General features: G+C 41.5%; 12 protein-coding genes and 3 long non-coding RNA genes across 59 annotated transcripts; 8 read left to right on the top strand and 7 right to left on the bottom strand.

Annotated features, from left to right (window-relative positions):
• Positions 1-23,834: 23,834 nt before the first annotated feature.
• On the bottom strand, positions 23,835-59,656 carry PIK3CG (phosphatidylinositol-4,5-bisphosphate 3-kinase catalytic subunit gamma). The gene is given in 15 exon segments (XM_075741864.1): positions 23,835-25,879; positions 30,849-31,006; positions 32,933-33,044; positions 33,663-33,793; positions 37,419-37,509; positions 38,745-38,891; positions 41,190-41,293; positions 45,527-45,605; positions 45,607-45,630; positions 45,632-45,729; positions 45,732-45,753; positions 45,860-45,883; positions 45,885-45,926; positions 50,180-52,195; positions 59,259-59,656. Coding segments are annotated over 14 exon segments (3,318 nt in total). The 5' UTR covers positions 52,184-52,195; positions 59,259-59,656; the 3' UTR covers positions 23,835-25,597.
• Positions 59,657-87,310: 27,654 nt separating this feature from the next.
• CCDC71L (coiled-coil domain containing 71 like) lies at positions 87,311-89,683 on the top strand. Its single transcript, XM_075741761.1, has one exon. It carries the CDS (start codon positions 87,498-87,500, stop codon positions 88,338-88,340), a length of 843 nt encoding a protein of 280 aa, XP_075597876.1. The 5' UTR covers positions 87,311-87,497; the 3' UTR covers positions 88,341-89,683.
• A 141,241-nt stretch (positions 89,684-230,924) lies between these two features.
• On the top strand, positions 230,925-262,185 carry NAMPT (nicotinamide phosphoribosyltransferase). Of its 2 annotated transcripts, XM_075741740.1 has the most exons (12): positions 230,943-231,096; positions 243,585-243,741; positions 245,048-245,151; positions 247,315-247,443; positions 247,948-248,106; positions 248,454-248,590; positions 250,577-250,802; positions 252,554-252,673; positions 255,183-255,200; positions 257,917-258,057; positions 258,214-258,348; positions 260,102-262,185. In XM_075741740.1, exons 1-12 carry the CDS (start codon positions 231,037-231,039, stop codon positions 260,213-260,215), a joined length of 1,500 nt encoding a protein of 499 aa, XP_075597855.1. In that variant the 5' UTR covers positions 230,943-231,036; the 3' UTR covers positions 260,216-262,185. The 2 variants fall into 2 exon arrangements, with proteins under 2 accessions (XP_075597862.1, XP_075597855.1); XM_075741747.1 differs by lacking the exon at positions 255,183-255,200 and having other exon boundaries at positions 230,925-231,096.
• Positions 262,186-299,611: 37,426 nt separating this feature from the next.
• On the top strand, positions 299,612-304,393 carry SYPL1 (synaptophysin like 1). Its single transcript, XM_010307586.2, has 5 exons — positions 299,612-299,680; positions 300,406-300,524; positions 301,702-301,906; positions 302,748-302,936; positions 304,262-304,393. Exons 1-5 carry the CDS (start codon positions 299,612-299,614, stop codon positions 304,391-304,393), a joined length of 714 nt encoding a protein of 237 aa, XP_010305888.2.
• Positions 304,394-311,644: 7,251 nt separating this feature from the next.
• On the top strand, positions 311,645-344,967 carry LOC142599879 (uncharacterized). The gene is made up of 4 exons (XR_012833284.1): positions 311,645-312,271; positions 318,872-319,099; positions 335,734-335,990; positions 344,540-344,967. It is a non-coding gene; the product is annotated as an uncharacterized LOC142599879 (long non-coding RNA).
• On the bottom strand, positions 315,861-359,291 carry CDHR3 (cadherin related family member 3). Of its 4 annotated transcripts, XR_012833278.1 has the most exons (20): positions 359,147-359,211; positions 355,266-355,468; positions 350,529-350,697; positions 347,792-347,877; positions 345,779-345,873; positions 345,569-345,673; positions 341,761-341,909; positions 340,238-340,427; positions 338,452-338,620; positions 336,856-336,955; positions 336,612-336,710; positions 332,928-333,154; positions 331,050-331,221; positions 328,962-329,206; positions 326,377-326,558; positions 324,960-324,973; positions 323,420-323,451; positions 322,454-322,502; positions 322,017-322,354; positions 319,490-319,613 (listed from the first exon to the last, which is right to left on the bottom strand). XR_012833278.1 is itself a non-coding variant. In XM_075741591.1 (19 exons), exons 1-19 carry the CDS (start codon positions 359,214-359,216, stop codon positions 319,297-319,299), a joined length of 2,673 nt encoding a protein of 890 aa, XP_075597706.1. In that variant the 3' UTR covers positions 315,966-319,296. The 4 variants fall into 4 exon arrangements, 2 of the variants coding, with proteins under 2 accessions (XP_075597706.1, XP_075597749.1); XM_075741591.1 differs by lacking the exon at positions 322,017-322,354 and having other exon boundaries at positions 315,966-319,613; positions 359,147-359,216; XR_012833279.1 differs by lacking the exons at positions 322,017-322,354; positions 324,960-324,973 and having other exon boundaries at positions 315,861-319,613; positions 326,361-326,558; positions 359,147-359,291.
• Positions 359,292-383,195: 23,904 nt separating this feature from the next.
• ATXN7L1 (ataxin 7 like 1) lies at positions 383,196-502,857 on the top strand. Of its 8 annotated transcripts, none has more exons than XM_075741663.1 (12): positions 383,196-383,495; positions 384,020-384,088; positions 423,262-423,366; positions 466,155-466,377; positions 475,174-475,457; positions 480,973-481,055; positions 481,904-482,160; positions 484,403-484,595; positions 487,037-487,158; positions 490,307-491,255; positions 495,463-495,537; positions 502,399-502,857. In XM_075741663.1, exons 1-12 carry the CDS (start codon positions 383,381-383,383, stop codon positions 502,429-502,431), a joined length of 2,508 nt encoding a protein of 835 aa, XP_075597778.1. In that variant the 5' UTR covers positions 383,196-383,380; the 3' UTR covers positions 502,432-502,857. The 8 variants fall into 8 exon arrangements, with proteins under 8 accessions (XP_075597778.1, XP_075597770.1, XP_075597789.1 ...); XM_075741655.1 differs by lacking the exon at positions 502,399-502,857 and adding an exon at positions 498,798-501,458; XM_075741674.1 differs by lacking the exon at positions 502,399-502,857 and adding an exon at positions 498,345-501,458.
• Positions 502,858-510,434: 7,577 nt separating this feature from the next.
• Positions 510,435-512,942, top strand: EFCAB10 (EF-hand calcium binding domain 10). Its single transcript, XM_075741523.1, has 4 exons — positions 510,435-511,344; positions 511,532-511,696; positions 511,935-512,019; positions 512,538-512,942. The coding sequence occupies exons 1-4, from the start codon at positions 511,245-511,247 to the stop codon at positions 512,572-512,574; spliced, it is 387 nt and encodes a 128-aa protein (XP_075597638.1). The 5' UTR covers positions 510,435-511,244; the 3' UTR covers positions 512,575-512,942.
• Positions 512,943-513,618: 676 nt separating this feature from the next.
• Positions 513,619-525,618, bottom strand: RINT1 (RAD50 interactor 1). 4 transcript variants are annotated; one of them, XM_075741424.1, is made up of 15 exons: positions 525,135-525,546; positions 524,459-524,564; positions 523,865-524,050; positions 523,474-523,715; positions 523,132-523,305; positions 522,905-523,054; positions 521,610-521,766; positions 519,687-519,797; positions 519,265-519,490; positions 518,529-518,666; positions 517,588-517,787; positions 516,127-516,341; positions 515,285-515,465; positions 515,077-515,195; positions 513,619-513,850 (listed from the first exon to the last, which is right to left on the bottom strand). In XM_075741424.1, exons 3-15 carry the CDS (start codon positions 524,039-524,041, stop codon positions 513,637-513,639), a joined length of 2,304 nt encoding a protein of 767 aa, XP_075597539.1. In that variant the 5' UTR covers positions 524,042-524,050; positions 524,459-524,564; positions 525,135-525,546; the 3' UTR covers positions 513,619-513,636. The 4 variants fall into 4 exon arrangements, with proteins under 4 accessions (XP_075597539.1, XP_075597315.1, XP_075597467.1 ...); XM_075741200.1 differs by lacking the exon at positions 524,459-524,564 and having other exon boundaries at positions 523,865-524,052; positions 525,135-525,618; XM_075741352.1 differs by lacking the exon at positions 524,459-524,564 and having other exon boundaries at positions 523,865-524,052; positions 525,131-525,546.
• Positions 525,619-526,109: 491 nt separating this feature from the next.
• PUS7 (pseudouridine synthase 7) lies at positions 526,110-550,662 on the bottom strand. 9 transcript variants are annotated; one of them, XM_075740417.1, is made up of 18 exons: positions 550,537-550,662; positions 549,022-549,279; positions 547,436-547,514; positions 546,050-546,443; positions 544,070-544,166; positions 543,859-543,960; positions 542,813-542,957; positions 538,347-538,458; positions 536,967-537,044; positions 535,125-535,253; positions 534,766-534,891; positions 534,407-534,468; positions 533,842-534,002; positions 532,829-532,955; positions 531,987-532,088; positions 528,742-528,871; positions 527,577-527,668; positions 526,110-526,859 (listed from the first exon to the last, which is right to left on the bottom strand). In XM_075740417.1, the coding sequence occupies exons 4-18, from the start codon at positions 546,412-546,414 to the stop codon at positions 526,723-526,725; spliced, it is 1,965 nt and encodes a 654-aa protein (XP_075596532.1). In that variant the 5' UTR covers positions 546,415-546,443; positions 547,436-547,514; positions 549,022-549,279; positions 550,537-550,662; the 3' UTR covers positions 526,110-526,722. The 9 variants fall into 9 exon arrangements, with proteins under 9 accessions (XP_075596532.1, XP_075597017.1, XP_075596765.1 ...); XM_075740902.1 differs by having other exon boundaries at positions 544,082-544,166; XM_075740650.1 differs by lacking the exon at positions 549,022-549,279 and having other exon boundaries at positions 546,050-546,528; positions 550,537-550,659.
• Positions 550,663-574,997: 24,335 nt separating this feature from the next.
• Positions 574,998-726,475, top strand: SRPK2 (SRSF protein kinase 2). Of its 10 annotated transcripts, XM_075739303.1 has the most exons (18): positions 575,022-575,147; positions 575,238-575,322; positions 627,851-627,979; positions 628,698-628,761; positions 677,341-677,492; positions 684,167-684,275; positions 684,825-684,912; positions 685,158-685,245; positions 690,739-690,845; positions 696,583-696,748; positions 698,814-698,839; positions 700,311-700,557; positions 701,524-702,012; positions 706,455-706,555; positions 706,658-706,765; positions 717,174-717,243; positions 718,491-718,583; positions 724,816-726,475. In XM_075739303.1, the coding sequence occupies exons 4-18, from the start codon at positions 628,724-628,726 to the stop codon at positions 724,998-725,000; spliced, it is 2,067 nt and encodes a 688-aa protein (XP_075595418.1). In that variant the 5' UTR covers positions 575,022-575,147; positions 575,238-575,322; positions 627,851-627,979; positions 628,698-628,723; the 3' UTR covers positions 725,001-726,475. The 10 variants fall into 10 exon arrangements, with proteins under 10 accessions (XP_075595674.1, XP_075595027.1, XP_075595123.1 ...); XM_075739559.1 differs by lacking the exons at positions 627,851-627,979; positions 628,698-628,761 and adding an exon at positions 717,957-718,049 and having other exon boundaries at positions 574,998-575,147; XM_075739222.1 differs by lacking the exon at positions 627,851-627,979 and having other exon boundaries at positions 575,006-575,147.
• Positions 717,611-727,671, bottom strand: LOC142599451 (uncharacterized). 3 transcript variants are annotated; one of them, XR_012833037.1, is made up of 4 exons: positions 727,544-727,671; positions 726,737-726,972; positions 723,822-724,719; positions 717,611-718,140 (listed from the first exon to the last, which is right to left on the bottom strand). It is a non-coding gene; the product is annotated as an uncharacterized LOC142599451 (long non-coding RNA). The 3 variants fall into 3 exon arrangements; XR_012833044.1 differs by lacking the exon at positions 723,822-724,719; XR_012833020.1 differs by lacking the exon at positions 717,611-718,140 and having other exon boundaries at positions 719,248-724,719.
• A 686-nt stretch (positions 727,672-728,357) lies between these two features.
• KMT2E (lysine methyltransferase 2E (inactive)) lies at positions 728,358-790,612 on the bottom strand. Of its 7 annotated transcripts, none has more exons than XM_075738315.1 (27): positions 790,260-790,611; positions 782,622-782,681; positions 772,669-772,853; positions 763,819-763,930; positions 763,244-763,473; positions 761,429-761,509; positions 760,309-760,367; positions 755,841-756,004; positions 754,567-754,605; positions 752,719-752,931; positions 751,102-751,232; positions 749,923-750,040; positions 749,652-749,761; positions 747,749-748,007; positions 745,696-745,794; positions 743,700-743,864; positions 742,398-742,706; positions 740,250-740,504; positions 739,930-740,074; positions 738,918-739,171; positions 738,734-738,790; positions 736,607-737,170; positions 734,060-734,358; positions 732,008-732,096; positions 731,787-731,906; positions 731,531-731,622; positions 728,358-730,646 (listed from the first exon to the last, which is right to left on the bottom strand). In XM_075738315.1, exons 3-27 carry the CDS (start codon positions 772,737-772,739, stop codon positions 729,132-729,134), a joined length of 5,550 nt encoding a protein of 1,849 aa, XP_075594430.1. In that variant the 5' UTR covers positions 772,740-772,853; positions 782,622-782,681; positions 790,260-790,611; the 3' UTR covers positions 728,358-729,131. The 7 variants fall into 7 exon arrangements, with proteins under 7 accessions (XP_075594430.1, XP_075594598.1, XP_075594654.1 ...); XM_075738483.1 differs by having other exon boundaries at positions 790,514-790,595; XM_075738539.1 differs by lacking the exon at positions 790,260-790,611 and adding an exon at positions 784,422-784,440.
• An 889-nt stretch (positions 790,613-791,501) lies between these two features.
• On the top strand, positions 791,502-852,234 carry LOC142599428 (uncharacterized). 4 transcript variants are annotated; one of them, XR_012832993.1, is made up of 4 exons: positions 791,502-791,943; positions 792,122-792,188; positions 845,508-845,647; positions 851,560-852,234. It is a non-coding gene; the product is annotated as an uncharacterized LOC142599428 (long non-coding RNA). The 4 variants fall into 4 exon arrangements; XR_012832999.1 differs by having other exon boundaries at positions 845,445-845,647; XR_012833001.1 differs by lacking the exon at positions 845,508-845,647.
• On the bottom strand, positions 847,744-1,107,251 carry LHFPL3 (LHFPL tetraspan subfamily member 3). Of its 3 annotated transcripts, none has more exons than XM_075739767.1 (4): positions 1,105,814-1,107,251; positions 926,817-927,053; positions 882,591-882,638; positions 849,685-850,442 (listed from the first exon to the last, which is right to left on the bottom strand). In XM_075739767.1, exons 1-3 carry the CDS (start codon positions 1,106,280-1,106,282, stop codon positions 882,622-882,624), a joined length of 723 nt encoding a protein of 240 aa, XP_075595882.1. In that variant the 5' UTR covers positions 1,106,283-1,107,251; the 3' UTR covers positions 849,685-850,442; positions 882,591-882,621. The 3 variants fall into 3 exon arrangements, with proteins under 3 accessions (XP_075595793.1, XP_075595882.1, XP_075595966.1); XM_075739851.1 differs by having other exon boundaries at positions 882,611-882,638; XM_075739678.1 differs by lacking the exon at positions 882,591-882,638 and having other exon boundaries at positions 847,744-850,442.
• Between the last annotated feature and the right edge of the window lie 207 nt (positions 1,107,252-1,107,458).

Here is a 1,107,458-nt window from a genome sequence, read left to right as displayed (position 1 = left end):
CGCCCCCTTCCCCTGCCGGGGCGCTGCGCTGCCGGGCCGCCGCCACCGGGCACCGCGGCCTCCCGTTTCCCCGGCTCCCCGTGGCTCCCGGGGCCCCCAGGCTTTGGGTGCCTTTCCCCTGGGGATCCAGGTATCCGCGCTGGTGATCGGCAGGGATTCCTAATCAGCGGACATGTCCCCGCTCAGTGAAGGACCACAGTGGATATAGTATTTCATAGCTAATTACTGCTGTGCTTTTTCACGGCCATGTATCACCCACAGCATTCATATACATAGATATGCTATCCATTTGTATTCATCTATATTATTTAGGATAAGAGGGGTGATGTGGTGCTAAAAATGCATCCTGTTTGTCAGCTGGTTGTCTAAGGTCCATGAAAAATTTAGCTGGAGAAAGAAACAATTGCTAAAAAAAGTGAAGTCCAATTTAAACATTGCTGAGTGCCAATGCTCAGCATAGACACTCTTCCAAGTCATGCTGCAGAGACTGCTTAGCACAGTGGTAAGTAGGCGCTGCTTGTCATCACCAGGAAGCTTAAATGTTTTCAGTAAGTAGCAATTATGGGTGCCATGTTTTTCATAGGGCTTTACTTAATGTTTCTTGAACGTGAGATCCTTGAAATGCATGAAAACTGCATCACCCCCAATTTGTAATTGCCAACATTTTGGGGCTCCAGAAATATCTGTTAGAGTCTTCATTTTATGCACCAAGCAACTTAACTGCTAAAAAGTCTAAGGTTGGGACTGCTTGGCTATTTGATAATTGATTTCAACCAAACATTCAGGAGTACTCAAATTGCATTGAAATATACTTCACAAAGGCTTAGGATAAGATAAACAGTCAAAATTTGCATTTGTAGTAGCAAGATACTGAAAGACCTGACTTGAAGAAAGTAATGTGACAACAAAGTACAGCAATCCCTCTGATGCTTTTCATGCAGATTTGGATCTCAAAGCCATTTTAAATTGAATTAGTTTCCAAGCGGAACCCAATGCTCCCCGTGTATGCATTATCAAATGGAGCTGGGTTCACAGGCTGGATCTTCAAAGTGTTATAGACCAGGCAAATTAGTGAAGTGAGTGAGCCATGCACACGTGGGTGATATTGCTGCCCTGTAGCACGCAAGAGGCACCTGTGCTAATGGAGTTGTGGAATACCTTTAAGAAGCATATTGTGGCTTCATTTCTCTCTGCAGCTATCTGTTGTGAACTACTTACTTGAAGTGAAATTCACTGATGTTCAGCACTGTCCAGCCTGAGGAACATTTTCAAGGTCAAGGTAAGTCCTCTGGGAGCAGACCATGAGTGCTCTCTGGGCTGCAGAAGATTGTTCCACCAGCGGGCTCTAAAAATTCCTGCATTGTCCTGGGGGGGGCTAACAGCCTCGCCAGCACACCCACACTTCATGCCATGCCCCAGTGCTGGCATGTCCTGACCATAGCCGCATTTAAAAAGCACTGCTGGTGTAGCATGTAGACACATACGTTACAGTGGCCAAGAATCAAGTGCAGCAGGAGAGCTGACATCTGTACGTTATGGACAGATGCATACCTTAGTCATTCTAGAGGGTGATTTAACTAGAAATGCCAGATTGGCTAATTTACAAGTTTAGGAGTTTAAAAACCCTCTGACACCACTGAGAGGGCTGATCTGTTTGTGACTAGGTTGAGAGATACCTAAGCTCTGAGGAAACCTCCAGGAAAGGAAGTGTTGGTAATTGGTGCCTTCCAGGCACTGTAGGTGTTCTGTAAGCGTACAATATTTCATTTACTGGAGTCTTCCAGGGCTAAAGGGATTATCATCCCTGAGGTTTTCTCTTAGCCAGACAAGGCACTCTATTACTCTAGTAATTTACCAGCAGCATAGTGTCCTTTGCCATCTAATCAAGGAATTCCCTAGCTTGCCAGAGCCTCCTATCCACCCAGATGTGAAAGGAGGTTGCTTCTTTGAGCACATCCTCAAGAGCCAGTCTTTGATGTTTGTATGCAAAACTGGGATAATTTGAATAAGAGATTCCTAAGTGGTGGCACTCTAAAGAATGATTCTTTTTAAAAAAATTCAAAATAGCCCAAAATGTTTGCATCTAGTGAGACTTATCTTGAGTTTTGGTGTATCTCAAAGGATGGCAGTAAACTTTGTAGTTCAAGTTGGTGTCATCTAGTTTCCTTAGGTACTTTCTGTTCCAAGAGATTGCATTGACATTTAAATTGCTTTTAAATCCTCTTAAGGAGGACAGCTGTCCCAAAATATGTTATGTCTAGCAGAGTGAACAGTTAGGTAATGAAAGTATCAGTTCACACCTCTCCAATGAGTTTTATTAGTTGCTACTAATTTTTGTGTGTCATTCTAGTTCAGCTGTGAACATTATCTTGAAATGAAAGAGAATATAAACCCCTGAAAATTACTTATGTACTGAAAAGGGATTGGGCAGAACATTACCTTCACAATTACCAAGAAAATGATGTAAAGACTTGTGTTGTCTCCTTTCCACCTAGCAAACAGATGCACTCTTCATAACACACTGCTTACCAGCTTTGCATGTCAATCTGTCCCTTCACCTGGTTTGAGGCTGTGAAAAACTAGGAGATTACAGCTAGCAGCTGAGAAATAGCAAGCACTGTGTCTCCCACGTGACAATTCCAGACAGCATACTTCAGCCAGTGGTTGGGACTGCTTCTGCCAGAGATCCGAGAATGAGATCTTTTCTGATCACGTAGAGGACAACAGACAGAGTGCAGAAGGAAGGAGCAACAGACTTTCAAGCCTTGTCTTTACCAGGTTAAATGCAAATTTAGTAAATTTAGCAAACTCGAGCTAACAAAGTCCATCCATCAGCCAACTACAAGCCTTTTTTCTGCCAGCTTTCAACTTTTTGCTTGATAGGAACATCCTTCTCCAGTCCTTCCAAAGACATTCTCTCAAACAACCATCTTCTGATTAACTCTCGCTAAGCTCTGCAATGCCATATATGACATATGGAGGGGGCAGAGGTGTGCACTACCATTGTGAGTGTAAGACTGGGTAAAGCCTTTTCTCTTGAGTGGAAAGTAACTTAGCAAACACACTAGTGGAGTACAGGCTTTTCAAAACCCCTCTTAGTTACATTCTTGGAGGCAAGAGAGACTACTATTACCATCTGCTTGGACTAGCTGCACAGCTAGCCCAGAAAGAAGAGACCCTGATTTCTTCATTTGTAGTAGTCTGTCTCCCAAGCTGGCAATCTAGCAACTCCCAGCAGTGGCTCTCAATGGAAAGAGAATTCATATTGTACTGGAGAAAACACAGGATAAAACCTGACCCTATACCTGTTGCAGTGTAGTAGGAGAAGACTGACGTTTGGGTGTGGGAGATGTTACTCTGAATTTCCTGTGTTTTAAAGGTTTTTGGTTTGTGTTATCTTAAATCTTTTGTCCTGGCTTTTGAAATTTAAAATGCAGACACACTTTGCATACTGCATGATTAAAAGCTGCTGCTGACAAGCAACCTGCAAATCCCTTCATGTTTTATTTTTACTTCAAAATCTCTTTAGCTATATGGCAATGTTTTCTCTTACTGGCTCTTGATCAGGCAATAGCTGGCTTGTACGTTTTGAGCAACCACAGTTAGTTCGTAGGAATAATCATGTACCAATTTCTTATCTTCCAAAATACCTTTAAAATGTCACATATATTGACTTTTTTTTCCCCTCAGCTCACTCTGGCTTACTGGGCAAATCTTGCTCACAGATTTATCTTACTAACAGTTTTTAATGGCAGTCATTCAGCCAAAGATTTTTTTCAGCAATAACAAAAGTTGCAGCTGTGCAGACCCATAGTTTCCTGCTTTTCTATTCTTCTTATTAGAAAGATATGTCACTATTATTATTTTACCAAATCTATTACCAAACCCAAATTTAGAAATAAATCTACTGAATTTAGAAATAAATATTTCTATTTATCAGAAAAATGTTCAATTCTGTCAACAATATAGGAAACTAGTGCCTGTAATTCATGGATTCAATTTTAACATATTCCTCGTGACTCTTCCTTTACTTGAGTCTCCTGTTCTCAATCTCATACCCTTTGCTCTGCCTGTGCTTATTGTTCTGTGGATTCAAAAGAGTTAACTCTTCCCCTGCCTAATGTAAATCTGGAATGGCAAGAACCAAGTAGCCATTTATATACTCAAGTAAAATTCTTATTTATACCAAAGAAGGTTTTCCCTGAGCAAGCAGAAAGGCCAAGGTCAAATCTTGTGATGGAAGGAATCCACCTCAGGAAACAGCATAGTGGTGAAGCATTGTAAATGAAATAGGTCCTGCCATTTTCAGTACCGATTCACAATCATTTTAACCTGATATAAGGTTTGAGGAATATCCTCACACCGAAATGGCACCCTGCTAACCCTTGAACAAGTGTTTCTTTCCTCTCCCTTGTATCACCTTTTTAGCACTTGTAGGGCTATGTAGTCAGGCAAATTAAACGTCTGACAGAGCTGAGATGAATCATCGTGCTGACAGAGAAAGGAGAGCAGAAATCACAGCTCAGGAGGAGTAGTATCAGACTGTCCTTTCAGCAGCAATTCAAATTTAGGTTGGCTTACCTTGGTCATGAAACCAAGTCTTCAACCAACCTCATCTACTGAGATAATCTGATTGGAAGAATTGCAGAGTATCACGTCTTCTGACCTCAAGTTCCCTACTTTTCTACTCACCCTGGTCCTTCTTAACCCCAAACTGGACTTTCCAGGAAGTATGAGCTTTGTGACTTATTGCAAACTCTGCATACAAGTGTTGTTATTCAGTGAATGAACAGCTGTTGATTTCCATTGAAATCTATTGTTTGTGGTCCTTGATATTCAGAAACTACTGGATACTCTTTCTTAGAAAATCAGTCCTCTCTATGTGCCTCAATTTGGGCACTCACAATCACCTGTAATTTCAGAAAAATTTGACTAGAATTTGTAAAATCAATATAGTGAGTGCTGAATTTGCCATTATAAGTAAACCACCTCATTTTAAAAGTGATGAGATAAAATGGCAGTGTAGATGTAGTAGACTTCAGCTATTTTGAGGAACTTATTTCATACGATGTCCTACTCTGTTTATAAAAATGGTATTGTACACTGTCAACACAACCTGTTAAATGGCTAACGGAGACATATCTCCAAGCAGTTGACAACAGAAAATCATCATCAGATGGAGAAGTTCCCCAGGAATTTACAGTATTCAACACCTTCTATTCAACACCTCCTCCAATCACTTGGGAGCAAGTATAAATGTTGCTGATATAATTTACAGATGACACAAACCCCAGTCAGAACAGTGATATCAGTGAGCTCAGGAAAGCGTGGAGTGGTCTGGATAACTTGTCCATTCAAATAAAATCTTTCTTTACACAGCTACATGTTGTCATTGTCTTCAGAAGAAAGAGTGCAAGATGTTTCTATAGAATGAGAGGACTTTACCTTGGAAAGCAGTGCTTCTGAAAGGGTTTAGAGATCAAAATGGAGAAACTACTCGACTTGAATTCCCATTATAATTCTGTAGAGAAAGAGGCTAATGAGATTCTTGGTTGCTGCAAGAGGGAGACCGAAAATAGGAATGGGGGATCTTCCCTTTGTGAAACACTCTTGAGACCAGTAAGAGTGTATGGCCCACAGTTTTGGTGTTCATATGTTCAAAGGAATATGGAAAAATAGCAGATAAGAAAAATGCAGAAAAGAGACAGAGGAATTATTCATAAGCTGAAGGAAATGCCTCGAGGTGAAAAGACTGGGAGAGTTCACAGCCATTATCTAAGTAGTTGTTGTTATGCTCAGTAGAAGAGGCTTATACTGAATGATCTAAGTGATGAAGGATATCAGTTCAGTTGCTCCTTTTATCCCCTTTAAGGCGAAGAATAGTATTGGTCTTTATCAGAAATGACTCAACATCTTCTCTTGGAAAGTCAAACTCTTTCATGTCTCTTGAGGAACACACAAATATCCCAAAAGATGCAGTAGTTCTTAGGTCTTATGAAATATGAAGCAATACTGAGAAAATTATAGTACAAATATGCTTTAAAAAACCTACAGTCACCACTGTGGATGCTTGGGTATTATTTAAATGCAAAAAAGCTGTGGTGAATGGATTATTTTGCTTTTCATTTTCCTTGAAGGAGCTGGCAAATCAGATGATTTTTTTAAAAATGAGATTTCTCCCTGCAAACACTCTGCTCCTCTTACTAGTCCTGAGCTTAGATCTGAAATCTTCAGATCATCTACTGTGTGGCAAAAACAGGGAGCAAGGGAGTAGAAACAGCTGTTGGATGGAGAACAACCCTACAATTCCATGCCTTGCATTGTTCATTAACTGCCAATGTTCCTCCCAAAAAATCTATTATGAGAATTATCTTAGGTTTCTTGGGAGCTGATTTCCCAAAGGAGAGGCTCAGGTCTGTGGAGTCTGTGGTTCTAGGTGATGTCTTCTCCTAGTGAAGAGGCAACTTTTTCAGTAGACATCAACTGTTGGGTTTTTGGTTTGGGGTTTTTTTTCCCTCTGATAGATTTAATTGTTACTCATTATTTTCTTGAAGAAATTAGTATTTATTCTTGGCAGGAGGAATAAAGCATCTGCATAAGTATTGGTTAAAGAGGACGTACAAGCACCAGCTGAAATATTTTCTTGGGTTTGAACCTTAATGCAGTGGTAATGTTCCTGCAGACTTTCATCCTGGTGAAAACTGAGAATAGCATTAGTGAGTAAAAGCGCCATTCTGACCCTAATGAAGGATGTGTTTCTTTCTCAATTTGAGTGTCTCTGCACACAGCTTGGGTTGGGTAGGTAGATACACTGGGCTGTATGACAGACACTTTTGTATGTTAAAGGCATCAGACGAGATGGGTTCAGGTATTGCCTAGTCTGTGAGGGAAGACATGTGCGTGTAGTTGGAAGAGCTACGTTTGAGAGAAGAACCTTAATTCAAACCAGCAGACCTTAAAGGACAAATGTGGATGCTTCAGAGCTGTGCACTGGAGTGCCAAGTCTCCAGTTTGTCTCAGGATGGTTTGTTTATAAGAATTTGTAAATGTGTATTTGATTAAAAAATAATCTGAGTGTAATGACCTTTACAGATTCTGGAACGGAAAGACTGTCTTTCTATCTCTCTCTCATATAAGTATATGTGTGTGCATGTATAAATACACATACATATATGTCTTTATATGACATTACTGTTTCTATTTTGGCAGAACCCAAAGACCCCATCATATTAATCACTCTACAAATGCAATATAAATATCTTAACTTAGTTGACTTGCAGTGAGTTAAGATTGGCTATTTAATGTAGACTTATGGATCATCAAAGAAAGTATGTGATTATGTTTTATACTTTTAGAAGAAACAGAAATATTTACATTTTTAAAGTAAAATTCATAACTGCACCACCCTTTCAATATTCCAACTTTAGCCCCAGGAGTGGAATATAAACAGTGCCAGATATGCATTCCCATGAGTTTTTAATCGCTGTTTTTGGCACAATCTATTTTTATTCAATTCTATGGGAAATGCACACACTTTGTGTAGTTGCCAGAATATGATTTCCCAATGCCCCCTATTTATTTCCAAGTGTGCTTTTTTCAGATTCAAGTACTTTTGCAACAGCACTTTTTCATGTTTTATCATGTAAGTAATCCTTACTCATACTGAACCCATTTGCTGAGGACGACGGTTATGTATGTGGAGCTGGAAGGGCGGCCATGTAAGTTAGTAAAAGTCTCCCACACTCGCGGTAACAGTCAGTTTGTCTTTGTTTTTCAGGGTCTGCCGTTATTCACGCTCACTCCACCTAAAGGCTGTGTGCACATAACTGCGTCTGGAGCCACCGGGGCAGAATCTCTGCTTTGTTCAGATTCTGCTGAGCGTAACAGAATCCAGCAGTTGTTGGGGAGATATTGATGTTCTGCTGAAATCCCTCTCTCTGGGCCTACATTGCAAGACAATTTGGAGGCTGTCCAAATTCATCTGTAGGAGCCATCCATGAGCTGGGGCTAGCCAGAGCACATCAGGTTTCAGACTGATTTACAACGTAACAGTTGCATAAGGAGCTATGGAGAGGTTCAAGCTGATAATGCATCTGTTGTACAAGAGAGCAAATTTGGCTGTGGAACCTGTCCCAGAAGGACAACTTACCTGAAGAAAGATATGGTCCTTAGTCAACATATCCACTCAAATTTGCATGGTGCTTTCCAGGTCAGCATCATTTTCTGCCCTAAGATCACTTTTAGTTGATGGACTTTTTTTCTCTCATTTACTTTAAGGGTTTGTTTGTGTGTTAAAATCATTCTGACAATGTCCTTACATCCATACAAACCATCCAGTTGCAGTTCCAACACAGTCCTTTACAAAGTACCCTAGAGATGCTCAGTCTGCATATAAACGGCACACCACTGGAGACCTCTCGCAAACTCCTTGCAATGTGCTTTGTAAAAGACATTTTAATACTTGCCCCAGCACTGACTCATCTGCAGTATGTGGACCATGGAACCTGCACCATGACATCCTGCATAAATGCCCTACCCTTTTCTCACAGTATTATCCAGCAAAGCCTTCAAACAAATAGGAAAAGGAAGAAAAGTTGTCTTGAGGCCAGATATTTAGGTCAGTAGTTCTTCCTACTTCTTCTGCCTTGATTTATACCTGGTAGCTCAAACGTGAGCTTGCCCTGGAGGTTTGGCCTGAATGCTTGCAAAGAGGGTTATACCCTTCCTCTCATAACACATATAGCAAGGATCCAGGGCCAGGGTACTCCCCTTGCTCTGTGGATTTCTCCATCATCCTTCTGCCATCTAGATGATGGCACAGCTTCCTTGTCCCATAGGGACTTGGACCAGAAGGAGATGGGTTTGGTAGCAGCTGGCAAGGCACGTGGACTACCAAGATGCGGGGAGGCAAGAAGGTTCTCCTTGGGTCTGAGCTAATGACTACATCTCAAAACTGGTCCATTGCTGTGGCAATGAGTCAGAAGCAACACCATAAGGTTACACTCTTTTTCCTTAGCAAGTCTCCTCAACTGATGCTATTGTCTAGGTCTTTTAACTCACACAGGCACCAGGCAAAAAGTAGCCCTCTCAAGGTCTGACAACCTCGCAGTCTTCCAAAGCCATATACCTCATGAAGGAAAGAGAAGAAGTATTTTGAAATCTGGCCCATATGAGGAACTGGATCTCCATGAAGTGTCATGGGAGTGGAGCCTCCCAGGCCAGGTTCTTCCACAGAATTCATTACACCAAAAAGTATCTTTCCCTGAAAAGCCAAGAACTCCCACCAAGGAAACGTACATTGCTGTCCTTCCAGTCAACCTTCAGAATATCTATTTTCATAGATGGTCTACCAAGTCAATTGACCAAGAGAAATCTACATTAGGCATGCCTTGCAGAATGCTTCCTTCCTCCCAAATAAAAAGCAAAAGGAAAGGAAACAAAACAAAACAAAAATCAGTATAATCGAGAGCTGCAAGGGCTGTAGGCTTGTCCCTGTTAACATCAGATATTTCTATGTTTTGGGCTCTGAACACCTCAAAGGATGGTGCCTATTAAGAAACTTGGTTCTGAGAATAAGACAGGTCTTTTTTCACACAGTTTGTATAGATTGTCATGAGCAATCGCCTAAGGCATTCTAGGACCTCTGAACTCAAATGGGTCTGTGCAGACAGCACAGCTTCTAAAGTCCATATGGATCTGCATTCTTCAAAATCCTTCTCCTGAGTACATGTGTTTGAAAAGATCCAAATCTCTCCTGGTAGCCCCACTCTAAAGGGTCCAAGGACAGGCCACTGGGGTGGAAATACTAGCAGAGACTTCAAAACATAGTCTGTCTGCCTTTTCCTTAAGAAAGAAAGGGAAGTGAAATTGCCCCAGCATAGTCACTTTGAAAGGTAAGAATCACTCATGGAGCATCTCTCTGTCTTTGGTGGTCTGCAATAATTAGATGCTTGTTTTGATGGTCTTTTTCTGAAGGTGATGAAGAAGGAATGCAGCAGGAATGCAGGCACAGAAGTGTGGGGATCTTTGGGTGAGAAAATTCCCCTTGACCAACCATAGCCCTGGCAGGACCAGTCATTTTTCAAAGTCCTCAGCTTTTTATTCTTCTCAAAAATGTCAAGGTGGAAAGACTGCAACATGGATGCTTCGCAGATTCCTTGAACAGGAATAGAAGAGGAAGGTGCAGGAGGAAGATCCTGTTTTACTAACATTAGGCAGCCAGGTTGTGCTGTGGGAGCTGGAAGCAAGGTCCAACTGGTCTTATCCTTATTGTAGAATAGCATAATGCTTATGGAGAGCACAGAGAGACTCTCAGTGTGTGATCAGCGCCACACTGCTGCCTTGGCCAGTTTCCAATGTGATACTCACCAGGCTGAGATCTTTTCCTTCGTCCAGAAAGTGCTAACCTAGTTCTATGGTCTTCCCATGGAATCAATTTCACATAGATTAAAATACATGGAGAAGCCCAGTCAGACTGCAGCTGGGGTGGGAGGGAAGGAGCATGGGCTGGGATTGCACTGGTCTCCTCACCTGTCCTGTGAAGGTTCAGATCAGGCACATCTGCGAATCTGGTGTGTGCTCCCAGAAGTGAGACAGCTCTCTGTGAGTCTCCACCATTTCTTGCCCCTCTTTCTTGCCCTTTCAACACCTGCAGAGAGAAGGGAGTACCACAACAGACCAGGAGGAAGGGCTGACTCCTTGCAGACCTTTTCTCCGCCTGCACCTCTGTGTGTTGTTATATATCTGGTGTGGGCAGCACTGCTCCCTGCTTGACGTCAGCCCAGCTGGATGACAAGACAGGAGGAAAGGAATGGGGAGGGAGGGCAGACCAGGACAGGCAGACAGCAGCGTACTGGCTCTCGTGGGACTAAAAGGCATTATATCCTGGCAGGGGCTCTCCTGGAGGACTGCAACTGATCATGTCCTGGGCTCTAATGTGCCCAGTTGCCAAGTAAATTTGCATTTCTTAGCAACTGAGATTTTCAGTGTTGGATCACCAAAGTAAGAGCAGTGAACTTTGGGCAGTGGAGATGCTCTCAGTGAAATCTGGCAAGCGAGGGGAGTGGAGCATTGCAGGCTTCTGCCTCCCCAGGCAGCCCTCCCTTTGTGAAAGGAAGCTTTGGTACAGAGCTGGGCATGCTGCTTTCTGCCATGGAAAAAGCATGACACTCCTAAATGATGGAGGGCAGTGCAGACCTAGTATTGACTGTATCATAGTAAAACTGATTTGCATTCACAGAAAAGAGCGGGTTTTGATTATGGCTACATTTCACAAGCGGTGAAAACCTTTCATGTCCTGTCAGCGTTTCAGTGCATCATGTGCAGAACCAATACAGAGCTCACTGAAGTTGCTTGAAAGCTGCTGCCCACTACAGAAGATGTTGCGGTCAGGTCCTACCAGATTCATATTATTTTCTCCTGTGAGATGGTAACTTAATTAGAGGTGAAAGAGAAGTAAGAACAATGTTTCATGATCTTTAAAGTACAGAGAAAAATCACAGACTCACGGAGCAGCTGAGGCTGGCAGGGCCCTCTAGAGATTGTCTAGATGATGTATTTCAGGTCCTGCCTGTTGCCTCTTGCCCTGTGACTGGGTATTGCTGAGCAGTCTGGCACCATCTCCAGGCTGAGTAGCCCCTGCTCTCTCAGCCTCTCCTTGTACGCCAGATGCTACAAGCCCTTAATCAATGGCAGTGGCCCTTGGCTGGACTCACTGTGGTGTCTCCATGTCTCTCTTGTACTGGGGAGCCCCAGTACAAGTGTTGGAGAGCCTTCATCCTGTTGAGCTCCCACTGAATGGCAGCACAGCCATCTGGTATATCAACCACTTCTCCCAGTTTTATATTTTCTGCAGCCTTGCTGAGAGTGGACTCTGTCCCACCGTCCAGGCCATTAACATAGATGCACCCTAGTACAGGGTGACCCTGAGGTATGTCACTAGTGACTGGCCTCCATATTTTCATTATAGGTAAGTACAGATTAACATCTACCCAAGTTGTTTTAAGGAGCAGGTAAGGAGTTTGTCCCTGCAAGCATTTAATTTCTGCTTGTAAATATATGGAAATGTAAGAAGAGTTCTTCTAAATGCTTATGCATAAGCATATTTTATTGGAGACAGACTAATAAGTGCTAGAATTTATTTTGAAATATCTACTACTAAAATATCTACTATTTTAAAATATCTGCTACTTAGTAAAGCATTAAACATTATTTTTTATTAAACGTGCAGTAATTAAGATTTTAGCTTTTAAAACATGTGGATATTTAAAAATTACTCCATTGTGTAAACAAACCCTTGCTTAAAAGTACAATGTCTTGAAAAAATCAACATTATTTAATTAATGGCTTTTATTTTCTTTTTATGTCTCAACCATTGGCATTCCTCGGTTTAGATGTCAACATTTCTATGCCTGGAAGCTGGAGAATAAAAATAGTTGCACTCTAAAAAGGGGCTGTGCTGAGGTGAAAGGTCCTGATCTTGCAAGTTCTTGCTCAAATGGAAACTCATTGGGACTACTTGGGTGAGGAGGGATTACTCACCCTGCAGAAATTACAAAATGAGGCTGAGCTCCTCTACTAAAATGGTAATAACTCAAACATGGAAAAGATTATTCACTCTCTGATGAAACAGGACAAGCAGGAGGGTACAAATCTGATTTTTAAAGAAGTGACCACAGCTGAAACCCACTGGAAATCTGTTTTGAAAACAGACGAGAACCTCCTGCTAAGTGGTTAGACTGCAGTGATGTCCTAACAATTGGGGGTTTATTAGAGTTTTTATATTTAATATAGATGAGCATCAGTGATTGCAGGCCTGTTTGGAAGCCAAGTATGTATTCATGTCAATATTAACAATGCCTTGAGCTAGACAGAAACCTTGAAAACTATGTATTAACATAAATAAATCCCAGTGCATTTTTGGCATTACTTCATTCTGTGGCCTTAAAAAGAGTTTCTTTGGCACAGTAAGATGACCTTATCCTTGAAAAAAAAAAGTATTATATGGCAGAAATATCTTTATTTTTTATTTAAAAGCCACTTATATTCCAAGCAATTCAGCTTGTACATACGAAACCTAAAGAGAATGCACACATCACGACACCACTATACTGATTGTCTGACTTTTGAGATAAAGGTGAGTGCCTAATAGCTGTTTTCCAGACAAAGAGCACTCAGCTAAGAACCAGGATACCTGTCAAGGAGGTTTTAGAGGGGAACATTACTCACAGCTCAACAGTGATTAAAGAATATTGAAATAGGCTGCAGAACTCTATCTCTTCTTTCATTGCTCCAAGTGAAGGGGGGAAAAAAAGTCCTCCAAATCATGTATCTTCTCTTCTCTGGCCCTTTTCTACCTGGAGCACCACCTTCTCTGGTTCTGAGCTTATCTTCAACTTAAGTTTGCTAGAAGAGGCAGCACCTCACTTCTAGGATTCAAAGACAGTCCAGTTGGTGTGAGCAGACCCTGCATGAGGACTCTGCCACACCTGGCCAGTTTCAAAGCCATTTGTAGCAAAAGGCATTTACCACAGAGGAAGGTCCATAGTTCCAAATCCTTCAAAACATCACAGCTGATGTAATTGCAACTAGTAGTTCTCAGCCTGCAAAAGGGCATCTAAACTTTTGAATTGCTGGTCCCATTGCCCTTTGCTCCTTTTGTGATATTTCTGAATTCCCTTCTGAAAGATTACGATTCCATGAATAATTAACTAACTTCCTAACTTTTTTCTTATCTGTTCATTGTGGCAGATACTCCCTAGCTGTAGGTTGGAAAAGAAAAACATTCTCCAGCACAAAGTTCTTTGTGTAGTGCATCTTGGTGGTTCCCTCATGGAGAAGTTAATGGGCAATACAAAAACCCTTTCTATTGTTCCAGTGCACTTGATTCTCCTTCTTCTCAATCTTTTCAATTGGAAAAAATGGTTCTTTGAACATATCTAGTATAGTACCTTACATGGGAAACTCTCTATAGAGTGTTCCCCTTATGTATGTATAGCCCTACTTTTAGTTAATGCTGATTTCCTTCCTTACTTCTGGTTGTCTCTGAACATATTTGTTGTATTTGGCATACCACAGCAATTATCTTCTCAGTGGTTTCCTCTGTTGTTCTAGGTCATGATCTTGTAAGTAGATGTGTCCCTATGGACCTTTGTGCCTGACCAGCTTTCACTGTTGGATGAAAGGCTAACATTTTATTTTTCAGAAGTATTTTTGTAAATAATAAATTTCCAGTGTAAGACTGCAACTGACTAGTTTTCTTGGGGGAAAGATCAGGGGTCCTGAAAAAATTGAAGTGTTATGTTTTTGCGTTAAAGTCGTGGACCTTGTTGATAACTAAGCTACTAAAAACTGGACCGATCTGTCTGAGTTTACGAGGATATATCCATCAGAAGAGATTCACAAAGAAGTTGGGTTTTGGTTTTTTGTGGTTTTTTTTTTTTTTTTGCCAGGATTAGCTCATTTTCTGATCAAAGTAAACCCATGTATTACATTAAATGAGTCTTCCACAGTTTATTGTTTATTTGCAGGCCTGTTCTTTAAAGAATAAGCCAATTCCCTCTCAAATGCAGCTCATTTCTCTGTGATCCACTGTGACAGTTGTGACAATCTGTTTGTCACAGAGCTCAGCACATACCAATTTATATGTTAAAAGTAGCTGGAGGTGGAGCGGTCTCATTTGTGGGTTTAGGACCTTAAAACATGGTGTGAAGATTCACTAGATTACTCCCTATTTTTTTAAATGATGACATTACTTTTTAACTTTGCACTTCAGTGAGTTCTCTTACAAGAGTCACTCTTACCTCAAAAAAGAATACTGCCCCGAAATGTCCTAATTATCCTCCATGTTACAGGTATGATAACATGGCAGTGTGGGAATACATCAGGCTGAGGCCGATAGTGGGCTCTTTGCCATTCTGGGGCGAATTGTTTCTGGCTCGATACCATATGCCTGATGGTGGCATGTGTCTTCTCAGGAAGGACAAATTGCTCTCCTTCATGTTTGGCAAGCTCCTACTGGCATGCCAAAGAGGCCTATATTTAGTACTGGTACTGTTTAGCCAACAAGCTGGGAAAATTGTCATGATAATGCGATTAGAGATTTACCAAGGCTGTTTTCCAAGAGCTGAAGAAGGCATAGTTGAAGTGGGCTTTGAATTTCCAGCTCTGAATCTTCTTGTTCCTATTTTCTCTGGGTACAGTACATCCTGCTTCCAAGCTCAGACCTGCGGTGCTGCAGCTTGAACTAGAACTCATTTACTGTGATTTGGCATTGGTGATATTCCTACAAATATACAGCTTGGTACCCAAAACTTTGATCTCCTTGTTCTGTTGAACCCTGGCTGCCGCTGCCTCCTTTCCTGCTAGCCTGGTGACATGTGCTGTCCTGGCTACCTAAAGCACATATACTCCCAGATGTGCTGAGAACAGAGATCCAGAGAGCAGCAGCAGCTGTTCTCATCAAAACCCTCTTTGCCTGTCATCTGCAATGGGCACGTGGCCTACGTATAATTCAAAAAGCTCCTGAGATCGAGGGCAATATAAGCCCTGACGCTCACTGTGGGAATTTCACCTCCTCTGTTTTTTCCCCTTGTGAAACAGCAACATCCAGCACCTCCCAAAGAAGTGGAGTAATACCATGGGGTTATCTTATTTCTTATGTATCTTATTTCCACCCAAATAGGCCACAAAGCATCCGAGGTTCCTTCTCCCAGAAGGCCATGCCTATGGGAATGCTGGTCTTGATGATCTACTGTTTGTATGTAAGTTACATATTCAACTGGACATTTACTCTGTACTTAAGCTTTGCATATATAGCAGTGTTAGCAAGAGTGTGAAAGAAATTACCTCTTGAGGAAAAAAATGGCAAATCTAAACATGATTTCATTGCCTTATTTAAGCTGTGTGAAGGAATGGAGATCCATATGGGATGAGCTAAACTAAACAGGCTTTTTATTAACAAAACTTTTCAAACACATGCTCTGCTCACAATAACTCAGCTCAAGGCACATGAAAAAAAGATTAAGGAGGACTCTAATTTCCTCTTCCTTGCTTAAAAAAATCCATACATTTGCTTGTGTCTTGCCACACTAAGCAAAGGAATTATGGAGGTATTCTTAAAACCTGTCAAAATGTACCATAATCCTTCGCTTGGGCATTTAAATCTTCTCCTCCATCTGAAGCAAGTGTTGCTTTTGGTTCTTGTGGCTATAGCCAAAATATGAAAAATCAGCTCTGCTTGGGCTAGCTGTATTGGAGTTTTCTCTTCTACGTGCTAAGCAGGAGGTGCCCAGGGCTTGCTAATATTGCATGTGTTTTCTCTTCATTTGCAGTTTCAATATTGCTGGCAGCATATTGCACAACTAAGAGCAAGGCATTTCCGTTTTCCTTGTATGTCCCTTCTGTGTGCATAAAAATTAGGTTGTTCTGCTGATTTAGTTACTGTGAGGACAGATCATCTTCTTAGGTTTTTTTGTCACAATACTGACATTTCTTGTGCAAGTTTTAAGTTATTTGACACTTTTTATCATAGTACAATTTCTAGCTCATCTTCCAATGAACAAATGTTGATTAATAACTCTTGGCATTAGAAACAACTCACAGCTTTTGCTTATTTCAGTAGTTCAGGAAACTGAGAGAAGGTCTTGACAACCTTCATTTGCTTTGACTAGTAGCTGATTGACTATTTTTGTATCTTTCTCAGCTTTCTGGCCATTGAGCCAAGAATAATATGGAGAGTGGGTTGCGCATGGCTGAAACATCCATCCTGTACAGATCCCTCAGATGTTTGTTGTTGGCTATTACTTGAATAAATTCACTGCAGATCCCTTATCTAGCAAACACTGCCACATGGTAACTCATGGGTATGAACATTATCCAAGTCATAAGCCATCTCTAGTCCACTTATCTGCCAGGAAGGTATTTGCTTGCATCTTCCAACGGAGTCCTTTTTCCCTGAATAAGGTAGCATTAAGAAAAGTGCAAGCCACAAACCAGTTGTTGGAGGGTGGGCACTCAAGAGTAAGCTAATGCACACTCGTACTTTTACAGAAAGAGTTCTGATGTTTTCCTTACAGACTTCTTGGTCAGCGTTAACAAAAAGATGCTTTTATTTGCGCAAAACAGTCAAACTAAGTTACAGCAAGGGAGACCCCACCTGGACTACTGTGTTCAGCTCTGGGATCCTCAACATAATGAAGACATGGACCTGTTGGAGTGAGTTCAGAGGAGGGCCATGAAGATGATCAGAGGGCTGGAGCACCTCTCCTGTGAAGACAGGCTGAGAGAGCTGGGGTTGTTCAGCCTGGAGAAGAGAAGGCTCTAGGAAGACCTTATAGCAGCCTTCCAGTACCCGAAGGGGCCTACAAGAAATCTGGAGAGGGACTGTTTACAAGGGCATGGAGTGATAGGACAAGGGGGGAATGGCCTTGAGCTGAAGGAGGGTAGATTTAGATTAGATTTTAGGAAGAAATTCTTCTCTATGAGTGTGGTGAGGCACTGGAACAGGTTGCCCAGAGAAATTGTGGATGCCCCCTCCCTGGAAGTGTTCAAGGCCAGGTTGGATGGGGCTTTGGGCAACCTGGTCTAGTGGAAGGTGTCCCTGCCCATGGCAGGGGGGTTGGAACTAGATGGTCTTTAAGGTCCCTTCCTTAAAGGGACCCAAACCATTCTATGATTCTGTGACTTTCGGCCCAGTTCTGTTTTCAAGGCCTTGCTGTCACGTGGACTGAAAACAGACTCTAGCAAGAACTTGTCCTATTGCTTCTCCACTGCCAGCTGTCCCTTCTTCACAGGCCTTTTTAATCAAGAAAACCAGATGAATTCCTGGACTAGATTCTGCTGCAAAATTTTGAGGCTAGTGGCAGATAGCACCTTCCTTTTATTTCTTGCACTTACTCATAGTCAGTTCAACAAGTCCCTGTGTGTTAATGATGTTAGGTGTTGGTAAAAGTGCCAGAAAAGCATTTTGCAAGTTGATTTCTTGATCAAGCAGCCGAGTGACACCAATACAACCCGTGTGCAGAAGCTGGATTCTTCCACTGGGCTTCCTATACTCACCCATTTTATGCCAGATGGTCTTTTGCTGTTAGATTCCTTTCCTAAAGAGATTCTCAGTCAGGAGAATTTTTAGCAAGTTTCTCCCGGCACAGGTGTTGACAGCATCTCTAGGTGCCTGTGGTTTTGACACTTGTCTCTTTTGCTAACATTCAGCTGTGCATTTCCTGGCTGTAAGAACTGGACAGTCTATCCTGGTTTTAGATTTTGAGGTCTGAGCAACAGCAACAAGAGAATAGAACTGAGGAACTGGGGTGCAGATCCTGAGCAGCAGCGGGAAATAAGCATTCACATTATGGCTTTACCTACTGATAAAAAAAAAAGGCAAGTTTATATTTTACAAACTGTATTTATTCTCATTGAATAGTCCTGATAACACCAGAACTTAAGGACTGTGAGGATACATTCTGCATTAGCTAAAGACTACTCTGCATAGGTTTGGGATTTCCCAGCATTTATATGGGTGGCTGATGTCATAAAAGTATTCCTCCACATACAGATCTCTGCAGCTTACGTAAATCCTTATTGGGAAACATGAGGTAGAAGAAGAACATGCTATTTTTCTTGGATGTTCATTGTTCTTTTTCCAGATGCACTTTGTAGGCATCTCATATAGAAAAGGAATATGGGGCCCTGTGGGGAAGGAGTCCAACAGAGGGTTAAGAGAGAGCAGGGAAGGAATGGTGGTAGGTTTCTCGAAGGGATGATAGAGGGTTGAGGAGACACCATCAGAGCAGCCATGGAGAGGGGTGTATTTATGTGCTCATCCACAGCTGGCTTTTCAGAATAAGATGATGGTGTGTACACACGCGGACAGAGGAAGAGAAGGGAGTTAAAAAAGTCAACACTTCAACAATATACTTGATGAGTTAGGGTATTTTTTTTATCTCAAATTTGGGGTGAGGGTCTTGTGTTTCAGCTGCCTTGAAGACAGTTGGCTCCTTTCTTCTTGTACTAACAACATTGTGAAAACAGTCCTCTTGCTCTTTTTTAAAATCCTAATGCTATATGTTGTTGTCTGTGCTTAGATTGCTTGTGGGAATATGGAACGCCAGACGACAGGGTAAACTACAAAAGCTTTTATATAAGGATAAATAAAGATTTTTAAGCACACCTAATCTCTGAAGAGCTCATGTTAGCATTTACAGAAGGCGGCAGTGGGAGAATAAGAAAAGGAGAATAGAGGGAACAAATGAGACTTTAGGAAAAAGTCTTCCAAGAGATGCATTCCTCAGATCCTTTAGAGGGACACTTAACTAACATTGAGTTAACGAACTACAGTTGTGCACAGCAGTTGTGTGAATCCCGTGAAAGGGTCCTCTCAGTAACGTACTTATGTGCTGAGGTCTAAACCCTGCTGGTGGTGCTGGCTGTGTACCCAGAGCCCTCAAGAGGGGTGAGCGGTGCCGTTCCCTCCTCAGACGGAGGGTCAGGGTCTGCCTTTCCTCTTACAGAAAAGCTGAGTGACAGGGCAGAATCTGTCAGCAAATGGCTTTTGGTCTGGCCTTCAGTGCAACATGCTTATCCTGGCCAGAGCACACAGCTCATCCTGGCACTTCAACCCTGACTTCGACACCCATTTTTGCCAGGGCTGCTGCCACTGGGTCCCCGTTGCCCTGGGAAAGATGCAACTGCACCCAATTGCCACCTACTCCTCATGAAGCTGGTGTCAGTCTCCACAGGACCTTCAAGTCTCCGGTCTTATTAGAAGCCACTCTTCACCCTTGCTTTGGTGTCCTGTTGCAATGACAGATTCCCAAAGATGATCCTCTGAAAAGTGAATGTTTAGCTAATTAGCATCTCCGTAGAACGCAATTCTGTGGTGGTATGTAGAATAATTGCCTGCCTTTGCATGAGGCATCATCTTGAATCAAAAGGTCCCTGCCTAGAGTGTTTTGGTTTCAGATTGTTTTAAAGTTACTGAGATCTCTGGGTATTTTTCACTCCAGGCAGGCAGACTTACTGTTTTATAAGATTTGGAAAGAAGCAGGTTTGTAAAACAGAGATGCTGTCATGAACTTCATCAAAATGAAGGATAACTTTGGCTGGAGGGAGAGCATTTCCTGAGGAGACCTGTTTATCTCACTGAGATTCTTTTGTGCAGAGACATTTGACAGCTGAGCAGAAGAGCTGCCATCCTGCATCAGAGCCAGAGTCTGTCCAGGCCGGTATCCTCTCCCTGACATGGGGCAGCTCCAAATGCTTCAGAGAAAAATGCATTTCCATCATGATGGGAAATAACTTCCCCAAGTGATGAGTTTAATGCCAATCGCAGACACTTGTTGGTTGATTTGAGGAAGAAGCACAAGACGAATTGTTTGTGTGTTTGATTTCTTTAATCTCAGGTAATTTGACAGTAAATATTCTGAGCAAAATTCAGCTCTGGCCGTATCTTGAATTGTTAATGAACGCTTTATCATGGAACTGCATTGTGCCAGCAGATTTCTTGGGTTATTAAACAGTCACAGCCTTCATAGCCTTTTGCAGGATAATTAGTCAGTCTTGGTAAAGGAAGATATATACAAAGGAGGATCTGGTACAAAGTCTGAACTGTAATTTTAAAACTGTTTTGTACTGTGGACCATTAACATTTCTTTTTTCTTTCTCTTTCTCCTTTCAGCCTGGTTATCCTTCATTACATTAGATTTGACCTTTCTTTGTGTATCTACTCAATGTTTATCTTTTCAAGAAATGCTGCTGTCTACAGATTATTATTTTCCATTTGTTTCTTCATGCACTTAATGAATGGATCAGTGGTAAGCTTTGACCATAGACACTACAGCTTTGAGAGCGTGACCAGCACTTGCAAACCGTGACTCCTACTGCTGAACACCAGAAGAGATTTGCACCGAAGCGTGGGATGTGCTCGTACTTACTAGATATAGCACTTCTGCCATACGCAGGTCTCTTTTGTTAGCTAAAATTAACTGGGATGTGTTTCTGGCACCTCGCTGCTGCTGTTTCCAAAGTGACAGCCTCCTCTTTTGCATCCCCAGGAGATCACCTGAGAAATGGTACATCTTTTTCTAAACACTGCCGGCTTGCCTTCCCCAGCCAGTGGAGGGCTCCCACCATGTCAGGTGCTGCCGTGCACCCTCTGAAATGACAACCCCCGTTCCCGGGGGTAGGAAGGAAAGAGCTTTTCCTGTCACATGCCTGCTTGCAGGACACCAGCCTCTCCCTTGCTGGGTATGAGAGACCCACTGACGCTCCGAAAGCCAGCAACAGCCATGTCCTTCTGACTGTCTCACTGTATCGCACCAGACCCAGTCACCAATGTGTTGTTTCTTTAATGACATAACGATGTACAACCTCACATGGTTATAACCATGTCATTTGTATCTTTGATTAGTCCTTACTAGTAATGGTGTAACTGCAAACTGCTTTCTCTTCTCCAGCATGAATCTTATTTTCTGTAAACGTGCCACAAAGTTTAAAAATATATTGCTACTTTTTCTGGCCAATTCTGCCTCCAAACTGCAGAGTGGGGTGAGCATGGCAGGAACCTCTTTCTGCAGACTTCTGTCCAGGAGAATAGGTGATTTCTGGGGTGCTGTTTCCAACATACATGGTGTAAGTTGCAATTAGAAGATTCATGAAAGCACATCAGTGTTTTTCAGATACTTCAGTGTTACTGGGATACTCAAAGGGCCCACCAGACACTGCAGACAGTTTGGTATCCCAGATTTTAACTTTAATATAATTTCTTATTTTCAAGACTACTTTACACAAACTGTGTTAGAAATCATCAGCACAGAGTTTCTAATCTATGTAATCCTTTGGACTACTCATGCAGAAGGCTGCTAGTAGACAGTAAAAAAGGTTTATAATGAAAAACACCCTAAAAGAGTTATCAATATTTTTCTCAAGTCAGTTCTTCATATCTGTATTTCCGTATCATCTGTCACATTTTAGTGGAAAAACTGCTAAATATGTGTTAAATAAGGCTAAATATTCTGCTAATGATAGATTAAATACCTCTAACAAGGGCAACCAGTGTATTCAGTTAAGATCTAAATATAATCACACTGTACACCTTAGCTCTCTTTCAACTTCTCTTCCTGTCCTGGAATATAATTAGGCTGGAGCCTTGGGGACTCACTCATTGCTAACCAACATCTCGATGATCTTGCTGGAGCCAAAGTATATGTCAAGTAAAAACCACTGCCTCTAAGAATAGATTCACATTTCCATTGTTAGGTGCAGTAGTAACATGGTGAAGGGTCTAGAGGGGAAGATGTATGAGGAGAGGCTGAAGTGCCTTGGTTTGTTCAGCCTAGAGAAGAGGGGACTGAGGGGAGACATTACAGCCTACAGCTTCCTCACGAGGGGGAGCAAAGGGGCAAGCACTGATCTCCTCCCTCTAGTGACCAGTGATAGAACCTGTGGGAATGGAATGAAGCTGCGACGGGGGAGGTTCAGGTTGGATATCAGGAAAAGGTTCTTCACTCAGAGGGTGGTCAGGCACTGGAACAGGATCCCCAGGGAAGTGGTCACAGCACCGAGCTTGACTGAGTTCAAGAAACACCTGGACAACACTCTCAGTCATATGCTCTGATTCGGCTGGTCCTGTGTGGAGCCAGGAGTTGGACTCGATGATCCTCATGGGTCTCTTCCAACTCAGGATATCCTATGATCCTATGAATTTAGACTACCAAGAAAATATAATACATCTTAAAGAAAACGTAGCCCTTAAAAACAATGCTCCGGCAGTGCCAGCTGTGCTAGAGCTCCAGCTTTCGAGGCCTTGGGTATGCAGCCACTGCTGCAGCAAGCAATGGCCGTCTTCTGCACTGGGATGGGCAGACGTGTACTCGTGCCCACCTCCTCACCTGAAAAGCAGCTCCACTCCACCTTGAAGATGGACTGCCTCAAACTGCATCTCTGCATTGTTTTTCCTTGGGTCAGGGCTTGCCAGGAAACAAAGTCTGCTGTGGGTGGAGGTTTTCCAGAGGCACGCAAAAGCCAACAGATAATCAGCCGTATGAACGCACAGCTATTTATAAATGAAGTGCCGGTAAGCTGCCTAACAGCTTGTTCTGTAGGTAAAAAGAAGATTTGGCAGCTACTTTTGATCTCCCAGAAGCCAGGCTGGCAAACACCCAACGCCCGCTGCAGAGGGGGTGTTCAAAGGAAGACACAAGGCAGCTTAGTGCCGACCCGGCAGCCCAACCGTAGGCTTCACGGGCAAGGAAAGCAATGAAAAACTCTGCTAATGAGCTCAGCGCAGTGGTGTTTCAGATGTCCGTAACAAACACTGCGTACAATTCAATATGGCACATTGTAAACTGCTGATAAAAATCATCAGTGTAAGTTCAGTGCAGGACTAAACTGCTTTCCTCTGGGTGCGGATCTCTCGTAGACCTTTTTTGGCGAATGGAGGCTGCTTCAGGAGGGCCGTTTCCCTTGAAGCTGTGATTAGCATTTATTTCCCTGTGTTGGCATTAAATTTAGCAGTAGATGTACTTACTTTTTAAAACTAGGAACTCAGTAAAATCTTCAGATTTTTCTTTATAGAACAAACTAGGGATGAATAAAGTGCTCTCAAAGTGCTAATATTCTATTCTCATTTTACAATTATAATTGCAATTCTAATACTGTAGACTTAAAATGCAAGATATCTGACATCGTACAGAGTTATTAATATGGAACTAACCAATTCCTCTGAGTGGAACTTTGAATATGATTTCTTACTGAGATTACAGAGTCTTTAAGTAACTGGATAAAAAATATTTATGTGTATTTTGGGCTAAGCTGCTTATTCATGAATGATAATCAAATGCATAGAACATGTCAATTTATTTCAGATCTATAAAATACAAATCTAAAAATATCATTTTACAGACAATATTCAACATTTAGTTTATATTTTAGTATGGTCTTAAGCCTATCTCGCACAGAATAATAATGTAACAGAACAACAAAATATTCTACATTTTAACTTTTTAGATTTCCTTAACTGGCATCTACCATATACATCAAAAATAATTGTGCACAGTAACTGATTAAACATCTACATTTCAAGAATAGATTTGCTATATCTCATAACTGAGACACCAATTACAGTACATTTATGAAAAATCCTTCAAGAATACACTCAGTAGTAACAGTGGCAGCAGTAGTTAAAATCTTAACAGTTCTGTGAAATGATCAAAGCAAATGATAACAGAATTGAAAAATTCAGTTAACCATTTATATGTAACGTAAACCCCGTGTAACACTACAATGGAAGAAGAAATTACACGGGCACAAGTGCAAAAAAGCAATATTGTAAGCCATCTTCTCTCTTTGGTAAAAATCAATTAGCAGGACGTATACCATAATAATTCAAGTCAAAGACTAATTCATGCTATATATATTTTTTTCCTTTCCTACCATAGGCAGACTTGATGATTTGCAGGCATCCTACAGTAGAGAAGTTAAAATTCTACTTAACACTGCCCATTTTTTCCTCTTTTAAGTTTAAATATTGAAATTAAAGATAAGGCTTTTTTTTTCTTTCATAAATAGCTTTTCAGTAGTATAGTCTCTTAAGGAATTTAAAAATAAATAGCAAAATATACACAATTTTAAAGATTACATTTATTTCCTTGTAGGTATATCCTGAAAATATATCACCAAAGAATAAATAACTTTGGATTTCTCAAATATTTGGTAAAATGTCAATTATTCTTACCTAAGGAGTTCTCTCTGAGGAATAAGGAAGTACCATTGTTTTTTCTACAAAGCTTTTACTATACAGGTGGAATTTTAGTAACTTTACAGTAAGAATAGAATCTGTTATATAATATGGATGTTACCCATTAAAAAGTACAGTAAAAAAACCCTTCAAAATTAAACTTTCAGAATTTCAGGTTCAAACCTGACGAACTTCCAGGTAACTCTGAAGTTCTCCTGACAGGACAGTCAAGCTCAGTTGTCTATGTCAGGAGGCTACATTAACAGTTAAGATAAATTCCTCTAGTGGCAGAGCCAAAGCTGTTTTCTACTGACAACATATTAAAAATCCAAAAAGGACAACATGTTAAGGAAGGGACAAAAGAGAAGGATGTGGGCAAAGAACACTTGAGTGTAAGCCATCCCAAGAAAGAAGTCAATTGCCTACAGGGATTTCAATATAACCATAGATTTTAAATAGATTCTTCTGCTTTTGAAGGGCATCACCCTCATGAACAATTAAGGTAATGTCATAGGGGATTTCTATTTGAATTTGCAGGTTATCATCTTACTCAAGCTACTCCTTCATATTTATCTGAAATTATTACTAAAGATAACAAAAAAAATGCTGGCCACATCAGCAAAGCAACTAGTTATAAGAATCCAGCAACTCGAAGTTGTCATTAGACATTAAAAAAAATAATAAATCTTAACTGCAGGAAGATCTTCTGGAGGGGCAGAGCAAGTGTCCTTGCCTTTTCAGAAGATCCATTTAAGCTGCCAGCAAAGAAAAGGCAATTTTGACTGCTCATTTATTCAGAATTCATAAATAACATGTAGATTCACTAACCTCCTATTCACACCCACAGTTAATTTACATAAAATATTAAGCAGAATGCTTTTCTACTCCTTGTTTGATTCCAAGCACAAGATGTAAAAACCAGTTAAATTGCACAGTCCAGCCCTTATCTCTGCAAACCTCTATCTGATCAAGAAAATACTTTTTGGCATCTTCTTCGCTTTTCCCTACTGTCAGTGCATCCCGGATATATTCAATATCCTCTTTGCTGGTTAATTGGGGCATTCCAGTCATTAGCATCATGGAGAATAGGATGATCAGCAGGTTTGTGTGATGTCGAAGAGCTAAATAAGCCTTCACACATACGTCCTACAAGAGAAGAATTTTTTGTTAATTGATGAGGTTAACTGAGAGGGATGGTGTAGGAATTTCGCGGGACTCTCATTAACCAACGCTATTCAATCACTTGAGTTTGTCAGACAGGGGAGATCCAACAGAGCTGTTCACCTGAGCAGGAACGTAAAGCAAACTTCTGCGTCCGTCGCTCGGTATTACTTCATTCATCACCATACCTTGGGACAGCAAGTACTGTTTTGGTGTACAAACTAAAGGCTCTTTTTAAAAATATTACATTAATTGTTAAAGCATAAAACCTTAGCTCCACCAAAATTTCAAATTAATTTCCCTGTCATCTAATCTCTTTCTGTGGCTGTTCAAAGAGACAGCAATAATTCACTGTCTTCCTTTCCAATTGGTATGTTCCCGTTTAAAGACCGTGGCTGGCAAGCGATACTGAATAAAGCAGCACCCCCAGGGGACTGCTCGGAATCCTGTATATCTGTATCTATATCCTTCCATCTATATCTATTATCTGTGCAGAGGTGATGCCTTATTTAATGGAAAAGAGTTTTCAGGCTTAGTGTTCTGAGGAATTTTTCCAGCTGATAGCGCTAGTTTTCAGGCACACTGCCTTGCTGTAGGACTTCTATATTTACATGCTGTCATACTGGATTCCATAGATTTATTTTTTTAACAGCTTTTTCACTTCCATGTGTAAGTAATTTGTGTTTAACAACATAACCTTTAGAACAATGAAATTTCTGCAGCTTGGAAAAACACACAATGCTTTTTAAAATAATATTTAATGCTAAGTGACTAATACATAAACTGGAATGATTATTTCTTATATTAAATTTATTACTCATTTACTTTTAGAAATAACATCTTAAGGAAGACAATGCAGTGAAGAAATCAATCATCTGTTAGAAAGTTAAATTGGGCCTGCAATGCAGTAATGTAAAAAGATGAAAAATATTTCCAAGAAGGTTGTTGCTATTAAAACCAAAGCTGAAGCAATGCTAGGTTTTACCTAATTAAATATTCAATTTAACCCTTCCACATATATATATATATGAATGTATCAAAGAACTCTTAAGAAATCCAAATATTTTCATGTAAAGTTCTGCCAAATCTCATCAGCACTCTAGAACACTATTTTTGACAAGGTGTATGGTATTTTTCTTCCTTAGAAACAGTAAGAAGTGCACAAATCATTTTAACATGAATCTCTGTTCACATCGGCCAGAAAACCGACCAGACAGGTTCGGAAGATATGAAGGAAGGAAGATGTTATGTCTAAGATCTGTCTGTAAGGTTTCTTTTTTCCTATTGCCTGGGCCCTTAAATCTTTCACTTTGTTTCCAAATAAATTCTGTCCTGAAATAAGATCATACTTATGAACTCTAATGTTAGTTTACCTCTAGCAAAGCAGAAGATAAATTGCAATGGTCAGAGCACAATTTACAACAGAAAACATCACCATTTTATTGCAGGGATTAGTTTCTCTCCATGACACCAGGGAAAATATAAAAAATGAAAAAAAAAAAAATTCTACTTATGTATTATCAACTTCAAACAGGGAAATCTTGTCACAAGAGTTAGCGTGTGTTTTGTTCCCCTCAAAAGAGATGAAAGCTCTTTATAGTTATATCAAAGAAGGTTTTGCATTTCTCTATGGATGATGCATCTCACTATGGCGGGTGTCTGAGACAGACAAACAATTATGCAGTCAAGAACCTGGCATCACTGCATCTCTGAGGCAGTCTTTCCAGGAATTCAAAAGATTTTAAAAAATCTGTATCTGCCTGTTACAGTTATTTATTCAGACAGGAACTGAATGGAATTTTGAATTAACATCTTCCAAGAAAGCTAATTTTTACACCTCTGAGACAGGCAGAGAGAACCAAAAATAACACATACGTACGTGTGAAGGATATGTAGATGTTTAATGTGGGATTAAGAAGAAAGCTGCTAACTCTAAAGCCATACGCAAAATGAGAAGAGCTGAGGAGAAACCAAAATTCCATTGTCCAACAGACAATAAAGAATAATTATTTTGAGAGCTTGAGACTGTCCTAAATATTAGTATCCTAAAGGTCAGGCATTTTTATAATATCAAGTGTCCAAATTCTGTTATACAGGCCCTTTCCTGTACACTATACTACAAATAAGTATTTTTTCAATGATGAATTGTCCACCCTTCTGCTTTCTGTCACCTTTACTTGACAATCAAATACATGAGATTCTGTAAACAAATGGTACAGAAGAATTTGATTAGTACTTAAAATACAGATCTCTGTATTATCAAGTCAGCAGTGTAATGAAAAAATAATGAATTAAATAAATTAAATATAATGAATAAAAACACATTCAAAATTTAATGCAAAAACTAGCAAAGACAATTTTAGGCAAACTAAGAATAGGTAGGTGGACAAGCTCAAAAGACTATGAGAGCGCCCCTTAGATAAGGCTCTCTCAGGGGTTTCTACAAGTAAGAAGTGAAAAAGTTGTGCGTACACAGGAGTAAGGGAGTTGCATGGGTTTCAGCCAAAGGCTGGAAAGGAAATGCTACCGCACATGACACTTACAGCAAGAGAAATCTGGAGAACACTAAGGCAGCTGAAAAAATCATAGATGGAATAGAAAAATACTTTTCTTCTCAGATGAAGTCATGCTTAAATACATTTTTGTGATTAGGACAAAAGACCATCAAATCCTGCTTCCTACTAAGCATTTCTGTGATGTCATTAATAACCCTGGCCTCTAATTTTCATTAAACCATCATAAGGAATGCAAACAAAAAGGGAAGCAAATTTTAGATTAAGAGCTAATAGGAATGAGCTTTATTGCTAGTTCCAGAAAAGTTGCCAGGGCCCTGACAGCTTTAGAAGTTCATCAACAACAAACTATACTCTGTTACAGTGAACTTCGGTCAAAATTACTGTCTAATTAACCTCCTCTGACACCTGCAATATGAGCTATGGCTAACACATCTGTATGGACTGTATTCAATAAGTGATAGAGAAATAAAATTGAAAAAAAAGTGGATATTTTAAAATATTATAACCACCAGAGCCTGTAATAAACAAAGGATTCCTCTAAAATATAAACTATTTTAATGTAGTTGAAGTACAAATTAATGAGAGATGCTCTTAAAAATTAATGAGGGATAAATGCTGAGCCTTTTCCATTAATACATGAATGAGTCAGCAGGCACACTGAATGAGTCCCTCGTATTAGGAAACGTGATGAAACCAGCCAGTTGAAAAGTGAAGCTATAATTTTGTTTATTTTTGTACTCTGACCATATCATTAAAACATATATTTTTTAGAGTAAAATATGTGATACGGATCTTGCTCTGTGTTACTATTTTACTTGTATGGAAGTATTTTAACTTTTTATTGGTCTTTGAGACAGAAAAGTCTGGAGAGTCTTTGAGACAGAAAAGTTTATAAACTGGAATAGCAGTTTATAAACAGTATCTAATGCAGCAGAACTGTACATGAACTTACATTTTTGGGTCAGTATTGTTGTCTGTGCCTAAATCATCCCACTTAAAATGACCAGGTCACATATCACAATCACAGTTCACAAAGGTAAAACACCTTTCACCTGGTTAATGACACTAGTGGAAATGACACTGGCATTACCCCACTGCAGACCCTAACAGGCTGCTAGTCTTCCAATTCTCCATTAGCACACTTTCAACTATTTTCTGCTTCCAGAACTGAGGTCTTTAATGACATACCTGAGTGCAGCGTTCCAGCCCCACATTTGCACATGGCTTACAGCTGCGGGAACAGCATCTTTCCTGTACGCAGCACAGCTCTCAGGCTTCTCTGAGAGCACAGGCTCCACATCCCCCTCCCACAGCAAAACCAACCCTGCTCTTAAATCTTTTGAGCTACAAGCCCCCTTCAAAACACCTGCACTGTGATAAAGCTAGTCCTTGTGCAAAACAAAGACTCCAAAATCACACCTGGTTCTTTAGTTATTTTCAGAAGTCTGGGCTCACAGATGCCAATTGCCTCGTTATTTGCTGTACAATCAGGTATATGTTCAAAAGGACATATTCAGTATCCAACAGTAAGAACCTTAATTAGGCACTCAGGTTAGAAAACCAGACTCCTTACCAGGACAGAGAGGCTGGTTCATCCACAGGGAATCTAGAACATCTAAGTTAGGCTTTTGCTTTGGCTCACACTCTGGAAGAGACTTTTTCCTTTGATATAGGGAACCTGCTTTCTAAATCAGGCACTTATTTAAAAATCCTAAAGATGCACAGAAGAATAACACCCCAGACATCTATTTACTTTGCTAACACAGGCTCAGCCATTTCATTAAACATACTAAACAGCATTTTGCTTTGCTCCCTCCTCGCTCAGGTCCTACACAAAGCTTGAAAAATCAGAACTGTTTCAGAGGAGCTCAATTTTAAACAGAAGCTGCAAGAGAACAGTTTTTTAATACCATTCTTTTCTTTCAGAGTGTTAAGCCCATCCACTTCACAAACCCACAAATCTGACACAGCTTACGGTCACTGCAGATTTCTATTCAGATGCAGCAGCCCCAGAACCCCAGGGCAGAACCAGGAGGGAATAACTCTGGCAAAGGCAGCTGAAGAATGCCTCACACCTGCTCGTCCTGCACAGAAGGCTCTGCTTAGTGCTGAGTCTCCTCTAATTGCACAAATACTGAAGCCCTCTACCAAGTATTTTCAGCCAAGACAAGAAACAAAGAAAGGACTGCCTATCTGGTCTGCTAACTGAAGCTTTTCAATGTGGCTTTGTGGATGTTTGAATTCCAGTTCCCATAATCCTAAAGATAATTTTTGCTCTTAGTTGGGCCTAAAATATCCCAGAATTGTATTATGATTCAGTAAATTTTATTAACGTAATACTCAGGAGCCTAGACCTTTGAAAACTAAGGCACTAATGTTCATTTCAGAGGGTAAAAAACATTGCTTAATTGATTTGCAGGTAGATATTCACTCTTTACCTGAAATTTATGGAAATGGAGACTTGTCTTCTTTCCGGAAGTCCCCATGACAAACAGAAAATCCGGAGTCAGCACAAAAGGAACTCTTTCCTTATTAATTCCAAGGAAGCTTTTATAATTCCCAAGAATATGGCCAAAATCAATATGGAAAAGGTTACCTTCGTAAAGAGAAGAAGACATCACAGTTAGCCTCAAATACAATAAACTGCCAAGAATGCTTACTTGTATTCACAATAATTTCAAAACCTCTTTTTTTGGGTATATATAAACACTCTTTAGTTCAGCAGAAAAGACTATTTTCTCTCTCTTTTTTTTTTTTTTTGGTAAATATATAATTCTGTCCTCTTGGCAAAGTTGGTTTTTATTTATCTTTGGCAGTTGTTAAAAACCTGGCAGAACTGTTGTATTTTCTAAACATACACTCACAGCTTTTCAAAAATCAACCAAGGAAAGCTGGTGCCTCAGATCCGTAACAATCAGCTCCCGGCATATCATTACATGGAAAAGGCTTGTGGATTATGTTTCCAATACCCATGGGATTCTGGCGCTATCCAGCTCCCTGGCTAATGTCATTCACCAGAACATGCTTCTTCCTCACAGACCTGCATTACCAATGTCTAAACCACCCTGTACTGCACAGAGTAAGTTTGCATTATCACCCTTTGGATTTCACCCCAGGAAAGCAATGAAAAACTCCCTTTTAAGGATCGCTCCACCTACAGGACTGGAGTGTGCTGCTGCTCTTCAGATTGCTTTATTACTTTTACTGGCAGACAAGATGTCAGGATAAAAGAGCATGGTTACTTAAAAACATACATTTGCAATAGTGGTACATGTATAAAAAAGATAAAACATCAAATGATGTAAGATGCTACTCAACAGTGATCTGTAGGTGGGACACTCTTAGATGTCCCAGCATTTCAACCAGTTGCTGAGTCCTCCCAACCTCCCAAATCCAACACTCTATGCAGACCTTATGACATCCTTCTGGCTTCTGTTCCTCAAGACAGCTCCTGTTAAAGATTCCAAGGCAAACCTGCTCCTGACCACCACAGAATAACCTGTCTTTCTCTGTCTCCCTTTCTACTGACCTCATTTTCTGCCAATGGGAGCTAACATTGCATTATACTATATCTAATGTTGAAATTAAAGCATTTCTTTGTCTTCTTTTCCTCAAGGACTTCTGGTGAACTTTTTTACTGTAGTCTTCAATTAGCTCATTTCTGCCTTCAGGGTGGTACTTCTTTCTAGCCTTCAACTGGTAAAACTTTAACTATAATATGATTAATATTAAATATACAGCCTTCTAACTAAGCTCAAAAGTATTTTCTGTCTCTTAGCATTATGTAAAGACTAATTATGAAGCAAGAGGATTGTGAAACTGGAAATGAATTTCTTAGACCAAATAAAACTCCTCCACATGTACTGCTCGTTCTGGGGTCCTTTCTGGGGCTTCCATAGGTAAATAAAATTACCTATGGAATCAATGTGCAGCTACAGAAATAATTCCCAGAGTTTGTAATACAAAGAAATTGTGTTTCTTTCAGGAGGATTGCAACCATCCCACAGACTTTAGTAGCAAACCAAATACACTCCACCTACACTTATTTTCCAGGATTTTCTACAAAAGTACATAAAGCAATTATATTCCTCAGAAGTGAAAATAGTCCAGTAAGACCTCAATTCTCACACAGATACAGTTCCACTGAACACTGTCAGAACCACATCCACGCTTCAGACCCGTGAATGGCTGTCTGCTTTTTAATTTTTTTTTGTATAGATCTTAGATCTAGACACTAAAAAAAAATAGTTTTACATTCCTCATGACTTAGTTTGTTATAAACTTGTCCTTAGAATAGAATGGCATTATTAATGATAAATATATAGAGCCTATATGAAGGCCAAAAGGGGTGACAATACATTTCGATGTCACAGGAGGATCTGAACTTGTAAGCAATGCTGACAGAACTGGATTCTGTCTCTTCACTCATTATTAAATGCATTATTTATTAAAATGAAAGATAAATCTAGTGAAATATAGACAGTCCCCACTTCTTCTATGAAATTCTCAAAAAACAACTCACCTGTTTCTGTAATCATAATGTTGTCATTGTGCCTGTCTCCTATTCCAAGTACAAAGGTTGCCACACAGTATCCAGCACAAGAATAAACAAATCTTTCCACAGCTGCCTGAAACTAAACATAAATCTCAGAGATGTTAAATGCTTCAATGCTAGAAACTAAATTCAGTCATTCTCAAAGTCATATGCCTTTCTGTCGACACGTATCTAGCAACAGTTAGACAAACTGTGTTATAAAACACACCGTTGCACAGCAGCGATTAAGATCACAGCCCTGCATTGCCCTCACTGTACTGTGAAAGCAGGCTCTATCCCTTCACACAAATAAAATAAGCATAAAGCTGTCCACGCTTTTTGAGAAAAAAAGCTCGCAGAATGCTCTAGCAGGTCAGTGGACCTACCTAAGCAAAGGAGTTGTGAGTACCCAAACCTGTATTTAAATCCTCTGAAACCACACTGCCTTTCAGTGTTCTTTGATGCCCTTTCAATCTGCTCCTCGTGTATCACTTCTAAATACCACTGACAAAGGAGTAATTTCTAAAGCATCTTGTTTCTCAGGAGTCTGGCTGCCAGCTGGATGCTAAAGGCTCTTTCACAGACATCCACAGCTGCGTACAGGGAAAATGAATGGATTTCTCAAACTCACGTAACACAATCACAACCATATGGGCTCTACGCTCCTAAATTAGTAGGGTGCATTTGAAATTCCTACTTAAAAATCCAAAGAACTCACCTTCTCTTCAATCATGCATCTTTCCTTGAGCCACTGGTTTAGTATTTCATCCTTAAATGCACCAGTGTTGCCAACTGTACTCTGTTGAATTTTGGCAATTGTTGTAGCATCTTTCACAATTTCGATCATTCCTAGAGAAAACAAGGATGAAGTTAGAAGTTATTAAATTTATATCGAAGCATATTAAAAATATGTAAAATTAAATTTTAAACTGTAGTTTTTAAATCAACTGCAGAACTTCATAGGTCATAAGCAGAAATTTATTTTACAAGCAACAGTGGTTCTTGTTCATTCCCAGCTGAAACCAGCCAGAGCTTGTAACTAGTCTGGCATCCTAAACTCCTCCATGAGAATGTAAAACCTTTTAAAAAGGAAAGAATCACATGATGAGTGGGGACCCTCTGCATAAGGCTTTTCCCAAGGAAAAGAACTACCTCCTATCCTAACCTCCTGCAGAAGCCCAGGTACCAATCACATTCCCACCAGCTTCTCTCCAACTTCACAAATTTGAGGAGCTGGAGAGAAGCTGCAGCGTTGCAGGAGCCTAGGGATGCAAGTGTTGCCAGACCTGCGGCAGAGGAACAGAGCTGGCCCTCCTGCAGTAAATCCAATTTAAGCTTAAGTGTGCAAATGTGCAGAAAGCATCAGAAATACCAGTACACAGTGAGGCACAGCAATGGGATTGCTGGTGGAAAGCTCTGGCTGTTGAGGTCCAGAGGTCAGTCCCAAAAGTGAACAGATCCTCCCAAAGGCAAATCAGCACATCACAGCAACATGGTGCAGAAACAAGGACTTGTGCTGTTCGCACCAACACGGCATGTGATGAAGGGGAAGCCAGAGAGAAAAGCAGAAACAGAGGCTGCAACACAACTCTGCACTGTAGCCAAGACTAGCAAATGCACTCTGCCCTCATACTGGGCATGCCTGTATGGGGGAAGGTCAGACTTTAGTGGAACTTATTTGGTAACTGGAAATATTATACTTTCTTTCTCTGGTTCAAGTTCAACAGTGTCTTCTAGATAAAAGCCTGGCTTCAGTTCCAGCTCCAAGATAAGCAAGCAAACAAAAATATCCCTTTCTCCCCAAAGTGATTCAAAGCAGTTTCTCATTCGGTTTCAGTTTGATTTTCTCTGTGAAACAGATGAATCTCTATCTACTCACAGTCCTACCCTTTTGCAATTACTGAATTATGTGCAAATTTTTCAGTAACTGAGTAAAAATGCAGTCATCTCTTCCTGCCTCTGCCTTCCACGCATGGCTGGATTCATGGCTGAATACCTCCTGGAGGTATTCTGTCTTGACATTGGCCTTGATTTGTTTGTAATAAAACTACTGTGGAAATATGACCTCCAAAACCCACCACCAACACCACCAAATTAAAAAGCTCTGCATTTTGGTCTGTGCTTGTCAAGCTGTTGTTTCCCTCCTGGGAGTGAGCTCCAGATCACATTCCAGCTGTTGAGAAGGCTTCCCCTGCCTGTGCTCACAAATCTCCCTCTACTGGACAACAAACTGCTGCAGGAGGCATCTTCTGCTTCCCTTTGCATTTAAAACTTGCCCCAGCATAGCTATGATGATTAGCAACGTGAAAAGTCCCCAGATTTTAAAGCAGCTGCTAATGAAAACCCTTTACTGATCATTCTCCACTGCACCGCCAAAAAAGTGGTATAAAACCTACACAGAATGTTGTGCAGTTTATTCTGCCCAAGTAAATACTTTAAAGGTATCATGATAAAAAAAGTTATCTGATGGAATAGTATAGCTCTACTGGCAAATCCTTCTAAACGCAGACTTGCCTCTTAGTAGGTACGGTTAGTCCTAGAGAAGGCTTCAGTAACTGGGATAGAGAATCTCAGCTGGGCTATATTCAACCGGGAAGAAACGCAGCAGTAAACGCAGGATGCTATAGTGTTTCTGGGGATCTGCGCTACTGAAGCAGGTGACTTAAAAATTAAGTGCCAGCTTGAACTTCTTAAATTTGGCAGTGATGCAGCATAGTAAGTAGTGATAATTGCCTTGCAGAGCCAGGAACATATGGCCATGTCAAAGGGAGAGAGAATACGGTACGACCTTTTACCACTGATGCATACAAGAAAAAGTTCCTCCTACAGAGGTCTATTTGGCAGCAGCAGTGGAGAGGATGGATGTTTCCAAAATTGTAAACTGCATCGAATGCAGATGTCTTCAACAGACTGAGAAAGTTCTAGCCAGGAGGGGATGCCAGCCCCAGGTGTAAGACACCTCGCTGTTTCCCTGTGCTCAGTGTAGAATGGGGTACTGTCCTTGTGTCGATACACAGAAACTGCCCCAAGTTCCATGGAAATACTAAGAGGGAGGGAAGAAGACCACATATGAATTTTGGGACAGGACATTTGCATGCCACTTCTCTTTGGTTTTGTTCCAAACAAGCATAAGCTCTACATGAAAGTGTCCCACACTGGGTGTTACTAATTTAGGCTGCGGGTATTCTCAGCAAACTGAACAGGAGTCTTCGTGTGATGAACCAAGCCCCTACTGTGGTGCTGAAAGGATGCTAAATTCTTACATATTCCCCATGCATATAGGAAAATAAACAATTATTTCCTTGAGATAAAAGAATGGGGAGTCAATTAAGAATTCAGGAAAGAATAATGAAGTCTGTAGCTTAAGAATGCAAGGATCACTGGCAGAATTCCTCCACCTTCCTCCATTATTTCAATACATTACATTGTCTTAAGATGATTTTAAACAAAAGTATATTAAATCCTAAAAATGCCTCTAAAAATTAGGGGGTTTTATAACACACCTAAAGGAGAGGGAAAAAACCAACCATCCTTATATTTACAGTTAGTATTTTGATATATAATGTTTTGTTTCCTTTATTATTATTCTATCAATACAATTTATTTAATTTTTAAATACTTATATTAGGAGAGAGGAAACTCTTTTGTGTCATACTACCAAGTATTTTATCAGTGAGTTTGGGTTTTCTGCATTGCTGAGATATCTTGAAGTCAAAAGTAACGATGATAAAATATTTATGTGGCAATGGATTTTAGAGAGGAAGTAATTACAGAAATATATTTAGAAGAGTTCTTAATTTTCCTGGATACCAGGAAATTGTGCAATGTGGATATGCTAGGGTACATAATATATGCAAATCCAACCACAAACAGCCAGTTTGGGGCCATCAGGATGTCTAAATTATACATCAGTTTGGCATTTCTGGATGTAATTGAACTCTTCCAGAGCTGATCAGCTTGCTCTACACATCATCACACAGTTCTCCAGAAGCTTTGTAAGCAACTACTTGATTTCTCCCACCATGAATTCTGGAAAATAGATCATCTGTGCTGCAGAAACTAATGCCCACTGAGAAATATTGCCTGAGCATCCTGGTCAGTAATGCTGTTGCTTGTGTGTAGTATAGGGTGTGAAGCTTTAGGTCAGGAAAAAAACATAAATGTTTTGCTATTTTAACTCTTTTCTCTGTTTGATTCCTATCAACATGTTAAAACACATCTTGAATAAGTCACTTTCACTGCTTTTTCATACCAAATATTGTTATTAAGAGAAACTTGCAGCAGGGCCTAAACAGCTGGACTTGCACAGGAATCACAGTCAGTTAAGCTAGTGCAGCAGGTGAAAGATACCCATCAGAAGCACAGAAATCTCAGGATCTCAGGATCATAGTGCATACCAGAATAGTTGTCCTATGCCCGACTTCTCTACCCATGGCATTTTGAATTTCTAACCACAGTAAGCGTGATCACATACCTATTTTGTTCCCTGTAGAAATACAACCATACGGTAACAAACAGAGGTCCAAAGATTCTGCTTCCCAAATGGATTCCATAATTCGAAGAATCTAATAAAAACAAAAGTATATGCTAATTTATTTCAAATTATTTGGACATTACTTATTACTCACACAACTAACACTACTCAGACTTCTGAGATGGGGCTAAACTTACTTGTCTATTTTACAAATTAAGACAAAAATACAGAAAGTGCACAGCCATTTAAGATTATCAGTTACAGAACCAGGGTTTGTATTTCCTCATCTGTCCTGTGCTCAGGCAATTTCTACTGTTCTAAAAAGTATTAATGTTTCTACATGAGCTGAAACCAAATACATTAGCGAGTATGTCCATTTTTTCCCATAAATATCCCCAAAAGTGCTAACAAACCAGTTTGTCAGAACAATCACTGAAATATTACTACAGCAATGCCATCTACTCATTTCTTTTTAATTTGTAACGTCACCCATTGTATAACTAAATGATAAAAATGCTTCATTAGAAAAAGAGGCCATCTTGCACTAAATAAGATTCCTTCTCTAGAACACCAAAGTGTGAAGTATGTATGGCACGTAGCAGAGGACAACTGGGTAACAGTATGTACTAGGTCTGGCTGGGATGAAGTTAATTTTCTTCAGAGCAGCTCATATGGTGCCATGGTTTAGGCTGGTGATGAAAGCAATACTGGTAACACATCGATGTTCCAGCTGTTGCTGAACAGTGTTTGCAGAGTATCAAGGCTGCCTCTGTTCTCATTCTGCCCCACTGTGAATAGACCGGGGGGTGCACAAAAGGTTAGGAGTGGACACAGCCAGGCAGATGACCCAAACCAACCAAAGAAATATTCCATGCTAAATAGTGTCATGCTCAGCAATAAAACAGAGAGGAAGGAGGTGAGGTAGGTTAACCATCTTTTGCACAGGAACTGGTTGGGCATTGGTCTACCCATGGGATGTGGTGAGTGCCTGCCTTTGCGTCACTTGTTTTGTTTTCTTTCTCTCTTCTTCCACTTCTCCTTTGCTTATTAAACAATTTTTATCTCAACCCACAAGTTCTCTTGCTTTTATTCTTCCTTTCCTCTTTCCCCTTCCCACCAGGGTTAACCCTCAACATGGTAACATAGAAACCTGTAGTACAAGATAGTTTTGACGTCAGCCTTGCCATACACAGTTAAAAAACAAAAGACAACCTCCTATCTCATATGGACAGTAAAGATAAGGTATACACACTTCTGAAAAGTAAAATGATTTGAAAATATTTGAAAATATTCATGTTTTCATTTTATACATTTTAGCTATCATACCTGTAAAATAAGCATGTCCTGACGGAGGTCATCTCCATGTTTGAAGATTATGCCTATGGTTTCATTTGATAGAGCTGTTGGATCTGCACATTTGAACTCGAGCCAGAGGGGCTTCTTCTTAGATGCCATTACTTTACATTTTTCTATCTGTGAAAGACACAATTATTGCTAGCCATTGTACTCCAACATCAACACAACTAACCTTTTTACACACCACCAACTTCCGATCAGTTATACCCCAAGAAACACACTGAGAGCACATGTAAGGAATGGTACTCAATTGCCACATAAAGCCTCACTCGACTTGCACAACTTTTAACACTGTCCATGATAAATGAAAAAGCATGCCCGAAACTGGATTTAGCTTGTAAATCTGCTTCAGACAGGAAAAAAACCCTTTTAAACCAGGAATACAAGACTCTGACAAAACCAGGAAATAATGGACCCTCACAACAAGCACTCTGACAGGTGCTTTGCAAAACCAGAACATTATCCAATACAATTTACTACAACATCCACCCTTATGACTTCTAGCAACTTCAGTTATTCCAGATTGCTTGATACAATTCCCTTAGCAAATCATTCAAATTCATGGGGAAAACAGCATTTGTGAAACTAATTTAACATAATCATTCATAAAATAAGAAAATAAATTCCCTATTTAGTTTTATTACATTTTTAATCTGGAGAAATTCAGCATTGAAACTACTGAAATGGCATTATTTCAAATGTTTTCTCAACTAATTACGTCTAATGCAACTGTGGTATGTAATACTTTCTGTTCTGGAATTCCTGGTTCATTGTTGAACATTACTATGTACCATAAAGCCATCTAAAATAATAAAAGCAATTGCATATTAGTGTTTGAGACCTGACAGAATCGATGACATCAGAGAAGAGTATTTTGGAATATTCATGTTTCATAGACGGAGATTCTGAGCTAGTAGTTTAAAACAAAACAGTTTTTACCATACTTTTTTTTAAAGGAAAGATGTTAAATCTTTGAACTTACTAGAAACACTGATTTGCTTCTACTATTTAGAGTAGGTTTAGACTACTCAAACTTTGGAGTTTGAAGATTATGGACAAGTAGACTTGCTAGAATGAAGATCAAATGAAAGCTTACCAATACAGTTTGTTATATCAGATGGTTTTTTTCATATAGTTTGGGGAAAAAAGAAAAAGGCTTTAATCCATCTATTTTTGGACATAGTTACCTTCCCTTGTAAATCTATTGCTGCCTTCATCTAGGAAGGTCCTGGTAGGGCTATATACTTTCCAACTGAAGGAAAACTAGAAAATCCAGAAACATCTTTTATTTTATTTTGAAATCCACTTTTTGTCATGCATTTGGTGATTTTTGTACACAAAAGAATAGAGAGAGGAAATATAATCAAGAAAAGAATATTTAAGAAGCTACAAATTCTGTATTTCTGAGTAAACAATGTTTGAATTGACTTCTGTACTGATAGTACCTCAGCTGTGCCCAACTGGGAGGTGTTTAACTCTCAGCTTGAAGACAGACTAGTTTATAGCCTGTCTGTCAAGGCACAGGTTTATCTAACAGAAACATGGCCAGATGTAGACAACTAATACCAGTTACCCAAATGAGTACCCTACTATTTGGCAATTCCTTAGGTTGGATGGTTTGTCTGTCCTTAGCTAAGAGAAAAATCAAGGGATTCTTTTCTTGTAGGCTCCTTGCTGCACATCAAGTGAATCCAATGATCTTCACTGACCCAAACCTCACACTGCATAGTAGATGCATGAGCCAATTCCCTCTCACTACACATCTGCTGATTTATTAATTTTGTTTTTAACTCTGAGTCGACAGAAGCCACTGTGATCTCACAACAAAACTGGAGGCAGCAACACAGAAAAAAGTGTTTCTTAATGTATCTCCAACAAAATCTTAATGTATTTTCTAATAAAAACAACACAGAGATATTGAAAAATCAGAAATAGCTAAAGGTAGGCATTTTTGTTAGTAAGATGAAGGTCTGGACCAAACTTAATGATAGATATGAATCAGGGTAGGACAGAGAAAGCACCTGGAAGAACAAAACCTGAATATCCCAAAGCCCCTGAAGTCAGATAAAACAGTTTTATACAGGTATTTAATGTAAAAAAAAAAAAAAAAAAAAAAAAAAAGTCAGTTACCTGGTTAAATCCTGGATTAAACTAATGGAAAAATCATAATTGCTATTTAATGATTAGGATTTTATGGGTTGTTGCATTCTTTTAGTGCATGGTGGCATGTCATTACATTTAGAAAAATGCTAGTAGCTTTGGGAACAAAAACTTACTGAGTCCATGAAATGTCATCGTATTCACAGTGAAATAAGACCTTTAGGCATATTAGCAAAAATTTTTACCAAATGACACATATTTGCAAATAGGAGATTTTTTTCAGAAAGGATTTGTAGAAACTCAGAATATACTTACCACTAGGGCTCCTGCTCTTAGCCCAGGATCATACGGAACTCTAAAACTTTCTGGAAGTTTGCTGCTCTGTAGTTTTTCAAGCTTTTGCCTCAGCTGTGCAATAACTGCAATTACAAGTGAGAAAACACAAAGAAATCAAAACTTGGAAAGCAAAGAAGTTATAGGTAATCAAACTTGTTAAGCATCATGATTTAGCTAAAAACCTCCTCCATTTAGCTACTTTTAAAATGCTTTCCTCAAGGATCTCCTGATTTGAGGAATGGAGAAAGACTCTTTAACTTGCACTGTTAACAGTCGGGCTGTTTCAGATATCTAAGGTGAAAGTCTACAAGCACCTCAAAAGTTATGTGCCCTTTACACAGTCTTAAGAAGCACTTGCACAGTGCTTTGTGTTCTGAAGACTCAGGAGATTACACTAAACTGTTACCTGTCATTTAAAAAACAAACACCGCATAACACATCAAAGAATATTTTGCTCTTATAACTGCCAAGGAAACATTGAACTATCTACCCCAAAGGCTCAGAAGAAGGAGGCAATTAAAAGCACCTCACATTTTCCAGTATTATTTTGACCTACCTCATGCTCTTGCAGACAGACTCATGGCTTTTGAATTCTTGGAGTCAATTATACCACAATCCTTATGATCTCTATAGAGATACTGGATTTCCTATCCTCCTATAACTGGTTTCATAGTGCAGCCCTGTTAATCTCATGTTCCAGTAAGAAGAAGATTTGCTGTACATTTATATGAACAAGAATTTTGATGTTCGTATCTAAACTGAATCTTTTCATTCATAAAACCTCAAGCTTTTGAATCTTCAGCTTAGAACAGCAAGCATTATACTACATATGACACACTTTGTTCATCTCAGCTAGCAGGTGTTAGCAGCATAAGCAATACACTGGGTATTACCCTTCATTAGGACAAAGACCTGAAACTCTGTTCTAAAGAAATTGCAGCTACACAGCAGAGGCTAAATATATGTGGTCAAGTAATTTTGGAGATAAAAATTAAAGAGCAAAAAAAATTGTAATAAGAAAGGTAGACATGGACCTGGATTCTTAATATACAAAATCATAAAAATCATACAATCATAGAATGGTTTGGGTTGGAAGGGACCTTTAAAGGTCATCTAGTCCCAACCTCCCTGCCATGGGCAGGGACAACCTTCCACTAGACTAGGTTGCTGAGAACCCCGTACAATCTGGCCTTGAAAGTTTCCAGGGATGGGGCATCTACCACCTCTCTGGACAACCTGTTCCAGTGCCTCACCATCCTAATCACAAAAAATGTCTTCCTTATGTCTAATCTAAAACCTATTCTCCTTCAACTTAAAGGCCATTAACCCTTGTACTATCACTCCATGCCCTTGTAAGCACTCCCTCCCCAGATTTCTTGTAGGCCCCTTTAGGTACTGGAAGGCTGCAATAAGGTCTCCCTGGAGTGTTCTCTTCTCCAGGCTGAACAAACCCCAACTCTCTGAGCCTGTCTTCATAGGAGAGGTGCTCCAGCCCTCTGATCATCTTCATGGTCCTCCGCTAGGACTTGCTCCAGCAGCTCCATGTCTTTCTTGTACTGAGGATCCCAGAGCTGGATGCAGTACTCCAGGTGGGGTCTCACAAGAGTGGAGGGGCAGAATCTGGAGAACCTGCTGGTCAAGGGTTCTTTTGATGCAGCCCAGGATACGTTGGATTTCTGGGCTGCAAGCACACATTGCTGGCTCATGTCCAGAAAATTAAGACATTTCAAAAGTTGCTATCAAATAAAGAAAGTCAAGCCAAAAGAATTACCTGAGAACTCATGGAACACAAACGTTACACTTATGCTAAAGGCTTTTAGAAAAAAAACTACCTAGCAATGCCACGTGACAATGTTGTATCTCCTCTGGTAAAAAATAAACAAATCTGACAGCAAGATACAGGAGCTAATAAGTGGACTTTATAATTAGACAACTTTCAAAACAAAACAAATCCTTCAACCCTAGGTTGTAGTAACTTGGGTCATGAAACAGCTTTCTAAAAATGTAATTATTGATTTCCTAGACAAATCTAGCTTGATTTCAGTAAGTCTCCTCATTGTACTGTAATGTGATTTGAAAATTGTATGCCAATCAATTGAAGCTAGTAAAGATTAGGAATTAGCTGATTTACAATGCAAGTGAAGGTGCTTGCTGAAACAATTTCAAGTTGATCTGGCTTAAGAACAAAGTGCTGTGCATTTTAAGAAGAAGAAACAGCTGCATTGACACATTCTTGGTAGGCAAATCATCTAATAGAGTCGTGATGAAAGCAGATAATCCTATGCATGCTGTAATATTATGATCTTAAGAATTTATTTCATACAGAATCATAGAATGGTTTGGGTTGCAAAGGACCTCAGAGATCATCTACTTCCAACCCCCTGCCATGGGCAGGGACACCCTTCACTAGACCACCGTTGCCCAAAAGCCCCATCCAACCTGGCCTTGAACACTTCCAGGGAGGGGGCATCCACAACCTCTCTGGGCAACCTGTTCCAGTGCCTCACTACCCTCATAGTAAAGAATTTCTTCCTAATATCTAATCTAAATCTACCCTCCTTCAGCTTAAGGAAATTAAGCTTATTAAATAAATAATAAGCTTATGAAATAATTATTTATTTATTATTACTTGCTATGTTCATATATAAGCAAAGAGATTACATGAAAAGTAAAAAGAAACAGTCTGACAGCTTGATCGCTACTGGACTAGTATGGGCCTAACCGGAAGGAATTTATTCTTTAAAAAATTCCACAAATATGAGGAAAAAAAATACATACAAGAATTAGATGAGGCTGCATGACAGAATGAAATGAAACAGTCCAAAACATTTAGACTGAAAATATAAACAACTACGAACATTAGAAATGATGAGGCAAAAAAGAAGCAATAAACTAAAGAAGAAATTTTAGGATATACATTTTTAGAAATGTAAGAAGTAAGAGGGGTGCCTGTAGGAAAAATTATATCCTCAATAATCTGAGAATAAATTAAATTAGATTCAGCATTAGCAGGACACTCTACAGTTTCAGGAAGCCTTATTCAGTGAAAATGTCAATTATATAAGTCATCTTTCAATGTTCTGCTGTACATTACATACAAAGATTCTTTAACTTCAAAACCTGGTGGGTGTTAATGTGATTGCTTTCTCTTGAAACTTTTCTTCTTTGCCCACATATCATTCAAAGATAATGTATTATGGAGGCCACTGCTGTTAAAAGACATGTACATCCCAAGGCTGTAAAGTTTCTTTCCAAAGCATGGGATTCTGACCAAATATATTTAGATTATGGAGCATTTTAAGAAAGTTGATTAGAAAGAATATTCTATATAGGGGTTCAGTAAGTCCCCTACTGAACTAAGTAATGTAACTGATGCTACATTAAATATTGGATAATATTTGCACATTTCCTTCAAATTTCTTTTGAAGAAGCCACTACAGCCACTTCTGCACATCCAGAGTGGAACGGCTTTCTGAACTAAGGACTTCCTGGCCTGGAACACACGAGGCTGAACATGCAGGAAGAGCTGGTCTCTCTATAGCTTTTAGAATTTGAGTATTGTCTTATGCCTTCTCACACTCACTCCCAACACCAAGCCACTAATAGGAATGATACAAACAAGCTTTTAAGGAAGTCGAGGCAGGGAAAAAAAGGCAGGCAAAACCCAGAGGTAAACAGGCATTGCGTGACCCTACTGCAGCTTCCAAAGCAGTGCTTACAGGAACTAGAAATAACAATACCACATCTGTGTCTCACAGGACACCTCTTCAGCACATCACAAAGCCCCAAAGATGTGCTCTGCATATTCACTGCTGATTCCACCAGCTACCTTCATGGCATAGCAGAGGCTGTACTGGACCCTCCCTGGTCTTCTTGCCAAGAGTCTTTTAGTGACTGCTTAGCGTAAGGCTGTGTTTCTTGGCAAGCATCACTTTTTATTTCCAGTTAATATTTCTGTCCTGGGTTGTTTCTTTCTTCAGTGCTCGCATTCAGCTAAGGATTACGTACAAGAACTTAGCTGTTTCCCAGTTGCATGGCATGAAGTTCAAGAAGATAAGCCACAGCACGGGAATATACTGGGTGTCTATAACATTGATATTCTTCCCCTTTTGGGGTGGAACAAGCAAACAACTGTATTATTGGTTCAGTCACTATTATCTTACACTAGCATTTTAAAAGAAATAATAATGATGCCTTTTGACAGTAATTTATCCATGAATTTTCAAAATAAAGAGTACAATTTGCTGCCTAGATTTTCACACCCAAAGAAAAAATACAATATTATTACAAATGAAGAAATGTCTGTTAGCAAATACCTTGAGAAGTGACATCATACTTTTCTGCAGAAACTGATTTTATCTCCATTGTGACTTTATGCAGCAATTCAATTACTTGAAACCTGCTTCATGAAATCGTGTAGGCATTGCTTTTCCACAGCCTCTAAGATATGCTTCTAGGATGACCGCAAACCTCTGCTGGTAATGCATGGACTGGGCAATCTCGCTTCTTAAGAACCAAACAAGAAGTGACCAATTCTTTTGTTCTAGAGATGAAAAAAAAATACTACAATCAGCATGCATTTCTTGACAAAGGGTTTGTAATAATGTAAGTAACTTTAGCATAAGTTGGCTGTATTTTGAAATACTTACTCTCAAACCCCGTTTTAGCAGAAAATCTGGCCAATGCACTGTCATGATATGGCTCAAATTTCACAGCCTGAGGAATACAAACATAGAAGACATGTTACTGACATATTTAAGATCCGTTGCACTTACACTTTACTGATGACATCTAGACAGAGCATTGCTGCAAGAGGAGAAAATGTATAACAAAACAGGTCGTTTGAGGAAACAAAGCTGAAAAAAAACAAAGCAAGGCTTCTCTGTGTTTGACTGAAGAAGCACTTTTTATTTGCAACAGTTTCTTTTCAAGTATATTATTAATGTGACAAATAAAGCAATGCAGGGAGTAGCTAACCAGCAAGACCGATCTGAGCTCACGAAGGCACGCGAATAAAGCAACATCGTTCTCAGGCCATAGCAAAAACCCAGCAAAGATCAGAAAACAGTCTGCAGTCTGAATGACCCAGAGAAGGCTTGAAAAGATTATTGCCAAATGAAATGATGTATTTGTAATCATTCTTTAATTAAAGTTTTTCAGTAATAAAGCACTGTTTTTTTGACAACATCCACCACTTTGGGGACTGGGGTAGCAGGGTTCACCACTGGGCTCCCCAGCAAGCATGGGATACAGGAGCAGCTTTTCGGAGCACCTAATCTCAGGCACTCTGGCCTTTAGCCCCTAAATGAACCACAAAATAGAATAAAGGCTCTGATGCACATCCTATAGTAATGGAGTACAATTAAGAGGAAGACTTCAGCAGAGCTTTTTTTTTTTAAATGACTCTGTGAGCACAGATGTATTTTTTCTCTTCCAACAGCTGCTCCCTCCACCCAAGCCCACAGATAATCCAAAACTACTGCCAAAAAAGGGTGGAAACAAAAAGTCAACAACTTTTTTGAAGTGTCAGGATTGCAATTTTTTAGCTGTTATTCTCCCTCCTATCCCAATAACCAAGTGTATTGGTCTAGCAGAAGACTATCACACTTCCAGTACTGGGCTGTGCCAGGAAATTTGTCCACTTCAAGTGGTTTTTCCAGCAGCTTCTTTCCCATTGTTTGAAGGACTCAAGTTTATAGGACGTTTGTACTAAGATCAATGGGGAAAAAAAGATATGCATGTATATCCCATGGCAATAAAAAAGAAATAAGCAGCATACAATCTCTGGAAGAGTCACAAAATCCCTGTCGTGGACCAAGGGGGTTGGTGAATGGCTTCAGGTTCTGGGAATAGAGAGCCAGGAAGTGGCACGTAGGGAGATTAAAAGAAAACAAAGGGATGTGCAGAGAGCTGGGTGCCTGTAGTACGCTCAGCTTTCAGAAGCAACAAAGTATGCAAACCTCTAACGATAGTTATTCAACAGAATATAATGGCTCTTTCAAGATCACTGTGGTCTGCAGCTTGCAAAGAAGCAACCAAGCCATCAGCAGAGGTCTACTAAATTCATCAAACAAATCACAGGGTTTTATAAACTCTTAAAAGTACTGCGGCACACAGTTGTATTTTTTATTATTAAAATATCAATACTATTTCTGAAATGTAAATTGTCCTGTGGGTTTATCCAACAGGGAAAAAATAAGAAAAAAATAATTGAGCTTTTTCAGTCAACCTTCTAGAACAAACCAACTTATAAAAATGCTACAAAGACTTGTTCTTTCCAGCTGCTGGCTAAGAGACAGACAAGAAAGTCAAGCACCAGACTTGCCCTTCTACAGTATCATAATTCTGCAAGAACTGTCTTGACCATCTCTGCAATACTGTTTTATTTCCCCAAGCAACACCATCTTATTTTGGAAAGATAATGAGAACTCACAAACATAAACTGATTTAAAAATACATAGATCCTATTACTTTGTCTGTGAGATTATGAGGTATGAGGCTTTTTTAATAAAAATTAATTTGTACTGAAATAAGGCACCCAAAAGCAATAATTATTACATAAATTCAAATGGATTTGCTTACAGTTCTAAGAAAGCCTATTAAAAACCTCATTCTGGTATACGCTTTGCTGAATGTTCTCAGTGCATATCCTTTAAAAACAATTTAAGAATGAAAGCCAAACAACTGTCCATTGCTTCAAAACAAAACCTCTTTATATTAAGGTTGCAAATGTGTTTTATAATAAAAGACTATTAGAAAAATGTATTATGAGTATCCTTATTATGCTTATGGTTTAGAATTAATTACTTTTAAAAGTCAACCTCATTTTTCTTTTTTCTTCACAAAGTCATGTATCAACATTTGAATACCAACAATAAAAGGTAGTCATTAACAACCGACGTCTGCTGCAATTTCATCAGGTCCCTCTGCCTTGTCAGTTCAGCACAAGAGCTTTACTCACTGCCGTACACAAGCAGTACAGTTGTTGGTGTTTGTTTTACAATGAATTTTGTTGTATGTTAACTATCCTATCCATGTTTTATCAAGTGCACAGGGAACAACAGACCTTCTATTTGGCTGCTTCTATTTGTGATAAACTTGGGGGAAAATAAAATGTTTGTTTGATTTCTAACTCTACCAGAAGGTAAAATGGGAATATCCTCTGCAGAGTGAAATAAGCCATAAAACTTTCATAAAGGCACGCATGTGAAAAGTGATGACCGTTTGCAGAAAAGATATCATGGATGTGTCCATCAGAGCAGAGGAATGGCTGACATCCATCCTCTGAAAAATGTGGATTTTCAAATGCACGGCGGTACCAATACTTTGCTGCAGGATGCTGACAGCCTATGCTCTGTTGTTAGCCAAGGAAGGAAAGACAAGAAAGCAGCAGAGAGGTAAAACTTGGGATCTAGTATTTTTTTCCTTTTGGGAGATGGCAACCTTTTAATTTCTTACTACATCTCCTACTAAAAATGACACAGTGAAGTTAAGCTACTATAATTTTATGCTACAGTAATTTAATTTACTGTTAAGAAAGATTTATTCTTTTTAAAACTCTCCAGATTTGTACTTCCTGAAAACAAATAATTTCAAAAACAAATCCCAGTATTTCCCCCATTCTCTCAGGCACTTTGATATCAACCAATCACCATCCCAAATCCCTAATTTGGATACAGAAGCAAATAAAATTGCTGAGCCACATGTAGACAGAAAAGCTCACAAGCCAAGCATATATATAGCAGCAGCTACGTGGGTGGCCCAATGAGGTAACCGTTGCGACTCCTTTGGTTAATGCAGAAGTGCATAATTCTGCCTGGGGAGTCTAATCTTCAGACAAGCAAAGACAAGGCTAAAAAGGCCTTGTTTAAAGCACTACTGATGCGCAGCAAAATCTGAAATACTAACTTCACTTTTCTGGGAACCTGGGCTCTCTCTGAACTTGCAGAAATTAAAAACCCCATCCCGCAGCTTCCCTGGCTGCAGCAGTTCCTTTTTTTTTTTTTTTTTCAAATTTTAATTTTGTCCTCTGATTCTTTGAAAAAAGTATTTCCTGCTCTGCAGGGTGACAGCCTTTCCACATGAACCAGAGCCCTGTCTGGTGTGGGAAGCCTGTGGAGTAGCCCTGCTTCAGGGGACACGTTTAGTAGGAAGAACTGCAGGGTTACACCTTTCATCAGGCATCAGACATGACTTTGCCACTGACAGCCTGCCCAGCTCCGGCACCGCATTGCAAAAAAGCAAAGAAACCAATCTTCCTGTATAACTGATATAAACCTTCCCGACGTTTCATCTGGCAGATCCACACACAAAGCACTTCAACTTGATACAGTGGTGATTCACTGCCATTAAAAACACAATTTTTCACCCAGTTTCCCAGATTGATTTATTATGGAGTCCTAGCAACCCTTTATTTACTTTTTAAAAATTTTTGGAAGCTTCTAGATAAATTTGGTCCCTTTAACAGTACAGGACTGAAGTCATCGCAGCATACTATGTAAATACACTGTTGTTGTTGACCTAAAACCCAACCCCAGATTTTTCTTCAGGCCTTGCCCATGTCAACATCTGCCTTTACTTTCTTTCTGTCTACACTCTTTCTAAACTATTGGTAGAACAGTCAACAATTCTTCAGTGCTGTGTGATTCAGACCTGATAGGAACAGAATTAGAGACAGCACAGTAAGGATTTGCTCCCATCATAGCTGTGCTAGTGTTGACAATTTCCAGAAAAACATACTACTCTAAACACAAGACACAAGGCAATGGTAACCCAAAAATAACAACATTGGTAAAAGGCAAAACGTAGAAAGTGTGTTTTGGGTTAATTTAGTTACTACCGCTGCTTTGACTAAATACTGAAGACTTAAAACCTAGGGATTATTAACTAGACCTACTAAGATGGGAACAATGATGGGGTAATGCAAATATTCACGGAAGGCTGAGTTCAAGAATGCAAATACACCTTACCTGCACAAGCTGTAAAAGATAATGAAGAACATCATCATCTTCTAAACTTTCCAGTTTTTGAACTGCCATTGCTCGGACATTTTCATCTGAAAAGTTACAGTCCAGAAGTTGCATTGTGAGTCCAACATCTAAAGTGCTTTGATCCCAAACCTCCTTTTTAGCTAGCAACTGGTATGTTTTGGCCACTATTTCTTGTTGTCCCCATTTCACAGAGCTAAGCAGCTTAGGATATGCCTTGGGGTGCTTTATGCTTTCATATCTAAAGTGCCACAACAGTTCTTTGTCCTCAGGAGAAAGTGGATTAAGTGGGTCAGTTGCTATGATCTCTTCAAGTTGCTTGCGAAGCTGGTTGGGCATTTCAGCTCGTGTCCTATCCCCTTGGGGGTCTGATGTTATCCTGTGCTTGGGCAAGGCAATTGGGTGACAATATTTGTCCAGCACAATAGAGATAGCCATTGAGTTTTCTTTATCCGGGTTAGTTGCTGATGTGAGTTTGTCTGCATTGATACTTCCTTGTTCTTCCCCCTTCCCTGGAATTTTCCACATGTGGAGCACATACTCCCCACTTCGTAGCAAGAAACGGTGATCTATCAACAAGAGATTTACATAATAGAGAAGCTGAGTTTTGCATTTTGAATCAGAGTTGGGGGATTCATGTGACTGAAGGTTTGTCTTTGTGGACAGTCCCTGTGTTTTGCCGCAGTATATCTGAAGATTCAGGAGGGCTCCTTTAGGCAAGTCCTTGATTTTGATATCAAACTCCAACCAAATATTCCACAAAACCTCCTCAGTGAAAGGCTTCGATGAAGTCCTCCTTTGTGAAAGGAGCTGCTGCCCATGTTGAATGTTAGCCTCCACAAACACAGTAAGATCAGTATTTCTCGGTAAAACTGGGATATCAATGCCAATTATTTTCACCCTGAATTTCCTATTACAATCCCACAAAGAGATAGTGAAGACTCTCTCATGATCTTTTCCGTCTATTGTCAATTGTTCGTGATACCCTGTAACTCCTGTACAGTCATCCACCAAGGGCCACTCTTCCTTCTGAACCTCATCCTCATTTGGGTCAGGGGGATTGTCTAAGACAAGGTGGATTTCTTCCCCATTCTTAAGGCACTGTCTTATCCAGTGAAAATCTTTGATCGGTGTCTCTCCAGTAATGTACTCATCTCTGCCACAAATCCTGAGAACAAAATCCAGTTCACTATGATCTTCAGGAATGTCCATCAAAGACTTTTTCTTCGCCATTTTTGTGAAAAAGCTGTGGAGAATCATATCTGGAGTGTCATCTATTGACACTTTAATTTTTTGGCTAGTTGTTCCTCTATGTATAATTATGAAAATGTTATTATTAGTGATCTTTTTAAATAAATATTCTGGGAGTGGCTTAGATGTTGTCCATGGGTGCATTGCATACAATTTAGGATCTCTACAGGCTACCTCTATCATTCGTGGAGTGACTAATCTGCGACGGGTAAATTCTAGTTCATCATCATGCACGTTGCTTACATCAGTGACATCATAACCGATTAAGTTGTTAAGCTGTCGCTGAAATTCCTGAACTTCTTCTGATGGTTTTTGTTTCTGGACAACATAGATCTTGCCTACCTTTTTCTGTAACACTTTCCAGTACAGTATGCAGTCCAATGTCTGTAATACTTGATGTTTATCATAAATTTCATACCATTGCCCTTTCTTCTGATACTGCAGAATAAATTGATCCGGGGTGAATGTGTGGTAGAAGTCTGCGGTTTGACTCATCTCTATTGCACGCATCCAAATCTGTGCTTTCATTTGCTCAACTGTACAGTTGCCAGCTATTTCAAGTAACATCATTTCCGGTACTTTAGTATGTTTATTGCTTGTAGGTAAAATGAACTCAATGGATATCAGTTCCATTGACGACAAATTACTAGATGTACAATGAGGTTTCATTCTTCTTCTCCTTCGTTTGTTTTCTTCTCTCATAACAACAGGTTGTTCATAATCGCCCAGCTCCATGCCAGAAGAAATCTAGCAAAACATACAAATACTTGATTACTTTCTCATTTACAATTTTCTTTACTCTTATCTTTTAACTCTTCTTAACTAAAATCACAGGCCAGTCAGAATCCTGCTACATATACACTTTTTATACCTCCCCTTCCCCTTAATTTCTGGTCATAAATACTTGATTTACATAAACCTCTTCAGACATAATCTATTCAATTCAATGCCAAATATAAAAAATAAAAATTAAAAAAATCCTCCAATGATTAAATAATTAAAATAGAGCATTTAAACAGCCTTCCTAGATTTCACTGAGGATAAGCAGTCTGACTATATATTTCCTCCATACTGATTTGTTGTTGCTTCTATTTGATCAAGCAGTGATTTTTCTGCTGCCTCATCTGTTTTGATGCTGCTGATATTAACACAAGTGGATTTTCATAGAAATCAAAAGACATGCTATTACTGTGCATGAGCAGAACGCAATCCCACCGAGCTCCAGGAATGACAGAAAGTAACAAAACAAGCAATTTATTTGCAGACTGGACAGGGGTGAGCCTATTCCCATTTTCCTCTGCCTCTCTTTTAGTGATGAGGAATAAGGATTTACACCAAAAAAAACGCCGTCAGGATTCAAAAGGCAGGGACTGCTTCTGAAGACAGATATTTAACGTGCATCTAAATTCAAGCCTGGTATCACTAGATATGCTTCTTTTAAATAAATCAATTCACTGATAACATCAATTCATTTTAAAAGTAAACACTTCCAGTATAAACTATTAGTTCGTTACAGAAGAAAATAACCCCAAGCTGATGCCGATTTATTACCCTATACATCAAATCACACCTAAAACACCTGCAAAACAACTTCGAACAAGAGTAGCCTATCTTATTAGCTTTCAGTAAACAAAAAAAATATTGTTGCTTACAGTTAATCTCCATTGAACAATATTAAAGTGGAAATTATTCACCGAGAGCTTGGAAGAGGAAGGCAGTGCCGACTGAATGTGCTCACACAAGCTAAGTTACAGCAACATACGGAACTTCCTTTCCAGACAACACTTTTTACACATAAAATCTTTCTCCAACTGCTGGAAAAACCAAACCTAATGTAATGATGCCTTAGCATATGACAAAACAAGAAGATAAAAATATAAAAGGTTAAACTGAAACAACATAGCATGCTAATTAAAATTTTTGTCAAGTTCCGGAAAGCAACAACTGTGGACACACCACCTCTATAATTGACAAAGCACAAGGAAATATTACCTGGTTATAAAATAAAGGCTGAATTGCTGAAGTCGATTCATTTGTTTAATTTCTGAAGTTCCTATTTTTTTAAAGGAAGATCATTCACACAAAAAATTTCTTTGTTTAAGCTGTTCTGCTTTTCTTGCTCGCCCTCATATCCAGATGCAAAGGAAGTGCTGCACTACCAGGAAGGAAGTTTTAACCAAGTTGATTATACATATGATTGCTCATTTTAAAAAAAGTCAGAATGCTTTTCCTGTTACAACAGTAAAAATACACTAACAGTACACCAGTGTAATTTTAACACACATGCATAGAAGACATGCTTAAAGCCTTTTAAAAATAGCTAAGAATAATCCAGGCAATAAATCTAATATATCCAAATAAAACATTTTAAAAATGAGAGCCTAACTACTTTATAAAAGAGTTAAATAAAAATAGTATATAAAACACAACTAAATCTGCAATGTTTCCTCATTTTTATTTTCATGGTAACAGCCCTTTGAGGACTCCCAACTTAAAATCATTAGAGTTTTTTAAGCCAGTCTCCATACAGGCGTCACATGGAGATGGTATCTGCCAAGGATAACCTCAGCAATAGAACTGCTGGGCAGTCTTCCTCCTAGTATTTTTAACTCATCCATTTATGATCACAAACACACAGTGAAATCCACTAGAAATGATGACTTAAGATTTGTGAAGAATTTAAAAAATGGACTTTCAACCCTAATTCTTGTGGTTAGCTACAACCTGAAGTGCTGTTCCTTTCCTAAAAAAGAAAATCCCCACAGGAAAAGATTTGGGAAAACACATACAAATCAGAACGAAAAGACAGAAAAACCTCTCATCAAATCCTTTTTCCTTATGCCTTTTCCAGCAAAAACCTGAGCATTTTCAAGAGCAATAAGCAGTGCACATCCCTCAGCACTAGATATCCTACAAAAATGATGACTATTGAGAAGAAGAAAAAAATATGAAACAACTGAGAGGTCTTTTAGCAACAGTGAAATGGTGGTGTTTTGTGGTTTTTTAAATATATGTATGCCTCCTGTCTCGTAAGACATCTTTCTTATTAAAAAGAAAAAAAAAAAAGGTCCCTCTGTACTGGCAAAAAAATCTGATAGTTTCTTACCTGCCTCCAATGTGCCACTCACAACCTCTGAAATAAACGTTTTGCCAAGGATAAAAAAAAGAAAATAGCCTCCACCATAGACATAGCTGTTCTTTCTCAGAGCATCATTTTGCTTGGCAGCTAAGACTGATTTCTTTTTAGAGGTTATGTTTCTCAGGAAGTGAGTTTGTGGAAAACAGAGTCTGTTCTAGCTCCCTCCACCTTTTAGAGCCAATATTTGAAATTTCTTAAAGAAGTGGCAAAGTTGCCCTGAACATTTTATCGCTGCCATGGAATCTACCCGTCTTGGCCAAGACATCTCTGACTCTAATCCTCTGCGCGTGTGCAGCCCGTCAGCATTCATCAGCCACAACTCTATGGCAGCTCAGCACTACTGTGTTGGTTTTGCGTGGCAAGGTCTTGGTAGCGGGGGGGCTACAGGGGTGGCTTCTGTGAGAAGCTGCTAGAAGCTTCCCCTGTGTCTGACAGAGCCAATGCCAGCCGGCTCCAAGACGGACCCGCCGCTGGCCAAGGCCAAGCCAATCAGCGCCTCTGTGATAACATATTTAAGAAAGACAAAAACAGTTAGAGAGCGCTTTTGCAGCCAGAGAGAGGAGTGAGAAGATGTAAGAACATCTGCAGACACCAAGGTCAGTGCAGAAGGAGGGGGAGGAGGTGCTCCAGGCGCCGGAGCAAGATTCCCCTGCAGCCCGTGGTGAAGACCATGGTGAAGCAGGCTGTCCCCCTGCAGCCCATGGAGGGAGGATGAGGGGGTGTAGCGATTCCACCTGCAGCCCGTGGAGGACCCCACACCGGAGCAGGTGGAGACACCTGAAGGAGGCTGTGGCCCCGTGGGAAGCCCGCGCTGGAGCAAGCTCCTGGCAGGACCTGTGGATCCGTGGAGAGAGGAGCCCACGCCAGAGCAGGTTTGCTGACAGGACTTGTGACCCCGTGGGGGACCCACGCTGGAGCAGTTTGCTCCTGAAGGTCTGCACCCCGTGGAGGAGACTCACGTTGGAGAAGGCCGTGAAGGACTGTCTCCCGTGAGAGGGACCCCACGCTGGAGCGGGGGAACAATGAGTCCTCCCCCTGAGGATGAAGAAGCGGCAGAAACACCGCGTGATGAACTGACCGTAACCCCCACTCCCCGTCCCCCTGTGCCGCTGGGGGGGGCGGAGGTTGAAGCCGGGAGTGAAGTTGAGCCCGGGAAGATGGGAGGGGTGGGGGGAGGTGTTTTAAGATTTTGGTTTTATTTCTCATTCCTCTGCTCTGTTTTGCTTAGTAATAAATAAGATGAATTCCCTCTCTAAGTTCGGTCTGGTTTGCTCGTGATGATAATTAGAGAATGATCTCTCCCTGTCCTTATCTCGACCCGTAAGTTTTACCTTTTCTCCCCTGTCTAATGAAAGAGGGGAGTGATAGAGCGGCTCTGGTGGGCACCTGGCCCTCGGCCAGGGTCAACCCACCACAACACCGCTTTCCTCTCTGGTACTCCTGTCTGAAAAAAGCACTCAGTTGCCAGAATTTTCATGCCAACAGGCTACGTATGTTTTTTGCAAATACCCCTCATTCTAAAAGTCATTGTGCTGACCCTATTAAGTAAACCTGGACTCATCACAGTTTCATTGGATTTTGCCAGACCTAAGAAAGCACGCTGGTTTAAAATGTCCTCGTCTTGCTGCCGTATGCTATGCACTTAAAGATTAATTTTTCAAACACATATACACACAAATATTCCATCTCCTGCTAAGCTATTCTAGTACTACTCCATTGATCAAGACCATCAAAATCAAACCAAAGGCAGCATCTCTGCCTCGTGCAGCAGAGAACTACCCTGTACACTGATGAATGAATGGAATTGTTTGACACTTTGATCCACTTAAAAAGACTGTGAAAGGTTCAAATATTCCCCCCCAAACTACATCAGATACAATGCAAAATGTGTGGCACTTGTGTAACTGCCCATACAAGACTGTCTCTTCTCCCACATTCATTTGGGCTGTGACCTGCCATGCCACTTCAGATGTCCAACTCCATCTCCAGTTCAGCTCTGACTTCTCTTCATCAGCTTCAGAAGCCAGCTCTTGGAGTGATGACTGTCTCTAATCTGTCTCTGCAATGACAGACAGAAAACTGTCCCCATTCTTAGAGTGACACCAAATTGTATCTACTTCCTGCTAATCCATGTGTAGGCATGGCAAAGTCATATTTCCTCATGCATATGCATCAGAAAACTTGGATGTTTATAACTGAAAATCATTCAAAAAAACTTTCTAAAACCTTTGTCAAGCCCAAGTATTCATGTTTCTATATTACTGTAATACCACCAACAAAAAAGGTAAGTCTCACTCTTTTTTATTTCTAATTCTAATTAGCCTCATCAATTCCAAATTTCCCTGTATCAGAACTGTCCTACCACTGGTCCACGAATCCTGATGGGGTGCAATGGCATGGGAGGTGGTGGGCCTGTAAAAGGTAACTAAGAAAAGCAAACAGGCTCGCCTTTGTTTCCAGTTGTGTTCCTATCTCATCACTCAGGTCAGCAAACTGATCATAACAACAACAACAAAAAAATTTGGTTAATTTTCAGCTGGATCAGTTCCTTAATCTGACTCACCACTTGCAGGAGTGGCAGGGCAGGGAAGGGAAAAGAAGGGAAGGAAGGGAATGGAGCCAGCGCAGTTTAGGGTAACTGAGACTGAAATATAATTCACAGCAGGCTTAGGAGATAAATTGTTGAGTAAACTTGTTAAATGATTTGAGAACACTGGTTGAAAGGTGCTTTAAAGAGACAATGTGGTATTATCATGAATTACTTCATATATTCTGTGACAAAAAATTCAAGATATCTCAAACTTCACTGCTTTGTTAGGACTGTGTTAGCGTTTTACCAGTTACTCATTCTTCACCAGGTTTTTTTATGCTTATTCTATTCCTGCTTCATGTGAAAACCTTATTTTTAAATTATTCTTTTCACTTTAGTGTGAACTCCTTCCCAGACAACATAACCTGCCAGAAAATAGGTACTATCAGAGTAAGAATTACCTGGTGCACACATTATGCAAATATAATAATAATCCATTTACATTCACAGTTTCGGATAATGTTAACTTTAAAGATAAATTAAAAAACAAAACTACCACAACATGACCAAAAGTTTTCCAAGCAGCATACTACATCTACTTGCCAGCAATGTCCTGTAGCAGGAGGTCGCTTTGCATTTGCTGGATAGGAGTACAGTATATCTTCCCTGCATCTACGATGATCCAGTGCTGAACTATACAGGCACAATACAGCACTAACATGTTAAGCACAAACACAACAACAAAACCCACTTTTCTCAGTTCTTTTGTCAAATCCTCTAGCAACTCCTAGCTCTCACGGGAATTAAATCCACGCAGCTTCCCATTAGCAAGTCAACTTCACAGATAATATAGTCACATTCTTCATCAAAAAGTATACTAATCAGCAGATAAAGCTGAACATCTCCGTCAGGAGGTTGCACAGTGAATCGGACTGCTATTCTGGCTGTAATGTTTTCAGGAACCCCTGCCTTCCCTACTGACCTTTGGGCATTTTGGTTCCTACACTAGGTGTCTCTTTGAGGGTGCTTCTGGAACAAACTAACTTCTAGCTGGTTCCAAAAATTTAGATAAGAGTTTTGGCGAAGTTCTAGTTAACCAGAGTTATACAAGTGATGGGTGATCTACCTTCAAAGCACCACTTCACGGAGTTTGAAAACACAAAGATTGCAGCTATGGCTCCTGCACAGACACGCTATTTGGATACTGCCCGTCCTTTCAACTTGTGCCCAGTTTTCAAATAATCATTAATGGTGTGATCTAATCCACACCGACAACCAACTCCTGAATGCCCTCAGTTATTATTTCAAACGATTTGTGGTGGGGGAAGGTTTTATGGTCTACATGTACTGGATAGACACAAGAGGTTATTATTTGTTAGATGAGGAAATACAGTTATTTATTGTTTAAAAGCTGTGTTGTAGCACAGCTGACTCATAGATCTTAAGACCAGAGGGAACCGCTACCACTGCCTAGCGTGATCCTTCACTTTGCATTGTTTTATTCAACACACAAATAGTTTCCTCAGCAGGTTTTGCATCAAAACTGTAACTCGTGTTTGGGCCAGGATGCGAGCCGGGGCCCAGGGCCGCAAGGAACGAAGGACCGGGCAGCGTTCGGGGGGCTCAGCCTTGCCTTGGCCACGGCAGCGCTGGCTCGGGTCAGTCGCACATGCCCCGCTGCTGGAAGGGGGCTCTGGGCGAACCGCTTCGCCTGCGCTAGCCCCGGGAAGCTCGACGCCGCGGGGCGCTGCGGGCCGGGACTGCCTCCCTCAGCCGGCCCACCGGCCGGGCCCTGAGGCCGCGCCCGCCCTGCCGGCCCGCCGCCCCGAGATGGCGGCCGGGGCCGCGCCGCCCCGCAGCGCCCGCGGGAGCGGCAGCGGAGTGGTGGCCGCACGGGGGCAAAACCTCGCCGCGTCCAGCCCGGCCAGGCAGCCTCGGACCGCTGCCACCCTGCCGCGGGCGCGCCCACCGGGCGGGTCTGCCCACCGCCACCGCGGGGAGCCGGGCCGCGCCGCCCCGGCCCTGCGCCCCCCCCCCCCGCCTCCACCTGCGAGCCCGGGCCTCGGGCAGGGCCGGGCAGCGCCAGCCTGGGGCAGGGTGCGCCGGCGACCCCCGCCGGTCCACGGGACGGAGCTACTCACCGCAGCGCCGCGGCCGCGGCCCCGGCTCCGGACAGGTGTTTTCCTCAGCAGGAAACGGAGCGGGCCGGGGGCCGGAGGGGAGGCTCCATGGCCGGCGGTAGGCAGCTCCGGAGCCGCCGCCAATCACACGCCGGGCAAAGAGGGAACCGGCTGTGGGGCCTCCCCGCCCCGCTCGGCCGCCGCCGCCCGGCCCCGCCGCGGCCCCGGGGCAACCGGCCCCGGCCCCCTTCGCTGCGACCGGCCCCCGCCGCGGCCCGTCGTGCCGGGCGCCCGGACCGGGACCCTTCCCCCAGGCGAGGCGGGGGCCCGGGGAAGAGGCCGGCGCTGGGCCGGGACGCCCCGCACGTCTGCGGAGCGCGGTGCCCGGCCCGGCCGCCTGGAGGCAGTGGGCAGCCCAGCCGCGGTCCGGGACCGGCTGGTCCGGTACGGCCGCATCAGCCGGAGTGGGGATATATCCGCTGTTAGGGTACAGCACCACAGCCTTAGTGTGGTTTAATCACCAGCACAAGGCACGCAGGACCAGTCCGGGTGTCAGTACAGGCAGCAGAACCTCTGGGGAAGCAGCTTCAAGAGGTGTTCATGGCCCAGGGCTCCCCTCAGGCTGCTGCTGAGTGGCCACCACCTCTGGCTGCTGGTTGCCAGAGCCCACGGTTGCCCAGCCGGGCCTGTGCTGGGCCCCGCTGACCACCAGTCCAGCCCCACACGGTAAGGCAAGGACAAAGTGACTTTGTCTAAGCTGTCCTCAAAAACCCCCGGTGCTGGCAGTCTGCTCTGGCGTGCAGTGCCCTTCTCCTTCAGAAAGATTTTCATGCTGATTAAATGTCTACTTGTACACATTTAGCCTCTTACTTGTTCTTACTTGTCTTATTCTTTTTTTTTTTTCCCAGCTCCTTTTTTGTTCGAAGGTGCTGTATTCTTGTTTTCCTACAATTTTCCCATCTCCAGACTGGGCAGTCCTGGCTCTCTCCTTTTAGGTCATGTTCCTTAGACCTCTTGTGAGCAATTCCTGTAGCTCTCCTCCAGGCTCTTGCCAAATGGGCCACGTTGTTTTTGGAAGGCGCTGCTCAAAACTGGACATAGTAGTACTCCAGCTAAGGCCTTGCCAAGGCTGCCCACAGCAGGAGGATTAATTCATCAGCCTTATGGTGCCAGGACTGCAAATGCAGCTCAGGCATAGCCATTCACATCCAATTCCAACAAACAAACAACTCCCCCTCACCACTCTTTCCCCACCCTGGCTGCTGGCTGTTTGGCTCTGAACAGAGCTGAGTGTTTGTATCTCCACAGCTCTTTTTTTGGAATGAACAGCAAAACTCTTCCCGTGATTATACTGAGACCTTTTTTAACCCTGATCTTGCAAGGAGCTTGACAGGTGAACCACGTACGGCACGGAGCCCGCACACCCACCCTGAAAGCCATGCTGCCATAAGATTACCTCTTCAGGGAGTGCTTTGCAAGACCATAGGTTGCCACAAAGACTATAAAAATGAATTTGATTTTTCTAGGTACACCTCATTAACTTCCGTAGAAAGAAAATATCAGAAGGAAATAACTAGTATGTTACGTATACAGATGCTATTATACAAAGTTGGGTAATTGTCATAGCAGTAAGGTTCTTTTGACTTAAAAAAATCATTTGCATGACAACGTGAAGAATCATACCAGTCTGAAGCAGAAAGTAATTGAGAAACTATTGTATAAACACAAAGTTTCAAAAGGAATATACGTTACACTGAACTGTGGCTGTAAGAAATTGTGACTCTGTACTGGCCTCAGGTTCCCCTTTTTACAAAGATGAAAGCAAAGTAAAAACCTTTAACAGCCCTCACGTGATGTGTGTGCAGCATAGGGGAAACACAGTGAAGGCTCATTCACTTTGTGCTTGGTTTTGCCTGAAATAATGGGTAATATCAGTCATGGAAGTTCATTTTTGCACAGCACGTGCACCAGTGAATGCTTTAAAAGAGATTAAAAAACCTTATCAAAATGGGAAACCTTTTGTTGTTGTTGTTGGCTGGATCCCCAGATGGATCATTCCAGGAACGCAAGTGTACCCAGTTTGGCAACTAATCCTGTTAAAATCCGTGGACTTTATTTGGGGATGCACAAACATGCGGAGATTTGAGCAGCTGAATGAAAAAGACTGTCATTTGTCAAAAGACAATTACAGAGGGAATAATTTACAGCCGAAGCGAATGACACTTTTCATGTTGACTTCAGCCAGAATTGTATAATTATTTTTTTTAAATAGCTATCAGTCAGTATAATGTTATTTGCAATGCAAGAATAAATTATTTTATATTTGAGAAAAGGAGATAAACTGAAAATCTTTGTCTTTTCAGTATTTAGTAAGTTAATAAAATATTAAAATTTTGCAGTTAATCTTCAGCTCCTCTATATACAGCACAATTTTCTTTATTGCCTTTTGTGGCAAGTCAAGTAATACAAACTTTCCTATTGGCAAGGATACTTTCCTTATAGGTTGTATATTCTTTGACAATACACATTTTAACATTATTTTATTACTGTTGATTTCCAAATGTGACTTAAACCCTTTCCCATAAATTATCTGTTGGTCTTTTTTTTTTTCAGTCAAGAACAGCCTGTACACTGAATTGAAATGCACATTTTACCATATAAAACATGGAACTTTAAAACAGTCAGGAATACCATGGCTTAATGAAGGAAGGTGAAGAACACAATTTGGTATTTAAATGAAGCTGATTTAGTCAAAATTAGTCATGCAAAGAAGCAATCATTTCGCTAATATAATCTTGTGGGGTGCAGTCAAAATGCAGTTATTTCCTTTCTCTTTCAGCTGTAATAAAAATATGACAAGGAATTGCTGTCATGATCTTAAATGGGAGTTTTGGAGGTTGGGAAAATGTAAGATGGTATCTTTTGTGTCCTCTGCACACTCAAACATCAGTTTTTATGTTGTTTCTTGGAGAACTGCGATGAAGAGTAACAACCACATTAAATGCTCAGCAACAACATTATATACTGACAGATGTTGCAACTGGATGTAAATGTTCTGTTGTCATTGACAGACTGGGTTCGTTGCAATTTAGGAAATATTATCTAATAGTTTGGGTTGATTATTTTCTATATTGCCAGCAGAGAAAAAAAAATTACATGCAGAAGCTTTGCAGGTCGTGTACCAACAAAGCCAGAGCCTATTAGCCTAATCCCAGCAATAGCTACATTCAGGTTTGTAATTGCTTCCTTATGTAAAGAAAATTGAAAACAACCATTGTGGGATACATTGTGCTTCCTGATGGAATGGTATGTAGCTTTCTCCTTTCTTGCAAAATTTGTAAGCTGGAATTTTCTAACTGGGTTGTATGCACTTTATGATGCATTGAGTGCAGGATTTAAAATAAATCGACAGAATCCCTTTATTTTACAGCTCTGCTCTGAAAACTGATCGTGTAAATATGCGATCAGTTGTGTTAACATCACTGCAGTTGCTTTGTCCATATGCACGATGATATGGTAGCTTTGGTATCAAAAATAAGTTGTTTTTTTCTTTGCCAACAAGCAGAGGAGGAGCAAGCTGGATTTTAGTTTGGCTTTTGTATCATGTTCTAAGTACATTGTGTAATGGATATAACTGATAGGCAAGCATTGCCTGCAGGTCTGTCCTCTGTTCACAGCTTTATTTCATGGCAAAGGCAGCCCATCTCTTTTTATGCTGGTTCTGGGTCATTGCTTGGGGAAGCACTCGAAGGCCCTGGGGCAGGGGGGTTGGATCCAGAAGAAGAGCAAATTAAGGCTGGGCTCCTGCTGCATCTCTCTGAAGGGATGCCAGTGGACAGCTAAATCCTCTGTAAGATGTCTCCTATGTGAGCTTGTGTTCCCAGGGAGAGGCATCCAGGGGAATGTTTTAAGATCTGGTGGGCATGAAAGTAGTCTTGTGGCCTGATGCAGAATGATCTCTGAACCTCTGAGTTCAGACTCAGAGCAGAGCCAGGAAAACTCTAAGGAGGAAAAGAGGAGTCTTGCCTATCTTTGGTCCCTTCTCCTCCAAGAAATACCCGCTCTTTCCTTTTCTCCCGCTAGGTTGGTGTTCCTGGTGATCAAAATTCTGCACAAAATATGTCACTTCAAACATCTAAAGGTTTCAAAACAGGAAACAGCAGGTGTTCAGAAGCCTTCTGAGATACATCTGTTGGAGGCTTTGTCTCCCATTTTACTGATTTAGGCTCTTATACTTCAGAATAGGTATTTAAAGCACAGGGGTGGGAGTGCAAGCTGTTTCCTCCATACCGCATACGTACACACATCAGCTGAGATGTAAAACTCATGTAATACCTCTTACTGGCTTGAGTACCTATTTTTGTCTGTTCATATGTGAATGAATTTGTCCTCATGGTAGCAGACTGTGTGTAAACAGAACTTTAAGACCACTGGTTATTCATAAGGGGTGAGGAAACTCATGAGTTTTTGTGGCTGCTGTCAGAGGTCTCAGTATTAGATGGTGATGCAATATTGCATCATCTTGTGGTGTTGGGACTTGACAGAGGAAATGAAACAGGTCAGAAATAGAAATGTAAAGAAAAGGAGTTCACACTTCCCACAAGACCTCTAGTCTAATAGCATTATATTAAGTACTCCTAAATATAAGATACAGATAAGATTTCCTCAGTCTCTGAAAGTTTCTGACACCAAAAATAATGTCTAATTAGCTGCCCAGAGACTACATTACGAGGTTTCTCTAGACAAGCTCTCTGAACTGTGTTGCTGTGCTGTCTTCCTGTCCTGATATTTATTCCTCTTAATCTTTGAAAATTTGCTCAGCTGTATGCTTGTTTGTTGGTGCATCTTCTTGTCTGTGAGGAGGTACATATATTTGCATTGCATAAGAGTTATATAAGGGCAGACTTTTTATCAGAGGATTTCTGTATTTTTGTCGTTGTAAATGAGTAATGTAAAATGCTTTCCCTTTGAACTACCTCATTGCCTCTCTCTGTATATATTGAAGTAACATATCCTTTACACACAAAAGTGTTTCTTACCAGAGTTCCAGGCACCCTGCAGGCTAATTGATCTGCTATCATAATACATGCAGTATTAAAAAGACATTCAAGTAGGAACATATTTGCTCCACAGCATTTAGTTGAATACAAAGAAAGCTCTTTTCCAGCCTGATCTTTTCTGGAAACATACCCTTAACCTTCTCCAACAGCTTTAACAGGTGGCTTTAGCAGAGTGCCCAGAAGATCACCACATTTGGGTTTTTTTGGACTGAGTGAGAGGATTTTGTTCCAAAGTGCTAGATCCCTTGTACGGGGAGCCTGTGGGCAGGTCTCTTTCTTTCAGGAAGGAGGCTGGGGATCCTGTCTGGGTGCTGGGGATCCTGTCTGGGTGCTGGGGATCCCATTGGAGTGCTGGGGTCACATATGTGACAGCATTTCGTACGCAGGAGACGGTACAAAGACAGCATTATGCTGCGGATATTAGTGCTTCATCGTGGCACAGGCTGGTCTGTATAGACGGTCCTCCATTGTCTATGTCTGCTAGGGATGGTTAAAGGCAAACATGGGAGCATTGCCCGGATAGAACAGCTGGTTTTGCCAGACATCCCATGTATTTTAGGATTCCCAAATATTACATTACCTATACAAGGCATGTCCCTATACTTTCCTGCCTGCAGTGGAAAGACAGGGCTTTCTGGCAAACTTTTGTGAAGCCTCTTTAGTCTTTTCCGTTTTACAGCACGAAGCCTGAGCTGTTGAGCTATCCCGGTCCCTCATGGAAGGCAGTAACTGCTGCAAAGTGCTGGTCAGAACCTGCTCTTCACACGCTCCCTGTGCCCAGGAAAGTAAGCTATGCCTTTTTCTCCCTTGATCTGCAGTTCTGCACCCCAAAGCCCAAAGGGAATGTAGCAAGGTCTGTCTCTGTACTGTGACTCAGCCGGAGTCACACCACCTCAGGTATCAGCTAGACAGGTGTGATATAAACTTTTAATGTCTCTTATTTTTGCAGTTAAAATGTGGCATATGGCCAGATCATGCTTTCCAGAGTGTGGAGGACACAGTGATCCCAAGTACATTGGTCAGACTGATGTACCTCCAGCCTTTGTTAGGCCAGCTTGCCTGCATGCAGCTATGTGGCTGAAAACAGGCAGGGCATGGATTTGGATCTCTTTATAGTTGTTTGTCTCATTGTCTATCAGCTACTGAACAGACATAGCCCACAATATTAATCTCTTGAACAACATTCAGAGTCTTTTTGATGCATTTCAGAAGCTACGGGAAGTCTTCCTAAATTCACATAATGAGGCAGACATGCAGGAGCCTTGTGTTTCATGCCAGCAGGGAGCAATTGTTCTTCTCTGGGAAGCTGATGTTCTTTCCCAGTATTTTCCCCATGTGCCTCCAATAACAAAATGCTTTGGCTGAGATGATGTGATTTTCCTCCTCGAAGATGGTGACCTAGTGCTGGATAGACCAGATGGTGGAGTCTTTCCCAAGTACAACAGTAGCCCAAAAGTGTCTGGTATGTTGACAAGAATAAGGATATGGAGATGAGGGACAATGGGAGGATACTAGGAAGGTATTCCCTCTCTGGTCTCAGATGATCTAAAATACTCCAGATTGTCTTTGTACTCTTCCTGGATTTCATTAAAGAGAAGAAAATAGATGTGTGGAAGCTGAATCCCTGCTATGTCCAGAGGAGGAGGACAGGAGGACACCATGGAGGAATCATTGATATTAGGGATGTGTAACAAACCCAAATGAATAAGTGACTTTGAAGGCAGCATTTTGAAAATCCCTCAAGAAGAGGTGATTCTCCTGACAGGCCACAGAAGGCAACATGGCAGAGCTTGTTTTAGGCACAGAAGTGTGGTACTGGGATAGCAGGCGCTGCAGGGCCTGCCCCTGAGGAGCACCTGCAGATGTGGTAGGAAGCTGGTCCTTATGAACGAGGATGGTGAGTACTGGATCAGTGCTGCGGAGCTGGCCCTGAGGAAGGGCAATCTGCCGGCACAAGGTAATTTAGGTAATGCACGGTCAATGCACAGGGAAAAAAAAAAGTATTATTTTAGGGTTCCATGTAGTTAAGGGATGAAAAGTGTAGAGCCAAGAACACTGGAGGTCCAGAAAGGACTGGATTTTGTGCACACAGGGTGCATGTGCAATGATGGAAGTGTTTGTGTTGGCAGTCATTTCAAAGGGACTTGGCATTACCCCCTCATCCAGCCTTAATTCCATGAAAGGAGGAGTACAAAAAGCAAGGATTCTCTTTGCTAGTGATTAGGAAAAAACCCCAGCTGTTTGAATCTGAGTTAGTCTGATAATCCCATTTAAACAAATTATGTATGTTGAAACACTGTGGATTTCTGAGATAAGCAGTATCTGTCACAGGTCCTGCGGTCAGGGAGAAGGGAAGGTCTTGTGTTTGATGTGCTTGGGGAGATACATGTGCAATTTCTGGCACTGTAACTTCCAGGAAATTGAACAGAAGTCTGGATTCAGCCCATGGAGGAGAATTTAAATCAGCCTTTGGAGGTGCAGATCTATCTGTGATGACATTAGCTGGCATGAACCTAGGCCTTTCAGCTGTGCTGTTGATCACAAACACTCTGTGACTTCTCTGTGCATAAGTTTTGGTACCTAACCTCTCTGACTTGCCATCCCATCAAAAGACATGCCCCTCACCCCCAATTTTCTGCCAAGGCAATTTAGAGGGTAACCTGTCCCAGGCATGTACCTTGTGTTCACCCACTGCAGCAGGGCCCTGACCCTTCCCCAGGCATCAGTACGCTACTATGACACCATAAATAATTGCAACAGTTGCCTGGGCAAAGGTCACAAAATGAAGTCGCTCCTACAAACTTTTGCTGTCCAGAGGCGTCCTTTCCATTTACCATCTCGCTACGGCTGCCGCCGCCCGCCTGCGTCACCGGCCGCGGGTGTGACGTCACCATCCGCCAGTCCCGCGCCGGCATTGCGTCATGCCGCCGGGACAGAGACGACCCTGGTGCTGTGGTGACACCTGCTGGGCCGGCAGGAACATCACCGCGGCTGCGGCCCCGGCTCGGCGGCGCGTCCCTGCCGCCCCGCGGGCTCCCGGCCGGGGGGACGGGGCGCTCCTGTCGTCCTGGTCCGGGACCGGGACACGCGGGGTTTTATCCATGTCCCGCCACACGGACCTGTGCGCGGTGGGGCAGGGCCTGGGTGCGACCGAGCGGGGTGACAGCGCATCCCTGATGCGACAAGGAAGGCCCCTGCCTCAAGGAGCCTGAGCTGCTGTGGTGATGGGGCTGAGGAAAATACGCTGAGAGGAAAACTATGGCTTCTATCCAGGAGGTTTAAAGAGTGCGTCCTCTTCCTTCTTATTTTCATGTCCCTTAGAAATAAAAACTGGGAGACAAAGAGTTTTTATGAGGAGCCCTTGGAGCCGATGGATCTGGGTCTTCTTCACACTTCCAGTGTGATTGCAAGGAAGGTCTTTGGCTTTCTGTTTCCTCCATGTTCGTCCATGGGATGTGGAGAATAATATTACCAAAGTTACCCATGGGGCTCTTCTGTGTTTTCATTCATTAACATCTGAAGTAATTTAAGATCCTTAGGGTATGGATATGCAGGCGCACATGGCACTGCCCATGCTTTTGTCGAACCTTTCCATCAGCCCTGCACTCTCCCTTCGCTCAGCTGTGCATTGGCTAGATTTGAGGAACTTACATACTTTATTTCTCCTGCTATCAGAACCAGATAACCACCCCAAGCACGATGAGCTGCATGCGTGATAGCAGGAATACTGCGCCTGCCATACGTGACGCCAGACATCAGCTTGAAGGTGTTAAAATCCTCTCCCTTGCGTCCAGCCTAGCCTTTTTCCTCAAACCCTCTGCTTTTGTGCAGCCACCTTCTCAGGTAAAAATCTTTGAAAACTCCTAAATGAAAGCCACTGTCACTCCAGTTATTAGACACAATGGGATAATTATGACAGAATATTCTCTGTTCAGAATATCACCATGGAGGATGGCAAAACTCTGCACCCTCACAGCACCAGCGGATCTGATGAGGAGCTGATGAGCCAGCTTCTATTCAAGCTCATAATAGTTATCCCTAACACAGGAAAGCAGAGTAAAAGACAAAGTTGTTATTAAATTCAGGTATAAAGATCCTAGTCAAGATATTAGCAAAAGGGATACAGCAAATATTATCAAGATCAGTAAAAGAAGCCAATGGTTATAAAGCATAAATACTTCTCCAGTAACATGAGAAGGGGATCAAGTTATACTGTATTTAAAAAAAGAGTAAGAAAAGCATACCGGTAGAACTGCATGCTGACTTATAAGAAATGGTATTTAAAAAAGGAGAAGTCACAGTTTCTGGAGAACAATATGAAGTTGAATGGTATGCAGTCAGCAATACTAATGAGTTTCAACAGTAGGCTTTTCTGGAGAAAATTGAATGTTTTAAGAAACCTCTAGCTTTAAGTTGAAAGATGAAAATTAAAAAAGTTAGACCTCTGTCCTGGTTTCGACAAGGATAGAGTTAGTTTTCTTCCTAGCAGCTGGTGTAGTGCTGTGTTTTGAATTTAGGATGAGAATAATGCTGATAACACACTGATGTTTTTAGTTGTTGCCAAGCAGTCAAGGGTTTTTCAGCTTCTCTTGTTGCTCTGCCAATGAGAAGGCAGAGGGCACCCAAGAAGCTGGGAGGGGACAAAGCCAGGACAGCTGACCCAAACTGGCCTAAGGGATATTCCATACCATATGATGTCATGCTCAGTATATAACTGGGGGGTGGGCTGGGAGGCAGGGCAGCTCTGAGTCTTGCAGAGCATCGACTTCGAATCGTGAGAAATTGTGCTATCCATCACTTGTTTTGTATAGTCTATTATTATTATTATTATTATCTTCCTTTTCTGTCCTATTAAACTCTATTTATCTCAACCCACAAGTTTGTGGGGTTTTTTTTCTTTTCCATTTTCAATTCTCTCCCCCATCCCACTGTGTGGGGAAAGTGAGTGAACGGCTGTGTGGTTGTTTTAGCTGCCTGCTGGGTTAAACTGCAACAACCTCCATTAATAAGTTTTAAATACATTTAGAATAATAACAAAACTGGAAAAAAAACCCTCCTTGGATTAAAATGTTTTCCAGAAAATCTGTATGGCGAGGTAGAAGCACGACCTGACCATTTGGAGGTGGTGGTGGCACTGCCCTCCCTGTCCTCAGTTACTGGCCACAGGAGAGGGACTATATTTGCTAAGTGGTCTTGACCTTTCACTGCTTAGAAAGAAACCCCAAATACCAGTGAGGGCACAGCAACTTACTTCCAACAGAGAGAGCTGGGGCTCACTGGGAGCCTCAGTGCAAGGGACAGCTGGGAGATGTGGCTCTTTGGCACTCACTTGATGGGCTTAAGCTGAAGAAAAGCCTGCTGTAAAGTTTGTTTTCTCCCAGAGAAAAGAAAAAGAGAGAGGAAAGCAGACAAGCTGGTTGTTTCCCTCTAGAAAGAGAAAATATCTGCCATTTGGCTTGGTTTGGTTGGAGTGGGTGTAGCTTGCTGACATCTTCAGCCAAGGTCTTTTCACATGGCTCCTGCCCTCAGTCCATTCCTGCCAGACACGGGGGCAGCACAGGTGATGAGCTGTCCTGCGTGGGGGAACAGGTCTTACTGTGCTCAGCCACTCTGCCGTGACAGGAGAGCATATGGCTGGGCTGAAGGCAGGATGGTTCTGCCTACACTAGTGAAGCCAATGTCATCTGTATTGCTGCTGCATGCAGTGATCTCCAAAGTACCTATCAGGAGAAGGAAGAAATTTATGCACAGAGGCGAGGTTAAGGGATCAGTGACGTACAACAGGCATGTAGGAGGTGACTCACACAGGCTGGGCAGGGATGGTACACAAACAGGGAATGTCTTGTGCTCACAGCCTTGTGGTGATGAGTGGTAAGAATTCAGATGAGGATGTTTCAGACTGCTGTGGAGGAACGAATATAGCGCCGTGCAATGAAGAGGGCATATTCCCATTCCTTTTCAGTCAGTTGTCTTATTACTGTTTATCTGTTGTTGGTTTATGATACTTCAAGATAGGTTGCTATTTTATGGTTTGGATTCAATGTCTTACAGTTTCTATAAGTGCTCATACAGCCACATGTCACATAACTAAATCCATTTGGTAAGAAATTCAGTGTTAATAAAATAACCTTGATATGATTGGAATCTTAGCAGGCAGAGAGCTAGCCAGTTGCAAACAGCTAGCTACAAATGTGTATGCTGAACTCAAAACTGGATTACAGCTGATTGGCATTAACTGAAGCACGGTATCGCAAGGGTGGCTTTACTTTCAGAGCACCACTCAATGTCGAGAGGTTTACTGTGCATAGGCGGATGGCCCAAGACACATCTGCCTGTCCTGGCACACAGGATGCCCTATTCCAGGATTTTCCAGTGTTTCCTACAGGTAACTAGAGCGAGTATCTGTACAGCACCTGGCCCTGGTTGGCCCCCATTCTGTCCAAAAATCTTTAGGGAAGTGACTGGCATCTGTTCAGGGAGATATCTCTCTTGTTCTGCCTTTGCTTTGTGCTGATCCTGATGTCCATTCATCCTGGGTGAAGTGTGATGACTGTCTCATTAGTGGCCTTTAATATTTTTCCTGCTTGTAGTGGATCCAGAAGAATTCCCTTGTGACACCTCAGTACAGCTAATGCGTAGAAAATGGAAGAGTACATTGTACATGAGTGCCTGGAAAAATACAAGAATGCCTTCCTGGTGCACGCACGCTACATACCTTAGCCTATTTTAAACACAAATTCAGGGCATCTGAAACTAGAAGGCCACATTTTTTTCTTTAATTGAAGAGTTATGCATTTTCCATGGGCATTTCAGCATCTAACTTAAAAGCCTAAAATAAGTATGCGATTACATCCTTCATTTGCTGCATTAGGACAAGACAAGTTGGGTATTTTTATCAGCCTTCTAGGTTTCTATTTCCTCTTGTTAAACTACTTTGTTCAGCAGGTACTACCTTGTATTACCATGTTCCCAGTTGAAACTGGTTATGGTAAGAATCTCCTTTTATTCTTTTTCCCCCCCTTCTAATTATAGTCTTTGAGGCCTACTTAGGGGTTACAGCAATCATGACAGATGCCTTTTACCAATATTTATTCCTTTTTAAATTAGTAAGTGCAAAGTTTGCAAACAAAAATCACAAGTTTCCTGGTAGGGTTTGTTTTTCACATGCTAGAGGGGAACCCTGGGCCCTGTCTCTGCCATGGTTCCCACCCTCAAATTAGGTCCACCCTGTTACAGAATCCTTCAGAACTATAATTTTATCTAGCCCTGTAATGTTAATTATTATTTTCATCATCATCAGTACAGCAACTGCCACTTATGTACCTGGAGGAGGATCAGCATCTCCAGGCTATCCTCTGAGCTTAATCCCGGGGAGACAACCAGGCTTCTCACTAGTACATCCAGACCAAGGCCTCATCCTGTGGTATGATTTCATTTAATAGTGCTTGGTAGATTATTTTCAGCCATGAACTTGTCTAATTGTTCTTTGAATCATGTAAGCTTTTGAAGCCCATGGCATCTTGCAATTAGTTCCACAGCTTAATTATGCACTGCATAGAAAAGTGTCTCTTTTGTTTGCCACCTGAGAATCTGATTTTATGCCTTCTAGGTCTCATATTACGAGAGGCAGCACATAACCATTCCCCATTTGTCTTTCCCATGCACTTGTGATTTTCTTTCTCTGACATAAACCTATTTTTCTCAGGCTAAAAGTCCAAGCACTCATTCCATCCTATGAGTCCATCCTATGGCTTCTTCACCATGTTAAATTTCCTCCTCATAACTTTCCTAGGTCTGCTATACCAAAGCTATTGCTAAGACCTGCACATCGTATTCAAAGGGGTGCACCACAGATTTATAGCCTCATACTAATATTTTCTATTTTGGTCTCCTGTCTTTACTAACAATGCCTTTTCACTTGAATAATGTATCACCTGGAGTCGTTTGCCCGTTAGAGAGAGCAGGATGTTTGATCCGCAGCTTTCTAAGTCTCATGCTACCCAAAAATTTAGGACGAGTTGTGACAACAGATGCTGGGCAAGAGGTAGCCTCAACACGCAGTCCGGTGCTACACCAAAGCCAATGAATTCAAACACAAGCGCAGAAGGGATTTGCCCCTCACTGGCTGGCTATGGCTTATCTTCTTTCAGGAACTTGGCTTGCACGCTATGCAAATACATACTTAGCAAAGGGATGGTTGTAGTGCATACTGCCGCCTACCCAAAACTACTGGCATGGTGCTTTCCAAGCAGTTGCCACTGTAGTGCAAGGAAGGCCATGGCCATTTAGAGGCATCACATCTTTTGTACAATGTTTGTGAAGCTAAGGAGAATGTTTTCACCAACAGCAACTGCAAATGTTCCTTCCAAAAATGAATGATTGAACGGCATATTTCTGGTTAACCCACTGCGGCACATCCGGTTTCACTCTTGATCTCCTCCTCTTTATAATGCCTTTGGCCCTGTGCTGTGCACTGGATACATTTAGGCCATGAGTTTGTGGTACTACTATTGTGGTCTATTTCTTCATAAAATTAGGTTCTTCTGGACTATTGCCCTTAGCCTCTCTGTAGGTCTCCTTAACACACTTTACATTCTCCTTGCAATTCTTTCCAGAGTAAACTAAACCCCAGCTGCTGGTTTCCAGACCATGTTCATCACACAGGAGACCCACACCGCTCCTGTGCAGGAGATGTTTGTGAATGCTAAAAATTCACATGGGTTAGGGGAAGCCTGAGCACAGCCATGGAGGAGAACTCTGTGGCCTCTCAGTCGGTCCAGAGCAGCAGCACTCCACCTAATGTGGATGCTAGCGCAGCTGCTGGCTGCCACTTGCCACCACCTGTGATTAGAGGATCCTATCATCTCCCTCAGCATCCAGCACAAACAAACAGAGGAAAATGGAGGCATGTACGAGTAGACTGGAGCTTTTTTCTTGCACCCTCACCACCCTTGCACAGGGAAAGAAAAGAGGGCACCACCACAGCACTCCACAATTTCCACCTTGCAGCTGAATTTGCAGGACTTCTGTTATCACTGCTGGCTGAACCTCCACCAGTACCACCACCTACCCATGTCAAGAGGTGCACTCTGATACAATGCAACTCACTCTTTGCCTGTAGACAAGTGGAAAGGAATGGCATGGTTTGTTGACAGGTGAAAGAAAAATGAAAAAAAGGGACAAAGAAGAAAATTAAAACAGATCGAGAGCAGGAGGAACTGTATGCAAAAGAAACATTATAGAGAGAGGGAATGAAAGGTGAATGGGTTTTGTTTGTGCTAAAAAAGGAGGCAATAAGTGGAGAAGCGGTAGCTGAGAATGGTAGTGGTGCACATAAGAAAACAAGGCTGCCCTTGATAGCCCTTGGGGGCACAGAAGAAATTTTGGGAATGCTGGGAGCTATTTCTTCAGGTGATGATTGTGGGTTATGCTGTGTTAAGGTATTGGGTGCAGCAGTAGTCACAGTCTCCTCAACTCTTCCCAAACATAATGGGAGATGAAATTTCAGAAGATGCCATTCTATAGTCTCTGCCTTGGTGATGTATTTCATGCAAATACAGATTGTAGCTGGCAACCATTTTCAGCAAGGGTTCAACTCTTCATTACTGATAATTTTTACATCAGTCCTGGCGTCTCAGCTTTTCAGTTTTCTCTGTTGTTTCTTTCCTGATTTGTTTTTCCTTTGCTATTTTCATCTGCATGGCATGCACATATCAAGATCTGCTTATTATCATATTCACTTTGTAGCTAAATTGTTTAGTTCTATAACCATTGTGGGACAAACCAGGACACGCGGCAAGCAAAGCAAACCTGTATTGTAAGATATTAGTCACTGGGAGGAAGCAGTGCTTTTGGAAATACTGGCTCATTTTGGCAGGAAGCAAATAAGCAGGAATTTCAGTGATTCAGCTTTCAGTCAGGGAGGGACAATCAGGAAGAAGCTAGAAAAGGAATGGAGAGTATGAGGAATGTGGAAGGAAAAATAGTTCTGGTACATGTAATATGTAATAGTGAGGATAGATGTAGTATGTCTCTGTTAGGAGAGGTCTAACCCATTGCTACAATCCAGACATTAAAGACACGGTCTTTGTTTCAGACAGGACTTGAGTTTAGGCTCTTTTAGCATCTTCATTTGCACTTCTAAATAATGACCACTTTTTCCAAAGTGATGGGACATTTGCAGTTCTCCTTACCTGCAAGAGAATAATGAATGGCTCAGGCCATGAATTGCACATGCTAAGCACTGAGCAGCTCCCTCCGGACAACGCACTGGGACTTTAACTTTAGGCTCCTGGTGTCAAAAACTTACAACTCAAAATGCAGATGTAAGAGAATGCTAATGGCCAGTGAAAATTCTGGCTTAATTAGATGTCTTTAATTAAACCAGTGCTAACCCTTATGTGGGTCCTTTTAAACGTGAATAACAATGGCTCATTGAGCTTAAATGGAACAGGAGCCAGTATAAAATAAACTGAAATATGCCACACACAAACTGGAGCGAGTGACCGCACTAGGGCTTAGCATGGGTGTAATTAAATTAGTAAAAGATTAAACCACTACCATTTCTTTGGAGGAGCCTTCCAAAGGTAGCTGAGGGGATCGAATGTGACTGATTTGTTAACTTTGACGACTTTTTCACTTTATAATGAAAATTTGGGGCATTTGTATGTTTTGGAAAATATTTAATGCAATTGCTGCTTGATAGCGTTCATAATATGTATATGCCCCTGTGAGAATAAACACATCAAGTAATTCACTGCATTTCTGAAAGATGATTTTACAATACCGGTAAATGAGCTACTCATCCACCTGGAGCCATTGCAGGTTCACCGAGGATGAGGTTGCCTGGAATATTACTGTCTTTTGAGGAGACACTTTATAATAATGCAGACCATGTACAGGGTCGGAACCTCAGCTAGCATCAGTCACTATCAGTATTGAAACGGAGAGTATCTACAGCTACAGGGTATCTCTTCTTTCAATTTAAAACGTGTTATCTAAAAGCTCAGTTCTCAAGGTATTATCTTTCTATTTGTTTTCTTTACAACAATATTCTCAAAATCGGTTAAAATAATTAATGTTATATATATAAAAATATCCAGTTTAGGTATTTGTTTTGTGCTGATGTGAATTCACGATAATTTCAAATGGATTATAAGGAATACTATCAGCCAAGTGTTACCAAACTATAAATTATTAGAATATTTTGGGAAATTTTATATATTTGTTTATATTTATTACATATTTTTGTTTATTTATTATATATTTATTTATTACATTTATTTTATATATATAAAACACAATTCAGGCGTTTTGAACTAGAATTGTGTTGAATAACCTTTGAAATACACTCAAGGAATAGAAAATGATACGACCACAAGTAATATGGGCAGACTTCTAGCAAGTTTTAAGTCGGGGCAGGATCTCAGTTTAGTAAAGAAATAGCTCGTCTTAAGTGAGATCTCAGTTTAGTGAAGAAACTCAGCTCATCTTAAGCGAGCCGGCAGCTCCACGGGTGCCGCAGCCAGGGCTCCTGTGCGGGGTGCCCGCGCTGAGCGTGCCCAGGGGCCACCCCAACCCCACCGCCCGCCTGCCCGGGGGCACGGGTCCCTTAGCAGGAGGAACCCAGAAGTGCAGAGATAAGCTTTCCAGGCTTTTGAAGCCCATGCCTAACTCAACAAAATACAGATTCAAAAGGAGGTGTTAATGCTAACAGCCAACATCTACATAATAATTGAGTGCTTACAACATTCACTGAACGGAGAGATCAAGACCCCTTTCCACCTAAGGCGACTGAAGCTCACAGTCCTCTGTCCTGTGAAAGTGCCAGAGGCGACCTGAAAAAGGACCTGAAAAACTACCACTTTCCATTAAAACGAACACAGCGGGCACTAAGGTTTGCAAGATGCATGTGGACAAAGAGAACAAATAAGAGCGAGTCTAAGACGCCGTCCAGTGACATAGTAAAGCTGCTGTAAGTATCCATTGAATAAAGCCACATCCATATGACATACAAAGCCGAGCTGCTATCAGTTCCCTCGCTCTAATTCATTCAAAGCATTTTGAAGGGCAACTTTCTCTCCGTGGACTTTATGCTGGATCACGTATTGTGTCCTCCCTAGGCCAGCCTAAACCATAAAGCCAATATAAATATTGCATTGTATCCTGTGGCAAATTCAACAAAAAAATCAATTGCGTGCTCCCACTGTTCTGGAGTGAATTTGTACTGTCAGCTCATCTGGTAATGTGCAAATCTGGTAGGAAGGAAAATGGAAGCACAGGCTGGAGTGTATCATGAAAAGAATTCTTGCATTGTTTTTCATTTGCATCACTTGTTTTTCTTGGGTTTTATGTCTCTCTCTTTTTGTTATTTTAATAATAATAATAACAATAATAATAATAATAATTCAATTATTAAACCGTTCTTATCTCAGCCCATGAGTTTTCTCACTTTTACTCTTCTCTCTCCCCATCCCACTGGGAGGGGAAGAAGCGAGCAGCCACGTGGTGCCTAGTTGTGAGCTAGAGTTAAACCACGACAGTCCTTTTTGGCTCCCAGCGTGGGGCATGAAGGGTTGAGATAATGATAGATCCGACCAGAGCGTGTTAAAATAAATTTGTTATAAGCATTCATTATATTAGTTTAATCATTGCTGGTCACAATGTTGTTTTCTTTGTTCTCAGGGTTGTGTTATATCATACCTCACTTGCAGTATATACTCCTGCGGTGCTGTTTATCACCTCTGAAAGATGGATCAAGGTTACTGTTTTGTTGTACTGTGTAACAATGTCTTATGATTTGATAAAATTACTGGTTATGAGACTAATCTGGTATTTGTACTCAGCATTGTTATCATCTCTGTACTTCAGGAGCCATCTCACGGAAACTATTAATAATCACACATTATCTTTTCCCCTCAGAGAGCCAATCTATGGAGGAGACAAGGCGGGGGGGGGGGGGGGGCATTTTCCCCCGCTCTCTCACTTTCCCCTTTTTCATACTTGTTATGATAGCTCTTGAGAATTTTGAATATCCTTGGGATGTTCAAGCCAGCATGCTTGTCTTGCTACGTCTCCTGAATGTGTTTCTGGCCTTGTTTAGGGTTAAACAACTATTTAAAAATACCACCCAGAGATCTGCCCTGAGGCTGTATAGTTATGAGTGGCAGGGTGTGTGGGATAGCATGGGCAAGTACCTAGGACTGTGGGCACCTCTAGTGTTTTGGAACTTCACCCCTGAACAAGTGCATAATCTTGAAAAAATAGTAAAATATTTGGAAAAAGTATGTTGTCACCCTGGCAGTTCCAGAGACACACAAATCACTGCAATGTGCCCATGCCTACCGAGCCCTGTTCAACAATATTCAGTACCTTCAAGAGGAAAAGAAGGTCTCTGGGTCTGACAACAAAACAACAGGCAATGCGGCCACTCCAACCCCAGTGACAGGCACTGCAGCTGAACCAGAGAGCCAACCCGTGCAGGTATCAGTCGCCCCTATACGCAAGAAGAAATGGACACAAAAGTCAGCTTGTTTAGTAAAGGATGATGAAGCAGAGCCATCACAAAAGCAGGAGGAGGAAGAGGCAGAACCAGAGGTAACCACCCGATCCCTATCCCTGAGTGAGATGCAAGATATACGAAAAGATGTCAGCCGCCATCCAGGCGAGCACATTGTCACCTGGCTGCTCCGATGCTGGGATAATGGGGCCTGTAGCCTGGAATTAGACGGTAGGGAGGCCAAGCAGCTGGGATCCCTGTCCAGGGAAAGACAAGGCGATTGGGAAAAAGACAGAAGCCCTCAGCCTCCAGAGGCGACTTCTGTCAGGCATGAAGGAAAGGTATCCCTTCAGTGAAGATGTTGTATGTCGGCCAGGCAAGTGGAGAGAGGTATCCAGTACCTGGGGGAATTAGCTGTGTGGGAGATGGTTTATTATGACCTGGACAATCTGCAGTTACCCACAGATCCAGATGAAAAAGAGACATTGGCAGCATATGAAGGGGTTTTAGTCGCTTTGGAAGTGGTTGGCACTGAAGCACAACTCCTCCTGGCACCATGACTGTTGGTGCTGGGCTGGATGTTCAAAGAGAGGGCCTCCTCTACGCACCATGCAACTGATGCCATGTGGAGTAAGTGGGTCGCACTGATCACACAGTGGGCCCAAATAGGAAACCCCAATCGCCCTGGTATTCTGGAAATGATCATGGCCAGAAGGCAAAGATTTTGGAATGTTGGCAGAGGAGGAGGTGACACGCGCTGAAGAGGCCCCACTGTATAATAAACTAACAATGAGAAGCAATATGCCCTGTTCACTGATGAGTCCTGTTGCATTGTGGGAAAGCATCAGAAGAGGAAGGCTGCTGTATGGAGTCCTACATGATGAGTCGGAGAAGCTGCTGAAGGAGAAGGTGAATTGAGTCACTTTGCAGAAGTGGAAGCCATCCAGCAGGTTTTAGACATTGCTCATTGAGAAAAATGGCCAGTGCTCTATCTCTATACTGACTCATGGATGGTGGCCAATGCCCTGTGGGGGTGGTTACAGCAGTGGAAGAGGAGCAACTGGCAACGCAGAGGCAAACCCATCTGGGCTGCCCTGTTGTGGCAAGATATTGCTGTCTGGTTAGAGAAGCTGGTTGTAGAAGTACGTCATGTAGATGCCCACGTACCCAAGAGTCGGGCTACTGAAGAACGTCTGAACAACCAGCAGGTGGATCAGGCTGCTAAGATTGAAGTGGCTCAGGTGGATTTGGACTAGTGACATAAGGGTGAATTACTTACAGCTCGATGGAGCCATGACACCTCAGGCCATAAAGGAAGAGATGCAATATATAGATGGGCTTGTGATCAAGGGGTGGACTTGACCAAGTCCCACAGGTTATCCATGAATTTGAAACATGCACTGCAGTCAAGCAAGCCAAGTGGTTAAAGCCTCTGTGGTATGGAAGACGATAGCTGAAATATAAATATGGGGAGCCCTGGTGATATCCACCAGATGTGTGGGATCACACTCCCACGAACCTGCCAAGGCAAGCGCCATGTGCTTACAATGGTGGAAGCAACTACCAGGTGGCTGGAAACACGTCCCATGCCCCATGCCACCGCCTGGAACACTATCCTGGGCCTTGAAAAGCAAGTCTTGTGGTGACGTGGCACCCCAGAAAGAATTGAGTCAGACGGTGTGACTCATTTCCGACACAACCTCGTAGACAGCTGGGCCAAAGAGCATGGCATTGAGTGGGTGCGTCACATCCCGTCATGCACCAGCCTCCGGGAAAATGGAACGATACAATGGGCTGCTAAAGACTACACTGAGAGCAACGGGTGGTGGGACCCTCACACATTGGGATACACATTTAGCAAAGGCTGCCTGGTTAGGTAACACTAGGAGATCTACCAATCGAGCTGGCCCTGCCCAATCAAAACTTCCATGTACTGTAGAAGGGGATAAAGTCCGTGTAGTGCACATAAAAGATATGCTGGGGAATACAGCCTGGGTTTCTCCTGACTCAGGCAAAGGCAAACACATCTGTGGGATTGCTTTTGCTCAAGGACCTGGGTGCACTTGGTGTGTGATGCAGAAGGATGGGGAAGTCCGATGTGTACCTCAAGGGGATTTGATTTTGGGTGAGAATAGCCAATAAATTAAATTGTATGATGTTAATTGCTATATAATACTGTATATCATCATTCTATGGTGACTATATGCCATATCAATGGTATTACAGTAAGAATCACCCAAATTAATGAAGGATGAACTTTGATGAAACCAAGCAAAATGCAGCGATGATAGAACCAGACAAGCACAACAATAATGAAACCAGAACTAGCTTCAGCACGCAACAATCCAACAGCACACACCATCTCTCCTGCCCTGAACAGCTGTTGATGACAGATGGAGCTCAAAGTCATGGACTAAATGAACTCAATGAACATTTCATAGGGATGGCCCATAGACTAAGAGAATGATATCTGTGTGAATACATCAAAAGACAGGAAAAGTGGTGGTGATTAATTGGAATGTACTGGAAAGTGTGGAACCTGGGCATGACGTAGAAGGTATAGAATAAAGGGTGGATAATGTCCTGGGTTTTGGCTAGGATAGAGTTAATTTTCTTCCTAGTAGCTGGTTTAGGACTTAGGATGAGAATAATGTTGATAAAACACTGATGTTCTAGTTGTTGCTAAGCAATGCTTACACTAAGTCGAGGACTTTTCAGCTTCTCATGCCACGCCAGTGAGAAGGCTGGAGGTGCACAAGAAGCTGGGAGAGGACACAGCTGGGACAGTTGACCCAAACTGTCCAAAAGGATATTCCATACCATATGACATCATGCTCAGCATATAAACTGGGACAGTTTGCCGGGGAGGATGGGCAGCAACTGCTCAGGGACTGGCTGGGCATCCGTCAGCGGGTGGTGAGCAATTGTTTTTCATGTGCACCACTTGTTTTTCTTGGGTTTTATTTCTCTCTCTTTTTGTTATTTTCCTTCTCATTACTATTTTTATTATTTCCCTCCTCCTCCTCCTCCTCCTCCTTCTTCCTATTACTATTGTTGTTGTTGTTGTTATTATTATTATTATTCTTATAATATTTTATTTTATTTCAGTTATTAAACTATTCTTATCTCAACGCACGAGTTTTCTCACTTTTACCATTCCAATTGTCTCCTCCATCCCACCGGAGGAGTGAGTGAGCAGCTGTGTGGTGCTTAGTCGCCGGCTGGGGTTAAATCACAACAAATATATTCTTTCAGCTGTTGCCAGCTGTTGCAACTGTAAAGTTATGGGAAAGAAACACTCCATTTTATTGTTGTGGTTGTCCTGTCTTCTAACAGGTCTGTAGAGTAGAATGAGCCATGATGGCCAGCTGCAGGGTCCATCTAGTCCAGTGTCCTTGTCTGTTAGAGGCCAGAAGAGGACATTTATGGAAAGAGTGTGAGAACGGTGCAAACATTGAGGGTTACCTCCCCTGATATATTCTTCCTTCCTTCCCAAGCCCTTGGCTTACGGACTTTCTGAGCCCAAGGTGCTAGACTTGGTTTTCATGTACAACAGCCCTTGGTGGATTTTTGTCTTCCATTCATGCCTAATCATTTTGAATGGTGTGCCCTGTAATGCCTACAACCCCTTCTCAATGAGCTCACCTTTATGCTCGGTACTGGGGTACATTTTTCCATTTTGGGACCCACAGCTTTGCTGGAAAATGAACTCCACAGAGTAATTATGTGTCATCTGAAAAAAAAGTATGTCTTTTTGGTGATTTAAAAATGTCTGCTTTATAGCTTCATGTGCTTCCCTGTCATTCTTGGATTATGAAAAATAAGACATAATAATTTCTTATCTGTATTCTTTGCACTATCACAGTTTTATAAACCTGTACCAAATTCTTCCTCAGCCATCTGTTTTTTCAAGCTGAAGAGTCTTAGTCTATTTAATCTCTTTTCATAGAGAAGCTGTTCCATATTTCTGCTCATCCTAGTTGCCCTTCTTTGTATTGTTGCTATATCCTTTTAGAGATGGTAAAACTAGAAATGCACAGTATTCAAGATTTGTGGAGGCACAGTGGACTTGTTGTCAGCAGAATGCTGTCTTCAGTTTTGCTTTCTATCTCTTCCATAGTGATTCCTAACATTTCCCTTTTCAACTGCAACTGTGATGCCTACACACAGCTATTCCACTTCCCCCTCCCCCCCCCCCCCAACTGATTGAGAGACTATTCTTACAAATTATTTGCTTTTGTCTCTCTTTGAAAGTATTTTCAGGAATTTTGCCAATGCTTGTCTGGTGGCAGACCCAGGAACTTGATGACTATTGGGTAACATCTGAAGTTTAGTTGCAAATAGATGTGGAGTCATGCTTGCACTGTTACACAAACTTTCAGTAGTATGCTAAAGGCATTTAGGAAGCAAACTAGCTGAAGCAGGCTGCCAGTTAAAGCAACCTCTCAACAGCAGAGGTAAAGATATTAGAAACGAGTGGTTATCTTTAAGGGCGTTGGACAGTAAGACTGTCCTTGCTAATCTGGGTAGAAGAGCATGAGTATGCTGGAGGAAAAGCTGCAGCAGCAAAGGTGGTGTGACTTAATATACAGGATTTTAGGGTTCATCACCAGGACAAAAAACTCGATGTGGTCATACGTACAGATAACATTGTTAGCAGTTAAAATAATCAGCAGTTACCAGTGGTTTTGTGGTACTAGATGGAACTTATTTAAGAAAATAAAGTGTCCCCGCTGTAATTTGTCAATTGGTACTTTGCCCCCCCCCCCCCAAGAATTCTATAAGGAAAATAAATTCTAACAAATAATTGGAAACAAAGATTACAGATTTTTTTCTCTTCTCTGTTACAACGTAGACATTCACTATATTTTTAGAATAACAATTGCTAGAAATAAATATCTACAGAAAATTAAGTCAAGTTTATACATCTTAGTCAAGCCATTTTAATCCACTTCATTTTATTCATCTGTTAAAGAAAGGCAATATTTACTTACATAACTCAGGAGTACTATGAGTGATAATTAATGCTTATAAGCAGTAGTATGATTGAAATGAAGAATGAAATGAATCCAAAAGATTATTAGTTTTATTATCATCGTTATTACTGTACTGAGCTATTGTAAATTACTAAAAGATAGCCAATTACAATGGATTTTCTTGAGATGACTTTGTAAGGTATTAAAAGGAGAGTGTTACACTGCAGAAAACTCATAATGAAGTTGTAAAAGTGAGATTACATCCTATGCCTTAAAATGGTATCGTCAATCCTGGAAGCAAAAAAAGGCAAAATAATTAAATGCTGAATAACACAAAAATGTACTAATCTGTCTTTTCACTTGTAGCTACAGTGACTTATGTACCACTTGCTGAAAATTCCCCATCTCTGTCTCAATGATTTTCAAGTCATATGCCAGAAATGTCTGTAATTTCAGGAAAAAGGTTATGGCCGATGATTACAAGCAACTGGGTTTCTGCAGTTTAATGACGGCCCACTTGTCAGCTGAGCTGCTGAATCTGATAGCGTGGGAGCTCTTGCCACTGAGAACGTGAGCACAGGCCAGCTCCTCTGGCCCAGCAGGTGATGAGCCTCTTGCTAAGCTGTGGTCACCTCATGGTTGCCACCAGGCACTCGTACACCCAAGCGTGTCTCACTGCGCCATGGCTGGATCAAGAGATGCCTGGTCCTCACACTTCCAGCTCCGGGCTCTTACCCTCCACATTATAGGATACCTCCCTCGGTTAAATCAATCTGCCCACACGACTGTGCTCTAAAGTGTGCTGTGAAATGAATCCAATTAAAAATGGCACTGTCACCATGGGTTTGGGAAAGGTTTTGTGTTTGTTGTTTTTTTTTTAAATGGGTCATTTATAAAGCTGATTTAGATATGACTGCACCTGAAGACTGTCCCCATAAAAATTTAAAATAGTTTTGTTAATGCCCACTTTAACTGGTTATTTGGATTAATATTCTTGAGTTTCCCTTGAACAGAAGCTGAATTATACTGTGAAGAAAATTAATTTATTTCCACTGGCAGTAAGGAATAATTTCTCACGCATAATTCCTGCCTCTTATTTGACTGAATTTCTAGACATTCCAATTTAGGTTCTTGATGAGTTGAGAATGAAAGATTTCCCTATTCTAAACTGAAAGATTAATTACAGAACAAAGACTGTCTATGAAGAAAAATGTTATTCCTCGCCTTTTACCGATGCTGAGAGAAAGTAATTAGTTAGGAGTCTAATCAAACCCCGAGTAGGATTTGTAGAGAAGGTTGAACCACCTCTGCTGTTGCTGACACCTTGCTGTTCTGGGTGCTGGAAAGAGCTCTGGTTTAATTGAAACAATCCAGGAACCTGACAAGACACTCTCCCTGTGACAGCAATCTCTGAAGTATCGGAAAGCATGGTCTAGAGGGACGTGGGATTGCACAACGGCTGACGGCTGACAAAATTGTGCTATAAAGCTGCAAGTGTAGCAGTGCCGTGCAGGACTCAGCAAGTCTCTTTGGTGACTCTCACAAAGGGCCCAACCAACGCAAAGACTGAGTTTTTTCCACTTCATTTGGTTATGCTTTGTTGGGATACAAAGCCAATCCCAATGACGCTGTGAATATTTCAGTGTTGACAGGCCGCAGAAACGGGCTGACAAGAGCCTCATGAAGTTCAACAAGAAGTGCAAAGTCCTGCATCTGGGGAGGACCAGCCCCAGGCACTGATACATGCTGGGGGCCACCCAGATGGAAAGCAGCTTGGCAGAAAAGGACCTGGGGGTCTTGGTGGACACCAGGTTGAACACGAGCCAGCAACGTGCCCTTGATGCAAAGAATCCTGGGCTGCATTAGGCAAAGTATTGCCAACAGATTGAGGGAGGTGGTCCTTCCCTTTATTCACTGCTGGTGATGCCACGGCTGGAGTGCTGGGTTCAGTTCTGGGATCCCCAGTACAAGAGAGACATGGACATGCTGGAGAGAATCCAACTAAGGGTCACAAAGATGATGAAGGGACTGGAACATCTCTCCTATGAGGAAAGGCTGAGAGAGCTGGGTCTGTTCAGCCTGGAGAAGAGAAGGCTCAGGGGGAGGGATCTCATCAATGTACATAAATACCTGAAGGGAGGGTGCAAAGAGGACGGAGCCAGGCTCTTCTCAGTGGTGCCCAGTGACAGGACCAGAGGCAATGGGCACAGACTGAAACATGGGAGGTTCCTTCTGAACATCAGGAAACATCTTTTCACTGTGAGAGTGACTGAGCATTGGCACAGGTTGCCTAGAAAGGTTGCGTAATCATAGAATCATAGAATCTCTTCATTTGGAAGGGACCCATAAGGATCATCAAGTCCAACTCCCTGCTCCTCACAGGATTATCTAAACCACATAACTAAGCGTCATTGAGATGGTCCTTGAACTCTGACAAGCTTCATGCTGTGACCACTTCCCTGGGGAGCCTGTTCCTGCGACCAACCACCCTCTCAGTGAAGAACCTTTTCCTTATGTCCAGTCTGAACTTCCCCTAATGCAGCTTCATACCATTTCCTCATGTCCTATCACTGGTCGCCAGAGAGAGGAGTCTCCATCTGTGGAGATACTAAAAAACCATCCAGACATGGTTGTGGGCAACCTGGTCTAGGTGGCCTTGCTTGAGCAGGGAAGCTGGACAAGATGACCTCCAGAGGTTCCTTCCAACTTCAACTGTTCTGTGATTCAGTGACTTATGAGATCATAAGTTGAATGTTGAATGACTGGCCTACAGGTTAGTGTTAAAAAACCACTCTACAACAGGATGGATGCATTTAGGTATTGGGGTTTTGTGGCAAGGTTTTGGTAGCAGGGGGGCTACAGGGGTGGCTTCTGTGAGAAGCTGCTAGAAGCTTCCCCCATGTCCAAAAGAGCCAATGCCAGCCAGCTCCAAGACAGACCCACTGCTGGCCAAGGCCGAGCCCATCAGCGGTACAGTGGTACTCTGGGATAACAGAGTTAAGAAGGGGAAGAAACTGCTGTGCAACACCAGCAGCAGTCAGAAGAGAGAATATGTGAGAGGAACAACTCTGCAGACACCAAGGTCAATGAAGAAGGAGGGGCAGGAGGTGCTCCAGGCACCTGAGTAGAGATTCCCTTGCAGCCTGTGGAGAAGACCATGGTGAGGCAGGCTGTCCCCCTGCAGCCCATGGAGGCTGATGGTGGAGCAGATACCCACCTGCAGCCCATGGAGGACTCCACACCAGAGCAGGTGGAGGCACCTGAAGGAGGCTGTGACCCTGTGGGAAGCCCGTGCTGGAGCAAGCTCCTGGGACCTGTGACCCCGTGGAGAGAGGAGCCCACGCCAGAGCAGGTTTGCTGGCAGGGCTTGTGACCCCGTGGGGGACCCACACTGGAGCAGTCTGTTCCTGAAGGACTGCACCCCGTGGAAGGGACCCACGCTGGAGCAGTTGGTGAACTGCAGCCCATGGGAAGGATCCATGTTAAAGTTTGTGGAGGACTGTCTCCCGTGGGAGGAGGTGTCTCCCAGGCTGGAGCAGGGGCAGAGTGTGAGGAGTCCTCCCCCTGAGGAGGAAGGAGCGGCAGAGACAAGGTGTGATGAACTGACCACAACCCCCATTCCCCGTCCCCCTGGTGGGGAGGAGGCAGAGAAATGGGGAGTGAAGTTGAGCCCAGGAAGAAGGGGGGTGGGGGGAAGGTGTCTTTAAGATTTGGTTTTGTTTCTCATTAGTCTAGTCTGATTTGATTGGTAATCAATTAAATTAATTTTTTTGTCAAGCCTGTTTTGCCTGTGATGGTAATTGGTGAGTGATCTGTTCCTGTCCTTATCTTGACCCATGAGCCTTTCGTTCTATTTCCTCTCCCCTGTCCAGCTGAGGAGGGCAGTGATGGAGCAGCTTTGGTGGGCACCTGGCCTCCAGTCAATGTCAACCCACCACAATTTAATATTGTATGTTGGACTTCTCCATATCATGTCTGTTTACCCATTTTTGTCTTTTCACTCAGCCTTTGCTCTTCCTCTGGGGGAGCTTGCCCATTGAAGCATCCAACCAAATCCTTACTCAAGCACATTTCACAGAAGAAACCATCTTGGCCCATCATTGCATGAAGAACCTTGTCCATCCAGCGAGGTACAACGCCAGGACGTGGCACAGCGGTCGCGCCAGGCCTGCCGGCACCCTGCCACGGGAGAGCTCTGTGCCGTGCCCTGAGGGAAGGGCCCACCAACTGGGATGTCCTACTGGTGGTGGGGGAAACGGGACTCACCGGCCCCGTTCTAGCGTTCCCCATTGGCGTCCCCTGGTCGCGCAGAACACCGCGGGCCGCCCCTCCCGCCCCGCCGCCCCGGGGCAGGAAGCTCCGGGCAACCCCCTCCCCGCCCCACGGCGGCCCCCCGCGGGGTGCCCCCCGCCCTCCAATGGCCGCTCCACCGCGCGGGGGCGGGGCTTGGCCTGCCCAACGTGTTTCAAATGGGCCAACCGCCAGGCGCGGAGGGAGGGCGGGTCCGCTCGCAGTCCCCGCCTGGGAGTTTAAAGCGCCATTTTGTGCGGGGCGGCAGGCTATCGATCGTCGCTCCCGACCCGGCGCGCCGGCGGCGGGGTGCGGTGAGGCGGCGGGCGCCCGGCGGTGGCCGAGCCGCGGCCGGCGCCTCTCCCGGACTCTCCCTTCTCGGCGTCTCTTTTCCTCCCCCCCCCCCTCCCGCCCCCATCCCCGTCCCTCTGCCTCCATGACCCGCAATAGGAAGCAGGCGGCGCTGGAGAGAGGAGCCGGGAAGATGAACCAAGAGGCGGGGAGCGCCGCGGCCGCGGGAGCCCAGGCGGTGGTGGGGGCAGCCGGCGGCGAAGCGGCGCCCGCCGCCTGGGGGCTGGAAGGGGAGGCGGAGAAAGTTGTGTACTCGCGCTCGCAGGTCTCCTTCGCCGGCACCAAGGCGCTGGGCGACGCCCTCAAGCTCTTCATGCCCAAGTCCACGGAGTTCATGAGCTCCGACTCGGAGCTGTGGAACTTCCTCTGCAGCCTCAAGCACGAGTTCTCCCCGGTCATTCTCCGCAGCAAGGACGTCTACGGATACGCCTCCTGCCGCGCCGTCGTCCCCGACCCGCCGCCGCCCTCGGCGGAGCGGCCCCGTCGCCGCGCCGGCAAGCGGCGCCTCCCGGCCGCCGACGCCAAGCGCCGGGCCGCGGCGGCGGGTGGCAGCGCCAAGCGGCGGAGGCGGCGGCGGCGCCGCAGGAGGGGACGGGAGAGGCAGCGGCAAGCGACCGCGGCACCGGCGGCCGACGGCCCCCGCGTTGGGGGGGAGGCGGCGGCGTTGGAGCCGCCGGGCGAGGAGGCGGACAGCGAGCGGGGCAGCCCGGCGGAGGGGGCCGCCTGGGAGCCCTTCGACGGCAAGTCGCTGGAGGAGATCTGGAAGGCGGCCACCCCCCGTCTCACCACCTTCCCCACCATCCGGGTGCGGGGCAGCGTCTGGAGCCGACGGAGCCTGACGGCGGCGCGGCGCAGAGCGCAGCGGATCCTCGGCGTGGACCTGTCTCCCGTGGTGCGGCTGCGCCGCTTCCCCGTGGCGCCGTCCTGAGGCCGCCGGGGGCCCCTCTCCCCGCGCCGGGAGGGGGGGAAGGCCGGCGCCTCACCTTCGCCGCGGTGCGGACAAAGATATCAGTCACCTGTTTACATTGCTTTTGTCTGGATCGTGTTCTGCTGTTGCACTTTATGGCTCGCTCGGGCGGGGGCCGAGCCCCCCAGCCGCACGGGGGGGCGGCCTGCCGGGCCGCCGCGCAGCCAGGGCCCCGGCCTCGCCCTGGCTGGGCCGCGGCGCGTCCCGTCCCGTCCCTTCCCCGCCGGGGCGCGGGGAGGCGCGAGGGACCGTCCGGCAGGTATCACGCGTGGGGACCAAGTTCCACTTCCACTCTTTCTCTCCCATTGGGCTACCTCACTGGTCCAGAAGTCCACCCAAGAAGTTATTTTCCAAAGGAACTTACTTTCATGCTTGTATAATAAAGCGCCATCTGATTCTTGCTTTTTTTTTTCCTTACCCCCTTTTCCGATGGATTATGTATGCTTTGTGGTGTTGCACTAGTATGTGCTCAGGGTATTTTGAATCCCAAGCATTCCCAAGTTTCAGTTTACTCTGATCAAGGATGCATAAAGAATGGAGGTTCAGGACTTGTGGCTGTTCTTGATGGTGCAAAAACTTTTTAAAAAAAAAAAAAATCATGGGCTTAGTGATATATAAAGATGTATCGCGCAGTATAATTGTTACACTTTTGTATCTAAAGTCATTTTTAAAGTTTTCTAGTTGAACTGAGTATTTGTTTCTATTGAGCACCTGAAGATAGAATCATCCTGGTATTTTATAATCCTGTTTACTTTAGGGAAGCTCATTTGGTCAACCTAAGTGAACTTAATAAAAGTCAAAGAACAAGTGATGTTTCAGTTCAATGAAACTGCACAGGGATGGGTTCCTTTGTGAATTACACCATCTAGGCACTTAATGTAGATAAGCTTAGAGTTTGTGAAGAATGTAACTGCTCATCAAAGCAATATATAGGTGTCTGAAGGTGAACTATGATACAATATTGGTACTGACAGCCTAAAGTCAGTAGCTCGCATGACCCAAAAATCACACTGAAGTGCCTCTTTCTGCAAAAGGAGCAAGACTTGATACCTGATTGCTTCATAACAAAATAGTGCTGGTTGTCATCCTGGGGTTGTGAGATGATTAATGATGGATAATCATATGTAACATAATTACTTGCATGTAATTATTTTTATAATCCTCTCCTGGGTTTCACAGTAGACTCTGATACAAAATTCATGATGTAGCTTGACTATTTTGACTAAAAAAATACCATGTTGTCATTCTATGTGATAGGCAGCCTCTCTTTAAACTGATCTATTAAAGGCTTTCTTTAGGTCTTATGCCTTGCAGTTGGTGTGTGAGGAGCAAAGGTGTGTGTGTGCGCATGAGAATGTGACATGGGTTTTTTTTGTTGTTGTTTTGATGGTTGGGAGAGAAATAAGAACTGCTTGGTAATAGACAGTTATCCCTAGTATTCCAGCAAATGAGATTAACTTGCCAATTTCCACGGTGGAATGAATAACTTCACAACTTGTTTATGGAATGGTTTGGTGACTCTTAAAACTTCTTTTCTGATGGCTATCGACTCCTTGTTGCCTGGTGTTGACAGAGGCAGTAAGATGTCTTGATGTGTAGAGGCTGCTTGTAAAAACTTGCTAGCGCTAACTTAAACCAGCTTCTTCTAAAACCTGTTGATATTTTGTAGTTCTTTCTTAGTGAAGCTGCAAAGTTCTTATTCTTCCAAACTAACACTTACTCTACCCTATATCTATCAGGCTTTTGCAATTGTTTACATAATGTTAGACTGCCTGCTGATCGCTGCAGCAGTGCCACGTCATGTTTCAGAAGTGAATTAGGAAATGAAAGTTCAAGGGTATGTATTGTGCTGTTTCTCTGGATATAATACCCGCTTAAATGTAAAGGTAAAATTGTGTTGATTTAAAACTCAGTAAGATAAGCTGCAGTGTGACCAAATACCAAGGCTCCAAATATTTCAGTTTTGACGTTCCACTTAAGAAACACAAGAGTATCGTTATTAGTTCTTGAAATGTCTGGTTGACTTTAGTGCTCCTACTGTTAGGTTGAGGGGTTTTTTTTCAGCATTCTTTTGAAAGATATGTGTAGAAAGATGATAAAATGTAAGCAGTTGTCTTATGCAGATTCTTCCCTTAACTCGTAAACAGACGTAGGACAGACTAGATCAAATTTCAAGGGTAGAGTTAAGGCTGCCAGAGGTCTGATATGGGAGACGCAGTTAAATTTGTCCTGCCTCATTTGGGGGCTTATCCTGAAACGTTCCATGTAGGTACAAAATGTAGTGAAGTAACTTGAACACTGTTGTGTGGGCTGTATGCCTAAGGCTTGCTTGTTTTTCTCTTGATTGTGCTTTGACTTCTTGAAGTGGCGACTTTATTGAGGGTATAGTATGCTTTGCTGATACCCTGTTAGCAGGTTGGATTGAAGTTTCACTGTTGTCTAAACTCCTCTGGCAGCTGCATTTACAGATTCTTAACTGAGCTATTTCAGTCTGTGAAGTCAGTTAAGGTGGAGGGGGAATCTTTGATCAGGTTTTCTGGCAAATTAATGTGCTGAAATAGCTCAGCAAAGGGTCTGAATACAGGACAGGTGTGAAAGCTAACAGCTTGCAGGAAGCTAAGACAGCTAATTTCATGATTGTGTTCATGGCAGTTTGTGGCCATCCAAAACAGGGTTACCTGTGGTTCAGCTTTCCTTTGCCTTTTCCCTTTCAAAACTGCAACTCCTACCTACCTGTCTGTCTTTGTGCTCATCTGAGGAAGCTAAGCAATCAGAAAACTATTCAATTTTAGGTTTGGGCGGGTTGATACCTGTTGGCTTTTGTTCGACTTTCTAGCTGTAGACCAGAGCTGAAGAAATTTGGAAAGGGGTATGCAAAACTGCTGCAATATTGAGTTAGATAATTTTAAGCATGGAAGCCTTAGGTTTTATTTTATGTAAAGGGCTAATAATGTTACTGTACTCTATATACCTATACACTATATGTATGCTGTTGGAGAGAGTGTAATGGATTAGATGGACTTCTGGTCTGACTCTCTGTGGTGTTCCTACGCACACACTGAGTGGTGTGAGAGGTGTGATTTGCCTGATTTAACTTGGTGCTTTCAGCATCCTGTCATATGGATCTGCGTCTGAGACCGACAAAATGCAGGCCCAGAATAAATCCAGTATACAATGCCCAGTCTAGTTCAGTCAGCACGGACGGTTTTGTACTAAACAGGAATCTTGTGGTAGCCTCTGTTGCCAGATTTCTCTTGCAGTAGCTGGTTTCCTCCCATGTGTGCTCCCTTCATACAATGACGTTGTGCACTAGAACTTGTGCTATTTCATTTACCAAATCTGAATTTTCATCCAGTCAATCAAAGGTTATTGAACTTCAAAATGCCAGAATGCCAAAAAGAGTTGCGTGATGGCCCCAGACATCAAGGAGTGAGTTGAGACAACCATTGTGTCTAACGTGTTGCCTAGTGTAGGGTAGGGTTTACATTCAAGAGGCAGTGCCTTCCTCTGAGTCATTGTACAAATATATTGTTCAGGACTGAAGCTCATAAAAGGAGAAAGCAGTGCCTTGCAAAAATTTTCCTGTACTGTCATGTTGCATAGAGGTTTTCACATCAACAGGATCAAAGTGTACAACTGGTCCTTGAAACCATCCATAGCTAACCTGTAAACCACAAACTCCCTATATGCCCAAACCTCATGCAGAGCATCGTTGTATATATTTGCCGAAGGCAAGACTTGCGGTACTTGGATTTTTCTCTGAATGGGTAGGGGATGTTGTGTGTATCTATATTTCCTTGCCTGTCAGAAGCAAAAGGCAGAGTGAATCCAGTTTGTAGATTGAAACTTTGATCCCAAGTAATTTTTCACTTGCTGCTTCTTCAGCAAAGCAGTCCTGGGCTCTTGCTATTTAAAATTGTTGACTTAGGCTAATTTATGATGGATCAATGATGTAGTTTCAGTCCAAGGTTTGCATGCACATGAAACCAGTAGTGCTGAAAGCATCTCTATTTCCTTTTGGCCCACTGGACTGAAACAAAAAAATTCTGATTTGTATGTATGAGTTGAACACACTGATTTTGGGTTGAACAGAACATTTTTGTTTGACTTAAAATTCTCTGGTTTTGCTTGTGTCTACAAGTACAGGAAATGAGGAAGCAAAGGACTAGATTCGCAAGAGTGAATTGCCTCACAGAAAGGAGGCAATTTTTATCAAGTAGGGTAGTAGGTCAGAAATCCAGAACTTCTAGAGACCCAAATTCCTGTCTGACTTGGAGGAGGAACTTTGAAGTTCAGTGTCCTGAGGACTAGGTCATAACAGCTTGAGCCATTTCACTCTGTATAATAAATAATAACTAAGCTAGAGAAGATTCCTGGATATCAGGTTTTTTAGGGAACACCTTGGTTCTTCAGCCAGTATTTATTTTAGGTGAGCAGAACTGCCTTAACTGAGGAAAGGCTGAGGCAGACCCATTCCGGAGTGTTCTGTGGTAGGGGACTTGCTCAGGCAGTGGCTCCAAATGTGTGCTGCTCATGATGGTTTATTCCTGAACTGTCATGAAGCATCCAGTATGTATGTCGTAGGACTATGTAGGAGAATTTTGGAACACTTCTTATCCCTAATCCAGGAAAATCCATTTTCCCACACTGTTAAAATAAAGCATATTTCTTCAACATTAGTGCCTAAATATAGAATTACCAGAAAAGTTCTTTTACTACTTCTGTTGTTGCTGCCGTCATTTTCTTATGTAAAAAGACCTGAAAATATTTTCCAGGGTTGATACCAAGAATAAAGAGTCTCGTTTATCCATTTATTTACTGTGAAACTTCTCAGAAAACTGCTGGCTAAGTAGGGCTTGACATGATAGGAGATGGAAGAAGTGAGACTTTGTTCATACAGTTCATTTTTACTCAAACAGGTGTGCAAGACACCCAGCCAAACAGAACAACGTGGTTCCCTGTACTCTCCGCTGACCTTTAAGAAAGCTTCCATTACAGTTCTCTTTCAAACTCCTTATTTCAGATTACAGAAGATGAGTCTCGATAGTGTTGAAGTTAAAACGTCGCCAACAGGAAAGCCCTATCCCTTGAGCTGCTCTGCTCTTTCTGGGTCTTTTTCCCTGCTGCTGCTCCAGGAACACACTCAGTCTGTACCTGCCCTCTTCTTCTAGGCTGGTTTTGAGGAGACAGAGTCAATGGTCTAGAGTAGATGGGACATGAAATACTTGCTCTGAAAGACAGCTTTTTATTTTCTGGCATGTCTTGTGTGTAGTTGGCTGCTGCTTTGCACCTCCTCAGAGGGTCTTCACTCTCTTTACTCTGCCTTCAGCCATCTCTGCCTGTTACTTTGCTTGTGCAACTGGGCAGCCTATTTATCAGCTTATGTTGCTGTCGTGGTTTAGCCCTGGCCGGCAGCTAAGCCCCATACAGCTGCTCACTCACTCCCACCTGGTGAGATTGGGGAGAGAATCAGGAGAGTGAAAGTGAGAAAACTGGTGGGTTGGGATAAAGACAGTTTAACAGGTAAAGCAAAAGCCGCACACACAAGCAAAGCAGAACAAGGAATTCGTTCCCCACTTCCCATGGGCAGGCAGGTGTTCAGCCATCTCCAGGAAAGCAGGGCTCCATCACGTGTAACGGTGACTTGGGAAGACAAACACCATCACTCCAAATGTCCCCTTCTTCCTTCTTCTTCCCCCAGCTTTATGTGCTAAGCATAATGTCATATGGTATGGATATTCCTTTGGTCAGTTGGGGTCAGCTGTCCCGGCTGTGTCCCCTCCCAACTCCTTGTGCACCCCCAGCCTCCTTGCTGGTGGGGTGGTGTGAGAGGCAGAAAAGGTCTTGACTCTGCATAAGCACTGCTTGACAACAACAAAAACATCTCTATGTTACCAATTCTGTTTTCAGATTTTCACAAATCCAAAACATGGCCCCATACTAGCTACTATGAAGAAAAAATTAATTCTATCTCAGCTGAAATCAGGACAGTTGCCCGTGCCAAATCAACTTGCTATAGGGTGATCTGTGAAGATGGAGAGGACGTGTTCACAGGTACATGTGCTTGTCATCTGCATTGTCCTAACCTCACATTTGGGCAGCAGTGGACTTTACTCAAAATACCAGATGTTGTTTCCAAATGGATGGTATTTCCTGGATGAGAGGTGAGAAACCAAACTGAAAGAACCTGGTGTGATGATTCCTTGTGACTGAGTGTGCATAATCCAAGACACCTTTTCAAAGAATTTTTGAAATGGAAGGAAAGTTTCTTTCCATCTCCCCATGAATCCATACACTTAAATTGTAAAATGAAGGTGCTATGTTATTGTAGGCTTTTTCTTTTCCAGTTGAGCAGTTGCAATAACAACCACCCACTTTGCACATCCCAGGATTGTTAAAATAATTTATAACTGAACTTGTCCCATGGCTCCATAAGATAACTGGTGAATACTGAGCGTGTACTTCTGAATTAACTGTGCAGTGTCAGGTTGTGTAGGAAGCTGACACAACACATTTAGCCCCCTCTTAGGATATGTGTCTGCTCAGCTGCTGGGAGTTAGTGGCACAGGTTGGGACCAGCGATGCAAGTTTTCTTGAAACAGAACAGAAAGAGTGGGTTAGGGCATGGGCTGAGCTGCTCTTGTGCTTCACTCTACCCAAGCTCCAGTATCAATAATTTCCCAATTATACAAAGTGATTATGTATAGCAAAGACTAAATTTTATAGATAGTACATGTAATAATTTATGGAAGCTTGTAGTTAGTATATATATATACACACACACATGCACTCACACCCCAAAGCAGTTCTCTTAAGAGACTTTTGTTCTAGTTTTTATTTGTCCAATGCCATTGTATCCAGCATATATTGTAAAAATGCCCCCCATGCTATATGGGATGAGCAAAACTGTTCCAAGGCCACAACAATTCTTCCTGGAACCTACCTCGCATACTTTCTAATGGTTATCCCTTCCAGAAACCACTGGAAGGGTGGAAGATTTCTGTGGACTTCTGCCTTATGTCAAATGCACAAATATAAAAAGTTGTGGCATAATCTCCACTTAGCACCTGCAGCCTTGGGAGGTTGTGAGGGGAAGAAGAATGAGTATCTGATTTTTCTTTCACTCTTCCAGAGATAGTTTGATGAAGGAAGCAACCAGAGACAGAAAATCTTAAAACCAATCTTTTGTCTTAGCTGGAAGACTGAAGTGCTGTTCCTGCTGCTGGTGAGTTGCCTTCAGCACGCAGGGTCAAACAGCTCAGGCACAAAATGTCTTCCACTTAAATGCTTTTTCCAGGAAGAAACAGAGAGCCCCTCTTCCTGTGAAGGCACAGAAATAGTGGTGTGCCGATTCTGAGTGGGCTTTGATGTGGCTGTAAATGTCAGGTGTGATTTTTTGCATATAAATTCTCAGTACTTTGTACCTTAGCTAAAGAATAGACAGTTTTTCTTTTCTTTCTTTCTTTTAAGGAACTCAATGTTTAATTTTTTAAGTGCTGCCCACACTATTTTTCTTCCAAAAGATGCATCCATTTCTCAGGAAGTTGCACGTGTGGAACATAGAATAATTCAGATTGAGAAGGGACTTACAGAGGTTAACCTGGTCAACAGCATCCTCCACAAGCAAGCACAGATGAAAGATGTCTTGAAAAGTGGTCCTTTGGAGACGTCCTAAGTACTCTTCTTAAAAAGACAGAGAAGAAATAGAGAGGGAATTAGAAGCGAGAATTGGAGGAAAATATCCTGGGTTGAAATCCACAATGAAAAAATAAGGTGCCAATCTTTGATATTGTAAAATCTGTACATTGTGACCATAATGTCATTTGGAGCTTTTTTTATGGTTAAATTAATGCTGTGTTGTTGTTTAACCCCAACTGACAGCTAAGCCCCACACAGCTGCTTGCTCACTCCCTCCCCCCTGGTGGGATGGAGGAGAGAATCCAAAGAGTAACAGTGAGAAAACTCGTGGGTTGAGATAAAGACAGTTTAATAAGTAAAGCAAAAGCCACGCACACAAGCAAAGCAAGACAAGGAATTCATTCCCCACTTCCCATGGGCAGGCAGGTGTTCAGCCATCTCCAGGACAGCAGGGCTCCATCACGTGTAACGGTGACTTGGGAAGACAAACACCATCACTCCAAATGTCCCCTTCTTCCTTCTTCTTCCCCCAGTTTTATGTGCTAAGCATGATGTCATATGGTATGGATATTCCTTTGGTCAGTTGGGGTCAGCTGTCCCGGCTGTGTCCCCTCCCAACTCCTTGTGCACCCCCAGCCTCCTCGCTGGTGGGGTGGTGTGAGAGGCAGAAAAGGCCTTGGCTCTGTGTCAGCACTGCTCAGCAGTAACGAAACCATCCCTGTGTTACCAGCACTGTTTCCAGCACAAACCCAAACCACAGCCCCACACTAGCTACTGTGAAGAAAATTAACCCAATCCCAGCCAAAACCAGCAGATGCTGTCAAACATAAACTTCCCAATAGCTGTTTCTGGACAAGTGGGAAGAGGTAGAGGAGAAAGAGGAGGAAATTTTTGTTAATTTTTATTTTTTGAAATTGTTTCATCTACTGCTCTTGTTTCATATTCCAGCCTTTCACTGCAGCTCTATGTAATTTGACAAAATTCCTGAGTGCAATGAGTTGTGCTACAGAAAATATACCCTAGCTGCTCTTAAAACACATTAAGTATTTGAATACTGATTAGATCCATCAAATGTGCTCATTTATTAGCAATAAATAAAGATCCTTTGTGTAACAACTGTGCATAAATTACTTCCATCTGCACATAAATTTCACCTCATTGTCCAGTATCTAATGGAAGCTGTTTCATCCATCTTTCCAGCAGACCAGGTGTCTTTAATAATCCCCTGATGTTTGTATTCTTCTGAATTGGCTTAACATTTTTGTCATTGTCCATTTCCTCACGTCCAGCTTCCTCTTCCATATTTCCAAAGTATGTAAGAATCCCCCTCCTATTAAAATAAAAAATAAAAAAATCACCGTTATCATGTTCTATTTGGAACAATTTGAATGAAACAAAACCTCAAGGATTTTGAGGGCTGCCTGAAATGATCTTGAAAAATAGAAGTTCAACTTCATGAATAATGTCCTATTTAAAAGAAAAGGAAAGCACAAAGCAGCCAGTTGTTTTTGCATGATTTATTTTGTTGACATTTTTATCAAAACATCTTTTATTTTTGCAAAAAGTCTTTCATTAAACTAAATGTTTGGAAACTTCAAGTTTTGTCAAAAGTAGAAAAGATAAAGGTGGAAGCTGCTTAGACTTTTTTTTTTTCATTATCTGAGTAACTTCAATGTTTATAAATGCAGAACAATGTATCAATGAGCACTGGGAACTCATTTATTTTCAGTGATTTTCATTGTGGTTTTCTTGCCAGTAGTGCCTAGTCTGGGGTTTTGTAGGTACCTACCGAAAGGCGTCATTAAACAGATGAGCTGCTCAGCTGGGCGCTGGCTGGGCAAGAGGGTCCTTGTGTAGGGCACAGCTCTCGCATGGACAGTAGGATATTAGGATCACCGTGTCCTTCCTGCTGATGCTTAGCATCCCCCTTCTCAGAAGGCACTCCTTCCCTGAAGGAAGGCAGTCTGAAACCTGGGTCTGAAAGGCTGTTGCCCTCCTATATCACATAGGATTTTCTCTTGGGCACAGAGTGTAAAATACCACCATTTCAGAATTGCAGCTCTCCATCTTGCCTCGCTGGAGTGCTACATAATATCAGGACCGCTAGACAAGGAAATAATATTTCATGTCAGCAGTGTTGCTAATTAACGTGTAAATCATTTTGCTCACTTTTCCCCACCACATGATTGGCTTAAAAAAATCAAAAGATTTAAAAATGATATATATATATGCCTGCAACTTTTGTGAGGCACTAAATTTCATGCTTTTCAAGATTTTCTTTGCCTCCAAGAAGAACAGAATTTCATTTTAATTTTGAATGATAAATAAGTTTTCTCAGTCTAGGAATGGGGACAGTAAGAAAAACATCAAATACGATGATCCTGGCAATAAAATCCCAAAGAGTTGGCAGTCGTGGGTCAGAGAAGACAAGGCTTGGGAGGGAGCCAGAGCCTGCCTGTGAACAGGAGCAGCAGGCTGGAGACAGCTGTCTGGAATCTGTCTGGGCAGCAGGCACCCCAGGAGATGAGAGAGTCATGCAGGGAAGCAGCTTTTTGCTGCTATGGGAGCCGTAACATCAGAGCTTGTTTCCACTTAAAGGGGTTTCCTGTCTGAACTGCAACTGGCAAACCCTGCCCATGAAGATGAAAGTTAGACAGCTTCCCAGAATGGAGTTACATGAGCAGAAGGGAGTTGCTGCATGTATAAAAGTGTCTATATTAGAGGTTTTGTTGGCATGGTTATAGGGTTTGAGAATGGGTGTTTGGTGGTTGTTTTTTGTTTGGGTTTTTTTTTGAAGTTGATGGAGAGCAAGGCTATAGGAAAGGGAGAGGACACAGGTACCAATGTAGCGAGCCACAAGTTGTCTGTCTCTAGGCACAATTTTGAACAATTGCAATGAGGTCAGACCATGATTCCCCACGTTTTCACCAGCCACTTAATCATTTTTACTATCTTCCCTGGTACCTGTCAGAAGGATCCACACCATTCAATTCATAGATATGTAAATGGATAGTATCTCCTCCAGTAGGTCTTGAAAAGCATCAGCCGCCCTTCCCTAACTTTGCAGAGAATGTGGGCATTTGCTTTCACATGCTCACTAACATTGAGGCATGAATTAAATGCCTAAGGCTGTGTCTGCGTAAATGTCTTCTTCAAAGCTATAGTACTGTTTTGAAGTGAACTCCCTGATTACCCCCACTTACCGTATGTGGATTTGGTATGCAAAACAGTTTTGGTGTCAGTGAGCTAGCTTCCTTTAAGAGGAGACTTAATCAGAAGCTCAACTGCAAGCCCGAATGTGCTCTAACCCCTGATGAAGATACTAAGATCTGAACCAATGAGCAGGCTGCACAACCGCAACGTCCTCCAGCATGTACTGAACGTGCACAAACTACTAGAAATCTCCCCAAACCACTAAATGGTCCTGCAACATCCTGAATGTGTCTCCTGCTGTACAAAGGACTTGCTGTATTTTCAGATTTCCTTGTAACTGCCAGCCCTCAACTCCTTGTGACTCTTGTCTTCCTTCTCAGTCACTTACCTCATCTTCTTTCTTGGAAATCTTGACCTTCTTTACCCTGACTTCTGGTGCCTTCCTCTCGTGGCTTAGCCCCAGCTGGCAGCTAAGCACCATGCTCACCCCTCCCTCTTGGTGGGACGGGGAGGAGAATTGGAAGAAAAAGGTAAAACTTAAGGGTTGGGCTAAGGACAGTTTACTAGGACAGCAAAGGGAGAGAAAACTAACAACAACAATACTTATAAAAAAATATAAAAAGCAGGTGATACACAATGCAATTTGCTCACCACCCCAAAACTCAATGGCCAACCCATCCCTGAGCAGTGACTCCTCCTCCCTTTCCAGCTTCCCCCATATATGCTGAGCATGTTGTCATAGTATTGAATATACCTTTGGGTCAGCTGGCCTGCCTGTGTGCCTCCCAGCTTCTTGAGAAAATTAACTCTATCCCAGCCAAAACCTAGGACATTATCCACCCCTTATGCTATAGCATCTATGTCATGCCCAGACACTTTCCAATTAATCACCACCACTTTTCCTGTCTTTGATATATATACATATATATATATATGCAGATATCATTCCCTTAGTCTATGGGCCATCCCTCTAAACAATCTGTTGAGTTAATTTGGTCCATGACTTTGGGCTCCATCTGTCATAGCAATCTTTCAGGGCAGGAGAGATGGTGTGTGCTGTTGGATTGTTGCATGCTGCATCCAGAGCTCACGGCTGGTGTATCTGGCATGGCCCATGCCCACGGTCTGCGAGTTGAAGATGTCGATTGCGAGGAAGTTGCTGGACTTTAGTTGCTGCAGTCAGTTCTGGTTCCATCATCGCTGCACTTTGCTTGGTTTCATCAAAGTTCATCCTTCATTAATTTGGGTGATTCTTACTGTAATACCATTGATACAGCATAAAGCAATTGTAGTAGTGATGACATACAATGGCAGGGTTATTTAGCAATTAACATAATACAATTTAATTTATTGGCTATTCTCACCCAAAATCAAATCCCCTTGAGGTACACATCGGACTTCCCCATCCTTCTGCATCACACACCAAGTGCACCCAGGTCCTTGAGCAAAAGCAATCCCACAGATGTGTTTGCCTTTGCCTGAGTCAGGAGTAACCCAGGCTGTATTCCCCAGCATATCTTTTATGTGCACTACACGGACTTTATCCCCTTCTACAGTACATGGAAGTTTTGATTGGGCAGGGCCAGCTCGATTGGTGTTACCTAACCAGGCAGCCTTTGCTAAATGTGTATCCCAATGTGTGAGGGTCCCACCACCCGTTGCTCTCAGTGTAGTCTTTAGCAGCCCATTGTATCGTTCCATTTTCCCGGAGGCTGGTGCATGACGGGATGTGACGCACCCACTCAATGCCATGCTCTTTGGCCCAGCTGTCTACGAGGTTGTGTCGGAAATGAGTCACACCGTCTGACTCAATTCTTTCTGGGGTGCCACGTCACCACAAGACTTGCTTTTCAAGGCCCAGGATAGTGTTCCAGGCGGTGGCATGGGGCATGGGACGTGTTTCAAGCCACCTGGTAGTTGCTTCCACCATTGTAAGCACATGGTGCTTGCCTTGGCAGGTTCATGGGAGTGTGATATAATCAGTCTGCCATGGCTCCCCATATCTATATTTCAGCCATTGTCTGCTAGAGCCTGATGGAGCCTGATGGATCCTAATGCCCAGCTGGTCCCCAAGCAGCGACTTCTCCTCCCTGGCCAGCTCCCTGCTTATATGCTGAGCATGATGTCATGGTATCAAATACCCCTTTAGCTAGTTTGGGTCAGCTGTCCTGGCTGTGTCCCCTCCCAGCTTCTTGTGAAGATTAACTCTATCCTAGCCGAAAACCGGGACATTTCCCCAGTCTTTGCTGTTCTTCTCTATTATTTTCCCTTTCCTACTGTTGTCTTCTGCAATGGTAACATCCGTGCCATGAGCACCCAGTAATCCAGTGGGTGTGCAACTGGAGGCCCTGAGAAACCGATGCAACTCATTAACTTTGGGAGATCTGGAGGTGTACCTAGCAGCAACATAACCCAGTGGCAGTACCAGGAGGCTGCTAGCTGCTGAGTAGTGCTTCATAGAATTGGGAAGATGATGGCCTCGCTCTTGACGACCCAGACAAATGCCTGGGGTTGGCCTGGCCAACGTGTCTTCAATGCAGAGAGCTCAAATCAGTGTTTGGGTGGGAGGAGACTGCCCAGTCTGCTCAGCACCAGGAGTAGAGTTTGGAGGGGCATGCTTCTTCTGGCACTGCTTTGGGGCCCCTGGACTGCACCAAAGAGCCATGCAAAGACACATCAAGGGACATGTCTTTGGTCCTCTCCCCAGCCTGGCTGGAATCAGGGGAACAGCACCAAGGGACCAGCCTCCAGCCCCAGGTATATGCTGGGTGACCAGTTCCAGTGCTGCACATCTCTGTCTAGCTCCTGGAATCACCCCTTCCCAGTTTCTGCAGGGTGACCCCATCACTCATAAAATAACTATTTCCTCTAGGTCTGTGTATCAGAGCTCATCTTCTGGATGTGTGAACACATCAGGATCTCAGTACAAGATCAGGCAAAGTAAATCCCACAGCTGCAGCTAAAAGGAATCTCAAATTGTACAAGGGTGTATTAACAGACCGTACATAGCTATGGGGCCCAGCAGACCACAGAACCATGCAGAAACAAGACAAAATAGTTTGAGGGAAGCTACTGAGAGACAGGGGTAAAGACAAGAAACCTGGCTGTACCCTCTGGCTTGCCTTCTTTATAAGGACTGAAATATTTCCTGAGTGCATGACTGCTTTTTGGCACAGATGCCTGGGAAGAGCTTTTTGAAAATGGGTTTGAATTTGGCCCTGGGGATGAGGGAGGGCCTGGCCCCGGCATCCTGGGCAGCCATAAGGGAGGGAATGGGCAGGAACCAGCTCATGGTCTCGTCCCCAGAAGGAGGAACACTTGGCTGCTCCCTCCAGCGAAAGGCAGGCTGACACCTTTCATACCGCCAGGAAGGACATTCCTGAGTTTTCCAGTCCTTGCCCTGTTGGCTTTGCTGGAGTGACCACAGCACCATTCCTCCACCCATCCACCCCTTGCTGTTTCAGCCTCCTCTTCCCTCCTTCACACTTCCCCTTTCTGGTGAGGTGGAGCTCAAAATGGGGGAGGAGGTGATAAATGCAAATTTTCTCTACAAAGCGGCTGAAGGCAGGAGCTTTCCCTTCACCTTTCCAAATCCCACAGAACTGACACCAGGGCTGTGGCTGCCTCCCAGACAGAATATACGTCCCCATAAAACTGTGCTCACCAGCTCTCACTACTATTGAAACCATCAGCATGTTAAAACACCTTGTTACTAGTGGCAACCATTTTCTGTTAGTCTAATTTTTGTCCTTTCAAAGAGTGGGAGAGGATAAAGTAGTATTTCTTGTTTGCTTAGGAAGCTCCAGTGTCCTTTACATTCCTGCACAGGTCAGTCCCCACTCCGCCACTTTTGCAGACCACAGATGTGGCCAGTGATTTTTCAGCTTGGCTGGCCCTGGTGCAGAGGGTTTTCCAGACACCTGCCATAACCCAGTCCTTCCCCACGCTGGTACCTGCGAGCGTATGGTGTGAGCCCCATCTCTCCTGCCTTCTGTTAACCAGCTGCTCAGCCATCCTCATTTTCCCTCAGCAGAATTATTTTGTCTAGCTCAGAGATAAAAATAACTCACTGGTTTCTAGGGATGGATCCTAGAGAGATGTTCTCAAGAAAAAAGCACTGAGCAGCGGAACAAATAAACCAAAAGAGTACAATTCTATGATAAACTGATTATCTTTGAATGTATCTATATGGTCTGAGAATAAAATTACCAGAAATAGAGAGTAACAATTTTTGGTTTTCCAATCTGTCTATTTTTTTGGTTGTTGTTTCACCTCTTGCAGAATAGGCAAATGTTGCCCCAGGACTCATATCCCGCAGAGCTTGCATCCATAAAGTACTGGCTGCAGTGTGTCTTGTGAGAAAGTTTTGGCCAGTTTATAGGTCACAGACCAAAAAGACCAAAACTCACTGTCTAATGTGATGAGAGAGCTGCTGGAAGGCTGCGTTACGAGGAGATTGTGTTGCTCGTGTGTGGCTTTCCCAGGAACTTTTTAGTTCTTGCCTCCCGTAGTCTGCTTCTACAAGAAAACCAGAGCCCTGTTGCTTAGGCATAGTTTCTAATAATTCAAAGGATTTAAAGATAGCTGTTGGAACACACTGGGTTTCTGAGCACTGCTGGAGACCCTTATAACTAAAGTAGGACTTAAAATATTGAAGTGACATAACTCCCATTTCAGGTTGATATGTATTAAAACCAAGCGTGAAAACTGAGGCACACTGACAGATCAACGTTTTAAAGTTTGAGTTTATAACATGGGAACTATGGATACGCTAAGTTAAATTGTCAACCTTCTACTCTCATACGTGAACATTTTGATCTCTGCAAGTTAACCTGTGCCCATCTCGGTGTTGTGCAGAAGGTGTGAAGCCTAGGTACAGAAATCCTGGGACATCCCAGAGGCAGACGGGTGAGGCGCTCGGAGGTTTGACTGGCTCCTTCTCCACTGCCATGTGCCTCTGCTGCCTGCCCCTAGCTGGAGGGATGCTGGTTGCAGCGTTACCTCTGAACTTGGCCAAAACTTCTCCCACTCTAGTCCTGGCAAGATGACATGAGGCACCCCACAGCATGGGTGCATGGCTTTGTAGGACATATTGCTTCCTAACACAGAGTATACTTATATGTTTTTCATCTTCCCTGACCTCACTTCCAGCATCAGCCGAGGTCTTGGCATCTAATTTCAAACTGGAAGCAAACTTTTTGAGTAAATGCAAGTCTAAGCATCAAACCTGCATATCCTAAATGTCCAGGGACATTTTTAGTGGCTTAATATCTCTCATCTGGGATCCCTTCTCCTGTCCTAGCTGGAGGCTCCATTTCAAGCATTGCAGAGCTGGGTTTAAGGTTGGACTAATGGGTTGGCACTCAGCACCCTTGTCCCTCCCCCCAAGTCGTTCTGTGATGGTGGCCACTCCAAAGCCTCTCTCTGTTGAAACTGCCAATTCCAGTCTCCTTTGGTTTTACCTTAAATCTGATCCTTTGCTTATTACCCAAACCCAACATGTTTATACTGGGGTCACGAAGCATCCCCAGACAAACAGCTTTTCCTCCTATCCTGCAGACTTTTTCCAATCTGTTGTTTTATCTGGGATTTTAGAAACAGCAATTTGGATATATATTTTCTTCTTGTCTGCCCCTCTCAGAACACGGTCATGGGAATCACCCGCTGCCCACCAGCCAGACAGTGGTAGACAGGGTGCAGAATACAACAGAGACAGCACATTCCACGTCCTCTTCCTTTTCTTCCAAAAGTCTGCCCCTTAACGTATAGCAATTTTGGCCTTGTCCATGTCATTCCATGCAAATGCAGTTTTGATGAGCCCTATCTCCATAGGTTCAGAAAGAGAAAAACAAAAGTAGCCTGTGGGACTGTCCTCTTTCTTGGTTTGGCGCTTGTGTGCATATGTCTCTTGAGTCCCTCAGTTGCCAGACTCCTTCCAGCCAAGGCAGCACTGTGATTTGTTCAGGAGGTTTTCTGGGTGTTACCACCCTCCTAAAGACTGTTCTTCAAAAGATGTATCACTGAATCATTCATTGCTCTTGCATCCTCCTTAGCTGTCAGTCTGTAGTTACCCAGCTTTCTACAGGCTTACGTTGTGCTTTTTTTATGCCTTTTCCTTTTTCACACTTGTGATGAATTTAGGGGCTCTCAGTGTGATGCGTTGCCTTCTGTCTGCAGAGAAATGCCAGCATGACATCCACGGGTGGCACTGGCTCAGGAAGGAGGCATGACATGTTCACCTGATCTAAGTGCTTATCGTATCTTTCTGAGCTAAACATGGGGAAGCCACTGTGGTCACCACACAAGCTCTGGGGCTTGGGGGCATTGCAAGGAGATGGAGAGGAAGGGTTCGTGGTTACGACAGTGCTTTCCCATAATTTATTATCAAAAGACTTGACTACACATCTCAGCCAATTTAAACAAAATAGCGACATGATGGATTTGTGCACTGGTGACATCAAACAGCACCATTGTTCTTTTCTGTCTTGATTTCCAGTCCTTGCCCTTCCCCATGGTTTGACCCCCGCTGCCTGCTAATGTACATCATCTCCCTCTGTCCAAGGCCAAGTTCCTCAGCACCGGAGACAAGGTGTCCTTGGTCGCTGGCCCTCACCTATGTAATGCCTTACCAGGAAGCCATTACTAGATATGACAGAGCCAAATCTGCCCTTCAAGAATATGGTTTTGGATGCAATAACCTGGAACAAAGAAAATAAAACCACAGGAAAAGAACCACAACAGTAGAGTATCTGCCAGTGCTCAGGGCGGTGAAAGGCAGGCTGCAGTGATGATAATCCTATGAGACAGTATTGTATTTGGCACTCAGACATTTGTGTGATCTGTGTTTCGGGAATCCCTTAGCAAGATGAGGAAAGAGTTTCTAATCTAAAAGAAAAAAAATATGGCAGAAACTGGGAGAGAAAACTCACCTTGTTTAATTTATGGTGTGTCCATGTTTATATCCTCCATAAATCTTGGAGAAGAAGGGGCCAGTCATCGCTCTCCCACTCACTTTTAATCCACAGCGTTCCTTCCCTGCAAACTCAAAGTTCCAGAGAAATATAATTTATCTTCAGAATTTATGTTTGGTTTTTTTGGTGGGAGAATTCTTCTGTTTTCTTAACTTCAGGGAAGATGAATCATTGTGCAGTGGGAGGCTTGGACACAAGATTGAACAAGAATGAATTTCTTGGTTTTGTGAACTAGAGAGTAGAAACCCCAATACCTTTTAGTAAATATTTGTTCACAAAGCTTTTCACAGTCTTTTGCTATAGTTGAAACACTAACAGTCCACATTGCCTAAAAGTATTTTAGGAGCTTGTCAATATTTTATTTTGTAAGTATACAATCATCTCAAATCTAACCATGTGTCTTCTTCCATTTGCTGTTTTGAGATTTTGAAATTTTAATTATAAAGCATTCAAAATTGGATAAAATGCCCCTCTAAATTTTTTTTTTAAATTGAAAAGGTTAAAATTGAAATTTTTTCATATACTCAAAGCCTAAAAAACTTCAGTATATATTTCACATATCGGCACACACACAAAACACATTGTAGAACTGTTATTATGTGAGAAATGTTTTGACTCAAATGGTTGGTGAAGAATAGTGATAGATATATATGTATTTGATATGTGGTGACTGTAGCACCTCCTTAATCGAGTATCATTCAATTACAAGTCATGGTGCTTCTTTTCTTTGAAAATAACATACTGTTTTAAGAAATTAATGCTACAAATGGGTAAAAAAAAATTAACTTTTGGATTTTTTACACATTTGACAAGATGTTATGCATTGTCATTTTCAGTCTTTCTTCTCTATTAGAAAGTAGTGAATTAATCTCTTATTTTCTTATGTAATCAGAGAAACATTTTTACATACAGAAAATGACTGTGAAATTCCCAGAGTTTTCAAGGAATCCAGAAGGCAGACACAGGACGTGTAAACATGCTGAAGTGACTTTAAAAGCTGATAAATTTCAATTTGTGTGCGCCCATTGAAATCCATGTATAACCTTGCTATGGCAACAGCTTTGCTGGGGAGAATTAACATAGAGATAAACTTCGTATTACTTTATGTCTTGTTTCAGACTGCTCAAATAACAATAGCAACAGAATGGAAGTGCCCTCTGTGCCAAGAACAATAAAGTGGATGCACAGAGTCTGAGGATTCTTGGCAACAAATACCTCACACAAATTAGGCTCTAATGGGAAGTATTTTTAGATTTGGATTCCTTTCATTGGATGTGCAAAGGATAAGACTCCTTGGAGCAAGTCCCTAGTGATCTTTTCCCCTTTCTGGAAAAAAGTGCAGTTCTTGGAAGTAGGGTCTGTGTTTCATTCCAGGAGAAATTTTTATTCATTTTAGAAAAAAAATATTGGTTTGGGTTTTTTTGTTTCAGCACAGAAACTCAAAACTCAAATTGTTATATACCAACAAACTCCAAGATGTGGTGAGGGACTGGTGAGAGAGAAGACTTTCTTGAAATCTCACTAGGAACTCCAATTATCCAAGGAAATCATGGCGTTCAGTGTTTTTGATGAACCACAGAGCACCTAATGAGCAGGTCTGTGTGGGTGGTCATCATGTTGCTACCTCTGGTAATACCATCTTGCACCTCAAAGTATTTTTTCACATTGTAGCACCAAGAGTTCTATTATTATGTGAGACAAAAATTTCATTAAAAGAGGGAAAAAAGTGCATGCATAACCTTTAGAACTGTGGACCATATGAATTCCAACCTCTTAAAAAAGAAGACAATTCTAATGTTTATTTGGTTTAAAGTCTTCTGGTTAGATAAAGCACAAGATTTTCGGGATCTGGAGGTTTTTTTGCCTGGCATATTGTGCTTCTCCTCCTTAAGAAAAATGTCTGCTTCTAGAGACAAGAGCTAGACTTGAGCATGCTTTTGCAAGGATTTAATTGTCTTCATTTTCTAACTGTTATCTTAACCACAACACAGCCATGGTTCCTGGGTATGAAGGAGGACAATTTTGATTCCACTCTGCACAGAACTCTGTTCTTCTACCAAAATCAGTGACGAAAATCCCTCTGAATTCAGTGTAAGCAGGGTTGAACCAGCAACTCGTAACAAAGGCGGCATTGTTCAGCATTGCAGGGGTCTGGGATGCTGGTGATGCCTTTCGTCTTTGTGCTCACTTCCTCTGGCTCATTAGGGATGTGGCTTTTGGTTTTTCAGCTCCGGGGTGTATGTTTGCTATTGGGCGGTAGCAATGTTTTGTGGGCTCCGATGCCTACTGTGCTACAAGGCAGATGTTCCAGCGATCCTTTCAAATGCCACATCTATTGCAGGGGAGTGGGGTTTCTCCTCCTAATTTAAATGCATGAAATCTAAGATTGGGTTTGCATTTCACTCTAGATCAGATTTGCATGATTTGTTGATTAATTTTGCCTGGTTTTTTTTTTTAACGCCAGCAATAAAAGGTAACTTAAACCCCAAGAGGCTGCCTTAAGTACCTGTGTTGCTCTGTCTTTCTTGATGTGTTGATCAGCAGTGCGTTTCCTTCACACAGGATGTCAGCAGGCTTGAGTTTCTGTGCTGAAGTGGTAGTAAAATAGCATAAAGAGAGGTTGGGAAACTGAGAATTAGGAGCGCTATCAAGACCTCAGTATTGTAAGAGATCCCTGGAGGAGAACTGATCTGTCATTCCAGAGACCGTATAAAAGCACTAACACCTTGGTTAAGTAGGTGCAAGCAAGTCACAGAGAGTATTCAGGCAACTGCAGTGGAGAGAGGGGACAGTCAGTGTCAAGAGGATAGTGGGTATTTTTTGTAAGCCTATGCATAAGGTTTCAAAATGCATATTTTTAAATTTTGAAATGTAATGATGCTGATTTTGTATGCTAAACTATTAAAATTAATTACCATCTATTTTCATTCTTTACAATTACTGTAAAGGTTAGAGAGATATATTTGTTCCAAATTAGATTTTATTCTCATGCTCAAGTATGCGGTTAGATTAATTCTACCTGAAGTGGATGAACTAATTTGGTTTTATGGAGCAATCTGGTCAAATTTCCCAACTGGGCATTTTAAAAAGAGGAATCTGAAACATCAAATGTGCTAGTCATCCCTTGATAAAGAGACTTTTTCCCTGCAGGGAAATCTGCATTTATTGTTGTTCATTCCACATTTCAAAAGCACTTCAGCTATAAATTGCAAAGATATAGTTCAAATACATTTTTAATTACTACTAGTATTTCCAAAGCTCTCAGAGGTGGCAGCTAGTTTGTTGAAGCGTCGTCGTATCTGGGCGCATCTGCTACTAGTGGAAGATAAAAAAAAAAGTCTGCCTTGATATTTCCAGGTTAGAAATTAATTTCTATATTTCATTCCCAATTTCTCCTGTCTTCTCTTTGCGAGACTGTATGTCAGCTAAGGAGGTGTTGTCTCCAGCTGTCCTCAGCTGCCCCCAGAGCCCCCGGGGAGCCATGGCTGTGGACTGCGTTGGCTCGCTCTCCCTGACGGGTCCAGGTGCTGTGGCTGCACAAGACCAGCCCTTCCTTTGCACCCCGACCGGTGGTCCCCAAGGATGCAGCACGAGGCTGGAGCATCTCCACAGCTTGGGAAGGAGCCCTCCCCGAAGCGGTGCAGGTACCGCTGCCCGTGCCCTGCCTCTTCTGCAGCAAGTCTGACTCCGGTATCCAAGGTCAACAACAACCACACTCTCCTTTTAAGCTGCCAGTGTTACGGAGCCTGTGTATTGTATCCTGCCTTGGGATAGTTGGAGGAAGCAGTGTGAAAACCGTGTTTATAAAAGGATGTGAGATATAAACTAACACTCCCTTTCTGATATCTGGAGATTTATCTCTCAGTAAAATTCCTCAAGGGAAAGCTGCAAACATTCAACCTCAGTGTTAATTAAGAACCCATAAACTCCATTTATCTAAATTTACATATGGAAGAGAAGGTGATATGATAAAAGAGAGATTTGACTATACATCCCTCTCTGCAAATATAAACAGAGTTTTCCCTGTGTTTATGCTAGACTGTCTACAAATGCATTGTAACACAGAAAAGGGATGCCTGGACCCCTGAGCACAGCTCTGTGCCAGGGCTGAGCACTCTGGCAAGCGCAGTGGCTGTAGCATACAGAGTAATGGGGACTGCTCTGCAGATGAGGGCAGGAGCTATGATCATGACATGGAAGGTAAATCCAGAGCAGGATTTTGAGTGGGAAGAGCTGTGGTCAAAGACAGGAGATGAGCAGTCAGGCAGGAGGATGTACAATTATTCTGAACGAGAAGGAAACACTGCCTGAGCAGCAAGGATGAGTAAACAGGATAATTACCAGGAATTTACAGAAGTATTAGTGCAATCATGGAATGGCCTTTGTTTGAGCAGAGAGAGGGTGGTGGAGGAGACAGAAATAAGCTCCAGGTTAAAAGCTGTAATGACGGAGATTTTACTGGAGTTTTAAGAGCCATGGAGAAAGGGGGAAGGAGGAAAAATATTATTCAGTTTTGAGATATCAGGAGACCTTGCAGGAGAGGGGAGCAAGGAAAAGATGTGGGTCTGGCTGCTCACTCACAGTTGTTGGTGCAGATGAGATAGTAATAACTGGGGAAAAGGATTTAAATAAACGGCTATGAAAGAAAAGCAGAATAGCACCTCCATCAAAGATAACCCTGAAGGAGAAGACAAAAGAAAAAACAGGAAGAAAATCTCAATGAGCAAAGGACACACCTGGCTGTTGAAGGCGAGGGAGAAGTAAGGACAAATGAAAAAGCAACTCTTGTTCTTAAGAAAGAGGTGAAGGGGCTGCTTCAATGCCCCAGGGAGGGAGAAGCTGGTAAGAGGAAGAAAAGGAAATCAAAATACTGGAAGCAGAAGCCTTGAGGTTTTGAGAAGCCTGGAGATGAGGGGGAGGAGGGAGAGCAAGCAGCAAGCAGAAAAGGAGGTGGAGCTGGGCAGGCAGCTAAAGCCTTCTAGGCTCCCAGGGAGAAGGAAAGAAACCCGGGGAAAAAATGGTTAGTGAGAGGCTGAGAAAAAGGGCAAGGGGGGAGTGCAGACACCGAGCTACAGAATTACAGCTGGGAGTGGTGGATTGCACTGGGAATGGGGCAGGAGAGGGTTTGGTAATGCGTCCTCACACAAAGCCTTCTCCCTTTGTGTTGGAATGTGCCCATTTCTGTCAATTTGATTAAATTAAGCGGCTGATCTTGTTATCCAGGTGATGGGTGCGTGCTGATGCATAGCCCTCAGGAGCACATAGAGCCTATAGGAAGAATTGATTTATGTGTCAGTGGCCAAAATTTTTAAAAATTCCTAAAAGAACAAGCAGCGTGGTCCCAAAGAAAGCTTATCTTTTCCCATATCCTTTTTTTTTTTTTTTTCCCCCTCCATCCCTGGTGAAAGAACAAGAGCAGGAACAAAATTCTTTGCATCTGATGAGAAGAAAAATATCTGATTTCAGGTCTTCATAAAGAATGCTGGAGGAACAAAGCAGCAAATTTTTCCTCCTGCTGCTGCTGTGGGAGCTGGAGCCTCGCCATCCCCCGCGGGAGAGCACAGACCACATGCGGAGGAGCCGTGTTTCACTCCTGCCAACAGGAATTTGACCCCACTGCTCTCTGGTGACTCCCTAGAGCGCTGGGCTGGTGAGCCCTCTGCCCACCACGCTTTGTGCAAGGCATGAAGTCCCACCAGTGGGGACTGGTGCGTGTCACCTCCTGGGCTGTTTTCCTCTCTGGAGGGAGATAGTCAGGTTCACACCCACTGGTTGCCCAGTTCAGGCTGTGATTTGTAATTAAATTCCTCCATCAGTCACAAGCGGATGCTGCAGGGTGGTGTTCAGGGGTAGCTTTCCCTCCCTGCCGGCAGCCAAAAGCCAGTCTGCAGAATTGGGGCACAAAGCAAGTGAGAAGAGAGTGACTATGTGGCCTGAGCCTGGCATAATGTTTGAAGACCAGGCAAACAGGTAACATTTGTTTTTGATGGGCTGATCTTTTCTAAAGCAACATAATTATTTGGGATGATCTAACATAAGCAGTCATCCTGGAAGAGGCACAGGATTCCCTCACCGCTTTCATGCTGAGTCCAGTGGGAGGTGGCTGGAGTGATACAGTGGGCAACGTATGGAGGAGATGAAACGGCGCCTAGCTGCACGCTTGGTTGATGAGGCTTGGTGTCTCCCCCTGAGCAACTCATATTAGCAAGGCCATGGGTTCTTTGCTGAGCTCATGGTGCTTTGGGGCAGCAAATATATATGTTGGTCTCTAAATGTGGTGCTCAGAAAAGAAGAAATGAAAGGAGATCCTAGATCTTGCTCTGTGCCCTGCCTTCCTCCCTGCTCTGAAGCTGTAGAGCCCCTTGCACAGGCAGCAGGCAGTCTGCCCGGTGGGGAAGCAGGAGTCACTCCTCTGCGTGGCTGTCTGTTCCCCCAGGAAAGAGGTCCCAGTCCCCAGAGAACACACTAGCAGCCCCGCTTGCCAAAGAGCCCCTCCAGCCAGTGCTGGAGACCTCACACCATCCCTGCAAGCTCCATCCACATTCCCCAACACAGCTGTTGCTCTTCAAGCATGGTGTATTCCATGGGTTGCTTTGGACAGGTTTATGTAGACCTGCCAAGCATCTCGCCATGTGTGTTGCTGTTCCTTTCCAGCCCTGCTAAGGTGCATGTGCTTGGTGCCAAAGCTTCCCCATCATTCACCGACTCTGCCGCAGACTTCCCTTTATCCCAGCTGCAAACTCCACACCCAGGGCTGAGGCTGAGGAGGGAGAACAAGCTCTTGGCCAGTTGTTCCATTTGGTGGTATGAAGGTTTGAACTCCCTGGCTCCCAGCACCATCCCTGTTCAGTGGAGCTCAGTGCCACCCCTCTCACCATGACCGCTGCCCCGGCTGATGCCGAGCCTGCCCGCAGCGGGATTTGGCTGGCACTGGCTAAGAGCTCGGCATGCTCTCGTTGCTGAAGTGAGGTCTGGTTAATATTTGTCTGCACTCAATGTGTAAATATGATGAGGAATCTGTAAAAAAAAAACCTCCTGAAAGCCACTTTATGCAGATGTTACCACGAATAGATTATTGCCCATTTATGGCTAAGGGAGAGACTTTGTAATTTACAGTGCATTTTATATCTCTATGATTTCTGTGGCACTGCAAGTAGCCAGCAAACATCTATTAATAACTAAGAGGACAGTTGGGATCTCTGTAACAGGAGAAAGAAGGATGGTGGAAGGGTGATTTACAATTACTCAACAAATGAGTTTTATCTGTTTGCTCAAAGGCAGACTGTCTTCTTAAGAAAAAAAAAAATGCTATGTAAACAGGTGATAAATAATCATTTATAATGAGACAATTTAAACAGATTATATGAATTACTTCTTCATAAAAGTACAAATAACATTTACTGTTGTTTTGACAACAATGTCTTTAATGGTCAGGGCCCCATTTAATTAGCCCTTGGGTACTCTGCTTTAGACTTCTCTTTGCCAACTCTGCATGCTGCGTGACCTCCTCCAAACAGCTTTATATTGGGGGGTGGTTTTTGTACAACTGAAACTCCTAAATGCCAACATTTAAAAGAATTGCAGCAGAAGAAAGCCCAGAGATTTTCTGATAACCTTAAAAGCAATGGGGAATGTAGGCTCACTCCAGACATCAGACCCACAGCTCCAAGGGAAGGTCTTGGCTCAACCTTTGTTTATTGATTTACATGGTAAATTTAGGCTGTTAATGCTATGTAAAGTGTATGTTAACAAACATCAACACAGAGACATAAACCTGGGCCACCTTGTCCCTGGGAAAATTGCAGCACTCCCAGAGGAGCGTCAGAGATGGCTTTAATTGTGGCTTTGGAGGGCTGAGGACATGGGGGACTGGTGGGGATGGAGCTGACACAGCAGAAGACCCTGGGCTCTGATGAGTCTCAACTGTGTTGGGGGTTATGAAAGCAGCAGCCATTTGGGTTTGTTCTTCATACTTATTAAACTCCCGTTTTATGAACACCCCTGGCCCGGGAATGTGTATGTAACTAAAAATAACTTGAAATGAATGTAAGCTAAAGTCAGCCCACCTGGCAGCTGCAAACGCAGTTGTCTCCTGTTCCTTCCTTCCTTTCTGCCTGTCTGCCCCGGCTTAGTTTAACCAGAGCACAGGTGTCTTCCTGCACACCAGTGCTGGAAAGACGAAGCAACCACTCTTTTCTTAAATCAGTGGGGGTTTGATCACTTGTGCTGATTTACTTGTGAGTCGGAGCAAGGCGATGCTAATGCCTTGCAGATGCTTCCCTTTCAAACCTCAGCAGTCCCAGAGGGAGCCGGTGAGATGGGGCACAGGGGATGGCTGCCCCACCTGAACCGCAAAGGAGCAGATGCTCATGGTGACTGCAAACAGATCTGGCAGAGGGAGGAGGCAGTACTACACTGGCCAAAGCCAAATATAACCATTAGTAACGTCAGCACAGGTAGTAGGAAGTCCCGTCCTGGGGTCTCTACCTTTCCTCTACTCCTTACAGCTTCTCATGGACTCTCAACAGTTACCAGCTGAGGCCTTCTTTCCATCACAGTTGAAGGGAGATAAGCAGACATAGACACTTGGAATGGTTTTATTTAGCTAGACCTTTTTATGTAAAACAGATTTGCTTCATGTTCCTTTGAAAGAATGTCTTCAAAGACAGCGATTTCTTTTGGCACAACCATGTTGATCCAAATCTAACTTGAAGGCAAGACAGGGCAGAGCTGCTCAGCCAAATCCTGCCCTTGGAAGCAGTCACCAGCTGTGGGCATTCTCTAGAGGTGGGACTGGGTGCAAGGGAGCACCGAGCTGTTTCTCATCTTTTCCAGCAATTCCTATGTTGACATAAACATGTTACCTAAACTTTCACCCTCTGCATTTCCATATATGAAACAAGAGTAAAGATGATCACTTTGCTAAATAACTTTTGGATCTACAAAGGAAAGACACCACATATAGGACTTCTGAATATGTAATCAGGACAAACAGATAGCCTGCAGGCCAGCTCCTGCCTTTACCTTTGAGGTGTTCATTTTAGCAGTCCTCCAAGGACATGCTACTGCCCCTGCACGTGAGCTGGTACCTGGATCTGTGAGCAATGATGTGGGGTATGTGGCAGGTCCCACACTGCTCTGGAGGCCAACTCACCCTGAAAACACTTTCTATTTGTATGGACAATGGAGCTGCCCAGTGTTAGCCCCATGTTTCAACACAGGTTTTATTTTTATCTTTGCATGTGGAACAGGTTCACACACTGAATGGTAATTTGAAATGTCAGGTTTACCTCTGAATGCAAGACACCAAACATGTTGGCAAGAAGGTAAAATTCACAGCTGTTCTCATGCCATTTCCTTCTTTTCAATAAGCTTTGAGAAAAGGCAGCAGCAGTGCGTCAGTAGCAGCCCCAGCCATTGGTGCTGGGAGAAGGGTGGGAGTGTGCCTGCCCTGGTGTCCCCTCTCTGTGTCCCCACCAACTCAACTACTGCTGACCTTCCCCAAACCTCATTTCTCAGCCTACCTGTATGGTAGTGCTGCACCTCCATGGGGGGCAGAGGTGGCCTCTTCTGCTTGTCCAGCCCAGTCCTGCGATGGGCATCTCACTGATGGACATGGGTTTGACCTACAGGGACTGCCATTCACATTTCCTGAGCGAATGCACTTGTCCCCAGCTACTGAGAGGAGCAGAACCACCTTATCTGGGCTCCTTTTTCACCAGAAGGGACATGGGAGAAGGAGCCCAGGAGGACTGAAGTGAGACAGTTCTGGGGCAGGTGACATTTGGGGTCCACCTTGTGCCAAGCATTTCCAGCCACCCCTCTCTACTTGGCTTTGTGCTTGGCAGGCAGGCTGCTTGCACTGCTAGTTTGAAGCATCTTGGTTGAGGAAGGGTTTGCATTGCCCTTTGGGATCAAGACCCTGGTCCTGCCCTGCCCAGCACATCAGTGTTTCTGTCTGTATTGACTGCAGCCCCTCCAGGTGGGAAACAGCTTGGTTACCTACTGCCTCCCCACAGAGCCCTCAAATCACTCATTAGATTTCAGAAATGGGCCAGGGCAAAGAACCACTCAGCTGGTCAGAAACATTGTGGGGCAGCAGAAGGAAGGTGCTGGATGAGTCAAGGCAAGGGAGGAAAGGGGTGTCGTTCAGTGGGAGCTGCAGAGAAAATAAAAGGTTGGACAAGCCAAAGGGAAAGAGAACCTCTCTGCTGTGCAGCTGATGGATAGAAGAAACCAGAGAGGCCGAAAGAGGGAAACTGAAACTGAAAGATGTCTTACAGTTGTTGAGCTGATCTTCCACATTCCTGTCTTGCACATTTTTTTTCAGATAATCAGCCCTCTTATGAATCCAGATGAATTCTGTGCTCTCTTTGCTCCCTGTGTTCATACTACCATAAGATATGCAATTGATTTCATACAGCATGAGGTGCTCTTTCAAAGTTCATGGCTGTCTGCTACAGAGAGAAACTCTTGCTTTAGTATTTTTCTGTTGCTTTTCTCCTGAGTGTGATTAGGTTTGTCAAACACAGCAGTCACTAGCACCGCTCTTACTGTGTCTTTTGAAAGCTTTCATTGCTCTCAACTTGCTTTGATTTGATTCTTGATAGCTCAAGAATTCCTCATGACTATACAAAAGAAATTATTACCATTTCAGTTAGGGGTTCATTAACAAACTTTATCAACTCTGGAGGAGGCTAGTCACTGCAAGGTTCAAATCTTCCATCCACACCAGATCTTCCCCCACCTTCCCTTTATTATTACTTTTATAAACTGCTCCTCTTTTTGTTAATGTACATGATTTTCTTACTGAGTACAGATTGGAACAAAGGGTTCAATAATATTTAATGTGATTTTGCTTTTGTCTTCACTGAGGCTTTCACCTGGTGTCTGAACACTACCACACTTAACATGGATGACTACAGTAAATGCTGAAGCCTGAATAGGCAAAGAATAAGTTGCAGAATACATAGAAAATGAGGTGTTTTCAAATCTTCTGCAATTCATCCTAGAGTTGTTAGGAGCCAGCAGAAGCAACTGCAGATCCAGTAGTCACTGTCTTTGGGCACTCAAGGAGGATGGTGATGTTTCAGAGGACTGGAAGAGATATACACACACTTTTGAATATATTCAGAAAGGGAGGCAAGAAGCTCTCAGGGAATTATAGACCAGTCTGCAAAGCTTCAGTTCTCAGAAAAATACTGGGAAAAATAAGAACATAACAAAAAAACAAAACAAAAAAAAAGATGAGCAGTAGTCAGCACATACCTGTCAAGAACATGTAATGTCAGATGCATTTAATCTATTTCTGAAAAACAGCAAGCGACCTTGTTGGTAATAAAAGAGCGCTGACTTCACATTTCTTGTAGCAATTGTCCACAGATCCATTCAAACTGAACAGGCACCACATCTCTTGGCCATAGTCTTCTCTAGCCTAATCATCATCACGCAAGTGCGTGCCCTGCCTCTGCCCTGTCAGGCCACGACCATGCATAATGTATAGTTTTGTCATTGCCCATGCACCCTCAGATCACCTTTTATATCTAGATGGAGGTCTTTTTATGACTGAAGCCTTCTTTGATCTACCCTCAGATCTTCAACTTGGATGTTAGCTTGACTTACCCCTTTCATTCATTCTCCCCACTTTGGCACCTTTCTCCCTGATAAAGGAGAGGTATTTTTATTTAATCTTTGATATTCAAACCCCTGGAGCTGCTGAGCCTCCAGTCTGCCCTGAGCCCTAGTGCATAAGGACACAGTCTGGTTTTTGAAGTTTCCTTTGAAGTCCGGACTTGGTGACCACACCCAGAGCAGGAGGCTGTGTGGGCATCCTCTGGGATGCGTGGTTTAGACATACAACCCATTTGCTACAGTTAAACCTTCAACACTATCAAGAGTTTAACCCTGGGATTCAAAACCAGTATGCAACAGAAAACTCTGGGGAAGAAAGTCTGCAGAAATTTTTCCTCATTAAAATTTTCTGTGTCTTAACAGAGCCTTGGGCTTTGCATTTCAAACCCAGGCCGTATCAGCACAAAAGATGACATCTATACTAGTGAACTAAACAGGGTCTGGATCCAGGCTTGAGCACTTCACCTGCAACCATACCAGCTGTTTAACTGCTGGCATACTGCCTGGCATGGCTTCGACCTGTGTCACTTGGCAGTCCCCAGACAATTCCCCAGGCTCAGTCTGAAACTGTTCCCTATAGGAAGTATGGGTGGGAATGAAGGAGTTTAGGCCAGTGGATGCAAACTGTCCCACACCATCTGTCCTTAAGGCAAAAGAACAAGTCCTGGCCCAGTTTTATTTAGCAGTATTAGCAAAGAGACTGCCTTTTAGGATGATACAAGGACTTGCCCATTGGCCAAATGGTAACCGGATAAGAGGTCTTCAAGTTTAACTCTGGCACAGTACAACCCTGCTCCAGATTTTCTGGCCTCAAATGGCCACTAGTGAAGTTCATCATCAGTATTCCAGCTCTCAGAGATGCTCACAGAGCCAAAAACATTGGCTCAAGGAACCAAGCTAAAGCTTAAGGACAAGTAACCCTCTACAACATTAAAACATGGGGAATGTAGGCAAAATAGATCCTAATGGGGAGCATGTTCCCCATGCCCCTTGCCAATGTCAACTAAAATAGCTGCTTAGGTTCAACAGGGTGATACCTCCCTGCAGAGTCATTTTGGAGCTCACCAACTCTTCAGATCTCTTGGAGAACAGTCAGAAAGCTAAAGACAGTCTAGTCCCTGGACTTCACAGAGGCAAATCTGAATGTGATTCTGGTCAGGACTTGTCTTTCCTGAGTTGTCAGGGACAGACGTAATCTACAGCTCATCTGGGATCCAGTTCAAGTATGATTCTGCCTGTTTCTTGCTGGCATGTGTTATTTGACTCTGCAAATAATTCCGCACTATGCCAATTTCTCAGGAATATAACAGGGTCTGTTCTTCTGTAGTGGCAAATTAATCGGTATGCCATGCCAGTCTTCTTCACATTTCTCCCTGTCATGATTTATTCTTCCTTCTCTGTTGGGGTGGAGGCCCTTACTCATAAGACCTGCAGGCCCATAGCCTTTGGGGGCCCTAGGAAAGGGCTAGCCTACAAATTTCAGCGTTTTAGCCCCTAGAGCAGTGAGGAACGTCTCTTGATGCTGCCCTATCCAAGTGTTGACCAGACTTATGATACTCTGGATGAAGAAGCTGAGGATACTTAGTTTCCTCTATTGTGCAGAGAAGACATTTATTTTGAGGCTATGCATGACACATCAGATTTTCCTCCCAGTGCTGTAACAACCAGATACTGAATACACTGCCAATTACCTCAGCCTGTTCTGCCCAGAGTTTCAGCAACAGCCATTGTGGGGGGTTGACCCTGGCTGGGGGCCAGGTGCCCACCAGAGCCGCTCTATCACTATCCTCCTTCACTAGACAGGGGAGAAAAAGTATAACGAAAACTTATGGGTCGAGATAAGGACAGGGAGAGATCACTCACTGATGATCGTCGCGAGCAAAACAGACTGAACTTAGAGAGAAAATGCATCTAATTTATTACTAAGCAAAACAGAGTAGAGGAATGAGAAAAGAAATCAAATCTTAAAACACCTCCCCCCACCCCTCCCATCTTCCCAGGCTCAACTTCACTCCCGGCTTCAACCTCCGCCCCCCTCAGCGGCACAGGGGGATGGGGAATGGGGGTTATGGTCAGTTCATCACACGTTGTTTCTGCTGCTTCTTCCTCCTCGGGGGAGGACTCTTCTCATCGTTCCTCTGCTCCAGCATGGAGTCCTTCATGAACTTCTCCAACATGAGTCTCTCCCACGGGCTACAGTCCTTCATGAACTGCTCCAGCGTGGGTCTCTTCCATGGGGTGCAGACCTTCAGGAGCAAACTGCTCCAGCATGGGGTCCCCCACGGGGTCACAAGTCCTGCCAGCAAACCTGCTCTGGCGTGGGCTCCTCTCTCCACGGATCCACAGGTCCTGCCAGGAGCTTGCTCCAGCGCGGGCTTCCCACGGGGTCACAGCCTCCTTCAGGTGCCTCCACCTGCTCTGGCGCGGGGTCCTCCACGGGCTACAGGTGGAATGTCTGCACCCCCTCATCCTCCCTCCATGGGCTGCAGGGGGACAGCCTGCTTCACCATGGTCTTCACCATGGGCTGCAGGAGGATCTCTGCTCCAGCGCCTGGAGCACCTCCTCCCCCTCCTTCTGCACTGACCTTGGTGTCTCCAGAGTTTCTTACATCTTCTCACTCCTCTCTCCAGCTGCAAAAGCTCCCTCTAACTGTTTTTCTCTTTCTTAAATATGTTATCACAGAGGCGCTGATTGGCTTGGCCTTGGCCAGTGGTGGGTCTGTCTTGGAGCCGGCTGGCATTGGCTCTGTCAGACACAGGGGAAGCTTCTAGCAGCTTCTCACAGAAGCCACCCCTGTAGCCCCCCCCGCTACCAAAACCTTGCCACACAAACCCAACACAGCCGTATTCAGTTTTCCAAGATACTCAAAGCTCATCTGTTTCCTTGGACTTCTACAGAAAATTAAGCTGGGCCTTCTAATGAATGCTTTTTGGATACTTTTTCCAGGACACCTGTGAATTACCTCCACCTCTCTTCAACCTCCAATACTCTGAAAGGTAAAGGCAGTTGTATATTGTCAGCACAATCTTATGGATGCAGTTCTGATCTGAGGATGTAAAGATGCTGTTGGTGCGGGACCATCTTCTCTGGGGAGAGAACCTATAACCAACATTTCATAGCAGGAAGACCTACTTTTTGATTCATCTGGATCAGGAGACAAGTTTTGTCTGGTAGTTTGAATAGGTCTGGTTCACCTTGGCAGGAATTGATTCTGCTCATCTATGGTGAACTGCCTGGACCATAGGACACAAGGTCATCCATTAGTTTGGCTAAAGGCAAATCTGGCATCTTGGAGCTCCTTTCAGGCCTTCACAGAGCCCTGTGTCCTTTCACAGCATTGACATTTCCTTAGGCAAGAAGGCAAGAGTGTGTTGAGATCCCTGTTCACCGAAAGCAACCTGAAACAAACCACCATGCACTTGTGAATACCTGAGGCACTGTCTGTGGTCACCAAGGAAAGAGTTGACAAGTGGGTGATCTTCTTAAGGACATGTTAAGAGAGAGGTGGTGGTGGGGTGCTCTATGTAACAGAGGGGCTGGACTGTACGGAGCCGTCAGTCGGCAATGACACAGTTGAGAGCCTTTGGGTAAGGATTAAGGGACAAGCAAATAAGGGGGATATCATGGGAATCTACTATAGACCACCCAGCCCGGATGATGCCACTGATGAATTATTCTTTAAGGAACTAAGAGAGGCCTCTAGATCAACTGCCCTTGTCCTTATGGGGGACTTCAACTTGCCAGACGTCAACTGGGAACACCACACAGCTGATACTAGCAGGTCCAGGAGTTTCCTGAAACACCTCGATGACAACTTCCTGGTACAGGTATTAAAGGACCTGACGAGGAAAGGTGCCCTCCTAGATCTGTTACTCGTGAGCAGAGAAGGTCTTGTGAGGGAAGTGGCGACTGATAGCCATCTTGGCCATAGTGACCATGAAGTGGTAGAATTTAAAATCTTTGGCAATAGGAGGAAAACTGCTACCAAAACTTCAACCCTGGATATGGGGAGAGCAGACTTCAGGCTGCTCAGGAAACTAGTCAGTCAGGTTCCCTGGGAAACTGCTCTTGAAGGCGTCAGGGTCCATCAGTGCTAGTCACTTTTTAAGGGCCTCCTAAGAGCTCAGGAACAGGTGATTCCAAAATGCCGCAAGTCAAGCAGGCGGGGCAGAAGGCTGGCTTGGCTGAACAGGAATCTTCTAGAGCTTAGGCGGAAAAAGAAAGTGTATGCCCGCTGGAAGCAGGGTCAGGCAATGTAGGAGGACTACAGGGATGCTGCTCACCTTTGTAGGGAGAAAATTTGTGCGGCCAAAGCTCAGTTAGAGTTGAAGCTGGCCAGTACTGTGGGGGACAATAAAAAGGGCTTTTTTTAAGTATGTTAATAACAAAAGGAGGACCACAGAGAATATTGGCTCGTTACTCAATGAGAATGGTCACCTTACAAACAGGGACATAGACAAAGCAGAGACGTTTAATGCCTTCTTCACCTCCATCTTCAACACTGATGACGGGCTCTGGGACCCCAGTTGCCCTTAGTTGGAGGACCATGACTGCAGTAACGATAAACTCCCAGCTGACGCTGAACTTGTGCAGGACTTGCTGCTCCACTTGGATGTATACAAGTCCATGGGGCCTGATGAGACTTATCCTAGGGTGCTCAGAGAGCTGGCTGATGTCATTGCGAGACCTCTCTCAATTATTTTTCAATGGTCTTGGGAATCTGGAGAGGTCCCAGTTGACTGGAAGCTGGAAAACATTGTTCCAATCTTCAAGAAGGGCAAGAAAGAAGACCCTGGTAATTACAGTCCTGTCAGTCTCACTTCAGTGCCTGGTAAAATGACGGAGAAAATTATGCTGGGAGCTATCAAAAAACACTTGAAGGACAACGCAGTCATTGGTCACAGTCAACATGGGTTCATGAGAGGAGGGGCCTGTTTAACAAATTAGTTTCCTTTTATGACAAGGTCACCCATCTAGTTGACCAAGGGAAGCCAGTTGATGTCATTTTTTTAGATTTCAGTAAAGCTTTCAATACTGTCTCTCACAGTATCCCTCTGGACAAAATGTCCAGCATACAGTTTGACAAAAACATAGTGCGATGGGTGAGCAACTGGCTGACGGGTCGGGCCCAAAGAGTTATGGTAAATGGGGTTACATCAGGCTGGTGGCCAGTCACTAGTGGGGTTCCCCAGGGCTCCATTTTAGGGCCAGTTCTTTTTAATGTTTTCATAAACGACTTGGATGTAGGACTAGAAGGTGTCATGAGCGAGTCTGCAGATGACACTAAATTGGGAGGAGCTGTTGATTCCATCAAGGGTGGAGAGGCCTTGCAGAGAGATCTGGACAGATTGGAGAACTGGGCAATCACCAGCCGCATGAGGTTTAACAAAAGCAAGTGCCAGATTCTGCACCTGGGAAGGGGCAACCCTGGCTATACATACAGACTGGGCGATGAGACGCTGGAGACCAGCCATGTTGAAAGGGACTTGGGGGTCTTGGTCGACAGCAAGTTGATTATGAGTCAACAGTGTGCCCAGGCTGCCAGGAAGGCCAACCGTATCCAGGGGTGCATCAAGCACAGCATTGCTAGCCGATGTAGGGAAGTGATTGTCCCACTCTACACTGCGCTGGTGCAGCCTCACCTTGAGTACTGCATGCAGTTTTGGGCACCACAGTATAAAAAGGACTATTGGAGAGTGTCCAAAGGAGGGCAACAAAGATGGTGAAAGGTCTAGAGGGGAAGACATACGAGGAGAGGCTGAAGTGCCTTGGTTTGTTCAGCCTAGAGAAAAGGAGACTGAGGGGAGACCTCATCACGGCCTACAGCTTCCTCATGAGGGGAGCGAAGGGGCAGGCGCTGATCTCCTCCCTCTGGTGACCAGTGATAGAACCTGTGGGAATGGAATGAAGCTGCGATGGGGGAGGTTTAGGTTGGATATCAGGAAAAGATTCTTCACTCAGAGGGTGGTTGGGCACTGGAACAGGTTCCCCAGGGAAGTGGTCACAGCACCAAGCTTGACTGAGTTCAGAAAGTGTCTGGACAACACTCTCAGTCATATGCTCTGATTTGGCTGGTCCTGTGTGGAGCCAGGAGTTGGACTCGATAATCCTTATGGGTCCTTTCCAACTCGGGATATTCTATGATTCTATGATTCTATGTTTATCCATGTATAAATTCACTTTCTTATCCATGTATAAATTCACTTTCTTTTTCCTTTTTGTCTTCACAGCAGTCTAGTAAGTGTCTCCATAAACTCAGACTGAAACAGCCTGTAGGCTTATGAATGCATGCTATCCTTTATCTTGGCTTCAAGTGGAGTACCCCAGTAGATACTGCTAATACTGATAAAGTTCCCAGTCTCAGGTGCTTACAAGGCACACCCATCCAGAGACTGGATATGCATATGTACAGCATTCTTAGAAAAACACCAATGAGTCAGAGAAATGACCTACCAGTGACTTCAGCAAGGCTTTGGTATTGCTCCACAAAACTCTCTCATGACAAAGCTAAGAAAATATGGACTAAACAAGTAGCAAATCTGCTGGAAAACTGTGCTCAAATGGTAGTTATCAGGGGTCCATGATCAGACTTGAAGGCCTTATTGAATAGATTCCCCTACAGACCAGTCCCAGGACTGGTCCCTGAAAGTGTTTAAGACCAGGTTGGATGAGGCTTTGGGCAACGAGGTCTAGTGGAGGGTGTCCCTGCCCACAGCAGGGGGGATTGGAACTAGATGATCTTTAAGGTCCCTTCCAACCCAAACCATTGTATGATTCTATGATTCTATGACAAGCAGAAGCCAATGTATCCATTAATGGTCCTGACACAGGAATAGACAATGCTCTCTCTGATGTTGTGGATGATCAAAGCTGGGGGAGGAGAAAAATGCAAAACCTTTGAAAGGCAGGATTAGAATGAAAAAGTTCCCAACCAATTACAGCAAGAACCTAAAATAAATAGCCAATAACCCCTTAAGGATAAGGGCAAAGTATGATATACAGGTAGTAATAGGCAACTACACAAATACATATTAGGTAACTGCTTAAGCAGCAGCTCTGCAGAGATGGAGCTGGTGATTAAAGATGAGTATGAGTCATAGGCTTGGTGCTGCTGTGAAAGAAGGCAGATACTACACTCAGATATAGAAAGAGGAATCATAAGTAAGATGCAGTCAGTATTTCTTTTTCCACTTTATTCATCCCCTCAAGACTTCTGAAATTTTGTGCATTGTCGAGTACCACACTTCACAACTCCAACTGGACAGTGCCCTGAGGAAGGCAGAGAGGAGTCTTTTGCGTGGAGGCAAAGAAACAAAAAGGAAGGAAAGAAGAGAAAGAGTTTGGTTTGGTTTGTCTAGAGAAGATAGGGCTGAAGGGAGGCGAAAAAGTATGCTAATGCTCTTTGGGTTGTGATAAAATATTGCTACGCAGAGAAGGGGGCCCAACTAACTGTGTGTGTACCAAGTGCAGGGCAGCAAGTCATGCAGAAAGACATTAGGACAAACTCAAGGATAAGTAAGCTCTGGAACAGATGGCCTAGGAGGCCTGCAGTATTTTAGAAACAGATTGTAAAATACCAGTAAAGACTGATTTAGATACAATCAGTGCTGTGCTGGGGTTATCAGATGGGACTAGATGGCCTCTCTACTTCCTGTCACTCCCGCCATATATGATTCCATGATCCTGTGATTATTTTTTAATTCAATACCATAGCAATGTCATTACATGCTCTACCTGATTTGTTAACCTGTTTACCATTTCTCCAGCATTTCTTCTGCTGATATCATCCCTCTCTTCCTCTCCTGCTCTCTGATGGCCTTATCTCAGTTTCTTTGTTGTCCTTCTCCTCTCCCTGAAAGGCAACCGCTTTCATATTATTAGTTTTTCTCACAACACCACCTCGTAAACAGCAATTTTCTTCAGTTACACATTTAGAGTAGGTGTTTTTACCCTCAGATGTTTCAGCACACAAAGGTGAATCATTGTTTTTTGTTTCTTCTTCTTCTTCTTCTTTACATTCTCAGAAGGTTGATGGGTTGTGCCCTCCCAGTGACGTGCAGCTTTCTCTCACACCCACAGGCCAAAACCTCTGCATTAAGGATTTAAACAAAAATGTGGTCTACAAGCTGAGAAACAAAGAGAAGAGTAAGAAAAAAAGCTATAGCAAGTCTATTTACAGATGCCTATTTTCATCCCATGTTAGACATTTAAATAGGAGACACTTAAGTGGCAAGCCTACTTGGCTTCATGCACAGTCAACCAAGAGAGAGAGAAGCATTTCTGGTGGGTGATTCATCCTGACTAACACCCGCGTTGACTGCTCATGTTGCCAACAGCAGGACTCGAGGGAGACTTGGCTTCTGGCTGGGGTCCTCATCCAGCTGGCCAGGAGGCACTCGGCACTCGGATGCTGCCAAAGGCACTGTTGTGAGCAGGAACAAACAAACCTGCTTAACTAAAAGAAGGGGACAGCAAATTGTTAAGGAGAGTGGTAATTGCAGTAAGTAATATTGTCCTGGGATGGTGGGAGAATGTTTGCAGCAACTGAGTTTCTTCAGTGCTACACAGAGCTGTAATATGCTCCAGGAACCTTGTTTCGAGAACTCTGTTCTAATTGTCCTTAATTGGGTTGATGTTTAACTTTTCCAGGTTTTGTTCTGTTAAAAAAATAATTTTATCTGAGGAAAAGAAGAACTTTGTGAAGCTGTGGGCAAATCCTGCCTTTTTGCTGAGCTGGAAGTGATAGAAAATAAAAGCCTAGCTAAGCTGTGCTGGGGAGTGGTCCTTTGACTCATTTCTGCTTTCTGTAAATCCTTATCTCCTCTCCTTGGTTTGACCCTTAGCTGTAACTTCTACCTCCAGGTGATCCGGGTTGGAGTGCTCCTTCCTGCCTGGGTCAGAGGGCTGGATGATTTCAAATTTCTACTAGATACCTAAGGGATTCAAAGCAGGAGTCCCACTGACTCAGCTCTCAACTTCGTGTCAGGCTTGTTGTTTGCTCCCCCCGAGAAAGTGGGGGTTCATTCATCTGAGGAAAGGGGTCCATGTCCTGTCTCAACTGGGAGAGCCCTCTGATCATCACCCAGGAGCAAAGAAATCATTTTCCAGCTCTCTGAGCTGTTTCTAGCACCTCTCCATTGCCCCCTTCTTTTCTGTTTCATAAGCGTCGTCTTCACTCACAAGCCCTTCCTCAAGATCAGTGCTTCTTACCATCTCCCATCTGGCCTGGAAGATGTCCAACATCCAGCATCTGCCATCCACCATCCTGTTGTCACATCTTCCAGCAAACACTTTTGAGTATCAGCCCATGGCCAGCACTGCTGAGGGGAGCTCCCCAAAGCCACCTCCATGAGTCCCTCTGGATGCCGTCCTTTGGTAACCGCCACATCAGGCATTAGGTGTGCAGGACTGTTTGTCCTTGTACTCCTCCATTAGTCAATACTTTCCTGTCATCTGTGGTGCTATATTTAAATGGTGAACTATTTGGAGCACAACCTGTCCTTTCCTTTTGTGATGATTGCATAATGCCTACTGTAATGGGGTATTGCTTCATGACTTGTGCTGTTAGGCATGGATGCAAAGCAAATAAATAATATTAATGCTAATAAGAGCCTTTCCTTACTTCCTGCTTTTGTCTTTCTTTTCTTCCTTTCTTTTATCTTTACTGTTATAGCTATGCTTATTTCATTTAAATAAAAGAACCACTCAAATACAGCTTGTTTTTTATCTCCCCAGAGAATGTTCACTTCTTAGTCCAAAGTTTAAAATACTGAATACCAAATCAAGCAACATGGAGGTTGTTTTTAATCAAATAATTTATCTTGGCGGGCACTGCTGCTGTTTGGGAAAATAATCCATTCCTGTCTCAGCAGAAGCCTGTGCATACTATTGAAGCCGATTCTTAATTAATTTGATTTTCTGTTTAGTTTGATCAGTACCTCAAAGAACAGCTCCTTTGTATTGATAAAATAAAGTAGCTTACACCTTTCTTTTCGATCACTTTAAGAACTACTACTGAATAATTAGCTTTGTTCCTGGAAAACAGCCTCACTTCCCCATAGATGCATCACTAAGCATGGAATGCAAAACATACGGCATTTACCGCTGCAGCTGAGTAAATCGCTATTTTTTATTTTTACTGCAAAGAGCAAATTTGTCCCCAAGTGTTGTTTTAGTTATTCCCAAACTATTTGTATATCTGAGAAAAATGCATCAAGTAGTTTTGGCTAGACGCTGGATCCTGAAGCCTATCAGAGAGAAGATATCCACAATTTATGCAACACTCTATGGTCAGTGATATCCGGGCAGTAGAAGACTCACATGTAATCCCCATCTCTGCATGTGGGACCTGAGCCCTGCTTCCCTGGAGACTGCTCTGAACAGCAGCCTGAGGGGTATTCATGGAAAAGGGCTGACCACAAACCTCTTCTGAAGTCCTACTCAGGATGGGATTTTGCAACAACCTCTACTAATTTTGCTGTTGTTCTGCTTAAGGGATAGCAAAGACAGACCTAGATATTATAGCAAGATACGCATTGTTAATAAAACTCAAATTTTTGTGTGCTCTCTTTTCTCCTGGCAGAGACTGTTACTAAAAGTTTGGATTTGGGTAAGCAAGAGAAAAGACAGAAAGTGTAAGGTATAAAAGACCAGATTGTCATTAAACCATAGGAAATTTCAGCTTCTGGTGTGCTTGGGCAGCAGCCTGATGGAAAAGACGACAAAGGACAGGATTGGATTTTTCGTATGAGCAACTTGGTCTGCATTTGTATGTTCACTGCATGCCAGAGAATTAATGGCTCTGTAAATGAGCCACTGAAATGGTAAGAGTTATCTACATATTCCATTTATTTTATAATAGCTGTTAATCTTACACAGCCTGATTTGATAAAACAGATAATCAGATCTTGATTTTGTGTGCTTAATTTAAACTGTAATTAACTGTGCATTATACATGTAAATTGCAACGCAGAAGTCTCTAAAAGTAAATAGAGACTTTTTGGGCTACAGTCCAAAAGCAAGTGTACAAAGCTATTGCTGAGTTCCTGCCCGAGTGGGAAAAAGGCAGCCGTTGGTGTTGAAGAAACAGAACAGCTACTCTATTAGAATCCAACCCATGCCAGTGGGTTCCCAGGTAAATGGTGAGGAGGAAAGGGAGGTAGTAACCTAAGGAGCCACATCCATCAGAGCCTCCTGTCCCTTCTGGGCAAGTCCTGCTGTGATAAAGTTTGGCTGCTTTCATGGCTTAAAGTACAGAGGAGAGATCCAAGAAGCTGGAGGGGCGATGTAAAGGTCAGTGTTTCCTCTTGGGGAGGCCACGGTGTTGCATGGACTAGCTGTCATGTTAGTGAAAGAAATAGATATCTGAAAGGTGAAGTGCAAGTACACACTGAACTCAGGCTGACAAAATTTGGCACGTTGGCCCAGATCCACGATTTAACTCTGAAGCTGAGTGGAACTGGACATCTAAATAATGGCTTTTGTGTGCGGAAGTTCGATGACAAACCAGATCTATAACGAAAAGAGAAACCTTTCATTACAATTACTCCAATGCCTTAACACCAACTTCACTCATGGTCCATGGTCACGTTAAGCCAGCTCAAATCCTGCTGCAGATCATGTCCTGCTTTCCCCAGCTCCTGGACACATGCCATCTCTCCTCCTCTGATCCTGCCCTCCTGCCAGCACACACACTTGTGTGGTCAGGCAATAAACTGGCTCTGGGAACTCATCTGGCTTGAAACAAGCCCTCTGTCCTCCACAAAGGATGGCCCCTGAACCCTTGCAGGACTGTCTGTGGAGTGAGCCACTGACACCAAAACCTGGGGTGAGGTGGCTGCAGCCTGCTCTCACTCTCTCTCCAGTTAGGGACATTAACTCCTCAGGGTCGAAAGCAGTCAGAAAGAGAAAAGTATCCCAAAACATTCTAAATTTTATGGGAGGGATTTTAAAAAAAATCAGCTAGTCCAAACCTCAGTACTAAGACAATTAAGTTGTCTTTGTTCTTTGCCTGAGATACGCTTTTTTCTATACTGTTGTTAAAAACCTTCAGTGAAGGGTATACTTTTGGATTCGAGATAAAACAAGAGAAAATGCCTCTCTTCTATCTTCCTGCCACCATCTGTTCCTTTTTCCTTCCTTTTGTCTTATCTTTACATATGTATTTATGGAGTACCTTCATTTAGTTGCGAAAGATATTTGAGTGATGTATTGTCCAATAATTGCCTATGATCTTCAATGTAGAATATACAGAAATTAGAATCAAGGTATAGAAAACCATACATTAATATGCCTTAGAAGGTGAAAGGACACATGCCTCAGCATGCACACACCTTTAGCAGGTATTTATTTTTGAAAATAGAGAGGTAAACAGCCATGTTGGAACTTGTAAAACTTCTTGGTGTAATTATTACTGCCTTATGACTGTATCCCTGTATGATGAACACTCTTTTAACATAGTTCAATGCAAATATTTGATGAGTTATGAAAAAGCTCTTCTGTTTGTTGGAAATGGTCTCTATTGGTTTACAGTGCTAAGAGACCTTAGTTCCTTGATATGTTTGAGGAATAATTTTTTTATGTTGCTAAAACCCATCTAAAAAGATTAATTTTGGCTTAGGTGGTTAGGGTAACCGTACCTAAGTCTCCCCCTCGTTTTAAATGCAATACAGATCAGTGCATAACTTGCAACAAACAAATATTTTAAAGCCTGTTTCTGTGAGGGGAGATCACAAAAGGAGCTATCACAGTTGGTGATGTGTGGTGAATTTCTTGGCACATGGAATGGAAAGTAATAAACTGGCTGTGTGGACCGTACCTGAAAATCTTTTCTAGTAAGCACATGGCTATGCTAGAAGTGAGATGTCCAAGCAACCATTGGCAGGTTTACAGGCTTGTAATGTGTAAAGTAAGGAAAACTGGTTATGAGAGCAAACTCCAGGCTGCCTGCGGTGGACAGCATGAGTATAGCCACTGTCTTGACAATGTGGGAAGACCATGTGCCTGGTTTCTATAGAAAGAAAACTTCAGCGTACAAGGGTGCTCTAAAGCAAGCCACCCCTCACATGTCCTGGGACATAAGGCAGGGGTAATTTGCTCCTAACTAATCCTATTGTAGAGCAATATGTTTAATTTGATCCATCTGCTAATCTGCAAGGTCATTTCTTCAGTCCTTCACATTCTGCAAAGTCATTTCTCAAGTCAACATCTTCTCTGGCCCTTGGGTCACCAAGTCTGTTGTTCAGTATTGTCAGGATATGGCCAACATATTCTACCTTCTTATCTCTGCTTTTGCACAGCTATTGGTAATTGTACACACCTCAATTGTCATTGTTCTTTATCTCATAATTTTATTATGAATATCTGATGCAGATCTCCAACTGAAAGTTGTTTAAACAGTGCTTGATAAACCTACTGCTTCTCCCTAATCCACAGTTTAGTGAAGACGTTGTTTGTGTTAGACTTCTGTATTCTCACCAGCAGTCCTTCCTTTGCCCATCTGAGCCCTGCACCACAGACAGAGTCACAGGGGCTATGAGATGTACTGCCTGGGTAAATAAATGTGACAACAATGCTTGCAGTTACCCCTTCTGGAACAGTGGTGCCACGTAAGGTCATACTTATTTTCATAGCCTTTGTTTTTTGACCTGTTGATTATAAGACCTTATTGTTTTGCTGTTCTGACTAAGCTGTTTGTCTTTTGTTGTATCTCATCTGCTGATGAATAGATATCCCCAGCAAACTGAGACTGCCAAACACCCCTGGGACTCCAGTCTCCGTGCCAGATACTTGTAACACAGCAGTACAAGACATTGCAGGGAGATGATGTACCTTCGCCTATGCCAGCAATGACATCAAAGCAATCATTTAATTACCAGTGTACTGAGAAAGATTTTGGAAAATATAAATTATTTTACAATGAAATCTGTAAATTTTCAGTGTCTTGCTATAGGATCATCATTGTCAAATGCTTTCCTACGATCACTGAAGTGTAAGAGTAGTAGTTGCCATTAGTTTATTTGTTTGTTACTATTACATAGCGTGAAGGTACGTTCAATGAATGAAGAACTAGGAAGGAAACCAGCTAGCTCTACTTAGTGGCACTGTGGCTTCTCTTCAGAATAATAGTACAAAGCCCCTTTTTTGGACAGGAAAATTATTTACCTCTGATTATTTCAATCACTTAAATTTTTCTTAGGCAATTCTGTCATGGTGCACTTCCTCCTTTCCTTTAAGGTGAATTTTAGACTCTGTTCTCTGCTGTAGTTTTATTCTTCATATCACTTACTTTGAGTGGATGTGCACATATTTTCCTTGCTGACAGTCTTTATAGCTCTGTGGTTTGCTGTTGGAAGCTTTCAGTTCACCTTGGGTAACTGTGAATATCCAGCTCTTTTACTTACATTACCAGGTTCAGTCTTATTTCAGCTGGGGGTCTATTCAGTGCACAAAAGAAGTAGTCCATGATCCACATTGACATAACCTGTCTTCCCCTTTCCCTTTGGCTTTTTTGGTTTGTTTGTTTGTGTGTGTGTGCTTGCAGTGATTCACTGCTCCTTCCTTCCTTTGGAAAGTCCCGACACATTCTCAGCCGCATCAGTAGAATGAGCTTCTGACTGGTCTCCAGGTCTAGTCTATGTGATTGGAAAGGGATTCCAAGTCCCTCCAGATTGAAAACTCATTTGAAGGGGAAGAAGTTGGCAACCATCCCATGATGCTTCCTGTTACATGACTGAGCCATTGACTTTGGGTGACCACTTCTAATCAGAAAAGGAATCATTTCAATAGCCTGTGTGACCATACCATTAAATCTGTCACTGAACTACAAATCCTGCAGTTAAGAGTGAAGAGATTAATCTTGCTCTAAATGTGAAATACTTGAAATGTATAAAATACTGCTATTCTTGTTCTTCCAGAGAGCCACATGGAAGACTCTTGATCAAGTAACTTTTTTTTTTCTTGCTTCTGTGAACTACCATCAGAAGTACTAATATGGTTTACATGTAAAATATGAACTCAGGGACTCTGCTCAAGCAACATATTTTATGCAATATTATAGCTTTGTGAATAAAATCAGTGATATTACTGTGATGGACATTTGTAATCACAAAGTGTGGAATGGTCACCTCCAGTTTTACTAACATTAAAAGACTACAACTGATCTGAGCAGTTTTAATGGGTATTAAACTATATGAGCTATGAAAACTATTGATAATGCTGGACAACAACTGTTTCTGTGGACACTTTTGGAAGACTGACAATGCCAAACAACTAAAAAAGCTTGGGTAGGCTAGAAAGTGCTCTACATAACTGATCCTTGCCTCATGTCACAGGATAATGATGGCTTTCCCATTTCTGTGAGTAGTTCATGACTTTTTTTACTTGTAGCCAGAACAGTTTTTGCCATCATTTGTCAGCTGCACACACTAGTTCTTAGGCTGGCATCCGCCCTTTGCTGAAAACCTCCATACAAGGACTGAAATTCTTGTCAGGACACCATCAAGAAAATTACCATATTTATCCCAGCAAGTGCAAGGCAAAGTTGTCTTGAAAGCCTCTTGGAAAGCATGGTGTAGAGCAGTGTCGTTGCAAAAGGCTCCTGGAAAACAGTTACCCCATGCCACCGAAGAGCAAAGTGCTTTACAAACAGTATATGCCTACTCCTAAACCCTTGGATAGCTACAGAAGTCAGTAGAGACCATAATAAGTGTTGACTTTTTGACACTAAGACACAGAATGTGGAAGCTCCACCATTTGTTACGTGCTGTGACCCAACAGGCCAACAAGCTGCTGCCAGTAAATCCAAACACTGTCATCGAATCAGCTGCTCAGAAGCACAGAGGTATGGGTTAATAAACCCTATCAAAGTCAAGCTCATAAATAACTTCATCAAAATACCTCAGCGTGTCAGACATCCTTTTGCTTTCAGTACTAAAGATTAACAAAGGGCTCATTGTCACCAAATCACACAAGGTTGCTGGAATTAAGGCTATTTTTTGTTGAGTTCCTTAGGAATTAGAGAATAGCTGGCAATTTCATTTACAAATATTTGCATTCCTAGTCAGGCAGTGGAAGCATGGAAGGTTGGAAATGCGATGGCTATTCTGCATCTGGGGAGAAGGCGAATGAGCTCTAAAGCTATAATCTCTTGACTTGTGGGGCCAGGATCTAGCACAGTCCACCTAGAAACTCGCTACCAAAGGTTGCTGACTGACCTCTCTAGATGCTCTGGGGGAGTGTCTGCTGTGCCGAGCAGTCCTGGTCATTTTCTCATCTGTCAAAAGCTCAGCAACAGCAATCTGCATGCCTTGCTTGGCAGCCGTCCCAGTAGCACAAGAACACTCTGCGATGGACTCTTTGAGTTTCTAGGCTTGTGTGACTGCTTCTTAGACCTTACAGCAACATTTCATGCTATCTTCCACGGTTTACGGATACAATGGCACTGCAAGTGAAATATTAGGTACAGTCTCTTCCAGGGACTAAGCAAACCCTTAGAGATGACTGGGGATTTTGAGCTCTCCTTCTCTAAGATATATGGACACCCTCCCCCAAAGAAGAATGGATTTTGAACCTCTGCTCTCAGACAGATCCCGTTCTTGCGTGTGGAATTCCAAGAGCAATGACAGATTAGAAACTCATGCCAAAGTCGCTGAAGCGTTTAATAGAGTCTGAGGAAGCCAGTGTCAATCTTTCCTTTGTCCAGAATTACTTTAGCAGAAGTATGCAGGCTCTTCACATTCTCTGCATGGTTCATGTGAAGTGAAATCTCATCTAAGTGCGGTAATCTTGGGGAATTAAATTACATTTAACCTAAATCGTTAACAGTTGTTGATTCTCCATGTTATAATTATGTTGGCTACAAACGGATCAAGTCAACAGCGTGGAGGAGACGTCAGTGGGGTGACTGCGAAATGACAGGCAGCTGCACCAATCCCCGGCCCCTCCGCACACCTCGTGTGCGTTCGCAGCTTGAGGCTGGGAGGGCTCAGGGGAGGAGGGGGGCTCTGCACATATGTCCAGAAATTGCTGCAGTGGATGGCTTGGCTCAGCTCTCGCTGCTATTTAAAGGTACATGAGCTGCATGTTAAATTGGGCATTAGTATTTGCCTGGCTCTCCAACATACAGCTGGTTTGACTGTCCTGTACAGCAGTCCTGTTGGGGAAATAAGGATAAAATGCAGGCAGAGCTCATAAGCACAGAAATTATAAGACATTAGGGGCTGACTCCTGCTTCTTCTCTTCAGATGACAGTTTCATTAGGGCAACTCCCTAAACCAGAACAGGATTAGCAAATTAAGATCATGGCTTGCCACTGTGCTTTGAGTTGCCAAGAAATGCTTGGTTTCTTCCACACAGGGCCAGCTCAGGTAAATCTTTGGATTTTTAGTGCAAGGTAAGAAGGAACATTTGCAAACGGAGGATTTGCCTCGTGCCTAACCTAAATACTCAGCTTGGGTGCCCATTGCTAGCAGTTATTCCCACGCTGTAGGAGGTGGCTGTAAAGCCTCAGGACACCTGAATGTTTACAGTGGACTCATTCTAGGAAAATAAAACAATGGATTCTGCTAAGTCAATAAATTGCTGCCTAAAATACCTATCAGCTCACAAGCAAACTATTACCAAAAAGGTTTTAAAGCACAAGTGAGTGAGAGACGAACCACAGCACAAAGAAATTGAAGCTGTGTCTATACTAGCAAATTAAATGTGCCTGGGGGCATTCCCTGGCACTGAGGCCAGGTAGCAAGGAGCAGCCTGCATCCATAGCATTAGACTGTCGTACTCTCCAAAAGTGGGTGGCCACATGGAAACTGGTGCCAGGAGCAGTCCCTGGCCCGTGGTGCTACTGAAGCGTACCCAGAAACTGTGCGGGAGAGAGCTACTTGGCAAAGGTCAAAATGTGCCAAGACCTATGCTAAAAATTTCATGGTGCAGGGGATGGCAAGTGCTGAGGGATGTTCCTAGTGCTGTTAAACGTACTGGTATTGATTCAGCCTGAAAATTTCAACCTCTGCTATGGACAAGAAGAAAAATCTCAGAAATAATGGGAGTAACTCCACCCTTTTACGCTCCTGGTTGGGAGCACGAGAACACCTAAGAGGTGTACTTTGCCCTGAAAGCCTTGCTGGCAGGACTCTCAGCCCTCGTGCCATGGGTGGGTGCACACCTCCTCTGGAGTGCAGCCATGCAGAGTTTTGCCGAAGAGAAGGTATTTAATGTTGAGGTTTTTTTAAGTATAGCTTTTCCTATGACTTTGGTGGGTTTGTAAGGCTTTGTTTTGCTGTAATTGGAACCTTCCTTAATATTTTGCACTCTCCAACTGCTGATACGTACTTTCACCTCTCAGCCATTTCTAACACCATTGTCCATCTTTTAATTTCATTTTCATGACAAAAGATGACAAACACGAGCACTGAATAAGACAGCCACAATAGTTGTTGTGGCTGGAAGACATCAGTGCTCAGTTATTTAAAACAAAACAAATAAAAAAAAAAATCCCAGGAAAGAGGACTCCCTGCTTCTAACAGCAGATTCTTTTGTAAATCAGAACAATGCAGAGCAGCCCAGCCAGGCTGGCCATGGATTTGGGGCTGTGGTTTTCTAACGCAACATGTTCAGTGGAAATGCTGGTTTCAATTATTCTCACAATCACTCGTTCCCATCACAGAACTGACATTTCTTGGCAGGATTTTGGTTTTTTAATTGGATCAGGTCCTAATCCAGTTCAGAATACAGTCCCGCAAACAGTTGTGCTGTCACAACTGAATGGGCTGATGACCAGCAGATAGGACACAGAAGATGGAGAGTGGGAGGTAGGGAAGATACCAAATATTGAGTTTGCATTGAGTTGAGAGCTGCTTTCTCTTTCTAACGCCTGCTGCTTTTTGCTTTCTGCTCCACCTATGGGTGAAAGCATAATCTGAGGAGATAGTGAGCCCAGAATTTCACGGCTGTCCATTTGCTTGTTTTCTTTGCACCCTCCTTCCTTCTCAGACTTCAGTGATGGTTTGTGCAGATAGGCCCATGCTCCTATATTGCTTTGGCAAAGTGGTGCTTAGGCTTCCTCTTTCCAAGAAGGAATCTCTTAGAAGGCAGGATGTGTTCTCACAGCAAATATCAACTTACTTTTGCCTGTATAAAGACTGGTAGATCTGCCCAATGCAACCACCCCTTTGAGAGCAAGTCCCCATTCCAGCAGGACTTCCATGATCACTGATGTTACTTAATACTTTTTTTCTGCGTCCGCCTTCACTAAAAAGATAAACTGCTATCAGATGTTTAATGCAATTAAAGGCAGTGTCAAAAGGGGAAGAGCTCAGACTAGAAGAGAAGGAACAGAGTAGGGAGTACTCCTTCAATTAGATGTTTTCAGCTTGGTTGGGTCTTATGAAAATCACCCTAGAGTACTTAGGGATATGGCTGAAGCAACCACAGAGGTGGTTGCAGCTAAAACCAGCTCTCAGGCATCTGTGGTTGAATTATCCAGTTTGGAAATTATCTGTGTCACAGATGCAAAGATAGTTAGGGTGTGACATGGCTCATTAGCACAAGCACCACATGAATAGAGCGTTGCAAATTCCAGGGTCAGGCTGGGTCTGGAAATAGTCCAACAACTTCCATTGAGGACAAAGCTCAGGCCTTCTCTCAGAAAGCCTGGCTGGATGGGAGCTGACTGTGTATACCTGTACCTGTATCATATTCCCTGCTGAGCTCCAGGAGAATCACCAGCTTGGGCGCCGCGTGAGGAATGTGGTATGGGCCATTTCAAACCTACCTGTTATGCCCGTCTAAAAAGCCACATCTAACATGAGTCCATAATAAGTCCAACTGAGATAAGTCTGTAAAAAGACCTGGGACCATCTCTGCATTGTGTTCCCACAGACCTGCATGGTTCCCTGTATCCATCACCTGGAGTGTCTCAGCCCTCCTGAGGATCCAGCAAGGAGATGATGGAGGGAGGATCTTGGAGGATTTGTGAAGCTGCAGAAGACTGGAAAAGAGGCAAACATTAAAAGAAAGGAAAGGAAGAACTGGTATGGGTCAGATCAAAGTCATTAAAAGGCTGAATAAAAACCTGCCTGTTGGACTGTGCTGAGGAGAAGAAACTCAGATGTAAAGTAGCAGCCCACAGGGGTTGCCCAAGAGTAAGTTGCATTTAAACAAGCTGATTTCTTTCTATGCCATGTTCCAGCCCTGCCTGTGTCTGTGGCTTTTCCTGCTCCTGTTTACTGATGTTTTCCAGCATTTCCCAAGGACATGGGTGATGTTGCCAACGCCAGTGCTGGGGTGGTCCTCATTGCAGCCCTGTTCCTAGGAAATGCGGTGGCTTGATGGTGCAACTCCTCTCTGGCACTGACACCAGGTCCACACTTCAGCAGTAGCCTTTTCTGATGAGCCTTTCCCAAATAAAGGGTCATTTAACTGCTCCCTTTTCTTGACTGAGTGAATGTCAGATGTTACTCCAAGCATCAAAAGGGTTTTACCCAAATCACAACAATGTATGAGGAGACAGATATGTTTAAATAAGGTATCTAAACAACCCTGCATCTTTCCACTAATTACACTAGAATAAGAAAGAAAATTAAATACCCTCCTCAAAGCATCTTTAAGTAGCAGTTTAATTCTGAACTGGATTTATGCCTACATTAGAGTTCCTCTATTACAACTACACTCCACTTGTACGCTAAGTAATTATATGGTATCTGGTTGGGAAAGGTTGTGCAGGTATTGTAAAAGTGTGCTTCTACACCCTGAAATATTTTGATGTCTGTTTAGAAGAAGAAAATCCGCAATTTCAGATACCGTCTGGAAGAATCCACCTACGAGTAGTAGGGATGTAATAAGAGACATGCTTATCCTTCTGCAAAAAACACTGAAAGATCAAGTACTAATATGCTGCCCCACACATTTTCAAACCACATATTCTCTATATGCCACATCCAAGAAACTCCACTGTCTGATTCACCAATACCAAACACTGATCACTGCAGTATTTTCCATTCCTTCAACTGATTAACACCTTACATGTCACATACCTGAAGGGAGGCTGAATTACACCCATGACTCAGATTTTTCTCTTACTTTAATTAAACACCTACAGCAGAAATGGAGGTTTCATGACTTTGTCACTGCAGCTAATGGATGTGTCTGTGTGCTGACAGTGATGTGAGTTATCTATTCACCCTTCTCCTGGCTATCGGAGAAAGATCAGAATGACTCACCTCTGGGGTACCAAGTCACACCAGCAAGGAAACAGTTCCTTCTTGTTTCTTTCATCTTTGAATTTTGCTCTGTATGAATAAGAAAATCTGAGACAATCAATCCCTAAACCACATTATAAAGCAGATTAAATGACTCAGTTACAGGATCTCACCTCACTGCAGATGCCAATAGCGCAGCCATCTGTGTCAAGAGCTGGTAGCTCTAGGCTCCCTTTTAGCCAATGGAGGGAAATAGGGACCGATTCATCTTGACTAGGTTAAATATCAGCATTAGCACGAGGTGAGTCATGTTATAAAAGTGCCCACTCCTCTGCTGACTCTGGAGACAGCCTGCACAACATGCTGCAGCATCGATGGCTACACTGAGATAACCTGCAGTGACGGCTGATGAATCCTGCCCCAGGTGAGTCAGAAACAAGTGCACGTACATTTAGCAGTTTGATGAAATAACCCGCTCTGTCATCCAGATGTAGTCTCCCACCCCTCTCTACCTGACTTACTGCTCTTCCTTTTATTATTTTATTTTTGCTGTATAGACAGTATTTGGGCAGATCCACTGGATTAATTGGTATAGGGAGGTATTGCATGACAAATACAGGACAAAATGAGGTTCTTTCATGCCCATAATACTTATATCTGTAGAAGTAAAATGCCCTAGACAGCCTTTCCCTCCCCTGCTGCCCCAAATCAACCAGACTTCTAGTCTAAAGTAATATAAAATCAAAATTTATACTTAGAGTCAGAATAAGCTGGACATCCTTCAGCCTCAGGTCACCGTGGAAAGGCTCTCTGGAGGTGTTGGACTGGTGTAGCTGTGCCAGTCCTCCAGTGCTGAGGCTGTTCCCATTACGGTGTGCAATGGGAAAATCCCAGGAGTGCCAAGGACATAAAAACCTGGCAGTCCCCGGGGACAGAGGACACCCATTCTTCAGATGGCAGGAGCTGCTGTCCCCTATGGTGGCAGGCGATAGCACAGGGTGGTGGCAGGACCTTTGGAAACTGTCCCGTAAACTGACTGGAGACTGATTTGACTTTTTGCTTTGCTGTGTTTTACTCTTTGGCACAGCAGCCTGGCACTGCAGGCAATGCACCTGGGAGCCCGTGTGTTGAGCTGGGTGCTCATCAGTGCTGATTCGGTCTTTTAAAAAAGTAATTACTAATTTGCCAACCCACAGGTTTACAGACCTAGTTTCAAAAGAGGCAGCATAATATGTTCTTCTCAGGATTTGAAATGCTCCTTTGGATGGTTTTCTGGGGGCTTTTAAAATTATTTATTTTGATTTGTACATCCAGTAAAAAGTATCATCTCTAATCCCAACACTAATGCCATTGCCTACTTTTTAAGTACAACTGTAGCATTAAACACTTTTGCTAAACACTCTTTCTGGGGAGGAAGACAGAGACAAAGAATGGCCTAGCAACAACAAAAAGTCCGTAATAGTTTAACAACAAATTTTTATCAAATCACATATAAGCTCTTTCAGGATTATAATGAATTTCAATGAAAACATTTAAAGAAGGATTAAGGCAATTAAAATACAGTTTTAAAAAGTGCAGCATAGATAGGCAGGTAAAAAAGAGAGAATAAAAGTCCTACAGAGTTCACAATAACTTTGCTATGAAGCTTTGGACCAAACCAAATAATAGGTATATTCACTGAGGAGCACCCAAAACCCCTCACCTGATGTAATTTCTGAAACGGACCACCCTGAGTGTGGTGAACCCTGACGGACACGGCCATGCTGAGCAGAACAGCCAGATCCACCCTCAGTGAATCCCACTTCTGAAATGCACCGTCCCACACCAATTTATGGCCATGCCGGCTTTGAGCAAGAGGGTGTCAGAAGGGTGTTATGCATAACTACGCTTACATCTGAGTTAATTGTGATGAATTTTTTCAAGTGCCATTTTATAAACATATTTTATGTAGGCTTCCTTCCTCCTAGGCCATTAAAAGCCCCATCCAGAACAAGATGTTCCATAACCCAACCTTCTCGTCTTTGTTATCCACCTTCATGCTCTGAAATAAAACTTTTTTTCTTGTCTTCCTCACTGTTTGACACAGTCCCAGAGAATAAGATATCCATGAACTGGAGTTTTCCTCCTGATGATAACAAAAACTCCCAGCTCTGCTGGTGCCCAGGGCTGGGGATGCCCTCCTCCCCTCTCCTGGCTCCGCTACGCCTCGCCAAGACCCGCAGTTCTGCTTGCTAATGATGCACTTTCCAATAGCATCAAAATAATGTTTTACAACGTGATAAGACTCACAAAATGTTTTGACTGGCTGAGGCTGCACGTGAGAAACACTGAGGTGTTGGGCAAGAGCAGAGCGGCGCAGGAGGCCCTCAAATCCTTTTCTGGCCTCTGAAATCATGTCCTGCAGGGCCCCATCCTGCCAGCAAAGGCAGCAGCTTGTGCATGGGATTTTTCAGAGTTGTCTCCTTTAGTTTTAATGACCAGGCTTAATTGCAGCACAGATTTTGTACCAGGAACCTGGAAAGTTTTGACAAGCTCTGTCAAAACTTTTGCAGTTCATCTCAAGGACTAGCTTTACAATTAAAGTCAGTCTCTAGTTTATAGTTGTAATCCTGGAGCAAGAGCTGACGATTGTTAATTTTATGCTTTCGTTCTGCTTACCCATTATGTCAGCATATTTCATTTATGCTAGGCTTTCCAAAATCAATCTTCATTTTAATGTATAGTCCCCTACTGCTTTTTTTTCAGTAAACAGCTGAAGATTTAGTGTTGGCTTCTAACACACTGAATCCATTTATGATAGTTTACATAATCAGATTTTCAGTGCACTGTAAATCTGTCTTAAAATACTTGCATTGCTCCAGGACTAAACTGGTTAACTTTCTGAACTGTTTTTCATCATTTGTGTACATTTCACCATTTTAAGGAACAGTTAAGATGCTATTTTGGTAGGGCTTTAGCACCTTCCATGTGTCATTGATTTTTTTTTTTCACCCATGGGGAATTTCTACAAATGAATGTTGTATTTCAGAAGAAGAACTGCTTTGGTCATAAATATCTTCTAAGCTACTAAATGTCAAACTTTCTTGTGGCAATAGCGTAATTCATCTCCTGAATATAGTGGTTGACTTTTGCAATTAAACAAAGTGATGACATTTCACAGGGAAGAACAAGCAATACGAGCCAAAATGTTAACATGCAGATGGGTGGTGAACCTATGAAGCAGCTCTGATGGGAAGCAGGAATATGCTCCCAGAGGCTGCCCATGGATTTTTCTCGTGTACAGCATCCTGCTTGTAAGCTCTGAGAAGCATCAGGGCTAACAGGAGCAAGACACAAGCCCAGGTGTACAGCACTGCAGTCTGGGCTCTGAAATTGTCCCTTCCCCCAGTGGAGGACCAGACTTCTTCAAGCACGGCAGTTTGCTCTGCTGTATCCTTTGGCAGCGGGACACAATAGCAATGTGTATGCCAAACAGAAGGGCCTGGAGGCCACTGGAGAAGCCGCCAGAGGAAGCCTGCCTGAGTTACCCAGGGATGTGTTGCTTCACCGCCATGGGTTTTAGGAGGCTTCAGCTGAGTCATTGCTCAATATACACATGAGCCACCTTCCCATGAAGGAACTACTTGAGGGCAAAGCCCCCAAGCAGCTGCCAGCCAGGCTGGAGCATAGAGTCACAGCTGGGCCTTGCTTGCATTTGTAAGGGTGGGTTTGGCCAGTAGCTGATCCCTCCCTGAAGCCTGTTGTTTCTTCCTCTCCAATGTGAGGACAGCTCTACAGAAGTGCAACCCATTTCATAAGCTTGGTTGCTAAACTGATTGCATTAAATCAGCAAAATTTTCTCATGAGGAAACACACTGACTTTGGTTCATACTTTCTCATAGAAGGTGGACTCAATACCAAGCACTTTGAACTCAGTTTATAAATGTGTACTCTGGGTGTTATTAAATCCATTTAGAATCTGAACTGGTATGGAGAGTGGAGAATACTGCATTTAGATGTAGTTTGTGAGTGTGGACAGATGTCAAATATGAAATGTCTGAGTTCAAGGCTGGGAGATAATAGCTTTGCAATGCCACAGCTGACTTTGGTTGTTCCCTGTGATAATGTTACCTTGCAAAATTAAGGGTAAATGAGCAAATGATGATATGGGTTTAACTGGAACAAATCCAATATGACCCAGCTGCAGTTGGGTAAGTATCCCTTTGTTTACCTTATCCTGATGGACAGGATTTAATCAAAACAGTCAAATAAATGACTATTTTAAAACATTTGGTCTGGTCAAAACCTTAGATGTTTGGAGATTTATTTTAGACACATAGAGTTGCCTAAATGAGGAGAAAGCTGAGAAAAGGAGTGGGTAGTGTGGAAGGGACAAAACAGAAGAAGGAGCTAGAAGGGGCCAAGTCTGAAGTGAAGGCTTGGGGAAAATAAGTCAAAGTATTTCATAGAATCAGAGAATGGTTTGGGTTGGAAGAGACCTTAAAGACCATCTAGTTCTAAATGCCCTGCCATGGGCAGGGACACCCTCTACTGGACCAGGTTGCCGAAAGCCCCATCCAACCTGGCCTTGAACACTTCCAGGGAGGGGGCATCCACAACCTCTCTGGGCAACCTGTTCCAGTGCCTCACCACCCTCACAGGGAAGAATACCTTCCTAATATCTAATCTAAATCTACCCTCCTTCAGCTCAAGGCCATTACCTTTTGTCCTATAACTATAAACCCTTGTAAACAGTCCCTCTCCAGCTTTCCTGTAGGCCCCTTTAGGTACTGGCAGGTTGCTCTAAGGTCTCCCTGGAGCCTTCTCCTCTCCAGGCTGAACAAGCCCAATTCTCTCAGCCTGTCTTCATATATTTGTACCCCTGGGATACCAAATGAGAGAAAAACAGAGCCTGGAGACTCCCCTTGCCCTGACGCAGACAGGTAAGCTGTAAAGGGTTCAGCATGGCCCATGCAGACAGCAAGCACTGTGGATGGATGCTGTCCCTGCCAACCCAATACCGACTGCATGGTGATATTTATGAGACTTCAGGGAGTGTTTTTTCTTTTAAAAATTAGAAAATAAACAGGTTAGAAATGGTGTTACCAGCACATTATTACAGTTATGAAGTTAAATAGTCCAGAGTTTGGAAGTACTAGAAAGGAGCATGTTTGTGCTGTTAGGTGGCCTTTAACCATGTACATTTTCTCATAGGACTCATACCAATAGCCTAGGCTCTCCTGTGCCAGGCCTACTTTAGCGATTGACCTTGCAGACCCTTGATGTCTGGGTTGACACCCTGCAGATGTGGCACTCTGCTGAGCTCAGCAGTGCTGGCAGGTAGGAAAATTGTCTAGGAAGTACCCGGTGAATTTATGGTGCCTTCAGGGCTGGACAGCCTCTGAGATGTTGAGTACTAGATTGCTCTGGGAGATACAGACGTAAGTTCTGCCTAAACCGTGGAGTAGTTTCTTGTGCTGGTATCCCAGGCTTTGCCCTTAGAAATGAAGAAAGAAAAAAAAAAAAAGAAAAAAAAAGGCACATTGCTTAATTGAGAGCATAGGATCCTTATCAACTGGGTGGAGCAACAACATGAAGCAAAGGAGAGGGTCAGCACCCAGCAGTCCCTGAGCTGCCCACTTTAGCCCTCTATTACATATGTTAAGCCATATCTTTGCCCTTATAGAACAACAACATCCAAATTTCTCTCGAGTTGATTCCAGCTGGGTGCAACTTTGTTCGCTATCTGTGGGGTGTGAGTTGTGTGAAGGCACAGCCATGCACACTGTGGTAAGGGTGGTGCTGGTAGGTGGGGCCCAAGTGGAAATTTTGATTGCTCGCTCTGCACCATTTGCTGGAGTTTTTAACCATCTGCTGTCGTAAGGGAATTGTATGTCATGTGAGGTGGTCTCTGGAGAACGTTTTAATGTTTGGGGCATAACAGCTGGAAAAGACCATCTGCTTGAAGAATAATTACTTATTCCAGAAAGGAGATGAGAGGAACTGAGATCTTTTTTACTATCTGTTCATATCAGGAGTGTTTCTAAACAGATATGGACCTGAGCTAGATTCCCAAATTCACGTACACCTGAACTTCACAGTAACCTAAATCAGGCTGCATGATTAAGGACCAGATCCACAGGGCTGAATATTCAAGTTCTTTGAATCAAGGAAGAAGAGACATAGGCTGGGATAAAAGCATGTGTGTGTGCAAGAGAGAAAGAATCACTGATGGAGATGCAAACTGTGTTGTGCAGCTTTAGGTTCGTCTCTGTTTCCAGCTCCAGGATACACAGGAAGGCTGTTCCCAGCTTTCCAAATCAGGCAGACACAGTTAATGTATTCATGAATCTGAATCAAGTTACTGTGTGCTGAGTGCTCCAGCTGAACATCAGCAGAGTCAGGCTCCTTCTGCAGAGTACTTTGATATGAGGGGACTGGCTGTCTTGGGGGATCTCTAATAAGCTATATTTACCCTGAAGCTGCTGGGTGCAATCTCCTGTGTGCAGATTTGTAATGAAGCTGTTGCATGAATGACTGTGAGATTTGCATTTTTGCACATGTGGCGAGGTAGAGCGCGCATCGCTATGTGAGGCTAGCCTTGAAAATCAGAGTTGAAAGGAAGGAATGTGGGAAGGAATTAGCTCTGAAGAGAGAAATGTGGATTTTGATAAGGGAAGCACCATCACTCATTGCCTAATGAGCATCAAATATATTCCTGATACTGTGTAAATATAAGAGGCTCTCTGGTATGATGATCACAAAGTGATGGCACCTGGATCTTTTCTCTGAAGCACCTGAAAGGACTGAGGCTGCAGAGGATGCTGAGCCACTTGGGCAGCTTGCTGCCTGGGAAGGGGAGCCCTTGAGCCCTGTGCTGGGACCCACAGGTTCAATGATCATCCCCCAACCCATGGGGAGGGAGTCAGTGCTGAGCCAGGGGCATGCTGCTGGCAGACTGGGTTTGGAGCTCCCTCCCACCACATGTACGCCGAAACACCACGTTGAAAAGAGCCCATTCTACTTAAAAAATAAAGAGGAAAGAAAAGGTGTAAACTGGATGTCCTCCATGCACACTCTATTAAATTCGCTGATCAAATAACATAGTGGTCAGCAATAGACTCCTTGCTTTCCTACAACATCCAAGACTTAAATCAGCTATAAGTGTTAAGGTAGACTGCTGAGGTAGAGTCAGGATTGGCAAACCAGCCCTCGGAGCCACTCAGTCAAAAAGACATCTAACAACAAACTCATGGCATGAATTTCAAAAGAATGAGATAAAACATAGCCAGCATGACAGTGTTTGTGCTCTTTCTGTTTCTTGAGCTTCCAGGGTTCATCTTTTCTCCCCAGCCAGGAGATTCTGAAATTTAACATTTAAAATTAAAGTGGAGGTGCTCCTGTAATTTCTTGACACTTTTAGATGCATGTATAAATGTGATTTCTTAATTAACTATGAAGCTGAGCATTTTATTGAAGATGTCTCAGCAGAAAGTTTAAGTCATATTTATAAACAAATTGCAAATCTCTTCAAATCCATAATTATATATCACAACTGATGAGCACTGAAAATATCTCCCAAGACATAGTTAACTCTTCAGAGCTGTTTAAACCATGAGTTATTATACCTTTGTAACTTCGAACAGGGAACTTTAATGTGAAGTTTATATTCACCACTTGACTCTGCGAACTGGATTTAAGGGAAAGAGTAAATATTTTGAAACTGTGATAAAATCTGAAGAACTGGCAAAAGCATATTTGCACAGACAGCAGAGAGCCAAGTGTGAGACAACCTGTACACTCCTATGGGTTGTTCCATAACATGAAGGGCAAGCTGAAAACGCTGTTTGGCTGCCTCAAATGCCAGCCGCACCCGTGGGTTTGTCTCTCAGCACTTCCCTTCCTACCTCCGAGATCTCCAAAATATGCTGAATAAGTTGTGGGCATCACTGCTTCTAGCACTGGCAGGGAACGTGGGAGGCAGGGAGACAGCTGCATTGTACCCATTTCCTCCATATGTCGGTCGTGCCTGGGGCAGCCCAGTGCAATCCTGACGCATCCCCTGCCACCCATCTCCAGAAGGACCAGTTACACACTTATCAGAGCTGTGACACCTTTTCTTTAAATTTTTAAATTACTATTATTATAAAGGGCAAAACCATTTTCTCAACCACTCTCAGATTTTTGAGTGACCTGAAGACTGTGAGAAGAGTGGGTGCAGCTGTTCCTGGTGTCCTGCCCCAGCGCCCCTCGGCAGAGATCCCGTTCGTCTCTTCTTTCAGGATGGATATTTAGAAGATACCTATCTCTCAATTTCATCTAATGTGGATAATGTCATTCCTCTGGCACCCTAGCCACCCACAGATGTTCCGAGCAATTGGCTGATGTGCGTGCTATGTCTGTTGCAGCAGAGTTTGCTTATACCCTTAACTAGAAGTGGGTGAAAATCTGGCTGGTCCAGCAGGAACAGTTAGAAATGTGGAGAATCCCTGAGCCTGGTACGGCACCAGACAGAGCTGGGATCTGAGCATCTGTCCTGCAGGAACATTGTTTCAGGAGCTTTTACATAGCTTACGCTGTCACATGTCCTTGTACAATATGGGACACTCCAACCTCTCCCTTTGAAGACCATTGAAAATAGACTCTGAAATGTGTTGCTGTGTATTTAAGAAGGCTGGCACAAATGCTTCAAGAATGGACTTACAGAAACAAATTACACCTCATAACAAAGGATATTTCCTACAGGTATATTCCTTGATTAATGCTATTTGGACATGTGGTAATAAAGAGAAAATGTCAGCATAGTCTCCTTCTACAACCTCACTCTTAAGACTTTTGATAATAAAATAATGTAACATTTCAAGAGAATCCTGCTGCGTTCCCCAGCTAATCCTTGGCCTTGAGTGTGCTGCAAAGCACATTACAGTGTGTCCGAGTAATGAAAATTACTGCTGGCAGTACAAGGAGGAGCTCAGTGTCAAGGACAACATCCAGTTTTATCATGTTCCCATGTAGCCTGTTCACGATAACAAAGAGAGACTATTCCAACCAGAATTTTTTGTGCAACTCTAGTGTTTAGAATAATAGTCACAAAAATGATCCTGAAGGATCATGGATGGCAAAGACCTTTGCGCACAGTAAATAATTTAATAGCTCATTTTCCAAATTTATTCCTGGCAGACAATACTTACATTTTTTTCCTAAGTTTGTTTTGAAGCCTGGCTCTGTTTATTTTGGGATGAGGAGAACTGCATGATGCTTTTTCTCCATTCCTGAGACTACAGTCTGATGAAGCTGATGAAACACTTTAATGTTAACAGTAATGGCACTCTTTGTTCATCCTTTAGTTCACCTCCTGTGCTAGGCTGAGCAGTAAGCTGAGTAGAGTCTTTCCCTTAAGCCTTCCAGGTAGCAACCAACACATGTAGTCCCTGATTTCTCAAGCTGAGCCCACAGCCTTCCCCGGCTCCTGCTGTAGGAGGGACGCCGTGGCATCCCCAGCGCTGCACAACTCAGCGCACAATGGCAGGAGGAGGAAAAGCAAGGTCTTTGCAGTGCCAGAGCATAAGGCATTTCTTCCATGAGGCATATGTGGTTTTGTGGTTCAGGAAAATTTTCAGGACCTGGCTTTCTATTCCCTGGAGTTTTTACTTGTAAACCAAAATGTCATATGCAGATTGCTTGGAGAAAAGGAGCTGAAGTCTTAATTTTAGAGTAAAAAAATGCATTTCCAGATAGAGTTTGTAGATTTGTGGCCTAAAGCCATGTTGTGTATTAATACACCCAAAGTTGTGGCACAAGCTTGTTTTGCAGAGACAACAAAGCAAGGCTGAAGCCAGCCCTTGCTGAAGGCAACAGCACAACTCCCCTCTCAAGGGAATTGGAATTTTCTTTAGGAATGGAGGCGGATGAAGTTTGGAGGCAAATGAAGTTCTCAGTCGTGTTTCTAGCGCAGCAGAACTCCTGCTGTGCTAATCCCAGAGCCAGCGCCACATCTCTTGCAAAGGCAGCCCTGCCTGAGGGAAAGCTCCTACCCCTGCCTGCCGCCTCTGTTTTCCATCTCCTGGGGAGTTCAGGGATGCTGCCCAAAGTGGGACCCCAGAGGCAGGTGGAGAGGGAGGGGGCAGAGAGCAACTCACAGCACCTCTGCCTTTCCTGCCTGCAAAGCTGGGGTGTCTCAGCTCACCTCACCCCTCCAGGCTTGTGTGGGAGCAGGGGGGAGTCTCAGCAATCACCCCCACATCTAGCTGGCAAGGCAAGGGTTCCCCTGTTCCCCAGGCTGCTGGGGTGCAATGGAGGGAGCTGGATCCCAGGCAATGCCATGGGGCAAATGAGGGAGGAGCATTTATGTAGGTCATGAAGTTCATAATTAATTGCTGGAGGACAGGAGAGTATGTGTGGAGGGGGAAAGGAACAAATAAATTGAGTAACTGGAGTTTAGAGAGGGGCTGGAAGTGCTGCATTATCAGGCAATTGGTAAGGGCAAGAGTGAGCCTGTGGCTTCGCCTTCACCAGCAACACTGAGAAAAGCAGCAGCATGGCCGCTGCTGCCTCCTCTCCATCACTCTTTGCTGCTTCTGCATCTTCTCCTTGTGCTAGAGCAGCTGCTCTGTATGTGGTGAATCAGATGAGAGGATTAGACTCCTGGGCAAATAACTCAGCAAAAGGTTGGGTGCATTTTTAAATAAAAAAACCACAAAACCAGGGTATTTTTCAGCCAGATCAACCATCTGAGCAGGTTTGCTTTAAAGCTTTGCAGAGCAGAAGTGATGGCACAGGGGCAGGATGAAGGAGGGGAAGGCAGGGAGCCTGGTGAGCCTGCAGTGCACACACAGAGGAAACCCTGGGGTGCCACAGCCGCAGAGAAAAAGCTGGGTCCTTTGGGAAACTAATGCCTCTCTCATGCACATGAGAAAGAAGTTCAAAGCTGATCTTCAGACAGAATCTTTATCTTCTCAAATTTTGATAACGATCCTTGAATTTTTGAGATTGGCAGTGCTGCGGTTTGTATGCCTTCCACCCATAGCATTCCCTAGGTTTTTCATCCTTTAATTAAATGACAGTTCTTGCAAGGGGACAATATCTGCAAAGCTGAGCAAGGAACGAGGAAATTCACAGTAAAACAACCACGAGTCAATGAAAGGCAGTGAATTCACTGGAAGTGAATGAAACACAGGGGGGACAGCTTAGCAAACAGAAACAGGATGACTCACTGCAGGGCAGATGAGGATGGTGGAGTCCATCCCCACCACCACCATACTGCTATTGGCAAAATTATTCTAAGGCCTATTTTGCCCTCATGCACGGTGCAGGCAGTGGTGTGCTGGCCCAGCACGCTGCAGCAGGAAGCGCTCAGCTGCACGCCAGCCCCATGGGGATTTCCCTGGCTGTCCCCAAGCCTGCCTTGTTAGCATTATCTGAAAGTTCGGGACTAAGGGTACAGATCTGTCTCCCTATTTCCTTCTCCTTGCTTGTGGGCCCTCTACCTATTACACATACGGATCCCAGCACATGCTCCAGGTTCAGAATTTACAGCTTGGTAATTCCCTGCAAATTTCCCTGATGGGGATGCAATGTTGACTGACCATGCACTTTGATACCTGAGATAAAAATTTCCATTGTCTGCTGATTTTTCCATACCTGTATGATTTTAACTGTTCCTTCTATCCATAGGGAGCATTGGCCTGTTGCTTTAGGTGGGCTCCGTGACTGCATCCTAGGTCTGGTGCTGGCCTGCAGCTGCTGGAAACAAATGCTGTAAGGGGGGGCCACAACCAGACAGTTGGACTCAGCGCATTGATCAAGAGTATGCAAACATACAGCAAAGGGTGTGCATGGAGCTGAGTTTGGGGAGACGCCCTCTTCCTTCCTGTTTTAAGGCTCCTCAGCACCTGTGTGCTGCCCTGAGGATGCGGGAGGCGGCTTGGGGGGCAGAGGGATGGGCACGGAAGCCCTGGGATGGAGGGAGGAAGGACATGGGGGAAGGACTGGTGCTGGGGCAAGGGCCAGAAAGGGAGAGTGTGGTTTGGGGCATGATGGGGGAAGAAGGGGCTTCAGGGAAAGGCCAACAAGACCAGGGAGGGAGCCTGGAGGCTGCAGTGTCAGTGTAGGATGTTATGGGTGAGAAAGTTATGTGGGTCGGTGGTGGCTTGAGGGGTGCAAGCGGTGGAAGAGGCTCCTTGTGCCCCACTATGTTAAACGAGGTCTGTCACAGAATCACCCAGGGCAAAGACCTGGGGAAGAAAACTTCCCATCCTCAGGCCCAGCTGCAGGGTGGTTTCAATGCCTTGTGCTGCTTTTTCTTCACTAGGAGTTGCCACCTCGAATGTTGCAAGGCCCCTTGCACGCTCTGCAAACAGCTAACTGTCCGCTCCATGCCCTAGCACAGAGCCTGTTATCTGCAGGCAAAGGGCAGGGGTGGGGAAGAGACTCCACCAGAGGTTGGGATGGTGTGATTGCAGCCGTCAGCACTGCGTCACACAGCCATGGGACGCCCATCCCAGGTGGAGGCTGAACACACAGCGAGGGCAGCGGTGGGGATTGAGCTCCAGGCGCGAGGACAGCGCAGCACGGGGCTGACCTCTGCCGTCACCTCCTGGCACCAATCCCTCATCCTTTGGGTGATTTCTGGACTTGATGCTGTGTTTTGCGTGTCTTGCAGGAATTGGCAGGCTTTGAAACTGCTGCTTCCTCACTTGGATGGATGATGAGATGATGAGGATAGCAACTGTGCTGGAGGGAGGGATTTAACGCACCCTCCTGGTACCTCCCAATGTTGCATTAGTCACAAAGGTCACATCTATTAACAGACAGAGCTGTAGTGTGTGGCAAGCGGGTCACATGTTTACCAGCTTCTCGTTTCCACCCAGTAATTTGTGCTAAAAGGGAAGTAATTTCTCCGGGACCTGGAGGCTTCCAGGCAGGGGAGAAGGCTGCTTCCATCTGCTGGTTAACAGAAACAGGGAGCAGAGAGGGGAAACTACCAAGACTTTTCCTATATAAACTATTTACTTAAATTTTCCAAGCAAGAGAGCAAGTGAAGCAAGAAGCACTGAGAGAAATGCTTCTCCTACTGCCTACAAGGAGAGAGCGCTGGCAGACTCTGCCTCATGTAAACTTTCTAACAAGGCCTCCTCAAATGACACGTTGGGCATCTACGTGCCATTGCCTGTCTACGCAAGTCAGAATTGCCTGAGAGTAGTGGAAATGAAATGAGAAAACCCAGTTCCAACTATGGAGCACATCTGTGGGGAAAGGCTTGGGTTGCTGCTTGAGGAAGAGTTGGCAGCAGTCAGCACAGCTGTGGGAAGAGGTTACTTCCCTGGTGCTGGTACAACTGTAAGTGCTGCTGTGTGATAAATGAGATCAGAGAGTTGAGCTGGCTGCAAAATAACTTTTTCTTTTTTCTTTTTTTTATTTCAGCTTTTCAGCTGGGTGAGTTTTCAGGCAGATCAGCTCCCCAGGCCAGTTCATGGTGCAGCTGCATGTCAGCTTGTGATGGCATGACATGAAGACAGCACGAAAATAGACTGAAAGCACAGGAGAGACTCCTTTCAAAGGAAAGTGTTTATCTGACTGCAGCCTGAATGAGCTCTGAACCTCCTCCTTCCTGTTAACAAAAGCTCTGTTAGGCGATGTCCACAGTGATCGTGAGGCTTTGCACTGGGGGGGGTGTCTGCTGTTCTTCCAAACATATCTTCACATGCTGGCTTCCCATCCCCACTGAACATGTGCAAGAGGAGTAGATGTGACAAGGAAGACAAACAGGAGGACAGATACTGGAAAGCTGGGTGAGACCCACCACTGCAACTTCCTGCTGCCAAAATGCATCCTTGAATAGTGGGGATCAAGGTGTGGTCCATGCGGAGATGCCCAGCTTTGCAAAGGGGAGCAAACATGATACAAAGTGCTGTCCTAGGTGCACTGGAAGAAAACTGAGAAATCCTAATAAACTGTGTGAGAAATTATATTACTCTTCCTTGGGTCCGAGAGGCTGATTTCATCCCGAGCAGTACATTTTACAAGAATCTTGTTGAGCCCTGAGCTGAAGGACATTTTTCAGCAAGCCATCTCCTTTGTGCATTTCCCAGTGCACAGCTGACGTGAACAGACATGGCACGTCACAGCCTGGAACGATTTCCAGCCTCGGTGCAGGTCAGCAGCTATGCCATGTCTGCAGAGCAATTTGGCACATTCCTAGTCTAACCCAGTTAATCAGATCAGCTTCTTAAAATGATTTTGTTTTCAGCACTCCAAGAAAAGCAGTCTACTTCAGCTGAAAGAATAAAAGATTCTTCTCTCAAAATACTGACCATAATGTGAGCATTTACTGAGAAACTGCATGTGGGAGTCGTAAACCAAACAAAGATCAGTTCTACAGAAAAACACAACCACAGAACAGGGAAGGCTAATTTCAAGGTCATTACCAGAAATGATTGTTGTCTGTAGGAGAGAGAATCGTGATATTTAGGAAAGTCCACTGGAATGTGAAACATTTTTCTGTTCTGGGAAGAAATATATTTATTTTGATGATTGATGCAATAATCAGTGCTTTAGGTAACTAATGAACAGTGATTCGTTCCATTTAAAAGAACACTTTGAGGCCATATTTCTTAAACCCACATACCCTTAATTAAGGGAAATTGAAACTATTGGCCTTTTGGAAGGTTTTGCACCTTGCCTTGAGGCCACGACTCTGTAACTTCTCAGTACTGGATTATATCACATTTGGAGAGAAGTAGAGGCAACACTTTATTTCAAAGTGCCTGTTAAAAAGATTTTAAAAATAACTGTGCTGTGGGCAATACCTACAGAGCAGTTATTATTTAGGATCATGCAGACTCTGCAAAGGAGTATCTTTAAGTTCCAGATTTTCTTGGATCCGATCAGGACTGAAACCATTCGGATCTGGCAGATAGATAACACACAGAGATAAATTGCAAATTCTGCCTGTACAGACTCACCTGTGCTGTGTCTCCTGATATCCTGGAGATATTCTTTGACCCTGAAACTCTTCACTTGCCTGCTTGCCTTTATGTCTGTAGGGCTTGATCTGCTGGAGTCAGTGGAGGTTTTGCTCCTGATTACAGTGTGGCATGTCTGGGCTCAGCCTGAGCATCGATGGAGTTGAAACTGCCGTTTTTCTTCTGCCTCCTTAGCTACACCTTTGGACTGCAGTTTTACTGTGCCAGTTTCACCCAAATCCCTGACTTCACCTCCAGCTTCTCTGCATGCTGCCACCTTTGCTCCCTTTGGGATCCCCCTCTTTATGTGCGTCCTATCTTATCTGTTCTTGCTCCAGGTAAGAACAGCTGTGCTGGTTTAGACCGTCTAACCCATCCATCTGCTCTGCCTCCAACAGTGGCTATAAGCAGACTCCTAGGAAGAATTAAGGACAGAGGTAACGTATCGATCATTTCTCCATTAATACTACCGCAGCTTCCAGCTATTTTCAGCTGAAAGGATTTCCTGAACCTGCTGTGGTTTGTCTGTGCCATGGACTCCTTCAAGTACTTGGGAGAGCGTGTAAGCTCCTTGCTCTCAGCATGCTTTGGGAAGGACCTCCTTGACAGGACCACTGCCTGCTGCATGACAAACTTCTTCCTTTTGTTTGCTTTGAACTTGGCTTCTACCACCTTCGTTAGCTAGTCCCTTGTTCTTGTCCTGGAAACACAATCAACAATTGATCCCTATCCACTCTCCCTCTGTTATTAATTATTTCATAGCTTTCTGCATAGAGTGTCCTCCATCTCTTTCCCAGCTTGAGAAGACCCACTCTCCTGCACTGTTGCTTGTACACAAGTTGGGTCACACCTTTGCTCATCCTGTTACTCTTCTCTGAATCTTTTCCAGCTCTTCTCTGTCCTTTTTGAGAGGCTAGAACTGCACAGAGTATCCAAGATGTGGGTAAAAGATGGATTTATACAGCAGCACAGTGATGATGGCTATTTTGTTGGCTGTTCCCTTCCATAACATTTATGTTTCCCTAACATTTATTTGTTCTTTGACTGTTACGAGCAGTGGTTTGATATTTTCAAGAAAGTGTTTACAGTAGCTCTACCAAGGCCTCCCTCCTGCATGAGCACAGAGACTATGTTTTATACATAAAGCTGGAGCTGCTTCTGCCTAAATGCATTCCTTGCTTTTTTTTCCACCTAGACTGAATTTCATTTGCCGTTATATGGGCTGGTCACTCTATCTCTTAAGGTCCTCCCTGAGTTCTTCAGCATCTGCCCTCATTTTCGCTACCAATAATTCTTTATTATCATTAAAGTGTGTCACTCCCTGCTCACCTCCTCTTGCAGCTCTCTGCTCTGGCTTTCCTTTGCTCTTTCCTTGCTTTTCCCCACTCTAAGGACTCACGTATCCTTCAGATGTATTCACTTGGGCCCGTCATCCTTCATATTTGTTATCTGCTGCCTGCACTGTCCAGAACAGCCATATTCTTTCTTTGCACTTTCTGACATTACCAGCAGTCTGCTTTGCCAAATGGTTGTAATTGTGGCAAACGGAGTTGTACCAAACCTTTGGTGTCTGGAGGGAGATCTGTCCCTGCTGCAAGGCCTGTTGTGAGAAGCACTGGAGGGAGAAGGGACAGGACAGGATGCTCCAGCCAGGCAACTGAAGTAACATTTAGGAATTTTTGAAATTACTCATGATGTCATTTTTATTTTTTGAAGGCTTTAGAAAATAAAGTTGTGGGTTTTGTTAACAGGAAAAAGAGGATTTATTATCCTTTTTTGACCCTAGTGGTTAGCCAAAGTTTGGATTGTTTCAGTTAATTCTTTAGTGTCAGGATTGTTTCAAAACCTAGCTGTTTATTTACAAAGAACAGGCACTGCCTTCTTTGTTTAACATGAGGAAACGCTTTGCTCACAGTTCCAAGCTCTTTTCCAGCCAGCGCTTTATGCAGTTTGTACTACCAGGCGATACTCACCAATGTGTCCTACCGGCATAGCTCAGCTCCCTCAGAAGACTTGCATCACGTGCCTGCGTTTTGGATGGTGGCTCCTATTGTTCCAGATAGTTGAGTCCATAAAAGACATTAATTGTTCCCTTTTGCTTAATGGGAATGAATAGGGCTGCAATACCTTCTGTTTCCAACAAGCTTTAACACGATCCATGATGGAAGGAACATCATAAGGAGATGTGTTGATTTTTCAAAAACCGAAAAGTCAGTCTGAAAACTCTACTTTTCTTCACTACTTTCTTTCACCAGTAAAGCACAGTTGATCATACAGTGTCTTCATCCTGTAGACATCCCAACTCTGTGGAAGCCCTGGAAAAGTTAAGTCTTTCAGTAGCAATAGTATGGAATTCCACCAATGGAAGCAATTTTAACTAGGCTCAAGACTTTTAGAGATTAACCTGCTGGTTAGGCTTCCCAGTTGAAAAGTAGTACATTGTACCTTTTCTTTTGTTAAATGATTTGTAAGTGAGCTGTCTCTAATGAAAAGGTTAGGGAGACAAGGAGTTAATTTGGAAACCAGGGTTAGCTTAAATGACATTCAGAAATTGCCACATCCTTTCTGCACGACAAACAAAACTTTCAATAGGTCTGTGCAATTCCAAAAATGCATGTGGCAACCACTGACTCCAGCTCCTGGCTCCAGAGCTCTGCTTCTCCTCCATGTGGGAACATCTCATGGTCTTTTCCAGTGATTTTTCTCATGAGTACAGTGTAGTTTTTCCTCCCTTCCTTCAGGCTACAGACCTGAACACATCTCTGAGCACCTGAGGTAAGCGACACAGGTCTGGGCAGACCTCCCGTAGTCTGCTCACATTTTTTACTATGCTGCCCAACATCATTGCTTATAACCACATTCAAACACAGCCATGCCTTACAGACCAGCCAGGCACTATCATCACCATAATTCTCCACTTGCAATTCTCTTATGTCTGCACAGTATAACACAACTCATTGCACTGCAGGAGGGGCAGCATTGCTCCTTAATCCAGGGATGTTTTGTTCAGTGGTTGGGCTTTTTCTCAGCTTTGTGCTAGCAAGACATGCTCTCTGCTCTGCTTCAGAGGAAACAGTGCAGGAGCCTTGCTAACAACAACCTTCTGCTGCCTATTCTCCACTGCGGAGGACACAAATGCTTTTTCTCAAGAGACAACATGGCTTTTTTTTGTTGTGGCTGCTGCTTCTCACGCTTCACTTTATGAAAGGACATATTTCCAGCTTAATATGTGCATAAAGAGCAAAACCAAAGCAGGTCCCCAGTTGTGTGAGTGATGTTACAGCATCTTACGTCCCATGGCAGCACAGCAGCTTCCTCACTCTGGTGCATGTCAGCACGAGTGTGAAATGCCCATGGGCAGCACGATGGGCTGTTACAGGCACCTGAGAGCTTTCCCTTGACTGTAACTTTGGTTATTACTCCTCAGGTTTCTCTTTACCTCCAGCATCTCAAAGACCAATGGACTGTCCAGGCTACCTAACACAGAGCTGCTCTGAAAACGTGATGCATTAAGATCCTTTTCCACTTAAGACCCCAACAGTGAGATCTGGGCAGTTTCTGCATGCATCGTACATGTGACTCACGGTTAACACATGCTGAGGCAGGGTCTGATGTGTCAGAGAAGGTCTTCTGGGTAGCTGGAGGTGAGCACACACAACCTTGCTAAATCCCCAAAAGCTCATGAGTTTGTCTCCATGGCTCTTCAGTACGTCCTCTGTCGCTACGCCCAGACTAAAGGGAACAGGAGAGAATGGGAGCTGTTGCCTGTAGAAAATGCACTCTTTTTGCAGAAGCTGTTTATGACTGCCATCCTCATTGTCTCTGCACTCGTGTGGCAGGCAAAGCCTGGTACCTGCTAGATCGCTTTTGCCTGAGAAGCTCTGGCAGTGTGATCCAGCACTGTACCCATGGAATAATTCTTCCCTGATGTTTTTAGCAGCTGAGCACTGAATTTAGTATTTCTGCAGAAGGCTCAAGCAGGTAGGGATAGGACCCTGGACCGACAGTGTTTTATTGAGAATATACGGGCCAGCTCTACATCCAGGGAGGGGAGGAGGCTGTGGTGTTGCCTCCTGCTGTTAAACTCCCACTGCTGAGAGAAGTGTGTCAATGCAAATGAGGCACTCTGATCTGGGAACAAATGGCTGATTTTATCCAGGCCCATGGGAGATGGCTCTGCAACAGAAAGAGGGACAAGGGCTGCTGTTGCAATGACTTCTGCTAGCAACCATCAGCAGTTACTGCTGTGCCAAGTTTTCTGTAGTAATCTCAAACTTTCAAACATTTATAAATCCTTTCTTTGGCTGAAATTTGATATATACACTAGGAATTTATTAGGAATACCATCACACCTTTTTTCACCCAAAGAAGCCTGATGGTTTTCTGTTCTTGTTTTGGGGATTCCTGTTCTCATTTTGGGGATTCTTTCTGGCTATTGCAAATGTAAGAACAATTCAAATCATACTGACATTTTCTTATGTTTTCCCATCTCTAAGAGCATTATTAATGGACTTAGAGTTTGTCATTTGTTAATCTCTATGCGTCATACAAAAAAAGAGATCACTAGTATATGTAGTCTAGTTTCTGTTTTCATTTCTTGTTGACTTATCTCCTCTTGAGTACGGGCTTGCAACAGCTGCCGTTGCAGGCCTATTACCCATAACCTACATCTGCATTTGCACAAAAAACTGGAACGAAAGCAGTGGATTGAACATGTCTTTCTGGATAAAAGTGGACTTAATTCTCTATTGCCTTTTACTTGGGTGGAACAAACACAATGATGCCATATCGTTGTATGTCATATCACTGTATCTCATGTAAACAGCTCTATGAAATGCAAAGCATTTGCCTGGTGTCGTACAGCTCCAGAGTCCTTTGACTCTTTGTGGTCCAAGAGTCATGCAGATATATCTGTCGTGGTTTAACCAGGCAGGCAGCTAAAACAACCACACAGCTCAGTGGGATGAGGGAGAGAATTGAAAAGAAAATAAAAAAGGTAAAACTTGTGGGTTGAGATAAATAGAGTTTAACAGGACAGAAAGGGAAGATGATGATAATAATAGAATATACAAAACAAGTGATGAACAGCATAATTTCTCACCACCCGAAGCTGATGCTCAGCTAGTTCCTGAGCTGCCCTGCCTCCTGGCCAACCCCCCAGTTATATACGGAGCATGATGTCACATGGCACGGAATATCCCCTTAGGCAGTTTGGGTCAGCTGTCCTGGCTGTGTCCCCTCCCAGCTTCTTGGGTGCTCCCCACCTTCTCGTTGGCAGGGCAGCATGAGAAGCTGAAAAGTCCTTGACTGCTTGGCAACAACTAAAAACATCAGTGTGTTATCAACATATTTTCATCCTAAATCCAAAACACAGCACTATACCAGCTGCTAGGAAGAAAATTAACTCTATCCCAGCCAAAACCAGGACAACATGTCAGATCTGAGTAGTATTATCTTTTCTTTAAAGTTTTGTAATAATGAAGAGATGCCACACTAAAAAGAAAAACTTTGACTGACTTGAACTGGTACAGGCCAATGAGTTATGATGAAACCATTCTTTTTACTGGATAATTCTCACGATGCTTGCTGCCAATATGAAAATGCAGCATGGCATGTTACGTTAACTTTGTACTCTAAAGTGTTTTGTAAGAAACTAGTGATCTCACCTTCTTAGATGCAGTTAATAGAAATATCCTATAGTATATGTGAGGTAAGTAATTGCATTTCCCCAAACAATAAAGTTAGTTCCATTGCTGGCTAGTTTGTCCTTACTCCAATAATAAACCTTTAGTTGTTCAACTCTTAGAAAATCTTTTTGGTATCAAAAAGCTGACAAAATCCATAGTGTTTGTGAGTAGGGAAGTAACTCTGTGTTGTTAGATTCAGACTCCACTACTGATTAGCTCTTGGTATACAATAAGTAGAGTTTGTCCAAACAGCAGTTTCTGCAAAATTTGGCTTTGCATTTGCAATACTCTAAGTCATTTGCACCATTAAACCCACGAATAGCCACTCTTAGGCCAAAAAATGTATACATATATATGTTTTCTTTAGGTTTTATTTCAATCAGACAAATCATCTGATGCAGTTTGAGCAGCAGCTCAACCTGAAGTGGAGGCCAGGAGCCCACAGTGGAGGGTGGGAAGGGTGAAGGACTGCCTCAACCACTGCAGTTAAACAAAGTGCTTGTTAATCTTTACCCTTAGCATGCAACAAGCGTGAGAGAGCAAGCTCTCATCTGGAAGAGTATTTGGAGAGAAGTAGCAAACATGCTATAAATTAACACCCTTGCTGACTTAATGGAAACCTTCCTGCCTTAACAACCTGCTAGACAGGAGTGTGATTGATCCCACTACCCAGCAGTGCTCACTACCACAGAGGAAATCTGTGTACGCTGTGACGGGTGGGTGGAAATGGGTGCAGTGAGAGCAGCTGTCCCGGCCAAAGACCTGGCTGCGTCCACGGCATTCCCCGCAGCACTGGCATTGCTGGGTGCTACGCCTCCGTGTGTGCTGCAGCCACGGGAGATTTGCCACCAGCAAGGGCACAGCTGAGATTTATTAAAAGGAGCTGTGATTTAAACAAATCATAAACAGCCTGAGCGCGCTGTGGTTCAGCTGGACTCAGCTCAGTCTTTGCCTCTGAAGCTTCATATTACCAGGAACCTGGCTACAAATATGTTAGCTCCTTTCATGTGATGTCCTGCCAGGCTGGGTCACAAGTGTGCTATTGAGAGCGTGGGTCTCCTCCTGTATCTACCACTGGCTCCTCCTCTGCATCTCTGTGGGAGATATCAGTCCCTCTTCTTTATTATAAGGAATTCTGTGCCGTGAATTGCTAAACCACCCAGTACCTCAGCCATCTAGGAGACGATTATAAAGGCAATTGCTCTGTCAGTGCTTTCTCATGCCTGTTCGGTGGATGTGCATGCATAATCCCACTGAGGGGTCTGGGCTAGCAGATTGTTTTGTTATAATCAATGACAAATTTGCTAAAAATTAGTGTCTTACTGTTGTCATTTTATACATATTTTTGAGGGATGCTGTCTGAGAGGCTGAGCGTAGGGAGTTGGGGAACACAATGCAGTGGGATCAAATGAGGAGGCATCAGGAGGCTTTGGGTCTCCTTTAATACTGGTCTGAATCTGCCCTGATTAATCCTGATAAAAAGTTGTTTCCAGCATTTGGCTTGCAGGAATGAACTGGGAGGATCAGTCCGAAGCTGGCCTTTGCTGTCAGGAGGAGGTATTTTTACATAGAAGCCTTCTTCTGGTGCAAATATTAGAGGAAGGGTATTTCCCTCAGCGGCAGCTGAGCAAAGTGAGAAGGAGCAGGGAGCGGTGGTGGTGCTCATCTTGCTGATGTGCCCTACAATAGGTTGCAACCAGGACCTCATCTTTGCTTGGGATTTTATACTGCAAATAGCTATTGCATGTTTGCTCTTCGGTGAGGAAACAAGACCTTTTTAAATAGCAAAGCTTAGGGAACAGTTTCTAGTGGCCATGGGCTGGTTACTCCTTTTGCCACTTCTAGAGGAGGTTGTGGAGGCATGAATAAACTTGCATTTAGGTAACTGGCCTTTTGGGGGCTGCTTTAAAGCATTTTGACAACACACTTTCCTCTCCCCCTTGTACCCTAAACAGCAGGTTTCAGCACGCACAGCTTCTGGGCTTGGGCCTTGTACATTTAGAGCAAGGGAATTTTCTGCTGTGGTTTTGCAGTCAATAATTCTGCTGTGGTTTTGGGTCAATAATTTCTGCTGCTGCCAGAGTTGCTCCCTGGCCTCTCCCCCATGCCATGCAGGTGGCAGGGGAGCTGGTGGGAGGCAGCCCAAGGGCCAGCAGCCCCATTTCCCTATAACCAACTGCACAGGACAGGGGACAGCCCCGGGATGGGGTGGCAGGAGGGACCCTCCATGACCATCCCCCCAAGGGTGTTTCATGGACATCTGTTGGGGCAGAAGAGAGAAATGAGAGGGACCAACATGGAGGTGCATTGGATTTGGAGGTGCTTTGCTATGTTAGAAGTATTTCTGGTAGAAAGGCAGGGAAGGTATAACAGAAACCTCAGCCATGAGCCTGTCTCTCTAACCTTGTCTCAGTGTCCCTGGGGCGAGTGGCCACGCCAGCCTTCCAGCAAGGGCTCCCCGTGTGTGAGAGAGGCTGCAAGCAGGAGCAGGGTGCTTGAAACTAGAGAGATTTTGATAAATGTGTGAAAAGGAAGAAGCTGCTCAGCATTTCCTCTCTTGAGCAAGAGGCAGCTCAGCTCTCCATGCAGCTGAACTCCATGTGGGTCCTGGAGCCGATACCAAGCATCAAGCAGAGGTGCTGGCACTGGGAGAGCCCAGGCAGGAGCAGAGGCAGGCGCCCGTGCAAGCAGCAGCAGCAGCAGGAGCTGCTCCCACCAACACCCCCCCTTACCTCCCTGGCTGGTTTTGCTTCCTCCCTTGCCCTTTAAGAAAAATACTGCTTATCGTTGGATTCATACTTGGGAGTAGAGAAAATTTGTTCACTGAGCAGCAGTTTGGCTTAATTTTCCTGTGTTTCTAGATGGGGGCTTGGACCAGGACTATTTATAACGACAGTGTTAAATCTAAGGTCAGACCTTGTTGCTGGCTGTGATGGCTCGCAGAAGGTTTGCCTTCTAATCCTACTTCTGCTTTTGCATCTCTTTCATCTACACAGTTCAGGGTGAAATGTTCCTGTTCTGTTCATGGCTTGGTTTTATGCCTTTGTTGAACAAGAAAAACAAATGTGGTATGTAGTAGTGCTTACTTATTCTTCACTGGAAATGACCTTACCCATGTAAAAGTGCTTTATACCCTCCTTAAAAAAGAAAGAGCAAAAGAAAGTTGGAGCCTTACCAACCTAGAGGCAAAAGCTACCAGGAAGATAAAAATGTCATTCAAACACAGCAGCTACTGACCCACCGAACCGGGCCAGAAGCAGCTCTCCAGCAGCGGGAGCCTGCCAAGAAATCAGGTGCTGCTGTGGCTGCAGCCATCAAGTTTTTGTGGTTTTTTTAACTGTGTCACTTGAAACGTGGCCATGAGCATAATCCGAAGAGAAAGGCAGGGCAGAGAAGGGTAGTGGGCAGTCCTCCCATCAGGCTGTCTCCTCGCAGCTCCACCTCCGCCTGCCCTCTCCCAGCTGCCTGCACTGACACGTAGCTGTATTTAAACACCGCTCTCTTCTCCTGTCTTCTGCTGGTGCATTTTCATGGAAACCTCTGCTTTTTTTTCTAGTGAACAGTGAGAAGGTGAGCACTTCTCATAGCTTTCTCCATTCCCATGGACAGAGCCTCTCCAGACCTCTAATGGCATCTTGATTATCCAAATCCAAATTTCTTTCAAGCCTTTCTCTGTTGAAATGGGTAGTGCCTCACACATCAGATGTCCATGCTAGAGCCATGAGGATTTGGCATTTGCAGATATGCAGGAGGAAGTGCAATGAAAGGAACCATTTTCTCAGTAACTGTATCTACCAAGGACTGTATTTATGTTAAGCCTGGATATCATCTCAGCCCAGTGCAGTGTTCCACCCATGCAAGACTTTATTTTTCAGTGGATTGTACCTCTGGTGACTTTCCTGATTTCTGGCTGCTGCTAGGCTCACAAAAGTGCCCAGGTCCTGACCAAGCCTTGCTTCTCTGGTGGGTTTCCCCATGTTGCTGCCCATCTAGGGTGCCCGTGAGGTTGTTTTGATCAAGGGGTGCAATGACTGCTGTAAGATGGGGAAAAAACTGCAAGGCCTCCAAATATCTGTTAGGTTTTTAAGCTTCTGCCTGCTGTTTTGGCTGGTAGCTCGTGTATGCTGCGAGCTTTCAAACCCTTCCCTGCTCAACATGGCATTATCTCCCCTGTCCGCACCAGGCTGGCACTGCCTGGCATTTCTGCCAACGCGAACCCCTGCGTTGGTCAAACCCCCATAATTATGTTAATTTTTGAGCACCACTTGTAGTGTTACTTGGCCTAGTCCTTAATTGTATGAACAGTGGGACAGCAGTGATACCAGGCAGTGTAACAGTCTCCCCTTATACTTCAGTAAGGACCTTTCCACTGCAAAGACTAATACTATGACAGTCAATTTTTCAATGGCTCTTCTAAGGAGCAACGAAGAAAAAAAAAGTCTTTACCATTAAAGATATAAGATGCCCATCTGAGTGGGCACACGGCAGCACAGCAGCTCCCAGCCTGGCAGCCCGGCACCCAGCAGCACCAGGTGAGCGCCTGGACAGCTGCTCCAGCTGTGCTCATTGCCATGGACCGAGCTCCCAGGTCTTATGGCCACAGAAAATAATGGAAAATTTTGCATTATGGAGTATGTAACTCACCTGAGACCGAGCTCTACAGACACCGCTTAGATCACTTCACATGTTCCCTTGTCTTGTAAGACCTTTTCTGAATAGGAAGCAAAAAACCCCAAAACCCAAGAAAAGGAAGTAATTCCTCTGGAGTGCTTTGACAAGTGCTATTTGTAAACCCTTTAAACCCTTTCAATTAGTTTTTTCCATCATGGAAGCCTGGGAGGCCAATATGTGCTCTTTGTGGGGTGTTTGCAATGAGACGTGGCCACATCTGTGAAGTATTCCTGTCCTGGAAATGATTCCTGCCCCTCTGCCGTGTCAGAAATAGGCCCAGCTAGCAGAAGCCAAGCCTTTCAAAGCAACCATTAGTTTCTTCTATTTGTGATTTTGGGTCTGGTTTTGTTTTGTTGTTTTTTTTTTCCTCCCCCAATTAATACACAGAAGACTTCTCCAATTAGCCCTGAGTGACTTACAGCTTAGTCACTTCTGTCGAATCCTCGGAAAGCCACTGCAGCCGTAAGGAAGTGTTGAACAAGTTTTAAAGGAAAAATGAGCCTGCCCTCTAGCTGCTGAGCGCACGCACGTCTCCACTTCCTTGGCTTTCCTACAGCAGGCAGGACTTAAAATCCGTTTTGCTTCCTCCTCTCATGCTTCCTGGGCTCTGCTGCTTCTTGCCCTGCTCAGGAGCTCCAAATGGGTTTGCTACGTGGTTTCTCTGCATGGACGTGACCACCCGGATGGCCATTTGCTGATAAAGTATGACTGCATTACTTTTGCACAGTAATGCTGATTCTTCAAGGTGCGGGGCAGCAGTTTGTGACATACGTTCACCTGCATTGCCTTCATCGCGGTGACACACCAGTTCTTGAAGGGCAGGACCATTCCCTACAGCCCTCAGAGTCTGGTAATACACAGCACCGAAGGTCAGCACCTGAATTTAACCCGGGTGTCAGATAAGGACCACAGCAAAAATGAGTTTGAGTGCTAGTTCAAATACTTACATAAATATTCCCTGCATCTTGAAAAATGCAGGAGAAAGCAATGGGCCGCTGGTGGGCCAGAAGGCTGATACTCTTAAAGTACAATGCTCCTGAAAGGCCAGAAAGGTTCAGCATTTTTGAGTTTTAAATGATAAGGAGACAAACTGATGCTTATATGTGCTTGTATATTCTGGCACAGAGGCACAGGGCACTGTACAGATTGCTGTACAAAGCAGAGACAGGGGCCATGGATTAAGAAGCTGATGGCTTGAGGCACGTGTTGCTTCAAGAAGTGGGGTGCACCTTGAAGATCTTCAGGCTTTCAGGCTGAGTAATTAAATCAGCTGTGAGGAGACAGTAACTCAGTGTGGCTGGATAGACAAATAGTTTAGAAAAATCAGTGGAAAGAGGGAAGGTTGCACTGTAAGGATCTTTCCATGTTGTTTCCTTACTTTCTGTCTGTTGTTCTGGAGCTCATCTAAAAGGCCCAGAATACAAGATCAGCCCCTGAGCATACCATAATGCAGGAAAAAAAGGAGGAGAAAACAAGAATGCAGAAGCGGAGCTAAAGGACCACTTCTCCCTCTCTCATATTAGGCAGTTGCTATATGTATTCTGCTTGGTTACATTGGCGAGGGGCAAAATGATTTTAGGGGTATCAGAGTGGTTCTTTCTTTGCTGTCCATGGTGAAGCTGGGCAGTGGCCGTTCACAAAGTAATTTCTCCAAACGGTCTGACAGGGGAAAATGGTAAACCATGTCAGAAATGTTGAAAGAGTTTTTTTCAGAAAAGTCAAAGAGTTTGTTTCAGAAAAAGGAAACATCTGACACTTTCAAAATGGACTATTCTGTTTTCTAGCATTTGCAACGGAAGGCAAAAAATGAATGTTTGGGGAAAGTGGCTTCTTTTTTATTGCTGCCTCTGCCTAATGCAAGTGCTGGTGATAACACGGATCAGGTCTGGATCCTTTCTTTGCCTGGGGCGACTTGGACACCCATTGCCCAAATTTAATGACGATGAAGTTCTTCCATTAGTAACTGCGAATACGTGCTCTGTGTCCTGCAACAGGACATCCTGGCTGCAGCTGGGCTCATCTGGGTGACCGTGATGCTGGCAGTCCTTGAGGGGTTTCCATTGACATCTTCTGCTCACACTGTCTCACTTTTCTGGCAGCACTTAGGGGCTGACTGAGGCAGAGAGGTATTTAATAACACAGCGGTTAGGCCACCGTGCTGAGAAAGGAGCAAGACTAATTGAATTAACTCTTTTGGAGACAAAACGTAGTTCATAATCAAAACTTCCTGTTTCTTGGAGAAATGGCCAAACCACAAGGCTGTGGTGTTACATGTTTTCTCTGAATAAAAATGGCTGTAGGGCACTCAAAATTTAACTGTAGAGCTGAACAATAAAATTCTCCCTGGCCCCTGTAAGAAGCTAGTAAGAGGGAAAGAGGAAGACCACTTTAAACCTTTCTGATTTAATTTTTTGCTTGAAAAGCTTGAAAAACTAACTAACCTGCACATTTTGTGGCAAGCGTCTGCCACCACTGAATGTTTAAAAGTAAAATATACCATTTCTTCTCCACCAGATGTTTGGTTAAGGTGGTGGGACAGAGGGGTAGGGAGGGCAGCCAAAGGGGGTCGAGCTCTGGGAAGGCTTTGAACATGATGGGCAAACAGGGGACAGGCATAAGCAAAGCCCAGGGTGGTGGAAGTTTCTTGTAGGGGTCTCTGGGGGTACAATGAGGAGCAAGAACTTGCTGGGGTGATGAAAGGTGGTCCTTGGGATGGGCCGTCGGGGCGGGGGAGGTTTGCAGCGGTGCCAGGGGTGCGTTGCAGTGTGCTGCACCTCAGCTTACATCTTCAATAGCAAGGTTGAGACGTATGGAACAACTGGCAGAAGCGGCATGTCTGAAAGTCATGTTTAATAAGGAATTTCCCACTTTGGAAGCCACTAGGTGGCATATGAGGTGTAGCAGAAATGAAGCACAGTGGCTGGAGGCAGAACAAGCTCCTCAGGGGTCAGGCATGGCAGCGAGGGCCATCGCCCGGCTGGGGAATCATTGCGCAAGAGACGGCTTATTGCAGTAACTCCATAGTCTAACATGTCATGAATATGTGGGTGTTGTGGGGTTTTTTTCTTTAAAAAAAGAAAAAAAAAGTTGGGTTTTTGTGGGATGTGGTATGTGAACGGGCAGGAACCAGCCCACGGTTCTCCGTGGGGACTTCCCAGCGTGCCTCTGTCCCCCTCAGAGTGCAAATCGAGAGACGTAGCCACCCGCCCCCTCAGCAGGCCATGTCTGAGCCTTTTTAGCCATTACCAGTTACCTCCTGCTATGTTTTCTCTTCAAATTTAAACAGAGCGTTATTTTACATGAACATTCACCAGCTAGGAATTTATCTCTGGCCAAATATATTTTATAAAGGTCATTGAACAGCCACCATTAGTCTCTACCTACTATTGCAGGGGACAGTGTTGAAGCAGTTGTCCAGCTCTGCCACCTCTGTCTTGGATTGATCCATTTGGTGATTTTCTTATGGGTTTTTGTTGTTGTTTGTTTGCTTGTTTGTTTTTAATCCTCGAGTTGAACAAACTCCAACAAAGATCCCATGCAAACCCAGCCGACTAATCAAGGCTACTTATTTCTAGTGATGGGTCACAAATACATCTTTGTTTCAATAGCTAAAAGCATCTTCTACAACATGCTTTTGATTCATTCCTCCCGTGGTATTTGCAAGTAATGCCACAGAGGTCTCTTAAATTCCCCCAGTGCAGTGTTGGTATACACCAGCTCAGAAACAACCCTCTGAATCCTGGCCCTCTGAATCACTTGGTCATGGCACAGACTGATATTTTCTCCCTGCTATTCAGCTTGCAGGCATATTGCCATTTAGAAAAGAAAACTTAGTTAATCAACTGATGGAATAACGTGTTGAAATATGTGAAAAATAAAGGGTACTTCTAAAAAAAAAGTGGAAGCATAAGTAGCCCTGGCTATACATGGGAGGATACAGGTTCCACCTACTAATGAGTAGGAAAAGAGAGGCAGAGAAGTGTTTTGAAAGGCAAAGAAGGGGATTACGCACCTTACTTCTGCACTCGGCATCTTTTGTACAACTGCCATCAAGCACCTGTGAAAGCTGTGGGCCGGACAAGTGAAAGGTGAGGGCATGGACATGTTCCCACTCTATTGCTTGCCATAAGAATCCAGTCCCTAATTTGATTATGAATTACAGCAAGCCCTGGAGATGGCTTGCTGCCTTCATCATTCTGCCCCAGCCAGTATGTGAGTAGTATTGGCTGGATGGTCTCCATCTGAGTCCTACACAGCTATCAAGGACCATAAAGACATATATGCTTTCTGATACTTGAAGTCTTGAGTGGATTTATACATGAAGCAATAATTTAGAAGTTTTATGAAAGACTTGCTGGTTTGACTACGTGTGCTTTTCAGCATAAACACCACTTAGGGCTTTTCAAAGCAAACGAAAGTGGGTGCTGTTGTAATTTCAGCATTAGCTGTCAAAACATCCCTCTTGATGGCTCTCTTGTTCCTGTGGTATGTGGGCCTGCGTGGCTGGGTTTTGGCTCTGCAGTTCAGAAGAATCTGTAGAACTGAGCAAAAAGATGAAGGGAATCCAGCCACTTTGAAAACCAAAACCAAACCCCAACCAAACAAGCCAGTTAGTAATTTCTGGCTGAATTTCTCCTTTTGTCTACGGATTCAGGCTGTAACAATTGGGTGTGGGGGCTCGATATGTTTTTGCTGTTTCAAAGTAAATAGCTCTGTTATGTGGGAGCAGTGATAGACCTATACTGTGCTATTTAGATTAGCAATAAGAAAACATGCATAAAAACGTTGAAGTAGCATTGGATTTACTGTGAAGAGAGAAGGTGCTAAAGGAGCCCAATCTGCCTGTCTCAAATAATCATTGTCTCCTGCACTCTACTTACTTCTGGTATGTTGCCCTCTCCCTCCCTTCTGTGGAGTGCTTCAGCTTATTTCCAGCTCTGCCAACAAGTGCTTCCCCAGCTGAGGACCCAGCTACTGCTCCAACCCTGCCAGATAATGAGCATGTCCTTGCCATTTGAGTTCATGTAAATAAAGGACAACTAACTCACCAACTGGTGTCCCAGGCCATGCAGTAAGAGGTACGTAAACTCTGTATTGCCTAAAGTAGAAGAAGATTTACTGTTAAAAGAATTTACTTTTGACATGCTGATACTGCATGCTATAGCCACACAGGCACAGAGACCTTCTTGTAACAGGAACAGATCTTAGAGCAGAAATTCCCATCAGGAACACCCAGATGGAGATGGTTTTGCTCTCACAGATGTTGGAGAAATCAGAAATGTCCACTGTCTACTTTAGGATGAACCTAAACTGTGGGGGCCTTTGACAGAAAGATCACAGAGATCTTTCTCATCTTCACAATAGCCTAGAGGTCACCAGAAAGGTATTTACTGGGAAATGACACACCAAGAGTCGGTCCCTGCTCATGCCTGGTTTCAGCCTGGAGCTCTGCACCCTCTTGCCCACACCCAGCAGGATGGGATAAGGCATGCCAAGGGGGGTCCCCTTCCTTGAGGAGAGCGGTTTCACCTTGTTCTGGTTAAAGTTTATTTGCAGAAAACTCAACCCTTGCTTTTCCACAGCCTGACTGCTCTCCTCCCTGCAGGCTGGCTGCTCTCCCAGATGGTCTGGGAGAACCAGAGATGATCTGTCTTGGAGCAGAGATTGTGTGCCTGAATTTTTGTAGCACTGTGATCTTAGGTTGGTTGCCTGAACTGATGCCTTCAGGTTTTTGACATTTGTCCTCTAAGGAGCTTAATCAGTTCCCAGTAGTGTCACCTTCAGCTGGGTTTTGACAGTAAAACAGGCTACTGGCTGGGTGCTAGTAGGTGAGGTTGAAGAAACACGATGTGGACTAGAGGAGGAGATCCCATGTTGATCACAAGGAAGGATGCTACAAAGGACTGACCAGGATCCCAGGTCTGGGCTGTAACCATATCACATCTGACCTGTTCTGCAGGGTCTTGGCTACGTGAGCTGGGCTTCCATAACCCCAGTAGATATGAGCAGAGGATTTGTCTGCTGCTATTGCAACATCGGTCCCCCCAAGAATTTTAGCTGAGGTTACCCCTGTTCCACCCAGACTCCTTGAAAAAAAAGGTCATTCTGGCCCCACTTCTGGAAAGAGCTTAATTGCTCACGAGAAGCTAGTGGCCTGATCCAGCCTCAGTGATGTAAGGCACAGATAAGGAGGGGCCCTGGTCTTTGGCCTCAGGCCATGCCAGCAATGAGGACGTGCCTGCAGCACTCTGTCAGCAGGGATGGTTTTTTTCTACAACTGCAACAACAACATTTTTATTCTACAAATTTTCTACAATGTTGACTGAGAGAATTGTCTTGCCCTACACTCTGCCAAAATGGCTAATCTGGTAAAACTTTGCAAAGTAGAGGCTGATCCAGGGTTTTGCACTTTGATACTGCGGTACAAATGTTTCTTAGGACCGTGGGAAAAGAAAAAGGTTCCTCAGGCTGTGCTAGGTTTGCGTCCAGTTTCGGTGAAGAAGCTCACGATCACGTGTTTAATTTTCAACCCGAAGCTTTTAGTGCATGTTCCTAGCTAAAGGGTCAACTTTGATTTTCCAGGCACTGCATTGACCTATGTGGCACAAACCAGAGGCAGACCACTTGCAGAGCACCGAACAAGAATCTGCAGGTCTTCTTCACTGGAAGGTCCATAATGTAAAGACTCAGAATGAGTTCACAATTGAAAAAGATTTGGATGCATTCAAATTTTGCATGTTGAATGCTTAAATATTTTGAATGTGAATGTTTTGAATGTTGAAATATTTTTATTAGACTATGAAATAAAAATGTTCTGTTCTGGCGGTGCCAAAATAGAACTTCCAGCCTTACCCAAATGGGTGTTTACATTTTTTTCCTATGAAATGTCACTGAAATCATCCTGTTTCCTGGGGATTCTGGGTTTCAACACAACTGTGTTTTCCCATGCACACCATTCTGTTAGAAAATTTTCAGCTCTTTCTAGCTACGATGTTATTGACTAATACAGAGTCAGTCCATCTATCTGCTCTAAGAAATTCCCTCAACAACAGCATTTTAATAAAAGCTGCACCGATGCATGTATGTTTGAAATCTGGTTAGAAGCATCTTACCTGCAGTGTGCTATATTCTGAAAGAGCATTATCATTACAATAAAATCTCTCTTCTCTTTCATCTGTGACCTACTTTACAGTAATTTCTATCAAAAAGCATAAATATCTGCTGAATAAAACTCTATACATTGCACCTTTTATCTTCTTTTTTTAAATTAACCTTAATGAATTAACCTCTCAGAAGTCCAGCTGACACCTAAGGTGATGTTCATTGCATGTGTTGGGCAACTGAGGGCCTGGGGAGGTAAAGGTCTGACACGCCAGGTGCGTTACCATGTGAGCCTGCACCAGAGCCTATGAGACCGTCAGCAGCAGCCTAATTTCCCAGAAGCTTGGGACAGTTTTCTTTCATTATATGGGTACCTTCTCCTGAACTTAGTCATAAAATAACTGTAGGGGAATAAAAAAACCTCTTCTGGCATGAAGGCTGTGGAAAGCCTTAAGATGTTTTCCCCTTCCTCAGTTCCTATACAATCTACTATACATGTGATGCAACTGTAAAATTTAGGAGATTCAAATCGCAATATGCCAGGAAGTGAATCAGTGAAGAGGAAAAGGAGGGAAATCAAAATAGTTCCAGAACCTCTGCTTGTCCTTGAGTTCCTCTGCCAAAATGTGGTGCTTGTACTGCCCTGTATTTATAGTTTCCTTTATCATGAGACGGAAGAACTGGACAGATACCAGGAAAGCTAATGGGCTGACTGACTACGGCAGTGGCACAGTAAATGGCAATAGTCATTATGTCCTGACAACTGTACCAAATAAGCAAGGTGAAGGAGGGAAAGACTCTCCTGAGTAATCGTTCTGTAACTGCACAGGCAAGAAGTGACAGAAGACAAAACATTTTTCCACTTGGAAATGTTATTCTTTTACAGGGCCTTATTTTCCTCCTGCAACAACCTGTTATAAACATGAGCAGCACAATGAGTAATATGTCCTAGTTAGAGGGTCAGGAACAAGCCACAGAACAGAAATGCCTTTTTGAATCACTTGGTGCAGTGATTATATTTGCTGGAAAAAAAAAATTCTGAAGGGGTTTTCATTCTGTTTTGGTTTATTTTACTTTATTTTATTTCTGGCATTCTAGCAGTTGAAGTTGATAGTAATAGTAGCAGCCATAGAGTGTAATTATTACAGTTGCTGTTCTGATTTGGTTTAAGTTCCTTGAAGGCAAGGCTTTTCTGAGCTGCAAATCACGGGCACTCTGGCGAGTGCTTTCCTGGCTTCCAGAGAGCGATCAGCAGTGACAGCTAAAGATCCCATCTATTATTTATCAGCTTTATCATAGTTTTGAGTTTTGCCCTTTATATCATGCAGGCAGCGGAGTGGAGTGATAAAACACTTCTGCATGGGAAATGATTTAACATCGCATGGATTGATCCAAAAATAAACCTGACCAGCATCCAGGTACAGGGAACATGGACACTAGAAGCTTTATGGAAGAGGTGGATTGCCAAATGCTGGGGTTTCTGTATTGATTGCTCCTCATGATATCTTTCATTTTTTAAAAACTGGAACATTCATCCATGCTGAAAATCAGAAAAGGCACTTTCATTGCCCGTTTCTGCGGAGGATGGTGCGCAAGCATGTGTCAGACACTGCTGTTATTACCAGTAGTGCTATGCCAGCTTGGAAAAATGACCTTTCTATGACTGATCCTGGGTTGAATTTCCACCGAAAAGCCTGGCTGCTCCCCTGTTGCTCCAGGACATCCAGTTTGTGGGAGCAGTGTGCCTCTGCCCAGCCTGATGTGCTGCCTCAGCCCAGTGCCTGATGTGCTGCACCACAAGGTGCTGGTCCATGGCAGTCCCCATAAGAAAGGCACCCAGACTCTCTAAAGTATCATTTTAAATGCCGTTTATTAGAGCTAACACTATAAAGATAAAATAGCATAGACAATCTTACATCCCTTTAGATGCTAGGAACCTTGAGCAGTGTCCGCACGTGCAGCACGTTGTGCAGACCCCTCCACACAGAGCATTACCCCAATTTGGTTATTCAAGCTGTTACAGGATTTTTGTACAAGATATACATCTGCTCATCATTTCTACTGTCAAACAGAAAGGATGTTGGCATCACAACTTCTTGCCACACTTTTAGATAAAGGCAAGGCCACGCTGGTGATATAATTACTGGTACCAAGTGGGAGCTGCCTGCAAGCTCCTGCCCTACAACTGGCCGGTGAAGCTTGTCCTGCGGCCACGGGGTACCCCAGCACGAGGACGCAGTGCACACACCGGCTAACTGCTCCCTGGGTCACTAGCTCCTCTATGCACGGTGGTCCTCCGGTCAGGATCGCTGCGCCAAGGCTTCCCCACACCCTGGTCTCTTACAGAAGCTGTCCTGGCCAGCAGCGCTGCACGCTGGGGACTCCCGAGGGGACCTACGGCAGCACTGTGGTGCTGCAGGCGCGCTCTGCACCGCCGTGACGTTATGTGCCAATTATCCTGCATTCATACACCAGGCTGCCAGCGGTGGTAATTATGGCTCAGGCATATGGGCTAATCCATTGCCTCTTGCAGTGAGATCACCGTCCTCACAGCACATCTTTCAACAAACCTTGCCAGGGAGGTTTAAGACATCTGTAAAAGCCCCTTAGCAAGCAAAAACTGAACTCACTTCAGTGTTGTCAAACTCCTGCACATCACTAAGCAGATGTTCTTAAAACAATGTAGATTTAAGCTTAAGTGACGTGAGTGACCGTGAGTGTGTTTGTGTACCAGCAGATTCACACTGGCATGGTTTTGGTTCTGCAACTATTGTAGAAAACCAGGGTCCTGATCCCCTGCCACTCCACCCCACCACTGTCACTGCTCAGGCCTCTGCCAAGGGAGTAAAAAATGCTGCCAAACTAGAAGAGCAGGCCTCCTGCTCCTCAGCACCCGGGATGCACCGCTGCCAGCAGGCACAGCGTGTGCAGGGGCTGAGCCCTCCTGCCATTGACAAATATTTAAGCAATGGCAACAGGCCCATGGTGGAGACGCAGTGACCTCCCTGAGCACTCAACAGATGCTGGAGGTTCTTTCTCCCTTCGCACAAGTCGAGGAGAAATGGGAATGTGTAAGGAGGCATACGGATCTGCATGGGGACCCCAAGCCGTGGTGCTGTGGGGTGCATGGTGGCTGGTGGGCAGTGGGGGCTGCCAGGACAGCCCCTGGGTCATTGCGTTTGATGGGCTGGTGCTTGCAGAGCACTGAGCCCTCAGCTCACAGCTCTGTGCAATGACTCTACTGCAGGGAAAATTGCTTTGGTCCTCCTTGCTCAGTGCTTTCTCATCTGTTTGGCTAGGATAATTTCATTTTTCTCACCCTGAAAGAAATATTTTTAAATGGAGTTGCTTTAACCTCCACAGAGGGTTATTACAAGTTACTCAGGCACGTCTGGAGCATACAGTGTGGCTGCTCAGGCTTCAAAAATCAGATTATAGTTTCCTTTTAAAACCTAGAGGAATGTCTTCTTGAGCTGTGAGTCACCTTAACTGTGACATACTCATTTGGACTGTTTCTGCTTAAAAAAGAAGCCCCGAGCATCAAACAGCAGCAGGAGGTGGCAAGGGAGGGACAAATGCCTCCAGGTGCTTTATCCCAAGGGAAACCCAGCAGAGAGCGTGCCCAGCCCCAGCAGCAAGGGGCTCCGTTCCCGTATCCTGCAGGCACAGCCGAGTGGGCTCCTGCCCCGCAGCATGTGGCACAGCATGGAAGGAAGTGCTCCAGCGTTGCGGAAACCCACGTTGACATGACACGAAAGCAAATACTGTTCTGAACCCCCCCACCCCCAAAAAGGGCTTTGCCTCACAGCTGTCAGACGAACCCTTGGGCTGCGGTGCTTGCAGCCCAAGCGGGGCAGTGGTTTGAGAGCAGGGGGCTTCTCCTGTGCTCCCACCACTGCACACCCATCGCTTCTGCCTCCAGCCCTGCAAGTGCCCAGTGTGCCGCCGGCATGGCCTGACCTGTCCCTGTGCCCTGCAGCAGGGCTCAGCGCCATGGCCCCGGCCCCGGTGTGCAATGGGGTGGTGAGGGTTGCATCGGTGTCCAGGCTGTGCCCCAAACAGAGTCCCAGACCCCGACACGGCTGATAGCAGGGAGCGGTGCCTTGGGGTGCAGCAGGAGAAGCAGCCTCTCGTGGGGGTTAGACAAACCTGACCTGACAGCGCATCCAGGGAGAGTTTGCGGCAGCGGGAAGGATCATGTTGGATGTGATTCAACGGCACGGAGCAGCACACCCCGAGGAGCCGCGGCCGACTGCTGCCCCTTCCGGCAGCCGGCCTCTACCCTCGGCAAACAGCAGAGCGAAACAACTGCCCAGCAAAATGAAACCCTGAAAACTTCTCCTTGCTTTTCTAACACAATTGAAACACAGCCTGTGGTGAGAGGAAGGAGAAAGCACCAGTTTGGCAGCTCTTTTTAATTAGTCAATGAGTAAGCAAGGTCCAACAATAAGCTGGTGAATGTCCCGTCATTGCTAGTGGTGTCCCCTAACTTACAAGTCCCCCGTTTGACTTCAGCTGAGGATTTTGCACTTCTGTAACACCCTGCTGTTATACAACTAACTCCAGCCACACGTTTTCTGGTTTCGCTTGTGGTTCATATCATGCAGAAGCTGAAACATGCTCGCTGGCTCCTGTCACACTGTTATTTAGGTTAAGGTTCATAGTACTCGGACCCTTGAGCAGCAACAGGCATATCAAATAGATTGACAGCAGTTAGTATTTACAGGACCAAAGATCACAGAAAATCAATAAAGTCTGTGAGATGATCGTGAGCAAAAACTTCAAAACTAGACATAAGACTTTCCAAACTAAGCAAAAGACCCATCAGTGTCTGACAACACGGTTTGCTTCTTTCCCTTGTACATCCTCTTGTGCAACACCACATGCACAGCTTAGACCGAAAGCTTCTGACCCTAAAATCAGGCTTTATGTCACATGCTTCAGTGAACAGACTTGTAATAGGCAAAGGGAGCACCAGGCTAATCCCAAAGGTATCATCTAGCTCATGGAGTGCTTTCCTAGAATTTGGGCAACAACTAAATATTCCAGGTAAGTGCTTCCTAAGCTGCCTTATTGTCTGGAGGATGTGAGTCTATGGGTACATTTTTTTGGGATACAACTCCCACTTGCAGACTGATAACTTTGTGCAATCCCAAATTCTTGTGTCGTGCAACTTAGGACTCTAGAAAATATGCCATGCAAAAAAAGTTGCAGGAACAGGGGAATATAAGACACAGAGAGAAGAGCGGGCAAAAGCATACAGCCTCCCCTCCAGCTGTTTAGCTGTAATACATGTTTTTGACTAGAGGCCCAGGGAAGGTCTCTACTGAAGTTGCTCCCATGCTGCACCCTCATGCCAAAGCCCATGAGCTCTCACTGGACATTCATGTTGCACCTCCTGCTTGGCGGCCCTAGCACAAATCCAGCTGATCAGCAGGAACAACTGTCCCACTTTTGGAGACAAGGACTCCATTTGATGTAGCTCCTTTTTGGAAAGCATCCTCATGTGAAGGGCACATCCCTGGTCAGGCATCTAACCTGGTACTTGCCTCAAAGCCTGTGACTTACAGCACAGGCCAAGAGTGTACAAAAGCTGGGGGGTGGGGTGGAGGGGTGGTGCACAGTGCACTACATTTTTCTTTCCAAATGATGCTTTAACTGGAGGCTTGTTTGTGGAACCAGAGTTAAGCTACAACTAGATGCAGATTGGGGCTGAGTCCCCTTGCACTGGGCTGGGGGAAAAGTGCCCAGGACAACAGTCAGCCAAAGAGGGCAGCGGAGGAGGCAACATCACAAGAGAGGTGCAGAGGTGGCCAGTCATGGCCGGAATGATGCTGCTCTAAAGGGGACCTGGGAATTGTACCTGTGGCTACAGCACTCAGGCGTGATCCCAGGAAGGTGGAAGACTTAATGCAAAGCAGTGGCTCTGGGGCTGGGGCTGCCCAGTGCTGTCCCTGCTGGATACTTCTCCGGTCTTGTGATCCCTCAGTCCTGCATCCCAGAAGATCCCTGAAACAAGAAATCCTGGAAAGGAGCCCCCCCATAACCACCCAATAATTGTCCACTCCCCGCCTCCCCACAGCTTGGAGTGGCTGAGCTCTTTCTCTCGCAGCATGACAAATGCAAAGAAATTCTTCTGCAGAATTAAGTTAATTGATATTTAAATTAGTAGCTTTCAACCTGCAGCCCATTAAATCCCGCGGGTACAAGGTAAGTAACCAAGAAATGGGAAGCCTGTTGTCTGAAGGCTTAAATTTGTCACAGGAGGATCCCACATCTGTTGGGGAAAATACCTAGGCCCATAAACGTAAAATGGTTCACAGCCTCCCAGATGTGTGTTTGCCCGTAAAACATCCGATATTCCAGTGGAACAGCATTCCTGTGGAGATAGGATAAAAATAGCCAGGGTTAACATTTGGAAAAGTCGTCTATGTTTTGCAAATTTGTAAAAATCCATTATGCAAAAACAGTTGTGTCATGCCTGTGTCATTTTATATCACAGGGATTTAAATCTTGGCTAACCCAACTGGCCAGGCCAGATCTTTTATAATCCTGAAGAAAGAAAAAAAAAAAGCAAAGTCATGTATATTCTCTGTGTGGCTCTATTTTTATTTCTTGCAGGCTTCTAGCTCTTTCTCCATTGCTGAACTGCTTGCATAATACATTGCAATTTTAATTCAGGGAGAAAAGAATTATGTGGCTGCCAGTGACCGAGGCAGTAGGTAATGTTTTACCAGTAAAACTGGGCAGGTAGTTTTATTGGTGACTGAGGAAAAGGAGGAGGTTAAACCACATGAAGCTGTTTCTACGTCCTAGCATTTATTAACAAGACAAGGCAGGGACTATATTTGCTCTCAAATGGATTGGTGGCCGATGCTGCAACATGATTTCATGCTGCATAAGGAAAGTTCTGCTTAAACCCTTTGAAGGATGAGAGTGAGTTAAGCAGAGACTGCTGTTTCACCTGGTCCCATTACACAGGGCATTCAGCACATAAAAAAGCTTTTTGGCTGTGAGCTCATCTTGCCATATCCATATTTATTGAAGATAACGCAGAATTAGACAGCACAAATGACTCTAAATGACACTTAGCTCTTTGCAGTATGATGGTAAATGGCCGTATTGGAGTAGGTGCATGCTATTTGCCTTGGTTTGCAGATGTAGAAACTGAAGTGCAGAGGTGAGCTGCTCAAGGTGACATACTAACTGCAACTAGGGCCCAGTCCTGCTTTTTTCTGGAGTGCCCTTGTGTGTCATGTTCCCAGACTTTGTACTATGGATTGGCTCCAGCCTTGCCTCTGCACTGCTGAACTTCTGGCCTGACACATGTGGCTGTAGGTCAGCAACTGGGACATGTCTGGAGGCTCAGATGGTTGATCTCCTCTTGGCCCTGGGAATGAATTAGCCACACTCCTGATCGCTTGCTCTCTGCAGCACTTTAACTACTCTGCCCCACACTGAGCTTCCTACAGAAGCATAGAAGCATCTTCATCCCTGGAGTTATTTAAGAAAATGTTCAGTAGCTGTTGTTCAGAAGTGCTGTAAGGGCAGCTGGGCAGGAGGCTGGATTAGCTGATCTCCCGAGATCTGCTCCAGTCCTAAGTGATTTTATCTGAATGACTAAAAACCATAGACACTCTATTTTCTGGCAGGGATTGTGCTGAGGAACCTCAGTTGTTTATCACCTGCCATCTTGTGAGAATCGTGGGGGCTCCAGTCCTTGTCCTCCAGAGCCGTCATTGCTGGAACCAGCCTGAGGCCACCAGTGCCTTGGGATGCATGTACCAATGTTGCTGTCTAACCAATGGCTGATGGATTGGCTCCTGAAGATGCTGGGCATGTGTCAGCAGCAGGATTGTCTCAAATTAAATCACAGGTGTCCAGAGTACACTTGGTTTTCATGCAGCTGGCTTTCCCAGCAGCTTAGCCAAGGTAGAAACCACCAAGGAGTGAAGATAGGCCCCTGCCTGCGGCACAACGCTTCTCCTGAGCTTGGAAGACACTAATCCCATCCAGCTATTAAAATATAAATTTTCCTTACAGGATGGGGTAAGTACTTAAATAACTTGATTGGATTTATCAAAGCCTTTTGACTGAGCTGTTACAAGCACTTCAGCAACCTCTGAAAAATTGCTTAGGTCACCACTACCTTGGGATCTCCCACATTTTCATGCCTGGGCCATACATCCACACGCATATAGAGTGTATAGTATGTTCAACATGTATGTATGGAATTTGGTTCCCATCATCATTCTATCTGAGCTCCCGCTACTGTGCTTTTGAGAAGGCAAACACTATTATCCCTGTTTACAAAGAGTAAACTGAGGCACGAGGAGCCCAATGCCCAGATAAGGAGTGCCTGACTCCTCCCTGTCTCTCACTGGAAGTCTGATGGGAGTTAAGTAAGAAAATGCTTTTTGGGTTGTGCAGCTTAATTACTTGTTTGAGGGCACAGAGGACAGCTACAAAGAATTGAGCTTAGATTTAAAACTAGCATCTTATGCACCAGACCATCCCCCTTCTCCCTCCCATGGTGGTAGAATTATAATGTTCACATAAGACAAACAAGTTGCTGTCCTTGGCAAGTACTGATATTCTTGACTGAGTAGTTTCTCTGGGTTTATAGTTTAATTCAAATCTAAATATGAATCCAATTATTTCTCAGCATCTTAGGAATGTGATTTTTTCTACTACTGTGAGTTTTGAGTTGTCACTGCTTTGAAATATTTTAAGTTCGAATTCTTAGACTTTACACACGTTTATACCTGTCACATCACATTCTCCTGCTTGTTTTTGAAAAGAAGGAATCATTAATGTGTTTTTTTTCTTATGGGAAAATATATTTTCTCTTTCTGGAATTACATTGAAATAGAGAATCAAAATTGAGCCTTCATGCTTTTTTTCAGTAAATTGAACTATTGTACACTATTTTTCTCTCAATATTTTGTGTTGACTTGTATTTAATGCATGTCATATTGTCATTCCTAAGCTTTCATTTTGCAGGGAATTTAGATGGACATCCTTGGTCCTTTGAATGTAACATATCATATTTCTATAGACCTTGGTTTTCTTTCTCTTAATTCCTCTGTTCTTTGTAGGTGCCCTTTTCTGCACTTGAGAATACGTCTCATTACAGCATGGATTCCAGCTTAAAATTACGTTCCTTCCCAACACCAGCTGGTTCATCAGTTCCCTTTGAAATGTGAGCCTGTATGCAAGAGTATGAGTGACATGCAACAGGTAAAATGCATTCTCCTTAGAGCCAACTCTTAGTAAGAATTTGGCTGCCTACAGGTGAAGCGTTCACACTTTGAGGGTGAAATGTAGAACCCTGCACCCTGTTGGGTGCTCAAGGACCCCTCTCCAGTGCACACAAGAGCCCACGGTCTCAGGATGGGACCCAAAACGGTCAGTGCTCCAGGCAAGCCTTACAGGGGAAGGCAAGACCTAAGCATCAGTCCTCAGGCACCTCAGCTAGGGCTGTGGGCAAGCACCTCCAGAGAGGACTCATCAGGGTGGCTGCTCAAAGACTTCTCTTTCACAGAACCAAGCAGGACTCACTCCTTTAAAACTGGGCTGGGGGAAAAGATGACCCATGTGCCCCCCTTCCCCTTGCATCATGGTTTGTACTGCTAGGCAAATTTGATGGCACTAATCATCTGTGCATACATAAAAACTTTTGCATTTTTGGTTGAAAGCAAGTGCTTCTTAGGGATATGCTGGCATTTCTAGGTATTTAACTAAACAGTTCCTTATCAGTTTTTGCTCTGAACATTCCTACCTAACCCTTCAGTCTGTCTCCATTTCCTTCTCTTTCCATTTATGTCACCTTTTCAGAATTTCTCAGTCATCTATTGAAATAGTGATCTATTATCCACACCTATGATTTCTAAAACTAATAAAGGAACAAGTCAAGAATAGAAAGATGTGCAAACTAGTATCTTGCTGTGACTTACTGTTACAGTCACTCCAATTTCTTATCAGACAAGATGATTCAGGAGCTGTGATTCAGAGAGTAACTAGTACTTTGGTAGTAAACATCTATCTTCCGGGCTGGGCTTTTTGTTTGCTTGCTTAGATTTGCTGTATGAGGTTTGAATGGTGTTACCTGATAGGCTTTTCAGGTGCAAATCTGCAATGTCAGCACATAAGCAAGATGACTGCAGCAATTCCAGACCCATGAGTCTGACTCTAGGAATATATCTAGAAAAGATCCCTGCTGAGGTGCACTTCCAAAGGGGAGTGGAGGTACTTGAGTCCACGACTGCAAAAATGACTCCCCCCATACCTACCCAGGAGGTACCACAGATACCTCTATCCCTGACCTGCAAGCTCTGTCCGCATCTAGAGCAGCAGGTCTATGCAGCTCCCTGTCTCAGTGCCTACACATTGCACCTGCCCAGGGACGGTTCACCCACATTTGTTGGGTAGTCCAGTCTGGTTGGCATTTCAGAGGCTAAATCCTTCTTACCTTGGCCCTCCTGGTGATGCTTCACCAATCTCCATGAAATTACTTGGAGGTCACTTAGCAGCCAGGTTCTTAAAACCATGATCTGGGTTGTCCCCAGCCAGCAGCCAAGCACCCACACAGCTGCTCGTTCGCTGCCACTTCCTTAAGCAGGATGGAGGAAGAGAACAGGAAGAACAAAAGTGAGAAAATTGTGGGTTGAGACAAAAGCAGTATAATAGGTGAAGGAATGAGGAAAAAAACCCCACAAATGATGGAAAGGAAATCACTCACCACTTCCCACAAGCAGACCGATGTCCAGCCAGTCTCCGAGCAACAGCCACCTCAGAAGCCCCAAACCCCCCCTTCTTCTTCCTCTCCCCAGTTTTACGGCTGACATGACATTTTACACTATGTAATATCCCTTTGGCCAGTTCAGGTCAGCTGTCCCAGCTGTGTCCCCTCCCTGTTTCTTGCCCACTGCCAACCCACTGTGGGGGCACAGTGGGGAAAAGAGAAAGCCTTGATGCTGTGCAAGCACTGTTCAGCAATAGCTAAACCACTGGTGTGCTATCAACACTGGTTTAGTCACAAATCCAAACTGCAGCACCGTATAGACTGCTATGAGGAAAGTTTCAGCCAGACCCCGTCCAAGTGCCTACCCAGGAGGGAGAAGGGGTTCGAGTCCTGCTCCTTATGCTTGCTCCTGCACTTTACCCCAAGACTTGGCAGGCTATCACATGGCGCCAGCCTAGGCAATAAGGAGAAGGAACCAGGGCTCCTCTGCCCAGGTAAGCACATGGACCACTAGATCAGTGACCTCCACTTGTGTCTCTGGGTCTCTGACATCCTCAGGATGTCTGACACCTGTTTTTTATGCCATCAGACAGATTCAGCACAAGGGTACAACCCCAACCTGGTAGTAGGGTTCCAGGGGGTCTCCATGGCTCCTGGAAGATGTGCTTTCAAGTCCTCTTCTGGCACAGGAGGGAATTCAATTTACCATGTTTGCCTTAGGTAAAAGAGGCTAGTATTCAGCATTTCTGCATTTAATGAGATGCCTGATGCTGTTGGTGTGTGCCAGCTGCATTATGAAGGTACCGGACGGAGTCAGTCGTCAGGTTGCCCAGGCTGGAGCCATGTCTGCACCTTGGCTGGGACATGGGCACTGAGCAGGTCCTCCTGACAGCCTGGGGCAGTTCCAGCATCACCTGGGAGTGCAGCTGGAGACCCGGAGAATTTTAAAACCCAGTATTTGTGTGCCTCAGCGTGGCACTGAGCAGTTTTTCAGACACATAGATGTGAACAGAGGTGGAGTTTCACCTTGTAGCTCCTCCAGCTAACTTGGTCTGTGATGCCACTTCTGTGCTCCCTCCCCAGTGCTGCAGCACATCACCCATGGTCAGAAGCACTCCTTCAGAAAACATCTGAAAAAAACAGTGGTCCATTTCTTTCTCTTCTTTCTTTAAATATCCACTATGATCTCCAGGCTTTAAGCAGCTAGAGCCCTAAAAACATGCATTCATCTGTGTGCTCTATTACACAATAAGCAAGACATAGTGAAGTTTTCAACTTGAAATGAAATGCGTAGTTATAATTGCCTTAGTTCTTTTCTGGATCTCTTGGTGCTTCAGAATGAATTGGAGGGTCCTGTATCCACAAGGATTACAAAGGCAATCCACATGCACCTTAATTATTGCCAATAGTAATATGATCTGATTGTCATGGAATCAAGACTCAAATAAAAATCCCTAATGTCAGGAAATCAGCTCTGTTGTTAATACCTTCTGTCAGAGTTGGAACGAGGCAGAGAGGTGAGGAGGAGGTCTGAAGCCATAGGTATTTCATAGACTATCAAATCGCAAGATGGAGCCAGATCCGTCCACATAAATATTTATATTAGAGAGACAAAGCTGCAGCAAATTCTTGGCTGATGTGAAGAGCCCTCAGCTGATGTGAATTTTTATAGCTTGTGCTTTCCAGCAGGGCTGTGACAATTCACATCAGCAGAGGAGCTGCTACTCTATAATTAGCCAAATCCTTGCACCAGGGACTGCTGTCACCTTCCCATCAACCCTGCTCTCTGCACACGGTTGCTATTTAACCAGTCGCAAAAACGCCACTTATCAGAGCTTCTCAACAACGCGCCGAACAAAAGAATATCTGGAACTCAGGCTTGCTGTCAGACAGGCAGAGCCACAGACAGCAGCAGCATTAATTTGGGATCTTTAGTTATATTAGAAGATCAAAGATCAGCAGATCAAAGGAGACAGTTTCTTCCGCAAAATGCTGGATGCAGGAGTTGGACTGAAGTTGCTCCTGAGTTGTCACCTCTGGGTTATGGCAACGGAGGCAGCACAGGGTGGAGGCAGGAAGAGGGGAGAGCACAGGCGTCTGCTTCTGCCTGCAGCCTGGGTCGCTCCTGCATGTGTCAGGGGCTGTGGAATTGGCTTTTACCCTGAGCGGCACATCTAGCAAAGCCGCCTGTTAATACAGGTGAAATAACAGAAGGATTCCTGGGGTGATGAGGTCTTGGCCAAATGCCCTCCATCACATTTTTCGTGGGGCACCGGGAGGAAAGCACAAGCTTTCCCGGCCTTGCTGCGATGCAGGAGAGCTTGGCTTTATCTGTGTGGCTCTGAGCGGTGCAGCAGCAGCGGGTTCCCTGGTAAGCTGGCAGCCCTGTCCTGTCTACTGCAGCCTGGTGGAAAAATAGGCCAAAAGGGGTTTTCCTGGCAGTTGCAGAGCCCCGTCAAATATCCAGGCAATGCCAGAGCTTAGCTGGAGGAAAGCGTCTACAGTATCAGAGAAAGACATGGGCAAGGCAAGCAATTAGAAACTGGAAATGAAAAAGATGCCAACATTTCACGGCATAAAATGAACATAAAGCCCATTCCCAATGCACGTGCAGCCCTCATTATTCAAGCAAAACCAGGATCTCACCATAGGCCAAGGAGTGACCGTCACTGGGGTCAACCCTCCAGGTCACCTCCCAAATCTGGGCCCACAGCAGCGCCTGTGGCTGCTCCATGAGGGTTTCCCTACTCCAGGGACATCAATACCAAGAAAGCAGCTGGGCACCGTGGACAGGAGTTGGGCTCTGCATGACATCCCTTACCTTGATTTCTGGCCTGAGCTTGCTGAGGCTGTGGTCTGCCATCGCTGGTGCCCTGATTGGACTGCTCAGGCAAGGACCACGGTGCCCTGCCCCAGCATTTCCGCACTGATCTCTGCTGTGCGGGCTCGGTGTGGCCCCACAAAGCCCTTACACAGACCGGAGGTTTAGCTAGTCACCTTGTCCTCCTCACCAGGCCCTGTGGAAGGCTGTTTCTTTGGGAGTTGAGTGCTATTTCAAAGAGATGTCACCCGTCAGGAAAATCACAAGTGGGTGTTTTGTTTCCAGGAGTGACTTTTCCCAAGGCTTTCACAGCAGCGCTGCCTGCGTGGGCTCCCATGACAGCCCGCTCTCTGGAACAACCCAGGCTAATGCTTTTTTTGGCAGCTTATACAGAATTTGATTGCTTTTGCTCTGCACTGTGACTGTATATTTCTACTTCTCGCCCAGAGGATTTGCAGAGTCAAGGCAACCCTGGGGACACTCTGTTCTAAGGAATTTCCACATACAGCATCCATCCCCTCTACCCGGAAGCTGCCCTGGCTACCTCTCCAGTTAAATCCATGAACCCTCCAAAGAAAAGAACCTCAGGGTGCCTCCACACACTAGTGCAGATCACAGAAGTACTATCTGAGCACCAGCAACTTCTTAAAAACAGAGTAAAGGTGGTGGGGTAGGAAACATTCCCCTTGGCATTGCAGCAATATGAAGAGGGGCATCTCCCATTACTCTCCACTCTGACTCCACCTTATAGAATCATATCATAGAATCATAGAATGGTTTGGGTTGGAAGGGACCTTAAAGATCATCTAGTTCCAACCCCCCTGCCATGGGCAGTGACACCTTCCACTAGACCAGGTTGCCCAAAGCCCCATCCAACCTGGCCTTGAACACTTCCAAGGAGGGGGCATCCACAGCTTCTCTGGGCAACCTGTTCCAGTGCCTTACCACCCTCACAGGGAAGAATTTCTTCCTAATATCATAGAATCATAGAATCATAGAATGGTTTGGGTTGGAAGGGACCTCAAAGATCATCTACTTCCAACCCCCCGCCATGGGCAGGGACACCCTTCCCTAGACCATGTTGCCCAAAGCCTCATCCAGCCTGGTCTTAAACACTTCCAGGGATGGGGCATCCACAACCTCTCTGGGCAACCTGTTCCAGTGCCTCACCACCCTCACAGTAAAGAATTTCTTTCTAACATCTGATCTAAATCGACCCTCCTTCAGCTTAAACCCATTACCCCTTGTCCTGTCACTACACTCCCTCATAAAGCGTCCCTGACCATCTTTCCTGTAGGCCCCCTTCAGATACTGGAAAGCTGCAATTACATCTCCCTGGAGCCTTTTCTTTAACCTTTCAGTTTAAAGACATTACCCCTTACATGCCCTCGTAAACAGTCCCTTTCCAGCTTTCCTGTAGCCCCTTCAGGTACTGGAAGGCTGCTCTAAGGTCTCCCCGGAGCCTTCTTTTCTCCAGGCTGAACAACCCCAACTCTCTCAGCCTGTCTTCACAGCACTTCTGCAACTGGTTCTTTGGCAAATAGGTATTACCTTACCCTTGAGCGAACACCACACAGCTTGTCAAAGAGTAGTTGAAAAGGTAAATTGCTTTCTGACTACAGCTTTACACCACCGCCTTCCTGCGTGACATGATTGTGGAAGCTTCAGTAAACTGCGAACAGAATTTCCAGACTATTCTTAGAAAGGATATATATATGTGTGTGTGTGTGTGTGAAGTATGTGGGTATGTCTGTTTATATATATGAATGTATATGTTTTGTTTATTGTCTTTTATGTATGTATGCCTACAGAGAGAGAGAGAGACAGCAAAACGGGTGGGGATTGACTTTCACCAGCACTGTCCATGCAGCGAGCTGTGTCCTCACTTCCCTCCAGCTGCCTCCGTGCCCTTGTGCAGTGCTGCCGCATGCAAGCTGTTCCTGCTTGCTGGCAAGATGCAGATGTTGTGGCAGTCTCAGCTCACACCACCACTCCTCCGCATGCCCTCAGACGTTGTGCTCAACCCAGAGTAGCCTGGGTGGCAGATGGAGCCTGCCCAGGGATCTCCTCCTCTGCCAGGGAGATACGCAGACCCAGAGTGGGGCAGACATGGGGCTTTGGTCAGCTCCTGTGTTCTCTGCCGTGGGTACAGGAGGAAGCATTAGCCCACAAGCTGTGCCTGTCATCTCCATGGGTCTGCTCCTCTTGCACACAATGAAGGCATCAACATCTTCCACCATTGCTACTATATTTCCACACCCCTTATGGGCACAAACAAGCAACCGCTAGGCAAAAATAGGATCTCAGTTGCTCTGGGGCTCTCAACACTGTCTGCAGTCATCAGCATTGCAAAAGGATCAAGGCCCACAGTGAGGATATCACCACAATCCCTACCTGCAGCCCAGTCCACACTTCACCAAGCAACAGCTTTGAAGTGTGAGACCAGTGCCAGGCTCTGCTGGGGTCTGGAACAAACCCAGTGCACTGCCAGGGTGTCCAGCCCCAGCCTTTGATACCCCACTGGGCTTGCTCCTGGGTGTGGGGTGACAGGTTGGGGCAACTCCTGGTCGGTGTCTCGGGGACAGAACGAAAGACCCCCATGGGTCATGGCCACAATGGCTGTGCATCTGGTCCACACCGTGCCTCTTCTCTGCAAGGTCCACCAGGCTGGGATGGGGATAAAGAGATCATTGCAGGCTGTCCACAATGACAGGGAACTGCTGTGAGTTCCTGTGCCTTCAAACGCTCCACCTCATCTGTCCTGAGTGGTCTGCTGATGGACATTTTACAAGGGAGTTTTACAAGGGACTTTTTACGAGGGCATGGAGTGATAGGACAAGGGGTAATGGCTTTAAACTGAAGAAGGGTAGATTGAGATTAGATGTTAGGAAGAAATTCTTCCCTGTGAGGGTGGTGAGGCACTGGAACAGGTTTCCCAGCGAGGCTGTGGATGCCCCCTCCCTGGAAGTGTTCAAGGCCAGGTTGGATGGCGCTTTGGGCAGCCTGGTCTAGTGGAGGGTGTCCCTGCAGGGGGGTTGGAACTACATGGTCTTTAAGGTCCCTTCCAATCCAAACCATTCTATGATTCTATGACATCATCAAAGTCCCTGCCCTCCTGGGCAGCTCTCTGAGACACTGCCCAGACCCCACAATGTGCAAGTGGGCTTCTCACAAGCTAGGGAGGCCACCAGGACATGGCTGGAACATGGGTGCCTGTTTGCTGGGGTACATGGGAGGCCTCAAACCCATTTTGTGGCTACAGCTTGAGTGAAGGCTTATGGGTGGAGGGATGCAGGAGGGAATGGCCATGATGGCTGTGGCCAGCTGCACCACCAGGCTGACCAGCAATCTGGCCAGAACAGCTGCCAGTGAGAAAGCCCTAGGACTGCTGGATGTAACTAGGGGATTTGGCAGCCCTAGGCCATGGGATCCTTGGTTTGGGGGTCTGCAGGCCAGGGCCAAGCTGCAGTGCATGGTGGTGGGAGCTGAAATGGGGTCCTGGCCCGTGAGTAGGGCAGGTGGGAAAGGATGAGCTCTTGGTGCGTTCCTGCTGCCCGCCACCTCACAGGTGTTCATGGTTCTGCCCTCTTGTGTCAGATAAAAGTCTGTCAGACCTTAAAAAGTTCATACTTTTTTTCTTGATTTGATTACTTTTGGCTTGGCACATGTGGTGTTAGTTGTGCTGTTCCTCAAGTCTCACCAGTGCCTCATCTGAGCTTTGGACGGGAGCTCAGTTCATCAGATGCCTCATGCTTCAGGTCCCCTTAATTACTGACCTGTCAGTCTCCAATAATATTTGAAGAACTGGTACAGCAATCCACTAATAAATAATTAAAGGAAGGTAATAGGATTAGTGTTGCATAACATAGATTTATGAAAGATATCACATTCTCATTTTAAAAGTAATGTTAAATTAGTTTGAGAAGTTTGGCAGATAAACACGATGTTATTGTAGCAATAAGAGACTTGTGTAAGGAAGCTTGCTTAATCTTAAATTGTATTCTCACTAAGCTAAAAGATAAGACAAAATTGACACTCCATCTTTGTCTTTTTCAGGAGAGATCCAGAAGGAAATAATCATTATTGATAATGTTGGGGAAACTGGTGAAAAAAAAATGGCACAAGCAAATAATGCATATTTCAGTTTGGTAAAATATAGTATATCTAGGAAAAAAAATGCAGGTCATGTTTGCCTAATAAGGTGTTCTGTCTTGCAGAGCAGTAATTCTGGAAGAGATTAGGGCTCACGGATAGATAAGCAGTTGTAATGAAATTGCAATATGATGTTGGGACCTTCAGAGTCAACGCTGTTCTTGAATGTAGTCCCCAGCTTGTCAATGAACAGGAGCAGAGAGGCTTGTTGCCTTTGCATTGGCACGGGTGCAGCTGGAATATGGTGGCCAGTCCTGGAATTTGCACTCCAAGAGAGATATAAAAAAATTAGAGAAAGTTCAGCACAGACCAACACTGTCTGAAGGCCCAATGAACCTCTTACAATAGACACAAAGTCTACTTATCTTCTCTAAACAGCCTATAAGAACCTGCCAAAGGGTTTTGCTGTTACAGATAAAGACACAACAGCCTTCTGCATTTAGAATTGATAGATAAGTTTAAGCGAGAAATACGATATAATTATTTTCATTAATAAGGGTGATGATTGTCATAGATTTGCCATCCCTGGAGAAGATTTCAGTCAATGTTTCTCTGAAGGATATACTCAAATTCAACTGTAGTTACTGGAACTGAATCAAGGTCTAATTTAGGGTAATTAGATAAGGACTCAGACAAATTATCTCAGTTGTTCTTCCTGGCCTGACGGTTAGAGGCAATCACACAGCTCAGCCCTATCTAAATCTGAAAATCAAAGTTTGAATTCAGTATTTTTTCATGCCCTACTGTACAATGTTCAACATCTTGGCAAATGCCAGAGAAGAACAAAATTTGTGCTAGTGACTGCCAGGCAGCCAATACACTTCTCCTTCCCTTTGGGGAGATCCAGTGCTTGCAGTACCTGCTGTGTCCCAGCTGCTGGCTCTGCGGTTCTCGGTACGTACCTGAGCAGCAGAACAGACTTTTATGGCATATTTAAGAAATATCAGATGTAAACTATAGAATCCCATTCCTTATTTACCTTTGTGATCCCTATTTGAATCTCCAAGCCTATGTGGTGGAATTGCAAAGCAAATCATGGCTGGTAAGTTTGCATGAAGCCACCTGTGTGAATACCTGTCTCGCGTGAAGCCATGACGAAGGGATGCCTGGAACCTGCGGTCCTGATCCTCCTCCTCCAGGGCCTTAAGCTGGCATGAGGGGCATCTCCACTCACTCGGGGGGGAACTCTGCCAACTGTGATTTCTGATGAAAAGTTGGACAGGAGACCAGATCTGGCAGCCAGTGGCAATGCCTAGGGCTAGCTACAAATCTGGCCGTGTGCTGAGCTCGTTGATCCAACACATCGCACCGGCTATTGGTGCAGTCCCCATTGCCAGTAGCCAATGGACACTCACGCTTTTACTTCATCCCTTGTCGATGTGGGTTGTATCATGCTCTCATCTGATTGCGTTAAGAGCGAACGAATGCGAAGCTCTAATCTTTGAAGCTTCTCATGGGTTAGGAGTGGCTTTAAGGGTAAGCTTTGTGATCATCACCTGCTTCAACCTTGGCTTGCGAAATCACCGTCAGTGTGTTGGTACTTGCAGCCTTGTACGTAACAGTTTACCTGGCAGACTGTAAACAAATGTTTCTCAAGAAGATGGTGTGCAGCTCTGCACAGTGTGCACAGACAGTCTGGCTGCATACTGTGTCCTTCTCATGGGTCTCTGCAAACTCCAGTATAGCTGCAATTTAAAATAAGGCTGCGATTATGTGTGTGTTTGTGTGCACACAGACAGATACCCATATACATATAGGGAGAGCTGTAGATATATATACACTACAGACTACATATATATAAAATGCATAAATAATGTAATTATGAAGCAATACAGTGTGTTTATATAAGCATGTATATGCGCGCACAAACATATATATGTATGTGTGTCTGTATGGAGAGAGTGAGAGTGTGTGAATATGAGTGTACAACTGCTGCATGCAGACCTATCACTTTTTCTTAGCACCTTCAGCCGGGTGTGAATCCAGAGCTGATAAAGGGCACTCAGCTGATAACTCAGGCAAAGAAACTTCTCATTCTGCCCAGTTCAACGCTGTCAGCAGCCCTTTGAGCTGCTTAATCCTGTCCTTTCGATGCACAGCAATTTAGCCCGGATGGACCCGTTTCTGGTGTGATAAGAGACAGGTTGACTGAGACTAAAAACTAAGCTTGGGGCTAGATTTGCACAAGCAGTCTCTACATACGAGCCTTCTCCTCTGCACGGACTGCCTCTGCAAGCACTTCAAACCCATTTTTTCCTGTTAATTATTCTTTTAAGCAGACTAAGGCTTTGAAGAATTTTTAGAATTAGGAGCAAAAACTAAAAATCTGCTGCTCTGTGTGACTGTGTTTAACAAAATTCACTATTTTGACTGGGAATGCTAATTTAAAAGCAAGCAGCCAAGGGCGCAAGGCATTTCTGATCATTCTGTGCTCTTCCAGGCAAGAATGTTCAGGAAGGAGAACAACAAACCAGATGTCATCGCTATTACTTGAAACTCTTATTTCAAAGGTCACAGATGTTAAGAATCTCGATTGGTGAGAAATGCTAGCTGCTCCTACAGGCTTCTTGCTTCTTTATTCTTTCATTAGGACCATATATTCAACTACAGCAATATCTCCTTTCCCAGCTCAGACCATTAAAACTTTGTAAATATATATGTTCATCCCATTTCTGGTTTTGGATTTCATCACTACTTTAAGTAAGGTGCAAAAGTTATTTTTGCGGTGCAATCCCAGAGTTATTCTGCCAAGGCTTTTTATCCTGTTTGGAAAAAAAAAAAAAGCAGCTATTAGATGTGAACTGCTGCAGTAACATGGCTTGGTTTATTGCCTATATGATAGCAATAAAGCTGGCAAAGCTTAAAAATGTTTACTGTCTCGTTCTCTACATTGCAGTAAACATCAGATCCCTCCTTAGAAGCAGAGTTAAAAATCAGGTCTTTGGGGTAGATCTGATGCTTTACTTTGTATCTTACACCAAACTACAAATTATGTCTTCAAATCACTTCCTGACTTGTATAAACAAGGAAAAACAAGGCATACACAGCTGTATGTGTAAAAAGGCACCTGAGATGGTTGTGTAAGTCCTCCTTGACTGGTCTTAGGAGACTTGTGTAGTACAAGCTATTTTTAACTGTCTCTTACTGTGTAAGGATGAAAACTGCAAGCACAGAGAAGTGTCTTCTCTGTGAGACCCGTGCCTGCTGTGTAGGTGCACTCGCTGGAGCTGCCCTTTTGTCAGGCAGGCACAAGGGATGCAGAGATATTTTTAGTCTTTGTATATATATATATCTATATTTCTCTTCTAATCCATGAAGGACAACATTTTGGGGACAAGGACTACATCATCGAATGAGTCACAAGAATTGTCTGTAGGACAGTTTATTTTTTCCAGCCAGCATGCAGCTTGCCAGAAGCACAGACATGCTTCGCTTCCCGTCCGTTCTCAGCCCTTGGCTCATAGTGAACACTCTCCCCCGGTATCTCATCAGAAATGATCCTCAGACATGCTTTCTCCCACTGTCATTTCACAAGAGTCTCCTCAGTTCTTGTACCAGGGATTCAACCTTCCTGTTAAAGCTATCACCAAAGTGATATTTCTGTGATATTCTGCTTCCCCTACACCTCTCCCAGCTAAGGGCAGGAGTCACCCCACAGTCACAGCAGGTGTTCAGCACAAGTCTCTCTGCTTAGCATCTCCCAGGATGCAGACCAGGTTTGCTTGTATGCTTTGGTGCTGTCCTCAAGGCTTTCTCCCAGGCTCCGGAGAAGGAGCACGTCACACAGAAAGTAGCTACGCTATCGTCCTTCCCTCTGCAGCCAGGCTGGTGCTGGACTGCCAGTGCACACAAGGGCCAGAGGAGGGTTTCACAACGGTGTCTCAATGCCCAATAATTGGCCTAAGCAGGGCAGTTACCCCTCCATACATGGTACTCCTACAACTGTTGACCTCAATCCCTCAAGTCCCTGTCTCCTCCAGCCAACAGACATTTTCACTCAGACCATCAAATCTCTTCAGTGGATGCTAAATCCCCTTTCTTTTTTGGTTTCTCTACTTCTCAGACTATGTAACTGTGGGTGGAAAATGACATTTTACCTCTCCTGCCCTTCCCAGTTGGATTTCTTTCCATTTGCTCCTTTTGGTGGCCAAGTTGCAATCCAGGGCTTATTAGCTCCCTCTTCTCCGTTTCTCACACCTGTCTGCAAAAACACTTCATCTGATTTAAACCATTCTTAAAGGTACTGGTTTTGCCTGCAAAGAAGATGCCAAGTGAGACTTCTGCACAGCTTATGTCAGAATGTGATTTAAATAATGACTGCCTTTCCTTGGCACCAGGTGATGTTTCGTGGGACTGAGCTTTCGAATGCAGAGCTTGGAAGGATGAAATATAGCACTAACCTTTAAGGCTGCTCCAGAAACTCAAAACGTGGCACTGATCAAATGTCAAGAGCACTGCTCTTAGATATTTTATCTGGGCTATATGAATTGAAAACCCAAGCACTTTGCTACACGTGTTAATCAACTATGTATCACTGAATCAAATCATTATGTAATGATTATTACTGATGCAGCATTCTCCCAATTCTCCATATGCATCCTTTTAGGTGTTATCATTTGAAAATGAATGGCATTTATTTGAAAATATGATGAGAGATATGCGCACGCCTGTAGTATATGGCTTTGGAATCAGCCGTTTGAGTGTGCATAAATAGAAAAATGGCAAAGCTTGATTTAAAAGTAGTTTGAAACATTTCTCTTCTGAGAAACCCTGAAGCAGTCAAATGAACCAAAGGGATCAGGAGCCACATCCAGGACCTGCTTCAAGAGCCCCCCAGGGAAGCTGAGCAGGCATCAGGGTCAAAAGCCAGAAGTCCTTTGGCACCAAGCTGTATCAAGCTTGGTAAGGTCAAGGAAGAGATTGCATGACATGCTGCTACTCCTAGAAAAATTAACTTGATGATCAGGATGTGCCTGTGTTCCTGAATATTTGTATCAATCATAGAATCATGGAATGGTTTGGGTTGGAGGGGACCTTAAAGACCATCTAGTTCCAATCCCCCTGCCATGGGCAGGGACACCCTCCACTAGACCAGGTTGCCTAAAGCTCCATCCAACCTGGCCTTAAACACCTCCAAAGATGGGGCCGATGTGTGTGTGAATGCATTGCATGTATAACAAATGTATATAATGCATGTGTAAACATAACTGATTTGGAAACACTGAAATGCAGCCACAGCATTCTAGTAGAGACTTACTACATGCCATTCATGCACATGCTAAGCTTTATGTACACACCTAGGTTGTTTACCGAATCAATGCTAGAATAAGTTGCCCAGCCTGTTTGCTCAGCTCCTCAGACCAGGATTGAAATCCTGCTCTGCTCCTTTTAGAGTAAGAGATGCCTGTGACTCTGCAGTTCTTGAAGCGGAATTGGAATTGACGGTAGTAAAAAGCAGTGCTCCTAAAATATGTATGTAAACATTTTACTTAAAACATTTGGAGATCAGTCAGGCTTCTAAAAATAAAAGTAAAAACAAAACCCCAAGAGAAAGTGGAGGAAAGTGTAGTTTTCTGTTGTCCTTTATGGCTGTGGGTTTTTTCCCCTTTCTAACTACGGGGAAGAAAATATCAGGAAATGTTTCTAAACCCTAAGTTTAAACATCTTCTGTAGTCCCCAAGATTCTGCTTCCATGTGGATGAATCAATCTGACCACAACATGTTGTTTGAAAAGCCATTCTTGAGATTCGTCTTGAACAGCTATGGCTGCTTCGGTGGTTTAGAGTCATCAAATTCTGCTCTGACAGCAATAGAAACACCCTTTTCAAATGGATTTTACAATAGGTTTGGGTAAGGTTTTCCTAAGACAATCTGCTCCCCCTCCTTTCTCTTTGTCATATGAGCAGGGCATATTTTTTTGTGGTAGTTAAACTAATTTGCAGTGATGAGCCTGTAACATGTAAACTGTAATAGCCAACATTTAATTTCCTGGTGGAAACATTTCTCATGAAAAACTGGCAATGCTTTGGCATATTTTTGGGAAGAGGATGGAGGGAGGATGGAAGTGAACAGAAGGTAAAAAGGGAGGGAATTTATTTTATTTTATTTTATTTTATTTTATTTTATTTTATTTTATTTTATTTTATTAGTGCTGCCAATAAATATGTGCATCCACTTTCACTTAATTGTGTACTTTTTTATTTTCCTCCACTGGGCTTTCTCTCTGCCAGATTACGGACATCCAGAAAGTATCTGGTGGTCTGCAGTGACTGTACGGGACATCCACTAAGAGCAGTCTCAGACCAGATGTTAACAAAACATTCTGCTCTAGAGTACACCAACTTGTATTTGCTCACTTTGTCTTTGCCTCCTTTAAAAGCAGATGTTGAATGAAGGCCTTTGATTACCTATCGCTGGTGGTTGTATTCTGGCTGCTGCAAAAGCAGCTTGGTGTCCTCTCACAGCAGCACACAGTAAGCACAGCCAGCATTGTTGACAGGATGGACAGGAGCAACGCTACAGGGTTTGTTGTGGGACAGAAACCATATGAAATAAAGGTGGTTCTCCCTGTATACCCAGCACAATAGCTCAGAAGAGGTCAGTAATGAACCCCACTGGCCATTTTTTACCTGTCAGGGCTAGTGCTGACTGCCACAATACCTTAATGCTTCACCTTCGCAAGGACACCAAGCCTGTAAGCCCCCAAAATTTACTGTTTTCCTGTTGACTATGGACATAAGCAGTAACCCAAAAGCAGATGACACACTACAAAGTCACACTCTGTTTATGTGGCAATAACATATCCTGTCCCCACCTCTGAGACATTCCCATGAAACGCTGGTTTCAGAGCATACACTGCCTTTCATGAGGTCTCTGTCAACAAACCCCTGGAAGTGACCCACCAATCTGGGAAGCAATAGGAGGAGAAATTGAACAGAAAACCCGCTTTTCCTGTAGATGGAAATCAGGAGACAACCATTAAGGAACTGGCAGTGTGTGGAGCCCGCCACTGTGACCTACATATCTGATCAGTTACCCTGACTACAATGAGATCTACATCCAGCCCTCAAAGTGTCCCATGGGAAAACAAAACCAAGAAAACCTGAACCCCCTTATGCAAAAGCTGCTGCTAGTGCATGGCTTTTTCCAGAGAATCCAGTCAGTTTCATTTTATTCTGAAGTTTCTAGAAGGAGTTCTCCTGAAGGAAGCATTATCCTTTATGCCAACTCACAAATTTCTGCTTCCTGTCTTATCAGCTGTAAAGCTATTCTAAAACATATTTCAACAATTATTTTACAATGGAAACAATGCAGCTTTTTTTTTTCTTCACATCTTCCTAGAAAACACTTTTTTTTCTTTCTGACTCAAACTGACTTCTAGGCAGAGTTTCAGTACTGCTGTTGAAACTTATCCCTCCTCAACTGCCTGAGGTTTTGTTTGCTGCACCTTAACAACCATAACAGGTTCTTTTCATCTCAGACTCTCATTTCACGGTGCTCCTCATTATTGTTTCAAGAAATACTTTTTCACAACAGTTCTGGAGAACCAGGAAGTTGTTATTACTATCTTTCACTGATCTTGCAAAAGAGATTTATCTGTCTTGAGCAGGAAGCCAATGGCAGAAGCAATGAAACAATCCAGGTCCTCCATGTTCCTACCTACCAAGCCATAGGAGCAGTCTCTCCTCTCAGCAGACTCATCCCTCATTCTGTACATGTCACAAAACTTTGGTAGTGACAGTTCCAGGTACCCAACAACACCCCCCTACCAGTTTGCCAAATCCTTCTTCCAAGCGATGCATGGAATGAGGTAAGCAACTCAATAGTAGTAATTACAAAAGTTTATTACAGTTGTCCTGATTTCAGCTGGAATAGAGTTAATTTTCTTCCTAGTAGCAAGTATAGTGCTGTGTTTTGGATTTAAGATGAGAATAGTGATGATAACACACTGATGTTTTGATTGTTGCTAGGCAATGTTTACACCAAATCAAGGACTTTTCAGCTTCTCTTATTGCCCTGCCAGTGAGGAGGCTGGAGGTGCACAAGAAGCTGGGGGGGGACATGGCCAGGACAGCTGACCCAAACTGGCGAAAAGAATATTCCATAACATATGACATCATGCTCAGTATATAGCTTGGGGGAAGCTGGCCAGGGACTGGGACCGCAGCTTGGGAACTAGCTGGGCTTCGATGGTTGCAGGTGGTGAGCAATTGTGCTGTGCATCACTTGTTTTGGTGTCAGGGACTTGTGATTCTTGAAGGCATATCTTACCAGTAAAGACCAAGGCAAAGTGGACATTATTTATCTTGACTCTATTAAGACTCTAGACACTGTCTACGATAACATCCTTATCAACAAACTGATGAAGCATGGACTAGATAGAATCATAGAATCATAAAATGGTTTGGGCTGGAAGGGACCTCAAAGATCATCTAGCTCCAACCCCCCGCCATGGGCAGGGACACCCTCCACTAGACCACGTTGCCCAAAGCCTCATCCAACCTGGTCTTAAACACTTCCAGGGAGGGGGCTTCCACAACTTCTCTGGGAAACCTGTTCCAGTGCCTCACCACTCTAACAGTAAAGAATTTCTTTCTAACATCTAATTTAAACCAACCCTCCTTCAGCTAAAACCCATTATGCCTTGTCCTGTCACTACAGTCCCTCATAAAGAGTCCCTGACCATCTTTCCTGTAGGCCCCCTTCAGAAACTGGAAAGCTGCAGTTAGATCTCCTCAAGGGAGGTAACCCTTCCCCTTTGCTCAGCACTGAGGTCTTCTGTCTCATTCTGGGCTTCCTGCTACAAGACAGCCATGGACATACTGGAGTGAATCCAGAAAAGGGCCATGAAGATGATAAGGGACTGGAAGATCTGACGTACAAGAAGAGGCTGAGAGAGCTGTTCAACCTGGGAAGAGAAGGCTCAGGGAGATCTTATCAATGTGTATAAATAAATACCTGATGTGAGGGGGTTAAGACAGAGTCTTCTCAGTGGTGCCCAGTGATAGAAGAAGAGGAAATGGGCACAAACTGAAACACAGGAAATTACACTTGAACATAAAAAACCTCCATTTTTTTTACTGAGAAGGTGCTTAGACAACAGAGCAGGTTGCCCAGACATTGGGTGGGGTTTCCATCCTTGGAGATTTTCAAAGCTGGACTGGACACAGCCCTGAGCAGCCTGCTGTAGCTGACCCTGCTCTGAGCAGGGGGGCTGGACTAGATGATCTCCAGAGGTGCCTTCAAACCTCATCCATGCTGTGACTCTGCATTCCTATGGTATTGCTTGCAGGTGCCTTCTCTGATCCTCAGCTCCTGGCCCGTGGCACAGGCAGTCAAAGAGTAGCCTGTCCCCTCTTCAATTAACCTGAGCTGTCATCAGTGCCAGTGGCACCACTCACACAGATAGGATAGCTGAGGACCTCAATGCACAACTGCTGCTGCTTGCCCTGCTCAGGGACAGGAGTGTCCACAGTGCCAGAGCAGTAACCTTCTGAATCACTCCAGCCCAAATGCTCAAGAGTAAGTCAGAGCATTTGTCTGTTTTGGACTGATGCAAGGAGAATGGCTTAATACACCGACAGAAAGAAAAAAAAAATGGTAAAAAAAAAAATGGTAAAAAAAAAAAGTTCTTTATCCTTTTAGCCAAGCTCTCTTTCAGCTGTTGAGATAAGATGGACTAAATCCAGAGGAACTGTGAGTTTTCTTTTATTAGTGATAAAATCTAAGCTGTTGTTAGAAACATCAGGGGGATTTAACAGGCTTAACAGAGACTCCTAAATTCCTCAGGAGGCCTGTGAATTTGGAGTCCTGATCTGTGAAAGCTAGGAAGCACTTGGCACCTTATCAGCAGTCAGCTCAGCAGCCTTCGGAGAATGAAAATCACCTTTTTGTTCAACTTCCCTTGGTAGCTTGCCAACCTTCTTGTTACGCACTAAGTCAACTGCCTCTAGAAAATATGCTCTCGGGTCTAAGCCACAGGATTCAAGACACAGCTTAATAAGTAAGCAGCAAGTTGATGGGAATTATATCATAACATCTCCTCAACAGGCAGAGGCAGTTCAGCTCCTTGACTGCACAATATCCTAACTAGTCAACGGGTTTTGCTCTGCAGGCAGAGTCCTCCCCATGAAGCTGCCTGGCCTCTTTCCTTCTGGAAAGCAGTGGGCAGACAGGGACACAGAAAGGTAGTATGGAGGAAAGGATCGAGGAGAGAAAAGCCAAGTAATGGGAGTAGGTGGATGAGCACCTGGCAAACCACCCCAGAGCCATGAAATTTCCTTAGCAGTCTTCTCAGAGTGGTGGAAGCATCCCCCAAAATTAGCTTCATTGTGTCCCTGGGTGTTTCTGTTCACATGGCTGAAGTTTGCTAAAGTTGCTCTTCTGATAAGGTCATTTTAATAAGCACAAATTGTCTGTGTGTACAGCTACAATTAGTACCATCTAAAGAGACATAAGGATAAAATGCTTTTGTACCAGTAACTAGGAAAACTGAATTATAATCACAGCTATCACTAGCCTCCCTCCTTCCCCTTCAGAAAATCCCAAATTTACATTTATTCTATTGGCATCCATGCCCATCACTGGAGAAGCTGTACCATAATCAGAGCTGCCAAAGCCATGCCCAAGGCACAGCCCGAGACCCCCATGGCACACACCACAAGGGACAGGGAAAAAAAGAAATACAAGGGCAAAGGAAGGGATGTTCCCAAATACATTGCTTGCTCTGAAACATTAAATATTTGCAGTCGCCTTGACCATTTGTGGAGTGCTCTCCATTAAACATTCATCATTTGCTATCCAATTAATCATGGCAAGTGAATCAGTCAATAGCTGTGATGAATGTAAGATATGTGTCAGCAAACACTGATAATTTTTTTCTAAACAAAACTCTGTCTAGCTCTAGAGGAAACACTCCAAAAAAAAGTCTGCATGCTCACAGATCTAAGCAAAATGTGTGCGAGAATCCAGGACTTGGCTGGTTCTCCCATGTCTGGGAATTCGGGTGATTTGCTTTGCTTCATTTTTTTAATTTCAAGTAGCACTGTGAGTTTACTTGTTCTGCAGAAAAGAGTGTATTGGCGATGTCATTTCCCTTGAATAGCTCTTTCATCTGAAACACAGCTCATGTTCCCTTCAGCATGACAAATAACACACTTCATCTCCCCTTGGAGCCTGAAAAATCTGAGATGAGATTGGCACTGCAATATAAAGAGAGATACCCTCAAAAGAGAGGCAACAGAAGCAAAACCATTTGGCCTGGGTGGAAATAATCACTGGAACTTCCAGCCACAAACCGTCCTCTGATTTTAAGCTGTATTTCAATATAAAATGGCTTTCCCTCATGATGTGTGTACAGCACCTAGCACAATTACATCCTAATCTTGACTGCGGGTTTCTGGCACTGTTCTTGCATGAGCCATCCACTGCAGTCAACATGCCCTCAGCATAAATGAAATCCAGGCATGAGTCTTTGTACAACTTCAACTTCGGAGGTTAAAAAAAACGTTGTGTCCAGAAGAAAACTTTTCTCAACTAATCCTGCATTTCAGAGCAAGCCAAGTTAGGAGTTTCTTTTTAAAAGATAAAACACACAGGTGGTCTGCCATTTGCTGTGGGTACATAAAAGGAGTATTACATAGACAGTGAAGGCGAAATGGATGGATCTGGCAGATGGCATCATGTTCAGGGTTAGCCAAATCCCCTCTCAGACACAGGAGCCCAGATGGCCAAGCAGAAACACTTTCTGCCACAAACCCTTTGCGTGCCTTTGTGGCATCTCTGCGCTGGGAGGGGAAGTATGCTAACTCATAATCTTGCTGCAGTAAAACAAAATTGGGCATACTTTGGCAAAATACATTCATTCTCAGGCCCTCCTAGGCCCTGAAACTGAACTTTTGCCTGGCTGGAGTGCTAATCACGGCTCCTGCACGCTGTAAAATGTGGTAATCACTGATTTTGAAAGCTGGGTTTGCAAAAAGGAGCAAAAAAACCCCTCTTGGCAGGTTTCTGTCCATGCACCTCTAAAATCAGAAAGTTCGCTCTGAGAGGTTGGGAGAGTGGGACTAGATGAATGCAGCTGCTAAAGGAACCCAGCAAGGGTGACTGGTGCTGATGGAAGTACAAAATGCTCAACAATTGGTCTTGATGTTGCTCTTTAGCTTGTAGGATTTCACAAAAATCTGCTTTGCTCAAACCCACTGGAGGGCTGAAGCACACAGTTATGCAATAAATTCTTACTGCTTGCCTCACAAACGACATCACAGGACATCCAAGGTGTTGAAACATTGCAACTGACTCCTACCTGCTGCTTTTCATGCTCAGCCCAAGTTGCCACACACTTGTCTCCACAAACTTGAAGGTATCCTGGGAAATCCCAGCTGGGGGCTTTGCACAGGCACAGTGACCTTCCAGTCCTGGGTGTCCTCTTCCAGGGCATTGTGGTGCCATGTCCAGTGCTGGCACGTGCACTGGCCATCACTAGCCCAAGAGTGAAATAAGGCTTGGGGAGATTTTAGTCAGGGATACAGACCCCACTTTTGCCAATGTATCGCCAAGCTGCCCCCACCTGATTCATTTGGTAAATGCTCAACACATGCAGAGAGAGTGCACAGGGACTGGATGGGGGGAGGAGGAAGAGGAGGAAGAAAAGTAAAAAGTGGGAGAAAGAAGTGGGGCAGAACAGGGAGGGGAGAAGTAGGGCATGGCTCAGAGATGAGAGGAGGAAGATTCATATAGCTTTGATGGAGAGAGAGGATGAATTAGCAATTATTTTTAATCTTCTCTTCTCTTTTGCCTTTCTGGAAACCTAACATTGCCTCCTCACCAGCACGTCCTGCTCCAGTCTCAGTTACAGACACCCTCAACACCTTGCACAAGCCTGCTCCTTCGCACAGGCTTTCCTTTTCTCCTCTTGTCTCCAGCCTTCCCGCTCCCACTGGAGCCTGTGGCTGCTCCCTTGGTGCCTGCTCCATCCCCAGGTGAAGGAGCCCGGCTGTGCAGTCACTTGAGCGGGGCCGTTGCCATTATCATGCCCTCCTCTACACATGCGTCCTCTTGTGATTCCTAAATCCCTGTAAAAATCCAACAGTTCCTGTTCAGGATGCTTCCTCCTCTTTTGTGAAAGCCTTCAGCTCCAGCACACCCTTCTTCTTCCTCCCTAAAAAAACCTCTCCTACTAGAAATCGCTTGCCTTGTGCACATGTTTATGACAGGAAACAACCCCTCTACCGTCCCCGCTGTGGTTTACGGGCAGCGATGATGGTCCTAAGCCAGTTGTCCCCTGGCTGTCGGGCCAGCTGGGCCAGCAGGTGCCATGCCACAGCCTGCACAGCTGAGCACAGGGAGGGGGCAGCCTGCCCCATGGCACCCCGCCACTTACACCGCCTCCTTTCAACCCGGAGCAGGCGTCTCCATGCAACATTTGAGGCTTTAGTCTGCAGCAAAAAGCAAAACAGAGCCAGAACCAAGGCCTGAGCACCAGTTCGTGATCAGGAACTAAAGGTCCTTGGCATGTGCGAGGTCTGGGCAACCCACACCACATCCGGCCAAGGTGCGGCCTGGCGACCCTGGGCCCTTGCAGGCTGTTTGGATGCAGCCATCTGTTTTGGCGACGAGAGAGTTTCCCTTTACAGACACAAGCTGAGCCATGCCAGAGGGCCTCTGGGCCAGAGAACAGGGTTTTATTTCATAGCACAAACATAGCCTCAGCATCAGGAAAGCCTTCAGTGTAGCCTACAAACTCTCGGAAACAAGAAACACACAACAGCCCCTTCAGTCAGTGCAGTGGATATAGTATGAGTTTACTTTTTGCAGATTACAAGCAACTTCACTCCAGGATTGAGTCAAGGTAGTCTAAATGCTCTCCAGACAAATCAGTGAGTGATTGTTGTATCCCCAGGTTTCATACTTAGGATTTTATTACTTTGGAATAAGTACCTTCCATGCCATGGAAGGGAATTCTGCATCTCCGTGATGCCAAGCAATGGCTTCGCTCACATCATCTGTCAAACTACTGTTGCTGCTCCTTCTTCTGCTACCTCCTCTTCTGCACCTCTTCCTATCTCGTACACAGTCCCAGGTTAGACTGTCAGACTCGGGCAGATCCTAAACAGATCCTGACTGCCAGCCATGTCAGGATTAAGTCAAACTTTAAGGTTTAGGTCGCTGAGATAGTAAAATGCTGAATGGAAAGATCATCATGTCTCTGAGAGGGCAGGCTTTGAAAGGGCATCTCTCAGGATGTGGAGTGAAAGCCAGATGGATTCCTGCTGATGTGCTGAGCTCAGCATGGGAAGATTTCTTGAATAACAGGAGGTGCTCGGAAACTCAGTGTGGCTAAACCCAATGCCTGTGCTTGAAATAGAACCCTGACAAGGAAACAAGATTAAATTAAGTCAATTTTTTTTTCACATATAACCTGGAGGCAAATATTCATTCTCACTTAAAAGTTGCTCACCTACATGAAGATAGTGCAGACAAAACTAATATTGGACTACAGGTGGGAAAATCCCTCTTTGCATGATATTTATTCTGCAACAACAAGCTTGTCTTTCCCTCTCTGAGCACAGCCCGCTGTGTCTGAGCAGGGCTACAAAGCAGGGAACACTTTTATTCCCAAATCCCCCCCTCCCTTCCTGGTTGGAACATGTGATACCTTCCCCACCTCAGCTTGGTTTGTTGGAGGATACTATGAATGGGGAAGTGGCAAAGGCTGCTCGTGGCCAGGGGCTCCGTGGCCGTGTGGTTCAGGCAGCCTGGGCCAGCTCTAGCCCCCCACATGTGGGGAAGGAGGACGGCAGCTCACACCCCTCTGCTTCCTAGCTGATGGCAGGAGCGGTATTAGCTTGAAGATTGCGTATCTGGGAGAGTCAGGGAACAAGCCTGGAGCTTGCTCTTGTGCAAGAGCATGTATTAAAAAGAGGTGCCCCCATTTTACTCTCGAAGTACCTGAGCAGGTGGAACATGCACCTCAATGGGGTGTTGGGAAACGGCAAGTTGTTGTAAAGGAGAAGGAGTAAGTGTTCGCTAGCTTGATGGGATGAATGAAAACAATTCTTAATTTATTCCTATCTTTGAGACACAAGGGCCTGAAAAGTTGGGTGTAACCTTTATGAGCTCTTAAAACTGACTGTGATTTCCCAGTGCTCCAGGAGAGGTCATGGTATTGCTCACTGCCAGTCTAACAAGCAGCCCCGAAATGCCACCAAGCCAGCATGGTGCCCAGCTACTCCCTCCAAGCCCTTTTGGCACCCTGCCTCCTATAAGGGCAGGCCAGGGCTGCCCATATCCATTGACCACAAGCCCATTCCTCAGCACAACACCGCCACCATTATCTCTGTGCCACTGCAGCACGGGTTGGCCCTGACTCCTGTTTACTTGTAAGCATGAGAAAGGGAGAGGGTACTGCTATATTTGAAATTGTTTTTTTTCCATGCCATTTCATTGTTCCAGTTCCTGATTCGGTTCCAGGAGCTTGTCACCCCTCAGCAGGGATGGCCCTGTGACAGAAACAAAATCTCTTCATGTGCTGTGGGTCCCTGGGCCCTTCTGGGACCAGTCTCCCACTGAACTGCCTCAAATGCTTTTTCCTGTGGTAAGCTTTGAGGTGGTTCCATTTCATCCCACTTCCTCAGGGAGTTATCCTGCATAAAAATGCTGTAGCTCTTTCCCTGACAGGTCCTTAAGATATATTATAACTATATTTCATATGAATGCAAAGAGGCTGGCAGCATTAAATTCAGATGGAGCCATTCGTCACCAGAGGTTAGCAAGGATGAACATAATTTAATAGCATGACGAAATTTTTGTCCTGTTTTTGCTGGAACCCCAAAGCTGTGGGTGAGAACATTTCAGGCCTGAGATCTGGACCTTGTCACTCCTGAGTAACAGTGGGCACAGCCCTGGGGGCATTGCTGGAAAGACTGACATACGATGCTAATCTGACAGTTCTGGGGGTAGCTGTTATTTTCTGAAACTTTTGCACCTATTTTATTTCGTGCTGATCAGGAAAGCTCTGAGCTGACACCAGATGGTACTGATTTGCTCAGGGTTATTGCTGGTCAAAACTAAACCGTGCTGCGCTCCATTCCCACAGACAGCTATTAAACTGGAGATGGTTATTATTTATTCATTGGTATTTCACTGGTGTTCAGTTGGGACTGAAGCCACACTCAGCTGGGCACTATTCACTTACAGACATGGGGAGTTACGGTTCTTCATCCCCAGAAACCTAAACCTGAAGTGAAAGCCCCAGATGCAGAGTGCCCTGACCTCAGGCTGTTATCAAATACTTCTCTCTTCTACTATTTCAAAACCCATTTCTCAGCAATATGGTTTCCTCTTTTTTCCTCCCCAACTTGAGGAGACTGGATGTCGTCTTACAGCAACTGCTGACTGGACTGGCTGAGAAGACACCCTTCAAAGCACTGTTGTGGCTGCTGCAGTTCTACTGCTGGGGTTGCTGCAAGTGGCTGCTTCTCTTTTCTGCATCAAAATACCCTCTGCTATGTTATCATCCAATCTAGGCCTCCTGCACCCATTTGAGAGCTGTTTGATTGGTAGAACATAGGCTAAACTGCCTGTGGACACTCTCTTGGAGATGTGCCTCTTGGCCAGCTTTTTTCTCATTATTGAGGGAAAGCAAGACTGCGTGAGATGATAGTAACAGGAACATTTCCTTGAAGCAATTCTTGACAAATCCACTACCCTTCTCAAAGTCTGTATTAAAACTACTTATTCTGAACACCATGGTCTAGCAGAGCTCAGAGGACCTCAGCAGCTCAGCATCCCATGCGGCAGGTTTGGGGCAGGCCTGGACAATTCTTGGGGATGGGGGAAAAGAGCACTTCAGAAAGACAAAGTATCTCTGGGGACATGGAAAGCAGAAGAAACAGAGCCACAATGCAACCCCCATTTACCTTTGCAAAAGAAATAAGCAAAGTGTAATCTCAAGAGGTTTTGTGAGGCCACCTTGCTTTCTCTGGTAGCCTTGACTGCTTGAAGAATGTACCTGTTGTGCTCCAGTGCATGACAACATGCAAATAGTGAAATCCACTGATGGCAAATGTCAAGGTGAAGAAAAATTTAAAGTTAATGTAGTGGTTGCCATAATAATTTATGCCCAATTACAACTTATTATAAGGTTGTCTTGCTACAAATGTGACAGAGGCCAATGATTCTTTTAAAATGGTAGAACTAAGTCATAGGTTTGGATAAATAAAAGCTTATCTGCAACACTGATTGATTGCTTTGGACAATATTACAATTTTTCCTGGGAAGTTTTATGATCCAGAATGATTTGGAAATGTGTTCAATTTGAATAAATTATTTCAATCAGTAATCCAAGAACAGAGATTTCCAAATTCTGAAGACCAGGAAAACATTTTGGAGTGGCAGGAGCTGTCAGACTTCAGTTCTAAGCATGAAACTCAAGTCTGTCCCATAGTTATAACTGTGGCAAAGCTGGGTATCAGGGCTGTGCCTCTTCGCACACCCAGTGCACTTAAGTCATTAATTCCCTGCGTGGTCAAGGAACAGCCCAGCTTGTCATCAGCACAGATGAGATAGTAGGGCTGGTTTGAGACAACAGACTGGCTTGAAAGCAGGTCTGAACTCCTCACCACCTCCATAACTGAGTAATTGACACACAGGAGTTCTCCAGATGGGAATTTTGGACAGTTCTACACATTCCCCCGGGTAGCTCCTGCTGTAGCTCAACTTCTTTGTACACCTAAATGTGCATGTGTTGATTAACATCCTGGGTGGAGTGTCCCTGAGATTCTCACGCAGTTCTGTTCTGTTGCAGAAGGGATCAAGTTGTACATAGATAAGGCATTTGCAAACAGTCAGTACAAACTGTTCCTGCAGATGCAAAAATACTCATGTAGAACAGTCTTTTGTACACAGTTAAGATGTTTTGTATGTAGCTGTCATGGACAAAACAGTCCAGAGTCAGGAAATTTTACTTGAGTTAGTTTATTGCCAGGCCACACAAGCTTCTGATCCCTCATTTGGATATCGAGGGAAGGAAGAACACAAACAGCTAGACAAACACAAAACTCCATACTCCTTCTTTCCCAGCCTCAACTTCCCTTATTTTTGCTGCAGTTACAACCAGTCCGTCAAAACTCCTCCGGCAACGAGACGGGCGGCGTGGGAAGTGGTGCGCATGACGGCTTCCTGCTGCCCTGCACGTAACTGCTTCTGCCAGGCTGCACTGCGTGATTCCTGACACTCTGTGTAATGGTTTCCGCCACACTGCCCGTCATGGCCCCTGCTGCTCTGTTTCTCAGTGTCCTTGCTCTGGTATGGGTCACCCATGCGTGTGTTTTTTCACTGTATGGTTTTAATTTACTTCAGGGCAGGCTGGAACCATTTTCGGCAGATGGCAGGTCATGGGCTCACCCCAGGCAAGTCATCACTGCAAACTCATGCTACATACAGCCTGCAACATCTGCCCATTGCAGCAGGTACGGTAACAGGGATGGATGATGCGTGATCACGCAGGACAGCGGGACGGCTTGCAACCAAGAACTTGTATGACCGTTGCAGCGGGGATTCCTGTTGGCACGGAACAGTGAGCAACCATTGTGAGAGATTTGATACCCCATGTGAGAGTTACCTTTTGATAAGATTTAAAAAATAGTGTTTAATTTAAACAAACACTCTGTCATTGAGTGTCTATGCAACACTGGGCTGCATGAGAAATGGTTATGGAAAAATATTTATACCACTTCCTCTGAAAGATGCACAGCTCAGCAGCTCTGTATATTCCCAAAAGCATGAACATGAGGGTTAACTTCGCCTATCAGCACTTGGCTCACTTCAATTAGAAACTGTAGTAACCATCGTAGAAGTAGAGCCAAAGATTATCAGAGCTCAGTGTTTTGTTTATGCTGCCGGATGAAGGGAGTCTGAAAAGTGGCTGTCTGTCCGTCTCTCAGAAAGCATTGCAAAGGAGGAAACCTGACAGCCTGATGTCTGCCGAGTAGCATTCCTACTACAGGATGAGTTTCGGTCCTGTAATTGCCGTGTGTGTGTGTGCGTGTGCGTGTATGTGTGCGTGTAACGGGGAATCTGCTGAGATTGCAGAGTGGAAGTCAAAGCCCTACCCGCAGTCAGACGGCATGTAACTACCACGCTCTGTACACTTCAGATAGAGATCTGGGACCACTGAGGCTTACATAAAGTGTCTCAAACAATTCCTCTGTGTACTCATACCCTGAGCTGCGAAAATGGTCTCCTCATATCATGTAAGAGCTGTACAGGCCTGCTCCAGCTGTGCCCATTTTGGGAAAGGCTTAAGAGAGTTTTAAGCATGTGGGGGCAGCCTGCAGAGCTGGTGCATTTGGGTGGACTCCATCCTTCCTGCTTCTGCTCCCTGACTTGGAGTTTTCATGCTTGATTGTTTTTCACACCAATGCTGCTATATCTGAAGGTACTATGATTGCTGTAATTCAATCACTTCGTTGATCTAAATAATTTCTGACAGCTTTATTTGTACTTATCTAAATTTATAAATAACAATGATGTCAACTCTGGTAGCAGTTATAAAGTCCTCAAATACCCTCAGATATTGCTGTCCATAATGAGCGCACTGTGAAATCTAAACATTCTTTTCAGAATATGCTTTTAAATGAGGAAAGCCATGGCAGCTTCTCAGGGAATGCTGTTTGCAGTGGCCAGGCACTTAATTTTAATGCTGATCCCTAATCCTACTTCGAGTAAATCAAAACTGGAAATAAAATTGTACTATTACACAATTGTCAAGGCAGTCAATTCTGTTGTCAGCAGATGCAGTGACTAAAGATCCCCTTAATCACAGATGCAGTATGCCTGAGTGATACACTCCTGGCTAAAAGAACAAATACCAATGTGAAAGTGAAACATTGGCAAACATTTCATGTAAAACCTAAGTTATGTAGTGTGCAAGAGGGTCTGAGTCATAGATACATTATACTGTAATATTAGATGTTGCAGATGGTGAAAATGTCACCATTAGTACAAGTTCTGCCCCCTCATTAGGCAGAAATAATATACATAGGTCAGTTAACCTGCCACATACTGCGGTTTTTTACTATTATGGTAATAGTATCTTCACTGAATTCCTATGTGTAATTTATGTCAGGAATAGATAGGTGAATAAATACATATTTATTTAAAGAAAATAAAAAATCTATATTTAAATATATATATATAGTATATGGAGTTCACTACTCCGGACACTTGCGAACTTCTACAATCACACCACAAAGATTTCTCAGAGGGACTCACAAATTATTGATGTTTACCCCAGGGTAATTACTGTCATTCCCTGTGTATCTTTCATATGTCAGATATAGTAAATTGAGATAGTCTGCCAAATGATGAATGCCTGTTTTCTCAAATTCCTTCAAAGATGCTCAACCTTTAACTGTTCTTCTCAGACACCAGATGAAAGCAGCATTAAGCCATTCAGCAACTGAGTTTTGCTGCATATATTCTCCCAAGGCCAAGACAATGAAGATTCCTTGAGGACATATGAAGGTGATCTCTGACAATGCATTCTCAGCTGGCAGGTACTTCAGCACATAATAAATACCTGGAATAAATCCAACTATTTTGGAGGGAGTCGTATAAAGACTAATCTGATTCAGAATTCCTGTGCAAATGTTGATAGGTAAAATGGCATAAGATAATTTTAAATGCAGGCTGCCTTCCTCATTCCTTCTGCACTCCCTTTCTTTTATTTTTTTTCTTAAACTTTTTTTTGGCTCTGAAGTCCCCGATCACATTTTCATTGCACATGATTACGTATGTAAAAACCTGGAAACCGAAGGGTTGTTTAATTTCAGTGTATGCATATGGGCTATGCTAAAGTACATGTGAGTTACTATATTCCTCCTGAAAGCCTTGGAAACAGCAAAGGGCAATATGTTACTGCAACTTGTGAAAGGCTGCAGCTGTCTATTTAATTAGTCTGCAATTGCATTTTTCCCGAGTCAGTTGAGTTAAGAAGCTGTGAGCTGTGGACTGCTAGCTGACGAGGCTTCAAGGGATTTGAACCTCTGCATGCGCAGAGGAAGCAAAGCATTTTCAAGGCTGCATATGAGCAATGTCCTGTTAAAAAAGAACACTTAACACTAGTATAGGTGGAGCCCTTATCTCCATCATCCCCAACAAAGCATAATTTTCTTTAAGAGATTGAGTGTCCAACCTTATGTAGATACTTCTCTGCTTAGGACCTGAAGAGTGCAAGTATCCTGTACAGATTGATTGTACTCCTGTTATAAGGCATGTGCTGCAAAAGATCTGGCTCAGATTTTGGTTGTTGCCTAACTTCCCCACCACAGAGTTATCTGTAGTTCAAAGTAGGTTCCAGGCAATGCCAGGTTTCTCAGTGTTGTGGAAAACACATGTTCAGCTAAACGTACATTCCTCTCTGGGTAAGTCTGCAGTATGTGTTTACTACGTGTCCTAGAGTACTACTGGCCCTAAACTGCTGATGTCAAATGGCAGTTAGTAGGAGATTGGGGATTGTTATTTTCAACTGGAACACTGTCCAGATTGGGCATGTCTCCATTGCAGAGTGGGTCAAGAGCCCTTCTATGAACATTGCACCCAAATGGTGTGGACAGCTGGGCAGAAGGACCGGTCATGACAGCATGGCAGCAGCCAGCGTTCTACCTGAGAACCTTGTGGAGACAACGTGTATCAATCCCTGCAGATTTCTGAAAACACACAATGCAATGCACTGCTCATATCTGCTCCCTACAGTGCCCTCAATGCCGAGGTCTGCATTTACAGCAGTGGAGCGAGAAGCCTTAGAGAGACTTGATCGTTTGTTGCCTGTGTTCTAAGAGGATTAGGCCATTGAGTGGAAAGGCTCTTTCAACACATTCAGCTTGGCAGTAGCTTCTGATCACAGAGAGAGGAGTTGAGCAGGCACAGGCAAGGGGAGGGAAGAGTCAGTTTATGCACAGTATATGAAGGACACCATGGTAAATGTCGTTCTCTGCTGGGACCTTATAACCAACTTTAATTAGTGAGTGAACTGAGCACCTCTTGGTGATTCAGGTAGTCCTCTAGGAAAGTGGATGATGCCTTTGAGTACAGAGACAAAGCCCTTCCCATGCTTGCTGCTCACCTGCAGCTATGCTGTGACCCATCCAGAATGAGAAGTGGTCTGGTCCAGTATGTTTCTGAACACTTTAACCGACCCTTATTGGCAGTCAAGCGGGGATTTAGCTTTTACAAAGACAGGACTTTATTTGAGGATTGAAGACTGCTGGGGAGTGACAGGATACACCTGACGAAGCGGAGCAAAAGCATCTTTATCAAAAGGCTGGCCATCCTGGTAAGAAGGGCTTTAAACCAGAAAGACTGGGAAATGGAGGTTATGACCCACAGTTAGGTGAGGAAAGAGAGGTTGGTAGTGGAAAGCAAATGATGCAAATGGGTGGGAACAAGAGAGATGTCAGAAATGATAATATTGGGCTAAAGGACATCCATCGCAAATGTATGTCCACAGCCTGAAAAACAAGCATGAAGACCTAGAGCACCATATGCAGAACTGCAACATCACTGGAGCAACTGAGATGTGGTGGGACAGCTTGCATGACAGCAGAAATGTGAGGGATGGATAGAAGCTCTTCAGAAATGACAGGAGGGAAGAGGACAAGAGAGTCATCCTCTATGTGAAGATGCAGATTGGATGTATGGGGCTCTCCTATGGGATAGACGACATGCTGGTTGAGAGCTTGTGGGTCAGGATCAGAAGACAGGCCAATAAAGATCATATTGTGGTGGGACTCTGTAACAGAGCACCCGATCAAGGTGAGAAAGCAGATGAAGTCTTCTAACATGGAAGTGTATGGATCACAGACTTCTCAGTATTTTGGGGGGGTTTCAGCCTCTCTGACACCAGCTGGAAGGGCCACACCGTGGGATGTAAGCAATACAGTAGAATTTTGGAGGATGCCAGGGATAAAATCTTTACACAGAAACTGAATGGGCCAAAAAAGGGTGACATACAGCTGGATCTGATATTCACAAAGAAGGAAAAATTAGTTGTGGATGTGATTATCAGTGGCAGCCTTGGCTGTAGTGACCATGAAATAGTGGCGTTCAAGATCCTGAGGGGAGTAAGGAAGGCAAGCAGGACAGTACAGACCCAGAACTTTAAGAGATTGACCTTTGTTTTTTTCAGGCAGCTGACAGGTAGAATCCCATGGGAAACAGCTCTGAAGCATAAAGTAGCTCAGGAAAGCTGCCAAGGCCTTAAGCACAGCATCCTCCAAGCACAAGTGCTATATGCAGCATGTCAAGTAGACTTATCAGGAGACTGGATAGCGTAAATAAGGAATTCATGACTGAGCCCCAGTGCAATCAAACAGCATGCAGGAGGTGGGAGCAGGCATAGGCAACAAATGAGGAATTTAGAAAGATTGTGCAGGCACAGGGATGGGGTTAGGAAAGCCAAGTTCAAGTAGAGTTGAAACTTGCAAAAGATGTGAAGGATAGTAAGAAGAGCTTCTACCACTATATGAGTAGTAGAAGGCTGAACAAAGAAAATATGCGACCACTGCTGAATGGGGTAGGATATTTAGTGACAGTGGACACAGAAGAAACTGAGGTACATAGTGCTGCCTTTGCCTCAGCCTTCACTTACAAGGTCTCTTGGGCATCTTGGCTGAAAAGTAGGGTTCAAGGAGGAGAACTACCAGCAATCAAGTCAGGGATGATTTGCTAGAATTCAATCCATCCAAGTCCATGGGACCAGCCAGGCTGCACCCAATAGTGCTGGGAAAACTGGCCGATACTGTAATGTGAGGCCAATGTAATTTCTGAAAGGTTGGAGAAAGTCTCCAATGAGTGGAGAAAGGCAAATGTTACACCCATCTTCAAAAAGGGCATGGTCAGCCTCACTAACGAGGCCTCTTGGAGCACATTTCTGGGCACATGAAGGAGAAGATGGTGATTTGGAACAGTCAGCATGTTTTTTACAAAGGGAAAATCATGACTAACCAATCTGATTGCCTTCTGTGATAAAATGACTAGATTTATGGTGAGGGGAGAGAAGTGGATGCTCCTCAGTTTGAGTTTAGCAAGTTTGTTGACACACTGTCTCACAATAATCTCGTATCCAAGTTGGGATGTTACAATCTGGACAGCTAGACAACCAGATGGAAAAAGCTGGTTGGATGGTTTGGCTTAATGGTTAATGGGTAGTACTATAACTGGAGGCAAATAACAAGTGGAGTACTGCAGAGGTCTATCATTGGGCCTACCCTGTTCATTAACTTTACCAGTCACCTGAAGGAGGCACTGTCATAGAGTTTGCAGATGACACCAAATTGACAGGGCAGGAGCGAGAACCAGGCAGTATGCTCAAGGGTATAGCAGTCATTCAGAGGGACCCAGGCAGCTTAGAGGAATGGACCAGCAAGAACCTTCTGAAAATCGACAAGGACACAAGCAAAGTCTTGCACCTGCAACAGAAGAACCCACTGCAACTATACAGGTTCGGCGCTGTTTGGCTGGAGAGCAGCTTTGCTGAACAAGACCTGGAGGTCTTGACAGACAGTAAGGTGAACATAAGCCAACAGTGTGCCCCAGCAGCAAAGGCTGACTGCCTCCTGGGTTGTATTAACAGGAGCAGAGCAAGTAGAATGAGCAAAGTGATTATCTGACTTGGCATTCATTAGACCACCTCTAAAATACCAGATCCAGTTTGGGGCTCTCCAATACAAGACACATATTGATCAACTAGAATAAGTTCAGTGGAGGTTCAGGATGATCAAGGTGCTGCTGCACATACCCCATGGGGAGAGGCTTGGCTTCTATAGCCTGGAGAAGGGAAAGTTCCAAGTGATCCATGGCAAAAGAGCAAAAGATAACAGGCATAAATTGAAATAAGAGAGATTGTATCAGACTGGATATTGAGAAAAACTTTTTCACCATGAGGACAATCAGCATTAGAACAGATTGTGCAGAGAAGTTGTGGAGCCTCCATCCTCTGAGGATTTCAAGACCCAACTGGATAAAACCCTGAGCAACACAGTCTGATCCCACACATGAATCTGAGACCTCCTGAAGTCCCTTCTAACCTGAATTATTCTAAGATTCTATAAACTTCATGGAGTTCTCATTGCTGTAGGAGTTTGCCTCTGTGCCCCATTCCCAATGGGCACCATGGATTCTGTGTTCATGTAGGAACTGGAAGAGTAATGGCTTTTAGTGAAAGTTATCTCCAACATACACTGGTCTCATAGTAACTTACAATTGTCTGTGCATCTTGGGGCTCATTTACGTGAAGAATTAAGAGGTTCCTATCTTGCTTTGTTTTACCAGAAAGTACATATTTCTTCCAGCCTTTCCCCCTTCTTTTAGCATACAACTGGAATGGTTCTGCTGATGACTGCTTGGACTCTTGGGAATGCCATTGTGGCCTAACAACAGGTAGACATTTTCCAAGGTTAGTGGAAGATGGAGAAGCGACACTGTAGCCCCGGAAGTTCTGGAAAAGGAAAAAGAGGGACATGGGGAAGACACTGCTGCATTGACTTTTTCCCATGTAAGTGTGGCACTTTGACGGTAAGTGTGTCAAACACTGGGCACTTTGACAGTAACACCATGACAGCAGGCCAGTGGCAGGAAATGAAAGCGGATGCTGTTCAGAGCAATTTTTCGTCCCAGAACTGCAAACACAATGTACACAACCAACACTATTGTTGCAGCATCGTCTTAACCAGACTGACTGACGTGAGGCAGCTGGTTTCTGTGCAGAAGTCCTCTCCAGCTGATGCCAAACAAGGCAAACTCGTGTTTAACAAACTCAATACACTCTACTGTCTGCAGGTGGTCTGCAGCAGTGAGAATAGTTGGGGCAGCTTTGGGAAATGCTTGCATTCACTCATGCCCCCTTCTCCCTTCTCTTAGGGTTGAAGGAACTGTACAAAGCAAAGCAGTCACCAATGTTACGCTTCTGGGTAGTCAAGAACCATGGCATGAAGATCGAGGATGGTGGTGACAGAGGAAGGAAGCTGTTTTCTGATTCCATTGGATGGACTTCACCTAGATCACTGTTCTTGACCTTGGATGAGAATGACAAGCCAGTGTCCGAGGTTTCCTCTACCATGACAGGCCTTATATGAAGGCCAAGCTACACGTGGCACCACGATGAATTCTTAGTCAAAAATTTCATCTTGATCATCTGAAATGAGCTTATTTTTAACAAGCCTTTGACCATAGACTTACTGCCTTAAATCTTGAACCAATATGCTGCTAATAAGCATCCCCTTCCAGCACTACTGCTAGGAAATCCTCCTGGCAGCAAAACCTGACACCCCTCTTTCAGCACAGCCTCACATGAACAAAGTCATTTCTAGACCCCATGTCTTCCTTCTGTGGGAGGATGAAGGCTGGGACGTGTATCTTTCTTTGAGGAGAAGGAAGAAGGAAAGAGCAAAAAGTAAACCCCTAAATTTAAACTGGATAAAGAAAAGGAATAAGGATAGCAAAAAGAACAGCAAAAACCCCAGATGGAATAACAGCAAACAACAGCAAAATGCAGTGCCCATGCCAATGGGCCCTGGCAGCAAGCTGCTGAGTGGAGGGCTGCTTTGAACTACAGTACAGGTCATGGAAGAACACAAACAAAGTGGAGTGATCAGAGAATGAGGTCCACACAGTGACAAAGGCACCACAAAAAAATGCTAACTCTTCCAGATGTCTACATGGAATTGAAAATTCAAGGGCTAAACACAATTAAATGCTGTAAACTGTTCTGAACCCAGAGACTGGGACAAAGTCTTTGCCCCCAAAACCCCAGTAGACATTTAAAAAATGGTTACAAATTTGTATGGCTTAACTTCCCAATTTATTAAATAAAAATAATAAGTTACCTACTTTATATATTTTATAGGCTTCATTCCTTCGATGTTCAAAGGGCTCTAAGATCTTAGGAGGGTAGACTGATACAAAACATTCTTTTTGATTACCATCTTATTGATCAAAATTTCTCATATATTCAGAAATTCTTCCTGAATTGAAGTGACTTTTCAAAACCATATAGCAGTGTTTGACTACATGTGAAAAAATAACCTGAAGACCTTTGTTCCAATTAAGCTGAAGAGATGGGAAATTTATTCAGAATCCTGGATTAATATTCTTACTCTAAAAATATCTGTAAGGCTCTGTAAGATAATAAAACCACAAAACCCCACAGAGTATAAATTCTTCTCATCTCAAATCTCTTTGGGCTTCTGATCTGGCTACAGCAGGAGACAGAAAAATGTAAAATTTTCATTCTTGGAGAAATAACCTATTAAAAAATAATCTGTGTGAGGTACATAAAAAGGCATTTACCAAGGAACGTTTGTAATCAACCTTCCATTAAAGAATAGGGTTTTTTTTCAGAATCTATCTGCATTGATGGCATTAGCAAAACCTTCCAACAATTTGTACATGACAATATAGTGATATGGACACTTTTCATTTCATTCTATAATGCAAGACCTTCTGATAGTGGCATGAATAATCAGTGACTGATACTTGTAAAGTAAAAATGCAGTCCATTTTAATAAGAGAATATACGTTTCATCTTGTCCACTGGCTAGTCCATAGAAGATGAGAATCTACTGCTGCTCCTGATGGTGCTTTTAATACTGAGAAACCCAGTCCTTGTGAGCTTAATCAGATTAAATGTGACAGGCTTGATATTGATATGATATACAGTCACACTAATGTGACATACAGCAGTCTTACTCATTACTCATTATTTGAAAATCTGGTTTTATCTAATATGTTAGAATACATATACTAATGGTACAATGTTAGAATACATATGCTAACAGTACAGATCTTTATTGATCTTCAAAGGATTTAATTGTTATGATTTAACCAAACTGGACATGGATCAGAAAAAAAGACATTTTGAAGTGTTATGCTAATGAAGTTTTTTGCCTTTGTTGAATCAGAGTTCACATCTGATAATCCATTTTACTTAAACCAGAAGAAGGAAAAATTTCAGCTTAAATTTGCATAATTCTGTATTCATTACACCTGTTTTACATAGCAGTAACTACTACTGATGTCAGTATGTTTATGCCTATTTTATATCAATGTAACAGAGAATGAAACAAGGCCCAAGTATTTTAATTTGACTCTTTACACTCCCTATTCACACAGCTAAGTTGTATGTAATCAGTACGTATGAAACTAGTACAAGTTTATGCTCCAGCAGTGCCCTTATAAATCGGAGCATCTGTACTTGTATGACTGCCACTAAGTGCCAGGTAGAGCCGCACAGACCTGAGCTGTAGAAGATTAAAGCATTTCAATTGCGCTGCTTCTATGTTAACTGCTAGGTGTAGCCCAGAAAACGTTAAGTGAAGTCCAGGTTTTCCCTAGGCACTTATAATCAAGAGTATTAAATCTATGCAGGGATTCACTATGATTTTCTAGATAACCCAGCTGAAGATCAGAAATTTCACAGAAGATAAAATACAACATAGTCCTCTATACATGAATAAATCACAGTAGTATTCGTAGAAGTATTCACAGGAGTATTGGAAGTTCTTGGCTACTTATGACAAATTTATGGACTTCAAAATCTTTCGCAAAAAGTATACAGAAGTACCTATATGGAGAAAGATTTCATATGTGTTGCTTATACAGACTCGTCCCACCATTGTGAGCTCACCTCCTGAACCAGAACTGTTCGGAATTACTTTCACCTGAAGTTGAGAATCAGAGGAAATAGTGACTACAGCAATTGCTCAAAGGTATTTACATTTCTTGTAGCGTCCTTCAAGGGGGACACCTGCAGTTGCAATCTACATTCCCTACTCTGATAGCTCTTTCAGTCGGCTCACTTGAAGGGAGTCATCAAGAAGAGTCAGCCTTCATGAAGAGGTTACTGTCTGTGCACAGTAAAAGGGGAACAGCTGATTCACATATCACACTGCAGCCACTTTCCTTCACTGTTGGCGTAACATTCAGGGTCTTCCATAATCTCTAGTTGTGATGACAGGGACCACCATTTCCTGGGTTCCCAACAGCCTGCAGTACCAGAGCAACAGAGCTGTGTTATCTGAGCAACTGGATGGGGATTTTTCTGACTTAACAAGTAGGAAATACTGAGTAGCTAGAAGTAACACATTTCATGAATACATATAGGTTTTAAAGAGCTTTTTAATAAAAAGTTCAAATAAAACCTTACCTTGCTTTTTGCCAACCCATTTATTAGACTAGAGCATGCTCAGGCTTCCAGGAAACCCCAAAGGTATGGCTGACCCGGCTTTATCTAGTGTTCTGACAGAGAGCGAGGAGCCCAGCAACTCTCCAACCATCGGGTCCAAAGCTTCCAGGTTCATTCACTCTTCCCAGCGTTTCCAGTCTCCCAGTTCCCTTCATCCTTCTGGGGCTCCAAGCAGGGCATCCACATTGTGCACTGCAGCTGAAGCAGGTGTCTTGAAGCAGAGCTCCCTGCCTCAATTTCAACATTTTCAAAGTCTGTTTTTAACAAAATGTTTGTATTTATCTTAAAACAATTATTAACAAATCCTTCCACATTAAATAAGGACATTTCTACCTTTGTTTCTAACATAATGAATTTTCACCACACACAAAAGTTTCCCATATGGCAGATATTTCTCTTTTCAACCAGCTCTGCTCACAATTTTTTCATGCATTTATCATTATGATATGCCGCTAAGAGAGAAAAGTACAACCATCCTCATGTTCAGGGAAGGAACAGGCTTGCCAACTGCTAAAGAGGACTTTGAACCAGACACATCAGGAAATGGTGATAACAGCTTGCAGTTACGCAAGGGAGGTCAGGGTGGTAAGTACATGAGACAAGGTGACAGAAGCAAGAGAGCCCTTGGGAAGGATAAAATTGATGTAAAGGCACCCCCTCACATGCAGCCGGAGAAACAGGAGCTGCTAGAGCTCTGCATCTAGATACAGAGCTATGACGTCACTGGAACCACTGACACATTATGAAATCAGTCATACCAGCAGTGTTCTGGGATGCTTGGATGGATGGATGGATGGATGGATGGATGGATGGATGGGACAGACAAAGGCTCTCAAAGGGAATATTAAAACATTGCCCAGGCACTCAGGGATGATGTCAGGAAAGCCAAAGCTCAGCTAGAGTTGAAACATGCAAAAGACATCAGGGACAACGCTGCATTAGTATTAAAAGAATAAACAAATGTAGGGCCCCTCAATGCATGGGATGGGTGATTTAGTGACAGTGGGCACAGATAAGCCTGAGGTACTCAATGCTTCCTTCACCTCAGTCTTCACCAGCAAGGTCTCCCAGGCTGTTGTGCCTAGAGAGGGATGTAAAGGAGAACTGGTTTCTCCTTGGAAGAGGACTGAGGCAAGTATCTCTTGAGAAATTCTTCACTCATCCAATGTGATCAGATCACACATGCCCTATGAGGTGAGGCTGAGCTTGTTTAGTCTCGGAAGGGTTTATGGAGCACCTAATAGCAGCCTTTCAATGCCTACAAGGAGGTTGAAACAGGGGAGGTTCCAGCTGGATATAAGGGAAGGGGAAAATCACAATGCTTAATCATAATTAAGCACTGGAACAAATTGTCCAGAGACACTGGAGAACCTTTATCCTTGAAAATTTTCAAGATCTGACACAATAAAGCCCTGAGCAATATGGTCTGAATCCCTTATTGACCTGCTTTGAGTAGCAGGTCAGACTAGAGATCTTCCAAGGTCTCTTCCAACCTGGATGGCTCTATGAATTATCACAGAGAGTTTAAGTGAGTTGCCTGAGATCCAACAGGAAATGGTGGGGAAATAAATGGGCTTGCCAAGATTTCAGCTCATCCATTTCCCTTCCTTACGCATCTCCTCTCTCACCAGATCAAAATAACATAATGTTTTCAGAGACCAGCCATACACCATTGCATCCAGGAATATCCTTTAATTCCCAGGTCTGAATCTGGAACCGTACCGCCTCCTGATTGCATCTGAAGCTCTGACATCACCTTTGTGAGACTGAAACTTTATAGCTATCCTCCTTGCCCTGACTCTGCCTTGTGCTCCAGACAAAATAACCTCAGGTACATCTCTTACAAAGCTGATGTGCTAGAAGAGATGCTAAGCTGGAAAAGCAGCAGCCAGAAAACCAGTGTACCACAGTGTGACTCAACACATAAATCAGGACACAACTCCTCTGTTGATTTCCTGATCTCGTGGAATGCCTGAGAACCTCCCCATAGCCATAGAGAGGCAACCTCCCCATGGCTCATAGAGAGGAAACTGAAGATTACTCCAGCACTATTGTATAAACAAGGACAACTGACCATTTCTTCTACATATATATTCTCTCTGTTGTCTTCTGGATCATTTATTTTCAATCTTTATTCTCACTCCCACTCTTTTCCATTGCTCCATGCTAGTTAGTTGACCCTCACTGTCCTCTGAATATTTCCCAATGGGAGGAAAAGTTTTGACTCTAGCATCAAAAGGAACACTTGCTTGAGCTACGCACTCAGATACTCCCCCCTCAAATTTCCAGTGTTGCATTTCCATTCTCTCTGTAAAAGAGACCTTTGGGATTAACAAATATTGCACAACAGTTATCAGTTAATTGTTATTTAAATACTAAAAGTCTTCTAAATTTAAATCTTTTAATTGGAATCAAGTTATTATCAAATGGCAGATCTTCATGACAGTGTAAGTTAGGTGACTGGATAAACAGTAATAAAGTGACACAGAAATAAATCCTCTTAACAGGAATACAGATTAATTTCCACTACTCAGATATAAAAGAAGAGAAAACTCTACTATGTAAACCATAGGAGGAGGTATCTGCAGAGAAAAACACATCAGATACCTTCTGCCTCCCCAGCAAGAAGAAAGAAACTGCTGCCAGAAGCAGCAAAACGGGTGCTTTAGATAGAAAAACAAAAGGAATGAGAAAAGGAAAACATAAGGAAGGGATTGGTTCAATATAGTAAAATTAACAGAGGGTATGGAAAGTTTCACATTTCATTTGACACCAAGGATTGTCACAAGCCAACTATTCACCTCGCTGGGTTCATTGGACCATGAATTTCCCAAAACATCTGTGGAATGATTATTACTTGCTACCTGGTCAGCTAAATGCTGGATTTTTTTTTTCTAAAAATTATCTCATTTCCATGTTTATAAAGTAATATTGCCATAGAGGTGATTATTGTTTCATCCTAAACAATAACTTCAGTGCTGTTTTGACACATACATCCTACCTCTAATGTCAGCAATCTAAAATCTCACTCCTGTTTCCACTACCTTTGAGATCTCAGGATCAAATTTACAGAGTGAGAATGATAAAAGACACCTTGCTAATGATCCCAGAGGAAGGACTAGCTATAAGCAAGTGTGGATTTCAGGGGTGTGTTTTAATTATTTGGTTCATTTCTTTAGAACACTGAGGAAGAAATGAGACTGTAGGCAGGAACTGAGTTCTGGGAGCTTGGCAAACCAGGAGGAGAAGAGAAGCTGGCAAGAAAACACTTTGTGCAGGGGGCCATGCTGTAATTCAGTTCCTGTGACTTATCAGATTGACAAACTCTCCAAATGTCACCAAAGTGAAAGGGAAAAGCCAGACTCTAAAGGTATCTGTTGGGTAGGTGCAATCCAAATCAAATAGCTCTAACCAGGATCCCACATTGATTCTTGATGCAGCACAAGCTGTTACACAGCGTGCCTGCCATCTCTCTTCCTACTGGGCTCAGGCAGCTTTTCCTTCCACTTCTCAGCACTTCTTGTAGCGCCTCATAATTTGAGGTAATGTGCTTTTTTAATTTATGCATCAGTCTGATCCGTATTGAAATTGATGCATAAAGTTCACCCCTGTCTCCTCTTCTCCTGCCACAATAGGCTCTGATCTCCAGTTTTCATGTTTAATTACAAAGCACTAAATTAAATTAGGACAAAGGTGAGTAAAGTAGAATTTAATAGAAAGAAAAAAACCTAAATCCAAACATACCATTCATAGAAAACTCTGTATAATGTAGTAGGTGTCTTTTTGTATAGCCCAAAGACTTTCTTGGTGCCTATCTGCTTGCTTCTGTGCATGCCCACAGCCTGACTGCTTCGGTGCGTCAGCATCCACAGACAACATCCCTCTGCTTACATCCAGAGAGCATTTCTAGGCCATGCTTCGTGCACGCTAATGGGATTAAGCTCTTCGCAAAATGGAGCTGCTATCTTTTTCCATGTGGAGAGTGAGAGCAGAAAACTGCCCACACGTTTAAGCCGCAGCACCGCAGAAAGGGGCCGTGCGGATGCTCCCAGCCGGTGCCCTCCAGCACAGCTCCCTGACCAGCGGGCTATGGGCGAGCCTAGGCTGCATGCCAGACTACTCAGGGTTGTCTATTGTGGAGAGAACTGAAGATGGATTGGGTCTGAAAGAGAGCAGAAGAAACCTACGTCTCATCTATAACCGTAAGGAGCATGGGGCACTGCTCTAGGAGGGTGCCTGCTGCTCCAGTGACTGCGTTTCACGTAAATCAGCCAACAGAGATCTTGGGAAGCCAAGTGCCCTACGCACAGTGCAAATGTTGTGTAAGACCACTTTTTTTTTAAAAACACACCCTCTTTTCCAGAGATCATTTCTGTTTGAGACATCAAAAAGAAAGATCTCCAGCTCTGCAAATGAGTGCACACACGCTCACTACTTCATCACTTCTGCAATTATTCACCAAATGTGATAACTTTAATCCTGCTCAAGTCAATAAACTGCTGACATCCTAAATTTAACCAACTGATGTAGTTTTTGCTGATGATGGGCTTTGGCTAATACTCTAAATCCACCTCTTCCATTGTTACCTTAAGAAGCAACAAAATACAAACCCAAACATAAATTTCCATGAGGATTTCCCCAGTTTCAAAAGCGTTCTCCTAGACAATTCTGCTTTCCACCTCAGCACAGGAGAAGCACAAGCCATGGCACAGTCCAGCAGCAGTTTGGACACAGCAGCACTGAGTGAGCAGAAATGATCCTGCATCTGTATGCAGGGTTTTCTCACCTACAGCTAGGATGACTTAGCAGAACAGCCCTGCATCCGTATGCAGTGCCACAGCTCCAGCCACGGTTACAAATACCCGTGCTGACTGACTGAAACGGTCTTAATTTGTCTTCTAGTCAAACTATAATCTGTGATGAACTGTTATGAAAATGGACAATGCTTGGGGCTCTGTCCTGATCCCTTTATGATCTAAATATTTGCACGCCTCAGGAAGAGCAGGAGCAAGGTCTTTGTCTGATAAACCTCCCAGTTCCCTTTTATAAAGGGTGCAAGGGAAAAATCACACGTTTCTTTAAACTTGTAGCACGATAAATTCTGTAGCCTTGTGATATTTTTTTGCCAGGAAACTGTCTGTTCGGTACAGCTTGCCCTCCATACCATGCTTTCAGAGAACATAAATAAATTATTCCTTTTTTTCTCTCTTTAAAGAAACAGAATACAAGATCCTGAGCGTACCAAAGTCAGTGGCAGCTCAGAGTGCTCACTGGAGACGCACTGCATGCCACAGCACCAAGCCTAAGTAGAAAAGTGTCTGAGTGTGTTAACACAACCCCAGAGAAAAGACAGTTCAAGGCTGAAGTTCATGTGAGGAGACCAGTTGATATTGTAAGCTGTGAAACTGCAACTCTTCTAACCGATGGGTTGTAACAAAACGCTGAGTGTCTGGCCCTCTACTGCTTTTTACAAAGGTGTTGATTTATCTTGTATTGCTTCAGGTATTCTCCTGCAAAACCAGCATGAAACCAGACAGTCACTGCATATGTATAATCTTTAATGTTGTCTACACAGTGAAAATAGAAAATCTGGGCAATCAGTGTTTCTAGGGGGTTCCAGGTTTTTTCTTTTCTTCCTGGGAAGGTAGAAATCAAATGGAGAGAAATACAACCTTCAGCTTGCTAGAACGAACATGGAGACCTGCATCATCAGAAAGTTATCTTCTGTCTTTCCAAACTGGACAACTGTCATTTGGTCCTCAGGCACAACTGTGGCAGGCTGGTTGAACTTTGCATTTCTGCTAATTCGGTAGGGTAGCAGGTGTTGTCAACCTTGTGTTTTTACCTGGACACACAACTGTGCATCCCTTTCTCATGTTTGAATACATACTGTGTGTTGTGAAACACACATAAAAAATCAATCGGTTTAGCTTCAGATCTCTTATCCCTCCATCACACAAAGCTCCATCATGCCCCGCAGACACCGTGGTTGCTGTTGTTACTGTGTTCCTGCAGGCTCTGCTTTGAATCAGTCCTCACCACGAAATGGTCTCAGCTCCAGAGGACTCACTAGTCATTGTTTTACTCTGGAGCGGTAAAAACTGATTAAATTACAAATATTATTCTAGACAAATTTCAGTAAAATCTTCACACTATGTCATAACATCGCAAATTATCCATTGGCCAAACACTGCTCAAGAAACTATTTGGAAGTACTTCTGAATCCTGAATTTATTGGAAATATTTCACTCTTCTTCCTGTAAAAGCCAGATGCACTCATTATGATGAACTCAACTCTATTTGCCCAAGCTGAGCCTCAGGGCACTGTAATGAAGTGGAGGAAATTTGGTTTGGGAGGCAAAGAAAATACTTTGTGCTTACTTGATTTAAAAGAAAAAGAAACTCTGCTGTTTGGATGTTTGGGAACCTTGATGTGTGGGCAAAGCAGAGGTGATCCAGTCTCATATTCACATCAGCTCCCTTCTTGCACTGCGTCCCACACTCCACAGCCATTACTCGACTGGCTGTAGCAGGTTATTTCAGCTGCACATTTACTGTTGCATGGACACCTTCAGTACAGCTCAGAGGTTATTAATACAAATTTATTGGCTTAGGTGCAGTGCTGCACAAATGAGGTTAAACAGCTTTTGGTGTCGGTTCAGATCTGGAAGCGGTTTAGCCTTTTCGATATGATCTGAAACATGAAGAATAAGCTGTACTGACCCAAGCCAGCTCCACTCACTGTGTATCTGGACCACAGCACAAAAGCAGGAAAACTCAGAAGCGTGACACTGGTACCGTCAGTTTCATGGAGCCATGTTAGATCCAGCAAGCTCCTGCGTGGCACTTACTTGCCATCCAGCTCATGAAGAATCTTAAGCAGTGAAACAACGCAGAGTAGATCCATCTGCACGGCTCTGTGTGGAGGGAGCCTCAGGAGTCGGCCAAAGCTGGACCCACAGTGACTGTGCAGAACCAGTCAGGCATCTCTGCAACACAGGAAACTTCAGGGTGTCCTGTGGCAATCATCCATCTGTGTGACAGCATTTTCAAGTTATCTCAGCTTCACATTAGTCTGAACAATGAAGCAACTGAACTTTGTTACTCTTTGAAGAACATGCAAAAACCTCAGTACTGGTTATGCAATGCATGCCAAGAAACAAAAATTTACGTGCTGTGATACAAAGCCATAATCATAATCTGAAATTCACCTCTTCCGAAAATCAAGGCAAGAAATCTCACAGCATGTCTGGAAAGCTAGTAATCCAACACCCAGCAGAAATACATGCATTGACTTCCAAAGATAAGACCTCATGGTGAGATACAGTTCTTAAGAAGGTATAAAGAAAAACTGTCTTGCTGTGACTCACACTCAGAAGCAGAAAACCTGACAAACATTTGAAAGTTAGCCGTGCTGAGCTGTGAATCTTCTGACCCGGATTCTGCAGTCATATAAACACCTCTTGGTAGCTGGAACTCAGAAAAGAGATGCTATGCCATGGACTGAACACAAACTTCAGTAAGCAGACCTTCAAGCAGTATTTCAATAGAATATTAGGGGGTTTTATATGTGTACACATGCACAGACAAAAGATCTAAATATCAAATTACATATAATCTAGTGTGACTGCTCACCAGAAGAATCTGCCACCTCCTGTAAACTGACTCTTGCAGTGGATTTAACCTTGTCCTATATACTGCATAGATAAAGCAATTCCTCTTATTTTTCGTATGTATTATAGTCAGTTATTTATGTAGTCTGCATAGCACACAATTTTTAAAGAGTATTTTGAGTTATGATTTAATCAGACTTCTACACATGCCTTTGGATAAACTACAAGGGAGAAAGCCTAGGCTTGCTTCATTCACTGAATATGATTTAAAATGACGTGTCAGGATTTTTTTATTCACTTCTATGCAAAATAAGCTATCTCTCCATAATTCCTTGTGATTGGGATATTATTTAACAAGACTATTAATAGATACTGTTTAGCAATGAGAATTAAATACCTGAGCCTACTAAAATCTACTTATATGATCTTAACCAATTGTGCACTGATTAACTCTGGAGTCCCAGCCAGGTATCCAAGGTGGAAGAACACTACAAGAACACAGAGGAAACACTGAGATGCTGCAGAATTGTGTAGGATGAGAAGCTTTAGGAAGGATAAAAGGAGATTTAGGAGACTTAGCCTTGAAAAATGTCTACAGGCTCCATTCTGTTTTCCTCATAGCTCCACAGTGAAGAACTGTATGCACAGAGGTGGAGAATGACAGATGTCTGATAAACGCCAACAATACCAACCTGGCTGTCAGACACCGAAGGACTTCTTGTCGATCATTGTAAGCTTAAACACCACCACAAGTACTAGTTGCACCAAACCTAAAGCACAGAGTAGAGCTAAAATTCTGTTCTTTTGCCAGCATATTTGAACAGAAGAATAACAGTATTAAGAGATAATGTGTGACATTTAATCTGTCAATATGCCTTGGAATTATCACCAAGATAAAGGGAGCACAGGGGATTGGTTCAGGCTCAGGATTATTGACCAAAAGAACCAGAAATTCTTTAGGGGGAAAATTCACCCTCTGTGCATAACCACAGTGTTTGCAGAAATTTCAGTCACATATATCTTCTATGCAACTGCGATGGGACCCTCACAGCTAGATGAAATAAATACCAAGTTTTGCAGCAGTGATTGAAGAACGGATGTAATGTAATATCCATCTCAATTTGGCTGTCCTTGTATACCTCTGAGGACATCAGCCTGAGAACATATTTGCAGGATAGCTTTCCTCCAAATACAGCAGTAGACTACATTATAGACTTTATATACATAAAATGCTGACTGCACACTTCTGCTATGCAGAATATCATTTATTATTATATCAGAAATCCCTGGGGAACCAACCATGGCCCTGGATTAATACAAAATCATTAAACCTATCAGTACAGCTTTGTTTATTAAAATATCTAAAATGAGTACTTCTAAAAATCCCTCATATGCAAAAGGAAAATATTAGAAGGTAATTCTTGAAGAACCCTGACTCTATCAGTAGGCTAAATGGTGTCAGAAACAATTTAGCCGAATGTGCATTTAAATTGAAGAGCACGATTTCTTGGTGTGGTTCCATCTGAAGAGAGAAGTTAAGCCCCACGTACTTTACAAATCCTGGTTTCAATAAGCCAGATGAAGAGTCCAAAGTTGGTTTCACTGATAACAGATGAAAAATACAGCACAGGAATTGAGTGTTTGAGGTTCCTAAGATTATTTCTCTTTGCTGTTGTAACTATACTCCCACCGTCTACTACTGCAAGAGTTGTATTTAATTTTTCCCAAACTTAAAATATGTTCTCCATTTTTAGTTATTATGTTCACCAGCAAACTGTGATTTAATATGGTTCTGTTTAGCATAATACCATTTGCTATTAATACTCTGAAATGCCCTAACTTTACAATATTTCATTACAGATACAGCTTTAGATATGTTCGTATGAGCTAAATTAAACCATTATTCAAGTTCTGGCACGTCGTAAGATACAAGAAAGAGCCAGCAGGAGGAGGAGGAAGATGCTGACAATTAAAAATTCTGTCTGAGCAAATCATCATTAATTATTCTATTGAAGGCTTGAAGATATATCAGCAGAATTCTGTAGCGAGAAATGCCATTTTAAAAAAAAACAAGCCCTGTAGTATTTTTCTGACGTTTCTAATTTCTTGCAACAGTTAACATAAAAGACTGATCTGATCAAATTAATTTATTTTTTCTTTTTACTAATCTGCCTTATATTAAAATAGACTTTCCAAACAAAAATGAAGACTGATCCTTTGCAGCACTGAAATTTCCCTGTGAAAAAAACACAGATAAAGGATGTGGTAAGAGGGAAAATTCTGATGTAAATGACATCACAGAAGAAAGTTTTGGGACAAAACAAGGGAGATTTGTACATGATTTCAAATTATCCCATAATCATGTTGTTGTATTGATGGGACACTCCATGAAAGGAATCCTCAGAAGGAATTAAGGAGTCGAGTGCAGACAACTTCAGGAAAATCATTTTACATTTAAGGAGGATGTGGGAAAAGGTAGAGCAGTTTTCTAGGCCAGCATGTAAACAGCACTTTAAGATAAGTTTTGCCAATGGAAGAGAGCAGACCAAGTTGGCTATGCAGCAACAAACAAGACAAAGAGGTAAGAACGGGAAGATCTACAGAGAGCCCTGACAAGGAAAATGGAAATTGCAACTTTTTTTGCTGTGATAGGTAAGTAACAATAAGAAAATAACTTTGTGTCCATGGGACTGAGAAAGAGCAAGCAGAAAATCTAAGACAAGAAGAGTTAGATGCAAGTCCATGGTGGATAATAGCAATAGCAATTACCATTGCTACTCCCAGATTTTGTTGCAAAAGAGCACACAGACAAGCTGGCAGAGGAAAGCATACAGGAAACTCCTGATACACATATTCTCTTAATGTTTCCAACTGCTTCACTGACTTTTTCCTGCTCCATGGGAACCCTTTCCCTCCTGAGAAAAGTAATGAAAGTAGTTTCATATAGCTTGATTATTGTTAGTAGCTGTCGGTGTTTACCTTTTTTTTTTTAAAAAAGCAAACAAACCAAAGCCAAATCAGTAAGTAAGTAGTATAACAGTAAGCAGTCACAATTAAACGAAAGACCTGGTGCTTCTCTCACATGGAATGGCATAAAGCAAGAGCATCCTGAACTCAACAGGGGCACACAAGGGTAATGGAAAGAATGTATCTCAGTGCAGTTATGGGTCAACCAGGACCAATGTAGAATGGGGTCTAAAATATCTGGATCCCTTTCCTGATCTTATTCTTCGCAATTTTCTTGGATATTCATATTTCTATGAAAATCTGACTGCTGAAAATGATCTTTTCTGAATCATCATAATAAACAGTTATTGGTTATACAATTTTGGGTTTGGATTTATATATCATCAAATGTCAACCTAAGGGTTATTTCATCAATGGTTTTACAGAAAAGGCTAATTAAGCAGGTTTTTTTAACGCAGTACCGATCAGTAGGATGGTCAACATTTAATGTTATTATTTTTCCATACATCTAATTGGTAGAGAGCAATCTTCCCATCATGAAAGAGCCATCATGAAGACCATCTTCCCATTGTGAAAGAGCCATAATTATGCCAGAAACTGTATTTGTTACTTGCTCCCAAAGCAGCAGTGTTTCCTACTGCCACAGAACAATTCAAACAATAGCTGAATATGACTCAAAGCCATCAAGTACTTACACAGATTGGAAGACCAATTACAAATACAAGGAGTATAAAAGAAAGCTTTTGGAAGGGATGTGCATCTTTACATGTCATTTCAGATCAACACCTACTTAAAAGAAGGCTAGGATGTATTCATAGAATCACGGAGTCAGAGAACGGTTTGGGTTGGAAGGGACCTCAAAGACCATCTAGTCCCAACCCCCTGCCATGGGCAGGGACACCCTCCACTAGCCCAGGTTGCCCAAAGCCCCATCCAACCTGGCCTTGAACACTTCCAGGGAGGGGCCATCCACAGCCTCTCCGGGCTATTGTTCTCTAGCAAAGTATCTTGTTCCACTGGAGCAACTGGTGCTGGACTGTGGAGGCAGAGACGGGGGTTCTGATGCCCTGGAAGGCCAGGCAGTCCTTTCCCACGCAGCAATCCCAGCGCCCTGCTAACAGGAGGCCTGACTGGAGCAGCAGCTCCTACACTTCGCTGTTGGGTCGCCATTGTCCATATGACAACTGCAGCTCCTTTCAAACGCTCACACCTGCTTCCTACTTCCCCCAAGTTCTCCACCGTGTCACTCTGTCTCTTTCCCCAAGCATATACGCCCATCTCCTTTCTCCTCCTCCTCCTCAAGCATGCCCAAGGGGCCTGACCCCAGCTTAAGTGTGACCACCGTGCACCCACATCACGCACGCCCAAGGGCCCTGGCCTTACATATTGCCACCGTGCACCCAGCACAGCCGCTGACGCTGGGCACGGCATCCCGAGGCAGGCCGGCCGCGCCAGGGCCAGGGCCAGGGCCAGGGCCAGGGCTAGTGCCGCCGCACAGGCCGAGGCCGCCGCCCGCCTCTTCCCGTAACCGCCGCCCGGAGGCCGCAGAGAATCGAAACCGAGGGGGAACGGGACACCCCGCGCATGCGCACGCCGCTCCCGTCCCGCTCTGGCCGCCCCCTCCCCACCCGCCGCCGAGAGGCGTCGCCCGCTCTGCCGAGCATCCCGCCCGCCCCGCCGCCGCGCCGCTGGCCAATAGCGAGAGAGCGCGCACCGGCCGCTGAGTGACGTCACGGAGCCTGCCCCGCCCCTCCTGCCCTCTGCCCGGAATCCAATGAAAGAGAACGTGCAGCACCGGGCTCTTCCCCGCCTCCCGCGATGTCACAGCCACCTTCTCCCTTCCCCTGCACCGACCAGGCGGCGGGCCCAATCAGAGCCTGCCTGGCGCCCTGGCCCCGCCCCACCCGCTCAGTGACCGCACGGCCCGTCCTTCGGCGGCGGAGAGGTGCAACCAATCGGCGGTGCAGACAGCCGCGCGAGGTCTCCGCCCCCCCGGCCGTAATCCCCCTTGTCTCCGCCCCGCTCCCCCTTTCTCCTCTCTGCCCCCCCCCCCACACCGAGCGCCTGGCGGCGGCGCAGCCCAGTCCTGTCCGTGCTGGCGGCGGCGCCTCCTCGGGCTCGGCGATATGGAGTGCGCTGCGGCGGGGGCCGAGTTCAACATCCTCCTCGCCACCGACTCCTACAAGGTGGGCGCGGGCACGGCGGGCGGGGGTCACCTCTGCGGGCGCCCTGGCACCGTCGTCGCACCGGACCCGCTGGGCCTGGCGGCGGGGCGTTCCATCCCTGGGGCGCCGAGCCAGGCCGTCCCCGCCGCCACCGGCTCCCTTCCCCTGTCCGCCTGGCCGGGGCTGGGAGCCCCCCCCCCCCCCCCCCCCTCCCCGCGGCGTGAGAGAGGGTGCCCGGCCTCGGGGCGGCGTGAGGGGGGACCGCGGAGGCCTGGCCGGGGGCTGCCCCCCCCCCCCCACCTCCAGCCCCCTGCCGCGGAGCGGGCGGTCGAGCCCAACTACCCCGCCGGGTGCCCGGGGCCGCGTTGCCGGAGGGGGGGCGGCGGCTGGGCGAGAAAAGAAAGTGAAAGCGGGCGGGGTGGGCGCCGCCGTCCTGTGGGCGCGGGGCGGGCAGGGCGCGAGGGGCGGCCATGGCGGGCACGCTGGGGGCGGGGGCCGCCTGCTGCTGCCGAGCATCTTGTGGCCCGCGGCGGCCGCCGGGCTGCCCGCCCGCCCTCTCTCTTCTCCGGGGACGGGAGCGGGCGCACATGTTGCCTCGGTAGGAGGGTGGAAAACGAGCAGAGCAGTTACTCTTTTTTTGGTTCTGGGTTTGGTTTGTTTTTTTTTTTTTTTTTTTTTCCGTGGCTTGTTTCTCCCGCTTCGTTCAACTCGGGCGGCGAAACTGCCGGTTGCTGGCTGCCTGCAGTTTTGTATCTGGTTGCGGTGCAGAGTGCTCTGAGGAACCGGCTGACTCAAAATCCGTATTTTCTAGTCCTCTGCTTAGTTTCTGGTCATTGCGGTGTCAAATTTGGTAGGCAGGGTGCTTCAGAGTAGGGGATCACGCTTCACAATCCTCCCTTCATTCCGTGAAATTACTTGAAAATAGTGTTGCTTGATAGCAATGGCCAAGTACTGCCGCACTGTCCACGCTCCAATACGGTGATTTCTAGCCCAGAACCTCTTGATGTGCCTCACAACGTGAGTATGCCCAGGCCCAAGTCCTACTTCTGTGCAGCGTTGCATTAACGTAAGCATACGGTTTCTGGACACTGGGCAGAGCCAGCGTGTGACTCCCCGAGTCTGGTCGTACAGATGAGCCCTGTGTCTCCTAGACTGAAAAATTAACTTTTTTTTTCAGGAGCTGCATTGCAATGTCAAAGAGGTTGTCGGTCCCCTAAACAAAACTACAGTATCAATCCAGATTATCTTTATAAATCATTTATTATGTTATAGTCCTTGAAAGGTTTGACCACTCAGATGGGTTTGGGGGGGAGGGGGGAATACCTCTGGAGAGAAGAGTTGAAAAAAGCAAATATGATGTGATGGCCAGGTCTCGTTACTGGCTAACTACCAAAGTACAAGCCTCGGTATGTCCTCCGATTGCCGACTTGTGCTGTTGTACCTTTCCCAGCTTCTCTGTGTTACTATATGAAGTTACGTAAAGGTGCTCCTTCTGTAAAGAAATTCTTAACGTTTATTGTTGCTGTTTGTAGAAGGGTGTGTTAGACTGCTGACAAATCTTAGAGCAGCTCAGTCAGAGTATTTTAACGCTGCTGTTGAGGGCTCGCAAAACTGCTTTCATGAAGGGCTTAATCAAGTGACAGTGCTCTTTAAGAACTATGTTTAAGTGTTATCAAACTTACTCAGATATGGAAGATCCAACTTTCTTCCATGTATGAGACTAATCACATTAAATACTGTAGGCCTGGGTTTAAATGATATCGATTTTAAATCTAATTTGCACACTACTTTTCCTAAATTCACCAGATCTGCGCTAGGATTAGTGGCAGTGAGGAGCGCTGGGATGACAGATGACCAGTTTACTTCTGTTTTCTTTGCTTTTTCATAGGAAAGATGATTTGGTAACATTCCAGGAGTGGTAGAAATCTTAAAGAGGTCAAGTAAAGGCCTGAGGTTTTTTCCCAGTTTAAAACTGAATTTGGATGAAGTTTTCGGTGGCAGCTAGGAGCAGTTTGTTTTATATTAAAACCAGTTGAAACTGTCTACTTTGCTTTATTAGGACTATTCAATTTGTCTCTCTTCCTGTATGCTTTTTTTCCAAGGCTTAGGAACTCCAGCATCTTTGAATAACGCTTAAACAAGTGACTTTTATCTTGTTAGGTAATACGAGCAAACGTCACTTATCATCTCCCTGAATGATACTGTCATTTCCTAATCAATGAAGCACACTTAGTGAGAGCACTTTCAGTAACAATTGCACTAAAATATCTGGTAGTTTGCAACATCAAGCTTTTTACAGGAGTTACTAAATACTCTTACTAGCAATTAAAACAAAATTGAGAATTGATCTTGTGTGGTTTTCTTTTTTTTCTTTTTTCTTTTTTTGCTGCAGCATCCGCTATCATAGCATCTGTTTGTGTGCAGTACTGTATGTAACATTCAGGTTCTGAGGAAAAACACGTATCAGTTCAGAAGCTTACTTGGTCATCCTGTTGGAGCAGATGCTGATCCATACAAACTAATGTTGGTGACGAAAGTCATGTGGAAATAAACAGCGCAGGGGTGGGGTGGGGAAATGCACAGACCATCCTAAACAGTACGACCCTATCTTAGGCAGCTGTCTGTGAGTAAAAACTTGTGGTATTGCAGCGTCACATCTTGTCACAACTCACTATTTGAGTGTTAGCTCCAGTGTCCCAGTTCTCTGTTGCTACAGTTGGAAATTTGGGGTGGAGAGAAAATTAGTTACTGATTTAGTGCCTATAAAAATTCAAAACCAAAGTAATTTGGTGAGCCAAGATTTGTCTGTTGGCAGTTAATCCAGCCTCCCCTCCCTCTAAACTATATTCCTGTCTGTGTGTGCATCATAGGACATTTCCTCTTAAGTCATAGAACATTATTAAATATTCAGTTTCAGAATCTTAAAAGCTGTTTTTAAAAAACAACGGAGTATCATGCTAATCTTTAGTATACTCAATATATCTAGATAGGAATAGTTTCCAGTGGGTGAATTTCAGAGACTTCCTACACACTGGACCCAGTCCGGAGCTTCCATTATGAACTGGAGCTTACTGAATTGTACAAGTGCTCCAGAATTTTGAGGCTGGGCTTCAAATTGTCCAGTTTGTCTCTAACCCCTGTAACAAGATAAATGTTTTTTACATCAGTTAGGGTTTTTTTCTTCCTGTATACTTTGTGGCATATTCTTAAGCTTCTCCAAATCCCCCAACAGTATAAGTCCTCCTGTGTGCTGGGTATTACATGCCATCCTCTCAGAGTCTGGGTGTGGACATATGGTATGGTATGTGTACATATTTCTGGTAAATAACAGCGGTCTTTTTAATTCTTTGGATCATAAGACTTTCAAGAGATTCATCAATGCTGTGTTGTCTGGGGAACCTCTTTGTGTGAATATCCAGTATAGCAATGATGCTTTTAATAGTAAAGTTTTCTACTAGTGGCTCAGTATTACTGAAAAAGGGAAGCATTTGAAGTCAAAATCCTCATTGCTAAAAAGCTGCAAGCGAGGGGACGTCAGCAGGTTTCTTGAAGCTCACTGTTCCTGCTGCATGATGTGTCTCTTGTGTCTGTACCAAGAAGTCCTCGCAATCTTGCCCCCCTGCGACAGTGAGTGTTCTGCTCACTCGTTGCACTTCCCAAGCGAAAGGGTCCATACCCTTCAGCTCCTCATTCGTCTGACACTGTTGACACATCACCTCTCTGGTTTTTTCTCTTTGATTCCCAATACTCTGTTTATCCCATACATGTTTATTTCTGCACAGGCAAGAAATCTTCCAGGGTAGATGTAGTCTGAAACTGTTCAAGAGTTTCAGCTTAGCAGAGCTGTGGTGTTGAGCTGGAAGATACCAGTAACTGGCTTGTACCAGGCCTGGGTTGGAAGGACCATGAGCTGCAAGTGGGGAAAGGCTATTACAATGAGGACTGAACCTTGTTCACTAAAGTAATAATAGCTTATTTTGCTTTTACCAATGAAATGTATTACTGTTGCTTGGAATGTTTTGTAATTAAGCTGATAGCTATAATAAGCTGCCATGCAATTACCCCATAGAGGAGCTGACTTGTTATCTGGACTGTCAATGAGATCTGTTTCAGAATTCAGTTCTTTCTGGACGCTTCAAGAAAGCCTATATGTTTTAACTCTGTATGCCTTATTTGTTCAGTGTTAAGTATTTGTCACTTTGATTTCTTTTACTCTGCATTTCCTACATGTATGGATGTAGGAGAGCACTTACGTCTGAAGCACTTCACGTGAGTATGTGTTTATTCCAGGCTCTGACAGCCTGTATATTCTTTATTTAGAAGGCTAGAGGTATGCAAGGAAAAGACATGAGTACTCTTTAGGTTACTGGTTTAATGACTGGTACTTAATGACTAAAAAATACTCTTTTCAGCAGCCCATATGTGTATACATATATTTATTTTTTTAAATTAAAAACTTGTGGTAGGGGTGTGAATGTGTTCTTTTACCTCCTGTAATTCTGTCAGTGGAAAACCATTGGAAACTTCTGGCTCAGCACTCCTCGTAAGAAGCAATCTTTGCTCTATCTAGTTTCATTATCTTCCAAGTTTTGATTTGCGTTCACGCAGCCCTATTACAAACCCCAAGGCTCTAAAGGAACACCACAACTGTACAGAATGCAGCCAATTTTTAAATTAGTGGAAAGTAACCCCTTCCAGAGTCATTGCAACTTTTATTGTTGAAAAGGTAAATGCTTTTTTTTGTTGTTTTTTTTTTTTTTTGTTAAGGAACAGGAAACTTGTAGTAGTATGTGAAGTAGTACAGCTGACTCTTCACAAATGTGTAAACAGTAAACATAAGGCGTTTTGTCATCTTTGTTATGATAATCTTGGATGCAAAACACAGGGAAATTTTTGGTGGTAAAGAAATCTGCTGTAAAGTATTACCTTTTTTAAACATTGTATTTTCTCTGAGCAATTTAGAATACACTCAGTTCTAGTGCTTACACCTGACCTTGTTTTTTAAATGAATGTGGATGTGGTCACTTACAGCATCTCTGTTGATAATGTGCAGCTTCCATAGGAATTTAGTTTCTTGCATGTGCTCTCCTTAGTTTTCTTAGTATTGACTGATCTCTTAAATTAAAATATTTTTTTTTTTTTTGCTCACCTCTGGTCCTCTTATTTTTCAATATGCATATAAGAGATGATGGATGAACTAGAACACAGAGTGGTACAAGATTAGCCTTCAGTCATAACCTGCATTAGTTTATCCATCTCATCTCATAAAGGCAGATATCTCCCAATATTCTCCCTTTAGGTCTCAAACATTATCTTAATCTGTATTTGCTTCACATACACATTTTTAATAAAGGGTCTGGAGTTTCTCTAAGGCTACTTTCCTATGGTAATTTGAAGCTCCTGTGTAACCAAAATAGAAAGTTTGTACTTGACTATTAGATTTTTTTTTTTTTTTGTACTTGCTTGCAAGTGTCTTTCACTTTACCTGCTGTTGGATGCCCTTTTTGTTGACTTATTAAAGATTGTTTCTTCTGAGGCTTCCTCTTGTGTTCAAATCAGCTTATCATTTAGCCACACTGACTTTTGGTTTGGTTTTCATTCCCACTTTTGTTTGTGGTGTGCATTCCTTTTGTGATTGCTTTGAAAGCTACAAAAGCATCCCTGTTGAATATAACTGCTAGTCACAGTTGTGGGGCTTTTTCCTGAAGGGGGTCAGCAGTATCTTATAACTGCTGTTGGTTACGTCTCACCCCAGTGAGGTATATCTGATAAAGCATTCCCTTTGTTCCCAAGTACTGGTTCATTGCCTCATTGTCATTAACAATGTTGTTTTCCATATCGGTTATAGGCAACCTTTGCTTTTAACCACTCCATTGGTTAAACCTCATAAAGGTTTAGGTAAAAGTCTTTCAAGTAATTGCCTATTTCCACAACATTTTCAAATAATATGTAATACTGTAACTAATGGGGATTTCAGTGGTGCTTTGCAGAAGTCTCCCCAGTGTAAATGCCAGAAGCACCACTGCAGTAAGTTGTGTATGGGTGTGAGGACCCCCCCAAATGTCTCTTCCAGCATCAACAAGCTATTCTGACACTGCACCCCACAACTGTAGTTCTCATTTTTACTTGTCACATAAACCAGGCTACAGTTGACATTCACCTACACAGAGAAGGATATAGCTCGCTCCAGGGTATGGATGAGGCTTGCAGTACAGTGACCGACCCACACCTTGGGCACTAATTCCTTGCTGCAGACCTGGAGTGCCAAGGCTGAGTGGCCCAGCTGCTAGAGCCAGGGCCATGTTCCTTCTGGCTTATCTTCCACCTCTCCCTCTGATTTGTCATGTTTCTGGCTCTACATTGCCATGGGTTCAGTAGCTGAGTTGTTCTGTACCCATTCTGCACTAAAGACTTTTCAAAATAACTCCAGAAAGTTCAAATACCATCTTAGTTGAACTGGCATCATCACTTGCAGACTTATGATACAGGCGAGACCCTGCTGGCTAGATATTTGGCGATTTGTTTTCTTCACTGTAGGCAGGGCTTAGAAGCATTTTTCTGATGGCTCATGTTAGCACCCATCCGACCTAGCTGAGCACCAGGAATAAACCACCTGTGGAGAATTTGGCCATGCCTGACTTTGCTATTTATTGCAGACCTGCTTTTCTCATGTTTTCAAATGTTTGAGCTGTACAGACTTCAATAACCTTTTAAAATCACTTAATTGCAATCTCTTGTCTAACAGTGCTTGTAGATTATAAGATTATTTGGCTTTTATGCCAAAGGTTTTCTTATTTAGCCTTTAAAAATGCAGCCTTTACCTCAGTCATCCCTGTTTTGTGATGAATGCCTATTAATTCCTTTTTCTTAAAAATTAACTCTTAATGTTTGGAGTGGGGTTTTTTAGATGGCTGACCTAAATGCAATTTGTGCTTCATGGTTTTTCTCAAATGGTTGACTTGATTTAGTTAAGTAGTCCTTGTGGAGGTATTCTTTGTTCAGAATATACCTTTATTTGGATTAAATTTAATAAGGAGCTATCACAGCTGGAATAAAAGTGCTCTATTTCAGTCATAGTACATAACCTTCTTGTAGATGGTTATTCCAAAGCTGTTTGTCATACTTGTAGACAAAACCTAAACCACAGTCTTTGAACTAAAAATCAAAAGGCCTTTGAAGATATTTTGGGGTTTTGTTTTCTTGTAAGGGTCTCTTCATCCCAGTAGAGGCTTTTGTTTGGTTTGTGGGTGGGGTTTTTTTGTTATCTTTTTTTTTCTGTAGAGAAGGGGTTCCTTTTGGCTTTACAGTCACTCCTGCTTATCAAGACCATGTCTGTACAAGTCCTGCTTCTGTCATTCCCTAACTGAAAGCATAGATTTATCAATACTGCCTCGATCTGTAAACCCCATAAAATACATTTCTAATATTGTACGTTGTCACTGATTGTTCTTTCCACTCTTCTTTAGAATACAGAAAGATGCAAAACTTGATCTGACAACAAGGAAAGTTCAGGCATTTTTTTGAAGCATAGTTTTGATTGTCTGAGTGCCTTGTTGTTTGTTTTTTTGGGGGTTTTGTTTGTTGATTTGGTTTGGTTGTTTTCAGTGATGTTCTTTGTGTCCTCTGTGAACTATTCCTGCTCCCTGCAGCTTGATTGTTTTTTCAGACTTTTTTTTTTTACCACCAGGCATTTTAACTACATACCAAAACTCCTGACCATCGCTACGGTGGACGGGTATTATTTCTCCATATCCTATTAGTCCAGCTAACAATCAGAGCTGCCGTGATGTTTTCTGAGCAGATGCTCCTGCTAGGTATGGTGCCCTGCCTAAGAGCTTGGAAGCAAAACAGATGCCCAGATAAGTGAACAGGGGATGTAGGTCTTGTGCTTAACTTCTGGTGTACCTATACAGCATGCCTGGAGCAAGCAGCGGTTGCAAAGTGTGATACTTATAAGATTGTGATTGTGTCTTTGAATATTGAGTAGCCTGTGAGAAGCCTTGCAGACAGGTGAAGGGTGTTTCAGCTTTATAGATACAAGTAATAGCACTGTGCAATGTCAAAGGAAGCACAAGTTATGTAAAATTACAGCTGTAAATATTGCTTAGATGTAATTATCTTAATTGCCAGGGATGTGTATCTTTCGCTGTTTGAATAGATTCTAATGTGTGAAGAATATAATTGAATCTTACACATATAACTGCTGTAAAGTTAGTTCATTATCTCTTTCAAGTACTTGAAGTAATTTAATTGATAAATTGACATTTCTATCATATACAAAATTTTTATTTAGGCTTAAATGCCTAGAAATAACTATTTTCTGGACACTGGCCGGTATATCTAATGTCAGAAAAATTAGCTAAACCTGTGATTTAATGTTTGAAGAACTTGAGTGGGTTTTTTACATTGAAACTGCCAGCAAGGTAGTCTGAAGAACCTGTTTCCCCAGGTATGCTACATAAAGGATAAATCTGGCTGTTACCATTCCAGCCTGATTTCGGCGCTCGAGTTCTGATTTGCAGCCAGAGCATCATGTTTTGTGATCATGCTTCAAAGCTGAGCTAGAATGGGAAGCCCCTAAAAACCCTGTGTTTAAATGCAATAGGAAAAGGTCACACTGACTCAATTTGTGCACTGTACACCTTCAGCTAATTTTGGGCATGTAACCCATTTGATAGAGACAAACGTTGAGCAGGAGGAAATGTCTTGGAACTGCAAAAGCAAAATATCTTCTTAAACACGGAAGCCAAAGATCACACAAACTGTCATTATAACATAGGTGTTGACTTCAGCAACCTGCCCGTAGTTGGATAATTAAACTTTTTAAAAAGAAACCTGAGTGGGTAGTGTGATGTGGATGTAAGTTTTCTTTATTTTGCTTGGACCGTTGTGGATAGAACAGCAAGCTCCAGAGCTTGTGTATTGGGTTTGTGTGGCAAGGTTTTGGTAGCAGGGCAGGCTACAGAGGTGGCTTCTGTGAGAAGCTGCTAGAAGCTTCCCCCATGTCCAACAGAGCCAGTGCCAGCCAGCCTCAAGACAGACCTGCTGCTGGCCAAGGCTGAGCCCATCAGTGATGGTGGTGGTGCCTCTGGGATAACAGAGTTAAGAAGGGGGGAAAAACCACAAAAAAGCAATTGTAGCCAGAGAGAGGAGTGAGAAGATGTGAGAGGAACAACTCTGCAGACACCAAGGTCAGTGAAGAAGGAGGGGGAGGAGGTACTCCAGGCACCTGAGCAGAGATTCTACCTGCAGCCCATGGAGGCTGGTGGTGGTGATGGAGCAGATATCCACCTGCAGCCCATGGAGGACCCCACACCAGAGCAGGTGGAGGCACCTGAAGGAGGCTGTGACCCTGTGGGAAGCCTGCGCTGGAGCAGGCTTCTGGCAGGACATGTGGCCCTGTGGAGAGAGGACCCCATGCTGGAGCAGGTTTGCTGGCGGGACTTGTGACCCTTTGGAGGATTCATGTTGGAGCAGTCTGTTCCTGAAGGACTGCACCCCGTGGAAGGGACCCACGCTGGAGCAGTTGGTGAAGAACTGCAGCCTGTGGGAAGGATCCATGTTAAAGTTTGTGGAGGACTGTCTCCTGTGGGAGGAGGTGTCTCCCAGGCTGGAGCAGGGGCAGAGTGCGAGGAGTCCTCCCCCTGAGGAGGAAGGAGCGGCAGAGACAAGGTGTGATGAACTGACCACAACCCCCATTCCCCATCCCCCTGTGCCACTGGCGGGGAGGAGGGAGAGAAATGGGGAGTGAAGTTGAGCCCAGGAAGAAGGGAGGGGTGGGGGGAAGGTGTCTTTAAGATTTAGTTTTATTTCTCTTTGTCCTACTCTGATTTGATTGGCAATAAATTAATTTCCCGAAATCAAGTCTGTTTTGCCCATGATGGTAATTGGTGAGTGATCTCTCCCTGTCTTTATCTTGACCCATGAGCCTTTCGTTCTATTTCCTCTCCCCTGTCCAGCTGAGGAGGACAGTGATAGAGTGGCTTTGGTGGGCACCTGGCCTCCAGCCAGGGTCAACCCAGCACAGCTTGCCACAAGGAATTCAGATACTGGTTTGGGGAATTGTTCTTGAGATGTCTGCTATGTGCATTTTAAGCTGGTGGGCTCTGAGTTGCTTACTCTGAAATCATGAAGCTGTAGCATGCCACTAGGATGAAGAATGGAAATAAATAAACAGAGTTCCCAGGTGATATAATCAAATCATAAAGAATCACCAAGTTAAAGTCCAGTCCCAGTTGTAAGAAAGAGCAAAATTTTTCGTAAAGTTGTTGTAACTTATTGAAGTGGCAACAGGTGAAGCAAGGAGTTTCTACTTTCTGTGCCTTACAGTGAATGAACCTTCTAATGATTTGTTACATGCTTTTTCTTGTGAGTCCATTTAATACAATTTTTTGTAAGGGGGTTGTGTGTGTGCATATTCATATTCCCACCAGTTAGAAAGACATCAAACAGAGCATATTTTTGACTGCTCCACAGTAAGGGGGGGGGCGGGGGAAGAGGTTAGGATGTGTGTGTTTTGTTTTGTTTGGAATTTTTTTTTCCTTTAAACATAATCATACCCTGGAGAGTTTTCTGTGAGCTGGCAGTGTGATTTACTTTTTTGAAAGTTCTGTGTAAAACTAAGAAAGGACATGTTATAATTTGTGGAGTGATACATTTCTGAATAGCTAGAACTAAATCTAAAAGCCAGGTTTTGTCTTTGGGTCTAACATTGCTACTCTTAAACATTCTGCTTTCGAGTGGCTGTGGTATTGGAACAGAATAGGTTTGTGTTCCATTAAATGCCTGCGTTGCAGTGCTTTGTTTGAAGTAAACGTGAAAAAACTTGCTATGACAAGCTTGGGTTTTATTCGATTGGCCTTGAAAACGTCATACAAGTAAAGATAATGGAAGGATCTGAAAAATGACCTTTTCATTATTCAAATGTTTCCTTGCAACATTGGAAACACAACCACAACAGCGTTGTGCTGATATAGGAGAACCAAAAAATTCAGTTGAGTGGTCTAGTTCATTGTCCAAGCTGAATGAAATACTAAATATAAGTGGCATTTGAGAGGAAAAAGAAAACTGTATTTTTAAAATCCTTCAATATGCAGTTTTAACAATACAGGTAAGGGAAACCTTCAAATATTTTATTTGGAAAGTGTCAGAGGTACATTATCCACTTCTTCCTTATTGTCCATTTTTTTTTAAAACTATCCCTTTTCCAATTCTTTGTGATATTAGAAACAAAAAGTTTTAAGGTGATTTGGAGTAAGAAGTTGCAGCAAGAAACTTGTAATAAACTCATGCTCTAACCTGTAATTCTGGGCTTTTGAGAAAGACACAACTTTCACAGCTTTGAGTTTTGTTCTGATGTATGGTGGTGCTTTACTCTGCCGTAGGAACAGTTTTCCCTTATGGAATGTATAGACTTGTTCACGGACTTTTCAGCATAATTTAAGAAAACTTTTTAATAGCTTCACCTTTGGGAGTGCCCTAAGCTGATTTCTGTATTGTGTAATTTAAACATTGATAGTATTAAACTTCTGTCATTGTGTATTCTATTTTGTTTAATATGGAATTACAGATTTTGCATGGAGCTTGCTTTTTGCACGTTAGGAGATAATGATTTTTCAGGTTTAAGTTGTTAATGTTTAGAGTGTACTTGTTCCAAATGATACATTACCCAAAAGTAAATTTCTGGGTAGAATTACTATCAGTAGCTAAAAAAAGCTGTTAGGGTTGAATCCAGCATAACATTATATGTTCATATAACCAATTTCCGTGTACTACACACTTTCAGACTGCAACTTTTCATGCTTCCTTTAACGTGAACTTTTTCAAAGATTGGGAAAACGTCTATCTAGAAAAATTTGTGGGGAGGTACAAACCTCAGGTAGATTTTAACGGCATTACCAACAGTAATAGGTTTGTAAACTGGCTTTGATATAATCTGGGTTTGAGAAACCTGCTTTGCTCCTGGTGAATTAAACACTTGGGTAGAAGGCCATTGTGGATGCCTTCTTTAGCCTGGATGGCTCTTATTTGAACTATGTGATTACAGCCTTCAAAACATCAATTAAATACAGTGAGTGCCTCCACTTCAGTAGTGGCAGACAACTTTGTGCTTCCTGTAGCTATTAGGCTTGGCCAAAGCATGGGAGAGTGAAAACTGACCTGGCATGTTGGTGCTCAGTGCTGCTCCTAAAATCCTAGCCAGTGTCTTTCCCAGTTAATCAAAGCAAAGTCATCAGGGGAGTGGAAGAGCTGACCACACAGATTACTGGGCGGGAAAGGCTTGATGCAAAAGCAAAGAGTAAGATAGGGAAGACAGTATTTCTGAACTAAAAATTGAAGGTGGCTAAAAAAGGGGAAATCTCCTAAATACTTACTGTGTTGCATGTAAATGGATGAATAATAATAGTCCAGGAGAGTTGGAATTACTTTAAGCTTTAACATACAAATATTATTTCTCTTGTGCTTTGTGGTGATGTTTTGATTTCTTACTGAAGTTTTTCTTAATGTAGGTTACACACTACAAACAATATCCACCTAATACAAGCAAAGTATATTCCTACTTTGAATGTCGTGAAAAGAAGACTGAAAATTCCAAATTAAGGAAAGTGAAATATGAAGAAACTGTTTTTTATGGTTTGCAGTACATTCTGAATAAATACTTAAAAGGTAACTGTCTCAAATTCTTGTAAACCTTTACGTGTAAATAATTTTTTTTTTTCTCAAGCCTTGCTGGAGTTTTGTAGTTGAAACAATTCCAGGTTATGCTGGCACAGTGCAGGTAGTGACTTGCGCTTACGACATGCATAAAATCTTATTTATGTGATTCTGAAAATGGGATGCCCACTCTTCTAAAATGGTATTGACTTTTTAACTCAGATAACGCTCTACTATGTTTCTTTATGCCAATGGCTTATTAAAAATGAAGAGATGTTCATATCCCAACTTCAGTGGGCTAAACTGAAATGAATGGACTGTGCATGGAATCACAAGAAGATAGAAGGTTTCAGGAGAAAATACATCTCATATTTTGAACGTAAACTTTAGTCTGTATTTTCTGTAGTTACTATGTAAGCTAATAATGGTTTTAATTTCCCTTAAATTTTGGTTGCCACTCAGTGTAGACTTGAATACAGTGGCTATGTGTGAAAGTGTTTTCAATATTGACAATTTTAAGAGTAACACCTGGAAATTCCTTGATGCAGTTTAAGATTTTGTTTGCTTTTTTGCATTATGTGCAAATATCACCTGCTCTGACCTGAATGCAAGTTGCCTTCTGCTAAGCTTTAGAAGGAAAACTTTAGTCAAATGGCTTACAGATCTTTGTCTTGATCCAGAATCCACAAATATCTCTGCCAATTCTGCCACATTGGAATTTGGCCATAATCAAAACACTTGATAGTCTTGTTTCTTTTCTCTTTAGCAATCTGAGGATTGTTCTCTTAACGTTTCCAGTAGATGATTGGTCCTAAAGTAGTAAGAATTCTCATTCAAATAATGTGGTTAGTCTGTCAGTTCCTATCGCAGAAGTGGTTAATCAAAGACTGGTTGTAAGGCAGCCTCTCCACAGTGATTCTCCCTGAAGCAGCGTAGCTTAACCCTTGTGCTGGTCTGGTCATGTCTTGTTGCATGTGCTGACTTGCACAATCATCGCATTTTTCTGGGAAAGCACTGCTACTAAAACTCTTGACAGGTTATTGACTGTCATAAAATAGTAGTGATCTCAAACTGTTCCTGTGTCACATGCAAACCACATTTTTTATCCTGTTGGTTTCTTGAGCATCCCAATCTATATAATAAATGGATGTAAAATCTGTTTTTTCTGTAGTTAGTGTACTGCATTTGACATGTTTTCCATGTCTTTGTTGCAGGCAAAGTGACTTTTCTGTGTCTGAACCTTTTTGTTATTTATACTTTTTTATAATTTGATGAGTATCATCAATTTCTAAGCTTTCATCTGTTTCTGAAACCACAGGTAAAGTAGTGACCAAAGAGAAAATCAAGGAAGCCAAAGAAGTATATAGGGAGCATTTTCAAGATGATGTCTTCAATGAAAAGGGATGGAACTATATTCTGGAGGTAAAAACTTAAGAAAATAGTATGAGATCATCGTGAAGGATTTATGAATCAACTGTAGAATAAATAAAACAGTCTTTCCTGTTAACCATGATAGTAAAGACTGGATAAATTTAGCTTTTTATGTTTAGTGTGCAGGGAGTAGCAGCTGTCAAAGAATAATCATATAATTGTAATTCCTTCGAGAAAAGTAATTTTTATCCTTTCAGATGCCAAATATGGTTTTGCAGGTAGTAAGGATTTATGGCTGCTGTCAGCTAGCTAGTCTGAGTGGGGGCTTGTTGGCAAGTCTCCATGTATAATAGAGCGCTTAGTGGTTGCTTGCATCATTTACATTGCTTTCTGTAACTAATCATAACCATTTTTATTCTAATGCAGAAAGCATTACAACTTCTTGCATGTGGAAATAGTTCCAGAAAATATATGTTTCGTTCAATTGTTTCCTAAATTTTTCAGGGTAATTAAGTTGAACTTTATTATGAAATACAAGGCTTGAGCACTTCTGACACACCAATCCTTCCAAATTAAGTCTTTCCACAATTATCCTCTTTTCCTTTTGTCTAAAAAGGTGTCAGTCTTCAAGTAATTGCAAACATCTCTTCTGTGTAAAAGCAGCAGATTCAGACTAGTAGCATTCATCAGAGCTGTTCTAATCTCTGCAGTTTAATTAAATGCAAAGTTTCGTTGTGGGTTCTAGTGAATGGATATTTTTGGCATTTGAGAACACAATTTTTAGTTCTTTGCATTTATTTTTTCTCTGGATACCCTGACTGTAAGTATTTTATGGTGGCATCTGTCTATGAATTATGTGGATGGCATCTTGTAACCAGGGTGGACCATAAGGGGTCCAAGAGAAAAATTAATTTCTAAGAGGGAGTTATGGGGAGGTTTGTAGAGGACTTGGATCCATTTGAAATAACTACAGATGTGAATTCAATCCATATTTGTGTTTAAGCTATGTTATACATTGTGAACTGCTCTCATCTGTATTTAAAGTAATCTTGATCCCTCTTTGGCTAAACTAAATTAATACGCTTTTAATGCTGCATGTCTGTCCACACTGAGTTTTAACATTGTTTAATTCCGTTTCAGTGCATGCTTTTGGCTTAGTCAAAAGAACCCTTCTTGCATACCCCTTGCATATTGTATTAATAAATTATTGTGAGCCTTTTTGAAGGCTTCATGTCCTTTTTTTAAACCAGAACAGACATCTCCAAGTCTGACAACTAAACCCTGTGTGGTATATAAAACAGTTTGCTTCAGCATATCACACTTTGGAAGAAACTTTTAAACTGTAGTGTAGAAGAGACTTCTGATGTGTTTGGGGCACTGGAGAATAGGTTTTGATGCTACTTATGAATCTGTGTAATTTCTCTGAATTGATGCAATTTTTGTTGCCTTTAAAGAATATCTAATGAGAAGCTTTCTGTCAAAAATATTAATATACAAAACACTTTAAGTATTATCAGCTTAGCTTGCAAAGCTTTTTCAGAAAGGTATAATTACTCTTTTAGAGTTACTTTTTGCAGCTTACTCTTTTTCAAAAGGCATATTCAACACAATGTTTAGTCCTTCAGGGATGAAACACTGAATTTGACAAAAGAATGACACTTCAAGATTAGATTTCATGTTTAGTGAATAATTGAGATGATAAAATATTTTTTAAAAAGGATGTTAAATGGATCCTACTCTAATAAATTAACAAATCACACATCTATGCTACGCAAAACTAGAGATTTTTTTTAAGACCTAGATAACAGCTAAACTTTTTTTAGCTTACTTCATGTGAAAGCACTGAAGAAAACTGAGTAGCAAATATTTCTTGTTCTGTAGATAGAATTCATGTATTTTAATAGAATATTTAAGTCTTCCTAACTCAAATTGCACAAGGAGTACACTAATAATCCTCATTTGGTTTGGTAAAGAGACTATTTTTTAGGTTACAGGATTTTCCTCCTTTTTTGATAAATGTGGAATTTTTTTTTTATTTATTTATTTGGGCTGGTGGGTGTGCAAACAAACCAAATTATTGTAAGGGTTGAAAGAAATGAAGAAGAAAGCTTTATCAATAAACTCACAGCCTGGCTGTTATCCATTGCAGTCAAATAAAGAGAGGTAGGTCCTAAACTTTCCTGTTGTTTAACAATGTTACTGTTTCTTACACAGAAATATGATGGTCATCTTCCTATAGAAATAAAGGCTGTTCCAGAGGGCTCTGTAATTCCCAGAGGAAATGTTCTTTTCACAGTAGAAAACACAGATCCAGAGTGCTACTGGCTCACAAATTGGATTGAGGTCAGTTTTGGGAAGTTAACGTGTTTGTTCTAAGTAAATATTAATGCTCTTAAATTAAAGGCTGAATCCCTTATTGGTTTAAGGGGAATGTCTGGCAGCTTTCATTTTCTGCTGTAAATATGCCTGAATTCTTTTTTTTGTTGGGTTTTTTTTTTTTTTTAAGTGTTGTTACACAGACCTTGTTTCCTTACCTGGCAAGAGGTGGTAATAATGTTACAGGAAATTCACACCAGTATTTTTATCCACTAGGAAAGGAGGATAAGGGCAATTGTGTGTCTGTAGCTTGGGAGTGATAACTCCTGAGATGGTCAATACCTGGCCTACCTTATAAAAGTATTATAAAGGCTAATTACTTTAGCCCTAAAGCAAACTATTGGAGGCATCGATACTTTCTGAATGGGCGATGAAAATAAATAGACCTTTTCGTGCCCGATTAAATGCTAAGTGGGGATTCTTAAGTCCTAAGCAAACATACACCTAATAATGTGATGGGTTTTGTTTTAGACTATTCTTGTGCAGTCATGGTATCCAATCACAGTGGCAACAAACTCCAGAGAGCAGAAAAAGATTTTGGCCAAATATTTGCTAGAGACTTCTGGCAGCTTAGAAGGACTGGAATATAAACTGCATGACTTTGGCTACAGGGGAGTTTCTTCACAAGAGGTAATACTAGTTACCTAATAATTTGAGAAGTCTAATTGTTCTTAACTATAAAGGATTGTAGCATGTATCTGTTAACAATTTTGTCCCTGTTCAGCAGTGAAATTGTGACCGCATAGAGCACGGTGTTTGGACTTATTGTGGAGGGGGGGAGATCTGGGGTGGGGGGTGAGTGTGCCTGAGCTGCAAGCACTAGAATGGGAGAGGTTTTTTCTGTATGGAAGCTCTTTCCTGTGTGAATGCGTGAAGAAGGTATCGGTGAAACAGGAACTGAGAAGTTTTTGCTGTTATAAACTACTGCTAGGTGGTGACTGGATTTAGGCTTCTATATTTGGTTGCGTCTTTTTCAGACTGCAGGAATAGGAGCTTCAGCTCATTTGGTGAACTTCAAAGGAACAGACACAGTAGCAGGAATTGCATTAATTAAAAAGTACTACGGTACAAAAGATCCAGTTCCAGGATATTCTGTTCCAGCTGCTGAACACAGGTAAGATACTGGTCTACTAAAGCTTTTTTAAAAAATAGCTTAACAAAATGTATTTTTTCTTATCCATCTTTGTATCCAGAAATATTAAACTGTTTCACTTACATGATATAGTATTAGCCATTACTGATCCAGCTGTTGAGGCTGAAGTTCAATACTGATGCCCCTGTATGTTCTAGGGGCATAACAGTGGCATGGTTGTTCTTAACTATAAATGTGTTTTAAGTGTTTTTAACCTTCTTATCAGTGTCTCAGTAAATATGGATGACTCTTTTTAGAATGAACTTGAAGGCTTACAGGTAAAAGTAGATATTGAGGATTGACATTAGTTTTAAACATAAAATCATAAACTGTGAAACCATGTAAGTTGCAATTTTGGACTCTCCCAGATCATGCTCTCCCTCTAGAAGAGGCAGTTGCTCTAAAGCTTCCCACCAGCATAACTAATTCAGCCAATGGTTAATCCTTGATCTCTCACTAAGAATTGTGAATGAGTTTTTAAGAGTAAGGAACTGGTCTCAAACAGGCATTTGAGATGAAGAGCTCTCATTCTTTTATATCTGAATCTTATACAAGGTCTGGAGTGAATGCAGATCCTTGGATTTCACTTGCATGTCTACATAATGAAATCAACAGAATATAAAGGAAGGAACAGTTGCTTTTTTTCTTATTGAGTACAAAATCTAGTGCTTTTAAATAATGAATATTTTTACTTAAGATTGCAAGACAGATAATGGAAAGGCTTACATGAATAACCCTCCTAGGGTAGTGGTCATTTTTGAAGGAACACTGCTTCTCATAACTCTCTGGACCACTGCTGTAGTGCTGTTCTAGAACTGCTTGATCAGTAGAAGCGACAAATTTTGTCTGAAATGTCTTCTAGCTTAATACTACAGTTAAATCAAAAAATGATGGCCCAAGCAACTATAAAATTCTTTGTAATGAAAACAAGAACATGGAGTCAGAGAACAAGCATCTCTTGCACAGCATATTGAAGTGGTGGTATGAGAACAGACATAAACTGCCCTAGTTAAAGTTCACGTTACCAAAGGCAGACTGCAGTCACCCTTTTCAAGTTTACACAAAAACGGTCTCATGCAAGAGACCCAAATTTTTCCAGAATTGGAAACTGGAATTCCAATGTGAGGTGGTGGTGTAAGTGTGGTGCTTGCCTCTGGCACATCACCAGGGCTGTTCCTTGGAGTGCCCTGACCTCTTCGAAACAAATTTTGTCTTTTCTCTTCACTACTGTGATCTGGGACTTGTCCACACAGAAGTTAATGCCAGCATTTTATGGTAAAAATTCGATGTCCACTAGCTTTTACTGCACACCTATGCTTTGTATGAGAACTTTTTTAAATGTTCGCACACAAGTTACTAATGTCAGTTATGTCAGCTGGTCTGTGACAGCCGCGTACAGCCACTGCAGATCAACTGGCATTCAATAACTTATTACCTCTCTTGGCAACTCTGTTTTACGTGCTTGCCTCTACCCTTGTACCAAGGGTAATGCCCTGAGGTCCCTCTAGAAGAATGTTTGTATGAGTGAGCATAATGGTTTTAAATTGCTATTAAAAGAGAAAGTAAATTGTGTTTTCTAACGTATGCTGCTAGTTTTCTACGTTCCATTTTGTAGCCTGAAGTTGCCAGAGCAGATGTTCTGTTCTTGTGTCTGTAGTTCCCTGGCTGAATCTCAGATTTGAAAGAGAAACTCTCTCACAAATGTAAAATAAATTTTTAAAAATCACATTTACATATGAAAGAAGATTCAGGTGTTTGTCTGAGTTCCCAAAGATTAATCCAGGGTGTTGTTTATTTGGTATATAGTATATTTACTATCCAGCAACACAGCTGATAAGCACATAGTTTATGCAGTCTTGTAATCATATTGCCTATTGTTATCTTGAACTGTTACTGGTAGGAAATACAGAATGTGTGATTTAACATATAAATGCTGCTCTAATGTGGATTTTTCAATTGACTTTACAGTACCATAACAGCTTGGGGGAAAGATCATGAAAAAGATGCTTTTGAACACATAGTGACACAGTTTTCTTCAGTGCCTGTATCTGTGGTTAGTGACAGCTACGACATTTACAATGCTTGTGAAAAAATATGGGGTGATGACTTAAGGCATATAATTGAAGCCCGAAGTCCAGAGGCACCACTTATTATTAGACCAGATTCTGGGAATCCTCTTGACACTGTTTTAAAGGTAATACTTTCTTGAAGTCATTTGTATACAGGATTGGGAAGGGCAATTGTTTTGTAATGACTGGTTAACAAACGTACGGAAGATATGCTCTAACTTGGTATGCACAGTATATAGTTGATGCTGGATAACTTGGACCTATGAACAATGTAAACATTTACCTCATCTCAATATAGATATGGAAGCTCTTTTGCAGTGTGAATAGTTTAATCTTTTCCATCAAACCCATTCTTGCATACCATTCTTGAAGCTTGTACAACAGTTACCAGTTTTGCTGGTCTAGTGATGCTGGAATGATTGTATAAAGAGAAACTTTCATCACTTAATAACAAATAAAATGGGAAACAACTTGAGTATTAATAAATGCTAGGCCAATAAGATTTCTTGCCACCAGTTTTAGGTATCTTGGTGTTCTGTATTAATGTAATTCACTTGTTTTATACTACTGTCATGGTTTAACCCCAGCTGGTAACTGAGCACCACACAGCCACTTGCTCACTTCTCCCTTCCCCAGTGGGATGGGGAAGAGAATGGAAAAAAACCTCATGGGTTGAGACAAAGACAAGTTAATAGGATAACAAAGGAAAGGAATAATTATTATTATTATTATTATTATATATAAAAAACAAGTGATGCACAAATGCAATTGCTCACCACCTGTGGGGGGAAAAAAAAACCAACCTGATGCCCAGTCTGTTTCTGAGCAGTGATCCCACCTCCTGGCTAGCCTCCCCAGTTATATATGGAGCATGATGTTATATGGTCAGGAATATCCCTTTGGCCAGTCTGGGTCAGTTGTTTTGGCTGTGGTCTCCCAGCTTCAGCTGGCAGGGTGTGAGAAGCTGAAAATTCCTTGATTTAGTGTAGATACTACCTGGCAACACCTAAAAACATCAGTGTGTTACCAACATTAGGCTCATACTAAATCCAAAGCACAGCAATATACCAGCTACTAGAAAGAAAATTAACTTTATCCCAGCTGAAACCAGGTCAGCTACAAATACAAGTTTAGCGCTCTTTTCCCCGTTGCAAGATGTGGATTAAGTCAGTGGCACACGACCTCCAAGTTAAAAAATGCTTCTTGCCTTGAAGCTCTTTAGAGATCATAATGATTGTTGTAGTTCTATAATAAAATCTGTTGATACCTCTGAATTTGAGTAGCTGTCAGCACTGTTTTAATGAGAAAGTAGGGGAGACTTTAGTTATGTTGGTACTCTATCAAATTAGATCCATACAACTCTAACACTGCCCCCCCCCCCCCCGCCTTGGGACAAGTGACATATCACAAATAGAAACTTGAAATAATCTTTATCAGAGCTGATAAGACAAACTTCTAACAGCAGTGTTTCATTTTAATTATTGGTGGCTAACAAAATCGCAGAAAACTGAAAGCCTCATCCACCATCTTAAGGGAAGTCAAAAGAAGAGCAGAATCTTCCGTTGAGATATTTAATAGCAAAACCTCACAGCAACCACAGAGAGAAAGGAGGGAAGCATGGTTCTGATTAGCTCTCAGGTACAAGTTCATAAAGGCCATATGGTCTGTGACTGCTTTCATCTAATAGCTTCCACCACAATGGCTGGCATGCTTTTTGTTTGTGTGCCTATGTGGATAGATTTAGAGAGGATATGTGGGTGTATTTATGTTGTTTAGTTTTTTTGAGAGCTTGACTTATAGTGAAAATTGTGTTCCCTTGTTGGAATGACAGGTGTTTATTTTTATTTTGAACTGTGTCCCTTCTCTTTTCAAATAGGTCTTGGAGATCTTAGGGAAGAAGTTTCCCATTACAGAAAACTCAAAAGGCTACAAGTTGCTGCCACCGTATCTCAGAGTTATTCAAGGGGATGGTGTGGATATCAACACATTGCAAGAGGTAGGAGATCCTGTTCATGTGTCAGGGTGACACTGTCAATGTTGATATTTAATCTGGACTCTGTTATGACTAGTCAGATGTTGCAGCTTCTCTGCTGACCCCACCCTGCCCTTCATTCCAGACACTAATAGGGATATCCTAATCTGTAAAACAAATTCATTAAAACTCCACAGGGAATTATTAAGATGCATAAAAAAACCAAAAGGCATTTCCTGATCCCCCTGTTGTAACCTTTCTCCCACTGTCTCTCCTTTTGTTTGCTTTCATCCTGCTTGTCAAGTCTAATTCAGATCAAAATCTGGCAGTGTTTGGTCCTTTCATTGATATCTAAAGCACACTGCATGATTGCTGTGCTATAGCAATAGTAGTAATTAACTGGCTTGGCTCATTAGTTACATACCATCTGAAGTGTGCTTGAACTCAGATTTTGAAGGTGTGGGTTTTGAAGGAGACCTTTTAAAAACAGGGGTAAGGGAAGAGACTTCCTTGTTTGGCAGCTACTGGAATAAGGATTGTTGAAAGCCCAGAAAATCTGTATAACAAATTAGACTGTAGTGTGAGTCAAAAGTGCAATTTCATCAGGACAAAAATTGGTTATTTAGTAGATGCTTCATGCTTGAAACTAATTATAAATTCACCACTATTAACTAGATGGAGATACTCGGTAATATAATGTGGTTACAAAGGTACAGACTGCAGTCTGTTGACAGGTGACAAAGGGCATCTAAAAGGAGGAGAACTTGATCAGGTTTGTCCTGGAGAATCATTCATTGTCAGCTGTATTACAGTTCAAAAACAGAAATAAATTGGATAAATTTAAGATAATTTTACTTGATTTTATTGACGCTTGTCTTAGCTTTCCAGATTGATACATTCTTACATTCTTCTTAACGAAGTTGGCTCTTGCTGCTCCTCAAAACTAGGAGTAAGAGAGACATCAGGCTTGCTTTTTTTAGCTAGTCTGAAACTGTCTGCATATCTAATATGGGCACACAATGTGAACCTCAACCACAGAACTCAAATTTGTTGCTCAGATCCTTAGAGAGCGGTTAATATTGAGATTGTTACCTGATAGGCCAACTGTAGAGCAGTCACACACTACAGTTTTGTTCTGCCTCCAATAGCCTTTAAAGCAAATTTTATTTTCCTTTATTCTTTGATCCCACGTGGCTTTCTGAGAATATACAACTGTGCTAATAGGCTTAACAGAACACAAGCATGAGAGGTTAATAGCTGTAAAGAAAGTCTTATCATTAGATACTAGGGCAAGAGACTCCTTTGTTAGGCAAAGTATGTTGTGGCTGAGATTTTCGTGATTCATGACAGGAGAGCAACTAGGCTATTAATTCTTTCGTGTAAGGAACTCAAAGGTTGCTTTCCATAAGTTAGATTGGACAAAATTCAAGGATGCTCATATAGCATCGATTGTAATCAAAATATTAAGACTAGTATTTAAAATACTTACATTACAGGAAAAAATACACTGCTTTCCAAATTCTAAACAGAGCAGAAAAATAATTCCAGCAGCTGATGGGAGAGGATGAGAACCAGAAGGAGCAATTCTTTGTTCAGATGATCTGCCTGTTTACATATTTTCTTCATCAAACAGTAACTGATTATGAGGAAAAGTCTACCTGTAATGTGTAGTAGAAGAGGGTTGAAGATCCAATTCCACAAGACAGAGCAGATGTAACTCGCTGCTTTCAAGTGGCCACCACCTTATTTCTTCCAGACTTTGTAGTCTTGCTGTGCACCTCATGTCAGCTTTGGTCATTGAACCGCTGGTCATTAAACTAATTTAGCCCACACATGTAGCAGCAAACTAACTCAGCCAAAAGTGATCAATTTTGTGGTTTAGTAAATTAAATTAGCCCAAAAAAGGGGCCAGTACTCACCAGCACAGTACAGGATTAAAAATTAACTGCTGTTTTGAGCTGGGAGAAGCATGCAGGAAGGAAAGAGACACTTCTTTTTTGACATCAGCAAGTTATGTTGGAGCAAAAGGACCATGATTGTGCAGCCTAATTTTACTCATATTTAAATTTCATGGATCTCGCTCCTCTTAAATCAGCAAAACTAAGGTTACTGTGCTCACTTTTGGAAAACTGTGTAATAGCTTGCCATTTAAAATAAAAAAACCACCAAAAAAAAAACAAAACAAAAAAAAAAAAACCAAACAAAAAACCCACCCCAGAACCAACCCAACCCTGAAGTACAATTCATCCTTTTCAAAAAGGAGTTTATATGAACAAATATGAATGTATTGTTGCGGCCACCTTCCCCCCACGCCTTATAGCCTATGCAAGTGATTATTCTAATTACTCCATATCAGCCTTAGATTCTAGGCATGATTTATTGTTATGGATCAAGTGAAAGGTAATGGGTACAAAAGAAAAGTCTAGAATGAGTGATGAACGATCAGTCTCATTTAGCTATCCAAACTAGCTGAAACAACAATATAGAAAACAACTCAGTATAAACTGGATTTTAAAATTCTTTGTTTTAATAGGGGATGCTGGTAGAACAGGTAAGGAAACTTTTCTGACTTTTTTCTTTCACTTTTTCTAAAATCATCCCAATCTGCTAATTCCACAATATACTACACTTTCAAAGGATTTTCTTTGAACATTCAATTTCCAGATGTCTTTGAATTTTATACAAAGAAGATCCTCTAATCTGGAGTCATAGCTGATATATTAATCATGCTCATAATGGTCAGAGGAAGCTGGTCAAAACCTTGACACTTGAACTGTTCTCCCTGTATAGGTTTGAAAGTGAGACAAGAAATTCTGTGTCTTGTTTTCCTTTGTGAGAAGCTTCAGTTGTTTCAGGTCTCCTCCCCCTTTTCTTCTTCCCTATTGCTGCTGCTGTTTGCCATCTTCCCCATACCTAAGGAAGCTGTTATCTGGGTCACTGGTAGAGACAGAGCTGTCTTTCAACTTAGTCTCAATTTCCCTTCCCTTCCACTCCTCACCAGCCAAAGATCAGTCTGAGTAAGGAAATCCCTTGGGAGAGAGTGGAAGGGTGGAAGCCAGTTCTTTACCAAAGGTAAGTGAGGAGTTGTGCCTGTGGCACAAGGTGAACAAATCGTCTGTAAATAAGAGCAGCAACACTAGCTGAAAGGAGGGTCGCATTTCTTCTCACCCGGGCAAGAAGGTTAGGTGGCCACGGCCCAGCTATGCTGTACTTGTGCTAGCATCTGTTAACCTACGAGTATCAGCGAACATGAAGTCTAAGCATTGTTTACCTCGGTAGGATGTTGTTTGTGCTACATCTTTCAGGTGTGTTCAAGTGAGTTCAATGTCAGACCTGATCGGTAAAACTGGATAAGGAAATGAGTGTAGAATACACTGGCTCAGGCTTGGCCAACAGTTCACATGGCTTCAGGCTAAGTCAGCATCTGGACAGAACTTCATCAGAGTCCAGGTGGAGTTCAACTACATTTGCCTTTTGAAAAGACAGTGTAGGTAAGCAGGGTCCGTATCCAGGCCCAGTCAAGTCTGGTTTCTTACAGTACTATTGGGCCTTATGCTTAAGGAGAGAGTATACAAAAATCCCTTTTCTTACACTTCCTTTGTCATCCTTGGTTACTTCTGAGATGCACAAGGGAGAATTTAATTCATTTCTATCCTGGGTACCCCTTTCAACTGCTTCCAGGAGAACCTAATCACCTGAAAATACGGATTCCTTTTGTGCATGGTCACTGTCTGAAATAATATGATGACTACTGCTAAAATCCACAGGATTGTCACGTATCAAAGGGGTATTTGTTCAGGATACAAAGCTTCTAAAGGGTTCCCTTAAGTGAAAGTCATGGTGGGTAGTGCCTGAGATTTGTTTCGCTTGGCTTCTTGGCAGAGGCTGAATAAGCTGGTACCATTAGAATGATGGAAACTCACTGATGAAATCTCTGCTACAAATGTAGTGGGAAGGTGTTCAGAGCATACCCTCAAAAGGTTATGGCTCTGCAGTCTGCGTCTCCTCTTGGCTGGCCTCTGTCAGGTATTCAGAGTTTGAGAGTATCTGTGAAGAGACGATCCACATGTGGCTAAATGGATAAACAAAATACTAGTATACTCTTTTGTTTACATTAGCTACCCATTTGCCACTGTCTGAAATTGGAATTGTCTCTTTTTCTTTCTTTTTTTCTTATGAAACATTAATTTTGCCTTACCTGTCCCTTAAAGTGGCTTGACATCAGTAGTTCCTGAAACAGCCCTGTTGAGTGTTACTCTGGCATTTCCTTTTGACGCAGAAGGCTGAGACTGCACAAAAGATTACCAGGTTTCTGACAATGCTGATTTTTAAAACTCTGCACTGTTCCCCATAGATGATGTCCTTCCGTTCTGCTTCTCACGTTCCTGTTGTCTGGCTGGATGGGGTTTTGCTATTTCACCCACTCTGAAGTTTTCTCACCTACTTCTGTTAGTAAAATGTTTAGAAGATAGGAGTTGAGACATACTTTTATTGAGGCTATAACCATTGTTTCAGGCTATTATGGGGGTAACAGGTCAGGGAAACAAATCTTGGCCATTTATGAGCATGACTGAACTAGCACCCATTACTCCAGGCCAGAGGATGTCACGTTTGTCTGCATAGAATGAGGGTGGGAGTGAAATTGTATAGTAAGTTTTAACTTGACTGTTGTTAGCCGTGCAGGTCACATTGATCTGTATCTGTCTGAGAAAGTGGCAAAACAAACTTTTTGAGCAGCTTTACTTCCATTTCCTATCTTTGAAATTGCTAACCTAATCCTAGACAATGTGATTTTCAGGACGACTGCTCTGTTGAAGTCATTGGTCAAAGTGGGTAATAACTTTCTGGAGTTGATGAGCAAGATCACTGCTTTGTTTTAGGATACATGCTATTCTTTGAGGTCTTCCCATAATTCTGAGAAAATGGAAGGCTCTGAAATACTCCTATAAAGTCTTTTATTTTCTTTAGAGCTCTGATTTTGTCTGGACACAGCATTACTGTGCTACCCTAGTTTGGGAAGTATTTATGCCAGCATGGTAATAGTTTTACAGTAAAAACTTTCTATAATTGTGCCATGCTGGAATCACAAATAAAAATGCAAACAAAGTAGCAAGTATTGACGGAATTGTTACATATATCTCCTGGAAACTGAATGTTAGTCGGTTTAATTGTCTGTAAAAGCATCTTCTTTAAGTAGTATAACATTTTTATGGAAAAATGGCATGGCCTAAAAGTATGCTCCATCATAATTTTCTTTTTCTTATTAGATTGTGGAAGGAATGAAGAAGAATAAATGGAGTATTGAGAATATTGCCTTTGGATCTGGTGGAGCTTTGTTGCAGAAACTAACCAGAGATCTCTTAAACTGTTCCTTCAAATGTAGTTACGTGGTGACCAACGGTCTCGGGGTATGTCTTTGTACTACTTCTACCTTTATGTTTTCAACAGAGGCCTCCCTGCTTGAAAAACTGTGACATTTCCTGTTACATTGCCACCATTTGCATTAGGTACACAAGCCCCTGCAAAGCCCTTTTCTTTTAAAAAAATTACTCTCTTCATTTTAGGTAAATGTCTTCAAGGATCCGGTTGCCGATCCGAACAAAAGGTCAAAGAAAGGACGACTGTCGTTGCATAGGACGCCGGCTGGAGATTATGTGACACTTGAAGAAGGCAAGGGAGACCTTGAAGAGTATGGACAGGTATGAATTTCCAAAATATATTAACATCTCTCTTCATGCAAAATAGACTGAGAAAAAGCAGTTTACAACTTAATTTCAGAATTTATTTTTTTAATTGTCTTTTTGTGCATCTCCCAGCTTACTACCTCAGAAGTGTGTCTGCAGTGCCAAATTCAGTAATAGCAGAATGGTAGAATGCCAGTAGAATGTTCAGGTTTTGTTACAATTAGAGATATTCCTCTTTTTGTTTGTCTTCAGAAAAAAGAGAAAATTGTTGCTTTTTCCCACAATTAATGTCTCAGTGTTGCAGAACATATGCTAGCCAAGTAGTTTTGGGTGGGCTGTATTGCACAATTTGAGTAGTGACCCGAGTTGGAGGTGGGAGAGGGACAGTCAGAACTAAAATTTGTTTCTACTTCCCCACTGAGATTTTTAAACAGTTCCTTCAGGTGTTAATGCTCTGTACGTGGAGTAGTTGCCCGGTTTCCAAAGATGTAAATTTAAACCAGGAATTCAGTTTCCTTGTTAACTCTTTACAATTGCAAAATGAAATGCTATTTCAGTAAAACAAGCACAAACTTTATGCCAGTTTCAGGCTTTCAGTTTGATCTCTCTTATGTTTTCAGTATGCAAGCAATAAAATGTTTAACTGCATGTAGAGCCTCTTCCTGAATTAAGAGGATTGAAAATAAGTTATCAAATTGCGCTTCAGCCTTTAAAAGCTGGAAGCTTCTTGAGTTGTCTGGTATATAGAAGCACACTTCTGTGCTACTAGGCAGAAGGGTACTACTTAAGAGTACTGTTTTATGCAAAAGTAAGCATAAAACTGAGGTTTCTTTGAGAAATTTCAAGATGGAAAACAAACCAAGTTATGTACACTGTAGATAATGTGCTTTGGATGCAAAGATCTAATTATAAAAAGGCTTTCAAAGTTATGTATATACATATGCATGTATGTAAGAATGTGCATCACAAACATATATATACATATGTAAAGAGAGGGAGTTAATGGTGAGAAATCTCTTCAAAACAAATCACAAGACTTTGGGTCTGAAATTAGGCAATAAATAGTTCCTTCATCTTTGACAGGTGAAATAATTCATGAAGAAATTTTCTGTCCTGGGATATTAGAGAGGGTTATTTGTGTGGTGCAGGTTCTGGGGCTCCCCAGGAAACGACAGGGAAATGGACACTTTTGAGGGCCCATTTCCTTAAAGCCACAGGTCTTTGCAATAGGTCCTCAAGCGAAGTGTCTGCTCAACATTGCTTTTGTTCTAACTCTTCTTCACAGAGCTGTACTTACTGCTCTTTCAGTGTGCTGTTTGCAAGGGCTTCCAGGTACACTGTTTTACAGAATATATGTGCAAAGGGGACTGCGAAGAAAGATTTTATTTTTTTATTACTTTTTCCTCGTAGTTGCTCTAGGGGATTTTGTTTAAACCTCTGTAATTGAATTGTATTTAATTGGTTGAATGCCTCTCCTTTCTCACTAGCTGCTCTAGCAGGGTGTATTTAGTGTATGTGGTTTTGACGTTGGCCAGATGTGGACAACTCACTTCAGGGACTAGTTGGCACGATGCTTCTGTCTGTGCACAGGGTGGCCTAAATCCTGTCTTCTGTCTAACCATTAGTGAAAGGCATCAGAAGAAGCTGTGCAAAGATTCAGTATCTTGACAGTCTAAAGCTCTAGTCTTACCAGACTTGATTTGGGCACTCACTTTTGAGTTTGTGTAACCTATTTGTTCGTTTGCTAAAACCATGGTGTTTCTTGCAGGATCTCCTTCACACTGTATTTAAGAATGGAAAGGTAACGAAGTCATATTCGTTTGATGAAGTAAGACAAAATGCCAGACTGAAGAACAGTGAACTAGAAATGGCGTCTCACTAAGTTTCATTCCATGTCCGTGTATGTGTGTGTGTAATAAGTACGTACTGCATAGCTACTGGGTTTGTTGTACAGATTTGTGTGTTTGTGTTTTATGACATTGTAGCCAAATTATTTGTTGGTTTATGGACATACTGCCCTATCTTTTGCCAGTCTTTAGAAAGATGAAATCAGGAAATGGTACTAACATTGTAAAACATATTTAATGCTAAAGTGTGCTTTTTAGGGCCCTTTGCCAGTAGTGATTCAATCTGGTATTGATCTTTTCACAAATAAGACAGAGCTGAGAAACTTTTTTATATATAACAGAATATCACAAAATGGATTTACATGAAATTATCATGATTGCTTTATGTTTATATTTAACTTGTATTTTTGTACAAACAAGATTGTGTAAAATATATTTAAAGTTTCAATAATTAAGTCTTTCCAACTTTTCATGATTTTTATGAGCACAGACTTTCAAGAAAATATTTGGAGGGGGGGAATCCATTGCCTTTTGTCCATTAATCAGCAAATAAAACATGGCCTTAAAGTTTGTTGTGGCATTGTACCATTTGACGACTACATCAGGACTCGTATCTCCTTAAGATCCCATAGAATTGCTGACCTCACCGTTTCTTGTAGTTGTCTGTTTTAGTAAATCTACATTAAAGAAAATTACTGTTCTTACTAGAAGGTTTGGGTACTACAGACCTTGCTGGCATGGTAAGGTATGGAAATGAAATGCCAAATTTGAAAGGATTCTCTACTGCAACTTAACTTGCCGAGTCTATCCCACTTGGCATATGCACCTCAATATTTTAAGAGTAAAGTTTTTAAGAGATCTCCTCTTCCACTATAGAATATATGTGTAAAATACTGAAATATGGAAGCGGTGTATTTTAAAGTAATTACACTTCTGGGTTTATTTTTCATATACTGTAAGTGACATGACTTTAAAGCAAAATACTGGACTGGGTAGTGCACTTTTTTACTTTTTTGTATTTTTTTCATTGATTTGCCTTTTGTCAGACTGGATGTTAAATTGTAAAAATGTTTAACTATTTTTGTTAACAACTTTAATAAAACTTTATGCTAGCCAAACTCCTACATGAATGGCAGACCTGTTTCCCCTTCTCGCCCCGTCTCATTGGGGTAAGGAGGGGCTTTTCTTTTGCAGAGGGTAACTGTAACACAATATGTTTGAGACTTTTGAACTGTTCGCACTTGATTGTATTTGCTCTCTGCATATGCTTGATTTGAGTATCTGCTGGAAAACAAAACCGTTGAGGATTTTATTTGAGAAGCTATGTAGTAACCTCGGAAATGTTTGATAGTACTGTAGGATGGCTCTCACTAGAAAAGTACCTCCCTTACTTAAAAAACAACAGCAAAAGCAAACAGCTCCTGTGTTATGCTGGTGATCAGCTATCAGCCAATGGCTTAATATACTGATGTAGTTTATGCTTCTAATTAGTAAATGTTGTTACAGAAAAATATTAATGGTCCTCTAAAATAAAATTTCGTAGGCTTAAATTATAAAACATGCTTTTAAAGGAAGATTGAAAAGCCATACTTCATTGTTCTTATTCTCTCGCCAAAAAGGGCCACATCAAAGCACCCATAATATTTCCAGGGTTTGTGGTTAAGACGTTTATGCCCAGTCTCAATAGCTCTTGTTAAGAAAAACTTGTTTTCCACTTGTAGTGTATGTAATTATACATTTAAGTGATGTATTGTTTCCAAAATAGTGCTTTAGTAAGACTCCAAATGCTGACCTTTCACACTGAGGAACTGCCTTCCCTTTGCTATTAATGATATTGTTTGTATTTGGCCAGGAAAGATTTTAAATCCGGACCTAGGATCAGTAGCAGGTACAGAGCCTATTTCACTCCTCCACATGTGTACTAGGGAATTTTCTGATGTATGGTTTAAAAAACAATAAAGTAAATGCTGCTTTCATTCTGTACCAATAAAAATTTTGATAACTATTGACTACCCATAACTGATATTTTTGTACTTGAGAACTGAGGATATACTGTGGAAGCACTGTTTTCTTATGTACCATGAAATACATTAGTAATTGTTCGGTATTGTCTAAAACTTTTAGCTTATTAGTTGGAGACTTGAAGCAAATTGTCTACTTGCGCATGTCACTTTCAGAAAGCTGTCATATCACTCTTTAATAAATGTTAATATCTTTGGGGGGGGGGGGCGGGGGGAAGGCAGGGAAGAACAAGAAAAACACCTGGTGCTATTCAGACCTGAATACATGTGTCACTGTTTGGCAGTTTGACATTCTGGGCATCGAGGAGTTGACAGAAATCATAGCAGTGCTTGAACCATGCAATATCCTAATTCTTCACATGAAAGCAAACAGCATGTTTAATGTTTGCTTTAAATTACTAGATTTGTAGTCATTGATATATTTTAATTATCCCCATTTCATAATATAATACAGTATTTGTATTTAAAAATAGGAATTGGGAGTTTTGTGTTAATACTCTTATTTGTAACCATATTTAGCATAGGAAATGGATTTTATAAGACTTTTTTTTTTCTTGAGCTGCATGGCTATGAAAAGATGCTTTTTTTGGTACTTAGAAAGATCTGAGGAGAGAACAGAAGAGTACTTAACTGTTTGGTTTGCCAAAATCAAAACAAAGCTTAAACAGTTTTTTCTTATAGGTTTTTACATTCCTTCTTAACCTGTTTAGTGAAGAATAAATATTCCTCACTTAAATCCTCTGTTAAAGTAATTTTAATGTACTTGGCATCAAAAATACCAGTATGTAATACACATGGAAATAAAGTTTAGTTCTGGCAGTGAAAATAATAGCCATCTGACTGTGTCTTAAAGTTGTGATGTTGGGCATCAGATTTCATTCCTGTGCTCTTCGTTGCCAAACACAGACCAGAGCGTAGCTGTGCTGTCATTACAGTCCTCTGGAGGAGAGCTGCTCGGTTGGCTTGCGTGCAATTTGTGGTTAAGTGATTGAATTTACAGTCAGGTTGGTTCTGGAGAAGAGAAGGGAAACTGGGCTGGTGTCGTTCCCCCCCCCCCCCCCTTTTTTTTTTTTTTGCTATCAGCACATCTGTGCTTCAGCATCTTGCCTGTTTGTGCTTAAAAATGAAGCACTCGTAATTGAATTTGATGTAAGGAATTATCTTCTATTTATATTTCACATAATCCTTTCTAAAACAAAGATTCATTATTTAACTTCTAAAGCTGCTAAAAATCCTTGTTTAAAAGCAAATTAACTAAAGATGTTGCAGCCTTCAGTTCACTTCAGTATCTGTCAAAAAAATGTCAGCTCTTCAACAGAGACTACACCTCATGTTCCTTTGGACAGGATTTTCATAACCAGAAGTTACGCTTTTAACTCCTACATAACTTTGAATTGCAGAGGGTACCTTACAAACACAGATGCTGTTAGTATGGGCATATAAGACACCTAGTGTAAAGATTATTTATTGTCATTATTGCTGGTCCCTTCAGGTCATACTGTAGCCTCAATAATGCCCTTTTGGCATTTGACTGTAAGGTCTCTGTTACGTTATCTTTACAGAGAACATGTACAGTGAGGCAGTAAGCAGGCCTCTTCCTCCTCCCTTCTGTGCTGGTGAAAACATCCAGCTGCAACACTGCACTCCAGCTTTTCTCACCCAAGTCAGCCTTTGTGTAAGTTGAAGCGACTATTAACGGTGGGCATGCGGTGGTGAGCTCCCAGGTGGTCATACAAAGGAGTCTGCAGGGAAATTCTGGCCTCAGACCATGCAGGGGAAGGCAAGGGACTCAACAAATGTGTCTCTTCCTATGTCCTCCAATTCTACTGTAATAAAAAAAATAGTATCTGTGCTGAGCTGCTCAAGGCAGGAACTGTGAGGATGCATTTGAGCAATGGTAGTGACATCTCTACTTGGTAGTGTGTGGTTTTGTTTGTCCATGAGAACCCCATTGGGGTGCACACCTTGGAAATTTGTAAATGCCTGAGTGAAAGATGATCCTTGTGTCTTAAACCTGGTGGAGAGATGCACCTTACGTGGAGTGCTGTGTGCCTTCTAAATAGCTCGATGATCACAAATAAGGAAATACTGAGATTAAAGATACCCTGGAAAGTCATGCTTACTGAAATCACAGTTGTTAACCATGGTTGTTATGTTTGGTTTTCCTGGTTTTGCTAGTAGTAGCACAGCTCAGCTGACCTTGTTCATGATTTTAAAACACCCTTCACAGTTACCTAAAGATGTTTGGTTTTAATTCATGGTAAAGTCATGAAAAGCACTTGGCAGTAGAGCATTTCCAAAAAGTATTTTCCTGTGGCATGGTATTTTGTTGAAAGGTACCCTGATTTCTGCTGTAACGCACTCCAGAGCAATTCAAAGGATATGGGAGTGAAGTCAGCCAGATTCTTCTCAAGTAACATATTTTGTTTCATGTCATTTCCTTACTAATCTTCATCTGAGTACTCCTAACTGCTTTTTGAATAGAATTTCTAGAATTTTCAACTTCTGGTGAAGTTTCCTGGAATCAGAATTGTAATCCTCTCCTGCTCCTGGCTGGAGCAGAGAGGTCTCTTAAGGACGGAAAGGGAGTCATCATGCCTCCAGCAATATTTTTACTTCCCTTTTACACAACCCTTCTGAGTAGAAGGGCAAGTTTATTGTTTGTTTACCTTTGAACCAAAAAAAAAAAAAAAAATCAAAACATTTGGGTTGTATAACTCCTTTTTTTTCCGGCAATTCAGATTATATCCAAATCAATTCAAGCTGTTTCTAGATCACTAGATATATTTACACAACCATACTCTAATTTTTTGGTATATGTAACTGTTTACATTTTCTTATGTTTCATTCATTAATACTGGTTTATGAGATTTGAAGATGCAATTCTTGGTGGTTGTTCCTATGCTTGTGTCAAGTAAACTTATCGTATATAGTCAGGTTAATTATAAATTATTGAAAATTGCTTCCAAATTTTCTATAGTGACAATATTTAAGAAATTTGAGTGGTAAATTAAAGAATGCATGGAAGGATCTGAGGGATGGATATTTTCACTTCTATGTCACTAGTTTAGGTTAATAATGTAGCTGTTTAAAGCTTTCACATCAGCTCTTTTGTATGAAAGTAGATGAGGAAACTTTATTTCATAAAGACTAAGTATTCATAGCACCAAAAGAGTAATAAAAGTAATACACTCATGTCAGGTGAACTATATGGACTCTAAACCTTGCATCTTCTAAGGAAAGTGAAGAACATCAGTCTCAAACTTCCTTCCCTTTCCCAGAAAAGGGAGAAGAGGAAAGCTGTTTTCTCAGAGTGTTTGGGATGCGGTTTCCTCAGCTTTCGGACTGTAAAGAACAAGGCTCTTCCCTTTCAAGGAAGTTTTCCCTATTCCAGAAGATGCTGCTCTATTTTAAGCATAAGGAATTGCAGCTCGTTGTTGGATGTGTCAGAAGGATGACATATCCCAGCAATTTAAGAGGATAATCTCTGGATGAAATGGCTTTGGGTAGAGATACGTCTGTAAGTCACAGAAAGGTCAGAGCATGACAACTCATCTCCCTCTGGTGAGGGTGCTTCCCTGTGATTTCTGTCTCAGCTGAGCAGGTTCAAGTCTATCCTATAATCTGCTGTGAAAACATTGGGGCCATTCAACTGAAACAGAGTGGTGCTGTGTCCCTGTGCTAACAAAGCAGTGGTCTGTTAATGTGCCCCAGTCTAACCTTAATCCATTTTTCAAGGCTCGTAGCTACTTGTTAAGCCAAATGCCAGTGACAAACTTCATTAAAGCTCCTGTTCTTCCCACACACTGTGGGTTTTGCAGCCTCACCTCCACCACTTGCTTGAAGACCATTATTTGCTTTTATTGTGGCTCTAAATCTCCAGAAGATAAAAAGGAAGATTTCACCTCTGCACAAGGTTTTGCAGGTTTTACAAACCTTCGGACAAAAGCAAATAGCTTCACACAGTAAAACCAAAAGAGAAAGCTGCCCCTTTGCTGCCTTTCATGTCCTGAGTTGTGACCATGGAAAGATTAATAGACACATGAGAGTCTGGTGAACTAAGAGAATTTGTTCTCTTAAAAATTGTTTCCTTATAAATGCTATATACTGAACCATATGCTTATAGTTTTATAGTAATTATAAAACACAACTGAATACTCAAAAAATTCAGCTTGGTTTCTGCAGGTGCTTCTTGATTCACCAGGCTTGGCCAGATTCCACGTGGTTTAGACAGTTACTCCCATCAGACAGAGAGGCTGCACTGGCAGTAGCATAGCAAGACAAAGTACTCAAGTAGGTATGATTCTGTGATAGAGAGACCACAATGCTGTGTCTTGTGTCTGCTGAGAAGGTCCAATGCTATATGAAATAACCCGTCCTGCTGCCATCCTGAATCCTGGAGTAAAAAAAATAAAACCAACCATTTTTGGTAGGTTCAGCTTTGCTTGTATCTGTGGAGACTATTCCCATGGCTGTTTTGTTGTAAGAAAGCATGTATGTGTTCTATCATAGAATGGTTTGGGTTGGGAGGGACCTCAAAGATCATCTAGTTCCAACCCCCCTGCCATGGGCAGGGACACCCTCCCCTAGACCATGTTGACCAAAGCCCCATCCAACCTGGCCTTGAACACTTCCAGGGATGGGGCATCCACAGCCTCTCTGGGCAACCTGTTCCAGTGCCTCACCACCCTCACAGGGAAGAATTTTTTTCTAACATCTAATCTAAATCGACCCTCCTTCAGCTTAAACCCATTACCCCTTGTCCTGTCACTACACTCCCTGATAAACAGTACCTCACCATCTTTCCTGTAGGCCCCTTCAGGTACTGGTAAGCCGCAATTAGATCTCCCCAGAGCCTCCTCTTCTCCAGGCTGAACAACCCCAACTCTCTCAGCCTGTCCTCATAGGAGAGGTGCTCCAGCCCTCTGATCAGCTTTGTGGCCTCCTCTGGACTCTCTCCAACAGCTCCATGTCTCGCCTGTACTGGGGCCCCCAGAGCTGGACGCAGTACTCCAGGTGGGGTCTCAGGAGAGTGGAGTAGAGGGGCAGGATCCCCTCCCTGACCTGCTGGTCTGTCTTCTACAGCCCATATTTAGTTTAGGCCAGATGTGGACAGAGGTTCATTAGTTTCTTCCATGTTACAGCAGAGTCCTGTCCAAAGGTGTTTTGAGACAAGAACCCATATGGTTATTGAATATGTGGTGTGCTGTAAACCAGCATGAGAAGAGGGAGTGACTGTGATGTGATTGTAAATAATAATTCCTTCCCAAGCCAACTGACTAGACACAAATGCTGTCACTGAGATGGTTGTTATCACACTGCAGCAAAGGCGAGGGTACTGGGACACGTGTTGGGTAAGGCTGCCTCTGGTTCTCTTCCAACTGACTTTATCTACTACTCTCTTAAAACACACGGAATTTGGAAAGCACCACTCTCACCAAGCAGCCATGTGTAATTTTTCCTTCAACGAGGTAAAGCTATGTATTACAGTCTGTTCTTTCCTAATGTTTGAATTGCCTGCGGGTGGGTTGGTCGGTTTGTTTGGTTTTAGTGGTATTGAGCTTTGTACTGCCATCTTTATGAAGCTATTTTTTTATAACCCCAGGATTTTGTATTTAAGTGGTAGTAGATAAATCATGACACATCACTTCATGCATGAGGTTAGGATTTTTTTTTTCCTGTACACATCAGTTTATGCTGAATTTCATCTCCCATTTTAATTTGCAGTCACTGTGTTTCATAAGGTCCTTTTGAATTCTTCACAATCAGCTCCCCTCTTTATTACCCTGAGTAACTCAGCACCTCCAGCAAACTGTCACCTACTTACTCTTCCTTCTCTAGATTGTTTAATAACATGTCGAACAGCATGAGTTCCAGCACAGAACACTAAGTGGAGTTTCACATTCTGTGATAGCTGAGTATTTTTCCTACCCTGTTTTCTATCTTTGATCAGTGTTGTATCCATGTGAGGATCTCCTCTCATGTCTCAAAACTTCTTAGCTTCCTTCAAGACTTGATTAGAAACTTTGTTGAATGCCTTTTTGAAATTAAAGTAGGTTACATCAAAAGGGTCTCCCTTATCCACACATCCATTGACTCCTTCAAAAGACTTTAAGGAAAGTGACTTTCTCTTGCACGTGTCGTGGTCTAACCCCAGCCAGCAGCTCAGCCCCACACAGCTGCTCGCTCGCTCCTCCCTGGTGGGATGGGGGAGAGAATCGGAAGGGCAAAAGTGAGAAAACTCATGGGCTGAGATAAAGACAGTTTAATAGGTAAAGCAAAAGCTGCACACACAAGCAAAGCAAGACAAGGAATTCATTCCCCACTTCCCATGGGCAGGCAGGTGTTCAGCCATCTCCAGGAAAGCAGGGCTCTGTCACGTGTAACGGTGACTTGGGAAGACAAACGCCATCACTCCAAATGTCCCCTTCTTCCTTCTTCTTCCTCCAGCTTTATATACTGAGCATGACATCACATGGTATGGGATATCCCTTGGGTCAGTTGGGGTCACCTGTCCCAGCTGTGTCCCCTCCCAACTCCTTGTGCCCCCTCAGCCTCCTCCCTGGTGGGGTGGTGTGAGAGGCAGAAGAGGCCTTGGCTCTGTGTCAGCACTGCTCAGCAGGAACGAAAACATCCCTGGGTTACCAGCACTGTTGGCGGCACAAATCCAAACCACAGCCCCACACTAGCTACTGTGAAGAAAATTAACCCAATCCCAGCCAAAACCAGCACATTGTGTCATGTGAAGTCTTTCCCAAGAGCTCAAATTCATCAATTGCAAAGTTAAGTTTGCCCACCTTCAGCATCTAGCCCAGTGGTTTTTCTATGCCATTGTCTGCAAGATCAAAAGTCTTTTGAAAATTTGGAAAATCTGACTCCAGACAGCTCAGGGAATTTGTGAAATTGATCCTTCTTCTGCTGTCTTTGCATTTTGCAATACAGTTCTCGGTGGCAAATGGCACAATGGACGTTATAAAAGAGACAGCCTCACCAGCCTCTTCACAAGAAATCTGATGCAGACTAGAGGATTAGAGAACCTCATTTGCACAGTGCTCATCCTTGCACTCCAAAAAAGTTCATGTATTCAACAAGGGACTCTGGGCTAAACCAGACTACAGAGTACTTGGGAAACTGAGGCTAGAAATGCCTGTAGCCTTTATTTTGTCTAAATATTTATCTTACGCTATTTCAGTAAAGAGCCATTTGTTTTAGACCCTCTGTGGACATGTCTCACGTCCTGAAAAAATTGACATATAAACTTGGTCATCTCTATACTTGAAACAAGGGTATATTGAAACTACTGAGGTGCCGGGGCATGAAGTGAGCACTGGCACTTGGTCTTTTACGTACACGGACTGTACAGGGATCACATAAGTATATACACATATATATTTTACACACAGAAACATGCAATCTGCATATGAATAGACAGATGTATATACATGTGTATGTATTCTAACTACAAAAGGAAATGTCTATAAAGATGAAGACATTCTAATAGTGATCTTTCATGGGCTGTGATCTTTCATAAACTTTGCATACAGGGATCCTTGTCCTATTTCTTCCTTATAGCTTCATTTTACACATGAAAGGGTTGTGTAAGCAGCCTTTTCAGCTACCACCTGACTGGCAGCCTATGCTGAAATGATCATCTATGATTACTCCTAGATCTGTCTCTGAATTACTGCTTGTCAGTCTGCTCAACAGACTGCCGACAGCCTGCGCATCTGTCTCTGCCGTTGTGTAAGTCGGTATTTAGCTACCTGCCAGTGGATGCCGTGGGACTGTGACCAGGCAAGTCAGGTTTGCGAAACAGTAACCTGTCTTCATCCCTCTTTATTACCCTCCAATTTACATGTCTTCCACGGGCTTTATCAGCAGAAGTTTTATGTCATTGTCTAGTTCACCAAGGAACAAACTGAATTGCAGCAAAAAGACCCCCCCACCCCTTTAGCATCGCTGCTAAACGTGGTTGTGCTTATTGGTGACGCCCAATGGTCAATATTTTGAGATCAGTGAAAGAACCAGGTTTTAATCCACATAGTTAATTACTCGGTAATTCCATATTGCACAAGTTTTTTAAACCAAATACAATGCTGTACTAATGCCTTGGAGGAATTAACGTTGCATTACAATGTTTTTCTTTATTCAACAGACCTGCAATCCCATCATTAAACAGACACTAGCCCTATTTAGTTCCCTTTGTCACTACTAGCCAGTAAAGTGCTCTGAACTGAAAGGTTATAGGCCATCTCCTTCTCCTGGAGGTCCCAGGTGAGGCCAGTCAGGGAATTCAGAGGCACTTGGCCCCTGGACAGAACCAGGAGACAATCATGCAGCTTGCAGGTATACTTCCATGAAATTTAATCCCACATACTTGGGGGATAAGGAAGGTGGAAGACAGCTGTGGTGGACCTAAATCTGGTTGACAGTATGTTCCCAACATGTTGCTCCAGCAACATTTAAAAGCTCCTGAAATGAACATAAATGAAGTGTTCACCCATGTTTATGTGCCAAACGTCATCACAAAACGATGAGCAATGCTGATGAGGTAGGAAAAGACAGGGAACATTTTTAAAGGGGAGCATGACTTCTTGAGACACACATGGTCCAGGGCAAGCCTGTGATACCCGCTCTCCAGTGGGAAGGGCAGCCAGCCCCCAGCCCTGTTACGCTACCAGGAAATAGTCATACACACAAGAGGGCCCAGGTCATTTTCTGTCAGCACTGATTTTCTGAAGCTAGTGCATGCACAGCCATAGAAGAACAAGTCTGGGCTCTGCCTGCCTTTCAAGGAAAGCCAGCAATGCCATCTTCCAAGTTTAGGAAATTTGTTTAAAGAGGGGCCGGGCTTTGGTGTGTTGGGACGCTGTGGGCACAGGGGTGGGATAACCACTGTCAGTAAAGGGACCACCCAACAGGCAAGGTGGTCTGCTGTGTCTGATGACACCAAGCTTTCCTATGGAACAGGTCTCCACAAGGGTCTGGAGAAGAAAGTCCTGGCCTTCCCAAGCTTACAGGTGCCAGGTAACTGCACAGAGAGCAGGTCTTCCGCAAAGGGAGGAGCTCACAGACTGAACTGCTTCAGCCAGGACTTCACCACCCATGGTGGCTCAACAGACCTCTCTGGGAGAGGAACCTGTGCATTTTTAGAGCAGCTCAGATGTAGATATGTGCTGAAGTATCTACAGTGCAACAGAGATAATGCACCATAATACACCTCCCAGAGCCTGCCCAGGTTGCCTGCCTGGGTTCCGCCAGTCCTGCTTGCTCGCTGGGAGCCAAGAGTTTTCTTCTTCTACAGAAATGCTCAGACACCCACTGCAGCCTTGACATGCAGTTCCCTGGGGGCTGTGAGATCCCCTGTGGGGTAGCAGACCACTCTGCCTGGTCTGGTTTCCACCTGTGTAGGACAGGCACTGGCATGGAGCAACCCCATGGTCTCCTTCCTCCTGCTCTACCTTCTGGTGGAGCTGCCACACTGTCCTCCCGGGCCCCGGGACCAATGGCCCTGGGCAGCAGCATCCAAATCTGGGGCCAGAGAGGCCACTGTGGCGTTAGCATTTCCAGAGTGAATGTATTGCTGATGGCAGGGTGAAATTTAAGCCATTGAGTTAGATACAAACCAGGTCTGGATCACAGAAGTATAATGTCAAGAAGAGGATGGGGAGTAACCGGCCAGCAAACCAACCAAGGATGAAGAGGAGACTCCCCTCAAATGCCCAGCATATCCTGGGGGGAAAAAAAAAAAAAAAACAACAACGGATTTTTTATGGTGTGCATTTTCCTATTCCACATTGCTCCTGCTCAGTTAGGTGTGAGCAGGGACTGGCAACCATCATTTAGCATGCAAGGTGCTGCCCACCAGGCCGAGCTGTCCATGTGAGGGGCATTTGTGTTTCAAAACTAAATTCCAGGTCAGCCTAGCTGACAGCTAGAAGAGAGCAAAGTCGTACAGCCCAAGGGAGTCTGTAGGGAAACGGCTGCTCCAAGGACACCAGATCCCTCTGCCTGCATCCAAGAAAAGCCAGAGGGACAGGCGCTGCTGTGGGCATCCTGTTAAGCACAGGCAAGGACTGTATAGCTTTCACTAGTGACCTTTCAGCTTCCAAAAATCTTGGCTGCAACTTGCTAAAACACACTTTGCCTTTACTATCACACCTGTCCAAGTGAAGGTGGGAGGGGAAGGAACTGAACCAGAGCTGCCTCAGCACACTTTGAGCACCCTGCTTCCCTGAAGATGCCAAGCCAAAGCCAAGCGGCATGTTCAGGCCATCCTGCACCCTGCAGTGAGTCCTCTCCATCAGCAGGTGCTGCCTGGATGCTGCTCTCAGGAGGGACCTCTCCGTCCCGCAGCCCAGCAGCCCCTGGAGCGACTCCACTCCTGGCTCCAGGTAAGTCCCAAAGGTGAATGAGCAGCCTCGGGCCAAAACTACACCAGGTCTTCAGGCAGCATCAGGCTTCTGGTCAAAACTGCTGCACCTGCCTTGTGTCTGTATGGGGTTTATTTCCCTTGGGGAGACGCCTACTGTCTCAGGACAGGGTGTGAGGTTTTCCTGTCCTGTTGGTGCAGGCTCAGGACAGGGCACCCCTGGGTGATGGGCAGGTGTTGGCAGAGCCAGTGGCCCACGAGAGATGTGCTGTGCTCCTGCCTCGTTCACTGGCACGTCCTTCTGAATAAGATCCTCTCTAATGGGCTCGGTGTCAGCTTGGTGCGGGTCAGGAAAGGGCAACAGGCAACACCAGAAAGGAAAAATTATTTTGAAAGTGGAAGAATCCAGGATTCTCTGATGCCTTTCTCTGCCGGGTGAGTAACAAACTACCCGGCCACAGCATTTGTAACTAGACTCTCCTCCATATTTTTAGCAACTGATCTATGAGATCATTTTGCTATTTTGAGTTGTTTGTGACTCGGGACTTTTCTGCTGGGAACACGCTGAGTGGGAAGCAGCACATACCCTGAGCTTCCATCGAAGAGCTGAGCAGACCCCAAGTACCCAATAAATGCTACTCATTTTCTAAGCAGTTTACCTCCCTGCAGCATCAGCAATCCAGGGCATCAACAACAGGTTTTTGGAAATGCCCTCAAGGTTGTTCCTCCAAGATGCAGGAGAATAAGCATGTACCCAGGAAAAGTCCAGGCAGTCTCCATTAAACTGATCACTTCCATAAGCAGGTGGAGTCTGTCTGTAAGCCTGGATGTCATCTCCTGTGCCCCTCTTGCAAGCAAATATTGTCTTGCTTAAAACAAGAAATGCAATTCCCACACACGCCTCTCAGTGACTCGGTGGGTTCAGTGCGAAGGGTCTCACAGCAAATCAGCTATTCTGCGTGTCCTACACCATTCCAGCATTAACACGGTGCTTGCTGCAAACACCTATGTCTGGCACTGCCCTCCGAAAGGGGCAGCTTGATCATTGCCCTCTAGCCTGCTCCTCTCCTGCTTGCCCTGCTGCATTACACACAAGGTGCCTTACATCATCTCTTAACTCAAGGTACAAAGAAACCCTGACCCCTCATAAATGAATAAAGCAGCAGTAATTCATTGACTGAGCAATAAGCCACAGCTATAATTCACATCAAACCTGCAGAATTACCTGCAGGATTCCCCTAACGCTGCCCACGCTGTGCTAAAACTGCGGCTTCCTTCGTCTACACCCAAATATAACATTCATTCAGCAGAGACAACCTCCTGCAAGCAAGGCAAGGCTCAGAAGAGACGAGTTGCTTGGGCTGTCTGTAAGTGGCATGGCCCTGGCAGCACAGGGGCTGGGACGTGGGGCTGCCGGCCGCAGCATGGCACGCTCCTGCCCCGTGCGTTAGGCACAGCCTTGGGCGCTTGCTCCCATGGCTAACAGCTCCCCCTCCAAATTTGTTTGACATTGCAGATGTGATTTTTTGGTAGCAGCATCCTCCTGGCATCATATCTCACCAGTTCAAGTGCTCTGTAATGGCACTTTTTCTACCCAGGTGGCTACGTATGGACACGCATCAGCAACTCCCTGTCCTTTCTTTGACGGGATAAATAATCTCCCACTGCAAAGGGCTCTATAGAAAGGAGCTTATCCTTCTTCCCCAGCAAACCTACACCACATCAACAGCCCTCCAAAAGCCCCTGCAGCGATTGCCACCTGGGTGCCAGCAGTGCCACCGTCCCCTCACGGCTGGCTGGTGTTTCATGGCAGGATGCTGGGACCTGGATTGTGCCCAGTCCCGCTGTGCCCACGTGCTGTGTGGCAACTGCTGCTGACTTTTAGGACCTTGTCAGAGCAGCAGGGCTTCCAGCCAGGATGAAATTATGGCTCTGGAAAACCAAGGGTAAATTGAGGGGCAGGAGAGCTCGATTTCATCTGAGCAGACCCCCAAGTCCAAGCTTTGGGATTTGCACACTGGGAGCCTTGGCAGGGCTCTGCTGACCAAAGCACAGCCACTGACCAAAGCACAGCCACCGACCCAGGGACCTTGCAGGACCCTGGACCTCCTGGCAGCCTGCTGGCCGACGACAACCCCTGCAAGCCAATGGGCACGAGGGGTCTCAGCCTTGGGACTTCAGCGTTCCCACAGCTTCAGGTTCACCAGCTGCAGAAGTTTTAAGCTACTGAATTACTTTTTCTATGGTGCTTCAAATGTATAGAGTGCTTATAGAAGTGCAAAATGGCACTTTTATTACCAAAAGGGAACTGTTTATCTATTTTTATTTCCTTTCAAGTTAGAGGAGAGTGGAAGAAAATATGAACTTGCTTGCTCCAAGAAAACAAACTGACCTTTGAGTGTTATGAAAGGCTTTATACAATAATTTGGGCAAAGAGAACTGGAATTTCTCCTGTGAAGCATATTTTTCCTTAAAAAATGCCAGCTTACTAAAACCAAAACAGTTTGCAGAAAGGCTTGGTTTTAGTGAATCTGCCCATTTGATAGCTGGTTAGAAAAGTTTGAAAATGTTGAAATACCGAGCTTGTCTGCATAACTCTTCAAATACGAAGTTTATCTACAGTTGGAGTTAAAAAAAATAGAATTAGAATTTTAAAAATAGGGAAAAAAAAGTAATAATACAAATGAAATAGAATTGAAATAAAAATTAAGTATTTTTGCATTATTTAAAACCAAAATGTTTAAACTGACATAATCCAAAACATGTTGTGATCATCAGTTCACAACAGCTTTCAGATTTGGATTTCTGGGGAGTGGGAAGTTCACCCCTCCTGGGAGGAGACTGGTCAGCAGCTCTAGCAGGAAAGCTGCAGGGTAGGTGGGGACCGAGGGCCTGAGGCTTCACGTCTGTGCTCTAGAATAAACTGATGACTTTGTGCAATGGCATCAATTTCTTCACTGGTATCTCTTCCGAAATGGGCTCGAATAACTCCTTGACTGGCTGCCATGACCATGGTCATGCAAAGCATGAACTCTGCGTTTGGACAGGTTAGCATGCAGCCGTTACCTCCTCTGAAGAGCTGCACGCAAAACAAATACATCTAGTACACTGATGCGAAATGAATGTCAGTTAGAAATTGGGAAGCCCCTTCTGCCTTAGGACTAGTTTCTCCCAGCAGCTTGGAGGTGGGACACAGCCACTGCATGGTTTGGCTGAGCCTGCATGCAGCGCAGGGTGGGCTGGGATGATGCTGAGTTGCCCTTTTTTTGTTCTTGTTTTACTGATCTGCCCCTATTTGATGGATTTACAGATTCACAGAATGGCAGGGGTTGGAAGGGACCTCTAGAGATCATCTAGTCCAATCCCCCTGCTAGAGCAGGATCACCTACAGCAGGTTGCACAGGATCGCATCCAGGTGGGTTTTGAATATCTCCAGAGAAGGAGACTCCACAACCTCTCTGGGCAGCCTGTCCCAGTGCTCGGTTACCCTCACAGTAAAACTGTTTTTCCTCATGTTGAGCTGGAACTTCCTGTGTTCCAGTTCATGCCAATTGCCCCATGTCCTGTCACTGGGCACCATTGAGGAAAGTCTGGCCCCTTCTTCTAGACATCTACCCTTTAGATATTTGTAAGTATTGATGAGATCCCATCTCAGTCTTCTCTTCTCCAGCCTAAACAGATCCAGCTCTCTGAGCCTTTCCTCATCAGAGAGATGCTCCAGTCCTCTCATCACCCTTGTAGCCCTCAGCTGGACTCTCCCCAGTAGTTCCCTTTCTTGAACTGGGCAGCCCAGAACTGGACACAATATTCCAGATGTGGCCTCACCAGGGCAGAGTACAGTAGGAGGATAACCTCACTTGACCTGCTGGCCACGCTCGTCTTAATGCACCCCAGGATACCATTGGCCTTCTTGGCTATGAAGGCACATTGCTGGCTCATGGAGAGCTTGTTGTCCACCAGGACTCCCAGGTCCTTCTCTGCAGAGCTGCTTCCCAGCAGGTCAATCCCTAACCTGTACTGGTGCTTGGGGTTGTTCTTCCCAAGGTGAACCTGATTTGTTCTCAGGTTTCAGAATAGCGCAGGTTCAAAGCAACGCGTGAAGCATTTCTGGCTCTCTCCCTCTTCACCAAAGGCAGTGCAAGATGTCTAATTAAAAAAAGAACACACATTAAGCTAAAGGCACACATTGGTCTTTCTAACAAACACTAACTAACCTTAGCAGGCTTATTACTGTTTTGCTGCTGATTTTTACCCCAAAAATGAAGTATTCTGGGCTGGAAATACTGTGAAGCGTGTTTAGGTCCAGTCAAGATCCTGCTCTCTGTTAAAGTTATTTTTGTCCAGGAAATATGTCGGGAATAATTGGTGGGTGGGGGAAACCAAAGGAAATCATTAAAAATAGGTGAGTAAACTGTCTTTCTTTTCCCCTTTCCCCCCCACCCCCACCCCCTGCTTTCTGCACCAGAGAAAGCACACAAAACCAATTACATTCATTCTAATTTTGGAAAAAGTGGGATTTTTTAAGGCTAAAACAAAAAAAGGAAGACTTCATCCTGGAATAACACTCTCTAGAGCCTGCACCGGCAAGGTACTAAAGCACTTCCCGGCTGGGTGAAATGATGTTGCCTTTGGCCTTAAGCCCCATGGCACGCCAAAGGCACAAAACTATGGCTCATCGCAGATACCTTTTGTTGTGGCTTAGGGCCAAAAAGGCAACAATTATGACTCATATTTGCACAGCACATTTCATAACCCACTGGGGTTGCAACCAGGCAGGTTGTGTGCAGCTGTGCCCTTCTCATTCAAATTCCTAAGTACTAAATTAGTGTGCTGGTTTGGTTTTGTTAAGAGACGACACTAAGTAGCCTGTCTTTCCTCCTTGTTGCTTGATAATGCATCCTGCTGCAAGTCTTCCTGAGAGATGCTGCTGTTGATTTTTATCCTCCTGGGGCTGAAATAACATTTTAATACCAGTCAGTGTACAACCAGTGCAAACCTGCACTTGCTCAAGTCCCCAGCTGGAGCAAGAGATGTGTCTGTTTGAAATCCAGAAAGATAAAACCATTCCCTCTCAGTTGATCACCTCCAAACTGTTCTCCCTGCCAGCTGTGCGTGAGGCACCTTCATCTGCAATTAAGGTCTGCTTTTCAAAAAATCACCTTTTTTTTTTCCTTCCTTGCAGCTTAGTTTAACATTTTCCTGATTAGCCAGGAATAAAGTGGTATTGTGGGCTTTTTTAAGTTCACAGAGCTGTGCACTATTAACAGTAGCCAAGAATGAAAAACATTATGCTTAAACACGTCTAATAAATATAATAAAGAGAGAGGTCTGCAGGCTTTTTCTACATCTGAATCAGATAATTCAAGGATCATAAAAAATTCACCACAATAAAAAATATAAGTCCCTGGAGCTTTTGGAGTAAATCCAGTCCAAACCCAAACAGCATCAACCAGGGATCCCTTTAATAAACATTTAATTAATCAGTCATTGGACCATGCGGTTCCTAATTCTCGTCTAGTAGGCATTTTACTTGGTTAATTTATGCACTAAGCTCACACCAAATCCTAGTGTCCACCTTCTGCTGAGCAATACTGCTGGTAGACACTCGTAGCCACTGGTAGACACTCGTAGCCACTGGTACAGTGGCGGTGGCTCGGCCCCCAGAGCTGTAGCTCAGCAGAGCCACACACAAACACAGTGCCCAAACAGCCAGATACAGGTGGCTCGAGGGGCAGCTGGGGCTCCAACGTCCCCTGCAGCAGGCAAGGAGGGACATGTCCTCCCACCAAGACCTTGGGTGATGACGGGGTTGCCCAAGCTTCCATCACCCTGGCATTTCGGTGGGGATGGGCAGTGATGAACACACAGTCATGCCTGGGGAGTCTCTGTCTCCCAGCTCCTGCTGGCACCGTCCTTAGGAGTGCCTAAGGGGCAGGATTTAGCTGGGCTGCTGGAGGCTTGTTCTCACCCTCCAGGAGCCACAAAGCTCCCAAGGCAGTCAGTGGGGTGGAGGGAGGGGTGAGACCTGGACCATGGACACCCCAGCTTGGGCCTTGGGGTCCCGTGGCCACCTGCAGCATGTTGACAGGAGCCTGGAGGAGGAAAGCAGCCTGAATAATGTCATTTTGCACCCCAAAAAAATGTCATAGAAGCCAAATCAATGTCAACTTAGAATCATAGAATGGTTTGGGTTGGAAGGGACCTTAAAGATCATCTTAAAGATCATTCTGTAACCAAACTGGGAGAATCCATTAAATAACTATGCCCATCTAGCTTTCTGAACTCCTCTGTTGTTAGATGGAACTGGTTTCTTTTGAGAACTGTATTTTTACTATTTACTTACAGTATTTATTTTGACAACCAAATTAGTACAAACAATTCTGCCTTGACTCCAGACCCAACCTAGCAGCTTTGAGGCTGATCTGCTTTAGGTTTCTGAGACCAGAAACCAATGCTGGGCTTGCAGATGGTGTTCAGCTGCAGCCCTGTGGCACTAGCACAGTGTATCACACCTAGCTCTGCCTCTTGACCGTAACACGCCTGAGCAGGGACTGTACCCCTTCCCTGCTTGCTTTTTTGGCAGATTTTCTCTTGGTAGGTCTGTGAGGCCTTCTACAGGGAAATACTTTGTAATCTCTACTAATCATAAGAAAATTTAGGTAGAAACCCGCATAGGAACGCTCTAGTTAGGATCTAGAAATGCATCTTGCCAAGAGCCAGAGCTGACATATCCTGAAGCAAAAAACTGGGTTTCTCCTCTCCAAAGGACAACAAAATGAGGATGTCCCCACCAGTGCAATCCTGAATCTGTGCTGCACCTCTGCAGCAAAGACTTCATGCTCAGTGGTGGGTTTGCTCTCAGGCAGGCATTGATTCCTGGATGCCGGGACGTCCTGGAGTAATCCCATGCGCACAATAGCACATACACGGCTTTTGATACTCAGGTGACAAGCGAATGCCTTCACAGCTGGCTTGAGCAGTGTGTAGGAGCTAGGGTGCTTGTCTGACTTAGGACTATGGGATTGAATTGTGCACTGTGGGAGAAGCTGGTATCAACCAATCTCATCATTTTTAGCTCCAGCCTTGGTCATGTGAAGGGCCATCTCATTCTGTGAGCACCTTCCCCACATCCCATCGTGGTCCAAGCAGGTTTCTTACCTGTCTCCTCACTCCTGTGCTGGGGCACTTGTGGATGGGAGGGTAGGGGAAGGTATCTCCCTCCCTCCCTCTGTGTTCCCACGCTGGGTACCCTGTCCCCAGCTGACAGCCAGCTGGCAGGGACACTGCCATCACCGTCCTCGTCACGGGGCTCCCCTGGAGAGCATGCGGCAGCACGAATGACTGCACAGCAAGCGCACAAGACAGTCCCTGCATCATGTGCGTCACCATGTCATTCGTCACTGCTGCTGCAGTGTGACTGCTGGTCTCTCACTGATTGCGTTTCTTTTTAATGAAAGTAGATGGATTTTAAAGCCCCAGAGGAATGATTTCAGGCAGGGGAAGGTCGATGTGTGGTGCAGTCTTGCTGGACAACTTCATACTGCTGAGGCTAAGCTAAATTTGATAGTGGTTGGTTTGAAATGTGTGGATGTGACTCTGCTCCAGGAGACAGGTGTCCACCAACCCAGGTAGTCGCTGGCTGTGACCTACCCTGTCTACAAGGGGACGCAAGCAAATTTTCCATGGCTGGATAAGCAGCGGGATGCATGCTTGTGGTGGGCACAGTCGCAGGGAGGGATTCCATGAAGCTCCCAGTGCTGGCAGGAAGGTACCAGGGCAAGTCCAGGCATTGTGGCAGTCTCTTGGAAAACGAGCCAGCACAGGTTGGCCACTGCCCATAAATCCAGCGAGGCCACTGTGGCATGTAGAGGCTTGAACTGGGAGGGCAAGTATGGCTGGGAGGGATTCAAGGAAAGAAGAAGGAGATACCATATAGACAAACAGGAACAAATTGGATTTTTTCATGGAAGGGCCTACTTTTTAAACAAGAATAGGAAACCCTGGAGGAGACGGAGATGCTGCTGCTGCTTCATCCTTTGCTTCCATGAGCAAGGCAGGGAACTGCAAAGCAGTTGCCAAAAAAACCCGGGGCAGTGTGAGTCCAAGGCACGTGGCAGTTACAGAGGAACCATCCTGAGCCCAGGGCATGAGGCCGGTGAGCCTGAGTGCAGGTCCCAGCCTTGATTACTGCACTTGCTGGAGCCCTGGGATTATGTGAAAATCTCAGCCTTCACTTTTAAAAAATTTCTTACTCCTCAAGGTTCAAAGCAAAGGTTAAAAATGTGGTTCTGGATGTTCAAGAAACAACAACAACAAAAAGACAAAACCGTTTTGCTTAAGCCACATGGATTTTTAAATCACCCTCAGGATTTTGAGTTGGTGCCACTTCTTTTCAGGGACCCCAGTGTAAGAGACCACACAATCACATCACTGGGGCCAAGCTCCTGCTCCAAACTGGGTCAACTGGGTCAGCTGAGACATCAGACCAGGCATCCTCCTGGGCCTGAAAACCCCCAGGGTGGCTGTGCCTAACTCTGGTCTCATATAGATCACTATAAATCAGACATAGGTCCTGTCGAGTTAGTAGACACACATTGCTGCTGTCTGTACCTCATCACTCAATCATCTCTCGTATGCCATTGCACAAGGAATCCCCAACTCTTTGGTGCAGGTCTCCTTTTCTGCACATTTTAAAGAAGGTGAATTAACTTGAGCCTGTTAATACCCTAACTGAATTGAAATGTTTGCAGGTAAAACAGAGAGCTCAGGTTGATAACGACAACTGGAAACGTTTACTAGGGCAAAACATAGCATCTGGAAACAAATCCACTGGGGATGCACACAAGCGTGCAAGGCTATTGAGCTGGTTTGATGGGGAGCATCGATTTTCCTCTACACTCAATTGCTGCCACGCAACTTCGCAAATACTCCCTGCTCCCACTTTGTTCAAAAGTTAGAAACAGCCTGCGGTGCTGGAGAAAGGGTTGATGACACAATAGATCTTTTTGTCTTTTCTTTTCTCGGCAACACAGGGAGAGCAAATTGCAGGGAAAAAAAAGAAACAAACAAACACATATCTGCCAAGATGAGGTTCATCCTTTTTGCCAGTGGGCTGAGATGAGAGCGTAGCATCTTTCTCAAAAGAAGCACAATGACTGCAGTGAAAAGTACAACCAAGCCAGCTCATGTGCCTGGAAATCCTAAGTTTTTCCCACATGAAATGACCAGGGAAGATTTTTTTGGTCACTGAAGACTATTACCCTGTTCCCCAAAAGCAGCACAGGAGTTAAGAGTGCAAGCAGCTGCTGTCAGGTGACAGGGCTATAAATCTCTGTCTCAAGGGCAATGGAAATGAAATTGCCTCAAAGTGCTGTCGGAAAATCTCTCCTTGTTTCTTACTCTGTTCAAGCAAACAGAATTAAATCACTATTTTTTCCTTCTCAGAGCTGTGCATCTTGTAGATAAAGGAAGATAAATGTACAACTGTCCACCTCTGGCAACTTGCATGGTTGATGCTCTGTGCACAGGGGCTGTAGAAACCCACCTTCCAGAGTGAGGCAAGGATTCATCTGTACAGGAATCAGATCCGATTTTCATTGAACAAACTTACTTATTTTCTTTCTTCTACAGAAGATCTAACATCAACATTGCTGTCATAGTGGCTGCACAAGGAAATAAGTGATTTCCTGTCTGAGCACGTTCCATCACTCTGCATTTTATTTTTGTGCTAAATCACAACCAGGCATGTCACACCACCCTGTGCTGGGGCACTCTACCCCATCCCCTACCATGGGAAAGCACTGGGAAAACATCAGGGAGGCAAAACATGCCACAAAATGCCCACTCAGTACTTGCACCAAATGCCTTCCCCAGAAACATGTTGCCAAGGCAGAATTTTATGGACTCTTGGCGTAGCTGAGGGCTTTTCTTGCAGCATATGCCCCTTCCTCCCAGAGCTGTCAACCTAAATGGGGACGAGAAATCCAATCCTTAGCACAACCTTCAGCCTGAACGTGCTCCAGAACCCAGAAGATAATGAAACTCTTTATCTGGCTGTGCAAATAATGGAGAAAACCCCCAAACATTGACAAGCCTCTTCTTGCTTTTCCTTTCCTTAATAATAATTCTTATAATACAACAAAAGAGCTAACTTGCAAGAGAAGTAAGTTCTGCCTGGGTGTGGTGCTGCTGATGTCCATGAGAGGGCTATTGGCAAGGGTATTTGGGTGTTATACCCTGACAGAAATACAGAAAATGCACTGCCAGCTCATTGCAAAATCCGTAGGTGCCCCTGTTCCCTTGCAAGCTTTTGCACAAGCTCTGGCTCAAACCAACATGCCCTTGCACTGGCTGGAACAAGGGGCAGCAGCTGGGTGCAATGTGACGTCCTCTGCCCAAAGCAGCTCTTGCAGCAACAAAGTCATTAATGACTTTGCAGCAGCTTGGGGCAGTTGTGGGGGCTCTGCTCCGCCAGCCCTTGCTCCCCAAAGGCTCCTGGACAATCTTCTGCATTGTTGGAGATGAGTCCCATGCTGAGGACTGGTTTTCTTAATATGACAGTTGAAATAAAACACATTTTATTCACACACAGCTAGAAAGATTTTGTTGGATCCAAAATTACATGTTCTGTGTCTGATCAGGTTTGAATCTATTCTCATTATTAAATAAGGCAATTTTCCAAATAAAACATGCTTTCAAAATGAAAAACTACGGCATTTTAATTGAAAACATGTAACAATTAAATCTTTTTTTTCTATATATATCTTTTTCTTCTCTGTATATATTTTTAACATTACCTTCATCCAAAAGATACTTTCTGAATTAAATACAATTTTTAGTCAACACAAGAGATTTTTGGTGGGAATAAACCATCTATCAGAAAGAATTAAAAAAAAAGACCCCAAACCCTTTTCTCATTCTGAGATTTTGCTTCCATTCACTTTTGCAGTGACCAGTAGAGCTGTTGGCTGTTCTGAATGCACCTTGAGTGAAATTCAATCCAGGCTTGTGAATGTCAGCGTTGCCTAGACATAGAGGTCCTACTTCAGAGATACGTGATCTATAGACTTGTGCTGGTTCATTGCACTGGGCTGAATGCGACCTTTAGATTTCTCCTTCAGCTCATCTGAGACTTTGTACATTATCTTTGGGACATTAAGCACGGCAGGATGAGCTCTCCAGGGAAATACTGCAGTGTTGCCAGCACTCTAATGGCTGGTCTTGTGGGACGCAATGTACTTCTTCTATCTCCAGCTTCTGGAGTCATATGATTATTTGAGGATCTCAGCTTTCACGACAATGAGAAGTAGGTTTCTAGCCATTGAGGCTGCAGAGAAAAACTGGCAAATCTCACCTCCTAAAGGTGAAGGATCAGAAGACAAATGAAAAGGAATCTCAGCTGTATCAAGAGTCTGATTTTTAAGCTAACTGCACAGCTTAAAAACAGCATGGTTTTGAGGACTTTTGAATACCTGGAATGAGAAATAATGTCATTCTTGAAGAGAGAAACAATTGCTGCTTGCTTTTTCCTTCTTCTCTCCCTGTCCTTCTTCCTTCTTTTCTAAGGCTCTAGCCTATTGCTTATGCTCCTTGATGATCTCAGTCCAGAGATGCCACTGGAGAAGGATGCTGTTAACCAGTCAGATGGAGTGTGAGTACTGGGAATTTTCCAGGGTTACAAAATGTTTTCCTTGCATCTGCCAAAGTTAACAGCAGCAGTCACTGAACACGTGCCACTGGAAAATCACAAGTGGGCTGGCTGCCAAGTGTGCAGAGCATTTTGGACAGATACATGTCAGGGACTTGTGAGTGTGAAAGGACATTGCCGTGTCTGAGCTGGCAAGTGGCTGGCCTTGGGCACGTGACAGCCTACAACTGTCCTGACAACAGCCAGGAGGGCTGGGGCTGAGCCAGACGCTGCCCACAGATCGCTTCATGGTGAAGCGAGCCTTGCGCAAGGACTGTCCGCTTGCTGTCAGAAGAGCACATTTATTTTTAGTGGAACAGTTGTAAATGGAACTAAAGTGGTCACTATGGAATAAACAATCATCTCAGCTAATGGCTTGCTGACATTCAATCACAGTTCAGCGGGGACGCCTCCAGCACCCCTTCAATCTTGTGCCAAGCCTTTGAACCCCTCTCACTTGGCAATGGGCGTTTGCCAAGAAGAGGCTAAAAAGAAAGCTACTGAGGAATTAGTCTACTGTGAGCACGTGAAGAGGAGTGTCACCAGTGTGAGATGGGAAATGTTACATTTATACTCTATGTATGTTTATATACATTTATACGACATGGGCAGAAATCAATCAGAGCAATGTCCATACTAGATCAGACCTGGGGCCTGTCTTACCCTATAGTCTGTTCTCCGGCAGTGCCCAAAACCAGGGGAAAGATACCTAAAACTATGGAAGTGTTTCTCCAAACCTCAAATGAATTGTGACACATGGGCTTCGGTGAGGGACTCCACCCGCCCATGGAATTGTAGTAAGAAAGGGTATCTTTTGTACAGCTCAATGTCATAGTGTTTCATCCAGAGATAAGCTAGTGGGAAAGGCTGAATCATTGTAACTGGGAGAGATCATAGTTTTTTCATAGAATCATAGAATAGTTTGGGTTAGAGGGCACCTCAAAGACCATCTAGTTCCAACCACCCTGCCATGGGCAGGGACACCCACCACTAGACCAAGTTGCCTAAAGCTCCATCCAATCTGGCCTTGAACGCTTCCAGGGAGGGGGCCTCCACAATTCCTCTGGACAAACTGTTCCAGAGTTTGGTTTCACCACCATCATTATAAAAATTTTCTTCCTTATATCAGATTTTGGTAGTATCTGTCCAGGTGAGAACCTCATCTTACGAATACAGAGAAGAGTAGAATATTCCCACAGGAACGCACACCTCTATACAACTGCTGGTTAGGTTCATTTCTACCTTCATGCTTTTGCACTGAAGCTGAATTCTTAATTAAAGCAATCTATTTCCATGAGAGATGCTAAATGTCATCCATTTTTTAGGATATGACTTCCAAGGAGTTATTCTTGATTTATATCAACTCAATGAAAAAAATCGATTGAAGCTCCATCTTACAAAGAGTTTTGTCAAAATACATAGGTCCTAAATTTTACCTTCCATTAACGATATGCATTTTAATCAGGTGCTTGAAATGTATAACAATGTAAATTATGTGCAGATATGTTATGTGCCAAGCCTATATATATACCTGTTTGAGGGAGGAAAAAAACCCACACCTCTCTTGGATGTTAATAGGAACGCATGGAGAAGGTAGAATTTTTAGGCACTATGTATAGCCCAGAATTTGGTGTGTGCTCAGTGCAGAAAGGATGAAGGGAGGAAATAACAGTGGATTTATGCCTTTGCGGAACCGGCCAAGCTGGGACAGCCTCACAGTTTGCTGCCTGTGGCCCTCTGAGGTTGTTCCAGCTTTATGTTTCACTAATACACACTACTGAAATGGTGCCCGGGGCCGACAGACTACCAGCAAGACTGATTAAACCAACTACTGGAAAAATCCCCAGGAAGCTAGTCAAAACAGCATTTCCAGCGCTGAAACACAAACTGTATGAGTTCCTAGAACCGACTCCTGGGTTTGCTTGTTTTAAATTATATGTTCATAAACACACACACATAGCAGCCCATGACCATGAGATGACAGCACAACGTGCATCTCTTACAGCCGGAGGCTTTGGAGTGCTGTACACAGGTAAGGCACGTGTTACTGGCTGTGCTCTACTGACATGCAGATATTTGCTGAAGGACACATTGCAATGACAGGGGCACCAGTATGTATAAATGACCCGAGTGACCACATAATTAGGCAACCTAGACTTTCCTTCTAAGTTTCCTATTCTTCAAAATTTTCTCCGAGAACAGGGTTCATTTGTGAATATGATGAATGGCTCATGAGATGGCTCATACTGCAGGATGCTCACAATAAAACGGGTTTGGAGCAGACAAGGCAGCATTATTACTCCCTTGCCTGCCTGGCTTCTTGCCAGCCTCCTGCTGCCTTCTATCTCCCATCACAGGAGGCTGGAAAAATTCCCCCGGGATTGATTAACATGACAGAGATCCTGTGAAAAACGGAGGCGGTGTGAAGGAGGGAGGTGATGGCTGAAGGGAGAAATCAGCCTTGCAAGGACTGATGCAAGCAGTTAAGTGCCTGGAGAGGTGCAAGAGCAATGAGAGTCACTGCAACAGGGAAGAAGAAGGAAATCCCAGTCAGTTTCTCTCTCTACGGGTGCTCCAGCCCCAGAAGTCCAGGAAGGTCCCAGACCACGTTTAATTTACTGTGGCTGAAGCATCTTGGGAAGCTATGGTTTTCTTCTGGTTTTTACACTGCATTTTACACTGCATTTATACTGCCACTCACCGCGTTGATAAGGCTCTCGAAAAATAAGAAGACTTTTTAAAAATTAAACTGGAAAAACTCTTAAAGCAAATCTTAAATCTGATTTTTAAAAATCTTTATGTGAGGGCCAGTTTTTTTACAGCCCAAGTATTTGAAAGTCTGGACTTGTCAGTTAGCCTATAGGAGATCCTTTTCTTCTGGTTTCTCTGTGATATTGTTTTCCTAGGATAATTTGGCAACATTGCAACATCGCAACATCATCTTTCTCAACTGGCGTCCTCATTAGCTCCATATTCTGCCAAAATTGTGCTCCTGTTGAAGCTCACAATGTGACAGGCAGGTATGGGCAGTGACCAAATTTATTCCCAGACTCTGGACACAGCAAGAAAAGGGCAGGGGTCACTGTGCTCCTCCTCGGTTTGTTTCTGCTAAATGTCAAGTGCTGAAGCAGTCTTGGAGGAAAGATGTTAAACATGTAGCTACCAAATTACAATGCCAAGAGTATAGTTTGCTTTTTTGACATGAAATTGGACTTGGCCAAACTCTTGGCTTGCATCAAAAAGAGAGTTCACTCGTGCATTTGGAAGGCTATGAACTTTTAGACTAAGGATTTATGAACTATTTTCTTTCACTGGGTAGCATTTGCATTTAATGACATTAAGAAAGGCTTTTTTATTTACATAGGCTGCTTGAGACTTGTTAGGTTTGTGTTTTGTTTTCTAGAAAATTTAATCCGGTCAGATGATAACTGAATTAACTACATAGCAACACTTTAATTTTATTAGCCCTCTATTTCAGTTTTCACTTTACTTCTCATTCCTTTTGCATTTTATTTAATCCACATGTAGTTTTGCAATTTGTGATCCAAAAGATACAATCTACCAAGTGTTTGTCATTGCTTCCAAATTCTTAACAAATTCTCATTCTTTAAGAATATCTATTGTGTCTCATTTGGCAGACAAATAGTACCTGCTTGGCCATCTGTATTTGTGCAGTTATTCCACCCAAGTACACAAGACTTCCTTTCTCACCATTTCGAATGAGAAATATTTGTACTGTTGAATAGATTAATTTTTATTTTGTTGCCTGATGTCCATGACCCGGATTTGAGTTATAAACCTGTCATGTGTCAGGGCTCATTATCCACTGATTGCATAAGCTATTGTTACCAGGATAAATTTAGAATTCATCTGAAAATCACAATTAATCATTTGACCAGCTCTACAAATAAGGTCGGCCAACATCTACTGTCCCTAAGTTCATGTGTATCTAAGTCTGCTGCCAGAGTATCTTCTGAGTTTCAGCTGCCTTTATTTGTTTCATAATCAGAAATATCTCATTTCAGATTCAAATTACTTTGTATAGTTAGCTCACTAACTCAAGTGTGTTGGCATGTCTTTTAAAGACTAGCATATTCTAAATATGTGTATAGACAATAAAGTAGTAAGATGTGAAATAATTACCATTCATATCCTTCCGTTGTTTTCTAAAAAAACAGTATTTTATACTTAGATATTGTTTTCAAGATGATTAAATTGACTCCTAAAATGTTTTTCCTAAAATGTTTTTGTTTTTTCAAGTCCAATAATGCTTCAGGACAATTTCCATCTGGTAGTAATAGTCCTGTTTATTCTGGAACATCTTGGTTTATATTATGCCTCTGTGTCACAAAATCTATTGAAATCATGCAAAACACCGATCTCTCTGCCAAAGTCAATAAAATTACTACTTGTTGAAGAAAACAGTAAACAACAGAACTTCATAATGATGTCATTAACACATCCTTTGTCAACAGTTGGGAAAACTGGAACCTTCAAGAAAAATAAAGAAAGAAAAAAAAAGTAATACATTCAGCTCAGTTGTAGAATTAATTATACATAAACTTCTAATGAGATTTGGTTAAAATGCAATCAATTTTTACAGCAGCATTAGCTGCACAGCAGCCTAGCAGCAGTAGTTCAGCATGTCAAGTGGATGCTGCATTTTATCCATCCATCCATCAGACAAATGGGCACATTTTAAAGTTTCTTTAATTCTCAGAGTCAGTATGCTACAGCAGGCCCTTTGAAACTTCAAACTGGTATAGAGCTCTGAGTTCATCTTGAGTCTAATGCAGGATGGTACAGTATATTCAGGACTTCCCAAGGGATTTCGTCCTACCCCGCATTTTCTGCTAGGAGCTAAATTCTCCTGCTTTTTGTGTTCAGAAAACTCCTAGGATGTAGTTCTGAAAGGGAATTATCTTCCCTTTTGTTGCAGTGGGACGCCTGATGTCTTTTGGGTGGGACAGCTCTTTTCTTGGAGTCTTTTATCACTTAGACTTTGCCTAAGGAGAAATCCCTAAGGTAGCTGAGAAAATGGTATCTCCCACACCCAGCTGCTTGTCCTGTCCCCAAACTACCTCGTTTTGTGCCAGCACAAGCTTTTTCGCATCCGTTTGGTACAAAAAAATAACCTGTTCATGGGTTTATTTTTCATCCTGATCTGTTCAAACGTGTGACAGTATAAACTTCTACAGAGAACAGCCACGGGTAGAGTGAGTTTGTTTCACTGGCAGTGCCAGCCAAGCTGCACATAAAACACTAGGAAACACAGCAGTGGGCTGAAGTACTGATGGGCAGATATTGCCTGAAAGTGGCATGATATGGTCAAAACTGAACTTACCAGGTTAGTTCTCAGAGATCGCAGTCAGAAAATGGAGGGGGTGTGTGTATTGATTTCTAGATTCATCAAAAAGTAAATTAATAATAGCATTAGAGAGATGGGCTTTATCATAAGATACAGCTCACATATAGCAGTAAATGCTAGGCTTTAGTGAGACTAACGTGTATTAAAGGATGCTACTGATGGCCACACCAAGCTTAAGCAGTCTGGCTGAAGCAGAGAATATGTTCTACCTCCTTTTCTCCATGCTTTCCACTTTAAGTCAGCATTTACAGCATTCTCAATGTCTTCCCTTCATCCAAGAATTTCTATGGGGTTTCACGGATGCCAAACATAAATTAATAATAATTCATATTAACAATAACCGCCTTATCCTGAAAACAGGTAATTTCCACAACATGCCACTAGATGGTACAACAGGATTCTGCCTGCACAGTTCTGCAGTCACTCAGCACTCTGAGATAAAACCTTCCACTAAGCAACTAAATTAATTCTAGCTGAAGATTCATAAGCCTAGTGTCATTTAGAATTTTTATTCCAAGTGCATACATCATATTCTTTGTCCTTTACAGTTAATTGTGATGTTCCAGAAGTCTGCCTTCAGCGATGACTTTCCAAAGCATAATCACAGAACAAGGCACGCATCAGCGTACTGTAGAGGGTAGGGCCCACAGCTACCTAGTTAACACCTGTCATGTCAGTGATGAGCTAGGAAAATTAGACCACGGAATTTGTAGATTGTGATCCCCCACAAAAATCACACTGCCTGGGAGGCAAGAGCAGCTACAGGAAACTTCTGCTCTGAAGCAACCCTAACCCTAACCCCTCCAGAGGAGCTACTGCCTCTCTGGGAAGGGCTGCCTCCTCTCCTGCCCTTTGGAAGTGTACACAGAAATGGGGGGTAGGGGACACCACTGCCTGCCCTTCAGTGGCTTCCATGGGGATCAAGCACAATAACAAGAATTTGTACAGATGCAGCAGCAGAAAATGAAAATTCAAGGCAGCAAGGGTACTAATAAGCAAAATAATAGTTCAGAAGTAACTAAGCTGCTATAAGTAAATGAAACAAAGTGTAAAATGCCTAGAATTTATTTTACATATTTTGATAGAGTGTCTCAGAAAATCTACCTTGTACTAACCACAGAATTTAAAACCTGCTTGGATATGATAGATGAACAGCACATGCAGTGAAAAATGTCTCAAGAACTTTTAGCAAAAAACAACATTAAACAGTGATTTCCAACGTCTTGGAGAAAAGACAAAGGGGTGCCAGAGAAAGCAGGGACAAGGAACAATATAACAGAGCATTGTTATTTGAGAGCCAAAAGAGAAATAAATGGAATAATAAATTTACTAACAGGTTGTGGTGAAGGCCAGGTGCCCACCAAAGCCCCTGTATCACTGTCTTCCTCAGCAGGACAGGGGAGAGAAAATAGAACGAAAGGCTCATGGATCAAGATAAAGACAGGGAGAGATCACTCACCAATTACCATCATGGGCAAAACAGACTTGATTTCGGGAAATTAACTTAATTTATTGTCAATCAAATCAGAGTAGGACAATGAGAAATAAAACCTAAATCTTAAAGACACCTTCCTCCCACCCCTCCCTTCTTCCCAGGCTCAACTTCACTCCCCATTTCTCTCCCTCCTCCCCGCCAGCGGCACAGGGGGACGGGGAATGGGGGTTGTGGTCAGTTCATCACACCTTGTCTCTGCCGCTCCTTCCTCCTCAGGGGGAGGACTCCTCACACTCTGCCCCTGCTCCAGCCTGAGGTCCCCCTCACGGAAGACAGTCCTCCATGAACTTCTCCAACGTGAGTCCTTCTCACAGGCTGCAGTTCTTCACCACCTGCTCCAGCATGGGTCCCTTCCACGGGGTGCAGTCCTTCAGGAACAGACTGCTCCAGCGTGGGTCCCCCACGGGGTCACAAGTCCTGCCAGCAAACCTGGTCCAGCCTGGGCTCCTCTCTCCACGGGGCCACAGGTTGTGCCAGGAGCCTGCTCCAGTGCAGGCTTTCCACAGGGTCACAGCCTCCTTCATGTACATCCCCCTGCTCTGGAGTAGGGTCCTCCATGGGCTGTAGGTGGATATCTGCTCCACCATCAACCTCCATGGGCTGCAGGGGGACAGCTTGCGTCACCATGGTCTTCTCCAGGGGCTGCAGGGGAATCTCTGCTTGGGCACCTGGAGCACCTCCTGCCTCTCTTTCTTCACTGGCCTTCACCTTGGTGTTGTTCCTCTTGCATCTTCTCACTCCTCTCTGACTGCTGCTGGTGATGCACAGCAACATTGTCCCCTTCTTAACTCTGTTATCCCAGAGGCACTAGCACTGTCGCTGATGGGCTCGGCCTTGGCCAGCAGTGGGTCCGTCTTGGAGCCGGCTGGCATTGGCTCTGTTGGACATGGGGGAAGCTTCTAGCAGCTTCTTACAGAAGCCACCCCTGTAGCCCTCCCACTACCAAAACCTTGCCACAAAAACCCAATACACAGGTCTAAAGAGGAAAGATTGAAAAGATCAGAGTGCACAAGCAAATAAAATGATGCAAAGATACTAGAAAACAGGTAGCTAATAACATGGATGAAAAAATGCAGCCTATGACATCACAAGAAACTACCTATAGACAGCTATTTGGCAGGTGATATTTATTTAATTTGGGAGGAAGAAAAGCACTTTCACCACCTGGAGTTTCCAAAGGTATGGCAGACCTGCTGAATAGACAGACAGTATTGTGGACAGAGCGTTCCCGTGCAATGGTGTCTCCGCTGCCAGATAAGTATTAAGTTAATCATCCTCTCTTGCTTTATCTACAAACACAAAGCTCAGGACTTCCCTGAATTAATCCTTGTTTGGACTGTATAGGTGATTAGGATAGGAAAAAGAACATCATGAATCATCAAGTTTTTTTCCACTGCTATCACAAACAACAATATCACAACTATTCTGAACTCCCTCTTAAAACAATCTCCAGTGTTTGCCTTCTGTTGGAAGACATTTCCAAAATCTCATGCTTGCACTTTATGTTCATTATAAATTATATTCTTTGATTATATGCCGTGATCCCTGTGGTAAAACTGTCTTTTAATATAAATTTCTGCCTTCCCTGCACTGACTCCCTAGTGTACTTCAAGCCAGCAGTAATACCCTTCATTTTGCTAAGCTAAACCACCCAAGTTCTTTCAGTCTAAGAAACTGAGCTCTCCATGACCCTTAATCATTCAGGTAGTTTGAATTAATCTTCTGCAAGCATTAGTAAATGAGTCTGCTGCACAATGCTCCAGAAGAAGCTTACTCACTCCTCGCACAGGGGCACGAGCACTTTGCTGTCTCTGTCAGAGACGTTCATCCCTGGGGCAGCCAGGAATCCCACCGCTCCCTCCCACAGCCTTGTCAAACACCATGAGAGCAGCTACAGAAACCCCACAGTTTTGTCCTTTGTATTTTCCAAAGAATGAAAATCGGTATACTGAGAAATTATTTTTTCACTAATAATACTGATTTTCAGTTTAAGAGCTATCAGTTACCTAGTTTCTAATTAAATTAGTGTTTCACATCAGGTTTATATCCTTTTAGAGTCAAGTACTAGGTCAAATATCTTGCAGAACTTGGAAGTGTGTTACAGTGACAACTATTATCAGCCCAGTCTTTTGATCATCACTGCTTAAGCACTGACTAATCAGCAAAAACTAACTCCCAAATGGCTATGTAGCTTGACCTTAACTATATTGTTCTAATTTAATTCTCTATGAAGAGGGTTCTGCATCAGTCATCCCATCTTTTTTCTTAGAAGTACTTATAAACGGGTAGGTCTATATTGCCATAACATCAGACACCTGGGTCTTGACCAGTGTTTCAAAGATGACCAGCAATCATTGTTCATGTTATGAGAGTTCCTTATCAGCCCTGTCCAAACTGGGTTGCTCAGTACTGACAACTGATACAAAAGCTTTAGCAGATGTGACTCAACACTCCCCTGAGCCCTGTTTGAGTGGAAAGGATTTACTACACTATTAGCATATTAATACTTTCCTGCTTTTTCCCCAAATACAGAATATAATATTGGTCATTTTTCCCCCCCCTTTTTTTTTTTTCCAGTTGATTCTATCATTTCTGTCTATTCACTTTGGTATAATCTCCTTTCTTCCTCTTGTGATTCAAAAATGGATTGCTGTTGTCTGCAAGTCTGCAGACCATATACTGGTCCTTCGGTCCATTTGCTTTCTTATCACTTTTCTGCAATAGACTGCCTTCTAATTTATATTCATTATTACCAACTTCTCCTTTCTGCCATTTGTTATATATTTTTTATACTTCTGTCACTTTCTAAGCCAAACTGATTTTTCAAGCTAAATAATTCTCTTTCTGTACTGGGCTTTTAAACAGTACACAGTCTACCTGCTTAAATTCCTCCTTACAGAGATTTGATTTAGAATTGATTTCAGCTTATGAAATTGGCTCTGTGGAAGTACTATCTATATTTAAAGTGTTTGATATCACTTTGGAATGCAATCCACTAGCAAAAATGTTCCAAAATACGTTTAACCCCAGAGAGATAAGTTATATGGAGTGAAAAATTACCAATTTTGAATTAATGAGCCCACAGCTAGAACATTATATATAGTTCAGAGTAAATCTATACCAGACATCTAACACCTGAAAAGACTGGGGGGGGGGCCCAATATCAATCAGGGCCTGGGAACATTTTTGAAGAATGCTTTATATAATGAAATATTTTTAACTAACTGACAAGTGGAAAAGGAGAAGAATCAAACAAGTGCCTATATGTACTTTTAGGGAGATATATTGCTTATATGTTTTAAGTAGAAGATGGGGAAGAAAGAAGACAGAGAAAAAAATTCTGAGATATGTTAGATGGGGGGCAGGGAGCTGCTTGGTTCATTTAGACTGAACCAAGACTTTATACGCCACATAGACGGAACACTTTTTCTTGGGCATGGAGGACGTGGAAATGAGCAGCAAATAGATATTCCATCTTTTATCTTGGTCTGTCCCTTTTTTATATTCCTATTTTACTTCATAAAGGCACTGGTTATTCAGGCAGCTAAGCTAATCAAGGTGGCTTGAACCCTTGTGAGATTTGTGTACTACATGGAGAGTAGGGCGCATAGTCTCCCATAGGCCACATTTTCCCAGTTCAGCCACTGCTTATTTAACTCAGAAGAAATAACATCGAGCTATGACAGATCCTTACAAAATCAGAGGGCATTTCACCAGCTGCTTTAGAAACACCACCACGAAATACAAAAAAAGCACTGCCAGTTGCACAGAGATTCCCCCATTGGAAGCTGATCCTACAAGACCTGCACAGCCCAAACTAAAGCTGCTTTTAGTTGTGCCATTGCAATATCTGCATAAGAGAGACCTTAGAAGACTTCTACAGCTCTGCTGTGGTCTTGTTCCCTAATTTGCACCCACTGTTCAACCACATTGACTTTAAGAGGGATTGATTACAGCACCAAAAATCAGATTACTGTTTTCCCCTTGCAACATCAGTCAATGACATATCTTATGAAGACAAATTATAAGTTCATTATAGCTAATCAAATAACTAGTTTTATTGTCTTAGACCTTATCTTGGACAGCCTTTGCTGACCCTATCTACAACACCCCTGGAAATGTAGGATGAAGGCTTAGACAGCTCTGCCCTGCAGTACTAAAAGGCTGATGGTGCCACAGAGCAATGCATTTGCAGGAGACTGAGCTTGCTCAATGCTGTGCCCGAGACCACACCAGACCCCCCACAGAAGGTCCAGACCCTCACAGATCTTGTCACCTTCGTTTGGAAATGCAAGGTGCCATTCTGCAGCCTGGTGATTTAGGCCCTTCTTACTCTGGGCTTCCCATTCCTGTGATACCCTGGCTGTGATTTCTAACAGCACAAAGAGTGTTTTAGTAGCCTGCTCCAAGGAGTAACCAATCATTTTTGCGCTTCAAAAGCCTACACTCATCTGGGAGCGCTCTACCCCCATGACAGAATTAAGACAATGCAACATTTTAAAAATTAAATTTAGCATATGCTTGATGACACCTGTACACCCTACTAGTCCTGGGAGGCTTGGCATCTTGCTCACAGCTCCCTGAGTGCTTGCACAATGGCCTCACTCTGCCAAGGAAAGCTCCACAAGTAGCCCTTGCCACACAGGTGCTCTCACCCTTCACTGCACTCTGCACCAAGTGTGTTTTATACCCACAAACACATATTCTTGGAGATTTCCAATAGACAGGCAAACTGGTCATAATTTCTAATTAATTAGTTACTAATTTGTAAGTTGATCTTAACAGCAAGTTCATATATTAATAACCAGTGTAGTAGCGATGCTGGCAAGCCTACAGTTACATCAGATTTAAAAGACATTTACAGGTACTGGAATTAATGGAATCAGTGATACTAATTCATTGTATTTTGAGGTATCAACAACATCATTTTCATGTAATAAATGAGCCTATTCTATTATTTTAGAAGTGTATATAACCCTCAAGGACAATCACATCAAAATTTGACAGCTGTGGATTGCCCCCATTTTGTTTGTGCAGTCCATGTTAGGCTCACAAGCATGAAAGAGAACAAAGCAGAAGTCACCAGCCAGGGAGGAGGCTGCCAGGCTGGGCACCAGCTGTATTTGTAACACAGCAGTGCAAGAAAGGAGAGAGCCATCCTTTCCACAGCTTTAAACTTGGACTACCTCCAGGAGCCCGTAGAGCAGGCAGATCTCACCACCTCTCTTGTTCATTGTGCAGAAAGCTAGGGGGTAGAAACTTGCAGAAAGCTGTGTGAGAACATCCCACCCTGCTGCATCCCACCCTGCTGCCAGTGTTTCGCAGCAGTGCCACTCCAGGCCAGCTGAAAGGCTGACTCTGTTACCGTTCTCACATGGATCCCCCAACCTGGAAGCTTCCTCACGTATTCCCACCCTTGGCTGGCCTCCCACAACTTATTCACAGCAGTAACAACTGTCACAAAGCAAACTCTGCCAAGACTGCCCCCAGCCTCCATATCCCTGACCAGTCCTTCCTTATCTGTAAGTATCAAGTCAAGGTAAGCACCTCACCTTGTCAGCTCCTCCATCACCTGTGTGAGGGACCTTTTCACTGCACTCCAGAAACTACCTGGATTGCTTGTGCCCTGCTGTGTTGCCCTTCCAGCAGGTACTTAAATTTCCCATTGAGGACCAGAGCCACCTTCTGGTTATCTGAAGAAGGTCTCCTCTGTGTTTTCCTGATCAAGTAGTTTGTAGCAGACAGCCACAGTGGCATCACCCATGTTGGTTCACACTCTCTCATCCTAGCCCTAAACTCTCAGCTGGCTCATCATACATCCCAAGGCAGAGCTCTATATGTTCCTACTGCTCTCTCACATAAACATCATCTCCCTCTCCTCACCATCCTGGTTCATCCTAAGGAGCCTGTATCCATCCACAGCAGCACTCCCATCATGCAAGTTATCTCATCCACCCCATGGCCATGATCAAAATGAGATTATAGCCCTGCAAGTGCACACAGACCTCTAATACCTCCTGTTACGCATGATGCATGTGTTCGCATACAGGCACTCACTCACACTGACTTCCCAGACATACCTATGAGAGCTTCTCCCATAATGCTGTTCTGTGGGCACTTCCTTACAAGCATACATGCACCTGAGAGAAAGGGAGAGCTTCTGCCCTGTTTTCTTGATTTCAGAGTCTCTCCTTGAAATCATATCATCCTGTACCCTTTGCTTACCAAACCAGTCCACCACCTCCTCACTTAATTGTAGGTCATCATCTCTTCCCCGATATCAAATCCATCACACGTAGTTCTAAGGTCTCCTCAGCAAATTGGCCAGCCTGTTGAAAAGATGCTTTTGCCCTATTTGGTTAGGTGGATCCCATCTGTTCTTAATAATCCTCAATCCTCAGAGAGGGTTCCATGGTGGTAAAAGCTGAATCCCCTTTATTAACACCAGCTGTGCAAGCAACTGTTGACCTGCAGGATCTGTTCACTCTTCATCAAGCACTTCTTCCTCACTAGAAAAATTGAGGACAAAGTCATCCAGGACCCCAAAATGTTGACTGCCTCCCCAGAATAATGTAGTAGTCATGCTTGAAATGCTGGCAGTATTGTTGATGCCCACGTGGAAGAGCAGCAGTGATTAATAATTTGAAGCTTGTGTCTCCACAACATCCTGGATCCAAGCCCCTGGTGAACAGTAAACTTCCCTAGACAGCAAGTCAGGTCAGCAGGTAGGGACCTCCATCCCATGTAGCAGGGAATTTCCTTCTACTGTCAATCACCTCTTCTTCCCAGTACTCCTGCATGGCTGAGGCTCAGCTGGCATGGAGGATTCATTGGAGAAAGCTCCCAACTCCTTATCTGCTACCAGGATACTGACTCTGTTCTGTAGCTGCACATCTGCAGCTGCAGCCATCCTCTACTGACAGGAGTCACAAGCTTCCAGCCTTCACCAGCATGGGAGTCTCCATTTCCTGACCCAATGAGCACAGACTCCACCTGCCCTTCCTATAGGAATGAAGTAGATTCAGGTTCCTGAAGCTGCAGGGTCTCAGAGAAGATCCAATGGGTCCCTTCCTCATCATCTCTGATGCTGTGTAGGCAGCTGACCTCCTCCCACAGCTCCTGGTGACATACACTTTCCACCTATGCACACCTCCTGCAGGCAAGGACCCTGCATCTCCCAGCCCCAGGCTCTCCTCCCCAGCCTCAGGACTGGAGAGCTGCACCACCCTTCAGCAGCTCAGTCTGAGCCAAGGCTTCTGATGCAGAAGGCACAACTGATCCAGACAGTACTGAGGACTATGATCCGCAGCATGCTACCACCATGGCTGAGCATATGTCGCTCTGTGAAGGCTGCTGGCCCCCTTCTACACAAACTGCTGTACCCACTAACTAGACCCAGGAGCTGCACTCCAAGCCAGCTCTCCCATTGGCATCTCTTCAGCACCTGCTGCAAGGCTGCCTGGCTGCCATAACTGGGCTCAGCTGGGACAAAACCTCCCAGCATCCTTTGTCCAGGAGCAGCTCAGAGAGCTGGCTAGAAGCTGCTAGATCAGTAAGATCTTGCTAGAAACAGCCACAAGCCTCCCATAGCTATCCCTTCCCAAGAGGGGCACCAGACACCCTGACGTTCCTCAGAGGGCTCCCAGGAGTCCCCCAGCAATCCCAGAAGTTTCTGGCAGATCTTGAAACACAGCCAGGAAACTGCTGCAGCAAGTGCTGTGTCTGTTAGCCACCTCGGCTAGGCATGCTCTCCAGTCAGGGCAGAAGGCAGTCCCTCTCACAGGCATTAGCTCTTCTTCAGCACAAGTTTTAGCTCTTCTGTTTCACAGAAGATAATGTATCAACAATAGAGCACAATCACAAAAAAAATAAAGCTAAAAAAAATCAAATGTATTTGATGAGATTTCAGCAAGCTTCCACTGCACATGAATTGTCAAGAGCCTCTGCCTTGTTTTCTAATAAAATCAGTAAGCCCCAAATCATGGTATGGCACAGCAGATCCCCTGAAGCATGCTGTCCTCTGCCTGCTACCTGCTGTCCTTCCTGCAAGGCTTGGCCTCAAGGACGCACAGCCCCGACACCGCAGTGCTCATGGCCTCGCTGTGGCAGCACTTCCTACTTCAGCCGATCACAGCCCCTTGAGGGAGGGAGGGAGGGAGGGAAGGAAGTTAGTTACTGCAGCCCAACTCCATAACATGGCCAAAGCTGTTCCTCCTTGTGACATTTACCACACTGTTTCCCCCACCCACAGACAAGGTCCTCCATGGCAGTGGCACCTACCCCACACAGCTGGCCTCCCCCTGCCTCTGATTTGGGGCTGAAGAGCCCCAGCATGAGGTAATAGGGGTGGGGTCATCCCCAGCATGAGGTAAATGGCTGAGGTAAGTGGGTGTGGCAGGGAGGAGCACAGGGGATGGCCCTATAGGGAGGTGCTTCTACAGGGCTATTCCTGTCTGTGGTTCCTGTAGGCTGCTCTGGTACCTCCCAGGATGGCTGGCTTGAGGGTGGACTTTGGTTTACTCCTGGAGCCCCTGGGCTTCATTAAGGTTCTTGAGTGGGTGAGTGGGGCTGCTTCTCCTTCTTTCCCAGGCCTGGCTTTGCTCCTGTGTCCTAGCTGGGTAGGCCTGAAGAGGTGTGTGCTAATGGGCTGCCTGTTCCCTGCCTTGTCTTGCAAGTAGTAGGTGCTCGACACAGAGCTGCTCTTCAGCCAGGCCCTCTGGCTGGGAGGGAAGATAATAGTTCTACAGAGACAAAAATCTATGTCAAAAATCTGTGTCTTAATTACAAGTTTGTCACAGTAATTTGTGCTGCTGTGTGTTCTGCTTATAGCATGTATAGGATTTTGGTAGTGAACAAAGGGAAAACAAGAGCTACTCAGAGAGTCAAGTTGATGTACAATACTCTGAGCACAGAGCTTCTAGCTAATGTACTGTTATGCACGTCTGAGACTCTGAAAAATACTTCCTTTAACAACTGGAAGAGGGGTTGTGCTAGCTTTTAGCATTCCAAAAACAAACAAAAAAACCCACAAACAACCCCCAAAATTTTAGTGTGGAGCTAAGAAAAATATAAATAAAAAGAACTTTCAAATTGGCCTTTGTTAGTGGTGTTGCTCATATTTCTGGATTATAGAAACTCAACACTTTAATTATTCCTTGACATCACTTCATGCTTTCCCATTGTTATTTCTTGCTTTCATTAGCTGTTTCAACTAAAAGGTTGAGATTTTTTCCTTTGAGGTCTAGTGGTGTGTACTAATATGTCTATGTGTCAATTCCTATAGATTTTTTCCATCTTTGCTTTTGCCACATGTGGAGGCTTTCAAGGTGAAACTACTCTTCTAGTTTCCTGCAAAGGTGTGGTAAACAAAACTGTTACAGCTGCTTTTGCTTATCCATTCAGGTGAGTATTAGCTCTTTAGTTGTTGCTCATAAACTCATTATTTCTTATTCACTTTTCCCCCATCTGTCTCCCTATGAATATGTACTTACTCTATATACCTGAATGAACATGTGAAACCTCTGGTTTGCTCTGTAGTAGCAATAAATAAATATTTAGTTGTAATTATTCAAAGCATTGTGGTTGTTGGTGTACTATAGAAAGAAGCAGGTAGTAATGGCAGTAGGCTGTGTTACTGCTTTGTATTGCTCTGCCTTAAGCTTTATTCTAGTAGTGCATGAATGCTACAGGAGGTGATTAATAAGCAAAATAATACAATTAATTTAACAGCCTATTTCTTCACCAATTTGTAGTGCAGATAAGATTATTTTGGATGTGCTGTTGTCATATTTTTGTTTAAATACTGAATGGAAAATACTTACTTTTCAGTTTATTCCACTATGATCTTGGTAAGGGTGTTGAGTACATAAAAACTAAATATTCCACTGTCATTGTAGAGCTCTTGTAGACACAAGCTCCTTTACCAGAGCATGAGGAGGAAGGTTTCCTCTTTGTTGCCACAGCTGCACAGTTACAACAAGTGCAGAGTTGGTGTTCCCTATGTATTCAAGAAGCATAGCTGTAAGTATAGAAATGGATTCAGAAGCCAGCTAGTAAAAACTACTACAGAAGTATAGAATTTGGTCACAAAGCCCAGTGTTGTAACAGCACTTGGAGGGGAGAGTGGGAATCTGAAATTATTCTGTCCTGGTCATTGCTGGTCATGTAGGTTTTAGTGAATTTCCTACACTTGAACGTTTAGAACTTGCATTTTCTTGTAGCTGTAATGCGACTTGGTGCCTTTTAAGTCCTGATCCCCTCATTTAACTGCCAGTCTCCAAAATAATGCTGTTAAGTCTGCTTCCAAATCAGGATTTCTTTCTTCGGTTATGATAAATGTAATATTAAGATTCTTCTCCTGAAGTTGCTGTTGTGTAGCCCAATGCAGGATGGGGAACAATCTTCAGATATCTTGACAAGTCTTTGTGCTGTGTAACTGATACATTATACAAATATAAATTGTCTTTTAGAGTGAACTTACACAATCAGAATGCTGAAGCACTCTTACTGTGAAGCATGACTGTATGAAGTTTCCACTGCATAGTGAACTCTAACTACATGAAGGATATAATCTTTGCAGGTTGAATACTGTTGTATTTAGTGCACCAGACGCAAAACGCTGTGGTGGTACTTGGACAGACGTCTATCTTGTGGGCAACTTCTCCTCTTCTGCACAATTCTTTGTTACACTTGCAGTGTTGGTATTCCTCTACTGCATTACTGCCCTTGTGGTATATATTGGATATAAGCATGTGTATCAACAAAATAGCAAGTTTCCACTAACTGTAAGTAATAATAAGATATTTAACGTTTTGACTTTGAAACCACAGAGAGATGAGAAATACTGCTAATACAAGAATATCTGAATAATTTGTGAATATTCAGTAGTTCCAAAAGTTAGATGGAGTGTGAACACAAATATCTCAGATGAGTCACTACAACACTCAAGCAGAAAAGGGGACCCAAAGTCCTTGAACATCCATGGCATCATACCTTATGCAGTTATTGAAGCAGGGTGGAATGCAGTTCCATCTTCTCAGGTGAATGGTGTCTTCACCACAACTGTTCTTTTGTATCATGTATTCGAATATAGAATTATTCCATAGTCTCTGGGAATTTCCCTGTGTAGAGCACCTGCTGGGCAGGTAGAGGGAAATAGTTATCTTGTGAATTTTAGTCACCTTAAATACCAAAGCCCTCATCCTCAGAATGAAACATTTCAGAGCATGCCCAGAAACAGACTTTTCAAGCCAAATTTTAGCATATCAGTGATCCAGATTTAAATCCTCTGTCCTTTCTCCTCTGCCATCCCCACTTTACTAAACTTTGACTTTATTTTTTTATAACATAAGTGCTAGGCGTCTGATTTTTAGAAACTAATTTCTTACAGAGGATAAGATTGTTTATGCTTGATAGATGCAAAAGGCGTACAGTTTTGTAGCTGATTAGCAACTCAGATTATAACTTGAGTTGTAATTACAACATTGTTAATGGCTAAATTTGCTTGTGATCATTAGCACTGATGCAGTTATTTTGGTGATATAATTCATACTGTCTATGTCTTGCTCTGTTAGGTACATTCATGCAAATTATTTGAACCTAATGGTGAGTACTCCTTTTCTGCAGGACTTGGCTATCACTGTCATAACAGCCTTTCTGTGGATGGTCAGTACTTTTGCTTGGGCAAAGGCACTTGCTGACATCAAAATGTCCACAGGGGCCAGCATTATTCCAGGAATTGAATCTTGTGAAGCACCAGGAACAACTTGTCGTTTTGTTTCTGTGACCAGCATGGGAACTCTGAATGTGTCTGTGGTATGTATGTCTTCTGCCATATGGGTACAATAAATGTGTTAGAAAATAGCCAATGGCACCTGAGAGCCCTGTTCTGCTGATAGCATTTGTTGCTTGCTGTGTTAAGATTGCTTTATGGGTTATCAGTTCTTCATGCCCGTTAATACTGCGGTAAAACACTGACCAAACTTTTTCTTTAAAAGGAAATTTGTTTCTCTTCCTTTCTTTGAAGAAAAAACTTGTAGGATCTGTCTCTGGAGCTGTTAGATGCAGCATTTCCAGACACATTTGAGTCTTTATACTATTTCTGTCTGTAGCCAAGAGCACCTTAAAATATGTTACTGAGCCACCCAAGTGGGTCATTGATTGATAGAAGTAAGGAGGAGACACTGTGTTTCCTGCTCTGCCTTTTGGTGCTGAACCTAGCTTTTTAATCAACTGCAAGCATTTTTACACATCAAATAGATATTCCTTATAATATAATGTTGTGGTTTAGCCCCAGCTGGCAGCTGAGCACCATGAGGCCATTCACTCATCCCTCCCTCAGTGGGATAGGGAGGAGAATCAGAAGAAAAAGGTAAAACTCATGGGCTTGGATAAGGGTAATTTGATAGGACAGCAAAGGAATAGGAAAATAGCAACAACAATAGTAATAAAAGAATATATAAAGTGATACACAATGCAATTTGCTCACTGTCTGAAACCCAGTGTCCAGCCCAGCCCCAAGCAAGCAATTCTTCCTCTCTGGCCAACCTCCCAGTTATATACTGAGCATGATGTCATATGGTATTGAACATCCCTTTGGCCAGTTTGGGTCAGCTGTCCTGGCTGTGTCCCCCCTCTAGCTTCTTGTGAAAACTAACTTCATCCCAGCTGAAAACCAGAGTATACAATGATATAAAGCTTATCTTCATAGGATGGACTCTTCACAGCAGGGCAAATGGGGCTTACTGTAAGATCTTAGTGAATCCAGTTTTTCAAAACTCTGGCTGTTATTCATTGGCCCAGTAATAATTAACTATGTGCTCTGGATGTGTGTATGCGGAGGTGCTGAGTGACTGAAAAGAACTTGTCTAATTCCATGCAAAGGACAGAGTAAATTGGCTATCTGATTTCCAAAGTCATCTGTTAAAATAGCTTATAGTACTCTAAAGCGTGTAGAAATGTCTTGCCCACAGCAAAGGGATGCCAATGATAGCAGTTGTTTCTGGCTTGCCTTGAAGTCATATTCTGGTTGGGTTTGGTTTTGTGGTGTTTTTTTTAAAATAAAAAAAAAAACCCAACCCCAACAAGTAAAAACCCCAAAAAACCAAAACCTTAATCTCGCCTTTTTTCTTAACCTACAGGTGTTTGGCTTGCTTAACATGGTTTTATGGGGAGGAAATGTTTGGTTTGTATACAAGGACACCAACCTGCACAACCAATCAAACAGAATATCTCAAAGTCCAGGTATATATCCAACTCAAAGAGGAATATGAAAACAAGGTGATACTTTGAAGTGCTTCCACTTTTACACCGCACTGCCAAGAGCATGGAGCCATTAGGATTTATTTCAATAATAACTGATAATACTTCATACAAACTTCTGTTTTGTACTATGGTTTGACATAAGGTCTTGGATATGCTAATTGAAGGGTTTAATTATCTTGAAATACATTATGCTTTTTGAAGCTGTGCAGCTTTTTATTACTTTTTGAAGAGCAAAGTGTTGAGGTTATCTGGATGTTGACCCTCTTAGGTTCTTAAATTAACCTCATAGGGGGAATGGGTGAGAAGCAACTGCATTTGGGTTGTTACTGCAACTTCTTTAGTTCCCATCAGCCTTGGCTGAAAAAGGAAATGCAAATGCAACTAGGGCATGTGAAAATGCAGTTCAGCGGCTTCTTATCACATCACTGATACCTTGCAAAAGCCATCTGAGTAAAACTCGTAGCTCTGTCAGATTTGCAGCTGTCACATGTTGGTTTCCAGATATTCCATTCAGATTACTGTATCAAATCTGCTGACAGGCCTGTCTGGAAGGATGTTACTTCAGTGGTTAATATGTTGTTACTATTTAATGGTTTGGGAAAATCTCTGAACAAGAAGATAGATTATACTTTCACTGTAAAATCATTTAACAAAGATGAGAGAGTTTATATGTGTATGATTACTGAAACACTCTTAAAAAAAAAAAAATAAAGTATGGCCTGAAACTCTTAAAAATACTGTAGAAATCAAAGCTGATATATTCTAGCTGCTGTTGTCTGGGCTTCTATGAATTCTTTTTGAGGGGCATGAACAATGCTTGTGTATGAAAGGATGTAACTGAAGATGTCTGAATATGACTAAGTCTTCATTGATGTTCAGCTTGTTCATTGGGAGCAATATTTGGTTCTTTTCATGTGGACCTCTTTATTAAGATATCTGGTTCTTGGAGTTGCTCAGAAAATGTTTGGTTTGACAAATCTAATAAGCAGTCTTTCGGAGTTTTTATGTCCATTTTCATCCTAATCAGTTTAAATAATAGTGTGTATATATAACAGAAATCTGAATTGTTCAGTGTGCCAGCGCTACTGACTTTCTGATAGTGAACTTCCAGTCCAAAGAGCATAATAAAATTACTGTTGCTAAAAGAATGTGCTTTGAGTCCTTACTGCTGTAACAGCAATGCATTAGCTTTGTAGCTTCTGGGACATGGCTTTAGCTATTGCTGACCTTGTTAGCTGAATGAGTTATCTGTGCTACAGAAGTTTTTTTTACACTGATGCCTTGAGGTTTTTTGTAGAGAGGACTATCTATCACTCCTGCAGACTAAAGCTGCCTGGTGTTGCCCAGTGCTTACTTCTGTCAGCCTGCAGGCATGTGGTGGTGTACTACTTAACTGTCCAAAATGTCATTTGAATTTCCTTTTGGAAGAGGTAAGAAGTGCAGTGTTCAGGTGTCCTTTTCTAAAAGTATACTTTTCTGTTTCTTTGCTGTTCCCAGATAAGGGCTTTAAAAGCAATGAGCTGCTTTTTTCTGGTTAACTGCACTAGCTGTGTTACTGCCATAAGAAAACAGGCTTGCCTTTTCTCAATGGTCACTTGAGTACGGGGTATTATCCCATCCGACAAAGGTCTCTTGAGAGAAAAGCAGTACTCAGTTCTAACTCTTGCATCAAAAGTATGGCATGCAATCATTTAATAGCCTTCTCAGGACCTTCCATCTGTGTCCTGGGCCTTCTGCAACCCAAGAGGCAATTCTCATCAAGAGAAGACTAGGGCATGAGATTTAAGATGGGTGTGATCTTTTTGTTCATCTCTGCTACAAGGCCCTACCCAGCAGAATTGCACTGACTTGTAAACATAGTGTGACTCCTGTGGAAAGGCTGTGTATATAGCAATGACAGTGCTTTGGTGTTACCTAACATAGGATACAAAGCTTTTATTGAGAGTTAAAGTACTTGAGCCAGGTAGTTGATTATAAATATAAGGAGATGTTATTTTTGAAGTGCTCTTGTGCTAGCTGTTCTGCCTCTCTCAAACCCCTGCTGACAATGACTTTTGTGTCCTTTCTGAACTCTTTGCTTGCATCAGTTCCATGTTCTAAATACTAACTTAAAACCTTAAATCCTCATTCCTCCTTGAAGTGAGCTCACTTATTACCTAATGCTGCCCTGAACTGACAGTTGTCACATATAGCTTGTTTTGTAATGTTAGATTTAAATCACTATGAATAGTTGGGAAGAGGGACAGTGAAGAGTTCAGGAAAGAAATTACTTTGTTTCTGCACATAAGATTTTTTTTTGGCAAGTCAAAACTACTGGACCTTCTCTGTTGCTTTCTTCCTAGCAGAATTATAGACACCTGAGAAGCTCTGTGCTATTTCATGATGGTGAGCTATGGTAGGGTCACTGGTACAAGGTTACCATGAACACCAATATTCAGATGTTTTGGTAATTCTATTACTGTATTTTAAACTTCAAAGCTAGACCAGAAGCAAATTAGTATTTGTCACCTGATCAGTTAGTACTGCTTTGAGCAAGAGGTGGAACCAAGGGGGGTTTTGTTGGTCCCTTCTTTGATAGTATTTTTTCTAACACCTGATGGGCCATTGCTTGCCTTTGTCCCCTGCTTTTTTTGTCTTTTAGCCAGAGTCTCCCTGTTTGCATCATTGTGCATACTTATATTTTAAATATGTATTTTATCCCAAAATCTGAAACTTCTATGAATTTTCATGTTGCCTAAGAAAAAACCCTGCTGCTATAGATTAAGTAAGCTTTTCAATCTCTCAATTCTTTGGGATTTAAGGTTACACGTGATGTGGATAAAACACTTTTAATTAACCTTCAAGAATATTTTTAACAAAACTGTTCTTGTTTATTTAGTATGTGTTTATCTACCAACTGAAGCTCCAGTTCTACAACAAACTGACTTTGTCAGAAATAGCCTTGTTATTGTGATGGCTTAGTTATCAAATGCCAATTGTGTGTACTTTTGCACACATGGGAGCAGGAATGGATTAGATCAGTACATGCCTCACTGATGGTTAAGGCCTAGCCAACAACTGAAATGAAGTTGGATTGCTTCAACAAAAACTCAAATTTCATATACACTCAAAAAAACCCCCCACCATTTCTGTTTTCCATAAGGCTGAAACTTCTCTTATGTGTTTTGTAGATGACATAAGTGTGTCCCATCCCCAGAGTGCTTTCCTTCAGAAGACAGGGAGACCAAATATGGCAGGCAGGACTATAGCTGGTAAAATATAGATCAACAGATATGTGCTTATGTTTTGTAGAAATTCAGGTTGCACACGTGTGTTCTAAACAGCTAAATGTTAACAGCCTCCTGGCTCTGCAGGCTAAGGTGAGTGTGGCACGTAGTCCACAGCAAGTGAGACTTTAAAAAGGGAAAAAAAAAAAAAAAAACCACATCCCCTTCTGGCTCATTAGGATGACTTGTGTTCCTTCGCAAGGGGGAGGGACTAGTGCAGAATACTGCTGGCTTTGATGTCTGCCAGAGTCCTGCAGCCGAGATGAAGTGGAAAGCATTGTGCAGCAGGAACAAGCAGCTGCTCTCATTTACCCTGGGCACCCACAAAGGGCTGAGCAGCCCTTGCCTTTGAATTGACATCATGTTCCTGCTGGCTGTGCCAGAATACTCAGTGTCTTATTTACTCATGAGAGGGGAGAAAACAAAAAGGCTCTTTGACTGATTTACCAGCTTTATCTTGACTGCACAAGAATCACCGTTGCTATCAGGAGATGCAGTGCGCTTGATCCCTCTCTATTGAGGGAACAAAGGGTCTGGAAATCTGCCAGGTCTCTACAGGTAAGGTGTCCTCAGCTGGCAGCAATGTCTCTTGCAGCTATGAGCAGAGCAAGCTCATGAAAATCCTCTCATGCTGCATGAATTCTTCTGGTAGCAGGCTATAGTTATGCAGCTCTAGTGAGTGAAATGAAGTATGATGCATGATGTAATACTAGAGAGAAGAATTGTGATCAGAAACCACGGCAGGAAGAAAGGCTGGATGGTGGCAGTGAAGGAGAATGAAGCTGAGGGTCAGTATAGGATAGCAATAGCGAACTCCATGGTGGAGAACAGAATCCATCAGCCCTAGGAGGTGTTTAAGGAACCAAGTAATTTGTGGTGTAGGATGCTATAGCTAGTGATCTGAGCACCAGACCTGTGTAACTGCTGAGAAATGTACTTACTGTGTGTGTTAACTCCTGGGAGGAGTCCCTGGCAAGGGAGCTAGCATGGTGTCTGTTGTGGCTGAGAACTTTGCTGCCAACCTGCAGGAAAAGCTGTAGAACTCAAACCCAAAAGAGATCTGAGAATGTCAGATCTCCAGGGACCAGTGCAGACAGTGGTGAATGGAGTCACTCTGGGGTCTGTATCACTGTGGCTGCTATCGCCCCAGTGAGCAAATTCATCTCAAATGCAGGCTGGAGCCAGGACACCGATATGCCAGCTGACAGGCCAGCAGTATTAGTAGCTTATATTGTACTGGAGCTGAGCAGTGTTCTGTGATGTGCAGCAAATTCGCCAGGGCTCTGGCTCTGCACACCTATTGCTAGCAGTGGAAGGTGTAGGTGTGTAGCTCTCACTGAAGGCAAGAAAGAGGATGGGTGTTGTCTTGATACGAAGAGCTGTAGGACTGGGTTCATCACCTGCTCGAGGACACAGAGTAGCTGCAGACTTTTTCTTTTCCCCTCTCCCCTAGAACCAAGCAGACCATAAAGCTGAGGACCTTGGCCATGCTGTGCTGCACCATGCTGGTTTGGCTGCCTGCCCTGCTGCAAACTCTTGGGGAGCTGTCTAAAGATAATTCTCGGTGCTTCCGCAAATGTCTGACTCTTGAACAAGTCGTGACTGCACATCAGATATTCTGGATCATCTACTTTTATTCTTGTGGTAGTATTTAGGACATGTTTGTTCCTAGCAGATTTGCTGTATAGCCTGAAGCAAAGTTGTTGTCACAAAGTCAGAGGCCAGTTTTTGCTGCTTAGTTGCCTTTAAGTATTAACCTGAATAATAAAATTACTCAAAAGAATGCTACAGAGTAGGAGCACATCCCCCCCTCTTAAATACTAGCAAATGAGGCAGTTTCTTTCAAGGTTATGATCAAGTCTATGTTAGCAACAGCTATCCAGAGTTGTGTTTTAGAGCCTGACTCAAATGTGGAATTTCCTTTTCTTCTGGCATGTCAAGTGAATCCAGGTGTGCCTGTACTAGCACTGCCCTCCTACAGATGCTCACCAGCACTCATTGCAAATAGGGGGGGTGTATTTGGGCAGCCAGTTCTCATAATCCATCCCCTGTTCAAGGAATCCCATTGATTGCTGTTGCTGCCAGGAGGGCTGCAGGTACCTGTGCCCCATCAGCAACGGGCAGTGTGTACTTGCTATTACATCATGCCAATATTTGAGCAATTCCTCATTTATTCGTAAAATGTGCTCTGTCTCTTCTTGGCTTCTGGCTTAAAGTTAGTGCTGCCAGCTACATTTTCTTCTTAAGTATCTGCTCAGAAATTGGACTTAATGCAGTCAACAAGGAGGCTGTACACTATTCCTTTACTCTGTCTGAGTAAAAGCTGATGTCAGCACAAGCTCTAATCAATTTGCCCATTTAATTTCAACTCAATTCAAAGTTTGAAGTAGTCTCTAAAAGGACCATACTCTAGTCCATGGCTGTGCTTGCTTTCTGTGGCCCAAGATCAGCAGCTATCCTGTCCCAAATCCCCTGGGTCACTTCATGTAAAGCAGCAGCAGTTTTACCTGCTGCACACCCTGCCTTGGGATGGTAATCTATCAGTTATTATACATGCTGCTGTTCCCAGCTTTTTCTTTTCCCATTTATACATATCATCCCCTAAATCATCTTCCTCTGGTGACTTCAAATCTAATTCCCCGTCACTTTCTGAAGATATAGCAGCTATTTTTAATTTTTGCATCCTGATCTGCTTTTGCAAGCATCTAATTTTAGCTTTACATTTAATATGATCAGGTTCCCTTGGAGCTCTCCTTTGCTCTAGGGCAAATGGCTGCACTGTGTGTTAATCCTTCTACTGGATTCTGATGTTTTCTGCTTCTGCAGCTTTTCTTTCCCTTTTTCTGAATTGAAAGTACTGTATTTCATTGTTACTTTTTTGAGACATTAGACTGTACTCCTTTTCAAGCTTCCTAGTATTTTCTTTTAAAACACAGTTTTCAGATCAAAGCAGTTATTTTCTGCTCTTACTCTGGCTCTATCAGCACAAAATGTTTTAGCTGCTTCTACAACAGTCACTATAATACAGGAATTGTATCCTCAAGTTTCACTTCATAAGCTCTACAATAACTAGAGAACACTTGTTCTATATCACCTCTGGTCCTATGAGCTGAAATGACACACCTCCTTTTCTTGGAGAGGTGCCTGTAACCTGGAAGATGTTGGGATATATTTTTTTGTTGACCCTATTATATTGCTCACATCTTCAGCTATATCAGTATCATTTGGGTGGCATTAGTGGCTTGCTGAGGTCACTGCCTGAAGTGACATAAAGCTTGGTGTCTAGTAAAGAAACAAAAGACGGGGTGAACTACAAAGGACACACATTGGCTAGCTAATGAAAAACCATGCAATTTCCTAGTCTGAACACAGCAAAAGGAGGCTACAATGCCTTCAGACTGAAATTGCGCTATTCTTACACGTTGGATTCGTGGAACACTGTGCCACTGGAGCCTTCCCCCGATCAAAGGGGCCAGTGTGGTCTTTGGGCTCTTTACTGACATGGTACGCTTCTAGTGCTCCTGGAACAAGTCATGTTTACACCTTGGAAACAGCCTGCAAATTAACTGAATGTTTCATTTGGTTTGTTGAGCTGGCCACCAAAGAAGAGATCTCTGATCAGAAGCAGAAGAGGAGAGAGAAGGATGCAATCTGCTAATGATGGGTCCAAGGCAGAAAAACAGAGATACAGTCTTTCAAGATGGAAAAGCTCAGAGCTGAACTCAGGGTTATCAGAGGTTCCCAGTAGTGACTGTGGCATACGAGGCATCTTCATGACAGCGTACAAGCAATGACCCCAGGAACAGCACCAGAAGTACCCCTGGAGAGGACTCATGCAGAAATGGCGTGGTACTGGTAGGGTGACTTCCCAGAAGATCACGACTGCAGGTAGATTAAGCAGTTACAGAAGAAAACAGTATGTGCCAGTAGAGGAGATGAGGGTGATTATTTTTAGCTTTAGTTTCCACAGAGACTGTGCATCAAAAGTAATGAGAAAGGACTGGCAGGCACAGGAGGCTGTGAGGTTTGCACTCAGCTCCATGAAGAGCATCTCTAGGATGAAGCTAGACCAAGAAATAAATTTGAGAAATGCATCGCTAAAGAAGGCAAAGGACCCATATTCCCATCTTGTCCTGAGGCCCTGAAAGCTCTTAATGAAGGAATTAATTTAATTTTGAACTTCACTGATTGGCTGGTTTTTACACATGGCCAATATAGGCACTTCAGAGCTTTCAACTTTGCTGGAAATAGAGCAGGACTGCTGGAAACTTGGAAGATCTGTTTTCTTCTTCAAGAACCATGAACCTATTCTCCAATGTGCTGTGCTGTTACTTGTATGGATCTACAGCAAGTGCAACAGGCCTTCAGTCTGGAGTGACAGAATTTTACCTGCCATGTGTCAGAGCTGGTGCCCCAAAACAGGCAGGACCGTGAAGGATCAGTCTCTTCAGTATTAATCCCTTGGGGTACCATCCTGTTGCAACCACAAGTCATGACCTACAGCTAGCAAAGCCAAAATGACAGCACATCTTGCATGCGAGAAGAGCCTGCAGAGTGATTACAGTTAAGTTCTGGCTGGAGGCACCCTGGGGCTGGCTGCTGCTTTATTTTGCCAAGTGGGTAAGTTCATGCTCTTTTAACTCAAGGAAAAAGCTTCCAGTTCAGTGATGGGGCAGGGTCTCTTCAGGAGCATGTAAGAATGCAGTACTGATTCGGCCCTGGCTGTACATGAGGAAATCTCTGGGAGCATTCACCTTTGTCCTGACAGACTTGTCAGAACAGCACTGAAATATTGGCCTGGAACATCTGTCACTTTAGTTCTTCATTGATCATCTGAGCTGGCTCCCTCATGCCAAGCACAGCAGAGATGGAGAGAAGGGACGAAAGGGTATAAGGTACCAGCTAAAGCTTTTCTGGCCCTGAGGGGGTACAGTAAAGCAGGTTACCTTGTCAGCTGTCCCACAGAGACTGTCCACCCAGAGCAGAGAGCCAGGGAGTGTTAGAGCAACGCTCTGCTCACTTCCCCCTTCCCTCTCGTCCACCACCTCCAGAGCTGGTGGGGTGGTGGTAGGACCTCAAAACACCTCCTGGCATCAGGAAAAGTAGTTGGGGAAATTCCTCACTGAGGTTGATATATCACTGAGGTTTATATACTGTGGTTGGACGTTGTGAGGACTCTGGGCAGGCTCAGAAGTGCATGCTCAGGCACATGGGGAGGCTTTTGGGGCAGTGGTTGACAGACCAATGTGTCCAGCGTCTTCAGACACCTTCAGAGCTGGGTAGCATCCTAATAGGTGAGGTTGCATGTCTGGATTTTAGTCCTTGCCTTTTAATCTCTGGTAGCAAGTAAATACTGCTGTCTCTTGGTGTGGGAAATAGAAAATACCTTCTGGTCAGTGGCAGAAGCTGGTGTCCATTTTGATCTTTGAATGTTGTTGCTTTTCTGAACTGCCTTTTTTTTTTTTCCCCCCTGGAATTTTGGAGGTGTCTGATCTTGCAGATGCTTTTGCCACAGGCTGCATGCTCTAAGGTCTGTAAGGCTGCTCCAGAGCAAGTACATTAGCTAGTTAGCCCTGGGTGCAGTTAAAGGGGAAAATCTCAGCCTCCTCCACAGATAGCAGTGTGGTAATACTGCTTGCATGAAATGGGAAGACATGGTCAGGCTAGATATACAGGGATGAGCGTTCAAGAAGTTCAATGTGAAAATGGATTGGATATGATTCCTTATCACTTTGCTGTCCATAGCCATGTAGAGAAACGCCAGAGCCCCCTTCCCTGCCTGCTAGTTGCACCCAGTCTGCACGGATGTAGAAGAGTAGTCAATGAAGTACAGGAGGTTCCATCCTGTCTCTTACATAAGCAGTGAGGAAAGCATTCAATTAAGTCTGGTGAAGGGAAAAGCTCCAAGAGAACAGAAAATAGGGCACTTGATGGTTTCAGAAGTGACCCGATGTGCTCCACAATAAAATTAATCTTATAATGGCATCATTTCTTTCTGGATATGTCTACAGTGTTACAGTGTCTACCTGGCTTACACACACACACACACACACACCCCCCCTTTACCCTCCCTCCCGCGCCCCGGCCCACGCCGGCCCCGTCCCTTCTCCTGCCCCTGGGCTGGGGGTCCTGGGGCCGCGCCGCGCTGCAGCCCCCGCCGGGTGGGTCGGGGTAGAGTGCACGATTTCGCACCCGGGAGAAACCCGGGTCTCTCGGCCCCGTTGCCCGCTTCTCCCGCCGGCCGGGCCACTGGGGGTCAGTGTTGCTCCGCTAAAGCTGCGGCAGCGCCGGGCCCCGCTCCCGGGACGGCCCTGGGGCAGCGGCCGGGGGGGGCGGTGGGAGCCCCGAGCTCCGGGGGTCCTGTGCCAGCACGGCTCTGCCGGCAGCCATGCGAGCTGGCGGGAGCAAGGCTCAGCCTGAGGCGTTCAGACGTGCCGCAGTCGTGCTTCCATAGGGGAAGCCCGTGCCTCAGTTTCCCTGCCTAAAAGGCAGTGCATCGCCTGCCTCCTCCTTTGTCAGCAGTGCCCGGAGGCCCTGGTGAGTCTTCAGCAGGCTAGCCGCTGAGCAGATGGCAGGGATCCCTTCTTTGCTATTGCTTTTAGTAATTACCAGAGAGGAGAGATGGCTAGAGCAACCTGGGACCAGGCCAGCAAAGGGGATGCTGATGCTTCTCCTTTCCCTGGGGCCTGCGTGACCAGGCGTGTGTGCGTTGTCCTGGCAGCCCTCCTGCCCCTTGTCAGATGTCATGCCCAGAGCTCTGCCAAGTGTGCAGATCTGGCATCTCGCATGCCCGCCACATGGACGGGCACCAGCCCGCAAATCCTCCCTGGGGTTCATTTGCACTGGGATACGTTCAGCCCCGCCGGAAACAGTCGGCAGTCACAGGCGCAGACACCCAGGCAGGCTGTACTGGGCTCGATGGGGCTAATCCAGGCAGGTCCCATGCAAACACGATGCTGCTGCTCCTGTCTGCATGGCCTCAGCTAGTATCTGCAGGAAGGAATTGAATATCAGATGCAACTGTATGGCTGGATCAAGCCTTGCCTCGCCTCTGTCATTCACCAACTGCTTTCTTTCAAGCCCTGGAAGTTAAGCAAGAACCTTCCCTCAAAATCAAATCCGGGGGGTCTATTGACCTGTGACAGCTGGAGTTTGGTATCTGAGAACTGCAGAGTGGTGGCATCCTTGAATAACATTCAGAGTAAGATCTATTCATCTGTTTTGTTTTCAAGTGTGTCTTTCACTCAATAATATGGAGCTTGCTGCAGAAATTCGCTGAAGCTTTTATTTGTCATATTCAATCTCCTGGCCAGGCCCATGCTTTTCTATGTGGTTGTTTTGAGGCACATCTTATAACATGCTTCCAGATGCAGAATGTCCCCAAAGGCAGGTCCTAGAAAGCAGCCTGCAGACCTCAGAGCACTAACAAAGCATAGGTGCTGCCCCATCTCCTCCTGGGATCTGAGCAGGCAGCAGCAGAGCCAGGCTGATGTCCCCGCTCAGCTTCCTGCTGATTTTCTGCTTCCTCGGGCACTGGTGCTGCAGCACAGACCTGCCCTCACCTGAACAACCTGGGCCAAGACTCAGCTGATCCACCTTTGTGTGTGTGGTGTGTAGGCATTGATATCTGATCTGGTGAGCCAGAAAGAGTTGCTTTTAGGGCACAGTTCATCTAATCTATTCTAGACAGCTGTCTGCTTTGCAATAAGTCACCCCTAAAGTGTCTCTTTCTCCCCAGTGACTGCATGGGGAGCTTGCAGCGACTAGCTCAGACGAGGCATGTGCAGGTGACACCCAGTGGGCGCTGAGCCTGCATCCAGCCTTTCAGCTGGAGCCTTGCAAAGGGCCTCTTGTGGCTGGGGATCGCAGATAAACTGGGGCATGTGCAATACGCAGTTGTGGCTGCTTGCTGTTAAAATGTTATTTCCATGATGGTGTTGCAATCTGGGTCTCATAAAATAACCTAGCAGCTGGAGTCTTTGCTCAGGAGGAGGAAGATTGTTCCCTTTGTCTGACACCCTTGTCTGAGGGGGTCCAAGCCCCATCTCCTGCTCCTAGTGAGCAGTCTCCATCTCTGCAGCTGAAACTCTTCTCCTGTGTAGGTCTCTTGGAGACCACGAACAAATACAGTATCAGCACTTTTAAATTCCTTGACAAAAATGATGTTACGTGGCCAGAAGCTGAGACTTCTGATGTTTATTGCAGGTGCTATTTATGTCAATGTGAAAGCAGAGCATTTATGCATTAGAAATACATTCACTTTGGAGAAAAGCACCAAAACCCCAGTAATACCATTACACAAAAACTACTGAGGGAACTAGACCCAGTCAGAAAATGTGACCTGTGCTCTTTCGTTATCATTTTGAAACTTTCAGAGCAATGTTAATCCAAAGGTCTCAAAGCACTTCAGAGATGTGTAATAGGTGGACACTCAGCAATCAAAAGCTGTGGCAGAACTCGCGCTGATTTTTGTAGACTTTGGATAAAATTAATGGGTACCATGTAACAGGCCGCTGGAGGTCAGGAACTGTTGCCCCCAGCCACTCTGCTTGAACCACCAGGCGCCTTTCTTCCTCTTCTAGTCTCAGCTTATCGGTGTCATCACTAAAATAAATGGCACCAAAGTTCACACCTTGTAACTGTATGCACAGAGCCTAACAGAGCTGTTGAAGACTGGAGAGACTGTTCCCATCATCTAGTCTGACCCTCTACAGCACACAGCAGCCATTCTTGACTTCTGAAGTCTTCAAATGATGGAAAGGCCTTGCAGTCTTAGCTAATTGTTCCAATAATTAAATGCTTTTATTGTCTAGATCCTGCACTTAATCATTGCTCTCAGTCCATCTAGTGGCAGTTTTCAACACTCAATCTCTGTTCTCAAAGACACTTCTGAATGAAAAAAGCACAAAAGACGGTTTAACAATTAGATGAGGTTTCTCGCATGTAAAGCTGTGTTGCACAGCCTAAGTATCATACACCATTATATGAAACAATGTATGTCTCCTATAAATATATTCAAAGTATCTTTTCATATATTGCTTCCTATAATATGCAATAAATGTACATCTGGGTCAGCCAATTCTGCCTTCTCTGCTTTTGCTCTACCAAAGACAGGCCAAAGAAATGAACTGCTATGCTTCATGCAAGACCCGAGCTCATCCTTGATCCCTTCACAAGGAGGAAAGTCAGTAATACTAGGGGAAGCTGTTGGGAAAATTGTGCTACTTTTGCATAAAGCTGATGCTCTGATAAAGCCTTGTTATTACTTGATTTTGTATTTGTAGATCCTGAGCAAGGAAAGTTGTTTTGTGCATGGCCAAAATAAGGTCTTACAGTGAAGACCAGGGTGAAGAATTAGTTGGAGCTGGAGATCAGCATTGCCCATATTGAACCAAGAGTGCGAGTGAGAAAGCAGATAGCTGTGCTGTAGGGTCAGCACACTTCTTTCCCCACACAGCAAGTTACACGGGACTCGTAAGACAGCTAATCTTGTCTGAACCTGCCCCCCAAAAGGCTGAATGCATCAGGTAAACTCACCTCAACTGCCTGGGCATCCTGCACAGCATTAGCTCTTAGATCTGGCAGCTCTTAGACCCATGGTGCCTCTTTGTAGAGCTGTCAGTTGTTCCGAGGTTACAGTATGTGAACATCACTATGAGGGTAGTTGCTTTTCATCCAGCTGTTTTCCAGCTGTGGGAGACTACGGTACCAGCAGTGTTGGTCATGACAATGTGTTTGCATACATGGATGCTCAGAGCATGCTGTGATACTGTGTTACACTGCTGCTGGGGTTTTTTCTCCTGAGAACGAAGGAAAGGAGCTTGTACAGTTCAGCAGCAGAAACAGTAGTAGAGAAAGATGAGTTTTCATCCATCTCTTTCCAGGTTTCCTGGCTGAAACTATAGCCTGTCTCTGCCTCCCCTTGAAAAAAAAAGGTAATTATCTCCTAATCACAAAAGTAGCATGAGAGGAATTGAGGAAGCAGAGCAGCAGCCCTAGAGAAATGCCTGGGAAAATAAATACAAAAGCTTGTGTGTCTTCCTGTCATGAAAACAATGCAGTTAACTTCTCCAGGTAACGAAGATTTAACATTTGTAGGGGCCAGGCATGCCTGTGGGTAGCTTGGTGTCAGAGTGACAGAAAGATCTGAGCAGTACTACCAGTTACCACAGAACTTCTCTATGTCACTGGAAACACCCCTGCATAGAAATCTAATATATCATATTCACAGCGAATGAATGCAAACAACGGTGGGTTGGAGCTCTGAATGTGTAGCTAGGTCTCTTGGTGCTGGAGGGTCAAACACTGCTATAACAACCACTGCAGAGAGGGTAACCCGATAACACACTCAGAGAGTATAAATCACTCTTTCCTATCTCTGTCATTGTGGTGTTCATGACATGCTGGGTTTCTGATTGCGCAATGAAATGGCATTTCAATGAAGACATTTGGTGTTTGTAAGGGAAGTTGTTCCTGAGCCAAACCGCTCCTTTGCGGCACAGCAAAGAGCTGCAGCACCCTGACGGGTGGTTTTGTAAAGCGTAGGATCCTCAGCGAAATTACCCTGGGCCTCCCCATCCAGGCCCTCCATTGTACGACAAAAAACAATGGGTGTCCCAGCTTGGATACAATAATTAACTGTCCCCACTGAATGTAAACCAAGTATTTTCTTTTGCCCCTGATACCAGCCCCTTGTCACCAAAAAAACCTTTTTGTAATCAGGAAAGAAAGAAGCCAAGACATTGAGCATTAAGGCATCATTTATAATTAATTTCCTTCAGATTAAAATAACTTTCTGAAATCTTGTAGGATTTGCTGGTTTTGTATCAGGTTCTCAGACAGCACTTACATTATACATGCCCACACTCAGAAAAGATTATTTCACCCCATGTGTTTACTGTCATTATTCTTTTGAGTGTGTTCCACTTGATTTTGTAAAACATTAAACATGCCAGAGGAAATACCAGAGGTGAAGATACTGAATGCTGCTAGTGTTACAAAAGATAAATAAGCTGAAATCGTTGACATGACAGCCTGAGATATCATAACAAGCTGTGGGTTTTCTCCACTGCAAAACTACTTTCAAGCCATGATCTCTTCTACAGCAAGATGGGAGGGTGTGGAAGGGCTGAAATAAAATACTGAATGAAAAGAAAATATTTTTAGCTGTTACCAGCACTTTTCAACCCTGATGTGTTTTTCACCCATTCTGCTGCTCAGCAGGGACAGGAGACCCCATTCACTGATGAGAAAGCATATCTGTGTGTACGCTGCCCTCCCTGAAGGCAGTCAGAGGACGTGGCCGCGGGTGCAGAGCTCTTCCAGGAGGAAACTGCCAGCAGCTACAGCCCGAGGGCAGTGCATCTGTCCGTGACTCTGCTTTTGTTTCCTCTTCTCCCCCTTTCATGTCCTCCCCTTCTCTCCCACTCTTACCTGCACCTGCCAAAAGTAAGTCCAGCTTCATCCTGCCTTTGGGTTCAGTTTACACAGCAGTGGCCACCTTATGTTTTGCAGCTGGAATATACTGAGAAAATCACATCTGTCAGCATCTGTTCATTCTTTGGCTGTTCAGAGCAGTAGTGGTTTGGGTGGTGCCTTGGAGTCTGGTGCACCCTGCTTTAAGGCTGGCTTAATGGGAGAGGAGGTCAGTATCTGCCTTGGGGGGCTGATGAGGATAACCCCCTGTCCTCAGACGCCTCTTTCTGCTTTTGTAATCTCAGCCCTGGTGTTTCTAATTGCCCTGCCAAGGGCTGGATGGCTTGTTTTGTCTCTGCTGTTGGCTCTTTCCTCTTCTCTGAAAGCTCTTTTCTGCTTGGTGCCTCTGCTCGCTCTGTCCCTTGGTCACCATTGTCTGTGGTACTTGATGTTACCTGCATGGCTGGCACCGGCTGAAGGGTCTCGCTGCTCTTCTTCCATCTCCGGGCCCCTGACCGTGTATTGAATTCATACATTTTTCCAGTGACTTGCAAGGGAGAAAAGATAGCCAATTAAAATCATCCCTGCCTTAGCAGATTAAGACATGATAGTTCTCCTCAGGATGGAGCTGAAATAGGAAACATGAAGCACCTGGAAAATCAGCTGAGTTGTGGAGGTAGCCCCAAGAGAGAAAGCCTCTTTTCCACAAGCCAGCATGGGGACCTGAGCATCTTGGTGGCTGCTCAAGGGAGATGCTATTCTATCAGTATAAAAACTGGCTTCTGCAGTTTGGGGAATAGGAATATTAAAAATATTCTTATTCCAGAAGATTCTTCTCATCCTATAGATGAGAAGGATAGAGGTATACCTCCATCCAAATTTCAGCTACCATGGATTAACATGAGCATACATAGTCCTTAGTTGTTAGGACTAATTCTCCCAAGATTTTTGCCTTTGGTCATGCTGGGAAAGACCATTGCATACGTCTGTGCCTATTTTTTTTCAAATAGAGTTGCCTACTTGATGTAGCAAAACCCACTAGGAGCACAATATGCTACATATATCTTCCAGACCATGTCAGGTCATTTAGGTTGACCCCAGGTTTGGAGATCTGGGATCCCCTATGAGTTTTGGCTGTATGCACTGCTTTACAATTTGCACAAAATGCTTTCTTTCAGGCTTGCTGTGAACATTGTCATTAACACAGTGAAATAGTATGTATTCTGTTTATGCAAGTACACACTTCCTTCATATATAAGGAATGTTTTTAAATTTGAGTTGTTTAGCACACATGGCTACCTTTCCTTGTTAGAAAGATTTTTGGCCATCTTCACATTTTATGGGTAATTTCTACTTGTACATTAAAAGCAAGTATCTTTCTCCTTCAGTTCATTTACTACCTAGAGATAGGTGGAAAAATTGCCATACACCCAATGTGATTGCCTCACAGTCTAAATCACTGCCTTTTGATAAACAGATGGAGAATCAGGAGCTATAGTGGCACTTCTTGTAATTAAACATTATTAATATGAGACAAACAAAAGACCGTTAAGGCCTGGAAAGCAACGGTGGTTATGTGTTACTACATGCTACAGTTTGTATCAGAATTAATGGTTTCTGGCACATTAACACAAATTGAGCAATTAAAGATGAAACTGATTCTCTTTATATGTTATTTTTTCTGACTGCTTACAAGGTGGGAATATTAAAGCAGCCCAGATCAGAAAGCAGCTCCTGACCATCCCTCCTCATTGTAGTCAACAGATGATGTCCTGCGAATTATTAAATCTCATCTCCAAACCACCAAGACTTGATCCTCTAGGGTTTGGGATGAGCTGTGGAGGGGAGGAGTGGGGAGCACACATTTCTCTGCTGGCACCACAGAGGTGTGTTACAGCTTAATGTTTGTGTGAGGCATGACACAACCGCTATGGCTCTGGAGGGCAGTTTGGGTGGGCTCACATGTCCTTAAGTCTGGTGTGGTCAGGTTTGCTGAGGAAGGGAGCCACCAGCTGTCCTGTAAAAACCACTGGGAAGCAGCTCTTAAAGCAGCCTAGAGAACATCCATGTTTAATATTTTGCAAACACAGTTACACAGGGGAAAAAGCAGGGACTTTGGAGCCCATCCCTCCAGATCTCTTTATAAATAGCAGGTGAGCTTGGACCTGGACCAAACTGGCCTCCAGCAGCCTTGTGGGTGGGCTTCATTGCACAGTAGTGTCCCATTTGTTAGCCCAAATTCTACTGAAGTCGCCATGCCTACTGTTTCCTATTAGCTCACAGTGTCCAACAGCTCCAAGCCAACTAATAAGAAACACAAGGTACAGGCAGTTGGGTGGAAATTTGGCCAGATGAAACCAAGCCTTGAAACAAGCCTGCCTTCTTCTGGATAATTTTTAAACCTATTGTTTTGAACTTATTTTTGGATCTATTTGTTAAAGACCTATTTTGACTGACTGGGTCACATTTTACCAGACCCCTGTCCCTCCATGCTGGAGTCCTCAACCATTAGATGCAGGGTTCGGCACCCTAATGCCAGGCTAAGCATGACGGTGCAGGGCTCAGGCAGGGGCTGCAGCTCAGGGGGATGAGGTAAGGTGGATCAACCCTTAGGAAAAAAAACATTTTTCTGTAATGAACTCTGCTGCAGAGCACAGAGGTCGTTACTTGGGGAAGGGGGTAAGCACTACGCTTCCTGGGTCATCCTGGTTTTCCTAGCTTTCGCCTTAATTTCACTTTTCCCAGTTGCCCAGCTGGTTAATCAGATATGCTCAGAGTTAGCATAGCTGGAGCCTGGTGACACAGTCGGTAGCTGATGCCACCACAACTGTATCTAAAAGCAAATGGTCTTCCCTTTCCTCCCCAAGCAGTGATGCTCAAGCTCTAGATAAACAGCAGCAATGTGCTGTTGCTACAAGGGAGGAGTTTTGCGCAGGAACGGGTAACTCACCCACCCGCCCTGCATCCAGAGAGAGGTTTCAGAGTTGAAGTCAGTACATCTGCAGCTACATTAATCTGCTGGCCATTTCCCAGGCATGGGAAGGGTGAAACCACGTAGCCATGACAGCACCAGAGCAGGAGGCTTGCAGCCAATTCCTCTCCTCTCCCACCTTCCTATACCAGATCCATACATTCAGGTTTAGCAGAGGAGTAGTGAATAATCTGGCCATTGGATGTGGGCTTTCGGGGAACATAAGTATATTCTACCATTAGAAATGTTACTAGGGCACTGTCTTGATTTTCACTGTCTGTGAAATATAGCTCCCATCCTCCTTGGAAACAGCAAACCTGGAATATGAAAAGCAAATGTCGAACCATATTTAAATCAACTAATCCAGTTTGTTTCCAGCCACATATTCATATCCACTCTTAATTGCTTTTTATTACCTGGGTCTCTGGCTTCTCCATCAAAGACAGTGTTTAGCTTTGTCATTGTCTGTGAAGAGAGACAAAATGTGAAATTAATCCTGTGAATTAGTTAAGTAAGAAGGAGGAGCAGTGACTTGGAAACGGTGACCTACATGGATGTAGGTGGATTTGTATGACCTGCATACTGCATTCCTGTAGGCTGGGTTTAATCAAAACTGCCAACAAAAGCCATTTGTGGTATAGGGTGTTGCCACTAGATGTTCAAAGGAGAATTAATAAGGTCTGACATGTTAAATACCTCCACGTGTGTAACCACAAGAGGGTCACCTCCACCCAGAGGAGGCTTGGGAATCACTTCTCTGAAGAACTTGGGGAGGGAGGGTACACTAACGGAAGTGCCTTGCAGCCTTTATGTTATTATGGCTCTGAGAAAGGAAGGACCCCCAAGATCTAGGAGCAAAGAAACTTCTATTACAGTGGAAATAACTGAGGCATTGTGCCACAAACAGCTTATCAAGGCCACACTCTTTACAGCTTGTACACTTGTGTACCTTACTGATTGCACTCAGGAGCGTCAGGGTTAGCTGCACAGGTCAGTGGTGTCCCAGCAGTGTGACAGTCCCAGTGAAGCTGGGACACTTGTCCTCCTGCCTCTGCAGCTGCAGTGATTCTCCTTGCTGCTGCTCCAGGCATGGCCTCTCTGCCCTCCGGTGTAGGGGGCTGCCAGAGAGGCTGGGGAATTCGGCACTTGGAAGCAAAGGGGCCACGGCCCAGGTGAGCAACCTCCACACTCAGTGTTGCCTCCAAATACAGAGCCAGTTGGAGCACTGAAGTGTTTTGCATTTGGGGGCAGTCCTTTTTTCCTTGCCTGTCATTTTGATGTTCTCTTTGGAAAAGACACCTTTTGTAGAAAGGGTCCTACAGTCATACTGCATGATGGGTCTGGGCAAAACTGGGTTTTATTTTGAGGCCTGCAGTACTTACCACAACTACTTCTTTCTTAGGTTTCTTCTTTTCTACAGAAAGGAAAATGCACATTGTAAAGAATCAGATTTTTCTGACAGTGACTATAGACACTAAAGTCAAGATTTTCTCAGACAAATAGACATTCTTGGTACTCAAATTCTGAGGCATCTCACGTGAACCTTATTTCTTTTCAAAAAATGATCCCTCATCCTATTTGAAAAGTGAACTTCATAGAATTTTGGAGTGAGAATCCACAGCTGCCCATGACTAATCCAAAGTTTAGCCTTCAAAAGTCTTATTCCTTCAGTAATGAATAAATAACAATGGTTTCTTTAACTAATTTCCTTTTCTAAATAATATGAACAGATACAGAAATTCACCTTTGGGGATATTTGAACTTCAAATGTAGATACTTTTTCTTCCATGAATGTTTGTACTTCCAAAGCTTGTGCACTCAAACATGGGCTTGGAGGCAAAACAGGGAAGTGCTGCAGATCCAGTCAAGTAAAATTCAGATTGAGGAACAGTTTGGTTATGTGTGAATTTACCACACTATTAACTCATCCCACATGCAAACAAATACAGCAGCAGTGCCATGGGCATCTTGACAGCATGGATTTGTGGATGATACCCAACTAGTTGCTATGATTTCTTCTTGCTCGCTCCTTGCCAATTTGTTTAATGGCCTTTCTTTGGAGAACTGCATGCCTGGCCACAAATGGGCTTTACGACCGGGCATGCATTTCTCTGAAATGCTGCAGATGGGTCTGAATCTGAGCACTGATGGGAAACCTGTTCTGTCTGGCCTTTGCTGCCCAACATTTGGGAACCAGTTTTTCAGAAAGCACCAAGCATCCATTTTTTTTGGAAACAAGCCAATGCTGAAATGTCTCAAACTGGACAACCAAGAGAACAGCTAATTTTATTGGGTTTGTTAGTCATACTTTTTTTTCAAGCTGGGAGATACTGATTAAGGAGAGGAAGTTATAAAAGCAGGGTCTTAACGAGCCCATATGAGCCATCCGTGCTAGCGGAAAGCTAATGCGACCAAAAGGAACAAGACTGCTTAAAAAACCACCTATTTTTTTTATGTGCAATTTATACCCCCGCTAAGTTATACAAACACCTTTAAAAGCACCAATACTTTAAAATAAATCTTCAGGTACATGAAGTAATGGTGTCATGGGAGCAAATGAAGGGATCAGAGAACAGGGAATTAGAGTGGAGAGGATTCTTGAAGGTGCTCTAGAGAGATGGGATTATTTTTTAACAGATAGCATATGAATTGCATGTGAAAAATACAGTAATCCTTTAGCATCCATGGCAGAATACCAGGCTACTCTGAATTTGGTTTTTACCTAATAATTAATAGATTTGAAGACCAAAAAGACCATGAAATCACTTAGGTAGGCCTTGCATAATGAGCCAGGGTTATTTAATCTCGGTACTCTTGTACTGGGTAAAATTTATTTGTCTAGAAATGGATTTACAAATTTTACACTGAATCGTAAACAAGGTCTTGTTGTGAAGTATTAAAATATAGAAAAGAGGTACGCACCTGGAGCATTTATCCTGTAATGAAAAAAAGATTAAGAGTGTAGTTAACAAATGTCATACTTTTGCCAACATAAAAATATCATGTTTTGTTCTCTTTTATTTGGCAAGAAGGAGTAATTTCTGTTCCCTGAGTTCTGGGATTTGCTTGATTTGTTTAGTTTCTGGTTTTGTTTTCACTGAAGGCCTGCATCATTTAATGCTGCTCTCAAACATGAAAACAGTCCTGGGCATTGCTCTAACACCTCTCCACGAAGGGATGATATTGAAAAAATACAGTCTTATTGATGATAGCATGATGGATTTATATAATCTGGAAAAATATATTTTCAAATATTGTCATCTTTTTCCATACTTGGAGGAAGGTCATTTTTTTGGATCTGATGTGCTCAGCTAATACCTTTTTAAAATATTTGAAAGGTTGTAAATGTTTTTGAAAATATAGAAATCGCTTTTTAATGGGAGAGCCTGGCTCCCGATGAATCACTTGCCCTATTAATAAATAATAACAATAGCCAAGCTATATGCTGCTAGATTCATTTGTCATTTTTATCACAAATTGCTAAATTCCTTGCACACACCATTTGAATTATAATCACAGTCATCTATTACCTCTTTATATTTACTATAATTTCTAAATCTAAGTAAGTCCTAATCCTGAGAATACTTATAGAAACCTTTTTTTTTTTTTAATCCCAGTCCACTTAAATAGCTGCTTATCTTTGTTTTGTGAAGTAAAAAGTCAATTTAGAGGCACTCTGGCTCCAGCCTGCTGAGAATTCAGCCAGCAGGGATCTCTGCTGCTTCCCACAATGAACCAGAGCCGATCCCAGGTGCTTCCGTGGCTTTTGCCAAGCACGAGCACTCAGAGGTACCGCAAAACTTTATGGGCCAGAGCCTTGCAATGGGCTTGGGTAAAACTCCAGGAAATTTGCAGAAGTTTTGCCAGAACAAAGAATTTGGCATGAGCACCAAGGAAAGGACTCTGGGATCCATAGTTGAGAGGGAGGAATATGCATCCAGTAACTACTTCCATGGGAACTCCCTTGGCGTGTGAGCCAAATGCAAACCAAAAACATTTGTATTTTTGGTGAGCACAGTCAAGCACAGACTCTGACTGTGCCTCACAAGTGTAGCTGCCTTTAGTGGTTGCAATTGTTAATTCCACTGTTACCTTCAGCTGATGCATTTCTTAAACTGTTAGTAAATCCATGAAATAAAATTTCATGGACATTTTTCCTTGATTTCATATCATTAACACCAAACATCACTGTAGCCGATAATAGCATCTACTACAGCGAAGGGCATACCATTATAAAATATTCAAAGCATAGATTTCATTACGGCTGAAAGGCCTGAGCTCTCTGTCATTGCCAGGTGTGGCTGGGTACTCCCCCAGCGTGACATCTGGGAGGACTCACAGAGGCGTGCCATCTGCTTTGCCTGCCGGAGGGCAGCGCGCGCGGACCCACGTCGCCAGCAGGAACCCCAGGTACACCAGCAGTCCGAGGAGCAGCAAACTGCCGAGGGTGATGATGAACGGCACGTACCACGCCGATTCAGAGTAGAGATTTTCCCTTTTTGTCACAACAGTGAAGCCAGGCTTTTAAAACAAGATAGGAAAAGTTCCTCAAGGCTGCATACTTGTAAGGTTACTGACACCTATGGCACCTTTCATCTGGCTGAACTTCTGCACTGAAGCACCTGGCCAAAGCTTGCCCCGAGGCGCTGCAGGTGATGGGCAGGGGGAGATAGTGTCTGCTGGAGGCTGTGATTCCTCCCACGTACCTGCCTATTGACTGCCAAGGCAGCTCAGATGACTAAGATGGACAACTGAGCTCCTGGGGCAACCAAAGGCAGGTAAAATGGAGCCCACTTGTGATGCAAAAAGGAGGTTCCAGATCATGTTTCAATCTCTTATATTATAAGAAGCATGCCATGGTGGGGTTTAAAAGCCTCAGGTTGCCAGAGAAGCTGCGAGCGCACTGTTGGAGGGTGAGCAAGTTCAGGGAATACTGCCGAGACAATGGTTTCTTGTTACTAAGGCAAAACTGGAAGTAGGTCACCTTCACTGCAGTGATCCTTTGGCCCCCTCCATAAGAGGAGTTGAACCCCAAGGAATTGAGTTATTGTATAAAAAGAAATGAAACCTTTTTTTTTTCCCTGTGACTTGTTCCAGAAGGGAAAACCACACTTCCTGAGCAGTTGAGATCTCCCACATCTTCCTGCGTGCCAGGAGACACGGTTCTGAGCTGCCAGGCACTTGGTGCTAGCAAATCATTCATTAAGGTCCCATCATGAAACTATCCTCACACAGATCGGAAATTACTCGTTTACCTGGGTCATTACCTAGTGTGGTACCATTAGTTTTGATCGTCTGCTGAAGTTTTTAATTTTCTGTAAGACATTTGTAATCACATTGTGTATGAAATTTAGTAGCATATCTATTTCTTTCCTGTTTAAGGATTCCTTTAAAATAACTTATTTAGCCTTGCACAAAAAGTTCCATTCAATCCTTAAAGATACTCTCATATAATTTCAAGATGATTATTATTATTACTGTTGTTGTTATTTTTACCACCACCACCACTCCAGCCTCACTGGGACCAAAGTCACAAGTGACTTTTTGTGATGGGACTTCTTTTCTACACTACCAGCCTTCCAGCATCTGATTCATCAAGTTGCTGCACTGAACGCATGTAACAAGTAGTGATGGGAGAAGCTGCTGTAATGGAAGTGCTCTTCTGGAAAACAGACTAAAAGTGGAAGGCTGATATCTCTAGGGAGGCAGATTTAATGCTGTGGTATGTGGTCTAGACTGTTTGTATTTGTGGTGAAGCACGGGAAAGAAATACATAATAAGTTTTGTTATTCAGCTTAACTTTTCATTTCCACATCAAGTAGGGGGAGGAGAAGGCTGTGAGAAAACCATTTATTCATTCCCAACAGAGCATTAGATAATCACAGGGTTATTAATCAGTCTGCAAGTTTGGATTTAAGCATTGTCATAGCAAAGCATCCGGATTTGCAGTTGCTGGTTTTTGCCAGATCCCCTGGTTCTGGCTCGGTTACCGGCAGCCCCTAGCAGGTCTGGACCATTTTACAGTGAATAGCTCTTTTACCCCTTCCCCAGCATTCTCATATTTTCATTTCTGCATGCAAGGGAGAAAAGGGTAATGCCATCTGCAGGCAGGCAGAAGATGGATGGACTCTGGATGATGGAGAGATGGCACAGCAAGGGATGAAGGCAGCAACTGGCACAAAGATGGGGACAGAGCTGTGCCACTTCTGTAGGCAGGACAAAAGCAAGCTCTCCTCATGTCATGCACCAGCCTGATGGAAATCACCTCCAGAATGAAACTGGTGAGCCACAGCTTGCCTGGGATGGCTGTGCGGAGGAGTAGACTGTATTGCTGGGACACAGGTCCACGGGTCCACAGGCTGTGCAAGGCCAGATCTCACCCCGGCAACCAAAAGCTGTGCAGGCATTCCCAGCTCAGCTATGGACCACCATGTGGGCAGGGAGCCTGTTTCAACTTTGGTAGCCACAGATCTAAAGAAGCACATTCAAGTGCAAGGCAGCTGGTGGAATGAATAGTTATGAATAAAAAAAGAGAGTGCAAAATGCATGAGGTACTTTTAAGGTTCCAAGCAAAGGTTAACCCTTGCTTTTTCCTTATTAATAAAGCTGCCAAAATCTTGAACTTTCCGGTTATGTGGTAATGGAAGCATGCCCAGTCCTTTGGCTAGTTGCCCTTTTTGTTTTAGAAACTAAAATACAAAACATATGTTATGACTCTGTACCTGGGACCAATCCTTCATCATGCTGAGCATATCAACCACCTTTGGCTTTGATGTAAGAGCATAGGGCTCAGCACTTTCCACAACTGGACCCACTGTAGGTTTTTGTTTTCCTTTTGCAAACATCTACCCTCTTTTCTTTGCTCCCATGGAGAGCAGCCCATGAAAGAACCACAGAAGTGGACATAAATTTCAGTGAACTTACTGTTGTGGCAATGACAGTAGTTGGGTTTGGGATAACTCTGATGCTTAAAGTCACCGTTCCAGTTTTAATTAGGTGTGTAGCTTTGTCCCTGGCAGATAGCAAATTGTCGTCTGTTATATAGACACGCAGTCTATAAATCCAGTTTTTATCAAGTCCACTCTCATAGTCGAAGCTCGATGCAAGAATCAGCCGAGATGTGTTGGAGCCGGCACTTGGTGAAAAGGTGAAGTGATTGTTCATGTTGCCTGCAAGCAGTAGCAAAAAAAAAAAAAAAGCCCCCCCCCCCCAAAAAAAAAAGAAAGGAATAACAGAGAAAAGAAATTCCACATTAAAGTAAATGGTTGGAACAAGCAAAAAGATCAGTTTCTGTTGATCACTACACACCTGTGCAGTGAAATATCATTGATAAGAATGGCTCCTTAATCTTTCTGATATTATATAAAATCAGATAAAACAATATAGTCATAAAAGCATTAAAATATGGAATAAGACCCTCTGTGGGGACACAGCTGAGAGGAGGCTGTGGAAACACTTCAGAGCCATAGGGCACACAAGAGGTCACCCGAATGACCTGTCCTTACAGCCTGGAGAGCACCCAGAAGCAGCAGCACCCAGCTGGGGTGAGGACCCTATGCTATTGCTGGCCTCTTCCCACTACTGGGGTGTCCCTGGAGTGGCCCCTAGGTTACATGGACACAACCAGTGTCTCCAGAGGCCCCTCCAGCCCCTCTCTGTGGCTTCTCGCTCTGCCCAGAGGCAGAGGACTTTGAACAGGTTTCCCAGAAGAGACCTATGACTTGGGGGATATTAATTGCCTCCAGGGCTTCATCTGCACCATGGGGACAGAGAGAATTCAGTGATGGTGGTCCCTCAGCCCTCCATTCTCTGTCCATGTAACTGGAGATCTGCTAGTGGCCTGGGCTGCCGGTAGACGAGCTCCAGCTCTTAGGCTCTGAGCAGACCACACATAGGAGAGCTCAGAGCCATGAAAAGGCACCAGCTGTGCTTTAGTTTTGCTCATGTTGCCCTACAGAGCTCCAGAGTGGAAGTGACCTTGAAGGCCATGTCTATCATAAAACACAAAATGGGCCATGGGCTGCTCTGTGGCTCAGAGACCAACTGCATGGTGCACCTCACATCTGTACAGCCAAACCCCTAAGCCTTCACCCTGCTCACCCCATACAGAGAGCCTGCTGGGCAAGGTCCCAGGTCCCTCAGCAATGCCCAGGATCTCTTTGGGAACGTACTGCTTGGCACAGACCAAAATCACACCAGCAACCAAACTTAATGCTTCAGCAGTATGGGCCAATATCGAGCCTGTGGCCAGGCCCTGATTTACTGATACAAACACAGCCTCCGTATGGGCTCCTGTGTAAATACCACTGCTGCAGAGCTCCTCTGCGGCATTAAGGGGCTGGAATAGGACAGAGGTTGTCTCTTTTTATGCTCACAACTTTTTACTGGCAGCTGCACAATCTGGTCCCTCTTTCTCAGCAGTCACCTTAACAACATAAAAGAAATTGCCCCAAGAGAGTGTGTTCCCTTTTTTGTGAAACTGAATGTCATCCCATACCGCAGCAGTTCTCCTAGTAGATGCAGTTGATTGCTAGGTTCAAACACACATTCTTAAAATGATGGTTTAATGCACACAGCACGGACCTAGGACATGCAGGTCAGCTCAGTTGTTTTGAATGGTGTACTAGCATCTAAAGGTGAGGTATGTAGAGTAACAGAACCCACCATCATTTCTCAAGATTTACTCAGCTGTAATTGGAAGTGAAATTTGACCCTGCATATCATTCCAGCTCATTCTTCTGAAGTCCTTGTCAATTATCCAATTAATTGTCAATTAATGTGGTAGGCAATCCAGTCTTGCAAGGGAATGGTTCTAGGTGGTAGCACCAGTAGCCAACTTGTGGAGAGGCATCTCTTGGTAAGAGCAAAGTAACAATGTGCAAAACTTGTGGATCACATCTCCATGAGAAGTAGCACATAAACTGTGCAAAACTTTTATTTACAAATCAAAGCAAACCATCAGCATTCATGAATTTTTGCACTGCTCCCAGCTCATACACCATGACACAGTACCTTCATTAATGAAGTAACGGAAAGACCTGGGATCAGAATCACGATCTTGACATTCAATCCTGAAGCCATTAATATTGGTCCCAACAGCTATGCTGACTGGGATTTGAAATGAATAGAAATTGGGTGAACAAACTGGTTCTTCATCATTTACTTCCAAAACATTGACAGTTACCTGAAAGAAAAGAAAAATAGCAAGCTGAAGCTCCTCCACTGTGCTGAGCCAGAATTTTATTAGCTTCAGAAACTGACTTTGTCTGTTTTGCTCTTTCGATCAACAGCAGTGGAGGAGCAATGAAATTCCAATCTAGTTTCTACCAGATAATGTCTGTGATCATTTGGCCTTCGCTTCTTGTTGTGATCAGCATTCTTTTGGGAACAGGTTCTTTAACCCAAACCTTCTTCAATAACCGCGGTGGTTTCAAGCTGATGTGTCTGACTATTTGAATTACCTGAAGTGTGTCATAGTAAGAATGAAAAATAATAATGGTACCAAGTATTCATTAAACTTCTTTTCAAACCTCTCAAATTGCTTCACAGTTATTAGTTAGGCTTCTTAGCATATTTAATAGTAATTCAGAGTATGATCCATGGAAGGAAGGAAGACTCCTTATAGACTGACTGTTCCCAGTGAGAGAGAAATGCTGGTGATGGCCTTCTGCACAGCTGGGAGCACCACAGGTTGTGCCAGATGTGCTTAATGCCAGCTGGGGTTAGCTGGCTGAGAGAAAAAGATTACCCTTCTCAAAGCTCTTTCCTCTAATGTCAGTTGGTCTTTAACAGGCAACAGACAAACTTGTCATCATTAAAAGCTCCTGATGCTAAATTTTCCTTAATCATTACCTTTAAATATTATAGGTGACAAAGAGATTAAATACCTCCCACTTAGCATCTCCATGGATGGTGCTCAGCTGGAATAGAAAGCAGGCCTACTACCTGTATTCCCCTCAACAGATGTGCAAAAATCAAATGTAAGGCAGTCATGAGGGAGAAGACGTGAAAATGAGTAAAAAGGAGTCTGTATGTGAAGGACATCAGGATTCTTTGAAAGAAGTGACTATAAAATACCTTTGTGGATATATCATCTATGGGGTTTTTTCTGAATAAAATGGGACTAGGCAGCAAACTTGAGCACAACCCTACCGTTTAATGTTATCATGGTCCCTGGCATGCTCTTGGCCAAGGCCAGATAGCACCATTGGGACAAAAGTAGATCACGGTTGGGGAAGGAACATGTAAGGGTCATCCCCAGTAGGCCATGTGGACACAGCTGTGCTGGGTTGGCCTTCTGACGTTATCCCAAGAGGTTGCCCCAGCCCTTATCCCATCCCCAAGGTGGGCAGCATATCTTGTCTGTCCCACCCCATGAAAACACAACTCTGATGGGCTGCAACACGATTCTCACATTACTTTGGGCACTTTGCAGTGAAAAATCACATACAAAATCAAAAGTATGTCTAAGGGACAAGGGGCACTACAAAAGGCCCAAAAAGGACTTGGTACTAAGCATGCTAAAATTAGGTTGTACCTGTCCATAAGACCCTTTTCTTTTCTATTTTCTGGTAAATATGTAGCCATAAAGAATATCTTAAATTGCCTAGGGCACAGAAAACAATTTCACTGCCTGGATAAAATAAGAAAAAAAGACTCAGAAACAAAAACCACAGACTTAAAAATATAAAAATATTACTTTAATCCTTTTTGTAAGAAATAAAGCAAGACTGAGTGAGCACTGCCTCTTTCATCTGACTAGTATACAGCCCTATGCAGGGGTGGACTTGCCTTGTACAGACCAAAGTGCTTTGCGCAATGTCTTACCGTTCTTGTCAGGAGGAAGAGAGAAAAATGTAGATAAAGCAGGAGTAGAGTGGATTTACTCACAGATGCTGTTGCAGTCTTCTCTTGGTCTGAGGCCTGTACTGTGAGAATGTGTTTCTGAGTTGTTTCATAGTCTAATCTAGCTAAAATCTTCACATCTCCTTTGGTTGCGCTGATCCAGAAGACATTTGTGTAATCCCTGGTGCTTCCTCCAGCTACAATGGAATAAGTGATGACGCTGGGTGGCCAGTCCTTGTCTCTGGCATTCACTTTCCCAATGCTGGATCCAACTGAGAGACAGAAAATCCATATTTCAATAACATTTTAAGGAAAAGGAAGTACAGAGTACTTGTTCCAACCAAAACTTGATGAAACTGAACTAAAGATTTGTTTTAGAGTTTTTCACCCAAGAAAGAAAAGCAAAGGTATGAGAAATACTAGTTCACCATGCTGTGCTATGGCTCCCCCGTGCATGGGCTTGCCTGCTAGCAATAAATACCAAAACACGAGGCGTCTGTAGAGAACCACAACAGAATTGCCCTGGTGGTGAGGGCCACCTCGAGACCTGCACCAACATGCACAAACTCCCACCTTGTGGCAGCCCAAGTGCTGGCTCGGTTGGAGGAACAAGGCTCTTTGTCTGTCTTGAGAAGCAATTGCTGCTGTTCCTTCCGAGGTGTTTGAAAAGCCATTTGAATTACCTTTGTGCCAAGCGTTTATGAAACAAACTACAAATGGCAGTGCTGTAAACTGTGAGAACAAAGATGGGACTGTGCACGCCCATCTCTGCAGACATTGATTCAATGCTAAATGCATCCACATGACCTGGGGATACACAGGATGAATAGTCCACATGCACAGAGCGAGACAGAAGGAGGATGTAAATAAAGGGTTGTGGGGTTTTTTCTTTCCTGACCCTGTGAACTCCAGCCCTACTGCAAACTGTTGCCTCCTGTTTTGTACAGTGATAGCAAGCACCCTGTTGATGTCAACTCAGCCCAAAATAAAAGGCAGTCTGAGTCCAAAAAGCATTTCTCTTGATAGTGTCAGTATCCAGAAAAGTTTTGTGGCTGACACAGAGAGGTTTACAGGCATATCCATATCACAGATGGGTTTTCAAGTATTATATTTCTAAGGTACATATCAGTTGTATGAGGCAGCACACACACAGAATAGGAAATGCCACAAAATTCACTGCATCCTGTCCACTGGGAAACAGTGTAGAAAGACAAGCTCCATCCATGCACCATAGAAACAAAAGGTGGGTAAGAACAACAGTCTGCTGAGCAACGCAAGATGCTGGTATGAACACCTGAAGGTCAGGGTCCTCTGCTGAGTGGCTGTCCTGTGCCTCCTTGTCCCCCCTTAGCCCTCCTTGCTTTCCTGGCAGTTTGGCTCCTGGAGGAGCCAGAGCTGCCAGGGTCCCTCTGCCAGGCCAAGCCCCCTGGGAGCCAGCCCCCCCTGCCCCAGCCTCCCCAGGCTGCAGCTACACCAGCTGCAGCTTTGCCATACTCAGCAGTGGCCAATGACAGCTTCTCCACAGGGCAGGCAGGCGTGATTTTTGCAGACATTTGGACCTTGGCAAGATCCTCCTGACCAGAGAAGGAAGAAAACAGAGAGCTGAGGATGAGAGCTGGAAATCTGGGCTTGCTCCTTTGCCCATGGCAAGGGAGAGGAGGTTATGGGCAGGATGGCAGGGCTGTTTGAAGCATGCCTTTTCCTCCTCATACCCCTGCCTTCTGGCTTAGGCAAATGGACACAAAAGCCCACAGGTCTGCTGACCACAGCTGCCTTCGCCTATGCTTTGAGCCTGCCCTGGCCAGAATGATTTGATGAATTCAAGCAGATGATACTAGTTTATCTTGCTGCTAAATCTCCTGGAGTTTCATGGGCAGCTTCACCACGTTCCACTCAGATGCAGTGATGCAGTCAGTGACTGTGGTGTTGGGGCAGGTTTGTGAGTAACAGCAGCCTGGGGCAGTGTTGGACGTGCTGGAGGACAGGGCTGCCATTCAGAAGGGCCTGCAGGCTGGAGCTATGAGCTGACAGGACTCGTGGAGCTCAGCACAGACAAATGCAAAGTCCTGCACCTGGGCCAGAACAAGCCCATGTGTCAGCGCAGACTAGGTCTGACTGAGCAGGCAGCAGCTCTGCAGGAATGGACCCCAGGCCCTGGTGGACAAGTTATACACAAGGGCACCCTTGGGAGAATGAAGACCTCATACTGGGCTATATTAACATGTTTGTTACTAGCACATGGTGGGAAGTGACTACTCCGCTCTGCTCAGCACTCATAAAGCTACCTATGGCCAGTTTGGGGGGCCCAGGTACAAGAGAGATGCTAACAAACTGGAGAAAGGCTGGGAAGGGCCACTAAGATGTCGGGGTTGAGCAGAGGATGCAGGAGGAGAGGCTGATGAGGCTGAGTTTGTTCAGGCTGGAGAAGGGAAGGCAAAGGAGGGATTTAATTGCTTTGCTCCACTACCTAAAGGGCAATAATACAGAAGACCAAGATACACTCTCCTCAGAAGATGACAGTGAAAGGGCAACAGAGAACAGACACAAGCTGCAACATAGGAAATTCCAGCTGGGTGCAAGGTAAAATTACCTGGAATGAAGGTTGCTCAGCTGGGACAGGGGCTCAGCAAGGCTGTAGAGGCTCCATCCTTGGAAATTTTCATAATTCAATTGGATGAGGCCCCAAGCAACCTGATCTAACTTTGAAACTAGCTTCACTTTGCACATAAGTTGGACTGGAGAACTCCAGAGGTCCATCACACCTTCAATTTTTCTGTGGCACTACAAAGTCCAGAATGAGGGTCAAGATTTATCTACCATGTACCTGACAGACCTCTCAATTTTTTCTCAGCCAACAGAATAAAGCCAGTAAGTGAAGTCCAGGGACAGAAGGCCTGTGTTTGGTACATTGGGTCATATGAGGGAGAGGCTGAAGCTAGAGAAGATGCCATTCCCATGCCAACTCCTCTGCACCCCGAGCAGCACAGCACGGAGCAGGCTGGCCGTTGCACCTGGCACATGAGGATTGCCAAGGAGGCAAGATGCTGTGGCACTACTCTGCAAACTCATGAGATGCAGGACTCACCAGGGGACAGGAACTGTGCTGAGGTGGGAGTCAAGCATGTAAACAGTTTCAACAAATTCACTTTTAAGGCCACTTTTGCAGCCGCTGGTCCTGGGATGTTGCAAGAGTGGGAAGGACCCTGGCTCTGGGCACCAGGAGCTGCTCTGGCTGTCGTCTGGCTGAGCAAAGCCTCCCCATCCAAGCACTCCCACCCCACCTCCAGGGTACCCACTGCACCCAAGGTGAGTTGGGTCTAAGGGGACAGTGGGTGGCCATCCTGCACCATGCCAGGGCCAAGGGAGTCCTCACTTTTTTGTGCCAGTCTATAGTGGTTTCTTTGCACCATTACAGTCCCTCCAAATGGCTAATTTAGTAAGAGCAGAAAGACGGTCTAAAACAAGACATCTGAGTTCAGTTTCTGGCTCTGACACAGATTTCTTTTGCAATTGCTGAATTTGTTGGTGTCTCAGCTTCCATCTGTACAATTGGAGTTGTTGCCAGTTTTGTCTATTTAAGGGTAGTATGTGGTTGTACGGTGAGACCCCGGTTGAACTGGAACTTTGAGCCATTCTCTCAATTCAAATATATGAAAATCCATTTAGAGCAAAAAGGTACTTATCAACATGACAACATTATTTCTATCATGTAGGTGCTACTTACTGTACCTTTAGCAATTTCTGAAACATTAAACTCATATGATAAATTACTGAAGACTGGAAAAAATTCATTCACTGGCTTTATCCTGATGTAAATGTAGATGATATCTGGAAATATAACAGAAGATTAAATCATAGTTAAGTATGGCTGTGAAATTTTCTCATGCATATATTCAAAATACATATGGTATTCTTCTCTCCATGCTGTTACAGCACAGGAAAATATCAAAAGAAGTATAAAAGGGATACTTGCTTGAGTAGTTAGGATAGGCACTATCTTGCACCCTGACAGTCAAAGAATAAACTTCAACTCCTAGATTAGCTGGGTTTTCTAAATCAATGCTTCCAGTCATCTAAATTAAAAAGAAACACAATTGTATTTATACTTCCTTACATAAAGTCACAACACATGATGGCAATTACTTTTTTCAGCGTTCTGTAAGTGAGGTTCCCCCTTGGATATATAGAATTGCCCTGTAGGAGTAATACAGCCTATTAATTACACGATTGAATTACAGGCGTTTTCTACATGTTCACGCTCTGGTGTCTCTTGGCAATTCAAAACTCTTTCCTTCTGCCAACAAAATATCTTCCCCTTAAGTGCAGGAAGTTTTATCATGTGTATCTTAAGGTCCTGGCCTTTTACCTGGTTAATTCAAAGAGTATGTAATGAGCTGTCCATTTACTGTGCCCTTTGTTGGCTCAACAAGAACCTGCTATTGCTAAATAGTAATAGTTACTCCTGGAGCTCACGCCTACAGGCATGTATTAAAGGTATCAGGTTCAGCCACAAGTGTTTACCCAGGAACCAAGTTGTTACTAAATGGTGGCTCACACGGATTTAAATCTTAATCTCCTGAACTCTGTCTTTCTGAAGGAGCCTCATAAACACTGGGGCAGCAGGACAAAAGCACAGGCATCCACTGTTTATCATCTACAGGAAAATTCCTACAGGAACGGGACTTTTCAGATAGCCTGTTACATTATACATACATGGTGATCAAAGGGTTGACAACAAATATATCCTATGCAGCAACGAAAATGCTTTTTATGTTGGTAGATGAAGCAGCAGCTAAGGGCAGTGTACATTGACATGTATATCTCAGATCAAAAATTAAAAGCCATACAAAATCATTTTACTGCTCCTGTAGCACTCTCGGCTTTTACACAGAACGCCTATTTTTTGTTATGTTTCCCTTTTTCTGTATTTGTCCACAGTTCTCTTTAAAGCAATGAAAACACCAACATTGCACACATCCAGCAAGCGGTGGGGGTTCTGTCCAATGCAAATATGCCAGCAGCTATACCCATATTTCGAGAAGCAAAATAACACAAGTGCAAATGCCACCACACTTGTGTGAAAATTTACCACTTAAAGTGGTTTTACAATTCTGACCAACAAAGCTGGGAAGTAGCTACTGACTGTGGGATTTCTCGAGTATTTCAATTCTTCATGCTGAATAGCAAGGATCTTCCACAGTCTGGCATGAATAAATGGGTATGAAATGGCATCAAATTTCTCTGTTAATCCGTATCAAAGTTGGTGCTTCACACTCCCTAAAAATGGATTGTTTTTTTTCAATCATATCTAGCACATTTATTTAAAACTGGAAAAAAACAGTTCTCTGTTCACCAAATTCTGTAAAATCCATGGAAAGCATCCTATCAAAGGGTATGTAGTTCACAGCCAGTCAAAACAGTCGTTCTCCACGTCATACCCACTGTGACATGAATTACAGTAATTCTTTTTTTCTTCTACAGACAATGAATTCAAAGAACTTATAATATTTCATAAACTGACTTCTGAAATGAGACCAGCTAACATAACATAAAGCCACAAACGACTGACCATAAGTCTTCCAGATCCAGTAGACTCCAGAGCAAAGTTATTGCTTCCAAAACCAGATAATCCAATGAAATTAAATTGATTGTTTGATGGATTGACATCAATATCTTTACAGTAATTTCTAAGATCAAGAAGAAATGTCCCAGCAGTCATATTTTCATTTGCCTCTTTCCTGTTTAAAACAAACAAACACATTTCCCATCAGATCTACTTAGATTTCTCCTCTGAACTCATTGACTTCCATTTATTTTCTAAATGAAATCCTAGATCTAAATAGGCAACAGTTGAGGAAACAACCCAGAATTTGATCCATATGCTGTGGTGGACAACAGCCCTACACAATGGGTAGGATATAAACATTTAGCCAGGTCCAAACCATAAACCTGGAACTCAGCTAAACTTTAGAAGTTGCCATGAGATCTTAATGTTCAAGATTAGTTCAATTAATAATTAGTATTTTAAAACATCTTTACAATACTCATTTTGTCAGTATGTTATAATGTTCTCCCGTTGAGAAGCTTGTTCTTTTCTCCTTAACTAACAGCTGGACCATTCTGCTGTTTAGTTAAACTAGCATTTCTGACCCTGCTGTTGACAGTGAGGGTCCCTGTGATGCACATGATGAAATTGGGGGTGGAGGGTGTCAATTTAATTTTTTTTTAATCAAGAGAATTAAATACAAAAAAAAGAACCAACTGAAATACCATTAAGCCCTGATTTTGTTCCCTTGTACAATCCCTAAAGGACTAGCTCTTTATTTGATTTCATTTTTCCCCTGAAGATTTTTGTCTCCTTCAGATCAAAATTTAAGCTCACTAAATAACACAGGGACTGTTGTGTTATTGTCATGGATGTTGTAACTAAGCAGCGCTCTGAAGAATTGGATTCTTTTTCTGCCAGTACGTAGCAGTATATGATTTAAACGCAAGAGACTTCTATTAGATAATGAGCAAGCAATTTATACAGATAATCACTAACTGGGACTTCCTCGTTGCATAGGTTCTTGGCCTGAGATGCTGGATTTTTATCTGCAGGACTTCCGTCAAACTACCGTTAAGTGCATCTGAAGAACTGCACTACGCAATGCAGTATACCCTGAAAGATCAAGGTCCAGGCACATCAAACACTCCAGATGGACAATTTTTACTTCAGTCTTTCTATGACACACTTCTTCTGAAAAATGGAGTTAATGTTATGTCCTCATCTGCAAATAAAAACTACCTGATCATCACAAAGGTGTCAGAGCACTCATAGCCATAGCAAAGTCCATGACTAAGCTACTATGCACAGAGGACACCTATAACACAAGGTGATCTGGGCTCTGAAGACATTGCAAATTGCATTAGACAGGTCATCAGGAAGAGATGTAGAAGAGAAGATCAGGAAGTTTAAAATAAAACTCCAGAACTTAGTGGCAAGCTTTCTCTCATGAATGATTCACTGCAGTTTAGCATAAAGAAAGGAAGAGCCTGGATCTGTATGGGTCAGAAAAGTGTACTCTCTAACACATGGCTCTGATATCCTAAGGATTTAGGTATCTGAAAGAAAGATAAATAAAGCATCTAACTATACACAGGTATTTTTAGTCCAAATTTCCAGTTTGAACATGTCAAGAAATTTAGTTTTGTGCCCTAAGACACTTACAGTAAACACTAACCTTTAAAGGCTTAAAGGTAAATGTCTATTTGAACCTCTGGCTGTAGGTCTGGGGACCCTAACTGATGTGTCCTAGACCGCACACTGGTTTGGGGCAACAAGGCAGCACGAAGGCAACGAAGACCCTCAATACCTGAAGGTAGAAGGATTGCATTCTGGTGAGTTGTCGTTGATATCGTCAATAATGATTGTGATCTCCATTTCGCTGGCATGACCATCACTGGGACTGTCCTCCACCTGGATTATCACTGAAACATTAGGATGGAGCCGCAGTGGAAGGGCATCTCGGTCGATTCTCCCAGCCACCTGCAGCACTCCAGTTGCTGGGCAAAAAGCAGCCAGAAGTTAGATGCTCACCATGGACGAAAGTAACAAACACTTGTTGTGTACATGCAAGAGCAAAGGGTAGCTCAGCAGACAGGCAGCAGAATAAAAAGTATTCTGCTCTGTGCAAATCATGGCTTATTTAGTTATTTTTTAAAATTATACAAAATGGTTCTGAAAGTTCTGTGTAAGACGTTAATGGATAGATACACATTGCTCAAAAATATGCCATACGTGGCCTCAGCAGAGGGCCTGGAAAGCAGTTAGATTTCTCTTAAGCTCTCAAAAAGCTAGTGCAAGTCAGATTTGAGTGCACTCACAGAGCATCAAGGACAATGAGCTGCTAATGCCTGTGCTGTCCTTACTCTCTAGCTAGGAAGATCGCTTTCCTTTCTGCTGTTATCATTCAAGCATCCTTCAGCACCTCTAAATCTACTCACACATCAACAGAGCTGCTCTTAACTGTGACAGATTGTGCCAAGTGCTCTGGTCAGCCATTCACTTAAAATTTTTTTTCACTTCTGTTAGCCTCTGTTGAAAAAGAGAAGGTTTTTATAGCACAGCACAATATATTCCCAGAGCACAAAGGAGGTAAAGGACCTGCCTATATATCCTTTGTGTTTTGGAGTGTAATTGAGGGGGAGGGTGGCATATCTGGCCAAACGACATAGGGAATCCAAAGCATTTAAGGATCACCCTGATCCCCCACAGCACTGTGTTGTGTGGCATCTCTTACAGCTGTGATAAGCAGTTCTAAAGCAACAGCAGACGAAGAGCAAAGCAGTCACTGACCACCCGCCCTGGAGCAAAAACCTCAGGGCACTGGACGGTGCACCCGATTTAACATGGGGAGACAGGACCAGCATGAGAGAGAGGACTCTCTTGGATGGCCTTGCCTGAGGAGGGTCATGAATCAAGCAGTGATGTTGAGGTGCAGATTTGCTATGCACCTCAATGCTAGAGCAGATTTCAGGCAGGAGAGAGCACACTTTGGTCTAACTATGTGCCACTCTTCCAAAAGCCCCAGAAAGGTCACCGCAGTCCTCAGAAATTAAAAAGAAGACAGCTAATCTTACTTCCACCCAAGGGACTGTCACCCTCCAGCCATAAGTCAATATTTGTCTATAAGTCACCTTTACTCTACTTTCTTAAAGATATTTTACTGAATCTTGGTCAGCTGACTGAAGAATTTGACCCTAATAATGTACTGAGAGTTTCTTATTTCTAGGGGTAGCCACAGAATAGTCACTTTAAAACTAAGGCAAAAACATTTTCTCCAAAGTGGCCACTCTCTTATTTGGATGTCAGAAGGCACGGTTTTGTTTGTCTTACATGGATTTATGGAGAAATATCTGTCAGAAGACTGGATGCTGTAGAAAAGTCTGCTGAGAGAGTTTTCATCATCAGGGTCTTTAGCTGTTATATTGGCAACAACAGTGCCTGGGCTTTGCTCCTCTGGAATCCTGTAGATTCTTTGTTTTCTACAAGATAAAACAAAATTCAGCAAAGCACACATCCGTGTGTGCAAGGGCAGCTGATCACTGACTTAGCTGAGCAGCCAACTGTAGCAGCAGAGCCGTGGTCACGCTGGGCTCAGCGATGGCTATTTGCATGTCAGGGTAAACGTCCCAGTCACTGGTTCTGCCAGCTGGATGTGTAGCAATAGCTAAACTGGTATGTGGCCATAAAGCATGACATAGTCACACAAGTAAGTGTCCTTCCCCTCGCAACTTTTTCACAGTAAAAGCAATTTGACTTTCACAGAATTATGGAAGCTGAAGGTGGAAGGGGCTGTTAAGTCATGCAGTCCATCTCCCCACAGAGCCAGAGGCTGGTAAAGCCACTTGTTTTAATTCCTTCATTTTGCAAGAGAAAAACAAAAACAGAAGCAGTAATGTAATTAATCATATTTTGGAATGAATGCTGGAGGCTTTTGGGGGACAACAATATTACCAAAAAGCTGAGGTGCCCCTGTGGTAGGTGGAGGCAGGGAAGAGCACTCCTGTGGGTGCCCACCAGATGAACATGCTCCAAACTCCCAGCAACATCTCTCTGTCTGATTCATTTTACGTAGAGAAAATATTTCTTTGCTGCTGCTGCTTAGTATGCCAGTGCTCCCAAATTTCCCATTACCTCAGTGAGTTTTATGGCTCAGATATAGTCTGGCAGGCAATTGTGCAGGATTGCTTATAAAGGTTGCAGTTGCATCTTAACACGGGTACTCAGGTATGCAATTATGGTATTTGAACCACATGGAAAAACAGGCATGGGCAAGCACACAAAAACTGTGCAAGGAATTTATGAAGGCTGATTTACTCTGCTGAAACACACACAAACACACAAACATCTCCTGCTTATAGAAATCAAAGGGAGTTGAAGGTGCTCAAAAGTTCAGAAAAGCATTAGGAGTATGTTTCAAGACTGAATCTTTTTTATTGCACATTTTAAACTTCCTATGCCACCACTTAGCTAATTGACTAGTCTATAGTTCCCAGTTTAGGAAAGCATGAGCCCTTCATCGTCCTCTGAAAACCAACATCGTGAGGTACTTAGCAATTGGAGCAGAAAATTGCAGAGACAGAAGATCTCATGCCTCCAGGTCTCCACTTGCAATTTTAAAAATGGTTAAGAAGACACAGTACCTTCAACTGTTTTGTCCGCTCTTATGAAAAGAGGAAGGCATACAAGAGAGAATTCACATAGGGTTTTCCCAGTAGAAACACCTAACGTTCAGCCGGAAGTAAACAAGGAGGTTGTGAAGGCTGCGGAGTCAGTGCATGTATTAAATTTCTATCTCACTCTTGGCGTTGGATCTCTTCCTTCCTTGTTCTCCTGTTGCTCCTTCCTAAGTCACTCAGAAGCAAAACAGATAGCAACAGATCTCCCTCACTGCTGCCAGAAACGCCATTCCAAAATGCCTCTCTGATCACTGGGGAATATGGGAGGGACAGTTCTACCTGGTTTTAGCTCAAAGTAGGGAACTCCCCGTGCCCACAGGGACCACAACTCTGACCTTTTTGTGGACAGCAAACTCACCACAGCACCAACTTCACAGCCCTAACAGCCCTCCTGCACCCTTCATGAGCCATTGTTCAGTCCCCACAACCTCTTGGGAAGAAACGGGATGTTTTCAAGCACGTGCTCGTAGCTCCGAGTACTCGTACAGCTGGGGAGGAGTTGGGGTCACTTCCTATGCAGCTACGTCTGGGCTGTGTCCTGTTGTCCATCTGCCTGCCACCTGCCAGTGAATTTTTACAGGATGGTTCACGCAGACCTTTTAGACACTGCAGTGTAATTGTGAAGGAAGTATCTGTTTGTTTTCTTGTCTTCTCCTTTGTTTTCCCAAGTCCACAAGTTTTCCACTGATTTTAACAGCCAGAATTTCAAAAGGCTGAATGCCAATGTAGTGTTGTGAACAACAAAAACAGATGTGCCTGCATATACTACGGGAACAAATAAGAAGACCCTTTGAAACTCTCTTCTTGACAACTTTGATCGGGAGAAAATAAAGAAGGTTTGCTAACTTGTCAAGTTTCCCCAGCTCCCAAACCAGTACTAATTATTACAGTATCAGAAAGTACATAGCCCCAGCATGCAGCTCACATTTTATCTGGGGAGAGGCCATACGTGTGCATACGGAGGACAGATCATGAAGTGTAATTTAATCTAAAGTTCTTTATGAACTGAGATGCTGGTTTTGGTCTGTAGTGTCAATCTAAAAGTGAGAAAATTCGAACAAATACCAGGCCTTACTTGTGCCACGTGAGAACTGAGTCTTAGGCCTTAGGTGTTATGGATGCTCAAGTTACTGCAGTTTTCCCTAATTTGAATAAATAGATAAATATTTAAAAGAGCTCCTTTAGCATTCCAGACATAAGGATAAATAAACAGAAATGGCAACATTTGGAGGAAATAATCAGTCTAGAACACAATGTGCAAATGTTGGCACTGGGAAGAGGATTCCTCCTGCTTGTAGCAGTACAGTAACATGGAGCGAGCTGTGAACCTTATTGATTATTGCAGATACGAAGTTCAAGTATTAAATAAGTAGCAAAACACACACAAAAAAATCCATGTCTGTTTCTAACATTTCATCCTTCTGTTTCTTCAGATTCTCCAGCCCTTTACCCAGCAAGGTCCAGATCCTTGGCCTCAGCCCAGCAGCCATGCATTGCTCTGACTCCACAAAGCACCCAGAAGATTGCTCCAAACAAGTGGCTGGAAACCTCTTGGCATGGCCCAGGTGCTACACTGTCTTCTCCTTTGCATAGATGGCAGGAGAGCAGCCATCATAAATATTCTCACCAGGGACATTGTAGACCCTCAGGATCAGCAGACATAAAGAGAGTGTCTTGAATCAAATCAGCGTCTCATACAAGTGACAAAGACAAATCAACAACAGAATCAGATAGACTGTAATAATTGTCAAGCTCCTGCTTCAGAAACAATTGCACATCATGCTTCCCACCGCAAAACAGCCTGCTGGTGGCACATGTATATTCTTTCCCATTTTTTCAAATTTTCAACAATATTCCTGCTTCCAACTAAAACTCCATTAGTCTTCAAAAGCTATTGCTGACTTGTGTGTTATGACACAATTTCCTGCTTACGACACAGTAAGAGATGGCAACGTTTCAAAGATCACCGGGATTGTTTGCAAGAGTAAGTGTCTGGGAAGAAGAGGAAGACAGATCAAAAGTGAGACCTTTTTATGTCTAGATATTTCTGCATGAATAAACATCATTATGGTGAAGTGCACATCTGCATGAAGGGTAAATTCCATATGATTGTATCCACACAGGGCAAAATTCATCTCGTCTGAACTTGTCCAAAGGTCTTTGCATAAGTTTAACCTCTCTAAATGCCAACAAGTACAACAAGCTTGTTTGGCTGCTCTTAGCATGAAGGGAGAGCCTAGAAAACTTGAAACTATTAAGAATATAAATAAGAATAAAAGAGGGAAATGAGGGCAAAGCTTTCCAGTAAAATAACAGGAATCATAACAAAATGAAAATACTGTTTTCAGTAGTATTTTGTTGTTATATTTACTTGCCCTTATGTTACACCCTCTCATTGGTGCCAAAGCAGTAAAGCTGGGAAAACATTTACATTTTGAGTACAATGGAAGTTTTTCACTCACGTGGTAAAGTAAGGTCTTTCATCATTGATGTTAATTATATTTATATTCACTGTTTTAGTCGAGTTGAGTCCTTCTGGATCTGTCACTGTTACATTTAAAAAGTAACTGTTAAATAAGAAAACAAAACAAGAATCATTCTGTGGCTATGTAGAAAAACATTTCTCTGCCTACAGTAAGCTAATAGACCACAAGAATAAAATATATCCTCACCAGTGTGGATCCTTCTCATAATCAAATTCTTTTGTGGAAAAAATGGCTCCGCTTTCAAAGACCACGAATGGCACTGGTGCGGGGAGCAGTGAATACTGAAATGAAGAGAGCAAGGAATTAGTCTTTGTGTCTTTAAACATACCTCAACGTATTCCTTGCCTTGTAGAATGGGCTGAGTTATATAGCACAGCATTTGCCTCAAACTTGGTATAATGAAACAGGCTGACATACAGATGCCAGCACAAGCCCTAATCATCTGAGCTGAAGCAGCTCAAACTAGGTCCTCGTGCCTCGCTTGCCCGCCAGTGGAGGGTCGCAGCCATTGAACGACATTAAAGCCCACACTATTCTCTACCTCGGTGAACTCCAGTCTGCAATGAGTTGAACATAGAGGCCAGCCAGCAGAGACACAGCGCAGAAGGCAAAAATCAGCTTTGTGGTGGCAGCAGAGTATATCCTCAAATGAGAAGAGTGAAAGAAGGAGTGAGACTCAATTTGGGGGACATAAGACGAGCCATGTAGGAGGCAATGAAGTCTGGGGGTCCAGACGATGGGAGAGGCCAGGGAGGGGAGAGTGGACTTTCACAGGGTGCGTGAGGCTGAAGGGTGTTCACAACGGCCTGGTGTTAACGCAGCTGCTCAGTGGTAGCGTGTAGCAGCAGCTACTTTGTGCACTGCACAACACAAATGTGTGTGGGAGGGAGCTGAGCACCCCAGCACTGTACACAGTAGGGAGAAAGGCAGCATCCTGCTCCCTGTGGCCACGAGGTAGCTACTACACACCCATCACATCCTCCCCGCTACCTTCCACACACCAAGCCATCACCAGTAAGTCCTCAAGGACATTTCCTTTGCTAGTGCAAGTGCTAATAATACCCATAAAGTCTGAAGTATGCAACATCAGAGGGTCATGCACTGTACAAGTTATCAGCAAAATCCACTGAGCAGATCTGTCCAGGGGATGCAACTGCTCTAGCGTTACCTTTAGGAAAGAAAACAGGAGGTACAGAGAGCTGAGTGAAACAACTTGCCTCCTGCAATGATATATTTAATTTAAATTGCTTTAAAAAAAGCTGGTGATCACAACTCTTTTAACATTTTTTTGCCAGCTGACCTTTCTAAATTCCCTCTCTGGATCATTACTTTACCTGTCACCTAGCACTTCTATATTTGCAGCTTCTTATTGTGCCTGAGATTTATCAGGGGTTGGAAGGCGTGTGGAACTCCCTGCAGCTGCTTTCAGAAACAAAGGAGAGCTAAACGCCAGGCCTCACCAGCTCAGGTTTGGTGGTTTGATTGGGCAAAGCCTGAGGACAGACTTCAAGCTAATTGCTCTCTTGAATAACGCTGCACATTGAAGTAGCATCTTCAGGTTCAGTTCTTGAACGTGCTGTCTTTTATAAAGCCAAAGCCAATAAAGCAAAGCTACAACCTAATTCTTAGGTAAGTGCAGTTACTCTTCCCCTGTCTGCAAACAAACTTATCACTTTCCAGAAATTTTTGCTGATACCAAGAGTATTTTCAGATCAGCTAACACATTTTCTTAACTGAAGGTCACAGTTTGCCCTGGGATTGTCAAAAAAGATGAGATTCAGTTGCCTTGTAAGCAAGTTCCTTACTGTCTTATTTAAAATAATTTACATTGCAATACAGAAGGTTAAAAATTTTATTTACTTTTAGTCACTCTCACCTACAAGAAATGTTTTGCAAGCCATTATTTAAAGAAACAAGAGACACAATTTCTACTGTATGTCTGATTAACTATATCAAACTCTGCCTTCAATATCCCTTAATTTTGGAGGACTCAGAACTCAAAATACAATTTGTGTCCAAACACCGAGGGTGGGTTTTCTTAGTTTATTATTGAAAATGGTTCTTTTTTTCCAGACTAAACCTTTTCCTGTGCTCTTCATAAGGGAAGAAGTTGTTGAAAGATGCTGGCAATTAGCATTTCAGATACTGTGGATTATATCATCTCTGATTTGGGTTTTTTTTCTCTTTAATACAACTTACTTTGAGTTCAGCATTTTCAGGATCAGCTGCATCAACTTGGTAAATGCATTCCGGAGGTGTTCCTTCCAAGACATAGATTGTTACAGCTGCATGGACATAAGTGTACTCAGTGTTAATTGTGTAAGTATAAAGGACACAGCAGCAAACATACTGATACACTGAAGCTGTCCAGATGTATTACTGCCTGCTACATCTCACTTCACAAATGTAAGTCCAAAATCATCACAAAGAGCATAAATACTCAAAAGATAAAAAGAAACCAATTGCATATCTGTAAACAGGCAACCATCACTGTGAGCTGCAATATGAATTCTGCCTTCTGGAGAAAGACTGACCTTTACACACAGCCTATCTTGAGCTGCTTATGGGGTATGGAGTAAAATGGTGCATTTGGGATACACCTGTGTCTTTCTTTACTATGCAGATGGGGGGAACGTAGCCCTGTGCTAGGTCCTCACAGCCATCCCCTCCCTGTCCACCTCCTGTCCCCTGCCAGGAGAGCTCAGAGCCTTTCCTCTTAATTTCTGCTTTTCCTTCACACCTGTGAGATACATAAACAGTGGATGGTCTACATTAACTTAAATTTTTGCCTGATTAAGGGTGCTAACTCAGTGCAAGGTGTATTTCTTTCCATGCCAGGAATTCTCACAGCTGGGCTATCCCATACTGGGCCACTGGCAACAGGCTTATCTCTCCTTGGGTAGAGTGATTAACAGAACAACAGATCTTTAGATCACATTATTTGCTTTATGCCCTTTTGTGTCTGCTGGACCTGCTGTTTCTGGACTATTAATTTCCACTGTGACCCCTGCTGACTGCTGCTTCTCATCAGAGCAGTGGGAATCCCAGAGCAGCGTAATGAGTTGTTCCCAGAGGACAATAATATGAATATAAAGTTTAATGAGAGGGAGATGCTTTTTCATAACCAGCGAATGCGCAATTAGCGTCTAATTGTAGCTGGTACTGTTAACTAAAGCCACACAGTTAGGCAGATCAGACATCTGTGCTCACCAATTTATGACAGCTCTAGCTGAGAGTTAAGCTGATGCACTTATTTGTAACAAGCTCCCACGTAGAGTGTGTTTCATGCTGTGCCAATCCCCTGAAGTGTCACATTTAATTATTATTAGATTTCAGCAGCACCCATGATATGCAAGACACCAGCTATACTGAGAAGACGACACAGCCTCTTCCCTAGGGGAAGCTAATTTGCTTTACAAACTAAGTATTGTATGGAAGCAGGAACGTCAATATGTTTCGGAGGCATTAGTGAAGTGGGCTGAATTTGAGTGGGCCTGGGCTGAACCCCTCTGGGCAGACAAGCCCTGCCCTCTGCAGCAGTCAGAAGCCAAGGCTGCAGCCGTGCTGCACCACTGACCGCTCCAAGGGCTGCCAGTCGCAGCCTACATAATACTGCTGCTAGGGAGGGTCGGCAGCCAGCTCTGAATACCTACCGTGAATGGATCACAGTTTGATATTTTCAAAAATTGGGGAAAATGAATTTTGAATTATTGAATGCTCTTCCATACGGTGCTGTTAGAATATCAAGACTTCAAACAGGCTCTCAGTACCACATGAGGTTGTGGATGCCCCATCCCTGGAAGTGTTTAAGACCAGGTTGGATGGGGCTTTGGGCAACGTGGTCTAGTGGAGGGTGTCCCTGCCCATGGCAGGGGGGTTGGGACTAGATGATATTTGAGGTCCCTTCCAACCCAAACCATTCTATGATTCTATGATTCTATGAAATAATAAGAGCATATTTTTACTCACTACCTGGCCTGTTCTATCTGTGTGTGAACACATAATAAATACATCACTATACTCTGCTGCCTCAGGATACAATTTTTCCAAGTATCCTCTCATTAGCAAATGAACAAGATAAGATTGCTCAGAGTGTAAAAGACAATTATTTCCTATCCTTTTTATTGATGGCATTGTCACTTGCATTAGGTACGGCATGGCATGCAAAGCCTGCGCTGACAACCGCTGGGGTCCCCACACTCCAGCCTCATTCCTAACGCTACTGCAGACTCCTTCCCATTGCACCTTTGTCCACAGTCTGAAAGTTAACGCCGTATGCCCCACGCATAGGAGACAGAGCTCTTGGCCTCTTTCCATTTACACCACCATAGATCACAATCTCTGAGATCTCACTCTTCAAACTGATTTTCCACTTATTTTCTCATGTGCAGGTGCAAATACAATATACAGGTGTAAAACATTGGCAATGTTTTTATCATTTTCCCTCAGAAATTCTTGCACATACACAATATACATTTATTTAGATTTATCTTGCTTTTCCAAATCAGTCCAGTTTTCAACAAACTACTGAAACATGTACCCATACTCAGTGGTTATATCCCCACCAAACTTCAAGTTTCTAATACATAACTCAAGGTAGGTATTCATCTCATCAAAAAAAAAAAAAAAAAGAACTTATATATTTATTGGTATAAAACCCTCTTTTCTTCCTTCTAATTCTTCAGGTGCTTCAAAATGGTTAAATCATCTTTGGTCAGAGCTTCAAGAAAAATAAAAGGGAATTTCGAGAGATGAAGCACACCAAATATTTGTGTAAAATAAAGCTCTGATAAAAAGTGTCCTGTTCCTCCCTTGTGTTCCTAAAGGAAAATGCTTAGACCACTTTAGCTCCAGGCACTGTATGCAGCTGTAGTTCTTTTTAGTCTAATGTCATCTTTTCAAATATTGTTCTTTTCAAATACCACCATTATCTTACTTTGAATTGCCATATTTCCTCGAAATACAGGACGTTCATTTTTATCTGTTACTTGGACAGTCAGTATGTTAAGGTCAGTCCTCCCAGTTGTGTCTTCAACAAAAATCTGTAAATCAAATCTCTTTGGCATAGTTTCATAATCTAGGACAGGGTTTCCAGTGGTTACAACCTGGAAAGGAAAAAATATTATTAGCACATGATGCAAGAGATATAGTCTATTTGAGTGAATACAAGTAAAGGGACACTACACATCAGTAAGCAATGAGTATTTTAGATCATCTTCTATTTGCTGGCACATTTCTTGTCAGTGGCAGAAATGTGAGAAAAACAGTGGAAAGACCAAAATGTTGTGGCTTCATGAAGCAACTCAAAGACCTCGTGTGAGGGACAGTTTGAGGTGAACGCCTGGTAGGAGCTATCCTGCCTCACAGGCAAGGCTTTGCCTTCAAGGTCAGGACCACATCTTGCAGGAACTTGCCTGTGCCAAGTCCTGACCTTTACAGACCAAGCTGCAGGATTAGTCGAGGAGTGATGAGATTGAAAACTGGGAGGAAGCCCTGCAGGACACAAGAGCAGCTTCACTATTTCTGTGAGTCAGGAGCATGAGGGGAAAGACCTTTTACTTGCAATAAGGACTGTGGGGGCAGGAGGCTGTATAGTCTGGCAGGTACTAGCCCCTTCCTTGTATAAGCTGTGTCTGGGAGAAGACTTGCAGGAAACCAAAGAAAGGGGAGAGCTGCATGAACATACTGTATGAGAACTGTGTGGTGAAAATATTGAACTAATTCTAAAATAACATAGGCTTTAAGTTTTGTAAGATCAGTAAAGCAAACATTTGCTTTGTTGTGTTTCAGGTTTTTTAAGACTTCCAACTCTGCACATCACCTCTTAACACAGAAGATGTACAAGCAAAAGACTGACACTCCATGGAAAAACATTGAATACATTCATTTTAGATTTAAGATGAGTCCAGAGCAACAGCAGGATGCTGAAAGTTATATGCCATGATATTCACTGCTGAAACTAATAAAGAAATAAGAACTTTCCTTTCTTGTACAAGAAAGGAAAAGGTGACTGTTAAATTTGCTGTGTAGCTAAAAAACTCTGAAGCTTGAACACCAATAGCAGGGGTGCTGTGGAACTGGAGAAGGAGAAGAACTGGGGCTCACAAGTGTGTGTGACAAGGAGCATGTCAGTGTAATTCACGCTACCACAAAGTGGAGGAGCCTGGAGAGAATGCAGAAGGAGAACGAAATAAATCATATAATCATAGAATCATAGAATCATAGAATGGCTTGGGTTGGAAGGGACCTCAAAGATCATCTAGTTCCAACCCCCCTGCTGCGGGCAGGGACGCTCTGCACTACACCCGGTTGCCCAAAGCCCCATCCAACCTGGCCTTGAACACTTCCAGGGAGGGACCATCCACAGCTTCTCTGGGCAACCTGTTCCAGTGCCTCACCACTCTAACAGTAAAGAATTTCTTTCTAACATCTAATCTAAATCGACCCTCCTTCAGCTTAAACCCATTACCCCTTGTCCTGTCACCACACTCCCTCATAAACAGTCCCTCACCATCTTTCCTGTGGCCCCCTTCAGGTACTGGAAGGCTGCAATTAGATCTCCCCGGAGCCTTCTCTTCTCCAGGCTGAACAATCCCAACTCTCTCCACCTGCCCTCACAGGACAGTTGCCGAAGAGTGCAGCTCCGGTGCCAGCCTGACCCACAACAAAGCAGCAGATCTAGGTGCACAGGGGGGTTTCCTGACTTTCCAGACGCAGGAAAATGCCAGGGACACGGAAGAGACCCACCATGAGCCGGCTGCTCTCACAGGAACCGCGAAATCCTTGATTTTAGATGAGATGCCATGGCCAGAGAACAAATGTGAAAGTGATGTCAGTACAATTAGAAGATAGAAGCCAAAATAGAGCCAATTAACAAAGACAGTTGGAGGAGAGTGAACAGTTGGAGGAGAGTGAACAGAGGCAGAAACGTTTTATGCCTTCTAGCATGTGAAACAGCTGCTCTCAGGAACCTCATGGATCTCTTTGTTACAATACTGCAGGAGAAAAAACAACTGTGTCCTGGATGGTCTCCTCCTCTCCTATATTATGCAAATAGCAGTTTTCCATAAAAGTGATGCTAACTCAGAAGAAACATCCTACAAAAGCTTGTAACACCAATGGGAAGGTTGCTTTCCAAAATGAATTTTTGCTGAAGTTCTAAATATAGTAAACAGATGCAATGAATTCAGAATGAGAAACTGTCCAATTCTAAGCAGAAATTTTGTGCTCTGGGGATTACCCCTCCAGTTCCCAGCCAAATATTTTCATTGGTGTTGCACCTACAGACAGACTGCCTAAATACACATCTTCCACCCTCCTTTATAGAGACCTTGCAAGTGAAGATGTGAATCTAGATTGCATTTGAGGACAGCTAGCCACTGGCATAATCTGTGAGCCACAGATCACCTCTCCTCCAGACAGGGGCAATGCTTACTGTTAAAGGCAGCACTGCACACACCTGAAGCAGCTGCAGACTTTGTGAAAGGGGGTCTAGAGTCACCCCATAACTATCTACCCCTCATTCCACCTGAGAATTTCACTGCTTCCTACTCCCCCTCTTCACTCCCAGGATGCAAGGGGAGTATCACTTAACAGCATCGAGGTAGTTTCAGGCAGTAGTAAGTTTTCATGCATTCAACACATCTTCTGCCCATGCAATTCTTCAAACAAGAGTAAGGCAAGGAGGAAAAGCCAGGGCTTAGATCTTAGAAACTGTGACTTTGTCAGAAATCTCAAAGCTTATCAAGAAATGTGATATTGCATTGACTTGCTGCAACAGGAGTAAATGTGCTTCATAAATACAAAAGAGCATGTGTTAACAGATACTTAGCTAACCTGCAAACCCCATAATTCATACAAGAAATATTGTCTTTTTCTATATCTTAGCAAAGAGTTAATGGCTGTAGGTAGAGCTGAGGTATCTTATTTTGGATCACATCACTTTTGCAAAATATTGTACAGATCTTCTACAACATAGCATAAATAATTAAAAGTAGCAATGTTCATCAAATAAATTAACTAAGAACACTCATGTTTATTTATCTTTGCCTTATGAGTAGTAATTAACACTCAACTACTAATCTGCAGAATTTGTATGTAGCTTTCTTTATGATTTTCTCATCACTGACATTCACTGGCCCAATCTCTTTGTTCCAGTCCCTCGAGTGAGTTAGGAAACCTGAAAACAGCTACAGTGCAAGCAAGACGTACAAAGGCTGAAAGGCCATTCGAGTAATGGGGTTGTGGTATGAAATGAATATAAACTGGCACTTTGGAAGAAGCAGTTTCCAGCCTACACCTTCCTTGGCCATTCATTTGCATCCTCATGTCACTGTCTGCATTGTGCTAGAGCAAGAATTTCTCCATCATTCCTGCTGTGAAAAAAAATCAAGAAGAGACTTTTTATCTATTTGGAGGGTTATTTTTCCTCCAGACTCTCAGTCCCACTCAACAAGCAGCAACATAAAATGCTGCTGCTGCACAGTATAGAGATGACATGGGACAGGAACAAGCAGGTACCACATTCCCTCAAGCTGAGCCAGTTTGTGCAGCCACATCGTATGCTTCACAGGTGAAAAAGGGCTTTTTTAGGGAGTTTTTTTGACCATTTCACTGATCTGGCTGGGGAGCAGCTAAAGAACCAGCAGAGCTGGCACAACTGAGCTTTGTACTCTGCTGGCAGGCTGGAGCACGGGAATAGCAGCAGCTCCCCCAGGCAGGCTGGATAAATGAGCCGCATCCACCTGGGGTCACAGTCTTACTTTACCCAAATTTTCTCCCAGAAACATTAGCAAAGAGAACAAGAAAAAAGCCCTTGTATCAGTTCTGTGAAAACCTGAACTTCCTTGGAAACACCCAGACAAATGTATTCATATTAACTTTTTAAGTCTCTACTCAATGTCTATCCATAGCTTTTAAAGACTATCTTCAGTGGCACTGTTCAGGCTCAGACATACAAGTGAGTTACAATGGGATGACAAATTATCACGCGTCTGAACACTTATTGCCACTGAGAAATGTGAGCTAACACTTGCTAATTTATCCAGCAATGAAAATTAGCCTGAACTAATAGAAATTGCTTTGCATTTGCCATAGGACAAGAACACGCAATAGACAGAAATAGATCACAGATGCGTGGAAGTGTGATAACTTCTTACCTCAAGATAACTTCCTCGTGTGTCACAGCCTTTGTTCAGAATTAAATATGACTTTGATCTGACTCAGCTTACTTTATTTTGGAAGTGAGTCAAATTCATTTTAATTCTAGGTGAGAGTGGCAAAACAGAAGCTGCATGTGGTTTAACTAAGCCACTTTAAATTCACAGTGACTTCATATAAATTAAGTTGAAAAACTACGGACAAATCCTCAAACCAGAAGCAGGACCTATATGTCCTTATTCACCTCTTATTTTCCAAAAATCACTTTTTTTCTAACACAGAATAAATGGAATTATTATGATAGGTGGTTTTTGCCTAGATGCAATTAAAAATTATAATCACTATTGCTACTCATTTGTCATATCTATTACAGCATGTCCAAATACTACCACAGTCTGCATTTGCAACTCTTTTCTGATTAAAAGATGAGTCACTGTGCACTGTCAGTGCTCAGTAATCCAGGAAACATCAGTCTACATGACTGAACATTGCTCAAGCTAAACGTAAAACTCACCCTGTATTCGAGATCTCCTTTTGATTCAATATCAAAAGCCTCTGTAAGTGGATTTGAATTTACTATGGTAGGAGGTATTGCAACACCTTCAGAAGACAATGGAGAAACTGTTACATTAAAGGTATAAACTGAAACACCAGCTGCTGCATTTTCTTCAACAGTGGTTGTTGCAGGTAAGCCCTTAAGCAACTGGGTTCTTCTTCCTGCAAGATGAAAATGAATGTAAAATTACTTCTGGGAATCTTAGGCTAGCAGGAGCACACAGCTTGTGCCAAGAGCTGCCATTACTGAGCACAAAATGGCCTGATTCTTTTTTTGCTTATGAATGGTGGCATTGCACGGTAGTAAATCCAGTGCTAATGACAAAAGAATCAATCTTTTCTCTAATTCGGAACTATAATATTGTCATCTAGAGTGGCTGATGTTAAAGTACTATTTTTACTGCATCATTTGCCTTCATATATGCCTTTATATAGAAGCAAAGAAACCAAACACGTTTCTATTATTTCATTTCACCTCCCTGTGCTAATTGCTGCCTCTGTGCACTAATCATATCAAAAAGCACCTTGAATCACACAGACTTGGATGTTTAAAAAAACATTTTTTTTTGTGAACGATGCCATCTGCAGCACCCGTTTCCTCCATTTTCCGTCTTCTTTCCGTTTCTAGCACAGCTATGTGCATGCCTGGCTCATCACTGGTGTGAGTTAGCAACAACTTTGGGATTTTTGCTGTTGCATTTTCTGCTTTGAGCATGGAAGAGCAACCTCCATTCCACGGAACAGATGTGGGCCCCCCAAAAGCAACCTGAAACAGTACAGTGTGCTGTGGTATCTAAGAGTCTCATGTGACCTCCTTGCTACTGCATCAGGCCTCTGGACTCCCCTAAACAAAATCCGTGCTTGCTCTGCTGTTTAGCTTGTGGGTTTTGTTACTTTAACAAAGGCCTGTAGTGCTTTATCTCATGAACAGTGTCTAGAAAACATCCCTAAACTGGTAATGTACCTCAACATGAGACTATGGCAGGGCTGAATGTTGCTGGGGGAGGGGGCTTTGCTGACTTGTCCAAAACACTTGCCAAGAAAGCTGGCTGTGTTCAGTAAAACTTCCTACATGCTGTGTGCCAAGATGGAGGTAGATACTGGTCTCTCAAGGGCCTGGCCAAGCTGTTCATACACCAGCAATTACTGTACCAAAAGCTCTGTGAAGTCTTTATTTTTGCTGGGCATCTGCAAAGTAAAAAGCTGCTATGGGAACTAGTCTGAGGCCACAAGGGCTGCAGCATGTTTACGCTTGGATGCCCGGGCTCAGCCTGGAGCTTGGGAATGTAATGCCTAGAGGAAATTTGCTGCTTTGCAACACCTCTGCGGTGTGGGGCAGAACCGTCTCCCTTTGCCCCTTCGCATCTGTCTGGGAAAGGGTGGCCCACATCAGCTACCAAAGAGGCACTCAAATTGCCATTCCTCCAGTGGCAGCAGGATCTTTAATCTGTAGGGGGAGAGTTCAGCTCCAATGCTTTCCAATGATATTAGAAGAAGCCTTGGTGACTTTTGACCAACTATCCAAAATCTTGTTTCCCTGCATCCCTATCAAAATTTTGGAGCATTTTAGGCATAGACCATATGTGGCCTTTGTGTGAGACATTGCTCCTATTGCTGGCCTCTCAAGTATCTTCCTCATAGGAACAGAGAAGACTTGGGATCCCAGTGCCTTTGCTACATGAAAAGGAAAACTAATAACAGTAGATGAGTTCATGAGACAAAGCACGGAGTCCCATGGTCCCCTTTCTTCCCACATCCCACCCCAGGAGGCACTTGTCCTTGCAAGGTTTCCTGGAGCACCTGTTAGAGCAGCATGACTCCATCAGACACCTCCAGTTCTTCCTCTTGCAGCCTGCAAGACTTACTGCATTGTGGAGAAGAGAAGGAGGGAGCACGGGGGGTCTTGTTCATGGAACCAGGCATACTAGACCGTGGTGAGAGAGTTTGCCTCTGGGAAGACCTCTTCTGAACACAGGGCCTTACTGGTAAGAGGCAGAACTGAGGCACTTCCCTGAAACTTCTCCACAATTGCATAGAGGTTCCCATGATCCCACATTCCAGATAGAGCAGGTCCATGGATCTCTGATCTGGCTAGGATTACTCTGGCCTTTATGCAAAAAAAAAGGCCTTGGAGACACCCTGCAGGTGGATGAGGTACAGGCTGGGATGTGGGAGACTGTGAGGTGGGAACCACTTCTGAGTTAATCTGAACAGGTCACACTCACACTCTGCTAGGACTGAGTTCAGCTGAGCCATGACTGAGTTATGTCAGTGGAAGCAGGAGGCAGTGAAGGAGTTTTTATCAATGTTCTTACAGATTCTGGAAAACATTATCAACAAAAATTGCCCATGCAAATGAGACTGAGCTGAGACGGGCTTCCAGGGATACATTTCCATAAGTGGAACTGAACTTTGAATATAATCTCCTTTGGACAGTACCTGGCAAATCCAGTTCTCTCAGCAAGCCACAGTTCATTAATGGAAACCATTCATAAAATCACTGAAATCACTTATAACATTTAGAAATGTAGAAAGGAGTTGCTATTTTTATATTATCTCTAAAGATTTCATTGGCCATTTATTCAAGATTTGTCTTCCTAAATCATAAGTTCTTACTTCTTGCTCTTTAGTTTTAACTGAAATTTTCAGTACTGCATCTAAATGGCTTCTTCTTCCAATTGATTTTACAAAAGCCCTCCCTCGATATCCACAAGTCTTTGCTTACCTCCTTACTTTGGAGAACAAAACATGCCTGAAGCAATTTAACACATTATTTATCAGAATTACCAAGCCCAAACATTGACAAATGCTGAGTCCAAGACAAAGCTATCATAAGACTGGCTTTGAGAAGTATATGTACATTTAAGTCTTATTTGTGTGTGATTTGTTACTCTTTACAGTGTGCTTGAGTCATGCCTTCAAGCTTTTCTCTCTCAATAACCACACATTACAGTTTGAAGATCTACTTTAAGTTGCTAATGTGCACATATTCATATTCGCAATTCTCCCATGTTTTTACACTGGGCAATGACACTGATATTACGCTACTAATATTCTCCACAGGTGTTTTTCTGTTTGGCTCTGTTTGGTTGCTTATTTCAACAAATAGAAATGTTACCAATATTTGAAAGGAATAGGATAGGATAGGATAGGATAGGATAGGATAGGATAGGATAGGATAGAATAGAATAGAATAGAATAGAATAGAATAGAATAGAATAGAATAGAATAGAATAGAATAGAATAGAATAGAATAGAATAGAATAGAATAGAATAGAATATTTCAGTTGGAAGGGACCTACGACGATCATCTAGTCCAACTGCCTGACCAATTCAGGGCTGACCAAAAGTTAAAGCATGTTGTTAAGGGCCAGTTCTTCACCTAGTGCACCATGAACCTGCTCATCCCACAGTTGGACAACTTGTTCAGAAGGATGCTGTGAGGGAAAGTATCAAAAGCCTTACTAAAATCCAGAAAAACTGCATCCACCACCTTCCCTTCATCCACTAGGCAGAAAGGAGAATACTGGCGTATTAATATGAAATATTGTTTCTTGGAGAACTGACCTCGTTTCCCACTCCAACACTGTCATACTGAGCAGTGGCTATTGCACACAGAAGTACTTCATCCAGCAAAGTGTCTTAGCAAGGAGTCATATTCTCTTCTTCATTATAGTGCTGTAACCACTAGAGCTCAATCTATTTCAGTAGGAAAATAATTGTTACTTGATTTTTTCCATCTTTGTCTGATCCCTAAATAAGTATTATAAAGCTCCCAAGACAAAGTATAACAGCCAACAGTGTTCTAAATTTAGCAATGTAACGAAATCATGTTCTTACCAGATACTACTTCCAGCAAAATGAGGAGAAGGAGCATGCTCTCCATCATCTTTACGACCCTGTCCTTCATGTTCCCAGGATGCAAACTGAAGGAAGATCACAGTATGTTTTCCCTAGTTTACATCAGCTCCACCTAAATTCCTCCTCTTTGTCATGTTGTGGAGTGAGAAACGAAACAAAGGACCCGTGTCTCTAAGGGAGTTTCTAAACACTGTCAGCTTGTTTGCTTGTCAGAGAACTGCTCCTTGCTGACACTCCATCCACAGACCTAGGCCACACTTGAGAAAACAATCATTAATAGTCCTTTCATTGCAATCACCTTATTTATTGAAGCATTATGAAAAGAATCTACTATGTTCAAATCTGGAAATACCGTACTGCTTTCATCACTCTGGCAAATGACGTGCTTTCTTCACACACCAGGATCAATACTCATGCTTTCTTACTTAAACCAAGAACTTGGAAGTTTTCTCATTCCTCTCAGACTGCAGCATATGTACATGATGAAGTTAGCTTTGCTGTAGCTGTCTCAGAAATGGCATGGATCACTATGCAAAGCGCACTGGCAACTTTTTTTTTTTTTAATGTACGGGCAGTCCTATTATTTTTTTGTGGAGCATGGTATAGAGGTGACACTAATACTGGAACTGGATGCAATAGATGTGCATCAGCATCAACTTATAGAATAATTTAGGTTGGAAGGGACCTCTGGAGGTCATCTAGTCAAACACCCTGCTCAAATCTGGCTTAATTAGATCAGGTTGCTCAGGGCTTCATCTAGTTGATTCTTGAACACTTCCACACAAACTCAACAGCTCTCCTAAGAGGTAGAATTTAGAGATTCAGGTTTAACACAGCTCTGGAGAAACCATACCGTCTTGTGAGCTAAGCTAGCATGTCTAAATGGTTCTGCATGACACCCTGTGAAAGCTGACAGTAGTTCAGAAAGCTCTGTCTTGTGCTCCTGTGTTTTGTGTAGTATGCGCATGTTAATTGAACATGCTGAACATCAACAGCTAGTTTGTTGCCTGCTGGGGCGGGCATTGCCTATGCTTGCTGCATGCGTACCTTAAACTACCGTACAGACGTGTCCTGGAGGATTCTGCTGGTATAATGAAACTGGAAAAGATGCATCAGTAAAATCTACTGATTGGAATTGAGCCATACCTACGTATCTGATACTGGTTTGGGGAATCATAAGAAACATTCATTTGATGGTTGATCTGCATCTACTTTAAAGTGCTTCTAGGGCCTTACCAAGTACAAATGCAGCCTGGGTTTAAGTGAATGTGGCCACAACCATATCACCTGGGAGCACACACTGCGTCAACCTGTAGTACTGAGGAAGCTAATCTTCCATTGCCCCAGGAAATGTGTGCCTAGACTTTATGTTAGTAAAAAAATATATAGAAAACCTCACCCTCAAATGACCTAGTTATGCTAATAAGATATTAATGTAAATGTATTTATATTGGCAAAAAGTCTAGGCTGTCCCTTTACCTACCAGATCATTGCCTATCCCTTCATATGCGTTTCCTGGGTCCACAACGAAGTTTTCAATCTGACTGGACATCTCACAAAGATGATGTCTGTGTGCACAGAGATGAACCAGGCTTGTACAATAAGCTTGTGATCTTTTACTAATTGTCAGAACACTGTAAAGCTGCTGCTAGCTTTATTCTCTCCTTTTAGATGTAATGTATAATCTATCCCATTATACTGCTTTCTTTGAATCTTGAAAGAACTATAGAAACATCTGTGCGAAGTTTTAAAGTAGCCAATCTTTCAGCTACATGTTTAAATTTGTTCAGTATCTAGCCTGAGTGAGAGGAGTTTCCATCCCATGCTCTGACTAGCCAAGCCTTCTCCAGAATTCAGAGGTCACAATTTTGGCCTTTATTTTCTTTCTCTTACTTCTTAGGCCAGAATTTTGTGGGGGTTGGGTTTTGGTGTGTTGGGGTTTTTTTAGAGACACCATAGAGCGATATGGGAGACATGGATGGCAAAGACATCTGGAATACAGATGTGCTTGAAATGCCAGCCTTTCCCCAGCTTCACCTGTAAGTGCAATCGGTAATTGTTTCAGGTGCTATGTGAATACCCATGGAGAAGTTAGTTTCTGTTTTCTCTCTAAAATATGTCTCCAGGGCTTTCAAGTAGTCCCTGATAAGCCTCATGGTTCAACTATCTTGTGATAGGAGACCACAGAGGTGACCAGGGAGACGAGGGGAGAGCCAAGTGTAGCACACAGCGAGGGAGGAAAGTGCAGCAAAAAGGGCAGCTCACACGGGTGGAGCGAGTATGAGTGGAAAGGGCTCTGGCTCCTTCTCCTTCCTTCAGTCACTGCCAGTATCTCTCAGTACCTCCCTTAGATCTCTCTCGTTATATTCCTCCACTGAGTGGATTTCTGTGGTTCTCTGATTCATCTTGCCAGATTGTAGGGAATAAGGTGAAAAAGCAGCTAGAGTTAAAAAAGAGCCCCAAACAGGTTGAAAATCAAGTAGAGATAAGTATATGCGTACGATCAAATATAGAGCAGGTTAGGAACAGATGAATTAGGAAAAAGTGAGCAAGGCAGAAGTTCTCTGGCGAGGCTGGCAACAGTAGCTCTGCCACTGCAGGAAGGTCAGGAATGAGATTCCTCGGAATATAAAGCAGCTAGATGAAAAGAGGTCAAGGCAGCGCAAGCAAGAATGCAACCAGGGAGTTTGCAGGAAAAATAGAGAGAAGAAAAATTAATTGGAGCAAATTAAAAGGTCAAGGAACAAACTGGGGTTTTAATCATTCCTTGGTTTTCAAGATTATTTGAAACCTGAGCATTTTAGAGCAGTGCAGAAAAAATGCACTTCTGAAAAAAATGTCTTCTGGATTATTAGGTAAGGTGGAGAATGTGAGAAAGACGCTACACCTTTCAAGAAGTTAAAGAATCTTGGTTCCAGGGGAAAGACCAACAGATCACAGTGTGAGAGACGGCACTGGTCTTAGGTTAGGATGTAGAGGGAAAGAACATGCAAAGTGAAGGATATCAGGTGGGACAGAGCAGAATTTGATGTGCAAGCTTTCAATTGCCTGTCCTCAGGAAAGTGAGGGATTTTAACAGAGGCCATCCTCAAAGTAGTCTACTTGCATAACAAAATGTGCAGGTTCAGGACATTAATCTTTTTTCTGCACATTTAATTCTCAATTGACTTTCAGTCTGTCAAGAGAAAAGAAATGTCTCACTTTTGAAACGCATCAGAGGTTCAAGACATAATTTTCCCATTAATGGCTATTTCAGCCAGAGTAGTGACTCTCTTCTGCATAGCCAACTCACAGGAAAGGAGATATTTTGCTCTTACTGTGGTAATTACTCACCAAAAATTGAGCAACCTAAGGAGAATATTCACACACCTGATCCAACCTCAGTTCAAGAGTATTTGTTATTTCATGAATTAAATTACCTAGACCGTCAGGTTTTATTTTCATCTCCTTTCTCTTTAAACAGTACAGCTTCTCCATCTGCTGCCTTGGTAACCTTTCCTAAAATATTAAAACAGTACCTTAGCATTCTACACCAAAAACTTATGCACATTTCATTTGATTTCTCAGCTAAAAGCTTCCTCTGTACCATTTGTGAGTGACAAGAGAAAAAAAAAGTCATGAGTACTATCCAGGCTACCTTAATCTCACTTAAAGCGATCCCAGCTTAGCAAGGTTAGTAACCCATGCAATTATGAAAAAAAGTCCCAGACAGATATCTGGGCCGTCTCTTTTCTAGCACTGACTTATAGACACATAAACCCACTAGTCACGTCCTTGATAATTAACTTCAGGTGTCTGTCAATAAGAAGTGATTCCATCACACCAAGAGCTTTTTTTGGGATCCAGATTTAAGTAAAGAACAGACTAAAATCTGGGTGAGTACACAGAGAAGTCTGAAAATGTTGTTGTTGTCACTGCTGAAAACTAGTTCTCCCATTGCTCCAGCAGTTATACATCTGAGGGATGAAAGCATTTGCCAGAGAAGAAGGAATCCCAGGAGTCTATCTTTTGCTACAAAGAATTTGAGCACTTATTTTAGGAGGACTAGGAGTATGTAAGGCATTAAGATAGCGGAGATTGTTCTGATCCTTCCCATTTCCTCCACTCCATCTTGACAAATGGGGACTGAGGCAGACAGATAATTACAAGGACAGAAGTTCAAGAAAGCTCCAGATGTACTTGAATCTTCCCTACAAAGAGGTCAAGTGACTTCTCCAAGGCCACACAGAAAGCCCAGAAAAAAGTCCAAAGTTCTCGGTCCCACTCCCAAGTTCAGTCATGATGACTGTAAGACACCATGACTGTAAAAAGCACATTGTTGCCAAATGTTTTTCTCTTCAAGAAGTTCTTATGCTGCTTAAAAATATTACATTTTCTTCGGCATTAACACAACATTGAAGTCAGTGAAACACAAGCTTCAATATTCATTCACCTGAGCAAAAGCAGATGTTATCAGCAACTACTTTCTGTTTTGTGGTTCAAGATCAAAAACATGTAGTGGTGCAGGACATTCAATTATGTCTTTTGTCCACACCAGTCACGTATGTTGCTTGAATTTTAATCGTGTGATTTGTCTTCCAAAAAAAGTTCTAGTGCAAGTAAAGATTCAGTGAAAAATGTGTCGAGGCCAATGAAATCTTCTTTCTGAGTTTACTGGATATTGGATCAGGGCCTGAACCCATGTGGCAATACCTTGTACCTCATGATACACTATTTACTGCGCATTACAAGTTTGTCTGTTATTGTAATTGCTTGGCCACCTGAGCTTATTGGTAAATATATAAACAAGGATGTGAAGTAGCAAATGGTGCAAATGCAACAAGAAAGAATGCTATGGGCAAATATGGGTACAGAAACTCTGAGGTTTCTATGTACACAGCGTGATGCATTTCACTTAGCCAAGTATTTTAATATGTCACCAAGAAGTACTTCAACAGGACTTTGCATCATGAAGCATACTATGTCTTACTTATTTTATCATCAAAAGGTATTTGAATATATTTTGTAAAAGCAACCTTGCATTTTAGCGCAAATAATATTTCCTGTTGGCTTTGGGAAAAAAAAAAAAGTATGGAATTAACAGAAAAGAGCATGGCTGGGCACAGGGCGAGGGCTCTGGTAGTGGAATTTCACTTGGACGTGGACAGCTTTTTACATGTAAGTTCCTCCATCCTTTGAACAGAAGGAGTGAGAATAATTCGCTCCTTCTTAACAGTATGAAATTTTGTTTGTTTAGAGTTTCATGAACTTTGAGATCTTCAACCGAGCTCTGTAGCTCTCCAGAGCAGCAGAGGAGGGGCGTGAGATGAGAGAAGGGCACGTAGCCCTGGATACACTCCAGTTTTGCTTGGGCTGCCAAGGCTGTGGTGGGGACTGACCTGTGCCAGGTCCCTGAGGTGCCACGGTGCATTATAGTTATCTTCGTTCACCCCTCTCAATGGCATTGTTTCCCTAGAGGCACTGGTCAGAAATAGCTCTATTTTTTCCTTCTTTAATTTCTAAATCAGATGTAGTACAAAGCAATAGCAAATCTCTACCTCAGCTGCTTGCTTTATACTTGATTCTGCTTTTCCCTGATCCTCATCCTTTTCTGTCTCATCACTGCAGAGTTCCAATGAGCTTTGCCTCAAGCCACAAAAGACATTGAATTGATTCATTTCTCCTCAGCAGATTGTAGCCCAGCGATAGCCCATAGCTGGGAGAGGACATCCTCCTCTAGGTATCGGCATAGGAAAGCCAATGAGTGAAAAGTGAGGAAAAAATAAGTACTGTGTATGCCTCCTAGCATAGGCTCCCCCTGGGGAAAATGTGGCTTCTGCCCTCCTCTGCGACAATACCTGGCATCTAGAAGACATGTGTGAGGGAGTAAGGAGGAACTTTCCATTCTCTTCCCCATTTGTTTCACAGTATAAGCTGCAGCCTGGCTGTTGGAGTGAAGTGTCTGAAAGAGAACAATACCCTTTTATGTGGGACCTTAAATAACTAAAGTGACTGCTCAGGGCTCTGAGCTTCTGATGTTCCTGTGAGCTTCTCTCCTCATCAAATGACTACCCATCAGCTGACTGATGGTAACCACAGCATGCATAGAGTCACAGTCCTAATATTACCCTGGATCAGACGACATGCAGCAGCCTAATACCGCCCAAGGATCTGGTGTATCATTTTTATTTCTGCTCCATTCTCATGCTTAGCAATACCCAACGCAGTAGTACCACAATTTACTCAGCTACGTGAGGACCTGAGAACAGAGACTTGTGAGGCACAGGATTGAAGCTGGAGCTGTGAAGTAGGAGAAAAAGATGGATCTCTGCTGGGAAAGTTGAGGAGTAGAAAAAAGAAAAAGATGGGCCATGTGAAGCTGGGGTCCTGATCTGAGGACATGAAGACACGCAATAAGTTGTTGAGTTTAGATTATGCTCATTTTAGCTGAGAGCAAACATGAGTGAAAATAATAAGCCACTTACAAGTGACATAAGGCAACATTATATCTGAGCCTGCCACCGCTTCAATACATAAAAGGCAGCAGGAAAGCAGTGCAATACTCCAGATGTAGATACTTCTTGCCTGTGGGTTTGAGCATCAACATCATGGAACAGCCTGAGATCACAAGAGGGTTCTTAATGAAACAGAAGACCCCACGCAATAGCGTATTGTCCAACAAGTGTTTTGACACAGAACTGTGAAGCTGTAAAGGTAGGTGGATGAATGCACAGAGAGAAAAAAAACCAAAAAACTCCACAGCCCAGACTGGCTGTAGTCACATAAAACCTGGCTGCTATAACATGAGTTACATGGGTGATAACAAGGAAACAAGGTCAGAATATGTCCCTTTGCTGTGTATGGCTCTCCTGACCGTTGCTGGAACTGAGGGAATATTGCCATCTAGTGCCACACAGAAATCCAGCTGTCTAAACAGAAGAGAGCCATTTAATTCATGTAGGCAAGGGTTACAAAGCATACTAAAAATCAGGGACATTATGTGCCAGGGACATCATTTTGGTCAGTGTCTTTGCCAAGTTTGTTATTGAAACTGGCACATTTTCTCCTTTAAAAAATGACTGTGTTGTGGGAACTCAGTCGTAATGCTTTGGAGGAGAGACCCCGTTCACAGTCGTTCAGAGGTTGTGAAAAAAGTGCAAAAGTACTCACATAATGTTTTAGCACCTAGCAGACAGAATGATGGGATGCTGTTTAAGATGGGATTTATGTTACCTAGCTTGAAATAACTAAACCACAGACCTGTATATGTGAATGTTATATGCTCACCCTAGGCTTCTTTTGGAAACAAAGAGGCACCTGCAGGACACAACTGGTGTGACCAACTTCAGCCGTCGCCTTTAGGATGGGAAGCGCTGTACTTTTGAAACATCTGTTTCTGCAGTGACAATAAAGGGTGTTTGAGATGGCTAGCTCTGATATTCAGATCCCTCCAACCCCTAGTGCCTGTCTCTCTGTGCCATTTTTTAACCAGGTAGGCAATAATTTTGATGACCTGTTGATGAAAAAATAAATACCACTTTCAGACTCCTAAAACCCGCGATCTCAGTTGTGTGGTTCTCATTCAGGCGAGGCGACACATACTCACACAAGAGTTCCCATTGACCACAGAGGGAACAAGTACCAGCCTATGCCATATTGCATTCACTGACAGCCAGGCACACTGGACCATAACATATTTTATATTCACCTCTGTGTACAACAGCATTATGAACTTCCTCCCGTTGTCATGCCAGAAAGAGCCCCTTAGGGGTGACAGAGCAGTTCAGTTCCCCTTAGCCAAGACCCTGCTGAGCCACAGATGAGGGTTTTTTTAATCAGTGCATATGTTTGAGATACTTTTAATGAGGCAATCAACTCACTTATCTATGCTACCAAATACATGCCAGATTATAACAATTTTCAGCCATTGCCCATCTGGAGCAGATTCAAACCAGTGGTTGATTTTCAAAAGCAATTTGAAAATCAAAATCAATTAAGCAAACAAATCTTCCAGCTGCAAACAATGTCCAGATTTTCAAGCCAGCAACGTAATGTTTATATATGTTGACTTAAAATTACTTAAACGTCCCACCAGTACCTCTGAGTTAATTGCCATGTTATTGCTTGTGGTTGTGACTTTCCCAGTATTTCTACCCACTAACCATGTAAAGAAAAGGATTCAATCAGAGAGAGAATCAGAGTCAATAATGGAAAAGAACAATATTTGTCAGCCTGGGAAGGGTTAGAATATTTGAGACACCTGTTTTCTTTCAAATAGCTTGAATCCCAATTAAACAAGAGGCTGCTAAATTAATTTACTTATATTAAAAAAATAATTATTTCACACTATCAAATATAAATGCTTATAGGGAAAATTTACTTTTCTACACAGATTTTAAATATGCTGAAAAAAATGTGTATCACAAGTTCCCCCAAATGAGGAATTATTTGGGTACTAAAAATGTCTCACAGTAACGCTAGCATATAAAATTACTGATGTCAAACTTTGCCAGGATTTTTAGGGGTATTTTCTTTGATTTAGAGAGAGGTTCACTTAGCAAAGTCCTTACACGTGGTATTAGAGAAGAAGTAGAATATCTGCACTGCCCTGAGTGTCCATAAATAATGTTGAATTAAAATTCCTTCTGAAAAGGAACCTGAAAAGCAAGGTCAGTAGATTTATAAACACACGTTAAAGCATCTATAAATGTGACTTTCTAAACCTCTCACTCTTATCATCTCAGTTCCCCATAACTAAGATTAGCTAAAAAATCTAAGTTAACAGCTTCCAGAAATAAATACCAAGAAGCTGGCAGCAAATTCTGGAATTTCCCCATACCTCTTAGTCCATGGGGACACAGACTGACCTTTCAGATGCAACATAAACCCAGCTGATTTCCTCAGGCTTTTGCCTGAAATGAAGGCTAGCTCAGGCAGTTTGGGTGTTCTAGGCATGCAGGAAAGGATTACTAACATTAGCTCAATATCTTAATTGCTGTACTTAAGAGGCCGCATACTTGCCTAAAGCTGGATGCAGCACAGAAAGAAAGCTCTTGCTCACTTCACTGGGATCTGGATCAGCCTTTCATGTTTGAAGGAGCTGAGGAAGTGGCAGGAAGGATGGACATTTTCCCTGCTGGCACAAACTGTCACGGCTCTACTGACATTTGCACCAGCCAAGCCTTTGCCCCAGGACATGCACAGCTTTATGAAGCTATGACATAAAATAAATTCACAAATTCTTTTCCTATGCCATGGGGTAGCAGAGATGACATGCCAAATCTCTTTAAGAATCAAGAGGTGGACACCCCAAAATGTTCACACATCCAGCAGTTCAGTTGGATGGACAGTTTTAATGCAAAGAAAGGTCAAGTCCATACATAGAATCAGAGAATCATAGAATGGTTTGGGTTGGAAGCATGTTCAGCAACAGCACCTATGCATCTTTTGTATCAATTGACACTAATGGCAGACAGTGGGGTTTAGCCATTTTGCTTTACTGATATTTGCAAACCTCTGAGATTGTTTCTTTGCATAAATCATTTTTTCTGGGCATGGGCATTCTTCTTGACAAGACCAGCCTAAGCTGTACAGTCCACTCAGTTGTTTCATCTCGGCCTGGGCTACCTCAGGCTAATGTGCCCGCACAACTGCTGGTGTTGCCGCACAGGGAACTGGATTCGTGAGTTGATGCTGGATAAGAACTGAGTGAGTGGATGACACAGCCAGGAATAAATGGGCAGGGAATAGGGGGTCTGGGCAAGAAAGTGCCTGTGGAACCACAGCTGAAAACTCTCCCTTCATTTGTGTCCAGAGCATGTGGAGAAATGCTGGTCCAGGTTGTGGGATACACCATAAATGGGTTTTACAGATCCTGAAACCTCTAATGTTGTTGCTGTTTTGTGAATACAGAAATTTAGCCTTGCTTCTGGTTAAAAAAAAAAAAAAAAAAAAAAAAAAGCTAAATATTATACTATTAGCTTTTTTTTTGTTAAATTAAATGCTCTGTGAAGTATCAGAGGAGCAGTCACCATGTCCCAGCTACATGGTTTGTTTGTAGCAAATTACTTTCTATTCTTAAGCAAAAAGAATTTAATCAAGTGTCAGAAACAAACTACATCTTGACAGATTAGCAGAGTTGCTGCTGTTAAAATAAATTTGTTGCCAGATTTGTTTACAAAACTTCTCTTTCAGGGATGGGTGAACTTCCTGGAATTTGCCAATCTTTTGAATAAATATTGTGGAGGATTTGTAAAATGAGAATTAATTAAACTTTTCCTCTGAGTGTAAACCAGGCATTTTGCTCAGTGTAAAAAATTGCTTGCAACCAAAGGGGAGTCTTTCTTGGGAGGATGCAGAGGCAAGGAAATCTGAGCACTCCCTTTCCTTTTCCAAACAAAATTTGGGATATAATAACTATGACTAATACAGGAATTGTAATTTATACATTAGATTTGATCTATCCCTTTTTAACTTTCGTCACAGTTCTGAACTGAGCTCAATACGTTTGACTTCACCTTTGAAATCCCTCACAGGTTTGTTTATTTTTCTACAAGTCTTTTTGGTTTGACTGCTTCTGTACAATACATGGCAGATGTGTTCATTTCTGGACATGGGGCTTTTTGATACTGACTCCTATATATGACTTGTGTTGCTCTACCAAAGCCCTTTGTGTGTCGGTTTGCATGGGAGGTATCACCGTCTCAGACAAAGTTATAAATCTGGTAAATCTGAAAGGACCCAATAATGAAATGCTCATCCAAGCCAGGGAGAAAACAAGGGTAAGGATTTGCATTCCACCTTTTCCCTCACTGCAAGTTGGGTTTTTTTGTGGGATTTGGGGTGTGTGTGTGTTATTTTTATTAAGTGATCATGAGGAAAGTATTCTTCATTTATGAAACAACAAACGGCAAACCTTCTGCTCTTTCATGTATAAAGTCAAGGAACAGTCACTAAAGATCCCACCTATTAGAATGATTTTGCTGTGGCTCCACTGGAGAGGAAATCCCAAGATGGTAATTCTTTTCTAATAAAGAGACAAACAATCCTCTCATTTAGACTAAGATTTTTTTTAATTTTTTTTTTTGGTCAAGTGCCACTAACCTGACAAATTAGTCCTTGACAAAGGCCTTCCACTGCTACCATTTGGAAGATACTGTTTCTGACAAAGCCAGTGGCAGATGTCAGTCTGGCAATGGACAGTCTGCCAATGGCAGCAACAACTTGAGGGACACCAACGTCACTGTCCAGGTGAATTAAGCACACAGGCTGTCAGTCGGTAGGTCCTACAGATAAATTACAAAAGAGATCAAGGACTTCACAGAAGACACAGGATTTTAAAGGCATGTAGCATTCAGGCAAATAGTATTTTTTTTATATGATTCTGTGATTCTTTATATGTCAAATCAGGAAGATTGGATCTTCCCAGTTACCTTTCTCTAAAAAATTTCCAGCTTTTGAAATTATCATGATTGGTCTCAAAGGTTTGATCAGTCAGAGCTACGATACACTGCTGCTGTCCTAATTAAATTAAATTCCACCGAGTCCATCCTTACAAAGCCTTGCTGGGTGCATTTGCGTAGTGTTTCCCACGGTTATATGTATGAAGCTGCATGTTGGCAGGATGGATAAGCATCTCCGTTTTAAAGACAGCCTCAAGCTTTTGCTTAAAGAGGCTAACACTGCCGCTAACAACTAGGAAATCCTGGCAGATAGTCCACATGAATATCTCTTTCTATATTTGCACAATGTCAAGCACACTATCAGCACTGAATAAATAATAATCATAGAAACCTGGAGTCAGCCAGGAAATAGCTGTGAATGAGACATTCATATTTTAAAAGTTGAAACTGCAAAATTATCTTGTTATGATTCTGGGAAAACTGTTCTTTTCCTTTTTCCCTGTTGTCTTCTTTTCCTAAAGAAGAAGAAATGCTAATGCTGCTGCTGAAGGAACAAAAAAAAAAAGTTTACTTGGTCCCGTATTATGAAATTACGCATCTGAAGTGTCCTGCCTGCTCCTCAATACATAAAATCTCTTCAAGGAGCAAAATAAAGAACAGTCCTGATTTTAAATCCAAAGAATCCAGTTCTAACTGGGAGAGAAGAGGAAAAAAAAAAAAAGAAATGGAACATAAATTTATTATATGGGAGAAATAGGGAAAGCAGCTGAAAAACAGTTTCACCAGACAATCTTGCTCTTGATAATGTCTGGACAAAGTCAACTTTTCTCTAAATATGATTGAAATTCCATGTTAAAAGGGATTTATATGAGTCATAAATCTTTAAAACAATGAGCAAAATTCATGGGGAATTCAGTCTCCAGCTCTACAGAAATAATAATAAAGGGCAACTCACTTTGGTAAAACAAGTTGAATTTGGTAACTCTTACTTAATTCAGACTCTTGACAAACATTCAGGGTTGCTCTTTCTTCACAAAAGAATCCATTATATCTCCTTCTCTGTTGAGGTGCAGGGCTCCTATAGTATTTCAAGACTATATTTTTATGGTTACAGATGCGAAGAAACAGATTCTTAAGGTATTTTAAAATCTGCTTTTATAATGGCTGCCAGGGATACACGTACAAACATTTTTTTCATGCATTGGTCATCTTTAACAGAAATACAGAAAGATCCGAGGAATGCCTGAGTATAATCAAATTGCAATTAAGTTAGTCCAGAAGCATTTGTCAAAAGATATAATGGCAAGGATTATAAAGGAGAAGAATAAACTGAAAACACAGAATGCCAAAAATCACCATCTGCTGAGATGATGAAGTATCATGCTCAAAGCTGTTAAGGTGTTACTAGAGCTGTTGTATGTTACAACATTAAACAGTTAATTGCAGTTCATGGGTTTTAAGTAAAAGGACTGGGGACTGCTTTTTACCATAGCAACCAGAAAAAAGAAATCTCTTAAAGCATGTATGCAGTGTGCGCCAACAAAAAAGCAAAGAAAATAAATATATTTGGAATTCAGCATTTAAACTATAATCATTTGGAGAAATTTCTCTTTCCAAACTTACATTCAGAGTATCCTGGAGAGAATAAGACATTCACCCAAAAATTACCAAAAGTCATTCCTGAGGGACAAGAAGATGTATTAGATTTATATCTTATCTCACTAACAACTGTTAAGATGACTCCTGCTGCTTCGGTAAACAGAGTAGGGAAGTGAATGGATAGAAAAGAAAGGAAAACTTCTATCATCTCACTGATGCGTGGCCACTTGTGCTGCAGGCAGGGTATAAGCATAAATGAATCGAGCAAGATCACGTGTGTACTATTGTTTACCCTCTGCAACTCCAACCATTTCTGTTGTGTGCTGAGGTCAGCCTATTTGTGTTCTTTTAGCATGAGAAGCAAGTTACAGTGACAACATTTCTGGTTGTTTAATCCCAGGTCAGGTCAAGTTTGAGAGAAGGACAGGAGAAAAAGAAAGTAAAAAGGCAGTGACATAATCATCAATCCTTAAATATTAACACATGACATTTTGATACTGATGGAACTTCTTATCCATGCTCCCTTCTGAAATAAAATGCTGATGAGTTCAACCATCTGTCCAGACATTGTGCAGTTTTGATGGAATAGTTATTTTGATGTATGATTCTTCTGAAGCCTTTGCAAAGGCTGGATAGCTGTAGGGGCAGCAGATCAGAGAGGCAGCCCAGCAAACCACCTGAAGTGGTGATCTAAAAGGTGAGATAGGCAGGTGAAGAGCAAGAAGGAGCAAGAAAGAGGGAGGTCCTGCTGGTTGCCGTACCCAGAGGATACTCTGAGGACAGGAGACAATAGGAAGGATTGCATTTCACCAGCCCTGAACTAACTAAAGATTTGAATAAGGAAATGTTTTAAAAACATCGATGGTAACTGCTGAAAACAATTATGTCTGTGGTATCTGCCAACTCTCATAATTATCTGCTGTTGTTTTAAAAGTGTGCATGGGAAATTCTGAAAAATCTAGGACCAATAATCCCATGGCTGACACAGCATGCTCTTAGACACTTAAACCACAAATGCAGTGTGAGAACTGAACAGAACAGTTGGCTACATTAAGATTCAGATTGATAAAGACAGACTGAGGGGGTTTTGTCAGCTGATGAAAAAATTTCCATAGGCAAAAATATTAAACACTGAATAAATGGAGGAATTCACCCACATATGAGCACTTTCAGGATTTAGAGATGCCCTTCAAGTTTTCCCTCTACAAATCCTGAAGACACATGTTCATGCACCCCTAAGTTCTCTGAACAAGACCATTTCTAACCTCTCCAATGTAGACTCATCTCTCTATTCCAAGGAATTCATATTGTACTGCTATTAAATGTTGTGTTTATCAAGGGACTGTTGCTAGGTCTTTTCGCCACCATAACTCACTCTGTTTACCTACAGCCTCTAACTTCATATTTGTGTTTGTTTATAACAGCATGACATAAGTTTTGCTCCATCGGTTAAGAACAACTTGAGAAATATTTAAAAGTGCCCAACTTTACTGTGACATGAACACATAACTCAATAAAATGCTGCTGCTTATGCTACTAATAGATTTGACTGAGTTGTTTCATTGTGTTAATTATAATGAAGTGTGTGGCACAGAAAAAAAGGCTCCACTGCTCCTGTAAACAGAAGAATAAACACCTCTTGCCATAGAGAACTGACAGTCAAAATATGCTTAGACAAATAATCTTCTGCGAGATTTTTCAGCCCACTATACATAAAGCCTTCTGATTTTGGTTGCTTTCCTATATCACAGACTACAATTTTAACAGTAGTTTGAAGTCACTAGTAGCTGCAATGCAAAGAGGAAAAAAAATGTTCTTAAGGCAGAAGGAAAAACAGGCATTGTATTATCAGATTATTATAGAGTCCTTGAATGTAAATATGAATGCAAGTAAAAATGTAAGAGCTCAGATTTAGTATATACAGAATAAAACTTCAATTCCACACAAGGAGGAAGAGGAGTTTGTGTTTAGTAACTGGTTTGAAATTGAATATTTTAAATAATGATAATTATTATTATTATTATTATTAAGCAGAATTAAACACAGACAGAGGGAATCCACAGATGCCTGATGTCTTTTGAAGGAAAAGCATTTTTTTAATCTGTTAATTAAAAGATTTGGAAAAAACAGCCAGTTCTGGCTATAATCTTGCATCAAGCAAATGGGTATCTGAAGTTGAATTACAAATTACTCAGATTATAATTTTATAATGATTTTTACGTGTTTATTTTTTTCCTAAAACAGCATTGTTCACTTTTCATCAGTCTTGTAACCTTTGCATATACCAGATGTCACATGCTGATGTCACAGCTACAAAACAAAACTTGATTCAACGCACAGAGCTGCATCGGAGGTTATTAGCCAGGTTAAATGTTTGATGTACTAAGATTTTCTTAATCTGAACCTGGAAAGTTGCGATCTTAGCTCCTATGCATTTCAGAAGTGTGCACCCTTCATAGGCAACATGGGATATTTTTATGCCTCAACTTTTTTATGCTTATGGGATATTAATGCCTCAATTTCTATTTTGTTTTCTTGACTAGCTATGTTTTTCCATTTAACCCCAGAGTATCATTAGTACTGTGTGCTTATACTTTATGTGGTTGGAGGAAATAGTGCCTTAGGAACACTCGTCAAACCACAGGTTTCCAATAAATAGACTACCAAAGAACAACCTAATTATATCATTAAGAGGAGGATCTAATTAAAAAATTCATTAGATCTGTGAGACCGTAACTGAGGCCTATCCACATCTGGTCTCTGCAACCACATTGCCTTTGTAAAATGTCCAGTGAAGAGTTAGCCTGTGGGACGTTTTGAAGGATGATGGTATCAAAACATCTGTGAAACAACCTCTCATTGCATGTAAGCCAATGCTTAAACATACTTTTTACTTCAGTTGCCTTTACATCACTCACTATGCCCAAATTCCTGCAAGGGCCTTTGGGATCCCTTTGGACTGAGTACAGAATTTGCAGTGCTTATCACAAGATGCTATCTATGACTCTTCTAGGTTGGGGTGGAAATCTTATCTGGACAAAGCTCCTCGCAAAGTTAGCACGTCAATGCAAGGAGATACAAGGAACTTCCCTGTACAATAGATGAGACACAACTGATTTCTTTCACTGCACTTCTAGCCTCAGCCAGAAATACAAGACGAACAGGCTTGCTTTCTTCTGTGATTTCAACATGTCTGCTTCCTGTACAGGCTGGAAATAGGACATACCATAACAACTGTCAAAACATTTCAGAACCTCAAGCACGGTGTGACTGGAGCCGGCTTCTGGAACAGCGAGGGCTTGGAGAGCCATGGGAGCAGGCTGGGCTGCTCTGCTACCGACTGACTTAGGACCCAAAAGTGACCTCCATCAAAGGCTTCGCAGCTCAACCCTCACTCAAACCTCTTGTGTGGGTGGCACCAAACTTCCAGAGCCAGGCTGAAGTAAACTCGAGTGTCTCCCAAACGCTGAGGGACAGTCCATGCAGGCTGAAATCTTTATTTCTCTGTTCGAGCAGCCCTTGGGGTGCCTCCCCTCAGCCCAGTCACGCATGCCGCCAGGGCCGGCCAGGGACAAGTCCCCATTTACAGCAGGGATCAGCGAGCTGCTGGGAAAGGGGGACAGCCCGTGTGCCAGCACATGTGGAAAATGGCAGGAGGGGAGGCAGGCCCCTGCCCTGAGAGAAACAGGCCTCCAGCCAGGGCCAGGGCAAGACTGAGAAGGACTGCTGGCTTCCCAGGCAGAGGCAGAGGAGAGCTGGCTGCTGAAAGGAGGGGAGAAGGAAAGGGAACTTCCCCCAAGCAGCTAAAGAAGCATTTAGAGAGAAGAGGGCAACTCCAAACAGCTTTGTGAGGAGAGAGGCATCTCGCTGGTGGGAGGAGAAGAGATGACTCAGGGCTGGGAGAGATATATGGGAGAGACCTGTCCTCCACTGAGGGAGGCAGGGGAAAGGAAAGGCTCCTAACTGCCAGGCAAGGGATAAAAAGCAAGGTGAGGTATATTAAAAGACATGATAGTGTTTGGTGAGGCAGCTGGGCCCAAGTGGGAGGGCAGTGAGTGAGAGGCTGGGAGCGAAAAACAGGCCCCAAGATGGTGCTTCAGCAGAGTGACCTGGTGAGAGATGAAAACCCACTCTCCAGTGTTAAGGTAAAAGTGACAGAAAAGAGGGAACAGAGTTCAGAAAATGGACGAGTTTGGGAGAAAGAAGGATACAAACAGGAGAAATACGGCATCTGCGTTGAGAAGGAACAGAAGAAAATTGATTATGATGCAGTGAGGGAGACGCAGTAAGTTGCTGTTGTCTTGTGCGCTGCCAACCCACACAAATGTGGCTGGTGAATGGAGAGTTATAAAATACATTATTCAGCAGGGCAAACTTAATTTTTAATGAAAGTATATTCCTATGCATACCTCATGAGAAATGTGTGAAGGCCTTTGGGGACCCGTGTTTTGTGGTTTTCATTATTCACATGGGCATTGCAAGAGAGCAAAGCTTAGGAATGTACCATGCTATTTGAATGTGGACTTAATACTGAGGCGAGGTAACTTTCTCCATCCTGAAGTGTTTTCATATCTCAGAATCTAAAGACCTTTGCCACATCTTTCAAAAATGCAAGGAACTCCTACAAGTTTCTTCTTTTGTGTCCCAACTGGATGGTTAAGAGCCTTCCTCTAGACTCTGGATATGGCCTCCAAAAATACTATTGTTGCTGTTATTTACCAAGAAACTGTTTCAGAACAGATAAATATTTAATAAGTAAAATACAAGTGACTTGCTGCACCAGTGCTAGATACACTTAATATAAGAAGCAGTATGAAACATGCACTGACAGTGTTTTAAAACAATTCCCCTGTGATCTTTCCTGAATACCTGTCAATATAGGGAAATTAAATTTTAGCCTGTCAAGTACTCTTTGACCTGTCATTCATGTCTCACATCTTCCCAAAGAGCCACACTGTTAAGAATCTACCCCTCAGTCTTCTGTGGTGAATGCACTCCCCTGACCTGGTCTAATCCTCAGTTTCTTGCCATAAGACCACCTGATGAAATGTTAGACCAGGGACCTTGGGTAGTCTGCTTTAGGAAGTGAGTTTGAGATCAGTGTTTCATACGGATCGTATCATATTGCTGAGACTGGACATTCTGGTGTTTGGTGGAGGCCAGGACATGGGGAATGTTCTTGAGGGAGAGAAAATAATGGAAAGATGGGTCTGAGCTGAACTCTCAGAGACTCCTGGCTGAAACCTGAAAATGTTGCAGAAATACATGAAACTGCTTTGCTTCTTACAAGCAATATGTAAGTCCCCGTGTCCAGTGAAGATGCACGTCTGCACTGTACAAAGCAGTCCTATGATACACTGATAGTTACCATTACTAGCTTTGGTATCAGAAACACTCCAGTAGTACAGTAGATAAGATAAATTATCCTCTTGAAAAGCAGGATAAATTAGCTGCAGTACAGTGCTATGTTAATGCATGTAGACTACAACCAATACTTGAGTAAAATTGTTTACAACAAGCTTTTAGACACTGGAAATGAAGGACATGCAATTTATTTTTTCGTAGTGCTTGCATAACTCTCTTGGGTTTGAAGTGTGTAGTAACTGTTGATTTCCACCTCTAGTTCATGACCTTTTTTTCTTTAAACTTTCCAGAGGTCACTGTAATGTTATCTTATTGTGCATTTTCTGTTCATAGATCTGTGCAGTATACCTCTCTTTAGATTTCCCATTTCATCTGATTAGTGCTGCTGAAGTGTTTCAAGTATTGTTTTGTTTTTGGTGAAGCAATTCGCAACACTTGTTTGAGAAATATGTTTTTGTTGGGATACAAGAGTATCTTGCTTAGAATTTCTTTGTCAGTTCTCCATTTTTCTGACTGTTTCTTTTTTAAGTGCTGGCTTCCTTGGCTAAGATGGAACAAAAAGCTTAATTTAGATTTTTTTTCTTGTGTTATTCCAGAGGACATTAAAATAGATTTCTCTGCTATAAGTGTCTATTTAATACAGTTTTCTAGCTCAAGTCTTTTATGATGGCACTGACATGGTGTTTGAGACACCTTCTGAAATTACAAAGACATCAGAAATAGCACAGGGACTGAACTTCTGGCCAGAGTGGCTCTAGGGAGACTGGCTTATAGTGGCTTTTACATTTGAATTGCTAAGTGCTGAGTTGTTTTAATGGCCATCCTGTATGCATTTTTTTTTTGCAGAAACCTAGATATAGGACTTTTTAAGTCTATGTTTTGTTTAATGAATTTAGCTACTCTAATTATCAGTGTAGGATGCTACACTGTATTAAAAAAAATAAGTTTAGAATCAGTTTCACCAGAGAAAGGCAGGTCTGTCTATCTGGTGGATTTTGCACCTTCTCAACACAAATGTCTCTGGCATCTTTTCCCCTGAGGTACAGCTGTAGTATTAAATCAAAACTTTATTTATCCACTGTAGAAAGACTACAGATAGACAATGTACAGGTTAAAATTAGCAAGAGTGTAAAAATCCACTATAAAAAGCATTTGCACACAAGTCAACATATAAATTAGTTTTACACTTCCCAAAATCCTGGAGAAGGATTGAAGTTTCTGTACTTCTGTGACTGACAGCCAGCTCACTTGCTGGTGCTTTTCTTACACAAACTCCAGCACTGACTATCTTTAAGAAAGTCTTGTGATTCATTTACTGTTCCATTCCCATCAAAGAAGATACCTGGGCTCATAAAGCTGTCTGCTATGTAATAATTTCTGCTATATACGATAAAACCACTATTGTGGTAAATCCATTGCAAAATAGGATCCTGAAGAAGTACTAATGAACCTCTTGTCAAACTGCTTAAATCATAATGACTTTGTCACATGAACATCATATGTTTATAATGTTGTTATGATACTGAACCCTTATACAGCTGTATTTTTGTCATACTGTTGTAGCAGTTTAAAGCCATCTGGTGCACTTATAGACAGGTATACATGATTTAAAGCAGAGGGTCACAAATTTTTGTTGTGACTACACACGCACCTTCAGCAAACTTGTGATATTTTTTCAGTGTATGACAGTGGAGTTGAAATGGAATCATGTCATTAATATTTGTATATGGTGACTACATATGATGTTCCTGACAGCCACGTGTGAGAACTGCTGTTTTAGTTTGTTATCTCTTAACATTTAGATCCTGAAAATTATATAAATGTTGGATTTATCTCCACATAAGTCAAAGATTGATACACCGCTTTGGATCTCTTCTAAATGTTGTAACTTTTCCTGCACTTTTATAAAGCCCAAGTCTTTAACTATAATTCTAGTAAGTAGATATAGGAACATATGATTTTTATCTCCTGGTTACTTAGCAGAAAGCTTGCCTTTGGAGATCATCTTATTAAAAGACCAGTGATATATGGATTAAAAAGATTAGAGTTAAGGTTTCATCCGTATTTTGCTGCTTATTAATTAAAGGCCTTAATTTGCTTATAGTTTACTTTTTTAATTCCATGTTATGACTGCATCACTGTAGTATTTAGAAGCTGCATCCAAGATCAAAGCTGCATTATATTAAATGCTGAAAAACCACATAGTAAAAGGAAGCCCCTACTTGGCAGTTGAAACAAAACAAGATCCACAGGGACTGGAAAGGGAAAGAAGTACCTTTCCTGACTGACTTAATTATTTTTCTATGGCAGAGTGACTTGTTCAAGGTCATAGAAGAATTAAATTTCTGTATTGGTGAGCAGGTGGAAAAGAAACAGAGGATGTTTAATCTGTACTTTCATGTACAGTTTTTTTTACTCATTTCCTATGGAAATAAGTCTTCCGTGATCATGTTTGTGCCTTTCCCTCGCTTTTTTCCTCTCCATGCATAACACTTGGATCCACCAACTAATACAAATTTGAAAGAGGAGTAAAAGTCTTAAATAGAATTGTCTTTCAACAAATTTTGTGAAAGCAGATGCCAGGAAAAGGGAAGAAGAAACCATATGAACGCCCTTGCTAAGGTAAAGCTTGCAGCCTGAGTTCACATTCCCAAGAGAGAACTACATATATTCCCAGTCACGGGAAAAACGTCTACAGTGTCAGATCAGCTCTCTTCCTATTTTGCTATAGGGCTCTATGGCACAAAACACAGTTGTCCATGCTATATGCTGCCAGCTTGATTTGGCTCCAATCCAGAGTGAAATAAGTAGTGTTCTTGGGGAGGAGCCCTGGAGCAGAATGGCAGCTACTTTTCTGCAGCTTCAGAACCTGCACCCTGCAAGCCAATGGAGACAAACTGATCTATAGTGTGCTCAGGGATGGGGTTCATTCCTTGGTGCAGACTGTAGAGGTAGCATAGATGTAATCAGAGCGGAACTTGCACTTTTCAAGCAAAAGACGCTGATCATTGGAAAGTCAGGCATATCTGTTCTGATGATTGTGGAACCGTTTGTTTAATGATAATGTTCTTGAATACATATGGTAGCGAGGAGGAAGAATGCCTTTGGGAGGGCTTTGGAAACCTTTCTCTCGAACTGTAAGTCACTTTGTAAGGCATCTTTGATTTTATGCTAATTTTCCTTCATATGGTCTGATTCTCTTAGAGCCTAGACTGTAGTTCTGCAGTGTGTCATCGTAAGCACCATGTAGATTAGTGCCATGTGTTAAAGTTGGAAAGTTTCTTCACTTTTTTTGCTTGGTTTGTGGCAGCTTGTATTAGTTTTCCCCTCCCCCTCCCATTTTTTCTCAGTTGTGTGGTTAGGAATTGCTTTATGGCTTGTGTATCCTGTGGCAGTGTTTAATAGTAGTTAGATGTTTGGCCATACATACTTCCCTGAATCTTATGTCAGTTTTCATCGATGGGGATTTCCTGGGTGCTCACATCTTTTGTGTCTTCTCTCCAGATACATGTCTTGGGTAATCACAGAAGTGCTACGGCATAAGCTGTGCAGTGTAACTTCTTTAATTATGAGACTATTTGGCCGCTGTCAATACTTTTGCTCAACTATCTTGCAGTGAATTTGAGCACAAGTGCCAAACATGGTTGACTATTAACTTTGTGTCATTTATCATTCCTCTTAAGGAGTTCCATCTTGGTATTCCTGACCAAAGAGTTGTATGTGCAGTGAGCATGGTTTTCAACCTCAACATAAGCAGTTTATGTCTACTCTTTTCTTCCTCATTGATGATTATGTCTCCTTATAATTAAAAACATCAATCACATCCATTCCCAGCTGAATTTTGCTAGACTAAGTCAAGCTCTTCTCATATGATAGACTCTTAATTCCTCTGGTCATTCTGATAACGCTTTCCACACTTTTTTTGTAGGAAGATTAATTTAAACTGGTGGCTAAAACTGTACTTAATATTCCAGAATAAGTCTTGCAGTGCTTTGTATTATTCCACGACTACTCTCTCTGCTTCTGGAAATTCCATGTGTAATATATCTAAGGTCATACATCTCATGGCTGCTTCACATCGGTTGCTAATAAGCTTGCTGTGATTGACTGGTTCTCTTTTGAGGCATACTTGGTGAGTTTGCTGCTGCTTTTGCGTTCCTGTAGTTTCTTGTAGCTAACGTTACATGACTGGATGCACTCTGGCCAGGCCATGTGGTATGAAAGCTTTTAGGCTTGCCTCCAGGCATAAGGATGGGACTTGTATATTCCAGCTACTTTTTGGAAGAGGTGGAGTGTGACAGCTGTCTGTATTTAACACTGTTGACAGTGTATGTAAGGCAAAGGGTGTTTGTCCTTTGCCCCAAATGTTTATCCATTCTAGCACTGTAAAGAGCCCAATCTCAATGAAATTGTAAGAATTTACTTAAATCCACTGTAGGCTGTAGAACCATGTACCTTTCTGCGGGCATCAGGGCTGACTTCAGCAACTCCTGTGCTGCCCCTCTGGCCACTGACTGCAACCCTTGAGCAGGCCCTAAATGCTACCCTTTTCTCTTGAGCCTACATTAATTCCATGCTTTGCTACAGTGTTGTCCCAGTGGTAGTGGCCTGAACCAGCAAAAAGTGAATGGTGGCAATGGGTCTTAAGTGAGCGGCTGTGAAGAGAGGCAGGACAGGGAAGGGATCACTTAAAGCCCACACCACCACTCAGGGAAGTGTCTGTTGTACCATCAACTTCAATCTTCAGCACTCCCGCTGGGGCTGTACGGCTGTATGAACGATGCTGCGTGCGGAGTCAGTGAGGATGCTGAAATGAAACAGTGGTGTTTATCTTTGGCTTAATAGGTGTGAGCTGGAGCAATAGACTTATGTGGCAACTCCTTACGCAAATTAGGTACACGGAGTACAAAAATTTTCACAGTGGTGTTATTTTCTATTCTTACCTCAATGGAGAAATAAAAAAAAAGTGACACAGCCCTAGAATTAAACGAAACGCGTGTATATCCCACGGGTTATGTATAGGATGAAAACCTTGGTATGATTTGAGAGGAGCAGGACCTGTGAGTGCAGAGGTGCTGGACCATAGCCTAAAACACCACAACAAGAAAAAACCCATCTGCAAACAGACGAAGCCTGTACTCAAACACAGATTAGGTAGTATTTGGACAACAAAATGGCTGTGGTTGTGGTTATAGGTGATCCACAGGGGCGCAGCTGGAAGAAGCCGGGGGGAGGGGGAGCCCCGACAGCGCAATCCGGGGCCGTTTCCGGGCCGCGCTGGCCTTGCCGCAATTACCGAAAGCGCGTCCCAGGGACTTACTGCGGGGCGCTGCGAGACGCGGGGCGCGCAACCCCGGGGCGCGCAACGCCTGCGGCTGCCTTCCCGGCGAGGCTCTTCGGCCGCCGGCCCCGCTCCGCTCCGCGCGGCGGCTCCACCGGGCCGGGCCGGGCCGGGCCGGACCGGGCCAGGCCCGGCCGAGCCGAGCCGAGCCGAGCCGAGCCGAGCCGAGCCGAGCCGAGCCGGGCCAGGCGGCGGCGCTGCACAGGGGCGCCGAGGGGCAGTAGGCAGCCGGCGCGGCGCGGGGGCGGTGCGGGCCCGGCACCCCCCTCGGGGCGGGCGGCAGGCCCGGCTGCCGGCGGCGTCGCGGGGCGCGGCGCGCAGGCGCGGGGGACGCGGGCATGCGCGCTGGGCGGCGGGGAGCCCGATCTGATAGGGAGCAGGGGCTGACACTACCCCCGTGTGGGCGGCGGAACGTCCCGAGTATGACGTGCGGCGTTCTCGAATCCCGTGTCTCGCTCGCTCGCTCGCCGCCGCCGCCGCCGAAGGAAACGGGAAAAGCAACAAGGAGGCAGGAGCAGGCGCGGCGCCATGGCGGCCCTGGAGCGGCCCGTGCCCAGTCCCGAGGCGTTCCTGGGCCAGCCCTGGGCCGCCTGGGTGCGGGAGGCCGCCCCCCCGCACGCGCACGGCGCCGCCCCCCCGCACAGTAAGGGCAGGGACCGGCCCGCGGCTCGGCACGCCGCTCCCCTCCCCCGGAGCGCACGCACGGCGGCGGGGCCAGGGGCCGGGGGCCCGGCCGGGCCGCCTTCCCCCTCCCCCCCTCCCGCCCGGGGCCGCGCAGCGGGAGGTGCCGCCCCCCCGGGCGCTCAGCTGACGCGCCGAGCCCCCGGTGCCATGTGTGCGGGAGGCGCTGGCGCACGCCGTGCTGTGCCGCTGCCCCGCGGCGCGGGCTCCGCCGCTGGGCCGGCGCCGCGGTGGGGGAAGGGGGCGAGGGGGAGGATGCGCGGCGCGGAGGGGCCGGAGGATGCTGCGGGGGGGGGGGGGCCGGAGGGTGCTGCCGCGGGGGGCCCGGCGGTTCCGCTCCCTGGCAGATGCTCCGACCATTGTGCTTTTGCTGTTGCAAATAGAAACACTGCTCACCTCCTCACCTCTCCTCCTCCTCCCCCCGCCGAACAATAAATGCACACCTCTGGGCCCTCGGCGCTTCCTGACTCTGCTTCTCTTCTGCAGGTGTAGATCTAGAAGAGACTGGAAAGGAGGGTGGAAAAAGCAGGGAGGTTATGAGGCTTAATAAAGAAGGTAAGTGGATAGTGCTGGCACACCTCTCTACCTGTCTGTCTCTTGGTGGCTGTGGATGACTGTGGTTTGGCCTTGACAGGGTAGTCTAATAGCATGTGGATCTCTCTGCCGTGAAGAATGTTTCAGGGTTGGATACACACAGATGACTGTCACTGTGTCAACTTCTTTTGAAGTAGGAGTATAACAGGTGTATGTGTGCAACTGACAGACGTGGTAAAAGATAAAGCAATTTTAAGTCAAAAGACAACTACACGTCAGTGGCCATATTGGATTTTTTTTTAAGACCCTGTCCTTTCCTGGTGCAACGTTTTACTTGCTTCTGCGTGAAGATGAGCATATAAACCCGTACAGCAACTTTAAATGTTATATTATGGTTATTATTATTATTATTGATGACAGTAGTGAAAAACATTTGCAGTTGCAGAGAGAAATGATCTGTTACAGTCTTTGAGTTCGTTCACTTTAGCTCAAGTCGCATTTTATTCTTTCATTCTCACTGCTGAGCGTGACTTACAGTCAACTGAGCGGCCAGCATCTAATATTGTGTTGCATCAGGCTAAGCCATGCGTATTATGCAAAACCAAATGTAATAGGTTATTTGGGCCATAAGGTTTTCTGATACTGTAAGTATGAACAGGCAAATTCCAGGCTAATGGTATTTGCTAATATGCCATGCCTGACACAGTTCTGTCAGTTGTGAGAGGAGAAACTTTAGAGGTGAGCACAGGCAAATCAAATCGGCATATTTCGTTTGTGATGTGCATCGTTAACATCATGCTGGGTAACACCTAATGCAACTAGTGAAACGGTTTGGGATGTTTTAATGTAGCTTTCTGTTTGTTTCTGTTCCATTAAGAAAGCAGTATACATATACAACCTTTTTGTGTTGAGAAATATTTCTTGTGAAGTCAGTTTGTAATGAACGATCCCATCATAGTGAAACTTTGGTGTGACTTACTGATGCTGAGAGAAATCCCGCTATTAGCTGTAATGTCATAATATATATTTTGAAATGATGTTAAGTTTCTTGTTATATTATAGTTGTCATTACATGTGCATTTGATTTTGAGCATCTTGGCAGATTAAAAGAATCTTAGGTTTTCTAAACAAGCTCTTGAAAAAATAATTAATCAGTAATGTAGATTTGTGTGATAAACTATAAAATTGCATGGAGCGCACATTAAATAAAATTATTTAAAATACCCTAAAACCTCCCTTTTAAAAGACCTTTATAGAGATGCCAAGCTTGATTGTGTTCTTGTCTTCGTTCTTACGTGCCTGAACCTCTTTATTTTGCCAGCCCAAAAGTAAGTTAGAGGCAGAACTGGGATTTTCGTGTAGTATAGGTAAAAGGTTCAACGCTCAGTTTGTATGTCTGTCAGTGAGTGTACATTTGATTTGAAAGTAATCAAACAAAAATCTTGCTGCTGGAGCTTGGCCTTCATAAGGAGCTTAATTTGTGGAGATAAAACGTTTTGCGCCTGGAAGTCCTTGAACACAAATTCTTGTTGTAAGCTTACTTGAGACGTAAAGATTGAAGCGCATCCCTACTCCTTAGTCATGCATAATATGCAAATTGTTTCCTAGAACGATTCAGTTTAGATTATCAGCTCTAGTTTCTCATTGTTTGTTTTTTGGGGGAGTTAGAGACTCCATCAAAGGAGCTCTATTTAAACTCACTATCCAGAAAAATTATTTCCAAACAAAGTGTGATTTCATTGCTGACGTTACGATAGTGACAGGTGTGAAGCACTTACTAGCTTTTATAGTGCTTAGATTGTAACACAGTTTAAAAAAACAAAACTGACTTATATTTAGAAAATAAAAAGCTTTATGAATTTTATTGCTTCCAAGTAGTGACTTGTTTTGGATCACTTAGAACTTTCACAAAGTTTGAATAAAATAGTATGTGTTGAAATATTTCTACTGTATTCACTTAAGCAGTCTGTTAATACAGGTGCTTTCACCACACTCATCAGTGTATCTGAACACCCACTGTAAATCTTCTTTAAGCCTCACTGTCCTTATTAATAAACGTGGGGAAAAATTTGAAGTGTTAGGTTGGGCTGCAGAAAACGTTGCCCGTGTACTTGCAGAAACTTGTAAGCTTGTGTGCTTATTCTGATCTCGCACACATCTGTTGTGTGACATGTTGATTTTTTTTGGTCTGCTTTGTTCGTAGACAAGGGTTGTGGTCGTGGTAGGTCTTAATACCAAACCCAACTCATTTTTCTTTGCGATCTTATCTATTTGAGTAGGCCGCCTTATGGCATTTGTGGTGCCAGGAGACTGTTAGAGATGTCTTGGAAAAATCAGACTTTACTTTTACAAGGTAACTGAGGGATGATGGATGGACAGGACTTTTAAGTATCAAAACTTACTGTCCTGTTTGATAAAGATAGTGTAAAATCTGATCTCACCGCATTTCCTTCTTGTAATATTTGTCTACATTTTGTCAACTTTAGTGGATACAACCAGACTTATGTGGCCGTTCCCTTGTAAGCAGTTAAGTGAGGAGCCTTTTTAGACTAGTGAATCTGTGGGGGAAGGGGTGGGAAGACAGTGGTCTCCCCCAGACCACAAGAAGCTGTTTCACTTTGGTTTTGTAGAAAAAAAAGATGTCAGATGTCAAAAAGCGCTTCCAGCTAGCTTCATCCCTGCATTGCTGCCTCCTTTCTGGTTGTGTGCTATATGTGTTTAGAGTGGTGGGCTGCTCTTCCTTCTGTTGTCCCAGGCGGGGACCTGAGAGGCAACATTCCCCAGTGGTAGTGGGGAAAAACACTGCCAAATCTCTGCCTGCTGAAGTGGTTGATACTTCTTAGCACATCCTTGGGCAAAGGGGTCACAGTCTGGCTATGTTGTTTGTTTCTGTAATGCAAGAGATGCACCGAGGCCATGGGCACCCCTGTGCCCCATCTTTAGGGCAGAAGTAAAGGTGTAGAAATACCGCTTACTGCTTTCCTTTATTCTACAGTGTATATGTAGGCAGCACAGAAGGAGAGAAATTTCCTGAACGTTTGTTCAGTTTTGTAGACAGAATTGCTTTTTGCATGCTAATACTTACTTTATGTTTTCCTTTAGCAAATGCAGCGTGTCCATGGTTGACTTCTAGTGGCATGTAGATTTGTGGAGAGGGGATTACAAAGTTGAAAGTGTTCAGAGAAAATGAAAAAAATTATGCATAAATGTTTGTGCCAGAAGAAAAAAAACCAACAAAAACTTACCTGCTTATCTAATCAGGAAACAGAAACAGTATTGTGTAACTTATCTGACAAATCACTACCAACCAACCAGCTTAGCTAAAAGAGGGGTTATCAGAATTGGAGCAGGATTTAGAATTTATATTGAATTTTTAAAAGTTGAATGGTGTATTTGAAGAGTTGAAGATTTTCTAGTAGATAGCATGCATAGTAAAATGAGTCTATATTTATTTGACAATTTGCGTCCTGTAAAAAGTCACAGTAACTGTATGCTTGAGACAGATATAGTGATCTTTTATTATCAGTTATAATCTGTAACTGATTTTAGATTCATTTTGGAGGAATATGTTTTACTTTATTCAATAGTTAAGAAAATAATAGAAGGTGGGGGTTTTTTTGTTTTATATACAGAACTCTATTAATAACTGGTTTAGTAAATGTGCAAGCTTTAAGTTCTGTGAGTATTTCTAGGTAGGCACAGGCTGTAAAGGAGCAAAAGATATCCTGTGTGTCTTTGTGAACTATAGCAGGGTTAAATATGACCTATGGGATTTAGATCTATATCTGGGTACTTGGTGTCATAGTCAACTTCAGTTTCTCAGTTCAGTGGGTTTGTATTACTGAGGTTTCAATGTGATGATGTATGTGTTTTGTCTTAGATAATCTTTTCACTAAGCATACTGACTGATTACTGTTTAACATTAAGGATGTTACATAAAAAATTCTATTCTGTTTTTCTGATGTTGTGTTAAAATAAGAGATTTTCTATCATTATTGTGAAGCCCCAAACTTGACCATTTTACTTGACGATTACACATGCAAACTGGAATTTTAAATCTATTGTACAGTTGTTTACAATATATTTTTTCCTATTTTGACTTCCCCCCATAAATATCTGATGGAAAGCTTTTAGGTAAATCCTTTGGCAACATCAGAACAAAATTAAAGGGATACTGATTAGTGTTGCTCTCAGTATTTTTTTATTCTTCAGAAAAATATCTTGATGATGTTATCATTCTTCATGGAAAAATAAGAAGTTAAGGAAAAAAAGGATGTAGCGTACAACACTCTGCTTCATGAAAAGCAAGAGGAAGAGAACTAAAATTATTTATGAGGAGATTGTGAAAAAAGAGAAGACAAGACAAAACCAGCTGGTTAATGTAAGCATAGGGATTGGAGTTGATAATTTTAAAAAATTCTTGTTTATTTTTTTGTTTACTAGTGGTTTGCTGATGGTGTTGTTTGTCTCCTTTCAAAACATACCAAATGAAAACTTAGAGAATAAAACATTCTTATTTTTCTTAGCCGCCTTCATCTTTCACCTTTTTGTGGTAGTACGGAATGTTGGAAAGCCCTGAGAGGGAAAGAAAATTATGTCAAAGTTTTAGACACATACCCCAAAACAAGGAGGTGAGGTTATTTTATTTAGACCACCTTAGTTGGTGATTTGGGTTGGTTTTGGTTCTGTAGTGGGCAAAAGAGAGAGGTGAATGTGGTATAATTTTCTTTCTCTTCCCAGTAAACGAGTAAGGTCTTGCAGAGATACTGGTTCTTAAACAGATGAAATATTCAGGTGAAGCTTGATGAGTGTAAGAACTGAGAATTAGCAGGGTACAAAACTGGCTCTTGTCAAGAGAAACTTTTTCTTACCATTCTTATCTTTGTACTGGGAATAAGAATAGTGAGCAAAGGTCCTCATGGAGAGGTTTTCTGTAGGATGAGAAATGTCAGTGGGATTGAATTCTGGTGTGCATTCTAGTGTTTAAATGCCTGATCAGTTCAGTATATGATATCTGACTCTGATATTATGGGGTGTTTTTCTCATGGACAGCTTCTGCAGGGGGGTGGCGTGGCTCCTGATTGTGGCTGTCACCTCATTTAATGTGTCTCAAGGAATGGTGACAGAGGAAGAGTGAAACGTTATGTATGATAGTGCCCAGAAATTTAGTCAGAATTGTAGTTTGTCCTCATAGTTACATAGTTATTTTCTGAAACCTGTCCTTTAGTTCATCAACCCACACACTGGATAGAAAGAGTGGAGTAACGGTAAGGCGCTCTGATCAGACATTCTGTGTTTTGAATCAGGATTTTGATGGTTTTGAATATGTATCTAAAACTGTTGGTCTGTAAATTACTTCTTTAAAAATTCTAAGTTTGTAAGGTGACACATATCTTGATGGAGTTCAGGTGATATTTCTTCCACTATTTGTGCAACAGTTATTCTGAAGAGGTTCGATCTCCTATAGTTTAAGGTACCTCTTTTGGTTGCTGGTGGGGAAGCCATGTGTGATGTTTGTCAACTGACAGCACTGTCACTAAAGATCTGTCTATGACATTCCTTCTACTTGTTGTAATTTATAACTGGACTTGAGAAAGAGGGAAATAATATTTACTAGAGTGTACCCCAAGCCTTGTTGTCACCACAGAAAGTGAAATAACTTATTGTATCTAATTTTGATTGAGATATAAAAATGTGTTTTTTCTTGTTGATCTGCCTCTGTATGTGGTTCATAGTTTATAGATGAAATATAGGTTTCCATGTATGAAAAAGACTACACAAGAGTTGAAACATTTCCACAGTGAAACGGAGTAATTTCCTTGAAATGGGCCTTTTGTTGCTAGTTAATTAAAAATTAGGGCATTATCAGGTTCTGTTTTACCTTTGCGGCAAAAAAAGTTAGCCATTTAACCAAGGCTGAGGCGTATGAGATCGAAGCAGTAGAAAATCCTATAGAAAACATGTTTCAAATCACATTTTGTTTAAGTTGTGGATCACAGAAGTCCTGTAGGCAGAAAGTGTAAGTTTCTGGTAGCCTCAGTGCAAGTTTAGATTTATAACACTGCGTGTATTACTAAGAAAGATCACCTTCATAAAAATAGGATATCGATACGAGTATTTCTTAAAGAGTTAACTCCACCATAAGGTTATATGAGTGCCATGACAACTTGTTATTAAGAGTAATTTTGGAATAACTAGCAAGAAAGATTTTCAGTTTATATGGGTATGGATTAAGTTACTCGATCTTTGTTCACCAAGTTCAACTTGGTGCAGAAGTTCTTCAGCTTGTCCTTGTAAAAGCTGATTCAGGAGTTAATGGTGCAGGATGCCAGGTGAAGCTGGTGTCTTTAGGTAATTTATATGCCAAAAAACCTGTGGCAAATGCTGTTGTGATGCAGTAAGGGTGTTTGACAGAGGTCTCTCAGCAAGTCTATAGCAAGGAATCTTCGATGATTCTCTTGCTGGATGAGAAGAATGATGCTATGTGGGTAAAATGATCCAATTTTTTATCATAGTGCTGTGCAGCTGTCTAAGCTGACTCAAATTGGAGATGGAATCCAGCACAGTTACTGAAGACTGGTGTGGGGCAGAGGAAAACCAACTATTGCATGTATCATCTTTTTTTTTTCTTTTTTTTGGGTCCCCTTCTATGGCTGAATGTTGATGATTTTAAGGGAGTGGTTTTGTCGTAACTTCTTGTATGACTTATTAAAAGTTATGCTTTAAAGCCACTGATGTTGCTGGAGAAGTAGGCTTTCTGATTGCTCTTGGTCTTGTATTCAATAGAAATAGAGATATCTTCCTTCTGAAATGTTGTGTTTATTATTCAGCAATTTCCTTTCGTATTTTACTAAGTTATATTAATAACACAGCCTTTAAGCCCAATGCATCTTCCCATTTATCTGTATTCTTGACAGCAGTTAGAATTTAGAATTATTTGTTCTTCCTGCTTTTGGTTTCTGTGTGCATATATTTATAAAATGTGTGGTGTTTGGCAAAAAAGAAGTGGAGTTTTCCCAGATCAGAAAGAGCATCAGCCAGAAGTAGCAAAGAACTTGAAGACAAAAGTTCTAGGTTCTGCAAAACTGCTGGTACTGGTTTGTCTAGTGCAGTTTCACTTAATCCCCAGGCCCCTCCTGAATCATCCGTAAAACGGAAGCAGTTGTATTGTGACAGAGCTGTGCACAGTACACAAGGGGGTTAGGCTTGCTTCCCTTTCCGTTCCCTTGGAGCAGGTGTTCAGCAGAAGAGACAGAAGGGTGACTGATGAAGTAACATCACGATGTAAGAATGACAGGCAAAGTGTAAGAGTTCATGGGGTTTGATTCTGTGTGGTAATCATCTTCACTGTGCTCTTTTCTTTGTTTGCTGTATTTATAATTTTTTTCAAATATACAGTGTTTGATGCTTTTTGTCCAGTGATTTTTTTTTTTATTTTTTTTTTTCTCTTTTCCTACTGCAGGGGGCTAGACATAGGGGGTGGGCAGAGACTAGGAATCTGAAGTCAGATATGGATTGAACACCGCTAATGTCTTATAAATAATAGTTGTTGACAAGTTTGTTGGATCGAAAGTGTCTTCTCTAGCAAGACAAAACAGGATGGGACTCGACCTCTCCAGTGGCAGAATAAGGTGACTTCAGCTTGTTGTTGTTCTGAGCTCAAATGGTCAGAATGGCAGCAGAGATTTACAGAAGTGTAAATCATCATGTTTCTTCATCTTTGAATCTCTGATAGCTATTTTGTCCTCAGGTGGCCTTTAGGCTGACAACTTGTGATTGTCCACATTAGATAGATTATCAGGCGGTAGTTAGCCTATCCAGCTATTTTCTAAGCTGTTCTTAGTTATGTCTCATTGAGACAGGATGCTACTGATGATTTAAATCTGAAAAGTTTGTTGGACCCATGCCACCATAACAACCACTGACAGAGCCAAAACCTTGTTTGTTTGCGGCTGGTAATGGAGACAGAGGACGATGATCTGGATGAATATAAGCAATTTATCTGTTACTGCAATGATTAGAGAGGCAGTATTATTATTGGCATGATCCTGATGCCTGGTAGCCCCATCAGAGACTAGACATTACTGTGAGGGGTACCAGTGCAGAGAAGAAGGGTGTGTGCATTGCAAAACCATTGTGCTGCAGAGAACTAATTTTTTTAATATATTACAAAGCAGGAGTTTTAATATTGACAAACAAAAGCACTTAGTTGTGGTAGACTTTAGCCTAAACTAAAGTGGCTTTCTTAGAGCTGTGGCAAGGAAAGCTTTATGGTGATGTTCGGAGGGCAGTGAAGTAGTTTTTGCAAAAGCTTGGAGGGTGTCCTTACTCAGATGTGGAAGTTGGCCTGAATGAAAATACAGACTGGTTGTTAAAAGTTTAGTAAATGGATGCTGACATAATGAGTCAACTAGAAATGTGAACAAATGGTGCGACAGCAAATAGGACATGGACAGTATAGTGTAGGTGAGATGGAGGAGCCTGGAAAGCAAAGAGGAGTTGTTCCCAGTGTTTAAAGTTGGAATGGAGGATTGTGCATAGAAAGGTGCAGAGAGAATAATGGTAGATCAGTATGACAATATAGAAGAAATAACTTTAGGAACAGTGTAAACAAGCAGGATTATGTTTGTCAAGGTGGGAAGGAAGAAAATTTTAATAACTAATGTGAGGTGAAGACCTGGACAAACCTTTAGCTCTGGAGATGTTTAGAGAAGACTTAGTCCTAAGGATGTAAGGCAGGAAGAATCATTTAGGTATAGATGTAGCCTGAATGAATGGATCAAGAGAGAAGTCATTGCTGAACATGACACAGCATTTCTTATCTGAATGGTGGGCAAGATGATAATGCTGTCCACAGTGATCAAGAAGGAGGTGGAGAAAAGAGGATGTGAGAGGTGAGATCTAAGTTCTGTTCTAGCTGTATTGAGCTGAAGCTGACCACTGCTGAATGACAAGAGGTGTCAGAAAGATAGCCTGAGATTTTTTTTTTGTTTAGACATAAATCTGCTCTATTTGAGACCTTTCTCCTTATCAGCTGAGTTTGTGGATGAAATTCCCAGACATAAGGAAAGGGGGAAAAGATGTAGCTCAATGGAGCCCTACTAGAAGACAAAGGAGGAATAAGGAGTCTTCCAGTGACCTGTGAAGAGGTTGGTACAAGGAGGAAGGGAAGCAGGAGAAGGTAGAATCATGGAAGTCAGAAAAGGAGAAGGAATGCTTCAAAAGGAGAAATGCATTTAATTTTTATGAAAAATGCACAAGGGTTATGGATGATGGAAATTATTAACTTATTTTGACATTGCAATAGTAAAAGATTTTTAGACATTTTGGTGCAAATAGTTTCAGTGTAGTGCAAGGGACAGCTGAAGGGAGTTCAGGCTGAAGTTAGAGACAAATTAAAAGTGTAATTTGTTATCAAACAGTTCATAATGAGCTTAGAGGTAAAAGAAGGATAGAATGAGAAGTAGTATAGTTAGAGAAGCAAGGAGTCAGAAGTAGATTTCCAAACATAGGAAAGACTGATTGGGTGTCCCGCTGTTCTGTCAGAGCCAGAGGGGAAAGGAGATGTGAGGTATAGGGTGATGTGAATGCGGCAAGTGGAGAGTGGGACAGATGTGTTTTGTATCTACGGTAGAAGGAAGAAGGGAGAGCTGTAAGGAAGAGAAAGAGTGGGAAGGGACGATGTGAAATGATTATTATGTTTTCTGGCTTTCTCTTGGAATAAATATTTGCATTCTCTTGTGGAGAAAGAAATGGATACAACAGAAAAGGTTTGAGGAGTGAGTCAAAAGTAGGAGGAAAAAAGGCTGAAATTGCAGGTGTGGGTTCAGCTCAACTGGAGGAATGGCACAGCTTAGTAAGCAGCAGGAGAGAGAGAGAAAACGTGCACTAACCTCATTTCCAGACTGGTTTCCTTTTCCACTGCAAATTCTGGGACAGGCAAGAAGGAAGTGAAGGAAATGCATATTTAAGATGAGCATGGGTTCGGGATTGGTGGAGTTGGACCTAGCTGTGGGAAGGAGAAGCAAAAACCATCAAGGGCAAAAAATACTGTGACAGTGTGAAAGAGGGTGGAGTCCTGGGTATCAGAAATAATGGGATCGGAATAATGAGCAGTGCTAAGACAGTAAATTGGTGTCATTCAGTATATACCAGGTCAGCCTTTGAGTCAGGTTCTCAGATGAAAGATTCTTTTGGAGATGACTGGGGAGAAGACTGCTGGCAGTTTGTGCTCTCTGACAACCTCATGCTTGCATCTATGATGTGCCTTTGAGAAAGTTCAAAGCCTGGAAGAGCAGCAGTATTTTGGAGATATCCAGAGAATATTGCCTTTTCTCCAAGTAGAGAGAAGAGTGTGTAGGCCATGGGTGTAGCAGCAGAATGCTTCTGTGACTGGTCATATCTATCACATCATGCAATGGACATGAAAGTAGTTTGCTTGCTGTTTTCTAGCTCAATAGTTCTATTCTTTGCAGTGCATCGTAAGTAGATAATATGTCTACATGATCTATCACATACTGATAGTGACTTGTGCTTCCTGCTTCCACAGCCGAGACAAGGCCATAGGATTGCGTTACTGTGGACTGGGCCCCGGCCAGTGTCGTACTGCGCAGGGTGTATCATCAGAGCTTGGGCGTGGTGCTGCAGTAAACATGGTGGTATGGCTTTTGCTTGTCTTGCAGGGCGAAGCAAGCTTGTTGCTGTCTACATGCTACAGGCAGGCATGCTTTATGATACAGCACTTTTTTCTTTTTTTTCTTTTTATTTTTTTTTTCTTCTCTGAGGAAGCAGGACTTAATGATTTTTGAGATATTATATGGAATGACTGTCATTCATGATGCAGGCTCCTCAGTGTTTAAGAAGTTAATCTCGGGTTTTCACATCTTTTTAGTAGATCTAAACATCTGTATAAGGAAAGAGACAGGAAGAGGAGAATGCTACAGGAAAGGGTTGTTGGCTCACGCACGGAGGATTGAGCTGATTCTTTGACTTGAAAGGTTTTATGCATTACCTTGCCTGCCTTTCCCAAGCAACTTTCTGCCTGTCGCTGTATGTTATCAATGTTGAGTCATCTCAATGGCTTATACACATTGTCTTGCAGAGTTACTGAGGAAAAAAGAAAAACAAGTCCAGATTTTTTCTTCAGGGTTTCTCAGGGTTGTTGGGGGCTTTTTGTGCACTATCATAAAGTTTTGTGGTTCTAATCTGTATTCATGCTTTGTTTTATTTTTGGCTTTTTAGAGGACGTGGAGAACTGTGGGCAAATATACTAAGAAACTGAATGCATGGCAATGGAAAAATATAAAGAGAAATAGGAGAAAAAATGTTTCAGCTCTTGAAATTATGGTGAGCTGTGTGTATCGTGCTTTTAATAGAGTCTTTGTACATTCTGTGCTTGGTGTAAGTTTTCTTCAGCTACTCTCATAACTCACGTTCGCACCCAGTGTGTTGTTACCAAACCTTGTAGGTATTTAGATTTTGAAAGAGGTAATGCAGCTTTATATATTTTGGGGTTTCTTGTTCATCAGAAAAAATTATTCTGGACTGCATCGCTGAAGGAGGGAATGCTACAAGTTTTATTTTGCGACATTTATTATTGTTTCCAGCTTTTCAAGATACCTCGTCACTATTCTGACTGTTTTCCAAGCTTTTTGGCAAATCAAAGCTATTGTAAACCTTTTATCGCTTTCCTGGAAGGTAAGAGTTTATCCTGAATGTGAGTTTTTGGAGAGTTTTGGTTCTATTTGATTTTTTTTTTTTTAATTCCTTGTTATTAAGTATGTAATGGAAGAGTTCTAGAGATATGTAACAAATGTGTTCAACTGATGTAACATGTATAAAAATGGTAGCTTTAAAAACCAGTAAGATATGGTCTATATTTCAGAGAGCTTACAGTGCACTTCAGACAAAGCCATGAGTGGTGTATGTTCTGAAGACAAAAATCAGTCTATGAATGTTGAAAAATTTCATGCAGGCAGCTATTTTAAGGAGGAATTTGAAGGAGGTAGATAATAATTAGTTGATGTGGAGGAAGGAGGCATCAAAGCTGATAGCGTAGCGCACAGGAAAGTAGTGTACAGAACAGATTTCTAGTGAAAGCAGTTTATTTGTAAAAATAAACTCTCTCTGTTTTGTTAATATGGTCTTACTGTCTTGGAGCTGGAAAGTGAAGCTAATTGTGATTGCCAAACTGCAAAAATAACATAAATATTGAAAGATAAATCTTAATCTTCCTTAACTCTGTTCCCTAAACATTCCCTTTTTTATTAGGCGTCAACCTCATCTGTTCTCTTGAATGGTGCCCTAGTTTTGATACCAGGCAAAAAGTAAAGGAAACTAACATGTTGTGTATGCAACAACATTTGTCATTCTTTCATACTCCTCCTTCTGTATTAGTTCTTTTATACCCATTTGTTTGTATATTACAGGATCAGAGGATAAATTACATGTAAATTCTAAGCAGCTTTAAGACTCTTCTTGTGGACTTGCAACCTTAGAGTGAGTCCGTTGTGTCCAAATTCCTCTGAAGTTTGAATTTATTTCAGGAGAACCCCTTGAATGTGGGCTTTTTGTGGCAGATTTCTAATGTACCATGTGCAAGTGTAGAGTGCTATGAAAATACACAGAACAAGTGCTTTTAAAAGCTTGTTCATTTTAATACTTTGAGGTTGTGAGAAAAACTTTCCCTGTGTTCAAAACCATATATTAAAGCTGCTTTGAGTAATAATTGGGACAACGTACGTATATCCAGAGGAAGGGTATACAGCCCACCTATCAGTGTGAGGAGAGGCAGAGGGAGTGAGCGAATGGGAAGAAATCATGAGAATAAACATATTGACTACTGATAAGGTTTATAGATCACCTTTCATTGGAAAAAGGCCCAAAGTATTCTACCAGCTATGTGCAGAAATTAATCCATTTGTAGCTGAAAGGGGGCTGGGACATCTTTGAATGCAAATATGGCTGCTGCTGAAAGCCTAATCCTACCTGCACTGGAATTAAATGAAAGAACGCTGAAAGCCCAGTGTGTATTGATAGGGTGTAATCCAGTCCTCACTGAAGTATGTTATTGCATAATGATTTGGAAAGGAAAGGAACAATACCGTATTTCTAGATTATAAAGAGAGTACAGGTACATAGAATGTATTTATTTAAATTTTAAAAAATTAAAAAAAAAAAAAAGGCAAAATGACCAAAGCATGTTATCTTTCCCTGTGAGAGGTCATGGTCGGCTTTACTGACAAGCGCTCTGTTTACTAGTTTCCAAAAGATGATGCTCCCATTGGCACCAAATTTTGCTCATTAAAATTAAGCAGTGATCAAAGACTGCCATCTTTCAAAATACATTGTTGGGGTTAATCTTTCTATCAAAGAATAGTTACCCAAACCAAGCTTATGAGAATAGGCCAGTTCTTATTATAGCAAAAACCCACAGTACTTCACCGTATTTTAGCAAGTCACCACAAATTCTAGTATGGTGCTTTTCTATCATTTCAAAATTACTTAAAAGTAGAATTTGATGTTACTGCTCCAAAAGCTAGATTGCTTGCTCCTTTCCTTTGCAAACATCACTAACATCAACTTGTTTTCTGCACCTGCTCTGCCAGTGAGGACTGTGTATAGTTCACCAGATGTGATAGGATACAATCTCATAATCTCTATTTTGATTTTTTTTTTTTTGGCAGTTTGATTTTTGTGTCTGTTTGTGGAAATGGTCATCCTACTTCATGATTTTACTTGGGTTCTTTTTTCATCCAAGATAAGAAGGGAAACTAGCTGGTGATACAGTAATAATTGAAGATGATAACTGTCAATTAATTTTCACTACATGGGAAGATTTATAACATTAGCAAATCCTCCATGACTAGCCTGCAGCTCTGCCTTTTGTCTGGTAGAACACTGCCTCTAGCCTGAAGCAATCTTTTGTTGTGCGCACTGGATTTTGTTGAAAATAAAATCTGTGGCCACCCAGCACCTCAAGAGGTGAATATACAAGTGAGCATCAGAACACTGTAGTGCAAAATGTGTAGTGTGGTGACTTTATTGAATGAAATAGTTTAAAGAGGTCGCTTTAAATTGGGTAACTATTACATGATTGCAATGTAATCTTTTTCTCTGCAGTTTTTTGCTTGTAAAATACAGGCACTGAATTCATATGTTCCATCATACATAGAACTTACGTGATTGGGGTTAAAAAAAGCCCCATATATTTATCTTTATAACAAATGGGAGTAAATTTGGTCATGGTCCATTTTGAATTTGTTGTGTTAGGAAGAACTTCCATCTGGAATATAAGTAGGGATGGAAGAATTACCTTAGCGGGTTGATTAATTTAAGTATTACTGCCTGTGCAAAGCAGTCTTGAAGGCTGGAAGTGCATGACTAGGAGAGTGGGAGGAAGATGAATACTACTACTTTTTATACAGCTTTACTGAAATACTGTATCCCAGTTCTGATGTGCACATCAGGTGTTGGAAAAACTGGAAGGAGTTCAGAAAAATCTACATTAATTTGAGGTCTGGATAATCAGCTTTAGAATGGAAGATTTAAGAAGCTCAATCTATTTAGTTTATCAACAGACGGTAGAGGCTACCTGATAAGTCTATAAGTACCTAGACAGGGCGAAGGTATCTGACAGTTAGATAGTTCTTTGTCAGCTAGATTAAGGGGATTCTCATGGCTGAAAGCTGAAGCTAGATCAGTTCAGACTAGAAATAAGGTGCAGTTTTCTAATGATACAATTAAATAGGAACAGCTTATCAAGGGATGTAGTAGGCTGTTACACAAAATCCTTGCATGAGGCCCTGGTGCTTTCCCAGGAAGCACCTGGTGCTTTAGCCAGCCAGAAAGCTTGGGTTTGAAGCTAGAATAATGTGGTGAAATTCTATGGCCTGTTTTAACATAGAAATTCAGTACAGATCATAAGATTTTTTGTTCTTAATTCTTCTCCTCCCTAAAACTTCATACATTTTAAATGCTTCTTTTGTTACAAAGGAAGTTCATGTAAAAGATGAAGTGATCAAAGCAAAAAGGCAGCTTTATAGTTGGATGGGTGAGAAAGGACCATCCCTTAATAGCAGGTAAAAAAGGAAGTAACATTTTCCATTCTCCCTTTATATTTTCCTGGTAATCAAACTCACAAATATCCCTCCAGTCATCAATTCTAAGCATTGCAGATAGTTTGTGCCTTCTCACTGTAAGTTCATGTAACTGACGGCTGGGCCTGAATGTCACCTTTAACTTTAGTTTGTTTACAAAGCAGCCTTTGTTAACGTGTTTTTCCTGGTGCTGCTGCCTTGTCCATGGATTTATGAGGACATAGCAGGTCAGTCTTTGTGGTAAGGTGAGAGGCTCTGTAATGTCTAATGAATTGTGTGAGGATTCTTTTTGTCTTCTCTCCTTTTGCAGAAGAAGTAGTAGCAATCTTTTGAAGGACATTAGCACTTGCATCATTTAGTTTGCCTTTTTCTTGTAAAGTCATCACCAACCGAAGTGAAAGTGTCATCTTTTCTCGTGGTTATGCCCACAGCAGGGCCAGTCAATGCTGATTTAAGGTACTGCTCAAGAGAGGAGAGATGTTGTGTAAATGGGGCTAAAGGAAGCACCTAACCTACTTTCAGTGAAGACACTTCCAGAGGTTTCCCCAGCATTGGTCCTGTAACTCTTGTAAGCATTGCTTACAAAATAAGTGGAAAGGAAATATGCTGCATCGCAAGTTCATAAATTCTTCTCCCTCACCCCCTTACCAGTATTGCTGCCTCCAAAAACTTGTAAAAGAAGGCAGCATGAATTGAGGTTCTAAAAAAGAAAATATGCAATATTGGATATCTTTTTATGAAATGTTAGGTTTTTAGGCTTCACGCCGAACAAAAACTAAAGAATTTCAGGACTGCAGAATAGATGGGGGGAGGTGGTGGTGTGTGTTCGTTTTCCTCTGGTTGAAAAGGCTAAAACAAACTGTGAATTGGAAGATGAGGTTTGCTGCATTGATTGAGGTGTGTGTTCTGTTCTAGAACCATGTGACTTCTCTGTGCGAGAGCTCAGGCTGTTTCTCATGGGGAATGTACAGGGTCACACATGTACTGTGCTACCTTGTAGTGGTACCATGAGGGGGTTCTAAAGGTCCAGGGGATCTGAATCTTCCTCAGTTCCTTGTTGCTGCCTGTGACTAGGTGGCACAGCTTGACAGGTATCTGATCCATCAGTTCTTAGCTGAGTAGTCACAAAATATTTAGAAGTTTACACTTGTGTAGTGAGCTGGACTGAATGAATTTCACAAATGGTAGATTAAGCCAGTATCTGCCATTAAGCCAGTATTCTCTGCAGAATACCAATAATCATACCAAGATCAAGCAGATGATTGGTCTACTTAACCTTCCCAGCGCGATTTAATCCATACCTGCATTCAGGTGAATTGTATTTCAGACTATGGGAAATACAACAACAAAAGGTGATACTTGCTTTGACGGAAGGCACTAAAAAGAGTAATTTCTCATCTGAAAGCAGGAGTTCGAGGAGACTGATACCCTGCAGTAGGGACAGATTCATTAAAAACTGGAGGAAGCGGTCAGATATGTTATTGTACCAGCACGGTGCGGCCAGCCAATGCAGTGGTTTGATGGTGCTGTGTATTAGGCAGAGCTATCTCACTGTTGCTGTCAGATAAAGATCTTTTAAATGTATGGAAACTCCATTGTACTGTAGAAAGCTGAAGGCTTCAGCTTCCTGTGAGGTGATGTTCCTCATGGCTGTTATTCAGGCTGGAAGTTAACAGCACCAAAGTTCTTATTTCTCATGTACCTTGTTCCTGTAGAAGGTAAATGTTGAAAAAAAATCATACTCTAGATTGTCATGCCACAGTCTCAAAGTCTAAATGGATCAGGATCATCATCTTCCAAAAGTTATGCTTGCTTCAAGGAGAAACGAACTGCAGAGTTTCAAAACCTCGTATAGCTAGTGATGGCACCAAACTATTCTGGTTATTTCCTTGGCTTTTTGTGTCAGTGTCCTGCCTATCAAAATGCAGGGCATCTTCAACCATGTGTTTCTATCTGATGTCTGTTGATTATGAAAAAGCCCTTCCTCTCTTCACCACTCCCCTTACCAAAATGACAAGGTGTGCTTCTGCAGGAGACAAATGACAGCAGTCATTTGCACCGGAAGAGTTCCTGTCCTGAATGGCAGCAATGTGAGGAAGACTGTTAGCTCTTGCTAAACAATATGTACTTGATATGCCCCGTAGGTCACATGCCAGCTCGAGGAACGGAGTACTTCCATCTCTGTGTGTCTCATTGAACTGAAACTCTACTGTCCTACTGCCAGTCACCTGCTGAGAAAGCACCACACTGACCTGTCGGGGAAAAAAATGTTACGGTTATTATAGTGGCACTTTGACGTGCTATTGGCAGGGTAGTTTCTGCAGGGTGGACTTGGAAGTGTGGGACTGAAATACTTCGTGCTGATGTGGGAGCTCAAGGATGGAGAGAGCTAGCGCACAATCCTGACAGTTGCATCCAAGCCATCTTTTAAATTGTGTGCTGGGTAAACTAGCAGCAGCGTGCATTACAAATATACATTTGCAGTCTGAAAAAGATACAGAGCATACAAAAAGGTTAGCAAGAACAGGATGAAGGATGGCACTGCAGCATTGCCATATTTATATGCTAAAAATCTACAGGCAAATGTCCTGAAAATATATGTATATATGTATATTCATATATTTAGAATATTCTCTATAATCATGTTTGCTTTTGGGTTTCGAGATTTTTCTTAAGTATCTGGTGATTCAAAATTACCCTCTTTCAAGGCATCAGTTATCTTGCCTCATCTGATGTTGCAACTTTTTTACAGTGTACTGGGGGTCTTTTGCCTAAATGAAAGCTGTTTCTAGTCTGTGATATGTTGGAGAATATTTGTCTTATTTGGCTATTCACATTTTAATAATTTGAAAAATTACAAGAACTAAGTAGTGTTATTTATCACTCTCTCTTTTGAGTTTCTTATTTTGTTTCAGCTGTCTCTTTTATAGCAACTGATTATAGCTATAAAAAGTATATATTCTCTCAAGTGGAACTAGTGTTTGGGAGTTGGTCAATATGTGTGTCTATTATGTAGCCAGTATTTTTAGGTGATCCTTGTCCATTGTCAGTATTGTAGGTGAACTGTTTCTCTTACCAAGAATGGCTTCGTGCGAATTCTCTCAGTGATACTGCAGCAAAAGCACTATTAACAAAAGAGCAAAAGCCTGATCCTTGGGGTTTGTATGGATACAAAACTTCCATGTGGATACTGCTTTGAAAGAAGTCTAGTGCTTAAGTAGTGTTCACTGCCAGTATCTTGCACATTGTCTCTTGCAGGCATTGGGAACAGTTTGTATTAGCATGCAGTTTTCTACCCTGACCAGGCAAGCTGTAGTTGACATCTGCTGTCAGTTAAAGATTGCTGACGGGCCTTGGTGTGGCCTGGGGACAGCGAGTCTGGCTGGGCATGTGTTACTTTCATTTGGTGTTACTGGGTTGGTTTTCTCTGCTTATCACTTCCTTTAGGAGTGTAACAGTAAATGGAGGGAAAGGAGGTTCGGAAGAAAGTCAGATCTCTGATGTCCTACTGTAATAAAATACCTAAAGTCTAGTGAATTTTTTTGTTTTTTTCTATAAAGGCAAATAAGGTAAACATGATACTTCTGCATTTAAAAAGTGTAGCCTTCTTTTAAGGTTATTATTGACTTTATTTTGGTTTGACTAACAGTTTACCCTTTCAGAACCACGAACACAATTTAAATGCTTTAGTAACACATTTGTCTAAAGCACTTGGCAGGCTGCTTAATAAATTAAGCCTCTCAAGCTTTCAGTGAAGTGTCACAGATGGAGACACAGAAACATGGAGAGGCCAAGTGACTTCTGTTGCTGGAATGCTTTGATTAGATGCACCTTCATTTGGAGATTGTATGAGGCTGAGGGAGTAAAAAAAAAAATTTTTAAAAAATTGCTGCATGTAATTGCAGCACATGGCACATTTTCAATAACATTCCCCAAGGACCTATATCTTGTTATTTACACAGTGTAGCTAGTTGCATCTGTACAAAGGCTACATCCCCCTTTGCCTCACTTTGAGTAACCATTGACGTTTTTATGAAGAGCAGGGTAATGGAGGACCAGGTACGTGTGTTGAAATTTGGAGACTGCTGCCGGCAAGTTAAGTTTTAATTCTTCCTTTGTTTGAGGAGAGAAAAACTGCTTTTCCATATCTCTCCAGAGTGTGCCAGTCTTATTGGGCTATCATATGGAAGAGATTTTGTCATCAGAATAGTTGTGCTTTGTTGTTGTTGTTTTCTTTTGTTGTGTTTAAAATTTTGCTGTACTTGCAGTCAAGCAAAGTCAGGTACTTAGCAAGATTCAAGTCTCTGTCCAGACAGCACTGGCAGACCTTGTCTTGGAGTGTATTATTTATAGAGGAATATCTGTGGAGTTCACTCTGCTGACCTGTGTATTGAAGCCTCGGATAACTTTGAATTGGGGGGGGTGGGGAGTGTGTTTCCTCAAAATTTGCTCTTAGATCCAAGCAGTTGGCAGAGTAGCAATTTGATGCTAATGTATATGTTCCATAGCTTGAAGGAGGCTTTCTTTCACTTTAGCGTGTATCAGTTCATTATTTTCTTTTTATGAGAGCAAACTGACTCAGAGAGCTGCTATGGAGTTGGTTCATTTGGAGCCATTTTGCAGCAAGGAACTTGCTGTCGTATGTGATAGCTTCTTTTACTTGGTTTTGAGTTGCTCCTGGCATTTTCTGCCATAGGTTTGCTTTTAATTACAGGTGTTTGGACAGGTGAAAGGGCACAAGAGGGCTAGAGGTGAGAGGAAATTGCCCTGGAGAAGAAGGATAGGTAAGAGGAGCAGGGGGGTATTTCGCCCCGTGGTAGAGTTCTGGGAGTGTATCTTCTGAAGTTTCAGGGAATGTGTTCTGGCTAGTAGCGTGCCCTCTTGCCTAATTTGCTTTATGTGTAAGTGCTTCAGATACGCCTAATGGTAATACTATGGGAGCTTGCAAATTGCCAGAATCTGTTTGAAGAAATCAAGAAGTGTGGTAAATGATTAAGTTTTTGTTTGCTTAGTGCGTCCTGAGTTTTGATGGTGTCTGAGCTACTGATGACTTACAGTTCCTTTGGTATGTGTGTTTAGCACTCTGCATGGCAAAATAGAGGGCAAAGTTTTCATTAACAGCGGGATAGCTCCCATTATGAATGATCTTGCTGACCTTGTGTGTCCAAAAACCTTTCTTAAAAGTTCAGAATATTGACTATTTTGAAAATGAGAATTTCTTTTTCTGTTATGTTTAGAGGTTCTAAAATCTAGAAGTCTTCTAAATGTAATTGAAAGCCACGCAGTCAAATCAGTGCGTGTCACTTAAGGAGATCCTTATATCCTTGTATGCAGATTTCATGATGATAATATAGTAATCCAGTAAATAAAATACAAATTTAGGTCTTGGTGCATTTGTTCCGTAGCTTTAATAAAGTGAAATGCAACTGCAGTGTATGAAATAACAGTTGCCGATAGAACTGGAAAAAATAGTCCTGTATTATTAACATAAATGTTTTAATATTTTTTGGCAAAGAAGAAATATTCACATGGGAGGAATACTTTAATTCTTTTTGGATGGAATTTTAGTAGAGATAATTTTATTCACAATTTCATCAGCCGTTTTGCAACAGGATTGACATTTTGTAATGTTCTATTTTCACAGAGGAATAAAAGTCCTTGTAAGGTTATTGAAACGTGCAGTTGTAAAGCACTTGTAAATTATCTTGGAATGTAAACAGTGATTGTGAGCTAGCTATGAGTATGTTATTTTAATAAAAATTGGGCATGTTTTGATAATTAACTGGACATGAATGATTACTAGTTATTTTATTGTATTATAATTTCTTTTTCATGATTGCTCCCTTTTTTCTTTTTTTTTCTCCTTTCTTTGATAAGGGGAGTTGTCATTTGTCAATTTCTGGTGGCTACCCTGTTGATACTGAACCAAAATAAATTAATTGTGAATGGCCAAATGGCCAGCTTCTAAACTGTAAGTGGTAGATAGTTGCAGTATTCTCCTTGCTGTAGAATATGACTCTTAAACAAAACTAAATCTTCCCACTTTATATACTTGCAGTTATAGACTAAGATTTGAATCCAGTTATGCCCATGTTTTCCATTGAAATTGTTAGTATATTGTTGTTGAATTTAATAGCTGATGACTTTGATAGTGTTAGCTGTAAAATTCAGCTGGTGCATGAAATGAAACTGCTTCCACTTAAGAGATAAAGAAATAGGATTGTAATTAGCAAATTCTGATTTGTGTTTATGAAGAGTTTAGGATGACACAGTCAGGAAGAAAAACATCTCTTTTTTGTTATTCACTAACATAAAACTATATTGAGAAAATTGGTAATATTTCAAGATTTTTCATAGTTAAAGTGATGTTGCAAATATCCTTCAAGTATTGCAAATGTAAGTAATGAGTGATAAAGTTATAAAGAAATATTTCAGACATTAAAGAAACACATTAAATCAGTAAAGAAATGTATAGGTAAGGGATCCAGACTGCCTTAACTCTATTGTATAGTCATGCAGTAACTATGCATCTTAGTAACTTACTCGGACTATGTGCTTCCCATAGTTAGTGATTTTTTTTCTTTTTTTTTTTTACAGCTCTTGGAGGCTTTTTACATTGCAGAAACATGTTGTTCTAATCAAAATAAAAAGAGTTCGGTTTTATAAACTGCAAAGATTCTTGACTTTTTAATGCTCACAATTGAGATACAAGTTTTAAAGTGTGGCCATTTGACTCGGTTTAGGTATCAAATGATGTACTGCGCTTGAACTTGGAGACTTAAAAGAGCAAATGCACTTTTAGGTATGAAACTTGTTTAGGAATCCTCTGCCTATGACAGAAACTTTGAAGATGCTTTATATTTTAACATTGTGGAAGAAAATGTATTCTGCGCTTAAGAGTTTTCCTTGGGCAAAGGCTTTCTATCATGAATGCTTGAAAAAAACCAAATGGACGGTTCAGCCTTTCTGCTCTGATAACTACAGAATATCTTATCTGTCAGAAATTTGTTGGAAAAACTGTTTGCGATAATCTCAGAAATGGGATGGTATTTAATTGCAGAGCAGTTGGATAGATCATTTACAGAAACTTCATTAACAGGGAGTTTACATTAGCAAGTAGCATCTCATGCCATTCGGATACAGAGTTCAACAAAACTCACATGTCTGTCAAACAGGAGATTCAGAAGGAAGGTGCACATCACTGACTTGAAGGTTTTGTGAGTGACAGTCCAAATTTGCATTTTACAGATGTATATGGTCATTCCTTCTACTGTGCTGAGTGGGCTGTAGTGCATACTGCATTTTTTCTATAGTCAAATATTTAGTCTCCTTAACAAAGAATTTCACAGCGTCTTTTGGTTAGAATAGTAATACTGTCTGATGTTAAATTAATTTACCCTTCATTAAATCCACACACCACATTAATCATTCAACCAACTACTGCCAAGATCCCTGGGACAGGTACCTTCCACGGGTCTGGTGCCGCAACAGTGTACACAGTGCAGTCCTGCGTTGAGATATGTTGCGTCCCCCAAGGTACATATATACCTCTTTCACCCTGAATCGGCTTCAGCTCACACAGGCAGCTCCAGAGTCGGGTTCTGATCCTTGATGTAGTTTCACTTGGAGGACATGCAGACAATTCTCAGTGGACAGATGTTCACTGGCGTGGCTACTGTACCCTATTTAGGCTATTTTCTGGGTTGGGTTTTTGTTTTTTTTTTTTCCCAGAAACTGAATTTTGTTGAACTCAATCTTTTGGAAAAATAGTAATACCAGTGGGTTTTGTTCCAGATTAAACGTTGTGATGGGAATTGGGTGTCACTTATGCCGTTGTAATTATCACATAAACTTTGTAGATGAGGTGTTAACATATATTAAGATATACATAATAATGGATATACTTATTTTCTTGTGCGATGCTTTTCGTCAGTAGATTTGAAAGTGTTTAATTAGGAGTTAAGAGTATACATAATTCCTCCTGATGTACAGGGAAGGACACTAAGAATTCAAGAAATTTAGCTAAAAGTTTTCCCAGGAGGTGATGAAGGAATGCAGGGTTTAACTCCTCCTTTGTCCACTGTCCTGTCTGTTGGACTGTGCAGTAATTAGTAACAGCCCTCCAAGGACCCATACTGTTAAAATAAATGGGGGTAAGGTTTGTTCCTTGTAATAGTGTGGAGGATATTTTTGTTTAATGAGGTTGGTGAAAAGGTCTCTTAAGTGGTCTCTGTCCATGAATCTTGATGACTTTTTATTGCGTTACGATGCTGGAGTGTACCTTAAATGCATGAGACAAGGCAGTGCATTTTTGCCTCTCTGTTTTTTTTTTCTTCTGTCTGTTCAAGGCACTGTTACTGCTGAAGCCAGGTGTGTGCCAGAGAATTGAGAGTGTCTCTGAAAAGCTGTGTCTTGGACTCTATCTAGGAAACCTCTTGTTCCAATGACCTTACAATTAGGTAAATCATGGAGGCACAGCAGACTTGAAGAAAAGCTGAAGAAAACATGGATAGTAAACACATGAAGAATCAGAACTGCTTTATCCATTTTTTTTCTTCTTTTTTTTAACTGTTGCAGAGCTAGCACAACACTGTAGTACGGGATGAGATGCTACACCCAAATCCTCAGAAATAAGTGAACAATTGCTTTGCTACACCCAAATCCTCGGAATAGTATAATGCTGGGAGATTCCTTCTAAGCAAAGTTGACTGGCATCAGGCTGCAGCATAAGAAGTGTTAAGTGGTCCGCTCATGTCAGTGAGCTGTTAGGTGGCTGAGATTAATCTGGGTAGCTGGTGCTGGTGAAAGCATCACTTCTGGGACCAGGTCCTGTCAGCAAATGTTGTTGCTGACCTTTCGCGCGTTTGTGCCGAGAACCCGAGACAGGCGCTGAGCAGAGCCATTTTCAGCAGCTTGCTTTAATCTCGCTGCAGTTTTCTTTGTGCGTATTCCTGGGATGCTCTTAGCTCCCCAGTAAAAATGGCTTAGCCCTTCGTGTCCTGATCTCAGTCAGGTGTCAACAGCAAGGAAGCTGCAGCATACCCACTGCAAGGAAACCAGACTCAAGGGGCTGCATTGAAGAGCAGGCTTGCTACCTCCCTGGTCAAATGGCTCTGAAACGTTCTTACTTTTTCAGTCAGTGTAGCACATCTCAAGATCTGAATCAGCCTGCTCATTCTTGGTTACATGCAGCAGTCTGCCTTTAAAAAGAAGGACTTCTCAAGCCTCAGAAATGCTACCTTGGGTATTTGAGTTACCCCCTGAAGTACTAACCAAGTACTAGTAAGTCATCGCTGCTGCCAAACAGTGGAAAGTGAGGTAATGTTGTGAAGAAGAGTGAGCTGAAAAGATCCTTGTAGGAGTCATATACTTAAGACTAAAATTGGAAAAAGCAGTTATCTTCCTGTATTTTATGTATTTCGCTCCCCCAAAGCCACCTTTTTCTCTTGTCCAGGAAACAAACAGGTCAGCTCCGAATACAACTGAAGCTTTTTCAAGTCTCTGAGACTGTGAAAATGAAATTTTTGCATAATCTTTGTTTGTTAAATAGTGAGAATTACAGAGGTGCAGGTCAGAATATGACTTGTGTAGTATTCAGTGTGGCAGAAATTGAAATAGAACAATAACGTGATTGAACTAATAAACTGCTGCTTTCTTTCATTAAAAGCAAAGAGCCCCATTAATAGCTCTTATTATGTTAGGTTGTATGCCTTTGAGTGACAATATTAAACTGATGATTTGTATTATGAGTAGGTACTGTGCAGCATAACAAGTGCCAAAGACTTTTTTTTTTTTTTTGACAGAAACAAGTAACACATGTGTCTTCCATTGCTTTTTCATTTCTTTCTTTTGCTGTTTTGGTCCTACTAGATGGGCAGGTTTCTTTAGACTCACGTTGTACATTTTTTTAAAGTCTTCAGAATTGAAATATCCTGATATTTCACAGGGGAAGTTTCATTTGCTCATTCTTTAGTTGATAAAAGCTCCTCAAGTTTCTTAAGGCCTTTTTTGCCTGACATAGCAACAACAACAAAAAAATTCGTTTTTCTCTCATTTGATGGCAGCAAATCTCATGAGCATGTCTTGGTAGTGGAGTTTGCCCCTTTATAGGGTGATTGCTTTAACTGCAGAGCTTTCTTTTGAGGCTTTAAATTGTGGTTGATCCTGTACCTGTGACAAACTGTAACTTTGTTAGTAGCACCCTTGGAAGAAGGAGGGAGTGAGAAGGAAGGGAACATCTCTGAATGCGGTGTGTACATATGCTTTAGGATGTTCGTATTGAAGATTTGATGGACACTTTAGTGGCATACAGATTCGTACTGATCTGAGCCCGTCATGACCGTGTTCTTCTCTAAGGGTTGTGTCTCTCAGAGGAAAGAGCACTCCCTGAGGTGTGCACCAGGCTCTTGGCATGGCCTCAGTTAGTCTAGCAAAACTGTGCTTTTAGCTCCTGAGATATGGAAGAGACTGCTGTACCAGTACAAAGTGCTGCATTGCCAGACTTGCTTGTCTATACTTAACGTGTTTGATCAGTAGGAGCATATTCCTAACCTGGAAAATATTTGGGGGGGGGGGGTGTGTGTAAGTGTACTATATAAATCTCAGTATAAGAGCTGCTGATGTATGTATGCATCTTTCAGACAGTAGTAATATTTGACTGATTGTACTTGCAAGGATAATTATTCCTTTGAGAGCAGAATTCTTAAAACGAGAGCTATTTTCTGGAGTTGTATGTTAGTTGAACTACAGGCTGCTCTTTAATCTGCAGGAAATATTGCCAGTTTTAAATGTTTTGTCCACGTGGCCTCAGGGTAGATTTTTTTTGTATGTTCGGACTTTGATTAAAAAGTTTCTCATTCATATTTCCATATCCTGTTATCCATTAATAAACTTTTTCTCGTTTTTTTTTTTCTTTGGCATAAAGTCCTCTAACTGAAAAAAAAGCACAGTTGAGTGCTTTAAGCGGTACCTCAATCTGCATGCCAACAAGAAAGAGAACAAAATCAATTTCATTTGGAATTGTGTGAAGGAAAAAAATGATCTTATTGGAAGTCTATCTGAAAGTAACTTCCAGGAGACACAAGTTACATGAGAGGCAATATTCCCGAAGAGAGGCACTGTTATAGGAGACAATACAGAAAAAGCACAGAAAATTGGCATAAGAATTATTTGTGTCCTTTTAGACAATGTATTTAGACAATACATTTTCATTTAATATCCAGGTGTTGTTTAAGAACAAGCAGACACCTTCCATCTTGGGTGAGAATTAGAGTTCTTCAATTAAAAGGTGTTCTTGCCCTTGGCTTTTGTTGAAGGGAGAAATGAAGTAACAGAAGTACCTTTGGAGATAGACTTGGGGATTGGAAAAAGCCAGGCAATTATTGGGGAAGAAAAAAATATAGAAATTGATATACGTGGCTGCATAGAGAGTGCCCTCTTTAATTTGTTTATTCAGCTTTTGAATGCTGCAGATTGTTTCGCTTGTAAAGTGCATATGTGTTATAAATGCCATGACTAATTAGTTTCAGAGGATGCTTCTGATTGCTTTGAGATGTGAAGTATTTAGATATTTAGTTATGTTTGACCTTTTTTTAGCTATGCTTTTGAAGGGCTGATGGACTCAGAACAGGTAAACAGCAAATTCCCTCATAGTATCTTATGACATGATTTACTAAAGATTAGCTCCATTTCTGTTACAGTGTACCAGTGATGTCTTGGATCCAGCTGTGATTATGTCTGTTGGCAAACTTACTAACAAATTCGGTTATACAGTGGTCACCAAATATTTAATGGACAGTACTAATTGTTAGGCGTTTGCTTTAAAGTAGCAACCTAGTAGTGAATGGTGATACACACCAAACTTACACTTCTACTGGACATAGCACCTTTTTCTTAGGTCTACTGCAACAACAGAGGCTTTCCTTATTTGTCATAAATAAAGAGTAACTTGATTGTAAAACTGTATAGGACACTTTGAGAGAGGAGGAACTAGATTTGAGCTTTCTGTGAGTTTTCTGATGGCTGACTTGTGGAATATAAAGAAATACTGACTTTCCTCAGCAGTAATGGATACTCTGACAGCTGTAAAGGCACCCATAACAGCACTTGATGAAATGGAAACAGCATATGGGTCCACTTTTCCTGTACATGGACAAGCAATGAGATACTTAGCACTTTGTAAAATGACATAGGTGAGATTAGGGATTTTATTTTTCTCAATCTTTTTTTACTCATTTACTCATCATTTTTCCTGCTAGAAAAATTAGAAGAGTGTACTCATTGTCTGAGAAATATTTTCCTGATGATGCTATCTTTGTTATCAAACTTTTATAATAATAATCCTGTTATTAAGGAGTTAAGCTAGAAAGCTGTGAAATTTTCATTTTTATTGGACTTTCTTTAACCCTTAACTTAGGTTCTTACTCAAAAAAGCAAGATTTCTTTAAAGAATGCATAACAAGTTTTATTTGATAATGTCAACAAAGAAAAATTTTTGTTGCAATTATATATGCCACTTGGATATGAAAATGCTCCTTTAAATATTATTAAGACTTCTTTAATGAAGTTTTTGCGATGGCATCCCAATTATCATACACCGCTTCTAAAACATACTGAAAGTTATCTTATTCATTGCTTGTTCTATAGTCATAGTGAGGTCCCAGCCAAAATGAAGGGCCTCATTGTGGCCGCAGTGTATGGACAAATAGTAAGAGAATACTGAAAGGCTGCAATCTAAACAGGCAGGGCAGACAAAGAGCATATTATCCTGATTTTAGAGACGGGATACTGAGGCACAGAAAAATCTAATCAGGGTCATGCAAGAATGTTGTTCGGGAGCCAGGAATTAAGCCAGCTCTCCTTCAGTCCAGTTGTACTGCTTTAAACTAGAGTCGCTCTTCTGCAGAAGATAATACAGCTTTGCAGGCTAGCGTGTGAGTGCCAGTTGTGTCTTGCTGAGTGTTTATGAAGAAAACACCAGTTGGAGGATTAAAGTCAGCTTCATGGCAGTCTGCATAGCAGAAATAGGAATGAAGGGTTTTTTTCAGTTGTGGGATTTTTCTCCTAAGGACTGCTTGACTGCATAGATAACATTTTTGTTAGTGTGCATTGACAAGAAAATGAAAGAAGAAAACCTGCAATCCTTCTAGTATTTCATTACTAGCACTCCAAATGATTGACTTACTAGAATAAAGTATTTTAAATTAATTGTATTTAAAAGATTTCTGGTTTTTTGCTCCACATTCAGTAGTTCTCAATATGACTGTATTCAACGTTTCCTTTTAAAAAAAAAAGTCAGTAAAGATCAGAGAAGTTATTTTCCTTTCAAACTTTATTTTTTGGATCACTTAATATTTGATACCTTAATATAAGATCATTGAAGCTATAGCTTTAGCAAATGGATTAAAAAAAAGGAAAAAACACTTTAGTACTCACCCTGACTCACTGTAAAGACAATCTGTAGTACAGATGTACTGCTGTAGTTTGCAGATGGGTTATTAATTTATTTTTATTTCAGTTATTTATTTTGACTTGCACAATGGAAAGCTTCAAATCTTTGCACTAAGTCCATGTAGAAACCCTACTGGTTTGAAATAAAGTAATAGCATACATACATCATTAGTAAATACTTATTGATTACCCTTAAGATTATTGTGCTGTGACACAGAAGACAAATTGACAGTAGTTTGTGGCTGGCTGAAGAGGTGAGAAGACAGCATAATCAGAAGCGACATTTATGGTGAACTAAGAACTAAATAAATTTCTCTGGTCACTCTGGCCATTGCTCAGCTTTTCTAATAATCTCACAAAAGCTCATTCTCTGAGGTAGTCAGCTAGCAGTTGTTGGCTAAATCTGAACACTAAAAGATAATTGCAAGATTTGTTTTGGGGTAGAGAAAGACCTACACTTCTCCAGAATGAAAATTCTTGCATTTTTATTTATTAAATAATTATTTATATTAAATATTTATTTATTAAAAAATCTTAATTGGTGTCCTGTGAGAAGGAAATGTCTTATGTACATGGAACAGGTTCTTGGAGCAGATGTTGCTGCTGGTCCTATTGCAGCAGCGCATGCCACTCATGTGAGACCAAGTATTTTTAATTGTGTCAGGTTCTTCCAGTAGGCTTGGAAAGCTGAACTCTTCCATATCCAAAGTCAGGAGAGGGTGATAAGAGTTGCACCTCTCCCCCAGTTTCACGTCATGACAGCAAGATTGTACTTGGTGAATATCTTATGTTACTGCTAAGGTGAAGTTAAACATGCCCATTCTCAACCTTCTTTCTTTATCTTTTGTTTCAACTGCTGTGATCTGATCACTAAAGAGTCTAGCACCAAATGGGATCAAACCAAGTGCTGACCAAGAAGCTCAGAAAGAAAGAAGAGATTGGTCTGGTAACAAAAGGGACAGAGAAGCTTTGTAGCAACCCAGATGTGAAGAGAAGCAGCAGACTGCTATACAGGGTGCAAGTGTTAACAGTGTTCTTCCAACTAAATCTGCCTTCAGAGAGCGAGATTTGGGCAGATCCAGGTCCATTCATAGCACTCTATAACCTGCATTAGTACAGGATGTGTAATAAACCACAATCCCTTGTATGTAGACAACTTCCTGAAAGAATAATTGTTCTCTGTTACCATAAAGTAAGTATGTTTTCCCATCTGTCAAGCAGAGCTGTGTCCTTCAAATTCTGCAGGTTTTGCTTTGAAGGACCTGAAAAGCCTTTTTTCCACCCCTTAAACACCATTTGCCTTGTTGGCTGGATTGGTGCCCTGGAAATCACCTATTTTTGGATGGATACCAGTACAGCTGTAGAGGTATAAAGAAGATGGTCTTCATCACAGATAAAAGGGAAGAAGTCTTTCCCCATTAGCATTCTTAGCCAAACTCTTGGTGCCAGACTATCAAAATGTTAGATCTATGGTGGGAGTATTTGAATGGCCCATCTTTCCACTGAAAGATTCCCCAGTTGTCACTGATACTGTGTTTTCACCTTTGGCTCAAGACAGACTAATATATTTGGATTTTCAGGACTCTGATGACTTGTAGAAGTCCAATATGCTTTTCTGAAACCCATTAATGTATCATGCTCCAGCAAGGTTTGTTCACTTCACTAATGAAGGAGAGCAATACCAAGCTATTGCCCTATGGCGATCATCGGCTGTTGTAATGCCAAAGGTGAAAGCTGAGAAGGGGTCTCAGGTACCCTCTGCATAGCCTGAGTACTTCTGTAGCTTAGAAATACAAGAAATACTGAGGGGGGGAAAAAAACCAAAACCCATACATTTCAACCAGTATTTGGTATCTCCAGATCTTCACCTTACTACTACTGCAGGACTAGTACATTCATGTTGTTTCCTTGCCTCTTTAGTGTATTTGGCTAGGCATCATAAAACTTAACCATCTTATGGCAGAAAATCAAAAGCTGAAACACTATATATTTATGTGAGTTACTGTAGTTAACTCACAGACCTGACATCTCTTCCTGTGTCAAGGTGTGCTCTCCCAGTGGAGAAGCTGGCAGAGTCCACCTGCTGTAGAATTCTCTGAGAAAGTACACATGTGGTGCAACCCTCTAACTGTTGCTAAAGGTCAAACATCTAATTCAGGAGAGCCATACGTCAATCTGAGCTGAAATTTAGTCCCATCAACCATGAAGGATACTACTTGTGCTGACAAGTCTCATTTGCAGCAAGACTTCTCTTGATACATGTTCAAGGAAGAAAGAATTGTTCTCTTGCTATATAGTGGTTCACAGAGACTCTGTAGTCAAGATGCATGACGTTCACTTTGAATTATGAGGGAAATGAAGATTATTTCTTGCTATTCCTCTCCTTATGCTTGCCTATGGGAAGTTGAGACATCACAAGTCTAATGCAGACACTGATAATCCTCCTGTACATTCTCTATCCTTTGTATGTACACCTGTGTCCAGCCACACTCGCTCTCCAAGGTTTTTGATAGTGATATATGTGAGCATTTAAGGGAAATCCACCGTATCTGCAGAGTAAGATAGTCTCCTGATCGGGGATTCTTTGCTGCGCTCTCCATACTCGGGAGTCTGGGGACAGTTATGCTATCTGTTTTACAAATGGGATGTCGCCTCTGCTTCTGGATACGGAGTGTGTAGTCTGGATCCTTACAAATAATGTATCTTTTAATGTTTCCTTGCCCTCAGTAATTTAATTTTTGCTGTCATTTAATAATACTGTTGCTGTCCTGAAGATTTCCAGGCATAAGCAAGATGAAACTTGTAGCTGGAGGTGATATCTTTAATTAGACTAACTGTAGCTGGTAGGGAAAATAGAGACGTTTTGGGGCACACATCTCCTTAAAGCCCAAAAGCCAGATCTAACTATTTATCTGTTGGTCTAATTGAAGATACGGTCTACATTTACATGACTCTTCTAGCTTTATTTTAAACACATGAAAGCCTATATCTTCCTTGTATTTTGCTCACCTTGATTTTTGAGGCAAGTTATTTAACTTATGTGTTGAAGGTTTGGGGTATTTTTCTTCTGTTAAGGTCTTTGGACCTTAATATGTTTAACTAGTATCTATTTTACAGCATAACAGTATTTTCTTCTGGGTATTGACTTTATGTAATTTTATAACAAACTTTGTAAGCAGCTGCTCTAGCTTCTGGAATATGTTGTTATATGTAAAATGGGAGGCAGCTTAAAATGCAGGTTCATGAGGAGGATGCTCCTTGAGATAATTTCCTTCAAGTGCAATCTAGTGTAAGAGAAATGTAAGAACAGTTACAACTTTGTAGGCAGTAGTTTGATGTTACCAGTGTTGTTACAATTGCCTCACCTTCATATGTTATGATTACACTTATCTAGTTAAAATATTGTGTAATTGAATGACGTTCATTTCAGTTACAAGCATGGATTTTATTGCCTGTCACCCTGCTAAACTGTCTTTTGCCCTTGCCTTTCAGCCCTGTTCCACTCTCCAGATTCTTCCATGTGCACTTGCAAGAGAAGGGCCAGTGCCGAGTGTGGCCAAGGCAGTGGACGGTCTGTCTTTGCTCTGGCTGGTCCTTCCCAGAATCATTCCCTGTCACTCCAGCCCTGGGCTGCAGTGGCCAAATGCAAATGTTCACAAAACTTTATTAATATATTTTAGCAGCTTTAATGTTTGTATTTGCCCTGCAGTTTAATCTCTGATGATAAAAAATTAAAAAGAAAGCATTAACCAAAATTCTCATAACCATCTGAACAGACCTCAGTGGTATGTGACCCTCTCTTAATGTGCACTGGTTTCTTAGTAGTATTACCTACACCCTTCACATCAGAAATGAGGAGGCAGGAAAGCCAGTGTGTTCAGGAACTGAAAAGGTAGAATTTAACCTGTCTGCTTACATTGCACAAAATAACTGAAAAGCTAAATGATGAAGTAGGAACCTCGTTTTAAAGACTAGTTCAGTAATCTGAAGTGTTAGAAACATAAAGAATTATGTAAAAGGAGATGATATACTTTGGAACGTTTTTATACAGTACAAATTAATAAATTTGTTGACTACTAACTAGTTTGGGGTTTTCTAGTATTCTTGTGATGTGTTAATCTGGTAGCCCAGGCAATTCTGGTCCTGTGTTGCTGAATTATTTTAGACTGGGATGGCAAATAGCCTGCATACATTTCATAAAAGTCTCCAGAGTTGTAGAAGAAAAGTTTTGTCACATTTTCACGTTTGTTTCTTTTTTTTCTTTTCTTTTTTTTGATATATAGTGTCTTAGGCAAAATAGTAATGTCAGGGATGTGTAGCTTACGTAACAACAATCTGTTTGGAAGGGATTGTAATGAAAGGTATGCAGATACTGTTAATCCACAATATTTGTCTAGATCGCTAATGCCCAATTATGAACTGTTTATTGTTTCTTTTGTTATGGGTCTTTGGGAATGGAAGGCATCACTTCCATCTTCAGTAGTTTCAAAATGCTTAGATAAGGCAGTGTAGTACAACATCTTTACAAGTCATTGGGGGTAGTATTTCCTGTATAAACTATAATTAATGAAAAATTCCCAACATTCTTTAGGATTGCCAGCATCCTCATGATTGCTGTAACCTGGGAGGCAGCATACCATTCGAAGGTACTGGTGTGGTTTAAAGGTGTCATCACCTTGTGTCTTTACCACACTGACTCGTTAAGTCTATTTGCTGTTTTTTCCCTGCGTTGCTTTTGTCATCACTGTTGTGTTTCACATATTATTGCTGTTGTTGAAAAGTCCAGTATTTCTGTTTTCTTCTAATTAATCACTTGATTTTATTTTTTTTTAGCATGCAGAATCTTCAGTTCTTATATTAACACCCAAAGGATGTCAGTCAGGACATATGACAATTGTTTGGCCTTATGTTAGTTCTGTCCTGAATATTTTAATTTTACTTTTTCCTCAATTTCATGGTTACTTCAGCCATGACCTGCATTTTTTCATCAGCAAATAAATGAGCTTGAGCATTACTTTGTGGTACTGACCCTGAAGTTAGCCATGATTTGAGCAGGAGCTTGGAGTAAATGACATCCAGCAATCTCTTTCAGGTTAAATTATTCTGTAATTAATTGCAACTGTGACTCTGGCATTTTCAGAGGTAAAATGCAGTTTATACTGGCTAACTAATTACTGAAGCAGCTTACTGGTTTTTGCGTAAAAAAGGAAAACTAAAGGAAAACCATACTTGGGGGAGAATAAAGCTGATGTTAAATGGAAAGAGTATGACATTTATTTCTAAGATAAGGCTACCCTATCTACACAAGTGTGTTTGACTGCTGTCTGAGTAATACCCTGAAAGATGTCTTTATATTGTTTCACTTTCAAGTTTCAATTCACCATTCAAATTATGTAGTTTTTTAAGTAATCTCAGATGTAAAAGTAATCCAGTGCACTGAAAGAATTTGTACATTCTTCTGTTTTTTAATGATGGATGGATTTGTTGCTTCTGTGGACCGAGAGGGAAATATTGGGCACATTTCTAGACAGAGTTTAAAAATTTCTGTCTCCAGGAGTGGGAGAAACCACATGGATTTAGTTTTGTCCATTGCCATTTTTTTCCATTGCCTTTTTTTGTTTTTAGCTTTGTTAATTTTAAATGAGTGTGTCTTGAATAGTCTTTTTCCCTCCTGTTCTCTCTCTTTATACATAAACATCACCAATATTTTTCAAAGCAGACTTTGTGTTTATATTTAGTGGAGCAAGTGATATATAAGAGAATGTTTAAAGTGCGTATAATTTATAGCAAAAGATCATTGTTAAAAATTTAATTTCCCATGCAATATTGTGAGGTCTTATTCTTCGACAACCTTAATTCTGCAGGAACAATGTTTTAGATTATTTCTAGCTTGTGTTTTATTGTACAGTTAGACGTAAATGATTATGAATTATATAATAACAGAGAAGGAACTTCATATAAGTCATCTGGCTTTGATTGTTACTAAATATCATTCCTTTGTGTGTGTTATTACACACACAGATAAAAAGTCGTATCTGACACCTGCATTTTTGGGTTTGTGCCACAGTTTGCGGAAGCAACATTTTCTCTTGTTTCTATGGTATTTGTGTTTTTAATGCACGTTTAACCAAGCTGATATCTTCTAAAACTGTCATATGGCTATAGCTGTCTTTTTATTTGCAAATGTTAGTAATATAAAAACTATAAGCAGAAGGTATATTTATTTTCCAAGCACCATAGCAAAGTATACACAAAGTAATATTTTGTTTAAGATTTTAATCTAGGAAAGTCATATTTCTTACAGTCAGCATTCACTGTCTCTGATTTCCACCTATCTTGCTTATTTTTCACATGATATAGGACACTCTCGCATCCTGTTAGTCGAACAGCTCATTTTCAAGCAAGGTTTTTGTCAGTGTACAGTATCAACAGACATGGCTGGCCAAAAGATTTAATTTTGAGGGGACGACAATTCAGTATTGCAAGGTGTGGGGTATGCACAGATAACACCTAAAGTTTGTGGGTACTGGAAAATGTTCTCTGTTCTTTCTTACCATCAAGAGTCTATTTTGAATCTACTGAAAGCATCTTCCAGTAAAACGAGGTAATTGTGATGGGGGCTGTGGACTGCTTTTACTTACGAGAAGGGCTGGGCAGCTCTTTCTGTCCCAGACTTGTAGCCAATGGTATTTGCACATAGGGAACAAGCAGATCACAGGCGATGGTGGAGATTCCCCATGCTCATCTGGGGTGAGTGACCTTGGTCGCTTTATTCCCTTTAGAGGGGAACCAAGTTTTGGTAGAAAATAAAGACTCTTTGCAGTCGCTCTTCTGTCCTCCCTGTTTGGTTTTTGGTTTTGTTTTTTTTTTTTTACTTTGATAATTATTTCAGTACTGTTTGATAGTTGCTCACGTTATTCACCGATTATCTGCTGCATTCTTCAGTGGTCTTTTTCCATGAAGAAGTCTTTCCTGAGCTAACTTTGGAGAGCACCGTTTTCTTCTCCAAAATTAACCTCTCCTGAAAAGCTTATCACTGTTGCTTCTGACTAAGCAGCCAAGGAGGTGTGATTTTTGCCTTTAGAAGGTGAATTTTTGTTTGGAGAGGCTGCTGTCTTTTTTGCTGCATGTACAAGATCTGGATTGTCAAATGGCTGTGGTCTGATCTAAGAATGATACCAGTGTCCAGAGTAATCATTCAGTCCTGGTCACTTTGAGTAGGACATGCTAGCATTGAATAATTCTTATTAAAAACAAGAAAACACATATAAAAAGAGATACAGTTGCTTATATTTTCTGTTTTCTTTTTCATTTCAAACTTTCCTTGCTTTATTGTAAATTCTTTGATCTGGATTGCATTTGTAATATTCTTATGCCCAGTAAAGTGTGTCCCCAGTTGGAATTTCTGGTGAGACAATATTAATGCTTCGTACAGTTTTAATTAAAAAGTAATTTATATATACTGCGTGTATGTGCTTATAAATCATAAGTTTAATCACAAAAACTGATTTGTGCCAATCTTGTTAATGTCAATGAACTAATAGAGTTAGTTGAACCTGTCTGGACCTGATGAATTTTCTTCTCTTACAAACTCCTGCATGGTAAGGTTTTTAAGGAATCCGGTCTGAAAGATAATGTTTAAGTTTTTAGCTATTCTTATTCAATAATAACAGTTTATTTATGTAGTGTGATTCCTATTTCTGATTTCCAACCTGTTGTCTTGCGTCTTTGAGGTTCTTGGATTAATGTAAGTGGACTTTTGACAGGTGGCTAATAACTTCAGCTCGTATCAGAAGACTCGCATTTACAATAGATGATTGCACCTCCACTGGGCTATGTCTAGACATCTGCAAAATGAAAAAAAAACCTTCCAAAGTGCTGCTTCAGCAGCAGTCACTTACTCTACATCTGTGCATCGTTTTGATGCTGCATTTCTCATAGCAGCATTTTGGTGCGTTCTCCTACACGTCTGTGCTGTTTCTTTGCATCTCAACTTCTGCTGCCTCAGTATCATAAATTTCAACTGGTGCCATTTACCCGTTTGGTGCAAGTGCTGTTTGCCAGGGTTGTGCAGCAAGTTCGCAGGTACCAGAACTTTTCCTTTACTGCTCTGTTTCCTTGACAGTGTCTAGTGAAAACACAGATGATTTTGTGATCCTGTGAACTGACTTGATTTCTTATTCCATCTACGTCCTTGGATAGATTTCTCCAGTATTAGTACCGTATGTGTTTTTATAAGTTTCTCTCTGCAGTCAGACTTCAGAAAAACTCAGACTCACACTTGGACAGACTTCATATGCCTCAGAGCTGGGCATATTTTGAAGGCTAGTATACAGAGCTGTGAAGGTTAAATGGACTTATGGAATTTAAAATGGAAAAAAGTTGTAACTTTTGTATTTGTAAAGGGCAAAGTCTGTGTGTTTTCATAACAATGTTGTCACTGGACCACTCAAAAAAAAAATGGTTTAAGTTGTTGAGGTGTTTTAACCATTTTTGAAATATTTCATAACTGTAAATAAATGCATGTTTTTGATCTGAGACTTTGTGTCAAATTATACCTGTGAGAAGTACTCCTTTCTGTGGAGTTTACAATGCTGTTAGTGGAAATCTGTAGGTTAGTCAAAAATATCCTTGACTGAGAATTGCCGATGTAAAGTGATTTTTTTTTAAGATCACTGACTTACCATGTTAAAACAAGATACAAACAGGCCATACATAGTGGTTGCTTAGGGTTTTATTTGTTTGTTTTACTAGTAGGGAGGATTTGATTTAATCTAACTGTGCAGTTTTGGCTTCATCAGTACTAATGCTAACTACACCAAGAAAGTACTAAAGGAGTTTATACCTCACCACTGCTGTTCTTTTAAATTTAAAAGTTGAACATGTTGATTGCATTCATCTGGCTGTAATGCATTTAAAGGCTCGGTTAGTCCAAGACGAGCACTGCCAAGGGTTAACCTTTCAACTGGATTTCATAGCCTGGTATGAGCAGTAACATAGAGAGAGGCTTTTGGTTTTCAGGGGATGAAGGAATGATTCACATCATATCAGTCTATGAAATACCTGTGGGTTGGCGGTGCTGGTTTGTGCCCAAGGATGCTGGAACGAGCCTGTTTGGATCTACTTGTGATACTGCCTGAATTACTGTGAGAGGGTTGCCCCATTCCTCTGTGGGGTTTTTGGGGACTGAAGACACTTTGCACTTCATCATGCCAAGTACTGCCATCATAAGTGGTGAGGTTACTTACACAGCAGTACAGGCCAGGGTAGAATTACTTACAAAAATAGTTCTAGGGCCAGCATGTTTGCTTTGGTTAAGAACTAATGAAATAAGGTACCTGCTTGAGTCACTTTTTGAAAGAAATCACTATTTTTAAAGAAAAATCCAACTTACTGGAAGAGTAGGATTTAGTCGATGTTTATCAATCATAGCTGCTGTTGTGCATGTTTGTCCTCACTGAGGGTCACTTTTCTCCTGTTTAAAAGGCACCAAGTTGATATTTCAGTCTGAGTCAGAAGCTGCATTTGCAAGTTCTTTAATAGATGCGGATGCTGCTGAATAACACTGGAATGCCATTTTACAACATCTTTAAATAAAGATGTAACATGTCACTGCCCTGTTCTGAGAGGTAGTGTGATCTGTGCGGCCGATACTAGACACAGGGTTACTAATGCAGCAACACCTTTGTTAACAACACTGGGCGTGGTGACATGATCACACCAAAGTGCATAAAAGTGACTGGAGTTTCTGCCCTCTAAGCTGAGCTGTGGTGGATGAGTATGTGTGCTTGTTCTTCAGTTATAGCAATGCAGAGTGAAGCAAGTTACCTCACTTGTAATGTTAGAGCTCTGAGGCCTTCAGTAGTAATTTAAGCCCATTTTACTCTGTTTGTAATGGCTTAAGAATGCATGTATTGCATGATGTGCTTCAGCTGAGAGGGACAAGTGCCTGTCATTGTCTGACTGAACCCAGCTTTTGGTTTCATGAAATTCCTCATGCCATCACTGAGAAACACCTCATTAACTGTCTTTGTCTTTTCCCAGTTTTTTTGCTGGGGAAACAAACAGCAGGGTGTTTGAGCTAGGGGGGACATTCATACAGAATCAGAAATTTCATGTCATGACATCTGGTTCAAAACAGGGATGACATTCCTGACTGTATTTTAAGCTGTAGAATCCTTGACCTTTGTTACTATAACTAGCTTTTAAGCAGGAGACTTTCTCTAGCGATCTGTGGTCAAGTTTGGAATATTGTAACGTGGAACATAACCTGTGCGCCGTGTTTTCTAAAAGGATCTGTAGGCAGAGATTTTACGACATACTCTTTTATTGTTTCAACAGTTGGCTGGTACAGAAATGCTTATTCCACTTCTTGGCAGTGCGTGTTAAAACAAAGGTGTTGCTACCTGTGTTCTGACTCAGACTAAGGGATGAGACTGCAGTATTAGTATAGGACCTTGAAACCTAGAAAAGGAAAAAAAGAAATCTCTTTAACATAGTAAGAAGTTGTTATGGAGCAGTATATAAATTTGCTTTGTATAAATTAATATAACAGTAGTGGCCCTGCAGTATTTTCAATTTTTTTTTCTTAATATATATTTAAAGCATAATTTCTAATTCTTGTATATATTTTTAACTTTCCCACAGATATGCACTTATTTGGCCATTATCCAGCTCATGATGATTTCTATCTTGTAGTGTGCAATATCTGCAATCAGGTAGTCAAGCCACAGGTTTTCCAGTCACACTGCGGTAAGTGAATGTTTTCTTTCCTGAATTACAGTGCCAAACTGGCGTATGGTTCTCTTAAGAATCATTGCATACTGTCATGACAGGGGCATTGCAGATACGCTTTTCTGGTTATCTTGTGTTCTTCCCACAGAAAATACCAGCGATGCCTTCAAATAAGCATATTTCCTGTAGAGGAAGTTAAATTAGTTGTTCTAGAAGCTGGGCTTTTCAAGTTGAACTTGTTATACTAAATTAACCTATTACAACAAATCCTGTTAGTTAGATACTAGCTAGGCTAAAACTATTACTATGGGATTGTCTTTTATCAAAGCTGCAAAGTGAGGGGTATGATACTGATCCACATTAACCGGAAGTTGGATGTTATGGATTGTTTTCTGATGGGATTTATGCGTAGGTATATATAGGGGTTCATATTTATCATAGGGTTTAATTTTGTACATAATTCACATTTGTTAGTAAGTCACATTTGTTAAGGTTCTCTTGAAAAATGTTCATTTGAGAAGCTGCAGAAATTTATTTCTCAATTAGTGTGACATCAAGATGATAATTTTTATGTTGATTATTTGTAAGCAGAACTATTGTAGTTAGAAATTTTTGCTGTTGATTAACAAGCTACTTTCAAATATTCTCCAAAAAACTTCATCCCAAGGTCTGGTTTATTTATTACTTATCCAGTGGTTTATTTGTTACTTGTCCAGTGGTTTGTTTCTGTGGTAGTTTTGTTGTTGGTTTTTTGGGTTTGTTTTTTTTTTTTTTTAAGGATTGCAAAATGTGACTGGAATGGCTAGCTTTGCATAAGGTTTAATCAAATGCAGTTTAATCAAATTAATTTGAAGGTGATTGCATAATAATGAAAGGTAGCTAGCACTGAGGATGGAATCAATTAAATACATTATTAAAAAAAAAAAAAGACCTGGCAAGATATTCCTTGCCTATGTACAAAAAAACTTCACAAATCCTGTGCCCCTTTCATTCTTCTTGACAGCAAAGCAGCTCAGTAAGGGGAAAATGTAAGTGGGATGAACAGAAAACGTAAAAGTTTATTTACTTTTAAAGAGATACAAACCCAAGGTAATATTTTGGCAGTATGCATAGACTGCTAACAACCAACCACAAGCAACTGCATTCATGTTGAAAGGCAGTTGTACGACTCGCCGCTACCTTTGGCCCAGATTGAAATAATTGTGAAAAAATGGTAATAGTGGACTACAGCATTTATATCCAGTGAATAGGAAAAGATCTGAAAGTATCAGGTATAGTGGGAGAATTATTAATTTAACAGTGGGGGCAGGTGTTAATTTCAGTGTTTAAACAAGCTGTCCTGCTATTTTTTTCAAATTTTGTTTCTTGCCCTTAGTCATTTGTGGATTTGTCCTGCCCGTCTTCAGGTATCTTACAGTTCTTTCAGTGACAGAAAAGCTTCTCTGCATATGATCATAGATTCAGTGGGCACTATAAACATTGAACTGATGCATTAATAAAAGATCTGCCTCAGAACAGAAGAACCTATATAACACCTTGCTGTAGCCTTCCATAGTTGTGCTGGTTCCTGGACATGACCTTCTGGTTTGGGGACCAGTATGAAAGTTGGTCCTGTTTTCATGTAGGAGACATATAGAATGATGTTTCTTCTAGATGAAAGCATTCCATGTTAGAAGGAACTTTTTGAGCTCTTTGGAAGTAACAAATTACCATTAGTATTAGTGTGTTGCTTGTAAACTGCCACAATCCTGTGAGTCACTGTCCTTTTTTCTTTTTCTGTTTTCTCTGTTATTCTATTATTTATACAATTCCTTTTACTTCATCTTCATTATAGCAGTCCTGTTACACTCAACAATTGAGCGTTAAATTCTGAATTGCTTCATTTAAGAGACTAAGGTCAATAAAGACTTTATTTTAAAAAAAAAAGAAAAGTAGACTGAATTAAAAGAAATGGAGAATACTGAAAATAATTGACCGAAGGTCTTACCTCTTGAAGATTGTACTTAGTCTAGTCGGATTTGTGTACTGGATTCCTGTGTACAGGAAAGGTGTACTGGATTATTGCTGATAGGCCTGTGGAAGAGCTTTAAATGTATAGATAAAATATTTCGTGTTAAAGAAGAAACAGAAAAGACAATGTACTAAAACCATATAAAAAGTTTTAGAAGAGAGAAGGTTTCTTGGACATCTTGGGACTTACTGTAAAATAACTCATCATTTATTTTCAAAAAATTAATCTGTTAAAAGTGCTACATGTTGTATAAGTGACATGCATCTACTAACATTCAGTTGTTTTGATAAGGAATGAGTAAGATCGAAAGAAGAGCTACACATGGATCTCATTAATTGATCTGTTGTTGCGTTGTCTGATGAGAAAATAATAAAAATCTTGCATTAGAAAACAGATCAAGCAGGAGCTGCTAGTGGCTGAAAAATCTCTCACTGGATACGCATGACATCAATAGTCCATTGAGAAGGGTCTGGAGAAGGCTTTGTTTGAGACATTGGTTCTGGCTGCACTGGGCTCTTCTGTGAAGCAGGAATATTTAACTTCCATTTTTATTTGGAGTTTTATCACCTGTTGGATGCAATCGATTTGTTGGATCAGGTTTTGTTTAATTACTTAGGCCATGCAGCAGTATCCCTGTAAATTCAGTGATGCTGAACATGCCTGTCAGTAGACTTTGAGGTATTTTAAACTGTCATATTTACCATAAAATGCGTTATTTTACATGTCTTGAATTGCAGCTTTAAAGTTGTAACAAAGACAATGGAATTAGAAAGCGTTGGAAGCCACTATTGTTTTTTTGGCTCTAGAAAGCTGCATCATGGGGAGTCTTTATTGCTACTGACAAGGACTTGTAGAGCTCTATCCCAGAATCTGCCACAAAGTGTGGTTTTTTACTAATATCCCTGGTAAGATCCAGTCCATATTCTCACAGTGAGGATTTAGGTCCATGCCAGACACGTGCTTTATGTTTCTAGGTTCCCTGCACTATAACTTGAAGGTCTTAGCTTTGGAGCAGCACTGGAATGCTTAGTTTAGTGAACAATTCTGTAACATTTCTCTTGAGCCCTTGCTGGCATTTGCCTTTCTCCAGAGCGTAAGACGACCCACTGTTTCGTTTGTCTCTAATTTCAGACATGTGGCAGCCATCCTTGATGGTACTGGGAAGTTGTGAAGATTATAGAGGCAGATGTTGTTATTTAACTTTTAAGGGTTTGATTCCTGGAATATCAAGCAGAAAAAGAGAAAAAACTGGTTGTGGTTCAGGCTTTTTTAATGGGAGGCAATGCATCATGCAGCCTTAGACCAGTAGAATTCAAGGAGGTAAAAGAGGAGATCTGGCTAATTAGAGGGCAGACTTGCTGGACTTGAGAGTCTTTGTAATAAACACAGCATAAAGCTCAGTGTTTTAAAGTAGTAGATCTGTTCTAGCCTCTAAGTCAGAGAAATACTGAATTATTTTTTAAGACCAGTTTCATGTCCTTGTATCTGTGGGATAAACATTTATATCCATTTGTAAGGATTAAATCATTCATGTATATATGGCATAAGCCCAACTGAAACAAGAGACTTGCTGTTATAGGCAGCTCGATAAACTATGTAAATCAAATAATTTCTTGAGGTCATTCAGTATTACTGTGCACCTACAAAATAGTATATCGTGATGTCATAAACAATAGGTTTGAAATAGTGGTGTTTGCTTCTGAAACCAGTTCTTTTGAATAATTTGTTGCAGTGGTTCAGTATCTTACATTATTTTTTTTGATGTGTGAACATGTAGTTGTATTTGTTTCTCTATAAAGTAGGTTGAAATGAAGGGTCACTTCTAAGTATACTTGGCACATGTGGAATTTTAGTTTTGAGACTTTGTTCTCAACTGCTGACCTCAGTGAAGATATAGAGCACTTCTTGGGACACCAAAAAATGTAGTGGTTTAGTATCCCTGAAGTACTATCATGTTCTTGCTGTTTGGTTTTTTTTTCCAATATATCTGTTTTCTGGGAGATTCTTAGGTTGGCAGCCTATGCTTAGCTCTGTCCATATGACTGCTGTTAACTCCAATTCTGTGACAGTCTGTTACTTGTTAAGATGGGACCCATACCATTTCCCAGGAGATGCTTCTATTTCCCTTTGGCCCCAGAGAGAGTAAAGCTTCATATTGTTATACTGCATTGTCCTTTACTAGACTAAAGAGCATCTGGTTATTTTTTTTTTTAAATGCTCCGTACAATAAAAGGCTTGTTAACTTTGTTTTCCTGTTGAAAAGAAAATCTCTGATAAAAGGTAGCTCTGGCACAGTGAAGAACAAGCAGTGTACATATAGAGAGCTTGTCAAAACATCTTGGCTTTTTCTTTTTAATAAGGAAATAAATTAAATGCTGGGAAAGTGTTAAAAGTAAAGTTGGGAGGGAGAAGTGAATTAACCAAGCTAAATAATACAACTTGGTTAAACAATAACTGCAGTATAACCATCAAAGAAAGTTTCCAAACATGCTCTGGAACAGTTTCCAAACTGTGGAGAGTATCTTAATGAACTGAATAGTTAAATCCTCATTTGATGAAGTCCTGGTGTACAAAGGAGAACAATTTTGCTTCGTCAAGGAGAAATGAGCATGAAGATCTCTTCTTTTGCTAATTTCTTTATTGGAGGCTCATTCCTATCTATCCTGCCTGTCTCTAAGGTTGTTCTAACAGGCTTCTAATTAAGAAGTAGAAATTCTTATTCCTTAAAAAAGAAAAAAACCCTACACTTGATTTTCATTGCTTCTGAGGTCTAAATCCTTGGGTTGACATCCTCATGTCCTCATGAAAGTTGGAAAAGGATATTTCCTTCTTATCCTTCTGTTTGGCTATTTAAGCAACATTTAAAAGAGAAACAAGCTAGACAATAATGGAGCACTGAAGAATATAAATAATTTTCCCTTCCATATCGTAATTATTTTCCTAAGAGAGTTTATATATTTTGAATTACTTGGACTAGCTATTTTACATTGTACTAGTTGTGCGTTACAATTTAATGAACCATGATTAGAGACAAGAAGGCTGAGCTCACAGTATGAATAAGAATGATTTGCTTTCTTAACACAAGCTGGAACATTACTAGCTGGCATCTTTTTCTGCATAAGGATTTTGATACGAGTATCACTGTCACATTTGATGGATTATTCTTAGTTTTGATATTATTTTCAATTATTCAATGCCTTGGTTTTTATTAAATACATCTGTTTGGGGCTTTGTAGTTTTAATATTTTATCCATTGGATATGACCCTTTATCAAGGAGAGCGCTCTTGTGCTCTTAAAGGACAGTGGCATTTTGAGTGATTCTCCCTCAGTTACTGTGATTTTCGTTTTTCACAGCCTTGTCAAAACTTGTAATATGATTGTTTAATGTTAATATGATCCCATTATTGATTAAATAACTTTCTGGTTGTCACATGGTTAGGTTTCACTGCATAAAAGAATTAAAATAATGAAAATTACTCTCAACCCTCCTGCTTTTTGTTAAATATGGAAACAATAGCAGCTAGACTGACAAGAATCCCAATTTTCTTTTGGTGGCAGTGGGGTAGAAGGAATTGAATGTTTTGTGTGTATCTTATTTGTACGTTTTTACTTGTGCAATTGCCTAGGATACACTGATTTTTGTCTGTAACTTTCATTTCCATTACTTTAAATTGGAAACCCTTAGTAGCTGAAAGCATACAGAAATTCTGCTTTCTACTTACAGTCTTTCTATCAGAAATCTTGTTCTTGAGACTAACGTACAGCCCGTGGCATAACCCTCTGTCTCCTGCCTGCCATGAAAATCTAAGCTGTAGTTCCTGCAGTGGTACATGCAGGTTACGTGGGTCACGTCCATGTCACTGCAAGTTCTCCAAGCCCAACATAACGGCAGTTGCCGTGAAACTGCAGCCACAAGCCATCTTTTGCGTCATTCCCCTGGAACTTAAATAGTACATCACTGCATAGACGATCCAGGTAGAGCGAATATTACCCTTGAAAAGGCAAAACTAGAACTGTAGTCCTTTGAATTCAGCTTTTCCCCCTACATATTCTTGGACTGCCGTATTTTTAGACTGTCAGCAATTCTTGAGGCTCTGAATAGGTGCAGAAATGCAAAATCTGTCTTTGTTTACTCCTTAGAGATATCAGCTTTATATCTTAACTGCTGATAGACTCTGGCCAGATTCAGAAAAGCACGTAGATGCATAAAAGATAATCAATTGACATTTTAACACTTGATTCAAATGAAGCAATAAATAAAAATCTGTCTTAGCCACTCACATGCATGAGAGCATTGGTCACCTCAGTATTGGCTACTGTGCTCATCCAGGATTGCAAGCAGCCTGTTTTTTTTCATATGTGCCCTGGAGAGACCTCAATGAAAGATACGTTAACAAGGCCATGTTTATTCAAGATAAAAAAAAAAAATAAAATCCTACCTTCTCTGTGATTACTTGTCCAGGAAGCAAGAGATTTGGATTTAGTAGCCTTACGACCTAGGAGCTATTCTCTCATCTTCCACCTCCTAGGGGAGGAAAATGTCCTAACCACCAGGCACACCATAACCCAGGCTAAGACAAGACTAGCGCATGCTTTTTGCATTAGAGATGTATCAGACTAAGTAAACCTGAATGCATAGAGTAACACCTAGATCCAAGGGATGGACTGTGATAGGGATTGAAAAAGGCACAGCTGATGCTCAGAGCAACAGCAAATGTAATGTGTCTTCACCTTGCAGGTTGCTGAGATCTGCTCAAGGCTGGAAGGGAGTTTGTTGTGTTTTCCTTTCTTAGTCTAGTGTCTGAATTAAAAGCTGACCTGCTTGCTTAGAAACAAGTAGCACAGTATTTGATAGGGTTGGCTTTTTTTTTTATTTTCTACTATCATCCCACTACTTAAACTGCTTTCTTCTTTGTTCTTAATTCATCGTCAGTGACAGAGCCTAAAACAGAGAAGTTCAGATATAGAAGTAGATATGATATATAGAGTTACAAGGTCAATGAGTAGCCTAAGTAGACAGCTGACAACTTCCCATAAATTCACCCTAGGTTGATTTGTCAATAATTGAAAATTTCTTCATTCAAAAGATTCTTTGAATGAAAAAGCAGGAACATTTGGCAGTGTTGAATCTCAAAGGATTGTGCATTGGGGAGCAGTGAGCATTCAATAGAAGAAAACATTCAGCGGTGAACAGAATGCTACACATGCATGCCATTGCTAGTAAGCATAGTAACCTTCGTCCCCACCCCCTTACCTATTTCTGGACCTATGTATGAAATTGGAAAGTCTGGAAGTAAAAGATTGAGTAATTGTCTTTTCCCTAATTTTTTCTATTACGTTGTGCTGTTGCAGTGCCTTGACTGTGCTGTAATTTTTGCAATTCAGATCTTAAATAAATTGACATTGGAAGTAGATTGAAAGAGTATTAAGGACACTGGGCTTTCCAGTTCACTGGGAGTGTATTGTTCTAGTTTAGATATAATTTATATCATTATAAATTAGCTCCTCTCTTTTGCAAACTGTATTCATTGATAGTATTTGATTAGTGAATCCTTTTGTGGTTTGTTTGGGTTTTTTTACTTCATATAAATTGTGATAAGCAATGCAGTACATACTTGAACTGGGTCTTGTTGTCATGGCATTGATATTACTTGTAATTTCTTTCAGTCAAGATTTTAATAGAGATGTAGTTTTAAATAGTAACCAATAAGGATTTCTGTTAAGGAGTGTCCATTAATAGAACTCAGCTGTTGAAGGTTGCCTGTAGCATTAGGCTTAAGTTTAATCTCCTACATACTATAATTTACAGGGCTGTGTTTAGTGCATCATTCTTCCAGCTGCTTTGCTAGTGGAGGGATGGGGGTTGTGATAGTGGGGGATAGGGGAAAGGTATAGTGAAAATTTTCCATCATAACCTGTAAAAATCAGGCAAAGTTAACAATAGGAGTATTTGGCTTGAAGTTTGCCATAGCGTGTCTTTCTTATTGGGCTGAATAAGGTGGATGTCTTCCATCTTAGAGAAGGAATGTTTTTAAAAATAATTTAAAAGACAGACTTCATGGTCCTATTCCTAGATAAAGTCCAAAACAGAATTAAGAACTTTTTCAATTCACTGTTTGGAAGTGTTTTGGTGGGTAAAAGATAAGCAAGAACAAATCCTTTTTTGTATCAAATTGTGATGCACTGTAAAGAAAGGAAATTTGAAGTGAATTTGCCAAAGGCCCAAGTGAGAAGTCTTTGTTTCTTCACTGTATTCAAAAGTATGGAAGTGTTAAGTGCACATCTCTTCCTTGTGTTATCTCTTTGTTTATCCTGCATGTAATCAGGCAAGGAAGATATGGTGGGGTGTGGGGTTTTTTGGTAGTACAGTGTTTTACAGAAGACTGTACAGTTTGGTAGTACAATCTGTGTTACAGAAAGTAATTAACATTTGCATTAGTCACTACCAAATATTATAAGTTCAATTTCATGTCTGTAGAAGTCTTGTCTGCATATAGCCTTGTCCATTAACAATGACTTTTAGCAGTTGTCTAAACATTTTGGATTTAGTTATTTTTCTGACTTGCAATTTCTAGTATTTTATCATTTAGCAATTTCTTGCAAAGCATATTGCAAGTTTAGGAACTTCTCTCCTTGTACTAAAATTTTTACTATAAGGTGACTCATAAAGTTGATTCTTGTCCATTGACTATTGACTTTTCCCAAAGGAAACAGCAGCCATTTTTGGCTAGTGTTTTCTCTAGCAGCTGAACATCTACACCATGAGTTGTGGTTGCTGAGTCTGCAGGCGAGGTGGCAGGAGGGCTGGAGGCACAACTCAGCTTGTGCGTTCAGGGCTCCATTCAGAGCTGGAGAACCGGGCCTGGGAGGAGGTTGACTGATCCCAGAATATAGCTTTGGCCCTCACAGCTGCCAGGATTAGACTACCTTGTTATGTGCAATGGTAAGTGGAAAGAAAATTGGAATGGCAGCTAGTAGTACTTCTGGAAAGTGACAACTGGTAGTCTGAAATACTGCTTTCCAACGATGTTTCTGTTGCCTTTTCTAACATCTACAGGCCACTTGGGGTGCAGCGGGGAAGACAAAAGTCCCTCGACATGCAGGAGGATGATAGGATAGTCATATGTCCTTTTTCACAGAGGTGCATTGGAGAGCAATTTAAATAAATATGGAGCTGTAGTTCAAGAGCTTTATGGGGTTTTTTCAAGTTGGAAGTAGTTACATTAAATGTCTTTCATGAAGACATAATTTTTTATTTGGTGTTTAAAAATACTTTTTTTTTTTTAGTAGAGGGAAATCTCAGCTATGATAAACTAGCTAGTAAAAGGCTTGCAAATCTACTTCAGATATTTTCCCACAATTATCAATAATAATATTTATCCCAGATTTTGTATACCTTCTTAATTTTTAAAATATTTCTTCTTGTTTATTTTAATACAACTTTTTTTCCTCTAGTATGCAAGCATGTTTGTCACAGCTCCATTTTTAAAATCCAGTGAGTTCTGTTTATTTTATTACAATAGTTGTACACAATCTCTTGGTACCTGACTAATGCCAAATCTATTCAAAACATGTTATTTGCATGCATAAAATACTGTACTTAAAATTCTCATCATTTCAAATACAGCTGAAGCTCTGTTTCTCATTTCGTAGTCCTGTAGTGATTCATGTAATTATCTTAATAGCTTATTGCTATTCTATTTAACTGATGATATTAATGTAATAATTGTCATATTAAAATCTAAAATATTGAATTAGACCTTGTTCTAAAATATATTTTATTATTACAGATAGGTTAGATGCACTGTGGCTTGTGTTTTCAAAATAAATTTTTTTTGCATTCTTCTAGCTAGATTGATGACATTATATTCTACAAGATACAATGCAAGAACTGTTTAAAATATTTTAGACAAATGATGGGCACCTCACTGTGTGTATATTTTGATTCAATTTCAAATACTGGATTTAGCTTCTTGTACTAAAACCTACCTAAATTTCCTAAAATTTAGGAAGCTTGCCTTATTAGCTAGTTATGTTTGTGAGACTAGTGATGTTGTTAACCAGGAACATTTTCTTTGACTAGTGTTCTGGGAAATAACAGATTTTCTTTTCCCCCTCCTTTATTTGGATGGGCTTCTTGTTTCTGTGAAATAATCTTTTATCATGCCTAGCATCTGCTCTGCAACCAGTGAAGTATAGCTAATACCGTACTTACATAAAATATCATGCATTGCATATGAGAAATGTGTTTAAGGGAAGCACTAATGTATCATTATTTGATATGCCTGCTTTCAATTTATTCCCTGTGTTGTATAAGGTATTCTTTTTGTATGTATATCCTCAGTGTTGTGCTTTACTAATTGTGTAACTAGAGAATTTTAGGGGTTTTTTATAAATCTAGTTTTAAGTTTGAGATTGGTAATTGAAAGATTGTTTCATTTTTTAATTCAGTTTGTTAGGAGAAGGATTGGCAGGGAGGAGTCCCATTTTTGGTGCCACTTTTACCTCAAAATATTGAAGCATCTGTGCAAGCTGAAACATGGACCAGTAACTGGCCAACAATACTGAAAAGGTTTGCATTGATTATAGGTGTTTCAGATTGCTTTAGTATGTGTTTGGTGATCAAATTGCATAAACCATGGAGACCAGTTCATCCTTGTGTGTACTTTAAGCTTTCTCAAACTTGCAGTAGTATTGTGGATGTCTAAATGAGTCTGAAGACCAGTGTTTCTCATTCTGTGACTCTATGTAGATGAAAACTGTAAGATGCAAGTAAAAAATAATGCTTTTGAATTTGGCTAGGACAACAGAGGACTAGTTTGCCACTTAAATAAATCTTTTTGTCACTCTCTCATGCCAGATGTATTTAGTAGGAATGCTGAAATGAACAGTAAAGCTTTCAGCATTTTTGCATGGGCAGGAAAGGCCTGGTCAGGACCAGACAGTCAAGGCTGTGGAGAAGAGCGCAGTGCCAAACTGCATGTTTAATAAGATGAGTATAGAAATGGTGCAGCAAAAAATTGAACTTTGAAAAGTCTGGTGGTTGTCATTGTGCTGCTAAACAATTCTGTTGACCTAGTATTTTTTTGAAATTAATGGAAACTTAAGAGCTATGGGGTCCTGTTGAAAGGATTCTCAAAACTTAGCTATACAGTATGTGAAGAAATACCTCCTTTTTTGGTTTGTTTTTGAACCAGCAACGAATGATCATTTCCTGTCCACCTTCACAATAAGTGTGTCTCATAACCCTCCTCTGTCATCACTCATCCAGTCAGACAAGTCCAAATCTGTCTAATTTTCACTCTTGTAGAGACTCTCCATGTCTTTGCTATGTGTTTTTGTATCTTGCTCAACTCTTCTAAACCATTTTTGAAAGGAGGGAAGCAGTGGTATAATGTGCTATATTCCTTGCCTAACATTTGGTTTGCCTTTGTGACCACTACAGATCATTGAGATGATAATTTCATACAACTGTTACAAGACCAGTGTCTCATTACTGTGTAATAATCATTCAGAGACCATCATTTTTTATATAAAGTTAAGATTATTTTCTTCTTCCATATCTGTCACTTTAAATTTCTCTATATTGAATTTCATTTACTATTTTACTATTATACCGTTCAGTAATGTTAGATCTTTCTGCTGATTCTCGTCTTTAGTACTCCGAGTAATTATATACCAAAGATCTTGTTCTCTCACTAACCACCTTTTTTGGATCATTTCTGGATATGCTGAATAGTTCAGGCCCTAACACAGGCTCTTGCTGCATACCACTGCTGAAATTCTTTCTTTTAGGGCCATTTTTACCCTCTTTTTCTTGCCCTGTAAGTAGTTTCTTATCCTTCTGGTGGGGTTGGAACCCTGCTTCCTGTCTCACAGCAGTTATCTTTCCTTTAAGAAATGTGAATACATGGCCTCATTTCACTTGGAAATTTAAGTAGACTGTGTCAATTGGATTTCCCTTGTCCACATGTCCCTTTATGCTTTCTAGGACATTTGTGACTCACAAAACTGCACTGTCTCTTCCCCAGTACATCATACTTATCCATACATGCACTAACTCGGTTCCTTCTTACAGCTTCTACCCCTCTGGCTTGGATAGATTTCAGACTTGCTGCTCTCTATTTCTTTGCACTCCCCCAGATGTTGATGTTGCCTTCTGATCTTCAGGTACAAGGTGGTTTTCAGTGAGAGGCTTTGCTTGCTTTTAATAGCTCAGTAACTACATCTGTGGATTCTAGGGAGCTCCTGGATGAGTACAGATGGTCCGGCTCTGTCAAGCCACTTTGCAGCTTCCTCTGCCACTGCCTCAGTTGGAGATGGGATCTCCAAGTCCTTCGGAACTTCTGGACCATGAAGGTCATTTTTGCCAGGACTAGAAAAGAAGCAAAGTTTTATTTATGCATGTGTGTCTATGTGTGCATGTGCGTTTATGTATACGTATATATTGGCTGATCAATCCATTGCACCCCGAATCCAATTGTAGCTCTAATTGTAGAATAACTACTAAGGAGTGGTTTATTGCCACTTTCTGGGTAGATGCATTTGGAAAAAAAAAGATTTCTTTTCTATATGTTGCTGAAGAAGAAAACACACAGGTTTTTCATGTTAAGGAAATGGCTTGAGTATAACTCTCATTTTCTTACCAAATAAATTTTGTGCCCGTAGAGGTGAAGTGTTGCCCTTGGCCTGAGGTAAAATCTTTCTTTTAGGAGACTGAAGAAAAAACAGAGGAAATGAAAGTCTGGGTCTGTGAAATGATTTCTGATCCTTTAGCCACTGTTGTGGAGATTAGAACAGTTAATGTGCAGCGTGGGACATTTTCTTCCCTAATCTGAGGGGAGTTGAACCAAGAGCACCTGAAGCAGGCTACCCAGTGTTGCTGGGTGTTTTTAGTCACATGGACTGTGTTCTCCTTACCCTAGTTCCCATCAGCACTTTTTTATGGAATCTCATCTGTCAGGGGGTGATGGAACAACTCTGCTTGTGAGGCTTTGCCTGCTTCTCCAATTGCATATTTTATATGGAAAAGGAGTGGAAGGGACTGAGAGAGGCTCAGAATTACCTGCAGGCTGAGGGCCTGGGTGCTTCTGCTACTGGAAGATATATGTTCAAGTCCACACTGATTTCTTCTCTCCCATTGATGTTTTTTATTTTGCATAACATAATTAAATAGTTTTGGAAGGGTGTAAGAGAGAGAGTTAATTCCTAACTTTGACAAGTAAGATACTCTCTTGGGATCCAATGTGTGGTTCTGGAAACGTGTTTATTAAAGGTTGAAAGAATTTCAGCAGGAGGGAGGGAGAGCAAACCCCCTCAACACCCTTCACAATACTTTGTCCTCGTAGTCAGAGCCCTCTTCTGTGGAAGGGAAGATTTAGGTTCAGGTTGTTTACAGAAAGGTGAGTGCTTTAATCAGGGAAGTAGTCATTTAACTGGGGTCCACCACTTTTCTCTTGTGAGAGATTTAGCACTTAAATGGCTTTTTAGTAAAAAAAAAAAAAAAATTTAGAAATATTTAGTATTTTATCAGTCAGAATTTTAAAAACAAATCCACTCTCTGAACCAAGCCAAAGTAGCTGGTCATAAATGAGAAATAAAGCCAGTCACAGAATTGTCAAAGAAGCATAAATTGTTATTTGGGGAGAAAAAGGCCATAATAATAGTCTCCTCTGTTTGTTGGATCAGTGATAACTGCTGATGTGTCCTGAATATAAAATAATTTTGAGGACAGTCGGGATGCTCCGACAGCAGTTACCAGCAGTGGGTTGGTTGACAAAGCCTGAATGTTCCTTTATGATTTCATCTGTCTCATCGCTGCATAGCTTATGTCCAGTTGGCCTGGTGGCTGTGGAGAGCTATAGGCTATATGTGCACTGAGTAAAATATTCCCTAACACGTGATGTGATAATACCCCAGGTGCCCTGTTACACTTACCCTATTGAGGTCATGGTGGTTTTTTCTTGTGAAGAGGTAAAAGGAGAAAAAACAAACAAACCAACCCCCCAACCCTTTATATTTTTCCCCAAGAGCCGAAGAAGGACGTGCACAAGTACATTATCCGCAACCCCAATGCCACGCTTCACATTTCCTACCTTGAAGTCCTGGCAGTCATGAAAACTTCATCTAGTGTCTGTCAGACTTGGGAAGAACTGCTCCATAAGCCTATCTGGCAGACTGGGAATAAATCAGATCAAAATTAGCCTGTCTTTGCATTTGAAAAGGGGCAAGAATGAAAGGTCAAGAGCAATGCTGCAACGAAGAACATGCTTAATTAGGGTTTGGGGGTTTTTAAGAGAACTGCGAAGAGAGGCAGGTCAGGACATTTTCCTATCCAGTCCATGTTATGTTCACAGCTTTCAGTCTAGATTATTTTTATAAACTAGAGAAATAGAACCACAAATACTGGACTAAATCTGTCTCACAGACATTAGTAGTTTTGAGATCACTATGATACCTATTCAGTCACTCCCCAATTTTGGAGTTTTTGAAAACAGTTGAAAAGATTTTATCTTACAGTTAGCATGGGTCAAGTGAAGATCCTGCCTGTACGTGCTCTGAGGTTGTTGTTCCTCAACACTTTGTGCCAGTTCTATTCACGTGCTTTGCTGCCTTCCCGTTGCTATGCTAACTTCAGCACTTGGGGCAAATGGATGTAGAGAGGCATAAGGGAACAAAGCTGAGTTGTTGCTTCTGCCCTAATTTGAGGATACCCAGTCATTTTGAACTTGTGAGTGACCTGTTCACTCTTCGTGTGATGAAAAGTCAAAATAAAAAGGCAGGTTTTGGAAATGCAGGCAGGAAAAGGTGAAGTGCATGTCTCCCTCCTGTTTCTGAGATCTGTCAGTGAAACCTGGCAAAGTTGGCTTCAGTCTCTTCTGCTTTGCTTTCATGCGCAGAGAGGGTTCAGGTTACTCAGTAGCCCCTGTGCTGGGACAGTTTTATTTCCAGTTGCTTATCATGTGATGCAGTTATATGTAGGAATTACGAAGTTGTCGCCAGCATTTGCACCAGAAGCACTGTTTAAGCAGACAACTTGGGTTTGGTCTTGTTTTTTAATTCACTAATGTGGATGTGACAATTCTAGCTAGATAGTATCACTGAGGTGAAACGAAGTTCAAATAAATGATAGGTAGAGCTTCAAGTATCATAGTTTCGAAAGAGCTATAGAAACAAATATATTCCACTGAACACTTAAAAATTCAGCTAGCTTAATGCAAGACTTTGTTTTAACCATTAGGTATTCATTGAGTTTTTGCTCCATAGTTCCATTTTATAAAACAGAAATATTTTCAGTTTTTAAACTATCATAGTTTAATGGCATTTTAGTAGAATTGCTTTGTGTCTGGGTTTTTTTGAAAAGTTTGACATTTAATGTAGGGTTAGATTGATTTATTTTTATTTTATTTTTTTCAAAGCATACGTACAACAAAAAAGAAAACACTGTAATTATTTTCTTTAATACTTGCAGAAAATTAGAATATCTATTGGGAAGTTCTGATTAATGGCAAGATAATATACGTAAGCCAGCTGACTCTTTGCAGTCAGAGTTGCATAATATCAACTGTTAAGCAAGTAAAACAGGTGATGCTTTTACGTGTTTATGATCTAACAAAACTGTCATCTCTGTTGCTGCATCATATCACACCTTTACTTTGCAGCCTTCCCTTCTTTAGCTTTGGCAAATACAAACTGTACTCCACTCAGACCTACCCAAACAGGATTTTGAGGGGTCCACTGCCACTTTCATTTTTTGAAACCTTTTTTTATGATAAAATCTTCTTGAAAAAGTATTACAGCCTTCTTAGTTTGAGTTAACATAGTCATCTGAAACTTGTGTGTGTGTGTCTGCGTAAGAGTCAGCTAACTGAGGATCTGACCTGGGCATTTTATGTTGGTGAAGGAGACGAATGGGTAAAGCGTGGCTTAACTCAGCTTTGTAAAGTGTACCTTTGGAGTTACACTGGATGCCAAGATAGCATTTTCTTTATGGTCATCTCGTGGTTTTCTTCTAAATTTTAGAGCAATCATTTTGTGTTCTTACGTGGCTGTACAGCATCTGCTTAAAAAACTTAATGTTAATTTATAAAGTATAAGTTATAAGCTATTTTATCATAAGTAATCTTACTGGGCAGTCCAGACAGCAAAGATCTGAAGGTGCTCATTCAAATGCGTCTTCTATCTCCTCTAAAACTGGATGTAATGTCAATATGGTGTCTTTTTTGATACACACATGTCAGTGAAGCAGATAGAATTGATGTTTGGTTTACTGCCAGTATTAAGTAAGCACGGGGAGTTGTGACACAGGAAGGGGTTAGACCCTTGCTTGCTTCATTCAAAGAGGAAGCTGCTGCTCCTCAGTGTTTGTGTTGCAAATCGTGCTGGGCTTTTAAAGGCTCTATTTCATCCTGAGCTTTTTTTTTTTCCTTCATCCTTTAAACTACGATTCTTTTTCTTAGTGCAATTCACATAAGATGTTTACACTGGATGAGACAGCATCTGTATTGACTTAAGCTGGTTTTACTGGTTAACCTTTGCCATTCTCATTTTTCTGATATGTTTCTCTTTAAAGCTCAGCTTCAGCTGAACCACACAGATCAGTCCCAATTGTTTTTTAAAGTGTTCCATTTAACGCTTAGTTTGGAGGAGGTCAGTTTATTCTTATATGATTCAACCCTCCAAGCTGAGGGAGGACCACAGGCATGTTACGTTATGCAGGTATATCTGACTTCCTTGAGATCCCCTTGGTTAGCAAGATGTGTACTGGTCTTGTTTGGGAGAAATGGTTTTGGGGCTCCGAGTCTGCAAAGTTTCTGCCAAGAACTTCCATGTAAGTTTTCAAAGATTTGATGGAGTGGCCGCAGTGCTGAGCTAGTGCCATTCCTTGCATGCTTAGAGGACCAAGTGTGGTCAGCATCACGTTAGCTGATGCTACTTTTTACACCCTCAGAGACCGCAGTGGATGTATGAAGTGTCTGATTCAGATCACCTAAAGTACCACAGTGAAACATTGTCTATTTTTGTTGTTTAAAAATAAAGTATACCTATTTGCAAAAACTGAACTCTGCTTGCCTTTTTTTTTTTTTTTTTTTTACTGAGAACCAGAAGTTTAATTAGATCATCTAGAAATATGCATAAGAAGTTACTGGGTGAAGCTGTGGCCATTAATAACTTGTTTAAATTGAAGAATGACAGCTATGCTGAGTATTGTATAGGAAGCTGTTCTGTGGCTTAAAATACCTTTTGTCTGTTGATTTCTCTGTAAAATGGAAGAATATTGACATTTCAAGAATCAATATCATTACAAAAAGTAAGATTTTTATCATGCGGGCTTTGTACATGTTATCATGTGGTACAGACATGGAGACCTAGGCTTACCTGTCTTTAGATGAAGACAATATAGACATCGCTATGTGAGGTAGTCATTCAGTATTAGCTTTACGTAAGTGAAAGCAAAGGGAATTTTCATACAATTACACTGACATTTAGCAGCTTATTTTAAATACTAAAAAAAAAAATACTACAGGAGGAAAGCCTGCGCAGGTTATTTGTTTTATTGCCTTATATTTTCACCACGATGTAAGAGTATCTGCTTTACCTTCTCTGCAAGCATTCCTTGGTATGCAGTGCCTCCCCCACACTGTGGGACTCAGCTGGCCGAGCAGCGCCTCTCCCCATTAGTCATCATTGCCTTCCCTAGCACCGTGTGCATGAAAGTAATTTTTTAAAGCAGCTGCTCATAGTTCATTTTTTTAAGATTATTTCATAATACATCATTGCAGTAATACCTTCTTGTAAGATGGACCAAATCTTGGTCTCTAAGCACAAGCAGTTTTATGTGGAATAAAAAGATACATTGCAAATAAATCACTACTTATTTCCTTCAATCTCGTTTCAAAACTCTTTGACTTTTGCCGTTCAAACACAGCTTCCATTCACATATTTGGGAAGCTTTTGAAAGCATATGAATAGTAATTTTCCCAGTTTTTCTGAAACGTAACATAGTTAACTTCCAGCAATGTCTGCAATTGGGTGCCTAATAAAAATAACTTGCATTCCTAGAAATGTTAGATTGTACTGATGGCAAAAATGACTAAACAATTATTTTAAAATGTAACCCATGCTGTTACATTAAAATATGTTTTGTTTTAGTCGATATTAATCTAAAGTAAAAGATTAACTGCAGTGATTTTAGTAGTGTTTTTATTAATGTGGATTAGCCATGTACAGAAAAGTCCTCATATTTTAGCTGTTTGCTTTTTTAACTTTGATTGCAATCCATCTATTCTTACATTATTAAAAGGCTTCCTGATGTCTATTGCTTTAGTGATCTCTCTTTCCTTAATGTGTGGAATATTCATATAGTGTTGCAAGAAACGCAATAACTACATTTGCATGTGGTACAAATGAACATTTATATCTTCATGCCTAACAGTATTGCACTGTCTTTCGTACTGGTTTTTCTTTTGACAGGCAACCTATATTTTATTTATTCCATGTTGACTTACTGGTTTTAGTGTAGTGAAACTTTGTTTTAACATAGAACTTAGTTTTAATGTAGTGAGATACTTTTTTAATTCTCAATTTAACTAAAAAATGTTTTTTAATTAACTAAGCAAATAAACAGTGGGACTGTTGTAGTTCCATTTCATCTTTTATTTGAAAACTTTGGGGCAAATTAAAAATGCAAAATGTTTTTATTTTAAAGTTTAGGTTCTAGAGAATTTTCAGTGGCAGGATTAGAATTTTTTTTGTAATGAAATGTATTGGTCTCACAAGTAAGCCAGTAATATTATGACAGTGTTGAGTCCGAAGTCTAGCAAGGTGCCCTGAGTATAGAAGCGTTATAACAAATTCCCTGTGCCTCTGCATTACTTCTCTGATAGTCTTTTCTTGTATCTGTAAAAGTCACTGGTGAAGTAGGTCTGCCGTGTCCAGTAGGCTCAACAGCAGTAAGTTATTCTAGTGTTTTGTTCTTGAAAATGAAGCAAGCTGTTTCTTGGTGATGTACAAAGATAGCGAACAAAGAGGTTTTCTCCTTTTGTATCCAGTTCTTTACAGACTCCTGATTACGTTTTTCAAAATACTACTGTATGAAGAGTTAGTTACTCATTCTTACCACGTTTGTCACGTCCTCTCTGCTGTATGAACGCCATAACTGAAGGCAGCTAGGTTAGCTAAGACCAGCCAGTGTGGTACAAGTATCAGGTGATTGATGCCAGACTGTTAACACTTGCATTGTTTCCCAAAATAACATAAACTGGACAGTGGTCAGTGATGTTTTGCAGGAACAAACTGTTGAGCCTTGATGGTAAATGTTCATAGATTGGAAGACAACAACACAGGTTGGAGGCTCAGCTGTGAGAGCAGCCCCAGGTCACGTGGTGCAGCAGTGCTCTTTTCCACCAAGGGACAGCCACAGTCCTTGTAAAATAAGCAAGAACCTGTTTCAACAGCAGCAAAAAACCTTTAGCAGCTTTAAAATGTTATCATCTCTCCAGGATGTTTTCTCTGTTGGTGACATCAGTGCCCTTTTTACAGCTCTGTTGGCTATCACTGTGCCACGCTCATTGGGCATCTAGTGGGCACCTGGCTGGATCTGATGGCGTGCTGCTGCAGAGGGCAGAGCCCCCTCCTCTCATCTCACCCTTTCTGCCTGGTCCTGGGATCCTCTTCCTTACCTGCAGTGCTTCTGCTGCTCACCTCACCCTGTAGTGACACTGTTCAACTTGCTATTGAATAATGGGAGAAAGCTATTCACTTTGATTTATTTGTAGTTTCGTACCTTTTCACCCTTTCTTTGGTTAGTTTTCTGCTGGTTTAGCAAGCTAAGCTTGCCCGTCAGGGCAGCAGGTGAATGCCAGAGATGGTGCAATGAAAGAGCAGGGAGAATGCGTGCTTCAGAGTAGCACTTACAGAGGGAGCAGCAGCAGCAATTAATTATTAAATCAGCTCTGCCTGTCTTATCTAAACTACAATCTTAAAAGGCTGTCTTTTGAAAAGGACACCTGACCTTGAAGATGAAAAGATTTGCTGTTTGAATTAATCTTAAAGTGGTATTTTTCTGGGCTATGCCTGTTCAGATTTGAGTATTTTTTTGGTAATTGGTGTCTACAGACTGTTGAGATATCTAAAAATTGGTGGCAATGTGCTATTTTCTTTCCCCAAAAAGGCAAGCTCCATCTCTAACAGGAATTCACAGCCCTAAAGGGAGGATGTGGTAGGGAGTAAGTTTTAATGTGTGGAGTAAGCCCATTAATATTGTCAAAAACTACAGAAATTCTAGAAGGACAAGTCTAAAACTCCACATATTCTGACTGAATAGGATTAAAGTAAAAGTTGTAAATTATAGAAAATGAGAATTAAATGGGGAAAAAATGGTGAGGACTGCTGGACTGCATATCCAGAATACTGCCTTCCACAGCACTGAGTTCAGGATAACAGATTGAATACAAGTTTCTGCAAAAACTTTGTGAATTTTACTTGGGGATTGCTTTTATTGTACATTATCTGAGCAAATGTATTTAATGAGACTGCAAGGATGTTACAGTTTTTCAAAGGCTGGATACCAGAACAAAATAAGTAAGGAAATTTTTATGTTTAATTTTTTTTTTAATATTTTTGAATCTTAAAAGTAGATTTTTATAATATCCATTATGTGGAAAAAAATTCTGGAAGTCTGAGGCCATACATGTAGTTGCAGAGCAAATAATGGAAAAAAGCTGTGATGTGTGATTCAGGAATTAAAAATGTAGTAATAGAACCTGTATTCCTTCCATGCATTCAGGTGACTTTAAAATGTGTTTTCTGAGTGTATTTTTGTATGGTCAGATAAATCCACTCCAGACTATTTTTCGTAAGTCAGTGTTGAGGTACACGTCAGCAAGCAGTTTAATACTCTTTGATGGTTTCAATCAATTTCTGTGCAACTTGCAGTATATTTTTGCAGTACTATCAAAACGTTTATACCCACAGGATGTGAAAATTATGTGAATTTCACTTAAATCTAAATCACTGATTCTAATGAGAGACTAAGAAACTAATTGAAATAAACCCTTTATTATTAGTTTAATTAAATCAGTAAGAGATACCAACACACATCAAGCAACAAATATGCCTTTGCTCTAAGTCGTTAAAGGCCACATTAACCAATTTGGTTATCCTAGAATCTTGTAAGCACGATGCTGCACCTGCTGCTGAACTCCATGGCACTGGTTAGGTGCCCAAGTGTTTGATATCATCATTTATAAGCAATTGAGAACAAGGACCGGTTTTCATGTGATTGTATAACTGTAGTTAAGGTTTTGGAAAGACAGTGTGATCACTTCTTGGTACTTCAACTTGCTTACGCAATTTAGAAGTTTTATAGCAAGAAAACTGTGTTCAACTCAAAACGGGGAAAAAAAAATCTTAATTTTGTTGTTACAATACTTTATTTTTAATGAGAAACTTGTCTCTAAGGAACCCCTAGGGATCATGAACAAGAAAGAAAACCTGTGCTAGACATTAAATAAGCACTTTCTGAAAACATGACTTTTTTCCTAAGAAAGCAGATGGTAGGTTGTCTTTTCTTACGCTGCTACAGTATTTGAAGCTGTTTTAAAAATGTCACTTGTACGCATATTGACATCTAAATGGGCAACAGCTTCTTGGCCTGGATGAAGAATGAAAAGGGAGAAAACTGTGTGTGTAATGTCTCTGCATGGGAAGGATGGGGCAAACCTCATGCAAAGACTGATGACAGTCAAGACACACCTCAGATACATGGATAGGGCAGGCAGGAAAAAAGGGAGTATCTCAAGGTATGGATATTATCTGAGGCCTTCTAGGATTTCCCAAAAATAATAGTCTAATTTATGGATTTAGGAGGGAACTGTGCAGGACTGAGGCACTCTTCAGTTAAACCTGCATTCATCACTTTTCTGCCTTCTCGTTTCCAAGAGATTAAACAAGAAGCTGGAATGCCATGGCCTTTCTGGAGGAGCTGCTGTGAAAATATGGGACTGCTGAGGCATCAGTCTGATATATAGGGTAACGTAAGCATAACTGAGAATCACTCAAGCACCACTTGTTAGTTGAGGTTTTGTGCTTTTCCTCAGTACAACAACAGTTGTTTGATTTGTTTATGAAGGTCTGTGATGCTTGAAGAGTAGCAGGAGTGTTTTACAGGCCAAAACACAGCTTCGTAGAGTGTGTTTCTGAAAATGGATTGGATGCTTGATCTGTTGGAGTTGTTGAATCAATATACTTGGAATTCATAGAAATTTGGGTCCCCTCTCCTGTTGTCTTCTAAATATGGTTTAGAAAAGATACCTGTTGGTAGTTTCTACCAGCCGTCTGCAGAAACAATCTGCTAGAGTTTTAGGGATTCTTCTGAAATAATCTGTGCAGGCAAAATCAGTACAACTTTGTGTTTCCCAAGTGCTCTCTGACTTGCATTTCTCCAACACTCCTCTTCTGTCCTTTGGTTCTGAAATATCCATGGCACCAAAACATAAAAAACCTGATTTGGGGTCAGAGTGAGATTAATATACAGTTACAGAAAAACCCTAAACACTTCATACAGCTGCCACTCAAATATGTGTGCTGGTGTTTTGTTTCTGTGTCAGGTTAAATTTTTTGCCTGAAGTCTGTTCTGTTGTTTTTGCTGGTGCTGAATTGCTGAAGCTGTAGCCTTGTTTCTAGGTTGGGAAAAAAAACCTTGCATGTTCACCTACCTAGCAGCATGAGGAAACAAAATTAATTTTGGCACTATTTTAGGCCCGCACAGCTTTAGCAAGAAACGTGTACTCCCAACAGATTGGACTCCTGGTTTTGCATTTTAAAGTTTTAGTCCCAGAATTCATTCCAGACTAGGCAGTCTCCATGTACTGGGTACTAAGAAATGTTCCCAGGTTCAAGTAGCTTCAATGTGCAAGCTGTATGATAGTGCCAGTGTCCATCAAGAAAGCACTTAATATTTAAATTTGGGGCCTCCTATTGAAAATTCTATGGGAATAGTCTTCTGATGCACAGCACAAAAAAGTTGTTATAAAGTGCTGATGGCATATTGCTTTTTTTTTCAATAGAGACAAACCCAGGCTTCATCAGTCCAAAACTAAATACAGAGGTTAGATGTTTTCAAGACAGTCTTCAAAACACCCTGATATTCTTAACTTCATGCTGACATCAGGCAAGTTAATGTCTATATCCAAGCACTGGTAAATAGGCAGTCTCCTTAATGTTTTTGTGTCGTACTACTATTACCAGAGCCACATTTACAGCCTCAAAAAAGCAGGTTACAAAAGAATGACTCTTGGCTGCTCCTTATTTCTTAGCCACTTAATTAAAGCCTGTGAGATGAGCAAAGAGAGTGATCCTTTTCAGAAAACATCCCTTTTATCCCCCCCCATATTACCTCTTTTTTTTTTCCACTTCTGCTAGGTTGTTTGCATGGTTACTATGCATCCCCCCCAAAGTCTGGTGCGTGGTTTTGTTTCTACGTGGAAGTTAACCCTTCCTTAACATGACCCTGTGTTATATTTTAAACATTCAGAACCATGCAATGACCTCCTGGCCATTCAGGACCTGTGAAATGACCTTTATCACCTGCTTACCTGAGGCAGAAATCGCCACTTGCTTTGCAGCAACCTTGCTGTCCTGTGGATCCCTGGGATTACGTGTTACAGCATGCTTTGACAGCTGCTTCACAGGCATGAACCTGAAATGTGCAAATCAGTATTACCAATGTCTAACATCCTAGCCATGAAATGATGGAGGTATGCAACACAACCCATAGTTTCTTTCAGTGTTCAATTTCTCAGCTTTGCTGGAGCTTTTTATATTTTTGCTGGGTTTTTTTTCCAATCAGTTTCAAACTTTCTACTTAACTATATGTTGTCTTATTTACATGTTGATATTACTTACCTATTATTTCTATTCCTATTACTTGTTTCTCTTCTGCTTATTTCTCCTCCTGTGTTTTATTTTGTTTCATTATTCCTTGGCTTCAGTGATTGCCTCTTCTGCGAGGCATGTATACCTGCAGTGAATGCTTTCCTACACAGAAATCCCCAAAGCATTCAAGGTTATTTTGCTTAGGTAGGTTCATGCCTCAAACATATAATCTTTTATTTTTTACTTCAAGCTACATGTTTAAATTAAATTAAAAATAAATAAATAACACCCCCACCCCAAACCAACAGGTCATGCACCTTCAAAGATCTGTTGGCTAAATTTCTGGGCTCCATTTTGGGTCAAGTGGGTCAGGATGTCTTGAATCCAGTTCTGTCTTTTGCCCTATTGAAACTGCTGAAGGACCTGCAGTGCCTGCTGAAGAGCTTACTTACCATGGCTAATCTTTGAGAAGGCTGGCTCTGTGTTTTCATACTCCCCGTCCACTTTCTCTCTTCTTCCAAGGCCTCAGGCAGCTGATTCTGTGATTAAGAAAGAAACTTGAATAAATTGGGGCCATTCCCACTTCCCACTGGGATCCCCGCAGAGTTGGGGAGGGTGCACAACCAGGGAACACAGCACTCCAGAGAACATCTTTCAGCTTAATTTCCTGGGGAACACTGCTCCACACACATGTGCAAATACATAGAATTTAATCCTAAGACATTTGTAAGTACCTTAAGATGTGAGCTTGCATTTGTCGATGTGTTTCATGTTGGACACAGCCGCGAGAATAAATTTGCATTTAAACTGGGGTCCCATGCTGGTCTGCTGCAAATTGATGGGTTTGGCTGGTTTTAGTGGACAAGCCAACAACTATTTGACTGCAAGAGGAGTTGCATGTGTGTGGGCAGAACCAAGGGGCTGCCCTTTTAAATGTGGTTGAAACAGATTACTTGTAATGGCATTGGGTAAACATTAAACATACTTGCATTCCAGATCTTGCCAGTTGTGCCAAAGGAAGTATTTCCAGTTACCAGGAACCCATCGTTTCCAGCAGTGGTCAGCTGGGTGAGGGTTTGGCAGGGGGATGCTTTAAGACGCAGAGCTGTGCTGCAGCAAAGCTCAGCTTGTTGATGTAGCTTTTTATTTTGGGTGGTGACTCCATAGCTCTGATATCTGCATACCTGTGAGTACAGAGTACTTGTAAGAAGAAAAATAGGTGATAAAGTGTTTAGTGTTTATCCAGCAGCTGACTGTAACGGGATCTTAATTCTGGATCCACTTGAACACCAGTGTGTAAAAATCAAAGATAATCAGATCCTCAGAACCTTAATTTTTAATTCCTGGTTACCATGCATTATTCCGTGGAGTTTGGCAAGTGCTAGAGCCTGGGAGAGGTGGACAGGGCGTGTAACCTCACTGGAGGTGGCTGAAGCTGTGGTACTACGGGCTCCTTTCCTGAAGGACTTGCTCTCTGTAAGCCTTCCTCCACTAAATTAGGAGTCGGACGACTTTTCGGGATACTTGAGTGATAAATGAAACAGGGTTTTCACCGTGAACTCTTTTGCATTTACTGGTCCAATCCTGAGCTTTTTGCTCATCGCTTTGAATAGAGAAGGTTTTAAAAAAAAAAAAAAAAAAAATTACCGCCCCCCGGGAGCATGCGTCAGTGACTGTGTCTCTTGTTTACGGAGCGCGGCTCGGCGCTGCCGGCGGGCGGCGGCCCCGGGAGGGGGAGCTCCCGGCCCTCTCCCGGCAGCCTCCCCGCCGCTCACCGCGCCGGGCGGCCCCGCAGCCGGCAGGGCGGCCTCGGCCTCCGCCGAAGGTGGGCTCCGAGTCTCTGTAGGGGATCCTGTCAGCAGACCAGGGGAAGGCGCCGCTGATGGGGTTGTTGCAGCGGGGTCTGAATGTGAGTCCGGGTCGCTAAAGGCCCTGGGTTGATTTGTTGCCACTGAGGATGAGCGGTGTGAGAAACCTGTTGTAGGAGCCGCACGAGGTTGTAAGACGCAGCTGTTGTTGGAGAGAAACATCCGCCGTTTTAGATACCGGTGTAACGTGGAGGGAGGTGGCATGTATCTAAGGGTTGTCAGCAGCTCTTGCAGTCTCCAAACTAGCTGAGACGTTAGAAGGGTGGAAGGGTACCTTTACCACTCCCACGCCAGGAGGTTTCTCCTGGCCTGAGCTTGGTGCAGCCCTGAGCTGAGCACAGCTCTGGCCTGGGTGACTAATTGTGGTAATGCTTGCTGTGGACTGGAGACCTTTTAAAACCGACCCAATGTTTATAATAATGTAAGTGAGCAAATCAGAAGTAGATACATGGGAGGAGGGTGGGGGCCACGATAGTAGTTCATTACTTTAGCATAGAAGGACAAAATAGATTTAATTAAGAATATTTTAGACTCAGATCAGGAAGTGCCAATACTGAAACTTTAAGCATGACCAGAACTTTGACCCTTGCTTATCTGTACTGTGATTAATTTTTTTTCCCAACTATATCAGCATGTCGTTGTGCAAATATGATAGCTTGTGTTGCTTGCAGTCTTGGAATCTAATATAGTTTGTGATTTGTATTTGCACAAGTCTATACAAATTACTGCACAAATTTTGAACGTGTGAGCAGACACTAAGGTCTGTTAACGTTTGCAGCCGATTCAGAAGGGTTAAAGAAGAACAGAGGCAGGTAACTAGAAACGTGGCTAGACTCATACATATGCATAGAAGTTACCGTGATTTCTCCCTTATGTATAGTATGTATTTGTATGCTCTATGTTTTGTTCTGCCACATATATTCCACATGTGACAATGTGGTTAAAAAAAATAGCGCAAACGGTGTCTGATTACATTTGTAATAGGTAGTGTTTTAGAAATATGTAATTCATAGAGGTTTTTAATTTGATTAATAACATGACAGTGGTACCAAAGCAGTTTAAACACAATGTGCCACTATAATGGGAAGTGGCTGACTCTTGAAGTAGTGGCTGTCAACTTTTTTTATGGACTCCTTTATATATATTCTGTAGTGCTTTTTAAGTAAAGAACAAGGCAATTGCTGAGCATTTGCTTTTGGAAGCTTTGATATGGTTCTAGATGTATAAGCTTAAATTAAAAGTGAGTGCTTTCATGATACTGATTTATTCTTTAAATATATCTGATTTCTCTCAGTGTGAAGTTCTTGGAAAGAGAAGGATTACCTGCAAGATTTAAGGGCTATATAGTATCAGGTTTAATGTTGGCATTACCGCTTTACCTCTGCTCTGCTGTAGTATGAATTACAGCTGAATTAGTTGCTGTGTGCATGGATTACAGCCTGCGTCTATTTGTACTAATGAACTCAGAAGGTGAAAAATTTGAAGTTCAGCATCTCCATTACATTATTTTTTGAATGGTTATAACCTTGAAATCTAAATGACATTAGAAAATGTCATTAGAGTTTTCAGGGGAAAAAAAGAAAACCAACTTGTTTACCTGACACCAGCATCATCTGATGTAAGTGGTATCAGTCTAAATCTGTGAAATATGATGGCTGTTAAATGAGCTCTGATTTCTGTAAAGCTAGAAATGTCCTGGGGTATTTGACTAGTATTGTTTTATAGTTAATTAAAATACAAAACCAGCATAGAATAGTTTGTTTTAAACTTGCTATGTAACAGATTTTGACAGGTAATTATGAAGAGGAAGACAGAAGTCATACAAAAGTAGTCCATATCACTACAGTATTAATAATTTTACAGTTAACCAGGAGGGAGGAGGAGTATGTAAGATTTGTGTTGTGTGAATTGGCATAAAATTATTAAAAAGAGAGAGGTCCCTGATACATGATGAATCCAGATTGCTTGTGAGAGTGGGTTCAGCAAGCCTATTTCAATATACTGCATCTACAAGGCTACATCTGGAGGCAGCAATACAGGCTGTACTTGCAGGATGAGAGCAGCCTATTCTAGGAAGCAGTTGCTGAAAGACTCAAGGTTATGTTATACAACGTGCCCAGTCTCTATTTCTACACTGTAACGCAGCTGTGTATTAATACTAGGTTGATGCCAAAGATGAGCCAGAAATGTTTTGAAAGGGAGGAAGAGCAGATGTAGAAATTGTATCTCTGATCCACGGTACAACTGTAGCCATAACACGCAAGGCCTGATGCCAGCCACTGTGTTCTGGGGCCTTCAGGCCATAAAGTTTCACTGTCCTTTGCCACCTCTGAAGTTCTCTGAAAGTTTCACAGTCTGTTGCTAATCGAGTTCCTGGCTAGTATTGATAGCTTGGGGGGGGGAGCAGTAATGGAGTAGAAATTTATGTAAATGCGGTTTTGCATGTATGTGCTTGACAGATACACAGCTAATTTACCTGGAAGCTACAGGCTGAAATTTGCAGTGGCAGCAGCCCCCGGAAGGGGAAACACCTTGAATATCTTTCCTGAAACCTTACAGCAATTGAGACTTTGAGCAGGGCAGTGAGGTAGTTGCAGTGGTTTTGCATTTATAGCCTTTCCTAGTTTGATGGGGCTTAGGGGGGAGGAGGGGAGTGTTGACCTAATCTTGTTACAGTAAATAAGAGGTGAAAACTTTTAAACCTTCTGGCAATGTGATTTGTTGAATGTTTAACAGTTGTTTTCTCCCAATTGTTTACAGTAATTGAGTCCTTTCCCTTCTAGTCCTTCTGCTGATGTCCTCATTAGTATGTATCCCAAGATAAATACTGTACAGGAAACCTGCAAAAACTGTACAGCAGAAGATACATTTTCTGTTTCTGTTGTCTGAATGTTGCACCTTCCAAAATATGTTAGTCCCTAATACCGAGAATAAATTTCATATCCTAAGGTAAAACAGTAAAGATGATAAACCGCCTGTAACTTGCACTGCTATTACCTTTTAGGCAGTAGGCATTTAGGGATCTGAAATGTAAGGAGAAATAATAATAATAAAAACTGCCAGAGTTCTCTGATAAGTAATATCTATCATAGTGAATTTTGGTTTTGAACTATTGTTTTTCTTGAATTACTTGTTTTTCAGACTTTAAGCAACCTGGAAGGTCAAGGCATTTGGGACTAGGGAGAAGGAAAGGAGAGGCAGTAAGGTTATAGATTTAGGACCTGCAGATTTTTGCAAGTGTTACAGTGATGTTCTGGTGGGATAGGTAACACTCTTCCTCTAGCTTGTCCTACGCTCTGTGACCCTCTATTTCTTGCTATCATTTGAAACTACTTGAGCAGTTCTCTGCTACACAGTGTGAATAAACCTTTTTCCCCTCAGTATTTAGATACAGTAGGCAAATCCCAGAGGTGAAAGCTCAGGTATGGTTAGTTTTGGTTCACTTGTTAGCCATTGCTGGTTAAATCTGCTGTACTGTCTGGCTACCAACTGGCAGACTCAGCAAAAAGCTTTAGAAAAGACTTGCTCTGTGATCCATTTGCCAAATAGAGAGTTTAGTTCCTCCTCTGTAATCAAGCTGGAGTCAGCTGATTATAGCTGAGATTTTTCATGCCAGTATCCTGCTTGTTGTCCTTTCCCTGCCTCTTTGGTCAAGTGACTCCCATTGCTGGAAAAAAATAAACTGAATCTCAAACTCCTCCAATTTAGAAGTATCTCTTGTTATTACTAAACGGTAGGATTTCTTTCAACTGTAGCAGCATCAGTTTGATGAGGAAGGACAACTTCCAGAAGAGTCTAAAGAGCATCAAGTCTCTTCTGGAGTTTGCTATCTCCTGACAGATGGAGAAAGGTTGCAGCCCTCCAGCATGAACACAGATAGTCTGATTCAGAGGAAGCAATTGGCAGGTAGGAAATACAATGTTGGATTTTTAACATTTCCTTCCCTGTGTATCTTTTTATTTCACTGTCAATTATGCTTTTGACATTGTGACCAGGAAAACAGCTCAAGCTGGATTGGTATTGTCTCTTGCTGTGTTTTTCTTACAGTTAGGAAAGCAGTTGTTTTTAAAGTTTTCCCTTATTTAGAATATCTGCTTTAAATGACTTAACTGTAAATCATAATCTCAAGTGATCTCACAGCTCAGTCCCTCTGCACAGAGGCCATCCCAGCTGTATTTGGGTTTATTAGTGTTTGCCATGCTGGCTGGTGCCTGGCTCCTGTGTTGTCACAAATACCTTGTGCTTGTGTGCACCAAGTTCCCCAGCTCCCAGGTGTCCAGGCGGACACAGCCCTGACGCAGTATGGCAGGAATGCACACAGCCAGCTCGGGCTTGACGCTGTGCCTGAGTTGGTAAAACTTCTTGCGACCCACAGCACGGGGGTAATGCTGCAAGGTGGTGGCTTTACCTGGAGTCTTTGACATTTTCCCCAATGCCTTGCTTTTGGATATGCCATACAGAGACAGCTGAAGTGCTTCACTTTACATTAAAAAAAAAAAAACCTCAGTCTTATGTTGAAAAAAAGCTGTTGCATAACTTCTGGACCTACGCCGTCCCTAGAAGTGTAGTATAGGACCACTTGCACTGAGCTGCACCTAGGCTAATGAGCTATCTGGAGCTGATTTGTTTCTGCATCTCTGGTACAGATAATCTGACCATGGATAATTGAGTGTTGACTCTAAAAATAACCCGCTTTGAAATCCTTGTCTTAAAATTGTTTTCTCTTCTTCCTGTTAGCTTCCAAGCTTACTCCCCCTGTAATCATTTCTTGGCTGACCAAAGGCTACTCTCATCTCTTGACAAACATGTACTATTTGTTCTTCCCACCTGAAGTGACATGTTACACCAAGCGTGGATGAAGCCAGGTTCTGGGTCTATAAAAAGCCAGCTAAGTCCTGGTAGGAAATAATCATCCTAATATGTTTTACCTGTGCTCCAATAGACTCAGATGGTTTAAATCAAAACCAATTGGTATGTGTCAAACATTTGATACCTTGGAAAGATGTTTATTGCACACTTTTCCTAGAGACCTCCTGTTACATATCTCACAGTTAAATGTCTTCAGGTAAAACTGATTCCTTTGTGTGGACTTGCTTGCAAGGTGGACTTCTAATGCTCTTGGTTTGCTTGCATACTGTCCATGTTAAAACTCAAAGAATTGCTCTGAGTTGAGCTATGCCTTGTTTTAATGAGAAGTGGTTTTTTTTCCTCAATGAGCTTATATAAGTTATTATAGAAAGTAATTAGAGTGCTTCATAGGAAAAATATCCTATGTCTTCAGCTGGTGAGTGTCTATACATTTATTTTTTCCTAAAAGTTTTTCTAAAATACAGATTGGGTGTGCTTCTGAGAAGATGCATAGAAAGTTGGAACCACCTGCACTGGATGACAGGTTGTTCAAGGCATTGGAAGTGGTAGGAGGGACAGCTGTGCTGTCACAGCTGTGCCACGCTGTGGAGTTCATGTACCTTGGTAGGTTGTTGCAATGGAAATAATCTCTTTCCCCTGTGCCATTCCTGCCACGTTAATACACGACAGAGACAACATGAGTTGGTGAATAAACTTGGAATGCCTTAAATTCAGATCTGCACTATAATCCCTGTGTGACCTTTCTTCGCACAGCATCTGAAACACTGACCATGCTTCAACAAATTTTGAAGTCTCAATTCATTATTGATTAATATAGTAGCTTGAAAAAAACTGAGTAAAGGCCCATCTGAAAGAAATCTTTTATATAGGTAGAACAGACATTTAAAATTGTAGACATAAAATGTTGTCTCCCATTCAGGGCAACAATAGGAAAGCTATTAGTATTATGAAAAGGTAAATAGTTTATCCAAAACAAGTAATTTGTAATATGTGAAGTTTGTTGCAGTGAAGTATGGTTAAGAGGTACATTCAGAAGCAGAATACAAAGTATTCTCTGAGACTCTTGAACTCCCAGAGGTTGATTTGCATCTATTTCATTCATGTGCGCTTAGGTCTGAGTTTCTTTAGTTTGCACGGTTAGAAGTCATAAATGATGCAAGTTAAAGTAGAAGCTATCTTTTTAGATCTTAAATTGTAGGTAAATACAGAAATAAAGAGATTTTTTTAAAGGGGAGGAAGAGATAAAAAATGCCCTACAAATCCACTTTTGCATTTGGGGATGTCTTTCAGTGTCGTCTGTTCAGTTTTGTTCTGTAGAAGGTTGAGAGTTTGGTTTCTTGTTTGCAAGAGCTATTGTATATAGTGAGGGAAACATGAACACGTGACCTTTTCAGGAGTTATTCTGCTGGAGGCTGTGTATTAGGGGGTTATCACTTGTGGGTATTCCTGCAGCATTCTGAAGAATAGATTTTATTATCTATGGCAAATAATGTGCCTGAAAGATGAGTGAGCTGATTTATCTAAAACATCTGGAATGAGGAAATATTCTGCACTGACAGTTACACTGCTTTTGTAGCAGGGTTTGCTAAAGTGATTTGAAACTTAAATATATGACCAATCAATTTTCAAAACAAAACAGTGGCCTTAGTTGGGCAGATCTATTTGGTTATCTGGATTTTCAAAAGATGTCAGAATATTACAAGGGGATTAATTTGAAGCCTGGGAATACCCGTGAGGAGTGGCAAACACAGAAAAGCAAGTAAAAAATTTCATATATAACTTGAGTTTCCTAAAAAATTATAATTATTATAATAATGATAGAGGTAATAATGATAGTAATAGCAATAAGGCTTATGTGATTATACCAGTTTTGTCTGAGAATTTTTAACTCTGCCAATTTGGCTTAAAAAATACCTAGTTTCAGCAATCCTGTGAAAATCAGCAACTGTGAAGAGACACCTTAATTAATGTGCCCCCAGGGAACAGTATTTCATGTGGCAGTAGCACGCTTCTACTGACAGTTGTCACACATGTACCTACAGACCAGACAGAGCTTATCCTGTCTTTCTTGCAGGGGGCAAAGGACTATGGATATGGGATGAAACGATGAAGGTGCTGGGGGACGGAGAAGCTCAGGGTGACAGAGATGGAGCAAATTTAGGGATCAAACTCACAGATTTTTAGAAAAACATTTTTCATTGTTTCTCTGCTTATAAAACAGCTTGTTAAGAAATATATTGTTTCACCAGATGCTGGTTTTGGATCCCAAAGAGAACTGAAAAAGCCAGGTTTAAACAATAGATTATATACAAGCCCTGCAAAGCTATTATTCTGGGCTAATTTCAGTAAAGTTACCATTTGTGTACAAGTTTCTTCTAAGGAATGATTAAATGAGCTGGTGATGTGTTATCTTGAATAAAATCTGACATATTATACACAAAACCAGATCAAGAACATAAGTCTCATAAAAACGATAGCTTGTTTTCTCGGAGTCATAGTACTGCATTGTTTTTTGCCAATCTACCTTAGTAGTCCCATCTCACTCTTCTATGGCTTATCTCTTCTTATCTGTAAAAAGAAATGCCGTGTATCTGTTTGGATTAAGTAAGAAAGAAGTACCAGTTTTCTGTAATAGTTTTATGATAGATATGGGGAAACATCCAATGAGTTCCTGAAACAATGTACATAAATTACATTTTTGTTACTGTTTTGTAAATATCATTAAAGCTGGAGATAGTGAAATATTTTATCTAATAAGTATAAGTAAATAAATAAAAATATGTATTGTCAGATGATCTTGAATGTGAAGGATCTGCCTGAGGCCTGAGGATACGGGTCTGTTATACAATACAAAGTGTGAGAGGATGGCAATACTAATTTTTCCTCTATTTGCAACAGTGTGTCTGGAGTAAAATTATTTGAGTCGGGTGTTCAGAGGAATGAATAGCTGAGGTTGCTTTTAAATTTGTATATTTAGTAAACTAGAGTGCTGTTCCTCTTGTTATACTTGTTATCTTTCTGTGTTAAATGTAAAGGTGCTTTTTTTTTTTCCATCCAACAAATAGCCAAATAAAGTATTTCTCTTCACATATAAAATCACCAACAAAATTTTGATTTGTTGGCCGTGCTTACCTTTGCTTGAAGGAAAGTACTGTTGCTTGATTGCTAGAAATATTTTAACATTTCACCTGATGTACTGGCCCTAAGTTTAGGGCTGATAATACATTTGCTCACTCTGGAAACAAAAATGGTAGAAATGCAATTACCACTGGTCAGTGGGTAATAAGATACCAGTGCAAAAGGATGGTGAGGGCTGTCCTTGTGGTATAAGCACCATACACGAGATGTGAGATGGTATTTACCTCAAACACTGCCAGACATGTCAGGACACATCACAGCTGCAGGCTGAGTGGAGAATGGATTGAAAGCAACCCTGAGAAGGACTTGGGGGTATTGATTGATGAAAAGCTCAACATGAGCGAGCAGTGTGCGCTTGCAGCCCAGAAAGCCAACCGTGTCCTGGGCTGCATCAAAAGAGGCGTGACCAGCAGGTCGAGGGAGGGGATCCTGCCCCTCTACTCTGCTCACCTGGAGTACTGCGTCCAGCTCTGGGGGCCCCAGTACAGGAGAGACATGGAGCTGTTGGAGCGAGTCCAGAGGAGGGCCATGAAGATGATCAGAGGGCTGGAGCACCTCTCCTATGAAGACAAGCTGAGAGAGTTGGGCTTGTTCAGCCTGGAGAAGAGAAGGCTCCGGGGAGATCTAACTGCAGCTTACCAGTATCTGAAGGGGCCTACAGGAAAGATGGTCAGGGACTGTTTATGAGGGAGTGTAGTGACAGGACAAGGGGTAATGGAAGGGTTGATTTAGATTAGATATTAGAAAGAAATTCTTTACTGTTAGAGTGGTGAGGCACTGGAACAGGTTGCCCAGAGAGGTTGTGGATGCTCCATCCCTGGAAGTGTTCAAGGCCAGGTTGGATGAGGCTTTGGGCAATGTGATCTAGTGGAGAGTGTCCCTGCCCATGGCGGGGGGGTTGAGACAAGATGGTCTTTGAGGTCCTTTCCAACCCAAACCGTTCTATGATTCTGTATCTCAGTAGTTTCATGTTGGACTACCAGAGCATCTCCTCCAGCAGAACAGGAAATTTCCATGCATAACCTCTCCTTGTTTTTCTTTGGTAGAGTGTCACTCAAAAGAGTGTGTACCTGGGATTCGCTTGCTCTGTTATTTCTTTTTTGCCCAGGGATTTTTGGCCTTGCTGAGCTAAGAAACGTGTATGACTCATAGTAGAAAATTGTCGTTTTTTCTGCAGTAGCACTGTGTCAGGTGGCAAATAGTGATTACACGTGTGGAATTGTGTCATTACAAGAAGTGATGAATTCCTACTTAAATCTCCAACTCTTTTTAATCAAGTTAGTACCCTAAATCATTAATATCCCCTTTTATAGCTGAAGAAGGCCTTAACACCAGAGTTAAATCTAGGTCTTCCAGCTCCGTGATGTGAAGACTGACATTGTCACCAGGGCAAGGTATTCACTCTTCCATTGTTTTCCTGTCTCTCAGATACTTCAGTGATACGTTGGAGCTTTGTCTTTAGATGTCAAAATCCTTGCAAAAGAAGCAGACGAGTACCCAGCAGCTTCCTTTTACATTTAGTGTAATTAATTGAACTATTAGATGCATTTTTTTTTCCATGCTGGAGTTCCATTTGACCTTTTTTTTTTACGCTTTCTACCAAAGAGGAATTGGAAGTGTTCTGGGAAATGCTGAGTGTGTGGCTTTTTATGGAAGTTGGCCATTTTTAAGAGATTGGGCCACTTAAGAGTAATTTAGTGATATTCTAGAGATTATTCCTCCTGTCTCTTATAATTACCTTGGCAAATGCCAAGTTATCCCATAAATAGAAGATTTTTCAGGAAAACAGCAGCTTCATCCTACTGTGTCAAACACAAACACCCTCCCTCTTTCCTGAATCAAGAAAGAAAAAAAAATGCAGTGTCTTCCTCTAAATATACACATATGTTTTTTGCTGCTTTTAATTTTGCACTTTGGTTCATTTCTGCAGTTACTTGATTGTATCAACAATTATAAAAAAAAAAAAAAAAAGAAGGAAAAAAAAACCCGCAGCAGCCGTTTTCTGTGCTTGTTGTTCTTGGCACAGGATCAGTTCTGGTGTCCAACTGGTAGGACCTGAAACTTGGTGCTTAACAAGTGCCTGTAGTCAAAACAGTTGGTGTGTGCAAGCGCTGATCTGGTATTTGCTGCAGCAGGTCATCTGCCTGATTTTTTTACCGTGTGCAGAATACCTAATCACGTTGCTGTGTTTCTCTGACGGCATCTGTGGCAATGTGAATCGTTTCACGTTCCAAAAGTACATGTTTACAGTCGTCGTAGAATCAGATTAAGTTGGCAGCCTGCTCCTCTCTGTAAGTGGCTCAGTTTACATTTCTTCTTCTAGCAGGATGTTTTGCATAATTTTGCTGATCCTACTCACTTGTAGACTTTGTGAAATGGAGAATCGTTTTAGTAGGTTTATGTCAGAAAATGAAGCTTGCGTTTATTGTAAATAAACACCAGCAGAATGGTGGTTATTTTAGCACTTGATAATTTCCCAATTATGTCATTTGACCTGGAATGAAGCTTGCAATTGTCGAGTTGCGTTTTATGCAGCGGATCAGTCTGGGGGTTTGAGCTGGCAGTTTATTTCCTTTGTCAGTTTACAAGAAGTATCAAAATGAAACCGACTGTGCAGTTTCCTTTCCAGTGCGCAGCGCAAGAAGGGTGGAACGGTTTGCGGATATTATTTCCAAACTTTTTCAGCTGGACTTGGAATAGTGTTTTGTCAAAAAAGCTGGTAAAGTTATCCTTCAATCTTGCAACGTTATGCTGTAGTTTGCTAGCATCAAATCCAAGTTTATTTTTGCTTAACCTCACGTACTGGGTTTTGTTCAGTTTTGTCAGACTGTGGCTGCAAAATGAAAGTGCTTACAAGGTGTTTGTGAACTCTTGTTATGAACCAGTTACTGCAGGATGACACATTTCTGCAAGCAGTCTAGTTGTTCAGTTTTCTGGTTGCTGGCTGTCGCTTTTCGGGCATGTGTGGGGTTTTTTCTGGTTTAGTTTTAATAGAATTAATGCCAAGCACAGTTGCAAACTTTGAACTGGGATCAGTACAAGGTGGCAGGTTTCACTTGCTATTTACTGAAATTGTAAATATACATTGCTCAACTTTGCACAGTAAAGGTCTGTGCAACAAAACACCTCAGCATATACTGTAAATAGAAAAACTGTAATTTGCGCATAGGTGGTGTATGGAGTTACCATAAGTAACATCTTCATCAACAAGACTGTGATACGGTACTGGAACAGAATCACGTTGTGGATGAGATACTAAATTTCATTACCATCTGCTTAAATATTGTAAATGGGGAATTGCGAACAGTATTCATATTGTGTTGGGGCAGTCGGATAAATTAGTTCATGCTATTTTAAGTAAAAGAACTCAGGGGTTGTGATGAATACAAGCTTAAAAGGAGTTTTATTATTCTGTAATGTTTACTGCTAGCAAATAACTTTCTTACCTTTCTGGGTTTTAGCAATTATATTTTGGGGTTTTTTACCAAATGTAATGCCAAGCTATAATCCGTAACACTGGGTCTCTGAGTTATTCGTGGGTCAACCTGGAATTGATTTTTGCTTTATGCCTCTTGTACGCAGGAAGTCAGATCATGCTAAACGAGACTAATGTTTCAAAATGACGGGTACTGACAAAGTTCTAGTGTCTCTCTTCTGACAACGTTAGAGGGATTTTTTTTTGTTTTGTTTCAACTACCTGCAAAAAAATACTGAAGACCAAAGACATATCTTTCTCTACGCTCAAACTGTTCCGTGACTTTTTTCCTTTGCAATCTTCTGTGTTTCACTGATGGAGAAGACGCTAACTGTGGGCAAAAACTGTTCACTTGATTTGATCAATTTTAAGTAGCGCGTGTTGGGTAAGAATGGATGTAGGTGGGATATACTAAGAAATGTTTTTTGTTTGTAGTCCAAATTAGAGACATCTGCAATTTCAGGATCATATAAAGATCTTTCGGGGTACAAAAGTACTGCAGCCCACCTGGAAACCTATGGTTGGTGTATTTTACTGGCAACATATCTACTGTTGTGTCGTTGTCTGTCGGGTTTGCTGTGAGCTGAGTGCTTGATCTTGTGTGAGAGAGTCAAGGCAAAAACTCAAGAAGATACTTTCTACTCAGAATGTGGTTTTGCCTCTTTTTCCCCACACACTGTGCTTGTGGCTCTGGAGCTCGTGTTGCCTCTCTATTGCTTTGCTTTTTTGCTTATGATTAGAAGGAGATGTGGCGTTTCCTGCAAAACAGCTGCTAGTATTCCCTGGTGACCAGTCAGAGAGGATCCAGTGGAATTGCAGATTCAAAGGCAGACCTAGAGGACTTTGGCAGCTGCAGCAGAGGTTCTGGGGAAAGGTAGGGGGCTGCGTTGTGTAGCATGCAGGAAGGAGGATTAGAAACGGAGTACAAGGGCATGGGAGAGAAGCTCTGGAGATTCAGGGACTGTTAAGTCTCCAACAACATAAGGACTTCACATCTACAAACAATTCAGATTTGGCTGAGAAAGTTGGACTATATCCATGTTTCCATAGGACGTGGAGAATCTCCTGGAATAGTTTAAGATCGTTCGCAATGCTACTGATGCAGAGTTTGCAGTGCGCGTTAGGACGATATGCAGTGTTAGGCTTTTAGACTCTTGCCGCTAACTAGAAAAAAATAACAGATATTGATCTGAAATTGATTCTTGAGAAAGTGCAGTTAATTCAGTGAGAGAGTGTTAAACTTTCCTCTGAGATTAATGTCATTAATACATTAACTGTTTGACAGCAGAAGTCACATGCTGCTTGTCACTTGCTGCAGTGGCTGCGCTGAGACAGCTGAGAGGTTGCAGAAGGATTAATGTGGTAAAGAGGATTGTAACTTTGATTTTGTTCTCTCTGCTCTTGGATTTGACAGCAACTGGTATTTAGGAACAAAACAGAATATGTGTTGTTATCTATGTGGAGTGTAAACATCCATTTGGAAGAATTTAAATGAATCGGAAAAGTTCTCTTTCATATTTTAAACTTGAGCACACATTCATAGTATTGCAGGCTTCTGCAGAAACTGAAATGCATGTCAGGATTTAGGTTAGTATCTTATGAGTGATAACTGGTTTTCGAGTTGTCTTACAGGATTTTTTCATTTTTTAGGGGCAAAAATTCTCATTCTGCTTTAGGTTCATTTATGTCCAGTGACTGTGCCATTTCTGCATGTAAACAGGGACAGCCATGTTGGCAGTTGTGCGTGTACGAGTTCACCTGCCCTGCTAGATCTAATCTGTCTACACATGAACTGCAAACAAGCGTAGATATTTTTACACAGATGGCTGGTTGTCTCCTGAATGTGTTAGTATGTGAATATCTAATTTTGTAACAACTATTTAATGTGTGAATGTCTTTTATTCACATATTAATTTATTATATAGGCTGTATAATAGCAGATTTCTATATTTTAATTCCTATATATGTAAAATATGAATAGACAAATTAGTGTAAATGTTTAAATAACAGATGTAACCAGGAAACTTAGTTCAATAGAGGAGCACTGCTACCCTGGTTTAAGTAGGTGATTTTGACAGCCTTCTTGCTTTGTCATATATTCCCATTATTTCTCCTTGAAACTTATTACCAATGTCTAAAGCTTACTCACTACCACATACATAGTAAGGAAGGAGGAAGTGAGAGGCAACCTAATAGTTCTTGAGAAGGAATATGTCAATATTTAGTTACGATTTATGCCCCCACCATCGAGATTTGTCTATGAGGTTTCACACTTTCAGCAAGTCCAGCCTCCTGCAGCTATGCTTGTCCAGCAAAAACTGGTTTTCTACCCCCTTGGAGGGAGTTTTTCTTCCAGCTCTCCACTGTGGCCCTACCTGCAAGGTGTTGCTGCTCTCTTCTCCTGCTGACACTAAAGCGACATTCGCTTATGTGAGTAAACGTGCAGATTTTAACCGTCCGAGCAGTGTCTGAGAACACTGATGGTTATGTAGCACTGGCTATTTACGTTCTTCCTCCTGTATGATTTTACAGTGGTCATAGTTTCCATTTTGCTTCTAAGAAGCTTCAAGAGAAGCTGGGTAATGCTGATAATTTTCAATTATGTATCAGAGTCTGTCTAAAACATGGAAGACTTTCTGTAGCCATGTTTTGGGGCAGGAGGGGCATTTGAGGAGGTAAAAAGAAATGCCAAATATAGCAGTTGTTTCTGTCTACCAATCTGACACACTCAGATAAAATCAGTGATCTTGTAATCTTTTCCTTCTTAATCTTGTAATCTTTTCCTTCTCTATCTTGTAACTAAAAATTTATTTAAAATAGTGGGATGCACTTTATTATATTGTCGTATCACAGCAATGCCTCTTCCACTGTTTTCGATGTTATACTAAAAAATCCAAAATTAATGTACTGGTTTGCTCTTGGGAATTAATAAATTGTGAAGTTGTCTAGGGAAAAGCACCAAACATTTAGCTTGATTAAAAATCCAGTGTAAAGAGACTTTTAGAAAAATAACTTGTTGTGGCATGTGATACTTAGATGACTTTAAAATATAATTTTAGATGGTCAGTATCTTGAATGTCCGGAAGATTAATTTTAATAACAGAGTAGTGTATTTCACTTCCAAATATATCCATAGGGATGATATCAAAGACACAGTTTATTAGAAGGCAGTGGATCTGGAGAAAACCAGTAGCTATGGTGAAGACTAGAGTAATTAATCCTGAGTTTATAGAATTTGTGTATGGAAATCATTTTTTTTCCCAAGTTTCATTTTGTATACAGCTTGGTTTTATTGGTTACATAGCAGTTCCTTTTCATCAGTCCGCAAGTAATTAATGGGAAAGTTGCAGATTTTTATTAAGCTAATTTAAATTAAGCAGTTGCTGAGAAGGTTGGTGAATCTTTAAACAATAATTGTTTTTTAACAAAATAAATACTCTGTGAATAGAACTCTGCATTTCAGAGGCAGATGCATAGCTTACACGGTTGTTACCACAAATGTGAGGTGAAATGAATGTACGTTAACTGCATCCTGCAAAGGACTTTTAAAGGCAGAGGCTGCACACTGAGGGGTGTGGCGGGGCGAAAACCGGGAAAGGAGAGGTGGCATTTGGGGTGTCAGGAGAGCTACTTTCTGTATTGAAAAAAAAAAAAAAAAAAGACTTTAAAAAAAATTAAGACTTTTGTTCTTCAGTTGCAGGAGAATCTGGAAGGAATTACAGCATCTGTAATTAAAGCTGTGAATATGAAGATATGGAAGTGCTTGATCTTTAATAGAAAATGCCTTTATTTAGTCATTGGAGATATAATAGAAACAGTTTGGAATTTCTTTTTTTTAAAGCATTTATCTTTGTTCTTGAGGTATTCGCCTATTCCAAATTAATCATGGATGAATCCTTCTGCTACTGGCAAGTTTTTACTTGTGAGGATGCCAGACAAATTGTCATGTTTTGATTCTCTGTGGGAAAATTTCTCTTAGTTATCCTTGAAATATCAAACTAGCGAGCGCAGGGTTGATGATATAAATACAAAACCTTCCCTTACAGCAGCAGGTCACTGTTGCTTCCTTAACCTGCTCTTGGCTGACAGGGCGATGCTGTGCAAGCTCAAAGAGTAGCACCCGTTTGGATTCTTCAAGTGCTGAAGGCTTTAGAGGAGGAAAAATTGCTGCGCGTTGAAGGAGAAACTCCAGCTTGTCCGATGTTCTCAGTCTATAATTACATTACACTTGCTACGTTTGATTACTGTGTCAGTAGCAGGGGTACCTGGCTGATCCCCGCCATGGAGGCTCGTGGTGCCAGGGTGCTGGCAAGCCGGAGTCAGCTGCGGCTGAGCACGGTCCTGCTGACTGGAAAATTCCTCTTCCCCACCTCGCCCGTGCCACCCGCTGCCTCCAGCTGGGGAGCACCGGGGCTGGCCTGCTGCAGGGTGAAGGGGTTGGGGAAAGGGTGTTCCCGCAAATGGGGGGACAGGACTGTTAAAGATTTATAGCACCTCTCAGCAAAAATCCACTCCTGTCTCTTGTGATAATTTGTAGTTGGCCTTAAGTTCGCAGCACCAAGCCAGTTGTTTGCAGCACAGTGTCATGCAACTGGCTGGCCAGGCGCTAGCACTTCTCCCCTGAAGAAGTATATAATTTGTAAAGAATGGCCAAATACCTTCTTAAATCTTTTTATTTAACAATATCAGGGATAGGACATTTAGATTTTAGTAATAATAATAATAACCAAACCCAAAGAATTTTACTGAAGTCTGTCTGTCCTGAAGCCTGTTGTGTTGCATGGTCAGCAAGGCCTCGCTTTTTGCAGTACTTACGAGGTCTCCCGTGTGAGCGTGAACAGGCCCCTTACACAAGGGCCTGACCTGTACGTGCAATGTTTGTAACTGACACATAAACTTCTTGCTATTTTGTACTTGCCGTTTGCTCTGTGTGGAAAAAAATAAGCTTTTACTTAGATTGGTGCTTAGAGATAATCTCCAAGGTACGAACCAGGCAGAGCCTGCCTCTTTGGAAGGGCTGGGAGCAGTGGACCTTTTGCTACTTTTCAGTCGTCTGGTTGTTTTTCCTTATAGCTTCCCATTAAACTTGAAACAAGATAGTCATGAAGTAAACTGCCCAATAACAAGGTCACATGAATTCTTCATAAACCATTATAGAAGCAATCTCATGTCCGTCAGAGAATATTTCACTGAGTCATCTGAGCTGTTCTTACATACTCTCTTATTTACGTGAAAGAGCTGGGACACCTAGTGTACCTTGCACAGATGCTAGTTTATTGCTTAAAAAAATGGTTTGAGATTTTTTGGTGAAATTTTCTGGTAGATTATTAACATTTATTTTACTATTTTTTACATTTTTTCAGAGCACTTCATGGAGTTGATTTTGTTTAATTATCATTTGGCTTGATTACATTCACAACAGTAATCAACTGGTGTTCTTCGAACTGATGAAATCATGTAACTAGCATAGAGAGGAACAATTTCCTCTTCCCTGATTACTTTTTTTGTTTGTTTTTTGTTTTAGCCTAGGAAATGCAGTAAAGTTTGTTTTTTGTTTTTCCATTACAGAACGAAGACACGGTTCAATGTGTAAACCTTCCCCTTCTCCAGCTTCTCCAGCCTGCAATTCCAGGACATCCCTAGTACAGATGAAACCGAAATCCTGTATCAGCGGCCATAACCCTGTCAGCAGCAACTCAAAGCCATTCAAAACGCCCAAAGACAATCTACTTACCTCCAGTAGCAAACAGCACACAGTCTTTCCTTCAAAAGTATCACGGGATAAACCATGGTAAGTACCAAAATAATAGTTACTGAAGATGTTGGTGTTCAAAAAATAAGTATCTCTCTATATATTTCACAATCATAAAAAAAATAAATTCCATATTCTCATCTTATCTAAGTTTACAATTTAAGCCTCTACATTTCCTAAGGGAGGAAACTGGGATGTTTTTAAATTAAATATATATATATAGGAAGAGGAAAAAGAACTGGATTACTTTTCTGATGTTCCATCAAATGTCTGCTTTTCTAAGATACATATAGCAAGTGAGATACTGACCCAGTTTGCTATCTTTAAGGTCCATCTTCTGTTACAGTATCGGCCCTTAAAACTGATGCTTTTAAATGGTAGGATAATTTTTGCAGAGTTCTTAATATTGTCTTAATTGATGTTCACGAAAACTTACTGGTTATAGTCATTTATCTTCAACAGCAGCTGCTGTTGGAGTTCATTCTGTATTTTGATAGTTTGGTGCCTTACAGGAAGACAGAAGAAAATTGTGACTGCAAAAATCACTCTTTTGGGGGTGTCTTACATCATGTACTGTGACATATATATATAGATGCATATAGGCTTTGAGACTGCCAGGCCCATCCTCCTGTGACTGTGATGACAGCAGCAGAGTTGCAAAAATGTAAAGGAGACCAGAACTGGGTCACTATTTTATCCCATAAGAAACTGTTTTGTCTTTAGTTATCTACTGAAAAGGTGCTTTGTGATTATGTTGCTAGGTTGGGGACTCACAATCTGGGTTCAGTTCCTGGTTCTGCACAGGCTACTGTTATGCCTTAGTCTCCTTGGCCTCAGTTCTGTGTCTGTAAACTTGAGATAGTAAGACTTGCTTTTTCTTAAGTTTTATCTACTTACTGTGTAAAGATCCTTCCCTTTTATATGTAATATCTAGCATAAGGTGGTCATGATTTTAGGTAGGGTTTCTGGACACAACTGCGTTAAAGCAGTAAATAATCTAATGCAAACCATTCACTCATGAGACAAAGCATAAACTATAATTATGTTAAAGTAATAGCTCGTGTTTTCTGCCTGAAACACTCACTAGTTGCTATGATTTCAAGGAGAGCAGCTTCTGCCTAGCTGTAGAATTTACCTTGCACTGGAACAAACTTGATCAAAATGTAATCTTCCTATAAATCTGAACCCACCATCTCTATAAGCATGATGAGCATCGTGGACAATTATGGTATATAATTCTGAAAACAGAAAATCTGGATGTTTAGATTACATACACAGATGAGACAGAGGCTTTTCTGGTTAAGGTGTAAGTGCCTCATTTACTATTTAAAAATATATTACTAACTGAATAGTGATCTTTTCTTCGGAATGTTGGAGAGGAGTTTTATACAAGAGAGGATTTTATTTTTTTTTAGGTCTAATTAGAAGAAAATCAGAAGGGACTTTAGACTATTAACACTATTGGCTATAAACCTGTTTCTCATCATAGTGTTACAGACAGCAACTTACATATCCACGTTTCAGCACACTAACTGAATCTGTAAACAATATCTTCCGTTCTGGCAACAGATGGCATTCTGTCAGTCAGTAAAAGCTGGAAGGGAACAAAACAACTGAGCATTTCCACCAATCCCTTTTCCCTTTATTGGGAACATCCCAAACATTTACTGATGATTAACAAGGTAGATTTAGCCATTTAAAACTGCTGTACTGCTCTGTTAATACTTTGGCAATGAATATGTCAGAGGTTGTACCTATGAATTACCCAATTCTTGCAGCTCTGCTGGGAGATAATACTGCAATTGTGGGGAAAAATGAGGCATATAGTAGTTAAAGATATTGTAATCATCACATAACAAATCACAAACAGTCTGAAGTGGAGATCAATGAAATTGTCTTTCAAAATTCGGTGTTAAGTGCCTTCGATTACATGACTTGTTAAAGAATAAAATCGGTCTGATAATCATCACAGGTTATAGAGAACTGACAGCTGTTATGGAAGAAAGTGTTTGTTCCTATTCCATTAGTGGATTATAATTTTTATTTAGAATTCTAGAAAATATTCAGCATGTCTGATTTTCTTAAAGGAGAAATTATCATAAATTTATTCTTTTTTAAGATAAGATTATATCTTCCATTCAGCTGTCTTTACAAGTCATAGAATTTCACCCACTTATCTTTTAGAAAGAAACGCTCAATTGACATAAATACATTTGTCTCAAAAATGCAAATAGGATTCATCATGTATCCGAGTGTGTTGTGGTTTATCATCCTCAGAAGCTTCCAGTTATTCAGTGCTTTCATGTGTTACGTTGTAGTCTCGTACCACAAATGTTCACTTGACATAGGTTCTTCCAGACAGTTACCAAACTAGCTTAATTCAGGAATTGTATCACTTGTAATGATTACTTTCCAGACCTGGAATAACCTTTGTTGTGCTTGCCTGTTTCTTTCATACAGCATATCATTTCCATTTTAGCCGTTACAATTACTAGTAGTATTTCAGCAGTGGCCTCTGCAACAGCATGGCCCAGTACATCTATCTGTCATGCCTGCCTGCATGTAGACCCAACTCTTTCATTGTTTAATTCATCATAGTTTTGTTTGAGTCACCATCTTAAACATTGACAGAGTTGCTCTTTCTCTTCTTCACATTCTATGTTGTTCTAAGATGTGCCGCAGAGGTTCAGGTTGCTCCTTGGCTAATGCTTTAAAAAGCATGATCAGATGAAAGAGATCTGGAACTGTTTCATTTTTGTAGCCGCTGTTTTAATACTTCCCTTCTTGTAGCTAGCATATGAAGGATTATTGTGAATACATCATCCAGAAATATCTGTCAGCTCTGATTTTTTTCCCCTGTATCTCTCTAACATCGTTGCTATTAATACAGCAGTGCTTAGAGACTGGAGCAGTGCTGGAGCATAAAGATAAATGTAAACCATCGTCTTCTGAAGGTTGCAGTTGAGGTGGTAAGAGGAGTAGCAAAAGGGTAGAAAATAGAAAAAGGCAAAGTGTAAGATGATTGGTAGTAAAAACAATAATATTGAACAAGCGATCGTAATTGATAAGAATACTGTAGATACTTACCCTTTATAAAAGGCATTCCTGCAGCCAGGAACTCTCTCCTTCACTGCTGACCTGCCCAAAGAATGCCGCTTCCCTTGCTGTGCCCCAGCACAGCTTCTGAGCGCTGCCCTGGAGGATATAGGTCTGTGATGCTACAGGGTGTTCATGTCCACCCATCCGTGATCCTGAGGCAGTGCAAAATTGGGGTAAAGTGTTAAAGTAAGCTAGCCCTCTGACACCAGTTGAAGCAAGTCTCCTTGACCTCCCTCCATGAGGATTAGGCATTCCTGCCAGAAGTTCTGAAAATGAAGAAAATGAGATCGAAATCATGTGGGTTTCATCAACATGTAGAAAACTGACAGTCTTTCTGTAAACAGAAATAGGATCACAAAGTTATACCTATGGGTAATCATTTAAAATGTATAATGTCACTTTTCAAAGGATTTTTTTTTAATCATCTCTTATTCTTTATTTCTTTGGGTTAGGAAATTATTCGTCCTGAGGTTGAGAAAGTGAAGCTAGTCAAGGTTTAAGGATATTCCTAATGCAGCAATGAATTGGAACCAAAAGTCAGCAAAGTTAACTTGGACCACACATTCTAACCACTAAATTGCAAATACTTTGTGACATTGTAGAGGCAATCCCAGCAATGTAGAATAGAACAATGTTTTATGTTTTTTAAATGTTGGTGAATTTCTTTTCTCACAAATTTGAAGAGACTTGAACAAGTGGCTGAGATTTTAGAATGAATATAGTTATGAGTGACCAAAAAAAAAACCCCACCCAAACCCCAGCAAAATTACATAACAGCAAGGAAAAATAATTTTATAAAGCCTGAAGAAAGGAAAACAGAGGTAATAAGGAGCTACATGTATGAGGAGTATTGTGACATATTACAGTTATTTTTCTTGCTTGGGAATGACAGTGACAAGCAATGGCTTGGAACTAAAAAAGAAATTGCTACAAGATACTCAGGAGGGAAATTCACTCTTGTTTCAGGAGTTTGTTGCAGGTTCTGCTGAAGGAGTTGTTGGAATAGAATAGAATAGAATAGGATAGAATAATTTCAGTTGGAAGGGACCTACAGTGATCATCTAGTCCAACTGCCTGACCAAGAACATGAGAAAACAGAAGGAAATGTTATCTTATCTGAAAAAGCGAATGAGCTTTTGAAGCCTGTCGTGATCAAGCACTTTGTGTAGCCCTCAGATATTTTCGTAGCTTGCTTCTGGTTCCTTTCTAATTCATCAGTATTGGTATTGAATCACGGCTCAGCAACACTGGAAGCTGTATTCCAGTATCTGTATAACCAGGGATGTGTGAAAACTAAATTTGCTCCTTAATCTTGTTTGCCATATCCCTTTTTAATATAAGCATAACAATACAATAAAAGCTCATATTGCTTATCCACTGTAGCCTCTAAATATTTTGACACTATTTTGCAGTACGTTTTTTTCCCTTATTTCATTGTAGACTGAATAACTTGTTATTTCATGTGTAACTTTGCATTCACTTGTATTAAAATATCTTTTTGAAGTAATGAACTTTACTAAACATTCCATGCTGCTTTTTGTAACTGCCTTTTGCTCTTCATTATTTAGTTCCCCTTGATCCTGATTCCATCAGCAAATGTTATCACTAGTTATCTTATATTTATTTCTAAAGACCATGAAGTTTTCAGTCATGTCAGACTTGGTAATGGTAGCTAAAAAGTGCCCCTAGCAAGCACCCTTATTGAATAATAAATCTCTGAATGACTGGTTTTTAATTTTATGTTGCTTAACATTTGATTTTAAACTCTTTTTATTTGTGTTTTATAATGCCTTTCGAAAGTCAGAACATTTTCACAGTTATCTTTGTCAGCTTAACTGGTAACCTCATCAAAAAGTAAACCAATTTTCCTTGCCAAGATCTGATTTTCAGAACAACCATATGAACTAATTGTCTATCAGTTTATTTTTATTAGTTTTTCCATTATTTCTTCCAAGACACTCTGGTTTGAGTTTTCAGTGTGGCTGAAAACTAGCTTCTCTAATTTGCCAAATATTCCAAGATTCAATTAGAAATTAATATGCTGAGACCAAACATCTCTCCAACTCTTTTGGAACTCATGACCATGTTATCCAGATTTGTTTATGTTTTAAAAAAAAAAAAAAAAATTATTTTTTCAGCTGGCACTTTACACTTACTGAGAGAATAAAAAAACATTCTTATCTGATTGGAGAGAGCGTTATCGTACTTCCTTCTTTGTATAAAAGAAATACTGAACATTTCTGTCATTTTTATATCGCTAATAACTATTTTACTGTCCTTTAGGTAGATACTGCTATTATTAGAATTTATTTTGTAAAAAAAAAAAAAAAAAGGGTAAACCTGTCTTTACTGAATGCAGATTTTTCTCACCTATCTTTGGCAATCATCTATACTCTGATTTTTCTCATTTTTACTGACTGTCGTGTGCCTTTCCTCAGTTTTTACGGTTTTTTTTGTATGTTGCTTTTCTAATTGTCCCTTTCAGCAGTTGTCTTTAAGAAATCTAAACAGGCTCTTCATTCAAAAATTCTTTTTAAAATATAGTAAGAAAGACGAAGGACTTATTTTTTATTTTTCTAACAAGCTTTGTAAAGAAATCCTCAATTTTCACTCAAAAAACCTCAGTTTGGGAAAAGAACTCTCTTTAACCATCAAATATAAATGTAAGCATTTGTGATTTATTTACCTTTTTAGTCCTTAGTAGTTGACCATGGTCACTGGTCCTGTGCAGCTTCCAATTTGCTGTTTGGTTATCGATTCATCTTTATGTGTTATGCTAAGATGAAACTAGAGTTCCTTAATGTTGAATGCAGTACCCACTCACATTTAAAAAAAAAAAAAAAAAAAAAAGATGAGTTATCATTTGTAGCTTCTAAAATCCCAAATAATTTACTGATTTACTGTAGACTGCCAGGAGCTCTACAGAATGTGTGTCTTCAAATACTGGAGTATTTTTCTTTTTTCTTCTACATTGCAGTTAAATGCATAATGAAGGTTGACTTGTTGATCTGTAACAAAACCAAGCAAAAACGTTCCCTCCCCTGGGCTGTGTTCGTTATCACAGTGATCCAGCAGTATGTGCCCTAGGATTTGAGGTTCTGAGCACTGCAAAACTGAGAAACTTTTTTCATATTAACTGTGATTTACTACTAGACCAGATAATACACTTGACCCCTTCCTTCACTTTGTATCAGTACTTTGAATTAAGGTAGATATTAGAAACTGGGCATGAAGATTTGTTCATATGTTTTTACATCATTTTTATATAGTAAAAATGCTTGATCTAGAGTAAAAAAATTCTCATGTTTTCAGAAAATGTAGTTGCCATCTGTTTAAAAGCAAAAAAAAAAAATTAATTCTTACTCTGGGATGTTATAATTTGTGTCTGTCATTTAACACGTTCAGAGCAGTTTAAAAAAGTAGACAGCGGATCAAATCCTCTCTTTCATAGCTCCATGTTTGCATTGTCATTGAAATACTTAATGCAATTCTGGTTTTGTGAGTCAATTTTTTTTGCTTAGTTACTGGCCAGTGCTCCACATTTTACTGCAGTCAGATCTGTATTCTGACTAGCTGACTGCTATATTTATGGTATCGTAGAGTATGGAAGTTTCATGTAATTTAATTCCAGCTCCCGAATATGTCTTGGTATCTCAATCTTTTTAGTTTTATATACATATTGTTTACATCAAGGTTTGTACATTTTTCTATGTTGAAATACCCTTAGAACAGAGATTAACAACTTTCCAGTATGGGAGAGCCCATTCCAGCCACTCATGCTGCACTTTCTGCTTATCATCTTCAGCAGCTACAGAGAAACAGAGGTTTTGTAGTAGCCCAGGAAGGCCGAGACTTGAGTTATTTTGGACCTTGCTTCCGATGGTTCCGAAGGGCGTCCCATGGGAATGCCATCTCAGTCATCTCTCTCTGATTGTAGAAACTCCACACCTGCTAACTGTTCCTTCTGTAGGAAGAATGCAGGGAAGGTGCCATTTTTCAGACACAAAAGGTTTGAAATTATGTGAGAGTTGTGAATGGGGGGAGGCCCCAAACCGTACAGTGATGTGTGGACAGGCAAAGGTTGGGACACTGGAACACTGACAACAGTGTGATCGCTGGCAAGAACCTCTGCTTACCTGAACTGCAACATGCCAGCATACTTCAGAATATGTACTCGTTTACCAGCAGTTGTGTGTTGAACGGGCATCACCTGAGTAACGTACATGTAGAAGCTCTGCACTGCCATGCAAAATTACTGCAGTGATGTGCAAGAAGCAGATTGTTCTTTGAGTACAGTTTGCTAAGGAGTAATTTCGCACTCATTTATGTTTCATTTTACCTTTAAGCTTGTACATCAAGTTAAAACTTTAAGATAATAATAGATTAAAGCATCTCTGAGTTTTAAGAATTTTTTTCTGTGCAGGGCAGCTCCTTGACTGTCGCCTTTATGCTGGGGATTAAAATTAGGGAGGTTAGTTTAGGTCTGTGCAGTTCAGAAAGGAAAAGATAGGAATACTGTTAAGGAGACTCTCATGTTTCTGATGAGGAATTTGTTTTACCTTTTAAACATCACCATTGCATTTGTATTTAAGAAAACTTGTGTTTCTTTTGTGTGCTCAAAGTGAAAAATGTCATTTTTGCATGATCCACGTGTGAATTTGCTTGCAAGGCAGATAGTCAATTATGTAGCAAAAGCAACTCTTAGGCAGTCTATGGAAAGAACTGCATAAGTAGGATGTTTTCATTTCCGGCCTCCAATGAAACCTGTGCTTAAAGCTCTGAGAATTTAGGGTTTTAAATTAGTATTATTCTCTCTGGGTTTGTTTCAGTAAGGAAGGGTATGTCATTTGTATATTATATATTAATTGGTAGTCTCAAGACATCCAATTTTTGAGGTTTTGGGTAGGTAAAAAGAGCTACCGTTGTTGGATATTTCCTCATGCATATGGGAGACGGAAATGTGAAAATAACGTTGGAATTGAAAATTACTCGTTTTAATCTTTTTTGCTGCCAAATTGAGAAGGTAACATTTGTTGGTGTCACAAATATGCTGTGTGGTAGTTAAGTTAGGAGAAGTTAGTTACTGCAAACTTTATTCTGAAAAGGACTGGCTAAGCTAATAATTATATTGGGAATTTTTATTTTTAAGTTCACAAGATTTTATTAAAAATGCATTTTAATAATGCTCAATTTGTCAAGGATTGTAATATTTTTAAAGGGACTGCTGTTGAGATTTCTGTGCTTAAAATCTCTTTTCTCTTTGTTTCCAGAACTTGTATGTCATTCAGACACTTCTGAGCAAATTAATTATTTTTGCGTTTGTTTAAAAATACTAATGTTGTTAGCAAACTACTTTGTTGTCATGGTGAGTTTAGTACAGCATACACATATCTGATATGTGCTTGTGTTAAAGGCATGAGACCATTTATTTGAGGGGGTATGTTTTGCTTGGTACCAAAGACTTACTTTGTATATGAATAGTAGGGGAGGATCTTAAAAAATTATGAAGATTGATTTTCAAAATTCTCTATATAGCCAGGCTTTATAAGCGCCTGATTTTGTAACCATTTGGTTGAACAAAAATAGTCAATAATGGTAGTAAGTATTTCATTTTAGTCTGGTCTGAAGACACTGTGTCACTTGCATCAAAATTTTTATATCTGTGGAAGGGGATTAAGTAACTGTCAATCTTTGGTATAGAAAATACAACTTGAAGATTTTTCTTTGGTTTTGCAGTGTTCCTGTTCCAGTAGTCAGTCTAGAGAAAATTCCTAACCTAGTGAAGGCAGATGGTGCCAATGTTAAAATGAATTCTGCAACCACTACCACCATCAGCTCCTCCTCAGCCTCTTCATCCACCATACCTGCTCCAACTTTGGTTAAATCTGGTTTGACATCCAAGTCAGTGCCGCCATCACCAGAAAAGATTCTGAACGGCAAAGGAATTATAGCTCCATCAATAGACAAGAAACACCAAAATGGCACTAAAAGCAGTAACAAGCCTTACAAAAGACTTTCAGGTGAGTGATGTTGTAGTTCACCTTTTGAGCTAGACCATCTTTCTTCATTAATATTTCTATAGCTCAGAAATAAAATAATGTACTAATGAAATGCTGTAGCCTGGTTTTGGTTTGATTATTTTTTTTCTTTGCTGTAAGATGTCAGTTTGCATATATGAAAAAGAAAGCTTTCACACTCTTAGCATGTGTAAAGTATTTTCAAAGTACACGTTCTGTTTAGCTTGAAATTAGAGTGTTTAATGCATTTCTCAACTGGTCAACAGGCTAGATATAAAGGAAGTAAATTCATTAAAACAGAAAGGCAGAAGGCTTCCTCAAGCCATTATGTAAGTCGAGTCTGTTTACAATAAAAGAAAATACGCCTTGGTTGGGTGACTATACTGTAGTCATGATCAAGTTGAACAGTTAAGGTTTAAGCTAATTGCGTTATCTGCCAAGTCAAGAATTTTCTTTCTTGGTTTTAAATACTAGAAAACTCTTAAGAAGATCTAGGAAATGCTGGGCAAGTCTTAAAAGCTGTAATTCCCCTCCACTCCTCTCTCCCTGTGATTCACATGAGTGAAGATGTTTGTGGCATGGGGATCTCGATCTTTCTCAGGAAGACAGGAAAGTAGGGTTAAGGAAGTGGCATCACACGTGGCAATGCCCTGGGTGGCCTTAGGCAGGGCAGTATGGAGGCTGTAGGTCCCTGTGCAAATCCACCACCAAAGCACAGAGCGCCTCACTGTGGAAGGGCAGTTAGCAAGGTTGCCATTCATTGAGAGGAAGAATTATTTTCCATGAAGTTCCCCGGAGGTGGCCCATGCCAGGTGTTGGGCAGCGAGCAGAGAATTTGCGCCTTAAAGCTTGAAAACATATTTTTGTTCTGAATGAAAGGAAACAAAGTGTTTTGAGGGATTTTTTTTTTTTTTTAAACAAAAGTAACTGACTCAAGTTTATGCCTTCAGAATCTGTGCAGGGTCTATTCAGCTGGCAGTACTTTGTGATTTGGGCAGGAACTTCTTGTGTGTACTGAAAGGCTAATTTTGCTAATGGCAGCATGAGCCACATTAGATCGTCAGTTTGGCAGAAAGTTAGTTCACATGATGTCTAAATGTGGACTGGTTATGAACCAAGTGTAAGTTGTACAAGATAAATAATTTCAGTTACAGTTAATGAGTGTGCCCTATTTTTTTGACTGAGTATCAGGTTTATTTTTTTCATTTTCTCAATCTGGCAGTTAGCCTATGGTACTGCTACCTTGGCTTGATTCCAGACCAGTGCGAGGTGTTTGCTAGGGCTGTGTGGGGTATGGAACAATGCCACTGCCTTAAAGGATTCAGTACACTGATTGCTTTCTTAACTAGTTAAAGGTAGCATCTAAGAAAACAGAACCGTTGTTCATGATAGCATTCCACAAAATGAAAAAATACTAAGAGAAGGTAGCTGGTTAGGCTTTTAAACCTTACATTTCACTTGCTAAGATTCCATTTGTTGTTCTAATAAAAACTCTATAAATTTTGCAGTTAATTTAAAATATTGGTTTCTTTTAAACCATTATTTCCTTTAGTGGTTTAGATGCTCGATTTCGGTAGTCAATTCTGAATTCCTACTTGGGCAATTGAAACGGATACTTTTTGAGATACTTGTTTTGCTCATGTCAGCACATACCACCGCAGGGCTGTAGGTGATACTCATACCTTTTTTTTTTTTTGTACAAGTGCTTGCTGAAATGCATTCATAAAGGAGAATCATTTCTGTAGGGCCTTCCTTCAACTTGCTTGCTTTTTCTGTGGAGATGACTCCATCACTGTTCTGTCTCTAAGCTGTCACTTGCTCTGTCTTCTAGGCTAGGGAACATTTCACTGATGGAAAGTTTCAAATAGGCTGGGATTCTGCACAGGACAGTTAGAGCGCTCCGATAGGCATTAGTTTATTTTTATATGGTTAACAAATCCACAGAATTGATACTTTTTTTAAAGCTCCTCTGTCATTATCAGATTTAGAATCTGTTAAGTTTTGCTTGTGATACCTCACATGTTGATGCAGCAACACAGTAATTTAGTGATGATGCAAATAGAAGTCCTGAGAGCACTGTAGATTAATTGCCTGTAGATTCTGTGTCACTTGTGATGGATTCCTCTCCGTTATTACACAGAACTGCAAAGGCTGAGAAAAAGATCTTGGAAGGTCAACGAGATTATTATTTTAGATATCCCATAAATGCCATTCATTTAACATTAAAAGAATGAGAGGGTGGCTAGGGGAGTTAGGTTTCCCTCAGTCTGCTGCTGTGGAACTGTACAGCTGTTAATTTTTGAAGCTCTTTAATAGAGCTGGCCAGTTTACATCTGTTTTCTTTCCTTTTTAGCAACCTCCACTCTCTGTCATACCATTTCCCTGACTGTGGCTGAAGTTTTTGTTGGTTTTTTTCTTTGCTGAGAGCTGGTCGTTGTTTGGGTGATGAATGAACCTGCCCTCTTTTCAGGAGTGCTGTTGTTGGTGAGAGAGAGGAAACAGCTCGCGGAACCACAAAAGACAATCTGTAGCTGCCCAGCATGAGTGGATCAGTGTTCCCTAGTAGCAAACTGCAAAACAAAAAAAAATTATTTTTTTTAAATCTTCCTTAGTCTTTTTCTCTTTGGAGTGAAGTTAAAGAATGCAGATGGCCAGTTTACACCAAGAATATCTGTTGGGCTGCAAACAGGAGTTTGAGACAATTCAGGTCTGACCCTTCCTCTTCTTGCACAGAATCATAGAATGATTTGGGTTGGAAGAGACCTCAAAGGTCATCTAGTTCCACCCCCCTGCCATGGGCAGGGACACCCTCCACTAGACCATGTTGCCCAAAGCCTCATCCAACCTGGCCTTGAACACTTCCAGGGAGGGGCCATCCACAACCTCTCTGGGCAACCTGTTCCAGTGCCTCACCACCCTCACAGTAAAGAATTTCTTTCTAACTTCTAATCTAAATCGACCCTCCTTCAGCTTAAACCCATTACCCCTTGTCCTGCCACTACACTCCCTGATAAACAGTCCCTCACCATCTGTCCTGTAGGCCCCTTCAGGTACTGGAAGGCTGCAATTAGATCTCCCCGGAGCCTTCTTTTCTCCAGGCTGAACAATCCCAACTCTCTCAGCCTGTCTTCATAGGAGGGGTGCTCCAGCCCTCTGATCAGCTTCATGGCCCTCCTCTGGACTCGCTCCAACAGCTCCATGTCTCTCTTGCATTGGGGCCCCCAGAGCTGGATGCAGTACTCCAGGTTACTCCAGGTGGGGTCTCACCAGAGTGGAGTAGAGGGGCGGAATCACCTCCCTCGACCTGCTGGTTTGGTGAGGTTATAATGAATGCTTTTTACTCTGTCCACCGTACATGAAGAAGTGGAATCCATTCTGAAGAAACAGCTTTCTCAAGCTGTGCCTGTGCACAGGAGTCTATCTAGGGCTTCTCATGCTACACCTTTCCTAATACAGAGGTAGTCAGAAGCTGCATTTTGTTATTGATAAGATGATGATAATCTTCATTTACTGTGTTGCCCAAATCAGCCACATCTGTAGCTGGCAGTTAGATGTTCATGACTCCTCTGGAACAACCACGCACGCTTCAGCCAGGAGAAGTGGTTTCCTGTTTGTCTAGTATTTTCTGTTTCTCAGGGAAAGCATGTTGTCTTGTTGTTCGGTAGATGGCGGAGGCTTCCACTTTTTCTGACTATAATTCATTCTGTTGATTTCACCTCTATGTGGTTTCTGAAAAACTGGCTTTACTGTAATCAGTCCTGCAAGTCTTGCTTGGTTGGAACACTCTTACTGACAAGTAGCAATCAGGATGCTTCCAAAGGGAGCACTTCTGATTTTTGAAGTATGTTTCCCTGTTGGTCCAAAATAGTCCTTGCTTGGTGACTTTCAGAACACATTCCACAGCCTTATGATTACCCTCAGGATTTTTCATTTGAAGGCATGTTTATAAGTCCATATAGTCTATTTAGTTTGTTTTTTAATTTATGTTGAAGGTTTTTAGGCAGGTGATTCAGGAAACTGATAGGAACACCATACACTCAAAAACCAGGAGTAATTAACTCCTTTAGTTCATGAACATGCATTTTCATCCATTAAGTAGAAAGAAATGTTGATTATATTCAGTCATACACAGCTACTTTTCTGTTTCTGTTGTGCTCTAAAGGCTACAGAAACTACAACTACTCGTGACAGATTTCAGTCCCTTTGCAGATTTCCCCAAAAAAATAGTGCCAACTCTTTTTTCCAAGCTCACTTTTTGGTATGTCTCTGCTAATAGGTCGATAACATTACCATGTTTACTTTAGCATTTTTAAGTCCATCTAGCAGAATACGTAAAACTGCTAGTAGTTGTGATATCTGGATGACAATTGTTGTCTAACATAGGCAACTTGTCCTCATATTTCTTTTTCCAGCTGTTCTACTTGCTGTGAGGCTGTCATAACATTGTAACATAGCTGTGAATTGCTGTCTTCATCTTAGCTCTGATTTGTTTGTTTATAAAGAATTTTTAGATCCTCAGATTAAATGTTATATTTGAGTACAGGATGTTTATTATATCTGAATGTAACACCACTGTATAGTTAAAATAGACTTTGGCAAATAGTTTATATTCCATTATCAAACAAAAGCAAACCAGTCTGCCAGTTAAAACATAAGATGTCAAAGGGTGTAAAGATAATGGTAGATTTTTTTGGTGGCATAAACTAAGAAATCTATGTCCGTAGTTTTGTTACAGCTCCATAGTACAAACCCTAGAATTATATTAACATAACCTAAAGGAGATGTATATAAATACTAAAATATTAATGAAAATAAATATGCAAATACAGCATATTAAATATTAATACACTTTTAACATTAATCCTGAGTAAAACTTGTGTAAACGCCTTTTTTTCATAATCTCTGCAAAATTTAAACTCCATGCCTCCCTTCACTTAGGGAAATAAGAACTAACATACGTGTTATTTTTACACAGATTTAGGGGACAGATTTAGAAAAATTTTGTTTTAAAAAGCCACTAGTAATTTTGCATTTACTTTTGAGACACCACAGGTTGTTTTTCAGAGTTTCTGAGTACGTCAAAAAAATGTTGTTCAAAGCACTTGTGATATTTAGTCTGTGTGTGTCTTAGCCAAACTCAGAAGCTAGATCTGCAAACGCTGTATTTCATGGCCTCAGAGGCAGCCAGTGTTAGAGAGGGAATTGAACTCACGGGTATTTGGCTTGGTCCTGTGTTCGGGCCTCTCTGTTGAGCACAGCTCTGTAAGCAAACTTACTTCTATAAAGTCTGTGATTGAAATCCAGCTGTAAATAGTTAGAAAAATGTAAGGGCAAAAAAAATGCACAACTGTGAGTGATACACATCATGCTATTATGAGGTGCTGGGGTTGGGAACAGTGGTTCAGGTTGAGCCTGGTTGAATTAAGTGCCATCAAGCAAAAATTACAACTACTCTGGCTAAAATGTCTGTAATAATCTTTTTCTCTCCTTTTTCTCCCCACCATCCCCTATCAAACAGAAAGAGAATTTGACCCAAATAAACACTGTGGAGTACTGGATCCTGAAACAAAGAAACCTTGCACAAGATCGCTCACCTGCAAGGTATTTTTCTTAGAAGATAAAATATCAGATGCTTTGTTATAGTTTAAATCCTACCACAGTAGTTTGAGAGGTCATACCTGCTCCTGTCTTACAGACAATGGGTATGGTATTCAGACGCTGTCTTCAGGTAATTCTTTTGAGTAATTCTGTTTCTTTGAATCAGAGCATCTGCATTATTCCACTGATATTTCTAAAAAGATTTTTTTTCTTGTTATTTTGTTATGCAAAAAGCATCAACGTTTCATGTAGAAGCACAAGTGTTACTTTAAATGCTCCTTTTTTGGTTCATGTGTGCAACAGTGTTGTCAATTTTTAGTAAAAAATCAACATGATTTTTGTATGATAAATTACTTGGAGGCTGCCCTTATGATAGGAATAAGTTTAATGTCAAAAAGTAGCAGCAATGTAAGACATTTATAATGAACATTTGTATATGTACGTGCTGCTTGTCAGTAGAGATGATCAGTTAAATTTGCTTTAAACTGTATTCACATTTTTCAAGCCAATGAAATAAATTTTTCATTGTAAGTTAAGAGCTACAAAGATATTACTTCATAATATTTTAAAATTATTTGATTTATATTTTCTGTTTTGGAAAAGGTAAGTCAATAGACTCTATTATATGACAAATGTTGCAAAAAGTAATTTTAGCCTTGATGTTGACATTTCTTAAGAACGACTTCATAAATTATCAAAGATAATGTGGAATAACAGCTTTATTTCCATAACTGTGGATAAAGTTGTTTGAAGTAGATTTTATCTTTTAGAGTTGTGGTGTATCAGAAGTATAGAGGACTCATAAACAATGTCATGCACACACAAATGCTTTTTAACCACCCTATTTTTAGACTCATTCACTTAATCATCGACGAGCAGTTCCAGGCCGTAAAAAACAGTTTGACATCCTTCTAGCTGAACACAAAGCTCGATCCAGGGAAAAAGAAGTTGCAAAAGACAAAGAGCATCCACCATCTGCAAGGGAAAGCTATCAGAGCCAGCCCACACCAGCACAAGACTCTCTGTCAGGACCTTCAGTGAACTCTGGGCAAGAATCTAAAGTAACATCTCCTGCAAAATCTAGACCACCAAATTCTGTACTTCCAAGGTAAGCGGTTCTCCAGTGTGGAACGTAAGAAATGTTGTAGTCTTTCATACATCTTATTTTATAAGCATTTGGTATTTCTTTAGGCTATTGCATGATAAAACATGTTAATATGAGAGTTTCTCTTAGTAGTAGAAGATAGACTACGTTTATATTAACCTAAATCTGTCTGTGGTAGCCTGTGGTCTGACTGGGGAGGAGTTGTGTCCATCCTCTGATTGGAATGCCAGAATAACGCCATTTTTTTGCTAAAATGGTCAGTAATAATTAGGAAAGTTTACACTTGAGTCATTCTGACACTTTTGGGAATAAAAGCCTATTTGCATGAATCAGGTAAGTACTGGTGGTGACATTCTGCACATTTATGTAGCATTTTTCTCTGCAGATACTTCACCAATTACATTAATGGAGTGCCTTGTAAAAAAGGCTGTAATTTAGTGTAAATGGCAATGTAAGCGGGTAGTTCTTAAAACTATTAATTTGAAACTGTTCATGGCATGTCTTTCCTCATTTTGAAGATTTTTCTTGTAAAGGACAAAAACAGTCTTCAGAAAAACAATGCAAACTTCTAAAGACATCTCTTTAGAAAAACTAGTATGATATATTGGATCTACTGAATTCTACTTATCCTCTGGTAAACTTCCCATATGTTTTGTTTTGTTGGCTGGGTTGGGTTTTTTGTTACTAGTTTTGGCTGGAGTAGATAGAGCTAAACTAGTTGGGTTTGTTCATATTTATTTTGTTTCATATTTGAGATCAAGATTGGGCACCCATTGTAGGGCTTTCGTACTATGATAGTCCCTATTTCAAAGAGATATTTGTTGTATTTGCTATCTCAAGTCTTACAGAGACAACCATTTCCAATGTTCTCTGCGTGTTCATCAAGCCATAATGAAATTTTATTCATACAGTGGCAGAGGTGGGTCTTCCAGAGTTGGAGTGAAAGGACAATGAAAGAATACCTGTAAATAAAGTGGTGAGAAGTCTGCATAATTATTGTAGAAGGAGTGACCTTACACAGTCCTTACATAGAGAGGAGCACAGAGGGACAGGCAGACATTGGTTTTCGTAGGTGTTACAGTCAAAGAAACAAAACTGGAATGCAATTCAGTGAGAGTCAGCTGAAGAAATTGCAAAGGTAGTGGTTCATGAGGAGGCAGATTTTAGCAGTCATACGTTGTGTTGTTACAATTTACACTTCTGTTTCTGCTGCAGTGCCTCTGTTCTGTCATCCTGTCTGTTTTTGCAAGCAGCCGTGACGGCGGAAAGCCTCACTACCTCTCTGCTGGGAGTCAGCAAGCCTGCTGCTCTGCTGCTGGGAAGAGGTTATGTGAGTGCTCCCTGCACTGCTGAGGCAAAGCTTGCTGGTTTCTCTGCAGGTGACTTGGCTTAACCTGCTGACTTTTCCTGCAGGCTGAGCACTCACGCAATCTATCCCTTGCAACAGCAGCTGCAGCAGTTATTTCTAGCTGACAGGCATTGTTGAGCAATCCCTGCTCAGTTCAGAAGAGGGCACCTGTCCCCAGTCTTAGTGACTGCTGTGTCCTGATAGCATCAATTCATGATATTGAAGATGATCTTCTTCAGATTTGGCTCAATGCGGACGTCTCCTCCAACCTCAGAGGTCCACATACATACTTGGCTGTACAGACTGTAATTGAGTATCCTTTTCAACCCCGCTTCTAATGGGATTTGTTTCCAAGCTACTTTTTTGAAAGGCAAGCCATTCCCACTTTGCTTTACTGGATTTTAGACACAGGTAAAGAAAACCTACATGCTGTAAGAGGTCCTCCCAGTGACTTCACTTGTTAATCTAGCTGTAGAGGGTGTCAGCTAAACACTCTCTTATATTTAGTACACTAATTTCACTAGTATTTTGGTGTGAAATAAAATTTCATAACTGGACCCTTGGGATCAATCAAGTAGCAGAGTAATGGTGCTATGTGAGAAGATTATACATGTCTGATTTTTGTTTGCATTTTTTATATACTTTGCCTCTCAAGATCTTAAACTCAACCTCATGGCAAATTTAAAATCTCAGGCAATACAAAGGTGCTTCTGCTGACATTAACTTGTTGATAACCCGTGATATATTTCTGACAAGATCAAATGGCAGCTATTCTGTATCTTACTGTCCTTCTTTATATGATCATTTCTGGTATAATTTACTTTGACACTTGACTCTGGCAGGTAAGTTTGCAGAGCCTTTGAACACTGATGATTTAAATGTATATTCTCCTTCTAGACCGTCATCTGCAAATAGCATAAACAGCAACAGTTCTTCAAACCATAGTGGGTATGTACCAGAACTGCCACTGCCTTCCATGGGAGGAGATTTAACGAGCAGACTGTCCAGTGATGAAGGTGAAGCGGATGGAGCTGAAGAATCTGAGAAATTGGACTGTCATTTTTCTGGACACCATCCCAGACCTCTTGGGGTATGTGTCTGTCTCTGGTGTGCCTTGCCATTATTCTTATGTAATTAGAGAGGGGAGAAAAACAGAAGTGATTTAGTTAAAAAATGTAAGGAAGGAGGACCTTACATTCTGAAAACTGTATTCCAAAAAGAACAAATACATTTGACAAAAAATGATGTGGATGGGATAAGGTAGGAGGAGAAGACTGGTCAGTGCATGTGACAAACATTGCTAGGTTGCAGGACAGGATGAGCAGCAGAAAATCAGAAGTTCTAGTTTTAGATTTTCCTCTCAATAGACTGCAATTCATGCATAATTCTGCTAAACTGAGAAAAGTTGCATTGTTTTAAACGTGACATGAACAGATAATCTGGTTGTTATCATAGTTCTTACAAAACTACCTTGCAACTGATTATAGTTCTGAAAATCATAAGGCAGCAAAGGGCTATTACAGTGCTTTGTTGATTTTTGCAGTTTGGTTTGAAGCAGTAATTAAATATCATGTATATGAGTGTATGTGGACGTAGAAGCTATTGCTTTATTCATCTAAAAATGGAAAGTCTAGAGCACGGTATAGCCCATCTGCTCTGGTGGTGGCTTAAGTACGTGTTTCTCTGGCAGCTGTTTTTGTCTTTCTCCCGTGTTAGTGAGAAATTCCATTGTAAGTAGTAAGAGCTGCATTGTGGCATTATCTCTGCAGTGTGAATTTGTTTGTACTGTACAAACCAAGAAGGAATGGAAGAACTCTTGAACTTCTAAGCAGTTGGTTCACATCAAAATTGAGCCAAGGAATAAAATTAATGAAGACTTGACTTTCGTGTTTTACATGTGTTATGCAGAATAAAATGAACGCTGTGATAACTGTAGCATTGTCTATGTTCCCTAGAGCAAAGGAGAACTTGGTACTGTCAGACATCAGGAAAAAGTATGAGCTGAACATAAAATGACTGTCAGAGGAAGTTCTGTATTTGGTTCTTACACAGAAAATAAGAATTACAGACCATATAATACTATGATATGCAGTAACGTGCTGCTTCCTTGGTACTCTTGTATTCTACATCATTTTTGCTGGCGGCTGCTTTATGAATTAAAAAGTAAAAGCTCACTGCATGTGTGTCTACACAATTGAAAAAATAATTTAAGTGCAGCCAGTTCTTGTATAGGCATCATCAGTGAGGCATGGCTGTCACTAGCCATTTGGTTTTAGGATCCTAGTTCTGTTGCAAGGCAAACCCGTCTCACTCATCTGTTCTTTGAAATCTTAGCATCTCAACTGAAGCAGTTCCTGATAGTGCAACTGTTCTTAGTCCGTATCAGTGTGAAGTCAGGAAAGATGGTGTAAATGGCCTTCAGCATGGTTCACACTAACTTGCTAAATTTCACATTGAAGTGGACTATTTTTCTTACTTAGTCCCCCTCCCAGCTAAGTGGTAGTAACAGACGGGGACAAGGCAGGAGCTTCTTAAACTACCTTTTAGTGGAAACTGATCTGTACTACTGGGAGGTGAGGCTAGTTTATCAGCCTAGGTGGTGGTTTTAATTAACCTGTTTAACCTTGTCATGAAACAAATTTAAGATAAAGTTACAGTCACCACTAGCTGTCCATTAAGCTGAAAAGTACTTAAACGGATGCTTTGCATCAGTAGCTTCTGCTCTCAGCCAGAATTTGTGTGACTTGGTCCCTGCGTGGTCAAGAGTTGTCTTGTTTTCTGAAGATGATTTATAACAGGTTTCTCTCCCACAAATAGGTATTGCAGCAGTTCTCTGAGTAATATGAGATCAGTAAGAATGGACTGAAGAAAGGGTAGATTCCTGGTCATACCATTTCAGTGTAGTAGGACTTTGCAGGAAGTTCTCCAGAGGAAGTGGTGCAAATACTCCTGAGCTCTGCAGAATTCTCGAAACATTTACTATACCTCTAGATGATTTTCATACACTGTGAAGAGTGTATCCGATATCTGTTGTAGCGCAGGTGCCATGGACAATAATGTATTTTTTTACTGAAATGTCACTGATTTGTTTCTTTATTAAATAGATACTAAAGATGCTCCCATTGCACCTTTTTCCTCTTTGGTTATATTTTTAATCTTGTTACACGATTATGAGCTTGCACAGAACATTGTAACTGTCTTTCCAAAGTAGTAAGAGTATTAGTAGCCAGAATTGTTTCCTTAACAGTACCTCAGCATGTATATTCTTTTTGCGTCAGACATAGGTACCTGATAGTAAATGGAATTGTTAGTGAAGTATGAAGTATACTTTACACTAAGCTGAAAAATTATGTGCATATTTCATATATCATGCAAAAAGGCTTTATGCTGCAGATAGTGGAAAAACACCTTTTTAAAGGTGTTTTATATGCATGATACAAATTACAAACATGGTCCTTGATCTATAAATGATAATTATTTTATAATTTTTATAACTTTTTATAAACAACATTAAAATATCTTTTCTTTCAGTTTTGTTCATACGGCAGTCGCTTAATGGGAAGAGGGTACTATGTCTTTGACAGAAGATGGGACCATTTTCGATTCGCACTAAACTCCATGGTGGAAAAACACTTGAACTCACAGATGTGGAAGTAAGTGGAATTTTTACACTTGGTGGATAGTTTAACATTTTTAATTCTGTAAAACTTCTAAATTAAACACTTCATGGGAAGTGTTTGTAAAGCTTCCTCTGTATTAAGTTATAGCCGTAATAGGAGTACAAATTTTCTCTTCTCTGTCAAGGAACATGCAGCACAACAGAACAATCTATTCTGATGTAAATTTCTGCCACATTTAGGTCTTTTTTTTAGTCCCTCTGAATCTGGGGAGGAGTAATTCAGTAGTCCTGGTAACATTACTTAAACGCATTAAAGCTCAGTGTTTTCTGGGTTTGGAGCTATGTTTTGATATCATACCATTTTATAACAGGTTAGATTTTTGCCTAGATTTTTATACCTGTATCACGCACCCGTATCACCCATTCAGACTTTGCTCTGTAAGACCTGTGTTGTAAGAAAAGGAACTCAGTACACGTTTGCCTGTGCATGGTATGGAACATGATAGTTTTTTTTACTCTGTAGTGCCTTTGCTGGCTTTGGGGCCTTAAAATTCTGATTATTACTCACTATTGAAGCACCTCTATATCACATATGCAGGTTCCAAGCACTATAGGCTTTGGCTACACAGATACATTAAAACAGACTGCACTTCAGAAAAAATAAGCTAATTTCTTTTTATGTACTTTTCTAAGTATTTGAAAAGCTCATGGCATCTGCAGATAGCATTGATGTTTTGGGGGTATTCTACAGAATATGCATTCTTCTTCCAATGTAATGACACTAAAGTGCAGTGTTTCATGTCACTGTTTATTATCAGGACTGTGTTATATTCATTGGATGCCAGCCATTAGATAAACAAGGTTTGATTTTCATTTAAATATATTTTTGAAACACTAAAGCTTGGCTTGTCTGACTAACATGGTAACTTGATGATAACATTGCTACTGTGCTGGGAGACACAGTTTGGAAATGGTTGGGTTTGCTGTAAAAGGGCCGGTTTCATGTCTGTTTAGAGACAGATCACACTTGATTTGCAAGGGGTTCCTCTCTCCTACTTTGTAAATTTGGCTGTTAACTAGTGTCTGTCACCTTCCACAAATAAAACTAATTTGGTTTCCTTAAATAGGAAGATTAAAACTTGTTATCTATTGGCTTTGTTTGTCAGGAGAAAAGATACTCGGGCATCTGAGAAAATGTGTCACTAGTACCACTACTATCACGAAAACCAAAAATAACCTCTGTGGTAGTTGTATGATACAAGAAATAAACAGGCCTCATCCTGCTCCCACTAAATCCAATTGTAAATGTTTTCCCAAATTCTGTTTATGTAATCTCTAATATTTTAATGAATTCCATCCGTACTCACTTGTCTGTATAACACAGGAAGCTCACAGTGCTTAACCCCTATAGTATCCTGTTGTCCTCAACCCTCTTCTGGACCGATCTCTTCCTGCCTTCCCAAGCAGGGGTTTGTGCAAAGCTGTTCCTTTATAACCCGTGCTGGTGCAGCTCTGTAGCTGTGCCTAAGGGTACAGGGATAGCAAGGCTATGTTCTAGGAATCAGAATAACATTTACAAAGTACGTTTTATCCCTGGTTCTCAAAGTACTTTACAAAGGTGGTTAAGAATTATCAGCCCTTCTTTAAAAATAAACCGAGGAACGGATCTGATGAGCAGCTTTGTTTGCGTAGCAAGTCACAGGCAGTAGGGCTTCCTCATTTCTGGCTGCATGGACTGTATGAAATCCCTTACGTAATTGTGCCGTAAACAGTGTTCTGTCTCACAGTCCCCCTAGGAAGAATACCAGGAGAGAACACTTGTAATTAGGATTTGATTGATAGAAAAACAGCACACCCAGTGCCGCTCTTCTATCATACTTCTTTGAGGGCGAGAGTAAGCCTTTAAAAACTGAAAAGGTGTCAGTAGTGAGGATAACAAGGGCAGAGTTAATGGTGATGTATGGGTTCTTAACAAAGAGAAATAGGATTAAACTGTGAATTTAATTTTCATCTAAATAATGAGAAAAGCTCACATGATAATTTTCCAAGAGACATTATGGAAGTCTGGCTCTTTATTAACACTGGACTAGATAAAATAATAGAAGATGGTGGCTGAATAGAAAGGAATTTGAATACATTCTACTAATTTCACAGGTAATATTATTAAATTTTATTCTCAGAATAGTATTCAACTCATTATAAAGCTTATCAAGCATTGTTTAATATTTTGTCAGTTTTTCAGTATTGGTGAAATTAATCACTAATTTACCTAGTTAATCCCATCTAACCAGCTCTCAAATGAGCTGTTGGGAATAGCACTGCACTGGGAAAGGAGTGAGCTTCCCTCCTTGCCCTCTTTAAGCTCAGTGACAAAGTGCTTCATAAACCCCCAGACTGGCTCATTTACTACCTTCATCAAATCTAACCTGTGAGTTTAGGTTGATACTGAAACCGTTCCACAACTTGAGTTTTCAAGCAAAACATATGCGATGAATGAAACCTAGTGACTAGAATGTTTATAGGTACCACCATCAGGCATTTTATTTGCATTTTTTTAATTGTTTGGTAAAATAGGAGAGGAAAGGAAATTAAGTTTGTAATAAAGTTATTAAATTGTAGCACTATGCACTTAATTGCTGCATGGGGCACTTGTGCTGAAGTGGAGCTCAGTTCTGGTTTGACTGCTACACAGTTCAGGGCCCATGCGCCATGACAGAATTTTATAGGGAACATTACGCTGCACAGTTCTTTACCTAATCATCTTCTGTTAGGTCTCTGCTGCTTTCACAGACAATGTACCGCATTTTAAATTAATGTTTAGGAAAAATGTACTTCATGATCCAGCTTTCCCGAATCCTTACAATATTAAAGCACACATGATTTGGATTTTATTGTTTCTATTAAATCCCAAAGAACCTCATAATGGAATTGCAAGTTTAAAAAGAGGGAAAACAAATCAGAAGTAAAAGCATTTTTAAGCTGTTGTAGAATGCAGAGCTGATTTTGAACTGTGAATATTAAAATATATGTGGTTGGTAGAATAGGAATCAAAATTAGAATTAACTAGGTTTGCCTTTTTTACTAAGTTGGTCCTTCCCAGAAATAATTTCTGATATACATTGTTCAGATGGAATTTTTTATGTATCTAAAAGTTGCTTTTTGGTTTTTTCTTCTCTATTCAGGAAAATTCCTCCTGCAGCAGATAGTCCCATGCCTTCTCCAGCAGCACACGTCTCCACTCCTTTTCCAGCATCAGTCTTGCAGCCTTTCAGCAACCCCAGTGCAGTGTATATTCCTTCAACACCTATCAGTTCAAGAATCACTTCTTCTTCTTACATCATGACATCAGCCATGTTATCAAATGCAGCCTTTGTGACAACGTCAGATACAAATTCCATTATGTCACACACTACAGCTTTTCCTCACATGGCTGCAAGCCTAAGTATCATGGACTCAACTTTTAAGGCGCCATCAGCTGTGTCACCAGTGCCAGCAGTCATCCCTTCCCCATCCCACAAGCCATCCAAAACAAAAACCAGCAAATCCTCAAAAGTGAAAGACCTGTCATCTCGGAGTGATGAGTCTTCAAGTAACAAAAAGAAAAAGCCGCAATCGTCGTCATCGTCGTCGTCCTCATTATCTTTGCAGACATCTTCCTCGTCTTCATTTTCAGGGTCCCACAAAAAGAACTGTGTCCTGAACCCCAGTTCAACTTTGAACTCCTATCAGGCTACATCTTCCTATAACAGTATGTCTGTGCACAATACAAATAATGGAACAAGCCCACTCAGTGCCAAATCGGAGCCCTCAGGACGGACTTCATTGTCAAGTAGTTCAACAGACTCAGTGAAACACATGAGCATGGTAGTAAGCAGTATTGACTCCTCTAATCTGTCTGTACCTTCTCTTGTGCACCACTCGGGGGACCACTCCCTGGGAGCACATAACGCAGTGTCTTCTCTACCCCTTTCGTTCGACAAATCAGAAGGAAAAAAACGTAAAAACTCTAGTTCTAGTAGCAAAGCCTGTAAAATCACTAAAATGCCTGGTATGAATAGCGTTCATAGAAAGAGCACTGCCAACCTTATTTCTGCGGTGCCAGATCCTACAAGCAGTTCCATCTCTCGGCAGGTAAGGGACTCTTCCAGTTATTTTTTTGCAGGTCATGTCTGACTTACTTGAAATATTTCATGCATTCGGGAAATAACATTCTATGTTTGCTTCAGATTGGTTTTCATCACACAACTTACTTTCTAGGTTACTACAGACACATATTTGTATTTGTTTTGTACCAGTCAGAGAAAGATACTTTGAGAGTTAAATATATATATACACTTTCTTAAAATATTTTTATGTGATTTTTTTTAAATTCAGTTAATAAAGTAGCCATTTGTATCTCTGAAAGTGAAATTGAATGTCCAGAATGGATAAATAATTTTTAGATATTAATTTTTTATCTTAATTCTCATCTCTCTGAAATAAATTATGTCATTAAAACAGGAAGATAAGAGTCAGCATTTGTTTGTTTCTATTCCCAAACTTGTTGCTGATTCATTTTTTTAATGTTATGCAAGCCTCCTCATTTCTTTTATGTAAAACGCTTTCAGCTACCTTTCCCCTGGGGAGAGTCTGAGATGCCTGACCTCAGATGCTGTTTCCTCTTTGAAACTGGAAAAATTAAGAAATTATGACCTGTAGTGGACATTTGGGTATCTTTTTTAGTGTGCATGTATTCAGAATATTGAAGTCACTGCAACAGATAAGTTATACACTCTTACTTCATGGCCGCTAGCAAGAGCTTTGACTTTTCTTTCAGTGGTGCTATATAAGGACAAAATTATATGTGAATTAAAATTTGGAGGAAAAACTGCCAATACGATCTTTATAATGAGCTACCATGTCCCATGCTGTGCAGTGCACAGGAAACAAAGCTTGGCCCTGGTGTCTGGAAGACAAAACCATAGAAAATAGAATACCTCCAGAAATCCAGAGAAGGTGGCTTAGGGGGATTTTTTTGTTTGTGAAACTCTCATTTCCTAAGGATACTGTGCATAAAATGGAATCTGGAAATGGAGAGGGTAAGATCTTGGGCAAAGCAATCCATAGGTAATAGCAGACAGTAAATGGGAGTAGGAGGAGAGAATAAACCAATTCTAACACTGGGATAGCAGACAGAGTGAAGGTCTCAAAGAGTGGCTTAGCAGGCATATTTTCACTTTCCTGCTTCCAGCAGAGGTGCAACTGAGACAATTTGTTTGGCTTTTAAAAATGGATAGTGGCATTGTCTTTCTGTTTTAGGCCTGTTAAATGTGTCCTGTGATCAGAACTGCAATCAGTGATGTTCAAGTCACTGAAGTCAGTGGAGGATGCTGTAAATTCTTCATTCTGCCGCATGTCTGATTTTTTTTTTCCAGTGTGCATGTGCCCAAAAAGTTTAAATTGCCCTGAGATAGAAGATCTCAAATGGGAAGTAAAAAAAAAAAAAAAAGTACAAATTATTACTTTGGTACAAGCATGGGTAGTAGGAAATGGATTGTATTCTCTTTTCACATAGACCATATCTGTAGCTAGTGCAGTTTGAGGAAGTCTTACAGATGTATGCAGGAGGTTCTGAGTTCAAACTCTGACTCCCCTGGTGATTAAATCTGTTCCTGTGGGACATTCCTGTTCCAGTTTGTGATGTATTTCAGCATGTTGCACAGTAATGGAAGTAAAGGAACCATAAAGAATCAGAGGTCTTTTCCAAATGCTTCTAAATATGTCCTTTGCACTAATTATTTTTTCCCTTAAGTAAAAGGTTAATTATATGTAATGAGAGTAATAACATACAGATTTTTAAACATACTATTTTATATACATGTACAGCTGCATACACATATACAGGTATATATGCATATATGTGTGTGTATATATATCTATAAAAGTTAGTGACTCTTTCCTCATATTGCTGGTCTTTGGAGCTACACTAGTAATCAAAAATAGGAGGTAAAATGGAATTGATTGTACTTCAGATGTCCTGCTGGCAGCTAATTGTCTTCATGACAAGGATATTCAATTGTATGCGATAACAAAACAGGTATTTCCTACTGTTTATTTATGCTGTAAATAAATGAGATTTGTACCCACTTAAGCATATGGGTCAGATAATGTCACATACTCTACGTGTGAATATTAAACCTCTGGAGAATACAGTACTTGAAATCACTTTTAAGCTCTGCTGTTTTGAGTCTTCTAGAAATGCAATCACAGTACAAATAAAATAAAAAAATCAGTATTACTTAAAATCTTGCACCTGTTCCCTGATGTAATCAGGCAAATTAAATTAAGAGAATAAGAACACAGAAAAAAACTCAAGTGACCAGTGAATAGGTTTAGGTTTTGGGTGTTTGGTTTTTTTTTTTTTCTAATTTCATTCGAATCTGATCCGGATAGATAGTAACTGAAAGTGTTACCCATTGGGTTTTGAAGTATACTTTATTTTTAAAAGAAAAAGAGGGACTTGAGTCCTGGCCTCACCCTGATCTTTTTGCAATGGTGTTCCTATCATTAAAGACCCAATGCAACTGGGAATCTTTCTTTCTTACTTTCCCCGAGTGCTGTAGCTGTCCAGTCCGTCTGAATTGCCCTTCTGTGCTGGAGCGCTGCCCTTCCAGCTCTGACTGAAGACAGGGTGGTAAGGCAGCTTGAAGCCGACCGCAGTGTTGCAAGCTGTGTTGCTCTGTGCTTTGTCTTATGTAGAGAGTCAAATCTGTTAATCGTAGGAGCAGTGAATGTGTGCATGGATGAAAGCCTAAAGAGGTATAATACTCCCTCTCATGATTCTGGGATCTCAGCAAGTCAATTTCCTAGTGGTATTTTCTCATTTAAAAGAGGGATGTGTATTTCATTATGGAAGGTGTTGATGAATATTATAATGGTGGGTGTAGAGAAGAAGGGTTGCAGGTGTGTCATGACATTCTGAATGGCTAGGAAAGATTTTACAAGGTTGTCTATCTTTAGTCAAGATTTGTACATTGAAGAAAAGCACATTAGTACCTAGAGAACAACTGTGGCATGCAAAATAGCAAGCTGAAGGGAACAGGATGGGCAGAGGCCTGCCCTTTTAATCTTTGCACACCACGGGAGCTGCCTTCAAAGCTGGCTGTAAATAAAAACTTGAAACATCTCTTTTGGATAGAATGTGAAGAGGGAATGCTGTTTTAAACCATCACTGTGTGAGAAGGAGCAGATATGGAAAGGCAGACAAAGGCTACCTCACACTATATATGTGAAATGGCGAAATAACAAATGATGTTGCAGAAGGGAAGGAGAAAATGGTGAAGTTGGGGAAAGCCCCGCCAGCCGATGCCACGGTCCCGTCTATTCAGTAAGAAACTTGCAACTGCATTTCTCACTGTCTAGAAGACAGGTCCGTGCTACCTCTCCTTCAAATCATTACAGTTGATGTTACTTGAAGTCCGTTGACCTTGTGAGTAACTTCAAAATCTGGTCATCTGCCATTTGCAGGCAAGTGTCCATGGTTAATTTTTATCAGCCTTGTAACCCCTGAGGAATTGCTCCTGTGACTCAGCAGCTCTCTCCCCTTTTGTCTCACATCAGAAATATCTACACTATGTTTATAGATCATTGTAGGAAAACGTAAGACACAGTGCTCTCGCAGAGTGCTGTAATCTCTTAAGCATTGAAACATGCAGATTGAATATGGCAGTATTTTAACTAAGTGCTTTTAAAATGTGCATATATATACTGTCAATTTGCCCTCATTCCCAAAGAAATTCTCCGATGCAGTAAATTGATACAATTGCAATTTAAACCTCTGGAGTTTGATTCTTCTGGTTAATATCTGCTTTATTGAGCAATAATAAATGAAGACTTTGTATGGAAGAAAATGCAATAACTTTGGGTATGCTGTGATGCTTGGCCACTTGCTTTAGACTCACCAGGAGTGGGGAAGGTCCCCTGGGGAGGACTCTGACCTCGAGCTCTCTGTGCTCTTGCAGTTGCTGACTAGCTGCACTGAGTCCAGTAACTAGAGAAACTGGTATTTCGGTCTAGAGAGGTGGGGGATTACGATCTATATTCCCCCGGTAACCGTTACTCTGTTGGTTTCTGACCTGTAATAGTATTTATGTGCCTCTTAAGAGTTTATTTAAAGTATATAGGCTCTGAGAGATAATCGCGATTCTATCTGAAGTGTATCTTTTGCAATAGCAAAATACCTGTGTTCCAAGTGCAAAGCAATTAGTGCCACTTTACACAGGAAAGGGAAGGCCATTACCAGCATCTGCATTCAACTGACAAATACGCCTCTCAATACTGCTCAATTAATGTCTTTCAGATTGGAAAAAATAGCAGTGTAGCTTTGTCACAATCCAGTCCTTCGAGTACATCAAACCCCGTACACAACAGACAAGTAAGTTGCTTTGGAAAAAAGTGTACCTAAGTAGTCTGTAAGCAGTTTTGAAATATTTTATACTGTAAAACCTTAAAAATACAATTTCTTTATGAATACAGTTCTTTATAGAAGCTGTCTTTCAGTGAACTAATATTAGATTTCTTCTCTCACTTCATTTTTTTCCAGCTGTTTTCCCCTCTGAGATTTATGAGTAACAAGTTTTCTGCTTGTTTTTCACCACCTGTAGTACGCGTCAGGTTGGCTTCTATGCTGCTCACCACCTGTTGCTTTGGTGATACAAACTCAGCAGCAGGAGAAACTGTCTGTGCAGGATCCAGGGTTTTTCTCTCCAAGCTCCCCTGCAGAGCGAGATGGCACAGCAGAGTCCCCAGACTGGCTCGGGAGGGACAGCATTTAAAAATAGGCCAGAAGTGAAAGCAGCAAAGGGAGGACAGAAACAGGCCAGAGAAGACAGGGCACTTGACTATTCAGATAAACTAATCTGAAAGCATAACTAAGCGAAGTGTAATTTGAGTTCTTAGACTGTGAGAAATCCTTAGCACCCCCCCATACCTGTTTATCACACAGACTATTACAATAATTATAATAAATTCTGTAACTCAGCTTTTTTGTGAGGACAGGTTCTTGACCTGTGATCCAGCCCTCACCTCTCTAGAGGACTGATAGACTAGTTTATTTTTTTAAGATGGCCCCTACTGTTTGACTCTCCAAGTTGAGGAGTTTATCAATAATTCCTTATTGAGATCCTTGGTATGAAAAGTTCTCCCACCTCAGCAAGGTGTAGTCACAAGTAAACAAAAAATCCAGAGGATTTTTCTGTACAGCCAGTTGGTATTTTAGAATTGTTCCGTATTCTGACTAAATTAGACAGTAGTTATTCCAAATGGCTGTGCTGCTTAGTTTCTGCTGTGTAGACACAGCAAAAGAATAGTATGCTTGTAGTAATGACAATCCACAACAAATCCCCATTGAAAATGTTCTGAATCGCTCACATCTTGAGATGAACTGCCAATCAGTGAATTTATTTTTTTTCCACTTGGTGCTGAATGCAAAGCAGTATACGGATGGAAGAGCTACTCTGAAAGGGGAAAGTGGGAAGTTTCTTTATACTCCTAGGGATTGGCATTTTGCTGTGTGAGGCACCATCATCCAGCTGCCAGTAACAAACATGGGATAAAGCTGTTCTGAAGTGCAAAACTGGTTTTGCTTTAGCTTCCTGCTCCTGTGTTAGTATAAAATACGCACTACCCAAGGAGCAGAGCTGTTTGGGATCTGTTGCCTAGATCCCATGGGGAAAACCTAACAGCACAAAACGTTAATTCTGTGGCAGCCTTACACAAACAGAGGCTGTTGCTGAGCTTTTCAGCTGCCTGTTTCCGTAACTTTAGCAGAAATAGAAGTGCTTGCTTGTTTTAAGCCCCACGAACTCTTCATTGTTAAAAATATGTTTCTGTCAGTTTGGTAGTTGAATATGGAGCTCAGAATACAAATACAAAAGAAAAACAAGGTGTATTAAGTTTTGTTAAAGTTTTTTTTATTTTAAACTCTTAACACAGAATTTGTGCTTGGAACTATGAATAATGATTACCTATCTCATGAGTGCTTCTCACTGTCAAAATAAAGCTGAGCTGCTTTGTTGACAGCTTTCATCTCCAATCTAGCAACTGAATAGTCTCTAAATAAATTTTTAGTCTTAAACTGTGCTATAATACTTCTTTATAAAGGTGTTATTAATTAGGTCACAATAAGTAGATGTGCAAATATCTGCTGTGGCAGATAATACTGGGGGAACCTGCGCTCTCTTGTTTTTAATGTTAGTGGTGTTACAACCATGATAATCAGAGAGTGCAAGTGAAGCAAGGTCTGTAGGCAGAGACCACCTCTGCCATGCCGTGGGGTTTGCAGCTGGAAAAACAGGCAAGTTTTCACGGATACAAGTCAGAACAACAGACTTTGAACAATGCAGTTTGAAGTAGGATGGCAGCCGTCACGCCAAACTGAGTACAGAGCAGTTACTCTGGACTGCCTCCACTGTGTAACCTGGTCAGGCAATCTATTGAGTTTGTCTGCCAGTGCAGGGGGGGAAGATTGTTGTTTCTCAAGAGAAGGGAGAACACGGGGTTGAGTGGCTGGATGAGAATGGGACATCTGGGAAATTGGGATCAGTTGTAAAGCCAGTCTGGTTTGAACCTGTGACGGTGTGTGCAGTCCTGCTGAGAAAGCTGCCGTCCCCACAGCCCTTCCCAAGGTGTCCAGTCAGAGCTGAGAGGACACGCAGCAGCGCTATGAAAGGCACCTGCCACCAGTAACTGGGTGTTCCCTGTTATTGAGCTGGGAGATGAAGGTGCCCCATCGTTGATTTGATTTCACGCAAGGAGTTTCTTTTGGTCATTTGCTGCATCTGTTGAAGTATGCCGTGCTCCGGGGCACTGCTGTGGCAGAGTGGTGGCTGTGAGGATGCCTGTTGTGGGCCTGCCTGCTCTCTCCCATCAGCTCGGTCAGGTTAAACTCTTAATTGTTCTCCATTCATGTTTAATTTGTGTGTTACTGCATCTATTTGAGACCTGAGCAGTGCCTTGTATACATAAAAGCGTGCCTGTTTTTCCAACTATTGTTGCTTTAATAAAAAAACATTGCCTTTCCCTACAAAACCTACTTGTTTTTTAACAAACATTAATGGAATGGTGATTTTACAGTCAAATTATTTGTGTCTGTTAATACAAATAATGTGTTAAAAGCTTGTTTTCTCCAGATTTTATCCTTGTCCTAGGTTTATAACTAATCAAGTGTTTTTGTCTTCATAGTGCTTTTAGGTGCCTGAATGTGTTAACACTTCAAGACCTCAGTATGCGGTGGTTTTTAAATACTGAGTAACTAGATCATTTTCTTAAGGGAAGGTGACAACGTGTATGCTGTGTGGGGATTCCTTGTGCATGAAAACATGCTGTGTAGAGGAAAAGAGTCTTCAGAGTTGTCGTCTAATTGCTGCTCTTTATTTGTAATGATACGCCAAGTTAACGAACGTGAGATTCACCAAAGCTTACTAAACTCAGACAGTCCCAAAAGGAAATACGCTGTTTATTCAAAGCAGTTCCTTTTCTTAAAGGTCTAATGTCATCTGTAAACAGGGAGGGAATTTGGTTCAGGGACTTGAAATAAACTCCTGCTTTGAGTTCTGTCAGACGCAGCTGTTATGAAAGTGTTATGTACTGAAAGACATTTTGTGATTTTGAACCTGGCTCTGGTTTCTCTTTTAGAAGACATCAAACCGGACTGGTAGAATAAGGACTCTTCCATAACAAGGAAAAGGAACCAGCCTATAATCTCTAGCTCTCAGCAGCCCTACTCCACAGGGTTTTTCTTTTCTATGTCCTGCAGATGGATTTAACCTTTTATGAATTTGTGGTTTTAAAGAGAATTAAATTTACAGAAAACTGTAATAGTGATTTGTTTTGTTTTTCACTTGTATTTGCCACTGATCTGTGCATTCTGCTTGGTTATATTTCATGCCTTTTAAAGCTGTTAGCATTGCAATGCTCCCTTTGTTTCCTTACCAGAACACAGCAGACATTAAAAAAAAAAAAAATACAGATCATGATTTGAATTTATTTAAAGGATCTCCAAATTTTTTCATTAAATAAAAATTACAGTAATTCTGTATTTAAGCTTGTCCTATGGATAAAAATTGAGTGCATTTCTTAGTAATTTGCAAACAGCTGGGGCACTGCAACTTTTTAGGGACTAATCCTGACTGGTGCTCTGTACCTACAGCATTTAACAATTTCAGTGGGAATTCTGAGCGTTCAGCCTCTTCCAGGATCAGGCTCTTAAGGAATCTGTACTTCAGTCAATGCGTCGAGGATTTTTGCACCAAACTGTACTTCATGGTACCAGGGGCTCAACACATAAAGTCCCCGTCACTCGGTGGATTTGTAGACGCTGAAGATCACAGCACCTGGTAAATTCAGTGAACGGTTTGGGTTTGCAGGGACCGGAGTTGAGCAGATTGGCTTGCATTAATAGAATTGCACTGACAGTGTTTCTTATAGGATTACTGAATAATTTTTTTAATAAAATATAGATTTTATAATCAGGAAGCCAATACTAGGTACTGGAACAATACTACAGAGGAGTTAATTTTTATTTCTACAGTGTTAAAAGTGCACTTATATGCTGGTTTATTTACATCTTGGGGAAAGGCGAGAGACTGCAAATAGGGAGATTATTACTACTTTCTTTTTTAAAAAAAGAAGGCTTAAGGCAAATTTTAAGACTAAAAATGTTTAAGCAATTATAAACAAGGCTAGACCCTTTGAAAAAAGTTTAGAAATATTCTTAAAATAAATTTTTATAGTGTTAATTTTGTAATAATTTATGTTTTGCTATACTTCAGAGCTAACTGACCGGTATAGTTTCAGAAACAGTATGAAACTTAGGAAAGTTTAAGCAATGTTTATATTTTTAAAATGTTCTTTGAATTATGTTTTTATTGTACATTTCTTCAGACTGAAAAAATGTGTACATATCTTTGTTATTTTTGCACAATTTTTGTCTTGTTCAGTTTTAGGAGCAGTACTATGTTGATTTTTTTAATTTATTTTGAGTTATAAAACTGCAGGAGTTTAAAAAATCTCAGTAACAACATCATCCTCTGTAATCAATGAACTGCTATTTCTAGTTGTTGAGGGAAAACAGTGGTCGTGAGATTCAGTGGTTGCTTCTGAGAAATAATGCTAATCAATGACTGAAGGAGCAATTTTGTAGTTTTAGGAAGCTTTAGCTCTTTCCATGCATCTTTTAATTGGAAAGCTGGAATATGGAGCCTGTCCTTTGAATGCTGCTTAATTATTTTTTTTTCAACTGGCTTACACCTGACAGCATTTCAGGAAAGTTCAGCACCAAGTAAAATCCCACAGTGTTCTTTCATCATCAAAGAATCATTATTTAATTATCCGTATCAAAAAGTTCAGCCTGAAAAGTGAAATGGAAGTAAACATTTGAAAAAAAAGGATACAAACTGGACCAGCCTATAATGCATTATTAGTGTAGCATTCAGTTGGTAGTTCTTTTCCTTCCCCGTTTGCCTGAAAACCTTGTGATTTGTTTCCAGCAATAGAGGCTCAGAAGCTTTGGTTGTTACACATACGCAATGCATAGGCCCGTCAGCCATAAAAAGCGACTTGGATAACTTGTATGCCTTCTTTTGTATTGATGTAACAATTGTAAATAGTGCTGATCGACCTTTGTAGAGAATAGTTTATACAGCATATTCTATTATTGCTGATTCTCAGTGAACTATTGTTTTAAAAAAAAGAAGAAAAAAAGAAATTTTTCTATTTACACCTTATATTTTGTTATGCTGTTGACCCATGGCACTTTAACAAAACTCTGTGGGTTTTGCATAGCTGGTCAGTCATGGGATATATTAAATAACTGTTGTTGCACAGAAATGAATTTGCACCTGCTATATTGTGCTTTCCTACTACAGATTTTAGAACCTTTTCCAGAAGACTTTTGAAGAAAGCATGTCCAATCATTCTAAGAAAAAAAAAAATGCCATACTTGTACAGCCAATTTCTTTTCTACAATCCATATTTTGTAACACTAAGTATTTTCATTCTTTGTCCTGCACCTTTATGTATTAGCAGTATCAAATAGAATTCATTCCATGCTTGTGATAATTGTAAGCAGAATAAATGTCTAAAGTAGGTGTAAATAGTAAATTCTATGGCTTACAGTTTAAAAAAGGAAAAACAGAACAAACATGTATCTGATTGATACTGCCATGGTTCAACACCGGGCCTGGAGATATTCTCTAGTGAGCGATTGTATTTTTTGTTTTTTGCTTTATTATTATTATTTTTTTTTTGTAACATGGCTTTGTAAATAAAATAATTTATATGTTTGTAAGAAACAGACGGGTTTTGTCATTATTTATCTTTGCAAAGCAGGAGTGTTATCTGTGACAAGACTGCCCTTTTTCTTCCTTGAGGCTGAAATACACCGTGCCGATGGCCAGTGCTGAGAATTCCACCACTAGTTCAACAGATCTGCCCAGCTCTCGGTACAGGGCTGAACTGCTCCAGGATTAATTTTGGCATTCGCGTCTAAAATATTTCTGTATTTACATGTCAGGACGTGCGTGACGATCAGCTGCTGAGTTTTTTGGACTGATAAATCATTTTTAAATTCCTTTGCGTAGTTGAATGTGTTTTCTCATTCCTTATCAGCATAAGAATTAACTTTGCTTGAGCTGCCAGATTTAGGAACTCTCACTTCAGTGGGCAGGACAAATTTATAACCAGTCTTTTTATCATTGTTAATACTAAAAATGCAACTTTTATCTAGGCATTAAGATTCTTGTTCTGTGTAAAGCCTGTTCCAACTACAGATCAAATGAGACTTAAATTGTTCATTGGCTTGTCAGCTCTGCACAGAGGATTGCGTTTTTTTCTCTCGCAGCAAACCTATTCTGCAAATCTGGGGAAGATGTACATTTTTATGCTCCTTTTATTGAAGTATCTGGAAAGCCAGTCTTGGAGATACTGTAGAGAAGATGGTCACAATAACAGTATGATCTTTTTTAAAAGCAAGAAATTTGGACTGCACCTGGGTTTTTTGTATGCATAGGCTCAGGACTGGGAGAGGAGATAAAGCTGGCCTGTGTTACAGGAAACAGTCATCGTAGGGGGAAAATTTTACCTTCTAGGTAAACAGCGTTTTGTGTAATACCTTGCATGTTCTCATGTGTGTGGCAAAAGCTAATCCTGAACTTCCTCTTTACTGTCCAATTTGTGCCTTGGTCTGAGCTGCTGATATTTTGAAAACTTTTTTTAATCTTGAGTTTATCTTTTCTAGTATAGAAAACCTGACCACAATGAAGTACAGTAGATACTGAAGTTTCATCTGATAGAGAGCGGTCCCCACATATGGCGAAGAGCGACACTGTGTTTGTAAGATGCTTTGCTATTTCTAGCAGCCATTAGAAATTAAAGCTACAGCCAACAAAATGGAGTACAGCCATGAGTTATTAGTTGCTTGCCGTCACTGCTCGTGGCCAGCAAAGGCTGAAGACCACTACATTTATTTTCCAAATACGACTGAGTCATCTTTTAGCACTTGCAGGTTTGTTAGAATGATTTACAAGCTGTTCTCTATTTGGAGCTGGTTCCCCCCACCCTTTTTTTTTTAGTTATGCAACAAGTATTTTGCTTGTAGCTGTGCTCTTTTGCTTGTATTATCTAACGTGCTCTAAATACCACCAGTTTCAGACGGAAGTAGATCACACTGTAACTTTTTTATTCATTGTACTCTAGTTTTTATGCTTCTGTTTTTACCACAGAAATATTTATTTTAGAACAAAGTCATTGCTGTCTGCAACCAGTATCTGTTTTACTCTTCCAAATCTGTCAGGATTCATAATTGGAAGAAATGCCAAATACTGATTCCAGAAATATTTGGAGGAGATTCATACAACAGATTCAGACTTCGGAACACAAGAATGTTTATTTCATGCAATTTTTTATGCTGTTTTGCTCCTTGAGTACCTCTTGAAAGCTACTACCCAAAACAAGTAGAGACCTCCTTTAAAACATACTTTCCTGAGTATGAGGAAGATAGAGCCGGTAATTCAGCAGCAGGTCCCTGTTTGTCCATCGACTGGAGAATCCATGGTAGATGTGTGCGTACTCCTCATTTTGTAATGCATCACAAATGGCATGGGCAGGATTCTTTTGTGCGTGATTTTTGTTGCTTATGGCTGACCTGCAGAAATATTTGGATCTAGTCTGTGATCTGCTCTCCCTACAGACTGGAGAAGGGAAGAAGCTTTAGGGAAGCTTCCCCTGTTTAGGGGAAATAACAATCAGGATCCAGGAGAACCCAATTTGAGGGTAAGGACATCAGTAGGGATTAGAGATGGTGCACAACATTCAGCTGCCCCTTTGCAGATTTCCCAAACCTGAAAGATTTAGCTCTGAAATTGAACCTGGGTTTGATTAACTTGGAACAGTTACTAACATGGTTGATGCAACACCACAAGAGACTAGATCTTCAGAAAAGTTGTCTAGCATGAGCAAAGTGTATTCACAGAATGCTTTATACCTGTTGGTGTAAATACATGAATGGCCTGATGAACTCACAAGTGCAACCCTGTGAGTCACGTGTCTGTGTCAGCTATTTCTAGCCTGGCCCCAGCTGAGGCAGAGGTGGGACTGGTGACATCACTGCAGAAGAGAAACCATCATCCCCTCCCAGTGACAAATTTACTCAGTGCTGGTTTGGAGAGCTGTGTCATCGATGAGTAGACAGGTCACTGGAAAAGAACTACTAAGGCTTAATCCTTTAGCCTTTCCCACCACAGATGCAGAATATATAGGCCTGTCACCTTACTTCCGAAGATACTCTCAACAGCCTACGCAAGGAACTTTCCCTGGTCAGCTCCACTCTTAAATTGCAACTATTTGTCTTCCTTTTTGTTCAGTTCTCTCTTATTTTGACTCATAATCAGTTGGGTGGTTTCGTGCTGTGTTTAGGGGGGGAGGGGGAGCGGTGTGTGTGGGTTTTGTTTTTTAATCTTGCCTTGAGTTACTCCTTCCTCATTAGTTCTTTTCAGGATTTGTTTGGACCACATAGCCTAAACAGTAACGCCAACACGTTGGGCTTGCTGCTTCCTTATCAAGGAGACACCAAGAAGGTGCAGAAAGCTGGTTTTCACTTGTGTTGTTTTGCAGGGTGCTTCTAAGGCCTACAGTTTCACACCCTGAGCATGGATGCTTCCCAAGAAAGAAAACATTCGAAGGGAAATGCTCCATTTGTGCTCCATAACCTAGAGCGAGCCAAGTGCCTGTTTGCTCCTGGAGTACATAACAGGCTCAGTGTTGGGCCTTTCATTCCTACAGACAATTCTCTAATGCCTCTTCTACTTTGCACCTAGCATATCACTGGGCCACTCACTCCCATGACCTCCACTATTGATATTCCAATCCTGAACTCCTTTCAGTGGCAGTTAAATGCCAACGAAGCCTGAAAAATACTAGCTTCTCCATCTCGAGCTTCTGTCCAGGGCCTTTGGGCACAGACTGGCCTTCAAAACCCTTATGAGGTCACCAAGAAAGGAAGAGAGGAAAAGAAATTGAAGCACAAAGTGAATGGTGAGCACTGTAATGAACCTCTGGCTCTAACTCACCACTTGCCCTGATTTAGGGGGACAATGATAACAGCCTGCCAAAACCTATGAGGAGGTCACTAGGCGATCAGAGCCCGACTCTTCAGTGCTGCACGGTGGGAGAGTGAGAAACAATGAACGTAAGTGGACACAAGGGAGGTTCAGACTGGATACAAGGAAAAAACCTTCCTGCCATGGAGACAGTCAAGCGTTTGAACAAGTTGCTTAGAGAGGTAGGTGAAATCTCCAACTTTTGAGATTTTCAGACCCAAACTGGATGAAGCTCTGAGCAACCTGGTCTGACCTCAGAGCTCACCCTGCTTTGAGCAGGAAGCTGGACTACAGACCTTCTGTCCTGTGATCCAGATGTGAAGAAAGCAATAATGATGATTTAACTCCTCTCTCAAAGGCTCATCTTATAGACTCATTTTCTCAGAAACACTCCCTCAGGCCTCCTTAGGGTATTTTCCTAACACCAAACCTTCTTCATTGCTTGGTCTTTGCTATTCATTAACCAGCTTTTTTTGGCATCCCACTCAGAGCCGGTGACACCCAGGACCCTATCATCGGCCTTTCTCACTCTACTATGTCCTTCCTAGATAGATATTTCACTGGATTTTTTCCAGATGTCCCAGAGATATACCACAAAGTTGCCTTTGAATCACTTTACCTGCCTTGTTTCTAAGACAGTATAGAATGAAGCAGAGAAATTACTGTCCACTCTAATGAGTTTTGTCTTTTTATGGTCACAGAAAGAAGCACTTCAGATGTTCTCCAAGAAAGTTAATATTTTGAGGAATCATGAACATCTTTACGCTAAGGTTGGCTAACTGTGTAACAGACTAGATGGCATTATTTTCTAAATCTACTATCCCAGTAATCAGTACATTCTCTATTAGAGCACGTCCACTGTTGCAGCTTATATGAAGAGCATGTCTATTCTTGACACCTGTGGGAAACCATCAACATCATTGACACTAACCTCCACCAAATGTTGATGCATCCAAAAAAAATTCAGGCGGGGGGGCAGAGAAGCTAAGGCGATGGAGATGGATCTCTGATCTCTACCACACTGTGTAGTGTGAACTCGCTCTACAGATCCTGCTAGAATAAAAGCATCTGTGGTCTTAAGAGCTATGGGCTCAGAGCCACACTTAAACAGACAAATACACTATATATCTCAAAGAATGAAGGCTCCTGCTAAGTGTCTTCTTTTTTTTCCCCTTTGCCTTCAGCAAAAGTCCCACTGTAGTTCTAGGAAATCAATTTCTTGGATTTTCAGTCAATTGGGAAGTAGCCAGTTCTGCAAGAGAGCTAAGTTTCCTGATATTAAAACTAGCCTTTTTTTCTGACCTGTTTTTGCTTCTTTCTCACTTGGAAACAGTAACTGGAAGTATCTTTCTAATTCCTGATATTTAGTTTTTCTCAGTATATGATTTTTGATGGCAGGTTTAGTCTTTATTTTGCAGTGGACTGAAAAAAAAACCCCACACCACATTCCCAGCTTAGCCTTAAAACTGCAGGCTCTTGTTCTTGTAGAGGGGACTGGGATTGCAACATGGTGGAGACACAGTGATCCAGGCAACTTCTGTGCAACCTCAAGGATGATTTCTTGACAGAAGGGCACAACAAGCCAAGTCTGGCTATGCTAGACACGCTGCTCACACATAAGGGCGGACTGGCTGGGAACATTGACATTGGTGGCAGCCTTGGCAGCAGTGACTACAAGATAGCAAAGTTTGAGATTCTGAGGGAACCAAGTTAAATAAATAGTCGAACGGCAACCCTGGAATTCAGGAGAGCAGACTTCGTCTCCTGCAGACATTTTGTTGGCAGAATCCCACAGAAGACTGCCCTGAAGGGCCCAGGGGAGCTAGCTGAAGCACAGGAACGGTCCATTCTGACATGCAGGACGTTGAGCAGACATGGGAGAAAGCCAGCATGGCTGACTGGGGAACTCCTGATTGAAATCAAATCCAAAAGGCAAGTATACAGACTGTGGAAGCAGGGGTGGGCTACCCTGGAGGAATACAGAAACGCTGCCTAGGCACACTGAAGCAGAACTAGGAAAGCCAAAGCTCAGCTGGAGTTGGAATTAGTGAGGGATGTGAAGGGCCCTTGCTGTATATTAACGTGGAAGGAAGGCTAAGGAAAATGTGGGCTCCTCTGCGTGGGGTGGGTAGCCTAGTGACAAAGAACACGGGAGGGACTGAGGTACACTCAGTGTTGCCTTTGCTTCAGGTTTTAACTGGAGAGGTGTGTGCTGAGATCTTTGGGCAGAGTCTGGGGAGTGAGGTACTGCCCACTAAGAGGAAGCCCAAGTTAAGGACTACTCACCCTGGATCTGTGCCAGACTACGGGGAAAACTGGGCAGGATTCAAGGATGCAGGCTGATATCATTACCAGTCTGCTACCATTCTTGAAAGGTCATGGTGAACAGGATACAGGTTTTCTAAGCACTGGAAAAAGGCAACTGCAATGCCCATTTTCAGGAAAGACCCAGGGAACTACAGGCTGCTCAGCCCAACCTTGATCCCAGGCACGTTATGGAGCAAATGCTCCTGGAAGCCATGTCTAGACAACATGGATTTACCAAGGGGAAACCATGCCTGACCAACTTGCTTCCTTCCTTGATGAAATGACTGCCTTCAGGTGCTGACCAGAGAGCAGTGAACGCTGTTTACTTTGACCTTAGCAAGACTTTTGACACCGACTGCTTTGTATTCTTACAATAAATTGGAGAGATACAAATTCAAGGCGTGGACTAAAAGGTGAGTGGAAAATCGTCTCAACAGTGGGGCTCAGAGAGCTGAGGTCAGCCATTTGAAGTCCAGTTGGTTGGTTGATACTAGTAACATGTCTCAGGGGTTGACACTGGACCAAATAATGCTGAAGGGCTTCTTTACTATCCTGGGTGCTGAGATGGGCTGCAAATTCATGGATAACAACAAAGTGGGGGTAGGGAGGTGATTGATACAGTAGGGCCAGGGCTGTCCTACAGGGGGACCGCAACAGGCTAGAAAATTGGGCTGACAGGATCCTCGTTAGGTTCAGCAAAGACAAACGCAGAGTCCTGAGCCTGGGAGGGAGGCACAACGTGGTGTCATTGAACAAGCTGGGTGCTGCCTGGCAAGAAAGCAACTTTTCAGGAAAAGGGGTTGGTGGACAAACTGAACGTGAGTCAGTAATGGGCCCCTGGGGTGCTGGGAGCTAACCACATCCTGAGCCACAGCCATGAGAGTGTAGGCAGCAGTCAGAGGGAACTGTCACCTTCTGTTTTGGCACCTGTGAGACTCTGTCTGCAGAACCGTGTCCAGTTTGGGCCTCCACCATACAAGACGCAGAATGCATACTGAAGTGAGTCCAGTGGAGTGCTACCAAGATGATTAGTAGCTGAAGCATATGATGTATAGGACGATTAAGGGGGAAGAGGGGTCCAAGTGTCGTCTTCAGCTACAAGATGGGTGATTGTAGAAAAGATGGAGCCAGACTCTTCCTGGTGGTGCACAACAAAATGGCAAGAAGCAACAGACATAAGGTGGAGCAAGGGGAATTCTGATTAGACACAAGGCAAAAATTATTTGCAATGTAGTTGAGCACTGGCAAAGGATGACAACAGCGATGTTCTGGAATTTCCATCTTGGAGGTAGTAAAAACTTGACTGGACAAGGCTGTGAACAACCTGATCTCAACTTTGAAATTAGCCTGGTTTGAGGTGCGAGGGGGGGTGTGTGTGTGTGTTGACCACATGATCTCCAGAGGTCCATTCCAACGTAAATTATTCTGCTGTTCTATACGGGAAGGGGGGGGGGGGGGACGGGTTCTGGCTGTTCAGATAATTAATACCCAGAAGGTAGGTTAATATTTCTGCTGGTAAGCACTTTCCCGTATAACTGTACAGCGTAAAATTCCCTGGCGAGGAATTCGCCTGTATCTTGGAAGTCCTTGAGGCTACACAATGGAAGGGTGCACTGGTGAAGCTCTTCCAAAGCAGCTACAGAAATGGCAGGACCCAATTGCTGTGGGTCCACCCTACGCTCCCTAACACAGAGTGCTTTCTAACGTCTGTGGTGAGGAGGAGCAGAGGCAGGTAAAGCATTAAAGGAGCTGCTGCTCAGCGTGTTCACAGTGAGTGTATGGCAGACCTAGGCATCTTTCCCAGCCCTTATTGCTCCTGTCTCTTCCCATGGCCCTAGACTTCAGTTTTCTAACACTCCCATTTGGAAGAACATGTCCACCTGCCTCTTTTCCTCAGCAAGACAAACTCTTGTTCTGCAACCAGCTTCATATCTGACCTGCAGTCCCTGGTCCTCTTCATTACAACCCTTAAGACTCCCAGTAGTCTATTTAGTCCTACGTAATTAGATAAAAGGCTTAAGTTACTAATGATACTCTGCAAAAGGCTCAGTTCCTGTCACAACAGGTATTAAGTCTTTCAACCAAATTCAATTTTAAATAATCAATCAGAACATTTTGAACACATGAAAATAGATTTGATCCTGAGTTCCTGATTAAAACTCAGTTAGCAGCATCTCTGTAACAGAACCAGAAAACTTTCAGATGTTTGTCAAATCCTGGTTTTTTTCAGTGACCAGAAGTTAAATTTTTCTTACAATAGTCCATGTCAGCTTCTCACAAATTGCCTGAAGCTATCATACTTTTGGGACTCATATAAATAGCTGATATTGTCACCATATGAACTGAAGATAATAGTTTATTATTTGAATAATAAATACATGATTCATTATCAGAACATTTTTTTCAAGGAAATAAAGTGTGCTTTCTTAACACTGAAATAAAATTTTAAAAAAATTATTCCTAGTTGTAAATCAAATTGTGGTTTGCTTTGCTTAGTGATTTTTGAACCATTCCTCAGAGAAACACACTTCAATCTGTAATTCCTGTGTTTATTCTTAAAATTTCAGCCTTCGACATAAGTATTTCACACTGGTTATCTTTGTTACCATTAAAGGAGAAACCTCCTTTGCCAAATGCTGTTTTGCCTGCCCCAAACACTGACTTGCCTTTTTCTCCAGTCTTTCATTTGCTCCTTCCTTTCCAGTCAATCTTCCTATCCTTAAGTTCTCATTTGCAAGAAAGTATTTTCCATGTCTTTATTTCTCCTCTGCTGGCCAGCTCAGTCTCTTGTTTGTACTTCACACTTCAATCTACGCTCTCTCCCATCACTCTTCTTTAGGAAAAAAACTTTGCTAGTACTTTGCAAACTCTATTGAAAGGCATAGAAAAGTTAAATAGCAGGAATAGGTTCAGTACCTATGAATCGTATTCCTTAGGAAAAGGAGATTTCCATCTCTGCCAGGTAACTGTCAAGGGAAGTGACTGTTATGAACCTACAATTCCTCTAGCCCTAATTAAGACTGGAAGCATGTAGCATAATCAGTTTAAAATACTAAAGAATATGGACAGAGCATGGCTGTACAAACTCTGCAGTTTTGGATGCTGCCTTTCTCACACTCTTTCTCTAGGAAAAAAAAAAAAAAGGAATTCTATTAATGTGATTTTTGTGTTTTGGTAAATAGTTAAGTATAGATAGTGCTAGGCTTTTCACAGGAATACCGTTTTTACTATATGCTCATTTATCATTGTCTATTTTTATTTGATGGCAGATGGTTATGTTTGAATTTTCTTTTTTTTTTTCTTTTCTTAAGAAGTAGGACACCTTATTATCTTTCTCCTACTCACTTTGGATAGCACAGTAAAAAAGATTCTTTGATGTCTTGTCTCTGTTTGCACAGGCTACGCTGCAAACCTCAGTAACGATTTAAAACTGTAACCTTCCTTACTCTTAGTTGCTAATCATTGATTTTGCGTATCATCACACCAGTTTTGAGCACACATTGCCCCGTTCCACTAGGTGGCATGTGAACGCTTTGCAGTCCTCCCGCATTCACCAGGATTTACCTTTTCCTTTGGCGAGGGAGTCCAGGTAGTGGGCCGTGTATGGGGAAAAACCCAAAGGTGTAGACTGCATTACCGCATATGGCAGGATGCATGTGGCCGAAATTGAGACGACTTGCATAAATGTTAAAAACAATAGCGTGTAATTTGACTTCTCCCTGAATTAATGCAACTGCGGTACAAACTAATGACTTGGCTGGAAGCAATGATTTTTCTGTTCTAGTGCTAACGCGATGACATCTAGGCAAATTAACTTTTGCTTCCCACTTTCTACCCACTGAAGCAGGGGCTGCGCAGTCACTCAAGTCTCGGTAAGCCGATTTACTCCGCCCGACGCCCTGAGCTGAGCTGACTGAAGGAGCACCCCGCCAGCTCTGGCGAGCCGTTACTCTCCTCCTGCCGAGCTCCCGCGGCCGTTTGCTTGCCGCGGTGTCTTCCTTGAGGCCGCTCCTCCTCCTCCTCCGTGACGAACAGCTCCTGCCGCCGCCCTCCCCGCTCACCTCCGCTCTCCGCCCGGCTCCCGGAGGCCGCCCCGCCGTCCTCGCCTCACGCAGCCTCTCGGCGGGGCGGAGCCAGTTAACGGCCGGAGCACGCGGCCGCGGTCTCCAGGCAACGCGGGATGGCGGCGGGCGAGCAGCAAAGCCGCGACTACCTGCAGCGCCATCGGATCCCCGAGCTGCTCCACCGCCTCGCCGCGCTGGTGCTCTACCACCGCCCCGGTGAGGCACCGCGACCCGGGGTCGGGGCAGGCCCGGGCAAGGCGCCTCTTCTCGGCCTGGGCAGCTGTAGGGCCGCCCCCGCCGGGAAAAGCAGAGCGGGAATGGGGCTGGGAGAGGGAAGGGGTTGTGTGGCCTTCGGTCATTAGCTGCTTGTCCCGCGTCTGTGGGCAATTTTACTTCGTTGCAGAAAGACCACGTGAGTTCCTGATCCAGGTGCTGGAAAGGGTGAAGGCTGGAAGACGAGCAGAGGGGGAGTACCCTTACCTGATGGACGAGGCCAACCTGGCCGCCATGTTCGAGTTGCTGGATGTTGTAGGCCAAGGCCACATAACACCAGCACAGTACAGAGAAGGTGCGTCTCTTCTGAACAGCAGGTCGTATTTGTTATTAAAGTAGTTTCAAAGATATGCTTATGTTTACTTTTAAAATATCCTCATTTCTGCCAATACACAAGCTGCAACTTGGAAAGTTGCAAAAGTTACCTATGTTTAAGTTACACGTGTTTACCTTTTCTTGTATCTAGGTCACTTTAAGATGTTAAATCAGTCTTTCCAAGGCTTGCATAGGAAATTGTCTTTCCTTAACTTTAGCTCTTAAAACTTTGGGACTGAGCACTGAAGATTTGCACTTTGGAGATGATGGGACTATCACACTGGATGTATTCAAGGAAGAAGTGTAAGTTTAATTGAAAGGGGTTTTGGGGGCAGGGATACGCACAAAAGGTATTTTACCAAGATTTATTTTTTATGTACAAAACTATATAATTAAAGGACTTGCTGGCTTAAGCTTAACCCCTTTACTTTGCGCTGCAAGATTTAAAAAGGTCAGTTACAGCCTGACCTTGCTTGGCTTGCTGTAACCTGAACCAAACTCGGCATTTTCCTCCACCATCTCAGTTCCAGGATCCCCTCACAGCAGCCTCTCAGATTCCCTACCCTTCAGGTCAGACAGACAGGCATCAGGTAGCCCAGGGGTTCGAATACTGATCTAGAAATGTGAAATAGTAATGCAGCGTTGTCATCTTTGCCAGGGGTAGTAACACAGCTGTAGATGAAACAGCTCAGAGTTGTAATCATTTCTCATGGTCAAGGTACAGTTCTATGGGCAATTTTTGGGTAACTGTTGTAATCACTGAAAGGTAACTGGAACTAGTTATCCTCATTGTTATCTAACTAGATTTTTTTTTTTTTAAGGAAGAAAAAGATGCTGGAGAGCTGGGCTGTGTATTAGTTTGAGTAGTGACCTGCTATATATATATTAAAAATAGGCATCTTGCTCAACTCTTCTGGTTTGTCAGCTGTGGAGAGCCAATTTTAAGCAGTACTCTCTTTTTCTCATTCCCTGTTCCCTGCCATTTGAGCAATCAAGTGAAAAGGACAAATGACAAGAACTTGTTCATGTTTACCAGGCACTAGAAAAGTATCTTTTGAGAATTGCTTAATACAATTAGATAGGGTTTTTAAAAAAAAAAAAAAAATAGAGATCTCTTTTACACTAAAATAGTGTTTTGGAGTTTCCTCCTTCAGTTTCTAGCTTACAGGAAGGGGGCATTACTTGTGGGCTCATTACCATTGAATAAATTAACTTAAAGAGCTCAACTCTTAAAGTTGTGGTGTGGTGTTTTTTAAAAGGAAAGACCAACTTCAGCAAGTTATGACAAATGTCCACAATTAAAGAAATGTAGCACTTCCAAGTAAAATGCTATTTTCAAACTTACAACACAGTATTTATGCAATTTTTAAGGAGAAATCTTTAAAAAATAGGAGAGACTCCGGTACAGCAAAGAAAAAAAATGGAATTAGTATGAATAAGAAAACCCAAAGGGTCATATTCCTTCATTTCTTCCATGTTCTGTATATACACATTTTAATAGAGAACATCCCTTACCTGGGATTTAAAAATGTAAAACATCCATGTTTAAGTGAAGGTGGACCAGTTCATAGGGAAGAGTTGTCCATATCATACAGAGGTGTATTTACACTGTAAACACTCTGTATTCCTCCAAATTATGTTACACCACGCGACATAGTCATTAGAGATGAAGACAGTTTTAGCTTTAAACGCAATGCCAAGGTAGTTATGGAAAGTAAGATCTGCGCACTTTGAAACCAAGGCTGTAGCATTTTCTATTATTTTTTTAAATTGTATACAAGAAGGCATAAGGTTAGATTAAACCAGTGGTTCAGCATACAATATTGAAAAAAGAACCCAGGTGTATTACAACATATTTGCTTTGCTTTTGTTTGAAATAGGTAATCTAGACCAAGTTATTAATCATTTCTGAAGAAGTCTTTATTTTCCTGTATTTGGCCAACTAGCTCTCAAATTGAGAAGAATCTCAACATCCTTTTGAGCTAATTTATAAACTCCAAGTTCATTCAGTGCTGCTGTTGGAGATGGCTGGTTTGGCTTTAACGTTTCATTTTCTGAAGCTGACTGTAGTACATCCTTCAGAAGCAAGGCAGAGCCAACATTCAGGTTCAGGATAATGCAGGCTTCTTTTATGCTAGAGGAACAAGTTATATGGATTAACATGAGAAACACACATGAGATCACTTAATTTTGTGCACACAGTGATTAACAAAAAAACCTCCAAGGACTTCTGAAAAGGATCAGAAGTATTGAACTGAAAAGTACTGCTCAGATCAAGGGAAATAGTGGATTTGTTCTTACTGTGAGCCTTTTCTGTTATGTATCTGTATTTCATAAGCATCAACATTTTGCCTCCCAGTGCTCAGCATGGCTTTTGCTTCTTCAGTTCTTCCACCAGTATTAAAAATACAGAATAGAATTTACCACTTAATCTCTCTAGCTTTCCCTAACTATTTTCCCCCTAAAATAATTAGAAACTTCTTATTCAGTATATTTTAAGAGCACAGTTTAACAGACAGTTGCTAGAATCTGAACATTTTCCCTAATTAATAACATTAGGGAGCAAACAGATACCCTGTCTTCGTTACATTATTTTTAGTCTAAATATGACAGATAGCCATGTACCCATTATGCATTATTTTTTACGGTTCCTTTATGCATCTGTGTCCTCTTATGCTGGAATAATACGTATGTATCAATCACCTTTATGAAGGTGATGTGCTCAAAAAACCCACTTAAACCTGAAGATGCTATGTGAATATTCCAATTTAAAATGCCAATATATTATGTTTGTCTTCAAGTGTTGAAGACTGAATGCTATGCTCCATACTGATTTAATAATACTAAGATTTCTGCCCCAATTAGCTGAGGAGTTCAGTGTTGGACTCTATAGACTGTGAACTATTTAAAAAAGACTAACCACAAAGCAGGTAGCTTCTTCTCATCAATGAAAGCAACTGGGCTGCTATGCAAGGCAATTCTGAGCAAGAACACAGTTTAAAGTAGTCTTTCTTCTAACAATAAAGTAAGTTTATTGTGTTGTAACTCTATCTTTGAGTAGTTTCTTTGGCCCTCGGTTCAGAAGTCTGTGGTACTTACAGTCCTTCCATAAGTTAATTTATTCGGACATCCTGACTGCACAAAATCTCCAGAACATATGCCACAGTCTGTTGCTATCTGAGTACATGCTGCAGAATCAAAAGTTTCCTAGTTGTAAACACTGGAAGCATAAATGAGCCACATATTTCAAGTGTGGATCAAAACTAACTGTGAAAAAAATCTTGGTAGTATGTAAAACACATGTATTCATCTGGACATTCACTTTTGAAATACCAATAGATCAGAAGTTTGCTGACTTACTGCTTGAAGTAGTTTTCTGGCCTCTTGCAGTAGTGTGAAAATAAAGGGAACAGATTTCTACTCATGTCAAACTGGAGTTGTGCTGCTCCTCCTTCATTGAAATGATTTGCCATAATTATCTACAAACACAAAGAAGTGCATCTGCTGTTTAGGCCAGCCACTTATACCTAACACTGTATTGCACAGGTCATGTTTTGCTGATACCTACTTCCTGATATATGTATATATCCACTTTCTCTGCAAGCATTTGCCAGAAAATTTTGAACAGTGAGTGACAGAGTTGCTGTTCTAGTTGTAGCAAGCGGTCTCGTAGGGTCAGCAACATTGGGCAAGCTGTGCTCGATAAAGACATTACTGCTTGCTCTGCTTGAGACGGTAAAGATAACCACCTGAAAGAAATTACCACACTGAAGTCATTATAATGAAATTATTCATATTACAGCAACTGAAGTTAAAATTATCCTTAAAAAAAATCTTACCCATTTTCAATGGTTCAGAGAGAGTTCTTTCCCATTTCAAATCTAGAAGTAATCAGTCTAATGCTATGTTTAAATTTCAGTTAATACTAAACTCATGCTTTACTTATAAATCTCCAATCGTGCCATCCAAAGAAACCCCATCTAATCTAGAAAATCATTGAGGAGTTGTATTCCTTTTATGAGGTACTTCAGCAATTCTACTCAGGAGCAAACATTCAAGAAGCCCTAGGAGTCTGCAAAGACAGAACAGTCATTACAGGCCATTTTGTCTTAGCTCTTTAATACTACTATGAAGAAAATAATTCTTGTCCAAACTGGAGTGACCGATCCAGAATTCTTCCGAGGGTTTTTAAGACAACACACCAACAAATTGTGGAACTACTTTAGAATGCATAGCATTAAAACAGTCTTGATGTAAGTGTTAAGAGAATTTTCCAAAACTTACTACCCTGCGCCATTCCTATTCAGGAAAATAATTTTGCCTATTAGCTATTCCTGCCTTTATTTAATTCAATATTTTTATCAGGAAATAATATTGTAATATGAGAAGAGAGTAAACAGATTGAATCACCTTTCTTTTTTGTACAGCTTTGCAGCATCTTTGACCTCTCTGAAGACATGATCTACTTGACGAGTCAGCATGTCGTGCTTCAGGCGTTCCAGGAGGTTAATCATTTCATCAAAGACAGAACTCTCCATCGAAGCCAGCTGCCCTAGCTGTAGTTTACTGACAGCATTACTTTCTGCACGAACCTCCAGTTCGGCCTGCTGCAGCTGCAAGAAGAACTGGAGAAACAAAACCAGATAGGAATAGTACAAAAAAAAATAATCTTACCATTTGAACTTTTCATTGGTACTTTAATAGGCACAGTTCTAGAAAAAACTCTCCCGACGCATTTATAAACTTAAAATTTTAAGATTTTAAAAACATTTTCTTATCTTTCCCTGTGGTCTTGATTTAGTGTGGGGAAAAAAAAAAAACCCACAAACCACGGTGGTTTAATCCTAGTGATGGAACTGATACAGGTTTCAGATACAACAGCAGATAGGTAATGGGAATAGATCTAGAGAAATACTAAAAAGATACTTTAAGATTGACAGCACAATGCCTAAAAAACCCCTGATTTTGACCTTTTTAATGTTTGCAAAAGTGAACGAGAATCTTTTATTGTAATTTGTTTTAGAAATTACATTCATTAAATCATAAATTTGCTGCACTGACAACAGCAAGAAAAGGGATCAAGTTTAATGTGACATAGTAGTAACAACTTGTTGGTTTTGGTTTTAAGCAGATGCAGCTATTCAACATGAAGGCTGCTGTCCTATCAAGTCAAGATTATCCTCTGCTAGAGCCACAGTTCCCTGTGAAGACAAAAAGAATTTGGAGGCTGCCCCTCTCACATACAATACTTATTTCCACACACTTTCACATAACAGTTTTTTTGACCTTTTGTACCAATAACCATAGAAAAGCTGACATGCTATGGAATAGCCATGCTGCCAGCAGGCTATTATAGAGCAAAACAATTAATTCCCAATTCCGAGTTAGCAGTGAGTGGCTTTTCTGAGCAACTCCTAAACTGTGTTGGAACAGAGATACCCACGCTGAATCCATTTAAGCTCACCTGTCACAGGGGTAGTTCAAGCGTCGTGCATAGGCTACTGCACGCACTTCAACATCAATGCTGTTAACACTGGCTCAGAGAACTCCAAAATCAACTCACTGATTTTTTTACAATACAAAGCATGTAAAGGAGACTACTTTTTTTGTCTGTTCAAAGTATTCCATTCCCCAGGCTCTCTTTGTATTTCCCTAGAAAGTTTATAATTGATACAGCTTAGATCTCAAACAATAATCTGTCCTCATTTATACATGTTTTGTTAAATCTGAATTTACATCTCATTGTATTTTTTCAGTAATTAATTCTTCTGAATACACTTAGATAAAGTGCGGAAAAGAAAATGTTTGTTATGAAACAAACATCCAAAGTCCATTTTTTAAATTTTGTTTTAAAGTAAAATAATTACTTACCACATTGTCAGCCCAGTCTGCCAACACTGTTGCTATATAGTTAACAGCATTAAGGATTGCACAGTATCGGAATCCTAAGGAAGCTCTAGTCTCTTCCTTCATTACTTGAGTTAATCGTATCCTGAAATCATCAACTAACTCCTTCTGTAGGCCCAGGAACTGTAGTTTTCTGGAAGCTGTTGGAAGATTCTTGTACCTGTCTGGAAAGACATTAATAAAGTGTTTTTAGGTTTTCCAACGCTCAATAAAAACTTTTCAAAAAGAAACATTACTGTCATCTTGCTACACAACTATATGCTTAGGAGAACATCATATAGTATTTAAAACAGCTGACATATTTTAATGATTTCAGGGGAGCTACTCAATACCAAAGCTAAACACGTAAAGAAACGACATTCTTCCCCATCCTGATTCCACTGGCATTTTGTATTCTAATACTTGAAGCAGTACGTGATTATACCACACCATCCTAGTGTGGCCCCTAAAGCGAACTCACAGATAAGATAAAGCCATTGAATATGCAATTAAGTGTCTCCGAAAACTTACTTGGTCTTATGTTCTGTTCCAAGAAAGCAGATGTTACTTACAAACTTCTAAATTGTCACAGATTCAAAAGGAATAGTAGGATTTTTTTTATTACTGCATTGTAACAAATTATATTCTCTCAAGTATGAACAAGTTTTAATATGCTAAATATCAAATGTATTTTAAAATTATTTTGTAAACATGTCACTAGCTCAAGATTATTCATGCTTGAGTTAGTGTCCAAAATACTAAAGGAAATAATAAAGGAAAGCTTTTATTAAATTGCAAACATCACAACATTGCAACATTATTTGGCGACTACTACTGACAATGGATATTTAGTAAAGAAATCTGTTAGCTGAAGTTTTTTTACTATTCATTACAAACAAGAGCAATGCCCATAGATTAATAATTACCTGTTATTACTAACAACAGAGTCATAAAAGTTTCAGCGCAGTCTGGGACTTTCATTTCATCTACATCAGTGATATCTTTGTATTGCGATATCCATGCAGCCTCTGATGAAAGCATAGAGTCCATTTTCTGAAGAGCAACTGAGGTGCACAAAACTTGTAAATTGTTTAAGTTTTAAATAATTTAAAAAAAAAAACCCTAACAAAACCCTTCTAAAATACATAAACATGAAGGCCTTATCTCTAGTAAGTTAAATGTTACATTTTCAGGTTACAAAAATTACTGATGACTGGCTTCATACAAAATCAGCTTCAAAGTATCTGCACATGCAACATTGTTAACAGCTATGTCAGAGTTGATTTGGGGTTTGGTTTTGGTTTTTTTAATAGTTGGCTTGCTCCTTTCCAATATATTACCTCTCCATTTCTCAAAAGTTAACACCCTTCCCCTATTTCAATTTAAAGTCCATCCTTGTCTGCACACAAATATAACATTTATCTAAAAACAAGCCCACTGGATTCCATACAGTTTAGGGGCAAAGAGTCCTACAAACTACAAAAGCACTATTAGAGTCTAACCGATTTTTAGTCAAAATAATCAGAGTCTAAAAATATGTACGTCTTATGTATTAGCCCTGTCCAAGTGACTTATCCTCTTTGAGGAGGCTATTTGTGTAAGTATAAACATACTTTCTGATTGTGCAATATAAAGGCCAACAAAATTCACTGGAAGTCTTACATTTTTTTTCCACTGTTAGCCACCTTTGGAAGCAGGATTCTTCTGACAGAATATGCATGCAACTGGGAAAGCTGCTGAGATAACCATGAACGCTGTATAACTCTCTCTCAAATAGAAGTACCTCATCGACAAGGTGGCAAAAGAGCGTATCATCATACAACAGGCATGGAATATCAACAGCCAGCTTCTCCAAAATCAGCATTACTAGAGCACGAGAGAATTCAAGCTTTTAAAAGAAAAAGGTGAATAAAATGTCAGATACAGGAAGTATTAACATGTGCAAACATGTACATAACAAACTGCTACTAGACTGAGTTAAGTCTCACCATGTACTTAGTGAAATCAGTGGAAGTGGGCTTACACAAATATCTCTCAGAAGTTGACGTACATATCCACATACATAAAGCCACGGAAGTGCTTACCCCGGCATTCACTGAAGATCCTGCCTTGTCCAGTATTGGCTGGATTTTGTCATCAAGGAACTTTGCATGATTTCCAATCCACATAAGTACTTGTGTTAAATACCACTCAGGCTTATTTAAAAAAGGAAAAGAAAATATTAAATGCATCCAAACATTTATTCAAGTGCTACTAATACTTTAAGACAAACTTCTAAAAATTACCAGTCTCTTCCCCTGCCTTCTCTTCATCTCAGATCACACAAGTCTTTCACCATGTTTTACTTAGTTTTGATTTTCATAAAAGCAGTATCAGAGAAGTATTTCTGGATTTGAATTGTCTTAAATGCATTAATTAATACATTTCTTCTCAAGCAAAAGCTCCATTTTTATCTCCCCCTTCTCTACTACTTTCTCACTCATGAGGTCCTCTTTTCTGTTTCGTGCACTTCCTCTTGTTCTGTCTGCTCTTTATTTCTTGGTATAGCAAAAAGGATGCACTCCTGAGAAAACTCTTCCCAGGAGCTCCGTTCTTACTGTCATTGTAGCCAACCTCAACCCACACTGAAAGTGGGGAATCTATCACCTTTCCATTTCACGTTACAATGCCTTTAAGCTTTTTTAGTTTCCACACATAAAAATATGGGCTGTAGTTTTTGATGAACACTTCTTTCAGTGTTAGTGCAGGAGGAAGCCGTTCCTGTCCTTCTCACTCCCAATAGCTGAAGAAACTTCTGTTGAACTGCAGTTTTGCGTGTCTGTTTCTCACTACTTCTGTATTAATTTTAACTAGTCTACTGATTTTTTTTTATTTTTTTTTGACACTCTTTCCCCAACTTGCCAAGATCATTGTAAACTCTGACCCTGTTCTCTGAAGTACTTGTAATCCCTTCCAGGTTGATGTCTTTAAAATATTTTACATTAGTGTTTTCTTTATTCTATTATGCAAGTTGTTGTTAAAAAACACAAACAAAACCAACAACAACAAAAAAAAACCCACAAATTTGAGCAAGGCCCTATGGGACTATCTTTCTGATCTGCTACTAGATTACCTGTACATTTTTCTTCATGACTCTTTTAGAAAAATAGTTGTTCACAAGTTTCATCTCTTGAACATAATTTTCACATTTGCTTATGAAATAATTTCATTTATGGCTAAAATATCTCTTCCCCACTAACACACGTAACGTTATTTTAAAAAGCACTGTAGTAGCAACTATCAAGATTGCAAATACATTTACCCAAGATTGTCAACACAAGCACAAAGACTTGTGCAACTAAACTGTTACAAAACAGCTCTCAAACTCTGCTGCAGATACATTATAGCAGCATTAACACATTGAAACCTGTTCCAGTGATAATTCTCAAACAAAAATCCTCAGTCTTCGAAGATAATTCATACAAAAAGTGAGTTTCCAACTAGTAAACTGGACATCTTTTGTTGTATGACAACAAAAAAGTGTAACCTGGAAAACTAATTATATAACAGTGCCTTTAAACTAATCACATTTTATATACTAACAGCAGAATCCAACATTTTCAGTTACACGACGGTAACAAAAGACAATGCCAAAAATCAAAGTCACAGCTTTGTACAGCCTTTGAGCTCAAACAATAAGGAACAGTGCAAAACAGTTTGCAAGGAGACAGAGGAAATTAATTGAAGCTTCTGAAATGACGAGAGTCAATCTAAGATTGTATTAATGCTTTCTAAAGGATCTGGGTAAGGGAGAAATATTGCCTGGCCCAGAGAAAATGTGTGTGCCTCTGAAAGGTCTCCAAGTGCTATCTTGTCTGTCCACACTTCAGTAGGCACAAGAACTACACAGTTTTGAAGAATCTTAATTTCAGAAAGGAAAATGTTAAAGCTATACAATTTAAATACAACAATCTATCTGTTGCTTAACAAAGCCATAAAAAAAAAAATCAAATTGCTTTCTCCCATACCTTGTTTAAAACATTAGTTTGTTTATTTCCAGTGAAATGATATTTGAATCTTTTCTGAAGAGGATTCAGCATGATCTGTATTGGAAGGATAATGGGTGGTGATGGGGGTAAAGAGTACTTTTCTGGCAATTGTTTAGGTTTGGTTAACAGTTCATCTCTAAGTTTGACAGTCAAGGACCAATTTAAGTATTGAATTCTCCCAACATCATCATTTCAATAGAATGGGTTTATAAAAATGAACAGTTCTTAGTTCTACCTCAATAGCTGAAGGCAGTATTATGCAACTAATACAATTCCTCAAATATGAAAGATACTCAAAATATTTCAGCTTTTATAATATTATAATAGAACTCAGGCTGCTAAAGATTATTTATTCAATGAACAATACAAGTCACTTAAGTCAGTTTGACTTCAAAAACTCATAGAATTAAAAAAAAAAGAACACAGCAAACCACCATTATCAGTACCAATCACAGGGACTATCCAAGAGACACAATTATTCATATTTGTTAAAGGAGGATGAAAGACTAATGAGATTAATAAACGTAGTACATGATTTCCCATTTTCATGTAAGGTATTTAAGTGACCCAGTCTGCCAGACCAAAATTGTTAGTGACTCAGGGCTATGTAGAATGGCCTTACATGTTCCCACTCCGTGATTTTTAAAAAAAAAAAAAGCAGCCACAATCACTCCAGGAAAAATTGCTTGGTTGAGCTTTTGCTGTGCTTTACTTAATTCACAAAAAAAGGAACAACACAAGCAGCAGTGCCTTCTGATTAACCTCAAAGGCAGACTACTATCACTGCACAATGAAAATCCTTCTGCAGTCTCCCCTTTTTGCAAAGTCTCCTTCTGAGACATGTATCTTTAGTCTTCCCTCTTTTCCTTCTGGGATGGGACACACTAAAACGATTAAGGCTGATTTCAAAGATGACTATGAAAAGAAAAGCATACTATGTAAAATAAAATATACATCATCATTTTTTTATTAACATGGGTAATCTTGCTGAAGCGTGTAAGGCCTCACCCTCATGAAACCTTAACTGTCAGCTACCACGAGATCACTAGATGTGATGACTTGTAGTTACAATGTTGTTACTGCCAAAAGAACAATTTTGGCACCTGGCACTTTCTAAAGAAAAAAAAAAAATCTACCGTTAATACAAAGTAACATAAATTCAAAGTATCTTCTATCTTTAGGGAGAACAAAATCTTAAAAATTCTCCTTGAGAATGTGCATCTCTGACATGTATTATTTGTACTAAAAACCATCGCAACTATTTAAAAGGATACGAGGTTTGCAGTTTCAGGAGCTGACAAAACAACATCTCCAAATTGTTGTATACATCAGCAGCAATCGCTGGTGCAGCAAGGCCAAATGCCTGAGACTGTGGTGGCCCCACGAACGGCCAGCGGAGCTGGGTTAGTACCTCTTCAAAGTCACTGCAACACAAAGTAAGCACTTTAACACAAACTTACACTGTAACAGAAAGACGAGGGAGTGACAGTACATCTCTTACCTTGACAATTTGTCCTTAAGAATTTTATGCCAGAATTTAACAGTGGATCTCACAAAAGCAAGAAGATGAGAACAAGATGACTCCTGAAGTTTAATATCCAGTTCTGCCATGAATGCCAGAGTACTGGCTGCCTCTGGAACATTGTTGGTCATCAAATATTGCTGAATGCTGTCACTATAAAATACAAGAAAAGTCAAGGTCAAAAATTCACTAAAGATATTAGAAAAGAATCATTTGTATATTGAAAAATGAAGATAAAACTTTTTCAAATCTAAAATATTTTAGTGACAAGACAAACTAGGTTACCAGTCTCAGAGCACACATGCAGTACTCAAATTTTACCTTAACTCTTCTATTCGTGAAATCCATTTAAGATAGGACAGGTGTCGTTCAATCTCTTCTACTTGACTAATCAGTACATCAAGATCCTCCATCCATGGCTGAGCTTTCAGTAAGTGGCTACTGATTGAATCAGATAGAAGAGCTTCTTCCTCTAGAAGCCGACTCAGAGACTTCTTAGAATCTTCTGCATTCTTTAAGGCATTCTGAATTCTTTTAGGGACTTCTGATGAAACTGTAAGTACCTACATTCACAGAAAAGTATTAAATCTGACAGAAAAAACACTGTACTAAGTAGAGTAGTACCATTTGAGATCTTAATAAATTGCTTTATTTTAGTTAAATATACTTAATCAGTCATAAAGCATATTCAGAAGATGGAAAAAATGCTTACCTGTTCTTCTAACTGCTTTTTATTTTCAGATAGCTTATCAATAAGGTTGTCTAGCTTCCTCAGAGAATCATAGTCATTTCCAACTTCTCTTTCCACAAATTCAGAAACATAGTATGGGATATCACAATGATCTAGATCTCTAGTGACTTCTTTCTTTCTAGCAGCAACGGTTGTCATGTTTTCTTTCTCTGCAATACTGATTATACAATTTCTAATTAGTCACCGCTAAGACAGCACAAACAACTATTGATCTATTGAGGACAGAAAACTCCATGAAAAGCTGGGCAGTTCAATTTAAATTGAAACTTAAATAAGACGTTCAGTAAATATACTGCTTTAAGTGAGACAATTTGCTGGCATACGCCTTACTTGATATGCTAAAACCTGGCTTATACATCCAGCTGGTGATTTATCATACATTAATTATTGAAGAGAAATATACCTGTTAATTTCTTCCTTCCCCAAAACTGTTAATTTTATTAAAAATAGTTCAATATATATGTGGTTTCTACATATGTAATACAGGAAACTTAATGAAAAGTACTGGAAAAACATTTTTTGTAAAATACAAAGGTAGATAATGTTCCACTTTACCTTTTCACACAGTTTAGGATGTTTCAGAGATATTGATTGATGACTGACTTATTACTAGCAAAGTATCCACTCAGGTTTTGCAATGATTTGTAAAGTAAAAGCATCACTGAAGTATTTAAAAGAAAACTAACACAGTGTAACAGAAGAGGCACTTGCTGATCCACACATTTGGCAGCAGCGAGAGAAAGCCGGACTTGAAATTGAGAGGATGATCATGTACAGGGAAACAAAAAAAGGCAACAGTGACAAGTACTTGGCTAGTTCAATTCTCAACTTTTTAATACCACTTTCAAAACAGCATTTAAAAATGAAATTTACACACTTCCACTTTATCTGCTACAAGCTTTAATTAAGTGAAAAACCCTATTAAACAGACAACAGGAAAGAGTCAGAAAATGGTGCAAGTGATGAGCCAAAGCTAGAGAAGCAATATAGAGCACCAGAAAGAACAAACTGGAAGACCAAGTGTGTTGCTAAGGAAGAAGCAAATAAAGACAGTAGTAAAAAGCAACATGCTGTTTGTGGCAATGAAAACAAGTAACACTGCAGAAGGCTACTAACCAAATGGTACTCTTTTCTTACTAAAGTATCAGGATATACAGGAGGAGAGAGGAATACGATACCGGGGAGCATCCTCCAACTATCTCCCTGCTAAAGCACACAGCTCTGCACCCACCTTCGCCAGAGAGCCAGGTCTTTTCAAGGAGCATTAGTAGAATTTGCGGGTCCCGCCAGGCTCTGGGCGAGGCCCCCTGCCGCCCCCGGCCCAGGGCAGCCGACCAAGCAGCCCCTTTCCCCGCCAGCCGCTAACGCCTCGGCGAGCCCTTCTTCCCCCGCTCCGGGCTTTGGCCCCGAGGCGCCGCTTTTCCTCGCTGGCTGGCTGGCGCCCAGCAAGGCCCCGCGAGCGGGAGCAGGCAGCGGAGCTCGTATGGGCCTGCCGAGGCAGGCCAGGGCTGCCCCCGGCCGGCCGGCCGCTACCCACTGGACTTCCGCCCGCCGGAGGGACAACTGCTGGGTCGGGTCCCCTCAGCGCCCTCCCAGCGGCGGGGGACGCACCCACGGCCCCGGGAAGCCGCTGACAGGACCGGGGCACCCTCACCCGCCGCGTCAGCTGCCCACAGCCCCGCGAGCGGCGGGTCACGGGCGCATGCGCACTGCCCGCCCTCTTTCCGCAACCGCCTCGTGGGGTGCGGCCCCGCTGCTCTCCCTCAGCAGCGCGCATGCGCCAAGCTCCGGCCCGCGTTCCTGGCAGCGCACTCGGCCGCGTCAGCACGGTGTTGCGGCCCTCGCACAGCTCCGGGCCGCCGGGCGGGTCGGGGGCCACGCTTTTAGGAAGGCTGGGCTGCTAATGGCAGGAGGAGCAGCTAATTTTGTTCCCGTGTGGAAAGCGCAGCCCCGCTGGTTCAGCAGCCTCCACCGCTTCGTGCTGCTCGAGGCACGTCCTCTCCTGAGGTACTTCACGGGCGCGAAGGGCCTTCCAGCCACCACGGCATACAGCGGTGGTGACCGTCTTCTATCCACGTGCATTTTAGCAACACAAACTTTTTTTTTTTTTGGCTGAAAATGCAATGTCTTTTTACAACAGCTTTATAATATTTTTGCCAGTAATGGACAGATGAGGTGTGTAAAGGAAGTAGTTACTGATACACACTTAAATTTTTAGGTTAATTTATTTTCAGTACCTGTTCTTTGGTACAGGTATTAGTAAAGCTGGAAAATAGGCACAAGTATTTTCTCAATGAAAAGACCGACTAATTAAAACAGCTGTACATCTTTACAGCACATAAAAAGCCTTGCTAACAGAATCCTCTACTGCATCAGCACAATTGCTACCAGCAAAAACTCCTGCAATATAAACGTTCACCGTTATCTCAACTTTGTTGTAATTTCTTTTCCTAAGCTGTAATTTAATTTAGTGGAAGAGACTTAAGTGTGATGAACTCATCAAAACATTCAGTGCTTGCCAAAAAAAAAAAAAAGCAAGCTAAACATTGTTCCATGTCTGAAACTATTATAAGCCCCCTTCTTAAAGATGCAGCTATATTACAGCTCAAGCAACTTATCATTCATTAAAAAGCACCAGTCACTAAGATCTATATTACAGCCACCATCTTGCAAATGACTACTGAAGTTAAATGCTAGCACTAATAAAAACTTAAAAAAATACAAATCTCTTACTACCAATCTTTTAAAGATTTGTACAGAACATGTAAATAGGAAAACACCTTATGTATGTTAAAATCTAAGTATTTTTTGCAGTTCATTCAGCGTAACCAGGTAGTATTCAATTGTGTCTGGTTTTTTATGCTTGTGTCCATTTTCAAAACTTCTCGGATCGCCATGGTAGCATAAGTGGATGGGGGAAGGGAGAACTCCATCTTTAGTGCCCTGAATTTACCATCTGTCATAAGGGGTAAGAGGAAACACAAAGGAAAAAAAAAAAAAGTTGTTAACGGCATAAGTAATGCTTATTCTTGATGCCATCTAAACTAGACTAAAGTTTTCCATGACCAACCCCCCCGCCCCCCCATAAAACAAAACCACCACCACCACCACGCTCCAATTTACAATCCATAGCATAATTTCATAAAACAACTTCTTTTTAACATTTTCTCTCAGCAAGAAGTGGTGTTTTGGGGTTTTTCTTCTTTTTAAAGCAAAATAAACTTTTGTTCTTTCAAAACTAAATTCCTAGCCTCTCTTCATTTTTTCTGGAAAGTAGTGTCAAAAGACCTTGTGACCAGTTATGTAAAAAAAATGCAAGTATTTGAGTAGTCTCTTATATTCAGCACAAATAAATACGCTCAAGCATATAGACAATTTGTGGCTTAATTCCACCTTCATGCATTTCATAGACATTGCTAAGCATTTACCTGATTTTACATATGTCTATAAGAAAATGTAACAGTTGATAGAGACTGCTAGAAGAATTGCTCACACTCTGGAGAAATAAAAGTCCTTATTTAGACACTTAACTTTGGCTATCTTTAATAGCACTGCTTAACAGTCTAGTTGAATGAAAGCTCTTCCTTAAAAGACCTTTCAATATGTAGCAGTTCAAAGCAACAGCCAGATCAAACTTCTGTTTTGCAACCATCAGCAAAAAAAATCAACTTACATGTAGGAAGAACTGGTAATGGTTTTCCTTCCAGCTTATCCAAATCCGTAGTAAATAATGGGATTCTGGGATCATCATATGCAACAACCTCCCTTTATAATATAAGTAAGATTTTTTTAATTATTATTTTTAAATAATTGGAATAAAATTTATAATTTTATTACTTTATATAAATAATACATTTCTATATTATCATTATTATTATTATTCCAGTTTGGCAGTTACAACTGAAATGGAATTGATTTTGTAATAAAATAACGTAAGGAGGCATTTAGGTACAATAACTGGTAAAGCTTTATGTGGAAGACTCGCCTGTGTTTGATGAAGATTATAAACTCCTCTGTTTTCCCTCATGGGCTGTCAGGATTTCCAGCTATACAAGAAGTATAGCTTATGAAATTATGGGAAGAATGGTGTCAACTCTAAGAATACTTGGGGGGGGAAGCCTTCATTTTGAAGAAAGCCATCTAAACTGCTTTGAAAGGTCTTATATATTCTACTCTTTCTGCCACTCATTTAACAGAAATCATGCCATATGTAATGACAAGGCTGAAAAAGTAACTAGGAAGTAGGTAAGCTTTAAACATCAACATTTTAATTAAAATCAAGTGTAAACATTTGTATTTTTTGTCTCCCTCCTAAACTCTGTACTTTTTCTCTATGCATCAGTGATCAAGTCTTTCTGCACATGTCTACAGTTACCTGTTTAAAAGGTATTTATTCAGTTGCCGTATGACAACTAGGTTGTACCTCTAACAACAGTGATTTACTAGGTTTATGGGATACAGATCTTTCTGATTGACAGATAGGTAATTGCAGACCAACTTTCTCATAGCAAGACTACCAAAAAACCCTGTTTTGAATATTATCTATCATGGTTTCAACATAAATAATTATATATGAAGTGTTAAAGCAAGCCCTTGCAAGGAGTGTAACAACTAGATGTCTTGACACCCATGTATCACAGAGCCAGAGGACCAAGGAAGAACTTTAACTGCATAAAAAACATGAGGGAAACGCACAGAGATTCCTCCCTACCTGTGTTTCAGCCTGCATGTACATCCCGTGGGTCTTGTACTTGGTCTAATGGTTCTTGTACTTAGTCATCCCACATAATACTCTAAGCTGTCAATTCAGGTGTAATTTCCTTTATCCTCCTACTTACCAATTGACATTCTGAGGTCGAATGATAATCTTTCTGTATGCTCCAGAAAGTGAATAATCTCTGATCTTATGCCTCATGTTGTTGATATCAAGATTGTCAGCTACTAGCATTTCCTTGTAGGCCTCACCAACTGCAAGAGAGGAAAATATTTAAATAGGAGAGAGCGTAGGCTGAAAACAGCCTTTTTCTCTGGATCATTCCTTCCCTTATATTTAGTAGTTTTCAGCATATATAGGATAAATGTTACACAGAAGTTTAAAATTACTTATTGCAAATCTTATTACCTACAATGTTTGCTTCTATAACTGATTAGTAGAGGCAGTAACCAAGAAAGAATCTCAGCAAATCAAAATGTCAGCTGAAAACAATTTACAAAATATTTTATTGACATTTCATTGACATCTAATGCATTCTTTCAGATTATCTAAACTTCACAAGACATATCTCAAGTAGATGGAGAAAAAAAAAAAAACAATGGGCCAGACTACCCATTGCTCTAACTTTGAAAAAGCAGCAGAGTGAAATGAGTTAAAAGAGCCCTCTGAAGAAATTAGCCCGTAGGGACCTTTAAGTACACCGCCAACAGAAGGAGTAATTATATTACAGTCTTATATCCTTAAGTAAGGGCGTTGCACGCACACCTTGGGAAGACAGGGAAGGCAATGGAAACACAAGAACATACTGAGCTAAAATGCTGTCTGGTGCCTCTGATTTGCAGTGCAATTGCCAGCATTACTTCATGCAGTTGGGAATTTTAAACAGGAACAAGTTAGGTTTACTGGGGGCAGTAAATGGGCAGTAAATTTATTTATTCAATAAATATATTGAATGTAAAAAATTGCAGCTTTTCTTTCCAAACTTTTTACTCAGTGTGGTTCAGAGCCACACCTCATCACAAATAGATCTTTACCTTCCAAGTGTTTCAGAGATGGGTGATAAATGGGATCCTAGCTCTGGGACTTAGCTCTGACTGGCAGTCTCAGGAGACCTGACTGGTCTTTTAAGGACAACCAAAGACAAGAGCAGTTCAACCCCATATTGAGGAAAACCAGCATACGTATTGGGAGACTGGTTTGGCAAAGCAGGGAACTCATGACTAAGCTCATATGTAAGGACACATACAGTAGGTAAAAGCTAGGGCCAGCTACAAAGAACAAATATATAAACATAGTCCAGGCTCATAGGGGTGGTGTTAGGAAAGCCAAAGCTCAGCCAGAGTTGAAATCAGCACCAGACATCAAGAACAAGAAGAGTTAAATTGCAACAACAGGAATGAAAGAATACAAGGAAAACGTTGGCCTGCTGCTAAACAGGGCAGGTGGTCTAGCAACAGACATAAGTCTGATGGTCTCAGCGCCTCCTTTGCCTCAGTCTTGACCAGCAAGGTCTCCCAGGCCTCTGTTCCTAGAGGCAACGTTCAGGAAAGAGAGAGTCTACCAGTACTGGAAGAAGATACAAGCTGAGAGAGCTGGGTCACATCCTGGTAAAGCTTTTCTCTATCATCTCTGAAAGATTGTGGAGCTCTGGGGAGGTCCCAGGCGACAGCAGAAAACCAAGTGTTGCACACATCTTCAGAAATAAGGATGATCTAGGGAATTACAGACCAGTCAGACTCACTTTGGTCTCTGGGAAAAATAATGGGGCTAATCTTCTTGCAACATGTTTCTGGGCACACAATGAGAATAATAACGAGCACAGTTTTACAAAAGGGGGAGAAAAAGAAGAGAAAAACCAAAAAACCCACCAACCTCACTGCCTTCTATGATGAAATTATTGCATCTACGGACAAGGGGAGAGCAGTGACTGTTGCCTACCTTGCTCTTAGCAAAGCTGTTGACATGTTCTCGCAGCATCTTTGTATCCAAAGTTACAACATTAAGTGGGTGGACTGCTAGATGGGTAAAGAACTGTCGGGCTCATCATCTGGCTCATAGTCACTACCAGTTTGAGCTCTACCTAGAAGCTCCTTACAAGCTGAGTTCCTCAAGGAACTATGAGGTGTCTTCTTAGAATACCTTTATCAGCATACATGGAGGAGGAGCCGGAATTCACCCCAACTCTGTGGACACAATCAAGCTGGAGTGGCAGTCGATACACCCACAGGCAGGACTGCCACTCAGAGGGAACTAGGCAGGCTAGAGGAATGGGCTGAGAGGAACCTCGTCACATTCAGCAAGGACAAAGTCCTGTACCTCATGGTGATTAATTCCTTGCAATGGTACAGGCCAGGGAGCGACTCTGCTGACAGTCACTTGGGACTCCCAGTGGAAAGGAGACTTACCAGAGCGCCCTGGCAGCAACAAAAGCTAATTGCAACAGGAGCTTACCCAGTAGCTGCACCAAGAAAACCAATTACTGCCCTTTACTGGGCACTCATGAGACTGCACTCAGAACAGTGTGTCCAGTACAAAACAGATGCTGGTAAACCTGAATGAGTCCAACAGAGGATCACCTCGATGGCCAAGGACTGTAGCACATGGCCTCTGAGAAGAGTCTGAGAGAACTGGGCTTTTCTAGCTCAGAGAGGAGAAGACTTAGAGACTATTTGTTCTCGAAAGTTTCAGACCTGAGAGGACAAAGCCTGAGTAAGCTAGCCTGAATATGGCACCGACCTTGCTTTGACCAAAGGGTTGGACCAGATGGCCTCCTGAGGTCCCTTCCAACCAAAATGATTCTACAAGTCTATCCCTAAGTAATAACATCATGGTGTATGCAGATAATTATAGATCGCTCAACCTACTCCATTAAAAACAATTTAGATCCAACACACTTTATATACAGAAGATGAAAGATATGTTTTGTTTTTTAAACATTCATATTGGTTAATATTTAAACAGATGTGGTTCTTTTTCCTAACTTCAGGTGTTTGCTTGGCTTACAAATTCTAGAAGTTTGGTTTGTTTTCCAATTTAAAAATCAAATGTATATCCTTTTCAATTAACATTTCACCATTTTTTTCCCCTTGTGCTGACATAAATACTTTTGCTTCAGTAAAGAATTTCTTTCTTTGGAAAAGCTACTTGCTAAAAAGAAATATGAAACAGATATATGTTAAATGAAACAAATTACAATTCAGATTATTGTTATCACAATGAAAGAGGCTGACAGTAATGTATCTGAGCTCTGAAATAGTGTCTTGTTTTAATGGTCACCAACGTTGCCTAGATCTAATCTTCCTTTTACGAACAATCTTAAAGCAGACTTACATTTTCAGAGTGAGTACTGAAGTTAACAGTCAGACTTACTTTTATGCTTTGGATAAATAACATCAAATCCAGGCAATGGCATCACTACATCGTGGATAGTGTAGTTATCAACATCTCCTTCTTCGATATGAACAGCTGTGGCTACAATCAGGACAGAAAAAATTAAGAGTTACCAGTATGGATGCCTGTGACAGTTAACATTTGCTAAATTTAAAATGAACCACTTGATTGAAACAAGCATACTTTGAGAGAGATAACTACTATGTTTTATCTTCACTTAATAGACAAAATTTCCAAGAAAAGAAATAACAGTCTTCAAGGCTGTCACAGTCACTGGCAGAATCACAGCCTGGTCTTCAGTGACTTTTAAAGCTGAAGTAAGGACTGCTAGATGAACAGTCCTCTAACGAGGCATCAGGCATACATGAAGGAGAAATATTGTGGATATTCTTGCCCCAGGGAAATGCCAGAGCAAATCCAAGTGAAGAAAGTTTCAATTGAGTTGAGCCTCTGCTTTACACAATACCACTACAAACAAAACCTTCTGTGATTAAAACATTCATAATATCCTTCCATAGTTCTCCATAGCTCAACCAGGTTTGAGTTCATTCTTGAGAACAATCAGTCCTTCATGGTCTCTCTTCCCTATCCAACTATTTGGAAAAACAAGCAAACCAACAGCTCATGAAGTGTAATACCTAACTTCCAATTTCTTACAAAATTTGACCAAAACTGGTTAACGGATTCAGAAATCACTGGACCAAAACGGTCGAGAGGGAAAAGAACACATGTATGCAGTATCACCTAAACAGATATGTGCCTTGTTTTCCTAGGCATTTGAACTACAGAGCATCACTGGCTTTTTGTTTGTCCGATTTTACCTCCTTTAAGCGTGAGATCTCCTGGTACGGCTCTAAGGCCGTATTCTTCTATTCTCTTGCTCACCATGTTATTCCACACATAACTCTGGTAGCTATGAATATACATTAAGCGATTATTTCTTGGTATCTAGAGGTAAAGAAAAAAAGAAAAGTGAAACATTAGAAAGATGTATTTTTAGTTTTTTCTCTCAATCACAACCAGAGGTGCATATATTTGAAACGTTACCTTCTCCAGCAACAAGACTAACAATTTCTTTGTATACAGATTTGGTTTTTGTTCATTATTTGGGAAAAGGGTTTATGAAGAAATAATGTTTTTACACATTTGAATTCTGCACAAAAAAAACAACCTTGTGCTTAAATTAAAAAAAAAAAAGCTTTTTAAATTTTTTTTTTTAATTCAACAGCTCATCAAACACATGGGGCTATTATAAAACATTGAATTCATACTTAACCTCCTGCAATCTTAACTAAACTTTGCAGATGTGAAGGCACAGTCAGTGTTATTCTAATTATCTTCTTCATAAACAAGAAATTATTCCTTGGCTCCTACAATGGGCCCAGTAGTTTGCTAGTGATGAGGTATTTTCTCCAAAGACTTGCTCTTGATTACAGTACTTGAAAATGACAGTGAATCCATCACCCCTACACCAAGCTGATTCATTAGCACGCTATCAGTTTGATTTATATGTTTAAAGCAACAGAAAAACTGATAATGAACTTCCGCAGAATTCTCGGATCTGTATTATACATGGTTACTAAGTGTAACTGCATTGATTCCAACAGACCAGAGACATTGTTGTATAAATTGGAAAGCTCATTATGCATACATTAATTACAGATGTCATCAGTTACCATGCAGCGGTACTTCAAGCAAAAAGACAGGATAAATATAAAGATTTTACACTTAACCTTCTACTCATCAAGCATCTATGAGTCTATTTCAAATTCATCATGATACCATCAAAAGAGCGTTTATGCAAGTAAATACCCCACAGCACTTTTACACTCACTATGCCAAATGCAGAGATTATGTTCTTCATTCCATACTTTAAGAGTCCGCGTAGAAGCTGTCCTTCCACGCACCTTTTTACGGGTAGTTTCTTGAGGGCTGCTGCTGGATCTTTAGTCTTTGCCCATTCTTCTCTGCATTTTACTAAGTATCCCTTTTCAGCTAGAACAAGGATGCAAAATAAAAATACTTTAACTACACACCACCCATCTCACCTTTTGTTAAAACAGTTGAAAAATTAAAGTTTCAGTCACCGTAATTACACAGATTAACAGAATCACAGAATAGTTGAGGTTTGAAGGCTGAGCAGACTCTGTGTCTAAGTACTCAGGTCCCTTTTCACTCCCAAGAGTGCAAGAAACTGCACAGCAAGGGAAGAGGAGGAGAAAGGCAGAGAGTCTGAAGATTGTTTTTCCATTGCTAAACTGGCCAAAGTTCAGCACGTGCAAAGCTGGGCTCAAAAACGTCCTTTCAAATTAAAAGGATCTGAAAGTGTTTTTCCTGAACATACAATTTTTGGAAGAGGAGAGGCAGAAACATTTAATGTACCATTTTTCAGTCCTTACCTCCTGGTCGTGGTTTTAATATCAAATCCATTACTTCATTCCAATTGTTCTGTAGAATAGCTCTAAGATTCAAACAGTAAAGTTTATTAAAAACTGACTAAATATATTTAGAGGAGATTTAGCCAATGTATATAAAAAAAAAAGTATTAGTGTTTAGATTTATTCAATATTAAAAGTAGTGGTATTATGCAAGATACCTGCTGAAGCAAGTTCAGAAACAAGCTCTTTCTTGAATGTAAAATTAAAACTGGCATATGCAATATGCTAGAAAAACATTCCTGAAAATACATTAGAAGTTACACAGTGATATTTTTTTTTTTTTTAAAAAGAGGAGGGGAGGAAATGAAAACAACACATACCTGCCAATTTGATACGTAGGAACAGCTGTGGTTCCAAATCTTTGCATTCCATAGTAATTAATGAACCCAATTTCCCTGAGAGAGTGCATTGCTTGCTCTATCTGGTCATCAGTTCCTGTTATGTTTCTAGCATTTAAAAAAAAAAAGTTACAGACAGATTATTAAGGGCTTACACTATTTTGTGATCCCCATAATATTAAAGCTTAACATCAACATTATATAGCATTTATCAAATTCAACAGATTCCTGCCAATAGAAGGACTTTTCTTTTTTGTAACAAAAGATGCACTGATATCCCTTAACTACTTAAAGAAAAAGAAATTCTAACAGAACTGCCTAAATACATACTAACATATTACCTGAGAACAACAGTGAAATGGTTCCCTTGCAGCTCTCCTAATTTCAGTGGATGGTTCTTGTAACTGAAATTTCCTAATTTGAAGTTCATCAAACATTTATTCAAATGAGCAAGTCTTTGTGCAGTGATTCTAAAAAAAAACCCAGAAAACAGTGACCAACATATGCTTAGAAAAAGAGATAATTAAATAAATACAGAAATACCAGCATTTCAAAACAAAAAGCAGTGAGTCCAGTTTCCCCGATTTCCTGTTGTTGCCATTTCAAAGTATTTTAATGAAATATCTAGAAGAAAAGAACAGGTAATTCTTAAGGCTACTTATACAAGAGAAAATGTATACCATGACAAAGACTTGTTAGTATTGTCTTTTCACATCTATGTTACCATAATTAACAAAAAGTATGTTGCAATATTGATGTATACCGTACCCACAAGCTGAACTCTACTTTATTTGAGTAACTACACCATGAATACACTCCAGTTAGCACAGTCATAAACACAGAGTTAAGTAATTAGCCACTGTGTAGGCTTAATGTAGATGAGGGAGTATGAAATCCGATCTGTCACTGATATCTGTCATTTTTGTTGCTAGTACTTTTGGAAGCATACCTTGTTCTTTGCATCATGGAGCCGCTCTTTCACGTTTCCACTAAAATTTATAGCAGGATACACAAGTTTACCAACTAGCCTGGCCAGCGTACTCAGCTTGGAACAGGCTAATAAACAGTAAGGTCTCCTCTCTGACACCACCCTTCTCCAAGGCTGTGCAGGAGAGTCAGGTACTGTGGCACTACTGCACGGACGCCACAAATCGCTACGCTCCCCCCAGTCGATGATAACCACACGCTGACACAAGATTAAATGTGATCACGGTAAACGTAAATGGAACAGCGCCTGAGATGGCTGCACCACAAGTTTGGTTAATTGTCATCACTTTGCAAACTTGCCTTGCCGCAACAAGAATGTAGGGCTCCTCATGGTTCACAAATTAATAATTCCTTTTATATGTGCAAACGTATGCACATGCAAACCACTGGGAGCAAAAGTATGAACAACTAAGTAGTGAACGCTCTCCTTTTAACAAGGATTTGATCAAATTTCTGGCTCTCAAAACTTGGAATTCCTCACTTGAAGAGCATGGTTTTCAAAGAGTTGTAAATAGTAGTCCAGGTAGAATATTCCAGCTAGCTAAACAGATATTGTAATATATGACTGCAAGGCATCCATCGTTCTCAGTTATGGATGTAACACTAATTTCAGGTGCCCAGAAACCATACAATTATCTTGGAATATGACAAAATAAATTTTATTTTCTCTTAGTAGGTGAGTTATGGGAGTAGGTTAAGGCAGGAAAAATTCCTCATCATGTTTTGCCCCTTCTGGCTACTCGCAGATGAGCAAAGGCAGTGGTTAGCTTTCTCTGGAGCTGTTCAGAGAGTTCAGTGAGAAAGAAAATAGGATTCCAGCTGGAAGAAGGGGGAAACAAAATTCAGGAATGCAATGGGAGATAATTTTCACCGTGTCATTCTGTTGTTCTGCTGTGGAGAGAACACATTCAGTTGTTCTGCATGGGAGCCACACAGTTAAGAGCACGCAGGCAATTTGGCCCACTGCCTCAGCCAAATACATGTACCCAGCCTATTACTCAGAGCATCACTGACTGAAAATACTAGCAATCGCCATGGAATAAAAAAGGATTATAGCATCTTCATTTATACATGTTTTACAAGATCAGGACCTGAATCTGTCATTTGTCATGTGCATACTGAGTCTTCAAAGTATTTATCGAGATACTCAAGCTATCATGGTAGGAGCACAAATACTCCAGTGTACTTTCACTTACCTGAGAACAGCGATCTCTTGAACTGTTATAGCCCTTTTATCTTTAGTTCCCATGTACGAAAATATGTTTGGCTTCACTCTTAAAAGCAACAGTAACAGATATTATGCATATTAAAACAGCCACAGATTGAACATAGTTTTCAGCATAATGACCTAGAATGATTAATCTTCTATATTAAAAATAGAAAATACACATCCATGCCCCAGAACTAGGCTACAATTTAACACGTGACATTTTCTAATTCATCTATAAGTACATAAAACACAGGGAAATTTCTGTTTTAATTATATGTAGACAGATTTACCACAACTGTGCTTTCAGAATATGAGCTTTGAAGTACTTCTTTACACACATCCACTCAATGCATAAATGTGCAGCCACCACTAATTTCACTAAAAAAAAATTCACGTCCACTTCCTTGAACTTCAAATAACATGCCTGTTTGAATACCATGTATGCACATCATGTCAGAATATGAGATGTTAATTTAAAATTTGATCCATTTCTTTCCTTGAGAGCAAAATTTCCTTTCTGTTCCACTTTGTACTTTACAGCCTGTGTTACACAGGGAATATTTCCCATTATTCCAGCTATGGGCACCAGGGGGTAGCAGGAATGCCATGACACACATTTTTCCACCAAACTACCCTCCTACCATTGTGTTCTCAAACACAAATACTAGTAGTATACTGGTTAGAGTCTAGATTACAAACATTTATTTTTGTACAGGAATGGCGAAGGAAAAAGGAGGGGAGAAGCGGGGAAGTTTCCCTACAAGTAGATCACTGAATTGACTCAATTTTAAAACAGTCCTTCCTCTACAATTCACTATGTTCACATCACGCCTTTGGCAAATCCTTTTGTTGCTACACTTGATGGGGTGACAGGAACTAATGGAACAGTTGCCATGGAGAAATTAATACATGGAACAACAGTTTATAAACTGTAACTGCTTAGGAACTGATCAGCATATTGCCACAACAGTATCTGACAGGTTCATAACATACTTGCATATATTCACACAGTGGGGGAAAAAAGGCTTTTAATTCAGGTTATGCACATCGAGACTTTGAGCTGCCAAGCCTTTCTCAGATCAGCCAACTTCAATTGTGGACATTTTTCCACTGAAGTAGCAGAATACAGTCTTTCAAATTTCTTGGGATCATTTTGTTCCATTCTCACCTCCTTCCAAAACTTACAAGTTTCAAATTTAATATTCTAAAATATCTTTTTTTTTTTTTTTAAACACTGGCTACAGATTAGGCAATAGTATTGCTTGTATCGCTCTTACATAAGTCTTGAAGCATATCATTTACAGTAATGTGAAACATATGGGAGAGGACTGCATGCTAGCCAGGCTGGCAGAAACAACAGCCTTACCTCAAAAATTTAGACAGGACATTAATGGCATCCATAGTATCCTTGTTCTCCTTGTACAGTACGAAGTGGCAGTAGCTTCCCCTAGATTTTGGCCAAGAGTGTTTTCTTGGATCTTTAAAAACAAAAGGTTAACATTTCTGAAGTGTCATTTTTTTAATTTAATTCTTTGCCATTGCAGCTACATTTAAAACAAATATGCAAGAGAGAATTTCTGCTAATTTCCATCTGCTTTAAAAAAAAGAAAAGAAAAAAGTGAATTACTGACAGCAAAAGGTGCAAAGCACATTGAAAAAGACCTTCTCCCCTTCCGCTGGGCTGTAAACTTCTCTTTAATCAATTCTGTCTCCTAGAAAATCTTGAATGAAATGGTGACAGTTCCTTTGTCATGAAATTATCTAAAAATATACCCTAGTCATTTAACTGCCATATTGCCTGATTAAATTTCTCAAAAACCTTATCATTACACTGACTTTCAGCAATAAAAGCCATTCCACATTTCATCTAGTGCCTCCTATAATTAACAGATGAGGATCACTGGAGCCCTGTTTGTGGGAAGACTACAATTATTATTTATAGTACTAGCATATTCTTTATTTCTGTAGGATATTTCTGTGTGTCATGCAAAAGCATGAGTCGTATCTCTACAAAAGCCTAAAAAAGTATACTCACAAAAGATTACTTTAAGGTGAATTGTTTTTAATGTCCTATGGGAGAGAGAAGTCTAGCACAATAGACAGTGACAAATAATTCAAGCCTGAAACTGTGCTGTGTTTAGAGAACCCAGAGGGCGAGATAACTTCAGCTCCCGCAGACTAGCAACTGATTTACAATTCTGTACAATTATTTGGCATTTTCTGGAGAGGGAAGAAAACTGTCAATGTATTTGTCAAGCTTTTGTTGCACATAAAAGCCTCCAGAGGTAAAACTTGCCTTTTACAATCCTCCACTGTTATTGGCATTACTGGGAAAGGGGACTGATTGTACACAGGTTTAGCAACCAATTTTGAGGTGCTTTGTTTATAAATTCTTTGTTTTATAGGAACAAAACTAAGGATTTGTTTTGTGTTAAATAAGAAGTCCCTTATCTCTTGGTAGCCACCAAGCAGACATTCCTGGTTTTGTACAATAAGGGCTTAAGCGTCTTTCATAACAGCAAAAGCTTACTGAAAAAGCCAGTCCTATTCCAGTATATAAACACCAATGCAGGAAGATCTTGGGAAATTTGCTCTTTTTGTTCACATTAGTTTAATAAAGCCCAGATATCCCACACAGACAGCAAATATTTTTAATTTTCAGGAAACTTTCTGGTAAAAGAGAATTCTTCCTGCCTTTTTTTTTTTTTTTTTTTGAGAAGCTGCCCATCCATACACACACTTCTGCAAAAACCATTTTGGATGCTACACTATAAAATACTATACATGTAGGCTTTAACCACTTAAAAACTATTGCAACACTTGCCTTGCACCATCAGTTTCTAAGCAAAGCCCTCCCTGTGGAGCTTCCTAGGACCTAAACTGGACCAAAGCTGTTAACAGACCTCATACTCTTGGCTAGTCTCCCTTCTGAGCCACCACTGCTCTTAAACACAGTCAGTGAAACACTGCATTCAGCTTGAAGAGCAAGGTCCTTCATGAAGAACTCAGTAATTAGAAGGGAAGAGAGGAAGACAGAGCGTGGAAAGTCTTCTCCAGCTGGAATCATTCTTTCAATTTCACTAAGCCATCTTGCACAGAGTCATTCCAACACCCTTCAAAAAGTGAGCCTCAATCTGGGCTACACTAAAAGGACTCCATAGATACCATATATAGTGTAAATATACACACTATATATATCAATTGGCTCCTCGTGCTTTGGGCATCACTGCGGCCGTGCTGAGTACTGGGAGGCTGCAGCTCCTGGTATTTAACTATTCCTCACCCAATACTTCAAAGTATTCAACTGGGTAGATGGACCAGAGAGACCGTCTGCAGTCCTTATTGCTACATGTCAGAGTCACGTTACATTTCTGACATAAAATTGTATTTCCAAGCCCTTTTTCCAAACCTTTTGCTGCAACTCAAGGGCTGGAAATTCTTTTTAAATATCAGGATGTCCGTTATACACTTTTAAAGTTGTATACATTCAGATAGTGGTGTCTGAAACACAAGGCTGAAGGGCAAAGGCTTGGCGTAATGAAATCAATGGAAAATTTACCATAGATGTCAAACAGTATTGTCAAAACCAATAATTCATGTCATTTATTACTGGCAGACTTTCTCTGCATTGAATGACTACTGCCTATATACTGCTCTAGGAAAAAGGTAGCACAAGGCTGTTTCAGGGAATTTTAAGCATTGCTTATGTGTAGGGTGTTTTAAAGAATTAATTACTAGCTTGGCCAGTCTTCTCGCTATTTAGGAGGTCGTAATGGTTGTCATTTCATTTTGTTAACATGAAATGTCAACATCTCTTACCTGTTGCAGTTCTGACCTCTGTCCCAGTGCATAGCATAAAGAGCACAAAAGAGCAGCATTTAATTTTTAGACTGTCAAAGGGGTTTTAGAGGTGAACATGCAGGTTTATGGTTATGGGATTGTTTATGCTTTTGGGAGCATCCAACAGTTAGGTGGTGGATGACAGCAATTTAGACAGTTATGCAATGGAATCGTGCAGAGGCAAACAGTGAACATATGGAAAGCTTCAATCGGAGATGCAACAAACTTCATTTGTGGACAATGATGAAACAGCAGCTTACGGACAATTTAGTAAGGCACTATTTTAAGTATGTGGGGATTAAACTTACTATAGACACAAAGCAGCTTCTAATTTTAAATTTTAGGGAAGTATGTTTGGTAACCTTTTACATTATCAACAAAAGTAATCAGATATCTCAGCTAATACTTGAATATTCTACACTTCTGAAATGTTTCTTGCCTGGGGAACCAACTCAAGACTAAGACATGTTAGTGGCTACAACAAACATGAAAGAAATATAATTCTGACTAAAAAGAACTTGCACTCTTAAAACCTACATTCCTAAACATTTACACACACTCACTGAAACTGCACACATCTCCACCAACATGTACAGGTCTTTGTAGTATCACGACTTCGGAAGTCAAGTTTAAATAGATGATGCTTCTCTGCATCACAAGATGGTGCTCCAGATAATGTTTTAATCCTAGAGACACATCACTAAATTCTTTTCAGCATATTTCAAATACTTCAATTCTTTTATATAGTATCTCTTAAATCAGACTGGGCAGCTTAGTACCGACCACTTGACTGTAACAATGGTTGAAGAACAAAAGCAGCGGAAAGAAAAGGTGGAGGTAAAACCATTACAAACCAACAGAGAACAAAACTGACTGAGGAGAATTCTGTGCTGGTAAGTATGCACACTCCATGCATAAAGCATGCAAACATACAAATTTTCTAAACATGGTTAAACAAGATACATAAACATATTGTAATTGTACCAATAAAAATACAAGATTCCCCTATTTGCTTAGAATAAGCCTTAAAAAATATTAACTAAATTGAATGTGGAGATGGTGTTATTTCCAATTTTAAATTATCTTATGTCCATCTCCTTCATCTTTAACATGAAAGCGCTAGGTTTACATACTGTCACTTGTAGTAGGTTGAAACGACATAGGAATGCAATCAGTTCAAATCAAACCTTAATACCTTTTGTTAAATGTGCAACATTCTGCATCCTCTCAACTTACAGGAGCAACAAATTTGTAATAACATTAAAAGTTGTAGAACACATGAATTTATCCCCAGTAACCAAAACAGTATTTGGCAAGATTAAGGTGGGTAACACTTCATTCTGAAAATCCTTCATTATTTTGATTATTCCAAAATAGTAACTGTGATTTATAATGAATAAAGACAATTTTCTGCAAATATAGAAGACAACGTAGAAGTAGTATTTTGCTTCCAAATATGGAAGCAGAAGTAGCCTCACAGATCATGGTAAATATATCATGTTTACATAAAACGGTAACTCTGAGAAAACAAATAGGTACTTGTCTCTATTCAAGTCATTGAGAATTTTGTCATGGATTTTCAAGACAGTCAAGATTACCCTGACTGTCTGTGTAACATACGTGTTTCAGCTACTTTCTTACTTTCACAATGCACACTTACACAGCCAGTAAGTTTATGACAGCTAAGTTCAAACAATACTGAAAATAAAGCCCCTATTCTGCCTATCCCCACTGACATAGCAAAAGATCCTCTCGCTTCCAACACGGTTGTATTTGATGAATGCTTTGGAAAGAAAAACAAGTAGAAATTTAAATCTGAGACACTCCTTGTGTTCCTAGTCATTTTAGATGCACAGCATCAGTTGCAAAGGGAAAAAGCAAAGCCAGACTACATTAGGAGGTACGCTCTACTTCAAGTACTTACTAACCAGTTTTATTTTGGGGATAATTTTCACATTTACTTTACCCAACTGCTGTGATACTGAAACTCACTTGCCAGTGCTTTTTTCCCAGCAGCATGATAAGCAATAATGTATTTTTTTCCATCTCGATCTTCTGTTTTAGTCTCCAGTCCAGGAAACAAGGATTTCACAGCCTGATGGATAACTGTTCTTTTTTCTTTGGTGTCTTCAATTACCTGTGTTAATACACATGCATGCAGAAACCAAGTAAAGCAACACAAAAGGGGAGGGATTCTCTCAGAGTTAAATTCTGCATGCTTAAAGAAAACCTACCAAATCACACTAAAGTACTGAACAGGTATAATTTTAAAAGTCTGTCCTACTTATTAAAATTAGTTTGAAAAATAATAAATAGCTGCTACAAACCCCAGTCTCAACATTCACAAAAGAAAATTCTCAAGATTTATTCCCCTCTTCTGTGCTTAATAAAATTCCCTCTTCTAATGAAAACTCTGGCAAAACTAAGTTTTTCTATATGCATTAAAGGAAAAAAAAAAAAAGCTAGATAAGATTATTTAATGTGTGAATGCTTATTTGAAATTACCAGATTTAATCCTACTCATCTCTGTAGCTCAACAGTTATTCTTCAAGTACATGGAATATTTGGATGCTTAAAAATACAGTTTTAATTTCATTTTGTAACTTCTTATTTTTCTTGTTACAGAGGAGCATACTGATCTTCTTTTCTATTAAATCACTAAACACTGACCTTGAAAACAGTCTTTCATCAGGATAGATGTTTTATTTAATCCTTCTTACATAATTATTCTATAAAATACTACTAGATGGAAAACCAAAATACTGCAAGAAAATTTTAACACCACAAAAATTAAGATATGTATTTGAGTTCATGTGTACAGTCCCACTGAAATCAAAACGACAACTCATGTGCATGAATTTGAGTATATCTGTAAGGCTTTACAGAATTAAACCCTAAACTGGAAACATTTCAGCATTACCTGTTGCATCATGTTCAGACTGCTCTTATCCCTCATATACACTAGAAAGCGTGTACCTTCCACTCACTCTCTCATTGTCCCCCCCCAGTCCCAGCTTCAGATAATTTATTAATTTTACCTCTATGGCAACACTAGTTTCCTTATTCTTAAGAAGCTGGAGCTCCTCTAAACGCTTCTTGTCTTCATCTGACAAAACTGTAAATGTTTCTTCTGATGGGTCCTAATACATATTTGGTGGGGAGAAAACAAACACCAAATAACCCTCACGGAACAACTTTCAGCCTTTGAATGTTTTTGCTCAAGGAGCATAGCCATTACCCAGTCTTTACCTCAAAATTTACCTCATCATCCACTGGAACAGAAAAGTCATCTAAATGGCTCACACGTCCATCTTTGCCTATTTCATGGACAACAAAGTCCGAATATCTGATAGGAAGAAACATGCATTAAATTTGCAATAATAATAAAAAAAAAAAAATTCACATCACATAAAGTCCTTTCCCAAGAAGCTGTTTGTTAGCAGAATTCACTCAAGAATTCTGAATTCACATAATTCACATAAAAGAAACTTCAACCATGAGAAAGCTGTACCTATTCCCACCCCCCAGAAGGACACCAGGAGAACACAGGAGAAAGTCTGGCATATCTAAACACAGCAGACTTCTTTGCAGATAACCAAACACCTGCTGTCGTTAGTCGGAATCATTTTCTCACTAGCTTGCAGATATCAGTAATGCATATCCTCAGTCCCAGCCATTACTGACAATTAAGACTCTACTGCGTTGCTACACTGCGAGCACAAATGCATTAACTCTGTCACTTCAAATAATAACCTGCAGAATAAAGTGCACGTTGCCCACTCTTCAAGGAAAGCAGGACAAATTCAGCTCCATTACATATACTCGATTGTAGAGAACAACTTTCAAATAAAGTTACTCTGCATACTCTATGACAGCAACAAAGAATTTGACTGTGATGTTCTCCATCAAGTCACTATCTCCAATAATAAAAACATCCTGACTTCAACAGAATACAGACAGTCTATGTTGCAATTGCTAAATGATTTAAGTAGCACTTGCTCGTAAAGGGAAAAAAAAAAAAGAAAAAAAAATTCTTAGGCTTGGTCAATGAATGTTGAAAGATGAATAAAACTTCAGCATGGGAATGTTTCTCCTGTATCTCCCCCAAGCCCCCGTTTGTCATACATCGTATGGGTAGAATTCCTTCCTGAGGAGGGCTGTGCACTCACTCTTATTATCTGGAGCTGTCTAAACATGCTAGTGACTGGTACCATAAAACCACCAGGACTAAATTAACGATAGGTGTTATAAACTAGGATCAAAGAAAAACCATGAACCCACAAACATTTCTACCACCTGACTTCCTTTGGCCACCTTGGTTCAAAACTGCCAGATTTCCCAGAAGGAGGCTCAGCACACACTGTCTTCCCCAGTGAAGCATTATGCTAGCTGCTTAATGCTGCACATAAAGCTTAAATACATACATAATATGTACATATCACTTTACTATGTAAAATGATCTATATATGAAGCCAGTATTTAAAAACAGGGAATTCTTGGTGTGTAAATAAAGCATCCTTAACTGCTTTGCTAAGTCAGGGCAACAACGATTCTCACATCAGTGAGGTTTTGTATTTGCATTGTTTTATTCAAAGATGTTATTTAATTTAAAAAAACCTAGATGTTTCATTAAAAAAAAGCTACTAAACCCCAAACATCTTCTGAAGGATATAATGTAAAATTTCACACCCTGAGTGAAATTCCCTTTTATGTTTTGTAAATGACATTGCAACTGATCAGACTATAATTTAAAGCCCAATGGACCATCTGACAAAACACATGTTTAAAGACATTAGCACAAAAAAGTCAGGGAAAAGCAAAGAAGAACCAAAGCAGGGTCGTTTTAATGCTGTTCTCCAGTGCATCTTGTATCAGCACTGAAGAGCGGTAGAAAAGGTGAGTGTACTGCACACGGTTTTATGCTGTATGCTGCTGCCAGAGAGCAAGTCAAATGGCAAAGGTCAGTGTAATCGTGTATTTCTATCCATACACAGCTTCTTTCTTCAGAGCTCCATTTGACAGGAAAGAAGGGAAACAAAAGAGACAAAAAAAATCTAGAAAAGTCCCAAATTAAACCCTTCTTTCAGTCTCAGCACTAGGAAAAGACAGTGATGAACCTCCCACGTGGCTGCACATAATCCAGTTGCATCCTGCGAGTCAGAAAGGAAAATGGAGAACAACAGCTGCTTAACACAAGGAATTAACATACATAACAAGACAAAGAGTTACCTCTCTTTCAAGATTCCAGAAAACCCTTTATGAGAGCTAACAAATTTAGTTATGCCAACATCACTTTCTGTCAGTCCATGCTTCATCATGTCTGCAAAGCTCTCTGGATCTCCATCTTCATCACTGTCCTCTAGTTCCTCATCTTCCTGCTCCTCACTTTCCTCATTGGGGATTATTTCATTTTTCGTGTCCTCAAGCAGACATTTGTCAGGTTGTTCTGTTACAGTCTCAACGCTCTGCCCGGAGTCGTTTCCTGTCTTAGACTTCTCTGAGATCTTCTGTCTTTTAATTTCGTCTGCATTAGCCACATCATCCTCAGAGCGAGGACGTTTCAAGGATACACTATTCATTTCTACAGTTTCCATGTTTAAGGCACAGTGTAGGACAGAAAGCCCTGAGGAGCAAGAAGAATGGCTTATTTTCTGTCTGCTTAAGAGCAATATCAATACATAGTCTCTTCACTCCAAGGACTCTGCCCCCTGCAACAGTTCAGGAAAAAAATCACATAACTTTCTGCATTTTTATGTTAAACATCAGTTAAAGATTTTCTACAGCTAGAAACAGCATGTACTTAGGAAGAGAGAAGGGAGATGTCAAGGGGACTTAATACCCACCCAAGGCAGCACACACGTTAGGGTATAGAACAGCAGGATTTAATACTCCACCGAACATTTACCACCATCGTCACTCTTGCCAACTTTTACCACAGCTGCAGTAAGCTCTGTGCATGTGGGTTCTGCTGTTGATAGCAATTTAGTGCCTAAGAAACTTTTTGTTCCCAAGCTTTCTGTTAATCATGACTATACTCGATCATTCCTTGTTCTAGAATCATCATAGAATGGTTTAGGTTCGAAGAGACTTTAAAGACCATCTAATTCCAACCCCCCTGCCATGGGCAGGGACACCCCCCACTAGCCCAGGTTGCCCAAAGCCCCATCCAACCTGGCCTTGAACACTCCCAGGGAGGGGGCATCCACAGCTTCTCTGGGCAACCTGTTCCAGTGCCTCACCACCCTCACAGTAAAAAACTTCTTCCTAACTTCTAATCTAAATCTACCCTCCTTCAGCTCAAGGCCATTACCCCTTGTCCTGTCACTCCATGCCCTTGTAAACAGTCCCTCTACAGCTTTCCTGTAGGCCCCTTTAGGTACTGGCAGGCTGCAATAAGGCTACCAATATTCAATCTTGCAAGGATTGAGAGATGACAGCTCAATTCCCCCAAACTTGAAATCTCATCTCTTCTAACACACACAATCCCAGATGGAAGTCAAGGTGGCACCAATTCAGATGCAAAGATAAGAGGGATGAGATAACAAGATCATTGAATGAGTGGGACAAACAAAAAACCAAGGAAGTGAAATGATCTCTGAGAACATGACTACTCACGCTGGTGGAGTGGAGCTCTGACTCTTCCCTGGCAACTTGAGCTGCCACCTTTGCGTCAGCAGAACTATTACCTTCAGATCTGAAAAACAAATAAAAGCTAAGTCTTTGAGAAAGTTTTAGGCAAAAAAGCCCAACTATGAAAACATGCATGAATGTGATCATTATGGAAAGCAGCCACCTCTGAACCCAGATATCAGTAATTCTATAGGAGCAGACACAACTACTCAGCAGACAATAATAAATAGAATTGTAAAAGTGTTACCAACCTGGTGACATAACACAATATTGCTATTTAGCAAGGTACAGCACAGAAGCTTGGTTTTATTTTTATGTTTATGAAAGGACACCAGAGTTCCTTTCTCCCAGCACCACCCAAGTGGCACACCAATGTGTCAGGAATACACCGCAGGTTTTGGTAGGTTGCATGGGAAGAGGCCATCAACTGCCTTGTGCTGGTCACGGCCAGTTCCAGCTGGGTCCGTAATGGACCAAAACCACCGCCTGCCAAAACTCCAACTCATCAGATGAGCACACAGTGCCTCTGCTCCAGCTGATTTAAAAAAGGGAGGAGCTGCCGGTGGCAGAAGGTGCAATGGGAAGCACCGGAGGTGGCGCATCACAGCGTGTTAAAAGACATGGGAAGGGGACGCTGTTGGGGATGTGGCTGGAGATGCACTCTTGGAAGGAGGCTCTCCACACCAGAGCAGGGACGTGCCTGGGTGGTCTGCAACCTGTGGAGGTGCTCATAATGAGCAGGGACATCCTTGAGGAGCCTGCGGCCTGTGGAGAGGCCCACATGGGAGCAGAAGACATGAGAAAGAAGGAGCAGCATAAAGAAAACCTCCATGCACCAACCCCAGCCTCCTGCACCAGTGCTGCCTTGCCCAAGGGACAGAGTGTAACCCATGGGGACAACCAGGGGAGAGGAGAGGAGGAAAGCAGGGTAGGGGAGGTGTCAGGAGTGAAGGGAAGGGGGAAAAAAGGAGTTTTGCCCCCAGTATTTGTTTAACTGGTTGTCTTCTTTGTACCTCACTAGCCAAATCAGTAATTAAATGTTTATGTTAACTGGCAATGAATTAAATTAAATTCCCCAAGTTAAGCCATTTTTGCCCACAACAGGCAAGTTTCTAAATTAATAGTATTCAACTGTTACCAAGAAATTAATCTATGCACAGAGCAGTATTTCAGAATTATACACATCATCCTGTATTATTTCTCTAGTCACTAGATAGCATATTCTATTTCATTTTAAAGGGTATGTTTTTAAAGGAAGACTCATTACTAACTCGATAATCACCGCGTGCTGGGTTGTTAACTGTTACCAGTTAGCTGTGAGCCACTGCTGACTTCATTGCCTGGACCTTCCGCTGTAGAGGTCATAAACTTAGGGTAAAGTGGCAGGAACAACTGTTTTAGAAACACCTGAAATGTTTTGCTCAAATGAAGAACTGAAAATGGACGCTAGAAAAAAGAATGAACAAAAGGGAAATAAGGAGAGACTTATAAAAAAAGTGTATGTGATGCCTGAAGAGAGGAGTGACAAAACACACCCAGAAGAAAGCAGAACAATTAACAAATGGATGTACCTTCAAGGAGAAAGCAGCAATTTCAGTTTGTCTGCGAATAAAATGAAAGCACATAAAATCCTTCTTTAAAAATAAAAAAAAAAACCAACACAAACCCAAAAGAAGCAATTCACCAGCATTTCCAGATTCTTCTATGTTCCCAACTTTATGGAGCCCGGGTTATAAAGCACTAACGTAGAAAAGGCTTCTAGACAGCTTGTGAATGTCTTTACATGGCGAACAAAACACCACTTGGCACAGTGAAATCCTCCAAGACACCTGCCAAAAGACATAAGACAAATCTCGTGTTTCTACAATAAAATTGTAATAACTAGTTACTGAACGACACAAACTGTTAGAAGAACTTAACATTGGGAACAAACACTCCAAAGTTGTCGGATACGGCCTATTCTCACAGCAGAGCAATGACTCGCATACAACAAAGTACTGTCCCATGCCAAATGGCGGCTGTCATGTGGGAAAATTTCTGCAGGATAATCACATGAAGGAGCAAGTTGAAGCGAGCAGGGCGCACACTGTCTCACTGTACAGATTGGTAGTGAGAGGAGCCTATTATTTTTTGACAGCTGCTCAACTGTATCAGTCCTTTTCCTAGCAAACAGGTGTTTCCATAAAAGCCAGAATCTGCATAAACAGCAGCTCTGCAGCAATTTCAACAAAGACCATGTTTTAGCAGAGACTGAATTTACTACTACAAATAAAGGGCTTGATTCTCGCCGACAAGAAATGCTGAGCGATTACTTGCGGTGTGGTACCTGTCAGACACACAGGCTGGTGGGGGCTATGGGGTACTTCCCACTTAGTAAATAAAAGAGTAGGCAGACGAGACGCCAGCGCTGGGTACGAAGCTAGTTTGTCATGAGACGAGGCAGATCGGATTAAGAGGGCACGATGATACAGCAGCGCCCGAAAGCAAGCCCTGCAGGCGGGGGGCCGGGGAACCCGCCCGGGTGCACGCAGCGTCCCGCAGCCATGCGGGCCGGGCAGCCAGCAGCGGCTCCGCACCTCCGCGGGGGTTTCGTGCAGGGGGAAGGGGTCGGGCAGCCGCAGCAGGCAGCGCTCCGGGCGGGCCGGGCCGGAAGAGCGGCGGCAGGTCCCGCGGCCCGGCTCTGCCGCTGCCAGCCCCGAGGCTGCCGGGGCAGGGCGAGAACAAGCGAAGGGGCTGGGGCAGGCGGGAGGACGGGGAGGAGACAGGAGAAAAGGGCTGCCGCTGAGGTCCGGGCACCACGCGGCTGCCGCCCGCCGCAGGAGCCCCGGAGCGGGCCGGGGAAAGCCCGGCGCAAGCGGGGAGGAAAGTTGCCCCGAGGCCGAGCCCCCCCCACACCACCGCCGCGCCCGCCGCCACCGGCACCGTGCCCGGGCTGGGTGCGGGAGCTGGGAGCCGGCCCCACCGCGGAGGCCGCGGCTCCCGCCCGCCCGCCCGCCCGCCGAGGAGCCCTGGGCGGCCGCGGCTGCCGGGGGAGGGCGCGCCTCCGCCCGCCGCCAGGCAGGAGCCGGGGAGGGGGTGCCACTTACCCGCACGCCGGCACGGGAGGACGGGCCAGGCGCCAGCGCCGCGGGGAAGGAGGCGGCGGCAGGAGCGAGCGGCGCGGGCCCGCCCCAGCTCCGCGTGTGCGGAGGCGGCCTCCTGCCTGCGCCCGCCCCCGGCCAGCCCCGTCGCCGCAGCGGCCCGGCCCGGCCCGGCCTGGTCGGCGGGTAGCGCTCCAGCCCGTAGCAGCCATTTACCGCCGGCAGCGCGTCCGCGCCCCGGCAGACCCCCGCGGAGCCGCCGCTTTGCGGTACGGCGCTCGGCCGCGCCTCCCGGAGGGAAAGCGTCAAACCACCCCGGGCGCTGGCCGCCGGCTGGAGCCCGTGGGGGCGCCCGGCTGGGTCCTAAGCGGAAGGAGGGAGGTGCCATTAGCAGGGCGCCTTGCGACAGCCTAATGGTGTTTAATTAAAGTGTCCAGGCCGGGCCAGCCGCACGCGTGGGTGGTGGGGAGCGGCGGCCCCGGGTGCTTCCAGTGAGGACAAGGTGGGGCGGGAGGGGAGGCAGTGGTACCCACCGGGGACTGCTCTTGCACACGCTTCGTCACCTCCGTCCTACTGAAGCTTCTTTAGACGGTAAAAACCAGTTTGAAGCATCTAGGGGAAGCAGACGAGAATTTACAAAAGAACAGCAGCTCTACAGAAAAAGTTTAATTCGCAGAACACAGACTATAGCCAAAGCAGGGAGTGATGCATATGAGACAGTGGCCTTCCTGAGCTCCCCTAACACTGCAAACAGATTGCGCTAACGAAACATTAGTCCCCGGACACTGGCATGTTCGAATACCATTTCAAAACCTACACTGTATCTATGGAAATCATGCTACCATTTTAAAACGCAATAAAACCAGGCTGGATCTGTACTATGAGTACATTGTCAGAATGTCATCTTCTACCCTCCTTTCTATTTTCACCAGTGGTCCAAAGAATGTCTTTTTATTAACTTCAACATGTATGATTTGTCTTCACTTTTAAGACCTTTTGTATCATACCTTAATCCTAGCCAGCCTCAGACTTCCTCTTTGCCAGGAATGCCACTCTCTAGTTTCTCATTCCCTACTTGTATTCCATTCATCACATTCATATGTGATGAGACTTATAGCTGCTGTGCATATATAGGTGACTGATTTTCTCATCTCTTGTACTTACTTTCTTATTCTGCTCCAAGAGGGGAGGTAACAGAATGGAGTGCTTTGGTTTGGATTTAAAAAGTCACAGGTACACATGCATTGCTCTATGGCTAGCTTATAAAAGACCATATTAAGGAAATGCATGTTGCAGTTAGAAAGAGCAAAGATTTCTGCCTATCCTTAGTTCAGAGCGGAGACGGATCCATAGAGATTTATTTTATCAAATACCAGGGGATCAAAGCTGTGTCTTTATCACAGAGCTTTAGTTTACACCCTTTCCACCCTTCTCACTTGGAATTTAAGTAACCTACTAGAAACCAGTAGAGGTATCAGGAATAGGTTTAATGTCCTCCTGTGGACAGGTCAACAGCGATACACCTTAGCAATCGACAAGGCAGAGTATTGTATCTCTGAAGACTGCAGCATCAATGAGGAATCCAGGGCTAGGACTGCTATTGTCCATCTCCCAGGCTGTCTTGGTGGTAGGGGCAATACAAAAAGAGCTATGTGTCATTTGAACACTGCTGTCATCTGACCAATTACTATAGCCACGGTATGTAGATGTTGAAAGGTAGTTCCTTTATCTCTCCCAGGCAAAGACCTACTAGCTGGCTGAAAACATCTGGCTGGGGAGATGCTTCAGCAAGACTTCTACCATGCATTGGTCCAACTTTTTTTTTTTTTCTTGTAACTTTTTGCTTCTTTCATCTTCTGCAGGAGAAGTTCCCTAAAATACTTATTTTTCCTCCTTCAAATTCCTACATTTAAGTACCTCTCTGTCTACAAAATCCTTGTCAGTAATTAAGTAGCTTGTATGTTACAGCCTGTGCTTGGTATGATAATTACCCTACTGTTAGTTCTCCCTGTTGACTATGTTCATCTATCATCCATTACCATCAGCTTGGATTGAATAGAATTTGGAGTGGTATGAAGTGCCTCATACAGTGAAGAACCAGCCTTTTGAAGGACCTGCAGGTGCTACCACAAGGTAAATAGCTAATAATATAATTACTATGCATTTCTCAAATTTTCTAATATATTCTGCAAAGTTTATTACACCTTTCTCAATCCCAGTAAACAATCTCCGACATATTAAAGAACTATTTTTCTATGTTTGAGAATCTACAGACAAAATCCCTGAGACCATCCTTCCTATGGTTCAGGGGCTGGAAGGAGGGAATCTCTAGTTCTGCTTCTGAGATAAAACTGAGCTATTCTGGCAAGTGGAGACCATCAGTACTTAAAAGATGGCGTGTTCAGTCACCTTCTGTTACAGTCTACCCCTAACATGGTTTCCAAGTGCAGGCTGGCAAAGGGCACGCAGTCATCACCACTTTCTCTTTCCATTGGTAAAGTCTCCTTTTACGTACAGAAGTATAGTGTAAAACATAATAAGAAAATAATGATATGGCTGTAACTTCAGCTTTATTTTTTCCTCTGGCTGGTTTAACAGTTAAAAATACTCTATTATAAATGGTCTAATATACCCTTCAGGTGATATCATTAAAATACTTTTTTTTCATCTCAATTAAAATGTGAGTATCAGTACGTTCCTATAGAAACTTAATTTAATGCAACCTAAAGGAAGTTTGTTTTGTGGAAAAAAATTATGACTGACCATAGTTATGGCCCATAATAAGTTTATAATGTCTTCCTACTCTCAGGCTCCCCAGGAGGGGAAATCAGGACAGCACATTTTGGCAGATGGGAACATAAATCTGACTAGGAAGAGAACACAAGTGAGAAGCATGTTGAGTCAGTCTCCTCCAAAGATGCTCCTCGAAAACCCAAAGGTACAAAGTTGAGCTGTTCCCACTCCATGGAAAAAACTAATAAAATAGAGCAGCAATAACTGCACTCACTCTTCTTCAGTTTTATGCCTCCCAAGGGCACAGACAATCAGGCAGATAAGTTGTAATTTTACACTTCTTTGCACCAGCTGCACTTAACTGGTCTGATTTTTACCTGTCACTAATAGCACCACAGAGAATTAAAATGAAAAAACTATTAAAAGGCTAATGTATTTTTCATATGTAGGTTGTTTGCATTTCTAATGCTTATTTTGAAGCCTTGCATGAAGCAAAAAGTGGAGGTGGTAAGTCATTACCATGCAAAATCTAAAAGTACAATGTTATGAAAAAACATGGCATTTTTTGGAGATAGAGAACTTAATGCACAAGGTAATTAATTTCAGTGAGGAGATTCTTTGAAGAATGCTGAAAACAGTCCAAAAAGAATGATACAGATTTCCAAAATAACAACCAAAAATGGTTTTTAGAGAACACGAATTATCAAAGTTTATAGCACTTTAATAGGCCATCACCTTTAAGTTGATTCTTCCCCTTTTCCCATCTCCCATCCTTTTTTAAAAATTAAAAGCTGCTTCTTTTTCAAATTCATCTCCAAATCCCTTGGTCAATTAGTCTACAATAGGAGAAAGGTGGAAAAGCATCTCATCTAGACAGACAATGAGAATTTCAGGCAGACACAACTTTTTTTTATTTTGACCAAGTTTGTTCCTCTCTAAAAAATTAATTATATAAAAGTAGCTGTAAACAAATCATCAGGTACTGTGCTGTACAGGGTAATTTTAAATTAAGAATGTGTGTGACTATAGAAGATTAAGTAAAACCTTAGCCATAGGATTGGGAGGTAACTGTGAAATGTATTATTTTCTTTTTGTACCTATGTTTCACTGTTAGAAGTTTGATTCAAGGCTGTTGTAAAGCTCTGCAGCAGTGTAGACAAAACAGGATGTTATCGCCCACAGATCAAGTATCTTTGAGTGGCAGCGTTCAATTTTTGCAAAGACAGTAAAGAGCAAGTATTACAAGAAATAAGAATCTGAGCTGGGGGAATAATCATATATTTCTGCCCCCGCCCATAATAATTGCGGAAGACCTTTCACCTCCAAGGGCTGAAAGAGCTTTCTGTGTATTTGGGCTAGCGCCATAAGCATGGGAGGAGGAAAGCAGCTGAGACGGGATGCAGAGCCTGAAGCATGAGCTGCCAAGCGAGACTGGCTGCTCCCGCTGCGCTCGCAAGGGCCACAAAAGAGCGAGGATGCTGAGTGGTGCTGGGTGGGATGTCTCCTGCAGCAATGCTGCTGCCTCACACGCAGGAGGAAAAGCAGAAGGTTGCAAAGGTGGTGGGAGAAAATGAGCTATCCTGGCAGCTCATGCTGCTCAAGTGCTGGCCTGCAGGGTAGCAGAATGTGCTCTTTATATGCCTGCCTGCCTTGCCTGTGCCTGCTGTCACACTTGGTTTTCCATGAATTTTTTTGGCTGCCTTTGATCACCGTTATTGGTGTGAAATTTTGTCCCCTGTTACAAGCTCCTGGTAAATGCCTGTTGTCCTCAGTACGACTGGATCTGGTCACTAAAAACACTTTAAAAGTCAGAGCATTCATGTCAAAGATTGACAGACATTAAACTAAAATGAATTATGGCAATACCTATGGTATTTTTCACTCATAGCTGTGAATGACTTTAAAAATCTCATTCCCCGTCATCCATACAGAAAATCATGATTCCTGCATTTGGTTAACTTCTAGGTTGTAGGCACACTGTATTGTTCCCTCTACATACACCTAATTGTTCATGTAGTTTGTGGATGATAAAATCCAGAATACAAGCAGTCCTTCACCTTTCTATCACCCTTCTCTTTCCTGCTGCCTGAAGATATTATTGATCATTCACTCACTTATGGAGTTGTCCAAACTGATGAGCACTGGCAAAAATAATCCCTGGGTCCTCCTGGCTACTTGACAAAAGGAGCACAATTGACTTCAGGCTATTGTCTAGAAGGAGTACAGTAAACACTCATGATTTCAAATAGGAAATAGGTAACAGGAATGTATTCCACCACAGTGTCATTTCACAGCAGCTTGTTTAACTGGGAATTCACTGAGCCAGTGCACTGGTGCTGGGAGCACACAAAGAAGCTCTCCTATGCAGCTGGGGATGAGGACCAGAATCTTGAAAATATCCCAACAAAGTTTGCCTGTTATATGGATCGAGAGGTACTTGCCAATTTTTAATCATTGAGCTTAGTGACTGGCATGACAACATTTTTCTGACAGGGAAATTATTCACAGGCAGTTGGAAGGTCTGTAAGGAGGTCAGGAGGCTGGCTCTGTGGCAAACCTAGAGTACGTCTTTCAGTGAACCCGCTCTCTCTCGGGTACCTGCTTGGTGGTCAGCTGGGAACATGGAGTATGTCCTCGGAGCAACCACCTTCATTGTATTTTTCAGTGTACAAAAATACCTTGTAATTATGAAATAAGTGCAATCTTAGGGAGGATTCTGCTTTGAGTCTGAGCTTGGCTGTGCAACATGGTGGAAGCTGTATAGTGGGCTGATACAGTGGTTTGCTTGATTCTGTTTCTTGTGTCAGACACTTGCCAACGCTGCTGATGAATAGTAGGGGGAAAAGAAAACTGAAAAAGCCCTAGACCAAGTGATAAAATGGCATATTATTTTCATATTTCTACTGCCAGATAGTCATGCAATCCATGGAGTTAGTACACAAGGTTTAAAATGTTGAGAGGAATTCCAGTTATGATTTTTAGTATCCAGATAACCTCTGAATCTAAACTCTAATAAAGCTTTTCACCAAGATGCAAACGATGTTAATTAGTCAATGCTATATTCAGACTCTTTTGTTAAAAACCTATTTACTTTTGTAGAAAGGCACCCAAAACCTGTACTATTCATGCTACTCTGTTTCTGTGGAAACTGTGTGTTGGAGTGGAATAGGAAAAACAGGGGGGGAGAGAAGGAGAGGTGAAGTGGTTTTGGCTGAAGTCCCGTTGGCCAGTCAGAGTTTCAGCTGGGGTAACTCAGACAAGCAAGCCCTCAATGCTAAAGTCCAGACAGTTCTGTTCCTTCCTCCCTGTAACTTGTGGCGAGGGAGGACTCTGGTTCAACAGACACCATTCGAAAAATACTTGCTTAAGGACTTTATCTGGGTTTTCCCCTGATTTTTCCTTATATTAAAGAGGTGATATTTACAGATTTTTTATGCAACAAGAATTGTAGACAATCAGTAATGCTAGTTAATAGCTACCTAAAGTGGTAGAGCAAGGTTTGCTCTGAAATGAGCCTTCCATTGACAGACATGTTGCACAGTCACTGGTCTTCTGAAAAGGACCATTGTATCCTTGAAATGACACTCTCCTCTTCCAAGACTGAAAAGACACCTTTTTATCATTCTGGGGCTTCCAAAATACGTGTATGTTTGATGAATTGCCATACAAAACAGGCAGCCTTGACTAATAAACTCAGCTCTTTATTTTCTGTTCCCTGATAACTGTTTCACTGACAGTCATATTGCTTCTCCTAGAGTAAGACACCTTTCCTAAAGTCAGGATCAACATTAACAAAATAATATATTGTGAATTTTTTCTATTGTTAATCAGTATTTGCCTGCTACCTGTGGGTGCGGGTCAGGGTAAAAATTCTAACATGATATGGTTTTGATTGATGGCCTTATTCTGTAGAAATAGAAGGTGGTGGTGGGGTCTGTGTCTACCCACATATACACAAAAAATGACTAACTGTCATTGCAGTCTGAGGCCCCAGGCTGGGAGCCTGGGCATTTTCCTCTCTCTCGAGTCGGTACACACATGCTGCCACAGAGGACCAAATGGAAATGTGCAGCATGTAACATTATGCCCAAAAAGTTCAGTACAGAATTCTGAATCGCTGCAGGAAAAGAGGAAGGAACAGAAAAAGCAGCTTGCAAGAATGGAGATTACGGGAAAAAGTAACTAGGCAAATGACGGTATCTTTTCAAATTCAGATGTAAGTGTGTCTGTATAAATTTCAGAAGAATTTCTTACAGGTGGAGGCTAAGGGGAAGGGCCATACTCACAGAGATAGTAACTGTGTGTGTTCAGGCCTCTGCGTGGAGAAATGAACACCTACTTCTTGCTCTGCTGCTGCTTCAGCTTCTTAGTAAGACATTAAAAGCTCCTCAAGTCTCTCTAATCTCTATGCACCGCAGTTAGCAGTCAAACGTGAAGAGAGTTAACTGGAACAATTCAGGGAACCCTGCAGCCCTTTCCCTTTGTATGCCTGTAGTGTGTTGTGCTGTGCATGAAAGAAGCAGAAAGGGAAAAGAGAAAAAAGCAGAAAAGCAGGCAGTTGGTATCAGGCACTGGTGCTGCGTTCATTCTTTTGTGTATTAATGTTTTCATAAACTACAAGTGAGTTGCAGTTCAACCTAACTTTTCAGTTTTATTTAATTTGTAAGCCATTCTGCATTTTAGAAGTGTTTATTGTTTACAGTTGGCAGGTCTGATTGCGCTCCTCTTTAGGGTATTCAGGCTTTGACAGCATAAGAAATATCTGTTTGTTGAAGTGCTTATTGCTTATTCACTCATTTGTAATGAATAGGAAGTTCAGGCCACACAAAGACATTATTGATACAATCAGAACATGCCAGAAAGACAATAGTTTGAAGCAACACTCCATTAACCCAAGTTAGGTAGCGCAGAAAAGTGATCACATTTATATCAATATATGCTTTAGGAGACAAATTAGCCTTTTATTCTTTGTAATCCATAAACTTCATCAGGCACAAAACAGAAGGCATTAATCAGCAGCTATTTGGCTCTACATTCCTCCTTACAACAGGGTCTGGAACTGCCCTTTACAAACTGAGAAAATGTGAACAGCATTGCACTGGACTCTCTCCGGTACAGTACAAAAGTCCCATTTGAAAATCATGGTAGCCATGCTAAATAAACAACCTTCGCAGAAACACTGTGGCTCACAGCTGCACTGCAACATCACACAGCAGCCATAGGTGGCCAGCTTCTATACAGCGACTTTCCTATGCACTACACACTCTTCTGTGGATAGACTGTTCTTTGCATAGGTCCAGGTCCTGGTTCTGGCAAGGATAGAGTTAATGTCACAAGGAGCCAGGACAGGTGAGCCAAGCTGGCCGGGGGCTATTGCATACCATGTGACGTCACGCTCACCATAAAAGGGGGCTAGGCGGGCAGGGGAGGGGGCGGTGTGAGCGTCTGGTCGGTCGGTCGGTCGGGATCGGTAAATGTTCTCTGTTATCACCCATTGTTACTATCTGTTATCAGCACTGTTGTTGATTGTTTCCCTCTCCCTTGCTGTCCCAGTAACCTGCCCTTATCCCAACCCTCGAGGCTTTGCCCTTGTTTTTCCGTGGCGCTCAGCTGCCGGCTGCGCCTAAACCACGTCAGTCCTTCTTGGCGTCCAACGTGGGGCCCGAGGGGTTGTGATAACGACAAGTCTGCCTCAAGTGTGTTAAAACAAAATTGTTATAAGCATTTATAATGTTATTGAAACAGTTGCTGGTCATAATGATGTTCTGTTTGATTACATGGCTCTGGTTTGTAAACCCGTGTTTACTCTATGCAATCCCTGCGGCGCTGTTTATCACCTCTGGGAGAGGGGTTCCGGTTCTCATGTTGTTGTATTGTGTGATAATGACTTATGATAAGATATCATCGACAGTCATGAGTCTGAGCTGGTACTTGTATGTAGCATTTCGGTCAGGCCCGTACCTCAGTCAATATCTTTCAGAATTGATTAATAATTGCACCCAATCTATGGGGAAGACGGGGGGGATACCTTCTCCCACTCTTTCTCCTCCCCTTTTCCATTTTGGTTGGTTACAACAATTTTTGAGAATTTTGAATACCCTTGGAATGTTCAGGCCAGTATATTCCTATTGCTAGGTCTCCTGCATGTTTTCCAAGTCCTGTTCAGGGTTAGCAAAAATTGTTTCAAGAATACCACTCAGGGATCTTCCCCAAGGCTGAATGGTCAGCGCTGGCATGGCATGTGGGAGAGTATGGGTGGGTATCTAGAGACCTTCTCACCCCCAATGGTTTGGAGCTTCACTCCCGAACAACTGCAAGACCCTGAAAAAATGGTAGAATATTTGAAAGAAAAATGCTGTGGGTATTCTAAGGAGACACAACTTACTGCGCTGTGCTGGGCCCTGGCCACAACCTATCAAACACTTCTTGATAGTAGACAGCACCATCCAGAGGGAGAGAGCGGACCCACAGGCACTGCAGCTGCCCAGGCCCCCACAACAGGCACTGCAGCTACACCAACCCCCGCAATAGGCACTGTAGCTGAGCCAAAAGATCAACCCATACCAGTATCAGTTGCCCCTATACACAAAAAGAAATACACAAAGAAATCAGTTTGCTTAGTGAGAGATGATGATGAACTGGGACCATCACGAGAAGAAGAGCCAGAACCAGGAGTGATCACCCGATCCCTGTCCCTGAGTGAGCTGCGAGATATGCGGAAAGACTTCAGCCGCCTTCCAGGGGAGCACATTATTACCTGGCTGCTCCGCTGCTGGGATAACGGGGCCAGTAGCCTGGAACTGGAGGGCAGGGAGGCCAAGCAGCTAGGATCCTTGTCTAGGGAAGGGGGCATTGACAAGGCAATTGGGAAGAAGGCACAGGCCCTCAGCCTCTGGAGGCGACTCCTGTCAAGTGTGAGGGAAAGGTATCCTTTCAGCAAAGATGTCGTATGTCGGCCAGGCAAGTGGACCACCACGGAGAGAGGTATCCAATATCTGAGGGAATTAGCTGTGCGGGAAATGGTTTATTATGATCTGGACAATGCACAGTTCCCCACAGACCCCAATGAAGTCCAATGTACCCGACGCATGTGGCGAAAATTTGTGCGAAGTGCACCATCATCGTACGCCAACTCACTGGCAGTAATCGACTGGAAAAGTGAAGAGGCACCCACGGTGGATGAAGTGGCTGGCCGACTCCGGCAATATGAAGAGAGCCTTTCTTCCCCATCTATGTCATGCTCACCATAAAAGGGGGGGCTAGTTGGGCAGGGGAGGGGGGTGGCGCGGTTTTGGCGTGGTTCCGGTCTGGTTGGTTGGTTGTTGGATCGGTAAATTGTTCTCTGTTATCACCCATTGTGAATATCTGTTATCAGTACTGTTGTTGATTGTTTTCCCTCTCCCTTGCTGTCCCAGTAACCTGCCCTTATCCCAACCCTCGAGGCTTTGCCGTTGTTTTTCCGTTCTCCTCCACATCCCGCTGGGGGAGGGGTGAGCAAGTGGCACATGGTGCTCAGCTGCCGGCTGGGCCTAAACCACGTCAGTCCATTAAGTTTTGGTGCCACTGTTAGTCATCACTGGTCTGCAAATAATAATTCCACTCATCTTCTTCATGCTAGTTTTCCTGATACAGAAATACAGTTGAGGATAGAGTGGCAATTACAACATGGATTATCTTGTACAAATGCCTTGTATTTTCAATGCTCTCTCTCTTGCTGACAACCATATAGTCTAATAAACCACAAAAGCTTCTTCCCGCATCTTGAAGCATCCCTCTACACAGCTGTTCAATCACATACTCACTTAGGATACAATCAGAAGAGATCCCTCCAAAAAAATCCACAGTAAGTGTGTATTTCTACAAAATGTGCTTATGTAGTGTCTGGGCAGCAGCTGCATCCTCTAGCAGCATACAGGATTTGCTGTTGATATGATACTGAGAAAAATGCCCTACAACACACTGCAGACAGATTTTTAGAAATGTTCTGCTCCAGGTAGGTTGAGGAAAACTGAATTGGCACCAGGTAGTTCAAGGTAACCAGCTCACAGTGCTGTACTCAAGAGAATTTAGGTTCAGGATTGTTCATAACTTTTACAAAAACTGCAGACGTGATGAGGCAAGTTGCATGAATACTGCTCTGCTCAAGAACTGCTTATTGATAAAGCATGCTTAGTTTTTCTCAGTAAGACTTGCCACACACTGAACAAACAGGGAGCTGGACTGACTGCGTGGCTGCAGTTGAAACAATGCGCCTTAAGCAAAGTTGCAGCTTAGACTAACAAACCCATGATTTGCTTTAAAGAACATGATGCCAAATTCTGATTTTCTGTTGTAAGACTAGACAGTTCACATAACTGACAGAGACAGTTGTACTTTCCGAGCTAAGAATACCCACAAAAGATCTCTATATATTTGAGAGACACTGGTAATAATGTGAACATAATTTAGACATCGGAAAGAATTCAGTTCAACTAGCCCACGAAAGAATAAATAAGAAGATCTGACCTTGGTGCAAATGAGAAAGTATTATCTTAGAATCATAACCCTGCAATTTCTCTTGCATCCCTCAAACAGAATCCAGGAGTCAGGCTCAATACCCATTTTAAGATCTCTCTTATTTATAAATCACAATATGTTCATTATCTGAAAATAAATGTGATGACAATTGAACCAAATTCTGATCACTCAACTTACCAAATGTGTAAAGCCAGAACTCTCTGATTTGCAAACCATATTTTTGAAATAGTTTGAAAAAGATATGGAAACCCCAAGACAGTGTCCAAATTACACAGTCATTTATATGAGTCTCTCCTAATTTCAGATACTGATTCAAGTTCAGATTGGACATTAGGAAAAGGTTCTTCACTGAGAGGGTGGTTGGAACAGGCTCCCCAGGGAAGTGGTGATGGCACCAACCCTGTCAGAGTTCAAGGAGCAGCTGGATGATTCTCTTAGTCATATGGTTTAGTTTTAGGTTGTCCTGCAAGGAGCAGGGAGTTGGACTCAGTGATCCTTATGGGTCCCTTCTGGCTTGAGATATTCTATGATTCTATGATTCTAAGTTCAACAGGCACATAGAAGCATAGAATGGTTTAGGTTGGAAGACACCTTAAAGACCATATAGTTCCAACTCCCCTGCCATGGGCAGGGACACCTTCCACTAGACCAGGTTGCCCAAAGCCCCATCCAACCTGGCCTTGAACACTTCCAGGGATCGGACATCCACAACTTCTCTGGGCAACCTGTTCCAGTGCCTCACCACCCTCACAGGGAAGAATTTCGTCCTAGTATCTAAACTAAATCTATTCTCTTTTAGTTCAAACTAAATTACCCCTTGTCCTATCACTACATTCCCTGATAAACAGTCCCTCTCCAGCTTTCTTGTAGGCCCCTTTAGGTACTGGAAGGCTGCAATAAGGTCTCCCTGGAGCCTTCTCTTCTCCAGGCTGAACAATCCCAACTCTCTCAGTCTGTCTTCATGGGAGAGGTGCTCCAGCCCTCTGATCATCTTCGTGGCCCTCCTCTGGACTCGCTCCAATAGCTCCATGTCTTTCTTGTACTGGGGACCCCAGAGCTGGATGCAGTACTACAGGTGGGGTCTCATGAGAGCAGAGCAGAGGGGCAGGATCACCTCCCTCAACCTGCTGGTCATGCTTCTTGTGATGCAGCTCAGGACACAGTTGGCTTTCTGGGCTGCAAGCGCACATTGCTGGCTCATGTTGAGCTTTTCATCAACCAACACCCCCAAGTACTCCTCAGGGCTACTCTCAAACCGTTCTCTGCCCAGCCTGTAGTTGTGCTTGGGATTGTGCCAACCCATCTGCCAGACCTTGCACATGGTTAGTATTTTAGAGAAAAGATGTAGACATTAGCATTTTAGAGAAAAGATGTAGACATTAGCATTTTAAAGAAAAGATGTAGACAACCCAGCCAGAAGTCCCATTTTCAACCAACTTTGGCAATTAAGATGCAGATAGTTTCCATTAGAAAGTGATAAGAAGATGCTGGCCTATGAAACCACTACTTCGTTTCATGAGTAGTAAAACCAATGAAGGTCGGTTTTTGATAAATTTGTATCCTGTGTGCCCTACATCTTCCCACCATGATGCCATCAAAATATTTTTCCAGTCTTCCTCTTTGCCTCCTGCTCTTCCTTCCAATAACCTCAGTTCCCTTCTATAACTCAAATGATTTCCCCCCCCACACACCTTGTAATATTTCTAGTTCATTTGTACATCATTCTAGATGCCACCTTTGCCCTGTGCTTGCCCTTTTCCAGCTTGTTGTCTGGACCACAGTAGGAGAATGGGTTGACTCACTGGTGAGGATGCAGCAACTCCTGCCAAAAAGAGCGGAAGACTCTTGAGTTCTCCTTCCCTTGCTGTCAATGCAGGTATGAAGTGTCTATCCTTAGTATCCTTGTAGTAACTTTGAGACTTCTAACCTTCTGCCAGCTTCATTTGATGTAGGACAATGAATTAAAAAATATCAGATGGGGACCAACCCTTCATACAAACCTTGTTTTTTCAGAAAAGATGCTAAGAAAATATTGATACAAATCCTATCAAAAAATTAAAATATGCATAAAATAGCAATTAAAGTAGCTTTAGGGATGATTCACTTAGACATTTTAATTAGTTTAGAGCATTAGATTGCTTGCACTCAATACAAATAAATAAGTTTCCACTTCAGAAAAAAAGCTTAAGATTATAATTTAGAAAGAGGTTAAATGAGCTTTGAGATGAATAAGTTATTTAAAGTTAAAACTTTAAGAACCTAACTAAAAATTTCTGACATTTGCAAATGTTCCAGTGCTAGCATTTCTTGGCATTTTAAAATGGCTGTGTTCTGAGCTGTAGTACTTACGCAGGAGAGAGCAATTTGACATGTATTTCTGTTTAAATTCACCACCTTTGGCCCTACAAAGGGATGATTTTCCAATTTGATTAAATGCTGCTTGAATAAAAATCTGTGTTTAACTGAGTGTCTGGTATTCATTAATAGGTGTCTTTTTGGTTTATTGTTTAGAAAACAAGCAGAAATGCAGCATGATAACAAACACGAAACATTTGAGATAGCTGTTTTGCAGACATTGCAAACAGAAGTTGAGCATTATGATGCCATCATATCATTAATTAAACTAAACTTTCCTTAAAGGATGAATGGAGTAAAAATAGAGATGTTTTTAAATTCTAAGTGCTTAAATATATGGGGTGAATTGTTACTGTATACAAATAGAGATTATTCCTTTAGCCAGAGGTCAAGCCTAGAAAGTTCCCCCAAAAATAACTTTTAAGAAACAGGAAATTAATGGTATGCAACTTTAGAATAAACGGGGAAATAATCTGAAATATCTATGCTCTTTTACTGTCTGCTGGGGAGACATGATTAAACAGTGATTAAATTAAAAAAATATATGCACAGTATTCAACAAACTCATTATTTTAGACTAAAACAGTCTAAACTTTCTCAACTCCTGTCTAAACTGCAGAAGTGTGCTGCACAATATACCCTAACCCTGATCCGTTAGTTTCTCCAGATTGTACAGGTACAGCTGCTTTCTGGCCTCATGCCCGATTCTTATTTCACCCATCAAAACCAGGTGGTGGAGAAGGTTGACTGTAGCTGGATTTCATTTCACTGTAAGGATGAGAAATACCTGGGGATTCTGGGTCCTGAATGTCACATCGACTCAGTGATCTACTGGCCCATGGAACTGCAATATATTGCTACATGAAAGACTGTAATTTAGGGTCTAAGATCACAGAAATAGTTCTCAGCTCTACAGCTAGTGATAACAAATTTAAGCTAACTTTAACTAGTTAGCTTATATTTATATAGCAGTATAGCCTGCTAATTTTCTAGGTTACTAATTCATTAATTTAATAATTTAGCACAGAGCAACTACAGGTCACCAATAACAGGCTGCTGCTATAGTACCCAGGCTGGCTCATTTAAAGCTAACACAGACCTGCTTATGCAAGTTGCACCTGCATCTTTGTCTGCAGTGAGTGTTTAATCCTGAAAACAAAAAAGTAAAATTACTAGGCTGTGATGAAAAGCTGAACCATTTCTTCTCAGAGAGAGGAAAAGTTAAGAGTTATACAAGGCCACTGATATCCAAAAATAGGACAGGAGAGGAAACATGGCTTATACTTTTATACCTTGCAATCTCCTCCTGAAAAAGTCGTATTAGAAAGGTTCTTGAAGTGCTCTGAGTCTAGTCTTATCTGTTTAGCTAAGAGGATAAATTAAAGTCCGGTTTTGCTTACTTGGTATCCATCCCACCTGTTTTGTGGTGTGACCATGAATTACAGCGTGTACACTGTGACATTATTCTGGGGGGCTGCACATTTCAATACAACATCTATTTTTGTCTGTCTACTTATTCATTTTCCATTTACCTCCTGAGTATGAGGGACCATACAGCAGTTTAAGTCCCTGTTTTCACATTACTTTCTCCATTTCTGTACAGCTATTTCATTCAAGCCATGTAAAAAAGAGACTCTCTGGCACAGCTGTGTTCCAGCACGCTGTGAGCTAGCTGGAGACTTGCACAACCTTCTAGTGGTCCTCTGGGGTGAGCACAGCAAAGAAGATAATTCTGGATGGCACACTCTTACAGATGATTATTTTTTGTAAGTTTGAGGAGGAAAGGATCAAGCAGGGAGTAATTCAATGCCAGAAGAAGAAAATAAAATGCATCTACTGGCAAACTCACACTGGACAGTTTTTGAGGCAGAAGTTTGTCTCAGATTTTAGATTGGGGCAAAAAGGGCCGTACTGTAGGAAGTTCCTGCAGCAGAGGTAGTGAAGTGGTAACTTAGATATGAAGCAGACCTCAAAAACAACCAAATGGACAGAGACCATGGATTTATCAAAGGATGAACTCACATAGAAACAGAACTGATGACAGAGCCACCAAGTAAAAGGTCTGTTCTTTCCTATGGATAGAATTACAGCATCACCATAGCATATCCTCTGCAGGTATTAGTGTGGGGGACAGCAGATGGCATAGTATGACCCTTCCTTTGGTCAAGGACAGGAGTTGTATCACTTGCCTGTCTACTTTTCCCCCTTGGGCCCCTCATTGTAGTGGGTATGTGCACATACGATCCAATATAAATTCCAACTAGGGAAAATTTACCTATGCAATTAACGATTTACTCTAGCCATGGTTTAATTGGTAACTATTAAACTTATTCAAAGCTGGGATTAGATGCTTAGCGAGAACCAAGTGCCTATCTTTTTATCTGTACCTACTGAATTCTGTGAGTGTTATACAGGTACTAGCATAAAAGCACTGTTCCAGGGAGTGTCTATGGCAAGTCCCACTTGTATTCAGTGAAGAAATGATTTTGTGCTTGCAGTGTTTGGTCTCCTGTCACTTTTTGTTCACAGTATACTTTCCAGCCAAAAAGATAAGAAACAGATTTATTTTTAGCTAGCCTTGGCATCCTAATTCAGTATCCTTTTAACGTTCAACCATATATTTTCCCTTTTCCTGCTTGATGAGTCTTACAAATGATTAAAATATGAGAAAATCACAGTGGTCAGTGAAATTACTGGAGAGAGCTAACTTCCTGTATCTGTTCTACAGCTTATTGGCTCTCTCCATTCAGTGGTTTGCTAATCAGTCACCAGATTATAATAGTCTTCTACCAGATGCAGGGAAAAATTGTTTCTTCTTCTGATCTGGGACCTCCAACTGATTAATATATTCTCATGGCACTGCTGCTTGAAACCATAACTAGTAAACATCCCTTTTATCTGACAGTCCCAGTCCCTCAGCAAGGGCCTCCTAACCATCACAATTTCTGTGTAAGAATGCATTAATATGAAATACTGTAGGCTCTGTAGACTGGCAGCATGGGATATAACTGCTTCTAAACAGAAAAGAGAGAGGAAATGAAAGCACAGTAAGCACATCAAATATTAATTTAAGGCTTAGTATGATACAAAGTGTTACGGGGTGATACTTTTTTTTTCTTCTCTCTGTGCGCAACATCAGATACATGTTTCGGGAAAAGGACCCTGATCCAGCAAAGATTAAAAAAAACCCCAAAAAACCCCAACGCACAACAAAACCAAAACCAAACCAGCAAAGATTCAAGGATAACCTGCTGCAAATAAGACTTGGACATAGGCCTTATGTGCATCTTGAGTTCTACTGAAAAAGGAGCTGGGAAGAAGAAAAAAGCGGTTGCCAATAATTTAGAGAATAACTGGAAAGTTAGAATACACAAGTTACAAAATCAAGGGTAGTTTCCTGAATTGCTCTTTCCCCTCGTATCTAATAAGCTGCAGCCGCCACATCTTTATCAGGCTGTATGTGATATACAGGGGACACGTACTTCACATCATCAGGTTCTTCAGCTGTCTAAGCAATTCCAGATGTTAAAGGGTAATAGCCAACCATAAGCTCCTGAAATGGAAGACGACCCGGACAGATGTACTTCTTTTACATGAGGACCAGTCTGGCACTAGAGAAAAGGAAAACAGCATGCTGGCAATGCAGATTTCCATTACAATTGAGATTATTGTTAATTTCACTGCAAATAAGATTTTTGCATATTTTTCTTATTTGCAGGTAGATTTCCAGTGTTATTTCATATGATACGTTAGTTTGTAACAGAATTCTGGATCTTGAACTATGTATTATTTTGGGGAAAGAAAGAAGAGACAGGGAGCCTTATTCAAAGTTTTAAACAGGGCAGACAAAGATGCTATAACCAGAACAGTATTAGATAAATCGGTATCTGGACAAAACCACCAACATCATCACATTTCCACATGGAATTCAACTACAATTCAAAGGAAGAGACAGAAAAGGCACACTCTGTTCTCCTGGATTTTCAGTGATAAGAGGCATGTTCTGAATGTATGTGCTGGATTTAGCAGCATATTGAGTTCACGGTAACATTTCTTGCTTCTGTCTCCCTAGAAATGGTGCAGTGTATTCAGAAATGATACAGTGCATTGTTCCACTGAATGCAAATAGCACCAAGCATATTGGTAAATAAATAGATTTGAATGTATCCTACCATCAACTAACCAGATGTGCATTCTAGTCTATTTTGCAATTGGCTCTTGCCATTCTGCTTTTCCTCCTGTTTTCTGCATTTGTGTTCTTACTTTAAGAATAATGCATAAGCTAGGACAGAGGAGGAGATTTTAGGCAGTGGACTTATATGCCTATCATAACTAGAGTTTGAAGGGAATAAAAGCCCTTATTGTCAAACCAGGTTAAATTCAGGTATCTGGATAAAGAAGAAATCATTGTCCTACACTGGATTTCTTCCTCACTAGGAAATGCAATAGCCATAATCCTTTAGTTTTGTGCTTAATGCCTCTCTGTATCAGGGCACCCCAGCTAGTAAAATACCAGCTGCTCTGGAAGGTGAGTAAAAATCCTGATACTTAGAAGTTACTGCAAATAGATGGACATACTGTGTGAATGCAGTTTTACATTGTAGTGATTTTAAAGGCCTGGCCTGAGTAAATACTGCAATGAAGATATATTCTTTGGTGAAAATATTTACATTCTTAATGTTTATTACAATATTTTGCAGCTCTGAAGGCAAAAGCATATGAATATTTCCTACCACAGTCATTTGTGTTACTACAAGGAACAGCAAAGTGGATGTAAAACATGATTAAATGAAACCCGAAAAGTCAAGCCCAGTGAATTAATTTCTAAGAAACAATGCACAAGGCCAAATTGCAATGGATTAATTCTCTGTGCTTTGAATGAACATAGCTGACTGTTTATAATATTTTCACTGTTATTTGATGTTATGCATCTTATATTAGGAGGACGGGGAGTTTCATGTGCCTAGAGGTGGATAATCAGTCTTTATTCAGTTCTTTGAAAGTAACAAAGTTCATTTATGAGTGTTCTTTGTGAAGGCTGGAAAGCAATACTGGTTAGCTAACAAGCCAAGCCAGTTCTGCTGTATTTTAACGATTAACTGTAACATTTTCTGGTTTTAAGAAATTAATTTTGCTGTTTTACATTGTATAGATACGGTATAGACATACCCAAACAGAATGAAACTGAATGGCTAGTTCACACATGTTATGAACCAGGCTGGTAATGCCTATTACTATCGAAGCTGGCTGACATTTCACTTTGTAAGATCCAGTTACTGTTAACTTTGTAAAATTTTAATCATATGGGATGAAATATCCCATGCTGAGTAATGAAATAATTCATACATTTTAAAGAATGTTGTTTTGATCATATTAACAGAATCCTGAGAAACTTCTTGGAAATGACCCTCTAGCACAGTAGTTCCTTGTCTCCAATATGTAGTGAAGACTAATTGAGCAAAATGGCCTTAATGGTAAGCAACAGCGTACTGATAACTGTAGCTGCTAATGCATGTGTTCTGTGTAACTGAGCCACCATTTACCAAATGGTTGCTTCCTACAAAACAGGACAGGCTTACTCCGCTCTCAAACTGTACCCAGACAAACCAGTTTGGCCAGTGCTTCTTTACTGGCCATTTCCCTAACAGAAGTTTATTTCAGAATGCATTGTAACCTGAAATTTTGTGAAGGAACACTGGTCCTTACTGAGATGCAGTAAGGTAGTGGTTGTTAATTTCCCAGAAAGGTATTGGTGAGGGTGTTGTAGTGATGTCACACTGAAGGATGTGTGAAGAAAGGACACCTGGGGCACTACTGACTTAACATGGCATCATCCTACTAGTCAGCTGGTGTCTGATTTTTCTGAAGGCTGTGAAAACATCTTGCAACAAGTAAAAGTACAGGGGAGGTTGTGGAGAAGAAAGAAGCTTTATTCTTCAAGAGAAAATGAGTCAATTGCTTCCTCTTACATTAAGCTTGAGCTTACAGTTTGTCCCTTGTTTTCCTTGTGACTATTGTTTGTGTAGTCCAAGCCAAGAGAAAAGGAAACTGGGTAAGCCCTGTCTCTGATTTCTAATGGATTCTCATCTCACTGGTTGACAATTCCTACCTTTGGGTAGGAAGCTGAGATTTCATAGAAAGGGGCCTTAATATCAAAGATGTGCCTTTGCAATCCCTATGAAAATCTTCTCAAATTTGGCCAAATTACAAGGCTTTGTAAAGCAGCATTTTGCACATGTTGGACAGAGGCATGTGAGAGTTCAATACTTAAGTCTCAAAATATTCCACGGTCATTTAGTAGATAAATCTCTCACATGCATGACCAAACTGCATAGCTGCCATTCAGAGAGAAATAGCAGGCATGAGTCCAAACCACCGCTGCATCACTGCTGAAGAACTTTCCCTATAATTGCTTGTGTTGTGTTTGATCAGGAAACAGAGCAGTTGCTAATCTTTCAGTGATCCTCTCTTCCCTTACTGACCTTTAATCAGCATGAAGGAAGAAACCATCCAATTTAAACAGAGGGGAAAAAGGCAATAGATTGGAACAAGGAGATGAGGGAGGTTGAAATGAGAAGGGTAAAGAGCTGGGAATCAGGAGGAGGGGGAGGCTAATGAAGAAATTTAAGATAAGGACCCAGGAAATTGGAGGAAGTTTAACTGAAGAGGTGTTTGGGAGCCTGCTGGAAGTAATGGGGGAAGCTGGAATGAGTCATTCTGGAAATCTGGGTACTTTAACACTAGAAGAAATATTATCATTATAATATTGCCACAGCCTGTTTTAATCCTATTTCAGATCTGAGTTAAGTCATGCCAGTTCATGCCCTATTTACCACTATGTACAATGTGTATCTGAGTTGATGCAACTATTTCTGGGCATAGGTAAGTCTTGAATTTCATGTCAAATTGGTGTTAAACTGGTCTGCTTTGTCCTTTACATCTTTCTTCTCTTATTAGTAATCCCAATTTACTTGATAAACAAGAATTCTCTACCAGTGTTAACTCTGTGCAGCTGGCATACACTGTACCATTTTAAAGATGAAAAAAATGAGTCAGGTGAGTCATGTAATTTGCTTTAGAAAGAGCACAATGAATCAGTGAATGAGCCAGGAATCTAAATTCAGGAATTTCTGACCTCCTGTTTTTTTCTGGAAATCCCAACTTCCTGCTATTTTTTCTGCAGTTACACTACTAAGATAACAAGCCTAATTTTCTTGTTTTATGTATATATTGTTTCTATTAACATTAACTGGTTATACTCAAGCAGTGATGAGCCAACAGTCCTCCTGACTTTAAAAGCAAATCCAGCTTATTAGTTACTGTTGCTTAATACTTCCTATCTGTAAGTTTGTTTCTGTGTTGCTCAAGAACAAGCTGAGAATTGTCCTCTGCTTTGTTTACATATAAGAGTGAAAAAAAAGCACATTGTTAGCCATAAAGTTCTTCAAGTGAACAAGAGAAGGACAGACGCATTGTTTTTATGCCTACACAAATATATCATACTTAAATGTGGAATGGGGGTGGGAACTGAAGGAACAAGAGCAACCATGAAAGGCGAGGGGATGAGAAGGCTGGACTTGCATATTAATAAGAACTCTCCTTAATTTGGAATTTCCTTTCACTACATTGTTCTTTTTTTCTTTTTCTACCACCCATCACTGTATTTTTCCACCCTCTGCCTTAAGTGTTATGTCTTGTTTGTTCCATCCTGTGCAAGAGCAGCATGAAGTTGGCTAATATCCTGATTTCTGAGAAAGTGCAGTTCAGAGAGTAGGAAAAGCAGTAGGACCACAAAAGCAGTACTGCCACACGGTAGGAAGAGCAATGCTGAAATGAACTGGTACAGAAATCAGGGGAAAAGCTTCTAACATCCCTCTGCTGAAGGAAAAGTTTTGAATTATTCTCAGAAAGACAACGATATCACGTTTACAGGATTGCTGCTAGGTAACTTTTTATTCTGTAGAAATAAAAAACCCCTCCTCTAGTGGAGGGTGTCCCTGCCCGCAGCAGGGGGGTTGGAACTAGGTGATCTTTAAGGTCCCTTCCAACCCAAACCATTCTATGATTCTATGAAATGTATTCCATTCATGTCTGAAAAGCTAATGTCTTCTTGTGTATGTGGGATATTTAAAAGGTAGGTGAAAGGGAAACAAGCCAAACATCTGTGGGGTGTCAGGTGACTGATCTAAACTATATTATGCACAAGTAAAAATATAATTCCATAATTTCATATTTTCTCCTTCTTCTCCCCTGATGTTTGTACCTAAGATCCCCTAAATCTGCTGTTGTCCCTCCTTTCTCCATATCACCTAAATCTGATAGTGCCCTTCCCCAGAGTGCATGAGCTCTACGGTAATCTTTGTAGCAAAACAGACACCTGTTCCCATATTATGTTCAAAGAGAGACAGCCAGAAACAGATACATTCTGACCCAGTCTACCGTTCTTTATTTGTGTTGTATACTGATTTTACAAATGCCTTCTTTTGCTGTTTAGTCTGTCTTCGCTCTTGATTCATCATTTATTTTTGAAAAAGCAGAGATATACACACTAAGACATATATTGAAATAAAGATGGAGAATTTCACTGAAATGAGTGGATTCAAATAAACATAATCCAGGGTAGGCCCATTCTTAACAACAACATACCTTGAATTATTTCTGTAGTTTCTTGAATTTTCACTTATTCTTTGTGTTCTCAGGAAAAGAGTTACACTCTCAAGCATCTGAGATGCTTCTGAGATTTTTCTTTTCTGAAATACATCTAGCCTCTACTGACCTCAGTTTACTCTCCAGTTAGTTAACTGCGCATGGTAATCCTCTATACATAGAATCTCGGTGATTTTTTTTGCATTTCTGCATGCACATCCTCTGAGTGGCTCCTTGTGGGGGGCGGGGGGGAAAGCAGGGAAGAAAATAACAAAACTTGGGAAGAACAGAGTCCCAAAATATGTGTCCATTACAACTGAAAGAAATTGACTGTGTAGTATACACCCACCTCGTCCTAACATAATTCCTTCTCTGTGCGCTAGCAGATTGTTCCCTAGCCTTGATTATGTTGCTGACATTATGCTTGTGAGGGAAATTCTTTCCTGACTCCAGATTTGGTGAATTTATAATCCTGTTGATGTAGGCAAAGCTCACTGTACTTATCCAAGACCCAATTGTCCAATCAGTTCTACATATAAACCTGCTGTTGAAGTAAACAGAATTGCACACAAGTAGCTAAAAAGATGATCGGGACCCTGATATGGTTTCTGCTCTATAGCCATAGCTGCAAGGTAACTTTAAGCCAGCACTGCTCTGACAAAGAAAAAAAGCACTCTCACCGTTTTCTCCATCATTCAGCTGCTTGTCTCTACCGTTCTCTGTAGAGGCACAAGTATTCATGCAGGAGCACAATTTAACCAATGAAGTTAAAATTAACCTGGAAACAAATGGTAAATGTGTAATCTGCTTTTCAACATTCAATTACTGATTTTCATTTATCTAAACTTTCTCAGCAGAAAGCCTTCAAAATTTCAGTACAGCATTCTGTTGCCTGACCTATCACACTGAACTGTTACTGAAAGACTAACCACAACAAAGGAGACATGTAAAACACCAACATTGCACATTACCATAGTAATTTATATTGTAAATGTTTTTTTTCCCCTGTGTTCTTTTATGATGGAGGATGGGACACAGAAAATGTTGCAGCTGCGGTGCCTCGTGAAAGCTGTAGTATAGGAACTTCATGGTCCTACTTTTTTGTGTTCACCAGGCTCTCCAGTCAGACAAAAATGTATTGTACATTGTGGTACCTCCTCTTTGAGTTGTCTAGCTTTATCTTTGTGTTCCTCTCCCACTCCTAAGCTGAACTAACCATAAGTAGGGATTCAATTTTCTGTCTAGTTGAAATCTCAATGATCCAATTACTTAAGACCAGTGATTACTGCTAGTTCCCTTCACTCTCATAATACCTTGACTGCAGCTGCTTTTAGATCTTCATCCTTATGGATTGTCTTGCCATTTAGGGAGGCAGTTCTGCCTCAAAATTTAATGACTGTCCCCTGTTATCTTTCAGTTACTATGCCTTGGAATTCCAGTCCCACGTGAAGATAAGGCAGACAAGCCTCACACTCATACTGGAGTTTTTGATAGGACTCCGATCATCTTCTGCACCAGGCATAAGTTATAGAGCCACAAAATTTCAGTCATAACACTGTCGAAAATTGAGCCATGCTATGCACAGCACAAGTAAGAAGAGACAGTTTCCAACAGGTCATTACTAGGCCAAATCTCAATAGTGCCCGGTATCACAGGCAATAAAATGTCCTCAGCAGGGAAAAAACAATTGCCAAGAATTGTCCATCACGACAATCAAAGCAGTTAGTGAGAATCAGAATTAAGGAAATCTAATTTCCCTGGATTTGTGGCATGAGGTTAATTGGTTCTGGCATCTAACCCCACAGAGGTCCTGGGACAAGCTAAAGCTGATCTTGCCCCGGCTGCTGCCAAGGAAGCAGACCGCCACCTCTCTCTTTCTCTCGTCACAGCTCCCAGCACGGCGCAGCAACGGGGCGAACCACTCTGCTACTCCGACCACAACCCAAAATTTAGCAAAATTAATTTCCAGTTAGATCGACGACCTGACAAAGCCCACCTGGGCGGCAGCCAGGCAGCAGATGCGGAGCCAGGGCCGGTCGGAGGCCGAGCCTGCCCAGCTACACGTATGACCGGCCGCTGAGGGGACGCCCCGCGCCTCAGGTGCGCTCCCGGCGGGCGCGCGTCCGCCACCTGCCGCCGCCCCGCCCACGCCTTTCCGGCCGCGGCCCCGCCGGCAGGGCCGCGCCTGCGCAGTTGACGGCGGCGGCGCGGGGCGGGCGGCGAGGGGGTGCCGCTGTTGCCGGCCGGTGTCCGGCGCGCGGTCGCGACTGGCGGGCGGCGGCGGGACCGGGTCGGGGGCAGGGCGAGCCGGGGAGCGGCGCGCCTGCTGAGGAGCGTGCGGCGCGGGGCGATGAACTCGCGCAAAGGTACCGTGCTGTGCTGGGCGGCGGGGCGGGGGGCCGGGCTGCGCGGCCGCCGCTCACGCCGGCTCCCGGTTGTTCTCTTTTCCCCGGCAGTGCTGGCCCTGCAGGCCCGCAGGCGGCGGCCCAAGCAGTCCGCGGCGGCCGGCAGGAGGGACAAGCACCCGCCGCCCCACAAAAAGTGAGTACGGGGACCCCCGACCTGCCGGGACGGAGTCTCCCCCCCGGGTCAGCTTCGTTGTCTGTCCTTCCCTCACGCTTCTCCTCCCGCCGTCCCCTAACGTCTGTCAGGGCAGTCCCGCCGCCCGGCCCCTCTGCCCCCGCGCAGTCCCGGCCCCACTGCTTGCTTTCACGGGGGAGCTCCCCGCTCCCACCGCCGCCGCCGGGACAGAAGGCAGCTCCCCCGGCAGAGCACACACACACACACCCCTACCCCCGCCCGCACCGCTCCCGGGCCCTCCCACGGGGGATGTCGCCACGTCCCCCCCAGGGACCGTCCGCAGTCTCGGCCCCGGGCTGAGCCTCCTTCGGGCAGGGCCTCCCCGTGCCGCACGGACCGGCCTTCCTCCCCCGTGGAAACCCGCGCCGGGCACTCTGGCCAAGCCCCGGGTATCGCCGCCGTGCTCGTCTCGAAGCCCCTGTTTGTCGGGGATCTGCACAGCCTCGGTCTTTACAGCCCTTGTGTCCCTTTTGAATCGCCCTCCAATTCTCTCATCTTCGTGGTCGTCTTTCTCTCCTTGTGCTGTCTGTTCTGTGATTTCTTGCTGGCAGCATTGCCCTATCTATAGGCAGCCCTTTTTCTTATCCTGCTAACAGCCTGATATACCCATCCTGCTCTCTGCCTCTTGCTCAGTACTGTCAGATTATCTCCTGTTCCCAGATGTGTCTAATTGCCAGCAATAATGATAACAGTGTTTTGTTGTCGTTGTTTAAATCTCTTTGGGTCTTGCAGAAACAGACCAAAGTCATGATTGGGGATTTTTCCCTGTCTTCCACTAGCCCTTCAGGTTCTTGTCACTGTCCAGTTCATCTTTCCTCATTCTCATGATACCTGTTTTCCATGTAGGAACATTCTTCCATCTTTATAGTGTTCCCACTTTAACTACTCTTTCCTAGGATAATGTGGCTTGGGACTTCTCCCTAATGTATTTTTTCTCCTTGTAGGTTTACACATTTCTTTCACTAACTTTTACTGTATTTTGTTCAGTGAGACTTTATTGCTGGCTCATTAAGTCACCCTGGGAAGCAGGGTATGCTGGCTGGATGGATATGTATGTGATGGGGTAAAGATGTTGCTATGTGCAATGGTAAATGATTCAAGGGCCAAGGTTTTTTTTCTTTACGATTTCTACAGAAAGAAATAATAATATATCCCTGACCCTGAGTTGTGGTTTTTATTTATTATGAATGGGCTTTTTTCTTCTTTGAGGTGGGTAAAAAATAATGTAAGATGAAATGCTAGTGTAGTGGTTGTCATGCTTTGACAGCTAACTTTTGTTCACATCCTGTTCTGCTACTGCTGTTTCCTCCAGCATTGTATGAAAGCTGCATTATGCTTTCAGTTCTGTGAATCTGGAGTTATTGCAATGGAAACAAATTTTATGTGCAAGATATGTGGTTTTATTGGATTGGTTCCCTTGTTTCCAAAAACTTTTTGGAAAGTCAGTTTGTAATGTTACATGGATTTGTTTTGCCACTTTGAAAACAGAAGTAGCTTGAATTTTATAGTAACTCTAGGTTTAGAATTGTTTTTGTAGCTTTCAATTGAGTCTTAACCACAAGGTTATTAATAAACTTCTGTTCTACGTAGATGATACAGTGTTTAATTTACCGCTTAACGGGGCTGCCTTGGGATGTCTTGTTGAATGAGTTTGTCAAAAGTTTGCTTTCACAGACACTTAGTAAGCTCGGAATTGGTATTCTTTTTGTGTTTGCTGAAGAAACTGGCTACTGTTAAGTCAGGGTGCACAGTCAGTAGCTGGCCGTTTGCCATACTGAGTCGGCATTTCCAGATGCAGTGGGTTCAGTTGCCTCGGGAAACAGTGGTTTTGCTGCAGTAGACAACAGAGCCATCGTTTCTTTTCTGCTATGTATGTTTTCTTTTCTCTTCAAACCACTTTTACGCTATGGAGACCTCGTACTCTGTTTTATGCTTTTTTATGAAAGGGAAACTCCTTTCAAGTCTTCAAGTCTCTTTGCATGTGGCTGAATAGATTAGACCCCCAAAGTAAAGCTGGCATTGGACATTATTTCAGAAGACAATCTCAGCAAAAGTATCTGGTTTGCCCTGTTCCTAGCCTTGCTTTAAATTCAACTGCTACAGCGTATACTAGTGTGTTAGAGCCGTACAGTATCTGTGATGCACATCAAATGCACAGTAGCTGCAAATGAAAATGTTGATTTGAGGGGTGGAAATTCTATACCGTAAGTTCCCTGTAGTGAACTTGTCACTATGTGAAAATTGTGACTTGGTTTTGAATCCAAAGCTTTTTTTTTTTTTTTTTTAAACTGTGGTTCTTAGGAAGACTCTTCTCTGCCGGGTCATAGCTTTATAGACCAACTTTCATTGTTGCTGCTAACAATATGCTTCAAAGAAACTGCAGGATTCCTCTTCTAGAATTGACTGGGAGAGTTATATTGCATTGTAGCTTACTTGCAGGCTTTTGTTTGAAGAGTATTAAGATGATGACACAAGCAGAAGAAAAAATTGCAGTGCTCTTTAACACTGAATAGCTTTTTGTCTCTTATGACCTTAATTGCCATAGAAAGCTGCAAGATCGGTCCTGTAACTGCTCAATATTGACCCCTTAAGTCAATGATGAGAACTGGTAGAGGTGAATCCATATTTTTTTATGCAATAGGGTGGAAAAATAAGAAAGTAGAAGTTAAGTGGCTCATGTTCTGAAGAGAAAGCACTTTGTCTTGAATCAAGACTATATCTAAAATTGCGTGTAATAATGAAACCTCCTTCATATGGCCTTACTTTGAATTCAGTCATCCAGGCTACTGAGAAAGAGTAATACCTCACTATTTTAAGAGAACAGTTAACACTTGATTTTGGTTATAATAGATGGACTTTTATGCAGTGTGTACGAACTGCTTATGTATTTTTTGAGTCAGACAAAAGAATAATCCAAATGGTTAATTCAGGTCCTCTGTGAATTATTTCTCCTTAAAATGGAGATCTGCATTGAGAGATGTCTATGAAATAGTATTTTCAACAGATGCCCAAGTCTGTGTTCAGAGAAACTCGCTTACAGATAAACAAGCCTGTTGATTGACCTTTACTCAGCACTAACAGGACCCAGTTACATAAGAGATGGCATCAGGTATGTCTACCTTTCGCGTTCAGCAGAATGGTAGACTCTTCTTTATATTCAGACTAGTACTGGCTTCAGTTGGAGCAAACTTCTATCTTGGATATTTTAATTTTGCTTGACTTTATTTCTGAGTAAATATGACAAAAGCCAAGTGAATATCCAGTCAGAGATTTGTCATCTTTAACACACTTACTATAAATTTTTATCCAAAGTTAAAGGATAGTGTTTTGTATGTAAAAATATCCAGATGATGATGTGTGAATGTATGGGGAGAGGATTAAGTGTGTTGAATACTTCAATACAAATGCATAAATCCAGATATCAAGATTGACTTTTCAAAATGCAGTTTTCTTGTAGAGTAGGTTTTTTGGTTTTGTCTTTGAGCAATACTTTACAACAGGTGATGGAGACCATGCAATACTGCTTTGTAGTGGTGAAGGGTATGTATGTTAGATAACATGGGAAGTGCCAGATTTCTGTACTGTGCACTTCCTGATGACTAAATTCTTGGACCCACAGGTATTGTACCAAGGTTTTGGATATATGACGTTACTATGGAATCGTAAATGTCTGAAATTGTTTCACTACTTTTGTTTTTCAGTGTTTCTCTACCACAGTGTTTTTCAGTAACTCTTTGAGGAGAACAAAATTACCCATCTTGCACAGTGCTACAGTGGCTTTTATTAGCTTCATTTATTTTTTGCTTGCAGAAGTTTTGCAAACCCTCCCCGAGCTTTCATTAGCTTTTTTGCAAGGGTGAGAGGGCAAGGGTGGAAGTGTGCATATGTGAAATAAGTCAAATGGGCTTTTTTTTTTTTTTTTTTTAACCACCAGTGGTCTGAGGCCACAATATGTGATATCCTACAGTGGCTATATAGGCTAGATCAGCTCAAGAAGTCCACTCAGTATTGTTTTGGGTATTTACTCAAAATGTGGTGTTGATGTGAATTGCTACTCTTGCCTTCTTTCTTAATAGCCTTTTGTCTTCTTGTAACAATATTTTAATTGGAGCTTTATCTTCCTGTTTCTGTCAAATTTTAAGATTTCATTAAGCTACCTATACTGCAGGGCTGTAACTTTATCTTGGTTATTTGCCCGCTTAGTATATGTAGGCTTCAGGTGCTTAACATTGTGCCTTCTTTCTGAAAGAAACAAAGTTGATTTTGGATGTCTAGATATAATAGTAATAATTCTTTTGTAAAAAAGTAAATAATTGCATGTATTGAGATGACAGAAATTTAATTTAAAGAAGGTGTTGTGACGTTTGATCTTGAATGCCTGATTCAGTCCAATGTCCTTTGTAATGTGATAATAAAACATGTCAAAGACTTTTCGTGGGATCCAATGGAATCTAGAGTAAATTTCAGTGTAAAGTAGCTTGTGTATTACAAAGCGTGTTCATCTTTTTGTTCCGAAGTCTGTGCCGTGTAGCAAGAAAACATCCTACAGCTCTAACATTTCTTAGTTTCTGAAATGAGAATGGCTCCAGAATTTCCAATATTCTACTAGCTGATTTGTATAATGAAGGTAGTTATTGTCATATAAGTGTCAGGACATCTGTTATCAAAGAATTATCTGATCATACAAATTTGCCAAGGTTCATGCCTTTTTCATAGAACAAAATCATAGAGCAGCCCAGGTTGGAAGTGCCCTGGAAAGATCATCTGGTCCAACCTTTTGTGGGAAAGGGAGTCTAGATGAGATTGTCTAGCACCTTGTCCAGCTGCATCTTGAAAACCTCCAGTGTGGGGACTCCACCATGTCCCTGGGGATGTTGTTCCAGTGAGTGTTTGTTCTCACTGTAAAAAATTTCTTTCTTATATCAAGATGAAACCTCTCCCAGTGCAACTTGTACCCCTTGCCCCTTGTCCTTTCTGTGTGGCTCCTTGTGAAAAGAGAGACTCATCCACTCTGTAGCCACCTTTTATGTACTGGAATACTGTGATGAGGTCCCCACTGAGCCTTCTCTTTTCCAGGGAGGAGAGGCCTAACTCCTTCAGCCTTTCCTCAAAGGGTTCTCCAGACCTTTAGTCATATTAATGGTCCTTGTTTGGACCCTCTCCAGTCTGTCCGCATATCTTTTGGAATCATATCTTATCACATCTGGGGACCAGAACTGGACACAGTACTCCGAGTGTGACCTGAGAGGTGCCAGGTAGAGTGGGATGATTACTTCTCTACCTCTACTAGCAATGCCCCTGTGGATGCAGCCCAGGGTTGGATTTACCTTCATTGCTGCAGCAGTGCAGGGCTGACGTGTGTTCAGCTTTGTTGTCCATCAGGACCCCCAGGTCCCTGCCAGCAAGGCTGGTCCCTAGCCACACACATCCTAGCCTGTACTGGGCTCCTTGGTTATGTCAGGTTTTGAACAGGCAATGAAAAGAGATACCATCCTGGGACCTTAATTTAATTTGTAGTAGTTATATTTGATGAAATAACATTGTTTTTAGTATAATGGTGATTTTATTAAGGAAAATACCCTGGTTTCGCACAGTTATGTTAAACAAGAGTGCCTTAGTAGGGGAGGGAAAATGACTGTGTTTCATGTTTCAGATCATAGTGAGATAAACTGTTGGGGTATAACGTTCATGATGACCAGGCCAATTGTTCTGCAGTGCATTTTTAATTTTTTATCTCTTTTATTTACTGTAACTACAGAGTAGGATAGTAGTAATAAATCTTGTGGACAAGGCTTGGACATGGATTTTGAAATATAAACATCTGTTTCTTCCTTTTGTCCTCAAGATGATGACAGACTGTAGAAGCTATTGATTTTTTTTTTAAAACTACAATTTGAAGATGTATATGACAATCTTTACTGAATAAATAAGAATGTCAGGTTGTACAACAAATGTAATTTGGTTGAATAAAGATGGGACCAAATCAAACTATTTTTAGTTTTGGGCAATTCCGCTGAATTCCCACACATCAACCTGAAGAAAAGAATTCCTTTATTACTTGGCTTCTTCATGGTGTACTAAATATACTTTGTGACCATTTCATTGATTTAATGTGTGTGAAAAAAAGATTGGAAAGCATGCACACAATCCTTTTTGATGGCCATAGATTGTCTAGGCATAGGGGAAGAGTAAAACCTGGAGAGATGCTTGTTCTCATGGCTATGCTAAATATTCAACTTTTTGATTCCTGGCTTACACCATGAATCTTCTCAGATAAAGTTTGTGGTCAATCTCAAGCATTTTCTGGAGCAGTAAGAGTTGTAGAAATAAATGTGTCTAGCTAAGCTAGAAATTTCATTAAAGAATAGAAATGTGGGACAATGAGAACATTATATGAGAACATTGTATCAGATTAAACTCTCCATTTCCTCATTTGGAGGAGAACTGCTTGTCCTGTTGAGAAACAGACACAAGACATTTATTAATTTACTCTCTTAAGAGACAAGGGTTTTGTATTTAAAATCTGATTTTTGTTTCAAATTCTGTTCATGTTTTTCAAGATTGCAGTCTTTAAGGATTGTCATCTTTTCACTGAGAAAATTAGTGGCAAAGGTGAGCTACAACATTAACTAGTGAACTGTAGGGCAGCAGTGGAAACTGCACTTTCTTGTATGCATACCTGTGCTTTGAGTGGATTTGCTAATTGTTGATGTTTGTCTTCCTAATGTCTGTAATAAGAGTAAATCTCTACCTCTACGGAAAACTGTCTTGATTTGGTCTCTCTTACTTAGATAGTAAGCCTTGTCTAGTAAGCCTTATCTAGCTTCCTTTTCCTGTCTTCTCATGGGAAAATGCTACTAGATTTGCCACTATGCATACAAACATATATACACACACGTATTTATACTTAATAATGTATATAGAAGTTAAAAGTTATTTTAATCCTTGTTTAAAGGAAGCCTGGGTCTAGGTAGGGATGAGGAAGGCTAGAAAGTTAGTGTCCAGGAAATTATAAAGTGTTTCAGTGCTTCCTCAAGTGTGTGTTATGCTTAGACAAAATAATAATTTTGTATTGTGACAACTAAGTTGTTTTTCTTAAAAGTAGCATCTATTAGGTAGTTGCTGTGCCTGTGGGTATTGGCTGAATGGATTCTCTTCACTGATCAAAGGCTACAAGTATACCTCTTGGGCTTCCTATAAGAGAATGACCATGAACTCTCACAGTCTGAGGCGGCCCCTCAATTGTAATGCCTGTGAGGTTGTTGGTTGTTTGGGTGTTATGGTTTGTTTTCATTTGTTGTTTTTTTTTTTTTTTCTTTACTGAAGAATGTCAGAGAAGCTAATGTTAATTTTTTTTAAAGAGGAGGACTCAGAAATATACAGAAGGCTAATACCCAAAGTTATGTTAGTAGCTAATGAAAGCAAGTAAGATGACCTCTGTTCTCTACAGAAGAGATAGGACTGTTAAAAATGAAAAAATAACTATATAGCAGTTGTACTCATAATTGTTCCCTTTTCTTACTGATTACTCCTGTTGTAATTCTGCCCGACTCTTACATTTGTAATCTAGCCTGTATTTTAATAATCAATAACTAATTCAGTTCTAATTGCCTATGGGGACTTTGGGAATGGCCCCCATTTTGTTAGGCTGTTTTTAAAAGACAAAACCAAACTACCCCCCCCCTTATTAATATTTGAAGGAACAAAAAAATTGTCTTTCTACGTGTCTTTACAATTCCCAATATTCATATGTTTAAATTACTGTTGGTCTTAGCCTTCATATGAAGGCCTTGAAGTGATAACCCTTCCTTCCTGGTTTTCCTATTGACCCTTTTTTTTTAAAAGACCCTTACCCTTGTTTTCTCATTTTTCACTTTTAATCTGTTAACAGTTATAGCACATTATAAGAGGGATGGTTCTGTTTAAAATTGGCAGAGCATTGGTAGTAGTCTTCCTCTTGTGTCCCTCTTTCTACCCCAGTAATATGCCTTTTAGGGTGAGCTCTGCTTCTGGGAACTATTGTCTTTGGATCTCTGACTGTGTGCAGATGGTACATGGAGAAGTGGGAATATAAGCATAGTGTAATAAAGCACACGTAACAGAGCACAATCGCAACAGTCTGTATCTGTTTGAGCCTAAGATAACCATAGCAAAAGTTTTTTTATTTATTTAACAGAAGACATTATGAAGAAGCTTTTTGGCTGGAAAAGGTGGTCTACCAAGTTTCAAAGTGAACTTCTGTAAAGGTAGTAAATTTTTTTGGCATTATATGTGTATTGTTTTTAATTTAGCCTACGTATTTGGAAATCCTATGATTAAAACAGTGCATATGTCTAAATACCAAATATTCTGGTTTTGTCCAGCAAAGCAGCTGGGAGCTTTTGACTTTTATATCAAGGTCCTGCATAATGAAGTCATGTTCTGTTAGGGAGTCTCTTTGAGTATTAATGCTAAAGGAATCTTATCTTGAACCTTTTGGTTAAAGAAAAACCACAGAATAGACTCTGGTGAAATAATGCCTCTTGACAGTACTGGTGCCTTACCATTTTTTCCTCAACTGAAGTTAGTCAATTAAAAGTCAATAATTTGAATGTAGGAGACTAAAAGAATCAAGGGCTTCAGTTGCCTTGAGCTATTGTCAATGCTTAGTTTGCAGTTTTCTAAAATGGGAGAATTCCATAGTTAGAGGTCAATTACATTTTCCTATCCCTGAGGAAAAAAATGAGTATCTCTTTTGTTGCAGTGATAGAGGTCAGAGCTGTCTAGGTACAGTATCTGTACCTTAAATTCTGATACTAAAATAAATTATTTACTAATTTTCAAACAGTACTAAAATTATACTGTTCTTGTATTTATGGTTCTAAAGAAAATTCTCTCTTGGGACATCTCTTTTTTTTTTTTTTTTTTCTTTGCATTGACCTGTTTCTTCTAGTCTGCTCTCACCCCAGTAATTTCTCTTGAATAATTGTACTTGTCTCCCACTCACTACTCTCCTGCTGTTGCTCACCTATATGCGACGTTATTCCTTCTTCATAGACTGACACATATATGTTTGTGTAAAATCATTACAGAAGAGGTTCTTAGGTAGTTGCATGGAGCCTGGTGATGGGTGTGATGGAAGTGCTGTTTTTGCGACTGGTTGCCTGAAAGGTTGCTGTAAGGGTAGCAAATGCATGATTGAGCTATATCTGCAAGAGAGAAGGTACAGTCAGTAGAGCAGGATGACTCCTTGTTCTTTCAGAGTGCTTCAGGAAATAAACAACTCTGAATTCCTTTCCAGGACCTTCAGAAGGTTGGGCTTAGGTTAGGGTTGGTCCTGCTGAGTGGTGGGCAGTTACGTGGGCTGGGCCCATTCTGTTGTGCTCTGAGGGACTGTGGAAGTGTGGTAAAGCAGCTGGATTTATTCCTTTCTCCTGCCAGAATCTGAGTACCCAGTGGGCACTTACCACCTCTGGTGAGGGACAGTTGGGCAGTTTGAGATCATGTATCCTGTAGAAACAAAACAGTAGAACACTGAAGCCTAGAAAAAAAATAAGGCAGAAGTTATTAAAATCCAAGTAGACAGTAGTTAAAAGAATGTCAGTTAAGTGCAGTTAAGTAAGGTACATAGCAAACCAACTTTATTTAAACCAGATTTTTTAATGACTATTTTAATGTTTGAAAGCTAATTATAAAATATTTTAAAATAAATTGTGCTTCTATATAAATTGTGGTTTATTTTTGTGCTCACGTTACATGCTTCACATCTTATCTCAAAAAAGATGACATAGAACTAGAAATGGCTCAAAGAAGGAGGTAGTAAAGGTGATTGAGGATATTGGACAGCTTAATTTATGACTAGTGCTTTTCAGATATGTGAAGGTGATTAAGGAGCATTTTGACATGCCTGAAAAATCATTACTGTTAAAGAAGGGGAAGAATGAATAACTTGCCTCTTTTCATTACAAAACAATGGTTTCCAAAGAGTGACTTTAATACTAAAAAAGATACTTCTTTTTGTGCAGTATAAACAGCAGAATGTGGCTTTGCAATATGTTGTAGAGGCCAAATTATAGATGGGTTTAAGAAGGATAAGACTGGACACTAGAACCACCAGTTTTTAAGTATACTACTGTGGATGTAATTTGACTTTCCAAGCCCGTGTTTGCTGAAGGCCTGTCATCTAAGTTTGTCCTAATACAGAGCAATCCACTTGTATACTCATCTCTAAACGTATGTTGTTGGCACCTAGAGGTATAATACTGGCCTAGGTATGTATTTGATCTAATTTAGTGTGGCAGCTCTTAGATTAAGGCCACCTCAGTAGATCACTTGCAATGTCTAAGTGGTCTAATGTGTGGCACTCCTGTACCTGGCTCAGGAAGGAGCTGTGAAACTGGAGTTAGCTACTAAATCTGAGTCCACAGTGAATTAGCAGAGATGTGTGCTTGAGAAGAGCTTTCATAAACCCGAGAACAGTAAGGTAATGACAAAGGGGTGGGGAGGCATGCCAAGGAGTGCAAAATACTGAAGGAATGGGTGTGCCTGAATGCTACATTTCCTGTAGACTTTGATGCCATCTGCAGGTCTGAGTTTGATGCCAAAATGAGCCTGGGATTTAAAGTCGTGAATCTAAGAATTCGGATTATTGCCTCTGTTGCTAGTTGTGAACAACTAGCTTTGTTTTAAAGTTTCAGTTCTCATGCTTATGTAGTAGCTCAGTAATTCACTCACCTGTGAAATAAGAGTTAGATGCCTGAGGAATTTCAAGCTTATTATTTCAACCTGCCATGTGCAAGTGTCAATCACAGGATTATAGGCTGTGCTAGGCTTTGGTGTGTAAGGGACAGCCAGTAGCTTTACACCTCTTCTGTGAAATAACCAAGAGCAACAGACCGATGGAGTCAGAAGACAAGTGATTAAAAGGGAAGCGTTGCTATGAAGTTTCACTAATACACAGGTATCACCATGCTGCTTGGTTGCGGCCAAGTAACTCTTTAGTTACGAAACAAACATATGTGGTGATTAGGTCAGAATGAGGGTGTTTGGGTGATTAAATGATTTTTCTTTTTAGCATAGCAGTCACAATTCAGCATTTTTATGAAAGAGGGAGCCCTGAGGAGATCAAAGGCTTAAACCTTCTTGCAAGTTTCCTTTCCTGGTGTCACAAGGCATGGTATGACAGATCCCTGCTGCCAGAATCTGTTCCCAGGGGAATGTTTTAAAATTTTAGCAATATCAGTAAAACTTGGAAAAGACCAGGAGCTTTATGATGCTATTATGAGTTCTAGTGCAAAAGAATAGGAATCATCTTTACAGATAATAGTATCTGGAAAAAACCCAATTTGCTTTTGTTTTGTTTTTTAAGGTAGTCTGTTGCTCAGGGTGACTTGTTTTGTGTATTAGTAACACAGTGTTCCAGGACACGTTCGTGTCCAAGTCCGTGATACCAGTCCTAGATATTTAATCAAATTCTACTCAAATGCTATTAGAGCATTGCCTCTATTTTTTAAATTAAAATCTCTAAATGACATTGTTGTTGTTTCCCAGAAATTTTTGCTATATGGCAACTTGCAAGTCTTGGATTGTGTCAACAGTGTTGAGAAGATGACACACAGCAATTTTGGTAGTTGCTTCCAGCTCTGTGCATTTTATAGAGTCACTCTTTAATCAGGGATGAGCAGTCCTGGAAACTGGGACCTTTGTGATGAGCTTGGTATTGCCATTGTGGGCAGACTTAATCTGGGTACACCTGCCAGTCAATGCTTTTGGAGAAGATGGATGTGAAAACACAATGTGTGAATCTCAAGTTGACTTAAAATGTGAGACACAGCTATAAAGAATTAGGCTGAGGCTACCACTATATTTTAGATCACCAAATACCTGTTAGATAGCTTCTTTGGTATGGATCAGTTATTTTTAAGTATTGCATTCTCACTGCTAATCCATGTTGTTTAGTAAATCCGGCATCTAGAAACTAGGTTAGAACTTACTCAATAGACAGTACCTATTTTCCCCAGTTGTCTAAAACAAGTATTGTTGAGAATTGATTAGTTTATCAAAAAATGTTGCAACAAAACTGGCAAACTTTCTGCATATTCTATAGGAAACACGGTGCAGAAAATCCCTCTGTTCTTATTATTGAGAAATAGAATAACTGTATTCTCTAATGTTTATTTCTAAAGCCAGAAAAATCAGTTTTGTGTAATGAGAACATTTGTCTTGGGAATAAAGATGTTATTCTTTTAAAGTGATCATTTTGATCTAATTTTGTGTTTCCAAAATGACTCTCACTAGCTTGTGTCTCACAGGGTGCCATGTCTTGTCCTAATTGTAACATTGTGAAAACTTGAAATAAAGTGTAAGTAGACCAGACTCCCTTCTCTTCCACTTGTAGCTACTAGTCTTAACCCTTGCCCTGTGCTTTACCAGGCTGGTGAAAACAGAGTATTTTCAATAGCTGCAACTAAAAGGAATGTTAAAATAAACCACAACTGAATATGTATATTGAAGAAAATACAGATTTATTCTGAGACTTTTGCTGTTTTCATTATAGTTTTTTCCATACATCAATGCCCAGTGTGCAGAATTCACATTCTGGTGATCAACTGAGAATGTAGTCTGGATAGTAGAATTGGAAAAGATCATAGAATCATAGAATTCTATGGGTTGGAAGGGACCTTAAAGATCATCTAGTTCGAACCACCCACACGGGCAGGGACAACCTCCACTAGACCAGGTTGCCTAAAGCTCCATCCAACCTGGCCTTGAACACTTCCAGGGATGGGGCATCCACAACCTCTCTGGGAAACCTGTTCCAGTGCCTCACTACCCTCACAGTAAAGAATTTCTTTCTAACATCTAATCTAAATCGACCCTCCTTCAGCTTAAAGCCATTACCCCTTGTTCTATCACTCCATGGCCTTGTAAACAGTCCCTCTCCAGATTTCCTGTAGGCCCCTTTAGGTACTGGAAAGCTGCTCTAAAGTCTCCCCAGAGCCTTTTCATCTCCAGGCTGAATAAGCCCAACTGTCTCAGTCTGTCTTCATAGGAGAGGTGCTCCATCTCTCTGATCAACTTCGTGGCCCTCCTCTGGACTCTCTCCAACAGGTCCATGTCTTTCTTATACTGGGACCCCCAGAGCTGGACGCAGTACTCCAGGTGGGGTCTCAGGAGAGTGGAGTAGAGGGGCAGGATCACCTTCCTTGACCTGCTGGTCACACTTCTTGTGATGCAGCCCAGGACACGGTTGGCTTTCTGGGCTGCAAGCGCACACTGCTGGCTCATGTTGAGCTTAATCAACAGATTAAATTTATTTTGGGGATAATATTTCAGTCAACCAAGTGCTTAGTTTTAATTTTCATTTGTTGTTTGAAATAAACACCCTTTTCTGGAAAGCTTCGTCTATCTGAGGAGTATTCATAGGAAAGAACATGACAATCTAAGACTAATCAGATGCAATGGTTAAGTTTTAAGACATGCATTGCTGACCATTATGGTCAAAGGTGACAAGTTGTAAAACTCAGTATGGTTTGAAACTACCAGCTGAATTTGATAGAGAAATTTTGGTTGGTAATTTGATCCATTGTTCTTTTTGGTAAACTAGATGTTCTGTTTCCCTGCTAGTCCGTTGGAAGGCTTGACCAGCAGTCGCACATCTGACTTGTGAGCTTTGCCGCTTCTCTTTTGCTACTTTTCCAATGTCACAATCCCCAGATATTGCTGACTTCCCTTGTAAGAAGGCCTTGAGCCTTTGTTTAATTTTGGTGGTTTTTGTGCTTGGGCTGTTCTGCATCTTCTGCCAGCTTCTCTGGCCTTGGATTAGCTACCAGCAGTGCCCGTCTTGGTAACACGGCTGAGGGCACAAAGATGAATGTGCCAGGGCTGCCATGGGGTTGCAGGAAGACGAAAGAAAATGGAGTCTAGAAACAAACAACATATAAAATCAAGGCTCATTGCTTTGGAGTCAACAGGGATGCAGTTTTGGAGAGTGCAAGGATAAGCGTTTGGTACAACCAAAACTGGAACTACCTCATCACCCGCAACTTAAGAGCATGAGAGTGTTGAGGTTGCGAATTCAAAGTAGTTTAAATAAAAGGGGAGGAGGGAAGTTACTTTTTTCCCTCCACAGAAAACTGTTAACCTTGTATGTAATAATTTTTATATGTCATAATTTATAACTATGTAACATTAGTTTTCTGATAGTCTTTGGTTTTAGGACAGCTTGCTTAAATACTAACATGGTGTGACTGATCATAGGGAAGCTATTAATAAAGTATCTTCAGATGTTGTAACTGAGTTAATACCACAGCAAACCAAACATTTAAAATATTTTAATATTTTTATAATAGACTCTAATTCTAGCATTACTATGTATTATGTAGTATTGTGTTTACATATATATTGTGAAGATCTGAAAATAGTTAAAATTCTAGGCCTCTCAATGGCTTTGTCTGATATTCTATCTTTGCAAATGAGGAAAAAGGAACACGTATTAGCTTAACTCAGTCTGTATACATGTAAAAAGGAATAATTGTGCCACATCTGGATCAAAGAATTTGATGTATTTGCATTGTTGTGCTATCTCCTTTTCCACTTTAAAACATTTAATCAACATTTTAGATAAATATGTCAAGCAGTAAAGTCACCTTGAAAATAAAACTATGAAAAAGGTAAAAGAAAGTCCTCTCAGTTCTAACACTGAAAAGTTAAGTGACGGCAAAAAATTATCTTTTCATTTTATTTTTGAGATTCATAGATTTTCTAAAAATCACTTCATGTGATTTCTTCAAGAAGTGAGGAAGGAAACCTCACTTCATTTTTCTGGAGGGCATACATTTAAGCAGAAGAGTGTGACCGAGTTTTTAAAGCAGAAAGTGGTGTTATTTATGTTGAGAGTGTCTCTCTCAAATCCAAACAAGTATGTGATTAATTATGACAAAAATAATGGAGATAATGCAAGAGTTAGCGAAAAGTTAAAAAAGGAAACCAGACCAAATCGGACCTCAGAGAGTTGTTCCTTAGCATCAGGACATGATGGAGAAAATGCAGAGAACTTGCTTGTCCTGTTAGTTTATTCAGTGTTTTAAAGACATAGCGATGTCTGTACACAAGGGCAATAGAACTGAATATATGCCAGCTTCTTCCTAATCGCAGTTCACAACCTGAAATATTAAGTTGAATGGAAACTGCACATGGTTTAAATTAATACGTTAAACTCTACACTGTGTGCGCCAGGCACTGGCATGTTTGATTTAGCAATGATTGCTGCAAAGCAGCAATCTCCAGCAGGAAGATGAGTTGATAGCTAATTCTCAGAGTCTGTTTTCCAAAGCTTCTTCTCAGATCTTGTTCCACAGCAATATTTCAGTTTTGATGCCATGAATTTTACATTGGTAAGAAAGGAGCTGTTTTAAAATAACATTGCAGTGATAAGAGAAAGATTTTATTTTTTTCAGTGTTTATATCATTAATAATTTTTTTCTCTGCTGTTGATTCAATGTAAACTCTGCCAATATTTTATTTTTGAGAAAATGTATATGCTATTCTTCATATTTTGTAGTTGATTGGTATAGGTAATAGATAATGGTTATGTATGTGTATGTAGATAAAATATTGCCTTTACATAAGAAACTTAAATTTGAGAGTCTTTAAATACCATTTAAACTCAGTATATAAAGTCTCTTTATATTCTTCAAAGGTAATAGTCTAATAGCAGGGATGAAGTGTGTAATTTCTTAGTGTTCCAGGAAGGCTGAAAACAACAAAGTAGAAAAATAGGTCCCCTCTTACTTCTTTGTCTAGTAATGTCACCTTTCTTTATGGGTTTGCTTCTTGCGGTGTTCTTATCAAAGCATGACAATGTTATAAGCAAGTGAGATAAAAAGGAGCAAACTGCCTTGTTTCTGTTTTCAGATGATATGGTTTTCTTCAAAGTGAATTACCATAGATAATGTGGAATTAAAACTTAAGAATTAAAAGCATCTTCACTGCATTTCCCAGAATAGAAATTAATTTCTACCTTTATCAGCAGCAATGGAAAGAGAAAAGCCCAGATTTGCTGCCAATAAATGTATATCTAGAATATCAGAATCTATACCTAGAATATCAGAATGAAAAGTGAGCATATAATGGCATTTCCTTACCTAAGCAGATATACACAAATATGGGGGCAGGGTATTTGGAGGAAGAGAATAGAAGACAGAGCAGAGGCTGAATAAGGGCACCTTTAGCAGAAAAGGGAAAGCCTGATTTATGATGTAGGGTTTCACTGATGGGGAAAAAAATGTGTATGCACTTCAGTTGGTGTGAGCAAACTCCCAAAATGCTCAAATAAGTCTGTGGAAATTGGAAACTGGGACTTAGTGAGGTGAAGAGAGCATGTCTCTGTGTGTGTATGTATATATAAATGAAATTGCTTGATATTTCCCTTCTTATAACATGTTGTTTGTCTTATTTAGAGGATGATTAACTTCATTCTGAACTCACCATTTTCTTTATGGATGCTGGGAGGGTGGGAATCTGGTGACTGTTCCGACTGTATCCTTTCTAAGCCTGAAGTTCTTCACTGCTTATCTCCCATGTTTGCAGGATGATCATCACCCACCAGCTGCTCGGGTATTTATTGTACTAATGCAGCTTGGACCTGTGTGTTTCTCCTCAGGCTAAATAGCTACTAATGGATCCATCTGTACCCACTCTCCTTCCAAATCTTAGAGTCTCTTCTCGTTGCTTGGTTGCATCCAGGTTTCAGATAGATTGCTTGAAATTATTATGCTCAATTTTTTCTTATAAGCATGATATAAGCATGATCATTCATATAAGAATGATCACTGTTTGCAGAGTCAAGAATTTGTAGTTAATCTAGTGAAATTCTTAACGGTCCAGTCAAAGAATTATTGATAGTTGAGTTACTGTGATACTAGTATTTGTTTCAAATTGCTTTCAATCAAAATGATAAACACATAAACTTTGTAGTATCTGCTCTTTGGTGCTATGCCCACCCTACTAAGGTGGGTGGTTTCATTTGGGAGGAGGGATGTGGGCAGTCATCAGCCTCCTGAGCCCCACTGAGAGGTCTCTGAGGTTGATGTTGGTAGCTTCCTCCTCCTCATTCCAAAATCCACTTGGGTCATTTTTATATGTTTCTACAAGTTGTTCTTTCTGTGCTGCCTTGTAAATTCATGTTACAATTCATGTCAATCCATTCAGATTTACTGTATTATGGTGTATTTTACATATGTTTGATACTTGTTCTTTGTTTCCCCTGTTGAGTGGCTTTGCCCAGCTCCCAGGTTGCAGTCCTGCTGCCAGCAAATGACCATTGGTTAGATGTTTGTAGCCCCAGGCCTCTGCATCATCCTGTGACTTTCTAGTCCTCTACAGTTGTTTGTTGTCTTTACCCCCTTAGGCTGCTTTTATTCCAGCGTATTAAATAGTTCACTTTACACAGAATAATTATTATTGCTATGTTAATTCCAGATATATGTATAAAAATAGGTGCTACACTGTGTAACTGTACAAAGCTACGTGATAGCTAAAACAAAGTAGGTAGTAGTCATTTGATCAGTAGACTTGTTGTTTAATGCTAAAACAAATCTCCAGGCAGGCTAAGACACGTTGGGACAGAGCTGGTAAGTCTCAAGGCTTGTGTTATGAGCTTAACACAAAGCCCGTGGCCCATTACAAACAATGGCAACACCATATTTATGGGCTATATAGTCTTGCTTTGTGTGGTCTGTGGTGAGGAGCAATCACTACTTTTCATTCAGGTAACCTGAATGCAGATATACTGAATTTGTAAAATTGCTCCCATGCCCTGAACCTTGCTGCTGCTCAAGTGATTTTAAAGCTTGCAAGAGGCAGCTAGAAGTGACAAGGCATAAATTTAGTGCTGATCTGGTGATGCCTAAGTGAAGTGGTGTTCTGGACCTTTTTCCAGGAAAATGGATGATCTTGGAATTCAAAAGATGGTACTTAGCACATTTGAGGGAATATTTGCAAGTAGCTCTCTTACTGTAAGCAGAAATTGTATCAGAAAGAGACTCTTTCTGTACATCTGAAAAACTATAAGGGGATTAGCTTTTAGTTAAAATTCAAATGCAATCTGCTTTGTTTTTACAGAAAGTCTATATGGTCTTTAACTATTTTGTTAACATTTTAAAATTATTCTCTTGCTGGGAACTGCAGTAGTAAATAGTGGGAAAATCCTGGCTAGTGGGAAGGTTCTCATTTGCAAATTGGCTTTGTAAAGACCTCTGAAGGTTGAATCTTGTTAAGGTAGCATCTTAAAATATTGGTGGTTTGCAGAGTAGCTTTTGGGTTTATTTACGTTTAACATGTAGTTATTCAACACTTCATTAGAAAACTGTTATTTCTTCTCTCAAAAGAACCTTTGTATTTGCCATCATGAAAGAAGCTCTATGGGCTTTTACATGTAAGTGGACACAGCCGTGTAGTGTTGTGTGTTGAATAGACTGCTAAAATAGTTGAAAGGGCTTGAATGCATTTTTGAGGTGTGATCTTCCTTCATTGTAGAAATACTCTCTGTGTTCTAAAGTAGATCAAAAATGTTCCAGGAAATAATGGAGAGATCTTTTCAGTATATTTAGAGATATTATAAGCAAAAGACCTTCTGGTCTGTGTATCTCTTCAAGGTTGAAAAAAAAGAATTATTTTTTCTTTCCTGATTATGGCATCAGTAGCATTTTTATATGAAATGTTTTTTTTTTAAAAAGTGCAATAGTAATAGCCAATCTTTATGTCTGTGTAAATATATATGTATTTGAGATGTACTATAGTAATACCAATTAGATATAGGTTAAAGCAGGTAAACAGATTAAGGAAAGTGAATGTAAAACAGGTAATTCAGTGCTGTTACATATTTCAGAGTGCCGCATAAGTTAAAAAAGCCGTATTAAAAATTTTGGTTCCATGTGCATTTGTATCCAACATCACCTGTATCTCACCACCGCAATAGCCTTGGCTCTTCTTTTGTATGTGCTGTGGATACTCCTCTCTACTCTCCACCACAAGTCCCTGCCTTGCTGAAATCAGTGGCCACCTGCATGAGAATCTGAGCTTCTCCTGTAGCTACTACACCTCTTTGTGTGATGTGCTCACTAGGCAAGAAGTGTCGTGCTCATAGTGACTGGTGTGGAGTTTGGTCTGGGCTGGTTGATCAGCTAGCAGTGGACCTTCAGCAGCTAGGCAAGCCGGATGGAAAATAGGAGAGCTGGACTACCCTGACTTTCCCTCTGTAAGGTACTAATAGGCTTTGTTTATTTCTTCCCAGCTGCCACAAAACTTGCAGAAATTTAATAGCTCAGAGGTCTCCATGCACTTTTTCAAATGTTAGAACTGGCAAATCTGATTTTAAAAAAAGGTTGGATAGACACACAAAAATTACATAAGCTCTGTTTTTTAAGCAGCAAGGTAAAAAGAAAGATGGGAGTTATATTTGTTTGCTAGAAGAAAAATGGATTTAAAAGCAAATTACTGGTTGAAAATAATTGTGTTTGTTCAAATTTTATCAGTTTTTTGCATATGTGTTTTAATTCCAAGAATACTAAAATTACTACTGCTGAACTGTTTGGAAACAATATTGCCAACTGTTTGAAAAATTTAATTTTTCATTAAAATGTAATTGATTTTTTTTTTTTTGTCTACTGGAAGTAAGGACATAGAAGCAGAAAGGATTAAAGTGACATACAGTCTTGTCAATCAGCTGTTACTAATGCTGCATAATAAGCATCTGAGTTCCCACAAGATAGGGAAGCTGGCTGTAATCTGAACAAAGAACAGGGCTTTCTGTAACTGTAGGACTCTTAGGTGTGTATGTTGGTTTGGATCAGACTGAAATAGCAATGGAAAAGCTGCATAAATACTAAGAACTTCTTGTCTAGTTTGTCTCATTTCTTTTACAACTGAGACTAACTTGCTAGCAGAAATGTTTTGAAAGTTGTTTTTTCTTATGTTAGGTAAGCTAGGACTTGCGCTGCTTCCCCCGTATTTAGGATACTTGGATCATCTTGCCATTAAAGATACAACAGCAAACCCATGGTAAACCAAAGACCAGACAGATGGGAAATACACTCCTCTTCTCTATTTTGTATTTAAGAAAGTGAAAGAAATAAGCTTTAAAAGTAGATTTTAGTAATGGTACTTTTCCTCTGAAATTATGTGTTTGGAGAATTATTCAATATTGGGTTATTACATAATGTAAACCAAATTATTTGATGATACTGTTTTATTCTGCCCATGGAAATAATTTTATTTTAAAGAGAATGTACTACCTTAGGCTTAATTCTATAAGTAGTCCTTTGCCATTTCCTTTGTTTTAGGTGGAGAGCAGTATTACGTTTTTCTACATTGGTGAAAAAACTATCTGATGGGTTTTCTCAAACTTACTGTAGACATTGATGTTCTCATACTGGCTTTTATGATTATTGAATATTGTTGAAACAAACCGCTAGGTGGCAATATCAATTAAAGTTGTCATCTAAAATGGGACACTAAACAGTAGATTGGATTAAAGTGAAAACATTAAACTTTCTTGTATGTAAAATTGTCCTGATCTAGAGAGGATGTGTTCTGCAAAAGCACTTGATGTGGGTGATGGGTGGCTGAGGACAGCTAGGGGGGTGTGTGTATACGGAGGAAACATTGTTTTCATTTTCATATGTTTGCAATATATATTACACATTTGAAAAGATGAATTATTATCATACTGCTTCTTGAAGAAACTTGTTTTAGCGTGGCAGTTAGAATTAATTGGGATTGTATCAGTGCTACTTGGGAAACAAATCCTCACTGGTATGAACATAAAACATTTAAAACTAGTTAATGTAAAATCACTATGAATTTTTTTGTGGCTGTGGATGAATTTATGAAATATCAAATGTGTCTGTTTACAAATAGACACTTGTTAATGGATGTGCTGATTATATCTTCTTCGGTGTAGGTGCCACTGCACAGCACATGAGCTGGGTTTGTATGTGAGATGGAAGACTGAAGAGACTTGTCATTAAATAGCTTGTGAATGTAGCCTGCTTCCTGCACAGCTTAGCACATACAGAAACCATATCCTTATGTCACAGGACTTGTCTTACCAGAGGTATCTTGTCCTTTTATTTAGATATGTATATCCTTTTCCTTTTTCAGGGCATTTATTGAAGATGCTGTTGCTAATGTTCCTGCTTAGAACTGTTTAATTTTCTATCACAGTCTGGTTTGGGTTATTACTTTGAGAATACATACAATGAAATTGCTGGCATCCACTAAAAGTGGCATTTCTACTTGAGTGTGGTTTTACTGGAGCTCCTGACTGCCTGCTCCATCTTGCCTGTACCACTCCACATGCATTTTTGAAACATCTATGCAGTATGCTGTTCTCTTGTTAGATTTAACTGGAGTGTGATAGCCAATCCTTCTTCCTGGGAGCTTTAGTTCTTTGGGGTTTATTCCCAGTGCTTTGTGCTGTCACTAATTGGTAAGTTGCGAACTCTGCTGTGGTTCTCGGGTATTTTTGAGAAGGCAATGTTTTCTCTTGCTTTAACTCTTGGTCTTTATTTTGTCAGGTTTTATAGTCGTTCTATCAGGCAGTGGCTAGAGGAGCTACTTTATCTTGGAGTGATTTATATTTTTGCCTTTCTCTGTTCTTTTTCATCTGCTGTATATTAGGGTGTTGCATTGACTTTGCTTCTCAGTCCTTATGTCATGCAATTTCTCCTTAACTATTTCTGGTGTGGATGATACAGCAGAAGCACTCCCTTGAAGTACTGTTTTTCAAATGGGGTTGAAAATGCTTAATTCAATGGTCTTTGTGCCCAGTTGACTCTGTTGTAGACCAGACTGGACTGCTTGTAGGAGAAGTTGTGAATGGTGCTTCTCAAAATAAGTGGTAATGTTCCTGTAAGTTGCTATGTCTAGGTATGTGAGGTCTAGGCAAATAAGGATTGTGCCTGGTTTTAGGGTTTTTTGCTTGTTTTTTACAGGTTTGATTTAACTTTTAACAACTCCTCCGTGGTTTTTAAAGATAAGTAATTACATGGTGGTACTGTAAGTTGATTCTGTGCATGCGCTAACTCTTTAAGTGTAGATATTTTAATCTTGCAGTATTACAGTAGACATTTAAACGCTACTGGGACAAAAGGAAAAGATTTCTGAAACTTTATTCTGTGCAAGACCTATGTCTGCAGAGTCTGCTGCTATTAAGATTTTTATTAAGTTTAATAATTCATAGTTTATGTACTATACCCTCAGAGAATGTGTAGAAAGTGCTTCACAGGTATGGGCTATCTTAGGCGTAAGGAGCAATATGTAGCTGGGATAATTGAGCAGGGAATGAATGTAAACGCTAAAATTCACTTAGGAGGGGGACATGAGGCAAAATGAGTTAGGAAATGCTGTTAAAGGTTTTTAGACTCTAACCGGGAGTTCAATGCTGACTTTCTGGTTATGTTTTTCCTCTTATTGATACTCATTGTTGCATGGTTTTGTCGGTGAAGTATCCTGCTTATGTTTGAGGTGGTCTATGTTAGTGCAAGGCAGAAACTTGCCGGAGTTATAGGATGTGTTATTAGGACGTATTTTCTGTCATTGGGTCAGTTTGGATCCTGGTGATATTTCTTCTGTTATAAAGAAACACCTGTAATTCTCTTAGCCATCCTTTTTCTCAGGGTGTATTGTAGCCAAAAATAATGCTGTGTCATTTCTGCTTAACAGCTTTTCTTTCAGGTGCGGCATGTACTTTGCACAGTGGGTATCTGTACCCTCGTGGCATTCTTGTTCTGAATGCTTTGCTTTCTGTGATAGCATGGTGTCTGTGTTACTATAGGCTTACTGTGTCTGAGCTTTGCCAAATGTTTCTCCTTTAACAGTTTTCTAACACTTTTCTGTAATTTCCACCTTACTATTGCTCCCCTGCCTCTTCAGGCAGCTCCTGGTTCTGTAGGGACCAGGACAGACATGACACAAACTGAACATTCCTTGAGATTCTGTGTCTGTCATGCTTTGCTTGTTCTGACTTTTTTCTGATGTTTGAATGGTCCTTCATCAGCATTTTTTTTTTTTTTTTCTTCTGAGGGATCCCATTAAGAATGAGTCCTGAATGCCATTGTGCCTGTAAAAGCTGGGTCATCTGCTGTTGACTTCAGCTGGGTTAGTCTATAAGCAGGTCTGAGATCACATTCATGTCTGGGAGAGCATTTTTTTTTTTCTTTGGAAACAAGAATCCTTGAATAGGTTAAAAAAAATCCATGACGACAAACCAACAGATGGACTGCTTGAACTACCTGCCTCAGCAAGTATCCTGTCAGGATTGGTGCTCTGTAGATAGCCCTGCATTTTTGTCCAAGGCACATCAGAAAGTGGGAGGTTTCGTGGGATGTCTGGTTTTTTTTGTCTGCCTCACACGCTGCAAATGTTAGTTCTGTTAACTCCTTCTATTTAATCTGATTTTAATTTTTTTGCAGTGCTTTCCAGTTTGAAGCTTACAGACTGCTTATGCTTTCAATATGTTTTTTTCCATGCAAATAACAATTTTGTTATTTTTCCTTCTGCTTCTTGAAGATAGAGTAAATTCTGTTGATATGCACTTGGTTTATGTCTCCCAGTGATCCAGCAAAACAGTACCTGGTTTTGTGTCTAGCAGCAATGCTGCCCTGGGGAGCAGGGACAGCAGGCTGCTTCTGTGACAAGGGAGATGGAGGTTTCTGGACAGGAGAAGACCTTATGGAGATTATCCTCTAAAGCAGTAGAGGTTGAACACTCCATATCCAAGCTAATTGATCCATTGTTTCTTTAAAATCACCAGAAGCGCTTAAAATAGCTTCTTCCTGTACCTTATTATTTGTGCTCTGGAGGTGCTACCAGTATATGTGTGTTTGTAGACCCAGGTAAATAAAAAGTCTTTGTGGTTCATCTGTGTTCTACTGGCTTCTTAAGTGTGACCTGACAGGCAGGGAAAAATGATTTGCAGTGACTTTGCAGAACTACAGGAAATATGAAATTAACAGTAAGTGGTGGTGGTCTAAGAAATTTTGAGGGGTGGCAGTGGTCTTGGCTCCAAAATCTCTTGAGTCCATCTGCTGCCTATGTGGATTTTCATTCTTCTTCAGTACTGCATGCTTTTGCAAAATGGGATCAGCAAAGCCCCGATCTATTTTTGGTAGCTGCAATACAAAAACATTCCTTTGTGTGTAGTAGAGTTATTTTCCTTACTTGTTTTTTTTCTTTGAAAAAGAAGAGCAAATGCAATGCAGTTTGGCTGCAGGGAATTATATGACTCATTTAGCACTGAATACAAAGAAAAATAGTGTTTCTATTGTATTGCAGTTTTCTGGTGTATGTTTCTGTTGTCTCAGATTTTAATAGGGAAATCATCCAAGTAGCCTGGGTCCAAGATGGTGTTCTGAAAGATAACTAAGCTGTACACCGCAAAATCTAGGTGTTCCCATTAAATTAAAATTTATTTCCATTTGTGTTCAAGTATATGTTTACAGGGTATGTGTTGAATTCTACTTCATTTCTACTGCAATAAAAGGTGACTACTCTGTCAAGCATGAATGAAGTTTGAAATATAGAGCTGCATAAATGATAGGCAATGCCTACAGGGTTAACATTGAAATTTTAGCTGGCGAAACAGCCAGTTATCTGTGTGCTATAAATAATTTGAATGTAAAGACAAACTCAAATAGTGAAGGGGAGTCAGTTTCACCAAAAACCCAAAAAACTTCTTCTTTTAGTACTCTTTAGTTAATTTTTAATTTTTTTTTTTTTATTTAATCTCACTTCTATTTTCTATTTAATTTCGGAGTCCTGTGGGAGCAAGCGGGACATTGCTCATCAGTTAATATTACAACTCAGCTGCATGCTTGGGTTAACTTTTTTCCCTACTTCTGTTTGTATTGCATAATCAATAAAATCAGTCAAAAATGTGCTATTTAAAGTGCTTCACAGAAGTGGATATCTAGTAGTTTGTTATTAGGAACATGGGAAGTATATAAAACAAAAATAGTGCAGCCATGCTTGTAACTGTCAAGATATCGTACCCAGCGTGATTTTTCTCACTTGAAGAATGAGAAACTTAAGTAGTATTCTACTCTGAGATGGGTGAAGGATCCCAACTATTGCCCTGTTCAGATTTTCTGTGAGCACTGTCCTCTTCTACAATGAGGTTTACTTTGAACAAAACTTTTTTATTCTCCAGTATAGGAATTATATTTTGTTTTAGTGGATTTAAGAGCCAAGATCACACTGGCTTATATATTTGTCATAAATAGTCTGTCAAGTAGAAGTCGTCTCATTTCTTCATGCTGTGGTATGTTTAAAATTCTATTCTAATTTGCTTTAAACTGTATCAGCTAATGAAACCAACCTCCATGTTAGCATGTTGAGGGGCTAAGATGAGCTTTACGTGTTAATAAATCCCTTGATGTGCATATGAATCAGACATAGACTGAAATTAGTAGTGAGGACTAAAATACATATTTTTGTAACTACTAAATACAGGTAGTATTCCAGAGAAGTCAAGAGAGCTTCAAGATCTTTCAGGGATCTAATAGGCTTTGCAAGCAACTACCTTTTTTTAGGCTAGTCCTTAAACAGAATCAGAAAGAGATACGGGTCTCAAAGGCAAACCTTCCTGAAAGTGCATGGGAATTGCCTGCTGGGCAGAGAGTGTAGGACTGCACAGCCCTGGTTTGGGCAGGTGACCGAGTTTTGTTGCCCTCCTGTGTCAGGGAGGCGTATCAGAGGAGTATTGGAGAAGTTTGCAGTAACTCGAGTAAGAAAGCAGTGGGGAAAAAAGGTTCAAATCATGGAAAATCAGGTTTTGTTAGTTATGCAATTCATTTATGACAATTTTCTTGTGATTACTTATTTTTCCAAGCATTTCTACCCATTTCAATTTAATTTATTTTGTGAACATACTTGAAATCTTAATATATAATTTTAAAATTTAATTGATACTGATTACATTATCTTAATAAATACCATTCACTGAGAAAAGTAGTGTGGGAAGGAAAGGGAACAGGGTATTTCTGTCTCCTTCTTTAAACTGTGGGCACAGTTAGATAAAATTTGTTCCTAAAATCAGCATAAATGCTAACCAGAATTGTCATTAAGAAAAAAGGACTCCTGGATGATCTTCTCATCCCTTTTCCTGCTGAAAGTGTGCTTTGCGCATAACACGTTGTGTGTGCTTCCTTGTACTTCTGAAGGGATGAGGAAAATTAAGGGATTGTTTTACAGCAAGAGTAAGTTCCCTCTATGTACAATGCTCTTTATAGTCCCAGTGTTGAAATTTTACATTTCAGTGAGGAGTTGTGGAAGCTATTGCATCATATAAATACATAGCTTGAGTATTTGACTGAGTTTTCTTGGAATACGAGATTTTTATGGTTTTCATGTTCCTCTAAGTGTGAAGGCAGTTGTGCCTGGTTTTTGCCTCTGAGAACTGCTTTGTGCTTAACTTATGTGACTTCAGTTAATATTGTTTGGAGAAATTCTCAGGCTTTTTTCCTTCAGTTTTCAATCTAAAGGGAATTGTGATAGTGGCTCCATTAGGCTGCAAGACTTTTGCTAAAATTAGGGCTGACTTGTCAGACTTGAGATGCTGCCATTTGGTTTGTATTTGCTATTTCATAAATGGAAGCATTTTTTAGTAATATACCTATACTATTATGCAGGTTTTTTAATGGAAAATTTGAATTTAACTTCTACAAAATGCTGGAAAAGAGCTGATTTTGATCAATAGTAATGGATCTGTTTGTTGCAGTACCCACTCAGTGATTTTTTTTCTTTTTTTTTGACCTAGAGTTTTGCTGTCTGATTGCAGTAGAGCTTTGACCCAACTGTGCTGTAGGTTTGTCCTGTGCTTGAGAGGGAGCTGTGCTGCTGTGAAGAGTATTCTTATGGTGTTCTTGAGATGTGCTGCTTTGGAAAACGTGCTTTTGTGTTCTGCAAACCTGGATCTTCTGTCTAACAGGGATTTGTGACTGCATTTGTGACTCACTGCTGGGCTACAGTGAGATGGCTGTAGAAAGCAAAGCTTATGGAAACTATCACCGTGTTTTTAAAACTTAAAGCAAGTATTAGCTATTCCTGTACTGCTTAATTTTTGGCTTTAGACTGTGAGTCTATCTGACTATCTTAACTGTAATGATCAGGAGTGTTTATTTGGTTTTACTGGGATTATAATTTCAGAGAACCATGGGTATCAATTTTATGCTGTTCTTTAGCTTGTGCAGTATTATTTAACAATGCATAGAGATATGACTAGTGTGAGTGAAGCTAATATTGTGTTATTTAATTTTTTGAATACCATTAGGATGATGTCATTGCCTCAGATGTGGCATTTTGCACTGGCACTGAGGTGAAAAGTACAGAGTGGGCAGAAGTGGTTGAAAGGCTCATATTAGTCGTGTGAGAAGAGCAATCAAAGCTCTATCAAATTAAACCACCAAAAAATACAATGGGACATAGCTTAATTTTAATACCAGAAGAACAGGGGAGAAAGCTAATTTTACTTTAAATAAATTAGATCACTGATGAGGCTGCTTGGGAATTATTTAAAAAAAGTAATCATAGAAATTGGCATATTAAATTTTTCTGGGTCAGATTTGGGGAATGAAGTTTTAAACCAGGCATTAGGGCATTTATTCATATTATTTGTGAAGACTTCCATGGAGATATAAACCCAAAGCAACTAGGAATACTTAGCTACTTATTTAGGCAATGATGGGGGAAAAAAAATCTGACTTGTAAAGGAAAACCTTGCAGTAGTTTATAGCAGGCTGAAACATGCATAATTAAAATATTAAGTCATGGTGGATTATTCCAGCATGAACCTACTTCTGAATTTGCTTCATTATTTGATTGTGATGCTGCTGGTGATGAACTGAAATCAACACCTTTGGTAATTTAATAAATCCAGTATAAGGAGATGAATATGATTAGATTTATAATCTCAATGTTGTTGTACTGATTTTTAGGTACTTGCAGCAATGCATATATTTGAATCAAGTGTTCTTGAATCACTATTTTAAAGACATCAGTAAATCAGATTGTTTTATTTTGCATGAGATGTACTTTTAATTTTGTTTTGGACATTTCATGTTGCTCATTTTTGACGTTACTTGTAGCACATTGATATTCTAAATTGAACAAACTGTTTTTTTGTAATAAATTAGGCTAGGTAAATTCAAAGCCTTTAGGAAAGGTCATATAGGAATATAACCTCAGATTCATGAAAGCTTTAGGCTCCTATTGTCAATTTAAGTGACATGTCAGAGGTCACTTAGAAAAACATCCTTTAGGTAGACAAAGGAGACCTTTCATTCCCATCTCAGACATCAGCTGGTGGGGCTCTCCATAGAAATTCTTTGTCTTTGTGCGTCTCATCTGCAGTTATTAAATTACCAAATGAAAGTTAAACGCTGTCTTAGACACTCAGAAAATTTGTAGTCAGATTCTTATTCAGAGCAGAAATTACTTGTCAGTTCTAAAGCAGATCAAAATTAAAAGGGTGGGTTTAACATTTGTGATGTTTTAAACAGGACAAATGCATTTTTTTTTTATCCTTTCAAGTGACGTATCTGTGTACTATGGAATTTCCAAAAGTTGAACGGTTTTTCGGACTCATTTGTGGACTGACAAATGTTTTATGTATCTCTTACTATATGTATTTTAGAAATTATTTGCTCATTTTGTCTACTCTTGATACTTGGGTTGGAGATGAGTGAAGATGTTAGAAGTTCTTCTATATAGCAATATCTTTATCTTAACTGTATAGTTGTAAACCTGGTACCCTAATACCCCATAGATGAAAGCAGGCTTTTCCAGTGCTTCGATAAGAAAATAATTGGCTAACTAATAGCCTATGAGAAAAGGGAAAAGATAAATTCCTATAAATGTTCTCAAGGTGTTTAAATTTGGAGGAGTATTTGATTTTTAGTCTGCCTTCCAAGAGAAAAAAAAATGTTTTAACCCTCATTACTTCCAAGTTTTTATCTGAAAGGTTTCCCTGTTGGCATTAATTTCAGCTTTCAGAAAACAGGCCACTAGTATAAGGAAGATTCAGTTGTGCAAGGATTGCGTGGTGTTACACACGCATCTGAAATTGCTTTGGCAAATGGTTCTACGTTTTAGAGCAGCTGCACTTTTATCTGCTCTTAGCTTACTCTTGCCCCTTACTGTTACTTGGCAAAGGCAAAAAAACCCCAACAAACCCAAACCAAAACACACGCACAAAAAAACAAACCAAAAGAAACTCTTAACTGAATTAGCAGTTAGAAATGCAAAGTCATGTGCACTCTTAGAAATTCTTCATCCCATTTGCAGCTGAATTGTAAATTGTTCCCACCATGACACTGCTGAACAGCATCCACAGTCCAGTGTTGGCTAAGCACTTCCTAAGCCAGTTGTAGCGATTTGCCCCGGGGAACGTTCGAGACTCAGTGTCTTGTCTAGGGACTGACCTTTCTGCTTCAATCCTGACTGGTTTCTAGCCTTGTCAAAATCTGTATTGCCATCTTAAAAAAACCCAAAACCCAACCCCCAAAAAAATCCAAGAAGAAAAAAATAAGCATGTTGCCAGTTAAGAGATGCATTAAGCTATTGTACTGTGTATTGTATATATGTTCTTTGTTTTAGCTTTGAGGGTGATGTCTTTTTTGTTTTATTTTTCTTCCTGTACATATATTTCATTTTGCAGGAGTTTAAACCTGATGTAATTACTTGTCTTTTAGATCATGATAAGCTCTGTAATTGTTTTCTGTAAATAATACATTGTGACAGCTCTCCAACAGAGAAAAAGACTTTGCATTGTCTTAAATTACCCTCTTAGTAGGTTTTATATTCTTTCATTTGTTGTCTCCCAGAGTTATTTCGAGCTGAGGGCTCCGGAGGCCCTGTTGGACACTCCTCACTCAGGCTAACTCACAAATTTCCTCATCGGTAACAGCGGCTCTGAATTTTGAGATGTGTCTTTCCAATGTGGGAAAATACCTCAAGCATAAACCCAAGTTTGGGGATTGCTTGCGATGTCTTTCTTCAAAGAGAATTATAATTCTTCTACATTATTGTATTCTTTGATTTTAATGATTAAATGTACAATAGTCCACTTCTTAAGTAATTGCAATAGGTATTGCTTTGAAAATGAATGCCCTTAAGTGTGGCCCTGCATGCTTTGATTAATGATCTACAAATATGAAAGCATAATCCTGTGAAACCCTGTCCCATTAGGTTTCAGAAGTTATATTTCTGCCTTTTTAGTTATATTCTTGATTTTTAATGGGATACAGATTAAATACACTGTTCAGTTCAAGAGCTCATCAAAGAGGTATGACATTCTAAGATTCAGGCTTTTATGCAGACTACATATGAGCATAAAGTCAGCAGAATCTACAGAAACTTTTTGAAATAAGTATTGCAAATGTCCTAAAAACTTGGATGTCTCCGACAGCCACACTTAAAACTCATCAATTTGAGTAATTTCATTCTACATTATTTTTCTCGCTTCTAGATTTAGTTTGATGGAACTTGTTTCAATTGGTTACCTTGATGCTAGAAAAGCAATGAACTTGAACTGTATCATCCTGATGATAAGGAGAGTTGGAGCCATCTCATCTGTGTATTGATGACTATTACAATTTGAAATCTTCAGAGACTTTTCTCAGTGAGCAGGTAGTGCTTATGACGGTGCTAATGCTATAAGATCATTACACTCAATTAACATAATTTGACTTAATTTAAAGTAGGGCTTTCTGCTCAAGAATGAGAAGAGAAGCAATTGATAGACAAAAAAGGTTTTGATCTTTGTTGTGTATTAACTAGTATTAATTTATAGAAATTCATGTATAAAAGTCAAAGGACATACACCTAATATGTACGTAAAGCTGTTTACCTTTCTTTCACATGAATTGGCAAGCCATACGCAGTTAGAAATTCTGCATGCTAAGTCTGTCCTTGAAGTGGTGCTTAGAGCCCTCTTCTCTTAGGTAGAGGGGTTTATTGTAACACTGGACGTGGAGAGTAGATTCAGAGTGAAAGCTGTAGTGGGCAAAGGCTACTTTGATTTTTCTAGTGTCATCAAAGAATCAAGAGGTCCATGACAATCTTTTGTAGAGGTAGTTGAGTAATTTAGAAACTTTTGTGGTTTGGGGTCAACTGTAGAAAGGAAATGTTGACTGGTCATGTGACATTGTTGATAATTACTAGCAGTCAGTGACACTGCACAGTTACCCATTTCATGAAACAGAAATGTGTGACTCAAGAAAGACATTAGAATACAAACATACTGTAGCAGTCTCTGAATATTGCTGCATACTTAGAGGCAAAATGCAGATATAGCTAGCATGAAATGTATGGACAAGGGCAAATCGTGCCTGACAAACTTGGTGACCTTCTATGATGGGGTTACAGCATCCGTGGATAAGGGAAGGGCAACTGACGTCATCTACCTGGACTTGTGCAAGGCATTTGACACTGTCCCGCGTGACATCCTTGCCTCTGAATTGGAGAGACATGGATTCAATGGATGGACCACTCTTGTGGATAAGGAATTGGCTGGATGGTCGCACTCAAAGAGTTGTGATCAACGGCTCAATGTCCAAGTGGAGAATGGTGACAAGTGGTGTTCCTCAGGGGTCGGTACTGGGACCGGCACTGTTCAACATCTTTGTCAGCGACATGGACAGTGGGATCGAGTGCACCCTTAGCAAGTTTGCCGACGACACCAAGCTGTGTGGTGTGGTCGACACGCTAGAGGGAAGGGATGCCATCCAGAGGGACTTTGACAGGCTGGAGAGGTGGGCCCGTGCGAACCGCATGAAGTTCAACAAGGCCAAGTGCAAGGTCCTGCACATGGATCGGCACAATCCCAAGCACCACTATAGGCTGGGTGAGGAATGGATTGAGAGCAGCCCTGAGGAGAAGGACTTGGGGGTGTTGGTGGATGAGAAGCTCAACATGAGCCGGCAGTGTGCACTTGCAGCCCAGAGAGCCAACCGTGTCCTGGGCTGCATCAAAAGAGGCGTGACCAGCAGGTTGAGGGAGGGGATCCTGCCCCTCTACTCCGCTCTGGTGAGACCCCACCTGGAGTACTGCGTCCAGCTCTGGGGGCCCCAGTACAGGAGAGACATGGAGCTGTTGGAGCGAGTCCAGAGGAGGGCCACGAAGCTGATCAGAGGGCTGGAGCACCTCTCCTATGAGGACAGGCTGAGAGAGTTGGGGTTGTTCAGCCTGGAGAAGAGAAGGCTCCGGGGAGATCTAATTGTGGCCTTCCAGTACCTGAAGGGGCCTACAGGAAAGATGGTGAGGGACTGTTTATGAGGGAGTGTAGTGACAGGACAAGGGGTAATGGGTTTAAGCTGAAGGAGGGTCGATTTAGATTAGATGTTAGAAAGAAATTCGTTACTGTGAGGGTAGTGAGGCACTGGAACAGGTTGCCCAGAGAGGTTGTGGATGCCCCCTCCCTGGAAGTGTTTAAGACCAGGCTGGATGAGGCTTTGGGCAACGTGGTCTAGTGGAGGGTGTCCCTGCCCGCAGCAGGGGGTTGGAACTAGATGATCTTTGAGGTCCCTTCCAACCCTAACCATTCTATGATTCTATGACCAGTGTTTTAAAGGTTAAACAATATTACTGAGATATTGCTAGTAAACGACCATTCAGGCATATAACTCAGTGAATACAGAATTCAGTTGACATTTAGAAGAAATATGCATTCATTTAAGAGATCAGTGTAGTTTTGTCATCCTAATGACGTCATACAACAACTAAGAGGAAGTTAAAGTGTATGTTTCTAGAAGACACAATCATTTAATTCATAGTATTTTCATATTCCTGCTGTCTGAGGCATTAAAGCAAGGAGATTACCAATCCCTTCTCCTTTAAGATTCTGTGTTTTGCATAATATTAATCCCATATGTTAACACTGTGCTGCTAAATATACCATCTTGCAGATTAAATTGTGTTAGACTACCAGTTTGTTTTATGTGAAGTTAGTATGGAATCATCAAAGCTCTTTAAAAAAGAGGAGAAAAAAAAAAGCTGGAGCACTTGATGTTGTGCTATCACTTAAGATACAAAATGCAGAAGAGCATCTTAATTGAGGCTGGGAGCAATAAAATATATTTATATGCTAAAAGGCAGCTTCTCAAGTGGGTAGAACCAATTTATGCAAGAAAGAAAATATGTATGCTTATCCACCAACTTGATTACTGAGGGATCATCCCTTCGAGTCCTTCCAAGCAGCATGTGGAATATATTCTATTTTTTTTATTTTGACCAAAGTATCCCTTTAAAATTTCTTCATCAACATTCGCTGTTAAGCTGATCCAGCTTATTTTTTTTCTTATTATCTGCACTTGCCCACTGTGTTCCTCTCTTGTGTGCAAATCTGATTGCATCATCTGTCTCTTCATATCTGTCAACATTGTAAGCCTTGCCCCCTCATTCCTTATCTCCTGTAAATGCTCCATTCTTCCTGCTGTGGTGTTATTTTTCCTATAAATACCCTCCATCACCAACATTTGTAGCTACTGCACTCTTCTTTTTCAACCTCCTTAGCTGTTTGTGCCATCACACCCAGAAGGAATTGAGGGGATGATGGATATGGTTGGCAATTGCATTACTCTAATTATAAACATTGTCTGTGTAGATGCATTTATAAATGCTTTTATCTCCCCATGCCTGCCTTGTCTTCCCCCATGTTATACTCCTTGTACTCTTAGTCTGTAAACTCTTAATTCAGGGAAGCAGTCTTGTCCCTGTGTGTTTTTTTTATGGAACAGTATGTTCTAACCCTAACTGAGGCTAACATAATGTAAACACTGTATAAGAATACTTTGTTATTATGTAAGATGTTCTGGCTGGTGTAAATAGGAGCCTCAAGCATTTGCCGTGAACTCTGATGGCAGTGTTGGAGCTAGAATATGGAAAACTGGAGTCTTAGGAAGCTTTGAAGTCTGTCACAAATGCTCCATGGCTATAATGCTGATGGAGATAAAGATAAGGACTTAGCATGAAAGTGTATCTTAAAACAGCTTTAATACCATAACGTGGATATGTATTTGGAGCACACTTATCCTAGCATTTCTTTGTAAAGGTACAAAAAATACCTACGGATGTGCAAAGGAAAAAACCTGTGATTTTAATTGGAAAGCAATATAGCTGTCCTCAAAAGGGAGACTTTTCATCTGGGGATCTGCCTGACAGTTGGCACTCTCCACAGTCACTGGAAAAAAATACATTTTGTATTTTGAATGAACTTTTGCTAGAATGCTGTGTCAATAAACCACAAATGTATCCTTATATTTATTGGGCATGATCATAGTTTTTTGAGGTACAGCTGTCTCTGACATGAAAGAAAAGCAGTGCTTCAACAGCATTGTCAGTGCCAAGTGTCTTCTACAGCGTTTTGCTTACAAAGAAAGAGAAGGCGGTATTATAATCAATCTGCCTTTAGGAATGCTCAATGAAAAAGATGATTAACGATTTGTTTTAAACAAAGCAAACTGTTAAGTAACATGGATTACTAGAGGGGCTTAGTGTTAAACATGGACTGCAATAAATATTGATTTCAATCCTTTTTCCACTACACTACTGAAAGTTTTCATTAAGGGTTAACAAGTACTTTGTCAAAATGAGTCTTACAGGACAGAACTTAGGTCAGTGATAAACACATCTTCCTCTTTCAGAGAGCTAGTCTAGCTCTAGTGGTATAGCAAGGCTGAAATGGTTCTTGTCTCAGCATCAGAACCCTGTGATGAAATCTGCAAATTCTTCAAACCTGGAAAACACTAAACTGACCGAGAGGGTCAGATGAATTAAAGTGAATAATACTTAATTGGTAGCAATCTTTTCAGGTAGCTGTGGGGTATATGGCTTTGTGTTTAAAAATGGAAAACACAACTATTCACCATGTTTGTTTTCCTAGTTACTAAATAACCATTTCCATGTTATTTTCAAATTCAGTAGAAGGTCGCTGTTTTTGGAGCCAGTCACAGCAATGCCACAGCGTAACAAAGCTACTTGAGAAAATGAACTCAGCCTGATAGAAGTTGCCATCTGAAAAAAAATGAAAATATTTGCTTTGCTTTTAATCCATATTTATGATTTTTCTCCAGGCTTTACTAAAGGATTGATTTTCATCTCCAGTGTTCATATTCAGATTTTGGCAGAAGTGTGTCTCTAATTTTATATTGCTGTTGCTACGTAATCTGTACTGTCTTTGAGAAAAGAAAACATCCTTTAAAAAATCTCTTATTAATGTTCCCACATAATATAAAGGAGACTAGTAGTCTAAAACATGTTTTCTCTGAGCACGTTCTCAATGAATCTCAAGTGGTTAACATGCAGCTTAGAGCGTATAGATAGTCTATCTGGTGTACAAAAATAGTCTAAGGACAAGGGGAAAAAAAAGGAATCCTTGACATGATTTAAGAATATGTACTCACAACTGAGTAAAGAAAGACGAGTAATAGCCTGTCGGAGGGCTTAAACTGGGATGCTGGCTAATAGCACTACATGTGAGTAATACATGCAGATCACAGGTTTGCTTTTGGCATGTGTTAGCAGCTAATGCTGCACAGGGTTTTATCTGTCCTTGTATGGCCTAAATGCGGTTACATTTTATAGTCTCGTCCTTGTGTCAGTTTTAGCCTTGCCAAAACCCCCTTTAATTGGCAAAGAGGGCCAAATCTTGGCTGTAAACTTTCAAACCTTTAAGGCAAAATTTGTGAAACTAGCAGCAATCTGGAATATTTGATTGTGGTGAGTGTTCACAAAGAAATATTAACTCTAAGCAGCTACAGAGAACAGGTCAATATTGCCCTGACTTTCAACAAAGTAATAAAGGAAACCTTTCTGACAGAGGCAAAAAAAGGCTTTGCCCCAGTTGCTTGTACACTGAGATTGTGCAAGGAGGGCCAAATGGTCAAGGCTAATACCTAATAGTTAGGCACTTCTAGTATTTTGTACCCTCGTAATGACTAAGAATACCACACCTGTGTGAGCCCTCTGCTATTTCAGGCTGTTTTGCAAAACACTGATGTCCCCATCTCAGAGAAATTAAAAGAAAAAAGTAGTGAAGTAGAGGGAAACAGATCGTCCTCCAGTTGACTAGTGTTTGTGGGTGCTGTGCCAGAAATGCATTGAAAGTAGTTGGAATATTGGTTGTATTTTATGTATGTATTTATTTTTAAAATCTGATTAACAGTATCTCATACAACTATACTTGCTTGGACTCTTCATATGCGTATACTGTTGTCAGGAGTGTAATGTTAGAGGTATTTAAGCTCGCTTTGGTACCAAACTGTATGCATGATAGTATGCAAGACATTAGCCTACCCTCCCTGGTGCCATCACTAGACGGCCTCTGGGTAGCTTCTTTAAAGATATTTAGGTGTTATGACACTGTAGGTTAATTGGCAGAATAAAATAATTTATACTTTGTGATGTGCTTTAATAATAAAAGCTAGCTACAATTTAGGTAGTATTTTCACTTTAATGATCATGCTTTTGGCTTGAATTTTAACTGTATATTACCTATATTTTAAACTATCTGCATAATTTATTTCAGTATAAACATTTATAATAAAAGTGATAAATCAGAACTGAAAGACACTACATGTCAGCACTCTGGGATAGATTTTGCTACACACCAAAAGGTGCTGTCTGTCTTCATTGGCCTATTTCTCTTTCGCCTGTTGCTTGGATTGTGAAAGATTCATTTTTATTCTATCATTCAACCACCTCCTAGTAGACTTGTTAAATTAAAATCTTAGTTTAATGAATGGTTACAGGACTAAGTCTTCTGTTGTTTAACTCTTCTGTTCAGGCCCTTTTCAATTGCTGTTTGCTAAAATTAGCCCTACTATGAGATACTGAAGTCTTTCCAATGAGTAGCAATTTGAGGATTCTGTTTCTCGAACCTGCTGTGTATCTAACACCTCATCTTGTGACATTAATTCACATGTTCATATATTAACTCATAATGTGGTATTAGCTTCAGAGCTGAAAAAAAAAAAAATAAAATGCACAAATGAGTTGAAAGGGGTCAATAATGGTTTCTGTAACTGTGGCAATGTCCAGATTCTGTCAGAGCCTGGCCCTGGCTGCAGAACACAGACCCTGGCCGTACCTGCTCCGGAGCACTTGCACTCTGGGAACAGTATAGTGGCTACATTGATAGCTCTTCTGTTATGCTGGTGACAATAACAATATATTTATCTCCACTGAAATTTTACGTTCTCTAGGGCAGTAAATAAACATACTGGTTCTGCAATGGCCCTTAGTGTATCTGTCTATTCCTTGTTTTAAGAGTTTTGTTTGATAACCAGAAGTTTCATATGTGTAGAGATTTGGAGCAATATAGGACTGAAAATGTTCTTACAGTCCTGTTCAGACTTATCCCACCTAACTCTATCAGCCTGAGTGGATATCACTACTTAAATTTCCCTGAGCTGTTGTGTACTTCATTGTTTATCTTGCCATAACATTTTTGTAAAATCTTTAGCCTCTGTGTTACTTTACAGAAACATGAATATAAGAATGAGAATGAATGAAGCAGAAATGTTTGATTTTTTTCCTTCTCTAGTTTTTCAAAAATTATTTTTTTTCAGTCAATGTGCCTGTGCACTTTTCTTTCAATTTTTTTTTTTTTGAACTTTTATAAGTGCTTTACTTTTTCTCCACTGGTACTCTCCATGATTTGCTGTACTTTTCCTGTCTTCATACTTCGTCATATCCTTGTTCTTCCCTTTTTAAAGGAAGAATAAATGTTAATATGATTGATGGCTTGACTCTATATAGGGATATTTATGTGCTAATGTAGCTGTATTAGTACCTGTTCTTAACCTTTATGATATGTGGATTGCAATGAATAATAGCAATTTAAAAAACACTTTTGAACATCTGAGTGACTCCACTGTAAAGGATGGGATTCACCTGACCTCATGCGGATGCCTGCAGTGTAGGCATCTATATCCGACCTGGTTACCCAGACTTGTTTATTATGGGTGGAGAGATACTGGCACTTGGGGTGATTCATCTTGTTTGGGATTAGATTAACCAACTAATGAGATGAACTCTGTCCTGAACTTCCCATTTTCCCCTCTACGGCAGAAGGAGCCTACAGTAACTCAGAGGTAGACAAAAATAACAGATAGAATTCATTTTATTTGTGTAAAAGTTAGTGGTTGAAAATTGTCATCATGCCGCTACACTCAGTGGAACAAGTTTCCAGAGGAAGGCAATTTCTTCTCTCTTTAAAAATAATGCTGATATCCTCAATGATCTCCATAGTACACTAGGGTTTTATACTCTACAAATGCTGTGTTTGGGAGCTTTTGAAGCTGTTCCAGCTAGATTTTTAAGAGGTCGTTTGGACATAGCCAAGTGTAATGTAAAATAAGTTAATTTACGCTTTTTTACATACTTCTTGTACTGGCCTCCCCTTTATCTGGTCACCTTATGTACTTTCTCAAGCAGATTAACAAAGGAACAAAGTAATTGCAATAATTATCCTTGGGGGATAAAGAAAGTCTGAATATTTTATCACTTTCAGTCACTTTTCCTGTTGATATTTCTAAGTGAAAATAAACCAGGGCAATGTTAAGTCTTGCTGTCTTTATTCTTGTTGGAGGAGTGGTTTGATGACTCATGTTGATTGGGAGTTTTTCCAATTTTAACATAGCAATTGGGGGTGTTGCATATTTTTAAAAAATAAAAAAAGCAAGCTCTTCTCCCCAGTCTTCTAGTAAAATAAGCCTGAAAAATAACAGCAAAAATAAACAAAAGTCTGAAATAAATCCTATTTTTAAATGCACATTTTTACTTTTTGTGTCCATGTTGTCATTATACTGCTTTATTCACAATTTTTTTGTGGGCAAAAGCTGAATTTCTAATGTAAAAAAGCAGATTCTAATGTAAAATTCTAATGTAAAATGAATTTCTAATGTAAAATGAATTTCTAATGTAAAAAAGCTACAGGTTCTCTAAATATACTTTGGACTTTCTTAAAATAAGTGTAAATTGTATTCAATATATCATATTTTCAAGTATATAGGAACCTCCAAAACATGGTTTTAAATGTAAGGTGGTGGGTACAACTCATGGACCTGCCACTTCCTCAAGTGCTCTTGTCATTGCTTAGTTGTTTGTTGGAGTAGAAGGAGCAGTGTTTACTGTCACGTTCCTTTTTGGAGGGGGAAAGGAAGGATGTGTTATTTTCCAGTACATATTCTGATGTATTGTATAGACAGTGTGTAGAAGAGCACACCTTGATCTTCCTTAAAATATTTTAAAGTGCTCTTGCCTTCCTTTTCCTAAACAATCGCACATTGGCTCACTTAAGTTGAGCACATTTTCTATATTCAGTGTTTTCCCTTGCAAGATTTAGTCCTCGTCTTTTTTTAGTTTGCTTTTCTTCCTACACTCTCCTGAGCTTTCTCATCCTTCTTTGTCTACTCTCTTCAGCTATCTGTCTTCGCCTTGGCAACATACCTTTTCTCCCTCTCAAAATTCTTCCCTTCTTCTCCCAGAATTTTTGCTTTATTTTTCTCCTGCTTGATTTTTCTCTGCTCTCTGTGGTTTCTGCTGATTTTATTTTGCTCCTTGTGTCTCTCAACAGTCTCTATATTCTTTCTCATCTCTTTTCTTTCATCTAGTTCTTAATTAACATTTGAAGATAAATTAGTGATTCTTACGACTTAACGAAATGACATTGTTTAGAATCGACTTGTGAGGTTGGCTCTTCTTCTCTTGCTCATTTTTTCTTTCCTTTTTATGCATATATAAAAGTGTTAAATACCAGGAACAAATAAAGATGATATAAATCTATTTATATTCTAGGTTTCCTATAAATTGAATGCAGTAGTAGTGGCATTTAGAAATACATATAATCTTTGAAGTGTGTTTCCTTCACTGTAAGAGAGCCAGGATGATCATCGGTAGACTTTGCCTGGGCTAGACATGCCAGTCCTGTTGAAACTTGAATGATCTGATTTTCAAGCATGTATCTTCTATGACTGTAAACTTAGATACTTTAGGGAATGGTGAATAGCATAGTGAAACTGGCAGGGAATTCAGATAATTTAACTTTTGGCGCTCTTTCATGAGGTTTTTTATTTTATTTAACATAGTTTTCAATTTCCCCCCCATGTTTATAAAAGGGAAATGCTCTAAGAATGAATCCTTTCTCTGAGCCCTCAGTGAAACCTGAAGTAGTAGGTAGAGTATTACCTGCCAATCTGTGTTTTCTTCCCATTTTCATTTTGATGTCTTTATGACCATCTGCATTGGTCTATTTTTTTTAAACAAAGTTTCTTTTAGTTCCAGTAGGGTTTTATTTTTATGAAAGACATAACTGACACTGCTGGCAATCTCTTCAACATTGTGTATTGTTTAAGTGTTGCTCTAACAGCTGCCAAAATTAGGACTATGTTGTTGAAAAACCTAAATTTATAGATGCTTCTTGCCAACAGTGAAGTCAAAGTGCTGTGCTCATGTATGCAGGAAAAGAGTGAAATGTATAGGACTTCTAACTTTATAGTTTAGAGAAGTAGTTGGCTGGGTATGGACACGTGTAAGTGACATCATTTGCTGACTCTTCAGATGCTAGCCACCAGGGTTGAGACCTGGAGAGAAGCTGGTGGAGTTGCAGGGGAGGAGAAGGCTGTGACGTACTTCTACACTTTGAGTGGCATCGCTCAACAAAATCTGCTTCATACAATGTAGGAGAAGATGGGAGGTAATGAAGGACAGCATGACTGGCTCCTGAATGATGTCACCACACATTTGCAGAGTGGATGGTGATGACTCGCCACCTACATCACTGTGTTCACCACAGAAGACGCTATTTGTAGCCAGCTTTTAGACAAGGACATACCAGGTTTCTCATGTGATTCCTGAATAAGTGATGGGGAAGTCAGATGGAGAAGGGGAGAGCGTGTGAAAAGAAAAAAGGTAGAGCTAAAAAAAAAAATCTTGAAATGCTTAGCATTCAAGAGGTGGACTTGTAGACCAGCAAACAGCACTCTGAATTTTTCATCAGCAATAGCTGATTATGATATAATTTAGATGAGATATTAATGGGGGGGGGGGGAAGCAGTGGAGATGTAAATAGCTTTACTGATTAAGATCAGATCTCATGTCTGGACAGACCTCTGCTTTATATAAACACCTCCATTACTGTGGTTACTTTTAACTCCCTTTTTTTCCTATGGAAATATTTTGTCTCCAGCAGCCAGAGTTTTTTTCTGATAAGATTTTTTTAAAATTTCTTACACTTATTCCTTTTCTCAAATCTTGCAGTAAACGTGTGTAGCTATTTCTCCAGATTCCAATCATTTATTGCTTTTGCATATGTGTAATGTTGCTTTTTAAAAAGAAAAAAAATCAACATCCCATTTCTCTGAAGAACAGAGCAAAAGCAAAGCAAGGGGATATTTTAACATGTATTTGCGTGTGTTGTAGGTTTTATGTATAAAATTAAAAATGTTCCTGATGGAAGTCCTTCAGGACTAGAAGGCTTTCATAGCACTCCCTTTACTGGAACCACCTCATAGTTTTTCCTTCCATTTCTGTGAGTATAAGATGTTCTTCTCCTATATATTCAATGATAGATATTCAATACATGTATCTTTATACTATAATTACATTCAGACTTTACAAAGGCAGGCATCTGAAGCTTTAAAGCTATTTCTGTTCCTTGCAAAAAAGAAAGTGTAAATAGAAGAATGTCCTTTACTTGAAGATTTTGGTGGGATGCCAAGTTATCAGTGTTAGGGTGTTTAACATTTGTATCAGTTTAAATAAATAGTTTCCTGTGTTACTGCTATGTCCACTCTTAGCTAGGGAGAAGCCCAGTAGAAAAATCACCAGTGTCTTTTTCATGTTGCTATGTAAATCCAGGGCACTGGCAATTAAACATTGAAAATGATATATGTGAGAAACACACTTGAAATATAATTAGAAGGTTCCTCCTTTCGTGGGCACTGCATGCATGTTTAAAATTTGTCATCAGTACAATTTTATCTCCAGTAATAATTTTCAAATTTAATTTTTCTGTATTACAGCTTTACTAAAAATACTGTTTCTAAAAGCTTAAACTTGATCAAGAAGTAGTTTAAGAATAGGTAGATCTATTCAGTTAACTAAAATAATATTTTAAAATAATAAAAAGATCACAGAATCACAGAATGGCAGGGGTTGGAAGGGACCTCTGGAGATCATCTAGTCCAACCCCCTTGCTAGAGCAGGATCACCTACAGCAGGTTGCACAGGATGGCATCCAGGTGGGTTTTGAGTATCTATCTCCAGAGGAGACTCCACAACCTCTCTGGGCAGCCTGTCCCAGTGCTTGGTCACCCTCAGAGTAAAGAAGCTTTTCCTCATGTTGAGCTGGAACTTCCTGTGTTCCAGTTTGTGCCCACTGCCCCTTGTCCTGTCACTGGGCACCACTGAAAAGAGTCTGGCCCCATCCTCTTGACATCCCCCCCTTTAGATATTTATAAGTATTGATGAGACCCCCTCTCAGTCTTCTCCTCTCCAGGCTAAACAGATCCAGCTCTGTCAGCCTTTCCTCATCAGAGAGATGCTCCAGTCCCCTCATCATCCTCGTAGCACTCTGCTGGACTCTCTCCAGTAGTTCCCTGTCTGTCTTGAACTGGGAAGCCCAGAACTGGACACAGTACTCCAAAAAGATGCTGTATTAATGGAGAATCAGGTATGATTGTTACAGCTTTATTGTTGCTACTAGTTGTCTGTTACAACAGACAATGATTCCTTCTGTGCAACGTCTTGGGTTTTTTTGCTTTCATTGGCAATGGTTATGGTAGCAGGAAGGGAGATCCACATCTGAGAAGCAGGTATGATTACAGTTAGTGCATGTGCATTTTGGAGGACTGGGAAGTGGTGATGGTTTCACATTAAATTTCTTCTGCCAGCTATGTGCTTTACCTCAGAGATAGCAAAGGGGTTGTGTGCTGGTGCCATGATCCAAAGCCTTTTCCTTCCAGTAATTGATCTTGGTCTGACAGGCTCTAACAGAGGATTTTGGTGTCCTTCAAAAGTTTGTATTGGCCTTCAGTTGTCTTTTTGACAAGAAACAAGCTGCAAAGGGGATGCTGAAGGATGACTAACTCTGGTCAGATGTGGCATTTCAAGTTTGTTGTAATATTGGGAAGATTTCTGTGAGACAAAGCCTTAATATTTCATTCGGTGGTGCCAGTGATTCCCAGAACCTAGACTACACAGTGGACACGGACAGGCTTATTTACGCAGGAGTTGTAGTGTCCAAATGAAGGAACCATAGGTAAAACCAGAAGGAGTATTGGATGTTAACTGATGAGTGTGGCAGAGTACAGTTGACATCAGTATCTTGGTTTTGGTAGCTGTAATGGCTGCTGAGGATGTTCTTCCTGCTGTCTTTTACAGTCTTTTCATTCCTTCTTCATGTGAAAACACTTTTTTGTTTCTCTCTTTTGTTTTTGTTTTGTTGTTTGGGTTTTTTTTCCCCTTGACATCTTAAATGAAGTTTGATAGACAAAACTCTGTAACCTCCCCAGTGTTCCTGAAGAATTGCACTTCAGGTAAGACGATGACTGGGACGACCCATGTCCCAGTGTGGCACAACTGCTAAAGTGGAGAGGTTTTTGGCTTGCTATGTGCTCAGGATGATGTACTTTTTTGATGGAGCTTTTTCTTTGAACTGTTTGTCCTCTTATGAGGCCAGAAAAGGTGAAACAAGTCCTGCCTCTTCTTCTAGAGGAACAGAGCTAAGACTGTCCTCTTTACAGCCAAAAATTCAAGGAGTATAAAAGCCTGATGATCTGCTGGATAAGAACTGTTGAAAACCTTGCAAGAGTATTTGGAAAAGCCTGTTATGGAGATACTGTGGTGATGATCACAATATAAAAACTTTGACAGAACATACTGAAAAACATCCTGTGAATATCCTGTCAAAATATCTCAATTTAAAAATATTTCTCCTATAAGGATTTCTAACTGTAAAATTTGGAACAAAAAGTAAAAACAAAGCTTTTTAGAACAGTGAATGATAATAAAAAGTAAGACTAAGGAGAAATTCTAACCTGGAGTTTAATGTTATAACATGTATTCAATAATTGTGACCCAGTTTAATCCTTTTGGGTAAATCATGTAGCTTCATCTCCTAGGTGAGGCAGGAATCAGAGTATGTGCAAGATTTTATGAGTCATTGCTTTAGACTGTAGAAGGTAACATATGCTTGACTCAGTTTGGATGAATAGAAACCTGTATTCTCTTAAGGCTGGACTTTAATTTGTCATTCTACATTAGGGGAATTTAATTTTTTTTCTTGAATTTTGAAGAAAAAGCATATAACAAATGAGTGAAAAAATAATAGTATTTGAAAATTTGAATAGCACTTGAGGCATTTAGGGAAATTGTAGACCTGAAAGAAAAGGCTATTATCAAAAGAATCCTAACACAGTAACAATTGTACAATAGATTGTAAAAGGAATAAATTAGAAATATTTCAGACTAGCAATCAGAAATTATCAATTCTGTCTAGGGAGTTAAGACAGTAAAGATACTACAAGTGATCTAGTTTGAGGGTGTGAAAAAATTCGTATTGCATTATCACGCAGACGTTGAGTTTCTTTCAGCTTTGACAGAAAATCTGACCATGCACACTCAGCAAATCATTGCCTTGCTCTAGACAAGGTCTGGAAAATACAGCTGATTGTTTATTGTGTTTTAACTAACAGCATAATAACTTCTTACATCACTGTCTCCAGCTACCTTATGTACAACTGTTCCCATATGAAGATTTTTTTGCCTAGTCATGGGAAGCACTTGGAAGCTGATTTTAAAGGATTTTTAAGGAGGATACATTTTAATATACTTAGTGAATATTTTGGGTTGTTTTTTTTTCCCCAGAATGGATGAACCTGTAGGAATAAGCTTTCCAGCAACTCTAGGAAATAGTCTCAACTCTGTCCCCTCCAAACAAAACCTTTCTCATAAAGGTTAAATACATATAAATAATATAAAAATATAGGTAATGTTAAAACATGTAAGTAATAAAGTTAAAGACAAATAATTTGAAAATAACAACAAGCATAGTCATATTTGGGGTTAATAATGTTTTCTTTGGTATGCTTTACGAGTATTTAATCTGACAAGTGGGCATGCAAAAAAAAAAAGTTTAAATTTCTATTTTTTTTTTTCTTTGAAGGATGGCTTTTTGTACAATTGCAGTTTTTCAAACAGTGGGCAGAGTTGGTTATTGGGCTGAGATGGGAGGAGGGAGGGAAAAGCAACAACTTGGTGCTGGGCGTGCAGCTGGTACAGCAAATGCTTCCAGACCCAGGAGAACTACCAGAGTGAAGAATTCCTCTTAATGTTATCTTTGTGTTTCAGTAAGCACTTTATTAATGAATACTACAGCCTGGCAAAAGATCAAATGCCAGATTATGTCAACAAGGTTTAGTTAAAGTTATGTGGGTGACTTAAAAGAAATTCAAATGGATAGTTACGTTTAACTGTAATTCTGTTTCCCTGGGTTTATACTGGGCCATTTTTAGAGTAATTGTAGCATACTCTTAATGCTTTTCTTCTTAAACACCTAATGGTTTCTCAAGTGTATCTACAAACTTCCTGCAAAAATTTCCATATAGATACATAAACAAGAAACTCAAGCATTTGACCCTATTAAAAATTCTTCAGAGGTATTAAGTATGTGACTTAGGCTGTATATTTATGTATTTGCAAACTAAATATTTAAACAAGTAAAAGGCAAATTCGTCTGTGTATTTTGTATGCTTTTTTCCCTTTTGGAGAAGCAGAAACAAACTTGACGGTAAGGTGGATGTTCTCAAGCTTCTGGTTTCCGCCCTGAAATCTCCTGCAGTGCGTGTTTCCTTCCTACCATGTTTCATTCCTTTCTGTATCCCATGCTTTCCTCTGTCCTTCTTATGGTGAAGATTCAGTGAAATGAAGTTTTAAAATGACAGTACTAGTGGTGCTATTTTTCATTAATTAAATACCGTTGTTCAGTAAGTTCTCAAAGAAGTCTTCCATTTTCCTCTGCAAAACCAAGGCAATGGCTACCATTAAAGGTATATACTATGTCTTACATTGGCTTTGGCTTCCATTTGTGTTCATGACAACAGTGCTAAACAACTAGCATGGATGAAAGATGTCTGTCTTTAAGAAGTAGGGTAGACATCTCTTGGGTACTAATGGGGGGTGGCAGCCATTTTAGAATCATAGAATCTTAAGGTTGGAAAAGACCTCTAAGATCATCAAATCCAACTGTCATTTTGAAGGAAAACAGGTTTTCCTCAGAATATTTTGTAAAAGTATTATTTTTCAACCTCATCTCAGGGATGGAAAACTTATTTTGGAAGGATAACAGTGATATTACTGTGAATATATTCTTTAAAAGTACCTGAGAAGATGATTCCAGTGGAGTTTTAATTATATCGGAAACATGAAAAATCAGTGTTTCTGTATCTCTGAGATTGCTTGGAGAGATCACATGCAACCTATAGTTTCTTTAAAAAAAAAAAAAAAAAAAGGAAGACTTGGTATTGTTAAGTCGCTTAATGTACTTGTAAATACTGAGTAAATCTATCTTGCTCTGTATGCAAGGGAAAACTAAATATTTCCGTTCATCACATTTTTCTCTTTTCTAGACTTTTTTTTTCTTTTTTCTGGGCAGATACTGACTCCTATTATGTATGCCTGCTGAGGTGAGCATGAGTGGGACGCAGCTTTAGTTGGTGGACTTGTGTGTGGACTTGTGCAGTGTATACAAATAAAGGATCTGTGCTCCCCTTTGTATCTCTTATCCAGTCCCTACTATTTGTGTGTGTGATGAACTAATCTTTCCAGTCTTCCTGCAGTTGCACTTAATGCAAAAAAGGATAGATGCCTGCTTTATACTAACTGAATTTTGTTCTGTTGTAGTAGGGGAAAACCATTCAGGCCATCCCTCTATTTCTTCTTGGTTATGTAAAGTTGTTGGAAGACAAGAAGTTTCATCACAAGAAGCACCACCCGAGGTTTGTTGTCTGCTCATTAAGGGGCTCCAGATTTCTCCACCTGTACGGCAAATAACACTAAATTGGGGCACAAGCACTATTTTTTTTTTATTTCCAAAGCTTAGTAACCTCTGGAAGAATGATTTATTTTAGGGTAATTATACTCTTTGTGCTTCCATACTACCCCATTTAACACTCACATATTGATCAAATTTAGGCTTACTCTGTGTTTGTGCCATTTTGAAACTCCTGGTGCCAGAGCCTGTGATTCTAGCAGTTCACTTTGTAGAAGTATTTCCTATTTTAAAAGTATGTTATCTAAAAGAGATAAAGGAGTGAACCTCTCAAGTTGTGTGTAAATCTGCCTAATTTTGTCCTGTGATACCCGGTGCCTCATCAGGTGAATTTTAATTTATTGCCTTCTTTTGTACCATGTAGTATGTCACTTGTACAACAACTATCCACAGCTCAAAACATTGATTTGCCCACATAAAATAAAGTTAGTAATACTAAAATTCCTAATGCATTTCATCGTTTCAAGCCTGAAAATTTACTTAGAATGGGTTGTTTGGTTAATTTGCTTTGCACAATATTTTCAGGTCTGTCTTTATAGGATGTGGGAAGCAAGATTTATTTTTACAGTAACACTGGAAGTACAGTCAACTTGCAGCGGGATGAAAGTTTTAGTCGGCAAAATGTAAGATCCAAGCTGTTGTAGCACTGATGTGAGGTAAAGAAGGAAAAGACTATGGGGAATAGACTAGGATGGATATTGATGGGGAAGGAGGTGTTTAAAGATACTATGTAAGAAAGGCTAAAAGCATCTTGAGCTTGTGACCTAACATATATGCTGCACAGAAAATGGAAGAAAAGCACTGAACCTGCTAGTTTATGATCAGGCTAGATTAACAAAACATGTGGATAAGCCTACTTATTAATTAAAAACTGAGTATATTTTTCTTGCATTTGTTTAGTATAATATTTATTTTGAGATGTATGAAATTTTGTATGGCAGTGGTTTACATTGCAACAAATGGAAAGTAGTATTTTTAGTTGCTACTTTGTCTCTTCCCTTGCCCCCAAAAGAGGCGGGGGGTGGCGGAAGCTGTATTAGTTGAGTTCTACAACCATGATTCTCTGCCCTGGATTAATTTAATACATGCACTGTCACTAAGATATTTTAATCTTGACTGATGAACGCGTTGCAGACCATTGAGATAATCTGTTTGCAATAGACACGATTAAGAAACAGTGACTTCTGTCAGTTGACTTTGAAATAGTGGTGACTCTGATATCTACCCATATGTCATAGGGAACAGTTTGTGCACTGGTGTATCCCTTGTCCGCACTTTTCCATCTGTGCAGCAGCAGCTAGGTTTTTTTTCCTTTCTTTTGTTGCGGAAAACTCTTGGGTTTTTTTCTTATTGGTAAAATCAAATAAATAAAAACTCTAGGCTAGACATGCTTCCCTGTTCTTTTTTTCCAGATCATGTTTATATTCCTCAGAGCTTCTCAATTCCCATATCACTTTTTTTTTTTTTCTTCTTCTTTCACAGTTTTGAAATACAATAGAGTCTCTTCTTTGGCTTGTCTGGAGAGTTTCTTCCCTTATCTTTTCTGAGGTAGTTTGTTTTAGATTCATTGTGGAAACATTTTGGTTTCTTGGAGCCTTTGGCATGATGCTCTCCTACAAATCCCCTTTGAGTTAGAAACTGCTAGCGTGTCTTTGTAGGGCTCTCCCTTCCATTTTTCCAAGCTTCTGGTCTCTTCTTTTTTTTGTCAGAGCAGATGATCTCTCTCTGAAAAGGAGATCCCTTCCTGTTTTAACTTTATCAGATGCCTTTTTCTCTGACCTAACCCACAACCTACACCTGAACATCTCAGAGGAGACAAACAACTGGGCTGAAAAGCAGTCTGAGCACAGATCCCTCTAAATGGTTAGTCTTGCTTTGGTTTTAAAAAAATAAAGATCGTGATGATTATCACGCCATTTTGGGCAGTGCAGAGCCTTTCTGAACTTGTTTTCATTTAATTGCAGCTTGAATAGTATGAATGGTTTTAGAGACTTAGTGTCTCTGCTCTGCTCAGGTCTTGGATGAGAGGCAATTGTCTGCCACTTGATCTATACACAACGTAAAATTACTCAAAGTGGGCTGATAAAGTGCATGGAACAACTGAGGAGTTGGTGACAAGGATGTTGCCACCCATACCTGAATTTATTGTTATTTTGTCACTTGGGAAATTTATTAGCTGCTGCTTTGGGATTTGTAGGCGCTAATTTTCATTCATTTTCATCTTTTTTTCAGCCAGAGTGTTATGATCTATTCCTCTGGATGTGGTTCTACTTACAGTGCCATCTTTTTGTTGCCTCTGTAATTAGGACAGTCCAAAAACCTTCAGTGAGAACCCAAGTGCTTGCTCGCTAAGCAGAGGTTCACTGCACGTCTGTGCGCTGATCAATACAGTGATCTAATTAACTTATAAAAGCCATTAAAGATGATGTCTTTGAATCTGTAACGGGTGTTGATCCTGATTAGCCCAGCATTTATTTACCTTGGTGCCAAGCACTTGAGGTCGACCAAAAGTTGAAGTGTTAGTTCTCTGTGTCAGGTTGGAGGGACTTGAACCAAGAGGTCTTCAGGAAGAGCTGCTCGGTTGTAAAACTTTTCTACTTGCATTTTAACAAATATTACTATAATTTGCATTCTTCTGGGCTGCAAAGGCTGGTTGAGTGGGTGGTACAGTAACCACCATTTGGAGGGTTTTTTTCTTTTTTTAGTTGAACTTGGGATGCAATTTGTATGTTCTAATAAATTCTGTAAATGAGCCCAGATTTCTGGATATGTAATTTATAAATAATCAAAATAAACAAGTGATAATATTGCTGTTTCTGCAGCCATTTTTCTCTTATGGCCTAAAAGGCACTTGGTGTAAAACTCATCTGTCTTGTTTTGGTGATATTATTTCCATGATCAGTTTTGTATAAGGAATGATAATGGTGTTATCAGCCTGACCTTGGGGGTGCAGTATAGATGTGGAAAGGTACAGATTTGCTTTTAAAAATGAATGAAGTGGGTCCACTTGCAAAAATCTCAGATAGCAGAGACAAAAGATAGGTAAATCCCAAATAAGAAAGTATTTCAAATTGACAAAAGAGGAGCAGAGAGGAGAAAGAAAGAAAAACCCCAAAATCTTATGGTAGAAGTTTTATCAACTTGTGGAACAGAACACTTGATACTAGGATTTATTTTTTTTTCAGTGAGGTATCATTTTATTTAAATTCTTCTTATCACTCTATTAAATAAATCTTTGTTGTCACTGAATAAAAGTGAAACTAAATTATGTGCTGGAATACCAGCAGAGAGAAATGTCTTCGTACATCTCTTAGAGCATCCAGGGACTTCAAGTTTGCAGTGAAGTAACTTATATCTTGGATTTTATTTTTAACATCTTGTAGTGTGGTGTTAGTGTAATAATCTCTAGACATCCACTGAAAAACCTGTATGGAGGGTTGTTTATGGAATGGATCAGCTAATCACTTTATTCCAAGCTCTGTGGATTTTGTTTTGCCATGAAATCCTGCCTTGTTAATATCTGTTTCATCCATTTTAAATTTTAACAGGGTTAAACATCTTCAGATGGAATTAAAAAATAAAATGTTGGATTATGAGATTGAGGAACATATTTAGTTAATCAGTGTCAAGGATCTGTGGTAGGGGACATGAACTTGAGTTTGCACCTCTGAATTGTCAACTCTCTATCCAAAAGTGAGGGTAAGCAACTGAGAGCTGCCTTCTAACATTCCTTCATATAGAAGGAAAAATAAAAAAACCCTAGAGTACTAAAGGAATATACTTTCTTTTAACCTGTGTAATATGAAATACTCTATATTCAGAGACTTGTCGAGGTAACTTTTTTCTGAGTTTTCTTAAAGGCAGTTTATTTCAGAGAAATATTTTTGCAGTGTTCTGAATACCTGGTTGAGTCCTGCAGTAGACCTTTTTGATCACACTATGCCACTGTTCTTTCGTCTATTTGATCTTTTGCACTGTCTTCATACAGTTTAAACATACATGTGTGGAAAATACTGTATTATGATAACCTTAATATTACAGGGTTAGCCTTCCTTCACTTGCTTAAAACAAGCTTTGAAATAAATATATCCAGTGTGTAATTTGTATGATCAACACCAATGTCAAATGTTGCACTAAAAAATGTTTTAAAATAACATTGGTTGTATAGTTGAAAACAGAGATATTAAAGCTGTTCATGGAGCCTTCATGTAGTACAGCATAGTTCTCAGTGACATGTCCGAATTTTTTTTACTGTAATGTGACTGGGTTTTTCAGTGATGAGGTGGATATTCACTGTTTTCAGTTTTTAGCCACTATGCAGTTCTAAGTCTTAGTTAATAGACATTTTTCTAAGACTTAATAGTCATTTTCAAGACTGCAGTGAGTACAAAATTAGCTAATTTGTTGTTTGGAGGTGCTCACTGGTGTTTTATCATAGGTTGTTGGATGTTTTTTAACTGAAAAAACCCTCTAGTACCCCAGGGAGCGTAGTTGATGCTGTCATCCCATCTTGATAGCTGGAGAACCAAGGCACAGAGGGAAAGATGCACGTGGCCTAAACGAGAACTGCTATGGACTTTTGGTAATGAGGTTCAAAAGACTAGATCAGCAAGCTTATTCTCCAGCACACTGCAGCTCTGGAGCTGCCCAGAATATCAGGCTGGACATTCCTGTGGCAGCTGAACTTCTACCTGTGTTGGGATGTGAGTCTGGGTGGGCAGAGAAGTCTCCTGGTAGCTGTGACCGGAGGAGCACCTGGTGCCTGGGATGGGCAATGGCAAAGGAAGTTTTGCATGGTGGAGCCAGTTGTGGACATATGGACATGTCAAAGATGTGTCTTGAAAGCTCTGAGAAGCATCCACTTTGGATGTGAGAACTGAGATTCTTCTTGAAGGCTTCTCTGGTCTGTATGTTTTGGGAAGAACAAGTGGCATGCGCTTAACCAGGTGATGATCGCTGATAACTTGCAACCCTTCCACCTGAGCAGGAGGGTAATGAACTCATTCAAGCAGTAATAACAATTTTTTAACTTTGGTTAAAAAAAAAGAAAAAGAAAATCTAGTTTCTCTTTTTTTCTGTTTTTAGAAATTTCTGAGGCTTTGTATCTGAAATATGTGTAAAGAAAGAAAAAAAAGTCAGGTTGAAGCTCTCCTGTTGTAGAATGGTTAATTCCAAATAGCTGAAGTTTACTTTGGTTGGAAACAAGTGGACATAGTCTTAATATTGCACAGGTCTCACCAGTATTTCTATAGGTGGCACTACGGTCTCCAGCGCGGGTAGGATCTTAAAATGGTGCTCAGATCTGTGACATTATTCTTTGGTTTCTTTTGGGTCACAAACCTCTCAACTCCAGAGCTCCTGGTGAACCCATTTTCCGGCAGTCTCTCTGTTCTGCTTTGGCAGGATCTTGTGAAACAAGTGACAGGCGGCACAAGGGTGCATCTCCCCTTCGGTTACCGTTGGTCCGGGTGTCCGCGCTGGGGTGCGCTGCCAGGCTGTTTCTGTTACAACGGCGATGAGGTATCAGCCCAGGTTAGCCTGCTGGGTGTTTCCGCTTAGTCCTTGCAAGTGCTAGGTTGGTAATTAATAGATGTCAAAAAAAATAAAGGAAGGAAAATGAAATATTACTTTTCAGAGTATATTCGAAGGAAATTAGAGGCAGGGCACTAAAAAATAAAATCCAAGTGTGCGTAGTGTTTTCCATGCCTGATTTCTAACCCATGTATGAAAGTCGTGATTTTAATACTTCATTCTTTGTGACAAAAATGATTCAAAGAGCCATATTTTTCAGGGCTTTTGATCTGAAGGTTTTCGAGGGTGTCCAACACAGCTTAGATAACTAACCGGGAAGACAACCCGTGCCATAAATCCTTTGTTTCGGGTTTTTTTCCCCTCAGAAACTCACCTCCGGGCACCCGCTGGCAGCGGTGGCAGCAGGGCTCGCCCGGTAACCGTGCCGGCTCCCGCCGAGGAGAGGCGCCCCCTCTTCTCTTCCTCTTCCCCCCCCCCCCCCGCCCGCGGAATGGTTCCGCCCGCCGCCGTGCCCAGTCATGTGCGCGGGCCGGCCCGGCCCGCCGCCTCCCGCCTCGTCCCCTCAGAGCGCGGCTGGGCCGGCCCTCGCACAAGCACCGTGGCTCCTGCGGCCTCCTTCCGAACAAAAGGGCTTAGGGAAATAAAGTCCTTTGGTTAATAAGACTTTGGAAAGCGAGGGCAGGCGGTCTCGGTTGTGAATATTTTCTGATTTTTCCAGAAATCAAGCAGAAGATTGAGCTGCTGATGTCAGTTAACTCTGAGAAGTCGTCCTCTTCAGAAAGGTACAGCTGCATCTCTTGCATGAACGATTCATGGTGTAGCATTGCCAAGCAGCGGCGCAGGGCTTTTTTCTTTTCCTTGTCAACTTTGCTAGCATTGTTTACGTATTGCATGCTGGTTGTTGTACCGTATACATTGAACCTCCCTTTTTGGTTAAGCTTTGTGCATTTTTGCGGAGATTTATTGATGTCTTTTTTTTTTTTTTTTTTTTTTTTTTTTAAATGAAGCCTACTGGGCTGCAGCATGCAAATCATACTACAGCAGGCTGCTGGTTTGTGTGTGCTGGTGTTGCAGACCTTGCTCCTTTTCACTGTCATGCAAACAGCATCTCGATTTCTAAATTCGTTTTTAAAGACCTCGCGTTTTTGTTGTGTTGCAGGAAGCCGTTCCTTTCAATTTAGATGCATAGGAAATACAACTTGGTGAAGCGTTTCATGTCCTGTTATGTGGAAAGGGAGTGTCCTTTCTAAAGTAGCTCAGGAATCGCAAATCCCCCAATTAGTCATATTCTGTAAGATAGATGTGATCCTTGTTCAAGTCTGTGCTAGGAAATGGAGCAGTCGCTGCATGCAGTAATGGTTCATGCCTGCAGGTAAGGACAAAATGACTCAGAAGTGTTTTTAAAGCAATTATTTTATCTGTCAATCAGATGATTATAATTTCAAGTAGCTGTTTCGTTTTAAAGAAATATTTCGAGGTACTAAATGCACATTAAGTTTTCTGATGTGAGATAACCTCCTGGTGTGATTATTTTGTTGATTTTAAATGATCCAGTCCTGCTCACTTCTGTTTTGCTTGCAACTGAATTTTAGGAGAGAATTTAATTTTCAAAATTGCTTAAAGCCAGAGCAACATAATATCTATCTTTTTCCCCCCCCCAAATTATTTACAGTAATTATCTCGGCTGTATGCAAAAGACTATCTGAACGCTTAATTTTCCCATTTTAATATTGGACATTGGCAAAAAAATACAATGACTAATTTTAAGCACTCAAGCTGTACGTTTAGCTGAAATTATTATCTAAAGTACATTTTATTGAATGTCTCAGCATAGAAAGATATGGTAATGCACTGAAAGCTATCTTAAGGAAACAAGCTAAAAGGCATCTTTCAAAATGAATGAGTGCTGTGTGGCATGCATGGTTTAAAAAACCAAAATGAGTGCTTTAATATGATTTATAAGTATATTTGTGTAAGATGCACAGAAGCAAACTGCATTGCCTTTCACCAGCTGTAGTATAACAAAATATCAGCAATGAGAGATACAGAAAATGGTGGGGGGGAATGGGTTGTTAAGTCACCTTTCCAAAATGGAGAAATATAAGAAGAGCTTTGAGATAGATTTTATTTATTTATTTATTCAAAATTAAGAATTGTGAGAGAAAATGTCAATCTTTATTTATTTACCTCTATCCCACCCTGATGCCTAAAATTTTTAAATACAAGACTAATAAAATGGTGGTGATAACAGAGAGGGCGATGGGGTGAAAATAGTAAAGGAAACAGGTGTTAACTTGATTTTTGGAAAGGCTTTTGTTGGCATTGCTGTGGGAGAATTTGGTATATAACATAGGTATTTATTCTATTAATATGAACGTTACGCAGCACCCTAAAACCAATCAGACTGTTTTTGAGCAAAACATGCTCATAGTTGAACTAATGGTAGTCCTAGATGTAAAGGATTATAACACATAATTAGAAAAAGATGCATTTGTCTGAGATCCATTTAAATGCCATTCATTAAAAAGCAAGATTTTATAACAGTATGATACATTATCGTGCAACAGAGATTAAAATGTGAATGTTCTATATGCACATAGATTTCTTTTGAGGATTTAAATATGTGGTACTGTTCACCTCAAGATTGATTTGACACATCAGCTGCACAGTTTTTGTGATCAGTTATAAATTAAAACAACTTTATATATAATCTGAGAATTTTTTTTTAAATAACCACATTCTTTTCACCCATCTAAAAATAGACTGATTTTTTTTTTTTGCAAGCTGTTATGAAACAGTGCTCGTGCTATCCTATTAGCTGCCAGTTCCTTTCAAGGCCCGTTCAAAATTACTATATAAGATGCTTTTAAGGAAAAAAAAATAAATTGTAGTATTAAGTGTTTGAACTGCTATACTGTCTTCAGTCTGCTGTATAGTAAAATTGCAGTGTGTGTTCATACCATACAGACATGAAAATATTCATGTTTTTGACAAACACAGCAAGGGAGCCCATACTTGCCTTTTTTTTTTTTTTTTATTATCAATTTTTACCCTTGCTCCTAGTGGTTGGATTTTTGAGAAGCTTGAGTTCTCTGGGTGGAAATGCCGGGTGGAAGATCTGAAAGAGTCCATGGCATGTTTCTTGTTTTCCACACTAGCAGAGGCTGCTAGACAGTGCTTGCATAGCGGGAGGGGAGGGGAGAGGAGGTGCTCCGTGCATTTACAGAAACTGATGAAATGGGAATAGAGAAGGAATGAGAGAGAGAAGCCCATTGCTTGCCTTTCTTTGGTTGGTCTTTGTTTTTACAAGACAGTTTAGTGTTTGTAGGTTTTCCTGCTCACTTGGCAAGTTCAACATGTTATCGTATCCTGGAGGAAAAAAATGATGAGAAGGAAGCTGGAATATAACGGATGGTTTGGCTGATATGGAAGCTCAACATATCAGAAATCCGGCAGCGTTCTCTTAGGATAGTTGGTTTTTATGTTTTTAAGAGGCTTTTAGGAGACATAATCAAGAAAGTGAGATGAACCCTTTTGCTGAGGATCCTCTGAGATGTTAAAGCCTTGAAAATTAAATTAATTCAAACCTGAGACTTTTTTTCATAGTGAGATTCATCCTTCCTTTCCCCTTACCTTTCCCTCCAGAAAAACTAATTGCAAATGGGATGGATAAGACATCTGTGTTATGGGATATTTCAGTAAGCAGATACAATCAGACAGCATCTACAAGTCCTAAATTTCTGGGTAGTTAATGCTGCCCATGTATATGTTAGCAGCCTGTGACAAAGTCCTCATTCCTTGTTGATAAGGTAACCCGGGTAACTACGGATGTGCATGTGAACGTGGACAGTTACAGTGGATCAGGTAACCTACTGTAACTTGTTACACCGAATTGATTTGTTTGGATGCCTGAGCTTTAAGTACACGGTGGAAATGTTTTCCTACAGCATGCTTATAATGTCACACACACCTGGTTTCTTTACCTAATAAGTTGTAATTTAACTACCACGTACCTCCATGTTGTCTATGTTTCAGTGGAGGCTATGTGAGGTTACTTGTCCAAACCTTGCAGGTGTCATTAGAAAGCAAGTAGCAGCAGCCAGATGGAGGAGGATGGTCTTTCAAGAATCCTCCAAGAAAGCAAAAATACTTTCGTTTCTGTTGTATGAGTTACACACTCTTCTCATGTACAGTATAGTCAACCTTTATTAAAAAGAAAATCAATAGCAGCCACTCATGAGCAATCTTAAAGTAGATAACTGGTGTGTGTAGAATTCAATTTTCATGATTTTGAGGGTTTTTATAAATAGCTGTAAAGGGAAGATGCTTTCAAATGACAGTAGGACAGCAAAGTTTCTGTTGTTCAATGTGCAGAAGTATTTGGAGTGGGGTGGTGCAGGCAAGGTTTAAGGAGAACTGTTGGTTTTGTTGAGTCGTCTTAGCTTTGGGCTATGTATACCCTTTCTCTCTTTGTAATTTATCTTTGCAGAGTAAATTCATGTATTTCTCAATGCTTCTATGTGGTTTCTTCATCAGGTCATGCCAAGAATGCAGTCAGGGATAAAGTAAAGGAGGAAAAAATCTAAAATAATGAGGAGGAAGAAAAAAAAAGATGGAGACTGAGTACTGTCTGCTTACTTTTCTAAGAAGACACCTAATGTCAGTTAATATAATAGGCATTGTGAAACAAGTTATGATGCCGAAGGATTCCTTCAGGTTTAGGAACATGTGAGAATTTTTCTTGTTCTGTTTTTTTGGTTGAGGTATTTTTTGGTGTGTGTTTTTTGTTTTTTAATTTAATTGTGGATGCACTGCTTCTAAGGTAGAAGTATCACTTATAGTGAAATACAGAAATAAAACACGTTTGAAAGTAGAACCGCCATCAGCTCACAACATTCAGTATGAGCTGACATTGCTGTGTGTCAAATAAATGTTTTGGAATAATTATTAGATAAATAACAATCCTATTATTATTAATGTAACTAACATTGAAACAAAAAATAATTATCAGAATAATGCAACTATTTCATCAGTTCCACTACCTTTTAAACATGTTTTTTAAATACTATCTTTTCTTAAAATACCATTTTCCTGCGCTACATTTTTTTTAAGTGTAAAAGAAATATTGCCTAACTTCCATTACAGGGCCATTCAAATTTATTTTTAGTAGTCATACACCTTTAATTTTTCAATTTTGTTTAAAATCACAGAATCATAGAATGGTTTGGGTTGGAAGGGCCCTCAAAGACCAGCTAGTTCCAACCCCCCTGCCACGGGCAGGGACACCCTTCATTAGACCAGGTTGCCCAAAGTCCCATTGTCTGGGCAACCTGTTCCAGTGCCTCACCACCCTCACAGTAAAGAATTTCTTCCTAATACCTAATCTAAATCAACCCTCCTTCAGCTTAAACCCATTACCCCTTGTCCTGTCACTACACTTCCCTCATAAACAGTCCCTCTCCAGCTTTCCTGTAGGCCCCTTCAGGTACTGGAAGGCTGCTCTAAGGTCTCCCCCGAGCCTTCCCTTCTCCAGGCTGAACAAGCCCAGCTCTCTCAGCCTGTCCTCACAGGAGAGGTGCTCCAGCCCTCTGATCATCTTCATGGCTTCCTCTGGACTCACTCCAACAGGTCCATGCCCTTCTTATGTTGGGGACCCCCAGAGCTGGACACAGTACTCCAGGTGGGGTCTCAGAGTGGAGAGGGGGAGAATCCCCTCTCTTGACTTGCTGGTCACACTTCTTGTGATGCAGCGCAGGATACAGTTGGCTTTCTGGGCTGCAAGGGCACATTGCTGGCTCACGTTGAGCTTCTCAAAATAATATATGATAACAATGAACAGTGGATTTTTTTTTTCCTTTTTTCAAAATTACAAGCTAATACTGATATCTTTTGTATTTTATCTCAGAAGTAGGGAGGAAATAATCCTATCTTAATGTGGGCCCTAAGCTATTTGTCCAGGGAGGCATTTCATTCCACCGCCAAATTCTGTTCTGGAACAATGTGCCTGTATAGCTTTCTTAGACTAGATGCTTAAATTTAGCTTACTAAAATTGGACCAAAATAAATCCCATATTTTGTGTATTTTTCATATTAAAGGTTTCATAGGCTCATTGTCTTAGTGTGCAAGGCTTTTAAGTGAAGTATCAAAGGGATGTAGAGGCAAGGACTCCTGCAACATGCCGATGGGCTTGTGTAGACAAATAAAAAATGGAATTAGCCTATGTAGAAACAGTCTCTTGTGGAGCAGCTTTTTCACTCACAATGATATTTTTAGGGGACACTGCACTCTTTGTAGAGCTAATAATGCCTGTGTCAGTTCATCAGTATGCTTTGAAAAGATTTGGAATTTGAAGTGTATTTTATTTTTCAGTGATAGACTTTGTTTATTTCTGTATCTGTCTGGAATTTCTGCTGTACATAAAAAAATCAGGTATTTTGTTATTTAATCACAAGTGAAATGTGTCATTAGTATCCCTCCTGTTCAGATGATGATCTGTGTGCAACTTGATTTTTTATTTTTTTTAATCTTCAAGAGCTTTTTGTCATGCAGTTATTTGTGAGATATTTATTACAGGGAGGTTTCTAATATACCTTCTGAAAATAGAAACCTTGGGTTTGGCACTTACTGTTGGAACTAAAATGAGAGAACTTTGGAAAAGGGAGATATTGAAGGTGTTGGGGGGTTGTATGAGATTTTCCTGTATGAGAACTGTTCACTGGAAGCTAATTCGAGCAATCCAGTAAAAATTAGAACATGGTTAGTTAATGACTAAAAAAACCATGTACATAAAAAAATTTGAAAACTGTGAGTTGAAGAATATACTTTCTCTATCTAAGGTAAACATATGTATTCCAATTCCACTTCAGGGTAAAATGTCAGCAAAAAAGTGGTGGTTCATTTTAAGCAAAGCCTTTTGTATTACAAATTCAGTCTGTTTCATGACTTGAAACTTCTTGCCTAATCACCCTCTTAATCATGACTTTGCTAAAATGTTCCTGTCCGTCCCCTAGACAGATGGTAAGGGATCAGTACCTGATAGATTGCATAAAACAATGTGTACCTATGTGAGATGACTGCATTTCTGTGGTCGCTGTGCTGTGTTATGGGATAAATTAATTTGTGTTTTTCTGCATCTTCACATTATATACTTACAAATGAATAATAAAATATTTAGGTGTTCATATAATTCAGTAAATTTACTGTGATGTGACATCTGTATTTTCATTGATCTGCAATTCATGTAGTTACCAAGAGAGGCTAAGCAACAGGTTAAGCGAATGTATGCCAATTTAAGCATTCGATTTTGTTGCATATTTTGTGTATTATAAGTATATTATCAGGAAATTGTGGCATCTCTCAGCTTGTGAGTTGCTGTCAATCCTACCATACAGTTCAGAGGACATCCGTCAGTTTTTCTCCTTGATTGAAAAATATTTTTTCTATTCAAAGGATGTTGTGACCAGAAGGTCTTTTACTGGTTCGGTCTTTAGGAATTTTACACTCCTGAGCCAGTGTCTGCCCCAAGTGCTTCTGTATTTTCTTCAAGACTCACCCTTACGCTTGGGTGAACACTCTGACAAAATACAAACAGTCACTGTTACCTTAAAAACAAATATTAAGTCATCTCATCTAGGATGCCTACCAAGCTCATGCTGCTGATTGTGACTAGATGGATAGTGAATACTATATCCCTTTCTTTTGCTTCACTCTTTTTCTTTTGTTATTCTTTAAAGCTCCAGTTTTGAAACAAATGTGCAGCTCCAAGCTCTGCCTGTTATCTGCTACAAATGAAGGAGTGCCAGTTCTTCTTTAGCAAGTTTGTCTACACAGCTTTCCTTGTCTCATTTTAGCTTTAGGTCAGTCAGGCTGGTTGATTGCTTCTCTTCCATGACTGGGCAATGTTCAAGACAAGAACCACATCTCACGTAGATGTTCTGTTTATATAAAATTTTGGCAGTTGTGTTTAATAGGATGTTCAGAAGGCACTTTAACCTCTCTCTATTGATTAAATGTGTCCTAATTCTAACTTTATCTTCTTGTCTGCTAAAGCAATAAATGACTAAGTTAATGATACCCTCCTTTGCTAAAATATCATAATTTTCTTGAAAGCTTGTGAAACATCTGTATTTTAATGTTGTGCTTGTTATTCTTGAAGACTTTTTCAAAACCTTTAGCAGTGTAATTCCATGGAAGGGAAGAGAATTTCTTAAAACTACTTCTTATTTGGCAAAATGTCATCAGGGTAACATGAAACATTTTAAGAATTCAGTGCTTTGTTTTCATGAAGCAACTTCCTATGTCCCAAAGCTACTGGATATTCACAGCCTTCCTAAGAAGGCAAGGACTTGTCCTCACTTCTGTTGCTCAGTACTACTGTGCATGGGGATAGAGTAGTGTATATCTTTTGGGGGGGCAAAGAAGGCCATATTAGTGCAGAACTCTTCTTAAGCTACGTGTTTGTTCTGTGTTGTCAAAGGTTAAATATTAGTATTACTTCTGGCAGAAACTGGGAGAATTATTTTTGCAATTAATACTACTATAAAGAGACAGTATTATTTTCTTTTGTAACAGCTGTATCAGAATATCCAACAGTGATTTTTTTGTGGAGGTGGAAGAGGTGTCTGAAATTCCTCTGGGTTTCAGTGGACAGCTGTTTTGTTACTCTGTATCCAGCATCAGGACCTGCAGATTCTTCTTGTCTGCCATCTTCAGCTGCTATGCCACTGTTCACAGAAGCATTCAGTTCCTGCCATGCTCATGTACGAAACAGACATATCAACCTCTGTTTATTCCATGCCATGAACAAGAATGGAAGATGTTTGGAATTAGCTCTGCTCTTTATGAATCCTTCTATAAAAGGATTACCTTACCCATAGGAGAGACCACGTGTCGTGGTTTCCTGAGAGTGGTGCTTTGTCGTCCCCAGTATGACAGCGTAAAGCCTTTCTGACAGCTCATATTGCATATGTGACAAGAATCAGGAATTTCCACTGCTGCTTGATGTCTTAGCTATGAGAAGTGTCTGCTTCCGGGAAGATTGTAATACAGCTTTGGACCAAGACTTCCCTAAGAGATGTGAAAAAGATGATCAACCACAGTGATTCTGAAGTATGTTTTTATCAATTAAAACATTTAATTCTAATATAATATAAATAAGAGTACAAACAGTCTTTATATACTTAGTTTGAAGTCTCGCTTGGCTCCCTCCCAGGTGATTAACGTTTCAGAGTATTAGTCTAGAAAGCCAAATAAAAAAAGATACAGCTGTCCTCAGAATGTGTATGTTTCACAACAGAAGTGAAGGAATACAGAACTTAAAAAGAATTATCTATTGGTGATCAAGGAAAAAAAAAATCTTCCCCTTTCTCACAGGTACTCTTGATATCTGTGGGTGGATTCCTGAAATGATGAATTAGTGTAGACTATTCCTTGGGCACCCCAGCTGCAGTATGCTGCCAGAGAATGCATGATTTTAAAGGTGGTGTTGCTCTTTATGGAAATCTGTTTACAAGTTTCTCCAAGGCAAACTTATTTAATATATTCCTGCAATTTAATTTACATCTACTTTGTTTCATCTGTATTTTTGCTTTATTTGTGCTACTCTTCAGTTATATTGTTGTGCAATTGAGTCCTGACTTGAAAAAGAAAACAGATAGGAAAGATCTGGTCAAGATTCCTTTCAAATGTGTTTAGCACATAGGAATTTCAAGGGCTATTAAAAGAACCAGAGGACATCCAAATGAAGTAGAATGGTGCCTGAGAATGCTAATACATTTTTTTACTATCATTTAAATACTCAGTGGTTTACAAAACGCCTTAGCGAAACTGCATGGAGCGTGTTCCAGTAGATGCCAGGACAGCTTAAGCAGGTATAGACTACCTCAAACTTGAATCTAAGGCAGATTTATACACTTCACCTTCAAAGTGTTACGGATAGCTTTTCTGAGAAACTTGCTAAAGATGTGTATCCTTTTAGCCATGCCAGTTGTTAGAGGTAGCCAAATGTGGAGGGCTTTGCATCCCACAGGCAGACCTCCTGTCCCAGCTGAATAGGTAAGCACAAGACTGCTGCGGTTCTGTGTCCCCAGGGCCAGCCAGTAATGAGACCGAGCACTTGTTCCCGATAGGTGTGCGTGCATGCACACACGCTCACATACAGAAAACGCATACGCAGCTGGCCACACAAATCAACAGAGACTCAAACCTGTGCTTTTACTGGCACCCACGTAAACATACACAGAGCACTCAAGAACTGCACGGACAGCCCAGTCCTGTTCCTCCTTCCCAGCTCCTCAGGGTGGAAGTCCACTAGTGGAATTCTCACAGAACCTCACACACACGGTTTATAGGTCCCCCTAGTAGCTGGTTTTAAATGGTCTATGTAGTTGCTGAAGCCTTGACCCATTGGTGCCCCCAGGTTATTGGCACCTTTGAGCCCCCAAGGTTTGTGTTCTTACTCCAGTTGCTGGTACTTAGTCCTCTTACCTACTTGCTGGCCAGTCTGGCCTGAAGTTGGCTTGAGTTCACGTGTACACACTCAGGACAGAAAGTGCGTCCACAAAGACGACAGAAATAGGATTTAACAACAATATAGGATAGACTATTGTGTTCAAGGGCAGGGCTCAGACAGAATAATGCACTGACCAGCCACCCATTTGTACTGGATCTGACCCATTTATCCCTTTTCCCTGCTGTTTTTCCGTACTTGCTTGTCCCTTATCCACCTTTATCCCTGTCTTTCTCCACCTCTGGTGCCTTCCTCTAAACATTTCGTAATGTCTTGCATATTCTCACAATCCCACGGTAAGTTTTACACAGTCCCAAAATTTTCTTCCTCCCTGCATCCCATAATAAGTCCTGTGCCCCTTAAGGCAATAACCTTTAGTTTTCAAGGTGTTTCTGGGGAGAGAGTTTTCTCCTTGACTCATCTTGGTGAGTTTCACAGTGCGGGAATGTGGTCTAATTGACAGTCTTGGGAGTAGCTGATTGAGATGGCCCATCTTCATTGATGAGGTTGTTAGGGTTTCTCTACCTATTTTTTTTCCACTGATCCTTGCTAGATCTGTTTCTATTGTGATTAGCCTTTAATCAGATAACCTAACACTGGTCTCTCAGGGGCCTAGCAGTACCTGTCAAAATTGGATCTAGGTCTGTTTGGATTTTTGGCCATCTGACATGGGCATCCAAAAGATTGAGATCAGCTGAGGATACAGTATGCACAGTTCCTTTGCTACTACTTCTCAGTCTCATGGAAATTTAACAGAGTTTTGTCTAGTCCTTAACTCCTGTTCAGATTATAGACCTGTAATTCTCAAAAGGAAAAGTGAGGTATCTTCTTAAAATGTGTTAAATATATACTTTATGCTTTGGACTCATACCTGCTGGAAATGTTAGGCTTGTACATCTAATGAAGGCAAAGCTCAGCAATGACTGCAGGCAAGTAGTGCTACTTTGCTGAAATTGTCCTCTGTGCTTGTTGCAAAACCAATTTGAGGTAAGATAGCACAGGGACACATAATAATAGTAAGGAGTTCTGGAGCATAAACCAGCTCAGACTAGACGTCCTGCCTCTATGCATTCTGGTCCAGAAAAGAGCTGTCTGATAATAGCAATCAAGAAGTATTTCTTGGGTCAGTTTAGAAAAGGCAAAAAGCAATCGCGTATCCTTGTTTAGAAGGACAGTAGTGTCTCCAAGGTGGACAGGAAGGCCAGTCATTAATTTGACCTGCAAGCATCAAGAGATTGCTCAATTCCTTTGCAAGGTAGCTGAGCAGGCAAAAAACTGACCCACAACATCTATTAGCCAATATTTGGCTATTTGACATTTGGATTCAGAAAACCTGGCATGCATTATTTCTACTATAAGAGCCCAAGAACTAGCTAATACTTGAAGCGTTGCCAAGTTGCTTCTCTCAGGAAGAGAAATAGATAATGTGATTTGAGGGTTGTGAGATTTTTGTGTGTATGTGCAGTCCTGTTTATTTACAAAGCATGTAAACAGAGCTCTGTTTGCTTGAGCACAGTAGAAACAAAATGCAACAAGCAGCTATTTTGCTGATGTTTTCAAGTCTGCCTGTCTAGCAAGTACTGTACTAAAAAAACCCCCCTAAAACTCAAAAAACCCCAATGCCCAAAAAACCCCACACAACACTCTCTCTCCTGAGATCACAGGCACAGCATTTTTTTCTGGTTAAAACAGAGACATATGTAACTGTTTCCCCCAACTTTTTAATTTCATAATTGTTATTTATAAAATTCTTAATTCTTCACACACAGTCAATCCTGACTGGATTTGATATGTAAGTACTTTGGACAGTATTTTTCTTTTTCTTTTCTTTTTACAGCTGTTGTGTAAAAGACCTAATGTTCCTTTTTCACTTAGACTAAAAGGAGGGCATTCAGCCCAACCATCAGCCTTGATTGCAGCCAAATACAGAATCTTTAGAGAACAGCTTGGATCACAGACATTATTTTTTCAGGATAATGCCATACCTAAAATATAACTGTCAAAAAAGGTCTTTATGCATGCTGTAATACCTTTATTCACTTTCTGGGCTCTGTGGTTTTTTCCCAGGTCGTGTTACGTGGCATCTGAGGACTCCTGCCCTTTACTGCAAATAGCTCTAGTCACGCCTTTCCCATGGACAGGTGTGAGCTGCTTTAGGATCTGTCTTCCCAGGCTTCTGCCATGTCTTCACTAGACTTCTCTAGGGCAAGATTGTTTAGATTTAGTCCATCCTGGTTTTGGTTTGTGGGGTTTTTTTTCTTTTTTTTCTTTTTTTTTTTTTTTCTTCTAAATGATTGCTTTTCTTCTCTAGAAAGCCTGACTGGGTTATCGCGTGATGCTTCATCACACTGTTCCATTGGTCTAAGCCTGTATGAGTCAGCTGGAGCTGACGTACACGTTGTCTTCCTTAACTCCTGAAAGCTTCTGAGACTCAAGACTTCCTGGCTCTCTGAACTTCTTCTAAGACCTCATTGTTTTGTCCACAACTAGCAGTTCATGTGTGTACTGTTGCCTGCAAAAAGTAATCAGAGGTTCAATTACAGTGGAGTTTTATATGAAATAGTACATCAGGAGGCTTATCCCACAGCTTTGCCTTTACCCACCACAGTCCTAATTCTTATTGTCCCTCTTTGTGTTTAGGTACTGTCTGCTCACAGTCCTCTGTCATCTGTTTGCTTTGTTATCCTGCCTTTGATTTTGTGCTGGTTAGTTGAAAATTTATTTGAAAGTACTGATGCATTGAAAGAGATAGGAATTGTGTGAAGTGAAAGTTAGGTACATGACAATATGGTAGTACTTCACTTGCTTCTGCTTATATATGTGTTTGATGAAGGTTTTATAATTCAGTTATCAGCTTGTAGTGGCTAGAGTTCACAAGAGAGAGAATAGAATTTACTGTGATGTAGCAAAAAAACGGTCCAAGTATATACTAAAGGACAAAAATGTTAGAAGCTTAAGATATATTTAACATTGATCGAACAATAGCAGTGTCCGTTTATCTTGACTTTAGCAAGACTTTTGGCACTGTCTACCATAACATCTTGATTGGCAAACTGAGGAAGTCTGGGCTACGTAAGTGGACAGTGAAGTAGATTTAAATCTGGCTGAACTGTTGGGCTTAACGGGCTGTGGTCAGTGGCACAAAGTCCAGCTGGAGGCCAGTCACTAGTGGTGTACTCCCACAGTCATCCTTTACTGAGGCCAGTACTGTTTAGTATGTTCGTTAATGACCTGGCTGATGGGACACAGTGCACCCTCAGCAAGTTTGCATGATACAAAACTTGGAGTGATTAATGCACCAAAGGGTTGTGCTGCTGTTCAGAGGAACCACCACAGGCTGGAGAAATGGGCAGACACAAACCTCCTGAAGTTTGACACAGGGAAATGCCAAGCCCTGCACCTGGGTGGGATTAACCCCATGCACCAGTGCAGGCTGGGGGCCAACCAGCTGGAATGCAGCTTTGCAGGAAAGTACCTGGTAGACAGCACATTGAACATGAGCCAGCGCATTGTCAGGGGAGGTGGTCCTTCCACTGTACTCAGCCCTGGTGAGACACACTGGAGTGCTGTGTCCAGTGCTGGGCTCCCCAGTAGAAGAGAGCTGTAGAGACACACACTGCAGTGGGTCCACTGAAGGGCCGCAAAGATGGTGAAGGGCTTGGAGCCCGTGTCGTACAAGGAGAGGCTGAGAGAGCTGGGGTTGTTCAGCCTGGAGAAGAGAAGGGGGATTTTACCAGTGTGCATGAAATAAGTCTTGATGGCTGAATGTAAAGACAACAGACTTCTCAGTGGTGCCCAGTGACCAGAGAAGAGGCAGAAGGCACGAACTGAAATATAGTATACTCCATTCAGATGTAAGAAAAACTTTTTATTGTGAGAGTATTGAATACTGGCACAGGTTGCCCAAAGGGGTTGTGGAATCTCCATCTTTGGAGATACTCAAAACCAAACTGGACATGACCCTGAGAAACCTGCTTAGGTTGACCCTGGTTTGAGCAGTCAGATGGGACCAGGTGACCTCCAGAGGTACCTTCCAGCCTCAGCTGTTCTGTGACTGTGTGAAAACAGAGTATTTGGACAAAGCTTGCTTTCTGAAATTCAACTAAAACTATAACAGGAAAGACGCATACTAGAGTTCTTAAAAGCTGTTACTTTTATTTGAAAATAAAGCCACCTTACATCAGGAATTTGGTTTTCTGACTTCTATACGTAAACTGTAATCCTAAGACTAGTTGCTTTTTTAGTTGCTCATCATCTTTTTCTGTTGAAAGCACCTTTTTCAGTAGTCAAGTAGTTCATGTGAGAGCACATAGCTTTTCTTTGGTATTGTTCTATATATTCTTGTTTATTGGCTATAAAGTAAAATCCTGTAAAAAAAGCCTATGCAAAAGACATCTGTCTGCTCCAGTTCTATCCGTCTGGCTGTTTGTTTCCCCTTCAACAGTAACTGAGGCTTCACTAGCTTGACAATACTAATTCTTAGTATTTTTCCTCTAGCTGTCTCTAGAATTCACTTTGGTGTTTAGCTGTTTTGCATCTAGGGAAGGGATTGAGTCTCAGATCTATAGGCAGATGTTTTACAGTGGACTTAAGACAAAAGTAATCAGTAAGGGAGGTATTTGTCGTTCATCGTCTGTCCTGGATATTTCAAAGCATATACTGTTCCTGCATCTTAATTTCTGATGCTCTGAGTTACTCATAGTTAATTATGCTTTTTACCTATTAAACATTCAGCAGATTCTACAATAAGTTTTGGGTTGGGAGGAGTGTTGTTTACTTACTTATTTATGGTAAATTCATAGCCTTAATTGTGATGGAGAAAGCTTTTTACTAAATTGTATTAATGATGTGATAATTTAACTCCTTCAACACACATGACTAATATACTTATTGTGGGCCAAGTAATACAGAAACTTTCCCTTTTCTTGGGCAATCTCACCTTTATTCACTGGTAACAAAACCATCATTTTGGTTTCTGTGGAAGCTGCTGTGAGGTAATAACTGGGCAAACTGTAACAATTTCTTCATAATTGAACACCTAGAAAGTTACTTTTACCTGTGACTTGCATCTTTTAAATTGGTACCAGCCCATTCTAAGCAATAGAATGCAAACTGCAGGTACTCAAAATTACAGGAAAAAATGGAACAGGCAGCTCATTGGCTCCTTGTTTGGCAATGACACTTTTTATAAAAACAAAGGATATGAAATAAATATTTAAACTGTTCTATCTTTAAATGAAATGAGAATTTTTAATGCAAATAGAGATGGGTAAAAACTAACTCTGAGTGTAATGCATGGATATTGGTATACATTGGTAACTGTCAGCATGGATATTGGTATACATTGCATTTTTGTTAGGATGGCACATTGTAATAACTAGTGGGCTACAGCTATTTTTATACAGATATAAACCTCAGTGATTTATATTGTGCATACTGCAAGCATTCGGTACTATCAAATGGAACATTATCTCCTTCCTGTTTGGCCCCACCTGCATGTATTTTGTGTCCTCTGTTGACTTGTTTCTTGCCTTGATTGGATAGGAGGATCGCAGGCTGCAGTACATCAACTTCTGGTGTAGCTTTTCAAGTAGTGCTGGTAGCCTGCTGTATGACCTAGATACTGAAGAATCAGTAGGCAACCAAGAAAATAATTCTTGCTAAGTAAAAGTGATTTTTTGGAAGTGGGCTTATGCAGAATTCTTTGAGAAAGATATCGACAGGAATTTCATATTCAGTCTGTCTGCAGAGTTCAGTCACAGACTGCTTTGGGGGATTATGAAAAGTATTTCTTATTTTGACAGTAATAAGATTTATATTGTTTCAAAGTAGCGTTGATATAATGAACTAAAAATTATGTTCTGTAGCATGCATTTGCACTAAGGTGTTTTTTTTAAAAGCCTTATGTAAATGGATCACAGTGGTTTCGTTGATTAGAGGAGGGGAAGTATTGATACACCTAATTTTAATATATATATATATTTTTTTCAAGTAACCTAGTCCTTTTTAAATCAAGTCTTCTTGAGTTGGAAATCTACATTTTGTAATTTAAAATGTAAGCGAAGATTGAAAGTGTTAAAGTTTCTTTTTAGTTTTTTTTTTTGCATGTTTGTTACTGTTGCTAGCATTCAATCCTATAATTTCATAGTAATGCAGAAGTCTGCTTTCAATTACAATGTTGTTTCACTGCATGTAATAGAAATTGCTAGAATTTCAATGAAATACAGACCGGTTTCCTTGTGCCAGATGGGAGGATTTAAATTGCTGTTGTGTAGAGGTGTGGATGATGTTGACAACATGTCAATGGAGGTGATTTGTTTGGAGTGAATCACTAACTGGATAGGAAGATGAAAACATGAGAGTTTGTAAGTCAGCTTTTATTTTGTGTGTTGATTTGACTTCAAAATGCAAATCTTCTCTTAAGAGATAGTTACTAGAAATCATGAAATGCACTATTTATGTTGAACTGAAGGGGCAAAAAATGTTATGAAATATAGGGAAGAGAGAGTAATATTTATACTATTGTAATAAAGATATCCTTTGTCAGTATCTTTTTTTCAGTTTTAGGGCTTCATGCTAGTTAAGTTTGGCAAATATGTCTAGATACTGCTAATAAGTGTTCTAGTGTTGCTGACATAACTAGTTTAATTTTTCCAAAATCTGTTGAAGATACTGTGTTTTGCTTAAGTCATATTGTGCATTGCTTAGGTTTTCTTTTTTATCTCGTTTTTGTTTTTTTAAACACTTTTAGTCGATTGCACATTGTTGTATCGGCATACCTGAGAACAGTCCAAGCTCATATTGAACTGGAATCCATAAACATAATTAAGATAATGGTGGTGTTATGATGTAATTAGGTTTGTTAACGATACAAACACAAAAGGGAAGTGTTTTATTCACAGGAGATGCTAACATCTTTTTGATTGTATGATTGTGATTTTTCTATTATTTAAAAGTTTTCTTTCAAATGATTTGATTTTCCTTACAGACTGGGATTCTTAGTGTGAAAGATGCATATATGAGTTTCTTCCAAAGATGACTGGTGGAAAGACATGATATATATATATACTCTGAAAAGGATTCTTTTTTTCCCAGTTTTTGCTTTTTAGAAGAAATGAGACTTCAGTTTTGAGAAATTATGTTTAATGGTTTCCTGTAAAGCATAAGTATAAAGGCACATGTAAATGCAATATATCTTTAAAAATTTGTTACATATTTAACTTAGTTGAGTATTTCTTGTCTCTTTTTTAACAAAAAGCTGAATTAAAACATTCACCTGGGCTTCTCTTACACTTGTTTTAAGTCAATCTTAACACTTCAGCATTGTTTTGTTGACTTTTTTTATTTTAAGTACCCACCGTTGCTGTTATACGTGCAGTTTGCAAACATTAACTATAAGAAACAGATACTGGCTGAGGCTGGTAAAACTCTGATTTCAATGAACTGTATTAATTTGTACCCGCATTGATTGTAAGTACCTATCTCCATCTTGTACTCCTGTTTCTAGCTTACTTTTACCTAGGTTAATGATTATGACATCCTTGCCTGAGGAAAGCTTGGTGTATTTCCCTCCAGGATTCATCAATAACTGTATTTGAATTGTCCTTAGGGCTTTAGGCAGAGCACCAGAAGTAATTACTCTCCCTCAGGATCTGATTGTGCTGTGTCTGAAATGATGCCACCCTATGACAGTCAAAGCAACAGGCCTGTTTTTGATTATCAAACACTGATGTATTCATACTGCTGTAGCTTCTAGGCCATTTTGTTCATTCCTGCAACCAATGTCATTTTTATTTCTCCGTGTTGTATATAAGGTTATGGATCAGAGAGGAACTAAGGCATGGTTGTGATGATTCTTTACTATTTTTAACATACTTTGATTCACCTTTTGATGTAGCTTGTGCTCTCTTGGAATTTTTTGGTGTTAAAATTGGAAAGAGCAGTTGTTCTCAAGCTTTTAGCAGGTGCTCGCTCTGTGTGTGTGCACGCCCGTAAGGAGGTGAGCAGGCAAGTGTGAGGACTGCTCAGTTAATGTGGCAGTGCTGCTGCCCTGCTTGGGTCTATGTAGGCTTATTAGGAAATCAGTCTGTGGTAGTACCTGGATTAAAGATAGGTTAATTCTGGGTATAGTATTAGTTGAGTACGTCCATTTTCTGTTCACTTTCCTACAGGAAGGCTGATGCCTGGCACAGAAACAAGTATCTAGAGAGCTAGTATCTTAAACTGGCCCAGCTGTCTTGCAGGTGGATATTTCCTGGATTTCCAGTTGGCAAATTCTGTAACAGGATTTTGGTACTGGTGACATGACAAGCTTACCCAGATTCCTTATGCTTTTCACTGAACTACAAGGGATAAATACTGCTTGTGTATGGTTCTGTGAGAAGGGCTGACCTCACCCTAACGGTTTTGCAACTGAAATGAGTGGTCCTGCCACAGCTTTTTCACTTGTGCTAGTCTTCCTCTCCCCTCTGCCCCCCAAGTTTTCCACCTCAATGAGCTGAGTCAGTTCACTGGGGCATCAGGTAAGTGCCAGAGCCTGCATGCTGGGTAAGAGGAGAGAACATGTGAGCAGGACAGTAATTGCATATGCCACGAGCTGTCAAGGTGTTTTTAGTTTGTTTTCTAGCATAACATTCATGTTTAGTTTTTAAAAATTCACCTAGGGATTCTCTTGTGCTTCTCTTTAAGTCAGCCTTAACGCTTTGGCATTGTTTTGTGGATTTTTTTGTTGTAGTCTCCACTATCGTAGCTGCAGCTTGCAAACATTAAAGCATTAGCTAAAAGAAAACATTGCAATTTGAATTTCAGGTTTAACAGAAATTCTGACAAAAAAAGAACATCTTAATCTAGATGAATGCTCACTTGTATTATACAGTAAGAATATGGCATGTCTTTCAGTACGTATAGTAATCAAATGCCTAATAGGGTTAATACATAATTCCACATAACTGAGTTATTTACTAATTCTTCTAATGTCTACCTGCTATGTAGGCAGATGTTTATTTCATTTGAATTAGTGAGATTTTCAGACTAGTGTACTGCTTGGACATTTTGTATTTAATGTACATTGAAATGAAACAATAGTGAGAAAAAGTCATCAAGTATTCCTGGGTATATGGTTCCCACTCAGAAATTACAAAGTCAGTCACTACTTGAAGGTCAATGTGGAAGAAGAGCTCACCTACAGAGCCCAGGCTCATTTGGCCTTGTGGAGCCTTAGCACCCGACTCCTTCCAGTTTGGGGGGATGAAAGTTGAGACTTTCGGGTTTTGCTGGATCCTGTTTGCCTGATAGGAACATCACGAGCATGACATTTTATCACGTCTCCCCAAAAGCGGCCGGGATAGCTGGCTATCCTTGCATTTTGACAGTTTCTATTTTTACAGTCTTTCTTCAGCATTAATTAATCCAGCATCTTTCTTCTGTTTCATAGAGCAACACCAACAATTAATCTGTGTGGTGTAAGGCATTGTCGTGGGTTGACCCTGGCTGAGGGCCAGGTGCCCACCAGAGCCGCTCTATCACTCCCGTCTTTCATTAGACAGGGGAGAAAAGGTACAATGAAAGAAAACTTATGGGTCGAGATAAGGACAGGGAGAGATCATTCTCTAATTATCATCACGAGCAAAACAGACCGAACTTAGAGAGGGAATTCATCTTATTTATTACTAAGCAAAACAGAGTAGAGGAATGAGAAATAAAACCAAATCTTAAAAAACACCTCCCCCCACCCCTCCCATCTTCCCAGGCTCAACTTCACTCCCGGCTTCAAACCTCCGCCCCCCCTGAGCGGCACAGGGGGACGGGGAGTGGGGGTTACGGTCACTTCATCACACGTTGTTTCTGCCGCTTCTTCATCCTCAGGGGGAGGACTCCTCTCATCGTTCCCCTGCTCCAGCGTGGGGTCCCTCTCACGGGAGACAGTCCTTCACGACCTTCTCCAACGTGAGTCTCCTCCACAGGGTGCAGACCTTCAGGAGGAAACTGCTCCACCGTGGGTCCCCCACGGGGTCACAAGTCCTGCCAGCAAACCTGCTCTGGCCTGGGCTCCTCTCTCCACGGATCCACAGGTCCTGCCAGGAGCTTGCTCCAGCGCGGGCTTCCCACGGGGTCACAGCCTCCTTCAGGTGTCTCCACCTGCTCCGGCGTGGGGTCCTCCATGGGCTGCAGGTGGAATCTCTACACCCCCTCATCCTCCCTCCATGGGCTGCAGGGGGACAGCCTGCTTCACCATGGTCTTCACCACGGGCTGCAGGGGGATCTTGCTCCGGTGCCTGGAGCACCTCCTCCCCCTCCTTCTGCACTGACCTTGGTGTCTGCAGAGTTTCTTACATCTTCTCACTCCTCTCTCTGGCTGCAAAAGCGCTCTCTAACTCTTTTTGTCTTTCTTAAATATGTTATCACAGAGGCGCTGATTGGCTTGGCCTTGGCCAGCGGCGGGTCCGTCTTGGAGCCGGCTGGCACTGGCTCTGTCAGACACAGGGGAAGCTTCTAGCAGCTTCTCACAGAAGCCACCCCTGTAGCCCCCCCACTACCAAAACCTTGCCATGCAAAACCAACACAGGCATTTGGAACCCACCAAAAAAGCCCTAGAAAATTATCTTATGTGTATGTTTGCCCATTTCAGTGATTGGGGTACATCAGCCCGGAGCTGGAGATCTAAATGCCATCAAAGACTCATTTGAAACACGAAAGCACTCATTATAGATTTTAACAACTGTTTCAAGTTCATTGTGCCCAAAATCTGTTACATTTTTGTTGCAGGAAAGATGTTTAAGCTTTAAAGCTAGAACAGTACATAGCTAGATCATGCTAGTATGAAAAGACATTTGATCTAAGGCTGAGTAACTGCAGGAGACAGGGCTGCCTTGTTGATAGTCCTCTTAGGAGGTAGGAAAAGAATATTTACAATTCACTGAGCCTTTGACAAGGTGACTTGGGGAGGGTGATAGCATTCACTCCCTCTGGAACAGTTTAAAAGAAAGAGGGGCCTGAGAAATTATAGTTCAAATATCAGTGACTAAAAATATTGCACGATTCAGTTTCATTCTGAGAAGAAAGGCAACACATGGCAAAGGAACCCTGTTAATAGAGTAAAACATAAGAGCTTTCTACCTGTGGCACACTGTCTCAGCTCAAAGTAGAGATAACACCCATCTTTATAAAATTTTCACTTATATATTCTCTACATTATTGAAGTCAGCATCAGTTTAAAATGTTTTGTTTCTTTATCATCATTTACAATACAGAATGTCAAATTAATCAGGTCAGCAAGGCTTAATTAAGATGATACTGAAACCTACACAGAATGCTAATGGTTCTTCAATACAAGTCTGGCTGTACTGCACAGACTGAAGAGTATAAGATGATTTGTGTGTGTATATGTATTTATTTCAGTATTGTTACAGGAGAAATGTTGGGGTGAATCACCTGGGCTTATTGTAACCTCAGAGTTTTGTTCTTTGTGAGAAGTCCATAATGAACCATGTGTATTTACCCTTTAAGCCATTTGTACTGTATGTTACTGCATTGTTTTTAAGGAGCTGTGTAAAATTTCATGGAGAAGATACTTCATATTGAAAATACACATCAAGAGCACAGTTTCACAGTTGGCTTAAGCCTACATTTAAAGTCTTATGTTATCCCCCCAGTTTCTTCTGTACTTCTGTAGTGCTGGAACTGGTGCTTTTGATGCAGTCAGTTGGATCGAGGTTTGATCAGCCTGAAAATTGCCACAGAGGATGTGAGGAGGTACGCAGCTGAATTTGGGAGCCACATAGCATAGTGGCATGAACACAAATGCAGGCAGAAGAAATGCCTGGAAATACGCAGAAGGCAGGACAATCCCTCTCACTGCTATCATTCACCTGGATCAGCCTAAGTCAATTGTGAAGCTTCACTCTGACAGTTTCTAAAGAGATAATTCTAATAAATATCACTCAAGATATACCGAATAACAGCAAATCCAAGAGCTCATTACCACTGAAATAACTGATCCATCTTCTGTGCAGTATTGCCCACATCATCTTATCCCTGTATTTGCGTTCACTTTGCAACTTGCCTGTTACGCTTCAGCTTGTTTGAACCACCTTCAAAAAAAGTGAGTAAACAAGTGCAAGAGCTGGTGGAAAGGAGAGGGCAGGACTGCATGCCCGCGACTGAGAGAAGCAAGACTGACATGTTCACAGCAGCAGCAAGCAATCAGGTTGACTCTGTACGTATGACTGAACTACAGATCCACTCTCAGCCCCAGGGAAGGAAGAAGCTGGGAGATTAGCTCCCTGCCACCAAAAAAAGTAAGGAAGGGAAGGTAATGATTTATTTCTTCTGGTGTGCATATTCTTCTGTTGTTTATTCTGTGCCCTATCTTGCATCAGTGGTATCACTCATGGCTCTCTGCTTTTAACTTATGAGACAGAAACCTTAACCAGTTTGATTTGGTTTGGGGACTTTTTCCCAGGTTTAACTGGAGAGGAGTCTGCAGCTGGAAGCAGGTGAAAAGAAAATGGAGTAGGGAGCATGACCTCCTGCTGTTGTAACGTTAGTACTGATCGTACTGATTTGTTCTGGAGAGTAAAATGGAGGAATTGCTGAAAAAAAAATCAGAAAAAACTCTACCAGAGGGAGATAACGTACATAAAAGTGTAATAAATGTAAAATGAAGTTCATGGGGAAAAGCCTTTATATCTAGTGATGGGATCTAGTGCAATTATCAATATTGGAGGAGTACTGGATCCATGAAAGTCACAGCTCAGTGCTGTAATAGGACTGTAAATAGGATGTTAGGGACTGTAAGGAAAGGAATCATGATCAGTGGATAAATACGCTGTGTTTCATGCCTTAAATATGGCACTCAGTGACTGCTTGCCATCTCAGAAAGAATGTAGTAAATGATTGAGAGAAGTGACATATAATTTATAAAATTGTGAGTGACATGAAAAGAGTAAATAAATATTTTTTTTCACTGCTTCTTCCAATACAGGAAGCTTGCAGGCAGTTTCTGAACAAACAAAATGAAATTATTCTTCAAACGTGGGCAGTTAAGTGTGTGGACGTCCTAGCCACAGGATGTTAATATTAAATTTTCATCAGTTCAAGAGGTGACTGAACAAGTTTATAGAGAAATACTTCACTGGCACTGAAGATTGTTGAGTACAAAGATCCCACTTATGGCCCAGGAAGTCCCTACGGCAAATTGTTGCAGATTGGGCCGGTGTTTGGCTGTACTCTTCCCAAGGCGTCCACTTTCAGCCACTGTCAGGAAAAGGATAATGGCTTAGGTGTGACTTGATTTGACTCAGTGTGGCCGTTCTTCTACTAGCAGAATTCAAAGTAGCTACGTGTATTGTCAAGATAAATTTTATTTTTTAGAAGATTGAGTTGCAATGTGAAATGTAATGTGAAAATTTGCTATCTAGACTTTTTCTTTCTGAGTGCTAATGGACCATACTTTTGAATTTTTGAACTCTTTGGGTAAGAAAAATATATTTTTGAAGATAAAAATATGCAACTGTTGATTATTGTTTCTCTACAGATAGAATAACAGTTGTGCTGTTTTATATTAAAATCGCAGAACTTTGGTTAAATCACGTATACAAGTATCAAGTGTTGCAATTTTATGGGAAGTTTTTGAAGAACTTGGTCAATGTAGAACACTGAATAGAGTCTCAGGTCTGTATATAAGAAAAAAATGAAAGGGTGTGGGTTTGGAAGTGATCAGTAGTATATAGTAAAAAATCACAAACTCAGTGTTCTTTTTCTAGAAAATAATTCTGTAATAGTCCTTTATTATGAAGACTGAATAGCAAGTTGTTGAAGCCATTTCAGGTGCTAAGCAAAAGGCCATAACTATTTTCTCCCTAATTATTATTATTTAGAACATGCCATGTGCAGAATAAAGAATAAACAAATGTGTACCCTATTTTTGAAATGTATACAGAAGTTATGAAGGTGTTCTGGACTGTTCCCCTCCTACTCTCCAAAATATTTTTGATACTCTCATCTAGCTTTCTACATCTTTTAAATAGAATTTCTAGTCTGGTATCTTCTCTGTTTTGCTGGAGGTGTGGTGGTGGGGTTTTTTTGCATGAGTCAGATGTGCATTAGTAGTTCTCACTGTTTTAATTAAAATGGCAGTGTTGTTGAATCCTTATCAAGGCAGACTGAGGTGGAGGTGACAAAACAGAATAAAACCTCACATCTCATCTTGATTCTTAGGTTAATCATCCAGAGTGTCTCTAAAGTCATAATCACATAATTCTTTTAACCACCTACAGAATCTTCTAACATAGGTGGTAGTTTAATGTCTAAACTAAGAATAAGCAAGAAAAATATTTAAATTTCAAAATGAAATTTTACAGGTTCTCAAACTTTGTAAAGAACCTGTAAAAAGAGGATATATAATCCTACATCTTCCTCTTTTTAAAGCTGTTTGTTTGTTTGGGGTTTTTTTTGTTTGTTTGTTTTTTAGGCAATAGACTGGTAAGCAGGTGCAAGACAATTTTTGGTGACAGTAGCAAGGTAATTGCAGTATACATGAAAGAGATGCAAGGTCACGGGGCTCTCACAAAACTGGATAAGCCTTTTCAGCACTTACTTTTTATATGTATTTTTATAGAAATAGAAGAACTGGAAGTTCATACAGAATCAGCGAAGTCATGGCAGTGTTTTGGAGTTCTCCTTTAATGTGTAGAGAACCAAAGCCAGAGCTTTTTGTGGAGAAGGATATTAGTTCTTGAAAAATTTCAGTTCTGTTGCCTTCCTAATTTGAACAGTTACTGAATTAATCTCAGGACTTAATATTAATGGCTACAGGTTGCAATCCTGATTTTGAGTGGTTTTAGGAATTAAAAACTTTAAAAATTTAGCAGTTCTGTTCTCTTTATTCAGTCTTGTGCTTCTGTTACAGTTGAGAAGTTTCAAGGTACCGTATAGCGTGTTCCTACAGATAAATGGAATCCATTTTTAATTTAAATAGATTCAACTGATGCTTTCCTGTTTTTTATAACTGGTGCGTAAATCCCATTCTCTGGTGCTTACATATGGTAACTGGCATCACATCCACCCTGTTTGTGTGTGCTTCACATCTCCGTGATGATTTCCCAGCTTAGTTTCCATTTCTCACAGCAATTTGACTAGAGTCTTGCAAGTTAACTTCAGTCTTTGTTTGCCATAATACTGCCATAAAGTTTTGGGTTATACCCAGACACTGATTTATTTACTGAAAGCTACGAGCCATGTTCAGTGATACTGTGTTTATCCAGACCTTTAGCAATATTTTAAAATGCTGAAAATTACCCTTGTGTAAAAATAAGTTACTCCTCTCCCTTTTTTGTAGCAAAATGAGAAGGCATTTTTATAAGGTTAGTCATGAAATTTTGACACTGTTCAGATTAGTGACAATCTAATTATATTTTCCATGGAAAATACTGGCTTATTCTACTTGCTCATCTTTTTTTGTACTCCTCAAAAAGTTTCTTAAAAAAAAAAAGCGATTGCTGTAAACTTAAGGAAATAAGATTCCTTAAAAATATTCTTCACAAGTTTTTAATACTCTTGATACTTCCATTCTTTAAAAAATATAGTATTAATGCAACCCATTTTAGGGTCTGTAAAGGCAAAACCAATATCTAAAAAAATTACAAAGTTGTAACTTTATTAATGCTTGAACCCTAGCTTGTTTGGGAATCTGGGTTTAAAAGAGATGAGTATAAATGCGACGTAGCAGAGCTAACTGAAAGAAAGCCTCTGTGAGGTTATGTAGAAACCCCCATGCAAAGCTTTGCTATTTGGCATGTCCCTGACTTGGGGAGTTGTGTGAATGCCAGCTGTGTCTCTTGCTTAATAGATACGTAGATTATGTGTTTCCTTTTTTTCCTTCTTTCTTGGAAAGGGAAGTCAAAGTATGGTAAAAATGCAAAAATCAGTTGTAATTAGAAACTAGAAATAAATATTAAGCAAATCTTTGTATTGCATGTCATTCTGTTTTTCTCAAGTCTGAATTTTTATAGATGTTAATAGTTCCTTATAGTCTGCTAAGAATTAGAGTTCCCTTTCACCACTGTGTACGTGCAGCACATGCTGCTTGAATATTACACCCACTTGTCAGTATTTTTTAATTTTTTTTTAAATCTGAATGACAGTTCATGAGTACTCAAGAATAAGATTGTACTCAGCCAGACCAATTTGCAATTTTGAAGGCAGGTGGTATAACTCTGGATTTTGGGTGCTGTATAAATTGCATAACTCTGGACTGCAGTTTTTTCCTTCTGCCAGAAGGGAGAAAATCAATCCTCATAAAAACATAGTTTAATTCATTGTGTTTCATTAGACTCTCTTTCTCACAAAATTCAAGGTTATTTTTAGCTCAGTTTTTACACAGACTGTTCTACAGTGTTGTTACAAAGAGCCTCCTCTCTGAGTCAGCCCATTAACTGTCCGGCCCTGTAAGTGATGCTCAATTTTAACAAGAACTCTTTTGATTTTGGAGGGTGTACAATATATTGGCAAGTGACTTAAGCTCCAGGCTTTTGTTGGATATTAGACATTCAGTAACTATCCACGTCCAGAAAATGCAATGATCCTGTTTCTTATGAGAACACTTTTGTGTACATGCAAAACCTTTGCACTGTAAGTACAAGATGAGACTCTAAATTGGGTGCCTTCACATTATATTTGAGTCATTTTCTTTGCTACAGTAGTTTCTCTCCCCTCATTTCTTAATTTAAGAAGAGAAAGAATCCATAATACAAGCAGTAGGTCCTTCAAAAGCCCTCAGCTTTTTATATTCAAGGGCTGCATCTCCACTTTTCTGCTAAAGCTCCCTGGTTGTGCTGACAAGGCTGACAAGATCTCTAATAGTTTGACCTTACTGCATGGGTAGAGGTTTATTAGCAAGACTTCAGGGGGACTTTAGAGCGCAGTGAGGTGAGCACTCCTTACTGTGCTTTCGGTGTGTAGCACAGGCAGGTTGTATCATCATACCTGGGGATAGCTGTGCCTCGAGTTGGCTGTACTCATCAGTGCATACGTGCTCAGGCACTTTCTCACATACCATACTCTTCCAAAATTCCTGGGACCCAGTGCTGGAGAGAAGCGCAAAGATGTCGTCCTGTGGAAAGCTGGTGGAGGTGCTGGTGAGCAGAGCACGGAGCTGAGCCTTAGGGCAGTGGCAGAAGCGTGGCAGCCAGCCTGCCTGAGTGGTCTTCCTGTAGTGAATGTGGTGGTATAGGTCTGGGGCGGTTGTCACCGAGGAAGTGCTTAAGGGCACCTAATGGAGAGAAAGGGAGATGAAGTCAAATCTGTGGTCCTTTCTCTGAAGATTTCTGCGTTGTGTGTGTGCAGAAGGATCATTGTTAAAACTACACCTAACGGCTCAGTCTGTCATCTGGGTGGGTGCAGGGTTATCAAGAGGGTGATTTCCTGAAAAAACTTTGCTATGCAAACCATTAACATTACCGAATACCTTGTGCTTTTATTGGACCAAATTAGTTAGAAAAAGTGAACATGTCTTTGGGCTCAGAGCTTTTTTCCTCAGCTCTAACAAGAACCAACTTATTGTCTATGTTGATGAAAAACTCTGAGCTTTTAATTCCCAATATCAAGAACTGTTTATTAAAAGATTTTTGCTATTCTTGGTAAGCCTTCTTTCCTTATGTCTTTAGGCCATTACAGCTTTAACACCACCATGGTGCACTTGTCAGTGAAGGCTGAGTCCTATAACAAATGCCAGGTGACTTTGTTTTGCATTTTGAGGTTCGACTATCCATTTAAAGTTTTCATAAAATGGTTCTTCATCCTACTGTTCAGGATAACCTGTCCTCACTATGTAATTATTTGCAATGTTTCATAGAATCACAGAATGGTTTGAGTTGGAAGGGACCTCAAAGATCATCTAGTTCCAACCCCCCTGCCATGGGTTTCCAAAATGTTGTAGATTAGGTGGGAAAAGGAGATAAAAGGTTAAGAGCTGTTTGTGTTACGATTTAGATTTACACCTTTTTGAAGCATGGCCTACCATGGCCTTTGAAGTTAAGTTGGCAGAAGAGTGTGCCCATATCTATAAGCTTTCAGTGTGGATTAGACCCTGTATTCAGACATGTTGTGATTTAACTATAAACCCTATCCTGGAAGGATTGAGGGCACATTCTGCTGGTTTGAAAGCAGACTTGCAAAACTGTCACTTGCTGTTCTGTTCATACACTCTTGTAGCAGTAGTTTTTAAAATTTACTGTCCTGTTTGCATGCTTATTTTAGGAGATTAGTTCTGCAAAACATGGCCTCTTTTGGTTTGGACTGGTTATTGAGCTGTAAAAATGGGATCTGCAGAGTATATTTTAAGAAGATTTCTTTTAAGTTAGTTGCTATTTTCAATTTTCTTAAATTTTTTTTTTATATTCCTCCAAAGACCTACATTCCAAATCTATTTTCAGTATTTTGATTTAGAGGGAAAATATGGAAGAACGCTTTGTTCATAGCCACATCCTCTCTTTTTGACCTTAAGCATTTAACTTCTTGCAGAGGAGTTTGTGTGCAGTCTTTATAGTCACTTATGCAGCAGTATACTTAATGACACAATTATTAAGTGTCCTTTTCATTGTCATTATGGTGATTTTTAGCTTGTAGAAGATGAAATTATTAGTTTTACTTAAGCTCATGCAAGTGTACGGTAAAGAAAAAACACAAATATTCTGTGAAGTTTTAAATTTAGCAAATTTATGTGGGTCACTTGGATGTAGTTCCTAATCATTATTGGATCCTAGGTAGAAGAAGGAAGCAGACAGAAGAACTGTTATTTTATTTTCAGCTCTAGGCTAAATAAAACTATTGTGTTTCTAGTACCTGTGCTTTTTAGGTAGATTGGTAAATCTGGGGGTTTTATCAATGTTTTTAACAGTTTAGGCAGTCTGTTAATTTTTAGAATTGATCCTTCCCATGAGTGAATTTCTTCCAGTCTCTTTCAAAGAGCAGAGTGATTTAAGTTAAAACCCCCCCAAAACAAAACGTCAGAGTATTGCCGGCATTGTAGGGCTTTCTCTAAGTCTATATCTATAAACCTTTTTTAGGCGTGGAATCATATGCTCAGTTATTTAGCCTTGCAGAACTGTCACAAGCTGAGAAAAAAAACATTCTAGAAACTCATTTCACGTATGTTGCCACGGCAATATTCTCTTCTGCATTATGAAAAAGTCTGGCTTTGTAGGCCTTGCTCCTTCCCTTGTTTCTGTCCTGGCTCCTCCACCACTGGAAGTGGGCACGGGGCAATCTGCACCTGCCTTGCAGGTGGTAACTCAGTTTAGCATTCTCCCATTCATATATGCATTGTATAGTTTGAGCTCGCTCTGGGGTGTAGTCAAATGTAGCACTAAGAGTACATGTATCCAAGTTCTGATTTTCTCTAAAGAATTAATAAAAAAAAAAAAAAAAGAATAAAACTACAGTAAATAGAATACAGTGCAACAAGCAAGTTGTGTTTCCCAATATTTCCACTTTTCCCAAAAGAACCATTCCTGTACAAATATGCAGCTTTATTGCTGCATTTGAGTTTTAAATTTAAAAGAAAATCCTTCCTAAGCCAGATAGGTATTTACAAATAACAAGTAAGCTGAAGAAAATGGAAAGCTTTGCATTTCCCTCAGACCTGTTTTCAGATATTTTTCTGTGCTGCTTCGAGGACGTCTGGAATAATGTTTCACACTGCATTTCTTAAAGCCCTCTTCTCCAGCATTCGTGTGACCCTAAAATCCTAGATTTGTTTTGTAAGAAGCAAATAATATTTTTTTATTTCAATGTGGAATCTGTCAACGTATGTTTTGCATTGCACATTAATTGCAATGCAAATTACTGCCTTATTTCTTTAAAATTGTAGCAGTTTTACCCACATGGTTTCTGGTTCCTGAGAATTCCCTGGACCTGAATAAAAGGATGCTCATGTCATCTACAAAATGAGTATGATTCTTTGGCTTTCATTGTATCTGACAGAATTGTGCTAAAACTCTTCCTAAGCCTAGAAATTGTGTGGTGGCTGTGTATCAAATGTGGTTTTTGAAAAGGAAAACAAACAAGAATGATGTATCTTTTGAAGCGTCTGTGTTGGTGTCGTGTGTGCATGCTCCATTGCTTGTATGTGTGTGTATTCTGACATTTTCGTTTCATTACAGTACCCGGAGCGATACTGTATTCTGATCCTTCCTTTGCACATTGTTGATGAAGCTTTTAAGAACCATGTTTTGCAAGTTACTCTTCCATAGGCCGTTGTTGAGAAAAATAAATAAAATTATAAAGCCAGGTTTCCTATGCAGTCGTTGTGTTGAATGCAATGGATATTGGAAAAGTTCAGGAAATGTTTCCTGAAACGTTTTATCCCTGTTTAGAGTTTACTGACTTTTCATTTGAAGAACTTTGAATCTAATGTGTGCCACTTACTATTTTGATTTCTTTTTGATTTGCATGCTCTGATGCAAATTCAAGGAGTCTCTCTGGTAAGGTGACATAGACACAAGCATTGCAAGTAGGACACAGAATACTGCAAGGGAAAGATGCTTTGGCTATCTTAGGAACTAGTAAGTCTATTCTCTAGCTGTTAAATAGCAGCATCACAGTAAAGGGACTTAGAAAATCCATAGTGCTGTAGAGGATGCCAAAGGAGAACCTCTGCCTCTGGTGACAGTGGCATTGGCCGCTCTCATGGTTTTACTCACAGCCCACCCGTTGTACCCTCACTTCTGTCGTTTCACTGTCTGAACTTGGAGTAACTGTGATGTGGATGAATTAATGCCAAATTCACAGTTGCATTTAATTCTGTAAGAATAATTTTGTATGTAATATAACACTGTTCGGCAAACCAAATATTTATGTAACTTGACCAGCCTATAGACCTTGCAAAAGGAAGGGAGTGCTTCGTTTTTGCGTACTCCTGACACTTCCTTTGTTAGGAAGATTGTGATTTACTTTCATAGGGATAATGTGTCACATAACGAAGTATTAAACACTTGCCTTAGGTAAATGCCTGAAATAAATGGCAAAAAAAGAAGGGTCAAAAGCTTGAAGGGGTAAAACCGTAGGGTTTTTTGCCTCTCAACTAAGGCAAAATCTTTGAACTTGCTATTTGCTCCTTTTGCTCTGATCTCCACTCTTGAGTCAGAAGCTTTTCTTTGGGCAGAGGCTGTGGTAGCTGCAGTTCTCAGTCACGATTTAAAACCTGGCAAGAAAACATGAGCTAAGTCACATTTCTGATGTCTCTGTTTTCCTTTAATTGATATAAATACTTTTCTTAGCAGAGTCAGAAAATATACAGGAAATAAATGATTGTATCTTCCTGTTCATGTCTTGTAACTGTTTTCTGCTCTCACTGGGACAGGTCAGCTGAAGGCTGGAGCTGTCAGTGAGCAAAGCCTTGAGGATGAACAGGAAAGTTTTCCCCTCAGCTATCTTTCTCCTAGCTTTAGATTTGTGTTTTACTCTGCAGATTTAAGAAAAAGCACAAACAAACCAACAACAAAAAACCCACAGAGCTTAAACTCACTTTATAATAATAATTTTGCTTCTGGTCATTGAAGATTTGATTATTAGGCACTATCTTTGGAAACCATTTCAACTATATGTAATTGAGCGTGTGTTAGCATATAAGATAGTGTAGTGCTATTTCCAGCAGGACCTGACAGTAAGAAAAATAACTTTAAAGCAAAGTCAGAGCAAACGGCCTGAGGTTTACCGTGAAATTTAAGTGCAAACTAATAATTTATGTTTAAAGAGCAGTTTTCACTTAACGATTCATTCCTGTTCATTTTGTCATGTATATGTATTTATTACAGTGATCTTAATCTTTTGCCCAGTAGATCTGAAAATTCCTAATACAGTTGTCAAATGTGTGCATTGTACATGTGCAGCAGAGGATACGTGTTTTGTGGAAGAATCCTACTGAATGTCAGCCTGTCTGAATGAAGATCACTCTAGTACTAGGGTTCTCATTTCCTCAAATGAGCAGCTTTCAAACTAGAATGGTTTCATTTTTCATTTTTATAGATCTTATCGATTCATAAAGATATTTTACTTTTTATTTAATGATAGGTATAGGTAAATAACAGACATCTCTGAGAATAGCAATTTGTACAGAAATAGCTGAAAGGAAAATAACTTTTTATGTTACTGGATTAAGTCGCAGCCTGCTACTATTTTGTAGGGTCTTTATTTGAATATATTCTTATCAGTTGAAACATAATAAATAAATTACATAAAAGCCAGGTCTCCTATGCAATCGTAATAATGAAATGAAAATGAAATATAAAGTTTAATAAACATTTCACTATATTGTCCTTCTACAAACATATGGAAGATTTCTACCGATTTATAAATTGCCTGAAGCAACTACTATCTTCTCTAGTCTGCTTAGCCAAAATCTGCTTTAAGCTCAGAGTTGTCTGGCTTGCACTGGCTGAGCTGATTCTAGGCTTTTGCAAATAGATAACAATGAAGCCCATGCAATTGATTTTAAAATTATTCTCATTTACCCTTTACCTATTGTCACTACAATATTTTTAGTGCAACTGTTTCCAGAGAAGAGTTGTTTTTCTGATCACAACTTAATTTTGTAACACGTTCAGTTCATTTTATTCATGTTCTGGGAGTGTAAACACTTAGTTATCACTGAAATTTAAATAGCCTCATCTCTCAATTGTAATCTTCTCTCCTACCGATAAAAAGCAAAATTATTTTAATAAGGTTTGTTCATTTATTAATATAGCACTCATTATTCATTTGAAATTAAATGCCTAATGTAATGAATATATAATTAAATACCTAATGCATGAATTGCCGCTTTTTTTCTGCCGTTGTTGTGGAGGGAGTTGAAGTCAACTAGGTTTCTAATAGTCTGCTCACCTTTCTAAATTAGGTAGGTACATTTTATCTTCTTGGCATATGGCTTCAGAATTGCAGTGATAAACACTATTCTTCTCTTTGAGTTTAGTCTGTAGTATCTCATATTTTTATGTTGATGCTTTATTCCTGTCAATGACAATTACTTCTTCTTTAAACTTGTATTTCTATGGATGTGATGACTATTTTGAAGTCACAGGTTGTATTGATAAATTGCATGTGTTCTTTTCAAGAGAGATGACACCTAGGTGGTGTCTTTGAGCCAAGGAGAAAATTATCTTAAAGAACATGTTGTCTTTGCATTATTTTGCAAAGTATATGTTTTCTGGGGCTGTCTGGTGTTAACTAAAGCAGAGTAAGAGTCTTTGTGTATGACTTTGGTAAATGTTTTTAATTTCAGGTCTCTTTACAATTCTCAAATCTCATTTACTTAAATTTCATGAGATACATAATTATTTTTATGTAACATGATATTTTAAAAGGAAACGTCGTTTCCTTTTTTGAGCTACTGATTAATCTACTTCTATTCAAAGATGTAATAACTCATACCATAATCACACTCTCATTAGAAAATAATTAGGCAGTTCTGGGGAGTCGCAGTTGTATGAGCTAGTCATAGACCTAGGATGTTAAAAACAAGAAAAAAACCTGCAATCAAAAATAGTTCTTTTGTTTTCCAGAAGATACAAAGAAGCTCATTTTGGTTATATTATCTGGTGGAAGCATATATGTTTCTCCTTTTCCCTTTTATCTTCATGGTTCTTGGTCAAAAACCTACATCAATCCTAGTTCACTGTATTCATACTGGCATTTTGGATGTCAAAATGGCAAATGAGATTCAGTATTGATAAATGTTAGTGATACACGTTGAAAATTAATCATAACTTTTCATATAAAATAATGGGTTCTGAGGTGATAATCATTATTTAGGGAACTACCATTGAAATAGATGTTTCATAAAAGCATCAGCTTTGTGTTCAGTAGTGATTAAAAAGGACAAATACATGATTAGGAACAAAGGAGGAGACAACACAGTAGAAAATATCATTATGCCAAAATACAAGCCCATCACGCATCACCTATGGAATATTGCATACAAATGGTACAACGTGATAGGGTTCGGAGAAGAGTGAAGGGGAGGATCTTGAATTATGGAGCAGCTTTCCTGTGAGGAAAGGCAAAATAGAGTAGGACTCTTTTGAAAAACAGATGGCAAAGGGGGATACAGTAGATGTCTATTAAATTGTGTGCCAGGGAGAGGGTGACTGCAGAATGACTGTTTGCAGGCACTTTCAGTACAAGAATCAAAGGATGTCAGGTGAAGCTATGAGATGGCAGATGCAGAACAAACACAAGAAAATGATCCTTTGGAAAAGGCGTCAGTACGCTCTGGAATTCCGTGCCATACTATGTGGATGTTAGAAGTTTCCATGTGCTCAGAGGAACTGGATAGATTTTTGGAATAAATGTCAGGTGGGAGTTACTGAATACAGAGGAATCCCATCTGGCGGCCTCTGAGCTGCTGTTTGTTGGAGACCAGGGGACTGCTTGCAGGGGAGGAAGGATCCCTGTGTGCTTAGCTTGCTCTTATGCTTTTTCATGGACGTCTGCACATGGCTGTTTTTCTAAATATAGGATATGGGCCTATGTGGATCTTTGATCTGTCCTAGAAGAGCCCATCTAATATCATTGCATTCAAGTTCTTGGATCTGCTCCTTTTCCATGGGATTTCTGTCTCAAGAAGGATAATTTGTTCTAGCTAATGTTTGAACTTAAAACATTTTATTTGTAAGAAAGTCTATATAGGTGAGAAAGAGGGTAAGACTTGAATCTAGTGGTAGACTTTGGGTATTGGTTTATGGCATAGGAAAGAACTACAGATACTTGAAGTAAAAGTTATGTCTCAGATCATGCAGATCAGGGATTTGAACCTGGCTTTGAGAGCCTTTCCCAGGCTGTCTTCCTGTAGAGTGTGTGTGTGTCTGTCCCCACTTTCATATTTCTAGTCAGAAATTCTTCCAGACGAAAAAACCACTTAAGTAGTTCTTTTCAAAACATGGTACCTTTGAAAAAGTGTTCTGAGAAAGTCTAACAGAGGTGAGGGAAATTAGACTTCATTTTTTTCTTCTATGTGTAAGAGTCTCTGCAGCATTTACCACCCCTTTAAATAGACTTGAAAGGTATTTTCCATTTTGTCATTTTACAGTAAGCTAATAAAGTCATTTTGGTATTGAAAACATTTTTGGGGCATTAACCAGGGTTGTTTGCCCTTTAGAAGTTTGAATGTGTCTCCTGATCTCCTGCCTGGTGTTGAAAGCTGAGCGCTGGCATGGATAGCTTGCCCAGAGATGTGGTGGAGTCTCCATTCTGTGCGATAATCAAAATAAGCCATCTGCCATGGTCCTGGGCAACTGGTTCTAGGTGGCCCCTGCAAGGGGGTTGGACCAGGCCACCTTCAGAGGTCCCTTCCGACCTCAACCCTTCTGTGATTCAGTGAAGGCTAACTGTGTGGGCATACACAGCTTGTATTCAGAAAACAAACAACCAAAAAACCAACCCAAAACCCACCTAAATTGCAGGACAGTATTTTTACTGCAATATTTTTACAGGAAATTTGTTTGAAGTGGGTGCAGGAGGAAGAGAAGACAGACATGCAATCCCATTAAAAGAAGAGGAATACTGAAGGTTAGGTTGGCTTTCCTTTGTTTCAAAATCTGTTACAAAAAAGCTTTTTGAAAATAAGGTAAAGGGGTTGTCTTACTCCTGAAGGAATAAATTAAATTCTAGTTTTTTCACAGTACAGTTGAGGAACACATGATTTTACTTACTTACAAAAGTATGGAGCTTGTGTGCCTCTTTGGTTGAAAACAAGAGGGAGGAAAGAATATACTAAATTCCACATATGTATGTATTTCTTGTGCTATGATGTTGAGGCTACTTATATAAGTACACTTTGAATGTCTGATAGAAACAGTCTGAGAATCCTTTAAGCCACTTCAGCCAGTCTGCAGGCCTCCAATGAAGCCATAAACGTTGTATATGTGTTCTCTGTTGCATATTATATAAATATTACTTAAGCTCTTTTCCTGCTTATATGGAACCTATATTGGCAGTAGAAATCAGGGCCAGTTTCCATGGCAACGTGGCGGCACTGGGAGAAAGGCTGATGCTGCGCTGTGGTTGGTATTTTTATGCAAGGGAAGAGGTGCAGACCTACATTTTTAGATAGGAAGTGTATTTCAAGGCACAAAAAAAATTAACATTTTTTATAAATGTGTTGAAAAAGTAGATCTGTATTGCAATGGAAATTGAAACCTATTGTTTGCTGTTTGCAACAGAAAATTAATTTTTATCTAACATTACAGAACAGCACTGTTAAATATATACACAGCTATTACTGCTATATTTGCTTGGAAATAGCAAGGAGTCTTCAGTACTGAGGACAAAGGAAGTTTTGTACTGGGGCAAAACAGGGACAAAATAGACTGTGTTTTGGCTTAGTCTCCTAGTTTTTCTGTCTCGTTTTCACCTTCTGAACTCTTTTGAAATCATTTTCACAAAGGTATTTGAGGACTTCCAAATCTTGTTCTTTTTTTTATGGCAATCCTATCTCTGGTTTTCTTTATTTTCTCTGAGTTTTCAAAAGATACAATACTCACTTGTTTATTCTTTCAACGCTGTGTTATTTTTCAGTGGTACTTAGTATACCTTTTTCTACTTTTTGCATGATCATAGGAGTGGGGAGAGCTCTGGCAGTGACTCCTTTATTTTTATTTTCCCCTCTCTGTCACTGGGAATGGTGAGGAAGCCAAGCCCCTCATGCCCCTTATTTGCTGAAGATTGTCCAGTAGTTATGCACAATTGCTCCTCCTTGTATATTTTTGCTTGCCATTTGTGTATTAGGTATCATCATTATTTATTGAAGAAATGGTTGTAGCTGATACATGGGTACCTAAGGGGAATTCAGATGAAATTGGAAGAATTGTGGATGTTATTTTACAAACTGTCTTCCATGTACTTGTGAAGATTGCTGATAGGGATAGATTGGGACATCAGGCGATGTTTGGGATGTGAAGAAAGTGAAGGTTGTGTTTAAGATGAACAAAACAAGGCTGCTGCTTATACTTCCCTAGAAGTTGTATTTCTGGAGAATTAAATCTACATAGATGAGATCTTCAGGTAGATATTTTCCTTTGTTATTAATGGAAAAATTAGGAGTGAGGAAGGCATGATTTAAAGGTATTGGGGAGCTTTCTAGAAGTGCTATGTTTTTGTTTGGGTACCAGTAGTCATTAAGGGAAGGGATTTCTAAAGCCTGCAGTTTCTCTTTTATCTTTGATGGGACTTGGGTAAAGCTTTGCTCATCTCTCTGCATTTCTCTGTGCCTCCTACACTGCAAAGTACTTGCTCCACCTCGGTGAAGTGGGATGTTCTGAGAAGTCAGAACCTTCTAAGAAGATGAACCTAGCTGGAAGCAGTATTCTTCAGAAGTGTGAAGGGCTCTCTTCATCTCAGTGAATCATCTTTCTTTCCCAACTCTTGCACTATACGGTTAGTCTGTATCTGGTGTTGCCTAGCAGGAATTCATCAAATGTCTAAAGGGAACTGATTTATCCTAACTGGGACTCTTGTAGAAATCTAAGTAGACAAAATGTTCACAGAGGAATATTAGCCTCTTCCTTATGTCTGGCACCCACACTATCAATCAGAATTAAGCTCAAAGTAATTTTACATCTGTCCAAGGCTTGGCTGCCTTGTCATGCTGATGATTTAAAGATGTCTCACTTTATAGTGGAATATCTCCATCCCATCCTGCAATCAGCATGTGTTTCAGCTATCATCTTTTCAGAGGTTTAGCAAATCAAAGCTCTAAGTGATAGCCCATGTGCACGGTGGCACTGACTGCATATACACATCTTCATTCAGGAATAGAAAAACAACTTTGCCTCTGCAGTAACTATAGGTACATAAGGCGAGACGAGCCTGGTATGCTTTCAGTTCCTCTCAGCTTCTTCCCTTGAAACATAGTTGTTCAGCTTTGAGTTTCCTTCAGCTCTTTTCCATCCGTTACTGCTGATAGTCTACATAGCTTCTTGAAGACTTCTCTGAGGCTTGTCAGATAACAGTCAATGCCAGAGTAGACTTTATCTGGCTTTGGCAGTGACTCAGCTTAGTGAAAGTCAAGGCAATACGCTGCAAACATATGTACTGTGTCTTAGTTTTAGCACCAGTCAGATGAGAAGCTTTGCCAGGACCATAACAACTTAATGTTGCCATTTTCAGCAGCAGTAAACATATAATGTTCCTTGGACGTCAGTTTCTGCTTGTGGTATGTCATGGATTTGAAGTCATGACGTCACCGTCCTTTACTGTCATTAGGACTCAGCACCAGAGTGTTTCTGACCTTTACTGTGCCATGCCAATTATCCTGGACATTTGACTTTTGAAATTGGAAAGTTCTTCAGTTTTGCAAACAGCTCTGTGTAGTGGTCAGGTGCAGACACCATTGTCCTTCCCTGAGAAACCCTGAGATGGAGTTACTCATGTAGAAGAGGTGAACTGGAGGCGATAGCCTCCTGGTAATAATAATTGCTGTCCACTTCTTGTTGTAAACCGGGTTCAGATTTTTATCTTGACAAGATAAGTTTCTTTTCCTGAGGCTTACAGTTTACTGACCTGGTAGGGGGAGCTTCAGTCACAGCATTCTAATATCAAAGCATAGGATATGGAAAGATCTTACTCTAGGAGGCAGGTACATCTTCACAATTGCATCTTCTCTACAAGGGAGAACATTCATCTGGGGTACCACAACAGCTGGGATTCCTTCGGTGCTTTTCCACCATGGATGAGAGACTATCTTGCTGTTAGGAATATTCCAATAAGTGAGTCATCCAGCATCCATGCTGTGAGGTATAGCATGCCAAGGCTGGGATGAGTCAGATGGTCTGATAACCCTTATTCTCAGACTTGCTGACACAAAAGAGATTCCGAAAATCTCATTAGGAATTGTCACAGTTTTGGTATCCAAAACTGCTTCATCCAAGCCAGCTGGACAGGCCTCTAAAATACTGAAGTGACTTCCCTAACTCTCCTGAAACAGCTACTGCTTGTTGAAGATCCAGTCAAATGAAAGGACCTTCAATTACAAGCTCAAAAAAAAAAAAAAAAGACATGCAAAATTTGCTCTACAACCCACAAGACAAACAATTGATGAAGAAGGCCTCATTGTGTCAGTCTTATTACAGTGCGAAAGTTCTCATACTGGAGATGAAAAGCCAGTATGTTCTGGACTGTAATTCAGAGCTAAAGAGTGACCATCATCTTGATTCCTTTTCTTTTCACCTCTGTGAAACTGCTACTCCAAAAACTCTCCCAGATGCAGGAAAGCTCAGCAAAGCCAGCATGAAGATCTAAGCAGACCAGCAAAAAATATGCCATGTTTGTACTTACTGGCAGCTCATTTCATGGTCCTGGCTTAACCATGGTGAGTGTCCAGGTTTCAAAATTATGTTCTTGCTTATGATAATACTAGATATAGAAGAATGGATGCTAAAATTTTGTTCGCCTCCAGGTATAGGTGCAGGCCTCAAAATGTTTGAGACCGTATTTTAAAATACAGCATATTTAAAACCAGCTGCTCACTATTTATCTGTATCTGGGTGAGAATGAGTTTTTGTGAAAAACATGTGTCTGTAATTTTGCCATTTTCTTGCTTTTGACTGCTGCTGGACTTTGCAATCTCTTTGCTTTTTTTATGTATTTCTGTTATGAAAATGGATGCTTAAATTAAAATGAATGAGCAATATAGAGAGAAACTCAAACCAGGTATTTCATATATTGTACTTATGGCCACAGGTACTCAAAATGGAAGAATTTTAGTAACTTTTGAACACTGGCAAAATGTTTTTGAATGATAGGCATATTTACAACTTATGTCTAACATTTAAGGTAAAAAGTTTTGTTGCTCTTATTTAGCTTGTTTTTATTATTTACTGATACTGCAGTGCAAGCACAGATACTTTAATAAAATGCTAGTAGGAATTGTGAAGAGATTTGTTAAAATTCTTGTAAAGTTATACGGAAGAGATGTTACTAGCATTTGGAAGTTTGGGAGGGGAGTATGTTTTTAGAAGGTTTGAGATCAATTCTTCATTTCGAAAGGAAGTCTGTTAGTGAAAAGGAGTTACTATTGTTAATGCAAAGAGTTCATGTAAATGCTTATTCCAGCTTCTGGAAAGCAAGGTTAATGAGGTGAAGTTTGTTATCAACAGAGTTCCAGCTACGGCATTCAGAATTTATTGCTGCAGTGATGCTTTGTATTTGCTGCACACAGAGAGGTTCCTCTGCTGACTTAGTCATGCAACCTTATTCCTTCAGTCTTCCCCCCTGCCCCCGCCAGTTTTGTCCCTCAGTGTTTGTTGCATCCAAAATGCTTGTCTGCTTACCCTTTTCTCATTGCCTGTAGAATTGGGTTCCCAGACATAATCCAGAGCATGATGTGTATACACTAGTAGGGTGAATGGGTCTTCCAAACATTCACTAAGCTTGGAGATGAAAAGTGCTTTTTTGCATTGAGCTGATCACGTGAAGTCAGGATTACATTTTACCAGGCTGCTTTGGGGGGGGGTGGGGTGGGGGGAGAAGCAAGAGGTACTCTGCTGCTGACTGCATTGATATTAAGTGAAAGGTTACAATTCCACTGTTCCTATGAAATCTTTTCTACTAGGCTGTTGAATAGGTAAAAAGGGGTGCAAAACGCTACATTCGTTGACTTACTCCTCATTTTGCTTAAGATTCTCACAGTTGTCTTCATATGGAACATATACTTCCTTATAGTGTATGTCTGTTTTGTATTAACTCTAAGGAAGTTGTTGGCTTGTACTGATAAACAGAGAGTAAATCCCATGTTTCATAATTTAGTTATGAATTCATATTTGAGTCCGTCTTTGACTTCAAAGGGTCACTGACTTAAGGGGTTTTGATACCAAATTAAGTTAAATCTACTAACGTATCCAGGGGCAGATAGGGCTGTTGAAGAGCGGAGGGTGCTTCTTTCCCCTCCCCTTCAAAACTTGCAAAGTTGTTGCTAGTGGCAACTGTAAGATACTAGAGCAACAACAGCATGTTTTCTGATTAGATCTTATTAATAGAAAGACTAGAAATGCTATAATTTAACATGACAAAGAGAAAGTCAGAAATTAAATACTACAACGTAACACGCCAAAAAGAAAATAAAAAATTAATTTCTGTTTGTACACTCGTGAGTCATTCTGTTACAAGAAATCTATCACACAGCTTAACCAGAGTAAGAGGAAAAGGAAGTCAAAGCAAACAGTGGCTACTTCGTTACTGTTTGCCATCAGGTCTTCTAATCGGTCCGAAGTGGAGGTGCGTACGCAGGGAGATGGAGGAAGGAGCCGTGCAGTGTGAGAAAGGACTCTTGTTGCCAGAGAATTTGGAGAAGGTGAAGCTTCATGTGTGGTTTATGAGACTGGCTTGTTTTTTAATGAGGTTTTTGTCATTGCATTGGAGCGATATTCCTTATCTGACTTACTTCTGGTGGAGGTTTCATTTTGGCATGTTAGGATGCGTATGTGAGAAACTCCGTATTCTCCATTGATCAGTACATATTCCATGGAGTTATGACAGCTGTGTTTCTCCTCTTTGACTTTTAGGAATTTGTGCTATTTTAATTTTTTTTATAACTTTCTCAGCCTTTACAACACTTTACTGGTGACTAGAAATCTGGCTGAAGTACAAACTGCTGAGTGTACATCTAGGTATCTTCTTCTTGTGTCACCAGCTGGGTCTGGTTTTTTCTAGCTGTTGACTTTTTTCCTCTGCAAGTCTGTAATGGATGACTGGTCTGGAAAGTAGAACGCTGCAGAAAAACAGTATTTGAAAACATAATACCTTGGCAAGTTCAGTTAAGATTGAGGCTTCCTGGATAGATTTGGCTTCTGGTTTGCTGCCTTAAGACCATTTTAACAGAATTGTATGTGTTTGAGAACAAAATTCATTTGGGACTGATTTTTCAGAGCTTGAAACCAATTACTTCTGGAAACTTTTGTGTAACTCTGCGTCAGAGAAAGCCCAAAGGAGCTGCCTTCTGTAACATCTACAAACCTGCCAGACCTTACTGCTTCGTATATAACATATATGATGGTATAATGGTAGGCTACTACTGGTTTCCCTCAGCTCTGCCCTTGGCGATGTGCTCCTCCTGCTTGCCTTGCCTCTGACGTGACTGCAGAGTGAGGGAGCCCAGTTCATGGATTTATGATCCATCGTGGCTGTGTAATTGCTAGATCCAGCACTGAGGCGAGGGAGAAACGCTGTGGTGAGGAGCAGAAAGCAAGAAGGATCTCTCTTTGCGCCAGCACTCTGCTGCTAGGCTGGGGTGGTGTCATAAGTCTGTAGTACTAGCTGCTTGAAATTATATTTATTAATAGTACCTATTGTTTTGAACGGAAGAAGGCAGAGTTCCTTGGCATTTTTACTTTGTATATACATTGAAGCCCAAGGTTGCCTCTAAAAGGCTAGTCAGCAAGATGGGAAGGAAAAATTCATTCTCTGTCTTGCTGTTTGTTGAGGTTGCAGAAGCTACTGTGTCTCAGCCTGCTCTGTTTCAGGAGGGGTTTCCACTGGTGATTTGATTGATGTTTGATGGTATGATGGAATCTTTCAAAGGAATGTTAACAGTCCCAGGAGGAATGATAATTTTGTTTGATAACGACCAGATGTAGAAACTGTTTCAGGCTTGTGACATGCCAGCAGTCTCTCTTTTTATGCATGGATTTTCTAGAATTGGTAATTGTAGTATAGTTTTGCACTAGTATAAGAACATAAATAGCACTTTTCATGTAAAGCAAAGCTGATTCTGGAAGTTCACATAAATAATTTCTTGGAGTTAGTTAAAAACATGTCTCCTTATGCTCTGTTTCCTTATGGATTTATGGACTTTGTTTCTAAAAACAGTAAGATGACATCTGGCATAATTTAAAAAAATTATAATAATAAATTACAAATAGTTTATCATACCTATTAAAATTTAAAATTATTCAGAATTATAACCAATTAAAAAATCTTACTTGAAATATGTAACATCATTTTGTTCCTTGAGCAAGAACTGTGGTGTTGTTTTGATCTTCCTTGTGTTTTTGTTGCTTGTTGCACGCGTGTGGATTTATTTAGAAAGCCTTCAGTAAAGGCTGCCTCCCGTTCAAAGAGCTCACTGTTAGAAGGCACCTGTCTAATTAAGCTAAATCTGCATTTGGGAAAAAGAACAGGCAAGAGTTCAACTAGTATAGCAGACATCATTTGAACGAATGAGAAGGAGATCCAAATAACTGAGTCCTTAAGGGATTAATAACAGCTGGAAGAAACCTGTGTAGAGATTTCAGACTTTAAGCTCTACAGCACCTGAGAGCCTTGCCTGGGAGCATGAAAGATTTTTGCCTTCTGGAGCTGGAGGCAAGCATAGCTGGAGCTCCTTCCAGATGGACCCACACCCACTCATAGATTTCATAAAGCTCTCATTTCAGCGTTAGGAGGTTTATAGCACATTTCTTCTGATGTTTACACTCCCCCTGCCTCCTTTCACAGCCCCCCCCCCCAATTTGCAATTTCCCAAAGAGCCTCTGTGGACATGTCAGGAGGTTCGTAATGTTGTTAGAATACAGTTTATTCCAATTTTTTTTAATTAAATATATGGAGTCAATTAACTTCCTTTTAATTGCATTTTCTATTAGCAAAAAAATTCTCTGGATGTGTTCATCTGAAAATCTTAACAAGAGTTTTGTTTTCCCCTCAGATTGAGGTAGTTCTTAGCTTAACCCCACCGATTTCTGATTCCTTCACAATTTGTTTTCATTTGACTCAGTCTGTTTTCCTTCTGAGACAATACCCTTCTAAAGGTAGGAGAATCAGGTGTAAGTTTTAGCTACATTCAAGGTAAAGTTCTGTTTACCTAAAAGTAGCCTTTAAGTTAATAAATTCAGTAGTTCACCATGCCTACAGTACAGTGTTCATAGAGAAGGACTCCTCCTGTTGTATGCTGTTCCCTGTGGAGAACAACACGATGATTATTTCTTCAGGTAATTTTGTTGTGTAGCAATCTTGCCTGCAATCTATTATTATCCATTACAATAGAATAAAATAAAAACATATTTTTTGTCTATAAGGGTTTTGGATAAAGAGGCCTGAAGTCTGTTGTGGTTTTTAGTAATGGAAGTCATTCATTTGTTGAGGAAAAGGAAGGAATGTCTGAAGATGAAGTGACTGTGTGAGGTCAGATCCAAGGTGCATCTATGTTCCCTCCGGCCAGGAGCAGTTGCCTGGGGAAGAGTGCAGGGTTGGGCCCCGATGTGCTGAACACTTTCCCAAATCCAGCAATCTCAGGCTGATGGGCTTCGTGAATCAAAGGCGATTTTGTGTTAGCTGTCAGCTGATTTTTCTTCTGTGATTTTTCCTGAGCCCTGTTTGAACTTAGCTAAGTTCTCTTATCCATGGTATCTGAGGAAAAAAGGTGGCTTTACTTTTTAACATCATGTTGCATGAGTAATTCTTTTTTTCCTTTAGATTTTTTGTCAACTTGGCTCAATTTATGCGGGGAGAGGCAGTGAACGGTCATTTCCTATTTGCTTTCTCTGTGCCTCTTAAGATTTTATAGATCTCTGTTGTTTTCCTGGCTGAAGAGTTCTGGTGTGTTCAGATGCTTCCCATATGGAAGGCACTTCATGTTTTTAATCATGCTTGCTGCTCTTGTTTTACCTTTTCCAGAACAGAAGAATAGCAAACAACCCCACATCAACAACAACAAAAAACTGAACAGTTCTTCCTGAATTTCTTATGGTATAATTTCCTCAACATTTTCATGTTTTAATGTTAGGGTGATTGCTTTTACTGTTGGCTCTTCCCCAGTTGGAACACGGAGCAACATGTCCATGATGGAGAACAGTAAAATTAAGTTGTCAGGAATTTTACATTTCTTAAAGTGGGCAATTGATTTTCTGTAGGACTCCACACAGTGTTTCAGCGCATTATACTTCAAGTTCACCGTAGAGGAGAAATACTTCAGCTTTTCTTTTGTCTTTTGCTAAGCATTCCCTCTAAGAGCAGGTTAAAAATAGGTTTTCATTGTATTTTGATTAGACTCTGCTGTAAATTTATTTTTGTCCATTTAAAAGAGAGTAATTAAAAGATAGAACATCCTGGCTAGTGTTTGATAATTGTTTGTAATGTTTCTTTCAATATAATTATAAGGATTGTCACTGTAGCCTGTGGTGATGGTGAGTTTTCTCCATACCTACTGACCAAATACTATGAGTCTCGAAATGATGTGTCATCTTCTATTAATTAAGTATTTATGCTTGGATGGTGATGAATAACCTAATAGTGGTAGACCACAGAGTTCCAAGTGATTACTTCAGAAAAAAGAAAAACAGATTTAATATGGGCTTCTGCATGCATGTGTTACCTAATGCATATCATTACATATATCATTTTAGGAAATAAGAAAGAGTAGTAACTTGAAATAATGCAGCTGTTGAATAGCTTGTTGTGTTATGATAGTTTTTGACAATGATGTTTCTGAAAAGGAGATGGAGGTTAGCATACACGTTTATTACGGCTTTCTTAATGGCTGGATTTTTAATGGCAAAGATGTTTCAAAGTCCACTTTGAAGACAAAATAATTCACATTTTAATGAACTCTGTACTGCAAAAATGAAAATCTAAGCCGAATAAAGTATGTGTTCATGCCATATATCGCAAAGGAAGATGTTGAAACATTCATCATGGCTTATCTTTCCAATTTGTGTTGGGTTTGCCTGGCAAGGTTTTGGTCAGCCAGACCCAATACACAATTCAATAAAAGGATTACTAAGAAACAGGAAGAGTGGAGTTCTCTCATTGACTGATGTCCTACCTAACACTGCAAAATTATGTACTGGCAGAAGAGCAAGCGTCAGTCATGCCTGGATGACTTACTCAACTTGTAGGCAGAATTTAAGCAGCCAAATCAAGTGTTGAAGACTTGATCTTTATGTATACCCCAGAAATGCAAAAGTGAACAAAACCAAAGAACAATGCTAAGAATCCCTTGCTAAGAATCCTACACTGAAGCAAAAAATGGCAAAATAAGCCAATAATGAAGAATTAGCAGTCAGGCTGGTGTAACTCAGCAGCATTTCTTTCCTTCACCCTTCTTCATGTACTAATACTTGATTGCTTCAAAAGGTGCAAGCAAAGCCAAAAGGACAAATCAAAGATCTTCCTCAGTTTAAATCAGTGTTATTCACAGATAAAATCATAAATAACTCCAGAAAGAAAATAAAGTAATATCTTTCCTTCCTTCCTGATGTCCACAAAAGACAATAAGAAAACACTGCTGAATACCAAATACAACTAGGATTGGAGACAGGAAAAAAATAGCCCTTTTCAAAACAAAATCGAATCTAGTAGCTTGAGAGAGACTCAGAAGCAGCTCTATTTTCTTAATCTATTTCCCTAGGAATAAATTCAAATGTTGGCATTTTTGAAATCTTGGGTTGTACACTTCCTCCTCTTGGAGGGAGATTCTTGATGTTTATTTCAAACTTAGCAACAAAATGTGTGAATCTCAATTCCAGAAACGCTCCTAATTCTCTTTAAAGTATTATCTTTATCATGTGAAGAAACAGAGCAAGTAGTTGTTATCTTAAAAGTCAAAATCAGCACAACTTCAATGGATTTTTAAACTTACCCCTGAACTGCAATTGCCCTAACCTACCCAAGGTTTTGCTATATTTGTACCATCTTATGTGACCAAAATAATAACATGGAAACTTGTGGTCAGAATGAAGTAAAATAATGGTACCATCCAAAATAAGGAGTTCTGATGGATATACCTGTGTTACCTGACACGCTGCTTTCGGATATATTAATGAAGTGCAGGCTCTTTTACTATGCTTTATTTTTCTTGCTCATCATTAGCATTATTAATTTTTAAGTGTTCCTAGTTCTTGATATGTGTATCCAAAATGGCCTTGTGCCCAGCAAATGAGGTTTCAAGGTTGTAATGTAGATCCTTACTTTGTGATGTGTTTGATGAAAGCAACGGGCGTGCGAGCCGTGAGCTTGCTGACACCGTGAAACCAGGCTATCGGAGGGCCATTAATCTAACCTGCAGTAAGATTAACTGGTCAGAGAATGTGCTGTACCTTTCATTTGCTGTATCGGTTTATTTTCCTTGCAATGTACAATATAGAGACATCTGTTGGGAATAAAAGAAGAAAGATAAAGAAAAAAAAAAGCTTAATTTATGTAAGTAGGAGCATGTGCAAACATATTTATTGTTTATCCTACAAATGGATCCCTTCTCTCTCTTCTGTCCAAGATTTATGTGGTTAAAAATGACATAAACTTTATTTATTTGGGTAGATTTCTTATCATAACTTAAACCATTAATAACTTAATTCCAAATATTCCTTTTTAAATCTGACTATTCAGTGAATGAATAGAAGAATGTTATTATCTGAAAGGGGTAGCAGGCAGATGAATTTGGTATGCATGCAACTTCCAGTGATGTCCTTTAAAGCAAAGGCATAATAGCAGCTGTTGTGCAGGCGGTGCATGTTGCCAGTGGAATTTATTTCTGACCAACTGTGTACTCTTCGACTCCAAATGCTCTGTCTTGAACGATTGCAGTGTGTAAAAAGAAAAAGTGGGGGGAATTATAAGGATGAGGACTATAGGAGTGGGATAAACATAAATACATTTTTTCTCATCAAGGAAGTGTCTGAATCTAAATTTTAGGAGCTGAAAAATTAGCAAATTACAGATTTCTCTTTTTTTATCGTATGAATGACAAAATACTGTTAATACAGTGTTTTTCAGATGGCTTAGATTTGAAGTAGATATAAATACACTAGTGGAAGGTCCTTTCCAACCCAAACCATTCTGTGATTCTAAATGCAGATTATAGTAGCTTTTGATGGCACAAATGCCTTAAGTTACTTTGCAAATGTATTTTGCAAGTCTATTATTTGGCAAGTGTATATTTTTTTATTTATATGAAGTACAAATACAAAAAATAACAGTGTCAACCTGTATGGAGAAAGCTTTCTTAATTATTTGACAAACAGGTATACTTCAACCCTGGATTTCATTTTTTATGTGTATTGGAAATACTCAGAATTTCAAAATGTGAGTAATTTGTAGGTATGTAGAAATACCAAGTACAGCCTTTTTCGGAACAGGATATAAAACATATTTCTTTTTTTTTTTTCCTAAACTGGAGATGCAAGACAGAAGAACACCTCTTGGTGGTTTTGTTTTGTGGTTTTTTTTAATTATTATTTTTATTTTTAATTAGTCATATTAAAGCATGGGGGGTGTGTGTTCTGGGAGTGCATTATAGGCTACCTAGGAAGATTATTTTTTTCTCTTTTACTTCCTAGTACCGGTTTTCAGTATTTTGTATACTGATACAGCTTTCCATAGTCTTGGCAGCAGCTACAGATGAGAAGTGCATTAAGTCGTCTGGTTCGGGTCAGCGTTGCTAGAAGATTATTTCTTACTGTGTATTGATGAGATCTTTCTTCCTTCGGCTAGCAGGCAGGAGCTTTTGAATAGCCTGATACTTTCTGAAAAATACTTCTTCTCAATCATGCTCAAAGAGAGAGGTCTAACATCTCATTTGCTCATCAGGAATTCTAAAAGCTTGTCCGTATCTGATTATATATATACTTTATATATCTTTTACCAGCTGTTCCAGCGACTAAGTCCAAATTCCCTCGAGACCTGCTTTTGGTCTGGTCAGGTGCATCTCTGTCCATGCCTCCCTAGGGTCCCATGGGTGATAGGAAAGATGACAGTGAGAATATAAGTGAGACAGGCTTCACTGGTATTTCCCAAGGTGGTTTTCCCTCCTCTCTGAAGCATTGGGTTACCCCTGCCGGGAAGGTTTTTACTAAGTGTGCTCTCTTTCATTTTCAGGCCAGAGCCTCAACAGAAAGCTCCCTCTGCACCTCCACCTCCGCCCCCGCCCCCACCTCCGCCCCTGCCGGAGCCTACCCCACCAGAGCCAGAGGAAGAGATTTTAGGGTCTGACGATGAGGAGCAAGAGGATCCTGCAGATTACTGTAAAGGTGTGTGCAATTTGGCAGTGTCAATGAGGGTAAACATTGTCATGCAAGTCTTAACTTTGGTTCTTGGGAGGTTTTTAAAGACCTGATCTTTAATTACAGAATTTATACAAGAATTATAAACAACTGCTCATTCCAGGTCCATATGCACAACTGTTTTCAGTTTTACTTTTTCCTTTAGCTATAGCTTATTTATACATTTTGCAGTAAATATACAAATACTACATCACTGTTTTCTTCCTGATGTCCTAGTTATAAGAATAGAGAAGGAACTTTTCTTGATTGATGTTAGTTGTAAGAGAAACAAAACCACCCAAACCAAAAGGTTCTAAAATGCCTTGATGCCTTTAACAACATCGACTCATTTATTTTTTAATCTAGATCTTTTTTCCCCTTCTTCTCTCACTTGCAACATGCTTTTTTGCATGTTGTCTTTCACAGCCCTCAGCATTGTCTGATGTTCTCTACATCTTCATTTTAGCTCTTGATGTCTTTAATTATTGTAGTTGGTTATGTTAATTTTTGTAGTATTGTTAAATGCATAAAAACATGTGACTGCACTACAACAGAGTCAATACTTAAGTTTATTTTAATGTCACTGCTGAAGTTGCAAGTCTATTCCAGTTAGGGTAAAATATATACTGTACTTACATGAAAAATCATAAATAACAGGTCTGTCAACTTTGGGTAATCTATCTTAGTAGATTTCAAGGATATGAATTTACTTTAGGAAACATCAAAGTTTTTTATCACTTCAGATTAATGTTTTTGAACAGCCCAAAAAGCACTGTATGCACATTGGCTATATCTGCTATTCTATATTCCTCATACCAGGAACTACTTTCTGTGTCAAATATGATGATGTCTTCTTAATCAGAAGTTTCTGTGTAAGCCTGGAGATGTGCTATTTTAAGAATCCCCTCTCCCAGCCTGGAACAAGTTGTTTTGTATTTTCAGGTTTAACAATTGATAGTGACTATTTCATTTTGGTATGAGAAGTTTTATTAATATGTGATATTTGAAATGTTTCAGTGGCTTACAGATACAAGTAGTGAAAACCAAACAGTAAACTCAAACTAAATGTTGAAGTCTACAGCAGGGAAAAGACAAACATGTCACTAAAACATGTTCATATTTTTTTTTAACTACTTCTGTTACAAAACATTTGTTCCTTAAGATAACTCTTCTGGTATCTGTAACATCTTCCATCAGTGAGTAGGGATTTGTTGTTTAAACATCTGTTTACTTGTAAACATCTGTATTTCCTTGAGATTAAGCGTTTCAGGGCCCCCACTTAATTTTTCCCTGAAGTAAGGGCTGCATTTAATATCAAACAATCCATTGTTGTCTGTGTTCCAGTATCTCTTGCAAAATGTCACCATCTGGAGAAGCTAGATCACAAAAAAACAAAAAAGTAGTCTAAGTTTACAGCCTGCTTATAAGTTACCTGTTTAACTAGAGTCTCTGTGACTACAGCAGGTCAGTAGTGAGATCTGTACGCTTTTAAAATGAACTACATGTTACACTAAGAATACTTGCAAGTTTCCTGACAAATTAAAGGGAACTTCTGTATGCTTAAAGGTTCTTCTGAATCTTTTTGGTCTTGAAGCTCTAAATTGATAGAAGTATATTAAAGAGGTTCAAACTTCATTTGGATGTAAGCTTTGTTTGGTTCATTTGGATGTCATCATCATTCTTTGTTTCTGTGAGAACAGTGCTTTTGTTGCTCTGGTGGATGATTCACCTATTTTCTGACTGTAATTTTCTGTAAGACTGATAAGTACATTTCCTTCTTCTAGTCTGCTGAGGTTGAACTGAAGGGAAGGTCACCACGTTGTATAAGAATCTGAATCGAATGGCCAGACTGGGATGGTATGGGGCCACACAGACTTTCTGTTTGTTTATTTTATATTCGGTAATGGGGAATGAATAAGTTGTTTGGTAAAGAATTCCAGGGATGGCTTTTATATACATTATTTCCATTTTTTGGAGAGGTATTTTATTAGTTTGAATATATTTTTCTGGTTTGAGTAACCTTACCTGTGCTTACAGAATGGAAGATAAATATTTGGAATTTATCATTTATTAATGGAGTGTCTCATCTCTTCCTAATTTTATCTCCAAAATGGCACTCTCCCAGGAGTTTTGAGTGAGGCACAGAGCATATTTCATCTGTTCTCAACCCCAGTCTGAAATTTTGTAGGAGGGCAGTTGTGATGAGGGAGTATACAATTCATTTTTTTAATGAATTCAGCATCTTACCAGTTAATTGTACTTTCTGTTGCCAGGGTATTTTTGTTACTAATTTAATTTTATTTATTATTTTTAAGGATATGTTACTATGCGCTGGACTTACATCTTCACCGCATTACATGGTGGTTAGTAAATAGTCATCATAGTATTTTTAATCAAGAAATTGAGGCATTGAATTAGCACCTGATGTGAAAGAGACAACTAAGAGCCATCGGTGTAGCAGACTAACCTCTGTTCCCCAGGGGCTTCCTCCAGGGCCTGTTTTAAATCTGTGTTTAATTCTGTTGGTGCCACTGAATTTACATTAAATGCTTTTCAAATCTTTGTTTAATGGGTGGAAATATCGAAAGTTCAACTACGTGATTTTTCAAGGGGTACTTAGACAATGAAGCTATTTTTTCTTCTTTTCTGAAAAGCCTTGAAACACTTGGAGATTTTTTTGAAGAGCCTGTTGTGTCATGGATGTAATTGGAATTCTTTGCTTCTCTGATCATCTTCTTTGCCTCCTGGAGATGTCTCCCATTCATCCAGTTCACAAAGGGAATAATTCCCTATACAAACATAGAACTAGCCAGCTACAATTACCAATACATTCAGGAGACATTTAGGAATAATGATCTCATTTTTCTGACCCTTTTTCTTGAGTGCATGTAGCTAGCTAGCTGTTAGAGAGACTTTTTTTCTCTGTGTGCTGCCGTGAATAGTACAACAGGTTTTTTTTTGTTACATTATCAGCAGTGCCACTTACACATTGTACATTTTCAAATACCAATATTGTTTTTCCAAAAGTACATAATTTTTCTCAACCCAGTAATTTTGCATAGAAGCTTTCTTGTTACTACTATTTAGAAATACTTGCTGTATCATGAAGAACTTAAATAATTACATTCATCTTAGGATGACACCAGTTTTTAAAATGCATTTGACTAGGTGTGATGTTACCTGGTTGTCCACGACCTGTAAATGAATATGTTGCTGACATGAATAATCAGGGAGTAATGTGTACAGGAACGGTAATCAGTTATTTCCAAAACCGCTCCTGTTGTGGCTTAGGACAGTAGAGGGTATCTTGTGAAGTATATATACTCAGAGAACATGCTACTGCTGTTGGTATCTCTAACATATGCTGGTGTATTGCTATAATTAGTTATGACAGTACTGTAGTGACCAAAATAACATGGCTTTTACATATATAGTATTGTTATTCTTGCAATATGTAGATTTTACTAAAATAACTCTTCAACCCCTTAATAACTTACCAAGTTTATTGAGTTCGGTGTCTTTGATTTCCTCTGTAGGGTGTTCTCTCTCCTGTCTGTGATAGGAAGAAAGTTTTTGATTATTTTTGGCCCTTTGAAGCACAAGTATGCCAAATGCTATTTGCAGAGAGGCAGACTTATAAGGCACTTGTTTACCTAAACTATTCTTAGAAACCTATGTTTACCTGTATTTAAATTCTTCATCTTTGAGTGTTATGCTGTTAACTTGTCAAAAAAAGGCAAATATTTTGTTTAGTGCAAAAAAATTACTTCTGGACATTGTTTTATGTACTTGAAGGCCCACATACACCCTTCTGGCAGTGCAAAAGACTGCATGAATTGTGTTTTCATATACATCTGAAGCCATGTAACTGTTAAGAAATGATTTAATAGGATATTTAGGAAAATTGTAAAATTTCCAGAAATTTTTGTATTGTTTAATTTTAAAATCTATTTTGCAAATTATAGAGAGGTGTTAAACCTAAGTGTTAAATATTTTTCACTTTTTCTAATTATATCCGTTTGCAAAAGGAGTAATGATTTTACAGAGAACGTTTTGTACATCTCACTGTTTTCATGTGATGATACACGCAGGACAAAAATCAGAAGAAATGATACTGTGATAGTGAATTATGTGGAAGCGTTTTACGTAATTCTTGCTGTCAGGTCAGCAGACTTGATTTGTTTCACAAATGCAAACTTTTTTCAGTAATGGAAAGGTAGAATAGCTGTATGTTCTCTCAACCTTCCACTCACATCTATCACTTCATCATCCTAGATAGTTTTATGGAAAGAATTTACCAAAGGGTAATAATTTTTTTGTCTTAAATGAGTCAACAGCTGTCTTAAAATATATTTATTTAGATTTTTTAATATTTTCCTCAGCTGTTACTGCAAGGATGGTTAAATAGACAATTACATTAAAATTTAGTTTTGCTTGTTAGTTTAATGTTTCTATCAGTATGGATTTGTACATGTGAGTTTGTTCAGCAAAACTTCTATAATAATGAAGCTGTCATAGACTTGGGCTTCATATGTGGCTGATACTGTTTTTTTTGACAAATGAAGTGGACAACATAATCGTCAATGCTTCCTCACCGTAAGTCCGTGTCCCCCATCCCTTTTCCGGAGAGTAAATCCCGTTGCGTTTTCCAAAGGTGACCTGTTTTTTCTGTGGAAAGTAAGGAGTTCCCCCGTAGCAATGTTGCGCATTCTTACTGAGGTTGACACAATTCAACAGTGGAACTGAAGGTTTCTTTTTAGGTTGCTAGGTGAGTTGTCCTGGCAGGTTTCTGTGAACATTTCTGTCCCAGTGATGGAGGGGAGGGTAGGTCTTCCCCCAAGGGGCAGTCTGGGGACTCAGTCCTAATCTGGGTCCATAGGTCTTGGCCCTTCTGTAATGCTCTCTACTGCTCCTGAACTAGGGCTGCCTTTTTCCTTTGCTCTTTTTAAACTGAAAGTGTTGGTATCTGTATACCTGATAATTTGTGAAATGAAATATTGTGTGCAATAGGGTGCAAAGTTTGTGCAAAATTTTCATGGAAAAGATGAAACTTTAACGCTTACTGCTAGGCTGGGGGAGCTGAGACTGCACTGTGTGTGTCTGCCCATGCTACCCGTGCACATCAGACTCATTTCTCTGCCCAGTGAACATGCTTGACCCTCTGCGATGGTATAAACTGGGAGGCAGGTGGACAGGGAGGTACGTGAAGTCAGCGCTGTATAGCTGAGACTTGCGCTGCCCATCTGAAATAGTTTGTTGCTGTCGCTTGGTTCAGAGCAGCCCCTGCCGAGACGAGTACTTGCGAGTGCTGCTTCCCTGGTGCTCTGGCCCCGGCTGTTTGAGTCTCTGCCAGCAGCATGATGTGAGGGGCAGCTGCAGCTGTGTCGGATGGGTCAGCTTTTGGCTGACGTTGTGAGCAAACCAGCGAGTGTCTGCTAAGCTTGAAGTTACACCCTAACATACACATCAAAGTTCTGTGTGTGTTAGAGTTTCAGTTTAAACATACTGACATCTAAAGCAATACATTATTTAAGCTTTATTGTTCTGTTGAATATGTGATCTTTATAGTTCTATCGTACGATTATGTTAAATTTATTAATCTGCTCTGGAAGCATTTGGGAAAAGTTCACAAATAAACTCTTGAATTTCTCTTAAGGCAAAAGATGGTATTAGCAAAGAAAGAATATAAATATATTCAGATTTGATGCTGCTGTTCCACAGATAAGAAAAAGAAAACAGAGAAGCCCTTGTCTTAAATGCAAGGAATTAAGTGATAAGTTCACATTGTTGTCTTAACTGGGCACCAGTTCTAGCAAGATTTTCAGGGGATTTCAAACCAAATATAGCAACTTAGAGAAAGTAGTCTGAGGTTTTCTTAATTTTAAGTGAAATAGTCAATAACTGAGCATCCTTCCAAAGGACAGTTGGGAGTCACATTGGTGAAGGACCAGAAAGAGCCGAAGACGTGATTCCTTGAGAGCTGCTCTGAGTTTGCTGCTGGTGATGTCCTGGAGGGTTGCATGGTGCAATTTAGGCAATTATTTATTTACAGTTTAGGCAAAATTGTGGATGTTCTTATTAGTGTGTTAAAGTCTGAATAATAATCTTGTGTGATCACTGTCTTCCCTGTGTTTGACTGGGAGGAAGAATGCCTTGCTGATATGGATCAGGAGCCAAGCAGAAGAGCATCAATAAAGCCTGTGTTGTTTTAACATTTTTCTCAGAAAGTATTTTGTTGCTGCCTTTATTAGGAGAAAGCAAATGGGAATTAAAACATCTCTGTTTAGATTCTGCAATCATCCAAAATATGTTGACTGGAGAAGCTTCAGATATGATAAAGAAATAATGTAGATCTTTCCTGTACTCTCTGTGAAGTGGACGATAAGCCTGGGGAAATAGAAAACAGATGGTAATACTACCACAAATAAAAGCCATGAGAGAGAAGGGTGAACAAACTTTACAGTAGTTACAGGACATGATTTTTTTTCCCTCCAGGCCAAGTAAGGCAGAATTTTTAACATTGGAGTAAATTTTTCTTTAGATTTCTTATTTATAGTACAAGACAATGCGAAGAGGAAAATTTGTACAAGAATTACTTTAAAAACTGGGAATTATTGTTTGTTTTCTAAATATTCTTTCTCTATTTGTTTTTTTCATGAAAGGAGGCTATCATCCAGTGAAAATTGGTGATCTTTTCAATGGCCGGTATCATGTTATTAGAAAGTTAGGATGGGGACACTTCTCTACAGTTTGGCTATGCTGGGATATGCAGTAAGAAAACTACTTATTTCCATTCACTATTTTCTTAATATGTTACTTTATTTTGTTTGCGGTAACTTTTGTTTTACACGCATGGTAAAGGTATGTAAATGTTTGCTATCTTTTTATGCAGAAAAGTGTCTGCAGTCTTATTTTGCTCTTGGTTAAGGGTGTAATTCATAAAAGCTCTCAGAAATAAGTGGAATTCTATTTTCTTTGACAAATCAGCTTTGCTTATTGAATTTGCATCTTGTCTTGAACATGTGAGAATAAGCTAATGTTTTTATTTCTGTTGTACCTTTAATGAAAAAATGTAATTATACCTTGATTGAATGATAAAACATGTAACCAAATTCCTCTTTTAAAGACATTAATGTCAAGGAGACAAAATATTCAATAAATCAGACTGTTAACAGACTATTGTTGTTTTTAAGTGTAATGTCACTGTTTTCTGTCAGAATACAGTAGATCATGAAATATTGTATTTTAAATTTCCAAGCCTTCAAAGTATGTTTATTTTAGCTCAGAGCATGTGTTGAAAATGTTTTTGTTCTTTTCAAGGGGGAAACGATTTGTTGCAATGAAAGTTGTAAAAAGTGCCCAGCATTATACAGAGACAGCCTTGGATGAAATAAAGTTGCTCAAATGTGTGAGTATCACTCATACAGTACAGTGCTCAATATCAATAAGAATAGTAATAATGAATTAAAAAAATGTACCAGAATATTGGTCTTAAACATTTTTTACTTTTTTTTTTTCCTAAATAACTGACTTATTATGTCTTAGCATTTCTGAAGCTCCAAAATATTGTTTAACTTCATGTGGAAAGTTAACTAATTAGTATTTTAAAGTGATTTTTTCCCTAAAATGTCAGTGTTTACATTCTTGGTTTAGGTTCGTGAAAGTGACCCTAATGATCCCAACAAGGATATGGTTGTACAGCTAATTGATGACTTCAAAATTTCTGGAATGAATGGAATTCGTATCCTTTTGAAAACATGGCATCGTCATTAAAAATGATCTACTGAGATAAGTAAGCATTTAGTTCTGGCTTTTTTCTAGTTAGTTTTACTTCAAATTTGTAACATAGAAGCACCAAAATATATGTAGATGCAAAGAATAGTCCAATGTGTAATGTACTCAGTGGAGTGAAAGTTGCTTAGCTTTTCTAGGCACAGTGCAAAATAAAAAAAAAAAATTCCCTTGAACCCTGGCATGGTCAGCTAGATCTGGAGATAGTTTACTTAAAAACTGGAGTTTTACTGAAAAGGTTTGTAATAACTGAGGCTTACAGGAAATACATTGTGCTCTAGACTAGTAAAGAGAAAGAAAGTGTCAGTGTTGTGAAGAATCTGTTTTCCATTTTCTTGTGGGAAGTGTGAGGGCAAGGAGATTCTTCTCTTGTTTATGTGATCCTCTTGGCTAGGTGTTAACCTCTCTTTTGGCAAACGTTTTAAAGCTTGACCTTCGAATGCTTCCTTTAAAAGAAAGGAAAAAAAAGAGACAAAGTGAAATGTGACTGAATATTGTTCTTAGGGAAAATTTTATGTCTGTGCATATATTTGATTCTAGAGTTGAGCTAAAGTAATTATCCTTTCCAATTATATTAGATATTTTAGCAGTTTATTATATTACTGTGCTTTCATTTACTGTTACAACTGGTGTTTATGTGTATGCTGCTTGTGTCTTGGAGCCCTAATAACAGACCTCATTGTTCATGGTGTCGTACTACCAGACAAAGAGACAGTTCCTGATCTAGAGAGCTTAACACTAAGTTGATTTTGGTGATGTGCCTTCAATCTGCAGCACATCAGGTTGAGATGCTCTTCACCAACTCTCATCCTCTGGGAGAGGAATCTCGGAGGTGACTGTCAGTAAATTTGAATGCCCACCAGAAAGCATCCTTTCAGGGAGAAGTGTGCAAGCAGTTTTCATCCCACCCATCTGTCTCTTGACATTAGTTATGAAGCCTTTGGGTTTGTGATAAGAGATAATGACAATGTGGGGACAAGATTCTTGCTTACAGAATGGTGTCTTAACTGCTTTCCAGTTGTTCTGTTTTGGTTTGTTTCCATGTTGCTTCGGTGGTCAGCTAGCATGGTAGAAAACTGCTTAAATGTAGTTGAAGTTAGTATAGTCTACTTTTTTCCTAGGCTTCATCATCAAATTAAAATTAATGAAAATAAACCATAGAGTTGTCAGTAGTAATTTCAACCTGAATAGAAATGGTTTGTGATGAAGAAAATTGCTTAACACCGTGAGGCAAAGAACCCTGGTTAGACTTTGGTGCTGCTGCTGCTGCGCTATTAAAAATATATTATGAGCCGAGATGCTTATTATGAAGTATTTTATAAATATCTCTATTGTCTAACTATATTCACAAAAAATAACGCGACCAAAGCACTTCAGGTCTTCGGCTGACAGCTGTACATTTGAAGAATAATTAAAGTTATTTTTCGAAATAATAAATTTTGACTTACTGTTTTCATTATAAAACACTAATATGAGATAGGGAATAAGAAAATGTATTCATAACTATACATAGAAATTATTTTTATCTGTTTAACAGAGCAGTTTTCCAATAACGTTCTTAAATTACTGCTAAGATTCACATGTATGCATACATCTGTATTAAAGGTGAGAGATGTTTCTAAGTGTGAAGAGTAAATTTTGTTTGTGATAATATTTTGAAAGCATGTCCAAACTTTATCTTTTTGAAATAGAGTACTTGACAAAGCCAAAAGAGACCATATACTAGTGAAAAATAAGGATTCAGATAGCTTTGTGTTAGCAGATTAAAACTGGGCCACTGGTACTGGTTTATTCTATTTCAGTTTTACCTTCATGTTGAAAACTGTGGCAGTACAGAAGTTGTTTCATGTGAAAGGCAAATGTTCCTGCCTCACTGAAAAGTACATTTTTCAGAAAGGTGTGGTAGACAGGATGGGCCGATACTGGACTCAAATTTAAATTAGTCTGTCAAAGTCTTAGCCACCAGCGAAAAAGTAATACCAAGTATTTTATGCTTTGAGTTTTGTTGTGAACGGTTTGGGCATCCTGAGTTGCATTGCTTATTTGAGCAGCATTTGGTTGCATTGATTATTTGATAAACTCCTTTTTATCTTCTAGGGGGAAAAAATTTTTGGTGCAGGTTCTTGTGGGAGGGAGCAGGTAACTGATTTTAACGTTTTGCTGCTATTTGTTTCTGTTTTAAAAATGCCATATTAGTGCTATGTTAGTGTTATTGAGTTGAACAGGTTGAGAGAAATACAGTAATTTGAGAGTTTTTCCATGCTCTGCTGTTTCTTGCTTCCTTTGGGCAAGTCACTAAATATCTGTTCCTTGACTGTAATTTAAAACAACATATGTTTCATAGAGGCTTGATTATTGATTATGGAATACATTTAAAAGTTAAAGCAAGACAGAAGAGAGGTGGGTGAATCCTTTGGATGTCTAATATCACAAAATGTCGTGGAGCTTCCAAACAGGGAAACTTGTCAAGAACTGTGTAGCACGGAGCTGGGAATGTGCAGAGCCATTGGCCTGCACTGTGTGTCTGAAAACAGTCATCTTTCTCCTAGGAGCTGTAATAAGTGTTTATATACAGAGGGATTTTAACAATCTGTGTTATGCTACACTAGATGGATAATTCTTTAACTACTTGTACATTTTAAAAAGATTGCAATTATGATTTTTTCAGGAAATAACAGAATTCTCAAACTCGGGCACTTTAGTGTTTTCAGTAAGTGTAGATTATTATGTTTACTGGGTATTTATTACAGCCTTAATATATGTTTGAGTGTAGCATTTTTTAAATAAAAATTTCAGATAAGCACATAATGAAACAAGTGTTTGGAGAGGCAAGTGAAAAAATAAAGAAGGAAATGTTCCCGAGACAATCAAACTTTATTATAATTGTAATAAATTTATCTCGAAAGAATATACAGCATTAATTAAATGCTATAGAGCCTAAATGCTGCTGATCCAGAAGCAACTGAGATATGTCCAGAAGTGCTCTGTGTTGTTATCAGAGCCTTATTTTATTTAGCTTAACTAGTCCTTAATTCTCATCAGGTGTCTAAATGCTCCTGTAATGTGTGTTTGTAGACAGTTACAGGTAGGATTTTAGTCAGAAGGAAAAATTTCAAATGCTTAAGCATGTCAGCTGATTAATGTTATGTTTACTCTCACTTTTGCTGCTCTGCTCTGTTTCCCCCTTTCAGACATTCCCCGAACTGCTTCAAAGAGCATTTCATAAGAGGCATATCTGCTGGGTGGGCTTCAGGTTTATTTGTGCTGGAGGACTTCTTGAACATACTCATCTGTCAGGATGTTGGTGCTGTAGGAAGATCCTGGGTCTTGCAAGGCTGGTTTCCTAATAGTTAATGCACAGCTTTTCCCAAACTCTTTGTTGTGGGCAGTCTGGCTTACAGTTAACATTTTTCAGATCAGGGTAGTAAATCAGACAACAGTCACATTTTCGCATGCCTACTTCAAACACTGAGCCTCCTGTATGTCTTTTCCCCATCCCAGTTGCCTCCCAGTACTGAGCATGCCTTGAGTTTGTCCCGAGTCCTCCCAGCAAAACACTGCAATCTTTCTTCAGGTAGATGTCACTTCTCTTTCGTGTGGCCCTCCCTCTCTTTGTCTGCCTCTGCCATTCCTCCTTGCATCTTCCTTCTCGGTACCGTCCCCTTCCTCGCCTCCCAGCTATTCACTTCCCTACACTCCTTTCTCTTCTGGTAGGCTGGCAAGGCTTAGCATTTCTGTAAGCAAAAGGAATGGCAGGAATGTGCATTGGAGAGTCTGCAGAAGCAGTGGTCTGAAGGACTGTGGGTGGGCGTCCTAAATTTCATTTCTGAATGCTGCAGCGTCTTGCCTTTCTGAAATCTGTATTGGTGTAGCATTGCAACTTCACTGTGTGGGCTAAGTTAATAAGCCCTGCAGAGCTAATGTGCTCTGCTCATCCTTTTTGATGGCTGTGTGCTTTACTAGGGATTCATTGGATGCTTGTGTGGTAATGTAACCAAGACTGTTTCCTCTTCTGAATGGAACAGGTTTATAGTATTCTGAATAGACCTGATTGATATGATTGGGAAATGACTATTCATGGTCCCTTTAATACAAGAATTAAGGAACATGAAGTGAGATGAACAGGTAGCAGCAATCAAAATGTTACAGTTCTTCACAATGTGTTTTAACCAGTCTTGAGACCTTTTAACTTTGGTCTAACTCCAGCATAGGGGATGTAGATTTTAAAACTTCATTTAGCTTCATGCACATAGGTAGGTGGTTGAGAAGAACGTAAATGATAGACCAATAGACAAGGTAAGTCTTATTTTTACACAAGTTAAGACAGTGACTCTAAGATCATTGCCAAGACTCTAGTTAATAAAACTTAGGGGAGAAATCTTACCTAAGTTTTCTAACAGTGTAGTTCCCTATCAATGGTCTCTGAGATGCAGACTAATTTCCATCCATTGAGATTTTCCTGCAATATCCATCAATTAATTCATTTTCTGTTATTTGTATTACATTATTCTTTGCAAGGTTATAATATCATGTAGTTAAGATTTTAACATTCTTTTTTATTTCCGCTAAGGTCATTCCCAGCTCATGTCTGAGAAGTAACCCAGAATAGTAAAATTATTTAATTTCTTGCTGGAATGTTGTGAATGATAAAACTTGTAAGATAATCTACCAGTTATATTAAGTGTAGAATCTTAGGAAGACCTTAAACCACAAATCACTGGAAGTTCGTACATCTTGGTTTTTCCTAATACTCTTCACTGATCATCTACTATTGGCCTCTGTTGGTGGGCAATAGTAGATGCTGGGTCCAATTAAACTTTTTGGGACTGTGGTTTTTGCATATTGCTTCTGAGTTCTGCATTTTCTTTGTTCCCGAGTTGTTTGATGATTGCCATTATTCTCTGCAGTTAAAACTGTAGGTGGTAAGAGATCCATTCTCTTACTACTTTAGTCTTTGTTGTCAAGTGATTCTTAATTGAGCCTAATCAAAAAGATGTTTAGTATGGTTCAGTTTCTAAAACACTGTTTGTGCAGCCTATTGTTAAAACCACCTATTCATATCATTTGAATTTTTTTAGAAACTAGAGATAATAGGCCGTCAGTACTTCAGTGTTTCAAAGAAAACAAAAATGAATTATTTATTTTTTACAATTACCTATTTCATTGTTCACCCTGATGGTATTGTTAACATGTAGAAATAACTGACAAGATTTGCGTAATTAAAATGTTTTATTTTAATTTGTTCTACATTTGGGTACTGTTCTCGTATGTGTTCCTATATAATTGAAATGTTGTACCAAAGCATATACCATGTTCTGCTCATTTTAGGGGGAACTGTTTTCCCTCTAAACAGGGATTGATTGCTTTAGCCAGTATGGAAACAAACATTTGTGTTGATCTCATCAACAAGTTTATTTGGAAATTATCCTTAATTAGATCCCAGATGTCTGTATGGTCTTTGAAGTACTAGGACATCATCTCCTAAAATGGATAATCAAGTCCAATTATCAAGGTCTTCCCATCCGTTGTGTAAAAAGTATAATTCGACAGGTAAGATTTGTTAATGCTTTAATCAGTTTTTTCCACCATTGTTAACAGTTTGAAAGTTGGAATGATGATACTTTAACTGAACTTTTTCTAATGAATATCTAAGCTAAGATAATTCTACTGGTAGTCCTAGGGGGGTGTTTGCAAGAGCATCTTTCTGGATAGCCTGTATTTCTGCATGCTGGTTTGGTTTTGGTTTTGTTTTTTCTTTTTTAAAATCAAGGTTTCCCACTGATAAGGGAGTTTCCTGAGCTGCCTTAGAAAATAAAAAGTTGGAGAAATGAGTCTTTTTCATAGATGTAAGGATATTCATATTCAGTTGTAATTTTGGTTGACATGTCATGCTTCTTAATAACATCTTCTGGAAAATAAAGTGTCAGAACAGTGAGAAATACTATATCATTCTTATAAAACTGAGCAAAACCTGAAAAATAGGTTCTAAAGAAAAAAAAGTTATTTGAAAATTGTCAATTAAGATTTTGTAGGGTCAGAGGGATAACAAGAGGAAACAGTTCAGAACATTTCACTGCGGCATATTTTTTCAGAATATGTGTTTGCTATACTATGAAAATCAAATTGCTGAGAGGTGATCTCAAGGAGAAATAGTGTCTTAGCAAGGAAAAATCATATACCTCTGTGATTTTGTATATTCTATTAATAGATGTGCAGTTAATACCTACAAATGACAAATGAAATATTTTGGCACTCAGGTCACTTGTATTGCCTTTCATCAACATTGCCTCTATTTTATTAATAAGCAATCTGTTACAGTGGTTACTTTCATTGTAATTATTATTGTATCTCAACTGGTAAATATCAACCTAGCCGCTCTTTAGTCAGAATTAGCTAAATAACCTGATTGATGTGGTTGTTAATACATAGTTGAAATTTTAGGTCCATTGATTTCTATATAACTAGATGGTTCAGACACTAGAAATAAGGAGCTGTAGCAATGCAGTGCTCCAGCCGAATTGAGCTGCCTGCTAAGAAATGGGAATGAGTGTTTTTGTATTACACATGCGTATAAATACCCACTGTTTTCAGTAAATGTTGTAGTTTTTTTGTTTGGGATGTTTTTGCTCTGCTTGCCATGTTGTCCTGGAGTTTGGCCAAAGCCTGAGAAATTACAATGTAATTTTTGATACACTGGGTTTAGCAGCAAAGCCGGGTTTAGGAGCTCCCTGGTGCAGTTTACTCTTACTTCAGTTACACTGCCTGTTTGCAGAAACAGGCTGTAAGCCAGACCACTGAATGGATCCAAGCTGAAAACAACCCCTTTTTGGAAGGAAGGTGAGAACTGAACTCAGTTTCACAGCATCCTTCCAGCAGCCGTCTGTAACCTAGCAGAGGACTTTCAGGTGGAATCTTCAGACATGGTGACCACAACTCAGTGAGAAGCGGGGTCAGCAAGGACAGGGGCCTGAATTATGGGGGAGGCTCTCAGTGCTTCCTCTCATCATCATGACTGGGGGACCTTGCTCAAGTGGCATATACAAATGCATACAGCATGGGGAACAAAGGGCAGCAATTAGAAATCCATACACAGTTGCAGAGCTATAACCTCATTGTGAGCGCAAGGGTGTGGTGGGATAGCTCAGATGCCCCGAGAGCAGCAGTAGCCTGATAAAGACACCTTCAAAAGGATAGCCAGGGAAGAGGAGTTGAGCTTAAATGTTTGAATGTTTGCTGTAGAATAGATGAGGATCAGAGGGGAGACCCAACAAGGGTGACATCATGATACGTATCTGCTACAGGCTGCAAATTTCAGAAGTAGATGAGAAAGCACCTTCTTTAGACAACTGAAATAAGCTAGTTCTTACGGGGGACTTTTAACCACCTTGATATCTGTTCTGGTGGGGCACATGCAGCCAAGGAAATTTCTAGAGTGTGTTGAGGACAATTTCGCAGCATGGGGTGAGCTGTGTCTCAGCAAAGAGACAAGTTGGAAGTGCACCTTGCTGGACTGGTTACGCATAAGGAAGAGCTAGTTGAAAATGTGAAAATTGATGACAGCCTTGGCACAAGGGGTCCTGATAGACAAGCTGAACATGAGTCAGTGGTGGGCTCCTGTGATGATGAAAGCTAACTGTGTAGTAGGCCACATTAGCAAGAGGCAACAGAATGAGACCTCTGGTTTAGGACTTCAGGACTCTGCACAGTTTTAGGCTGCAAGTGCAAGACATTGGCTTACTGAAGTGAGTCCAGTGGAAGGCCATGAGGAGGATGAGGAATCTGCAACATATGATGTATGAGAGGTCTTGGGAGGACTGGTTTGTTTGGCTTTGATAAGAAGAGGCTGATAAAGGGGGAAACCTTTGTTCTCTTCAGCACAGATAAAATGGAGGCAGATTCCTCTTGGTGATACAAGAAGCAATGTACACGAATTACAAAAAGAGAAATTCTGGTTACGTATTAAATTATTTGTAGTGAGGGTGGTCAGGCAGGAACAGGTTGTTTACAGTGTTACGCACTGTTATGCAGGAGATAGGCAGAAATTAAGTGGATAAAGACTTGAGCAGGCTGGTTTAATTTTGAGGTTAGATACAGCTTTGAAGCTGGTATGACTTAGATGGAGAAGGTTTGAATCACACAGTCTTCCAACCTAAATTACTCTTTGAATGTAAGCAAAGGTAAACATTCCAAGTAATTCAAACACTTCATACCTGAAAAAAAGAGGAACAAGTTAGTCCTGAAAGATTAAAAAGGTTTAATTTTTGTGAGATTGGAATGAACTGTTTGGACTAGTGAGAGTGGCATTGACTGTGGTAAGACTTCCAGGTTGTTCATCTCGTTAAAGATAATACAGATCCTTATTTCTTCTACTCAGACAAAACTTGTGCTACTCATGTTCTAAAAACTTGTTTATGAACCTTGAATATGAAGCAGTTCAATTATTGCACTGGTGTTACTGTACAGCAAACCATTTTGTTTGAGAAAGTACTGTAATTGCATGCTACAATTGAAAAGGAACTTTTAATGCTATGATTTGGAAACTATTTTATCAGTTTTTGAGTACATTTGAGCATTGGGGTGAAATTAGGTTTATTTTAAAATGCAGCTGAGAGTTGAGTTGCTTAATCAGAGATATCATATCAGTTTCAAGCAGGTTTTTTTTCCCCTGAGGCAGAGTTATATGAACGGTCATGCAAGAGAAGACCCTGCAGAATTGAAAAAAGGGCTAGTTGCTGCAGTTCCTTCTTTTGCAGTGGAGATAATTGAAAATATTTATTTAATTCTAGAGTCCTTATTTTTGGCTGTAAAATGTATAGCATCAGTCTCCTGTGAGAGGATCGTGTTCTGAAACTGATGCTGAAACAAGCATTGTGTATTTGATCAAAAAATTTCACTTTTGCTTTGATCTACAATATAGTAAATCTGTTTAATGGGTCAATATGATGTGGCTTCTTGAATGAAAAAAAGTGAATATTAATTAGAAACGGCAAATTATGAGAATTTCTTGATGTGAAACTAACCACGTGACCTTTACAAGGGAAAAAATAGTCTTCTAATTTACATTTTTGATTGTAGTTACAGGATCTGTCATAATTTTTCAGTCACAATACATTACACATTTCATTTATTTCCTTTTTCAGTGGACAAATAACTAAAAACTGGGAGTGTTTTCCCCATTCTGCATCATCTCAGAGCATGGTGCAAAGCATGTGCATGTAGTATACATTTCCTTACTGGTTTAGTGGTATAATGTGCTTCCAGTTTTTAGGATGAAGCAGTCTGATCCACGTTTTAAGACAGCTAAGAACATTCTTTTTAATTATAAAATTCTAGCAGCATGGTCCTTATGGTTAGCCGTAGAACTGATTTGGATTCTACAAAATATTCTGTTTTCTATTTTTTTCCCAAAAAAAAGACTCTTCAGCCAAATAGAGGACAAAGCTGGCACCCTAACACTGTTAGGCAGAAGGGGGACAGGCTATCTTTTTAAAGTGGGAAGTCTAGTTTCATATTAATTCCACTTCTGCATATCACAGTGGAACAGATATTTTTTTCTTCCGAAAGTTTATGGCTTTCAATGAACTCTGGAATCTTTTCTTGGCCTCAGAATTACAGACATTCAATGGTAATTTGTAAGATGATCTGTGGTGTAGTGGGGTAGGGAAGAGACTATTATAATCTGTCTTTATGTTGTTACTGCTGTTAATGCCTCTTCTAAAATTTGAAGTCACTTAACCACTAACTACCATCCCATTATAAGCCAGTCTTTCTTTAACATTTCTTACTTTGAGACATACTGTATGTTCTTTCAGTTGTTCTGGCAAGTAGTCAAGGATATTTTGGATCTTGAGGAAAAAAAATCCAGATTATCAAGAGCGCAACAGGTTTTTAGGTGTACCATTGGCATTGACGCCGAGTCCTGCTCCAGTGATCATACGATTTTTATATAGGCATATAAAGAAAGCTTTTCAGAAAGGTTGCTGTTCCAGTCTAGCTCCAGAACTGGAGAAGGCAGAGCCATGCACTTGAGGTGTTTCTAGGATACATTAGCCTGAGTATAAATATCATACACGTGCTATTGCTCTTCTCTTGAGCTACGTTGTGTGCTGGATCGATGTACCAGTTCTAGTATGAGCTCAGGACTGGGTGGTAGACTAATGTCTTTGTGTTCTCTTACTGCACTTTGAACCAACACGTTTTGGTTTTAAAGTTCAGCCCAGCTAGTTATGTCTTAAAGGAGCTTAACAAGGAGCTTGTTAATTTATTTATAAAGTACCTAGAATGGCAGGATGTTCTTGTAGCTGGAGCTCATGAGTCTGGAGGTTTGTTTCCTGCTGTAGAACATTCTCTAAAAATTGAAAGAAGTCTTTTAAGTGGTCTTAGCCAGGTTTCTGCTTTTTTTTTTCCTTGCTGATATTTTCCTACAATAGTTATGTAGATTATCGTAGCAATAGCTTGGTTTACACTGTGACTTTATTCTGTACTGAATAATTGTAATAATTGACTTCCACCATTTATCATACCTAGGCCTTACCTAAAATACTTCTACAATCACACAAACTATTGTATTTCTGTTCCAGTCAGAATTTGCAAATTTTTTTAATTGTGTAAAAGTAATTTTTGAACTTTTGTCCCAGAATGCATTTTTAAGACTTTGGATATGCAGGTTTGGCATGAGTTCGCAGAAATTAGCCTGCAGAGAGTATGAAAGACTAGTGGAAAAATACATGTGATGAATACAGGTAGACAAATACTTATGTGACGTCTCGGTCACATTAAAAGCCGAATTACTATTGGAATTCTAAGGAAAAGTATAGTTAGCATTTCATCCCAACAATACATTTCCATTTTTGCTTTTTATTATAATTAATTTCAAGATGCTTATTCACAGACCAGGCTTCAGATATAGTATGTAGTTCTTGCAGTGTTTTTTTTTTAATAACTATCTTTTAAACAATGAACCAGTGAGATTCAGCCTTTCTGACTGAGTGGCAAAATTCCCTTTTCAAAGGAGATGTATCAAGTTTTTTTACACATGTGCAGATCAACTAAAAAGCACTTGGGAAATGGAAGTCTGAGAGCAGGTTGCTGTCATCAGGACAATTCATCCAGGCAGTGTCTTACTCATGGAAGTCTCAATAACTGGGTTTATGAGCTAAATAAATTCTCCTCTCAGGCCACATGTGGACAGCAGGCAATCAGTTCAACATCTCTGTACTATTAATAAATACATTTAGCTTGGTCTGAGTAATTAAAATAAATTTTTAAAAAATCTTTTTGTAATTAGGTACTTCAAGGTCTAGATTATTTACACAGCAAGTGCAAGATCATTCATACAGATATAAAGCCAGAAAACATTTTGATGTGCGTGGATGATGCCTATGTTCGTAGAATGGCTGCAGAGGCTACCGAGTGGCAGAAGGCTGGTGCTCCTCCTCCCTCTGGCTCAGCAGGTATGATACTATATTTAAATGCAATGTAGTAAAATTCCATCAGTATATTATTGCTAAGAATATTTTGTTTAATGAAAATTAACATTTTAAATAATTGTGCATAAAAAAACCCCAACATGTCTAGTTAATTCTTATTTGTGGTGTGGAAACTATCAGGGAAATGCTTTCTTTTCAGTTTTGCATGTTCAAGTTTTTGGGGTCCCCGGATACAGAAGAAGATTTATTGGTATAAACTTACTCTCCTCCTACCCCACAAGCTTTAACAGCTGGGTTTTAGCTGCACTGGAGCCTTGCATCTCTAATATTGACAATAATTACTAGTTCCATTACAAGTAATCAGCTTCCTTGTGAAATTATCTGCCTTCTCGTCAGTTACCACTTATTCTCAGAATGCAATGAAGTGTCTTAGAGATTCCATAGTTTTTCACCCTTGAAAATGGGATTTATTGTACCTAACTGAATTCATGATAAGCCCTTCTTCGTAGTACTTTATGCGAAATGTTTTATGCTAAACTTGCCAAGTGTTTAGATAGGAACTGTACATTATATTTAGCCAGGAGAAACCAACGTAAAGTAGTTCACAGCAATCAGTAAAGACAAGCAAAGAGGAAGTGTGGCTTTTCTAGTGATCTTTAGTACCATGGTTGCTATTTATTTGCCAATCCAGCACATCAGCTACAGGCAGTGGAGAAATAATAACATTTAAATACCTTTGCAATGTTGTCAGAAAATACATTACAGATTAAATTCTCTGAGGTATAATAAAATACTTGCTATATCAGGAACAAATACTGTGGCCAAAATCCATAAATATTTCACAGTAATCCATAAATATTTCTTAACTTATATAAGTTAAGATGCAAAATCTTACAAATCATGAATATATTATATTGAATTTTACATAATATGTACTCACATAGCTAAAGACTGTATGTTATTTGTGTGGGAAGTAACTTGATTTTATTCATGCAGCCTTTATATTGCTTCCTGACATTAAAATAAATATTATTTTAAGGAATATATTGATGGCGTTCTTATCACGCTTTGTTCTTAGCAGATTGAAATTAAATCTATGACTTTCCACACAGGAGCCAAAGATATGTTTTCTTTACAGCATTTCAAGAATAGGTTCTGCATAATTTTCCTTTTTAGAACAGTGATGGTACTCAAGTTTAAGAACCTTTTTGAAAACCTTGCCCTTTCAGGGGCATGCAAGCAGTTTTTTCCCTGAACTTAGTGGCAGGAGCTGAACCTAAAAGAACTCTGAAGACTTAGCTGTCTCTGTTTTTTATTTTGCATTTGTTAATTGCCATATGCCTGTGTGTCTGAAGAAGTTCCTGAGAGGTTCTCACCCTGTTCTGTTCCTCTTTCTCACTTCCACTTTGCCTCTGTCTCCTCTATTTGGTTGTTTCTATTGGTTTTGATAATTTGGGGTGGGTAGGTGGGGGGTTGTGTGGCTTGTGTTGCTGTTCTGTGTTCAGTTAGTGTTGTAATCTCATCAGACCTAGTTGTTGATTGTATCCTTCCAAGAGGTGCTTAGGAAGAGGTCCATGCCTTTTTGATGGAGATGCTTTTTGCCATAGGCACTTGTTCATGCCTCCAGTCCTAGCAATCAAACTACCTTGTTTCAGAACAAAGGAAACACAAATATTTGACTTTTGAGTGCAGCACAGTAGTTGTCTTTGTTGATATTCCCTGAACTATTTTAAATCTATCTATACCTGCTCAGCCAGCTGACTATCTACATTTCATCTGTGAAAGCTCTGCAGTCATTTAATGTTTTCTGTCCACTCTGTACTGATTCAGACTTGCCTTTCTGACTTTAATTAAGTCTTCACCAACCACAACAGTGTGAACAGAAATTGATTCTAGCTCTTTCTGATTCCAGATGCTCTGAGACATCAAATGATGTACTTGTAAAGAGTAAAAAACCTAGCTAAAAAAACCAACAAAACAGTGCCTTATATTTAGTTAAGAATATTTTTACATGATTTCTACAACTTTCTACTTTATGCAGTTGTTTTTGTAAAAATATCTTTCAAATTTTATTTTTTTTTCTTTTTAGTGAGTACAGCTCCACAACAAAAGCCTGTAAGTATTGTTGCATAATTCAAATTAACTGTCTTACTTTCTGTGTTTCCGTAGGTATTAATAGCTTTTAGACTGTTGGCAGTCTACCCTTTTTAAAAGCTAACTTTGAATAAAGCTTTTATCTTTCAAAGAACACTTTTCTTTTAATGTCTTTGGCCTTACCAGTTTTAAGCACAGTATTTCTCTGATGGAAACTCTCATAGACTTACAATTCTATAGCTATGTCAAAGAAAGTTAAGCGTTGCCATTTTCATCTCTTGAGGAATAATCCATTCTGTTCAAATCCTGACAAAAATGGGTGCATGCACCAAATATCATGCATTTGCAGATAGCTTAAGGACTTCAAGGCCTTAATTGTCAAGGCCATAAAGGAGAGAGGTTTTTTTATGACGTTGGAAAGATCTTTTTACCATGCACACATAGCAAATAACCACTGATAATACAGCTGTTTAGAAATATCTAAGGTCAAACCTGCATTCTACACCTGTCTGTACAGAATGTGTATCATTTCAATGGATGAAAATTAATAGGATTGTCAAATTAACTGTCTGGTTTTAGCTGTCCTGTAGCTTCTTTTGAAGGTAACAGGATTTACAGATAAACCTTTCAGAAAATAATATTTTCCTTGGTTCCTTATACTTTATTTCTGAATTATACGAGGATTTCCTACTGTGATATCTAAACAATGAATGAAAATTGGAGAGATGTCATTTATCAAACAGTAAAAACAGAAGTCAGAATTCAGTTAAAATATAAGAAAGTGTTTCAATCCTAGCTCAGATGTGTTAATTTTTCTTTTCCATGTTATTGTACCTGAATTTTTCAGTCCTTATGTTATATAAAATGTGAAACTTTTGGTAATGGCAATCTGTTGTTTGTGATTCATATGGTTTGGGCCAGAAGTGAATAATAAAAATGCTTTCCTTTCACAGGGAAATAGCTGAACACCACAGCATTTATTTAAAATTTTTTGCCATTTTCAGTCTCTTTGGCTTTCTTGTATCATTTTTCTCAGCACACTTTTGCTGGTCATTACCTGCATTGTATGGAGAGAGAAATCATGTCTAAAATTTATATGTAAATAAATAGATATTATAACAGACTATCTTCCAAATACAATATCATCTGTTAATCTAGATTGACGTTTAAGATTATTGTGGCTAGTCAAGATTATAGGATCATAGGAATTTTACTGTCGTATCTTAGATGAATTTTGCCCTTGTATCTGGTAAACAAGCGTGTAAAAACATGTATAACTATGTAAAATTTTGATAGCTCTTTTTGCATCATATAACCCTATGTTGTTCTTGATTTGAAGTAAAATGGAAAAAACAATAGATTTACTATATTAATTGCCATGCAGTATTTTCAAATAAAAAGTAATCATATTGCAAGTGAATTTGGTGTGAGATGCCTTGAGAATAATTGTTTAGGTGTTTTTTGTTTTCTTTTGTTTGTATTAATATTTCAGGTTGGAAAAATATCCAAAAACAAAAAGAAAAAACTGAAGAAAAAACAGAAGAGACAAGCTGAGCTGTTAGAAAAACGCCTGCAGGAAATAGAAGAACTAGAGCGAGAAGCTGAAAGGAAAAAAATAGAAGAAAATGTAACCTCAGCTGTACCATCAAATGAACAAGAAGATGAGTACCACCCAGAGGTGAAACTAAAAACAGCTGATATAGAAGAGGTAGTAGATGAAGAACCTGGAAATGATGATGGTTAGTATTACCTGCTTGTGTTGATCCTGAATTTACTGTTTCAGAGGGGAAAGTAATTGCAGCATTGCATGTGATGCAATGAACAAAGACTCCAAACTCTCAGAGATCATCAAGTTTCATTTTCTCCTGTAGGTAAAATCATAACTACAAGGTCTAAAAAAGGAAAAGTCAAACCTACTATAGAAGTGAAGAAAAACATCAATAGCAATCTAGCTATCAAATCCCACAAAAGAGTACATAGAAATTTCAACAGAACAGTCAGTTGTCATACTACATTAAGTGCTGTGACTGCATATCTTGGTGAGGTAGAAGAAAAACAAGATGAATTTGTATTCTGTAACATTAATGTACTTAATGTATCCTTGCTTTCCCCTTTTCTTGTTACAATGTTTGTTGTAATGATCTATCGGGTAATAATAATTGCAACTTCTTCACTAAAATTCTTAATACGTCTTGTTAAAATTCTTGGTTAGTCCCGGTGGTTTGCAGCATAATTGTTACGGTGCAGCTCCATTCTGACTTCCTTGGTTGTCTCTTCAACTCTCTCCAATTCTGATAAAAATGTAACTGCTGAGACTGTCTGTCTTTTAGTTTAGTTTTGTTCTGCTCTTACTGTGAATTTTCCTACTTCTGTGATGACTCCCTGTTTGACGCAGATTGAATCATAGATTTGCAAAGCTTGCTTTCAAGACCTCATATATCTTCCCTTCATAACATTCTTCTCTTCTGAGTTGTTCCCTCCTGAACCACTTCCCATTGTTTATTTTTTCCAACAGTCTTACTAGTTCTTTCTTTTGCCTTTAATTTAGATTTTGTGGTCTTTACATGTTTCAGTGATATTCAGTGTTTCCTGGTGTGATATATCAGAAGTCAAGTAGTTACTGAAGAGTTAAAAGTTATGAATGCCTAATTTCAAAATGGTATATTGATGTATCATCTAATGTGTTGCTCATTGAAATTTTTCAGGTGAAGCAGACGATCAGGATGAAAAAGAAGATACAGAGAAAGAAAACACTGAAAAAGATGATGACGTTGAGCAGGAACTTGTCAACACTGACCCTACAGACCCTAAGTGGATAGAATCCCCCAAAACAAATGGCCATATTGTGAACGGCCCATTCCTATTGGAGCAACAGATTGAAGATGAAGACGAGGAGGAGGAAGAATGTCCAAATCCAGAGGAGTATAATCTTGATGAGCCAAATGCAAAAAGTGATTACTCTTATAGCAGCTCCTATGAACAGTTTAATGGTGAATTGCCAAATGGACGTCATAAAATTCCTGAGTCACAGTTCTCTGAATTTTCAGCTTCAGTGTTCTCTGGGGCTCTAGAGTCTGTAGCTTGTGGTTCTGCTGTTTCTGAAGGATCAACTGTAACCGAAAGAGAGGAGAGCAGCCCATCTCACGACAGGAGCAGAACAGTTTCAGCTTCAAGCACTGGGGATTTGCCAAAAAGTAAGTATTCCTCTTAGTGGCATATATCATGCTTGAAGCCTCTTGGAGCTGTTGGTGATGTCTTACATAGAATGAATAGTGGTCTTAAACCTTATATATATGTTTTATCTGTGTTTAGTGATACATGTATGCAGATTTTACTTTATTTTGGGGTTTTTTTGGTGAAAATTCAGTTCTAAGCTTCACGGGTAGGCTGTCACACACTTTATTGTAGATAAAATACTTGCATTGACAGGTCAGTCTTCGCAGAAAAGAGAAAAGGAAGGTTATAGTTGCAAGTAAGCATTATTCCCATACTTTAAGGGCAGAAGGTGATTGTGAGATCATGTAACCTGACTTCCTTTTATAACAAGCCAGTAATACACCATCTGTTAAGCCCAGTAACCATTATGTTTGGCTTAAAACATATTTTCCAAAAAGATATCTCTTGATTTGGACAAACAAAATGATAAAAAAAAAGTAATGTGGTTGAAGTGTGTTCCACTGGTCAGTACTCAGAATTGTTTCAGAGAAATTGTAGCAAGTTTGAATTTGTCTGGCTGCAGCTACTAGCTGTTACTTCTTGTTATATCTTTTCTCCGTCATATTCAAAAATTCTGTAATGTGCTGTATTTTCATTCATTAATGTTTCTTCTCTGTTTCAAACAGTTTCTCTCTTAACCTTTTATTAAAACTCAACAAGACAATTTCTTTGTCTCTGTAAGGCATGTTGCCAACCCTCAATTCATTGCTTTCTGTATTCAGTGTGGTTTTGGAGATTTAAATTCTGGCCACCAGAACTGCTCAGATCCAAAATTTTTGCCTGTAAATCCTGTTCATTGAAGACACGGAAGGTGAAATCTTGGTGTCATTGCAAAGAGCTGGATTTTTGCCATTGAATTAAATAGCTCCAGGGTATTACCCATATGTTTTATTTATAGTGCCAGTGGCTAAATGATAAATGTACAGGTTTCCACTTTAATAAAGAAAATACTGAGGGACTAAATCTGTAAGCAGATAGAAGAAAATGAGATAGCTTAGGAGAAGATCACTAAGCCTGCATCAACATTGTCCTAGATGAAGTTACTAAATTTAAATAGGGATGTATTGAAAAATACAGTTGAGTGTATTTCTTGATTTAAGACTTTAGAAGAGCAAGTCACAGTTTATGACAGAGTCTGAGAGGTAAGGTAATCTGCAAGTAGGCAAGAAATGTGAAATAAAATATGACTGACTAGAGCTGTGTTTCTGGAAGATACCAAGATCCAGGCTAATAAGTCTTCCGGTCCATCTCCTTACACTGTGTAGTCCCCCAATATACAGGAGGTTCCTAGATTCCTGGTAGCCTCTTCCTTTGTGCTGCTGGCAGTCTATAGGCAGAAAGCCTCTACTGCTGTTTTCCTGCGGTAATGCGTAAAATCCTTATGCCTCCAGAGAGTAAAGCTAGTTTTGTCATCATGGGAGCAACTTACCTCCGTAGCTGGAGAAACAAACCTACTTTATTCCTCCTTCATGTTACCTCATCAGGAGCAATTTACAGACCTCTTGTGCAAAACCAGAAGAAAGATAGTAAATTCAACCATACTCACTTCTTCCACAAAAAGAGGGAAAGCTGAACGTTATTAATAGCATCAATAATAATGATGGGTTAAACAGTAATAAAAGAGATCGAGGTATTTAGAAAGAAGACAGGCTATTCAATATTTTTAAATGGTGCTACTTTTTCACTACAACTTTAGTGCCCTTTTCTTGTATAGAGTAGACTTTATGTGTTCCTCTCTGTCTAGGCATTGCTATACATAATTAAGTAACATGGTCTCATCTTAATTTTTCAGGGTACTTGCCTCATTCAGTGCACAGATCGATTTATGTTCAGTGGATGAGCAGCTATTAAGTTTTTATCTTTTTCAAGTTTTCACTGCATGACCAAATGTCCTTAAGATAGATCTATTAATTTCCTCATGACTCTCCTCCTCATTCCAGTGTTTGAATGTTTACTAAGTATACTATCATGCTGAGACTGTGAGAAGAGGAGGTGATATTTCTCAGTTTCATGGAACTAGGACACACAAAAGTGAAGATCAGAAATGCTCACTAATTTTATGCTCAGGTTGAGCTCCTTTGGATGCTTTTTTGAGAGTACTTGCTAAAAAGTATGCTCCTTTTGACTTCACTTTCAGTTGTGAATGATCTGCATTTGTCAAAGTCAGAATCCAAGGTCTCATATTCATTTCTCGGAAAATATGTGACATAAGCTTCATGAGTTCCTGGGGAAAAACACAAAAGTGTAGGAACTTACCTTGTCAGGTCTTTCTGTTAGAAGAAGGTTGAAGAAAGCTGTTTTCTAAAGTCATATTCAGATGTCTTACTAATGAGGCTTTTCTTCGCCCATCATTCTGCTTTATTTACTGCAGTCCTTCACCTTCAAAAAGATGTGTGGGAAGGATTTATCTAGTACTATCAATTTATTTTTTTTTCCCCAGGGCTACTGAATTGGGGAAGGTCCTATAATTTCTTGAATAATTTATGTGATTGTGTTGGGGGGAAAAAAAATCAGACTGTACTGTGCTGCATGCTTGTAAGGGAAGATTTTGATATTAAGCTTACTAGTTCCTGTCTTTTAAGTGCTGTATTGCAACCTCATTCTCTCAGTGTATTTTACTTTAATGCCCTATACTGGTGGTTTTTTAAAATTTGAATCTTGGACTCCACTCCAGCTTTTTTAGAGGACTGTTTTGTTGAGGTCACTGCCCCTTCTACCTTCTGCCATTTAGTCCTGTCTTTTCTTTCCTTCTCTTTCCTAGTGGATCTTGCCACTTTCTTTTCTAGTTGGCCAGTATTTCAGTGTCCTGAAGGCCCATTCAGGCTTACTGTCCCAGCAGTTGAAGGTCCTCATCTGATTTCAGTCACTCCTAACTCACTATTAGACATCCTGTATTTTTTCTCCTTGTCCCATTTCTGGTGTGTTTTTGTCTTCCAATTCTTACGCCAATTTAACAGGTCATTGTATCCCCACTGGAGTCCCAGGTGCCTTTTGGATCTGGTTCCTCTTTCTTACCTTGCAACTAGTTCCCAATTGAGTCTTTGTAGCTTTGGGACAAGGAAACTGAGATGAATCCTGTGCTGCTATGTGATTTATGATACCTGATTCTATCTTCCACATTCAAGTCAATCTGCTTTCTTTCCAACGCACTATAGGAGCTAGTAGGTGGTATGTCAAAACAAAGAAAAGCAGCAGTCCTCCACTGTCGTATGTTATGGTCTACAACGTCCCAAGAGCCTCTAAAGATTAGATTAAAGTTCTGCCTTTTTATTCAATGCAAATAGGACCTTCAGAGAACTTTGATTCACCGTTGAATCAATCTGTGAAATGAGTGACAGTCCTGTCATGGTTTAGCCCCGGCCAGCAACTAAGCCCCACGCAGCTGCTGCCTCACTCCCTGCCCCGGTGGGATGGGGGAGAGATTCAGAAGGGCAAAAGTGAGAAAACTCGTGGGTTGAGATAAAGACAGTTTAACAGGTAAAGCAAAAGCCATGTGCACAAGCAAAGCAAAACAAGGAATTCATTCCCCACTTCCCATGGGCAGGCAGGTGTTCAGCCATCTCCAGGAAACCAGGGCTCCATCACGTGTAACAGTGACTTGGGAAGACAAACGCCATCACTCCAAACGTCCCCTTCTTCTTCCCCCAGCTTTATATACTGAGCATGACATCATATGGTATGGGATATCCCTTGGGTCAGTTGGGGTCAGCTGTCCCGGCTGTGTCCCCTCCCAACTCCTTGTGCCCCCCCAGCCTCCTCGCTGGTGGGGTGGTGTGAGAGACAGAAGAGGCCTTGGCTCTGTGTCAGCACTGCTCAGCAGTAGCAAAAACATCCCTGTGTTACCAGCACTGTTTCCAGCACAAATCCAAACCACAGCCCCATACTAGCTACTGTGAAAAAAATTAACCCTGTCCCAGCCAAAACCAGCACAAAGTCCCCTAGGTTCTAAAATTAGCCAAGGTTTGATGAGTCTTTTTCCCCTTGGGACAGATATTAAAAAAAAAAACCAAAACAAAACCCAGCCAAATTTTATTTACCTTAGCCAAGAATGGAAGTGCAGAATTTTTCTCAACCAAACTATTGCAAAAATGTCTCTCTCATGTGGAGTTGTTGGAGTTTGAATCTTAACATTTTCTGTCTCAATCTGTTCTTGGAAGCATATGCACTGTTTTTGCTTAGAAGCTCCTCTGGATATTCTAATAATAGTCATTTCACAGTTAAAGAATGCAAAAAAAATGTGTGCTTGAAATGTAAGGTAAGAAATCCTATTTATGATGCTTTAATTTCTCATAATGTTCAGCAAATGATTTTGGTGTCTTCAGTGTATTACAAAATTGGATGAAGTGTCAAGGCAAAGCTGCTTAGAGGTAATGAATAGTATGTTCAAAATACTAACTGTTCTGCCTTTTGCTTGTGTTAGCAAAAACTCGTGCTGCTGACTTACTGGTGAATCCACTGGACCCAAGAAATGCAGATAAAATTAGAGTTAAAATAGCTGACCTGGGGAATGCCTGCTGGGTGGTAAGTATAACTACATCATTTTAGCTATTTAGCCTTCACTATTTAGAACAGACCTCTTTATTGTTAATTTTTTCCATTAATGTGGTTTTCTTTCTGTTTTAGCATAAACACTTCACAGAAGACATCCAGACAAGACAATATAGATCCATAGAGGTTTTAATAGGAGCAGGTTACAGTACACCTGCTGATATCTGGAGTACAGCATGTATGGTAAGAACAATACAATGTGTATTTTACAAGAATAAACCTCCCAAAACCAGTTGTTTATTTAGTGAGGAAACCTGATGAGGATGGTTCTGACATTGTGACACAAACACATCATCAGAAATTATGTTGTATCAGATAGCCACTGATGTTTTTTCCCCCCTTTATTTCAATTTCTCAAGCATTCTTAATCAAGAGGAAGTATTTTGGAGAGCATTTGTCATTTTCATTTGATGCTTTTTAAACTTGCAGTCAAAAATATGCAAGTTTGGAGGGTAATACAAGTATATTTTAAATATCCAAGTCTAACTGAAATAGTACAACTTCATGTTTCCTTCCTGCCTTAGAATCCATGTAACTCTTTGCTGTGTTTTCATTCCTTTTTCTTGCATAAAGTAGCAAAACAGAGAAATACTTGAAATTCTTGCCAAGTGCAATGAAAACATTCATCAGATTAGGCTTGCAAGTCACAGCTTTAGATTCTAAACTTTGAAGAGAAGGAATTTATTAGTAAAATATATGGTAACATTCTGTAGAATTAGTTTTAACACAGTAAAACTGAAATTAGAGATTTTAAAAAATCTTTGAATAGAAAAAGTAAAAGCTTAATCATTCAACCTTCTGAAACACTTTATAATACCTCTTTGAAGACAAATAAGTTACGTGCATCTTTTCATTAAAGATAGTTTTGGAAATACATTTAGAAATGTCTATTTTAAAAGTGAAAACTTATTCAAATCTTCATATTTTACAAATACATGTCTGAAAAGAGTAAGTGTGTGAGGAGGAGGAGAAGACTCAAATACTAGACACAGTTTGCAGGCGTGGGTGATGAGAAGAATTGCAGAGCTCAGAGGGAGAGGAGGAGGATTGAAAAGAACATAAAATCCTACAGATATTATAAGCTCAGCAAGCCATGTGTTGGAAGTAACTAACCCATAAGTAAAATTGCAAGTATGTTTTCTCTGGAGTTTAATACTAGCTTTTGCTTTAGTTCACAGAAAAGAACATCCATTTCCAAATTTACTCTTTCATTTGGGGGCAAAATATAAAATTTTTCTATTACATTGAAAACAAAGCATAGAAAATATTCCACAGTTTTGATCCTTAATTCTTTGAATGATTCTCTTAGCTAACTACAAATTTACTATAGAGACTTTTTGTTCATTTTACCTGATACTTTGTAAACCTCAGTTGAACTAGATAACTTTTTATTGTATTAAATACCCTATATTTGTCTTCCTCTAAGGTTGTACCTACCTCCTGCTAATTTTATATACAGTCTTGTAGCTAAAGCCACATAAAAAAGGCTGAAGTCTATCTCGCATTGCATTTAAAGGAAGTGGGATACTTAATAGCAATATCATACCTAGGGACCGTAATATTCTTACGGTACTTGGGGTCATCCAGCCCCTTACACTTTAATTCTTTCCCATGTTGTATAAGCGTGACTGCTTTCTTCATGTAAGTCCTTTCTCAAACTCAAGGGGGAACAAAACCAGCCTAAAGCATCTCTGCCACTAGGGGTGTCTTAATTCACATTCACAATTATTTATGAAATTTCAGTATTTTAATGAGAAAATTATACTTCTGCTTTTTTGTTACGTAAGCTTTAAAGATAGTAAAGCGTTTGAGGCAGAAACACTGGAATTCTGTCTTCTGCCACAGACTTTTGGGTTTTTTCCCTTAAAAAATGCTGTAGAAATTTTATAATCTTACAGCACTGACATAGAGTTGTTGAATTCAGTTGTCATCATTGTGTAGCCGTGTAAAAAATAGAGATCAGTCTCTGAAGCCCACCTCAAAGATTCATTGTTTCAGAACCCCTCAGGATCTGCTTCCATTCCTGTATAGTGAGGAAACGGGTCAGAGCACTGTGAGTGCTGATCCTGCATCAGATGGAAAACAGCTCTGGGGTAGGGATTGACTTGAAGACCTTAACAGCTCTTTCTGCAGAGGACTTGTGACAGAGATTAAGGGCCAGGGAAACATTCCTGACATGGAAGTGCAAACTCCCAATTAACTTATTTAGGCTGTCTTTGGAAATTATAATTTGATTCTCTCCAGTCCCAAAAGCAGCTGAGAATTGTGAAGTACCAAAGTATTGTAATGCCATTGTAGTCCCACTTGCTTTCTCAAGTTTGGATTCCTTGTGGTACCTAGATGTGGTTCAGAAAATGCCCTTCTGGGTTACCTTGTTCCTGTTTCATATTTAATTCACTTTATTCCATAATTTTTACCATTAACGTGTGTTTTCAAAAGGATTGTCTGCTGGAGCAGGAGCTGGTGTTTATTTTCAGACAAAATACAGCTTAGCAACCCTGTTAGTCATGTTGTCCAAGACTCTCAAAGGAGAGCAGGGAGACTTCTTTGTCATGTTGCTTTGCTTGTACAAGTTCAAAGTCACTAAGGACATTTTTGGAAGCATTACAATGCAAAATGAGTGGTCCAGCAGTATTGCCATGATTTTTTTTCTTGGTGAGTTTCCATCCTTCCATACTTTGACGAAAGTGACAGTACCAAGCACACATGAAGTGGTGTCCTACCAGCTGACTGTGTATTAATTGCACATGGTATTTCTCATTCCTTACTTTTTATTTTTTTAAAAAAAAAGAGTTGTCAGTTAAGGGGAAGCTGTATTAGTAAGTGACCTAAGTTTGAGGTTCTGTTCAGGCTAGGTAAGTAATTGCTCTGATGATATCCACCCGTCAGAAGTAACATTTGTGAATGGGTAGGAAAGGTGCCATGTGGCTTTGCAGTGGAAGCCGCGTTATGTAATTGCAGATTCTGTCCTTCATTTTCATCATGATTTTGACTTTGGATGAGCTTTCTTGTCTCAGTTTATATACTGATTGATAATGCGCATATCGCAAAAGTGCGTGCCTCATGTGAATGATGTGAATTAATGTGAATGCAGAGTATATTAAGCTAGCATCAGAGCAAAGGTGAGATGTTAGGCTTTTAAAACCCTTGCTTACAAATGAATCACTGTGCTAGTTCTCTGAACTGGCACTGAAAGAGGGTTCAAAATATTTTTACTTCATTTGGATGGAATTGTGTATGAATACATCTTGTAGATCTGTGTGTGCCCATGACCTTCAAATCAGAGATTTCTGACCAGTATTGTCACAGAGAGTGATCCAGGTGTGCTTTTCGTTCCTCCATCTGTGTAGCTCTTGCTGATAGAAGACCTGCTGCTTCAAAGTCCTGGTCAGGTTCTCCATGTCAGTGGGCGTTGTTGAAGTTTTACAACGTGGCTGCCCAACTCTCCCGCATGGGCTTGCTCACAAGCAGACCAGAACACTCTGCTTAGTAGGAAACAGCACACATGAAGACTGCTTAGCTTGCAAAATAGACAAGATTCTCCATCTGTTGTATATCCACTGCTGTGTCAGATAATCTAGATAATGTCTCCATTTTAAAAAAAAAGACAATAAAAACAGGCCTTTCATTGAATTACTTTAGGGTCCATAGAATTTCTCTGTCAGAGGTTGACCTCCAGACGTGTACATAAAACACCTCAGTCTTTTCATGTGTCTTGGCTAGTAGATTTTATGAAGGACTACTTGGAATGCATGGGACCAGGATTCACCTGAGGTCTTAATGTGGTCTTGTGCTTTATGGATCTCCATTTGAGCCTAAGGTTTTTCACTGCCTTTTGCTTGCCAATGAAATAATTTTGCTTGCACACTGGGAATAGCATTGAGTATGAGAGTAGCAGAGCTCGTGGTTCTTGTATTGGCTTGTGTTGATGGCATAAAGTGTAAGTCAAGTACAGAGCTTGTGTTGTATCACAGCAGCAGCAGATTGTCTTGTTTTCATTGTACCATTCACTCATCAGTTTTACTTAGTCTTTAGTAATGAGGATGGAGATGATGATGACGTCTGATAAGGGTGCCCTGAGCATGCAAAGCAACTTTCAGAATACTCCTGTTATGAATCCAACTTACAGGACATTGTATGTTGTGTCTACGTGGAGTGCTCTCCTCATCTGGGCTCTGCTAATATGGGTTGGCTTTGTCTAGCCACCAAAACCAGGTGTTTGATGCAGCTTTCAGGAAAGAATAATCTTGTTTTATTTGTATTGTCTTTAGTTTGGGAGTAGCCAGAGATTCTGATCAGGATTACTTGTGCTAGAAGTGACACACAGAGCTGTGTAAGGACTCTACCCAAATAGCACATAAAAGAGACAGTGCAAAAGAGGGAGAAATAACTCAGTGCTAATAACCTCACAGTTCTGTTTCTTTTGGTGTTATGTCAGTGAGTAAGTAGCATTGTAAGCCAGCAGGCTGTGAGCTGAATCTTCTAATTTTAGATGATTTGGCATGGCCCAGTTCTTGTGCCCCAAACAGGAAAAGCACCTCTTCTTATCAGATTTAAAGGATGAGAGGGTGTATCCTCAGGCCAGGACCAGTTCTCTGCTCAGATGAGCTGAGTCTCAGAGTCTTTAAGAAAAAGACACTCCACCCCCCATAAAATAAATAGAACAAACAGGGGAAAAGAGAGAATGATGCTTGTCTTTGGAGGCTTATAATCAGTCCACGCACAATGTGCTGTGAAGCTGATGAAAGAAGTTAGATGCCAATGGGCTTTTCCAGACTATGACAGTTGTTTGCCTGTTCTATGCTCAGCAAAGAATCAACAAAGTGTAATTTACGTTTTTTCCCAGACTTTGGTGACCTAGGTCTGAGTGAGTGTTGCTGTCATTTGCTGGACATTTGTAAGTTTTGCTAAGGAAATCACACAGTGCCCTTTCTTTTTCTTTTAACAATGGGGCCTATGTAAGTGGGATACTCAGCTGCTCTCATGGAGAGCTAGACGCTGGGAATCTCTTTCCGCATCTATTACATTCTAGAAAATTCTGTGTTCCCTTGCTGTAAAAACCTCTATTTTAGTTATGCCAATAGGGAGGTGCATCTCTCATTTTCACACGAAAAAAGAACAGATTTGGAGTCAGCAGTGCCTTTGACAGGACTGAAACCCCCCTTGATCATTTAATTTTATCAGGCTGAATTTCCACATTTGCAGTATTGAGAGGGTTGCTTTCTGTGGAGCAGAAACTGAACAGACACTGCATGATTTAGCATTTCCTAAATCTCAAAATCCATGGAACACAGCACTCCACTCCTGCTGCCAAGAAATCCTGGCAAGATAAGGGAGTTAGTGCTGGCAGAGAGCATCCCTTTGTATTGCTCCTAGAAATGAGTGCAAGCACCGTGATTCCACTGCTTTTCCTTGTTTATGCTCTTTGGACTGGAGACAGGAAAAGCACCTGAAATGATGAGTGTCATCATCTGACTTCTGTTGTTCATCATGTACAGTCTTGTTTGAGCTGCGGGGAGGAGATGTCTGTATCACAAGCTAGGACATTAACAAGACTATGTTTTTAACACTTATCCGAGGTGGCTTTTGTGATGAGTTGTGCTTCCTGAAATGTCTTCTCTTTATAATAAGAACTAGGAAATAGATCATAGCTGTAGATCAGCAGGAAGTCAGAGAAGGAGAAAATTGTACTTGGTGATTTATCTACCCAAAGAGAATACAAATAATGAAAGAAAATACTACTGGGTGAGAGGGAAAGGGGCCAGGCAAACAGCTTTCAAAATGAGGGAGATGCTATGACAAGACAAGCAAGCTTACAGGGGTGGGTTTTATTATGAGCATTTCTGTTCATGTGAGAGAACTTGGACAGAATGAATAATGAGCAGAATGTAGTAACTTATGTTAAATTCAAACCTACATGTAAGTGCTTGTAGTTCAGCCCTCAGTTTACTTCTTTGCATAATGTCCTCCAATGTGGAGTGGAGAGGTAACTGTCCTTAGTTACTCTTCCTGTGTTGTAAGCAGGGGCAAAAATGATCATGTTTCCATGGGATCATGAGTATCATCATGCTAGTACGTGTGAGTGGCACATACTGAAGGTGCGATGACAAGCCTCGGTGTGCACAGAAGCGGTGTTTTGAGAAAAAATGGAAAATCAGAAATGTGAGAGAAGAGAGAAACTTCAAGTCACTATGCACATATTTTTCAGTAGGCAGATACAGTACAAAATGCTGTTATTAATCACTGTACACCCTTTTTGAAGGTGGTGGGTGGACAACCTGAAACATTCAAAAGAAAATGATTTTCCAAAGAAACTGACTTTCCAAAGCAATCACTCCACTTGTGCATGATTCCAAGATCGGAGTACTGCAAATAATAGAAATCTGTTTCCTTTTCAAGCATCCCATGCGTGTCTTTGTTTTGTATGTCTGGCCTTTCTTACCAAGCACTAACCATGCAAAATACCTTCTGTATCCTTTCTGTCACCTGGCTCTTCAGAGGGAGATGTCCATGGGAGAACAAACTGTCAGCTGGTGTGCGTATCCCAAAAAGCTTTTTGCTCTACTTTCCATGTTCCCACTTACCTGTGGAACAGCATTCTTAAAACTAAGCCTATTTTTAAATCAGTTACATTCTCATTCACAGCTCTTCATTTCAGTTGGGGCAAAGAAACTGGCCAAGAGCCGGGTCTTGTCTGTCAGAATAATAATTCCAGCCTATACCTTGTTGTCCTTTTTCAGCTGGGACTTCATAAGAGGAATTCAGGGAGGCTGATGCAGTCCAAGTGAATTGTTCTTCCAGTCCTCTCTCAGACAGCATTCCCTAGGCATGCATCCATTTTCAATCACCAGATTGAGTACGCAGCTGTCACACAGAGAAAATGTGGCTATTTCCAATTGTGTGATTAGACACGTATCCATAATATACAATAGTGATGCCAACAGTTTAGTATTGTGGTAGGTTCATAAACAATCACGTGGCAGGAAAGGAGTCATAGCCTCTCAAGAGCCTACAAAAGCAGCAGTGTGACCATTTATATGAAGGGTTATCTATCTGCAGATGGAGAAGAGCAGTCTAGATTGTTTTTCTGCGATAGCCTTAGGAAAGTGATAAGTAAGTGATTGCCAGAACAGTCAGTAAGGAGGGATGATTGCCTTGGGCTTTTGTGCCATATGTTGAGTGTGCTGTATCTCATTTGTTATCTCCATGTAATAATCAAAATGCTGATTTCTGTTGAGGTAAATGTCAGCATTAAGTAAAAAAGATCATGGTAATTCAAAATCAGAGTTTCTTTCAAGAAACTAGTTTTTATAAATGAATACTTTCAAAGGGAAAGTAAGTAAGTAAATATGATTAATCTATATTTGTAGCATCATAGAAATAATAGCCAAATTTAGGTTGAAAGTGGTCTCCAATAGTCTACCTGCTGCTTGAACCAGGGGTAACGTCAAGGTTAGATGAGGTTACCCAGAGCCTCATCCAATTGAAGCGTACATACCTGTCAGGACGGTGTTTCCATGACCTTTCAGAGCAGCTTGTCCCAGTGCTCAGCCAATCTCGCTGAAGAATTTTTTTTCTCGTATCGAGTCAGAATTTCCCCTCTTGCTACTTGTGTCTGTTCTCTGTTATCCTTTCATTGCGAAGACTGTATCTTGCTCTTCTCGGTTACTGCTTCTCAGGTAGTGGAGTGCAGCAATTAAATCCCCCCTTCTCCTTCCCTTCTCCAGCCTGAACAAACACAGCCCCACCAGCCTCTTCTCCTGCATCCTCTGCAAGTTATGGAGTCTGGGTGGTTTTATGCACCTTACAGCTGAGTGCAAAGGCTTGATAAGTACCGAAAAGTGCTCAGCAGTGCATCACCAAAACTGTAGTTCTGAGCTTTTCTTTTGGTTGCACTGTCTCAGTAATGGGACTGCGCGTGCTTTGTGTTGCACCACACCTTCGGGCATCAGCTTAGAGCAGAACAACTGACCGATACAATCCAGAGGTGTCATTGACCTTTTTATAGGTATTTGCCTGCTTATTAACACATTTTTAATGCTGATTCTTTTACTTTATGGTAAAAACCTAGGTCAAGGATTTATTCTTTTTTAAATGAGGCCAAATTAATTTCATTTATCTTGTGCTATGTAGCCAGTCCATCCTACAAATATCTGGGAACCTATTACCAGGTTGCTGCAGATGAACCTGAGAGACATTGCCCTGTATGAATTCTAAGAAGTGATATTACAGATATTTATTGCAGCACCCAAAAGGCAAGGCTGTCTCTGTGTGCACCTGAGTTGGAAGTTTCTTCGTTCTTGATGCATAGTCCTTTAAGAAGAGTCAGAAAATCAAATGTCTGAGACACCGCGGCTCCAGCCCATGCTGGGCATTGCGTCAAAGCTGGACAAAAAGGGAAAAAGAAGCAGCAGCAGCATTTTAAAAAGCTTTAGTTTCTCTTCAGCAAAACGGTGGTATAAATATCCCAAATCTATGAGAGCTTGCAGCTGTTATTATATACAAACAGATCTAAAGTTCAGTCTGTCACAGTAGTGTGCTTACTTCTTGTGCTTCTCTATGAACGGTTTTTTCGTTTTTTTCCAATTTAATCTCTTTAGCCTCATGCAGACATATCGAGCTATTAATACTTCACTTTTTGGGACAGAAGCTGGATACTTTTGGAGTCTACCTTTGTGGTTAAATTCAATTACATTTCCATTTTTCTCCAGGAATCTGTGTTAAATAGTGATGAGTTTCTTAATGTCCTCAGAAATCAGCCCCATCAGCATGTGTTCTCCTAGGAAGGCTGGTCCAGCTCTTCTAGTGAATATATTCCCATAAGATACAGAGGGGACACTTGGGACTTCTCGGTCTCATCTCAAGAGAATAACAGTATTCTTCATGTTGTGCTTAGAAATCTCTACCAGTGATCTCTTCTGACTACCCTAAACATTTCTGCAGTTTAAATACCGGGTAATTTATGAAGTCCTTCAGATTTTTTTAAGCTGTAAAATGAGAACTCTCAATCTTGAGCTTGAAAGTAGAATACGAAAAAATGTGAATGACTGTTTACTAGTGCTAGTGACTTTAGGATTTAAATTCCTGTTTGTAGGATCAACAGAAGTGTCAACAAGGAGCATTCTTGCTTTCTTGGCTGCTGTGTGTGCTTGCAATGAATTATTTTGGCTATAGCCCACTTGGATGACACTGCAGTTCACAGCTTGAAAAAGCCAAGTGCCCATAAACAGGCTAAATTTACAGGTGATTTAACAACTCCAGAGTAGGAATTGGAACAGAAAAGTGTATATTTTCAGGAGACACGTATTTTGTAGTAAATGTTCTGGTGCAGTGAAATCCTCTTCTAGAGGTGTGCCAAGAAGTTCTGCCTGATTTTTTGAATGATTTTCTGGGTCAGATATTTTCCCTGGTCTTGGAGATAGAAAATAGTTTCATGTTTAAACCACCTGGAAAGAATTAGATTCCTGTGGCTCTCGGGTAATTGGTGATCCAGAGCGGAGAGAGAATAGTTTAGCAAATTAGGCTAGGCACATCCATGTTTGTACACAAGTATGGGCTCTCATAGTTATTTCAGTGCTTTGCGGCTTTTTATATGCATTACACCCAGAAAGAGAAACTCAGTTTTGCCCTGACCTAACATTGGGTTGGCATCCCATCAAAGTGCTGCGATGGCCTGATGGGATCAGTCATCGCAGTGTCCACTCTGGATTCCTTCATCAATGTCAGTCTCAGTATTTTACCCCATGATTGCAGTGTTTACTTGACTTCTAATTCAACAGAAGTACCTTTTTAAAAGCTGTTCTAGATTTAGAGTCATCAAGGAAGCTTACCCTGTTTGCTAATTTCTAGTGATTAATTATAGTTATAAATTGATTTTATTTCTGATTCAGACTTCTATTTCAGTCCCCCCTTGCAATCGCTGACAGATAATTAGCCTTCAGATACAAGTGTAACTCTTTATTATATATTTAGAAGTACCACTCTCAGCTTCGTTAACTTACACATATTTAACATGGTCAACAGACAACACGTTAGTATGTTAAAACGTGTTTAACGTCAACTTACACCGATGCCCCCTTCACACCCCAGTGCAGCTGATCCATTTGGAATCGTGTCCTCCGCAGCTGGATGCTGTTCGTTGCCTCCCGCCACCAGGGACCAGTGCTGAAGTTCACAACACAACCAAAACACTCCCTGGGCAGCCGGTGGAGCCCCAGGGGTTGCTGGTTGGGGAGGAACCACATTTCCATACTCCTTGTCCTTCTCCTTCCTTCATCCTGGCTGAGCAGGCAGAAACGCCTGGGGTTTGGGCGTGCTGGCCCTTTCCAAACCCCCAGCCTCTCGCACGGACGGGGCGTGCTGGGGGCTGGACGCGGGGCTGTCTCCTGAGCCCGGTGTCCCATGAGTTCATGCTGTCGTTGCATTGCCAGAACGATGGTCCCCAGGTAAGTGGCCTCTCAGTCTTGGATCCAGCCTTTAGCTTTGAATGTTCATTCCCTCTTGGTTTTGAGATAGTTATGATATTTTGCTGACATCTTAAGATTAAAAAGCATTATTTCTGAAATACCCATAAATCTGTCTTATGTTACAGGCTTTTGAGCTAGCAACTGGAGATTATTTGTTTGAACCGCACTCTGGTGAAGACTATTCCAGGGATGAAGGTATGAATCTTTTGAGATATTACATGAGTTGCTATATATTTTCACACTCCTCTTCTTAAATGTCCAGTGAGCTTACAGGTGGGGTTATGTTTTGTATTTGAGTGAACTGTTCATACACATTGTTTTCAGAATATAAATACAATTTTTTTCTTTTTAGTTTTAAGTTCCATCACTAGCAATGGGTGGGCAAAAACTCCCTTCTGCAGATACTCATCTACTTAACAACTGCCTGAAGGAATTAAACTGCCCTTCTTGTAAGATTGCATATGTGTGGAAACCTGATTGAGAATAACAACATTTTAGTTTAGAAAAGAAACGACAACTTTGAACTTTGTAGTATTTTCTCTTCATAAGAGTGACACTGGAATAATGTTTACATTGTGTATTTTTATTTGAATTAGGCAATTACTAATTTTTTTTAAAAAATCAGAATTAACTCCTGCTTCCATCTGTATACCTGTCCATTTTCATGCTTGTTTGCTTGTAAATGCTCTTTGCAGTGGTAATGTGGGCATCATTCATTGTTCCTAAATGCTACTAATGATGCCAGAGCTCTGCTGATCCTGGAAACCTCTGCATGGATTTGCTGCAAACATTGTTGATTTGAAACTATTTCTGATTTTTTACTAATTCCAGTTTCTTTCCTCTTCTTTTTTATCCCATCCTTTCCCTGCCCCTTCCACTCCCGTATCCTTTTTTTCTCTCCCTCATAGACCACATAGCACACATCATAGAGCTGCTAGGCAATATCCCAAGGCACTTTGCTCTATCTGGAAAATATTCTCGGGAATTCTTCAATCGCAGAGGTAGTACCTCTTCTTTTTGAAAGGTGCCGTGATGCAGACAGAAGTGGAATTGCTGTTGCTGGTTGTAGCGTGTCCCACTGAGGAGCATTTCCTGAAATCACACAACAAAAATTTCTTTTTGAAAAACAACATACGCAGGAATCTGTGACAAAAATTAGTTGTTTTTTTTTTAGCTGAACTTTCTAAAAAATAACTATTGGTGCATTTTAAATTACATAGCAAAACTTGTTTGTAGCAGCTGCTACTCAAATGTTGTTTTGAGACGAAAGTTTTGCTGAAAGCATCTTTCCAAATTAGCCACTGAGCAGTCTGCACGTGTCCTTTTTTTTTACCAGGATCAATCTATTTCTGTCTGTACCAGGCCAGTGTTAGTGTGTGCATGCAGTGTACTGATTAAACTGTTGTATGTTTCTGTTTTGCTGGCAATGTTCTCCAATGCAGACCACATAGCATTGATCATTGAACTGCTGGGAAAAATCCCTCGAAAATACGCTATGTTGGGGAAATATTCCAAGGAGTTTTTCACCAAAAAAGGTAACGGTATTTATGCAACACTAATTTAAAGCATAATACTATCCAAAAGGAGAATATGTTCATTTATGGGTACTGAAGAAATATATCCGTTTAACTGGAGAGCTCTTATTAAAGAAGAATTTTGGTGTAAACTTGGCTTTCAGAGAAAAGCCACTATTTGCAATATTCATTTCAATATTTCATTTAAAAATCATTTTGGGATGCAGTCAACAAAGTGTGGACATTAACAGATATCTGTGTGAATCTGTTGTCTTAGTGTTGATGTAAATGTAAGGACTCGAGTGATGCATAGCATGTGGTGTGGAAAATCACCTTTCAGGTACTTCCGATCGTGTGTAGCGGTCCAGCAGATGCTACCGATCAGGACTAACCGAGGTGGGAAGGGAATACCTGGGCAATAGACACACAGATGTGTGCGGGCGGTCGGTCCTCATGCTCTCGTAACCTTCCTGAAGAGAGAGCCTGTGGAGCAGGCAGCTCAGAGTGATGGAGAAAGCTGCTCTGTTCTGCACCATGCTGTCTTACTTCAAACGGCCAAATTCCCGTAATGCCTGAGTGCCGCAGCCACAGGCGATGACTTCAGCGTGTTTGGCGTTGTGTGGAAAAGGAACCCCTCTAAAATTAAGCCATCGTCAATTGCTACAAGAAAGTAATTAATCTCAGCACACGCACTGGGCCTTAGGGTTCTTTTCCCTTTTTGTACTTTGTCTTTGCTCAGCTTGCTCTTTAAGATAAGTTTTTGACATATGAGGGGATGTGGTGATGCTTCAAGTGTCTTTTGTCCCCTCAGTGTATGACAGCACTGTGTTGTATCGAGGGATGGGGTATGTCAGGCGCATCCCACTGTGCGGTGGGGGAACATCTGGGCCGGTTTTTCTGCTGAACAGCGCTGCGGCTTCCCTCTGCCCGCAGCTCCACATGCCCAAGCATGCAGCTTGTTGGCAGGGCCAGCGCCGGCCAGCCGCGTCGGGCACGTGGAGTGCTGGGGGGCTGAGGCGACGGTGCTGTGCTGGGCGAGGCTGGGGTCACGAGGCAGGAGGCAATCCAGTGATATTTCTTCCCCTTGCATGAGAGCCACCTGTTCTGTGCATGGAAATTTCTGGTACGGCAGGAACTACTGCAAGCCTTCCTGGCCTTGAGGGGGATATAGTGGCATTAAAGATGGTGCGAAGAATGGCAGCAGGGATGATCAAGGAGGTAGAGCAACTGCCATTTGGGGGAGTCTGAAATGCCTGGGGCTTTTTGTTGTGGAGGGGAGAAGGTTGCTGGAGGAATAGTAAAGGTTTACAAAATGGGAAGCAGTGGATAATCTGAAAAGAGAGCTGTTGCTCATCGGCACCTGCCATATGAGAGCTGGGGGACACCAGTGAAACTTGCAGGGGCGGCTTCAGGGTGAGCTTCAGAGCCTGCTGCTGCAGGGGTTGTAGAGAGAGGCCGTATCGGCAGGCTCAAAACCAACCTTGTGTTAACCGAGGTGAACAAACTCAGGGCGGACGGGTCTGTAAGTCCACAGAGCAGTACAGGGGCTGGGCACCCCATGATGGGGCATGCAGCCCTGGAGCGAGGGGCAGGCCCTGCAGGATGGCTCCCTGCCCCACCTCCCTGCAGCTGCTGTCAGAGGCAGGTACTGGAATAGAAAGACCTGCCCCCCCTTAAGGCATATCTCATATTCCTATTTTTCCCTTTACACTAGACAGGTTGACATTTTTCTAATGGCATCATAGAACCTTAAAATGACCTAACAGTTACATAGTGACAGCAGTGTTTGTGGTGCACAGAAGAGGGTGGTTTCACTTGCTTCCATGAGCATCTTTCACTGCAAAGAGTGGCTGTTGTCCTCTAGAGCCTGAGCGTCAGTGACTTCCTTCAGAGGCACCATCTGTGGTGGCTCTGGGTGGGATTTAAGCACTGTAAAAGAGTTGCTTCACCCACCACACAGAATGTAAGTGCAAGTTTGCTGTGGAAGCTGAAGCAGACCGGATCCCACCCGATCTACTGAAAACAGAAAATCTCAAATGCAAGAAGAAGGAGTAATAGTCCAGGCTGCATTTTCAGATCATACCAGTTATTCTACTATCGCAAGTCAGGAAAACCGAAATGCAGGAAACATGGAGGTTTTGAGTTTCCTTCTTATTTGAGATGTTTTCACTGACTCGAGATTTTTTTCACTGACTCGAGCACCAGATATCCTTTTCCTGGCACCCTGGTACTGCCAGCCTCTCTGGTGCCCGCAGGAGGGATTTGCGTTTGATGGGCTGGCAGAGAATGACCGGCTTCGTAGCTGGCCAGCAAGCCGCGGCACTTTGTACCGTCTGCTCGTGGTCTGGGCACTTGAGATCAGAGGCCAGGTAGTACAGGCCTGAAGCTCTTGTGAAAATTTCACACTCTTTGGTAAAGGTGGGCTTAGAAATCTAACTGTAGGCTCCTGTTTTGAAAACATCCTCCTTGGGTGAAATCAGGAAATCATGATTTGAGTGTTCCTCCTGTCCAAAAGTAAATTCAACCTCAGAGAGAAGCTTTAAACATTTGATTTGTGCCACTGAAGTCACAGGCACAAAGGGAAGGGTGTTATCAACTAACGAGTTTACAGGATCCGATCCCTTCTTCTCAGTAATTGCCTGAAGCAGTTTGTGACATTCAAATAGGAAGGTGCATTTAAAAAAGGAAAAGCAGTTATAAATTATTTCTTAGTTGCTCTAACACAAATGCTTACATACTTTTTATAGGGTTTCATCTTGATTGAGCCCAATAATAACTCCAGTGAGTCCTTCTCTCCAGTGCCTCCATGGAAACAATTTTGTCTGTAAAAACGATTAATGCATTTTGGCACTAAAAACCCTTTTGGTTTTTTCTAGACTGTGGTCCCTTTTATTTTTCTTTCAGTATTTGCCAGCCCTGTTTCTTTGTGAGCTAAACCTGTGCGAGATGCCGGCTGATTACAGGCTTTGCCTGCTGGAAGTTGTGACAAGGAAAAGCACTGCTGCATATTTAACATCCTGAAGGGAAGGAGAGGGCTCCCCTCCACCTCCCTCGCATCCATCTACTGAACCATGGGGCCGCACCAGCAGCTCTTTTGTTAGTTCTCGAGAGCGTGTCCTCAAAATACGTAGTAGGGGATTATATCCCATTGCTGCTTCCCCTGTCCTTCACATTGTGCGTCTTTCTTATGTGTTCAATAATTCATCCTCCTCTTGCCTGGCGACACATCTTAAATTTGTCTTTGACGAATTTCATAGACTAGTTCTGGGGTTTTGTGTTACGGTCAGCGGAGAAAGCTTTAAATAGCATCTGCCTGCCATAGGTCCTTCAGAAATTTCCTTAGTAATTTCCTTCTGACTTCACATTTCATTTTTCAGAAGCTCTGTTGCTGCCTCCACTTTGGCCACAGAGCTTTTGCAGTTCTGACAGCTCTGTTGTCCTGTCAAGGTATTTCACACAGGTAGTGTGCTTCACTATCAAAAAGCTAAATAGTGAGCTTCTGTTAGGAAGTTTTCACTTACTATTACATTTTTAGCATTTCTTTGAAAAATCACGTTAATGCCCTGAATACTGATGGTGTCAGACCAGTGGGCCTGTGCTTCTCATTTCTCCCTTAAACACAGGTACTGCCTTGCCCTCCTCCACCTACACGGTACAAACTCAGGAACTAGATGAAAATAGGTGTTAGACACCTCCATTTCCTGCACTGCTCTCCAGTGCTGTAGGATGGAAACAGGATGGACCCACCACATTAAATTCCTTGAGTTTCTTGTCCACCTCAGTTGTGTTAATTGCCTTTTATTTACCCTATTTTGATTCCATAGTCAGCATCATGATCTTTATTGAAAACTGAAGCATGAGTTTAATTCTGTGTCCCCACACAGATAATTTTTACTGAATCCCATTATCTTAAATGCTTTTACAATCTTCACAGAACTTCTTGTGGAAAACTTCAGCCTGTAGTGCTAACATAGTTTGTTCCTCAGCAAAAAAGCACTGCAGAACGTTGTGCTGCGAGGGTTTGCTAGTCTGAGCTTGGGCATTTCAAGTTCAGCCTCCACTTCGCAAAATAAGATGAATATTCAAACAGGGTAACTGGCCTTCCACAGTGACATCAGGAGCCGCACCTTGCAGTCTTACTTTATGCAACCCGAGGGAGGAAAGATGCCTAAAACTACAGAATTTGAATGCAGAGGTGAAGACTGTGCTGCATGTAAACACACGCTCCCCAAAGTTAGTTTAATTTGGTAAATGGTTATGGCAACCCTCGCGATAAATGCTGGAAGCTGGAGAAGCTATGGACACAGCCTGATTTTATTTTTTTTAGCCATTTTTTGCTTGCAGTCAATAACAAGTCACTATTTTCTATCTGGTTTTGGCAATATTTGAGTTTATGTAGTCTTATTAGAAGGCTTACTACCTGTTCTTGTTAGTAGTCACCAATACACACTTTTGGAAACTTTTGAAAGGGTAAGTAACCTGGTCTAGTGGAGGGTGTCCCTGCCCATGGCAGGGTGCTTGGAACTAGATGATTTTAAGGTCCCTTCCAACACAAACCATTCTCTGATTCTGTGAAGATTTTCAGCACTTAAATTTCAGAGTTACACAGAGATTTTAAAGGGCTGAGAGGGAGCCTGGAAATTAATACACTTCTCTGTGATGTGCTGTCCTTTCTGTGCATTCATACTGTGGGACGGTTTGGGCCCACAGCGGAGCCTTTTTTGGTACCTCGTGGGTACTGATGGGACGCGCTTGTACTGTAAATGCACAGACATAACCCGGCAGAGTACGCCCTCTGCTTTCATTTCTCCTCATCTTGGCACCCTGCCTACCCTTCGAGATGGGAAGAGGACAGTGGGCCAGCTGTGGGCAGCACATCTTGACTTTCTGTTACCAGCAGGTCTCTGCTCTTTCTGTTGCGAGTGATCAGCTGTTTGCACACTTGCTTTTTTGGGGTCTTTATGGTAGCACCCAGAGAACTTCTTTTTCAAGTGTTGCACCCTGCCAGAACTTTCCTATGGCCAGAGGCAGCAGATGCGTGTCCTGCTGCGCCTGTGGTGATTTTAATCTATTGCATGTGGATGTTCAGACTCTGAGGGCAGTCTGAAGACATAGGTTCCTTCTCCTGCCCTGGAACTTCTGTAACTCAGACCTGCAAGCTGATGTCTGATGGCATTTTATGGGCAGTAGATTACGGCCAGAGACAACAATCAAGTTGCCAAACCACTTAAAAATAGCATGGCCTGCATGTTCCCATACTGGATGGTGTGATGTGCTTGTTAAGCTATGGGCAAGTTGTGTTCAGCTTCCAGTATGGGGTGAGAACCCATCACCTTCCTCAGCAGGTCCAGCGACATCACAGGATCACCACAGGGGTCTCTGGAGTGCTTTGTGTAGCATCACATGGCGACTGTCAGGTTTCACATGTGTGCTGGAAGAAGGGAGATGGCAGTGGAGGGGCAGGGAGCAGCCAGAAGAGTCTGTCTTCCCCCATCAGGCTGGATGATGTGTGGGTAGACCTGGGTAATACTGCTGGTTTGTTTTGGCCTGAGACACGTAGCCGGGTTGGCCATATGCCCGCTCCGTGATGGAACTCAAACTGTGCAGCTGCTGCCACCGGTTGTGGTGGTGGCGGGTTGCAGGAGACATAGGCAGCAGCAGGTGCTTCCTTCTCAGGAAGGACTCAGATGAAGCCTCGTGGGTGCGTTTGTCTTGGAGATGGAGCAGAATCTGTGCGTGCCACACCTCAGTGCTTGGCTTGGTTGACAGTGAACTGCTGCTCTGCTGCCTTGTCGGCATATGCCATGTAGCGAGGGGGTGACCTGTGTTGCTAAGACCTCCATCTTGGGTTTGGAGAGTGTTCATTAAGATTTGGGTTCGTTGGCTGCCTAAGAAGGAGGTTCTTTGCCACCAAGAAGTGGCATTCTTTGCCCACGGCGTGAGCATGCGTGTGAACAAGTGCCTTTGTGTGCGGGAGACAGAACAAAGACAGCAGGAAAACCCAAAACTGATGCATACAGCAGAGTCCAGGTCTAACATACGTTCTAACGTAAGGAACAATTTCTTGGTTTTGCCATCGGATGTACTCGTCTCCTCTGAGGACCTCAAGCAAGCGTGCAGCCCTTCCTAAATAACGATTCTCAGCCTGGTCAAGGTGCTGTGAATGCAGAGTGGGAGAAAAACGAGAGAGAGATTAGTCGCTAACAGGGATACCGAGGTATTTTTCTAATGCCAGTAATATTTCTGTTTGCAGGAGAGCTCCGACACATTACCAAGCTGAAACCTTGGAGTCTTTTTGATGTGCTTGTGGAGAAGTATGGTTGGCCTCATGAAGATGCTGCACAGTTTACAGATTTCCTGATCCCCATGCTAGAAATGGTCCCAGAAAAACGTGCTTCAGCTGGAGAATGCCTCAGGCACCCATGGCTGAATTCTTAGCAGAATCTCTCAGCTGTTTAAAAAAAAAAAAAAAAAAAAGCCAGTGACCACTTTCCAATGCATCGGACCTAAAAGGTGACTGTCACAAATTCTTTAGCAGGATCACACGTGAGCTGGCTTCAATCCTCAGACCTTTATTTTGCTTGAGGTACTGTTTGACATTTTGCTTTTTGTGCACTGTGTTCTTGGGGAAGGGTAGTCTTTTTGTCTTCAGCTAGTAGTTTACTCACCCACTTTCTTCAGAAAAACGTGTCTTTAAGCATTGTTTCTTGTGTTGTGTGGCATTCAGATGTCAGATTTTTGAACAAAGGAAACTTCCCCCCCATGTGTTTTGGCAAGTTTTGTAACTATTTATGAAAAAAAAAATATTTTAGCTGATGCATATTATATAATTTACGAGCGTAAGAAATTTATCAAGTCAGAACTGAGTTACAGCGAGGAATTGTACAATTTTATCTTCTGGCAAAGGGACGTCATTCTTGTATTATAGTGTATGTAAATGCACCCTGTAAATGTTTATTTCCATTTAAATATGGGACTAGGGACTCAATTTCAGAGTAAAGCGACTAAGTTTTAGAGAGCTTTATAGCAAACCAATTGCATGTAGTGGACTTTAAACTGCTTTAAGGAATTGTGTAAACTTTCTATTCTGTAGCAGTTCCCGTTCATTGGATTTTAAACAAAGCGGCTCTGGTTTACAGGATTTCATTCCCCAAATGGCACTTTAAAGAAGGCTAGACTTCTTTCTAATAAAGTATGCATTATCATTTAGCACTCCCTTTTAGAACTTTTGCCTATTTTAAGTGCTTTTAAGAAAAGAAAAATAGCAATTTCCCTTACAATGTGATAGTGAAGACATGGTACCATATGGTGTTGCCTTTTTATAAGCACTGTAAGTTGTACTATACCTTAAGAAAAAAAAAAAATTAAAAGTTGAGCATGAGAACCACTCTCTGTGTAGAATTACTGATCTTTTACAATAAAAGTGTGTGCTTGGAGTCAGTTAAGGAAGGATAGAGCTGCAAATATTTTCAGTGCAGTGGGTAAAATAATCCAAGAAGCAAGATCATGCTCATTCCATTCATAGCTTTACATGTTTCTAAAACAAATTGCACTACCTTTATTTTTTTCCCATAACTAGACATACGATTACCTGTTGTAAGTTGCACGCAACAATTACGTGTTTCCTAGGAAAAAAAAAAAGCTGCATAGGCTGAAGCTTATAGGCAATACAGATTTTAGAATGTACAGTACGGAGGTGTGTGTTGGCCTCTTTTAGAAGTCAGTGGGATGAATGTAAGCTTACTTCTGATCTTCATGTAACTACAGTGCCACTTTTTCTTGACTTTGTCCATATGAAATTTCTTCACCTGCCTTTGCAATAACTAGATTGTGAGAAGATCGCCCCATGCTGTAACAATAACCAGTTGTTTGAGGTGCTTGCAGTTGTCTAATTAAAGTGTTTTGTTTTTTCAGACAGTGTGCTGGTCATTGGACTCTTTGCTAGCCCTGACTCCGACCCTTTCTTTGCTCGAGGTCCGTGTCGCTGTGGGGGGTGGTGGTGGGGTTTGAAGTGAAAAGCAGCTGTCATGGTGTGTAAAACTCTACTGCATGGTGTAAATCGGAGCAACCTGAAGGGTAACAGAGCATGAGGGGCTGAGTGTAAGTTGTTGCTAGGTGAAGAAGAGTATTTCATACAAGGTCTTAACAACTACTGTAAACAAGCAAACGATTACCCTGTCCCAATCGGCTGGTGCAGCCACTCCTCCTGAAAGGAACGGCAAAGCCACCAGTGTGACACACCGCGAGCACGGGTCAGGAGAAACTCATCTGTGGGCTGAGGCCCTGCTGGCAGTTGGGTTTCAGGACCGTGTGCCTTCGGCCTCCACTCCCCAGGCACCTCACGCTGGAACCGCTTTTAATGGCCCCAAGGATGACAGCAGAGAGGACAATGCCACAATGGACTCCAGAGCTAGAGGTAAAAATTACGTTCAGCTTCACATCCGGACTAGCCCCGTGGTGTCTAGTTGCTGCACCTAATAGAAGCTTCTTCTTGTAGAAAATAGTAGCATGTGATGGAAGTGCCAGTTCAAGCCAGGCAAGGTGAGTAACCTTTTGCCACTGGTGTATCCCTGTCCTTTGCTTGGCGCTGGCCATGCAACACAATTCTGGGAACACCGACTAGTACCAGAACTGTTCTGCAACGCAGTGCATCAGCCCCTCACGCTGCTGAGACCTCACCATGTACAGCACCACATACTTACGTGTGAGATGATGTTAATGATCTACTGGAGCTGAACTTTGGGCTATAGATGATGACGCAGATTTGTTCCACACTACTGCCCGAGCAGCGGAACGGGGTGGGAGGGTGGGTGCTTCTGCTGCTGTTGATGGCCTGTTCTACCACATGGTGTGGTTATAGCCAGCAGTTGTTCCAGAAAGTATTGCTAGTGTACTGGGTTCACTAATAATTTTTTCAATGATTACAGGCAAATTACAATTTAAAGTAACCCCAATTTTTTCTGTGTGTTAAAAAGAATTACCTTTTTCCAGTGAGCAGGAGCAGCCACTTCCCATCCTGTCCCATTTCAGGTTTTCTTGCTCACTGGTTTTCTTCTCTGGTTCTGAGGTGGAGCCATGGAGCACACGAACAGGCCTGTTATGTGACAGAACTTAGAGCAGTCACTGCTGAGATGCAAGGACATTGTCACACACCAGTTATGGAGTCACTCTGCACCTGGTAAGTGCAACAGCACATCCTAGCTGCTGCTCTTCAGCAGCAGGAATAACCTGCTACCTTTTAAAAAACCCAAACCAACCTGCTAGATGGTTCCTGGAGTTCCATACCCTATTTTAGCACCACTCGAGGGATCCCCACAGGATGGGGTGGGCAGTGATGAGGAATTCTGGCTGCATTACAAATACCCTTTAGCTTATTTTGGAACTCTCTGGAAAGCATGCCAAGGTCTGGGTGCCGGCAGCCCGTGCTCCAGGGAGGGGCTGACCATCCACGCGAGGACGGTAGGAAGGTAGTGCCCTGTGCGGATGGTACTGCCGTCTGCAACCACGGTAGGGTAATGTGTCCCGCACAGCTTCAGTGCACCGCCGTACAACTACTCTGTAATGCACCACTACCCACTGATTAACCTGTCAGTAACCTGCCACAGGACCCTGCTGTGTTTGGAGGGATTTCCTCCTCCCCTCCTACAGCCAGCTCCACATCTGCCTGTGCTACAGCAGTAAACCCACAGCTGGAAACTGCAGGGAAGCCAAGAGCCACTGTTGAGCGCAGGGGGTGATGGTTTATGTACTTACGGCCACCTCCCTGAAGACACAGCACCCTTTCAGGACAAGTAGTTAAAACTGACATAATTGTGATTTATTAACATGAATTAAAATGCCCAACCAGTGCTGCAATGTGACAGTATATTAAAAAAAAAAAAAATCAAAGATCATATACTGTACTACTTTCACAAAGATCACACTTTTTTTTTTTTGCAAAAGAGACTTATTATATACAATACTATATCAAATGAAAGAAGCTTTAAGCCATCTTACAAGCCAAAGAAATACAGTATTTACAGCACTCGTCAGAGACGTTAGAAACAGTCTATACATTAAATTACATTTTCTGCAAATAACTGATGGAACAAAAAGCCATGTTCACACCAAAACTATAAAAATTTGTATTGCATTGTTTTCTATCTCTATGCACACAAAGAACTGTTGACAGAAGAAAATGGAAAAAAAAAAAGTTAGTGCCATCACTTAGCCTGTGTACTTATTTAATTACATATGTATAAAAGTAATATAGAAAACATTCACTAAATGAATTTAACTGCAACAATAAAATTTTAAAGATTATGCAGCATCAAACCTACTGCCAGAAAAAACAGCTGGAATGTTCACTTACAAAATAAAAAGGAATACCTAATACTGGCTTAACAGCACATTTTCAGGAATTTTAAAAAGCAAAAAATGGAAAGAATACAATGAAAGAGCACTGGTGTTTGCTTTTATACAAAGTATCATGTACAAGCTTTAAAAAGTACCTTGAATAGGTACATATGAAATATACACAGTTTATATTACAGAACATTTTAAAAATGTTTAGAATTAAAGGGATCCATTTTAATGCCACCCTGAACCATGGTAATTGTTCTGAAAAGTGGGTGGCACCTGTGCTCTGTGAATGGGGATCTGTCCGGGCACTGGCGACGCCTGCTGCGGCCCCTGCACCCCGTGGGGAAGGGTTACAGAGCCAGGGTGAGGGCAGAACCCTGAAGCAGTAGGCGTTGCAATACTGTTTGGTCCTTGAGGTTGGATGTGAGGACCCTGACCGGGGAGTGGACAATGAGGTCCTGTTCCAGCAGGCTGATGTTGAGGTCCAGGTCCTAACGTTGTGTGATGCGGGGCTTGTGAGGAATAGGAGGAGACGCTCGTGTGAGCGTTCGAAGGAAAATGGGGGGGTCCTTGATGAGATGGGTGGTGCAACCCTTGTGCTGATGCTGGGTGATGCCCCGAGCCTATAACATTGGAGGGTGGGGGGGGTGGGGGGGGAGGCGCAGAGTTTACAACATGCTGGTGTTGTGCTTGCAAACCTTGGTGTCCAGTTGAAGGATGGGGAGGTTGGTGGTGGGGGAGAGGACCTGGTGGTGGAGGAGGTGGTGGCAAATGGTGACCAGCAGCTTGAGAATGGATGTGCGATCCAGGAGCTACTGCCACAGCGTGAACTGGACCAACGACGTGTGCTACAGAGTGCTGCTGATGAGTACTTTGCTGCTGTACAAGGTGAGGTCCTGGAGCAGGAGGTGGTGGAGGAGGAGGTGGAGCAGACGATGACGATGCCTGGTGATGAATACTGGGGTTCTGAGATGGCAAAAAATGCCCCGCAGTTACATGGTGTCCCGGCACTGTTTGCTGACCTGCAGTGCCAGGAAGTGCTTGATTTGGTCCAGATGAAAACACAGTCTGTTGGGGGATGCTGCCCTTCAGCTGACTGTAACTCTGAAAGTTTCCAGAGGGCTGCTGGTTTTGATAGTATGTAGAAGAAGGGGGTGGGGGGGGTGGGGGAGGTGGTGCACTGCTGCTCAGATTTTGTTGGTTAAACTGGCTGTAGGAAGCTGAAGATTGTCCTGAAGTTGTCTGAGTAAAGAGGGGTCCGCTAGCCGCCTGCTGATTACTAGGCTGAAGGGTTGGTGCTGCTGGATAGAAGTTTCGGTGTGTTTCCCTCTGGGGCGTTCCAACTTGAGGTGACTGTGGATGATGAGGTCTGTACGGAGATCCCAACTGCTGCGAGTGAGGCTTTGGTGACAGATAACCGTGCTGTACAGGCGCATGAGGGGTGGAGGACTTGGGAGGATTTTCTACATGAGGAGAAGGGGGGCAATGCAGCTTCAAAGGTGCAGAAGGCAACTTCTGTGAATGTGAAAGTTGCTCAGCAGAATTGCGCAGATGTGATTGAGACGGGTGATTTTTTGAAAGTGCTTGGACATTGTTTGTCAGCTGTTTTTGTTGCAGCTCAGATTTTGGGTGATTCGCACATTCAGCCTCAGGTGCATTAGCTGCAGTTTCCCAGTGCGAATCTGGTTTTGTGGGTGTTTTCCCAAGTGACTGTGTTGAAACTACAGGACTCGGTGAAGAGGGCTAAAATGAAAAGGAAGTAAGTTAGTGCAAAACATTCAAATATTCAACTACGCATGCGTGAAACAAAAAGACCTTCTCAGAATACTGTTCTCTCCCCCTAATGGTGGAAAAAAAAGTGTTGAGGCACAGGATATAAGAAAAACAGCAACAATATAAAACTTAAACTTATCAAGATGCTATTATTAGCAAGTATTTATCAATCATTCTTCAAAGTCAAAGACTAGCAAGTGTATTTTACAGTAGTAACAGAAATACGACCCATCAGGTCAAAGTAGAATCTGTTATTTGTTAAAGTTTTAGATGTCTGAGTCTGACAGAAATAATTCCAGACAAGACCATTTACAAAAATAAAGCCTTTTTCAGAGTGATTTAACATTTTAAAACTGGCCTAGTGGAAGCAAACAGACTAAACATTACAACCTGAATTACTTCGTTTAATAATGTATAGGCAGCTACTCAACATCTTTCTCAATAGCAGTGCCAAACCCTGACATGGCAAGACCAAACTCCCGTTAAGGTGCGAAGTACTTAAGTCACATTACTACTGTCAGCTCTGACTGCCCTTTCTTCAGCATTCACCCCGCAGAACTGTGGTGATACTGAATCCACTGATACAATCTCTTCTGTATCTACAGAACGCAAGACCATATACAAATAGGTATAGCCACTGAAAGAACAGAACATAAACCAACATTTTAGCATGTATGAACTACCACAAATGTTTTACCTATGTTAAATTATTGCACAGACAGATGAACAAATATGTATGTAACTTTAGTAAATGATGAGATTAACTTTTTTTAAAGGTAAATCAGAGATGTATGTACATTCATATGCATGTTATACAACACACGTGCAAACACATATGCACCTACATACATTACCTTGCTTGCTTTCGACGGACTCTTACAAGTCTTTTGTGAAGTATCTGGGGACGGACATTCAGAAGTAGGCTCTGGATTTTCAGGATCAGGTTCTATGGGCATAAAGCAGAGATGAATATAAAAGTGGGAAAATCAAAGTCTTTTGCCAAGATTGCTAAGCACTTTATATTTGACTTTTTTATATTTGCTCTTTTTAAGTTGTTGTAAGAGACTACTCAATATGTCAAGTGTCATACAAGGTCATCTGCTTACTGACCTTCCATAAATTCAGTGAAAGAAGGGACCTTAAGCTGCAACTGGGAAATGAGATTTGAATGAGATGAAGGTGGAGACTGAACATGAGACGGTGAGCATGGCCTACAGGGTGATTCTCCCCCTACAGATGAAGCAGACCCAAACACAGTATTAGAATGATTACAGGCTGCCACGGGGGAACTGGTTAGATTTATCTACCTTCGACACAATAAATCAACTCACCGCTGTCCTTGTCTTTCCTATGATCACTGAGAAGTAAAGCTCTCTGATAACTTCGTTCTCTCACTTGTTCCACAGAGGTTGATGCAGTCCTGGAAAACAGAAGCACATTTTAAATTTAAGAGGATGTACTCCCACAGACCAAATTTAGGACAATGTATATGCAAATACTGGGTCAGAGAAAGTTCATAGCATTGACCACACATAAGAGCCAAACAACTGGTTGTACACAAGGAATATAATTTGTTAAGTATTTTGTATCTATTTTCTCCCACTTTAAATACACTGATTTCCTGCCCATTCCTCTTAATACAAAAACAACATCTATAGATCTGTGGTTGGATTTTTTTCTTTTTCTAGAGTTGAAAAGTCAAAAACTACACTTCAAAAAATAAAGGTTGCAGGTACTGCTTCATATGCTCCATTTGTACAAAACTGTTTCCAGCTTTGGAAGAAGACAGTCTTTTTTTTTATTTTTTAAAGAATTTGCTCTTTAGTAGTAGATCCATAATCATAAATACCGCATGACTGCAAATATGTGTTTGAGGTTCTACATTTAACTTGCCAGACAGTGGGGCTGAAATGACAGTCATATCTTCCCTCTTATGATCGATTACATCTGACGTCACAATCTTATCAAGAACAATGTAAGTGACAGCACTCTACAAAACTCAATTTTTCTTCCAGGCAAGAACATACAGCATTACTCTACAATACTGCTGTACTAAAATAAATTTTGGTGCTTTCTGCAGGATTACTGCAAAAACTTACTAATAAATTCTTGCCTGTTTTCCACATTCCTTGCTTACAATATAGTACACTACTTTCTCCATAGTGAACTTGCAGTCCCTTTTCAGTGAAACTTGGAAGACTGCATTTAGATTCTCCCTTCAACTGGCTCTACAAAATCCTTCTATTCTGGAATAGCTGAAGCATCTGAGCAGAAGGATGTTCAACTCCTCAGTCCGTGTTCATCCCCAACACTGTTAGGCCTTCACTACATAAAGAACATCTGCAGCATTTATTTTGTGCTAGTAATGTTTTGGAGACAGCATCACCACAGCTAACCATCTCCCTTAGGACTACCAAAAATGCAGTGAAAAATGTTGTGCCATCTTTATACAGATTGAAGTTATTCTATCTCATCCCCCTTCACACTCTGTCCCCAGGATTTTTGGTTGTTGGAGTATATGGCATGGCATCCAACAGAGCATATGGTCTGCACACCGGGGAACCGTTTAATCATCATAAACAAGGATGCAAGTATCACCACATGCTCTCTACCTGAGCAGAAGGAACTGAGGCAGACTGCATGCAGCCCTACACATTGCACTTAACAGCAAACACCACAAACATACTCCACCCCAATCACTGAAAGACAGACTTCCTACAGTCTTCTAGAAGCTTTTGCTAATCAATACAGATTATTCTCCTGTTCCACCCTTCTTCCCTCCAGTACTTTTGGAAAGGTTTTGAGACGTAAGATAAAAAATACTCTCTTCATCCCACAGATGAAGCAGTGGAGATAGGAGGACATGAGTGCAGAGCCAAGGCCACGTAATCTGACTCAAATCTCTCACAGCCATGTGAGTACTCTCACATCCTCTCCTACCTACTGCTGCTCCCTCCTCCACGCGCCTTAGCAAGCACGCACCACGCAACTTGTGCAATGGTGGAAGGAGCACCCCTACTCACCGATGTAATTTTCTACAGATTTACCACTGTACTTCACCTATGCAATTTTATAATCTACAGAACTAGGCACCTTGTCTTGCTCAAACCAATACCTATTTTGCTCTTAGAAAATAAAAAAGGAAAGCAGAATAAGTTAACCAGTATCTTATGGGCAATTTTTCATATATTCTAATCTTTATGAGGTATCTACTATATTTCTGAGGGAAGAGGTAAGACAACTCTTTACTGATCTGAAAGAAGGGCTTCCATTCAGTAATCTGCAATTGCACCCTTATCAACAAAAACTAGATTTAAAAAGAAAACACTTAGAATTAAGTAAATAATTCTTCAGCACTTTAGTCCTATAGTTTTGTGGCTTACCACTGAACCTCTGGTTCATTCTTCTCACTGGAAGACTCCTTAATTGCACAGTTATTGCCCACGTCTTCTGGAGCTGCATTATAAACAGTAGTTGGCAGTGGTAAAGGTAGGCTCGCAGCGTTATCAGTTTGCTCCCCATTTTCACCACTGTTGTTATACCCATCATTAGCACCATTGTTACTACTTATATTTCCTCCACCAGCAGCATGAGGAGATACAGTAACCAGGGGGAAGTTTTCTGTCTTTGAGCCACTTTTTCTAGCTTCTCGTTGTCTCTTACGGTATTCTAATAAGGATACCTAGGGAGAAAACAAAAAACAAAAACCAAACCAAACATGAGAAGATAAATTTACTTGTTGGCTTTCTAACATTTTTGATTAAATGTATTCTTTCAGTAAGACACAGCATTTACTTGGTTCTAAAAGAAAACGGGGATGGATTAATTGAAGGTATTTTACCACATCTGCAGTGAATTTACAGAGTACTGAGCAACTAATGACTGTAAGGACACGGTAAAGAAAAGCTTCTGCCAAGGAAAGTATGCATTTTGCCTCAGGGAAGAAGCAAAAGATGATGCAGGTCAGCAAAATATTTGCTGAAGTCATACTGTTGACTGAAGCTACAAGGGACTTTACTGATACAGTAAAGCTAATTTTAAGAGATGTCACATCCTGCTCTCAAGTCTGACTCCCTCATAAGGAAAACCCACCATGTTTTCAAATCAAAATATTTGATTTTTCATAAAATAAAATTTAGGTTAAGAACTGATCTTGCTTTGAAACTATTTATATTATTTCTGTATCACATGACTGGGATCCCTTGAAGAATATTGCTTTTAAGAAAGCTTAAACGTTAAGAATGGATGAAATCTATGCAGTGTGGCCACCACATACAGGACTGTATTGAAATGGTATGAACTTGTATAATGGTGAGAGAAAACAGAGGAGCAAATGCCCATAGACATACTGAAATATGGAAAAACCTCCTTTAGCAACTACAGAAGGACATTCATGCCTTATGTGATACTAGGGAAAGGCTTCTATTACTCTCCTACAAAATTCCTGAATTCTCACCTCCTTCAGGGAGATTCTTCCCCCCACAACCCCCCTCCTTTTTTACACTGTAAAAGGTTGCCTTTTCTGCATGTCCTTGAAAAGCCTAAACCCTGTTCATTGTAGGTGTATCCCTGAATTTTCTCCGGTTGTTTCTTCAAATAGAGACTTTTAGACAGGAATCCGTGTGTGTGTCGAGGAAGCCACACCTTTTTTCATTTAGGGATTAGTGTAGCATAAACCCTCAGCAGTAACAACCTGGAAGAATCCTTGTCAGCAAAAGAAAGGGAGGAGGGTTACTGAAGCACTAAGTGTTGCTGGGATTTAAAAATTAATTAATTTAACCTTCAGACAAAGAAGAATATGAAGCTACAGAAATTTTGGCTTTTTATGGTGTTTTTTTTTTTGCTTTGCCAAAAACAGCAGGGCTACAGTAACAGGCATGGGTTCTATAAAATTCCCAAGGTCAGGACCAGGTAAGAGCAGAGCTCCTACTATCTTGCTTCAGTTATGTCTCAGTCTGAAACAAAGTAAACAAAAATCCAGTTCTGATGGACAGCTTTTGAGGGAAGAATCATGAGTGCTCCCCAGCAGGAACACAGGGGAGCAGGCACATACAAGAGGGTGTGATGGGAACAAAAAAAACCCAGAACTCCACAGACAGACTATGCTCTGACCCCTCTGATCATTACTTCCATAAAGAACATAAATCCCATCTTTCAAACAAGAAAGATTCTACAGTCTGAGACCGAACTGGCAAGCTGCTGCATTGGAGACTACTGCTTTCCATGTTTGTCATCCTTTCTGCAAGGAGCAAAGGGAGCCTAACCTGAGAATCAAGTGCAAAGACTGTTACACAGGGTAGCTTCCAATTCTGGTTCGAGTTGCCCATGACCACAAAAGTTCCCTACAAGAACTGTTCCGTGAGAGTAGCAAATTTAGATTGTGCTTATTTTTCAAACACAATATTTTATATTAAAAAAAAAGAAATTAAGCCCAGGAAAATATTTCTTGGAACTAAGAACTTCTGTGTAGTTTTGTGAAACCAAAATACCTTAAGTATCTAAAAATTGGAATTTTAAAGTCTCAGTATCATAAATCTGTTAGTGCAATTTCTTACAGCAATTCATAACAAATGTTCACAGTACATGATCTCCAACATTCTAGTATACGTTCTGTATAATAGAATATTGTAATACTTGGTGGCATAAGCAACCAGTTTCAAACCTGAAAAGCACTTATTTATTGAGCAGTTCATTTAAGACTCGTATGAAATAAAAATGAATTTGTATCTATTGCTTGGAAAAAAATAAATTTACTAATGGGTGTATGCAGCTTTACTCTTTGTTCTTCATTATTTCCCCTGAATAATGTCTACTATACTGTAGTGTCTAAAGATGAGCCATCAGCTGGTTTTTATTATATTATGGTACTGTTATAGAAATATCATTAGCAGACCATGTAAGACAGACCAAATGATTCTTAAAATTACAACCTTTTTCTTTTGTGGAGGATTCTGGGGTGTGCAATTTCCATCCATCAAGTTGTCATTATTGACAGTCCTTCCAAAGCCAGATGCAATTCCATCTTCTGAAGTACAAAAAACAGATGCTTCCATGAACATGCCTCTAGCATCGTCTTGAATCAGGCACTTTGACTCGCTTATTCTGAATCCACCTCCTACCTCCAACTGATGTGAAGGGGTCAAGTCCCTCAAATTAGAATTCATTGAGAAATTTACACCTGTCCTGTCGGGACTTTTTACCCAGGAAGAATAAATTGTGCCCCGTCCACAATGAGCAGTTTCTAATTGGCTGTTTGAATCAGTCCTATCATGTGTGGGGGCTTCCAGGTTTTTATGCAGTGTACTTTGCTCAATTACTTCGAGTCCCAGCTGGAGGTCTGACACAGATTCCATTTCTCCAGTGCACTGCCGTGTGACATCAGTCCTATTCCTTGGACTGGAATATCCAATAGTCTTTATCTCTTGCAGGCCCATTTCTGTCAGGTTGGAATTTCTGAAAGAGTTCAGTGCTAGAATCGATGCTCTGTCATATCCCTGTGTGGAAAAAAAAGCATGTCAACTATTTTGCCATACTACAACAAAACTGCAACTGTTCTGACATTCAGTTGTGCCTTTAAGGGGGACTAAAGGCCTTCCAGTACTATAAATTTATCTATTTTTAAGTGACGGTTCTACAGCCAGACACTTATTTCTACTATTGTCATGTATTAGATTAAAAACTTTTTAATAAAATGCACATTAACCAAAGCCAAAATAAATTTTAAATGCCGGGTTTTATTTATGACTGGCAGAGGAAGGAGAGGAGCTTCAACAGGAGCAAGTCCCTGGCCAACAAGTTAAAAGCACTTGCTTCAATTCAACATAAAAGGGATCCTCAGTGTCAAAGTTTGTTGTTTTTTTTTTTCTTTTTGAAATAAAAGCAAGCTTTTCCGAGACACTTCAGCATTTTAAGACAATATTACACCCAGTATTCTGTAGAGGGGGGAAAAAAAATTCTTAAGTTATAGAAACTTCTTTTGTACTACTTAAAACTGTATTAGCCACGAGAAACCCAGGACATATCCATCGCTGGAAGTAGCTTTTCTAAGCCAACAGGTTTTAAGGTTTTCATTAATCCTTTTTAAATTATTTGTATTACTAAGCAGAAGTTCTTAAGTAAAACCCCTCTTTTTGAGTCAGATAAACCTTAAAATATTAAATTACAGTAATTTAGAAGTAATTGTTAAATTCAGTTGACAGCTATGCTTGCATGAGAAAAATTGTGTATTTCAACATTTGTTAAGATTTTGACCTAAAACAAAAAAAATTATACATCTATGTGCTTAACTCCCACGGGAGAGTACATGGATCACTTATTGTCACGACTCACTAGAAGTGAAATTCTGTATTAGTATAACCTGCTAAATCTTTTTATTGTTCCTTATTCTTACCTATTCCTTTTAGGTGCCATGAGGTTTATAGTTCAACACCTTTAGGCAAGTGATGTAGCTTGCTCCAAACTGGAGCTCCACCTTGCTGGGGAACGTTTCCCAAAGTTGTGCAGGGCAGAAGGGTCCCTGGGGAAGTTTCCCATGTTTGAGAGCCACGTTTTCCTCTGGTGCTCCCCCACCCCACAGTGGGACACGGCCATCCCCCAGCCTGGCAGTACCCAGCTGCATCCCAACAGCACTTGCTGCACCTGAACTAATGCACCTAAACCCATTTATTACCTTTCTGTTCTGCTCTCTCACTTTGAGCATAATTAGGCTCAACAAAAACAATTAAGAGATGCTGGTAACAAAGACAAATGTTAATTTAAATCTAACTACAGTCCAAAAAGCACCAGTGTTGTTTTTCTGTTCTGATCTATAAATTGCAGTAGTTACTCCTTTCCATGAGAGCCATCAGGATTTTTAAGTGATACGGAAAAAAAGGAGAGAGAAACCAGTTTAAAATAGAAAAAGAAATAGTTAAAGTGGAAATGTAGAGTAACAAGCAAATAAAACCTGTAGGAATGCCACCTTTTACATTCCAGGAAACTTTTCAATGGCTGGTGAAAAGTATTTGCATACAGGTGCAATCAAGACATTATTTATAGTTTCTGGCAAATACCCTTACCTCTTGACTGTAAGCTCGCCTTTTTATTTCTGGGGAACTGTCAGGTGAGGAAATATTCTAAATAAATAAGAAGAAATTGCAAGTAAATTTCTTTTTTAGCCTGGAGAAACATAAAACACCCCCTTGTAGTAGGAGTACAAATACTGTTTTACACTAGAATGTCTAAACACATTAAAAATCTCACCTCAAAGTGCATGGTATTTCCATGTATACATGGAGTTACAGGAGTAACTGGTGAATATATGGGTTTGTAACCATTTCTACAAGCTTCATCTTCTGTTTTTACCCTAGGAGGAGTAGCAAACAATGAAGGCTCGGAGGCAGCGATGTCAGCGTGAGTTGGTGTGGCATATGGAGAAGGAGTAGGTGTGGAGGTTTCTGAGAATGCAGACTCCAACAGCTGATACAGTCTTCGTTTTTTCAGTGGCGTGGTTAGATCTGTGTGTTAAAATTAGAAAACAAGCTAGAAGAGATCTAGATACAGCAATCACAGTTAAGTGCTTGATGTAATGAAATTATGAGCTCCACATTAAAAAAAATCAGTAAGAATACAGACTCTCTTAAAGGCAGACTTCCTGAAAGATGAGCTCTTAACAGTCTACACAATTCCTGAAAAATAGTATCTGTAGTCTGTTAAGAGTTATCAATAACCAAAATTTGTGTGCTAGGATGATGGGAAGAACTATCTATGTTTCCAGAAAAGGGAAAGTCAACTTCTACATTTTTAAGACTGTTCAGGTAAAAAGTGGAAATTCCAAGTTAATGACTGTACACAGTAATCATCTGATAGGCTCCATACCCTTAGAGAAGTGTGTTTAGTTTTTAGCATGTTCCCATTTTGTATTATGCCTAAAAAATTACAGCTTTCCCCATGTGCAACACAGGCCCACTGAATTTAAAAGGAATTCTGAATATATAGAAAAATAATTTAACCTAAACTCATAGTCAAAAACATTAGTCTTTTGTTGACTGTACACACTATGAAATATTGTGGTTACTTATCTAGTATCAATTATACATTAAAGGGGAAAAAAAATCTCAACCACTATGCAACTAAGCATTTCTTTCAAAGAAAGTATCAGAAAACAGTGCAAATACCCCTGGAATTTTCATTATCTCAGCACTTTTAAAACCATGGTCTTCCACATTAACTACTTTGACATAGCTCTTATGTACTGTATCAGTAAAAGCTTCACCTGTTAAGGAACAGCTGTCATTCAGTAACAATGGACTTTTATTTTCACCATTGATGGCTGGACTTCTAGATCTCTCATGTGATGGTGAGTTAAATCTATCAATTATTGTTGAATTTTCTTCTTCCAAAGCCTGCTTTAACCAACGCTGTAATAAAACAAGTTCAAATCAGTGACTTCACAGTTTAATGATAAACATTTCAAAACACGTTACACATGACAGAATTGGTTGTCAGCTTTTTTCCACCTCAATTCGTACTAACAAATAAAGACTTATTTTTAATTAATATGGGATGGGGAACCATAATGAAGGGAAGCATTACCTTCTTACAAGAGCCAGTAATGTTTTCCACAGGTTCTTTTTTCCTCCTCTTTTCTGAAAGGAATGGTGAAGTAAAACGAATATAGTGCTTTGGAGTTGAATATACATGCGGACTATAAGTGAGACCTGGTAAAGAATTCAGTTGAGTAGCCAGAACTTCAGGGTCGGTAGTTATGCGTAGAGGCCTTTCTGATAGACTGTCTGTAGGTTTCCCTGTTTTATCACTCTTTTCACTTAACCATTCACTGACCAAGTGCTAAATAGAGAGAGAAAAAAAAAATTAATGTTTTATGAGTGTTAACAGTGGCTTTTAGAAATTTTTTACTCTAATTATTCACCTAGTCAACTGTTACACAAACCAGAAAACAGCTAGTTTCCAAGCTGCAAGTTTAAGAATACACAGCGCAAGAATGAAGACAGTTTTAGTGAAATAATGGGGACAGCAGAAGGAATCAGTATAGATTTGTTCTACATACCAAAGTTCTGGGGGTTTTGCTTTTTGGGTTTTTTTTTTTTTGCAAACTAACATTTAGTTCTTTTGTATTTAATTCTCACTGAACATGCTACACAAGTGCCCAGGTAAACTGTACCTACAACAGGAATTTAGTAACAGAATTCCAAGACAAATTTTAAACTTATGCCCGAGTACCTAAGCTGAGGGGTAACAGTGTAACATTAACAGAACAAACTTAAGTAAACTCTTCATTACATTTCCATACTGTCAGGACTGAGCTTCAGTCAATGCGTCAGGCAGATGCCTTGAACATTCTTCACTATTGTAGCTGTATTAAATTACAACACATTTACTAAGGCACGCTTATCAAAAAAAAAGGTATTCTTTCCTAACTAGTTTAGTGTTTTTGAAAAACGTGCCAGTGGATTTTAGTTCCTATTAACAGAGAAACTAACCTTCTAAGTTTTACAATGGTTCAAAGTAGTTAAGGACACGCAAAAATAGCGCATTAAATATTATCAATATGTTATTAAGGCTTTAACACAGATTATCATGTTTAAAATTAATTTGCTGGTCTTTTAGAAACCTATTTATATTTATTAATTCATTTTTAAAGCAGGACTTTCTCCACACTTTGGGTACACTGGGTACAATGCAATGAGACATTTCACAGACATTTATCCTTAATACTATGAAATAGCAAAAAAAGTGCAGTAAAATTCAGACTTCTCAGATACCTTCCTTTTTTGCTATGCAATACACAAAAAAGGAAGGAAGATTCTAGTCTCCCCTCTGACAAGAATTTAATAGTGATGCAATAAGCAGTGTTACAGGATGACTCAGGTGCCTTTTGAAATAATAAAAATATGTAAATTAAGCATGTTGGGGGTTTTAAGATAAAACCATCTTGAAATTGTTAATGTTCATTTGACAAGAAGCTTCCACCTATGATTTCCTACCTCTCCACCAAATAAAATTTTCAGAACTTGTAAAGCATGCTGAAAAGTCACTTTTTAATGCGGTCTGTAAAATTTTAAAGCAGAAAGTTTTACTGCTTTATTCGCACTTGCAGATGTAACTTTTTTTTGGAGTATCTTTATATATTGTGGCATTTCTTCAAGCTTTTTGCAATGCAGTCCAATAAAAAAAAAAAAATTAAAACCAAAGCTCTAAAGGATCTTCCCTCCAAACATGCATATAGATTTTGAGTGTTTAAATCCATTCAATTCAGAACAGACATCTCAGAAGTACTAGAAGTTAATGATTTCCTTTTAAATATTCTGCTTGCTCCCATTAAAATACCTTCTAAAGCATATGATGAACAAAGGCAGGAAAGGCAAATTTTATTTCCTATTTTTTTCCTATTAAGGGCTTTAATTACATTTTGATTATGTATATTATTTCAGTCCATTTAGAAAGTACTTCCCTTAGAAAACATTTGTTCCAAAATTGTTTTGAAAGACGTATTTTGGACGTCTCTTAAAATCCAAAATAACTTCTACCAATGTTACGCATACCTTTACTAATCTCTTATTACCAGTGAGTGGCTACATAATGGCAATTTAAAAAAAAAAAAAAAAAGAGTCACTTTTTAAAAAAAAAAAACAAAATATAGTTGTATACTGATGCAGTAGTCTAATTTTTTTTAAAACTGTTAAAGTCCTTCCTCTTCTCCTCATCTCTTAAGAGACATACCTTCTTTGTTTTAGGATACTTAGTAGGGCATTTATTAAGTGCTGGAGCTTCTGTTTCAGTAACCATTTCTGTAACAACAGTTTCTGTTTCAGGCTCAGCTATCAGTGCAGCATTCTCTGTTTCATTATGTTGTGAAGTTACTTCCACGTCAGGAGAAGATGGTTGGATATCTGAACACATGCTGACAGTTCTGTGTCGTCTGCGTTGTTGTCCAATGTGAGTTCTACTCCGTGAGAAGCTTTTTCTCTGTTTAGCTCTATTAACTTTGGCTGGGGTAGGCTTAGTGGCAGTTTCTTCTTTTGCTGGTTCCTGGTACAAAATAGAAGTCTTAGTAAACAGATCCCACACGCATGTAAAGCTACCTTTCTTAAAACAAAATGGCAGTTCCTCCTTCCTTTACAGGTCCAAAAAGCCACTATCTCATTTTTGTTGTTAGAACTAAAATACTTCAGAGAGAGTATTTCTATCCTTCTTCAAGGCAAACTACAAGATTTCCTGTATTTTCCCCACAAGCACCTGCTATATCATTGGCAGAGTATTCACACACACCAGTCACTGGTCAGATCACCACAAATTTGTGTAAGAACTGTCATACCACGTTCATTCGTCTGTAAGCCACAAATCAGCTGCTTACATCATGATGTCTTTCAATCCAATATCCTTTCTGTAGTTTATAGTTTACTAAGTGTTTAGTTTTGTCACAAAAGGTACCTAACAGCATGTTGACAGAAATTATCCAGGGAAACAACGTGAACTGAGAATGTGCAGGAGTATTAGCGAGGTAAGAAGCATACTAGCATCCAGCAACAACAGAGCAAAAAGTTGTTTATGAAACATTAAGCATCATCAGCAAGAACTCAGAACAAACTACACCTTAATAATTCTTTTCCTTTAGAAGAAAGGTTTATAATTTGTTCCTGAATAAGCCACTGAAGAAGCAATTTGTTCTCCACTGGTTATAGAGGCTGCCTAAAGAAAGCTACCTCCTGTGCTTAAAGTCAGCATCGGTAAACACCTCCCACCCTGAACTTCAAACAGAGACTAAATTATGCAGCTGGTGTGTGTGAACATTTGCTATAAACTAATGTAACTGAAATTCCTAATAAACTAATCCTATACATATTTTCTTGGGAAAAAAATTTAGGAGCTAACAGAATATAATGTCAAAGAACTATACAGATTTTGATCAAGTATGAGTTCAGAGGGAAAAAAAAATAATGCAACATCTTGAAGTGCAACTCGACATCCAAACCAATAAAATATGTTAAAAGCTAGTTTTAAAATAAAGCTCCAGATAACCACCTGAATAAATTCAGTGTCGTTGAGAATCTGTGCTTCCTTGCATTCTGATTTAACCTCAGTTTTTGCTGTGCTGATTCTTTCCAATGCCTGTTCTCTTCTTTTTTCTCTTTTTTCTAGTCTGGCAAAAGCTTGCAGGATAGCTTCCATTTTCCGTTCTTCTCTTGTCTGATAGATTTAAAAATAATCAAGTTTCGGTCATAATCTTTCAGATATGTAAATACGTAAATTTTTTTTTTTTAAAGTACTTCAGAACATGTTCAGTGCACACTGATGTACAGATCAATTTCAGCAAAAGCTCAGAGGAAAGGGAGATGTTACAATGACTGCAATTATTACAGACTTCTGAAGAAAGGCTTGCATTCATACCAACCCTGACAAGTAAGAAGAGAGTTCTGCTTTAGACTTAAGAACTTGATAGTGATTTACTAGTAAATCACTGGCCTGTAAGTATAAAAAGAACACACAGCTCTGAGCTATTTATACTTGCATGTATAGTACTTAAAAAACTATGAAACATTAATGACCAGAAAGATATGAAATACTAATACATGTATGAAACAACAACAGAAAGGTCCGTTACCCTCTGACCCATTTTTCCAAGCGTCACAAACTGTATCAAAACATACAATCAACATCCAAGAATCACTATTTCAAAGTAAGATACCATTAGGTCACACAGACAAGCTAAATCTTCTGTCTATCCATAATTCGGGTCCTAGTGCTGTACAGAGGCAGATCTCTTCATCTGCACAGCGCTCTGCTTAAGACAATACTGAGGTGGCAGAATTAGGCAGAATTCTATTACAAACTTTTAAAAAAAAAAAAAAAAAAGCCTGCAGCTCAATGATGCACTGATAGCAACCATGCGTTTATATCAAAGAAAGAAGAATACCTGCAAATATATTGGTTATATGAGTGAATGAAGAATCCAATTCTGTTTTGCCACTGAACCTGCCTCTGTGTGCTTGGTAAAATGCAGGCAAACTTGCAGTTACTTGCAATCCTCATAATGAAGATAAAGTAGTAATCACATCTTTAATTACTACAGCAGCTCTGTTGTAACTGAGTTTCACAGAGAGCTTTGCTTTAGCAAGAATACAAATGTAAAGTGCCAAATAAAAGCCAATACATCCTCTGGAGCAAAACCAACACATTCAGAGTTTCACGAGAATCATTCCTCAAAAGCATGACAAGACACTGTTATATGTTAATATTACAGCTCATGCCGTCATTCTTCAGATTTTGTATTAATATACATTTTACTTGAGCAGATTTTGCTTTCTATTGTCTAATAAACACAAGTCTCATCAATTTTGCTGACAGAATTGTAGGAAATACTGACCAAAAGGAATGTACACCCCATCTCTCCCCCCCCCCCCTTTTTTTTTTTTAAGGTGTGGGCAGGTGCAGACAGGTTTGGTGTCACCTTGAACTCCACTTATCAGAAGTTCTGTGAGCACAAACAATAAAATACAAGTTCCAAATATTAGTATTTCACTATGTGACTTGGCCAAGATTTTGATTTAACTAGTAATTTCTAGTATCTCACATTCTGAATGCCCAACAAAAAAAGCACATTTTAAAATGCCAGTTTTCACAACACTGTTCTACCAACTTTTATAATTTGGGAACTCAAATAATTAGGCAAAAATCCTGACTCCCAATACTTTCTATAAAATGGCCGTTACAAATAACATGCAATAATAAATAGTGAAGAAAATAAAACCTAGATGATTTCTACAATGTCTTTTTAAAGGCAATAGAAAATTACATACATCTGAAGATAAAAAAAGGTTTTTGTCAAAGCAATGATCGAGTCAGATGAAATGGTCTCAAATAGCAAGCCTTGCGTTTTAAGTTGAAGTTCACATAAGGATCTGATTTCATATATACTCAGATTCTACAAGCCTACAAAAAGGCAGCAATTAGCATGGGAAGAGCAGGTGTCACTAAGCCTTAGTGACAACTTTAAGCAGCTACTTGCTTCCCAACTTACCATCTTCCTTTTCCTTTCTGCAATCTGCTCCTCTGATTCCATTTCTACTTCATTGCTAATAGGAGTTTTTTCTTCTATATCATCAATAAAATCTGGCTCCTGAAAGAGGGAAATGACTGCTTTACAGAAGCTCCTACTACTCCTGCAAACTAGGGAAAACTAAAAGCTACACAGAACTAAGAATCCTCAGATCACTACAACAAGAGTAACCAAGCCAATAAATCAAGACAAAAATGTAAAAAACCCTAATATCCATTTCTACATTTGTACAAACCCATAAATATGATCATCTGACTAGATCTTTTCCATTCTGTGCTTAGACACATCAGTATCTTTTTTCTTTAGCACACTGATCTTACTGTAATTTTGGGGTTTCATGCCCACTCCCCCACCCCACCAACCAAAACCAGTATAAAATAATCATCAGAATTAAACCTCCAACCCAATAGACTCTTTGGGGCACTAACACTGGCCACTGATCTAGCCACTTTATAATCAGTTAAAGAATTAGGAGGTTTACATGACATGCCCACTAAAAAAAAAAACCATTAGTTTTAGTGAAATAGAATGAATGTCAAAGGAGATGTTAACAGACAATTACATGGATGTTCTTCTCAGTTCAAAAGTGTATTCTACTAAAGTCACATTTTCCATTTAAACTCTCACTATAGAATCTAATGACATACCATAAGGAAACACAGAAGTTAGCTAACTAATAATGGTTTTCTGATTTGAAAAGAAAAAAACGTTTAAAAAGTTACTTTCAAGAGAGTTAAGTGTTCACTAGTCCTATATGCAATTTCGCTTTTACATAAAGGACTAGACAAAGTTTTTTTAACATTTGTCTTAAAGTACACTTACATTTTCCCATACACCTTCTTTACCTAATATAGCTTTTTTCCTGAGGTGAAATATAATTCGCTGGCTTCTATGTTTAGATATGCAATTTAACAGCTTTATTCTTCTTACAATTACTACTGTTTTAAGTTCAGTTTTGAAAAATACTAGTTCTCCTGTGACTGTTCTATATAAGCACTATATATTATGTTAAAATCTTGAGACAGTTCCAAAAAAACAACAAACAAACAAAAAACCCCCCAAAACCACAAAAGAAAAATCACTTAAGATGAGAAAGTTTAAATGTTGCCTCTGGAGATAAGTCACATGCCATGCCTTCTGGACTCCCAAGCATTTTTAAGCTATTTAGCTACTAAAACCCCAGAACAATTTGATCATCTTATGAAAACTGAGGGTCAATATGCTCATTTTCACCTTATTTCCTTCATTCTTAAGTGATGTTGAAAGATTAAGAACTTGGAAATTACTCACTCCCAGAGTAACGCCTTTCTCTCTTCTCCTAAATTATCATCAGAAACCATAATAGAAGAAGAAAAAAAACAAACAAACAAAAAAAACCCCCAACAAACCACCACCATCACCACCCCCACTCCCCCAAAAGAAAAAAAAGATAGTTCCTGAAGGTAACCATCTTCTCATGTCAAATATTTATCTTTAATAGCTGCTCTGCAACATTAAGTTAATAATTAATCCATGGGATTAATATCCATGGTATAGTACCAGGTAGCTTTACTATACTATCCACTTATTATCCACTATTTAGCTTCAAAACACACCTTCCTCCTCTCAACTCCCCAAACTCTATGTAATCTTCTACAGAGCTGCAGCCGACAATATTCTGGGTCGAAGTTTTGTTTGTTATAGTGTTTATAATATGGCACTGGAGTAACATATGCAACTAACCAAAACACACTTCAGGATGGACTGGGAGCTCCTGAAAGCATGGACGTGAGGCTTTCACATTAGAGATCCACAAAGAAATTCAGACAAAAATTGTATTGTTGAAACTGGTATGGGAACCAACATATCTTTAAATACAATCTAATATTAAAGAAAACTGAGAGTAGTATAAAAATTCTGAACAGCTTATCCATCATTACCCCTTCTCAATGACTTGTTAAAATTTCTTTAATAGCTACAAAAGGAGAGTATTTGTGTTTAAAAGCTTTTCTTTCTGTCATCTTTGAGTCAATACCTGATTATTAGAAATGGACAGCCTGAGGGGAGAGAGCTTCCTCTGTTTATCTGCAATTTTTATTTTGGTGGCTGCTCCTTCACAGTCCAATGTGATGTTCTGATTTTGAGTCTCCTTTTCTCTTGAAACATCTTTCTCTTTCTTTCCCTTTTTCCTTCTGGTTTCGTATCCAGTATTGATATTTTCTGTAGGTTCAGAACGTCTGAGAACTGGACATTCAGGATTTTCTTTGAGGCAAGCACAATCCACTTTGTATTTACTAGAAGTAATAAAATGCAAGAAGGCATTACTTTGATTAGGCTGTACAGCAATGCAACTTTTCAACACTAAATCACACAAGCTAATACATTTCACATTAAACGCTTGCTATGATGCAAACCAACCATAATAAAAGCAGCTGATTCAAGTTTTGACCAAGATATAGAATATCACTAAAATTCAAAAATCTCATCTACTGGTTAATAGAATTTGTGGTTGTTTGCCACACGAAATTCTTTTAAATTCAAGGTTAGTATTTGCTTAAAAGATGGAAGATATCTAAAACCTGAGTACATCCTGGGTGAAAATATAACCATCACATTAAAGAAATTAACACAATTTAGACAATGTAGACACAATTTACAGAACGAGCACACTGGAAAGAACTTAGAGGCAGCTTTGTACAATTTTATACATATCCACTTGGATATGTAGGAACTGTTATTCAAACACATTCAACTTACAGAGGCTGTTAGCTGCAGGTACTAAACACATACTTTTAACAGGATAAATAACAAAACTCCTAAAAACTACCAACGAGGCAATTTCTCAGGTTGTCTTCATGTGAGGGATGCAGGAGTCTATCTACAACACTTAACAGTGCAAGGTTTCAATCGAAGTTGATTAATACAGATAGTACTCTATGGACGTAACTAGTTCAGGTCCAGAAGTAGCGAAGGCATGTCTGCACCCAAGCTGACTTATGAGCAGACCACAGAAAACTGTATTACCCTGGTGCAGCAAAACATGCAACAGTTGAGGACTGCTTCTAGACCCGACCAAGTGCACATACAGAAACAGGCTCTTCAATGCTTCAGTTTCCAAGGTTAGTGTTAGCCTAGGTGTTCCTGCACAATGTACCTATACCCTAGAACATCTCCCACTAAGCCAAGAGAAATCATTACTAGATTATATCACTCAAAGGTCTTCTTTTGCCATCAGAGTTCAAAGAGGTGTTTGAATAATATAGTTCCTACATACGTGAGTAGAACTTAACTGATTATTTCCTTTACCATTTCAAAACTATGCTTACAAATAATGGCAACAGTTTATTAGTGCCTTCCCCAATTCATCAAATGAGCAGCAGTTATATTCAAGAATGGGTAATAGGTTATAGAATCTAAGCCCCTAAGCATTCCATGTATCTGAACATTCTTAATCATGTATCAACTAAACATGAGTTATAACTAAATTCCACAGACACTGTCTTCCTGAAGTTATACTACAGAGGCACTCTGATAGAAATAGGGCATTACCGAACAGTTTTAGATTTTCTTCCCTCTACTCCCCCCACACTACGGGACAACTATATATAGTAAGTTTTCATAGTACATCCTTATTCATATTAATCTAAGTTTGTATCTTTTCCACATCATTTAGAAGTAACTGCAACATTGCTGAAATTAGCAACAGATATGCAGTAATAAATACAGAGACACTAGTCATCATGAATACAGTGCTTAAGGAGCCATTATTAAAGCGTGCAGGAAAGTAAGCGATATAAAAGCAAAGCCACTCTGAATCATAACAATAACTAAATCATAAACGATAATAACTAAAATAATAATGAATAATCTAATAATAATAATCACAATAGCTTAACAAGCATTAGATGCATTTTAGAACAGCATGCTCAAATACTTACCAATTTCCATAATCAAAATCAAATGCTATAGTAATCTCTGCTCCCTTTGGAATGTTATGGATGGAGTAAATATAAAGATGAATTGTTCCATCTTCAATTACATGCCTTACCTATATTCAAGAGAACATTATTATATTAACTACTTTGTTCCTTCTCCCCCCCCCCCCCCAAAAGTACCTGTACAGAAATTGTAGGGATTGCTTAAATAATCAGTTGGGAAACTCAAGGAGAAGGAGACTTCTAAGTAAATAAAACTTATGTATATGCTCACCTCCGCATTTGGAGTACACGAACGCCTGATGAAACGAGCTTCATTTCCAAAAGTCCTTGCATCAACACACATTTCTAGCCCATGGAATTTAGAATAAAACAAAACAAATGGGTACGGCCTGAAAAAGATACAAGAAAAACAAGAGTTTTATTATTTTTAAAGATGATAAATACCACTTATTTTTCACATTAGTTAGCTTTGTAACATGATGTTTGGCACACTACACCAAATCTGTGGGTTAATCTGAGAATGACGCATTTGTATTTAAGCTTCATGATTCTAACTGGTACATGCTCCAAATGTATTCTGAGAATACCAGAAGTTTGAATTACAGCCGTGAACGTAATTCTGCTGCATAGGATCTGAAGAGCGGAACAGTAACAGGGCAAGCACTAGACATGGAAGACACAAGGTTAAGATTCTTCATCTTTCTTAAACTTTTCATATGGTGGGTCCTAAAATGAAACTCTGGTATAAATTTAGGAGCCTCATAGAATCATCTAAAAAGCAGAATAAAGATAACACCTCCACTTCCCTGCCTAACACCTGCAGTATCACTAGCACCCAACCCTCCTGAAGAAAGTGGGCATCTAAATACTCTGCCAAAACATGTTTTAAAGTTCTGCTATTACAAGTGCCAGGGAACCCTTCCATCTTTACTGAGCAAAAGCTGTGTGTTCTCTCTCTCCTCCAACAGGCCACCTGCAATTTCCCAAGTAGGGAAAACTAATGGCAGCACTGAAAATGATCCACAGGAAAAAGGAAGCAGTCACACATTGCTGAATGACTTAAACAACTAGAGAACTCTGGCAGTAAAATGGCCCCAAGCTGACCTGTGTCCAATTACAAAAGAGAATGTCTTTGCTGTTACCTTCTGAATTATTTTAGGATGGTAGAACCTGCCAATCTCTGGTTTAAGGTGCACAAACTACCCAACTGAGAATGCGGAATCCTGTAACCAGGGAAGAACAAAGAAAGAGGAAACTAACTCCTGAACAGATCTGTAAGGACATCCAGAAGAGAAGGGGGAGACCAGATTCCAGCTACAATTATTTTTACTCAGACAACAGTAAAATGCAAGATGCTGCTGGTAACTGAAACCCACTGGTACTTGAGGCAAGAGTTTGGCAAAACAGCATTTTAACAGTCACCTTATTAAAATATTTGGAATAAACAAACCTTTTAAAGAAATACCCATTAGCTTCAAATTGTTCTCTCAGCATGAACTTTCCTCTGTATTCAATAATAAGTGCATCAGGAGGCAAGTCTTTGGCAGCTTTTAAAATTTTCTTGTTTTTTTGCACGTAGCTCTATAAAGACATAAGTTAATTTATAAAGTATCATTTTCTACCATTTTTCTATTATTATAAACAGCAGATTATACTTTCACAACTATTAAACAATTCTATATGGACTAAAACCCCCTCCTTTTTGTAATTAAACCTCCAGACTGATTTGATCAAACTGTCCTGTTCCCCTACCAATGCAACTAGTTATTCATTTGGATTCAATAAATGCTTTAGCCCTGGTTCTGCAGTACATGGCTGAAATCCAACATATTCATGTTCTCACAATTCAAGTACTATATCCCTTAGTGCACTTGACTCTCACCACTACTAGGATGAACTGCTGCATTGTTTTGCATAACACTTTCAAAAGGTTTCAATTCCTTCAAACAAAAGAAAATATGCAAACTTAAAAGGACATTCATGATCTATCAAAGGAAACAGAACAGGAAAATAGTAGTAAGAATAATAAAGAATCCTAAGAGAGTTCCCAAATTTCTTATTTCCATATCTTTAGATGGAAAGATGACTTTTAATTAAAAACCAATATATACCCTGACAATAAGTGAACTCACACCTCTCATAACTGTCATTGCCAATCAAAAAGGAAATAGCCTCTATGTAGGCAAGAGGCTCTGTAAGCAGGGATATTCCTCTAAGGAGGGTGTCCCATATGCCATGACGGTCTTTGAGGAAAAGAAGCAAAGATGCTTCCATTAATCTGCTACAGTACCTACTCCTTGAGATTTCTGCTACAAAATGCTGAAGTCTGTTGTGTGGCTCTGATTTTAAGCTGATAAGTAACTGATGTTAAGGATAGAGAAACACATTGCACAATTTCTTCATAAAGTAGAAGTTACAGGACCACAAGAATAAAAAAAATATTTAAAAAAAAAAAATCAGTATCAGAACATCACCTACCATCAAAACATCCTTCATGAACTGGAAATGAAATTATATTCTATCTGAATACCTAAATATCCAGAACACACTTACCACATCTTAAGAAAAATGGGGACAATTAACATGTTGATACACATCGCAGAAAAAAGATTCCAACTTCAGTGCTTATGGTTGGACTCGATAATCTCTAAGGTCTTTTCCAACCTAAATGATTCTATGATCTAATCTAACCACCTCTCATATTCCTCACAGAGCAGAGAAACAGTGGCAGCAAAGCTTAATGCTTTATGCCCACCACAGAAGACAGCCTAAGGACAATCCAACGTTCAGGCTCAGGCTAGCACCTTAGCTATTTTTATGAGAACTGACATGCAAGTGTAAACATAATCTGGGGTGATACAGGACATATGAAAAATCAGTTACAAATTCTGAAAAAGCTGTTAAAACTCTGATGCTTAGATCTGGTGAGACAACATATAGAAAATAAATGCGAAGTCATAGTCGCATTTCCCCCTCCCCATTTTTTTTTTCAAAGGCATCTAAAATGGGTATCGTTGTCATGGCACAAAACCAGCATACAGTAATACAACATGACACAGCTTGTTACCTCTACTGGAGGTTTGAAAATCAGATTGCTGGTGCTGACTTCTTTTTTGTCACTTCCATTGCCTAATCTCAGAGCTATTTTTTGTGCCTCCCTCTGGACACCCTCACTGTACTGGTTATTATTTGCTTCTTCGTAACGATCCATCCATGCCTTGATTTTAGTTTCCCATCCAAAGTTCGAACTGTCAGTAGGATCAATCTCTGGAGCTGAGCCCTAAAAATTAAAGGAAGTAACCACATATTACAAGGTAAGAAAAAGATACTGAAATAAAAAGTAAGGCAACAACAAGACACAAAATGAAGGGCAAAGGTATGCCATTGATTTAAGGGGCTTAATTTTTTTTATTTTTTTTTAAGGAAGTCCAGTATAAAAGTCTGCATTACTTAAAAGCATTTTGAATTCAGTAGCATTACATTTGTCCTTTTATGAATTTTATAATTTCATAAATATAGCCCAAGTTCAGGAATACATTCCCCCTTCAACAGGGTTTCTAGCTTTTAGTGGGATGAGAATGGAGACTGACATTGTTTCCTCCCACAAGTGCACTGCATCATGAATCTATGAGTGCAGGAGTTGGAGGGTCAGATCTCCCTTCCTACTCAATTTTTCTTAACATATGCAAATATAAAGAAATCCAGCTTCCATCCTGTAATACAAATTTGATTTTCTCCTTTCAACTTCAAGGGTCATGCTGTTATCTTTTTCTACTTCATAACTTACTAAAGTTTCCTAATCCTACACCTACTATGTTAAGGTTGTGACTCTAACGTTATAGACTTTGCACAGATCATTTTTCTCCCCTTATCTGATCCTCACTAAACAATTTTCTTCTGCAGTGCTTCAGATCCTTTCACTTTTAAAGAAAGTGCCATTGTACCTCCGGACCTCATAAGCAGCGGCCAGGCTGCAGCCAACCAATGCTCCTTACGGACAGCAGCAGCCAACCAACGCTCCCTTTTCTATCCACCTGAGCAGAGACACTATTAAACATTAATAAAACAGCAAGTAGTTCAGCAATTCAATTTACCTGTTACTGATTACATTTCTTTTGTCCCTCAAGAGAACCATACACACAAACAGCATTAAAAAAAAAAGTGTGATACTAAGAAAACCATGAAAAAACATAATGGAACCTCACAAACACCATATTCAAAAAGCACAAAATAGAGATTTTCTTCCCCAACTCTGTCTTTACAATTGGCAAGTCACATCTTATACATTTGAAGTGTAAATTGTGTCCAATTTTTTTAAAAAAATATATATTCCAAGGATAAATAATCTATGGGAAATACCTAGTTTTCACACCATGCATATTTTTATCTGTCAGAAAATTTAAAGACTGCTATAACACTTAAATCTTACAAAGCAGACATCCCAACACAATTCCTTAAACTATGCCAGCACTAGTCAGTAAGAGTCCCACCAGATGAATATATGGAGGTATGACAGAGCAGAATCACTAGTTTAGCTTTCAAATACAATATAGCCACTTCATTCTTTTGCTGCTTAGACCTATGAAACGCTGGAGCTACTAAGTTCAAATGAGGTGTGCACTCAACTTTACTCCCTTGCATAGCACAAACGAGTCCTAATTCCTCTACCAGCTCTTGAAAAACAAGTACTCTCAGAATAAAAATTTACACTATACTATTTCAGTTAACTTTGCAGGACATAAAGATGTAGTGCTCATACCTTTATTTAAAACTACTATGATGCATATGTAGTACATTAGTTATCAAAGAGTATTTTAGTGCTTAATGTATAGCCCAATTGCACTCTTCATACTTTATATTAGTTCAGTAATGTACAATTAAGGTTTAAAACAAAAACCAAACAAAATCACGTTACCTTTACTCGTGAAGATTTCCTGGATCCTTCTCGAAATGCCTGAAACAAAATTAGGTATTTATATTCTCTGGAGGAAGTACAAAATTTAATGAGGAACTTTAAATTTAAACATGGACCATTCTAAATAAAACATGCGAGACAATGACAACAGAACAAACTACACTGTAATCTCAATAAGACAACATCTCAGAAAATGTATTTTAAAAACCAGTTCAGCATTCCAAGCTAAGTGCATACGGGATGTCAGAGCTAGTAGTCCAGGTACGCTTACGTTTCTCCCATATTACAACATGACTCTATGGAATTTCAGAATTCAAGGCAAAGTAACTGAAAATTTACTTACAGGACACCCCACACTTATCAGGTAAATCTGTAAATTGCCCATTCCCATCCTTCACTACACTATTTGTGGAAAGAGGGGAGGGGGGAAGGAGGTGTCACAGATGTACTATAATGTTAACTTTTGAAAGAAGTTTGTCATGCCACAAAAAAAAATCCTCATTCTTTAAATCATCTCACACAATGTTGGGAGATAACAGAAGAATGGTAGTAAATGGTAGTAAATTTATATTCAGAACCATTCATTCAAAAGAAAACATTTTACTCAAGACTTCCAAAGACATATCAGTAAACAATTCTGACTTCTGTTTTAAAGGACAAAATTCTCATCCAAGTCAGTGAAATCGAAACTGAAACTGCAGAAACAAACTCATTAGTTTAGGAAATTCTACATACTCTACTTCTTCACATGTATTTTATTGTTTACACCTGTAGCTACACAGTATCATGTCAATATCATGTTCACCAAAGCAGTTCAGTAGCTAACTTTCTGACAGCACACTTCCATACAATTTCAACTCTAATAAATGGACGCAAAGTCACATCAGGACAACTGAGAGCAAACATTTCTGAACTTAAAGCAACCACAACTGAAGACTTTCAGACACAGAATTTTTCTCTGGGTATCCAAAGCCTGTTCTGCCTCACCTCTAACTATATCAACTGGTCCAATAAACGCAATTCCTCTCTACAAATTCTGCCTCAATTAGAAAATTGAACTTTTGTGGCTAGTAGGTATTAAGCTGAATTAAGGGGTGGGAAAGAGGCAGGGAAACTGTATCATTTACTGCAGAGTATTACATTTCAATCTAAACCCAAGTAGTAAAATATTATTAGTAAGAATAGCCTGATTTCTAAAACCAGTGTCTCTTGGTAAGAGATGTCACACAGCTATAAATTATAACACAGTTATAAGAGAAATTACATTCACTTACTTTTTTACATTTTGCTATGTTCTGTTCTTTCTCTCCACTTTTTTTCCTTTTCTTATCATTGACTTTTGTAACTCTTGTAGGAGCTACAGGAATTGTAGTTGTATAAGTAGTATACAGTTCCACAGGAACCTCATCACCACTCTCTGTTGCACTGGTATCCCCATCTTTAAAACAAAGAACATTCTTTAAACAATCAAATACTGTAGAAAGAACATTCACTAGTTACTCTACATCTGCTTTTAAAAAACAAAAATGTGTACTGAAAAATGCTTCAAGCACTCACATGCAAAATTCACCAACAGTTGCAACAGTATGAAAATGAATGACCAATGAGAACCTGATAATTAACAGGTGTTTGTAAAGCCAGGTAAGAAAAAGATACCAGATTAATTCCATTCACAGAATGGAATTATATCATCATGTTCCATTATAAGCAAATTAGAACAAAAATGGTTAAAAAAAAAATTGTTAACTCATTCACTTATATATAGCTTTTACTTGTAATATGGCTTCAGGGTTCTCTCAGATGACTATTCTAGAGAGGATTAAAACTAATGACTGCCCAGCATTTCTTGTGAAGCCCTATTAATCAGTCCTGTGTAAGTCATAATCAACTATTTCGGCTGCAATCTGCAGTGTCAAGTGCCTTTTTCAGAATAAACATGTCAATTTAGCCAAAAGCCTTCTCTCCTCAAAATTCTTTAACAATAACATTCTGCTACTCATGGAAGAAAAAAGGGAAGTCTATTTTACTCATTAAAACAAGATCACACACAAACTGACAGATATATTTTCTTTGTGCTGTGCACCCGCAGACCTAAAAGCCAAAGCCTGAAATTTAGCATACGTCAGCATTTATGTCAGATAAATACATTTCCTGACCTAAAACAGGATTACCCTAGTTCTGTCAAGATGAAAGGCTGTGAGGTATGGGGAGGATTGGAAGAGAGGTGGTGCATTTAGGAGGGAGACTGCTGTTCCCATGTGCACAGTACAGACTTCTCAGATTTTAGCAGCTTTTCCAAATATTCTGCCTTCAGTAAAAATACTTTATACTTCACACTAAGCAAGACTTTTTCCTGAAACTGCATAGAAGCAGGTTTTACAAATACTTAATGAGAGCAAAGAAAACATTCCTTCTGAGCTCAGAAGGATGTTGCCTTAATAGGTGCTCTCAACGGTCCTAATTCTCAAAACCTTCTTTACTAAATAAAGAACTCCAGCTACTGGTTACTCTGGATTTTTCTTGCTCGCAACATTCCTTAACAGGATTCTTCTGTGCATAGTAAGCAATCCAATTTTACCATCTTGGTTGTTCTTTTGAACAATTTATTAGGCGCATAATTATGCTTTACATATTAGGAGCTGAGGATGTTTTCTGAATTTGTTTACATCTCTACTGGGACTATTTTCTGAACTAGCATAAAAAAACCACATAGAAAGAAGAACCGTCTAATCAAAGAAGAATGAATAGCAGAAAAACCAATGACTGAGAAATGAAAACTCAAGGCTCTCTTGAAATTTTCAATGTTCATAGTCCATACCTAGTGCCTGCAGAATCATTGTCACAAACACCTTCCCCCAACCCCCTCAAAAACCCCATAAAACACTGTCTTCCTTAGGGAAGCAACATTTCAATATTGTTGTCTACACTGTGCCTTAGCTTACTGTAAAGAATAATTACCTCAACTGAACATATAATTACAGAGAGTTGTTTTGAGACACTCCTTCCTAACCTACATAACCTGCTTTCACTTTGCAGAGCCTTAGTAAAGCATTCTAAGAGAAGATTTTGCGTCTTGGAAGGCAAGACACAAACTCTCCAAATTTCACAAGAAGTTATGAGCCCAGACTCATTTCCCCATAAGCAGCAAGTGACTTCATCAGCACCAGTTTCAAGACCAGACAGCTTGAAGCAACATTCTTGAACAAGTTACACATCTAGATACGGTATCTTAAAAAAAAAAAAAAAACCAAACAAAAAACCACCACACCAAAAAACCCAAAATCAATGTCTGACCACCCCCCATCCCCTCAACAACCAAACAATACAACAACAAAAACCCAAATCCAGAGTGTGAAGGATACAACTGATTAGGGGCTTAACAAAGGTACTCACTGCACTGAACCACAGTAAGCAATCCAATGCACAGTAAAGCCACATTGGAAATACACTTTTATACCTGAACAACAAAACCATCACCACCACATAAAACCACAGACCCCAGAACAATGGGCTATAAATGCTGCCAAGAAAAAAGGCAATGTGGTTACATGTAAAAGTTTAAGACTCTCACCAAATTTTGTATTATGTGAAATGTTCACTTTAAAGCTCTTAAGGCAAACCAACTGATGTACTACTTGCTCCCCAATGTTTAGCAACATGGCTAAAGCAGCAACTCTTTAGAAATCTTTACAATAAAAAACATTATACTGTATTCTCTTATCTAAATGAAAAGTTCTACTATACATAAAACAACAACAAAAAAAGAAGCCCTTAAATTTATACTCACTCAAAGAACATCCAATTAATGCAATCTTAACTTTAATCAAACACCTGTAACTTACTAATCAGTTACAAGTAACAGTCTGCTGCTATTGAATACTTAAAACATTTGATACATTCAAATTGACACCACTTTTGCTTTTCCTACTTGGAATCATCTGTAAAAATTGGCCATTTTTACTAATGTCTCATGGTAGACAGTTCATACCCAGAATTACTTTCAGTTCGATTGAACCACATAATATCAGTCAACATACAAAAAGTGGATTTAGCCAAGCAAATGTATTTGCTAAATGAAAATTAACTAGAGAGAAAAGCATACATTCAAGTTATGTATTACAAATCATAGTATGTAATACCGCACTTCAACTAGGTCTTAGACTAAAAAGGATCAGAATTTATCTGGTTTGATACTTAAGATTTACCATTTAGTATTTCTTTTCCTACTGAATGCATAGAACAGATTGAAAAGACTGATCATCAGGATTAAGGAGGGCCAAACACTAACTTCAAAGATAAAATCTCTTCAGCTCCTGCTACGATTTTGACTCTCTCCCCCCATACGTTTATAGTAAGTGATCAGATAGCATGGCTACAAATGTCAGAGATGACTGAAATAGCTCAGACCGTCAACTTCCCCTATCCTGTATATAAATTCATGTTCATTCTCACAATATCATACCACTTAGTGAACTCATTAACTCCAAATAAGTTACAAATATACTTGTTCTATTATTTTAATAGAATCAGCAAAAATTAATTTTAAATTAAAAAAAAATAATTGTATTATCTAGCAGGTCAACCAAAACTTTACATATTAAGTTTGGTTTTGTTAAAATGAAAACAGACAAAAAATGATTGTGGTGTTCTAAAGTCATTAATGTTTTTAAGAGACTTAAGGTAGCTTAGCACTGGACAGCAGGAAGTGTCAACTGCACCAAGAAGCACTGTTAAGCCACACACATTTCCAGGCCACATCACATATTTCAGAATTTTCTGAAGGCATATGAAGTAGGCATGGTACTACATGGTATTTTTCAGAGAAATCCTAACACACACTCTTGCACACACGCCAGTACTTCATGTTAAGTTTAGGAGGATGACTTCCTCCCAAATTATGACTTTTGTAACAGACCTTGAAAGTATCACCTGTCAATCAAGAAACCCACAACACATTTTGGTAATGGCTGGACAGAACTTCTGACAAGTTAGGCTGGCTGAGGTTTGCAATTCTATGAACAGTAGGAGAGCTAATTTCATTAACTATAGAGACTGAAATAGGTACTTGCACTACAAGCCTCATCTAGTTATCAAAGGCAAAAAAACCCACATCATGTAATTGTGTTACTTAAGTTTAGCAATTTTTTCTCATTGTCAAAAACATACCAATACACACACCCAAATCCACTCTCAAAACTATGTTAGATTACTTTAAATCTCAATTATGTAATTCTTAGAGACAGGAATATCGCCTGCAATGGAACAGTTTTAAGAGATTAGTATGAGGACATGAGTAGAATATACTATGAAGGAGAAAAATGACAAAGCTATGAAATTTTTTTTTCCAAAAAACCAAAGTAGACTTAGTAACCCTCTCTTATTGCAGAGGAAACCTGAACCTTCTTCCATCTTATCTTCAGTAGCTTACTCGAAGTAGTCTAGTTATTATAACAGCTACATTCATTACTATGAAACTTTAGCAATGTTCAGCCTGAATTATTCCACAATGGTAAGAAAAAAGGCACTGGTGAAAACCTTTAACAAAACACGTGGAACTGAACTACTCTGATATAGCATTATCTTAGTAATGATAAAGTCAAATAAAAGGTATTGATTTACCAAACCTTAAATGCTGAAGACTATCGAAACTGCAGGAACCACGTATACACTCTTAAGTCTATACAGTTGATATATACTTATTTTATAACCTTTACTAAGGAAAAATCTTTAAGCTTTGCTCACCTGACATATTTTCCCTTTTCCTTCGTTGCAACAGCACTGCCCTTTCTTTATCTAAATTCCTGAAATTAAAAAATAGATTTTATTCCATTCTTCACACTTACATATCAATACCTCCACGTATTAAAACAGACACTTACATAGTTACCATTTTCCATTGACTATTACAGAATAAACAGTAGACCAGCTGAATGTTTACATACTTAGAAAAAGGAGTTGTGCACTGTTGCATTCCATTTTAATGCAATGCACATACAAGTATCCAAATACCTTGAAAACATAACAAAACTTGATAGCTCAGAAGAAAGACTGACAGTTGGTCGACGGATTACAGATAAGCAGGCATTAAACCACTTTCCTGCAGATTCTTCAAAACAATTGTCACAATACAATACAAAACAACTATTCTACTTGGACAAGTTCCAAATTATTTCTCAAAAATAAAAGAATCATTTACTAGTAATTAAAATGTTCTGAAGACACGTCTTTTATTCATTTCTTAATTAAAAATCTGCAGCGTAAGTAACACGTAGCATTTTATGCTCTACATCACAGGACAACTATGATGACAGTCAGGTATAATCTACCTACCACACAGAACAAAATACCCTCCTTGTCATGTCATATGACTTCAAGTTGGGGGGGGGCGGGGCAGGGTGGTGTACAAATACTCATTCCAGAGCAACAAATCCTCCCAGTGAGCACTGAAACTTATTCGAATGGGGTCATAAAAGCAAAAGACACTAAGAAATACTAGTGGGACAGCTGATATGAAAAAACTGCTGTTAAGGGATCTCAACATATGACAAACATGAAACAAAATATGGAATGGATTGCCTACGTATTGGTCAGCCTGAGAAAGGAGCCAGGAATCACTGCTATTTCAAGAAGCGTTTCAAGGGTTTATCCCTGCTGCCTAGGGAGGTGAAACAATGACTACTGTGAACAAGGGAATGAAGACTGGTAAGATCACCTGCATCAGAAATGTAGCTCCTTTAACTAAAACTGTCAGGATTATGCCACATGGTCTCTGTTTTATCTGTTGAGTTGTTCCTGTACCTCCTCTTTTATATTCTCTACTCAATGTAGTCATTTACAGTTCAAAATCAACGAAACTACTCACCTTGGTTGACAACGTTCACACAGATATATGTCAGGAATATGCTGCCTGTCAATCCCCATGCAGTCAATGTGCTGCCAGACACTTAAAAAAAAAAAAAGTTTTTATTTTAAGCACAATTTTTAAAATTGTATGTATAATACACACATACACACACACACACACAGAGACAGAGTGAGTCAGGTTTTTTTCATCATGATCTTTACTCAGATTGAATACTGCCTAAAACTATATCTCAGTCACTGTCTTCGCCACCACTCTGCTAGCTGATTTTCTATTCCACTGATCACTGTAATTCCAATCTTGTGGCTGTCTCCCGGTGTCTCTCTGCTTCTTTAGACTCATTTTCCCTCTTGGAAATTTTTCTCTAACACTGGAAATAAAAAATGGTAAATTATCACAATAGAGAACAAGATAGATACAAAGACCCTCAGCAACAAGACTTATGCTTTACATAGTAACAGGAGTTTTGTTTTTCTACAAAAGGATTCCATTTCCTTTTATAAATATATACATTAATTTTATTTTTCTATATTAAAAATATATACAAATATATGTTTTTATTTACCTATGTATTTTGATAGAACATATATGTTTTTATATAAAAACTGTTGTGCAGCATGGAAGAGCATTAACTGCTTCCCACAGTCAGGGAAGAGAGGCTGCTTGCTAGACTGAAGGCTAACCTAAGACAGTAGTTAATGCTCATCCCCACACTGCTAGAAGGAACTGGGACACAGAAATCATCGTTATCTTCCCACTTGTGAAATTTGTCACAACTCTCTCCAAATCCTCACAGAGAATCTTTTCTTCAAAAGAAGCAGACTACCTAATTGGTGACTGCCTACAGCTCCACTGCTCAAAGAACATCTAAATACATTTCAAAATAAGGGAGAAGGTTATCAGAATCAAGGACTATCAAAAATTAACAAGCTTGTTATGTAACCAGAGAGAAGTTCAAATTAATGTTTTAATTAGCTGTAACAATAATTTTAGAAATACACAATGATCTAATAAATTCAGCAGCATTTTTTAAGCATAGTCAACGTAAAAATACAGGCTAATACAGAGGAAGTCCAGAAACATGAGATTTGTCTTCTCCTGTTAAGTACAGCAGGTCTAAAAATTTCTAAGCTTGTTTTTCCAAGTCCAAGTATTTAATAGCACCCACTCATTTTACTATGATCAAGTAGGTGCTTAAGCAGGAACAGAGACGTTTAAACATTTAACTCCAGCTTCTCCAGTAAGAATCCAGGTTACGTCTTTTCATAGTTATTAAAATTCTTAAAACCATGTCCTTTGAAAATTAAGAATTATTATCAGAAAGATCATACACAAAAAAACCCCCAGTATTTGAGAAGTTTCTTTCAGATTATTTTACATCCTGCAAGTTACTCGATTTACATATACATAATTTACCAAGATACTTTATTACTCAGTACATGCAGATTAAGAACCAATCCCTAGGTCTTTATTTCTATTTCACCATTCTAACAAATAACTTGGACAAAATACCGAAGACACATACTTTTTAGAGGGAAAAAAGATACACCCTTATTAAGCAACAATGCACAAGTAAATGCATGAACAAATTAATATGAGTAGTCAAAACCAACTGGAATAAAGTATAAAATACTCACTGGCCTTAGCCAACTACCTTGCCTATTAGAAAGCCACGCAACCTTCAAAGACTGTTCTGATGGAAGGAAATTTCCTATGACTCAACATAATTAAAACACTATTTACTTACACTTACTTTCAGTGTGACTTGAAGTTTTAAGCAATTTTTAGCTTTTAAATTAATTTAATATTCATTACCTGCATTTGTCACAACAGATCATATATCCATCATCATGTGTAAAGCCACAAATGCATCTGGTAATATCAGTTCCATAGCTTCCATCCTCTGACGTACTGATGGTAGTAGCACTGGAGGTTTCATCAAAGTTGGGAGTGGTAAATATGCCTACTTCATTCTTGCTTATAAGCACTGATGGAGGAGGAGAAGCTGGAGGCGTTGGAGGAGGCCGAGCACCATAGTTATGGTCCTACATTTTTGTGGAAAGAGAAGTTATAGCTCTTAAATGTTCATACACTGATGGTTATTTAAGCCAAAGTGTAAGAATTCACTTTGTAAACAATCTCGGAGACTTTTTAAGTAATAGTTTAAAATTTCGTTTCTGTCGTTGCTCATTCTTGTTTTTTGCCTTCTCAGCTATATTTCACATGTAAGTGCACTATATTCTGTATTCTGCTTCTAATCAACCATCTTTAGCCAACTTGCCCAACTCCCAGTAAGATATAAAAATGTAAGCATGAATCAGAGTTTTTCCAGTTAAAACCAGCAATTTTACATAATCTATTTTATACAGAACACTTAGCATGAAACTTACTGCATAGGGCAAACCAATGTAACTGTGTGAATGTGAGCTGCTGGTATACAACTGGTGCGGATAACTGTTCGATTTTTCAACTACCACAGGGCTAGCTTCTACAGATTCTGGTCTGCAAGGCAAAAGACAGAAGAAGAATAAATACAATTAATATGTATGTATAGGTACTTGTTGCACAACTTCTAAATAATTGCCTGCTGTTCCTGTTTAAAGGAGTATACAAAAAGGGGGGTGTGTGACAACAAACTCACACAGGCCCAACTGCCCCCTCACCCCAAGGAAAAAAAGGAAACCCAACCCTCTTTCATTTAAAATGAAGCTTCTAGAGTGGCAGAGAATTTATGCCTCCGTAGATTACAATTTTTTTTCTCAGAAAAGTGCACGCTTGATCACATGACATAAGCTGCAAATCTGGGACAGAAAAGTGTGTTACACACTTTGCCAGGGAGTCATCAGTCTGTATGCTCAAGTCTACAGAATTGTAACAGAAGCTGTAAAAAGGACTTTCAGCTTACTGATAACAAGAGAGAGAAGCAGTAATTCCGAGAGCTGCAAACCCATACCCATAGAGCCCTTCACTACCGCCAATCCTATTCGATTCTGCTATGCCATCTAGTGGCTGCATTACTGCACCACGCACAGCCATCCACGCCAAACAGTACTCAAGGCTGCAGACTACTGTTTCTACAGGCAGACATCCTAAGTAGGGCAAATCTATCTAAAAAAGGCAGTTTATCGATTATCTTTAAAAGATAAAAATCTGCGAAAGAAGGTTTTGTAGTGAAAGGCAGTACCTTCTTTAATAGACAAACTATGGTTTATATGCACCAAACCACAACATGAAAGACAAGATAAAGGAATATTAAAATAGGAGGTCCTTTTGAGCACAAGAAACTACACCTTCATTACCTTTCCTCAGCTGAATATATATATATTCACATGTGCATGCAAGCGTGCATATATATATATACACACACACACCCTCCACGACTGAGATACTTTAGTCAGTAACTCATAGTTTCTCATTGCACCATGTGATTCAACCACACCAGGACAAACTTCAAATGAATCCAGTGTTAACTAAAGTTGGTTTTGGGGGTTTTGGGTTGGGGCTTTTTTGTTTGTTGGGTTTTTTTTGTACATTGAAAGGCAGGGCAAAATATCAGTATCTAAAACTGAAGTGGCTTTTGACTCGCATCACAAATCCAGTCTGATTCATTTTTCGAATTTATTTTTATTATGCATGAAGTCTATTTCCCATCACAAAAATCTTAAAAATTCCCTGAACTGATTTTTTAAATAAAGTTGGTATTTCAATCTTAAGTTGAAATAGATATCAGTGTTTTTTCTTAAATATTAAGGTATTAAATATAGGTTTTTTGTTATGCCATGAAGTGACACTAATTTAATTTAAAAGAACACCAGCAACTTATATTTGTTGGTAACATTTTTTGTAAGAACATAATTAATCATTAGCTTTCTGAAAACAATATACAGTATTCTCACATCTACCTGAAAGTGTCCTACTAACATTCTTTGTTTTCCCCATGTGAGGTTAATACATGATAAAATTGTTTAAAAAGAAACACTAGTTAAAAACATTACTGGGTGAAGACTTTAGTTTCTAGAGTCCAAAGAAAAAACATCTTTTTTAAAACATTAATGTCTCTAACAATCACCAGCTGCCTTTTTTTAGACAGTGAGCAAACATGAGTGCACAAATCATATGAAGTACTAACATTAGAAATACAGCTTTTGACTAGCATGAGACAAAAACCACCTCTGATGACACCTTCATCACCTCATAAATGCAGGAAAAAAATCCTAATTTACTTACACCACTTCTCAACTCAAAAATATTTTTATTCAGTTTGTTTCAATTATCTGCTAGAAGCAGCTCAGAATTTGCCAGGTTCATCAAACCCATGACTATGAAGAAAACCCCCCAAAAAACACTCAAAAAAGCCCACCACAAACAAACAGACAAAAGCTGGAGAAGCTGTGCCTTTCCAACAGATTTGGCTTTACCTATTTCTCAACATAATGCATTGCTGCACTAATCATACACCATTAATGTCATCGAGTTAATCCTTCTAACAATCTAGCCAATCAAAACGCCAATGAGGTGTTGACTATCCATCCATCATGGCTAGGACAGAAATTAACTTATCTTTCTCCAGTTCAAGAGGGTCTTGACCACCGTATTGCTTCTACTAGTATTCTTCAACATTTATTGAACAGGAAAAGCAGCAGCACAGTTACTCTCATGCACTACGTGTTTCAATGCTCAACCTAGGTCTTGTTTGCTTCAGTATGTGGAAAACACTCAGTTTTCAGAGCAGGAAAGCTTACTGACACAGGACAGAGGAGGAATTCAGGTGCAATTCATGTTTCAGCAATGCCACAATTAATTTAGCAGAGTTTTCCTCATTAAAAATAAGTATTACCATGACCTAAATACCCACTACTTCATCATGGGAGCATTCAATGGAAGATACCAGAATGGAAATGTCCTAAAAAGAGATGACTATTTCATCAACTGACTATAAAAATCAAAAAGTTATTCTAAATCTCTTGCAAAATACGAGGCAAGACAATATACCCTACTCCCTAGATCTATTTCTACCTGCTCTAGCAATTTATAAACCACATTAAGAGAACCAAGTTTACTATTTAGAGGCAAAACAGTTATGGGAAGCAAATGCATTAAGCTTCCAAAACCAAAATAGGGCAAATGCATTTATCCCCAACTATTTTAATACTCATAAACCAGATTCAGATCACAGGGTTAAAAAGGAAAAAGCACAACTTTACTTGAGCAAGGAAAATCAGAAAAAGGCTGAGAGAAAATTAGGTGTGACACAAAGGCAATTAAATTTTTGTATTAAAAAAGTTTTAACATAAATACAAAACCAGAGCAGAATCAGCTTTCAGCAAAGCTTTTTTCAAATGCTTATCCACGGGGGCCACAGATACTTCCTTAAATTATAACAGATGCTCACCAGACCTTTGAATGTAACCGTTACTGTTCCGTTTATCCACTCAAATGCTAGATGGGAGTGGGGAGCAGTGTGGAAAAGACTAAGAAATATGGGAAGGTAGAGTATTCACTGATGTTAATCATTGTGGGTTTCTTTACAGTCAACAGAAAAGCGTCATTCATCTCATAAGCAGTACAGAACGTGTATCATTTCTCCACAGAACTACAGACAACTTTGTAACTTTGGCAGACAGGTCAGACAACACTTTAATACGTCCTTCACCAAATTCCTTGTTACCCCTCTTCTGGCCACTATATGCATGACCCTGACCTTAAACAGAAAACACACCCTCTATAGTGTCATTTGTCCAAAGGTCAAGGCCGCCTTCTCAAATAAGCATCTCAGAATTGGGAGGTTTCTGAAGGAACGCCTCTTGGTAAAATATTTACTTGTACAGCCAATTAAAACATGATATACCACAATTTTATTTTTTTTTTGCTTAAGTAGCAAAGCACTAACCACTGTATAGACACACTGTATAGGTGTAGACACCTCCCCTAATCCCACCATTGGCATTCTTATGGGCATCCCCAAAAAGAAAGTCCTCAGGAAGAAAAAGTGTAAGCATTCAGATCTGAAAGAATACTATGAGGTTTTCCTTGCTTGTATTTTGTAACACAGGCCAGCTCTGTAACAGATTGAGGTAATAAGCTTGTCAGTCTTCTGAGCACACCACATTTTTCAGCTTCACCTCAAACACCTGGACCCTTAGTGTCTAAAGGGAGATATATATGGTATTTTCAGTTTTCATCAAAACTGAAATGTTTGTAATACAATATAGTAATCTGAAGTTAGATCAAAATCCTAATATTATGACCTAAAATAAACAAGTATTACTATGAGAAACTGACCATGACAATTTGCTAAAATGTGATATATATTTGCTAAGTGTTGTGGTTAGCAATTCACAGAGAACAAAAGAAAAAGCACCACAAAAAAAAAAAGCGCTTTCCCCATGCTCTTGGTCTGCAATGACTGAAGACATTCCTGTAACTTGAAAACAGGAACATAGCATTTTCTCAAACGAATAACAAAAGCAAAGGTACCCATATTTTTACAAACCCCTCAAATAATTTTCACTCTGCAATTGAAACAACTCTCATGCTCTGGGTCATTTGCTACTGTTCATATTTCAAAGTACAATGCTAACAAAATACTCTGCATGTTGCCAGCAGATGGCATTAGTGAGAAATAAGCAACACGAGATCAGACAGTTTACAAAAACTGAGTCCCTACAAGCTTATAGTTAACCTTTATTAAAGGAATCAACTATCAATCATCCTAAGCAATAGTCAGTTGTTCTCTAAAAAGTCCTGTCTCCCTCACCCCATTCCTTTTAAATACTGTTTTGTTTCTGATCATGTAATAATAGTAAAAGGAGGGATCCGTTTTTTTACTAATACCCAAAATACAATCAGTACAATTTGGGGCCATCAACAACTTCTATAAAAATGTAGGTATTCAAATGGAAAATAAAATCGCACTAAAACTAAAATTTTCAAAGGCAGGTGAGTATCCAAGCTTTAGGCTATGAAAACTTAGCAAACAGTATTCCTGAAGACATTTGTCAAAACCCCAAATAAAACCTCTTGCTTCCAAGCTAGCTTCAGCAGCATCAACCTGTCATAGGCCAGTTTGACAGGTCTCATTCTCAAGGGGTTCAGGTTTGTTTTCCCTTTGCACCAGCACAGCTCAGCAGTATCTGGCTGAAGGTCAGCTCAGATAAAGGAATGTAATATATTTTGTATGAAAAGCAGTATTTTCTATTTCCAGACACTTCATCTAACCAAACACATCTGATGGGCTTCACTACCTAGACAACAGAGAGTTGAGCACTATCTTCTCTACCACAAAGTGGGTTCTGCTACCTAACCATCTTGTAGCAGGCCCTACAAGTATAGGCTGGCCCGATACCATCTGTAGGAACTGACAAGCTTCCCATTGTCCTAAAATACTTTAAAAATTTTTTTTTAAAAAAATCCCTGTTTCAACAACAGTAAATGAAAACGTACCCTCCTGTTATTTAAGACTACAACAATGTTCATTGTCTTTTCTCCTGGATATTGAACTCAATACAATGATCCATATACTGTGCATTATACAGGCCTTCTCTCTAAAACACATATACAGATATTAAAAACAGGAGAGCAGAACCATCAATGGCATTTCCCATGCATAGCTCATACTCATGCTCTAAGTTAGACTAACACTCTCAAGTCAGCAACCACATTTTGAACCTTCCAAAATGGCTGGCTCTGCTCACTATTACAAGGTCTTTAATGGTAAGAAGTCACACATTCATCTTCAGTAAGCCTTTTACAAATAAAATCCCAATCCCAAGCACGACTATAGGCTGGGCAAGGAATGGATTGAAAGCAGCCCCAAGGAGAAGGACTTGGGGGTATTGATTGATGAGAAACTCAACATGAGCTGGCAGTGTGCGCTTGCAGCCCAGAAAGCCAACCGTGTCCTGGGCTGCATCAAAAGAGGCGTGACCAGCAGGTTGAGGGAGGTGATCCTGCCCCTCTACTCTGCTCTCCTGAGACCCCACCTGGAGTACTGCATCCAGCTCTGGGGGCCCCAGTACAGGACAGACATGGAGCTGTTGGAGCGAGTCCAGAGGAGGGCCATGAAGATGATCAGAGGGCTGGAGCACCTCTCCTGTGAGGACAGGCTGAGAGAGTTGGGATTGTTCAGCCTGGAGAAAAGAAGGTTCCAGGGAGATCTAATTGCGGCTTACCAGTATCTGAAGGGGGCCTGCAGGAAAGATGGTGAGGGACTGTTTATGAGGGAGTGTAGTGACAGGACAAGGGGTAATGGGTTTAAGCTGAAGGAGGGTCGATTTAGATTAGAAAGAAATTCTTCCCTGTGAGGGTGGTGAGGCACTGGAACAGGTTGCCCAGAGAGGCTGTGGATGCCCCCTCCCTGGAAGTGTTTAAGACCAGGCTGGATGAGGCTTTGGGCAACGTGATCTAGTGGAGGGTGTCCCTGCCCGCAGCAGGGGGGTTGAAACTAGATGATCTTTAAGGTCCCTCCCAACCCAAACCATTCTATGATAAAAAAAAAATATATATATATGTTCTGACACTATGACACTACAAAGATGAATCCACCACTGGAAAGCTCACTTAGGTACAAGTAACATAAAAGACAGACTATTTCACCTAATTTTTAAGATGGTGAAACCTTTTAATAAGAGCTGTTCTCCACATCGCTATTTGCTACAATTATTAAAATAATACATGAAACTGTGTATTCACATAAACTATCCACTTTATTAACAGGCTTATCCTTTACTTTAAAGCACAAGGAAAAACACCTCAGCATTGAAAGACTGCACTAAGCTAAAAGTTTTTTCCTGGGCTCCTTCCATATAAACAGGTTTGCCATTCCCCCATTCTTGTGTTTGCTCATGCTTCAACAACTGATGAAGCAATATCAGACCTGTCAGTCACAATGAAGAAATTCCAACTCCTCCCTCTTGGGAAAACCCCAGAACTTGCTCATAGACAACCTACGATTGCTATCAAGATAATTTATATCCAACATGCTACTTTCTAGAAGAAAACGTACAAACAGCACGTAAATCACATAGATGGTGATAGAAAAGTTTTACAACTGTATAAGCTGGTAGATTAGGGACACACCTTTGTGTCATACTTCCTTAGACAGTGACATGGCTTTTAAATCAGCGTAAGCCAATCATGCAACTACACTTCTTTCAGTGTAAGTATGGCAGAGATGACATGAATTAATCTAATTGGTACCAGCCACTTAGGAACTGCTTTTCTTCAGATGTTAACTGGGTCACCATGCCACAGTATCAAGCAAATAACACACTGTGAACTCTATCTTGTTTATACTGACGAGTCTATTTATTTATTTGAATTTCAGCATGGCATGCTGTGTCTGCAAGGAATGTCAGCAACCTCAGGAATCATGACCTTCTCTAAACACAAAAAAACACAGGAAAAGATAATAAAGAGAGCTGTGAACAGGTCACTCAAGTTAAAAAATTTCTTGCACCAAGGAAACTGGTGTTCATGATATGAGAGATCAACAAAACAACTTAAAAGAATTCAATGTAACAAAAAGTGTCAAATTGCAAATTCTTAGTTTTCTTCTGATAAATGGCACAAGTTAGAATAGCCTCATATATAACTGAAAGCACAGGAGAGAAACATGCCCTTAAAAAGCCATTCAAGAGTGCTGCTCACAGTGTGTAACATGTCTTTCAAAGTTTGGAAAGAAAGCCCTTTGCTTCTTAAACAGAATAATATTACTTAGCACATGCTCTCAGTGGTTGTGAGTAATTTAAATTCATGTTAGTTATTCAATGTACCTGTTAAATGAAGGACCACTTTATGAAGTTTATTTTTGACTTATGAAAGATTTCAAGCATGTATGTAAAGTAAGTCTAATCCATTGTTTCAGTATCTAAAACAAGCAAATGTATTTTTGTGGTAACCAAAGACTTTAAGAGTCTTTAACACTGCTATAGAAAGGCTCAGAGGAAGGCAAAGAGTAAGAGCATCTCAGGTGGTTAAAAACAAAACCCAATTTAATATAAATGATGAATTTAACATTTTTTGTTAGATCTAAGAAATGAACTAGGGTTGTCGTGTCCCGTCCGCCCCCCCCCCCCCCCCCCCCCCGCTATGTATATCCAAGGAAATATACAAGATTCATTGTGGCTTACAAAAACTCTCTTGACCTTTAACATCACCTTTAGTATTGACACCCATCTTTTCCTCAAAAACTCACCTGTTGTATTCTGTGGCAAAAGCAACACAGAAAACAGAAAGAAAAAAAAAATCCAAGTACTATTCTGAAATATACAGAGCTCAATGGGATCATGTACCTATGTACACTGGTAAAAGTTGTAACACCACCTTGGTCTTTTACCTCTCAAAGAGCCAAGTTGTCCAAAACACTATTTCTCCTCTCAGAACATTAGACAGCCAGGTTGACAGTATACACACGGAAAGATGTTTGACAGGAAAAACCTCCAGCTGGAGATCAACAATACCTAAAGTCTAGCCTATCAATACTCTACAGATTCAGATGCCACAACAGAAAAAACCCACAAAAAACCAAAAACACACACACCCCCCCCAAAACACACAAAACCCCCCACAACACACAAAACCCCCCACCAAACCAACAAAAAACCCTGAAACACCCCACCCCTCCCCCTCAGGAAAAAACACACAACACAACCCACAACCCAACCAACCAAAACCACACAAAACCCAGGAATTCACTATGCTTATTTCATGCAAAGGAGGAGTTTCTTGAAATCAGGAAATAACTGAAATGAATGATTAACAAGTGAATTTCTACTAGCTTTTAAATATAAAATAACTTTGTGAAGACATGGTATTAGACAATTAAGCTAGGCCTTCAACTTTCAGAAATAAAGGCACCCTTGTCTAATTACTACCATTTTCCTGCAATTTCCCACACCAAATGAATTTACCTATCTAACCTGGGAAACCAAAAATATTTGAAGCAAACTGCAATGGTATAATAAAATATTTTAAGCATGAAAAGCAAACCAGGCAGCATCTGTATTTCTCAGTCTGATCAGCAAGAAAAATACGCATCCACAGAACAGTTTAGTATCTCCTTTGCTCTCCCTAAAGAAACCGACTTAAGAATAAAGTGACAGTTATTAATTTAAGTAATTAACAATTCACTAAAACTAAGGAGACTCCTATGTCCTCTCCAACTATATTAAAAAAAATACTCACTAGAGAAAAAAATTTAAAAAGATAAGAGAACTTACATATCACGTTCACATACTTACTCTGAGCCTGCAGCCATTTCCAAATAAGAAGTATCTGCTGTGTCAACCCCCAACGGGATCACTATGCTCATGACGTTCGTTTCTGATAAATTCGATTACTACGGAGTCCTATGCATTGGTATCCAAAACACTGGGGCATGCCAGCCACAGTGCTCATTGCAAACATCTAAGTGCATCCACAAACCCTGTTAAAACAAACAAACAAACAAAACCCAGGAGACTGAGTCAGTTCATTTTAAAACTAGGCAATTTTACTATTAAGGAAAAACATCACTTTTATCTGTCACAATGATTTATTTTTATTTTACACAAGCAAAAGGAAAACATTCAATCTTCTTTAATAGTTGTTAACTTCAAATACACTTATTTTAAGAGTGTGATGATCTTAAGGCCTGAACTTAAAAATATTAGAAACTGACAGAAATATTATCATTTCAATTGGTGATTAAAAACAACATTCCTCACATTCACCGAGGTGACAAAGATTCACTTTATGGCAGACTTACTGAATATCATGTATGTTTGCTTACCGCTCTATAATGTCAGAGCCCAGTTGTTGTAACTTTCAATAGAAACCTCGTTACAGAATTTTTCAAGTATTTGTTAGAGAGCACTGTTAACTTTTTCACTTTAAAAAAAAAAAAAACAATTTTCAATGTCCACAATACAAACTAAGGATCTCAAAAGAAACAATGCTGTAACTTCCATTCTGTATTTTTTTAAATCAAAAATCATTCTAATGATTCACAATAAGGATATGAAACAATTTCTATCTCATTTTAATAGATCACTATTAGAAGATACTATACTCACAGGGTACCACTTTTAGAAGTGTTTTTTTTTTTTAACTAGCAAGCTAAAAAGAATCAGTAGTAGTATTTTTAACCATAGACCAAAGCAACAATCTTCTTGACTAGCACAAGCCAATTCAACAATCCCACCTATATGCCAGGTATTATTAGTTTCCCACTCCTACTGAGTAGGGCAGAACACCCAATCAAGTATAGGAGAGGAAACATACATAGTTCCTCAGCTGTCTCCATTCACAGATTAGTAAACTAATGCATTTAGCCTAATACAAAGTTTTCCACAACTGACTAGGTAATTAAAGCAAAGTACTCTCATCTTCAATACCTGCATAGTGAATAATTAATTGCAAACTCCTTCCAAAATGTCAAAATTGCAAGAACACAGACCACTTCGCAATGATGCACAAACCAGTGCCTAATAAATACACTCCCTCCATCTAACAAAGTGTAGTATCTCAGTTTAAGTCTACAGAAGCTCAACAGTTTTGAGATCAAGCTATTTTAACACTCATCCTTACCAAGAAAAAAACTTAACAAGCTTCCAGTGAAAAACACGGTACTTATGAAAAGGACTTTAGAAAAGCACTGTGGATTTAAATCCAAATTTGCTCCTTTTATTGATAGAGTCGTTATCTTCAGGATGATGATGTGGCATGTACAGGGCATCTCTAAGGTATGAGCTGGCACCAAGTCTTCATCTAACTTCTTAAATTTTTATCTCACTATTGAAGTCTGGCAATTAACATCAAACATCTCAGCACGCTCTTAAGTGCCTAAAACTTCTACAGTTCATTCTTCCCCTACATAGCACAAGTTGTTTTTTTGTCCCATTGCATGAGACACCAAATACAATGAACTGGAAAGCAATCAGGCCAACTAGCTGCTGGGGTATCGTGCTTTCCTCATTTAAACACTGAGCATTTTCTTATCAAATACCACAAATGTCAAACTATATCACTACCTATGCATACAATTAAGGAAACAACATACTATTTTCAAGAATAAGCAGCAAGAAGAACCTGTTAAACCAAAACTAGGTATAGAATATTTTTAGTAGCAGGCATAAAAGAAACCCCAAATCCCTCTTACAGTTTAAGTGAGCACTCATTCTGCCACCATAGTTTACTCCACTCATAGGGTAGAACCTTGAATGGCCTCATCTATAACTTGAAGGAAACATCAGCTTACCATTTAGTTCTCTTCTTCCAAAAAAGTAAAAAAAAATAAAAAAAATCTATTAATTCCTACCCAATAATTGAAAGGAAACCAATTATTTTTTAGTCCAGGTAAATCGGCTATCACAAATCAAGGGTTGCTCCGCTACCAACCGCAGTTTCACCTATGCTAAGATATCATTAGCATCATAGAGATTTCATTTTATGCTTGTTGTTAGATAATTCTAAAAAACAGTTTTAGTGTGTTTCAAAGTATGTCTAAAACACATACTGGACGCCTGGGATCAAGATCCCCACTTAGACGTTTCTTGCGCTTAAAATTGCTTTTGGTGGTAGTGTGTTTTTTCTTAATTGAGTTTTCTTTAAACACTTGTGACCAGGTAGCATAACAACTGGAAATTAATGTAGGTAAAAATGCCTGGGAGACTGATGAAAGTGAAGAACCTGCCTTAGCTGCCTCATGGGCTGTGATATCTGCAAACTTACATAAAACAACTGAGGTTACCCAATCATTATATATTTAAGCAACCTTCATTGTCAACACAGAAAGATGTGGTTACCAAATTTGAGAATCAAGTGAAATTTGCGTTGTTTTTTTAAAGTAATGCAAAAAAAGAAGAGCGTGCTATGTATATGTTTTTAGAGCTATGTATATAGAGAAAATTAACTGCTAATGCATAACCCAATTAATGCCATCATCTGTGACCTAGCAAGCAAATGCATCACCACTCTTGTAAGAAAAAAAAAAGGGGGGGGGGGGGGGAAGACACACAACAGAACCAACATAAACTTTTTACTCTACTGCAAGCTACTGAAATACATCTTTAAGCCTTAATCAGAATTCACTCAAAAATTCTAATTCTAATCTACACTGAATAAAATCAGAGACTTGAGGAACTCAAATTTATTTTGCCAAACAGCATTAAACAGAAGTTGTTTAATCTAAAAGGAAGCAGAACATGATTGTAATACTACCTCATTTTTTACCACCTTCAGATTTTAGGTCTTCACCACACACAGGCACAAAACCCTCCAATGCCTTTCCTCTGCCTGTAATAGCTAGGTATGGAAGAATGGAGGCAGTCACCGGCTTGCAATAGACCAGTTAATTCAAACAAACATAGCTCATTATTTATGAGTAGCCATCCTCAACAAAATCCCGTAATGGAGGTGGGGGGAGACCCAGGATAAATTCAGTACATTATGCCCACTTATTAACAGAACTGTGACCTTATAGGTCATCCAACCTACATGACACCACAGTGATGTCAGACTTGGGATGAAGGAAAGTATTTTCTGTCACGTCAGATCCAGAAGTATTGTCATGACACACTAAAATATTCCCATTATTTTTATTGGCTTATACTACAAAAATTGGAAGTTCACAACAAAAAATATAACCACTGGGGAACTTTCTTCCTTACCCATCTTAAAAGTGATTGCTTATTCTTTGAAGCAAAATATTTTAGATGAGTCAAAAAATACTATCTGCTATCATAATACCGTACTTTCCAATTTCTGCAAGTATCCGTCTATTTCAAGTCATTATTCTTTCAGAACTTTGACAATCTGTCACCCATGGCCTCCTAAGAAACTGTTTTCATAGGTGTGTTTCATTTAAATAATTTGCCAGGAGGAGTGGAAAAGAAGGGTCCTAGAAAAGAAGTCTTCCTACAATCTAAGCAGATGATACACAACTTACTGTTTAAGAAAGCCTTCCTTCAAGCAGTACACAAATTCTAAAGTTAGAGAGACCACACTGGTTTGTCCAGTTAATTTCAGGGTCATATAGTTAAAAAGCACTATATAAAAATCAGTGGTCCAAAGTCCAATGATCAGCTCTTTATTCAGCAAAGTAGTTCATCTACCATGCCTTAATCTCAAGAGTAGAGGAACTCCAATTTTGTTAGGGCCCACTCTATTCTTTTAGTGATAAAACACTGTAAGCTTTGAAAGAATTTTGGCAATTTATTAATCAGATTTTCTTCATTATCACCCTACCAGCATTGCTTTATTATATAAAAACACATTCCGGGGGGGGGGGCAGGGGGGGAAAAATTGCTTTTATTTAATTGCAGTTAAAAGGTTTATCTTGCCCTAATAATATGATTTTCATCTTAAAAAAAAAAAAGTTCAATCTGGTTAAAACATTTATCTTGTGCAAGATCTCCTGCAAGAAACTTATCGCACTTCACCAATCAGTACCATTGGTTTACATTTTCCATGGCAGTTCTTTTTCTCTGTAGAGAATACACAGGAGCTTTTTGACTTAATAGCCATATCAAGTTTAAAATATTTGAAGCCTCACCATACTTCTCATAACTTTATCATACCAGAAGCATTTTTTTAAATGGTTTGTGCTCTAACAAGAGGTATACAAGCACAATACATTCCAAATTATTCATCTGTGTAGCTTTGTACAGAGAACATCATTTATGCATTAAACAACAGAAAATAACTTACATATTATCCCTGAGGTATTCCACTTACACATTATTCTGTGGTCTAATGAAGACCGTATTTCCTTTCTGCCATATCCTTCTAAGACCAATTGTGTGACAGCAGAAGAAAAAACATAACTTTTTCATTGGTACACCCAGGAGGAAAAAAACCCAACCCAACACCAAATACAGAGGGCTTAGCTCTTGAATCAGAAGGTAAATGGGTAATCTCCTGAAATTACATCAGTATTTTTGAACCTAATCCTACAGGGTATAAACATTCAAAATGAAAGCCAGTTGCTATGATCAGATGTTGGCAGAAAAGAACTCCAGGCCTACTTCATCAGTATGCCTTTTTTCTCCTCCTTCCACTTGCTTCTTGTAGGACCACCAAAAGCTATATAGAACAGTTTCAGGAAACAAGCAGAGGACAGATCACCTAGACAGAAAGTACACTTGAAAATAAGAACTTGAAGTCTAGCCAAACTGTCCAGATGACTCCAACAAGGTTTCATAATCCCAGCTATCAATCAGCCTCTAAAGTGTCAAGAGTCCACACAAATTCTTCCACGGCATTTTCCATGTAAGTTTCTCTTTGGTTTTGTTGTTGGGTTTTTTCCTCCCCTAAGGAGGTAGGAAAAGGTTTTTTTTAAAAAAACATTTAACTACTTTTACTTGCATTTTCTTTTGTAGATTCAGAAACTGAGTTCCTAGTACTTCTATTCAAATAAAAAGTAACAACATAAATCTGATCAGAGAACTTACCTTTATTTTTATTAATTATGAAGTATATTTTTCAAGCCAGAAGAAACAAAACAGTACTAGCTGTACTGGGAAAGGTAAAACTCACATGGTTATATGTTACACTGGTAAGTCACCTCTGCAAGACATTTCACCTTTTTTAAGGAGGGAGAGGGAAGAGGAAATAGGACTAAGAAGCCTGCTAGAAGCTATGCTGTATGTGTAAGAATACTAAAGCTCTCATTTGGGTGCACAGATACAAAACTTTTCATAAAAATCAAAGATAAGAGCTGGTGGCAGCATTTTAACATTAAGGCAACATTTTTGCCTTAATGTTAAAAAAATCCTGAAGAGAAATTAATATATCAGGATAGTATCATACAAGGTGGGGGGTTTTTTTGTATGTTTAGGATGAGGGTGGGTGCGTTAATCTACGTTTACCCCTAACAGGACAAAAACCAAAGAAGGAAAAAAAAATAATGAAATCTGTTTTAACTGTTCTTCTTAGTACATCTGACAGCTTTTTACACAGACAATGTCATTGTTCCTTGTCTTTCCTTCCCAATAAATCAATTTCCAGATTCTGTTGTCATGTGATAGATACTAAAGACAAAAAGCATTTAAAAGTTAGGGAAAAAAATACCCTATAAAAGTGAAGAATATAATTCAAAGCAAGATGCAATACAACATTTATTTTCTAATTTATAAAGGGACCAGTGAAATCATGAATTAAGCTTATGATTATTTCTTAGCTCAAATCTGAGGATTTTCCACATACACAAAACACTATACTAATTTTAGTAAGTTGATTGCTAAATGAGTTCAAGTTTCTCACATCAGTAGGCATTACAAAAATATTGAATCTTTTTGTTCCTGTTTTTTATGACTTCAATATACACCTGAAGGTCTTCAATTATTTTTTCTAGCAATTGCCTCTATCAGTCACCACCTACCAACAATTACAAGATTAAAAAAAAAAAAAAAAAAAAAAGAGTAGTCACACAGTTTAGATGTTTCAAGACTCAGGGATTTCATCACAGAATGCCTCTGCAGAGAGAATTACCAGGGCCTCCCTAAACGCAGAGCAGAAATTTAAGGGAGAAAAATCTAATTATAATTAGATTAGCATATAATTAGGCTGAGTACTTCATGAGAGGAAACAGTGCTAGTTTAAGATAAATAATTAAATTTATACTGATGCATGCAACTTTACCTCAAAGTCCTTAACTAATGTCACTGCAGAAAGATTAATATACTAATCAAATTACCATCACTGTACTGTGTCTGCTCTGCATCTTCACAAGGTCTATATACAAAATATACATTAACTAGAAGGAAAAAAAAAATCAAAACCTTCTAACCTACCTACATATGCCAACTATCTTTCCTTAAAAGCAAAATGATATAACTTTAAATACATGTTACAAAATATGTAAAAGGTGAAAGTGATAATTTACCTGTATTTAGTAAATTGAATAACTGAAACATCTGAGAATAATTATCATCCTGAACATCTGAAAAGTTACAGCCTGTGTTTCCAAACTTACAGAGAAACAGGCAGTTTGTGTTTAAGCAGATCTTATTTCTCCTGAGCACAAGTACAGAAGAGGCGTTCTCCTGCTGAGCTAAGAGTACTGGTAAACCCATTGCCTCATACCCTTTAAATACAGGCAAAAAAATTAGTAACATTTCCTGGGGCAGTATTTAAGTATCAGAATACACACAGTATCCAGAAAGATTCATTTTTAAGGAATGTGTACTAATTTAAGGGAATTAATTTGAAGCTTACTGGTATAAACAGATGAAATTGCTGAAACAGAGTGATCTGTACAATCAAATTTTCACTTGTGCATGGACCAAGGAAGAGGAGGAAGGCTAGAGTTATCAGATTTACAGATAAAAATTATTCAGACATAAAATACACAAACTAGTTGCATGACAGTCTTAAGCAAGTCCTTTCAGTTGAACCAGCACACGATGCTAATCTGGTTGTAACTTGGAGTCAATTTGAATGTAAAAGCAATCTACCTGTACTAATACAGCGCTAAGCGCAACCCCAAACTTCCATTTGCTCCTAGTAGAAAACTCATGCTACTGTGGGTCCAGGATGGCTCCACAGAATCACCCTGAAACTAACTACAGTTTCCCTTCTCAACAGGGTCTTTCGGGCAAGATGCAGATTTCCAAGATCATACTACTGCTTTCAGGACCTCTGCTGACTCCTGCTGATCTTGGCCATTAGTTGTTTATACAAGTCATCTCAGGTAACAGAGAGAGATGATGAAAAGGTAGTATTCTGTTTGATTTTCTTACCACACCAGGAAAAATAGTCTACAAGGTGTGCTGGTGCCTTCCTTCCCCTTAAAAATGCTTTCTTTATAAGGGGAGGTGGATAAAAACATATTTGAAGTGCTGCTACTCAATACTGCACACAGGAACATAGTTGTTAATGTACCTTAAGATTGACAGACACCAAATCAAGCCTATTACATACACTGAAAAAAGGCAAAAACCCGTAATTTAGAGGACAAACGCTTAAAAACATCTTCTATGCATAAGCTGCCTTTTATTGAGCATGCAATCTAAACATTTTCCTCTTCCCTCCCCCTGATTACATCATATGTGTATACAAGTTTTGCAATCACTAGCAAAAGCAATTCTTGTCATGCCTTCCTTCAGATTTACAGGCCAACAATTTTATCCTATGGTCATTAGAACCACCTTTCCCACAAAGAAATCCACAGGAACAGACCTAAGAAAAGTTGATACACCTATGACCCAGCACAATCTATACAGGTGAAATTTGTAAGTAAAAATGGAGGTATCAGTAGTGTGTCATAGTCCACAAAGCCAGTGTGAAAACTACTGTTTTGAACTGTCACAGAGCCAACAAACTGAGCCTTCCTACTTGGCATCCCTGCGTACAATCTTAACTTTTTTTTTTTTTAATTGGGGGAGAGGGGTTACAGGGAGAAGAGAGAAGAAAACATTAAGAAACTTCTACTATAAAAATTGTTTTGCTAAACTGCTCTCCACTGCTGCTCTGTACACTCACATCTTCTCTATAAAATAGGTTATTTGGAAAACTAGTGAAAGAAATTGATATTTTAATGGTACTCTAGATGCTCTTTAAGTAGTGAACTACTCTGTGTGCACCAGTGTGTGTATACATACGATATGTATGTATCTATACAAATCTGTAAAAATACATGCAGTACGTATATACGGAGCATAAATACATTTATCAAAGTAATCTGAATATTTATCGCTGGCTGTTTCTAAGGAGACGACACATCTTTAATCAGACTAGAAGCAGAATACATGAATAAATGACTAATCTTACCCACAAGGAAATTCCTTCTCTGTTTCCCCTGACATGCTCCACCATGGTATAGATATTGCTAAGAGATTAGGAGAGATATCCAACTTCCAAATGTTACACCACTGCAGCTGCAGTATGAAATATGCAGGCTTAGAAACAACTAGGAGTCCAAATTCAGACCTTTGCTACTGTTTGCTGCTCTCTATGGTAACCTAACAGATAAGTTAGCAGTCTGCTTCAAATTTGTGCTGAGACAAAAAAGGGTAGCAGGTAAGAATAAGACACAGTAGGCACACTCAAATACAATATACAAATTAGGACCCATTAATGACCAAGTCCTGAAAATCACATAGAAGAAACAAGTTGTTCTAAAAGAAATCTGGTTTCCTATGTATTTGTAGTTTGTGCCCGAACATTCCCACTGACCTAATGTTCTCTGTATCCCTCTCATATCTTCCTCATCACAATATTAACCGGTCCTGTTGTCACAAGCCCCTCAACCTCCTACACCCTCCACACTGACCTACACATTGTAAGTAGTCAAGTCCACCTCACCTCCTTCTCACATGCCCTGTCAGCCAGCCAGAGGAGGGGAAAAAAAAAAAAAAAAAGAAAAAAAGTACCTGCTATGCCTGTTTTGGAGCTATACACATGACAGATAATGGCTAAAATCGTTATGCTTCCTCTCCCTGCTTCTCCCAGGACACTGCTCATAGCTGCCCCTTTCCATCCCCTTTTGGATTTTCATTAATCTTCAGAGATCTCAAGGGGACTAAGTTCCTAACTCTATCAAATGTTTGTTTTTTTAAGTTACTGGTTGTACTGAGAGAGACCAACAGATTATTAGACCAACTTATTTAAGAAACACAGCTATTACAGCCAAACTACTACAAGGTAAGGGTCCTCCTCCTACTTTGCTTTTAAGCCAGTGCCAATATAGAGTAAGAACAAGCATGGTGAAGTAAAGAGTTCATCAGCACGCTTATGAACATCCTGATACAATAAATACAGGACTTTACATTCAAAGACCTGTCATGTTTGGAACAACAACCAAACTTCATGCATTGGCCTTGAGATTGGGATCTAGAACAAAGAAAAAAAAACAAAAACAAAAAAAACCACCCCTTGCCTTCTCCATGGTATTCAAGATTAATGCATAAAAACCCCTTTAGTTTCTATCAAGTAAGTATCAGTTCTTCAGTATACAGGTCATTACATGCATTACACCAACTGTAGTCAGTGGAAAGAAAGCTGCCCTTTTAAGTATAAACCTAGAATCAGCCTGTCAGTTAGCAAAGTTTCTGCCGTACAGAAGAGCTAGTTTCCACTGGCTGTAGGTTATCTTCCCTTTACTATTTGGTCCAAGAGTGCTGCTCTTGTGTAGTCCTGAAGAAGTGATGAAAAGTGATCCCTCTTCCTCAAATATTTATGCCAGTCCATTAAAACATGGAAGACTTCCCCTTACCTCTTCTCTCTCTTCACTCCTCCTTTTCTTCTCTCAGTGGAAGTTAGACAAAATATGGGACTAGGAAGAAAAAAAGAATGAGTGGTAGAAGGGAAATAAAGGTAAATGCAGTTACAGAAAGAATTAGTTTATTCAACAGAAATCTATCAAAGAAGCAGTAAGCTGAGGTATAGAGAAAAATACCATGCTTGTAGATTTGGTTTTGTGTTTACAGAAATCAATCCCCAAAATTGAAAATTAACTGCCAATCACTTGATGTCTCTAAGTTTACTAAACACCTGCCATACTTCTTAAACCACACACAAAAAGGCCTATCCATTCAAAAAGTACAAATTATTTGAGCTGGAGAGTCAAGGAATTGTAAAATACAAGACAAGTACAGCACATGAAGAAGAGTAGGAGAAAAATTACTTTTTGACAGCAATATTCTTTTTGCTTCAAGAAGTATATACTAACTACCTAACATTAGTGTGTTACACTGTATCACTGCAAGATGTAAAATTCCTCTAAATAGAAATTCAGAGGTTAAGGAAAAAAAATGAAGTGGTTTCCCAGTAAAAAGATCTTGGCTTTAAGTCATTCTATCAGCTGTTTTAATGCAAACATTTTTCTCCATCTACCACAAAGTTGTTAATAACTGCTGATTAAACTTACACAAAATACCTGTACGTGACTTACAAATTCTTCTCCAAGAAAACATTATTTATACCTAAGTTATTATTCTTGACAAATATTTCAAAATATAAAGTGTTTCTGCAAGTACATACAGTCCACATTCTGTAAGGATACTCTGTAAGTCATGTCTACAGCTGTAAGGGCTAAGTATATTTATTTTTTACTAAACGTAACAGTATACTTCATGGTGATTAAGTCACTAGAACGTCTAAATTCTAAGGCCCAGTATTCCTCCCAAGACGAAGTAAGGCTTTTTTGGGGGAGAAACACGTGGCTACAAATACATGTTGGTATTGCCTTCAACAATCTAAACATTTTGCTGGCTTCCTGACATCAAATAAAATAATTAATTTAGTTTTTCTATGCTGCTTAATAAGACTTGGAAGTCTACTGCAATTATTAGATCCCTACTACACAAGAAGTAAACTCTTTTGACTTATTTGACATTTCAGCTAAACAAATTTCTATTTTGATGCGTTTTCATTTAGGTAGATTCCAAAAAACTAGTTCCTGTTTTATCAGTGACATTTGAGTTACACGAATAGCATAACAGCACTTCTACTTTTACTTCTGGAAGCAGTTTGTAGACATTCACCTAGCTGTTACACTTATGTCTAAGAATCTAAACACAAGCAAGTCAGAAAGTTGCCCTCCTTCAAACAGAAGTTTTAATTATTTCTAGCAGTTAGAAGAATTTTTTAAATCTAACTTTAACCACAGTTCAACCTGGACTGTATTTCTTGGTAACAACTTGGCAGTATTTCAATGGTCTTTAATAAGATTTTGGGAGGAAGAGGGCAAGAGAGGGTGAGGGGACAGTGTCATGTTCAAGGACAGCCTTCATGACAGTTCGTGTTCGAGGTTTAGGATCAAAAGACCTTTCCTACTTTTAAGAAAACAAAACCCAGTTCATTTTCAATTGCAATTATCTTGCAAAGCTACACTGAGTGATTTGTGTTAAGAAATTTAGATTCTATGCATTTGTAACTTTATATCTTTGTGTTTTCAAAGGAGAGCTCAGCATGTTTTTTAATTGTAGTGACAAAGACATGAAATATGTCACCTTAGAATGAACACAACAAAGAAATTCTGCCCAGCAATGGAAGCACAAAACGCACCTTTTACCTTTCAATACTACTGCCACACAGAAGAGGTGCGGGGGGGGGGGGGGGGGGGGGGGGAGGAAGACGCGGTTTGTCTTTTGTCTTCCAATACAGAAGACGTGATTGGAAAGGAAGAGACAGCAAAGAATGAACATTATAAAAAAACCCCCACTAGTCATTCCTAAAAATCCTCCATAATGATACTAAAGAATGAGATTCCCAATAAGTGAAAGATCGATTAGCTGTATTAATTGGTAAAGCATCTGAGGGAGGAATCTAATCCTTATAACCAGTTAAATAACTACTGTATTGTTTATCATTATATATAAAAGTATTCATGTTTCTTTCACAGTTCTAGAATGGTAAATTTGAGAACAAATGAGGTGTAATCTTTCTATACCTTTCCCAAAAACTCTAAGTAAGTTGCTGTAATTCTCAAGTCTTCACCTTCAGTTTAAGTAGAACCTACTAAAAACATTCGTCGTTGGAAAAGTTTCTTTAAACCAACAGTTAAGACAGGATTAACTGTCTAGACTCGGAATATCATCTGTCTTGTGATATGGTTTTAAACACAGCCCCATTATAACCATACTAATTAGGAGTTAGCTGCTTTTGTCTACTCAAGGCAAGCAAGAGCATCACCTGCTGTTAAAGAAAAAACTAACTTTAGATCTAGTCAAGTCAGAGGAGTTAAAGAGTAATGAACATGGAACCAATTTAAATATTCAGAGCTCCTCAGCGTAAAAGATCCAAATCTACCATCCCTATATACATTTTAAATTCTCACTTTGCAAATATAGGATATTATTTTTGTCACTTTCTACAACTGATGAAATAACCAACAATGGACAACAGATTATAGGTCCTCCTTCTTAAGTTGTAATAAAAGTACAATAATGGCATTAAAATCTAGTCTTATCATCTTGTCTTTGAACTTTACGGCAATTTAGTTTTGAGATAAAGATATAAAAGTGAATGATTACCTAGACTACGATGGCATAAAACAATACACAAAACACAACTACAAATGAGAACAAAATAAAAAAAAAAAGCTTCTCTAAACCTGAGCATGCACTATGACATTTTAATATCTACACCTACTGAAAATGTTAACTTAAAACTAAATTCTAAAACCAGGATCAATACTACTTTGGCATTCCCATACTTAGCCTGATGTACAAAACTACTGGTCCCTTGCAAGTCTCACCTACGTTCTACAACATTGCCTCTCTATCTAAGCAATGTATGAACCATCACATAAAAGGAGAGACAGCGCTCTTAAAAATATGCAAAGCTAACACACTCTACCTCACACTGGATGCAATCTATGTGCTACTTCAATATATTCTTCATTGGTACTTTTGAAACACGTAACTTGAGTGGACACTGTGATTTACTATAGCTCTTACCAATTATTTTCATTTTAAAAATAAAGGTAAGAAAGCACTTAAGTCAGGCATGTTAAAAAAATATCCTTTGTACAACAAAACTGTCTTCAAAGGTTTACAGATAACCTTAATTATTAAAATTTTCTAACAACTAGTACAGCTTATAATCTTGCCTGTTTCATTAATACCACATTAAGATTGATAAAAGAAAATAAAAATAACCTCAATCTCCTACCAAGTATATGAAATCTTGACAAGATTTCATTTAAATAACTTGTTTGTTATGCCTTAAGGGTAACAACAGTTTTGTCTTTGAATACAACTATGGCAGGTTTTTTTGTAGTATGAAGGTCATGAGCAGAATTTTGGATCCTCAAAGAGATTAGGTTAACTTTTGTGGGTGTGATTCTTTGGTTAGTAAGAAAACGTGAACACTGATGTAATTAGAAATATTCATCTTGCACCATTCAAAAGTCCACTATAGTTAATAAATAATCCAGAATTTGGAAGAAAAAAAAGCATAGTTTTTTCCCTTAATCCACATATGTTGAAACTTTTTTTTTTCTTCCCAGACATGCCTTAAGTTTCATTCTTAGCAATAAATCAAAACTACTATTTGCACAGTGGAAACATTTAAACACTGTACCTGTTCCAAAAACACTGTCCAACAAAATTTGCTTTGGAGAGATTCACAAATGCTCGTTTGTATGGAAGTCACAAGGCCAATAACATAGATGGACTTCTTTAGGATTTCTCCAGGCGTCTGAATTGAGTTTTGGTTTATATTTTCAACAATCTACACCCCTCTCATTTGATTTTTTTTTTTTTTTAGAATGTTACAGGAAAATAGCAAAATACATTAAACCTTCATTTACATGGATCTATTTAGAACAATGCCATGATTCTACAATTATGTACACCACTCCTTAACTAAGTCCCACAAATAGTCCTTACTAAAATTAGTATTAGCATGCACACAAAAATGTCCTTAAATCAAACTGAGATCAGGACTAGGGAGACACTACGGCCTTCAGTGTGACACCAATTTCTGTATTTCTACTGCTTTCCAACAGAATATTAACAGTTGTGTGTGCTGAAATTGTACCAAAGATATGAGGTAATGCAACTCCTAAAAGTAATCTGAATTTTAGTGCTAAGAGAAATTTTCCCTAGATATAGTCTAAAAAGGCAGTATTATTTCCCCTCTGAAATTTCCCAGATGGCAAAAAAAAGCTCACCCAAAAGGCTAAGTGACAGTTAAACACATTTTTCCTTCAGATATAAAAAGCTTGAAGCTACATAAACTGTTTTAGAACTACAGTTCTTATTACTGCATTTGTAATGTTTGTAAATCAGAAATGTTTCTTGAAAAAGAAATTTAGAGTTCAAACCTTCCCTCTTTCAAGAAGTTTTTGTTAGTTTGGGGGGGTTCATTTTTTATGACTATACTTTAACCTATCAACATCAATGGAGGTAAAACACAAAGGTAAGACTTCCTTTGTACTATTGTCTCCTTAAAACAAATCACAGATCTGTTTTTACAAACGGAGAAACTGAGTCACTAAGGCAAATTGACTCACTAAAACTCATATAGGAAAATGCCAGAAGATTTCAAAATTCCCAAGAGGTTCTTAGTGCATAAAATTTGTAATCTATAAGATAAGCTGTAAAAATTGAGTATGAGTATTTTAATCTTTGGGTTTACTTCATCCCCCTCCACCCCCCAAATACTTTCTGCAAAGTGTACAAAATTCTACTCTTTTTATTTTAATCCTGAATCAGATGTCTGCTTGAGAACATGACTGAGACCATGAAGTTAGAAGGCTACACAGCTCTGCAGTCTAAGTCATAATGTTAAAAAAATTATTCACAAGAACAGGAGCTTTAAACCTAGGGAGAGTAAAGGAAAAGACAAAAGGTTTCCAAAAAGGCCCATATATACCCTCTTTAGAATCTTATTAATGTACTTTTTAATAAACAGAGTAAGACATGGTCTATTAAAAAAATCAAATCTACATAAATAAGGAAGGTATGATGGGAGCATGCATTACTGGACTACTAATACATCACTTGGTGGTTGAAATCACTCAGCCTTTGGCCTCAAAACACGCAAAAGGCATGCATTAACAACACTCTAAAAGTCTTACTGTCTTATTGTTCAACTCCAGGTATACCTTAAACTACACATCAGTGCTTCTAAATGGTATCTAAATTAAAATTCTTCAGAAATTGAAGACAGTTTTGCCATTTCAATACCTCACTTTTGATTGTTTAAATCCAGAAGGTTCCAAAGCTATACTAGAATGGGAATTCATACCTCATTAAACCAAGGACAAGATTAAAGACAGGCATACAAAAAAGTGATATTTTTTTTGCTGCTTAAAACATACAGTTTGCAGCCTCCATAGTTTGTATCAGAGTACACCACACCAACTACCAAATAATAAATCCTTGTGACCTCCCTTCCCCCCACCCAAACATATTTATAGTGGTGATACTAAAAGGTTCGTATTTCATTTAGGAAGAAAATTAGAGGTTAGGAACTGCACTTTTCCCCAGTATTTCTATGTGTATTACCACAAATAACAATTTATGCAGCAATATACAAAATAAATTGAAGGGAAAAAAAAGTAACATCAAGATTACATGGTCACAGAAGAAATTCCACATCTTAATAAAGTAACAGGTTATAATCTCACATGCATTATTTCTGTAAGTATTAAGTTCTTTTAGGATTCTCAGACTATGAATACAGGGAATTACTACCCTGATGTCCAGCAAAGGTACTTCCTGGAAGGTGAACATGACGTTCACAAATGTGATTCCACACAGAATCTAGCTGACTGTTTTAGTGATCTTAATCCAGTACTTATTTTGAGAAATATTACTGCTTTTATGTCATTGATGGTATGGACAGATGTACGGTATCCATCACCAACACAGGACCTTTCCAAATTATTAAACCGACATACGTATTACCTTACAGCAACCTATACCCACCCCTCACAGAAGCTGCTTGAGTCTGTTGCCTCTTTCCACCCCCCTTTTCCCCGACAAGAGTGGTCTCGTTCACTTGCCTTTCACACACATAACCAATAAAATTAATCAGCTGGAACACAGCATTTTTAAATCGCAGTAAAGTCAAGAGATGTTTTGTACGTTATTTGAAGGGAACAGTCTTTTCATTTAAACATAATAAGACTCTAATGTGCTGCAGACAAACGCACTGCATGGGGTGTGGAGGACCCGAGCTGATTAGATTACCACAACATCAGCCTGAGGCCGCCATTTTTAGAATCTCTAAAGGACAAAAGAGGGAAATTAAAAAATTTGCTCCACATTTTTTGAAAAGTAACTTTAAAAGTATAGTGATTATAATCAACTAATCATGCATTAGAAGTACAGCCATGGATATCTATCTCTCTTCTCTGATCTGAGCCCTGAATAACAAAACGTTTCATTATTATTCCTTTAAGGTACTGTAAATAAACAGACTAAAACATTCCTAAATCTAGATGCAGCACTGAACTTCTGCTTTTAACGACACGTAGTATGTACCATTCCAGGGACCTCAGGGCTTTTAGCCACCGCACATTCCCTAATGGCTGAGTATGGGGGAATACAGGACCTTTATAATCAGGCTATATTATGTTTCTCTACCCTATTTAGTACTACACAGTGAACCGTTTGTTTCTCCTCCCCTATGTCTGCAGCAATAGGGTTTACCCCACCAATATTTATTTCTTTAAGAAAGAGATTGAAATATGCCACCCAGGGAACACGAACACCGGCTGCAGAAACTAAAGTGAGAAAGGGATGCACCAATATAACTACTTACACCCTGAAGAAAGGGGGTGGAGAGAATGATCCCCTTTTAAATTGGCACAGAAACTCTTGAGGACTGCTTTCCGTTTGTCCAGGTTACACCACGAAGCGGAGATATTAGCAGAGAGGGAGGAAAGGAGGCGGGGGTGTGGAAGGCTGAGAGATTAGGCCTATAACGAGCCATTTTAGTACCACAAAGCAAAAATATACAGGATGGAGGAAGAGAATAGGTTTCCCTAAGCTTCATAAAACTCGATACGCAGTCCCAGTAACATACAAACCCGTTCTTAAAACCACCGGTCTAAGGAAGTGTATGTTGTCACATAATAGCCCCTTTTGGCTCTTTTTCCAAGTATAATGCATATATCTGGCATAACTGCCAAAAAATTCTCCTCAGCTCCTCCAGTTACAGTAACCCGCCATATTCACAAGATATAGCGACAGCCTGCCATTTTTTAACCAAACCCCACAAAAGGAAAACCAAATTCAAGGCAACTTAAACATAATTTAAACACATTTCAGGGTAGGAAGGAGTTATACTCGCACCGAGGGTAAGGAGACGCTCCCGTCGCATTTCGCTCCCTTTTTGCCAACCCCCTCCCGAAAGCACCCACAGCAGAATACGCTGGTAATAACCAAAGACTCACCTGTAATGGTCACAGGCCAGGCAGTAGGACCCCTCAGCTGAGCCCCTTCTCTATCCCAACCAAAACAATGCAACAGCCCCACTGCGGATATCCCTACCCTAGGCAGGACTCAACCCTCAGTAGACTCTGGTAAAAGAAAGAAAAGGGAAAGAAAGGAAAGAGGAGACCCCCCCTCCCCCCAAACCTAGCTCAGTGCGAAGAACCCTACAAGGACCAGCTCGGAAGCGCCTTTGCCTTGGGACCTGTGTACAAACCCCGCTGCCGCCGCTGCTCCCGTGTCTCCCTCCTTTCAGCCTCCTACGCTCCCTCTATGTCACTGCCTCTCTCTGGGAAAATGGCGTCCGCTCTCCCCTCCCTCCCACTGCACGGGGCTCACCCGCCCCGCCTGGCAGGGGCAGGGTTACCAAGGCGAAGCCAAATACCCGCCATTTTGCTTATGGGCTGGGAACGCAATTTGCTCCCGCCGAGCCCTTAGTGTCCATTTTGCAACAGCGCTTCGTACGTTACGCTGAACGGGTCGGGTCTGGGCGCGGCCGAGACACCAGACTGCGGCAGGGACTGGGCAGGGGGGCTGTGAGGAGGTGTGGAGGGAAGTAGGGCAGCGGAGGAGGGGCGGCTGCAGCTGGGGCTGGTGCCGGGGGCGATCCGCAGCCCCGGAGGCGCACACCGCGGGGGAGGGGCAGGGGCTCCGACCCGGGCCGTTCTGGGACCGAACGCGGGCGGGAGGATGTCTGACTCAGAACTGCATCCTCTGAGGCAGAAACGCCAAAACTCCCTCCTCAGCTGCTCTCCCCCCTCCCCCACCTCCGGCTTCCTCCTCACGACCATCGTTACTCTCGGCAAACCTAGTCCGTACGAATCGCAACCTGAGGAGTAAATTTTTCGCCACAAAATACGCGAAAAGCCGGGCAGACCGGCCGGCTCTCGCACACGCAGAGGAACTTACTTGAGGAGCGGGGAGGAGAGGGGGCGAGAAAGGGGAGGGAAGCGGGAGCTTTGGCTGAGACCCGTTCGGGGCGATGGAGGGGTTTTGGCTGAATCTTTCCTGTCAGTAAGAGACTCAAGGCTGAGAACCTTCTCCGAAGCGTTTAAGGCTCATATAGAAGGCAAGTGGGAGAGAACTTCTTTTCGTAAAGCGAGTGGGACAGCACTAGCTGAAGGCGCTTCTTTTCTGCAGGCGAGACGAGCAGTGAATGAGCCTGGCTTCCCCTTTAGGGAACGGCACTTGGGGAGCAGGTACGGTCTGCTTTTATTCGGACCAGTGGCAGCCGGCAAACTGAGAGGCTCGCTTAACGTTTCGGGGCACACGCAGCCTCTGCCGTTTGTACCGAGCTCCTCTTCCTTCCGCCATATCCCTTCCCAGCTCCCGTGCTGCCCGCACACCGCCCTGCTCTCCCTGCCCGGCTTCAGCCCCTCCAGCGATATGGCTGATTGAGGGAGGGGAGGCGGCGGCTGGGGTTTCATTCGACGCCCACCAGGGGCTGAGCGAGCCTCCTTCAGTGCGCAAACTCGGGGCACCAGATAAAAGCTGGGCTGGCAGCTCTTACCGTGCCTCGATGGAGCCGCCACAATCGGGTGACTGGAGAAGCAGTTAGCAGCAGCGCCATAGACTAGCGTCCCCCCACACCTTGGGCAGAGAGTTTGGGGCTCTAAACAGCTGCTGCTGCGGCAGGAGGGAGCCGAGGTGAAGGGATCTGCTAGCTGGTTGGACGCAGAGGAGGCGGCTGTAATGGGGCATTGAGTCTGAGGGAGGAGGGGGGGCGATTAAACGTCTTGTGATCATGGCGGAGTCTATGGGTATTTTTTCCTGTCTAACTCTTCTGTGCGTGTGTCTCTGTTTCTCTCTTTCTCTCTCTCCTCAGGGCGCTTGGCTGGGGCTGCTCGCTCGGGTTCTGCCTGTTGTTGCGCGAAATGGCGGCTGGCGTCTTGGTGGGTTTGGTTGTCGGTTTTTTGTGTAGGTTTTTTCTTTTTTTTTTTTTCTTTTGCTGCTTCCCCTCCTATTCCCCTCCCCCCACTTGTGCCTTGGCTGCCGCTCCGTAGCGAACCGCGGCGGAGACTGAGTCAGGAGGGGGGAGGGAGCTGCGCGGGCGCCAATAGCCAGGCCGGCCGCGCTAGCCCGGCGCGTTCTGATTGGCTGGCGCTGACATCATCCTGCAGCAGGGGCAGCCGCAGCTGGGCAGGGTTGGGGAGCTGCCGGGGGAGGTTGGTGCAAAGGGAGAAAACGGGCGCCATGATTTCAGCGCGAGGGAGGACTTGACGGGCGGGGGATCCCCGAAGAGCTGGTGAAAAGGAAAACGGGAACAGGCCTTGGCTTCTCTTTCTCAAACAGTGCCGGGGCTGTGAGGAGAGGAGCGGGGGAAGAGCGAGAGAGGAGCATCTTGTGCCTGCTTTTGTAACTGCGTCAATACAAGATGGCGCAGGGTCTCCCTGGAGAGGGAAGGGAGTTGCACGTCCGCCGGAGGTCATGTGACCGCGTTGCATTCTTGTGGGGTTTGGCTGCAAACCAAGCTGGCTGAGGCGGCGGCGGCGGCTGCCCGGGAGAGTCCGCGCTTCCCTCCCCCCTCCCCGCACTGTGCCGTCGGTGCCGCGTTGGTTCCCATTTCCCTTCCCCCATTAACCTTATGCACGAGGGTGTAGCTGCTGCTGAGGAAGGTTCTCGCTTCTCCTTATTCTCCACCCATCTCCAGGGTGTAGCTGCTCTCGGGGGAAGCTTTCCATTCCGCCCCCTCTGCGTACGGCTTTACCCACCGCAAGGGAAAGTTTCCCCTTCGGCGCCTACTAGCTCCGCCCGAGTGTGGGAGCGGGCCGTGCGCGGCTCCTGTGCCGGGCCTTCAGCGGCCGGGTGTACGAACGTGAATGCCGCCCGCTCTCGCTCGGCTTCCCCTTCTCGTCTGTGGGAGCGCTTTAATACCTAAATTAGGTTCCCCGGAATAAGTTGCTGAAAGAGTCAGTTTAAGCGATGTTTAAATAACCTTATAAAAAACAGCTAAGGAAAATGTATAGGCTGTGCGGAGTTGTCCTGAGGAGGAGGTCGTCGCACTTCCACTGTTGCTTTGCCGGGGGTGTGGGGTGGGAGCCGAAGGAGAAACCTGCAAGCTATTAATGACTTTATTCTATTTGAACAGAACTTCGTTATGGAAAAACGGATCGATATTCTTTTATTTGTGTGTTGTTGAATCCTGTTGTAGGAGTTGAGCAGCTTTTCTGTGGGGTAATGTGGCGTTGTATTACAAAGTTAGGCTGTGGATGGCCTGCATCTATAACACAGGGATTTAAGTGTATACTTTGTGAAAATGAAAACGATGGTATGCAAATATCGTGAAGATGCCCTATGTCTTTCTGAAATTTATAAGAAAATGAACTTGTAACACAGGTCTGGGTAGGCTTGGAAGCTTGGTGCAAACATTTTCTGGGTTTTTATTTTAGTATTCTGATGGGGAGAAGTGAAAAATTTGTGTTTTCCAATCCTAACACTTCTTTTTTTTCTTTAGGGAATGCAACTGTTTGGGTGGGGTTCTCATGTTTTCATAGCATTTCAGTGCTAGTTCCTGTGTCTTGTTCGTGTGTGGCAGGATGTAAGTTTAGCCTCTGCATCTAACCCAACGAACAAATTAACTCTTAAAATTGCTGATGCTTTAAGGGTGATGGTTTGTTCCGTTTAGAAATGTTTCATAGCATTCTTCCTGTTCTTAGTCTGTCCCCAGGTAGATAGGAGTATTTTTCTTTTTCTTTTTTTTCCCTCTACAGTAATAACCTAATGGAGGCTAAAGCTTCACCACTTGGTCAGTGTGTTGAGAGAACTGGTGGAATGAAAGTTACTGGGTATATGACGAATATAGAAGACTTCTGTATAATAGATGCTACTTAATGCGTGTTACATAAGTAATATGGTGAGGTGGAGTCTAGTTACATAAGAACTGACTGGGGACTTGGGAGCTGCTGTAAGTAGTCCATATTAGTTGCAGATATAGCCTGCAGGGCATCTGTGTCTTGAGGGGGAGGGGTAGAACAACAGGATTGAAAGCATCTAATAGTGCCACATTTTTCCTTTGTAGGTTATATAAAGGATACCAGGAAAGAAATGGAGGAGACAGTAATTAAGGATGACACAGTGTGAAGCTCTCAAAAATTTGGAGTCTCATTTGAGCCTAGCTCTTAAGATATAAGCTCTGCTTCCTGAAAGAACAGCCACTCCCGCTTTTTTTGGGAGTCAGATGGTGGCTGTCAGCTGAGCACTGCACTGATGGATTTTGTTCTGTGCAGACTACTATAAAGAGCAGGGCTCTTGAGTCCTAGACATTGTAAGCCTTTTTTTTTAAAAAAAAAAAAAAGCTTACTGGAAATGGTGTTATGAGGAAGCAGTTGGTTTGTTGACCAAACATTTAAGTGACTGGATTACTGATTCTTCTTGTGTAGGCATAGTATGACACAAGGTAAATAGAAACTTCCAGACAGGCTTTCAGTATACAGTGATTCTTTTGATACAGAACATGTTTATTTGGGACCTGACATTGTGAATATTTTGTTGCAGATGTGTTAAATGAAGAACATTAATCTGAACTGAAGATGAGGAAAAAACATATTTCTGTTTTAGTAGTACCTATACTTAGGCAGGTATTCCATAATTATGAAATAGGGAGTAGTTGCCTACCTCACTGTAAGGGAGCAGTTTGAATGCTTATGTTAAAGTAGTTTATATAGAATACCTGGAAATCAAAAGCTTAACTGTGACAGCTAGAGCTTTAATTTTTAGAGCACCCTTTTAGGTAGCTCACACTAATACCAGATTTTACTTCGAAAACCAAGAAGTGAACTACTTTAAAAGTTCGCGAAGTGGTAACTTATTGCAGCGGTACTTGAATTGAGGTGTCTCTTTGCTTTTATGAAGCTCTAGAAATGAAGGCAAGTTTTAATGAGCTCATAATATTTGTTTCTTTCAAGGTGACTTTATTAGCTGGTCTCAGGGAAGCAGTATTAGTTATTTTCAAAGAAGCAGTGACTCCAGCAGTGTTGCAGTGTAGTCTCAAAACAATGTCTGATGCATTCTGAATTACTTCTGCTGTAGGAGATGAGTTTAAAAAAAACAAATGTGCATGCTAATTTGAGACTGAAACCTCAGGGGAGGGGATTTCCCCAAAGGCCAGTCTGATGCAAGGTGTGATCTTAATCTAGAAGGTGAGGGGAAGGAAGGGAGCTGTAGGAGAAGGGCAACTGGGTAAAAACAAGCACGTAGCTTGCATTTATGGTAGCTACTAGGGAGAGAAAGTTTCCACCAAACTACAATTCTTTTTATAAGGATACTTCAATTGGCTGGATGTCCTCCAGCAGTTATATTTGTGGTTCTGACTTGCCAGGCTAGCCTGTCTGTGCCTGTATGTGTTGTCTGTGCTTTTGCTAAGACCTTTTATTTAAACACTGTTGTTTATCTTCAGCCTTACAAAGGGACTGAGGAGTTCAAGGGTATGTAGGGGAGAAAAGAGAGAGATACTAACAGTGTAATGGATCTGAGTATGCATTAGTGCCATAGTTGAAGTGGTGCTCATGCTGAAAGATGATCCTGCACCTTTTCACAGCTGTTCATTCTTGCTCCTGCACCACTCTTTTTTGATGGTGCAAGTGATCATGTGGGGAAATAGAAGAATGGATCTAGCATAAGTGTAATTGTAATGATTGGTTTTCTAGTGTGACTGTTCATTGTGTGCCTTCACAAACATTCCTGTGTGAACAGGAGTAGGAAGAAGCAGCTGCAAGGAGAATGGAGATGTGCAGGTTTTAACTGTTAGTGAAATTAGATATTTTTTCTTAGCAAAGATGCAGTTCTTAAGGAATTTTGAGAGGCACCTCTTAAAGGCACTTGGCTAGTGCAGCCAGAATTATGGCTTAAGGAGTCAAGCACACTAAAAAAAAAAAAAATTCAGAACTTTTTAAGGTTATGTAAGGTACTGCTAGATTCACCTGCATTTGTAGGTGGCAAGATCATTTTGGATTCCCTGAAATTATAGCCTACAAAAACAAGTGAAATGCTATTTCTTCTCAGCTGTAGCCTGGTTAAGTGTTTGTGGGATTTTGGACTTAAGGAGCTCGTTTGGTTGGAAGAGGGTAAAACTTGGAATAGGCTTGTTTCTTCCAGAAGTGGTTGATAATCTAATAACTGGGGTATTCAGTGAAGAGTTACTCTCACTGGATGAGTTCTGAGCTAATCTTAAAAAATACCTGTGGGTTATAGTGGTCACTAGTCAAATGAGTATGTGTTATTTGCATGTAGTAGAGCAGGTCCAGTGACTGCCAACTGATCACTTTATCTACCTGGATGTGGAAAGACTGTTCAAGGCTTGAACAGCAGCAGGACTGGGCAGGAACTTCCTTTGCACACCACTTCAGGCTTTGTGTTATGATGAGCTCTTCTGAAAAACTTGAGACTAATAAGGTGTTTTTCTAGAAGGAAAACAAGTTATTGACTGGTTCTACAATTCTTAACAGTTGAGTTCCTCACTTAAAGGAGCAAGTTTAAAGCTGTTGTGTGGCCTTTTAATCCCAGGATTAGTGGGGATTTGCACCAAGTCCAGCTTGTGGTATGACCTTTGGGTAGTGAAGTGGGGCAGTGGTTTGTTTTCTCCTTCTACCATGACCTTGTTATTTGAAGTACTCTTTCTGATGAACTTCTGGTTGCTTTGGAGAGCAGTATTAAGCTCTTTCCTCAGTCATTGTTAAGATGCAGGCAGTGTAAGCAGAATGGTGGTTCTTGAGGATCGTTAGGAAGAAAATGGGGGAAAATACACACTTCAAGAGTTGGGCTGTGCTAGAGTCAGGAACTAACTGAACTGTGGGCTCCAGCAACCTAGAACTGCAGCTGAGAGTAGTCCTGTCACAGAGAAAGCAGTTGTTTGTGTTGCTTGTACACTTGGAAACCAAACAAAACTTCTGTATTTGTGTGGTTACTAACTGTTGGACAAAAGAGGTTCCTTATCTCTGCTGAAACTTCTTGTGACTTACCTAAAGGGAGCTTTTTAATGGGGGTAGGCAACAACTACAAGCTCAACAAATATATTTCCCACACTCCTGTGGTTGAATATGGAAGCACTGTCTGCTAGCATGTTAATGATGCACAGTTATGCAGTTTTTCTTATTAAAAAGCAGAAATGCAGCTTGAGTGCAGCAGTATTTAATGTCTCTTCAAAAGTTTTAGCTTTTGAAGACTGCTGTAGTCCTGCTCAATGTGGCCTATTAGGACTCAGAACACTTTCAGAAATACAGAACTCTGACGGCAGAATGGTATACTCAGAATGGGTAGCTTTCTGACATTGACTACCATTTGCTGTAATGATTTGTTTCCTGCCAACTTCAGTAGGTGTGCAACTAACAAAATTTTGTATTGGTGGAGTTCAGTCCTTAGTATCTGATCTACAGGAATTAGTAGTATGTGTCTTTTTGTCTAGCTGGTTGTCATGTGTACACATCTCTGATAGCTGTTCGATCCAGTGTTAGTACAACTGCTATAAACCAACCAAATAGAAGTCCAAAACTACCTTGTGTGACAGATCTGGGGTGTGTCAAAACTAGTGGGGAGGGCACAAAAGGAACTTAAGCTGAAGAGCCATCTGGAAAACAAGCATTATCATCTAATTGTTGTGCTAAACTCCCTCTTTTCCTTTCCTCCTATGTTCCTGTCTCATTATCAGGTTAGATGACTGTCATGTGATTTCTCAAATTTAAGTGGAAAAAAAAATAACTGGAGGTGCAAAGTTGTGCTGCTTTATTAGTGCAGGCAAAGCAATCTATTGAAGAGACTGTGAGACTATAGCTGGTCGTGAGATAGTAATTTAGTCTCTAGCCTAAGAGGTCTTTTGCCAACTTCATTCCCCAGTGAGTGCTAAACTCTGCTATGAATGTGCTGCTTCATTTTGGGTCATGATGTTTGTGGCCCAGTGTCTCAGCAGATAGGACTACATCAAGCAGTCTATCAGACAACAGAGTAAGTTGTCTCAAATTGCATCTGGAAGAACTGTGGGCCTTCTAATTAAAAACATTATAAGAGCATGTTACTTAAAATGTCATTGTCACAGTTAGCTGATTTAGAAGACTACTCTTTGCAAAATGAAACTTTTATCAGAGGGGTGCTATACTTTGAGTTCATCTCCAAAGCTATGCTCCGTTACCCCAGCATTTGTATGTTGGAACAAGTTCATAAGCTTATAAAGGCATGCTGGGCAGTTGTCAGATCCTATTTTTAAACCGTTTCTGAGAACCGCTTCTGTCTCCCATCTTTGTACAAGCATAGGAAAGGCTATACTTCATGCAGGAGCCACAGTGTCTGGGCTCAGCTAACAGTGATTTTTGAACTTGAGCGTCTCCTCTTCAGAGATAGTAAAGTTGAGTCCGCACTGACTTCTCTTGGGGAGGGGAAATGGTGATAGCCCACTGCCGCTATTTCCTGGTTATTGAGTCCTTGGCTATAACTACCTATAATAGAAGATACAGATCTTGGGTGCTTGACAGACTAACGAAACTTTAATAGGAATCCTGATGGCTAGTGCCAAAGCACCTGCTTTGCTATACTTAATAGAGTACAGGAAAAGTAGAGAGCTGGGACAGTCTTTCTCTCCTGGTGAATCTTAAATGTGATGACTTTGCTTAATAATCTGCTACTGATTTGCAGTTACCAATTTACTACAATTGTGTTATACTACTGTACACCACCTTTAAATTTCCCCTAACATTGGAAAGTGGCATAAAAATGCAACTGGGTTCTGTATGCAGGTAGGTTTGTACTTTAGGGTTTTTCATCCAAGGACATCTACTTCACACTAGGCTTGAAATACAAGCACTCAATATGGGTGTTAACATACTCTTGCTATCCTAGGGAGAGAATTCAAAAATTGAAGGGCCACTTCAGAAAATACATATTAGGTAGTTTTGGGCAAAAGTAAAGAATACTGATGAGGCATGTAGACTTGCTTTTGTTTGTCTTTTAAAATTGGCAGGCACGGATATTTCAAACTGGGTTAAGTACTATGAACAGGAAGAAAAAATCATGCTGCTGTAAGATGAATTATACAGTGCAGCATACTGAGTTCTACGTGTTTTAAAACTTTTTCATCAAGAGACTCCTCAAACACTGCAGTTGCTAGTGTAAACCTAATTGGTGGGAGGCAATCATCGTTTCAAAACATTATTAGGACTGTACCCTGAAGGCTGTAGCTAAGCCTGCACTACTTCTAAGAGTTGGCAGTGCAGGGTCTTCTAACTTTTTTTTTTGTAGAACAGGCAAGCTGCTCCTCCACACTTTCTACATTGTGTGCTACAAGTATGACTGGCCTTGGAAGTGCAGCTGTTTGCTAAATTGGCTTGTCTTGTCTTCTGTTTCAGTGGTATGACTACTTAATAATCTTGTTCCCATTTAGGTAAATTGGAGTAGTTATCTGCTTGTCTCCTTGGTATGTTACCTAAATTTTGCCTTATAGGTTAAGTGTTAGTGCTTATATAAAGGGGAAAACTTGTCATTGGACTTGTTGTAACCTCATCGTACAGTTATACCCCTCAAACAGATTACCTTGCACACTTGACCTTTTATTAAGTCTGTTTGCTTAAATGTGCCCTTTAATTTCAATAATGCAATGATTCTGCAGTGTGTTCTAAAACTGTTTCCTCATTTAAAATAAAAAGCTCTCAACTCCACACGCTTTTGTAAACTGGCAAAAATATTCATGCACTTGCATCCTTTTCTGTTCTGTTTAATGGCTCTGCCTTACATAGTTTGATCAGAACTATAGGCTTATGTCTCAGAAATTTCTCATGTGACTACTTATATCCTTTGAATATCTTTTGTAAATAGCATATCACAAGTAAGCAGGGATTGAACTGTCTACAGATGCTGCTTCTATCTAGAAGGGACTTGCTGGAATGTAGTTGTGCATGTCTGCAGATGCTGTGTAAAGCTTGGATTCTTTTTTTTCCTCTACACAGCCTATGTATTTAACAGGAAGCGGCTTGCTCTGGGTGCCTCTTTTTGCTAGAATAGTGTTGAGCAACAATTATGTACTGATTGCACTCAGTACAAGTAAACTCTACATCCTGTTTAGAATAGGATGTACATATTAACAAGTGTAAAACATCTGTTGCATCTTCCTAGAAATAGCATGTTGCAGTCTTGGATATTTCAATTTCACAGCTGTTCAGAAGCCATTCCATATTTAAAATCCAAAGCCTTTAAAGGGATGTCTGAAGTAAGAGTTTAAAATAGGTAGTGGGTTTTTATTATATGATGCAGGAATGAGTATCATTTTGGAGTTGGTACTCTTTACCCTTCTGCATCATCAGTCCTTTTGGTGACACTCCCCACTATAGTAATAAAACATCAAAGAGCAAAAAACAACTGAACTGGCTGTCCAGGAAGGTAAGTCCAGTAGACTTCATTTTTCTGTATGTACCTCTTAGATTCTTGGTTGAATCTGAATTTTGGATATGCCCAGTTGGCACTGGAGTGAAGGACAGGTTTCTTTACTGCTTAGAAACACTTTTGCTGTAGCTCATAAGCTGAAATCTAGCTCTACTTGTCATGTGATACATAAAGATGAGATGTTTAATGAAACTCATTTGCTTTTCCCTTATACAAGTCTTAACATGTGAGCATTGATTATTTTTTTAATATATTTTTGAGTCCCATTAAGCAAGAGCATGTCTGACTTGTGATACCTTTTTGAAACTCCCTTACAATCAAATACTCAGTGCTCAACTGGAAATGCTCAAAGGGGATTCCTGGCCTTCTTGACTGTTGCAGGGAGAAAAAAAATTCTTCTGTAACATGTACCAGAGATCCATTTAGTCTGTTTAATGTTCTTCAGTACATGTGAGATAAAACAGGCAAAACACAAAATATCAATATATATGAATGACCATGCTTATTACAGGTGACCAAAGGGAGAATGAGGCCTCTAGAGGTAATTGCAGCTCTTCAGGGGGAGGAATGAAAGAACAGATGGGTTGAAGCAAAGAGTGTATTCCTGATGTTAACCAGAGAATAGTTACTGGAAAACTATTCTCATCAGTGCTTGTGGGTTTTCCAAGCTGTTTTTCACTAAAAAAAAAAAAAAAAAGCCTGAATCAAGTACATCATTAGTGGTCTTGCCTTTAACTGCAGTAAGAGTGTGGACTGTGAGAAGGAAACTTGACTGAAATCTAGCTGTCTTGGTTGTAAAATAAGCAGGCCTAACCTGTAGTTCTTGAAAAGCATACAGATTTTAAGTGGCTCAAGGCTATGTCTAGAGTAGATCATGGAAATTATGAAAACAGAGGTATTGTATGCAACTGCAGAATTCTGAAAGAAGAGTTTAGGGGGGGATCTTCTGCATGTGAATAACATCCCTATTTCAAGCAGTTGTGCTGCATCCTGCATCACATGATTGCTAGCTGTTGTGTAACAGGAAAGCCTGGCTTTTTTTCCATTCATCTTATGGAGCTCGTGGAGGGAAACACAGATTGGACTTGTATTTAACTATAACTTCCTTCCTGTTGGGAACTCGTGTCTGAACTGTTACGGATTTCTGGCACTTAATCTGCCATGTGAAATACTTTGGTTTCCTGCCCATATGTGAAATTTGAGTAAGCTTTAGAGTCTTGAGGGGTGGAGAGGGTGACTGGGAGTAATCTTTCTGTGGGATTAGAAAGTCATTCCATGATTGTCTCCCTCCCCAGCTTTCTGGATGGGTACAACTAGGTCTACTATGGTATATTACAGTCAGCTGTGGTATGTATAAGCTAACAATATAGCACCTAAGACCTACTTAAGCTTTTTTATTCTCAAATTTAAGCGTTCTTACTTTCAAAACTTAAGATAGTTTTGCTATATCTGAGTCATGCCCTGTTTTATTTCTGAACATCAAAAGAAACTCCTCTAGTGGAGGGCGTCCCTGCCCATGACAGGGGGCTTGGAAGTAGATGGTCTTTGAGGTCCCTTCCAACCCAAACCATTCTATGATGTTAACTGGGCTGGAGGTTAGCTCAAAGAATGGCAATTTTATGCCTAAATTTCCTCCTTCCTACCAGATTTCTCTGAAATCAGCTTGTATGTTTCCTGTGCATTAAATGGATAGTGTGAAGTACATAAAGAAGCCATGGAAACTGGCTGAAGAATGAGGAAGATTTCTGTGCTGCTCATTCTTGAGCAAGGGTGCTTATCTTTAATTAGGTCTGCCTTTTATTTTGAATCCTCTTTTGGAACTAGATGTTCACGCCCAATCGTATTTTGTAGTTTTCTGAAAGAGAAGCTCTAACCACCAAATCAGTAGCCTTGCTAAATGCAGGAGGGATGGAAAGATGGAGCCTGTAAGCATGCCTCCAAAGCTCTGTGAATTATCTGTATGATTTAAGTTTGTCTGCATGGCATCTTGGTTTTTACAACTCTGAATTAGTAGGAATTTAACTTCTATGTTCATAGATGGAAACAGAATATGATTTAGTGCAGTCTGATTTCATACTGTCATGGAAAATCTGTCTAGTGGCAGCTGGTTATATGTAATTTATTTTAACTTTTGTATTATGTATGTGACTTTTCTAGCTGTTTACTTACACTGTTTGTATTAACTTCAGGTTTTTTCTAGAATGTTGTACCCAACTTAAATATAAAGGTGTGTGTTTCCTTTGTTTTCTAATGTGAAAAACTCTAAGCCTGCTGATTTTTCACGACAGAGCAAGAGTTGCTTAAAAGGGTGGAAGCTAGTGCTTGAGTTTACAAGCCAGAATAGTCTTATAGTTTGTAGTTTTTGCTTAACTGACCTCTAAGATACTGGCAGGAAAAAAAGCTATAGTTGAAAAACACAGCTGGCAACAGGCTCATCTCTGCCCTCAGAAAAGTAAACTTTCCTGCCACGATCTTCTGATCTGTTTGGATAATGATAAAAAGATACTGGGCAAAAACCAAGAGTTCTGTGACTGTTTGCCCAGAGTGTAAATATTTCAGGCTTTATTGAGTACTTGTGTGGCTTAAATGTTGCAGCAATGCTGCCTCAGTTATTTTTAGGTTTGGGGAGCAGGAAGAGTGCTTGTTTCCTGTCTTCCCCTCCCCCCCAAAACCTTGGGTACCTTAGACAAGGGGAAGAAAAGTAGCAACCCTGAGCTGGTTTATCAGGTCTAATTAAACAGTGCCAGTATATCAATTTCCTGACCTCCTTTGTGGAAGGGATAGTACAGCTGCTACAGTTATACAGTCAGAGTGCTGTAGTGTTCTTTTCAAACAATGCAAAGGCACCAACCCTCTCAACTGAAGACTGCAGCTTACTTGCTATTTGTATACGGATAGTCCCCCAAAACATGGCTATTAAAGCTCATAACTAGAATTACTCCTTCTCCAGTTGCTGTCATGGGAACTTTGATGCTATGCACAGGCATGACTAACAGGAGAAATCAGTGAAACTGAATACTCTAGTGCCTCTTAGTCATTATAACATGAATATATTTAGGTAATAACCATTAATGACTTCACATCAGGTGCTATTTCTCTTCTTACCCATAGCTGCAAATTACTCCTACTTGTAGATTTTGGTACATAGCCATGCTATAAACCAAAGAAATACGATAACTTAGTAACAGTACCTGTCTAGTTTGAGCTATGTCAAACTGCTTCCACTTAACAAAATTAAACCCCTAAATTATTACATTGATCTATAGAGGCATAAAGAAATCCATAGCCTTGGATTTTCTCCTAAGGGAGAAATGCAAAATATGTGTATGGTCCTGGTTACTAGTACTGTAAAAATAGTGTAAGACAACAGTTTTTTTGTTGCATGAGGTTATTGGCAGCAGTACACAGGTGTTAAATTTCTGAGGCAAGGTGTCTGGGGCTATTGTGTGGATCTCATATTTGCAATCAACACTCACATACCTTTAGTATAAATTATCTCTCTTCATGACAAATCAGTCTGCAACAATCCACCTAAAAGTATAAAGCCTCTTGGCACTGCAAAGCATGTGCAGAACAAGCTTGGAATCACTCAGGCAAGAAGCAGATAAATACTAGCTTTGGCATGCAGAAGTGTCCCTGTGTGTGGAGCAAAGATAGAAATAGCAGGCTTGTCCTAGCATGCTGCTCCAGGAGCTACACAGACATGTCACTACTGTGTAGAACTGCTTTCCCTCTAGTCTTCTGTGTATTTTCTACTTACTTAGCAGTGGTGGTTGTGCCCCATTTGGGCATGTTGGTTTGCAGTTTGGTCTGGGTTTTTGTTCCATTTAAAGTTAGGATTTTAGAAAACTGAACGGAACTCAGCTGCTTAACTGTTATTCCTGCTGAAGCAAAAATTTCATGCTGGTATTAGCTGCCATAGAACACTAGCTATGTATGAGAGGATACTGATTGAGAATATAATTTTCAAAATCTCGAACTCTGGAAAAAATTGAGTCTGCTTACAGAAAGACTTGCAACCTCTTGCATCACTACTTAAGCATAGACAGTATAAACCTTAATCCCCTGATGTCTGAATCATGCTAATTCAGTTAAAAAGGCATAGCAGTATGGTCACTTGACTAGTGAGAAAGTTGAGCAATCCCATTTGCCCTTAAATATGTTTTTAATTTGCAGCTGAAAAATCAAGACTTTTGCTGCTAGTTAAACTTCTTAATCATTAATTCTGTGGGCTTGTGCAGTTCACTTTGCAGATCCATCCAAGGAATTCTCATTTTCTGATGGTAACTTAATATGAAATTAGTAATAAACTAACAACTGTGTGAATGCTTAGTTGAACGCTGGTAGAATCACCCCTATCAAAAGATAAAAAGGAAGCATTTGTTATTAAACAGTATATAAACATAAGCTTAAGCAGTGAATCACGTGAAGGATGGGCTTAAGTCACTGTATGTTCCCTTCAAACAACAGGGTCTACTAACTGCACACAAGTCCTTTGTGGGTCTTGAAAGGTCTGAACATAAGCAGGGCTGGTAGCACCACCTGTTGTTCTTGGTATGTTTTTAGTTTCCATGACTCCCAATGATGAAGTTGTAGGTAGTAAAACTGGGGGTGGTGGAGGGCAAATCATGCTCCAGTTCTTGGTTTTTAGGCTTTAGAATAAAGCCTCTTGCTGCTTGTTTGGGAACTTGCCAAAAAGCTTGTCCAAGTTGTGATCCTTTCATGGGAAAAAGAGTGTATCTAAGTAGTGGGTGGGGTTTAAGAAGCTTATGTTTCAAAATGAGCCTTTCACAATTCCTGATGCTGGTCAGATTATACATACCTCAGACATGTGAAGTAGATGTGACTTAGCCATGTATAATGTAGCCTGTTCACAAATCTCTTAGAGGCTGAAAGTACCACTAACTAGATGTATTCTTCATGATAATGGTCACTGTGGACTGTTCTAAACTGAGTGTATGAGCATGTGTTGCTCTTAATCCCCTGTAATTACAACTAACATCTGAGCAGAAGGGAAGAAGAAACTGCTTGGTTCAAAGCATTTTTTTTGTTGAAAGAACAGGAAGCAGTGTTAAATGGACATACATACATAACCAGGCTAAAGGAGTGTATTTAGATGAAATGAAGGACTTTGAGGAATGAAGGCAGCACTGAGAGCTAGAGAAAGGATGGGGTGGGAATTGATGAGATGAGGCTATCAAGTACAAGAGTGTTGACCAAATCCAATAGTAAGAGAAGGACCTATGGTGAAGGGAGCCTTGCATGAGGACCTGCTGAAACTGGCTGTCAGCTCATGACAACTGCTATCAAGAAGTCAATGCAGAAGTCTGCCGGATTGACTGGAAGCACAGGATTGACAAAAACAGTACTGGGGCAGCTGGTGGGGTTGTTAGCTTGGCCTAGGGGATGGAGGTGTCATGAGCAGTTGGAGGAAAGAATAACTAGTTATTGGTAGTTCAACAAAAAAGTGATAGTAGTAGGACCATGTTGATGGTGACTGAAGGAGTTCAACTTGGTGTTGGAATACTGCCAGCTTCTTAATGAACTCTTACTAGTAACTGGTGTGTCAGGGCCTGTTGTGGGTGTGAGAGCCAACAGTGGCTTAAGGTGTTATCTCTGGTTGCTGCTCACCACTCCATGGGTTATTGTTATGACACCAGAGCGTAGAGCTTCATCACCTCACTTTTGTTGATCATTTATCACAGTATGCTGTGAACAAGGGATTGGTCTGTTTAATAAAGAGATTGCTTTCTCTTACCCCTGAATTTTATTTTTTGAGCTCAGGGTGGAGCTGAGATTCATCAAAATGGAAGGGGAGCTATTGGATGATGTGAAACAGAATCCCTTCAGGACCATGTTGCTGCAGAAATGCCTCTTCCTCCTTTTTCACTTCTATTTAAAATGTGCTTTGAAAATCCATTTACATAGGAGTGCCTCATGCCAGGGACATAGATAATTAGAAACTAATAACTGGTGATCAATGGAAAAACTTGGCTTGAAGAATTTTGTTACATAGGAAGTCTAAGGCAGAGATGGGGGTAAAGTCTCATTAGAGACGTATTATTAAATATTACCATGAGATGCTCTTTGCTGTAGTCTCATTAGTTTGACACAATTTAACAAAACTATTTCTGCAGGAAATGAAGCAGGGATCTTTTACTGATAATGTGACAAGAAATAAATTAGGCAACAGTATGTGGCCTGTAATTACAAGCTTTATAAAATAAGGGGGTCTAGTGGCACAGACAGTCTGTTCTGACATTTCTCAACTTTCCCCTGCTTGATTTCATAATGTTACAAAATGTAATAGAGATTAGTAGAACTGGATTTTCTGCAAGTGTGTTTCTTCTGAGCATCAAACATTTTTCACTTTAATTTCATGGATTAAAACAATGCAATTAAAAGAATGAGCTTAATGACAGAGCGAGTCTTATTTTCATAGACCTTTTCCTCCCACCCTCCTCCTTGCCTTTCCATGGTAACTCCAGTACCTCACGAGTTACGAGTAATGTTGGCAGAGAGTAATGTTTACAACTCAGTCTGTTTTTTGAATACAGACTTCAGTCTTCTCTAGCAAATTAAAACCAGATGGGAACTGCAGGGAGCAGAATGGAATTTAATTCTGTTTTGTGGCTTGTGATGTTAACAAAACTCTTTGGGTATTTTCATTGTTATTTTGCTTAGAAAATGGCTTGTATCTTTGTCCTGTCAAGTCACTGTAGTGTGTAGTCTTCTTCCAGTGTGTTGGGGTAACTGCTGTAAGCCTTCACTGAGATACGTTGCTTTACTACTTCTACAGGGATAGGCTGTGGTACAGGTATATTGCACTGATATTATTTATTTTTTTCCAAGTAAAAGGATCAAAAACTAGTAAATCCATCCAGGAAAAGTTTGTTCATTTTTGTTTCTCTGCTCTTCTGGCACAACTGATGGAGGTGAAATGCAGTTGTTTTGCAACATGTAACAAATCTTTGTCTTTTCTCCCTTAAACTGTCCTAGCTGAAAGTACATGAAACACTAAAACAACACTCTGGAATTTGACATGGGAGACAGGCTCAGTCACCCGAAACTTAAGTTGCCCTAGGATCGGTAATGCAGACAGGATAAACACACTTTTTCATGCAGTTAATGCTGTGCTTTTTACGCTGGTTGGTGCCATCTCAGAGGAAAAGACTCAACATGTTGAATCACAGGAATGTTGCTTCCTGCTGGGGTTTGGGATTTCCTTGCAGCCCTCCCCTCTGTAGCTGCAGGAGCTGGTTTTGCGGAGTGCGTGTGCTCAGGCAGGAACTTGCTGGAGATGAAGACAGAAGCCAAACAGTTCTGCGCAGAATGTAATAGTTTCTGACTCAAATTGTGTGGTAATTGTCAAAATATCATAGGGTGTGGTAGGAACTGCTATGTCTAATGTTGCTGAGGAATTATCCCTTCATAATTTGCCTAAAATCATATGCTAATCTTAATTAACATATGAAAGTGGGGGAAAGATTTCTTGATGTCTTCTAGCCATTTGAAACCTGATAGTGTGCAAAAAAGATTTTCAGTATGCTGCAGTGTTGTTTTTTTTTTCCCCAGATTCTTAAGCTTAACTTCCATTCTTTCTGATTTCCCACAGAAAGAAAGAAAAGCTACTTGCAGAAGAAGAAGCTGTAGCTTCAAAAAGATTAATTGGAAAACTGTGAGCACTGGAAATACCAGAAAGCTTCAAATTACTATCTAGTTTCACTAGGAATTACAAATATGTAATCCTGGAAGTTACAGTAGTAAATTCATACAGAGTATTTTGAAATACATACCTGCTTCGTGCAGCTGTTTGCTTCCTAGAAGTATTCCTAATAGGTTTTTACAGTACTGAATTTGTGTCAAATATCAGATTTGTTTTTACTATGAACACAAACTTTAAGAGAATTCACATGAACTCTACTTCAGTAATTGTTCTTGATAAACAAGGTCTTACAGCTTCAAGAGGCAAACAGGAAAGAGGGAGTAGTCAAATTTCCAGGCAGATAACTCTAGTAATTTAAACCTTTAAAAGGAAGAACATAACCATTACTTGTTAATTTTCTTGATGATCACTTCAGTTAAGTCTTGCATGTCTGTAATGCAGTGACATGCTTTCCAATGCTTAGAAGTTTTAGCCTGCTGTTTACTGGGAAGTATATTCCTCTGAGACCTAAGTTCAAGGACTCATCTAAAGACTCTAGTGCCTTTATTGGGCCATCATACAGCATAGGCATTTGTGATGGAAGTATTTCTGCAGTGGAAGTTCTTCCTTTTTTTCGGGCAATCTATTAGATAAATGGGAATGCTTTTGAAATAAATACAAACCCCCTTGCTTAAACTTTCTGAATGTGGAGTACTGTGAAACAGTGCACTGCTCCTGTGTGCACTTTTTTCATATGCTACTTCAGATCTGTTGTCTTTTTACCCTGCAGTGCCAGAGGAGAGCTCTGGAGGAGCCCATTTCTCTCCCATGTTTTAACCTCTGCTATACTTTGTCCAGTCCTTGCAGAGCAGTTTCTTTTGGTGGAGACTCTGGTGCTGCTTGAAAGAAGGGGAAAGAGTTGATCTTAGTGGAGTGTCTGGAATAAGGGACTTCAGAGGCCTGCCTGAATTTGTTAAATGTAGTGTCTTACAATCAGAGCATTTAGAAAAGCCTGCTTCATAGGATAATCTGAATGTGTACCACTTTGTAAGTCCTTCCCAGTGCATTCCATGAAAATGTTTCCAGTGCTTTAGAGTTTTCATCCCTGGGCTGTAGCAATCCTAGGACACAAACTAGCACCTAAAACACTACCAGAGATGCAACTCCTCTCTCAGTTGTAAATAAGCGAAGCTTCCATCCCTAGATATAGTTCTTGCTGGGATAAAAAAGGATATGTATTTTAATTAGGTAATGTCCATGTACCTTATTTGAGATGATAACATTTTTTCCAAGCATTTTTTAATGAAAATTTTCCTTAATGGTGAATGACAGCTATGTAAATGAATGTTGGATTGTGTGTGTGACTATTTGTTAAAGGAAAAGCGTATTTTCAGAGTGTGGTTTTTGGGCTTCCAGACAGATTACACAAGCTCAAGAAGGCCCACCCCACATCCTGTGTAAGAAAACCAGCTCACAGAAATGCCCATTGTTCTTCAGGATTATAAGTCACTGTATTTTCTGCCTACCTTCTTTTTCAGAGTACTATATAGAAAATACTAATGCAAAGGAACCATAGCAGCTTAACAAGTGCTTGGTCCTGCCAGGTGCTGAGTGATCTGCTCTTACTGAAATCGAGGGGGTTGGGGGAGGATTAAAACATTAGGCTCCTTGGCTAGAGAACAAAGGTGTTGATAAAAGTAGCTGAGAGTGTTTTATTAGTTATATGAATCAACTGATAATTGACATACTTTAAGCCTGAAAGTTGTTTGTATGCAGCCATGCCAGTATTTACTGTCTTTAGTGGGGGGAAGTTACAGGGTATGCAGTTTACTTCAAGCATGGTGAATTTTCCTTGGCATTGCTTCACCCCTGCTCAGTCTTTACTGCCAAAAGACAGAATGGGTTATTGGGATCTAATACCCCATGAGGGTGTAGAGTGGTTAGTGTTTCTGAATCTCTGCTCATGCTTATTGCCGAGTTGTGTGCTATTCCATCTTCAAGTTAATGGACCTATCTATGAAGAAGGGAGCTATCAAGCCAAAAATGGTAAAACTTGTTCACTCTTCTTTTTTTAATGTTTACCTATGTTATCATCTTGGAGCTTAGTTTTTAAAAAGCTGAGGTGCTATTTTTTCACGTTCTGTTTTCAAAGAGGAAGAGCGTGTTTCAATGTGAATTTTAAAACCCTCGTATTACAGTTTTCTTCAAAAAAGCAACAATTTATATTTCATGCTAGAGTTCAGTATCTGTTTAAGACCAAAACATTTGTTATGATAAAGCAGAAGGCTGCCATGAGAGCGTTTGAGGCTGTATTCTGCTTTTCTGCAGTCCTCCCTTTAGTCTCTGCCAGTCTCCTTACTGTGCAGCATTTCCAAAACATGTGGCCCATAAAATGGGATTATAGGGAGAGCATTCAAGTAAACAGAAGTTCCCTCAGGACGAGATTTGCTTTTCACGTGGAGCTCCTGTGTGCTTTAGCCTGGCGCTGCGTGCAGCATTGTTTCCTAGCCAGGGATGACTTCTTGTCTTGGTGACCCCAAGGGTGTGAGAGCACCTAGGCCATCCCTGTGTTTTGGGGAGAGTCTCCTCTTGGGCTGGCTGGTACAGTAGAGTCCCCTTTGCAGTGTTTTTGGAAGGACACATTCAATTACAAATTAAAGGAAAATAATCTCTTCAGTGTCCATGTGTAGCAGTACATGACCAATCCTGTGATGTGGTTATCACTGCCAAAAATCTGCAGTGAATGTACAGCTGGCTGTATTGTTTACAGTATTGCTGGGTGGATAATAGTGTATTTCTATGATTGTATGATCCCGTCCAGCCTGTTCTGTTGAAAGTACGCAACTTGGGATGGGCTCATTCCGCAGTTAGAGCACTCGCGAGCTCTTCATTGAGACTAAATTAGATTTATTGGCTTCAGTGAGGAACACATCCAGTCCTGGCCTCAGTAATTCAGGCTGCCATTGCTGCTCCGCAGGATTGTGCTGTGTCGGGATATTGGGGCACAAAGCCTTCAGGCTTGGGTTCCTTTCACTGTGTCTTTTTCGTATTTCTGAAAACTCGTTGCCAATGGCTTTTGTCCTTCAGCCTTTGCAGTGGATGCTTGTCACCAGGGGAATGGTTGAGTCAGTAGTGATCCCCTTATGCCACTAGTGAGGCTTCAGGTGCTGATGGCCTTGTCTTGGCTTCCTAGAGGTGCTGCTATGTATCACAGAATGGACGCTTTCATCCACAGGGAAAGCTACAATTGTAAATATTCTCTTTAAAACAACAGGAATTCATAAATTCCTGTGAGACTGTTCCATACCTGGCTGGTGTTAGTCACATTGTTGATGTGCTACTGGGTGTTAGTGAGGAGTGTGATAAGACATCCTTATGGGATGGAAGACTGCCTGGTACCTTTGAGACAGCACAGCCTTACACTTACTGCTGTTACCTTTCTTTAGAGGTGACTGAACAGAAACTGTTAAACTTCTTGCAATTGTTCAAAGCTTCACACCAAGATCAAATAGCAGCACTGAGAATTCTCAATTACCTGAAGAAACATAGGCCAGAAACTCACCTTTTTTGTCTCTGCACCTGGTACAAAGAAATAGAACAGCCCTGGGAACAGGGATGCCAACCCAGTTCCTGCTGCTGTCAAAAGCAGTGAACTAATTCATTTTGTGCATCCCCTATCATAGCCAAAGCAAAGATTGTTTGCTATGGGTTCTAAATCAGCAGTCACTATTCTCTTTCTCTTGTCGGTTGCTTTTCAAAGTGTTTACAATGGGAAGCACATTTATAAAATTAAGGGAGGTAAATTCAGAGCCTGTAGCTCATACCACAAGTGACTACACTTAGGAGTAATGTCACTGTCACAGCTGTGTGCAGCTTTTGCTTCTAGAAGCTCTGATTCTCTGCTCTGGTCTGCAGGGGGGTATAAATGAGAGAAAGCAGGCCACCTTAATTTGATGGCAGTCTGCTGTTAAGACTAGTGGTTATTCTAAGACTGCTTAATCCTGTTTAAGGTTGGGACTTTTTTGGAAGGTTTCTGATTTCTAGGCATATTTTGTACAGAAGCTCACTTAAAAGCTGGGGCTGAATTAATCTGTCATTTGCTACATAAATCAGTGATATTTTCATCGTATTTCAACTGTATTAGAGTTAAACCCCAGTATTATAAAATCAAATTTTCCAAAGTTTAAGGAGTTTAATTATATTTTTAATACCTCCAAGTTTATAGGATCTGATGCTGAATTATGAGGGGAAGTAACAACACAATTACTGTATTTTCGAAACATTAGGTAGATTATATAGATATGACAGCAGGGAACTGAAAATGTCTTGTGAATAACAGCAACACCTGCTTGTATTTAATATTTTCTGTGTGGGGTCGTTTATGTTGTAGAAAAGTGTTCTATGAACAAGCTTTTGAGGGGAATGATATGTTGCTAAGGCTGCAATACTTCGTATTATGCTGTTTGGATTCTGTATTGTAAATCAAAGAAGCAGAGCCATATATCCATGACCTCAGCTCAAAAAAAATTCTGCAATTAGTAATGATTTAAATTAACATGATTTGTATGGGAAACAGCTTTTAGAAACCTTGGAAAATTGGAGGTGTGCTCAATGAAGGACTTCTCAGACACTGCACAGTGCTGAAACACCAGCTCTGATTGCCATGAGCTGCCCCATCTGCCTTACCGGGTCATCAGTCCCACAGTATTAAAATTGAAACCTGCAAACCAGGGCACACTCAGTGGAATCAATGTAATTGCTCTGAGAGAGTTGTAAACCCCAAGCAGGTGTCGGTACAGGGGTCTTTATCAACTTACTTCAACCTGTTCAGTAAGGTAGTGTATCATTCAGTGATTCAACCAAGCAGGTCACATACTGTGGTCCGTGTGAGTTTCCCTTCCTCCCCAGTCCACCTGCATACCAGCACTGGCAGGCAGGTGAACTTGGCTGTGAGCTGGATCAGCAGGAAAAAACCTGATTGATGCCGGTGTAGTTCTGAATGGCTTGTCGTGGGGTCAAATGAGTGCCAGTGCAAGGGAAGCAGGAGGGGGAACCTCCCGTTTTGGCAACAGTCAGTGATCAGATTGGCTTTACGGTTTCATGAAACTGTATCTGTGAGATGAAATAGTTGACTTTTGGGTGACTATAAAGAAGTCTGGGCTCAGACTTGGGCAGCTGCAATTAGGCAGGGGAGCCATGCTGAAGGATACTGAAGACCTCAGTGCAGTTTTCTGGAAAATGAAGGAATCCACGTAGTAAAGAGACACAATGCAAGAAGGGCTAACTAAGATCATTGGTAATGAACTAGTGTAACTCAAAAAAAGGTGGGGCAGGAGAAGGTTTACAAATCCCAGCCATTTTATCTGGATCCTTAGACTGCTGCCAAAGTACCGACTTCAGTTTGTGGACTGGGGTAAGATATAAGGTCGTCACCATCACCTTGGGGAAAAAAATCATCTTCATTTTTCCTTGTAAAAGTTTAAAGCCCATGAGCAGTGTTGGTCCAAGGACCTGCTTTTACTACCTACTGTTACAAGTGGTACTAGAGATTACTAAAATTGGAAGAAGTTAGATGAACCAAACATCTTTTCTCATTTTCTGTTCAGTGCTGTCATTGGTGTGCTTGGCAGCACTTCATGGATACTCACTTTCAGTGGTTTTATGCTTGGTTGCACTTCCTGTCTCATATATTAGCATAATGATGTCATTCTCTCACACCACTGTGGGGGAGTGTGGTGGTGTGCTCTGCCTGAATCTCTGCAAGAAAGGCTTTCTTGCTGTCCTACAAGATGACTTTGCTTCTGCTCCGACGGCTGAAATCCAGAGGCTCCCTTTTTTGAGTCTCCCCTGTATGAAGTGGGAGACAGAGTGGGAAGAAGAGGCAGCGGGAGAAGTACTTTCCTCACGCTATCTTCTGTAGGAAGCTACGTACAGGTCTGTCTATCTTCACCTAGTGTGGGTGAGCAGCTGGAGCCTGCATAACTCCGTCTGTGCCTCCATCACTCGGTACAGAGCTGCAGAAGGGAAGGAAAGGATAGGGAAGCTGCTTACCCTTACAGCAAAGCAAGCAATGAAAAGTGGGACCAGGAGCTTCAAACATCTTCCTGCTCCTCTGACCAGGCAGCACTGGTCATGGGAGAAAAGTACTGAGAAAGTCCCATCTGCTTCTTTCATGGGCCAGGAGAGCAGCCCGCACTGAGCAGGTGGTGCAGGGTTGGTTTCTCTGGTTCTACTGGGTGTCCCAAGAAGGCAGCAAGGACGGAGCGGTTTCTCCTTGGGAATATTGCTGCAGGAGAGGGAGGAGTGTGGCTGCTGGCACCTCTGGGAAGCAGCCTGGGCCTGCTCCTCTTCCTGCCTCATCAGGTTGCTCCTGTATGCGTGGCCAGGCTCTGCTGTGCAAGCAGCAATTATGCAGAAAGCTTTAAAGTGATAGAAATCAGCATGTCAAATGAACCTGGAAAAACTTCAGGAAGATGTTGTACCCTTAAATCTGGCTGAAAGGGGCTCTTCCAGCATGAGTCATCTGCAGCTGTAGAGGAGCCCTGGGCAGAGCCGTCCTCCCCTCTGCTGAATGGAGCTGTCAGAGTGCCTGGAGCCAGGGCAGGGAGAAAAATACCCCGATTCATTGCCTAACGAGATATGCATGGGAGAATTCCCCACAGGGCCACCAGTGGGGGTTTGTGGCTTTGTGTTCTTTTACTCACTCAGCTCCACGTAAGCAACATTGTGTAGCTTGGAGCTCCCACCCACAGGACTCGGACACCCCAAGCCTGTCCCCAGGAAGCGGACAACAGTGTTGATATGCCTGTTGCTGCAGAGGGAAGTGGCTTCTGTTCTAACCAACAATTAATCTGCCAAAGTCCACAGTTTGGGTGGCTGCCAGGCTAAATTTGACATAAAATTATTTAACCTTTTTGGCTTTTGTCTTACTGTTTTCTGGAGATGTTTCTCCTGCTTCCTACCATTTAAATCTCACATATGGCAGGGGGTTTTTTACCCCCACAAAAATTAATACAGGTTTTTATTTAGAAGACTCAGAATTGTTAACAGAGAATCAGTCTAACAGATGATGAAAATATTCTCAAATGCTCTCAGGTTAGCAAAACTGGGGCTAAACCATATGCAGCTACAGTGTTGCTTGGGGCTTGGTCGTGCCCTTTCCAATCCCACCTTGCTGTAAGTAGTTTTTGATCTGAATTTGACATTGGGGAATATGACGTATTGCAGAAAAGATGGTACATGAATGTCAGCCTTCGGATATTGGAGGGATCAGGCGCCCTCTTGTGCTGTTTCTTTAGGAGCATCACAAGGCAAGCGGCTTCCCAGGAGCAGAGACTGAGTGGAACTTCAGCCTCAGTTGTAGCTTGCAAGGAAGCTGGTGTGTGCTTGGGCACGTATGTCATGATCCCATGCGGTTCTGGGGTGTGGGAGTTATTGTTGATGGGTCCACAAACTTCACTCTGGCTATACAATGTAATTATTCAAAATGAAGCTTTGAACAGAAAAAAGTGGCCCATTTTCCAAAAGGCAAAAGTAAGATTTTTAGATTCACTCAAAAGTATCAGTGGTTCAGCAAGTATTAAACTTCTCTGATGGGCCAGATTTAAAGTTGAATTTCAGATTTTACTGACTGTTAATAATATGGTGCAAGTTTAGATATTTTTTTTTGTTTAGACTATGCTGTGTGTTTATATGTAATCATTCACCTTCTTGTACTGCATAACATCAGGAAAATGTGCTGCATTTCCCTGGAATTCAAACTCTAGGATTAGTTTTATTAACTCTAGTTAATAAATACTTTTTTTAGATTGCTCACTATGAATGTCAGAAAATACCTCATTTCTCCAGATACCAGACTATAAGTAAAAGTGCAAATTCCAGAGTAAAAGAGGTAAATTCATTTACAAAGTTAACTAAATAGCTATGACACCTGAAAACATGGGCCTTTGGTGGCTTGCTGTGTAAAGAAATGTAACTGATTTTTAGATGTGGAACTCAAAAGTTGTTCAAAGGACACAAATATATTATTTTCTGGCCTGATGCAAAGTCCCAAACTTACTGATACCTCTAAGATGTCAGCACAACTGTGCATAACATGTGCAGTGAGCTCTTCCCTTGCTAGCATTTGTCTGCCTTAGGGCTGTTTGGAAATTAAAGGTGTTGCTTATTTCAGGCTTACTGACCAGAGCAGCTTTAGGCTGGGCTACCTGCCATTCTGTGATGGCATTTCTAGCAAAATAGTTTCTATCAATGTACCTCTTAGCCTGAAAGCCCCTGAGGATTATGATCATTTCATAGAGCAGTAGCTAGAATATAAGAGAAGAATAGTTGTGCTGGGCCTGGCTGAGATCCATCTAGCTGATACCGGTCCTGTCTCCAGCAGACACCATAAGTGGATGCCTTGATAAAAACCCTGAGAACAGGGCAGCTATAAATGCTGCTTCCTTTACTGCTCTCCCAGCCTCTGACCATCTTCACATCCTGAGCTGAATATGGGGGTTTGCATTTAGCTGACCTTGACAGATTTCATTTCCAAGGTTGTCTGGTCTTCCACTGAGCTAATATTAAACGAGCATTCACAGCATCCTTGTTATGATCTCTATTGAGTACTGAACTCACACTATATGGGACTTCTATCATAACCCCAGTAACTCGCTTCTGAGTGCTAATGGTCAGCTCTGACCATGTATATGAGCACATATATGTGAAGTTAGAATTGCTTTTCTGCCTGTGCATCATTTACATATCCTTTTTCCTTTCATGAGGAGGATGGGGAAAGATGCCAGGCAGAGATGAAGAAAATAAGTTTTTCTGAGTAGTTGGGTCTTCAGCAAAGTACTGGGCGAAACTCTTTGGGAAGCAGCATAACTTCACTTGCATGGTTTGCATAGCTGAAATAGCTAATGTAAATGAATTCAGAGACAAATCTCCTTAGCAAAATCAGCTATTCCCAAGCACAGAATGTCGTCATTAATAATTTGAGCAAGGTGTGTGGTCGTTGTTTTTCTTTCATTAAACCTGCCTACTTTAAAATAGCAACAAAAGGCTCCTTGTGGGTGCACAGCTTAACCTCAGTGTTTGAAAATCTGAAAGTGCCAGGTCTGATGCAGCTGCTGGTAAAAGATCATTTGCAGATTTACTCCTAAATTATCCAATGAAAGCAAAATACAAGAAGGGGGGGAATCCTTAAATCCAGGAACTTGGGAGTAAATTATCCTCTTCATTCTACTAAGCATCTGAATTACTGCTCAATGAATAATGCAATAACAGTTTCCAGAAGACTGCTGGTTAAATTGTAATGTTTTGATAAAACAAAGAAATGCTTATATTAGCATAGGCCTATTAGGTCTGTGGATTGAAATGTGTGTGCTGGGTGTGTACAAGAACTGACATTGCTGAGGTACAAGGGCAACATGTGTTTTGCAGAAGGCTGAATCTAAATTGATGCTTTGCGTCCCCTTCATCTGCTGTGTGTGTATGCTTTTCCCTAAAATACACAACAGTAAGCAGGACATAAAAAAGTAAAGTATCTTGCCTTTACAGGAAGAAGGGAGGGGGCGGGTAAGAGTCTGTACGTAGATACTCTCTGCGGAGCTCCTAGCTTGTGGTTATTAGCTTGTGCATCCGTCCTTACTCAGCATTGCAGCAGTTAACTCCTGCCTTTTAAAAAAAATGAGTCGTTTAAATCTATATAAAATACCTTCCTAGACGTGTCTAGGGGCCAACTCTGAACTCTTACTGTTGCCGCATTCTGCTCTTGCGTGCGAGATTATCTTTCCAGATAAGCATGAATAGAGTTCAAATGAATGTATCAATAATCAGTGGAAAGGATGTCATAATGTGAAGTCTGATACTGTAAAAAAAATATACAAGTCCTTGAAAACACGTGTTTGGAAAGGAACTGCTTTATTCTTAACATAGCTGCAGGTCTGGCAGCAACAGCTCGTGAGGAGGTGTGAGAATTAGCTGAATAGACTCCCTGCTGGCAAGGAGAGCTAGGAGACTGCGTGCTACCAATACGAGACTGACCATTTTTAAATCCCTTTGGGTAAAGGAAGGTAAATGCTTTTTCTTTGCTGATGAAACACATTGTGTGGCAAAGCCACATTTGAGAAGAAAAAAAAGCATTTACTGGAAATAAGATCTTTAAAGTCAAATGGAATACAGTGTCATGCAAGATTTGTGATTTAGTTTGTCATAATCTCTTAGATTCAACACAATAAATACAGCTAAGAGAAGATACACGAACTAGGAGGTGGCAAAAGGAAGAGATGGCTGAAGAAGAAACACATTTTTAAGTACTTAATTGCTACTTTCTTACAGTATCAGTTATATGAAACTTAGAAAGCTAGCTATAGTGGTGTCCTCTGGTGACTCCAAAAATGTTTAAGTAGAATGAAACAAAAACCTAGATGTATTTGGCCTGCTACTGTGAAAGTACCCTGGCAAGTTGGACTATTCATTGAAGATTCGTGAACAAATTAGAGCTCCTACAGCTCAACCAGGCAATATACACAAGCTGTACACATACAGAAGTCCAGGACTAACTCCAAGTGTTGTAGGAGCAGAGCTGTGATGAGTAAGACAGTCTCTCACCCTACCATGCAAGTAATCTCTTGTACATTCACAATAAAAAGAAACCTGACTTTTGACACTGCAAGCTGGTCATTTATTTTCTAGTGCCTAGAGAAAAGTTGAAAAAATAAAATCTCTTACTGAGTTTGTCTTGATGTAGGGAATGTGGAGTGTGTTAGTTGATTATATGAAATCTCAGAAATAAAGCAGCTGTGCAAAAGAATGTATTTTGTATATTCTACAGTTAGCGTAGCTGCCATGCAGTCTCTGGAAAGCTGCTCTCCTCTATGCACTGTTTCCTCATCCTGGATATTGCTTTTTATATGCACAGTCTGCAGCATCTAACGTCTCTACTGCCCATCATTTCCCACCATACTGACGTACATGACTTTCTTCATTGCACTGACTGTAGTGCTCACGTGGTGCTTGCTCTGTTCTGGTTGGAAAGGACTGTTTTATTTACAAAGTGCTGTTATTTTACAGCTAGATCTGTGGTCATACAAGTACTAGTGCAGATGGGGGAAGCAGGTAAGTATGTGTGGCTGGGGATGAATGGAATAGGTGTAGGTACCCCTTTCAGCATCCCCGGCTGTTTTAAATCATGACTATGTGAATGCAGCACTGGTGAGGTAATGAGAGTATCACCCTCCAAGGCAATTAGCCCAGCAGAAAACCATCCAAGAGCAGATACAAGCAAGATTATGGATAGGGGTTAAAAAAAACCCAACCAAACACCCCCCCCACCCCACCCCCTGTGTTAATAACTTTGAAGTGTGAACTATTATCTAATGATTTAATTGTTATTTACTGAATTTCTAAATTAGGCCCATACTCCCAATAACTGTCAGGCTAAGTAACTCCTCTGCTTCTAAGTGCTATTCCCCCATGCCATGCTTAGGAGAGGATGCGTCTCCTCCCATTCATGTCCTTTGCAAAACAGTCCCTGAGGCACAGCGAAGATCAGCTGGCTTTTATGCATATATTCTGTAAGAAAAAACTAAAGTAGTAAACAAAATAGTTGTTCTGACAAGATGCCTACTTTGATCATAAATGTTAAGATCAGAAGGTACAAGTGATTTTATTCTCACTTCACAAATAATACAATGTGTAGAAGCTTCTCTACTAGCTTCTTAAGTCAGTAATTTCCCTTTCAACTTGCAGTCTGTATTTTGGGAGAATACCTAGTCTTGATTTTACACCCCATTTAGTATCTGTCGAAGAGTTTATGCTATCATTTTGAGGTCTAATAATATATCAGGGAGGGATGGGGTTTCTGTAGTAGCATTTGCAGCATTTCAGTGTACATGTCTTGTGCTCACGCAGAGCTTCCTGACCTGAACAGTTAGGTGAGTTCTAGGAGAATAAACTCATTGATAAATTTATACATCTTTATCGCAGTGCTGTATCTCTGAACGTTGCAGGAACACACAAAAATTAGTACTTTTCTCAGTGACCATGCCCAACCTTGCATTTCTAGCTAAGCTGATGTTTCAAAGAGCTTTTGTTTCTTTCTTGGTTGAAATTATTGCTGCTTGTTTTCTGTCTGCTAGCCTGCTGATTTTTTCTCAAAGACTTATGTAGCTCAACTGGTTGTCTCCAAGCTCCTGCTACCATTGTAAATCCATGTCCCACCTGGTGTACTTGGGCAGTGACTTCTGCTGTGCCCAGCCATCTTCCTCCCTGAGGGAACTTCATTGCTTTTCTATTTAGCCTACGTGAAGGGTGGCTGTCAGGCTCAGTGCCCTGTGCTTCATCAGCCTGTGACTGATCACAGGCACATGTCATGTCTTGTGCTTCCCACAGCCTTTGGTTTATAAAAACAGCAGAGGAAGGAGACAGGGGTTTTGGTATGTTTGCATGACTGGTTGTAGAATACTGTCCATTCATATACATCTTCTCAGCTGTATGGGAGATCTGTTAGGCAGTCTACTATCACAGCACAGGAAACGCATAAGAGTTGATATGATTACCATGCCTATTAAATGGTCATTGCTTTCATTTTTCCAGCCTTCTCCATCCATGATAAATTACTCTAGCTTAGTATGTGGAGCAAGACCGAGGAAAGGAACACGTGTTCTACAAGGTTTTGGGGGATAGCTCTGAAGCTCGTAAGCATTTGGATATAAGCGTGCTTCTTGCATATGTCTTCTTTCCTTATCCTGTGGAAAGAGAACTGGGACACAGCATTTTCAGGATTAGGCCTTTGGGAAACTAAACATAGGAACTTCTGGTATGCAGATAGCTGTCACTACAGATCTTCATCCTGGGCAAGAGCAGCAGTAACTTACCCTAGGACAGGATGTGAAAAGACCTTAGCTGGGGTTGCTGTGCAAATCAGGTCAACCCAATGCACTCTGTGCATTGTGGTAGACCTAGGAACTTTGAACAGAAGGGTGTTGGCTACAATAGAGGAGGTTTAGAAATAGAACCATGCAGAGCTAGGGAGAAATGTCACACCACAGGTAGGTGGAGAATTATCCATATATCTCACTGATGAGGGGGAGTGTCCAGTCAGACAGCTCTTCCACTGATGCGTTGGGACAAATGACTCGGCTCTGCAGTGGAGAAGAATGTCCCCAGTGCTGCTTTCCTGGAAGCGCCTTCACCTGGAGGTTTCTCATTCAGGAATTAATTTGCTTGTGAAAACTCAGCAGTTCACAGAGCCTGGGGTGGCCCAGCTGCAGGAAGATTGCACTCACGAGGATGAGGATGTACAGCTATAAGCAAGCCTAATTAAGACCTCTGACGAATTTTCCAGTGTAACTACACCAGTAATTGTCAGGATCTATGAAGTAAATAAAGGTTAGTTCTCTCAGTCCTGAGAGTTGCACAAGTTTGTAATCATGCTATCTTATCGGGAATGAAATGCATGAGGCGTATTAAAGGAGGCAGCGGTTGCTATTCACTGGTGATGTGTTACAAATGAAAGCTTTCAGAAATAGCCCAAGACGGGTCAGGCAGCAGTCAACTGACCTGTGATTTTAAGATTGAGGGAATCATCAGGAAAAAGAAGCAGAGCGTAGCAGAACTCACAGCCTGGTAATTCCCGTGAGCTTAGCTGGAACTTGAGGTACTATCACAAGTGAGACCCCCAGTATCTGAATCTTCTGAACTGTATGGGTTTGTACTGAAAGTCACCCTTCTGGGAAGAGAAAAGACAGATGTATTTCTGACAGAATAGTTTTATAAGCTGCTTTTTTCTTTCCAAGACATCAACCTTATCAATAGCACTGACGCTAAGGTCTACTTACTGTCTATAGATGTTATCTCTCACCTTCTTATTGAAGGGTAAGTTGGCTGGAGAAATCAATCATTGTGGGGAGTGCCTCAGTTATGTAGGTACTGGAGCCAAATCCTTAACTCCTCTAAACAAGTTTTGCCTGATTCTGGCAGCACAAACCGATTTTAAGACTGGTTTGAAATGGCTGGTGTTCCTGCAGGAGAAGCAGTCTGGAGTCAGCACCTGGAAGCTGACTTTCTGTGTGGAATGGGAAATTGTTGAATGTCTGGAGCAGCTGTTTTCTTTGTTGTCAGCTTTTCAATCTCCTGAGCAAGATTAAAAAAATACAGTGAGACATGGAGTTTGTTGTGTCCCTGCACTGGCATTGTGAACACTGTTCTGCATAGGAGAGGGTGGAGGAGCAGAGTAATTAAAGCATCTGTGCAGCCAGATGTGTATGTATATGTCTTAATGGTTAGTCCCTGACCAACCCAGGTGGAAGAGGTATTTTGGGATGAGGTAAGTCCAAGGAAGCCAGGTAGTATATTAACCTCTTCCCTCCAGGCTGGGGTTAACTGCAGAAATGGCAGTATTGTAGCCATGTTCACTTGAAGGACTACTCCGATCTAGCAAACCTTTGAACTCATCTGCCTGGATTCTTTCAAACTCTTGTGTTGGTGCAGAAAAAATAGGTCTGATCCCATGTATCCTTAGGATGCTGATTTACTTCCCAGGATTTGGTGTCTTACAGCAATACTTTAAACATGTCAACAGCTTCAGAGTGTGGCACAAACCCAGTGGGATTTGCTAGTTGTGTGGCTGCAAAGGCACATCCTTCCTTCATGGCTCTGACACATAGAACTCGGGGAGTATCTGATTTATGCATATGGTAAGATATCAGCCTGCATTGATTAAATATATTCAAAAAAGGGTTTTCAATTGCTATTGTATAAGAAAAAAAAATCAGCTTGTCCTTTTGAAATACCCTGGTGCTGTTTGGATGCAAGAATTATTTATTAGGGAGACTTTAAAGTAGGATTAAAGTAAGAAATCCTATGAGAAAAGGCTCTGTTTCTTTCATTTTTTCCACCCTTCCCTCACCCTAGACTGTTCCATATGGTTAGAAGGAAAATCTCTTCCAAACCCTTTCAATCTAAAATATCAGATGGAGCAAAAGGAAAGCTGAACTAGCCCCAGAAGCATTCCCACACTGGAATGTTTTAGATGCTCCAGCCTCAGAGCTTTGGGTACAGAGAAAGTACGAGTAGCACGATATCCATGCTGTTTGTGGAGGGGTGGATCAGAGAGTGTCTCATGCCTTGGGCGCTGCAGGGAACCATCTGGCAGAGCAGAAGTCATCTTGCAATGTGATGATGTGGGGGACTTTGGTGGCAATACCAGCTCACAGACTTCTCAGTCCCTTCTTGCCTGTTTCCATGCCATGGGGCACCATACTTGTGGCCAGATGAATGCAATTCCCTACAAACCACACTGAAGACCAGAACACTTGGGAGGCAGGGTGGGGTTGTCTTTTAAAGCCAGAGAAGCCCAACGCTGACCTGATTTACGGCTGAACCCCACAAGCGGTTGCACACAGGTGACTCACCCATAAGTGCCCAGTGTGCTGAAGAAGGTTCTCAGTCCGAGCCTGCAGACATGCTGTGGAAGGCTCTGCTCTGGCTTCAGCTTCATCAAAACACAACGCTTGAGACTGAACGAGATGACCTCCGGCATGTTGTTTGCTCTGAGTGATTACTGAAAACTGCAGGGCCCATGGGCATGATCAGGAGAGGAGCACCTAGCTATGAAGTGTGTTGGGCCTTAGCTGCATTCGGTGCTGTCAAGACCAAGGTGAAATGTAGTATAAGAAAATTTAGTGTCTCTCTGATTCAGAACAACTGAGGGTGACTAAGGGAATTTTAGATGTAGTTAATAACTTGTGTGAACTCCACTGAAGCTGCTCAGTGGATGCACTATGGAACCTCTTCTATTGGAGTATCACTGTCACAACACTGAGGTCAGTAACAGGACTTTGAGAAGAGTAGAATATATTCCATCTTTGTTGAATTTAAACTAAACAGCTCTAAATTTCTCTTGTCATACTGGACAAGAGAGGAGACAATGAATTTCAGATACCATAAGACTAGGTGAGATAAAATTATCTCAAGTTTTGTAACACAAGTCTGGATTTTTAACAGTTTGTTAAAAAAAGCTTTTTCTCTTATTTTCACAAGTCAACTGTGAGTAAAAGCAATTATCTAAAAGCTTATTTTTCTATGACATTTATCATTGAAAAGAAAATGAGAGAAACTGCATGCCAACTTTTGTTATAATTTCATTAGGATCCAGGTAGATCTAATTTACGTGGGGAGTCTGTTTCCAAGATGAGGAGCAAATGAATCTCATCTGACAGACAATTGAGTTATAAAGGCTTCACAGGAGAACTGTGCTCCAGCAGAATGTAAACAAGACACATCGTTCAATAAGGTCAGACGCAATAAGGAGCTAAATTATGGCAGGGTCCATCAGCCAGCAATGTGTATAGCTAGACCTTCTCACATGGTGCAAGTTAGCATGCAGTAAAACTAAAGGTTTAGATTAACCCTTGTATCTTACGCTCTGGGTAGTGGAATTAGGAGTTGGAGGAAGTAAGTTTATAAACCATAGAAGTAATACTACTTTCTGCAGCAAGTTACAAAGACTTGAATTTCCCCCCAAGACTTAAGAGATTTTTACAGTGTTAAATACCACCATAATTATGAAATCTTGAATGAAAAACTTGGGGAAACAAACTATATCACAAATGTAACATTTGAGGCTTAAAATTTATGGTCTGGGAACTGACAGAAACCACACAAGCAGAAGATTGATGTAGCAAAATGGTGAAAGGGCATTCCTGCTAAATGCCTCATGGAAAGTGCTAAGCAAACTGGAATAGTTCCAAAATATGTAGGTGGGATTACTCTTCACAATGCTGGGATTTACTCCATTATTGTCCAAGTGACTCAGCTGAAATTGCCCACAATATACTAGACATATTTTATTGTCAATACATTTTGCCCTGGCCTTTCCTCTCCATGGCTACATGACCTTAATTCACCTAAATTAATAAAATGGTGGGGTCAAGTGGTTCTGATAACAGCACTGCACTTTCCATATCCAAACGTGATGTAGGCTCATCTGCATATTCAGGAGGGCAGTGTGTCATCGCCTTGTATCAGCATTTTCTTGGTTAATCTACTGCCAAGAGAAAGATACTGCCTTCCCTGCTATTGGGCTGAGCTCTTTATCTTCTATATGTGACACTGCCAGTTGCTAAATGACCTTGAAACCGATTCCCAAACACAGAAAAGCAACTATTTAAGCAATGATGCTTAATTCAATCAATCAATCAGTGAATCCTGTTTGTCCCTGCTGTGGCAGAGCAAGTGGACCTTTTTTCATTCAAAGATGGATTAGGGCTGAATGTGTTTTGTGCAGATAAAAGCACAAGGTTTCCACATCTGTATCTGGCATCTGTATCTGGCAGGATGATATCCCCTGAAGCTGTAGTCCACCACTCTTTTTTGCAGAAAATGGGCTGTTCTTTCTGCCTTTTTATCTAGCTTATTGTTTGCCTTAACTATTGGGTCAGAATTTGTTCAATCAATTCACAGGAGTTCCTGTAATCTCAAGTGGAGATTAAAATCCAACCCAACACATGGGATTGAGCAGCCAGTACCAGCTGTTTCAGGAGAAGGTTTAAGAAGCTTCTCAGAGGACAAATATGAAATAATCTTGAATTCTGCCTCCAAGCATTTAGTGAGGGACTGGGCTCTGAAGCATGGTGGTTTATATCTCTAGCAATTCTTCATCCTATCTAAAAAACGTCAGACATCCTCATTACCCACTTACCTATCCAGTAATGTTTTAGATCCTAAATCTCAAGGGTAGCTATCGACAAGGAGTTTGTAGGTTAGCTAAAGGTGTCAGCCTCCTCTGCTCTTCCAAACCTGCCATTTGCAATAGGCTTGTCTTCAGTTTCACTGATTTTTCCCGTATTCTGTCATACCAAGATAGGTGCTGCAACTCCTAAGCATTTCCCAGCTTCCAGTTGCAGCTTTTGACTGCCTGCAGTAAATGAGCTGCGCTTGTGCTAACTGTCGCCCTCCGTCGCTCCTGGCTCTGGAGGGGAGGAAGCCCAGGCACGCTGGCCCAGAGGGGGACACTTTGGCCACGTACCATGCAGGGCTGAGCATCCATTTCCACCAAGTCTAGGCACAGCTCTGGTGCCCTTTCTCTGCATCCTGTTTAGATGAAAGTCTTTGTATAATATTGTACTTTAATACACAATTCCCTTTTTTTGTCTCCATTTTAACCAACTGATTCATTCTCATATAAATACCTTACTATGCTCTTTAAGATGAAGCAAAACATACCATTGCTCTTACTAAGTCTTCTTATGCAAACTGGATATCCTGTAGTGCTAAAATAGCCGCTTTTTTATGTTGGATGAGGGCCATAGATCCAAAAAACTATGCAAGCACCTAATTCCTTTAGAAAATCAGTGGGATTTAGGCATAAAAGTAGCTCCTAAAGTATTTCACCACTTTTATAAACGCAAGCCAAAGCGTCTCCTTTCCAAACGAAGTGTCCTGAAACTTGGTTGTGGATTTGGAAGACAGGAGAGGACACTCTCTGTGCTTCACCAGGGTTCCTGCTCCTGGCAGGGGTAAGGGAGAGGCCCTCCCTGCGGCACGTAGCCAGGAGGAGGCCGGACACATCAGCTAACAGGGAAAGAGATCTATACGTTGAACTAGTGCTGGCAAGTCAAATTATAGGGACTATGGGGGTTACGTGGGGCTGCAGGAGGAAAATGAGTGGCTGAATTTTGAGTTACAGGGGGGGAAATTAAAAAATAAAAAAGATCTCTGTTTTATAGGACACTGAATGGCACAAAAGAACTATTGCACCCCAGGCTAACACATTTCAAACTATTCATCAACTGTCAGCATGTCATAACCAGACCAGAACACAACTATAAATAACAGTAGGAAACCTACCTACATCACGCCAAGGCAGTGAGTCAGCGTTAGTCATTTGGTGCTTTTTTAATAATTGAGGGTTTTGCCCAAATCCTACTGAAATCACTCCTCTCCCCCTTCTGTAATACCAGGGGATATTTGGTTTATATATGTGATTTCTCAGATTTCATGCCATCAGTTTGCCTGCCCACAGCATTTAACAAACTTCTTAGCATCCTTATTAAAAATTAAACCTGTTTATTAAAATAACTTCCCTCAGAAGTTTTTCAGAAAGAACATATCAGCCCTATGCAAAGTGCAGTTAGCACATGGGATGAAAAGCTGCGTGGAGACAAGGGAGAACTTGTGCTGTTTCAGTGACCTTAATTCCCTGCATCTTTATACCTGTGCTATCACTAGTATACAGCTAGGGTGTTTGATACTGATATGGCAGCATCTTTTAGTATTAAAAGTATGCAGTATGCAAGACAGTGAAGACTCACCCCTTCTTACAGTCTTCGACTATTTTTTAAATTTCAGTCTTTTAAAGCACTTCTTTTAAAATTTATAGGAAGTGATTAAATAACTATTAATGTATTTAATAATTCAACCCATTGTTAAGCATTGCAGTCGTTCAGGATTCAGTGCTTTGAACGTATTGTGCTACCATTCGAAGTAAAATAGAAATAGCTTGCGTAGAGGATTTTTCTAGAAGACCCATTGACTAACACTTGTGCCTTATTTCAAAGGATTAATCATGCCTCAATTAAAACCAGACTTTCCTAAAGGGTAACTGCTTTCTGCAGGGTGATACTCCTGAAAGCGAAGTCAGGCGTGTGGGGAGCTACCCAAGGGATGGAGCAGTGCCCAGAGGGAATGCAGGGCACCGTGGGCCACTCTCTGGTCTCCTGTGGCAGCTCTGCGTTTCTGGGGAAACAAAGCAAGGTGTAAGTTTATAGGTCAGCTGAGGAAAAAAACCTCTTTTGTTCCAAATGTGGAGAAAACCAGGTGGGCTGCTTTATATATTAAAAAATATCTTATGGGAAGGCAAGTTTGGTCACACTGATTGATTAAATCGGATTTTTTTAAGACCTAGTAATCCAGAAATACCATATCTCCATGGGAATGTTTTCTGTGTGTTAAGGACAGTGAACTAACAGGGTCAGCTCCCACTGAATTCAGGGTCAAACCTCATCTCTGTAGGCTTCACAGTCTGGTAGGGAGGTAAATTTGGGTGGACAAACATCCTGTGTCAAACTAAACAGCATCAGGGGGCTTTCATGGGGAGTGGAGCCAAGCCATCTATACCAGCACAGTAGTTCGTAGCAAAGATTGTCTGCCAGTCAAGACTGGGGTAAGATTTGGGAATTAGCATGTGCCATGCCCCCCTTCCCAGATCTTGGGGTTCATGGATGCTCTGCTGCCATGTGGGAGCAGAGTGTCTCCTGTCCCCAGACGCCTCTCTGGGTCCCAGGTGCTTCGGCGTAGTGTAGTAGCAACAGAGGAGGTGTGAGGAAGCAGGGTGACCATTGCAGGAGTCACATCAGCACCCAGACACACCAGCGTTACCCCGCGGTGCTGGGTTGCTGCAGGAGGCCCCTGCTACTGAACGGCTCCTGGGAGGGAAGGGAAAGCTTTCGGGAAGGAGGAGGGCCCCACATAGAGACTGCTGTCCTGTCTGCTGGGGGGGGACAAGCTGTAAGACAGACGTGGATGGCTGATGAAAGCCACTCATTAAGCATATTTCTGCATTACTGACAGGCAATGGGGTGGTTGCATTTCAGCTTTCACTCTCTATTGATAAACCTGTCGTGGCTGACCCGCACAGGCTGACAGGGTGTGAGAGGTCGGGGTACCTGTGGCTGCACGGCCTACGTTAACACATGCACTGCTCGCCAGCGGCAAAACCCCATCTGCCTCCCTCAGCTGCACCTTTGCAGCAGCTGTTTTGAGGTGGGACTAAGAAATCTGCTGAGGACCAGCATCTGTTGTGTAAATAAACATGCTTGCAGGCAGGCACCGGGGCTGTCAGAGAACAAGGTGATTGGAAAGCATGGTCTTGAAAGAGCTGGGTTTGCTGAGAATGCACAGCTTCGTTAAGGAGGTTTTGTGGGTTAAAGCATGTTAGAGCTGGTAAAAGTAAACGAGGGGTGGGCCCTGATGCCCAGGCAAACACCTGAAGTGGCTGCACTCCTAAGGCAAGATCTTGGAGCTGACAGACCTCCTACGGTGTGGAGCTGCCAAGTAGAAATTGGTAAAATGCTTTAATTAAACCACAGAGGGGAGCAGGAGAAGGCAGATGTTTCTTGGGCAGGAGAGCATCTTGTGGCGGGTCCTCGCAGGACCTGACCGCAGCACATCAGAGGGTGGTGGTGGTTCCTTCAGACGGGAACTCTCACCTGAGTACCAGCCCTTTGGCACCTTCTTGCAAAGAAGAATAAATATGCAAAGGTGTTACAAAAAAAACCTACCCAGAATGGGGTTGGGGGGCTGGTTGCTGCCCCCTTGCCATGGCAGCCCCTGTTCCTGCTGTAGCAGGAGCCCAGCCTGGTTGGGGGGGGGTGTCCATGCTCCAGCTCCCGCTCTCTGACAAGTGTTTTTTATGAACTTAATTTTTAAGTGTTAAATTGATTTAAAGCGGGCATCAAGGAGGCACAAAGAGCAAACAAGTTCTTGGCAGAAATCCTGTGAGTTCCTGCTCAACTGTGCATTTCTAACCATTCCCCGCTGTGGGCAAAAGGGGCACCAGGAGGTGCAAGAAGGAGATTTTCAAAGCTAATTATTTACTGGTTTATAGACTTTCAGTTACTTCAGTCTGGCAGGTTTGATAAGGGAACCTTGAACTTCAGTGGAAGCAATTAGCATGACTTCTACGAGGTATTACTGAGCAATTGTGCCATTATTTATTTCCTGTAAAGCGACAGACTACTACAAAGGGGTTTATGTTTTCTGTTTGTGGATTATTTGAGTCAGGGTGGATGCAGTCACCGGGAGGATGGCAAAGTAGGAGTGGGAACACTACAAAGACTTTCCCTGTGACAGCATAAGGATATGCACTTCTCCCCATCCTCTCCACTGTCTGGTACATCTTCCCTTGCTTTTATCCTGTGGTACTAATAACAGCGATGATCCTCAGAGCTAGGTTTGTATTGGTTTTAGTCCTGGCCTAGGAAGACCCCAGGAGGGGGACAAGAGTGCCCGGGTTAGTGCCGTGCTGGGTAGGCAAAGGGACAGACCATGGGAGGGTGGAGGTGTCCACGTTGATCAATATTGAAGAAGACATCGAAAGAAGTAGCAAAGGTTGTGTTTTCCTCTGCTTGCAAGTAGGTTTCTTTTTCCAGTTTACATCGCTTCCTGCCGGACGTGAAATCGAACCCCTTTGTATGCAGGAATAATTCAGTCCACCTCAAACCAATTCCCGTCCGCTCTGAAAATGAAACATGAGAACTACTAAAAATAATCAGTAACAGGGCAAGAAATAAATATTCCACCACTTTGTCCAGGGAGAGATACTTTCTGACTTGGTCATGAGCAAGTAATTAACCTTGCTGGAACTGGCTAAGAGGTTAACATACCTGGAATCCATGGCTGACCCTGTCTTGGAGAAAATGTTGGGCTGGGATACTTTTTGAGGCCCTTTCCAGGTATGGTATTAAGCATAATGCTATAGAAATTATTTAAGAAGCCTCTTGTTTCAGTGGGGAATGATTGATAATTTGACTTTTTTCTGGAACTCCTGAATGTTTGAACATGTCAGAAGTCTTCAAGGCCAGCATTGAATTATTACAACTCTTGGGAGCATTGTGAAAGACAAAGACCATCGATCAGAGGATGAATGGGAAATGTACTTTCTAAAATGCTTTAGTCTAAACAAACACTTAAAATCTGTGACTACCAGTACAGCCAGAAAATGAAGTAGAAAGGAAAATTTTACACACAAAATACTGCTCAGCTTGACGTTGGGAAAAACTCGTGCAAAACCATCTGAAACAAACAAGTTATTCCTTGGAAAGAATACCTAAAGTCTTTTATAACGGAAAAAAGACACTTTAGGTCTTGGGCAAATTATTTACATTAATAGGAACCACCAAAGACATCCCAAGAATGGGGTGCAAGGAAAAAATAAAAATTAGGGCTTCTCAGGACACTGATGCAGATCTGCACCAGTGAAACCAAGATTGCCACAGGCAGCACTGACCCTACAGTCAATTTCAACACTTAGGGGTTTAATTCCAGAGTTTCTTGAAGCTCAAATGGACTGAATGGCAAAAAAAAAAAGGCTTTTCTGCACTCCTCCCTTGTGTGACTGAACCTCAGCTGGGCTAATTCTTTGCAGCTGTCCAGGCAGAAAGCCAGACCCTTCAGGTGGCGGGTTATGGGCAGAACAGCAGAAGGAGTTCTGGCATCCTCACAAACAGGACACCCTTGAGCAGGGGAAAGCCCAGAAAATATCAAAGTGCTAAACACTGCTCTCCCACGTGGGCTCTGTAAAAGCCAAGATAAGGAGCATCCAGCAAGGTGGTAGAAAATAGCAATGGGGCTGCAAGAGCCAGGGAGGGAGTGGGGATGTGGCTCAACTCCACTGTCTTCACGCAGGACACATGGTTTTATGTATCTTACATAGGAGCAGAAAGTAGGGACCTTTGATGTACATGCACAATAAAATTAGTGTAGAAATTAAAAATCTCTTTTGCCCCACAGTCCTGCCATTCTACATCATCCCTCCATCCTCCCTCCCTCATGCTGACTAATCCTCTAATCCTCTGCTGTTTGAGTTCTCCTCTGGGTAATTTTATTTTTTCTGTTTGAAAACAGTTTGGAACCCTTCTGATTTCTTTATTATTATATTTCTCCTCAAACAAATGCTCTTTGATAGAGTCAGTCTTTGGCACAGCACCTTCCCTTGCCCTAACAGATTCTGTCTCCCTATGGGATAGACCCTCTACGTCTGCACATTTGCTTGGGTGCCAGAGCTCACCTAAAATCTCACACAGCTGAAAACTTCTCATCCATCTCATTCATGCCTGCACATCAAGAAATTATCTTTGTTCATCAGCACAATGTCTATATCTAACGGAATTACTTTTTTTCTAAATGTCATCTTCAGTTTTGTTTCCCAAATGTGTAGAGGGCTCCATCAGTCAGATAGGATGAATTCAGAATATTTGATGTCTGGTGCTTTCAAGTGAAAATAACAAGCTGTATTGGGTTTGTGTGGCAAGGTTTTGGTAGCGCGGGGCTACAGGGGTGGCTTCTGTGAGAAGCTGCTAGAAGCTTCCCCCATGTCCAAAAGAACCAATGCCAGCCGGCTCCAAGACAGACCCACTGCTGGCCAAGGCCAAGCCAATCAGCCACGGTGGTAGCGCCTCTGGGATAAGAGTTAAGAAGGGGAAAATGTTGCTGCACAAGAGCAACAGCAGCCAGAGAGAGGAGTGAGAATATGTGAGAGGAACAACTCTGCAGACACCAAGGCCAATGAAGAAGGAGAGGCAGGATGTACTCCAGGCGCCCAAGCAGAGATTCCCCTGCAGCCCCTGGAGAAGACCATGGTGAGGCAGGCTGTCCCCCTGCAGCCCATGGGGGTTGATGGTGGAGCAGATATCCACCTGCAGCCCATGGAGGACCCCACGCCGGAGCAGGTGGATGCACCTGAAGGAGGCTGTGACCCCATGGGAAGCCCACACTGGAGCAAGCTCCTGGCAGGACCTGTGGCCCCATGGAGAGAGGAGCCCAGGCTGGAGCAGGTTTGCTGGCAGGACTTGTGACCCCGTGGGAGACCCACACTGGAGCAGTCTGTTCCTGAAGGACTGCACCCCATGGAAGGGACCCATGCTGGAGCAGTTCGTGAAGAACTGCAGCTCGTGGGAAGGACTCACGTTGGAGAAGTTGGTGGAGGACTGTCTTCCGTGAGGGGGACCCCAGGCTGGAGCAGGGGCAGAGTGCGAGGAGTCCTCCTCCTGAGGAGGAAGGAGCGGCAGAGACAAGGTGTGATGAAGTGACCACAACCCCCATTTCCCGTCCCCCTGTGCTGCTGGCGGGGAGGAGGGAGAGAAATGGGGAGTGAAGTTGAGCCCAGGAAGAAGGGAGGGGTGGGGGGGGAAGGTGTTTTAAGATTTGGCTTTATTTCTCATTATCCTACTCTGATTTTGATTGGTAATAAATAAAACTATTTTTTTCCCCAAGTCGAGTCTGTTTTGCCCATGATGGTAACTGGTTAGTGATCTCTTTCTGTCCTTATCTCGACCCACGAGCCTTTCCTTGTATTTTCTCTCCCCTGTCCAGCTGAGGAGGGCAGTGATGGAGCAGCCTCCAGCCAGGGTCAACCCACCGCACAAGCTAATAGTAACGTCATCCTTAAAAGCTAGGGTTCTTCCCCAAAAGATTGTATCTGAAACCATCCCAAATTGAGATCATTATTTCTACTCTGTGCTGTCGTGTGTCACATAAAATGTCCAGAAAATCTGAACAGGTATTTGAAATGTAGAGGATCTAGAAAAGATTGAACAAAAAAGCATGATTTATCTCAGCTGCCACAGAGCTGCTGGTCTGCTTCTGTGTAGTGGGATTCAGCTGGGATAACCTGTCTCCCAGTCCTTTACTAACTTTAGTGGGAACTGGAGAGCGACAGCAGCTCAGAGGGGGATGCTGGTCAGCGCTGGCTGATACCCAAACCCAGCCCTGGAGCAGGCCTGCTCCCTGCGCTGGGGCCAGGGCTGTGCAGCAGGAAGGAGCTGTTGTTTCCTGCTCACTTTGCAAGCTGTTCTTCAGTTTAAAATGTGAGTCCAAAAAGAGAAAGATTGGGAAAGCAAAGGTCTGGTTGGAAAGTTTCAAGTGCCTTCTTGTTCTCGTTGCTTATGAAGGAATAAACCTACCCTTGTCAAGCAAGAGACCTGGAGACTTATGTTAGCACCATCAGAACCGCAGGTCAGCAGGCAAGGTCTAAGTGTTATTTCTTAAATGAAAGCAAAAGCCTGTCCTGCAGGGAGGGTCGGCAGTCCCTCCTGCCTCAGGCAGCAGGGCTAAATCCGCCCGCCGGTCGGGCAAGGCTGGTTTGGTCTTGGGGAGGTAAGGCCTGCAAGCTCTGGCCAGGGGCCGCAGGGTGAAAAGGACTGGACTGAAAACTGGTCTGCCAAAATCTGGCTCTGATAAAACAGCCCAACCCATCCTGTAAAGACTTTTACTGAAAAATGCTGAAGTAATCACAGAGGAAATGACAGGAACTCAGGCCTCCCCGCCCATCCGAGGCGCTCCCCGGCTCTTTTTCCCCCCAGCCAGCTCAACATGCCGGTGTCCCAGGGGAAGGGCCAGGGCTGGAGCTGCGGCACAGCCAGGGCAGGCTGAGGGGGGAGGCAGGGAGGAGGGACTGCAGCAACACCTCCACGCTGTGCTCCACTCCTCGTAGGAGTATGGAAATGTAGGGTCAAGTTCAGAGATTGCAGCGGCAGGAGAGGGAGGAATTACTCTGGCTGTAGTGACATTTCACTTATTTATACCAGCTGCAAATCTTACCTGGAGTCTTGAGAGACTTTAGCGTGGCTTTCCTCGTTTGCATTTAAGAGGGCTTTCAATTAACAGAAGCACCGTGTGCTGAAGTGCCTGCTTTATGAGGGGGCAGGGCTGAGAAGGTTAAAAATATAGAGGGCTTTGGATTATATTACTTCCTCTGAAACAGTTTCCAGCTCTGCTGTCCCAGTCCATGTATCTCCTCCCTTATCAGTGGATTAGATATAAGGAAACCACTGTCACTCTTTTTATCAAGAAGGTGAGGCTGTTGTGTTTGATTTTTTACCTTGTGGTTTGTAATGTGTCAGTTCCTGGTGAGATGTAGTCTGAACCCAGCGTTGGTTTGGTACCTTTGTAATTTGCTGAACATCACAAGAAGGTAGTAAGGAATATGCTGTACATGCTCTACCTGCCCTCCATCCTGTCCATCTTCTTTGGATGACCCCAAACTTTATTTTGTGTGCCACATCCATCTATCACATGTCTTTTCTTCAATGCTGTTTTTTTCTGGTATACACTAATGTACTCCTGTCCTACAGCAGCTACAGATGAACGTGTCAGCAGGCTGCAGCGCGCCTCCGTGTACACACCGAGTGATCATTATCTGCAGGTACAGTCCTGGTTGGGAAGTGATGCTCTCAGGAGCGGTGTTCCTAACTCCCTTAGATTCACCTGAAAAAAATGCCGACTTTTAATTTGTGGAATTTTACAGACCAGTGACAGCAGGACACAAGCAGGAAACCTGAGAAAACAAGGTGTCCTCAGCAGAGATGTTGCCAGATTTGGTGGCCAGTAGGTTCCCCCCTCCTCCAGGCTTCCTTCTGGATGTTGCTGCCACCGCCTCTGGCTTGGTTGGCTTCACAGACGGTCACCCCTCATCCTGGGTGGTGGCAGCAGCCAGCAGGATGTTTCCTGTACCTTTGCATAGCTCTGAGATTTGTAAAGCTGCTCCAGACTCCAGAGAAAGTGTGTGAAGCCTATTCAGCCTGTATGGAGAAGCTGACATTGCCCCAAGGCAGGGAAGGGATGTAGAAACCACCAAGGGATCTGGCCAGCCATGGGAAGAGTCACAAAAAAAAGAGGCAAGCAAGCTTCGCCCTGGTCTTTGGGCAGCTGCAGTCGCTCTGAGGCTGTAAACCACTTGTGGCAGGAACTGTCATCTCCTATGAGGCACGGTGGGTGGTGTAGGCCACATAAAATACATATAAATCCCAATCCAGTCCAGACTGTAACACTGGCTTAAAGTGAAAACAGATTTGGGCACTTCTCGGGCTGCAGGCAGACATCAGCTCTGGGCTGTCGCAGCTCCTCTGGGGCTCTGTTGGTGGGTCGTCCTCGCTGCCTCGCCGGAGTGTGCCACTTCCTCCCATCCCATGGTGCAGCTCCCCATTTTTGTTCATTCAGTGGCCAGCCAGGGAAGAGCGAGCGGCAGGAGCTGGGTTGGATCGTGGTGACCTCCGGCAGGACAGTGACAGCTGGGGTGGGAATGGAAACCTCCGGCTGGCACCGCTCCCTGTGGAGTGCCGTCCTGTCTGCTGCATTTTCTGTCAGTGCCCCGTGAAGATGTGACCCCTTCTCAGCTGTTCGTCACGGCTGCAATGCCAGGGATGCCCTCAGATCTGCTGTCAAGTCAGGGCAGGTGCTGTGGGGACTCGCTACTCCCCTCCAGGAAAGTTCCTGTGGCTTATTTCAAATACCCAGTTTAAACCGGTTAATCCGAGCGGGTCGGTCTGTCTGGCAGGGCCGGCAGCGCGCTGACACATGTGCTGCTGTGGGTGAAGGTCGTCCGTCGCTCCAGGGCAGTGACGAAGAGTGGCTGGTTCTGCCGCTCCCCAGCCAGACCTCCGCCTGTAGCCCTGAAAGCCTTTCGGCCAAATCCTGTGCAGTTCTGGGCCGGTTTTAGTGCTTTTTGTCCTTCCTTAGTTTCAAACAGGACTTCTGTTGTTTCCCTGGTGAGACTAGTAAAAGCTAGGAGGATATTAATCTTAAACTTCCCCTTTATATCTAATTATACATCTGGGTAACAAAGTGATTTTTCCTAGAGAAGCAGATGGGTTGAAAATGTGGCTGTTTCCAAATTCCACAGCACAACTAACAGATGCCTTTTTAAGCATGATCTGTGTTTTGCTGCAGCCCAGTTTATCTCACTCGGGAGAAATTTCAGGAAGTCGGGCAAAGCAAAAGGGTGCAGCTTGGCTTTTCATTGTTTTCACTGCTCCTACGCTTTTACGATGCAGAAAAACAAGGGGAAAATATCCTTTTGCTGGGACTAAACTCCCACGGTTCTCATGAATCTGGAATTCAATCAAGTATTGGTAAAATGGAAACTGAGGGAGCGCAGACCGCATTGAGGGAAAGACGGTCCTTGGTGCAATGCACATGTTTCACGCTTGGCCAAAGTTTGTTTGCTCCTCCTGACTCAACAGCATTTAAGTAATCTTGCTAGCATCTATACATAAATAACTTTCCATGGCAAACAGTATCAATGTTGAATCTTCAACTCTTTCTTTGCTCAGGAAGATTCAGCTAAAACTAGATTTCTTTTCATATAAACCTAATTAAACTTGGAAATACTTTTTTTCAGTTATATAATGCTAATTAGTCCAGGGTAGCTGGACGAGGTAGTGAGGTAGCCCTCGCTAGCACCCCATCTCTCTAATCTTGTCGTGTCATCCCACAGCTTGTCGCAGGCAAGCCTGATATTATCCCCTCTTCCCCTTCAAGCCTAGTTCAAGCTCTGTCAATGAACCCTGCAGGGTCCTGAGGGAACTGGTGGATGAAGTGGCTAAGCCACTCTCCATCATATTTGAGAAGTCATGGTAGTCCAGTGAAGTTCCCACTGACTGGAAAAGGGGAAACGTAACCCTCATTTTTAAAAAGGGAAAAAAAGAAGACCCAGGGAAATATAGACTGGTCAGTCTCACCTCTGTGCCCAGCAAGATCGTGGAGCGGATCCTCCTGGAAACTATGCTCAGGCACATAGAAAAAAAGAAGGTGATTGGTGACAGCCAACATGGCTTCACTAAGGGCAAATCGTGCCTAACAAATTTGGTGGCCTTCTGTGACGGGATTACGGTGTTGGTGGATAAGGGAAGAGCAACTGATGTCATCTATCTGGACTTGTGCAAAGCATTTCACACTATCCCATATGACATCCTTGTCTCTAAATTGGAGAGGCATGGATTTATCAAGCTCAACATGAGCCGGCAGTGTGCGCTTGCACCCCAGAAAGCCAACCGTGTCCTGGGCTGCATTAAAAGAAGTGTGACCAACAGGTTGAGGAAGGTGATTCTGCCCCTCTACTCCGCTCTTGTGAGACCCGACCTGGAGTACTGCGTCCAGCTCTGGGGGCCCCAACATAAGAAGGACATGGAGCTATTGGAGCAAGTCCAGAGGAGGACCTTGAAGATGATCAGAGGGCTGGAGCACCTCTCCTATGAAGACAGACTGAGAGCGCTGGGGTTGTTCAGCCTGGAGAAGAGAAGGCTCCGGGGAGACCTTAGAGCAGCCTTCCAGTACCTGAAGGAGCCTACAAGGAAAGCTGGAGAGGGACTGCTTACAAGGGCATGGAGTGACAGGACAAGGGGTAATGGCCTTAAGCTGAAGGAGGGTAGGTTTAGATTAGGTATTAGGAAGAAATTGTTCCCTGTGAGGGTGGTGAGGCACTGGAACAGGTTGCCCAGAGAGGTTGTGGATGCCCCTCCCCTGGGAGTGCTGAAGGCCAGGTTGGATGGGGCTTTGGGCAACCTGGTCTAGTGGAGGGTGTCCCTGCCCATGGCAGGGGGGGGTTGGAACTAGATGGGCTTTAAGGTCCCTTCCAACCCAAACTGTTCTATGATTCTATAATTATCCTACGTTCACATAACATGTTTTATGTTGGCTGAAAGCCAGACTGCTTTGTGAGCTGTTTGGAGGGCACTGGTAAGTGAACCGCCATTAGTCCCCATCCTTCAGTTAATGTTACTTTTCCCCAGCTGTGACTCCTCTCCTCCCTCCTAACTCCTCTGCTGATGCCAAGTCCTGGGTGTATACTCATCTTAATTGCTGGTTTCTGACAATCACTGGACTTTTTCTGCAAGCCCCAGGATGGGCTCGGCAACTCCTGGCAGTGAGGTGTAGGGAACAGTGAAGGGGCAAGCCTTCCTTGAACAACAGCAGGCAGGTTTGCTAAAGCCTGTCTGTCAGATGTGCAGTGATACAGTCTCCGTACACATCCCATTTTACTCAGAAATGCCTCAATCAAGGCCAAACATTGCTTTGCTGAAGACATGCAGATCTTGATTCGAAACTTGAAATGGAGGCAACTTGCCATGTACTAACAATGGATGACCCTCCTACTTACACATTTTTGTCATATTTCTCTATCTGAATAGCTTCAAACTTCCAAGTGTATGGAAGGCTTTGTTGTCAGATTAAAAACCTCTGTAGTCAAAGTCATCTCTCTTCCCTTCCATGGGTAGCATTTGCAGCTGACTCATCTGCAACTAACTCACATGCACAGCACATTGTTTTCAGGACAGTCCTGAGTATAGAGTAGGTAAAGGTAGGAAATTTGGGAACTTGCAGTTAGAAATATGGATGCAAATGGTGTTGTCCTAAATGGAACTTCCCTTCCCATAGATAAATGAGTGATCCTGCTGTGTCTAGCGAGCTTAGGCACATCCAGCATGTCCCATGTAAGTGCCTAGAGTTGTCCAGTGCAGTCTGTGCATATTAAGTAGTCTTCTTGGTCACACAGAGATGGACTTCACAGCATGTGTCCTGCAAGTCTGATATACCTGGGGTGCTTTGGACCCCCTGTGCAAATGCTGGGTGGGTTGTTCGGGCTATGCACAGTAAGTGTCATCATGGGATCAGGATGCACCAGATTTACTCTGCACACTGTCATGGTGTAGGTTCCTTGAACAAAATATGTCTATCTACTGTGGGCTTCCCTTTCAGTCCCCATGTTTGTGCTCCCCAATGCATTTTGGCACTGATAATCATGTGGCCATAGAGTGGGCTGACCCAGCTCAGCGGTGCAGCTGCCTGTGCAGATACACAAGCACTAGTACTGACACAGGAGAGGTGATGGGAGCAGGCAGGGGAGGCCAGGACTGCTCCTCTTGACAGTAACACATGCTTAGATTGACATAAACCAACCATCACACTGCACTTGTAGTGATTTGTCTGGGATTTTAGCATGTTGGAGAGCCTAGGCAAAATTATGGCTGGGGCTCAGGCTTTGGCGAAGCTGCTGAAGTCCTGAGACCAGTGGACAAATTCCTCTGCTTCTGTCTGGTAAAGAGGACATAACTGGGATACTGGGACAACTGGTAGTTCTGATGGAGCTGGCCTGGCCATAGGGTGGACTAATCCCTGCATACCACAAGGAAGAACCAGGACCACCAACTCCACATGGCTGGGCATATGTGGAGACAGAAATTGCACCTGGTTTGAGTAATGCATCTGCTTATCTTCTCCTAGTTAAAATTACTGACCAGTCCCAAGAAAGGATCATATTGATCTTTCACAGCTGTAACATTCTAAGTAAATATTTTTTTCTACTGACATGGCTGCTCCTTTACTCAGGCGGTGAAGTCCTGGGTTGTGGTGCTAAGCTCTATTGATTCTCTGTCCCTTCTTTCTGTGATGATCCCCAAATCTTTACAAAACTGCAGCATATCAGTGTCTTTGGGCCTTCACTTGACATTGACTGGCTTTAGTGACTTGAAGATATGTTTTGGCTTCTCATCTAGCTACCACAATCTGCAAACAATTAATCTTGGTCTGGACTGTACAGGGCCTCTGGTCTACTCTGTCTTCATAAATGCTTCTCCTCCCTTGACCTTTTGGAATGATTGTTCAGTCTGTAAAGTTTCCCTTCACTTCCTGTTGTATTCAATAAATTCCTTTGCTTAAAAAGTCTCTTGTTGATACTAACAATCTGGCATCTGGGGGAGAGAAGACAAAGGAAAGACAACAAGTTGAGTGCTGGATTGCAGGTCAAAAGTCTTATCTGTAAAATCATAATGTAGAAACATACTGAAAAAGGAGGGAACAGGAATAAGAACTGGGAAAACTTCTGCTTCAGGCTGTTGTTTCCTGGCACAGTGCCCAGCAGGCACTGCATCAGGCAGCTCAGACCCGAGCTTGTTTTCACTGCTGCGTGCTACTTTATTTTCTGTCCTGAGACGACATCTGCCTGGCGTGCTCTTTTCCACACCCCAGTTCTTTAGCTGGTTACTGCACTACTTGGCATTAAAAGAGAGTAAATCAGACTACAAAGTAGCATGAGATTGGCTTAAAAATAATAAGGCTAAAGTAGAGTTGAGCTTTGAGGGGGTTTTATTTGCCTTCTGGCTTAGAAACTTTTAGAAGATGCGATGTGCATATTTTTCTGCTTTTCATCATGACTGTGAGAGCTTTAAACTGGGAAAAAACCACCCCCAACAAAACAACAAAAGCAACCAAACAAACATCCAGAACAAATTAAATGAGCTTTCAGAATAACACCACTTATCAGAAAGTCTCAATTAAAAAAATGGGTAATTGGCAATATTCTTGCTAGGAAAGTAGAAGGGAGATAGTGAGACAAGAAAATTGGAGAAACAGGAAAGACGACTTATTACCTTCAAGAGATTGTTTAAGTCCAGGAAGAAACAAGGGCTGTGATGGTGTAACACCCACACAGTTGCCTCCAGATTTTGCGTACTTTCCCTATGCGTGGGAAGACTTCCTCCACCAGCAGAGAAGAGGTCCTAGATGAACAGAATTCATGGTCTGGAAACAGACATCACTGACTGTTACACAGATCTTCTACACCAACAAACCAGCATGTGTGCTTTTACGTCCACCAAGTTGCATCAAAGCACAAGGAACTTGTGCTTGGCTTCTTTCACATCATTCTGGATTTCAACAGCAGCTTTGCATAATGTATTTCAGTTTTCACTGATAACCTGTTGCAAATCTTCCAATCTACCCCTGGAAAACAGACCATTTTTCACAAAACCTGATATTTTTACACAACGTGCAGCTGAGGTACTGCGTGCTGGCAGAGTCATTTCATTTACTGCCCAGGCTGCAGACACATGTTGGTCCAACTTGACTTTTCTTGGCTGGGGAATTCTGCAGAAAGCACAGCTACAAGTGTGAGCTCTACAGACCAATAATTTCTCTTTTGGTCTATATACATTTATTACTTCTCAACACAGTAATAAAGATATCTGGTTTTAGCTCTTACAGGTAAGATGGACAAGCTTAGGTGAAATCATCCCTTCCAACTATAGCAAGAATATAACTCAGTGCCAATGACAAGTTAGCACTATAGATATATCAAAATCTGACCTCTGTGCACATGCCTAAGAGTTAAAAACGTACTGTAAGAAGATTGGAATGGTTTCCCTTGAGAGTGGAGCCACACACAGAGCAGCTGCTGTGATATCACGTATCAGTGTCTCCTGGTTGATATGTACTTAATTATGGACTCATTTATGAGGCTAATTAAGCATTGGAGCAAGTTTCCCAGAAACACCATATACTTTTCACTACTGATGTTTATAAGACCAGACTAGATAGACCCCTGACCCCAAGGAGGAGGAGGTTGGACTAGAGACCTCCCAAGGTCCCTCCAACACGAGCGTTCCTGTGATGCTGTGACTCCAGGCCTCTCAGGTATGGATCTTGGGTAAAAGTTTAGCCCAGCTCTTCATCCCTCCGTAATTCTTGGAAAAAAACCCCCAAAAACCCATGCCACTGAAAAGCAGTAAAATGTGCTCAGTTTGTGAGTTTTTCATGGGTGCCAAGTATAGATATTATTAATATTTTGCTCTTCTACTTTGGAGGAGCCTGTAAGAGTAGAGAAGCAGCAAAAAGGGGAAGAAATATAAGCGCCTATTTTATTTGGTAAGTTGACAGCTGGAGGTGTGGTCTTCCTGTCTGAACAAAAGCATAGTCCAACGTCAATTGAGTGGCAAAACAGAATATTGCCTGGCGTGGAAGTTCCTCAGAGCCCAACACGAAGCAGTGACTCCTGTCCTGCAAAAGCAGCCGGCAGAGTCATGCAGTTGGCTTAAATACATGCAATGTCATTTTATTTTACAGACTTATTTCAGAGGCCCGTTGTCTAAGGCCTCTGAGAAGACTATGAGGTGCCTTGGTTTGAAATGCATGGGACATACGTGTGTGGTGATACTCTCCTTATTGTTTTGGGAGCTTTGCTGCTAGAAACCCTGTCCAAACTCCAGTGTTGGCTTTGGACTTTTTCCAGTTCACTTTGGGCTTTGCCACCTCCCCAGCCTTTTCCTTCCTCAGGCGGTGCCTGAGCAGGATGACTCTGCCACCAGTTCCTGTTCTCCAGACACTCCCTTGAAGTTACCAGGGAGTGGCAGGGGCCTGGGGACATCCCTTTGGGATTATGGGAGGCTGCACAGCCTCACCAGAGAGGAAGGGCTCATTGCTACTGGTATGCTTCCACAGTCTGGGGGGTCTCGCTGCACCCTCACAGCACCCTTTTGCTCATGGTTAATGTATTAATGGCTTCTGGAGGCCCTGTTTTCTTCCTCTGGGATTAGAGGTTTTAGCCACTCCCAGCCTTCAGCCTGGTAATCCATAATCTAATCAGATTTTAGTATGCTATCTAGGATGGCCTAAATCCGATGTCCTGCTCCTTTAGGGACCATCAATTTTCCTTGTTCTGTCACCTTTTAAGATGTTCATGAGTCTCCTCTTGCATGACTATAGCTCATCGGTTCTATGCTTAGTATCGTCACAGAGTCATTATTTCAGTAGCCTCGTTAACCTCTGGTCTTTCAACAAGTGAAATTTGGAGGAATGCTGAATGGTTATGGTTATCTTCTGGTGCTGGGGTTTGACTTAAGCTACCTAACTTTTCCATTCTTTCTGATGCCTGTTACTTCTGCTCTTCCATTCCTCCTTTTGATGCTCCCAAACACCACTCAGAGCCTTGATAACAAGCCTCCTGCCCAGTTTATGCTGGAGCTGAGAGTGGGCCTGAAACGCTATGGGATTTAGAAAGGACTCTCTAGCATGGCAATAGGGGACTCTCTTCTTCAGGTCTCCCCTTTGGCTCTTCTGGTCATGATTCCTCTTTTCTGCTATGTCTGTCTATAATTCACATTACCCTGTGGGTGGGCTCAACCCCTGAGCTATTTCTGTAGCTTTGGTGTCCTGCCTGTTTCTCAGAGGTGGTCTTCACCCCGTTGAGTCATCATGTTCCTTGAGGAGTGGGGCCCTGTGGCCAAATTATTCTGCTCTGCAGGATTTAGATTTTCAGATATGATTGACAGATTAGCCATGATGAAAGCATCCCTCAGCCTTTTCAGGTGATGGAGAGTCCTCCTACCAGTTACTTCATGTTAATCTGTATGATCAATGTAGACCATCCCTTTCCCCCAAAGCAGCTTTAAGCATCATGTTTGCTGGATAAGGGATTCAATGGATTGGACAGAACATCTGAGTAGGGAAAAACTGAGAGAAGGGGAGTGATAGGGAAGAAAACAGTGGGAATTAACAACTCTTGAGAAAGAGGGCATAGGAATGCACTGAGTTCCACAAGGCATGTTTCTGGAACAATGATTTCAGTCTGAGGATGCACAGATGGCTTTTGGGAGATAGATAAAAGATCACTTGTTGAAAACAAGACCTTATATTCTATACAGTCATGTGTGTATATGAAATCTAGAAAGGGATCTGGAAAAATTTTAGGGATCCACAAACTGGAAAAAGTTGAAGGTTGCTAAATATTCTCTAATAAAGTGATGAGATTACAGTGAACTGAGAAGCTATATATACTATCACTGAAAGCCTGAACTGAAGTCATATGCCGAGAAGGAAGACAATTGTCATCATCACCCACTTGTTCCTTGAGAGTGTAAATGTCCCATCTGGGAATTGCAGAAACCCATCCCTGGGAAGCGCTGGGCTGCATAGCTCTGAAAAATGCTTTTAAAATGTTAGGCAATTTACAGAGACGAAGCTTGTTCTCTTCAGTCTTCAGAAATTCAAATAAAAATGTGGAAGTTCTCAAACGTGCTAGCTGTCCAGTGCGAGCTAATACACGGACGGTTTCACCCTTTGATTTTTGCCCTGTTTCTGGGAGGCCCAGGAGGTTATGAATGCACTGGTTTTGTTACCTTGATTTCCATGAATACAAATGCAAAGCTGCCTTTAAGTAACTCCCAGGCTATAACCCCCCGAAGAGGCTGGCCATTAGATGGCAGCACAGATATACTCTATAGCCATTACTGCCAGCTGCTGCTCTAGGAAGGCCCCTCCGTTGCTTTCAGCATCCCCAAGGTATCTTGTTTTCACAATACTTAATGCAAAATTAATTAAAACCTGTAAATGAGGAATTTCATATTATATTACAGCAGATAAAAAAAATAAATAACAAAACCCAAACCACAACAGTGGTAGCATGTATTTAAACTGGAAGCTCTTTCAGAATTTCTGAATTCTCTTATTGCTTATCCTTCTGAAGCATACCTGGAATTCAGCTATACTTACTAAACCAGCTCCTTTCTTGATGACACATACAGCAGCTTATAGCCTAAAAGCTGTTCCAGAAAACTCCCTCATTTTGATGCCACCAACCATCTCAGCTCATTGCCTGAGGGGTACAATATTTTACGTTATTTTCAATTGCCATTTGAGAAACTCAACAAATACAGCAGGCACTTAATTGAGCCTCAGAATATTCCAATGGCACTCAAACCCATTTCATTTTATTATAAAAAATTATGAAAAACTGAAGAAAATGGAGAGGAGCTAGTTTTCCTTTTCAACCTTAATTGTCTCCCACCTAGCTCATTACTAATTTTGCATTGTGTTGGCATCATGTCAGATAGAGGAGAATCAAGATGCAAATTGCATACCCATAAGCCTGACATTTGTGCTGTCATCCCAGTGCTTCGTCTGGTATCTTGCAAGAAGGCCGTGTTTGAGAATCGTCAAAGTGATGAGGTGCCTGGTCTTCTCTATGGCAGAGGAAAACTCCTACCTTTCTGTGCTGAGACCCAACGGGGAAATCCTGAGTCTGTGTAACTGGTAATGTAACTGATATTCTAGAGCATCTTCTGCTGCTAAACTGTGGAAATAATTATATCAAAGAGACATCAGTCTAGCATATAGGATTTCAAGAATCTTTATTTAAGTTTTTTCCCTAAGAAATAGCAAGGTAATAGACTACTAATTATTATTAACAATTATTAATACATAAATAATGTACCTTATTAATAATTCTTACAGCTAATATAAAGCTAACTTGCACTGACAAAATCAGGAGTAATAATCCATATTGCTATGCTAATTTAAAAACAGTTTGTGGAGGTAAATTCAGCCCCAGCTTCTAGTGTTTTGGAGCATCTTTCCTTCCAGACTCTTTTCCCAGGTGACTGAGCTGATGTTCCAACTTGGAGGCCGGTCTCACACCAGTGGTCTCGGGAAGTGTTTTACAGCAACTTTTGGAACTGCTCCAAAAGGAGAGGAGCTTTTTAGTGTCTCGTAGGCAATTAGGTGCCACAACTCCTCTTGGGAGTTGGTGAGCACAATGTGCCTGCTTGTACTTGATTCCTCAGAAATTTGTCTCTTGCACAGGCAATACTTCCCTCATCACCTTGTGAAGTTGAAAAGGTGTGTAACTGCCCACAGCGGCGTTACGAGGCTATCTGGAGGAAGGGAAGGATATATCGGTTTACTTTTTAAAATGCAAAAGGCATTTCAGAAGGCAGTATGAAGTAACACTAAGCAAAAATTTAAAAGAGACAGATGGGCAGTAGAACACGTCACGGCAGTATCTGATCACTGCAAGCCGTGGCTTTGTGTATTCGGCAGCATGGGACTAACGTTGTTTGATATAAAGGGAAGAACGTGAATTTTCAAACTGCATATTCCACTTTCTGCAGAATTTTGAGTCTTCCGTGAGTCTCCTCTCTAAATATTAATGTAAGCCAATGAGGACCACAGATCAAGATGGAATGGCTGCACGTGTGGCTAATGCCTGCAGGTGCTGCCAGCTACTCCAACAGCAGGCAAAGCGGTTCGCTTCTGCGCAGAGCTCCTTGGAAAGGAGAAATGTGTAAACCTCTAGACTTTAGCACATGGGGAAAAAAAATTATGTTGCTTTCTGGCACTACCTCAGAAGCTCCTCAGCATATGGCTGGCTTTTCAATGTATAAACTAGTCAGGACAAATCTGGTTGGGGCTTTGTTGTTTGGTTGTTTGTTTTTTTTAATTTATTTTAAATTCTCTAGTTCTTATTCCATTTCAAATCCTCAGAGAATCAGCTGAAACTACTAAAACTTTTGAATGTTTGAAGGACATCAGACTATCAGAGCGAAGATGGACAGAAAGCTGCTGGGCCCAGCATTGCATTTTCCTACCTAGAACAGAGGATGCTGGATGGTATCAGGGAAGCTGATCCGTTACTCTGATCCAACTGTCGGGAGCCTGGGAATAATTAGACCCCAGTCACAATAATTTCTAGATCATCTCCAAATGCAGATACCACTGCATCAGCATCATGGAGGCAAATGCAGCATCTATTTGACAAGGAAGCACTTACCTTTTGTTGGTGCAAGCTCTGGGATGATGTACATCTGAGACAGCCCCTGACGGCTCCAGTGTCACTTCATGTAGTGAAATTAGGGGGAATCAAATTCTGAGCTTTACTGTGTCCTCCAAATCACTTGTTCGAGATTTCCAGTCTACTTAGGAATAATTGAAATGTGTTGCTGATAAAAATGAGCAGGACTTCAGCATCCTACAAACCTGGCAGTTCTCTATTTAACTATAAGTAACTCCTAAACAATTTACACTGTCTTTTCTCTTACTACAAACATACCACACAAAGTAATCAGGAACTTTATATTGTTGCCCATGTAGTCAGGTATCAGAGGGGGGAGATGACTTACCAACAAGGTTCTTACACTGTGAATTTGACCCATGCATACAAATCCCTGCACTCATTAAGGCATCAGATTTTGCTTGGACTTTACATACCTTAGGGATTTGTGTAGGCACAGGTGTGTAGGAGGTGGCCAGGCTTGTGCTAGGAGGAGGACAATAATCCCAACAACAGCAGCCGTTACCACAGATGAGCTGGAGAAAAGCACTATCACACTTTATTTTAGTATGCTACAAAATTCATTGTTGAACTTTATTAGGTACTTTAATACCAAGCATACTTTAAAGTAACAAAAATTATTGTTGTTATTACTTTTTACAGAAAATCAGGTATTTCAACAGTTTTCTTTACAGTTTGTTGACTTAAAAAAAAAATTACAGTTGACAAGTTACAATGGAGTGAGATGGGAAAGCGGTAACATTTAGAAAGATAAAACATACTATTCATACTGAGTCAACATTTAGTGCTGTACATCCTGGTACGTCTCTCCTTCTGACTGCGTACAAATGGTACATATTCACTGAGCTGCCCTGGCAGGGTTGTGAGGTCTTGTGATGACACTTTTTTTGCAATGGTTGCGTGTATTTAGAAAGGGCTTTAACATTACACAGTCACCATGACGCAAAACTTAGTAGTCCATAACAAAATAATATAATACAGAGAAACCCTGTTTCGGTGATTTCAGTCGCAGCAAAAGCGCCATGACTGCAATAACGTGGGGTAGAGGTAAACCTAAGGAGCAAATAAAGACGGTGATACGACAGCACATCCAGACAGCAAACCCTTCCACAGGCTCTTGAGGTGAGAGTGTGGCTGCGAGCCAACGAGAGCAGTGAACGAGGACGGGCTTCACCGAGACGCCATTTAAGAGGGACTCCTGAATGCACCCGGTCCTTAAGGATGTGCGTTTTCCAGCTGACACTGGTTGGACTAATCACAGATTTAAAAACCTGTCTGAAGTGGGACCTTAATGAGTTTATGCAGCCTGATGTGTAAACTACATGATTTTTGCCTTCCATCCCCTCCAGGTCAGTAGCAGGTACTGGGAATATGTTTATGGTGGTTGATTGATTTAGGTGGGGTTTTTGACCAGCTCTAACACTGGTAGAAGTCAGGGGAGTCTCCTACATGCAGTTACAAGAGCAGATTTGGATTTAAAAAAACAAATGTGGTGGTATTTTTTTTTAAATGCTGGCCAGATTCACACATAAATTTACTTGGCAGGCAACCACATCAGCATTCAGTCTTTAAGACAAGCAGTGCCACACCAGTACCTTGGTAGTTAGATAGAAGAGTTATCTAATTCCCTGTGTTTATTTATTGAAAGGTTGCTTAAAGATAAATTTTTTTTGTTCAAAAATAAAAATAAATTTTCTGAGATTCATGCACTAAATTCTGGAATAATTTGTGTTGTGCAGCCAATAGTTAAAAAGAGTTTTATCTCATGTTTTACTCATGTATTCAGTGTATTTGAGATCAACATTAGCAGTGAATTATTTTAGCCATTTCCCCCGAAAGCCAGAAAATGAAGGAACTGGCTTAAAAAATCTGAAGAAATTAGCATTGCAGTGTTCATTTTGGGCTGGATTCAGTTGTGAAACACAGAAGAGGGTGGAAGAAATGTAGGGATCAGCATGTTCCCGCCCGGTCCTGCACCGTGCTGGGAGGTATCGGAGAGGAATGGAGGAGAGGGGGTCCCTGCTTCCCTCCGTTGCTCTGTGCCTGCTGCTGGGCGTCCAGGCCTTTTGCTAGGAGGTCTTCCTTGATACCCTGTGCCTCTCCCTGTTTTACTGTTCAGTGGCTTCTGGAAATGAGGGTGCCCTTTGGGGAGCGATCCGCTGAGCCCCTGCGGAGGGAAGCACCAGCCCCAGCAGTGCCCTGGGGCTCCGCGCACCCAGCCTTCACGTAGCTATTTGCAATGTGTATTTGCTTACTAGTCTCTTAATTTATGTATTGAGTTTAAGGCCAGAAGGGATCGTTAGATCACCTCGCCTGATTGGCATTAGCAGGGGCCAGAGTGTCACTCAGCGGTTATATGGCAGAACAAGGAAAAGAACAGAAATGCCCTTGCAGTGAGCACCTGTATGGTACGTTTAAGGGGTAAATTACTTTCTCCTATTAAAAAAGACATCAAGTGCTTTGATTTTGTTACTTCAAATACAAACAGTTCTCTGTGTCTTGGGAAATTAATAGTAGTATGATATTCAGTCAGACATACCTTATAGTATATATGCTTCATAGAACTAGAATATAGGTCAGAAATAATTTTTCAGTCTTAAGTTTGTTACAGACATAGATTAATTGGAACACATATGCAGTAAAAATTGAGAAGCTTTGCAGTTTTAGTCAACTTATTATACGGTGAAGTAAACGAAGTGCAGCAATGTAGCAGTAAAAGTTATGCTTTTTCCACTAGGTGATGGAAACATTCAGAGAGTCTATTTATAAACGCTAATTTAAGAGAGATGTCCTATCAGCTTCTTGGCTACTGGGATAGGAATAGTCTGGAGTTAACTGCCTCTCTACTGTGAAAGGTTTTAAAGCTTTTTGCTTTCCGTCCGAATAAAAAAAATGACATTTACAAACCTCTTCAATGCATATATATTACATATGTTTATCTAGCAACAACTACACCCCTTTTAATTTATTCCCCAAATGTGAACTTTTCATGCATGTCTTCTGGATGCTGTATTCAGCAACAGTTTCTAATGAGCTGGTGTGTAATCCATGATTGCATTTCTCTTCTGAAAATCACTTCCACGTCTGGCTGATCTATGTTTAGAAGGTGGCGCTTACCCATCAGGCATTTTCGCACTTGTCAGCGTTCTTCTCTGTCGGAGGCCCTTTCCCAAGCTTCTTCCCATTTTAATGTTGATGTACAAAAGCTGTTATTCGTTTTGTTTTGTGCTCATTCTAGTGAGGATTGGCTTAGTAGGACTGTGCAAAACAAGAGAGAAGAGAGAAGCTGGTTTACTGCCAGCACACATAAAGATGCTCACGCTGTGCTTGGCTCAGGGCGAGCCTCTGATCAATATTCTAATACACTTCATTATCTGCATTTCCATTTATCATGAAAAATGGCAAGTTTAATCTTCAGATATGACAAGGGTTTGTAATCTCAAATTCTTAAAAATCAGTTTTTGTCAGCTAATTGACACAGAAAGTCAAAATAATGAGATTGATTCATTTAAAGTATGAACAACATGAAAATAAAGATACAATGTGTATGGGGCATGAATGACATTTGCTAGATGAATATCATTAATTGAGTTAAAATCCTGACGTTTCTGTTCTGTATCAATAATTTCTTTCACTCTCCCGAGCACACAATCCACATTCGTAAACAAGATAAAATAATACCTCATGTTAAATTTCGAAGGAGCAGACCCCAATGAGGACAGAGGTGTTTTCAACCCAAACTCTCTTAAAATCTAATTCTCACCCATCCAGCTTCCGTATACTGTGAACAGAGCTGCATACGCAGGAGAGCGGACCCTGGCTGCGGTGGCACTGTGAACAGGGTGACGAAGGCTCCCCGCTCCTCACTGGAGGTGACAGCCCAAAAGTCAGTGCCAGAGGGGGCAGCTCATTAGAACAGCGGCTTGATGAGAAAGTCTATTTACACATATCCACATCCACGCAAATATAAAATCCTGACTGCTCCAGCGTTTGCCATTGAACAGAAGGTTCTTGCACCAAATGAGCTCTGCAAATTCAGCATTAGCTAAAGTCTCCTGGATCACTCAGATCAAACCATGAAGTCATTTGGCAGGCAGCCTCCCCATTGCCTCCTGGTCACTGGTCAGAGGTCCTACCAGCCCGCAGCCTGGGGGAGAGGACAGCCGCCTTCATCGCAACCCCACTCCCCTCATTGTGATGCAGGGGCCTCTGCAGGAGACTGCTGGAATGCAGAACTTTTGGGGTAAATCACAATTTTTGGGAAAAAAAAAGAAAAAACTATGAAATTCATTGTGAAATTACATTGAACAAAAAATTTCAGAACTAGAAACTCTTAAAAATGTAAGAAGACTGAAATATTTCATTTCCCCCCCAGGTTACACGGATCAGCCACCTTCTCCCATTCGCACCGCTTCCTCACATGTCTTGACTCTCACGGTCACCTTGGACTGCTGCTAATTCACCCCAGGCGCCAGGGAGAGTGATATCCTGGAGCAGGATGCCCAGACCTGGGAGCTCAGGATGGTGGTACCACGAACCGGGGAGCCCGGTGGTGGCTAACTCTTCTGCCACTGACTCTGGGTGCCTGCTCCCCGCTTCAACATCCAAAAAAATTGACATTTTTCAAGCAAAGTTTGTTTTAGAGGAAAATTTCTGACTTGTTATAGCCCACGTGTTCAGCATGTATCTGTAGTCCAGATATATTTTACAAAGATGACACTTTTAATTGATGTTGCTGAGACTAGAAAGCAGCAAATAAGCTATGCATGAAACATAAAGCGAGCTAAGGAAGCCCCTGCAGAAGACAAATGAATCAGTTTTGCTTTTGTCAGAAAATGAATATGAAATATAGCGTTCACTGTGGTAAAAACATTTTTATGATGCGAGTATGTAATGGGGATGGTTGTTTCCAGTTGTAAAAGTAAACTCGCCATTTATAGCTCCATGAGCTTCCTTTCTCACTGCAGAACATGTAGCAAAAATGAAAGATAAAGAATGGATGAGGAATGCACATATTTGGAATAAATAAAATCTGTTGAAAATGGTCTGAGTCAGGAATTTTGGTGTATTTTATTAATATGTTTATTAATGTAATTAATATGGTAATTATTAATGTAGGTAAGTAGCACTACTAAATAAAAGAAAAGAAGAAGTGGTTGAGCCTCCAATCTGTTTATTTGCTAAGTGAGATAGGGGTTTTTGTGAGCCTCTTAAACAGTCCATAGTTGGTGAAACTGAAATCCAGGAAAAGCCAAAGTTGCATGGTGGGGGGTTACATGCTCTGATACTCCTAACAACAGTCTAAACTTAATAGAGCTGAATGAGCCATTTCTTTCAATTATTTTTAATCATAATTTCATGTACCTGTGTTATTCAAACCCTTAACAGTGCTTACTGGATTTCCAGCAGCACTCAGTGTTTCAGTTCTAACCTACTAAAACCTCTATTAGAGCTTTTGACAAATTTTGCACACAGGTGTTATACACATGGAAATGAAATTTAATAAATGCCAGAAGTGCCTAGTTGATAAGGCAGAAATAAGTCATTCGCATCCAACATCCCTCAGTCCACTTTGTATCATATCATAGGCTTTTGACTCCGTGAAGTTTCTTTTCTTAGAGCTACCTACAACCCTTTTCTGCTGCTGTTGCCTAGAAATCAGTTAATGAAAGCTGTCTTCGTGAAAGCCATATTACCCAAACCACTCAGGTGCTCTGCTGTTAAATTCTCTACTTAGAGTCTTGAAAGGCTGCCTGTTAGACTGACATCCTGACAACACAGTTATTATTCACATTTGACCTGTTCAATTAGGGCAGTCACTTCGTATGACTGCAGAGCTGGGGTGCAGTCGCCCTGGGAGGGACTGACAGCATTTTAGTGTTTATGTACATTTTCAGAGGGAGGCCACCAATATTTCTTTGTTTTTTGAAGATGAATCATGGGGAGTTTTCCAGGTTGCTCCCTTCCAAAGTATAAAACATGTACTGAATTTCAGATCGCCCCTTCATGCTGTTACTTTACAGTAACATTCAGATGGATAGTAAATATACAAAGGCAGACCTTCTAGGTCTGAAGATACATATTCTCTCCAACATTCTTAATGCTTTGCACTGTTAATTGTCACCAGCCACATTTATACTCTTTTCTTTGCCGTTTATTTGACTGGTGTCTAGAAAATAACACCTTTCCAAGACCTAATCTTTAATTGCTGTCTCCAAACACACACAATTACTGAGCTAAAGAGCAACTGGCGTTCATGGTCACACCAAAATTGGTGCTATTCCAAAACCACATCAGCTGGCAGAAGCCCATGGGCTAATGAAGCACCAGAGATTTCTTCCCAGCGCCTCCACAGTATTCTTCTAGCCTAGAGAGCGATATTATCTCTCTTGAATGCTGGCGCTGTGTTTGGTGTACAGAAGATGAAGGAGGAGAGAAACATTGCTGCTGAAGGTCTGCAATTGAAAATAAACATGCTGAGGCACCTTGGATAACACTGTTACCTAGGCAGTAGGCCAAAAAAATTTGGACAAGTTCAGTTTTAATGAGGTGCTTGGAGCTCTCACGTTTCTGCTCATGATCTGGGCCAGCTCCTCATAACCACAGGTAGATGGTTTTGTTCTTCACATCAGGGTTGGTGCAATGCTAAGCATGTTAAAATTCCACTTGTACCTACTGCACCCCAAAATTCAAAATAAGAACATGCATTCAGGGCCTGGGCAACCTCCAGATGTGTGTAGTTAAAAGGCATGAAAGGCAGCTAGATGCCCAGCTGCAAGGGACAGCCAGTGTCCCATCTTCTTTCTTTGAAGATATTCCCTTTAAAGCACATAACAAAAACTATTTGGGTGGCATGAGAGAATGATTTTATTTTCCACGTGATGCGAGAGGAATAGGAGGGTCTTTAAATGTGTCTTCCCATTTGGCTACCTGCTGTGGGTGCCTTTTCCCCCTTGATGCACTGAGCCTCACTGAGGGTGTGTGTGTGCTTATGCATGGCCCTGAGAGCCACCCTGGGCTAATACTGTGCTCTCAGGAAAGAGCCAGGCACCAACTCAGGTCCTCTCCAAACTTGTAAGAGTCCTGGTGATCCAAGCTGAAACTCTACCATGTGTTTTGGAGGTGCTGCCCACAGATCACCCTGGAAACAGCTGCATGGGCAGGAGGTGAATGAGTTGTCCTCGCTGGTGCCTACCCACACCAGTGCTGCAATTTAGGCACAGCAAGGAGGGAACAAGGCTGCCCTGTGGAGATGGAAGGAGAGTGGACAGAGATTCCTCAATTATTTTGCTAGCAGCCCTCTTTCAGTGTTTGACTGTTCAGCATCTTCTCAACAAAACGTGATAAATGACCTGTCCACACCAGAGCTGCCTAAGCGTGTTTCCTCTTCCTCCTGGCACACCAGCAGGCAGGATCTGGCCACTGCCTGCTCTGTGTCACTCACACCTACTGAAGCCTGCCTACCTGAGAGGGCAGGGGTTAAAGAGAGTGCATAGCAAACCTTGAGGAGTTACTAAAACTTTAACAAAACTTTGAGATTGAAATTGTGTGATGGTTTCATCTGTATGGCATTAGAGGAGAAGCTCAATCTCTTTCTCTTTCACAGAAGCCCTGTGAAACCAGAGCTGAGTGGAGAGGTAGGACTTATTCAACCTATTGGGCAGCATTTTGTTTTGCACCATTAGTGGGAGCAGCTGAACTCCAGGGCATGGGCTGTAGGAAATGTTCCCAGGGCTGTAGGACACGTTTCCAAGGCTGCAGGAAATGTTCCCAGGGCTGTGGGAAATGGTTTCAGGAGCATTCAAGAATTTTCTAAATGTCCATCGAAAGGAGGCCCCGGCTGTTTTGCATGCAGAAGGCTCAGTTCATGGCTGCACAAGGGCATTTCTAGCATCTGAGAGGATGGTTTCAGGGCCACGGGGGCAATGATGGTCAGAGTTAACCACTGAACAGACAGAATGCTGTTTTATTAGACATGCTTTCCCAAGAACAAACAGAAAAATGGCTGAAGGATCCAGTCAGATCAATTTTGCCAGGTTGCTGTGTACAGAGTATTTGTGTATGACACGTAGCTGGACAGACCTTTGCCATCAACAACTCATGCGCTGTTATTCACAAGAAAAAATCCAGCATGTTGGCAGACCTAAAGCTACACTCCTTGCACACTTAACGCTCCCAGTGACTGCACTGCTGGCCAGGTCCTCCACTTCCCTGCCAGACTCTGGCCACTTCTTGTAGTTTCAAAATCAAATTTATTCTTACTTTGCTTCTCCTCCCCTTTTTCTGTTGCTATTTGTGGAGGCTGACACATGGCAGGAGGAAATGTCTGTCAGTTCAGAGGCTGTTCTGTCGTAGGCAGTGTGTTACGGAGGGAGAAGAGTGACATGGCAGGGCAAAATTATTTTCTGAGTTGTTTTCTTTTGTTTCTCCAGACAGAATGTTTTTTGAAGCTGTTATGACAGTAAGCAACAGTCTCCAGAGAAAATTGCAGTTGTCAAGACAAAATAATTAAAAAAAAAGAAAGGATTGAGCAATTAAGTTTGACCACCTTGTGCCAAAGTATGAAAGGAGAGATATATTGGGAAATTAAGTCTGGAGCCCATGGTGTGTCAGGACAGTCTACCCATTTGTGCTCTTGACTTCCTCAAGTTCCTATTCTCTTTCAGATGGAAATTTTGAGAAAGGTGATGAGATATTTAGGAGGAGAGAGAAGATGGAGGGTGGTCTTGGAGATGCATCTCACATAACATCAGCTCTCTGAGTCAGGCATCGGGTGTGCAGTTTAGGGCAGTCCTTGGAGAGAGACAGGACCATCCTGGGGTGACTCATTTAATCTCGGGATGGTTCCCAGGGTGGATGAGTGCCGGTGGCTCCTGTGGGACCATAGACCTGGATGAGGTTGGAGGCCTAAGTCTGAGATGGACAAAGTGAGGTGTGTGAATCCTGGACTTATAATTATCCTGCACAGAGTGATTAACAGCATGCATGGAGATATGAAGAGAGAAGCTGCTGCCCATGCATAGAACATAATCTTCAGCCTGAAGTATCAAATTATTAGGCAGTTGTGGATTAGTTGTTTGTAACAGGTTGTCAAAGATCTTGCCTGAGCACAGCTTGAGGATGGGTATTTTTAGTCCTGTTGGGGCGTGCAGCTGTGTACCAGGACTGCCTTCACGGGGAGCAAATGGCTTTGCAGAAGGTGGGTCTAAGATTCCACCCCCAGTCCAGGAAGCCTCAGTAAAATAAGCTCAACAGCTTAAGGGCTGACCGGCCCGGCTGGAGGGATGCCAGGAGCATGCCAGCCCGGTGGGAAGGCGTGAGCCAAGCTCTGAACGGCAGTCAGCTTAGCTGCTCTCGCCACTGAGACCATGCCTGGGGGAGCAGGTGTATTTTGACTGTAAATCCTGAGAAACAGGGTTAGAGCAGCTTAAAGAAGGCACCGCATGAGAGCTTGGCAATTTTCTTATTTCCAAAGGATCCTCCTTCAACTACACCTAAATATAACTTGGTGGCAGTGACAGGCTCTGAAACCCTGAATATGGACAGGCTTCAAGCTTCCCTGCCACCCTGCCTAATCCCTGGCTCGGGTGGATTTTCTCTGGTTTGAATGCAGCGCCAAGAATACAACATATGCGTATGTGTCGGTGAGAAAGACAGGAGGAGAGCGACAGGCAGAGGGAAGAGACACCTATCCAAAGACGGAGCAAGTCATAGCTGTCACCCCTGTCATCTGCTGGCACCAGTCTGGGCTGATGGGAACAGGGCTCCCTCGGGTGATGGCTCTGCTCCCCATGCCTTGCTACCAACAGCTTTCGGGTCCCTCAGCTGGACAGCTTGGGGCTGCACCGCGGTACCCTGGAGCAGGCACGACTGCCCCTCTGCTTCCATCACACGCAGCGCAGCGTGCCCTGAACAGGGGAGGAGGTTGTGTGTCTGCTTGAGGTGGGTACCAAAACAGTGAGATGTAGTGATCAGATCCCACTCAACAGTGGGCAGTGTTTTCCTCTGTTTCAATATTTGCTCTGTGCCTGTCGAGAAAAGGAAGATTTTTATCATAATGACCAAACACAGCAAAAAGCCTCCAATTCTTTCTCCTAAAGAGTTATCTTTTCCTGTGGGGCATCACAGAGACGCTCCTTCCTCTGGTGGTCCCTTTCCAGAAGGCTCATCAATTTGTCTTTTGTACTTGATTATGTTTCTGCCAGTTTGGGATGGGAGTCACGTCTCAAGACAGGTTTGCTGGCATGGGAGATCTAGTATGTTGTTGGAAGGACTGGAGAGAGGCTGAAATGCCTTCATCAATAATGTCTTTCACATGAAGTAGCTTCCTGCTCTGCAGAGTTGTAGGCTCGAGTCAAGCAAAATCAGTTACTTGTTGTTCATCTATTTTTATTTCCTCCGTGTGGCTTGCTGCAGTCTTTCTTTACCCAGATGGTCAAATAAATTGCTGTCACTAAACAGGAGTCCCTGAACAGTGATTCCTAAACTCTTCCTGTTCTTTAACTGTTTAAAGAGAAAATATTTTACTGCCTTTATATTCTGCACATTTGCTGGCGTTGTTTTTCAGTTTCTCCCCTGGAACACAGAGGATCCATAGGTATTTTTGTTCCACCAGCCTTCAAGCTGCGTGATCAGACTGCACAGAAAGCTCTGCATCGTCTTTATTTAAAAATTGTTACGAACTTTGATCTGTGCTTGTTTACTTGGAGCCCCTCTGAGGATCCAGCCATGTCAGCAGAGGTACCTCCATAAGGTCCTGGGCAGATTGGCCCGAAAATGTTTGGATTGCCATTGTATATTCTTATGTTTTTTCATTCTGTTGGTAGCAGTTTATATCTAGCTTTATTAGCTTTTTATCTTCCAGGAGTTTTCTTGTGCTATGCTGGGTCGTGTTAGAAGTTGACATTGATGTATCTTCGGTCTGGGAAAACAAATCTTATGGACATCAATACGAAACTCTACTTGTCCAGGCTTGACCGTCAGGGAGGGCAGAAGGCAGTGCCCAGGGCCAGCACGGGCTGCAGGGGTCCGTGAGCAAGCCCGAGCCGGGGAAAAGCCAGCCACTGATTTAAGTGTGGTGCTCGGGCTTCACGACGGTTTGAACCTGCATTTCTGTGCAGCAGAGAGAGAGTAGGAGTTTGGCCCTGGGAGAAAGCCAAGATGGTGAAGCAGATTGCAGATTCTTGAAGGTGCCAGCCAGGATCGCCGCAAAAGGAAACTGCTACGAGAGGGCTTATTTCAGTGGTGTGAAAGAAACGGAGCCCTGCTCTTTTTTCAACAGCCTGGATTTCTCCAAATGATTTCCCAATTCATATAATGAGTTTTTCCTCCTAACAGAAAGCAGCAGGGCCATGACAATTCTCTGGCCATTCTGGCATGTTAAAATGACATTTCTGTGAATGAAATTTCCTGAAATAATTTGCTGATTTTTAATTATAACATAATAATTAGAACATCTGCAAGAAGTTAAGTTTAAGCATCTCAGAAAACATAGTAAAAAAGATCAGTGCTGGTGAATCTTAAATGCTGCAGAATAATAAAAACTTTTACATTTTCTTTTCTTTGTGTGAAATGAATTTCCCCATTCTTTGTCCAGCGCCAAAACCGTGTGACCTGGGAGCATGGCACAAATCCCACCTGCTTCCCTGCTGAGCAAAGGCACATCCAAGGTTTTCCAAAAGTTTTCCAAACTTTCTCTTTGTAGCGACTTGTGCTGGGGGGGAAGAGAAAATTTGATGAGTGGGGTGGGCTGGGGCTGGGAGCGGGGCTCTGGCTGCTGGGTCTCACCGCAGAGGGGAAGGGTCCCGCAGCCGGAGGGCTCCATTCAGAGCACCTCTGGGGCAGGGGCTCACCAAAGCAAAGCTGTGGGTCCTTCACCCTGAGCTCATCTAGGAGTGGATGGCTGTTGTAATGTTGGGTCTCAATCAAAACCTGCTAATGAGCTGCGAACATTGATCCCATTTCTGCCCCGAGAAAGATACACGTGCCAAGTTACATGTTTATGGGAAACAGAAAGATAATGGTCTGGAGAAGCTTTAGTCTGAAGTTTCAAAACTGCGGATTAATGATTAGCTTACCTGAGCACAGGAATATTAATTAACTGGCTATTAATTAACTGGCTATATACTCCCTAGGCAAAGAGGAAATATCTGGGGCCGTGCCTAAGGCCCACAATCATTTCCAAAGCCACGAGATCACATGTCAAACTTTTGAAAAAAATCTTTATGTGGTTAGGTGATATTCAGCTAGAATAGAGGCTGGATTTGGGAGATGGCAAAGCCAGGGTCTAAGGAGAGGGCAAGGTTTTTGTTGACCACCATCCATCATGTCTGATGTGCAGCAAGGAGCATGTTGGATGCTCATGGTCCTGAAGGCATCGTTTCAGTCATCTTTCCTTTCCAGCTGTCCTGCAGGATTGCTGCAAAACTGATTTATGCAGGCTTTGGACAATATGTAAGAATTGATTATTGCTATTGATTTATATTATTCCCTTAAACATTTTTCTGTAAGAGTGTTAAGTGCAGTCTTGCAAAAGAAAAAGAGGAGATTCCTTCCTTCCTTCCCTGAAGAGCTTTCAGCACAGAGGGCAGACTGAGATTAGCAGAGCAGAGAAAAAAACCCTTCACAAGGGGTGGGCTGTGGCAGGAAATTGCCAGCTGAAAAGCGTGCGGGAAAGCAGACTGGCTTGCAATAGCCCTGAATGACTGGGGCTGTACAGTGTCCTGGTTGTGCTCCTTCTCCTCTGGGTCAGAACAGGATGGTGACAACCCGGTGTATCCAGCAAGCCCTGCAGTTTCAGGCACATGAAGCTTAGTAACTGCTGCGCGTAGGAAATGGCAGCGGCAACGAAAAGAGCGTCACTCCTAGTGCTGCCTTTCTCCCGTCTGTGGGAGCCGATCACTGGAGGGAAGCTGTTGGCTCCCACCCCTTCCACTTGCCGCAGGGGCCTTACAGACACAGGTGTTCCCCGTATGCCATCCCGTGCACCCAGCATCGCTTCATCTCCCTAGTGCCACCTCACCACTGTTTTCTGCTCTTCCCGCTGTCCCATTTCCACACGCTGTGGTGCTCCCCACACACAGTCCCTCCTGGCGACGGCTCCAGTATGCAATGTCCTTGCAACGGGGACTAAATAATTAACTCTGCAGGTAATCAGTCTGTAAGCATCTCAATACATCCAGTGTTTTCTAGCCCTATCCTTGAGGCCTGTCTACATGAAGGCATGAATACAGAACCCTTAACTGTATGAACTTCACTTGTAACCTGTGGTGTCTCTGGCAGGAGTAAGACGACCATCAGTGGTCTGAAGGGCAGCTCTTTGTACAAGATCCCACTCTCCAGCAGAGCCTTCTCTACCTCTCAGATGTGGCATCCCTGTGGTGCTGTAAACAGCCCACCTTATTGCCTCCTCTGGAAGGATCACACCTCAGACAGTGTAAGATTGACTCCAGGGCTTTGGAGCCTTGGTGGCTTCTTTCCCGCTTCCTCCCTACACCTGATTCACTCATACACAGACATGGACAATTTTCCATTAGTTTGGCTATTCCCACCAATAACCATAAGGCAATTCGTGTGTAAATGCCGCCTTTCTACGCAAGGATGCCGTTGTAACAGCAAGAGACAGCAGAGTGGTCTCAAGAAGCAACCAGCCTGATGGAAAACACTAACAGGGAGGAGAAAAAAACCCCAGCCTACCATCTCAACCCAAACCCCAGTTTCACCAGGATTCCTCAAAGCTCAGTCACCCCTTTCTCAAAGACAGTAATAGTTCAGAACAACTCATTAGATAAAGAAGACAGTGATATACATTGGCTCAGAAATGGAGGTCATCAATAAAAAAAGCGGGAGCTTAGACAAAGAGGGAATGAGTCTGGGCCTCACAGTTACCTCTGCAGCAGCAGCCCTCCCCGAGGAGGTGTGCAGTAACGCCTTTCACTCCACCTACAGCCTTTAGTATGGGGGTTAACGCACTGTCCTGCTGTGTAGCTCTAGCAAAGCTCTAACAAAGGCTTCCACCCTCCCACCCTAAACCAGTGATTGTTGTCCATCCTTCCCTCTCATTTTCCTCCGTCAGGGTATGGCCCCGCAGCGAGCGCCATGGGCCAGTCAGCAGTGGGAGCATGGGGGACCCCGCGTGTGCTCTCGGCGCTACGCTGCTTGGCGCTACCAGGGCTCAGGGTCATGCCGAGAGCCCCTCGCCTCTCACAGACCCCGGTGGTATCAACTTTTCAGTGCAGGTGCCACCTGTGTTTGGTAGCCAGCACCAACCATGATGCCTCCTCGGTGCTTAAATAATAATGATGGATTTCTGCTCTGGAGTGATAGCTTGTGTTGTGCGGCTGGGTTAATGTGTGTCAGCTGTCATCCTCCTTGTCAACTGCTGCTGCCAGTGAGCGGCAGATAAGTAAATCTGTGATGATGAATATCCTGGAGAGAGCAGGGATTAAATATTTCATCGCTTCAGACACTGAAACATGGCCTCATTTGGAGTCCTTTTCTAGTGGTCACCTTCTTTCAGATCACCCCAGCCCTGGGGAAGAGCAAAGGCTGCCTGGGTTTCAGAGACTGTGGGGCAGGGGATCGCCGGCAGCCAAGTCCCTGCAGCTGGGGGGAGCCAAGCTGCTGTTTCAGTCATGGCAAATTTAAGAATAAGCAGAATCTTGAGGAAAAAGAAAAAACTCCTTTTTTTGTTTCTGACATACCTGGCAAGGCAGTTGTGCAGACCAGGGACAGGTGGCCTAGTGCCCATCTTGGGCTGTGTCTGGGACATGCTGCTGAGCACCCAGTGCCATGGACCGAGTATCTGCAGCAGCGTGGTGGCTCACTCCATGTGGGCAACACTATGGAAAGCATCAGCCGTGGTTGTAGTTAGGTAAATGTGGTTGTCTTGTGGTGTTCCCAAAGTGGTGGGTCACTAAACCCTGGAGATGAGCTTGGTGGTCGTTCCTACAGCCCCTGCAGCACCGCGTGTACCCCCTCTTTCTTCTCTGAGGTGTTTCTCAAAACCCATTGCTAGCAAAGTATCAGATTAGTGATTGCTTGGAGACAGGAAAAAAATGCAGTAATTCAGATTTATTCACTGTCCTGGGCTTTCCTGGTATTGCCAGTAGGAACTTTATATTGAAGGAATTTTCAGTGCAAAATACCAGTTTGTCGAGACTGAAGTTTTCTCGAGTGCTTCTTGTTTTTATCACTTCAAAGAAGTTATTTTAGAGACATGTGGAAAAATGAAAGAAAATGCTCTGATAAACAAGGTCTTGGCTACTTTGGAAACTGCCTTTTTTACATGAATTACCTATAGAACCAAATAAAAATGAAAATGTCTCCTTTTTTGTTCCACACCAGAAGAGAAAGAGGACCCATCCTGTCAACACCGCTCATGAAATGAGGACCTTATTTTCCAGAAAGCCTTAATGAGCCACAAACCTTTGCAAACCAGGGAGATGTAGAAATATGAGCTTCTGCAAAATCTGATTTCTTTCTTATTTACCCCACATTTCCTGAGAGCTAGGGGTTTTCTTTGCAATTATGAGAAACAGAAGAGTTTGGTGGTTGGTTTTTTTTTTTTTTTTTGAAAGCTGAGATTCAAGTGCAACATGTGATTCAGAGTTGGAAAAAACATAGCATGAGCAGTTGTGACATTTCTAAACTTGTAGGTAACTGAACAAGCATTTTGTCTTCATCCTTTCCTCCTCTTTATAGAATCTAATCTTCCTTTGCTGTGCTTTTTAGCTGGACAACAGCTAAAATATACAGTAGCTTCCACATGGGTATGTTCCTGTATGGGTCTGTGGTTCCACTGACTCTGGTATCTGAGGACTCAGCAGCTGGACCCCAGCAGAGGACAAGTGTTGAGGCTTTGCAGGTGGATCTTGCTGCTTCCCTATTATGTAAGGTGCCAAAATCAGTATTCATCTGTGCATTGCTAAGTAGCAGCATTTCTGCTTTTTTTTTTTTTTAATATAGTTTGTATAGTTTGCATTGCCTTCTTATATAAAAACAGCGAATTTTATGAGATGCATTTCCCTCAGGCCCCATGGAATAGAATTTGTTCTGTAATAAGAGACCAATGTGTTTTAATTGCTTCTTATAGACTATTATACCTGTTAAATTTGTCTGAAAGTGTGACACCAGAAAAAAACTTCTGTTTTGCTTCCTTCTGCTTTAGAGCTGTCAAATAATTTCAACATCTAAGAATAAAACATGACAGATGACTCAAATATGTGACAGGTCATAAAATATTGATTCTTCATGCTACCTGCTAATGAAACACATGCCACCGTGGGTAAATCTTCTTTAATTGGGATTCCTGACTTCTGATTGTTACAACTCCAGTTTAGGTTGCAGCCTAGAATTATGAAAGAATGCATTTGTTCCTAGGACATGTTAAAGCCTGTAACTAAGGAATCAGTTTTACTTTTCTTAAACTAGTGCTTTTTATCTAGACTCCCAGCTGTGTTTTCTGTTACAATCTATGTCGGCTGGAAACCATTTTGGATCTTTCTGGTTCCCTTTTGACTCAGTAGAGCCAACTCAACTCCTAAGATCATATGATAATGAGAAGCACTGTGGATCTATCAAGGACTTCCCATTGGGATTTTTTTTTTTCCCAAGATAAGAACCTTCTCTTGATTATGTATAAAATAAACACATCATGTTTACTAGATTATTTTTCAGGATTTTGGAATTTCCCTGATTAAGCTTATAGTTCTCAGGCTTTTTATGTCATTTTCAACTATCAAAGACACACACCAGGCTTTCTTGTCTGCTCCTCCATGAAAACTGTGTCCTTTTTCCCAAATGAAGACAGCATTTGTTGGCTAGAACTCAGTGTGTAAGATCTTTTGGCAGCAAGAAGGAGATGCTACTTGAACCTACCTTTCAAGCAAAAGGATGGAAAATAATGTTCAAAATTAGATCTGTAATTTCTTTTGAGCAGGGGTTGTGTCTTGTACAAGTTCAGGGGCCTGTGCTTTAGGCTATTTTATGGGAAACTGAAGGACATATCGCCTGTGTGGCTTAGAAGGGATGGGGCAGCTCTTCCATGATGCACCATGAAACTTTTCCCAGGGCAGCTTGGAAGGTAATCTGCTTTCCACTTATATAAGCCAGTCTACTAAAAGACTTGAACCATCCCTGCAAGTCTTGTCTCTGATATTCGCTGTTGGGACTACAATCTGAAAACAGTATTTAGATAAACTGCTATGACAATAAATACAAAACTTGTTGGAAAGACATACTCGTAGTGTTGTGATCAGTGGTTCACAGTCTGGTTGAAGGACTGCATTTACTAGAGTTTCATGAGAATCTGTCTTTGGACTGATATTGTTAAAATATTATCATTAACCACTTGGATAATGGAATACAGGATCTCCCCTCTCATTTGCAGGACACATTTATCCAGGAGGGGCTGCAAGTGTATTTTATATGTGCATGGGCAGAAGGAGTTATATAAAGTTATATAACAAAGTATAAGTTAGGGACCAACTGACTACATGTATCCATGAGGCCTTTCTGTTGTGAAAAAAAAAGACAAATGCCCTACCAGGATGTGCAAGCAGGAATATTATCTGCCAAGATGTGCAAAGTGACTCTGCCAGGCTAGTCGGCAAGGCACCGGCTGCATGGTTGGCTTTTTGGCACTAGACTGTAAGAGAGAAGTGGCCCTACTGGGTAATGACAAGAGCAGAGCAACAAGAGCAATCAGAAGCCTTGGAAATCCTAATGCAAGAGAAAACATGGGCAATTGAGCTGTTTAGTCTAGAGGAAAGGAGACTTACCGGACATAACACTCTTAACTATGAAAAAAGCTGCTGCAAAAGGGAAGGGAATAAATCATTCTCTCTGGGGATGTGACAAGTAATGGGCTTAAAGTGCAGCCAGGGAAATTTCACTTAGACATTAGGAAAAGCCTATCCAGGATGAAGCCTGTTGGCCCACGGAGCAGCTGCTGACAGAGGAGGAGTGGGAGCTGGCGATGCCGGGGGCCCCACGGTGGTGTCCCCACTGAAGCGTCCTCACTCCCTGCAGCCCGGCACAGCTGGAGGCACGTTAAAAACCCATATTGCACCCACAGACATCCAACAGGGAGAGAGGAAAAGAAAAAGGCGCTGTCTCCATTATACCCCTCCCCCCCGTAGGAGGTACAACAGCCCCTTGGGGACGCTGGACCGCAGAGGCTATTTGTAAGCCAGGGCTCAGGTGACAAGCAGTGACTTGCTGCTCGCAATTGGAGGGACTAAATTCCACAGGGACATCATGCTTTCTCCTCAGATGACTTACACAGAGGGCATTTCCACTCATCAGGGAAAGAAAGATTCCCCAGCCCTTATTTCTGTGCCAACTGTACCGTCTATTTTTAACAGCAAGCTGCCATTAGCATTTGTTTGCTAAAAATAAACATATTTCAAATGCAATTCATTACATAGTGCATTAGGGAAAAGGCAATTTATGCTTCAGTCAAGAAGAAATATTTTTAAGAGATAAATTGGTTCATGCAAATATCCATGGCTTGCACGTGGTGCTCTGATTTCTGTCGATTGATGGGACACATCACAAAATTCAGGAAGTTGTTGAGGAGCTTGATGCAACATGCTATTTTAACTTAATTAAAAATATGACCACAATTATGTAAGAGCAAAATAAAAAGGAGATGGGGAGGGTGCTAGAAACAGTTCTCCCTTATAGCTGCAGCATAGCAGAATTGTAACAAAAGGGCCGATATGGGTTTTGGGGAGGGGGTATTCTTTATTATATTGACCATAATGGCTTCCTAAAACCTAAACATCACTGCCTCTTGCTCACAGAACAGGGAAATACTACAAGGGCATAATTTTGAATCAGAAAATGCCAGTGCATAAGGATTTTGAAGTGGGTTTAGATGAGCTGCTGAGCCAGGAGCTGGATGGTGATCGCTGGTGAACCTGTCCTTTATGAATCATAGAGTCTCCTTTTGATTTTTTAAAACATAATTTTAGCTTTCAAAATGTTTTGTGGAAATAAAGTATTTCAAGCAAAACTCACTAGTTTTGATGGCACTTTTAGCAGGAGGATTTCTAGGGCATGTAGGGAGTTACTGCCCTGGACTAAGGGTCACAAGTAGGAACTGAACCGAGCCTCATGCCCCTCTCTCCTTCCCGTTATAATTCAGAACAAAACCAACGGAACATAAATAAATAACAAACCATAAAAAGATAAAATCGGCTCAGAATCTTCAGGATATTTGGGGGAAGAGCAAAGCTTTTCCTTCCAGCCGGTGCTCATGAGCAGGATGCAGCAAGTCTTGCAAAATCGGGACGGTCTGATTTTACCCACTAGAGGGGAGTGCTGTACCTACAGTTACCAGCTCACTCACAGCAGTACTGGTAATTTCAAAATAAGTGGCATTACTAAGAAAATTAATTAATGTTATTTGTAATATAATTCAAAACAATGTGAAATTGGAATATGCCAGAAACCGTTATTCAATGTTCAAAATAAAAAATTTAATAACTTCTTGGGTTTAGGATCCTTCAGTAAACAATATTTTTAAGTTATCAGACTTTATTTAAAAAAAGATTTAAATCTACTAGTTTATCTGAAAAATGCAAGGTTTTCTTTTTATTTCTCATTAGTCTGTTTTGCTTGGTAATAAATCAGATGATTTTTTCTAACCTGAGTCTGTTTTGCCCATGATGGTAATTGGTGAGTGATCTCTCCCTGTCTTTATCTCGACCCACAAGGCTTTTTTAATATTTTCTCTCCCCTGCCCAGCTGAGGAGGGCAGTGATGGAGCGGCTTTGGGGGGCACCTGGCCTCCAGCCTGGGTCAACCCAGCACACCCCAATGGCCAACAGCATCCTGGCTTGTATCAGCCATAGTGTGGCCAGCAGGACTAGGGCAGTGATCGTCCCCCTGTACTCGGCCCTGGTGAGGCCGCACCTCAAGAGCTGTGTTCAGTTTTGGGCCCCTCACTACAAGAAAGCCATTGAGTTGCTGGAGCATGTCCAGAGAAGGGCAACGAAGCTGGTGAAGGGTCTGGAGCACAAGTCTGATGAGGAGTCATTCGAGAAAAGGAGGCTCAGGGCACACCTTATTGCTCTCTACAACTGTTTTAGCAAAATTTGGAGTCCTGCAGGAACAGGCAACAGAATCCCTTCTATTCCCATCAGGCATCCTCGCAGCTTCATTCCTGACTAGCAAAGCAGTTTACAAGACCAATGGAAAACTGACATTCTTTTATCCCTGCTGCAAAACTTGTTTCATAATTATTGGCCCTATTCTAAAATGTATATGCAGCCTTAATCCTCCTAATATTTAGGGTTTAATATGTATAAAAAACCTGCTATGTACATCATCTCAACACAGAATTTCAATTGCTAGAAAGGCTGAGACTGAATTAAAAAGGAAGCACTGTGCATGGCAATGAGCTCATTTTGACAGGCTGAATTAATTTTAAATAATAAGGAAGCAATTTTCATCTCACTAAATGCCTGTATTTTTCTGCAAAAATAAAACACTATAGTCAGAAAGATACTCTTGAGAAATGTCTCTCAGAGAGCTAAGTAAACCAGATAGCAATTAAAAAAGTAAATAAGTCATAATTACAATAGTAAAAGGTAGTATTAAGTATTAATGCACTTCAAGCCCAGCTGCTTTGATTGAGTTCTGCTTTATGTCATTAGCTTTATAATCAGAAAAATATAATCATCTGAAGATACATAGATTTAAGCACAGACAAATACCTACAGCAGTTAGATGTGGCTGTTGTGAGGATGCAGTCACAACTGCCTGATGCAAAAGAAAAGAAGATGAGAAAAAAAGGCACGGGAAGATGTAGAGAAACAGATTCCTACACCGCCACTACTACTGTCCCCCACCGTCCCAAGACTTAGAGGCTAGAAAATGAAATGTTGTCTGGACAGTCATGTGGGAGACATGGCTTTCTTTTGTTGAAGCATGACCAGAAGAAGCGATGGTACTTCCTGTGAGGATCAAGATGTTGTAACACTCATCAGGAAACTGAACGGGTGATGTTCAGCTCTCTTCTCTACAAAGGAGGATTCTCTCCTGTACCCCAGGCCAGCCAGGAGGGTTTTCCCACCACCAGGCTGGGAACACGGCAGGGCACATGGCACTGCAACGACGAAGGTTTGCACCAGTGTCTCTGGGTCCATCGGTTTGCGCTGCAGCCTCTGGGTCCACCCTCTGGGTTCATCCTCCACCTCAACCACAGTTGATTTAACAAACTATGCACAGGTAGACCCTGGCAGAGCCATGACCAGCACTCCCATGCCCTAGGGGAGGGCTGTAACCACTAGACACCCCCCACATCTCTCCTTGAATACCGAATTATTTTCTGCACAGCATCAGCAAGGAGATCTAGGTCATGGGTGTCTCTGTGTGTGTGTGTGCTCCCTCTTCTCTAGCCTAGCCTGTGGACTGGGGTGTAGGGCCTTCTCCTGGGATCTGGACAAAACAATCCCCTTTGTATCCAGCAGCGTGGTGGTTTGAATGTCCACCCAGAAGGTGGGAGATCCTGGTTCAGCTCTAATCCTTGCACTAGCTGCTTGGCTGCAGTGTCTTCTATAAAATGCAGCTTTCTTTGTCCTGTAAGTGCAACTGGGAGAAAGGGAATAAAAAAGCAAGATCAAGGATGACATTGTAGCTGGTGATGGGGGCCCTAAGCTGTTGAAAAGGTGATCTGACTTCCACTCTCTGCTCCCATTAATATTTAATAGTCATTAAATTAAAAGTCAGGGATGTGTAGGATTAACTACAGGTCAGCATCCTCATACTTATATCTGAATGAATGAGATCGTGTTAGTATGGATGGAAATAAGCTATTAGCACTGAGCACGGCCAGTATGTCAGTAACAGGCATAAATTTAAATGATTTAACCACTACCCCTGAGAAAGCAAAACAGTGAAATGGCTGCTCCAGTACGGAGTCCCACACTAACCCTGCACCAGTACCGAAACCTGCTCCAGCACAGACACTCACTGAGATCTGAAACCCTTTGGCAAAAATCAGCCCTTTCTCTCTGTGGATTTGCTGAAGGGACTTGCGTGAGACCGACACTGCTGATCACTGAGAAAACAGCCATAAACAGCTTTTCAGGCACTCAAAAGCAGTGATCAGAGAACAGCAACCTTTGAAGGATGCTGTAACTGAGCCACCTGCATTGCCAGGAGAGGAGGTGAGTGCCTTGCGCAGGAGGACGCTGGGCTCCTGCTGCACCAAGCCGTCAGGCTCATTTTTAGTTTGCAGAGTTTGCACGGCTGATGGCCAGAGCCGCAGGAGTGTCCTCGTGCTCCCCTCCGGCCCTGCCCTGCCACCGAGGCACAGAGGAGCTGCAGCGTGACTTCTCCTCTGCTACGGTTCCTATTTCGGGTACAACTTGGGAACATCACTGACTGCAGCTGTTAGCGCAAGATTTCCTCGCCCTTTCCATGCTCCTTGAAATGAAGTCTAACCCCAAGCAACCTTTCCATGTGAAGACTCTGGTGGGCAGCTCATCCCCTCGTACTCAGCAGAGAGAGGTGGGCTCGTTTGCCATCCTCCCTTGCGCAGGGAGGGCTTCCCACCAGCCGCGAGGTTTCCCTGCGCTGATGAGCAGAGAGGAGGAGGGCGGTCCTCCATGGAGGGATGCCTGCTGGATTTGACCAGACATCTCTGCTCTCAAGCAGCTTCTTTTCCCACAGTTGCTAAGAAACCAAAACAGTCATCTCAGCTGCTGGAACAACTGTTTAGTACATTTTTCCCCCCCTATTTGTCTCATTCTGGGTAACAACAGCTTTAAGCCTCTCAGGGCTCTCCCTGTGCTCCTCGTGGTGAAGAGCTGGGCAAGCACAATGCTGGGGAGGGGACTTTGTCCTTGGCAGCTTTTGCAGGAGAGCTCCAATTGCACAGGTTGTTTCCATATGTGGCCATTGGGAAGTTCCCTACATTAACCTATTAGCAGAGTCTCAGAGACACTTACAGGTATTATTCAAGAGCTCTTTCAGGTGCCCCTTCCAGCTGCTGTCAGCACATCTGCCTGAGTCGCCAGCAGCTCCAGATGTGACTCTGATGAAACCTGTTGTCCTGCTCCTACCTGGCAGTCCTCAGTTTATCCCTTTGCAGGCCTGGCTAGCGTCTTGCCCATGGCCATCTGCAGGGCGCCTGGGAGCAGGGACAGGGCTGGCTCCCTGCAGGATTTTGGCTCTTCTTGCTGGAGCGCCATCAGGGAAGAGACCATATGGACATCCCACAGCTGAGAGATGGGCAGCAGGGAGCCACTGAAGAAGAAACTCCACATGAAGTTATACCTGCCAGGAATATCACCCAGGAGAAAACTCCCACCCACACTTAGCTGCAATAACAGAAATGAATGAGAAAATGGACTTGGGCAAAGGGCAGGGACCTGATCCCCGGGTCAAGGCAGAGGCAGATTTCCAGTTCTACTTTGTGTAGAGCAGCACAAGGCATTTATGGCTGCTTGAATGGGACTGGAAGGCTCAGGGAATAACCTTCCTTGCATAAATGACTCTGGGAACTTAGCTTCTTTCTTTCTCTGTCATGTAAGGATTTTTCAAAGTTCAGCTGCATGTTCACAATTAATAATAGGTCCAACTCAGCAGAGACTTGTAGTGTCTTGGAAATGTCACCTATCAAGATACACAAATGAAGCTGAAACAACCTCAAAATATTAACTACTATGTGTGTTTGCTAACAGTGCTGTGCTGACCAGAGGGTTGGATTGCCATTCCCAGCACAACGCCTGTAAATTCTGCTGGTTTCCCGGTGGACTCAGATTGTTTTTATTAAGTAGTTACGTGTTGTGTTTCCCTCATGTGAAACCTCCTGTTTTCTGATGGAGCTGTGGCTCTGATAGAAAGTTACAAACTTTTTTCCTGCAGCCATGGTGGAAACTGGTTGTTGTATCATCTCATATATTTCATACCTCTGGCAAATATATCCATTAGTAAACTGGAGATCTCTGTTGCATGAGAAAGAAGTGACACAGTGCTGGGAACAAAAGTGACCTGGGCTGAGCTTTTGAACCATTCTGCTGAGCCAGCACTCCTGGGAACTCCTGCTCTGTGATGGGGTGGCCTGACGAGGTGTTATTGTAGTGGTGTAAGTACTGTAAGGAGGTAAATACAGGGTCGGTGGGAACAGGAGGGCACGCAAAGGGCCAGGTCCATGGCAGCCGGAGGAGCCGGTGTGGCAGTGCTCCCCGGGGAACAGGCAGGTGGGAAAACACAGTTCTCCCCTTTTATGTGTAAGGTCAGACCAGAGGTTCACTCAGTACATACCTTTTTTCTGGCAGTGGTAGGCAGGGGATATCTAGGGTGGAGCAGAAGGACAGGGAAAGCCATAGGGATGTTTCCCCAAAATATTGTACCATCCTCCAACAATTTGCAGCGTGGGGACTTCGGGAGCCCAACAGGCATCATTGTCTGTAAGGGCCTTGCAAGTCTTTCTTCCATGAATATATCCAACTGTTTTGTGAACCCTTTTAGCATGTACAGTCTTAGAGGTGGCAAGTGAAGTCCAGGTCACACAGGACGTTGCTGCCTGCCTGGTCTGAACGCACAGCCCAAGGCACTGTGTCAACCACTAAACCACCTTCCTCTCCTAAGGCTGAATCAGCATTGACCTCACTTCAAACTCCCCAGCAGACAACATTCACCCAGTCAGTCTAATTACTTTTTCAAGCGATGTATGCGGCTTCAGATTTAAAAGGAAAAAAAGGGCTGGTCCCTCAATCCCAACTGCATGGCTGACAGTGATCTTATGTGCGCCCCATGCTAAAGCAGAGAGGGAGACTTTCTGCAGATCATGGAAACAGTTTGCTGCACCTTCTGGTAGTATCAGTGATGGTGAGGAAAAATAGGAACATGAGGATTTCTGATTAGCTGGGTAAATGGCCAAGTTACCTAATTGGGTTCCTCCAGACAGCTGCTATCCTTAGCAAGAAACATGACTGTATTATTCTATAATGGCATAGTGTTTAGCAAATCCTGCCAAAGGAATATATGGTCCCTGTTTTCTTATTCCTCTGAGCAAAATATTCAAGTTTTTTCCAAGATGTTTCTATCTGGCAATTTTTAAACACATATTTGACTGACTGATTGAGTTTACTGTTCCTGAAAAGAGGCTGGAATAAGTCTTCAGGAGGGTCTTATTAGAAAAGCAGCTCCTATCCCAACAGATAGTAAGAGGAGACTGTCATACCCTACACATCACTAGGATGAAGTGTATTCAGCCAACTTGGATGATTTTTTGTGTTAAATTTTCTACCTGGGGAAGTGACATGGGCTATTTACGGCACTGATACGAATCCCCAGGCCAGCACTGGCAGTTACTACCTGGTTCATAGGCGTTTCAAGGGAGTCTGCGTGCAACCCGTGCCTTCGTTCACGTGGGTAGTCTATAAATACTGCCTGTTGCCTTTCAGACAACACACTCATCAAAGGTTATGTGAAGGAGGCAGTTTCTGTAGGACTCAGTAAACTTTACCACTGTCTGTGACAGAGTTGCCTTTAAAGCTGATGAAAAGCTGTGCACTTTTATAAGTCTCTGGACCGAGATCATGGACAGACATTTATTATTAGGGGCATGTAAACTACGAATTAATTAAATTCTAAGCATGTCAATGGAGCATCATAATATTTTATACAAGCTATAATTAATTAGATATAAAATGTACAAGCAATGCAGTTAAGTTACGACTGGCACATATTTTGCGATGTTATTGAAAACCTATTACAAATGATTTGACAATCTTTGCTGCAGGATATAAAGTCCATCATGGCTGACATCATTGGCAAAATGGGATTAACCGTTTCAAATCCTTTAATTTTGGATGTAATTTTTGTAGCATCTTCATCTTTCAAAAAAAAAACCCACCAAACCCAAATATCCAGGCTCCAAAAACTTAACCCTTTAAGTCTAGTGCAGGGCACCCCACATTGTCAGCCACCTACAAGTACTCTGGGTCACAAACTTGAATGAATTACTCTTACACATGCTTTCTTAAATCATCAGTATAAAACAGCTACACTCTTTTTTGTTTATTAACTTTGATATGTAATTGAGAAGTTTATTTGCCACTCTACAGTGATCTTTTTAATCATAACTAATTGTTGTTATTTAGAAATCTTTGTGGCATCTCTGATCTTTCTAATCTGTTATGAACATTGTCTTTAAGGAATCTGAAAATGCGCGTATTAATGACAAACTACTTCAGAGGCAGCTGCTATCAGGCAAATATTTTTTTGTAAATCACAGAGCTGAAAAAAGCTGCTCAGGGAAATTGTATGGGTTATGGTAAATATTTTTTAAGCCTTATATCCAGCCGAAGCACCATATACAAGGCAGAGGTGAATGAATGTCCTCTGAATGGTGGATAGCATGCTAAACTCTGCTCAATAGAGTCTACTCAGACAGAATCTTGTGGTCACACTGTCACTTGCCTTTATTTTTTCCCCTGGGAAAAAAGAAAATTCCAGACATAGATATCCTGAGACACTTTCCCTATCCAAATCTCATTCATAAATTCCTTTTCACTTTTCAGAGGGGTCTTTTCCTCAATATAATTTTAATGTAATGCCAGGTCTTTTACAGGCATTTAAAATACTATCCATTCCTAATAATTTAGAATGGGGACCGGAAACATGCAGCAGCTCTTTCTCCCCCAGAAAAGGATGTTTTCAACTCAGGATGAACTGTCGTTCACCTGCTATAAAACCAAATGGCAGATGAAGACTGACTCTGGTTTACTTTGAGGTAAACTCAAGCAAGGCTAACTTGGGCAGGAACGTGGCATTGATTTCTCCTCCAGCTACCCTGCACATACTTTGTCTCTGCGGAGGACTACAGAGCAGGAAAGTTATTGCATGTGTCTCATCGAAGGCAAGAGGCAGGAGTAGGTGGGAGACCAAAGGATGACTTGAAAAGAGTACAGACAAGCCTGATTTCCTGAAAGTGGCCCAAATCTATGGAAAACTTGAAAATTGGTATGGTTTGAAAGTCTCTTTTTGGTGGGACTGTGGGAGAAAGTTTTGTGTTGCGGGAGGTCTGAGATGGGAGAAGGAGGTACCATGAAAAGGAAAGGGAAATGGGTTGTCTGGAGGAAAGGAGATAAGCAGGAAAAGCCATAGGAAAATTTTGAAAGGTTAGACCATGAACTTGGCAAAGAGGATGAAGGTGAAGCAGTGAAAGGATTTAGTGTGGTTTGCTGGGGAACTGAAGCAAGGAATTGATTTGAGCTGTGACATTTTGAGGGAAGACAAAGTGAGCATCAGAGGGCCAGAACAGAGAAGGTTGTGGAGACTGAGGATGAAGCTATCAGGGCCTTACTGTGGGAACAAATAATGATGGATATTTTTGAAAGATGCTCTTAAGGGAATGTCAGAAGGATTAAATGACAGCATCAGTCCGGAGAGAAGAGGGAAGATGGTGATAATGTTGAAAATAGCACTGAGGGTGTGCGCTGCCTGGATGCAGAAGCTAATAGGTTTCCCAACTACAATCACACAGGCTAGGCATGCGAAGTAAGATAAGTGGGTCAGTTTTAGCTATAGCTGTATAGTTAAATCATAGAATTATAAAATCGTTTAGGTTGGAAAAGACCTTCAAGATCATCCAGTCCAACCATTAATCTAGCACTGCCAAGTCCACCACTAAACCACGTCCCTAAACACCACATCTACATGTCTTTTAAATACCTCCAGGGATGGTGACTCCACCACTTCCCTGGGCAGCCTGTTCCAATGATTGGTAACTCTTTCAGTGAAGAAATTTTTCATGATACCCAATCTAAACCTCCCCTAGCACAACTTGAGGCCATTTCCTCTTGTCCTATCACTTGTTACCTGGGAGAAGAGGCCAACCCCCACCTGGCTACAACCTCCTTTCAGGTAGCTGTAGAGAGCGATAAGGTCTCCCCTCAGCCTCTTTTTCTCCAGGCTAAACAACCCCAGATCCCTCAGCTGCTCCTCATCAGACTTGTGCTCCAGACCCTTCACCAGCTTCGTTGCCCTTCTCTGGACACGCTCCAGCACCTCAATGTCTTTCTTGTAGTGAGGGGCCCAAAACTGAACACAGTACTCGAGGTGCGGCCTCACCAGAGCCAAGTACAGGGGGATGATCACTGCCCTAGTCCTGCTGGCCACACTATGGCTGATACAAGCCAGGATGCTGTTGGCCTTCTTGGCCACCTGGGCACACTGTTGCCTCATATTCAGCCGGCTGTCGATGAGCACCCCCAGGTCCTTTTCTGCTGAGCAGCTTTCCAGCCACTCTTGCCCAAGCCTGTAGCGTTGCCTGGGGTTGTTGTGACCCAAGTGCAGGACCCGGCACTTGGCCTTGTTGAACCTCATACAGTTGGCCTCGGCCCATTGATCCAGCCTGTCCAGATCCCTCCGTAGAGCCTTAATAAAATGAAATGAAACCATCTGGCATTACTGTCCTGGAGCATGGAGACATTCCTACAGAAGAGGGAGGGAGATATTTTAAAAACCAAAACAGACAAAGATGGGAACTCTGGGGGAATGAAGGAAGTTTCCAGAAATTGACACTGCTAAGCACAAGGATTTAGGAAAACCGTGGAAAACAGTTGCATCAAAACAGGTAAGGGAAGTAGAGCACAAAACAGACTTCGGTAGTATGAAGGACAGCGATGAGGGATGCAGGGAGAAGGCAAGGCTGTCTGAAAAGCTATCCAACATCCTGGTTTTTAACCTGGTGCAGCCCCCCCATGTACATGTACTCTTGCTCTGTTCTGAAATATTGCCTGTGCAGCATTTGAGGATTTTGGATATTTGCCCCAAAAGTTTAGCCAGCTGGAGGTGCACATGCACAGATCTACCCACTGTGCAATGTATGTTCACTCGGTCCAATGTGTATCATACACCAGTCCCATGAGTATGTGCCTGGGATATGTCACAGTGCCCATGAACATGCCTGTATCCAGGAGAAACACCTCCTTTCTCTGCTGTCTTAACAAGTGTCCCTTTCTCACATAGCTTGGTAGAAGCAAATTTTACAGGCTAAAGGGATTATGTGCTGGATATTGCACGTACCATTGATTGTGCATATCTATGCACATCTGATCTCAACCAGGGACCACCTGACCCACTGATTTTTGGGTGGCTGGGTTTGTCATGTCCTTCAGTCAAGCATCTAAAGTCTTTCCTACAGGGATTATATGACATTCAGCCAGAGGTGAGCACATTCCCCACAGAGATACGCTATTGATAGAGAGATGTAATGACTTAGGTGAAATCATTACTTATCCTTCCAGTAAGTCATGTCCTGATTTAGTAACATATTCCATTTGTAGACCATATTGTCTCCGGTGAGTCTGCTTTACAACAGCAGTGCAAACAAATTAAACAAAGTTTTGATATGCTTTTATCAAAGATTTGTCCCTAGTGTCCTTTGATTTACTTCTTGAGATCTCCTCTGGCACAAACTGGATGGAAGCAATATTTTCTCCCCCTCAAAGCTGATCTGTGCTCAAGCACCTCTGAGAATATATGACCTCTGCCTTCAGAGCTGGCTTCAGGCATTCTGGAGAATGACTGCCCTGCCCTTAATAAATAACAGGCTGAAGATAGCTGTATGTCTTCATTTCAGTGAAAGTGCTTTTTTTCTGCATTTCCTTGGCATCCAGATGGTGGTGCTCTGTGTGCCCTGAGCCAATGTGAAAATGAAAAAAACCTTTTCTTGCTGGTTGACAAAGGGAGCTAGAGAGGTACATGCTCTCCTTGCCTTTATTCATCCTTCCCTCTCTAGTGAGGACCAAAATTAATGCCAGATTTCATTTGCCAGCAGGGAAAGATTCTTGCATTTTGCAATTTTCGTCTTTGCGTCATAGAGGTTAGAGGTGGGAATAACCACTAACTACCCTTTACACCACTCCAACTCTGCTGAAGATGGTTCTCTGCAGCATGAGGTATGGTTTCCAGTGCACATTTTGATATGAAACAGAAATCTGGAATAGGAAAAGAACTGGTTCCATGGGCACCAACATAGTCTTTTTTGTCTTTCAGAAGATCATTTTCTGCTGAAAATGCTGTGATTAAGATGAGCACTTGAGGTCTTGTGGTGCTAGCATGATTGTCAATAGGGCTACAAAAAGGAAATATATCTTAAGATATATTAATATATCTTAAGAAATAAGAAAATGGTCTTAAAGATGAGTGTGGTGAATGACTGGAAAAACCAAAATAGCTGTTCATCAGGAAGACAGGTAAAGCATCAGCCAGTGTGTGCAACAGCATCAGCCAGTTCTAGCTCGACTCGTGTATAACAACTTGCTGGGTTAATACGTTGCCAGGTTGTAAGATGCTACTGCTCTGTCTAGTTCTGCCTGTTAAATTCTTTGGGTAGTCTGAATGCAGAGAAAGAGTATCACTTGCTGCCATTATAAAGGAAGTCAACAATATGCAGCAAATGCAGCCCTTAAGACAGCGGATAACTTCTGATCCTTCGGCTATGTTTGATGAGTGGTTCAGCCCTGGTTCCCAACCACTGTGGTTCCTGCGGGACTGACAGCATCCACCCGACACAGAGTCCCTGTGGTAGGGCAGGCTTTGGGATTGCAGACACCAGCACAGCCAGAACACGTGGTGTTCAGACAGAAGCCCAGCCAATCTGTCTTCCATAGAGAGCACGAGAGAGGGACCCTGCTTTTGTCTGTTAACAGCCTCCAAGATCTTTGTCCTGCTTCAGATCTTCATGGTCTGCCTGGTGGCTGTTGGCCATAGGAAAAGGTTGACATTTTGGGGATTCATGATGCAGAAAGGTTGGCCAGCCCTAATGAAGGATTATAACTGTGCTCTGTTGAAGGAAGGAAAGCTTGAGGTCAGCTGAGCTTTCCAGTGACTTGGATAAAGACCCTATAATTATCACATGTTGGGAAGCTGGATAGTCTTTGGACAAGGGAGGCATTGGTATTCCACTGGGCAGATTTCATTTTCCCAGCTGTCCCATGGGCTTTCAGGAGCACGTTGGTCTGTGGCCCTCAGCCAGCAAAGCACTTAGATGGGAACACACCTCTCAGTCCATGGATCATCCTGCTGAATTTGTAAGGGCTCCTCACACACTTCCAGGAAACAATGTGCTTTGCTGGGCTGGGTCCAGCATCTCTCTCATGTCCCCATTTTCATAAAGCTCTTTCACATCCCTTGAAGCCATATTAATATGCTGAATGGGCTATGGACACTGCCCAGGACTGCACTGCTTGTTTGAGTCATAACCACATTTTCAAAAATGAATGCTTTTGCTTAAAGTTAAAGAGCATCATTCTTTTAAGTTGCAAGCAATATGAGCATCAGGGAAAGGAGAGCTGTGCCTATGCACTGTTCTGGTGATAAACACATGTACTCTTGTTTACTCCCTGAATAATAAGACTGTGAGCTCAAAGTTGGCAATGCTGGAGGGGATCAGCACATGGCTGGGAGGTGGGAACAGAGGGAGATATGGTGTGCTACCCTTTTTGTTATGGATGGATCCCAGAGTCCCAAAGGTGTCACTGCAACAGCAGCTTGAGCAAGCATGACAGGATGGGTCAAGTGGAAATGTCAGGATAGAACACCTCGTGGAGATGACAGAGACCAGCATAAGTATCTAGCAGCAAAGGACTGCCATGGATTAGGGCATGAGACAAGAAATGTCCTGATGAGGGCATGCCTAGCTCTGTGGAGCAGAGAATATCTAAACACAGAGGAAACCAATCAGTAGGCAAGTAAGCCAGACAAGTGATCATTTCAGAGAGCACTGGCTTTTGTTAATGCTGCTGTTGGGCAGATGAAGCAGCAGGCACTAGCAGTGTTGACAGATTCATGGCCACCTAACATCACTGTGAGGAGCTATGTCCCTGCCTGGGAAGCACAGAGGGTGTCACGGTAAATCCCAAGGCATGTGTTCCTGTTACTGAAAGACTGCAGAGAGAAGCCACCTGGGATAGATGTTGGAAACCAGTCTTCTAGTCTGACACAATCATAGATGTGTGTGGCTGAAGGTTGAATGAAATTGTAGGAGACTATTTTGATCAATGATGGCGGTCTGTGAATAATTTTCTGAGGATTTAACCTTCATGTGAGGGATAAAACTGCACTGTAGGTCATTAGAAAAACTATTCCCATCATTTGCTCAGAATGACATAACTGGAGAAGGTAACTGTGTTGCAGGATTTGGTGAAGGATGGATGCTCTGAGGCTTGAAGAAGAAGCCAGCCAAGACAAAAGGGTTTGCAGAGGAACACATGAGAGCATGATCCAGTGGCCCGCAATGGCTGGCTCTGTGGACACTGCTGGAGTTGGCTGAGTACGTAATATCGGTCTGTTCTTATGCTAACAGGCAGAAGCAGTGTGCACCCTCGTGTGTATGTGTGCAAGAGGGAGATGGTGATGTTCAACAGTCGGCAGTGGTTCTTCAGGTCTGTCCTTTCTTACCGGTGAATTTGTGTCCTGGTGTTAGCCACTTATGTGTGTGCGCAATTTAGAAGTGTAATTAAATATTGTGGCTGAGGCTAACAACGTTTTAAAATAACAGAATCACACAAAAAAACTTCAGAATGTCATGCAGACCACTCCTGTCCCAAGGTAGGCTAATTGCACCAGTGTCACTTCTGATGTGTTTGAATAATTTGTCCTTAAAGCTCTCCAACACTGGAAGCTCACAGTACCCTTAGGGAACTGTTTCCTCTGCTTCATTCTCCCCACTGCTGAAAAGGTTGTGGGATTTTTGTTCATCCTATCTGATTTGAATATTCCTTTCTGGACTTTAAAACATAGTTGCATGTGCTATTATCCACATATGGGCACTGAAAACCAAAAACACTCACTCTCATGGACTGCTCTCTCACACTTAAACATAAGAGAACTGAGTTGGAGACATCCCTGCCATGCAAGCGAAATCAGTGGGGAAACAGGGCTTCTTCCAGTGGCACTGGGCTGACACAGAAACTGGAGGTGGCTGAGTAAGGAGATCAGTGTGAAACGGCCAGGTTACACAAATGAATAGGCTGAAATGTTGCATGGCTCAGAGGTTCTCTGCCAGATGCGGGTGTCTGAGAGACGGCTGGTTGCAGCGATCCTGTAATGGGGGTCAGAGGGTTGAGAGGAGGGAAGTGGCAACCAGGGAAGTTAGCCCAATTCAGGAAATCTGAATTTTGGACTAAGAGTAGTTTAGGGGAAGAAAATGGGAGCAAAAATGCTTAAATGGGTGCTTTGGGAGGACGGACTATTTCTTGTCACAGTGGCACAGTGCAGCAAGACTCAAAGACAAATTCAGGATCTGTAAGTGGTGCTACAGACAGATCTGTGAGTCGGCTCCTATCAAAAATGGCCTGTGGGACATCCATATACCATGCACAACAACTGTGGGTAGATGTTGGCCATCGTTTTGTTTTGCTGTGCAGGATGGGGAAGGTGGGTCTCCTGCCAGTGAGGGGAGGAGGTGGGAGCTTGTGGGGTGGCCCAGCTCTGCGTGTGTGTCATGGTTCCAGGTTCCCCGAGGAGGCATGTTTCTTGGGGAGTGAAGGGGCCGAGCTGAAGAAGGAGCATGGTGACTTTTCGGCAGGTGGGAACAGAGGTATACGGTGCCCCTGCCTTGGGGCCTTGGTTGAGTCTCAGAGGCTCTGACTGCTGGCGGGAACTCACCAAGGAGAAGGAGGCAGGGAAATCGCAAACCCATTATTGACTCTCTTTCTTTTCTGCAACCCATCCCCAGCACTAACCATATTTGAAAATACAGCTTCCAGGCTTCTTTTGCAACGATTTCAAAAAAATAATCTTACCTCTGTAGAGACTTATTTTGCCAGCCCTATTTTCCCCTAGCTTTGAGTTCACCATTGACTTAATTAGAACTTCCTTAGCTTTGTTAGCCTGATGTTTTCCTTTGTGACTGAGAATAGCAAAGGTGACCTTGCTCGTCAGGTGGATTTTCTCAGCTGTGACAGTCTAATCATTAATGTCTTAGGAACAGAGGTAGGGATCGTACATGGGAAACTTGAGAAGAGCTATAAAAACATCACATAGACAGCTGTCAGTGTCAGCTGGCATACCTCCAATAATTCAAAAGTAGGTACTTTTCTGATAGGTCATCCTGTTCTCACACAACACATGCTGTAACACCACGTTTTACGCATATTGGGTGCAATGGAGTGAAGTGATATTTTTGTCGCATGATAAGAAAATACAACAAATACATACATGTGTAGCTCAGTTGCAAGTGGCTGAACTGGGTATACTGAGAGTAATAACCAGCATTTGATAATCTCCATTTTATTATCCAGAAAAGTAGAACAGTGATCAGTGCACTGATCTCCAGTGATCTGGTTTCAAATGATAGCTTACAGCACAGTGAAAGTTATTTTGGTGGCTTCACTCTACTCCCCACCTGTACAGTCATGAAATTGTAGAATCATTGACAACTGAGGTAGGAAGGGATTTCTGGAGGTCACGTATTCCAATTCCCTGCTCAAAGCAGGTCCAACTAGAGCAGGTTGCTCAAGGTCATGTCCACCCAAGGTCTTGGTATCTCCAAGGATGGAGATGATACAACCTTGCTGGGCAACCTGGTCAATATTTGACCATCCTCGTGGCAAAAAACCATGGTGCGCTTAAAATACAAGCAGCAATCCCAGGTGAACAGAAACCCAGGCAAGGAATAACTGAGTTCTGCCTCTCAGTACCAGGCAGCAGCAGAAGACCTGTGTGGGTAAGCATGTTTCAAGATGCTGCGATTGGTCTCACCTTCATAAGCATTACATACACTAAGATTAAAAGAAGTATATAAACACAGGAGAACATCATATTTGCCCATTGTAGTCTTTTTTTAACAGAGTACTGTGGAAACATAACATTTTTAATTCCAATGTGTTATCTGTCACGCGAAGTAGGAGTTTGACAACAGAAGAGTTGTCACGAAGCATTCCCGTTGCAAAGGCACAGATGTGGGTAGCAGAGCTGTACGCAGCAGCCAGCTGCACTAGTACCAGGCTTGACTTCTGGAAAAGGCAAACGGGGAGCTGCTGCTTTCCACTGGCAAGCACAGAAGAAGTGTTGATACTGTTTCTGACCCATTTGAGTTGCACGCTTCAACATTTCTACAGCGGATTTCTAAACAGCCACATCCAATGAAGCCCTGATCCTTGTAGGTACTTCTGAATGTTACTTAAGAATAACATACACAGCTTGCAGATTTGCCACTAGCAGCTGCCACAAGCTACTGAAAAAGGTGGATTATTAAGGCTATAAAAAAACCAAAGCTGGGAATATAAATACCAAATGAAACGCTTACATGTTGCTGAACATGCTGCCTAACATCAGAAACACGAGACAACAGCAGAAAGCCATGCAATGTATTTTGGCAGAAGCGCGCAAACATTTCACAGCTTGTCCCCTGGATGCCATGCTCACACTTACATTAGTCTGTGTCATACTACCTTAACTTGTTTTAAGCATTTCCATCATCTGTGAGGTAGGGAGGGAAAAACAGAATAGTTAAGGTATAATCAAATGAGATCTTGCACATAGTAATATAATTTGTAAACAATCTCATTATTGGCTGTAGTGTGGAGAGTGTGAATGGTTCAGGCTTCTGTCTCCATTTATCCAGACAGGGAACTTTCTGAAAGCCAGGTGGGTTATTCAATGGATTACTAAGGAGGTAGATGAAAAAACTAGGATTAGGAGAGGAGAAATAGTGACAAAACATAAATAAACACATAAAAAAGCAAAGAATTTTTCTGTCTTACTGCATTTTTTTGCTGTCATGACAGAATCAAAACTCCCAGTAACCTCTTTGATCAGTGGTCAATTTCAAACACTACGTTAATCTGGCTACTTCAAAAATATTTGAATTAAAATGCAAAATTAAAAACCAAAGAACCACATATCAGAATAATGAATTAAATCAAAGATAAAACTGCATCAGTTATCATATCAGTACATACAGATCTACAGAAGTCTTTCTTCTAGATGAGAAATTACAGTCATAAAATAAAAATACTACATCTAGATCTTGTTGATACATTGCTTATCATTTCTGATTATACTTCCAAAATCATCGGTACCATTTGAAAGACCCTAGCCTACAAAATCCTTATATACACAAACTGTCCTAATGGCTTAGATTTTTAAAGGCAGCCATGCATCGTGCTTTTAATTATGCACCCACAGAAGCCTGCTCCAGTGAGATCTTGCACCCACGATGCCCTGAGAAAGCCCAGGGGAACCTAAAGACACTTTGGACCTCAAAGAACTGTTTCTTCAATCACCTACTCCTATAATTTATTGTGACTTTACAGTACTTTGTGTAAGTCTATAAACCTTTCATGTCTGATGAGGACAGACACTAAAGTAACCTACAGGCTGAAGGATTTGTATCAGGAAAAAATGGGTACTCACACATCTATATATTTTACTGTTGAACAGCTAAAAATCCATAACAAGCATGGAAGGAACAAGAGTGTCTCCTGAGGGAGTGGCAGAGTAATCAAATGGTCTAAACTTCTGCTATTTGAGAGGAGCCTCAAAGGAGTTGCTAAAATAGATAGAATTTGAGATACTATCTCAAAGCAACCATTTCTTAACTAAGAACACAGACCAATGGTTGCACTATAGCTTGAAAACTGCTTTGAAAAGCATTTAAGAACTTTAAAGTGGATTTGACACATAAATCACAAATAGCCAAAATAATATCAGAGTTGTATTTTCTAGCTGGGTCTAATGGAGAAGAACTGTAAAATACAACAGATAAATTAGGCACAGTAGCTGGAAATATCTAAACACATTGATTGAATGATTGCCATGTCCCTGGTAAAATAATATATTAACTTTTCTAAAGATTCACACTAGGCAGTAAGAAGGAAAAAAAAAAAAAAAAAAAAAGAAAAAGTCTCTGTGTGTATATATATATTTTTTAAAAAGAATTCACTAGATTTCTGTCTGTCTTGGAAGCTGTGACTGTTTGTATACTGGCAGTGCCGTGCCTCCATTGGCTTGTCTCCTACCATTATTTCAGCAACGAAACATGGAACAGACAGAGGTGCAGAAGGATGCGCACACTGGTTGAGTACTGAGATACAAAGCAAAGCAGCTGTCTCATTTATAACGCTGGAAAAAAAATGAGGTAAAGCAGCTTATTAAACAAGTGATATTGACATCATTTTACTTTTTTCCCTATTTTATTTTGATCCTTCTGCATTGCAAGAGCTAACTATCAGGAATCTGTAGCGACGTAATTGTGCTTGGCTCCCTGCCTCCCTCCGGCACATCCTGGTTAAGTGGAACCGATGCTGTTTCGTGCAGATTAGGCGGCAGTTGTTACAGTTCAGCAGCGTGACACCAGCTGGGTACACTTGGGAAATATCCTAGGAAAACCGAGATCCTATTCGAGCACTGACGAAGGCTCCCATGCTCCCTGTGCTCTGCCTTTCCCCAGACACGTGAGCTTTCCCCAGGATCGCCCAAGGATGTCACTGCTTCTTCTGCTCCCCCCCGCCCCCCGACACATTGGATGTGCAGCTGCCAAGGGACATGGGACATGCAGTCCCACCCCTGGGATGCCATGGAGAAGACCCAGGGGATCTCGGGTGCTTATTGCCTGTCCCATGGGTCTTGGTTTAGGCTCACCATCCCCATGGAGATGAAGGCTTAGTTATCACCCAGTTAGCATAAAACATACACCAGTAGAGTCAATCTCACTACTCAAGGCTCCTGGGGGATCTGCACAGGTTTATTGCCCTGGACAACCTCTCCTCTCTGCAGGAGACTCTCCTGCTGCCCTCTTAGTTAGGTCAAGGACCATATCCCCTCCATATGTACATAAGTATCATGTAGCCATAGTAGGAATCATTTCTGGACCTTGACTGGTTAATAAACAATGTTTTCCTTTGGTCAGAGGTAAAACTCTTGTCCTTCCTTGAGTTCCTCCTTGGCATCTTTTGAGGGATGTACCTTTCACTGAGCCTTACTGAGTCCGTACCCCAAAATACACATACAATATAGGTTTCTAAGCAGGTTAAGTATATATAGCTGATGGCTGTCTCCTGAACAAGCCAGTCATGAGAATGACCCAGCACTTGGTGGTGAGCTGGGAAGACTGATCCCCAATCTCTTTTCTTTGGTAAACCATGACAATGCGCATGAGATACTGGCAGGCCTGGGGCCATCTGGGTATGTGCCCACATCCGTGTTTCAGCTGGGATCAGGAGAACATTTCTGAGGTGGATTTTCCATCTAGTGTGCTTGTTCCAGCTGATAATAGGCAGCTGTGGGGCCCAGCGGGAGCTTGGCTGGAATAATGTCCTCTCTCCACCATGCCGCTGGTATGGACATTGGGCCCCCAGCACAACCTGTTTCACCCTGCAGCGCTGCTCCTACTGCTAACATGGATGTTGTCTGAGCGAATCCTGCTGGCTTGATTGATCCTGTTTAAATCAATGCGATTTAAATGTTTGTACGAGCAAAGTTGATAGATCTGGCCCTGAGTGGCATCTACTCCACCATATTATTTGGCATATAAATCAGCTGTTTGGGGCAGTGATACCTGTTTTGTTACCACTATGAATTTAGGAAAAAATCTATTAAAGTCACTGAAGAAAGTCCATATTTACAGTGCAATAACTGATGTTAACACTTGACTGGTTTTATTTAGCTGTGTTGAGCAGCCTTGCTATGGAGGTAGTTTAATGGGAATCTTCTGCCTTTTGGAATCCTTGAATTTAGGGGTATAGGAAGAAGTAATCAAATTTGTTACAATCTCTTTCTTTCAAAATATCATATACATGGGTGAATAATGCATTTGGGTACATAGTTGTAAATCTGCGTATCACTGTTTGTACCCAGTGACAAAATATTCTTTTAGCTTTTTAAATGATTACAGTAAAATTCTCCATGATGTATATAGCAAGTAGTAATTTTCATCTAGAAATACTGATGACATCTTGCCTATGGCAATGAACAGGTTTTAATCCAACAATAAAACATGCCCTGTCTTCTTAATTAGTCTCCATTGATTAAACATGCAGATTATTTACAAAAAGCCTAGCGCAATGGAAAGGAAGAATAACTAATGCAATGGCTGTATTCCCAGGATCACAGGCAATTCATCTTTACTAAGCTAGCTGAGCCTCTATAATCTCAAGGCATTTATGAAATCATAGGGAGAAAAGCTTTAGGTTAAGCATATTTAGTATAAAAAGTATTTGTTTAATTTGTTTCTTAAGATGAAATTCTACTCTTGAGGGAAAAGGAAAGCACTTGCTGAGTTAAAGCCACAGATGTCTTGCAGTAAGATGTAAGAAACCTTGTCAGATCACTAATGGAAACAATCTTTATGATGCTGAGATTTTGTAGTTTATAATTAAACATCACAGTCCAGCCCCTGTAACCTGTATCATCCTCACATGCCCTATTTTACACATCACAGCAATTAGTGAAGCACGGACTATGTAGATGAAGACTTTCTGTCAGGAGCTGGTGATGTAGTGACTCAGCAAGGCATCATCAGAAGGCGTTTGCCAGCGCTAAGGCTTTGTACACCCCTGTGGGAGCTAGACCTGTCAGATTAATACAAGGGGCTATTTTTATAACATCCAGAAAGTTTCTGCTGTACATCAAGCTGCAATAGATGCTTATTTTAGATGACAGCAATTCATACATTTTTCTTGAACAATACAGTCTTTAGCACTTTTTGGGTATGTATATCTCCTAAAATGAAACTTTCCTGTGAAGCCTTTTGTAGAAGAAGGGCTTCCAAATTGAGATCATCAGAGACATTTTCATCAGGCGCTTCAAATGTGCCAGGGAATTAACAGCCCACATACCAAAGGTAAGTAGCAGTCGTGGCGACAGGCTGCCTGGGTGTTGAAGAGTACTCTGAGCGTGTAATTCGGGACAACGTGAACATCTGGATTCACACTCTGCTCTCTTCTGCTGAGTTGGGGTTCGGCCCCGGGCAGTGCCAAGGGCCTCTTGAAAGAGGCTGTGCTCTTCAGCCGATCTGGTCTTTATTTATCGTGTTCATTTTTTCTTCCAGTAACAGAAATCTCACCCTCCTTCCCATCCACTCAGTTGTTTTCATTCTTGAAAATAACTTGCCTGAAAGCCGCCGTTTTCCCTGTGGGCGTTGATGCTGGACCCCATGGCTGTGACATGTGCAGCCTGCCGCTAGCAGAGGGTCTGTGCTTTACTTTCTCTTGGCTGCCCTTAAATCTGCCCACGGTGTTTGGAGGGTTACTCTGAGCCCATGAGCCAAACATTTCACTCTGACTCATGTCTTCTTCCATGTCCCTGAGCTGATGGGGCAGATCCTGACGGTGAATGTGTGAAGAAGCAGTGGAAGACACCTGTGAGATCCCAGCTGTGCCCCCAAGGGCAGAATCAAGGACTTCAAGCAACTTCTAGAGAGATAATGGAAATTACCACCAAAGACAGGTAATTTCACCAAAGATGTCATCACTCACACTTGGCTTTCATAATTTGCTCTTTGTGTGTGTAAATCTCAGAAGGATATTGCTATTAACTAATGGCACAGTGAAGTGACTTGGAAAAAGGTGACACTGGAGCCAGCAAAGGTAGTGAAACAGAAATGGGCTTTTCTGAGTCATGGTCTGACCCTCAGCCCTCCTCACTCTCGCTGCCCTGATGCCACCAGAGCTGCCCTCCCCCTCTGCCATTCCCTGTTGCCCTCCTGTGGTCCCATACCAGCTGCCCATCCTTGCTCACCAGAGCACTTACCAAAGTGCCTAAATTGGCGTACACTCCCACGTCTTGCTTGGCAAAATGTAGCTGTGTCTGGACTTTTCTAAATGGGGATGGATTAATCGCATGCTTAAAAGCTTTGCTGGATGGAGACCCGCACTCTGGAGCCAGATCTACCTTCATTGTTGGAGCCAGCAGGGAGGAGGAGAAGGCATTTTTCTCCTTCTCCCATGCTGACTGGGAGAGGAATGGGTAAGAGAAGCAGAGATAGCACCGAGTTGGTTTCTGCATCAGAGAAAGCAGGAACTGGAGCATGAGTCTCCGAGCACCTGCCTGGATCCCAGGGCACCCTAATAGCAAGGCTGAGCTGAGAAGTGTACCACATCTTAGTAGTTCTGCCACATTTTTAAATAAAAACACTTGGAGAAAACATTTCCCTATAGACTTTGGAAAAAAGAAACACCTGAAAACTCAACAACATTTTTTATGCAGGCAGCTATTAATAGTAGCGGTAATATTATTCATATACAGGATAATTAGTAGTAATAATAATAATTGCCTGCATAAAAAGCATTGTTGGGTTTTTAGTAGGAATTGGGTGTTAGTAATAATAATAACACTTTCTTTTAAGTAGCTCTTTTGTGTGCAAAACATGTTAGGGATAGTATCTAAGACATGCAATGCAGGGGTGCTGGAACCTCCATTACCTAAGCTATTAAACATCCTTTAAACTATGGAATAAAAGCACCACATTGTGCCTGTTATTATAAGAATACAGCATTTACTCCCTATTGAAAAGAAAAACTGTACTTCTCACATATTTTCCTGACCAAAGCTTATTTCCACTGTCTTCTCAGAGAAGCACTAAGTTTAGACTTAATCTGTTTAATCATACCTTCAGTTTTCATCCCTTTATGTTATTATCATCAATGCATGATTTTTAAAAGATCTGTTCTTGAAGTTATTTCCTCAATCTAAAGGTTTGGTTTTGCTTCTGAAGTGTATGTCTTCTTATATAGTAAACTCACCTGTGGTATTAAGGACAAAGATCTCTTTGCTGAATCACTACAGTCAACAGGATTTTCAATATTTATCTCTACGGCAGTTGGGTGAGGTCCCTTTTAGTTTCTTTCCCTTTTAAGTTGCTGCTTTTGTTTCAGGTTTCCCTAGACTCCCAGCATCACTCACGGAAAAGTGAGTGAAGGGTTCGTACCATGGCAGCTGTAACAATCATTGATTTTTTTTTTTTTTGGTTCAGCAGCAGAACCAGAAAAAAAAGATTACTATCAACCTTCCAAAACGCAATCCTGAAAAATTTAATTTCAGAACAGTAAATGACACAATTTGAGGGACATGGTATAAAAGTAAAGGGAAAAAAGCCTGGCATCACAAAGTGGAAGAGTCAGGTATGGCAGCTATTCTTCCCTGACCTGGTACTCAAAGGTAAAGATGTTCACTGAGAGCAAAACCAGACTGTGCTACACACAGGAATTTGAGCCAAAGCCCTTCTTTTACTAGAGATGTTCCCTAGTTCCAGCCAGAGGTCACCTGAAATAAGATGTTCTCCAGTTCTCCTGGTGTGGCTTTTACGTTTCATTGCAACTGTACAAATGCTCAGCAGTTGAGAGGGGAAGCGCATGTGTTGGAGTGACTCTGCAGCCTCGTACAGCCTTTGGTTGAGGCACACCACCACTGGGTTTTAGCTTGGTGGCAATGGCCATTGAAGCCATTTACATCAAATTAAACCATATTGAAAGAAGAGATTTCAGACACATTCCCCAAAAATTCCTGGCAGTGTGATGGATGAGCAGCGGCTGCCCTGAAGGAAGGCAGTGGCAGCCCCTGTCTCCCAGGAAAGTGAGGGCTGGAGTCACACATCCTGCTCCATCATCAGTGCACCTGGGAGCGAAGAGGGAAACTACCATCAAGGTCCAAACTATTTATCAGATAAAACCATTACTGAATTTGACCCAAATTCATAAAGAATTGTTATAAGCCCAAATTGCATTTTTTAATTAATAAAAGAACTAAAAATGTTGCTGGTAAATACTGCTCACCGCCTCCGAACATCAATCACGCACACTGAAACCACCACTTTCTGTGACAGCCCATGCCTGAGAGCTCTACCTGCGCACGCAGGAGGGATGCTGGTTGGCTCCACCAACACAGTGGTCAAGACAATATTACAATCCCAGATGCCTCCCTGCAATCTCCTCGCCACTCTGTGAGCCAGCCCCAACCTGAAGGATCTGCACATTGATGCTACTTCACTGATCTCACTGTTTTAGGTTAGAAAGTCCCAAGGCTGTATGTCAGCTCCCTTGTACATATTATTTTTGTATCTAAATCTTCTTTAAATATCGGGCAGACTCTTTTCATAGCTGAGTAGTCATTTCAGCAAGTGTGGCGGTTGATTTACGGTTTGTACTTTGTACACTTTCTGTAGTGAAGCATAAAATTGAAAGGCTTATGTCAAATTCATTCATACATGGACACATTCAAGAACAAATTAATTTTAAAGCTCTTACAGGGTATATAATGTTTCTATGTCATGCTTTACAAATCTATAAAGTAATTTATAACATAAAGTCTATTTTAGAAGAGAGTTGCAGTAGAACAGATAGCTGAGCGATTTAAATCTAAAATATCCCAATGCTACACTCCCCCAGATATCTGCAATTCAGATCTGATAGGAATCATGAGTAATCAGTTTCTAAAGCAAAATTATTATACAAGAAAAGGCTCTCAGTGCAATGTCCTCTTGCAAAACCAGGCTATTCTAGGACAAATTAAGTTTTCTAACCATCAGTATGCAGCACACTAGATAAGGGGTCAGACTGGGATATCAAACTAATATAAATCAGGAATCAGTTATGCAGGACCAGAATAAACTCATTTAGATGAATATTGGATAAATGCCATGTGTAACTGTAATACTAGGGCCAGTGTAATTAACTTCAAGAGAGTCCCCACCCCATGAGAACAGATGTCTTCCAGCTGACATTACTGTTGTGGTCCTTCTCCTTTGGATGGCACGGCCGATGGAGGGCACGTCTGCACAGGGCGAGTGCCTTCCCTGCACCATCCAAGTGTGGGTCCCTTGGAGGCCCATCCAGTCCTTTACATTTTGGAGGGCCACCGGCTTCCTTCTGCTTTCTTCAGCAGGAGCTGGGAACTGCCAGCACTGCTCAGCACCAGCCTCTTGCTGCACAGGGCCAGGGGACCCAGAAGCCACGTGGACCACCTCTCTTTGGTCACAGCCAAGCTCCTTCTCCACTTGCAGCAACATCGTGCCTGTAAATTCTCCCACACTGAGCACTTATCATTACCAAATGTGGTAGGCAATCATCAAAATGTTCAAAGAAAAGTGGTGACCCAAATTCCACCCAGGAATGAGCAGCTACAGCTCCCCTGAAATTGCAGGCTGGCGCGGACAGGAACGAGTGCTGAGTCTAACGAGCTGACAGCCAGCTGGCGTGTCACTGCTATTCCTGCTCCCTCCTGGCATCCTTGTGTCTGCATTTTTTTCAGGGGCATTCCTGCTCTTTCTGCAAGTAGCAATTTAATATAGTAACAGTACAAGGAGTAAAATATACAGCAATGGCTGCGAACTGCTGCCGTGCTCCTCTTCTCACTATTCACCCCACTTGGCTTGTGTATGGCACCTGGGCAGCTAACTGTAATTTGGACACAGGTAGTGCACTCCCTCATCTCCTCAGGAGAAACAGAGATGCAATCAGAATTTGGAGTGACTTCTAAAAGGTGCGTATTTCAAAGGCAAAATTGCAACAAAAAGCGTTCAGAGAAACTATAACCCAAGTACCACCTGTGTGCAGAAGGGGGAAGGAAAATACCATTCTTCATAACAGCCAGTGGCCGCAGACCAAAGGGTCTAACTCAAAGCACCCGTTCCTGCTCCTCGCAGCAGAGGGAGGAAGCCCTAGTTTCGGTTCCCCCGTGCAGTGAATTCTGAGATATTTATAACAAGTGGAACAGCTTCCACAGCGCAGGGCAATAAAGGTCACCCCAGCACAGCTGGGCAGGTAACCAGTCAGCACGGCACAGCCGCAGCCACAGCGACCAGGGAGAAACCCCAGCTGGGGGGCAATGGGATCGTCCTTCAAACACAGACACAGAGGCCAGGGAGTCACCCCGGGGTGGGTGGATGCTCATGCAGGATGGAAGAGCTGCACCTTGCCCTTCTCTTCTGCTGAATGCTGGGACCAAGTCTCTCAGAAGTAGCTAATGATATTGGGTGCCTTGAACTTCTCAGCACAGGAATTGATTTTGCTGGATATTTCCTTTCTGAAAGTAAGTTGAAACTGGGTCCCCCCAAAATCCTTTTGAAAAGGTTAACCTCCGCCAGCCTCCTGCACCACTTTCTTCCTCACTGTCCCACAGCAGCCGCGTCGTTGACATATGTGAAGGGACAAAAGTCCTTATTCCAGCAGGAAAGGGTGAAAAAGGAACAATTATTAGTGAGAAATTCTGCAATGAAAGAGGAGGAAGATTTCAAAGGAACCCAAAAAAAACTTGCATCCAGCTCGGTGGGAATGCCTTAGGTCTAGACTTCACCTATTTCTTTGCAGAAAGCAACTTAGTGCTGCAAACTTAACAACTGCTTTAAACAAAGGGACTCCTAAAATTTGCTTTATCATCAGAAGGCGGTGGCTGGCAGCCAGGAAGCATTGGGGTGCTGGAGGACCCCCCCTCCACAGCCCCATTGCTCCGCGCTGCAGAGGGGAGGCAGCTGTACCGAGTGCCATGCTGCCCGCCGTGCTGTTTGCCGAGTGTTTTGCGCTCTCCTGTTTGCAGCTGCTAATAAATACCCCCAATGCTAATAATTTGGACTGGAATCTTCTGTGACTTCTTTCTGCCTCAGGTTGCATTTTTTTCTTTAAAGTTTCAGTGCAGCATTTCAGCAGTTTTTGAGAACCTATATCATTGCCTAAGGAGTTCCTGACTCTGAGAGGAGACAAGATTCATCAACTTTCCTGTGGCTGGCACGGTAATACTCAAATATTAAATAAATAATATTTGGATGGAGTTTTTTTCCAGAATTTTGATTGTGAAAATCAGTCATAAAGACCTTGACAACTAAACGTCAGTGTAGACCTATCCCACCACTGCTGTGCTGGTGCAGAGCACTCTGGGGCTGTTCATGTCCTGTGGGTTAGACTCATAAAGCGGTCATAGTGTCGTGCCATAGTGCTGTAGCACCCACCTCTCGGGGACCTCACGCCCCTCAAGCATTCACAAAGCAGGATGTAATAGGCAGATAGCTTGCAGCGTTAGCGGAGAGATGGGTTCCTAAGCTTGGGATCCAGGAAAGCCAATACAGTGCAGGATTGTCTGTGCTAGATGACAGAAAATGTAAAGGCCAGGATGCATTTGAAATACAAGCCTGCTGAGCTCTGCACAAAATGCAGAGGAAACGCTCAGCTTTTCCTGGCTGCTGGAGAGCTGCTTCTACTAGAGAGCATTTCTATGCACCCCCGCTGTTTCCTACCCCTGTATTCCAGGAAGGCAGTTATTGTTCATCCTACCTTCTACTGTATTAAACTTTCCCGGGTGGCTGTCACAATGAAAAGTCTGCTGAGACATATCACAGCCCCCCTGGAGACCTCCACAGGGCCAGGAGGAGACCAAGCTTTGGTGCCTGGCTGCGGTACTCATTCCTAGCCAGGGCTGCCTCCTTTGGCCACGTGCATCTTCAGATTTGTCATGTGCTGTCTGGGATTTCAGGTAGGAGGGAACGCTCTCCCTTCCATGCCTGAATAAAAACCTCCCACAGGTAGGTACTCCCTCTGCGTGGGTAACAGAACTATTGTTGAGTAAATGCCTATGTTTGCCCAGAAAAATGTTTATTAAAAAATTACATTTGTTTCTCTCTAACACTGTCATAACTTTCTCAGTGAATTGATGTGGATGAGTTTCTCTCTTGAACTGGCTCTGTACTTGCGCTGCTAACGAGGTAGGTATGGCACCAGGGTAAATAAAGACGCACAGTGGCTCTGCCATTAAGGGTGGAGATTGCCTCCAGCTGCCGAACTAACACAGTGATAGTGGAGCCCCCAGCGTAGACAAACTTTTTGCTACCGCCTCAAATTTCAAGTTAGCTTATAAAAAATGTGGACTTTTGCAATTAAAAAAAGACTTTCTAAGGTGGTTGACTTGATGTGCAGGGTATAACACTAGCACTATGTAGGCTTAATAAAGCACATATGAAACAAAGATGAAGAACTGCTTTCTCTGAGCAGCATTTGACAATGAGCCACCATCATTAAACAGGGGTGTTCCTAGTAGGGGTATATACAGATTGTTTCCTAGACCTAAAACTGTTCATCAACAGTGCAGATGCTACATTAAAACATGGCTGATAAAATCTGTAGCTTGCACAAGAATTGATGTTAGGTTTAAATGAAGAAGAGAAGGCAGCCATATGAGACCTGTTGCTTCCTCAGCCAGATCTGCTGTTTTTAATTACAGCTAAATACAGAGTTAAACTCCGCAGAAGAAGAAATAATGGCTGCTCTAGTTAAGTGCTACTTTTCCTCTAAAGGATTTAGAAGCCAAAGAAGAAGAAGATGAAACCTCAAGTCCTGTTATAGCTGAGAAAGCTAATGAGACCTTGGATGGGTAAACAAGGGATGCTGAGACACAGGCAGGATCTGAGGCTGATATGCGTGTGCTATCTGCACTCTTAGTATGTACCACTGAGGATGCTGAAAAGCTGGGAAGGATGCAGAGAAGAACTGCAAAAGTCAGCCAAGGACTAGAGAAGGCACCTAATGGGGAGAGAAAAATTTAAAAAGCATTATTTGTCTAGCTTATCAAAAAGAAGATTGAAAAGTCTTGATTACAGTGAATAACTATATTCATGGGGAGAAAAGAGCTCTTTAATCTGGTGGAAAAGGACAAATGGTTGAAAGCTGAAACCAGATATATCTGAAGAGGAAATTAGGCAAAACACATTAATAGTGAGGGTTGGAAACAAGCTGCTGAGGGAAGGGAAGGAGTCCGCAGTGCTTGATGCAGATGTCACGATGCTTTTCTGGGTGAGATAATTTTCTTGTACACGTGCTATGTTTCAGTCCATCCCAATACGAGCATGACTGTGTGAGATTTTAAGAGGTGTGATAAAATCTGGTTGTCTCTTCCAGCTTCAAGCTCCGGGACCCTGTACGAGCCGTCTGGAGGTAGGGCAGGGATGTGCATGCCAGCTGGGGTCTGTGCAGGGACAAGAGGCCCCTGTTTTCTCTCTCTCCTTCCAGGACAGTCATGCCAGGAACCAGCACCGGGATTTACTCCTCAAAGCCTGGCTGGGTGTGTTTCCAAAATGCCTTGCAGCTCATCTGACCTCACCGAAACTCCTCCTAATGAGCAGAGGGGACGGCGGGTCATTGCAGAGGCGACCACGCCGGCTCACACCCATCCCCGCAGGGCACGCAGCTTGGGGCACTGAGCCAGGCTGATGTGACTCCAGCGGGCGATGTCTTTCCCAAGGGGATTATTCGGGAGAAAAACCTGTCTCATCATTCTGAGAGAGTTTTCTATCTGAAACTCAATGCTTTTTCTTAACAGAAATACATTTCCTCCCCATTCTCTCTCTCCATGTCCCAATCTTCCAATCTTCCACAAAGATAAACAATTTTTTTTTCCCCAGTGGAGCAACAACATCCTTCAAATGCCTGTTAGAGAGCTTCACCCTCACTTAGCTGGTGAGCTCAGCTGTGCACGCTCTGTCTGTGCGTCAGTCCCCACAGCCCGGACCAGCCACACTGTGCTGCGGCTCTGCCTTTGCATCTAGCAAATGGTTTCTAATATAACTATAATATTTTCAATTTACGGCAGGACTGAACTCAACAGAGCTAAAAGACTCAAAATAAGGTGGGCATGATGTCACCTGCGGCAAAACAATAATCCCCACCTTCTTTGAAACTGACTGTAGCTATTTTTTATTCCTTTAAGTTGTCAGTCTCATGGCAAGATGCTGGCAAAAATTAACTCCCACACTTGGCTTTGCAACAGGAAGGTGACTGCGTCACAGAACACCGTTTCAGGCTTTCAAAAATTTGTCTTTGCCAAAATGCATCTCTTTAGTGAGAGGAGAGCTGGGCTGAAAATAAGCAAGGAATGCTAACACCCTATCTTGGTGCTTCTAGACTTTTTCAGGATGGAGAGTCCTTTACTCCAAATTTAAAGCAACTACCAAAATCTTCATACACTTACTACAGAAGCAAGAGCAAAAATCTGAACAGTGCTGGCAATGGTGCATAGGTGCAGCAGCCCTTGGAGAAGACAGACATGTGGACTGTGGTTGAATTTGCAGTGCCTTGTGTTATCCCAGACTGCACATCTGTGACCCCTGAGGATTCAGTCCTTGGATACAGTAACTTTCCTCCACCTCACGAGTGGTTCCCAAAGAGTAATCCCCACTGACAAGCTGCAGATCACCTATGGATGCTCAGCAGGCAATTGCCTGGTCTCGTGATGATACAGTAAGAAATTTAAGATCCTGCTCTCTTCCCAGCCCACACTCCTTCCTCCAGGACCCCTCACGTATTTTCTTCCCATGACTTCCCAAGGAAAGTAGCTGCTGCAGCTGGTCCTGGGATGCAAGAGTGCAGGTAGCTGAGTTACAAGGGAAAAAGCTCTTCCTTGAGTGATATCACTCACTAATGTGTGGTTAAGCACAGAAATACTTCCTGATTTATTTTTTTTAAGGAGGTAGAGAGGAGTAACAAATGGCAAAACTAATGAGTCAGTTATGTTTTTTCAAAAGGACGGAGAATGAGTTATTTGACGGAACATTGGAAGGCTTAACTGCAGTCTTTGTTGTGAGCCTCTACCAGTTTGGCCATGGTATAATCCATTGACTTTTCTATAATTGTCTTAATTAAACAATCAGAAATAAGGGGCAAATTAGACCCAAAGTCCACATTTGCAGGCAATTAAAAGTACAGCATTCTGGCTGGTAGAGATGAACATTTAAATCAGCTGATTTAACAACAATTAAACAAAACCTTGCTAACTTGTACAACAAAGAAATCAATATAAAGATCAGGATAAAATACCTGGAATTGCCAAAGAGAAACGGAGAAGTGGAAATTAATGACAATAACAAAAAAAACACCAATCCCCAAAACAATGCTTTTCACAGAAAAGAGCCTTCTAGGGGAACTACTCCGTAGTAAAGTAGAGGAAAGCAAAACTTATGAAGACATTAATCAAGGTACAAGTGAAAAGAAAATGAGATGCTTCGGGGCACAGAGATGACAGGAAGCGTATCTGTGGCAATAAGGGACAACGGAAATCATACAGAGGGAAATAAAACAAAGGATACATGAGGAAAGGATGCAAGAACTGCAGAACACCTGCTCTGACAATCTAGTCTTTTGCTCTCGCTAAAAGAGAAAATCAATAAAATCTGTGTAGGAAGAAAAGCTTATTAAATGATTGACTGTCCAACTGGATATTCCTGTTGGCAAACACATTGCTCTGGGTGATAGATGGACACCAGGGTCAAGAGGTTATTCACTGAAGTGATCAGACTTCATAAAATCTAGATTTGGAAGCAGCCAGGCGGCAAAGCCCCAGTGAGGTTCCTGCTGTCAGGTGATTTCTGTTCGCTGCAACACCGCGAGTTCATTTACGGAACAGTGAAAGGGTTTCAATCGAGGGAGGAGGGGGAAGGACTCTTGCAGCTCTGGCCCGGGGTATGCTGGATCCACGCACGCCCATGACCGGCCATGTTGCAGTGTCTCCCTCAGGAGCAGTGACAGCCGGTGGCCGCGGTGGTCTGTCTGGGTCGCCAGCGCCAGTGGCTCAGTCCCTCACCCGGCTCTCCAGACATGGAGTATAAGTGGGATGAAACCGTAAGACCGTAATCCTTTGTGTGAAGAAACGTCCTAGCCCATCATCAGCAAAGGACTGTGAACTCTAGAGCCATAAGGGTTTGGACTGGAAGGAACCTTCACAGATCTTCTAGTCCAACCCCACTGCTGAGGGCAGGGACATCTTGCACTAGGTCAGGTTGCTGAAGGTCACCCTTCATTTGGCATATACCAAAGCAACAATTAAATGCCTTCTTCTAAGAGACCCCCTGTTTCTCCCGCTGTGAGGCAGCAAGTTGTAGCTTGATTCAGTTTTTGCTCTCCCTGTTGGCTATGTTACCAGCAGGTCTCTGGTCCCGTTACCATCAGCCCATTGCTTCCCTATGCCTCCTGCCCCATCACCTCCCCAGGGCTTCCCCATGGGTCAGGGGCTTCTCCTTTCCCCCACAGTGTTATGACCCCATTTTGCAAGATGAAACGCAGAGCTCGCTCACCTGGTGAGAGCGCGAGAGGGACAGGAAAGGGGCTTTCCAGAGAGAGCAGTGGGCTTTGGGAATGCGCGTTTCATCCATAACCGCGCAGCTGGGCTGACAAGCCTGAGGCACAAAGAAACCAAGGTCCTACAGGAGCAGGTCACAAACCCAACACCCCAGGCTCCCCTCCGATATGGCACCTTCTTCTGAACTGAGGTGACACGATTTTACCCCAAGGGAGCTCAAACATGTTTCAGTGTGCCTGCAGCCCCCCTTATTGCACGGTCCCATGCATGGTGGGGTGGAGTTTGGTGAAGACAGGAGCTCTGGAGATGGCAGCCATGGAAATGTCACTTCCAACAGCCAGGCCCTCCAGTAGCTTCCCTCCTCCCCTCTGTTTCGTTGCCAGAATAACTTACACTGGCAGTAACATTTCAGTTGAACTAATGCAAAACTTTTGCATTTCATTAAGTAGTTCTCACATTAAATAATGCCTCATTCAGATTTTCATTTTGGAGTAGATATTTAATTTTTTTAAGCATACCACTTATTTTTTTTCTTTTGGAGGGGAGATGGTCATGCTCTGCCTCGCAGGGGCAAGGCTGAGACCCTGGATGCTCATTCCAGGGTGATGGGGAAGCAGCCTTTGAGGACAGGCCATCAGTGCCTGCAAATCCCCAGCCCTCAAACACCCTAAGTATACTGCTGTGAGTTGGGATCTACCCAATTTGACCTCGATGAGAAAAATGTTTTTCTTCTTTTTTTTTTTTTTTTTTTTTAGAGTTTTGGGTTGGAGAAAGCACAAAGTGTTTTGTGTTTCTTTTTGGTTGTTTTTTTTTCTTTTCCTGGAATATGAAGTGCTGGATCAGGCTTATGAACACTTGGGGCTACTTCTGCTTCACTTCAGTCTGAGGAATGACAGGGGATCAAACTGAGCATTTGCCCTTCAGTTATTAAAAATTTATTTAGAGATGTTTTCTCCTTCCCAAATTAATGTCAAGAAAATCTTGTTGTTTGTTGCCTGTAAATTGTGAAGAATTTTTACATTCCAGCACATTTCCTCCTGAATGCTGACAGATTAGAAGAAAATCAAAATGATTATGGACATTAATAATAGAATACACATATAAAGATAACCTTGAGCTGTCTAAACTTTATGCATATTCCTCTATATTGTCGTTAGCTTTTGTATGTGAATGGATTAAAAATAAGAAAAATATCGTGAACTAAATTTAAATGTAAATATTTTTGTCTAAAAAAGAAAAAAATATTTGTATCAATAAATCAATCGTGATTTGCAAGCTGCCTTTGTTTTCCACCATCAAACCCATCAAATATAATCTTTCTACTGGCAAGGAATGCATTTCTAACCTTAAATAGTTGATAGTATTCAAATTAGTTGGAGCTTAGCAAAACTCTCTTTCTTCCTCAAGTCATAAATTATTTGTTTTTCTAATAGAAAGCTTGATTTTATTTTACTGTGCCTGCACAGCATCATCCCCTTGATATTATTTAAAAAGAGAAATGGAAGTTTTTCTTTTATTTCTTCTGGAAAAAAATATATTTGGGGAAAAAAGAAAATCAACAATGCTTATATCAAGGTTGGCAGGAGTCCCAACAGGGAAAAAAATCTCTCAGCTTATAATTTTTTCATTTCTTATGCATTTTTAGTCATGTTTAGGAGAAATGCTGTCTATGATCTGTGCCTACAACACACTTGTTGAACCACAAAAAGCAGAGAAAAGCAGAAAGGTCAGCGGCGGGCAGTCTCCTATGTCAGCCAGCCTCACCGATGTCTGCTGTGCGATTTAATGATCTGCTTGCTCAAGTACCAAATTTTCTCGGGAGCATTCAACCATTTGGAACTTTCTACGAGTGTTGCATACTGAGAAAACACATCACATGCAGTGGAGTGGCTGGGAACCTGGCTTGAGGTAACCTGTCAAAACTAAAGTCGGGAACCCAAGTGCCAGACATGTGGTTTGAGGAACTTATTTTCCAAATTCAGTTATGTAACTGAGATGCACAAAATTTATCCACAAGTTATTCAGGTGCCAGAACTTACCAAATTATTCGCCTACTGACAGCAGTTACGCCAATTAGGGCCGTACTAAATCGCCTTAGTTAGTAGGTCAGATATTTCATGGGGGCAATTTATCTGGAATTTGATTGGCGTGATGGCAGGGAGGATGTCTGCCTTGTAAAGCTACAGGAGGCTTAACTGTTCACCTTGCTATCTGGTCTAGTTAAGGATATGGAATATTTAGTAAATGGCACAATTTAATCCTTGAAGAAATCGTATTGGGGCGCTCAGGAACTAAAAAGGGCGAGAGTCTGGTTTTAATGAAAGAACTGCAATCACACAGACGGATCTGGTCTGGACTCAGCCCGGTGCAGTCACTGCCACCCACGCGGAGCAAAGGAGTACAGTAAGACAGTGGGGAAAGTTCTTCAGACATTTTCTCTGCAGTAACACTGTATGAAAATAGTTTGAGCTATCACTTCCAGAATGACAGATTAATCTAATTTTGGGGGAAAAGCAGAACTGACACTGATGGATGAACAGGCGGCAGGAGGGGCTGAGAGCAGGGTGTTAATCCCATTGCTGCATCCGAGCCGAGAGAGGACCTCATCCTCCAGCACTGATGACTCAGCAGAGGGCAGATATTTAAGGAAAGGTCCTGCTCTGTTCACTTAAAAAATCAGCTCTGGAAATTTAGTTTGCATGAGGGATGCAGGATCGAGTTCCTGGTTATGGCTGCAAGGTGTTACAAGCTCCCCTATCCCCGAGAAAAACCTCACAGCAAACAGGGATCCCCAAAGCAAGCACTGCATTTCTCATTTGAAGAACTGCCATTTGAAATCTTTCATTTTTCAAGTTTCTTTGTAACAGTATATTATCTGATATATTTGATGCCTAATTTAACCTGGTTTCCACATGTCGTTATGTTCATGAAATGTCTTTGCCTTTCAGTGAGGCAGATGCAACCACAAAATCTTGCTCTTTGGCTTAATTTCCAACTACTTGTCACATTTGTTTTTCTAAATCCAGGCCAGTCTGCTACACATACTTAATATTTTACAATTTTCAATGCCTATCGCCCTTGCCCCAAATAAGTCAAAACTGGGCCAGGGAGTGCACCAACAGTATGCTAACAGCCTGGACAACTGGGGACCTTGCTTCAGCCCTTGTTCATGTACAGTTTATTAATACAGTCATAGCCAGGGAGCCCAAACTAGCTATGGAAGATGTGTTTGCCCCTCTGATGGACAAGTTGGATGACGTGCTTTTGTATTTCAGTTTCATTTACACTAGGAGGAAGGTTGCAGAGTTCATTATCTGTTTAAAAAACATAATCTAATCACAACCAACCCTCTGGGCTCCTTTAGAAGATAGTGGATGAAAATAGGTATATCCCGATGGTAGGTCATCCCCAGACCGCTGTGGGTATTGGGAATCTCAAATGGCAGTGGGCACTTAAATGTGGGCACTTGATGTGCATCTCATGAAGGATGAGCTGACTCTGCACTCTGCTCTCCATGGATGAGTACCAACTAGATCTCCCTTGATACACGGGTTAGGTACCTCATATGTGGACATCTACATATGGGTGTCTTCTTCTGGATCTGAATCCCACCTGAACCGTGCCAGTGGCTGTGTTGTCATTGGCCATGCTATCGCAGAAGAGATATACTGGGGATGCAAGGCAAACCCAAATGAAGATATGTCTATGTTGCAGCTATCTGGTAATGTGATTGCAGCTTGTAATCAAGGATAAATGAGGATAGTTGTGGCCTGTCCTCTACCTTGCAAGACTTACAACAGTGCATGTGCAACAATGTAGGTGTCATTCACCAGTATTATCCAGCATCCAAAGCGTGGTGGGTTGGGTCGTCTTGGAGCCGGCTGGCATTGGCTCTGTCAGACACAGGGGAAGCTTCTAGCAGCTTCTCACAGAAGCCACCCCTGTAGTCCCCCCTGCTACCAAAACCTTGCCACGCAAAACCAACACACAAAGGGATTTATTTAGGGATACATTTAGCCTATGCTATTACTTCTGCATTGCTGTGCCTGCACAAGCTAGCCTGATGCTAGCTCTGGCCCTTCTGTGTGGAGTTTGCCTGCATCTCTGAAATGGAGTGGAAATGAAGTCCCCAGACGGGACTGAAGAACTGGGCTCCAACCATAATTCAGATCTCTTGGTTGTGTAACTCAGTATTTCTGCTCAGGTCAAACAGGGAAGAGCAGAACTGACCCCGGTAGATGTGTGAAGCATGGGCTGAGAGAGATACAGTTGGAGTTGGCTCACTAGTGTGATGTGCTTGAAACCAGCATATGGGCTCCATATCTATATCATGTTGGGTACTGCTGTCTGAGCTTCACCTGAACCTATGGGGGATGTACCTTAGTCACTGCGAGAAAAATACAGGTGTGCCTTCTGGAGTTTATTAAAATGTGATTGAACTGTAAGAAATGAAGAGGAAAAAAGAACAGCTTCTTGAGCAGAGCAGCCCTGCTGTTCAGGGAAGAAAAAGTAAAGCCCAGAATGGAGTGGGAGATATATACAGGGAGACACTGATACAGGTATTTTAAAATAACCATATGGAATGAATGGAGAATAAAACTGCAAAATGAACTGTAAACAGAACAAATTTACATGAAGCTGAACAAAACTATGGAAGTTAGACTCACTATCTTTATCTTGTGTGAAGGTTTTATTGTGCCTTCAGGATAAAAAGGAGCTTGAAAGGGTTATATATCTCATGAAACACATCTGCTGAGCTTCTAATGGTTATGCTGCAGGTAGAAGACACTGCTTATCAAAGCCTAAATAATGTTCTCACTTTCACATATAAAGAGGAACTGTAAAGTCTGGGAGTGGGATTCCCCAAAGCAGGCTCATGCCGGAAAAATACCTAATCATTCACTGCTGGCAGGGCTGGGAGCCTATGACTAATGCTGCATCAATTAGGCTACTGATCTGCTGTTAATCTATACACAAATCCTGTGGGTGCATTAATAGCCCTTAGTGCTTAGACAGAAATAAAGCAAGATATAGACAAACCCAGTAAATTGTTTTCTATGCATTGTCTATGCTAGTGATCATAATGAGACTGTTTTTTGGCAAGGTTTGGGATAAATGAGCCAATCGCATTCCCTTTCAGTCTGGAAATGTCCCAGGGCTTAGAATGTTCTCAGGTGAGTCTAGTGCTCACAGAAAAAAATTACATCGACAGCCCTAAAAATGAAGTGTTTGTTTCCAGAGAGCAGAAGCATGCCTGGTAGAGAAAGATTTCTCTACAATTTCCCACCAATAGGCTGCCAGATGTTCTCTGGAAAAGGGGATTTTCTGCACAAGAGACTCAGGTCTCGTGACTCTCGTTAACAGCAGAAGGGACATCCTCAGGTCTTCTCAACGGAGCAAGGTGGCAGCCATGGTCCTCACTGTAGGGCACCCAGACGCCAGGCAGGGGAGTACGTGCATACCTGTGCTCGTGCTCTGCTGCTTGGGCGATGGCTCCAGCATCTTCCCCTGGTAATCCTGATGGCAGTGGAGCTGGCACCGACACCATAGCCCAGCCTTGTCTCTGTCTTCCCCATCTGCCCTGGGGGCACTGAACCTCATAGGCTGTCTGTTTTCTGCCCACATCTCTTGGTATAGCCCTGCTCTATAATTTCCCTGCGCTTTGCACATGTTCACAACCATCCGTGTCAGACAGGGCTGGATTCAATCGAGTTAATCAGCAGCTTGACTCGCCATGAACAACACGCCTTTTCCAGGTTCTCAAGATGCCGGCACCAGATCTTGGCTATAAATCTTTTGCTGTAGAGCAACCATGCTAAAAGGCATTACAAAATTCTGCTCCAGGTACATGGAGCACAAAATGTTTCTTTTTAACATTTACCTGCGATGTTCCATATTCCTGTTCATCCAAGAGTAAAACAGCACCAAGGAGTTTCTCACAGGACCCGATGGGGTATCATACCGTGATTTGGCAGGTTTGCCTGCTACCCCTCGATGGTTTTTTGTTAGTCAGTTGCCTTGGTGGGTTTAAAAATATTTTAATTGATTCAAATACATTCACATCATTTCTGTAATGGTTTTTAATTGTGTAATTAGTGTAAAGACTAATCATGTAATTAGGCTGTGTAATTACAATGTGTAATAATATTGTAGTGCTGTTATACACATCTTTTTTAAACACAGGGGAAAAAAAAGCATGCATATAACTCCAAAACCATAACTGTGAGTCCCAGAGTGTCTGTAAATATTTCCTTACATATCTTCCAGTTTTCATTGCACGATTGTGGAAGTTTGGCTACAGGAATATATGCCATTGTAAGGCTGCCGGGGAGACACTGAATATTTTTGGAAGTCAGCTCCATTAAATTGGTTGGTGCCAACATGAAATGGTGGTGTTCAGGTGGGGCATGTCTAAAGGCAGATGTTGAGGAAAGATGAAGGAATTTAGCTGAAGGTGTGATTATAAAGCGCACTTAATTCTTGCGTGGATGCCCTCACTGCAAAGGAGAACGGTGCTTTTATCATGCAGCTTAACTCTCCTTTTCTTATGGTGGAAATGGATGCTGGCCTGATCCAGCTCTCCTTGAGGTCAGTGAAAAAGCTCCCAGTGGCTTTGGCATGGTAGGCTCACACTCCCTGCGAGGCTGATCCCACTCCATGAAAAGGTTTTAAGGTTCCTTGTACCCATGGGAAATCGGTGCCTTATGCTGCTCCCCCCTGCCCCTGCACTGCTGAAGTCGGACTTAGCTGCAGGGTGTAAGGCACTTGGATTCACCTACTATTCTGAGACAGGGCGATGTGTCTCGAAAAGAGAGAGGTCGTTGCTGTTAAGTTTCATCAGCTCCCAAGTGGATCAGACAATCTGTTCCATGATGCGGAAAAGTGTTTTACAATTCACAAAATCAAAGTACAATGGGATTAATAGTTAGTAATTACTGACTCGCTTTGAGGAGTTCAGGTGAATATCTCCAATGTTCATCTACATTTTACTCATTTTAAGAAAATGATGGTAAATCCCCAAACCAGGCAGATTTTGCAGGTTTGCGTATGAGACATCCTTAACCCCCAGCTGTGAAAACAATACCGTACCTGTCACTGGTTTTGTACAGAATTAATGAATAGTTTGCAGAACGTATCACATCCTTGATAGCTGATGGACACGTTAATAATGCCTTATTTAGATTTTGCAGAAGCATGACCCAGTTTCATTCACACATTGGCATTGCAGTTAACTACAGTGAATACAGCGTTTAACGCAAGCAGGTGCCAATGCTGGAAGGCTTCTGTGCGGTTACCTGAGTGGGAACCCCCTCCTAACGGTGCCTCAGATGAAATCGCACAGCTGGCTAATTCCTCCTTTGCAATATGTACTGAGCACTTCAGGATGAGCCAGTCTTTCCAAAGGGCCTGAGATACTTTTAAGGTCAGCCAGCACCCGTGCCAATTTAAGAGCTTGTCTCCCCCAAGAGCAGGTTTGACTCTCCCTCCCTCCCGAACCCACAGACTGTGTGTTGTGCAACAACAGTCCGGGTGCTGCTGGAGCCCACGAGGTGTTTCTGTGGGCTGATCTGATCACTAACACAACAGGAATGTATTCACTTTTTTTGCTCTGTGAGCTCCTACATGCAGCCCAGCAGCCACGAGGCAAGAGGATGGAGCCTGCACCTGGGGGCAGAGGGTTGAGGTGGGGAAGGCAACTGGACCTCCTTCATCTGGTGGCGATGAACCGTCGGATCAGCTCCTACGCAATGCACACCATTAGTATGAGCATCCAAGAGAGCATCCAAAGCACCCTACTGTGCCATAACACATTCATTGCTAATGGAGACTATATATTCCAATGGAGACCAGAAGTGTGTATACAAAAGCTAAATAGACTTATGATTTAATATCCTTATTTAAGTTCATGTACTAGAATAAAAATCTTACTTTTGTGTCACTACTGTGTCAGGAAAAAGCTGCTTCTCCTCTCCCCAAAGTGAAAATTATAGTGGTTCAAATGAAAAGCCACACTGCCATGTATCAAAAAGGATCGGTTTCTAACCAACTGATACTTTTTTGTTACTTAAGAAGATGTGGATAGAACAATACATATTATAATGCTCTTCCAGGCTTTTAAAGCTCGAGTTTTCAAGTGCTGCTAAAATGTTAGCCATGCAGACAGCCTGCAAGGAAATCCAGGTAAATTCATTTGGAGGGAACTCCATTAGCACGAGATGTGTATCCAGCATGAGAACCTCCAGGGCTGGAGGCACCTCTTGATGGATGGGGCAGCATTTTGTTTAGAATGTGCCTTAAAATGGTCAATTCGCCTCCATTATCACGAAAACCTCACAGTCATGGGAAGGTGTGTAAACTGAAGACAGAGCTGGATTATCCGGCTCCTGGCCAAAGTGGTCTGGGCAGTACCAAGGCGATGGTAGATGCTGGTGCACAAAAGCACATTGCAACTCCATCCCTAACCGATCCAGGGGCAGAAATGGCTGCTCGTGGAGAAGCCCACTCATTTCTTTGCCTGACAGATTGACTTCTGTCTTGGACCAAACATCTGCTGGAAAACTGAGTGGAAACCACTCTGTATTCAATTCGGAGAGGGGGGAAACTTCCCCAAGTAAATATTTTATTCATTGAATTTATCTCCATGATTTCTGCTGGTTATTTCTGTGGTAATGGGGTTTGATTTCCGCATGTTTGTTGTTCACACAGCTCAACCTGCTTGTTCTGCTTGTGCTATTCTGAGCTGCTCCATCTTCTGCTCGCTACTCTTAATAGTTCTGGGAGGATGGTTCCTAACTTCATGTGGTATGTTTGTCTTCTTCCCAATCAAGTATCTGAAACTTTCAGAGAAAGCAGAAAAAATATCAAAGATTTCTAACTAACGAGGTGAAGCCACAGAGAGAAAACCTGTGCAGAATATGCAACTTTTTTGGTTGGTCTTTCTCAGAATTTGCTGTGAGCTAGCCAATCACTGATATGAATGCTTGTAGCAAACAAAGACTGAGATATCAAAGCAACTACATGTTTTATTTGTATGTGTCTTGGTGAACGCTTCTTACTGCCGATCGCCAGCAGCTCAGCCGGAGCAGTTGCTACAGCAGCTGAAGTTTCTCATGGCAATCACTCAATGCACACCGGTCCTGCTGAACCCGCTGATCAATGAGACACAGAGTTTTCTCCCTGTACCGTACAGTTTCGAGGGTTGCTGCTTGCATAAGTGAAAACGCAAAAGCCCTGAGCTGACCGGAGTGCAGAGGAGCCTGGTGCAGCATTAATGAGAGCAGCTCTCAGCCCCGGCTGCATCCCTCCTGGCAGCCGGGAGCACGGCAGCCGCCTGCCAAGCTGCTCAGCACCGTGAGGAGCAGGTGTCACCTCGTCCCCCCCCGGCATCGCTGTCCTCCCATCACATCCTGCCCTGCTCGCTATATACAGATGCACCTCACCTCCCGCGTTTGCCGGAGAAATGCAGGTCTGTTTGGGACGTAGAGCTGCGCCGTGCAGATGCAACGCCTGCAACGCTGCTTGGCCTCGTCGCTCTGAGCAGGATGAGGTTTGTGCCATTCCCTCTTTGGCTCTCCCTTGTGCTATTTGAACAAAACAGCACCTCCTTTCAACTTCCTCAATTTGACAAATGTTTCGTGAGAGTTATTTTTAGCAAATTGTTTTTTACAGTTATATGCACTTTTATCCTTATCTTCCTCTTGAGGAACTCCAACCATTCCAGAAGTGTTAATTGAAAAATCCTTACAGAAGATGCTGGAGGCAAGCAAATAGTGCTGGAGCCTCCACAGGACAGATGGGGAAACTGAGGCACGGAGCAGTTACATGCTTTGTCCAAAGTCATACAGAATTGGAAATAGTCTTTTGACTGCCCACTCCTCTGCTCTGGCCTCAAGGCAGGAGCTGATTCCAGCCTCCTCCTGTTATGCTTTTTGGGTGCTTTTGAGCAAAATCACAGTGTTCATTTTGAATCCAGCCAACTGTAGTATTCCAGCACTCAATTACTTCTCCCTTTCCTGAGAATTTCTTTTGATTGCAGAGGGCTAGACAAGCTCTTGACGAGGCAGACTGGGCAGTGGTGCTGGGGGACGCTTGGTGTTTGTTCATCACACAAAATGGCACAACTCAGAGGACCCTGCGCAGCTGCCTGCATCTGAAAGGGGGAATGCAGCTGTGACAGGGGGTTAAATCTCCACTCAATCCCATAAATACTGCACGACAACAGGGTTTCTTAGCTCAGCCAGTACTGCACTAACACAGCTACGAGGCTGTGAAGACCTGAGCCAGGCTCTGCCCGGTGTCTGCGTGGGCTGCTGTGAGCTTAGGGGATCTGTGCACCATGCTCTGTTAGGAGATATACACATGGCCAAAGACAAAAATACCTGAAATGTTCCTTTCCAGATGGAAACAGCACCTCAGCAGCATCCAGAGGAGGGAAACGACACAGAGAAATTGAAATGCAGAGACCAAACCAGCAGCTCAAAGCACATTCACCTGGCACAAGGCGCTGTGCGGATATTAGCTGAGTCCTAAACCTAATCTGGCTGTGTCAGCTCAAGGCTGTGCTGAGGCACGTCACCTCTGGGCTGGGTGCTGGTACAGAGCCATGCTGCTGCAGCTGCCTCCACCCTGGAGAAAGCAGTGTCCCTCAAGGGCCAGCATCTCCAAACCCCACCGTGTCGCCACAGTGACCTCCTTCCCTCCTAAGCTCAGGGAGGCATGTGCATGGAAGAATATGCTGCTGCAGGCTGAGTTTAGATGTATCTAATGCTCTCCTAAAACTGTCTCAGCATGTGAAGTAATTGAATTAAGAAGATTTTTCCATTGGGTACCAAAACCTTTCCATTCAGCCCATCTTTCTTTTAGCTGCTTTGAACCGGGAGTTATAATCTGACTCCAGCTCAGTCTCTAGGTTTAGTCAGCTGGACTGAGGATAATGAGGTTTTTGTTTCAGGAGAAGAAAACTGTCTCCACAGTTTTGTTAGAACAAAGATTACAGGCTTGATTCAGATCTTGCTCACACTGCTGTGAGCGTTGAAGTCATTTGTTGCAGCCGCAGCAGAAATCAGGTGACGGAGGTTTATCCTGGATGCCCACTCTGCTGGCCAAACCCACTCATGCCCTACACTGTCTGCGGGAGGTGTTGGGTGTGGGTTCAGCCTAAAAGGTGACTGAAGCCTGCATGGAGCTGCGGGACGCAGCACACCCTGGAGCAGTGTCGGCGAGGATGCACGCTAACGGCACTTGCTTTTATCCCACGTTTTCCTCAGCCGTAACAAGACAAATGCTGCATCTCCAAAATGCGGAATTTTCTAGACTAGCTCTTCTCTATCTTTTTCTCTTTAAAGGAAATTGCTGCAAAGTGTTGATTGACAGTATTTGTGAATATAGCTTTTTGCTTATCTACAAACCAGTGATACTGTGGGCACTGCTTCCCTACTGCTCATCAGAAATAGTATCTATTTTCTGGAAGTTAAAAAGAAGTTCCCCAGGCATGGCCCATGGCCTGTTCAGTTGGTCAGCTGCAGCAAACATCATGGCTTCAATCAGTACTGTGGACTTCATCTCACAAACCTGGTAGGATAAGCTCTTCCAGCATTTGGCACATTTGAATTATGATCTGTAGATGAGAATTGATTATTTTGTATGTGCTGACCTTCAGAAAAGTTTCTTCCAGCATCTGCTGAAATGATGGTATCTCCTAGGAAGATTATTATCGGTGGAGGCAGGTCGGTTGGTTCTACCTTGTTTATCTTTTGCTGAACAAGGGAACAAATTCTCTGAAGCACAGCCTGAGATCTTGTCGGCCAGAACTTAATAGGCAGCACCAGTTCCCGGGCACGTTTTGTGAGCTGCCCCCACAGCAAAGCTCTGAGTGAAAGGTACTGGCCATGCCTGTGTTGCAAACATTTTTAAGTATAACTGTTAGGTAAATAACCAATTTTTCAGTTCAATGGCTGAAGCAAAGCAGTGGAAAAAATAGTTCGAGGCTGAACTGAAATGGAATTTTTACAGTTTCTTTTGAAGAATGGGGTTCCCACTACTTCCTATTGTATCATTTGCTTTAAACTGAAATATTTCATTAAATACCTTGTGAGTTAGATACTTGAACTATCTTTTTATTGGTCAGTTTTAAATAAGCCCAATGTTGCGTGAGCTGTACAAGCAACCAATGAAGCCTGGCTTTCAATGAACAGCATGTGTCCTCCTTCTCCTACACAGCCAGAGCACGACCCAGCTCCTTTGCCACGGCCCCATGGCACCTCTGCAGCAACTCTGTTTCCTCTTACACTCACGCACCTTCTGCTATGATACCTGTCTTTCTCATGTCCTCAGATCCTTCACTGATACTTCCAGCTTCCTTCACCCCCCCGAACCTTTCCATACTCCTGTGCTTCCCACATGCCACAAATGTCCCTTACAGCCTCTTTCCTACTGGACTCTTGGCTTCATTCTATTTTTCCTACTTTTTTATTTATTTTTTTTTTAAAAATACATATACACACACATATGCATACAGAAATACTTGCAATGTTTCCCATGCACTCTACCTAACTTTATTCAGCATGACAGACGACCAAGAAACAGCAGACAGTACATTTCCAAAATGAGATTTGTGCTGACTTGGTCAGCCAAGTGCTGCTAAGCGCTGAACCTCCTGGCTTTCCCTTCGTGGGATCACTAGCTAATGCTCTCTTCTTTTTATCCAGCCATTCATCTTCAGAACACTTCTGGGAGTTTGATATTTTTCAGACATTAGCCTTTTGTTAAATTTTGTTGAAATTGGACAATGTGTTTAAAAGTTATTAGGGAGGGGGATTGATAAACAGGTCAGCAGATAAGCAGTGTAAATTCATAAGGTAATTATTCTGATGGGAAACTAAGAAATTTTTGCTTTCAGATAGTAGGATGAAATGTACTAGCATTAAAAAAAAAATCCAACTAAAGCAAAGCATTAAATTCAGCAGCCATCCATTAAAAGGCTTTGGTTTGTGAAATACTATTGCTCACTGAAATTGCAGTTTGTCAAAAAAGGCTCCATAACTGGATTTGTGTTGGTTTGAGATCTAGCTGGTACACATTATGCCACAAGGAATCATGGTGACATTGTTGAAAATAAAGTCAAATTTCTGAATATATTGATTGTAGTTGAAAAAGTCCTCCTATTTCTTGGAGGACAGGGAAATATAGCAATCAGAAATGTCACCCTTGCTACTAGCTCTGAAAGTATGTAAATTTGACTCCAGAACCTGGACATGTTGCAGATCTAAATAGGGAACTACAGTTCCTTTACTTGGTTATCCAAATGTGTAGTGCAGTGTGCAAGCATATGACCTGCCACTGTCGCGTCAAGGCTGGTTTGCCTGTCATCATCTTTTTAAACGCAACAATATTAATGCAGTCCTTGAAGGACGGGAGGGCCAGCCATTCATTGCTATAAGGCACAAATTTTTTCTTTACATGAGAATGCAAGTTAAAAATCATATTATCCAAATGGGAGAATGGAGCACAGAAGGAAGACTATTTTTATCTTAAATACCTCATTATGTTCATTGGGAATTGGGACCTAATCGGTCACTAGAAAATGGCAGACAAAGCAAAATCATAATCACTGGAGACTAAATTTCTTGGAAACTTAGAGAAAGAAGTGTCAAATACTTGGTTAATTCACTTTACTGATTCAACAGAATTCAAATGCTGAGGTGGAGTGGAAATGAAAAGAGACTGCTGTACTTTCCAAGGCAGACACAAGCCATAGAAAGTTGACCTTTGGGTCTACCACAGAGCCTAGCCAAAACACATCACCTCTCTCCTAACATATTCACACCGCACCCATCTCCATCACATACCCAATCTGCCAGGACAGTCCCGTCAGGAGAAAAGCAGTTACTGTTCTTCAAAAGAGACCTCACTTTTTGGGTGCATGATATTCAATACTGACAATCTGATTTTCAGAGATTTGAGAGGCATGTCTAAGTAAATTCCAATTCTGGAAATACGTATTACATAGCTAGGAGCTAGCATAGTTAGGAGTTCAGTGATGAAGGCATCCAAAGGTACATATGTTCTCCATTCATTTCTGAGTCTTCCTAGTTAGAATTTTGTTAGTGCAGGGTTAAGCTATATGTATTTTTTTTTGTTATTGACATCTGTCTACTATCAGCTGAGCAGAAACCAATCTTTTTTTACATACTTCAGCCATCTGTCATGCTCCAGATTCAATTTTCGGTCAATTTTCATCAAATATGTGGTATACTTGAGTCAATGATCTAGAAATGAAAAGTACCAAGTACCTCAAACTGTCAAAGCTAGCCAGTTCACAAATTCCACTCCTGGAAAAAAAGGCACAAAACATTAACTAGACTGGACAAGTGATGAATTGCTGCATTCTTTTGCTGTTAAAAAAAATGGAATTGGTCAATGCAGCGGGCTTTGATCTGAGTGATAGCTATAACAGCCCATGTATATTTATTATATGATAACATTCACCTCCTCTTCCCAAGCAGGCTAAGAATGACAATACCATTTATAATGCTTTTGCTGTTAGAGTTTAGAAAGTAATACTAGATATACATTTAAAAAAAAAAAATCCCTTTTGCTTTTGTTTTTTTTTGTCTGCTTAAATGATGATATAATCTTTTTTTCTAGAATTATGAAAATATAAATTGAGAAAACACCTAGTTCTGGGATTATGAAAGTTGAAGGTCTGAAATAAAAGTGAAACAGAGATTTTCTAAGCAAATGGGATACAAATACGTGGTCTTGAAAAGAGAGGCAAGAAAGGCAGGGAAAATAAAGAAGAAAGGGGAACCAAGGTGGAATTGAGGCACAGCCCAGGAAACCTGACTGGAAAAAAACAATGGAAGATTTAATATTATTTACTATAAATGCCTACTTTGAAAGAGATTATACTTTCTCTCTCTCCAACTTTTTCGATGAGGGCTTTAATTTATGCCAGAAGACAACCTAACTATGCGTCTAGACAAACATAGGCTGATAGCTGTGACTTCAATGCTAAGCAGAGCTTTAGAGAATATTCTGAAGAATAATGGGACAAAATGTAATGCAGGTTTAGCAGGTGTTGAACTAACCTGATGGGTTGTAGGTGTAGCTCTAGAGTATTAAAAAAGAATCTAAGTAGCATATAGTGTGCCATGGTGGGGACCAACATCACCAGCCACCAGGACTTCTTGCAGTGCTCACCCCATTTCCTGGCCACGGTAACTCTCCCTGTGCTCCCAGTGCTCTGAATGGTCCTGCATGTTCCTGATACTCATACAGGTACAAATATATATGTATATGCTTGAAGGCTTCTAAGACCACACTAAAGAAGGCACTCTGACACAGTGCAGACAGATAAGCACAGAAGCTGAGAGCGTTAAAAGCATGTGCGCTCACATCCATAGGCATAAAGTGAGGATTTGAGTGGGAAGGGAAGGAATACAAAGATGCCACTAACCCTTTCAGGTGAGCCAACAGAACCCAGAGTGCTGGTTGTTCTGTTTTCCTGCTGGACCTCACAGCACCAGGAACATCCCTTCCTGGACTTTTCTTCATATGCCTTCACTAAGTCAGATCTCGTCTTTGCCTAGAAACAGGGAGAATAGGTCCCTTCCAAAGACAGAGCCGCAGACCCACGCTGTGGCCTTTGGACTTCCTCTTTGTACCCAGCTCCAGCTTCTCCAGAGGTTCCCAGGCTGTTCTTTCAAAAACACTTTCCATAGAACAGAGGGCAAAGGTCAGTATCACCCTATCCACATGTTTTTTGAGACTGATGTTGCGTGGGCACATACTCTGTATCCATCTGCAAGGACATTAACCGCACTGAAAAGCAATGGATGGGCTTCAGTTGGGCTTATGGAAGAAGGTGACACCTTGGCAAATTGTTTGTGATCACAGTCTCATATAGAAATTATTCTGAAATATGAAATCCTATCAGTTCATGCTGTAATCCTCAATACTTAACATTTTGAGAACATTTTTATACCTCTATTTGTGTCTGAGTACAACTTTACTACCTCTAACCTTTGTGAGAACTGCTTGATAGATGAGCAGATGCAGCCTCGGATGCCAGCTGCTCACTAGTGTATAAATGATTGATCAGTGTATAAACCTGACGATTCTCTGGCATCACCGTAAACATACAACTTCTAATCATTTCACAGAGCCCTTTTAGGGATTTATTTAAGATAAGCTTGTCAGTCCTCTTCAGGAAAATAGTTGGGCTGATGGTTATATGGGAAGATTTATTGTACTTAATAACATGTCATCTTTGCCCATATGGGATAAGAATTAACATCTACAGAGCATCGGGGAGAATACTTACGACACTGAGGCAGAACAACGGAGGGCAGTTTTGCTCTTTAGATAGCTACCGCCTCTGCTTGGAAGTGCTGAGGCCACATGCCAGTGACTGCTCAGAGGTTTTCAGCTATCCTTTTAAATTCAACAGTTAGATGCTGCAGGCTAGTTCTGAAAGGGCGCAGAAATGCAGCCTTTACGCTGATACAAATTTTTATTTTCCCAAGCAAAGTTGCTCCTTAACCAATTGGCATTACTTCTTTCCATGTTGCCAAATCCCGCATTTCCATTAACAATGCAAGTGCTGTGTTTTGTGGCTGTTCTTCTAAGTACGGCACTTTTATACTCTGCCAGCATGGCTTCAATACCAAATTTCCAATTAATTCTTTGACAATGTTTTCTTCTCCTTAACATTTGAAACACACTGTATGATTTCTAGTACACTTCCACTTTCCCTAGTAGACCAATATTTGTCTCTGTGGGATATATGATGTCTGATCTTTATTGCCAGAGTTTGCAAGGGGTCAGTCAGTTGTTATTGTCAGTGGTATGATAGTTTTTCAAAGGAAATGTGAAGGTATTTGATAGATATCAAACATTAAAACACCTGAAAAATATTGTTTGAAACTCTGTGCTCAAGGATTAGTATAAGTAATATTCATGACCATTTAAAAACTGTATGAATTGCTCTCATGGATTAAATTTACTCCCACCCTCTAAAATTCTGACTGATTTCACAGGATGAAAAAAACCCCACTGCCTAATCATGTCCAACATGCCCAGTGGAAAAGCTTTGAAGATTTTACTTCAATAATATACTTAAAAATAAAAAGAATACTAGTAAACATTTTGTATAAAATGAGTCCATTTTAGCTATGCCAATCTAATTTGGTGTTTGAATGTGCTCTTTTTGAAGTAACCATTAAATAACTGTTGTACTCTGCACATATTCCAGATGCACGCATTTTAGCAGGCATTTACATAACGCTGCTATTTTTCTCAGTTCTTATCCAATGTGCACTTATCATTCACATATATTATTATGGTAGAAATATAAAAAGTACAGCTAAACTACTGCTTCTGTGTTCAGGAAGCAAGAATTACCTACCTTTATCTTTATGCTTCATTGCTGATAGCAACACCGGCAGATTTACTCAGTATTTCAAGACTGTTGTCCACCTATTAGACCCTATAGTGGGCATTCAGGGTCTTCAGCTGTACCAGACAATGGGAAGCATTAATATTGTAAAGATCTATCTTTATTGACTGAACTGTCCATGTGCAGTGAGAGGTTATGAAACCCTTGGAAGAGTAAGGATGGAAAGCAAAGAAAGTCACAGGGAGGCATAAAGTGCCCTGATGCTGTTAGTTCAGAAAACAGGGTTTATGTTGGGATGATTTTGTGTCTGAATTCAGCACACATGTAGAAAAGAAAGAAGGTGGCTCCTGGTTTCCTCTTCTTCTTCACATCTTTTCATCTCCTTCTAGTGAGGAAGAAGGAGGAAACAGACCTACAACATCCAGATTTTCTCCAGACTGCTGGGAGCCAGTGGGAATGTCCATTTTCTCTCTGTCTCAGCTGCTGTGATGAAGAGGACCAAAGAAGTCTTCATGTGTGTTAGCAAATGACTCATTCTATAAGCACGGCCTGATGCAAAATGATACGTCAAGGAGCAAGAAACATAGCCACACTATAGAGAGCATGTGGAAAGTCAGCTGAACCCGAGCTGGAGAGGCGTTGGCAGACAGAAGGGCTATGAGTGTCTCAGATGCAGACAAGGAAGCGCTGAGCAGAAGTAGAGGGGTTGTAACACTTCTGGGTACGGCAGAGTCAGAACCGCTCCCAGAACAGTGTCCAGCTCTGGTTCCACAGTTTATGCAGTGCTGATAAGCTGGAGGGGATGCTGGCCATCCTACAGCCTGTGTGGTATTGGAGAGTAGTGTAAATGATCATGCTGACCCTTTCAGCCTCTTTTCAGGCACCGGAGTTATACAAAGAGCAGTGAGTTTTGGTTTCAGTGTGCATGTGCTAGACAGGAACAATACACTCTGTGATTAGGAGACAATCAGTTGGGAACATCAGAACGCAGGAGCTGAGGGAAATAACATACAGGAACCTCAGCAATGGTCTGTCCTGTGTCAAACGCTGCCACCTAGAAGGGTGCAAGTGCTTTGAGATGAAAGAGCATTTTGAGATGAATGACTTTTTGCAATGACATCCTCATGCCAGCTCATTATGGTCCTGAAAATTTTTAGATTTACAAACTAAGGTGAAGGCAGTTTGTAAAATCAAATGTGCTGTGGTGTTGTAAATACATTTAGTCAAACGGGATTGCAACTAAACCTCTATTTCCAGTTTTACCATGTCTGTAGAGTACATTTCATGCTAAATGCTAAAATGAGGTAGGTGCATAAAAATATTTCTGACAGCTGGAGTGCTTGCATGCCAAATGCCTGAAAGACTAAGCATATAATAACATTGACCATGCGCTATGAGCAAATTCATGTATTTCATTTAAAAACATGAATTAAGAAAAAAAATATCCTCTAGATACAAGAGAGAGGCAAAATCTTGATAAAATATCTTTGGATTGTAATTTCACTTGTTATCTGTTGTGTTCTTTTCTAGCAAATGAAGTTAATACACACCTAAAGCAATCTTGAGTGCAATATTACTCATGAATATCATGACTGTTTCCTCTTCTATTGCTGTTTTCTGGTATTTTATCAAGTAAAACTGTACAGACATATCAAAGTCAACAAACAAAGATCTTAGCAGCCAAGAGCAGAACCCTAACTTTCAGCCACAGCAGACTTGGGCCTGGTAGGGTCAACACAGACCCAAGGAACTAAAATACGTGGGTGTCCTTGTCTGGGCCTGTCCCAGGGCCAGGCTTCCCAGGCATCCAGGGACAGGTCAGTGGGAATGACAAACTGGAATCCACCAAGCTTGTCACTCAGGAGAAGATAAGGGACTCAACAGAAAGACCAGATGAACTCTGGAAGTGGTACAGAAATAACCTGAACAGTTTCAAGGTTCTAGAATAAAGCAATATAATAATGACTGGCTAAATAGAGCAAAACTACACTGCCAGCACCAAACAGGTCAACTTTGACTTGTTACTATAGTAAACAGTCTTGGACATTACCTGAAACAGAAACCAGAAAGAGCCAGATATCTCAAATATTTCATTAGGTATGACTTACATGTCTCATTGAATGTAACTCTGGGAAACAGGGCTGTTTCCCTTGCTTTCATTTGGATTTTTTGATAGCTCCTTTGTTCTAAAGCTACTGACAACATCCTTTATTTCTGTTGACGCTATGCCCAGAAAGGGAGAGGTTACCTGCGTTTCTTTTCAGATGTTTTGTTTGCAGATAGAAAATGATCCTGGCTTTATGAAACTGCAGAAGAAGAGTCAAAACAAATTCACAGTGGAAGTGAGATGATGAAACTAATGACTTTTTAAATCATGTCAAAGATTTCCAGGAAAATTACTGGAACTTGCTTCAACAAGGAACAATTACAGTTCAGATCTGCAGGCTTTTTCTCTGTGTGAGGACAAGACATTAGGGTTGGTGTGAACAGACGGACAGCCCAGGCAGCTCTCTGAAGCGGCAGGCTGGACTGGACAGCAGCAAAGTCCTCTAGATCAGGTGTTCCCAGTCACAGTCCGGATTCTTGGCACAAACCTCTCTTTATTATTTAGTCTGCATTAAGACATTACCCAAAAACATTCATGCAAGAGCGGCCGAGTCATGAGTTTCCCATTCTCTGCTCTTCCTCCTAAAAACATGGCTTCTGTCAGTAAGGAAGAAGGTATGGCTAGTGGGGTGTGATAAACTTTGTGTGTGACTAGCCCTACCTGGAATGAAATATATGCCAGCTACTTCCCTTTTACATGTCTATGTATTGTGAAATATCTCTGATTTATTTGCCCAAACTTCAAACCACCATTTCTAATGCAACTACTAATGATGGTACAGTCAGACTCATTGCATTCTAGCTCAGTAAATATGGTCTTGCTTGTAACAAGCCATAGGCTTCCTTTTAAGTTAACACGGTTCTCCAGATCTGTCCAGGCTTTGTGTGGACTTGTCTTGACCAGCCTGGAGATTTGTTTTTAGCTTGTAACAGAACTGTCTAATGACTTCACCCCCCATTCCCATGCATCATGCCACTCTGCTTTGTAATGCTCAACCCCTCTGTGGCTTGCTGCCCTACAGAATTTTTCAGCTGAGCATAGATCTCATACACTGCATTGAGTTCCCTACACCATTTAAGAAGTGTTTTTTTGAGGCTGCCTAGCCTTTTGCTACCAGCATGCCTTTAAGTCCCCAGACTTGGTCCCTCATATCACGAGCTTGTTAAATGGAATGATAATTTCTGTAACCGAGCTGTTGTTTGAGACTCCTTACAGAGTGTTAACAGCAAGTAGGCTCCCTCTTTCTATGAAACAGAAAGCAGTTCACCATGTTTTTCCTTCATTAATCACTGGGGAACTAGGACTCTTCATGGTCTACAACTTCTTCAGTTAAGTAATTAATGCATATGCTTAGGACTAATTTTACTTTCTCATTATAGAAAGTAGAGCTGGAAAGGAACTGTTGGATCAGCTGATATATCAATCAGCACTACTGCAAGATTGACCTTTATTTAATAAGGTATTTTAATCAGCTTTCAACTTTTGGTTTTGATGCCTCATTTGCCTCCCCTTAAGAGTATCATCATTCAGCACGCTGGTAAAGTAGTTCCATGATAATATACTTTTATCAGGGCTTAGTCTTAAAATACATACTTTAATAATAATTCCACAACCATTTAGCTTTTCTAATTCACCTTCCCTTGCTGAACCACAACATACCTTATCAATAAAATGAGTCATCCCCTCCACCTCCATTTAAAAGACAGAAATGTAGAGAACAAATGATAGATCCAAGCTCAGTAAGACAACGAAAAGATCCAAAAGAACCAAAGAGAATCAAACTCAGCTATGCTGAACATCGCCCCAGGGCTTTTGCCTTACTTCCACGAAATACTAGTAGAAAAACCTAAGTAGCTTCTCACATGCCCATAAACACAAATGTATACATTTTCAAAAGAAAGACTTGAAAGTGTCTTCTAAGTCTGTATTGAAGCCCCTTGACTTCTGGTCTTGCTCCCCAGTTTCTTCCTCCCAGTTTCTACTAAAGCCTCCAAAATACTTTGATTTTCTGCTTGCCTTGGTTTGAGGAGGTTCTCTCCTCAAGTTGGAGGTAATCAGACTTCCAGCTCTGATCTCCAACAACAGTGTCCTACACAACTGTAGACTGCTGTGGAGGAGGGGCACCCAAACATCCTCTAACTGGAGCTGTTCTGCTTTGTGTGACAGAATTCAGTACACACTGGCCAAGGAAGTGCATGGCACTAAAGCACTGCAAAGGAAAGTCCTAGATTTGGATCCAATGATTGTTCATACAGTCCTTGGATGAAAGTTCATACCTTGGGCATATATCCTACAGCAGTGCTATGAGAATCTTCATCCTAGAGAGATGAAGTTCCCTCTGGTGCCACAATAATGAAATCTGTACATTTATCTTTATAATTTTAAAATATTATTTATATAGTAGAAATCCTAGGAGAATGATGTCCATTATCTAAAAAAAGCAGGAAGTTTTGGGGAAAAAACTTTACAAAAAATCTGTTTGTTTGATTTCTCATTGCAGGTTTCTATATGAAATATATCTTGTACTACTTGCCTACTGTTCTTATACTCAGAGCTCCTTATAGCTCATTGTGGAGGTGACACCTGAAGGAAAACTGGTTGTAATTAAACAAAGAAATTAACAACTGGAGCTAATTGCAGTGATGCTATGACAGATGAGCCACTTGTCGGCTGAAGCTGAAAGAGAACATGTGAGCTCTTCAGAGCTGTGACAAGACTTTGTTCTTGGCCGACATGGCAGAGAATCATATTTTGAAGATAGAAATGAGGGCCAGGAATTCCAAACCTGGAACCTATGGCTGTGGGCTTCAAAGATGAGCCTGATTTTGCCTCTGAAAAGCAGGATACCTAAATACTTCTCCTCTGAGGCAAGAGCATAAACCTTTTGACGTAGTTCCAGCTTCGTCTGGCCAGCTGCAGCCTGGCAAGTGCATGTGGTGGGCTGTCTACAGTAATCCATCACAGATCACTCCCCAATGAGTTTCTTCCATGTTTCTCTTCTCAAATGGAAATTCAAGTGGCCAAGTTGGTTCTGGTTCAAAGTCACCTTGAGTGCTTTGAACATGGAGCCACGCACCGGAGCAGCAAGAGGCTGAAGTGGATCTCTCTTGAACTCTTTAGAAAGGATGGATAGGAGAAGACTAGCAGACATGAAGAGAAATACTAGTCTAAAAAAGGGAAGAGAGTAACAGAAAGCCTGTATTTTATTTTCTAAAGTACATGCTTTTCTTTATTTTTGAAAGTACATGCTAACTGAAATGAAAAGGTGCATATACACTGACTTTTTGTGTATCAGGAGGGGCCACGGGGTACACAACTTTACAAAAAAGGGACTATATAATTTTATTGGATAGACAACATGGGTCTACAGGGGTATACATGGTGTTCCAACTGGATTTGTATTTTATTACTACCGAGGTTGTTGGCAATTCTTTTATGTGCTGTAGCTATGTGTGAAAACTGAAATCAGGTATCAATATTCATGTTTATTTATCTAATTTTGAATAAGTTAGCCTGAATGTTTGTGTGTGCATGCCATGAGAAGTACATGCTGATAAGCAGGGCTTTGCAATTTCACAGCAGTTTGTACACACGTTGTGACCTGAGCTATTTTCCTTTTGAAGAATGACAGCTGATGCACACTCTGTCATGTAGTCCCTTGATGCGACAAGCGCACCACTAGCCTCCTGTCACTCAGCTTCAGATACTAGGCCTTCTGCAGATGGTTTTCTGTTGCAGCAGCAATCATGTGGGTAGACTATTGCTATTTACAGAAGACAATTCTCTAGCCAAAGGTGTGCAAATCTCTGTGCGAGACTATTTTTTTTTTTACAGAAAACTGCTTTGTCACCAAGAAACAACTTCCCCTTCACTTCTGCTTTTAAGTGTGTTTATTCTGCAGTGGCTGCAGCTCAGGCAGAGGTACAGAGCCAGCCTTCCGCACCCGCATCAGGCCCTGACAGCACTGGTATAGAGAATAATGAGGGTCTAAGTGTCAACCAACTGGTAAGTCCTGGGTTGGGCATCCTGCACTAAGCCATGCGATGAGCTCTCTGCAACATGGCCGTTGGGAGCGATGTGGTGTAGTTTGAGTCCGTGTGAGTTGCAAGGTAGATGAATCCTTCAAATCTTCTGTCTAGCTCCCTGCTCCTTTTATCTATTTCAGCCTTAGGCTTGTAACTCTGGGAAATCTTTAGTGCAAATTGCTTACCTGTGACCATATGGGCCCCAAAGATGAGTCAAATATTAAACATAAACACCTTGTGAAGCTGTTCTATCCATCAGAAAAGCCACAGCTGTCCACAGAATGCATCATCCACCTGCTATGACTGATATCACTTAACAGGGTAGTTTTTTCTGAATGCTTTTGTATTTATCACTCATAATGCAGACCATATTACTGCTTTCTACCATAAAAGTAACTGCCTTGCACTCTCAATTTCTTTTGGAAACTTCTCATTTGGTCTCTTCACCCTTCGGCCAGAACTTTAATTTTAGGTCATTAAGCCATAAACTGAAAGAAGGTAGATTTAGATTAGATATAAGGAAGATATTCTGTACTATGAGGGTGGTGAGGCACTGGAACAGGTTGCCCAGAGAAGCTGTGGATGCCCCCTCCCTGGAAGTGTTCAAGGCCAGGTTGGATGGGGCTTTGGGCAACGTGGTCTAGTGGAGGGTGTCCCTGCCCATGGCAGGGGGATTGGAACTAGATGGTCTTTAAGGTCCCTTCCAACCCAAACCATTCCATGATTCTATGATATGAAGACATTACAGTTCAAAATATTAAATTATGTCATTATACAACATCAAGGTATATGCCTGATGTTGATGGCTCACTCAAAATGGTGTTGATGAAGCTTAAAGCTAAGATGAACTGACTATTTTTGTTATCACCCTGCATGCCACTAGTTTAATAACATGCAAGCCTTTAAGTCATTACCTTTAGTTCCTACAAATTAATGAAAACCATGTAATACTGTTCTCTCCCCTCCTTTTGCTAATGGCATAAACATAATGTAGAAGCCTTTTTAGAAATAACTTTTTTTTTTCTTCAGAAGGCAGTTTTTTAAATGAAAAAGGTACAGGCTGCTGTGTAAAATTTGCATAATTAGGAAACTGCATTACATAGACTATAGCAGACTGAATAAAGTCTGCTAAACTTGAGTCATATTTCTCAGATATGAAACTTGCATGATAGTTTAATCTCAAACCTAAGCTAACAAGAAATGAGTAAGTACTTTTGTATCATGTAGTGAAAAAGGAAACTTTATTGTATGGCAAAAATAAGAAGGCTGTCTTCTCCTGTGAATAAGTCAAATTCCTTACTTACGAGCATTCGTTAACCTATGGAATATACAGAACTGTAGTCATCAAAAGCATAAAGCAGGTGTACAATTCAGCATGGTAAGTCTTCAGAGAAGTACAACTTGCTCTTTTTCTGTAATTTTCTCATCTTTTTACCATCCTGTTACATTTCATATACTTTTAACTGTTTACTTGTCACTATTCCTCAGAAACAGCTGTGGTGCCAGGTACTCACAGAGCCACCGCAGACTCTCATTAGTGAGCTTGTGGGAGCTGATCTGCAATGAAGCCTCCAGACAGAACCATTACCCGATTAAGAAAACAGCTGCCCAGCTGTCTGATTGTTGCATAATCATGTCTTGTTCTTGAAGGTTTTTCCACATAAATGAATACAGTTGTGACTTATTGTCTCTTCCCCTCTGCCGAGCTACTGCATAACAATATCTACGTGCATGGGGCAAAGCCCCAGCAGCAGCAGAAGAGCTGACAGGGCAGGCAGAGGTTCCTCTCAGGTACAGTGTTGGTTGCTCCCCAGGTGCATTTTCCCAAAAAGCCACAATGGAACCATGACTGTCCCTTAAGGGGACACCTTGCTTATCACAGCCTATGGGATGTCCAGGCTTGTGAGCAGACGACATGACCCCGACCAAGGGGAAGGAGACCCTGGGCTCCCACCCGCTGGACATCCCTGACCATTCGGCCACATGTTAGGCTCCTTGGAAGACAGAAGCAGCCCAGGGACTCCTCCTTGAGGATGCTCCTCATCCTTACCTGCTAATCCAGAAGCAGGAGCCAGCACAAGCCTGGAGGCAGACCTTTTGTAGGTGAGGAGGGGGAAAAAGACATGGGGGGTGTTTAATATTCACGGCTACTTGTTACGAGGGCTTTGGCTTCATATTATAAGAGTAGCTGGGGAGGCTGAGGGTGGGATTGCTTATATCCTCATCCTTATCTTCTTGTCTATATGGGAGGCATGCTAGTGATACTTGCTTATTTCGCTATTTTGGCATCCTGACCACTTCCAAGAGATGCATGGATACTTTGCATGGGGACTGATGCTGGTGAGTATTTCTCCACTATCTCTTAACCCCAAAGAAGCCAAGGGTATGTAGTTTATGGGGTAAGTGTCAAAGCCTTCATGCATGTGCAGTGTATGCCAGTGGTACAGACAGGAGGTTGTTTGGTGCCAACTCAAGGACAAGTGTTGGCCCTAATCTTCTACCAGCCTCTTCATCATTACAGTATAAGTAATCAATATCTTCTCTAACCACAGACCACTGCCCCAAACTGGTCACCTGAGCAAGCAGCCAATGACTGCCAAGATTACACAACTTGCCTCACAACCCTGGCCATACGAACCCAAAATCTTCCTCCTAAACTCTGTGGGCAGCATCCACAGTCAATCAACTGCTAGCTGCAAAAATGCATGAGTACTACCTACACATCCCAGTGCCTACTTTGGAGTGCAGCCTTTTGGGCAGAAACCCCTCCCTGGTCTGCAGGAACTGTGCCCCAAAGCCCTACTCCATCAGCACAGCATGGGGGATGGCAAGCCTCAGCCCATCTTGTACAGAGATCAGAGACCACTGGAGGGAATTCAGTGCTCGCGCCTTGTTGTCTCAGTGGGATATTTGCTCACTAGGATGCAGGCAGGCTTTCCTGGTGTCCAGAAGACCAGAATAAGGACTGATCTCTGGCCAGCAAAGTGGAGAGCTGGTGCTCTGTTCGCACTGGTATCTGGCATGTCCCCACCACTGACAGAGGTGGTGGTGTCCACCCATGCACCCACTGTGTTCTCCTGGGGCTGCAGCTGTGCCCAGCAGCAACACATGCAGGCAGGGAAACGCCAGGAGTCTGTAGGGGGGACTTAGACTTGCCCTTTTGTTGATCAGCAGAAACTTTTTGTGAAGAGAAGGGAGACGATACCCCTTTTAGAAGATATGTTACCTCTTTTCATTTAAAAGACAGTTTAAAAAGTGGTGGACATTAGGTTTGACTGTGAAGGGAAAAGTGGGGTGGGCCCCTTTTTGTTGAGGTTTGGTTTGGTTTGAAGCTGGTGGTGTAGTACATTTATGTGCTTAACCCAAGGAAAATGAGCTGCTGAATGATTTTGTCCAACATGCTGAGGACCAAATGTTCTGGCAGGAGCTTGTGCCAGCGATGTGAGAGGTGATGAGTCTCCAGAAGCTGCGTTTTGCTCATAAGGTGCCAAAACAGATGAGGTTCTTTGATACAAGTAGTTGTAGGGTTCATGAGCTCTGTATGGTATAGACAAATCAGACACACTGCTGATGCCAAAAGCACTTATGGCATAGCTGTGAATGCTCTTCTGATAAGTATTTTAATTTTCAAGTGCAGATGAATATTATCCTTACAGAAAAGGGCCACAGAGACAGTCCTTGAAACTGATGCCCTCAGTTTACCTGCAGAACAGTTCTACACATGCAATTGCAAGCAACATACATTTTCCTTAACCTACAACATTAGCAGGCTCTAACTAGGTCTGGAATTGTATGTGAAGTTCAATCTTCAAGTCCATTTATCTTTGGGCTGAGCATGCTGACTGTCTGCAATTCAGCAAGCCGGGGCCAGTGTGCTGGTGCTTTCAGATATACGGATAATGGTCCTTCTGGAGCAGGACTGAGACCAGCTATTTTTGTACAACACAGGCTGCCAAACAGCTTTTGATTTTCAATCCAGTGGTGAAGGGCTCCTAATGTCTTTGCTATTATTAGAAGCAACCTACAAAATTACAAAGGTGGTGGATGAGCTGAATGCAGAATCCTGCACTACTAGATCTGGGGGACACTCAGTGAAACTAGTAGGGGATCAATTTGAAACAGATAAAAGAAAGTACTTCTTTAGCAGTCAGTAGTGAACTTCAGGAACTCACTGCCACATGGTGCTGTAGAAGCCAACAGCATCAGCAGGTTCAGAAGGGATTAGACAGATCCAGGGACAACAGGCCCATTAAAAAGACAAGGCAGGGACGTGCCCTCTGTAGTATCTATCACGAGATACACAGCTGTGGATGCTGGGGGAGCACGAGGGGAAGGGGCTGCAGAAATCAGCCAGGCTTGCACACGCTCGCCGAACAGCACCTCTCCTCTTGCAACTGTGTGATAAACAACTGGCCTGAGCCAGTTTTATGGTCTTAATCTAGAAATGTGTTTTATTCCCAACCTGCTGCATGAATATTCAGTTACTAGAGCATGCTAGATTCCCGTGAGATGACTAATGAGCTCAAAGCAACACAACCAAACAAGAACTAGGATTCTTCTTCATTCCTGGCTCTGATCCTCAGTCACGGGTGCTTCGCTGCACCGGCGGTCCCATCGCACAGCTCATTGCCAATCTCCGAGGCCAACACTCCCTCCTTGCTGTGTACTGTGCTAACACATACACCATGTTACAGCCATTCCTATTCCAATGCAAAATCCTAAAGGAACCAAATGAACAAATCTTCCATGAGGTACAGAAAAAGACGGAGATAGTAAAACTTAAATGCTAATGAAGTAACGTATAAGTGGGTAACACAAAAACATTCCACCTACTGCTCTAAAAACTGTTAAGGATAAGTCATGGAGAGTACAGCAATTATGGAAATTTTGAGCTTTCTTACATTTTGGAGGCTGAAAAGCCAAACTTCCTCTGCACCTTGCAATTCCTCTTTCCCAGCAACTTTAGGAAGTAAGCCAGCATGCCAACTTATAAATATAAAATAAAATGAAACCAATCATTGTTTTTAAGCGATTGCACTCGAGGCCACCCAATAATAGTGTTTCTAAAGCAGTCCTACCTTTGTTTTCCAACTTGAGCTCCTCTGCTAGCAAGCTGTCTTGTCTGTTGCCAAGCACAAATGCCAGAAATGAGAGGATCAGGGCATCCAAGATTCCAATAATCGCCAGGATATATGCCCAGCGGACTGAACAAGCCCCCAGCGTGTACTTGTCTGTCTTTTCACCACACATCCGTTTTACCTCATCTGAATCCCAGCCATCAGGAAAAATCATACAACCCAGGACGAGACAGGCAGCTTGGAAAAAAAAAAGAAAAGGAGAACAATGGGATAATGAGACCAAACTTTCGTTTTGATGAGAACCTACACAGTTATCATTAAAGCAACACACTTTTTGATCCTGAGCTTCAAAGCTAGGTTACTTAAAAACAAGTCACAGAATTATATGCTTTGATTAAGTATTTAATATAAAAACCTAAGATACAACATCAATTGCGCACCTTGCTTTAAAAAAACCCATCCTGAATCCCTGGCCAGATTTTGTACGAGTACAATCACATTTTCCTAGTGAGAATTATTTCTTCATTGTAATATGAAAGGCTCACGGAAAACAAAAGGGGAAAATTATTAATAACCTTGATATTTAAAGGAAACACTGGATTACTGTCAAGTGGTCAGGCAAACAAACCAGAGAAAAATAGAGGAAAAACCCTATCAATTTCTAGTAATCTAAGTGCTTGTAACATATGTAGGCAATAGCAAGTTGGTGGGTTTTTTGGTCAGCTGGTAGTACATCTTTAACTGAAATATGTTTTATGCATAAGGTTTGTACTCCTTAAAACCACAAGTAATGACATTGTTCTGCAAGGAAAAATAAGCTGTCAACATTGCTGTCAACTTCTGATCTGGTTTACCTGAGGAATCACCACATGACATCTCAAACACGAAAACGCGCTGATTCTTTTAACTCCAAGAAAAATGAAAAGCCTCTGCCCGCATGGAAAGCTAGCCGACATTGACCACCAGCAACTCCAGGAAGGGGCAGCTGTACCGTGGGGGGGACAGAGGCAGAGGATGGGTGTTCATCCATCAGCCTGGGTGACTGCTAAAAGCTTGAACTTAATTTTGAAGTAGCAGAAATTTGCTTTGACCCTTGGTTCCCAGCGAAACTGCCCTGCTCTGGGACAGCAGGTAGTGTCATGGGCCAAAGTGGCTCTTATGGAGCAGGCAAAATGGTGTGACAAGTTTGTTTTTTCAAAAGTAACGTGCTCCATCACCTGAAACAGACACAATCGTGCCCAGTGGCCAGCAGCTGCTGTGACGTACCCTGCCTGGATGGCACCAGGGTGGGGACTGAGCATGCATGGAGACCTGTGCCTGAACACATGTGTGCTCTTGGGCAAGGAGACCTCAAGCACGGCCCTGCTGGCCTCTGGAGCATGGTCACAGCCCTTGTCCCAGCACCTTACCAGCTCCGGTTTGGCCACAGCCTTGGGCTGGCACAGGATTTGGTGTTCAGACACATGTCCTGTGGTCACTGGGGAGCAGCCTCCCTGGAGGTTGTCTGCCCCTCTTCCTACTGGAGTGTGTGCCTGGCAGTGGAGGGTACGATGGCAGGCAAGCAGCACCAGGGCTTCTGTCCCTGAGAGGATGTGATGTGTCCTGAGGAGGTGATACATCATTACAGAAACACACAAAAAAGTAAACCCATACACTGAATCTTCACTAACGTGGTCTCTCCCCACTGAGTCACTAGCTGAGAAAATCCACAGGCTGAGAAAACACATCAATATGTCAATCACAGAGGACTGGACCTGCAGGGACTGTCACCGGGCACAGCTGAAGGAGTACAGCAAAGGCATGACTTGTACCTTGCCAGTTGCTTTTGGACAATGTCTTTCCCTGGCCCCGCTGTGAGTGGGGTGATGGACCAGATGGGATCCAGAGGTCACATCCAACGTGAGCTGATTTTTGGCGGGGTGGGGAGCATGTTGGTAGCAAGGGACAGAGCAGTCGGGTACTCATGGCACATTTCCTATCAGAGCAACGGGAATAGCGCACGGATGCACTTAACTGCAGCCCTTGGTCATGCTTGGCCAAGTAAAATAAGAAAAATCTAAAAATAAAGATTATGTTGAACGGGTTCATTCCTCAGTTTTTATTGCATTTAGGAGAATGAGAAAATCCATATGCTTTCAGTAATTATCTGTGCTGTCTTTTCTACCTTGGAAACAAGCATATTTCCAGCATTAGCCCTTCTTCCTTAGCATGGCTGATGAGATACAAAGGGTCCTAACCCATCTTTTATAAGTCTTAGTATTGTATTGGTGCACTGTGCTGTAAACTGCAGGTATATGTGCTAATTGAAAAGAATACATTGTGTGGCTTTCGGCCTTTTAAACAGCTGTCGAGCCAGAGCTCTGTTTGGAAACCACAGTTTATACACAGAATAGCTTGTGCAACCAACAGCTGCTGTCGCTGTGGCAATTGCAGCAAGTTCTTGTCTTTTCTGGACAAGCATAAGCACTGTCATTTTACATACCTCTAATGCCCACAAACAAAAACACACCTGCATTGAATCAATATGATGAAATACTGGAAGAGAGACATGAAAACAGAGCTCAGGAATGGTATTTTCCTTTTGACAGCTACACAATTGCTGTAGACAAAGCCTTGATAGCACATCTGAAGAAAGCATCTGACATAGAATAAAAGCTGCACCTAATGCATTTGACGAATTCTTCCTGGGCAGTTCATTTTTGTGAAAATGTAACAGCTTATAATACTTTCAAGGACAATTAGGCTTAGAAACAAGGACAATTAGATAAGGACTGATTTACTCAGAACATGCAGGTTGGACAAATTGTAAGTTGCCTACTGCCTGCCTTAACTCATTTACACAATTCCATAAGATCTTCCAAAGATTTTAGACACAAACTGTACAATAATTTTCTTTCTTCAGCTGGTTACACACGCTTCCAGAAAGATTATTTCTCGCAGTCAAAACATACGCATTGCCCTCACAGTTGCACAGACTCCGTTGAAATGATGCAGCAAATCTGCATACTTCTGGTGTTTGTGAAAACGTCCACATCTACCCACGTAACTGTTGACTAAAGTTTGATTTCCTATAAAACAGTGACTACTAAAGCCAGTTTACTTTTATCAATCATTCTCAAAATGAAAGGAAGCTTAATGCTCAGTTAATGATCAATAGATGTAGGATTTTTCTGCTAATTGTGCAAGAATAATTAGCAAATACTGACATCTCTGTGTTTTTTTTATTACGTAGCACATCAGTCATATGTTCTTAGTACTTCCTAAAAATAATTTAGTTTTGTTCTTTTCCACCTAGGTAATTAAAAATACAGGCCCTTATCTCATGAACTCAGTGCACAGCTTCCCAGCTGAGTTCTTCAGATTTCCTATTAACTCATCTTTCCTGAATTCTGTTCCTGCAAGCTTTGATATACTTGCTTAACTTTCTGGCGCCATTCTGTTTATTGCAATTGGAATTCTCTTGGTAATAAGACACATGGGCAAATGGTGGTTGGACTAGATCTGTTTGCATAAAGGTGGATATAAGAAAGGGGAATATTATTATCATTATTATTATTATCCTTTGTCTATACAGTTTAGATGCTTTCTACTAGATGACTACTTGGCCAGCATCTTCAGATGCAGGAATCATACCTTACCTATGGAGGTTAACATAAGTAAGACTAGTCAACCTCGAGTCTTCACTTGCTGAGGGATTATTTTGCACTGAACATCTTTAAGAATACAGACTTGCTCAATAATATGAAACAGCTAACGATTCATTTATCAGCTACAAGACTGAAAAGACAGGTATAAAATCCACCTACAGATCTACTTTGTATTGCTGGAAATTTTTACATTTTAATCCTTCTAAAGAGGATTAGAAGATTTTTCTCTAGAAGGAAATTACTTTCAGTTTTATACAAATTTGAAAAATGGAAACCATTTAATGCAATTTCAGTTGAAACTGCCAAGAGATGATTTTATAACACAGACATGGGTCCCATATCTTTGTCTAAGTTTCTGCTGTCTCTCATGGTAACGTGACTGAAATGGAAATGTAACAAAGGCTACTACTGTTTTTCTACTATCCACTTCTAATAAATTCAGAAACTTTTGGATTTGGAAAGCTCACCTATTGAATGAAAAGACTTAAATCATCAGTTCCTACAGACTTTTTGATTCAAGTAAGGAAAAAGTTAAATCTGTATTGGTTGAAGGCAGACTTTTGTGTGTGAGCTCAATACATGGTGATGATTAGCACCATCTACCTGATCCTACAGGCAGCCCAGCTGAGGACCTCTGTAGCTAAACAGAGCTTTTATGAGAAGCAGCAGGGGGAAATTGATAAACGATTGATTAGTGTCACCGACACCATTCAGAACTACTTGAGCAATTGTAAAACTTACAAGAATCATATCCACATCATTTTTCCTTTGGTTGCTTGAGAAAGTTACTGGCAAGAAGAGTGCCTCTGAAACGATGGCCCTGGGCTTCCTCCAGTCCTTTCTCTAATTTTCTAACAAGATATGGGGTAAGAAATTGTTTCTCCTACATATTAGAGACTGATGAAAATTTTGAAGCTTTTAAGAAATAATTAATAAATAGTAGTTAAACATGCCTGATATACATTTACTTCTCTTCTTAAACGCTTTTTTCACATATGAACAGCTAACAGAAACTGCCACATGGTTTTCCTTTAGGGCTCTGAGTGACAAGAGAAATTATTCATATTAAGAGAGGCAGCCCAGGATTTTACCTCCCGGGACGAAAGGATGCAGATATGACACTTTCAGACATTGGAATCAGACACTGAATTGTTGCTGGCACTGACATACTTGTGACTCTGACCAAGCTAATATTATCACAACCCCTGCTCTGTGCATGAGCTGAAATGGTAATTAGCAAACAAGTAGTTCATGATCCTATCGTTGTGCCAAATATGGTGACAGATTAGTATTATATCACTGCATGGAATGAGGTTCTATTTATAAAAAGGCTGACTGTTATACAGGAAACCAGTGCTGAGAAATTCCTGCTGGCAGGACCCCTCTCTCATCTTCATTCTTTTCCTGACAACATATCCAATTTGCTTGCATGTAGAGTATGATGATGGCAAATTTCCTGATAAAAGACTAAAAAAAAAAATTGAATGGGAATTACACTGACCAGCTATTTTCTTTCCATATCCACACATGCAAGAGCCTCCAAGCTTCCGTGGTTCCAAAAACTGAGCATTGTTTTCAGATTTTTTTCTAAATGGTATTTACAAAAACAGTGACCCATTAAACTTCAATAAATTGAATCGAGTTTTTGCCAGCCATGTTGGTGGACTGAACTTCTAGGACAGTGCAAAATGAAAGGTGAGGACTCTGGCAGGGGACATTCATTAGGATTACAGTCTTTCAGGAGCTTGTACCTGAGGAAGGAAGAAAGAAAGGGTAAGGGGAGGTGGCTGAAGATACGGGGTCAAATACAGTCCTGAGTGAACACAGAGGCTGCACATCCATACAGCTGAGATTGCCTTGAGGGATACGGACTGCACTAATGAGTGGGATAATAATTCTCTGTGTTTACATTTCTGTTCTGGCTTGGAGCAAATGTGCAATTTTGAAGCAAATCCCTTGATTCTCTCCATTTACTGATTCCATTCACAGAAACAGTTCTGGTGCATGTAAACCAGATTATTTTTGGACAAGCTTAGAAATTCCTTTCCAAAAGTTCTTCAATGCTGGATGGGGACCTTAAAATTCTGACTCAATGTGTGGGCTTCATCACCACAAAACCTGTGTCTAGGAGAAGGCTCTTGAACCGCGCAGAGCCTCCTTAACACCTGAAGTGGTTCTTGTGCAAAACAAAGAGGCAAACACCATATAAGACTTCTTAATTGCTGCTTTGTTTGAAGACTGCCAGATCTAGTCTTCGGCTTTGGAGAGGTTCATCAGAGAGGTGCCAAGTGGCTCCCCAAGGAGATGACATAGCCTGTTAGAGCCATAAGCAGACCAAAAGTTCCTCTTGCAGCAGGATATCTTGGTGGTGCTCACATACGGTTGCTAACCACATGATTGCTGTTGGGTATGAGAAAGCCAGTGAGAAAAGTGGAACGAAATTCAAAATTCAAGAGCAGTGTTCTTGGAGAGCTGGCATGATAAAATCACATCCAGACTTCTGTGCCCTGGGCTCCCATGTGGGACAAGGGAGGTGCTCTGTGGAATTACTCCAGGACACTGATGTGCCACTTTCATCTAAGTGACGTGGACAAAAGCAGACCTTCCTTGAGAGGCCCAAAAATGCACTCTCCACCCCCAAGTGGAGGAGCAAAGGACTGTGGGTTAATCTTCCTTCAGAAAGCTTCTAACAACATGTATAATGGGGGCATTTGATCCAGGAGACAAGACTAGTTCTCATTTGAAGTAAAACCCCAGAACAAGATATGAGGATGTGAGAGGCTTCAGCACTAAGTGACTTAATCTACTTATTCTCTTATTTCACATCTTCTTACTTGGTAATGTAGACAAGCCTGAACCTCTCCACAGGATTAAGAACATTTCTAAACAGTGCTAAAGGGGAGAAAATGGAGGAAAACCTCCCACTGCATTCCTGTGATAAAATAAAAGACTCGACACAATTATAGCCACTAGATTTATTAGGGCACTAACTTTTTTATGCCAAATCTGATAAGAACATATATATATTTCCCATGCTGATTTTAAGAAAAGGAAAAAAGAAGACCAAATATTCAGTGACTGGACAGCAAAGAGAAAGAAAATAATATTGTGGAATGCGGTAGTGAGGTAGGTGCTACAGTCAGGGAGAGAAGACTCGCCATAACCTGGCTGAATTGGCAGATAACTGAGATATTTTGATGACTGCTAGTTATGCTTAGACAGCAAAATGGAAAATATTGATCAGCTGTTGCAAGATATGAAGCTGGATAGCAGAAATATGGTTGACCAACAGCCATTCCCAAAGACAAGCACTAAAGAGCATGAGTTGTTCAGAAAGATGGAAACAAATGGGAAAATAAAGCAATGTTCTATGTGAAGAATGTGTTAACCTGTAAATATGTAGAAAGAATAGCAAAGATAGTGCAATCTACTTCAGTTAAGATCACTTGGGGGAAGAACAGTAAGAGAAATTTTACTGCACTAAAGGGGCCTGTTTTAGACCTCAAGTGTTGGATTCATGTATGGATAGAGATTTCTTTGATATGATAGAGAGAAATTCTGTGAGGGGTTGTATCATCATGGGATCATTTGACTTCCAAGTTTTGATCATTACCCACGATAATTAAACTTTGAGATTAATGCAGTTCTATGAATAATTTAGTTAGTACAACAACTATCTTAGCTTGAGCATAAAGATAATGTAAGAGTATCATACATTTTTATGAGTGTGTGGCAGGTGACTCACAAGGTGTATCCCAATGACTCCTTGTGAAAGATCACAACTTCTGGTGTTACAACCACGGTTATGTGCAATAGTTATTTATAGTGCCTTGTCCAGAAAAATATGGAAACCAGGGACTATTAATGGATGCAGGCTAATAACCATGTGGGAAAAAAATCCCTAGAAATGTCATGACAACGGATTGCTAACAGCTATAGCAGAGGTAGATGACTAACTGATGAAAAATAGGTAAACTGAAATTCTATAGGACAAGAGATAAAAACAATTCTTTACAATGAAGCAGGTATGGGAGGTGGTATAGGTAGAAGCCCACAGGAAGGTATGTGTCAAAAGTTACATCTACACTGTTTTACCTCCTGTGGTGTCCACTGGCCCTGGGATCTAATATTTTTTTCTTCTGATTTTTCTGTTTAAAGTGTCTAAAAGAACATAAAAACTGTGTCATAGCCCACCAGAGTTTTTCTAACATGTCTGTATCACAGATGGCGTGTTACGGGCTCTGCGTGTCAGCTGAAGGTCCATACCCAGACATCACAGGAATGACAAAAGTGCTTGCAAATGCATGAGCTCAGAAGGCCATGACCTGGGAGTCAACCATTGTGAAGCCAGGTTGTTTGATGATGTGAGGATATCCAAACCCCACTTTTCTCACATGGCAGAGTCTCCTGAAAAAGAACGGTATAAGTAATGAGGGAACTACTTGTTTATATTGCATCTTTGGGGTTTTTTTGTCAGATCACAGCCGTCTAATGCAATTTTGGCTTGGCTTTGCTTGATAACAAAACTTACTATAGAAAGTGTTTATTTTGAATGCTGTCACAGTGGAGTGTTACAGCTTTCTAATTTAATGTTAACTTCTTTTTGTAGAACCTGGTCTTTAGCCAAACCATATCAAACTGTAGCATACTGAAATGTACTAGATTTAATAATGAATAAACGCAGTATAAATTCATTGTAGGCTACAACAGACAGACTGGAGAATAGGTGCTATTATGAATGGCATAGGCTAGACATTGCTTTAGATTTATACAGACGACGTTTCATCAGAAGTTACTGATCCAAGTAGTGAAGCTATTTTAGACATGGTTTTGGTAAAGAGAAGAAAGAGCTGAAAATAATCTTACCTTCAGTGACCATGAGTCAATTCAATTTAAATAAAATGAGAATATGAATAAAAATGATCCTGAAACTGGGTTTAAAAAAAGCATATTTCAGAGGAACAAATTTTGATAAGCTAAAGAAACTAGCTAACAAGTTAACTAGTCTGAAGAGGTCCATACTTAATTGAGGGGAATGCCTTGAATTTCTTTCAGACAAAGATGTAAATTTTCTGAAGTATCTTGAGGAATAAAATTCCAGAGGTACTTTCAGCTCTATCTGAATGAGTAGCAAACTCTGTTTCCTTCTACCCTCATTACCTATCCCCCTAAAAAGCTTTGGAAAAAGGAAAGAAGAAAAGATGTGAGGACAGACCTTAGAAATGGAAAGAAAAGGGACTAGTTAGCAAAGAAAGACACATTTTTGAGGTTAGATAATGCAGGTCTAAAAGCTTGCCAAAAGTCAAGCTGTTTAAATCTTTCAAGAGAAATTAAAACAAAAACTCAAATAGTCTTCAATTAGGTTAACAAAGAAAGAAGAAAAGCAGAAATGGAGTGAGGATGGGGCTAGGAACTAATTCTTTGCCACATTTTTCAATGAGGAGGAAGATAGAGAGCAGGAGGACGATGCCCTGGAAGCTGATGGGCATGAGAATTTGGAAATGAGAACTTCTGTCTCCAAGCCCATAGCGAAACTAAAATGATCATAATGTGCTCAAGCTGGAGGAATGGACCCTTCAACCCCAAATACTGAAATAACCAACACACTGAACTGCAAAGCTGGCAAGAAGGTTTTTTAAAACACATTTATTGGTGAGATATTGAAGAACAGCACATGTGCTACCTAATTTTTAGAAAACAAAGTAAAATTGAGAATTTTAAAGTAATTGGAGCAAACATTCATCAGTTTGACCTCAGTTATTTGAACAATTATTGAAGGAAAGAAGAATTAAAGACATGGAAAAAAAAGTGGGGTGACGTTAGCATGGTTCTATCTGACAGCTAGGAACTAGTCACTTTAGAAAAGAAAGCTAAGTAACATGCTCTTTAGAAAGCATTTGATACTGTGTCATATAGAAACATTTATTAACCTGGAGAAGACAGAGTTTAGCATGAGAATTTAAGGTGCTTTTGGTACTTGTTCATGGGAAGCTGGCATTTTTTGCTTGAAGGGAATCTTGAGCTACTGTGAGCATACATGTTGGGCATCTCAAGGATCACTCTGGGTGTCAATCACTTAATGTTTTTATTAGGAGCTTTGGCAAGAGTGGCACTCCACTGATGGGAGGCACCATCAATGCAGAAGACTATTGGGACAAATGGTGAAGAAGAGAAAACATGTGAGTATGTTGATCAGTTGTTGGAGGACCATGAGTCACCAGTAAAATGCACCCATGAAAAAGGTAAACTTGAGCGCTGGCAGTATCAGGAAAAGTTTTTTCAGCATAATGTAAGCACTAGAGCCATCCGGTGCTGGTGGTTTCTAATCTTTAGAAGAGTGAAGTTTGGAACAGCCAGTTAATTGGAGCAAGATGTAATGTGGTACTTTAGGAAAAGGTATTGCATGATTCTGTAACTGCCCATGATAAGGGGACTAGATTTAATGATTTAGTAGGTCTTTTCCAGGCCTGTGTTCTTATGAGGAGGCTGAGAGAGAAAAAGAAGGATTATCTAAGGGGAATAGCAGCCAAAGAATTAAAAGCTAGATGGAACTACAGAAAGCTAAGATCAAAAATAGTGTTGTCTATATCAAACTCAGAAGAAAATTTAGCAGAATAAATGGGGGTAAGAGGCAAAGAAGGACCTCATTATTGGGCTCTCTCACTGTAGTCTTTATAGAAATTTGCCCTTTCTTTATTAAAGGTTTGAAAATGTCACAGCAAAGAAAGAGGAGAGGCATAAAGTGATTTTCTTTTTTGCCAGTCCTCATCCAAGTTGCCCTGACTTCTCTGCCAAACATCAAGCAGCTACAACAGCCTGGTTTTGTACTTGGGAAATGCATGACTCCAGCTTGTTTCTAGAGCTACTGCAATTGCAAGCAAATCTAAACATGCTCGTGAGTGGGGAAGTCTGGGAGCCACCAGCCACTGTTTTCAGGGTAAACACAGCAAAGTTCTGCAGGCTTCTGAGGTAGAACCAAGATGCAGAAGCAAGAGATACTCATACAAAAAGGGAATTTCTACAAATAAGTCTATAGCAGAGTCCATGATAAACACCACTGTTTCAGTCTTTTGCTCCTGAAAACGAACAACTTTGAAGCCAGTAAGTACTTGCAAAAAAAGGAGATGAAAACCTCTAAAAAACCATGTAGTGTTGCCTAGAAAAAAGATCTGCATTCCTTATGGTGTTGGTGCATTGACGAACTTTAAGATTGCTCTGCATAAACACAAGAGAATGGATCCCAGAGAGGGGGAAGGGCAGTCTTGGCAACTGAACAAACAGATATAAACCATCCAGGAATACACTTAGGCTGTAAAGGAGAAGGCAGTTTTGAGTTGTCAGGGGAGAAGTGCTGGCACAGGCTCAGCAGCTGTAGCCAAGGCCGAAAAGTTTTAAGTTGTCCAAGTTGATGCTGTTAAATAGTTATTAAAGATGGAGTTTGATCAGTGTATTAAAAAATTATTAGGATGTGTTTCTCTGTAAGGCTAAATTCAGCTACTTTGGGCTTTTAAGATAACTGCAAGAAGTTAAAGGTCTTACACCATGTATCTTCAGACATCAGAACCCCAGGCTCGTCACTTTTCTCAGCATATGAGCTTTGCAGTAGCTGCAGAGCTGTACGCAAGAACAACACAACCGGCACCCGTCTGAGCCTTAGGGCAGGAGCAGCACTGAAGGCAAACTCCAGGCTTGAGCACTACGGCCATTTTGCTGAAAAGCTTCAGATTTGTTTTCCTTTGACCATAAATTTAGCAAAACTCTCTGCCTGGATATACCCTGCCCTGTATTGTAATCAGCAAAGCCTCTTGCTGACTGTTCCTCCTCCTATGGTTGCACTCTGTGAAACCAGTTCAGCTTACATTGCGTATCCATTGAGTTCACAAGCATCAAGGCTTCCCTACACTGTTACCGAACTCTGTTCACACTACTGCAACCCTCGACTGCAGGGGTTTGTCTGCGTCTCACCTGGTATGTGCCATGGAGCACACTAACAGCAATAGCATATTAGTAACGCATTAAAGAATCAGCCCCCACAGATTACTGCTTCAGAGAAACATCTGGTATTACATCCTGGTCGTATTCACAGTTTTATTTACATGATCACTTCAGGGCATTTGACAGTCATGATTGGAAAATGGGGCAACTCACCCATCCAGCACATGAAATAGCACGGGTCAGTGGTCAACAACTGAGTGACTTCAAAATAGCCACCAAGAATTCAACCAATTGTTATCTGACCTCTGCTTCGCTGGCTGTCATGCCATGAAAAGAACATGAAAATAACATGAAGGATAAAAACACAAGAGGCAATGAAATAAAAGGAAGCGGGGTGGGGTGGGGAGTTTTCTTAAATATGCTGAGCCTCTCCTCAATTTTTGCGCCCCCTGCCCCCCCTGCAGTGCTGGCACAGAATGCTGACGCAGCACCCTGTGTAGCAGATGGGGAGCAGTGAAACACCTACAGTACAAACAGCTGCCGGGCAGATGCCTGTGCCTGCTCTTGGTCACTGGCCAGCCAAAGAAATCTCTCCTATGGAAACTAATTGAGAGATTCAAGAAGTTTTTTGGCAGTGGATAAGATAAATAGCCACTGGTGAGATTTCTCCACTGTAAGCTGAGATGCAGGTTCATGGTCACTGCTATGATCTTTGCCAAAGCATGGCTATGATTCCCAGAATACAATGCATCATGATAAGGAAATGTGATTTAATGTTGAAATAAGAAGTGTTTTAAGATCTACAATCTATAGGCATTCAATCCCCTGTTTGTTGACAGTCCCATTTCCTTTACCTTCACTTGGAGCTTTGAGTTCCCCATGTACTTTAGGGGAGAAAGTGAAGTTTCAGAGGAAGTGACTGAAGTGAAGTAGAAAAATGATGTGACGCACAAGGAAACATTCTCATGAGCAAGGAAAAAAGAAGTAATTGAGTGCATTGCGGGAGAGAGGGGAAGGCTCTTGTCCCTCTTGTCTTTTGTAAAGCATTAATGTTTTGCTAGAAATTACCTGCAGTTGACTAAATGCCATGCTCTCCTTACTCACCCTCTCTGAGATGCTGGCTCATCCTCCAAGTACTAAAATCTGTTCAACGTTCACCAGTTTCCTCAGGGCTGGGGATCCCTCAATGTACTCTGCCAGGGGGCCCTACCTAGCACTGTATAGGAATATCTAGCTCCAGACTGGTTTCATTCCCCTTTTTAAAATCAGCAGCCTTCCCAAAGCCCGCCTGCACCCTGCTCCTCTGAATGAGGGGACCCATGCTTCTACCTCAGAGTGGTTTGTATGATAGGAAAGAAGTGAGACAGGTTTTGGAGCACCTTTACGCTGCAGGCAAGTGGAAGGGGGTAATGCAAAGCTAAAGATCTGCAGAGGGGAGGACCTTAATATGTGGAGGAGACAGGCAGCTGGGAGGCAGCAGTATGGGACAGCCTCCTCTGAAAAGAGAGGAAGCAGAAGGATGCAATCTTGTTCTTGAGCTCGAAATGCTAAGGTTTAACTAAAGTCATTACAATCATTTAAATCTGATCTCCAAAGCAGCGCTAGTCAATATTGCAAATGGACTGGCACAGAGGCAAGATAAGTTCTGAGCGGATGATAAAGGCATCGACTTTTGCATAGTTCCTTTCAATGACTCTGAGGCGCATGCATACGTCTTTATGCCTGCAGAGTTTGTCATGTGCTATTCTTCACTTATCTCTGCTACAGCTCTTCCTGATCTCCTAACAGCTTTGCTCAGAAGAAAAGAGAAATGGACAATAGGCCCCGAGACCGCTCGGCTGCATTGCTTCTTCATTAAAGTTGACATTTAGCAGTGAGACTTCACTGCCTTTCAGGAGCTGATGTCCCACTGAAGCTAACAGCAGCAGAGGTATCAGGGGTGGCAATGTCTCTCCCACTGAGCATCTGAGCTTTGTGTGGTGGGAGAGCGCCCTGGAGAATGAGACCAGTAACACTGGTGACGTTTTTCTCTCTTGTGTTTTTCCTGTTAAAGGCAAGACTACCCTGTTACCTAGGGTCAAGCCTATGAGATTGCTGAGCCTCCTGAGTTCATTGCTTTTCACAAGCCAGAGTTGAGAAAATTTAAAATCTTTGAAAAAATGTGGAAGAAATTCGCATTAATTTTGTGAATATTTTATTATATCTACATTGGCAAGCACATCTCATCTTCCATTCGCTATCAAGTCTGTCTGATCAATAATATGTCCCATTTTGTTCAGTATAACTGCAACGCTCCTTGCCTTGGTGCTTTGGTAATCCTGATTCTCCCATTGATTCCTAACTGGAAGGGTTAATTTTGGAATGTCTTCTCCCTTCTACAGAAATATATTTCTGTGCTTTTGTTTTGTGTAATCTTGCTGGTTAACCCCAAGATTTGCACTATGCAGCAAAGTTTACCAGTATAGTTGTCAGCAAATCCTTGTGTGCACGCACATGCAATTCCAAGTCCTGTCTAGGTTTATAACATCAAGTTGTAATACCTTTTTGAACATTTTTGTAAGTCCTGCACGTGTACTGTTCTAGTGCTGCAATGCCTCTGAGGTAAAGTAATCCTCAGTACTTCCAACACAGCAAATAACCACTCTGGTGCTGGTTTTCAGTGCTGATGCCCAGAAGTCACAGAAAGTAGGTCTGCCTCCATTTAAAATTTCTAGCATATGCCTATTAATATACCACTGCTGGTGATTTCTGTCTTAGAAATTAAGATGTCTGTTCAGACATTGAAAGGACTGGAATAATGTAAGGCAAAGCAGCAAAGCAAGGCAAAGGGAAAATCTGACAGTCCCACCGAAGACCAATGAGACTGATACGGGCTGCCAGAAAAGCTGGGTACCTGCGAAGTTGGATACGAACGTTGCTAGGTGGCCTGTGAAACCCCAGAAGTGTGTGCTGCCCAGCAGCTCATTAAGAAGGATGAACCAGAAGATGTGCCCTTTCCAAAGGGAGTAAGAGGACTCTAACCCAACTGGATCCAGAGGTGAGCCAGAGGAAAGAGGAGCTTAACTGGATTTGCAGTAACTATGCCTGCTTTCAAAAAGCCCTGGAGCCCCATGTCATTTTTCCAGTACTCTCTGTATAAATAAATAAATAATGGCTGAAAACATGTATAATCAAATTGTTTTCTGAAGTAGTTGGCTTAGTTTAACTCTGTTGGTGGGTACCAGCAAAAAAGAGAAGAAATTCCACAAGCAACTCAAAATGTTCCTGAATGCATCAGCAAGCATTTCTATCACTACATTGCAAGCACTTAAAATACAGCGTAAGAGATATCTGAGCATTTGAACAAATGTACAGAAAATGTAAGGTCCGCCTTGTGAGCAATCCAGTGTCTTGTCATTCAGACTACTTGATTTTTATAAATAAATGTTTAGAGGACATATAAACTTCAAGACCTCAGCCCATTACAATTACCACTGGCTATAGTAAGTTAGCAATCTTTAATGCATTATTCCTACCTCTGTTACCAGTGGCACCTGTGAATTCATTTCTCGGTCTCACAGGACTATTTGCATTGGGAATTGGTACTACAAAGTGACGGGGCTGAGAGCTTCTGACCTATTCCAAACAAATGTATTGGAAGTAAATTCAATTTACTTCAGAAGCTGTAACAGTTTCTTTGGAAAACTTTAGTTTGGGGAGGGATCTTCTTCAATCTGCTGACAAACTCCCTGGCCATGACAGTGAAGACATGGACATATAGAAAATAGGTTCTGTAATTCCCTCCAAAAGTCCAAGTTCAGATTCTATAAAGGAAAGGAGAGGTTGGAGTGCTTAATCCAGAGGAAACACAGGGACTCCAGAAATGCACAGGAATGCACCAAGATGTTATGCAACTCCTGAGATATCAAATACAGAGACTGTAAAATCAAACTTCCTTAAATCTGTACAGTAGCAGTCATTCTGCATGGATTCTATCATTCTATGATTCTATGACTCTGTCTTTTTGGGATTGAAGACACAATACCATGTCACAATTTGTCTCTCATTAAGCCCAAGAGAAAAATAAAGATTGCAGAGACAACCTGTAATTCACGTGGGAATAGCAGCCAACACTTTGCACTTTTATTTTTGCATGGTTTAAAATATCGTGTAATGTTTGTCCTTGAAAAGTGGCATTTGACATCTCAGGGTCCCTGAGTAAGTCCAGCAGGTTCACAAATATATGCTAACAGTTTGCTTACAATACCCAGGCAAGGCAAGTATGGTCTATTCAGGAATAGCACAGATTAACTCAAAGCGTATGGAGAGGTCTGCTGGTGAGACACTCAGCTGCTCATCACCTCAAAAGCACCTGTTGAGCCCCTCAAAATCAGTCTTTTCTCTTAGCCGTTCTGCTATGAGAATAATGTTTCCCATCTTGTTTCACGAGTAAAACATAAAGATATACCGTACAGCCATAACAATATAAATATTTGATTCACAATCAAAACATGACTAGTTCAAAATGCTTTCAGACTAATGAGACCCACATTTAGCATTCATCCATGTAACTGCTCAGTCAACAGTGAACTTTATTCTTGATGAAGTCTGAGAGGCAGACTGAGCCACAGATGCAAAGAGCATCTTGGGCTCCTTGGAGCACAACTGGTACTGCTACCCTCCCCACTCCAACCATGCTGCTCTGAAGAACCATTCTTTTTGCAATGCTGCCTTTTAAAAAATGAACATCTCCAGAGCATTCTGGAGAGGCACATTCATGCCTACGCAACATCTATGCGGGTTCACAAATGCATCCATTAACGTGAAAGTTTCCCGTTGACGCATCTGTGTATGTGGAGTGGAATCCCAGTTTGAATGGTAACTAATGACATACAACAATTGAAGAAATCCACTGCGTTAAGCTTCTTGACTTTGTGCAGATGGGACTCTTTCCAGCTTTGCAGAAACCTGAGAGCAGAAGAATGTACATCTAACAGTGCCAGATGAAAGTAAACTCAGCTGTGGGTATATTGATGTAGAAGAGCTACCTCATTGACCAGAAAAGTAATACTGACCTTGCCCAGTGGTTAAACTGGACAATAACAACAAAGTATTTTTATTTGGGTTCATTGCTAGAATTATTTTTGGTTAGCAAGAAAGTGCCATGTTAAATTGTACTAATAGTGTAACCATGGGAACAAGATAATAAAGTGCTGATATAAATTTGGTGGAAGTAATTTGTGTATCCAAGAATTATGTTGTCATATGTTAACTTATGTACTCCTGAAAATAAATGCATGAATTAGTTAAAAGGCAGAATTAGTTAAAAGGTACAATTAAGGACTGGTTCTTTGGAGCTTTCCCTTGCATGATGCTGGAACTCCTGTGATGTCCCTGTATCAGCTTGGGGATACCTTGCTTCTGCCTAGCAGGGCTATGGTAAGCAGGGCAAATAATTAGCCTTATTTTACCAACAATAAAAAAAAAGGTAGTCTTTTCTTTCTGGATAAACAAACTATTATGTCTGTAATAATATCCTTGTAGCCAGCCAGAAACAAATCTAAGAAATGTAATCATTCTTATTGAATCTAACCAACCTGGTCTGACAGTGAGCAGATCCTTTCTGTAGATCCTATGCAATGCCACACTCACGGTCTTGTGCAGAAAGACCCACTAATGGCCTCACTTACTTGGATTTCAGCTTCTCTCAATATAGCTTTGCTGCCCCTACATCCTTTGCCAGCCAGGTCTGCCAGCTGATGCCTTCCCTCTTACCAGTATCAAAGTAACTCGCATTTTTGGCTGTACTGAGTAAAACATTTTGTGTGAAACTTTTTTTGCCAATAAAGAGTGCAGCAGGTCAGTGGGAACATTTCAAATATTCAGGTTGATCGTTGTGAACTCTACCAACTGAACACAACCCAAAAACATTTCTGAGAAAAACTGTAAGTGCTCTGGTTTTGAGAATCCCTTGAAAATAAAGTGCATTTTCATCAGAGGTAGAAAAGATGTAATCTGAGGTTTATCTGCAATTGATTTTTCTTGCCAAGTTTGCCAGTGTATGGCTCAAGAAAGAAACGCCACTTTCCATACACAAATAAATGCTCTGCACCTCCTGCTGAGCCTTCCAGATGTGGCCCCTGGCCTGGTCCCACCTGCTGAGGCTTGGTTCATAAACACGTGCTCCACTCCAGCACTTGCAGCTGGGAAGCAAATGCCTGTAGCAAGTTGGCAATGTCCGTGCTCTGCGCCTTCTGCATGCTCCCCTTCTCCGTGCTGCAGAAGCAGATGCTGTGGCAGTTACAGGAGCTGCATAAAACAGATCATCTGTCCCAAACATAAAAGAGAGAGGAGAGCCCAGTTGATGCAACTGCAGAGATTTAAGCTAATCAGAAGCGCTGGTTTCACAGGGTGCCGATGCAGCTGCAGGAGTTTTGCTGAGACAGCTCTCTTGAAAAAAATGGCATGGCAAGGGGAGCTACATGTCCACAGCTCCTGGGGAAAGGGCAAGGCTAGAAATTGTCCTCTTAACAGTTTCTACTGCTGACATGGCTTGGGGCAAAAATTTCATTTAGATATCCCTTAGCCTCTCCTTTCACTTATCTTTCCATTTCTCACAGCCCCAGCAGAAACTTGGTGACCTCCAACTGTGTTTGAACAGTTACACCATTCATTCTTATCAAATGCCTATATACTTTTAAAATTATTCTTACCACTTTTGCTTAACTTGCTGACCCTTCCTGGTCACTCAGTTATCCATAAAATGGTTTATAATTCTGCCACATAGCCTGTTTTTTCTTGTTCTGTACATGTTCGCTGATGCAAGGTCTCACTATTTTGTTTTCATATTGACAAGACATGCAGTAATTTTTCTTGTGAGTTCCCTCCTCTTATCCATCAGCATGTTTTTCATCCTCTTATATTTGTTTTATCGATTACAGGTTTCTTCTTCACCTTCTCTCACACCTTTGGTGTCCTCTTAATCTTTATTAGGAAACTAATTAGATTTAGGTTATCACTGCTCAGACAGTTATCGCGTCACCTACCATCTGTTGCTCAGGATATTTTTTCTTCCTGCCAGCCCTCTTTCCACACAGCACACGACGGATGGGCTTTATGCATTGTCTACAACACAACAGACAGATGATATCCACGATTCAACATTTTCCAACATATTTGTCTGAACTGGGGAAGTGGAAAAAACCTCTCTTTCAGAGATGTGTGCCACTATTAAAGATTTTGGGTACCTGTATCTTATCTATGAAGGTGAAGACAGCCATGCAGCCTTCAGCGTGAAGGAATGCCTGCTAAAGACTCGATTAATTTGTGTCTCATGGATGCCACCCAGCTAAAACACTGTGATTTAAACTCAACAAGTCAGGACCATCCCTGTGCAGGCACATCGGTACCAAACCAGTGCTGTCTGTGAATAACTGTCCATTTAATCACAAGATTGACAGACGAGCCTTCACCTGATTGCTGTCCAGACGGCTGAAGTTGACTGACCCCATCTCTACGGTGGAAATTTCTCCTGAGATTTCCCGGGAGGAGTGCTGGTATCCCATAGAGCATTGCAGGAGTACTTGATTTTAATCCGAAACTGCACGATAAGACAATGAGTTCAGTTGTAATGTGCCCTTATATTGAATTAGGCAGGTAGGAGCATTGGCTGGTTGCAGCTCCACGGCTTCCACAGTTATTGCACACGTTCCTGCCTTCCCTTTCCAGTGAGCTGCAGCTGCGAATTTTTTCAAAAGCTCAAATCTTCCTGTTGGGACCTGGGTTTAACTGGCTTTACTTAGAGTTTGCAGGGTGTTATCTGTATCTGAATTCTTAACATGCCTATACATTTGGGGCATACAAACCATCCTTAGTTTGTATTATTAATGCATCAAAATCCTCACAAACCAGTAACAAATATAAGAGCTAAAGACTTCTGTAATACTTTCTGTTAACATCGCATTTTAATTCTTTTTGTTTCAAAATATTAGTGCATGAACCAAGAGGCAACTCACTGGCTCACTCACCTCGATGGCGAGAAGGGGTCCCGCAGGGACATCCCTCTTCCAGCGCTGGCAGGCAGGAGTGCTGTGTTGTCACAGCCCTGTCACTTGCAATAATGCATCTAACCTCTACGAAGCAACAGCCCTTTGCTGATACGTAACTTCTCAGTAATAGACTCTATATCACTTGGAGATAAAGTCTGTACGCTTCCATTTGAATAAATGCCACTGCTGATGCTGGTTTTTAAAGGAAAAGAATTTCTTTTGACAGTAAATGAGTATATATTATTTAGGTGCCTACCACTATTTGACTGTTTTAGCTCCTTTGAAATTCAGCTGGAATGGGTAATCCAAGTATCTCTACTGATCTGGTCCTCCACATATCTGTGTGTGGATAACCGAGGGAGACAGTGTAATCGAAAAGCTCAGAAGAACATAACAATATAGATCCAGGTGCACTAGGTCAGCTGTTTCTCTCCGTATCATTGTCCTGGCCTCTCCAGTCTGTCCTGGGACGCGAGAGGTTTGCTGTCTCTGCTCTCTCTGCTGCTCCTGTCCGAGCATTTTCAGAGCTACTCTACTGAATCATAATTTCAGTTTCTAAGATCCATGCTGACTGTTCCCAGTTTTTATGTCATGTTTTCCAACGTGACTGCAAATTCAGAATTTCTACCATGAGCCATCAACTTACTGTTCTGCAGCTCCTTCTTTCTCCTCTGAACCCTTTGAAAACTGGGATCAAATTATCTATCTCCCAGCCTCTGGTACCAAGGCAATTTTAAACAAGAGGTTAGACACTGCTGTTGAAACCTCAAATACTTCATCCTTAAATTCCTTTAAAACTCTTTGGTCTATCTGTTCCTGTTGATCCTTCCGATACGCCATCATTCATTTTGTGTATTTATTCCATGAACTTTGCTATCTCCAGTTTGAAAAAGAGCATCTGATAAGTCTCCTGGAAGGAAGATTTCCAGTGTGGGAACCTCCCCAAACTCCTCCAAAGTAACTGTGTGTACAGAAGACTTATTTTAGATTCTTTTCCTGGAATACCCCTGTCTTCTCTGAGACTTTTATCAGTGACTTCTCAGAGACTTTATACTTTGATCATCTTCCTGGACTTCTGGCAGATTTCCTCCTTCTGATGTTTCTTCCAGAAGGATTAGTAGTTTTTATGCCTTTTACTTGCTGTTCCTCAAATCTGGGGTTTTTTTGTTCAGCCTCATTACGCTTGAATTCAAAGTCAAATTGCCAGGGTTTAAAGTTGTCTTTTTTCCCCAAGCTCGAGTGTTCACAGATTACAGCTGTAGGCCCAATTCTGAAGGAAATATTTGAACTTTGTAAGGTCCCAGTGCTCCATTTGCTCTTCTGAACAGTCACAGTAAAGGTTTGCAAACTCAGATGCTGTTGAGTATTTGCATCTCCCAAGATACATAGAAAAGAAAAATTAGTAAATTTGCTATCCCAAACCGTGTTACACAAGATGCAATATTTTAGTCCACGATTGCTGCATTTTATCTCTGCTGATGCAGCAGTCACAAATTCTGAGAGACACATTAGTAAGTGAAATGTTTTTCTTAGAGCATGAGAGAAACCATGTATTTGCTTCTGCTGGATAAAAATCACGTCGTCTTCAAACGTCGCCTCTGGCTGACCGCCCCAGCGCGTGGGAACGCTGTGCGATAGCACTTCAGGGCCTGACAGCAGCATTCATTTCAAGCACGCTATGTATCAGTGCTGTCAGCTCTCATGATTTCACTATGAAGCTCACAATGTTTTTAAATAGTTACCTCAATGTGAAAGATTTTGACATTTTCTTAAAAAGAACTATTGAAAGGACACCTGAAGGGTGGTATGCAGATAAAATAATTAAAAGTAAATTAAAACAAATCTACCACTTCAGCCTTCTGCTGGGATCTGCACTGAGGCCAATGCACACGGGAGCCTGTGCCCAGCCTGGGCTCCCACAGCCACAGAGACCTGTGAACTAAATGTTCAGCCCAGATGCTGACCACAAGCAGCAGAGCACTTCTGACACTGTTAGCATCATTCCTGCTCCAGGCAGTAGGACCTGGCAGTCACATTGTAGGGTCTGCTCTATGTACTACATCTTGTTCCTAAACCTCACCCTTGCATAGAAAGGGAAACATTCAGGGCAACATGTTCTTGCACCCCAAACCCTGACATTTATGGTAGGAAACATTCTGGATCCAGCGCAGACACAGCATCTGAAGGCCACGCTTCAGCCATGCCCTGGAAAAACCAGCCCTGGAAGCACAGCCCCTTCTTGGGGTGGGCAGACCCTCCTGGCACTGCCGTGGTGACCTGCTGGTGCAAGCGTGCTGGTGCCAGCACACGCAGGGGTGGTTTGCAGGACAGGAATCAAGAACAGTGTTATCAGAGCTTCACTTTCAAACGCATGAAATTCACTCATCGTTCTTTTAAAACACACCAGACCTGAGCAGACTAATTTCAGGCCCCATACATAACACTGTTTCTAAGGCTTTTATGTAAGGAGGAATGTTTGAACACATGTCTTTTTCCTTTCTGCAATGTTAACCAGCCTTCTGCTGTCAGACTTCTAATTTGACATATTTAAACACCCTGATAGGTTAATAATAGTGTCTAGGATCATAATGCTTGTAACAGCTTCAAACTCCAGGCAACACTTTCAGATGTATCAGTACATTTTACTTAGTATGTAGATAATATTGCATAATTTGCTCAGGGAAGATTTATATTATGGCTGCCACTGATGAAATATATGCAAGATATCTAAAGTTTGTAAATACATATGCACGAGACCTGAAAAGCTGCAAGCATGAATATCGTCAAACCATTCTTTCCCCTATGCACTCCAGGTAACATTAACTACTCTGACTGTGCTTCACAGTGTGACACTCCAGTACGTTTGGCTGGGAAGACACTTAGTAAAGCTGTGTGTAAACACCTCCTTCAACATCAAAAGCTGCAACTGAGTTTAGATTTTTCTATGTAAATACACTGTAGAGAAAGGCAACACGTACAAGCCGGACAAGTACTGACAGTACTGTCTGTCAAAATAAAGAAATAAGGAATTTCTTTTAAATTGGATAAACATTTCATTGAAAAGCACCTGGGTGTAATTTCCCGTAGACGTGCATTTGCTATGGGCCCATCTCTGCTTCTACTGAAGTCAAGTGCAAAATTGATTAAACAGCACCAGGGTCAGTCCCTCTGCACACATTATGAACAAATAGGGAGTTTATCAACTTCATATAAAAATTGTTACAAGATACAATTTTTTTAGCTCTCTTCACTCAAAAATATTCAAAGTGAACAGTTATTCACGGGGACATGTAGGATAATTTTGGTATTTCAGCATCCAGGTTCAAGCTGCAGAAATACAATCTTTGTCTTGAACACTAGAGCTTCAAAGGCTCTAATATGAGCTTATCCATTCCCCCTCTCGAGCCCTCCCCAAACCAGTGCAGAGGGACTAAAAACTTTTGAGATGTATTTGTTCCATACGTGGAGGGTTGGCTACAGCCATAGCCTTTGGTGGGAGGTACAGGGCTGTGCAGCTGCGTGAGTCCTCCTTAGTCCATGACCTGGAGTGGATCCGTATCTAGTAGCATTAAGGGGAGCAACTAGGGGGAACCATGCCTTTAAATCTTTGCCCTTGATCTGCTGACACAGTAGGTATCTGTATTCAGCAGAGACTCAATGTAGATGATTGCTATGGTCCTCTGGCTCTTTAAAAACTCATGGGAAATTAGGTATGAAAAGATATACAATTGCAACTGGTGATTTCAAGCACATCAGTTTTGGGTGCTTCGAACACTCAGGCAGGTCTGGTTAAGCAGCCAAACTCCACAGCTATGTAAGAGGTTCTTGCTCATAATATTACCAAATAACATCGACATAATTCAGGATTTTTTTAGCTCCGTTCAGTAATCCATTCTGACATGAGTAAGAACAACCAGCATTCCAGTCGGCAATGTACACAGAGATTAAGACAGCTAAATTGAACTGTTTACACTCCAACTGTAGTCCGTGGAGATGTGGTCAATACAGTCAGCGGAGCCTAGGTGGCAATTCACTCATCAATTGTACGTGCCTGCTTCCAGGTAAGCTGAATAGCTCTCCAGGTTCCACTGAGTGTATTGACTACATCTCCAGTAACTATACTGGGAATTACTGGACACTGAGTGTGCACGTAGCCCTCCATGTACAGGCATCTAAATTCAAGTATTAATTTGCAGCTGAATCCTGCCCTGTGCATCTCCCCTGGTTTTATTAACGCCGGCACTTGAACAAATAAGGGACTAACACAGCTCTGACTATGTCTGGGACAGAATTAAATTTTGGTCAAGAAAAAGACGATGAACTGGAATATATTCCTGCATATTATCTGAAGCAAGTCACAAGTGATTTTTAAATTAGTGGGACTTTTTGAAGTACTATACACGTGCCAGCAAATTGGAAGATACTTTCATTTTCTTCCACGTTATATTGTGATTTTTTTTTCTGAACTAGTGATTCTGAATTTTTTGTTCTGGTCTGTCTAACATAATGTTTCTGCAGTGTAAATCCAAACTGCATGAAGTGCCATGAAGAAAGCCATAAAGTGCTAACTCTGGGTGAGGAAGGCCAGAGTACCCAAGCACTACCAACAACTCTGTCTTTAATTAGAAACTTACTCATCAGCCTAAGAGGTTTTGTCATTCCTCTTTTCTGTCTCCCACTCCATGGTCTAGGGATTTATTTTCCCTTGCTGTAGAAATAATAAGTCAGACAGCAAAGACAGACATTTACCATTGTAAAAGAAAATAAATACTTTGGCTCCAGCTGTGTTAAATATGTTATCTCTGCTCCGTTAAACAAACTGCGTATAGATGAGCCAGGGTTCGGATGTTCTTGATAGATCATGAATATCCTAATGTGTAACTGTAATCATATTAGAAGGGATTTTGCCCTTATTTCATTTGTAGTTCTTACCTTACAGCTTTGTCTTTTTTGAAGGTTTACCGTTTCTGAATGAATAATTGTTCAGCATGTCTATTTTTTAAAAAAGGATTAAAAGTAAAGCCTACTTAAGCCTTGTGAAATACAACTCTCTTTATATCTTTAGAGTTTTCAGTTCCCTCAGCATTATCAATTTCCAAAGGATGTGAGTTTCCATTTATACCATAGAGAAATTCTGATCTCACACAGTGCAGTCACACTGGAGTAAGTCTCATATTTTAAATAGAATAATGAATGTGCAATAAATTTAATATAATGTTAACGGAATCCAGGCCATAGAAAAATTATCTGGCTGGAAGGAATTACAAGACAAATGGCTTTAGAGATAGAGGATGGCAGTTCATCTTATTCAGCCAAGGGATATTTCAGATACTTTTACTCAAAAATTGTTTTTCTCTTTCTGGTCAAAGTCCTTTTCAGCTGCAGGTAGACACCTCAGAGGAATTTAGGCAACACACAGCTTTCCATCACAAACTGAGGGATCATTTGCCATGTAATAAACTGCGTGCTTATACTCACACGTTAGACAGGTTTACATGCTGTGCTCATGGGAAGCGGTATAAATTTAACCAGATTTTAATATTTGATTTGGTTAAGCAAATATTTCTAATATAGAAACACTGTTTTGTTGCAGCATGTCTGAAAAGAAAAACATTACTGCAGGCATTGGCCCCATGTTTTTGCAACGTTTTTGTCCCTGATGGAGTTAAGTGGGATGTATATTAGTGTGAGATTTATTCTATTCTTCTTCAGCCTTGTTAAGATATGGTGCCCAAATGACTATTTTCTTCTGGATAAGATGTGCCCAAGCATTTAAAATGCAAAAGCACTCTGTCTGATAATTCCAAATTCAGAAATATTGTCAAAATTGGAGTGAAAATTTTTTTGAACTTTGGATTTTCCTTATTTTGATCTGCCTCTGCTGCCCTAGAGTCATTCATATAAATGTGTTTTCTCTTCAATTAGTACCAAACCATTCACGGTATCGCAGACACATCCCATGCAAACATTGAAGCAACTTTAAACACTAAAGCACAAGGCACTGAAATTGCAAGGGAGGTAAGTCACACCAGATGTGGAGACCATAGCGAAGTTTCCTAACACTTTTGGAGTTTACATTCTCGAAAAGTATAGCTTTCCTCTAATAAAAACTTGTTTTCTTTGAATGGAAAATTATGACTAAAAAGTGACTTTTGCCTGTGAGCAATGCAAAGGTAAACCCCAGGAGCAGGACCTAAATGATAAAAAGCATATAAATGCCAATCTGAACAGATGTCCCCCTGCTGAGAGTAGTCTGAGAAATCACTTTAAAAAATGTAATTATATATTCATTACATCAGTGCCACTTTCCCATTAAAAGATGCACTTTCTTTACACAATTCTTTTAGATTATGAACGATGTTCTGTTTTCCAGTTGGAAGAAATTATTCATCTCTGCAACAAATTGTGCCATCCAGTTTGTCAAACTGCTGCTAGTTATTAACTGCAACATTATGATTTTGACTGTAATTCAGAACTAGAAAATTAAAGATGGAATTCAAGCAACATCTCTAATTCACACAGAGATGTTCAGCTACTAAAGCAGATTACTACAGGCAGCGTTTTGCCTATAGCATCCATACACCTGCACACTCATAGCTCTGCCTGTGATATATGTGTGATGTACATTTACTGAAATGGTAAATTGAACCTGTAGATTTAGATTTAGTGTTCCTTAACTAAAAATGTTGTTTAGTGGCATATTACTGGCACTGACATCATTCCAGCATAATGATGTCATTCCAGTTTAACACATAAAAGTATGTCCTACTGTCATCGATATATCCATCTGGTGAATTTATTCTTCAAGACATCTTAGTCTTATACTGTGAGGTTATAAGAAGTCTGAACAAATTAAAGAGCTGTGTATTCCTTACAAATAATTTGAAATATTTTCATACAGATGTTTCGGTTGATGCTGTATGGAAAGAAACAGCTACATACTGTGTTTTCAGGGGAATGGTATGTATTTCCAATTTGTGACCTCTAATGGGAATAACTGATGAACTCAGTTTCAGAAGTCACTCTTAAATTTACTTGCATTAACACTTTTCAAACAGGCTTTTGCCCAAATGTTCTACAACTCATAAAGCCTACTGAGCTACAGCCGCTTTCTCTAGCATTCATTTAACTACCTCCAGGTACTATATTTTGAACAGAAAATACAAACCTGTGCCAAGTTTGCTCTTTGTCTAATAAAAACCCCAAAAGCAAATTTACACATCTACTGCACCGCATGACTAGCCTTCCTCCTGGCTGCAAGAAAAATGAAAATTGGTCTCTGGCCCAACAAGGGTGTATCCAGAATGAGTTTTGTCCTTGAATTCAAGACCGCTGCCTCAACATGCAGCATGCTGCTAGGATCGAGCGCGATGACTGTTTACTGCATGTTATGAAGCTGTTGATTAGAATGCGGGAATTGAAGACTGAGAATTGTACGTAAGTCAGTTCAAATGAGCTAAGTGTCACTTGATTAAACAGTAAAATCTAAACACACTGTGGAAGGAATGAAAAATAGTGGGTTTCCCTGGTGTTGATTCATCAGATTCAGAGCTTGTGAAATATGTAGTAGTTAGCAGTATGGAATATACTCTCACATACATTACTTGTCATAGATCATTGAAATGGAAAGATACTTTTGCTGATTCAAAGAGTTTGCTTCCTAGGACTGCATGTAGTTTACTACCCAAGACAAGGCAGATAGATGGTAGAAGGGAAAGCTAATAAAGATAAGGGTGGCAACAAGAAGATGATAGGATAGTTCAGCGGAGCATGAAGATATTATCACATTTGTTTGCTAAAATTTATCTAACTTTACATAGAGAAGATTACAAAAACAAATGTTCAGGACCGTGCTGAGTGAGGAAGGGAAAGGCTGAACTGTTGACAAGTCCTTTGGCCTTTGAGAGTGCAAAGAGTGAGTGGGCTGCTGGAAAAGAGACTGGACTGGGTAGAGCGGGAAGGAGGAGGAGTGAGAGGCTGTCTTGAGGGAGGAGGCTGTGCTGGAGAGATGGGACAGAAGACTGGTAACAGAAACTCAGAAAGTGTAGCCAGGAGGAGGTATATGGGAAAAAAGAAAAGAAAAACAGTAAAAAATATTATGCCAACAAGAGGGTACTCGTCAAGAATGGCAAAAGATAAGTAAAATGGTAATGGGAATATCCTGGCAATATATATTTTTTAAGCAGATGAGGAATTCCATTTCAAACTGACCAGTAAAATAACGGCCCTTACTATTAATCTTTATGGAAGCTGGGTCACTATTTGGCACTTTCCACTGTTCTGCTCTCTTGGCCTGTATTTAACCCATCCATTATCATTTCTGTGCAGGTGATTCTGTCATTTATTTTTCCATCCTGTCTTATTCTTTTCATTTCCATAGTTACAGAATTGAAATGATAACTGTTTGTTCAAGATAATTAAAATAGACTGTAAATCATGTTGATGTTCAACCATTTCAAACTTGCAAAATATTAACATTCCGGTTAAACTGAGAAATTGGTATATGGGCAGTGCTTTAAGTAATCATGTCCTGCAAGGTTGCTGGATTCAGAGAATTCAACATGAACGATGTGCATACGGATAAGTGAGAGGATAATTTGAAAATACTCTACAAACAGCTATGTAGGTTCATCATTATTTTGTGTGTCAGTACTAAGGTAAGTGCTGTGAAGTGAAAATGTTGGTTAGTATTTAATCCGGTGACATTAAAAATACAGGCTAAGTTTTTTTCTTTGAGCAGCAGAACTAGGCAATCTTTTTCTGGCTTTGTGTCCTGTATCACCAGCTCTCAGATGCAAAACCTCAGTATCTCCAAGTCTCTTCCTCTTCAAATTCTCCAAGCATAAAGATATGTCCTTACTCCCTTAACCCCTAATTGCTGGCAATATGAAAAAGCAGCAGATGCTGCAAATGGTTCTCAACTCCATGCGTATTTATTGACTTGTCAGTATGTAGGCTGTCACCAGCCAACCACAAGGTCAAACCGATAACCACCAAGCTCTCATTGCCGGTTTTCATCCAGTGAATATACTTATTTGGGACTCTTTTGTCAAACCAGTCAGTGTCAGACCTCTCAGGAAGATATGACATTTGGGTCTCTTCTGTTAGATCTGACTGAAGTACACCGATTAATAATAAAATTTCTGAGAAGGACGTGACAGATAGAAAGACAGCATGATCACATATGCCTCATTTCAAGGGGAAACCAGGCTAAAAATCTTCTTATACAGAAAAGACCAGAGGGTATTTTTGTTAAATATCACCCAAAGCTAAACTGAAAGCTCTCTATATCTCTTGCTTTATGTGGCATGTCTAACCGATTTTCATGTGTTTCTCACAGGGCTGGATGATGTTGACAAGCTGAATGTGACAGCTTAGCTGGGCACTTGTAGGAGAACCCAAGTCAGAAGTTGTCTGAATTAATCACTCTGCAAGTACCTTTCTCTCTCCAGAAATTACTGGGGAAAAGCCACCTTCTTGACAGCTACAATTAGGTAGTCATCCAACTTGACTCATTTGAGTAAATTTTAAATATTATAAGGTATCTTTAATGTACAGAAGACTGTGTAAGCAAGACAGCTCATCAGTGTGGACCTATGCCCGGGGATATTAGCTCTGGTGAGGAGCAGAGATGACAAGCCTGGGCACAGCACTGTACTAACGTGGCTACAACTTATGGAGCCAGCCACCACCTTTGTGCAGCACTATGCTGTGCTTGTTGTACAGATGAGTTTGTGTAGAACTATCTTAGGTGTCCATAGGATGGAAGTGCTCGCACCACATGTCCTTTGACTGCCATCAGAGCAGGGGCTTTGCTTTAACTGCTAGGACAGGCAGTTGACTTTTCACTGTGGTATCTTCTGAGAAATTAGTCCGTTGCTTAGGAGAGAGGAACTACCTATGGATAAAAGATTATCAACTCCTGATCCAATCACATACATAGAAAATCTTCCGTACTATTTCTGGATGCCACATTTTTATTTAAGCCTAGAAAAAACAATCTTTAGTCAATAATCCCACACCAGGCCTCAATTTTGGAAAACCAAATGTGTTCCCTAATCCAGAAAGCTCACCTTGCACTCTTGTCTTTCAGGGAAGAAAAACCCCACAATATATCCTTTGAAGGCTTATTCATCTTAATTCATACTTTTTCTGCACCCAGCTGTTAAAGACAGGCTACCAGGCACAAGGACATTACAGTTTGATCTAAAATGGCAGTTTCTGTGCTTCTGTAACAGTCACATGCCAGGACAGAACACGTTAGGTAATGTTGGCATCAGAACAGCATATAGTAGTTGACACAACTGAAGACTAATTTATCTCTTTCATGGAGTTATGTAACATAATTGCATAAAACTCATAAAAAATTGCCTTTTCCCTTTTACACAGCAGGAATATCTATACAATAAGCATATCCACAAACAATCTCTAAGTACAAAAAAGGCTGCTAGCCAAAGCAATGCTATCATGGAAGTACTAGTGAAAGAACCACACAGTGAAAACACTTAAGGCTGCTTACTTCCAACCATTCTCCTCCAGTGCTGGAGTAGATGTTGCAAAACTCTCTGTGTAACCAATTTTTGTCATCCAAGTGGAATGAAAGGCAATGTATGTTAAGTATACATTATGAGACCGAAGAAGGAATGAGAGTTGCAAGATTTTCAGCTGTAACCTTCTAAAACGGGATGGTTGTGTTGGGTTTGTGTGGCAAGGTTTTGGTAGTGGGTGCGGGCTATAGGGGTGGCTTCTGTGAGAAGCTGCTAGAAGCTTCCCCTGTGTCTGACAGAGCCAATGCCAGCCGGCTCCAAGACGGGCCCACCACTGGCCAAGGCCAAGCCAATCAGCACCTCTGTGATAACATATTTAAGAAGGAAAAAAAACCCAAACCAGTTGGGGGAAGCTTTTTCAGCTGGAGAGAGAAGTGCGAAGATGTAAGAAACTCTGCAGACACCAAGGTCAGTGCAGAAGGAGGGGGAGGAGGTGCTCCAGGCACCGGAGCAGAGATTCCCCCTGCAGCCCCTGGAGAAGATCATGGTGAGGCAGGCTGTCCCCCTGCAGCCCATGGAGGAAGGATGAGGGGGTGTAGAGATTCCACCTGCAGCCCGTGGAGGACCCCACACCAGAGCAGGTGGAGGCACCTGAAGGAGGCTGTGGCTCGTGGGAAGCCCAGGCTGGAGCAAGTCCCTGGCCGGACCGGTAGACCCATGGAGAGGGGACCCCACGCCAGAGCAGGTTTGCTGGCAGGACTTGTGACTCCGTGGGGGACCCACGCTGGAACAGTCTGCTCCTGAAGGTCTGAACCCCATGGAAGAGACCACACTGGAGCAGTTCGTGAAGGACTGTCTCCCGTGAGAGGGACTCCATGTTGGAGCAGGGGAACGTTGAGAGGAGTCCTCCCCCTGAGGACAAAGAAGTGGCAGAAGCAGCGTGTGATGAACTGACCGTAACCCCCATTCCCCGTCCCCCTGTGCCGCTGAGGGGGGAGGAGGTTGAAGCTGGGAGTGAAGTTGAGCCTGGGAAGATGGGAGGGGTGGGGGGAGGTGTTTTAAGAGTTGATGTTATTGCTCTACTCTGTTTTGTTTAGTAATAAATTAGATGAATTCCCTCTCTAAGTTCAGTCTGTTTTGCTCGTGACGATAATCAGTGAGTGATCTCTCCCTGTCCTTATCTTGACCCAAGCCTTTTGTTATACTTCTCCTCCCCATCATGCTGGGGGAGGGGTGAGTGAGAGGCCCCGTGGCGCTTAGCTGCCGGCTGGGCCTAAACCACGACAATGGTCTAAACGGCAGCTTGGAGGCAAGAGAAATCCTTACATCCGCACCGGCACTGGAAGAGATGGTGGGGTGGAAGTACAAATGCAAGAAAGTGTTTAATCCTGCAAACTGGCCCCCATTGCTTTCGCATGGCTGGCAAAGGGAATTCTGAAACTGTTCCCTCACCATCACATCCCGCAGTACTACAGGTGTGAAAGCTGCCACCCTTCGCTCACTGCTGAAGATGAAGCAGCAATACAGAATGTACCATATGACCACCAAAAGCAAATTTTTCCTATGTATTCAGAATATCCATTTGCCTTTGCTTAAGATTACAAAGATGTAAATCAAATATTCATCAGATTTTATGCAAAGCCTGTATCTTTGATAACCAAGCACAATAACATTTTCCCAGTTTCACTCCTCTGTTGATTAAGTAGTCCTCTAATTGTTTAAAAAAATACAAACATGCACATAGTATAAATGCTACCATTTTTATGTAAGTTAGTAAGAATATGTTGTTTTTACTCAGACAAAAGCTCACCCATCCCCTCTAACCTTAACCACAGCACTAAAGCAATAAGACACCGTGTTTAACATCAGAAATTCGCACCTGAATAACAGAAAGTCACTGTAACCAGGGAAACCGAACAGTGGCACAGGTTTTCATTTAGGCGTAGATGGGGGGAGAATTAATATGATTATTACAGGATACTGCCTTTTGAACAATAGCAGTTCATTGTAACTTCAATATTATTTTTATTTTGGCGGTGAGGAAGGATTCTGTGTCTAGGGAGAAGTATTCAAAGGCAAGTATTTTGGCTCTACAGTTTCTAAATGGATGAGATTTGCTATAGGTGAAAATGTCTTTGTCACAGACTGTGATGGATGAGATATTCTTGTCTGGCAAGCACGTGGGGACGATGCTCACAGCGGAGTCCCCTGCTAACAGACACAGGAGCTGGGCTGTGGGCAGGATTACCACCAGGAGTCATTTTCCTTCCTCTCTGCAACCCTCAACTGTGACTGAATCACAAGAATATATTTAAAATGTTCTTGGCAGCCACTTTTACAGCTGGTAATGCAGGGAAGGACAGGAGCCCTGCTCTGACAGCAGTTTTGAGACTGTTGTCCATAGCTAGTGTGCTCTCCTGTGACAGACGTGCACACAGGCAACACCACCATCAGCAACTTGACAACCAGAAAAGCAAGATTAGGAAAAATAGTGAATACTATTTGCATATTATTTCAGCCTTCTCTTGCCAAACGAAGCAGGTTTTCCCCCAGTGATCCGCTGATGTCGGGACAGGGAGATGAACCCCTCCCAGCAGTTTCTGCCTCTCCGAGGGCTGACCCAGAGGTCCATGTCTGCTCACTTCCCACCACAGGCTGCTTGTCACCCAGTTCACACTTCCCAGTCATCGGCTGGTGGAGGGCACCTGAACCTGGGCACGATGACCCTGTGTGCTGCTGGGGCTCAGCAGTAGCCTTTTGCCAGTAACTGATGCTGTCTGGCAGCAACAAGAGCTTCTTCTGGGGTTCCTGGCACTATGGAGAACTCCAGCAAGGATTCACCTGCTCGGCAGCATCCATCCTGCCTCACATGAAGCATCCAGGAGCAGACCTGATCTAAGCGTGTTGTCTGTGACTCATTGAAAAGAAAGAAGCAAATTCGTCAACTGACTCATCCCGCGCAGCACTCATCTCAGCACAGCAAGATTCACTCCTTGGAGGTACAGACCTTCACTCTCCATTATTGAGGAAGCCTAGAAAAACAACTTAAACTACATTAACTTTTTGAAAACAAAGCCTGGTGAGATGGCTTCAGGCCTTAGCTTTCCACTGAGCAAAATATCAGCTAATTCACACTGAAATATGCAGTATTTACAAGACTATACAGAGGGCTCCCACAGCCTTTGCATTATGTCTGCCCTTTTGGGACATTTTCTTGTCAAAAGCTGCTATTTGAGCAAAGCTGGTCAGTCTGGTGGTCTGAGGAGCCACCAGTCTATAATTTAGTAACCTTTCTAAAGAATAAAATATATATGGTGAAGCCTTTCTGCTTCATATTCCTCTTTATTAGATGGAAGAACAGCAGCTGTATGTCTACCTGTCAGTACAGGATCATAATATTTATATCACCTCAGAGGACAGCAGGAAAGCAAATGCTTCCTAGATAAAATAGATTTTCCTCTGCAAACACCTGAACATTGAAGTTTGCAGAATTAGAATTTTCCAGAGAAACCAAATGTTCGTGTCAACGTTAAAAATAGAGAAACAGGTACATGGATAAAACAAGTTTTGGACAGGGCATAGGAAGAAAGAAGCTTAGATTTTATTTTTTCTATTTTTTATCTGTGACCTTTTTTAAATGGCGGACCAGAGAGGGGAGAAGGCATTAGAGAGGAAAGGCAGTGACCTTGGCCTTGAAAAGGACGCCATGAATTATAGGATGGGATCTCGGACATTTCCTCATGTAAACTGGCTCCTGGGGGCTCCAGTCCCAGTGGGGGTCTTTAATCGCTATGTGAAAGCAAGTAATATTAATTGAATATTTAGTGTATGTATTTGTTTGCTGTGAGCATCCCTGCCAGTAAAACTTCATCACTCAAATGTTTATGAAAAGCAAACACTGGGTGCAAGTCAGCCCAAACTGAATTAGTTATTTGAAAGTATAAAGATCAGAAAGAAAATGTCTGTAATGTTTGACTAATTTTTATTAACTGGAATAAATTTAAACTTTCCTCAGGAAGGCAAATTCTCAGTATGCCCTTCCCTATTCAGCTGAGTTTTTGTAAGGGTAACATGCCAATACAAGAACCAAATCTTGAAATGGCTATTTAGAAATAAGAAAGGTTTGTTAGTCCCTAATGCAGAAATACATCTAGGTAAATTGCTTGTTTTTAGTTTCCTGTGTTTCAGAAGCAGAGAGGAGAGGCAAAAAGTCTTTTTCTCTGCCACGCAGACAGCTAACAGGGGTATTCTTTGCTAGTAATACCCCTTGAAATAATTTGTAGTGGTAATTAGATGAAAAGGTCTCTGAAGACTTAAATTCAGTATTCTCCAGATTTTCAACAACTAAAACCTTGAAAGTATCCACTTTTATTTACCAAGTTGTTCATTTTTCTATCAAAATGTCCTAAAAGTAGAGTAACAGCTGTGCAATTTGCCATTTAAAAGTTTTGGGTTTTCCTTCTTCTTTTTTTTTCTGAATTAGTTACTTTTTTCCTTCATTTCTCTTGTCTGTCAAATACACCTACAAAATCCAGCAACCAGTCAGAGCTACTAAGTCCCTGGAAGCACTTGCATTACCTTTGCTGGCCTTCCATTAGGCCTCATGATGAAATTTATTCATCCAGAAACTGTTAATTGTAGATTATTGAGCTGAACCTTTTAGGCTGCTGTGTCCCCAGGAGAATTTAGCGTATGCATTCATTCACCCAGGCCACGCATTAGCCCTCAGTTTATTTTCTGTTCAAGCTTCACATATAAAATTGCACCTCAAACTTTTAGATGTCTGCATTTGAAAAAGAGACATTCAGTAAGGATCAAAACTATAGCAACCTCTTAACGAAGTCCTGGGTCAACACTGCAGCATCCGCATAGTGCAGTCTGTGCAGTAGCTCACGTCACACAGCTTCTTTTATGATGTCTCCACGTTGACTTGAGCAAACTGTCATGCATTTAACATTAGCAGAGAAAAACAAAGAAAACCCAATTTTTTTTTCCAACATAAGAATTGCATTCAGGGGCTACAAGATTATTACAGGAGCCAGGGGACCACTAGATCTGTTGCAGGTAGCAATAGCTCTCACATTCAGGAAGAAAAGGAGTGTTCTGAAAGCAAGTTTTCATTCTGGCTGGCACGAGCGCAGCACCCTTCAGTGTCACTCTAATCACCCAGCTAAATGGAGGGAACTCAGAAAATTATCTACGAGGGAAAAAAAAGTAATCTGAAGTAATGATTCTATCTGGTAGCTCGAAATAAGTTGATCTGTTTTCTGATAGCACAAAAATAAGAAGAGCATAGTTTGGGCTGCAGGTAGCTGTAAGTGGTTCCTTCTCATGATGCAATTCTACTGCTTTAGCATTGAGAGAAGCCTGCTGACTATACACAGCCCAGTGCAGCACATGTTTACAGACAAGCAGCCAGGACCCTGCGGACTCAGAGTTGTCTTCCTACCACTCAGTGTAATCTGGAGGATTTCTCTCCACATTCCTATTCCTTGAAGTGAGAAGTTCGGTATCAGGTTTGCTAAATATGCAATGTAGTTCTGAATGCCACCGCTCACCTTGTGTAATCAGGCTGCATACAGTCGAAGTAGACAGCAACTATTTTGCTAGAGATTTCAGTGATCACCTTCATAGTCCCCCCATAACATCTGGAATTATACTGGGAAGTATCGAATAAATCCATGTGATGGACTGTATGGCTGGAATCACTTTGAAAGAGTCACTGAGACCTCAGGCAGAAGCAGGCATACATTAATCAGCAGATTTTCCTACCAGACAGGGTCACAGAGGACCACTCAGGTGGGACAGAAGCACAGATTGAATTAAAAACCAAAACCAAACAGAGCTGAGATTTCACAGAGTGAATATCTACCCTTACAACTCCTGTATGGAGGATGCTGAGTCTGGTCTGGGCTTCAATCTGGAAGACGACTGGGGAGGCAGCTTAAGGCATTTGGAGATACCTGCAAGTGATAGGATTTTTCCTGATAATCATATATACACAATACAAAATTGGGCTTCTTGTAGGTAAAACAAAATGCAGATTTTCATCCCATGATTGCTACTTAGAATTGTGAGCCTACTCTTTTTTCTCACAAACAATCCCATTAACCTGAACAGTGCTATTTATATCTCTGCAAGGCTCGCGAGTGTGAGTAAGAGTTGCTGGATTAGGCTGTGTGTTTGAAGTGTGATTTTTATTTTAGGTGTGTGGGAGCAGAGTCCTGAGATTGCACAGCGACATGCTGGTGTGAAACGCTGAGGAAAGAGCATCCGCTGAGCCCTGTGAAAAGCAGATAAAGAAATAAGGGCGAGAGAGAGAGAGAGGATGAATGGGCTGAATGACAAAACAGTCTCATAACAAGCCTCAGACATTTGAATATTTATTTTGAATTATTCTGGTTTTGATAGCCCCCAAAGAGCACTTTTAAGTGCTTAATTTGCTTTGCTCCATTGATTTTAATTAATCTTGCCCTAGGCTTTCAAACTTGATGGGCATGGAGAACTTAGGGGTAAAAAAAAAAAAAAAAAAAAAAAAAAAGGCAGCCTGCTTCCTTATATTCCTTAACCTCCTCGCTAGCATGGGACACCACACCACAGTGGGGATGTGCCAGCCCTAGACAGGAGCACTCATCACGCCATAGGCACTACCCTTGTAGGTAAAGGTACTACCTTCACGTGCTGAATTTAAAGCAGAAGACAAATATCTAATGCTGAAGGCTTCTGGATGGATGGAGCCGATCCAGTTCCTCCTCCAGCCCACAAAACACCAAATACTTGCCTGCAGGCTCTGTTTTGGAGGCATGAAGCAATGATAGAATCATAGAATGGTTTAGGTTGGAAGGAACCTCCAAAGATCATCTAGTTCCAACCCCCCCTGCAATGACAGGGACATCTTCAACTAGATCAGATTGCTCAGAACCCTGCCCAACCTGACCTTGAATGTTTCCAGGGATGGGGCATCTACCACCTCTCTGGGCAACCTGTTCCAGTGTTTCACCACCCTCACTGTAAAAAATGTCTTCTTTATATCTAGTCTGAATCTACCCTCTTTTAGTTAAAAACCATGACCCCTTGTCCTATTGCTACAGGCCCTACTAAAAAGTCTGTCCCCATCTTTCTTATGAGCGCCCTTTAGGTACTGGAAGGCTGCTATAAGGTCTCCTGGGAGGCTTCTCCATGCTGAACAACCCCCACTCTCTCTGCCATCACCTCTGCCAAACCCTAGGTGTTGACATACCGCCTCTGCTTGATTCAGCTGAGAGTAGCAACCCCCCAAAAAGCCCCCGGTCCCTCAGCTGAGAAGGGCTGCTAAGACCCAGGGGGAACGGACCACCATCTCCTCCTGGGCAGCACCAGGGGAGGCAGGGGATGCTCCGGCAGGACCAGGCTGTGGCAAGGAGCCCCGGGCCATCATGTAGGATAGTAAGGTCAGTCATCAAATGGGATTTGTACCTTCTCCTCCTAAAGGGGAAGACACTGACCAGCATTAACTAATCAGTGATTAAACTGTTACTCAGAAGCTGTAATTTGACATTCATGACTTCTCTAATTACTACTGTCTCATTCTGCATCTTGCCTTTCTGGGCAAGGTTATTAGAAGGTCGTATGTTTTAGATAATAATTAGTTAAACCTCCTGCCTATGAATAAGCAACCTCAGAGTTCTAACGTCTGTAATTCTGAATGTGGATATCTGGATAAACCATCCTAAAAAGGACAGGAAAAATAATTTGCTTTAGCAAAGGAAGGTATTGATAATGTATACCCACAAGAGACTTAAAAAGAAACCCACAAATAGATTAAAGTAACTCATTAAGATCATTAATCAGTTTCAGAGTATCACACACTGTAGTAATCAATCATTTTAATTAAAAGGAACCGTGCATTCTCTCCCTGTCTTTTACCTCAGCCCATCTTTGCACATGCAGCTGATCAAAGACGTCACATTTCAAAGATAGTCTCTATAATCTTCGTTAAAGAATTTCACAAAGCAACAATATCCTCTGTTTGTACTGAAGCGCCTGCCTTCTTAGGGAAGCTTTTGCTTTTGCTTTTTCTCAGGAGGAAACGATCAGATAATTGCCCAGCAGTTCCCGTTCCCATGCTCAGTGTAAGGGAAGAGAGAAGACCCGACTGCCTTGCAACAAGGTGTACTGTCTCACCCTCGTCTCTCCAGGACAGACCTGGCTTTCCAGGCACACCCAGACATGTGCCACCACTCAGTATCTGTCTTCCTCCATCCCCCAGGAGAGCGGGACCCCGCAGAGGGTCTCCATTCTGCCCAGTACCTTTTCTTCAACAGCTGTCAATAGCAGCACAGAAAGAAAGGAAAGACTACATAAACAGGGAAAATATATAGGGGTATTTCCCCACTCCGCAGCATGTTGCACATCAGGGACTTCTTGAGCCACAGACAGTCTTTAATGGCTACAATGGATTTTTCATGCCATGCATTTCTCCAGTCCCTTTTTGAATCATGTAATGAGAAGAGATGAATTATTTCTTTTTAATATCAGCTGCTTTGTTCTGCAATTTGAAGGGCAATCTAATACTAAAATCATGGGAAAGAATAAAACATTTTGGCTCTTATAAGAAGCAAGGAAACAGTTTTGTTACACTCCTCATTGTGTTGCAGTATTCTAAGATCAAAGAGTGCTGCTCCTTTCCTTTTAGGAGCACAGGGAAGAACAAAAAAAAAATAAAAATTGAAAATACATTTGTAAAGTAGCTATATCTTCCTTTCCTAGAGCTGATCCTGGTATTTTAATACCTGCTGCTTCGCTGATATCTGCCTCTTCCTATCAGTGTGAAGTTTCAAAGGATGTCTGGCTTCAATGATATCTAAAGTTGATTTAATTTAAGATAGAGAAAGACAAGGCTGTAAAAGTGAGAATCAGTCAACAAGAAAGGCATAAGCTAAATGTTGTAGCAGGGAAGATTTTTTTCAGCTGTCCTCTTCTCAAGTAAGAGGAACAAAAGGCAAATGGATCAGTCACAACCATGATTCTTGCACTCAGACAGAGGGACTCGGAGGGATCATTTCATTTTTCACCACCCTACAAGATAGCAGATGGAAACAGAAGAAGCTGATGTGGTTCAGCAGCACTTTTAAAAAGCCACTGGCAGAGTTCTGTACAGGAAGATAAGTAAATGACAGTGTGAAAGATAGGCAGTGACATGGCCTGCAAACGCTGTAGGAACAGATGCATCAATAAAGGGTCGCTTCTCAGTATGACAGAAGGTTACACTCGAGTGCACTTCAGTCCCAGGCTGAAACTGGTGGTACTAATTATGTTTATATATGGTCTGAGAGACTAGAGAATAGACAAATAGAAAAAATAATTCTTTAGATTAATCAAAACTAGAAAAAAGCAGTAGGAACTCCTCAAGAGAGTCCTGCTGAAGCAATGTGACAGCTAAGGGACAGACAAATGCGAAGGAAATGGTCTGAATGTCTCCTCTGTATTATTAGCTCAGAAATTTAATGCAGCCACAAAGGGAAAAGACCCGTGTCCATGCTCAGTATGAACTCCCACTTACAGAAACAGCCAAAATGTTTGGATGCACGAGGAACAGGACAGACAATTCTTAACTCATAACATCCCAAGGTAAACAAAATGCTCACCCTTGCCTTTAACAGTGCGTCTGTTCTGAGCTTCGTATCTCGAAAGAATAGAGTTTAAATAGAAAGAATTCAGAAAGGGAGAGGGCAAATACTAATGTACATAGGGTGATAAAGGTAGAAAATAATTCCAGCATCAGAGAGAAACTGAAAAGCCTGTGACTGTTTAGAGAGTAAGTGAACAAAATCGGATATGCCGAGGAATATTGTTCTCTGCCCTGTCATAAGTCGAAAGCAAAGTAACATCTCAAGTATTTGGAAGGGAGCATTTACCTACACCTGAGGACATGTCCTCTTTTTAATTAGAAAACAAAATGGCTAAATAACCCATGAATGTCCTTATTTCAAGGCATCAAGTAACCAAGAGCCTTACAGAGTTAACAAGAGGATCAAACAATTATAGAGCTAGTAGCACACACTGACATTAGGTAAAATAAACCAGAGATATAAACTTATATCTATCTTTCTAAGGTAGCCATTAGCTTGACCATGTAAGATTTTTACAGTTTCAAGGGCTGCTAGGAATACACGTGACAAAGTGGCGTATGATGGAGACATGACTGAATGCGCAGAGACTCGTGCTTCTGCAGCACAGCGCAGCACTCCCTGGACTTCACCGTCTTTGATATAGGTGTGATCCAGCCACACCGGTGCAGTGCTTTGCCTAAACGAGCATGCTAATGCCGGCTTCATACGGCCACGCTGAATCTAGTTGCAAGCACTGAAGACCACCAAGTACTGTTCCACCACCCTCTCCACACCAGCTCTCTACTGTGCTCCACCTCACCGTAGGCACACGTGCTCAGGGATACCTGATAGACTGATAGACCAGGTGGACATCTAGCCTTATTTCATATGTTGCTTCCTGTGTTTCCAAACAGAAATCAAGCCTATGTCTACAGTAACCCTACCACTGGACACAGAGACAGCAGTCAGGCTCTACTAAGGACATGATCAGAACAAGTCGAACTCCCTTCTTCTGTTTGTCACTTTACTGTTTATTTTCCTAATCAAAAATAAACAGGACTCCTCACTGCTGCAATCCTCACTGTAATGCAGCCAAAATATTTTGCAATTTAATTCTGTGTTCTAAAAATTCACTAACTTCAAATGGTCACACTTGGGGCTTCCTCTAAGTGAACCATACAGTATTTGCAGACTGCAGAAACCAGGCTGTCTCTGGACAACCTAAAAGATGGGAACTCAAGTGAAAAGAAGAATTACTGTAAGAAAACAGATGGTGAAGACTGACAGCTGTTTCATTGTTTTGACAAAAATACCGTGTGGATGACCTAAACATTTGGTTTGGATGGTAGCATTGGCTTGAGAATGAGTTATAGTGGAAACGAGCTCTTACAGAAACTTCTAATCCATCTTTTATTTTAAAAGAAACACAATGGCCAATTTTCATTTAAACAGACTTGAGACATGTTGCCCTATGGAAATGGGCAGGCTCACTTAAAGAGACTTTGCATGAAGTGTACAGCTCTTTAATATTTATAAGACTGTTCCCAGGTTTGTTAAAGTGCAAGTATACATCTCTTTTTATTGCATTTGTCAGAATATTTAGAGTTAGTTAAAAATAAGTTATTCACACTAACTCTCATATGAACAAACTATTCTAAAACAATCCAGACAGGGAAATCTCAGTGCAAAATAGCCCAGCTTCTCCTGTTCAAATAGCTTGTCCCTCCATACTCCCAGCCCTGCAGCACATGTACGTGAAAGTCCCCTCAGCCACGTCGGAACATTTAAGCTGCCTGTTGAAGGTAGCTCTGTCTGAACTTAGGAAATCTCCGACAGCCTTGCTCTTCAATTCTCAATTCTACTGTTTCTTTATTTGTAAATGTAATAATTACTAGAATTGATAATAGGAAAATAGTTGGCAGACCTTGAAAAATGATGCACTTTATAGGTCAAGCCTGCCTACGGAATATTTATAGGCAGAGTTTTACTGGAGTTATGCAACAAAAATAATAGCATAGGTACAGTTCCTACCATTAAAATCACCCTTTTCTCAATGTACTTTATTTTTCTATAATGTCTTCTTTTTTTCTCCCTCTCCTCACACACCATTTTTGTGCTGGCAGTTAGCCAAAGGCATGCAAGAATGAATTGCACTGTTGCAGCATTTAAATTATATCAATACTGAAATGCAGAATAGAGTCCTTTTCTATTTTATCTCTAAATTGAATGCTTTCACAGAGAGGCACTGTTATCTGCATTACAATTTGAGAGCTACATTAGTAAATCTTGAATGCTCTGAATTAGAGTATTCAACTTTTGAGATGGATGGTTGAGCTCACCACAAAAAATGTATTAAGCTGGAGATACGGCTTCATTTGGAGTGAACATGAATTCTGAAGAACATCTGTGATTCAGAAACCAAGCCTAAATTTCTGGGGGATCCCGCATCCAGATGAATGTTACCCCCTTTTTAAAGTAAATCTTTTCAGATTTTCCTATCTAAGACCTATGCCTGCAGGTACCGTTTCCCTGTCAGATGGGGAAATTATGTAAATTCCCACTTTTACACAATCATTGGAACAGTCTGAAAATGCTGCCTGGGAGTGGAGAAGGTTCCCACCTCTTTCACAGCACACTGTAAGTGCACCAGTAATGCTGCAAGCATAGCGATGGGGCGTTCAGCTGCTGAGCAGTTACATGGGTCTGGAGAAATGAGTTAAATCTTCTGAGAGGTACCTCAAAGGCTTCCTCCTCAGGACTTCGGTGGCACATCAACTCCTCAGCATCCCACAGTCACCCACGGATCCTTTTGGCCTTTAACCAGTCTGCAGGTTTTTAGGTTTCCGTGCTGCCATGGCTGCCGTGTGCATCTCTGGGATATGCCTGGAAGTGGTATGCCCTCTGCTCCCGAGAGTGGGAGCAGGAAGGAAAAATACTCACAGAGCAAACAAGTGCTTTCAAAATCTCTGTTTGTGGAAAATTTACAAAGATCATGACAATGAAATTGTGTGTTTACCCTGTGATAACCAAGCCTCATTATGGGAAACGTGCATTCTGAAGCATGGTCTGTATTTTCTTTTTTTTCCATACGTAGGTGATATTTGGTGGCAAATATCCAAAAGGCAGTCCTTTCCCATTAAAAACAACATGGAAAGGCTATTTACCTCACTTGGGCTCAAATGATTATTTCTATGACCCAAATGGCAGTACAAAAAAAAAAAAAAGTTTTCCCACAATTAACAAAATAGAGTCAGAAATAGTTATACCATCTCCTCCCCCCAACCTGTGCCACTAAAACTGATTTCATTTGCGAAACTGGTATAAGTTATCTTACTGGTATAAAATGTGCCTCCAGTACCAAGATTATTTGATAGAGCTGACCCAGAAACTCCTCTGTGCATAGCAAAGTCTTTCATTCAAAGAAGCTTGAAAAAGACCAAAGGACTTTGGGCTGAAAAATGGAGCAAGGCTGTCTGCAACCTCATAGCAAGGCAGAATTGAGAAGAACCCCAGAGAGATCTGGCCGTGGCTGGAGATGGATCAAAAGCTCTTGCAGAGCAAGGATCCTGCTTGCACGTGGCCAAAGGAAGGTCAGGACTGGGGCTGGAGTCCCACTTGTGCCAGGGCTGGGGAGACCCACAACCTGGTGCCCAGCTGGGGACCACCAGCTCTGCCACCTGAACCCTGGCAGGAAGGGCAAGGGACTCTCTCAGTATTTATAGCCCTTTTCCTCAGTTTCGTTATGCCTGTAGCCGATTTACCTCTCTTGGTAGCTCCTTGCACCAGAAGAGCGGGGCTGACCTCGGTGCCACAGCTGCCCTCCGGCACCATGCGTGGGGAGAGCAGACAAGGTGCTCCTGCGGCCATCAGCCCCCAGCAGAACGGTTCAAAACCAGGCTACAGCTCACCTTGGCCTCTCCCTCCTGAAATTAAGATACTTTTGCCAATGCATGAGACAGTGTCAAATGTTGAAGTTCAAAACATCCCTGTTTTGAACTTGTGGAGAACACAGGAATACAGAACCTTTCCCCTTTTGCTTGAAAATTACATATCCCCTGGAAGGGGTCACGTCTGCTTCTCAGTTTAATGAAGAACCTTTTTTATTGAATTCTGTCTGCTGGTAATGCCCATTAGGGAACCTGTTAGAGGTTTCAGGTGAAGGCTTGATCCATTTGATCCCAACTCCATGGGGATGAGGAACAGGATATATTACTTTGATCTGAAGGAGACAGTATGGGATCACATTCATATGCTGCCTGATCTTCCTGTGACCAGAAACCTTGCCTGCAAATTTTGTACAACATCAGATATGGATTTCTTTCTCCAAACAAATCTATGGAGCCATCTCCTAGCAGAAAAAGACATCCCCTGCCAGGGCAGAGCTGTAAGCTGTAGTTTCTCGAAGACTCCACTCTCCTCCACCTGTTAGAGCCAGCATTTTCAGTTGCTTGTATCAGAGAGTCATGCAGGAGCCAGAACGAGAGACTGCTTCTCTGATGGGCTTGCACACTCATTTTCTGTCTGTTTACTGTGTACAAAAAGTGCAGCTTTCTGTAACATCCCTGATACAACTGAGCATGTGATACCACCCGTGAAGTATCTGCCAGAAACTCTTGTGTTTCTCTCTTTCTTCCTGGCAGATGCCCCTCAGCTGTGGCACTTCTAGCCCAAGTGGGACCTGACAGTGTTGCCTGTGAAAGCAGTGGAGGATGTGACACATGATTATTTAGTCTCATTACTTATTTGATTTGATTCATTGCATATTATGGGGCTGATGCTGTCTGAGTCCATTCCTGTCCGTAGCAGAGAGCTGAGGTGATGTTTATCTACTTGTGCAGCAGATAAATTGTATTGTACCCAGGGAGAAACACTGGCCCTCTCAGCACCTGGATGCTTACCTGCAGGAGTCTGCACTTGTGCACCTGTATAACCGGTGAGATGACCTTTAGCTGGCTGCTGGAGACTGGAGGCAGATGCTAAGCCTGCAGCAGAGCTCAGCCACCTAATCAGGATGATGACGTGCGTTGATTTGTTCCCCTGTGCTCCCCTTGCAGTCCCCGGAGAAACACAGGCACCCTGGGGAGTCACTCCAAAGCCCTCTGTTCCCAAAGAATGCACAAGATACGTGGTCAGAAGCTTCTAGGGCAGCTACACCAGCGGGAGGTGTGTATCTCTTCACTGAAGGTACCAGCTGGTGGTGTGAAATACAGGTGGTCTGAGGGTCCCTGGCCACTCTCCCTGGTGGTGGTGATGTTCCCAGAGCCCTTGATGTGTAAAGAGTGCCAGATGACAGAATCACATCATTTTCCAGCTGATGCACTTGACTTCCATCATGCTGTGGACACGGGACGGGAGCTGTTTGCCAGGAAGGATGGGCTGACCACAAAATGTTCCTGTGAGCTCTTCAGAAAGGCACATCATATGGGGGTGAAGCAAGAGCCCTCCTTTTGGCTTTGCCTGGTTCCTTGTGTTGCATGCACACCAAGGGAGCAAAACTGATAGGAAAATCGTTTCCTACAGCAAACGCAATGCTCCAATACAGGCAGACCCAAGACTGAAGCAAATCTTTGTTCTGTGACTGTTAATGCAAGGAGAAATTAATTTACTTTCAGTACAATAGCATACATAGGAAGGAGCTCCAGTGACGTTGGAGCTTAGATTAGTGTGGGGCTAAGAATTGGTTATGAATCTCTAACTGAAGTTTCCAGAATATCAGTATTTTTTAGAGGTTCCAGCAACTACATTGCAGTAAGAAAGATCTAAAATTTTACTTAAAAGTTTGAAAAGGGACAATGGAGCAGAGCAATGTAGCAATGACAGTAAGTGAACCCAATGTGTGACTAATACAGAAATACCATGGTCCAGAGAGGTATAATATCAACTGAACGTAATGTCAGGTGTGAAAGATGAAAGTTCATGGCACCGTATGCAACAAATGACAATCAGTCTCCAGGAACTTTTTTTTTATATTTCTTGGGATCCCTCTCACCAAAAATCGTAATCGTTGTTACAATTGGTTTGGTCAAAACCTCTTTGCTTCCTCCTCTTAACAGCCTTATTGAAGCCAATAAATTTTCTTGGATTGCTGCAGAGAGCACAACTTCCTTTTAAATTGATAAATTATATAGTATAGTATCCTGCTTTCTAAACAGTACTAACGAAATACTTTCAACTCTGCAAAACATGTGTAACCTCCATGTGAATGGGTTCTGTCAAATATGAATGTTTGGTTGATTATTGCTTGAGAAATTAATACATGTGAAATTTAGAAGCTAGTCTCTACCTTAATCGTTTCCCTGCCATGGTTCCTGATGCTCTGATTTGCTCAAGCCGCAGGTGCCTGCTGTGCATACACTTACCTACAGCAAACTGAACCTCACCCCTGCAGCTGTGTGGTGGGGTCCATCTGCCCTACGGTAGGCATACTCAAGGTAGCTTTACTGGGTTACATAAATATTCAATTCAAATTTGAGCAAAACTTGTTCAAAATTCTCAAGCCAGCACTACCCTTTGTACTCTTGTGCCTACCCTGCCCTCAATACGCCTGGTAGGTTGGATCCAGCTCAGGTGTGTCCCAATGGGCCCCATCTGCAGCTGGGACAATGGCATCAATGTACCTGAAGAAAAAGGATGTTGTAGAAGAACCTCTGAGCTACTAGGAGCGAAATGCCAGCAATTTGGGGAAAATCTTGTATCGTTTATTTGTCTCTTCTTAACATAGAAACGTACCACTTTGCTTAGGAGCTTAATGAAAACACACATCCATATTCACATATAGTACACAACCATTTTCTGACAAAAATGGCTGCTTTCTTCATGGATTACTTTTATTTCACAAGAACTCTCTTCTCTTTGTGTAGAGAATCAGAAAGACAGAACTTTTTGCCAATGTATCTGACACTTATTTTACAGTTCAGGGCTGAGAAACCAAGAAGAGAGTAAAATGTATTCCTAATGAAACATCAAAAGGTATCCCTCTGATCTTATTTTGGCTAAGATCAAGAATACCCAACAGCTTAGTAACACCTGTGGCATTTATGAAGTTGCAGTACTAGAGAGACTTTTGCCTCCAGCACTTCTCCCTGTCGCTATAAAATTTATAAGTTCTATACGCTACCTGGACTAGAAGGTCTCCGCTCTTGCAGTGTTTACAAGCTTTGCAGGAGTGCCACCAGGGAGTGAGGACCTCTGAAATTTTCCAGAAACTACTGAAATTCCAGAGACATAGACCAAGGTATTTCCAATTCTTACAACTTGCTTTGCACAGGACATAGATTTTCATCCATCAGGACATATAGGAGACTTCCTATGGGAGCACCTAACTGAAATTAGCCCAAAAATCTCACTCTAAAAGGCTCCAGTCTGAGCTAACATAACAAACCACAGTTACGAGATGTAGCTAGCTTTGAGATAAGATTTCTGCTGCCTTTCTTGCAGCTATTAGTAGCAACAAAGAAAGATGAAGGTTTGCAGTGCTTTTTCCTAAGGTGAAAAACTCAGTTATGTGTTAGAGATTGTAAATGATGAAAACTGACTGAGTAGCCCTGACATTCCTCCACAGCTTCCCTGACAAGTAGAAAAAAATTACAATGAAGTAATTTAATTTTGATGCCTGTTCAGGTAGATTTGTCATAACTGGCATGGCAATAATAAAAAAAAAATCCTTATAATCTTAACTGGGAAAGATTTCTGCCTCTTTGCAGCAAGACTGTTGAAGCACAGTCATAAAGAGAGCCTTAAAAAGCAACACACAGTTCAGTTAGTATCCCACATAAACCATATGATTCAGTGTCAGAGACAACACTGAAATAATGGCAGACATAATTCTGAAACCTATCCTGACTGTGAAACCTGTGAAGTGATGGATGTCCAGGAAAGAGAAATAAATTAAAATCTAAACTGCTAATAAAATTCTTGGTTTATTGCAAGCAGACTCTTGAAGAAAATCCAAACCTTACACTGAGTATTCTTTAAAACAATTTTTTTAAAAGTCTAGATTCTTTTTTTTTTTTTTTAAATTGAATTGAGTATTACATTGGGCTTCCTATGTGATCCATGGGAGGAAGAAAGACCTTGACTACATTAGAGAGAGATCTGCAGATGAATGAAGTTGTACTTCCTCAATTAGGAGCTGTGGGACTGCTGGGGCAGACAGGCTCAGACTAAGAAAAGAAATGCCACCATCCAGCAAGGATGATTAATCTTAAGGTAAAGCTTAATTTGCAGATGAGACAGCTGCAGTCTCATCTCCTCTGGCATTAAGGAATGAAAGCAGGACCGAGAACACACCTGGTAGGTGAGCTGAGGTGCTAATTGTACAAGATATCAGCAGATTCACAGGAGGGAGAGACATCTTCGAAGTTCTCAGCCTGGAAAAGGGTGATGGGGGTAGAAAACATTTAGAGATATGAAGGAAGGGCAAGCTTGAGTGAAGAGCTGCCTCCTGTCACTCATCTCCTCTGTGCTAAAAAAGTGTCTATAGGTACAGCCTCCAAAGGCTCTGGCTGCAAATCACTTAGAAATGACAGACGGATCTCCACCAGCCACAGAGCATCATCCTCCAGGTCAGCAGCAGCAGCAGCCTCTGGAGGAGGAAGCATGGTTGGGCTCAGCTGAAGCTACACAATTCTGCCCTGGGAGGCCCTGTAAAACATGCCATGGTTTTCTACATCTTCAGTAATCCTGATTATCTTATTTATACATTTCCACCTTCCAGCAGACCTGGGAAATAGACCTGGGACAATAGAAAATCTCACTATAATTCAGTCATAAAGCAAATCAAGCAAGAGACATAAATCTGTAGGAAACTAGGCTTTGTTAGAACAGGTGCCTGCAAAACTGCTTGTTTGCAAATTAAGTTTTCTAGCCATTGTCTATTCATTGTTAATAATCACTATTTGAATGTTTATTTTCTGCCTGAATCTACAGACCAAAACAGTAACTGAAAGCGCATAGGATAAAGTGGTAACGTTAGCATTGCATGTTCCTCCTGATGGTGTCCAGAAGACGAAATTCTTTTGTCAGGGTATCCTGACTGGCTTTTCTTCCCACACTGTCTTAAATGGGAGTTTCATCTATGAAAAGTTAATACTAATCGCCCGTGAAAACATCAGTAACTCTGCAAGTCTGCAGGGTACTTTAGTCCTGAGTTTAAGTTATCAAAACCCATGAGTATGTTTTCAAATGTGTGCTCAAGAATTTTGCTAAAGTAGGCTACAATCCTGAATTATAACCTTAAAAAGTTGCTACTCAAATAGTAAAAAAAAAACAAAACCAAACAAACCAGATTTACCCAGATTATTGGGAGTTTTGGCTGAATTAAAAAATAAGGATTAGACCTTACTCTACAAAGAAATATACAATTCACCATCGGGCTTGGTTTTCTCTGAAAGGACATTCCTTCCCTGTGACAGCACATAACTTACTTGGGGACAAATCCTAAAACAGTAATGCAGACTAACTTCAAAAATCCTGCTGACTTCAAAAAATCAACATTTTTAACTGTGTCATATCAATACTCAATGATTTTGCTGTTTCTCACTGCCTGACTACTGATCCCTTCTGAAAGGCCTGAAATTAAAAGTTTCATGCTCACAAATAAACAGTTCATGGAGAGAAAGGAAGAATTTGAGGGAGATTAGGAGAGGTTCATTGCAAAGTAAGAAGGCAAAATCCTGAGGGTATGATTTTGAAGGTCAAGTGAAAGTAGGAAAGCTAAAATGTCAGATAACCCCTTTTTCAGACTGGGGAGACTAATTCTTTGTGTAGGTTCAATCAGCTCAGTAGGAGTAATCCTGGTATAAGGTAGTGTTTCCCCCAGTTACAGCTATCATAACCACAATTGTTAGTCATGGATGAATTTATGTAAAAAGAACGGGTATTTTCCATTCCCCACAGATTTTGAAAAGCTGTCAAAAGGTATTTTATCTGCCCATTAGCTCCCATCACAGCCCAATTACATCAAATTACAGGTACAGAGGTTTTTTCATGATTGCACTGAAATAAAAGTCCAGTACGATAGCTTGAAAACAAACTGTGAAAATGTAGGATGAATACATAATGTAGAGTTTCACATATAAAGTAAAATCTAAATTATGCACATACACAATTAAAGTTTCTTAGGATATAGCTTAGAATTGTCTAGCTCCTATTTTCTTCCTAAGTCAAAGAATTTAAACTCCTTACATTCTCTGTCATTTAAATGTGAATTTTAAACAGCCTGAAACTAAAATATTTCATCATTAGACTATTAGCTGCAGACAGTGGAATGAAAGGATTTGCTCCTGCATCACAAGACTTGTCCTGGGTTCTAGTGCAAAGTTTTATGTTTTGGATAACTGTGTCTCTCAAGACCTGAAGGTCAGATGATGTACAGTATTGCTCTGTATTTCATAGAACTATGCTTTGCCCTCTTGGAAGCATGAGAAGGTAGAACTGCTATCAATTAAAAGCCAAAACTTCTATGACTCTATAGGAAAAAGACTCATGAAACTCATTAGTAGATGTCCTAAAATGTATTCATTAGGCAGCTAATTTATTTTGAATGTGAGCCACAAAAAATGTTTAAAGTAGAAATGCAAGTTTTTGTAAGATAGTCTTAATTATACAAGTTAACTATATTTCATAAATCACTTATCTAATATAAGCTTTTGCTGTTTTCTTGACCAAAATAAAGATTACCTATCTGTACATGAAAAAAAAATCATAAACAAGGTGAATAAATTTCACTGAATATCCATATCTTCTGAAAATGCTCAAAACCAGCCATTAACTTCTTTCTAAAAGAATAGCTTGCCACTAATTATGTGCTAGATGTGCAAAGGGACACCATAGCTTAAAAAGGATGCAACTGTAGAAAGGCATTTTTATGTGCTGTTCCTCTGTTAGAGATTCCAGCTGTGCCTTTTTCCAATAATGGACCTGAAAGTTGACAGAAATATGTTAGACACAACAGAAACGCAACATTATAGAAAAGCCTGGGAAAAGAGATATGACAAATTACATGGGCTAATTCTGAACAGCCCGGAGTCCCAGTGGAGCCTGTGAAAAATGAGGCGTGTGGACTCACAATACGGGCAGCAGAAAGTCTCTGTCCAGAAATGAAGACTTGATCCAGCTCTCAACCATTTTTATCTAATGGAGGAGTGTCTTACTGAGGCCAATAGTTGTGCAGAAAACTAGCGGGAATGAGATCAGAATTAAGGGGCAAATGCCCTTTTGTTAATTACCGCACTTTGTAGGACACACGGACACCCACGTTGGTGTGGTTACAATGCTGTGGTGAACTGAGGTCTGGGGCTTAAGCTGGTCCCTGGGCAGCAAAAATGGGCAAAGGGAAAGTGGGCACCGGCCACTGATGGGAGTGGGAACAGAACTTGTTTCCAGGACAGGGCTGATGCTCTTATCCTGCCAGGAGAAGTTCTGCAATCACAAATGTGAAGGACAGAAGCTCATTTCTTCTCTGGCACAGCAAAAACCAGGCAAAGAAAGTTGGAACAGCTCACTTGGGATGATACAGAACGAGTAGGACAGTGGTAGGTTTTTGGGGAAGGACAGTTTTCTCTTTAATCCATCATTTACTGCCTGCTTTTGGCATAAAGAGGCAAAAGTTTATTCTCTGGTAGTTTATGTTGCAAGGCCTCCTACATTGAAAAGAAACTAGAGGAAAGAGGAAAGACAGGCTAATACTCTGGAGCAGCCCAGGCAGAAATGTAAACTAATAAAAATGATGATGATGTTAATAATAATATGATATGTGAAATAACTACAGCTGACACATGAGCTATTGATTAAAGTCTTTCATATGACAGGATGTCAGCCAGCAGAAATAGGAAATCAATACCTCATTTAACAGCAAAGAACGACTCAACCTCCTCCAGGCCAAAGAGAGAATGGGATGTTTGAACAGAGACAATATGAATTTATTTGATCTATTTTTGTGAAAAAGAAAGGATTAGTTATACTAAATAATGTGTTTCCCTGAATTCAACAGGGAGGGGGGTGATCAGGTAGCTTACAAGCTATTAGTCAGTCTAGCCAAATAACAGCTGTGTTCGTGCATTTCAATGCACGCCAGGATTTTTGGATAAACCAACGTATTTCAATGACTGCAGATTCCAATAAACATGGACTTAAGTACATATGACAAAGGCAAGGAAGGTGATGTTTTCAGGGCTTGGATTGAGAGCAGCCAATGGATTGAGAGCAGCCCTGAGGAGAAGGTCAACATGAGCCAGCAGTGTGCATTTGCAGCTCAGGGAGCCAACCATGTCCTGGGCTGCATCACAAGAAGCGTGACCAGCAGGTTGGGGGAGGCGATCCTGCCCCTCTACTCAGCTCTTGTGAGACCCCACCTGGAGTACTGCATCCAGCTCTGGAGTCCCCAGTACAACACAGACATGGACGTGTTGGAGAGAGTCCAGAGGAGGCCACAAAGTTGATCAGAGGGCTGGAGCACCTCTCTTATGTGGACAGGCTGAGAGAGTTGTTTGGGGTTGTCCAGCCTGGAGAAGAGAAGGCTCCGGTGAGATCTAATTGCGGCTTACCAGTACCTGAAGGGGCCTACAGGAAAGCTGGAGAGGGACTGCTTACAAGGGCATGGAGTGATAGGACAAGGGGTAATGGCCTTAAACTGAAGGAGGGTAGATTTAGATTAGATGTTAGAAAGAAATTCTTTACTGTTAGAGTGCTGAGGCACTGGAACAGGTTGCCCAGAGAAGCTGTAGATGCCCTGTCCCTGGAAGTGTTCAAGGCCACATTGGATGGAGCTTTGGGCACCTGGTCTAGTGGAGGGTGTCCCTGCCCATGGCAGGGGGGTTGGAACTAGATGATCTTTAAGGTCCCTTCCAACTCAAACCATTCTATGATTCTATGATTATTTCCATATTGGCTGCAAAATGCAGATTCTATCCTGAAAGTTGGTTGTCTGCCACAGGGAGCTGACAAGCCAGAGAAAATGTGCCCATGAGGAGGCCCTGATGGAGGAATGCTCTCCACGATGTATGTAAGCACACCCCTCTGAGGAGGAGCAGATGAATGCATTGATTGTACCTGTTGGGTCTCCTGGATCTCCTGGATCACAGGAGTTTTCTGATCCAGACTACCAGACACACACACACACACACAATGAGGAGTTGTTTATCCCATCCATTTTTTTTGAGGCAAGTACTTTAGTTCTAGGGTTTTCCCACTTAAAAATGGTCTCCATTCCTAAAAATGCATCTTTGGTGAAAACAGAACTAGAAATAACTCATGCATTTGTAATGGGGAGAGTAGTATAGCACAGGAACACATGATCAATGGATGTGGTAGACTATCACATGACATTTTTAAAACTAGGTTGCGTACAAAAGATCTACTGCTTTGTGAGTCCAAAGTTACAGAGATTCATGAAGGACCTGAAAGGAGATAATTCTGTGGATTGCAGGTTGTGATCTTTGGGCAGCTTGTAAGGAGTCAGTCACACTTGCCTTATTTCTCTTTCTAAGAAGAGAATAAAGTGATAAAAAGGACATGGATACAACAAAACAATTTGTAAAACTATGTGGGAAAGCACTTCACTGCAGCAGAAATATTGCATTTTCATGCATACAAACCATGAGTGATCTGCAGAGAAAACTGATTCTCTACAGTTTCACAGAGAAAAGGGGTTATACATGTAATCTCACAAGGGAAGGTTTATCGTGAGCACTCTATTCACCCAGTATTTCCTCTGTTTTTTTTCTGCTCCCTCACAGCCGGCTCCTTCATGTCAATCCTGAAGGAAGAGATCCTTCAAAGGCTGGTTACCTAGGGTGCACATGTCAAAATGCAACATGCAGGGACATGAAAAATGAGCACCTCAACAGTACTGAGGTCTGGGTGCTCAATCCTGGAGGGGAACTGCGGTTACCTTGATTAAATTCATTGTTTTATCTTTGGCCTTACCACTTATCCTTGCCATAGTGTAGCTTTTGCTATTTCAATTGCCAGGATGGTGGCACTTTGGCTTCCAGTCAACAAGAAGGGCTTCAGGGAGGGATTGAAGCATTTCCACCATGTTTCTCTTTTGCTGTGTACCTCCACCCTGAATACAGAGCTACACTCCCGAACAAAGCAAAATTCCAATTGTTTCTCTTCAGGAACTGGAATTAATATTTTTTTCTTTACTCTGTTATATATTCCATAACTTGTTTTAGCAGATGTACCAAGTATTTGAGAATTTACATTCAGGTGGGTTTTACTTAAGATATGATTCGCTACCAATACGACGGTCCCCTGACAACACACTGCCATAAGTGATGTTTTCCTGCAGCTGTGTTGACAGTCTCGGTGAAGAGCCAAAGATCAAAAGAGCACAAATGCTAAATAACCTGTTAATCAAAAAATCTGGAGCTGCAATTCACTGGCAATGTATTTTTGGGAAATCCACACAGTCATTGCTAAACCCTGCCTGTTCTCTGCTTTAAAAAGTTTTCCATCTACAGAGCAATAAAGTGTTCACAGTAACCAAATAAGCAAACAAACAAACTATGGAGAATGAATTAATCCATAATTTCAATATGACGAGATGAGGATAAAAGCTCACTATTATGCAAGCATGCATTTTTATTCTGCTCATTTTTGTAGCATGCCCAGCAAAGACCTAAATCATTCTTGACTTAAACAAAAAATATATAAATTGGAGCTCACACTCTTGACTTGAAAGTTTTCCTATTGATATAACTGTTTTCTATAGCCATCTATAGTACCAAGTATCACATCCAGAGTATTGTACATTCTCAGTATTTGGTACAGCTAACTAATTAAACCCTACCACGCACCCTTAGCAAATGCAATAGCCCAACCAGGTAATAGGCTCACAAGTTACAAGGAAAACACCCAGTCTTTTGGGACCTTGAAGAAACTCCAATATCTAACTTGGCTTTTCTTAGCAAGCGATTAGCTAGCAAAAATGGCGATCTCAGAGTCCATGTTCCCTGGTTGCAGGCGAGGGCACGGTTCAGAGAGCTCTTTCATTGCAGCCTCATGTCCAGCCCAGTGATATGCATGCTCATGATCTGCTGGCACAAATGTGGTGGAGTGCCATGTCCCCTTCCTCTAGGGACAGTCTCTGGGGGGGTGGTGGAAAGGCTCAAGCCCGAAGGCAGATTTGGAACATGATCACCTGTAAAACCCTTGGGATTACGCAGTCTAGTAGCTACAACACTGCAAAAAGCAATGTTTTTTTAGCCTAATATAGACAAGCCTACTCCTTCAAAAAAACCCATTAATACTGATATTTTTTAATAGAGATAAGAGATTTGGGAATGCACATGTTGAGGAGTGTGGTGATGTTGCCTCATTTTAGAGAGAAAGCACATGATGCTTTCAGTTTCACCTGCACAGCTCCAGCAAAGCAGTGCTGAAGTGGAAGGGCAATGCGGTAGCAGCCAGTGCAGCTAAGGTTGGGATGTCCCATACACAGAGCTGCTCCAAGTGCCTGAAGAGTGGCACTGGATCTGCATGGAGAATGAAACAGGTGACACTTATTTGGAATAGGAATGAAAATTTTAAAAACCGAGCTATTTCTGAAGGCCTGAAGACTGCAGGCTGCCTGCTGAAGCTGGGAGCAGGTGCTAGTTGGGACACGGACAGGCAACACAAAGCTATAAATACAAACAACTTCCCTACCGCAAACTCTCCCTTGCATTAATGTCAAGAAAGGCACAAGTCAAGGACATTAAGACACAGAAAATTGTACTTTGCACACTTCCACAGCACTGTCTATTCAAGGATTTCTAGAACAGGTTACAGTTTTATTCCTTTAAAACTGCCCATGTGAGATACTCTCCTCCTTTTACAGTCAAGCAACCCAAGACACATAGGTGTGCAACCCTGCACAGTGTTTCACTCCAGGCTGTCTACTCTGCCTCCAAAAAAATCTGCCTGCAGCTCTGTTGGGCTCCATGGAAATGCAAAAAACATTTCAGCAAGTGCTGTAGCACCTAAAAGGCCACCACCACACGCTGCCCCAAAGACATCCCTGGTGGCACAATGGCAGCGGTGGAAGATCACAGAATAACAGAAGCATAAAATCAGGACCATGGAACAGTTTGGGTTGAAGGGACCTTCAAAGGTCACCTAGTTCAACCTCCTCTGCAATTAGCAGGGACATCTTCAACTAGATCAGATTGCTCAGAGCCCCGTCCAACCTGACCTTGAACGTTTCCAGGGATGGGGCATCTACCACTTCTCTGGGCAATCTGTTCCAGTATTTCGCCACCCTCATTGTAAAAAATGTCTTCTTTATATCTAGTCTGAATCTACCCTCTTTTAGTTGAAAACCATGACCCCTTGTCCTATTGCTACAGGCCCTACTAAAAAGTCTGTCCACATCTTTCTTATGAGTGCCCTTCAAGTATTTGAAAGTCTCCCTGGAGCCTTCCCTTCTCCAGGCTGAACAACCCCAACTGTCTCAGTCTGTCCTCATAGGAGAGGTGCTCCAGCCCTCGGACATTTTTGTCTCTTCCGGACCCATTCCAACAGCTCCATGTCTGTGTTGTACTGGGGACCCCAGAGCTGGACGCAGTACTCCAGGTGGGGTCTCATGAGAGCAGAGTAGAGGGGGAGAATCCCCTCCCCCAACCTGCTGGTCACACTTCTTGTGATGTAGTCCAGGACATGGTTGGCTTTCTGGGCTGTGAGTCCACACTGCTGGGCCATGTGCATCTTTTCATCCAACAGTACCCCTAAGTTCTTCTCCTCAGGGCTGCTCTCAATCCCTTCATCCCTTCATTCCCCAGCCCGTATTGATACTGGTGGTTGCCCTGACCCAGGTGCGGGAGCTGGCATGTGGCCTTGTTGAACGTCATGAAGTATGCATGGGCACACTTCTTGAGTTTGTCCAAGTCCCTCTGGATGGCATCCTGTCCTTCAGGCGTGTCAAGCACACCACTCAGATTGGTGTCATCAGCAAACTTGCTTATCCAGCACCTCAGCAGAGCTCAGACCAATGCAGAAACATTTGTGCCCCTGGCCACCATCAAATGTTCCTCATGCTCATGTCTCCAAGCCTGGTCTGGCAGGTGTCCATGGCTGGGGGAGTGCAGCCACACCTTCACCACAGAAGCACTTCTTCCCATTGCAGAAACTGGGACATAAAGTGAAACACAGCACTGCCTGCCCAGTGAGCAGCTATCTTATCCTTAGGACTCTTTGTGACTTTCTAGGACTGTTCTTGAAACTATATGGTTTAAACATTTCATGCTGTAGTGCAGCATACAAGCTGACATCTCAGGAGGAATTTTTGAACTGATATAAATTAACTATCCGTCAAACCTGCAGATGATTTCTTTGGCAAGCTTGTACAATTTGTTCATTAAGTACCGGCTAAAAACTACTTAATTTTTCCCTTCAAAAACTATTTTTCAGTTAATATTGTGTGTGAATAAGTGTTTTTTTAGTATTACTTTCCATAGAGCAAGTATTGTATTTAAGATTCCTTGAAGCTTAAATCTCAAACACCAAAGCTAGATATGAACACCTGACCATTGGTTTGGATTTCAACCTCAGGTGGCATGAGAAACTGAGGAGCACAGGAAAGTTGAGGTTTTCCACTAGATATATTTTTTAAGAAGATTGATGCCAGAGTGTAAATGTATTATATGACATGAAAACTTCATGTTTAATTACTAGACGACTTTCTGGGTTAAGCAAAGAGAAAGGCAGCAGAAGCTGGCGCTCACAGACTGCAGATGGCACTGGCGAAGCGCAGGGCTGGCATCAAATACCCGCTGAAAATGAGAAATGGGAAGGTACAAAGCTTATGGGTTTTGCTTTCATTACAGGCCCAGCCCTGGGCAAGGCTGACATGTACTGGTAAGCGTTAAAAGAGCTTGCATCATGTTATACAAAGTGCACATGCTGTCACAGCCGTGCACAAGTCAGAAATGAAACTGAGAAACTAGTAAATCTGAGTGTACCTGCTCCATGTCTGCACGGACAAAGTCCCCTCCGGGGCCCTACCACTACACCCAAACTTTAATAACGCTGCCATGTTCTGCTGAGCACAGGCTTCCAGCATGTGAGAAATCTCCCAGTTAACCATTAAACTCCATTAAGACTGGAGTTGGACGGGTCTTCTTAGGACAGATGTTAACTGCCCTTTTCAAGTCCCAGCTCAAGGGGGCAATTAGCTGAGTACCCCCAGGAACTTGTGAGCCCTGGGGTGTCCTGCCTGCACTGACCTGCCTGGACTACCAGGACCAGTATTTGCCACTCTGTAAACCACCTGGGGTGCACGGTGACTCTCCCCTGAGACATGGAAAGGGCATGAGTGAGAAACATGGGGCCAAAGGCGTCATTACCTATGGCATTTTTTAGAAAAACTTATGCAATGTCAGCAGCTAAAGCTATAAAGCAAACTCAGAAGGCTTTGCTCATTTATTATGCAAATTAGTAACATCTTTTTCTAAGGAAGAAGTAAATTACTGTTAGTTTTCTTCTTCCCCATGACCAGAACAAAGGCCTGCGGAGGAGAATTTATGTGTGGGAGCTGGTGAACTTCCTCGACAAAAGTATAAGGCTGACTTTAATGTGTTGCTATCACAGTGAGGAATGAAAGGCATTCCATTGAAGACATTTATTGAAGAACATCAAACTCTGAAACCTACTTTAAAGCTGGTAAATCAGATCTTTGTTCTATGACATGGATATGAAATGGGAGAAGTCTATCAGCTGACTGTGATTTCTCTGTGCAAGTTACTTCACCGCCACCCCCAAAGCACTTTGCTCCAGGAAAAGCACCGACTAGGCAGCAGTAAATAAAAGATGGGCACTATCTGCCCAGACCTAATTTCTCGTAGGTTCAATTCTTTGTTGTCAATGACACAACAGGAGATGCTCATATTTGGTCACCTCACACCCTGCAATAACATCTGGACCAGAACACCAGACCAGCCTGCACCTACACTGCAGCTGTCTCCTCCATGGCTTAACTTCTGCAAAACAGTGCTGGGAAGGTGGTGATGGGAGTGGGGAAGGGGAAAGGAAGCCTTTCTAACTGGTTTGAAGCATGTCTAGGGATGAAGCATCATAAATCTGGATTTGATTTTCATTTTTGGCTAAAACTATTTCCATGCTCAGTTTTTTAAAGAAAACTTTATGTTGTTTACAGTCACTTTTCACCAGAGTCTCTGTCTAGGTAAAAGGCTACTGGAAAATTGTTTGAAGGAAGAACTTGATCGGACTTAGAGAGTCCTCAGATTTGATGGGTGCAACCACAAAATTCTTATTTGGAAAATCTTATTTTATCTTCCAGGTGAAATCAGTACAGAAGAGGGAGTTAACCTCTACCCATATAAGCTACGCATCACACAAAACACCCAAACTTTTTTAAAAAACAATTATCTACCTATGCTGAATATGCTCTCTAATCACAGGACTTCCAAGAGTATTTGCACATTTTTTCTTTTTCAAATGTCAAGATCGCTGAGGGATTAACTATAACATTTTATAATTACATCCTTTTTGTTTCTCAGCAGTTCATAAAAAAACCCCTTACACCACAGGAATTTTACTTTTTTTTTTTTGGCCAGATTGCAAGATCAAACACAGCCAAACCAATTACCTACAATTCTCAATGACAAACATGCAAACAAAAATATTTGCAGCAAAGCAATGGAAGTGCCAAATTTCTTTGTAATGCAACAGAAAAACAAGGGTTGCAGTATTGTGAAGTGCTTTGATTAAAGTTATAACTCTCAATGGGACAATACGTGAGGTGTTATTGCAAGGTCAGCTCCACTGAATGAAACTGAACGATATTCAAACTCTGATTTTGCAGCAATGTATGTCCTTATGTCACTACTTGGGACTACTGCAGCACAAAGCCAGAGTACGATGTGCTCAACTTGTCCTTCTGTTGCTTCATAAAGCAGCAAGAACAGCCCCAGAAAGGCACAGTCATGGCGTGAGGTTCACAGAAGAGTTGGGAGAAGCTCCTGAGCTTTCTCTTGGGAGCTTGGAGGACAAAAGCAGCAGCAGCAAAGAGTGGTTCCCTAGGGAGGCAGGTGGACAACAAAGCAGCCTCCAACAATGAACCTGAGTTGCAACGATGGCACATTGTCACAAGTTGATATGGTTTCATGATTTGCTGCAGGCTTGGGGAAGAGTGACTGGAAAACTACCCAGCCAAAAAGGACCTGGGGGTGTTGGTCGATAGCCGGCTGAATATGAGCCAGCAGTCTGCCCAGGTGGCCAAGAAGGCCAACAGCATCCTGGCTTGTATCAGCCATAGTGTGGCCAGCAGGACTAGGGCAGTGATTGTCCCCCTGTACTCGGCCCTGGTGAGGCCGCACCTCAAGAGCTGTGTTCAGTTTTGGGCCCCTCACTACAAGAAAGACATTGAGGTGCTGGAGTGTGTCCAGAGAAGGGCAACGAAGCTGGTGAAGGCCTGGAGCACAAGTCTGATAAGGAGTGGCTGAGGGAACTGGGGTTGTTTAGCATGGAGAAAAGGAGGCTGAGGGGAGACCTGATCGCTCTCTACAACTAACTAAAAGGAGGTTGTAGCCAGGTGGGGGTTGGCCTCTTCTCCCAGGTAACAAGTGATAGGACAAGAGGAAATGGCCTCAAGTTGTGCTAGGGGAGGTTTAGATTGGATATCATGAAAAATTTCTTCACTGAAAGAGTTACCAATCATTGGAACAGGTTGCCCAGGGAAGTGGTGGAGTCACCATCCCTGGAGGTATTTAAAAGACATGTAGATGTGGTGCTTCGGGACATGGTTTAGTGGTTGAACTTGGCAGTGCTAGGTTAATGGTTGGACTGGATGATCTTGAAGGTCTTTTCCAATGTGGTGGGTTGACCCTGGCTAAGGGCCAGGTGCCCACCAGAGCCGCTCTATCACTCCCCTCTTTCATTAGACAGGGGAGAAAAGGTACAATGAAAGAAAACTTACGGGTCGAGATAAGGACAGGGAGAGATCATTCTCTAATTATCATCACGAGCAAAACAGACCGAACTTAGAGAGGGAATTCATCTTATTTATTACTAAGCAAAACAGAATAGAGGAATGAGAAATAAAACCAAATCTTAAAAACACCTCCCTCCCATCTTCCTGGGCTCAACTTCACTCCTGGCTTCAACCTCCGCCCCCCCCAGCGGCACAGGGGGACGGGGAGTGGGGGTTACGGTCAGTTCATCACACGGTGTTTCTGCCACTTCTTCATCCTCAGGGGGAGGACTCCTCTCATCGTTCCCCTGCTCCAGCGTGGGGTCCCTCTCACGGGAGACAGTCCTTCACGACCTTCTCCAACATGAGTCTCCTCCACGGGGTGCAGACCTTCAGGAGGAAACTGCTCCAGCGTGGGTCCCCCACGGGGTCACAAGTCCTGTCAGCAAACCTGCTCTGGCGTGGGCTCCTCTCTCCACGGATCCACAGGTCCTGCCAGGAGCTTGCTCCAGCGCGGGCTTCCCACAGGGTCACAGCCTCCTTCAGGTGCCTCCACCTGCTCCGGCGTGGGGTCCTCCATGGGCTGCAGGTGGAATCGCTACACCCCCTCCATGGGCTGCAGGGGGACAGCCTGCTTCACCATGGTCTTCACCACAGGCTGCAGGGGAATCTTGCTCTGGCGCCTGGAGCACCTCCTCCCCCTCCTTCTGCACTGACCTTGGTGTCTGCAGAGTTTCTTACATCTTCTCCCTCCTCTCTCTGGCTGCAAAAGCGCTCTCTAACTGTTTTTCTCTTCCTTAAATATGTTATCGCAGAGGCGCTGATTGGCTTGGCCTTGGCCAGCGGCGGGTCCGTCTTGTAGCCAGCTGGCATTGGCTCCGTCAGACACAGGGGAAGCTTCTAGCACCTTCTCACAGAAGCCACCCCTGTAGCCCCCCCGCTACCAAAACCTTGCCATGCAAAACCAACACATCCAACCTAAAAGATTCCATGATTCTATTCTATGATTCTATGATTGTGGTGAAGAATCCATCTATGATCAACTTTGGCCTCTGGAAATCTTCAATGTCAACGCAACTCCCAAGCTCCTGCAAGTTAAGTACGGCTGATCTGTAGAGTGCATTGTATAGTTATGCAGAAACACCATTTGTACCCCTATAGTCTGATTGCATAATTGCATTGCTATGTAAAGAGACTCTCCGCAGGGGGCTCAGCGGGCACACTTGATAATCCCTTCACACATGCAAAATAAGGATCTGAATGGCTGATACGCAGTGAAGCTTGAAATGTGAAAACAGCACATGGAAAGTTCAATATGCAATTAACCATAAAAGCAACACTGCCTCGGATTTTAGAAGCATTTATAATATGATGCCTGAGCTGATTTAATAGTATAGAAAAGACAGCAACTGACAATGAACAGAACAGAACACAGAAGAAACACAGGTGCATTTAAATCACATACATGGGAAATAAATGATCAAGGGGGTCAAGATTTTAAAAAATGTAATTTTGAATTTATTAAAATTTTGAAGATATTTGGGGTATTCAAGCTGTAATAGAGGCCTGTTTTTCAGTGTGTGCTGAATAGCCTTCCTCTGACAGCAATGTCATTGCATGGTATCTCAAATCAGGCTCCCAGGAACCGTGCCACCCTCAGTGACAGTGGTTTTTGATACCAGTCACCAGAAGGAAGAGGTGCTCAGAGGCTATGGTCTTGGGTCACAAGAACACTGAGCTCCAGTTACGCTGCAACACAGACTGCTCTCTGCCCATTTCGGTGAGACCAGAGTGCAGCCTGAGCCTGCCCAGCTTCACCTGAAGTTGAAGCACATTTTATTAATTTTTCAGAAAGTCCTTTCAGGATTGTTCCATTTCTTCATTAGTAAAAGAACTATGCACTGTGTGGGAAAGGACGGTTAAATGCTTGCCTTCACCGAGTATTAGATAATTTCTAAAATGGTGTAAAAAATACACGTGCAGAATAAAGAAAATCAAAAAGATGAAGAGCCTCAGGGTGAGAGAAATTTGTGGAAAAGCTTCTGTCTTTGAGTTGCGATAGAAAGACTGACAGCTTGAAACTTTGTGACATAATCCAGATTAATCCCTGTTCATCTTCTCTCTTTCTTTTCTTCCCTTCCTTCACCTCTCTCAACCTGCCACCTCCTCTCTAGCATAGCTCAAGCCTCAAATTCAGCCTTTACTTCAAATTCTCACACATGCAAGTTTATTTCACTCTTCTGAATGGAAGCAAATGGATTTTTTCATGGCTCGCTCTCCCAATGCCTTCTGCATGGTCTGATACATTAATTCAGATTATCATTCTGTGCACTTTTTGCATTAATTCTCAACTGACTGACCCTCTTCATCTGTAATTATTACCATGAAGGTTTTGAATATCATTAAACTCTTCTCACCGACTGCATTAACTTTAAAAGGTAATTTGATTAATTCTGCAAGCCACTGGTAGATGGAGATTTAACGCCTCATGGAATTTCTGCATTATCAGTATTTTGCAGCAACTAGATCTGAAAGATAAACGAAATCCTTGGAGACCAGATGAAAAAGGTTGGTTGTTTTTGTGAAAGATTTCAAGTAATTTCGTTAAGCTTTAAAAACAGTGTTCTAAATTGTTTTTCCCAGAATTACAAACAGATCATTCCTCTGCATTCCCCTGCAGTACTGATTTAATAACTTTTCATTTCTGTGAAACGCATATATTTCCAGAGCTCAGCCAAAGGTTCTTCACTTGGGAAAACACAATGACTGTGAGGCAGCAAAAGTTATCAACTGATAAATTGTAGAACAATATAGCCTGCCAAAATAGTCAACATGTAAAGACTTCACCTAACTTCGAAACTTCTTGGAGACCAAAAAGGCATGCTAATGCAGCTTTCAGTGACTGGCGTCAACTATAGCTGATGCTAGCATGTTTAAATAAAAGTGCTGGAGGATGATAATGGTGTAAAAGACAGTGCATAGTGTTACTGAGCAGCAAGGTGTTGCACTAATGACCCAGTGTAAGGAACTGCAGATACTAATTCTCTAGCAGAGATTTCTAACATCTCCTCCGTAGGCATGTCTGACGGCTGGACTGGCAACCAGCTCTTTTCTGCGTGTGTTGCTTCAAGGATAGCAGAACACAATAATCATTGAAATTTCATAAATGTTAATAAAGGCTCAAAGTACAGATTAGAGTAAGGAATTAGGGCTACATGCTTCCTTGCATGGCACATATTGAAGGGCAGTGAAAATAGAACTGCCCCAAAGAACGGGCATTAAGGGAGAGGCAGCATCTGTAGAAACTGTCCTTCTGACCCACGCCAGAGCACATCAGCTCCAAAGACAAGCTGCTAACCCAGTGAGGCAGAGCTGCTGGAGACAGGAGGAGTTGAAAGGATGGCTGCTCCACAGGGAAGTGCAAATTTATCCCAATTTCCATTGTACAGGAGAGAAAAAAACATTCCCTCCTGTGACAGGTGCTAATGAGGAGACTTACAAACAGGGAGAGCTGGTGCCGGGCAGTGGCCACCGCAAGAGCAGAAGTATCTGGTCAGCTTCCGGAGAAATCTCTCTAGCTGTGCACGCATAGGAGGATTTCTGCAAGAGCTGGAAGGTGCTCCCTTCCTGTGCTCCCATCCCTCTGCCATCACCCTTCCTTCCAGCAGAGTGGCACAGAGCGGACTGTTGAATAGCACGCAGCCGGTTACAGAGGCAATATGGGGGTTTTTTTGACTCTAGAGAATCCTTCAGAATTTGAGTTTGGTTTTTAAGGCTGTAGATCTTGCAGGTGCAAATATAGTCTTCAGTATGTCAGCCAGCTGTAACAAGCACATGGCCAGCAGGCTGGAAGACAACTCTGAAGAGCATGCTGTTGTATTTATTTCATACAAAGTCTCTGGCTACTAATTGCAATGACCTCCAATGATCTTTTAAAATGAAACATCTAATTAATGTGAGTCAAGGAAACAATACTTTAAGTTATGTCAGTACAAGTAAAACAAACTACTAGGGCATAGTCACACGTACTGGCCTGTTATTGTCCATCATTTTTCACTGTCAGTTCAATTCCTGGCATGGTTTTGGCATGACCATCTGTTTTTCTCCCACACAATGCTTAGGAATGGCTCAGGGCTGAGCATGGCAATGCCAGTTCAGGTAGGCTATTGGATGTGTGTAAGTCATGGCCAGCCAGCTGGCAACACGGCCACAGAATGATCCTTGGCTTGTCTTAGTTACCAAGACAGATCCAATGATTGGAGGATGCAATAAAGGGAAAAGGTAATCACATCTGAAGGGACGATAACTTCAGAAAGATCTTCCTAGTCTATGCTTCATGATTTTGCAGCCTAGTATCCCAAATGAATGATTTTTTTTTTATTTGGCTGTCTCTGGAAGAACACGACTGCTTTCCTTCTCCCCAAAACTTGCTCGTTTGACCTAGCAGAATTTGTGGGTTTGCCAGTAAATTGCATGGAATTAAAGTCCTAGGAAGGAACTACTGGGGAGCTCTATATATAACATTTCATTTGAACTACATGCTGAAGACCCCAACTAGGACTGCAGACAAACTACGAGGAAAAAAAAAAAAAGACCTGGAGAAGTGGTTTGTTTGAGGTCTCTATATGTTTGAGTCTTTCATGACACGGGTAACAGAAAAGGATCATGATACTATGAAGCACTGTGATACTATTAAACACAAGACACTGAGTTTTCAGAAGGATGTAGCTGAGGGTTGGTCTTCCTCTCTGTCCATGTCAGGGCCCTGAGGACCCTTCTCTCCTGGGGTTTGGTTCCCGGGCTCAGAGCCAGCTTAGACAGGCTGTAGGTGTCCAGCTTCAGAGAGAGCTGCAGTAAGCCTTAGCACAGGTTCCTCGACTTTGCCAGGAGCTGCATTTAAGCTGAGGCTCCTACCCTTGGTCTCTGGCCAAGCGACACTGCAGGAGAGCCCATGACCCATCTCACAGCTAAGCCAGGTACAACAGTGGGAATGCTCCTGTGCTGCTGAGACTGATGGCAATGTGGTCCTGAAGGGCATGAAAAAGGTGCATAAGGAATGATTTTTAGCTGTTTGTAGTAACACAACTATGAAGAACACAGTGAAATCATCAAGCAATAGGTTTATAGCAAATAAAAGGAAGGATTTTTTCCCCCTACAAAATAAGTAACTGAACTGTGAATGCAACACTTCAGAATGCTGTAAAAAATAAATACATGAATTCGAAAATGGGCTAGACAAATCAATTTACAGAAGATAAATTCATACCCATATTCCAGACAGTTGGATTAGATGATAGTTGTAGGTCCCTTCCAACTGTATTCTATTCTATTCTACTCTACTTTACGTTTTAGTTTTTTTCATTTTGTTTTTGCTACAGAACGGAGGGTGTGTGTGTGAGTATAACTTGTTCCTCCAAAACTAGCAGGTTTGCATATGATATTGTCTGCTGCTGCGGTTTGTCTAGGAAAAAACTGCTGTGGGAGTGAGTGCTGATCACCTGCCGGAGCACAAGGTATTAAATTAAATGCTGGGATACTTGCCCTGTGGGTCTGCAATGTGAAGGTCCCACTCCAGCAAACAAGACCCACACTAAAAGCTTTGACAGTGCAAGTTCCAAGAATGTTCAGAGCTTTCTGTGCACTTGCTAGCTGGCCGCTCAAACCAGCTTCAACTCCACCCTTAGTTACACTCTGGGTATGTTCAAACTGCCCTTGTAGTTGCTACCTCTACAAGTCGTAGAGCCAATTAAACATCTGCTAATGAGCCCTATTGTTAGATCAATGCAGAGAAATTGATCTACAGAGATAAGTTAGGATTTCTCACTGGTCAGCCTGGCTTTGTTCTCAGCTCAGGAGAAGACAGCGTGCATTTGTTCTGCCCTATTCCAAAAAAGAGTCTGCCTACTTCAAACTGTGCTCAGTATTCACTTAAATGTACAGACACATCAGTTGCCACAAAGCAGTGTAATAAAATGCATAATCGTACTTCATTTATTGTGTAGACCTCACTATCTAAGCTACATGGTGTTATTTCTGCTTCCTGACTGAACCAGTTTAAATAGTGAAATAATAGAGAATGAGCAAAAAACTTCAGAGACAAATTTTTGGATAAATAATACCATTTTGTTTGATAATTTTTTTTTAATTAAGATGTTTTAGTTCATTAATTTGCTGTGTCAGTGCAGTGAAATGGACCTAGGTCTTTTCCATTTCTATTATTCTGTAACATATTCCTGTATGAAGCAAGCCTTGCAAAGAGCAACGTCAGACATTTACAGAAAAAAATATCTACATCAAACTTGCACAGAGTATCATTATCCTTAATTAAACTTCAATGTTATTTGAAATTCCTGATTTTTTTTTTTAATGTACGCACTGTGAGCTACGTAGCATTCCTACTGGATATACAGCAACATGAAGCTCCTGAGTTCTCCTGAAAAACTCTGGATGATATTTCTAAGATCTGATTTATAGCTTAATATGTTCACAAGAGGAAACAATAAGCTTTTACTTCCAGTGCCAGTCAGTCTCCTCTTTTGTCAATTCAACTGCATATACAGACATATACTTCTTTTTGCAATCTTCAGCTTTGCATTATTTTGCAATATCCATTTCATAAAGGTTTGTATTGCGAGTAGGCTGGAGCGTGATGGCGGGAGGACAGAGAAGAAAGGCAGTCTGCAGAAGATGCCGCAGTGGTGGCCGTCCTGCCGTCACAGGGCTGGTGGGACCCACGGCGACATCACAGAGCCCACCCTGCGGCTACTCCCCTCTCACAGCATATGTCTCCTCTCTTATATTCACCTCTTCATCTCTTTCCTTTCCAGTAAATCAGAACAGAGATTTTTTAATTCACCTGTTACCACTTTCTGCATTTCTAAAGCCCTTACTACTCATTGGGTTGCCTCAACGCACATCACATAAATTAACCATGCATCAGTCTCCCCCCAGTCACCATATGGCGTGGGGTGGAAAAGGCAGTTTATAATTTTCTCCACAGCCTTGGCATCAGCTGTCTGGCAATGAATCCTTTCCTTAAAATCTCTTTGAGTATTATTATTTTTTTTAATGTTCTACAGTGAGTTATGGGCATTGCAATACTGTATTTATACAACTTTAAAATATTTTAATGTGGAATTCACAACAGATGACTTTTAGTAATAGCAGATAAATGAGTGAGACCTGATTTTAATATTATGTATCAATTATAAGTAGGGGAAGGATTGGGCAATGGTAATATCACACAACCCATAATGGTTTTTAATGTATTTTGTGATTACTTTGCAGACAACACCAAAATCCAAGCTAACATATGCTTAAGGGATGCAAAACTGACACTAAAAATCCCTTTAAAAAATTTGTGACTGGATGGGAGAGGAAAACAAACCAGGTTCCTGAGGTCCGATACTCTCCCTAATCTCCCTTAAAGTGGAAGAGATCTCATGTGAAGTAAGAGTTTTTAAGCGAGTTTGGATACAAAGGAGATGCATATACATGCTGAAAGAGCCAGAAGCAGGCAAATGAGCAAAATGTTGGTAACAAAGCATTTATGCAGCCACTGCATTGTGCTGCAAAACAAGCACAGGTCTTAAGTAGCAAAACATCTTCACCCATGACCAATGCTTCAAAATTTGTGAGATTATTTACAAATAACTGAAATATTCAGAATATGCTGTTTGTTGAGATCTATTTTTCATCCTGTTGGTTTTGAAAGCTCTTCTACTGTAAGAGGCAAGGAGATATTTGTTGCACTTCACTACCAGAGCCCGTGAGAGTAAGGTATGGATACAAATACCTTCAGCTTTATGCATTCAGAAAACAAGAGCTTCAGCTTATCCTCAGAAGAGAGACCTTATCAAGGGAGTCACTGGGACTGACTAGATCCCAAAATATTTTTATCCCTGACCTAACTCATCCACAAACCCTTTGGAAATATATGCAGTGAGTTCCCTCAGGTAAGGATCTGGGTGCATTAAGGGATGCCTGGATTTAGACATCATCTGATGTAAAACATAAGTGGCTCCACTTACCTCTGCCGGGATGGCTGATTCTCTCCGTTGCACTTGAATGATCGTAAGCTTTTTTATCTTACCTACAGAGGGAGATTCTGATGGGCCACAAACTGCTCCAACAACCATTAAAAGCTCTTAATCTATGTCATAGTAAAGAATGCTATTAAGCTTAGCCGGTCTTTTCTGAACATTAGATATATACACAAACTGGCAAAAATGCAAGGAAAATGAAGAAAATACGATGACTGTGGAGAAAGTTTGTTCCAAACACTACCCAGCTAGTAGAAAAAATGGGAGTGAAGGTGATGGAGAAGACATGTGATGATAGACATGTGGGTGTCACATGCTGTCACACCTATCTCTTTGTATTTTTGTTGCTTCGAATGATACCATGCTTTACCAAGTAGGGCACTTTCTTGCTTGAGAGTTTTTTTACAGAAACTTAAGAAAATTGGTTGCCTTTGGTCTTCTTCTGCATCTTGTCATCTTCTGTTGTGGTTACAAGTAAGGTATTGGTATTTCTTAATCCAATGGCTAAATTTAATAACTGCTGTCCCTTCGTACTTACTTAGAAGCAGAATAGCAAAGGTACAGTTCCCTGACTCCAAATCTTTGGGCTTCAGAGGATAATGGCATTATCTAAAAATCTGTAGCTGTCCGAAAATAAATGCATTCCACTTTGTCAGCATTTTGCCAGCTTTTTCAACAGACTGACACCGAACTTATTTTCCTTAATGAAGTCTTTGCCAGGATGGAAATCAGTATTCAGCACTAAGCAAAGCACAACAGCTTGCTGAGTCTCCTGACAATAACTGAAAGCACAAAAGTCATATTTTTATTAGTTGTATCTTTACGACAGCATTTAAATACACAGGTGAACTCCCAATACATAAATAAGTATTTATTACTAACACAGTAAAATATTTATAGCATTGAAAAGTCATTCAAGAGCCTAGAAAATATCTTAAGCTTCAATAACAGAGAGCTTGTAAATGAATGCATAAATAAAAAAATTATGCTTTAATTTAAATGCATTCCTAATTTATATGTTCTGCAGCTTTTAAATCATTTTAAGAAGTTAATTGAAAGCACAGAATATTTTAATAATTTAAAAAGGCTTCCTGATTAATTTATAGGATTTATCTCCTTTAATTTTTGCTGTAAACCTTGCATAGGTGAGCTGCTCCATGAATGAGCTTATAGGCTAGGAAACAACACAGAGAACAGCTCTTTCCTCTAGTCAGTAGATTATTTCAGATTCCTTACAAATGTTTTCTTGGCTGGCAAAGTTTGACAAACCTAAAGATCAAATGGATACCTTGGATCAGATACGGAACATAAGCAGCTTGCGTTAAAAGTCATGTAATCTTTGTTATCCTGGTGTTTTTGCAAGATGAGCAGAATTTTAAATATGTCTTTTTCTGAAGATCACTCAATGGGAAAATATTTGGATTTTGCACTTTAGCTAAAACTTCCTACAGATGTCTAGTCAGTGGTGGTTGCCACTGAATATTCTTGCTGCAGGATCAACCTTTTGTAAAATAAAGAGGCTGACATAGGCAGCAGCTTCAGGTATTTTAGATATTTAAGCACAAAGTTAGCTACAGGAGTTTACCATAACACCTTCTGAAAATGGAGCCAAACTGGGAAGTCCTTGGAGAGGGCTCCCTTGAGGGCATTCTCAGTTGCCATTAAGGCAGCTGGAGAAACAAGGTAGGTGCTGTTGAAGTTCAGGACACTCTGTGTGGGGAAGGACCAAGGGACAAAAGGATGGAAGGTGCTGGGATATGTTCTGGCGCCTGGGCTGGTGGCATGGCACTGGGATGGTGGTAAGGAAGGTGAAAGCAGAGCTGCTCTTTACCGAAGCCCACCACAGCAGAAGACATTCAGTACGGGCACTGGGAGGTAAGAGCACGTACACTTCATGCAGAGGAGGCTATGGGAGTGGGCAGCAGCAGCAAGTTTTATAAGAGATTAGGCAGGGCCATCGGTGAATGGGGAGGGGGAGTAGGCACAGGATGCTGCAGGAGTGCAAGACAGTGGCTGGAGAAAGTGTCCAGACTCGTGTGCTCTCCCCAGGTCTTTTTGCCACTGCAGAGTTCAGCGGATGGGGCGACACGGACTCCTTTTCTGTCTAGGACGGCGTTTCTTAAGTTTATGTTTTCACACTTGAGATGCCAAAGTGAAATGCTACTGAGCAGAAAAAATAATAATATCACAACCTCACAAGAACTAATTGGAGTTACAAACCATGGAAAACACAGCCTGCATATTCAGCAATTTTGCGTGAGACAGCCATCCACCAAAGCTGGTGAGTTGTGAGCGCAGATAAACTGCGTAGCCGGCTTGGCGTGAAACTGCTCCTGCAGCAATCTCATCCCACGTGCCACGGGGTTACTGATACAGACGTCTTGTTCACTTATAGGGGATCATCGGCATCTCAGTTACAGGAGGTAATACAAAAAACCCCTAAATGGCTCTCTACAGCCCTGAAAATCGATCCCAGGCTACTGCCAGGGCAAAGGACACCTCTGTCCCATCTCTGTCCCTTCTGCCATCCGTCCACACTTAAGCCTGGTGCAGAGGCACTAAACACATCTTCACGGATGTGCGAGGCGGCTGGAGGGGCAGGGCAGCCTGCGTGACCCACGCGTGGTTTCCGCTCTGAACCAGGGAGAGGGAAAGGCACAAAAGCTGGGCTGAAACCTGCTCCAGATGCTCAGCCCAGGCCAGCTGACAGCACTGCACAGGGACACCGCTTCCGTCTGGGGACGTGCTGTCCCTTGAACCCTGCCTGGGTGTCTTGGTTTCAGGTGAGATAATTTTTCCTTCTGGTAGCTGGTATAGTGCTGTGTTTTGGATTTAGTATGACAATGATCATAAAATCATAGAATCGTTTTGGTTGGAAAAGACCCTTAAGATCATCCAGTCCAACCATTAACTTAGCACTGCCAAGTCCACCACTAAACCATGTCCCTAAGCACCACATCTACATGTCTTGTAAATACCTCCAAGGATGGTGACTCCACCACTTCCCTGGGCAGCCTGTTCCAATGACTGACAACCCCTTTGGTGAAGAAATTTTTCCTGATGCCCAGTCTAAACCTCCCCTGGTGCATCTTGAGGCCATTTCCTCTTGTCCTACCACTTGTTACTTGGGAAAAGAGGCCAACCCCCACCAGCTACAACCTCCTTTCAGGTAGTTGTAGAGAGTGATCAGGTCTCCCCTCAGCCTCTTTTTCCCCAGGCTAAACAACCCCAGATCCCTCAGCTGCTCCTCATAAGACTTGTGCTCCAGACCCTTCACCAGCTTTGTTGCCCTTCTGGGACATGCTCCAGCACCTCCGTATGTTGATATGTTGTTATAATCTTGATAACACACTGATGGTTTCAGTTGTTGCTAGGTAGTTGTGTATATTAAGTCAAGGACTTTCCAGCTTCCGACGCCCTGCCAGGTGCACAAGAAGCTGGGAGAGCAGAGCCAGGACAGCTGACCCAGACTGGCCAAAGGGATATTCCATACCATATAGTGTCATGCTCCGGATATAACTGGGGAGGCTAGCTGGGAGGTGGGATCGCTGCTCCGAAACAGACTGGGCATCAGATTGTTTTATTTTCCTTTCACATGCAATGAGCAGTGGCATTTGTGCATCACTTGTATTATTATTACTGCTGTTGTTTTGTTCTTGATATTATTGTTATTGTTATTCTCTTCCTTTGTTATCCTATATAAACTGTATTTACCTCAACCCATGAGGTTCTTTTCCATTCTCCTCCCCATCCCCTTGGTGGGTGAGGAGTGAGCGAATGGCTGTGTGGTGCTCAGTTACCAGCCCAGCACCGGGCTCTGCCTGGAGAGCTTCATTGCCAGCGGCTGGAAAGCGGGCAGGGAATTGCACCGTGGTACCCAGATCACCTTCACCAGGCACAGGGTAGTGGCAATGCCTGGCTGGCTCACTAGTGGTTTTCCCCCTTGCTTTTTGAATATTCTCCTCTTGCTCCATGCAAGCTGTCCTCAGAAAATAGTGGAAAAACTCCTGGAAGAGGGTTTCAATGCCACCCTTGAGGGGCAATGCCTTTCCTACTCCTGTGGTCCTTCATGGCTTCAGCTGCCTCCTCAGCACAGCAGAGACCAGCTCTGTCTTCACTACAGTAAGGGTAGACCTTATCTTTTAATGTAAAAATAATATTAGCAGTATCTATACTCTGAAGAGAGAATGTTGTCAACACTATATATCATGCATGGGATCTTAACTGAGAATGGCATTTTAATGGGGTTTAAATATTGCTTTATACTCTGGATATTACCTATTCAGAAAGACTGAATTTTCTTCCTAAACAGCTTCCACTAATATGCTAAAGCAGCCCAGATGGCACTCAAGCATTTTGAAGGCTTTTAAAAGCAACTTGTCCTGTTCCCAGGGGAAAGCACCACCAGGGAGTGGTGCGGGGCTGAGGAAAGCCTCACACGGGCTCAGGAGCAGTCAACCCACGGATTTCCTGATGGCAAAGGAACAGTGTATTCAGCTGCAAACAGAAAAAGCTGGATGGATCCTTCCAGCAACCTCAAAGCCCACCTGCTTCAGCGAGCACTGGGACTGGAGGTTAGTCAGCTGCAGAGAGCAAAAATCTCCAGCTTAAGGCAGAATTTAACAGATGCCCACTTGGATCCAGTGACATTTGGTTTCTTGCCGCTTTAGATCAAGACAGCTAGAGACGGGTGGTGGAGCTCGTTGCAGCGCGAGGCTGTTGCACCCAGGATGGCGTTCTCTCTTTGCACAGGGAGGGTACCCAGGTCTGACCCCCAGCACCAGGAGCAGCCGTCCAGCAAACGCCGCCAGGCAGCCTTGTGGGGATGCGCAATTACACTCCCTGAGACAAAGCTGAAGTGATAACGAAAGAAGCTTGTGGCTTTTCAACCATCTTTGAGGGATAAAAGCCACGAACCATCATTTTTCTGCGCAAAGGGCCCATGTTCAGAAGCATAATGCTGCAATCTTTCTTTCCTTTCAGCTCTGAGCTAATTATCCCCTCTCCTCTCCTATTTGCAAGGGTTCCTTTGCCATGTATTTCATTAAAAAACGAGTTGGAGTAGTTTCTGCTGTGTCAGCTGGGAGTTTATCACTGCATCTCCAGGAATCCCACAGAAAGGGAGACTTCAGGGGAACTGAAATTGTCCCGAGATTGCTGCACCTGAGGCTGAATGAGGACCCTCCTGCCCTGCAGATGGGAAGGGTGACAGATCAAACCACCGCAACCAGCAGTCACAACTAAGGTAGTGAACATGGTTAGCAAGTTGATGTGGAGCAAATGTCCAGAGCACAAAAGCACAGAACATGAGGTCCTTCGGGGAGCAGATTTGCTTCAGAGAGAAGGTGTGGAGGCAGGATGGCTGCAAAGTCTTCTGTGGGCAGCTCCAAGAGGGTTTTGCAGACTGACAGGACTGAACAGGACTGCAGAGCATGACAGGTGACACATTTTGGGGGCGTTGATATCTGTGGTGCCCAGGGTTACGCTGACGCCCTGCGTTTTCCCAAATGGCCTGAGATCACCTTTTAACTTCAGCTGAGGATTAAACCTGGCGAATGCTGCCTCAGATCCCAAGACCGAATTCCTCGGCAAGAACTCATCCTGGCCAAGACACGTTCTGATCAGCCCAGACACTGGACAGAGAGAGATTATCACTATTCTTTGGCCCAGTTCTCCCCATGGATTACAGGGAGTAGGTGACTTAGACAACTACACCTAGTGCAGCCCAAGCCAGGGAAGACAAATCTTTCCTTTTATCGAGAAGTCTTAAAAAAAATCTAACTTGACAGCACTAAGGCATTTGATGAACTATATTATCTCACTGCTTTTTGTACTCCTCTGCATACACTCATCCCCTGTCTTGCCTTGCATTATACCTGGCTGCCTTTATCCTCCGTGTTGGGGCAGTACCCAGTCCTGTGTGTGATCAGGGCTCCTCTGAACAACAGCAAAGCCAAGGAGTAATAGGCTGTGGCAGAAACACAGAAATTACTGATCACTGGGAGCACCTCTGTAGGTATGACATAGACCTGAGCTCTCTGCAGGCTGTGGGTGAACCTATTTTAAGTATAAACCTCCCCGTTGCTGACTTTTGCCCTCCCCAGAAGTACAGCGCGATTAATTCTCTGCAGACAGCTCCGAGGCCCTAAAACCACCTTTCAAAAGCTCCAAGGGACAGGACAGCAAGAGGCTGTTCATCCTTGCTAGGTGCAAAGGGGACAGATGCTGCTGTTAAAGCATGTCTGTGGGGCTCTCTCCGCCGCTCCCACTGCCAGGAGCCCTCCCGCCTGGGCCGGACGGCAGTGCGACAGCAAAGCCAACCTCTGGAGAGCGCGGGAGGATTCTGATGCTTCTCTTTACAGCTTTAATTTCTGTCTGAGCACTTAGGAGTCCCAGACCAGCCTAGAGCTTTTCTCGTGATTTAGAGATGCTGTAATATACTTGTCATCCTTTGGGCTTAAATGCATCTCTGAAGTTATGCAACTGATCTTTACACTTCTGAAGTCAACTGGGGGCTAAAATCTTATGAAGTATGCCATATCCATTTGTATTAAAGAGAAGTTATGTATGCTTTCAAGTCCAGTTTTTGTTAGTGCAGAATTTATCAGTTGGCCATATCTGTATTATTCATTTTTCTAGAGAGAGAAACTTCATTTTTTTTACTTCTCAGAACTTACCACTCTTTTTTTCTGTGCTAACTCAGTAGCAGTTAGTAAGCTGGATGTTATCAGAAAGCTGAACTTTATTTGGGTCTTAGAACAGCCCTCTAAAGTGTTTTATTCTTGGAAAAATATTTCAATATTGAATTCTGTGGTCAGAGGTAAAGTCTGACCACAGTAAAATATAGACTAAAGTATAGAGTAAAATGAAACACAAGGAGAAGTGAAAAACAGGGTTCTGGGAAGGGAAACTATCTTAAACTAAATCATAGGAATGAGTGAACAGATGGAAAAAAAAAAGCCTACCAAAAGCCTTGAAAAGGACAATGTTTTCCTTCCATTTCCAACCTGCACAAAACAATTTATTGCAGCTGGGCTGTTCAAGTGTTAGATTTGCCCTGGAACATTTCTGACCCTCCTGGGCTGCCAATTTCACCGTCCATGTCACGCTCCTGAAGCAAACACATACACCTGGATTCAAAAGGACTTTTCATACGGCAGAAATACCAGACAAACCTTAAGAAACAAGACTCGAGAATAATTGTAAGGCACAAGCTTCCTTCACCTAGCCCTTAACATCAACTGCATACTGCAACATAAATACCATCACTATGTGAGGAGCACTACCTTGCTTGTTTTCCTTTCCTGTGGTCCCTGCCAGCTCACTCTTCCCCAGCTCTTGCCTCTAGCATTAAACCTCAATTTTTTGCCTCCCCACGGCAGCAAGTGCCCAGCAGGTTTGTGCAGTGGGGTATGACCCAGCCGGGTGGCTTACATACTGCTGTAGTGCAGTGCCGTAGTCATTGTTGAAGATAAAAAGCTCAATGTCTTGAAAGTTTTGCCTCAGCTGTTGGGATGCTCTGCCTACATAGAAAAGTTACCTGCAAAATGAACAGGGTTTTCTTATTCCTCCTGGAAAGGCAGCCCAGGCTGTATCCAGGCAGTAATGCTACAGCCGATGGAGTGGCTATAGGAAACAGCCAGAAACTCTCTGCAAGGATCAAATGGTCCCCGAAGCCTGAATACATTTCATTACGGGCACTCAGGAAGATGGAAATAAAGATGAAAGTTTCATCTAAGTCTCATCGTAATTCAGTGATGTGGAACTTAAGTGTGCCTACAAAATTGACTTTGTACCTTTGCCTTTGCAGGGTCCTTCTTCAGTTACCTGGTTCCTCTTATTTTCTTAACATTTTCTATTTGCTGCTATGCACTATTTTCACCCTTTCATTTTCTTCCTGACTCCTGCATACCTCTCCTCACAGTCCCAAAGGAACTTAGGTTTCTATTCACTTTGAAGAAATACACATTTCAGACTGGTTTTGATGGGATAAATTCCAGATTGATTGAGACCCGTGGAAAATCGCATAAAAGCAAAAAGGTTTCTAAAAAATAGAAGGAGTAGATACCAGCTATGATCCTCTGCCCTGTAAGCACAGACTATACCTGCCAGGAGGAGAATTCCCTCATCCTCTTGCACAGAGTTGCCTTCACTCATTAAATTGGATCTGAATTCTTTGTAAAGAAATGTAATATAACAAAGTTCCCAGAAAGAAGTTGGCAAAGGACAAGGACATTAAGTGGAAATTTGACAGCAGTATCTGATACAATGCATGAAAAAATGGTTTCTCCATAAATGTGGTGCTGAACTTGAGGGAAAATAACGCCGTCTTTCCTGATTTCAACCTCCTGCAGAGAAATTGTTCTCTGTTGCACATTATGGTCCTCTCATCCTCTTCATTTCAGAGCAAAGACAGTTTCCACAGACAGAAGTGGCTCCTTGGGACAGATGAAATATGTTTTGAGTCTGTACAGTGTTATGCATGTATCTCCTTGCGTCTCCTTTCTTTTGCAATGCATTGCAGAGGAACTGGAGATACATGACTCTGGGTTTCGGACCCAGCTGCCAGAATCAGGCACCCAAAACGGTAGGCACTGCAGTATTTAACCGATAGATGTTTCCTTATTTTCTGGATCTGGTCCAAATCCTTCATTACAGTTGTTTCTTTCAGTATTGGAAAAGTTTCTTCTAAGATTAAAATTTATCACTTGCAAAAGTTCAGCCTTTAAAGAGTAGTGATGCACATTACTCTAATGCTGTGTGCTTTTTTTTGTGTTGCAAGAGTAATTAATGAGTGGCAGGCCTCCGAGTTTTGGCAACCAACCTAGACAATTTCAAAGATGAATTATGCTCATGTGCGAAAGGTAAGAAACTGAATTTTGTTACCTGTCCCGTAAAGCATATGCCTTCACTGTGCCAAAAATACCAAATTAAAAGCTTAAAATAAAAACAGATTTTAAAATAAGTGTTAGGTCTCCTCATGGGTCAGTGCTGATGCTATTTCAAAGGCCTAGAAGATTTGCCCTTCATGCTCCTTGTGCTGAGGAGCAGGGAGGTGGAGGCTTTAAACGTGTCTTCAGAAGGGACAACCATGAGTGGCTCTCAGCCAGCAATATGGCCTGGCTGATAGAGCACATCAGAAATCTGCCCTTCATCCAGGGACTGCTTCATGGCAGCTGCCTGTGGAGAGCACTGCAGGCATCCCCTCCTTCGGGCCACAGCGGAGCTCCCTTGGGTCAAATCCATTCTCCTTTCACTGCTGCAAAGCAACATGGCCTCAATGGTGTTGGCGGTTGATGGTTCACTCCTGCCCTCCTGAAGATAAGATATCTGGGAGTAAGTCATCTACATTGGAAATTCTGGCAAATTCTTGAGTGTTTGGGTGTTTGGATGCAAGGACGGCAGCATCATTTCCTATTGCAGGAGAAAAACAACCAAGATAAATGGGATGTGTGGGAAACCATAGAAGCAGATGTATGCATGAAGGTGTGGTCCAACCCTGCAGTGACTTCAGTCACACAGATTTTGTGTATCTCCTGTTTTGTGTGTGAGATGGGCACCAAACTGCTTGATGCTGCCAAGGTTGAAGCCATTCTGGACACGTTCCTGGCTTCAGGGAACCTGTTCGTTAAAAACTTGGATGTCAACAGACAGACCCATACAAAAACATGAGACTGGACAAGGAGATTCACACTCTTGGACCTAGGTACTGAGATTCTGCCTAAACTCCCTAAGCTGCCTCTGAGTTTTACGTGCTTGTGGGTCTACGCACAGCAAAGGTTATTACTTTGAGGGACACGCAAAGCGAGAGAACAGAAGCTTCTGCTGGACAGAGAAAGGGCAGTAGCCACAAAGAACCAAGGGAGAGGAGAAGGAACGAGCCCGAGGACGTGTTTGTATGAGAGAGACTCCTGTGATCTGAAAAAGGTATAAGCTGTACAAGTGGGACCTGAATACTGTAGATGACCCCAGCCTAAGCTAAAAGGATACGTTAAGGAAATGGTGGGAGTAGATATTTATAAACTGTATTATATCCAGATCTCTTATGTTAGCTCAAGTAAAAAGTAAAGGCAAAGGTAAAGAGTAGGTCAGGTAAAATTGGTTTTACTCACAAAGAAAGCTTTGCCCAAACATGCACCAATTAGAAAAACAGTAGGTACACGGTTATTCATAATATAAACTAAACAACTTCTTTGCTGAATGGCAAGGGCTGAGGCCTTTCCAGAAACCAGCGCTCCAAATATTCCACACTGCTACATTAGCCAAAGATGCAAAATATTATTACGCAAGCATCAAAATAGTTTTCCCAAGAAATGCTGTTCTGCCTCTCACATAGTTCTGAATTTGTCTGCAAGCCATCATTTCCATTATGGTTTCCTTCCACTATTCTGAGCACAGTTTGGCTTGTAAGACTGATTAAAATCTCTGGCTTCTCTCCGCTGGGGGTTTGTTTGGGTTTTTTTGCCCATCACTTTGGCTGGCCAAACTGAGCCACATGGGGAAAACAAAATCGTGTGCATAAAACCAAATACTTTTTGGACCTCCCTCCCCTCATGTGAATTGCCAGATTATATCACACGATTGCCCACTTCATCTAAACCTTGATGCCAGTAATGCTAAATACCAGATATTTAGGGATGACCTACAAGGAATAGTTATGAGGTGATCTTTCCCCTAGGAAACTTTACTCCTGGCACTGAAAGTAAGTCTTGAAACTTGAGGGTTTACAGTTTCCCAGCAATCTGTTGTTAGTCTTAACTTGTAAAGCCCTACTATTCCAAATTTCATCCATATAAACATACAATCTAGTTTAGTATCCTACTAAACTCTTGGCTTGAACAATTTTTAACGGCATGAGAATGTCAATTCTCACTACTGACAATGCAGTAACATATTTCCTAGTTTCTCTTTTGAATCCCCTTCTTTCAGGTTCATTGACTATGCCCTTCTACTTGCCATTTCAAGTCATTGATACTATTCCTATTTTATGCCTTTTTACTGTGACTCCTATTGTCAAATAAATAACCCTTATAATTTTTAGTGCCTTCATGTGAGGTTTTCCTCCAACTGTCTTTGACAAACACATCTCCCAAAGGTTGTCAAGGATAACTTCTACTGGAGTCACTTACACTTGGGCCATGCAGTGACCACCCAATGGTGTGGCAAGGTATACCACCATCTCTTTCAGATGGTTTGTCCCCAGAACCACAGACCATTTGCTGAACCTGCATCATACTAGAGTTCACTAGGAACAGAGGTAGATCCACGGTTTGGGGATGAATTAATGAGAGCACTAGCACACCACTTCATATGCCCTCTGGAAAAATAATGTGATCCTTTGTGGGAAAGCAAACCCTGGTACTAGGTAGCTGGCTGCTTTTCTGTATGTCATACACCATCAGTGACGACTGGCATTGTGCTATCCAATACTATCAACAGGCAGTACTGAAAAAAGTAAGAAAAGATCTTTCCTCAAATTTAAACTGAAGCTTTAAACTGAAGGACTTGGGGGGCAGCATCCCAAGTGGCAATACGTACACCACTGCAACCAACTGGGAATAAGCCAGGCCAACCAGAGCAGTGAAAAATGTTCCTTAGTTGCCTCCCAAGATGTGAACCAGAAGACCATCCACCTCAAGTGTATGTATACCAATACACGCAGCCTGGGGAACAAACAAGAGGAACCGGAGCTCCACACCCAGTCAGAAAATTATGATATCATAGGAGTAACTGAAACATGGTGGGACAATTCACATGACTGGAGGATCGTGATGGATGGCTATAGGGTGTTTCGTAAAGACAAGCAGGTAAGACGAGTTGGAGGAGTCTCACTCTATGTTAAGGAGAACCTTGAATGTAGAGAAAAGTCAGCTACGGCGACTGTGGAAGCCCTATCAAATGCCTCTGGGTCTAGATCAGAGGGGTCATCTCCAAGGGGGATCTTACAGGAGGCATCTGCTACCGACCTCCAAACCAAGATGATAAGGCAAATGAAACAACATTTGTGTCACTTAAGCAAGCTTCAGGTCAACAGAACCTGGTTTTTATGGGTGACTTCAACTACCCAGACATTTGTTGGAAGAACAATACAGCAGCTCACATGTTATCCACCAAGTTCCTGGAATGTGTAGAGGACTGCTTCCTCATACAAATGTTAGATGTGCCAACCAGGAATGAGGCACTGCTGGACTTGCTACTCACAAACCAATAAAACCTGCTTTTTAATATCTTGGTTGGTGGTAGCCTTGGCTGCAGTGATCACAACATTGTGGAGTTTGGGATCCTGCTGAGAACACTGAAGGTTAGTACTAAGACAAAGGTTTTAGATTTCAGAAGAGCAAACTTCAGCTTGCTCAGAGCTCAGTTGAGAGGGATTCCATGGGAAACTTCCATGGAGGATAAAGGAGCTAGAGAGTGCTGGTAGTTTTTCAAGAATGCTCTCCTGGAAGCACAAAACCAGTTCATCCACTTTAAAGGTAAAAGAAGTAGGCGGAGCAAGAGACCCCCGTGGCTTAACTGCGAGATTCTAAGTCTGCTCAGAACCAAAAAGGAAGCGTACCAGAGATGGAAAAGCAGATGAATACCCATTGAGAACTATAAGGGCACTGCTGGGGCATGCAGAGATGCAGTTAGAAAAGCAAAAACTCAGCTTGAATTGCAATTGGCCAGAGATGTCAAGAACTACAAGAAAGGGTTCTTCACGTACGTATACAACAAGCAGAAGCAGAAGGATAATATTGGCCCACTGTTAAACAGGAGAGGTGAATTAGTCACCAACAATGCTGAAAAGGTAGAGGTTCTCAACACCTTCTTCACCTCTGTCTTTACCAGCACTGTTGGGCTGCAGGCCTTGGGAACAAAAATCCAGGTTGATGTAAAGATGGACTTGCCATCAATGAAAGAAGAGTTGATATGCAAACTATTACAGGACCTTGACCCTTACAAATTGATGGGCCCCAACAATATCCACCCGAGGGTGTTAAGAGCTGGCTGACATTGCAAGGCTGCTCTTCTTAATCTTTGAGAAGCCATGGAGATCGGGGGACATCCCAGAAGACTGGAAGAAGGCTACTGTCACTTCCACCTACAAGAATGGGTTAAAGCAGGATCCAGGAAATTATTGGCCCATCAGTCTTACTTCAATCCCTGGGAAAGTTATGGAATGAATCCTCCTGGGGGCTATCACAAGTCAAATGAAACATGTGATTGGGAAAAGTCAGCACAGATTCACCAATTGCGCTTGACAAACCTGATCACCTTCTATGGCAAAGTAATCTGCTCAGTTGATGTGGGGTGAACAGTGGACATTGTCTTCCTGGATTTCTCCAAGGCTTTCAATATGGTTCCCCACAGTCCCCTCCTAGGGAAACTGAGGTGTTACGGTCTAGACAAGTGGTCCATGCGGTGGGTGGGTAACTGGCTGACAGGCTGCACCCAGAGGGTGGTGGTAAATAGCTCTTATTTAAACTGGCAACCTGTGAGAAGTGGGGTCCCCCAGGGATCGATAATGGGCACAATGTTGTTTAGTATCTTCATAAGTGATCTGGATGCACCCTGATGAAGTTTGCAGATGATACCAAACTGAGTGGGGAAGTAGGCACTCCAGAAGGGAGAGCCACCCTGCAGGAGGACCTGGATAGGCTGGAAGAGTGAGCTAACAAGAGCCTTATGAAGTTCAACAAGGACTGGGAAACCTGTCGTATGAGGAAAGGCTGAGAGAATTGGGTTTGTTCAGCCTTGAGAAAAGAAGCCTTAGGGGAGACCTCATCACCATGTTCCAGTACTTAAAAGGTGGCTACAAGGAAGATGGAGACTCCCTTTTTACAAGGAGTCACATGGAAGAGACAAGAGGTAATGGGTACAAGTTAGTCCTGGGGAGATTCTGATTGGAGTCAAGAGGAAAATTTTTCATAATGAGAACAATCAGCCATTGGAATAATCTCTCCAGGGAAGTGGTGGATTCCCCAACATTGGACACTTTTAAGATTCAGCTGGACAGGGTGCTGGGCCATCTTATCCAGATGGAGCTTTTGCCAAGAAAGGTTGGACCAGATGATCCCTTGAGGTCCCTTCCAACCTGGTATTCTATGAATCTGTGATGAATCAAACGAAAGCCAGTGGAAGCTACTGGTACCTTTTAAGTGTTATCTGTTTTCTGTTTGATTGTTGGGCTTTTTAAAATTTTAAATGACAGAAAGACATTTCTGGAAATATTTTTATCATTTTCATAATTTTTATTCCCAACAGCAATAATGATGCGCTACACTGATTCTTTGAAGAATAGGGAAGGGTAGGAAAAAGAGGAATGAGGATAGTGTGTCCAGATGCCAGATATAATTTCAGTTTCACAAGCAATAACCCTGTTTAAATTTTTGTAAGACTGGTAATTAAAGTCTAAACAATCTATTGCTGAATCTAGCATCAAATCTTTTCACTTGGCAAAAACCACTGCAAAACATGTCAAGAATGGTTCAATACCACAGCTAGAACTTGGGGATAAAGAGCTTCAAATACATGTTCTCCTTTTACAAATTTCTACATAAACTCAAAATAACTTTTTTAGAACAACTTTTCTGGTACCTGTTTCTTCATCCAGCCTTTATACAACATGCATTTTGTAGAGAATAAACTGTAGTTTGTTCTTTAATAGCCATCATATATAACATCCGGAATTTTAGTGCTGGGGTGAAGGAGGATTAGTTGCTCTAATAAAAAGTTCAGGATTTCTGAATTCTTTCAGAAGAAATAATTTGAAACGTCTGCCTCAAATGGTATTTCTTCAAACCTTGCACTGTTCTTTGCATTTTCTGCTACCTCTCATGGTCCAGTTGCTCTTGAACTTTACAAATCCATCTGTATCTTTCCCTTTGAGGACTCTCTGTTCTCCTGCAACATCTTAATTACTCTGCTGGTCTAAACCAGGATTACTGAGGAGCCTGGGAAGGAACAGGCTTGAGCTGAATCTGAGCGCTTACTACTTGTCAAAATGCTCTGTAATCCCTGGTAGGATTACTCTCTGCAGTGTTTCCTTGCTGCTAAATGACAAACAAATAAAATTTGCTATTTCAATACAGCACGAAATGTTCTTTCACTTTTAAAAGATCTGAGGGAATAGTTGACAAAGATACTAGAAGGTTAAACTCAGTGAGGAAGTAGCTTTCTGAAGAACAAAGGTAAAGGTAAGTCAGATTTGTGGTGAGCTTAATCCTGGACTTGTAAGTGTTTCTTGCTGGAGGACTGCAACAGGTCTGACTGTGACAGGTCTGTTTCATGGAGATTTTTTTCAGATCTTGAAGCAGAAATGTGTCTTTGAGGTGGTCAGAATGAACTCTCCAACTTCTACATGCTGGGAATCACAATCCACACCAACTCAATGCCAGAAGAAATGTCAGGAAAGGCAGAGAACATTTATAATAGCTTAAGAGATCTAAAAAAGGCAGCCTGGGATGGATGTTTTGGGTGAAGTTTTCAGTGTTGCAGACAGTCACTCAGTTTGGGGAGACTGGAGGGTGAAATCACGCAGTCATAGCTATCAGTGGGGGTTTTGCCATTTAACTACAGTTGAGCCAGGTTTCAGCAAGCAACTGTTTTTTTCTAGGAAAAGCTGAGTCCCAACATACAGAAGGGACCAGTGTGACGGTGTCTAACTGAGCTGTGGGGTAACGTCCCTCGCATCAACACCTGCCCGAAACTTGTGACCAGGTGTGCTGACTTTCTGGCAACCAAACTCTGGACCAAGAGTGGCACACCAAGATTTATGCCTCAAAATGCTTCACAGGAATCTGAAGGGGTTATAAAAGCACCACTATAATTTTGTTTCAAACAAGTGCTGTCATAAAGACCTGATGCCTTTGTTTTTCTGATAACTTGTAACAGCGATGGATATAATACAAAAATCCCAATACCCACACTTTTGCAATCACATTCAGAATATGTTCTTGGATACTTTTATCTCCCAGAATGTTACAAATGCATTTTCAAAGGCATTTTTTAGCTGTTTTGATTTAGGGACTTTTTATTATTAGTAATTTTGTAGGATTTTGGGGTGATTTTGTTTATATTCCTGGATCATTTTGTTGTTGGTTAATGTGAAGAACACTGTAAGAGGGCATGCTGTACCTATTCTCCTGGTTCAGGTATTCTTCTGGTGGGGTCTCTGTGCTCACACAGACCTCTTCCCCAGAGCACTTTGTTATCTGCACATGTATTTGTAACTTGTCTTTCCTTGCATTAACACCTTCACCATGTTTTCCTTCACAAATTCTTTTTATAAAAGTATTACAGAATTTCTTCCCATGTTTTTTTTTTCCCCCCCCTAGAATGCTTTTCTCAGTCCTCAAGTGCTCTGATTGTGCTTCATGGCAGTCATTTCCAGGTGCTTTATTCATTTTCCAGGATCTGCTCCACATCACTGTGCTATTCATTTTCTTTCATGGCAGCACATGCAAGATGATACTGGCACAGTAAATTTTGGGATAACACCTAGTTCTTACAACTTTTCCTGGTGCTATTTTTTTTTTTTTTACCCATGTACAAATAAAAATACTGTGGTTTCTGGCTCTGTTTAAGAGCTTGGATGAAGGAGCATGGACTACACAGTACACTAAATATAGACTCCAAGTGCACACTTGTGACATACTCAGTTCACATGTTTTATATAGTTGCACTAATGCAAGCCACAGATTTTTCCTTGCTGAGTTGGGATGATCTCCATTTCCCTGTTATTAAGCTTGAGCCAACCTCTCCTACTATATAAGAGGGAAGCAAAATGTATGAACTTGGTGTATCATTTTGCATTAAAAAACAACCAACCAAACATTCCTTCTTTTCATCAGCTTTTAAATCACAAAACCTGATAGCACTAGGGAAGGATAAACTTCTGAAATTCTTTAGATTATTCACATCAGGCCTCTGAAATATGGATCCAAAGCATCCAAATCTTTAGAGCACCCACAGTGCCTGTGAACTTAGCTCTGACTACTACTGGTCTGAGTCAAGGCTCTTCCTAACACCTCTAATAGCCACAATTAGCTGAAAGAAATTCATTCATTCCAGCAACTCACCCATCCTCAGAAGTGTCTTCCATTCCTAAAACAAGAGATCGCTGGAAGGAAACTATTTCTTCTGCGAATTCTGGTGATATACTGACAGTGAACAGAGGTAAGGCTGATGTAGTCAGTGCTGCTTTTCCCTCAGTCTTCACCAACAAGGTCGCCGAGGTCTCTGTGTAGTGCAAAGGTTCAAGGAAGAGAGCTACCAGCAGTGGGTGAGGGTTGAGACCAGGATTACATCAGAAAACTTGACCCCTACAAGTGCATTGGGACCTTATGAGCACCCAAGGAAGCTCACAGCTGGCCAATGCCCTTGCGAGGCTGCTATCTTTGGAGGGCTGCGGAGATCAGCAGAGGTTCCCAACAAGTGGGGAAAAGCAGATTGCATACATTTTCAAAAAAGGCAAAGGTCATTGTGGGGAACTACAGCCAGTTAGCCCCACTTTGGAAAATCATGAAGCGAGTCCTCTGGGAACACATTTCTGTGCACATGAAGAAGGTGGTGACTGGGAACAGTCAGGATGGATTTACCCAGAGTGAATCATGCCTGACCAACTTAATGGCCATCTATGATAAAATAACTGGGCTTGTGGACAAGGGGAGACCAGTGGATGCCATTCACCTTGACTTCAGCAAAGCTTTCAATACCATTTCCCACAATATTCTTGTATCTGAGTACACAGAAGATGGATGGACAGCCATACAGGAAACTAAGTGGTTCGGTGATGGGGCACAGAGGGTAGTAGTTAATGGGTTGCACTCTACCTGGACATCTGTGACAAGTGGGGTACCACAGGGGTCTATCCTGGAACATAACCTGTGTAACATCTTTGCCAACAATCTGAAGGAGGCAACAGAGTGCCCTTTGGTCAGGTTTGTATCAGACATCAAACTGGGAGACCAGTTGATATGGTCAAAAGCAGGACTGCCATTCAGAGAGACCCAACCGGGCTGGAGAAATGGGCTAAAAAGAATCCTATCAAATTCAACATGGACAAATGTCTTGTACTTAGGAAGAAAACTTTGCAGTGATGCAAAATGAGGACTGACTGGCTGGAGAGCAGCTCTGTGGGAAAGGCCCTGGGGTCCTGGAAGACAATAAGCTGCACATAAGCCAGCGGCAGAAGAGAAAGCCAGCAGCATCCTAGGCTGAATTAACAGGAGCACAGCCAGTAAAACAAGCGATCATCTCCCTATCAGACCACATCTGGAATACAATGTCCAGTTTGAGGTTCCCAAAACACAGAACGGCATAGACAAACTGGAGGTCACCAGGGGCTGACACCAAGATGGTCAGAGCTGGACCATGTGCTCTGTGAGGAGAAGTTGAGGATCCGGGACTTGTTCAGCCTGGAGAAGAGACCACATTGTGGGACCTGACAGCAGCCCTAGTACCTATGAAGAGGTCATTGAGGAGACAAAGCCAGGCATGTGGGGCATGGTGGGAGGACAAGAGAAGATGAGTATAAGCTGAAACATTACAGGTTCAGACTGGATATAAAGAGAAACTTTTTTCCCCATGAGGACATCAAGCAGTTGGGCAGGCTGTCCAGGGAGGTGGCACAGTCTGTGGGAGGGTCTGAAGTCCTGACTGGATAAAGCCCTGAGCAACCACATCTGACCCCATAGCTGATGGTGCTTGGAGGAGGAGGTTGTACAAGAGACCTCCTGAGGTCCCTTCCAGCCTGAACAATCCTATGATCCATCCTCTTGGATGAATTGCTACTGAACATAGTACCTCTGCATTGAAGATATGAATCCTTATTACGTGATCGGAGAGATTCAAACACGGGTGGTTTGGATGGAGCAAGAAGGTGGCAACAAGGGGAAGCATGTTAGGGCCCACTTTGCCAGGACTGCTGAGCGCTTCCTATGGATGGACACACAGGACACATTGCACTAGGACTACAGCCAGAAAATTGAGTGAAAAGTTTACACTAGCTACAGTTTGTTTGTCTCCAGTCTTCTTTTCTCATTGTAGGAATAAGCCCTGACAAGGTTACCTGGGGTTCACTGAATCAGTGAATTGGCTTAGATGGTTGCCAGCATGGATCTAAGAATATCTGCCCTAAATTTTTTTTAGCACTCCAAATACTACAAACACTCAGCCCAATTGCTTTCCAAAGGGATTATTTTACTCCACTGAAAAGCAGCCAGCTCCACAAAGCTGCTTGAACTCAGTTATGGCCTGAGCCAAGTCGATTTTAAACATTAAATAATGTTTCTAAATTGCTTTGGGGTCCATGGATGACAGTTTTTATGAATTTGCAAAGAAGGATTTAACTCTGCAAAGACCCAAGTCACACAAGCAGTTCTTACTCAGTGATATCTCCCCTAATTTTCAGTGGGACCATGGGTTTTTTTGTGTGAATGTGAAGTATCAGATTACCAGCCTGCCAGCTCCAAACATTTGAAACCTTACTAAGTCTCATCAGAAAAAAAAAGTCAACTTGAAAATGATGAGAGTTGAAAGATTCTTTGAATATGTTAATTTTCTGTTGATAATTGCACTTTTTCGGTTCACTTTTTAAGCATCACCTTGAAAATAAAAGTAACAAAATATTATTTTTTTAAAAACTGGAAGTTGGTTTTGTGATGGCTTTCTCCTCCAAAAAAGGAGTCTAAGGACAAATATGACAACTTAAGTGCTGGTAACACACCCAGTGTTCTGCTTGGGATAAAGGCTTGTTTTCCTGCAGAGAGTAAGGAAAGTTCTTGAAGAGACGGGCTCTGCCAAATCCAAGCTAGGATCAATGATACTTAAAACCATTCCTGAGATGCAGATATCCTTGACTTGTTCTTAGGATTGTCCAGTGATGGAGATGCTACAATCTTCCTCAGCAAACTCTTCCAGAGTTTCAGTATTTGAAAATTAAAACTAGTTCTCCATGCCTTTACATTTAAGTGTATTGCTTCTTATCCAGCTTACAGGGGATATGGAGAGTCTTGCTCCTGGGAGAGGCAGCAGAAAAGGGGACAGGAGAGTTCTGGTGTGAAGCGACATGGCTTCCATCAGTCTTCTCTTCTTTGGACTAAACCACCAGTTTTCTCTCAAGCTTTCCTATTACGGCACATTTCTAAATCTCTGATTAGTCTTATTGTTTGCCTTTGTGTCCTGGTTCTGGCAAGGATAGAGTTAATTTCACAAGGAGCCAGGACAGGTGACCCAAGCTGGGCAGGGGCTATTGCATACCATGTGACATCATGCTCACCATAAAAGGGGGCTAGGCGGGCAGGGGAGGGGGCAGTGCAGGAGGGGCTGAGGGTCCTGTCGGTTGGTGGTCGGTCTTGGATCGGTAAATTGTTCTCTGTTATCACCCATTGTGAATATCTGTTATCAGTACTGTTGTTGATTGTTTCCCTCTCCCTTGCTGCCCCAGTAACCTGCCCTTATCCCAATCCTCGAGGCTTTGCCGTTGTTTTTCCGTTCTCCTCCCCATCCCGCCGGGGGAGAGGGGTGAGCAAGTGGTGGGTGGTGCTCAGCTGCCGGCTGGGCCTAAACCACGTCACTATGTTGCTCTCCAGCGTAATCCGCTTGTTTCCGGAAGTGCAGTGCCCAAATCTGGACTGATTACTCCAGCTAAGTTTTCACTAGTTCTCAGTGGAACATTTCTTTTGTTATTTATTTAATGTGTAATATATGTAACGGCTCTGCATTCTGCAATGCTGGTGGGTTTTTTTTGGAGAATGATGACAATGCTGACTCATGTTCTGCTTGACAACCACTGCATCTCTTACATCATTTTCTGCCACCCAGAGGACTCTGCTGCTGCATTTTTGGACTATTTGTGTAACAAAGTCACAGTTAAGGCAGGATCCTACCTCTCCTTGGTGCTTTGCAAAAGCTGCTGCTGCAGTGTACAACAATGCTGTGGAGCTGGAATGATACCCAGGCTTGTTACTGTAGTTGTGCAAGTGGAGGAACATGCAAGTGCAGCTGATGAGCAGCTAGATCCTGTATTGACAAGCTGGATATGTGTAGCTTATGAGGAGACTGGCAGAGGGTAACACAGACACATGTAGCACTGTACGGAGGGACATGCACACTGGGGAACATTCAAACATAGCACTGGAAGACAGACTGGACAAGCCAAACAGTGTGACTGCTGGTAGGAGATTGTGTGCATTGCGTACGAATAACAAAGTTACCCAGTTAAAAAGTACATGAGAGAAATACATGATAGGACATATGTGGAACTCATTAGACTCATTCATTTAGGAAACGAAGCCGTGGCTGGGGTTGGTTTTGTTTCAGACTGCTGAACATTTGGGCTCAGCATGTTCTGGTCAGTCTCAAGCTCACCACTTGCCACACTGTCTGGATACAGAAAGCCAAGTGATGGGTCCAGTGCCAAGTCAGTTTTTTTCTGGGTAGACAGGCCTGCTACCTGTAAGAACGGAATTAGACGCAGGACCTGGAAGAGGCGCCTGTGCCTGGAGGGTGAGCAGCGTGCCGTGCAGCGCTTGTGGCACAGGCAATGGTGAGTGCTAGAGCCGGTGGCTGATGGGAGAGGGAGGCTGGGAAAAAGTATATTTCAGATTTTTGTCCCAATCTGGAAGACAATTTTGAATTCCAAACCTGTCCTCCAGCTCCTTTTAGTCTTTGTCACATGTAGATTTAATAAGCACCCTCCTTTTCCCCCCATTCATATAACTGATGTAAACCCTGGGGCAGTTCCAGGCTCAGAACTCCTTGTTGGAAATTAAATCCCGGACTTCATTCTGTGAACAAGGTTATGGGAACCAGTGCCGACCTCCCCTACCACAGTTTCACCTAGACGAGACCTCCTTCTCCAGCTTGTTTCCAAGAGCCCCGTGCAAGACGGCACTGAAAGCCTTATGTGATGTCCCTTGCTTTCCCTCTGTCCACAAAGTCTCCAACCTTTGTTCTAGGAAGGCGTTACTTTGTTTTGACATGGTTTGTTCTAGGCAAATTGATGTTGGCTCTTTCCTGTCACTGTATTACCCCTCCGTAATCCATTCCAAACACATGAAAGAACTTTATAAATACATAATGAATTAACCAAATATTCCCTACCTAATCTTTAATGCAGTCTACTCACAGTTCATGAAAATATTTACGCAGAAACACATAATTGTGTTTTTCTGATCCTTTCCACATAAATGCTTAACATAGCTGCTCCCTGCACAAATTATGTAAGATAATTCCCTGCAAATGAAGTAAAAAGCTGGGACTTAATTTGTGAGGCCAGTCACTCAAAGAAAATCCTGAAGCAGTCTTTTCCAAAGGCTGAGGAGGCTCTGGCTCCAAAAATTACAACTCTGACTTTGCCCCCAAAATCTTTTGAACATTTATTCAAGTGTTGAAAGTACTTTAAATAACAACATCGAGTATTACATTATGCAACAAGGTCCATAAATCTTTTTGGTGAACTTGAAGTTTCATGCCCCTATTTGGAAAGTACATAGGAACTATTTAATTAATCCATTAATTTATTTATAAAACATTAAAAAGGGTCATAGGAAGTTTATGGGCATGTAATAAAGAGAGAAATAAGTGTTAAAGTGTATTTATCAAATCAATCTAATCTTCAAAGAGAGAATTTAATTATCATTTCTACAAAGTCTCGTGCCCTCTCTGCCATCACATTGTAAATGTTACACTTTTCAGCGAGGCTAGGACAAGATGCAGTACTCTTTCTTGAGCATTTGTACTATGGCAGTAAGTCATAGTTTGGATGCCAGGATGCTGGGACTTTGATTAATATAACAACATATTTTATGGTATCCCTGGCCGAAGCTAGGAGAGATCACAATTTATACTGAAAAGTGAAGTCAGAATTCTTATTCAGAGCAGAAGGTTTCAAGATAAATGATACACTACCCTACAGGCTTCTCGCAATGATTATTGATTGTATTTCATTAGGGAGTGGCGTAACTTGACCTTAAGAAATACTGTATACATTCAAGATGCAATTTATTAGGTGGTTTAAGTATCAAATAAAAAAATCTCATGCTAGCACTCAGACATTAAAACAGAGCTCAGAAACCACATCCAGACATACACTGTCCCCTGGATGCTCCTTGTGTGGGACTGGGAGAAGACCCGCCCCAACAGCTGAGGAGACCTAATTCAATCTCCCCAGGTATGCTGCAGGAGTGGGAGGATCTGTACTCCAGCCCTCCACATAACCACCGTGAGCCCATAGGAAGGGGAAAGGGCAACTCAGGACGACTACAAGGATGTCATGAGGTTATGCAGAGAGAAAATTAGAATGGCCAAAGCCCAACTCTAGTTAATCTTAATCTGGCTACTGCCATAAAAGACAATAAAAAAACGTTTCTATTAATATATTAGTAACAAAAGGAGTGCTAAGGAGAATCTCCATCCTTTATTGCATGCGGAAGGGGGAACATAGTGACAAAGGATGAGGAAAAGGATGAGGTACTTAATGGCTTCTTTACTTCAGTCTTTAACAGTAAGACCAGTTGTTCTCCAGGTATGCAGCCCCTGAACTGGAAGGCAGGGATGTGGAGCAGAATGAAGCCCCCATAACCCAAGGGGAAATGGTTAGCAACCTCCTACACCACTTACACACATACAAGTCTATGAGGCTGGATGGGATCCACCCAAGGGTACTGAGGGAGCTGGTGGAAATGCTCACCAAGCCACTTTCCATCATTTATCAGCAGTCCTGGCTAACCAGGGAGGTCCCAGTTGACTGGAGGTTAGCCAATGTGATGCCCATCCACAAGAAGGGCTGGAAGGAGGATCCAGGGCAACTACAAGTCTGTCAGTCTGATCTTGGTGCCGGGGAAGGTTATGGAGCAGATCATCTTGAGTGCCATCACACAGCACATACAGGACAACCAGGTGATCAGGCATGGGTTCATGAAAGGCACGTCCTGCTTGACTAACCCGATCTTCTATGACAAGGGGACCTGCTTAGTGGATTAGAGAAAGGCTGTGGATGTTATCTACCTGGACTGTAGTAAAGCCTTTGACATTGTTTCATAGGGCAGTTCTTCTCCTGTAGAAACTGGCTGCTCATGGCTTGGACAGGTGTACTCTTCGCTGGGCAAAAAACTGGCTGGATGGCCGGGCCCAAAGAGTTGTGGTGAGCGGAGTTAAATCCACTTGGTGGCCAGTCATAAGTGGTGTTCCTCAGGGCTCAGTACTAGGGCTAGTTTTCTTTAATATCTTTATCAATGATCTGGACGAGGGGATAGAGTGCCCCCCTCAGTAAGTTAGCAGATGACACCAAGTTGGGCGGGAGTGTTGATCTGCTTGAGGGTAGGGAGGCTCTACAAAGGGATCTGGACATGCTGGATCAATGGGCTGAGGCCGACTGTATGAGGTTCAACAAGGCGAAGTGCCACGTCCTGCACTTGGGTCACAACATTCCCAGGCAACGCTATAGGCTTGGGGAAGAATGACTGGAAAGCTGCCCAGCAGAAAAGGACCTGGGGGTGTTGGTTGATAGCTGGCTGAAAATGAGCCTGCAGTGTGCCCAGGTGGCCAAGGCAGCCAACAGCATCCTGGCTTGTATCAGCCATAGTGAGGCCAGCAGGACTAGGGCAGTAATCGTCCCCCTGTACTTGGCCCTGGTGAGGCCTCACCTCGAGTACTGTGTTCAGTTTTGGGCCCCTCACTACAAGAAAGACATTGAGGTGCTGGAGCGTGTCCAGAGAAGGGCAATAAAGCTGGTGAAGAGTCTGGAGCACAAGTCTGATGAGGAGTGGCTGAGGGATCTGGGGTTGTTTAGCCTGGAGAAGAGGGGAGACCTTATCACTGTCTACAACTACCTGAAAGGAGGTTGTAGCCAGGTGGCTGTTGGTCTCTTCTCCCAAGTAACAAGCGATAGGACAAGAGGAAACGGCCTCAAGTTGTGCTAGGGGAGGTAGATTGGATATCATGAAAAATTTCTTCACTGAAAGAGTTATCAATCATTGGAACAGGCTGCCCAGGGAAGTGGTGGAGTCACCATCCCTGGAGGTATTTAAAAGACGTGTAGATGTTGTGCTTAGGGGCGTGGTTTAGTGGTGGACTTGGCAGTGCTAGGTTAATCGTTGGGACTTGATGATCTGAAAGGTCTTCTCCAACCTAAATGATTTTATGATTCTATGAAAATCTCCCAACAGACTTCTGCCATGGACAGGGACTTTCATACCAAAATAAACCCCAGGCCTCTCTCCAACCTTCAAACCATTATTTTCTTAAACACAGGAATTATTTTTGTCTTGCATAATAACACAAATGATAATGATACAGTCTTTTTAGCAAAAGCAACTAAAGAGCATTATGTCACTGCCAGAGAGCTGGGGAGTCAATGAAAACCAACATTGAGTATCATAAATTATTGTTTATTGCTAGACAAATAAACGACTGTCTGTGAAAATGGACCTACTTGTACGGTTAAAGTTTAAAACAGTGTTTATGGTAGCAATTTAAGCTCTTAAAAGATATGCCTTAAAAAAAAAAAAGACCCACTGTAATGTTCCTCAGCTGCATTTCTGCAGAATAGTCTTAAATCATTCCAATTACTTAATGCAGCCTGTAATTTATCAGCCCAAATAAGTCAGGCTTGTCAACCACAGACCCAGATGTATGTAATTCTTAAATTATGTAAACTTCATGTATATTATAAAATCTTTATATATCAAATGGATGCCTTTAAAATTAATAAGTGGTTTCCTATATGCAAAGAGTGTACTGATTCCATGTACCTGATTTTTTTTCTTAAAGTGCAATGTATTTTTGCAGTCTGGGAATATGAGTGATCAAAGTAGGGCTTGGAGTAAATGCTGTAAATTAGGAGAGAAGAAAGAAAAAAAAAAGGATGCTGCAACACGTCAAGCCTCACATTTAAAGCTCACCCTAGTATGCAGTGAACACCCAGAACTCCCGGTGAAGTCAGTAGTGGTGATACACCCGAGTCATCCCTTTGGACAGGGCATGTAGTCTGTGCCCACACAGACACACTACAACATTATACTCCTTCTAGGACCTTGGTAGCATAAATAATGCTATTTAGAACTTGAATAGTATTTTCATGTTTGCATTTCTTTACAGGCACAACTTAATTAATCCACCCACCAGACCAGATGAGCATTATTAGCTCTTTTAATCTGGACATAATTATCAGTAATAGTCCGTTAACATTTTACAAGAGGTGAGAGGCAGAATTGGAAGATCTCGTTGGGATGCAGGTGATCCAAAGTGCTTTCAAGAACATGTGAGGGTGTCAGAGGCCAACTTTGGAGACTCATGTCTCAGGGGTGAGAGTGACTCTCCTGTCAATGAGAGATAGTCGTGATGGTGCCCAAGCCCCTGGCATCCCTCATTTGATGCTTGCATTCAGACTGGGCATGAGATGGGCATGGGAGTGGGAGCCAGGTGTGTGCCTCCTGTAAGAAATGTGATAATCTTTACATAGATCATCCCTTTGACAACAGGGCAGTGTCATTGTATTGTATGCCCAGGTAGCCTTTGTCACCACAAGGGCACCCCGATGATTCACAAACAGGAGATGGCAGACCACTGACAGGACTGGGCTACAGCTGAACCTGTGATCCATGGACAGCTGTTAATGCAAAAGCTGTCCTGCGGTTATTGCCAGTGTGGCAGCATGTAACCAACCCTCCCAAATGTGACTAGCATGGTTCACCAGACTAGCTGTCATCGCCTGATATGACCTGTACAATTTGGGAACCTGGAGGGTACCGCATGGGCTCAAGCCTTTGCAGAGCAGCTGTGTAGCACCACTGTGCCGTAATCTGGCTTCATCCCTCTCCACACACCTGGTAGAGCAGTAGCAAGGGCTTTGCACCACAGGAGAGTGCTGCTGGTTCAGCTCTCTTGTCCCTACTCATGTGGGCCAGAGTCCACTCTTTTGGGCCAAGAACCTGCTTGCCTTGAACATAGCAACCACTGACGTTGTTCGAAGTGTTGGGAAGTTCAGGTCTAAGACGGCTTTATAAGATCTATAAAGACACATGCCCATATATTTTTCCCTGTGACATATGAGTTACTAAACAAGATATGAACCTCCATTTCACCTTTTTCTCCATATTGCACATCCTCTTTTCCTGCTGCAAATGATTATGCATACAGGCTTTTTTCCAGGTTTCATGCTATAATGTTTGAATACGAGATTTCTTTGAAGAAGAGAACACATTTCCAATTGGTATTATGAAATACAATAGAATAAATAATTTCTGTTGTAATAACGAGTTCTTACCAAAGTTTCCTTTGTGCATAAAATGTATTACAGAATTTTAGGAAACACTTAATTTGATTAACAGTCTTCTACATTAATCCTTTGCTCTTGAGAGCTGCATTAATTTAACAGAAGCTTTGCCAGGCTGCCTGCATGGACATGGATCAATATCCCAAAAGGCAACCATGCATAAGCTTTGATTTGTGACTTTATGATCAAGTAAGAAAGTCCATCCAATATGAATACTAATTGAAATACCCAAACCATTATGCCTACTTCTCTAGATTACGATATTTAAAACTGAGCTATCAACAGAGGCTGCAACATCATATTACACTTTTGATATTGCTTCTGACTACAAGTATGTTCAAAAGTATTTTAAGATTTGGATACTGTCCCAAGTTTTAGGCAATATAGATCCACTCAATCCTGGAGGCCATTCTGGATTTCCTAGCATACACAGCAATATTATACAGCCATACTCCTTTGTAAAAAGTACATCTCCACAAAGCCAGCACTGCTCTCTACATGGGAAGGAAGTGGGGATACGTTCCTGCCTCTTCCAGGATCCCTGCTGAACACTTCCCCAAGAAGTAGGGGCAGAGTTGTAACCACATAAGGACAAATCAAATGACCTTTTGTGTTTCTCAGTGAATCAATGAGCTGCTGGGCAGTCAAACAGTGATCTTCTTTCCTCAAAACCTAACCTTTTCAGCATAAACAAACACAAATGTACATTCACACAGCCAAACCAACATTACTGGGGCTGCAGGGTCTGTAATTGCTAAATTTAACCCTGCCAGCACATCATAAAGGGTTCAAACCAGCCCTGCTACCTTAAGCACATAGTTAAGAAAGAAAAAAATAGATGGTGGCTATAAAAACAGAAGGGAAAATGAAGGAAGAAATTAAAGAAGACCTGATGTTTGCAGAAGAGCATTTAGCTCCTTTACTGAAAAAGGCCTTGGGGAATATTTGCAAAACAAAGATTAGCGTTACTGCCACTGTGCTTGGGATTTCATTATTCAAGGTGACCTCTCTCTAACTAACACCTATTTAGTATTAAACTGTATTTCTTTTATGTGGTTAATGGCTGATATAGGGACAGTTATTACTACTGAAATTTTCCGTTAGGGGTTGGAAAACCTAGAAGGTGAGGAATGGGGTGCAGGAACATGGATATGTTGTGTTTGAATTCAAGTCTTGGAGACTTCTGCTGAAGAGTTTTGCCATTTTCTGCTGCTGTATCGCACAGATGGGAATTTAAGATGAAGCATAGTGGAAATTTTAACATATTACTTCAAAATGCAAATATTAACTAGTTTGCTGAAAGATTGCTTTCACACTGCAAACTATCACTCCCACTTCACTTCTGGACAGCACAAGTGGATTCAGTATCAGTCCAGAACCACGAGGAAGGTTTAAGGACAACCTCATCTGTTGCTTTCTTGTCTCTTGGGACTCTTTGATGTTCAAACTGTTCAGACAATGTAACTGGAAGTATGTTTAAATCAGTTTACTCAAACTGATGGAAATCCCCAGGTAAGGATATGTTACCCTGGTTGTCATCACTTTATTCTACATGTGAAGCAATTTAGGACATTAATTAGGTGTAGCTTAGGCTTTCGACCAGGCTACAGTTTTCTTCTGTGCAACTAGAACTGATTTTTTTTTTCTGTTTCTCTTCTCCATCTTTCCTTTGTGTTATTGACTACCTGGCAGTGGTTCTGTCTTTGTTTTCTTGCCACTTTCATCTTTGGATTCAAAACTTCAATTCCATTTTTCATGATTCTTTCATTTGCCCATGCCAGCTTTTATTTTCCCTTGTGAATTTTGCCTTCATGTTAAATCTCTTTGTCCCGTCTCCATACATTCTTCACCTCGGCTTACTGAGTGATAGACAATTGATAGTTAATTAGTGCCAGGTATCTCAGTCAGCTGTCTCATTTCCTTCAAACTGACCACCAGATCAGCAGATCATCTCCTGTAGTTGAGCAGACACCGTGGGATGGATGGATGGATGGATGGATGGATGGATGGATGGCTGGCTAGGGAGGAGTGGTCAATAAGCTGAGCTTCATGGGCCAAGATCCTACTTATAGCAGATGAAAAAGACACTTGTAATAGAGACGAGGAGAGGGAGAACAGGGTGTGTGGCAGTATTTGCAGGCCAGAGGACCTGGATGATGAGCTTTCTCATGATGCATTCCAGAAAAATGAAACTTGAGTGTTTGTAAAGCTCTTTAATCACTTGACTCCACATTTCAGTCAACTCTTTTTTAACTGCTCTATTTCTAGTTCTCTGAGCACGCACAACTTTTTAATGTAGAATAGGTAATTTGATCCATTAAGTTTTATTAGTAGATTTGGCTGAATGCCACTAAGCCCAGGAATAAAACTAGCGCAAAGAAGGGCTGTACTGTGTAGCCCTGGTGGATAGCACGGGAATTTCATACAGTTTGATTCCTGAATCTTATCACCAAACGCTACAATTTTCTGGCAGTGCTCTCTAAAACAACGTGACCCTCCATGGAGAAGAGTCAGATTCTCCTCTACACTTCTTGCCAGGGTGGGATCTCCTGGAAAACAGCACCATTATGTCATGTTTCTTATCCAAGGATGGGACAGCATCCTCTGGTACCTGCAGTGAAGACCACACAAACAGCTAGCGGAGATGAATCCCACCTCTCCTGTTTGCAACTTAGGTCAACAGAAAGAAACACAAATGTCTGTGTGCAAGATCACACTGTGCTTGTATATGACTATCCTTCATTTTAACACTACCACACTGTGGTAGTTCACAGTTCCCTTCTTTAAATCCAGCTTGTACCGAGACTGCAAAGGTACTCTTCTTTGGAAGGAGGTGCCTTTCAGACTATCTAGCTGCTGCTGCTGGGGACCAGTTTCCTGATGGCACCTGTAACCGAGCACTTGGTCATGCTGAGAAGGACTGGAAAGCACTGAAGGAAGTCTCCTCATTCTGGATGCCTGAAACTTTATAGACGGAGACAATCTGACAAAGACCTAAAAGCAACCCTGAAATGAAATGATTCTGTTCAAATCCACACAATGTCTTGGTAGCATGGAAGAGAATAGCTATGGGAGTGAAAACTACTTGCAGTGAGTAGAGAAAGACCATTGGTGTTAGTGGTCACTCGGGCTTGACTGCCCAGTTCTCTTAGCTCTGTCATCATGGCTTACTTTCTTCACATTGTATAAGAGTCCCCTAAAAAACCTGAAGATTCTTGGAGGAACTAAAGCCAACATGTAGAAAGTTTCCTCCAGGGACAGACAGACTAAGGATTGGGCTAGGTTAGCCCTTCCAGAGAGCCTTCATTAACCCTGAACGCAATGCTTTGCACAGAGGTAGAGAAATAGATGCTGTGTAACTGATCCAGGCCATCTAATATTTGGCATGAAGAATACCATGGCATGAATCACATCTTCAGAGTGGTAATAAAACAGAAAAGTCTTTTGGCATGTTGGACTGGATATTTAAACTCTGAAAAAACTCCATTCATTCTTTTATCATCTAATACCCACTTGAGACATTAGAGGAAGGATACCTGGGATGATTCTCCCAGTATAAATTGGTTGGAACATACCAAAGTACTGTAAGCTTTTAAATGTAAATGAAACATAACATGAAAAGTTGTTTGAGCTTACCAGCCACTGGGATGGGAGCTGGGGCTGTGGGCAAGCACCCAAATGAGAGCGCAATGCTGAAGGAGCAATGTAGCATCCCAGTAGGTAAGCAGGACTCTTCTCAGATCTTTGGGCCAAACAAGCACTAACTACAGAATAAAGACATTGTAAAAAGAGTATTTTCCATGGGGTAGCCTGGATTGACAGTAATGCGTATTTTCAGAAAACAGCTTATTGAAACCACTTACACATGTTTAGGTTTGGAAATCAGCTATGGAGCCTGCACATTGTGAAATACAATGGATGTTTGTACCAACCGTAATTGTCTATTTATTTGCATGCCACTGAGTATCATCAGACACTCATACAGCCAGCAGTGCAAGGCTGGGAAGACAATAATACAATGTCAAAACAAGTCAAACCATGGCAGCAAAAATGATACCCTGCAAACCAAAATAAATTGAACATGAAGTCTTAAACCAGCAGTGAGGGCAAGCTTGGAAAACTCACAAAATCAAGGAGCTTTTGGGATATTTCTAATTGCTATGAGAAATTACATGTTAAGAACATGTTTGCTCATCCACGCTTCAGCTCATTCTCAGCAGGTGTGTATGGTCGGCAGTCAAGGTAATCAATGGAAACACAAACCAGCTGCCAGCTCCTGTTCTGGTCACATCAGGTCAATGCGTCTAGGAAGAGACAAATGCCACTGGGACTAATGCCTCCATCAGTTGGATTAGCAGATTATTTAGTAGCTTCCTCAGAGATTTCAAAGCTAGGGCTGGTCCTGCTTGTTCACTGCCAGGCTCGGAGAAAGAGGAGCAAATAACCCAGCAGTAGATCCAACCTGCTATGCTCCTTCTCATCCACCTATGGTGGATGCCTTTGATGTAACTCCTGTGATGTCACTCCTTATGCAGGAACCACTTTAACTGACAAGTCTCCCTCTCCAGAGCTACTGAAGTTGGAGTTATCAGTGTTTTCTTCCAAGCTGTGTTGCAGCCAGGCTAGGGCACCTTCCCTTTAAAATAAATACACCTGTCACTGCTTCTATCTTGCACGGTGAGCAAGAAATTTCTTGTATTTGGTTTCAGACCTTGGGGCAATATTTCTCTAAACATCTGAACTTTAGATGTTTTTGTTATTTTTATTTTTTTGCTGGGAAAAAGGGACATGGAAAGACATCCTTTGAATGCTGGAAAAAATATTTTCACAACCTTTTGAAAAGGAACAGCTGTGAAGCTTGAGGTAAGAAATCAAATTCTTCCAGAGAACAAAGTATGTTCTTCAATTCAGTTAAAAATACCAATTAATCCTCTTTCCTCTTTGTACAAGAGCCTGCCTCCTTTACTGATTTCCCTTACAAAACATTTAATTGACAATACATTTTTCACACAGACATGGTTTGCTAATTGTGATGGTGAGTGATTCAGTTAACTGCATTTATTCATGAATCTTTAAAGCATATTTTTTCTTGTAATCAATGTATTCATCAACTATTGCTATATTTCTTAAATACTTTGTGGCATTGTTCACTCTTTACTGCACATTGGAAATCTTCCAAGGGATGTTTTTTCTTTTTCTTTAAGACAAAAACCTCACTTTAGCACTTTCATTGTAATTGTTTTATGATGTGAATAAGCATTCATATTATTGTTGTTGTTATTATTATTGAATTTGTAGCAGCTGTTGCAGTATCCCCCCCACTTTCTTTGCTGGATAACAAAGAATTATTTCATTGTTTTCAGGCCCATGAGCAAAACCTGGGGAAATACCAACATTTTCACGAGGAATATGTACCAGGGATCAAAGCAGGGAAGAAATGCAGCATGCAAAACCCTGAAACATTCACTGGGGAGTTGTAGGTGCCCTCGCCTATCCATGTGGAAGTGCAAAGAAGTGTGGCCATGAAAGCTTCCTGTTGTTACATGTCTGTTGCTTTGCTTGTTCTTCTTTTCCACTGTAGCAAAAATGCTTGTTTGTCCCCAAGTAACGTTTTTTGGGTGTAATGGAGAGAAACAAGTCTTTCCACGTGATGAAAATTCTAATACTAAAGTCAAGTCCGTGGAAAGTCATAATGGGAGGAGGTTCCTAAAAAGATAAATAAGTAAATCCAATTTCAGCGTTAGACCAGCTAAGGAGTACTAAGCTGCCTCATTTTTCTTTTCTTATTAAGTCAACAGTTCTCACCATTATTGTTTTTCATTAAAATCTGACTCATGAAGTCTCATTATTCTGTAAAACTCAGCTTCTCTCATTTTAAAGTTTGTTTCCCTCTGAGAGGAAGAAAAAGTAAATATCAGTTCAAAAGCAAAGGGTAATTTATTTTTTAAGTTATTACAAATTTGGTATTATAAATGTAATCTCATTACTCTAAGCAGTGTAGTAATTTTTTACATTCCTCAGGGTTGGGCTTAGCAGTCCCCTGAATAAAGGTATTTCTAGGAAAAGAAACTATTGGTGTGTGATTCATCAAGGCATTAATTTTTCAAATGCACATAAAAATAAATCCCTAGAACTATTTAGTACTGAAATGCTTTTATAATAAGTGATTTTTATTCAAGAATAAATGCAGCTATCTGTCTATGTGCTATCAAGGGGAAGACAGATGATAATCCACATTACTACATACTGTCATGATTTTGGTTGGGACCCTAAAATACACAAGTCTGTTGTGTAGCTGGAGACAGAAACCACTGCAGTCGCAGGGTCCGTGCTGCCTCTTCTGAGACAGCCGTGCACAGGGGAAATAGGATTGTTGATACGGAGAAAGGGGGTGGGAGATAAAGCACTAGATTTCTTGCAAAAAGCATTCTCCAGCAATATCATATAACACCCTGGGTCAAACTGGGACCTCTGTCAAGTGAGTAAAAAGGTTTTGGTTGTGCACAGAACATCATATCTGACCTGTGACACAACAGGCCAGTTCTATAAGGCTGGAGATGTCGTTACAGCAGAATCACTTCTTGGCTTTTCCAGTTTTATTTCTTACTCTGATGTCCTCCCAAGCAGTTTTTAATCACATGAAACAAACTCCAGCTCTACCTCTCCAACATCGCCATCTTCTTCCTGAGGCCTTGGTGCTCAGGATGATTCCTTGAGGTGCTGAGCTCCATCACCTGCGGGCAACCCCTGGGAGATCCCCCTGTCCTGCTGGAGGTGAACACTCAAAGCTGGACACTGAAGATGGGGGGCTGAGCCCCACACTGCATTATTGCCGTATTTGGTGCATCTGCTTTGGAGTAAGGGGCAAGTCGCTCATTACCTGTAACGCAGAACCATGGCTTTGGCATCCTATCAGTGACGCTCCCTGCACCAGACCCCTGATAACATTCACAAAGATGATGAAATGCCCAGTGTGGATAAGAAAGCCTCAGACTACATTATTTCATTGTTATTAAGTATTGTATGGAAATAACAGTTAGATTTCTGTTTGATCTTATCATTCTATACTGGCTTCTTGGACGTACCAGAACAGCAACTAATGCGTATTTCTCCCACCGTATGCTAACTGTCTGAGTTTCTCCTTTAATCACTGTGAAATAAATAAGTTCTTTTCACTTCTTCCTATTGTTCAGGGAACGAGACGATTCACTTCCAGCAAACACAAACCCAGTAATATGCATTTTGGGGGTGAAATTACGTCTTCCATGCTCTGCAGTTACTATGGTTACCATCCCACAGCATCCCTGCATGCACGGCTAAAAGAAACAGCACAAAAAATAAATGTCCATCTTAAAACACAAGGAGAATACTGACCTACTAAAAAAACCCCAAGTGTGAGTTGAGGAACGTAAAAGGCTTATTTTCCACGATGACAAAGGAAGAGGCATGTGTCCATGGTCTTGTTGATAACCTTGCTTATTTAGGTTTTAAATGCTGGAGCAGATTTTTGCCCCACATAGAATTGGGAAGACGGATGAAACATGGTCCACCCTCATGCTCCAGAAACCAGCCAGTGTCAGTGCATGCCTGGGAACGGGAGAACAACTATTGCTGTTTTACCAGTAGGAAGCTAACTCCCCAGGAGCACGAACCACAACAGTATTCAGGTTCCTAATGCCAGCCTGGGCAGCCTGCCTTCCTCACAGAGGTTAGTGGGATGTCAGCGGTTATGGCGAGAGATGGAAGCTCAAGCCGTGTTATGGATTGGGCCCACAGCAACAAAAGGACTTGGTGGCTTCCACTGATTTTGGTTGAAGTTATGTGCCTCAGCCCATGGATTCAATACTCAACATCAGGCCAAACCTGGCAAGGTGCCTGAATCTGGAGTTGTCTCCCACAGTGAGTGCTCTTCTGGCAGATTTGCACAGCTTGGTGCCTCTTTTGGACCTAAGTGTGACTAGGAGCCTCAGCCAGACCCTCCCATGCCAGCCCTGGGAGGAGATTCATGCAGACAACTTCTCTGGATGCACCTGACCCATCCTGCCTGGAGAGATCTCTCTACAGCTTAGGTGTCCAGACAGCTCCCCATGAATGTGGCTGATGCTGGTGTGGCCAGGGACATCCCTGACCTCTTCCCTATCCTGAAAAATCACGGGGATGACAACAGTACTCCAGACCATGAAGGATTTGGAAGACCCACCTGTGCAGGTGATGGCAATCAAATCCTCAGCTCTTCCCTCCTGAGTGGGATGCTCTGCCCCCAGGCAGGAGGTGCTCTGCCCCATGGGAACCACTGGTAACTGCAGACTAACTGGAGCTAAGAGAGGGAGCAAAACTAAACCTGTCTCTCTGATTAACCTGCTTGCCCAGGAGGAGGAGACCTGAGTTGTCACCTTCCCACAGGGCTAAGGCTTTATATCACCATAACCACAGTGAAGGAGGTGGGAATCTTTCCAGGGAGGTGAGAAATGGGAGTTCGATGGCTCCACAGGCTGACTGGACCTCCAGGCAGACTGTATGCCTACAGTACTCTCCAACACTCCAACCCATAAACCATTGCAAGCTTAGATGAACATTTACTTATCGCTTCCAGGCAAAGACATCACTGACCAAAAGCCATGACAGCTGTGATTTGAAGAAAGACCTTAGGATTGAATACCATTGTTTCAACAACTGAGCAACTAAAAAAAGAGAAAAACAATCCTACAAGTAGAGATAAGCTTTTAAAAACTCCCCTGTATTACAAAAGTCACACATTTTGAACTTTGACGAACCATGTGCCCTAGAAAATACATTGAGTTAATGGCTGACAGTCCATTCCCTATGTACCTAACTATCCACTCCTATGACTACGTGGCCAGAGAATCAACTCCATTGGCATCACTGGGCAAGTGACTAAACTGCCTTCGTATGCTACAAATGTACAGTCATTTGGCATGGAAGAATGCAGAATAAGTATACATTTGAGAATTGCTGCAGTCAGCAAAATGAAATGCAAGCAAAAGTGAGTGGAGGGGAAAGACTGGGTTCTCCTGGGTACCCAGAGGCAGCTGGAAGCAGAACCTGTGTTGTCCTCAGTTGCAGCCTGTCCGCAGTGACCAGTGCTGGGTTTCACTGCATGATGGAGGCTTCCACTTCTGTTACAGGGTAACAGTCTACTTAGAGTGACGATGCTGTGGAATAATCCAATTTATATGAAATTGGCCTAGTCATAGAAGGCAATGGCATTATTATCCTGTACTTTCTTACTCTTGCTTTTTCTATGTGAGCATCACTGTATCATAATTTTCAATGTTTTCACTGGAAAAAAATGCAAACTGAATACTACAGCCTTATGGTATTGAAAAACAGTTCCTAATTATTTTCTTCTATGTTTGTTGATTTGAGATTGCAGTGCCAAGAAGGTCATTGCATTTCAGGGTCACCTTCTTTTTGTATCATCTGATCTACAAAGGCTGATTGAAAGCAGAGCAACATCTGAATGGCGAGTTCTTCCTTCAGTGTATATCTCAGAGGTAAGGTACAATTTCAAGAACAAATGACAACAAGGAAAGTTCTGGATGTTTCAAATTCATCGTCCCTGTTCTTCATTAACAAATGATTGGCATGGGGTGGTGTGAAATGTGAGGAAATAAAATAGAATGAAAGTGTGAAAACGCATCCTGAATTCCCCAACGCTTCCCTGCTGTGTCCGTAGGGCATTTCAAGACCTACCTTGGTAAAGGGCTTTGCATAATAATCACTGCTATGATTACAGCGGTGTTTCACATTATGTAATGCGTACAATTCACCTGATAAGCACTGCAAGAAGAATTACTTGCAATTAAAGTTTCAAAATGTTCCAGGTTTTAGGACTTCTCCCTCCCGGCCTAACAAAGCAGCCTCATCAGTTTTCTCAGCAGCCCCTCAGTAAAACTCACTTAAAAGTAAGAGTGTTCTTTAAAATCCCCTCACAAAATTGTAACAGCAATGACACCAGTGGCCCCAGGGCTCTAAGCAATTCACCAGCAGAGCATTAGTGGTCATCAAAGGACTGCAACCTGGGAGCTGAGTAAATTCAGTTTCAGGAGTAATGAGAAGAACAAAGACCGAATGTCCACTATATGTAAGAGATGCAGTAAATTTGAACATAACGTAGACTTGCAAGCCAGTGAAGAAACATCAAGTTGCAGCACATGTTAACAAAGACAAAAATGATCCCAGGAGGATCCTAGGAGGAAATCATCAACACCATGCAACTCGGGATGCTAAGGATGCTCCGTACCCCAAAACTGAAGCCATCAACAGCGGGACCCAGCAGAGCAATGGAAGGATGAGAATAACACCAGAGAAATGGATGGGTATTAGAAAGTTTTGTTTCAAATTTTAACAATTTGAACTTGTGTTCATTGCGATCATTGCAACTGGAGTAATAGCAACTCTTTCATCGGGCTCTTAAGACTTCAAGTAGACTAAATTCTTGGCTTTACATCTAACGAGGCTTCCTTTTGCACCTAGCAAGATTTTGAGTCTAACAGGCTGGTAGGGTTTCAAGCAACCTATTCTGCATCTTGGATATAGCAAATTGGTAATAGTCATCCTGAGGATACGCTGCTACCAGAGTGAAACGTGCACCTCTAACACCGCAGCTATGCTCTCTTGGGGAAAGGCAGGCATTCCCTTCCACGAAGTCAGGCTCCCAAGCTGCAAATGGACACGGACAACCCTAGTATCAGAGTACTAAGACAGTATATATGCCTGAAATAATTAAAACTAAAAATTTGAGGCTTCTTTTATGTATAGTACGTTGTAAAAAGCAATGAGATATAATTTAAGGCTGTCCTCTTCTCCCTCTTACTGATTTATATTTGGCTGAACTGTATTTAGAATTATTTATGTTCCATATATAGTTCTCCATGAAAAATAAGTATGTCCTTTGAGTCCTAAATCAACGTCAAATACTATGGCAGGTTTAATCATATAGTTTTGCTAAACCTCCACCATATACATAGCTTGAATTATTTTTTTCTTTTTAGAAGCATTTATTCTACTAATTTAAGAGCTAGTAAGCAAGATTAAGTATTCATGGGCAGTAAACTGTAATTCAGTTGTAATACTTGTACAAGTATTACAAGTTTAATACTTGTAAATTAAATATTGTACATACGTTGAGAAATCCTCAATTATGAAATGAAAGCAAAATTGGCCTTAAGTAATATATCACTCCATCAGTGACACTTCCTTATCAGATTTGTAACCATTTGTAGCAGCCACTAATCTTGACCAAAATCCTGACCATCCCATTGCGTACACGAGCTTCACGGTTAATATGTTTACTGTCCTTGTTTTGTTTTGCTTTGTTTTTTGAGGTAGAGTGACAAAAAGTACCTGTACAGAGAACAAATCCCACAGTGCAAATATCACACACAGTTTGGGAAGCAAACTTCTTTTGAGATGAGTGGAAACTTCAGGAGCAGCTGTAGTGCAGTCAGGGAAATCCATCCATGTCTACATCTGCACATCCTATTATGAAAGCCACCCATGTTTTGGTTACACCAAAATGTGCCATGTTTTATGATATAAAAGTCCATGAATCCATGAGCCATCCAAACCACAGACACTTCCCAATGCATTTTACTGCTGGATGCACTACACGCAGCAGTCCCAGCCTGTAGCCCACCTTGTCCCTGGAGCAGCTGTCCCCGCAGTAGGGATGGGTTTGGTGGGTCCTCCAGCGTGCTCTCGGCCAGAGACCTGCTTGCCAAGCCAGCCTGGGAGCAAGAGCCGTGCTCAGCCTTGGGAACTGTAACTTCAGCCTGACAGATTGGGCACGCAGAGGTGGAGCGGAGAGAGACCAAAGTAGACTTGAGGAACATCTTCTCCAGGGACCATTTCCTTCTCTTTTTCAGGCATAAGCAGCTTCCCCACCTGGAGGACCTTGTGCTCATTTTGGTGCCATCAGCTGCAAAGACCATTTCTGGTGGTAGCAGGGCCAGTTCTCCCAGTGGAGTCCAGGCCAGCCAAAGGTGATGCCATGCAAAAACTAGCCAAGAGTCAAGCAGCACGCTTTCATCTGAACATGGTGCTAGCACCCCTTCCTCCAGTGCTAGCTGCAGAGGGAAAGGGGGCTGTCTACTCAGGGAAGGAGAGTGTTCACAGAAGGACCTCGTTATGCCAACAGCGATACTGGACACTCGCTTTCAGGTACAACATTAGGTTAGGGCATTTTGTTACTTTTGAATGGCATTCTAAACCCAAGGCATCCCACACCGCATCTCCTCGTTCGCAGCAGCAACCTCCACGTGGTGGGACGGGGGCTCTGGAGGGCAGCTCTGAATTACTGCACTGTACCCTCCCCAGCTCCCCAGTGGAGCTCAGACACAAGCACTCCCCACGGCCCCGGTCTATGGAAACACGACCCTGCTGTGAGCTTCAGTGACATAACTGCAGAAACAATTTGGCCTTGTTAATTGAAAATCCCTATAGCTTTCTCCAGAATGAAAAAGCCTAAACTATAGAAGCAGGGGCTCCAACATATAAATACTGATTTATATTCACGCAGTCTGCCTCCTCCTTGTCACATCATGAATATAATCCCAGGCATTCAGGATATTTTGTTTGCTTTGGTGAACAGATACAGACTTACATGTCTGTTATTTTTTATGATAAACTATACAGGTGTAATTCTTCCTGCAGGCCCAGCAAAAATTATCTCGGATACTTTGAATGAGTATGACTGTATGCACACAAAAAACTCCCTCAACCAGCCACAACACAGAGTTAGAATACAAGTCCCAAGGAATAGATGTGGGTCAGTAAAGTGAAGGGGGTCAAGAGCATCTTTCTTTGAGAAGCTGGTGCTCCAGAGAGAGGAGCATGGCTCTACAACACGTGGATGATTGCAGCGGAGAAGAAACGGTCAGTTCAGTGGGAGGACAGAAGTATGGGGAATGACATTACAGGATCAATAAGATCTTCCTCCACCTCCCACACAGTGAATTGCCTGCAGTGCTGCACAAAGCCGCCAAGATCAATTTCTCGAGTTTTGCATCGGCTGCTGAAATCTGGGTTTCTGCTCACCAAATCCAGTAATGTAATTAACAGAGCAATGGAGAAAATAAGAATAAATCCTAAAAAATCAAATTGCATCCTATCTGTATAGAATTTTGAATGAACATATTATTACTAAATTGACATACAGTTATTATTGCAGCAGCACTCTTAGGGCTCCAGTCTGCCAGGGAAGCATTGGCTAGGGTACGAGAGAAGAGAGAGACGAAGGGTTGTCTTCATTATCAATTACCTGAATATGGAGTTTATACAACCATGGCAAATCCTTTGAGCAAAATCATTCTGCCAGTCAATACTCTACTTGCTAGTGTGAGCAATCATGTATGGACATAATTTCTTCCATATTTTCTTAATTCTACAGATAACGACATTTTTTATTGTCATAAAGGGAAACTTTTTACTGCAGCATACACTGAGCAGCAACACTACCCATCAGGAAGAAGTCAGGATTCACCCATGAGGAAGCGTTTTCCCCTAAAACATGCCATTTAATTGCACTCACAACTGTGAAAAATAGATTAGCGTGGTTTCCTTTTGCAGCATTTGTTAGTATAACTCTGAGATGTTTGTCTGAAAACAGCACTCCATTTCACTGCTTCTTGTTCAACAAAGATATTTGATTAGCAAGAACTATGTTGCTCTTGTGAAACTTAAAGCTGTATTTGGAATTAGGACCTTTTTTATTAGTATGCATTAAAATCTGTTATTGATCTCCTAAAGGTGCTAATATAAGTGTCTTTTGTAATACAAAACCAAATTAGATTCTGATCAGGTTCAAAGTGTTCAATCAAGGACTACCTAGCAGCATTTTTAAATGAAATGCAGTTTGTGTTTGGCATTTCAGATCAGCTATTTGATTGAAAGTCAGGAAGAATTCCCAGCGATGTAGCATCACTCTTCCTTCGCCGGGCATCTAAAACGCATCTAGCATTCAGCTGCTGCTTAATGTTGACATACTGTTTTGTTCAGTCCAGAGCACTTTGACATTTAATGTATACTACGGTGGGTAACTTGAAAGGGACCACTGCAGTATGTTAGCTTAAAAAGCATTTGCTAAACATTTTAAACCTAACCTCTTTATGACTGAAGACTGCCATGTTCATTAATAGAAAGCAAATCTGTAGTGTATCACTTCTTCTACTGCTCATATTACAATAATACTAGTCTTCATACAGAAGTGACAAAATAGGTGAAGATGCAGTACAGGGACCTTCTGAGACCTCAGATAAGCTCAGGGACCCACTGTGCAAGGTGCTGTACATGGGGCCCTGAGAGATGGACTCTGTCCTGAAAAGCTTGTAATTTATGCTGAAAAGAGAGACGTAAGGCAGATATGGTATTTCTATCACAGCCACAATGCCATTACCAAAAGGGATATTTTCACCTCACCTAACTGCACACCTGAGTAAATCGCTCTACGGCTTAGTCAATGGACAGAAATACACTTTGATGATGCAGTTCACCTGATCACCGTTTTGCAGAAAGCCATCTTCTTTAGCAGAAAATACAAAGTCACCTACTTTTCCCAACCCTAACGGCCAGACCTCCTGTCTTCCCAGAGGTGCTCAACTCGCCGTGCATGGGCGTGCAAGGTGAGGGGAACACCGTCCTCCGTCAGCACAGGCTCCGCTTACAGGCGTGGGCACTCGCCTCTGACATAGACACGGGTCGTGTTTGTGCTACTGGAAATCAACAGGTTTGCTCTGGGGTGAAAACCAGAGCCCAGAGACACCGGGACTGTTGAACGGTGAGCAAACATGAAACCCCACTGAGGCAGTAGAGACCAGAATCCAGCCCTTTGGGATGCTCTGCTTCATCTAAACCAATGATGTGATTTTAAATGATTCATCTTTGCAATACATCTACTTACAGAACAGCACAAAGCCTCGGGGTTCAACACTGCAACTCTGACGGGTGGCTGCTGCACACAGAGATTACTGCAGCCAAATAATGGTCTCAGTGGTTTAGTCTGTTTATTCAGATTTAGACTAACTTGACCAAAAAAATGCCTATGTGGTAGTACAGCTAAAATACAAAATTAGTCAACAATATGTCACATCAAAATATCTCCTGGTCAAGGAGGAACTCAAGCCCCAGGGCACGCCAGGTCCTCTCCTCCAGAGCCAGCTGGTACCTGCAGGGACATCTCCTGCTCTGCAGGGGTGCAGCCCCCGTGTCAGCGACGAGGTTCAGGCTACTGTTTCTAAACAACTTCTGATTCATCTAGACACCTTGTGGTGCCAGACTTTGCTCAGGTTTTACCATTCTTTTACAGTAAGTGGCAATTACATGTGTGGGTTTGTAAGTGACATTAAACTCAGCACACCTCTATTCAGACTCCTCCCTCCAACCTGAATTTTGCCCATTTTCTAAGGTCTTCCAGAGTATTTCTGCTACCTTCTGCCACTACTAACTTCCTAACTACACAGCAAAACTCCCAAGAAAATGACATGAGCTCTGTGGCTGATTTGCTAGCGTTCACTCAAATGACAATTACTGGCAAATAATACACACTGTGTCTATGAACTTCATTTCTTGCTGCCTGCTGGGCTTAATGGTATCTAACGCCTGCCTTCCTCCAGTTCCCAGGCAGGTAATGGCTGGGCTGGGGGACGGGGGGACATTTATTTGTCGTGTGGTCCAGAGCACCCTTCTCCCCTCCAGCCTAGCAGAGACGCGGCTGCAAGAGCGCTCAGCCTGCACGGAGCGAGCCCACACAAACACAGACCCGGCACTCTGGGCGCTGCCGCACACGGAGAATTATGAATCAGAAGCTGCAAGAGAAGGAAAGGTGTCTCCTGTGCTGGCTGTTAATGTGGCTACATCAATACACCCCAGGCTGGTGAAGTGCAAAGGAGGGAAATGGAAGAAAATACAGGTCCATAACTGGTGTGTTCCCTGTCGCCCTCTGATTTAACATGCGCAAAAGTCAAAAAAATGATAACCCTAACTGCCCCATCAACACCAACAATGCATTACCTATCTTAATCCTCTTTCATCATTACGTTTTTTAAATGCTCCAGGATGATGAGAAAGCTAAAGGACAGAGATTGCTGCAAGCCCTCTTGCAGAAAAGTCTAAGCATTACAAGGTTTTCTTTACAGGTGAAATCCTTTGCCTGTACCGCACCAAAAGCAGGTTGTGGTGGGGCAGCACGCTGCCAGCAGCCCCTGCGTCCAGAGGGTGAGAGAGAAACAAGCCTTTTCTCCAAGGTCACATCGCCCTGCCTGAGCAGCACGTGAGACGGCGCCGAGCCTTGCTGGAGAGGGACACCGCAGCACGCGCGGGCACCAGCCTTTGCTGAGATTGCCAGGAAAACACAACACGGCAGGATCTCTCCAGTAGCTGAAGGTCACTGGTCGCTAAACACAAGACAATGCAGCCGGATGCCTCGTCCGTGCCCTCACTTCCCTGCTGGAACGGCGGTGTGAGCCAGGAATGCCGGGGCCGGAGGTCGAAGTATGGGAGTGAACCAGGGAAAGGAAAGCCCTGTAATTCCCAGCAGAGCACTGAACGGCGCTTCTTCCAAGCCTAATCAAACTATTATTTTCAAATAATGAAATTAAGATGTTGTGTTGGTTTTGCGTGGCAAGGTCTTGGTAGCGGGGGGGCTACAGGGGTGGCTTCTGTGAGAAGCTGCTAGAAGCTTCCCCTGTGTCTGACAGAGCCAATGCCAGTCGGCTCCAAGACGGACCCGCCGCTGGCCAAGGCCAAGCCCATCAGCGCCTCTGTGATAACATATTTAAGAAAGACAAAAACAGTTAGAGAGAGTTTTTGCAGCCAGAGAGAGGAGGGAGAAGATGTAAGAACATCTGCAGACACCAAGGTCAGTGAAGAAGGAGGGGGAGGAGGTGCTCCAGGCGCCGGAGCAAGATTCCCCTGCAGCCCATGGTGAAGACCATGGTGAAGCAGGCTGTCCCCCTGCAGCCCATGGAGGGAGGATGAGGGGGTGTAGCGATTCCACCTGCAGCCCATGGAGGACCCCACGCCGGAGCAGGTGGAGACACCTGAAGGAGGCTGTGGCCCCGTGGGAAGCCCGCGCTGGAGCAAGCTCCTGGCAGGACCTGTGGATCCGTGGAGAGAGGAGCCCACGCCAGAGCAGGTTTGCTGACAGGACTTGTGACCCCGCGGGGGACCCACGCTGGAGCAGTTTGCTCCTGAAGGTCTGCACCCCGTGGAGGAGACTCACGTTGGAGAAGGCCGTGAAGGACTGTCTCCCGTGAGAGGGACCCCACGCTGGAGCGGGGGAACAATGAGTCCTCCCCCTGAGGATGAAGAAGCGGCAGAAACACCGCGTGATGAACTGACCGTAACCCCCACTCCCCGTCCCCCTGTGCCGCTGGGGGGGGCGGAGGTTGAAGCTGGGAGTGAAGTTGAGCCCGGGAAGATGGGAGGGGTGGGGGGGAGGTGTTTTTAAGATTTGGTTTTATTTCTCATTCCTCTACTCTGTTTTGCTTAGTAATAAATAAGATGAATTCCCTCTCTAAGTTCGGTCTGTTTTGCTCGTGATGATAATTAGAGAATGATCTCTCCCTGTCCTTATCTCGACCCGTAAGTTTTTTTTCATTGTAGCTTTTCTCCCCTGTCTAATGAAAGAGGGGAGTGATAGAGCGGCTCTGGTGGGCACCTGGCCCCCAGCCAGGGTCAACCCACCACAGATGTACCAGTATAATTTGTATTTTTTATTAACGAAAAGTCACTTGTTCGCCACCTGGTAACAGCATTCATTATTGCACAAAAGCACGTGGCTTACCATACCATGCTGGAAGCACTCTACGTATATAAGCAGAAGGCTAAACTCACCTTTGAGCTAACTTCATTGAAAACAGTTACTCCAGGACTGAGCTTTACCCAGTTATAGATTCAGGTCCTAACTTCTGAGGATGGCATCAATCCTAGGTAATAAATAGTGCTCACACAAAAACTATGGGAAAAAACTGGTTTAATTTTCTGCAGCACCACTCTAACCTGCCTCTGAATGGAAACTGCAAGCTGCTGAAGTTTTGACATTTGAATGTTTTCAGTTAGTTGACACGCTAGTAATTTGCTTGGTATCATCCTAAATAATAATACATATTGTGACTGAAATAATTTGGCAAGCAGCCAACAACTAATTAGGAAAAAGTTAATTATGTACTTGTCATGAAATGCACTCTATTTATGGCAAAATGTGTTGACTTCAAGTCAATCTTGATATTTACAGTGAATTAAAAGTTACCACAGAGTGTAAGTGTTTATGCTAAGGACAAATTGTCTGGAGGGGAAAACAGAAGAGGGAAGGAGGTGCCTGCAAACCCCGGCTGGGGGTGGATGGGTTGGGGTGGAGCATCCCATCGCCTCCTCCCAAATCGCTTTGCGGACTGCTGACACGGTGGAGAGGGGAGCCGAGGAGAGGCAGCCAGTCTTCACCAGGCACTACCACAAACCACCCAGCAACATCTGAAAAGATGCAGATGAATTGGGGCACACACCAGTTGTGCCTTCACATTCAAATCTGGGAGCAAACCTCTGGGTTACCAGGGGATATCCTCAAAGATTCATTCTGGGGATCAATCTCATTAAAGACTGTAACCAAAAGCAAGAGGAGGGCAATAATTTGCTGATGATACCTAGTTAGGAGGAGTTCTGTCAATTCAGAAGAGAACTAGGATTGCACACAGTAATAACCAGATGACCTTGAGGTCTGAACTAATAGAAGCGGATGGAAATCAATTGTGCAAAGTGCAAGGCCATACACCTAGGGACTAATAATGAGCATTTGTGGAATAAGCAGAGAGCTCATCATCTGGAAATGGCAGAGGACAGACACCTCGGTGTCTAGACAGACACTTCTAGATACCCAGAAGCACTGGCTGATCACAGAATCACTGCAAACCCCCAATGTGAGGCAGAAATGGCACAAAAGATCCTAGAACGTAGCAGAAATCTTTCCACAGAGACAGGGAAGCAGTAACAGCACTGCACAAAGAAATGGTGGGACCTCCCCCACAGTATTGTGTATGAAAATATGTCATGCTTACATGTTTAAGAAAGCTGATCTTAAAATGGAGCAAGATCAGGGATGTGGCTTTCATGATGCTATGGAAGATTAAGTGTTTAACTTACAAGAAGAGACTAAAAGAACACGGTTTATTTGGATAGCAAAGGGCAGTAGAGAGCAGATTATGATTATTCGGTATAAAGACAGTAGTGGGGTAAGAATTTGTATATTTATTTTCGGGGAGAAGAAAGAGCTGGCTAAGCTAGAGGACACTAAGAAAATGAACAGGTATAGGTGTATTGCTAATGTATTTACACTGAAAATAGGAAGGGCACTTCTAATCAACACAAGACCTGAGCAGTGAGGCCACTAATCTAACTACTTTTAAGGCAGAAGGTGATACAGATATGGCAGAAGTTGCATGAGATGACTGCCTGTAATCGTGGGGGCTGGAGGCCCCTTCGGAGCGTCTTCTGGTGCCTGAGCTCTGCTGCGACCTTGAACCGAAAGCCTTGGTGTCTGCTGGGACTCTTCCCATGTGACCTCTTGCAGACACAACTTGCACCTAAAAAAAATCACATAAAGAAGTTGTTTTGCAGGGGTTTTTTTCCCTGTAAGAGCAGAAAGCATGGCTTTCTGATGAAAGAACATAATCAAATTTAATTGTTTTGGCCAATTTAGTAATTTCTTCCCTATGCCAAATGGAGCAAATTAGCTGGTTCCACCTCACACCTAGGTGACCTAAGTGGTCTGAAATGTCACTGATTTACCTATAGAAAGGATTATTTAGCATTCCTTTCTGGAATGATTTGCAACAACTGAACCCCAAACCCAAAGGGTATCCAAACTTCATAGGGATGGCAAAACTTTAGCTTTGATCGTCAGCTTTTATCCTGACTTCATAACCCTGAAAATTCTCCAGTCTATAACTAGGCAATATCCTACAGTGACAGAGACAAGTAGCTTTATTTGAAATTTTCCAAACTTGGTAACAGAAAAGTGTAACTCATAGACTGTATTATTATATTACTATTATTATTACTAATATAAAGCATGGTTCTTTTTTACATGGTTATATGAAACAAACTTTTCAACTTGAACTTCAATATATATCAGATACATGTCTTCCTGTCCATATTGCCTCCAGAATGAGAACTAAAATAACATAATAGGCATTAAATCATCAAATAAAAAAAAATGCATCAGCATCTTGTGTTGTTATGAGAGGTACTATACAGTACAATTTACAAGGTAATAGGCCTATTCATCACTGGCACATCATTCATTCCAGTTTCTCTGCTCAGATAATGCAGGCCAGGAATTTTGATGGACTATTTGTCCTTGCTTTGATTAAGAATAAAACATGGCTTGAAAATAAGGAATGTTGCCTGCCATTTTGCATCTCTGAAATGATTCTTGCGTTACCAGCATGGGTCAGAAGTACTAAATATGCTGATCACAACATTACTAAATCAACGGTTGCACCCAAACCCCATCTTTTCTAAATTTGTTGTATCAAACTGGGATAAGGATCACACAGACATCTTTGTTTGTAAAGACACAAATTTATCTTTGCATTTCTAAACTGCCCTGCTTTGGCACCATGATAATCCGGGGTTAATCAAGGACTCAGTGCACCTGGATTCAACTCCCTGCTACACCCCAATCATCCCATATGACCTTAGAGAGGTCTCTTAGGCTAAAGAAAATGATGTGCTTAAATACCTTCAGCAATGTACCTTTAGTCTACAGTAGTCTTCTAGTCTACTACGTCTTTCTGACTAAGTCTACACAGAACCTGCCCTGCTCTGTTCTTCACTAACTGGGGATGAAGATGAATAAGGATTGTGAGGCACCTGGATATTATGGAAATGAAGCTATAAAAAAATCTTTTAGCCATAGTTTTTAGTGCAGTGGCAAGTGCGTACCCTGCTGCATGACATTAAGGGCTGGCCTTTGCAGGACTCTCACTGGGAGGAAACGCTCTTGCCTTCAATGTGCTCTGGCAGAGATTTTGCTCCCAGCTCTGTCTATTTTTTCCAGAGGGCTCTTTTAATTACAATACACCAGATAACTGAGGCTGGAGGGATTCCACAAGAAGAGAACAACCTTCAGGTAACAGTCCTTTTTGATTAAGACCTTGTTTAGTTGCTGTCATTCCAACAGTAGATGAGTTAAAGGCAGCTGAAGTGCATGGGTGTAAGATGCTCTCTTTGCCCTGGCTAGCTAACTGAACACAAAAACATGCTGCACCCACAGCCAGAGACAACTGTCCGCAGGTACGAGGACTGAAATCCTGCTCAGCCCCACACTGCTCACCTCTCCGTGTCAGCCAGCGCACTGGACAGCCCCACGTTAACCTGCTGACTCCAGATCCTGCTTTTCTGTGCCCACCGGTTGCCATATTTCCAGACTTCTCAGTGTTTCCTGAATAATCACAGCTCAAAAGTACTGTAATGGTCCCCTGCATTCATGGTGATTCACTCATAGGTTTCTTTGGTTTGGTCACTAAATCAGTGGCTACTACCCAGAGGAGAAATAAGGAGAAGCCCAGAAGTGCCTGTGGCCACTGCAGGTGTCCGGCTGCAGGACCCAGGACTGCAGCACAATCCCCAGACTGCACAGCATCCAACGTGTAATTCTGTCCTGAAATATCATTTGAAATTTTCATTTCATGGTCTGTGGCATTTCAAGTTTTTCTTTCCGTTTTAAATATGCTTATTTCACAAAGTACAAAAGCAAAACTGCCTTTCATAATCCTGCACCTCCCACCGCAACGTGAGAATGGAGCTGAACCTTCTCTCCCATGAACTGCCATTTCCAACATTTTAAGGAGCAATGAGAGCTCTCTCCCTCTCTGCCTCTCTTGGATTAGCCTGGTTTCAGGTCACTGTGGGCTCCCTTTGTATCTGCAGCAGAATCTCAACTGGTACTAAATATGCTTGAGAAGGCATGTCTGAAACATTGAACCACCAGCTACTCTGAGAACACCCCCACAGCTCCGACTTCTCTCTTCCTCCAGGTAAACTGACCCACTCCTTTCTCTTAAAACAATAAATGACTTGCCTCTTGTAAAAGAAATGTCACTGCCATAGTCCAAGCTGGAAAAAGTCGTGGTCATCCTGACTGCATTAGGGGACACCTGCACCCCTGCTGATGCTGCTTTAAAGGTGCCTGCGTTGCACACATCCTCTTCCAAATCCTTTCCAGATCACTTGCAAAGACTCGTTAAAACCAGCATATACGATTGTCAGTGAGGATCCAATTTTTTTAAGTTATCTTTCAGAACAATTTGTACTCTTCCAGTACAGTGACTACAAAACAAGAGACACTTCATGCGTTGTAGCTCCCGTTATGGCATGATCTTCCTAAAGCTGCGAGACAGAGCAGTTGCTGTAAATCATCGTTACTTCCAGCACTTGCTGTGGTACAGGCAGCTGATGTCAGTGCCATCACATGGACGTGAACGAGGGCAGAATGAGATGCCGTGGCTGGTTCCACGATCCCTGGAGGAGGGAGCGGCACCCACGCCTCTTGGCTTTGCTTCAGGCTGGGACTGGCATATGCTGACAAGAAGCAAGAGGACTGGAAGATGGAAGGACTGGAGTACAGACAGGCATGCCTGGTAAACCCCGGGATAGACAGGAGCATTGCACTGTGCAAATGGCATGTCCTAACGAGGATGTGGTACTTGTAGGTGCACCCTCCAACGACCCGCTGTCCCTCAGGCACCCCTTTTTGCCCTCATCAGCACGGGTTTGGAGGCACAAGCTAGCCAGACAACAGCAAATTAGTTCCATGCTGTGGCCTGATGAGAAATCTCAGACCACTAGATAAATAATCCACATTATTCAAAAGATATGCCCAAATAAGTGTTTATTTGATGAATACTGCTGAAGAGCATTTTGCGCTATCAGCTAAATAGTAGTACTTGTTTACAAACCAGGCTAATTATGGAGCCATCATATTTACTGTTTTATGAGCTCGCCAGTGAATGAGACAGACGTGCTGCAAGATGGAAAATCAGAATTTGGCCATAAACGACTGCTAATCTTTGACTCCATCTATAGGTATTCAGAACCATTTCAGCGGAACACAGAAAGAACTGCAAGAGGACGGACTGATAATTATTTCTCCTTAATTAGGATTTGATCTTTTGTACATTAGGGGGATGAAAACAAGCCCAGATACGTACACTCCTATTCATTCGGTAATTCTAAATGACATGGAATTAAAAGCAAAGCAACGAATCCCTCACTTAATATGCACACACAATCCCCATTAAGGATAATGGTTATTTTGCTGTGACCAGCATGTGTTTTGAATGTTTAATTTCCATCACACATTTCTATTCAATTAGATCTATTGGCAGCAAGACTTAAACGCTAAGAAGGAGGAAGGTGAACTGGAGGTTAAAAAAAAATACTAATTGCCTATGCGGTGTTTTCCAGAACTGCAACATTTATGCCTGTCTCCCATAAAACAACGCTAATAAAGCAGACTTTAGTCCTTCATTACTTTTACACATAGCTTAGGTGCAAATATGGCTGATACCGTGAGCAGTAGCAAAGGGAGGAACCAGTCCCACGTGCCATGCTCTCATCAACACAAAATGCCACGCCAAGGCGCATAGCTCTGTGTTTGAGGGTTCACTGTGAAGCTGGTGTGCAGAAGGTGTCTGAAGACTCTGGTCACAAAGTTGTACCTCTCCAGGCCTTTCTTCTCTGACACACAACCGCCTCATGTGCAGCCCATGGAGAACACATGCAGCCTCCGACTTGTAATGGCAACCACAAAGTGAAGAGAGTTTCCTAACAAATTAAAGCAAACTTTTTTTCCATTGATTGCTGAGAAGCTGAAGTTTGGTAACCACCACTGGAGCACAAAGGTTTTTCTTTGCTGGAAATACAAGGTTTGCTACAGAAACATCTTCTCCACGTGATGGATTGACAATAGTTTTCCAAATGATAGATTCAGTTCTTCTTAATACTACCAGGACTCATCATACTGGGCTCCATGCTGTCATAAATCAAACCACACGTAGACAGACGCTGCGGGAAGTGGCTGCGATTGCATGTCCCACCCAGGCGAGCCAGGAGGCATGGGCGATGCTGGGACCCCGGGACAGAGGGTCCCGCCTCCAGAGAGTGGGAGACCCACTGCCCCACTGTGCTCACCAAAGAAAACCAAAACTACCCTGGTCTCATTTGCTTTGCCAGACTTTTCTACAGGGTGATGCTGCAGCTGCAATAGCGAGTTTGTGATTTTCTGAGCTTAGCCATTAGACAAAGCTGGAGACTTTCAAAAGGGGAAAAAATATCCCTCTATCATGAAAGCTCTGAAGTCAACAAAAGTACACAAAAAGGAGTGATCCTGCTGGGAGTTATCTCTAATTCACTTTGATGACTGACCATAGGACATGATTTGGGCAAGGGTGTCCCTGAATTTTAAATTGTATTTTCTGGAACATGTCAGGTTTTAACATTCACAAGACTGATTTCTGGGATGGACTCTTGTTATTTTTGATACAATATGCAAGCTCACAGTGAAATCCTCCTCCTCGTCCTTGTGCAGTCCATCCATCTGAACTTCACCAGCTGAGAAAAGTTAACAGGATTTTACCCTCTGGCCAAACACCTCCAAATATTTAAAAATACAAATGCTGACTCCCCCCCATCCTATATCAAAAGTAGCTGTAAAACTTAGATTGGACAGAAATTCACCAATAAAACTAAAGTCTAGACAGAGCCTGAGCAGGAAAAATAAACTTTTTCAGGCCAAGGTGATCACTGATTAAATAAACACTGAATGGAGCTGACAAACCAGGCCAGTACATTCGCTCCCTGGGCATCCTGGATGGTATGTCCATGGAGAGAAAGAGTAAAAGGAAACAAAGGAAAAACAAGACCAAAAAGGATTTCATTAGAGCAAATGATGGCTACACACAACTACCAGCTGTCACACGGAAAAAAAATCAGAATCCTGGCTGCAATTGGCTTTATGGTCCTATGAAGTCAAGCTGGGTGCTTCCTCCTTGCCTGCCAGCACCCCCCAGAGCAGACTCCATAGGACTCATGGACAAACCAGGCTGTGGATGAGCATGTCTGCCCAGATGAGTGTTCCCTCCTCTGCAGAGCCCTGCACCCCCCTCACCCCTCTGCACAACACCCCCCATGTAGCAGCAGGACCCCCCAGATGGGATCCCTTTGAGCCACCTACTCACACGCATTGGCAGCACTCAGGGACGTCATTCAAGTGACAGTCAGAACCGTGCCTGAGGATTGCCACCCTGCACCGGGTGAAGGGATGGGAGCAACAGGAGGCGACAAATTTTGCCATAATTTCTCATGTTTATTGTCCACTGGAAGTACACATTACAGTATTTGCTCTGTCAGCCATAACGTAGCACATCTCGTCAGTGCCCTGACAAACCAGGAGGGAACAGCAGCTGCCACGTGCCTCCGCTTGCAAACCTGGTCCCTCGTGGTGCTGGGGTGCAGCCCTGACCAGGTCAGCGCCCACAGGGCTGCAGGGGTGTCTGCCTGCTCTGCAGCGATGCTGGGGACAAAGAGGGAAGTCTGCACCTGCAAATGCTAGCCACAATAACCCCGGTCTGTGAAAGCCCATTTTCCCAAAATAATTAACTGGCATGAATGAAAGCCTGGTGTGGTGCTACACTGCATTATGGTAATAGGATGGTATTAATTTTCTCACTTTATTTTTGATATTTTCTGAAGAAGCTTTAGAAGTCAAATATATTTTCCCAACCATACCATTCTTCCTCATTTGAGGAGCACTGGTTCATGGTCCTGATAGACCAGGAAGCACCCTGGGAAGCACCCTGCTTGCTTTTGTAGCCTTTTCCTATACACCAAAATCAGGTACAATATCATCAGAAAGATGCCCATCTGGGGGATCTAAACTCTGCACCCTTTCCTAATAAAATCAAAGACAGCTTTTCAAGATCTGGCCTGCAAGAAAGTATTTTACTGGTTCCCACAGAAGTTGATAAGAAAGCAAAAATTAATCATTTATTGATCATTTGACTCAAAATGTGTTAACTTTATTGGGTGTGGCCTCTTGAACAAGAATTACTTGCAGAATGCTACAAGCCCAATTTCCATACTAGTGCATGTGAGGACACCAGAGTCATTGCTCTGAGTTCATTTGTGGGAGCAGGCACTTACATGCACGAATGCAAGAAATCACAGCCTGGCTTTGCGAACCTGGAGGCTGCTGTCAAACCCCACTCGCTGCTGGGGGAATTCTGCTCTCCATGACAAGCCACCCAATGCCCAAACACAGCAAACGCTGCCAAAGAAGTGCAGCCATCAGCATGAAACGTGAGCATACAGGTGTTTGCTCTGGAGTACAAGAAACAAAAAAGAAGGGGCAGATGGAAATTACCCAAGGCTATCGAATTATGGTGGCTCCTCCTGGTATTTAGGGCCAAGTCCTTCAGGTCCTATCATTTACACATGTAAACTCACTGGAATCGGCTGCAATAAGCGCTTGGTAAAACGGACTGGATTTTGTTCCAGAGAGTATTTGGTCAAGTCAAATAAACCGTTTTCATAGGCAATTAAGACAAATCATCCAACATTTGATTTCCTCTTATGAGAACAGCGATCAATCCCTATATCAAACATAATATACTCTGTACACTTCTCTGCAACAAACTGAAACTCCGTTTCTTGTAAACATTTCATAGGATTACATGATCACCACAGCCTGAGTCAGGAGGAAGATCTGGTAAGACTGATCTGATAAGAAATTAGATGGATGAATTATGCAGAAGACAATTTCTGTAAAAAATCCTTCATATGCTCTGTAAATTTTGATAGCTTGACAAATAATTTCAAAGATAAGGAGTTTCCCTCTGCTTTTGAATATTTATGGAGTGGAAGAAATACTTGCTTGACGCCCAACAGGGAATTGGGATATGAACACAGCAGCAGCATTCTCCTCTTCCTTTAGTCCTGGGCAAACTCTGGAGGTGCAGGACTGACTCCTCCAGCTGCACCAGCCTGTGAGTCAGAGGAGAGCAGGGGGTACAGGGAATGGTGCTACAAATCCAAACCAAAAATGGATTTCCAAAGCCGTTGGACTGGGATCTTAGCATAGTATTTTGCATGAGTACTGACTGCACTTGAAATACAAAGAAAAATGCAGTGTTCAGATACAGCTGTACAGAACCTGTCACGTTCTCAGCACATTTTACTTTATGAATACAAAAATTAGCACATTTTGTGCTACACACAAGGAAATGTCAAGCAGGTAGCCTAAACTTCCAAATGACATAACCAATAAATCGAATTTAAAGAGCAGTGGGTATAATAATAAACTTTACAGGATTCCAATGTCACTGTATCTGACCAGCCATGGTAAAATGTTACTACCTCTGAATTTTGAAACTGAACGGTAACTATTATGGGTAACGGTATCTAATACCAGGCTGGTACAAAGCCCATTACGATATACCATCTGTGCAAACATCTGTCCCTGAGCACATTTTATTTATAATATAAAAATAATGGGCATGGTATGAGAAAACCTAAGAAATAATTAGGAATTAAAATTTGGGTTTATATAGGAATTAACATTTTGAAATAGAAGTGTCTAAAAATATACATATGTCCATGTTTAGCACAAGGAAAAGCACAACAATCGTTCACTGTAAATCAGCATCCTCGTAATAAAATGAGGGATAAATCCTTCCTAAGCAAGGAGGATTCTTCAATGTCACAGTTAAGTCACAGTTCCTGCAAGTGAATGGCAGTGACACAGGCCAGGAAGCAGCAGTAAGATCCCCCACCGCAAAGATACCACCACGTCCTGATGCAAAGATAAGACTTTCAATGTATGATTTTGAGAGGGTTTTTTCCCCTCTGACTTTGACCAACTGTTTGTTCACACAACAGGTAATGCAGGGCAGGGTGTTTGAGGGGAGCACAGCAGGCTGCTTATATCAACTGTAAGGTCAAGACCAAGGACCAAAGTTCTAAAATTACATCTTTTTAGCAAGGATACTATAAAACTAAGGTTTTAGTAACCCAAGAGTAAAAAATACCACTCCTTTTTTGTTTTTTAAAGCTCAGTAACTTTACAAACATTTTCATATTTGTAAGTGCCAGAGCATTGAGGCACATTTATCGTATAGATTACAATCGATTATAGTTAACGCTAGTCTGCTCCCATGCTTTGGCTGAGTGATTTTTTTTTTCTGCTGGGAGATCTTGGTGCAACCATGCAGGAGGGTGGTATGATGAATCTCTAAGTACAACGTGGCTTGGTAGATTGGTGCATAAGAAAAAAACTGCTATTAGCTAAGGAAAACAACAGGTTTTGGCTGAGCTAGAGTTAATTTTCCTTCTAGCAGCTGGTATAGTGCTGTGTTTTGGATTTAGTATGAGAATAATGTTGATAACACACTGATGTTTTCAGCTGTTGCCATGTAGTTGTAGTGTCTAGACTAAGTCAAGGACTTTTCAGCTTCTCACGCCCTGCCAGGTGAAGCTGGGAGAGCACAGCCAGGACAGCTGACCCAGAGTGGCCAGGGCAATATTCCACACCATGTGACATCACGCTCCAGATAGAACTCGGGAGACTACCTGGGAGTTGGGATCACTGTCGGAAACAGATTGGGCATGGGGTTGGGTTTTTTTCTGCATGTGGTGAGCAACTGCATTTGTGAATCACTTGTTGTTATTATTGTTATTCTCTTCCTTTGTTATCCTATTAAACTGCCTGTATCTCAACCCACGAGGTTTTTTCCATTCTCCTTTTGAGGGGAAAGGGGTGAGCAAGCGGCTGCATGGTGCGCAGTTACCAGCTGGGGTTAAACCATGACACAAACATGCAACATCAAGGCAGCCACCTCCTCAGCAGCACCTTCCTCCAGCTCAAACATCCTAAAACTGCAAGAGAGTATTATGAAAACACTGCATTAATTGAAGTAGTTGGTATTGTAAAAGGTGGAGCAGTCTCAGAAAACCAATTTCCTCTCCACCACCTGTTTTCCAACTGCTCGGCACCCCAAGCGAAGCATCAGGTCGCACAGTCCTGCCATGCAGATGTCCTCTGGCAGCGGTAGGGCTTCCAAACGCAGCAGCAGTAGTAGCATCCCCACCAGCATTTAAAATGGAATTGGGTAACTATTTTATTGATATTCGGTTTCTTTTGGAAATGAATCAAGGCCAAGATAACCCCTCCTATATGCAAAGGAGAGCGTGCAGAGATAGCAAAAGGAGAGAAGATGCCCTCACAGGGGTTTGCTTCTGCACCTCCTCCCCATCAGCAGAGCAGGGTTTGCTTTCCTGTTGCACGGCTTCATGCCCCAGCTCACGGGTGGACACAATTCACCAAAGGCTCTAAAAAACCTACAATTTCCTACTGTGGCTCTGCTCCGGCCTCACCTTCATGTTGTGGCTGCAGGTTGAAGGTGGCTGCAGTCCTGCCCCTGGCCAGGGCACTGGGTGGCCAGGCGAGGACAGCCCCGACTGGGACACTTCCATGGAGAAGGTCCTCACTAAATGGCTACACGGCTGTGGGTGGGAGAAGAACAGGAGAGCTTTTTCACTTTTTTGACCTCATTTCTGTGGATCTGTAAGAAGATCATCACACACACACCAAGGTCCTGCCCTTGTTCATCTATTTTTCCTCTAGGCTCGTGGTGTCCAACAAAGCAGGTGAGCTCCTAGCTTTGAGCTGACACCTGCATCCGCTCAGACAATGCAACTGCCACCCTGCGCTGGTCTGGGACCTGCCTCCTGCCCAGTGCCCCTGCCAGAGGACACCAGCGCGGACACAGGCCAGCCTGTAGGATGCTGAGCCTTGAAGCCCTACGAGATCCTGGTGGGTGCCCCAGCTAACAACGTCCAGCTGATCAACATTGCAGCCAGGAGTGGGAAGAGAAGGAAGTGGGATCTCTCCTTGAGGATACTGGGTTTGGGAATCTGTATCTATTAATTATGAATAAATGCAACTAAAGCTGCATTTTTTACTTCTATTGGAGAGCAAAAAGAGCTTCTAATTTGGAGCAAGACTTTGATATTTGCAAAATTGAATATATAAGCAAGGACTTCTAGTAAAGTTTCTCTGGCAGAAAACTTCAGCAATTTTCTAATTTGCTTATATTTCTGATGACTGACTGAGAAAAAAATATTGATTGACAGGCCCAGAGATAAGTGGAGAAATGCTCAGAAAGTAATAACTTATAAATGCTACTTTCATGTAACATTTCCCCACTTATCAAGTCTCTCATATTTCCAAATGAATGAGGAAATGTTAAAATCCTCTGCAATCAGAAAATTGTTTTCCATATAAGCCACATGCTATCTTTCTGCCTGCCTGTAATGTGGCCTGATTGCTAACATCTATTAATTATTTTTATTTGCTCATCCAATGTGAACTCCGCTATGTATTTTTGTTATTATCTAAGGATATATATCCTGTAAGCAACAAAGCTGTATCTTCTCCCTCTTAGTTTTTTCAACATTTTAAATAATCTGCTCCACATGCAGCCAAGAATTTTAAAAGAGATGCTTGTGCTGTTAATATTGTTTTTCATACGTGCGGACATAAACTTTCGGGCAACTAGAAGAAAAGTCCTGTTGTGCCAGTATTTTCAGTGGGTCGTATACGGGCAGCTCAGGTAATTAAAGGCTTGTCAGCCTGACGGTGATCCCAGAGAAAATAATGAAATGGCTGAGAGGGACTTGATTAATAAGGAAATAAAGATGGCTAATATAATTACTGCCAATCAACACAGGCTTACAGCAAGCAGATTTTGTCAAACTAATTTGATTTTTTACGGAGTTTCAAGTTGCTAAAAGTAACCATGACTTCTAAAAGCTACGTTAGATGGTGCTTACTACATGATGTTTTGATTAACCTGAACAATATAAAAATCAACATGACATACATTAAAAGGATTAAAGCCTGAGTAATTGATCATTCATTAGGGAATTGTTCTAGAACATGTGTTTCCAGTGGGATCCTAAAGCCATTAGTTGTTAGCCCTGCTCTTCTTTATGTTTTATCACTGATCTGCAAGAAAACATAAAATCATTAGTAATAATGTTGGCAGATGGGACAAAGACTGGCAGGGTGGCTGAATAATGAGGAGACACAGCCAGCGGTACAGAGGGGATTGGATTGCTTTGGGAACCAGCACAACCAACCAATACCAACTCCAACAGCCAGCCAGAGACCACGCAATCTGAAAAGAGCTGGGGGGGTACTGAGGGGTTTTCAGCTGAACAGGCATTTGAGTAAGATGTTCTGCTAACGGAATAAATGTGGTCCCTGTATGTGGAAATGATGAATGGGGTAACAGGCTTTTACCTTAGCATTCAATCCTGCAATACTGCATCCAGCTTTGATGCCCACAGTTCAAGACAGATGTTGAATAGTCAGAGGGAGTTCAGAAAAGAGCCAAAAGACTGATGAAAGAGTTGGAAAACATGGCTCATGAAAAGGTGTTCAAGATATTTAAGAACAAAAAAGTATCTGCTCACAGCCCAAGATGCACCATGTCAAACACAAATTGGATTTAGAGGGTTTCCCAGTCTGGCAAACAGACCCAAGAACTGGAAACTGAGTCAGGACCATCCGTTCAGATATATGTATATTTTGTATAGGGAGGGTGATTTATAGCTGGAACACCTTTTCAGTTCTGTGATAAATGTCACACCACTAGAAACTAAACTCTTGACAGGATCTTTCTCTGAAAGGTATGTCTTATTTCAGCCTAAACTCATTTCAGAAAAACACCTGGCCTGTGTTGCCCAGGGGTTTAAGATTAGCTGTTCTTGGAGCCTGAAAACCTATCACTCAATGAATGGGTCGATTTATCAGGCAAAAATGTTAAGAGTGATACAAATTTCATTTAAAAAAAGTTGGGATTTTTTTTCTGTTTTCCTTCTCCTGAAAAAGTTTCTTTTTCTGGTTGAAAATCCTTTTCAACCAACATCCTTCTTTTTCCCCCACTGCCAAAATTTTAAGACGTCAGTTCAATGATTCTGAATCCCAATGTCCAAAAGGCTGCAAAGTCCTGATGAAAATGGGCTAAGAAGAACAAATCCTGCAAGATTCACAGAGAGAGAAAGGATAGAAAGGGATGCTGCAGACAAGAGACCTCAGTTCTGACCCCTGCTCCCAGGCTGTTTGAAAAAAGACTGTTCTAAACAAGGCTGGATAGGCTGACAAATGCCCATCTTAAAGTTTTAAGTTATTACAGGGGTTGGCCAGATTTATATTGATAACCTATGGATGAAATGCTTTTTATCAATATTCTCAATATTGATAACTTGCCCTCTAAGCCAGCTATGCTTTTTGTGCATGTATATATTTATAGCAAACCTATACTGTAAATGATCTTTAGCAGCTGAAATAATTACCCCAAAACATTATATCACTAGAGAAATCAGTGAACTGGAAAAAAAATCACTAAATTTTGCTACACAACCTGCAGAAATTGAGCAGAATAACAGATGGCTCACAGTCTTCTTTCTCCAATTAATGGCTAAAGAGAAATAGCTTACTTGGGGGAAAATGACACTTTCCATTTAAACTCAGAGTATTTTAAGGCCATAATTTAGGAGAAATTCCAGCAGGCAATCAGCAACTGTTATGACCCTTAATATTTCAGGACTTGATCCTCACAGGGTCCGAACCATGGCCTGCCTCTCAGGATCACATCTTTATTTTATGCTAAGTCTTGTTCCTTGCTCCCATTAAAGTAACTCCAAACTCAAAATCAGGAGATAAAAAGGTGGTGAGAAACGATATAAATAATATGTGCAGTGCAGAATAAATTCACATCTAAGTTACAGGCCAGGGGAAAAAGCAGCTTCTGCAGAAGGCTCATCACAGCCACTGCCTTCCCTTTCATATCTGTTTTTCTACCTTCATTCCCAGACTATTTACTGTTTAATAACTCATTCAAGGTCTTGCTTGAACGCTTTGATGCTTCTCGCTTGAATAGATTTTCTTTGGAACATACTCCCTGAGCTGTACACATTACATTTGTTATGAAACATTTTTTTGCCCAATATATTCTCTTAAAAAAACCCGCCCCAAATTCCCACAATTTTCAACTAAGTTTTTCAAGACCATGACTGACTTCAGCATACCAAAATTTGTCAAAATGGTCATTGTGGGGGTGAAGGTAAATTCCTATTAAGGTATCTATGATATATTTTCATTTATGTCACTGAGTTTAATTTTACGTCCAGGCTTCTAGATGTTCCCTACTCTGCATGAGTAAAAAACACTCTAAAAACATCCAGCAGTATTGTGCAGTCCCCATGCAAACAAATTTCCCAGTTATAAAAATTAAGAATTTGATCTGTGGAGTGACAGTAAGATCACAGCCCAGTAATTAGTTATTTGTGACACTGTTACTGATGTCTTTGCCTTATCAAGCTTGACTCCTACTGTGATTAAGGTTTTGTTTCTACTGTTTGCAATGCAAGGAGATTTTATCCACCTTAATTATTCCTAAAGATTTTCACTTTCACCACATTGAATTTCTGAACATTCAATGGCTGTTTACTTTGTTTCTGATTCATTTCTCAAAGACACTTGAAAGTGCATTTTTCTAAAGATTTTTTTTTCCTTTCATTTTTCAAGCCCTCCTATATGGTGTAAATATTTTTCTTCCATATTGATTTTTGTCCTTTTTTCCCTTCTGCAAATGCTAATTATTTTACTAGAGTTAACCGAAACTGACTCATCTATTTTTGTTTAGCAGTTTCAATGCATATATTGCTATTATGTTCCTATAACCTTGCCCACCAGCATCATTAATGCAAGCAAAGCTACAGAAAAAGTATGTTAGTTAAATTTTTATTTTAATTAAAGATAATAGCTTCTGTTGAATTCTTTAGTCTTGTGTATTTCCTTATGAACTATAATGCTAATTATCCCAAGGTATAAGTAGGAAGTTTAGGCTTGCAAAATCAAGCATCCTATAGATGGAAAATACCAAAACTAAGATAGGCATAGATGCCAAATTTGAGCTTCTTGGCACCATTTTAACACAAATAATAGCGATCATTAAACACAATGATATAGTAAACATCCAGCAACAGTAGAATATATTCAGCAACAGTCCTGCATCTAGCTGTACAGAGTAGGATGCTATCAAGTATTCCTTATAAAAAGGAAATTAATCTCACCCAAATTTGCTGTTTGCAGTGTTGCCTCTGAAGTCCGTGGAGACTCGCTCCGCCTGCTCGAGTCCGGTGGGTGAGCATGGGCTGGTGAGCTCAACCCTGCCCATGGGACGCAAGCCGGGGAGAAGCCCAGCACCCTCCGTTCCTGCAGAGGTCACAAGGGACCAATGTAGGTCACCCTGTTAAAAATGTCCGTCTTTAAAGAGTGAAAGCAAGAGTTTGTGTTTCCTCCTCCAGAAGCTTCGGAGAGGCATGATGAACAGATGGATAAAGCAAGTTTTACTAAGCTAAGTACAAGCCTAAATGTTATAATGTGCTAATCAGAATAGGAGAACAAGCTGCACAATTGTAGAAAGAGCTTGTCTGAGAAGTTCCTTCCATTTTTTGCGAATCTCAGGTGTAGAAAAAACTACCAAAAGAAAGCACTCAAGGTGTACTTCTTGGCTGAATCTTTCTCATTGGTAACCGAGCTGACATTCTTAGCAGAGAGCTTGATCAGCAGTAATGGCTGCAACAAACACATTTAGAAGCCTGGAAGGCCTGAGCTGGGAACAAACCAGAACGACGTGTGAGCGGGCACCGCCATGCAGCCAGCAGTTCGGTTCGCTCCACAGCATGGTCAGACGCCAATGCAGGAAAACTCCACCAGAAGCAAACTCAGCAAAGAAGCTTTGTGAGGCTGGTCCTCTTAATTTTTTCAGGATAAAATTTCAAGCCAAATTACAAATTGCTGTGGCATGTAAATCACACCTATCATCCTGCCATCTATCCAGTCATTTTGCAACCCAACCCCCATAAGCCAATTATGGCGTAAACACACAGACTCAAAAAGATGTTTTAGATGCCCCATGCCTGGAAGTGTTTAAGACCAGGTTGGATGAGGCTTTGGGCAACCTGGTCTAGTGGAGGGTGTCCCTGCCTGCAGCAGGGAGGTTGGAACTAGATGATATTTAAGGTCCCTTCCAACCCAAACCATTCTATGACTGTGTGATTCTATGATTTATGAAAACTGAGGTCCCACAGTGGGGAGACTGGAGAATTTTTACCACTGAGCAGCTGCCTACTCTCTCCTCCCCAGGTGATGTATTTTCCCTGTTCTTTAAGGAATATCTGCCTTAAATAATGCTGGTTAAATGCTTTCCAAAGGACAATTATTTTATTGTAAACAGACAAACATTCTTCAAACTCTGCTTCAGAAACCATGACTCTTAAAATAGAAGATACTCGTCCTAAATTCAGTTTGCAGACTCCTTCTCAAAACCTCCTTTTCTACTTTCCAGGTAGAAATCTTAAGAGGTGTCAAAACCACATGGAAAAGCATAAGACATGAGGCAAATATTTCATACGTAGAGTATGTTATCTGCCTAGCCAATGTATATATATTTTATTCTAGATAGTAGGTTTCCCTGCTGTGATCACTTCAGAAAAGGAGGAATACTCAGTAAGCAGTCTGTTAAATGATGTACTTATATACTTAAAAAATCATTTTCGTAGTGGCTTATGTAGTACGAGATGAAACTTTTGAACTTTGACTTTCTCTTTCATCAGTATAAGCAATAACATTTCTAAGAAATATCTACTTTATAGCTCAATACTTGGCTAAAACTAAAATTGTCCCAGAAAAGAGAAGATACAGAAGATACAACTTATGTAAAATGAAGTAAAATGTCACCTAAGTATAAGGTCATTTTGTATTGCACTTCAGTTTCAGATCATTTCGCAGGCACACAAGATCTCTTTTCTTTCCCCACTAGTTGCTCTATTAACTAGGCAAATAAAAGTTTTTAAAAGATCACCTCTACTCTCCTTCCCTTTAAAGGAGCTCTTTGCTGGAAAATTAGATCTCAGACTGAGTATAAAACATTTAGCTTCTGTTACACCAAGGGCCACAGACAGAAATTAAATTTAAAGTTTAAAATCAGACTCTCAGCTAAGTCAAAGGCTCTCAATTCATCACGAGAATAAAGTGAAGGTTGATCTGTTTTTTCTGATCTGGTTATAAGGTTACAGGTCAATATGTATTATATATTACCTGAAAAGTGGCTCCAAGAAATAAGTATGTTTACAGTGTAAAGCATTTGGGGGAGGATTCACCTGCTCAAATGTAGACTCAAATGGTGAATAGGTACATTTGAGTTTGCCATTCAAGACTTTGTTTAAAGGCAATAACAAAATAAGGCTATGGAAAAAACCAGACACTTCTGAGGTGTCTGAGTAGATATTTATCTCATCCAAAACCAGCACAAAGCAACTTCTCTCTGTTACTTAGTCATAAATGAAGCTTCAGATGTAGATGTCTACCTTGGAGATGTCTTAAGACCCAAATTGCCTCATTGCGGTCACAAGGCCAGCGGCCATTCTCTCCAGCATACAGTGTAATTCTAAATTTTTTATATTTTTGAGACACTGGTAATAAAAAAAATTCCCATCTGTGGCATTATTTTCCTGTGAGTCATCTGATAGTAAGTCAGTGCATGCTTCTAGGTGAGCATCTTTGTCAGAACATTAACAAAGACCTGCTGTAATTTTACACACTGTTACTGTATAGAAGTACTGTCCTTGGCCTTTCCCCAATTTTTAAACTGTTAACAACCCTTTCAGTCTGTGTTTAAGCTACTGACTTCTCTAATGCAATTGCAACTTTCTTGAGGTTGACAGAACTCAAAACTTTTGCTTTTAAAATCCTCCAGTAGATTTTGTTTCATGATACATACACATTTATGAGGAACCCTGAAAGGCAGATTTAAATAGATCTAGAATGTCTTATCACATTCCTTTCAGTTATTATTTAACAAATTTATTCCTCATGATTTCTTATTCCCAGTAGATAAGCTAGAATTTTATCAGCTTTGATACTCTCTTCACAAAATGTGGTTCAGCTAGTTCTATTTGCCACACTTTTCAGTCAGTACATAGTAAGTTTTTCTTTTACATTTATGTGACTTGAACTGCTTTTCATTTCTGTATTCTTGTAAAGAATATTCTATCTTTATCTTATCTTTTTAAAGGCAAATAATTATTTCCATCTGATTTTTCCTCCTTCCTACATTATCAAAAGTATCATGAGGTAGTTTCCTTCAATTACCACTTTGGACCCTTCTCTTGAGAATTTCTATCTTCAGAAGCATAGCACCATTAGAAATCCAGTATCTTCTTTATTTTTCTTCCCTTGTGACTTGCAAAAAAGTCAACAAATGGATATAATACAATGAAATACTATTATTATGTCCCTTATAGATGTCTGTGCTCTAGAAACATAAAAGGTACCCTGGAATATGACTATAACCAATTCAAACAACATGCAGCCTTTTGTCCAGGATGGAGCTGGATGCTTTGTAAATATTTCTGGTTTCTATTGTGCTGCAGAATTAAGGAAAAATCATCAAAATAAAATTTGCCTTATTTTCTGTAATTTTTTGAAGGACAGTGAGAGGGAAAGAGAGTGTAAATTCATCCAACCAAGCATTTTATTGATCTCCATTGATGAAAAGAAAGCAAAATGCAGGATTATTTTCTTTATTTCTCCTTTTTTTATTTCTCCTTGCTTTGACTAGAAATTCTATCCTGCTTCTGAGAAAGCTTCAACAATGAAAGGTCCACTGGAAATGCCAGCAAGCTCAATTAGGTGACATTTTTAATTCTCCAGGCTTTTTTTCTCTTGGCTGTAAGCACAATATTCTGGACTATCTGTGGATACAGTATTTGCCACATTACAGGGGAAAATAGCACTTATTCAAGATCATTAAATGATCTTATGGCTCTTTGCTACTCTGGCTGTTACTTTACAAGAAGCATGCACAACAATAAATAACATTGAAGGTATGAACCATCCCATGTATTATTACTTTGCTGAATTTCAAAATCTATTCCATGTAAATTTTCTACTTGGTAAACATAAAATATCTAAGCAATTCCCTCTTTTCCCAGATGCTCCAGGTGCAAGCACTTGTGTTCTATGCTTTACTACATTCGAACGCAGTTGATGATACATTTTAAAAACTAGACTTTATCTTCTAGATATTAGTACTTTATCTCTCTATTGCATGACAATTCTGATTTAACATGTTCAACATGTTTATCAGCAGCCTCTCACCCGCACCTGGCTATTTTGTACTCTTATCAATAATCTTCTTTTAAAAAATAATACTAATAAGTAGATATTGACTTCTGCTGAGATGACTATCAAGATTTATTGACCTCAGGGTAAATATTTACCAAAGCAACCTGCAGTCAATAATTTATTTGTGGAACAGTAACTCTTGATGTTCACAGAAATACGAAGACAATCATCTCATGCATGTGCACTAAATTCTCACTAACCCACACTGCAGTAGACTGTAACCCTACCCAAAAAATAGATTTCCAGGTTGCTCTATCACACGTTCTGTACACAACAGCAATACTTACTTCTCCTTTAACTGAAAAGGAACCTCACTGAAGAGGAAAGGGTGCACTTGCTTTTCCCAGCCTCTGATTCAGACAAACACTTTTATGGAGCTCAGTAGGACCAACAGGAGGGTGCTAATTTGCCTGTGCAAACAGATGTTCCAGATCTCTGTATTAATGAACTTGGCCATGGCAGTCATTTACTGACTCACTACTGGAATGTTTACAGCCATTAGCGTAAGCCAGAAAATGTATGACAATGTTTAGATAAATTATCTCCTCCTTGTCTAAAACAGCCTCTTCTGAACTGCTTCCATTGCCACCTGAAATATCCCTGTCTAGTACGAACCTTTCCGTTGTCATGATGAACTCCACATTGTTCATACAGAGCCTGATCATCACTTTTGTCAGCTTTGTGTTAATGCAGCTTTTCTAATTTCAGTTCGGTACCTCTGGTTTTACACCAGGCTGAGCAAGACTCCAGCCTGTGGTTTGTACCCTTCACTAAACCCCAAGTGCTCATTTACATTTTTGTTCTTTCAGTCTCTCAAGTCTCCAGACTAAGAGAACAAAACATGTTACCTTTGTTAGCAAAAAGCTTCCTCTTCTTACATCTTGTCATTTACTGTGCCATCTCATTTTTATTCAAACCTTCTCATTTATGTACAGCTGACTTTTCCTCTGCATTTTAAAACAAATCTATCCACCCACTTCTTTATATTCATCATCTCTGAATCTGTAGCCAAGTCACTGCCTTATTTTGCTTCCAGAAAAAATCATCTACAGAGCCTACTATGGTGTCTTTAGACACCTTTACCTCTCCTTCATCCACCTCCTTGGTATTCTACCACCTTCACTGCAACTCTCAATTTAAAACATTTCTTCCCCTTGATTTGGGGAGAGGATGTTTTGACCACCTGTCAACTCACACTTAGGCTTCAAATGCTGCTGTCCCAACAACCATAGATGGTGGTGCCAGTTTTTAGGATGTGGTTTGACTCTCTCAAGTTAATTAAACAAAGAGTATTTTCAAATCAGGTTAAACTTCATTGAAATCAGTAGGGCTAGCTACCACCATCCACATAATTAAAGATGACAGAGAAACACACATTTCTAGTTAAAATCTAGGCACAGTGCATATAAAGTATTCAAAGGTTCTGAAAGAAACAACAATGCTGAGTATTTTGGGGTGCAGGGATATATGGGGGTATGTGTGTAGGTGGGACTACATGGCCATGCATGTTTAAGGGAAACTGTACAGGTGAAGAAACAGGAGGACATCCCACAGACACAACTGTAGGGTATGGCCACATTGGAAAATGCAAGTAGCTCTGATAAGAATTCCCAACTGGAATAGTAAGCAAAGCAAAGGGATCCATGTATCTACTGCAGACTGAGAGTTCCTCTGGTATGTGGAAAAATACTTTGGTTGATCTGGAATTTGCTAACAGAAACAAGCTATAGCAAGGATATTCGAAAATACATCACAAACATCAGCTCTGGGGAGAAATCAAAGGATGCGCAAGAGAGAAGAATGGAAGGGAGCCACTGGATGCCCAGTCGGGCCACTCAAAGGATTCATGCTTTAGGAAGAGACTGAATGATGCAGGTTGGGATCCTGCCCTTTCTGTCAGTTACGGAGCTAGTTCCCATAGGTGAGAGGAACAGTGTCCGGGCAGACACCCTGAAGTACGGGGACAAATGCTGTAAACCAGAACTGTCTAGGGAGAACTAAAAAGGCTAAAGGATGCAGAAAACTTGTCCAGCACCACTGAGAATTTAGAGGATGAAGTGTCAGTGAATGTACTTTATCAGCTGGGCTTGGATGCACGGGTGAGTATCAGGAAATGGAGGCCTCTGAGAGGACACTCAGTATTTCCTTGTAATAGCATCCCATAATAGGAAGGCAGCGCTGGTGAGAAAGACCAACTGCCACAACCCCTGTAAGCACAGCTCTGTCTTTAATATGTATGAGGTTAAAGAAAGATTCATGATAGTAGACAAACCCAAGAAGCTAAAAGTGGTTTCTACGCCAAAGGGAACAGGGATCTAGCAGAAAAATTACAGGAACTCATTTAGCTAATGCCTGCACAGTGAAAAAAATAGCTAGAAAAATAAGAATAGTTTAAGCATAAGAGAAGAGACGTACTTATGGCCAAAGTTCCTACTCTGTTGAGGAAGCAGATGGTTAAAGGAGGAAGATAGGGCACTGAAGTTGAGATATATGTTAATCATCGAGATAGCTGTTAATCTGTATTGTAAGAAAAAAAAGAAAGGAGAGATGTGGATCAGATGAAACAAATGACATACAATTGGATGTCAGTAAGCAAATTGTTCTTCATTCAAGGGAAACCCTGTATAATAATTATCCGCTACTGGGACAGTTTTGAGAGGAAAAAAGATGGGATAGAGCAGCTTTGGGACCTAGGTTGCTGGGGAGTTTCAGGGCGCTACTGCCTTTTAGGTGAACAGAACAGGGACACATTTTTGCTGTGAAGATGATGATGAAAGATCATGAAAGATGGAAGAAAAGCTGAAAAAAAAACCCCAAACCAGTTGCCCTGATTGGTGTAAAGGAATACTATGGGGAATAAAGAGGAGAAGCTTAAGCTTCAAGACACTTTATGACTAAATACTGACCATAAAGAGTACATGTGATGTCCAAAGGTCCTAGTCCACCAGCTTTCCAGATAAGGGGCCTGACTAGAGCATATGGCTTACGTGTTGCTATTTCCTTCCCTTGGAAAGCAAGGCACTTGAGTCCTGCCCCAGTGCGGGTTTAAGATGCAGCCAGGATATGCACCAAGAGCTACGAGATCTTTCTCTGTGTCATTTAAGACACAACCTGCAAGGCTTCTTCCAGCATAAAGGTCTAAGATGCTTCTGGTTAATAACCAGGAATCATTCTCCCAATCCCATTCAGTTTGCCTGCAGAGGGGCAGCAAAGGAATGACGCCAGAGAACATCAACCCATTCCCCTTCCACCTTGCCATACAGCAATACCCAAGAGAGAAAAGCATTGCTAGCCAGTGAGGAAATGCATAACTGAGTTTAACCAGTCTCTGGGCTCATCTAGAGTTTTAATTAAGAAAAAAATATGGTAAAATCAGATCAGAAGTGGAGAAAAGATACCTTATGAAAGGTTGGACAGATGATCTTTGGAGGTCCCTTCCAATATGGGTTATTTTATGTGTCTATGAAAATTAAAGTAATTTAAAATTATTCTTATCCATTATTACAGATAGATGATAATCTAACTCTGCAGCAGGTCCAACCCAGTGAGATATAAGAATGGGTCTTGGCAAGGTGAAGCGCACAGAAAGGATAGAGGAAACAGTGTTTTCACAGCTGAACACAGACTGCAGCAATGTATAGTGATGCTCCCGGCTGGGGCAGTGTACCTGCCGCATCTGACTCCCACAGAGGGAGTGTTACACAGTCTGCCTCTCTCAGCTCCTATGTTATCTGCAAATGATATCTTAAGGCCAGCTAAAAAATGTTTCTGCAAGAACTGAAATATTTAAAATTGGTCTGAGATAAACTGACGTCTGCTAATCTGAACCTAAAGCCAAAGGACTGAGAGTTGTGCCAAAGTCTGGAAGTTTATTGGAGGTATGTTATCAGCAAAACAAAAATTTCCACCAGCATAAAGAAAGGTGGTTGTGCACTGAATTGCCCAGCTTTCCAAACATTCATGGCTACGTAAAGTTTTGTAGGACTTTATTCCTATTATAGATTATTATTTTTTTTAAATAAATTATCATTATTGTGAAACTTTCTTTGGTTTAGGTGAAAAACAGATTCTGCATCAGCAGACTGCGATTTGCCACTTTCAGAGTTGCAAAGACTCCTGTGATTGTTCCTGTCGTGGCTTACTCGTATTTCCTATTCTTCTCATACTGGATGGAATAAACTAGTATTAGTTTGGGAACTAGCAACAACCTGGAAAAGTACTGACACAGGAACATGCCGAGCTGAAGTGGATGGCACGTGATTACAGCAAAGGAGTAATTCTATGGAGGAAAATTATTGTACAACCTGCAACAACTCCCCTGAGAGGGGAGACAGTCAGACTGTTTGCAGCTTGACCTGTAGAGGAAGCAGTTTTTGACCAAGACAGAGAATCCACCCCGAAAACACCTCCAACAGTTTCTGCAAACCTGAGGAATAATTTGCTGCATAGTTGGAAAAACTGTACTGCTGTGATTGTGCAGCCTCACACAGGCACCAGAAAGCAACGTTGATGCCAAGATAGCCTCGTTGAAGTGATAGATTGCAAACACTGCCCTAAGTAGGAAACCAAAACCTGATTTCTCAAAGGAGCAAGCATACTCAGGAAAAAAAATTACCATCTTATCTCATCCTGTAATCCACAGAAAGGGAAATGTTGCTGATTTATCCACTGGTGATGAAGTGGGACCTGGAAGAACAGATGCCAGAGCAGCTAGATGCTTCCTATGCATAGGGGCTTCAATTTCAGGACTGCATAGGAAATAGAAAATACACAGGTGCAACCCCTTCCTCTCTTCTCACAGCACTATAAGCATATTTCATCGTTTTAAACCCACTGAAAATCTGGGGATTTCTAGAGGGAATTTTATGAGAAGACAGCCTCTGACAAAATAAACCAAACAACACACACACTGATGGTGATTCAAGAGGGTGTTGCAGAGGACAAGGGTCGTAAGCTGAAACCAATGCTTTGCCTCCGTGACGACCATTAGCTGTATTAGCTCAGTTCAGTTTTCGCAGTGAAGTACCGTGGTCTGTGTGACAACCCTGCTGTCCCCTGGCCCTGCAGTCAGACCCAGAAAAGGAATCTTTCACTTCTCTAGAGGCTGGAAGAGAAATAAGCAGGGAATGGAGGTACCTACAGATGATTCAGTGGTTTCGGCTGTTTGGGTTCCCTACAAGAAATCATCTGGCAGACAGAACCTGTCAGCATATTAATTCCACCTCTCATGTTTTGAACTATTTCTCTGCATTCTGTTCAGCAAATTGTTCATGGTCTCACCCTTCCAGGCGCAGGGGGCAATGACAGAAAGTAAAGGAAGAGCCTTAATTACGTCTGGATTAAAGAGATTAAACTTTGCAGAAAGTGGCAAAATTAGCCACAGAAGGCAGAGATTGGCTAGCACTAGCCCAGATAAGCTTATCTGCAAGGGTGTACACAGGGACTTGGGTGACCTGGGCAGAAGAGCTGTGCTGAGCACGGTTCTGGGCAGGGATGTGTGCGATATGGAAATAAGAAAGTGAGAGCTCAGGTGGAGAAGCAGTGAGACATCCCGAAACAGACCGAAGAAAATGACCTACTCGATCCTGGATTTTACCTGTGTACGCAGAGCCGAAGGGCTAGTGGTTTTATATTAGTAATTTCCTCTGCATCCTTTCCTTCCCAGTTCAGAAGAACTGCTCCAGTACATGGAATTTTTGTTCTTTTTACAGCATCCAAATCTCACTACATCGTGCCCTTGTTAACCCAAGACTTGTTAGAATTCAAAACAATTTAGTTTTATTTAAAATTTGAATTCTTAAACAAAATATCTTATGTTCACATCTTTGGGGGGAAAAAAAAGTTTAACTTCACAAAAACACAAAGATCCAGTCTCTCCCCGGTGTATGTGTTGGGTTCCCATCAACAGATGGGATTTCCTTGGATTTCCTTCAAATGAATAAAGAACAGCATCTTAGAAAAGTAGTGGGAAGGAATTATGCCCGGTTATTCACTTCGCTCTTACCTGAACCCTGAGTTGGGTCTGTTCATTTTTTGAGAAACCTCACCTTTTAACACCGCAATGTGCTAGAACAAAATGAACAAAATTGCTGTTCTGTATATCCTCTCTATAAAGAAGTCCTCATCAACTGAATTCGTCAGGTCCCTAACGGTAAGTTTCATCCACGACAGTCAAGGTTATTTTCTGAGGATATAACTTCTGGGTTAGCATTTCTAGTTTCTGCCTACTCTGACAGCTAGATCTTTCCACTAAAAGGATGGAAACTGTATTCACAATCATGATCAAATCCACTGTGAAATGTCTATCTACAAACTGAGTGGTTTTATCTTCCTGACCAGCATGTACCTTGACATAGGCATCAGTTCAGATGAATTTCAGCAAACGTGCTCCAGAGAGGATGCAACTAAAAGCTCTCTGAACAGTGATTTGGCGTGAGTAACAACCAGCACACAGAGTACTTTGGAAACTATCACAGTTTCCAAAAAAACACCGGCAAGAATTTGAAGGTTACACAAATCTTGTCAATGGAAAACAGCAGCAGTCACAAACACCAATTGCCTTATTTTTTAAATAACAATCTGGAAGGTGCATCTGGCAGAGCCCTCTCCTAGGGATGGGGAGCACCTGCAAATGCCCCCAAGCAGCAGCCTCTGGGACCAGGCAAGTGGAGAGCTGCTGCTCTGCTGTAATGGGGGTGAAGGGGAGGCTCCAGGGGGGTTTGGAGGGAGGAAAGCAGGTAACCTCATCTCAGAACTCCACTGTAACCCTGGTGGCTCCCAAGACTTGATGTCACCTGTCAGGAGAGTTACCTGAGGAGCCCGGCTTGCAAGCTGCAGCTGTGTTTCATTCATTTAGACAGAGGGACATGCAGACCAGCACAATCTGCTGCATGTGTCAGTGTCCTGTGCACACCAGCAGATTCTGTAGCCCCCTCTCCTCCTCCCAGGGGTTTAGCTGCTCTGTTCGAGGTCTGCTCTGGCACAGCCCAGCAGTGTGTCCCTGGCTATGACTGCTGTGAAAACAGCTCAGCTGTGGGAAAGGGCTGTGTCAGGAAGCTGAGAAGGCTTGCCTCAGGAGCTGTGTTTGGGCTTAGACATCTCCTCTTGGCCCATGAGAGCGCCTGGCCATGTGCCATGCCAACCCTCACTCATGGACTTCCCTGCCTGACCTTGGGGCTGCTTCCTCACCACGGACATATCTGGTGGAAGCTGATGGTTCGCTGACCCTGGTTATCCTCACTTCACTCGTATGGATGCTGTTCCAGCTTTCAGATGTACTATGTCAGCAAGAGACATTCAGTGTGTAAGGCATTTAAAAATCTTTAGAAATAACTTATGTTTGACAACTGTATAAATGGAATTAACAATGTGGCAAACTGCATGATGTCTTCATGGACCACCCTGATGAGCAAAAGAACATGGGCTTTAAGAGGGGGAGAGGCATCCTTTCTACTTGCAAACATTTTACTCAAACATCAGAGTGCTTGTGCATCCAGAGATGGTAAATTCTGAAGGACTTTTATGTGCTTTCAGAAAATTGTACCTAACAAAAATCCTCTAGATTTCTACAAGTTACCAAAAAATAGTTACACAGTACCTGGATACGACACCAGAGATACTTATCTTTACCTGAACTCTGAAAAGGTAATGACAAAGATTGTGATTTATCTAAATATCTATTAATTCCACATCTCTAATACTTACTTGGTTCAGGACTTTTACAGTACAAGAATGGGTAATAAACAGGAAGAACTAGAGGTCTGTGCACAGTCACAGGGCCATGATCTCATTGCAATTAGAGAGACATGGTGGGATAGCTCACATGACTGGAATGCTGTCATGGATGGCTACATACTTTTTAAGGAAAGACAGGCCAGCAAGGCAAGGTGGTGGAGTTGTTCTTTATGTGAAAGAGCAACGGGAATGTATGGAGCTCTGCCAACGGGTGGATGAAGAACGAGTTGAGAGCTTATGGGTAAGGATTAAGTGGCAGGCTAATATGGGTGACACTGCTGTGGGTGTTTACTACCGGCCACCTGATCAGAGGAAGTCAATGACGCCTTCTACAGACAGATGGAAGTAGCCCCACGATCACAGGCCCTGGTTCTCATGTGGGACTTCAACCACCCTGATATATGCTGGAAACGCAACTCAGCCAGGCATGCAGAGTCCAGGAGGTACCTGCAGCGCACTGATGATAAATTTTTCACACAGGTGGTGGAGGAGCCCATGAGGAGAGGGGTGCTGCTGGACCTTGTACTAACAAACAAAGAAGAATTGGTCGGGGATGTGAAGGTTGGGAGCAGCCTTGGCTGCAGTGACCACAAGATGGTGGAATTCAGGATCCTGCGTGGAAGAAGCAGGGCAATAAGTAGGATTACAACCCTGGACTTCAGCAGAGCTACCTTTAGCCTCTTCAAAGACCTGCTTGGGAGAATTAAGGTTTTAGATTAAGGATTAAGGCTCTAGAAGGTAGGGGAGGTCCAAGAAAGATGGTCAATATTTAAGCATCGCTTCCTCCTAGCTCAGGATCAGTGCATCCCAAAGAGTAAGAAATCAAGCAAAGGAGGAAGGAGACCTGCATGGATGAGCAAGGAGCTCCTGGAAAAACTCAAAGGGAAGAAGGAAGTTTACAGTATGTGGAAAAGGGAGTAGCCACTTGGGAGGAGTATAGGAATGTAGTCAGAGTATGTAGGGATGCAGTGAGGAAGGCTAAGGCCTGCTTGGAATTAAATCTGGCAAGGGATGTCAAGGACAACAAGGAGGGCTTTTCCAAGTACATCAACAGCAAAAGGAAGATTAGGGAAAATGTGGGACCACTGCTGAATGAGGTGGGTGCCCTGGTGATGGAAGACACAGAGAAGATGGAGTTACTAAATGCCGCCTTTGCTTTGATCTTTAGTGCTAAGGCCAATCCTCAGGAATCCCAGACCCTGGAGGTAGGAGATAAAGTCTGGAGAAAGGAAGATCTTCACTTGGTTGAGGAGGATCGGGTTAGAGAACATTTAGCCAAATGCAACATCCACAAATCCATGGGGCCTGATGGGATGCACCCACGAGTGCTCAGGGAGCTGGCAGATGTTATTGTTAGGTCACTCTCCATCATCTTTGAAAGGTCATGGAGAACAGGAGAAGTGCCTGAGGACTGGAGGAAAGCCAATGTCCCTCTGGTCTTCAAAAAGGGCAAGAAGAAGTACCCACAAAACTACAGGTCAGTCAGCCTCACCTCCATCCCTGGAAAGGCGATGGAACAGCTTATTCTGGGGGTTATCAATAAGCATGTGGAGGAAAAGAAGGTTATTAGGAGTGGTCAACATGGATTCACCAATGGGAGATCATGTCTGACCAATCTCATAGTCTATGATGGCATGACTGGTTGGGTGGACGAGGGGAGAGCAGATGTTGTCTACCTTGACTTCAGCAAGGCTGTTGACACTGTCTCCCATAACATCCTCATAGGTAAGCTTAGGAAGTGTGGGTTGGATGAGTGGATAGTGAGGTGGATTGAGAACTGGCTGAATGGCAGGGCTGAGAGGGTTGTGTTAAGTAGCGCAGAGTCTAGTAGGAGGCCTGTATCTAGTGGTGTGCCCCAGGGGTCAGTACTGGGTCCAGTCTTATACAAAACATTCATCAATGACCTGGGCAAGGGGACAGAGTGTACCCTCAGTAAATTTGCTGATGATACAAAACTGGGAGGAGTGGCCAATACACCAGAATGCTGTGCTGCCATTCAACGAGACCTGGACAGGCTGGATTGCTGGGCAGAGAGGAACCTAATGAAATTCAACAAGGGCAAGTGTAGGGTCCTGCACCTAGGGAGATACAACCCCATGCACCAGTACAGCTTAGGGGTTGGCCTGTACTGGTCAGTACTTGCAGAGCCAGTACTGACCTGAAGCAGCTCTGCAAAGAAGGACCTGGGAGTCCTGGGGGGCAACAAGCTCTCCGTGAGCCAGCAATGTGCCCTGGTGGCCAAGAAGGCCAATAGTATCCTGGGGTGTATTAAGAAGACCGTGGCCAGCAGGTCAAAGGAAGTTATCCTCTTCCTCTACTCTGCCCTGGTGAGGCCACATCTGGAGTATTGTTCAAGAAAGACAAAGGATTACTGGAGAGAGTCCAGCGGAGGACTACAAAGATGATAAGGGGACTGGAGCATCTCTCTGATGAGGAAAGACTGAGAGAGCTTCATCTGTTTAGCCTGGAGAAGACTGAGAGGGGATCTCATCAATACTCATAAACATTTATAGGGTGGATGTCAAGAGGATGGGGCCAGACTCTTTTCAGTGGTGCCCAGCAACAGGACAAGGGGCTTGGGCACAAACTGGAACACAGGAAGTTCCATCTGCACATGAGGAAAAACTTCCTCACTCTGAGGGTGACTGAGCACTGGGACAGGCTGCCCAGACAGGCAGTGGAGTCTCCTTCTCTGGAGATATTCAAAACCCACCTGGACACGATCCTGTGAAACTTGCTCTATGTGATCCTGTTCTAGCAGGGGGTTTCGACCAGATGATCTGCAGAGGTCCCTTCCAACACCTACTGTTCTGTGAATTATGCTCAGATTTAAAATAACAGAAGCTTATTATCTAAAACATTCATTGATTTTGTTTGTTGTCTTCCAGATTATTCTAATTATTTTTAAAAATTCAAGCATGGCTGTGTAGATAGTTTTTATACAAAATTACCTAAGTCACGAATTGTATGTAATTAAGTTATTTCACCCCAGCAGCAGAAAGTTATTTGGCCTTAGCAGCAGAAATTATGGTTGCAATTTTAAAGGTTGTAATAAAGTATTACAATGATCTTTTCCTTTCTAATATTAGATCAAATCATATTCCTCAAAAGCAGCAAGTAATTAAACTGTGGCTTCCTTTATTAGAGGACTTACTTATTTTAAGGCGGTCAACAAATCACTAGCGCTCTGGTAGAAACAACCAACCTGCCTTTTAGCTTCTTAGCTGTGGGCTTGGCTAGGAAAACAAATCCTGTTCAAAAACCTTTCTGGGAAAGATAACTACCATTGAATTACTTGTCTGTAGCTGAAAAGCTAATCTCCTTCACTCCTACACGCAGATCTGGCGTGCATTAGAGTCAATCTGTGACACACCCAAAGGCATGTTTATTGGTGCACTTCTGCCTCCGTGGCCCTTAGGGTTGCGTGGCTGTCCTCAGGTGGGCTCCCCTCTGACAAGCAGGCTCCTTGTTTCACTGGCTTGATCTCTGTAGTCATCAGCATCTTTGAACAGCAGCTACGGCTGACGTCATTCAGTCTGCTTCCATCATTCCTTGTTCTGTATATGCATTAGGCATGAAATCAAACACACTTATTTGCATAAGCAACTTATCACCTGTCCTAGATTTCCTGGAAATTGAGATTTTCCTGTCCAATTCTCTTCCAGCTTCCTTGTTCTGAAAGAGTCTGTTCCAAGTTTTCTTCACTGAATTTTTCTGCTTATGTATCTTTTTTTTTAATCTAGAATGCTGCTGTCATCTCAAATTTATCTTGCTAAGTACTTTTGTTTTCAATTCTAAGACTCCCACTCACCACCATTTACAGGTAGAAAAGATGAATTCAGATGAGCAATAAACATACAACACATGTACCTTCTGAGCTCTTTAGTGTTTGCAGAAATGTTTATTTGCCAAAAAACTCACACTACATACAGAAAACTCATCAGTTACATTTCAATTGTTAATAAAATCAACTGTTAAATGCAGATCTTTCACACAAAGAAAGCTGGATAGACTAAAATGCCCCCTTTAATCACTATTCAACTTTAAAATGCCGCTGTATGGAAGTGACAGAAATTAGCTGTATTCAGCAAAAGCAGTAGGGAAGGGTTAAACAAAGAAACCTCTTGTTCGCTTTGGCCTCTCATTGCCTGACTAGAGCTTATGCTACCTACCACTACTCAGGTTCTCAGGTCAAGGGATAAAGTAGGCAATCATGTAAATGACTGCAGTACAGACCTTTCCTCCCATCTGCCTGCAAACAGAGAAAAAGAGAAATCAAGTTAAAAGCAATCACTGTTATTTCAGCCATCTAATTTATCTGGAGCTTCTCACATCTCACTATGGTTTCAGTGATCTTACCTACTTCAAATATAGTCTCCGGAAAAAAAGCAGGGAGTGAAATAAGCTCCAAGGACTGTCAATGAGCACAGGAAGTTGCATTGTCCTTTCATAAGTGAGCCTTGATGAAGATGTTAGTTTGTAAGTAGCATGACATTCCAAGAGAAAAATAAAGCTACAAGGCTTTTAAAACATTTTTTGCAGCTCAACAAAGAAACCCATAAATGCCTATCATTACCCTACACCATCTTGCAACAGAAATAGATTCAAATTGTTTTGATATAAAAAGATGCAAATAATTAAAAGGAGAAAAAAAACAATTACAAGCAGGGAAGTGCAAAGTTGCAGCATTTACAACAGAAATGTACGCGTTAATGAATCATCGCATTTTGGGTTTTTATGGTCACATATGTGACATTCAAAAGCACCCTATTCCGACTTTGGTCTCATAGACTTAGATGATGCTTAGCCAAAGAGCAAACAGACCCACTCTGGAGAAGACACAAAAGGGCAAGAGAGAAGTGAAGGCTGGGGAGGCCACGCTCCTTATCAACAGTCAGCAGCGGCTCAAGAGCAAAGCTGGGACAAGCACCCCTGGCCTGCATGCTCTCAACAACCCAATGCAGCAGATGCATTGCAGGCTAATGGCAGAGATAGTCTCTAAGACAGCCAGATCCAAAACTGGTCAAAGATTTCAACCCTACAGTAAAAGTTTTGCAAGAGACTGTGGCCAAGAGTGAATGTAGGACACTGGAAAGCTGAGCTCAGTTAAGCACTAGCAGTTTTGCGGTCAGTGAGGTTTTCTCTTAAATATGATGCTTCCCTCACAAAACAGAGACTCACAATGGTTGGTTCACAAGAAGAGCTGGATTTGGGGTTCTCTGCACACTGATGAAGTCACATCTCATCGCTTTTCACAGCTGCCACTATTTCCCTTGATAAACATTGAATAAGAGCGAGACAAAGAGGAAATCACAGTTTTACCCAGGCATCCCTGAGGACAGACTTTATAAACTTGCCTAATTTGCCAAGAGAATCTCACCCTGCACATGGAGGCCCATGGACAAATTGTGGAATCTGGATCAGCAAAGAAACTTGCAAAAGCAAACTTTTGTGATTCATCTCTGCAACATGGTTATTGCTGTTATGCCTAGCCCTTTTTAAGTCATGCAAGTGGCTTAGGTGTCTGCTGTCATAAGTTTTTACGGGAAGTTAAAAATAATCCTACACATAATGTTTGTGATTAAGGCACCATCCTTTGGCTATACAGCAGATTATCTGCCTGCTCTGTAAGGGTACAATCTACTCTTTGAGCCACCCCTTAGACTCAATTCTGCACTGACATATAGAAGAAACATAATCAATGATGATGAAATAAAGAAACCATTAAAATATCTTTAAAAGAGACACGCTTGCAAATACATTCTATCCTCCCTTATCTGTGGCCTGCTGACTCAAGAAAGCAAACTGTCTGGGGTAGGTACTGCCTGTACAGTACCCAGCACGCTGCTGGCATTACTGAAACAGGAGAAATGAATCATCCAGGTTGGGTTTTATAACACTGTCTTGCACCAAACCTCGGCAGGTCTGCAGGGTGCAACCCAACAGGTTGGTCACCAGTCAGCTGCATTTACGAACTGCATTAACAACTTCAGGACTTGCCTTCACAGGACAGAAGGTGATGTGCTATAGTTACCAGTTCAGTGGCATCAAGGTTAGCTTAATATGTGGGCCCCATAATCAGGCCAGCATTCATAGGAACACCAAATTCATCACATTTTCAACTGGCCTGGGAAATGGGAGAGTATTACGATTAAATTTCCTATACCAGTATTCAGCCAAACAGAATGATCTGAACTGCTAAGGATTGTTGGGATCCTGTACATCTTTTAAAGCCTTACGTCTGATCTATTTATCAAGCATATGTAGTACTAACAAATAACAAAATAGAAAAATTCCTACAACCAAACATAGTCACTCATGCTGTCACTTTGGAGCTCCTTAGAGCCACCCTCCGTGCATCTATTATGTCAGCAAACTCATTATAGTATTTTTATCTGGAATATAACAGATATTAATGTAAATGGGAAAGCACCAAGTGAAACCAAAAATACTATCTAAACACATAGAGTAGTAAGGACTGAATTAATTACCAAAAAATGCAGGCCAAATATACTAATAATATAGATGTGACATATACACAGCCTCAAAAGGATAAAGAATAAAACACTCCTCTTTACAGTTAATGTGATGACATCATTGCCTTCTATGTTGTGATACGGAAAAGCTTCCAAAAATGGCTAAAGGCTATAGCTCTATTATATTAGTCATGTAATTACAGGTAACGTTAGTCTCTCTCTGTGATCAAGGAAATTAATTTTCAATGAGGAAAGTATGCACATTACAATTTTTTTTTCCTTCAGAAGTCAATAGTAATGAGATTTTAGACAGACAAAATACAGGTTATAGCAAGCTTTCATTATTATCCTCATACAGAAAAAGGCAAAGCAATACACCACACTAACACCCTGAGAAATACTTTGAATTCTTACAGAGGCCAGGAAAGGCAGATATTAAATTTGGGAAAAGTGTATGGGAATGCATGATCTTTAATAAGGACTCATTCATTTATTAATGCAAACTGGTACTAAAGGGCTTCCTGTAAGTTACAAGGCAGGAGGGAAACACAATTAAAGAACAACCATTGACAAAAAGCCTTTGGCCTTTTTCATTTATTTATTTGGCCTATTTATTCCCTCCATAAGAGGCAAACACAACAATAGCCTTAAGACCTGGTTCTGTCGAGCTGCACAGCTGGAAAGTGCATGCAAGAAAATTTCTCTCCTTTCCCAATTTACCGGCGAGCGATAGGCAGGATTGCTCCCTGCCTGCCGTGCAGGGGCAGGAGCGCAGCTGGAGGTAGCACGGCCAGGGGCAGAGGTCTGCCCGGGACCCTGCGGCACCGCGCTGGGCTCAGCCGCCCCAGCGGCACCGCACACGCAGTGGCTCGGCGAACGACACCACAGAAACTCCCTTGCCGCGAGTGACTCTGTTTTGCAGGCGAAGGGGGAAGCAACCATTTACGCTGGTTTTTAGCACTGCAGGATGGTCTCGTGTGTGTGCTGTTACCTTGAAGAGGGAATGGCTTTTCTGCAAAACCTAAAAGATGACCACTCCTCATTGAGATGCAACCAAAACCTTTCTAAAGTTTTCCGTAAAAGGGAGAGACATCCTGGGACAGCCAATAGGGTGACTGTCAGGGCATCTTCCTGGGCAGGGAGGAGTTTCTAAGATTCAGGTATCCAGGCTTTCCAAGTCCAAGGAAAGGTTTGATAGTGGGTGTTCAGCATCTCAGACAACGGGCTACTCCAGAGTATTCCCCTTGGTAATTCCTGCCCCAAACAGAAGATGCCTTTCCCATTAGCTTCAGTTTTGCTGGAACTGGCATAGTGCTACATGTGGCTTTGATTATTGCAAATCAGCATTTTCTAATGAAAAATCTTTTTGTAATCAGCTATATGGATTATCTTGGAATTACACCATGAGGTTAGCTCAGAAAACAACCAGTTTTTCCCAGGATGTTTCCTTTGATGGATTTGGAAATGCCTTTGCATACATTACTTCTGAACCAATGTTGTTACTAAATCCTATAAACAGACACTGGAAATGTCTCCTTATTGCTGTTCATCATTGGATAAAGCAATTGCAAACCTTTTACAATGTGAACTGATAGTGGCCAAAGCCGGAATGTGAGTGATTCGTGTAAATCAACAGCTCCCAGCCATATCATCATGGATTAGGGACGTGAGACGCAGCATTACTGGCACGCATTTGGGAAATGCAGAAAAGCTGAAAAGCTTCACCTCTTACAGACTCTCTCACCAAATAGCAGGACAGATGCCCTAGGAACTTTCTACTCAAGCAGACAGGACACTACAGAGCACCATTAATGGGAAGGTCTGTATGACTGTAACACTCGCCTATTTATAAGTTCAGAGGAATGCAGCATGCATTATTTATTTAGTTGTGCCACATGGTAATTAGCAATGCTGGAGACTGGAGAGCAGAGTCAGTTAAGAGGTTAGACGTGCACTGTCAGGACACTGCTAACCCCCAGCAATCTGACCCAAGGTGTCAGTACCATTTGCAAGTACTCTGTTATCTACTGCAGCAAAGTGGAGTACCCATGGGCCTCTTTTTTTTTTTTTTTCAATAAAGTCTTCTTTTTCTTTAAAGAGACTTCCAAAATTTAACAGGAAGAAAATAATATGCATGTCCTAATGTAAATATTCTGTGGCCTTTTCTGTAAGACCTTTCACCACTTTAGGGATTTGCGGGAAATTAATATATTGGAAACGGAGTCAGGAAAAACAATCAATTTTTGGTTTGGAAATCAGGTCTTCCTTAGAAGCCAGCATTTTATGCACTACTTTTAAATGCGGCTAACTGCAGAAAAACTCTTACTCACTGAACAGTAAGATATTTTTATAAAATACCACCAATTAATGTTGGACTCATCCTTTGGCATCTCAGCTGCACAGACCTGACAGCCAGGTATGCTGACCATGGCGGACAGAGGAATGAGGACACATCATCACTGAAAGCCGGGTGAATCAGATATATGGGAAGGATGAGTGGCTTGGCACCAGGGTGAAGACTGGAGAATTTTGGCAGCCAAACAGGGTGCAGAAGAAGGCTGCATTTTCAGGCTATGTTGAACTATAAGAGGAAAAAAGTTTGTAATGATTGAAGTGGCAGATATGGAGCTCCAAGCATCCTTCCATCTATGAAGACCTGGGTTTGCATTCCTTCTCCCTGCTGGGCAGCACACATCAGTGGAAAAAAACCTGTCCCACATATAGCCGTTAAAGTACGTTCATGCTGCCAACAACAGACAGATGTTGAGATACCTACCCTAGGCAGTTATCTCACAGAGTGACCAGACTACACTGACTTTTGTGCAGTCTGATCCTTGCTGCTTCTTGTCAAGAAGAATGTACTGCTTTCAGCAGCCAAGCCAAGCCAGGCATCTTGACCTCATGCTTCAGGCTTAAGTGCAGCCCGGCCCCTGAGGGGCTGCTGAGTCATGCTCCCCTGAGAAGAAGGGATGGAGAAGAGCAGAAATGGGAAACAGACCTCTGCCTTTGCAGACAGTCCAACTGCTGTTGGCTCATTCCTCCTACAAAGCAAGAGGGCAGAAGCTGTAGCTAGGTTCTGAGGTCCATGAGCTTTGTGTTTTCTGGTCAGAACTCAGTAGGTGCTGCACCACAGACTATCTTTTTCCTAACCCATCTCCTCTGTTGACTAGCTTCAAAGCTTATAAAAATAATCTTAAGCTGACAAGCTACGTATCATAGAATCAGAGAATGGTTTGGGTTGGAAGGGACCTCAAAGATCATCTAGTTCCAACCCCCCTGCCACGGGTAGGGACACCCTCAACTAGACCACGTTGCCCAAAGCCCCCATCCAACCTGACTTGAACACTTCCAGGGAGGAGGCATCCACAACCTCTCTGGGCAGCCTGTTCCAGTGCCTCACCACCCTCACAGTAAAGAATTTCTTTCTAGCATCTAATCTAAATCGACCCTCCTTCAGCTTAAACCCATTACCCCTTGTCCTGTCACTACACACCCTTGGTAAGCAGTCCCTCCCCAGCTTTCCTGTAGGCCCCCTTCAGGTACTGGAAGGCCGCAATTAGATCTCCCCAGAGCCTTCTCTTCTCCAGGCTGAACAACCCCAAACAACTCTCTCAGCCTGTCCACGTAAGAGAGGTGCTCCAGCCCTCTGATCAGCTTCGTGGCCCTCCTCTGGACTTGCTCCAACAGCTCCATGTCTTTCTTGTATTGGCACCCCAGAGCTGGACGCAGCACTCCAGGTGGGGTCTCACGAGAGCAGAGCAAAGGGGAGAATAACCTCCCTTGACCTGGTCATGCTGTTTTTGATGCAGCCCAGGACACGGTTGGCTTTCTGTGCTGCAAGCACACATTGCTGGATCACGTTGAGCTTTTCATCTACCAACACCCCAAGTCCTTCTCCTCAGGGCTGCTCTCAATTCATTCTTCGCCCAGTCTGTAGTTGTGCTTGGGACAAAGCACAAAACATACACAGCTTCCTTCTTCACTTCCAGGTGAATTCTAGCTCGTCTCACTGTAAGCACACCCGGCTTCTGTCTTCTCACAGTCTTTTGCTCCCAAGCTGTTGTGCGGGTTGTCTTTGCTCCCTTACACCCTCTCAGCTACATGGCAGCAAAGCGAACTAGATTCATCCTGCCCCTACTCCGTTCTCCAGTGTTTCTGCAATGAGTCCTTCCTTACAGCCCCTTGCCTACTCAAACCCTTTGGCAGGAATGGAAAAACCACACACTGTCATGGTTTAACCCCAGCCAGCAACCCCACACAGCCACTTGCTCACTCACTCCCCCCCCAGTGGGATGGGGGAGAGAATCAGAAGAGTCAAAGTGAGAAAACTCGTGGGTTGAGATAAAGACAGTTTAACAGGTAAAGCAAAAGCCGCACACACAAGCAAAGCAAGACAAGGAATTCATTCCCCACTTCCCATGGGCAGGCAGGTGTTCAGCCATCTCCAGGAAAGCAGGGCTCCATCATGTGTAACGGTGACTTGGGAAGACAAATGCCATCACTCCGAACGCCTCCCCCTTCCTTCTTCTTCCCCCAGCTTTATATGCTGAGCATGACATCATATGGTATGGGATATCCCTTTGGTCTGTTGGGGTCAGCTGTCCCAGCTGTGTCCCCTCCCAAGTCCTTGTGCACCCCCAGCCTCCTCGCTGGTGGGGTGGTGTGAGAGCCAGAAGAGGCCTTGGCTCTGTGTCAGCACTGCTCAGCAGTGACGAAACCATCCCTGTGTTACCAGCACTGGTTTAGGCACAAATCTAAAACACAGCGCCACACTAGCTACTATGAAGAAAATTAACCCTATCCCAGCCAAAACCAGAACACACAGTCATGGTGTTCTGCAATCCAGATCTGAACTAGAAAGAAATTGGAAAAGAAATAGGAACTACAGTAGCATGATTAAAAGTTTTGAAATATGAGTTGGTTAGGAATCTGATGGACTGGCAGAAGAATCCAGTTTCTTTTTTTTCTTTTTTTTTTTTTTCTTTAATTCAAACCTGAATTAATTCCAGAAGTGCTGTGGGCTTCATTAATCAGAAGGTCAGACTAGGTGTTCAAAGTGGTCCCCTTTGTCCCTATAGCCTGTGAAAATCAATGAAGATGGAATTTCCAGATGAAAGAAAAGGCACTTCACTCTCTGGACCAGATTCTAGCACTCAGACCAGCTTGAAGAGCAGTGCCCAACGTCTTAGTCACAAAAACCCCACTTCTCCCTTCTCAACTGCAATCTTGTGCTATTCTCCAGGCTCTTACACTGAGCTCAGGTAAGGTTCTTCTGGCATTGCAGATAGATAGCATGCTGCTTTTTTAGTGCCTGTGCATCAGACTGATACAGCCCCTGTCCCCAACTCCCTGCACGCACACAAGAGGACCATCATTTGAGAGATTTCACAGTAACAGGCTTTTCATTACGTAGTTTTACTGTTAAGATTATCATCAGCTGCACCACAGCACTGTGACCTTAGACAAACCTGGATTCATCTCCATTTCCAAGTCACGGAAAGAAAGTGATGGAAAAGGTCATTCAATACTAAATAATACCTCACTGAAAATACAGCACTGAATTTTTGGTTAATCTAGGCCGTATTTTCATGTCAGGGTCACTGGCTGTGTTCTAGCTAATACAGTGTCAATCTTCCCAGGTTCAAGCAGTTATAACTCTGCATGAAGCTCCATTTAGAGGAACGTCTGGCAGCCATAGCGGGGGTAATCTGGTTATTAAGAGACTAGAGCTACAGGCTACAGACCTGGACATGTCACATCTTTCCCAAGCAACCTTGACCCTGTCTCAGAAAACCAGTATCTTCAGACTTAGACTCTTGAGTCTCAGCTGTTGGTGTAACTTTCTCTGAACCTCAATTTTCTCCTCATTAAGTAGCAGCAGAGCTGCCCTTCTCCTGCTGGGGTTAAGAGGCTCAGCTCATGGACATTTGCAAGTGCTCCGACACTCTCAGATCAGAGAGAAAAGCAGGGGTGAGAAACCTTTTTCTTCCTGAGGCCTAAACAGGCTTTTAGCAGGTTGCATATTAACCTCTTGTTCTCCAGCAATAATTCTCAAGGAAACCCAACCAACGTGGTGTGATCTACATGAAATGAAGCTATGGGTTATATCCAAACGCATCCCAACTACAAAGTAGCATGACATGATTTACTAGGCACTCTTAGAAATGTTAACTATCATGTCACTACAGCAGACCTAGGTAGTAAGTAATCTGCACACCTGACTTAAAGAAGGAGAAACTCTATGATGTGCTCAAAGCCACGCTATGTAACAAAATTGCGATTCTAAACTAGGAAATCCTGACTTTTACCTCACTGTTTGATCTGAGAGTAGGTTGCCTTCTGCTTAGAGCTGAAACTCCACATGCAAGCGATTTTTCATTCCTACTCAAATTGCTTTAGCTATTTTTAGGTCAGATCAGTAGAATAAATATCATTAAGGATCTTTCAGGCATTTTTAGAATTGCTTCCTAACTAAAAAAAGAGATCCTTTTCACAAAAATCTATTCTCTAGTCATCCATCCACAAAGGCACTCAGACCTTTTGATATTGTAATAATCAAATAATGAAAAAAATCCTGAGCTAACCAGGTTAGGAAAGCTGATACTGTACATTTATGGCAGCTATTCAGTATAAAAACTTTATTGAGCATGAGTACAGTGGAGCAGAGACGGACTGGATGCAGAGCCAAGCTGTGCTAGAGTGGCGTAGAGAAAGAGACCAAGCAATTAGAGATGAGGACTGTGGAGCAAGATGATATGTAATTACCACTAATATCTCTCAGCAAAGTTTGGTAGAACATTCCACAGCTCAATCCACAGACACTAGCCCAAAGAGCCCTCCCAAGACTGCTTTTGGGCAGCAGGGCTTAGTGGCTGGAGCACGAGTCAGAAGATGGAGACTGTGCTCCCGGCTCTCCAGGACCGTGCTTAAGCTATCTCTCTTCTCTCTGCCACTGCTTCCCTTCCTGCCTTGCCTGTTCTGAACATGGAACTTTTTGGGACACAGTGGTCTCTTTGTACCTCCTTCTGGACAGGGCTCAGCACAACAGGGCTCAGACGCCTGCCAGACACCTTCTGCATACCATGGGTATCCACAACAGGAACAGTACAGCTGCATTCGCACAGCACCACGCTCTAGGCACTTACCTTGTGATCGCCTAGGGACCACTCACCATGCAACCCACAACATCACAGGCTTGCTTTTCCTCCATGCGCATGGTCCTACTGCCTTATCTGCATGTTTGATACCATCTGTAGTTTTGCTTCATCCAGGTTATCTCAACAACCTCCCCACTACCTGGCATAACTGAGGGTTTGCCGGAATAACATCCTCTTCTGCTCAGCTGACTGTAACAAGTAAAATTCAGAACATTTCTTGTCTACAGTCCCGCGACGGCAGATGCAAGCCTACGACTGAAAGCTTCCCTGACCTCCACCACCACCAAAGGGGTACTCTTCCCCTCAGGAAACATTCTTTATCCTGACAGGCAGTAAGTTCCCGTAACTGGTGCTGAATTCAGTAAGACCTGCCCTCTCAGCTGTATGCCACAAATCTTTTTGGCCAATTGGCAGAACAGAGTCAAAAGAGAAGAGAGACAGTTTGGGAAGGATTGTACAGGGAAATAAAACCGGCATGAGAGATCTAAGGAACACAAGAGAAGCTCTGGGAAGAACCAGGACGTGAGACGCTGTCCTCTCTGCATCTCTGATACAGCTGCTTAGGCTGGAAGGGATAACGCCGTTGTTTCCAGCTCCCAAAATGGCAGCGCTGGAGCCAGATGGCCATTGCGACACATCCGACACACAGAATGGAGCAGCCAAGGGGCTCGCTCTCACTGCAGGTTGCACCTGCTCTGCTGTCAGCCATCGTTAGCTGTCTGTAATGAGCAAAAGGCGACAATACGGTAATGGGGAAAGGCAGGAGAAGTTAGTAAGTAATTAAGTGTTCTGATCGCAGTTTCCCTTGCAGTAAGACTCGGAGTACCCAAAGAGATCCATGTGCTTCTCAGAAACCAGGAGGAGTCACTGCTCTGATGAGCTCCCAATCTGAGTTCTAGCAAAATTGGCCAATTATCAAAAGAGAGAACACTTGGTCACTCTGCAAGACACATATGTATTTCTATACATAATTACCTTGATAGTTCAATTAACTGAGACTTCAGCCCCACGCTTAAGAATGCCCTTCACAGTGGCAATGCAGCGAAGTCAGCATGGTCAAGTATGAGGCATCAGCAAATACTCATGATTACTTCAGAAAATGGGGAGCCCCAGCCAACCCCAAAAATACTTTTCCCAGGAATCGAAAAGAAGCAGAGGCAGCACTATCTTTACCTCTCTTGTTAACCTGAAGCTCAAATGCACACGCTTCAAATAACTGTTCAACATCTTCTGTATTTTTACCCCTTTCATAAAAATAGAACACAGCTTTCCATCTTTGGGCAGGGGTTTAGCCGGATCACACAAAAGATTTCTAGTTTGAAACCATACAGTTGTTTCATCACTTTGTCCAGTGAATCTCCTTCAACATATACCAGTGTGAAGAGTAATCCCCAGCAAATGCTGGCTGTAGCAAGGGATTTTCTGCTCCACTACTTCCGAACATCTCCAAGCAAACATTGGACAAATTGCACAAGAAAGGGGTCAGTGCCATCGTGAATATTTCATCTAGACAGCCCAACCAAATCCAGCTTAGAGAACAGAAAGGGAGAAAAATCACTTATCAATTATTCCTTTACTCAATACCACTTGTTCTTCAATAAAACACTACAGAGTGATTTCTCTTGCAATCAGGAGGAGAAAAAAACCTCCACTCTTGGCACAAACTATTTTTGGAAACTGAAAATCTCATTCTCCCTTTTTTTAATTCCTGCTTAGAGGAATTTTATGATAAGGATGTAAGCCTTGCAGCTTATTAGAAATTATACAATTAAGATTTATTTTAAAAACCTACAAGAGCTGATTTTTTGTACTAAACATTGCTTTCACAGACAATCATTGCATAGCCAAATTTATCTCTCTTAGGCAGGTATTTTTCCAATTTCTAACACTCCCCTACATGCTAGTTGTCGTAAATTTTCTTGTAGACACATCTACCCTTTCTGCCATCTTTCTGTCCTGCACATAAAACATTTTTTTTAAATAGGATCATCATCCAGCCCTGTCATCTTACCTAGATTTACAATTTTTTCTCCCACTAACTGGTTTTCCCACTTAGGTTAAAAACTACTCTTCCCTCCCCAAGAAAAGTACATTTGGAATTATTTACAAATGAAGCTCAGCCTGCAGTTTCTAGCGTAATTGTCATTTTTGTTGCTCTCCCTCAGAATTTCACCAAGTATCTCAGATATTTTGAGATTTATCAAAGCGCTGGTTCTCAGAGATCTATGAGTACACAAGAATGTCACGTTAACCTTCAGAGTTGCAGACCAAACTCTGGAAATGAGAATCTGAAAGGGCATGACTCTAAATGGCAATTAGTCCTTACCAAATGTATTTGGATTTTGTGATGTGTATTTTTATGCAGACTTTTGATTCTAGAAGGTCTTAACTCATGACTCCTCATGGTTACAATGACTACTAGTTTACAATCAGACTGAAGAATTCAAGTATCATCAACGGTTGCATCTGCATTCACGCTGTTGCCAGTTCCGCTTCCCACTACGTAATATATCTTCAGCCCTCATGACCGCAGTGTGCTCCACTCCCACCTCTGACCTCTCATCCTCACCACATCATTCCCACCACCTCCCAGGGACTGTGAGGACAACAGTGGCATTTCAGGAGTACCTATCTGCCATGACAATTGAGTCGCTGAAGCTATGGTGCCCCACTCCTTTCAAGCTCAACCATTTGCAGAACCCCTGGCCCTATAAAAGGCTGTGCCTGGATCTGATCAGTTGGATTAGACCCAGACAACAACCGAGCAGAGAAGAGGCTGGATTCTCTTCTGGGCTCTGCTACTGATGTACAACACAGCTGAGACTGAAAAAACTGGGAGAGTGGTAACCGTGCTTATCCTTACGTACAAAATATTTTGGTTGAAAGCCACTATATAAATGCTAACTACATATTATTACTGCTCCTACTTTAGGGCACTGTTTCATTTACAGATGTTATGCACAAACCATTTACTAAATCAGGCACAACTGTATTTTTTAAATCATAGGATATGTGGAGAAGATAAACTCAGTAGCCATCTCCTGGGAAGGGAAAAGAATGATCCTGACTCTGGCAGCAAACACTCACTGCATCTCATTACAGTTTCTTGCAGAGTAAAGGAACAAATATTAGCATACTTGGGCTCTGTGCAGCAACAGCTTGGTAAAACTCTACGGTGTGAGCTATCCAGTGAAGCTAACTAATGGACCTCTCTGGCCTTAAAGTCTGTTGATCTGTGACTTCATTTTATGAAGAGAAAAAGTTTCCTGAAGCACTGTCAAGATTCAAACCAGGAGGCTAATGGTCAGGCAATCCTCTGACTGGCACTTCCTGCTGGAGTATGCCATGGCCCACAGAAAGAACAAATAATCTCTGTTAAACCTACCTGCAGAGGAGCAATTAATACACAACAGCAGCTATACTTGGTGGGCTAAAGGTTCATCTAGCCTGGAATGACATTCCTGACAGTAGACAATATCAGACACTTAGAAGAGAGACGAATATGAAGTGTTCTTCCCCCATCACACCCTCCTTACTTCCACCCATCTGCTCCCCAGAGCGTAAATCACTGACTAACATGCAGACCAGTAAATTCAATAGCCATCATGGGATCTCTTCTCTCTTAATTGTCTAATGCTTTTCTGAAGCAACCTGTGCTTCCGCTTTCCACATCCTTTGGCAACAAACTGGAGCTATCACCCTGTATCTCCACACCAGCATCACAGCACTGTGCTCTGCACCCTGCAGGGATGGGGAGAAGGTCCAGCTTCATTCCTGTGGTGGCACTCCTGAACCAGCTTTGTGTCCTACAGTAAAAGCAGAAGGAGGCTGGATGTGCTCTGCAGCATCTCCAAAACACAATTTGGGACAATTTTCTGCTGTTCTGTTCTCTGACATAACACACAAATAGCCAACAGAAACAGAATATTGCACTGAAGAGCTGAGGAGCTTTCCAAGAGGCAACATAAGAACATGCCCTCCTTCCTTATCTAGTGGGCTGTGCTCCCTATGGGACATCCACATGTTCGCTTCCCCGCCTCATGAGAAATCAAGAAGACAAGATCAAGTCACCTGGAGGTGAAAAGAAGGCTGATAGAAAGCTGTAACAGCCACAGTAAACTTCAGGGGATGGGTACAAGCTGGGTTAATGTGCAGCCCTCCACTGGGAAGAGCACCTCATGTACCTCTTTGTGGACATTCCTTCAGAGTTCTATTCCCCCTGCCGTTTGTCAGCAACCCTATTTGCATAACCTGCGCTAGATGATGCTACAGTCATCCCAGTCATTCCTTGTGCAACAATGCTTACCCTGTACAGTCATCATAGCTAAATGAATCGGGGGAGCACCCGCTAACAAGCCCTCATGAGCTCCTCTGGGCATGAACACTTTATTCTCATGCATTTTAGGCCATAAATTGGAGATGACAGCAAAGTAATCAGGAGAGTATCATGTTGTGTCTCCTAATTCTCCTGGGCCTTCACTGATTATATAGGAGAAATCCAAGCAGACATAGAATTAAATCACTTCCCTTATGTTGGACTAGCCAAAGCTGTTCCTTATATGACAGATTGCTAACAGTTCCCTTAATGACATCACCCAATATGTCATAAAATTTGCTGCCAACAATATAGATTTCTTTTTTTTTCCCCCAGCCAGAAGCATTCCCTGGCTGTGGAGCAGAAGTTTCATCGACAAAATGTGGCTCAAGAAACAACCTATAAAGGGTTCTCAGTGCATAAGGTAAGTACCACCCAAAAACTCATTGAAGAATAAAATTATCCTTCTTGGCACTGCTTTCCTGGAACAGTGCCCCACATCAGATTTTTCTAAGTGTTTGTGACTGAAATTATCCATCCACCATCTCTGCGGGTAGCACTAAACCTCACAGCTCAGGAATAGTATCCAGATCTTTGCCAGATTACTACCCTTGGGTGAAAACTGCTATCTTCTTATTGCTTTCGTGCGTTTTGGAAGGAAACTCTTCCCAGATGAGTATTAGCATTAGAGAAGAAACAAATACACTTGCAGTACAATAGCAAGGATTATTTACCTGGAGTTTCACTATTATCCCTTTACTTCCAGGCTCACATCAGTTTTTCTGTCAGAACTACAAGTAAAGTGACAACCAGAGCACACATAGCATGAACAGCCTTTGAGAATTTCTAAGAGAGAATTTGCAGGTTTTTCTCTATTCTTCATACACAAGGAATCCAGCTTGCAGCAATGCACCACAAATGACTACCCATTTGCTTTTAAAATGTTACAGTGGAACCCACTTAGGCAGCCATCAGCCATGACTGCACAAAGGGTGCTTAATTACCCATTCCTGTAATTCTGTCCTACCTACACTTTTTCATGAGCATGCCTTATGAGAAAATTACCTCAGTTGCATAGACTGTTTTCAAATAGGGAAAATATATTTCTCAGAAAAATACTTCACTAAGTGGAGCCAATAGTGAAGGACAAAGTCCTCCTTTATCAAGACTTAAATTATGATTTATAGTGGAGAGCACTGAAAGTCTCTGAGATTTGGTCCTTCTGATCAAGGTCAGGTTGCCCCTCTCCACCTCGTTGCAGAAAACCAGTGTTGGCTGCTGCTCCTCTAAGTCACTCCATAAACAGATCCTCTTCTCTACGTCTGCCATCTTTCCTGCACGCCACCATCTATCCACTCAAAGCAGTCATAGTTGAACAACCAGAACACACATAGGAAGAAGGAAAAAGTGAAAAGCTAAATCTTGTGGTGACTTAAAGCTAGTGCACTCAGCTGCACAGTCCCGAGATGTGGCTTGAATATCTTTGGTAAATCCTTGGGTATCAACTGTACTTCTGTTCCCTGCAGCAATTCTTGCCAACAGAAAACCCTGCTGTATGCCAGTATGCTGGGGATGCTGAAAACCAGTGGTCTGAACAATCTGTCACTCATGTAAGTTCAAAAGAGAATCACTGTGGTGGCACTCGCTGGCACTGTGAGCAAATGAGCCATGAGCTATGTATCTGGATATGCTGCAGTTCTTTTCTGAAAGAAAAAGCAAGTCAAAAAGGAAGTGTAACACTCTGCTGAATGCTGAAGTGACCAAATAAATAGCATCAGCTAAACTTGCTTATCTGTCAGTCATTCCTCCCTGTATGACAGCAGTCCTCTCAAGCCTGCCCGCGATGATCACAGCCTCAGTACTTGCCTGGGTTCCTGAACTGGTGCATTTCAAGCCATGTCATCTGCTTACGTTATTCAGTCATTTTGGTCTTGTCATCCAAGGGAAAAAGCTAGTTTGGCCAAATCTATTGCATCACACGTACTTCCAGTGCATGGAATGAAAGGCTAAAATAATCCCCATGAATTTTGTTCTCCAATTCAGAACCACACTGACATGATTGCAAAGTGACAGATGTCAAAACCTAGCTGAGTACCTCATTAATGCAGAGATAAACACACAGAATATGTTGTTTGGAATGACAACCCAGTGTGTTTATATATGTATGCCACTATTTATCGTCCTACAGATGGTTGCTCCCAGTGATGTACATCCACAAATATGTTTAATTTTGCTTTTTCCTATTCTAGGTAATTACCATTTTTCCTTGTTTACACTGACTACTACTAAGATGGCCTAGAGATCTCTGAGTTTTTTTAAGGGTGAGGGGTCATGCTGCACAAAGCAGACCCCAAATCCGCATGCAATCAGTTCTTTGCAGTAATAACAGCCTATGCCCGTAGAGCATTTTTAAGGAATTATCTCGCTCTCATTTTACAGCCGGCAAAACTCAGAAAGGTGAAAAGACTTACCCAAGGTCACACAGCAGGCTCTGTTCAGTACATAGTTACTATTGTTGCAAATTGGGTAGCTCATCAAGCTCATGCTACTCACACCACTCAAATAAAATTCAAACAATAATTATGATTTTTACTGCAATTTGCACGGCAGTCAGGGCTGGAGGCCACAATCAGGATTCAGCTTATACTGGGCTCTGTTCAAACACCAAATCAAATCCAGTCCCCGCTCCAGGGGGCTTGCAGGCTCGGGAGGGACGTAATTCTGTGGGAACACAAAACCAGATGGAAAGGGAGGGAAGAAGAGAGGGAGGGACAGAAGGCAGTAATGGGAATGTAAGGTTTCACATTGTTTTGGGTAACTGTGAAGTTTGAAAGCTTATTATTACTTAAATTATTTAGGTGGGTAAGAAATATAAGCACGTTACTGACAGCCACCTGTCTAGTTACTTAGGTAGCAGTTTATCTTCATAATCTTAATTGCGCAAACACTTTCACTCCCGTCATCTTTGATTACATCGACAGACAGCAACTGGATCCTGCTATTCACTCTTTGGGGGACTGACTCACACCGCACTAACCCCATACTTACATTACATTGTACTTTCTAAAGAGTTATTATTCTTAATTTTACAATTCCCTCTCTAAGCTGCTGCTAGGACAATTCTTGCTGTAGACCTTTTTATACAATATGTGCTTATACATTTTACAGCACATGACATTTTGGTATATTAGCTATAAGCTAATGAAATAATTTCACTCATGCTTTTACTAAGCTCTGTAATAGTCTAATACGTATTAAGTCCCACCTTACCATCTGTTACTGCATCCTAACGTGGCTCCAGGCAAGCGGTATGTTATGCACCAAATGACCATATAGCCATTCCTCTTTAAAAGACTTAACTGGGTATAAAATTGATTGCACAAGGCTTGTTTTCTGTTTACTTCATAAAGACAAATTTTCTCTTCTTGTGGAGTCACACTGCGTTTCATCTGATGGTTCAGCAGGACATTGAACATTACAAGTGTGCAGTGAGATTTTGATATAATGTCATACAATGTAAGAATTAATAGGTCCTCTAATACTGAATGACAGAGACACAATGGGATTATTTGCAAGAGTAAGACTGCTCAGTACCAAGTCAGGATTGCTGAACGGCCCTCAGAAATTAACCCCTTAGTTTTCTGGTATGGATCTGCAACCTCATTATTTATTATAACGCATGTATTTGTATAAACAATGAAAAAGGGTATACAGGAAATAATTGATTGACATCTGTAACCTAAGATTGGTGGGTATTTTTTCTGGATTTCAATTAAGCCAAGCATTTAAAACATGTTTCCAACCCATCAAAGCATGTCCTTAAATCCTTTGCTCAGCTTATGGAGTCTGTTGAAACAAACACAGCTTTTCACTGATACTAGCAGATTCTAGATCAGCACAATAATACCATAACGTACTCTAGAAGAGCTTGAGAAATCACAATATAAATACATCATTTTACAGAACAAAAGAATAAGCATTCATTTACAATGACTTTCCTTGCTCCAATTCTCAATTGGCTAAATCCACATACAAACGAATGACCTATCACAGTGTCTGCTGAGGATATAGCATCAAAAATGAAGGCATTGCAGAACTTACATTAAAAAATACTAATGCAATTTCAATTTAGACTACTAAAACTTTTCAGAAAATGATGTTAGGTATGCATCGTTACCTGCATTTATTCCTCTCTGACAGGTATCACTGCAACTCAGCAGAACTGACGTATTTACTTAAATGATTAGAACCTGACTTCTATACTATGATAAATGGAAGCAATAAATAACAGCAGCTTTGTTTAGCAATTGTCAATACCTATTTTGCAGCTCTTCATACACTATCCAGTAATCTCCTTCAGCATCAGGTAATTCAAATTCCTTTATCATATTTCTGCTACCTGAATTTATGACACTGAGGCTTTATTTTAATCGCAGGCAAAAGCACATTAAGAAGGAACTATGATTGACAGTACATTGCTAATTTAGAACAAAATACTTGTTTAATCATCCCTAAACTCAACTTTATGAATCCAAGACACATGCAAGCCTAATTTAATAAAACCCAATGTATGAAGGCATAGCCTATGTCTGCATTAGCAAGTTGAGTATTGTAACAGAGTGAATCAAAAAAGTGAAAGAGTGCTTAGGACCTAATATCCACAACACGTGTGTTTCAGAGGTTTCACTTTGGACCAGCCCCTTTGGTCCTGTGGAAGGCACACACATCAGTGGTAGAAGTGCATCAGGTGTACTCCTGGAGGACATCTGGTTCAGTTTACTTAGAAAGAAACCCAGTTTTCATACCCCAGGACTGCTCCACAATGTGAATCAAATTGTAGTAAGTTGGGACAACTAGAAGATTAATTTTAAAAATGCATTCCTGACCAAAACTAAGACTCTTACAGTCAGCCCCATGGATGGTCCCCTTGGAGACCACTGGCCAAAGCAGGCAGTTTTAGCTGACTGCATAGGCACTTGGTCAACTCCAGGTTCTCTGAAGGCTTATCACAGAATCATAGAATCACAGAATGGTTTGGGTTGGAAGGGACCTCAAAGATCATCTAGTTCCAACCCCCCTGCTGCGGGCAGGGACACCCTCAACTAGACCATGTTGCCCAAAGCCCCATCCAGCCCGGTCTTAAACACTTCCAGGGAGGGGGCCTCCACAACCTCTCTGGGCAACCTGTTCCAGTGCCTCACCACTCTAACAGTAAAGAATTTCTTTCTAACATCTGATCTAAATCGACCCTCCTTCAGCTTAAACCCATTGCCCCTTGTCCTGCCACTACACTCCCTCATAAACAGTCCCTCACCATCTTTCCTGTAGGCCCCCTTTAGATACTGTTAAGCCGCAATTAGATCTCCCCGGAGCTGCCTTTTCTTCAGGCTGAACAATCACAAGTCTCTCAGCCTGTCCTCATAGCAGAGGTGCTCCATCCCTCCAATCAGCTTTGTGGCCCTCCTCTGGACTCGCTCCAACAGCGATGGAATCACTTATCCAGATGACAGAATGGTCATGCCACCCACACATGGTGGCTCTGTTCAGAGTAGCTCATATCCAGGGCTAATTAGGTGCCTGAGACCAGGCTGGCTTCATAATCACAGAGGATGGGATTCAGCTCCAGATTGAGAAACCTAAATGAAAGTGTTTTACAGGCAAGTTAAGGGTAGAAGCTAGGGTTTGATTCACTTGCCAGCACATTGGTGCCTAATGCAACTTGAGCTGTTCTACCGCTTGTGAGATACACGTGTGCAGATGACTGATAACCTATAGAAGACCTGTGTCCTTCTGGAAAAGCAGTTAGAGGCCAGACAGGTTCCTTGAGGCATTTTAAGCACAGGTACCTGGCGGTAGGCAACTGCTTGATGGCTTGGCCTCCACAAACTGATATCATATCCTAAGACCCTGAACATTCCTGGATTCACTGCAGGAACACTTGAGTGGCACTGCCAGAGCCAGGTTAGGTCTGCCAAGGCCAATGGCGATGCCACCCTACTGCAGTCTGACAGGCTAAGCCAGATGTGTGTAGTCAGGTATTTCATTGCACGTTCTCCAGCATAATCCTTGCTGTTGTATCTATGCTTATCCATCACCTGATGTAATGTAAAGTAAAATGGAGCTGTCTGTAGAAGTGTGCTTTGCATTTGGTTCAGACTTGATTTGGGAAAAAGCAACCCCACGGAATAAAAAAAATTACACCTCTTGGGAACAGACAAAAACGCAGTTACAATTTCCCAGACAACCTCACTTTTGCCTTGGCACAATTCCTCCAACATACAATATAATTAAAACTAATGAAATGTTGTGTTGTATGTTTAACACTCGGCTATTAAATATACCATCTTAGGTTCACATAGAAACTCACTGAATTCAGTGAAGCTAAATTTAAAGCCAGATACTTGCATCTTCAGATCTGTCCCTAGGGGTGTAAAATCCCAAACAGACTTTTTAAGTATGCATACTGCATGCAATGGCTTTCATAGCAATGTACAAGACTGAAAGTGTTTCATTTGAAGCTCAGGGTGTGCCTTATATACAGTTGTTTGATGCACTGAACACTTGTTTATCCCATTGACAAAGTGCTCCCTCGTTTCTCTCCCTCTCAAACGGCCACAGGAGGCAGGAAAGGAGGCAGCAAGGATGGAACTGGGAACTCCACGTTGCTCCGCTTCCCATCCTGCATGAGCAAAGACCACTTGATGAGCCCATTCTTTCTACAACATCCATTGCATTTGACACAAACCTATTCACACAAAAAAATGAAGCATCCAGTAGCATATCAACAAGATGAAGAGATTATACATGTTTCTTAGCTATTTAGGAAGACTGTTTATGTAGCAGGATGGTATCACAAAATAATTATGTGCATGGAGAGTTAACAAGAGACAACTTCTTTAGGAAACATCCTTAGCAAAACTAGATCTTGAGTTAGTCACAGAATTAATAATTTGTAAACTGTTTTTCCTGAAACCTTGGTGGTTTAGAATATCTTAAAGATTTATTTTTCAACTACTTTCATTTTTTAACATCAGTATTTAGCTGACATAAATTAAATTTTCTTAAAGGAAATTAAATATCCAAGTCACATTAAAATGTTGAATGCAAAGGGAAAACATGAAACACATTACTGCTGCAGCTGTTGCTGACACTGTTTTACAGTTTTGCTTGGAATTTAAAGAAAACCCCGGCTTGTTTGGTCAGAATGCCAGGCAGGAATGGAGCCCCACTTGACAGATCTACAGATCTTGTTCACTGTCTATTTTTAATCCTAGAAGGTACTGAGATAGGAGTGATACTGTTTAAAAAAACATAACAAATGGGAGTAGAATAGAAAAGAGCATTCACCTAGATGGATTAGTTCTGAGAAATGAGAAAGAGAGGAACAAGGCATGCTGTTACAAACATCGCATTGTGTAATCTCTTTCAGACACTCATCTGTTTCCAGTGTACAGCTCAGTATTTTACCAAATCTCCTCCCTTTAGAAAGTTGTTGCAGAACCTCTCTGCTCTAATAGTTAGAAATCTTCCTTTAATTTCCAAGCTGAAGTGATTTATATCCAGATAATATCCATTTGTTCTTGTCCCACCATTATCCACAAGTTTAAAATCGTTAGTTTTCACTCTATGGTCCATGGACTCAGGAGGGGTTCATAAACTACTTCTGAGATTTTTAAAGTGTCATGAAGCAAAGTAGGCTGTAATTTGCTCCAACAATGCTACATGGCATATAGCATCATCTTTGGAAAAAATGTACAAAATCAAAGCAAAGTGAAAATCACTGGCTTAAACAGTTCTTTTCCCTTCGTCTTGTTTTTTTAGCCCTTCCATGTGTTTTCAGACAGCAGTCATAGATATCTTATCATATAGATATCATAGATATCTTCTTCTTTGTGCATTAAGCTAATCAAGCTTTCCTAGTTTCCTCCTTGCAAGAAATGTCACCGGTCACTGGTTTTCCTTCTTGCAGCTATTGCTGTCTCAGTAAGAACTGGACATCAGCGTCCGGAATCCTACATGAAATATCACAGCACATCACGTAATGATGTCAACATTGCCCTAAATCAGCTGGAAATACTTCATGAAATACACGCCAGGATCACGTATGCCCTCTTCACAGCCACATTGCATTGCATCCCATTGCCACCCTTTGGTGAACAGATATACTCGGGTCCTCTCTTCGCTCCTTGTTACCCGTCCCCAGCTGCAAGGCCTGTCATTCTGCACCAGTGAGCCCATGCCACTGCTATCGCCTCCCTCCTCAAGGCTGACAGACAGTGAAGTCAGCTTAGAAATGACTGTTGGTGAGCCAGCTGATGATGCCATACTAACTGATGAATCTGATCAAATAAAAATGCCTGATGTGAATTAAATGGAAGTGATTGTGGCCAGTAAGCCATCAGCATGTTTGGACTACTTTGGAGTATATTTTTCTAGTATAATGACCATGAATTTCAATTTCAAGCTTTTTATTTTACTGATGTTCTAATATAACTTCACCAGTAATAGGAAGGCAAAATACTAAGACACAGCAACCAAGTAATAATTAACTTTCTTTAGAGGAACATAAAGCTACAAGGATGAATAATTTTATTTTCATGGAAAGTCTAATTATTTCTCTCATGGAATTAATCTTAAAACTTTGAATTAACTCTTTGTGAAGTTACACTGAACATTTGTGAAGTAAAGACTCAATGTGTAACAGTTTTATAGTGTTCAAAGATGTATTAGCCAAGCTGAGGATACCTGGGGGAAATCTGGTTTTGAAACATGCAGTCTATATCAGAGAGAAGATTCATTTATGATTTTTAGGCTCACAGGTAACATTCTCCCACTATCTCTAGGTGAAAAACATTTTTTGTGGCTTGTTTTACATCTTTGATCACTTCTTCCTCTTGCCAAAGATTACAAACATCTTTCTTTTTCAAGGTCATTACTAAGTCCAGCTTCAAAGCCAACTACACTTCATGCAAATTTTTCATCCCCAGATTTTTTATTGTTAATTTAAACACAGAAAATCGGAAATTAATACTACAGCACTGAGTTGCAGTTATACATTGGTTTAAATTAAAGGACTAAATCCCATGTCACCTTAACTTCCCTGCACAGATCATTCCTGAGTTCCTCATTTTGAGACTTTGCTACATATTGGTTATGCCTACACAGATAAATTAAGTAGTGCCAGGGAGCATTCCCAGGCATTGAAACTCAACTGTCTCCGGTATTAAATTGTTAGAATTGTCCCACAGCATGTGTCACAGGAGTGTTTTTAAGTCTGTTCCAACTAACAATCTTCCAAAACATTGCCCGGGCACAGTCTGCAAGTTAGGACATGCCAGGAATGGTTCCCAATAGGCAGGTATGAGTCCAGTGACCCAGTTTTAGAAGATAAAAAAATACAACAGTATGGGCACTGGCCAGTGTGCCAGATGACTTTGCACCAGAGAGTGGTTCTGGACATGCTTAATTTGCAGGTACAGGCACAGCCACTGCAGCCCTCTGTTGGGCCCTGGCAAGCCGGGGAGATGACTTGATACAGAAATGTCTGAGCCTAACTTTGAAGACTCTTAATCTCCAAGAAGCACAGGATCATTTATGTAGGTGTTTCACGCTTACAGGCTGTCATCTGGGCTGTTGCAAAACAACCCTCTCCAAGCCTCTTGCCCACGCCAAGGGACTCCACGTTACAAAGAGCTGAGGAGTGTTCCCTTTTCTGCAGCCCCTCCAGAAGCCCGATATTGCAGAGGAACAGGCAGGAGGTCAGGCAGGAGGAAAACACGTGGCTGCTAGCCCACCCTCCTCTTCTCCCTGCTAAAATCTTCCCTGATCTTAAGAGACCTTGTCCTATTTTACCCAAACTTCTGCTGCACACAAAATTCGTCACGACAAATAAAGCATTGTAGGGCCGAAGTTGCAGAAGTACAGTCTAGCATGGCAGTACGAGACAGATTCTGGCCATGTTAATCGCATGAGATCACTCGCCTTATTCAATGAACTTCTACAAGTAAGGTGCATGATTTTCAACTTTTAGCAGTAAACAAAAAAACCTCCCAAGGTTTCACAAGTAGCGTTTTCTAAACCTCTCAACTCAGAATATTCGTCTTTGACCTTGCAAGTACAGCACGTCTAGCTTTCTTCTCTATAAACTTTTCCTTTCTGAAAGATAACCAGAAAAATAAGGGAAGTGGAATGTGTGACAACTGATCAACTGTTTGTAATAATTTATTTCAAACCGTTTATTCTGTAGCTCTCTCCTTCTGATGCAGTCTCAATTACTTGATTGAATAATATTCTCTGAAATAGCACATGATGTGCTTGTGTCAGAGAGGCTCTCCACAGAGGCCATCAGCTACCTTTTAAAATCAATGAAATTCATAAATTTGCATCTGGCTTCTCAAGGAGAAAATAAAGGAACCATTTCCCCCAGTATGTATGACCTTCTCATTCTAAGGCCAGCTTGTTTCAAGTCTTCTGCATCTCTGAATGCCCACGTGAAGATGGATAATATCTTAGAATAGATCTATCTTGAAGTCTATTATATTCCCCTCCTTAAGGATTCTAGCCATAATTCTCGCTTAGTAATTGGGATTTGCACACTGTTCCACACAGTAATGCATATTCTAGCTATTCACTCTGTCATGCTGCCACTGCATTTTTAACAATGCTGATAGCAACCGATGTTATCGAATTCTGCAGACTTTTCAGGCTCTAGACTCGTTCATGTATTTTTTTCATGTCACTATTTCTGAGCAAAAATGTTTTTATTTTTTCCTTTGTGATGCTGCACTACTGTGACCCTGCCATTCCTCACAGGTGGATCTTGTTAGTTTTCAAATATTGAGTCCAGACTGTCTGATCACACCACAGATTTTCTATTCTGATATGTTTGCTGTCTTTATGTTTGCAAGATCAAAGCTAATGCTGTTTATACCACAGCGCTAAAAAGGTTCACTTCTCAAAAGGTAGAATAACCTTAGTGTTTGAAATCTAGCCTTCTTTTATTCCATGCCTTCTACTACTGATAATATCCATATGTTTCTCCTCTTCCTGGCTTCATTTACCCATATAGCAATTTTCTTCACTAAACTTTTAGAAGGAATTTTTGAAAGAACTCAGCAGCAGCCGTATCCTATGCCAGTGAAGCCCCTTCACTTGCAAGAAAGTAGAGCTGCGCCCACAGCAGCTCCTTTCCAAAACTCCACTCCCATTTCTCCTTCCCAACGGTATTCAAGTTCTCAGCTCCCCGCATTTCAATAGGTGAAATTTCTCTCTTTTAAATTCTCTCCCAGTTTCTTACTCCCCTCCTTTCTCCCTTCCCATACATCTTTGTTTTTCAGTGAAATGGAATTTGTCCTCAAATTGCCTGGATAACTTCATGCATTTCCTTTTATATCTTACTATTCTGTTACCTTAGTGTTTTTCAAACAGTGGACTCCAGCCCCCGGAATGTTCATAAAAGGCAATTGGGAGAGTTATAAGATGCTGAAATTTTTATTACACTCTAAAACAAAAGAAAATATCTCTTCTCTGTTCCCAAAACACCTTTATCCTTCAAAAACAAGTTTTGCTATCACAATCTCAAATCACTCATACAAATAAATGATACCCACTTCTTACGTGATACATTTTAGCCAGGTTCTCTCTGGGACCAAGGCTGATGTGGCTGCATGACTTTGAGCCTGCTGACCAATTTCAACCAAATTTCACTCCAAGATACTGAACTTCTGCAAGTTTTGTGAAAAAGCTGGTTCCCGGGCAGAGCAGAAAGGATCCCAAATTCCCACCAGTGGAGAGACGGGGATAGTTTATACTTTAACAAATCTAGGTGACAAATCAACACAAGAATAGCTTTCTGCCAGCTATAACACATGCTGTGTCCTCGTCAACTGCACAGATAAAGAGCCTGTGACGAGTTGGAGAGTTTAGCTACCAAATGCAGGGGATGATGGGATGTAGGAGAGAACTTGTGATATTGTGAGCACATGGTATTTGGGGAAAGAAATGACTTGGAGAGGGGCCACTGGGGCACAGCATTCCTCCCTCATTTGCACTGTTCACAGGATACACCTTTTACCTTCATTTTTATAGCCAAAGCATGAAATACAGGAAATAATAATGAAACCAAAAAGGCTGCACAGCCCCATCGCTCATTTCTCCCACAAATTCACAATAAAACCTTCAGTTCTTCATCCTTCCAACCTACCCAGCTAACCTTCCCACCCACATTAGGACACGAGCACTTCCCACGCTGGTATGGCAACACTCATCGCGGCCAGCCTGACAGCAGCAGAGCGCAGGCTACCATGAGGCACTCCCAGCCCAAGGATGAGGGAGACGCTGAGGGTCTCTACTAAGTCCGACAGGAAACCTTCCTCTGGAGCTGAATGGACAGAAAATCATATTGGCAGCGTGATTTCTCCTCTGGGAGAAAGAAGTACATGCACCAGGCCCACCTGAATTAGGAGATGTCTTTATAGGCTTGATGAGACAGTCTATTTATTGGCAAGCAGAGCACTCGGCTCTTTCCCTGCTCCCTGCCTGCCCGTGCAGCTTCAGCACCCCATTTCCCCAGGACGTGGAGGCAATGCTTGTTTTACCATGCTCAGAGCCCTCAGGCTCCCCGATTTTTTCTGAATTTTCTCCCTGAAGGTCCGACACCCACTACTGCTTGCAGACCACTAAATAACCTCAGTCGCCGTCTCTCCCTGCGGGTGGGGTGGGGGGGTGTTAATGCTCTTATTAAAGCCAGCATCAATGCTGAAACTCAGATCAAAAACCTGCTCAATGTTCCTGGACTTGCCTTCCTCTCTGTTTGGCCTCCTGCATGCCTCTCACCTTACAACTGGAGCACGTGGTGGGAACAAAAGCTGGCAGATGTGTTGGTTAAGGTCCTTTGCTTCTGGTGAGTTAGGCCATGCGTTTTAGAAAGAGCCACCCAATCTTATGTAAAAACTTTAAGTGAAGAAGAAACCACTGTAAAGATAATTAACAAATGAAACTTAACAGGTTACAAATGTATATACCTCACAGCTAATGCAAATTTGCGTAACTTCTTCAGGTTCCAACCACAGGATTTGTCAAGTTAAGGAGCACGGCATGACTTGAAATCTCCCCCTGCAGGTCCTCATACACCATAATCTGTCAATTTTTAATCTTCTTTTGAATAGCAAGAAAATTCATCCTTTTAGCTCTTTGTCTTTCATTTATTTAAATCAGTCCTGAAACCCTTTCCACTTTATACTTGAAAGGGAGTCTTGACAGATGTTTGACCTGGACAGAGTGGGCACGGGAACCACTGTGGGCAACTGTGGTCCCATTTTTCGCATAAACATTTAGAGACCACATTGGACTTCTTAAGTGCAGCACTGCAGTGAGAGCTCCCATGCAGATGCCCATCTACCACAGCCTCTAATTTCTCTTCTAAATAACTGTTTTCCATTACACATAATTTCCATAATTCTCCCATCAGTAGGATGCCTCCTACATTTTGATCCCCAGAAGTCTTACACTGCATTTGGTGTATTAAAATACAGGCTGTTGAAGCAAGCCCAGGTTATGATGACATCCAAATCAGTCTATGGAATTAGCTATCCTTACTATAATTTATTAAACAAATAATTTTTGTACCACCTGCAAAGTTCGGCAGCCATAAACGCATATTACTCTCCCAAATAATTGTTAAGGATACTGAGGCTACAAACAAGATCCTTGTCTGACTCCACCAGACACCCTGCTCAAACACTGGCGCAAGACTGTTTTTCTTTCTAGCCTTCTGGAATTTACCCCTATACCAAGATCTGACATCAAGGTCAAGCCTTTTAAGACTCTTATATAAAAGTCACCTGGCCCTGCAGACTGATTTCAAGTATAAAGGCGAACAACACCACAGCTGCAATGAAGAATTTCACCTTTTCATTCTGTGGCATGTAATAACCTCTATCTTACGGCTGCTTTGGCTCCAAAGAACTGGAAATTGAGTAATTTGAAACCAGTTTTAAAAACTGGTTTAAAACTGGTCCAGGGAAAACCTGAGGAACCACAGAAAGACTGATACCTGCACCACAGAAATGGGTAAGAAAGAACTACGAAAGTCAACAGAGTATGTCGGCACGTGTGCAAACATGGCATATTTCTGTGATGAAAGGAAGTGAATAAGGTAGGACCAACACACCTTTTTTTTTCTCAAAACTACTACAGCTCTCCAAAGAACTAAAAAATAATGTGTACTGTGGAAATTTTCATTAACAAAGTCCACTTGGATTTCCAACAGACATTTGATAAATCTGTCATTCATAAGTCTTAAAAAAACCTAAACTCCCAGAGGATAAAAATAAATGTCCTTGCAAGGATAAATAATTAGAAACAGATGGTAGGAGAATACTGTCAATTTTCCAAGCAGAGAGAGGTCAATGGTGGAGTCCTGCAGGGATCTGTGCTGGAACTTGGGAGCTGCTCGCTTATTTATAAATGAGCTGGAAAACAGGGTAAATGGTGAGGTGACAAAATTTGCTGCTGATATTCATTCAGGGTAGCTAAGATAAGGGCTGACTATGAAGAAAGACTTTACAATGCTGAGTGACTGGGCAATAAAAAGGCAAATTAAAGTCAATGTAGATAAACAAATATGAAGTCATTTCTTTGAGGGGAAAAAACCTAACTACACAAAAAGATGTGCTCCAAGGTGACTATTACTGCTTCAGTACTGAGATCCTGGGGTTATAATAGGTAGTTCTGTGAAAACATCGGCCCACTGTTCACCAACAGTGAAAAAGTGAGTATTAGGAATTACTAGGAAAGGAACAAAGAATGAAAGAGAGAATATTATTATGCTGCTGTAGAAATGGCTGGTTTGTCAGTCTTGAATATTGCATGTAGTTCTGGTCCCACCACCTCTGGAAGGACACAGTGGACTGGAAATGGCTGCGGGCAGGGCAGCAGGGATGATCATAGGCACGGTACAACATAATGACTAAGGAATGACTAAGAAGCCAAAGATTAATCAGCTCTCAAAAACACATAACTGAGGGAATACAGCAAAGGTATAATCAGGAACAGCACAGGGGAGGTGTCTGGGGGTCCCCTGTTCACAGCCTCTTCCAGTATGTGAGCTGGGGGATCAAATAAAATGGGCAGATACAAGGTTTAAAACATAAAAGCCCCTACTGAATCTTCACACAACACGTATTAAGCTGTGGAACTCCTTGCTCTGAGGCACTGTAAATGCTAAAAGTTTACACAGGTTCAAAAAGTGACCAAAGTCATAAAAAGTCATAAAAAAAAGCAAGAGCTTTTAAATGCCAAGACTTATCTCAGGAAATCCCTGAACACAAGTGCTGGAGGACAGAGAGTTCCGAGGGCAAAACGAGCTTTCGCTGCTCTGATGCCTCTGTGGGCTCCTGCTACAGACCGCTGCTGGAGACCACTGGCCTAGATGGGCCTGTGGTTTGACAAAGTACAGAGGGTTTATGTTGTTTTGTTCAACTGTCCTCTTATTGTGGGCATGGGATTATGCATCTGCTGAAAACATATATATTGGTTTCATCCTGCTTCTCCATGGGACACTTCTATGCATTTCTTTTGCTTTTTCTACTTTTCTCTTTCCTGTACCTTGCAACATCCTAGTAAAGAAAAAAAAGTAATGACAAATGTCTAGTAATGAAAAAAATCACAATGACAGAACTGAAGCATTTAATTTATTTAACTTATAAAGGAGTACTCTCAAGAAAGATCTTTTTTGTGAGGTTTCTTGCAAGCTGTAGATGCAGCATAGTAAAGAGCAATAATAAACTAATTTCCAATGCTTTCACTAAGTGTTTGTGTTCATGCAGCTGCTCAAATTAGGTAAGCATACGTGTAAGTGTTCGTGCACATAATTTTGAAATTGCAGGAGAGGAGGCTAGGGGACGGACAGGGCTGCCAACACTGGCTCTCAAGATTCCAACTGTACCCTTGTCAGCATTAGGCACATGGAATATGAGAAGCAGTTTAAGCCATGGCAAAATCATAAGGGAGTCTAACGTATGTTGCCCTCATGTACACAAAGGAAGTAGCTTTTCCTAGAATTTTTCTGCTTAATCATGTCATAGACGTGATTAGAGGGCAACAAGGATTGAAAATGCATATGTCCGAGATATTGTTTATCTTTGTTTTATTTAAAAGACAGCTCTTCAAAACAAGAGCTATATCATGCTGACAATGTATAATGACTCATGCAGGACAGAATGTGATCAAAATCTTTCTTTTAAAGAAATTAGTTCCTAAGCTTTTATTTGCAATCCTAAATCAAGCATGATCCCATGTTGAAAAAACTGCTTCTAAGGAGATTTAAATTACATCAGTTTTAAGTAGTATTATATGATCTAACTGAATGCTAACACTGCTAAGGTACCTAATAGCAAGGAAAAAGAAAGCTATACTCAAATATTTTTTTATTTTACTACTTCAAGTTCAATTTTGTTCCTGTATGAACATATATAGGTGACATATGCATATGTAGATGACATATACTATATTGCTATTGGTGAGATAAGCATCTTAAACTTACTATTACCTATTACTTATATTCTCAAAACAGGAAAATAATAACAGAAGTAGGTCACATAGCTCATAGAAAGCCTATCAGAACTCAATTATAACTCTCTTGCCCTGCACATTTTATTCTAAGTTGTCCTTCTGTCCCACCACCATTGCTTTCTTCTTCGAAGTATGCAACCCAAACCAATGCGGATTTTCTGGTAGCCTTCTCTCCCTTTGAGGAAACTTTTTTGAGGTAATACAGAAATGAACAGTCAGGTAAATGCTGAATTAAGGTACAACATTCAGCAAAAAACAAAGTCAGGCTCTTTCAACACCCAACATTGTTCCATTTCTTCCAGGGCATTCATGTACAAACCAGGAAAGAAGGCCAGTAACCACTTGGTATAGACATGTATTCCCCTATTATTTTAATTTTGGATGTAAGCAGTGTGAAAAGCAGTTCTGCTGCTGACGTAAAACTCCTTGTATTGACTTTTAATGCCAACAGTGCATCTACCAGCTTTGGAGATGTCAAAAATTCTGTATTATTTTGCCTGAAAACGTATCTTCAGTGTCACACCTGCTCACGCGCAGCAAGGTATAGACTGGTTGGGCTCCTGTAGATCAGCTGCATGCAGTGGTTTCTAAACATTATTATTCACCTGTGCAGAAATGCAGTAAAGGAATCCGATTCATTTTTATCTACCCTGCACTAGCTTCTGTTGGCATAAAGCAGTGGAACCATATAAATAAAACACCATTATCTCTGATGTTGGAAAATGTACGAGATTTGGAAATTGTGCTGTCCTACTGCATACCGGACATGAACAAAACAGGCTGAGGATGCACCAAACCAGTGAATATTCATCCCACCTTCTACCAGTGGAGCCTAAGGAGAGGAGACAGCTGAAAGCAAAAGTCCTTAATGGAGCAGAGGAGACATCAGTGGTGCAAACACAAAACAGTTTGCTCTGCCTGTAGCCAAGTGACATAACTGTGTACAATTAATAAGACCGCATCAGAATGTATATTACTGAACAGATGAAGTAGCCACCAGCATCAAAGAGGATTCCCAATGCAGAGATAATGAACCCAAACCTAATCTCACTGGAATAGGCGAAAAATCTACCACCCTCAAGTGGCTGCAGATCAATTCCCAAGTGATAAAGAAAGAAACTATATGGAAACTTAAGTGACAGAAACAGCATAAAAATATACATAACACACATAAAAACAGCATCACAGAGCGAAATGGTTACAGCTGTTTCATACAAACCAGAAATTTCCACTAAGTCTCATGGACTAGGTGGCAAATTGAATAATGCTGAAGTTGCTCAGCAAACAACTCAGAAGAATGATTGCTTGGAAAATGAAATGAATACAGGTCAATTAAGGGGACTGAAAAAGTGATCGTGAGCCCATTTTGCGGACATTTTGCTCTGTTTCCCTAACAGCTTATTCCGGCAAAGCCAAAACTTCTCAATTTCAGGGATTTATCGGGAGTACAAGTAGCAGGCATGCTTTGATTTTAGACCTTTTTTTATCAAAGAATTTCTCTTTTCTATCTTGCTAAAACAGATTTTATTACTATCTCAACTCTACAGACCATTCTTTTCTCCTCCTCTGCCTCCCAGCTGCACATAAATCACCAGTTCTCTCCAACTCAGAGGGAAAGCTGTGTTGGAAATGCAAAAAGGGATGTCCTGGTGTTCTCCCTCTTTCTTATCGTGTGTTTTCCCCAGGGAGACACTGGATGTGATGGGGAAAGTCAAATGAAGTCAGGAGACCTTCTGAGTCAAAACGGGCAACTGAAACGGTTTTTTTTTTTCTTTACACTCCTCACATACAGAGGAAAATAAACCTTGTGAACAGGGGGAGCAGACCCCAACCAAAACTCATGCATGCAACATCCAATGACCTCAGCTGCCCTTCCAGTCGGCCAGCAGAAGACCTCGCCACCCCCTCCCGCTGAACCGAAGTGGGCTCTGCCTTGACCAGGTGGAAACCCGGGCTCAGGACTAACCTTCAACAGGCTGGCAGCTGCCTTCACCCACCATCACCTGCTCGAGGCGTCCCCACGGCCCCCACTGCCATTTTCTCCTGACCTTTAGCGACAGACCAAGCGCCGGAGGACAGCCTGGAGCTCCCGCCGCCCGTAGGGCTGTTTGATGCTCAGGAGTCGGTTCACAGGCAGAAACCGGACAAATTTTCCGGGCACCCCTGCTCCTCGAGGGGGTGCGAGGGGCTGAGGGCTGAGCCCGACCTCGGCCCGCGCCCGGTACCCAAGCGGGCGGTGGGGCGGCCCGGGGCAGGCACCGGCACCGCTCTGCAACGCTGCCGACGCGTCCCGCCCCCGACATCAGCTCCCCCGCCTGCCCCGGCGGGGCACCCCGGGCCCGCGCCGCCCGCCCCCGCCCCGCTCCCCCTGCCCCTTCCCGGCCCGGGCGGCCGCCGGCGCCGCAAGTTTCACCGGAGCCGCCTGTGCCCCCGCCGCGGGGCCGGGGAGGGCAGGGCCGGGCAGGGCGGCGCGGAGCCCCCCCCCCAGGGCCGGAGCCGCTGCCCCCACTCACCCGAGGTCAGCTGCATCCAGGCACAGATCTTGTAGACGGTGGCCGTGTTGCAGAAGAAGAAGAGGATGAAGCAGACGATGCAGGCGATGATGAGCATCATCGAGAGCCCGATGAAGAAGGAGGCAGCTTTGAAGGCTCCCGAGGGCAGGCTGGAGAAGTCCGTGAAGCTGCCCCGGCAGGTGAGTTCCCGGCTGAAGCCGTTGCCGATGCAGTAGTGGAAAAGCCCGAAGTAGCCCGCCTGCGGGGTGTCCACGCCGTCCCCGATCCAGTAGGGCTGGATGAAGCACACCACGTTGACGATGGCAAAGCAGATGGTGAAGATGGCCCAGAGCACGCCGATGGCCCGCGAGTTCCGCACGTAGTTGGTGTGGTAGATCTTGGCCGCCTCCTGAGCCGGGAGCATCCCCGCTGCTGCCGCTCCTGACGAGCCTGCTCCTGTCGCCGCCGTCCCTGCAGCCGCTCCGGGCATCCTCGCCGAGAAGATCCCCCCTCCCCTTCCTCCTTCTCCTCCTCCTCTCCTCCTCCTTCTCCTCCTCCTCCTCCCCGCTCGCTCCGCTCGACGCGACGCGTTCCGCCGCCGCCGCTGCGTGCGAGAGCCAGCGAGCCCCTCCGCCGGGCTTCAGCGGCTCCGCGCCAGCAGCAGCAGCCTCAGCGGCAGCGGCGGCAGCACCAACATGGCCCGCCGCCGCCTATCGCGGCTCAGCGCTGCCGGCCGCCGCGCACCGCCCGCCCCGCAGCCCGCCCTCCCGCCGCCACCCGCGGCTCCTCGCCGCGCCGGTCGCCAACAGCCGCGGCGCCCGCTGCGGGGCCAGGGGCACTCCGCCGCCCTGCGCAGCCACCGCCCGCCGCGGGGGGGGGGGGGGGGGGGGGGGGGGGTGGCACGGCTGGGGAGCCGTCCCTGAGGAGAGGCGGGGGGGGGCGGGGGCGAGGGGCCGTGGGCGCCCTGTCGCTGAGCGGGAAGGGCGAGCCCCGCGGGGGCGGGGGCGCTGCAGCCGGGCCCTCACCTCAGCCGTCCGCCGGCGGGCTCCCGGGGCGCCTCTCCCGGCCGGGGCAGCGGCTGCCTGGTTGAGCTGCTGCCGGCGCTGCTCATGCTGCGTGTCCTGGGAGACGTGTTCGGGCAACGGATTTTAAACTTTAAAGCCTGTGTGTCGGCTTCTTTTAAAAACCTGTGTGATTCGTTCCTTCACAGAACATCAGTCTTCAGCCGGGGGCCGTAACTGCTGAATCCCCTCTGGCGGGCTGAGCGGCGGCCTCCCGCCCTGGCACGGGTGGAGCCCGGAGACGCTTGTCTGTCGCCTGAACCAAACCTCTGCCACGGCGAGGTCTTGGGGCCGGGGAACGCGGAGATGAGGGGCTGGTGCTCAGGAGGCGGGATGGCGGCCGTGGGGAAGATCGCTGCCGTGAACAGGGAGCAGCCGTGGGGCCACGGTGGCCGCAGCTCGTGGCGTGGGTGCGTGAGGTGGCACCGGTGGAGAAGAGCGGCTCCGCTCCAGTCGAGTGACTTTGGCCTGACGCTCAGTGCGTTGAGCATGTTGGCATGCAGCAGTGATTAGCATATATTAATGAGTAATTAGCATCTGGTAATAATCATTCCTGTGCCAGTGACACTTGGATTTGCAGTCCCCGACCTATGCGTTGAGCCTGA

The sequence above is a fragment of the Balearica regulorum genome, chromosome 1, assembly GCF_011004875.1.
Source record: "Balearica regulorum gibbericeps isolate bBalReg1 chromosome 1, bBalReg1.pri, whole genome shotgun sequence".
Classification (NCBI taxonomy): Eukaryota; Metazoa; Chordata; class Aves; order Gruiformes; family Gruidae; genus Balearica; species Balearica regulorum.
The sequence above is the reverse complement of the archived record's forward strand: the minus strand, read 5'-3'. Positions and strand labels throughout refer to the sequence as shown.

Coding starts and splice junctions, on each gene's coding strand:
- CCDC71L (XM_075741761.1), top strand. CDS start 87,498: ATGACCCGCAATAGGAAGCAGGCGGCGCTGGAGAGAGGAGCCGGGAAG.
- NAMPT (XM_075741740.1), top strand. CDS start 231,037: ATGGAGTGCGCTGCGGCGGGGGCCGAGTTCAACATCCTCCTCGCCACC. Junction 231,097..243,584: donor TCGCCACCGACTCCTACAAG/GTGGGCGCGGGC, acceptor TTCTTAATGTAG/GTTACACACTACAAACAATA. Junction 258,349..260,101: donor ACCTTGAAGAGTATGGACAG/GTATGAATTTCC, acceptor TGTTTCTTGCAG/GATCTCCTTCACACTGTATT.
- SYPL1 (XM_010307586.2), top strand. CDS start 299,612: ATGGCTGGCTTGAGGGTGGACTTTGGTTTACTCCTGGAGCCCCTGGGC. Junction 299,681..300,405: donor TCATTAAGGTTCTTGAGTGG/GTGAGTGGGGCT, acceptor CAATTCCTATAG/ATTTTTTCCATCTTTGCTTT. Junction 301,907..302,747: donor ATAGCAAGTTTCCACTAACT/GTAAGTAATAAT, acceptor CCTTTTCTGCAG/GACTTGGCTATCACTGTCAT.
- CDHR3 (XM_075741591.1), bottom strand. CDS start 359,216: ATGAAGGACAGGGTCGTAAAGATGATGGAGAGCATGCTCCTTCTCCTC. Junction 350,698..355,265: donor AAGGAGATCTCGAATACAGG/GTGAGTTTTACG, acceptor TTTCCTTTCCAG/GTTGTAACCACTGGAAACCC. Junction 326,559..328,961: donor CTACTGTCATTGCCACAACA/GTAAGTTCACTG, acceptor TTGTTTTAAAAG/CCTGGCTTCACTGTTGTGAC.
- ATXN7L1 (XM_075741655.1), top strand. CDS start 383,381: ATGGCGGCCCTGGAGCGGCCCGTGCCCAGTCCCGAGGCGTTCCTGGGC. Junction 384,089..423,261: donor TATGAGGCTTAATAAAGAAG/GTAAGTGGATAG, acceptor ACTTTCCCACAG/ATATGCACTTATTTGGCCAT. Junction 475,458..480,972: donor GCCTTACAAAAGACTTTCAG/GTGAGTGATGTT, acceptor CCTATCAAACAG/AAAGAGAATTTGACCCAAAT.
- EFCAB10 (XM_075741523.1), top strand. CDS start 511,245: ATGGCGGCGGGCGAGCAGCAAAGCCGCGACTACCTGCAGCGCCATCGG. Junction 511,345..511,531: donor GGTGCTCTACCACCGCCCCG/GTGAGGCACCGC, acceptor ACTTCGTTGCAG/AAAGACCACGTGAGTTCCTG. Junction 512,020..512,537: donor GATGTATTCAAGGAAGAAGT/GTAAGTTTAATT, acceptor TTTTTTTTTAAG/GAAGAAAAAGATGCTGGAGA.
- RINT1 (XM_075741200.1), bottom strand. CDS start 525,168: ATGCTCCTTGAAAAGACCTGGCTCTCTGGCGAAG. Junction 523,716..523,864: donor AAAAGCAGTTAGAAGAACAG/GTAAGCATTTTT, acceptor CTGTGAATGTAG/GTACTTACAGTTTCATCAGA. Junction 517,788..518,528: donor TCTGTTGTTAGTAATAACAG/GTAATTATTAAT, acceptor ATGTCTTTCCAG/ACAGGTACAAGAATCTTCCA.
- PUS7 (XM_075740417.1), bottom strand. CDS start 546,414: ATGGAAACTGTAGAAATGAATAGTGTATCCTTGAAACGTCCTCGCTCT. Junction 537,045..538,346: donor GTCCTGTCTAAATTTTTGAG/GTAAGGCTGTTG, acceptor GTTGCTTTTAAG/AGTGAAGCCAAACATATTTT. Junction 532,956..533,841: donor TAATCTCTGCATTTGGCATA/GTGAGTGTAAAA, acceptor CTTTACCTCTAG/ATACCAAGAAATAATCGCTT.
- SRPK2 (XM_075739559.1), top strand. Junction 677,493..684,166: donor TCCTGCAGATTACTGTAAAG/GTGTGTGCAATT, acceptor TTTTCATGAAAG/GAGGCTATCATCCAGTGAAA. Junction 700,558..701,523: donor AGAACCTGGAAATGATGATG/GTTAGTATTACC, acceptor GAAATTTTTCAG/GTGAAGCAGACGATCAGGAT.
- KMT2E (XM_075738315.1), bottom strand. CDS start 772,739: ATGAGCATAGTGATCCCGTTGGGGGTTGACACAGCAGATACTTCTTAT. Junction 740,505..742,397: donor AGTATCCTAAAACAAAGAAG/GTATGTCTCTTA, acceptor CTCTCTATTTAG/CACTTGGTCAGTGAATGGTT. Junction 731,623..731,786: donor TTTCACTGAATTTATGGAAG/GTCAGTAAGCAG, acceptor TTATGCCCATAG/AACCTGATCCTGAAAATCCA.
- LHFPL3 (XM_075739678.1), bottom strand. CDS start 1,106,282: ATGCCCGGAGCGGCTGCAGGGACGGCGGCGACAGGAGCAGGCTCGTCA. Junction 927,054..1,105,813: donor CTGGATGCAGCTGACCTCGG/GTGAGTGGGGGC, acceptor TTTTTTTCCAAG/CTGCCTGTCTCGTCCTGGGT. Junction 850,443..926,816: donor GCTCAAGTTGGAAAACAAAG/GTAGGACTGCTT, acceptor TGTTTTGCACAG/TCCTACTAAGCCAATCCTCA.